The 998,677-nt window shown below is 43.1% G+C and overlaps 10 protein-coding genes across 29 annotated transcripts; 3 read left to right on the top strand and 7 right to left on the bottom strand.

Moving 5' to 3' along the window:
• Positions 1-56,386: 56,386 nt before the first annotated feature.
• dyrk2 (dual specificity tyrosine phosphorylation regulated kinase 2) lies at positions 56,387-72,154 on the bottom strand. Of its 5 annotated transcripts, none has more exons than XM_033038268.1 (3): positions 71,835-72,154; positions 70,969-71,108; positions 56,387-60,646 (listed from the first exon to the last, which is right to left on the bottom strand). In XM_033038268.1, exons 1-3 carry the CDS (start codon positions 71,878-71,880, stop codon positions 59,045-59,047), a joined length of 1,788 nt encoding a protein of 595 aa, XP_032894159.1. In that variant the 5' UTR covers positions 71,881-72,154; the 3' UTR covers positions 56,387-59,044. The 5 variants fall into 5 exon arrangements, with proteins under 5 accessions (XP_032894159.1, XP_032894161.1, XP_032894160.1 ...); XM_033038270.1 differs by lacking the exon at positions 71,835-72,154 and adding an exon at positions 71,421-71,827 and having other exon boundaries at positions 70,927-71,108; XM_033038269.1 differs by lacking the exon at positions 71,835-72,154 and adding an exon at positions 71,421-71,827.
• A 93,854-nt stretch (positions 72,155-166,008) lies between these two features.
• LOC116984143 lies at positions 166,009-190,333 on the bottom strand. Of its 3 annotated transcripts, none has more exons than XM_033038267.1 (8): positions 189,865-190,333; positions 187,469-187,541; positions 186,818-186,878; positions 183,626-183,833; positions 180,390-180,488; positions 180,113-180,245; positions 175,551-175,765; positions 166,009-167,382 (listed from the first exon to the last, which is right to left on the bottom strand). In XM_033038267.1, the coding sequence occupies exons 2-8, from the start codon at positions 187,472-187,474 to the stop codon at positions 166,161-166,163; spliced, it is 1,944 nt and encodes a 647-aa protein (XP_032894158.1). In that variant the 5' UTR covers positions 187,475-187,541; positions 189,865-190,333; the 3' UTR covers positions 166,009-166,160. The 3 variants fall into 3 exon arrangements, with proteins under 3 accessions (XP_032894158.1, XP_032894157.1, XP_032894156.1); XM_033038266.1 differs by having other exon boundaries at positions 189,869-190,333; XM_033038265.1 differs by lacking the exon at positions 187,469-187,541 and having other exon boundaries at positions 189,869-190,333.
• Positions 190,334-198,188: 7,855 nt separating this feature from the next.
• Positions 198,189-247,264, bottom strand: cand1 (cullin associated and neddylation dissociated 1). 2 transcript variants are annotated; one of them, XM_033038263.1, is made up of 15 exons: positions 246,950-247,264; positions 242,254-242,397; positions 230,337-230,491; positions 227,084-227,207; positions 224,388-224,644; positions 224,191-224,296; positions 220,403-220,551; positions 217,453-217,745; positions 216,688-216,829; positions 213,237-214,730; positions 204,059-204,154; positions 202,184-202,353; positions 201,916-202,080; positions 201,370-201,477; positions 198,189-200,175 (listed from the first exon to the last, which is right to left on the bottom strand). In XM_033038263.1, the coding sequence occupies exons 1-15, from the start codon at positions 247,015-247,017 to the stop codon at positions 199,951-199,953; spliced, it is 3,696 nt and encodes a 1,231-aa protein (XP_032894154.1). In that variant the 5' UTR covers positions 247,018-247,264; the 3' UTR covers positions 198,189-199,950. The 2 variants fall into 2 exon arrangements, with proteins under 2 accessions (XP_032894154.1, XP_032894155.1); XM_033038264.1 differs by having other exon boundaries at positions 220,424-220,551; positions 246,950-247,262.
• Positions 247,265-314,116: 66,852 nt separating this feature from the next.
• On the top strand, positions 314,117-910,450 carry grip1 (glutamate receptor interacting protein 1). Of its 12 annotated transcripts, none has more exons than XM_033038253.1 (25): positions 314,117-314,782; positions 615,892-615,972; positions 657,232-657,367; positions 663,577-663,722; positions 669,591-669,674; positions 674,354-674,429; positions 676,894-677,039; positions 677,700-677,847; positions 680,378-680,547; positions 683,358-683,513; positions 689,642-689,797; positions 691,009-691,195; positions 698,177-698,322; positions 701,853-701,933; positions 724,135-724,204; positions 729,677-729,822; positions 734,917-735,061; positions 735,968-736,107; positions 738,696-738,881; positions 753,721-753,871; positions 760,491-760,602; positions 760,711-760,779; positions 761,084-761,320; positions 761,699-761,845; positions 761,967-764,241. In XM_033038253.1, exons 1-25 carry the CDS (start codon positions 314,728-314,730, stop codon positions 762,204-762,206), a joined length of 3,411 nt encoding a protein of 1,136 aa, XP_032894144.1. In that variant the 5' UTR covers positions 314,117-314,727; the 3' UTR covers positions 762,207-764,241. The 12 variants fall into 12 exon arrangements, with proteins under 12 accessions (XP_032894144.1, XP_032894148.1, XP_032894150.1 ...); XM_033038257.1 differs by having other exon boundaries at positions 314,118-314,444; XM_033038259.1 differs by lacking the exons at positions 314,117-314,782; positions 760,711-760,779; positions 761,084-761,320; positions 761,699-761,845; positions 761,967-764,241 and adding exons at positions 453,503-454,440; positions 907,394-907,462; positions 907,757-907,993; positions 909,427-909,496; positions 909,694-909,871.
• LOC116984141 (DNA helicase B-like) lies at positions 764,063-837,301 on the bottom strand. The gene is made up of 14 exons (XM_033038262.1): positions 836,945-837,301; positions 820,695-821,057; positions 818,685-818,851; positions 817,077-817,889; positions 792,343-792,523; positions 790,744-790,885; positions 789,170-789,309; positions 788,225-788,309; positions 787,353-787,412; positions 772,032-772,200; positions 768,871-769,017; positions 766,062-766,312; positions 765,653-765,887; positions 764,063-764,819 (listed from the first exon to the last, which is right to left on the bottom strand). The coding sequence occupies exons 1-14, from the start codon at positions 837,141-837,143 to the stop codon at positions 764,709-764,711; spliced, it is 3,063 nt and encodes a 1,020-aa protein (XP_032894153.1). The 5' UTR covers positions 837,144-837,301; the 3' UTR covers positions 764,063-764,708.
• On the bottom strand, positions 844,343-899,760 carry LOC116984240 (DNA helicase B-like). Its single transcript, XM_033038358.1, has 13 exons — positions 899,574-899,760; positions 885,865-886,221; positions 883,698-883,864; positions 882,076-882,888; positions 866,121-866,301; positions 863,484-863,625; positions 862,677-862,816; positions 861,745-861,832; positions 859,129-859,188; positions 849,152-849,320; positions 848,443-848,589; positions 845,259-845,889; positions 844,343-844,395 (listed from the first exon to the last, which is right to left on the bottom strand). Exons 1-13 carry the CDS (start codon positions 899,758-899,760, stop codon positions 844,343-844,345), a joined length of 3,135 nt encoding a protein of 1,044 aa, XP_032894249.1.
• Positions 910,451-911,438: 988 nt separating the features above from the next.
• LOC116984140 (DNA helicase B-like) lies at positions 911,439-957,404 on the bottom strand. Its single transcript, XM_033038261.1, has 13 exons — positions 957,085-957,404; positions 951,371-951,727; positions 949,485-949,651; positions 947,671-948,483; positions 937,938-938,118; positions 933,872-934,013; positions 933,063-933,202; positions 927,707-927,791; positions 926,828-926,887; positions 916,077-916,242; positions 914,278-914,424; positions 912,906-913,568; positions 911,439-912,056 (listed from the first exon to the last, which is right to left on the bottom strand). Exons 1-13 carry the CDS (start codon positions 957,281-957,283, stop codon positions 911,946-911,948), a joined length of 3,231 nt encoding a protein of 1,076 aa, XP_032894152.1. The 5' UTR covers positions 957,284-957,404; the 3' UTR covers positions 911,439-911,945.
• Positions 957,405-967,168: 9,764 nt separating this feature from the next.
• Positions 967,169-969,286, bottom strand: LOC116984270. The gene is made up of 3 exons (XM_033038386.1): positions 969,260-969,286; positions 967,975-968,224; positions 967,169-967,515 (listed from the first exon to the last, which is right to left on the bottom strand). Exons 1-3 carry the CDS (start codon positions 969,284-969,286, stop codon positions 967,169-967,171), a joined length of 624 nt encoding a protein of 207 aa, XP_032894277.1.
• Positions 969,225-981,795, top strand: tmbim4 (transmembrane BAX inhibitor motif containing 4). 2 transcript variants are annotated; one of them, XM_033038247.1, is made up of 7 exons: positions 969,225-969,369; positions 970,396-970,504; positions 972,031-972,136; positions 974,858-974,891; positions 977,935-978,052; positions 980,876-980,921; positions 981,074-981,795. In XM_033038247.1, exons 1-7 carry the CDS (start codon positions 969,285-969,287, stop codon positions 981,278-981,280), a joined length of 705 nt encoding a protein of 234 aa, XP_032894138.1. In that variant the 5' UTR covers positions 969,225-969,284; the 3' UTR covers positions 981,281-981,795. The 2 variants fall into 2 exon arrangements, with proteins under 2 accessions (XP_032894138.1, XP_032894139.1); XM_033038248.1 differs by lacking the exon at positions 980,876-980,921.
• A 5,104-nt stretch (positions 981,796-986,899) lies between these two features.
• Positions 986,900-994,209, top strand: llph (LLP homolog, long-term synaptic facilitation factor). Its single transcript, XM_033038246.1, has 3 exons — positions 986,900-987,001; positions 993,098-993,304; positions 993,642-994,209. Exons 2-3 carry the CDS (start codon positions 993,106-993,108, stop codon positions 993,803-993,805), a joined length of 363 nt encoding a protein of 120 aa, XP_032894137.1. The 5' UTR covers positions 986,900-987,001; positions 993,098-993,105; the 3' UTR covers positions 993,806-994,209.
• Positions 994,210-998,677: the final 4,468 nt, after the last annotated feature.

Raw genomic sequence — 998,677 nt, 5'->3', positions numbered from 1 at the left:
CCAAAAGAAGTCAACGTCTCATCATAAACAAGAGTTGGAGCAGGAGATAAGGACTCGAGAAGACAGAGACAAAAAGATGTCAACGTCTCAGAAATAAACGAGAGAGGGAGCAGGAGAGAAGGACTCGAGAGACAGAGCCAAAAAGAAGTCAACGTCTCAGAAATAAACGAGAGAGGGAGCAGGAGATAAGGACTCAAGAGACAGAGCCAAAAAGATGTCAACGTCTCAGAAATAAACGAGAGAGGGAGCAGGAGAGAAGGACTCGAGAGACAGAGCCAAAAAGAAGTCAACGTCTCAGAAATAAACGAGAGAGGGAGCAGGAGATAAGGACTCGAGAGACAGAGCCAAAAAGAGGTCAACGTCTCAGAAATAAACGAGAGAGGGAGCAGGAGAGAAGAACTCCAGAGACAGAGCAAGAAAAAAGTCAACGTCTCAGAAATAAACAAGAGAGGGACCTGGAGAGAATAACTCAAGAGACAGAGCCAGAAACAAGTCAGCGTCTCAGAAATAAACGAGAGAGGGAGCAGGAGAGAAGAACTCAAGAAATGCATCAAGAAACATCTCAACATCTTGAGGAACATCAAGAAATAATACAAATGAGAAGGGATTCAGAGATGGGAAATGAAAGAACTGGAAGGCTGGATGAACAACGAAATGCACGACTAAAAAGGAGAAATATTAATGCTGATGTTGGTCAAATGACCCATGTTTGCCTTCATTGTCGAGCTCAACACTTCTCAGCAGAAACGACCAACTTTTGCTGCATGAAGGGTAAGGTCAAGATTGCACCTCTGAAAACACTCCCGAATGCACTCATTAATTTGTATACAGGTGACACGCCACAAGCACATGAGTTCCAAAAGAATATTAGACAATACAATTGTCTCTTTCAATTCACGTCATTTGGTGCCAAGGAAGTGATGTCACATGGATGGAATCCTTCAGTGATCATTCAAGGCCAGATTCATCATTTCATTGGTTCTTTGATGCCTGACCAAGATCAACAAAATAAATTCTTACAAATCTATTTCATGGACCCGCAAGATAGCATTGGGTTGCGAATGAGTATACTCCAAGATGCTGGTATTCAAAGGGACACTGTTGAAACGCTTGAAAACATGATAAGACTAAACAACCCTTACATTCATTCACTTGTGATGGCGATGGAGAGAATTAGAGATTTACCGGAGGCATCAATCGTTATTGATCCCAATTATCGGCCACCTTTCCAACATGAACGGAGGTTTAACACGCAAACTGCAAATGAAGTTGCCGTCCTCATAGCAAACAGTAATGAGCCTGTGGCAACATCACGCCACATTGTCTTGAGAAGTAGAGGAAGAGGAGGAGCAGAAGGAGGTCTGCAAATCATTTCAGAGTCCCATAGGTCTTATGACAGTTTTCAATACATCCTTTCTTTCCACTTGGTGATGACGGATGGCATTCACAACTCCAAATGAGTACCGGCAGAAAATTGACACTAATGCGATATTATGCATATAGGATCATGAATCGTGACAATGAATTCAACCAGCTTTTGAGAGGAGGACGACTCTTCCAACAATATCTTGTAGATATGGCGGCTAAAATTGAAGGTGATAGACTGAATTATATTCGCATGAATCAGGTATCGTTGAGGTCAACGACGTACAAAGGACTGACGGATGCATTACATGATGATGATAACTTGGAAAACATTGGAAGGCGCATCATCCTCTCTTCAACATTTGTCGGTGGTCCCAGATATATGATGGGACGATGCCAGGACGCCATGATGTATGTTCGGAAGTATGGTACTGCTGCATTCTTCATTACAATGACCTGCAATCCAAATTGGAGCGAGATCCGACAGTGCCTCTTTCCAAATCAGCAGCCGTCTGATAGACCGGAATTAATAGCAAGAGTATTCGAGCTGAAAAGAAAAATATTCATGAAGACCGTCACTGGACCAGATGGCTTCTTTGGAAACTGTATTGCTTTCATCTTGACTATGGAATATCAGAAGAGAGGCCTGCCTCATTTCCATTGTCTGCTTTGGCTTGATGAAGCGAGTAAGCCAAGACCTCAACAATATGAAAGATTTGTGCAAGCTGAAATTCCAGACCCACAAGCAGATCCTGAGCTGCATAAATTGGTACTCAAGCACATGATCCATGGACCGTTCTGCAAGGCCACATCTCGATGTTGGAAGGAAGGAAGATGCACCAAGAGATTCCCAAAGCCATTTGTCGAAAGCACAATGTATGGAGATGATTCGTATCCTCTGTACAGGAGAAGATCTCCCGCAATGGGAGGATTTCAGGGACATCAAGAAGGACGTTCGTTAAAGACTATTACTTCTAATTGGGTTGTGCCCTATAATGCAGAACTATTGAAGGCTTTCAAATGTCACCTCAACGTCGAAATATGCTGCTCTGTACAGTCAATCAAATACGTCATCAAGTACACCTTGAAGGGATGTGATCAGGCAGCTTTTGGAATTAACGTAAATGACGAGATTAAACAGTACCTGAATGGAAGATACATTGGTCCTTCAGAGGCAGGGGCATCAGTCCTTGGATTTCTTACTCATGAGAGACACCCCCCTGTCATTCGACTTGATATACATCTACCAGACCAACAACAAGTATTTTTTGATGCTGCTCAGCAAGGGATGAATGATGGAATTGCGAGAACCACTTTGACTGAATTTGTTCGATTGAGTTCTGAAGATCCGTTTGCAAGAACACTATTGTACGTTGATGTACCTCGATTTTATACATGGAGCAGCAAGAGATGGCAAAGAAGGAAGGTTGGAAAGAGTGTGGATAACTTCCCAGGTATTTTTGAAGTCAACGTTCTTGGACGAATACATGTCATTTCTCCAAAACTAGGTGACCTCTTCTACATGAGACTGCTTCTGCATCACGTGAAAGGACCAGTGTCTTTCGAGTCCTTGAAGACACATAATGGAGTAATTCTTCCTTCCTTCAAAGACGTCTGCAGAGAAAGAGGTTTGTTGGAAGCTGACGACCATTGGCAACAAACAATGGAAGATGCTGAAATGACAAGACTCCCCAGGGCAATCAGGGATTTGTTTGTTGTTCTGCTGACAAATACTGACATCAATGATCCTCTACAATTATGGGATCGCTTCAAGAATTGCATGTCTGAGGATTACCTTGAAAGCGAGCGAAGAAGAAAAAGTGGTCAGAATATCACAATTGATGACAGACATCATGATCAGGCTCTCTTTTATATTCAGGACAAGCTTGAGAATTGCAACACCACACTGGAAAATTTTACCTTGCCCCGACCAAGAAATGAAAGGATGGACATTGATGGTGAAAATGTTGATTTACTTAATGAATTGAATTACAATAGATCAGAACAACAGCGATTTGTTGATGAGAATGAGCCTCTGCTGAATGCTGAGCAGAGAGAAGTTTATGACCATGTGTGCGACTACTTGCAGAGGGATCTATCTTCAATGATTTTCATTGACTCACCAGGAGGAACAGGAAAAACATTTATCATAAATTTGATCCTCTCCACGGTTAGAGCTCAAGGTCAAATTGCCATTGCTGTAGCATCGTCTGGTATCGCAGCCACATTAATGCCTGGTGGAAGAACTGCACATTCACGATTCAAGATACCTATCCATGTGACGGAGGATTCAACATGCAACATCAACAGCAACTCTAAAACGGGAGATTTCTTCAGGAGAGTGAAGCTCATTGTTTGGGATGAGTGTCCAATGATTAGGAGGGAGTGCTTTGAAGCGGTGGACAGAACTCTTCAAGATGTATGCCGCAAAAAGGATCATTTTGGCGGAATTCTTACCATTTGTTGTGGTGATTTTAGACAACTCCTTCCTGTAGTGAAGATGGGAAGTGATATTGATGTTCAAAACGCCTGCATCAAGACATCGTACTTGTGGCGGACTTTCACAAAGTTTGAATTGAAGAGAAATATGCGATTGAGCGAAGGAAAGGGCGAGTATTCTAAATTTTTGTTGGATGTAGGAGAGGACAAGATTGCAAAGAATGAAGACAATGAAATTAACATTCCAGAAGACATGGTTCTCTCAGCAAGAACACTGGATGACTGCATTGATTATATCTATCCAGCATTTGACCACCCTGCAACATTATTCTCTAACAATTGTATCTTGGTTCCTCACAATGATACGATGAGAAGAATCAATTCTGCGTGTGTCAGACGCTTCCCTGGAACCATGAGGGAGTACTATTCTTTCAATTCTGTCACTGACGGAACAAATTCAACTCACTTCCCAACGGAATTCCTCGATTCAGTCGAGATTTGTGGTTTACCACCACACAAATTGGAGTTGAAGAAAGGATCTCCAATTGTTTTAATCAGAAACTTGCAACCCCCAAAGCTATGCAATGGAACGAGGTTGATTGTAGAACAGCTACACAATAATCTCATAGTTGCTAGAATCAACATGGGGGCCTACAAAGAAGATATTGTTCTAATTCCTAGGATGAAGATCAATTTGACAGAAGATGAAAACATTCCCATTAGGCGGAGCCAATTCCCTATTCTGTCGAGTTTTGCAATGACAATTCATAAGGCACAAGGACAAACCATGGAGAAGGTCTTGATATACCTTGAGAAACCAGTATTTCAACATGGCCAACTATATGTAGCTCTTAGCAGAGGAAAGGTGAAGGAACAAGTAAAAGTGTTCCTGAAAGATGGGACATCAACCAGGAATGTTGTGATTAAACAAATGCTTTGTTGAGAAATGACTGCTGCATTAAGTGCTCAAATTTTCCTAAAGTCAATGAAAGTAGGCAAAACTGAAGGCAAAAAGCGATGCAGGAAGGAACTGAATGTCCAGAGTTTCGACACTTTTGATTATTGCTCCTCAGTTCAACAAGGGATGTTTAACACAGGAATCGCATTTCTGCACACAAAAGTTTAAAATGCTGCCTCAGAAAAAGCTTCAAGGACACATTAAGTGACATGTAAAATCTTAACAGTTGTATTTGATTTTTGGATCGAAAGTTGCTGGAGCTGTTCTCATGCTTCACGATAAAGCTTGCAGATGGATTATTTGCTGCAGGATATAAAACTACAGGCTTGCACATCTAGGGTATATGTATCAGGTACAGTTCAATTGTTGAGTCAATTATTGAGTAAATGATGATTGACGAGATATTGATGTTTGAGGATTTGGTGTTGGTAATGGCATTGCGTATCAAGGTTATGTGGTTAATTTCTGCCTTGTAGGAAATTATCGTTACCTTTTCTGTTGTTTGACATGAGTGTTACTTTCCACTTTGGTCTATTGTCGAGTTATTTTGTTTGTAAGGATTGACTGCATTTTCCCAGGAGTTGCAGTGGAATTGAAAATTCTGTAACCATCAGTGAAAATCAACTTCAGATCTTAAGATGGATGAAAGGTCAGTATTTGAGATTATTTCAGACCCGTGCATTGTTTTTTTTATCCATGATACAAATTTACTTCAGTTTTATCAGAATGCCCTAATACCATTCAAATGCTGCCTTTTTGTCTAGAGCTGTCACTGTCGCCTCATTTCTGGATCCGAGATATTTAGACTGAACGTCTTTGGGATCTGCGAGAAATAAATGAAGGACAGTAGGGAACAAGCAACACAACAAGAAATTGATAGAAAACACCGAAATTGGTATATGATACAAAAACTCTTCTTTATTTGTATGTTGATGGATTGACAGATAGAATTTTATAAATATCTACATTGAAATAAATATCTCCTTTTTTTAAATTCATGCCCAGAAGCAGGAGCAAACAAGTTGCATGATGGTGAATGGACACTGTAAAGAGATGTTGAGAAGCAGCATGGAGCAGAAGTGAACAAGAGACAGAACAAGAAAGGACTGAACCTCTTGAGGAGCTTCAAAAATTATTGGAAGTTTGCATGGAACAAGAGACACAACAATAAGCTTCCAAATTAAATACAAAATGGTACATAATTGTGTAATGTTTTTTTTTTTAATTATATGTAAATGCATTTATATACATAATTGTCTTAAGAAGTTTATAAATGTCTACAATAGATGAAATTACCTTTACAAATTTATGAATATCTACATCGTGATAAATATCTTTCTCTTTTTTTTCATCATGCAAAGAGATGGGAGCAATCGAGTTGCTGGATGTTCAAGGAACAACACAAAGCAACGTTGAGAAGCAGTAATGAGCAGAACAGCACAAGAGACGAGAGGAAGTTGCCAAAATACAGCCAGATCGGTACACGGTAGTACAATGTTTATAGAAGTTTCTCACCCCCCCCCCCCCCCCTGCAAAACGCCGTTGGGGAAACAGACCCAACGGGTCTGCACTTGGTCTAGTAATATATAAAACTCTCGCCCCAGATTCCAAAACGGAACTCCGTCCGTCCGGCACCCTGGCCCACTCCCTTTGCTGGCGCGCTCCCTGTGATTCTCCGCAACTCCGAAACCGGACGCAGGACCGCCCGCGTCTTTTCGACTTCGGAAGAGATTTCGCTTTTCTTTCTAAGTATGCGCTTCTCATTCCATTCCGTCGTGTTTAAGCGCACGTTTTAAATCAAAACCTTACCCACCCCCCCCCCCCCCCCCCCAAAAATCTCAAAACTAAACTGGCTTCTCACCCACACAAGCCTCACCAGCACCAGCCCCTGCTGAACATTCCATCGTGTGATGTCACAATGCCCAATGCTCACAGATGCCCAATCGGAATGGAGCCATTTACATATGCCAAAGCAGGAGCCCCAGCCAATGGTGAACGTTCCATCGTGTGATGTCACAATGCCCAGTGCTCATAGACATCGTTGCCATAGTGACAGTACAGAGAGTCAGATGAGGGCCGAGGAGCCTTCAAAACAACATGAGATGTTCCCATATTGTGTGTGTGAAAATATTTTCACCCCTGAACCTCGATAAGAACACCACCTGCACATCTTAATTAAATTAGAGAAAAACGGAAAAGAGGTCGGGCATTTACACTTTTAAGGCTCTGTGTGTGTCGAAGCTTCGTGTGTGTGATGCCGCACCGCAAACCCCCCCACCCCCCCCCCCACGCGGTGCCGAGACGGACCCGACTTCGACGACTTCAAGATACACTATTTTAAGACGGCAGGGACCAGACTTCAACGACCAAATCTCCCCTGGGGGCTACAGGTAGGGAACGGTCTTTTTGCACTTTTCCAACTCTGTGTGTGGGGGTGGTTAGTGTGTGTGAGGCCCCCCCCCCCCCCCATTGGGGGCTATTGGGGGCCGCAGGACCGCCCACGTCTTTTCCACTTCGTCAGAGATTTCGCTTTTCTTTCTAAGTATGCGCTTCTCATTTCATTCCGTCGTGTTTAAGCGCACGTTTTTAATGGATAACATACCCCCCCCCCCCCCCCAATACTTCAAAACTAAACTGGCTTATCACCCACACAAGCCCAGATGCTCAAAGACATCGTTGCCATAGTTACCGTACAGAGAATAGCCTGTGAGCCGAGGAGCTTTCAAAACAACATGATATGTTCACATATTGTGTAAAAATATTAACGTGTTTCAAACCCCTAAAACTCGATATGAACAACACATGCACAACTTAATTAAATTAGAGAAGAACGAACAATATGTCGAGATTTTAATATTCCAATCAATGCACGTTTGACATTGAGTTGTCTGCCAGTTGGCCAATCACGCGCTTTGTTTCAGGCCAGCACACAAAATGGCTGAGAGGGCTTCACAGATGCCTGTTTTACTGGAGATTCAAATGTGTTGTTCTGTGGAATAAATGTAATGGAAACTTGCAGCAGCTTCATTGTATTTAGTGCAAAAAACATTAAAAAAGACAGAAGAAAGTGCTGCGAAGTGGATAAAAATGCAAAAGAACAAGGTCCATGCTGATGTGCTGGAACACAAATGAACCCATGAATCACCTACCTGAAATGAAAGACTAAAGGCCGGAATTTATGAACATCAAACTGTATGGACTTTAATTAATCTAATTGCACCCTTTATAACGTTAATAGATTCATTCATTCATTCATTCATTCCTTATTCATTCACTCACTCACTCACTTACTCAGACGTTCATTCATGAAATTGAGGGCCTGAACTATAACGCGGTGAATTGAACATTGTCACTAATGCCAGCCTGTTGTACAGTTATTAGTCTATAACAGATAATCTCGGAGCTTCATGCGAAAACATGCAGGGACAAAATGCTCCGATCGCGTAACTTACGAACTCGCGGCAAATAGCAATCAATTTCACTCCCTTTTTCTCCCGTTATCATGGTCCGAAAACGAGCAAACTAAAAATACTGACGACCACCCCCCCCCCCCCCCCCCCCCCCCTGCCCGGCCACAGATATGATCCTCGCCTCCACGATCGCCAATCGGCCGCTTATTAATTGAGACCGCTTCTTCACTTTACCGCGAGTACCGGTAGGTTTTCACAGGAAGGACCGAGCTTATTTCTTAACGACTAATTACTCTACAACACGCTGGCATTAGTGACACTGTTTACTTTACTGCAATAGCTTAGACCCCCACACCCCTCTCCACCTCCGATCCAACACCCCCCCTCCCTCCACACTCTTCCCCCTCTCCCTCCTCATCTTTGTGTGTGACGAAAAACGCACCACCCCCCCCCCCCCCCCTTTGGTGCAGGAGGCGCGCGCACATCATCTTGAACGCTCAGCAAATGTTTGGATTCTTCACTAACCGTCATTCTGACTTTGCTTGTGAAGACAGGAGTCGTGGATTGCATTTGTCTGACAATAATAATCAGCTTTATTTTTATTGGATAGAATTTATTTGTTTCACATCAACCTGATCATTATATAAATCTTAAAAAGTCAATTTAATTTACAAGCTTATTTTTAAAAAAAAAACATTTTATTGCATTTCATTGTTATTTTCTTTATTTTTATCAATTTGAATTTACTAATTTAACTGTTCATTATAAATCTTCAGGAGTGCATTTCATTTTTAACATTAACATTTTATTGTTAAATTCAATATTTGTATTTCATTGAATTGATTTATTTCTCACTTAACATTACTTTTAAAGACTAATAATTTCTACACCGCTCCCTCCCCCTCACCCCTCTCCACCTCCGATCCCACACCACCCCTCCCTCCACACTTTTCCCCCTCTCCCTCCTCATCTTTGTGTGTGACGACAAACGCACCACCCCCCCCCCCCCCTTTGGTGCAGGAGGCGCGCACACATCATCTTGAACGCTCAGCGATTGTTTGAATTCTTCACTAACCGTCATTCTTACTTTGCTTGTGAAGACAGGAGTCGTGGATTGCATTTGTCTGACGATAAAAATCAGCTTTATTTTTATTGGATTGAATTTATTTGTATCACATCAACCTGCTCATTATATAAATCTTAAAAATTCCATTTAATTTACAAGCTTATTTTTTAAAGAATAACATTTTATTGCATTTCATTGTAATTTTCTTTATTTTTTTCAATTTGAATTTACTAATTTAACTGTTCATTATAAATCTGTGTGTGGGGGTGGTTAGTGTGTGTGATGCCGCCCCCCCCCCCCCCAGTGGGGGCTACGGGTAGGGTACGGCTGCGTTGGGGGATCAGACCCAACGGGTTTGCCATTGGTCGTCGTGTTTAAGTACACGTTTTTAATCAAATCCTTCACCCCCCCCCCCCAATATTTCAATAATAAACTGGCTTCTCACCCATAGAAGCATCACCAGCCCCAGCCCCTGGTGAACGTTCCATCGTGTGATGTCACAATGCCCGATGCTCACAGATGTCCAATCGGAATGGATTCATTTACATATGCCTTTGCAGGAGCACAAGCACTTGGTGAACGTTCAATTGTGTGATGTCACAATGCCCAATGTTCAAATACATTGTTGCCATAGAGGGAGTACAGAGAAGGTTCACCAGACTGATTTCTGGGATGTCAGGACTTTCATATGACGAAAGACTGGATAGACTCGGCTTGTACATGCAAGAATTTAGAAGATTGAGGGGGTATCTTATAGAAACTTACAAAATTCTTAAGGGGTTCAACAGGCTAGATGCAGGAAGATTGTTCCAGATGTTGGGGAAGTCCAGAACAAGGGGTCACAGTTTAAGGATAAGGGGTAAATCTTTTAGGCCCGAGATGAGAAAAACATTTTTCACACAGAGAGTGGTGAATCTCTGGAATTCACTGGCACAGAAGGTAGTTGAGGCCTGTTCATTGGCTGTATTTAAGAGGGAGTTAGATGTGGTCCTTGTGACTAAAGGGATCAGGGGGTATGGAGAGAAGGCAGGTACAGGATACTGAGTTGGATGATCAGCCACGATCATATTGAATGGTGGTGCAGGCTCGAAGGGCCGAATGGCCTACTCCTGCACTTAATTTCAATGGTTCTATGTTTCCCTCTCCGCACCCCTCTCCCACCCATCCCTCTCTCCCCCACCCCCCTTCCCTCTCTACGCCACCCCCTTCCTCCTACCCCTCTGTCCCTCTTCCATCACTCCCCCTACCCCTCTCCACCTCCCTCCCCACTCTTCCACCTCTCCCCCTTCCCCCTCCACTCTCCCTCCCCACTCTTTCCCCTCTCTCCCCCACCCCTCTCCCCCTCCCTCCCTCCTCCCCTACCTCCACATCCTCCCCCTCCCCCACATATCTCTTCCCATCCCCCTCTCTCACCCCCTACCCCGCTCTCCTTTCCCTCCCAAATCTGTCCCCTTTCCTCCACCTCCTCTCCCCTCCCTCCCCTCTTCACATCCCCCCCCCCCCTCCCCCCACCTGTGTGTTTGGGGGTTGGTTAATATGAGTTTGATGCCGCAGCCCCCCCTCCCCCCCCCTGCAAAACGCCGTTGGGGAAACAGACCCAACGGGTCTGCACTTGGTCTAGTTATTATATAAAACTCTCGCCCCAGATTCCAAAACGGAACTCCGTCCGTCCGGCACCCTGGCCCACTCCCTTTGCTGGCGCGCTCCCTGTGATTCTCCGCAACTCCGAAACCGGACGCAGGACCGCCCGCGTCTTTTCGACTTCGGAAGAGATTTCGCTTTTCTTTCTAAGTATGCGCTTCTCATTCCATTCCGTCGTGTTTAAGCGCACGTTTTAAATAAAAACCTTACCCACCCCCCCCCCCCCCCCCCCCAAAAATCTCAAAACTAAACTGGCTTCTCACCCACACAAGCCTCACCAGCACCAGCCCCTGCTGAACATTCCATCGTGTGATGTCACAATGCCCAATGCTCACAGATGACCAATCGGAATGGACCCATTTACATATGCCTATGCAGGAGCCCCAGCCAATGGTGAACGTTCCATCGTGTGATGTCACAATGCCCAGTGCTCATAGACATCGTTGCCATAGTGACAGTACAGAGAGTCAGATGAGGGCCGAGGAGCCTTCAAGACAACATGAGATGTTCCCATATTGTGTGAAAATATTTACGTCATTCACCCCTGAACCACGATAAGAACACCACCTGCACATCTTAATTAAATTAGAGAAAAACGGAAAAGAGGTCGGGCATTTAAACTTTTAAGGCTCTGTGTGTGTCGAAGCTTCGTGTGTGTGATGCCGCACCGCAAACCCCCCCACCACCCCCCCCACGCGTTGCCGAGACGGACCCGACTTCGACGACTTCAAGATACGCTATTTTAAGACGGCAGGGACCAGACTTCGACGACCAAATCTCCCCTGGGGGCTACAGGTAGGGAACGGTCTTTATGCACTTTTCCAACTCTGTGTGTGGGGGTGGTTAGTGTGTGTAAGGCCCCCCCCCCCCCATTGGGGGCTATTGGGGGCCGCAGGACCGCCCACGTCTTTTCCACTTCGTCAGAGATTTCGCTTTTATTTCTAAGTATGCGCTTCTCATTCCATTCCGTCGTGTTTAAGCGCACGTTTTAAATCAAAACCTTACCCACCCCCCCCCCCCCCCCCCCAAAAATCTCAAAACTAAACTGGCTTCTCACCCACACAAGCCTCACCAGCACCAGCCCCTGCTGAACATTCCATCGTGTGATGTCACAATGCCCAATGCTCACAGATGACCAATCGGAATGGACCCATTTACATATGCCTATGCAGGAGCCCCAGCCAATGGTGAACGTTCCATCGTGTGATGTCACAATGCCCAGTGCTCATAGACATCGTTGCCATAGTGACAGTACAGAGAGTCAGATGAGGGCCGAGGAGCCTTCAAGACAACATGAGATGTTCCCATATTGTGTGAAAATATTTACGTCATTCACCCCTGAACCACGATAAGAACACCACCTGCACATCTTAATTAAATTAGAGAAAAACGGAAAAGAGGTCGGGCATTTACACTTTTAAGGCTCTGTGTGTGTCGAAGCTTCGTGTGTGTGATGCCGCACCGCAAACCCCCCCACCACCCCCCCCACGCGTTGCCGAGACGGACCCGACTTCGACGACTTCAAGATACGCTATTTTAAGACGGCAGGGACCAGACTTCGACGACCAAATCTCCCCTGGGGGCTACAGGTAGGGAACGGTCTTTATGCACTTTTCCAACTCTGTGTGTGGGGGTGGTTAGTGTGTGTAAGGCCCCCCCCCCCCCATTGGGGGCTATTGGGGGCCGCAGGACCGCCCACGTCTTTTCCACTTCGTCAGAGATTTCGCTTTTCTTTCTAAGTATGCGCTTCTCATTTCATTCCGTCGTGTTTAAGCGCACGTTTTTAATGGATAACATACCCCCCCCCCCCCCCAATACTTCAAAACTAAACTGGCTTATCACCCACACAAGCCCCGATGCTCAAAGACATCGTTGCCATAGTTACCGTACAGAGAATAGCCTGTGAGCCGAGGAGCTTTCAAAACAACATGAGATGTTCACATATTGTGTAAAAATATTAACGTGTTTCAAACCCCTGAAACTCGATATGAACAACACATGCACAACTTAATTAAATTAGAGAAGAACGAACAATATGTCGAGATTTTAATATTCCAATCAATGCACGTTTGACATTGAGTTGTCTGCCAGTTGGCCAATCACGCGCTTTGTTTCAGGCCAGCACACAAAATGGCTGAGAGGGCTTCACAGATGCCTGTTTTACTGGAGATTCAAATGTGTTGTTCTGTGGAATAAATGTCATGGAAACTTGCAGCAGCTTCATTGTATTTAGTGCAAAAAACATAAAAAAACGACAGAAGAAAGTGCTGCGAAGTGGATAAAAATGCAAGAGAACAAGGTCCATGCTGATGTGCTGGAACACAAATGAACCCATGAATCACCTACCTGAAAGGAAAGACTAAAGGCCGGAATTTATGAACATCTAACTGTATGGACTTTAATTAATCTAATTGCACCCTTTATAACGTTAATAGATTCATTCATTCATTCATTCATTCCTTATTCATTCACTCACTCACTCACTTACTCAGACATTCATTCATGAAATTGAGGGCCTGAACTATAACGCGGTGAATTGAACATTGTCACTAATGCCAGCCTGTTGTACAGTTATTAGTCTATAACAGATAATCTCGGAGCTTCATGCGAAAACATGCAGGGACAAAATGCTCCGATCGCGTAACTTACGAACTCGCGGCAAGTAGCAATCAATTTCACTCCCTTTTTCTCCCGTTATCATGGTCCGAAAACGAGCAAACTAACAATACTGACGACCACCCCCCCCCCCCCCCCCCCCTGCCCGGCCACAGATATGATCCTCGCCTCCACGATCGCCAATCGGCCGCTTATTAATTGAGACCGCTTCTTCACTTTACCGCGAGTACCGGTAGGTTTTCACAGGAAGCACCGAGCTTATTTCTTAACAACTAATTACTCTACAACACGCTGGCATTAGTGACACTGTTTACTTTACTGCAATAGCTTAGACCCCCACACCCCTCTCCACCTCCGATCCCACACCCCCCCTCCCTCCACACTCTTCCCCCTCTCCCTCCTCATCTTTGTGTGTGACGACAAACGCACCACCCCCCCCCCCCCCCTTTGGTGCAGGAGGCGCGCGCACAGCATCTTGAACGCTCAGCAAATGTTTGGATTCTTCACTAACCGTCATTCTGACTTTGCTTGTGAAGACAGGAGTCGTGGATTGCATTTGTCTGACAATAATAATCAGCTTTATTTTTATTGGATAGAATTTATTTGTTTCACATCAACCTGATCATTATATAAATCTTAAAAAGTCAATTTAATTTACAAGCTTATTTTTAAAAAAAAAAGATTTTATTGCATTTCATTGTTATTTTCTTTATTTTTATCAATTTGAATTTACTAATTTAACTGTTCATTATAAATCTTCAGGAGTGCATTTCATTTTTAACATTAACATTTTATTGTTAAATTCAATATTTGTATTTCATTGAATTGATTTATTTCTCACTTAACATTACTTTTAAAGACTAATAATTTCAACACCGCTCCCTCCCCCTCACCCCTCTCCACCTCCGATCCCACACCACCCCTCCCTCCACACTTTTCCCCCTCTCCCTCCTCATCTTTGTGTGTGACGACAAACGCACCACCCCCCCCCCCCCCCCCTTTGGTGCAGGAGGCGCGCACACATCATCTTGAACGCTCAGCGATTGTTTGAATTCTTCACTAACCGTCATTCTTACTTTGCTTGTGAAGACAGGAGTCGTGGATTGCATTTGTCTGACGATAAAAATCAGCTTTATTTTTATTGGATTGAATTTATTTGTATCACATCAACCTGCTCATTATATAAATCTTAAAAATTCCATTTAATTTACAAGCTTATTTTTTAAAGAATAACATTTTATTGCATTTCATTGTAATTTTCTTTATTTTTATCAATTTGAATTTACTAATTTAACTGTTCATTATAAATCTGTGTGTGGGGGTGGTTAGTGTGTGTGATGCCGCCCCCCCCCCCCCAGTGGGGGCTACGGGTAGGGTACGGCTGCGTTGGGGGATCAGACCCAACGGGTTTGCCATTGGTCGTCGTGTTTAAGTACACGTTTTTAATCAAATCCTTCACCCCCCCCCCCAATATTTCAATAATAAACTGGCTTCTCACCCATAGAAGCATCACCAGCCCCAGCCCCTGGTGAACGTTCCATCGTGTGATGTCACAATGCCCGATGCTCACAGATGTCCAATCGGAATGGATTCATTTACATATGCCTTTGCAGGAGCACAAGCACTTGGTGAACGTTCCATTGTGTGATGTCACAATGCCCAATGTTCAAATACATTGTTGCCATAGAGGGAGTACAGAGAAGGTTCACCAGACTGATTTCTGGGATGTCAGGACTTTCATATGACGAAAGACTGGATAGACTCGGCTTGTACATGCAAGAATTTAGAAGATTGAGGGGGTATCTTATAGAAACTTACAAAATTCTTAAGGGGTTCAACAGGCTAGATGCAGGAAGATTGTTCCAGATGTTGGGGAAGTCCAGAACAAGGGGTCACAGTTTAAGGATAAGGGGTAAATCTTTTAGGCCCGAGATGAGAAAAACATTTTTCACACAGAGAGTGGTGAATCTCTGGAATTCACTGGCACAGAAGGTAGTTGAGGCCTGTTCATTGGCTGTATTTAAGAGGGAGTTAGATGTGGTCCTTGTGACTAAAGGGATCAGGGGGTATGGAGAGAAGGCAGGTACAGGATACTGAGTTGGATGATCAGCCACGATCATATTGAATGGTGGTGCAGGCTCGAAGGGCCGAATGGCCTACTCCTGCACTTAATTTCAATGGTTCTATGTTTCCCTCTCCGCACCCCTCTCCCACCCATCCCTCTCTCCCCCACCCCCCTTCCCTCTCTACGCCACCCCCTTCCTCCTACCCCTCTGTCCCTCTTCCATCACTCCCCCTACCCCTCTCCACCTCCCTCCCCACTCTTCCACCTCTCCCCCTTCCCCCTCCACTCTCCCTCCCCACTCTTTCCCCTCTCTCCCCCACCCCTCTCCCCCTCCCTCCCTCCTCCCCTACCTCCACATCCTCCCCCTCCCCCACATATCTCTTCCCATCCCCCTCTCTCACCCCCTACCCCCGCTCTCCTTTCCCTCCCAAATCTGTCCCATTTCCTCCACCTCCTCTCCCCTCCCTCCCCTCTTCACATCCCCCCCCCCCCCTCCCCCCACCGGTGTGTTTGGGGGTTGGTTAATATGAGTTTGATGCCGCAGCCCCCCCTCCCCCCCCCTGCAAAACGCCGTTGGGGAAACAGACCCAACGGGTCTGCACTTGGTCTAGTATAATATATAAAACTCTCGCCCCAGATTCCAAAACGGAACTCCGTCCGTCCGGCACCCTGGCCCACTCCCTTTGCTGGCGCGCTCCCTGTGATTCTCCGCAACTCCGAAACCGGACGCAGGACCGCCCGCGTCTTTTCGACTTCGGAAGAGATTTCGCTTTTCTTTCTAAGTATGCGCTTCTCATTCCATTCCGTCGTGTTTAAGCGCACGTTTTAAATCAAAACCTTACCCACCCCCCCCCCCCCCCCCCCCCAAAAATCTCAAAACTAAACTGGCTTCTCACCCACACAAGCCTCACCAGCACCAGCCCCTGCTGAACATTCCATCGTGTGATGTCACAATGCCCAATGCTCACAGATGCCCAATCGGAATGGAGCCATTTACATATGCCAAAGCAGGAGCCCCAGCCAATGGTTAACGTTCCATCGTGTGATGTCACAATGCCCAGTGCTCATAGACATCGTTGCCATAGTGACAGTACAGAGAGTCAGATGAGGGCCGAGGAGCCTTCAAGACAACATGAGATGTTCCCATATTGTGTGTGTGAAAATATTTTCAACCCCGAACCTCGATAAGAACACCACCTGCACATCTTAATTAAATTAGAGAAAAACGGAAAAAAAGGTCGGGCATTTACACTTTTAAGGCTCTGTGTGTGTCGAAGCTTCGTGTGTGTGATGCCGCACCGCAAACCCCCCCACCACCCCCCCCACGCGTTGCCGAGACGGACCCGACTTCGACGACTTCAAGATACACTATTTTAAGACGGCAGGGACCAGACTTCAACGACCAAATCTCCCCTGGGGGCTACAGGTAGGGAACGGTCTTTATGCACTTTTCCAACTCTGTGTGTGGGGGTGGTTAGTGTGTGTGAGGCCCCCCCCCCCCCCCCATTGGGGGCTATTGGGGGCCGCAGGACCGCCCACGTCTTTTCCACTTCGTCAGAGATTTCGCTTTTCTTTCTAAGTATGCGCTTCTCATTTCATTCCGTCGTGTTTAAGCGCACGTTTTTAATGGATAACATACCCCCCCCCCCCCCCCAATACTTCAAAACTAAACTGGCTTATCACCCACACAAGCCCCGATGCTCAAAGACATCGTTGCCATAGTTACCGTACAGAGAATAGCCTGTGAGCCGAGGAGCTTTCAAAACAACATGAGATGTTCACATATTGTGTAAAAATATTAACGTGTTTCAAACCCCTAAAACTCGATATGAACAACACATGCACAACTTAATTAAATTAGAGAAGAACGAACAATATGTCGAGATTTTAATATTCCGATCAATGCACGTTTGACATTGAGTTGTCTGCCAGTTGGCCAATCACGCGCTTTGTTTCAGGCCAGCACACAAAATGGCTGAGAGGGCTTCACAGATGCCTGTTTTACTGGAGATTCAAATGTGTTGTTCTGTGGAATAAATGTAATGGAAACTTGCAGCAGCTTCATTGTATTTAGTGCAAAAAACATTAAAAAAGACAGAAGAAAGTGCTGCGAAGTGGATAAAAATGCAAGAGAACAAGGTCCATGCTGATGTGCTGGAACACAAATGAACCCATGAATCACCTACCTGAAAGGAAAGACTAAAGGCCGGAATTTATGAACATCAAACTGTATGGACTTTAATTAATCTAATTGCACCCTTTATAACGTTAATAGATTCATTCATTCATTCATTCATTCCTTATTCATTCACTCACTCACTCACTTACTCAGACGTTCATTCATGAAATTGAGGGCCTGAACTATAACGCGGTGAATTGAACATTGTCACTAATGCCAGCCTGTTGTACAGTTATTAGTCTATAACAGATAATCTCGGAGCTTCATGCGAAAACATGCAGGGACAAAATGCTCCGATCGCGTAACTTACGAACTCGCGGCAAATAGCAATCAATTTCACTCCCTTTTTCTCCCGTTATCATGGTCCGAAAACGAGCAAACTAAAAATACTGACGACCACCCCCCCCCCCCCCCCCCCCCCCCCCCTGCCCGGCCACAGATATGATCCTCGCCTCCACGATCGCCAATCGGCCGCTTATTAATTGAGACCGCTTCTTCACTTTACCGCGAGTACCGGTAGGTTTTCACAGGAAGGACCGAGCTTATTTCTTAACGACTAATTACTCTACAACACGCTGGCATTAGTGACACTGTTTACTTTACTGCAATAGCTTAGACCCCCACACCCCTCTCCACCTCCGATCCAACACCCCCCCTCCCTCCACACTCTTCCCCCTCTCCCTCCTCATCTTTGTGTGTGACGACAAACGCACCACCCCTCCCCCTCTCCCTCCTCATCTTTGTGTGTGACGACAAACGCACCACCCCCCCCCCCCCCCCCCTTTGGTGCAGGAGGCGCGCGCACAGCATCTTGAACGCTCAGCAAATGTTTGGATTCTTCACTAACCGTCATTCTGACTTTGCTTGTGAAGACAGGAGTCGTGGATTGCATTTGTCTGACAATAATAATCAGCTTTATTTTTATTGGATAGAATTTATTTGTTTCACATCAACCTGATCATTATATAAATCTTAAAAAGTCAATTTAATTTACAAGCTTATTTTTAAAAAAAAAACATTTTATTGCATTTCATTGTTATTTTCTTTATTTTTATCAATTTGAATTTACTAATTTAACTGTTCATTATAAATCTTCAGGAGTGCATTTCATTTTTAACATTAACATTTTATTGTTAAATTCAATATTTGTATTTCATTGAATTGATTTATTTCTCACTTAACATTACTTTTAAAGACTAATAATTTCAACACCGCTCCCTCCCCCTCACCCCTCTCCACCTCCGATCCCACACCACCCCTCCCTCCACACTTTTCCCCCTCTCCCTCCTCATCTTTGTGTGTGACGACAAACGCACCACCCCCCCCCCCCCCCCCTTTGGTGCAGGAGGCGCGCACACATCATCTTGAACGCTCAGCGATTGTTTGAATTCTTCACTAACCGTCATTCTTACTTTGCTTGTGAAGACAGGAGTCGTGGATTGCATTTGTCTGACGATAAAAATCAGCTTTATTTTTATTGGATTGAATTTATTTGTATCACATCAACCTGCTCATTATATAAATCTTAAAAATTCCATTTAATTTACAAGCTTATTTTTTATTGCATTTCATTGTAATTTTCTTTATTTTTATCAATTTGAATTTACTAATTTAACTGTTCATTATAAATCTGTGTGTGGGGGTGGTTAGTGTGTGTGATGCCGCCCCCCCCCCCCCAGTGGGGGCTACGGGTAGGGTACGGCTGCGTTGGGGGATCAGACCCAACGGGTTTGCCATTGGTCGTCGTGTTTAAGTACACGTTTTTAATCAAATCCTTCACCCCCCCCCCCAATATTTCAATAATAAACTGGCCTCTCACCCATAGAAGCATCACCAGCCCCAGCCCCTGGTGAACGTTCCATCGTGTGATGTCACAATGCCCGATGCTCACAGATGTCCAATCGGAATGGATTCATTTACATATGCCTTTGCAGGAGCACAAGCACTTGGTGAACGTTCCATTGTGTGATGTCACAATGCCCAATGTTCAAATACATTGTTGCCATAGAGGGAGTACAGAGAAGGTTCACCAGACTGATTTCTGGGATGTCAGGACTTTCATATGACGAAAGACTGGATAGACTCGGCTTGTACATGCAAGAATTTAGAAGATTGAGGGGGTATCTTATAGAAACTTACAAAATTCTTAAGGGGTTCAACAGGCTAGATGCAGGAAGATTGTTCCAGATGTTGGGGAAGTCCAGAACAAGGGGTCACAGTTTAAGGATAAGGGGTAAATCTTTTAGGCCCGAGATGAGAAAAACATTTTTCACACAGAGAGTGGTGAATCTCTGGAATTCACTGGCACAGAAGGTAGTTGAGGCCTGTTCATTGGCTGTATTTAAGAGGGAGTTAGATGTGGTCCTTGTGACTAAAGGGATCAGGGGGTATGGAGAGAAGGCAGGTACAGGATACTGAGTTGGATGATCAGCCACGATCATATTGAATGGTGGTGCAGGCTCGAAGGGCCGAATGGCCTACTCCTGCACTTAATTTCAATGGTTCTATGTTTCCCTCTCCGCACCCCTCTCCCACCCATCCCTCTCTCCCCCACCCCCCTTCCCTCTCTACGCCACCCCCTTCCTCCTACCCCTCTGTCCCTCTTCCATCACTCCCCCTACCCCTCTCCACCTCCCTCCCCACTCTTCCACCTCTCCCCCTTCCCCCTCCACTCTCCCTCCCCACTCTTTCCCCTCTCTCCCCCACCCCTCTCCCCCTCCCTCCCTCCTCCCCTACCTCCACATCCTCCCCCTCCCCCACATATCTCTTCCCATCCCCCTCTCTCACCCCCTACCCCGCTCTCCTTTCCCTCCCAAATCTGTCCCATTTCCTCCACCTCCTCTCCCCTCCCTCCCCTCTTCACATCCCCCCCCCCCCTCCCCCCACCTGTGTGTTTGGGGGTTGGTTAATATGAGTTTGATGCCGCAGCCCCCCCTCCCCCCCCCTGCAAAACGCCGTTGGGGAAACAGACCCAACGGGTCTGCACTTGGTCTAGTATATATATAAAACTGGTCGTTAGTAAACATCTTTGTTTCAAATGAAAATCCTTTAACTTGCTGCCAGTGCCTTGACAGGTATCCGTGATGTGATCAAATGAGCTGTCGGGGACCAGTTACTGAGTTTAATGATGCAACAGCATAAGCACAAAGTAACAGGTCTGACAAAGATTGCAAGAGCTCATTCTAAATCGTTCACCCTTATTCCCAAACCAACTTTCAAAAGTTTTGACCAGATCACACACTGAAATTAGTTGATGGAATTAGATTTTCAAGAATCATAGGTTGGTTAGCAAATCTCAATCATCAAGAAATATTTTTACGCAAAACAGGACAAGCCTTTAACTTTTCAAATATTGTGATGGTACCCTGACAGGCAAGTCCAACCACCCATGCTATTTCTTCGGTACAAGACCAATTAGCTCCAGATCAAGACTGTATTCTGTGGGGCTCCTGTGCCAAAAGTTCGGGAAATGGCTGGCGTAACTTTTGCCATGCTGACTATTCACGCAAGAATTCTTGGTTTGGGATGACGTCTGCTGCCAGGTTAAAGACATACAAAGACTTCCTCCAAATGTGGTGAGTCAGTGTACACCCTGTGAGCTGGTCAGAATCAATCTGTCTCTGGACCTTTTCATCCATGGTTCTGCACCACTTGACCGTGGGGTGCATTCACATGGACTGCCCTGAAACGGCCTAATCACATTTTCTGATATTATCGGCATACACTTTAAATAGCCATAACTGCTTATCAAGGGCGTACAGTGGTACAGTGGTAGAGTCGCTGCCTTACAGCCCCAGAGACCAGCGTTCCAACCCTAGTGGGTGCTGTACGCTCTCCCTATGATGCCGTGGGTTTTCTCTGGGTGCTCCGGCTTCCTCCCACATTCCAAAGCCGTGCAGTTTTGAAGGTTAAATGGCTTCTGTAAATTGTCTCCATTGTGGAGGATAGAACTAGTGTGAGGGTGATCGCTGGTGGCACAGACTCTGTGTGCCCGATGAGCCTGTTTCCACACTCTATCTCCAAACTAACTAAACTAAACTGATCATACCGGCAAGACGATTAATCCTCTGAGCCACCTACAGTATTTGCATTTTATGAAATACCATGAGCTTGTGTAAGGCAGAAGTTCTCAGTGTTTTGCACTTGTACATGAACTCTTCCTGAAATGGTGTCTGCCATATTTTGGCTCCATTATTATATCATCCATCAACTAATGTGTAACTGCGCAGGCTGTTCTTGTCTTGAAGAAAGTCTGGATGAAATGGGATTTCCATTCAGTTCCTTCTTTCTGAAAACATGGCTGCACCCAGACACTCAGCTCACGCCTCTCTCTCTCCCTCTGTTGCTTTGTTCTAATAAAGGCTATCACAGTCATGTCCTCAAAAATCTCTTGGGACATTTACCTCATGAAATCTACCCAAAGGCCATAAATAAATAATCAGTGGGAAATGTTAAGAGCAATTGTGATTTTTTTGGTCTGTAAATTCTCTGACTAGCCAGCAACAAATTCAATGAATGATCCAATGATACTCAACAAAGCAGACGCCCTCCCCTCTCACAGCCATCCCATGGTTCCAAAGCCACAGCCAGCTTTATTCCATCTATTAGTTGTTAACTATTGGCAGGAATTCTATGTAGAACTTCCCGCAAGTGGCATCTATACAGTCCGTTTAATAACAGACTGGATATCCACCATGGGCTGTGAGCAGCAATCATGTGTAGAAAGGAACTGCAGATGCTGGTTTAAACCAATGATAGACACAAAAAGCTGGAGTAAATCAGCGGGACAAGCACCATCTCTGGAGAAAAAGGATGGGTGATGTTTTGTGTTGGAACCTTTCTTCAGACTGTTTGAATTTTATACCAGCAAATGTCAGCTGTTGTACACTAAATTCTTTATCTCATATTGCCACTGTTTAGTTGCTAAGTGTTGTAAGGAACAAGTGAAGACCTCCAGTTGGTGTTTAAATATCCCCCTTCACAACACAGAAAGGTTAAGGCACTTTCCAATTTTCCACCCAATTGGCCTTGCATTATAAATATATATCTTACATCCAGTGTTGATCCTTACACACAGACATTTCACACCACCCCATCTCCCCCCCTTCTGACTCATCTGCCAATCAACCCCTCCTTACATGGGTCCACCAATCACTTGTGTAGGAGGGAACAGCAGATGCTGGATTAAACCGATGATAGACACAAAAAGCTGGAGTAACTCAGCGGGTCAGACAGCATCTCTGGAGAAAAGGAATAGGTGACGGTTCTGGTCAAGACCCTTCTTCACACTGGGAGTCAGGGGAAGGGGAAACGAGAGATGTTGACGGTGATGTAGAGAGAGAGATATAGTACAAATGATTGAAAGATATGCAAAAAAGTAACGATGACAAAAAAAACACGCCAAAGTTACTCTAGCTTTGTGTCTATCCACCTATCACTTATAGATGCTTCCCCTCACCTCTTTTTTACCAGCTATCTCCACTCTATTCGATGAAGAATGTAGTCTGTCCATTACCCTCCATAAATACTGCCTGACTTGTTGAGTTCCTCCTACAGTTTGTTGTTCACTTAGTTTTGGCTGCAGTTTGCAAACATGCCTCTTATCCCTTGTGCCTTAACCATTTGTTTAAATAATATCTGCTCATTGTTCAATAACTTTCAACAAGCATTTAAGCTATGTTAGCTTGCTCTATGTTGCAGTGATTTCACTTTAATCTGTTCTGTTTCAAGCAGAGCATTATTTCTTAAATAAACATCACTCAACCAGAAACAAGCATAGTAGAAAATGACGACCTTGTTTATTAATTTAAAATGATCGGAAATGAAGAACTTTCATCTGAAAGTGTTGAGTCAGACCAAGAGTTACTCATATGGCCCTTTGAGTCTCCTCCACCATTTGTCAGAATCAATGTCAAAATCAATGTTGATTCTTGTAGCTCAGTGCTATTTTTCCACATTCTTCCCATGTCTCTATTATCCCTTAATACCCAGGAATCTATTCATCTTCATCTCCAATGAACTTAATGAGGGAGAGGGAGGGGGGGAGAGGGAGAGGGAGGGGGGGGGGAGAGGGAGGGGGGGAGAGGGAGGGGGGGGGAGAGGGAGGGGGGGGAGAGGGAGGGGGGGGGAGGGGGGGGAGAGGGAGAGGGAGGGGGGAGGGGGGGGAAGAAGGGGGGGGGAAGAAGGGGGGGGGAAGAAGGTGGGGGGGGGGAGAAAGTGGGGGGGGGAGAAAGTGGGGGGGGGAGAAGGTGGGGGTGGAGGAGAAGGTGGGGGGGGGGAGAAGGTGGGGGGGGGGGAGAAGGTGGGGGGGGGGAGAAGGTGGGGGGGAGAAGGTGGGGGGGAGAAAGTGGGGGGGGAGAAAGTGGGGGGGGGGAGAAAGTGGGGGGGAGGAGAAGGTGGGGGGGGGGAGAAGGTGAGGGGGGGAGAAGGTGGGGGGGGGGAGAAGGTGGGGGGGGGGGAGAAAGTGGGGGGGGGAAGAATGTGGGGGGGAGAAGGAGGGGAAACACTTTTAAGAAGTATAATAAAGTTTAGCGGGCATTTTACCTACCGGTCGGTTTTCCGGGGTGCTGAAAACTCCAATGGGCCAATTAAAACGCCCGGTCAGCAAAGGCTATGTCCTTGAGTCCTAGACCCTCCAAACAGTGAAAACATCCTCTCCAAGTCCACTCTATCCAAGTCTTTCTCTATTCTATACGTTTCAATGAGGTCGCCCCTCATTCTTCTAAACTCCAGCGAATACCGGCCCAGTGCCGACAAACGCTCAACATAGATTAACCTACTCATTCCTGGGATCATTCTTGTAAACCACCTCTGGACCCTCTCCAGAGCCAGCACATTCTTCCTATGATGTGGTGCCCAAAATTGCTCACAATATTTCAAATATGGCCTTATATGGCCTCAACATTACAGCCCTGTTTTTGTATACAAGCCCTCTTGAAATAAATGCTGGAAATAAATCAATAATAAACTACTAGCGGGTCAGGCAGTGTTGGATAACATGGAGAACCCTTTTTCAACCCTTTAATGATCAAGCATCCAAGGCTCTACCGGGTAGATAATTCCAAACATTCACCTCTGTCCTACAGCTAAATTCTGCAACTGTGACCCTTGGTTCTAGACTCCCTCGCCAGGCAAACAAAACCTTCTTCACAGCCATCCTGTTGAACTCTGGAGGAGGTTTTGTCGGCTTCAATTAAATTGCCTCTCATTTTTCTCAAATCTGGAGAATGCATAGTGTATACATTCCCTCCTCGTACAGTAAATGTGCCTCCCAGGAAACTATCAGGTTCCTATTCACACGTGACAAACCAAGGGACACGTACTTCACATACGATCTGAAACCAAGGTTACGCCGTCATTGTATCAGCAGGTAATTTAATTCCCTTACATAAAAATAAACAATGCCTCGCAATGAGTGAGACATGTTGTCAGCTGTTCTGGGCACTGTTCTTGAACTACAGTGAAGTTCAAATAATAGCAAGAAAAAATGACGGAAATATTCAGCAGCTAAAATAGTACGTGCAAAGAGTAAGAGAGTTAACCTTTCATCAGAACTGGAACTGTTCTCGGAGGCTGAGAAATGTGGGTGGGCAGAAAAGGACAAATGAGTGGGTCTGTGATACATAGAGGACTTCTCATTTTCACCAGGAGTCCTTCTTCTTCTTGCGTATGGCGTGCACAAAGTTGTAGGACAACTTGTTCTATTTGATCTTATTTGATTGTTCATGCCAGGTTTATTGCATTCATCGAAACAGGGCGGACCACGTGAAGGTTGCAATCTCCCACCCCACCACCGTGTTTGTCCAAATCTTCTGCCTTTCCATCCCGCACCAAGGTGATCTGATACTCTTCAATTCTTAGTAGGATTCAAGAACTGCAGATGCTGGTTTAAATCGAAGGTAGATACAAAATGCTGGAGTAACTCAACGAGACAGGCAGCATCTCTGGAGAGAAGGAATGGGTGACGTTTCGGGTGGAGACCCTTCTTCACCATTCCTTGTCTCCAGAGATGCTGCCTGGCCCGCTGAGTTACTCCTGCATTTCGTGTCACAATTAATTTATTTCTTGAACTCATTCCCACGCAGGACAACATCTCTTCTAACTCTAAACATTTCCTCCCAGTGCTTTGTGGAATATGTGGGATAACCGCTGGTATCAGACATTCCCCACACCCTCCCACCCCACCTCCCTGTGGAAGAAATTAATTTAGTGGCAAGTTAAAGGAAAATAAAAAGCAGAGACTTTGCAGGTTTGTTTCAAGAGACTTTATCGCATGATTTCATGGAGAGATGGCGGCAGTTAACAGCTCACCGGTTCTCTCACTTCACAGCAGAATTAGCCGATAGTGGGAATCAGAAATTCTTGATGAATGTCTGAACAAGCATCCTAATACTGAAAAACTAATAGCTTATATTTATAACACCCTACTAAATAACGAGGTACCACCGACCGAACCATATAGATACAAATGGGAAAATGAAATAGGTCATCCTATCACGAAAGATATGTGGGACGAAAGTTTACAACAAATACATCAATACATCAATAGAAATACAACAAATACATCCTTAAATGCCAGACATATTTTAATACAATTCAAGGTCTTACATAGACTACACTTCTCTAAAATAAAACTAAATAGAATCTTCCCACAAATCTCTCCTATTTGTGATAAATGTCTACATTTAGAGGCTAATTTAACACATACGTTTGCAAACTGTATAAAACTTAAACATTTCTGGACTGATATTTTTGAAATAACATCAGAAGTTATTAATACAAAACTGGACCCAGACACAAAATTAATAATACTTGGAATATCAGAACAAAGCTTAACACTCACAACAAACCAAAGAAATTTCCTCAATTACAGTATAATAACCGGAAAAAAATTAATATTAAAATTTTGGAAAGGCCCCTACAACCCCCACAATTAAAATGTGGATTACGGAAATGTCGGAGACCCTATACTTAGAAAGAATTAGACTTGTCTTAATGGACAAACAAGATCTTTTCCATAAAATTTGGGCTCCATTCATTAACTATCTGAAGGGATAGATTGGCACAGCACGAGGACCCAACTGAAACTTGAGCTCAGGAATAGATGAAAAGCTATACTTTATAACCTACGAACCTATCTCCATTGATGTATTACAGGTAACCCATTCCACCTCCCTTGTTTTTCTGTTGTGTTTTTTTTTTGCTTTCTTTTTTATTTGTAACTTTCTACCCTCTCTTTTTCCCTCTTTCTATAAAAAATAAAAACACTAGAAGCAGAAGTAATTGATAATGGAAAATTTTAATAATGTATGACTGATGTAAATGAAAAGTTTTTTTACTATAATATGTAACTACATTTTATAATATGTCTACTTCTAATAAATAAATAAATAAATAAAAATTTAAAAAAGAATTAGCCGATAGTTATACTGTGCAGTAAACAACTTTTGTTTTTTGTCAGATACAACTAGTATACTTCGCCCTTGGCTATATGTTTTCCCATAACTACCATCTACTACATGGGTATTCATTATTTCATTAGTCATATTATACTTTCTGTTTATGTCACTCTTATTCAACAACAGATGGTTAGTACACCTACAAGTCAAACATAATACAAGGGCATCTTGACATTATTCTATCTCATCGTTTAGGCAGACCGTGCCACCATCCCCACTCCGAGCCAATCATAAACCCTCCGTTAACTGCAACAGTTCTATGCTAATCGTGGTAGTGGGCGTGGGTGGTCGACTGTAACTTCCGACAGACGAAAACATGCTTCCTTATCTCTGTCCTATCTTTGTTATGTTTACATTCACCATTCAACACATTCCCAGACACGGGGTAATGCGTCTGATCTTATTTTGCCAATTCCCACTAACCTCTTCTGCACCTGGTCAACGAGAGATGCCAATTGCCACCTCCACACACCCTTCCATTCCCTTGTTCAATTCCGCTCAAATTAAGTATGAAAGGATTTTAATGTTTTCTTCCATGCTTCCCCACCAATTCCTTCCAGCACTGATAGGATTTTGGAGCTGTTTTCTGCTCTCCTCTATAGCTCAAAACCTTCATCACTTTTGCTGCAAATTTACACACTGCTCTAATGTTCACACAGTCCATCTCTGACACTTTAGCATTGCGTCAATTTGAGTGGATGTATCACATCAAGCTGTTCTCTCTCAGGTTAAATATAGTATTTTGCTGTAATTTCCTGCAGTCGGAATGGTTTCAGAATTGGATAGAAATCACCTTAAGAGATTAAAATACCTAAAAGACACTTTTTGGGGCTTGACCACACCATTTATTTGTTGAAACACACAAAAGCAAATTCCCCATTCTTAATACAATCTTTTTAACTTTTAAAAATGCATTAATGGGATTTGAGTGTTACAGGGCAAGACCAAGGTGTATTTAACCATTGTAATCTTTCTGGTGAAAGTAAACCTATCGTGCTGTCGGGAAGGGTTCCTCCAACCTCCTGCAGATGAGGGGGATCGCCATGAGCACCGCATTTCAAGAGGGAGTTAGATTTAGTTAGATTTAGTTCTTAGGGCTAACAGAAGCAAGGGATATGGAGAAAAAAGCAGGAATGGAGTACTGATTTTAGATGATCAGCCATGATCATATTGATCATGAAAGAGACTCACCAGAGACCACCAGCGAACATGTGGCGAGCACAGAGCCTCCTGCATTCTCCTAAAAAGTTGCCTAAGTGCGACAAGCCCTTTAGTCATGGACTATCTTTCCTTCTCTGAAAAATTAAAAACATTAGAAATCTGGAGCTGTATCATCTCTCTGTGCTCGGCGAGTAGCTCTGCATTAGTTTATGTAGCAGACATTCTGACGAGTTGGAAGTTAAATTCATTTACGTATTAAACTGTCTACAATCATGGTTTTTTAAAACATCTGCATTGACATCAATGATAGAGCATCAGAATGTTGTCAGAAATATAATATTCACAAAAGAGATCGAAACAGAAATATAATTAGGCAATTTTAAAGATAGTTTACTTCAAAACCAGTGACTGTAATGAATGAACTGCAAGGTTGGATCTCAGCTTTAAACTTTGTTATCAGTCAATTATATGCTGCCACAGATGTGTCACTGAAGCAGAATGCTCCAACTTGGACCGTGAATAGCTAATGGAGAAACACATTCCATTGATTACTGCAAAACAATAAGACCAGCGTATTTTACCCTGTAATGAGACATGCTTATCTAATCCAATCTCCTGCCTTCTCAACAGTACTTAAGGTAACTGGCATTCTTTACTTATGAGCTTAGATAAACGGCAGCAAGCTATTTAGCTGTCGACTTTCTCATTATTGCTATTGCACATCAGAATCAAGAAATGTCACCTAGCCTGACGTAAACTAGCTCAGAGTACTAATGGTGCACTAGGTAGTTGAAGCCAACTCAGTGTTGATGAGATCTTCTGTACCCCTCTGTCATTTAACCACCAAACCATTGCAAAAGTAGCAAAGCTGAATAGTTGTTTTATTTTAAATGATCAGAAATTAACCGAACAAAATCATACAGCATAGGAACACGCCATTCAGGTCCACCATGTCTGTGTCGAACATGTTGCTAAAATAAACTAATCTGCCTGCACGTGGTTGATATGATATGATATGATATAATTTAATTGCCACACAACCAAGGTCGGTGGTATTTGGGTTGCCAGCAGCGGTACAATAATAAAGAACACAACCACAATAAAAATTTTACACAAACATCCACCACAGCATTCATCACTGTGGTGGAAGGCACAGAGCTTGGCCAGTCCTCCTCCATTTTCCCCCGTGGTCGGGACCTCCACCCTCCACAGCCGTTGCTGCGGGCGTCCAGATGGTAAGGGACAAAGTCAAAGTCAAGGTGAGTCCAGGATCGGCTCTTCCCAACCAGAGACCGCGGCTTCAGGCTGGTGTAGGCCGCAGGCCGGCGGTCAAAGTTTTAAAGTACCTGCCGTGCCGCCGCCGGAAGCACCGCAGTCTGCAGGGCCGGCGGTCGAAGCTCCCCTCCAGGGGAGATGATAAGTCCATGCCGCACCCGCGGTAGAAGATGGCCGCGGGCCGGCGGTGGAAGCTTCTTCTTCCACCCGGGTCCCCAACGTGAGATCCCGGGCTGTAGACGCCGCACCAGCTGGAGTTCTGCAGACCGCGGCTTCAGGCTGCCGGCTGCCGCGGGCCAGCGTGACGGAGCGCTCCGCTCCAGCGAGGTCTCACCCGCTCCGCGCCGAGAGTCCACGCTGCGCCCGCCGCTGAAGCTCCGGGCGCGTCTCCGGGAAAGTCGGCGCCGATCCTTGCTGTTAGGCCACGGGGGAGGCGACCTGAAAAAAATCGCATCCCCATGGAAGAGGCGGCCGAAACGGTTTCCCCCTTACCCCCCCACACCACCCCCCACACATAACACACAAAGAAACATTAAAAACACACTTTTAAACATACTAAAAAAATAAAAAAAGTTGAAAAAAGACGGACACGCTGCCGACAGGCTGCTGCCAGTGCAGCGCCCCCTACCGAATATATCTCCATTCCCTCAATATCCATGTGCTGTCTAAAAGCCTCTCAAATACACTAGCATATCTGCCTCTACCACCAGTTACTGTGTACTAGCCAGTGTGTCCTGGGCTCCTAACACCCTCAAAAATCATGGCTTGCATATCTCCATCAAACTTTGCCCATCTCACCTTAAAGCTATGCCTTTTAGTCTACGACATTTTCGCCATGGGAAATATCTTTCTGATTGTCTATTCTATCCATGCCTCTCATAATGTTATATATTTCTATCAGGTCACTGAAGCTAGAAAGAGTAGAATGAACCATCGCGAGCCATACCACCCACGTGAACTGAAACTAAGATGGCTGTATAAGCGCAGTAATTTAATTCTCATGCACACAAATTTAAAAAATGATAAAGATAAATAATACCTTCCAGTAAGTTTAAAATGTTCTCAGCAAGTCGGAGGACTATTCTTAAATTGTTCATTTAAACAATTATTTAAACAGAAATGTTCATTTAAATAGCAAATGAGGAGGCTGGAAAATGATGAACAGTATCTGCGGAGAGAAAACTGGTGTTACTCCTGCATGGGAATTGGAAAAGTCCCCAGAAGCTGAGCAATATGGGTGAGGACTTCATATTCCCACCATGACTCATTTCACCATGTGTACCCAATACAGAAAAAATACAGGAAAAGTTACAAAAGACTCCCAAATTAATGGGAAGGAAAGTTCGAGAAGGGATAAGAGAGTAAGGTCAGGGCCAATTGCGAGCGGTGTGAGAGGGGAGGTGAATACCGAAGTCAAAGTGTTGTATATGAATGCGCGAAGTATAAGAAATAAAGTGGACGAGCTTGAGGCTCAGTTACAAATTGGCAAGTATGATGTTGTGGGAATTACAGAGACATGGCTGCAAGAGGGCCAGGGCTGGGAACAGAATATTCAAGGTCCTCCTATCGAAAAGACAGAAAAAACTGATTCAGATGCAATGTTTAAGAGCTTGTTCAAAGGTGGGGCATATTTTAAAGGAGTGACAGAGATACTTGCAGGGGAATGTGTGAGGAGGTTATTATTTGTCTTTAGTTTTAGCTTGAACCAGTTTAATATAGCAATTTTGCTGATACTGACTCCAACCAACCACGTAATGAATATCATCCATTCTGGAGGTTTTATTTTTCTGATGCCATTTAAACTTCACTTGGATTTCAATTTGGTCTGTGAAGTGCCCCATAAAAGATTACTGCATTAGATAAGCACCTGTGGACTTGAACGTAATAGGTTAAGTCCAGGGTGTCAGATATGGGGCTTTATGTATGGGCCAGATATATTGTCAGTGCAGAGGGGCTAGGAGCAAGGCCAAGTGTGCATCCAGAGTCAAGGTCTGGAATAAGTACTAGGTGTGTAGTCAAAGCAGGGGCAATGGGAATGTTCAGCACTGGGAACCCAAGCAGGTAAGCAGCTATGATCAGGGTAGAATAGGGGGCCAGGTGTAAGGCTGGACTCAGGGTCAGGAATGAGAAAAGGGATGCAACTGGAGTCAGGGTCAGAAGTAGTACTAGGTGTGTAGTGAGACCCAGGTTGGTCAACATGGGCCAAGTGTTTGATTATAATCTGATTTCCATACATGAATATACTAAGAGCATCCATGTGCTGCACCTGTTGATCAGAGCCTGGCTCTACTGTGGAATGTAACTAGGAATGTAATTTAGCCTAACCTCATTCATAGCCAATTCAATTTAAAACATAAATATTGCATTCAAGTGTAAGTTAAAAGACTCACGACAGTATGCACCAAATTGCACAATTTCAAACTGAAAAATGCAAAAGCTCTGCACCAATGGGAGGGGGTCACCCCCCTCCCACACTATCTCTCCCCCCCCCCCCCTCCCTCAGACGCTACGCACCCTCAGGCTTGGTCTCTCGCAATTTCTCACTCCCAACTCTCACCCAAAGTAGTAAAGATAATGCTACAGTTGTTATGGGAGATTTCAACATGCAGGTAGACAGGGAATATCAGGTTGCTACTGGGCCCCAAGAATGGGAGTTTGTAGAGTGCCTTTATGATGGATTCTTAGAGTAGCTTGTATTGGAGCCTACCAGGGAGAAGGCAATTCTGGATTTAGTGTTGTGTAATGAACCGGATTTGATAAAGGGAACTTGAGGTTAAGGAGCCATTAGGAGTGTTACAGTTGAACAAAGGGAGCCATGAGGGAGGAGCTGGTCAAAGTTGACTGGAAAGATACCTTAGCAGGGATGACAGTGGAACAACAAAATGTCAGGTATTTCTGGGAATAATACAGAAGATGCAAGATCAGTTCATTCCAAAGAGGAAGAAAGATTCCAAGGGGAGTATGGGGCTGACAAGGCACGTCAGGGACAGTATAAAAATAAAAGAGAAGTACAACGTAGCAAAGATGAGCGGGAAGCAAGAAGATCGAGTAATGTTTAAAGAGTAACAGAAAATAACTAAAAAGGCAATACGGGGAGAAAAGACGAGGTACGAATGTAAGCTAGCCAAGAATATAAAGGAGGATAATAAAAGCTTCTTTAGGTATGTGAAGAGGAAATAAATTGTTAAGACCAAAGTTGGACCCTTGAAGACTGAAAAAGGTGAATTTATTATGGGGAACAAGGAAATGGCAGATGAGTTGAACAGGTACTTTGGATCCATCTTCACTAAGGAGGACGCAAACAATCTTCCTTATATAGTAGTGGCCAGAGGATCTGGGGTGATGGAGGAACTGAAGGAAATCCACATTAGGCAGGAAATGGTGTTGGATAGACTGATGGGACTGAAGGCTGATATATCCCCAGGGCCTGATGGTCTGCATCCCAGGGTGCTTAAGGAAGTGACTAGAAATCGTGGACACATTGGTGATCATTTTCCAATGTTCTATAGATTCAGGATCAGTTCCTGTGGATTGGAGGGTAGCTAATGTTATCCCACTTTTTAAGAAAGGCAGGAGAGAGAAAACAGGGAATTATAGACCAGTTAGCCTGACATTAGTGGTGGGGAAGATGCTGGAGTCAATCATAAAAGATGAAACATTTGGATAGCAGTAACAGGATCGGTCAGAGTCAGCATGGATTTACGAAGGGGAAATCATGCTTGACTAATCTTCTGGAATGTTTTGAAGATGTAACTAGGAAAATGGACAAGGGAGAGCCAGTGGATGTAGTGTACCTGGACTTTCAGAAAGCATTTGATAAGATCCCACATATGAGATTAGTGGGCAAAATTAGGGCACATGTTATTGTGAGCAGAGTGCTGACATGGATAGTAAATTGGTTGGCAGATAGGAAACAAAGAGTATGGATTAACGGGTCCCTTTCAGGATGGCAGGCAGTGACTAGTGCGGTACCGCAAGGCTCGGTGCTGGGACCGCAGCTATTTATAATATACATCAATGATTTAGATGAAGGGATTCAAAGTAACATTAGTAAATTTGCAGATCACACAAAGCTGGGTGGCAGTGTGAACTGTGAGGAGGATGCAGGGTGACTTGGACAGGTTGGATGAGTGGGCAGCTGCATGGCAGATGCAGTTTAATGTGGATAAATGTGAGGTTATCCACTTTGGTAGCAAAAACTGGAAGGCAGATTATTATCTAAATGGTGTCAAATTAGGAAATGGGGAAGTACAACGGGATCTGGGGGTCCTTGTTCATCAGTCAATAAAAGTAAGCATGCAGGTACAGCAGGCAGTGAAGAAAGCGAATGGCATGTTGGCCTTTATAACAAGAGGAGTCGAGTATAGGAGCAAAGAGGTCTTTCTGCAGTTTTACAGGGCCATAGTGAGACCACACCTGGAGTATTGTGTGCAGTTTTGGTCCCCTAATTTGAAGAAGGACATTCTTGCGATTGAGGGAATGCAGCGTATGTTTACAAGGTTAATTCCCGGGTGGTGGGACTGTCATATGCTGAGAGAATGGCTGGGCTTGTATACTCTGGAATTTAGAAGGACGAGAGGTGATCTTATTGAATCATATGGGGGACAATGGATCAGCGTTCTCGTCGCGCCCCCCGTCAGTACCCAGGCTCGCCTGGGGAAGCCAATGATCCTCCCAGCAGACTAATTTCTACAAGACGACGCCTGAGAGCCAAGTCAAAGAATCCTAGTCATTATCCCAAAGCCGAAAGTAGCAACAACGACCAGCCTCAAGAGCACCTAGCAGTTGGACCTGCTCTCCGAATACTACAACTGAATGTTGAAGGCATCTCTGCAGCCAAGCGACGCCTCATCGAAGTCCTTGCCCACCAACACTCCATTGACGTCATCTGTCTCCAAGAGACTCATGTTGGCACAGAGGAAGCGGGCCGTTACACCATCAATGGCTTTGATCTTCTTTGCTACGCACCCCATGCCAAACATGGACGTGCTACCTATGTGCGCTCCGAGATAGCTGAAGCAAGTCACCTGACCATAGCAAGTTTCTCGGATACCATAACTATTGGTGGTTTCCACATTGTCAATGTGTACAAGCCACCAAGTGCCAACTGGGATCTGCAAGTCCTACCCACCCTACCCCACCCTGCCATCTATGTGGGAGACTTTAACAGCCACCACCCTGACTGGGGTTACCCAGCAGCAGATCATGATGGGGAGGTACTTTCAGACTGGGCATCCAGAAATGACCTTGCTCTCATACACGACCCAAAACAAAGAGGAACATTCCACTCTGCCAGGTGGAACAAGGACTACTCTCCTGACCTGTGCTGGGTCAGCTCTTTGAATGGAACCCATTACCCTGCACAGACCCTCATCCTGGAAGATTTCCCCCACAGTCAACACCGCCCCTCACTCATACACATCGGCCTACACCTCCCAGTCATAAACAGTCCAAGAAAGATGCGCTGGAATTTCCGCAAAGCCAACTGGAAGAAATACAGTGAAACTCTAGACCAGAGTGTTGTTACCATCCCACTCCACACTATCATTGTAGATGAAGCATACAACCGTTTCTGCAGCGCCATCTATAAAGCCGCCCACAAAACAATTCCAAGAGGCTACCGTCCCCTCTACGTCCCATGCCTGGATGGAGAAAGCGCTGCCCTCCTACAAACCTACAAAACATCAGGGGACCCTGAGATAGCAGAACATCTCATTGAATCACTATTGTCAGCTCGGCAAAGGAAATGGGAGGAGACAGTAACAGAGCTAAACTTCACCCACTCACATCTGCTGGAGCCTCATCCGCCGCCTAGGAGCTGCACAGAAACTCCCTACCCAAAGCCGACCTTCTGTCACACCCAACCAGGTTGCATCCCACCTACTGAATATTGCAAAAGCATCCCAAGACAAGTCCACCAGAAGAGCTGTCGCAACAGAGCTAAGGACGCTTCGACGAACACCTGGAAAGGAAAGAAACCCTGAGCCCTCGAGGTGGCTGAACTGGAGAAGGTCCTGCAGGGCCTGAAATGTGGAAAGGCAGCAGGTTATGATAACATCTCTCCAGAGTTCATGAAACACCTGGGCCCCCGAGCTCTAACCTGGCTGACCCAACTCTACACTAGGGCCATACAGACTAACTCCATCCCAAAGATATGGCGGACAGCAAAAGTCATTGCTATACCAAAACCTGGCAAAGACGAAAAACTACCAGCAAGCTACCGCCCAATCTCTCTACTCTGCGTCCCACTCAAAATCTTAGAACGCCTTATACTACAACGTATATCTCCAGGAGTAGAAGAGATTCTCAGTGTGCATCAGGCAGGTTTCCGCAAGGACCGCAGCACAGGAGAACAAGTTCTGGCCCTAACTACCTGCATTGAAAACGGCTTCGAGAACAAACTGAAGACCGGGGCAGTGTTCCTTGATCTCACCGCAGCCTATGACACTGTGTGGCACAAAGGCCTCCTCCTAAAACTCACCAAAGCACTCCCTGCCTGGGCATCAGAAACCATCAAATCTCTGCTCTCCAACCGCAGGTTCAGAGTTCACCTTGGACAGAACAAGAGTGCATGGAGAACACAGAAGAATGGGCTCCCGCAAGGGTCAGTTTTAGCCCCAACCTTGTTCAACCTTTACACAAATGACCTACCCACCACCAAATCCCACAAATTCATCTATGCAGATGACATCTGTTTGGCCTTCCAAGCACCAGATTTTGGTACATTGGAACAGGTGCTCAATGAAGACCTTGCTAAACTGGACGAGTACTGCAAAACCTGGCGCCTAAAACCAAGCCCAGCAAAAACGGTCTCCAGTGTGTTCCACCTCCGTAATGCAGAAGCCACAAGAGAACCAAACATCTATCTGAGCAGGACCAAACTGAAGTATGCCCCCACTCCAACCTACCTCGGAGTGACCCTTGACAGGACCCTATCCTTCAAGGAACATCTCAAAAGAACAGCAGCTAAGGTGAAGTCCAGAAACAATCTCCTCAGTAAGCTTGCGGCTCAAAGTGGGGGGCAGCAGCCTCCACACTGCGCATTTCAGCACTAGCCCTTGCATTTTCTTCAGCCGAATATTGTGCCCCTGTTTGGTCCAGGTCATCCCACACACACCATGTGGACACCCAATTGAACTCAACAATGAGGATCATCACAGGAACAATCCGCTCAACACCACTCCCCTTGCTCCCTGTCCTATCCAACATAGCCCCTCCACACATCCGGCGAGTAGTCCTCACTCAAAGGATGCTCCAAAAGACCAAAAACTCCCCTCGCCTGCCAATTCACATGGACATCTTCAACCCACCCACTGCTCGACTTCCATCTAGACGACCAATTTGGAAGAACCCACCACCAGCTGATTTCACCATCCAATCAGCTTGGAAAAAGGAATGGGAGTCCAAGGACGTCCCAAATAAACATCTGGTGTCAGACCCCACCCTACCGGTCCCTGGCACCAATCTCCCAAGGAAGCAGTGAACGACGCTGAATAGATTCAGGACTGAACATGGCCCCTGCTTTGCCAGCCTTCACAAATGGGGCAGCAGCCCAACCTCAAGGTGTGCTTGTGGAGAGCAGCAAACAATGCAACACATCATTGAAGCATGCCCTCAACAAAGACTCAAAGGAGGACTTGTCACCCTTCATACAGCAGATCAAGAGGCAACTGCTTGGCTAAAGGACTTTGCATTCGCTAAATAAATTGAATCATATAAGATTATTAAGGGTTTGGACATGCTCGAGGCAGGAAACATGTTCCCGATGTTGGGGGAGTCCAGAACCAGGGGCCACAGTTTAAGAATAAAGGGTAAGCCATTAAGAACAGAGATGAGGAAACACTTTTTCACACAGAGTTGTGAGTGTGGAATACTCTGCCTCAGGTGGAGGCTGGTTCTTTGGATACTTTCAAGAGAGAAGATAGGCCTCTTAAAGATAGCGGAGTCAGGAGATATGGGGAGAAGGTAGGAAGGGGGTACTGACTGGGGATGATCAGCCATGATCACATAGAATGGCGGTGCTGGCTCGAAGGGCCGAATGGCCTACTGCTGCACCTATTGTCTATTGTCAATCCTTCTGTCCTTCCATCCTGCACTAGCATGGCCTGAGGGCTTTCACTTCTTCCTTGAACAGAGGTCCAACCTGCTGCTGCCACCATCCCCTTCATCTGGTCAAAACCCATCCCCACATTGAACTGCATCCCCTTTAACTCCACTCATTTCCTCCAAATCAAAGGCACAGGAGCTCACAGGGGTCTGAGCAGCACCCATCACTTTGTGAAATCCATTAAACAGTTGTCCTTATATAGTTTTACTCACACCTCCTCACTTATCATTATTTCGGGCATATTGATGATTTGACTGATGCACAGACATTTGGGTCCAATTTGCATCTTACTCAGTTTCATGGCCCCTTTCTGCCTTTTCCCACTGCCCACAAGAGACACCTTGATGGCAGCTCCTCATATCCTCGGGTGGATTCTCCCAGTTGCTCTGAATCTGTCATCTCTGTTCTGCTGATGACATGTTCCGCACCAATGCTGTCCAGATGTCTTCATTTTCCCTTAACCGCATTCTCCCAGCACCATTGTTGACCGAGCCCTCAACCATGTTTGTTCAATTTCCCACACTTTTACCCATTTATTTTCCTGTCGACCCAGAAAAATCATTCAGCTCCTCTAGCCCATGCGATCCATTGGTATTCACCTTTAGATACCCACCCCCCCCCCCCCCCCCCCCCCCCCCCCCCCCACACCCACTCTCGCCTCACATCTACTCCACCTCATTCTTCTGCAACCTTCCTTTGCTAAGGAGAATTCACAAGAGCCAGTTAAACTGCCAGTATGTCTGGGATATTGGAGGGAATCAAAGGAGCCAGGGACAAGCCACATGGTCACAGAGAGAACATGCAAACTCCATGCAGACAGCAGCCAAGGCCAGCACTAATCCCAGTTTGCTGGCACAGAGTGATTTCTAATTTCACTCCATCTCCTCGTACCTGGAGTTCACATCAGATTCTCCTCGTCCCCGCCATCTACCCATCAGGCTCCATATAACATCCTCTGTAATTTCACCGCCTAGAACAGCTTCTAGCATTCTGAAGGCACAGTTCCCGCTGAGATTGATTCACTCTTCCGTCCCTACCAGTCTGAAGAAGGGTCTTAACCCGAAACGTCACCCATTCCTTCTATTCAGAGATGCTGCCAGTCCCGCTAAGTTACTCCAGCATTTTGTGCCTATCTTTGATTGCATCTGCAGTTCCTTCCTAAACCCTTTCTCTTCCTCGCAGCATCTTACCATGGAATCACAGGTGATACGATACCTGCCCTTCAACAATTTCTCTTCCAACCAAATATCTTTCCAGGTGAAGCAGCAATGCACTTATTCCAATCTAGAGTTCCGCATGCTGTTTGACCACTTTGCAGAAAGCTTCCATTCGGTCTGCAAGGGCGGCCTGCAGCTGCCAGTTGTGTTACCTTAATTCTTCAGTCTAGTGAAGCCCAATGCAACTTCGAGAAATAGTTTCTTGCAACATTGCTCTTCACAACCCTTAGGACACAATATTGAATGTAAGATTTTTAGAGAGCAGCCTTTCCAGTTTGAATCAGTGAAGGCCAGACTTTCCCCCTGCTCTCTTTAACTCTCCTCTGCTTTCCTCCCCCCCCCCCCCCCCCCCCTCCCTCCCCTAGGCTAGACAATTGGAAAGAACATTGAGAGAAAAGTCACAAGAGTGGAAGGCAGGAGAAATAAATAACAAAAGGGATTATGAGGCAAGGCCTAAAGGAAATGTAAAGAAACAAAAGATAAACGGTGAGGGGGAGGGGTGAGGGGGGGTGAAGTTTGTAAATTGAAACTCTGCAATTGTTGAACACATTGTTTAGACCGGGAATAATACGTGACTATTCAAATGTGCAGATGAGGGGAATGCTCTTTATGTTGTGGCTGGAAGGAGAGGAGATGAGAACGGAATTGTGAACGGGCAAAGGAGCGTGCAGATAAGTCGGCCATGGCAGGAAGAAAGCCACAGTTAAGGAAACAACAAAACGTTTTAGAAGCACCGTGTGGAAAATCTCGTTATCAGAACTGATGTGGCAGAGACAAAGAAACTAAGAATGTATCGTACATTTCCATCCCCCACCAGGAAGGTCTTAAAGCCCTGTTTCTTCCTCAGTCGCAGAACCAGCCAATTTCCCTCGACCCACACTCTCCTCTGCCTGGTAGAGCTGGTCCCTCGTCTTAAAAACTTCTCCTTCAACTACTCCCACTTCCTCCAAATCCAAGGCATAGCCATGGGCATTCATATGGGCCCCAGTTATGCCTGCCTTGTTGTAGACTCATATTCTGAAGAAGGGTCTCGACCAGAAACGTCACCCATTCCTTCTATCCAGAGATGTGGCCTAATCCTCTGAGTTACTCCAGCATTTTATGTTTATTCTTGATGTAAATAATCTGCAGTTCCTTCCGACATATAAGAATGTATTGCAGTCCTTACAGCCAGGCGCGAGAAAGTGTAACCGAGAGCTGGTAATAGAAGTAATGAACGATATAGCTACGCTGCAACCTTCACAATTGTGCGAAAGCTGGTCGACTGCTTATTTGCTGGATTGATGCATGCTCACAAACAATTCTTTGTTGTTTCCTTGGCATTAATCTAAACTTCAGTCAAGCTGCTATATATTTCTTCTCAATTCATGTCTTCATTACAGCAAGCCTCTTGAGTCACCTTATCCAAATGCTCCGAAAAATCTATACTCTCCATGTCCATTGGAATTCCCATCATCTATTTACTCAGTAGCTTATTCATAAAAGGTTCCTAGTCCAGCCCCAGCTTTTGCGATTGATCAGGACTCAGCCCTTGATTAACCTACACAACTGAAATACTCCCTCAATTTTTCTTCTTGTCTCTCTCCTTCAGATGTTTACAGGCAATCGACTTTAGACTAACTGTGCCTTAATCATATGTTTATCTTGTTCCTTCTTAAGCACATACTTTCCATTCTCTACACAATCTACAAAGTGTTTTTGCAAGTTTGAACAGTGAAGATTAATAATTTCAACTCCTCATTAAAATCTTTTAACTGTCAAAGGTAACTGTCCTCTTAGCTTGAAGACATTGATTTGACTTTTTTGGTTTTATTTTACTACCAATTGTGTTTTATATATATATATTTAGATAGCTCTATTGATTAAATACAAGCCAAAGGATCCCATGTGTTTAAGAAGGAACTGCAGATGCTGGAAAATCAAATGTACACAAAAATGCTGGAGAAACTCAGCGGGTGCAGCAGCATCTATGGAGCGACGGAAATAGGCCTATTTCCGTCGCTCCATAGATGCTGCTGCACCCGCTGAGTTTCTCCAGCATTTTTGTGTACCAAAGGATCCCAGTCCCTGCTCCCAGAGTTCATCAGTGGATCACATCATCAGGTGAATAATTATAGCAGCTTTGGCTAGACAATTGGAAAGAACATTGAGAGAAAAGTCACAAGAGGGGATCGCAGCTTGGAAGGCATTTGTTATTCCAGGCACCAAATTGAATGGGTGATCTGATAGAGGTTTATAAAACAATGAAAGGCTAGATGTTATTTATTTAAAGATTATGTTAGTTTAGTTTAGTTTAGTCATATAGCGTGGAAAAAGGCCCTTCGGCCCACCGAGTCCACACCGACTCGCAATCCCCACACATTAACACTATCCTACACCCACTAGGAACAATTTACTGTACATTTATATCAAGCCAATTAACCTACAAACCTGCACGTCTTTGGAGTGTGGGAGGAAACCGAAGATCTCAGAGAAAACCCACGCGGTCACGGGGAGAATGTACAAACGCCGTACAGACAGCACCTGTAGGCGAGATCAAATCCGGGTCTCTGGCGCTGCAAGCGCTGTCAGGCAGCAACTCTACCGCTGTGCCACCGTGCCACCCCACAGTGGCATTAGTTTAAATTATATGCAGAAACCAAGGAAGAATGAACCAGTTGAGTTAAAATTGATTCTCATTCAGTCGTGATTCATACCATTGTCCAACTAACAGAAGAACAAAACATTTAGTCAGATAACAGCTGATCAATGAAATCAAAATTCACACAAAACCATAGTGCTTTTTAGCTCCTAATAACAGCAGTTACTGTATGTTTTCTGGGAATTGGGCAAATAAAATTAAATTATTTAAAAGTGAAAATGTCAGTGTTTCTAAGCACCATACATAACATTCCCTTCATTACAAAACTGTGCCTATGAGCCAGTTAGTCCCAGAATGACACCATCAACAACTGGAGCAAAGAAATTGCTGACGCTGAATCGCAGAACAAAGAGTGTATGCTGGAAGCACTCAGCAGGTCAACACATTGTGCATACATGTTGAATTACAAATGTGTATCAAGTTCTAAAAATAACTATTATGAAAATCAAAAAAAGACATTGGACATGGATAAAAAAGGTTTAGAGGGATATGGGAAAATTAAGGGAATTGGTCAGCATTGATGAGATGGGCCGAAAGGCATGTTTCCAATCAACAAGACTATCAATCAAGGAGAGTATTTGTTCAATACAAGTGCAGTTTCAAAATGCAACATATAACAACCTTGACATTAGTTTATGGTAAAAATAATATTCTTTGTATTTGTTGAACTAATTTATTTTGTCGGGGCTCAGTGGATATCAGAAGCAAGATGGCTGCACGGTAACTTTAAAGATAATCTAGATGCGGTGCCAGACAGTGAAACCAAACATTGTCTAATCTTGGAGCTCCGTTCAAATCTCACCCAAGTGGTGTGTAATGTCAATCCCAGGTATGGCATTATGAACAAAGGACCAATATTGTTGAATAGCGACACTATAGAGGCCAATTAAAATCAACGCAATATAATGATTACTTCCATTTATATGGGCTGAATATTCTCAAAGGTTCATACCATTCATAATATTTATTGATGTGATTAATGCCAGAGAAAATACCGCTGTCATTTTACACCATTCTTCAAATGGAAAAAAAAGATGAATCATTGTTTTGCTGCTTTTGGACCTAGATAGGAAAAGGAAATAAATATTTCCTCTTCAATAGGGATTTTAACATCTGCCTGCCCAGCTTTATGGACCTCAGGTCGATGTTCCATCTAAGAAGCTGATACTTTCTCAATAGCATTCTGGGCACTGATGTGGATTACACGTTGCGGCTTGCGAAACATGAACCTATAATTGAGGAGGTGACTGTTAGTGCAGGTCGTCTACAGGTTACACCAGGATTCCATTCCTGTGATTCACTCGTAACCAAAACAGTCCACAAGTGTGAATTGGGAAGTGTGGAAACGCACACCTCCAGGTTCAGGTACAATTTCTTCCCAGCAGGTATCAGGCAACGGAACCATCCTACGACAACTAGAGAGCAGTCCTGAACTACCATCCACCTCAATGATGACCCTCGGATTATCTTTGATTGGATTTTATCTTGCACTAAACGTTATTCCCTAATCGTGTATCTGTACACTGTGAATAGCTCGATTGTAATCAAGTACTGTCTTTCCGCTGACTGGTTAGCATGCAACAAAAGCTTTTCACTGTACCTCAGTACACGTGACAATAAACTAAACTCAAACTGAACTGACTGAAGCGTGGCCATGCATTAGGTTCCCACATGGCAGATGACTGCAGCAGCCAGCATATCCATCCCACCCGTCTCACAAACTCTCACTCCAATATTTGGGCTGCACCTAAGTGAGGCGTTAGTAAGATTGGCACTGTATCTGCCAACATACGTCTGTGTTAATCAAGATGTTACAGAAAACAATCAGATTGGACTGACTACACATGGAGAGCCAGGAGAAAATGTAAGTATTGGTTTTTGGCCCACCAATCTCTGGCTAGCATATTGACAAATTCCTCATGAGATCTGGCACTGTGTGAAAGGGATATGAGACTAAGTCAGCCATCTGTGAAAGATCATCTGTTCATAGTAATAGAACCAAAAAGATCCAGTGACTATTCATTTGACAATAAGGTATAAACCAATACCCTTCAAAGATCTTTTTCTGGACTTTTCCTGGCCTGGCACAGGACTTTTGGTCCAAAATGCTCCTCCAGGGCTAATGTGGGCATTTTTGGCAAAGGGGACTGGTTTCTCAGCTAATAGGGGCCGTGTGGACTGAAATTAGTGGCAGGCCAAACAACTAATTTCATTTTCATGCACAGGGTAGGCCAAACAGCTCATTGCATATTCATTTCATTTCCATTTCCATTGCAGTTTCAAGCACAGGGCAGGCCAAACAGCTCATTGCATTTTCATTTCATTTCCATTTCCACTGCAGTTTCAAGCACAGGGCAGGCCAAACAGCTCACTGCATTTTCATTTCATTTTCATTTCCATTGCAGTTTCAAGCACAGGGCAGGCCAAACAGCTCATTGTATTTTCATTTCATTTCCATTTCCATTGCCGTTTCAAGCACAGGGCAGGCCAAACAGCTCATTGTATTTTCATTTCATTTCCATTGCAGTTTCAAGCATAGGGCAGGCCAATCAACGCATTGCATTTTCATCTCATTTCTATTTCCATTGCAGTTTCAAGCACAGGCCAGAAATCATAGCAATGTTTCTAAAATCAATATACAGCGCAGACAAGAAGTAGTCAAGATGAGTTTTCTAGTTATATAGATAGATGTTTCTCCTTGCATTTCCTTTGGATCAGATATGCTGTGAAGATCTGGTTTGATACGAGTTAGAATCCATACTGACCATTTAGGGAGCAGCTCTTCAGCCATTTGGAGCAAGTGGCAGAGGCCTAGGCTGATGGCGATCCTACAAATGACTTTCCTCAAGGGCACCCAGCAGAGCGATTCCTCTGTGGATACATTAGTATCTTCAATGGACTGTGTCTTTGGTTACACTAAAGTCTTCGGCTTTGGCACTATTATTGTTACTATAATATTAATTTATTTTTATTTTTGATCACATATCTTTTACAAGCCTGTTAAGTTGCAGGAAGTAAGGATTTCATTGTTCTGTTTTCAGTACATATGACAATTAAATAATCTTAACTCTTTGCTATTCTTCTTTCCTGGTCATTATTGCTGCGTCTACCCGATTATGTGTTCTTGCAGCAGAGAGGCTGCAGTGCATAATTGGTGAACCCAGCTGACATTCAAGTTTCTCAAAACAAATATTCTAGCATTCTCTAAAACAAATGATCCATGTGAATCTAATTGAATCTACGTTGATTTAATTATAAAGTGAATCTTGCTGCAAATTTGGACACCAATATTTCGTTCAATGTAAATTTCATATCAGTAGGTGTCTTCAACAGTCAAGATGTTCCACCATCTGTGAAAACCCGATTACAATTTTCTCATAAACTGAGCATCTTACGATCACGTCCCAGTGCATTTTTAACCCAGTAAGAAGTATGCACATAAGGTTGGCATTGTGAGAGGATAACAAATCCATTAGTTCAATTCCGATTATCTGAGCATTAGTTTAGGAATTATTGTCAAAGTTATAGCAATCCTGAAGTTTCTCATTCCTTGTTTTGGATACTTTCTACACAAAAGTACACACACAAATCTGGATTCATTAATAACCCATCGACATTGTGAAAATACACATGCACTTGGATTTATACACAACTGCAATTTATAAAAGTGTTGCTTGCTTGTAAAGAAAGAAACCATCGTGCACTGTTTCATAATTATGCTGTGTTATTTGCACCTCAATTCAGAACTTTAAATAAGTTTTTAAATATCAGTCACATTTTGTCAAACCTTATATGTTGGTGGATGCAAATTTTTCACCACAATCAAAATGTTATGATGTTGCATTACATAGACGATAACAAATAGAAGAAAGCATTAAAGCAGATGGCTCATGGAATGCTCTCATTCAATAAGATCACGGCAAACCTTTGATGTCAACTCAAAGTAATAGGCCTTTCTCACGGGGCGACTTGACGCAAGATGTAACCAGAGTGAAGTGGTCGTGGTCTAGCACGATATCACAGGATATGACGGGGGGGTAGATAAAGAGTTCCCACGGGTACTCGGCATTTCTGTTATTTGTGCGAGTGACTTGTCCGTCTCCCGAGCTTTCCCGTTAAATCTTGAATGAACATTGTGAACTGTGAAGTGTTGTTAAATCATCACGTGGCACAAATGATGTCACTTTTTTTTAGACAAGCATTACAAGTGCTTTGACACATTGACACATGTTCCATTGGCGATATTGAGACCACCCTTTTAAGAATGGATGTTTTACAGAGAGGTGTAAACATACTAGAAGCGATCGTTCCCTTCATATACAGAGTTATATGGCATCGCTAAAATCAATATGCATTCCGAGTATTAAATATAATCGTTTATACTCAATGCTAAACGATTACAGATCATAGAAATGTAGTGAGTCCAACGCGATTGTAAACGGCTTATACGGTCCAAATGGGAAAAGCCGGTTTGTGCCAAGTGTATCTGAGTGAGCCGCATACAGAAAACCACTGAAATCTCGAATTCACGAGTTCAGAATTTATAAACAAAGTACTTAGAAAATCATAGGAACAGAAAATAGGTCACATAATTTATATAATAAGTAACCACCATTCCAAAATCAAATAGTATCGAATCAAATGAGTTCAAAAAAGATGGACAAAGCTTGAAAATAATCAGAGGAAATTCCCTGAAACACTCAAATACATCAGTGCCGGCAGTTGGTTCCCTAACTGTAGATCTATGCGTTGACAGAGGAAAGTTCTACAAAAGAAAACAAGCTACTTTCTGGGGAATTCCTCCGTCTTGGAAGGGCTTTGAAGAGTTTTTCACACAATTAAACCAGCTTGTGCCAAATTACATTGGTATAACTCGTCAGACGCATTGTGGCAGCTGCGAACCCTCACAGTTTACATAAAGATAATAGCATCGATATTCGCCAAGGCAGCAACTTTGTTTATCTAAATGCCACTTTTAGTCTCCCGTTGATTTAATGAGTATTACGAAAAAATAGGACAAAATCACAGGTACATATTCTCTAAACGCTGGTGGCAATTCTACCGAAACTTACCAGACATTGGAAATAAACACTTTATTTAAAAAGACCTCTTGAAGGCTGCAGATTGCTGGTGAGACACTTTTGCAATGCTCTTTTATATATAAACAGCCTGGAAGCTCCGTAGAGATCGTGTGGGCAGAGAACGACCAGCATGTTCATTCCAGATTACTCACCTTCTGTCCCCTCTGTCCAGCTTCCGGGTTCACCGTTCGCAGGAGTTCCCACGGTAAACGCAAGAGTTATTACGGATATCGCACTGGCCACTACATCCATATAATGTTTCAATGTTCAACCACAAGTGTACAAGTCACTCTTGGAGAAATTCAAGCTTGCTTGAATTTTCTCCCGAGTCAACAAGTTACACGAGTACCTGCCGTTAGCGCCACGGTGGTCCACGAATGCCGTACGGTTATCGTACGAGGTTCCCACGATGTTCAACTCTGGTTACCTCTTGCGTCAAGTCACCCCGTGAGAAAGGCCTATAAGAATATCATTGTCCCATCCAGGACATATGTGCTGGAGTAACTCAACGAGTCAGGCAGCATATTCGGAGAACATGGATAGGTGACATTTCGGGTCGAGACCCTACTTCAACTCACAATGTACTTGCCTCACCCTCAGGCTTCATGTTAACTTCACATTGCACAAAGATATGTTCACCTGCAAGGAGGACACTAATCACTGCGGACTATTCCGCAGTTGGTCAATGGCGAATTCACATTGTCACCTCAACATTTTCTTACAATAACTTCCAATTAATTTGAACTGAGCAGCAGCTTCAGGGCTAAATTAGATCAAATGAGATATGTAATGAACTGTAATTATTCATATCAATATAAATAACATTTTTGAAGATTATGTAGGTATTTGGAATTATAACATTTCCAATAAAGGGTATAACCAAAATCCATAAACATATTTATGCATACTATTTCTCTTAAGCAGGGGAAAGCATTATAAAGTAATTTCTACATTGATCAAATCATTTGAAAACAGCGTCATATATGAAACCAAATATTAAAAAAAGCCAAAATACAGCATTTCTTAAAAAGTGACATAAAATTTATTTTTGAAATGAATTTTGGGCCACAATAAATTTAACCAAATATTCACTAAAAAAGTCATACTTCTGTCATCAGCTGTACAATACATACAGTATCATAAAACTGGCCACTGGGCCCCATTCAAAACACATCAAGTGGCGACAGCATTTCACAGGAATATTACATATATTTACAAACTTAACATTCAAAATTTCACATATGTACAATATGCAACTGCAGCATAGTAGAAATACGCATCTAATTTGGTGCTCATTTTAAAATTACCTTCTGCAATTGCTCAGAGAATCTAGAACAGTAATTGTGTCCTCCATAAGAGAAATTCACATTTTAGCAGAACTATGCTCAAGTGCCATCAACAAAAAATATAACGAGTGTCAAAGAGTTAGGTTGAGCAATACTGCAAATCAGACACAGATATTAACCCTAGTTTTTTTTTGTCACACTTCTGTGCTGTAGTTATATGTTCAGTTTTGCAGAATAGACTTTTAAAAAGTTATACAGACTTCACCTGAAACCCACCACAATGTATTAAAAAAAAATCATTTTCAATCAAAGCTAGAGGTTAAGGTACACACAATATAAGATGCACAGTAGCGAAATCCATCTCTGCCAATATTCAATGGCGAATAGTGGAAAATGAGCGTAGCGTTACTTTCTTTAAAAGAAGCGTACTCAGCGCAAGTGACCAAGGTTAAATCTCCAGCTGTCTGATAGAGCAACTAAAAGTCCACACCAGTCTGTTCTGCTTGTGCACGCCAAATTGAAGGGTATTGCTCCCTGTAGATTAGTTTATGCATGCAACCAATCATATATAGGTTAGCATCACTAACCCACCTTACTGTATCATTTATATTAACACCTACTTCCTATGCTACGCAGTTCGGTAGCAGACAGGAGGCAGTGACTACTAACATGCTGTTAAGTCTGTATGTGGATTAAAGATGATCTTAAAGTTACGTGTTGTGTAGATGTCATATTTGATAACTGTCAACAACTTCAACTTTCATGCTAAATTAGATACTGGTGCAAAGGTCAATGTAATGTCAATAAACCTCTACAACAAGATAAAAAATAATGCGCTCCAGATTGCGGACAGCTCTACTTTGCATGCTTTCGGGGGGAAAGTGCTGGAACCACTGGGAAGAGCCACTTTTAAATGTGTGCTGAAAAAAACCCACAAGGGATTTGACCTTCTCCGTCTTGAACTCTAACTTTGTGACTCTGTTGGGCAACCATGCATGCCAAGATTTAGGACTGATTTCATTTGACAAAACGGTCCACAAGCTGCTGATATCAATGGACCCGATAAAAGAATACCCTGATCTGTTCCATGACAAACTAGGCAAGCTGCCTGTGACCTACAAGATATCCACCGACCCCAAGGTGGTACCTGTTGTTTGTGCACCACACCGTGTGTCACACGCCATGCGGGACAGGGTTGAGTCCATGTTAAATAATATGGTCTCCATGGGCGTGCTGGAAGCAGTCAGCGAGCCCACCGATTGGGTGCCCACCATGATTTCTACTCTCAAAAAGGATAAAAATGAAATCCATGTGTGCATCAATCCAAAAGACTTGAACCATGCCATCAGGCGCCCCCACTATCCCATGAGGGCAGTCGAGGATGTTGCGACACAGATCAGACAGGCCACCGTCTTTTCTGTCCTCGATGCAGAGCTCTTTCTGGCAGATACCGCTGGACGAGTCATCAAACCTCACCACATTTTCTACCCCGTTTGGCAGATTCAAGTTCCTGAGAATGTCATTCGGTATCAACTCTGCCAGTGAAGTTTTCCAGAGAACCATGGAACAACTGTTCGCAGGCCTACCGTGCGCTATCATTGTTGACGATATCTAAGGCGTGTCATGGAGCGGGCACGTCAGATCAACCTCAAGCTCAACCCTAACAAGTGCAAGTTCAGGGTTTCAGAGGTCACCTACGTCAGGCACGCATTCACTCCCGACGGCCTCAAGCCCGATCTCAAGCCGCTGCCATCAAGGGGACTGATAGTGAGCTGATGCAGTAGAGTCCCCCCCACTCTCTCTCTCTTTCACACACACACACGATCTGTCAATTTATTTTCTCTTCACATAAGCTTCACATAGAATCACTGTACGCCTCTTCCATGAATTTCCTCCCGACTCCAGCAAATCACTACCTTTGCACCCAAAAGAACTTACAGAAGCTTACAACTTGCAACTTACAGAAGCTGCTGCACTGTCTGATACTTGCAAAAACAGAGCTAAAGATAGCTGGAATAAAGAAAAAATCTCCACCGGCAACTTCAAAGGAACAAAAATCTAAATCTGAACTTACTCACCTCCTCAGATCACTGGAATTTTTACTCGCTGTACTTTGGCCTGGACATCAATTCACCATGGGGAATCTACACCTTACATTAGCCGTTTTGACTTATATGTGCCTTCTAAAGTAGATTTTTATGCCTTTGGACATCTTGTCAGCAACACAACTCGACCCGCCCACCATTTTGTATATGGATCACTGCGCGTGTCCCTCCTTTTTTGATTCACCTTTGAACATCACTGAAGACATGGCGGTGAGCTTGTTCCATTTATCTTTAATGTCATCAACAAGTCATAACCATAATTTTGCCATTAAAGCTTGAATAGTACCACCCATCCGAGTTTGCTTGTGTTACTGTATCCGGGGATATCAACACCAATCCTGGTCCATGCACCTCCAAGTACCCGTGTGGGGTATGTAGTAAGGCAGTGAAGTGGAAGCAACAAGCCATTGAGTGTGAGGACTGCAATGTATGGTATCATGAACAATGTATTGAAATGAGCGATGAAGTGTTTGAAGCTTTGCACAGTTGGATATGTACTACATGTGGCCTCCCAAATGAACACCGTCACTCTCTTGAAGAAGTCTCATCAGCGGCTGTATTTCCTGAGGTCTCTACGGAGAGCTAACGTCGCACAGCCGCTGCTGCTGTCCTTCTATCGATGCGCCGTGGAAAGTATCCTCACCTATGGAATCCTGGTGTGGTTTGCCAGCTGTACTGTGGCTGAGGAGGGCGCTGCAGGGAATTATAAAAACTGCGCAGCGCATTACAAACGCTAACCTGCCCTCCTTGGATGACATATACAAGGCCCGATGCTTGCGCAGGGCCATAAGTATCAAGAAGGACACATCCCACCCTGCCAATCACCTTTTTACTCTGCTACCCTCGGGGAGGCGATTCAGGTCTCTGCAGGCTCGCACAGGTAGACTAAAAAATAGTTTCTACCCATGTGCGATAAAAGAGCTTAACTCCAATAGTGAACACTGGGAAGCAAGAAGTAACTTCGAGGAATACCGCTAAATTCTTTTAAACTCCTTTAAAAATGTATTTATTATTTTACTGTTAACTGTACATATGTGTATTGGTTGTTGTGTTGTATTTCTTTTAACGGAGGAGAAGCAAATGGAATTTCGTTGCTCAGTTTTGTGCAATGACAATAAACATATTCAATTCAATTCAAATTTTGCCTCATCTATTTTTGACTTTATGGATAGTTTTGAATTATCAAATCCATTTGATCCGTTGGCTGCATTACCTGACACTTGTGTTGAGCCTTTAGACCTTGACAACTTGGAGCCAAGAAACATTCACCATCCTACTTCTAGCTCCAAACGCACTAGTGTTAGATAAGGAAGAAAAAACAAACAGAAATCTAAATGCAAGCCCATCAACATTGTTAATATAAACCTCCAGAGTGTTAAAGCGAAGCGTGATCAGTTCCATGTGTTGCTTGACACGGAAAGTCCTGATGTAATAACAGGGACAGAATCATGGCTGAACAGCAACATTACATCTGGTGAAATTTTCCCACCAAGATACCAGGCCTCCAGGAAGGACAGAGGTGCCGGTGATACACATGGGGGAGTTTTCATCGCAGACAAAGACAATCTCAACGCAAATGAAGAAACCGACCTTATGACAGATAGTGAAAGCACGTGGGTCAGCATTCGTATGCATGGGATGACGCCTATGTCCTTGGGAGTTTTCTACCGCTTGCAAGCTATCAATGTTGACTATGTGAGGCGCCTTGGTGGTGCCCTGAGCAAAATTCCACCTCAAGCTTCAATGTGGCTCTTGGGGGATTTCAATCTTCCGAACGTAGACTGGGAAAATTTAAAGTTCAAGGTGGATCTTATGCTGGACCTAGTAAAGCAATGTTGGCACTTCCACTCGATCACAACTTATGTCAACAAGTGAATGAACAGACTAGACGTAACAACATCCTTGATTTCTGTTTCACAAACTCACTATCTTTTGTGGAAAGCACAGAGGTAATTCCTGGTATCAGCAACCACAAGGCAGTGATTGTGAATGTATCGGTGAAACCTAAGTTAGTCCAGCCAGCCAGGCGCAACATTTTTCTCTACAACAAAATCAAGTTTGAAGACTATGGGGACAGGCTGAGGAACTTTGACGAGAAACTGACTTCTGACTACATTGAGTCAAGGACTGTTAATAAGCTACTGACTGAATTTAACCAAGTTGTCCGGAATGCTCTACCCTCCAAAATGACTTCTTCTAGATGGAAATTACCCTGGATAAATAATTCCATCAAGAGAGACAAGAGAGACAAGAGAGGTGTTTGGTGTCTCAACATTGTCTTCATCTGATGGTACCAATGTTTGCTAAAGTCAAGGCAAACGTCTTCAACAACCAATTTTGTTCAGTTTTTTACCAACGAAGACACAAATAATTTTCCTGATATGCCCGACTCTGAATTTCCTGACATGCCAAACATTGTTATCAACAAGCAGGGTGTTGAGAAGCTATTGCAAGATGTGAATCCAAATAAAGCTTCGGGTCCTGACGCCATTCCTGCGAAGATCCTGAAAGAATGTGCCTCCTCAATTGCTCCAGTGTTAACTAAGATTTTTCAAAAATCATTTAATTCTGGATGTTTACCGGGTGCTTGGCATGAGGCTAACGTAACTCCGCTTTACAAGAAAGGTGATAGAAGTAACCTCGGAAACTATAGACCAGTTTCGTTGACATCAATTACATGTAAGATTTTGGAACGTCTCCTGCATCATCATATCATGAATCTTTTTGACCAATATCACATCTTAGTCGACGTGCAACACTTTTTCCGCAAGGTACGTTCCCGTGACACTCGATTATCTGCTCTTGTTGACGACCTTGCAAAGATTTTGGGTGATCAAGGCCAGGCGGACCTGATTATCATGGACTTCAGTAAGGCGTTCGATTCCGTGCCGCACCTATGTCTTTTGATGAAACTTTGCCACATGGGGATTAGAAACAACGCAGTGAAATGGATTGAGTCTTTCAATAGACAACTTACAAACCACCACCAACAGGTTGTGCTGGAGGGTGCTTCTTCCAACAGAGCTAAAGTTTCATCTGGGGTACCCCAGGGTACAGTCCTGGGACCCCTACTATTTTTGGCATATATCAATGATCTGCCTTCAAAGGTCCACTCAGTTGGACTCTTTGCAGATGATTGTATTCTCTATAATAGAGTACAATTCATGGAGGATTCGGAGAGACTCCAACAAGACCTTGATGCTTTAGTCAAATGGGAAGGAGATTGACAGATGTCTTTCAATTCTTCTAATTGCTTCAGTATGAAAGTCACCCGCAGGAGGAACCAAGATGGGGCACTCCACCCTGGAAGAGGTGAAACATCATCCCTACCTGGGAGTGGGACTTAGCACTGATTTGAAATAGTCTACTAACATCAACCAAACAACCACAAAGGCGAACAGAATGCTGGGATTGCTGAAGAGAAATATATATTATTGCAGCAACAGAACCAAGTCTATAGCCTACACGACTCTGATAAGACCCAAACTTGAATATTGCTCCACGGTCTGGGATACACAACTGGTTCCCACCTGAACCACCTCCTCTCCGGGCACTTTCCCTTGCAACCTCAAGAAATGCTACACTTGTTGCTTTACCTCCCCCCTGGACTCAAGGACCCAAGAAGTCTTTCCAGGTGCGGCAGAGGTTCACCTGCACCTCCTCCAACCTCATCTATTGCATCCGCTGCTCTAGATGTCAGCTGATCTACATCGGTGAGACCAAGCGTAGGCTTGGCGATCGCTTCGCCCAACACCTCCGCTCGGTTCGCAATGAACTTGAACTCCCGGTGGCTCAGCACGATCCCCCCCCATTCCGAATCCAACCTTTCTGTCCTGGACCTCCTCCATGGCCAGAGTGAGGATCACCGTAAATTGGAGGAGCAGCACCTCATATTTCACTTGGGCAGTTTGCACCCCAGCGGTATGAACATTGACTTCTCTAATTTCAGGTAGTCCTTATTTTCTCCTCCCCTTCTCAGCTCTCCCTCAGCCCTCTGGCTCCATCTCTTCGTTTCTCCCCCCTCACATCAGTCTGAAGAAGGGGTTCGACCCGAAACGTTGCCTATTTCCTTCGCTCCATAGATGATGCCTCACCCGCTGAGTTTCTCCAGCATTTTTGTCTACCTTCGATTTTCCAGCATCTGCAGTTCCTTCTTAAACAAAACAGATGGGGACAAGTTAGAAAGAATTCAAAAGAGCTGCAAGGTTTACCGTGGTGTTTACAGCAAGGGGTTCAGTATCACTAAAATCCTTGCTGATCTAGAGTGGGAAACTCTTCAAGACCGTAGAACCAAATTACGCCTGACGCCCATCTATAAAGAAACGCACGGGTTTATTCCAAGCAACATCAAGAGTCATCTTTGATCTACAAATTCATCCAGTCAACTAAAGACCAGGCAATCGGGGGGTTTCAAATACAACATCATCCCAACAAATAAAGACTGTTATAAGGATTCACTGTACCCAAAGACAATTCGCCAATGGAATCATCTCCACCATGACATTCGCACTGTACCTGACATCAAGACCTTCAAGACCTAGCTGGAAACAATCGATATTAAGATGCTGACTTCTGAGGCACACTTTAATATTTAATTGCGACTTTGCACATGACCCTCCTAACGTATGCGACAACCAGTGATGGTAATTATACGTCAAGATACAGGTACAAAAACAGATACAGCACAAACGGAGGTTTTGAGAATTCAGTGTTGGTGCTGTGTCGCAGGCCAAGTAACTGGCCTCAAATGCCGTCAAAGTGGATTTTCCTGCCACAAATGCAGCTGAATATGTGAAAAGGAATGCACTTTGGTACATATCAAACAATTGGGATTTTCTTTACCGATTAGAAAACTTTGAGGTAAATGTAAAAGCATTGTGATTTTTCTTGCTGCATTAGCTATTTCCATGGAAGCTGTTTGTACTGTTGACAATTTCAAAGATTCAACTAGACAATCAGAAATGCACTACAGTATATAGATTATTTCCATGTTATTATTAACACAAGGACACGTTGATACATGAAGCAGTTGCAAATGGAAAATGTGCTGCAGCATTAACTTTAACTGTGTCCACTGACTGCAGCACAGTCGAATGGATAATAAATATTGATATAGATACATACATTTTAAAGTACTGGAAATACTCAACAGATTAGACAGTTCTGTTTTGTTTTATCTTTGAGCTTTCAGCTTTTGAGAGGTTTCGCTTTCTTAGTTAGCATACTTGCCCATTTATTTTGGGGGTTAGACAATCTAAAATGCAAAACACAATTTTAGGACACTTTGCAATGCCAAAAGAAACCGGAATCCAGATATCAGATGATATGTTCCATTTGAGCACTCATCTCTTAGCATAATTTAGTAAGCTATATTTCCTTTTTAGATATAATTATCATTAGTTTTATTATTCATCTACCTATAATTATCTCAAGAAAATAAATTTCCTTTTCATGAATGGACAGTTTGTTTGCCTGCAGTTTGTTCTTGTTACATTACATAAAACAGATATAAATGAGAATATTGATTAATAATTTCTGAAAATACTCTGATCACAGGTTAACATTTGAAATGATTTTTATTTCACAGATTAAAAATGCTTTAATTGAAGATAACATTTATTTTGTTCTCTAATGGGAGTTATACTTTGGACAGTCCACTTCTCATCCAAAATCTCTTAACAATTTACCGTACTTTTCATTAATATTCTCCCTAAAGGCATTGACCTGTTTTTGGACTAGTTTCATGAACCCAGCCCAAACAGATGAACTTTATAAGGTGATCTTACACCTATAGTTATCCTATTGTATAGATCGTATTCAATTAAAAACAGATTACAGATGTCCCACCAGCTGCGATATTTTAACAATTTAGAAATGCGGCACGGAAACAGGCCCTTCGGCCCATCAAGTCCATACCAAGCATTGACACCCATGGACACTAATTCTATGTTATCCGACTTTTTCCATCCACTGGCTACACACAGGGGCAATAAACAGGGAGCCAATTTTACTACAAATGCACGTGTCTTTGGGATAAGGGAGGAAATCAGAACACCCAGAGGAAAACCACGCAGGTACAAACTCCACCCGAGGTCAGGGTGAAACCCAGGTCTCTGGCACGGGAAATGAGGCAGCAGCTCTACCAGTGACACCATCCTGCTACTCTGGATAAGAGTCCAGTAATGGCATCCCCACATTGCTCTCAACTGATTTTTCCTGCTTATCAGATTTTAGCTAAAGCATCCTTTCACCATAAATGCTGCAAAAGAGATATATTAAAAGACCAGCTGAACATGTAAACCTCACTATAAAATTGTCACTATAAAATTTTGTGGCAGCTTTTTTTGTTTACACAGATTATAAAGCGAATCTCAATCTTGGGATTTCTTTTATTTTTTTTTGCAAACCTTCCATATTTTAGAGTTGAATGAATTTTATCTTCAGTGGTTTTTTATTTCCTTTTCAAACCATTCAAAAGAATTTGCACCAATATAACCATATAAACTGCTACATCACTAGTGTATCCACGATCAATGAATTAACTACCTGTAAACCCTACAACATGGCAACGATAACAAAAGGCACACTGTTAATACTAAGGGCACAAGTTGCCTAATGTGAGAAAAGTTGTTACACATGCCCATATAATGTTAGATTGTACTGTTTCTGCTGTGGTGAAACAACTGTAATGGTTCTGAACAACAGCGTACAGAGGAGCTGCTGTTCATATTATAACCTGAGACCTCAAGACACCAAATTGTTATCAAGTTAGAACATGTACCATAGGCATCTTCAAAGAAATCACCTACAAGATTTAACTGGTAGCTAACATTAATAACCTTCTGAGCCGTAACTATCGAGTACTAATTCAACTACACTAAGTGAAGCCAAAACATACAATTCTGTTAAATAAACAAATGGACTATTACAATTGATGGTTAATTAGAAAATGTGAAACAGAAGCAAAGCATGGAGATATTTTTCAACAATTGAGCACATATAGAATGGCTTAAAATAAATTTCAGGCCAATTTAAATATAAAAATATCTTTCTGTAAATTGTATAAACCCAAAGTACAATAACAATTTTTGTAGTGGTATTTCAGTGATACTGTAAAGTTACAACTTAATTAAAAATATTACAAAGCATAAAAATACTACAAAAAGATAGCATGTTATTTGAAATATTGCATCAGGATGAATATGCAATATACATGTAAATACATTAATCAGATTCAGTTTCTGTAATAGTAAAGGTTCATTGGCTTAAACCCAAGTGCTGCAAAGTTTCAATTAGTATCATTAATTTCCATTTATCTCTTTTGAAAACATACAAAGTCTTCCCGGAGATGGTATGGCTGTCAAAAACATTTGAATATCAATTACATGTGAAGATGCAAGGTCTAAATCTGAATGCATATTTTTGCTTTGAAGATACTTGGCATAAATTGTAGTCTGCTTTATACCAGTCTAACTGGGGACCATGCCTTGAATATTAGATCTTCCAGGTAAAGAAGTTCAAGTTTAGCTTATATAATAATACTTCACATCTTCTGAACAATCCCAGTTCATTCATACAAGTTAAAAATATTCAACCTTTTAATTTAAAAGAAATTTAAATCAACAGCCTAGAATTTGTGGTAAATAATAATGATTAGGCTGTCAGTACTCAGTTTTAACAGAGAAAATCTGCACCGTTTCTTCTGAGCAGTAACTCAGAATTTGTGTTCCGACTCCCTCGCATATATCAGCCGAAATTAGAGAACTGATGAGAACTCCAGATATTTCTGAACTGAAAAAATGCAGCAAGTGTATAATTAAGATTTTAATGGTGAATAAATCAAAAATTACTGGCAATAACCAACTTGTTCAAAATACAAATGCTTTTTTTCCCCCAAACTTTTATTCCTTATTTTTTTCAGACTGCCATGTTTTTAAAATAGTTTGAGACATTTCAGGTAGGCCCACAAGCATACCAAGTTTTTTTTTCCATTCACTTTAAGAGGTTACGGAGGTTTCCTAGTTTGCTATTGGTGAGTTTTCAAAATGCCATCCTATCTTGCTCAATGACACAGCCAACAGTAAATGTTGTCACGATAAAAGAAAAACACGTCAGAGATCGTTAGATTTTCCTGCATAGTTTTTCTACATCCCAAGGTCAAATGCATTCACCGCAAGACATTCCAATTACTCACCAACAAGTCCACTTGAACAAATTCCTATGTCAGATAATCTACTTCTGTTCCTTCCATTTTCAAGAGCTGGATCCTAAATGAAGCCATTTGCATTAGAAGGATAGATAGAGGAGAAACAAAAACTGATAGCTTTCAAAATGATTTCACATATTTCAATTTTTAAATTAGTTTAAACGTCAAGAATTTGCCAATCCTCTTCTCATTTCTAGATTCAAAACATTTATGAACATCCATAGTCCAATTTATTAGCCTTATTTGAAAACTGAACAGATGCAATGGTATCACAAAGACAGACATTTACAATAGGAATAATGAGATACCAAAAACCATGTTTAAATTGGGCTTCATCAGAGATCTGCAAAGAGAGTTCCTTTAGAAATAAGTAAATGCAGATTGTCTTTGATTAGCAAGAGCCACTGTCCTAAAAAAGAGTTGTTTTTTTGAAACAATATTCAATACTGGCCGATTAATCTGTCATTAATTTGTCAAATTAAGATTAGCGACATCTTTTTTGACAACTTTAAGTGTTACATGATCTGATCTGCACATTCCAATGCCAGAATAAAAAGGTATTTAACTTCACCTGAAAAACCACCTTCCAATAATGCATGGTCCCCAGCAATTAGTTAAATAGTTTCCTAGTTCTTAACAAATGGTGCTTAAAATTCCAATATTTCATAATTACAAATGTTCTAAAAATAATATAAAAGTTCAACTGAATAAGGCTCAGAGATATGCTGATAGATTCTCTCCGCATCCCTGGTATAAACTTATTCAAACTCAGCTAACCAACTTGGGCAAAACTGTTCGTTGTTGAGTATTTCCATTGGCATCAGTTATTTGTGTCAAATTAGTTTTTAGTTTTGACGTTGAGCCTGACGTTGGAGGCAATTTAGAAATTGATGTGATAGCACCACTGCTTTCTGTCCCTCGCTTGGAAGAAGCTCTCTCAACCGTTGGCGGCTTTGGCAAGCGTCTCCGCAGCCAGGGGTGTCGCAGAGCTTGGCTGGGTGTCATCCGCAAAGTCGGGTCCCATTCCAAGCACTGTTTCAGAAAGTCAAGAAAGAGAGGATCGTCGCATCCTTTCAAGGCCATGACCCAATCCTTGCTCCCCGGAGGGCCACGAACCTTTCCTCTTCGTGACCGTCCTCCATTGAGAACAACTGACCCATCTGGCAAAGTAGTAACAGTGCAATAACGGGGATAACCTTTAGAACTGACAAAATTTTTGGCTCGTTTTGACTGATCTAAAAACTTTTGAGGTGCACTACCCAGCAACTCAATCATGCAAGCCAGCTGGTCCCCTTCATCTTCTCCAGGCAACAGCGGGTAACCTGTTAATAGTTCAGCCAGAATGCAACCCAAACTCCACATGTCTATAGGCATCCCATAGCGCGCTCCAAGGATCACTTCAGGTGCACGGTAAAATCTTGACTGGATGTAGGTGTACACACGTTGGTGTTCATAACAACTAGAACCAAAATCTATGACTTTAATCCCACTTCGCCCCTGCTGTTTCAACAGAATATTCTCCGGTTTAAGGTCACAATGAATAATTCTATTTTTGTGTAATGCATCCAAGCAGAGCAAAATCGAGTGGGCAAACTTGCGAACCAACGGAAGGCTAAACCCTTGAAACTTGTTCTTTTTGATCAGTTCGTAGAGATTCATGCTCAGCAATTCAAACGTCATGCAAATGTGATTGCGGAATGTGAAGTTTTCCAGCATGTGGATGACATTCATGGTCTGATCTTTGTCTTGTTTCTTCAGATGCTCGAGGATCCGTATCTCCTCAGCAGCTTGTCGGTGAAACCGTTTCTCATTCCTCACCATTTTCAGTGCTATGTGCTGGTGCTGTTTGTGGTCATAAGCTTTCACGACCTGACCAAAGCTCCCTTTTCCGATCACTTTCAAAACTTCATATCTATAAATGATGTGATCATGAGGTATATGGGTATAAGAGCCCTGGTCATCGTCATAGCCGCTATTGTTTGAGCCACCAACCACACCTTGCCGTTTTTTTGCATTTGGGCCAACAAAGTAGATTTCAGGGTAGTTGAATATCTCATGGTGTTCAAATGCTGACAGTTTGTGCATGTACTGTTTCATGGCTTGCTCTGGCGTCATGACAGTGGATTTCACTTTTGAAGTACAGTCTGTTGACTTCACTGAAGCAGAACTTCCCTGTCGCTTTTGTGAACCCTCCAGCTGCTTGGCCTGAACCACCGGTAAAGACGTTTTACCAACTGCAGTAAGTCCATTCGGTTGAGTGGTCAAAATAGTCCTTTTGTTGCAACTGTCTTCAAAAAGTTGTTGAACCTGGATCTGTCCATGGCTTCTAACATGCAGGTGATCATTCATAATGTGTTTACTGCCTCCAATCTAAAAAAAAAAAAAGGCACAGGAGATTTGGTTGGGAGAAAATAAAATATATAATAGACAAATAAACAAAAACACTGAAAGCATGCTTTTTTGGGATTAAACACCAATAGACAATAGGTGCAGGAGTAGGCCATTTGCAGGAGTAGGCCAATGAGCCAGCACCGCCATTCAATGTGATCATGGCTGATCATCCCCAATCAGTACCCCGTTCCTGCCTTCTCCCCATATCCCCTCACTCCGCTATTTTTAAGAGCTCTATCTAGCTCTCTCTTGAAACACATAATCTGTATGCTAAATTTCTCACTTTAAATTTTGCCCTCTAGTTTTCTTCCTTCTTAAGGCTATTTACTAGACGTATGCAAGATACACAACTTGTGTGGCTTCAAATCATTACAAAAAATCATTACACAAGAGAACAGGGGTCAGCCATTTGGTCCCTCCTACCTCCTCCGCCATTCACTAAGACCATGGCTGATCTTTTGACTGCTTTATAATTTGATTCCCTTAATATCTTAAATCCTGTTTTTAGTACAATCAGCGACTGAACCACAACCAACTTGGATAGAGAATTCCAAATCATCATTACCCCACCCAGTAAATAATTTTCTCCTCATCCTTGTCCTGAATGCTGACCAGTTGTTTTAAGAATGTGCCTACTCATTCTCCACAAGACTCTCTAACCAGTCAAAGCCCCTAAGAATTTTGAATATTTCAAATGAGATTATCTCCCATTCTTCCAAAACGACAGTGTGAAGCATGGGTCCAACTTGATCAATTAAGCCAGCCATTTTGGGAATCAATCTGATGAATCTTTGTTTTGAAAAAGACAAAAAGTGCGAGGGTAACTCAGTAGTTCATTTCTGGGGAACATTGATAGGTGACAAGTCCACTTGGGAGAGAATTGACCTGACCCGAAACTTCACCTTTCCATGTTCTCCAGAGATGCTGCTTGACCTGCTGAGTTAAGCCCTTGTCCCACTTAGGAGACGTAAACACCAACCTCAGGTGACCTTGCCCGCCACCCAAAAAAAAATCAAGGTCGAGGTGACCTGCAACCTCCTACCACCTCCCATACATATGTTGAAAACCCTTCCTCGACTATGAAGAAAACCGGCTTGGACTAGACCTGCAACTAAATAATTATCGATGTTAAAAACGGCAACCTATTTTTAGTCGAGGCTGGTCTTAAACATGCTGAAAAAATAGCAGCAACCTCGATGTAGCCACGACCATGCGGAAACCACTTTCGACCATTAGGGAGAGTGACCAAAACCTCCGGTGACCTCTTGGAAACTTTGAATGGCGGGCAGGGTCACCAGAGGTTGCTGTTTACGTCTCCTAAGTGGGACAAGGGCTTTGCTCTAGCATTTTTTAATCTTTTTTGTAAACCAGCACCTGCAGTTCTTTTGTTTCGGTCTCAAAATCTATGCTGTTCTTGCTCTATTGCCAGTATACCCTACAATATCTAGATGCAATCTCACTGGAGCCAAAGACAATTGACGTAAGACATCTCCGCTTATACTCAAATCCTCTTGCTGCAAATACTTGCACATTTGCCTTGCTAATTGATTTTATCTGTGTATTAAATTTTCAGTGAATCTCATTAAAGGATCACAGATCTCTCTGAATGCCAACACCTTTCACCTTTAAAAGCAAACCTCTGCCTTTCCATTTCTCGATCAAAATCTTCCAGAACGCATCCAATTATGCAGGAATAACCTCAAATGAAAGGTTGCAAGTATTACTGCAAACTACTATTCTCCAATTTAAAGAACACCAGATACTAAACTAGATAATTTGTTTGGGTACGAGCACTAGCTGGAATACTATCTCAATTAGAAAAATAAATACTTGAAAAAAAATCCTCTGATCAAAAGTCAGAAGCTAAAGGGACGACATTTAATTAATTACTTAAAATGTTTGCAAAGGACAAGTTTTAGCGAAGAATGAGTAGTAATAGGGCTTGGCAATCGCCATGAGGGGAGCATTCCAATCCCCAAGTCCAAATTTGAAGGAGATATCATTTTCAGATGTTAAAAACCTAAGGATCTCCTCTCTAACATGTCGATGTAAAAGATCCCAGAAAATATTCTGAAGAATAGGACACATTCACCAATAACCAGGCCAAATTTTATCACTAGTACTATCCAGTCATTATCAGATTGTGACGCTTGCAGTGACCAGAGTAGATTAAGTGCTTTTAAGTTTGATGTGCTGTGGGACAACCCTAAAGCTGTGGAAGGCAATTTGTGACTTTGTCAAACTTGGATATCCATCAAAATATCTCTACAATTTTGACTTTATCAGAGCAGAAATGAAATCCAGCCAACTCCATCCTGACTGAATTGCATTCAGGGGCAAATGGATAAATATCCCCTTTCAATCCAAAGTGATCTCAATAACAATCAGTCACCAATGAGAAGCTTCAATTAGGAACAAATAATTTAAAAAAAATATGAATACATTTTAATTATTAAAACATTCTAAAACTAAATATGACTGAGTCATACGTCAAGGTCAGGAGTTCAAAAGCTTGGTTGAAAGGGCAAATTTGAAGGACAATCTTGAAAGAATCGATGTAGAGGTAGAGGCACAGAATAACAGGTCCAAGGATGCAGATGATCAAAGGGGAAATGAAATTAATGTAAAAACTGCAAAAGTGCAAAAAAGCAGAAAAGATGAAGGACATATCTTAGAAAGTTGGAGGTTCTGGAAAAAAAATGGTGAACAGTGCACAAACTGTCAAATATATGGAAAACAGTATATTATTGGACAGGAAACAATATAGATCCACGAACAAGAAACTGCAGTAAATAGGACTATTTTAGAACCAGCATCCTTGGTGAAAAGAAGTCATCTTAGTAATGTCAGATATGCCTCGGAGCTCATTTCATGAACTAGGTGCCATCAGGTCTTGAACAGTCAAGTCTTACACAGTGACTGGGAAAGGGATTATAGGTTTTCTAAGCAAGGAGCAAGGTTTGGGGATAAAGGCCAATAATACTGGTCTCTCCAAGATTCATTTGCAGGAAGTTACTACTCATTTATGAACTCATCCCTGGTCCTCAGCAACAGGGGAGAAAAGAGTGATAATGGGAATGGAAGATTTGGTAGTTGGCTAGTGCTGTTCACAACTTGTGATTTATCTTGGTGGTGAAACAGCACTGGAATAATTAATGGGACTAAAATACATTGCTTAATCCTTGTGGCCTACATCCTAACGTTTTTGAAATATGTAGTTGCAGAAACAGTGATGCATACATTTTCATCTTCCAATATTTCCCAAACGTTACCATGGCTGTTTTTAATCTGTGGGAACCAATCTAGTTTCCTACCCATGAAGGGGAACTATAGGGTAATAAACCCAACACTGATGGGTAAAACTATTGGCATTTTTAAAATTCATTTATTTGAGAGTGGCACGGTGGCGCAGCAGCATAGTTGCTTGCAGTAGAGAACGCTTACAGCGCCAGAGACCTGTGCTCGATCCCAACTACCGGTGCTGTCTGTACGGAGTTTGTACGTTCTCCCCGTGACCGCATGGGCTATCTCCAAGATCTTCGGTTTCCTCCCACACTCCAAAGACGTACAGGTTTGTTGGTTAATTGGCTTGGTATAAATGTAAAATTGTCCCTAGTGTGTGTGGGATAGTGTTAATGTACAGGGATCATTGGTGGGCACGGACTCGGTGGGCCAAATTGCCTGTTTCCGCACTATATATGTTAACTAAACTATTGGATAATGAGGCAACTAACATTTATCTCCCACCCCTAATTTCCTTGTTCAAGTGGTGATGAACAATCTTCTTGGACCATTGGGTGAAGGTACTCAAAGTGTTGTTGGGTCAGGACTTTGATCACAAAACTAGAAAACACTGGCTACTTATATCCAAATCCAGTTGTGCACGACTTGGAAGGAGGTGATCGTGCACCCAGATGCCCAATGTCCCCATTGTAGTAGGTGGTGGAGGAAGTGGGTTTAAGAAGTGCTGGTGAAGCAGCTACAGTACATCTGTGTTGGAGGACATGAACATAAAGAGTGGTAGTTAGGTGGGTGGCTATCACATGGCTTGGTTTCTGTTGGATGGTTCAGTGTTGTAGGCAAACTGTTCCAGCCAAGTAGACTATTCATCAACTTCAAACGCGTTGATTGCGGATAGGCTTTGTGCAACCTAGAGGCAAGTCATTTGCTACAAGATTGCCAGCATCTGATCAGCTCCATAGCCACAGTATTTACACAGCTGAGTGAGTGAAGACACCCCAGAATGTTGACGACAGTGGAACACAGGAGGGACAATGCCATTAAACGATAAGAAGTTGACATTTGTTGCAGATAGCTTAGCTGCATGCAACGTATTTTGATGTCTGGAAAACGCTTAGGGTCACCGAATCGAGGGAAATATATTAGCACAGGGTGAGGATTGGTTAACAGGCAGAATGAAGGAGCAAACGTGCAGGTTGCCAGTGTCATCCAGAGGGGGTATCACGACAGTTCACTGGCAATCCGGATGCAGGCAGCGGTTGCAATGAGCCTTTACTGAGTCATAGTCATAGTGTAACAGTGCGGAAACAGGCCCTTCAGCCCAACTTGCCCACACCCGCCAACATGTTCCAGCTACACCAATCCCACCTGCCCGCATCTGGCCCATTTCCCAGATGAAAAACGTTTCCTATTCATGTACCTGTCTAACTGTTTCTTAAACATTGGGATAGTCCGTGCCTCAACTACCACTTTTAACAGCTTGTTCCATACAACCAATGTGCAGGTGTGAAAATGTTACCCCTCAGATTCCTATTAAATATTTTCCCTTTCACCTTAAACCTATGTCCTCTGATCCTCAATTCACCTACTCTGGGCAAGAGACTCCGTGCATCTACCCGATTTATTCCTCTCATGATTTTTTGGCTAACTGCAGCTGGGACTTTGAAAATGGTGCCATAACCCATGCAACTCTTGCATATGGACTCAGTGGGCCGTTTCTATACATTCAGTACTTAATTGGGGATAGTACTTACATATGGCAATAATCTTACTGATCTGTATGCAAAAAAAAAAATTTCCCGTGTAGATCTGCTCTACCGAATACGAACACACACATGCTACACACCATTTGGATATATAATCCAGTCCGGGTTTTACCATAGAGTCAATATATATTACTAACGCTTCCAGACACTAGCGGTTAGTCCGTATGTAGTCGCAATGGTGACAACTTGTAGTGTAACTTTATTATATGCTAATAAACTTGTTGGATTGGAATATTTGTTTATAGCTCTACATGGTGTCAGATTACAGCTCAGATACAGTCAGTACCTTGACACACGTGATAAGAACTTGGACCTCAGCGATTTACAATTTCTATTGATTTCTATTTCTATTGATGACTGGGATGAGAAATCAAGTTTGCCAGCTTTATTGAATTAAGAAGACAGACCAATGAAAAACTGATGAGGCTGCAAAGATATATAAACAAGTTTATGTGAGTGGGCAAGAATGGATCAAACAGAATATCCATGAAACACAAATGGTTAACATGCAAGTACGCACAATTAAAAAAGACTTTGATGTTGCTAAGAAAGGACTAGCTTACAAGATTACGAGTAGCTTCACTTTTTTTTTCTATCTGCTCCATTCCTGTCCACTCACTAAAACCTATGTATAGACATAGAAAATAGGTGCAGGAGTAGGCCATTCGGCCCTTCGAGCCTGCACCGCCATTCAATATGATCATGGCTGATCATCCAACTCAGTATCCTGTACCTGCCTTCTCTCCATACCCCCTGATCCCTTTAGCCACAAGGGCCACATCTAACTCCCTCGTAAATATAGCCAATGAACTGGCCTCGACTACCTTCTGTGGCAGAGAATTCCAGAGATTCACCACTCTGTGTGAATTTTTTTTTCCTCATCTCGGTCCTAAAAGATTTCCCCCTTATCCTTAAAGTGTAAGTATGACCCTATATAAGTGCAGTACAATTTTTGCAGAGATATTGAAAGACCACCGCTGGAGTACGATGTAGAATTCTGGTTTAGAAACAAGAAACTGCAAATGTTGATTCAAGACACAAATTGCTGGAGTAACTCCTTGGATCAGGCAGCATCTTTGGAGAACCTGTAGATCATGTTTTGAGTTGGGACCCTGCTTTAGACGGATTTGGGTGGAGGGGGGGGGAAAGAAGAAAGAAAGCTGGAAGAGATGGGAGGCAGGACAAAGCCCGGTAGGTAATAGGTGTATAGGGGTGATGGGTGGTTTTGATAGGTGATGGTTGGACAAAGGCCGGTGATGAAAAGACAGAAGGTGTGAATTCCGGTTTCCTTGCCGACAAAAATAATTATCGCACAGGAGAGCATCAAAATTTCAGGAGACCGATTCCTGAGATGGAAATAGCCCTATGAAGCGATATTGATCAAATCTTAGACCTTTATTATCTTTTACATTTATTTATGCGAGATCACCTCTTTTTTTTGCTTGATTGGGCGTGGGAAATAATTTTTCCCTAACTAGAGAATTATGAGATAAAGCATTAAATTTTGACATAAGGCTCTTTGAAATCATCAAATCCAGACATTCAGTGATCAAGAAATCAAGATGAAAAGTCTGAAGAAGGGTCACGACCCAAAACGTCACCTTTTCCTTCGCTCCATAGATGTTGCCGAGTTTCTCCAGCATTTTCAATAAATCAATAGCTTTATTGACACTACAGAAGCTGAAATATTAGAATGGTGCAGAGTTGAGGTGAACGATTGGCCACAATTCTTTCCTTTCAATGAAATGGATTCAACTGACCAAATAACCTTCGCCTGCTCCAATTTCTTATATTTAAAATAGGTAACCTCCCACCCTGCCAACATATCTGAAACAGCATTATTTAGATCTGATACGTATTGGAGTTCTAAGATAAAGAAAACCATTGAAGGCTGTAATAAATCTACATTTTCAAGCAGAGCAATGAATGGCAGCTGAAAACACTTTCCCTTGAAATTAATGTTCACTGCTCAAGAATGTAACTTTAAACATTACTGTAAAATTATTTGGCAAAATACTGAAAATTAATCTAGACATCGTTTACACTAGTGGGAAGAATGTGAACATTTTCCCACAATATGCTTATCACATTACATGCAAGCAATATTCTAACGTTACTTTTATTCAAACTGATAAAGGACCAAAGTGTACCAGAGACAAGCACTGCCCAATATCAACTTTGTTAAAATATACACTAATTGGTAAATAAAGTTAAACCCCTGTCCCACGTTCCCGAGTTACTACGAATTCTCCCGAGTTTACCCCTTGATTCAAACTCGGAGAATGTCCGTAGCGAGTCTGTAGGAGTCCGTAGATATTTCGTAGCGGCTCGTAATGCCAGCCGTAGGTACTCGGGGCATCAGGCAAGTCGGGACGTTTTTTCAGCATGTTGAAAAATGTCCACGAGTAAAAAAAAATAGCCCCGAGTACCTACGGCTGACATCTCCGAGTTTGAATCAAGGGGAAAACTCAGGAGAATTCGTGAGTAACTTGGGAAAGTGGGACAGGGGCTTTACTTTTAAAATCTCAGAAGTAACCAATTTACTCCAATAAAAAGTTAACATGCAAGCCTACCCAATGAAATTTGTGCAAGTTGTAATTACTGCAATCATACCTAGAATTAAATACTACACAAACCTTTGCAGAGAAGATAGACAGATTAAATATCAGAGCCTAGAAAAAGAACATATAGTCTTGCTCTTCTATTTGTGGCAATATAATCTATTTTGACACATTCTTAGCTTAAACTGTGCGTCAGACGCATTTAGCAAAGGAGAAACGCTGACTTTTCATTCAGTTGCTGAGGAGAATATCTACAGCACCAAACTAGGCCACTTAGTATACTTGTGCTAAACCTAGACCTTGAGATCTCAGCATTTAATACCTGACATTTAAAAACATGAAGATATTTCTTACAGCTGCAAGAAACAGAATAAAAGATTGACCTGTGGTAGACCTTTTTTTTTTTTTTTTTTAAATAGATTGTGAGATGGAAAGATGTTTTGCTTTAGAAAAATTGGAAGCACCTAAAAAGTTGTTCATCGTCCTCACTGTTTGTAAATGTTTATCTCAAGCAACTTTAAGTGAATAAAAGCACTTTACAGGCCAATAAAATAAATATGAAACCTGTAACAGACTCCTATGACGGGAATCCATTCACATAAAAGCAATAATTCTGTACTAGACAAAGCTGCTTTTATACAAGCAGCCAATGGGAAGACACAGGGAATGTTAACTTCACAGCTGCAATCATTTTATTTTATGACAAAGGGTCTTCGACACTTAACTTTAACAGTTTCTTTTACCACAGATGCTACATGACCTGCCAGGTGTTTTCTGTATTTTGTTTCTAATGTTTAACATACAATTAAAATGTATTGCCACTTTCGATGGAATCTTAACGATGAATTTGTTTACATCGTTTCAGCAATTCGTTCATTCTCAGGTGTCTGCTTCATAGTAAAATATACTATTAATACTTTTGATAGCATCATCTAAAAACAAATTTCCTATCTTAATTATACTAAACTACAAACAATGTGGTCTCATGCACAACTCATTTCATAGCATGCATACGGTAATACTTTCAGATTGTGTAAATTAGGTCAATTACCCACCCGACACGCAACACATTTTTTAGTCTTATTGTTGATAACTTTCTTCAGATTTGAATTATTTTCACTCTGACTCAGAGCAAAGCTACAGTACTTTCCCTTTGTTTTTGTTTTGAAGGCAGTATCTATCCTTCCTCAAAATAGGTTCTGTTGGCCCCACTTCTTGCCAGGAATTCTTTATGTTTCCACACTGCCTGCACGGAGTATGTGTAAAAAGACAACCTAGCAATTTGGGCTATCGATATATATTGTGAAAGGGACAGAAATAAGAGTCAGAAAACTACACAAATGTTGTTAAATCTCATAAGGTAAGCTAATGCAGCAAATTCAAACTTTAAAGATCAGCATGGCATTCTGCTAAAATGTCCATTGGTATATATATCAAATTGGTGGATTATTATCCTTTTGTGAATCACTTTGATGACTTTTCTCTCCTACTACATGCCCAGGTTGTGGATCACGCCCTACTTCACAAGTGAAATGTAATTCCTGGTTACAGTGAATTATTTATCACGCTTGTCGTGTATAATATTGTACAATGTGGTAGGTTACCCCCGAGTCTAGCTATTCAAGTTCTTTAATCCCGACATACACATTTTGCTTTCATTTGATCTCTAAATGGCGTATATTTTACATTCACTGTCTCATTTACAAGCATCGAGGTATCAACTTCCTTGGCATCCAAAAGGATAAACATTTCTTGTAAGCTTGCTTAGTTCAGATTAGTGCTGCAAGAGAATTACTGTCCCGCCCTGTTCAGCATCCTCCACCCTCCACAGCCACGTTTATATCAATTGTACGGAATTATTCTGTGGATACAGATGAGTTTTATACAAGCAAGCACGGACAAAATATTTCATTTCTAAAACACAACATCCCTACGACAAGAGAACCATTCATGATTACCGGCATTCGTTAAACTATGGTGTTTGTGGTTTAAAACTGGCTGAAATGACTGGGAGTTACAACAGCTACATTTCAACCAAGTCCTATCAAGGCTGCTTCCTCACTCCAATGGATATGCCTCTGAATTCTCAGACAACTGAAGAAGCCCAGGGCCTTACAGCAGTACACCTCATGCCAAACCGGTGTGTATAAAAAACATAAACTAGATCAGTTGGAGTTTAAACTAAAAGCTCACACCTTAATCCCACACACAGTACTTCTGGGAGAGACTAATTCACTTATGGCCTCCTCCACCAAACTAGAACTTTACATAAGCTGCTTTGCAGGTTGCACTGCTAATCTTACCAAAAGCCTTGACTATTTTAGCTACTGCTGTAAAACTGTGCAATCAATCATGAAACGACGTAAAGCAGGACTTGCAATTATGAAATTATTCCAATCTGTGGAAATATGCCCCTCGAAAATGTCACACAAGGTTTATTCTTTAAAATTAGACTAGGGGGGGGGGGGGGAGTGTGTGTGTGTGGGCGTGGGGGGTGAAATGGATCTTAATTCACAAGTCTTTTCGCTGTCTGAACTCAGGGGAAAACATTGATCCTTTTTTCATGTTAATTGTGGCAACTGCTGTCGAGTCTGCACTTCAACATGTTACACGCCGCGGTTTCCATGGTAGATTTTCTTTTCTTTGTGCGGGTTTTTGTTAATCCCGAAGCGGTTGCTCTGGCAATTTGTACCTATAATAGACCCGAGTGAATTGGGCGGATTGCCTCCTTTACCGTGTGACTCTTGAGCGGCGGTAATCCGATGGGCGACGGCCGATCGCCCAGCCGGGATCCTTGCCCGCCTCCGCGGCTCTCCAAGCAGTCGGTGCCTGTCCTGTAGTCGGGCTGCAGCGCCGAGCTGTCGGCGGTCCTATCTGTCACACAGCAAACCGCACACATTTAACTTGCATTCAACGCATCAACTAGAAAATAGACACAAAAAGCTGGAGTAACTCAGCGGGACAGGGAGGCATCTCTGAAGAGAAGGAATGGGTGACGTTTCGGGTCGAGTCCCTTCTTCAGACTCCAACCGGGGCGAGTAAAGCCACAGCCCCAGAGATCAACCAAACACACACACACAAACACCTAGCACAATTCTCCACAGAACTGCAACAAAAACAAACACGCCATTCTTTCTTTTTTTGGGGAGGGCTTTAAAAAAAAAGACAATAACACACAAGTCTCACCTCGTCAAACGTTCGGAAGCACCAAGTGGGAAGTCAGACTGAGCGCCTTACATCATTGCATTCGCTTTCTCTCAACCACCCACGCCCGAGGGATAAGCGGCAGCGCGACCCTCACCCCCAGCATCATCCCGTCCCGGCGCTCACAGATCACTCACTGCCCAAAGCTGCCGGACCTGTCCTCATTCCAACAGCGCCCAGCACACTTTGGACTCGTCGGAAGTTCCTTCTTTATTTCCACCCCAAACCCACTGTGAAAGCACCGACAGTTGTTGGGGTTTTTTTTTTTTTTAACATATACAGTCCCTTTGCAGAAGCCCGGGCTTTAAGAGCGGCGAACTGGAGCGACACACAAGCGGAGTGCAGCTGTGGTCGAGTGCGGTGGGGTGTTGGCCCCTTCCCCTCCTTGCTCCTTACCGGTTGGATAGACGGCAGCGACAGCACACGGCTTCCTCGTTAACATGGCCGCTCACACAGAGAGAGAGTGGGGGGAGGAAAAACCTTCAGCTGCTCCTTCCCTCAACTCCCAAGCACCTACATCCGGAGACACAGCACAAAGCCAGGGCGAACTGCTCCAAACTCGGCCAATGCTGATCCAGCAACATAATGCATAACTTTATGTATTTATAAAACTACATTAAACACCCATCATAATCACTCGCTCTCTCTCTCACACACACACACGCCACCGCATGGGAGCGGCTTTGTCTTGGCTACAGCAGTGGTTGTGATTGTGTGTAAAAAAAACTGTTCGGTTGCTAAGTGAAACTCCGTACGTACACATTAGTGAAGGAGAAAGAGTCTGTTTAAAACGAACCGACACCCCACAAACCAACCCAGCCCGTCACGGGAACAGCTCATGGACAAGAGCAAAGATACTGGCGATACTGGACAAGAGCAAGCAGCAAAAGCAACACTCTTGTCGAAATAGTATCACACACACACACACGGTGTTGGGGGATGGTGCAAGAGTTTCCTGCAAAATGTTTAATTACATCAGAGCAACCTCTTGTGTTTAAAAGCAATGGTTAAACGTTACTCCAGCTGCAATTGATTTTTTTGTTGTTGCTGTTATTGTAGCAGCAAGAGGTTGCATTGAACCCACCCAGATAGTGGAGGGGGAAGAGAAGCACAAACACATATTCCCAGAACCTGGAGTTCACCATCCCGAGCACAGTCCCCACGCCTAATATGGGAATGCTGTGCTCCAATGAAACGCAGCATTTCATTTATTAACTTTATTTGTTTGCGTACACAATTCATATAAAATCTGTTATTTTAAAACTGAAAAATAATCATCTAAGATGCAAAGATAAATCAATCCTGCATTTTCCAACTGTTTTTAAAATGTAAATGCTGCTTCAGTTATATACTTCAATGAAGATATAAATGAATATAGATACAAATATGTTACTCAGAACCCTCTATTAAATTGTCTGTGTATTCTATTATGTTGAATCAATTTCCCTCCTGGGATAAATAAAGTTCTATCGTATCATATCGAAATTATGCATATATATATATATATATATATAGCTAAATTTGTATTTATATTGTTATTCATTTCACTTTCAATAGTTAATAATCATAGTTACATGTTTGTAGAATTGTCTGATAAATTAGTTCATCAATTGTGATTAGTGAGAAACAATATTTGTTAATGCAACTGACTGTCTCTAAGTATTGCAATGAATTTAGAATGTATTCTACCCATTGCGGTAACAAAAATCGGGGGATTTTTAACTAATTTTGTCAGTCTTGCTGTGCACTTAAAAATACAGGGATAGATAAAGAGGTGAAGAGGCAACTGTAACGAGCCGATCTGTGCGGGTGTCATCCAAGCAGGAAGCTGTGAGCAAATATGGAGACAGCATCATGTGGAAGTATTGAACGAGGAAAAAATGCTTTAAGAAATTAATTAGTATTGATTTTGTTCCTCTCTAAAAGCCAGTCAATTAACATTTTCCATTCTGAGATCAATAGATTTACGTCTGGAAAGTATATCAAGGGATACGGAGCCCAAGTGAGTGAATGGAATTAGAAGATATAATTCAATGGACATCTGGGCACAAAGAACTAATTTACTTAACCCCATTCTTATATTCTACCAAAATGAGAGAACAAATGGCTTGGGTTTTTTTTTTTTAAACCTTTGACGAGACATTTCAGAGGTCGGTGATCTGACTGATGGGTTGGCAGAAGGGAGAAATATGACAGGATATCATTACAGATGATGTTGGATGAGAGGAACATGTGCTATTCGGGGCAATTTTACTTACGATATTGAGTGAGCAAAATCAAATCAGTAAGGTTGTTTGATATGGCTTCTTAGAAGAACCAACCAGGGATTATATGAAATGTGTAGGAACGAACTGTCGATGCTGGTTTACACTGCAGATACAGTGCATTCAGAACGTATTCAGACCCCTTCACTTTTCCACATTTTGTTATGTTACAGTCTCATTTTTAAATGGATTAAATTCATTTTTTTAATCATCAATCGACACACAATACCCCAAAATGAGGAAGCGAAAATGGGTGTTTAGAAATTTTTGCAAAGCAATTAAAAATAAATAACTGAAATATCACATTTACATAATTATTCAGACCCTTTGCTATGACACTCAAAATTGAGCTTAGGTTCATCCTGTTTCCATTGATTATCCTTGAGATGTTTCTACAACTTGATTGGAGTCCACCAGTGGTAAATTAAATTGGTTGAACACGATTTTTAAAAGCACACACCTGTCTATATAAGGACCCACAGTTGATAGTGCATGTCAGAGCAAAAACCAAGCCATGAAGACAAAGGAATTGTCTGTAGACTTCCGAGACAGGATTGTGTTGAGACACAAATCTGGAGAAGGGTATAAAACAATTTCTGCAGCATTGCAGGTCCCAAAGAGCACAGTGGCCTCTGTCATTCTTCAATGGAAGAACTTTGGGACCACCAGGACTCTTCATAGAGTTGGCCACCCGGCCAAACTGAACAATCAGGGAGAAGGGTCTTGGTCAGGGAGGTGACCAAGAACCTGATGGTCACTCTGATAAAGCTCCAGAGTTCTTCAGTGGAGATGGAAGAACCTTCTGGAAGGACAACTATATCTGCGGCATTCCACCAATCAAGCCTTTATGGTAGAGTAGCCGGACGGAAGCCGCTCCTCAGTAAAAGGCACATGACAGCCCGCTTGGAGTGTGCCAAAAGGGTTGTTTTCTCTGGTGCTCTGGTCTGATGAAAGCAAGATTGAACTCTTTGGCCTGAATGCCTAGTGTCACGTCTGGAGAAAACCAGGCACCGCTCATCACCTGGCCAATACTATACCTACGGTGAGGCATGGTGATGGCAGCATCATGCTGTGGGGATGTTTTTCAGTGGCAGGAACTGTGAGACTAGTCAGGATTGAGGGAAAGATGAGCGGAGCAAACTACAGAGAGATCCTTGATGAAAACCTGCTCCAGAGCGTTCTGGACCTCAGACTGGGGAGGAGGTTCACGTTCCAAAAGTACAATGACCCTAAGCACACAGCCAAGACAACACAGGAGTGGCTTCATGACAAGTGTGTGAATGTCCTTGAGTGGCCCAGCCAGAACCCGGACTTGAACCCGATCGAACTCGTGTCACCTCCTGGCCGCTTGCAGCTCTGGCTGCCCCTCCCCACCCCTTCCCCCTCTGGTCCGTGTTATATTGAGAGTTTTACTGTATTTCATAGTTTTCTGCAAAGGTGTATTCTGGTGAGATAGAAACATTTTAGGAAATATACATCAAATGTTGCTCGCTAAGGAAGCGTGTGAAGATATCACATTGAAAGAAAGGACATGCAGTGTTGCAAAGATCAGTGACAGTGTAGGGGATTGGGAATTTTTAGAAACCAGCCAAAAATTGCAAAATAATGAATAGGTAACAGATGGATTATGAGACTAAACTGGCAAATCATATAAAAATAGACATTAAGAGCTTCTACAAATATATATAAAAGAGAGCAGCAAATATAAACACTGGAGAATGGGCAATGGAAAAAATGATAGAGAATCTAAATATACACCATACAAAGGTGCAACACAGGAACGGGCCCTTCAGCCCACAATGCTTGTACTGACCATGGTGCCAAGTTAAACTTATCTCATTTGCCTGTATGTGATCCAAATTGCTCTATTCCCTGCGCTTCCATGTGCCCATCCAAAAGCCTCTTAAGCACGATTATCATATCTTCCTCCAGCACCACTCCTGACAATGTATTCCAAGCCCCCACCATTCTCCTTGTGAAAAACCTACCTCACACATCTCCATTAAACTTCCCCCACTCACCGTAAAGCTATGCCCTCTTGTGTTGGACATTGCCATCCAAGTCTATCCAACCAAGTCTGAGTAGCTGAACCCCCCCCTTCCTTGATCCAGGCAGAGTTCTGGTAAACTACCTATGCACCTTCTCCCAAGCCTCCACATCTTTCCTGTAATGGGGCGAACCGAACTGCACGCAATTCTCCAAATGTGTCCTAACCAAAGTCCTATAGAGCTGCATCATGACTTCCTGACCAATGTCCTAGAGAGCTGCAGCATGACTTCCTGGTTTATTTTGAATCGGTCTAAAGGTAGAAGTTATTTTTTTAAATCCAATACTAATTGATAATCAAACGGCAACAGATGGAGAGAAACAATCCCTATCACTAGTAAAATGAATGAGGCAACTAATGGAACTAAAAGGTGACAGATGCACTGGATCTGATGGCCTGCACAGAGGGGACTTAAAGAAAGTGGTTGTATTTATTGTATTTATTTGTCACAATCTACCAAAGCTCTCTACATTCTAGCGAGGATGCCGAGAATTGGAAAACTGCAAATGTAATACCACTTTTCAAAAAGAAGAAGGAAGACAGAAAAAAACCTATTGGCCAATTAGCCTCACAGCTGTTATTGTAAACATGCTGGAATCATTATTAAGCAGAAAATAGCAGCACATTCAGAAAATCATGAGACAATCAGAGGCTACATGGTTTTATGAAAGGGAAGTTGAATTTGAGAAACACGTTCTTTGAAAATGTAATGTACAGGGTGGATAAAAGAGGAAGCCACATGATGCAATATATTTGGATTTCCAGAAGGCATTTGATCAAGTGCTAATTAAAAGGTTACTTCAAAGATGAGACTGCATGGAGTTGGGAATAATATAGATAAGGGAATCAATGTGTCAGGATAAATTACTCATTTTTCGATTGGCACTTTTGACAAGAAGTTGGCAGATGGAATACAATGCCAAAAAATGTTGGCAGAACGAATGGCAAAATAAGTTATTATTTAAAAGGAGCGATAAAACCCCAAGAGTCGACACACCTTTTAAAATTTCCTTTTAGAACTGCTACAGAAAAATTTAAATACTTGGGTATCCAAGTAACCAGAAAATATAATTCTTTATTCAACGCAAACTTCCTGCCTTTAGTTACTAAATTAAACGCTTTGATTCAATTCTGGAAAACACTTCCGATGTCTGTAATAGGCTGAATAAATACCATTAAAATGATTTTTCTCCCACAAATTCTCTACTTATTTCAATCAATATATCTACCTAAATTTTATTTTTTTTAAACTTGATTCCCACATTACAAATTTTATTTGGGATTATAAATCACATAGAATTCATAGCCGACATTTATGTAAACCCAAAGAATTCGGTGGACTGGCGCTCCCCAATTTCTTGTACTATTACTGGGCAGTGAATATTAAAAATGTAATTCACTGGTTGGACAATTCAGGTCAACAGGTAGAGTGGTTAGTAATGGAGAGAGAGGATTCTTCGCCTTTTAACATAGGCGCGATCCTTCTCTCCCCAATAAAGTTGAAGAATACAATATACAAGAAAAACCCGATTATTCATAGCACTTTACGAATTTGGAGACAAGTAAAACTTACTCTTAAATTAAGAAATCTATCTCTTCTTTCTCCAATAGCTAATAATCCGTCGTTCAAACCATCTATTATAGATAAAACGTTTATTCATTGGGAAAGACTAGGAATTAAAAAGATTGGAGATTTGTACGAAATGGGAAACCTTTTATCATTTCAGAAATTACAATCCAAATACAATCTGAAAGGTAATCAATATTTTAGATATCTTCAAATTCGAGATTATTTGAAAAAATATACCCACGAATATCAAACTCTGCTGCCAGATATATTAGATGAAGGTATGAATAGAAACGCAGTCAAATAATTTAATATCATACTTGTACAATATCATTCTAAATACAGAAATTATTCAAAATTATTAAAAACAAAACTGGACCCCCATACAGAATTGATTATTTTTGGAACAACAGGTGCCTGCTCTGAGCTATCAATATTTCAAAGACGTTTCCTTAACTACGGCCTGATAATGGCAAAAAAACATACTTAAATTTTGGAAAAATGCATCCACCCTAACGCTTAAAATGTGGATCACAAGCATGTCTGAGATGCCACATCTTGAAGATATGAGACTCGTCTTAGCAGGAAAATCAGAGCAATTTTTAAAGACATGGTCTCCTTTTATTGATTCATTATTTTTGATTTTTGTCTTCTTACTCTTCGATAGGCTTTTACTCGTTCACTCCTGGACTGCACTATCTGGTAGTCTAGGGGTTTACACATCACTATTTCTTTCACTTTCTCTCTTTCTCGCTCTTTCTCTCTTCTACTTTCTTGGTAAATTTAAAATAGAAGATGCACATTAAATGTATTTTGTTATATGCCGTGGTCTATATTACTGTACATTGCTTCTAATAAAAATACAAATAAAAAATAAAAATAAAAAAAATAAAAAATAAAAGGAGACTATAAAATGTTACAGTCCAAAGAGATTTGGAGTTTCAAGTACATGAAACACAAGATGTTAGCACCAAGGTCCTGCAAGTAATTAGAAAGTCAAATAGAATGTTGGCTTTTATCGCAAAGTTTATTAAAGCAGAGATAGTTTCAGATGTAAAGGGTGCTAGTGTGATCAGACCTGGACTAATGCGTACAATTTTGGTGTCCAGATTTAAGGAAGGATGTTCTTGCATTGGAGTCATTGCAAATAAAGTTCACATGGTTGTACAGCTTCTCATGTTTCGCTTGGGCAGCTTACAGCCCAGAAGTATGAATATTGATTTCTCTCACTTCAGGTAGCCCGGCATTCCCTCTCTCTCTACCCCTCCCCCACCCAAGTCGCACTAGTTTCTCGTTTTCACCCTACAAACAGCTAACAATGGCCTGTTTCCTTTATCATCTTTACTTTTTTGCATATCTTTTATTCATTGTCCTTTATCTCTCCACATCATCGTCTATATCTCTCGTTTGCCTTATCCCTAACCAGTCTGAAGAAGGGTCCCAACCCGAAACGTCACCCATTCCTTCTCTCCAGAGATACTGCCTGTCCCGCTGAGTTACTCCAGCTTTTTGCGTCTATCACATGGTTGATTCCTGGGATGAAGGGATTGACAAATGAAGAAAGCTTGTGCAGGTTAGACATAAAGTACCTGAGTAACTCAGCGGGTCAGGCAGTGTCTCTGCAGAACATATACTTATTGGATTACAGAAGAATGGTGCAATTGAGACTCTGAAGAGGACTGACACTTGATGTTTTCCTTAATGGGGTATCTAGTATCATGGGGCACAATTTCAGAATCACCAGTCACCCATTTGCAAAAATGTAAATATGTGAGATATTAGTGAAGACTAATGGTCAGAAATAGGTAAATTCACAATGTAATAGGAAAGCAGCAAAAACTAATACTTTGGTTCTGTCTTCACCTAATAGCTTTCTAGAAATGTATATTTCTCATCGGGTGGAGATGAGGGGGATTTCTATTTAATTTTTGGAGCTCTCTATCCTCAAGAACGATGAAGAGGGTATATATTCAAGGTGGAGATTATAAATATTTGAATGTTGATCAATATTTGAACTACATAGCAGTCTAGTGTATGGGGAGGGACCACAGGGAAGTGGAATCGAGGTCTATACTGATCAGCCATGATCTTATCGAAATGTGGAGCAGGCTTGAGGGACCAATTGCTCTTGTTTCTGATGCTGTTATGTTTAGTTTAGTTTTAGTTTGGAGATACAGCGCGGAAACAGGCCCTTTCGGCCCACTGGGTCTGCGCCGACCACCGATCCCCGCACATTAACACTATCCTATAACCACTATCCTATACCCACAATGTTTACATTTACCAAGCCAATTAACCTACATACCTGAATACCTGAGTGTGGGAGGAAACCGAAGATCTCAGAGAAAACCCACGCAGGTCACGGGGAGAACATACAAACTCCGTACAGTCAGCACCTGAGGTCAGTATCGAGCCCGGGTCTCCGTCACTGCATTCGCTGTCGGGCAGTAACTCTATCGCTGCGCCACTGTTCTACAGAACTCAACAAACACCATAGACTGCCCACAGCCATAACATTATTTATGTATTTATGCACATTAATCTGTAAAGACCAAAGATTGCAATGGGTGTTGAACTGTTTTGCCATCTGCAGTAAAGAGCCAGCAACAACTAATGAACAGTATAGTATGAAACAGTCGAACCTACGTAATTTCAGCATATCTGCCACACCCTTTATAGGCCAGCAGTACTAACCAACATATGTGTATACATATGACTACTATTTCCTGCCCTTTAATCTTTCTTCCAGCTTTGTCAGGCCAGCAGTGAAGCATTTCCCTTTATGTTCTGTTGCTAATGAAGTGTTTGACAACCTTCATTGTAGGGTATTGCTGTTTTTCTACTGCTGCCAAATTAGCTGAAATAGGCTTACCTTTTCTTACAATTTCCCCCATGTTCCCTTCACAGCACAAGCTCACTGCTTTCACATCTGACATCTTAACACCAACATAGGTCATCAGCTCCTTACAAAGAGCCTTCCACACACTTGTGTTTACTTTCATCAGTTTCCCCATCCACAGACCATTGGGTTTCTCCTCCATTTCTCACCATTCACTGTACACACGTATTTGGAATCTCCACTTACCATGTACCCAGAACCATATTTACTCTCATTCGCTCATTTTCAAATACAGATCAGCACTTTATTGCAGAGAGAGAACCCAGATGACGGTGGAGTACCTAACATTGTAACGTGCACCTAACCAGAGCATGAATCCATTATGTTAATTCAGATTCAGATTCAGATTCAACTTTAATTGACATTGTCAGTGTACAGTACAGAGACAACGAAATGCAGTTAGCATCTCCCTGGAAGAGCGACATAGAATATGAGCAATAAATACATCTATTTACATGCATACAGTCATAGTGTTTTCCTGGTGGGAGGAGTGTCCGGCGGGGGGGGAGGGGGTGATTCGTAATCACCGAGGTACATTGTTGAGTAGTGTGACAGCCGCAGGGAAGAAGCTGTTCCTGGACCTGCAACGGAGAGACCTGTAGCGCCTCCCGGATGGTAGGAGGGTAAACAGTCTATGGTTGGGGTGAGAGCAGTCCTTGGCGATGCTGAGCGATGCTGAGCGCCCTTCGCAGACAACGCTTGCTTTGGACAGACTCATTGGAGGGGAGCGAGGAACCGGTGATGCGTTGGGCAATTTTCACCAATTAAAAGGCAGGATTGGTGGTTTATGCAGTATCTCAAGGATGTCTGCACATTAGCCAATGATTTCATTATATTTTGTTAATTTTCAGCGAGCTTCTTAAGAATCTTCAGATAACATCCGTTCTCTCTGGGGCATTCTAACTCTTGCTCCTTTTCTGTTTCTTCAAGGTTCTTCTCAGAACCTGGACTCGGCTGAAGAAGATGCCTCTAATAAACATCTCTTCCACATAATATGCAGTCACACATTACATCTTTACTAGGCACCAGCACAAACAATGTTGTTCCGTGTGGGTGGGACAGTGAGCTGGGGATTCCATGCATTGTGATATGCTGAGCACTAGAGGGCAGCACCAAGTACTAACGACAGGGAGGACCAAGGGGAGATGGTTATGTGGACAAATTCCTACCCCAGCTCTTTTGATGAATGAAGATAAGGATGCCAGTCAGCAAAAATAAAAATCTCGGTCACTCCAGGGACCCAGATGGACTAGACAGGCCAAACCCACTATGTCCTATTAGTAGAAGATGGACACAAACTGCTGGAGTAACTCAGTGGGACAGGCAGCATCTCTGGAGAGAAGGAATGGGTGATGTTTCAGGTCGAGACCCTTCTTGGCCTATTAGGATCCTCCTAGGCATTGTCAAGATTTTTCACTGGCCTTAATTCCATGGATTAGTGAGGGCTTGCCTCTCCTGGGGGTTCATGTCAAGCAACACAAAACTCTGGTGATGGCTGGAAAATCAACAATAAATATCTAACGCAAACTGATCCACAAGCCCGATCTGTTCCCGTCGCGTGTGGTGGATTAAAATAGACCCAGTAGACACCTGTACTTATCTGTGTCTGTGGAGACTGCGCTTCATCAGGAGGTTGTTATACAGTCACGCCAGATGTTGCAAGCAGCCCCACAGCTAAACTCCACCACCATCAAGGAAGTGTTAGTAACTGACGAAATTACAACCCACACTGCGGCTGTTTGAACCTGCCACTGGGGACACTGAAAATAGAAATAAATCAGCTGTTCATGGATGTCGAAAGAAAACAGCTGAATTAAATGTTCAGGCATCACACTTTGCCTCCTTTCCCATGGTAGCAACACAACATGAAGATGGTTCTGCAGGATTGCTGAAGGAGTGGACCTTATGTATTGCACCCATGTGATTCTGAGTGCTGTCAAACAGTGCAATTACATGCATGCATTTAGTTTTTTAGTCTCCAGATAGCTAAAGTCCTTGCTACCATACTATTCCAAGTAAATGCAATGATGATCTCCTAATTTTAAATTCCAGAGTTATCATGCATGATTTGAATTCATATCAATAGACAATAGACATTACATGCAGTAGGTCATTCGGCCCTACGAACCAGCACTGCCATTCACTGTGATCATCCACATTCAGTACCCCATTCCTGCCTTCTCACCATATCCCCTGACTCCACTATCTTTAAGAGCTCTATCTAACTCTCTCTTGAAAGCATCCAGAGAATTGGCCTCTGAAGCAGAGAATTCCACAGATTCACAACTCTCTGGATCAAACCGTTTTTCCTCAGTCCTGGCCATCCCGGGAATTAACCTTGTGAACCTACGCTGCACTCCCTCAATAGCAAAAATATCCTTCCTCAAATTTGGAGACCAAAACTGCACACAATGCTCCAGGTGTGGTCTCACTAGGACCCTGTGTAACTGCAGAAGGACCTCTTTGCTCCTATACTCAACTCCTCTAGTTATGAAGGCCAACATGCCATTCGCTTTCTTCACTGCCTGGTGTACCTGCATGCTTACTGGATCACTGGATAGTTGGTCTAATTCTTATCATTAACAGTCTAGGTGACTATTAAAATTAACGATTGTACCACCACCACAGCCAGTTCTCTCCTCGGTTATGGTAAAAGATCATTGGCTTAAAACATTAACTCTGTTTCCTTCCACAACGATGCTGCCTGACCTGCTGAGTAATTCCAGAATTCTTTGTTTTTATTTGCATTTCCTAGTTCGCCGTCTTACCGTTATAGTTTATTTTACTATAGTTCATGGATCCATCAAAGTTAGGTCCTGAAGCCTTCATTTTCCACCAGGGTTGATCGTGCCTCTCTGCTGGAGAAGACAGGTTAGCGTGCACATTCTACCAGCTGTGGATTGGAATATTGAGTCAGTGCATCAAATGCCCAGGTTTATATGAGGTTATTCAGTGATATCACCTGCTGAAAGTTTTGATAAGATGTAGTCTGTTACGCAACACATAACATTTCCTTGTACAGAAACATTTTCAAGGAAGTCATAAAGAATAATTCTAACCTCAATTTGGGATAATTATTTGGAATCACTCCATCATTCTCCTTGAAAAATTGAACTTCAATATGATCAATAGCCAACTTTGTTTATGTGTAGGAAGGAACTGCAAATTTACACCAGCCTAAACTCAAAATGCTGGAGTAACTCAGCAGGTCAGGCAGCATCTCTGGAGAGAAGGAATGGGTGACGTTTTGGATCGAGACCCTTCTTCAGGAAGAATATCCACAGTGAAAGGGTTGTACCATTGCCAATTCTGGTTAACTGTCAGTACTTCAACTTTTGTTTGTACAAAGTAGAGTGGCTGAAGTAATAGCAATAAGCAATAAGTAAAAGCAATTAATGCTGTAAACAACCTGCAGATCAGGCAACATTTGTGGGAAGAGAGGCAATTAATGCTTCAGGGCCTGGATATTTTTCAATAAACTTCCATGATGATTATATTATACAATATTCAGTTGTCAAATGACCATGAAAGACAGATGTCATTTCAAAAAACATGAAAACTGAAACAAAAATTATCTTGAGTCTTTTTTTGACTACAAGTTATATATGAGCTCTATGTATATCCTTTTATATATTACTAATACACAAACGAGTATACCCACCTTATTAACACTAATTGAGGAATTCGGCTCTTTTTCAGGATATAAAATAAATTGGAATAAAAGCGAAATTATGTCTTTAAAACCACAGGATCCGAGACACTTACTAAAATTCCCCTTCAAAATTGCAACAGAAAAATTCAAGTATCTGGGTATTCAAATTACGAGAAGACACAAATCATTATTTAGTGCCAATTTTATGCCACTATTAAATAAACTGAATGATATGATTAAATTTTGGAAAATGCTCCCGCTCTCATTGATAGGTAGAATTAACGCTATAAAAATGACCTTCTTACCACAATTAATATATTTGTTTCAAGCGATCCCAATTTATATTCCAAAATACTTTTTCAAAAAACTAGATTCTACTATCACTAATTTTATATGGGATTACAGAGCACACAGAATTCAACGAAAGCATTTGTGTAAACCTAAAGAAGTTGGGGGTTTATCATTACCTAACTTTATGTATTACTACTGGGCAGTGCATATTAAGAACATAATGTACTGGTTGAATAGTTCCACTCAGCAGTTGGAGTGGATAAGAATGGAGAAAGAGGAGTGCTATCCGCACGATATAGGAACGATCATGTTCTCACCGATAAAATTGAATAGTATAATATATAAGAAGAACCCAATTATTCACAATACAATAAGAATTTGGAAACAAATAAAAGTATCCTTGAAATTAAATAATCTATCAGTACTAACCCCAATATTGAACAACCCCGCATTCAAACCATCTCTCATCGACAACACATATCAACAATGGGATAGACTGGGGATTAGGAAAGTAGGGGATATGTATGAATTGGGCAAACTGTTATCATTTCAACATTTTAAATTAAAATTTAAACTGAAGGATAATCAATATTTTAAATATATACAGATATGTGACTTTATGAAAAAATATACACATAGATTTCAAACTATATTTTTAGACCCTTTAGAAGAAGCAATGAATATTAAGGCTGATTCACAAAAACTAATATCATACTTTTATAATAATATATTAAATAGAGAATTACCCTCAACAGAAGCACTAAGAGAAGATTGGGAACATGAGCTAATGATAAAGATCTCGAAGGATAGATGGGAAAAGTATCTGATGAACACACATAATTGTTCTATTAATGCAAGACATAATTTAATTCAATTCAAATTATTACATAGACTATATTATTCAAAAACGAGGTTGAATCAATTTTATCCAAACGTCTCTCCCAGATGCGATAAATGTTTGTTTCAAAACGCTAATATAACACATTCATTTGTAGGATGTACAAAGTTGAATAAATTTTGGAGCGATATATTTGATATATTTACAAAGCTTTTCAAGTCCAGAATAGAACCTAAAACGGAATGGATTATATTTGGAATAATAGTAGAAGATATCAATTTAAATAAAGACCAAAACGATTTTTTTAAGTATGTGTTAATAATTGGAAAGAAATTGATACTTAAATTTTGGAAAAATACAACCATACCAACTGTTAAAATGTGGATTAGGAATATGATGGACATAGCACGCCTTGAAGAAATGAGACTCCGACTAATAGATAAATATGACCAATTCTTAAGGAGCTGGTCTCCTTTCATCGACTTTTTGGAATCATGTGATGCAGCTGTACCGTAAAGATTGCTGATTTCAGTTCATGCCGCGGATAGATCTACATCTCCGAATAAAGATTTGAAAATTTCTCTTTTAAGGGGCCTTCTCTCCTATTTCTACTTTCCACTTTTTATTTTTTTTATATACACACTTCACGTTTTTCTATTCTCTACCATCTATTTTTCCTCTTTTTCCCCTTTCTATTGTTTTCTTTTTCTTGTCTTGCTTATTTCCTTCTCAAAACATAAAACTAGAGGTTGTACATAGAATGGATTACGGTATGATATAGTTGGCACCTAAAATTAGGTTCCACTGTACTGTTTTGTACTGTATTAACTTCTAATAAAATAAACAAAACAAAATAAAACAACAACAAAAAAAAAAATTCAGAAAATTGCAACATATATGTTTTACTACTCAGACAGCATGTGAGTATCCACACCTCCCTAACCTTGCTGAGCTTCCAGTAAGGTGCATTAAGTCGGAATTGGGCTGATTAGATTGCACAATAGAAGAAAAAACATGGGTGTCTTATCTTAATATTAATAGAACAGTTTGATTCAAAGGATTGTTTGATCTTTGCTCCAAATCTAATGACATTCCACATAACCTGAATCACCACTTTCATTACTGGTGTACACAAGTTACAGTGCATGTTCCAGCACATCCATCCTGAGCTATCAAAGAGCAGCTCATTAAATTGTCAGACAAAATAAATTAAAATTCCAAAATAAAACATAAAATTTACCTAACTTGATCTTCATTTAAGTCGAATTTTTCTTCCCTCTTATTCATGTTCTTCAAACCTGTTCTTACACGACTCGCTTTTTCCATTAGTTCTATTCCTTCAAGAAATAGTCTGAAATATTCTAGCATTTCTGAAAGGTTCAATAAATTAGGAGCAATTGGAGGGTGATAATCAGATACCCTAGGTCCCAGCAATGTTGCAGAATCATCTGTTCCCTTCAAAAGTTATGATTGTAACCATGGGTGGGGCCAGGGACTCTCAATGCTGTGGGTCCACTTCCGCTTCTCCTCTCTCCTCAGTCCAGATAGATTTATACCTTTTGCCTGATGGGAGAGGGGAGGCATGGTATAAAAACTGGTGTGATCCGGGTATACACGCTTGTGGAATTTTGGACCCTATTAATATCTCATTCTAATTAGCATTGGAAATCTGTTGATACTTCTGTAAGTGACTGCAATCACCCACAAAGCCAGACAGTGATCGGAATAAAGGGGAGGTCATTTAAGACTGAGATGAGAAAAAACTTTTTCACCCAGAGAGTTGTGAATTTATGGAATTCCCTGCCACAGAGGGCAGTGGAGGCCAAGTCACTGGATGGATTTAAGAGAGTTAGATAGAGCTCTAGGGGCTAGTGGAGTCAAGGGATATGGGGAGAAGGCAGGCACGGGTTATTGATAGGGGATGATCAGCCATGATCATAATGAATGGCGATGCTGGCTCGAAGGGCCGAATGGCCTTCCCCTGCATCTATTGTCTATGTTTCTATGTTTCTATGAATGTTTTAAAATTAATGAGAAGCATAGATCTTCCTCTCATCTCACGTTGTTCTGATGTTCTGTAGCAACAGCTGGGATCAGCCTCACTGCACTTTATAGTCAAATTCCAGGGGGCATTGAAAATTTCTCTTATTCAGGTTTTGCACAATAACATGCAATAAATGGCTCTGTTTAAAGACTTACGGAAAATCTAAAAGAATAAGCATCCAGAAGTTTTAAAGTGGGAAAGAAGTAAGTTTTGGAAAAGTGTTAAAGCGCTTAACTTTTAAATGGAGCTACAGGAAATCTTTAGGATCAGAGGCAGAGGTTCCCTCCAACAATATGGGCTAAGAAAACATTCAGGCAATGGAGGCTGTTCCCATCAGTGCGGATGCAACTGGGAAAAACTGAAAATGGCAGGAAGATTTCAGTTACCACGTTAAACAAACTCGTGAAACTCACCATACCGTGAAGGTCAGGAAAAGTGCACATAACACACAGTGAATGATAGAGCTATGTATGTAGGTATGTTTTTTTTTAATTGACCCCCCCCCCCCCCTCACCCCCATTGCAAAGTTCTATTGGGCATGTGGACTAAGGCACTGTACAGTACAGAGGTTTCATGTTTAATTGTACCTGCGAGCTCATGGTCCCAGCATCAATGAGACAGGTGAACTCAAGGATTGAGTGCAGGTGGTTCAAGAGGGGCTGCTGGCAAATGAATAATGTAATGGAACTATAGTCATACAGCACAGAAACAGGCTATTTAGCCCAGTTCATCCAAGCCGATCAAAATGCCCCATCCGAGTTAATCCCATTCGTCCATAGTTTACCCATGTCCTTCTAAACTGGGTTCATCCTGACTACAGGTGCTGTCTGTATGGAGTTTGTACGTATTCCCTGTGACTGCGTGGGTTTTCCCCAAGTTCTCCGGTTTCCTCCTACGTGCAGGTCTGTCGTTTAATTGACTTCCAAGAATTGTTATTTGTTCCTAGTGTGTAGGATAGTGCTAATGTACAGGGTGATCACTGGTCAGCGCAGACTCGATGTGGGTGAAGGGCCTGTTTCCACGCTCTCTAAAGTCTAAAGTAAAGTCTAAACTATAACTTCTCAAAAGGATGCTGTAAGGAGTGTTATGGGCAGACACACTGTGTGATTGCACAGGAATCTCTGGGAATGAAGAGGCCTGGTAGCTTTGTGGAAGCTTTCAACAGCAACTGTAGGATTTTGGACACTATGATTCTATTCCTAAAATATTCTGAACATTAAGCATTACATATGTTCTAGGCATTGCCAATTGTTCGGCAAACGGCAGCTGTGGCAAATGTAACCATTAATTTCAAGAATGGAACTATGCAGAATGTTTTTTTTCTGTCATAGAGTCAGTGGCAACTTCAGAAACATCCGCAACGCTACTTCCCATTCCAAAGGCTCCAGGGACTGCTGGTTGCCAAGTTCCAGAACTGAAGAAACCAATGCTTCTTCCAGCTTCATCGGGCTTAGATTTGAGGAAATCCTCAGGCATGATTTTCACTGATGTCACACTACTGTAGTGACACAGCATTGGGAAGAGGGTGTGAGAGTGCATTGTAACCCAGGTCCATGTTATAGCTCAGTACCATTACATAACATTTCAACATGATCACACTTCACAAGTACTTTAACGCCTACAAAATGGTGTGAGACATGCTGGTGACTTGATTTGTCCAGGTGCTGTATTAACCACACCGAATGTACAGCAGGACACAAAATAATTTATTGTAGATCATGAATTTCAACTATACATGTCCTCCATTTAAATTGACATCAATTAATAACTGCCCACTGGTTAATCAATTTCAGGCAGATTGAAAATCATTATGCCAATCGTGTATTACTTAATAATATTCGAAGCTGAAATCATCAACATAATTTGTTAACATCTACAACGTCATACATCAACAGGAGTAGAAATTGTGATGTCTCAAATCACATTTAGCTCACTCGTTGATCAAATGCCTAAAATAATTCTCTTTTTGTCTGTGCGGTTTAATTTCATGACAACTTATTTGCAAAGCAAAGTTGAACATTTCATGCAGCTCACAAATGATGCTGTAAAACAAGATCAGTTACAATGAGTGGCTCTTGGTCTGTGTTGTTGTTATACACGTTTGATCATCATAAAACAGCACTCCACATTGTCGAGTATTTCTATGAGCAGGAAGCATGTAATAAGGTTGTCTGGTCACAGGCCAATTGTTTCAATAGCACTTAACAATAATCTAAAGCTTTGTAAAGTGCACGTTAAGGTAATTATGCATGTTTCATACACTACCAGCATTTTTTTGAAGCATTTGAATATTTTAGGGGCTGTTTAAAGATTAAAATATAGATATGCTGAGTCTCCTCGTGTACTGTGACTGCATCGATAAAGAGCACCACCATTGTAGCTAATAAACGACAGTGATGGTAGTGGTATCCCCATCTTCTTGTAGACCCACCCACCCTGCCAGCCAGCATATCTTCTTAATGTGGCTTGGATCACATCGAAGTCCAGCAAAAATCACTCCCATGTCAGATTCCTCCATCCATCTGCAGCTGTCTAGATTAAGCCAATTCCAAGTCTTAACGTAGTCATAATTTCTGGAAAAATACAGCATGAAAACAGACCCTTCAGCCCAACTCCTCCAAGCGGCCTAACTGAGCTATGCCTACTTGCCTGTGCCTGACTCATAACCCTCCAAACCTGTCTATGTGTCTTTTAAATGTCATAATTATATCAGATTCTTCCACTTCCTCAGGCAGCTTGTTCCATATACGTACCACCCTCTGCCTGAAAAGGTTGCTCCTCAGGGCCCTTTAAAATGGTTGCCCTCTCACCTTCAAACTTACAGTTTTAGATCCTCTGCCCTGGGGAAAAGACTGCGGCTACTCACATTATCAATGCCTCACATGATTTTATGTACCTCTATAAGGTCACCCCTCAGCCTCCTACACTCTTGGGTTAAAAGAGCCAGCCAAGGAAACAAAGTGCAAGAGTAACAGCAGGTCAGGAGCTAAGAGAACATGAACAGGTGATGTTTCGGGTTCAGACCCTTCTTCCAACCCATCCATCTTATAGGAGGGCGATATACACGGAGTTCCTGATTTGGCCTTATCAATGTCTTGTGCAGCGACAACATGATGTCCCAACTTATGTACTCAATACCCTAAGCAATAATGGCAAACATGCCAAACACCTTCTTCACCACCCTATTCACCTGTGTCACCACGTTCATGGAATTATGTACTTGCACCCACCCATATATCTGTTCTACAACACTCTCCAGGGCCTTACCATTTATACGTTCATAAGTAATAGGAGCAGAAATAAGCCATTCAGCCCATCATGTCTAATCTGCCATTCAATCATGGTTGATCTATTATCTCTCCCTCCTTACTCCATTCTACCCCCGTCTCCCCATAACCCCTGACACCCATGCTAATCAAGAATCAATCTCTGCCTAAAAAATATCCATTGAATTAGCCTCCATCCTTATTGGACTTTCATTTGAATCACTCTGCGATGGAGGCCGTTTTACTGCCTGCAAATTTAAGTTTAAGGTGATTTATTTTTGTGGCTTATCAATGCCTATATTGAATGCATTTAGCAAAATATAAAAAGTGCTGGAGAAACACAGAGGGTCAGGCAGCAGCTGAGGAGGGAATGGATAGGCGATGTTTCGGGTCGGGACCCTTCTTCACACTGATTGTAGTAGGGAGGAGAAAGCTGGAACAGGGAGGTCAGCGTGGGACAAAGTCTGGCAAATGATACAGGTGTACAGGTGATGGGGGGGGGGGGGGGTCTTTGGGTTGGCAGATGGGTAGAATAATTGACCAAGGAGACCAAAGGGTGTCTGTTAACGTTTAAAGTGATACTTCTCTTCAAACCTTAACATGAACTTTGTTTCTATTTCCACAGATACTGCCTGACCTGCTGAGAATTTCTAGCAGTTTCTCTTCTTATTTTAGATTTCCAGCATTTGTAGTTACAAAAAAATAATTGGATTTTGCCATAAGATTTCTAGCATCTTTTTTAGTTTAGTTTAGAGATACAGAGCGGAAATATGCCCTTCGGCCCACTGGGTCCGCGCTGACCTGCGATCCCCGCATATTAACCATCCTACACACTAGGGACAATTTACACTTTAAACAAGCCAATTTACCTACAAATCTGCACGTCTTTCGAGTGTGGGAAACCGAAGATCTCCGAGAAAACCCACGCAGGTCACGGGGAGAACGTACAAACTCCGTACAGACAGCACCCGTAGTCGGGATCGAACCTGGGTCTCTGTAGTGGTTTTTATGCTTTATGTTTTTCATGCCTATCTACATAGATCCTATTTGCCACCATTGTGCCCATATCCCTCCATTTCCGACGTAGTACCTTTCAAACATTGCATTAGTATCTGCCTTCACGACCTCCTCTGACAGCTTGTTTCAGATGTTTGATACCACTCCGAATTCCTTTACATTTCTCCATCTAACGTTAAACCTATACACTTCATGTCCCAAGCACCCTATAATTCTAGATGCCCCTGCCTCTGGAAAAAGATTCTGACAAGCTATTCTACCCATGCCTCTCATAATTGTATTAACCTTTATAAGATCACTCATCAGTCCCTTACATTCCAGGGAGAATTTACCTAGTCTAGTCAATCTATTTTTATAAGTACACGCCTCCAGTCCAACGAACTTCAAAGTGAATATCTCCTGCACTCTCCCAATTGCTACCACATCTGTCCTGTAGAGTGGCGACCAAAATTATACACAACACTCTAAGAACAGTCTAAACAATGCTTTGTACAACTACAACATTGACACCCTAACTCTTACTCTCAGTGCTTCAGCCTTTTTTGACTTTAGACTTTAGAGATACAGCGGGGAAACAGGCCCTGTGACTGACCGAGAGCGGGCCAACCAGCGATCATCCCATACTCCAGTTCCATCCTACACACTAAGGATAATTTACAATTTTACCAAATCCAATTAGCCTACTAACCTGCATGTCTTTGGAGTGTGGGAGGAAACCCACGCGGTCACAGGGAGAATGTACAAACTCCAATCAATCAATTTTTATTCATCACATACACAATAAAGTGCAGTGAAATGAACTTGCCAGCAGCGGTACAATAAAAAAAAGAACACACAATACACAATATAATTTAACACAAACATTCACCACAGCATTCTTCACTGTGGTGGAAGGCACAAAGTACAGTTAGTCCTCCTGCATGTTCCCTAGTGGTCAGGCCATAAACCTCCGCAGTCGCCGCTGTGGGTGGCCAGACGTACAGGCCCTCTCATCGGGACGGTAAGACCCGAATCGGTGCTTCCCTATCGGAGACCACAGCTTCAGGATGTTGTAGGCCGCAGGCCGGCGGTCGCAGCTCTTATCCAGGGATCTCCGGCGAGGGATCCCGCTCTGGATGTTAAGTCCATGCCTCACCCACGGCTAGAAGCTCTGTAGACCGCGGTTTCAGAATGTTATAAGCCGCGGGCCAGCGATCAGAGCAGTCTCTTCTGGCGACCCCGGCAAGGGCTCTCCCGCTCTGCGATGCGAAGTCCACAATGCGCCCGCTGCTAAAGCTCCGGGCCCGGCTCCGGGAAAGGCCGCACCAATCCATGGTGTTAGGTCGTGTGGGAGGTGACATGGAAAGCGGTTCCCCCCCTTCACCACCCCCCACACAAGACACACTGAGAGACATTAAAACACACATTTGGACACACTAAAAAAAACCTAAAAAAGTTGAAATGACGAACCGTTGCTGGCAGGGCAGCCAGAGAGAAGCCATAATCGGGATCGAACCTGGAGTCTCTGGTGCTGTGAGGCAGCGGTTTTACTGTTATGCCACTGTGCTGCCCCATCCTTTACTCCTTCACTAGGCCTTACTTCTGTATCACCACTTTCAGGGAGTTGTCGACTCGCACTACAATGTCTCTCGGTACATCAATGCTCCTTATGTCCCTGCTGTTTACTCTATATGTGCTACTAGAGGTTGACTTCTGAAAATGTTGCATCCCACATGTGTCTGCAAACATTTCCATCAGTCAGTGCACCGCCCAACTCTCCAGTTGATCTATGTCCTGCTGTGTTCATAACTCCACACATTTTTTTCTATGATCTGTAAACTGACTAATCAGACCACCTAACACTCTCATTCAACACATTTGTATATTTTATGAATAACAAAGAGAAGAATTAATGAATAAAAATGAGTAATAAGGATTATACAAAATCATGAAACATGAGGGAAGGCAACTCACTATAAATTTACAGACATTTTAAGAGTACAACCCTATACAAACACAGAAAAGTTTAAATAAACTTGTGTATCAGATATTTTTTAATCAATTGTGAAATAGAAAAGTATCACATCACATCACCTTGGACAGCATGTAGGCGCAGCAGTAGAGTTGCTGCCTTACAGCGCCAGAAACCCAGGTTCGATCCCAACTACGGGTACTGTCTGTACAGATTTTGTACATTCTCCCCGTGACCTGTGTGGGTTTTCTCAGAGATCTTCGGTTTCCTTCCACACTCCAAAGACGTACAGGTTTGTTGGTTAATTGGCATGGTATAAATGTAAAATTGTCCCTAGTGTGTGTAGGACAGTGTTAGTGCGCAGGGATTGCTGGTCGGTGCAAACTTGGTGGGCCGAAGGGCCTGTTTCCGCGCTGTGTCTCTAAACTACACAAAAGCAGATTTCCATCAACGATTTAGTAAAAGTTTCAGTGAATAGTGTTTGGGAGAAAGAAGGTAGGTACACATGAAACATTAGCGGACGTGCACCGTAACATGCCTTTGTCATAGTGAGGTGTGTCTGTAGAAGTTATACTGCTCCTGGTGTGATATATGCAGGTTAGATTTAGCACTAACCATTATTATGAAATGACATGGTATTTGAGAGTACAAACAGACGACTGAACAGACTGCTTTCTTAGCTGTGCAGTAACACTGTAAAAAATATCCTGGTGGACTGGCCACATTCCTTCTAAGGGTACACTCTGGTCATGGGCAGGCTGCCTTCATCCAACCCCTTTATCTGCATGTCTTTGAACACTTTCAAGGACTAATAGATAACTTTTCCATAAAACTTGCCAATTAGAAATGCAGTTTCAATTTCAGACTCTAAGAACATTGAAGTTTCTGATGTTGGACAGTGGAACAACAATTTCTGAATCCGGTAGTTAAAAGTATGTTCCCTTCCAGATTGCATTGTGGTAATTTATTGCAGTGCTATTTATGGAGCCGTGGTGTGTACAAGCAGTCTGCCCTGTTTCCTTGCATTGCTGCGGAGACTACACTTCAAAGCAACTTCATTGATTATGAACCACTTTGGAATGTCCTGCAGTCTAAAAAAAAATGTAAACGAGTGTTCAATTCATTATAACTTCACAAAATATGAACAAATGCCATTCAACATATTCATGAGAACAAATGTTACACAAACTGTACAATAATTGAATACAGGACCACACATCATGAACATTTGTGATATCTAAAAGTAATATTATTAAAGATATGCACTGTTGAAATTTTGCCATAAACTCCCATTTTGTTATATTTCATCAAATTGTTTAAAAAATATATAAATTACCTTTCTCCTGAATGAGATCCTGTGGTGCTGGTGTATCTGTCGTGGCATCAGGATTGATGCTGGGTTCAGCTGTGACCACACCGGCATGCGCAGTAGGTTGATCTCACTTTTATTTATATTTTATTTACAGTGGTAAGATAGTCCAGGACCACAGTATTATGGCGCATGTCTCGGCGATCTTGGGCTTGCCCAGGCAACTCAGTCCTGGTCTACAAGGGGGACGCATGTCGAACTCAGGCTTCTCCCTGCAGTTCACCCTTGCTTCTAGAGGAGGCGCTGGCAGTCTCGGTTTATCCTGGCTGCTCAGCTGTGTGGATTCTAGAGGACACGCTGGTGGTCTCTGGATTATCCTGGCAGCTCAGTCTACGTGGGTGCAGTCCCTTATTGTCCGTGGGCAAGAAGTCTGTCCGTGTCTCAGGCTTGCCCTGGCCACTAAATCTTAACCTCATTAGAGGCGTTGGCTGTCTGGAGCTTCTTCCCGGCAGCCCACAGTCTTGACCACAAAGTGGCACTGGTGGTCTCAGGTTTGTCCCAGTGGCTCAGTATTCCCCAAAGCTGTGACAGGTGAATATAGCTAGCAATGAGACACTCCCCTTTATTCACCATCTCCCATCTGACTAGAATGCCTGGTTTTATAGGGAGTCTGCTGACACGGTTCAGGTGGCCAAGCCAGAATCAGCTAATGAGGGGCGGATTGTCACACATTTAGTGATTCATCACCAGATATAAAACAAACAAAGCAGAATATCAAATAATCAAGCAGAAATTAGGCATGAAGACCATATAAAACAAAGTTTTCAGATACTTGTTTATGTGCCAAGACTGTTGCATTCCTGCATGGAACTGCCTTTTCATTGGTAGCTCATTTTAGCCAGTACTTACCAGACAACCACAGCCTAACTGAAAAGAACAGGAAGCTCCTGAGATCAAATTAATGGGAAAGTATAAGGTTACAATGTCTGAGGCAACAAAGCAAGCTCCAGAAGATCTCAATGCACAAGACGATAGAACACATTAGTATTAACCTGCCTATGTTGGTGTTTGGCATCGTCATCTAACATGTTGACAGAATTGGTCGTCCGGCGCATTACAGAGTGCATCGCATCGTCGTTTCCGGGGATCGCCATTAGGAGGGTTGATCCGTGGGGCTGCCGGCTCAACTACATTGCAGGTGTGGACGCTGAAACTGCTGACTTACTCTCTTTTTGATGAAGACCCATTTGCAGACAAAACAGCTGAGATGGGGAAACAGCTCACAGCTACACTCAATGAGGCAAAACGCAGACAATGGCAGGAGCTAATAGGAACAACAGGCCTACCACACAGCAGCAGGAAGGTACGGGCGACACTGAGACGTCTCGGTGATGACCCCACCCACGGTAAACCACGTGGAAATGTGACTACTAACCAGGTTGCCCAACAGTTGTTGCTAAACGGCAAGAATCGTGGTAAGAAACCTCCACTCTCAAAGGTTGTTGATGGCAACAACCAAAATGATGGATGGTACATCCAACCTTGGACTAACCGGGTGATACAAGGCCGGGTCTTGGTGTTGGAGCCCCCGGCGTGCGCTAGCAAGTCCCGCGGCCATTTAAAGCTGCGCCGGGCGATGTAAGGCTCCGCTCCAGGCAATTTTCAACCCCGCAACTCGGGCGGGAGAAGTCGCCGTTGCGGAAGCCCCGAAAAGCGGTCTCCCAGCAGGGACCCGCCGGGCTCCCGGTGTCACCGTCCACCAGACCTGCGGTTGGAGCCTCCGAATCTCCGGGGTTGCGTCACAGCGACGCGCCACCACAGCTCCTCCTGCTCCGAACTCGGCCAGCTCCACGATGGTAAGTAAGTCCGCATCTCTACGACTGGAGCCCCAGGTCATTCCGGTTGGAGGCCGCTCCACGGTGCTAGGCCCCAACGACAACGGAGACCCGACAGAGAAAAGGTCGGGTTCTCCGTGCAGGGGAAAGATTTTAAAAGTTTCCCCACCCCCACACACATACCCAGTTTAAAAAAAAAGCACTTTAAACTACATTCAAACGAGACAAAAAATTAAAAAAACGACAGACGGACTGCAGAGGTCGCTGCGACGTGAGTCGCGTCGCCCACCTACACCCACCATGCATGCTGAACCGCATCACGCTGGATGTAGACAATGTTTTGATACCTGAACAGGCTGGATTCCGCCAGGGAAAGTCAACAACAGGTCAACTGCTGAACCTCACTCAGCACATTGAAGATGGCTTTGAGGGGAAGCTGATCACAGGTGCAGTATTTGTAGACTGGTCCGCAGCATATGACACTGTAAACCACTGTACCATGAAAGCCAAACTGCAACAATCACTACAGGTCTCTCATCTTGTCCAGTTCATCATGACAATGATGGAGAAGCACAGCTTCTTCGTATGCCTGAATGGTCAGAACAGCCGTCGGAGACGCCAAAAGAATGGTCTACCACAGGGCAATGTCCTTGCCCCAACGTTGTACAATATATACACCAATGACCAACTCATCACGCCGAAAACTAGGTTGTTTCTGTATGCTGATAACTTATGCATCGTAGCGCAATCCTCAGACTTCAGCCATGTTGAGACCGTACTAGAGGCTGCTCTGCAGAATATGACAACATACTACCAACAGAACTCCCTGTGCCCAAACCTAACAAAAACGCAAAGCGCAGCTTCCCACCTCCGGAACCAGGATATGAACCATCAACTGCAGGTGCGATGGAATGATGTCCTGTTGGAACACTGCAAAGCCCCAAAGTACCTAGGTGTGGTCCTCGATCGCACGTTATCATATCGCCAACATGTTGAGAAAACCAAGGCAAAGGTCAACACCCGGAACAATGTCATCGAAAAATTGTCAAACAGCTCATTTGGAATTGACCCAACAACACTCTGCACTGCAGCCCTGGCGCTCTGTTTCTCAGTGGCAGAATATGCAAGCCCCATCTGGAGCCACTCTAAACATGCATGCAAGGTGGAGTCTGCATTGAACACTGCCTGCAGGAAAACCACAGGATGCCTGAAGCTGACAAAGGTTGAACACCTGTACGAGCTGGCAGGCATCGACAAACCATCTTGAAGACGTGATCGGGCAGCTGCAGTAGAACGCTTCAATGCGGACACAGACCCCCACCACCCCATGCACAATCACCAACATGCCAAGAAACGCCTGAAGAGTCGGAGCAGCTTCATGGAACTAAAGTCAACCGTACCAGGCACCAAAACCAAAGAATAAATGGCACCAGGACACCATCTGTCTTATACTACCTGGAAAGCCCTAAACCGCCTCCGCACTGGAGTGGGACGTTACAGACTCAACCTGAAGAAGTGGGGCCTCTCGAACTCTGACAAGTGCAACTGTGAAGAGGTACAGATAATGGCCCACCTATTGACGTGGTGGAGAGGCATGCACTGCGGACGATCTCCGCAGAGGCACAGATGTGGCACTGACTGTGGCAAAGCGATGGCAGAACGTCGGCTGACACACGAACGAACGAACCTGCCTATTTTCAGATTATTTATACTAACCCAACAGCCACAATAATCTTGCCGTTTGCAGAAAGATCAATGGTATCAAGCAGAAAATACCCACAGAATATTAAAAATATTCATATTTCAAGATATAGTAACAGTAAAATTGGCCCTTAAATGAAATAAGATTACAAGCAGAATGTCTGAAACTATTATTTAAATTCAACATCTATAGTTAACATAATATAGTGGCAGCTCATCATTAATGCTTTAACATGCTCTAAAATAAAGTAGAATGTTAGAAACCGAGAACATGCCATAATGTAAATTGTAATAAACATTTCAATCAGAATTTAGCAAAGCAGAAAACATTGTTGTAATGTTGTTTCCAGCAGAACAAGTAACACTTAATCACATTGGAGAATTGGAAAAACTAAAGGCAGATTGGGTGATCATTTTGCGGCACTGTAGACACTGATCTTCCTATTCCCTGCTACTTTAATTACCCATCCCACTCACACCACTCTGACCTATTGGTGTGCAGCCTCCTCAATGCAAATTTGAAGAACAGCACCTCATTTTCCATCTGGCTACAATGTCAGGTAACTTGATTTATATGTCTGTATCAGTCATCCAGCTGTAGTATTAGCTCCACTTGTGATTTGATTTCCTTCCTATTTTCTCCCTGGGACAGGAGGACGTGCCCAGACTGACCTCCTGCTCTGCCTTTCACAATCCACACATTCCGCCATAATTTCGCCACCATCAGCCACGATTGAAAGGCGGAGTGGATGTGATGGGCCAAATGGCCTAATTCTGCTCCTACCACTTATGACCTTATCACATTATTTTGTCCAGTTTCTTTTGTCGACGTTTAGTTTAGCATGGAAACAGGCCCTTCGGCCCACCGAGACCAGGCCGACCAGCAATCCCCGCACATGAACACTATCCTACACACACTACACTCGGGATAATTTACATTTTTATACAAAGCCAATTAACCTACAAACCTGTACGTCTTTGGAGTGTGGGACGAAACCGAAGATCTCAGAGAAAACTCATGCGATCACGGGAAGAACGTACAAACTCCATACAGACAGCACCTGTAGTCGGGATCGAACCTGGGTCTCTGGCGCTGCAAGCATTGTAAAGCAGCAACTCTACCGCTGTGCCACCGACGGGGTTTTTAGTGATGTTTAATATTAGACAAAACTAGTCATTTTTGATAATTTAAAGGGGAATTAACCTGGAATCTTTGAAACATACAAATGTCATTTGCGATTGTCCAGGATTAAGTTGCAATTTAATTTTCTTTCAAGTAAGACTGATAGTATTTGACATTTTGCTATTTTGATCCAGTAACTTCAATCCCCAGGATGAAAGGCCCCATAGCGATGATGATAATTAGGATGAATTGTCATGTTATTTTTAATAACATTATCAAGAATTTGCATTGCTGAACATTTCCTGACTTGGCCTTGAAGGATACATCTTTCCTACATTTTCAGAGGAAATTATTCTAAATGAAAAATCCTGAAATAAAAACATAAATTAAATGCATGTTTGCCTTCTACTTGTTAGGCAGTAGAGGTAATATCTTTCTAGATAACTAAAGCAGCAGCTGTAATTCAAACACTGTTCTCACGGTAAAAGAATTCAAGCACAGGTACCTTTCACTCAAAAGTTCATAAATTTGAGTAGCAGAATTAGGTCATTCAGCCCTTCAAGTCTGCTCTGCCATTCGATTACGCCTGATCTATCTCTCCCTCTCAACCTCATTCTCCTGCCTTCGTCCAATAACCCCTGACCCCTTTACAAATCAAGAATATGTCAATCTCTGTCTTAAAAATATCCATTGACTTGTCCTCCACACACTTCTGTGGCAATGAATTCCACAGATTCACCACCCTCCGACTAAAGAAATTCCTCCTCGTCTCCTTTCTAAAGGGATGACCTTTTATTCTGAGACTATGGTCTCTGGCCCTAGACTCTCCCACTAGTGGAAACATCCTCTCCACATTCACTACATCCAGGTCTTTCATTATTCACTCCCAATTTCACTCCTCACAATGGGAAACGAGTCACTGCCAATACTCAAGAAGAAGAGGACATTGTTTTTGATTAGCCTTGTGGTTTGTGGGCCTAAGGGTATTTAAATTGAAATACTGTAAGTAGTTAATTCTCAATCAAGATGAAGTGTCTTGACCCGAAACATCAACTGTCCAGTTCCCTCTACAGATGGACACAAAATGCTGGAGTAACTCAGCGGGACAGGCAACATCTCTGGATGAGAAGAAATGGGTGATGTTTCGGGTCGAGACCCTTCTTCAGATGCCGCCTGACCCATTGAGTTCCTCCAAGTGCTCTCCATTTTTGCACCTGACTCTCAAACTGCATGCCACTTTTGTTAAACCTTGCACATTAAGTAAATTTTAAACTCTGAAGCAAGATAACCCTCCCAACAAACTTTGCATTGACCTGAGTGATAAAATAACCCTAATACAAACATGCAGCATTAAAATAAACTTTCTCTTGACTGATCTTATCAATAGGTTTGTCATCATTTTTTGTGTTAACTAAAGTTGCAGTGACAAACTATCAAATAAAGCATCGAGCATTATTATGAAACAAACAACAGCGAGGAAATTAAAATAATACTGGTAGTTGGCAGATAGTCATCAGAAGGTTACTCATGGAGTAAAGCCCTTTTGAGAGATTGCTTGGATTACCTAGTACATGTGCAGGTACATGGTTAGGACAGGTTTAAAGGGATATGGACCAAAAGCAGGTAGGTGGGACTAGTGCAGATGGGACAAGTTGGCTGGTGTGGGCAAGTTGAGCTGAACCTCCTATTTCTACGCTGTTAAACTCTATGACTCTATGTATAATCGGAAGATAGCAATCAAAATATTAAGATAAACAGATATTGAGGAATCACTTTTCATTGTTTTCATCAATGTAAAAGAAAACACCATTCTCCTCCATGCCTGCAAGATTCATCTAGTGACATTATGATTAGTGCAATATCATAGGATTCATTTTGTGCGAATTAATTAATATGCGACGTACAGAGTACGTGAATTTCAAGAATACAAAATGAAACTAATGGAAGATTCCTTTATTATCCACAATTCACCACATATCACGGAACTGCCCAACACTTAACCTGAGTAAGTCTCCTTGGTGTAATTATATTATTGTATTATATATATATATATATTATATTATAAATTGTTCATTGTGAAAAATTTACCCATTTCCAATTGCACCTGAAGTGTCTTGGGAGACACATGATATTGTCTTGTTGCCATGGCAATATTCCATTGCTCTTTGCTATGAAATGTAGCATGTTATTAGGGTGTATTTAAAATGATGCACATTTTCCTGTTTGACTTTTTTTTCTTCTCTAAGCCAGTTAGTTTTGTGCAGTGTTTCCTGATGTATCACAGGAGATTAAATAGACTAATTTTCTAGTTGGTTTACTTTATTCATTGCCAGATCTGAAATTCCTAAATAATGCCTAAATAATATTTAAAAGGTGGAATTTTAGAACTGCCTTATAGGCTGAGCAATAACAAATCAGAGGCAATGGAAACATTTGCATTCCAATCGTGGCATATAAAAACATCAAGGCTGTTCACACTGATAAGTTTGCAATAAAAATATCTAAGTAGTTACAACAGATACAGTGATTGTCCAGGCATGTACTTCCTTGTCAGATAGATGCAATTATACTTACAGTTGTTTATAGTCCTTCAATAAAAGAATAATTTCCCACGTAATTTTCACCCATATTACTTTCCAAACTTGTCTGGTGGTTTGGAAACGCAAGGAGCAGCAAATGCTGGAATTTTGGAATTGTGCCTAAATCAAGCACAGATTGATGTTTTAATGGCAGAGAAATTTGTGATGTAGTGGTTTTTCAAACCATCAGAGGATCTTTAGAGAGATGATCTTAATATAGGAAGGAACCTCAGATGCTGGTTTAAACCGAAGATAGACATAAAATGCTGGAGTACCTCAGCGGGACAGGCAGTATCTCTGGAGAGAAGGAATGGGTGACGTTTCAGGTCGAGACCCGAAACATCACCCATTCCTTCTCTCCAGAGTTGCTGCCTGTCCTGCTGAGTTACTCCAGCATTTTGTGTCTGACACTCGAGTTATTTGGAAAGGCAAGTCCCCACCTCACTAATACTCGTTGGTTGTTGGTGTTTAAACAAATGCATGACAAAATGCAGCATATTTGTCATGTTTCATCCTTTGCTCATGTCCAGTGATGATTGCAAATGGTCATAACATCTCATCTGATGTTGCAGACAGAATGAGCAGAACTGTCCAATACATTATTGAACTGCCAGATGTGAAACCACTGCATTTTCCTACTCTGTTAAAGGAGATGTCCGAATCCACTGGGAAAGCTTTAAGTAAATATCTTTTGTGTAACAGAAGGAAATCTCAGCTCTACCCTTATATATCCTCTAGCTAACCTAAGGAAACCAATCCATGAGACCATTTTCAATCCCCATGTTCCAGCGTAGTTGTACAGGTGATGAACAACTACAATCCACCACCACTAAAATGTTACAGTTTTATATTGCAGTTTTATACTTGTCATTTCCTCCTAAATTATATAAACAACAAAATGAGTTGGTCACGTATGCTTCAAGGACAACATCTTAGAAGGGTGAAATATATGTGGCTTGCAGAGGTACAGTATATGTCCAGTCCCCAACTGCAGATTCAAATTCACAACAGGAATCCATCTGAGGCATCAGTAGGGAGGAAAATAGAAGAACCTTGATGTCTCCCTCCTTGTAAATTACACAAACACTTTTTCTTTAATTCTGTGATTTTATTACCCCAGGCTTTCCAACTTGTTTTGCAAGTCACATTCACTACAGCATATCATGTCCCTAGCAGGCCAGTGGAAAATATTCCACTCTTAGTAGCCAAATGCACAAACAGTATGTTCTTTAGCGACCAGGGAGCATGTTATGGTGGAAACTGCACTTAATGATGTTAATTGTATTGGTAATATGCAATGCACTTGATAGCAGTGGCTGGTGGCTGAAATTTTACAAAGGTAACCTAAAGGTTCTTCAGACTCAATTATCATAGCAATAGATAATTAATTAACACAGAAGGCAAGTTTGCAACGCTTGATCTCACGTGCCTGATTGCAAGTGCACTTTTTAAAAAAGAAACAATAATTGTGTCGCTAATTATCTTTATATGCTATGATCGGGCATTACCTTAATTAGTCAATATCCCTGAGGATGATTAGCTCTGTTGGATACATTAATTTTTTATGCCAGGTTGTCCCATTTACTAATGTAAAACTATCATATTTAAGTATTTTTTTAATCATAGAAGACATGTTAAAAAGAGAGTAAAAAGTGAGGTAAAAAGAGAGGGATATTTTTCATTCAGTTCATATGATTATCATGATTGTTAGTTGTCAGAGCAGAGTCACGGTTCATTGGCCAAAGTCATTCTTTATTTGCTGTTCATAATTAATGTTCTTTGTAAGGAAAGATTACATTTTCTTTGATCTCTTGGATAAAAAAACTATTTATTTTGAACTAAAATAGAAAACCTCTGTACACATAAAGCTCTGGAAATAAAAAATACAATGAATGATCAGGTAATTTAAATATTTCACTGCATTTTCCATCAGAGTAGAATCAAAAAGTGTCCAATGTCTTTCTGGAAAGGAAATGTGCAATTTTTTACCCAGTCTGGCCTCTGTGTAACCCCAGACCCATCGTAAGATGATTGACTTTTACCTGCTTTGTTAAATGGCCTCGCAAGTCACTTGGCTATAGTATAATTTGAGAACATAGAAAATAAGAGCGGAGTGGACCACTCGGCCTCTCAAGCCTATCCCACCATAACTGATCTGCTCCAGTTCCCATCTCATTTGTGTAGGAAGGAACTGCAGATGCTGGTTTACACCGAAGATAGACACAAAACCCTGAAGTCATTCAGCGGGGCAGGCAAGAAGGAATGGGTGACGTTTTGATGTTCTGAAGAAGGATCTCGGCCCAAAACGCCACCCATTCCTTTTATCCAAAGATGCTGCCTGTCCCGCGGAGTTACTCCAGCATTTTGTGTCTCATCTTATTTGTGTCCATTTCCCAAAATGCTCATTTCCCTGATCATTCAAAAATTTACCTGATTCCTCTTCAGTATCTCGAATGGCGTTGCAAAATTGTAAATGCACGATGTTCAAAAACTAAGAATAAACCCAAAAACAAAATAGCATTAGGAGAGGAAATATAAAATGAATAGGAAATCTGGAGAATATCAGCAGATCAGGCAGCATTTGAGGAAAGGAAATGGGAGTTAGCATTTCAATGACCTTTCATTGGAACCGGTAAAGATTAGAAATTAAATAAGGTTTAGGATAGGGAGAACTGGGTGGAGGGAACACAAAGAAAGGTCTGTACCATTTGGAGCACCTTGCTTCTGTAATCAGCAGATGAAAGACAGCTAACGGAAGCAGTGACAACATTATTTCATGAACCTGCAGTTATACGTTTGCTAGTTAATTGAAAATGAATATAAATGTGAATATTTTGCATGGCAAGAGGTAGTGTTCAGTTGCTAATGTTTGCTTTGGTAGCAACATTCCGCTGTGCTCAGATTTTATTTCAATGCATTGGTTACTGACAGCTGTAGGCAGTGAGGGAGTCCGTGAAACTCCACCATCCCATCCCCCCCCCCACCCACCCACTCCCACCCCCGCATCCTAACAACACCCATTTGGCAGGTCAGACACTCAAGAGCGTGGATGGGGAACATTACCTCAGTTCAGAAGGTGCTTCCCTGCTATAAATCTGCCTCAGTGCTACGGTCAGGCAACGGCATCCATCACTGGGAGCATGGACAGGATTGGAGTGATTTTACAGACATCATGGGCGGCACGGTGGCGCAGTGGTAGAGTGGCTGTCTTACAGCGCCAGAGACCAGGGTTCAATCCTGACTATGGGTGCTGTCTGTACGGAGTTTGTACGTTCTCCCCATGACCGCCCGTTTTTTTTCCGGCTGCTCCGGTTTCCTCCCACATTCCAAAGACGTGCAGGTCTGTAGGTTAATTGGCTTTGGTAAGAATTGTAAATTGTCTCTAGTGTGTAGGACAGTGTACGGGGTGATCAATGGTCAGCATAGACTCGGTGAGCTGAAGGGCCTGTTTCCACGCTGTAACTCTAAACTAAACTAAACTAAACTAAACATGGATGTCAAGTCTGATTCATCAGCAGTGTTTGGATGTGATAATTCACCATTAAAGTGCTAAACATTCATACTGCACAGAAACAGGCCCTTTGGCCCAACTTGCCAATGCCAACCAAGTGCCCATCTTAGCTAGTCACACTTGCCCATGTTTGATCTATATCCCTCTCAATCTTCCATACCTAAACCTAATGTCTCCAACTTGGGTTAGATTTAGGAAAAAGAAGTTTAAGGGTCAATATTGGATCAGTTTGGATTTTAAGCAGACCAGTAATCCTGATGGAACTACAAAAAAAGGCTTCCTTTCTCTTGTCTCTCTGTGAGTGAGCTGTGTACCTTCCAGCTGAATGAGATGCACCTCAAACAGGCTCAGTTTCTGTTCACCACTGCAACAGGCGATTTGCCCGGTAAGATGAACTCTTATCTGTAACGGGCTATGCCACAACTGGGAAAGGCCTCTTGTTCATTAATGAGGCAAGTTTCCTCCTCAAGTGCAGAATAGGCTTTATTCTCACCAGCAGACATGCACCTTTGCCTCACCAAACCAATGGCGTTGGGGAACAATTGCCCAACAGTGGAGCAGTGAACAGCTGGTAAACAGTGAAACAGTGAGCAGTTGCCCAACATTGAGGCAGTGAATACTCACCCAACAGTAATGAGTATCTCTTGCCCATCAGTGGTGTAGGCCTCTTGCCATTCAAGGCCATTTAAAGGTGGCAAAGAGTGGGGAACTATGTTGCAACAATGAATGCCAGTGCACCAGAGTTCCAGAGAGCCAGGTTCAACACCTGTGTAGAGTTTACATGTCCTCTCTGTAACTGCATGGATTCCTGCTGGCACTTCAGTTTCCTTCCACATTCCAAATGCACATGGATTGGTGAGAAAAATGGGCAAATGGGACTGAGAACAAATCTCTGTGAGCCAGCAGAGATGCTGAAATAAATGGCGCACTATGTTATTTATACAAATACTCGAAACAATCTGAGAAAGATATGGCACAACCTTTCATTCCACCAACCGCAAGACGCATGAGACTTTATGGCCCATATACATTCTGCTTGCATCTGGCACATTATCAATTCCATTGCTACACATCATTTTGGATGGAATTTCGATTCAAGGTGAGATACACATTTTGGAGCCTGAAATTTAGAAGCATTTGCAACTGTCCTTTGTTGACATCAACTATTTCCAAACGGTTGCAATAACGGAAATTTCCCAGTCAGAACAGTGCAAGCCCACATTTGGATTTAAACACCGCAAACATGTTCAGGCTAAGATTACCTATGAACAATGTTGCAGAAGATCCAGAGTATGAATCTATCTTTGGAGTCATCAAGTTATAGGACTCTATAACCCAACTTACGCATGTCAACCAAGCTGCTTAATCGAGCCAGTCCCACTTGCCCGTACCTGGCCTCTTATCCCTCCAATCCGCTCCTTTCCATCTAGCTGTCCAAGTTCCTTTAAATGTCATAATTTTACCCATCTCTGCCACTTCGTCTGGCAGCTCGGTTCATATTTACACCACCCTCCCTCTGTATACATTGCCCCTCAGATACATTTTTAATCTATTCCCACTAGTTTTAAACTCACTACCCTGGGTAAAAGACTGTGGCTTTTCACCTTATCTATGCCCCCCATGATTTCACAAACCTCTACGATGTCCTCTCTCAGCCTCCTACACTTGAGTGGATAAAGGCCCAGCCTATCCATATAACTCAAACCCCTCAAGCCCAGTAACATCTTCATCGATCTCCTCTGTACCCTTTCCAGCTCAATGACATCCTTTCTATAGCTGGGAGACCAGATCTGTACACAGTGTTTTACTTTGAGTAATAACAATTTTGCTTAAGTGTGCTTAGTGGATTGTTGTGTTTAACCAAGGTTAGAACAAGACAGGTGGTTTCTTACCATATATGGTTTCAGTAATTTAATGCAGGAATATCATGTTTCTTTTTGTGTAAAGCCACTGCAGATTAAAATAGAAGACATACTGTGCTCTGCTGAGAGATTGCTTACAGTGACAGAAAGTGCTCAAGTCCACTTGAACCAAAGTACATCTTGCTGGTTTTCTCCAATGATGTGTAATTTCATCATATGTTTATAGCTTGATGCACAGCTTTAAATTTAGCAGACTTGTCCCGGGAAGGGCAACAACAAGAAATCTATAATTACCTGGCAGGAATCTGTGAATCTAGCTTTTCGCCCTTCTGTAAAAACAACAACATGGAGATGTTTATGTTTTCAATGCACTACAGCAATGCAATTATAAATCTTCCCCACTGAAAATGATATGACTTTCTGCAAATCTGTACCACACTTTCCATTGCTTTCATCCAGCAGACAAAATTTATTTTTGGAAGACAATTGGATGTTTAAGATTATGGAAATAATGGACTGGGATCCTGACCAAGTTGTCATACTGGTGCAGTTATGCTGGTCCTGGCCTACCACCCATAAGTTCACCTGGGGTCTCTGTACATCCCTCACTAGTTCGTGACGATCTGAAGGGCTGATGCTGCAGGATCTCCACACACTTGAGTTGATACTGCAGGACCTCCACACCCTTGAATCAGGCAGAAACGGTCTCAACAGCGTATAGGCCAGAGGTGACATGGCACAGAGAAACCAATATCCAGAACGACCTTGTAGGCTTTCACAGAAGGCAACGCTGGCACATGTTTTTGCCATATGTCAAACTATTGAGGTGTTTTAACAGTCATGAAATGCCTCTAGCATTTAATGTGTTATATATTTTTTAAGTACTTGATAATTTTTAACAAAAACGCAAAGTTAATGAAAAGCACACAAAAGCAAACGTAAATAATCGAAAAACATTAAGTGACAGTAAAATCATTCAACAAAACCACCTACCTTCTTCTTTGCCTCGTAATCGAGAAGCCTAGAATATGCACAATAATCAATGTGATCACATATCCTGTGTTCGGTCTGACCTTGTGTGACAGAGCATGGTGACAGATACACCAACACTTGCCCGGCAGTGAGTTCTGAGCTGCAGCACATTTAACAGCACGTGCACAGAAGTCTAAGTCCTGCTGGAGTTTCAATGTTTGTTGTTAATTCCCATTGCAACTGTTGACTCCAGCCAGCAGGATTTTCACCAATATGACTGGGGATTTCATGTCAAATTTTGAATCATTTTCAACTTTTTATTGTTACAGGAAGTAGTTTTGGATTCTCCTGCAGTTTCATGGGGTAGAATAGTCACGGTTCGCTGCCGATACATGCACCAGTTGTTTGCAGAGCAGGTTTAGGACCAGAATGATGATAAGGTAATCTAATATTTAACCAATGACTGAGTGTAAAAAGTTATGCCAGATAAAGGGAATTCAATTTTTCCCTTTAAAGCCAACAGGGAAGAGGAAACTTTAATCCTATCTGTGATGGTTAATGCAATGATAGATAGGGAACTTACTAATTTATTGCATCATTTGCAAACTTCCAAGCAACAGCAGAGCTTGATAATATTTAACCTCGAACATGATAAGCATTGTGAATGGATGGAAATCCACCCGTCTGTTGTCTATAGATTTGATCTAAAATACATAGAATGACTCAGAATTTGAAGCATAGAAACACATCCAATTATTATTATAGTCTCTTGGACTTTGTTCTTATCATCTAACCGTAAAGACATATCATAAAAACAAAGCGCTGGAGGAAATCAACGGACCAGGCAGCATCTGTGTGAAAAGGTTACATACTTTGAAATATATAAAAAATACATAGTGGAATACTGGACTAGGTTGTAGCTTATATTTCGTCTCAAGCAGGCCTTTTTCAGTGGATTGATAAGAGAGATAGAGAGACAAGCCCGGGCTTGCCTCAGATTGCTGTGTATTGAGACAATGACCGGTGCTGTTGAAATGTGTCTGCCAATTGATGAAAGAGAGAAGCCCAGACTTGTCTCAGTGATGTATATTGAGACAATGATCGATGCCTTTGAGATGTCTTGTCTTGAAAGTACCAACTGATAAGATGCCTTTGAAATGTGTCTACTAATTGACAAGAGACAAGTTCAGACGCATCCTATGGTAATGTGTATTGACTGTATCCCTGACCATGACTAACATCTTTGGAATGTGATTAAGTGACACACACACAGTATAAAACACAATGCAACCCTTGGTTTATTGAAGTGGTGGCACGGGGGAAGTCAAGTGTCTGTGTTGCTTACTTGACTGGTGTATCCCCGTCACTTCCCGGCCGATGATCTGTAAAGCTTGAGTTGGTCTAACAACCGTTTTTGTGAGTTGTCTGTTTATTAAGAAGTGAACCTTAGCTTGTGGAGGGAATGGAGCAATGACCTTTTGGGTCGAGACCCTTCTTCAGACTGTTGGAGCAGAGGAAAGAAAGTTGGAAAAAAGAGCGGGGGAGGCAAAGTCTGGCAAGTGATAGGTGGATACAGGTGTAGGGCAGGAGGTGATGTGTCAGTACAGAAATCCCTCAAGCTGATACGTCCCAAATTACCGATGGGTGAATTCCATAAGTGCCAGGCTTCAGTGCTGGATGTAGAATGATTGCAAATGCAGTCAGGTCAGGATACCTCAATGGGAAGAGAAAAATAGTTATTGCTTCCGGGTAAAGACCCTCCAGCAGAGTTTCATTTTTGAAAAAAATAATAATATGTAGGAAAGGGCAGCATCTATTCCAGTGCATGGGGAGGGACTCGGCTGAAACTTGTCAAAAGCTCATCTTCATGGATGTTTAGAGGTACGACAACATTGGACACAGGTTTATATCCACAATAAAGAAAGAAACAAAACCAGTGGATGAACCAAGAGCAATATCTGGGAAAATACTAGGATCAATGATTAGAAGCAAACCTGCTGAAACACGATTCAGTAAAAAGTATCAATGTAGTTTGAAAACGTAAATATATTGTCTTACCACGTTGTTTAATTTTATGAAAAGTTTGATATCCCAAGTTGGAGTAGAAAACTATATAACACGGTGTGGATTGATTTCTAAATGGCCATTGGTAAGTTTCTCATGGGAGATTGTTACTGATATCAAAAACAAGAGCACAATAATATAAGAAATAGAAGTGAGTTACAGATGTCTTCAAATCTGCTCCATCAATCAATATATCATATGCCTTTAGTCGATGTTGAGACACAATCCCTATATGATTTGATTCCCATTGTGCCCAATTGTCAAGATGGAGTTTTCTAAGGATTAGCGCCAAATCCAACTGTTACTAAGATAGACACAAAATCCTGGAGTAACTCAGCGGGACAGGCAGCAACTCTGGATAGAAGGAATGGGTGACGTTTCGGGTAGAGACCCTTCTTCAGACCATAAGGGCCTCGACCCGAAACATCACCCATTCCTTCACTCCAGAGATGCTGCCTGTCCTGCTGAGTTACTCCAGCATTCGGTGTCTATCTTCGGTGTGAACCAGCATCTGCAATTCCTTCCTACCAACTGTTCCTAACCTGCATTAATGATTTGGATTCAGACACCATGCTCAAACTGGTGAAATTATAAAAGATGTTAGAGATAGCCAAAGACTTATAAAGAGCGCTAGATAAAATCTGCAAATAGGAAAACTGGACGTACAGTAGATTAAATTAGACGTTACACACTGGTGGGGGAAAATAATAACTACCACAATCCATGGGCATGCAAGAAACCAGAACCACAAACCAGAAAGAGCAGAACTGAAATGGAAGTACATCTGTATGTGATCATAGTGTTGGCACATGACATACTGAATACGTGTGGAGTAACACAAGCAGAATAATTAATTACATTACTAAGTCCATTAAGCACATGTCGGAAGATGTCTTGTGAAAACTGAATAGAGCCTTGATCAAACTTCTGCTTGATTATGTGTAGGAAGGAACTGCAGATGCTGGTTTACACCGAAGATAGACACAAAATGCTGGAGTAACTCAGCGGATCAGGCAGCATCTCTGGAATCCCATCCCTTCTCTCCAGAGATGCTGCCTGTCCCGCTGAGTTACTCAACCATTTTGTGTCTATCTTCTGCTTGATTATGCTCAGTTGTCATCACCAGGATATTCAAAAGGAAGCATTCAAGACCATAGAGATGATGCAGGCTATTCAGTTGATCCATAATGCCAACGGGCTCAAGGAAGCGAAAGAACTAGAGCTAAAGGACCGATTGAACTGTGAACAAAACCAGCCAAAACCAGCCATTATGGAAATATATATATATATTTCCAATATGGTATGATTTATATCATAGAAACATAGAAACATAGAAAATAGGTGCAGGAGTAGGCCATTCGGCCCTTCGAGCCTGCACCGCCATTCAATATGATCATGGCTGATCATCCAACTCGGTATCCTGTACCTGCCTTCTCTCCATACCCCCTGATCCCTTTAGCCACAAGGGCCACATCTAACTCCCTCTTAAATATAGCCAATGAACTGGCCTCAACTACCTTCTGTGGCAGAGAATTCCACAGATTCACCACTCTCTGTGTGAAAAATGTTTTTCTCATCTCGATCATTACTTCAGTTTATCTCAGGAGAAGAGTGAAGGAAGTCTTCAGTTAAAAAGGTGAAAGATATATCTATAATTGTTTGAGGAACACTTCTTCAAAATAGCAGTAAACATAAAGAATGGTTGTTCAACAGAGACATTTTTATAACATGCTGGAGAAAAGTACATCTTTAATCCTGATGGATTAAATCGCTTTCATCATTAGTAGCTACCTATGATATGGTGATGTAAGATGATCCATTTGAAGACAAATAACATCATTAAATATTGAATGCAGGTCCACAAATAGAACCATTAACTAGCATAACATGGATATTGTTACACTCTAATATAATAACATTTCTGCATCCCCGTGTTTCTTGGGCCTTATATCAAGGCTCAGATTAGACATTGATGCGGAGTAGGTTTTAAATGGAAAAAGAGTAAAAATAAAGTCCTTTTGAATTAGTAGAGAAGCAAGTGGTCATTAAAACCTTTCCACAGGACTGAAAAGCTTCAGGTTCCAAAAATAATTTTTTACTCCATATTTATATTGGCCAAATGGGCTGCATCGAGGGGAGTCAGTGAACTGCTATTTACGCCAAGGCTCACTGTCATTGGCAGATTACTAATGCGATTTGCCTTGTATTCAGTTCAGAAAAGATTGAGCAGTCTGAGCCTAACATGTGTTTCTACATTTCTCACATTCACCTCAAAGGAAGGAAAAGCCGTGCTGTTTCATGTAAAAGAGGAGGGGCTGCCAAAGACGTACTGTCTCATAAATAGCTAAGTATAGTGAAGCATGTGAAACGTCAACATGCAGTGTTGGCAAGATTGTCATTATTGGTTGCCAGCAGCCAGCTCTGCAGAAATCAGTAATTTGCAAGAAGAATGTGGATAATAAAATGGGGTGGTCTTGCAGCTCCAGCTGCAGCAACAGTGATGAATGTCATTTTAACAGAAAATTGCAGCCCCTGCTCTCTTCCTACTCATATAAATCTTGCCGGGTATCTAGGGCATTTGCAAGGAGTTGTTTGTTTTCTTTATTCAACATGCACGTCAAGGTGCAGGTATTCCTTGGTGTAAAGTGTATGCAGATGCTCCAATTAACCTGATCCTTCAGCTTGGTTGACAGTATCCCTGGTGAACACCAAATAATTACTGAACATTCATTTGCCCCCTTTTCTATCTCACTATCGTTGCTTGATGTGTGAATGTTAAAAAATGCTACACAATCACTTGCCTGTTCCCTTTCATATTGCACACCATCCTGTGGTAAAAATATCACGTTTCTTAATGATAATTGGGTTTGAATCCTGGAACTCTCTCTGCAACAGTAATGTGGGAGCACCTTCACCGGGAGTCTGGCAGTAATTCAGGAAAGGAACACCCAAGCAAACTTCTCAAATGTAATTAATGTTGGGAAATGAATGTTGGCCTTGCCAGTGACTTCCAGCTCCCTAAAACTGGATGTATTTCTAATATTAAGTTTGAGACCAAACAGAACTTTGAAATTATTATTTGTTTTTGCCCGAGGCCTCCTGTGGTAATCAATGCTACTTTATTGGCTACGTTTCTCATGCTGGTTCTATTTACATAATTTCCTCCACTGCTAATTGGATTTCATGATATTAAAGAGTCTGGAGCTTTATTTAGTTTAGTTTAGTTTTGAGATACAGAGCGGAAACAGGCTCTTTGGCCCACCGGGTCCGTGCCTACCACGATCCCCGCACATTAACACTATCCTACACCCACTAGGGACAATTTTTCCATTTACCAAGCCAATTAATCTACAAACCTGCACGTCTTTGGAGTGTGGGAGGAAACCGAAGATCTCGGAGAAAACCCAAGCAGGTCACGGAGAGAACGTACAAACTTCCTACTTGATGCCACGAGTACCTACGACTAGCATCATGGCCGGTTACGACCTACCTACGACCTACCTACGACCTCCTACAACATCGTGACGATCATGCTGCGAGTATGAGTCAATGGCAAACTCGGCAGAGGTCGTGAATTAGGTCGTGAAAGTGGGACAGGCCCTAATGCTACAACGCCAAGCAATGTAATGGTAATGCATACAAGAGTTAAAACCATTCATGAATTAATTTAATAAACAGATTCCATCACACTTCCAGAAAGTCAATCGGAAGTGGTTCTAGGAATATTCTTCCTTATTCCATTCTTTTGTGTATATAAATTCATGTTCTAGGAGCAGAAGTAGGCTATTCGGCCCATCAAGTCGACTCCGCCATTCAATCATGACTGACCTATCTTTCCCTCTCAACCCCATTCTCCTGCCTTCTCCCCATAACCCCTGACACCCGTACTAATCAATATAATCAGCACAAGAACATCCCTTTAAACCACTGTCCATTCCCACTGATAGATTACACAGAACTTGTTCTGCTTCTCGCTCTCCCTCCTTTGTCTCTCAAGATGTGGTGGTGAAAAGGCAACTCTTTGAGAAGAATATATGTTCAGATTTCCCTTTGCATCACAAAGATATTTAAGTCAAGACTATAACTTTAACAACACTTCATAATATCATTTGGTGTATTCCACAAAGAATAATGAAACATTATTTTATTCAGAATGGGTTGTGGCTGAAACCTCAATTGGTCATGTCAGTTTACACCATTGTTAATCACGTGCTGCAGGTACACACTTGGAGAGGAACATGAGCAATATTCTGCTCACGGTTTCACCACAAATGCAATAATCTTTGATGATAATGTAAGAAATTATTTGAAAACTCCAAGAAATTAATATTTATGATTCCCTGATTCTCTCTTGGATATAAATGATCCAGGTAAATTAAAAGTTCCACTTCATTTGCGGCACGGTGGCGCAGCGGTAGAGTTGCTGCCTTACAGTGGGGGAGACCAGGGTTCGATCCTGACTACGGGTGCTGTCTGTACGGAGTTTGTACATTCTCCCCATGAGCTGTGTGGGTTTTCATCGGGAGCTCCGGTTTCCTCCCACACTCCAAAGACGTACATGTGTGTATATTAATCGGCTTGGTGAAATTGTAACTTGTCCCTTGTGTGTGTAGGATAGTGTTAATGTGCGGGAATCGCTGGTCAGCGTGGTGGGGCAAAGGGCCTGTTTCCGTGCTGTATCTCTAAACTAAATTAAACAAAATTGCCTTTGTCATTCTTAAGAATACATGAAGTATCTTTCCCACAAAAATATTAATGAGATACTTGGGGAATCTCATTCATGAAAACACATACGTGCAGCAAGTAATGTTGAAGATGAATGTAATAGAGTCTTTGAGTCATACAGCATGGAAACAGGTCCCTCAGCACCAATCATCTCGGTCAAGCAAGATGCCTACCTCAGCTGGCCCCATTTCCCGTATTTGGCCCATATCCCTCCAAACCTTTCCGATCCATATTGTAATGGTACCCCCTTTACCTACTTCCTCTGGCAGTGTGGTCCTTATACCCATCAACCTCTGCGTGAAAAATTAGCCCCTCAGATCCCCTATAAATGCCCATCTCCCACCCTACTCGTGTGCCTTCTTGTTTTTTACAGCACTACCTTGGGAAAAGACTGTGACTATCTACACCGTCTATGCTTCACATAATGTTATAAAGCTCCACAAAGTCACTCCTTGGCCTCTTTCACTCCAGAGAAAACAGTCCCAGTCTATCCAGTCACTTCGAATAACTTAAGTCCTCCAGACCATACAGCATCCTTGTGAATCTTAATCACATCCCTCCTACAGCCTTGTGGCCAGAACTGCACACAATACTCCAAATGACGTCTCACTAACATCTTATGCAGTTGCAACATGATGTTACAATTCGAGAATGCTGGGATTTATTACAAGCTGGTTGGAGTATAAAAGTAGGGGAGTCTTATTACAAATATACAAGGTGTGAATGAGAACACATTTTGAGTACTATGTACAGATTTGGACCTCTTATTTAAGGACAGATATATTAGCTCAGTTCTCTAGGACTAGAATGATCCCGGTATGGAAAGATTGTTTAACATGGGACAGGTTGGGTCGGTATTCATTTGGTTCTTGGTTCTTGGTTTCTTGGTACTCCAAAATATTCCAAATGTAATTTAAACTGGAGGTGATCTTTTTGGTATTAAGAAAAATGAGAGGTGATCTTTTTGGAACATGTAAGACTATTAGGATGGTTGGAAAGATAAATACTGGGAGGATGTTTCTCCTCATTAAAGAGTCTTGGACCATAGTCTCAGAATAAAGGGATGCCCATTTAACATGGAGTGAGGACTGGATGAAGACAAATTTTGTCTCTCAAAAGGTTGTGAGTCTTGCATTTCTAGGCAGCGATAGCTGTGGAGACAGAATCTATTAATGTATTCAACGCTGAAAGAGGAAATTTTTTAATTAGGAAGAGAATTACTGGTAATGATGAGATGGTGAAAAATTGGACTGGAAGAGAGCAGGATCAGGCATGATTTTATTAGTTGGCAGAACAGGCTCAACGGGTCAAACGGCATAATCCTGTTCCCATTTCCAATGAGAGACCGCCAGTGTTGAGTTCATGATACGCAAAAGCAAAGACACTGTCACTCTGGTAGGAAAGGGAGGTGAGTTTTGTTGGAGGATTGGCAGGATTTTTGCATTATAGAACCACCGGCCACTGCCCCAGCAGTCCCGCAATCACTTTGTGGCGAGAATAATGGGCTACTGAGAGACTCGGCAAGCCTCGTCACCTATAGCCAGAATGAAAATAGTGATCGCGGATACACACAGCACCTGTCACTAAGTGCACCATTAACCTTAATCATTACTCACCCACCGCACTGCCATCACTCCACCTACCAACAATCACGTATTACCTCACTCTGATGCAATATTCCAACATTAGAGGCGATTGCTGTGTTGCAGTGGAAGCAGCAACAACTGTCTTCTGGCAATGTATCATAGATGGATTCAGAATCTGCAAACAGATTTGGCCAGGCCTAGCACTCTAGAAAGGAGAGGTCGGACAGAGCCCTGTGCTGAAACCAGTGCTCCAGAAGTGAAGCTAAGTCAGTGGGTATTTTTAAGGCAGAGATAGCTTTTTGATTAGTACAGGTATCAGGGATTATGGGGTGGAGGCAGGAGAATGGGGTTAGGAGAGAGAGATAGAACAGCCTTGATTGAATGGCGGAGTAGACTTGATGGGCCGAATGGCCCTGATTCTATTCCTATCACTTATGACTTATGACCATATGGCAGAATCTCTGGCAACCTTCCCGTTGTCACAACTATTTTACTATGCAGATGTGTCGGCTTTCTCTTGTAGCCTTCCGCACAGGTCTACTTACAGAGCACGCTGTATTAGACTAACATATGAACGTCTACCTGTACCATCCTTTCTACTGCTACTTCCAGGCAGTGCATCACCATGTCCAAGTCAAGTCAACTTTCTAGACGATAGACAATGGACAATAGGTGCAGGAGTAGGCCATTCGGCCCTTCGAGCCAGCATCGCCATTCAATGTGATCATGGCTGATCATCCCCAATCAGTACCCCGTACCTGTCTTCTCCCCATATCCCCTGACTCTGCTATCTTTAAGAGCCCTATCTAGCGCTCTCTTGAAAGCATCCAGAGAACCTGCCTCCACCACCCTCTGAGGCAGAGAATTCCACAGACTCACAACTCTCTGTGAGAAAAAGTGTTTCCTCGTCTCCGTTCTAAATGATTTATCCCTTTTTCTTAAACTGTGGCCCCTGGTTCTGGATGCCCCCAACATCGGGAACATGTTTCCTGCCTCTGTGTCCAAATGCTTAATAATCTTACATGTTTCAATAAGATCCCCTCTCATCTAAACTCCCGAGTATACAAGCCCAGCCACTCCATTGTCTCAGCATATGACAGTCCCGCCATCCCGGGAATTAACCTTGTAAACCTATGCTGCACTCCCTCAATAGCAAGAATGTCCTTCGTCAAATTAGGGGACCAAAACTGCACACAATACTCCAGGTGTGGTCTCACTAGGGCCCTATACAACTGCAGAAGGACCTATTTGCTCCTATAAACAACTCCTCTTGTTATAAAGGCCAACATGCCATTCGCTTTCTTCACAGCCTGCTGTACCTGCATGCTTACTTTCATTGACTGATGAACAAGGACCCCCCAGATCCTGCTGTACTTCCCCTTTTCCCAACTTGACACCATTTAGATAGTAATCTGCCTTCATGTTTTTGCTACCAAAGTGGATAACCTCACATTTATCCACATTAAACTGCATCTGCCATGCATCTGCCCACTCACCCAACCTGTCCAAGTCACCCTGCATTCTCATAGCATCCTCCTCACAGTTAACACTGCCTTTGTGTCATCTGCAAATTTGCTAATGTTACTTTGAATCCTAAATCATTGATGTATATTGTAAATAACTGCGGTCCCAGCACCGAGCCTTGCGGTACCCCACTAGTCACAGCCTGCCATTCTGAAAGGGACCCGTTAATCCCTACTCTGTTTCCTGTCTGCCAACCAATTTTCTATCCATGTCAGCACTCTACCCCCAATACGATATGCCCTAATTCTGCCCACTAATCTACTAATCTACTTTATCAAATGCTTTCTGAAAATCCAGGTACATTACATCCACTGGCTCTCCCTTATCCATTTTCCTAGTTACATCCTCAAAATTGTTTGTCACCTTTATTTATTGGTCACATACGCATACAAGATGTACAGTGAAATGAAAGTGGCAATGCCTGCGGGATTATGCAAAACAACAGAACAGAACAGAACCAGTATTTACATTTAAAAAAGACACAACAGTAATTACGTCCACACCCTTGCATTATATTATATTTGCATGTGATGTTGATATCTAAGCTGGGGAGCATGAGAATGACATTGAGACGTGTCACAATGCAGTGCAATTACTTTGTCATCCTACCAGGATGCATCACAATTTAGTTTGACTCTTCCCAAGACTTTAAAAAATTGCAGAGATTTGTAGATGTAGCCCAGTCCGTTGCACAAACCAGCCTCACCCCATCGATACCAGCAACACTTCAGTCTGAAGAAGGGTCTCGACGTGAAACGTCACCCATTCCTTCGCTCCAGAGATGCTGCCTGTCCCGCTGAGTTACTCCAGCTTTTTGTGTCTACCTTCCATCCACACTTTATGTTGCCTTGAGAAAGCAGCTATTGTAATCAAGGACCATTTACATCCGGATCATTCCCTCTTCTCCCCTCTCCTGTCAGGCAGAGAATACAAAACCTTGAAAGCACATACCACCAGATTCAGGGACAACTTATTTCAGACTACTGAGCGGTGACCTCATCAACTAAGGGTGTAGTCACAACCTACTGCATTGTGCCTTTGCACTTTTTCTGTAGTTGTAAGTAATGCTGTAATGCTGTCACACTATATTCTCACTCTGTATTTTTCTCTTTGCACCGCCTGTTGTGCTTGTGTGTGACGTGATGAGACTCACATATGGCATGATTTGACCGGGTAGAACGCAAACAACGTTTTTGGCTGCATCTTGGTACATGTGCCAAAATATGGAAGTGGCTAAGTCTACTTTAAGATGTTGCCTATTGCGCCAAGCCAAGCTTGCAGGTCCTCACTCTGGGTCCTCTTTACATTGACCACTACCTTGTTGTTATGACATTCCTGTCAGTAGCCAACCACAATCCCCATGTGTCTCAAGCGAACCTTTAACATCTCAATCTCTGCCCAGCACCCCAAGTGTTCCCACATATATTTGTCCATCTCCCTTATCCACAGTGGTCCACGGCTCATGAATCAATAACCAGCCAGGTTTCTCCATCATCTCTGCCATTGCCAAGCTTGAGAGAATAGGTAATTTTCGCATTGAGTTGGACAGGATCGGTTGCTATGTGCACTAACCATTAGGCCCCAGGCCCAGGATATGGGAAACCCAATCAGACCTGCTGACAATAGTCAACATGTTCTGGCGAGCAGAGCATTGTAATCAGCCTGCATTCATAACTCAGTCAGGAGGAAACATAATTTTGAAACAATCTGTAAATGGCATAGAAATATGATCATTAAGTTGAACCTCAGTTGAATAAATAATGCTAACGTGACGAACCTGATCTGGGTCTTAGTTTATCTGTCAAGGAAGATCCTCGTGGGAACCAGCAGCCAGAGATAAGCCTCTGTGCCAAAGTCAGAACATTTTCCCTGGTTACTTCAGAGCCAGAAACCCAGTGGCGATTGGCTCACCTGCTTCATTTCTCTTTTACGAACACATATATGTTCTAGAATTAAATACTTCTATACTTCTAGCTCTAACCATGGAGATGTCCAGAGCCAATGATAGAATAATGATGAAAGTTTTTCTTTTCTTTGGTGTCAAGTGCAATCAAATCCGATGTATTTAATTTTCATCTAGCTATTTTTAGACCTCCAAATAAAAGTGAATGAATATTTCCCCATTAGGTGTCCATTGCACCTCTAGCTGTTACTTTTTTCTCCTCTAGTTAAAAGGTCAGGATATTCTTGGCCATTGCCTTTGGCAGAGCTATGCTGTGAGCTGCTGAGCTGGTACAAGCCTATAATCGCTGCCAGCTTATCCTTGCATGCCCTTCAACCGAGTTTAGTGGTTCTGCTGTTCCTGTTACTCAATGTATCCAAGTGAAAGCCTGACAAAACCAATGGTGGGCTTATGTGCTCCAGCTATTGTAATCAAGGACCATTTACTAGCGGATCATTCCCTCTTCTCCCCTCTCTTGTCGGGTAGAGAACACAAAAGTTTGAAAGCACATGCTTGCAGGTCCTCACTCTGGGACCTCTTTACCTCATATATTCTTCAGTAAACCCAGGTTAAGAAATTCTATTGTTTAATGCAAGGTCTATGTGTATCGTGCGATATCATTTCAACGAAGAGATAACCATTAAGGAATATTGTGAGCAGTTTTAGTCTCCATATCTGATGAAGGATGTGCTGGTGTTGGAGAGGCTCCAGAGGAGGTTTACGAGAATGATCCTGAGGATAACTGGGTTTGCATAAGATGAGTGTTTGACAGCAATGGGCCTGTACTCACTGGTGTTTAAAAGGATTTAAGGTGACCTCATTGAAACTTACTGAATCTTGAAAGGCCTGGACAGAGTGGATATGGAAAGGATGTTTCCACTAATGAGAGAGTCTTGAACAAGAGGGCATAGCCTCAGTATAAAAGGACGTACCTTTAGAAACGAGATGAGGAGGATTTTTGTTTTAGTCAGAGGATGATGTGTCTGTGGAATTCATTGCCACAGGTGGCTGTGGAGGCCAAGCCGATGGATATTTTTAAGGCTAATTTTTCTCTTCTGGTCCTCTGTGTCTGAGGTGCTGTTGCAAGGTGGTACTTGGATCTGGACGTTGGAGTCTGCCTGGATACTATTTCCTTAATATTCATCTGGGGAAGCAGGGATTATGGACATTTGAACAAATAGATCTTGGACCATGATGCTGGAAACCAGGAGCAGCAGCATGCTCCAAGTTAAATACTCAACCTTAGATGCCATCACTCTCCCGTGATTCCCCAACCCCCTGTGATCCCAATGCCTCCACAACCCAAGCACAAGGCAGCTACCACTCCTCCACTGACCCTCTCTTCCCATTGCCCTGCCTGACATTTGAGGTCCAAAAATAGGGAAATCAATCCTCAGGTTTATTGAATTCATCTAAACATTGGAGACAGACACAAAAAGCTGGAGTAACTCAGCGGATCAGACAGCATCTCTGGAGAAAAGGAATAGGTGATGTTTCGGGTCGAGACCCTTACTAAAGTCTGAAGAAGGGTCTTGACCCGAAACGTCACCTATTCATTTTCTCCAGAGATGCAGTCTGACCCGCTGAGTTACTTCAGCTTTTTGTGTCTATTTTCGGTATTTGCAGTTCCTTCTCGCACTGAATATTGGAGACATTTGGTTGAATAAATTACCTTGACAGGGTGAATATGGAGAGAATGTTGGCTCTTGAGGGAGAATCTGAAATCGGGGGATATTTAAAAAAAATATCACCCATTTAAGATAGTGATTCTTTGATTTTTATTCTCTCAGAGCGACTTCCTCCTCAGGCGACAGTGGAAGCAAGTGTTAGAATATTTTTATGGGATCGATGGATGGATTCATGATCAGCAAAGGACTGAAAGATACATGATAACGGAATAACGTTTAGTGCAAGGTAAAGCCAGCAAAGTCCAATCAGGGATAGTGTGAGGGTCACCAAAGAGGTAGATAGTAGCTCCGGACAGCTCTCTGGTTGTGGTAGGATGATTCAGTTACCCATTAACAGCTGGGAAGAAACTGTCCCTAAATTTTACGGTGTGTATTTTCACACTTCTATACCTTTTGCCTGATGGGAGAGAGGAGAAGAGGGAGTGGCCAGGGTGCGACTTGTCCTTGATTAAGCTACCGGCCTTGCCGAGGCAGTGTGAGGTATCTGTTCTACGCATCTTCAGATATTTGTCCAAAGTTACTTCCCTTCATCACTGAACATAGATTTTGATAGGAAGTTATAACATGCTGGAGTAACTCAGCGAGTCAGGCAGCATCTCTGGAGAAAAGGAATCGGTGACGTTTCGGGTCGCGACCCTTCTTCAGATTCGGACTCAGACCGCAACAGATCAGCAGTTACCTCCTTTTTATTGGTACGTGATAGCAACAGTCACTAAGTTAGTGACTGTAAGTCAGATAGAATGCACTCCAATCCACTTCAACACTGTCATATTGTATTGCACTGGGGATTTGGAATCAAATCAAGTGTGGGAATTGGTTTTAATAAAGTGCACTGATTTTAAGCTTAAAATGATCTGAAGAATTAATAAAGTTTGTCACTGGATATTTCTGAATGTACATTGCTCCTAAGCATAAACCAGATCTGACACGGCTATATTGGAAGTATCAAGAAAACAGAGCCTCATTTCTCCGTCTTCCTTAGTTTGCAGTTGGCAGCTGTTTATTAGGAATTAAACCATTCCGGCCGGTCTGTTCTTTCAGTATCTGCTGATTGACTGATGGTTAGCTTCAGATCTAGTGGCGTTGTCATTCATAGTTCAGCTGTTCTGCCTGGATTCAGTGCCCAGTGACTGACCGGCTGACAGCAACTATAAGTGTTGAGCACAGCTCAGCGGGAGTCAGGCACGCAGTTTAATAAAGACTTTCTAAAAGGAGATGATGGGAATGTATAAAAACAGAATGGCTGTTTCAATCCAGTCCTGAATAGCTAACTCAGAAAAATCTTAATTGGACGCCAAGGTTTTGCATTTGGTACAGCTGAGACACAAATTGTGAGACATACAGGTATGTATCTATCACACACACACACATATACATATGCATACATACACAAATATTATATATATACAAAATGCTGGAGTAACTCGAGCATCTAATACACATATACACAAATATATATGATATTTGTGTATATGTGAGTATGTGTATATACTGTATACCCACACATTGAACTTTTCTCTTCTCATTTAATAAATTATTTACAGTGTACTATATTTACATATTCTCTTGTGCGGCCGCAAATAAGAGTTTCATTGTTCTATCTGGGACATATGACGATAAAACACTCTTGACTCGTGACTATTGTTGAGGTTGACAAATATATACAATTTCCTGCTTCGTAATATCTGGAGTATTAACATACTCCAATGAGAACATTGACATTACTGGAGGATGCAGGAAGTTATTAACATATATTCAAATGAGATGGATCAAGACTGTGAGTAAAGGAGACCATAAAGTGCGACCAAGATCTTGAAAGACATTCAACAACCTATTAGCGCAACCTTTATTGAGGCCAGGGTGCAGGTGAAATGATTAGTGACTGGTGAATGTCAATGGGCGGCAAGGTGGCGCAGCAGTAGAGTTGCTGCCTAAAAGCCCTGTCGAGTTCATTCCAATAGCTCTCCCGAGTTTGCCCTGATTCCAACTCTGAGATTTCCGGTAATGGCCACTCGTCGGTACTCGGGGCTCTCGTGGACATTTTTCAACATGTTGAAAAATCTTCACGAGTCTTCCTGTGCTTACCTGCCGTTAGCGAGCCTTCCCGAGTACCTGCAGTTCGCGTTACAAGCCGGTAAGAGACGTCCCCGAGCTCCGACGTACCCGCTACGTTCGTTCTCCGTGCTCACCACGCATTTGATTTTGGAAGCTCTTGGAATGAACTCATACCGTGGGACAGGGCTTTTACAACGCCAGAGACCCAGGTTAGATTCTGACTGCGAGTGCTGTCTGTACGGAGTTTTACGTTCTCCCCGTGACCTGCGTGAGTTTTGTCTGAGACCTTCGGTTTCCTCCCACATTCCAAAGACGTACAGGTTTGTAGGTTAATTGGCTTGGTATAAATTTTAAATTGTCCCTAATGTGTAGGATAGTGTTAGTGAGCAGGGAGTGGTGGTCGGCATGGACTTGGTGGGCCGAAGGGCCTGTTTCCGCGCTGTATGTCTAAACTAAACTAAAACTAACCAGCATCTACAGTTCTTTCCCACACAGGTTCATGGCTAGGATAGGTATAGAGGAATGTGGGGTGAACACAGACAAATAGCACAAGCTCAGAAAGGCACGGGTTGGCATGGACGAGTTGGGCTGAAGGGCATGATTTCCTATTACTCTAAATATATTATCCTGTGTGATGTGGTACATACATAACTACTTCTGCTATGGATAAATAGTTTGAAGGATGATACTTTCCATTTATCACTGTTCTAATCAATACGTGATGTTACCTTTAAGATGAGAAAGCTGGGGAAGGGGTGCGGAAATTGGGGGATATTTTTTAAACCATGAATATTTGAAATAAAAATATTGTTTTGAAAATGTCACTTATGGTCTAGCTTGTAAATATTCCTGGATAACATATTATTAAGCGTGAGAGATAATATATTCTTTAACTAAGTCAGGACATTTCTACACGCGCTAAAATCAGATGGCCAGGTTAAAAAGTTTATTCTGTTGCCTTGGCTGAGCTAAGATTAGTACCGATGGGTCAGGTTTCCACAGCCTGTGCTCGGCTGCTCACCATGTTGTGCTGACCTCTTTCATAGCAACAAGGTTAGCTGTGCCATACTGTACTGAATCAGCAGGATCGGGCACTATGTTCATTGGCCTTCCAGCAGGCAGGACCCATTTCCCAGAACGTCTCAGTCAGCCTTTCCATTAATGGCGAGGAAGAAGCAAATAAAATCTGTCTTCCAAATGGGAATCCTAACTTCACCTCTCAGATGCCCCCATTCCCTCTTGCTAACTGGAGAGTTCTTTCTTTGGTAATGGTTTCAGAACAGAGTTCTAAAAGTATATATTTTTCTTTGCAAATCATCTAAAAATAAAGAGACCATTTGCACATTTCTGAAACAGGCACTTATGGTTAACTCCAAAGCTGACTGCTTCTGAAAAAGACACAAGCAAATAATATCCACTAGGAAAGGTTTGAAAAGTTAGGTTTTTCAATATGCTAAGCCCCCATATATTGTTTTATAACGCAGACATATATAGTACAAACCAGCATTTTAATTTACCAGAGATTTTCTTTTTTACATAAAGGATATTGTGTCCTGAGATGGCCAGCATTTCTTACCTATCCCTGAAGACATTGGCATAGAGTGCTCAGTACATAGATGACAGTTTTCAGCAGGACATCGCAATGGTCATTCCTATGCAACTCCAGCAGATAGATTGGCAAGGATAACATCATATTGGTTTATTGCTACAGACCAAGACTGGTTCCTGTTTCCTTCAGAATTCTGCCACCTCAGTCAGTGATGGCGTAATTAAGTGACCTTGTGTTGAACTGTGAAATCCTCCATTCAAAAGAGTACACTCAGTGTCCTTGTTACCTTCAATGAACCTTCCAAATGATGTTCAAAATATTGAACCAATGCTATGCCCGAATCACCATGCCAACCTGAGGTCTAATTTGTGGCGAACCTCAATAACGATATGACATCAATTTCTTAATATTGTTGATTTAGTTGAGCTAACAACATTGTGTTGTTACTGAAAGTTGATCTAAAGGTAGGTAGGCCTTGAAACTTTAAGAGATGCACAAAGCGACTGCAATTTCAAAAGTGAGGTAGCGCCATCCACTGGTCACAGTGTGAGCTGCAGCAGACTGTCACATGTTATGCCGTGTAATTAATGACTGACTGCGCTGGGCTGGGCTGTGTATTTGCATTTTGTAAGTGGGATTCAAAGCAATCATTCACAAGAGGACCAGGCAAGTCCCTGCCACAGTGCAGCACCTTGAGCTGGCTTAATGGGACTAACGAAATCCGTTAGCACATACTCCCACAGCACGCTAGATTGGTTGAGGTTATTTCCTGGACCAGAAATCGTGCCCAACAGCATAATATGTTCCATATAATTGCATTTCCAAGAAAAAGATCCAGTAAAAAACACTGGTGACTTACATTGGGGATTGTGAAGTCTGTAAATTGTATAAAGTCCATATTTCCTATCAGTTTGACAGGCAAATACAGGAAGGTAGACACAAAAAGCTGGAGTAACTAAGTGGGACAAGCAGCATCTCTGGAGAGAAGGAATGGGTGACGTTTCGAGTCAAGACCCTCTTCTTCAGAGAATGTTACCGGAGTTGTCCAAGATGACTTGTCGAGTGAGACTATATGAACAGAGCTGAGAACTAAAATCAGGATGGTCACCTTGTTGGGAGTGTACTATCGGCCCCCAAATGTTCAATGGAAATTACAAAGAACAAATTTGCTGGATGAAGGCAGGCAGCTGCAAGGCTAATCTGTAGTAGGTCAAACAGTAGTAGGTGATTTTAACTTTCCCAATATAGATTGAGATAGTCATAGAGTCAAGGGTGTAGACGGGATGGAATTTATCAAATGTGTTCATGAGTCAAGTCAAGAGTTTGCATCAATCATTTCACTTCGGGTAAAAGACTGCATTCATCCTATCTATTCCCCCTCATCATCTTATACAGCTCTATAAGATCACCTCATACTCCTATGCTCCAAGAAATACAGTCTTAGCCTGCCCAATATCTCTGTACAGCTCAGGCCCTCAAGTCCTGGCAACACCCTCGTAAATCTCCTCTGCACTCTTTCCACCTTTACAACATCTTTCCTACAGGACGGTGACCAAGACTGAACACAATACTGTAATTGTGGCCTCATCAGCGCCTAGTACAGCTGTAACATAACGTCCAAACTTCTATACTCAATACCCTGGTACAATACCCAAAGTGCTGGTACATAGTTCCCTGAAGGTGATGTTACAGGTAGATAGGGTGGTAAAGACAGCTATTGATATATTTCCTTTCATCAGCCAGGGTGTGGAGTGTAGAAGTTGTACAGGACGTTGATAGGGCCACACTTGAAGTACTATCTTCAGTTTTGATCACCATATTATAGGAGGGATGTCATTCAGCTGAAAGAGGGGAGATAAGATTTATGAGGGTGTGGCCAGAATTTGAGGGCCTGAGCTCTTAGGAGAGATTGGGCGATGTAGGACTTTATTCCTTGGAGCGCAGGAGAGAAATGCATTCACCCTGAGGACATGGGTTTCAGGTGAGGGGGGGCAAGATTTAATAGTATCCTTTGTGGCAACATTTTCTTTCAGAGGTAGTAAGTGTAGGGACGAGCTACCAGAGGAGGTAGTTGAGGCAGGTCCTATAACAACATTTAAAGGACATTTGGACAGGTACATGGGCAGGAAATGTCTAGAGGAAAAATGTTTTACTGACACCTTCACCGACGACAACCCTCAACCCTTCTCCAGCTGTCTGCTGACCAGAGCCACTGATACAGCTGCTGCCGACCCTCACCACTTCTCCGGCCCTCCACCGACCCTCACCTTCACTCCAGGGCCCACAAGGGTCACCATCAGTGACTCTGCCGACCCTCCTCTCCATCGCCCACCAGCAGGCCGGAGCCGTTGCCTCACCTGAGTTCCAGGCTCAGCTTCAGGCCCACGGCCTCCACCATGTAGGCTCATACACCACGTGATCTGATTCTCCTGAGTCCTACTGCTCCCCCCCCCCCCCCCTCCTCCCCACACGAAACCTTAGTAATGATTCCACTGAGTCTTGCCCTTCCACCTCTTTAAACCATGATACCCCTCCAACCCCCACCCATACAGTACACCTCATGCCCCTCTCCTCTTTGAACCCCCATCATTCTCCCATACTACCTCCGTCTACCCCTCTGCCCAATCTGACCCCAACCCTCGCCATTGTCGTGTTTTCACCATCCCCCCTGATCTCCCTCTCCCTGACTTAGAATGGTCTGTCTCAACAGAGGCCTCACCTTTGTACCCCTCCACCCCCACCCCAATGTGTTAAAGGCCAGCCATGACATAGAGCTTTCCTTCCGTCGCCTCCACCTCCGTGCCTTTTTCTATGGGAAGGATTCCTCACCAGCAGTAATGACGCCTTCTCCTGTCTCCTAGCTATGCCTGCCTTTATGACTGGTACGTCAAACACTCTCCGTACCAGGCATGTACTGGTCATATCCCCCAGATCTATCACTTCTACATTGACGTCTGCTTCAGGGCTATCTCCTGCACCCATGCACAACTCATGGACTTTATCAACTTCACCACTAACTTTCACCCTGCCCTCAAATTCACCTGGACTGTGTCGGACATTAATTAATTGTGAGAATTTTTTATAAAGTAACTCTCCCAAATGTGTGGTAGACAAAAATGCTGGAGAAACTCAGCGGGTGAGGCAGCACTTATGGAGAGAAGGAAATAGGCGACGTTTCAGGTCGAGACCCTTCTTCCCAAATGTGTGTCATCTTCAGATTTTATTAACATGTAAAATCTTTATTTCATTACCATTGATATATTTTTAGTGCCATGGTGATACTACAGTGTTAAATTATGTTTAATCCACCAGTTCAATGACGATATTGCTGGAATTACAGATCCTGTGGTGTCATCCATTTATCACAATGGGCTGGGTTGGCTGCTCTGCTCCACCTGGTGGTGTCCAGCCTCCCTCTCTGTTATTCCCACAGTTGCTGATCCACTTGCCCACTCTCAGGGCCTTTGACCTCCACCCTTTGGCCTCCAACTCAGCATTTCCCCAGGGAGTTGCGAGTTTAACTCCTAGTCATTGCCAGGAGAATGGAGGAATGTCAGAATGCCATAATGTCACCATTGTACCAGGAAGCATAGAGGGGTGAAAGTCTATGAAAATGTTATAGCTATTGCCAAAGCAGTCGTAATGCTTAAACTTTTCATGTACCAAGTTTTTATAACTTTAAAGAATGCTAATTTCTGGCATTGCTCGTGGTTAATCAAAGGATTCCTAATGTGGGTGGGAATATTAAATAACTGAGATCTGAATCATTTCTCTAATATTAATAAAGGATGGTTTGCTTACAGAATTCTTGCTTCCAAAACTTAAAAGGTTAGTAAATCAAAGGTTAGGTTTGTATAATTTTCTTAACAAGCAGAAGCACAAATAACAGTAATGACCGAGACTGTAACTGAATCTGAAATGTATACAAACATCACTGAACACAAGCTTCGTCGAATAAAAGTTTGCTCAAAGCGCCCAAATCTTCCAATTTTTGCAGCTGCCCAATTTTGAAAAATGTGCACGTTAAATTTAGTTTTGAAGATTAATAACCAGCAGTTGAGTCACCACAAAATAATAATTGTGTTTTCGTTTCCAATTGTTAACAAATGAACCACGGTGATGGATGTGTAGGAAGGAAATGCCAATGCTGGTTTACACCGAAGACAAACAGAAAATGCGGGGGTAACAGCGGAACACAGACAGCTTCTCTGGAGAAAAGGAACAGGTGACGTTTTGGGTCGAGATCCTCCAATCCGAAACATCACCCATTCCTTCTCTCCAGAGTTGCCACCTGTCCCACTGAGTTACTCCAACGTCTGTCCACGATGATAGAGTGTGCCCTATACAAGACCTGCTGTTTTCAAATGCTGCTGGTTGCATTTTGGTTGTTAACCAAATGCAAGTAAACATCAGACATGGCCGAGACGTGGCTGGTCGAGCGGCTGCCTCACAGTGCCAGGGTCCGGTTCAATCCTGACCTCGGGTGCTGTCTGTGTGGGGTTTGCATATTATCCCTGTGACCATGTGGGTTTCCTTCCGCAATCTAAATACAGGTAGGTTAGTAGGCTAATTGGCCTCTGTAAATTGATCCTAGTGTCTAAAGAGTGGATGCAAGTCAAGTCAAGTTTATTCGTCACATACACATACGAGATGTGCAGTGAAATGAAAAGTGGCAATGCTCGCGGACTTTGTGCAAAAAGACAAACAGACAAACAACCAAACAAACTATAAACACAATCATAAACACATACATATTCTTTTACATAATAAATATTGGAAGGAAAAATGTTCAGTAAAGTTAGTCCCTGGTGAGATTTACAGTCCGAATGGCCTCTGGGAAGAAACTCCTTCTCAACCTCTCCGTTCTCACTGCATGGCAACGGAGGCGTTTGCCTGACCGTAGCAGCTGGAACAGTCCGTTGCATGGGTGGAAGGGGTCTCCCATGATTTTATTGGCTCTGGAGTTGCACCTCCTGATGTATAGTTCCTGCAGGGGGTGAGTGAAGTTCCCATAGTGCATTCGGCCGAACGCACTACTCTCTGCAGAGCCTTCTTGTCCTGGGCAGAGCAATTCCCAAACCAGATGGTAATATTTCCGGACAAGATGCTTTCCACAGCCGCTGCGTAGAAGCACTGAAGGATCCTCGGAGACACTCTGAATTTCCTCAATTGCCTGAGGTGGTAAAGGCGCTGCCTTGCCTTACTCACGAGTGCTGCGGCGTGTGATGTCCATGTCATATCCTCAGAGATGAGGACTCCCAGATATTTAAAACAGCTCACCCTATCCACAGGATCCCCATTTATCCTCAATGGTGTGTACGTCCTCGGATGATGTGCCCTCCTAAAGTCCACGATCAGCTCCTTCGTTTTTTTGATGTTCAAGAGGAGGCTGTTATCCTGGCACCAGAGTGCTAGATCAGCCACCTCCTCCCGGTAGGCCTTCTCATCGTTGTCTGAGATTAGGCCCACCACCACAGTGTCATCAGCAAACTTAATTATTGAGTTGGAGCTGAACCTAGCCACACAGTCATGTGTGTACAGGTAGTACAATATGGGTCTGAGGACGCAACCCTGGGGCGATCCTGTGCTCAGGGTGAGGGACTTCGATGTATTCCCTCCCATCTTGACTACCTGGGGCCTGGCGGTGAGAAAGTCCAGGACCCAGGCAACACAGGGAGGTGTTGAGCCCCAATTCCAGTAGCTTCCCGGCCAGTCTGGTGGGGACTATCGTGTTGAAGGCTGAACTGAAGTCTATGAACAGCATCCTCACGTAGCCCCCCTTCTGGCTAGTGTGGGATAACATAGAACTAGTGTGAACAGATGATCGACGGTCAGTGCGGAATAAATGGGCGGAAAGGCTTGTTTCCATGCTCCATCTCTGCTTTGGTTAATCAGTCTCCAGATTCTTCCTTGTTTTTACCTATTTGGAAGTGAAAACATGGAGACTTTTAAATCCTTACCGAACATAACCTTCAAAGACTATTGAAGCACAGCTTGTGTGCTAGAAAATATATTCAAGAAGGGCTGCAGAGAAAAACTTAGAAACTATAGACCAGTAAGCCTGATGTTTAGTTTAGAGATACAGCGTGGAAACAGGTCCTTCGGCCCACTGGGTCCGCTCCGACCAGCGATCCCCGCACATTAACACCATCCTACACCCACTAGGGACAAGGGGCAATTTTTACATTTACCAAGCTAATTAACCTACAAACCTGTGCGTCTTTGGAGTGTGTGAGGAAACTGAAGATCTCAGAAAAAACCCACGCATGTCACGGGGAGAACGTACAAACTCCGTAGTCGGAATCGAACCCAGGTCTCCGGCGCTGCATTCGCTGTAAGGCAGCAACTCTACCGCTGCGCCACCGTGGATGGTAAGGAAATTACCGGAGAGGATTTTGAGGGATAAGATACATATGCATATGGAAAGACTCGTTGACTAGAGAGAGTCAGCATGGTTTTAGGCATGGAAAATAATATTTGACGAATTTGATTGAGATTTTTGAAGAAGTAGCTAAGAAAGTTGATGAGAGCAGGGCTGTAGTCTGATTACATGGACTTCTGCAAGGCCTTTCATATCCTTCCCCATGGTGAGCCACTCTGGAAATTTATATCGCATCGGATCCAGGGGGAGCAAGCTATCCAGGATGTACACACTAAAATAGCTGGTAGTGTAGACAGTGAAGATCTGGTTATCAAGAATTACAATGGGGTGAGTGGGCCAAGTAATGGCTAATGGATAGTCACAAAGTGCTAGAGTAACTCAGCAGGTCAAGCAGCATCTCTGGAGAAACAGGATCGGTGATGTTTCTGGTCGGGACCCTTCTTCAGACGACATATGCAAATTGATTCAGGTAAGTCAGAGGTGTTACAATTCTGATAAATCAAACCTAGCCAGGACCCTAGGGATCAGAAGGATTCGGCAGTACAAGTTCACGTCACTGAGAGTGACACCAGAGGTATAGAGTGTGCTGACGCAGGCTTTTGGCACATTGGCCTTCATGAGTCAGGGAAATTAATATAGAAAATGAGACATTATGTTACGGTGGTACAAGACATTGATGAGGCCACACTTGGAGTTTTGTGTTCAGTTTTGGTCACCATGCGATAAGAAAGATGCTATTAAGCTGGAAGCAATGCATCAATTTAAAATGGACAAGGGAGTGGCAGTGGATGTAGTGTACCTGGACTTTCAGAAAGTCTTTGATAAGGTCCCACATAGGAGAATAGTGGGCAAAATTAGAGCACATGGTATTGGGGTAGGGCATTGGATAAAAAACTGGTTGGTAGACAGGAAACAAAGAGTAGGGATTAACGGGTCCCTTTCAGAATGGCAGGCAGTGACTACTGGGGTGCCACAAGGCTCGGTGCTGGGACCGCAGCTATTTACAATATACATTAATGATTTAGATGAAGGAATTAAAAGTAACGTTAGCAGATGACACAAAGCTGGGTGGCAGTGTGAACTGTGAAGAGGATGCCATGAGGATGCAGGGTAACTTGGACAGGTTGGGTGAGTGGGCAGATGCATGGCAGATGCAATATAATGTGGATAAATGTGAGGTTATCCACTTTGGTGGCAAGAACAGGAAGGCAGGTTATTATCTGAATTGTGTCAGATTAGGAAAAGGGAGAGTACAATGAGACCTGGGTTTCCTTATACATCAGTCACTGAAAGTAAGCATGCAGGTACAGCAGGCAGTGAAGAAAGCTAATGGCATGTTGGCCTTCTTAACGAAAGGAGTTGAGTAAAGGAGCAAAGAGGTCCTTTTGCAGTTGTACATGGCCCTGGTGAGACCACATCTGTAGTATTGTGTGCAGTTTTGAACTTGCAATTTGAGGAAGGACATTCTTGCTATTGAGGGAGTGCAGCGTAGGTTCACCAGGTTGATTCCCGGGATAGCGGGACTGTCGTATGATGAAAGAATGGAGTGACTGGGCTTGTATTCACTGGAATTTAAAAGGATGAGAGGGCATCTTATAGAAACATATAAAATTATTAAGGGATTGGACACGCTAGATGCAGGAAACACGTTCCCGATGTTGGGGGAGTCCAGATCCAGGTGCCACAGTTTAAGAATAAGGGGTAGGACATTTAGAACTGGGATGAGGTAAAACATTTTCACACAGAGAGTTATGAATTGGTGGAATTCTCTGCCTCAGAAGGCAGTGGAGGCCCAATCACTTGATGCATTCAAAAGAGAGTTAGATAGAGCTCTTAGGGCTAGCAGAATCAATGGAAATGGGGAGAAGGCAGCAATGGGGTACTGATTGTGGATAAACAGCCATGATCACATTGAATGGCGGTGCTGGCTCGAAGGGCCAAATGGCCTACTCCTGCACCTATTGTCTTTGTATATCTACGTATCTATGATGTTGCCAGGATTTGAGGGCTCTGGAGGATTCGAGGCTCCGGAGGCAGAGCCAGCCAGGACTTACCAACGCGAGACTGGCCGACTTCGGGGCTGTGGTGGCGTTCCGGCGCCCCTACGTCGGGGCTGTGGTGGCCTTCCGGCGGCGGCGACCCGACTTCGGAGCCTCGGAGGTTCGGCCACGGGCCAGTGGATGACATCGTCGGGAGCTCGCAGGTCACAGGTTGGTGACCTGTTTTTCCGGAGCACCCGCAACAACAGCTTCGTCCGCTGGACTGGAGGGCGGCAGCTTCAGCAGCTTCGACCGCCCCGGGCCGCGGAGTTTGAACCGGCCCGTTCGCGGAGCTCGGATTCAGCCGCGGGACTGACTTACTTACCATCACCCGGCGGGGTCACAACATCAGAAGCCTGGATGGCCTCAGCGCAGAGGGAGCATAAGAAGGGATGAGACAAGGACTTTAAGACTTTTGCCTTCCATCACAGTGAGGAGTTGCCTGGTGGATTCACTGTGGTGGATGTTAAATCTGTGTTTATTGTGTGTTTTTGTTATTTTATTCTATGTTATGACTGCAAGGCACAACATTTTGTTCAACTGAAAGGTCTGAATGACAATAAAGGATATTTGACTTGACTTGCAAATGACGCGCACACAGAATGCACAGAAACTTCAAGCACTCTCAATTGTCAAAAGTGTTTAACTGTTATAAGCATAGCGAACAGGACAATGAAATTCTCACTTGCTGCAGCTTTGGAGGCTCATTAACACGATACCACGACAAATAAATAATCCATAATACATAAATTAATAATCAGTAATACTAAGTAACCAGACCATCGGAGTGCAAAACCAAAGTACGCAAAGCAATCAAAGCTTTGATCATTGCTGAGAACGGGTTGTACTTAGAGTTATGCAGTGTTGTTCAAAGGGACTGATGGTTTCTAGAAATAAACTGTACTTGAACCTGGAGGTCACAGTTCTCAGGCCCCTGTACTCTCTTCCCAATGGTAGTAGTGAGATAAGAACATGGCCAACATTCTATGGCCTATTAGATTCTGAGGCAACGCTTCCTCTGGATCCCTTCAATGGTAAGGAGGCAAATACCTGTGATGGGTCGGGCAGTGTTCATCACTTTTTCCGCCTCTTTCATTCCTGGACTTTGAGTTCTGACCTAGACTGTGATACAACCAATCAGTATGCTCTCCCCTAATTTGAGGAAGGACATTATTGCTATTGAGGGAGTGCAGCGCAGGTTTACAAGGTTAATTCCCGGGATGGCGGGACTGTCATATGTTGAGAGAATGAAGCAGCTGGGCTTGTACACTCTGGAGTTTAGAAGGATGAGAGGGTATTTCATTGAAACATATAAGATTGTTAAGGGCTTCGACACGCTAGAGGCAGGAAACATGTTCTCGATGATGGGGGAGTCCAAAACCACAGTTTAAGAATAAGGAGTAAGCCATTTAGAACGGAGACGAGGAAACACTTTTTCTCACAGAAAGTGGTGAGTCTGTGGAATTCTCTGCCTCAGAGGGCGGTGGAGGCAGGTTCTCTGGATGCTTTCAAGAGAGAGCTAGATAGGGCTCTTAAAAATAGCGGAGTCAGGGGATATGGGGAGCTGAAAGCACGGGACACCGCTTTCAGGTCAGGCGATGCTCGAGCCTACAGTTCAGCCAGGGCTAACCTGAAGAGGGGCATCAAGAAGGCCAAGCACTGCCATAAGCTCAGGATTGAGGAGCACTTCAACAACAACTCCGACCCCCGACGCATGTGGCAAGGCATCCAGGCCATCACGGACTACAGACCCTCCAACACCACCCCCACATCCAGCGACGCCTCCTTCCTTGAGGAGCTTAACCACTTCTATGGCCGCTTCGACAGGGACAATCTAGAGACAGCCATCAAGGCTGTGCTACCTGCCGATCACCAACCCCTCACACTCACCCCCTACGACGTATTCGTGGCACTGAGTAGGACTAATGCACGTAAAGCTGCTGGCCCTGACGGCATCCCCGGGCGCGTGCTCAGGGCCTGTGCTGCGCAGCTGACAGACGTCTGGACTGACATCTTCAACCTGTCACTTGCCCAAGCAGTTGTCCCCACGTGCCTTAAAACCACCTCCATCGTGCCAGTGCCAAAACACTCCACTGCGGCAAGCCTCAACGACTTCCGCCCAGTTGCACTTACCCCCATCATCACCAAGTGCTTCGAGAGGCTGGTCCTGGCACACCTCAAAAGCTGCCTACCCCCCACACTGGATCCCTATCAGTTTGCCTACCGCAAGAACAGGAGTACGGAGGATGCCATCTCAACGGCACTTCACTCCGCCCTCTCCCACCTCGACAACAGAGACACTTACGTAAGAATGCTGTTCATCGATTACAGCTCAGCATTCAACACCATTATACCATCAAAACTGATCACCAAACTCGGTAACCTGGGCATCGACACCTCCCTCTGCAACTGGATACTGGACTTTCTAACCAACAGACCCCAGTCTGTTAGGTTAGACAAGCACACCTCTTCAACCCTCACCCTGAACACCGGCGTTCCACAGGGCTGTGTGCTGAGCCCCCTCCTCTACTCCCTCTTCACCTATGACTGCACACCTGTACATGGTACTAACACCATCATCAAGTATGCAGATGATACAACGGTGATTGGCCTCATCAGCAACAACGGTGAGTCGGCCTACAGGGAGGAGGTCCAGCACTTAGCAGCATGGTGCGCTGACAACAACCTGGCCCTTAACTCCAAGAAGACCAAGGAGCTCATTGTAGACTTCAGGAAGTCCAGGGGCGGCACGCACACCCCCATCCACATTAACGGGACGGAGGTGGAACGTGTTTCTAGCTTCAGGTTCCTGGGAGTCAACATCTCCGATGACCTCTCTTGGACCCACAATACCTCAACTCTGATCAAGAAGGCTCACCAGCGTCTCTTCTTCCTGAGGAGACTGAAGAAGGTCCATCTGTCTCCTCAGATCCTGGTGAACTTCTACCGCTGCACCATCGAGAGCATCCTTACCAACTGCATCACAGTATGGTATGGCAACTGCTCTGTCTCCGACCGGAAGGCATTGCAGAGGGTGGTGAAAATTGCCCAACGCATCACCGGTTCCTCGCTCCCCTCCATTGAGTCTGTCCAAAGCAAGCGTTGTCTGCGGAGGGCGCTCAGCATCGCCAAGGACTGCTCTCACCCCAACCATGGACTGTTTACCCTCCTACCATCCAGGAGGCGCTACAGGTCTCTCCGTTGCCGAACCAGCAGGTCCAGGAACAGCTTCTTCCCGGCGGCTGTCACTCTACTCAACAACGTACCTCGGTGACTGCCAATCACCCCCCCACCCCCCGGACACTTATTATCACTTATTATTATTTATTCAAATCATTTGCTATGTCGCTCTTCCAGGGAGATGCTAAATGCATTTCGTTGTCTCTGTACTGTACACTGACAATGACAATTAAAATTGAATCTGAATCTGAATCAAAGATCTTATGGCGGAGCAAGATCGCCTACTCCTAGGAAAAACACGTAGTACGGTCATGGGCAGATTCATGGGTAATTATAGGACCCATTTCAACAACCAGCTTCCGCCATCTTGCTTCCGCCCAAAGATCGGATCGTTGCTTCCGCCTCCGCTCTCGTATCTTCACTTTGGTCTTTGACTTTGACCATGCCGTCCACATCGACCAGTGTTGCCTACTGCTCTGCGGTACATTGTTCCAATCGCCAATGTAGGCGACCCGAATTATCTTTCTTCAGGTTCCCCGTTAAGGAGGAAAGGTAATATTATTCAGTGTTAAAAATAGAAATAAATCACTATAAAAGCGAAAAGATGCCTATGTTCCTTCCACAGCGTGCGGGGAGCCTGGCCCGGATAAGCACGGCCAAGACACCAGAGTGAAGTTGCGGGGAGGTTTACAATGTTTTTTATTTAATGTCCCTTGTCTAGTCTGAAATAAAGTTCATCATTGGATATAAAAATCAGAAGAAATATAATTGTGTGTGTTATATGATTATATACATCTATATCACATTCATGTATGTGTGTTCTTTCCAGCACAATCTAGTCAGTTGTATGCTCGCGGAATAAAACCATCCTTAAGTTATACATCTTTTGTAAATCTTGCTTAAAACAAATTTAATTTTGTGAAATTCTTCAATTAGATAATCCCACCATTACAGGCAGATCTCATTCCTCTCTCTGGCTATTGGGAAGACCAGACCCCTTTTTATTTGTGGAGAAACAACTCCATAGAAAATAGAAAATAAGCACAAAAACATTAAGTAACATTCCAGGGCTAGAGCAACTGGAATCTTCATTTTGCTATTATTTTCCCAAATACTGCAGTTGTGAACAGTGTGATTAGATTAGTGTGATTAGATGAATGAATTACAGATGAATAAACACAGCATATGAGCCATTTAAAAAGAACTGATTTAAAAAACATTAAAAGAGAAAATTACCAGTCAAAATTTATAAAATTTTTATTCTTTAACAAGAATTAACAGAATTATCTTTTCCATAAAATTTGGGCTCCATTCATTAACTATCTGAAGGGATAGATTGGCACAGCACGAGGACCCAGCTGAAACTTGAACTCAGGAATAGATGAAAAACTATACTTTATCTCGATTGATGTATTACAGGTAACCCATTCCACCTCCCTTGTTTTTCTGTTGTTTTTTTTTGCTTTCTTTTTTATTTGTAACTTTCTACCCTTTCTTTTTCCCTCTTTCTATAAAAAATAAAAACACTAGAAGCAGAAGTAATTGATAATGGAAAATTTTAATAATGTATGACTGATGTATATGAAAAGTTTTTTTACTATAATATGTAACTACATTTTATAATATGTCTACTTCTAATAAATAAATTAAAAAAAAAAAAAAAAAAGAATTAACAGAATTATAAACTAACAGAATTATGAATCTAACCCCATAATACGCACAAAAACTGTTCCCCCACAACGTTGATTGCCCTGCGAGTCGGGTCGGGTCGGGTAGGTTCCAGTTACTGAAATGGTGAAAAAAATGCCCACGATCCGCACCGTTGCGTACTACACGTCAGCCCATTGCATTTCGCAGGAGTGGCCTATCTTGCTCCGCTATAAGATCTTTGATGGGGAGAAGGCAGGAACGGGGTACTGATTGGGGATGATCAGCCATGATCACATTGAATGGCCTGCGAGTTGGGTCGGGTCGGGTAGGTTCGTGCTGGCTCGAAGGGCCGAATGGCCTACTCCTACACCTATTGTCTATTGTCTATTGTCTATTGTCATACACCTATAGAAAATCAATAGAGTATTTGGCAAAATTCTGAATCTTCTCGATCTTATATGTAGAGACGATGATGAGCTTTTTTGTGATTGCATCAATGTGCTGGGTCCAGGACAGATCTTTGGAGATACGTGTGCCAGGAATTTGAAGCTGGTGACTCTCCACCACAATCATATCGATGAAGACAGGTTCAGGATCCTTAGCTTTCTCTTCCTGAAATCAATCCAAAAAACAAGGATTACTGGTCTTAATGACTATAGACCTGTCGCACTGACCTCTGTAATCATGAAGACCCTTGAAAGACTTGTGCTGGCCCACCTGAAAAATATCACAAACCCCCTGCTGGACCCCCTGCAGTTTGCATACCAGGCCAATAGATCAATGGATGACACAGTCAACCAAGGGCTGCACTTCATCGTACAGCACCTAGACCGCCAGGGGACCGACAGTAGGCAAGGATTTGGTTTGTGGATTTTAGCTCTGCATTCAACACCATTGTGCCAGAGCTACTACACTCTAAACAGTCTCCCAGTTGACAGTGCCTGAACAGACAGAAAGGAAGCAGCATGTGAGGCTGGGAAAGCACATCTCAGACCTGCTGACCCTCAGCATAGGAGCACCGCAAGGCTGCGTACTCTCCCCTCTCCTTTACTCTCTCTACACCAACGACTGCACCTCCACTGACTCCTCTGTCAAGCTTCTCAAGTTTGCGGACGACACAACCCTGATTGGACTGATCCAGGATGGGGAGGAATCTGCCTACAGACAGGAAGTGACACAGCTGGCATCCTGGTGCCATCGCAACAACCTGGAGCTCAATGCTCTTAAGACAGTGGAATTGATTGTAGACGTTAGGAAAGCTCACCCTCCCCCCACTCACCATCAACACCACAGTCACATCTGTGGAGTCATTTAAGTTCCTTGGAACCATCATCTCCAGGGACCTTAAATGGGAGGCCACCATCAACTCCACAGTCAAAAAGGCCCAACAGAGGATGTACTTCCTGCAGCAGCTGAGAAAATACATTCTGCCACAGGCAATGATGGTCCAGTTTTATACTGCCATCATAGAGTCTGTCCTCACCTTCTCCATCATGGTCTGGTTTGGCTCAGCCACCAAGCATGACATCCAGAGTCTGCAGCGCATCGTTCGATCAGCCGAGAAGGTTGTTGGCTTCAGCCTTCCCCCCATCGACGAACTGTACACTGCAAGGGCCAGGAAGCGAGCGGGTAAGATCATCTTTGACCCCTCTCACCCTGGCCACAAACTCTTTGAAGCACTTCCCTCTGGAAGGCGACTCCAGACTGTCAAAGCCGCACAGCCAGACATAAACACAGCTTTTTTCCACGAGCAGTAGCTCTACTAAATAACCAAAAGTCTGTAGCCTCATTTTGCTCTGGTATTTCACTCTTCACATGTTTAAATTATAATGTTTTATTCTTAATTGTTTACTGTATATCATGTTGTTACTTGCGAGCAAAGCACCAAGGCAAATTCCTTGCATGTATACATACTTGGCTAATAACATTTATACAGTTCAATTTTAATTCAATTGAATGATCAGCTCTTGGCACTTGTTAATGTTGAGAGCAAGGTTGTTGTTCTGCCATTATTCAATCAAATTTGCAATCTCTCTCCGGCTCAATATTACTTGTTATTTGTCCAACAACAGCGGCTAATTTATAGATGGTGTTAGAGCTGCACTTGGCTACACGATCATGGCTATAGAGAGAGTGGAGCAGGGAATGGAGCGCACTGCCTTGGTGTGTTCCTGTGCTGATGATCGTCGAGGCATTGTCGTCAATTCGTATTGATGGAGGATCACCAATGAGGACTGTGGAGATTGCATTGGATGAAACAGAGACCGTGCAAGTCTTATTAAATGCCTTTCTAAAGACCATCATTTGCCACTGATGTTTCTATTAGTTTCATGCCTCATTAATTTAGTTTCGAGATATAGCACGGAAACAGGCACATTGGCCCGCCAGTCCGCACCGACCAGCGATCCCCTAACATTGCCCTACACACACTAGGGATAATTTTACATTTATACAATTATACCAAACCAATTAACCTACAAACCCGTACGTCTTTGGCGTATGGGAGGAAACCAAAGATCCCGGTTACAGGGAGAACAGGAGGATGAGGGATGATGATCTTATAGAGTTGTACAAAATCATGAGAAGAATAGATCGGGTAGTCTCTTGCCCAGAGTAGGGACATAGATTTAAGGTGAGGGGGGGAAGATTTTATAGGAACCTGAAGGGTAACTTTTTCAAGCAAAGGGTGGTAGGTGTATGGAACAAGCTGCCAGAGGAGGTAGTTGAGGCAGGTACAATTGCAATGTTTAAGAAACGTTGAGATAGGTACATGGATCGGACAGGTTTAGAGGGATATGGGTCAAATGCAGGCAGGCAGGACGAGTATAAATGGGACATGTTGGAGTGGGCAAGTTGGCCTGAAGGGTCAGTTTCCACACTGTAAGACTCTATGACAAAAGCAATGATCAGAAGAGAGTCCAAGCATTTTACGTGAGCACGAAGTGGGAAGGATTGGGAGGTGTGGAGATGATTAGGAATGTTAAATGAGTACTTGGTATGAGTTTTTATTGGGAAAGGGGTGGTTTTGCTAAAAGTAAAAGCATCCAGGTCTGTGTTGTTTAGTGGAGTGGAAGTTGCAGAGACGTTTCCCATAATTTTCCAACGCTGTCAAGACCTGGTGAGGTGCCAGAGGACTGGAAAATAGCAGATGCAACAACTTTATTCAACATTTGCAAAGAACCAAAGAACAATACAGTCATGAAACATGTTCACATCTGTGCCAATCATCAAGCACCTCTTTACATTAATTTCATTTTCTTTTCCCCACATTCCTAACAACATCCCAGGGCAGCACGGTGGTGCAGCGGTAGAGTTGCGGCCTTACAGCACCAGAGACCCAGATTCAATCCTGACTATGGGTGCTTGTCTGTATGGAGTTTGTACGTTCTCCTTGTGACCTGCGTGGGTTTTCTCCGAGATTTGCGGTTTCCTCCCACACTCCAGACGCACAGGTCTGTAGGTAACTTGGTTTGAAATAGCCAAGTAACCGTGTGGGGAGGAGGGGGAGGGGAGGTGGGAAGGAGGGTGTGGGGGGGGGGAAGGGGGTGTGTGGTGGGGAGGGGGAAGGGGGGTGTGGGGGTGTGTGGGGGGAGGGGGAGGGGGGGATGGGGGGAAGGGGGTGTGTGGGGGGAGGGGGGTGGTGTGGAGGAGGGGTGTGGTGTGGGGGAGGGTGGTGGTGTGGGGGAGGGGGTGGTGTGGGGAGGGGGGGAGGGAAGGAGGGTGTGGGGGGGAAAGGGGGTGTGTGGGGGAGGGATCCCACTTAACGGCCACCGGCCGCGGCACCACACAGCACCTCCCAACTCCACACAGCGGCTTTCCCGACTCCACTCTTGTGGACTTAATCAGTACGGCTTGTTTACTCAGCCCCGCCTCCGGGGGTTTACGCCCCAGCGGGTGCCGGAAGGGGCGTTACCTTCATGGTGACTGACAGGCGAGGACCAATCTGCTGACCTCACAATTTTTTAAACCTTCATAACTTTTCTCATATTTCACCGATTGAAACAAAACTTGGTGGCTTGGAGCAGAGGACAATGCAGACCGGAAGTGGTGAAGATGAGGGTTTTAGTAATAGTATAGACAGATAGATGTGGAAGCGATGAACGTGTCTGCTGATCCTATTTATGCAAAAAGGGAAGCCTCCTTAAAGTTTTCTTATGACTCCAAATAGTCTACTAGAGCAGTCACACTGCGTCCTCTGTCTATATGTGTCATGAATGCCATTCTGTTGCTCTGCAACAAGTCTAAAACTCCCCTATTCATACTTATGGAGTTCAGTTCAAGTTTTGCATGGTTAGCATGGCAACTAAAAATTATCTCATTCAATATGACAACTACTGTACGTGACAGAGATCACAGATACTGCAAGTAGCAATACCTAGATCTAATGTAAATATTATGGAAGTAATATGAGTTGAACTTCCCCGTCTATGACATTCAATTTGTTCAAAATTAATTTCACTGCTACATAAACCTCAATTTCATTTGCCACTTTATATTATGGCAGGTTCTGGGCCCGAGCCCTCCTGGATCTGGCCCCTGTTGTGAAAGTATTTAAGGAATGTGCCACCACGGGTTGAAATAAGACTGCAGGAGGTCGATGTTACCACTGATGCTTGCAAATGCAAAGACCGTGACCATAGAATCTCAACTGCTCGCATCTCTGCAGATTGGTCTTAATAATCGTTTCAAACACAAGCCAACTATATCAAAAGTGCAATTGATCCATTGAATTCATGATAAAAACAGCCAATGTTAGATGCACTATTGTGTTCAAGATTCTGATTTAAGTACAGTGTTGAGAGTGCCCTTAATTCGCTTTGCCTGCATTAGATGGCTAACAGAACATGAAAGTATCGGAAAAATAGCCTTCCAATCCTTATTTATCTTTCTAAATGCTTTAAGCCATCGTGTACTTTTCTCTTTGAAGTCAGTGTTTAGCCCAGGGGGAAACATTTATGTCTATTACTGAATAGAGTCTAGTGTTACAGGCGAGTAAATTGTACTTGTCTAACCAGTCATTAGTTCATTTGTTTTAAATGTTGAGACAACGCACTCGCCATCTCAACAGCTCTTTCCAAAGAAAGTGAAATGATTTGATAGCAGCCATGACTCATGCTGCACAGAAACAGGCCATTTGGCCCACTAAGGTCCTGCAACCATTAAGCACCCATGTTTTTTGTAACAAACAGCAGCCAGGTGAGTGAGTGAATGGAGCGGAGCTTGTGGCAGCCGCACAGAATGGCGGTGGGGTAGTAGTCCATTGCATCGTGCTGGGCCAGGCCATCAGGACAGGGGGGAAATAAGACATTGCACTGTTGGTCAAGATGAGATTTTTCAGACTTGGAAGCTGCAATAACGCAGCAGAACATAGTGACTCTCTGCGTACTGTTCCAGAAGAGCATCTACGGTAGTCATGTGTAGTATAATTTGTGTGGATTGCGAGCATTTCACTAATTCTCAGTAAGTGTAACAATAATTTTGATAGGGCTTGTATACAAAAACAGGGATGTAATGCTGAGGCTCTATAAGGCACTGGCCAGGTCGCATTTGGAATATTGTGAGCAATTTTGGGCACCATATCTGAGGAAGCATATGCTGGCTCTGGATAGGGTCCAGAGAAGGTCCATCATCCCCTCCAAACTTGCTACCAAGTCCAGGGAACTGGGTCTCTGCGCATCCCTTTGGAACTGGATACTCAACTCCCTCATCAACAGCCCACAATTGGTACAAATTGACAACACTTCCTCTTCAATAACAATCAGCACAGAGGCAACTCAGGGCCGTGTGCTCAGTCCCCTGCTCTATTCACTCTCTCCTCATGACTTGCAGCCATCACATTTCCAATAACATCTTTAAATTCACTGACAACACCACTGTTGTTGGACAAATTACAAGTAATGATGAATCAGAGTATAGTATGGAGATCAATCATCTGATTAAATGGTGCCACAACTACAATCTTGCTCTCACTATCAATGTGACCAAGGAGCTGATTGTTGACTTTCGAAGAGAAAGGCCGAGGATCCACAATCTGTTTTCATCGACGGGTCAATGGTGGAGAGGGAAGTTTGTGGGAATCAATCAATCAACCTTTATTGTCATCTTGCAAAACAACAGTTGTACAGTGAAAAATGAGAAGACGTTTCCCAGGGAATACCGGAGCATCGCACATAAAACTTAAACATTTCACACATAAAATAAAAACAATAAAAACAATCCAGTCCCTGATAAAACAGTATGAATAGTTTAAAAGTGCAGGTAAAAACAGCAACATTAAAATACAAGTAAAAACAGTCATAACATGTCCAGGGCAGCTGATTTTAGTGGCCAGTGCCAGAGTTATTAAATTGTCAGTGCAAAAGCAGCAGAATCAGGTGGAGTGACTGTTTAGCCGCCTCACAGTCTGCGGAAGGAAGCTGTTTAGCAGTCCGGGCTTTGATGCTACGGTATCTCTTTCCTGATGGCAGGAGATCCAGATGTGTGTGGAGGGGGTGTAGTTTGTCCTTTGCTATGCTCAGTGCTTTTTTCAGACAGCGGCTCTGGAACAGTTCTTGTACCGATGGTAGGGAGACGCCAATGATCCTCTCTGCACCCCTCACTACCCTTTGCAGAGCCTTCCTGTCTGAGCAGTTACAGTTGGAGTACCACGTGTCCATGCAGTATGTGAGTACAGACTCCACCGTGCCCCTGTAAAAAGTGCTGAGGATGTTGGTGGGGAGTGAGGCCTGTTTGAGTTTCCTCAGGTAGTGCAGTCGCTGATGGGCCCGTTTAACAATCCCAGTGTTGTTCCTGGACCAGGTGAGACTGTCTGTGATTTGCACTCCGAGGAACTTTATGTTCTCCACTCTCTCCACCGTGGTGCCACTGATGTTGAGGGGTGTGTGTTTTGGCTGCGACCTCCTGAAGTCGACAATCATCTCCTTTGTTTTGTCAACGTTTAATGCTAAATTGTTGTTGCCGCACCAGTCCACTAGTTGTTTCACTTCCTCCCTGTACATTGTTTCATCCACTCCACTGATGAGTCCCACCACTGTGGTGTCATCTGCAAATTTTATAATCCTGTTGTCCCTGAATCCTGCAGCACAGTCATGTGTAAGCAATGTGAACAACAGCGGGCTGAGCACACAGCCTTGAGGGGAGCCGGTGCACAGCGTGATCGAGCCTGAGGTGTTCTTGCCAACACGGACTGACTGCGGTCTCTCTGTCAGAGAGTCCAGGATCCAGTGACACATGGTGGTGTTGAGGCCCAGCAGGTTTAGTTTCTCCACAAGTCTCTGTGGGATGATAGTATTAAAAGCTGAGCTGGTCAATGTACAGGATTCTGGAGTAGGTGTTTTTGTTTTCCAGATGAGTGAGTACTGTGTGCAGCGTGGTAGAGATGGCATCCTCTGTAGAACGGTTGGGGCGATAGGCAAACTGGAGGGGGTCTACCGATGAGGGGAGGCTGGCAGTAATGTGAGGTTTCACCAGGCGCTCAAAGCACTTCATTACTATGGGGGTCAGGGCGACAGGGTGGTAATCATTTAGGCAGGCCACAACTGATTTCTTTGCTATTGGGATTATTGTGGAAGTTTTGAGGCATGTGGGGACAAAGGCTTGACTAAGGGAGATGTTGAAGATGTCTGTTAGCACATCTGCTAACTCATCAGCACATTCCTTGAGCGCACGTCCTGGGACGTTGTCGGGTCCAACTGCTTTCCACGGGTTGACCTTGGACAGGGTTCTCCGTGTGTCCATTGAGTCTATGATCAGGACTGGCTGGTCAGTTGGTGAGCAGGGGCTGGCTCTCCCCTTGGGTGTGGTGTTAGCTGCATCAAAACATGCAAATAAATTGTTCAGTTTATCTGGAAGAGAAGTGTCGGTGTCAGTTACCTGCTGCCTTGCCTTGTACCCCGTCAGTGTTTGGATTCCCTTCCACATCCTCCTGGTGTATCCTGTGTCACAGAAGTGTCCCTGGATTTTCTCTGCATAGGCACGTTTCGCTGCCTTGAGTCCTTATTCCAGTACAGTCCTGGTAAATCGAAGAGCAGCTGTGTTACCGGCTCTGTAGGCTGCATCACGGGCCCTCAGCATCGAGCGCACCTCTGCTGTCATCCATGGCTTTTCATTTCCACGTGCAGTGAAAGTTTTAATGACAGTGACATCCTCGGTGCACTTAGCAATGTAGCTTGTTACAGTCTCTGCATGCTCCTCGATGTTGATGAGGTCATCATAGGATGCTGCTGTCCTGAACACATCCCAGTCAGTGCTCTTTTGCCCCGTCTCTGCCTCCTCTCACACCGCTTGCCTCTCCTCCTCCTCCTCCTCTCTCTCCTCCTCTCTCCGGCCGTATTCGGCTTTGTAGCCAATATGTTTGGCTTCGCAGCCGATAGCAGTAGTCCATAGCGGCGCATTCGGTCCATATCACACCAAAACGCATCCGTACTACCGAAGTAGTTTGCCCTGATGTTCAAGAGCATGTTCCTGCAGTATATAGTGGCTTGCAAAAGTATTCATACCCCTTGAACTTTTCCACATTTTTTCACGTTACAACCACAAACGTAAATGCGTTTTATTGGGATTTTATGTGATAGACCAACACAAAGTGGCGCATAATTGTGAAGTGGAAGGAAAATTATACATGGTTTTCACATTTTTTTACAAATAAAAAACTGAAAAGTGTGGCGTGCAAAAGTATTCAGCCCCCTTTACACTGATACCCCTAAATAAAATCCAGTGCAACCAATTGCCTTCAGAAGTCACCTCATTAGTAAATAGAGTCCACGTGTGTAACCTAATCTCAGTATAAATACAGCTGTTCTGTGGAGGCCTCAGAGGTTTGTTAGAGAACATTAGTGAACAAACAGCATCATGAAGCCCAAGGAACACACCAGACAGGTCGGGGATAAAGTTGTGGAGAAGTTTAAAGCAGGGTTAGGTTATAAAAAAATATCCCAAGCTTTGAACATCTCACGGAGCACTGTTCAATCCATCATCCGAAAATGAAAAGAGTATGGCACAACTGCAAACCTACCAAGACATGGCCGTCCACCTAAACTGACAGGCCGGGCAAGGAGAGCATTGATCAGAGATGCAGCCAAGAGGCCCATGGTAACTCTGGAGGAGCTGCAGAGATCCACAGCTCAGGTGGGAGAATCTGTCCACAGGACAACTATTAGTCGTGCACTCCACAAATCAGGCCTTTATGGAAGAGTGGCAAGAAGAAAGCCATTGTTGAAAAAAAAGCCATAAGAAGTCCCGTTTGCAGTTTGCCACAAGCCATGTGGGGGACACAGCAAACATGTGGAGGAAGGTGCTCTGGTCAGATGAGACCAAAATTGAAGTTTTTGGCCTAAATGCAAAACGCTGTGTGGCGGAAAACTAACACTGCACATCACCCTGAACACACCATCCCCACTGTGAAACATGGTGGTGGCAGCATCATGCTGTGGGGATGCTTTTCTTCAGCAGGGACAGGGAAGCTGGTCAGAGTTGATGGGAAGATGGATGGAGCCAAATACAGGGCAATCTTGGAAGAAAACCTGTTAGAGTCTGCAAAAGACTTGAGACTGGGGCGGAGGTTCACATTCCAGCAGGACAACGACCCTAAACATACAGCCAGAGCTACAATGGAATGGTTTAGATCAAAGCATATTCATGTGTTAGAAGTCCAGTCAAAGTCCAGACCTAAATCCAATTGAGAATCTCTGGCAAGACTTGAAAATTGCTGTTCACAGACACTCTCCATCCAATCTGACTGAGCTTGAGCTATTTTGCAAAGAAGAATGGGCAAAAATTTCAGTCTCTAGATGTGCAAAGCTGGTAGAGACATACCCCAAAAGACTTGCAGCTGTAATTGCAGCGAAAGGTGGTTCTACAAAGTATTGACTCAGGGGGGCTGAATACTTTTGCACGCCACACTTTTCAGTTTTTTATTTGTAAAAAAAAATTGAAAACCATGTATCATTTTCCTTCCACTTCACAATTATGCACCACTTTGTGTTGGTCTATCACATAAAATCGCAATAAAATACATTTATGTTTGTGGTTGTAACGTGACAAAATGTGGAAAGGTTCAAGGGATATGAATACTTTTGCAAGCCACTGTATATATCTGGGACAGGCTGGACAAAAAACACAACACTCACTTTTAATACTCCGACAACCCACCGAGGGGCCACTGCGTCTGTGCTCGCCGCCATCTTGGATCACCGCCATTTTTCAACGAATGCGTATCTCTGAAGATTTTTCCTCAACCTAGCACACTGGTGCAATCATAAAGAAAGCCCAACACGGTGTCGGAGTGAAAACTGTGATCTCCAGGCTCAGGAACACTTTCATCTCAACAATGATCAGGCTATTGAACACTACAAACACCAAGTAAACTTTGACCTTTTTTTTGCACGAGGGACTTCAAGCTTTTGTTTTGTTTTGCACGAATATTATATTGTTTGAAACATCTTGAACATTTTTTTTTTGTTTGTTTTTATTATGTTATCCATTGAGAACTGTGTTTACAGACCAAGTACGCTGCTGCAAGTAAGAATCTCGTTCCGTGTCGGTACATGTGACAATTAAACATTCTTGACTCTTGGATCACAGCCATTGAAATGAATTAACAACAGAAGACAAAATGGACTGTGCTTTTTTTGTACAGACACCAAATTTCTTCAGTTTCTGGTTTTCTGCCAACTGTAACACTGTGGGTTCTTGTAAAGAATCAAAAACCTGCTGTTACACAATGCAAGTGGAATATATTACCAAATATTCTTTATAGAGAGAGAAAGAGAGTTAAAAAGAACAGTCTGCTTAATTACTGCAAGCTTTTGCCATGTTCGCTAAACCAGTTGTTCTAATTCTCCTGGAATTGACATATCAGCCAAAAGAAGCAGCAAAAAACAAAATACTGTAGAGCTTGGAAATCTGAAATAACAGCAAATATTGCTTAAAATATCTAGCAGGTCAAGCAGCATCTGTAGAGGAACAGACAGGAGTTAATAATTTCAGGTAAACTTCTGGACCTTTTCATTAACAACAAACTTTAAATGAATAACCACCAAAAATTCTACTTATCTGTGTAATATGAACCAATATGAACATGCTTGGAGAATCTCAGCAGTTAGATAGCACCAGTGAAGAGAGATACAGAGTTAATACTTCAAATCAAAGACCCTTAATCATTTGACCTTGTATCTTGCTCCATTCTAAATGCATTTATCTGCAGCATCTTGTAAAGTTATATCGAGCCCCAACATAAGCTTAAGGAACAGCACATCTTCTGTCCATATGGGTTGCTGCCTTCTGGATTTAATCAATTCAGCAACTTTTTTCACCTTCCATCACAGTGAGGAATGTGGAGGAGTCACTGTGGTGGATGTTTATGTTTAAATGTATTTTGTGCGTGTTCCATTGCTTTTTATTTGTATGACTGACTTGGCAAATGAAGTTTGCAAAACATACTTGGCTAATAAAATATTATTGTGATTGTGATTGATTAACTTGCTTGTATCAGAACTGGTCAGTTCTACCAAACCTATTCATTCATCTGTAAGGTGCAAGAAAGAATTGCAGATGCTGGTTTAAATCAAAGGTAGATCACAAAATGCTGGAGTAACTCAGCAGGACAGGCAGCATCTCTGAAGAGAAGGAATGGGCGACATTTCAGGTCGAGATCCTTCTTCAGACTGATAATGGCTTCATTAATATCTGTAATATTGCCTTTATTTCTAAATCTCCATTGCCTCGCTTAACTTTCCACAAACTTTGCATTTTACTGTTTTTCCATTCCTTTGTGTTTCCTTACTCTGTGTTTGCTATTTTTCTTTGACTTCTCTCAATAACCTATCAACCAGATTACCTCATCAATATCTTGTCTGGTGTGGCAAGATTGGACTCAGCCAGGCCGAGATACTTGTGTAGGAAGGAACTGCAGATGCTGATTTACACCAAAGAGAGACTCAAAATCCTGGAGTTACTCAGCAGGACAGGCAGCATCTCTGGAGAGAAGCAATGGGTGACGTTTCAAGTCAAGACCCTTCTTCAGGCTGAGAGTCAGGGGTGAGGGAGACATTAGAGATATGAAAGGGTAAGGATACTTCCTTTGTCATTGTTTTTTTCCCTCTCGTTCTGATGAAGGGTCTTTGACTTGAAATGTTAACTCTGCTTCTCTTTCTACAGATGCTGCCTGACCTGCTGAGTGTTCCCAACATGTGGTTTTTATTTCAGACGTATACAACCTAAAGTATTTTGATATACATTCATTGGGATTCCCAATTGATCTGGACCTAATTTGTTTTAACTGAAGGTGCAATTCCAATTGAATTCCCATATAATAGATGATTTTTTTAAACTTAGCATTTTTAGGCATGCGTTTGAGGTGTCCATTTATTGGTGCAAGTAGTTTATTTAATGTAATTATTTAAATGTAATTAACTAAAATTAACAAATGTATCACAAAAAAACTGATTATTGTCATTGTCTCTGGGACTCATGATGGAAAGTGTGATAGTGAACCCTCATTTTTATGGACTTCTTTGTAATGGATTTTGGTTATGGCAGACGGACCTGTTGACCCTCCCAGCCAGGCCGTGCTGCTGACGCCAGTCCCTGCCCGCACTGCCTCCAGGGTCTCTTCCACCGGTAGCCACTTCCAGGTCAGGCTGCCGACACCACCTGGGTTCTTCCAGGCCAGGCCTACCGCCCCTCACCACCGGGCCGAGTTGCCGTTGCCAGGCCACACCGCCTCCCAGGCCGCTTCCAGCTGTGCTGCCGATCCCAGCCTCGGCCCGCACTGCCCCCCCATAGCCCGCACGCACTGCCCCCATAGCCACTTTCAAGCCGGGCTGCTTACATCCCTGTCCTACTGTCACTGAACCGGTCAGCCCAGACCGTTTTCCTCAGCCACTTCCAGCCTGTGCCTGCTGCCGCCACCGACCCTAACCTGCACTGATCCTCACTTCTCCCCCGCTGCCAGCAGGAGTGGACATCACCCTGTATTTTTCTTGCCCCGCACAGCTTCGCCTCTCTCACCTTAAAGCAATGGCGGCACAGTAGTGTAGTGACCGATTTGCTGCGTTACAGTGCCAGAGACTCGAGTTTAATCCTGACTACAGGTGATGTCTGTATGGAATTTATACATTCTCCCCGTGACCACGTAGGTTTTCTCCAAGTGCTCCAGTTTCCTTGCACATTGCAAAGATATGCAGGTTTGCAGTTTAATTGGCTTCTGTAAATTGTCCGTAGTGTGTAAGATAGAACTAATATACAGGAGATCATTGGTCGGCACGGACTCGATGGACCGGAGGGCCTGTTTTCTGCATTATCTCTAGACCAAGGGTTCCAACCTAGGGTAATTTACCCCCAGGGGGTATATTTTGCCTACCCAGGGGGTAAATTTGTTGATTCTGGATTTGTACATATTTTTTCTCATTGACTGACTGTGTTTGCTTCTGGTATACTGGTATCTGTTCATCATTAGTTGTTCATAAATAAGTGAAATAACATTGTACGTATGTGCTATTAAAGTTGCATGGGGTAAATGGGACAAAAAAGGTTGGGAACCCCTGCTCTAGACTATGGTCTCCGGTCTTTCACAATCCCATCCTGGGATAAAGTTTCTGACTGTCTACCTTGTCTATGCCTCTCATCATTTTGCATACTTCCATCAGGTCTCCCCTCAACCTCTGGTGTTTCAGGTTCCAGAGGGAACAATCCACATTTGCCCAATCTCTCTTGAGCCAATTCCTTCTAATCCAGGCAACAAAGTGGTCCGGTAAACCTCTCCTGCACATTCCCCAAAGTCCAACATCCTTCTTGTAATGGGGTGATCAAAAAAATGTACACAATACAGCAAATAAAAGAATGAAGATCAATCACCATCACAAATGAGGATAAGGGTTGAGGATCAAAGCAGACTTCATGGGGAACTTCATTTATTAGCAAACTCATAGTCAACATCACATTGTTAAGCACCTGTATTAAACCATACCCAAGCAAAGTTGGTGATTACTGATGGGTGAATTTGAGTTTATATTATAAGGGAAAACCCTAGGTTCATCTGAGTCAGTCAATTACAGGAAAAAACATTTTTCATGGAGTACCGTGGGAAGTGCAGCATTGAGATTACAGAAATAGAAAAACAGAAATAACGCCACACAGAACCTGTGGGATTCATCAAAATTCATCAGTTAGATTCAATAAAAATAGTAATTGGTAAAAAATGACACCCAAAATGATCTACAAATGCTGCTAATTTGGTTTCATCGTGCATAATACAGTTTAAGTACAGGTCAAGGACAGGCAGACTTGACTCAGAACTGCTGTAGCTTTGGGAGCAACAACAGCAGCAGGAGGTTAGCAAGAGATACGACTGATTGGCTCTAGCCCAAGTGGGAGGAGAGAAGTGAGTCAGTGCTGGGAAAACAGTTGAAAACTGAGGAATTTGGTTTGTAAATTGGTAAATCAGGCAATTTATCAGTCAATTTAAGCAAGACTGCTCTTAGCGAGCGGCAGTGAGTGAGCGGCCTTGTGAGGGAAGTGCCCTGTGAGAAAAGTGTGAGTCTTTGGCTCGAGAGTCTTCGGAGAGGAGGCTGAGGAGAGGAGACTACGCAAAACACTGCAGAGGGAGAGACGAAAGAAGGAGATGTCAGGCAAGCTGATTCAGTGTGATGCTTGCAGTATGTGGGAGGTCAAGGACACCGCTGGTGCCTCTGGCTGCTACAAATGCGAAAAGTGCATCCAGGTAGAGCTCCTGAAGGGCCGTGTTGGGGAACTGGAGAAGCAAGTGGATGACCTCCGGTTCGTCCGAGAAACGGAGTCGTTCCTCGACAAGTCCTACAGTACGATTGTTACACCTAAGGTACTGGAAGAGAGAAGGTGGGAGACAGTGAGAACGGGAGTGAAGCATGGAATGCCAAAGTCCCCGGGTGTTGTACCTCTTGTGAACAGGTTCACCCACTTAGAATCTGTCGGGACAGAAGGTGTTTACACTGGGCGGCGGACTGACTTGTGATGCGAATAGGGCTGTTGAGCCAAAACCAAAAAGGCCTAAGGCAGGCAACGCCATTGTAGTGGGAGACTCCATTGTGAGAGGTACGGACAGGGGTTTCTGCGGCAACAGACGGGATGCGAGGATGGTGTGCTGCCTTCCTGGTGCCAGGATCCAGGATGTCACGGACAGAGTGCAGAAAATCCTCAAGGGTGAAGGTGAACATCCGGAAGTGGTAGTGCATGTCGGCACAAACGATGTCGGAAAGAAGGGGATGAATATTCTGCAGCGTGACTTTAGAGAGCTCGGAAAAATGCTGAAAAGCAGGACCTCCAGGGTTGTTATCTCCGGTTTGCTTCCAGTTCCTCGTGCTGGCGAGAGCAGGAACAGGGAGATACGGGATCTGAACGTGTGGCTGAGGAACTGGTGCACGGGGCAGGGATTTAGATTCTTAGATCACTGGGATCTGTTTTGGGGTAAGGGGGAACTGTACAAAAGGGATGGATTGCATCTTAACAGGTGTGGGACCAGCATTCTGGCAGGCAGGTTTGCCACTGCTACACGGGTGGTTTTAAACTGAATAAGGGGGGTGGGGTGTCGAATGGGCTAGTGGAGGATGGAGTTAAAGGGAAAGGGTTTCTTAAATGTGTGAGCGTAGAGACAGAGGGGTGTAAAATGAGGGTAGAAGCAATAGGTAGCAAGGTGAAAAGTAAATATGGCAGGCCGGAAAATCCAGGGCAAAAATCAAAAAGGGCCACTTTTCAACAAAATTGTATAAGGGGTAAGAGTGTTGTAAAAACAAGCCTGAAGGCTTTGTGTCTCAATGCAAGGAGCATTCGTAATAAGGTGGATGAGTTGAATGTGCAGATAGCTATTAACGACTATGATATAGTTGGGATCACGGAGACATGGCTCCAGGGTGACCAAGGCTGGGAGCTGAACATCCAGGGATATTCAATATTCAGGAGGGATAGAGAGAAAGGAAAAGGAGGTGGGGTAGCGTTGCTGATTAGAGAGGAGATTAACGCAATGGAAAGGAAGGACATTAGTTTGCAGGATGTGGAATCGGTATGGGTAGAGCTGCGAAACACTAAGGGGCAGAAATGCTGGTGGGTGTTGTGTACAGGCCACCTAACAGTAGTAGTGAAGTTGGAGATGGTATCAAACAGGAAATTAGAAATGCGTGCGACAAAGGCAAAACCGTTATAATGGGTGACTTCAATCTACATATAGATTGGGTGAATCAAATTGGCAGGGGTGCTGAGGAAGAGGATTTTTTGGAATGTATGCGGGATAGTTATCTAAATCAACATGTAGAGGAACCAACGAGAGAGCAGGCTATTTTAGACTGGGTATTGAGTAATGAGGAAGGGTTAGTTAGCAGTCTTGTTGTACGTGCCCCCTTGGGCAAGAGTGACCATAATATGGTTGAGTTCTTCATTAGGATGGAGAGTGACATTGTTAATTCAGAAACAATGGTTCTGAACTTAAAGAAAGGTAACTTTGAGGGTATGAGGCGTGAATTGGCCAAGATTGACTGGCAATTAATTCTAAAAGGGTTGACGGTGGATATGCAATGGAAGACATTTAAAGACTGCATGGATGAACTACAAAAATTGTTCATCCCAGTTTGGCAAAAGAATAAATCAGGGAAGGTGGTGCATCCGTGGATAACAAGGGAAATCAGGGATAGTATCAAAGCGAAGGATGATGCGTACAAATTAGCCAGAAAAAGCAGCATACCGGAGGACTGGGAGAAATTCAGAGACCAGCAGAGGAGGACAAAGGGCTTAATTAGAAAAGGAAAAATAGATTATGAAAGAAAACTGGCAGGGAACATAAAAACTGACTGCAAAAGTTTTTATAGATATGTGAAAAGAAAGAGATTAGTTAAAACAAATGTAGGTCCCTTGCAGTCAGAAACAGGTGAGTTGATCATGGGGAACAAGGATATGGCGGACCAATTGAATAACTACTTTGGTTCCGTCTTCACTAAGGAAGACATAAATAATCTGCCGGAAATAGCAGGGGACCGCGGGTCAAAGGAGTTGGAAGAATTGAGTGAAATCCAGGTTAGCCGGGAAGTGGTGTTGGGTAAATTGAATGGATTAAAGGCCGATAAATCCCCAGGGCCAGATAGGCTGCATCCCAGAGTACTTAAGGAAGTAGCTCCAGAAATAGTGGATGCATTAGTAATAATCTTTCAAAACTCTTTAGATTCTGGAGTAGTTCCTGAGGATTGGCAGGTAGCAAACGTAACCCCACTTTTTAAGAAGGGAGGGAGAGAGAAAACGGGGAATTACAGACCAGTTAGTCTAACATCGGTAGTGGGGAAACTGCTAGAGTCAGTTATTAAAGATGGGATAGCAGCACATTTGGAAAGTGGTGAAATCATTGGACAAAGTCAGCATGGATTTACAAAAGGTAAATCATGTCTGACGAATCTTATAGAATTTTTCGAGGATGTAACTAGTAGCGTGGATAGGGGAGAACCAGTGGATGTGGTGTATCTGGACTTCCAGAAGGCTTTCGACAAGGTCCCACATAAGAGATTAGTTTACAAACTTAAAGCACACGGCATTGAGGGTTCAGTATTGATGTGGATAGAGAACTGGCTGGCAAACAGGAGTAAACGGGTCCTTTTCACAATGGCAGGCAGTGACTAGTGGGGTACCGCAAGGCTCAGTGCTGGGACCCCAGCTATTTACAATATATATTAATGATCTGGATGAGGGAATTGAAGGCAATATCTCCAAGTTTGCGGATGACACTAAGCTGGGGGGCAGTGTTAGCTGTGAGGAGGATGCTAGGAGACTGCAAGGTGACTTGGATAGGCTGGGTGAGTGGGCAAATGTTTGGCAGATGCAGTATAATGTGGATAAATGTGAGGTTATCCATTTTGGTGGCAAAAATAGGAAAGCAGACTATTATCTAAATGGTGGCCGACTAGGAAAAGGGGAGATGCAGCGAGACCTGGGTGTCATGGTACACCAGTCATTGAAAGTGGGCATGCAGGTGCAGCAGGCAGTGAAGAAAGCGAATGGTATGTTAGCTTTCATAGCAAAAGGATTTGAGTATAGGAGCAGGGAGGTTCTACTGCAGTTGTACAGGGTCTTGGTGAGACCACACCTGGAGTATTGCGTACAGTTTTGGTCTCCAAATCTGAGGAAGGACATTATTGCCATAGAGGGAGTGCAGAGAAGGTTCACCAGACTGATTCCTGGGATGTCAGGACTGTCTTATGAAGAAAGACTGGATAGACTTGGTTTATACTCTCTAGAATTTAGGAGATTGAGAGGGGATCTTATAGAAACTTACAAAATTCTTAAGGGGTTGGACAGGCTAGATGCAGGAAGATTGCTCCCGATGTTGGGGAAGTCCAGGACAAGGGGTCACAGCTTAAGGATAAGGGGGAAATCCTTTAAAACCGAGATGAGAAGAACTTTTTTCACACAGAGAGTGGTGAATCTCTGGAACTCCCTGCCACAGAGGGTAGTCGAGGCCAGTTCATTGGCTATATTTAAGAGGGAGTTAGATGTGGCCCTGGTGGCTAAGGGGATCAGAGGGTATGGAGAGAAGGCAGGTACGGGATACTGAGTTGGATGATCAGCCATGATCATATTGAATGGTGGTGCAGGCTCGAAGGGCCGAATGGCCTACTCCTGCACCTAATTTCTATGTTTCTATGTTTCTATAATGAGATGTCTGTTGCTAGCAGATATTTTTTTACTTCTTGGTTAATAAAGTCACACATGTTCCTGAATTCAAACACTCATTAACCTCATAGAAACTCTGCACACAATATCCCACTAGTAATTATGCTGACCAAGATCTTCACTCGAGAATAGTTTAAATATTTACCAGAGGGTAATTTAGCTAAAACTGAAAATGCTCAGAGCAACATTTAAAAGTGACTGTGTTATTTCCTTTCAGTTTATTTCTTTGTTTTCTGGTTTTGGTCTGCTACTACATTGTTTCTTGAAATCCCAATTCTCATTGCCACCCGACTCAAAATAATAACACGCATCAGGGTTATTTTTGTATAAAATGTAACCCTGTTATCACAACCGTGACAATTGCCCTCCTTAGATCTGCATTGAATATTAGACAAATTCAAACATTAGAGAAAAAGAACCAACTACATACAAGGGTACATATCTTGTAAAATACAAAGTGAATATTCAAAGGGAAATACATATCAGAATTCTAGTGAAAGCACCCAAATATAGATGTCACATGTCTAAACACCCAACAAGGATGATTTTTAAATCCAATTTGCCATATGGAAGCTGAGCTAGTGAGTAAATAAAATCCTTTGGATCGTCCACCCTGAGGCTCGGCTGGACCGGCCACTGATCCATGAGGCCGAGCGCGTGGACCAGACATGGCCTACAGTGGTGAAGCAGCAGCAGAGGACACCACAGCTACGCTTGGCCAGGCCGGGAATTCGAAAATGATGAAATGGTGCCAAACATGGCGGCGCCACCATTATATGGAAAATGAATTTCACGATGCAATGTTTCATTCCATATGTGAGAATAAATATCCGTGGAGTTCCTAATCTGGCAAGGATGAACACATGGAGCTGGTGAGGTTCTATATATACACACACACACACACACAATCACAGAGATTCAATAGGATTGTCAGGAGCAAACTGGAATACCAGCAGGAAATAGCAGCTGGTTTGGTACAAGTGTAACTCAGCTTTGATGTGTATCAGTTAGGGAATGAAATGTACCGAGATCTGCACTGCCAGGATATTCAATCACAAGGACCTCTGCAGTGTGACCTGGCAAATGCTTCTCCTGATGTTAGTGTGAAGTAGTCTATAGAAATTATAATATTCCCAAGATCAAACCTCCAAGGCCAAAAGTGACCTTTTGAAATCCGAAATGCACATTGATGACCATGGAGGAAACTAGATTATTCAGCCCGTGGACTGCACCAATATTTATTCCTCACCAAACATATACTCTGCAGCACTGAATCACTCTGCCCAAAATGGAGGCAAAGACATTGATATGAGCTAAGAATCCAGGTAGGCCCAACACATTCGAATTCGAAAAAGCACAGGTACTTGTCAGCTCCGCTCTGAGGACTTGTTCTTACTAACTGTACCTAAAGTCCGTACTGAACTGGGGAAAAGGGCATTTAGTAATGCTGCTCCCTTCGCATGGAACCAGCTGCAGAATGAACTGAAACTTAAGGAGCTGGTCTCTATAAACAGATTTAAATCCCTTCTTAATGATGTTGAAGCGGGCTCTTCTGTCTGTACATGCTTTGTTTGATGATGTTCTGACTGTGACTCTATTTATATGTTCTCTGTTGTTTTTTTTAAATTGTCTGTAACTGTGGAACTGTGCTGCTGTCTGTCTTGGCCAGGACTCTCTTGTAAAAGAGATTTTTAATCTCAATGAGACTTCTCCTGGTTAAATAAAGGTTAAATAAAAATAAAAAAAATAAAAACATATGCCTCCAGAAGGAGGAGAGATGAAAGGAACTACAGATGCTGGAATAATTGGTTATATTATAATTAAGAAAACCTGCAGAAAGTTCTCCTCCAATGGCTATAAAAGTCTTAGTCTTTTGTCCATGGAGAAAATAACCACCTTCTGATTTCAATCTGCATATGTAAAAGAAAGAATAGAACAGGCCAAGAGATGGAATTACACTCGTAACCACAAAAACACGAACCAATTGGACTCAATGAATAGGGATATTCTATGGCAATTCTGCATTGCTGCTGATTAAGAAGCCAAAGTAATTTTGAACATCAAAGTTATTGCTTTAAAATGACATGCATTCAGTTTGAAAGAGGCAAGCATTTGTAGATTTTATTTAAGTTGTTGTTACAATGCCCGAAAAAAAGTGACACAGAAGTTTTCAATATGACCAAAGAATTCAGGTTGGTCCAAGACATATGGAATTTCAATCACTTGACTCTTTGACTTGATAAAGCAGCTTCCTTGCAAAAGCTGTTACACAGTCATCATGAAGGTTAACCGTACAGGGGTTAAATATCAGCAAAAATCAAACACAAATATTTACGTCTTTTGGGAAAAAATTTAATATAATTTTGTGTTTAAGTCAACAAATTAACTAGTACAGGTACTACTAATAGGAATTTCATTCAAATAATTACAATTGCATCATAAAATATTGAGTTATTGAGATATGTTCCATAAAGCTCAACACTTTTTTGAAATATAAAAAATACAGCAAGTCACTGTTCTAATTGCATGGAGTATCAATTTCCAGTCATATATTGTATGCTTAGAAAACATTAACTTTGCTAAAGAAGTCTGAAGAAGGGTTTCGGCCCGAAACGTTGCCTATTTCCTTCGCTCCATAGATGCTGCTGCACCCGCTGAGTTTCTCCAGTACTTTTGTCTACCATTAACTTTGCATAAATGTTTTGCTTGTGCCCAGATGCATTATTTACAAATGTTTAATTATTGCAACCGAGTGCTCTCGTTTCTTCTTATATCCCAAAGATCGATTGCTGGTCCTTGCCACTGGAGTTTATCTGCAGACGAGTGGTAGAAACATGGGGGAGTTGATGAGAATGCGAAGAGAATTAAACTGTTTGATGGTTAGATGGGATGAAGGCCCTGTTTTGGTTCTCTATTGCTCTATGACGTGTCTAAGAACAAATGAAATATTAATTCAAAAAAATCAAGGATTTTGCTAAGGAAAGCTGTTCATTTTTTTACGTTGAGCCAATAAAAAACAAGCAAGTCCAAAAGTTACTTTGGAGACAGTCCCAGTTTTCAACTTGGATGGAGAGCTTTCTTCAGCGATGGCTTTGATCCTGACCCCAAAAATACACTGAGGTCAATGGTGCTTATACTGCAGACAGGTGGGAGATTTACTTTTAATGCTCAGCTGGGCCGCTGAAGGGAATTGTTCATAAGTTCATAACTTCTAGGAGCAGAATTAGGCCATTCGACCCATTAAGTCTACTCCGCCATTCTGTAAAGCTGTGAGATACAAATTTTTTAATCTGCCCAGTTTTTGGAATGCAATTCATTACTTGCTTAAAATTTTGATAATCACATCCCCAGCAAAGTCCAAAATGATTATGGATACCAAGGATGCATTTTTAAGCAGTAGGACTCTATAAATATAAAATTACATGTTCATTCAAACTTGGTGTCTTCCACCTTTGGACAGTCCCTTGGGATTAAGGATGACTTGCTTCCACAATGATCCGTGGGGATTGATGTGTCCTTTGTAGGATTCATAGACTCTACCATTCGAGGGATAGATGCAACATGACAGTTTTGGGCTGAGGGCTGACTGTACACCTGCACATATCTGCTGCTGCTTGACCGTGGCTTCCTTGAGTGTCCAATGTAAAGCACTTCTGATGAAGCATTACCCTGTATGTTATGGTCAGAAGAAGGGTCTCGACCCGAAATGTGACCTATTCCTTCTCGCCACAGATGTTGCCTGTCCAGCTGAGTTACTCCAGCATTTTGTGTCTACCCTGTACGTTATATTAGGCTAACAATATAGCATAGAGTTGGAGGAGTCTAGCAATATTCAAACTGTGTAGGAAGGAACTACAGATGCTGGTTTAAGCCAACGATATCAGCTGATCAGAAAGCACCTCTGGAGAAAAGAAATGTTGTGGCGGGGGCATGAAGGAGTCCAGCCAAAAACTAATCGGACACGAGTTGCGTGCACTAGACGTGTTAATTTTCTCCAATACAGCTCCCTACTCCTCATAGGTCACGGGTGTTGCCCGACTTTAAATACCAACCCAGGTACCAACCCCGTGACTAGCGCCTCCCACACCAAGACACCGCCCTCAAGAGCCGATGGTTCATTGTGCCCTTAGGTTGCCACCAGATGCCACCACATCACCACCCCAGAACCAGAGGCACCGAACTGGACGGGATGCCGAACGAGGCGGCCCAAACGCGTAGATACAATCCCACGCCCCGGGGGCTTGCTTGGTTCGGAAGAATCTCCGGGAGCCCGGGACGGCGGACGCCCGCGACGGGGAAGTTGAGCCACATGGACTGGCTCGCTCAGGTCCAAGTGGGCCGGTTTCAAACGAGCCATAGACACAGTTTCACGCCGGCATCCCATGTCCAAATCAAATGTAGTAGGCCCGTGCTGCAGCACGCGAAAGGAACCTTCATACGGGCGCTGCAAGGGTGACAAGTGGGCCAAAGTATCTGCCATGAGGTTGCATTTCCCAGCAATGTGTCAGACGTCCGTTGTTAACACCGAAATAGCCGCCAGCTGGCGCTGCTGACAGGCAGACCAAGGATCCGAAACCTTCACAAAAGCAAACGAAGAGGCTTGTGGTCCGTGAAGGCTACGAAGGAATGGCCCTCGAGGAAGTACCGGAAGTGTCGCACTGCGAGGTGTAAGGCGAGCAACTCCCGGTCGAATGCGCTGTAGCGCTGCTCAGGTGACGGCTAAAGAAGGAGAGAGGCCGCCAACGGCCATTAACCAACTGTTCCAAAATGCTGCCGACTGCAGACTCCGAGGAATCCACGGTAAGGGCTGTGGGGGCGTCGGCCGACGGATGCACGAGCATAGTCGCCCGAGCCAAGGCCTCCTTCGCCCCTTCAAACGCTGCCATGGCGACAGCGTCCCACTGTATCTCCCGCTGCTTGCCCGTCAGCAACTGGAAAAGCGGCCGCAAAAGTTCGGCAGCCACCGGAATGAACCGGTGGTAAAATGTGATCATCCCTACGAACTCTCAGAGGCCACGTACCGTAGCAGGCCGCAGGAACTGGCGGATTGCCTCAACCCTGTCTGGCAGAGGCACTACTCCATGCCGTGTCACCCGATGCCCCAGGAAGTTGATGGCCCGAAGGCCGAATTGGCACTTGCCAGGATTAATTACGAGGCCATGGTCATTGAGGCGCTAGAAGAGTAGACACAGATGGGCGCAGTGTTCCTCTCGCAAGCGACTTGCCACGAGGACGTCATCCAAGTAGACAAACAGGAAGTCAAGCCCATGGCCCATGGTGTCCATCAGGCTCTGAAAGCCTGTGCGGCGTTCTTGAGGCTGAAGGGCATCCGCAGGAACTCGAACAACCCGAACGGGATGATAATTGCCGTCTTGGGGACATCCTCCGGTCGCACGGGGATCTGGTGATATCCCCGGACTAGGTCGATCTTGGAGAAGAACCTAGCCTCGGACAGATTGGCTGAGAAGTCCTCTATGTGGGGGACAGGGCAACAGTCAGTGGTCGTAGCCTCGTTAAGGCGGTGGTATTCCCCGCATGGCCTCCAGCCGCCGGACACCTTCGGTACCATGTGCAGCGGGGAGGCCCATGGGCTGTTGGAACGTCGAATGATGCCCATGGCCTCCATACTCCGAAACTCCGCCTTTGCTATGAGGAGCTTGTCAGGAGCGAGCCTGCGGGCGCAGGTGTGGAACAGTGGACCCGATGTCAGAATATGGTGCATGACCGTGCCTCAGGCTGGCCGAGCCGAACTTAGGGGAGACAATGTCCGGAAACTCAGCCAGTACCTGGGCGTAGACACTGTCGACAGTCGCTACGGGGTGCTGACTGGCACGATGGGCGCAGTAGAGTGCAAGGAGTATGTTGCAAAACTTGCCTTCAGCGGCGCTGCAGTTCGGTCACTGCCCGTGTGCGCGACTTTGGCGCCTTTGAGAGGGGGGGGCGGGTTTAAAATGCCGTTTTCTCCAGGCTGTTTAAATCGTTGTTGGTTAGCCTGTTTAGTTGCTCAAGAAAAATCGCTCCGACTGCCGTTCTCTGCACTTATTTTTAAACTAAGTTGAATAATTTAATTGTTAAGAGTAAATTAAAAATCATCTTCAAAAGCCGTGAATGCCGACAACGTGACGGATCTCACGTAGGGTACAGGGCAAGGTACGCTGTTTATTTTTACATTAAAAAGTACTTCTTAAGATGCCTTTAATCAAAATTTTAAGTTGCGAGAAGGTGACTTGGAGCCTATCCGAACCGGCAGTATTTTTCCTGCCGACATGGGGTTCAAATTCACTGCAACTGCAACGTTCCAAACCATCGCGTTCCACAAAAGCCCACTCGCAAGATGATTTAAATGGCCATTAATTTACAGCAATTAAACACTAAATTCCTTCCATTTGGCCTATAAATTCAAGACAATGAGATTTAAAAATCATGTTAGATTGTGAATTCTTGTGTGAATGTTATTTGGACATTTAGGCTATTTAAAAATGTAAATCTTTTCTTAAGAAATGGATAGTAATTGAATTTTGGAATTAGCTATAATTAGATAACTAACTAATGATATGCTTTAATTTCAGGTCATCCAAGTAAGATTGTTTAATATTTGTTTCAGAATGCTTCAATCTATAATAACTGAAAATTTATTTCAGTTCTCTTAATTTTTAAGAAAGTTATGACTGTCCTTGATCACAGCTTTTGTGTTAAGTCAATGGAAAAGCAATAGGGAACAAGATGCTAATTTCCGAGTATGAAAATGGCCATAACTTTTTTAATACTGAAGATATGAAAGTGAATTAGGTGTCAAATTAAACTTCTTTTTATGCTTTATCTGATGGGATAAATTGCAGACTTGATTTTTAAAATCTCAAAATTTTGTAACATTGCTACAAGATCTTCTCAAAAGTTGATACGTGGAAGAGACATTGGTCCCTCACGTCCACGAGGAGCGACTGCGCCCGCAAGAAATCTACGCCCAGCAGCGGCTGGGCCACGTCTGCGATGATGAATGGCCAGGTGAAATGGCACGCGCCGAAAATGACAGGAACCGTGCGGGCACCATGTGTGGATTGTATTGTCAATCGCAGCTGTTAACGGGGGGCCCCTCTTACCAGCCCGAAGGTCGAGTCCAGATGGGGGCAGTACGCTGACCTCCGCCCCCGTATCCACCAAGAACCTGAGCCTCGTGCGCTGGTCCCAGACATACAGTCGATGGATCCTGCCGGCCACCGCGGTGACTATCGGCGGCCTGCGCTGCCGTTTCCCGGGAACGAACATGGCTGGCAGCATTGGCGGGCTGCTGAACCCCAGCACTGGTGGTAAAAACACCACATCCTTCTCCTTCAATCTCCTGGGTCCTGCTCAGCCTTCCTCCTCTCCTGTATTACCTGTGGCTCTTGTGGGCGTGGCCCTCTTGTGCGCATGGTCCTGGGTCTCTGGGCCTGCCTGGTCATTGAATCAATCCAATCCAGCGATTCCGGGGATTCCAGCGGTTCCAGGTATTCCAATGCGCCCACAATGCGTCCAATGCTGGTCAGAAATCCACAACTCATTAGCGTGGGCCGATAGCCGGATGGGATTCTCGCAGCTCTCCCCCACGAGCTGCCAACTGATGTCTCGCGGCAACTGCTGCAGGTCAGTAAATTTAAAGAGCAGGCAGGGCAGGTGGTCACCCATGAGCGTGAGCATCTCGTTCATGAGGGCCGAGGGCATCTGGTCACTGAGCCCGCCCATGAGGACCCGACAGGCGCGCTGCATTCGGCTCGGCTCGGCTCGGCCCGTAGATCTGGAGCCTTGAGCCCTGTGTATTTCCTCACGACCGGCGGGTTATCCAGGTAAAGATGACCCGACCGGCCGTCTGCTGGTCAAGGGCGCTTACCACATAGTGAGAGCGGGTCTCATTGGCTGTAACACCGTGGATGTAAAATTGGGATTTGGTCTGTCGAAACCAAACCCCCGGCTGGGAGATCCAAAATGTCAGTAGCTTCTGGGAGACCGCGTTGAGTCCGGCCTCGTAGGTGGCAGCGGCAGCATGCATTTTCTTTTCAAATTTCCCTTTCAGGATTACACTCCTGGGTGTCAAGGTCACCAGTGTGGCGGGGACGTGAAGGAGTCCAGCCAAAAACTAATCGGACACGAGTTGCGTGCACTAGACGTGTTTATTTTTTCCAATACAGCTCCCTACTCCTCAAAGGTCGCGGGTGTTGCCCGGCCTTAAATACAAACTCAGGTACCGACCCCGTGACTAGCGCCTCCCACACCAATACGCCGCCCTCTAGAGCCGATGGTTCGTTGTGCCCTTGGGTTGCCACCAGGTGGCGCCACAATGTGACATTTCGGGTCAACACTCATCAAATGTATTAGGCTCAAAACTGTTCAAGTGCATTTTATGGAAACAGTCTATCAAAGTAATTAATCAATAAGCTTTTCTTTCTTTCCTAAAGACATGGTGTGTTAATTGTTCAGGATGTTCCAATGTAAATTCTGTCTATGGATTGAATCACAATTCAGGAAGGCACAACAAAGCATGCCTCTCTCTCCCAAATTCATGCCCCATGGGCAGACAGTGACTTCTGCAGAGGTTTGGTCAAAGTCAGAGAATAAGGAGGGAAGGGAGTCTTAATAGTTCGCATCACCCCAATATAAAAGAAACAAAGTGCTAGAGCACACGAAACGTCGCCCATTCCTTCTCTCCAGAGATACTGCCTGTCCTGCTGAATTACTCCAGCATTTTGCGTCTACCTTCGATTTAAACCAGCATCTGCAGTTCTTTCTTACACAAAGTGCTAGAACAACTCAGCGGGACAGGCAGCTTCTAGGGAAAGCACAGATAGGTGATGTTCCAGGTCGGGATTCTTCTTCAGATTTCTCCAGCCTGAAGAAGGGTCCCGACCCGACACAATTATGGAAAATTGAGAACAATCTTCTGGATTGCATCTCTCTAAGAAGGTGTTCGGCATGAAATTGGAGTAGGACAAGTCATGGTTATTTTTGGAACTTCACCACCATGAGAAGTAAACAGTTCAACAGTACGTTGTGTGGAGGGATTTTTGCACCATATTAAATCTTGTGGTTGCGGGAATTGCATGTGCTGTGGTTCATTCTCAGGCTGAAAAGCGTGATTCTCCCTCCAATAAAATTGATGAGAAGACATATTTGTATTTGCAGCAATTTTCATATTCCTGGCCAATTGTTGATCTGCTGTGCCACAGTAATGTAATTGCACCAATTTCTGCTGAATTGTAGTCCGCAATCCCAAATTACATACGTTTTGAAGGCGATGATGAGAAGATTGGTGACAAAGTTGTCTTAGCTTCCTGCATTGCTTCTCGACATCAGAAAGCTTTTCACAAAACTCTGGGGACTCCTCCTCAGGAATTGAGTAGGTATAATTCTGCGCTGTTTGGTTTAATGACTGATGGATGGACACAAGTTTATTTTTGGCTAAAGCCTGATTTGCACCAGCATCCTTGCACTGCTCTCCAAACTTGGGGACATGTGTAGCCATTGATTGAGAATGAGCACGCCAGTCGAATGATTTCTTCAGCGAAGATTTCAATGGTAGCCTCTGATTATGGCATCTTGCACCACACTTCACCACGGGCACTCCAACAGTGGCAGATGTGCTTGTTACCCTCTCCTGCGATATCTGATTAAGTTCAAACATACACTCTTCAATTCTGCTATCTTCACTCATACTGGAACTGGCTTTGGATTCATTATCAGAGCATTTGTTCAACACACTGGAACAAGCTGGTGTTTTGGAGGCTTTGGTAGAAAGTGACTTCCCAGAGACTTTGCTTATACTGGTTCCTATAGAGGAGCTTGATTTAATCCGTGGACATTTTTGATCAGGCTGCTTCACTATTTTGTTCACCCTTCCTTCCGGTTTCACACCTTTTGGAATCCCGGCCAGAATGTTGTGGACATCTAGGCTTTGGAAAGTTGTTTGAGATGACACCTTTGCAGCATGATCCGGATCAGCTCCTCTCTCCCCAGTGAGGTTTTCCACATTTTTAGCACAATTATCATCCAAGCACAATTGGCCAGAGCCAGGGTGTTCACTACAGTCTGCAGCCTGACTCACAGATCTGTGCTCCAGTTCCAAATCTAATGTAATTTCATTCGAGCAGGAGAGACTGCAGCCTTGTTCCAGTTCAGTCCTTCAAAATGTAAAAATACTTTTAAGGATGCAATTTAAAAAAACAATTTTTTACAAAAATATTATTTATTCTGGAGTTAATTTTACATGTTGCTTTCTCTGTGCAAAATAGTGCACCTTTGTTCTGTTATCTATTCATTCATGGGACAAGGATAGCATTGGATCAGCATTTATTACCCTTAATGTGCGAGAAGTCAGAATTAACCATGTTGCTGTGTAAACATTAAATATCAATTTTAATATTGAGACATTGCTTCGGTTAGAGTCAAAGCAAATGAACCAGAATAGAGTAATGAGTGAACAAACTTGATACAAGCAGCATATTTTTGGATCCACTCTTTGAAGGATGGTGGAACAAGGGAGCGGCCAGGGGTGAGTCAGTACATTCAAACAATAAGCTAACAGTGGCATTAATAAGAGTGTCAGCAAATGCAAAGTAGTATGGCAATCAAGGTAAGGTAAAGAGCTAGAAACAGGTGGCTTGGTGAGGACAAGTGCGTGGGTAGGGAGAACTTCACCTCTGGATAAAATGTGACATGAATATTGCAGGCAGCCCCAAAGGATGGCATTAATATCCATGCATGCACTAACTCATCATCACCTTTCGCAATCCACCATGTGTCTCTAAGTTGTCATATTGCGTGCCTTAATTCCATTAGAGGATGAGCAGAGATTTCCATTCATCTAAATTTTAGAAGAGCATGGAGCTAATGACAAAGTTAATAGCTGTCAAGCAGGACGATGGTCTTGCTCTTCCAGAATTTGTGATGGAAACATCTGCTCATCCTGCAATGGAGGTAACCCAAGCAATATGACAACTTGATGATGGATTGAAAAAGGTGATGATTAGTTAGTGCATGCATGGAAACGGATGCCATCCTTTTAGACAATGGTACTGAGAGGTTGGTTATCTTATTGGGGAGGGATGTGATATAGATCACAGGGGTTCCAAGAGATAACTGTGAGGAACAAGAAGGGTAGCCATAACAGGCGATTTTTTGGCTTTGATTGGAAGAACAGAGCCAAGTGAATACAGCTTCTCTATGGAGGGAAGGTTTTGGAGAATGACGGCATGGTCAACTATGCATAACATTGTCATTCTGAGAATAACAACTAATTGGACAAACAATATCAATGGCCAAGTACATCATTGCAAATTCAAAGATTTAATAATAGAATGCATAGCAACAGGTCCTGTCCACAATGAGCTAATCAGATATTTTTGATTAAATGGATTTCACTTTTTGAATTGGAAGAACAGCAGAGGACCTGGGACAGGTAGCACAAATGACACTCCAGCCTACATTACCCCATCCAAAAAATCTTCCAATCTTTACTTCACATGAATTTCTTCATCCTGAGTAAGGATCTCAATCACTAAAGAGTTCTGCAGCTTTTAAATGTGAGCTATATTGGAATTGTTCATCCAGAGACATTTCTTACAATATTCTGCCGTCCACAAGATGCAAAGGTAACTAGGAACCTTTCATATATCCCTTGCTTGGGATGTAGCTACTCTGCTCTAGCGGGAACTTACTGCCTGCCTCTCTTTCCGTGGCAGCCACATAACTATAATTGATTGGTTTACTGGTCAAGTGATAGACACTTTAATAAAAATATGGTGGAATTATGTAGGAGGTCAGGACACATCTATTGAGAAACAGCGTTAACATTTTGATCAAAGTGTAGCAGATTCATTTTGTGTAAATTCTCCCCACACAGGTTTAGTTTAGTTTGGAGATACAGCGCAGAAACGGGCCCTTCGGCCCAACAAGTCCATAATGAGCAGCAATCCCCACACATTAGCACTACCCTACATACATTAGTGACAATTTTACATCTATATCAATCCAATTAGCCTACAATCCTGGACCTGTAACATGCTGAGTGTTTCTTCCAGTGTTTTCTGCTTTTATTCCAGATTTCCAGCATCTGTGAGGTTTCCATTGCATGCTTGGTCACAGTAAAGTGGAGCTGAAGACACACATAGGCAGAGAAGGACAGTGGATTTCCATCCCCAAAGCCACTCGCACTAATCCCAGGCAAAGTTGCTTTTAAAGACAGAGATCTAAAGGGGATAGATTTGATCTTTCCTAATGGGAGTATGGTCAACTGTTTGCTCCAGGGATACAATAGCAATCTCACCCAGGCCAGATTTCTCACTCCAAGCAAACATAGTTAAAAATGCCATCGCAAAAAAAAAAAACTTTTAAATATTACTATTGGTTTACCAAAATTCTGACATACACATAAAATTAAGATAGAAACTTTTTCAAGGAAATGCTTTGACCTGTTTGAGGAAAATACACATTGTACAAAGCATTGTTAGTGGGGGGAAATTAGTGAGATTGGTGATTATGAATTAGTGCACTACTAAAAGGCACTTACGTCTTGTATACCATTCACAGGGTACTTTGTGTCAAGGGGAATTTGTAACTGCACCAGCATTTCAGCATTGTTTTAATTTCTGAACATTATGATGGGGAACATTGGAAAAAATAGGAAACCAATGTCAGCAACCTCTGGATTCCCACATTTAAGTGTGCTTCGGTGTTATCCGTACATTACTGTCAGGTATGTGGTGTCATAATGTGTGATGAAAATTCAGTATGATTAAAACTGCAATTTCCAGAGCTGAGTACATGGACTCAAAATAGAAAATTTTAATATGTCCTTATAAATAAATAATTGAAAACCTAATTCACCTACTTAATTAATAAAACAGTGCTTAAAGAAGCGCTACATCTTTGACTAATTATTTTCAATACACAAACGTTTTGCTTCTTTCTATATTATGCAAACCTGGTCTCTAAAAACAGATATACGATTCCTGGAGCTCCTAATGTCATAAATACTGTCCTCGAGTTTGGGTTACTGATGGGCACTGCTGATGTTTGAAGCAAAATGATGAAGCTTTATGGACTGAATAATCTTCACTCAGTCTTATGAACACCGCAAGAACATATTTCTGATATATATGGCCTTTTATGTTGGTATTACAATTTAAAGACGTGTGCAGGAGGAAATGAATGGAAATAATGAGAGATACAGGAGGGAATGATGAAAGGATAAGTAGACTCAAGGTACAACAATGTAAGAGCAGGAAAATTAGAATAAGAAAGCAATTTGGAGGCTTTTGCCTGCTTTTCCGAGAGGCTTTTAAGTGCTAACTTTGTAGTCAATTTTTATTCTAGTTGGTTTCTTTTCCGTTCTGGTCCATGGAAGATGATGCCTGGGAACAATGGAACGTTTATCCTGTAAATAATGGGCCAGATCAGGCTCCACTTCGGTCAGCAGTTCTGTAGAAGGGGCTCAACACGAAACATCACCCATTCCTTCTATCCAGAGATGCTGCCTGTCCCGCTGACTTACTCCAGCATTTTGTGTCTATCTTCACTGAATATCAGCTCCGGGTAAGTTAGCACATTCCTTGCAATGGTGCTCGTGTACTACAGCAGCAAATAAGGAATATCAAACTTCCCAATTGTGAAAGAGCTCAGACAACTGTGACAGAGGAACAGCTGTGGCAGTGAAGCCTGGATTTCAATGTATCCCGCTGGGCCACTAAAGGATCATCTAACCATGATGAGGTTTGAGTGGAAAGGCTGCTGCGACAGGAGGGCAAACAGAAAGGAGTAGCACAGTGGTGCAGCTAGTAGAGGCATTGCCTTACAGCGCAAGGGACCAGGTTCAATCCTATCTTTGGGTGCAGTCTGTGTGAAATTTGCATTCTTCCTTTGGCCGCATGGGATTTCTCCCTCATCTCAAAGAGGTGCAGATTTGTAGGTTAATTGGGCTCTGTAAAATTGCCCCTAATGTGTAGGGGGTGGATGAGAGAGTGGAAAGCAACAAGCTAGTATGAACAGGTGATCAATGGCCAGTGTAACAATGGTCAATGGGCTGGAAGGCCTGTTTTCATGGTGTACCTCTAAAACTAAACAGATTCAACACAAGCCAGTCTATTGTTCAGTGGCCATCTCCACTGTAAAGTAATGCTGCACAGCTACAGTATCATAGAATCATAGAATCATAGAAAGTAGGTGCGAGAGTAGACCATCAGGTCCGTCGAGCCCGCACCGCCATTCACTCATGGCTGAACACTAAACAGACACACTTACCCACAAACAGTAGACACAAGACACAGAACACAAGACACTACCCTCCCCTCTATACCGCTATCACCCCTCTCCACCCCAAGAACCGCGTGATCTCCTGGGGGAGGCAAAAAAACGGATAAAAACCCAGGTCCAATTCGGGAAAAAAAATCCGGGAAATTCCTCTCCGACCCCAATCCAGGCGATCGACACTTGTCCAGGAGATCACTCAGGTCTACTATACTAACCATACCTAGGTCCATATCCCTGCCCTCTCCCCGTAGCCCCTTATCCCCTTGGCAGCTAAAAAACCATCTATTTTTGACTTAAATAAATTCAACGTTACTGCTTCCACTGCTCCCTGGGGCAGTGAACTCCACAAACTAACCACCCTCTGGGTGAAGAAGTTCTTCCTCATCTCAGTTTTAAAAGAGCCCCCCCTCACTCTGCAACTATGTCCCCTAGTTCTAGCCTCCCCGATCATTGGGAACATCCTCGGTGCATCCACCCGATCAAGGCCCCTCACGATCTTACACGTCTCAATGAGATCGCCTCTCATTCTCCTAAACTCCAAAGAGTAGAGTCCCAGCTTACTTAACCTTTCCTCATATGTCAATCCCCTCATTGCAGGAATTAATCTTGTAAACCTTCGCTGCACTGCCTCCAGGGCTAGTACATCCTTTCTTAAGTATGGACCCCAGAACTGTACACAGTATTCCAAATGTGGTCTCACTAATACCGTGTACAGCGCACTTAGATAAAGCACTTTCAGATGATTTTTACTACCCTTCCTTCCGTTTTTGCCCCTTTTACATCTAGAGCTTTATCTTCACACATTCTGGATCCTCCTGTCACATTTTGATTTTCCGCTTCCCTAGCCTCCCTTAGCTCACTGTACCCTTACTAAATCACTGTACCCTTAACCAAAAAGCAGAAATGCTAACCTGAGGTTGCACCCAATCAGCTGCTTCCTCTAGTCTGCTCCCACCAATCAGCGGCTTCCCCAGAAACCCTCCCTATGGAGTGTGGAACGTTACGGGATTTGGTAAGCTCCGACCCTCCACCGCTGTCTCCAACGGTCCTGGGTCTCCGCGAGAACAAGCCCCGTGCCCGACTCAAGCCCCCACCGCTCCGACCCTCCACCGCTGTCTCCAACGGTCCTGGGTCTCCGCGAGAACAAGCCCCGTGCCCGACTCAAGCCCCCACCGCTCCGACCCTCCACCGCTGTCTCCAACGGTCCTGGGTCTCCGCGAGAACAAGCCCCGCGCCCGACTCAAGCCCTCACCGCTCTGACCCTCCACCGCTGTCTCCAACGGTCCTGGGTCTCCGCGAGAACAAGCCCCGTGCCCGACTCAAGCCCCCACCGCTCCGACCCTCCACCGCTGTCTCCAACGGTCCTGGGTCTCCGCGAGAACAAGCCCCGCGCCCGACTCAAGCCCTCACCGCTCCGACCCTCCACCGCTGTCTCCAACGGTCCTGGGTCTCCGCGAGAACAAGCCCCGTGCCCGACTCAAGCCCTCACCGCTCTGACCCTCCACCACTGTCTCCAACGGTCCTGGGTCTCCGCGAGAACAAGCCCCGTGCCCGACTCAAGCCCCCACCGCTCTGACCCTCCACCGCTGTCTCCAACGGTCCTGGGTCTCCGCGAGAACAAGCCCCGTGCCCGACTCAAGCCCCCACCGCTCTGACCCTCCACCGCTGTCTCCAACGGTCCTGGGTCTCCGCGAGAACAAGCCCCGCGCCCGACTCAAGCCCTCACCGCTCCGACCCTCCACCGCTGTCTCCAACGGTCCTGGGTCTCCGCGAGAACAAGCCCCGTGCCCGACTCAAGCCCCCACCGCTCCGACCCTCCACCGCTGTCTCCAACGGTCCTGGGTCTCCGCGAGAACAAGCCCCGCGCCCGACTCAAGCCCTCACCGCTCTGACCCTCCACCGCTGTCTCCAACGGTCCTGGGTCTCCGCGAGAACAAGTACAGTACAGGGGATGCATCCATCAAATCATGTCTGGAAATAGTAGCCAAACATTTGTGGCAAATTAAAAATTTAAATTATTCCCAAGAACAATTCTTAGAACAAAGTTGTATTCTTAGTCCAAGTTTCATATTCCAGGAACATGGTGCTTGAAAGCCAGACAGGCCTCTGGGATATGACTGTTGAGAGTGAAAAACCTTTTCTAGTTTTACGTGCATAGTTCTACATACAGTGAGCGAGGATAGATCAAGATGTCGTGGATCGTGGATGCATTAGTAATCTTTTTCCAATGCTCTATGGACTCTGGATCAGTTCCTGTGGACTGGAGGGTAGCTAATGTAACCCCACTGTTTAAGAAAGGAGGGAGAGAGAGAACAGGGAATTAAAGACCAATTGGCCTGACATCGGTAGTGGGGAAGATGCTCGAGTTGATTATTAAAGATGTAATAGCGCATTTGGAACGCAAGGACAGGATCGGTCGAAGTCAGCATGGATTTATGAAGGAGAAATCATGCTTGACTAATCGTCTCAAATTTTTTGAGGATGTAACAAGTAGAATGGATAAGGGAGAGCCAGTGGATGTGGTTGGGTATCTGGACTTTTAAAAAGTCTTTGACAAGGTCCCACACAAGTGTGTAAAATTAGAGCACATGGTGTTGGGGGTAGGGTATTGACATGGATAGAGAACTAGTTGGCAGACAGGAAGCAAAGAGTAGGAAGTAATGGTTCATTTTCAGAATGGCAGGTAGTGACTAGTGGGGTGCCGCAAGGCTCAGTGCTGGAACTCCAGTTATATACAATATATATTAACGATTTAGACAAAATAATTAAATGTAACATTTCCAAGTTCGCGGATGACACAAAGCGGGGTGGCATTGTGAGCTGCGAGGAGGATGCTATGAAGCTGCAGGGTGACTTGGATAGGTTGGGTGAGTGGGTAGATGCATGGCAGATGCAGTATAATGTGGATGAATGTGAGGTTATTCACTTTGGTGGCAAGAACAAGAAGGCAGATTATTATTTGAATGTTGTCAGATTAGAAAAAGGAGGTGCAATGAGACCTGGGTGTACTTGTACATCAGTCACTGAAAGTCAACATGCAATTACAACAGGCAGAGTGAAGAAAGCTAATGGCATGGTGGCCTTCATAGCGAGAGGATTTGAGTATAGGAGCAAGGAGGTCCTGCTGCAATTGCATAGGGCCCTAATGAGACCGCACCTGGAGTATTGTGAGCAGTTTTGGTCTCCTAATTTGAGGAAGACCATTCTTGCTATTGAGGGAGTGCAGCGTAGGTTGACCAGGTTAATTCCTGGGATGGCGGGACTGACATATGACAAAAGTATTGATCGACTGGGCTTATATTCTCTGGAATTTAGGATGAGAGAGGATCTTATAGAAACATAAATTTCTTAAGGGATTGGACAGGCTGGATGCAGGAAAAATGTTGCCGATATTGAGGGAGTCCAGAACCAGGTGACACAGTTTAAGAATAAGGGGTAGGCCATTTAGGACTAAGGTGAGGAAAAACCTTTTCACCCAGAGAGTTGTGAATCTGTGGAATTCTCAGCCACAGAAGTCAATGTGGGCCAATTTACTGGATGAATTCAAGAGAGAGGTGGATATAGCCCTTAGTGCTAATGGAATCAAGGGATATGGGGAGAAGGCAGGAATGGGGTACTGATTCTGAATGATCAGCCATGATCATATTGAATGGCAATGCTGGCTCAAAGGGCCGAATGGCCTACTCCTGCACCTATATTTTATGTCTAATGTTTTCTATGTAGTGGGCATGAAGATCCAGTACAAAGTGGTCAAAATGTAGCATTATTTGTTAGATACACTCAATGCCACAAGATGACAATGCCAAAAAATAAAGGATGGATGAATAAAAGAAAGGATGTGAAGACATTAGAGAGGGTCCAGAAAAGATTTACAAGAATGGTTACTGGGATGGTGCGACTTCAGTCACGAGGAGCGAATAGAGGCCAGGATTATTTCCTTTGCAGGAGCATGAGGGGAGGAGTAGTGGTTTTCCTCAATGCTGCAGTGGGAGCCACCAATACATTAAAATTGAAATACATTTTAAGAGGAGTTTCAGTTCACCTGGTATTTCGTTTCTCCGCGATAGACGATGCCGAGGGTTTTTGTTGCCTATTAACAGTTTTTTTCACAAAGGCTTTTGTCCATTTCTTTCTTGCAACACATTCTGATGAGCTATTTGCAACATTGGCACTTTTTACGCCCTTCACACTTATAAAGTCACCATCCATTACGTACCCATGTCCTCCCTGGAACCTTGCTGCCACCTTTGTTTTTGCCTGGTTTGTTTAAAAAAAAGTAAATCTTGAGCAAGTCTGCAACAGCAGAATAAAAGCACAAGCTCATAAATAAAGCAAGAACAGCAACTTCACACAAATTTAAAATGTCCTCATAAGAGCAAGTATTTGTAAACCTAGTTCAAACCTGTTCAGTGTTAAGATCCATATCCTTACTAGCTTGCAGGTACTTGCCCTGGGAAGATTAAGAGATGGCATAATTGAAGTGGTTAAGATGATTAGGTAGATGGAGAGAAAGTACTTCCTCCAATGCTGTAGTCTTGAATAAAGGGCTATAATTTAAAAATGCCATTTATAACTGAGCTCTAATTAAGAGCTAATGGAAATCTTGAACTCTCTCCCACATGAGATTATTAAAGTCAGATGAAATAAAACATTTTAAAAGATAATTTTTCCAGGCAAGGATATTATGGGATATCTATCCAAGGTGTATGTGAAGATACTTTTAGCCACTTTCATATAAATGCCTCACACCTTACTGGGAGTTTACAAATCAGAACCAAATATTTCTGAAAACAGCTTAGAATAAAATCCTATCACTTACTTGAAAGAAAATGAAATGTTAAATGTATTATTTATAAGACACCGATGGAAGCAATTCAGTGTACCACGCCTATACTGGCTGCTTGGAGTAAACAAGACAATTACACTGCATTTCCCCAGCCCTTGCCTTCTAACTTTACAAAGTTGCTGCAAAGAATTTCACAATTCTCGTTGATGTTTAGGGGCTTCCTCTGGAATCCTCCCTATTTTTCAGTGTACTTTTCATTCTCCTCTCACCCCCCCCCCCCCCCAAAAAAACCCCGATATTTCATTGTCTGACAATAGACACAAACGGCTGGCGTAACTCAGACTGGATACAGTAATACTGAAGAAGGGTCTCGACCCGAATTACTTCTCTCCAGAGATGCTGCCTGTGCCGCTGAGTTACTCCAGCATTTTGTGTCTACCTTCGGTATATAAACCAGCATCTGCAGTTCCTTCCTACACATTTCATTGTCTGACTGGCAGCGGATCAATTACTATTCCTTTTACAGACCAGCCAAAGTTCAATCTCACAACCGATGCTGGGAAAAATAATTTGAAATATCTTGGCATAAATGAATACTTGGTATGCACTTGCGCAATGCAAGAGCAAGCCAAAACCCCAACACATCGCCTGAGTCAGTAACTGTGTAAATAATCCAATTTTTTTGAAAAATAAGAGTATTAAAGTCACATCCAGATGTTTCCTCTGCAAGTGTGGGCTTAATGTGGGAATAATCCAAATTCTTTTGGGTTTTTATTTAATTCATAACGGTGTCAAATTGCAATTACCAGAAAGGAAATCATAACACAGGTTAAGGCCAGAACATTAAACAGCTCTTCATACTTCTCAAATTGCAAACTTTTCTTCCTTTAAATCTTAGTTTGCCAAAAAAAACTGGAATAAAGGACTTTACAGAATCGCTAGATTTTGGAATGGTGGCTGCAGATTTCAAGGTAGCAAATATAATCTGACGATTCAAGAGGTGGGAGAAAGGTAGCAAAACATGAGGCCAATTAGGCCATCATCGGAAATGGGGAAGAGAAACGGAAAATGTTAGAAGCGCTCCGCAGTTTCATCAGCACCCATAAAGAGAGAAACAATGGCCCTCAATGGACATGTAAAATAAGAAAGTTGCAGAGTGGGTAAGTGTGGAAAGAGCCAAGTCTCTGTTAGGGCGCACACCAAAGTTTGCTGCTCTGATGAGGCATTCAGCACCAATGCCTTAAGCTGTCTTCCCTTCTCCGTGACCATGCCATTCCCTCCACCAGATTTGTCAGGGCTCTCACTCACCTCTCCTCTATTTCTTATACTTCTGCTCTCACTTACTCTCTTCCAAGCAGAACAAGGATAGTAAATCTCATAACCTCACTTTCTACACCATCTCCAGATTCAAAAGATTATCATCCACAATTTATGGAACCTCAACCCGATTTTATCACCAGGTATGTCTTCCCATCTCCTGGCAGCTTTCTAAATGGAGCAGATCCTTTTGCGATTCCCCTGGTCCACTCGTTCATCTCCGCCTATCACGCCTCTATTTCACAGCACTTTCCCGTGCAAACAGAGGAGATGCAACACCTTCTCTCCTTCCATCCAGTGACTGTTAATCCATGTGAAGTGACAATTTTCTTCCAATTTTGTATAATGTATGAAGTGCCCATAACCTGTTCTTCTCTACATTAGCAAAAGCAAATGCAGATTGGGACCATTTTGCAGAGCAACTCTGTTCAGTCTGCAAGGGAGACTCCCAGCTTATAATTAATTATTTTTCATTTTAAATGACCTGTTGACCTCAGTCTTCACCCTCATATATTGGTCTGCCAATGTCCAAGATATATTTGGCAAGTGCACATTAACTTTGATCCAGGGAGGATGTACTGCTCAAGTCTTATTATTCAATTTAATGATTTCAGATAAGCAACCATTACGCACCACAGTATCACAGATGATTGATCTGCTGTCTAACAATTTCAATGATCTGGGTTCAATCCTTCCCTCTGGTGCCGTCACTGTCCCTGTCACTGTGTGGATTTTCGCCAGGTGCTCTAATTTCCTCCCACATCCCAAAGATGCACAGGTTGGGGGAGGTTAACGTCACTGCAAACTTGTCTCGCCCATGGACAAGTGGTAGAATTTGAGCGAGTATTTGGAAATGTGTAGAGAATAAATTGGGGTTAATGCAGATGAGTACTTGGTCTGTGTGGACTCAAAAGGTTGAAAGGCCTAGTTCATGCTCTATAACTTTCTCTCTCTGCAGATTTAAATGTACCTCTGTTATGATAGTTTCATTTTAGTTTAGAGATACAGCGCTGAAACAGGCTGTTCGGCCCACCAAGTCCATGCTGGCCAGCGATCCCCACATACTAACACTATCCTACACACACTAGGGACAATGGGACAATGTACAATTTTACAGAAGCCTTCAAACCTACAAGTCTTTGGAGTCTGGGAGGAAACCAGAGATCCCAGAGAAAACCCATGCAGGTCACGGTGAGACCATATATACTCCGTACAAACACCCGCAGTCAGGATCAAACCCGGATCTCTGGTGCTGTAAGGCAACTCTACTGCTGCGTCTCCATGCCGCCCATTAATTTACTTTTTTTTTTTTTTTTAAAGTTACTTTTATCCTATAACCCCTCACTAATATTCCATCTGCCCTGCAACTGCAACTTAAGGAATGCTTATTTTCTCATGTTTCCGCATCCAATGAAGAGTCCTTGACTTGAAAGATTAAATCCCCATGGATGCTATTGGATCTGCTGTATTCTCAGCATTGCATGCTTGTCTTGTATTTTTGCTCAAATGGGCAATGGGGTAATTGCTAGAACCAATAATGAGGAGAGTGGTAACAGAGTACTTAAAAAGACAAATATGATTGGGTAAAACCAACAAGGAATTACGAAAGAAATCATCTCGACAAACCTGAAGAGCCTTTTGACTTTTCGTTGGGTAGGTAAGTCGGAGGCCAATAGACACAATACAGTGGTTTGTTATTCAAAAGCATGCAGGATGTTGCCACATAAGAGATTATTATAGAAAATGGACTAATGAGACTTGGAGAAACACATTAACAGTTGATTTATGGGAAAGAGTGTGTGCTATTTTTGAGTTGGGAAGTTATAACTAATGGGTCGTTGCTATGGTCAAAGGATGGATCTCAGCTATTTATATCACCTCTAATTTAGCTGAGATGAATTAACTTAACGCGTCTAGTGGTTAGTGATATAAAATCAGCTGAAGAACTAAGGTAAGGGGATGGTGCAGTGTCCAAAAGGTGAAAAAAAAGTTGATTAACTGATAAGATAGAAAATGTGACAGAGGGTGTATTATGAAAAGAAATGTCAGAAAAATTACAAAAAGCAGAAGCTTTCAGTGGGTAGAGATAGTGGGGTGGGGGTGATGTGGAGAAAATGGTGGAATCTGATAAGAAGAGGATGGAGTGTGAAAGGAGGGTGGAGAGCGAAATATAGAACTAGAGGTAAGGATGATGGGTAGAAGGGAAAATATAACTCTCCCACCCACCTCTTCACCCCATTCCACTCTACCCACCATTCCTCCCCTCACCCATCTGAATTATCTGCCAATGAATCACTCCGCCTGGATCCATCTATGTCTTGGCCAGTCTTGCCCAATCCTTTCCCCTTTCTACCTGCCACATGCCCTTACACCACCAGTTTGAAGGATTCCCACCAAAAACTTTGTCTCCCCATTTCCCTCAACAGATTGAATTCCTCCAGCAGAAGCGATGATATGTTTGATTTACAATAAAATGTTAACAATTGCAGTCATGAACATACCTTTTGGAACTTGGTTGTTAATGATCCATTGCAATATCTCAAAGATGAGCTATTCCCATCTATGTCGTCGCCCAATCCAGTATTATCTGAACTTGTACTTGCTGATCCATCTGCTGAATTTTGCAGATTTTCCCTATAAAATAAATCACTTGCTTCCAGTATTTAAAAGTGAAACCAGTAAGAATTCATTTTATTTCATACAAGTTGTGATCTTAGAATATTCTACCACAACGTGTGATATTTTGTTACGAAAGAAACAAAATGGAAAAGTGCAAACCTTGTTGTGCTGGATTCTAAGAAAGAAGTTCTTTCTTTTTTATTTCCAATTGGCCTTTCTTTATATGTCATATTATCACAATTTCCACTCTTGTAACCCCTAGAACAGAATGCAAAATACTACTTACTATTAAAAGATAACAAGTACATGGATAGGAAAGGTTTATAAGGATATGGGGCAAACTGGGGTAACTGGAAGTAGTTTAGATAGGTATATTGGTCAGCATGGACAATGTGAGCTGAAGGGCCTGCTTCCGTGTTGTTTTGACAACCGCTGCTATCAAATTAAAATAAAAACATTTGCAGCAACGTTTTACCCCCAAGTTCTCAAATAAATGGATCTCTTGATGCATTTTAATATTATGCAGTACCATAATATTTAAATTATTTGATTACTGAAATAAATTAAAAACATTAATTAAAATATCTACTTTATGCAAATGAATGCTTTAAAAAAAAAGTAGCTTTATTGTCAAGCTTGTTTCACTTCTTACATTAACACAGCAGATTTATTGCCAAAGTATTGTATTTTGCTACCAATGCTTATGCTGTTGATCTTGTTACAGATATTCTGTAACCTTGTTACAGATATAGAAACATAGGAAATAGGTGCAGGAGGAGGCAATTCGGCCCTTCGAGCCAGCACCACCATTCATCGTGATCATGGCTGAACGTCCCCAATCGTCCCCAATCAATAACCCGTGCCTGCCTTCTCCCCATATCCCTTGATTCCGCCAGCCCCTAGAGCTCTATTTAACTCTCTCTTAAATCCATCCAGTGATTTGGCCTCCACTGCCCTCTGTGACAGGGAATTCCAAAAATTCACAACTCCCTGGGTGAAAAAGTTTTTTCTCACCTCAGTCCTAAATGGCCTCCCCTTTAATCTAAGACTGTGGCTCCTGGTTCTGGACTCAACATTGGGAACATTTTTCCCGCATCTAGCCTGTCCAGTCCTTTTTATAAGTTTCTATAATATCCCCCCACATCCTTCTAAACTCCAGTGAATATAATCCTAGTCTTTTCAATCTTTCCTCATATGACAGTCCCGCCATCCTATGGATCAATCTCGTGAACCTACGCTGCACTGCCTCAATCACAAGGATGTCCTTCCTCAAATTAGGAGACCAAAACTGTACACAATACTCCAGATGTGGTCTTACCAGAGCCCTATACAACTGCAGAAGTACCTCTTTACTCCTATACTGAAATCCTCTTCACTGCCTGCTGTACTTGAATGCCAACTTTCAGTGACCGGTGTACAAGGACGCCCAGGTCTCACTGTACCTCCCCCTTACCTAACCTAACCCCATTGAGATAATAATCTGCCCCCTTGTTTTTGCCACCAAAGTAGATAACCTCACATTTATCTATATTATACTGCATCTGCCACACATCTGCCCACTCACTCAATCTGTCCAGGTCACCCTGCAACCTCCTAACATCCTCTTCACAGTTCACACTGCCACCCAGCTTTGTGTCATCTGCAAACTTGCTAGTGTTGCTCCTAATTCCCTCTTCCAAATCATTAATATATATGGTAAACAGTTGCGGCCCCAACACCGAGCCTTGCGGCACGCCACTCGCCTGCCATTCTGAAAAGGACCCGTTCACTCCTACTCTTTGCTTCCAGTCTGCCAACCAATTTTCTATCCATGTCAACACCCTACCCCCAATACCATGTGCTCTAATTTTAGTTACCAGTCTCCCGTGCAGGACCTTATCAAAGGCTGTCTGAAAGTCTAGATACACTACATCCACTGGCTCCCCTTCGCCCGTTTTACTTGTCACATCCTCAAAAAATTCCAGAAGATTAGTCAAGCATGATTTTCCTTTCATAAATCTATGCTGACTTGGACTAATCCTTTTACTGCTATCCAAATGCCCCATTATTACCTCTTTAATAATTGACTCCAGCATCTTTCCCACTACTGAAGTCAGGCTAACTGGTCCATGATTCCCCGTTTTCTCTCTCGCTCCTTTCTTGAAAAGTGGGATAACATCAGCTATCCTCCAATCCACAGGAAATGATCCTGAATCTATTGAACATTGGAAAATGATCACCAATGCGTCCACTATTTCTAGAGCCACCTCCCTGAGGACCCTGGGATACAGACCATCAGGCTCAGGGGATTTATCATCCTTCAGTCCCATAAGCCTACCCAATAATATTTCTCACATAATGAAAATTTCTTTCAGTTCCTCTACCCCCTTAGATCCTCTGTCCTCCAGTACTTCTGGGAGATTGTTTGCGTCTTCCTTAGTGAAGACAGATCTGAAGTACCTGTTCAACTCTTCTGCCAGTTCCTTGTTCCCCATAATAATTTCACCCGTGTCTGCCTTCAAGGGATCCACATTTGACTTTGCTATTCTTTTCCCCTTAACATATCTAAATAATTCTCAATTAAACTTAATATCTTAAGATCTCAATGAGAGGCTGCCATTCGTCATCTTAAATCTATGTTTGTCCCTTCAAACCCATGCCCTGACATCTCCCTGTAACGTATTATTTCTCACATAACCATCTACTTCCCTCCTCTAAATTCCCCTCCTCCCACTTACAATAGGAACAAGTTACAGTGGCCAAGTAACCTATGAGTAGGTCCAAGTGATTTGGGAGGAAATGAGTGTACCCAAGAGAAACCCAATTACTTACAGGGACAGTTTCCAAGGTCTGAAGTTTGAACCCTGGTAGCTGAAACTATGTGGCAGGAACACCAACTGCTCTTGTCCCATGATGCTGCCAATAAAAATGATGACTGGGGAGAAAGTTCAATTACTTTCATCAGATGACTAACAATATTAAAGACTGCAACCTGATAGGAGTCCATGAACCAATTTATGAAAATTCATGTCTTCACAGAGTAAACTTAACACTTATCGTGTATGTCTTATGTTAATTTTAAAGTTGTATGTATTTATTCTGCTTTTATTAAGTGACAGGAACGGAATAAGAAATTTTTTGTTTCTTCTGTTTATGTAAGTACTCAGTGAAAATGACATTGAAGTAAATACTGATACTGATACTTAAATACTGTTAAGAACATTGCACATCAATTATGAAGTCAAATGCATCAAATGAAGTTTGAATTTAGAGAAAATAATAAACTTTAATGCTAAAAGATGAGCATTTGGATGTTTTCTGTTTAATTAGGTAAATACTTAAACATCCACAACAGCAATACAATATATTGAAAATTCTGATATTTCCAGATTCAGTTTAGAGTTGGAATTCTTTACCTTATTACCAAAGGCAAACTGTTGGGCATAGGGACCTTTTGCCCCTGCCAATGAAATCCATTCAATTTGAGAGTTTTCTTCCTCTCCATAAAATAATCAGCAATACGGGAAATTGGCACTTGAGTTTCTTTTACATCATTCCCTCGGGTGACTGCAGTGGTGATTTTTGGAAGATGTGGGATTTCAGCTTGCAAGTAGGTTCTGCTTCCTAGAACACCACAAAGAGATTTTTCTTTGATATAGCCAATAAGTCATCTAAAACATATGTTTTTACACAAAAAAATGCGAATGAAAAACAAGATCCGAGTTTCTTATTTCTGCTTGGAAATGTACTTTACCCTCACAATCACCAAACGAGTTGAAATATGTTGCAATTCTGTCCGTTACTTTCACAGTGAATCGGTAATTCTACATTGAAGTTATTTGAAATGTTGACATGTCATTTTCATGTGAATTCTCATACTTGCCACATTAAAACATTTTATTTTCTAATTAATAATCATGACAGTTTATGACTCATTGGGAAACAATTCAACTTATGTTCAGATTGATTGACAAAGATTGCCTATCTCAATGACCATAACCCCATCCCCCAATTCCATTTCCTAACCAAACCCCATTCCCCCAAATCCAATCTCTTGACCGTACCAATCTTGGCTGCAATGCCCTAATCTAGTAGACCCAACACTGTAAGTGTATATTGCACCAGTGTTCCTGGACAGGATCTGTATTTGAATGGCTTGTCCCAGCTTTGGATGGGTTGAGCAATGCAATGTCATGCATCGGGTATGTGCTGGGGAGATATGTTGAGGAGCGGAGTCGACAATTATGTACTTGAGGTGCCTGCGATCGAATATCTTTGGAAGCATCACAGGATGTTATTTAGATCCTTTATTTGTCATTCAGACCTTTCGGTCTGAACGGAATGTCGTTACCTGCAGCCATACATGTAATAATAAACAACAAAACACACAATAAACACAAATTAACATCCACCACAGTGAGTTCACCAGGCACTTCCTCACTGTGATGGAGGCAAAAATCTTAGGGTTACTGTCTCTTCCCTCCTCTTCTCCCTCTGCGCTGAGGCGATACCCCACCGGGCGATGTAAGTTAGTCCCACGGCTCACCGAGCTCCGCGAACGGGCCGGTTCAAGCTCCGCGGCCCGGGGTGATCGAAGCTGCCGCCCTCCAGTCCAGCGGACACAGCTGTTGCCGCGGGAGCTCTGGAAAACAGGCACCAGCCTGTGACCTGCGAGCTCCGATGATGTCGCCTACTGGCCCGCGGCCGAGCCCCAGATTCAGGTCGCCGCTGCCAGAACGCCGCCTCAGCCACCGGAGCACCGTCTCCGCCCTGCGCCGGGCCGCCCTCGCGGGAGCGCCGTCTCAGCCCCGTGCCGGGCCGCCCTCACGGGGGCTCCAGCCTCAAGCCGGGCCGCCTCAGCCACCGGAGCACCGTCTCTGCCCTGCGCCGGGCCGCCCTCGCGGGAGCGCCGTCTCAGCCCCGTGCCGGGCCGCCCTCACGGGAGCTCCATTCCAGCCCCGCGCCGGGCCGCCCCCACGGGAGCTCCATTCCAGCCTCAAGCCGGGCCGCCTCACGGGAGCGCCGTTCCAGCCCCGAGCCGGGCCGCCACAGCCACCGGAGCGCCGTTCCAGCCCCGTGCCGGGCCGCCCCCACGGGAGCTCCATTCCAGCCCCGAGCCGGGCCGCCCTCACGGGAGCGCCGTTCCAGCCCCGAGCAGGGCCGCCCTCACGGGAGCGCCATCCCAGCCTTCGAGTCGTGCCGCTGCCACCGGAGCGTCTCAGCCCCGTGCCGGGCCACCCTCACCGGAGCGCCGAGTCGTGCTGCTGCCCGAACGCCGCCACAGCTCGAAGACGGCACAGTTGGTGAGTCCTGGCTGGCTCTACCTCCGGAGCCTCGTGGTCGGTCGCAGGTTGGAGGCCGCCAGCTCCGCCATTAGGCCTCAGCGCAGACGGAGGCAGAGAAGGGGGATATGACAAGAAAAAGTCGCATTCCCCCGAAGGGAGAGACAGAAAGCCCTGTTTTAGCCCCACCCCCCACCCCACCACCACACATAACACAACCTAATAATCAAAAATTTAACTAAACAAGATAAAAAAATTGGTTGATCCATTCCACTGGCTGTCCCTGTTGCTCAAGGTCAGTGGATGCATCCATGAATCTGCACTTTTACTTAAATGACATCTTAAACGTAAAATATTCTGCTTGTAGCAGTGGTACTTGGGAATGGTGAGGTGGGAAGTGCAGATTCATTTTAAACAACAAAGTTAAAGAATATTTAAAACAATACTCAAGGTACTTTCGTGGATTTATTCCCCCACAGGTAAATGTCATATACAGGGGCATCGTGCGTTTGGGATGGGAAGGACTGTAAGTCTGAGGAGCCCTGCTATTGGGTATAATATTTAAGACAGAAGAGGAGGAGAATAAGTTCTCCAAATTGGTTGTGAATCTTTGTAATTCTCCAACTGAAAGAATGTGGATGCTCAGCTATTAAATCTGGATCTATTCATATATTTTTAAATGTGCATTTTAACATGGACTTAATTAATTCTGCATGGTATCTACTAATATATATCTATTTCCACTGCCACCCTATCTTCATCCATTATTGAAATTTCAACTTAAAAATATCACAATAGAAGAAATTCTGAAAATAGTAGAAATCAAGTATAATTGGAGAAATTCCCTCAGAAAAGCATTAGAAAGGTGAAAATACAAAACTCCAGTCAAATGTCCACCTCATCAAATTTCAATTTAAATCACCCCAAAGCACTTGAAATTTTTCTTTTTAACTCCAGGTTTTCAAACAAAAATCGTAAAAATCTAACCTGTATGCTTTTTATTTGGAGTGATACAAGTATTTTGTCTGCTGATAGCATGTGCTTGTTGTGAAAATTAACATCTGCTAAAGATGTTCTGAAGAATGTTAATAATGAAGTCTAAAAATAGTCCATTTGTTTTATTTTGATACAGAGTAAATCGCCCATTAATTGTTACTTTAACACTTTTTAATAGAACAAGAAAAATTCAAATATTGTAGTTTGTAACAGATAGCAATGAACCAACGTCTCCAGGCAATTGGCTATAAATGTAAAATAAAGCATCTTCCATGAAATTGAAAATTCTTCCATTTATTATTTATAGGATTTTTAGGATTTTAAAGTTACCTGTTACTCGCAACATTCCCTGCGATTTTATTGATGGTCCTTTGTGGCGTCGGATAGGATTCTGCAAATGTGTTAAAATTGAAAGTTGTTCACAGTACACATAACGCATAATGACACTTGACAAATATAACAAACAAGCAAAATCTATCAGGAATATGTACCTTGTGCTGCAGAGATATCACAACATTGTGTTCAATTTCGATACATTCATTGTATGAATCATAAAATGTACTTGAGTTAATATTCATTTTGCACTATAAATCAGTTTTAGCAACATTTTATTTTCTACTCAGTACTAAATTTATTCTGACTGTGGATCAAATTTCAAAAGTAATTAATTATCAAACAGGACATGGCCTTCATCTAAGTTAAGGATTGAAGTTCAGGTTAATTCTGTGTGATAACAAGTTACCCATTATTTTATAGTGAGTGCAATGTTAAGTGTATAAGTGCAGCGTTGATGAAGTAAACATTTTCCTCCCCATAATCTGTCATTAAGATTTGTTAAATACATTTCAGTGGTGAAATACAAGTACATTTATAAAATCTCTACATTGTCAGAAATGAATTGAGATTACTTCTCCCTAAACACATCAATAGATACAAATAGAAGCTATGTTATTATTTCACTCTTAATATAATTGAACTTACAGACATCTTCCTTTGGTGTTTGGTCGCCAGTTGTTATTAAGTTGTCTTGTGGCCAATACTCTTCCCTTTTTTTCTTAAAGTAGTTAAACAATATGTTGAAATCCAGTGGATAAATAAGGAGGCAAAAATAAAAATGCTGGTAGCAAATAAAAGAATATTCTACTTCACTGAATTGAGAAAGCAGAATGACATGATCCAAGTTTAAAGCCCTCAAGTAACATACACTTTGGTGAGAATAAACTAGCTGTTGCCGTGCTTTGCATAAACATTCTACCCAATGTTATATATCAAGCCAGGTTATATATCCATCCACTGCCCCACCCACCTAACATTGTCACAGTTTGCACATAGCACAGAATTGCCTAATTAAACCAATCAAATCAATTGGCTGAATTTGCACTGTTGAATCCAATTTATTTTTAAAAGAACTTTAGATATTTCCAGTTTAAGAACACTGCCAATTATTTTGTATTGGGTGTGAGTTTAAAACAGTATGTCTTCACTGCACCCTGTTCTATCATTTAACTTGTTAAGAGGGACTGGTAGAGCTGCCAGTTCTCCTGCTTTGTAATGGAGTCTCAGCTGATCAAGGATTAACTCCTGGACACTGCTGCAAATAACAAATAAGTGTTAGGTTCGAGGAAATTCCTTCAATCAACGGTGGATATAACTCTGGAAAAAAAGGTTAAATAACCACTTGGCTGATAAACATAAGAAAAAGTTTCTTCACTTACTACATACAATTCCTCACTTAAACACCAAGTCTGCATGCTACAAGATCCTGACAATGCAAGTTTCAAACATCAACCACCCCAGCAGGAGTGCACCAGCTACCTTTATCATTCAATGGAGTAACACTATAGAGTCCTCAATCAAAAAACATCTCGTGGTCTCTATTGACCAGAAACTTAACTGGACCAGTCATTATATACTGTAGCAACCACTCCAATCTCACCTACACACATCAGGGATTTGTCGGAATGCTCTCCAATTGCCAGGATTGCTGCAGTTTGAACAACACACTAGAAGTATAACACCTTCCAAAACAAAACAGCTTGTAAGTTGGCATTCCCTCCATCTACTTGCTCTGCCCTGCAGTTAGTTGCCAAGGCTATTTACACTGCTACAGTTTCAATCACTAAACCAAGGAAGATATCAGAAAAAATGAGAATGCTACAAATACCTCTCCAAGCCACACACCACCCAGACTTGAAAATGCATCAGTATCTCCCACGCCCAAATCTTGATGTCCCTTCTCTGGGAAGACCTACGGCAGCCGGGCTGCAGCAGTTCAAATGGCAGCTCACCACCACCTTCTCTCAGGCACAGCCAGACACAATCACGTCCAATAAATTAAAAACAAACTAATTTGACATTTTAATCAATTTTAGATCCACCTTCCTCAAGACATTATGGTAATTGTTCACACTCAGATTCATGCACATTTGGGTTACTATTATTATCTGCTGTACATTTGGATAGGCATACAAGTTCAAGTGAGTTTATTGTCATGTGTCCCTGTATAGGACAATGAAATTCTTGCTTTGCTTAAGCACACAGATACGGAATATGGATTATGTGCAGGCAGATAAGAGTTGGTCTTAGCATCATGTTTGGCACAGACATTATAGACCGCAGGAGGGTCTGTTGCTGTGCTGTACTGCTCTATATTATATGTTGCAAATATTATTTTTTGTTCTGGAGGATATGTTTTCTGTGCCGTATGTCTGACATACTAAAGCCAAGTCGAGTTAATTAATGTAATTATGAAACGACAAGTACCCAAACTATCCTGGGAGGTCGCAGGAATAGTTGCAGTTTTGCCACCAAAAATGCCCACATTAAAGTAAATGTGTAAACGAGGAATTGACTCGTCATAGCGCACAACGAGACTAGTACTTTTTCCACTCACGACGCTGAAAGGTTTACAGTGAACAACATCAAGCTGCGAGGACTTCTTCAGTAAGTTAATCATTACATTAATCAGCAAAATATTCTGTACTCACGCCGAGACAAAAACTCCTCAGAGGAAAGGTCCGTCTTGCTTTGCCAATAATCTGATTAATCTGCAGCCTTAACCCCAAAGGCGTTAAAAACATTATTTTAGAATGGGAGAAACTGTTTGACCTTCCATGGAAATAAAAACCAGTAATGTTCACGGCAGAACCCGGTGCCAAAATTACATATATTTACGATTAAAGAGATGAATCTCGAGGTTTTTATTGTATTCGCCCAAACACCAAACCTGCCTTTCCCATGTACAACATTGGGGATTAAAGTTGCAATCAACGTTGCGGGATGATAGCTGGTGTGACATTTTTGTTTGTAGATGATTTCCAATAATGCCAGCAATGGTCTGACCAACATAGCTGACCCAAGAACAGTGCGCATGGAACTTACCATGATGATGGGAAAGTTTGTCTTGGGTGAACCATGCATCTTCCAACTCGCTGTCTGAATGGGCGCGTTTTTATTTTAAAGGAAAATGTCCCAATTCGGCAGCATGGATTAATCCCCGATCCTCGCTCGATTTTTACACGACCTCGAATCTTTCAGCTGACCCGCAGAGTCGATCTAATGCCGCACCCACACCAGACCACGGGACCCAGCCACGCTTGGTAGACACTGCCCCAGTTCCAAAACTGGCGCCCCTTCCAGAACCCGTCCTGCTCCCAAATGTAGCCGCCCGCATATCATCAACCTAACAGTGACCCCCCACCGCCCGCTTCACGCCAGGCGAAGTTGGACAAGACGACTCTCAGCTTCAATGAGTCGGTAGAACAAAAACAAATATAGCTGAGCGGCAGAGAAGTTTAAGAGCAACATGTATTGGTGTGTGTAGGCATGGAGTATCGCGAGAGTGAATGGTGGGAGTCTGTGTGGTGAACGCCAGCAGGTCCAGCCCAGGGGAAGTGACCGGCCACAGCCACCGCCACAAGCTGCCAACAGCCAGCCCCGCACTAAACTCCACCAACTCATAGTGCCGCCACTCTTGTAATAACTCAAGCACCGCAAATTCTACCACACGGGTCCTGCCCAGCTCACAGATGTGTACAACCCGAAGATAGATACAAAATGCTGCTCTGGAGTAACTCCGCGGGACAGGCAGCATCTCTGGAAAGAAGTAATGCTCTCCGGAGATGCCGCCTGGCCCGCTGAGTTACTCCGGAATTGTGTGCCTGTCTATCTTCGGTTTAACCCGGCATCTGCAGCTCCTTCCTACAACCCGTGCAGACAAACCTTTGGAGACCGGTGGGATGGCTTTGCTGCCAGGCTGCAGACAAATTCTGCCATGTGGGAATTCGGTTCGCGGCTGCATTTCCGACTTGCGAACGAAACCTTGACATAACCTAGCGACGACTTGGCCCAACCCTGAATGCGGGGGGACGACGACGACAATGCAGGGCAGTATTGAGTCTCAAGTCATGTGCATCAGAACCCATAGGCTAGTAACCGAAGGCGCACATCGCTTGCGACAACAAATCATCTCCCTTCACCGCCTGCCACCTCGACTTCCAGTGACCTCCCGAAATTGTCACACTATTCGCCCCAGAGGCCAAACTTAAAAACGGAGTGAAAAGGCAGACCCACAACCCCAAGGGGCTACTTGAGAATATAATGAACTTCACTAACAAACGCTAAAACATCGCATTAAACGTTTCCAACCTACCCCGGGGGAAATTAATCGAACGCAACATATAGGGAGGTTTCACGGCAGTCGGGTCACGACCCATGACCCGACCTGTTGCTACGCTACGCCAAGTGGAGTACACGCGATGAACTGCAGGTAAGCTCTGACCATTCATAGCAATGTTACAAAATTTTGAGATTTAAAAAATCAAGTCTGCAATTTATCCCATCAGATAAAGCATAAAAAGAAGTTTAATTTGACACCTAATTCACTTTCATATCTTCCGTATTAAAAAGGTTATGGCCATTTTCATACTCGTAAATTAGCATCTTGTTCCCTATTGCTTTTCCATTGACTTAACACAAAAGCTGTGATCGAGGACAGTCAAAAGCCCATAACTTTATTAAAAATTAAGAAAACTGAACTAAATTTTCAGTTATTATAGATTGAAGCATTCTGAAACAAATATGAAACAATCTTACTTGGATGACCTGAAATTAAAGCATTTCAGATTAAAGCATATAATTAGTTAGTTACCCAATTGTAGGTAATTACTAGATCTAAAAATTTCTTAAGAAAAGATCAACATTCTTAAATAGCCTAAGTGTCCAAATAACATACACACAAGAATTCACAATATAACATGATTTTTAAATCTCATTGTCATGGATTTATAGGCCAAATGGAAGGAATTTAGTGTTTAATACCTGCAAATTAATGGCCATTTAAATCATCTTGCGAGTCGGTTTTTCTGGAACGCGATCATTTGGAACGTTGCAGTTGCAGTGATTTTGAGCCCCATATCAGCAGGAAAAATACTGCCGGTTCGGAGGGGCTACAAGTCACCTTCTCGCAACTTAAAATTTTGATTAAAGGGAACTTAAGCACTTTTTAATGTAAAAATAAACAGCCTACCTTGCCTTGTCCCCTACGTGAGATCCGTCCTGTTGTCGGCGTTCATGGCTTTAGAAGATGATTTTTAATTTACTATAACAATTAAATGATCTAACTTAGCTTAAAAATAAATGCAGAGAACGGCAGTCGCAGCGATTTTTCTTGAGCAATGAAACAGGCTGATGAACATCGATTTAAACAGCCTGGTGGAAACGGCATTTTAAACCTGCCCCCCTCTCAAAGGTGCCAAAGTCGCGCACACGGGCAGTGACAGAACTGCAGCGCCGCTGAAGGTAAGTTTTGCAACATACCTACCATTGTTTCCAGCGTAGCGGGCCCGTTAAAAACCGCCGAAATTGTCCATTTTTGCGCTGTAAATAATTATGGAAATCGGGATAAGCGTGAGAGACATTTAGGCTACTTCAGAATTCCAAAAGTGAGGAGAAATGACGGTAGATAGAAGCAAGAGCTGAAGGGACAACAACAGGCAAAGTGCTTGCCGAACATTGGCCGTTTGCTCACTGCATTTCATCAACGAAGGCATTATTTGTGTTTTTTCTTGATTCCTTTGGCATCTAAAAAGTTTCAGGTGATAAATCTGGCTGTAAAATTTTAAAATCGCCCATGGTTCTCAAGTGGGTTTTTACATACAAAAAGAAAACGCCTCTGAAGCAAAATTTGCAGCCAGATTTATCACTTCTGAGACTTTTTAGATACCAAAGGAATCAAGAAAAACCACAAATAATGCCTTGCTGTTGATGAAATGCAGTGAGCAAACGCGATAATTCCCGATATTTTCAATTCCGATATCTGCACAGCCAATGTTCGCCAAGCACTTTAGCTGTTGTTGTCCCTTCAGCTCTCACTTCTCTTTACCTTCATTTTGCTTCACTTTTGGAATTCTGAAGTTGGGTACATGTCTCTCACACTTAACCCGACTTCCACAATTCTTTACAGCGCAGAAATTCAACATTTTGGCGGTTTTTAACAGGTAGGAAAGTACGCGTATATTAATAACATATACCGGAAGTTACGGATGTCCTCCAGATGGATTGAACGGCTCCGTGCGTCAAGCCCTATGACCCAGTGACCTTAGGTGCACACCCCCTATACATTTGATTTTTATGTTTAAGAAGGAACTGCAGATGCTGGAAAATCGAAGGTAGACAAAAATGCTGGAGAAACTCAGCGGGTGAGAAACTGTGTAGTTGCTGGAAAGCACTGGATTTCAACAACCAATCTTCTGAAGGTATATTTAATATTAACACCTGGTTATTTTACTTAGGCCTTAAAAGTATTAACTACATAAATTGGAAAAGATTCTCTTGAAAGATGTGGGTCAAATATATCTGCCAACATTGCATCTGCTCAATAATCACTTCCCAGGCAGGGGTTATGCTTTTGTCACAGAATATTTTTTTTTAAAAGACGACAAGCAGAACTGATCAGAAAACTAAAAGGAATTAACTCATGGCTGGGTACCTAATAAGTACTTTACACCCGTCTTCAACAAGGATGTTGCTGGAGTCTCAGCAAAGGAAGATATAATTGAGGAACAGGGAAAATTGGTGACTGAATTTCCCAGATCTGCTTCGTTTAGTTTACAGATACAGCGCGGAAACAGGCCCTTTGGCCCACTGAGTCCGCGCCAACCAGCGATCCCCGCACACTAATATTTTCCTACGCACATTAGGACCAATCTACAATTATAGCCTGCCAATTAGTCTTTAGATATGCTTACATTCAGTGATTGATGGACAAGCACAACCAGGTCTTGTTGCCCCTCCCCTTTTCCTAATCTGACACCATTCAGATAATAATCTGCCTTCCTGTTCTTGCCACCAGTGAATAACCTCACATTTATCCACATTATACTGCATCCAACACACTCACCCAACCTATCCAAGTCACCTTGCAGCTTCTTAGCATCATCCACTAGTCACTGCCTGCCATTCTGAAAAGATCCCGTTAATTCCTACTCTTTGCTTCCTGTCTGCCAACCAGTTCTCTATCTATGTCGTGTAGGAAAGAACTGCAGATGCTGGTTTAAATTGAAGGTAGATCCAAAATGCTGGCGTAACTCAGCGGGTCAGGCAGAATCTCTGGAGAGAAGGGATGGGTGACTTTCCGGATCGAGAACCTTCTTCAGACTATCCATGTCAATACCCTACGCTCTAATTTTGCACACTTATGTGGGACCTTGTCAAAGGCTTTTTGAAAGACCAGATACGCCACTGGCTCTCCCTTATCCATTCCAGATTCAGATTCAACTTTAATTGTCATTGTCAGTGTACAGTACAGAGACAACGAAATTCCACTTGTTACATCCTCAAACAATTCCAGAAAATTAGTCAAGCATGATTTCCCCTTCATAAATCCATGCTGACTTTGACCGATCCTGTCACTGCTTACCAAATGCGCTGCTATAACATCTTTAACAATCGTTTCGAACATCTTCCCCACTACCGATGTAAGGCTAACTGGTCCATAATTCCCTGTTTTCTCTCTCGCTCATTTCTTAAAAAGTGAGGTTACATTGGCTAACCGTCAGTTCCAGGAACTGATCCAGTCGAGAGAACATTGGAAAATGGTCATCACATCAATGCTTCCACGATTTCTAGGGCCACCTCCTTGAGTACTCTGGGATGCAACCATCAGGCCCTGGGGATTTATCTGCCTTCAGTCCATAACAGTTTACCTAACACCATTTCCTAACTATGTGGATCCCCTTCAGTTCCTCCCTCCTTCTAGATCCTCAGTCCCCTAGTATTTACGGGAGATTGATTGTGTCTTCATTACTGAAGACAGAACCAAAGTACTTGTTTAACTGCTCTGCCATATCCTTGTTACCCATTATAAATTCACCAGTCTCTGATTGTGGGACTTAATTGTCTTCACTAATCTTTTCATTTTTACATATCTAAAGAAGTTTTTAGAGCCAGTTTTCATATTCCCCACAAGCTTTCTTTCATGCCCCCCCCCCTCTTAATTAACCCCTTTGTCCTCTGTTGAGTTCTAAATTTGTCCCAGTCCTCCTGTTTGCTGCTTCCTCTAGCCAATTTATATACCTTTTCCCTGGATTTAACACTATCCTTGATTTCCCTCGTTAGCCACGGTTGAGCTTTTACACTTTATTAAACATAACTTTTAAAACATTTTTAAGCGTTTTACAGTGCCCCCCATGTTTGGGACAATGACCAATCATTTATTTATTTGCCTCTGTATTCCACAATTTGAGATTTGTAATAGAAAAAAAAAATCACATGTGGTCAGATTTTAATAGAGGCCATATTTATACATTTTGGTTTCACCATGTAGAAATTCCAGCAGTTTATACATAATCCCCCCATTTCAGGGCACCATAATGTTTGGGACACAGCAATGTAATGTAAATGAAAGTAGTCATGTTTATTATTTTGTTGCATATCCTTTGAATGCAATGACTGCTTGAAGTCTGCGATTCATGGACATCACCAGTTGCTGGGTGTTCTCTGGTGATGCTCTGCCAGGCATGTATTGCAGCTATCTTTAGCTTATGCTTGTTTTGGGGGCTAGTCCCCTTCAGTTTTCACCAGCATATAAAAGGCATGCTCAATTGGGTTCAGATCAGGTAATTGACCTGGCCACTCAAGAATTTACCATTTTTTAGCTTTGAAAAACTCCTTTGTTGCTTTAGCAGTGTTTGGGATCATTGTTTTGACGTAGAATGAACCGCCAGCCAATGAATTTTGAGGCATTTGTTTGAACTTGAGCAGATTGGATATGTCTATACACTTCAGAATTCATTATGCTAAAACCAGTACCTTCAGCAGCCATACATGCCCAGGGCATAACACACCCACCACCGTGTTTCACTGATGAGGTGGTATGCTTTGGGTCTTGGGCAGTTCCTTCTCTCCTCCATACTTTGCTCTTGCCATCACTCTGATATGTTAATCTTCGTCTCATCTGTCCACAAGACCTTTTTCGAGAACTGTGGTTGCTCTTTTAAGTACTTCTTGGCAAACTGTAACCCGGCCATCCTATTTTTGCGGCTAACCAGTGGTTTGCATCTTGTAGTGTAGCCTCTGTATTTCTGTTCATGAAGTCTTCTGCAGACAGTGGTCATTGACAAATCCATACCTGACTCCCGAAGAGTGTTTCTGATCTGTCGGGCAGGTGCTTGGGTTTTTTCCTTTATTATAGAGAATTCTTCTGTCATCAGCTGTGGAGGTCTTCCTTGGCTTGCCAGTCCCTTTGCAATTAGTAAGCTCACCAGCGCTCTTTCTTCTTAATGATGTTCCAAACAGTTGATTTGGTAAGCCCAAAGGTTTGACTGATTTCTCTAACAGTTTTATTCTTGTTTCTCAGTCTCATATTGGCTTTCATTGGCACAACTTTGGTCCTCATGTTGATAAACAGCACTAAAGGTTTCCAATGGTGATGGAAAGACTGGAGGAAAGACTAGATGCTGAGAGCTCTCTTATACCTGCATTAAGGAGGCAATTATTACGCACCCGAGCAATTACAAACACCTGTGAAGCCATGTGTCCCAAACATTATGGTGCCCTGAAATCGGGGGACTATGTCTAAACACTGCTGTCATTTCTACATGGTGAAACCAAAATGTATAAAAATGGCCTTTATTAAACATTTTTATACATTTTGGTTTCACCATGTAGAAATTACAGCAGTGTTAATACATAGTCCCCCGATTTGATTTTTTTCTGTTACAAATCTCAAATAGTGGAGTAGAGGCAAGTAAAGAAATTATGTATCTTCGTCCCAAACATTACGGAGGGCACTGTATTTTTTCGCCAGACAGGGATGAACGATTTTTCAAGTTCATCCATGCGGTCTTTAAATCTTTGCCACGAACTCCATACAGACCGCAACAGTAGCCAAAATCGAACCCGGGTCTCTGGCGCCGTGAGGCAGAAACTCTACCATTGCTCTTGTTCTAAATGAGAAATGTCAAAGATTTGAGAGGCAATGCAGAAGAAGCCATGATTTGCCACCGGTGGGTAGTGCAGAGTCTGGTCAGGCCATCGATGCTTTGAGTTGTAAATGAACACTGGCTGATTGATGCAATACCTAGTCATTTCAGAAAGAAAATAGATTAAATCTAATGGGAGGGGAAAGTTCTGTACCCTGATCAACAATTTCTATGAACAAATCAACAAGTTACTTTAAAGGGAAGTTGTCCACATAACTGGGCAAACACTGAATACATTTACTCTGATTACGTATTTGTTTGTACAGCATCTTGGCATATTGTGAAGATGTGACAAGGATTGAGAAATTCCAGTTCCTTTTTTCATTGTATGCATTTTGTTTTGTTATTTAAATATGTACACTTCTATGTTAGAAAGGAACTGCAGATGCTGGAAAAATCGAAGGTAGACAAAAATGCTGAAGAAGGGTCTTGACCCGAAACTTCACCTATTCCTTAACTCCACAGATGCTGCCTCACCCGCTGAGTTTCTCCAGCATTTTTGTCTACCTTCTGTGTTAGTAAATGACTTTGTTATAACTGGATAGAGATTTTAAAACAACTATTCAATCTTTCCAAACATTAGATATTTTGGAAAGAAAACATGTATTGGCCATGACTACAACCAAAAAGGTAAATTGTTTATTTCATTTTTGTCGGTAAAATTGTGTTTCTTGGTCATTTTAAATGCTGTTGGCCTTTAAGTAACAGCAAACAAAAAAATTGAACCAAAGATATTTAGTCAAATGTTATAGCACCTAATAAAATGTATGAATTCTTATACACTAATTACATAACCACCCTAAAGAATTATGTCTGAGGATAAAAAATTCAAGCAAATAAACCAAATAAATTAATGACTATCACTGGCATTAAAGAGTGGTACTAAAGAACATAACTGTTACTTTACAGGCCATTAACCTCTGATGTGTACATAGCAGGTTACAGCAAACCAATACTATCTGTTTACCCTCCTCCCCACCTAAACATTATTGATCACCACAAATGCATTAAATAATATTTCAAACATTTGCTATAAAAAGTGTAAAGTACCAAAATCTGAGGCAAAGGTTACAAATTGTACGCATGAGCAAACATGAAATTTCAATCTACAGTGCAGAGATAAATGAATGAATCCATACACTAACCCTTAAATGGTATAAATATAATGTAAACCAAAGTAGGAACTGTAATTATGGATTAAGATCCCAGATGAACTGAAATTTACTTTCGATGTTGAATTTAATAATCACAACTTTGAGAATCAGATATTATATAACATCTATCCATGAAGGAAAAAACAAATAGCTTTGCTGCTAATGAATAGTTAGACAAAAAATGTTTTGCCATTATTGAAATAAGTTGTCTTAACTATTTAAAACAAACAAAAAGTCCATTTGATAGCAAAACAGAACTCAAATATTCAAGTTGGCCATTAGCTTATAGAATATGGCTATTTAATTTAAATTTCTTAATCAAGCATTTTACAGAGAGCCCTACCACTCAACATTAACACTGCAATGGAAACAATGGAACAATAACATTGGAGGAAATCTGCAATAAAAATGTAATCTCTAAACATAGATAAATTATGTACAGAAGGTGTAACAAATGATATCACCGAGGGAAATGCAACATTCTTAGAATTTGAGTATCTAAAGTCGAAATAAGAGCAGTGTGCTTTCCTTTATACCCCACAATTGTACCACACCCACAAAGGAACAAGCACACAGATAGTACATCATCCTCGTCAGTACCATCCAAAACCAGCAGCTTCTTAGATGTCATCTAGTCGTCTTTCTTAAATTCCAGTCCATTGCCTTCTTCCTCACCTATATTCCTGGTCAATTCTTTTAATCCTTTAAAAACCTACCTGGGAGGTTTTCTTACACAAAAAAAACAACTTCATATTCAAGTTGTTACCCGATCAAGTTAAGCGTAGCATTTTCACTTTATCCATTCATTGTAGCTTACAGAAATAACCAAGGTAAACTGATACATTACAAGGTGCTTGAACAACATGGATCAAAATAAAGGAACTCGGTCCATTTCAAAATAAACTGACAAGTGACTTCATTGTTCTGAGATGCAAGTTTTTGTTAAGCAAAATTTCTTTCAGGAATTTCTAAGTTAACATACAAAATGAAATATTTATCCAAATGTTGTGATCAGACTAAACAGACTTCTTGGCTCGGCCTTTGAGTTGGACCCAATACAGAATTTCCATGCAGATTTATTCTACTTAACTCGAAAATGGATTTTTAAATATATAAAATCAAAGAAAACAAAAATATCAAGGCTTACTGGTGCACAGAATAACATTTTTTGAATTCACGTCATGTATTCTGAACAAGAGATTTTACAGTACAATTTGGAATGTCTCATGGCGTATTGATACATCCATGGTAATAATAAGTGTTATTCCAAGAATTGGAAGTACAGTCTATGATTTAAGAACTGTCAACCATTTTAATATAACAAATCTCACAATGCAGTTATTTAACTATTGTTAAGCAAGCTGAAACAAAAACAGTGGAGATAAACAGATGTTTTTTCTTTTTTCCTTACAAAATATGTCAAACAATAAGGTGAATGGCATGAAGTTTCCTTAAAGAAAATCTTCCAGGATAAAGTTCAACATTTATATTTCAAGTTCATTCATTTAGCACATTAGTATATTTATTGCATACCTTACACAATCTACTTCTACAATTGTTTTACCTTTTAAAATACTGCTGAATTGGATGTGGTATGACAACGAAGTATCCTGTGTAATTTACATGTCTTTCCACTTTTAACTACAAGGTCTTTCTGGGTTAAACACTAAAAAAGCAACAATAAACAAAAACTAGAATTTCCATGAAACTAAAAATAAATTCATAAGCTTAAAGCTCAAAGTACAGACTTTTTTTTGCTTGTGTACTGACTGAGATTCCAGTGCATTACAACAATAAAATTAAAGTTTCCTTCTTTGGAAGAAAAGATTTAGGTAGTGTCCATCGACTCCAAACTAGTGGAAGACGAGTCCTTCTGAATGCTCTCGAAGATAGCTGCCAATTCAGGATTGGAGCTTATTTGAGATTGAAACTCACTCATGAGTGGACTTTTCTCTGCTTCTGGAATGGTCAATAATGCTGCAACTGCCCTCATTGCTGAGCGTTTCAGTTCATCTTGCTTCTCAAACTCTTGTTTCACCGAATTTGCTTTTACCTAATAGAACAAATCATTGCCGTTAAGTCTTTTGAACCTTCTCAGGAGAATCAGTTTTAAAAGTCAAAAGGTTAACTGTAGTGCAATATTATTCTGACTGAGCTTATACAAATAAATACCCTTCAGACTTAAGCACAAAAAAACCTGGTGTGACATAGCTACAGTCTCTCAGTTCTGTATGGGCTATCAAAAGTGTTGTTATTTGGATAGAATATTAAATTGAGGTAAGCTAGTGATTTACTCTAGGTATTTTGACCAATAGTTTCCTCCAATCAACAAAACTAAAACAATTATTGGTTATCATATTGTTTCTTTTGGGTGCTTGCTCTGCATAAATGGACAGCTACATTCACCAATTTACAATAATTCTAATTTACTTAATTGGCTGAAAGATGTTTTGTGGCATCATAAAGTGGTATAAATATAATTATTTTCAAAATGTAACGGTTTTACAATGTTTCTGAAATGTCAGTGGTACTTCTATTATAAAATATAAGATGACAAATTAATGTATGGGTTGGAGAGGAGGAATGATAGGAAGAGGGAGAAAAACAAGTAATAAACTGGCAACATTTCTATAGGTTATAGATGAAGCATTCTTGATTCTATTTGTAGAAAGAGTGTCAGTGTACATTTTGCTGAAGAGCATGCGTTAAAAGTCTAATCATCGCTTGTTCAGGTTTAAACTTTGACTGGAAGCTTTTAAAGTTTTAAGAAATAATTGTCCAGTCTGTCTCTTTGTGAAATTAAAGCCCTACCTGCATTTCATCAAAAAATAAAAAATATTAACTTTCTGGCACTAACTTCTAATCCAGTCAGTTTTCAAAAGCCTATGAACGGATAATATTCTACGTCATATTCTTAGTACAAAATGACTGGAAATTTTTAAAGACAAACACCAATTATGTACTAAGGAATCTTTCCAATGAAGGCCAGAAAAAAACATTTTATTCCAAGTTAACGAATGAGTTTCTCGGAAGAATATTTAAGTCACTGGACGTTTCGCTGTAGAGCAGTGATCAAAATGTCATTAGCTCAAAACAATGTTTATTTTAAGCATTATCAAAGCATTTTAGGTCAATGCAATTGACCAATACCCATGTTACAAAACTGTGCAAGAATACTAATACATTCATATACAGAAAAACTCAAATAATGTTCCTATCAGAGTATATGTTTGTACTACCAGCCTACCTTTGTTGTACATGTAGCACGTAAAGGTTCTACCAGTCTGTCCAACCTCTGCAGAACTGCACTTGGACAAAGAGTTGATAATCGTACTAACATCAAGAAAGTCAGCATCTGTCAGATTAAAAAAAAAGCTACGTTGCTAGTGTTCAACTTACATTTATTTGATTAACAAGCCTTCAACATGCCATTGGGTTACAAATAGATAGAAATTGTACACAAGTATAAATCCTGGTATTTTTAAAATGGCCATGACAGCAGCATTAATATTTGGCCATGATGATGAATAGTAATCTCACACTTGACCTCTAAATAGACATAATTTGAATGTATTTTAAGTGTCCCTGCATCAAGGATGTAAAGCAAAATAAGTTTTGGACACCTGATCTCTATTCTTCAATATGAGTTGAAAACTACGTCAGGAAACATTTTCAAAGGTTGACATAAATGTTTAACACTGGCGATAGCTCCAAAGTAAAAAAAGCCTGTGATTTTTCTTTTGAACAGTTGCTAATCATTATTAGATAACATAATTGAGAGTAAAGTTATTACCTTGATATCATAATGGTCCTTGAGCCCATCTTCAACATGGTTGAGGAATTCAAAAATGTCTAATCTGTCAAGACAGCTATCCAGAAGTGTGTACATGCATTCAAAAGCTGCTTTCCTGATATCTAGACCATCATCCACAGTGTGCTTGAATGGTCCCATTTCCACCTATCAAATGACAGAAACATGATAATTGGACCCAAGCCCAGAAGTGCAGATTTTATAAATCCATTGCAGGGTCATTTAAAATTGAAGCGTTTTATCTACAAACCTCTCTTATTAATTCCTTCCGAACTTTTGTTTCATTGTAAAGGTGAGGAAGAATGGTATCCAAGAGGTCCCTGATTAGTGATGGTTTATTATGTGCAGCTGAATTGAAAGTAACTAAAGCTACTCTTCTAACATTGAGATCCGGATCCTCCAATGTTTTTAGGAAATCGCCTGAAAGTGCAATTTGAACAAAAAGTGTATTATCTGGGAATCCTTATTTTAACATTGTAAAATCACGAATGCGCCATGCAACCATAAACCCCAATTTGAAATAGCCACGGGTACCTCCACCCACTCCTGGTATCTCTCCCAAGTCATCCTTTGTATCTATTACTAGACAGTGAGGAGACTAGTGCCAAGACCTCACCTGCAGTCAAATATTAGCTAATAATTGGACACAAGAAATTGCAGATGCCGGAAATTTGAACAAAAAAAGGCCCCACAGATGCTGCTTGGCCCGCTGAGATCTTCAAACCTAGTGTTTTTCTGTGCATTAACTAATAACCATTAACCAACTGAGATCTGCAGGAAGAACCATAACTTACATTTCCCCTATTCATGCTGGTTGGCACAGACTTGGTGGGCCTAAGGGCCTTATCCACGTGGTATCTCTAAACTAAACTATGGCACTGATATCTAATACAGCACCTTGATTGTTGCCAACCAACATCACTCAATGCAGTTGTCATCTGATTTAGATAAACCAGATAGGCCTTTAGGAAAGGTACACAAAAATGCTGGAGAAACTCAGCGGGTGCAGCAGCATCTATGGAGCGAATGAAATAGGTAACGTTTCGGGCCGAAACCCTTCTTCAGACTGATAGGGGGTGGCGGGGAGAAGGAAGGAAAAAGGAGGAGCCCGAGGGCTGGGGGATGGGAGGAGACAGCCCGAGGGCTGAGGAAGGGGAGGAGACAGCAAGGGCTAACAAAATTGGGAGAATTCAATGTTCATGCCCGCAGGATGCAGACGCCCCAAGCGGAATATGAGGTGCTGTTCCTCCAATTTCTGGTGTTGCTCACTCTGGCAATGGAGGAGACCCAGGACAGAGAGGTCGGATTGGGAATGGGAGGGGGAGTTGAAGTGCTGAGCCACCGGAAGGTCAGGTAGGTTCTTGCGGACCGAGCGGAGGTGTTCGGCGAAACGATCGTCCAACCTCCGCTTAGTCTCACCGATGTAGATCAGCTGACATCTAGAGCAGCGGATGCAGTAGATGAGGTTGGAGGAGATACAGGTGAACCTGTCGCACCTGGAACGACTGCTTGGGTCCTTGAATGGAGTCGAGGGGGGAGGTAAAGGGACAGGTGTTGCATTTCTTGCGGTTACAATGGAATGTGCCCGGGGAGGGGGTGGTACGGGAGGGAAGGGAAGAATTGACAAGGGAGTTGCGGAGGGAGCGGTCTTTGCGGAAGGCAGACATGGGGGGAGATGGGAAGATGTGGCGAGTGGTGGGGTCACGTTGGAGGTGGCGAAAATGACGGAGGATTATTTGTTGTATATGACGGCTGTGGGGTGAAAGGTGAGGACTAGGGGGACTCTGCCCATGTTGCGAGTGCGGGGATGGGGAGAGAGAGCAGTGTTGCGGGGTATGGAAGAGACCCTGGTGCGAGCCTCATCTATGGTGGAGGAGGGGAACTCCCGTTCCCTGAAGAATGAGGACATTTCAGATGCCCTGGTGTGGAAGAGCTGCTTTTCCAGTTGATGCTGCATCCATACAGACTTAATAGTGGGACTTTGCAGCCATTAAACACTCATATCCCCAGTGACCAACTTTGGTACTATTCTAAAGTGAAACAAATACAGAAATCTTTAAAACATTGGTTGTATTGAAGCATTGCAGAAAATACACAGCAAAAGAAAATCAAAAATGAAGTTTACCAATGCAGTTCTTCAACAGAGGATCTATTGGCTGCGGGTGATCAGAAATAGTAAACTTCACAGCTGTAACGACAGAGCTTCGAGCATAGGAAGACCCTATATGAGAGTTGTGAGATCAAAGAACATCATGAATGCTTAACAAAATGCTGTTTACTGTTGTTTTCTTGTATCTATTTGGATCAGACTTATTTTTTGTTGCCTCCCCAAAAATACTTAAAATTGCACTAGAAAAAAACGATTACATTCCATGAGCCGTAAAGTGAATTTTACTGGCTACCGGATGAGTAGGGTAGGTAGGGGACGAGGCGAGAAGGCCAGAATGGTGGAGACATATTGATGGAATCCCGGAGTTTGAAGGTTTGGCAGCTAAATGCACAGCTCCCAATAATGGAGCAACTAAATCCAAGGATGTTCCAGTGACCAGAATCAGAGGTGGATAATTGTTTACTTATTATAAAATCTGGGTGATGTTAGCAATGCTAATTGTGTTTGAGAAGCTTAATTGCCCTTGAGAAGTGGACTGTGATCCTATTTACTGAACTGCTGCACCCCAGCTGATGGGACTTCACATGATGCTGCTCAGAAGGTCTTACAGGGTTTACACATGTAGCTACCACATGCCAGTCAGTGGCGGTGAGAAGCTACGGTCGGTTGTAAAACCAATAGGCTGCTTTGTTGTACATGGTATCAAGCTTCTTTAATGCTGTTGTGCCTTAGTGATAATGACTTTGGGTAGACAGAATACCCTCACTGCAGGATACAGTGACTTGCACATGTAGACATGGTATTTCAAATACTTTTAAAGTTGAAAGTTGTTTTAAGGATAGAGGGGTTCAAAATTAAGCAGGGCTGAATTAATAGTTTTAAAATAAGCTTAATTTGGACCCAAAGGGTGTTACTGTTCATGGGCAAGTGACAATGACATACAAGATTATTAACATGACATATAACGTACAAGACAAGTGACATATAAGATTTTACTTCGGAGTCACGTGAGTGACTACGTGGAGAAGACCCCGTCCGTGCGCATGCGCGTCATATCGTCGTTCGCATGGCGGTAGCACCGGACTGGCAAGCATGTCATTGCTTGCCACCGGTAAGTTAAACTAAGAAAGTAAGGTTTCTATTTCTTACCTTTCTTAGATTTTGTGCAGGAACCTCTTTTACAGAGGTTTCCTGCCGGTATTTCGCGAGGCCGACGAGGGAACCAGTATAGCTGGTAAGTCGGGTCTGCGATTTTTATATGTATTAAAAACGCTGGGGAATATCCCAGTTATAGTCGCACTTATAACCATATAACAATTACAGCACGGAAACAGGCCATCTCGACCCTTCTAGTCCGTGCCGAACACGTATTCTCCCCTAGTCCCATATACCTGCGCTCAGACCATAACCCTCCATTCCTTTCCCGTCCATATAACTATCCAATTTATTTTTAAATGATAAAAACGAACCTGCCTCCACCACCTTCACTGGAAGCTCATTCCACACAGCCACCACTCTCTGAGTAAAGAAGTTCCCCCTCATGTTACCCCTAAACTTCTGTCCCTTAATTCTCAAGTCATGTCCCCTTGTTTGAATCTTCCCTACTCTCAGTGGGAAAAGCTTATCCACGTCAACTCTGTCTATCCCTCTCATCATTTTAAAGACCTCTATCAAGTCCCCCCTTAACCTTCTGCGCTCCAAAGAATAAAGCCCTAACTTGTTCAACCTTTCTCTGTAACTTAGTTGCTGAAACCCAGGCAACATTCTAGTAAATCTCCTCTGTACTCTCTCTATTTTGTTGACATCCTTCCTATAATTAGGCGACCAAAATTGTACCCCATACTCCAGAATTGGCCTCACCAATGCCTTGTACAATTTTAACATTACATCCCAACTTCTATACTCAATGCTCTGATTATAAAGGCCAGCACACCAAAAGCTTTCTTTACCACCCTATCTACATGAGATTCCACTTTCAGGGAACTGTGCACAGTTATTCCCAGATCCCTCTGTTCACCTGCATTCTTCAATTCCCTACCATTTACCATGTACGTCCTATTTTGATTTGTCCTGCCAAGATGTAGCACCTCACACTTATCAGCATTAAACTCCATCTGCCATCTTTCAGTCCACTCTTCCAACTGGCATAAATCTCTCTGTAGACTTTGAAAATCTACTTCATTATCCACAACCCCACCTATCTTAGTATCATCTGCATACTTACTAATCCAATTTACCACACCATCATCCAGATCATTGATGTACATGACAAACAACAGTGGACCCAACACAGATCCCTGTGGCACCCCACTAGTCACTGGCCTCCAACCTGACAAACAACCATCCACCATTACTCTCTGGCATCTCCCATTCAGCCACTGTTGGATCCATCTTGCTACTCCACCATTAATACCCAACCATTGAACCTTCTTAACCAACCTTCCATGAGGAACCTTGTCAAAGGCCTTACTGAAGTCTATATATACAACATCCACTGCTTTACCCTCATCAATTTCCTGAGTAACCTCTTCAAAAAATTCAAGATTAGTCAAACATGACCTTCCAGGCACAAATCCATGTTGACTGTTCCTAATCAGACCCTGTTTATCCAGATGCTTATATATATTATCTCTAAGTATCCTTTCCATTAATTTGCCCACCACTGACATCAAACTAACAGGTCTATAATTGCTAGGTTTACTCTTAGACCCCTTTTTAAACAATGGAACAACATGCGCAGTACGCCAATCCTCCGGCACTATTCCCGTTTCTAATGACATTTGAAATATTTCTGTCATAGCCCCTGATATTTCTACACTAACTTCCCTCAATGTCCTAGGGAATATCTTAGATTTGCTGAGTGCTAGAGACCCGGGTAATTACGGGTATTTTTAAATTAAAATATTATTCTCAGAGGAGTGGGTTCCTCTGGAGGCTCCGTTTAAAGAATGGTTAGCCCTATTACCGTGAGGGTTCCCCACCGATAATATATATAAATGGTGGGGTTCCCTGATATAGTGGGGTAAAACCGTTCAGACGGTCAACCCTAAATACCGGTAGGGTTTCCCTCCGGTAATAGATATGGGGTTCCCCGATATGGGGGGGAAAACCGATTAGGCGGTCAGCCCCAGTACCGGCAGGGTTCCTCTCCGGTAAAATATACAAATGCTGACGTTTCCAGGGTAGGGAAATCATTAGCAATACGGTTTCCAGACTACAGTGGTCCCCATGATATGGGATCAAAACTAACCTCAAAGGCCAGCATTAGTGCTGGGAGGGTTCCCCTCCAAGTAAGTTATAAAAATCTTTGTTTTGAGGTTGGTTAGGATGGGAATTATAATGGAAAAGATGCTCCATTTAGACACACTAGCAAGTGTGTATGCATGGCTATGGAGGAGTCTGCACCAGCAGCACCTTGGAACAGGGCTGCTTATTTGAATGCCTAGTCTATGGCAGCGTGGGCCTATGTGAGAGCCCGCGCCAGCACGCCTTGGTATAGAGCTGCTTGATGCCTAGTATATGGCAGCGTGGGCCTGTGGGAGAGCCCGCGCCAGCAGCACCTTGGAACAGGGCTGTTTGACGCCTAGTCTATGGCAGCGTGGGTCTATGGTAAAGCCTGCACCAGCAGCGCCTTGGAACAAGGCTGCTTGACGCTTAGTCTATGGCAGCGTGGGCCTATGGGAGAGCTCAAGCCAGCAGCACCTTGAGATAGGGCTGTTTGATGCCTAGTCTGTAGCAGCGCGGGCCTATAGGAGTGCCCACGCCAGCAGCACCTTGAGATAGGGCTGCTTAAAATGCATGCAGTCTATGGCAGCGCAGGCCTATGGTAGAGCCAGCGCCAGCAGCACCTTTGGACAGGGCTGTTTCATTGTTGATGCCTAGGCTAAAGGCAGCGTTGGCCTATAGAAGAGCCAGCGCCAGCAGCGCCTTGTAACAGGGCTGCTTAAAGTATATGCCTAGTCTTTGGCAGCGTAGGCCTATGGAAGAGCCAGCGCCAGCAGCACCTTTTTTGACAAGGCTGCTTCATGTTGATGCCTAGACTAATAACAGCGTTTGGCCTATGAGAGAGTCAGCGCCAGCAACACCTTATAACAGGGCTGCTTCAAATGCATGCCTATTCCATGGTGGTATAGGCTTATGTTAGAGCCAGCACCAGCAGCACCTTATAACAGGGCTGCTTTATATTTCCCTCTAGGGGAAGGAGCAAGGGTTTATGGAAAAGCCCGTGTCAGTAGCGCCTTGTAATAGGGCTACTTAATGTGTCTCTTTTATAGAGCAGGGAGCATGCCGGGTCAGTATAAATCTGATGCCGAGGTTGAGCTACGGAGCATATCCAAGGGACAGGGCACGTGTCTAAAGTACCATGCCTGGCAGAAAGGTTGCCATCCCAACACAGGCATTAAAAACAGCTGCTGAATCTACTATTCAGGTAAAACCCATTTCACAGTGAGAACCTGGAGAACAAAGCAAACTGTTGGACCAGTCAAGGCCAACAACGGGCAAAGCCTCATTTGCATCAGCAGTAAGCGGTTCACTGAAGCTGGTTGCAGCATTAATGCAGCCAAGAGGCTCCATATATTCTGCAACTAAAGAACACTTACAAGTTGGCAAGATTTACACTTGTTGGAATTGGGCCAGAATTGTGTTTAAGGCAGGCTCATTATTATGACCAGGATTGCCTTCAAAACAGGCCTGGTAAAATGGCCAGAGTTGTTTGCAACGCAGGTTGGGGCCAGAGAGAGTCTCGAAAATTGGGCCAGAGTTGTCATTTAAGACAGGCAATAAATGATGTAAGGAGTGGCCTGGTTATTATGGAAAATGGCTAATTAACAACTGATTTATAAGGTGTTCACATTTACAGGGATCATTTGTAGTCTCAAACTATTTAAGAGGTTGGGCTCTTCTATACAGTTGAATTCAGTTGTTACCAAATAGACTTGTTGGTCATTGGGATTTAGCTTTAGCTATTAATTGGCGTATGACGCAGCTCTGGGAAACATATTAGTCATAGAAATCTGTAATAGCCCTGTGGTTAGTATCAACCGCTAATCATTAAGACTAATTGGCAATATATAGCTGTGATTCAGCTGTGCAAGTGGGAGAATTGACATCATGCTAAATGGCAAAGTCTAAAGTGCCATGTAAGTCATTGTTAATATACTGACACTATTACTACTGCTGCTGCTGATAAATTCATTTCACTTGTACTTATGTGCAATGTGAGGAATAAAACTGTATTATTACATTATATTATACTAGCTGAAGCTACCAAAGCCACTATGATGTACAAACAGTAGGCAGCATTGTGCTAGCAGTTGGTCAGAAAATATTACAGTAATATGGCCTAACGTAGGATATTGCGAAGGTCATCTCCAGTTTGGATGTGGAGGAGATTTGCATGATTATCAATTCTTAAGTTATTGGTATAACTATTTATAGATCCTACATGCATTCGATGGAGGAAAAGAGTGATTGAGCAAATATGCTTATTTTTGCTTGTTCAATTTCAGGTTGATACACTATGATGGTGGCATATGTTGGTCACATGGGTGCAATCAAGTAAAAATAAAATAACCTGTAGTGCTTTAACTAATTTCATTTGCCACAGGTGTATTATAAAGTACAGATCATGACAACACAGAGTGGGTATTGGACCACATAGTATTGATGATTTAGGTTCAATGGAACACCGTATACTGATATGTTGCTGTCATGCTTATTTACAGGTGGGGAAAAAAAATGTGACATAAGAGTGGCGAAAGATACATTCTCGCTACAAGGAGGAGGAATGGTTTTATTTCCCTCCATTTTGCCTGGCCAGTCGGGTCTTCAAGTAAAGTCATCAAGATCCCGCTTTAGATTTCCTACTGTCTGATTGGTCTATGCAGCTTAAATTCCCGATTTGTCGGAATAATAAGACAGCCTTATAAGAGGCTATGGCTGGGGAAATCAGCCGTTGCATGTTAAAATAAATTTATGCTCTGCAGTATCTGAATTAGAATGCCCTACGGCTGGAGTTGGCACACTTACCCAAGTATGGGTTCACTCCAGAGTGCTGATATAGCACCAAAAAACAGTACATTTCTTTGCAGGAAATGGGAGGTGTTGTTTAATACTAATGTTCCATTTAAAATGGTACAAACTATGGACGTCTTGGAGTTCATTGTTAATTGGTCTTTGGACAATAATTTAAGTGATAAGGCCATTAATTGTGTCAATGTGTTTTCCCCATCATATTTACTACAGCAAATGGGACTCACTCTGTTGGTTCAACTCGGATATCAAGTTTGTAAAGATATCTTTAACAAAAGTTCCCAGGACAACTACAAGACAGTAAGGGATACTGACGTTGTGTTAACAATGTTTCTTAGAGGGCTCCAGTTACATTCTTAAGTCTGGCCGGCTCTCATAAGGTAGTTATCATACTGGCGCAGGGAGCGCAACAGGTGCCGTCGCTACATATTGCGAAGGGACAGGATGATTACATCTGTAAAGAAAATATAATATCTGATGTTATAATTACTTAAGCACAACAGAAGTGGTGTCAGGTCTGAGTATAGTTCAAGGCATACCCAGGGATCTTTGCCTATGTGAGGGTACACATATACAACTATATGTTAGGTCACCAAGAGTTTTAAGGCTCTGAACTTGCTATACTTGTTATTAAAAAAGAGAGAGAGAAAAAAGAAAAGAAAAACCATATCCGGTCAAACGATGCCCAGGGATAAAACGGTTCATCTGTGCAGGAGTAGATACTGTTTTCAGATCTCACTGCACCAGGGCTGCTGCAACATCGGCAGCAAGGGTTGTTTACGTTCCGTTGGATCACATCCTAACGGCTGTAGCATGGTAAAAAACGAATGGGTTCGTTTTTCCAAACATTTATAATAACCCAATGCCAGACCAAAGGTATTTGGCAACTCTATTTACATATTTTATTTATAGTACCACCCAGGAGGTGTTACTATGATTATTACTTCATTAATAGCAACAGCATGTTTTAAATCAATGTCTTGACTGTATGCATTATGAAGGTTTTCCCTCATTGTCATAGAAGCAGTTGTGGTTGTGTAGACTTGTTTCTCACAGCATGAAAATCACAGAGCTTTGAAATCTTCACGTAGTCACTCACGTGACTCTGAAGTAAAATAATAAGATTAAACGAGAACTTACCAGTTTGAAGTTTGATCTTTATTTTATGAGGAGTTACGATGAGGGACTACGTGCCCTCCCTCCGCTCCCACCCCTCATAAAGATCAGCTAAAAGTTATGTTTGTCTCACGTATCTTACTATTATGCTTCGGTAATTATCATCTGTGATTTCACACCGCTGCTTTGAAGATTGACGCGCATGCGTACGGACGGGGTCTTCCTCTCCACGTAGTCCCTCATCGTAACTCCTCATAAAATAAAGATCAAACTTCAAACTGGTAAGTTCTCATTTAATCTTACTATTATTAAAGGTTTGGACACACTTTAGCACAGAGTTTCCACACTCAGGCAGGAAACATGCTCCCGATGTTGGGGGAGTCCAGAACCAGGGGCTACAGTTTAAGAATAAGAGGTATGTTATTTAGAACAGAGACGAGGAAAAGCTTTTTCACACAGAGTTGTGAGTCTATGGAATTCTCTGCCTCCGAAGGCGGTTCTCTGGATGCTTTCAGGAGAGTTAGATAGAGCTCTTAAAGATAGCAGTCAGGGAATATGGGGAGAAGGCAGGAACGGGGTACTGATTGTGGATGATCAGCCATGATCACATTGAATGATGGTGCTGGATCGAAGGGTCGAATGGCCTACTCCTGCACCTATTGTCTATTGATCTGCACTCCATTTGTCACATTAATTTAATGTTTCAAGTATTTTGTGTTTTATGACTGTTGGCAAATCAATTTCCCTCCTGGGATAAATAAAGTTCTATTGTATCGTATTTACTGGCAACTTATGGTCTGGCACCTCCTTTAATCAGGACAAGAACACAATTGCAAGTCTCCCGAAAATGTGGTGCCGGGCGAGGCAGCTGATCTCAACTCCATTGGGACTGCCGTGGCCTGACTGCCGATCAGCGGGCCAAATTTTTCCCCTGCGGCCAAAGCTCTCGAACGCTGGAGCCGGTGGATCCATTCCCATAGTTGACTTCAGAGGCCAACTTTACGGAGTGGTATCTCAGCCACCCAGCAGCCTAAGCGGCTGATCCTGCACCGTTCGACTCCTCTCTGAGGCCATGACCCCTGTTGGACGAGATAACCAGGCAAGGCTCTGGAACAGGGTGCTGGGAGGAAAAAATCAATGGTGCAGAGTTTATATGTATCGACATGGGTTTTCTCCAGGTGCTTCAGTTTCTAAAGACATGAAGGAAGGTTAATTAGCTACTGTAAATTACCGCTTAAAGTAGGTGGACGGCAGATGAATCAGGAATAGTTAACAATCATGTTGAGAAACCATACATTACTGTGAAACAGGATGGGACTGATGGGAATGCTACAGATTTAATGGACAAATTGCCCCCTTATGTTGTATGTAGAAGAGCAAGCCATGCAAAGGATTAAAGGGCAAATAGGGTTGCATGCATTCAGCCAACAGTTGCAGGATGAAGGGGAATTGGGATCCCAGCCAAAAAAGTTGGGGACAATTAGTTCTAGCTGCAGACACAAAAGATGGTTTCAGCATTTGAGATGGGAACATAGGACAATATTATGGAAATGAAAAGTGGCTACTCAGTGATGACATTGACATGGATATATCTGTGCCAATGCAACAACGTGCCTCTGCCTCAAACCATTGCTGTGAAGAGTCAGAGGTGAGAACATGAACTTATGCCACAGATTGAAAAATGACAAAGCAGCATTCATAAACTTCCAAACCCTCTATTTTTGTTCAATTTGATTTTCCTCCCTTTTTAACTTTATGCTCTTTTCAGATACAGCTCTTACTGTTTCCCACTTTATCACATATATTATACACAAAGGTGTAATTATTGATTATCTACTTAATCAATCTACCACTAGCAATGGCTGGTTACTTGTTATACAAGACTGAAGAGCATGCGGTGTCTTTTTTTTCCAATTTCTTTTTTTTAATCTCGAAGTTGCTACTTAGCAAACATAATTACAACATCTACCTTCCTCCCCACCCCACCCCTTCATTATAAGGTCCAAGCTCACTCAAAATACATTTTTCTGAATAAATAACTCACCCGAGTCCAAGTACCCTTTAAGCCGTGGTAACAATGTCTCTGGATCTATTAAAGTAAGCTTGCCCAAACATTCTGCAACAACATTTCGAGTTCCTTCTTCTGCACATTCACAGTGTTTCAGCAGCAAATTCCAAATATTTTCTACATATGGTTTGAGACCTCCAACTGAAGAGGAACTAATAATCTCCTTGAGAGAATGCAGAAGCAGGTACTGCCTTTTGGGTTGACTGGTTATTTCTTGCAGAACAAAAGGTAGATACTCAGGAAGGTTTCCCACACTAATGCTTCCAAGAGCATAGGATGCTGCAGATTTCACCTCCTCACTTGAGGAAGAGAAAGCTTCTAAAATTACAGACTTTAGCTCAGTTTGTCCACTCAAGTCAATATGATGACCAACCTCTCCCAGAGACAGTAAAGCCAAGAGTCGAATAGAATCAGTTGATCTAGAATTCTTTACATCCTGGATAAACTGCCCAACCACTGCTGGTCCTTCTTTGGGGCAGGCTCGAGTTAGTGCTGCTACGCATTTTGCAATTGAGTAATAAGACTGCTTGTGAGTCAACGCATTGCTTTGAGAATAAACCGGACCAGTAAGCATTCGTAACAACTCCATATAGCCTAAATTTGCAGTTCCAGTCCCAACAAGAGCTTGGAAGAAATACAACATTGCACTGAGAGCTCCTCCTTGAAGTAGTGGAGACCGAACAAGCCCAATAAGTTCTGTAAGAATAGAACCACTGACTTTTGAAAGAGAAGATGGATGCACCTTGGCCAAGGTGGTGAGAAAGCTTATAGCCATCTGTGACACATGCATGTCACTTTCACTAATAAGTGGCGGAAGCTCCACTAAGACTGCTTCAATCATGGCAGGTGTCAGGCTGTCACTATAGTTCTTGATTAAGATGTCCAAAGCAGAAAGAGTACTCAGCTTCAATGCCCGCTGGTTCTTCCTCAGGAACGAAGCTAAAATTGGCAAACCTTCACCCAGTACTGGTCTCAGGTCAATCTTGAGAGAAGATCCAGCAATTAATGTCAAGGCTTTTACTGTGGTCAATCTAGTAATTTCATTCTTCAACCTCTCCAAGAAAATCTGCAGTGTACTAGGTAAATCACTGCCTAAATGGTCACCAAGATTACATATTATCTGTCCCATACAGGAAATAGCTCTCTCCTTCACCTCTTGATCAATGTCAGCAGCTTTTAATCGCTTGACTGTACAAGTAAATAAGTCAGTAATATATGGAGCAGCATCAAATGAGTAGTGATGATCAACAGGCCTTATTACTTTTACAAGTTGTTGAGTTACAAGAAGAGCTTCTGAAGTGATCTTGTAGAAAGGATCACCCACACAAGCCACAACTGGTGGAACCAAGACATCTACATGAGGGTGGAAGACTGGAGGTGAGTGATTACAAAGGATAACATACAAACACGAGAGAGCGTCAATCTTCAGGTTAGATGAGCTAGATTTATCATTCAAGGAAAAGATTATACCTGAAAAACATAAGAAAAAGTTACCATTAGACACAAGGGTAAACAAAAAAAATTATAAACAATATTAACGCATCTCCTGCAAATATCCTAGTGCATTTCCTCAGAAGTAAAGCAGTCATCATACTAGGGATTTGCTATTTTTGGAGTTAGCATGTTTACTGGATATTTTATTCCTCAGTTGTCCAATCCTGCACTAACAAATCTGCTGTTCCTTTCCAAATTATCAAAATGTCACAAATTGTATTCTATAGAAATATAAATACTATTTGCTGAAGCTAAACCTAAATTTAGAACAATTAGTAAACCTACTACACTGATTTGGATGTGTCACTAACATGCAAAAAACAGATAATATTTGGTGGTGGGACATTCATTAATAAATATTAAAACATTTACAAATTGCTTCTTACTTTAAAACTATCTGTATTTTAGGAAGCAATTCCTTCCCCCTTTCATAAAATAATTTTCTTCCTTCATTCCATTGTTTGTTTGTTTAATTGCCACAGATGAAAAAAATAGCAATTTCAAATTTTTCTTTATTTTGTTGACTGTGTCCTAATGATTTTTTCATATTAACTTTTCTTTTCAGGCAAAATTCACAACATGCTCCACACTAATATTATAATCTCAGGTTCTGGTATAAAGTATAAAAGAAGTATGAAGTATATTTGTGAATAAATAGCAATTAAAATAATACAAAAATGAGTAAAAGTCCAAATGCCACTTCTGCATTTTCTGAATGATTACGGTCAAAACAATTCATACACATTTGCTGCTCTGAAATGCCTTCACAAGCTCCACAGGACATACTCAGAACATTTAAGAAAATAAAAACCAAATTCTACTTGGTGTGACCAATGGTTTGATGGGAGCAACCTTAATTTAGCATCTGGGAGATTGATGCAGGAAGATTGTTCCCGATGTTGGGGAAGTCCAGAACAAGGGGTCACAGTTTAAGGATAAGGGGGAAATCTTTTAGGACCGAGATGAGGAAAACATTTTTCACACAGAGAGTGGTGAATCTCTGGAATTCTCTGCCACAGAAGGTAGTTGAGGCCAGTTCATTGGCTATATTTACGAGGGAGTTAGATGTGGCCCTTGTGGCTAAAGGGAAGGCAGGTACAGGATACTGAGTTGGATGATCAGCCATGATCATATTGAATGGCGGTGCAGGCTCGAAGGGCCGAATGGCCTACTCTTGCACCTATTTTCTATGTTTCTATGTACTTCACTCTATTATTGGATTCCACATAAGGACCAACTGTAGTCAGAACATGTTAGTATTTGCTAGCATTATACTGTAGACTTAGTGAACATATACCAACCATTCGCAACATAGGATCGGAATCTATATTCACTTAAATGAACAATTATAATCTGAAAATGAGGAGGTAATGCTATGCCATTTCATTTCTTTTGCGCTATAATACATTTATATTTTTAATCTAAATATTTAGGAAAAAATTAAGAGTTTTAAATGTTCTTTTATTTAGATATTTTATAATTAAGTTTTTTTGGAAGTTTCACAGGCTATGATCGGCAAGGCTGATTTCGTGGGTGGGACATTTGTTAACAAGGCTGTTGGTGTCCCTGGCTGAGCGCTTGTTTCGACCAACGTCTCACAACCTCTCAATCTCCACCTTCCTGGGGTTTAAGGTCAGGACATTGTCTGCTGCAACTGACCCAGTTAACAGCAATTTCCATGCAAAATTGCCCATTAGCACAGAAGATAAATCATAGAAGAACAACACTGCAAGATGGAGTTCAAACATAGAAATCAGCACTTGTTTACAATAGCATCAACTCACGATGGTAACAATTGAATCTTAGGACTCTTGCATTCCAATTTCATATGTTGGGGTATATATTTTCAAAACTCTGCTTTATACCTTTGAGTTAATTTTTAGAGTGCAATAAATCACAAACATCTTAGAAAATAACTTGACAAACACTTTACCAGAAACAAGAACTGGTATATGCTGAGTCAAAGCACCAGGTAACACATTGACTAGCTCGGTTAGCATGTGAAAACAGCACTGGCGGGTCTTCACACTCTTCTCTTTCATCTGCCTATGTAAAGCTTTTACAATGTTGGGAACCTGCAAAAGACGAAAAGTTAAGCAGGATCAGAATTTTCCTTAAATGCTTCACAAATGAAGTGGGAACACAATAAGAAATCATTTAATCAAATGTTAAACAAGAAACCGTACTTCAATTTCAAAATATATAGAATTTCAAAAGTCCCAAGTCTTCCTACATAAGCAAAATGGAAGACATTTAAGATGAGGTAATATTCCATTTTCAAATCACGAACAGGTCACATTAAAAAAATCGTATGTAATCTATACAATTTACTTTAATACATAATCCAAATGAAGAGAATCATTTCTTGTATGAAGCACATGCAGTCGGCACATATAATTTAAAGCACCAAGTCTGTCAATCCCATGGACTCAACAGCTTGGAGAAAAAAAAATGCAGGTGCAATTAATTTGTCTCAAATTGGATGAAATAATAAATACAAAGAAACTACACAAGGTATTCTGAAAAAAGAAAAGCCTAATAAGCAGTGATAATCAGAAGACATTTAAAAAAATATTCTGCACTTTACTTTCTAAAATGGAGGAAACATCATCTGAATATAGACAAATAACAGTATTTAAGATGAAGCCACACAAGAAAAAAAGTAACCTATTAAAGTAAAGCCCATCTTTAAACTTACTTGATTTTGAAGCATGACCAACGGTGTCTCTTCCTGCTCCATTGCATCTGGGTCAAGATGCCAGCTCTGAGCAGGCCTGGTCTGTTTCAGCAGTGAGAGATAGGCATGGAACACATCTGCTTTAACATTTTCCTCGCGCTCCTTGAATCTGGCGATCAGCGCCGGAGATATAGCTTTGTAAAATTCTGGTAGCATTTCATGACGAGTGCTAACCACACCATCCAAACATTTGGCAGCAGCACGACGCACCTTCCAGCTCATATCGTCATCATCACTGTATTCATCATCACTTCCTAATAACAGTTGTGGATGAGGGTGCAACAAATTATTCTACATGACCATAAACATTTAAAAAAATCACAACAGATATTTGATCAATGAGAACTAGAGAAAGAGAAATTCAGTGTGGATTTTCATGGCTGGTTAAATATCAATTCACTGCTGGTTAAATCATTTTGCAAAATGGCACAAACACAGGACAGACCTAAGCAGTGCAGAACACCCAAAAACCACCAATGTTATTAATTAATATGCAAATGTCATATTAAGAGTCTGAGTAGAAGCCAACTTTCTAGAAATAAAAAAAATTGTGTTCACATTAAAATAATGAAGCTACATTTGATACCCAGCTACCACATGCTTAAAAACAAAACCTTGTACAAACTCGGTGCATCCAAAAGCAAGTTACTATGTATTTTTAGAAGTACAATTTTGTGGGGCACAGTAAAAGAAGAAAACGCTGGAAACACTATATGTTTCCAGCTGGAAACACTATATAGTATCTGTGGAAATAAAAACAGTTAATGTTTTAAGGTTGAAGGTTGACAAATCTCATTCCACAGATGCTGTCAAGGCAGGAGTTTTCTCACCCACAAGAGGGCAGCTTACTGTTTGATTTTTTAAAATCTGTACGTCAGTGCAATGCATTTGTATATTATTGTCATGCATACCGAGATATTGTGCATGCTAAGCAGACAAAATCATGCACATTATTAGCTGGTAATGCAAAAAAGAGAAAGGTAACAGCATACAGAATATAGTATTACAGCTTCAGAGAAAGTTCAGATAAAGAAAACTGCAATGCTGCAAGGAGGTAGATTTAACATCCTTCTTTTATGAGGGGTCCTTTTAATGGTATGATGATACTAGGCAAGAAGCTGTTTTTGAATCTGGTCGTATATATTTTCAAGCTTTTTAATCTTCTGCCCAACAGAGAGCAGAGAAGAGGAATCAATGGCATTGTGGGTATTTGGCAATGGCCTTGATTATGTTGGTTGCTTTCTTAAAGGAGTGCAACGGAGTCGATGAGGGGATGATTGGTTTGTGTGATAGATGGGGTGTGCCTACGACCCTTTGCAATTTCTTGTGGTCTTGGCCCAGAGCAATTGCTAAACCAAGTTGTGATGCATCCCAATAGGATGCTCTCTACAGTGCATCTGTAGAAATCAGGTAATTTAAGACATGCTACATTTCCTCTTCTTCTGATGAAGTAGCGTTGATGTATTTAATATCAATGTGGTTGGACCAGGACAGGTGATTGGTGATATTTATGCCTAGGAACTTGAACCTCTCAACCATCTCTACTGCAGCACCATTATTGTACTCTACACCACTTCCTGAAGTTGATAACTAGCTCTTTAATTTTGCTGACATTGATGGGGAGTTTGTTGTTTTGAAACCATGTTACTATGCTCTCTATCTCCTTCCTGTACTCAATCACATAATTGTTTGAGATCCAGCCCACTACTGTATCTGCATCGGTGTCATCTGCAAACTTGTAAATGAAGTTGGAGCAGAATTTGGCCACATGATTGTGAGTGTATGGGGGTGGGAGGGCGTATAATAAAAGGCTGAGAATGTGTACGCAAGGGTCACCATTGTGGAATATGTTTTGTCGACTATCCTCACTGATTGTTTTCTATGGGTCAAGAAGTTCAGGATCCAGCCACAAAGGGACCAAGGGTGCCAAGTCCTAGGTCCAAGAGTTTGGAGACAAGTTTGGTTGGACATTATGGTGTCTTCTGGATTTTTGTGCACAAATCATTTGAGAGCGATTGGGACCCACAATCTTTTGGTGCTACCAACCAAGCCAAGCCTGACATTTGAACATGACCTGAATAGTAAGCCTGAATATTTGCAAACCTACAACCTAAAGAATAGTTGCCCCTGAAAGTCCCTTCAATAAGATCATGGCTGATCACATTTTGTCCTTTGCACTGCTTTCACACTGTCTCCCTATATCCCTCAATCCATTGTAGTTTAAAATGTCTGTTAACAATAATAAATAAACTAATAATAAATTGACACAACGCCTTTAAAAATAATAATCTCAACATCCACCCTGCCAATCCCCCTGAAAACATTTCAACAATTTCGCATTCTGCGGAAGTCTAAATGTAGCTAGGCCCAATCTGCTCAATTTTTCTTCAAATATCTATCCTTTCATCCCAGAAATCAACTTTGTTTTCCCACACTCGCTTCAACACAATCACATCCTTCCTCAAATAGAAAGACCGAGCGTAGATAGTAATCCTGGTAGTCTCACCATCACTCTATAAAAATTGTAAACCCACTTATCGCTGTATCAAAAGTTAGCTACAGTGCATTCACTCCCTTTACCCATACCATCAATCTAGAGTATGAGTAGTTTAGGCCAGAATGCTGATCCCTTTAGTAATGCATTAGATACTACATCATTCCAATCAGAGGATATATTTATTCTGACATTTTAGCCTAGTTAACCTCCCTTAGCCACGTTTCTATGAAGATTCTATGAAGAACAGTCTAGGGTACCTACGATAATATACAAAGCAACATTTTTCCTCTCCATCTCGGTACATGTGACACTAATAAACCAATACAAATACATTCCAACGTATTCTACTCAATGCTAGATCTGCCACCTCACTTTAATGCAAGAGTAGAGAACATTTTTTATCATTTCTGTAACCTTGATCATCATCATCTCCACCTTCGGATTCCATTGCAGCATCATCGTCATCGTCATCATCGTCATAATTGTAATTGGGGTCATACGTCAAGTACCTCAGGCATAGGTTAATGATGGTGGTGACATGAAGGAACACTTCCTTTGGGCACCTAGGAAACACAATAATTGCACAAGTTCAAATTTACCGTTTTTCCCGGCAATGAAGACGCTATTTTTACCCTAAAATAAAGCCCAAAATTTTACCTGCGTCTTGGAGGCTGAAGGCGAGATTGTTAGCCAAGAAAGATCTACTTGGGCCAAATCGCTTTTAAAACATGGGGGGGGGGGGGGGGACGACGACACAATGAGGCCCACACAGAGGTCGGCAACCTACGGCCCAGATCCGGCCCGTAGGCATTTTGTTTTTTTTCAATTCGTTTTTGCGACTTGGGAACTGCAGCCAGTCCCGGGGCACACAGGCGACCTGCCAGCCGACCTGGGCGCTACAGCCAGTCCCGTGGCATGCAGGCGACCTGGGAACTGCAGTAATTCCCGGGACACGCAGCCGACCTGGGAACTGCTTCCAGACCTGTGGCAAACAAGCCGACCTGGCCGCACCAGCCAGACATGGGGCAAGCGAGCTGACATGGGATCTGCAGCCATTCCCGGGGCACGCAGCCGACCTGGGTGTCACAGCTAGACTTAGGGGCAAGCGAGCCGACCTGGTGCTACAACCATTCCTGGGGCACGCAGCCGACCTGGGAATTGCAGCCAGACCAGGGCGTTACAGCCAGACCTGCCAGCCGACCTGGGCACTACAGCCATTCCTAGAAATATAGAAACACAGAAAATAGGTGCAGGAGTAGGCTATTCGACCCTTCGAGCCTGCACCGCCATTCAATATGATCATGGCTGATCATCCAACTCAGTATCCTGTACCTGACTTCTCTCCATACCCCCTGATCCCTTTAGCCACAAGGGTCACATCTAACTCCCTCTTAAATATAGCCAATGAACTGGCCTCAACTACCTTCTGTGGCAGAGAATTCCCCAGATTCACCACTCTCTGTGTAAAAAATGATTTTCTCACCTCGGTCCTAAAAGACTTCCCCCTTATCCTTAAACTGTGACCCCTTGTTCTGGACTTCCCCAACATCGGGAATAATCTTCCTGCATCTAGCCTGTCCAATCCCTTAAGAATTTTGTAAGTTTCTATAAGATCCCCCCTCAATCTTCTAAATTCTAGCGAGTACAAGCCGAGTCTATCCAGTCTTTCTTCATATGAAAGTCCTGCCATCCCAGGAATCAGTCTGGTGAACCTTCTCTGTACTCCCTCTTTGGCAAGAATTTCTTTCCTCAGATTAGGAGACCAAAACTGTACGCAATACTCCAGGTGTAGTCTCACCAAGACCCTGTACAAATGCAGTAGAACCTCCCTGCTCTTATACTCAAATCCTTTTGCTATTCCCGGGGCACGCAGCCGACCTGGGGCTAGCGCACCAACCTGGGCGCAACAGGCCTAGGCTGCACAAAGTAGTAAACGTGGCTGGGCTGACAGGAGTAAAGTTGCGGGGAGGGCAGGAGCGTTGAGAAGGAGGGGGTCGGGGAACATGCCAGCAACTCACTCAGTAGCTCGGGTGGCTGCGAGCGGCCGCCGGGACCGGACAGCGGAACCAGCCGCCACCTCAGCGCCTTCTGCCGGCCCACCCGCCAGCCAGCCACAGTGTCCGTCGGCACAGGCGCAACCGGTGGAGGTGGTGGTTGGCGGGTAGCTACTGTGCAGAAGGCTGGCTGCTCTGTCCCGGGCTTTCTCTCTCCTCTCTATCTCTCAGTTATGTGATCTCCCTGAGCCAGCAAGTCCCCGTCCCTCAGACCTGAACGGCACAGCGCATTGTGGGACAGGCGAAAATGGAGGCTTCCCGGTCCAGATTGCCACCTTGAAGGAGTTTCACATCTTCCTTTCTACTGACTAAACCAAACCCTTGATCCTGTTCCGCCGGCCTTTTTTCAAAATTTAGCAACTCAAAATGGGGGTGCATCTTTGACGCAGGAGCGTCTTCATTGCTGGGAAATACGGTATATCCAATGTCTAAAGAACAAGACCACCTATGGGGATAATGGAGACAATACACTGCAGATGCTGTCTCAAAACATTGTCTGTCCATGCCCCTCTACAGCTAGACACTGAAGAGAGATGCTGCCTGACCCACTGAGATCCTCCAGCAATTTGATTTTCAATTATGGGAAAAATAACTGTACTAGCCAAAGTAGGGTACAGCAGATCAAACAATCTATAATTCTAATAATGAAACAAACTGTATTCTATCATCGTACTTAGGCAAAATTTGCTTCAAGAAAACGGGGAATTACAGACCAGTTAGTCTAACAGGGTAGTGGGGAAACTGATAGTCAGTTATTAAAGATGGGATAGCAGCACATTTGGAAAGTGGTGAAATCAATGAACAAAGTCAGCATGGATTTATCAAAGGTAAATTATGTCTGACGAATCTTATAGAATTTTTCGAGGATGTAACTAGTAGAGTGGATAAGGGAGAACCAGTGGATGAGTTGTATCTGGACTTTCAGAAGGCTTTTGACAAGGTCCCACGTAAGAGATTAGTATACAAACTTAAAGCACATGGTATTGGGGGGGTCAGTATTGATGTGGATGGAGAACTGGCTGGCAGACAGGAAGCAAAGAGTAGGAGTAAACGGGTCCTTTCCACAATGGCAGGCAGTGACTAGTGGGGTACCGCAAGGCTCAGTGCTGGGACCCCAGCTATTTACAATATATATTAATGATTTGGACGAGGGAATTGAATGCAACTTCTCCAAGTTTGCGGAGGACACGAAGCTGGGGGGCAGTGTTAGCTGTGAGGAGGATGCTAGGAGGCTGCAAGGTGACTTGGATAGGCTGGGTGAGTGGGCAAATGCATGGCAGATGCAGTATAATGTGCATAAATGTGAGGTTATCGACTTTGGTGGCAAAAACAGGAAAGTAGACTTATCTGAATGGTGACCGATTAGGAAAAGGGGAGATGCAACGAGACCTGGGTGTCATGGTACACCAGTCATTGAAAGTAGGCATGCAGGTGCAGCAGGCAGTGAAGAAAGCGAATGGTATGTTAGCATTCATAGCAAAAGGATTTGAGTATAGGAGCAGGGAGGTTCTACTGCAGTTGTACAGGGTCTTGGTGAGACCACACCTGCAGTATTGCGTACAGTTTTGGTCTCCTAATCTGAGGAAAGACATTCTTGTCATAGAGGGAGTACAGAGAAGGTTCACCAGACTGATTCCTGGGATGTCAGGACTTTCATATGAAGAAAGACTGGATAGACTCGGCTTGTACTCGCTTGAATTTAGAAGATTGAGGGGGGGATCTTATAGAAACTTACAACATTCTTAAAGGGTTGGACAGGCTAGATGCAGGAAGATTGTTCCTGATGTTGGGGAAGTCCAGAACAAGGGGTCACGGTTTAAGGATAAGGGGGAAATCTTTTAGGACCGAGATGAGAAAAACATTTTTCACACAGAGAGTGGTGAATCTCTGGAATTCTCTGCCACAGAAGGTAGTTGAGGCCAGTTCATTGGCTATATTTAAGAGGGTTAGATGTGGCCCTTGTGGCTAAAGGGATCAGGGGGTATGGAGAGAAGGCAGGTACAGGATACTGAGTTGGATGATCAGCCATGATCATATTGAATGGCGATGCAGGCTCGAAGGGCCGAATGGCCTACTACTGCACCTATTTTCTATGTTTCTATTCTGTGGCAACATTTTAAATTTCTATTTAGTAACATTACACTGTACCTTCTCACAAATGATTCAAAGGCTTGAATGCAGTATTCTCTTAGTTCATCATCTTCAACGCTGCAGAACTTAACAACTAATGGAATAATTTTCTCAAGATATTCCCCTAAAGAGAAAACAAAGATTCAAATATTTTAAAATTGTGATAAATTAACCATCACAGTATTTTGTGTAGGATAAATGGAGATGTGCGTTACCTATTCGATGCCCTGCCTGTCTGCTAATAGCAGCAATGCACTGAATATAGGTTCTGGTCGTGGACATAGATTCATTTTTGGCCAGCTCTGTCAACAAATGTTCAATCAGGTCAATAAAGACCAGGGTTCCACAGCTCATAACAAGGTGACCAAGGGCAATAATAGTTCTCTTCCGTACTGCAAGTCGAGGACTGGTGAGCTGTGGAAGAAGGCAGTTCAAAATTGATGGATGGAAATTAACCAGCAGACCTCCTTGCCTAGAAAAGATAAAAAGATTCCAGTTACTTTCCAACTCAAAATAGCTGCTCTAGTTTACACCGATCTAAAATGCCCTTTTAATTTGGGAACCCACCAGGCACCTCCCAAATATACCTTCAAAAATATACTACTAAGATAATCAATAAAAATCAGTTATTGCTTTGTCCGATATCAAGGGAGAAACAATATTTATATTTTAATGATTTTTATAAAATCAAGTTAAACTGAGCATTAATATTTCTTGTCCAGTTACAAAGGGAAATTTGTTCCGTACCAGGTTAGGTATTTAATCTTTTAAGTAAAGAAGACTAATTAAATTACCGCGTCTATCTTTTTTCTTTAAATGTTTTAGTTGGATATCTTTGATCTGAAACTTGATATTTTCAGTTCAGTTTACTTGAGGTCAACAAATATCTTCCAGTTACGTTACTTCAAGTCTTGCAGGTTATTAGACTATACAAAAATATGTTCCAGAGGGGGCATTTTAATTTACAGTGGATTAATTCTGTGTAGGCCTTGCCCAGGTTTGACTTCCCAAATTGCAACACCTCACACCTATCTGCAGTTATGGATAGGGATGATTTAAAGGGATATATGCCAAACATGGACAGGTGTGACTAGTGCAGATGAGGCATCTTTCTTGGTATATGCAATTTGGGCCGAAGACCCTGTTTCTGTGCTGTATGACTCTAATTCAACATACTGAGATTTTTCTTTTTTTTAAATTACATCCTATCAAACATGGCCTAACAAAAGCTTTCAAATACCTATTTTGGTATGATGGAATATGATGCACATCCAACGCAAGATTTAAGCTGTGTAGGAAAGAACTGCAGATGCTGGTTTAAATCGAAGGTAGACACAAAATGTTGGAGTAACTCAGCGGGACTTCTTCATTCTGAAGAAGGGTCTCGACCCGAAATGTCACCTATTCCTTCTTTCCAGAGATGCTGCCTGTTCCGCTGAGTTACTCCAGCATTTTGTGTCCACTAGATTTAAGCTTACATACTAGGGATAAGGAATATTTAAAAATAAAATAATCTTGCAGATGATGGAAGTCAGAAGCAATAACAGAAAATGCTGCAAATATCAATGGAAACTGAAACAGTTCCACTCTTGCAGTTCAACGACCCTTCATTAGAATTGGAACTAGGTTCTGACGAAGGGTTTTCATCGTGAAATAGAACACTTTCACAGATGCTACCTGATTCGCTGAGTGCTTCTAGCGCTTTATTTTGCTGTAAGGAATATTTGTTGATACCAAGTACTTGATAAGCATAAAACCAGTGCTATGTTAAACAGAATTGTATGAACTAACTTTCTGTTGTAAGTAAAATTAAAAATATTGAGTGAAATCCAAAAACACATTCCTTAAGTCAGCTGATTTGTAGCTACCCTACCATTATTTTGTAGATTAAATCATATTAGTCATCACTGCTGTCAAGTCATTGATTTTGTTTGTAATACAGACTCCATGGGTCACAAAGTTGCTGGTTAGGGGCAATAGATCCAGACTACATTGTCGGTATTCAGCTGTTCCCACTAAAAGTCATGGACTTGAGTTGACCTAGTGCAGGCCTGTGACTTATTAAGTAACAGATGTCACCTATCCATCAGTTACATTCCATCTGGCGCCCAACAGCATAGTACAAACTTGCAGGAGTCCACAGTGTTACAACAGGAATCTGACTGTACAATTAGAGATAATTTAGATCAAAGGAAATATCAGCTTGGATAAGCCAAGTTTTTTTTAAACACTTTACTCTAATGTTTTATTTGAATACCATTTCAAATAGTTTTTAAAACGTCCCTGCCTGCCAGGCATTTAAACAAAAAGCAAAACAATTGATTGGCTTTAACACCAGACAGATGTCCATTGTCTATTTTGTCTTTAGTTCAAAGACTGTCAAAGGATTACAGAGACAGAGCTTCACAATTACACCCAATGCATGTTTACTGCTGAGACCTTTCTTCCCCTCATAACCAAGGTGTGCAAGGAAAACAAGTTTGATTCTTTGTGTTAAGCCTGTTAATTGTGGATAGTGATTCTGGATAGCAAACCAGTGTCACCATAAGCCAATCTATTTAAATTCACCGGTCTTTACTTCAAAATGGCTACCATTCTGCAGCATTCTTAATTTTTGGCCTTTAAAGCAGGATTGCTTGCAGTGCATTCTTACAATTGATTTCCATAGTGACATTTTCATTTCTACCCCCATGTAACATTGTACATCTTTATACATAAACTGGAATTGATGTATGGCATGACATTTCACAGCAGCAAAGCATTTGCTGTTTGGACAACGCACTCTCGAGTACAGTTTATGAACACAAATAGAGTTACAATGCCTTATTAGTAGAATGCATACAGTTTATTTTTTTGCTTATTACCAGAGTTGTTCGAAGTAAGGATTCTCATAATTTAATGCCAAAATTACCTGCTAAGCATATCTGCCATGATATCCAGTGCTTCCAACTGAACAGAAACATCTTCCTGTTTGGCAATGGCATTAGTGAGACGTCCTGTGATTTTTTTACAGACATTAGCTGCCAAAGCAGATCCTGGAAAATAAATGCACATTCCCAAAACGCTTCACATAAGCAATACAGATGAACTTTGCTGAGTGCCAGTGTTCTATGTAATATAGGGATTTGTTCCAGTCACATAATACCACCACTTTGACCACAATTTGTAAAAGCGTACTTGAAATTTGTCTTCCTAACCAATGGCTAATTTCACATAACCGACAACTCCAGAGACATGGCCAAATAGCCAGGTTCATTGGTCAAACATATAATTCTTTAAAACAAAATAACAACAAAACTATTAAAGCGCAAAGAGTAAGAAGAGTATAAACAGAAAAAAAAGGCAAGTTGAAAAGATAGACCTTGTGTTGAAAATGTTTAGAACTGTTGAGCAAACTGATTTCTTGCAATAACATCAAGTGACAGAGAATTGTTAATTGCTGAATTTAAACATAAAAAGTACATAGTTGCCTCCACTCATCACCTTAATTATTCTTTTTGACGTTATCATTCACTGTACTTCTTGTTTCTTCCGTTTTTCTGTCATTTTGTGATGTGTTTGCACGATCATCTCTCACTGACAACTAATCTATTTTTTTAAACTAATTCTCTGAATTATTCACATAATATAGTAAGATCATGAGGAATGTTGCAGAAACACATTTGTATTCCATCATGTCCTTCAACACCTATGGTTAATCAAAATGTAACAATCAAAATAACAGAATAATCATAAAACTTGAACTGGGATAGTTTGGAGTAGAGATGCAAGGTACTGCAGATGCTGGTTTACAAAAAAAAGATGTGCTGGACTAACTCAACAGGTCAGACAGCATCTCTGGACAACATGGATAGGGTGCGGTTAGGGTCGGAACCCTTCTTCAGACTGATTGTGGTGGGGATGAGAATGGTGAAATAGAGGAGGATCAGGACAAAGTCCAGTGAGTAATAGGTGGACACAGATGGGGGGTGGGGGAGTTTTAATAGACGGATGATTGGACAAACGTCAGACAAAGGGTGTGAGTCAAGCATAGCCAAGGTGCAGATTGTGCAACCAGAGGAAGGAATATAGGTGGAAGGAGAAAAATGGGTGCAAGTCCAGGTGAGACACTAGAATGTGGGGGGGAGTGGGATTGTTTGGAAAATCACCTAAAATTGGAGAATTCCACATTCATACCATTAGGTTGTAAGCTACCCAACTAGAATACAAGGTGCTATTCCCTCTGTTTGTGTGTGGCCACACTCTGTCAATGGAAGCAGCCAGGTTAGAAAGGTTAGTATGGGAACAGAAAGGGGAGTTAAAATGTTTAGTAATCAGTAGAACCAGCAGGCCCTGGCAGACCCAGCACAATTGTTCCGTGAAATTTTCACCAAGATCATGCTTAGTCTCACCAATGCATTGGAGGCCACATCTGGAAGACCAAATGGAGTAAATGAGGTTAAACAAGGTGTACACGAACCTTTATCTCACCCAGAAGGACTGCTGGGGTCCCTGCATGGAGGTGAGGAAGGAGGTATAGGGACGTGTTACATATCCAGTGATCGCAAAGGAAACCTGGGGAAACGTGGTAATTTGAATGGGAAGGGGTAAGTGAACTAAAGACAGATACAGGGAGCAGTTTCTGTGGAAGACGGAAACGGGTGGAAATGGGAAGATGTGACAATGCAGCTGGCAGAGAATGAAGTGTTGGATCCGCGAGGTGGAGGAGAATGTTAGCAGAGGGAAATTGATTGGGTGTCTGATCAAGGAAGAACTGGAGGACCTTGACACCTTCCTGGTGGGGGCTGGAGGTGTAAAGGGATGGACGTCCATGGTAAAGCCAAAGCAATTGAAAGGTACTGATGAGTTGAAGAGAGTGGATCAGAAATCATCCTTTCACTCAAATGGAAGTGGAAACATGCAACTTAATTCATATAAAGTCTGTGAACATGTCAATTTTATTAGAATAGTGCACAAATTGCTTTGTAAGTAAATGGAGTTGAGATTCAGATCAGCTGCAACACAGATCAGTGACAGAACAGCTTCAAGGAAATGAATAACAAAACACATATCTTAAAGATTTTATCCATGCTCTTCTGAAAGTAAGATTATGAAAATTATATCTATTAATAGATCAATGAAATACAGATGCATTAATGAGATACATAAATTCATCCCAGCATTAAAAACTTGGCTTTAATAAAATTCCATCACTCAAATTAATACTGACTAAGCCTCCATTGACAATCAATGAACAGCTGCAAATGTCTTCCATGCTTTACACTTATTAGTGTTTCCTCATTTCCCTCAAAAACCTGGCTATAACTTTTATATTATGGTCCCAATTCTCAAACCCTCTAGTTTGTAAGACTAGAAGAGTCATATTTGTCTCGAGAACACCAACAACCAGAAGCAACTAGATTTTGCTATCTTCAATTGGCTTATTAATATTTTTCATTCCTTGAAATCTAAAGGGTCGAATCCTAAACCCTGTCAATGTAGATCAAGAGTTCAAAATAATTTATAATCAGCTAGCTATAGTAAATTGTGAATATAACTAAATTATCTAGAAATTGTAATATTTCTATAATCCATGTTTATATATTACCAAGATATAAGGGCGGCAGAGAGGTAGAGTTGCTGCCTTACAGCACCAGAGACCCAGGCTCGATCCGGACTACGGGTGCTGTCCGTACAGAGTTTGTGCTTTCTCCCCATGGCCCCATGGGTTTTCTCAGAGATCTTCAGTTTCCTCCCACACTCCAAAGATGTACAGGTTTGTAGGTTAATTGGCTTGGTATAAATGTAAATTGTCTCTAGTGTATGTAGCATAGTGTTAATTTGCAGGGATTGCTGGTCAGCACGGACGCAGTGGGCAGAAGGGCCCGTCTCCACGCTGTATCTCAAGTTCAAGTTTGCATTTATTGTAATTTATCCAATTAAGGTAGTGAAATTTGAGTCACTAAAACCAAAAATAAAATTAACAACTAAAGTTAATTTTTTTACTACCGAATTTATGATTAAAGGTATATTATCCTTTCGGAAAGCTTACGCAGATTGTGGGTGATTGCTTATATAAATGCTATTACAATTCAAGCTAAAATATAGCAATGTTCACTGCAGGGCAGGATGGTAAACACAAAAGAATCTTTCATGAGGAGCTGATTATTTGAACATAAACGTACCACTAGAAGCTGCCGGCAGTTCTCCAATCACCGTTTTCAGTCCAATACTGGAAATATCTCGGAGCTGTTCTTTGTCTGACAGCATATTGGTACACAAAGTATCCACAATTGTCTCCACCTGATATTCCTTTACTTTGCTGACCAAAGGACCAAGGCTAAAGAACAAATATTTAATTGCACTTAAACAGAATAAACTAGAACACACTCAAAATTAAGATTCGACACATCAATCTTATGTGTTACTCCAGATTTAATCACACAAGTATTAAATGCAAAATCTCCTCTTCAAAAAACCTCTTTCTACATTAAATGAATATTAAAAAATATTGATGCGGGAAATCTGAAATTAAAATAGAAAATGCTGAAAACACAGCAGATTCGAATACCTTTCAATAGAACTGAGAAAATTAGTTAGATTTAAATTGTTTCAAAACAAAATAGAAACTTGTTTTCTCTTTACGACAAAGGGAGTGCAGGTTTACAGATGCTGCCTCACGTAATGCATGTTTCCAACATTTTGTTTTGCTACTCTTTCCACAACTTATTTTTTAAATGCTTTTCTTATAAAGAAGCTTGTGTACTGCTACTATTTAACCTCAATGATAACTATTTTGTGGAAGAAAAAATTAATTACTCTTGCATCGAGGACAATACATTTTGTCAAAACATGGGTGGCAGTAAATCATTGAATAATAAATCAACATTCTCACCACATTTTCTGCCAATAATTGCAAGAGTTAAAATGATTATTTGGAGCAAGTGGTCATGAAAAATCCACTGCTGTTTAATATATAAAATAGCCAGCTGAGTTAAAAACTATGACTTAAGATTACAGATCACAAAAAGATAACAATTCAATATACAAAAAAAATCACAAAGTGCTGGAATAACTCAGCAGGTCAGGAAGCATCTCTGGAGAACATGGATAGGTAGGAACAGAGTAGGAACAGAGAGATAGGGGAGCTGAATGTGTGGCTGAGTAGTAGGTGCAGGGGGCCGGGATTTAGTTTCCTCAACCATTGGGATCTCTTCTTGGGCAGGGGTGACCTGTACATAAGAGACAGGTTGCACCTTAACTGGAGGGGGACCAACTGGAGGGGGACCATCATTCTGGCAGGCAGGTTTGCTAGTGCTACACGGGTGGGTTTAAACTAAATAGTGGGGGGGTGAGGTCAACAACGTGGAAGCATATGCGTAGAGTTAACGAGAAAGAGAGTGCAGGAAAGGTCACGGAAGTCTCAAGAAATACAGTTCTCGTTGAAAACATTAGCGATGCAGTGATACTGGTTTCCGACGGGCACGGTGATGGACGCACCACACATCTCTGTCCTCCATGCAGCTGGCAAGCTCCTCTTTTGTCTCTACACAAGCGTCTTCCATAAACGTCTCCAGCATCGTCTTGATTGGCCATGCCAGGTCACGTCTTCCATGGGTGGGTTCCCAACGCACAACCTTGTTTGCTGGCATTACTGGGTGGCGGTGGCAGTGACCAGTGAGTCTCATCCTTCTCCACATGATTTTCTCGGACGTTGGTGATGTGGTCCCTCCAACTGACATTTTGAACCTTTCTGAGCATTCGGGTGTAGGTACCATCAAGAGACTTAGACAGTTCTCGAGTGAGAGACCATGCCTCACACCCGTATAATAATATGGTCTCTACAGTGGCATGAAAGAATCTCAGTTTGAGACCCTTAATCCGAGACGTCCAGATTTTCCCCATGTTATTGAGAGCTTTTCATGCGAGCACTTTCCAGACCTTGATGCCATTCATAAATAACAGGACAGAAAGTTTAAAAAGGGAGAAGAGAGTAAGGTCGGGTAAAATCGGGATGGTTGTGAGATGAAGGGTGGTCAACACTGAATTTAAGGTATTATATTTGAATGCACATAGCACAAGGAACAAAGTGGACGACCTTCTAGCACATTTGGAAATTAGCAGGTATGATGTTGTAGGCATTACGGAGACATGGCTGCAAGAGGATCAGAGCTGAGAGTTGGATATTCAGGGTTATAGGTCCAATCGGAAAGACAGGAGGTGGGCAGAGGGGGTGCGGTAGTTCTGTTGGTTAGGAATGAAATTGAGTCCATAGCAAGGGGAGACATAGGATCAGATAGAAACATAGAAAATAGGTGCAGGAGGCCATTCGGCCCTTTGAGCCAGCATCGCCATTCATTGTGATCATGGCTGATCGTCCGCTATCAATAACCCATGCCTGCCTTCTCCCCATATCCCTTGACTCCACTAGCCCCTAGAGCTCTATCTAACTCTCTCTTAAATCCATCCAGTGATTTGGCCTCCACTGCCCTCTGTGGCAGGGAATTCCATACATCCACAACTCTCTGGGTGAAAAAGTTTTTTCTCACTTCAGTCTTAAATGACCTCCCCTTTATTCGAAGACTGTGGCCACTGGTTCTGGACTCGCCCAACATTGGGAACATTTTTCCTGCATCTAGTTTGTCCAGTCCTTTTATAATTTTATATGTTTCTATAAGATGCCCCCTCATCCTTCTAAACTCCAGTGAATACAAGCCTAGTCTTTTCAATCTTTCCTCATATGACAGTCCCGCCATCCCAGGGATCAATCTCGTGAACCTACGCTGCACTGCCTCAATCACAAGGATGTCCTTCCTCAAATTAGGAGACCAAAACTGTGCACAATACTCCAGATGTGGTCTTACCAGAGCCCTATACAATTGCAGAAGAACCTCTTTACTCCTATACTGAAATCCTCTTGTTATGAAGGCCAACATTCCATTAGCTTTCTTCACTGCCTGCTGTACCTGTAAGCCAACTTTTAGTGACCGGTGTACAAGGACGCCCAGGTCTCGCTGCACCTCCCCCTTACCTAACCTAACCCCATTGAGATAATAATCTGCCCCCTTGTTTTTGCCGCCAAAGTGGATAACCTCACATTTATTTATATTATACTGCATCTGCCACGCATCTGCCCACTCACTCAACCTGTCCAGGTCACACTGCAACCTCCTAACATCCTCTTCACAGTTCACACTGCCACCCAGCTTTGTGTCATCCGCAAACTTGCTAGTGTTGCTCCTAATTCCCTCTTCCAAATCATTAATATATATGGTAAACAGTTGTGGCCCCAACACCGAGCCTCGTGGCACTCCACTCGCCACTGCCTGCCATTCTGAAAAGGACCCGTTCACTCCTACTCTTGTCTGCCAACCAATTTTCTATCCATGTCAACACCCTACCCCCAATACCATGTGCTCTAATTTTAGTCACCAGTCTCCCGCGCGGGACCTTATCAAAGGCTTTCTGAAAGTCTAGATACACTACATCCACTGGCACCCCTTCATCCATTTTACTTGTAACATCCTCAAAAAATTCCTGAAGATTAGTCAAGCATGATTTCCCTTTCATAAATCCATGTTGACTTGGACTAACCCTTTTACTGCTATCCAAATGCCCCATTATTACCTCTTTAATAATTGACTCCAGCATCTTTCCCACCACCGAAGTCAGGCTAACTGGTCTGTAATTCCCCGTTTGTAGAGTTATTGTGGATGGATCTGAGAAATTATACATGTAAAAAGACTCTGATGGGAGTTATTTACAGGCCCCCAAACAGTAGTCAGAATATAGGGATCAAGTTACATCATGAGATAAAATTGGCATGTAAATAAAGCAATGCTAGTGGTCATGGGAGATTTCAATATGCAGGTAGACTGGGAAAACCAGGTTAGTACTGGACCCCAAGAAAGGGAATTTGTAGAGTGCATCTGAGTTAGATTCTTAGAGCAGCTTGTAGTGGAGCTGACCAGGGAAAAGGCAATTCTGGATTTAGTGTTAGGCAATGAACCGGATTTGATAAAGGAACTCATGGTAAAGGAACCATTAGGAGGTAGATACCACACCATGATAAGTTTTAATCTCCAATTTGAGATGGGGAAGGTGAAATCGGATGAGACGGTATTGCAGCAGAGCAAAGGGGACTACAGATGCACGAGGGAGGAGCTGGCCAAAGTTGACTGGAAAGAGACCCGAGGAGGGGTGACGGTAGAACAGCAATGGCAGGAATTTCTGGGAATAATCTGGAAGATGCATGATATTTTCATTCCAAAGAGGAAGAAAGATTCTTGGGGGAGAAAGTGGTGACCGTGGCTGACAAGGGAAGTCAAGAACAGTATAAAATTAAAAGAGAAGGCATATAACATAGCAAAGATTAGTGGAAATCCAGAGGATTGGGAAGCTTTTAAAGAACAGCAGAAGGTAACTAAAAAGGCAATATGGGGTGAAAAGATGTAATACGAAGGTAGGTTAGCCAATAATATAAAAGAGGATAGCAAGAGATTCTTCAGTTATATAAAGTGTGAGAAAGAGGCAAGAGCGGAAGTTGGGCAGTTGGAGAATGATGCATGAGAAGTGACAATGGGAAATAAAGAAATGAAGAGGAGTTGAATAACTTTTTTGCAAGTCTTCACAGTGGAAGACACCAGCAACGTGCCTGAAATTCAAGAGAGTCAGTGGTTGGAAATTAGAGGAGTGGCTATTACCAGGGAGAAGGTGCCTGGGAAGCTGAAAGGACTGAAGGTGGATAAGTCACCTGGACCATATGGACTGCACCCATATGAGGGGATTGACATATGAGGAAAGGTTAAGTAGGCTGGAACTCTACTCTTTGGAGTTTAGAAGAATGAGAGGCGATCTCATTGAAACATATAAGATCGTGAGGGGCCTTGATCGGGTGGATGCACCGAGGATGTTCCCAATGATCGGGGAAACTAGAACTAGGGGACATAGTTGCAGAATAAGGGGGGGCTCTTTTAAAACTGAGATGAGGAAGAACTTCTTCACCCAGAGGGTGGTTAATTTATGGAATTCACTGCCCCAGGGAGCAGTGGAAGCAGAAACGTTAAATATATTTAAGTCTAAAATAGATGGTTTTTTAGCTGCCAAGGGGATAAGGGGCTACGGGGAGAGGGCAGGGATATGGACCTAGGTATGGTTAGTATAGTAGACCTGAGTGATCTCCTGGACAAGTGTCGATCGCCTGGATTGGAGTCGGAGAGGAATTTCCCGGATTTTTTTCCCGAATTGGACCTGGGTTTTTATCCGTTTTTTTGCCTCCCCCAGGAGATCACGCGGTTCTTGGGGTGGAGAGGGGTGATAGCGGTATAAAGGGGAGGGTAGTGTCTTGTGTTCTGTGTCTTGTGTCTACTGTTTGTGGGTAAGTGTGTCTGTTTAGTGTTCAGCCATGAGCGAATGGCGGTGCGGGCTCGACGGACCTGGTGGTCTACTCTCGCACCTACTTTCTATGTTTCTATGCACCCAAGGGTTCTGAAAGAGGTGGCTTTAGAGATTGTGAAGGCATTGACAGTGACATTTCAAGAATCACTAGAGACAGGAGAGGTCCCAGGTGATTGGGTAAATATCCAAAATTACCCCGCTGCACATGAAAGGAGCAAAGCAGAATAATAATAATAATAATGGATGGGATTTATATAGCGCCTTTCTAATACTCAAGGCGCTTTACATCGCATTATTCATTCACTCCTCAGTCACACTCGGTGGTGGTAAGCTACTTCTGTAGCCACAGCTGCCCTGGGGCAGACTGACGGAAGCGTGGCTGCCAATCTGCGCCTACGGCCCTTCCGACCACCACCAATCACTCACACACATTCACACACAGGCAAAGGTGGGTGAAGTGTCTTGCCCAAGGACACAACGACAGTATGCACTCCAAGCGGGATTCGAACCGGCTACCTTCCGGTTGCCAGCCGAACACTTAGACCATTGCGCCACCTGTCGTCAGAATAGTGGAAACTAGAGGCCGTTTAACATGACTTTGGTGGTTGGTAAGATTTTAGAGTCCATTATAAATTATGAGGTTACAGAGTACTTATAAGTTCACGACAAAATAAGGAAAATCAGCATGGCTTTGTGAAGGGGAGGTCTTGCTTGACAAATTTGCTGGAATTCTTTGAAGTAAATAGCAGGACAGACAAAAGAGAGTCAGTAGATGCTGTTTACTTAGATTTACAGAAAACCTTGCATAAGGTGCCACACGTGAGGCTGCTAAGGAAGATGAGAGCCCATGGTATCAAAGGGCAGATACTAGCATGGATAGCAGGTTGGCTGTATGGCAAAAGCCAAAGAGTGGCAATAAAGGAGGCTTTTTCTGGTTGGCTACCAGTGACTAGCAGAGTTCTGCAGGGGTCGGTGCTGGGGCCGCTACTCCTCACGTTGTATATTAATGATTTGGACGAGGGGATTGAAGGCTTGTGGCCAAGTTTGTGGATGACACGAAAATAGGTGGAAGGACAGGTAGTGTAGAGAAGGCAGGGACTCTGCAGAAGGACATGGACAGGTTGGGAGAGTGGGCAGAGAAGTGGCAGATGGAATATAGTGTAGCATAGTGTGGAGTCATGCATTTTGGTAGTTGGAATAAAGGCATAGACTATTTTCTAAATGGGGAGAATCCAGAAATTTGAGATGCAAAGGGACTTGGGAGTGCTGGTGCGGGATTCCCAAAAAGTTAATCTGCAAGTCAAATAGGTAGTAAAGAAAGCAAACTCAATGCTCGCATTTATTTCAAGAGGGCTTGTATACAAAAACAGGGATGTAACGCTGAGGCTCTATAAGGCACTGGTAAGGCCGCATTTGGAATATTGTGAGCAATTCTGGGTGCCATATCTGAGGAAGGATATGCTGGCTCTGGAGAGGGTCCAGAGGAGGTGTAAAAGAATGATCCCAGGAATTAGTAGGTTAACCTATTATGAGCATTTGTCGGCACTGTATTCGCTGGAGTTTAGAAGAATGAGGGGGACCTCATTGAAACATACAGAATGAAATGCTTGAATAGAGTGGATGTGGAGAGGATGTTTCCACTAGTGGGAGAGTCAAGGACTTGAGGTCATAGCTTCAGAATTAAAGGACATTCTTTTAGGAAGGAGATGATGAGAAATGTCTTTTGTCAGAGGGTGGTGAATCTGTGGAATTCATCGCCACAGAAGGCTGCGGAGGCCAAGTCAGTGGATAATTGTAAGGCAGAGATAGATAGATAGAGACTTGATTAGTACAGGTGTCAGAGGTTATGTGGAGATGGCAGGAGAATGGGGTTAGGAGGGAGGGATAGATCAGCCATGATTGAATGGCGGAGTAGGCTTTATGGGCCGAATGACCTAATTCTACTATCACCTACAACCCTAGGTGACGGTTTGGGCCAGGACCCTTCTATTGGCTGATTGTGTACATGTGTGTGGGGTGGTGGGAAGAAAGCTGGAAGATGGGGACAGGACAAAGCCCTCACATTTCTCTCCCCTTTTCTTCTCCTCATTCCCCCCCCCCCCCCCACCATGGACATCCAGCCCACTTACACCTCCATCACCTACCAGGAAGGTCTCTTTGACATCTCTGCCACCACCATCACATCTTGCCATCCCCACCCATTTCCACCTTCCGCAGAGACCGCTCCCTGCGCATCTCTTTGGTTCACTTATCCCTTCCCACCCAAACTATTACTTTCCCCAGGGAGGTTCTCTTGCAACTGCAGGACATGTTACATTTGACCCTCCCTCACCTCCATCCAGGGACCCAAGCAGTCCCTCTCGGTGAGACAGAGGTTCATGTGCATCTCTTCTAACGTCATCTACTGTATTTTCTGTTCCCAATGTGGCCTCCTATACAATGGTGAGACCAAGATAGAATTGGTGACCATTTCTCTGAACACTTGCTCTCAGTCTACCAAGGCCTGCTGGTTTGCTGTCCACTATAACTCCCCTTCTAATTCCCTTGCTAACCTTTGCATCCTGGGCCTCATCCACTACCAGAGTGAGGCCACACGCAAACTGGAGGAACAGCACCTTGTATTCTACTTGGGTATCTTACAAGAGATCAGTGTGCAAAATTAGAGCACATGGTATTGGGGGTAGGGCATTGACATGGATAGAGAACTGGTCGGCAGACAGGAAGCTAAGGGTAAGATTTAATGAGTCCTTTTGAGAATGGCAGGCAGTGACTAGTGGGGTTGGGACCCCAGTTATTTACAATATATATTAACGATTTAAATGAACGAAATTAAAAGTAACATATCCAGGTTTGCGGATGACACAAAGCTGGGTGGCATAGTGAGCTGCGAGGAGGATGCTATGAGGCTGCGGGGTAACTTGGATAGGTTGCGTGAGTGGGCAGATGCAGTACAATGTGGATAAATGTGAGGTTATCCACTATGGTGGCAAGAACAAGAAGGCAGATTATTATCTGAATGATCTCAAATTAGGAAAAAGAGAGGTTCAATGAGACCTGGGTGTACTTGTACATCAGTCACTGAAAGTAAGCATGCAGGTAGAGCAGGCAGTGAAGAAAGCTAAAGGCATGTTGGCCTTCATTGCAAGAGGATGTGAGTTTAGGAGCAAGGAGGTCCTACTGCAGTTGTACAGGGCCCTGGTGAGTCCGCACCTGGAGTATGTGTGGTGTTTCGGTCTCCTAATTTGAGGAAGGACATTCGTGCTATTGAGGGAGTGCAGCGTAGGTTCATCAGGTTCATTCCCAGGATGGCGGGATTGACATATGAGGAAAGAATGGATCGACTGGGCTTGTATTCACTGGAATTTAGAAGGATGAGAGTATATCGTATAGAAACATATAAAATTCTTAAGGGATTGGACAGGCTGGATACAGGAAAAATGTTCCCGATATTGGGGGAGTCCAGAACCAGGGGTCACAGTTTATGAATAAGGCGTAGGCCATTTAGGACTGAAATGAGGAAAAACTTTTTCACCCAGAGTTGTGAATCTGTGCAATTCTCTGCCACAGATGGCAGTGGAGGCCAATTCACTGGTTGTTTTCAAGAGAGTTAGATTTAGCTCTTAGGGCTAACGGAATCAAGGGATATGGGGAAAAAGCAGGTTAGATGATCAGCCATGGTCATATTGAATGGCGGTGCTGGCTCGAAGGACCGAATGGCCTACTCCTGCACCTATTTTCTATGTTTTCTAACCTAACGGTATGAACATTGAATTCTCCAATTTCTCTCCCCCTTTCCTGCACTTCACCTGGACTTGCACCCATTTCTCCTCTTCCACCTATATACTTTGCTCTGGCTTCACAATGTGTACCATGTCTATGCTTTTGCCTCACATCTTTAGGCTTTTCATGTATGGCCCTTTTCCAACTATCTGCCCCTCAGTACTCTACCTACCACTTGCAAGGCTTTGTCTTGTCCCTCCTCTATTCCAGCTTTATCACGTCCCCCCACCACAATTTGTCTGAAGAAGGGACCCAACACGATGTGTCAAGTATCCACGCTCTCCAGAGATACTGCCTGACCTGCTGAGTTTCTCTAATACTGTCTTTTTTTGTAAAGCAGCATCTGCAGTTTCTTAGTTTATACTTGCATAGGCTAAAATCCTGGAGGCAAGTTGGTTCAAATTATTTTATAAGGCTAAACATATTGGGTTGGATTTCACAAGTTATTGTCACTGGTTCTGAACTGCACTAAGCAGTGACTTGGAACTGACTTCCCAGCACATGCTGTGAAATGCTGAAGTCTGGGATTAACTGTCAGATTTAAGATTTCATGCAGTTAGGTGTGGTGCAGGTTCTGGGACCTCATTAATTTCAATTGGATCAATTTAATGAATATGGAAAATTAACCCTTTTCCCCCCCCCCCAATAAAGCTGTACTTCACTTTTGTTTTTTTTTAACTTAAATTAACAAAAAATAGTGATCATTAATCTAATTTTCAGAATTTTAAATGTCTGAATAGCACCAAGTTTTTTAGCTGACAAAGGTGTACCCACAAGTTTTGTCAGTCAAGGCAGGGTGAGGATGTTGTGAAGGGTTACATGCTTCTCAGGCCACATCACCAGCTCTAGACATGTACTAGAATGGGGGACGAGAACGGGGGAACCACAAGTGACAATTCCTGGCCAGCAGAAACGGGACCAAAATACATTCTGCTTTTAAATTATTTAGTTTAGGGTTTATGATGTATCTTTAGACCACAAAACACAACTTTGATAAGGAAGCATAATTGTTCCACTTATTATTATGATACAATAAGTTATTATGTATACTGATCAATAGCCTCCTTCTCACTGTATTATTCCATGATACTAAACTTTAACACAATACTTCTTTCGAGCAACTTACATAATTGTTGCCTTCTGTACCTCTGAGAACACCATGTTGTTATGTTGCCACACTGATCACAGCAGTGCTTTCAACATTTAGAACTGTAGAATGATGCAAAAGAAACCTACGTAGCCCTAACTGGTTCTTTGTAGTAGCAATTAATCTCAATCAACTTGTTCCCCTTCATTTTGTATCTCATTACTGACTCTACTTAGATCATGCTTCATGCCAGTGATTTTAAAATACACTGTGCAAAAAAAAACATGTATATGGTTACTTTGCCATGCAACATAAATTTGTATCATGTTGATCAATCTTCAATTTCTCAGGAAGTACGATGCAATTAGGATTCATTAGTGGCTTGATACAAATATTCTGTAATTATAATGTGTATCCAATAAAAGCAGCAAATAACATGGGATGTGATATAAAGGAAACTGTCACAAATGTCCAAAAATGATGGAAGATAGAATTGATAAGTCATTAAGTGCCGGACACAATATAGAAAAGTTCATATTTTAGACAAATTAATTCATTAAGAAAGTTAAATAATAGTCAATTATTTAGTTTTTGATCCTTTCAATAATATTAGAGATCCTAAAGGTTATAACTTCCAATATCATGGAGGAATCATCCAGTTGTAATTCTGTGATGTTTCGGAGCCAGTCTTATCAGGAAGCAACTGTCTCAGCATTATGTGGGACAAGCAGCAGGTGACGCCGTGCGATGGCAGGCTCGCCAACAGTCTGTCTCGTCCTTTTTTCTTCTTGTTGTTTTTAGTCTGTTGTTAAATGTATGCTTCAGTGTATCTTTAGTTTTGTATTATGTGGATGTGGGAGGGGGGGTGGGGGAAACTTAAAAAAAAAATCCCTTTCCTCAATGGAGTTGCCATTTTTCACGTATCGTATCTCCGTCCGCGTTGCAGCCTAACATCGTGGAGCTGGCGGCCTCTTTCTTGGGATCGACTTTGGGAGCTCCAAACACGGGAGCCTGCGGACTTAACATCGTGGAGCTTGCGATCCCTTCGTTTAGGGACCGACTTCGGGAGCTCCAAGCCGCAGGACCTTCGACCGCCCCGACGCGGGAGCTTCGATCGCCGGCTGCGGGAGCTTCGATCGCCTCGAATGCGGATGGTACAACTGCCTCGTCCACGGGAGAATAAGGACGAAGGAAAATATGACATTGCCTTCCATCACAGTGAGGAATGTGGGGGAGCCGCTGTGGTGAATGTTTATGTTAACTTTTAGGTAGTTGTGTGTCTTGTTGCTTTTTTTGGTATGGCTGTGTGATAAATCAAATTCCTTGTATGTTTTTACATACTTGGCTAATAAATTAATTACAACAACATATATGAATAATAGTGCTGAATAATATACCCACTGATAGGTCAGGAAGTATATGTCTTCTTCTGTGCTCATTTATTTGCTATTTACAGATACTGAAAGCAATCTCAGGCCACACCAACTTGGTTCCAAATGCAAACATCTCAATTGAGTGGAGCCAAAAATCAAGAATTAATCATTTTCAGTGATCACCACATCAATAGTACCCAATACCAATTTGCAGACCAAGAAAGAAAAAGCTGCAGAACTTAACTCCAACAAGTAAACAATGCTCATGTTAGAAATTTGTTTGGACTGAGGAGAGCAATTCTAGACAAGGATATAATCTCATCTAACAGCAGACAACATCCAATCATAATGGCGTGGGGTATTGCAGAGTTTCATGGAAAATATTACCAAATCATTTATTATTCCAGCAATTACAATATGTTGACTAGAGCAACTCGTTTCTTTAAACGGAGTATATTATTTTACCATTTAACAGCAAGGTTCTGTACTTCACCATTCTTGTCTTCCAGCAACTTCAAGATCATTTTAACCACTTTTCGTTCACTGTCGTCATCCAATTTGATTGAATCTTTTTGCAATTCTGTCATCAAATCATTGGTTGCCATGAATCTAAAAATATACAAAATACAACTCTGTTACAAGTTTTCTATTATTGACTGCACGTTTCCTTTCCAGTTACAGTAAGCAACTACAAATTCCATGCAACATTTAAACATTGTTCATTTTTGATCATGCAGCAGTATGACCTTAAAACAAAATTACTGATATTGTGTTTTAGCTACTTTAATATTTAGAAGGAATAAATTTGAAATGAAAGGAATAACCCTAACATTAACCTTTTACAATCTCATGGCAATCAACGTCAAATAGACAAAAATAAGAAAAAACAGAGGGATAATTCTTATGCAGCTCAGTCTTCAATATTATCAATGCAGTAATTTAATCTAGCAACCCAAGTGAACCAAGTTTTCTTCCATGATCTTCCTTTGTTATCTTTTGGACCAAATTCAAATTAGGGAAGATTAAACTAATTTGGGGGGGGGGCTATCCTGGTTCCATATAATCTCCTGGCAGTGAGCAGACCCCATCATCTCTTCAGAACACAAGCTACAACTTTAACCATGGGTGGTCACTGCGAATTGACCAGCAATCACTTCTATTGACACTGGGCAACAATATTCCATTAAACATTGTCTTCAGTTTTTCTAAGCTTGCTGTTAACAAAAATACTAGTTATTAAAAAAGAGATATTTTTGAAAATACTGCAGGAAAAACCCTTTCTCCCATTGACACACATGTCTTTATAACACAATTTTCTATAAGGTGTCTTGGGAATACAACTACTGTATTATAGCAAATCTACCTGCATTACAACATTGTATGAAAATATTTCTCACCTTTCAATGTCTGCTTGGTATTAATTACCTCACAACAGTTTCCTCCGGTTTCCATCTGTCTAATCTACTGAAACTCAAGTAATGTTAACACCTCTTAAATCTATTCTGAAAAGCAAAATAAATGAATCTCGCTGCTTAATTTTCAGCCCATAACTTGACCTCACCTATTCCCCTTTAAGCAGTCCATTGATCCATACCACAGTGTAACATCAGATCTGGACACAATTTCAACTGATTGAAAGATTTGACAGAAATACTTGGTTTTATAAATGTATAAATTCCATAAACTTAGCATGGAATTTTAATTTTGGTTATTCCAATTCTGGACCATTTGCACCATTTTTCTTGCCTTAGTCAAACTCCCAAAATACAATGAATAAGATTTTGTTGTTTTTTATCATCAAAATAAAGCACGCGCTGCAGATTCTATAATAAATAAAGCAAGCACTTCTGCTTCGACTTCCCCTTTCCTCTCACCAGTTATTGTTTTTGGCAGTTCAACACCAGTTCTGGGGTCCTATAGTTGTGACAACTTTCAGATTGGTAAAGGGCCTGTCCCACCAGCATGCGATTGCATGCGTCTAGCGCGACCAAACGTGGTGGCTTGAGGCGTACGGCCTCGCGGGGCCGGTCCCACTTCCAACTGCGGAGCCGTCTGTAGTTGTGCAGGGCTGGTCCCGACATCACACTCACCAATCAGCTGGGCAGGAGGCGGGCTGACTGAATTTGGACGTCGCACGGCGTCGGGCGGTGACGTCTAGGCGTACACCGTCAAGACGCTGCGCATGGCGTCGAGACGCTGCCTACGCCCGTCGAGGCGCTGCGTACAGCCTCAATGCGGCTGCGGGCCGACAGGCCGTTGCCGCGCGGAATTTTTGGACAATGTCAGTTTTTCGGAGCAATGTCGGGACCAGCCCCGCACAACTCCATACGGCTCCGGCAATCGAAGTGGGACCGGCCCCGCGAGGCCGTATGGCTCAAGCGACCACGTTAGGTCGCGCTCGCCGCATGCAGTCGCATGCTGGTGGGACAGGCCCTTTATGCAAGAAAAGTAAAACACTGCTGCCAGGGCAGTTGGTGTCTATATCAAAGTATACATTCTTTTTCAAAGACCAACCTCTTAATTTCTATGCTCCTTTGTTGATTCAGGACTACTGCAACAACACCAAAATTGATCTCAACACCCCCAAATTTAAGATACTTCAGATAGATATAGTTTTGGATAATGACACACCAGGAATCACAACTGTCCACAAATCATATAGACTGGATGTACTTGCAACTTAATTCACAGTGGTACAATTTTCCCAGCAGTGGAAAGGTACACAGATTCTCTGGAAGATAAAACTGGGAGGATATGCAAAATACAATGACATGGCAAGTCAACCAAAAAGGACATTATTCAAAGCTTTCCTCCTAGTGCATGATTGATCTTTAAAGCATCAGTGACGTAGCATCGAACATGGAATGATCTTCACTTTTCACCCCAACATTAATCACATTTAAAAGACTTCAGCCACAATTTTGGACATCTCCAATATGAAGTGACCACCAGATGCATTCTGCCTTCAGATGCCCCATTTAGCATTCCAAATAAACTGTTCCTTCTGGCCTCCTGCAGTTAATTTTTCCATCAATCGTCAATCTTTTTCCTCTCAAAGGGCGGATGAGCTTCTAGCGAGCCAACGGCCATCCACACTTCAGTACAAGTTGCGATCACTGTCGCGCATAGGGGGAGATCCTGTGTTGCCGACCCGTCCTAAATGTGAGGCCGCATTGCGTACCCCCCATGTTTTAAAAGTGATTTCCATCCATGCATAGCATTGTAAGGAATGATGATAAAGCACACACCAAAATCCTATACTTCCAGCGGCGGAAGTCTGCAGGAACTGGAGGACATAGATGTGTGGTGCGTCCGTCACCGTTCCCATTGGAAACCAGCACCACTGCGTCGTTAATGTTTTCAACGATGATGAATGAATGGATGAATTTTCCTCCTGTACTTTCCTTTGCAATTAGAAATGTAAATATCTGCCCATTCATCTCCAAGTTCACAAGTCATAGGAGTAGAATTAGGTCATTCGGCCTATCGCCATTCAATTGCGGCTGCCTCCTAATCCCATTTTCCTGCCTTCTCCCCCTAACCCTTGACACCTGTTCTAATCAAGAATTTGTCTATCTCTGCCATAAAAATATCCACTGACTTGGCCTCCACAATCCTCTGCGGCAAAGAGTTCAACAGATTAACTATCCTCGGACTAAAGATGTTCTTCCTCACCTCCTTTCTAAGAGTGCCCTTTAATTCTGAGGCTATGACCTCTGGTCCTAGACACTTCCACCAGTGGAAACATCCTTTCCACATCCACCCTATCTATCTATGCCTTTCATTATTCTGTAGGTTTCAATGAGGTTCCACCCTCAACCTGCTAAACTCCAGTGAGTACAGGCTCAGTGCTGTCAAACGCTCATCATATGCTAACCCACTCATTCCTGGAATCATTCTTGTAAACCTCCTCTGGACCCTCTCCAGAGCCAGCACATCCTTCCTCAGATATGGGGCCCAGATTTGCTCACCGTACTCCAAATGTGGCCTTATAGAGCCGCAGTATTCTCTGTTTTTAGTTTTCCAGTTCTCTTGATATAAATGCTAGCATTGAATTTACCTTCTTTACTACCGATTCGACTTGCAAATTAACTTTTTGGAAGTCCTGCACCAGCACTCCCAAGTCCTTTTGCACATCCGATTTCTGGATTCTCTCTCCATTTAAAAAATAATCTGTGCCTTTATTCTAATTACCAAAATGCATTACTTCAAAATCCACCTACAAATTGTCCAGATCCCAAACAAGCTTTCGACATGGAGTAGTGATTTACTTATATTTCCAATTCAGACAACCCCATTGGCTGTTGAAAACACTGGTCTCTACCTGGGAACACCAAATAGACAGGTCAGCTTTGTAGTACTTCATTAATTCTGCAGGCTTGATCTCAAACCTTTGGTTTTTTGTCATTTCAATTTTCTCTGTCACTTGTATTTATCTTCCATTCTTTCACTAACAAACTATTGCAATGAAGTTCAAAATAAACTCAAGAAGCGTGAGTTTTATTATTTGGCACATTTGTCTTTCCAAATTAATATTATATTTAACATTTTTCAGATATAGAACATTGAGTGCTTGTAGATTTCTGCATTTCTCCCAATATGTTGGCAATTTCTGATCATTTTATATTGACATATTCTACACTCATAGGGTTCCCCCTTTCAATATCTCCCATCTTCAATTCTATTATATACATTTCCCTTCTACACTTTAAAATGAAATCTCAAACTATTCCAAATCCTTAAGAAATATAATCCACTTGAAAATCTTTCAAATTAATGCCCTACTGAGTATTTTCAGCAATGTTGCTTTTATTTATTTTTATTTGGGGCAGTATGTATCACTGGTCCAACTCCTAAACTCGGGAGTTTGTCATTCATAAAGCAGGCTGAAAGGTCGGCGTCAATGCACTGCCCAACAGCTGAGGAAAAGCGGCGACCGAGGGACCATACAAGCCGCGGTGGAAGTCGCTACACCTGCTGGCCGTTACTTCTACCCCGAGGTGGGGAAAGCGAGGGTAAGGCTGGGAAGGAGGGATGGGCAGTGGGCGGGGAAGGAGATTGTGATCCCCACTATTTAAACGGTCAGCGAACAAGCCCGGCGGCATCCACCCAAGCGTCAATGACAACGAGACAAAGCCCTACTGCGTCCCCGGGCCGTCACCTGAAGTCCTTGTCGCTGGACGTCATCTTCTCCAGCAGGTTGGAAATGTGGTAGGAGGCGCTCGCCATGTTGCGGCCTTCGCTCCCGTGCCTCGCCGCCACCCTCACGCTTCCTTCCGTCCCGGTCCCCGGCTGTCCGGTTTCACGGGCGGCGGGGGAGTGAGGAATGCGACGCAGCCGTGAGGCCACGGTGCGGTCGGCGGAGCGCTCAGCGCCTTCCACAGCTGCGAGGCCGCCCGCCCGCCCGCGCGTCACCGCAACAGCAGCACCAGCACCAGCTCGGCGCGGGTCACAGTTCACCGCGCCTACTCCCCTCGCCCTCTACGCCTGCGCACTGTGGCCGTCAACGGCTTTCAATCGCTCGCGCGGATCGCGGGCGGCGCCGATGTTTGCGGAGGAGGCGGCGCCGTCTGTGCACTGAGGTGAAGAGAACAAGTCGTCAAATGAAAGGTAGATGCTGGAAATACCAAATAAAACAATACATTCGGTGGAAAACCCCAGCAGGTGAGACAGCATTTGTGGAAAGAGAAACAGTTCAATCGAGTTTATTTTGCACAAGTACGGTGAGGTATAGGTACAATGAAAATCTTACAGTGTAGGAAGGAACTGCATATGTTGGTTCATACCGAAGATAAACACCAAATGCTGGAGTAACTCGGCGGGCCAGGCAGCATCTCTGGATGGGGACGGGTGACGTTTCGGGCCAGTCTGAAGAAGTGTCTCGACCTGAAACGTCACCCATTCCTTTTCTCCAGAGATGCTGCCTGTCCCGCTGAGTTACTCCAGCATTTGGTGTTTATCTTCGGTATGAACGGCTGAATTGCTCCAACACTCTTGTGTCTTATCTACAATTAAAAAACCTTGCGTGTTGCAGCATCGGAGGCAAATAGACCCAGTTACACGTTTCAGCTCAGGCTCATCGTAACTAACCATGAAGGAAGTTGGATGCTGCAATTAAAATCAGATTGTCAGGCAGCATCCAGCAAGAAAGAAATAGAGGCACAATAATCCACACATACTGGAGCCAAGAGAGGGAAAACTAAAACGACTGGAGGAGCACACATTTGCATCATGTTTGTCCCCCAATACTCTGATCAATGGAATGCTTGTAAGATGATTGACCAATTGAGAAGGAATTGCTGCAATTATATCCTTTGCTCCTACCAACATTTTCCCTTTGCACTCAATGTTTCTCTCAAAAGCCTTTATTCGAGGAGCCAGTGTAATTTCTCTAGGTTTTTCATTTCGCAAGGTTCACCTTCTGTCTTTTCGTCTCTGACCATTTGTCCAACTATCTGCCCATCAAATACCCTCCTCACTTGTCAGCCTTTGTTCTGCCCCCCTTCTCTTCCAACTTGCCCCCCCCCCCCCCCTCCATCAGTCTGAAGAAGGGTCCCAACTTGAAACGTCACTTATCCACTTTCTCCTGAGGTGCTGTCTGACCCGCTGAGTTACTCCAGCACAGACTTTGTAGTCTGACAGACTTTATAGTTTATATTTCTATGATGCTGTGCTGTTCCACAATAAAACCCAATGTGCTACAGTAGTCCTTCAATATAGCTTTTGTGAAAATAACGTGACAGCATTTTGCGATTGTTTAAATTTCCTTTGCAGCAGTTATCAAATGGCTTAAATGTCTTTATCTAAACTTGCATTCTCTTCCCCCCTTTGTAGAATATCATGCCACCTTTAGTACTGAGACCAGAACAATAAAATTCTTACTTGCGGCAGACCCAAAACGTCTCCCATTCCTTCTATCCCGAGGTGCTGCCTGCCCTGCTGAGTTACTCAAGCATTTTGTGTCTATCCACATTTTATACTGGTTTTTATCCTAAAGTATCCCTTATTTATTTATTTTTTACTCAGTCAATTTTCTGTCAAAACATATGAATAGAGAAGGCAGAATTCTTAACTGGAAAAGCTGACTGCAGAGCATATAATGTTCCTTATCAGTCTTTCAGATGAAGCATAAATCAGGGAGTTGTCAGTCCTCTATGTGAATATAAAAGATTCTTTTGTATGACTTTGAAGTACAGTAAGGAAACATCAGTATCTAATTTAATGTTTATGATACGTTTTTTGCTGTTTGGAAAACCTCAAGAAGCACAAGATAGACACAAAACGCTGGAGTAACTCAGCAGGACAGGCATAATCTGTGGAGAGAAGGGAAGGGTGATGTTTCAGGTCGAGACCCTTCTTCAGACCTCTTACTCAAGAAGCACAAATTGGCTTTTACATTTTCTACTTTACCACAGTGATGACATTTCAGAAGTTCTCAATGGCTGTAAAACCTTGAGCCATTAAAGTTTTGAAAAACACAATACAAATGCAGGTTCTGTGGAATTCTCTGCCTCAGAGGGCGGTGGAGGCCGGTTCTCTGGATACTTTCAAGAGAGAGCTTGATAGGGCTCTTAAAGATAGTGGAGTCAGGGAATATGGGGAGAACGCAGGAATGGGGGTACTAATTGTGGATGATCAGCCATGATCACATTGAATGGTGGTGCAGGCTCGAAGGGCCGAATGGCCTACTCCTGCACCTATTGTCTATTCTTCTGATATTGTTGATAAACGGCATCAGAAACATCAGGGATCAAAATGGTTACAGGGAGATTGTGCAAATAGCATGCACAGCATGGAAGGTCAGCCTTAAACCTGGCTTGCTGGAGCTGTGACAACAGCTTGACTCACTGCACCACCATACCGCCCTGAAAGTATCCACATCAGTCAAATTTTGTGCAGCTATGATGCAGAATTACCAATGAGTGTAACAGAAGTTCAAAAATAACAAACTGCCCGAGTATGTTGTTCCTCAACATGGAATTTGAAGACCTGCTGGGGATTTTGGAAGGGGGGGTGCATTAACATCAGAAATAAACAACTTTGAACACCAGTAAATTAATTAATTTTAAAATGTTCGGGTGCAGAATATGAAACAAATGCCTTAAGAATCCTCTATGCCCATGCTATGAATTCCTCAGGACAATAAGAAATGTCTTGGCCAACAGTATTAACATTGAACTCTCCATTATGAGGTAATCCATATGTCCGCTGTCCCTTTCTCCTCGCGACACTTGATCTCCCATACACCCCCTTCTTCCTACAATAACCCCCAATCCATTCATCCTATTTCTTACTCCTACCTGCACATGTATTTGTCCATCACCCTCGTGCTCTTCTCATTGGATCACTTCTTACTGAATAAGCACCCCTCCATTCTCCTTCCTCATGTTCCCACTCTTTAGCTTCTCGAATTTCAGAATCTGCAGCCATTTGTTCTCCACTTCTCACCTCCCAGTCTCTGTTGCCAGCTTCACCCTTCCCTTCCTCACCTGAATGTTATCTGCCAGTCAAATGCTCCTCACCTGTATCCATCTAGCACTTGCTAGTTTTCACATCGCACCTCTCCCCTGCTTCTTTATACGGTTTTGTCCCCTGTACTCTGTCCATATGAAGAGCCTTGACCCAAAGCATCAACTGTCCATTTCCCTTCACAGATGCTGCCTGAACTGCTGAGTTCTTCTTAAGCAATTCTTTGTTTGCTTCATATTCACTGATATTTGACAGTGAGGAAGAGGAATTTCAAGATAAAAACTCCTTTGGTTGCCACTTTTGTAGCAAAAACAGGAAGGCAGATTACTATCTAAATGGTGTCAAGTTGGGAAAAGGGGAAGTACAACGGGATCTGGGGGGGTCCTTGTACATCAGTCTATGAAAGTAAGCATGCAGCAGGCAGTGAAGAAAGCAAATGGCATGTTGGCCTTTATAACGAGGAATCTAATTTAGGAGCAAAGAGGTCCTTCTGCAGTTGTACAGAGCCCTAGTGAGACCACACCTGGAGTATTGTGTGCAGTTTTGGTCCCTAATTTGAGGAAGGACATTCTTGCTATTGAGGGAGTGCAGCGTAAGTTTACAAGGTTAATTCCCGGGATGGCGGGACTTTCATTTGCTGAGAGAATGGAGCAGCTGGGCTTGTACACTCTGGAGTTTCGAAGGATGAGAGGGAATCTCATTGAGACATATAAGATTGTTAAGGGTTTGGACATGCTAGAGACAAGAAACGTGTTCCCGATGTTGAGGGAGTCCAGAACCAGGGGCCACAGTTTAAGAATAAGGAGTAAGCCATTTAAAACGGAGGCGAGGAAACACTTTTTCTCACAGAGAGTGGTGAGTCTGTGGAATTCTCTGCCTCAGAGGGCGGCGGAGGCAGGTTCTCTGGATGCTTTCAAGAGAGAGCTAGATAGGGCTCTTTAAAAATAGTGGAGTCAGGGGATATGGGGAGAAGGCAGAAACGGGGTACTGATTGGGGATGATCAGCCATGATCACATTGAATGGCGGTGCTAGCTCGAAGGGCCGAATGGCCTACTCCTGCACCAATTGTCTATTGTCAAGCTAAGAAATGACACCAGATTTCCTAGCCTCATATGTGCCCAATTTGAACCACCATTGGGACTGAACTCTTGCTTCAACAGTAGGAGTAGAGATCCATATAAAATGAGGACACACGGCAGCCATCCACATTGATCCAACTACCTTGTTGCCTTTTGCACCCATTTCTGTTAAGCTGCAAATCAGATTATAAATAAGACTAGACTAAGTGGGACCCGTTGGGTCCCAGCATCACACTGGAGGGCTGGTCACCCAATGCAATAATCCACCTTTCCACCAATTCCAAAATTGCTGGCCAGTGTGGTGGGGGTGGGGGGTGGGGGGGGGCTTTCTGTAGCGCTAGTATGGGTGTTGTGGGCTGATGGGACTGGTTTCCAGAGGGCTAGTATGGACATTGTGGGCCGAATGGATTCTTGGGCTGGCAGCTCAGTCACTGACGCCTGGCAGTACAGTCACTCAGACCTGGCAGCTGAGAAACTGCCAGAAATTCTGCCTGAAACAGGTGTGTGTGTGTGTGTGTGTGTGTGTGTGTGTGTGTGTGTGTGTGTGTGTGTGTGTGTGTGTGTGTGTGTGTGTGTGTGTGTGTGTGTGTGTGTGTGTGTGTGTGTGTGTGTGTGTGTGTGTGTGTGTGTGTGTGTGTGTGTGTGTCTCTCTCTCTCAGTTCAGTGAGTCATGGCCGGTGGGATGACAGTCCAGTCACTCACGGCTGGTGGGCTGGCACCTCACTTACTCATGGCTGGTGGGCTGGCAGTGCAGTCACTCATGGCTTGTGACTCACTGACTTATGCCCGACCTCTGGAGTCACGTCCGACTTTTGTAAACTGAAAATTGTGACATCCACATTGAGGAACAGCTTCTTCCTGATAGCCATCAGGCTATTAAACATAACGAATAAGCTCTGAACTACGAAATACTATTATTTGTACTATTTGTTAATCACACACACCCTCCACCTCACACAAACACACTCTCACACACAGACTCCCACACACACAGACTCTCTCTCACACACACACGCACACACACGCCAAGTAACTTCAGAACGTGGTAAGCATACTGAATCCTGTTACTAACCATAAACTCTATGTAAGAAGTTTGAAAATACAAACACAGTTGTGTCTAAACTGAATGATTCAAATGTATAAAGCCATTTTTACTCCTCTACAGCTGCTAATACATCAAAACGTGCTTTAAATAACTTTCTACAAACAAACTCACCATATACATGGCAGTAAGCTCTCAAACGGTTCAGGGTGGCATCTTCACTTTAGGCCTTCCGCACTCAGCGCCACCTCTCCACTAAGCGGAAATGACGCACTCAGCACCACCTCTCCACTAAGCAGAAGTCACGGAATGAGCGGCAATTTTGCATTAAACACAGTCCTGATCTAATAAAACATTATTCCTCAGTAGGGGCCGTTGCTCTGGCAGCAGCCATGTCAGCAGCGCGTTCGTTTTTTCAACTTTTTTAAGTTTTTTAGTATGTTTTAAAGTATGTTTTTGATGTTCCTCGGTGTGTCTTGTGTGGGGGGGGGTAAGGGGGAAACCGCTTTGGTCGCCTCCTCCACGGAGAGGCGACTTTTTCCAGGTCGCCTCCCCCGTGGCCTAACATCAAGGATCGGTGCAGCCTTTCCACGGAGACGCGCCCGGGACTTCAGCGGCGGGCGCAGCGTGGACTCTCGGCGTGGAGCGGGTGAGCCCTCGCTGGGGCTTGCCGGAGGGGAGCGCTCGGTTTCGCAAGCCTGAAGCGGCAGTCTGCAGAGTTCCAGCTGGTGCGGCGTCTACAGCCCGGGATCCCTCGTGGGGGACCCGGGGGGGGGGAAGAAGAAGCCACCACTGCCAGTCCGCGGCCAACTTCTACCGCGGGCCTGGCGTGAACTTATCATCACCCCTGGAGGGGAGCTTCGACCGCCGGCCCTGCAGTCTACGGTGCTTCTGGCTGCGGCGGAGACTTTAAATCTCGACCGCCGGCCTGCGGCCTACACCAACTTAAAGCCGCGGTCTCCGGTGAGGAAGAGCCGATCCTGGACTGACTCTGGACTCTGGTCCTGTCCACGGGGGGGAAATGGAGGAGGACTGGCCAAATTTTGTGCCTTCCACCACAGTGATGAATGCTGTGGTGGATGTTTGTGTTACATTTTTATTATGGCTGTGTGTTCTTTATTATTGTACTGCTGCTGACAACCCAAATTCCACCGACCCTGGTTGTGTGGCAAATAAATTCTATCTATCTATCTATTTATTCACGGTTTTTCCTTCCAAAAACTGTTGCACACTTTTCAATAGTTAACAGTTAAAAGACGCATTTTCAAAACAAACCTGGTGTATTTGGCAAGGCAACTTTAATTAGGCAAGGCAGCTTTAATTAGGCAAGGAAAATTTAGCATTCTCAAACCAACTTTTCAATTAGTCAAGGCAACTTTAGCATTCTCAAACCAAAACACATTTTAAGCATGCATTATCAAACCAAAAAACACTTTTAGCAAGCATTTTCAAACCAAAAAAACTTTTAGCAAGCATTTTCAAACCACATTAAGGGCACTCACAGGTTAGTAGCCATGTGTTCAGTGTTATTCATAGCTCAGACTGAGAGACATGATCCCCGCTCCCCCATCTTTCAGGGACTGACTGAGGCACTCAACACTTCCGGGTTTTATAGTCCCTCCGGAAGGGGCATGACCTTCAGGAGAGAGAATCTCAACATTTTTTAAACACTAATAACTCTTTTATTTTTCATCGATGGGAAAAATCCTCTTGTCCTGCGCAGCTGAGGGGGACTCTGAGTAAGATGACCAAAAATCACAGCCATAAGTAGCAGCGTTTTTTCTAAAATCAATATACAGAACAACAGGAATTGGTCAAGATCAGTCTTTTAGTAAGATAGATGAAAACTGGTGGCAGTGCATTCGAGCCTGAGGTGTTGTAATTATTTTATAGTCATAATGTCATACAGGCTTTCCATCCCAACTCATTCATGTTAACTAAGATGCCTCATCTAAGTTAGTCCCTTTTGGCCACTTTTGGCCCATGTCCCTCCAAACCTCTCATCTCAGAGTCATTCAGGCCCTTGCTCAACCATCAAACATTCATTTACACTAGTTCTTCACTAACTGCATTTTATTCACCAACAATTCTACCACTCATTAAAACACAAGAGCAATTTTCAGGGGAACTCCAAAGCACCTACAGGAAAGAAACACAAAACCAGGAGATGTTCAAACTTCACACAGACAGTACCAGAGGTCAGTCTTCATTGCACATCGCTAGAGCTATGAGGCAGCAGCTTCGCCAACTATACCACATGAGGGCTCTCACGATGGAAAAGTCTTTCAACGAGAATAGACAAGGGGTATAATGAAATTGTCAGAGTTTCTACACTGTATAAAATAATCACAAAGGTAACTGTGGGCTCACTTAAAACAATGACAAGAGTAAATTGTGAATAAGGAAAATGTAATGGTGACATAACATCGGCATAATGAATAATATGATCTGCAATGTAATTTTATATTAAGAACATAAGAAATGGGAATATGCCATTTGCCTCGTCTCTGCATACCATTTACTAAGACCTTGATTGATCTTTTGGTAGACAAAAATGCTGGAGAAACTAAGCAGGTGAGGCAGCATCTATGGTGCGAAGGATAAGGTGACGTTTCGGGTTGAGACCCTTCTTCAGCTCCATAGATGCTGCCTCACCCGCTGAGTTTCTCCAGCATTTTTGTCTACCTTTGATTTTCCAGCATCTGCAGTTCTTTCTTAAACATTGATTGATCTTTTAGTTCTTTGCATAATCCCTGTATCCCATGATTCCTATGTTAACACAAAATATATTGCTCTATCTTAAATATATTCTTGTGACTGAGCCACCACAGCCACTTTGGTAGACAAATCCCTGCACAGCAATCAGTCTGAAGAAGGGTCCCAATCTGAAACGTTACCTATCCATATTCCCCAAAGATCTGCTGGATCTGCTGAATTACACTAGCACTTTATGTTCCTTTGTAAACCAGCCACTACAGTTCCTTGTTTCTCAAAATGTATTACCCCACGGGTGAAGAAATTTTGAAGCATAGGATCATCCCACAATTCTTTTCAGTGGTCTAGTTGGGAAAGGGGTAGCAACACTTATAGGGGTGTATTATAGACCGCCAAATGGGGAGCGAGAATTGGAAGAGCAAATATGTAAGGAGATTGCAGATATTAGTAGTAAGCACAAGGTAGTGATTGTGGGAGATTTCAATTTTCCACACATAGACTGGGAAACACATTCTGTAAATGGGCTGGATGGGTTGGAGTTTGTAAAATGTGTGCAGGATAGTTTTTTGCAGCAATACATAGAAGTACCTACTAGAGAAGGGGCGGTGCTGGACCTCCTGTTAGGAAATGAAACGGGTCAGGTGGCAGAGGTATGCGTTGGGGAACAGTTCGGGACCAGTGATCACAATACCATTAGTTTCAATATAATTATGGAGAGGGTCAGAACGGGACCTAGGGTTGAGATTTTTGATTGGAGAAAGGCTAACTTTGAGGAGATGCGAAAGGATTTAAAAGGAGTAAATTGGGACAGTTTGTTTTATGGGAAAGATGTGGAAGAGAAATGGAGTACATTTAAAGGTGAAATTTTAAGAATACAGAATCTTTATGTCCCTGTTCGGTTGAAAGGAAATAGTAAAAATTGGAAAGAGCCATGGTTTTCAAGGGAAATTGGACACTTGGTTTGGAAAAAGAGGGAGATCTACAATAATTATAGGCAGCATGGAGTAAATGAGGTGCTTGAGGAGTATAAAGAATGTAAAAAGAATCTTAAGAAATAAATTAGAAAAGCTAAAAGAAGATATGAGGTTGCTTTGGCAAGTAAGGTGAAAGTAAATCCAAAGGGTTTCTACAGCTATATTAATAGCAAAAGGATAACGAGGGATAAAATTGGTCCATTAGAGAGTCAGAGTGGACAGCTATCTGCAGCCAAAAGAGATGCGGGAGATATTGAACAATTTCTTTTCTTCGGTATTCACCAAGGAGAAGGATATTGAATTATGTGAGGTAAGGGAAACAAGTAGAGTAGCTATGGAAACTATGAGATTCAAAGAAGAGGAAGTACTGACACTTTTGAGAAATATAAAAGTGGATAAGTCTCCAGGTCCGGACAGGGTATTCCCTAGGACATTGAGGGAAGTTAGTGTAGAAATAGCAGGGGCTATGACAGAAATATTTCAAATGTCATTAGAAACGGGAATAGTGCCGGAGGATTAGCGTACTGCGCATGTTGTTCCATTGTTTAAAAAGGGGTCTAAGAGTAAACCTAGCAATTATAGACCTGTTAGTTTGACGTCAGTGGCGGGCAAATTAATGGAAAGGATACTTAGAGATAATATATATAAGCATCTGGATAAACAGGGTCTGATTAGGAACAGTCAACATGGATTTGTGCCTGGAAGGTCATGTTTGACTAATCTTGAATTTTTTGAAGAGGTTACTCGGGAAATTGATGAGGGTAAAGCAGTGGATGTTGTATATATGGACTTCAGTAAGGCCTTTGACTCCATCCCCTACTCCCAATTCCTCCGCCATCTGGACTACACGTCTTCCCACCCTGCCCCCTGTAAAGACTCTATCCCCTACTCCCAATTCCTCCGCCTACGCCGCATCTGTTCCCAGGATGAGACATTTCATACCAGGGCATCGGAAATGTCCTCGTTCTTCAGGGAACGGGGATTCCCCTCCGCCACCATAGATGAGGCTCACACCAGGGTCTCATCCATACCCCGTAACACTGCTCTCTCTCCCCATCCCCGCACACGCAACAAGGGCAGAGTCCCTCTGGTCCTCACCTTTCACCCCACCAGCCGGCAAATACAACACATAATCCTCCGCCATTTCCGCCACCTCCAACGTGACCCCACCACTCGCCACATCTTCCCATCTCCCCCCATGTCTGCCTTCCGCAAAGACCGCTCCCACCGCAACTCCCTCGTCAATTCTTCCCTTCCCTCCCGCACCACCCCCTCCCCGGGCACAACCGCAAGAAATGCAACACCTGTCTCTTCGCCTCCCCCCTCGACTCCATTCAAGGTCCCAAGCAGTCGTTCCAGGTGCGACAAAGGTTCACCTGTATCTCCTCCAACCTCATCTACTGCATCCGCTGCTCTAGATGTCAGCTGATTTACATCGGTGAGACCAAGCGTAGGTTGGGCGATCGTTTCGCCGAACACCTCCGCTCAGTCCGCAATAACCTACCTGACCTCCCGGTGGCTCAGCACTTCAACTCCCCCTCCCATTCCCAATCCGACCTCTCTGTCCTGGGTCTCCTCCATTGCCAGAGTGAGCAACAGCGGAAATTGGAGGAACAGCACCTCATATTCCGTCTGGGGTCCTTGCGTCCTTATGGCATTAACATTGAATTCTCCCAATTTGGCTAGCCCGTGCTGTCTCCTCCCCTTCCTTAACCCTCTAGCTGTCTCCTCCCACCCTCCCATCCGCCCGCCCTCGGGCTCCTCCTCCTCCTCCCCTTTTCCTTCTTTCTTTCCCCACCCCCCATCAGTCTGAAGAAGGGTTTCGGCCCGAAACGTCGCCTATTTCCTTCGCTCCATAGATGCTGCTGCACCCGCTGAGTTTCCCCAGCAATTTTTTGTAGGCCTTTGACAAGGTTCCTCACGGAAGGTTGGTTAAGAAGGTTCAATGGTTGGGTATTAATGGTGGAGTAGCAAGATGGATTCAACAGTGGCTGAATGGGAGATGCCAGAGAGTAATGGTGGATGGTTGTTTGTCAGGTTGGAGGCCAGTGACTAGTGGGGTGCCACAGGGATCTGTGTTGGGTCCACTGTTGTTTGTCATGTACATCAATGATCTGGATGATGGTGTGGTAAATTAGATTAGTAAGTATGCAGATGATACTAAGATAGGTGGGGTTGTGGATAATGAAGTAGATTTTCAAAGTCTACAGAGAGATTTATGCCAGTTGGAAGGGTGGGCTGAAAGATGGCAGATGGAGTTTAATGCTGATAAGTGTGAGGTGCTACATCTTGGCAGGACAAATCAAAATAGGACGTACATGGTAAATGGTAGGTGAACAGAAGAATGCAGGTGAATAGAGGGAAATTGGAATAACTGTGCACAGTTCCCTGAAAGTGGAATCTCATGTAGATAGGGTGGTAAAGAAAGCTTTTGGTGTGCTGGCCTTTATAAATCAGAGCATTGAGTATAGAAGTTGGGATGTAATGTTACAATTGTACAAGGCATTGGTGAGGCCAATTCTGGAGTATGGTGTACAATTTTGGTCGCCTAATTATAGGAAGGATGTCAACAAATTAGAGAGTACAGAGGAGATTTACTAGAATGTTGCCTGGGTTTCAGCAACTAAGTTACAGAGAAAGGTTGAACAAGTTAGGGCTTTATTCTTTGGAGCGCAGAAGGTTAAGGGGGGACTTGATAGAGGTCTTTAAAATGTTGAGAGGGATAGACAGAGTTGACGTGGATAATCTTTTCCCACTGAGAGTAGGGAAGATTCAAACAAGGGGACATGACTTGAGAATTAAGGGACAGAAGTTTAGGGGTAACATGAGGGGGAACTTCTTTACTCAGAGAGTGGTGGCTGTGTGGAATGAGCTTCCAGTGAAGGTGGTGGAGACAGGTTTGTTTTTATCATTTAAAAATAAATTGGATAGTTATATGGATGGGGAAGGAATGGAGGGTTATGGTCTGAGCGCAGGTATATGGGACTAGGGGAGAATACGTGTTCGGCACGGACTAGAAGGGTCAAGGGCCTGTTTCCGTGCTGTAATTGTTATATGGTTATAGTTCATCAAAAGCTAAAATAAATTCCTCTTCTTCAATAGCACTTCTTACAATCATTATAAATCACTTGAACCATCTTCAATGGGAAATAATTCTTATTCTATCGAGGCCTGTTAATTTAATGCCCTGCATTAAATCTTTCTTCTATCACACGTTATCCAACCTATCTATATTATTGTAACTTTACGGGCTTGACAACACGTTCATAAATTTCCATTACTCCAAGAGGTGCAATCTCATGTTCCCAGTAATGTATGAGAACTGTGCACATTACTGAAGGTGTAGCTTAACAAAAACTGTGTACAATTCCAGCATAATGTGCCTTCAATTATATTGCTAACAAAGGAAAGTGTTTTAATTTTAGAGATACAGCGCGGAAACAAGCCCTTCGGCCTACCAAGTCCGCGCCGACCAGCGATCCCTGCACATTACAACACTACCCTCCACACAATGGTGACAATTTACATTTATACCAAGCCAATTAACCTACAAACCTGTACGTCTTTGGAGTCACGATAAAATAGGCTGAAGTCAGCATGGTTTTGTGAAGTGAAGATTTTGCCTGACATATCTGCTGGAGTTCTTTGAGGACGTTAATAGCAGGACAGACAGATTGGAGGCTGTAGATGTTTCAGAAAGCCTTCGATATGGTGCCGCACGTCAGGCTGCTGGAGAAGATGAGAGCTAATGGTATGGAAGGGGAAGATACTAGCATCGATGAAATTCAGTATTACAAAGTGCGGAATCACGCATTTTGGTAATACGAATAAAGGTGTAGATTATTTTCTAAATGGAGAGAGAATCCAGAAATTGGAGCTGCAAAGGGACTTTGGAGTGCTGGCGCAGGACTCCCAAAAAGTTAATGTGCAAGTCGAATTGGTAGTAAGGAAGGCAAATTCAATTATATCAAGAGGACTAGAATACAAAAACAGATGTAATGCTGAGGCTCCATATGGCGACGGTCAGGCTACATTTGGAGTACTGTGAGCAAATTTGGGCCCCATGTGTGAGGAAGGATGTGCTTGCTCTGGAGATGGACAAGAGGAGGTTTACAAGAATTATTCCAGGAATGAGTGGGTTGGCCTATGATGAGCGTTTGACAGCACTGGGCTTCGACTCGATGGAGCTTAGCAGGTTGAGGGGGACCTCATTGAAACTTACAGAATAATGAAAGGCATAGATAGAGTGGATGTGGAAAGGATGTTTCCACTGGTGGGAGAGTCTAGAACTAGAGGTCATAGTCTCAGAATTAAAGGATGCTCTTTTCGAAAGGAGGTGAAGAGGAACTTAGTTAGTCAGAAGGTAGTTAATCTGTGGAACTCATTGCCACAGGCAGCTGTGGAGGCCAAGTCAGTGGATATTTTTACAGCAGATAGGCAAATTCTTGATTTGAATAGCGGAGTATACTGTACGGGCTGAATGGCCTAATTCTACTCGTGAAGGTTCCTATGAAATCTTCCCCTCCCCCCCTCACCTTAAACCCATGTCCCCTGGTTCTCGAATCCCCTACTTTGGGCAAAAGGCTGCATTTATGTGATCTATTCCTCTCATGATCTTGTACACTTTATATGATCACCCTTCATCCTCCTGCGCTCCAAGAAGTAAAGTTCTAGCCTGCTCAACCTCTCCCAATAGGTGAGGCCCTCAAGTCCTGGCAATATCCTCGTAAAACTTCTCTTCCCCCTTGCCGGTTTGACAACATCTTTCCGATACTATGGTGACCAAAACAGAATATAATACTTTAAATGGCCTCACCAATGTCTTATACAACACGTTCTTCTCCATGGATTGTCCCCTTGTCGTGGTGGAGAAGCTTGTGTGGTTCTGAGACCCTGAGAGCAATGCCGTCTGGACCTATGCTCCTAGTAGGGCCACCCATGGCGGTAAGGTCGAGGGGGAGATCTCTGACAAAGAGCAATCCAACCTAGACCTCAATGGTGGAACAGGCGGAGGATGATGGCACACTTTAGTGGAGCGTCACAACGGCTGGGAAAGCAGATGAAGGATGCAGCAGAAAAGGGTCTCCAGTCGTCTTGGACTCCATGCCACTGTATCCTGACCTAGATCTGTCAAGGACCGTGTGGTGGCTGTCTGTGCATTAGTCTCCCCACGTTAAACAGTCACGCACAGGCTTCCTCCATAATGGGAATCCACCCTAGAGAAGGGGGCTCAACGACTACAAACCACCACCAGTCTCCACTGCCCATGTATCACCAAGGTGTGTGGATCGTGGATCGGCCTCTACAGACATCTGTAGACCCAAAAGTAGACAACCCTACGGAGAGGACAGTCATACATGTTTCATGATGATGATAACTGTAACATCACCTTTCAACTTCTATACTCAATACTCTGACTGATAAAGGCCAATGTGTACTTGCATTCCAAGATTTATTTGCTCTACAACACTCCCCAGAGTCCTACCAAAATGCAACACCTCAAAGCTTTCTGCATTAAATTGCATCAATCATTCCTCAGCCCACCTACCCATCCGATTAAGATCCTGCTGCAATTTTTGACAACCATCTCTGCTATCTACAATAGCACCCACTTTTGTTTCTTCTGCAAACACGCGTATCATGTTCTCATCCAAATCATTGATATAGATGGCAAGCAGCAATAGGCCCAGCACCGAACCTTGAGGTACACCACGAGTCACAGGCCTCCATTCTGAAATTAAATCTGCTACCACCACACTCTCTTCCATGAAGCCAATTTTCTATACCTTCAGCTTTCACTTCTTGGATCCCATGCGATCTAACCTTCCAGAGCAGACTACCATGCGGAACCTTGTCAAATGCCTTACTGAAATCCATATATACAACGTCCACAGCTCTGCCCTCATCCACCTTTTGGTTATACCTTCAAAAAAATCAGGTTGGTGAGATAATCTCCCACGTTCAAAACCGTGCTGAGTATCCCTAATCAACCCTTGTCCATTTAAATTCATGTATATCTTATTCCTCAGAATACGCTAGTAACTTTCCGACCATAGATGTTAGGCTCACTGTCTTGTAGTTCCCAGGCTTTTCTCTGCACCCTTTCTTAAATAGAAGCACAATATCTGCCACCCTCCAGTCTTCCAGCACCTCACCCATATATTGCTTTGATTTCTGAGGCATCACATTCTTTTTCTGATTACTCTTCTACCCTTTATCTCTATACTATTTTGTATGTATGTATACGTGTGTGTGTCGTCTGTGTCGTTCTTCCTTCGTCAAAACGCCACACGCAAGCGCAGAAATTTTCACACATTAATCACATTAACCCGTCGACAAAATAAACTGCTTCACTTCACATCACATGCTATATTTCACAAGTTACAGCATTTTAAAAATAGCGAAAAGCAACTTTTTAAACGGCAAACCTTCAACTCGCTTCGAGTGATGTCACAAAGGGGGAGTGGGCGGCCACCTCCTTCAAGTGACTTTAGGGGGAGGGCCGCATTTAAATTAATGTTCCGCTTTTTCTGACCCGGGCTTCTACGTGCGACGCCCCGGCTGGGTTTTTCGCGGCCATCAAGGGGGCATCGAGACCGCAGCGGCGAGGCCTTGCGATGACGGGGCTGCAGCGGCGGTGAGGCATCGCGACCGTGGGTCGTCGTGGTGATGGTGAGGCCTGGCGACAATGGGGCCCATGGCGGCAATGAGGCATCGCGGCAGTGGGTCATTGCGGCGGCGGTGAGGCCTCACGGAGATGGAACGGCGGCGGTAGGGGAAAGGAGAGAGAAAGAGAGGTGAAGGAGTGATTGGGGGAGGGAAGGAGGACAATAGGTGCAGGAGTAGGCCATTCGACCCTTCGAGCCAGCACCACTATTCAATGTGATCATGGCTGATCATCCACAATCAGTACCCCGTTCCTGCCTTCTCCCCATATCCACTGACTCCACTATCTTTAAGAGCCCTCTCAAATTCTTTCTTGAAAGTATCCAGAGAACCAGCCTCCACCTCCCTCTGAGGCAGAGCATTCCACAGATTCACAACTCTCTGTGTGAAAAAGTGTTTGCTCATCTCTGTTCTAAATGGCTTACCCTTTATTCTTAAACTGTGGCCCCTGGTTCTACTCCCCCAACATCGGGAACATGTTTCCTGCCTCTAGCATGTCCAAACCCTTAACAATCTTATATGTTTCAATAAGAAACTGCATCTGCCATGCAACTACATTAAGCTGCATCTGCCATGCATCTGCCCACTCACCCAACATCACATTCTTTTTCTGATTACTCTTCTACCCTTTATCGCTATACTATTTTGTATGTATGTATACGTGTGTGTGTCGTCTGTGTCGTTCTTCCTTCGTCAAAACGCCACACGCAAGCGCAGAAATTTTCACACATTAATCACATTAAACCGTCGACAAAATAAACTGCTTCACTTCACATCACATGCTATATTTCACAAGTTACAGCATTTTAAAAATAGCGAAAAGCAACTTTTTAAACGGCAAACCTTCAACTCGCTTCGAGTGATGTCACAAAGGGGGAGTGGTCACCCTGCATTCTCATAGCATTCTCCTCACAGTTCACACCGCTACCCAGCTTTGTGTCATCTACAAATTTGCTAATGTTACTTTGAATCCCTTCATCTAAATCATTGATGTATATTGTAAATAGCTGCGGTCCCAGCACCGAGCCTTTCAGTACCCCACTAGTCACTGCCTGCCATTCTGAATGGGACTCGTTAATTCCTACTCTTTGTTTCCTGCCTGCCAACTAATTTTCTATCCATGTCAGCACTCTACCCCCAATACCATGTGCCCTAATTTTGCCCACTAATCTCCTATGTGGGACTTTATCAAATGCTTTCTGAAAGTCCAGGTACATTACATCCACTCGCTTTCCCTTGTCCATTTTCCTAGTTACATCCTCAAAGAATTCCAGAAGATTAGTCAAGCATGATTTCCCGTTCTTAAATCCATGCTGACTCGGACCGATCCTGTTACTGCTATCCAAATGTGCCTCTATTTCATCTATTATGATTGACTCCAGCATCTTCGCCACCAATGAAGACAGGCTAACTGTTCTATAATTCCCTGTTTTCTCTCTCCGGACTTTCTTAAGAAAATGGGATAACATTCGCTACCCTCCAATTCACAGGAACTGATCCTGAATCTATAGAACATTGGAAAATGAACACCAATGAACACGATTTCTAGAGCCACTTCCTTAAGTACCCTGGGATGCAGACCATTAGGCCCTGGGGTTTTATCCAACTTCAGTCTCATCAGTCTACCCAACACCATTTCTAAATTTTTGTAAGGTGTCCTTGAGACTCTTGAAAGGCGCCCATAAATAAAATTTATTATTATTATTATTATTATTATTATTATTATTATTTCCTGCCTAATGTGGATTTCCTTCAGTTTCTCTGTCACCCCAGATCCTCTGGCCACTAGTACATCAGTAAGATTGGTTGTGTCCTCCTTAGTGAAGACGGATCCAAGGTACCTGTTCAACTCATCTGCCATTTCCTTGTTCCCCATAATAAATTCACTTTTTCAGTTTTCAAGGGTCCAACTTTGGTCTTTTTTCCTCTTCACATACCGAAATAAGCTTTTACTATCCTCCATTATGGAGGTGAGGAGGGAGAGTGTGGGAATTGAGCGAGAGGAGGGGTTAGGGAGGGTAGTTGCCACGTCTGCACTCCCTCTCTACCCTCTCTACCCCCTCCCTATCTACCTTCCCTCCCAAAGTCTCTACCTCTCTCCCTCCCTCGCCCTCTACCCTCCCCCTCACTCTACTCCTCTTCCTCTACCCCCCTCCCCCTCTCTACCCCCTCCATTTTTGCCCCTCTCCCTATCTACCCCCTCCCCCACCCTCTCTACTCTCCCTCTCTACCCCCTCCATCTCTACCCTACCCCACCCCCTTCCTTTCTACCACTCTCCCTCTCTACCCCTCTCCCCCTCCCTCTCTAGCCCCCTCCCTCTCTAGCCCCCTCCCTCTCTACCCCCCTCCCTCTCTACCCCCTCCCTCTACCCCCCTCCCTCTCTACCCCCCTCCCTCTCTAACCCCCCTCCCTCTCTACCCCCCCTCCCTCTCTACCCCCCCTCCCTCTCTACCCCCTCCCTCTCTATCCCCCCCTCCTCTCTACCCCCTCCCTCTCTACCCCCCTCCCTCTCTACCCCCCTCCCTCTCTACCCCCTCCCTCTCTACCCCCCTCCCTCTCTACCCCTCCCTCTACCCCCTCCCTCTACCCCCTCCCTCTACCCCCTCCCTCTTCCCCCTCCCTCTCTACTCGCCCTCTCTACCCCCTCCCCCTCCTTCTCTACCCCGTCCCCCTCCTTCTCTACCCCGTCCCCCTCCTTCTCTACCCAGTCCCCCTCCCTCTCTAACCCCTCCCCCTCCCTCTCTTCCCCTCTCTACCCTTCTTCAACCCTCCCTCCCTCTCCACCCCCTCCCTATCTACCCCCTCCCCTCACTACCCCCTCCCTCTCTACCCCCTCTCCTCTATACCCCCCCCCCTCTCTACCACCCTCCCTCTCCCTCTCTAGCCGCTCCCCCTCCCTCTCTACTCTCCCTCTCTACCCCTCCCCCTCCCTCTCTACCCCTCCCCCTCCCTCTCTACCCCCCCCCCCTCTCTACCTCCCCTCCTTCTCTTGGGATTGAAGAGGGAGTGCTGGGGGATGAGGAGAAATGAGCCGCGCCTGCGCAGTTGGGGGCTATGTGTGAGTGGTAGAATTTTGCGTTGGGGGAACGGGTTGCCTTTGGGGAATGGGTGAGTGGTGGAATATTGCCTTGGGGGAGCAGACCCAACAGGTACATCTGTTGAGATTAAACTTAATATTATCTGGCAAGGCTTTCTCCAATTTCCCTTTTTACCCTCCTGATTTCTTTTTTTAGCTTGTTCTCCAGTTCCAGAAACGCCCTCAACGATACACCTGCCCCATGCCTCCTTCTTTACTCTAGACCAGAGCCTCAATTTCTCTCATCATCCAAGCTTCTTTACGCCCACCTTTACCCTTTGCTCTAACAAGAACATGCATGTCATGGACTCATCGTCCCACTTTTAAAAACATCCCACTTTCCTGAAGTTCCTTTTTCCTTCAAGCAACCTGCTACAAACAACTTAAGCAAGTTGGCCTTGCCCCAATTTAGAATTTTAATTTGTGGGCCTGCCCTATCCATAACTATCTTAAACCTAATAGAACAGTGGTCGCTGGTCCCAAAAGGCTCATCCACGAAGACTATATCCAGTTGCCCCTCCCAATTTCCCAAGACTAGATCACACATTGTGCGCTCCCATGTAAGATCACACAGTGACAAATTCTGCCCCGTCTAAACCTTGTGCCCGATGACATTCCCAGTTAAAATTGGGAAAGCTAAAATCTCCTACTACGACAACCTTACTGGTCCTACATCTGCCTGCTATCTCCTGGGACATTTGCTCTTTTAATTCCCGTTGACTATTTGGAGGTCTGTAGTACACACCCAACAATTTGATTATCCCTTTCATGTTTCTCAGCACTACCCATATAGCCCCAGTCATGAATACAAAGGAGCTGCCATTCTTGTTCTGTTTAAAGCCGTGTCCTTGCTTTTATTTCATTCGACATTGACTTTATGCCTTGCATTTAAGAATATTTCATTAAGCAAACCAGTGTCTTTGTTTATTTTACAACATTTGTTTGCTTCACCTTGCTGAACACTCACTGGATATCTGCTTTGCATTTCTAGCTGCTTTTCTCTCCTTCAAATCTATCCTTAGTTTCCCATCCCCCTGCCAAGCTATTTACAACCTTTCCCTAAGGTATTAGTAAACCAACCCATGAAGATATTTGTCTTGGCCTGTCTGTTGTGCAACCTGTCAGGCTTATATCAGTCTTACTGTCCCAAGAATTTAAATCTATTCATCCTCCATCGTCTCCCCAAGCTACATAACAGTTGTTCCCATGTATGAGCTGGAATACTGCGTTGTGAGTAATCTAGAGATTAGAACCCTCGCAACCTGGTTCTTTCCGGGCTCGTTATAATTTGCCAACAGGATCGCATCCTTCTTTTTAGCAGTGTTGATAGTATTGTTCTGAAGCACACCCTCTGGCTGTTCACCCTCATCCTTGCGAATGTTCTCCAGCTGCTCAGTAATGTATTTAACTCCAGCACCAGGGAGGCAACACACCACTCTGGAACTGCACCTGCTATTGTCTTCTCCTATATCTATTGAATTCCCCAAGTACTATTCTCTCTCTACATTTCTCCTCCCATCCTATAAGCCTGTATTGCACATAATGATGGGGGTTTAACTCTGATTGTACTCCCCAGGGAATCTCTACCAGTATTCAGAAATGAAAACTATTAAAAGTGTGAGATGCCCTTGAGATCTGTAACTGCTGCTTTTTTTTGCTATCAGCCATTTCCTCCCTGCCCGAACTCTAAGCTGCTTCCTGGAACTTGCTGTCCACGAAACTCGCCATGTCGCAGACGGACCTGGGGTGGGAGATTGCAACCTTCACGTGGTCCACCCTGTTTCAACGAATGCAATCAACCTGGCGTGCACAAATAGAAGATCAAACAGAACAAGCATGCCATACGCAAGAAGAAGAAGCAGATGGACCACAGTAACACAGCTTGTTGCTTTATTCCAAAAGGCAAGAACATAAAGGAGCAGGTCATCCAATCGGCTCTTTCATATTCAATAAGGTTGCACCTGATATATTCGTCATCGCAATGCCACTTTCACGATCTCTCCCCATACAATGGATGCCATTAGGTTTGTCAACATCCATGTTGAATACATTAAATGATGGCACCTCTTGAGCACTCCAGGGTAGATAATTCCAGATGTGATTCCTGTATTTGTGATTATCTTGTTCATGGGCAGCATACTGGAGTTCTCACAGGGCACAGAATGTGTGCATTTCTCAAGTCATCTATATTACTAAAACTCTGTTCTTGACCGGTTTTGGCGATCTGTGCTGCGATTTCCGAGAGAACGCCGCCACCTACGGCCATCATTTTTGGCCACCTCGCTCAGAGTCCCCCTCCGCCGCATGTGTGCCGAGGATTTTTCCCGTCGATTAAAAATGACAGAGATATTAATGTTTTTACAAAATTCCCCATTCTCTCTGCTGCCCCCGCTGGCGGCAGGGGGGAGGGACTATAAAACCAGGAAGTGGTGTGCCTCAATCAGTGTCTGCAAGCTGGAGGAAGGCAGAGGGTCACGTTTCTCTGAGCTGTGAATAACACTGAACACATGTCTACTCAAATGTAAGTGCCCTTAGTGGTTCTAAAATGCTTGCAGAATGTGTCTATTGGTTCTAAAGCTTGCAACAAAATGTCTATTGGTTCTAAAGCTTGCAAAAAGTGTCTCTCTTGGTTCTAAAGCTTGCAAAAAATGTCTATTGGTTCTAAAGCTTGCAAAAAAATGTCTATTGGTTCTAAAGCTTGCAGAAAAATGTCTATTGGTTCTAAAGCTTGCAGAAAAATGTCTATTGGTTCTAAAGCTTGCAAAAAAAATGTCTATTGGTTCTAAAGCTTGCAAAAAAATGTCTATTGGTTCTAGAATGCTTGCAAAAAAATGTTTATTGGTTCTAAAATGCTTGCAAAATAATGTCTATTGGTTCTAAAGCTTGCAAAAAATGTCTATTGGTTCTAAAGCTTGCAAAAAATGACTATTGGTTCTAAAGCTTGCAGAAAAATGTCTATTGGTTCTAAAGCTTGCAAAAAATATCTATTGGTTCCAAAGCTTGCAAAAAATGTCTATTGGTTCTAAAGCTTGCAAAAAAATGACTATTGGTTCTAAAGCTTGCAAAAAATGTCTATTGCAAAAAAATGTCTATTGGTTCTAAAATGGTTCATACTAGCGCTCCAGAAAGCCCCCCCCCCTCCCCCTGGTTGGCTTGGCTTGGGTGTGTCTTGAAATTGAAAGGCACTACTTACTGCAAATGGTGGCATGAAGTTGAAAGGCACTACTTACTGCAAATGGTGGCTTGGGAGCTTTGGCTTGAAGTTGAAAGGCACTATTACTGCAAATGGTGGCTTGGTTGCTTTGGCTTGAAGTTGAAAGGCACTACTTACTGCAAATGATGGCTTGGTCAGTGTTGTCCGAGTTGGACAAAGTCCAAGCGGAAGCTCTAAGAGTCTGTATAGGAGGTGTGCGGACGTCACCTGTATGTGCACTACAGGTAGAAACTGTGGAGATGCCGTTGAGACTGCGCCGCAGACAACTAATGGCTAATTACTGGCTAAGCCTTAAGGGTCATGGAGAGAACCACCCAACAAAACAGGTAGTCCAGGAGTGCTGGGAGAGAGGGGTGGCTCAGTCTGGAAGCTTTGGCTGGGTTGGAGGAGTTGTGGCAAGGGACGTGGGAGTAGAGGACAAAGAGTTCTGCCCTGCAGTATTGTGGCCATCTGTGCCAATATGGTTATTGAACATCCCAAAAGTTAATCTGGAGATATGGGAGGCAAAAAGGAGGAACAAAAATTCAGACCTAAAGACAGAATATCATAGCCACATAGATAATAGATACAGGGAACACCTCTTAATTTTCACAGATGGATCAAAGGATCTGGTAGCTGAAACAACAGGGGCGGCTGTGGTAGTCCAGGGGATGAATGTTGAGCTTTACAAAAGAACAAACAACTATTTGACAGTATATACAGTGGAATTGTACGCTATTTTGATGGCAGTTCGGTGGATGGAACAGGTGCAACCATGTAAAGTAGTAATATGTAGCGATTCATTATCTGCAATCCAGAGTATTGGGTCTGGTGCATCCCATAGGCGGCCTGACTTAGTTTATGAAATCTTGCTACTATTAAGCCAAGTGACAAGGAGGGGCAGTGACGTGACTTTGTTGTGGGTCCCAGCACACATTGGTGTTCTAGGGAATGAAAAGGTGGATAAATTGGCAAAGGAGGCTGTAAAAAAAAGAAACATAGAGGTAACCTTACAACTATCCAAATCTGAAGGAAAACACATTGTGTGGAAGAAAATAAATCAGGAGTGGCAACAATACTGGGAACAGGAGACAAAGGGGAGACACCTCTATTCGCTACAAAACAGAGTGGGCATTACAGCAAGAAGAGGGGGGAACAGGAGGGAACAGGTAGTATTAACAAGATTGAGGATAGGACACACTCACCTGAACAGCACATTAAAAATATTGGGAAAACACCCTACTGGGCTGTGTGAGGAATGCCATCAACCAGAAATAGTTCAGCATGCCCTAGTTGCATGTAGGAGATATGAGACAGAAAGAGGATTTATGATCATTGAAATGAGGAAAATTGGATTGACAGAAATATCAGTAAAGAACATTCTAGAGTGTGGAGGGAAAGGAAAAGGAATAAAGTTGTTGTTTGATTTCTTGAGGGCCTCTGGGCTTATAAAAAGGATCTAATATAAAGACATGAGTACTGTGGAATGAAGCCAGAAGGTGGCAGCAATGCAACATTGTGGATGCCGGCTGCCGTAAAACTCCAAAGAAGAAGAAGAAGAAGGAGAAGAAGAATGATGGCTTGGGAGCTTTGACTTGAAGTTGAAAGGCACTACTTCCTGCAAATGGAGGCTGCAAATGGTGGCTTGGTGCAATGGCTTGAAGTTAAAATGCATTACTTACTGCAAATGGGGGCGTGGGTGCATTGGCTTGAAGTTGAAAGGCACTACTTATTGCAAATGGTGGCTTGGGTGCTTTGGCATTAAGTTGAAAGGCACTGCAAATGGTGGCATGAAGTTGAAAGGCACCTCTTACTGCTAATGGTGGCTTGGGTGTGGTTTGAAGTTGAAAGTCACTACTTACTGCAAATGGTGGCTTGGATGCAATGGCTTGGAGTTAAAGGCCACTACTTACTGCAAATGGTGGCTTGGGTGCATTGGCTTGAAGTTGAAAGGCATTACTTACTACAAATGGTGGCTTGGGTGCATTGGCTTGAAGTTGAAAGGCATTACTTACTGCAAATGGTGGCGTGGGTGCATTGGCTTGAAGTTGAAAGGCACTACTTACTGCAAATGGTGGCTTGGGTGCTTTGGCTTGAAGTTAAAAGGCACTACTTACTGCAAATGGTGGCATAAAGTTGAAATGCACAACTTACTGCAAATGGTGGCATGGGTGCTTTGGCTTGAAGTTGAAAGGCACTGCTGTAAATGCACTTACTTCCTGTTTGCACTGTAGATTGATTTTAGATAAAACACTACCACTTACGGCTGTGATTTTTGGCCATCTTACTCAGTCCCCCTCCGCTGAGCAGGTGCAGATAATTCTTCCCATCAATGAAAAATAAAAGTGTTATTAGTTTTTTTTTAAATGTTGAGAATCTCTCTCCTGTCAATCACTCCATGAAAGCCACACCTTTTCCGGTGGGGGGGGGAGGGGTTATAAAACCCGGAAATGTGGGTGTGGCTCAGTCTCTGCAAGATGGAGGAGGGAGAGGTCACGACTCGCTGTCTTTAGTGGCTTTGCACCCTACTTCAAATGGTATGAAACTGCACTTGAATTTGGTGGCCTTGCACCCTGCTAGAAGTGGTAAGAAACTGCACTTGAATTTGGTGGCCTTATACCCTGCTTAAAATAGAATTTCAAGGATTAGCCGTGAGTCAACTACCAGCCCACCAGCCGTGAGTGAGTGAGCTGCCAGCACAACAGGCTTGATTGACTGAGACGCCAGCCCAAGAATCCATTTGGCGCACAATTTGCATACTAGCCGTCTGGAAACCAGTCCCTTCAGCCCACAACACCCATACTAGCACTCCAGAAAGCCCCCCCCCCCCCCCCCCCAACTGGCCACCAATATTAGAATTGGTGGAAAGGTGGAATATTGCGTTGGATGACCAGCCCTCCTGTGTGATGCTGGGACCCAACGGGTCCCACTTAGTCTAGTCTGTATTATTATTAAATTAATTTATTTAACATATAAAGTAAATACTTACTTGACTGACTTCAAACATTCCTCAGCTCTTTGTGTAATGGAAATGCCCGAGTTGAGAGAGAAAAATACATTAACAAAAAACTGGAGGCACAAGAGACTGCAGATGCTGGAATCTTGAGCAAAAAAAAACTGCGGGAGGAACGTTTTATTTATTTATTTATTTAACCTTTATTTAACCAGGAGAAGTCTCATTGAGATTAAAAATCTCTTTTACAAGAGAGTCCTGGCCAAGACAGGCAGCAGCACAGTTCCACAGTTACAGACAATAATTTAAAAAAAACAACAGAGAACATATAAATAGAGTCACAGTCAGAACATCATCAAACAAAGCATGTACAGACAGAAGAGCCCGCTTCAACATCATTAAGAAGGGATTTAAATCTGTTTATAGAAACCAGCTCCTTAAGTTTCAGTTCATTCTGCAGCTGGTTCCATGCGAAGGGAGCAGCATAACTAAATGCCCTTTTCCCCAGTTCAGTACGGACTTTAGGTACAGTTAGTAAGAACAAGTCCTCAGAGCTTGACGTGTCAGGCAGCATCTCTGGAAGGAAATGGACAGACAATGTTTTGGGTTGGTGGCATGTTCATTTCCCATTACAGATGCTGTCAGATCTGCTGAATTAATGGAGGAAGCAATGCCCATGGCAGCCCAGTTGGGAGAGACCTATGTAAAGTAAGCGTAATTACTGTGCATCCCAGTCCGAATCGTGCCGAAGAATCAGGATATAAAAAATATCCTCAGCCCTATCAGTGAAGGAGATCTGCAGTTGCTGTAAGAATGTTTGTTGCACATTGGGTTCTTCTCACACCCACGGATTTTGATTTGCACATCTGTCAAGGTGTATGAGATCTATAATTTTTCTGACTTTATTTTATTTAAGATAAATATTTGTGATCTTCTCATACTTCTCTGACATTTCCATAAAGTTTCTATGGCGGACTATTAGATTTGAACTTTACACGCAGGTTGTCATTTGGCCAAAGCACAACCTTCATTGATGAGTTCTTTATTGCACTTTATAGTACAATCAGTCTCTAGAATGTACTGTCGCTAGAAAATACAGTTGAGTGTTGAAGGGCAAGGCTGCTTTATCAAAGAGAGATGAAGGAATGCTGTATGCTCTGTTTCACAGAGGCATGGCTCGCCCCAATTCCTCCGACAGCCCACCAGTCCCAAGGTTTCTCCATTCATCATATGGAGGCATTAGGAAAAAGGCGAGATAGTGCCATCCATCACATGGTACTCTGTGGTGCTCAGTTGTAGCATTGCTGTCCAACTCCTGGTCTCCGCATGGGGAATACCTGACGATGAAGTGCCACCCCTTCTACCTTCCGAGGGAATTCACCTTCACCGTCATGACTTTTGCTCTAAACTGGAGGCAGCTGTGACAGGTCTTGTACCCCATCACTTCCTACAAGGCGAAACTAAGTGGCAGCTCAAGCGACATTGAGGTATCACTCCCGGAGGAGGTTAATGCATCTTACACATACTTAGACAGGGAGAACGCTGATGTGCCTTCTCTGGCCCTCAAAGCCTCCAATAATATTACAATCTCAGACGCCGAGGTGGACATCAGAAGATCCTTCAGGAGGGTGAACTCTTGGAAGCATCTGGAATTGATGGTATATCTGTTCACGTTCTCACGACCTGTGCGAACCAGCTGGCTGGAATTTTGACAGATATTTACAACTATTTACTGAGGTCTGAGGTACCCCCAACTTTAAAAGGGCATAATTAATACCGGTGCTCAGGAAGAGTAAGGTAATATGTCTCAATGACTACTGACCAGTAGCACTAACGTCCATGGTGATGAAGTGCTTTGAGAGGGTAGTTATGGCTTATATCTACTTCAACCCCAGCAAGAACCTGGACCCGCTGCAATTTGCCTACTGCCATAATAGATCAAGGGAGGATGCAATCTCACTGGCACTCTGACAATCTCTGCACTAGACCACTTGGACAATAAAAACATAAATCAGGCTGTTGTTCATAGGCTACAACTTGGTGTGCAACTGAATCTTCGATTTTTCTCATCAACAGACCACAATCGGTACAAATTGACACCGCACTACCTCCTCAATAACCATCAGCACGAGGGCACATCAAGGCTGTGTGGTCAACCCCCTTGTCTACTCACTCTATACCCATGACTGTGTAGTCGGACACAGTTCCAACTACTTTTGCCGATGACAGCACCATTGTTGGATGAATTACGGATGATGATGAGTCAGAGTATAGGAGGGTGATCGATCATATGACTGAATGGTGCCAGAACAACAACCTTGCTCTCAACATCAGTAAAGCCAAGGAACTGATTGTTGACCGTAGAAGTGGAAAGCCGAGGATCCACAACTCTCTCTACATTGATGGGTTGACGATGGAGAGAGTCAACAACTTCAAGTTCCTGGGCGTATATATCTCTGAAGATTTGTCCTGGCCCCACTACAGACTCATCCAAGAAAGCTCATCTTTACTTCCTTATCCAAGAAAGCCCATCTCTACTTCCTTTGAAGATTGAGGAGATTCAGTATGTCGGGGAATATTCTCTTGAACTTCTACAGGTGTACGGTAGAGAACATATTGACGCGTTGCTTCACAGCCTGGTTAGACAACTCGAATGCCCAGGAATGAAGGAGATTACAAAAAGTGGTGAACATTGCCCAGTCCATCACGGGTGCTGACTTCCCCAACATCAAAGGAATCAATAGGAGGCGCAGCTTCAAGGGCAGCATCATCTTCATCATCATATGAGCTCCAACTAAGCACCGAACTACAAACTGCCTTGATTGCACTCGGGGTCTGGGACTTTGTTTTCATTTTTGCATTATATTGTTTAATTGTTTTTATTGAACATTTTGTTGTTTATTATGGTGGCTACTGTGTATTATGTTTACATACCTGATGGCGGCTGCAAGTAAGAATTTCATTGTTCCGTTTTGGGATATATGACAATAAAACATTCTTGACTCTATTGTACAGGAGCACTGCTGCGTGTACTATCATTTTAAATTGCTCTGCCACTTTGTTCAGGTTTTGATAGTGATCAGCCAGTCATTCTCTGATCTCATATTAAGTGTCAATTCCATTCAGGGCATACTGTGCCTCGAATGAGTAAATAGTTGATCTGCTTCCAAGAAACCATCAAGCAGTACATGGAACAGACTACTCGATGATAAATTAAAACGGTCACAACTGACTTAAACTGATTTTCTATACCTTTCTGTGTGAATGCAGATGATTTTGTGATTAATATATTTCTGACTTCGGAAGATTGCAACTGAAACTCTGTTAAGAATCAAGGATATAAATTCATCTTATCATATTGAGTTCACAACAAAATTTAAATCCACGTGAAAATGATTGGAAACAGCAATTTAACTACTGTGTAAATGTTATATTCTATTTCAATAGAGCCATTAAGACTTTCATCCAATGTATGGCATCACGGCAATGCACTCAAGAAAAAAGGAAATTAGATTAATACAGTGCCATTCAGGGTGTTGCCAGAGCATTTAATATCCACTTAAGTCATTTAGAAATGTAGTCTGCAGTAATTTAGTATATAACAGTCAAACGACAACATGTCAATGATGATTTTAGTAATGGAGATTGAGGGATAAGTATTGGACAAGACACCATGGCCAACTCCTGTGCTATTCAACAAAACTATGCTTGAGATTTTTTAAGTTTGATTGAAAGCAGATAAAATGTTGGTTTAATTTCTAACCACTAACAATGCTGCATACTCTCAGTACAGATTTGTTGTTAGTCTCCTTTTTTTATGCCCAGAATTTGAGTGGGAATTGAACCGACAATCTTCTGACTCGTATGCAGGAATCCTACCAATTGAGCCATATCTGACACTACCATTAAATTGAAATGATGCATCCACTTTGATGTGCCCTTAGGGCAAAGTGACTTGATTCCATGGCTTCCAACTTTCAGGTTGAAATGCTCTTACTGAGCCAAATCAACATTTACAGGGGAACTATCATTGCATCAGCTGTGTTTATAGAACCTCCGGTGATTATTAAACTCAATTGTAGTTAACTTTTTTTTATATAAAGCAATTGTGTTGGTAGCAATCAATGGATTGAAGAAGATCGAGTGTTTTAACTCTAAGTCTCTATTTTTTTCTTGCCAATTTTGTATTTTGAAATATTTCCCTCCTTACCTCTGGTCAGTGGAACCCTACTGGGATACGATGCCATAGATGTCAGTTTATACATCAGTAACTCATTCAAGTAGCCATTGTCATGCAAGCTTTTTATAGAAAGAAAAGCCTTGACAAGCTACTCATCTGCAAGGAGCAATGTATCACAGTCCAGCGTTACACTGATCTCATCTGACATTTCATCTACACAAACGCTTGTAGCATACAATGCTGGACGGCATTTAATCAGAGGAATCTAGCCGATTTTCCCACTAACCCAGGGGCGGTTAATTGTAATGTTGCAACTACAAGTCCAACTGAAAGTAGTAAAATAAAATGTTTGTTCAGAATGAAGTGAATAATCATGTCTGTAGATCTTTCATTTATTGAATCCGGTCAAGCACAAAATGACTGCTTCACAATTCTGAAGTGCTCTATTGCTTACAACTGTTGAATTACAAAAACATAATTGGTTATGTTAACAATGAAAAACAGTTAAAAATGCATCCGAAAGTGCATTGCATGTAAAGTAGCTCTGCAAAAGGATAATGCCCCATTAACATAAGTGGTTAATGATTTCCTGAGCAAATGTAAAGCTTCTGGTAATTAATGATGTATTCAAATTAAGCTTTGTGTCATAGAGACCAATTCACAAGTTTCGGAAATAAATTCAGATACAGTAAAATCTTTTTAATCTCTGTGGTTTGGTATCTGGTAATGTTTGCGGCACTCACTTTCAACACGTTGGACCACTGATTCCTGTGCTCCCTTTCAACTCACCTGGGATTCCTAATACCAGCACGTCGTTCACTCACAACAACTGTAGTTCCTGTGCTCCCTTTAAGTTTACTGGGTTCACTGAGCTCTATTATAATACTGTATAGCAAATGAAAAAAAGGTGAATTATAAAAGTGTCAGGATATTAATCACAATCACAATCCCAATAATACTATATTAGCCAAGTATGTTTTACAACATACGAGGAATTTTAATAGACAATAGGTGCGGGAGTAGGCCATTCGGCCCATCAAGCCAGCACCACCATTCAATGTGATCATGGCTGATCATCCACAATCAGTACCCGTTCCTGCCTTCTCCCCATATCCCCTGACTCCGCTATCTTTAAGAGTTCTATCTAGCTCTCTCTTGAAAGTATCCAGAGAACCGGCCTCCACCGCCCTCTGAGGCAGAGAATTCCACAGACTCACAACTCTCTGTGTGAAAAATTGTTTCCTCATCTCTGTTCTAAATGGCTTTCCCCTTATTCTTAAACTGTGGACCCTGGTTCTGGACTCCCCCAACATCGGGAACATGTTTCCTGCCTCTAGCATGTCTAAACCCTTAATAATCTTATATGTTTCAGTAAGATCCCCTCTCATTCTTCTAAATTACAGAGTATACAAGCCCAGCCTCTCCATTCTCTCAGCATATGGCGGTCCCACCATCCCGGAAATTAACCTTGTGAACCCACGCTACACTCCCTCAATAGCAAGAATGTCCTTCCTCAAATTTGGAGACCAAAACTGTACACAATACTCCAGGTGTGGTCTCACTAGGGGCCCTGTACAACTGCTGAAGGACCTCTTTGCTCCTATACTCAACTCCCCTTGTTATGAAGGCCAACATGCCATTCGCTTTCTTCACTGCCTGCTGTACCTGCATGCTTAATTTCATTTGCCAAGTCAGTCATACAAATAAAAAGCAACGGAACACACAAAATACATTTTAACATAAACATCCACCACAGTGATTCCTCCACATTCCTCACTGCGATAGAAGGCGAAAAAATCTCTTCCCTTCTATGCTCTCCTGCAGTCAGGGGCCTCGAGCCCTCCCTTGACGGGACGAATTTGACTCCTGTAGCCAGCGGCGTTTGGGCCCTCCGCATCGGGGCAATCAGCTTCTGCATCGGGGGGATGTCAGCTCCCCCGTGCCAACGATCGGACCCCGCGGGGGTCAGGGCTGGTTGAGCCTCTGTGTCGTTGGAGCTTCCCGACTCGGCCTATCCTGAGACTGCAAGCTCTTAATGGTGTGACAGCTCCGATGTTAAGTCCACTCCCCGCGATGGGGCTCAAGTCAGTCCTAGGAGGCCTCCAACTCCATCGATAGTAGGCTGCAGAGCGACCGAAGATGCGACCCGAAAATTAAATGCATCTCCGGCAGGGTAAGAAACTGAAAAAAAGTTTCCCCCTCCCCCTACATGAAACAAACCGGAGAACATTTACACAAACTGTTAACACACTCTAAAAATGAAAAAAAGACGAAAAAACAGTTAGACAATCTAATGGTCTGGAACATCTGCTAATCCAGCATCACATTGGCATCACCGCATGTGCCAGATTCTGGTAGTTTTACTGTTGTCTTTAAAGTCACTCCTCTATTGCAGGCTCTTTTGCTTTATTTAGAGGAAATTTCTTCTTTTTACTACCATTTCACTGGGGGAATTTGTATAATGTTTGAAAATAATATTCATATTTAGATAAAATGTAGGATGTCTCGTTGAGGTATTTCAATCTGATTGTGTTATAGCAGTTACAGATTCCCCTATCTCAGGAACCATGTCTCACTCAGCAAAGTCACTCAATGATGATGAAATGCGCCATCGTCTTCAACCTGTCAATATAACCTTTGGCTGACTGAGGATACAAGTATTTTATGGGACAGCCTCTTTAGTCCACGGGGTAGCTGGAGGGTGGACAACAGAGCAGGAAGCTCAAAACAATGAGATGTTGTCACCAATACATTCTCTCCAAATCCTCCAAATCTACTGGAAGAATAGGCAAACCAACATTTGCATCCTCTCCAAGTCAACACCCCCAGCATTGGGGCCTAACAACGTTCAATCAGCTCAGTGGGGGGGAAGCCATGTTATTTGCATGTCTAGCACCAGTCTCTGAAATAAACATTCCAAGTATTGTTATGCAGAGATTACATGACAGAAAAAAAGATTCAAGGATATGTTCAAAGCCTTCTTGAAGAAATGTAATATCCCCTCTCCTGAAAATCTGGAGTCCATGACCACTCATAGTGGAGAGGCAGTATTCCAGATGGTGCTGAGAACTGCAAAACGATGCAATTGGAGCACAACAGAAGCCAAGCATCAATGGAGTGCACTGCCTCAGAAACTATCCATCTGCTCTATCAGACACTTCCTGCCCTAAGTGCATTTTCCACATTGTTTTCATCTGTCACCTCAGAACCTACTGAACTGGATGGAAGCAGGCTGATCCCAAGAAACTATATAAAGGATTTTTAACAAAAAAGGTGTTTCCACATACTTAGTAATACCCAGTAAAAGCTGCTAATGATGTATGTTAATAATCATTATTACATAATAAAAATATTTATTTAAATTTTCTCTGATAACATATTCATTTCACGGTATGGTGATGTAAAAATATTTGAGCACTTTAATGAGTTTCATGGTGAATATCAAATGTTAATGAAGCTAATTTAATTTCCACTATATGGTAAACTAATTCATGCATTTTAGCTCATGCAAGTTCAATAATGCATTAAATTGCACACTGAATTAATGCTGAACACCACTCAGAATGCAAGATCTCCTCCTTTAGTCAAGATGCACACTGTACGATGTGCTTTCTCATCAGAAGAATCACAAAACTGATGCCCGGCAAATTCTGTACACTGATTCGTCCCTCTATGCAGATCCTTCAACCTTTATAAACCAGCGTCAAAACATGAGCATAGACTACACTATAATGGTCATAAAATGAATAAAGAAAATAAATTAGATTACTCCTGTACAATTCACTCAGTGATTTTGTTCATGGTCTGTTACAGTAAAAACATTCAAACCAAGTAGGTTAATTCTCTCATGTGAGTGCAATGAGAATCCCAATAATTTAGAATATAGTTAGTAGGTCACTCACTCTGAATCATTGGAATCTCTTAATGGATATATGTGCAATCTGATGCTGGATAAAACATGATGGGCTTTCTCCATGATTTAATTAGCTTGCTAGATCAACTGTCGAAGCTTACACTTGAAATTTACCAATTATTTTTATTACCATGGCTGTAAAAGATCACCTACAGTTGAAATGGACAACAGAAAAAAAATGCTATAGATCCCTTTGAAAGAAATTACTAAAATTTGTTTATCCACTCTCCTAGTCCAGTATTTAATTACTGTATTTAATGCATCAACCCAAATATGTGACACATACTTCATGTCAACATCTTAAGCATATTTCAGAAAATAATGTCCAGTATTCCACATCATCATTAAGAATGACTTGTTGGGGCAGTAAACTTCTGTGGTGCCACACAAATGGAAATAAAACATAGCAGCTTTTCCCTTGCATAAGGCAAATATAATTAAGGGCATCATTTTGCACGAAATCGGCGCTTGTGACAAAGGACAGATTTCCCTTCAGACTGAATGTGGTAGTGTCTCTCTGACAATGCTGAATAATTTAAATACAGCTTATTAAATGAGAAACTTGGTTTGAGATTTTGTCCAGTGTGGTAATAATAGTGTTCTATACGTCATCATATTTAAAGGAAAGTCTTGTTTTGTAATTTTGTTGTGGTGCTTGGCAGTGGAAGTATGATGCAATGTCAAAAGAATGACAGTGATTGACTTAATGTGCAGACATCTGTGCCAGTAATTCAATTTAGTGGATGATGGATGGTTTCACTCTGACATATAGCGTGATAATAGCAAGGAGCGCAATGGTCTGCATGTATTCTGAAGTTAAAGATAGGAACTGCTGACCTTTAGTTTTTGTTTAGTTTAGAGATACAGCGCGGAAACAGGCCCTTCAGCCCACCGGGTCCGCGCTGACCAAGGATCCCCGCACATTAACACTATCCTACACCAACTAGGGACAGTGTTTACATTTACCAAGCCAATTAACCTACAAACCTGTACGTCTTTGGAGTGTGGGAGAAAACCGAAGATCTCAGAGAAAACCCATGCAGGTCACGGAGAGAACGTACATATTCCGTACAGACAGCACCCGTAGTCGGGATCGAACCCGGGTCTCCAGCGCTGCATTCGCTGTGAGGCAGCAACTCTTCCGCAGCGCCACCGTGACTACTAAGGTTACAGAAAGACCTATACAAATCTTGATTTTGAGCAATGGTGTATCGTTTTTTTAAGATTCACTGACAGTATGTTGGCAAGAGCAGTGATTATTATCCATGAAAAGGTGGTGGTGAGCTGTTTTCTCAAACTTTAACCACGAGGATTGTAATGGTAGGAATTCTGGAAATTATGGGATTGGAGAGATGGAGTTAGGACAGAAAATTGGTACTTAGATAAAAGATTGGCTATGGTTTTATTCAAGGTTGGAGGAAGCATGAGGGGCTGAATGACGTATTCCTGTTTCTATGTTTACATATACTGTCACAAAAACGTTGGACATGTAAATCCAATGGTGATGAGGAATATCAACATTTCCAAATCTGGAAGGTACGCAACTTGGTGGAGAATCTGCCAATGGCCATGTTACCACGTGCCTGCAAAGCAAGCAAGCTGCTTAGTCTTGAATGCTAGAGATTCAAGTGAAGCTGGAGCTACACTCAGCTAGCCAAGTGGCATGTACAGTATCTCATACATTGCAGTCGTGATGTGCGTCTCAGAGATGCTGAAATTGATGAAGGCTTGGAAATTATGACCCACTCAAAGTCTGGACTTGTTTGTGCTTGGATTAACTCAGTCCACTTACTGAGTTTCGCCATCAGTTTCAAAGAACGAGTATCAGGAAATAACTACCAAAATAAAATATGACTATTAAATTCACATAATCTCATTTGTAAACTAATAGTTCATATAGTTCCACACTTTCATAATCTTGCCTCACAGGCTCAACGTCTTGCTCCACATCACAAAGGAGCCATCTATTCTCATCATTGGTAGCTGGAGATTGAATTTCTTTATCACTAAATGTATGCTGATTTTCATGGTGAATTTTCTTGGGTACGTTTTGCCAGTAAGATTCCACATGAAACCTTAGAAGAATATATTGCAGTAATTTAAAAAAAACCTCAGTTTGTGTTACTTTGTTGGGGCTGAAATGTAACACATTAGTCCATGTTTTGAGATGCACTGTATGGTGAATGAACAGAGCTCACTGTTATGAAACTAAATTAGACCGTAATTTTAACAAATCAAACAAGCAGGGAAAAACAGGATGTTATCGTCCAGGTTGTTTTACTTCTAAGAAGGCATGTTATATCAACATCTTGCACATTGAATACATGGGACCTGCTGATAGAATCACACTAAATTCAAACCAAAAGCTAGGCCTTGTCTATTCCAGTGTAAGTATATTTATAGCAACATAATATTAATAATAATATTGATTGGCATACAATGTCATACCAACATCAAAACCACAGCCATATCTGCTGTTTAATAATTAAAACAAACTACTAAATGGTTATATTTTTGCTGTACTGCAAAGTGAACTATATAGACAAATGTGAGAATATCAAACTCGTCAGTATGTAAAAGCAGTGTTGCCAGTCTAATCAGTTCAAAATGAATATAATTGTATTTTTGGAGAACTTTGTGTACAGTTAAAGTTCTCCAAAATACAATTATATTCATTTGATAAAAACATTCTTTCAGCATATGATGACAGCAAGCAAATGGACATAAATTGCATTCAAGAATGAGATCACTTATTCTTTAATAGCAGAGATTATTTTCAATTATCAGCAAAAATAAAAACTGATTATGTTGCCCCCTGTCAGAGTGGAATTGTTAAACATTGGTACTGTTTTCTGCTTCCTTTGTTATGATACCGTATACGGGCTCATGTAACAGGGAAAGTCAGGCTCCACTTCAACCATCACAATGCAGTAACAAGTGCTGCTGTCAGCAGCTCCAGTGAGGCTATTTTGGTCCTGTACCTGGAGGCATCTCTGGACCTTTCAATGATACAATCCACTAGGACCATATGGATTTACCTGTGAGCTCTGGTTTCTTCTCACACATCAATTATATGATAATACTTGAAGAAGGGTTTCGGCCCGAAATGTTGCCTATTTCCTTTGCTCCATAGATGCTGCTGCACCCGCTGAGTTTCTCCAGCATTTTTGTGTACCTATGATAATACTTTAATTGGCAACTGTAAATTGCCCCTATTGTAGTTGCCAATTGGTAACAGGAAACTCGGGTGGGAAGACCATGACGATGAGAGAGAGAATAGAATAGAAGAAAATAAGTGGGTAAGTTGGATTGTTGGGAATGTCTTGAGGGCCATCATAAACTCGGTAGGCTGTTTGAGCTTCTGTGTTGTAAATACAATGCATTTAAAAGACATGAAACAAATAACATGAATCTGACATAAATGAAGACAGGTATTAATGATGAAATTCATCATCTCCTGTGCTGGCACAGTCCTTAGCCATTATCGGAAAAAGGCTAGTTGATGATCAGCTGTTCAAACCTGGCATACAACCTGTGGTCTACCAGACAATGATGATCCCTAACCTATTAGCTTCGGAGACTTGAACTAATTGCAGCAAGGAAGTAGAGAGATATCACCACTGTTCTCTTCACAAAATGTTCCAAACCTATGGGCAGGATAAGTGAACAAACATAAGCTCACCCAGGCCAACATCACCAGCATGGAAGCACAAATTATGCTCCATTGACTGCTGGGTAAGCACATTGTTCGTATGTGCAAGTTTTCAAGAGAGAGTTAGATTTACAGTGCCCTCCATAATGTTTGGGACAAAGACCCATCATTTACTTATTTGCCTCTGTACTTCACAATTTGAGATTTGTAATAGAAACAAAATCACATGTTGTTAAAGTGCACATTGTCAGATTTTATTAAAGGCCATTTTTATACATTTTGGTTTCACCATATAGAAATTACAGCTGCGTGGCACTATAATGTTTGGGACACATGGCTTCACAGGCGTTTGTAATTGCTCAGGTGTGTTTAATTGCCTCCTTAATGCAGGTATAAGAGAGCTCTCAGCACCTAGTCGGGGTGGAAGATTGCAACCTTCACGTGGTCCACCCTGTTTCAACTAATGCAATCAACCCGGCGTGCACAATCAAATAAGATCAAATAGAACAAGTTGTCTTGCAACTTTAGGCAGTGCACGCCATACGTAAGAAGAAGCAGCACCTAGTCTTTCCTCCAGTCTTTCCATAACCTTCGTAAACTTTTATTGCTGTTTATCAACAGGAGGAGCAAAGTTGTGCCAATGAAAGTCAAAGAAGCCATTATGAGCCTGAGAAACAAGAATAAAACTGTTAGAGACATCATCGAAACCTTAGGCTTGCCAAAATCAACTGTTTGGGACATCATTAAGAAAGAGAGCACTGGTGAGCTTACTAATCGCAAAGGGACTGGCAGGCTGATGACAGCAGAATTACACAACTGATGACAGCAGAATTATTTCTAAAGACATATCCCCAAATATCTGTCCGACAGATCAGAAACACTCTTCTGGAGTCAGATGTGGATTTGTCAATGACCACTGTTCGCAGAAGACTTCATGAACAGGAATACAGAGGCAACACTGCAAGATGCAAACCACTGGTTAGCCACAAACATAGGATGGCTGGGGTACAGTTTGCCAAGAAGCAGGCATGTGCCGTGAGTAATTACTCAGGGTAGGCAGTCAGTCGGCTTTTAAAAAATCTTAAACCGCGCATGAGCAGATTGTTCTCTCCGTAAGCTGTCAGTCGACTTTTATGAAGTCTTCAAAAGCCATATCTCTATTAAGAGTACCATATTTTCCCAGCAATGAAGACGCACCCCCATTTTAAGTTGCAAAATTTTGAAAGGCTGGCGGGACATAGAATTTCTCACGCTCAAAAAAATAAATAAAAATAAAGAAAGTAACAATTCAATTTGTCCAAGGCTTCCAAATCTCCTTCATTCTGAATTACTGAATGGGTGGAGGGTGACGGCAGGTGGAGAGATGGTGGGAAAAACGGGAGCACACCAGGACAAGTTGAATCAGTTGTGATCTTATTGAATGACAATACTAGTTCACAAGACCAATTGGGGGGAGAGTTCCTTTCACAGCATGTGGGGAGTCTGGCCAGGGGTAAAGTTGCAGGGAGGGCAGGAGCATTGAGAAGGAGGGGGTCGGGGATCATGACAGTAACCCACTCACTCACCGCTGTTGCGGCGCTCCAGGTGCGGAGCCACCACATTGTGGCCGGGGAGGGAAGTAGCTCGGGTGGCTGTGGGACCTCAGCGCCTTCTTCCGGCCCGCTCACCTCTGGCAGTGCCCTCCGTCTGAACAGTGAGGGGACCACCTCAAGAGCAAAGATCATGGAACGGAGCGGGTCAGTGGGCGATGGATAACAGGACAGCGGGCGGTGGAGCTTACTCCTGTGTCAGCGTGAACAAGGGACCAATTGAGGTTATTCGCGCTGACACAGGAGTAAGCTCCACTGCCCACTGTTCTGTTAACCATCGCCCGCTGACCTGCTCTTGAGCTGGTTGCTGGCATGACCCCCGACCCCCTCCTTCTCAACGCTCCTGCCCTCCCCACAACTTTTCCCCTGGCCAGACTCCCCACCCCCAGCAGCGCTGTCCTTTTACACCCGCTTCCCACTTTGCAGCCGCTTCCCATCAGCTGTTAGCAATGAGGGATAGACGTGGCTATCCCTTAGTACAGCAACATCGTTCTTGATGTTGCTGTACTGAGGGATAGCCAAGTCTATCTTTCTTGACTAACAACCTAACCTTCGGCCTCCAAGACGCACATAAATTTTTGTTCCTTATTTTTGGATAAAAAATAGCCTTCATTGCCGGGAAATACGGTATTTAAAAACATATAGCTGAAAGAAATCTACTTACCACATTATTTGTACACGAACTACATTTTTCTCTCTTTGTTTCTTAAGATACTCTTAAGATAATGACAATCCAAGTTTGAAAAACCCGCCAAGAAACTTCTGCTGCGCATGCGCAGTACGCAGTCCACGGTGCAAAGGCAGAATTTCAACTGCCTTCAGCTCCCCTTGTCATTGAAGGCTTGAAGCTGCGTCGATGGCACGTGAGCTGCACAGACTTTCGCGTATTACATGTACTGCGCATGAAAGTCACAGAGAATTATACCGACCTAAGAGATCGATCTCTTTATTATTTAATAATTATCATTTTATAATTTTAGTCAGGATAGGCAATGCCTACCTTGCCAACCATGAGGGCACGTGCCTGCCAAGAAGTACTTAAAAGAGCAACTACAGTTCTGGAAAAAGATCTTGTTGGCAGATGAGACAAAAATTAACTTATATGGCAAGAGCAAAGTATGGAGGAGAGAAGGAACTGCCCAAAATCCAAAGCATACCAACTAATCTGTGAAACACAGTGGTGGGGGTTTTATGGCCTGGGCATGTATGGCTGCTGAAGGTACTGGCTCACTTATCTTTATTGATGATACTGGTAGGCATTGATGATGCTGATGGTAGTAGCATAATGAATTCTGAAGTGTATAGACACATCCTATCTGCAAAGTTAAGTTCAAACAAATGCCTCAAAACTCATTGGCCGGCGGTTCATTTTATAATAATAATGGATGGGATTTATATAGCGCCTTTCTAATACTCAAGGCGCTTACAGCAAGACAATGATCTCAAACATACTGCTAAAGCAACAAAGGAGTTTTTTAATGCTAAAAAACGGTCAATTCTTGAGTGGCCAAGTCCATCACCCAGTCTGAACCCAATTGAGCATGCCTTTTATATGCTGAAGAGAAAACTGAAGGGTACTAGCCCCCAAAACACGCATAAACTAAAGATGGCTGCAATACAGGCGTGGCAGAGCATAACCAGAGATGACACCCAGCAACTGGTGATGTCCATGAATCGCAGACTTCAAGCAGTCATTGCATGCAAAGGACATGCAACAAAATTCTAAACATGACTACTTTCATTTACATGGTATTGCTGTGTCCCAAACATTATGGTGCCCTGAAATGGGGGGGGACTATGTATAAACACAGCTGTAATTTCTACATGGTATTTATTTAGCGAATGCAAAGTCCTTTAGCCAAGCAGTTGCCTCTTGATCTGCTGTATGAAGGGTGACAAGTCCTCCTTTGAGTCTTTGTTGAGGGCATACTTCAATGATGTGTTGCATTGTTTGCTGCTCTCCACAAGCACACCATGGGGTTGGGCTGCTGCCCCATTTGTGAAGGCTGGCCAAGCAGGGGCCATGTCCAGTCCTGAATAGCAAAGAAGATCAAAGCCATTGATGGTGTAACGGCCCGCTTCCTCTGTGCCCAACGTGAGTCTCTTGGAGACAGATGACGTCAATGGAGTGTTGGTGGGCGAGGACTTCGATGAGGCATCGCTTGGCTGCAGAGAGGCCTTCAACATTCAGTTGTAGTATTTAGAGAGCAGGTCCAACTGCTAGGTGCTCTTGAGGCTGGTCGTTGTTGCTGCTTTCGGCTTTGGGATAATGACTAGGATTCTTTGACTTGGCTCTCAGGCGTCTTCTTGTAGAATTTAGTCTGCTGGGAGGATCATTGGCTTCCCCAGGCGAGCCTGGGTACTGACGGGGGGCGCGACGAGAACGCTGATCCATTGCCCCCCTTCTACATGGTGAAACCAAAATGTATAAAAATGTCCTTTATTAAAACCTGACAATGTGCACTTTAACCACATGTGATTTTTTTCTATTACAAATCTCAAATTATGGAGCACAAAGGCTAATAAATAAATAATGGGTCTTTGTCCCAAACATTATGGAGGGCATTGTAGCTCTTAGGGCTAAGGGAATCATGGGATATGGAGGAAAAGCCCGAACGGGTTACTGATTTTGGACGATCAGCCATGATTACATAGAATGGTGGTGCTGGCTCGAAGAGCTGAATGGCCTACTCCTGCACCTATTTTCTGTTTCTATGCAGGATCAGAGAGCATCCTGCATTGAGCTCTATCACAAGTAGAGATTGCCAGGTAGACAAAGGAAAAGATTTAAGAATATTCTCAAAGCCTCCTTCAAACACACAACTTCCCCACTGAATTCTGAAAATCCTTGGCTCATGACAACTAAAATAGAGAAGTAACATTCAGGATGGCAGAGGCGAAGGAGAAGATTAGTGGCTCTGAATAGAATGCAAACTCAATCTCCATGCCCCAGAAACCACCCAAAGTTTTGTGCTCAGTTCAAGAAGTGAGACATGGTGACCTCAGCGCAGGAAAGCTGTGGAAGGCAACAAACAGCATGATTGCAGTGGTTATAGATCATGGTGTTGGAGGTGGCGGCAGCTTCTAGAGGTCCTACCGCAGCCGGGTGAGTGTGCAGATCGAGAAGGAGAATAACACTTCACAAACTGCCAACACATCCGCTCTGCAAAATATCTCCTGTCCCACCAGTGAAAAGATATGCTAAAGTCACCTCAGGCCCACAGGAGTGGATCAGAAACAAGCTGTCTTTGATCCTGACTTAGGAATTGTTGAAAAAGAAACAATTACTAGTGGTTTTTTTCCCCCTAGCCGTAATAACATGAAAAGGTCCCTGATTCCAAGTTTCTTTTTGAAACCAATACGATTGAAATTACGGGGTGCACTTGCTCTCTGGTTGTAAAACTAGCACTGAAATCAGACATCTATTATGCTAATACTTCAAATTTAAGTTCCATTTCAGGTCAGGTTATAGATTTTATGGTTAATCATGACTTTTGCTTATGGAAAGCAATCTTCAAAATTCAGACATTAGTCATAGCCTTTTGACAATCTAACTTGTTTGTAGATATGCAATAAAAGTCAGTGATGCAAACAGCGTAACAGTTGTCTGGGAGCAAATAAACTCATAGTTGTAAACATTTGAGACACAAGGAACTGCAGATGTTGCAATCTTGCATAGAACACAAAGTGCTGGAGTAAGTCAATGGGCCAGGCAACATCTCTGGAAAACATGGATAGTAAAACGTTGGGCAACAAAGGTTGACTTTGAATGTATGTATCATTAATACCAATCTCCTTAGGACCATAAGAAAGAAATATGGGAAGTTGATCAAGTCCACCTTTCATCCTCTCCCCTTGATTTCCTTACTGATTGGAAATCTATCTCAGCTTTGAATATATTCAAGGATACAGTCTCCACAGGTTTTTGTGGCAAGGAATTCTAAAGTAGCACATCTCATTGAGAAAATACATTCTCCCTCATCTGAGTATTGTATGGGCATCCCTGTATTCTGAGACTTCCTTCTGGTACACAAATCTCCTGGGTGGGGAAACATTTTCCCAACTTTTATTCTATAAACTCCTAAGAATCCAATATATTTCACGAAGATCGGCTCTCATTCTTCTCAACTTCAATGAATATGGACCCAACTCATTCAACATTTTTTTCTCATAATACAATCCATCAATGCCCAGAACCATTCTAGTGAACCATCCGCTTTTAATGATATTGCATCTTTTCTTATATGTGGACCAAAGTTATTCATAGACAAGTCCTTACCCGTGCTTTGTATGGTCTTTTGGGATGGGGATGGGGAGGACAAGCATTCCATTAACCTTCCCAATTACCTTACGGATGGCACTCTTTACTCAACTTGCTGTTCTCTACCAATTTGCTAGTGGTAGATTCGTATCAATACATTATCCCCAACATCACAAGTTCTTGTTAAGTAATCTTCAGAGTAGCACCTGATTGGATGCTTTTTGAAAATCCAAGTATGTTACATCTATCAGTTTCTCTCCATCCACTCAGGCTAATGTTTACTCAAATTACAGACACATTTCTCAGACATGATTTCCCATTCATGAAGCCATTTCGATTGCTCGATCAGATTACGACTTTCCAAATATTCTGTTGTCAGCAATGAATTCTAAAATGTTCCTAACAATAGACATTAGGTTAACTGCTTATGATTGCCCACTTTTCATCTTCCATACTTTTTGAATAAGTGCATCGCAATATCTCTCCAAAATCTAAGCAGTTTTGGAAGATTATAACCACTACATCCACTATCATTGACTTCATTCAGGATCCCTGTATACAACCTATTAGCTTCTGAGGAACAATCAGCCTTCATCCCTATTAGTTTGCCTCAGACTTATTTTCTTGTGGTGGTGATGATATCTAATGCCTCCCTGGCACACTTTTGGTATTACTAGGATGTTGGTAGCATCTTTTAATGTTAATGTAGATGTAAAGATTTGTGGGGACCTATATTCACCTTAACTTCTCTCCTATTAGATTAGTTTTAGAGATACACTAGACCAAGTGGGACCCGTTGGGTCCCTGTCACACGGGAGGCCTGGTCCCCAACGCAATATTCCACCACTCACCCATAGCCCCTATGGGAGGCCTGGTACCCCAACGTAACCCGTTCACCAACACAATATTCCACCCATTCCCCCAATGCAAGCCTTTCCCCCAACGCAATATTCTAGCACTCACCCATAGCCCCCAACTGCGTAGGGGTGGCTCATTTCTCCTTATTCACCCTCCTTCATTAAACTTTTAAAAATCCTTGCTGACAGGAATATAAAAAAGGGATTGCAACATCGTAGCTTGCAATTGCACTTGCTAGGGCTGGCCGGACTCAGTGTCCTGGGAAAGCAACATTGTAGCAAGCAGGACTACAATCCCATTGTGACGTCACAGCTGTAAGTGCCAGTGCAGAGGGAAGAACATTTTTCTCAAATTGGGGTTTTGTAAATTTAAAATTGTGAATAACTTGTGAAATATAACATCAATCTGAACAAAACTTGATACAAACAACCACATGACAATTCTGAGTACGGTGGTCCAAATATTGTAGCGCTATCGTGTACCGTATTTCCGTAATTTGACGACGTCACTGAATCAGAGATCACAGAAAGGCATGACAATACACACATAGAAACAAACAAGATGAGAGTTTTAGTATAATAGATAATAAGAATGGAAACAGGCCCTATGGCCCACAGAGTACATGCCGATCATAAATCACCCATTGTTGTGTAATGAGACTCATACACAGGAGTAACAACTCATAGTCCTTTATTGCAATGCCCCTGTCCCACTTAGGAAACCTAAACGGAAACCTCTGGAGACTTTGCGCCCCACCCAAGGTTTCCGTGCGGTTCCTGGAGGTTCCCGGAGGTTTTTGTCAGTCTCCCTACCTGCTTCCATTACCTGCAACCTCCGGCAACCACCTGCAACCTCTGGGAACCGCACGGAAACCTTGGGTGGGGTGCAAAGTCTCCAGATGTTTCCGTTCAGGTTTCCTAAGTGGGACAGGGGCATAACACAAGCGGTGGAAACATTACATGCTATCATCTCTGTAGTCAGCATCAAGTCTGACCATGAGATGGTGAAGTACCGTTATCAATAGTCCGGGGTAGGGATGAAGATCCGGACTGGACTACATATGTAATGTGCAGCATGCATAATATGTGGTGATAGATATAGTAAAGGTCGGCTAATATGGTTAATCTACATCCTTCCTCTTAAGGAATTAACCCAGAATAAAATAGACATGATAATCAAATGTTAAGAATACACCACAACATGAAAAATATATGTGGCACTGATTACATGTGGTAAGTATAGGTAAGCTGAAGGGAATAACACCAAAGGCAGTTCAAACGTAATCCTGGTACTTTGGGTTAAGCTTGCAGGTGTGACCTGCATGTGTACGGTACAGTCCTGCATTTTCTCCCTTCACTGGAGATGAGACCAGTGGTAGAACAGGAGCAGGAGAATGAAGCAGCATTGCTGGCGGTGAAACTGGAGACCTTGGCAGGGGTCGAGTATGCGTGGTCGTAGGTGAGGCGATTGGATCAGGAGGGTCAGGCAACGGTGGTATGATCGGGCAGGGGCCATTGAATGGGGATGGAAGTATGCTTATGTGGTCGGGATGGTACAAAGGTGGTGCTGGTTAACTCACAGGCAGGATATGCTGTCTATTATGTATGTAGGTGCCGTCGTCGGCATTGACCAGGTATGAACGTGGTTCAGGAGCAGTTCCAGATATTACACTAAGGCAGTCATGACCCTTTTCTGTTTGCAGACGGACGACTTATCCCCTGGCTAATGGCGGAAGTGGTCTGCTCGCTTTGTCATACCATCTTTTTTGAATGTTGCGCTTTTGTTGTAGCTTGGACTGGATTTCAGATGGTGTGCGAACTTGTGGTTCTAATGTCTGTTTTTGCCACAGATAGTGTGGCACGGGTCTGTCTTGACATCAGACACTAGGCGGGTGAACCCAGTACAGGGTCACGGGAGATGTTGCACAGGTTAAGCAAGTCTGGGAAAATGTCGGATCCTGCTCTGTGGTATCGTTCCATCACTTGTTTCGCACTCCTGACAGCTCGTTCAGCCAGCCCGTTTGACTGTGGGTATTCGGGGCTATTGGTGATATGACGAAAGTCCCAGCGTTTAGCAAAGTCTTTGAAGTACTGGCTGGTTACATCTGTGGGTGCTGGCAACTCGTTGATTGCAATAGTCTTTGATGGATTGGATTTGAGACCATCTTTGGTGAATACATGACCCACGTAGTTCATCTCACTTACCCGGAATTTGCACTTTAGGGAGTTAAACTTTCTGACACCATGTTGTGTAATGAGACCCATACACAGGAGTAACAACTCGTAGTCCTTTATTGTAACACATGCGGAGGAAACATTACATGCTATCGTCTCCATGGTCAGCATCAAGTCTGACCGTGAGTAACGTTATCAATAGTCTGAATGAAGATCCGGACTGGGCTACATATGGAATGTGCAGCATCCATAATATGTGTGGTCATGGATATAGTAAAGGTAGACTAATATGGTTTATCTACACCCATTCACACTAGTTCCTTATTATCCCACTTTCTCATCCACTCCCTACTCACTAGTGGTAATTTATAGAGGCCAATTAACCTAGAAACCTGCACGTCTTTGGGATGTGGCGGCAAACCGCAGCAACTGGAAGAACGCACGTGGTCACAGGGAGAACGTGCAAACTCCACACACACAGCACCCCAGGACAGAATTAAACCCAATTCTCTGGCACTGTGAGGCAGCAGCTCTACAAGCTACACCAATGTGGTTGGTCTGCCATAGTTTGTTCATACCACCAATTAGAATTTCTCCTATTCAATCAGATGTATTTTGCTGGGAGTTATAAATGATCTTGTTTAATGTCTAATTTCATACCTGCTTGTCCATTTGCCCAGACCACTTCAGCTAACTATCCCCATTCCTTGTAATTCTTGTTATTTAAGTTTAACAGATATTTCAGACCTGAGTTTTTCACTCTGAAGCTGAATAATAAATGTGATCATGTTGTGTTCACTACTTCCTGGGAATGTTTCACTGAAAGCTAATTTATTACATCTGTCTTGTTATATAAAATAGCCCATTCCCTAGTTAGTTTCACAATACATTGCTTTTGGAAACCTCCCAAATGTGTCATGAATTCATTCTCGCGGCCACATTTTCCAACATTGATTCAAGTCACCCTTGATTAATGCCGTCATGTTTTACCAAGTCCCATTATTTCTTGATGTATACACTTTCCTATATTGTGGCTACTGTGTGGGGACCTCTACACTACTCCAACAATGCCTTCTTTCCCTTGTTATATTTTGCTTTCACCCAAATGGACATTACAGCTTCTCAGTCTTGACTCCCTCTCACAACTAAATAATTTAGAAACTTTAAAAATAGGTGCAGGATTAGGCATTCGGCCCATCGAGCCAGCACCGCCATTCAATATGATCATGGCTGATCATCTAAAATCAGTACCCCGTTCTTGCTTTCTCCCCATATCCCTTGATTCCATTAGCCCTAAGAGCTGTATCTAACTCTCTCTTGAATACATTCAGTGAATTGGCCTTCACTGCCTTCTGTGGCAGAGAATTCCACAGATTCACAACTCTGGGTGAAAAGGTTTTTCCTCATCGCTGTCCTAAATGGACTACCCCTGTTTCTGGACTCTCCCAACATCGGGAACATTTTTCCTACATCTAGCGTGTTCAATCCCTTAAGAATTTTACATGTTTCTATAAGATATCCTCTCATCCTTCCAAATTCCAGTGAATATAAGCCCAGTCGATCCATTCATTCATCATATGTCACTCCTGCGATCCCGGGAATTAACCTGGTGAACCTGCACTGTACTCCCTCAACAGTCCTTTCTCAAATTACGAGACCAAAATTGCACACAATACTCCAGGTGTGGTCTCACAACTGGTCTCTACAACTGCAGTGGGACCTCTTTGTTCCTCTACTCAAATCCTCTCGCTATGAAGGTCAACATGCTATTTGCTTTCTTCACTGCCTGCTGCACCTGCATGCTTACTATCAGTGACTGATGTACAAGGTCTCGTTGCACCTCCCCTTTTCCTAATTTGACATCATTGAGATAATAATCTGCCTTCTTGTTCATGCCACCAAAGTGGATAACCTTACATTTATTCACATTATACTGCCCCTGCCACGCATCAGCCCACTGCAGCCTCATAGCATCCTCCTCGCAGCTCATACTACCAACCAGCTTTGTATCATCCGCAAACTTGAAGATGTTACATTTAATTCCTTTGTGTAAATTGTTTATATATATTGTAAATAATGGGTCCCAGCACCGAGCCTTGCGGCACCCCACTGCCTGCCATTCTAAAAAGGGCCAGTTAATTCCTACTCTTTGCTTCCTGTCTGCCAACCAGTTCTCTATCCATGTCAATACCCTACCCCCAATACCATGTTCTCTCATTTTGCAACTAATCTCTTGTGTGGGACCTTGTCAAAGGCTTTTTGAAAGTCCAGATACACCACATCTACTGGCTCTCCCTTATCTATTCTATTTTTTACATACTCAAATAATTCCAGCAGATTAATCAACAATTATTTCCTCTTCCTAAATCCATGCTGACTTTGACCGATCCTGTCACTGCCTTCCAAATGCGCTGCTATGATATCTTTAATAATCGACTTTAATAAACTTCCCAACTACCGATGTAAGGCTGACTGGTCTAAAATTCCATTTTCTCTCAACATCCTTTCTTAAAAAGTGGTTACATTGGCTACCCTCTAGTCTACAGCAACTGATCCAGAGCCTATAGAACATTGAAAAGTGATCACCAATGCATCCACGATTTCTAGGGCCACCTCCTTGAGTGCTCTGGGATGCAGGCCATCAGGCCCCGGGGATTTATCTGCCTTCAGTCCAACAGTTTACCTCACACCATTTCCTGACTAATGTGAATTTCCTTCAGTTCCTCCCTCACACAAGATACACGGTCTCCTAGTATTTCTGGGAGATCGGTTGTGTCTTCCATAGTGAAGACAGAAGAAAAATACTTGTTGGCCATTTCCTTGTTTCCCATTATAAATTCACCTGTTTCTGACCGTAAGGGACCTACATTTGTCTTCACTAATCTTTTCCTCTTCACATATCTAAAGTATGACTTGCTGAGTTCTAAATTTCTCCCAGTCCTCTGGTTTGCTGTTTCCTCTGGCCAATTTATATGCCCCTTCCTTGGATTTAACACCATCCCTAATTTTCCTCGTTAGCCACGGTTGAGCCACCTTCCCCATTTTATTTTTTACACCAGACAGGGATAAACAATTGTAATTCATTCATGCGATCTTTAAATCTTTCCCATTGCTTATCCACCGTCAACACTTTCAGTATCATTTGCCAGTCTATCCTAGCCAATTCCCATCTCATTCCATCAAAGTCACCTTTCTTTAAGTTCAGGACCCTCGTCTCTAATTAACCGTGTCACTCTCCATCTTAATGCAGAATTCTACCATATAATGGTCACTGTTGCCCAAGGGGCTTTGTACAACAAAATCGCTAACTAATCCTTCCGCATTACACAATAACCATTCTGGGATGGCCTGCCCTCCAGTTGGTTCCTCCACATATTGGTTTAGAAAACCATCCCTTATACACTCCAGGAAATCCTCCTCCTCAGCGCTGTTACCAATTTGGTTAGCCCAATCTATATATAGATTAAAGTCAAGCTCCAACTGCCCCTGAAGTCCCTGGAGGAGGAGTTCAAGGTGACTCGGGCCAGAGAGGTGATGATGTACAGGGACTCCAGCGACCCCAAGGTGGCTCAAGCAGGGGTGGAGGTGAAAACTGGGAGGAAGTGGAGAGCCGGCGAAGCCGTGCTGCAAGCAGAGTCCCGGATACGCCACAGAGTCCTGGTGGGAGCAGTGACGGGGAAGAGCAGGCCTGGGAATCTTCCCATCTCCCCAGTTTGACAAGGCCAAGGGGAAGGAGAGGCGCAGGCTGGTCCAGGAGGAAGTGAGGGCAGTGGTGGAGGAGGAGAGGTGTACCAGAGCAGTTGGATTGAGGCAGCAGGGAGCCTGGACAAGGTGGGAGCAGGCCATGGACCGAAAAGTCACATGGACTGAGCTCTGGCAGGCTGAACCACAGCGCATCAAGTTCCTGGTCCAGGCAGTGTATGATGTCCTGCCCAGCCCATCGAACCTCTTCATCTGGGGCAAAGCGGAATCTCCAGATTGCCCGCAATGCTCAGACGTTGGAACACATCCTGAGCTGTTGCCCAAAGTCTCTTGGGCAGGGCAGGGCCGGTACACATGGCGTCACGACCAGGTTCTCAAACCCATTGCAGAAGCCATCAGCATGGGAATCAGCAGCTGCAGACGAGAACGCCCCACCACCCAGTTGATCACCTTCGTGAAGGCCGGAGTGCAGCTGCCAAGAACCACAGCAGCCTGGAATCAGTCAGGAATCCTGGCGACTGCGCAGGACTGGCAGCTTTCCGTAGACCTGGTGAAACAGCTGAAGTTTCCACAGCACATTGCCACGACCACCCTGAGGCCAGATATCCTCCTGGTCTCAGAGGCGACCAAAAACATCGACTTGTTGGAACTGACAGTGCCGTGGGAGGACCGTCTGGAGGAGGCCCACGAGCGGAAGATGGCCAAGTATGAAGAGCTGGTCATAGACTGCCGTAAGCAGGGCTGGAAGGCAAGGTGTATGCCCATCGAGGTTGGCTGCAGAGGTTTTGCAGGGCAATTGCTCTACAAAGCCTTGAATGCACTGGGCATCAACGGAGTGGCAAGGAGAAGGGCCATCAAGAACACCACAGAGGCAGCGGAGAAGGCATCACGATGGCTCTGGATCAGGAGAGGAGGTCCATGGGGAGGAGCGAATGCCACCTGAACACAAGTCGTGGTTTGATTAACCACGACTGGGTCGCCTGGGTGAGGGTGTCTGATGTTGAAAGACCCGAAACACCCAATGACCCCAGGTTACATCACTGATGATGTGTTCAGGAGCATCTATCGATGTATTTGTATCAATCCATGATAACTGCTGTACCTTTGCTACACGCATCCCTAATTTCCTGTTTGATGCTATCCCCAACCTCACTACTGCTGTTTGGTGGTCTGTACACAACTCCACAACTTTCTGCCCTTGGCTATTTCGTAGTTCTACCCATACCAATTCTACAGCATCCAAGATAATGTCTCTCCTTCCTAATACATTAATCTCCTCTTTTAACCAGCAATGCCATCCCACCTCCTCTTCCTTTCTGTCTATCCTTCCTGAATATTGAATTCCCCTGCATGTTTAGCTCCCAGCCTTGGTCACCCTGGAGCCATGTCTCCGTAATACCAACTGTATTATATTCATTAATAACTAACTGCGCATTCAATTCATCCACCTTATTACGAATGCTCCTCGCATTAAGGCACAAAACTTTCAGGTTTGTTTTTCTCCCTTCCACCTTTTGCTTCTGCCCTCATTTCACAGCCCTCTGTCTCCCTGCATAGGTTCCCATCCCCCTGCCATATTAGTTTAAATGTGACCTTTCCTGCACTCTCCCATTAACTGCACGCATACGCTTCCACGTTGTTGACCCCACCTCCCCACTACTTAGTTTAAACCCACCCGTGTAGCACTAGCAAACCTGCCTGCCAGAATGTTGGTCCCCCTCCAGTTAAGATGCAATCCATCCCTTTTGCATGTCACCCCTGTCCCAGAAGAGATCCAAATGGTATGGAAAACTAAATCCATGCCCCCGGCACCAACTCCTCAGCCACAAATTCAGCTCCCCTATCTCGAGGTACTGGAGTTCGAGATGAAGGAGCTGGAGCTGATATTCAGCTTCCCTAGCATGAGGTACTGGAAGCAAACCAGAGATAACCACCTTAGTGGTCCTCTTTTTCAGCCTCTTACCTAATTCTCTATATTCACGTTGCAGAACCTCCTCCCTCTTCTTAATCATGTCATTTGTGCCTACATGCACAACTACTTCCGGCTGCTCCCCTACCCTCTCGAGGATGCCCTGCAATTGGTGAGATGTCTTGGAGCCTGGCACCGGGGCAACAACACACCATCCTCTTCTCGGACAGTCTGGCTGTTTTTTCATCTTTTTTTGTTATTTTTAGTGTGTTTTAAAAGTTTGTGTAAATGTTCCCTGGTTTGGTTTATGTTGGGGGGAGGATGAAACTTTTTTTCAATCTCTTACCTTGTCGGAGATGGGATTGTTTTCCAGTCGCTCTGTGGCCTAACATCCTGGAGATGGAGGCCTGCTCGGTCTGACTTTGAGCTCCACCATGGGGCTTGGACTTAATATCGGAGCCGATCCTTTGCCTGCGATCGCTCCAACCGCGGCCTGTGGACTTTACCATCTAGAGCTCGCAGTCTCGGTTAGAGACCATAGTTGTCGGGAGCTCCAACGACGCAGAAGGTTTGACCAGCCCTGACCCGGGGTCCGATCGCTCGGCGCAGGGAGCTGACATCCCCCGGTTGCGGGAGCTTGATCGCCCCGATGCGGAGGGTCAAAACAACGCCGGCTACGGGAGTCAAGATCGCCCCGTCAATGGAAGGCTTGAGGCCCCCGACTGCGGGAGAACAAAGAAGGAAAGAGATTGAAATTTTTTTCACCTTCCATCACGGTGAGGAATGTGGAGGAGTCACTGTGGTGGATGTTTATGTTAAAATGTATTTTGTGTGTTCCATTGCTTTTTATTTGTATGACTGACTTGGCAAATGAGATTCCTCGAATGTTGCAAAACATACGTTGCTAATAAAGTATTATTGTATTGTATTGTATTATTGTATTGTATTGCCACAGAATCTCCTGTCCACACCTCTGACTACGGACTCACCCACCACTATGGCTCTGCCTGACGCCGGTCTCACTGGTTGAGCCTCAGCGCCAGGATTTGATCCTCAGACCTGTCCACTGCTCGGACGGGAAGTGTCTTCTGCCCTGACAGCTCCCAAGAGATCACTGAGGTCTCCTGCACTCGTTTCATCCCCTTCCTTGCACCTCATGTGCTATTGGAGTGACCACCTGACTGTAAGTCCTGTCCAGGAACCTTTTGTTTTTCCGGATGGTCAATAAAATGTCATAATTTTAACAGAACCACTACACCACTACACGACATTTCCTTTGCTACTTGTACTTCCAAAAGGTTCCTAAATTTTGAGCTCCCATATTGATTTCCTTGAAACATTGACAATGTACTAACTTTAAAATCATGCCCATATATATACCTGTATTGTGTCGACAGTTCATTGAATTTGTTCTGGATACTCTGTACAATTAGATATAGCTCACAATTTTGTCTATTTGCCATCTTTCCTTACGTAGACCCCCTCTGTTAGATCTATTGCAGATCTATTTGTATTTCACCTTTCTTTCCCCAGCCTTCCTCACATGCTTTCTGTTTCTCAGATGTCATACCTATCTTTGCTTCTCTTACTTCGGCACTTTATTCAGCATCCCCATGCCAGACTACTTTATAAAATCCTCGCCAGGACCAAAAACCACCCCCCAGAAGCATATTAATTCCAGTCCTGTTTGTAGCTCCAGCTTATATGGTCCCATCATTCACAGAACTGGTCTCAGTGCCTTTGGAGTCTAAATCTCACATTCTTCTAGTGATGGTTCCATCTTAGTTATCTTCCTAAATCTACACATGTTAGCACGTGGCACTGAGAGTAAACATGAGGTTATTATCTTTGAGGCCTTACTTTGTCATATATGTTCTAATTCTCCTTATTCATCTCATAGAATCGCATTCTTATACCAAGATAGACCACAATCACGGACCAAACATCCTTCCCTCCAAAATATCTAGCAGCCATTCAATGATGTCCTTGACTCTAGCACCAGGAAGGCAACTTACCCTCCAGAGTCACGCGTGTAGCCTCCGATGTAACTATCTGTTTTTCTTGTGTACCTCTAATGATAGACCTCCCACTTTTCTGTGGGACTCTGTGGACCTGAGCTTCCTGAAGTGCCAACAGAATTGGCTTTTCCTGTACTAGCACAAGAAGCCATATGCTCCAAATGGTCTGAAGAGGGGTCTTGACCCAAAACACCACCCATTCCTTCGCTCCAGAGATGCTGCCTATCCTGCTGAGTTACACCAGCATTTTGAGTCTATCTTTGGTGTAAACCAGCATCTGCAGTTCCTTTCTACCCAAATGGTATATCTGTGTGAGAGGGGGAGAACCCAAGGTGTCTCCTAAACTTTCTGCCTTCTTCTACTCCGCTGGGCGTTCTCCAATCCCTTTCTTCCCAAAACCTCAGTTTTGTGGATATACCATGGTGACTCCAGCTGCAGCTCTAGTTCTGAAATACAGACTTCCGCTAACTGCAACTTTTGGCACATGTGCCCCTGCTTCCCACTTGTGCAAGAGGACTGTTCATGTGGCTGGATTACCTTTCAATTACTCACTTTACTTTCTTTCAACTAACGAGTATTAATCACACCAGCGACCTAATGGCGCTCCAAACTTTTGTCAATGATAGACCTTATGTTTATTTCACTTTAAACCTTGGAGTAGTACAGATCAAAGATACAGGTACTCACCTGATTCAGCCTTGCTGCCTTTCCTGTGCATCACTTTTTCAATCATAACATCAGCACTGGAGCTCCACGTCTGGAATGACTGAATGGTGGTTGTGCTGATTCTTTAAATTTCCAATGCTTTTCATTATCAAGTGTAGAATGCACTGCCCCACCTCCCAACTCACTCTATTCTCTCTCTTACCAAATTCCTTGTTCCTGCTATTTTTAAACTCTCTGGGCTTCTGTTCCATCTCATTTTTGTTTGTTAGAATTCACTGTAGAAATCAAAATTTAATGAATTTGTCTCACTTTTCTACATAACCAAAAGCACCTCATTTTGCTAATCAACGATGACAACTAAAAAATAAAATCCTGGTAGAATATCTGAAGATTTTTGTGAGGATGCAAGCAGGATTTATTCAGCAATACGAGTAAAGCAACATATCACATATCAGTCCGAAGAAGGGTTTCGACCCGAAACGTTGCCTATTTCCTTCGTTCCATAGATGCTGCCTCACCTGCTCAGTTTCTCCAGCATTTTTGTCTACCTTCGATTTTCCAGCATCTGCAGTTCCTTCTTAAACAAATCACCTTGTTCTCCTTGTGTTTCCTGATTTGGTCATATCCACATTGAGTTCACTTACTCAGTTCACTTGAGTAAGGTGGATTTAGCCATTTTATGCAAAATAGTATCTTACATACCATAACTAAATATTACCCAGTATATTGCCTGTTGTGTCCTTACTGTCTCAATACCACTGTTGAATCTCACACCATTAATATTATTAACCATTGAAATCATTACCGGGTTCCACATTGTCATCTTGGAGATCACCATTAACCTAGAAGCCGTAATTGATCTTGTCACCTCTGGCGATCTCCCCTCCACAGCCTCCAACCTTATAGTTCTCCAATGCCGTACTGTCCATTTCTATCTCCTTCCCAAAATCCACAAACAGGACTACCCTGGCAGACCCTTGTTTGTGCTTGCACCTGCCCTATACCAGCCTCTGCCTTTAACACACCTTTTTCCAACATTTCCGCCACCTCAAGTGTGATCCCATGACCAGTCACATCTTCCCATTCTCATCCCTTTCCACTTTCTGCAGATACTACTCACTCTGCAACTCCTGGGTTCACTCCTTCCCACCCAAATAACCTTCACCCCAGATACTTTCTCCTGCCACCACAGGAGATGCATCACCTGTCCCTACACCTCCTCCCTCACATCCCTCCGGGGACCACAGAACCACTTCCAGGTGAGGCTGAGATTCAAATGTACCTCCTCTAACCTCATCTACTGCATTCAGTGCTCCCAATGTGGCCTTCTTTACGTCAGCGAGACCAAGCATAGACTAGGTAATCAGTTCACCAAACCATTGCACTTGGTTCACCAAGGCTTGCTGGATCTCCCGATTGTGAACCATTTAAACTCCCTTTCGCATTCCCATACCGACTGTTCTGGACCTCCACAATTGTAGAGTGCGGCCACATGGAAACTGGAGAAACAGCACCTCAAATTATTCCTGGGTAGCTTACAATCCTGAATTCCCCAATTTGAGTTAACTAACTAACAGGCACAGCCGATCCCTCCTTATTGTTCTCATCTCTCTTCCCTGTCCCCCAATTGGATGGACACCCTATCAATTGCCTAACTCTGTCCTGCCCCACCTCACTTCCTACATTCTCCTCCCTATGCAATCAATCTCAAGAAGGATCCTTTCATGTCCTCCAGAGATGCCGCCTGACCTGCTGAGTTACTCCAGCACTTTGTCTTTTTTAATGTAAACCAGCATCTGCAGTCCTTTGTGTGTACAACCTAGAAACTTAATTGGACCAGTCAGAGATAAACATTTTTGCTGGGAGATAAGGTCAGAAGTTGGATAACCTACGGCCAATGACTCACTTTATGACCCCCGCAAAGCTATCTAATGTCCACCAGTATGATTAAGTAGGCTGTGAAGTGTTCTCATCCTACCAGGTTCAGCGCAGTTCCAATGATGCTCAAGAATCTTGACTTTCCAAGTCACTGCAACCTTGCAGCAAGTGTTCTATCCTTAAAGTAGAAAAAGTACAGAGAAGGTCATAAGGTCATGTCATAGGAGCAGAATTAGGCCATTCGGCCCATCAAGTCTACTCTGCCCATTCAAACATGGCAGATCTATATCTCCCTCCTAACTCCAAGGTGCGAACAAGAACATTAGGATCAGGCCTTTGAAAACTTTGCTCAATTGTAGCAGAACTGATAACTCCAAGCATTTGTTTATGGAGCTACAATACTGTTTGTCAGAGGGAAAGGTAAAAAAAAATGTATGTGTGTCAAAGAGCTGCATTTTAGTTTGGTGCCATGGTGTTGGCCATTTTAATTTTGAGTGTGATAGACATAATCATGTCCTGAGGTCTTTCTTTACATTAAAACTGTTTTGCACAGTAAACCAGCTGAGAGCTGATGAAACAAGTCTTGAAAATGAAGCTAGACAAGCCACTTTCTGAAGACCATCTTCTGAAGTCTGTGAATCTTTAAAATGCTCTCTCACAGAGATCCGTGGTTGCTGAGTTATTTATATATTCATTGTAGGTTGGCTATCAAGGGTTATGGGGACCTGACAGTAAAGTTGAGTTGAGGCCAACTATCAAAGATCAAATCAGCTATTATCTTATTGATCACTGAACAAGCTCATACAGCCCATTAATGCTCTAATATTGTAGTAACTGAAGTTACAACCATAGCAGGGTCAATTTAGGAGGTCATTCACCAATTAGAATCTCATTCCCAGAATTATGATGAATCCTGACTTGAAAATTAATGTAGAAACAAGGAACTGCAGTTGCTTGTTTACAAAAATATATATACAAAGTGCTGAAATAACTGAGGGTCAGGCGCCTTTCATGGAGAACAAGGATAGGTGATGTTGCTGCAGCTGTACACAGTATTAGTGAGACCACATTTGGAATACTGTGTACAGTTCTGGGGTCCATACTTAAGAAAGGATGTACTAGCCCTGGAGGCAGTGCAGCGAAGGTTTACAAGATTAATTCCTGCAATGAGGGGATTGACATATGAGGAAAGGTTAAGTAGGCTGGAACTCTACTCTTTGGAGTTTAGAAGAATGAGAGGCGATCTCATTGAAACATATAAGATCGTGAGGGGCCTTGATCGGGTGGATGCACCGAGGATGTTCCCAATGATCGGGGAAACTAGAACTAGGGGACATAGTTGCAGAATAAGGGGGGGCTCTTTTAAAACTGAGATGAGGAAGAACTTCTTCACCCAGAGGGTGGTTAATTTATGGAATTCACTGCCCCAGGGAGCAGTGGAAGCAGAAACTTTAAATATATTTAAGACTAAAATAGATGGTTTTTTAGCTGCCAAGGGGATAAGGGGCTACGGGGAGAGGGCAGGGATATGGACCTAGGTATGGTTAGTATAGTAAGACCTGAGTGATCTCCTGGACAAGTGTCGATCGCCTGGATTGGGGTCGGAGAGGAATTTCCCGGATTTTTTTCCCGAATTGGACCTGGGTTTTTATCCGGTTTTTTTGCCTCCCCCAGGAGATCACGAGGTTCTTGGGGTGGAGAGGGGTGATAGCGGTATAAAGGGGAGGGTAGTGTCTTGTGTTCTGTGTCTTGTGTCTACTGTTTGTGGGTAAGTGTGTCTGTTTAGTGTTCAGCCATGAGCGAATGGCGGTGCGGGCTCGACGGACCTGGTGGTCTACTCTCGCACCTACTTTCTATGTTTCTATGTTTCTATGTTTTGGATCAGGATCCTTCGTCAGACCAAAACTTCACCTATGTATGTTCTCCAGAGATGCTGCCTGACAGTTGAGTTGCTGCAGCAGTTTGTGTCTTTTTATTTACTTGAAAATTAATCACAGCTTTGAAAGTGATCCGTAAACAGTGTTTCTCTATTTCAACTCTTGTTCTCAATTCCCAATAGCTAGGACAATCCTTTTATCAAGTTGATCATAAATATAAGAAGCACATAAAAGACAATCTTTTCTTCTTAGGAATTCATGTACAAGTCCAATGTCATGTCAACAGGATGAAAATTATTTCTCGTTGTTGAATGTAAGGATCATGAAGGAATTAATTGGTGTCCCATTTCCTGCTTGCAGTTTAGTAGTAACACTTTACTCATCAATTTGCACTAACTTGGCTATTTTGGTCACATACCACCATCTAATTGGATCCAAAGTGCGAGTTTGTCACCCTGTAATCGTTGAGATTGGCAATATCAAAAGAGATTTGCTTTGTATTTTACCTGAGCCACACTTGACTTGGCAATCGTTGCTAATGCTAAATGGTTGAAACAGGACCAATGTTCATGCTCCTGATGTCAATACTGCTGATCATTGATGAGGAATGAAAAATAAATGGAAGGGGATATTTACCGTCATTTCTGGCCCTAAACTTAAAAGGCAGTGTAGGATTCCAAGTTCTTTACTACTTGGACTACATACATGGCTGAAAGTTAGAAACTAAAAATGGTTAGAGATCCTGTCGGCGTGTTTTCATCATTGAGCTGACGGTCCCATGGGAGGAGGCGGTGGACGAGTCTTATGAAAGGAAAAAGCGTTGATATTCAAACCTTGCAGCAGCGGCAGAGGAGAGAGGTTGAAAGGTTAAGGGTGTGTCCAGTGGTGGTGGGGTGCAGGGGCTTTGTAGCCAGTTCCACCACAAGGCTCCTGAGGGAAGTAGGAGTCAAAGAGCAGGCACAAAGGAGGGCAATAAAACAACTTGCCAATGCCGCAGAACGGAGCAGTCACTGGCTGTGGCTGAAGAGGAAAGATGCTGTCTGGGCTGCCACGTGACCATCTAGAGGCTAACAATAAGACCCACACCCAGGTCTGATCAACCTGCAGTGGGCCTGCCTCGACTGAGGGTGTCTTGTGATAAAAGGCCGAAACACCCAGTGACGTTGAGGTACACAACTGAAGATGTGTCTGATTGTTAGCAAATTGACCTAGTGGTCATACCCAAGAATGTCAATCGTAGTGAAATCTTAGGGATTGTAACACCCAGTCCTACTAATCAATAATAATAATAATAATAATAATACATTTTATTTTCGGGCGCCTTTCAAAGTCTCAAGGACACCTTACAGAAAATTAACAGAAGAGAAAAAACATATAGTCGGAGTAAAATAAATAATAAGGACATCACCAATACACAAATTAAAGACAGAAATCGCTCCAAAGACAAAAAATTCAAAAAACACAATGTGAAAGAGAGAGCAGCGGCAGCTAAAGCGCGCCAGCGTCCACTCTCCCTTCCGACAGCCAATCTCGGCGCTCGTTGACAGATGATTTCATAGATTCACACTCATTTGGGTCACAACATTTCTTCTCATCTCAGTCTGGAGTGACCAATTCTGAATTTATGACCCTTGACACTGAACCGAGGGAAAACATGATTCCTACAACTCCCCTTTGATGGTTAGATAATGTTTTCTGGTTATAAACAATCCTTCACAATTAACGGGTGATCATTCAAGTGACAATTTTTATTTATTCTTGCTGAAAATCAAAATGTGGACTATGAACCTCAATGGCATCTATCCGTTCGTTCCCAGGATAGAATATAAATAGTGGATGTGAAAACCAGGGGCATAATTGTGCCCTAAATTTGTGTTGGATTTCTATATTGTCGCTTCAGTTAAGGAAATAAAATAGGAAATAAAAAATATTTTCCCTTTTTACAAATAGGCAAGGTCTGAGACCTAAACTGAATGGATTGGTTTTCCCAAGCCTGAAGTATATAATGTTATACTAAATCCTTCTTACTGCCTTTCAATTCACTTTATATCCAAAAACTTAGTTAATCATGAAGAAACTATGCAAATCTTATCTGTTGAGTGGTACTAAAAGGAAATAAAGTAATTTTCATCAGCCTCTCCATCCTGGTACCTGGATGATTAATTTGTCACATAGTCAACTGCAGAATAATACAACAATGATCTCTTACCACGCTGGAAGTGCAATTTAATTTAATGAAGATTTTGTTTTTAATTAGTTAACTGTTATATTCTGTGTTCATTATTGCATGGTTTGCGATACCAAGCACAAGTATCATGTCCATATCTGGAGGAAATCGTCCTCACCTCTACCATCAATGTAACAAGCTCAATGTAAAGCACTTTTTCAATATAGTGTACTATTCTTTTATATTCATTCCATTGCCAAACATTGCAGATACTCAAATGAACATTTACTTTTATTCAGATTTTGGAAAAAACAGTCCATTGGAAAGTGGTTTGAAGATACAGGTTACATGAGGGTTCTTAATGACAGCAGAGAGGCAGCCTTTACAACAGGGGTTCCCAACCTTTATCGTCCCGTTTACCCCTGGCAACTTTAATAGCAGATAACAATGTTATTTCACTTATTTATGAACAACTAATGATGAAGAGTCAGCCAATGAGAAAAAATATGTACAATTCCTGAATCAACAAATTTACCCCCTGGGTGGGTGAAATTTACCCCTAGGGGGTAAGTGGACCCCAGGTTAGGAACCCTGGCTTTACAACATTTATAATTCCAAGTTAGACTGAACCCCTGGTCCCAACACAGAGTGGCAAGTAAATACCACTGAGAAAGTGTCCACAACTTTGTCATGCTTTCCTCTCCTCACTGAGGACAAATGTAATGTAACAATCAAACTTGTTTCTTTACATTTGTTTATTTACATTTTGAAAATATTTCAGAAAATATACTCCAAATTATTTAGGCATGTTTACAACTCAGCAATGTAATTAAATATACAGAGCAAATTGTTCAGAATATCTTGCGTGACATTACAAGCAAGATCTATTGGGAGTTTAAACAATCTAGGAATTTACAGGTAGAAAAATGGAAAAAAAATGTGTATGTTGAAAATTTGTGATAAAAATAGAAAACACTGGAAGTGCCAGGCAGATTAGGCAGAATCAGTGAAAGGAGAGATACAGTTAATGTTTCGATCAAATATCTTTTCTTGGAACTGAAGAAGGGAGAAAAACAAGTTGCTGAAGAGTTGAGGAGGGATGATTAGTGCAGTATTTTGTTTAGGCCAGGGTTGCCATGGGGATGAGATGTTGAAGCCGTCCAGCTGATTCATTAATGAGGGAAATTAGAGAGAGAGGGAGCACATCAACAAAAGGGACATGTGAGAGTTGTGAAGTGCAGAACTAAGAAATGATCAGTAGGCTGGGCTGTGTAAGTATAAAGTGAAAGACTGAGTTAGTATTACTGGTGCAAGACCTTTCAGCTAAACTGGCCAGTTATAAGGTGAAGATTCAGCTGCAAGATGGATTATTTTCAAGTTGGAGAAGTAAGTTTTATTGAACTGACACTACTGCTGGTCAAGTTTTATTAGGAGAATTGTAGGAAATTGGTTGGGAAGAAAAGGAATAATAACAGTCCTAGGTATATACCTTTATACCTTGGACGTACATTTAGAAATGAGATAAGGACGAATGTCTTTAGTCAGAGGGTGGGAAATCTGGGGAATTCATTGGAACAGGCGGCCATGGAGGCCAAGTCAGTGGATATTTTTAAGGTGGAGATTGACAGATTCTTGATTAATATGGGTGTCAGGGATTATGAGGCGAAAGCAGGAGAATGGGGTTGAGAGGGAAAGATAGATCAGCCATGATTGAATAGCGGAGTAGACTCGAAGGGCTGAATGGCATAATTCTGCTCCTAGAAAACGGCATACTTTTGTTTTAAATCTATGCATATTACAGTAGGTCTATGTGTTAGTCTACACAGGCTCATAAGCATGGGTCATTGTAATGAAAAACAAATTGTGATTCATGCTCATAATCTATGGTCTAGATAGAAAACCTTCAGTGCCTGGTAAAGCAGAAGGGATTGCCATGGCCAAGATAGCCAGCACATTCTTAAAATGACCCCATAACATCAAATTCTCAGGTGCACAAGGCCCAATAATAATCAGCCCTTTCTGCATTGTGTGTTAGATGGATGTTTAAAAAAAATGGTTGTGGACCTAGTTTGCATATTACTGATTATTTATGGAAGATAAATGGGTAGGAGACTAAGAGTATTGGGAGCTCATTCAAGAGCACTGAGCTATCTAGTAAAAATAGGAGGATGGGTTTCATGCTCATCATAAGGTCATAAGTGATAAGAGCAGAATTAGGCCATTCGGCCCGTCAAGTCTGCTCTACCATTCAATCATGGTTGATCTATCTCTCCATCCTAAACCCATTCTCCTGCCTTCTACCCATAACCCCTGACACCCGTTCTAATCAAGCATCTATCTATCTTTGTTCCTCCTATCCCACTCCATAGCCTTCCGTGATTCAGTGTGGTTGGGTTGGACATTGGAGTGGGATAGGAGGAACAAAGCTACCAGGCAAGAGTGACAGATAAGCTGTTGGAGACCAGATGTGATGGTGGGTGGCAATGATCAGGATTCTAAACCCAACACCATGGGGTGAGAATGAATCTGTTCCTATTGCATGGCTTCCCTTGAGCTTGCACTAGAATTGGCTATATTTAATATTAACTAGACTAAGTGGGACACGTTGGGTCCCTGTCACACGGGAGGCCTGGTTCCCCAATGCAACCCATTCCTCAATTCAATATTCCACCACTCACCCATTCCCCCAATGCAACCCGTTCCCCCAACGCAATATTACACCACTCACGCATAGCCCCCAACTGCACGGGCACGGCTCATTTCCCCTCATCTCCCAGCACTCCCTCCCCCTCCTCTTCACCCTCCCTCTTAATTCCACTCTCCACCTCACCTCTCCCAATTCCTCCCTCTCCTTTCCCCGACCCTCAGTCACTCCCTCCCTCCCTCCATCCATAAAAAGCAGCATCTGCAGTTCCTTCCTCCACAGGTCTTTCATTGTTAGCTGTGGTTTAGATCCCGTTGATGATTGGAGCAGTTTGCATCGTGTGTGTGTGTGCGCGCGTGTGCATGTGTGTGAGTTACTCAAACGCCGACTCTCGCAGCAGAGAAGAGAGAGAGAGAGAGAGAGAGCGCTAGCGCTTCCACAAGAGTTCCTTAACGCCAGCAGAGGTCAAATACTTGTGGCATGCAGACAGACATTACACACTGTTTAGGCCTCTGTCTGCGGACTTGAAAGGGCAACCTCCAGTGCTAGATGCAAGCTAAATCCATAATTGTCCTTACTGAACACTAATTGTATAGGATGATACACACGACATTATACTATGCAACAGATTTCTGGGGCATGATGTCTGTCTTATTTGTTTCTGATATTTATTTTATAAATGGAATTGGCGAAAGGCACATCAACATTGATTTATCTCAATCCTTTTAATGTTTCTTTTTTGAGAGATTTGGAAACTCGATAGAGGAACTGATGAATACTGCCTTTTAACGGGCAAAAGAGAGAGTCAAATGCAAAGACAAGAATTGACGGCTGAACTGATGATACAGCACTGATAAAGGGATTAAATAAAATGGTATTGAATGTAAAATTGGAACTAGGAAGATGAGCAGTTTGGGAAAGGGTGATGTGTGGATATGTGGATGGAGTGTAAAGTTTTAATATGTTCCCATGTAGTATCAAACTATGGGTCAATTAAATTAGTTTTATATTAGTTGTTAAAATGCAGGGAACACACGGGATAACACTTCCTTCCTTAAACACAATGCACTAGAAGATGGTACACAAAGTTTGCTCTACAGTTGTCTGCACCGTAGTTTATCATTGAACATATGGCTACACCACAGCAATTCCAGCAGAGACTTGAAGCTTTATGCTTTTCCAACAAGTTTACTTCTGTGTTGGCTTAACTGTGCAAGTCTTTATTATGGAAGTCAATTAAATAATGTCTCTCAGTATAGTCTTAACAAAAGCAAATAAATTGATTAATTAAAAAACAAGTTGCATCAACTTCAAACATTAACTGTGTTTAAACATTAGGCAAAGAGATATAGACCCATCTCTCTACTAACATAGAAACATAGAAAATAGGTGCAGGAGGAGGCCATTCGGCCCTTCGAGCCAGCACCGCCATTCATTGCAATCATGGCTGATCGTCCCCAATCAATAGCCCGTGCCTGCCTTCTCCCCATATCCCTTGATTCCACTAGCCCCTAGAGCTCTATCTAACTCTCTTTTAAATCTCTACCACACCTACAAACTATTTGAGAGACTCACCCTCAACCGCCTTGCTCCATATGTAGATGAACACCTAATATCAGAACAGGCAGGATTTCGCCTAGCCAAGTCCACAACAAGCCAGCTCCTCAACCTAACACAACATATCGAAGACGGCTTCGAACAAGGGCAAACTACGGGAGCAGTGTTTGTCAGCAGCATACGACACTATAACCATAAGCGACTCCTCTACAGAATCCTTGAGATGACAAAAGATCTGTATCTAACCGAGCTAATACACATGATGCTCCCAAATCGAAGGATCTTTGTTGAGAAAGGAGGGAAACGTAGCAGATAGCGATGACAGAAGAACGGCCTCCCTCAAGGAAGTGTTCTGGCACCAATGCTGTACAACATCTACACCAATGACCAGCCAACTGACTTGGTAACTAAGCGCTTCATCTATGCTGGTGATCTCTGTATAACAGCACAGGGTACACAGTTCCAAGATGTTGAGACAACGCTGACAGAGGCACTCACCGGTTTATCTTCATACTATGAGGAAAACCAGCCGCGTGCCAACCCATCGAAAACACAGGCGTGTGCATTCCACCTGAGGAACCAAGAGGCTAACCATCAACTCCACGTCACATGGTCTGGACCCCCACTAACACATTGCCCAAACCCTGTCTACCTTGGAGTCACACTCGACCGCTGCTTAACATTCAAGGTACATGTGGAAAAAACTAAAGCAAAGGTGGGCACCCGCAACAACATATTGAACAAACTCACCACCACCAAATGGGCTGCCAACCCAACAACAGTACGTACTACAGCCTTAGCACTTTGCATCTCTGCTGCAGAATACTCCTGCCCTGCTTGAGAGAGATCTACACATGCACAGAAGATCGACTCATCCTTGAATACCAGCTGCCGTAGCATCACTGGTTGCCTCCAATCTACGGAAATAAACAACGTCTACCTATTGGCTGGCATCGCTCCCCCAGACATCAGGAGAGCTGTTGCAAGTAGGACAGAGCATCTGAAACAACTGACAGACGATAGACACCCATTACACAACCATGTACCCCCTCCTAGGCGGTTAAAATCCCGTAAGGGCTTCCTAACCAGCGTCACCCCATTGGAAACAACACCAACTGAAGCTCACCTCCAGATGTGGAAGAACAGACTCGCCACTGTCCCTATTTCCACCAAGATAGGCACTTACCACCAGGTGCTGATGGACACTGGCTGAACTGGAGATGTCTCAACCGACTGTGAACCGGGGTCGGGCAGTCAAGGGTGACAATGCACAAATGGGGCTACATCGAGGTTATATCAACCTGTGCCTGTGGCACACAGACCCAGACAATGCAACGCCTACTGCAATACCCATTGCTGGATAATCCATGTACTATTGCAGTCCTTGCACTTAACACTCCAATAGCGCAACGATGTGTACAGCAGTGGCGAGCCACTATATAGCATAAGGACACGAAAGAAGAAGAGGCTGTGTTTCTTTCTCCACACATTGGCTGGCCTGATGAGTGTTCCCTGCATTAATTGTTTTCTTCAAATATTTATCTAGTTTCTTTTGAACATGGCTTTAATTAATCTGTATTATGGCATTCAAAACTCCAGCAACACACCACAAAAAACAAACACCCACCTAACCATTGCTCAGTGACAATTTTAAATGAATGATCATTTCTCACTTATTCCCTAACTAGAAATATATTCCTGCCTTATCATTTTGCAAATATATATTTTTCATTGAGGTGGACATAGCCCTTTTTTTTCAAGCTTTCATTTCTCACTCTAAGTATATAAAATTATAATAGACATATAAAGGGTAGACAGTCAGAATCTTTTCCAGTGTGGAAATCTCAAAGACTAGAGAAAGTAGGTTTAAGGTCAGAGGGGGAAAGTTGAAAGGAGATACAGTGCGGAAACAAACAGTGAGTCTGTGCTGACCAGCGATCACCCTGTACACTAGCACTATCCTACAGACTTGGGACAATTTACAATTTTATACCGAAACCAACCTGCACATCTTTGCAATGTGGGAGGAAACCAGATCACCTGGAGAAAACCCATGTGGTCACAGGGAGAACATACAAACTCAGCACTGGCAGCATCCGTAGTCAGGATTGAATCCTGGTCTCTGGCGTAGTAAGGCAGCAAATCAACTGCTGTACCACTGTGCCGCCTTAACTCTTGTCCTGGGATGTGTGGGACAAATTTTTTCCCCCCACACAGAAAGAGGTAGGTTTCTGGACAAGCTGTCGAGGATGGTGATAGATGCAGATACAATAGTCACATTTAATACATTTTTAGATAGGCACATGAATATGCAGGGAATTGAGTGACATGGATCACATGCAGGCAGGGAGATTGGTGAAACGGCATCATGTTTGGCACAGACAATGTGGGCCAAAGAGCCTGTACTTGCATTGTAGAATGTTCCATTACTGTTATCATTCTAGCAATTTTGCACCGAGTGACTTCCCAATGAGTTTGTTTTGGCTTCAATATCCTTCTTGCGAAGGGACAATTCTAAGTAAACATATTGCTTTTCATTGGTTCTTCACTAATTTACATGTGGAGGAAGAAAAACATTATGAACACAGTGTTGTTTCATTTATACGAGAATAAAGTCTTATTCGTGTGAAAATGTTCACCCCTTATTCCCTCCAAAACTATCTCTTCATTCGTATGCCAGTTGAATAGTGTAACAGTTCATAAATAGTTTACCCTCCAGCACCTCTGACAATGAATACAGATCTATCATTATTTTTAAACTGGGATGAAAAGTTAAATTCAACTTTGTACTCCATATAGATTGTCCACATTAACCTTTTTTTCTTCAAAAATGGGTGCTATTATCTAATTCATAGCAGCAGAAATCTTCTCAAAATACTTCAAATGGGGCGAATTAAAAACAAACGTTGCAAATGCATCGGAGTGGCAACGTGGGTAGCAGAAAAACAGAAAGTGTGTACGTGCGGCAGAAGACACCCTTTGCTTTTGGTGGTAGTCATTTCTTTTCGATTAGACCATGCCTTCGGTCTAGAAATGGCACGTGTGCTCAACAGCGATCATGACTGTTTGAGAGGACAAATCTTTTCTTTTGTGACAATCCAGAGGAAGGAAGCACACGATGAGCTTGGCTCGCCCTTCCAGGGATACGTTTAAGTGAAGCCGAACACCTTGAAGCAGTGTTTTGGTTAAAGTGAAGATCCCAGGCATGGATTCCAACAACCTGTCCTGTGATTATCTGAACCCGTGAATGGACTGCACCATTTCTCCCAGTCGATTTTACGAGCTCGACTCGTCCACTTTCAGTACACTGTCAAGGATTTGTTCCCCCACCTGAATTCCTCCTGATGTTTGTACAGAAAGGGAGGGAAATGAATTTCCAAGCCTGATTGGGTTTTTTTTTTAAGAAGCTGAGTCTCAATCCGTGACCGTGCATTTAGTAAAAGTAAGATTTGTGTTTTGTTACCATGGGGTTCATTTTCTCTTGCTAATGTGGTGAAGTTTGGCGGTGCTCTGGTCTCCTCAGCACTGGCTGGTTGGTTGGCGTGTGTGTGTGGAGCCCCCGGGGGTGGTGGCGCTTGACAACGAGGCCACCGTGCAGCGGCGGGGAAGAACGGTGTGGGGAGGGAGGGCGCTCACCGCCAGCTGCTGATGTACGCGACCGGCTGAGGACGGACAGCTCTGCACCGCCGCCAACGCCGCCAGCCTTTGCATGAATCCTTTCAAAGATGCCGGTGTGGAAGAAGAACATGCCTTCGTGTTTGCAAGCTGATCAGGAAAGAGGTAATACAAATATCAAAAATTATTATGGGGTGGGTGGAAAAAAGCGCTGCTCTCTCGCGTTTCACTCGCTCACGGCCGGCAGTGAGCGGCGAGCCGCTGGGAGAGGCAAACACATACACACGCATACACACACACGCATACACACACTGGGGCGGACCGGCGCCTCCTTACGAGGTGGCTGCCATCCACGCTGCCCGCACAGTTACTGCCTCGTCCTTGTTCCCAGCCCAGCCTCGTCTCCGTACCATAAGCCCTTCTTTGGGAGTTGTCTGTTCGCGAAACAGCAACAGCAGCAGCAGCAGCGTGAAATAAACTTAAATTGTAGTTTTTGTGAGAGAGAGAAAACCCCCCCCAATATTTTGCCCACCATTCTTCGAGGCCTCTTGTGTGCGATTTGAGATGGGGGTTAAGTCTGGTTGTGCCTTTTGATTTGAAGTGTGTGCCGCGTTCATTGACGTGCTCTCCGTGCATGCTTGAGCATGGAGTGAATGCCCAGACTGCGAAGCAGCAGCTGATGCCATCGCTTCCCGCACAGTCCCGGGCATTCAAGGTAAGCTTGTTCCTGGCACAATGATTCCTATCAGCTCTCTGCAGCATTGCCGTTTGGAATCACTGCTAATTTGAACAATAAGTTGGTTGGAAAATCTCCACCTTATCCGGCACACAGTTGTAACGTGGCCTGTGCATGCCAACCATTCATGGTTTACGCAAGGTTCCGTCAACACACTGACTTGGCCATTCAGTGTTTCATTGCTGGTATTTCGTGATTTGAAATGCAAATGTAACCTTTCACGTAACCCAGCCTGATTTAAAACGATAGTATCTGTGGGGTGGGGGATATCGCAAAATAAGATTTGTAGCTGGGAATTCCTAAATTGACGAGTATTCAAGCAGTCCCTGATGACCGAACATGAGTTTAATCCAATGGAAATGAGATGGCTGATGATGCCAGCGTGTAATCTGCTGGCTCCGCTACTGGGGAGGAGGGGGTGCAACAACAGGTGGGCGTGGAGGTGGCGTGTTTCTACCTATTTACTACAGGAAAGGTACCATTGAACTGGAATGAGTGCAGAGAATATTAACGAGGATGTTGCCAGGACTCGAGGATCTGAGCTATAGGAAGAGATTGGGCATGTGAGGATTTTGTTCCTTGGAGTGCTGGGGCCTGCGGGGTGATCTTATAGAGAGATGCATAATATCCCCATGGAAATAGATAGGGTGAATGCATATAATCCTTTTCCCAGGGTATGGGAATCAAAACCTGGAGGACATAGTTTTAAGGTGAGAGGGAAAGATTTAACAGGAATATAACTGGCAATGTTTTAACACAGAGTAGGCATGTAGAACGAGCTGCCAGAGGAAGCAGTTGAGCTGAATAAGATCTGAACATTTGAAGGATATTTGGCCATGTAATAGGATAGAAAAGGTTCAGAGGGATATAGGTCTAATGCGGGAAAATGGGACTAGATTAGATGGAACATCTTGGTCAGCATGGATGAGTTGGGGCAAAAGGCATATTTCAGTGCTGTATGACTCTTTGCTCCTAACAAATGGATTTAAAGTTAACTATTGTTCAACTTTTAGAGAAAACCCATCCATCTGATTTCAACACTTATTCCCAAAGTACCCACTATAGAAAAGATGCCCATCAGTTCCACCCTTTTCTGCCTACTTTACACTTATTTAGAGGAAATGTCATGGTTAATTAACCTAGCAACCAGCACATCTTTCATTTGAGGTAGAAAAGCAAACTTATTGAAGAAAGTGTTCACAGAGAGAACATGTAAATGCCACACACTGAGAGCGTCAGAGTTTGGAATTGAACTGTGAGAGTTTTGAGTCACCAGCTTTACACCCCACTTCTCAATGCCATCATCCCAAATGCTTTTTCATTTTGAGACTGATTTCTCTGTGCATTGTGTCATGTTGCTTGGAATGGTGTCTTCTTGTGTTGGGCATGTGAAACAGATGGTCCGCCCATCCAAGCTGACTGTGCAGTCCAGACCTCAGTCCTGTGGATATTGGCAGAAGAAAGTTTGCATGCCTTGCAGTGAATTTGGATAATTTTGCAGACAGCTTGGGTGATATCTTTGCAGTGATTGGAGGTGCCTTCTTTCTGTAGATTCTGGATGTCTCAAGAATAGGACCATGGAACAGTAGACTGATCTTTGTGCCTTGGTTCTCAGACAGCCAAAGGTTGCCGTATACCGAAGGCAATGGTTAATTTCCTAATTAAAGTGTGCTTTCATTGAGGTGGCTGCTATGATTTGGGATGTGGTCCCTGTTTTTTAACAGTCTAGTTATGGTTGGATGAAGAGATTGTACAGCAGACACAGGTTGGAGGAGGGGGGGGGAGGGGGGGTTGCGAGGTGGGTATTTGCAGATATTGTGCAAGATCCGGATTCTTGTGGATCAGAAAGTGAGCAAAGAATGAGATGGAACTCGACTTCTGAACCTGAACAGATGCTAATGTCATCTGTCTACTGTGTGCAGCCCACTGTCTACAGTTAAGGTGTTCCTTGAATCTGTAGTGAAGGCAATGTAAGTGAACAGTTTTCCATTTATCCTGCAGATTAAGTCCACTCCACAAGTAAACTTATTGGTGAGGCATAGCTGTGAGGACGATAGATATGTATTGGAGGAATTATGCAGCTTTCTGTTACACTGGCTAGCACTGAGATTGGGTTTCATCATGTAGCAGATCCAAGATCAATGTTAATTTCTGCCATATGAGTAAAAGATATTCCATTCCCCTCTCAATAGCTTTTGAAAGCTGATTAGTGTGGTTTCCTGCATTTCTCCTGCAACTGACACCTGATGCAGATTATGTCCTTTTTGTCTCTAGATGAATGTATTCTAAATGTGGGATTTTTGAGCAGCTCTTAAGCCACATGGAGATGGTTGATAAATGTGTGTGCAGTGACGTTGCCTGCACTTGTCTATGGAGAAGCACATGTGCTGTTAATGTAACTGGAATTGTTGCATCTCTTGAGAATGGTAATGATAATGAAGCCAAGGTTCTGAGTTTGATTAAAGTTTCTTCAAGTTTTAGAACTCGCAGTATCTTTGTTCTTCACTTGGTATATGGACTTGGACTTGGACTTACTGGTCAGGACTAATGGTGAGGTTCGACCAGAGTTTGCTGTGGGATGGAGTTGAGGACAATCATGGTTGAGGTACTCCATGCCCATTTCAGTAGGTGCCGACCTATTTGATCTCTCAATGGAGTGGGGTTTGGGCAAGTGATGGCCTTGTCGACTCTGAACAATCTGTGCGTGTGTGGTAATGGTTGGGTTGTTACATGGTTTTTTTTCCCCTCCTGGTTCTTTACATCATGGGATTTCAGTTGGATTTCGGACTTGAGATATTGTGTACTTTAACATTATGTGATGGAGTTTCCAATTTGGAAGCAATATGTATTTGTGGTTAAGCTCCTCGGTCTCTGGGATATTCCCATCAAACTAGTCCTGGTCTTCCCGGCCAGTGAAACCTAGAATTTCTTCACAGGTGCTAATTATCAAGGACCTAAATATAGGTTGGGTGGTATGGAGACAAAGTCATCCAGTTGTACGGTCTACATTCAACATGGATCTTCTTGTGTCATTGTTTTTGATACTGCTTTAAAACAACTATAATTTCTTGCAGTTGTTTTAGTTTTGTATTATTTGTACCTGTTCTGGAAACTAATTTTGTTCAATTTAAGGCTTGTATTTCCGATTAAACTATATCAGTGTAAAATCAGTTCAAAATCATGAAAACAGGAATTTGAGCATTAATTTCAAAGGCTGTTTAACGGAGTTAAACAATCTGACTAGCACCTTTTTGGTAGTTTCAAAATGCTCTTGAATCAAAATTCTACGATATTCATTTGGTAAGGAATCCACTTGGAACAAGATTTAAACAATGAATTAATAAATTGTAACCTAATTGTTAACGGCACACTTTGGTTGACGTTTTATAATCATGTATTGTTTGTTTATCTTTATAAATTGTCTACCTTAGGTTGAGACTTGAGATAGAATAATGCTGTTAATTTTTACACTTATTTGTTTCAGCATTTTGTTCTCAGATTCAGATTCAGATTCAGATTCAATTTTAATTGTCATTGTCAGTGTACAGTACAGAGACAACGAAATGCATTTAGCATCTCCCTGGAAGAGCGACATAGCAAATGATTTGAATAAATAATAATAAGTGTCCGGGGGGGGGGGGGTGATTGGCAGTCACCGAGGTACGTTGTTGAGTAGAGTGACAGCCGCCAGGAAGAAGCTGTTCCTGGACCTGCTGGTTCGGCAACGGAGAGACCTGTAGCGCCTCCCGGATGGTAGGAGGGTAAACAGTCCATGGTTGGGGTGAGAGCAGTCCTTGGCGATGCTGAGCGCCCTCCGCAGACAACGCTTGCTTTGGACAGACTCAATGGAGGGGAGCGAGGAACCGGTGATGCGTTGGGCAATTTTCACCACCCTCTGCAATGCCTTCCGGTCGGAGACAGAGCAGTTGCCATACCATACTGTGATGCAGTTGGTAAGGATGCTCTCGATGGTGCAGCGGGAGAAGCTCACCAGGATCTGAGGAGACAGATGGACCTTCTTCAGTCTCCTCAGGAAGAAGAGACGCTGGTGAGCCTTCTTGATCAGAGTTGAGGTATTGTGGGTCCAAGAGAGGTCATCGGAGATGTTGACTCCCAGGAACCTGAAGCTAGAAACACGTTCCACCTCCGTCCCGTTAATGTGGATGGGGGTGTGCGTGCCGCCCCTGGACTTCCTGAAGTCTACAATGAGCTCCTTGGTCTTCTTGGAGTTAAGGGCCAGGTTGTTGTCAGCGCACCATGCTGCTAAGTGCTGGACCTCCTCCCTGTAGGCCGACTCATCGTTGTTGCTGATGAGGTCAATCACCGAGGTACGTTGTTGAGCAGCATTTTGTTGTCTTCTGTTCTTGCTTATCTTTAGCCCCTTTAGTTCTCCAGAAAGATCAACTGCAGTTAACAAACATGCTGTCCTCTCTTGCAGGCACCACAACACTATCTGTGCCATCCAGTTTTGTAAATCCTCATTATTACCGACCTTTTTATGAAGGATTTTGACAATAGACAATAGGTGCAGGAGCAGGCCATTTGGCCCTTCGAGCCAGCACTGCCATTCAATGTGATCATGGCTGATCATCCCCAATCAGTACCCCGTTCCTGCCTTTGGTTTTAGCGGACGGACCTACTGACTTTTACAGCCAGGCCAGGGTGCTATCGCCACTCCAGCCTGCACTACCTCCCCGGCCACTTCCAGGCCAGGCTGCCGACGTCACCCCCAGCCCACACAGCCACCCCCCAGCTGCTACCAGGCTGGACCTACTGCCACCACTGCCGGCCCGCGCAGCTTCATCGGCAGCCCTCCGGCCACCCGCGGGCCGCGGCCTATGACACAGCCGATCCTCGCCTCTCCCCCGCCACTAGCATGTTGGGACCATCAACCTCACCGGGATTCCAGGCCCAGTTCCAGACCAAATCTGAAGAAGACTCTTGACTGGAAAGGTCACCTTATCCATGTTTTCAAGATTTGCTGTATGACCTGCTGAGTTTCTCCAGCACTTTGTGTCCATTTATATATTAACAAGCATCAGGAGTCAAGAGAGTTTTATTGTCACGTGTTCCAGATAGGCCAATTAAATTCTTGCTTGCTGCAGCACGACAGAAAACAGGAGTTGTTTCCACTACTTTTTCAATCATAATCCCTTATTCGGTTATAGCGGACAATTGACGATATTGGGCACCACCACCCCCCTCCCCCGGTCTATTTTCAAGAGGGTTTACTGTATTCTCACACATTCCTATCTGCTTTCTGCATGCTTCTCCGCAGGTAAAACATGTTTTTTTCATTGTGCCTGCACAGATGGTCATTAGCTTAAATGATTAACCCCGTGTTTCTGTCCATGTGCTGCCTGACTTGCAGAGTACCTCCTCCACTTACAAAAAAAATCATATTTCCAGCATCTATAGTTTCTGTTTTTGGATGACTGTGAGTATCTGATTTCAACAAAACATTTATATGGAAGCTTTGTTCATGCTACTTGCCTCTCCAGCAACACTAGGATCTACAGGTGCACACTGGTGAGGAGTCTGGGATGTTTGAAGTAGCAAGGCTTTAATCATGCGTAGGGATTTTGCAGGCAGGATGAATGTGGGTGAATTACAGAACGGTTCTCCACCACTTAAGGGCTTGTCCCACGAGCATGCGACCTGCATGCGGCAAGTGCGACCAAACCGGAAGCGGGGGCCACGCGGAGGTCGAGTGAGTGACGTGAAGTTCGAGCGAAGTCCGCGGGAAGTTCGCGCGTGACATATGGCGTCAAGACGCTGCGCTCGCCCGTCGAGGCAGCGCATACGGCGTCGAGGTGGCTGCGGGCCGGCAGGCCATTGCCGCGCGGAATTTTTGAACAAGTTTTTCGGAGCCCCGCGCGATGTCGGGACCAGCTCCGCACAACTCCATACGGCTCCGGCGATTGAAGTGGGACTGGCCCCGCGAGGCCGTACGGCTCAAGCGACCACGTTAGGTCGCAATTGCCGCATGGAGTTGCATGCTTGTGGGACAGGCCCTTTAGTGTGTTTGGTTGTGCTGCAAAGAGCATATGAAATGATTGAAGACTTTTTTATTTGCATAGTATTTGCTCTAATGCTATTTTCTGCACTCTGTTTATTTTTGCATTTGTTCTATCAGATGTATTTGTGTATAGTATAATTTGCCCGCAAAGCAACGTTTTTCACTGTATCTGGGTACGCATGACAATAATAAACTAATATCAATACAATATAGCCATTTATAACAAAGGAAAGGCAGTGTTCCTGGCAGGAAGGTTGGGACCATTAGTGAGATTTCCAGCAATCTGAATTATGGATGAAGTTTCAAATGATTTTGTGAAATGGAAGATATGCGATTGTAATGCTAAAATAATTTGATTTGACTCCATTGGTGAGCAGCAGTACTATTTTAAAACCGTGTGCCTTCTTGGAGTTTGCTATGTCTCTCTCGAAGATCATCCACGATAATTCATGTGGAAAGAAGGTGCGAACTCTGGTTATTTTAGATTCACTAACTTGGTGACATTGCTGCAGAGAAGGCCCATATTTGCCATAGTCTCAAGGCCAAGCTGATCGTCAACTGAGATTAGAGAGGAAATAAAGTGCTGGAGCAACTCAGCAGGTCAGGCAGCATCTCTGGAGGACGTGGATGCGTGACATTTCAGGTCGGGACTCTTCTTCAGACTAACATCCTACTAAGATAAATTCTCTTTGTACTTAAGATGCAGGGTGGAAGAGGAGGTATACAAGTGCAAGAATGATGTTAAACATTCAACTGTGATTGGACAACTCTTCTTGGTAATCTCCCAAAACTGACGAGGAACTGTGGAGGGCTTAAAAGGTCACAAAATAGAAATAGTGTTTTGCCCAGCAGGATTCGTGCTGTTGAAGCTTTTATTCCAGGAAACTGAACCTATGTGCAGTTTAGTGTGGACTGAAGCAGCCATGCAACAGCTCATGCACAGGGGTTAAGTGCTTTAACATAGTTGACTTATGGAGTTGGCCCTGAAAACATTATCAGTCCATAATGGAAGAATGATGTGAGGAAATCCCCAGATAGTTATTCAACTCAGAATTGATTAAATGCATATCCACAATGTCTAAAATTAACCATGCAAATAGCTGGAGATTATTTGGTCTTCATTAGACCAGAATGGGAGAACTGTCGAAGGTAGACAAAATTCTACATCATTCTACAATTCTACAAAGGCCCTGCATCAGTCTGAAGAAGGGTTTCGGCCCCAAAACGTTGCCTATTTCCTTTGCTCCATAGATGCTGCCGCACCTGCTGAGTTTCTCCAGCAATTTTGTCTACCTTCGATTTTCCAGCATCTGCAGTTTCTTCTTGAACATGAGAGAACTGTTGGTTGAACACTGGCATTGGATATTTGAACCTTGATTACTGTGCCTTGCTGTTTCCGTGTGCTTCAGTATTATTGAGATTACAGCTAATTTGGCCACAATACTGAGTAAAAGGAGCCATTGGTGTGGGATGAGGAGCAATGACAAGAGAGTAAGTTATGTGGAGTAAGCTGGGAAAATTAATACTGTTTTTGCTGCACAAATTGGAAAGGAGACTGGCCATTTCTGGCATTTCTAAAGTTAACAGGCATTTAATTGGACGAAAGTCTACCAATGTGATAATGGCAGCGGATATTGTGCTTTCGGGATTACTTATACAGCCCATTAATGTAGGAAGCTGCCTGACATGCACTGTTACAGCTGTCTTGAGAGACCACTGGCAATTTCTCTGCTGAAATTGGTGAAGTAATTTTCATTGTAGCTGATGAGTGCCTACAGCAGGCTGAGTATAGGTGAACTGTATGGATGATCGAGAATTACATCTTCATGGAGAAGGTCGGAACTGTCTGAAATGGGGCCACAGTAGTTCTGAAGAGACCGCAAACATGCACACAGAGCAATACCAGTCTTCATTTGAAGATGGTAATGAGAGATTACTTTAATTTGGGATTGATGAGGAAGCAGAGAGATCCATCCATTATAGATATTAATCAGTAAATCTCAACTAAGTCCGAAGCATTACATATTTATAAATATTTTATAAAAAGCTCCAGATATCTCTGAAGCGCAACATAACCCTCCGACTTTTGCATTTGATTCACTTAGCCTTTACGTGTCAGCTCTGCAATATCTCAGCATTTTGATAAAATGCTGATTTATTTTTCCTGTCAAAATGAATGATTTAACATTCTCCTCACATTAAACTCCATTTGCTTTATCTGTCTACTCAACCTGAGTTTCTTCTGAAGCTTCCTTCGGCGCTCTTAACAGTTTGCCTACCTATGTATTATGTGTCATTAGCAAATTCAGCAACCATATCTTTGGTGCCTTAATCCAACACAGAGAACATGCAAGATGAGTCATGGGTGATTTAGTACTGATGGATGGTACCATCATTTCTGGGTAGGAACCAAATTCAAGCCATTGCAAATGGGTATTTATTGATGTCTGGAGTAAATAAGGGATTTTTAAAATATTGCAGTTCAGATTAAACAAATTTGGGACACTGGCTGTTTACTAAATATATAGTCTAATGCAGATAAAGATTGTTCCTTCATGGCACAGCAGCAGTGTACATACTATTTGGTAGATTTAAAAAATGTGAACTTTATTGGCCTTCAATAAAGAGTGTTCAAATGTGCCTCATGAGTAATATGGAAGAACCCACAGATGTCACACTGCAAGTATAAATACTCAAAACTAAATTATAGTTTTGTATGAAATAGTAATATTTAAATCCAATTGAATCATTATTGCACTCTCAGATCCAACACTGGGAAGAATGGGATTTCTGAGAGCTAGCATACACTCAGTGGACTGAATGGCTGATATTCCGACAGAAGATGAATGGGCAGTTTTGCTGTATTTTTACTTTGAAACTGAATGTATCATTACCAGAAAACTGATTGGGAACCCATTTCTAAAATTAAAATGTGACCGATTTGAATAGCTTGGTTTAGTTTTAATTCAGCTATTGCATCTTTAACATGTTTTAAGATGCAATTTGCATACACACTTCCTAATCAAGTGTTGATTTAGTAAAGTACAATACAATCTGCTTTAGCTTTTTTTTAAATTTGAATGTAATCCCCAGCTTTGGAATTGCTATCTACTTGGCAACCGAACCATGAAAATGCAGTTGAAATGGTACCAAAGCTTTATTTCTTGTAGCTACACATTCTTCCATTAAACTGTTAATTAATGGCAAATGTTGATCTGTGGATATAATTATAAAATAAATGAAACCATAAGGTAATCCTTAGAAATTTGAGGGCAAGCATTTGAAAGTAAGTCGTCGTTGCCCGACCATTTCATCCACATGCATCCGTCATTTTTTTTCCAGAAGCAACTAATGTTTGGCTGATTGTATTCCAGCAGCAATTCAAGAAAATTTTTGTTTGTATGCAACTGCAGTCCATCTGCCTTTAAAAAAAATGTTGTCCTGTTGAGTGTACAGTTTGGTTGTAGTTTATATATTGTTTTTAGCTGTGTATATGTGGGGAGCAGGGACTTTTAAATCTCTTCCCTGTACGGGGGAGCCGACCTTTTCCCTGTCAGGTCTCCGTTGTCGTTGGGGCCTAGCACCGTGGAGCCAGCGGCCTCCAACCGGAATGACCTGGGGGTTCTAGTCGCGGAGCCTGCGGACTCACCTGGCCTGCTTCGGAGCATGGAGAGCTGTGGTGGCGCGCGGCTGCGACCCGACTTCGGAGCTTCGGAGGCTCCAGCTGCAGGCCCTGCGGACAGTGACATCGGGAGCTCATGGGTCCCTGGTGGGAGACCGCTTTTTGGCGCTCCCGCAACGGCAACTTCTCCCACCCGAATTGCGGGGTTGAAAACGACCCGGAACGGGGCCTTACATCGCCCGGCTCGGCTTTAATGGCCATGGGACTTGCCATTGCCCGCCGGGGCCTTTAACATCAAGACCCGTAGCAGGGCCTTACATCGCGCGGCCTGGCCTTAACAGCCGCGGGACTTGCCATCGCCCACCGGGGGCTTTAACATCGGGAGAAGAATGCAAAACGGTAGAGACAATGACTTTGGCTTCCATCACAGTGAGGAGGAGATTCACTGTGACGGATGTTTGTGTAAATTGTGTGTCTTGGTTTTTTTTTTTCTTGTTGTATGACTGCAGAAACCAAATTTCGTTTGAACTTCATTTGAGGTTCAAATGACAATAAACGGTATTGTATTGTAACTTGTCGCTTGTTTTTCAAGCTCTGCACCTTTTAAAATTGAGGCATTTCAGAGTTGTTGAGCATAAAAACAGACTAATTGACCCAACATATGTTGCATGTTGCAATTACCTACACTGACTCATTTACCAGCATTAGGTCTATGCTGCGGCAATTCAAGTACTTGTCTACGTGCTTAAATGTTGCAAGAGTCTCTGTCACTCGCACCTCCTCTGTCAGTGCATTATATAGCAATGTTACAAAATTTTGAGATTTTAAAAATCAAGTCTGTAATTTATCCCATCAGATAAAGCATAAAAATAAGTTTAATTTGACACCTAATTCACTTTCATATCTCAAGTATTTAAAAAGTTATGGCCATTTTCATACTGGGAAATGAGCATCTTGTTCCCTATTGATTTTCTATGGACATAACAAAAAAGTTGTGATCGTGAACAGTCAAAAGCCCATAACTTTCTTAAAAATTAAGAGAACTGAATGAAATTTTCAGTTATCGTAGATTGAAGCATTCTGAAACAAATATAAAATAATCTTACTTGGATGACTTGAAATTAAAGCATATAATTAGTTAGTTACCTAATTGTAGCTAATTTCAGACTTCAATTACTAGATCTAAACATTTATCCATTTCTTAATAAACGATTAACATTTTTAAATAGCCTAAATGTCCAAATAATATTCACAAATAATTCACAATAAAACATGATTTTAAAATCTCATTTACATTAATTTATAGGCCAAATGGAAGGAATTCAGTGTTCAATTGCTGTAAATAAATGCCCATTTAAATCAGCTTTCCAGTGGGTCCCTGTGGAACGCGCTGGTTTAGAACGTTCACATTGCGGTAGATTTGTGCCCCAAATGCCCAGAAAAATACTGCGCGATATAATGGGCCCAAATTGAGCTACTCGCAATAGTAAACTTTGTATAACGGGATCTTTAGAAGCCCTTTTTAATGTAAAAATATACAGCCCACCTTCTGCTATCTGCTTTATGAGACCCTGCGGCTGCTGTCGGTCGCGGGTTTAGAGATTGATTTTTAAACTACTATAACTATTATTCAAGGCCTTTAAACCTAATAATAGCTTTTGCGACGGGGTCTTCCAGCGATTTTTCGTTAATAATTAACTAGGCTGAACATCTTCGATTTGAACAGCCTAGAGAAAATCGCGTTTTAAACCCGCCCCCTCTAAACGGCGCCAAAATCGCGCACACCCTCAGCGGCAGATTTTCAAAGACGCTTCAGGTAGGCTTTGTAACATACCTACATTATAGCCTCCAACCATTCTATATATCAGGAGAAAATCCCCTTCAGATCCCCTCCAACTCCTACTTCTCACCTTAAACCATTACCCTATTGTCTTCGATAGCCCACCATGGGAAAGAGAATTTTGATATCTATGCTATCTACCCACTTATATTTTAAATGATCAGATATTCAGATCATTCTTTGGCCTCTTCTGCTAAAGGGAAAACAAACCCAAACTCCCAATTCTCTACAACTGAAAGGCTCCAATTCTGTTAATATTTTGATGAATTTCCTCTGTATCCAGTGCAATGCCATCCTTATGGTGTGACGATCAGCAGTGCACATTATTACCCAGTGCCAGCCTAACCACTGTTTTATAAAGTTCTATCATCATGTCCCAGCTTTTGTATCTGATGCCAGAGCCGATGGCTGTGTACATTCCATGTGCCCTTTTCATCACTTTATTCACCTGTGTTGCTGTTTTTAGGGCTCTGCAGACTTGTAACCCAGGTACTTATGTTCAATGATACTCCCTAGTGCTCCACCAATTACTTTCTATGTCCAGCCCTTATTTGACCTCATAAAGCTGGAGTAACTCAGGGGGTCAGAAAGCATCTCTGGAGAAAAGGAATAGCTGATGTTTCTGGTAAAGACACTTCTTCAGACTGAGGGTCTCAACCCGAAATGTCACCTATTCCTTTTTCCCCAGAGATGCTGTCTGACTCACTGAGTTACTCCAGCTTTTTGTGTCTATCTTCGGTTTAAACCAGCATCTGCAGTTCCTTCCTACACATATAGACTTACGCAATCTTCCTTGGTGTCGTGTTCTTTGTATCGTCTACAAACGTATTTACTGCACCCCTTTTGTTCACATTCAAATCTTTAATTGTACACGTGACAACAAGCTAAACTAAACTAATCCATGTGGTACACCATTGGTTACCGACTTCCAAACAGAAAAGCAACAGTCCATTACTACTTCTGCCTCCTATTTAGAGGTCATTGATTTTATTTGCCTGCCAGCCCTGGATGCAATGGACTCTTTGGACCAGCTTACCGGGCAGGATCTTGTCAATTGCTTTATAAAAATCCCTGTCGACAACATCTAATTCCCTTCATCAGTATGCTTAAATCCTTCAAATAGTTCAATCGAATTTGTGGGACAGACTTTCTCCTGAATGTTCTGAGCTGCTGATCATTTAAAGGACTGTGCCAAGGCTTTGAATCTATCAATTTAACACATTCATTTGGATAAATAAACAGCTATCCAAAACTAACAGTTCATGAGTAGTTGATAAACTTGCTTAATTCAGACATATCTTTTTGTTGACCATCATCATAATATAATGTTCATCATATTATAACCAGCAAACAGATTTGTAAGAATGTTTTGTACTTTGAGGGAGTTGGTAGGATTTTTGTTTAAAAGTGCACATATCTCGTTGTACACAATTCAAAATGATACATTATAAGCCCTTGGGCAGTGTTACTAGCATCATACTTTATTGCATGTTTCAGTTCACGGGGACCTCTGCATCACGCACCTGAAGTTTTGCATGACCTCAGTCTGCAATAATGGAGGTTTCATGATTATGGGATGGGGCAAATGGTGTGAAGAATGTCTCAAGTTAAAATATGGGGGAAAATATCTTAGGGGAAATTGTAGGCTTAGTAATAAAATAATGTTCCTAGTGTATGCCTAGATTACTTCATCTTGGTTCCAAATTGGCAGTTCTGTGATGAGCTCGAATCAATAAATTCCAAGACGCACAGGAAGAAGAGTAACTAATGTGATGGAAATGAATTGTTAATTGTTGACTCAAGATTGGATTGGAATCAGTTGACAAATGAAAAGAATTAGAGTTGTTGACTGTTAATGGAATTGGGAAAGAAGGTTAATGATATAGAACAGCGATTTGTCTTTGTCTTGTGAGAAACAGAGCAGGATGACTTGGAGGAAGGAACTTCAGATGCTTGTCTAAACTGAAGATAGAAACAAAAAGCTGGGTGGGGTAACTCAGACAGCATCTCTGGAGAAAAGGAATAGGTGCCATTTCGGGTCGAGACCCTTCTTCAGACTGACAGTCAGGGGAAAGTGAAATGAGATATAGACGGTGATGTAGAGGGATATAGAACAAATTAATGAAACGTGAGTTTTTACAATACTGGCACACACAAATGTGACAAAGGGGTCAAATTTCAAATTCCTGCAAAGTTGACAAGCACTTTATTGGGCTCATGACTAACATAGTATCAACACCAAATATAGGAAAGGATAGCATATTCTTGGCAAGTCTCCGAAAATGGCATCAGAATACACAAATACATTTTGTGTAACGGTTGTCGCGTGGTGCCCACCAGTGACCTGGTTGGCACAGTAAGTGCACGTATTTCTTATTCCTTTCTATGTTTCTGAATAACACATGGAACAATAACATTGCAAACACTATTTCCACTTAATTCACCTGATGATGTAGTAGAATACTGCATCCATCTGAGTTACACATCATACACACAAACGTACGTTGCGGTGGACAGTAAAAGGTTTGGTGTCCCAGAAAACGAATGTTACATTATCAGTGAAAACCAAACATTTTCAACAATGTGATCTAAATGGCACATTATCTTATGGATTTGAGCTATATTGACGGCCGATCATTCGTCAGAACGTTTGATTTGGGCTGATTTTTTAGTAAAATGCCTTCATAACAGTCATTGCGCAGCTTCCCAAAGTTGACATGAAGGAATAAAGTTAGTGACTTGTTCAATACGAAAGTTAAACGAGACAGTGTGTTGCCAAATTGAAGATTGGCTTAGTTTCTTAGTTTTGATGACCAATTTATGCCCAAAAATATTTTTTTATTGATTTTAAAAAGTCGGAAAATATATCGGAAATGGTCGTTGCGTTTTGACACCACGATGTTTTTGATATATTAAATTGGAAAATAAGAAAAATTAATTAATTTGCCCAAAAATCACTGCTATCATAGGAGAAGGGTTTCGGCCCGAAACGTCGCCTATTTCCTTCGCTCCATAGATGCTGCTGCACCCGCTGAGTTTCCCCAGCAATTTTGTGTACCATAGGATACCTTGTTGGGTTTTTGAAAAGCATTAGAGATTCGGATCCTTTGATTTAACTTATGGCGGTACCGATCCCGATAACGGCCGTTGTGACAATGGACACCAAACACAACTACCTGTTGGCATCTTTCTAGTGTATGCCTAGATTACTTCATCGGGATCTTTACTGTGCTGTATTACCTTTATGTTACTGTATTTTTCCCCTGGTATTGATGAAGATATTTCCCTAGATCATTATCAAAACGTATATGTATGAGGGGGCCGTATGAAGTTTATTTATGAATTAAATATTCATGACTAAATGTGGCAGCGTTTTTAATGTCACATTTTTGGTGTCCAAATTGGTGGTAAAACGATGAAAAAATTTTTTGACTTTCGGTCTTGAAGTCATCTAATTTATATCTGTTATTTATAAGGTTTCACATGATGGATAGATTTTTGTTAAGAACAGTGTATTGGTGTAAAAAACTGAATAATAATCTTGTTCCTCAAAATCCCTCCAGTATTGTAAAAAGACACATTTGCAAAAGATTATTGCAATGATAATAAAGGAAATAGGCCATTGTTAGGCAGTTTGCTAGCTGAGTAGAGACAATGAGACTTTGAACTTAACTGAGCACACTAAACATGCTGCCAAGTTAAACTAATCTCTCCTACCTGCGCTGGATCCACATCCTTTTATTTTGTGCGTATCCATGTGCATATCCAAAAACATCTTAAATGCTGCAATGGTATCTGCCTCCACAACCAGCCCACAGAAGGCTGCGGAGGCCAGATAAATAAGTAGTTTTAAGGCAGAGATTGATAGATTCTTGATTACTACAGGTGTCGGGGATTATGGGGAAAAGGCAGGAAAATGGGGTTGAGATGGGAAAGATAGATCAGCCATGATTGAATGGCGGAGTAGACTTGATGGGCTGAATGGCCTAATTCTGCTCCTATCACATGCATTTATGAACCCTGGCAGTGCATTTCAGGCACCCACCATTCCCTGTGTCAAATTACAAACATTCCCTTCTCAGTTTAAAACTATGCCCCTCTAATTTTTGTAATTTCAACACTGACGAGAAAGGTTCTGACTGTTTATCTTATCTATGTCTCTCATCATTTAATATACTAATATCAGCACTCCCCACAGCCTCCAGTCAAGAGGAAATAATTCAAGTTCTCCAAGCTCTCCTTTTGGCTAATGCCTTCTAATCGAGGCAGCCTCTGGTAAACATCTTCTGCACCTTCTCCAAAATTTCCATATCTTTCCTTGTCATAGGTGACCAGAACTGGATACAATGCTTGAAATGTGGACTTGTCAAAGTCCTACAAATCTGCAGTATCACTTCATGATCCTTGAAGATAGACAAAAAAAGCTGGAGTAACTTAGTGGGACAGGTAGCATCTCTGAAGAGAAGGAATGGGTGACGTTTTGGGTCGAAACCGTTCTTCAGACTGGTTAGGGATAAGGGAAACGAGAGATATAACGAGTGATGTGGAGCGATAAAGAACAATGAATTAAAGATTTGCAAAAAAATAACAATGATAAAGGGAACAGGCCATTGTAAGCTGTTTGTAGGGTGAAAATGAGAGGCTAGCGTGACTTTTGTGGGGGACGAATACAGAGAGAGGGTATACCGGGGCTACATGAAGTGAGAGAAATCAATATTAATGTCACTGGGCTGTAAGCTGTTCCTCAAATTTGCAATTGGCCTCACTCTGACAATGGAGGAGACCAAGGACAGAAAGGTCTGTGTAGGAATGGGAAGGAGAATTAAAGTGTCCAGCAACCGGGAGATCAGGTTGGTTCACGCGGGCTGAACGAAGGTGTTCCACGAAACGATCGCCCAGTGTGCGTTTGGTCTCGCCGATGTATAAGAGTCCACATCTTGAACAACGGATACAGTCGATGAGGTTGGGGGAGGTGCAAGTGAATCTCTGCCTAATCTGAATGGACTGTTGGAGGTGGCGGAAATTTCAGAGGATTATGTGTTAAATGCAACGGCTGATGGGGTGGAAGGTCAGGATTAGGGGAACTCTGTCTCTGTTGCAACTAGGGAGAGGGGGAGCAAGGGCAGAGCCGTGGGGTACCGAGGAGACAGTACTCATCTATGATGGGAGAGAGGAACCCCCCCATTCCCTAAAGAATTAGGACATCTCGGGTGTTCTATTATGGATCACCTCGTCTTGGGCGCAGATGCGGCGTAGACGGAGGAATTGGGAGTTGGGGATGGAGTTTGCAGGAAGCAAGGTAGGAAGAAGTGTAGTTGAGATAGTTGTGGGAGTCAGTGGTTTGTAATAGACATCAGTCAATAGTCTATTTCTTGTAATGGAGACTGTGAGATCAAGAAATGGGAGGGAGGTGTCGGAGATGGTCCAAGAAAATTTGAGTGCAGGATGAAAATTGGTGGTGAAGTTGATGAAGTCGATGAGTTCTGCATGGGTGCAGGAGGTAGCACCGATGTAGTCATCAATGTAACGGAGATAGGGCCAGTGTACGCCTGGAACAGGGATTGTTCAACGTACCCTACAAAAAAGCAGGCATAGCTGGGGCCCATGTACACATCTAACCACATTTACATCCAAGTCATTTATATATCACAAACATCAGAGGTCCCAGCACAGATCCCTGCAGAACTTTGTTAGTCATGGACCGCCAACAGAATAACACTGATTGATTGGGTTCAATGGATCAAAACCAATAGTTTAACAGATGATCTGGTCAAGTAGGTTTGAAGTTTTCTTCATTTTTTTTAAAGTGTGGGCATACATGAAGGATGAATAATCATTTGTGTCTTAATATCTATTTATTTTTAGTTAATGTCTTTAAAATCCTATTATGTTATTTCAGAGGGTATCAGTATTCATGAAGTTTTCAAATTCTATAAGCATCACTTGTGATATTTAGTTATTTCTGCAATGATGTACCATTGAATGAAGTTGACAATTTGTCCTCTTCGACATGTCGGGCCGATTCCTGTTCAGCTGTAAGTGAGCCTTACTGAGAATGAAAACAGCTAGGTTTTCCTAAGTTTATAAGCATTTAATTATATAGATTGGAAATTAAAATTAATATTTGAGCTCCATTTGTAATGTAGTGAATGTTGAGAAATAGGTCATTTGTGCCAAAATCTCTAATGGCCAAATTTCACTTAACTAATTCTGTTTTAATAATGATTGCTGAACTACAGCCAATGCAGAAAGCTTGAAGTTAGTTTGTGCTTTTCACCAGTTTTCCCCTTTCTGTAAAAGTATAGATTAACACAAACCTGACTGATAGCCATCTGGCTGATGTTCTGAGAAAAGCTGTTGGCTTCAGCCAATTTCTGCACAGATTGGGGCTTGGGTAATAAACTACAGAAAACCCTCATTATAATGGACCATCGGGGGAGGGAGAGACAAGAATCTGTGTAGTCTATGTTCGTGGCCCGGTGGCGGCCAGAGTGAATGAAAGGGTCGGTGGTGGCGGAGGCAGGCGTGGCCTGGAAGCGGCCGAGGAAGCTGTATGGGCTGGCGGTGGCGTTTTTGGAGCCGGACCTGGAAACGCCTAGGGAGGCGGTGTGATCCGCGCCTGTAAGCGGCTGCGAGGCACACAAGGAAGACGAGGCATCGGCAGCCATCGGTAGGCCCATCTGCTATAACCGAAATCCATTATAAAGAGGTATGTTAAAACGAGGGTTTACTGTATAGATATTGGCTAAATACCTTGTATGCCTTATCCTTAGAAATTCTCCAATAAATATTTTTTTCAAATTATGTTCAGATGTTGCAAACGGGAGTAGCATCTACTTACCTTAAAGATGTTGAGCTGCTTAATTGAACCATTTGTTTATAGATACTTGCAAGTGAGAGCTAGATAGGGTTCTTAAAGAGCGGATATGGGGAGAAGGCAGGAACGGGGTACTGATTGTAAATGATCAGCCATGATCACATTGAATGGCGGTGCTGGCTCGAGGGCCAAATGGCCTACTCCTGCACCTATTGTCTATAGCTGTAGCCATGGTACAACTAAATGGGTGTACCTGATTTTGATCCAGCTGTAAGTTTTTTTAAAAGGAACAATTATATTAGAAAGTCAGAATAGTATGTGACTTGGATGTGTACTTTTGGTGTTCCTATCTCCCATTTCTAGATTGTGGAAGTCAATTTGGAAGTCGAGGGAAGTGCAGCAGTGTAATTAGTCCGTTACAAGTACTCTGGCTGTGATCATGTGGAGAATGTTTAAGATAGCAGATGGGCTGCTGATCATGGCTGCTTTCTCTTTGGCATCAAGCACCTGGGAGTGAAGGAGCGAAGCACTTGCTGTGAAATACTCTGTTTTACACATGATCTTTCTCTCAATATTTGTGACCATTGTAATTCAGAGGCAGACTGGGGAAAATGCATAGGATAAATGGCACAGAAATGCTCTACTCAGCAGGACCAGTCCATGAGGGCCTTGATACTCGACTCCGTGCCAGTATCTTTCTCCCTGTACATCTAATGGTGAATCCACTCAAGTCATTCCCATTCTGTCTCCTGTGCTTGCTCAACCTGTCCCTCTCATCTACATCACTTGCATCAAACGTTCCTCCCTGTGATACCAAGTTCACATGATAGTTATTCAGTGGATTGAAAAACAAATGTGCATCATCTATCTCTTGGCTGATTTTAGCCATGCAGCGGATGCTTTGTCAACACTGCTCAATGTATCTCTTGCTTCACTAACATGAAGAACAGAAATTATTGAATGCTTTATCTGAAAATAAATGCTTCAATGAACATCATTTCAAAGCATAGATTTGAATACAATTTTTATTGCTCGTGCTTGCTCTTTCTCCGTTGCATTTTCTTAAAAACGGTATACGTTGATCTAAGAAATTGCAACGAATTGACACAGCCCAGGCCATCACACAAACCAACCTCCCTTCTATTGACTCCATTTATACCTCACGCTGCCTCGGCAAGGCCAGCAGTATAATCAAGGACGAGTCGCACCCTGGCCACTCCCTCCCCTCTCCCATCAGGCAAAAGCTCTAGAGGTTTGAAGCCGCACGCCACCAGATTCAGGGACAGTTTCTTCCCAGCTGTTATCAGGCAACTGAATCGTCCTACCACAACCAGAGAGCAGTGCTGAACTACTATGTACCATTTTGGTGAACCTCAGACTCCTTGATCGGACATTGCTGGCTTACTTTGCACTAAACATTATTCCTTTGTCATGGATCTATACACTGTAAATGGATTGATTGTAATCATGTATTGTCTTTCTGCTGACTGATTAGCACACAACAAAAAGCTTTTCACTAAACCTCGGTACAGGTGACGATGAACTGAACTGATGGCTCAAACACCAGGTGTAAACCAGGCCAGATGGAATAATCCATGTGGACACTGTCTAAAATTACAATTACAGAATCTTGAAATGTTGAAGTACAAAGCACAAATTTCAAAGTGAATTCATTGAATGTTCAGCATTCTGTTCAAGACTGGAAGAACCAATTTGCCACAGTTCATTATGATATGACACAGAAATTTCATAGTACCTGTACCTGTATGTGAAAATAAAAAAAACTAAAAAAAACTACAGATGGTGGAAATCTGAAACAGAAAATGCTGAAACACTCAGTGGATTCACTGGAAAGATTAATAGCGTTAATGTTTGCATTTGGGAACCCTTTTGAAATGTCACACCAGTTATGTCTAAGATTAGCAGTGCTGATATTATTATGTGAGCAGGTTAAATTTTAACAAATTGACTTTGTATTTTGACATCATGATTCCAAGCAGCCAAGAGCCGAGTCCTTTAGATACATATAACATCCACAATTGGAGAGATTGCAGCTACAGGTATATCCATCGTACTCCCCAAGTGCATTCTTTCTACAAAAAAAGCATTTCCATTGCACTCAAAACTCGGGCAAATGTTATTTGATGGACCCTTTTCTGACGTGAAATGCTCTATAATCAGTAGCTGAAATTGTAATATTTGTTCATGGCTAGGAAGACCAAGAAATGCATTCTGAGATTCTCGGTTTCAAAAAATCTCTTCAGAATCATCTTGTTACTTGCAATTTTCTTTTAAACATTAGCTTAAAACCTCCTTCCCAAGTAGATCGGATTTTGCCACGAAATCTGACCTGCTGTGTTCCTTCCTTTTCCAAATCACCATTCGATTGAGCCATTTAATTAACCCTGGGCCTTTCCACCAATTAATCTTAATTGCAGTCCTCTTGTGACTGCACTTATTACAGCAAGCTTTTCTTAAATTACAAATAATTAGAAGATTAAACAGTCTAAAATTATCACTATTGGATCATAGTGAAAATCTGTTTAAAATATGACATCCAGATGAAAATGCTATCTGGCTAGGTTTATATCTGGAGTTTATCCAACATTTCTTTCCAGAGCATTTCATTAAATTCATTATCCAAAAGACAACAAGACCCTGATCTTTCGGCTCTGCATTGCACAGTTTAATAATATAAGACATCTAAGAGCATCATCAGTTCTTTTGAGGGCAAAACTGAAGCACTAGGTTTTAAGTTGCTGTTTAAAACCTAGCTCTTCAACCAAGCTCGACGGAGATGCTGTGTTTTTTTTTTTTTCAGTGTCGCATCTCCGTCCCCCCTGCAGCCTACAACGTGGAGTAGTTCGGCCTTTTTTGGGGATCGGCCCGGAGCTTCAAGCCGTGGGCGCAGCACGGACTTACCATTGCGGAGCGGGCGATCCTTTGTGCACCGACCGCGGGGCCTGTAGTCTTTAACACTGTGAAGCCGCGTTCTCCGGTAAGAAGAGGCCGACTCGGGAACTCCAGTGTTCCGATCGGAGTTTCCGTCATCTCGACACGAGGGCTTGGACATCGGACCGTCGGCAGCGGGAAAACTGCGGATGGTACAAAAGCCCTGAACACCACGGGTGAACAAAGGAGGAAGATGACTGAACTTTATTGACTTCCATCACAGTGAGGAAAGTTGATTCCACTGTGGTGGATGTTTATGTTAAATTTCATTTTATGTGGCTGCATGTATTGTTGCTTTTCACTTAGTATGGCTGGATGGTAACTCAAATTTCACTGTACTTTAATTGGTTAAGTGATAATAAACGCGAAGCTTTTTATCTCATGTCCTATTTGCCTGGATTATGCAGTCAGTGACGAGGTTGTGCTCCCCTTGAATCGTGGAACAAACTGTCAGAGTTGACAAACAAGGAACTGCAGATGCTGGTTTACAAAGAACAGACACCAAGTGCTGGAGTAACTCAGCAAGTCCTGCAGCAACTCTGGAGAGGTCACCGTGGAAATAAGACATTTCGGATCGGTTCTCTTCTTTAGACTGACTGTGGTGTGGAAGGTCATTTAGGGATAGAAGATTTGCGATTTGCGTAGGTGGAAGTGGAGGACAAGAGGAGAAATAGGTGGGTCCAGGTGGGGCACAGGGAAGGGGTGGAGGGATGGGAGGGGGGCGGGTAGGTTTAGGTCAGTTACCTATAATTGGAGAATTCAGTGTTCATACCATTGGGTTGTAAGCTACCAAAGTGGAATATGAGGTGCTGTTCCACCAGTCTGCGAGTGTCTTCACTCTGGCAATGGAGGAGGCCCAGGATAGAAAGCTCAGGATGGGGATGGGAAGGGGAGTTAAAATAGTTAGCAACCGGGAGATCCATTAGATGTGGGTAGATTGAGTACAAGCGTTTGGTGAAATGGTCATTGAGGCTTTGTCTCACCAATGTAAAGAAAGCCACATTTGAGCAGATGTATGTGCAGGGGTGGAAATCCCGGGGGGGGCCAGGGGGACATACATCCCCCCCCCCCCTGTTTTGAGAGGTGGGGGACGATCCCCCACCATGTTTGTAATCCGTATTTTAAAACCTGGTGAAATCTCCGCTTTGCGCGAGACACTGGGGGTGGGACTGATGATCAAGGGCGCCGATTGGACGAGAGAGACATCGGTCAGCAGGCAATGGGGGGGACGGGGGGGGGACCATGATGATTCAGCGCGGTGTTTGGAGGAGGGAGGTGTTTTGGTCAGAGACGGAAGTAGGGGGGGTGGGACTGAGGATAGAGCGCGGTGATTGAAGGAGGGAGACGCCCGTGGAGCAAAGATCAGAGAGCAGTGCTTGAATTGCATGCCCAGGTCATAGGGTCACAAGCGAAAAAACGATCTCGGCAGCCCTGGACACAGACCTGCACCTCATCCGCAGCCAGGATCGATCCCGGGTCTCCGGCGCTGCAATCGCTGCTGAACTGCCACTGGACCATCCCCGTCCCCACCCGAGTGCCCCCCCCCCCACGCCCGGGGGTGGCCAGAGGCGTCGGGAGACAGTCGGGAGTGGTGTCCCCAGGCCCACAGCCAACGCGGAGAAGCAGCGCTAAATCCAGCTCAACTCTGCCTGTCCCGCCAGGTTAACCTACAGCCCTGCCTGGACTTACGGGAACGACGGCGCAGGTTTACAGCCAGTGCGGAGAAGCAGCGCTAGCTCCACGGCTCCGGACTGATGTCCCGTCAATCCAGGCAGGGCTGTAGGTTAACCCGGCGAGATAGGCAGAGTTGAGCTGGATTTAGCGCTGCTTCTCCGCGCTGGCTGTAAGCCTGGGCCATCGTTCCCGTAATTAGCGTCCACAGGGCCCACGGCTGAAGCCTCCGAAGCCTCGCGTGTGTGTGAGTGTGCGCATGTGCGCGCGGCCGCCAAGAAATTGTGTCCCCCCCCCGTTCTCCCCCATGTTTTGATAGCAATTTCCGTGCCTGTGCACGTGATCCTCTGTCTCACCTGGAAGGCCCCCCTGGATGGAAGTGAGGGAGGAAGGATAGGGACAAGTGTTACATCTCTTGCGGTTGCAGAGCAAAGTACTTGGGGAGGGGGCGGTTTGGGTGGGAAGCGATGAGTGAACCAAGGAGATGCGGAGGCTTGTGAGGTGAAAGGTGAGACCAGGGGAGCTCTATCCTTATTCCATTTGGGGTGAGGGGGAGAGAGAACAGAAAATTGGGACACAGAAACAAGGGTGAGGGATACATATAGGGAGATGCCATTTTACTGAAGAAGGAGGATGTATCAGATATCCAAGAATGGAAACTGCCATAGTTGTTGGGTGTCCATTCCACAGAGTTTTACAAATGTAACCAGGAAATTGAGGGCTGTCTGTTAAGCTGAGTAAATGGCGTGCCCCTTCAGAGTGTAAAATCACTGATTAACTTAAGGAATATCAACAGCCTTTTCAGAAGCTGCAGTTGTTTGAATATAGATGATGCAGAAAGTATTAAATCCAGGCCATCTGATTCAGCAATTATTGAGTTAAATCTGACTTTGTATCTGTTGACCACATTTATATTGAAGGTGCTGGAACTAATCATTGGTAATGTTCGAAGGAGGTTGTCAACTACAGTTTTGTGTGTAATTTGTGAGAATAATATTGCTTGAATTGCTTACCAATACATTACGATAATTTTCGCAAAATAATATTGTGTGTACTCTTTATAGAGATTGTGTAGTAATTGAATGTGCACAACTGGGAAAGGAGGAAGTGGGCTGACACGGGAACCTTCATATTCTTTGGTTTACAGAATGCCTGTAAACATTCATTTTTTAAAACTCTTTTGGAAAATTACCACCACACGTTCAAATGAGAACTATTGCATCACAATAAAAATGCTCTGCGCACTTTTATACTTTTATTTCATTTCCAGGAATTGGAGGATTTTCCGTCAGATTGCAATAAACTGGCTGAGGATTCAGTCCAGCTTCACCTTGACAGGATCTTATACACTTGGAAGATTGTGTTCGCTGATTAGTTGAAGCAAATCACATTTAATTTCAATTGTAATTAAGTTGGCCAGTGTGGGAATTGAAGAAAATGAGAACAGTTTACTTCAACGGCGTTAGGATATGAAATAATCATTTGGGGGCAGTGGTAGTGGCTTACGTTTCCTAGGTTAGAGTTATAAAAGTTGGCACAACTTTTGGCAAAAGGCATTTTGGTTGCAGGAAAATTGCACTTCAATGCTTGTTTCAACTCAAAGTTTAAACTATTGAATAAACATTGTATGAGACTCGAGTCATGGTTTTCAAGCTGCATGGTTTTCAAATTTCATTATAACTTAATTGCTCCAAATTTCCATAATTACGCTTGAATAAAAGCGGAATGTTTGCCGGGAGTTCAAGGGGCTAGCAATAGATGTACTTAATAGAAAACAAGGACATGTTGATGGTGGATGAAATTTGTGGAGCGTGATGTGGATATTGACATGGATCAACTGGGCTAAATAGCTTTGTATTCCCTATAATTTCATGCTCCAGCTAAATTTGAAGTTTCTAATGTCTGAAGACGAGTTTTCAGTCTGAAGAAGGGTTTCGGCCCGAAATGTTGCCCATTTCCTTCGCTCCATAGATGCTGCCTCACCCGCTGAGTTTCTCCAGCATTTTTGTCTACCTTTGAAGTTTCTAATATTTGGTTTCTCTCTCTGTCCCTGTGTACTCACTTAGATGTTGATTTTGTAGGGCAGGGTTTTTGTTTGAATTGTAATTAATCGTTTTTTTTTGTGTAGTGCTTTTTTAAAAACTCTATTCATGCAGACAAATAAGAAAATAACGTAGGTTATATATTTCAGATACAGATTGCAAGTTTGTTAGTGTTCAGGGAGTGTATCAATGGCATGGCCCATGTTTATGCCCTTGAAAGGTGGGAAAGTGCTGTGAGCTTATTCTGCCTTAATAATTACATACTTAAATATAGACCATTGTCTAAAAGAATCATCCCACAGCGTTGCACAGTGAAGAATTCCAGCATCATTCATGGAGGAACACAGGTTTTGATGGTGTGGCTTTGAGAGGAATGTCCAGGTTTTGATGTTACCTTGTTTTCGTAGATAATGAGGCCTCTTGTGAAGTACTTAATGGATTTGTGTAGTACGTCTTTCTGGAACTGATCAGTGCGGACAGCATTAGAGAGAGTGTTTGCGAAAGTAGATAGGATGCAAATCAAGAAGGCCAGTTTTTGAGTTTAAATCATTCAGCAATGGACTGTATTCCAGTGCAAACACTATTCGACTATATAAATAAGGCTTGAGGGAACTGAGACATAAGTCACTTGCCTTGGGGGTTTTCGCATTTTGAATGCTTTGCATTCTGACTTCACATTGATTGCCCATAGTGTTGCTGAATATGAATCGGAGACTGCACTGCTGAAGGGTGAGAGGTGGATAAAGATGGGGAATATATCATGGAAATCATTGCTATTTAAGCAACATTAATCTCTTCAAACTTGATAGGCATGCAAAATCTGTTCTGCTTGCTCACCATACTCGTATGATTAATGTACTGGAATGCTAATGAAGGTGGTATTTTAGGCCAAAATAAGGATGAAGAGAGTTTTAAATGCTGCTTGTGTCTTGATAATTCAGATGGGAAAAGAAAGTAAGAGTGGATGGGGCCATCCGTTGGACTATTGGTGATATCCTAGAGGTACAGAATTGTGGCATAATAATGGAAAACGCATTCATTTTAACAAGCTTATACTTCCTTTTTGTCAATGACTGCATATTTCATTCCTGGATGATATGATACAGAATCAAAGGCTATTTTGTGAGGTGTTGGATAATGGCACTACTGTCTGTCTAATAAAGTACTTAATGATTAACCTTTTGACACTACTCAATTCAAGTTGACGTACAGCCAGCCATGTTCTCTGAATCATCCATTGATTGCAAAACAGAAGTCCACTGATTTATAGTCAAGGGGCAGAAATGCAAAATAAGAGCTGACACTGCTGCACAAGTGATGTTTCGGCAGTATTCTCCAGGCTCTGCAGAATGTGTTTAAACAAACAAATGTACAATGGTTTCTTTGTGAGTCCACATGCAAACCCTGCTTGTGCAGGAAGGAACAGCAGGTGGTGGTTTAAACCGAAGATAGACACAAAAAGCTGGATAGGCAGCGGGACAGGCTGCATCTCTGACTGTGACATAAGTTGAACCCAGGAAAATGCTGCATTTCAGCACATTGAAGCCATTTGCACTTTGTCAGTGGTTTTCTTCTAGCCACTATCTCTCAAGCTGAGCCAGTGAGTTTGTGTGGAGTCTGCTCCCTATGCTACTGTTTGATCAGTAAACCATCAAATTTAATAATCTCTCTTGTCACTCATTTCTGATCATGCACAGCAACCACAAATAATACTTTCAGTTGCTACCTGAGAGCTCCCAATTGGCAATGAATGGATGGTGCAGTCATCTATCCACAAAGAATAAATAGTCAGCACTTGAGTGGATTGTTGTTTTGTTTCCAGTCAACATCAGACTCTTTCCCTGTATTCTGTGACGTTTTTTGTGCCCAGTAAAACCAAGGGCACTAAACCTGAACGGCGGTGGGGGGTGGCGGAGCGATTTTTTTTATTACTCTAGGGGGAAAAAAGGGGAGTGCGTTCGCACCCTCCGCACCCCCCCTTCGGACGGCAGTTGGACAGATACAAAAAATATTGTGGCTACAGGAGTAGTTTAGTTTAGTTTCTTCATGTGTACCGAGGTACAGTGAAAAGCTTTTGTTGCCTGCTAACCAGTCAGCAGAAAGACAATGCATGATTACAATCAAGCCATTTGCACGTGTACAAGATAAGGGACTAACGTTTAGTGTAAGGTAAAGCCAGCAACGTCCAATCAAGGATAGTCTGAGGGTTATCGAACAGGCAGATAGTAGTTCAGCACTGCTCTCTGGTTGTGGCAGGATGATTTAATTGCCTGATAACAGCTGGGAAGAAATTATCCCTGAATCTGGTGGTCCGCATTTTCACGCTTCTATACCTTTTGCCTGATGGGAGAGGGGAGAAGAAGGAGTGTGACTCATCCTTGATAATGCTGAGGCTACATGAGGTATAAATGAAGTCAATGGAAGGGAGGTTGGTTTATGTGATGGTCTGGGCTGTGTCCACAGTTCGCTACAATTTCTTGTGGTCCTGGATGGAGCTGTTCCCAAACCATGCTGTTATGCATCCTGATAGAATGCTTTCTATGGTGCATCTGTCGAAGTTGGTGAAAGGTGTAGGTGACATGCCAAACTTCCTAAAGGACCTGTCCCATTTGGCGATTTTTTTTCGGCGACTGCCGGCATAATTGACTGACATATCAGGTCACCGTAAAATTTGCGGCGTGATGCGGCGTGATGTCGTTAGACGTGTGGTGTTGTTTCAAGAGTCGCAACATTTTTTTGTCGCCGCTGGATTTTGAAATGTTCAAAATCTTTTGGCGACATTGATATGACACCGGCAGTCGCTGAAAAAAATCACCAAGTGGGATAGGCCCTTAAGCCTTCTAAGGAAGTAGAGGCGTTGCTGTGCCTTCTTGGTCGTTGCTTCAATACGGGTGGTCCAGGAGAAGTTGTTGGTGATATTGACTCCTAGGAATTTTAAGTTTTTGACCATCTTTACTTCGGCACTGTTAATGCAAACTGAGGTATGTGTGCCGCTTTCTTTCACTATCTCCTTTGTCTTGCTGAGGTTGAGAGAAAGGTTATTGTCTCGACACCAGGACAGGAGGTTCTCAATCTTCCTCCTGTACTCCGTCTCATCATTATTTGATATCCGGACCACAATGGTGGTGTCGTCTGCGGGATTGAAAATTGAATTAGACTTGTACATGGCTGCACAGTCGTGGTTGTACAAGGAGTAAAGAATGGGGCTGAGAATGCATCCTTGCAGAGCCCCCATGTTGAGGGTTATCGTGGAGGATGATTTGTCCCCTCTCCTCACTGATTGCCGTCTGTTGGTCAGGAAGTCGAGGATCAAGCTGCAGAGATGAGTGCTGACAACAAGACCCGCGAGTTTGGTGATGGGCTTGGATGGTATTAAAGGCAGAGCTGTAGTTTATGAATAGAAGTCTGACTGAGGGGTCTCTTCTCCAGGTGTTCCAGGGATGAGTGTAGGGCCAGGGTGACAGCATCATCCGTGGACCTGTTGTGGCGGTAGGCGAACTGCAGTGGGTCAAAGCCGCTGGGTAGGCTGGATTTAATGCGTTCCATAACTAGCCTCTCAAAACATTTCATGATGCTGGATGTCAAGGCCACTGGGTGGTAGTAGTTTAGGCATGAGGTCTTACATTTAGTCCGCACTGGGATGATGGTGGTCTTCTAGATAAGAGGCTGGGAATCCTGAAAGGGATGTCTCCTCTCCTGACAGCCCAAGACCTTTCCACCATTTCCAAGGCACAGGTAGAGAGTGTAAAGGAATACTCTCTACTTGTGTAGGAAGGAACAGCAGATGCTGGTTTAAACCGAAGATAGACACAAAAAGCTGGAGTAACTCAGCGGGACAGGCAGCATCTCTGGAGAGAAGGAATGGGGGACGTTTCGGGTCAAGACCCTTCTTCCTACTCTCTATTTGTCTGGATGAATGCAACATCAAAAAAATGGTAGAGCTCAGCATCCAGGGCAAAGCAATATGCTTGATTGGCATCCCATCAACCTCGCTAAATAATGAGTCCCTCATCCATTGAACCCATCACTGCATACTATTTACAAAAGACACTGCAGTTACTTCCCAAGGCTACTCCAGCAACATGTCCCAACCAACATTTTTGTGTTTGTAGATACAGCATGGGAACAGGCCCTTGGTCCACTGAATCCACACCGACCATCAATCACCTGTTCACACAAGTTCTGTTGTCTCACTTTCGCATCCTACACACTAGGGTAATTTAACAGAAGCTAATAAATTATAAACCTGCACGTGTTTGGAATGTGGGAGGTAACCGGAGCACCCGGAGAAAACTCATGCAGTCACAGGGATAACGTGCAAACTCCACGCAGACAGCACCCATAGTCAGGATCGAACCTGGGTGTCTGGCGCTGTGAGGCAGCAGCTCCACTGTCCAATATAACAAATAGGTCTATGAAGGGGTTAGAACAGCAGCGGCATGGGGACGAGCCATGGGGATATTCAGGAATCTTTCCAAGCCATGCATATTCTTGACATAGAAGTACATTGCTGGTCCTTCTTAGTTACTTGGTTACTCCTGAAACTACCAAACTAACAGCACTCTGGACCTACTTTCACCAGAACTACTGCAGTCGTTCAATAAGTCTGCAGTAAGCCAATAAGTCGGCTTTCTACCAAGTTCTCAAAGGTAATTATGGATGGGCTATGTGTACTGGGCTGGGCAGCATTCCCAATTCCCAATCATGAATTTTAAACTTTTTTGTACATGACCCGATACTGTAAATTAACTCTCGTAAGTTATTGATCTGTGAGGATGAAATACTAAATAAGTACATCGGAAACTCGTTTCTTAAAGTTAACCTGGCATTAAACAAACATACATGACCTGGATAATGTATAGAGCTGAGCTGGCATGACTTGACCCAAACCCTTATATTTATCAGAATAGACAATCAAATAATTTTATACACCGTACCCCAATATATAATCGTGTCCTGTTGGGGTTGAGTAGTTGGTTCTGCTCCACAAGATTTAAAAGGCTTATGAGATCAGCAACATCTATTTGCTCGTTTGACCTCTATTATTTTACAATTTGATTGTAAACTTTCCCCATGACTGTGGATGCCTTGGAGTTGAACCGTACGTGTCTTCGTCTTTCTATATGTGCGGGGCCTTAACAGAAGATCCTTATTGAATATTACATTTGGGACCATTGACATCCTGTGGTCCTGTCTTCAACTTTAATTGCAATAGTAGGAAATCTAATTTTTACTTGCGTTTCTCAGAGCATTAAGCCAGTTTTGCAATATCTCCTGGAGTGTAAACCTTTATTGTCTGGTTTTTTTTTTCCTCTTTCTTTTTTTAAGTGGTTGGGAGATCCAGCAGGTTTGTGAAGGGTTGGTAGGTGCAGGCAAAATCTGCATTGATAGCTTGTTTTCTCAGTAGATTATGGGAAAAGTATGGCATAGCTCTGCCACCGCTGTTATGTGGAAGGTGGTGCTGTGTCAAATGCGTTTGTTGTAGATATTTCTGAAAATACAAGATAATTAAAGATGAGCTATTGAAAAGCTGCCTGCCCAGGGAAGTGGAATTGATTTGAATTTTCCTTACCTTTAGTATGCAGCCAATAGAGTACAGTTTAATGATAGTTAAGACATCCCAAATAATTCAACTAAAATCGGATGCTTGAGGCCCAATTATCTTCCTGCAAAGGGTTGGAGGTTAGGTAGCTGAAACAGATGAAAGTTATGCAGATTGTTCTGAAATTATTAATGGGAATGGAGGAAAGAGAATGAGACGGTAAAACAAAGTTTCCTGAACTCCTGCACAATCTTCCAGAGAAGCTGTGGGCATTATGAGTTGATAATTAACTACTTAGATGATTATTCATTTCCAGTTGCTGGTACTGTGGTTGCACCATACAATAACTTATCACTAAGGGCTTTGTGAATAACTAGCCAAGTTTAACTTGTTTGAAGGAGGGGTTTAGAAAAACATGTCTTATCTCAAAGAGATGAGGAATTTTAACTGTTCAATTGTTGTTTACAATTGCACAACTCTGCAGAAAAATGCCTCAATTATCTCCTATTTAAATGGAAAGATGCAGCATGATCCGAGTAAATATTGCTTTTGGGACCATTGACATCCCATGTGGATTTGATCAATCCCTACCCAGACTGGATAAGTTGATGCTCTTCTGTTCATCATTGGACCTTACAGATTTTTTTTTTCATTACTATTTAGATCTTTAATATTTTAAAGCTCTATTCGTTGGCACAAATATATTTGTTTACCCATGATAGACTGCATTGATCATTCCCTCTGCACAAACCTTCCTGTTGTGGAAGGGACTCAATATTTGCATTGTATATTGTTTGCTTTGAGTTTTTTTTAAGAGTTAAAATCGAGCCTAGCTCATTTACTGGCAGAAATTAACGAAGTTTTTCTCAGTGATTTTAAATAAATTTAAAAATATACGGTGGTCATTTGGTGTCCGATTGTCTTGATTGGCTTTATAACTGTTATGTAAATGCTATGCAAATTCAAAGCAAGGACAAAGCTGATAAATATAATAGGTTTAAGAAGGAACTGCAGATGCTGGAAAATCGAAGATAGACAAAAATGCTGGAGAAACTCAGCGGGTGCAGCAGCATCTATGGAGCGAAGGAAATAGACAACGTTGCCTATTTCCTTCGCTCCATAGATGCTGCTGCACCCGCTGAGTTTCTCCAGCATTTTTGTCTAGATATAATAGGTGTTGGTTTAAATGAATTAATTAAGGGATGTATGCCATGTATACACATTGATACTATTTGTGGAAATTCTTTCTACAGCATATTTCCACATATGGAGCTGTAAGGTTTGGACAATTCAATTGGATTCTATAAAATTCAAATGTAAAGTTGTAAAAATGAAGGATGTTGACATTTTCACATCTGAATGTTAATTGTTTGACTTGAGTGATCCCTGAATTTAATTTGCTTCTGCTGTTAGGAGAATGTAGCAGCTTCAGTTCAAATATTCTTAACATTTCCCTTGGTGCCATTTATCTCTTTTTGTAGCCAAGCATCCGAGCTGCAGCTCGCTGAAAGTCTTTGCAGTTTGAAATGACTAATGTTTAAAAATCATTCCCACTGACATAATCAAAACACCATTTACAATGAATTTGGAATGTGTGCCTGATCTGCATCAATAAGTGGAATTTAACGCTGCACCTGTCAGTTTGAAGTGTGCCACAGAATGTAAATTTGGCCTTCAGGTTAATTTGGGGCAGAAATTCTACTGAATTCATCATGTCACTTCATTGCCTGTTGGTGAAGGAATTCCACAGCCACTGTTAAGACCTGAACTGAATCTTTTACGTGAATGGCATTCTGCAATGATTCTTTGCCTTCTTTTGGTTGGAGACTTTAGTCAGGAAAAAGCAGTGTCTAGAAATTCTGCCCCACACTTTTTATAATTGGGGAGGGGTTTCCTGGGTAACCCCCTGGTTAACTCATCCCTTCCCACTCAAATTTCCTCCTCCACAGGTACTTTCCCCTGTAACTGCAGGAGATCCCACACCTGTCCCTATACCTCCTCCCTCTACTCCATCCAACGTCTCTGACAGTCGTTTCGGGTGAGGCAGAGGTCCACTTGCACCCCTTCCAACCTCATCTGCTGTATCTGCTGTTCCAGGTGTGGACTGCTATATATAGACCTGACCAAGCGCAGATTTGGCGACTGTTTCGCTGAACACCTATGCTCAGTCTTCCAAGGCCTGTGCCAAACATTTTAACACCTCTTCCCACTCCCATGTTGGCTTTTCAGTCCTGGGTCTCCTCCACTGTAAGAATGAGGCCGCACGCAAATTGGAGGAACAGCACGTAATATTTTGCTTGGGCAGCTTACAACCCAGCATTGTGAGAGCTGTTGAAGCCTCGCTGATTCGGGCGGGTGGAGAAATAAAGCAGTAGACAGGAATGCAGAGTTGAGGTTACAATCTGATCTGCCACAATCATTTTCACTGGCAGAAAGAACAGTCTTGAGCATCTGAATGATCAAGTCCTGCTCCTAACTTGCATTGTTTGCTTTGCAGAAATGTATTATACAGTCCAGCTGCAGGATCAAACTTGTTTGAAGCTATTGTATTTCAGGACCTTTAAATTCTTAGGAGTTGGGATTCACATATGTTGAAATAAATATAGGGCAAACAATAATATTCAAGTGTGTGATCGGGAAGAACAGCAGATGCTGGTTCGTACCAAAGATGGACATAAAGTGCTGGAGTAACTCAGTGGGTCAGGAAGCATCTTTGGAGATATAGGATAGGTTGACATTTCGCGTTGGGATCCTTAGCAATGGCTTGTTTCGTTTTGTGCAAAATGTATTTAATTTCTCCAAATGGAAATTTGAGCTCTCTTGTTTCGACTGGGACAATAGACAATAGGTGCAGGAGTAGGCCATTTGGCCCTTCGAGCCAGCACTGCCATTCAATGTGATCATGGCTGATCATCCCCAATCAGTACCCCAAATAGTTACCCCACTGAGGACAGTTGCAAATATTAGATTCTAAAATGTATTGTTAGTTAAATATTTGATGCAGGATCTGGATTTTTGTCCTTGATTAAAGTAATTGAATTTGATTAACTCTGGTCAGCTTTACATAAGTGAATTAGCAAATGTTTATGATGTTAAAAATGCTGCTATTATGCTTGGCCAGCAAAAGCCAGCATCATAGTTTTTTTTTAATGTGGGTGTTTTCATGAATGATGGTACTTATTCAGTATTTCAATGCTTTTATTATGGCATAAATTCCTATGATTTTCAAATATACACTTAATCACCTGGTAATTTGGTTCTTCAAAGTTTGAGTTCTCATTGCTGGGACTATAACCATAAAAAGAAAAATATCTTTCTGAATACTAAATTGAAAGGGCTCTCATGCATTTAAATGTTCGACTTCAGATCATGGCACAAAGATAAAGTTGACCCAAGATGGATAAAATTATAAATTATTGTGAATATTTGTACAATTAATTTTATGTATCTGCTTGGTTTTTGGAGAGGATGTGGAAGGAATTAAGCATCGGTTGACATGTTGAATATAGGCAATGTATTACAGGATGTTGGTAGATTAACATAAATGCTTTGAGTGGGAAGGAACTGCAGATGCTGGTTTAAACCGAAGATAGACACAAAGTGCTGGAGTAACGGACAGACAGCATTTCTGGAGAGAAGGAATGGATGACGTTTCGGGTGGAGACCCTTCTTCAGACAAAGAAGGGTCTCGACCCGAAACGTCACCCATTCCTTCTCTCCAGAGATGCTGCCTGTCTTGCTGAGTTAAGGGCCTGTCCCACTTTCACGACCTAATTCACGACCTTTTTTACTCGTCGACATTTTTCATCATGCTAGAAAAAAACCCCGACCTACTTGATGCCACGAGTACCTACGACTAGCATCACGGCCTGCTATGACCTACCCTACGTATGACCTCCTACGACCTCGTGACGACCCTGCTGCGAGTATGAGTCAAGGGCAAACTCGGCAGAGGTCGTGAATTAGGTCGTGAAAGTGGGACAGGCCCTTAACTCCAGCACTTTGTGTCTATCATAAATGCGTTGTTACCTCTGTAATTGGGCTGCATTGGCATCGTTTTACAGGATGCCGTGTAAAATTGCTTCAGGTCTAGTAAAATAAATCAGGCATTTACAAGCGTCTGCATTTTATAGTTTACCTTTAACAATTTTTCAGTTCTGTTAAGCACTTTGAAATTTATAAAAAATGATTAATCATGCTATTGATGATAGTTAATGAGGACATTAGTGGCATGTTGTACATTGTGCTCTGAAAATAGGATGCATTACATTAGAAGCTTTACACTAGATTTAAAATACACAAATGTACAATTTACAGGTGTCCTTTAGAAAATAATTCCACTGAAAGAAACGAACGAGAATAATATAAATGGCAACAAGTCCTTCAGCCCCGTGAATATACACATACAAAAACCTATTTACATTGTTGCTGCACAAATTCCATTTTATTCTCTCCATTTCCGTCAACTCTCCCAACCTCCCTCAGCCCCCAAGAGTCTATCACTTCCCTATGTACAGTGCTAGAGAAAATGCACAAAGGCCAATTCATCTTGTATCCCACATGCCTTTGGGCAGTGGGAGGAAAATGGAACACCTGGATATTATCCACACAACAGCAGAGGGTCAGGGCTAAACTGGAACTGTGATGCAACAGCGTTACATTTGTGCTACTGGCCCATTTAAATTAACACTGAAGATCCCTTTCAACATATTGTCACCGGACCTGATTAAGACACAGGATTTAATGCCAAATTCAATAGCTGGATAATTTGTGGACTTGGTCCTTGTTCTCCTGGAAGTATTCAGGTTGTGTTTGTTGATTGATGCTCTGTGTATCTCTGCTGCTTCTCAGTTTTGTTATCCGGCTGCAGCATTTGTCAAAGAGTGAACTTGTCTTATTGCGAGGTTAGAAATCCTCTCATCCATTCTAGCTGACAATGAAGATAAAGAAAAAATGTGTTACTTTCAAAGAAAATTAAACAATCTTCTTGAATCAAAGGGATGGTTTGCCTTTAGCTCAAGGGCAGCTTATGGGAGTGTTTTGGACAGATGCCTAATTTCGGTTTGCATCATTGGTTCTGCACCCTTGGTGTTCGATCATAACTGAAGGAGATATTATTGGTAGTGATCTTATAGATGGAATCAGATTTAAAGTTAAATGATTCATCGTGTTGCTTGGCAGAGATAGCAATCCGAGAGGGATTTGGAAATGAAAGTTGGAAGGTACACCATCAGTCCATCATGATCAAACTAATCCCATCTGCCTTCACGCATCTACATTAATGCATCTTTATCAGCTCCCTGGCAAATCTCCATTACGCTTTCCCCTTTCACCCCTCAGATCGTATGCTATCTTTATCCTCTATTGCCATGGGGGTGAGGTACCAGTAGACTGAAGAATAGCCAGTGGTGTTCCTTAGTTTAAGAAAGTTAATAGGGGCAACCCAGTGAGCCTTTGATCAATGGCAGGGAAATAATTGAAGACTCCAGGGACAAGATTTACTTGCATTTGGAAAATTGTAGACTTGGAGATAGTCAACATGGCTTTGACCAGGGGAGGTCTTGTCTTACAAATGTGATAGAGTTTTTTGAAGAAGTGAAGAAGATATATGAACGTTGGGCATTGGCTGTTGTCTGCATGGACCAGTAAAGCATTTGACAAGGTCCCTTTGGTGAGTGGGAAAAGTCTAACTTCAAGTCACCTTTGCTTTCCCCTTCTCACCTTCCCTGCCCCAGCCTAGTTCTCCACCTAGTTTCACTGTCCTGATTCATTTTACTGGTTATATGCCTCTACCACCTTCCCCTCAGCCAACAATGAACCGTTCTAGATTTCCTTGATCAGCATCTGCTTTGATTTGTCGTTTTCACACCTTACACCGTAAACACACACACACCCACACACACACACACACACACACACACACACACACACACACACCCCCCGGGAGAGTGGAGGAGCCCTGTCTGTGCGCTGAAGAGGAAGGTCAACGTCTGCCACAGAGCACAGTAAGTCCTTTGGAGAGCGTGGGAGGGAGAGAACGGGGGGAGAAGGCATGGAGACAGTTTTAAGAAGTTTAATAAAGTTAGCGGGCATTTTACCTTCCGGCGGATCTTCTAGGTCCTGAAAACCAAAGATCCCTTTGCTGAAAACTCCAATCAAAATGGCCGGTCAGCGAAGAAGATTGCCTTCGACTGCCTGTAAGTAAATAGCAACTCCACTCCACTGGCTTCGACCAAATGGCAACCTATTTTTAGTCGAGGCCGGTTTTGAAATTGTTGAAATAATCGCAGGAACATAGAAGAAGCCTCGACTACGCGGAACCCACTTTCGACCATTAAGGAGAGTGACCAAAACCTCCGGGAACCTCATGGAAACCTTGGGTGGGGCGCATGGTCTCCAGAGGTTTCCGTTCAGGTTTCCTAAGTGGGACAGGGGCTTTACTCTTATTCAATCCCCCCACCCATGGAGGGGTGCTGTCAAACGCCACATTTAAAACCTCTTAGGTCATCCAAGATTCACATTCACATATTCTCATCCCTCTATCTCATTGGAACATGCCAGTCCTGAACTTTAAACGACACCCACATGTCAGATGTGGACTTGCCCAATAACAACTGCTCCTTATACTTATTGAGAGACATACAACTTTGATCTGGTTACACTTGGGAGTATTGTGTGCAGTTCAGATCATTACAAGAGGCGTAGATATGGTAAATAAACCAGTCCTTTTCCCAGGGTAAAAGTGTCAAATATTAGTTGGCATATTTAAGATAGAGGGGAAAGTTTAAAGGAGATTTGTGAGGCAAAATGTTTTCTGGTACAGACTGCTACATGCCTGTAACGCAGTGCTTGGTAGGTGGTAGGAGCAGATATGATTGCACTATTTAAGAGGCATTGAGACAGTCAGGGAATATAACAGAAAAGTACCATCTGCAGACAGATAGGATTAGTTTAGATTCCCTTGTGCGCCAAATGGTGCACCTGGTGCGCCAAATGGCTTGTACTTAATCGGAGAGGAATCTTATGAGGTTCCAGACTGTGAACATTATGATCAAATGTGGTATCAAGCATTAGTGCTGTCAAGTATAAAATGCTGGAGAAACTCAGTGGGTGCAGCAGCATCTATGGAGCGAAGGAAATAGGCAACCTTTGGGTTTCGGCCCGAAACGTTGCCTATTTCCTTTGCTCCATAGATGCTGCTGCACCCACTGAGTTTCTCCAGCTTTTTTTGTGTACCTTCGATTTTCCAGCATCTGCAGTTCTTTCTTAAACACAAAATATAAAATGCTGGATGTTCTTTGTTTGCAGGGAGGTGACTTTGCTTTTGATCTTTATCTTTTCAAGTACAAGTCTGTTTTCGGATCTGTTCTCAAAATCTAAAGCATGATTGCCTGATTACTAAGAGTTTAAATGATAATAAAAAAATGTTGTAGGTGCTGTAAATTTGAAATAAAAATGCTTGATGTAATCAATAGATCTGACAGCATCAGGGAAACGAAAGGCATAAGTTAGCCTTGTGCATTAGTCAAGACAGAACAAATGGAATATCTCTGATTAGGTGACACCAAATAACGAAACGTTGCAGTTAGGATCAGTGTGATGTGTTCCTAATAACAAAGCAGGCAAGACCACACAAATAGGGGGGAAAAAATGAAAGCTGATCCAAAATTATGAGCAGCAGATTCTTAGCTCTTGGTGTACTGTCTTTAATCTTAACATGTGCATAAGCAGCATCAAGCTGAGACATTGTAATGAGTAAAGTAATGAATGTTGCAAATTAGAAGAATGTAATTAAGAGCTTTCCTGAGCATTCGTTCAATTAGTTCTGTCAGTATTACTTTTTTTGTGAAAGTCTGGGTCAGTGCATTGCTGCGACGAATAGAATTCCCCTTAATTGTCTCTAAAGCTTAAATCTGATATCATAAGTATAATGTGAGACGTGTTTTGTGTGAAGTATTTTATATGTTGCCATGGATAGTTTATTGGCCATCCAACAGAACAGAGCTGCAATAAATGAGTCTTTTTCAGATTGGAAAGCTGTGTCACAGAGTGTAGGGACCTTAACTGTTTCCGTTCCACTTGAATGACTTGAATGAAAGGACATGTGTACAGTGGCCAAAGTTGCTGTTGATACAAATGTAGTGCAGCAATTTACAGAGAGGGTACAATGAGGCTGTAAAGGGATATTGAAATATTAAGTGAAGTTGGTTGGCAGAACAAAATGTGGGAAAGTGTCAGGGCTTCTTCATCTTCTTGGGTTTGAGGCAGCAGATGTTATGTAACGCCCCCCCCCAGACGCTGTAGCCAGTTCAATGTGTTGTTGTCAAGGGCTGTGAGGTCTACCCCTCCACCAGGGAGGGGGGGGAGGACATCGCGGTCGAAAATGACATGCTGCGCTGTTTGCTGGTCTGCTCCACACATGCAGGCTGCTGATGAATGCAGCCCCCAGCGATGTCAGGGTATCCACTTTGAAGGGAAAGAATAAAAATGCAAATACAATACAATACAATACAATTTATTTGTTGTCATTTGAACCCAGAGGTTCAAACGAAATTTGGTTTCTGCAGTCATACACACAAGAAAAATAACCAAGACACAACACAATTTACACAAACATCCATCACAGTGAATCTCCTCCTCACTGTGATGGAAGTAAAGTCTTATCTCACCACTGCACTCCTCGTTCTCCTCCCGATGTCAGAGTCAAAGCCCCCGGCGGGCGATGGTAAATACGTCCCGCGGCAATTATAAAGCCGGGTGATGCAAGGCCCTGCTCCGGGTCTCGGTGTTGGAGCCCCCGGCGTGCGCTAGCAAGTCCCGCGGACATTTAAAGCCGCGCCGGGCGATGTAAGGCCCCGTTCCAGGTCATCCTCAACCCCGCAACTCGGGCGGGAGAAGTTGCCGTTACGGAAGCCCCGAAAAGCGGTCTCCCAGCAGGGACCCACGGGCTCCCGGTGTCACTGTCCACCAGACCTGCGGTTGGAGCCTCCGAATCTCCAGGGTCGGGCTGCAGCAGCGCGCCACCACCACTCCTCCCGCTCCGAACTCGGCCAGCTCCGCGATGGTAAGTAAGTCCGCAGCTCCGCGACTGGAGCCCCAGGTCATTCCGGTTGGAGGCCGCTCCACGGTGCTAGGCCCCAACGGCAACGGAGACCCGACAGAGAAAAGGTCGGGTTCTCCGTGCAGGGGAAAGATTTAAAAGTTTCCCCCACCACCCTCCCCCCACACACATACCCAGTTAAAAAAAAATAAAAACTACATTCAAACGAGACAAAAAAAAAAAAAAAGGACAGATGGACTGCAGAGGCCGCTGCGACGTGAGTCGCGCCGCCCACCCATTGACTTGTTAACCATTAAACTCTGTGAATGTCGCAGCACAAAGAGATCTGGGCACCAAGCGCACAAGAGACAAAGGATTGGCATGCAGGTATAGTTAATAATTAGGGTAATGAAATGGGTGGATAAATTGCTGGAGTAACTCAGCGGGTCTGGCAGCATCTCTAGAGAGAAGGAAGGGATGATGTCTCAGGTCATAGAAATATAGAAAATAGGTGCAGGAGGAGGCCATTTGGCCCTTCAAGCCAGCACCGCCATTCATTGTGATCATGGCTGATCATCCACAATCAGTACCTTGTGCTTGCCTTCCCCACCATACCCCTTGATTCCGCTAGCCCCAAGAGCTCTATCCAACTCTCTTTTAAATACATCAAGTGAATTGGCCTCCACTGCCTTCTGTGACAGAGTATTCCACAAATTCACAACTCTCTGGGTGAAATAGTTTTTTTTTTCCCATCTCAGTTTTAATTCCTTTATTCTTAAACTGTGGCCCCTAGTTCTGTGCTCCCCAAACATTGGGAAACATTTTCCTGCATCTAGCTTGTCCAGTCCTTTTATAATTTTATATGTTTCCATAAGATCCCCTCTCATCCTAAATTTCAGTGAATACAAGCCCAGTCTTTCCAATCTTTCCTCATATGACAGTCCCTCCATCCCACGGATTAAACTTGTGAACCTATGCTCCACTGCCTCAGTGCAGCGTAGGTTCAGATACATAGCGTAGTCCAGATACACTACATCCACTGGCTCTCCTTCATCCATTTTACTTGTCACAAAATCCCAGAAGATTAATCAAGCAGGATTCCCCCTTCATAAATCCATGCTGACTTGGACCGATCCTTTTACTGCTATCCAAATGCGCCGTTATGACTTCTTTAATAATTGACTCCAGCATCTTCCCCATCACCTGTCGGCTAGCTGGTCTATAATTCCTCGTTTTCTCTCTCGCTGCTTTCTTGAAAAGTGGGATAACATTAGCTACCCTCTAATCCACAGGAACTGATCCTGAATCTGTAGAACGTTGGAAAATGATCACCAATGCATCCACAATTTCTAGAGCCACCTCCTTGAGTACCCTGGGATGCAGACCATCAGGCCCTGAGGATTTATCAGCCTTCATGCCCATAAGAATACCCAATACTATTTCTCACCTAATGCCAATTTCTTTCAGTTCTTCTGTCTCCATAGATCCTCTAGTACATCTAGGAGATTGTTTGTGTCTTCCTTAGTGAAGATAGAACCAGAGTACCTGTTCAACTCTTCTGCCATTTCCTTGTTCCCCATAATAATTTCACCTGTTTTTGCCTTCAAGGGACCCACATTTGTCTTAACTAATCTTTTTCGCTTAACATACATAAAGAAGCTTTTACTATCATTCTTTATATTATTGGCCAGTTTACGCTCGTACTTCATCTTTTCACCCCGTATTGCCCCTTTTGTTTCCTTCTGTTGTCCTTTGAAAGTTTCCCAATCCTCTGTCTTCCTGCTACTCTTTGCTATGTTATACGCCTTTTCTTTTAGTTTAATTCCATCCCTAACTTCCCTTGTCAGCCACGGTTGCCTCTTACTCCGCTTGAAACATATAAGATTGTTAAGGGCTTGGACACGCTAGAGGCAGGAAACATGTTCCCGATGTTGGGGGAGTCCAGAACCAGGGACCACAGTTTAAGAATAAGGAGTAAGTCATTTAGAACGAAGACGAGGAAACACTTTTTCTCACAGAGAGTTGTGAGTCTGTGGAATTCTCTGCCTCAGAGGGCGGTGCAGGCCGGCTCTCTGGATACTTTCAAGAGAGAACTAGTTAGGGCTCTTAAAGATAGCAGAGTCAGGTGATATGGGGAGAAGGCAGGAACCGGGTACTGATTGGGGATGATCAGCCATGATCACATTGAATGGTGGTGCTGGCTCAAAGGGCCGAATGGCCTACTCCTGCACCTATTGTCTATTATCTAATCCTTCTTCCTCTTTGGAATGAAATGATCTTCTGGATTATGCCCAGAAATTCCTGCCATTGTTGTTCCACCGTCATTCCTGCTAGGATCCTTTTCCAGTCGACCTTGGCCAGCTCCCCTCTCATGCCTTCATTGTCCCCTTTGTTCAACTGCAACAATGACACTTCTGATTTAACCTTCTCCCTCTCAAACTGCAGATTAAAACTTATATTATGGTCACTACCTCCTAGCGGTTCCTTTACCTTGAGTTCCTTTATTAAATCTGGTTCATTAGACAACACTAAATCCAGAATTGCCTTCTCTCTGGTAGGGTTCAATACAGGCTGCTCTAAGAATCCATCTCAGAGGCACTCTACAAACTCCCATTCATGGGGTCCAAAACCAACCTGATTTTCCCAGTCTACCTGCATATTGAAATATCCCATAACTACAGTGGCATTACCTTTGTGACATGCCAATTTTAGCTCCTGCTGCAAATTGCACCCTCTATCCAGGCTGCTGTTTGGGGGCCTGTAGATAACTCCCATTAATGTCTTCTTACCTTTACAATTCCTCAATTTTATCCACAGCGACTCTACATCGTCAGTCCTTGTCACCCCTCGCAAGGGACTGAACAACATCCCTCACCAACAGGGCTACCCCACCTCCTCTGCCCACCTGCCTGTCCTTTCTATAGGACGTATAACCCTGAATATTCAGTTTCCAGTTCCAATCCTCCTGCAGCCATGTCTCTGTAATTCCAACAATGTCATTTCTACCATTCTCTAACTGTGCCTCAAGCTCACCCACTTTACTTCTTATACTTTGCGCATTCATATATAATACTTTTAAATCCATTACTAACCTCGCCTTACACATCGATTCCTATTTCACTCGGCCATACTCTCCTTCCCTTCGTGAGCTTTTTGTCCTGTTAATTCTGATGTCTTTCTTAACTTTTCTTATACTCTCTTTCCCTTTAATTCCATCCTTGTATTTCCAATTTGTCTCCTCCCCCCCACCTTAAGCGCTGGGAAGGAGTTCGGCAGCTTGGTGAGACTACACCTGGGGTATTAGGTGAAGGTTCAGCCTCTATATTTGAGGATATGCTAGGATTGAAGGCAGTACAGAGAACATTTGCCAGCTTGATTCTTGGTTTGAAGGGGTTAACATACAAAGAAAGCTTGAGCAGGTAGGAGACACACACATGGGTGTAAAGAATGTGAGGTGATCCTGGTGAAAAAGTAAGACTGAGAGGGATTGACAAGGTGGATGCTTGGAAGATGCTTCTCATAGTGAATAGGATCAGAGAGGGTGCATAGATTCAAGCTAAGAGCCCATTTGGCATGAAGCTGAGGAGGCATGCTTGTCCCTCACAGGGCTGTGACTCTTCAGAATTATTTTCCCCAGAGAGCTGTGAAGATAGTCAGTGAATATTTTAAAGAATGAGATGAGCAGATATTTGAACTAAAGGCAGTCACAGGACATCAGGTGACACTGCAAGTGGTGTGAAGGAGAACATTAGATCAGTCCTGGGGCAACCTCTTGATCTACTTTGCTAAGTGACTTAAGATCTTTTGCATCAGAATTGGACAAGTGAGTTGCCGTGTTTAAAAAAACATTAAAGTTTTCATAGTGTAACAACATGAAACTTTGCTGCATTGAAAATTGATAAAAGCCAATGACACAGAATTGAGGTAAGCAATAAAGCAATTAATAGAAACTGTCCTACTTAGGATACCTGAACGGAAACCTCTGGAGACTTTGCGCCCCACCCAGGGTTTCCGTGAGGTTCCCGGAGGTTTTTGTCTTGGAAGGTACACTTGATACCACTACCTGCAACCTCCGGCAACCACCTTCAACTAGCATCGCAACCGGCTTCGACTAAAAAATTACCGATTTTTAAAACGGCAACCTATTTTTAGTCGCCGCCGGTTTTGAATTTTTTGAAATAATCGTCGGAACATAGAAGTAGCGGAAACCAGTTTCAACCATTAGGGAGACTGACAAAAACCTCCGGGAACCTCCGGGAACCGCACGGAAACCTTGGGTGGGGCACAAAGTCTCCAGAGGTTTCCGTTCAGGTTTCCTAAGTGGGACAGAGGCATTAGTTTCAGTGATGTTCAGTTAAAACTAGACATGCATTACCCGAAAGACGAATAGTTAATGTTAATGAGGAGATATTCTAAGTTAATGGGTAGACATTAAATTGATTTTTTTTTAAAGTATCTGAAGTTCTGGTGTGAGTTTTGTCATTGAATCAACCATATTAAGTATTCGGTGTTAGTATAAAATGGACAATTCAACCTAGATGATGTTTATTTCAATTTGGAGATTGATCCACCATGGGGTTTGAAAGCTGGAGACAAATATAACAGTGGCATAACGAATCAGATGTTTGCCTTTTTTAAACGTGTTGGATACTATTGGGCTTCGAGGTCTCATTTTTGTGGGTGGCTATCAATACAGCCTGAAAGCTGCATTGGTGTTAATTCTATTGAAGATGTTGTGGACTTCTATGGTCACCGCGCAGGAAACATGATGAGTTGTGCAGCAATTATACAAAACGTTGCCTGTGTCATTGGAAATGGCATGATTTAAAACAAGAAGACAAAAGTTCTTCCAAACTGTGTGATAATTCAGTATGCTTTCCATTGATGAGATTTGCCTTCATGGAATATTTAATTTGTCATATGTTATGATATCTGTAATCTGGAAATTATAGATGGGCATTTTTCAGCTGTTCAGTGCCTTAGTAATAATCTTGATTCATTATTTTATTCAGAAAGAATTGAAGAGCTAATTATAGCTTTTCAATCAGTGTAAATAATTAAGTGAAGGATTACTTATAGGTATCCAATTGTACCCAAGCCACTCGGACTTAAATTTCAGGCTGGATTTGTGATCAGTGCAGATCTAATTATTGCACGTAGAATTAAGCATTGATGGGTGTTAGATGAGAGGAACTATGAACATTTGTGTCTGACTAGTTGGGGAAAGATTTCCTTTAGCCTTTGTGTGTCGGAATGGGGAGCACTTCCCCTTTAAGCAATAGATGTTTGTTCAAATATGTAAGTCTGAGCTTGCATCCAGCCAGGCTCTGAACCTGAAGCCCACCAGCTGATCCTATACACTGTCCCTCTTTAGGGAAGTGGCTTATTTTCTGCTCAATCAGGTAAACCCTGCTGGATGTATGCAGTTCCTGGCTGAGAATGGGATGGAGTTCTATAGCCTTATTTCCATTTCTCTGTTACCATCAACTTCTGTGAGGAATTAAAAATGATTCTTGATGAGGAACTAACTGGAGAGTGGAGAGCAGAGATGATCAAGGTGTCCGATGAAGATTAAAAGTAGTGTAGCACTGGAGGAAAGAACAAACTTCCAAACCCTACATTGTTTAAGAAGTCAGGTCAGATAAGTTTAAGATTAAAAGTTTTGTTTAAATAAAAATATTGAAGTAGAAATGATTAAGAATTGGATACTGAACAAGCAACATTAGTAGTTAAAGAATGCTTGCTGACAGTGAATGAAAACTGCAATAAGCAATTGCAATATACAACACATTTTGAAACATTTAAGTGATTTGCTGAAAAACTGTGCATTTAGTTATCTAGATGGTTATAGCAGGGTGCTTACCTTGAAGAGGATGTAACCTCATTCCTGACTCCCAACCCACTGAAAGTGGAGGGTGTAGTGTTATGATGTTTTGGCTTGAATAGGTCCACTTGATTAGTCCCCTTCCCCTTCCCCCTCCCCCGCCACATTCACAATGGCTCACTTAGTCAAATTAACAAACTGATATTTTATATATAGGAAGAAACTGCAGATGCTGGTTTACACCAAAGGTAGACACACAATGTTGAAGTAACTCAGCGGGTCAGGCAGCATCTCTGGAGAAAAATAATAGGTGATGTTTTGGGTCGGAAGAGGGTCTGAAGAAGGGTTCTGACCAAAAACGTCACCTATTCTATTTCTCCAGAGATGCTACATGATCCGCTGAGTTACTCCAGCATTTTGTGTCCATAAATTCATGTTTTAATTCACCTGGCCAAGAGTTCCAACGTACTGGCTGGGTCATAACCAAATATTATTTACGCACCTTAGCAAATTAGTTTTTCATGGAGCACGATTGCAAAGAAATATTCTGCCATAAAGTAACCTCAAAATTGGATGTAATTGTATTTTATCCTTCATTCCAGTTAATACTAATACTAAAGATGTTTACTAGATGTTGACATTGAATCAGCAATCTCTTAGTTCTTTGCAACAAAGGAAGCCATTTGACCCTTCAAGTATACATTGGCTCCGTGCAGTCCCATCAGTCCAATCACTTTCATGGTACTTATTCCATCTCCTATTCCTATGAGCTCCCCTCCAATTCTTCTGTCACCCATCAGTATTAAAGGTGATTTACAGTAGCCATTTATCTTTTGGGATGTGGGAAGAAACAAGAGCACATGGAAATGGAACCCATATGGTCCCAGATAGAGCAAAGGGGCATCATGTGAACCAGACCCTTGGTCAGGATCAAAGCAGTGTCACTGCTGCATGTGACAGCAGCAGTAGTTAGTGCTGCTCTCTAACATTATTTCAGAAGTTGGGATAAAATCCCAATCGTGTAAATTACTTCTCTTTCAGGACTAGAAAAGCATTTCTGGCTGTCTTCATGTGATAATGTTATCATATTGATCAATGTTAGAACAATGCCTCCTGGTGTCTGTTTTAATTATTTTGTTGAAGTGGGAGCAGGAATATGTATTTTGCTGGCAAGACCATCATTTATTTTCCATCCCTAATTACCGTTGAAGATGATGAGCCGAGAAATTGATGCAGTCCTTCTAATGAAGATACTTGCACAATCCATTAGAAAGTGAGTTCCAGAATGTAGACCTCCGGGATTGGAAAGATGTTACGTATAAGTTAAGGTGTGCAATTTGGGGATCCTACGTGCATTGGTGTTGCCATGCACATGCTGCCCTTCACTATTTAGCTATTTCAAAATAAGCCATGCATCCATTTGATGCATTGTGATGTTGCACATAATATGATCTGTGGAGGCTCAGACATTGATTCATCCAAACACATTGCACAGTTTCTCCCCTGAGATGAACGTCATTAAGCTCATCAAATACTCATTTGCAATGTGTACCATTACTAACGAGGTTTAAAATTATCTTCCATAGCACCTTCATGTAGAGTAGAGATGTTGCCACATGCTAAACATTGCCATGTTTTGCTCAATATCTTTTTCTCATTCTGCTTCTGGTTCCTGCCTTCTACATTATATTGACTAGCAATCTGTTCATACAGCGTTGAACGATATGTTCATCAGCACATGTGCTTTTCCCTCGTGTTGATTCGTATTATATTTGCAATGATAGGGAGTTTGACCAAATTTTATTTTATAAGGAGATTTGACTATCTTTTATTTTATAAGGAAATTATCAACTAGGGTTTAGAATTTTGTATAATAGTTTGTTATCTGGCAAGTGCTGGATTTGGATGGTGTTGGTTAATCCGTCATGTTACTGGTGTGCCTGATTATAAAATGGCAGACAACAATTTTTTCACTGTACCTTTTTGACCTCCTTATTTGGGAAATCGAAGTGGCAAAGTGTGCAATGTGAATTTTGAAAAAATAACTGCTCTGAATAAATAAAATCTGTAGTGTGTAATGTAATAAAAATAGATTGAGAGGGATTGCAAAAGTATATATGAATTTGGAATTTTGTATTTGAAGTGCTAGACGCCATTTCTTGAAGCTCTGTCATCCGTCTCATCAGCAGCTCAATATTTGGGACCCCCGCTGAAGAAACAATTTTGAATGTATGAATGGGCAAAATGTCAGGTTAAAAGAAAAGGTACAATTGCTTGGTTATGTCTTGGGCACAAATATATGATCCAAGGTCCAATCCTGGCTTGATAGCAGCAATTGTTTAAATAGCTGGAAGGTTGTGTGCTGTATGTTGTTGAGTTTTGTATTGCCCAGATAGGGGTACCTTTATTTTTAAAAAGAGCTTTGAAATATTTAGACTGTATGCATGGAGGATGATTGCAAAGAATAAAGTAGTGTGGCTGGCAGGAGAAGAAAGTTGCAGGATAATATCAAAAGACTTGGACGGTGAAGAGATGGCAAATAGAGTTGGCTCTGGAGTAGTACGAGGTTATTGGGAGGTGTAACAAGATATGGAATGCACAGCAGGATAATGATCAGCAAGAAGCAGAAGAGTCTGTGCTCTTTCAGATAATGTGAAAGGACGTCATCTTAAAAATCCATACAATACAAATAAGCAGCTGCTAGAGTACTTCATATTCTGTTGAAATTACATGCAGACTGTAAATATGAAATAGTATAAAGTTAAGATTAAGCTGCAAGGATTACATTTGCAAGAGAAGTGATACAGAAATTAATTGATGAGCTAGAACAGTACAAATGACAATTAAAAAAAAAAAATAAAAAAAATACCAAACACAGTTTCATTGCAGCATGGATGAAGTAATTTGGCCCGATTAGTCTGTACTGGCTTCCACAACTTCTGCTCCACTCTCTGCCACAAATGTTCTTGTTTCCTTTTGAACAGGACAATTGAATCCTCATGAAGATGGGTTTTATTGCCAATCATCTTGTTCTGTATCCGATAGTTCATGACCCTCTGCCAATGAGATAAATTTCCATCTGCTGCCTGCAATGTTCATAATTCAAAACCTCTCCATTAGATCTCCCCTAAGCTACTAGTGCTCCATATTTCCTTTTGGGACAGGAGGAGGAGAAGGAGGACCATCAAGCTTGTGTTGACTCGTAAAGTAATCCCAAAGTTCTATTAGCATTCCCTGTAACCTCTTCTGCAACAGTCCCTTTACTTCTCCCACCCACCTGCATGAGGGATAATTTATAGTGACTAAATAACCTACCAAATGTGAGGAAGCAGGAGCACTCTAAGGATGCCATGAGGAGTATAGGGAGGACATGCAAACTCCACACAGTGCAGAACCAGATGTGGAATGAACCTTGATGACCAGGGACTCAGTTGACACTCGTGTTTTATAAAGGTTCATACTGACCTCCTTGTTCTTCAACAATATCAAATGCGAGAAATCGTCCCCTGATAGTTATTCAATGGCATTATTGTCACATAATCCACTCTCCCCGACTATCAATATTCCTGGAGTTACTATTGACCAGAAACTGAACTGGAATGGCCATATGTGGCTACAAGAGTGTGTCAGAGGCGTGGAGTCCTGCAGAGAGTAACTCTCCTAACTCCACAGAGCCTGTCCACCATCTACAAAGCTCAAGTTAGGAATGTGATGGAGTACTCTCGGAATACTCTACACTAGTGTGGGTCGTTACAGCTTCAATATCACTGAGCTTTTTGACAACATACAGAACGCAGTAGCCGTTATTTCACCGTTGTGTGTCACAATCCTCGAACACTGTCCCTAACAGGGTATTACCCTGTGTCATGGACTGCAGTGGTACAAGAAGGCAGTTTACTACCATCTTTACAAGGGCAATTAGGGATGAGCAATTAAATGCTGGCTCAGCCTGCAACATCCTCATCACAATAAACCAAAGAAAACTCAAGACCCTGCTTGTTTAAATTTTTTAGACATACAGGGTCGAAACAGGATCTTCGGTCCACTGAGTCTGCGCCGACCAGCAATCGCATGTACACTAGTTCTATCCTACACATTAGGGACAATTTCCAGAAGCCAATTAACCTACTAACCTGCACATCTTTGGGATGTAGAAGGTAACCGGAGCACCTCGAGGAAACCATTTAAGGAAATATGGAACATTTTCTCATTGTTCCCAGCTATTGGTAAAACGCTCTGCACATCTTTTCCCAGATTTCTATTCTATCTCTTTTAGAATTGTGCCATTTGATTTTCGTTGCCTCCACTTATTTTTCCACCAAAATGTAAATCTTCATATTTTAGCATTGTTTCATGTTCCAACACGTTGCACATTCCACTGGCGTGCCTTTGTCCATCATCTTTATTGGCATCCTGCTCACAATTCACTATGTGTTTACAAGATGGTGTTGTCTGCCGATTTAGAAAATGATCCCTCTCCATCTATCTCCATAATCTTAATATTTGGGGAGTAAAATGGTTGGCTCTGGCTCTGATCACGGAGAAAGTTCTACTGTGCACTTCCTTCAGTCCGAAAAACAAAACCTTTTACTCAGCGTAATGCTTACATGGAACAAGCTGCCAGAGGAAATATTGGAGAGCGGTATAATTACAAGATTTAAAAGACAGACGATAATTGATCCCTGGAATGGCAGGACTGTCATATGAGGAAAGATTGAAAAGACTAGGCTTGTATTCACTGGAGTTTAGAAGGATGAGGGGGCATCTTATAGAAACATATAAAATTATAAAAGGACTGGACAAGCTAGATGCAGGAAAAATGTTCCCAATGTTGGACGAGTCCAGAACCAGGGGCCACAGTATTAGAATAAAGGGGAGGCCAATTAAGACTGAGGTGAGAAAAAATGTTTTCACCCAGAGAGTTGTGAATTTGTGGAATTCCCTGTCACAGAGGGCAGTGGAGGCCAAGTCACTGGATGGATTTAAGAGAGAGTTAGATAGAGCTCTAGGGGCTTGTGGAATCAAGGGATATGGGGAGAAGGCAGGCACGGGTTATTGATTGGGGACGATCAGCCATGATCACAATGAACTGCGGAGCTGGCTCAAAGGGCCGAATGGCCTCCTCCTGCACCTATTTTCTATGTTTCTATGATCCTTAGACAGGTCCATGGATAGGAAAGATTTGGAGAGATATGGGCCATATGCATAGAAGTGCGATTAGTTTGGTTAATGAACATTGCCGACGGTATGGTCAAGTTGGGCCGAAGATCTTGTATAGCTCTATGACTCTGCTTCTTTAATTACCTTTTTTTGTTATTTGGTCAATTTTGGATCAACGTTGTTGTACTTCCATTTTATTCCGTGGCATTCTGTAGTGATGACAAAGCCTGATATCTGACCCGTTTAATGGTTTGTAGTAAACTCATCAACTGCATATCCCCATTACCCCTCTTTCTTCAATGTTCTACATCAATCAAGATAAATGTGATTTGCCTTCTAATCCACGTTGGTTTCCTCTGGTTGTTGATCTGGACGTCCAAGCGACTACTAATTCTGTTAGGGAGCACGGAGTCTTTGTAGAACAAAAACATAAAGTGAAACTGGCAAGAGAATTAAATGATTTCAGTAATACAGAGAAATTTGCATATGGCATTTGCAAATGCCAGAAGCAAAACAATGCTGAAAATAACTTGTCTGTACATAAATGAGTGTAGATTTGTAAATTATCACAAGCCATTAAAAACGGTCTTAAACTGCAAACACAAATGATATCAGCTGTTGCTACTAACTCTGGAGAATGGAGGTACATAAATATCCCAAGGGGTGTATTATGCTGGGTATAACCGAGCTCCGCGTCCCGGGGTGGTCGAAGCTGCCGCCCTCCAGTCCAGCGGACGCAGCTGTTGCCGCGGGAGCTCCGTGAAAACAGGTGAAAACAGGTCACCAGCCTGTGACCTGCGAGCTCCCGACGATGTCGTCCACTGGCCCACTGAAGAGAAGGTTAAATGGCAGCGGAATGTATGAAGAGAGACGGGGGGCATTAGTGCACAACCTTTTGAAGCTGTCAAAACAGAGTTAAATGTGTGGAATGGGAGCCATTATAAATGGTTAGATGGACAGAGGTCAGGAAATAGAGATACATTTTAATATGACTCCAGTAATTTTGTGCACCATCCTAGAGGAATTGAGGTTTTGATGAGGAGTCTAGAGAAATGTTCAAAATGGTTCTAAGGATAAGAAAAAGTCAGTAGTTTTTCCTTTGAGCAGCAAAGGTGATGGGTATTTTTTTGATTTGGTGCTCATTTTTGAAAACAAAGCTACTAAATATGGCATTAATATAATAATTAGCCAATAATTCAGAGATGATGAAGACAATGACTGCATTCTGTCTACCTGTTGCTATCACTGCCTGGGTTCTCGCCTAAGCTGGAGTAAGTCTTAAGTTGAGTATACAAGCAAAGAATTTCACTGTGTCTTGTCACATGTGACAAAGTATTCTATTCCATTCCAAGTTAGTATTCAGTATTCAGTATTTATTTAATATCATTTTAACTGAGTACTTGCATACACAGATGAAACGAAAAAACCGTTGGTTACGAGTTGGTTGAAAGTCAAACGCTGCCCACAGACAGTCCTGAGTAATTCTTCTGAGTAATGCTACTGTTGCTTCCCATTTTCACTTTTTCCAAGTGATCAAGGATGCTTAGTAACAATTTGAAAAACTTTAAAATAAATGCATGGGTTATGTTTAAAAAAAGTTTTTTTTGTGTGGAAATCAACGATAGTGGGGTAGTGAAAAAGAAACAGCTTGCCTTTCCAACAAAGGTCAAGTTGACAACCCTAATCAAAGGGAGCTGTCCTGTTCGGCCTGCTTTGGTGCTAGCGTATCTCTTGGCTGTAAGCTGTGGAATGTACCACAGTTTGGTACTGGGACAGGAAAAAGTCCGTGGGCCGAGAAGCGTGGGAAGTGTTGATGTCGGCATTGCAGTTAGTCAGCAGTTAATTAGTTATCCAAGAATACGTATTCAATTACCCATGGTTCTTCTGCTCACTGTAGAATGCAAAAAATTGAAATATTTGCCTCCCCCGCTTTAGTGGTTTTTTATCACCTGCATTCCTTTGCTTTTGCCTCCATGTATCCAAATGCTTTGTGGAAGATACCAAAGTAAAACTCAAATAAATCAACAAGACCGAACTTTGGTGCCAGATGAAGAAATTAGCTGGACTTTTGAATGTTTGTTCATTTTGATATATCAAGACATTTTAAGTAGTTTTTTGCGTGTTGGAAGTATTGCAATCAATTTCCAGTGAACCAGCTGAGTTTGAAGGGAGTTTGGGAAATGGGATGCTGGTCTAAAGAACGAGGCAATGGTAACTGAAGACGCCCTCGTGAGTTGAATGGGAGCGTGGGAACAATTGGAGTACAGTAACAAATTGATCCAATAACAACCTGGATCCAGTAACAATAGGATAACCTGGATCCAGTAACAATTGTAGCATAGAGGTATGCAGCATGGAAATAGGCTCTTTGGTGCAACTCATTCATACCCATCAAGATGTCTATCCAAGAAAGTCGCATTTGCCTGCATTTGACCCGTAGCCCTGTGAACCTCTTCTATCCATGTACCTGTCCAAATACCTTTTAAACATTGTCTCCATAGCTTCCCCAGGCTGCTTTTCCATATCTCCACCACCCTCTGTTTGAGAATGTAGCCTCGGGTCCCTTTTAAATCTGAGCCCTTTCACCTCAAATCTATGTTTAATTTTAGGTTCCCCCATCCTTGGAAAAATACCCTGACCATCTTATGTATAATGATTTTTATACACCTCTGGTGCTTTGAAAGAGAGGGCGGGGAACGTGGACAGTGGTGAATGGGAGGTAAGATGGGAAACATTACTTGAGGAGTCAGATACTGAACTATTGTGATTTGTGAATGGTCGGATAGTGAATTACCTGCATGGTACAGTAAATCATTTTAACTTGCTGAATATTGTTTGCATTGGTTTCATCTTCAGTCTCCCTTAGCTTTTCATTACTGGTCCATGCCAATTACTGCATGCTGTCATCGCATGCCAACTGATGCACAAATATCTTCTGGAAAAGTTTCAGAAGGGAACGCATGGCCAGAAGAGTATTTGTTAACTGTAAAGATCTGGCTTGTTATGGTGGGAATGCCCAACCAGTAAAAATACATAAATCATTCCTGAGGTAGGGGAAGACCATTGATTGGCAGATCATTGTGACCAATTTGCGCATAGTATGGTCCCACCAACCTGATAAATAACTGAATGAACTGCCAGGGTGGTAATTAAGACATTCAAGTTCTCCATTCAGAAATGTCTAAATCCTGAGGTGATTTTGATCTTGACTTCCTGCAGAAGGAGATGATACTACATTACTGGAAAGCACTGACAGGATCAGTCAAAGTCAGCATGGATTTATGAAGGGGAAATCATGCTTGACTATTCTTCTGGAATTTTTTGAGGACATAACAAGTAGAATGGATAAAGGAGAGCCAGTGGATGTGGTGTATCTGGACTTTTAAAAAGCCTTTGGCAAAGTCCCACACAAGAGATTAGTATGCAAAATTAGAGCACATGGTATTGGGGGTAGGGTATTGACATGGATAGAGAACTGTTTGGCAGACAGGAAGCAAAGAGTAGGAATTAACGGGTCCTTTTCAGAATGGCAGGCAGTGACTAGTGGGGTGCCGCAAGGCTCTATGCTGGGACCCCAGTTATTTACAATCTATATTAACGGTTTAGACAAGGGAATTAAATGAGACATCTCCAAGTTTGCGCATGACAAAGCTGGATGGCAGTATGGGCTGCGATGAGGATGCTATGAGGCTGCAGGGTGACCTGGATAGGTTGGGTGAGTGGGCAGATGCATGGCAGATGCAGTATAATGTGGATAAATGTGAGGTTATCCACTTTGGTGGCAAGAACAGGAAGGCAGATTATTATCTGAATGGTGTCAGGTTAGGAAAAGGGGAGGTGCAACGAGACCTGGTTATGCTTGTACATCAGTCACTGAAAATAGGCATGCAGGTACAAAAGCTAATGGCATGTTGGCCTTCATTGTGAGAGGATTTGAGTTTAGGAGCAACGAGGTCCTACTGCAGTTATACAGGGCTCTGATGAGACTGCACCTGGAGTATTGTGTGCAATTTTGGTCTCCTAATTTGAGGAAGGACATTATTGCTATTGAGCAGGGGCAGAAATCGCCATCAAAACATGGGGGAGCACAATTTCTTGGTGCCCGAATGCACCCACACGCGAGGCTTCGGCCGTGGGCCATGTGGACGATAACATCGGGAGCTGACCTGGTTGGTGACCGACTCCGAACTCCAGCAACAGCAGCTTCATCGGCACCGAATCGTTGGGCTTCACTCGGCCCGTTCGTGGGGCTTTTCATCACCCAGCGTGGCTTAAAACCAGCCGCGGGATCTTCCATTGCCCGGCGGGGGCTTCAACATCGGGAGCCTCGATCGCCTTGTCTCAGCAATTTGACCGTGGGGCGATGGAAGATCCCGCGGCCGATTTTAAGCCACGCCGGGGGATGAAAAGCCCCACGAACAGGCCGATTCAAGCTCCGCTCTATGATCTTTGCTCCACCAGGACGTCTCCCTCCTCCAATCACCGCGCTCTTTCCTCAGTCCCACCCCCCTACTTCCGCCTCTGACCAACACCTCCCTCCTCAGATCATCTCACTGAATCATCATTTCCCCCACCCCCACTGCCTGCTGACCGACGTCTCTCTCGTCCAATCGGCACGTTCGATCATCAGTCTCAACACCACTGTCTCGCGGAAAGCGGAGATTTTTAATAGATTTTTTTTCACTGAATTTCAAAATCCGGATTACAAAACATGTAATTCTCTCGAAAACATCCAATGTCATAAACATGTGGATTGTCCCCCACCTCTCAAAACAGGACCACCCTGTCCGTCCCCACCCCCCCGGGATTTCCACCCATGTTATTGAGGGAGTGTAGTGTAGGTTCGCCAGGTTAATTCCTGGGATGGCGGGACTGACATATGACGAGAGAATGGGTTGACTGCTTGTATTCGCTGGAATTTAGAAGGATGAGAGGGAATCTTACAGAAACATATAAAATTCTTAAAGGATTGGACAGGCTAGATGCAGGAAAAGTGTTCCCGATGTTGGGGGAGTCCAGAACCAGGGGTCACATTTTAAGAATAAGGAGTAACCCATTTAGGACTGAGATGAGGAAAAAATTCTTCACCCAGAGTTGTGAATTTGTGGAATTCTCTGCCACAGAAGGTAGTGGAGGCTGATTCACTGGATGTTTTCGAGAGAGATTTAGATTTAGCTTTAAGGACTAAAAGAATCAATGGTTATGAGGGGAAATAGCAGGAACGGGGTACTGATTTTAGCCGATGGCTTGAAGTACCGAATGGCCTATTCCTGCACCTATTTTTCTATTTCTATTAAACCACTTATACATAAGATAACAAGTATTTTTCTTCCTGAAAGATGTGCCATGAATAATGCATGCTAGATTAAAGTTGCTTTTCTACTCTATCTTGATGCTGATGTCTGTCCAATTGTGTCTGTGTTCAATGTTACTTTTGCTTTTAATGAAAGCACTGTCATAACAAATGAGTGTATTCAGAATAACACTTAACATTAAACAATCTGTTTCAAGAAGAGCACAGTGATTTATACTTGAGTTGTTAAAGCAATGAAATTTAAATCTCTCATTGAGTACAGGTCTTGTGGGCACAGGTGGTGAAATTGACTGCAATGTCATTAACCCTCCAATCTCTATTCACAGATATTGCTTAATGTAAGAAACAACAGGCTGGAGGAACTCGGTAGGTTAGGCAACATCTGTGGAGGGAATAGAGAGACAACAACATTGCTGGAAAAGAGAGAACAGGACAAAGCCTGGCGAGTGATAGGTGGATACGTGGGGTGGAGAAGGTTGATGGTCGGCTTATGGGCATAATATTAGGCCTGTCCCACTTAGGCGATTTTTCAGGACACACAGACACACACATCGCTTTCTTCACCAGCCCGTTATGCAGGGCAAGTGGGGGGGGAGCGCTGTCTGAGTTAAATTCACACGGTGCAAAGCCAATGTGATACAGACACACACCACAATGAACAGGAAGGTTGGCGCTGTAATTAAGATGGTGAAAGCACAGTGTATGGGAAGGGTCACGTAAGTCCTTAAAAAGAGGGAGGGAGAGGGTGGTGAAGGGGGAAAAGGAGTGGAGACAACTTTTAAGAAGGTAGAGATACACGGCTGTGAGGCTCGGCAGACATTAACATTACCGGTCGGTTATCCTTGGTTCTGAAAACTACTGCTTACGTTTTTTTTCCCCCAATGAGCCAATGAAATTCACCGGTCAGCACCGGCTACAACCTTCGACCTGCCTCGAGGATATAAAGTGTTGGATGGCCCAGAACTTCCTCCAACTAAACGAGAGTAAGTCTGAGGTCATCCTTCTCGGCCCCTCGGACTCAATCAAAATGATAGCAGGCAGCCTTGGAAGCCTTACCCCACTACTCAAACCTCACGTCAAAAACCTTGGTGTGATATTTGACTCAGCACTGAAATTTGACAAACAAATCAATGCCGTGGTAAAAGCTAGCTTCTTTCAGCTTCGGATGATAGCTAAAATAAAACAATTCCTCCAGTTTGATGACCTGGAAAAGATCATCCACACATTCATCTCCTCCCGCCTAGATTACTGCAACTCCCTTTACACTGGCATCAGCCAAACTTCCCTGTCCCGCCTGCAACTGGTCCAAAACGCCGCAGCGAGACTCCTGACGGGCACCCGAAAAAGGGACCACATCACCCGATCCTGGCCTCTCTCCACTGGCTCCCTGTGCGGTTCCGTATAAACTTCAAAATACTCCTCCATGTCTACAAAGCCCTCAATGGGCTTGCCCCCACCTACATAAAAAGTCTTCTCACCCACCACTCCACCTCCAGGCCCCTCAGATCGGCCGACTTGGGGCTGCTGAATATCCCGCGGTCTAGGCATAAGCTCAGGGGCGACCATGCCTTTGCGGTTGCAGCCCCTAGACTGTGGAACAGCATCCCCCTTCCCATCAGAACTGCCCCCTCCATCGACTCTTTTAAGTCAAGACTAAAGACTTATCTATACTCCTAAGCCTTTCCTGACGTCCTCTGAGTGAGGGCTACATGTATATATGTATGTAGTCTGTTTTGTTGTGCTATTCTTCTAACAAATGTAAAGCACTTTGGCCAACGAGAGTTGTTTTTTAAATGTGCTATATAAATAAATGTGACTTGACTTGACTTCGACCTCCTGGCAACCCACTAGGACCTCCTGGCGACCCACCTACAGCACGAGAATTCTCGCTACTCTCCATGGCGGCTTCATTCCGGTCGCCGCTAATTTTTCAACATGTTGAAAAATTTGCACTGACCATAATGAGGCCGCGACTGGTTCCCAGAATGCGGGAACTCCTCACGACCATGAAGGCGACTCCCCGGCAACCACCCGCGAACATGTGGCGACCGCATAATAATAATAATAATGGATGGGATTTATATAGCGCCTTTCTAATACTCAAGGCGCTTTACATCGCATTATTCATTCACTCCTCAGTCACACTCGGTGGTGGTAAGCTACTTCTGTAGCCACAGCTGCCCTGGGGCAGACTGACGGAAGCGTGGCTGCCATTCTTCGCCTACGGCCCCTCCGACCACCACCAAACACTCACACACATTCACACACAGGCAAAGGTGGGTGAAGTGTCTTGCCCAAGGACACAACGACAGTATGCACTCCAAGCGGGATTCGAACCGGCTACCTTCCGGTCGCCAGCCGAACACTTAGCCCATTGTGCCATCTGTCGTCCCGACATACTCTCCTGCAGTCGCCTAAAAAGTCGTCTAAGTGGGACAGGCCCATAAGGAACAAAGGCTAGATGTGCAAAGGAGACAAATAATTGTTGGCTAGGGAAAGAAAAGGAGGAATGAAATATAAAACTGGAGACTACTGACCCGCTGAGTTCCTCCAGCCTTTTGTTTTTGGCTCAAGATTCCAGCATCTGCAGTTTCTTGCATTTTCATTTTACTGCTTTTTAGTCTAAATATTTTCAGGATTATTATATACATTTGCTTATCTGTAAATGTATCTTTGTTATTAAATTATCTTTATTAAATTGTTTATTCATGTATACTGCATCAAATGGAAGATTGAGGTATTCTTACTTTTTTTAAATCCAAGTGTGTTGTTTTCAAGAAGAAAGGTCTCGACCCGAAACATCACCCATACCTTTTCTCCATTTACGCTGTTTGACCTGCTGAGTTACTCCAGCTTATTTTGTGCCTATCTTGTGTTGTTTTTTTGCTTTAAAACTGCAATAAAAGGTTGCATAGTGTTGTGATTGAAGTTTCCACACCCCTGTGAATTGTATTGTGTTTTCTTGCACTCATTTGTCTGATATTTAAGCTGTCGTCACTGCACAGGTGAACAATGGCAAGCACATATAAAATGAGAACTCGGGTAGTAAACAGTTACAACATTTGCAGCTGTAACCTTCCGCTTGAGCTGCCAGTTTGCTGATTGCACTTTTTTACGAAGCTATAATGTGCTCAATACACATGTATTTGAAATCTATTTCAGAATTAAGGTGAGCGCTGCTTGTCAGATGTGCCTGACTGGTTTTCTCCCATGTCATTGTAGATGATTGTGGGTTCAAGTATGCTATTGTAGGCTCAAGCCCATAAATGATAGCTGGACCCCAGCAGTGCACTGATGCATATGCTGGCTTAAAGATGAATCATTAAAATTAAGCCCTGTTTGATTGTCTCAGGTGAATATAAATGATCCCAAATGATTAAAGACAAGATTGTTCTCCCCATTGCCTGAGCAAGAATTGGCATGGTTTAAACAGATAATCTGGACATCTTGTATTGCAACACATGACAGTTTGCTGAAAACAAATTGACAAATGCTATTTCTGTTCACCATACATTACATTTTAAAGATAGTAAATACATTTGTCATGCCTTGAAGTCAAAGGCAGCAGATGAATTTAGTTTTGTTTTTAATTTTCTTTACAATTGAATTATGGGGAGTTGAGAACTAAGAATTGAAGGATGCCTTGAGGATATTAAGACTTAAGCACACGATGTGACACGAGAAGTGTGTAGGGAATTGAAGCAGTGTGAACGACTTGGTTGCTCCACATTTAGCATTGTCAGTGAGTACTTTCCTCCAAAGGCCTGGACATACATTTGCGGTTCATCACACTCTTGGCTCAGTCTGTGCGGTATCTGGGGGTTGGCAGAAAGCACCTACCCTAAACATGAATGGATGGGATCTTGGTTTGAGTTTCAAACTTCATTTCAAAGAAGATGATGCCCCTTATGGAGCTAACATTAATTTCTCTTAACACACAACTGAAGAATTAAATTTAGGAAACTTCTTTAAATTAAGGTGTTTCCATTTTAAAAGTGGAAACCATTTCGTTGAATTATACGGCGGAACAGGCTCTCACCCATGTCGACAGTGATATCTATCTACGTTAATTCTATTTACCATGTTAGGCCTGTATCCTTTTCCTAATCAACATCTGTCCTAACACCTCTTTAACATCGTAATTATATCTGCCTACTTTTCACCATTGTCTGATAGAGGGAGGAAAAGACTTGCTTCTCAGATGTCTTTAAATTTCTCTTCTCTCAACTTGCACCCTCTGGTTCCACACTCCCCTGTCCTCAGAACATGATTTTGACTATCCTTCCTATCTCCGCTCCTCATCTATATTACTAAAAGTCTGATCTTGACCACTTCCTGTTTTTCTGTTTCATGATTTTAGAAGAAATGCTGCCATTTACGGCTGTGATTTTTGGCCATCTTACTCAGAGTCCCCCTCCGCTGCACAGGACAAGAGGATTTTTCCCATCGATGAAAAACAAAAGAGTTATTAATGTTTTAAAAATGTTGAGATTCTCTCTGCTGCCCCTGCTGGTGGGAGGGGGGAGGGGCTATAAAACCCAGAAGTGTTGTGTCTCAGTCAGTCTCTGCAAGATGTGGGAAGTTAGAAGGTTACGTCTCTCAGTCTGAGCTGTGAATAACACTGAACACATTTATACTAAACTGTGAGTGTGGTTTTGAAATGATAGGAAAATTGATTTGAATTTGGTGGCCTTGCACCCTGCTTGAAATGGAATTTCAAAGAATAGCCATGAGTCAACTGCCAGCCCACCAGCCATGAGTGAGCTGCCAGCACATCAGGCTTGAGAGACTGATCTGCCACCCCAAGAATCCATTTGGCCCACAATGTCCATACTAGCCCTCTGGAGACCAGTCCCTTCAGCCCACAACACCCCCACCAGCACTCCAGAAAGCCCCCCCCCCCCCCCCCCCCCCCACTGGCCACCAATATTGGAACTGGTGGAGAGGTGGAATATTGCGTTGGGGGACCAGCCCTCCCGTGTGAACTTAGTCTAGTCATTTTATAAACCTCTGGAAGGTGACCACTCAGCCTATCATGGTCCAGTGAGAATAAACTCAGTTTATCGAATGTCTCCTTATTGTTAGAATATTAGAATATTGCCTTCCATCCCAGACAATATTTTGGTGAATTGCTTCTGCACGCTCCCTCTTGTTACTACAGTGTAAACCCCGGGTTACAGATGCTGTAGATCTGTAGACACCCGTATATATGAAGAAGTCACAATAATCAGGAGTTGGGTTGACCCAGCATGGCTGAGAATGCTGCGTAGACTGGCTCAGTTACTGAGTCAGTGAGGCTGTCGGGGGGCTGTTCCTCCCATATCTGCTCGCTCTCCTGCCACAGCTTCTACACTCTGACCCTCCCCCACAGTTTTTATTGACGTAAGAAAGAAACGGGCACTTTTCAGGAACAGAACTCTTTTGATACTCAAGGCACTATTATCTGCAGCTTTCTCAACACATGTTACAGTAAAGACTTCAGCAGCAAATGTTGCAATCAATGTTTTTTCCAATATCCATTGTTTCTTTCAATGAGGATAGGCTGTCAATTTCAAATAAAGCATTGACATCGTTGCCTGTGTTGCAAAATTTACACCGCACTGTTTTATGTCTCTTCTCTTTCCAAATATTATATTACTGCTTTATGAAATGCAACGGACTTTAACTTCCTAACCCATTCTTCCCCCCCTACCTTTAGGAATCCTCTCACTTGGATATCATGCTGGGCCATGTTACATGCAGTCATTGAGGCCTGACCGGTTCGATTCATTCCACTGCAGCATGTGCAAAATTCGTTGGCAACCAAAAAAACATTCCTGTTATATTGAGTCGGAAGAAGGGTCTCGACCCGAAATGTTGCCTATTTCCTTCACTCCATAGATGCTGCCTCACCTTCTCCAGCATTTTTGTCTGCCTGTTATATTTAAGGTGATATATGTGTATGTAAGGCGTAGTGCACCTAAATGTGCAACTTAACGCCTCACGTGGTGCCAACAAATTGTAGAACCCAAACTCGCCCCAACATAAGACCCATTATCAATGGCCGATGCCAATGGGTAGTTTGGAATGCCATGAGAGCTTCACGTTGCTAATTGAGATGTCTTGCAGTGTGGACTGGATGTCGCATTACCTTTGAGCTTATTGACACGAATTCGACAATTTGTTCCAAATTCTTTTGACAGATAAAAATGTAACTCCCCAGTTGCCAGGTGTCAACTTGTTTGGGTATTACATTTGAATTTTTGGTCCCTTCATTCTTCCCTATTTTGATTTGTTCCAACATGTTAAGCAGCTTAGAACTACAGTGAAATGTAGATGGCAGCAACAACAATAAGTAGGTTGAGGGTAAAGTGGATGAGTTATGAAATTGCTTGTGCTGTATGTATGTATGTATGTTGCGAGTAAGAATTCCATTGTTCTGTTTCGGTAGATACCACTATTAGAGCCTCTTGACTCTGTAACATTGACACAATGAAAGTACAGGACAAGCTCACCATCGCATTTCATAAATGTTGTAGTTGTGTGATTCCATTAAGGGCCAATGAGAAAATGAATCTGGAAGAAGGAGCATTCTTTCTACACAGTTTGATCTTTATACAGAATCTCTCAAAATTGGCGATTCTGCAGATTTGTGACATTGTTTTTCCCAATCTTCCAATGTAATTTCACGATGTAAACCTCTCGACTTCAATTTTCCAACTGTGTGTCTGCTTCATTTTGTGAGAAGTGTAGAATTTCCGACACTTTCTCTGTCGGAAATAAATGTTGCTTTCAGCACAGTACCTGCATGAAATCCAGCAAGTAAAACAATTTAAGCCAAAGACTTTAAATTGTTCCTAGGTAACAACAGAGTAGATGCATTGTTAAACCAGGAGTGAATGTCTCCATTTCTAGCATCTTATGGATAATTCTAGATAGGTGAAGACTAAAGGAGCAAGAAACACAACTAATGTGGATAGCTACCACACTCTCCCTGGTAAAGAAGGCACAACAACGGCTTTACTTCCTAAGATCACGCAGGAAAGTCAACTTGCCACACCAGCTGCTAGTGTAATTCTACCGTTGCTCCATAGAGAGTGTCCTGACACATGGCATCCTGGTGTGGTATGGCAACAGTTTTGCGGCTGACAAGAAGGCTCTGCAGAGAGTCATCAATACAACCCAGAAGATCACCAACACACACCTGCCTGCCCTGCAAAAGATCTATAGCTCTCGTTGCCTGTGAAGGACATCACGCCTACTAAAGGACTCATCTCATCCCGCACATCACTTGTTTGCCCTTCTTCCCTCAGGAAAGCGTTCTACCAAATCACACGCCACAAGATTAATGAATAGTTTCTACCCCAAGGCCATCACCACTCTGAACTCTGCACTGAACACACAGCCCCCATAGCCAATATTTTGTACTGCCACAACACTATATTGTGGAATTTTGCACATTCTGAGTTGACGTTTTCTTGCCGTTTTTGTTGTTTCTATTGTCGTTAATATTTATTTGATACGTTGGAGCTCCACTCGGGCAGTGGGCCTGAAATTTCAGTGTATGTGTCTACAATGACAATAAAGTGTATTATTATTATTATTATTATTTTATCCGTTACAATAACTACTTTGTGCTCATCCCTCCAGTTATAAAATGCTCATCATATGGACAGTTTAGAAGCAGGATGGTTCAGAGAGCAATTTCCTTCCTTTTGCAGCTCATTTGTTTGGCATCTTATTCAAAAGAATCATTCTTTAGGCTGAATGCAAAGATGAGAACATGTATTTTTCTGAAGGCAGGTGCAATGGTTGTGAGGTGAAAGTGTAGGTGATTTCTTACCCGTGGTGCTCAGCGTTCTTTAAAATATCATGAAGGCACTAATTTTGTAACAGCTTAGAAATTAGCTGTTGAATTCCATTCAGTAGACCTGTATTGAATTGAGGTCATCATACCTGATGAATATGACAACAGAAAGGCAGGTAAAGTAGAATTTGTCGAGGCTTCCTAGTGCTTGGTGAAATAGTTCAGTTTAAAATGTTAAAAATTCAAGTGCATATCTCCAGGCTTGGTATGAAAACTAATCTTCACACTCACAGTAATCTCATTACAGGAGACTTTGAAGTGCTTATTAGGAAGGATTCTTATCATTACTTAAAAGATCAGCACCTGACACTGATTAATGATACAAATTGTAATCTAGTCCCTTGCATTAATCCAGAATCACGGAACATCTAATTTTAACTAATAACGTAATCTGTTGCAAGTATCACAGACATAGAGAGAGAATTTAGTAGACATAGAAAAAGCTAGTGTAACTCAGCGGGACAGGCAGCATCTCTGGGGAGAAGGAAAGGTGACGTTTCGGGTAGTGCAGGTATCTCTCGAACAGTTTGTTTATAGCTCGGAGTCAATTGAATATGAGTTGCATCCCAAGTCTGCTATCTGCTCTGCTTTGGTGCTGTACATTTAGAACATAATTACATGGCAATTTAATATCCATTTAACATTTCTATTTAAATTGTTGTTACCGACAATTATGACATGATGATAAAATTATTAGGTTAAAGAAAATAAAATACCATATCTATTGGTGTGAACGTCTTTTCTCCCTTATCAAGATAGTGCATGTGCCTATCTGCCCAAGGGGGCAGTCGAGCAGATTTATTAACGTGTAAGGTAATAAAATTGAGGTTTTAATAACAAGATCTTTGGGAAAGCACAGAACTGTTGCGTAACAATTATAAGGCGGCACAGTGGCACAGCGGTAGAGTTGCTGCCTTACAGCGAATGCAACGCAGGAGGCCCGGGATCCATCCCGACTACGGGTGCTGCCTGTATGGAGTTTGTACATTCTCCCCGTGACCGTGTGGGTTTTCTCCGAGATCTTCAGCGTCCTCCCACACTCCAAAGACGTACAGTTTTGTAGGTAAATTGGCTTGGAATATGTGTAGATTGTTCATAGTTAATGTGTGGGGATCGCTGATCGGTGTGGACTGAAGGGCTTGGTTCCGCGCTGTATCTCTAAATTAAACTAAACTAAAATTTCTTCACTGTAAGAAAATGCAGCACAGGCATCCTGCAACATTGTATTTATGTCAACACCATACCACAGAGCAGGGTCATGTTGCTGTGTAAATACATCCTCACAGTTGTTCATCTGAAGGCACAGTGGGGTGCTTGTTTAATTTATCAAATGAGAAGACAGCTGTGATCCTGCTTAGCTTGTCGCACGTAAATATATCAGTTATTCTATCACTGTGTAAGAAAGAACTGCAGATGCTGGTTTAAATTGTAGACACAAAATGCTGGAGTAATTCAGCGGGTGAGGCAGCATCTCTGGAGAGAAGTAATGGGCGACATTTCGGGTGGAGACCCTTCTTCAGACTGATGTCAGGGGAGGGGGCGGGACAAAGATAGAATGTAGTCGGAGACAGTAAAGGGCCTGTCCCACTTGGGCGACCTAATCCGCAGGTTCTGGCGAGTTTGCCCTCGGCATACTCGCAGCATGGTCGACACGAGGTCGTAGGAGATCTTCGTAACTCTCCTTCATGCTCGAGAGTGGTCTCCGCATACTCGAGGCCTCAGCTAGGTCACGGCGGTTTTTTCAATATGTTAAAAAATGCCCACGAGTAAAAATTGTGTAGGAAGGAATCGCAGATGCTGGTTTAAATCGAAGATAGACACGAAATGCTGGAGTAACACAGCTGGACAGGCAACATCACTGGAGAGAAGGAATGGGTGATGTTCGGGTTGTATTACTTGCTTTTACAAAACAGCTCAACAGTCATGCTAAAAAAACTCCATCTGAGAAGTAAAACAACTCTGGTTTGAATTGAGGTAATCATGAGGAATGAGGACCAATACAGTAAACCCACGCTATTACAGACTTCTTTATAATGGATTTTGGTTAAAGCAGACTGTCTCTTTAATAACGCAGGCTACTGAGTGCATGGCGGAGGCTATTGAAATTGACAAGGCATTAAAATTGACAAGCATTTGTTTCGAATGACACTTAACGCTATTAAACAATGTAACAAACAGCCTTTAGTATTTTTTGCTTGCAGTAACAAAAATAAATTATTAGCTGTTAAAAATAACTTTCTATTTGAAAACAACTCGTTGTTTCAGCAAGTAACCGTTAGTATTTTAGAGTGGATCAGTTACTCGGTTATAGCGGACAAACAGCAATAACGAACACCATTAAAACTCCCACAATGGTCCATTATAACGATGGTTACTGTATATTGCTGCAGTAACTACAAATGATCTGTTAATGTTTATCCATGATAATTTTGGCTGTCAACCTCGCCAAGTGCCGTTTTGGGGTAACTGAGATTGACTTCCTTGGCCACCGCGTGACTTCGCAAGGCGCGGTTCCCCTGCCGGACAGGGTCGACGCCATCCGTCGGTTTCCCCGCCCACGCACGGTGCGCGGCCTGCAGGAGTTTGTCGGGATGGTGGCATTTTACCATGATTTTGTGCCATCCAACATCATGCGGCCGCTGTATCAACTTCTGGCGGGTGGGCAGCACAAGAACGTCGAATGGACCCACGAGGCAGGGGCAGCATTTGGCGGCGCGAAGGAGGCCCTTGCTCGGGCCGTACTGCTGGTGCACCCGCGGGAAGATGCCCCGACTGCTCTCACGGTGGACGCCTCGGAGTCGGCGGTTGGTGCCGTGCTGGAGCAACTGACGGACGGAGGTTGGCGGTCCCCGGCCTTCTTCAGCCCGCACCTCAACCACGCGCAGACCAAATACAGCGCGTTCGATCGCGAGCTCCTGGCTCTGTACCTGTCAGTGCGCCACTTCCGTTACTTCCTGGAGGGCCGCCCGTTCACCGCCTACACGGACCACAAGCCGCTCACTTTCGCCCTGGCGAAGGTTTCCGACCCCTGGTCCACACGACAGCAGCGGCAATTGGCATACATTTCGGAATATACCACATCCATCCGCTACGTCGAGGGGAAAGAGAACCGGGTGGCCGACGCATTGTCCCGCCCCGCTATCGACGGCGTATTCGAGGTGGCGCCCGGAATTGACTATTCTGCCCTGGCGGAGGCACAGCTCACGGACGGTGAGATGCCCGCCTACCGGACTGCCATCTCCGGCCTCTGCCTCGAGGATGTCCCTCTCGGTCCTGGAGGAGCGACGATCCTGTGCGATGTACCGTCCGGTCAGCCGTGCCCCATCGTCCCTGGCGCCTGGCGCCGGAGGGTTTTCGAGGTGATCCACGGACTGTCTCACCCATCAATCCAGACAACAACGGCACTAGTGGCCGCTCGTTTCATGTGGCACGGTCTGCGCAAGCAGGTTGGCCACTGGGTTCGCACCTGCATTCCGTGCCAGATGGCGAAGATCCAGCGCCATGTCCGTGCGCCTCTCCAGGAGTTTAGTCTACCTCACTGGTGATTTGACCATCTCCACGTGGACATTGTGGGGCCACTTCCGCCGTCCCGGGGCATCACCCACCTCCTCACGATGGTGGACCGCTTCACGCGGTGGCTGGAAACCATTCCGCTGGCCGACACTTCAACAACTACGTGCGCTCGTGCGTTGGCCGCGCACTGGATTGCTCGCTTCGGTATGCCGGTGCACATCTCCTCAGACCGGGGGCCACAGTTCACCTCCGAGCTGTGGTCGGCCATGGCTCGCTTGCTCGGGGTGCGGCTGCACCACAACACAGCTTATTACCCGCAAGCTAACGGTCTGGTGGAGAGGTTCCACCGGCAGCTCAAGGCAGCGCTGAAGGCGCGACTCTCCGGCCCGGACTGGATGGACGAGTTGCCGTGGGTCATGCTGGGCATTCGGACTGCTCCTAAAGAGGACCTGGCCTCATCATCAGCGGAGCTCGTGTACGGGTCGCCACTCACGGTGCCCGGGGAGTTCGTTCCGTCGGCGCCGGGGCAGCAGGGAACGCCCTCATCCACCTTAAAGCGCCTTCGCGAGTGAGTTGGCAGGCTCGCACCCGTCCCGACGTCCCACCATGGGACATTTCGCCCACATGTGCCATCAGCCCTCCGGGACTGCCCATACGTTTTCCTGCGCCGTGATGCCCACCGGACGCCACTCCAGAGGCCATACGAGGGCCCGTTCCGGGTGCTGGAACACGGGCAGACGACCTTTGTGCTGGACATGGGGGGCCGGCCAGAGGCCGTGTCGATTGACCGGTTGAAGCCGGCACACCTGGACATTGACCAGCCGGTGCTGGTTGCCCAACCTCGGCCTCGAGGGCACCCCCCTTCACGGCCCCCTCTGCCTGTCACTCCACCTGTCCTCCCGCCGGTCCCTCGACCTATCCCTCGACCTGTCCCTCCACCTATGCCTCCGCCTGCCCCACGAACAGCTGACTTCCACACGCGGGCCGGCCGGGTCGTGCGCCCGCTGGTGCGTTTCGTGCCTCGGGTTCTGGGGGAGGGGGGGGGTCCTGTGGCGGCTCCCAAGGGTCGGGCCATCCTAACTGTCGAACCCCTCGGCACGGGAGTGGTTCAGTCCAGAGGCGGCCCTTAACCAGAGGGTTTAAAGGCAGGGGTTTGGGTGCCATCTTTCTCTCGTGTGGACTTCCCTACAACCGGGAGGAACACAAATAAAGGAGCCTCTCGAAATACCTGACTCCTCTCTTTCGTTTCGAGACCTACGCACCACAGTCATGTATCATGTATTATTTCAACATGATGAAAAATGTCCACGAGAGCCCCGAGTACCGACGAGTGGCCATTACCGTAAATGACGAGTTCTGCCTCTTGGCATGTTTTTTTGAAAGATTGCACGAAGCGGAGATAATGAATCTTCTTAATTACCAAATGTTTTTTATTCACAACAGATAAGAAATTGTATCTCTGGGCAAGAGATTGTGATAGACAATTTAGGCTGTGGGCCGAGCATCAAAAATGTGTCTAGCAATAGGTTTTCGTGACCCAAGTCACCAAACTACATGAAATTTTCCACAGATTTAGATGAAATATAATTGAGAAGGATGTCATAACTCGTCATTGCCAAAAGTTGCACATTAATGAATTAAACTAATCAGAAAATGAGATCGGGAAAATAAGCGCCGTCTAGTGGCCAATGCCCGTATTACACCATGGGCAGCCTATTTCCGTGTTGCAGTCCATTTAAACTATATATTATTATACCAATATATATATATAACCTGTTAATATGAATGTTATCATATATAATTAAGTATAATTATATTATATAAAAATAATATGAATATAATTGTGAGTGTTTTTTTTAAATGACACTGTCGCAGAGGTCCTGCTCCTGAACCAGCCTAATTAATGGGTGAGGGCAGTTCTTGTGAGTTCCTCCCTTTACTGAACCCCACTGACTGCCAGTGTACAGAGTGGGGGTGACGGCCATAGTGGGACTGGGGCAGTGCCAGGCAGGCATGTTCCAGTCGCTTTAATAGGAAATTAAATGAGACTGCAGCAGATGTCCCAGGTTTTATGGGCTCATGAACCTGCCTAATTAAAGGGTCAGGACAGATCCTTTAGGTTTCCCCATTTACTGAACCCCGCTGACTGCCAAAGTGGGGAGAGTGGGGGTAACGGCCATAGTGGGACTGGGGCAGTGCCAGACCTGTAAGAGACCTGTCTTATTTCTGATGTAAAAGTCACATCCTGGCCAAGAATCGAATGCTCTGATGTTTACTCGATGAATATTCATTTTAAGCTACGATGAGCTTATATTTATGTTATAGACCCCCCCCCCCCCCCCCCCCCGATGGTGCCTTTGCAAATGAGGGCTATTACCTTTGACCTAAAAGTACCCTAAAAGTGTTGCATTGTTTATCTCTAGTTTGTGTGGGTGCCTTTCAAACGTGTATCTGTGGATGTAAGTGTATATGTGTGTAAGCACAGGGGCTCCACAAGGAACTGTGCTGGCTCCGTTCCTGTTTACCATCTACACAGCGGATCTCCAATATAACACCAACAGTTGCTTTTTGCAGAAGTTTTCGGATGACACAGCTGTTGTCGGCCTCATTAAAGGGGGCAATGAGGAGGAGTATAGAGACATAATAAGTAACTTTGTGGCGTGGAGTGCACACAATAACCTCCATCTTAACATCAAAAAAATCTAAGGAGATAGTTGTGGACTTCAGGGGGGGGGGTGGAGGAGGACTCAAGCAACACCAATCACCATTAAGGGCACTGAGGTGGAGGTGGTCGCTAACCACAGGTACCTTGGGGTGCAGCTTGACAGTGAGCTGGACTGGAAGTGTCATATGGAGGCGGTGTACAGGAAGGGACAAAGCCGACTGTATTTTTTAAGGAGGCTGAGGTCATTTAACATCTGCCAACCCCTACTGTGCAGTGTCTACCATTCAGTGGTGGCCAGTGCTCTGTTTTTTGCTGTGGCCTGTTGGGGAGATGGCGCCCGCATAGCGGACAAAAACAGACTGGACAAGCTGATCAGGAAGGCCGGCTCAGTGGTCGGGGCTGAGCAACGAACGGTCCAGCAGGTGGCAGAGGCCAGAACTCTGAACAAACTGGGTTCAATAATGACCAACCCCACTCACCCACTCCATGCCCTGAAGGTGATCAAGAGCAGCATCTTCAGTCAGAGACTGATTGCACCAATGTGCAAAACTGAGAGACATAGGAAGTCCTGTTTACCAGCTGCTATAAGGTTATATAATGCGCATAAATAACTGCACTTTTTTAAATTAATTGTATTTTAACTTGTATTTTAACTTGTATTTTAACTTGTTAAGTATGGAAGCTATTTGAGGAAATGTGTGGTGTTATGTCTGTCTTGAAGCTGTCGTGGCACTGTAATTTCCTGTAAAGGATTATTAAAGGTATAATCAATCAATCAATCAATGTACGTGTGGATGGATGTATGTGTACATGTATGTTTGAATGTGTACATGTATGTCTGCATGTGAATGGATGTGTGGATGTGTGTGCGGATTTATGTGTGCATGTATGTGTGTGTTTGCATGCATGGAAGTGTGCGTATGGATGGATGTGTGTGTGTGGATGTGCGTATGTATGTATCTGTGGATCGGTGGGTGGATTGTCGCAGTCATTCACCGGCACGCCATTATCATAAGTAATTCACTCATTGTTTAAATAATTTGACCAAATAAACAGTGAAACGATCCACATTAAAATAAAACTTTATATAATCATTTTTTTCCACAATTTATTTCTTTTGTGTACTTTGAACCTTTACAAATGATGCAATGCGCTGGTAGGACATGCCTATGGTCAGTGTGCTCGACAGTTGCTGTTTGTTGACTATGACTTGTCATGGATCGAAGCAGTCTCTTTGGGGCCGGCTCATCTGCTTCATCATCAGGAACTGCCTCTTGAGGTGATTCACCTACTTCAGGCTTTTCAGTGTCTTGAACTCAATTGAAAGAGGAAAAAGAAAACAGAAAAGGAATGAAAAGTAAAATAAATCAATATCCTCAAATATATCTTTTCATTTTTCAAAGTAACATCATATGACCATAAGTAAAAAGATTTGTTGTTTGAGCTATCATTACCTTTCTTCCTTCTGGACTTTGCTATCGCTCGATTTATTGTTGTTATGTTGCAGAAGTGACGATAACACTCTGCATGATAATCCGGGATACACTTCTGCCTCCTAATAATAGAAGATAATATGTGTCAGGGTGTATTTTACATCTTTTTATGTTTTATATTATGTAAGACAATATCGACATATCAATGAGGAAATTAAACATGTATGCATGTCCAGGTAGATGGGATGGCAAGTCTGCAAATTATCAAATTAGTGTTCATTAAAGCACAGTGCATGTCCACACAAAACACTTTTGTGTCACACAAAACACTTTTGTGTGGACAGGCTCTGAAGAGTGGAGGGGCAGAAGCTGCAGAAAAAAAAACCTCTCATATTACTTAGCTCTGCATGGACTTCAATTCATAAAATGTCAATCTCTTCTTAATGTCAATGAGACTTGCACTGTAATTTACTGCCATAGATAAGATTTCAAGTTCAAGTGCAGGAGCAGAGGGTGCAGAATAGCTAGAGAAAGAAACATCTCATAGTACCTAGGTCTGCATGGACTTCCATTCATAAAGTGTCAACCTCTATTTAATGTCAATGAGACTTACGCTGTACTTTACTACAATTGATGTTATTTCAAGTTTAAGTAGAGGCTACAGAAAAAAAAGATCTCATAGTCATTAAGTCTGCATGGACTTCAATTCATAAAATTTCAACCTCTTCTTAATGTTAATAAATTTTGTTAATTAATAATAATTAATAAATTAATTAATAATTGTTAATAAATAATGTTAATTAATCTTAATAAAATTCTACCTCCAGTTTAAATTCCATTTGGAATATTTTGGAGGACCAAGAAACCAAGAAGAATGTTAATGAGAATAACAATAGGTTACTACCATAGAAAAACTAGTTCAAGTTCACATATCACCAATTCATTTCTACAGAAACATCAACCATTTCTGACCATTTCTCACAGCAATGGAAGCCTAGAAAGTGCGATCAATATCCCTCCGTTTTTCTCCCGTGGTCGTGGCCTGGAAACGGCCGCTACAGACGGCACTATTTACAGCCTCCCCCCCCCGCTCACGGAGATGATCCGCGGTTCCGCGTTCGCGAATCAGCCGCTTCTTAATTGAGACCGCGGCTTCACTATACCGTGGGTACCTAGGCCCCCGCGGTCGGAGCACTTTTTCCCGGTAAGTTATCGCAGGCAGCTCCGAGATTAGCTGTTAAAGACTTATTACTCTACTACAAGCTGGCATTAGTGACAATGTTTAATTGACTGTGTTATGGATACATATAGTTTAGGCCGTCAACTTCATGAGTGAATGAATGAATAATTTATTCACATTATAAAAGGGTGCAATTAAATTAATTAAAGTCCATACAGATAGATTTTCATAAATTCAGACTTTAGATCTTACCTTTCAGTTAGAGTTGATTCCTGGCTGTCTTCTTTGTGTTCCAGCACCTCACCAGCGACTTTGCTTTCAAGGCTTTCTTCCACTTAGCAGTACATTCTTCAGCCTTTTTAATGCTTTTCTCACTAAATTCAATTACCCTGCTGCAAGTTTCCACGACATGTATTCCACAGAACAACAAATCGGAATCTCCAGTAAAACAGGCATCTGTAGAGGCACCCTCAGCCATTTTGTGTGCTAGCTTGAAGCAAAGCGCCAACTGGCATACAACTCAATGTTAAACGTGCTTTGATTGGACTAAAAATTACCCGAAGATTTTCTGGTTTTTCTCTAATTTAATAAAAATGTGCTTGTCTTGTTCATGACGAGTTTCAGGGTAATTTATATAATTTTTTTACACAATATGTGAAAATTTCATGTAGTTTGGTGACTTGGGTCACGAAACAGTAAAATAAAGCTCCTCGGCCCACAGCCTAATTATGGAAACTCCACGTCAATTATTCCACATCAATTGCAAGTCAAGTTGAACAATACTTTCACTCACATTCCAGCTGCAATTCAGTTTGAATGTGAAATAAATATCTATCTTAAATGCAGGGCCATGTTGAATAGAGCTTCAGGACCTGTGCATTTAATGAAAGGAAACTTTTGTAATACAAGCAGAATTACACCCCATTATTACACGCAATTGTAGCATATAGTCTGTGCTACCTTTGTGCAAGATGAAATTAATATCGCGTGGAAAAGCCTATTTCATAGGATGAGTTGGCGATATTAGTAAACGATACTCCTCTACCTGTAGCAAAGATGTCAGATGGAGTACTTACAAATGAACAGAATTTTATCACCATTAGTAGATATGTTACATTTGTACCATTTAGTATGCAAAATTGCCAAAAATGGTATGTAGTAATGACAGTGAGAGAAGCCAGGCATCTGATGCCTGGAATGTGAATGAAGTGGGTGAGCAGACGTATAAATCTCTAAGCAGCACAGGCTTGGAGAAATGCCATTTTGAGAGGTTGAAAGCTGAATACATTTGAGAATGAAATAGCTGAAAATTGGAAAATACTAATTGTTTTTAAATGTATCCCTGCCTTAAGTTACCCTATTCTTTTTTCAAACAGATATAACACTTACTTTAGCAGTTAATTATGATCTGAAAGAAGGAACAGCAGGTGCTGGCTTAAATCGAAGATAGACACAAAATGCTGGAGTAACTCAGCAGGTGGAATGGGGTTTGGAATCTTGTATGTTGGTCTTGCTTATAAATGTGTTTGGGAGTTGGAATTGATCACATTTAACACAAAGCCAATAAATAAGTATATCATGGCTGCCTCGTGGCTGCATGCAAGCTATTGGAAACTTTGGTGTCGGAAGGAACTGAGATGCTAGTTTACACAGAGATAGGCACAAAATGCTGGAGTAACTAATTTCACAGAGTTATTAAGTAATTCTCTCCAGAGATGCAGCCTGTCTCGCTGAGCTACTCCAGCATTTTGTGTTCATCTTCATGGGAAACATTCGACTGGCTAATGCTCGGTGTGTAAAATTGGTTGACTCAAATTGCTTTCAATAGGAGCCAGAATCTAATTCTTGCAATGGGATTTGAAGGTTCCAAGATGAATAGTAATCATTTCAATGAAGCAAATATACAGGGTATGATTCATGTATTGCATTATTTTGAGTAATCGGTTCTGATGTGAGTGAGTCGTGGATGCTTGGTAGAGATGCATTTGACCGGGGGAAAGAAGCAAAGTGGAGCTTGAGTACTTTGTCTAAAGCACATTTGCTGATTCCTGCTAAATAATGGAATGTTTGGGACTGTAAACTGCATAGCTCAGCTCTGTAGAAACAATATTTGGTCAGCAGGTGAAGAATTACCTTGGGGATTGGACAAGTTTGTTCTTTTGTGGAACTGTGATCAATGCTGTAGTCAACAAATTTAGAGATGATTATTAAATGTAGTGTCATTGATAGAATAGATGTCGACTGTAGCTGTCAGTCTGCGCAGCCAAGAGACTATTTCTTGAATGCATTTCCATTTGTTCTGTTCTGCTGTCATTTTATGTTATTGATGGCCACAAATATTTCTGAAACATTGCGTTGATGACTTTATAATTGAACTGATTGGCAGGAAATCATTTGGTAGCGAATTGTTAAAATAAATTGCTCCTAATTTTGTTAACGTACAAGAAAAATGGCACTTTTAAATTTAATTAACTAAAAGGTTGCATATCTCGACGTCGTTCATTGAGGGAATGTGGTCATTGTTGACCATGTTTATTGACTTTCCCTAAGTTTTTAGCTGATGATCCCACATGTGATTTGCTCCAGTCCTGCTGGATGAACTTGCACTGTGCTTTTTGGCAGAGTTCAGGATTGGGACCAGCTGCCAACATTTCCAAATTGGGGAATGACTTGATGGCGAACTTGGAGGTCATGGTGTTCCCATGCACTTCTCTATTTCTCTTGATGATAAGTTTAACTTGAGATGTACTGTGAAGTAACCTTGTTAATAATATGCCGTGTATTTTATGGAAAGTGTATGCTGGAACCATGGCTTGTTGATGGTTGTTGAAGGAGTTCCAGTCAACCAGTTTTTTTAACATGGAGCTAGCAGCTTGTTCCAACTTGATTAACTATTTGAAAGTCATGATTTGTTTGCATTCGCATTTATTTTCACTGCTCGCTCATTTGCTTTATTCAAAAGCATCCAATAAATTAGAATTATTTAACTGGACTTGCTCTGTGCTTTCCAAATCAGCTGGTGAATCAAGAATGACGTAATGGAAGCTTAATGGATGCAATTGTTGCATCCACAGCAACCGACTCGTGCAGCATGGAAACAGGCCCTTTGGCCCAACTGGCCCACGCCAACCAACATATCATATCTACACTACTCCCACCTGCTTGCATTTGGTCCACCTTCCTCCAAACCTATCCTATTCATGTACTTGTCCAAGTATTTTTTTAAATAAATGAGAAAAAATGATTTAGTAATGTATGTGCAAATGTCTGGCGAAGGGTCTCGACCCGAAACGTCACCCATTCCTTCTCTCCAGAGATGCTGCCTGTCTTGCTGAGTTACTCCGGCGTTTTGTGTCTGTGTGCAAATGTACAGAGTGTGCAAATTGAACTATTTCTTGTAAACTAAATCTGTATGAAATATTAAATAAACCTGTCAAAGCTTCTTGGACAGCATCTCTCAACCTCTGACACTTACCAGGACAGCAGGTGCCTGGGATGTGGTGCCTGCTATTTGCACACTTAGCTGGATTGCAAATGGGTTGCCAATCCTTTATTACTGGGTCCAAACACTGTGACTCGATTTATTAGCACTATCTTATGCACCTGAACTACAGAATTGGAGACACTTCAATATTTTCCAACGGGCAAATAAATGGTGGGCAATAAATCATGAACTTGCCCATTGCCACATTCTGCTGATGATTGAAATCTTCATTGCACAGCTGCTATGTGTTTATCAAGACATGATGATGTGCAATTGCCATGGCTCTGACTTTCGTCACATTAAATATTCTGAAATAAAACACACTGCATATTTTAATACAAATGTCTATCCACGGATAATGTGCTGGAAGACCAGAGAGTTACTATTGTTGCGTCTTTATTTAAGAAGGGCTGCAAAGAAAATGTTGGGAAATAGAGAAAGTGGCAGATAAGTTGCAGAAGCTGATTCTATTCTGAGGGATAAGATATACATGCGTTTGGAAAAGTCGAGGGTTGACTGGAGACAGCCAGTGTGACATGCATGGAAGATCATGTCTCATGAATTTGAGTTTTTTTGAAGAGGTTACCAGGAGGGTTGATGAAGGCAGAGAGGTAGACATAGTGTAAATGGATCAGCACGGCCTTTAAGGATCCATATGCTCGGTTGCTATGGAAGGTTAGAGCGCATGAGATCCAGGAAAAGCTAACTAATTAGATACATAATGGGCTTGATGGTAGAAATCATAGGATGATTGTGGAAGGTAGTTTTTCAGACTGAAGGCCTGTGACTAGTGGTATGCCTTATATGCCTTACTGGGTTCATTGTTGTGTAGGAAGGAACTGCAGATGCTGGTTTACACCAAAGATTGACACAAAATGCTGGAGTAACTCAGCGGGTCAGGCAGCATCACTGGAGAATAAGGAATCGGGTCGAAACCTTTCTTCAGACTGAAAGCGAAGGGGGAGGGAAACTGGAGGTATGAAAATGTTCAGAACAGATCAGTGCCAGCACTGATGACCAAGAAGAGGTGGAGCCCATAATGGTCCATTGTTGGCTGTGGAAGAGATGATAATGAAGGGATATAAGGATGCAAACAGTGGGACTGGCCGGATGACCAGGGTGGGGGAGGGGTGGAGAAAGAGGAATACAGAGGTTACTTGAAAGTAGAGAAATCAAATTGTTTGCTGTTGTTTGCCACCTATATCAATGATTTGAAAGAGAATGGAGAAGGCATGGTTTGCAGGAGACACTAAAATAAGTGGTTTCAGAGACTGTGAAGGTGCTTATCAATAATTACAGCAGGATCTTGGACAGCTGGTAATTGGGCCAAGGAATGGTAAATAGAATTTAATTCGGATAAATGTGAGGTGTTGTATTTTGGAAAATCAAACCAGGGTTGGATTTAAACATGAAAAGTAAGTTCCTGCCGTGTGATGTTGAGAGAGGGACCAAGGATTACAATTACCTGCATTCCTGAAAATGGCATCACAGCTAGACAGGGTAATCATTTCGTACCATGGCCTTCATCAGTCAGGGCATTGGGTATAGAAATTGGTATGTTGTGATTAGTTTTACAAGATATTGGTGAGGCTATACGTGGAGTATTGTGTTTAGTTTTGGTCACCCTACTTTAGGATATGGCTCGGGTCTCTGAGTTTCATGGAAAGGTTGGGCAGATTAGGACTTGATTCCTCAGAGAGTATGAAACAGAGGAGTATTCTTATACAGTAAAAAATCACGAAGGACTTGGACGGAGTACATCCACAGTCTTTTTCTCAGTATTGGGAAATCAAGAACGTGAGAGTATGGGTTTAAGGTAAGAGGGAAAAGATTTAATGGGAACCTGAAGAGCAACACTTTGACACAGAGGGTGGTATGCGCATGGAATAGAACGTGGACAGAGGAAGTGATTGAGCCAAATATAATAACAATATTTAAAAGACATTTGAACAGGTACCCTGATAGGAAAGGTTTGAAGGGATATTGGTCAAACACAGCAACTGGGACTGCCATAGGAGGGCATCCGGAGAGGCATGGGTGAGTTGGGCCAAAGGCCTGTTTCTGCGCAATATGTATCTGACTCCATATGGTTCAGACAGCTTCCAGCTAAATAAACCAAAGGTTCTCAGTTGACCAAATGATCTACTTTTCACTACTGTATATCTGGTTATCAGGAGCTCTCATTTGGGATACAAGAGCAATTTTTCTTCACAAGAAGTTTAAGTTTGTGATAGGATAATTAAACAGCTTGTGCTTTCCATGGTCCTGTGGAATTTAAAATGAATCTCCGATATGTAGGTTGATCTTACGTATTCTCTTGTAATGTAGAAGTAAGTCATTTGGCATTTTAAGTCGGTTCCAGCTCTGAGAAAGACCATCAATCTCATAATGAATGTTGCTTATTTCTTTGTAACCTACTCTCTCTCTGATGTCAATTAACTCCTTCCTGTGTTTCCTACATCCACCAAAACTAGAGTTTGTTTTACAATGGCCTCCAAAGCTATCAACCAGCATGTCTTTGGGATATGGGGGGGGGGGGGGGGGATCAAGAGGAATATGGTTGAATTTATCACATTGGGAACATGCAAACTCCGAATGGGCAGCACCAGAGTCTGAGGATGAGCATGGCCTGCTATGCCACTGTGTTGGCACATGCAACAATCCAATTTCCCCAATTCCTTCCACTTCTCAAAAGTGGATGAGCAGAAATTGGTGAGCTCAAGGTCTGGATTTTAATTAATTGAGGCTGCCTGCTATTTTATCCAGATGTCTGTCCAGCAAAGCTGACACAAGACCAAGGTGTGTTTACACACCTGATGCCTTGGTGGGTCAGGAAGAGTCTTCCTTCAGGGCTGTCATTGCTTGCACCCTCTTTCCCACCACTCATCTCCTGTCGGGGGGGTTGTTTGTAGCTGGTTTTGGGTAATTTACTGATTTAGGCTTGGAGGATACATTTATTGGTTAAACATTTAGATTAGTCTGTGTGATCCTTTCCACATCTCAGAATTTAGGTTTGGGCCTTTGCAGCAAGCTAAACTACAGCATCTCATGGAGCAGATAAGAGGGGCAGGAGCTTTGGGTAAATTGAAGGGAATGGCAACTTCAAGGCTTCAAGGTCAGTTTATTGTCACATGTACCAATTAAGGTACTGTGAAATGTGTCAACCTGTTTGTCTATGGCAGGGGTTCCCTGTGAACCAAGCATAAGATTGAAATGGAGAGACCTGAAATACGGCTTGCAGAAGTGACCAGGAGAGACGCTGTGCAAACAAAGTGTGGGAAAATGTAGGGAAAGCAAGTGTGTGATGCGCATTGAGAAAATTGGACAGCAGAGATAACATCTGAAGGGGAGGAAAATATTAAGTTTCCAAAGATTTGATGTAATTTTCACTGCCTGAATAATGTGCCAAGGCAGCTTGAATCTTGCAGAAATGCAAAGACACATTGGGTTCATCTGACCTTTTTTAGCTGAAGTTGTATTTATAGTGAAAGCTATTTTAAGTGAATTGTTATCTCAGGGTGGTGGTTAGAGAGCCAAAGTCTGAATGTAACTAAAAAGTAATGGGGCTGTCCCACTGCGGCGACCTAATCCGTGAGTTCAGAAGAGTGTCTTTGACCTTCAAGCTCGAGGACACTCGCCTGAAAAACCTCGAGCTGGATCAACCGTTAGCGATGAAACCACAAGCTGGATCGACCACACACACAGACACAGACACAGACATGCACCCAAACACATCGCAAAGGCGGGGGCCAGGGAAAGCGGGGGAGCGCTGTCTGAAATTCACACCCGCAATGAAGAGGAAGGTAAAAGACAGCTGCACAGTGTACAGCAAGTCCTTTAGAGAGCGCAGGGTGGGGGGAGAGAAGGAGAGAGAAGGGGGTAGAACGAGTGGAGACACTTTTAAGAATCCAGACAACTTATAATAAAGTTTGGCGGGCATTTAACCTACTGGTCGGTTTTCCTGGGTCCTGAAAACTCCATTGAGCCAATTACAATGCCCGGTCAGCGAAGGAGATTGCCTACAGCTGCCCTCGACTGCCTGTAACTACATAGCGACCCCACTCCACTGCACTATGAGTTAAAAAGGACCATGCTGACCACATTTTTACTCACGGAAAAATTTTCAACATGCTGATAAATTTTCTGCGACCTAGCTGTGGCCGCGAGTATTCGGGAACTTCCCTCGAGCATGAAGGAGAGTTCTATTGACCACATAGGACCTCCTGGGACCACGTGCCGACCATGCTGCGAGTTTGAGTCGAGGGCAAACTCTTCTAAACTCGCAGATTAGGTCGCCGCAGTGGGACAGCCCCTTTACAGCACTTCACCTTGGCCGAAGATAAACTTGAAGTGGTCAGGAAGATCACAAGCTGGATCCTGATGCCTTGATTCGGAGGAGTGCAGTGGTCAACTTCAACAGGACAAAATGTTTTGAGAAGGGAACAAAATGTTCACTCTGAGTATTGAAATGAGAAGCCCTGTTAACCTTATCTTCTGTTCAATGAATAATATTTTCAGTAATGTGTCTAAGAAAAATTAGGAGGCGTGTTTTCCTTCTGCTACACATGGTCAATGGTGACATTTTAGTTGGAAAACATTAAGCATATGAAGCACCAGGTATTTTGTGCCGTCAAGCATATTATATCATTATTCTTTCGGGCCCAAGTTGAATGCAGCAAGCGTCGAATCCTAATGGACATTATCTCTACAGTAGATCCATTCTCTGCATTTAAGTCTCACAAAATTGGGCAATGTATGTTGTTTTATTAGGCTTTTGAGTTACGTTGATGAAATCTTAACACAATGGATAAAGAGAAAAACAGGAATCATTTGGCAGGTTTAGAGGAGCAAAGAGTGGAGGAGGATGGAGGGTGTAAAAATATTGAAATGTGGGGAAATAGATAAAAATGGAATTAGGAAGGCAAAGAGGGGTCACAAAATATGATTGGTGGGGGCAGGATTTCACGACATCTGAAGGCATTTTATGTACATAATGGGCAAAAGAATGACGAGTGAAAGAGTCCATAGGGCACATTAGGATTAGCAGGGGCAATCTATGCATTGAGTTGAAAGTTATAGGCAAGGACCAAAATGAATCTTTTTCATTGGAATTCACAAAGGAAACATTTTTTTCATTGGAGACTTCAATGAAGGGGAAGAGGAAGTGCCCATGGATAAAGTAGTATTTGATTCCTTGGCAGACTTAAAGATGGATAAATCCCCAGGACTGGATGGGATTTATTCCACATTGCTATGGGTTGCGGTTAGGGAAGAGGATGCTGGGGCACTCGCAGAGACTTTTAAAATCGTTGTTGGATACCGGATTACTGGAGGTTGGTAAATGTGCACCTCCCCCCTCCCCCCCCCTTGAGTCACAGAGTCATTGAGTGATACAGTGTGGAAACAGGCCCTTCAGCCCAACTCACCCACACCAGCCAACAATGTCCCAGCTACCCTAGTCCCACTTGCCTGCACTTGCTCCATAACCCTCCAAACCTGTCCTATCCATGTATCTGTCCAACTGTTTCTTAAACGATGGGATAGTCCCAGCCTCAACTACCTCATCTGGCAGTTTGTTCCATACACCCACCACCCTCTGTGTGAAAAAGTTACCCCTCAGATTCCTATTAAATCTTTTCCCATTCACCTTGAACCTATGTCCTCTGGTCCTCGATTCCCCTACTCTGGGTAAAAGCTAGCAATTACGGATCTCTGAGCCTAACATCAATAGTGAGGAAGTTATTGGAAAACGATTGAAGGAGAGGATTAATAATGACTAAAAAAGGCAGGAACTAATCAGAGATGGCCAATATAGTATGCATTTGTCAGTGTGTTGTCAAGGGCTGATGCTGTCTGGCCAAATTGATTGATTTTTTAAAATTCTTCAGGGCATTGCATACAAGAGTGGGGGGGATTATATAGCAACATTATTAAAGTTTGGCCACATCACAGTTGGGGTACAGCAGCAATTCTGCTCACCTTGCTACAGGAGAGATGCTCGAGAGAGTGCACAAGAGATTCACCAGGATGTTGCCAGGGGTGAAGCAGTTCAGTTCCGAGGAGAGGCCATGTCTTTTTTTTTTCCCCAAAGAAGGAGGAGGTTACGTGGGAAGATGTAAAATTATGAGCGTGTCATGTAAAATTATAAGAGGTATAAATAAAGTAGACTGTTGTTTGTGATATATCTAAACAACCTTGACGTAAATGTAGATCGGGTGGTTAGAAAGTTTGCAGATGACACCAAATTTGATGGGGTTGTGGACTCTAAGGAAGGCTGTCAACGTATACAAAAGGATATAGATTAGCAGCAGAAATGGTCAGAGAAATAGCAGATGGAGTTTAATCCGAGTAAGTATAAGATGGGAGGTCAAATGTTACGGGGAAAGTGTACAGTTAATGGCAAGACCCTTAACAGCATTGATATAACGGGATCTTTGGGTCAAAGTCCATTGCTTTCTGAAAGTGGCAATACAACTCGACAGAGTGGTAAAGAAGAGGTATGTATACTTGCCTTCATGGTCGAGGTATTGAGTATAAGAGTCAGGAAGTCATGCTGCCACTTTATAGGAATTTGGTCAGACAGCAACTGAGGTCTTACGTGCAGTTCTCGTCGTCCCATTACTGGAGGATTGTGGGGGCATTGGAGAGGGTGCAGTCGGGGTTACCAGAATGTTGCCTGAATTAGAGAACAGCTAAAAGGAGAGGTTGGATAAACGTGGATTGTTTTTTCTGGAACATCAGAGGCCGAGAGGAGACCCGGTGAGGATATATAAAACTATGAGCAGCATAGGTGAGGTAGATGGTCAAAACATTTTTCCAAGGGTTGACATATCAAAGACTAGAGGGCACAGCTTTAAGGAGGCGGGGGCAAAATCTAAAGGAGATATGTAGGGCAATTTTTTTTTTTACAAGGAGCTGCGAGTGCTTGGAACACACAAAGCGTGGTGGTTGTGGAAGCGGATAAGACACTGACATTAACGAGGCTTTTGGATAGGCACATGGATATGCAGGGAATGGAGGGATATGGATCATGCAGGTGGGGGAGATTAATTTGACCTGGGGCAACATGTTCTGCATGGACGTTGTGGGCCAAAGGACCTGTTCCTATGCTGTACTGTTCTATGTTGTTCTATGAAACTATTCCGCGCATCAGTGGTAGTTAAAACTGGGGGACCGAGATGCAGGGTAAAGAGAAAAAAGATTTAGTGGGGAATCTGAGGAATCCTTGCTCATTCGGGTGTGGTGGGTAGCTGGAATACATAGCCTGCAGGAGTGGTGGAAGCAGAGTCACTGACAGCATTTAAAAAGTGTCAGGACAAGCACTTGACAAGAACACATGACATGGGTTGTAAAAGGGATGAGGTCCTGCAAAGTGATGAAAGGGAGTTGGGCAAAAGACTAAAAAGCAAGATCTCCATGTTCGGTGGCGTAGAGGTAAAGCTACTGCCTTACAGCGCCAGAGGCCCAGATTCGATCCTAACTATGGGTGCTTGTCTGTACGTTCTTCCTGTGACCTGCGTGGGTTTTCTCCAAGATCTTTGGTTTTCTCCCACACTCCAAAGGCGTATAGGTTTGTAGATTAGATTAGATAGCCTTTATTGTCATTCAGACCGAAGTCTGAAGGAATTGTAGGTTAATTGGTTTGGTGTAAATGTAAAATTGTCCCTAGTGTGTGTCGGGTGGTGTTGAGGTGCAGGATCGCTGGTCGGTGTGGACTTGGTGGGCCGAACTAAACTAAATTTGCTTTGGCATGTAAGGTTGTGTGCCAAGTGCTGGAAGATGGGATTAATGTGAATGGGCTCCCACTGGTCACAATGGATGTTGTGAGCTTAATGACCTATTTCTATGCTGTATTAGTCTGACTCCATTACTCTCTCACACTGCAGGAATGATTGGACAAGAATGTAACAAAGTATAAAAATATATTTATGTGAAAATCAAATTCAATGGTTTCAGATAAAGTAATGAACCATAGAATTACATCTAAAATCCATTAAGTAGTGTGATCATCCACTGATATATTGTTGACATGTGCACAGTACATAGTTGTTTAGAAAATGCAACTTCAAGTCAGTTTGTTGCAGCAACCAAGTTAATATTGGTACAACACTGAGATACAAACATTATTCAACTTCAGTTGTTTAAGAAGGAACAGCAGATGCTGGAAAATCGAAGGTAGACAAAAATGCTGGAGAAACCCAGCGGGTGAGGCAACATCTATGGAGCGAAGGAATTAGGCAATGTTTCGGGTCGAAACCATTGTTCAGACTTCAGTTGTTAGACTTAAAGCATTTTTGAAAATTTGTGGAAATTTTAAATTCTGTCTGAACTTGCAGATTAAGTGCTGTTAAATGGTAAAGTTTAATAATTTTGTAAATCTTACCATTGGTGAAGTACCTTATTATTGTGTCCTGAAAGGAAGCCTCCATCGCAAAGAAGTCACCATCATTCCAGTCCTCAAAATAAATGGTCACCTATCTTAATGCCTACCACCCAGAAGCTGTAACACTTACCATAACAAAGTGCTTTGATAGATGGATAAAGCGCTACATTTTTCCCAGTCTTCCGAACAATCGAGACCCCTTGCAATTTGTAAACTGGAAAGATAAGACTATAGAGGAAGCTATTTATCTTGCACTACATTCAACCCTGGATCACCTAGACAATAAGTCACCTATGTTATGATGCTAGTCATTGACTAGAGCTCACAGTTAAACATCATAATATCGAATCTCATCCCTATATTTCTGGAACTGAGCCGAGGGACCTCCACCTGCAATTGATTTCTAGATTTCCTGACCATCTCTATTAGATTAGATAGAATTTGGCACAATATTCTTCCACCCTGACCTTCACCCCAGGTTGTGAGCTCAGTCCCTTGTTTGCCTGTACACCCATGATTGTGACAAAGTGCAACTCAGTCTTGAAGTTCATTGATGATGCTGGATCAGCAACAGCGATGAGATCAAAGTAGAAGAAAGAGATTGAGAACCTCAGCATGTTTACTTTGGAGTCTGAGAAGATTGGGCATGTCTACGGGGATTCTCTTGAAAGTCTACAGATGTGCGTTAGGAAGTATCCTGACAGGATTCATCTCAACCTGTTATGGCAACTGGTCTGCTCTTGACCAGTGAGCCTGCAGTGGTGAACACATGCCCATCCCATCACAGGCTCGTCACTTCCTTCCACTCAGTCTATCTTTACAGTGAGATGCATCAGGGCGACTGGACGCTTCATCGAGAATCCCTGCCTCCCCGGACATTCCCTTTTCCTTTTGCCTCCTGGGAAATGATACAGGAACTTGAAAGCTCGGATGTCCAGACTCAAGAACAGCTTCTTTCCCGCTGCTATCTGCCTCCTGAACCAATCATATTTTCCACGTCCCATTCCGGGAGGTGCTGCCATATACACTTCTTCCAGCTGTAGCCCATGCGGTTATTCCGTGGTTGCACTTCAATATTTTTATCACACTACTTTGGATTGCACACAATTGTGCATCTTTCTGCCACTTTTCACAAATATTGTTGTATTTATCATTACTGCGTGTCTATTTACCCTGAGAGTTTTGTGTGAACAAACTTTCAACTGGGGCATATATTATAAACTAAACTGAATCTGATATCCATTCTCCATTTCAGGAAAGAGATTAGCAACTCATATCAACAAAAACCTCAAAAGTCTTGTCTAAACTGCCACATACTCAGTGCCTTCAGGGATCCTCATGTGTTTTCCCCATCTCTTTTTCTGCTGTTCAGGCTCAGCAACTCCATTGCTTCCAATATTGATTTCCTTTGTCCTTAACTGCAACTTTCACCTGCACCACAGATGACAGACCCCTCACTGTGTCCGTCCCCCAACACTGTCTTTCTCCTTGTATCAATTCCCAGAACCAGAACTAGAATGCCCCTGAAAAAGACACAAAGTGCTGGAGTAACTCAACATGTCTGAGTCTGAAGAAGGGTCTCAACCCAAAACGTCACCCATTCCTTCTCTCCAGAGATGCTGCCTGACCCGCTGAGTTACTCCAGCATTTTGTGTCTACCTTCGATTTAAACCAGCATTTGCAGTTTTTTCCTACACATGTCACCTATCCATGTTCTCCAGAGATGCTGCCTGACCCGCTGAGTTACTCCAGCACTTTGTCATTTTTGTAAACCAGCATCTGCAGTTCCTTGTTTCTAGAATTCCCCTCATCCTCGCTTCCAAATCATCAGTCTCACATTCAACTATCCATGATCCATGCTATTGCACATATCTGCAGCAGGACTCTCAGACATGTCATGAACTCCACTCAATTTTCTGTCCCCTCTGTCCATTCCATCTGCACCATCGCCTCCATACATCCCATACAAGAAAGTTAGCATTAAAACCAACCATTTGCCTGCACTTAGTTTTGTAATCATGTTTGCTGCTTCCAATGTGATTGTTGCTACAATGGAGAGAAGAAATCTACTGGCCATGGGTTTGTAGAAAACCTATCTTATGTCTAGTAGTATGACCTTGAGCTCCAACCACTGCATAAATATTCCCCTGCATTCCCACATAAACCTCTACTAGTAATAAAGCTGAGGCACCAACACCTCGACATGCCTCTGGGTAGATAACAGCATCCTAGACAGACTTAAACTGAAATTGGTTAACTCTGTTTTAATATTTGCATTCCAAATTTCCCTCAGTAATTTCAACGAATTATTTTGCATTTATGTATACGATCATTAATTTGCATCATTCTTACTTTTATTCGCTAATCTGCACACGTTCCTTGTAAAGGATCTTGCATTCTCCCATTGCACTGCCTGCTCCAACCTCACAACCATCTTAATCTGGTTTGCTCCAAATTCCCCCGGATTTAATGAAAGGGCTTTGACCTGAAACATGGACTTGCTTCTTCAGCAGATTGCTGACTGGTGTATTTTTTTTGCTCTGCAGCAGTTGTTTGGCCCAGTACCCTCCATCAGAGGGCACTCCAAGTTTGGCAATATCTAATATGAAAGTCAGTGCTCTGGGTTTATTGCAAGGCTTTTGTTTAAAAGGCAAAATGATTTAAAGAACTGGAACTTGAAAATCTGGTGTTCAAACTCACTCAGTCCTTGTTTCATATTCAGTAAAATTCAATTTCTAGATGTCTTTGTTCAAAGAAATTCCTAAAATGTTTGAATTTAAAGTGAAAAGGACTCTGCTTTAATATCATTAATTATGTGCAAGAATCAGGTCCAATGGTTTAAATTCTATTGTTAGTACCGAGTTTATAACTAAGTTTTGTACATACAACTTTGAGTTAGGATGTACAGGAAAGAACTGCAGGTGTTGGTTTAAATAGAAGGTAGACACAAAATGCTGGAGTAACTCGACGGGACAGGCAACATCACTGGAGAGAAGGAATGGGTGACATTTTGGGAAGTTTTCAGACTGAAGAAGGGTCTCGACCTGAAACATCACCCATTCCTTCTCTCCAGAGATGCTGTCTGTCCCGCTGAGTTACTCCAGCATTTTGTGCCCATCCAGTGATTGGATGGAGACTTACTGACTGGATTTCATACATTCTCACTGTGACTGCATGTGCCTGAAGAAGGGTCTCAGCCAGTGAAGGAAGATAATGGCATGTTGTCCTTCATAATAAGAGGAGTTGAGTGTCGGAGCAAAGAGGTCCTTCTGCAGTTGTACAGGGACCTAGTGAGACTACACCTGGAGTATTGTGTGCATTTTTGGTCTCCAAATTTGAGGAAGGACATTCATGCCATTGAGGGAGTGCAGCATATGTTCACGAGGTTAATTGACAGGATGATGGGACTGTCATATGTTGATAGAATGGAGCGGCTGGGCTTGTATACTCTGGAATTCAGATTCAGATTCAACTTTAATTGTCATTGTCAGTGTACAGTACAGAGACAACGAAATGCAGTTAGCATCTCCCTGGAAGAGCGACATAGAATATGATTTCAATAAATAAATCTATTTACATGCATAGTCATAGTGTTTTTCCTGTGGGAGGAGTGTCTGGGGGGAGGGGGGGGGGGGGGGGTGATTGGCAGTCACCGAGGTACATTGTTGAGTAGTGTAACAGCCGCAGGGAAGAAGCTGTTCCTGGACCTGCTGGTCCGGCAACAGAGAGACCTGTAGCGCCTCCCGGATGGTAGGAGGGTAAACAGTCCATGGTTGGGGTGAGAGCAGTCCTTGGCGATGCTGAGCGCCCTTCGCAGACAACGCTTGCTTTGGACAGACTCAATGGAGGGGAGCGAGGAACCAGTGATGCGTTGGGCAATTTTCACCACCCTCTGCAGTGCTTTCCGGTCGGAGACAGAGCAGTTGCCATACCATACTGTGATACAGTTGGTAAGGATGTCCTCGTTGGTGCAGCGGTAGAAGTTCACCAGGATCTGAGGAGACAGATGGACCTTCTTCAGTCTCCTCAGGAAGAAGAGACGATGGTGAGCTTTCTTGATCAGAGTTGAGGTATTGTGGGTCCAAGAGAGGTCATCGGAGATGTTGACCCCCAGGAACCTGAAGCTGGAAACACGTTCCACCTCCGTCCCATTGATGTGGATGGGGGTGTGCGTGCCGCCCCTAGACTTCCTGAAGTCTACAATGAGCTCCTTGGTCTTCTTGGAGTTAAGGGCCAGGTTGTTGTCAGCGCACCATGCTGCTAGGAGCTGGACCTCCTCCCTATAGGCCGGCTCACCGTTGTTGCTGATGAGGCCAATCACCGTTGTATCATCTGCATACTTGATGATGGTGTTAGTACCATGTACAGGTGTGCAGTCGTAGGTGAAGAGGGAGTAGAGGAGGGGACTCAGCACACAGCCCTGTGGAACGCCGGTGTTCAGGGTGAGGGTTGAAGAGGTGTGCTTGTCTAACCTAACAGACTGGGGTCTGTTGGTTAGAAAGTCCAGTATCGAGTTGCAGAGGGAGGGGTCGATGCCCAGGTTACCCAGTTTGGTGATCAGTTTAGAGGGTATAATGGTGTTGAATGCTGAGCTGTAATCGATGAACAGCATTCTTACGTAAGTGTCTCTGTTGTCGCGGTGGGAGAGGGCGGAGTGAAGTGCCGTTGAGATGGCATCCTCCGTACTCCTGTTCTTGCGGTAGGCAAACTGATAGGGATCAAATATGGGGGGGTAGGCAGCCTTTGAGGTGTGCCAGGACCAGCCTTTCGAAGCACTTGGTGATGATGGGAGTAAGTGCAACTGGGCGGAAGTCGTTGAGGCTTGCCGCAGTGGAGTGTTTTGGCACCGGCACGATGGAGGTGGTTTTAAGGCACGTGGGGACAACTGCTTGGGCAAGTGACAGGTTGAAGATGTCAGTCCAGACGTCTGTCAGCTGCGCAGCACAGGCCCTGAGCACGCGCCCGGGGATGCCGTCAGGGCCAGCAGCCTTACGTGCCTTAGTCCTACTCAGTGCCACGTATACGTCGTAGGGGGTGAGTGTGAGGGGTTGGTGATCAGCAGGGAGCACAGCCTTGATGGCTGTCTCTAGATTGTCCCTGTCGAAGCGGCCATGGAAGTGGTTAAGCTCCTCAAGGAAGGAGGCGTCGCTGGATGTGGGGGTGGTGTTGGTGGGTCTATAGTCCGTGATGGCCTGGATGCCTTGCCACATGCGTCAGGGGTCGGAGTTGTTGTTGAAGTGTTCCTCAATCCTGAGCTTACGGCAGTGCTTGGCCTTCTTGATGCCCCTCTTCAGGTTAGCCCTGGATGAACTGTAGGCTCGAGCATCGCCTGACCTGAAAGCGGTGTCCCGTGCTTTCAGCAGTAGCCTGACCTCGCTGTTCATCCATGGCTTCTGATTCGGGAATATGGTCACCCGTTTGAGGGAGGTGACACTATTGATGGTGGAGTTTATAAAGTCCAGAACAGAGGATGTGTAGGAATCAATGTCCGTGTGGGAGTCAAGGGTGGCCTGGGCTGCAAACGCCTTCCAGTCAGTGTTTCCAAAACACTGCTGAAGTGTGGAGTCCGCTTCCTCTGACCAGACTTTAACTGTCCTCACAGTTGGTTTAACCCATCTGATGAGTGGGGAGTACTTAGGGAGCAGGAACAATGAGAGGTGATCAGACTGACCAAGGTGGAGGAGGGGGACGGCTTTGTAAGCTTCAGCCATGTTAGTATAGACTTTGTCCAGTGCCTTGAATTTAGAAGGATGAGAGGGTATCTTATTGAAACATATAAGATTATTGAGGGATTGGACACACTAGAGGTAGGAAACATGTTCCCGATGTTGGGGGAGTCCAGAACTAGGGGCCACAATTTAAGAATAAGGGGTAGGCCAATTAGAACGGAGATGAGGATTGATGTTTTCACCCAGAGAGTTTTGAATCTGTGGAATTCTCTGCATCAGAAGGCAGTGGAGGCCAATTCTCTGGATGCTTTCAAGAGAGAGTTAGATAGAGCTCTTAAAGATAGAGGAGTCAGGGGATAGGGGTAAGAAGGCAGGAACGGGGTACTGAATGTGGATGATGAGCCATGATCACAGTGAATGGCGGTGCTGGCTCGAAGGGCCGAATGGCCTACTCCTGCACCTATTGTCTATTGAAACGCCACCCATTCCTTCTTTTCAGAGATGCTGCCTGTCTCACTGAGTTATTCCAGCATTTTGTGTCTATCTTCGGTTTAAACCTGCATCTGCAGTTCCTTCCGACACTGCATGGGTTTCCCTGACTGATCCAATTTTCTCACATGTCCCCAGGATAAGCTGTTTTTTTAGTTAACTGAATAGTGAATGGGGCCCAGAGTGCAGTTGAGAGAATCAAGGTGGAAGTGATTGGCATGAAAGAGAGAAGAGGTTGTCAGGGACTAAGTGTGGGATGGTTCTGCGAGCTGGCAGGTCCTTGGTGAACTGAATGACCACCTCTTGGACCATAAAGAAACGTGGAGGGGATGGAGAAGGGAATGAGCCCTTCAGAATGGTGGATGTGGAGAGGAAGATAACGTGGTTTGTTGAAAGGTGGGAAAGATCAACAGAGGCCGATCAGTTGAATGTGCAGACTGCTGAGATGGCCGGCGAGCACAAGGGAACCTTTATCCTTGTTCTGGATGGGACGAGGGTGATCACAACAGAACTGCAGGGAACAGAGGCAGAAATGATTTCCATGAGCACCAGAGAATTGGAGGTTCAAAGCTGAGTCCGAGGCAAGATGGTTTTTACAACTTTAATTTCTTATACTTGTAACAACCAATCGAAAATAAGATGTAAAATAATACGGCAACACAATAGCAAATGTCTTTTCAACACCATCTGGCTGAAGACATTGCTGACAAAATGTTTGCAAGGGCAGCAATGAGAACTGCAATGATGAACAAAAAACTATCTGCTGGAGGAACTCAACAGATCACGCGGCATCTGTGGAGGGAATTGTCTGGACAACATTTTGGGTCGAGACCCTTCCTCTGGATTGTATCCCTACCAGTCCAGAGAAAGCGCCTCCACCCGAAACATCGACTGTCCATATCCCTCCACAGATGCTGCAGATTGTTTTTATTTTGCTCAAGTTTACAACATCATTAGTCTCTTGTGTCTCTCAAACTGCAATGCTGTTCCTGTGACTGAAAATATACTGTTTTCATGTTGTACACTCTATGTATGATTGCCTTCGCCTGTAACCCAGGTACCAGTTGTAGTCTAACACAAAATGCTGGAATAACTTAGCGGGACAGGCAGCATCTCTGGGTGGAAGGAATCTCTATCCAGAGATGCTGTCTGACCCGCTGAGTTACTCCAACTTTATGTGTCTAGCTTTGGCGTAAACCAGCATCTGCAGTTCCTTCCTACACCACTTATAGTTGCTCAAGTTCAGTCTGCAAAGTGCATATTCCTTAAAGTCTGTTGATTCATCGGTGAATCAGGTGATAAAATTGAACACCCGAATGTTTACTCACGAGTTTGAGGTTGCTGTTCTCTGAAATCACCCAAACTCTTGCTTGTGTTCTGAAACTTGTACATGAGACAGAAGTAGGCCTTTGACTATTTAAATACAAGGGTGACAAATGTTTTTGTAGAGGACCTAGTTGATCCAGATGCCTGTTGACAATTCAAAGATGAGATCATTTAGACGTCCAAAATGGTTTTCAGAGCCGATCACAACCTAGTTCTATTGTTCGTAGTAACAGTTAATATTAACCTGTTAGACAAAAACCTACACACACAGTCCTGAGGAAATAAATTAGAAGGTGTAACGTTGATCAGTCTTGATTGGATGTCATGTATGTAGATCATAATCTAAATAGAGGGCACTAATTGTTCTCTGGATCCATCCGCACTCAGAGCCTGATGGAATATTATAAATATATTATATTCAATGAATAAACTTGTTTCTTACATTTAATGTTTAAAAAAACTTTTTTTTCATACATTGTTCTATATTTTGCATCAGCTCATACAGTGTTGCAAGTTAAATGTTTAAACAACTTGAAGTACACACACTGAACTTTTTTCCCCGTTTATATTGTTTACCGTGTACTATGTTTACTTGGTCTGAAGATAGACACAAAAAGGAAAAAGGAATGGGTGACGTCTCGGGTTGAGACCCTTCTTCAGATTCTCCAGAGATGCTGCTTGTCCCGCTGAGCTATTCCAGCTTTTTGTGTTTATCTTTGGTTTAAACCAGCATCTGCAGTTCCTTCCTGCACATATTTACGCATTCTGTAGTGCTGCTGCAAGTAAGAATTTTATTGTCCTATCTGGGACATATGACGATAAAACACTCTTCACTCTTGATCCCCACTGACTCATGGAAGCTCCTTGCTCACGACTGCTCTGTGCAGTCAATATTGTGTGGAGAGTTCAGTTGTGTATGGAGAACATCAGCTATGCATCGTGATCACACAGGAAGCCTGCATAAGCAGCACTTATTCCACTTCATAAACTTCCCACCCTCTTGCCTCATTAGCCATCTTCTATGCAACTGTGGCTCCCACTTTGTCCTCATTAGCCACCTCACAACAAACAAGTTGATGCAGGTATTTCTCAATGCCAGTAGGCTGCGTAGGAAATGACACCAATGGAATTTGTGCTTCAAAGGCAAAAGCTGCTTATTATGCCTTAATATTGCAGAGGCCCCTCTGATGTGACAAAGGGTGTTGTGGCTCAGAACAGGGAAGAACAATATACATTGGGTATGTGTTGGAAGGAACTGCAGATGCTGGTTTAAACTGAAGATAGACACAAAATGCTGGAGTAACTCAGCAGGCAGGGTCTCGACCTGAAACGTCACCCATAAATTAGGGTATAATTTATAACAGGAAACAGCACGTTTGATTTGTGTACAGTAAACCATCGTTTTAACAGTCCTCTTAATAACAGATTTGGTTACAGTGGACGGACCTATTGAATACTGGCTGCTTGCAGCCCGGCCCAGTCGCCAACATCGTACACAAGGCGCGCCAGCGTGCTCTTCTGTTGCCACACTGTCCAGTTGATGCTGCTATTGTTGCGGCTCACATTAGCAGCATCTGAACTGCTTGGTTTCTACTACACACAATGATAATCCCTTACTCAGTTATAGCAGACAACCAGTAATAACCGACACCATTCCCCCCCCTATCGTTCGCTCGTGTGTGAGACGACGCATAGCTCGCTGTTATGGGGTTAGGAGGGAGAGATAGATTAGGCATGATTGAATGGCTGAGTAGACTTGATGGGCCAAATGGTCTACTTCTACTCCTATCACATGACCGTATGACCTTATGAATGTATGATGAACGTTAGTCGGCACTGAGCCTCTACTCGCTGGAGTTTAGGATGAGGTTGAATCTCATTGAAATTTATGAATAGTGAAAGGCCTGGAAAAAGTGATGGGGAGGTTCCACGATTGGGAGAGTCTAGGACCAAAGGGCACAGCCACAGAATAAAAGGGCATACCTTTAAAATGGAGATAAGGAGGAATTTCTTTGGCCAGAGGGAGGTCCATCTGTGGAATTCATTGCCACAGACTGCTGATCAGGCTAAGTCACAGGGCATTTTTAAAGTGGAGATTGACAGATATGTAATTAGTAAGGGTGTCAAAGGTTACAGGGCGAAGGCAGGAGAATGGGGTTGAGAGGGAATGATAGGTCAGCCATGATTGAATGGCAGATGACTCGACGGACAGAATGGCCTAATTCTGCTTCTATGACTATATATAAAATGATGAGAGGCAGAGATAGGGTAGACAGTCAAACATTTTTCTGAGGGTGGAAATGTCAAAGACTAGAGGGTATAGCTTTCAAGTGGGGGGGACGTAGTTTAAAGGAGATGTGCAGGTAAGTCTCTTTTACAAAGAGTGGTGGGTGCTGGGAACCTGCTGCATGATGGGCCATCCCCATCTAAGCTTGTTCGATTTGTCTGCCTTTGGTGGTAGAGGCAGATAAGAGTGACATTTAAAAGGCCTTTATATCGGCACGTGGCTACGCAGAGAATGAAGAGATATGGATCATGTGCATGCAGATTAGATTCATTTAACTTGGCATCAGGCCTTGTAGGTCTAAGGGCTTGTTCCTGTGCTATACTGTTCCATTTTCCATGTTCTGGTCAGTTCTTTAACTAAAAAAAATGTCTACTTCTGCCTTAACAGATCAAAAATAAAGATTTTGAAATGCATTTGTTTATGCATACCTGTGTTAAAAGACATTTGGATGGGTGCTGTACATTGATAGGAAAGTTTAGATAGGTATGGGCCGAATACAAACAAATGGGACTAGCTAAGATGAGTGTTGTACATCGTGTTCGGCTTCGGCATGGACAAGTTGGGCCGAAGGGCCTGTTTGCATTCGGAATGATTCTATGGCATTAAAATGCTTTTGTGAAAAAGTCAGCCTCAAAATGTAGTAATCAATGCGAGATAAAAGAACATCTAAAACCTTTTTTAATTTCTGCCATAACGTGGATTCATGGGATATTTTGCAATCGTTGACAAGAGTAAATGAAAAATTTTAAAACATTATCTCGGATGAATTTCATGCTAGAATTGCTTCATGCACAAACAGAAACACAATCCAGTTTTATCAGTATCCCTCATCACTGAAATGCTGATGTTGCATTGTTTTGACCTCTCGGTAAGTAATATTTCAATGTGAACAGTAATATTTGATTCTTTGGTTATTGTTTCTGACAGATCAACATCCATAAATTTTGATTTTTTTTTCACAGATGCTGCTTAACTTTCAAGTATTTCTGCACTTTTAAATTTACAGCACCTGCAGTTTCTTCTCGGTAACATTTTTTTGTTACTGTTGTTGGGGTGAGAGTATTAAAATGTAAAGCAATGACTAAGGTTGTTAACAAGCAACAGTGGACGTTATTTCCCTCAAGATAGACACAAAATGCTGGAGTAACTAAGTGGGACAGGCAGCATCTCTGGATAGAAGGAATGGGTGGTGATTCGGGTCGAGACTCTTCTTCAATCTGATAGTCGGGGGAAAGGGTGGCACAGAAATATGGAAAGGTGAGGTGTGAAAATGCGTGATCAAAGGGAACAAAGTACAAGGTAAAAGTAGAATAGACCATTGATCCTTCCATTGTATAAGAAAGAATATCATTTATAAAAATTCAGTTCAAGATTGTTGGCACTTGTAAAGGTCAAATAGAAATTTTGTGCAGAATTGTGCATTTATGTAAGGCAAGTTGTCAACTCTTGTTAAGTTATACCGAGGAAGAATTATCCAATACCACAAAATGTACTGAATGATTCTGGTGACTCAATATACACCTTTTGTTGGGACTGATGGTTAATATTTTGAAGAAAGATAACAAGACTGGGAAGAGAAGAATGAAAAATGTTTGGCAGTTCAAGGAATAGCTGCCAATGATGGAAAACATGTACTCTGACTTAAACAAGATGATGGCACAGGTGTCTCTGAGTGTGGCATTGGCGAATTGCAGGAGCTGCAAGATGGGGGAAGGCTATGAAGGATTTTGGGTTTGAACTTGAGAGAAGAAATGTGATACTAGGCAATGGAGGTCAGTAAACATCAATGGGTCACGATAACAGACAGCAGAGTTTTTCATAACAATGTTTCAAGACAAATATGGAGGTTGAGTTTAGTTTATTGTCACGTGTACCGAGGTACAGTGAAAAACTTTTTGTTGCGTGCTGATCAGTCAGCGGAAAGACAATACATGATTACAATCGATCCATTTATAATGTATAAATACATGATAAGGGGAATAATGTTTAGTGCATGGTAAAGCCAGCAAAGTCCGATCAAGGATAGTCCGAGGATCACCAAAGAGGTAGAGAGTAGTTCAGCACTGTTCTCTGGTTGTGGTAGGATGGTTCAGTTGCCTGATAATAGCTGGGAAGAAACTGTCCCTGAATCTGGTGGTGTGTGTTTTCACACTTCTATACTTTTTGCCTGTTGGGAAAGGGGAGAAGAGGGAATGGCCAGGGTGTGACTTGTCCTTGATTATGCAGCTGGCCTTAGCGAGGTATAAATGGAGTCAATAGAAGGGAGGTTGGTGTGATGGTCTGGGCTGCGTCCACAATTTGCTGCAATTTTTTGCGGTCTTGGATGAAGTTGTTTCCAAACCTAGCTGTGATGCATCCTGATAAAATGCTTTCCTTGGATATCTGTAGAAGTTGGTGAGAGTTATTTAGGATATGCTGAACTTCATAAGCCTTCCAAGGAAGTAGAGGAAGCCTTCTAATAGCCCTGTCCCACGGTACGAGTTCATTCCAAGAGCTCTCCCGAGTTAAAATAAAAATCAAACTCGTGGTAAGCACGGAAAATTAACGTAGCGGGTACGTCGGAGCTCAGAGCTCTTAGCGCTAACGGCAGGTACTCGGGAAGACTCGCTAACGGCAGGTAAGCACGGGAAGACTTGTGAAGATTTTCAACATGATGAAAAATGTCCACGAGAGCCCCGAGTACCGACGAGTGGCCATTACCGTAAATCTCCGAGTTCGAATCGGGGCAAACTCGGGAGAACTCTTGGAATGAACTTGCACCGTGGAACAGGCCTATTAGGAAGAGGTTGTCCAGGAGTGGTTTGCCACAGTGCGGTCTGGAGGTAAAACATTGAGGTTTGAGCAGAGGGAGCTAAGGAAGGGAGGAAATGGATTGTTGCTAAGGAACAAATGAGCTATTGGAGTCATGACACAAATGTGGTCCAATATTTGATTGAAGTCTTGAGCAAAAGGACAAAAGGATTAGAAGCTTGCACGTTATGAGTTGGTAAATGGTTCTGGACATACAAATGGGTGGTAGAGTTTCCTGGAGAATGTCTTTTTGGACTTCAGCTTTTCACATTTTAATTCAGATGAAGAATAAAAAAAGTCTGAATCCTTGTTGTAGCTTCAAATGGAACCACAGGCATTTTATGCACCTTACTGAGTAACTGCTTCATCGTAGATCTGGAATTTTACTTCGGAGTCACGTGAGTGACTACGTGAAGAACCCGCTCAGCGCGCATGCGCAGCATTGCGTTCAGCAGTGCAACAGCGGCCGCATCGGGAGTCAGGCACTCCCGCAATGATGAAGCTGAATTTTAGTTAAAATATAAGAAGATATTAAATTGGCTTCTGGGCTAGCTTACAGCTTATATTTAGTCTCAAATTAGGCTTGCCTCAGGTTGCGGGTGTGTGGGATAATAAATCCTATAACATTGTCTCCCAAGTGAGGAAGTGACAGAGAAAGAAACAGCTAGTCACATCTTTGAAGTAAGATGCCATAAACCAAATGGCCTATGTTTATGAAGGACCAAATGACAGAGAGGAAGCAGCGAGAGCTAGGGTGATCTCTGTGAAGATAAAATGTCGTAAACCAAATGGCCAATGTTATCTTGTACTATGTAAACAAAAGGCCTTTGTTGTGATGCATTCTGTGGAAACCTTTTCATGTACCTCTGACCAACCTCTGACTATGACTAATGTCTGTGAAATGTGCTAAGGGGACAAAAAAACCCTATTTAAGGCAATGTAATTCTGTTGTTCAGAGAGGTGAACGGAGGACGGTCAAGTGTCTGTAATGGTCACTTGACTGGAGTTCTCCCTCCCTTCCATCGGCCCATAATAAGTAAAGTTGTGAACTGGTCTACCAAACAGTTTGTGTGGTGTCTGTTTATTAAGAAGCGAACCTGGTTTAGTAGTTAAGAAAGTAGATTTTTCATTGGCGTAGTTATGCAGGCCTCGCTGGGACCACATCAACAGCTGACTGTGCAAGAGGTTGCAGAGGTTGCCGGGATTGGAAGGGAGATAACTGAGCTCTATCGGCCCCCTTGTAAGACCGACTCCCTAGAAACTCCCGGGAACATCTGTGATCCTTCATCAGACATTGAATTGGTTCCCTGCCGAGGTTCTTAGAAACAGACAAAGGTAAGACCAGTTGGGCTTTATATGTTTTTTTTTAAGAAGGGATTGTGTATGTATTTTTAAGACAGAATTGTGCATGTATTTTTAAGAAGGGCTTGTGTATTTTTAAGAAGGACTTGAGCGGTTTCTCTTTCTATCTCTCTTTGTTTTCTGTTTTTTATCTCTCTCTACTAAGGGCTCATCGGCCTCGTTGAGACATCCGTGATTTGTCGGGTTGAGATACGGTGGTTGAGGTTTGCGTCTGGCTTATTGAGACATCTGAAGAGTTGTCGGATTCAGAAATAAGTGGCGTTGTATATTAAAGAGTTAAGGAGTCTGCCAGGTTGAGAAACGGGGGTCTCGGTTAGCGAGTCGGCTTCGTTGAGACACTTGGGTTGTATATTAAAGAGTTAAAAAGTCAGCCAAATTGAGAAACTGGGGTCTCATTTAGCGAGTCGGCCTGGTTGATATATTTGGGAGGATTCGGAATTAAGCAGGTTGTTTTCTCTTTTTCTTTCTCTCTTTTTCTCTATCTATCTATGGGGAATGCTTTGGATAACAGTGAGGGGGGAACCCCCGTCCAAAATATGTGTTATTTGAATCCTAAGTATAATAAGAAGTTTAGAATGTTAAGTTATAAGTTGACCAAACGGTTAGGGGATGAAGCCTGGCCAGTAGGGGGAACATGGAATGTCGAGACAATTAAAAAAGCAGAAATGTTGATATGGGAAAGGAAGGCAGGAAAGAAATGGAAGAAGGGAATTAAGACGTGGAAAGCAGAAGCAGAAAAGAAGCATGAGGAGAGTAGAGATCGAAGTTGGATGGATACGGCGTGTAAACAAGGGATAGAGTTACGAAATAAGGATGGCACTATGAAAGGATGGAAAGTATTGCAACTAGAATGCCAGTGGGCAGAGGAACAAGAGGAAATAATTAAAAGACAGACAGGAGGTGAGAAACAGGTGATGGTTAGTAAAAAATAAACCCAGTACTGGTAAATCCTCTGGAGGAGACTTCATGTCTGGCACGACGACCCTATTTGGTAATGAAGATGAGGAGTTAGATAATCTTGGGAGATGTCCACCTCCCTATGCCCTACCAGTAGCAATGGCATCTTTACCTGGGACAGTTCCGTCAGTAACATCCCTATACCTTGAAGTTCTGACCTTACAAAGCTCCCCAGGATTGGGAGCACGGGAATGCCTTTCTGTGCGTAATTTGTTTAACGCATTGATGCTACCAGAACAGCTGGTCATTGTTAAATGTACTGCACACACTGGTGCTGGGAACCCTATAGCAAAAGGCAATAGGTTGCTGATAGCGTATCCAAACAGGGCAGCCTGTACATCCAAATGCGTAGTGACAGCACGTAAACAGATGCTAGCAAATAGAACGGTCCTGCCAAACATGAGGGAGGTATGTACATTACAGAGGGACGCCTCTCATATATAATAATAACTATGGAAACAAGAGGGCTGTGCCATTGATTCAGCACACCCCGCTTGGACAAGTTGGTGTACACCTACATTTTTACCCGTCTTACCCATGCTGGTAAGGAGGGAATGATAGGATAACAAAGGAAACGTGGTGGCACCAGAAAATTTGATAAGAAGCACTGAAGCAGGTCTCTGAATGTAAAATTTGCCAACGAAATAATCCAGGCAAATCAATTAAGATACCCTCAGCAGTGACGCCAATGCCATCACGACCGTTTGAATGCATACAGATTGATTTTATTGAAATGCCAAGGGCCCAGTGTTATAAATATTGCTTAGTGATTTTAGATTTATTTAGCAGGTGGAGTGAAGCTCTACCAACCACTAATAATACTGCTGAAACTATGGTAACATTGTTGTTAAGAGAAGTTATTCCCAGGTTTGGCCTACCCACTGCCATAAGCTCAGACAATGGTCCCCATTTTAACCACTATTAATAAGGAAAAATGTGCACATTTTAATATCCGACAGCAATTCACTGTGTACACCACCCACAGGCATCTGGGATGGTGGAAAGAGTCAATGGGGATTGCTAAACAAAATTATCCCGGAGGTAAATCCTTTTTCTGACAGGCAACTATGTTATAAAAAAATTGGGGATGAAGGGAAATTTGATGGAGAAATGAGGATAAGGTAGGGAGACTGAGAAGTCACGGGGAGTCTGACTAATCATGATCTGGATCAATGTCCAATTAGGTTTAGGTAACCAAGATTTTGGTAAACAGAAGTCTTGTCAGAAAAAGGGAAAGTAAATTACAAAGAGATGTCTTTGAAGATGAAATATTATATACTGCTGGTAAAACAATGTTTTTGTATATGTACTGATTGTAAAGCAATGTTTTTTGTATGTGGAATGTGTGAAATTCGAAGCAATGAGCAAAGTTGTGTATCGCTTTAAGAAGTTTGTCCTTTAAAATGCAAATGGACAGACAGTTTATGGTGTGCTCCGTTAAGAAACAGGCATGAATGGGGGGGGCGGAGCTATACTCGAATGATAAAATGTGTTGGTTGATTATAAATCTTTTGAACCAAGTTTAAAAAAGACTCATCCTGATTAAAGTGTTAAATGAGATTGGAAATGTCAAAATTACAGAGAAAAAGAAAATGTATTATTGATTACTGATTCTGAGTGAGTTCTTTTAGGAAAGATTGTTTTGATATGATAACAGAGGTTGTCTTTTAAAATGCAAATGAAGCAAGATTACTGTTTTCAAGCAAACAAAAAGATGTTGTAGCATGTGCTGTGTGAGGGAAATTAGGTAGATGAAAAATTGTCTTATGACTTACCAAAGGGGGTTTGAGGGAACTCACAATGAGGGATGACAGGTGAGAAGATAAAGTAGATTGGGGAAGAGAACATATTTGGAGAATTGAATATTCAGGTGGAGAGAGCCTCTTCGGATATAATCGGATTAAAGAATAAGTTCACAGGGAAGTGTTAAGAAGGAACTGAGATACGAGGATCAAAGGAAGACAAAAGTGCTGGAGAAACTCAGCTGGGAACAAGATTTACAACTTTTTATTGATGCAGGAAAAGCTGATGTGTCCACCCCCTGGAGAGTGGGGGGAAGCCACCTACAGGCCCTGGGCAATTAACTAATTATGTATGGTCGGCAATTAACCCATGTCTTGCCAGATCTACATTCCCAGGTTGGAGGAGTTTTTGCTGGAAACCAGTGACCAAGGCCATAAAAGCTATACGATGATGGTGCTGGGACAAGAAGAAATTGAGACTGTATTGAAAAGAACAACCAAGTGTTGCTAACAACATGAACTGCTGTAAAGATTGAAGATCATCGTCGCTGGATACATTTGATTGACTGTGAACAGTTTGTGGAAACAAGGACGATGGGCTATGGATGCTCCCTTTATTCTGGGGTGGCCCAGCCCACATGGACTGAACTTTCTTCAGACTGGCAAGCTTGCGGACTAACCCACAATTAAAGGATGGTACACACCTCCTTTTAAACAAGATTGAAGTCAAACATGACAAGCGCAGCAAAGATACCCTGACTACAGACAGTAAGAGGTCTGCAAAGGCCAGTTAAATCTACCTGTTTTTGCCACAACCAAGGCACTGGTGTATTTTTAGGAAACAGTATATTTGTGACAGGCATTGTTAAGTTGCAAATGCAGTGCCACACAAGAGAAGCATGAACCAGTTACACCAGCACACGGGGAATTCCAAGCAAAGCCGAATAAAGGCTGAGCAATTTTAATGATCCTTTTCCTGTCCTATGGTAGTATCTTAGTATCACGTCCGGGGGAGGTTGGTGGCCATTTAAAATGTTTGGAGGGACTTGTGGAACGATTGTCCACTATGAAATGATTGTGTTACTAGTGTACTATTAATTTGTCTGATGAGATGCTTATGGTCTTTCGTATGTACTCAGCAAGGACTGTAGTTGTTATCAAAAATTTGATAAAAGGATGGAATGATGAAGCTGAATTTTAGTTAAAATATAAGAAGATATTAAATTGGCTTCTGGGCTAGTTTACAGCTTATATTTAGTCTCAAATTAGGCTTGCCTCAGGTTGCGGGTGTGTGGGATAATAAATCCTATAACATTGTCTCCCAAGTGAGGAAGTGACAGAGAAAGAAACAGCTAGTCACATCTTTGAAGTAAGATGCCATAAACCAAATGGCCTATGTTTATGAAGGACCAAATGACAGAGAGGAAGCAGCGAGAGCTAGGGTGATCTCTGTGAAGATAAAATGTCGTAAACCAAATGGCCAATGTTATCTTGTACTGTAAACAAAAGGCCTTTGATGTGATGCATTCTGTGGAAACCTTTTCATGTACCTCTGACCAACCTCTGACTATGACTAATGTCTGTGAAATGTGCTAAGGGGACAAAAAAACCCTATTTAAGGCAATGTAATTCTGTTGTTCAGAGAGGTGAACGGAGGACGGTCAAGTGTCTGTAATGGTCACTTGACTGGAGTTCTCCCTCCCTTCCATCGGCCGATAATAAGTAAAGTTGTGAACTGGTCTACCAAACAGTTTGTGTGGTGTCTGTTTATTAAGAAGCGAACCTGGTTTAGTAGTTAAGAAAGTAGCTTTTTCAGCTACAGATTGAAAGACGGACCGTCAGGTAGGTACCCTGAGGTCGGGTTTCTTTCACAGGAGAGCCTTCTGCTTTGTTTTACAGGCAGAGAACAAAAAGGCTCTTGAACAAACCTGTCCCCCGCTCGACTCCAACGGAGGAGCGTTCCATCTGGGGGGGGGGGCAGCAACAGGCGGTAGGACCGCTTACCGGGCGCTCCGCCATCCCCGACACCGTGCCGAGCCCAGTCCCGCTAGCGCCTGAGCAGCGGGCTGGATGTAAAGCCAGTGGTTTCCGACTCGTCGGACGGGGACGTCTCTCCACCCGCACGGGGGAGAGACAGCCGCCTGAGTCGCATAGAGCGGCTCCTGGAGCAGGTGCTCCAGCGAGACGCGCTGCGTGAGGGGCGCTCTCGCAGGGGGAGTTCAGGCACTCCCTCCACAGTGCCTTTGTGTACTGCCCATCGCTTCCTCCTTACCCGAGGGTAGCTTTGGTGACCAGGACTGGGCTGGTCAGGAAGAGGGGACGCTGGCTGAAGAAGTCGGGAGTATGCCAGGGGTGCAGGACCAGGCTGCTGGGTGTGGTGGACCGCTACGTGGCAGCCCGACATGCAGGAAGGCCATTAGAGCCTAAACTAGCGGCCAGCATCAACCACCTCTCCAACAGGGCCCTACAGGAGCAGGTGGTTAATGAGGCCTTAAAAATGTATACAGCTCCATAAAATTGTGAGTCCCTCAAAGTGCCGGCTGTCAACAGCCAAATCTGGGGGCACGTCAGGACAAATATTCGGAACCAGGAGCTGATACTGCAGCGGATCCTCAGGCTCCTGACGTCAGCCATCACATCATTGCTCGTTCTGTGGACAATACAAACCAACAAACCAACAAACCAACAAAACACTCTCGCACTGTTGTACAACACGCAGTTCGAGATAAATAACCTCCGTAAAGAAATCATAAGACCTGCCCTAAATCCAAAATTTGCGAGGTTGTGCAAAACCCCAGCCACTGAGCCAGACACACTGCTCTTTGGCAAAGACCTCACGAAAAAAGTAAAAGATATGGAAGAGGACTCTAAAAACTTTCGGTCTCATGAGGGCAGGCCCCGGGACGAGCAAACCCAAAACAACAATACCCAAGCGGCAGCACCCCATCGCGTCCACCAGTCGACGTCTACCATATGGGACTGGTGAAAGCTCGGGGTCCGCATTTATCACCCGAAGTCTTTTTTAGACCAAGGCCCAGAGCGGACCCCATGGAAAAAGCGCCACCCCCCAACATCACCGCCACGTCAGACAACGCGCAAGACTCGCTGGTCTGGGAAGAGATAGAAGAAATACCCATAACCATGGAGGTAGGTGGGTCTGGTTCCTACCAGCATATAGAAAGTAGGGGCTCAATACTAACAGGGGGGAGATTACACCTGTTTAAGGGAGCATGGGAGTCTATCACGAGTGACAAGTATATACTCAATAGCATTAGTGTATACAAAATACAATTTAGACTAGAAAAATTGCCACCAGTTCAACATTCACCCCAGAGGGTCTTTTCCCTCTCAGTTAAATAAAAACGAGAGGGACAAGTTGAACTGGTGACACTAATCACAAAGGGTATCATCGAAAAAACAAAACATGAACCCTTGGAATTTGTATCAAATATATTCACAAAAACCAAAAGAGATGGTGAATGTCGCATCATCATTGACTTAACTTCACTAAATATGTTTGTTAAGTATGTACATTTCAAAATGGAAACGCTTGTTACTGCCAAACAACTAATTTCCAAAGGATACTTCATGGCAAGCATTGACCTCAAAGATGCTTACTATTCAGTACCCATTCACAAGGATCTATTTATTCTATTTATTTATTTATTTATTTATTTATTTATTCCGAACAAGTAAAGACATTAAAGACATTAATAGTAACAAAATCGAAATTATCAAACAATTGGACATTACAATCAATATTTACAAAGCAATGAAAAGTACAAAAGCAAAGTTCCAATGTCCAACTCTGTGTCTGTACAAGCTCGAAAAGGAGTGAGAAGAAGAATAACTTATTAAATCTCACCCTTTTTCCCCAACACTTCTACCATATTTAAAAATCAATTAATTAATAATAAAATACTACCCTAGGCAATTTCCCATAATACCTACAGACATATATATACATACAACTATTATGCACATACAAACTTCATATCTGAAGTACCCAAACATAAGTAAACAATAGTAAAGCAATAGATAAACATTAACCACCACTTGTCAACCATCCCCTCCATCCCTGTACCCCTTGAAAATTATTTTTTTATATATCATTTTAAAATGATTCATGTTTGTGCATTGCTTTAATTCCCCGTTCAATTTCCGATCAAAGGATCATCGCAGATACCTGAAATTTACCTGGATGGGGCAACTATGGCAGTTTAAAGCGTTACCCAATGGATTAACATCAGCCCAAGATTATTCACCAAGATACTAAAACCAGCCCTGGCAATTTTAAGAAGACAAAAACATATTGTCACGGCATATCTTGATGATATATTAATAGTAGACAAGACCATGGAATTGGCTATATCAGCTGTATCAGCTACAAAACAGTTGTTCGAAACCCTGGGATTTGTCTTACATCCAGATAAATCTAAGTTGAAGCCATCCACAACCATGGACTACTTGGGCTTCACAATTAATTCAGTCCACATGTCTGTAACTTTGCCAAAAGACAAAACAACTGAATTGGCACAATCATGCAACAATTTAATGGTCAACGAGCGACCAACTATTCGACAAGTAGCAAGAGTAATTGGGGAAATGGTAGCAGCATTTCCGGCTACACAATTTGGACCTTTGCACTATCAAAACTTACAAAGAGCAAAGGTACAGGCACTAAAACGACATGCGGGTCATTATGATCGTATCATGAAATTACCCACTGAAGCAATATCAGAACTACAGTGGTGGGCAGAAAACGTTTGGCATAGTTTCAGCCCTGTCATCATCATTAACCCTACTTTAGTTATCCAAACAGATGCCAGTGCTCAAGGCTGGGAAGGGACTAACTCCATATCCAGCACAGGTGGGAGATGGACTAACCTAGAGTCATCATTACTACTTACACTGGGCATTAACTATCTAGAGATGTTGGGTGCCTTTTATGGTTTAAAAGCATATACATCCAATATGCATCACTTGCATGTACGGTTACAAATAGACAATACTACGGTGGTGGCCTACATTAACCATATGGGCGGCATAAAAACGATATCATGCAACAAATTGGTCAACACAATTTGGCAATGGTGTGTCGAAAGACATATTTGGCTATCAGCAACTTACCTGCCAGGTAAGCTAAATACAGTGGCAGACACCAGGTCACGCAAATTTAAACCCCAAAGTGTTTGCAAAGATTATTAAGCAATGTGGCACGCCAGATATCGACTTATTTGCATCAAGGCTAAATTACCAGGTACCTATGTATGTCGCTTGGGAACCAGACCCTGAGGCAGCAGCGGTAGATGCGTTCGCGCTGGATTGGGGAAATTTCTTCTTCTATGCATTTCCTCCCTTCTGTCTCATCAGCCGTGTACTACGCAAAATACAAATGGACTCTGCTTCAGGTATTTTGATAGTACCCGACTGGCCTACACCGCCATGGTTCCCATTACTCCACGACATCCCTCCGAACATCCACAAGAAAACAGTACTTGTCCAGCATCAAAAGGTGGGAGAAGTACTGCTTGGATACAGGGACCACCTACTCAACCGCTACAGTTACCAACGTACTGGAATTCCTGGCGAACCTTCACCACGATGATGGACTCAGCTAGAGTGCCATCAACACAGCTAGAAGTGCCCTGTCTGTCTATTTAAAACAAGCTCCAGGACAACAGGCCATGGGGTCCCACCCGCTGGTGGTCAAACTAATGAAGGGTATTTACAACTCTAACCCCCCTAGACCAAGGTACACCCATATATGGGATGTCAGTGTTGTCCTGACATACCTCAGGGGATGGCCACCAGCCAGATCCCTTAACCAGGAACAATCTACGCTCAAAACACTCATGTTGATGGCACTTGTATCTGCACAGAGGGTCCAGTCACTACACCTATTGCGACTGGACAACATGATCACAACTCCAGACCAGATCTCTTTCATTATCCAGGGACTGATCAAACAGAGCAGACCAGGAACACCTAATCCAGTCGTGGAATTTCGGGCTTACCCGCCAGAACCACGGTTATGTGCCATGACCCACCTACTGTCCTACATAGACACAACCAAAAATATTCGAGGGAGTGAAAAAGCCTTATGGGTCAGTCATAAAAAGCCTTATGGTCGGGTGACGAGCCAAACCATTTCCAGATGGCTCAAGCAGGTACTAAAAGCTGCCGGGATTGACACTAACATGTACAAATCTCACTCCACCAGGGCAGCACCACATCAATGGCCGAAAGAATGGACGTGCCTATAGACCACATCCTGGCTACAGCAGGATGGTCGAGGGAAACAACGTTCAGAACTTTTTATAACAAGCTGTTGGCAAAACCTGTTTTATTTGCAGAAAAGATTTTACAGACTGCAAATATTTAATTTAAGCCCAGGGGAGCAGTTTAATTCTTGTTGTTATTGTTAACAAATACCTTTGTGTTTTTCTACAAACAGATTCATTGGTTGATTACGATAACACACTTCCTCCCTCAAGGACTTCGGCAGTGAGTGAAGTAATAACTGTTACACGGTTTGAAATCACAGAGCTTTAAAATCTTCACGTAGTCACTCACGTGACTCCGAAGTAAAATAGTAAGATTAAACGAGAACTTACCAGTTTGAAGTTTGATCTGTATTTTATGAGGAGTTACGATGAGGGATTACGTGCCCTCCGCTCCCACCCTCAATAATATGGGTCAAACTGATAACTGATGTCTCCTTTTCTTTACTATGTTTATTTCAATAACTGTGTCTATCTGTGATTCCACACCGCTGCTTTGAAGTATGCCGCGCATGCGCGCTGAGCGGGTTCTTCACGTAATCCCTCATCGTAACTCCTCATAAAATACAGATCAAACTTCAATCTGGTAAGTTCTCGTTTAATCTTACTATTAATCATCATCAATTTGGCCCATGTTACGATAGTCCCCTGATCAAGCTGTGATGTTCCACCTTGCCAAGATTCCCAGCATCTGCTGGATTAGTTATCGGGTTCCTGCAGCAGGGTCCACACGCCTACAAGTTTCAATTGCCGTGAACAGAGTGCAGAAATTAATTAAGCATTGATACCTTTCACAGCTGTTAAGATGGGCTGCGGTTTTGCTGGCTTTCAAGGCTGACGTCTTATTTTGGGTCGAACTCAAACATCACCACTGATGTCCATGTCACTGGACTTCAAGTTGTTTGTTTCACCTCCAGACCAGTTAAGTTCAGACATGGGTAAATGTGGGCAGTGGATGTATGGAAGGAAAATGTGTGTAGTTGTGATCCATTTTAATTCTACAAATTGCACTTAAAGATGTGGTAAATTGTAGATTAGAGCAGGATGGTGCAAGAAGCACAAGCTGATTTTGTGAGTAAACTAATTTTGGTTGGTGATGCGCTGAGGTTATTCAATTTTACAACAGAGATAAATTGGATTATATTCTTAAAGGTGAGAAATGCATTTGAAAGCTAAGTGGATGGCAAAGTGTGGAACCATAACGGTCCACTTTGGAGAACAGAATGCGAAGGAATTGTCTTTTCTTCAATTGGAAATGTAATTGCAATTATTTGATTCAGTTTTAACTTGGGAGACTTTTTAGGAGCCTCGTCAATGCCTACACTACTCTTTGAGTGGTCTACACCCGCTGAGTTACTCCAGATATTTGTGTCTAACCCACTTTCTTAACTTGCCAATTTGCTACTAATATTCATCCAATCTCCTCTTATCACAATTGAACCCACGTCCACTAAGATTTTGGGTACAATTACTTATTATGATGGGGTTCAGTCTGAAGAAGGGTCTCGACCCATTCCTCCTCTCCAGAGATGCTGCCTGTCCCGCTGAGTTATTCCAGCATTTCGTGTCTGTCTTCTGTTCCTGAGAGCTGTTCTCAACCCGAGCAGTTTGCAGGTCACAAATGAACAAAACAGTGTGTGGCAGGTGATGATAAAAACAGCTGTGACAGGAGAATGAGCAAGCGTGGGAAGAACAGCTGCCAGCCAGCTTCACCGTCTGGGTGAGAAAGTGAATTAGTTATCCACAAGCCTAGTTATTGCTGTGGAGATTAGATGCGGACAACTCAGAGGGAACCGATGGGTCGCCCCTGGCCATGGGCAGCAGCAGGTCCGGTTTGCCGTTGCAAGAAGATAAGACTGTACGTACTAAGAACGTTTGAAACCTTGTCGGCGTCACAAACGTGTGTACTGCCTCGGTGAAGTCTGCTGTATAATTTTACTGGATTGTATGCAAAAATAAAGTATTTCACTGTACCTAGGTACTTGCGACAATAAAGTATAATTGAATGAGATATCATTGAACTATTGAGGTGCAATGTCAGGATTAAGAAATTGATTAACCATTAGACCCTTTGAAAGCCAGTTAAGCTGTCTTGCTGTGTGAAACTGCGCAGTGCTCCCAGCTCTGCTTGTCTCGTTTATTGTGACTTGGGCGGGTTTGGGTGTCAGGGGTGAAGTCAGCGAAAATGCTTCATTGCCACCCTCTAGCAGGCAACAAATCCATCTTGCCTGTCTCCCAAAACACCTGTTCCTATGTCCGAGCTGTCCATAAGCCAGGCACTTGATACCTGTAATGCATTTCTAGTTGTCATGGTGAACTTCTGCCAAGAGTTAAATAGAGATGTTTTGAAGTAATGCTGGAAAAATCCAGAGTGAAGCATCAGTGGAGAGAAAACAATGAATACCACCAGTGCAGTCTTTCATCAGTTAGCTTTTTTCATCCAGGAACCTGGTCAGGCCATATCTGGAAAAAATGAAGCCTATTATTGGATAACAGACCTCCAGAAAGAGGTCCTGGAAAAGCTATTATATAGATTTGATCAAATCTGTTTGGAAGTTCAGTGGCTCAGAAAAGTTGCATTAATAGTTTAAAATGTTCCTATTTCTGTTATCAGGGACAATTTAATCTTTATCTTATGTACATAATGACATTGTGGATGCTACATTTGATGTGCACAAATTGGTTGATGCTGGCAGGTCCAGCAACATGCCCAAAACTAGCATATGGGTCATCAGATATATCTCTAGTTATAAACTGATGCAGTAAATCCAACCTTTCTTAGAATGAAGAACAAGACTACAATAAAATGACCTCTGAAAAGTAAGTCCAAGTCAATTGAATTATTTTTTAAAAACCCGGGCACTAAAAATGCTGAATTCTTGCTAAGTATTAGCTCAAAGGTTGTGTTACATAAGGGTATCTAAGGGGGTGGAAGATTGCAACCTTCACGTGGTCCGCCCTGTTTCGACGAATGCAATCAACCCGGCATGCACAATCAAATAAGATCAAATAGAACAAGTTGTCTTCCAACTTTAGGCTGTGCACGCCATACGCAAGAAGAAGAAGGGTATCTAAGATAAAGAGTGAATGGATTTTCACTACAGATCAGCCATGATGATGGAGCAGACTTATAATTAGGTGGCCTATTTTTGTTTTCATTATGTATTTTTAGTGGATAGATATAACGACTTTGCCACCAAGAACATTACATTACAACTACAGCAAACATATTCGCTAATTGCTGCAGTAACTCAGCGGGTCAAGAAGCAACTTTGGAGAAAAGGAATAGGTGACATTTCGGGTTGAGATCATTCTTCAGACTCCAGACTCTAGAAGACACTGAAGAAGGGTCTCGACCCGAAATGTCACCTATTCCTTTTCTCCAGAGATGTTGCCTGACCCGCTGAGTTACTCCAGCATTTTGTGTGTATTATATATCTTATTGTCTCAAATCGTATGCTAAGGTCTACAACTATTGATTACTAATCTTTAATTTTTAAATAAAATGTATCCATCCGTTAATCAAAATGCTTGAATATTTTCAACATTGGGCATTGTGTGTGGTAAAATCATGGTTTTCACCTGGTGCAATTTTTGAAAAATGCCTGAGCTTGTGCAAGCATGTTTTTGTTTAGTTTACTGAGGTATGCTAAATATGCTCCAAGTGGTTGAAAATGTTGAACATCTTTCCATCCATTACAAACTTTGTTTATTTCTTGTACATAAATATATGCGAATGTCGTCTTGGTATTTTCATTTGTCATAGCAATAAATAAATATTTTTAATTTGTAATATCTTGGCATTGAATGCCCACACATAACCTAAAGAAAACTTCAATGTTTTTGAGGTCTGAACAAAGCCAAAAGCACTGTAAATATCCAGCAGCTAATATTACCTGTTAAAGAAGGGCAGAGACTCGGCAGACAAAGTCATGCTTATCTCTCATCTTTTTCAGACGCCGACGTTTTGTGTATTAAGATTTAATTGATTACTGTATTTTCAAAAGTTTCAAAGGTCTTTTATTGTCACGTGTACCAATTAAGGTACAGTGATATGCGAATTACCATACAGCCATACGGGGAAAAAAAGCAACAAGACACACAACTACATAAAATTTAAGATAAACATCCACCGCAAACATCCATCACCGTCGGTCGAAGCCCCTGTATCGGGGCGATCGAAACTCCTGCGTCGGGATGGTCAAAACTACCGCGGCTTGGAGTTCCCGAAGTCGGTCTCTAAGTCTGCGGGCTCCATGATGTTAAAGTATATCTGTATCCGATATCTGTGTTAGAGTAATTTCTGTAGTATATCAAGATTTTTTTTACCAGTTTTGGTGATTGTATCTGATGTTTGAATGTTTTGGTCTTACTTCCAACTAGTGATCACAAAATCAGCTCTGCACAATTGCTACATGAGTGATGGTAAAGTAGCATCCCATGGTTCACCATTACCTGGTGTTTTATAACATTTGTGTAAGGCATGTGAGCCACTGAAGACCAATATGAATGTTAATGTCCTTGGACACAATAGGGAAATAATAAAGCCACTGTGAATTTCATCAGTAAAGTGCTTGAGGACATTGGGTAGACCTTGAGTAGGGTTTAAATTCGTTGTTTTTGTCATACAGTTGGCTCAACATTGAGTTTTTCAGCATGGAATTATAATCCACCACAAGTTATTTTCTTGTCGACATAAAACTGAACACAAAGATGTCTAAAATTACTGCAGTGATACAGGATGCTTCTTTAATAACTTTGAAATTGAAATGGGCAAATTGCTTTGCTAGTTATCAGTCAGTTTGCAAATGTGATATTGGGGTCAGGGGAAATTGCACCATTTTGTAAGACTGAACATAGAGGTATTGCAGATTTGTAGCTTTGACAATTCTGACAAAGCTACAAAAAACATTGCAAAAAGTTTATCACACAAACAGTGCATTTGAAGATTTAAATACAATTGTAAAGTAATTGGATGTTTTATGGTTCAATGGTATTTAGAAATGAATTATTGACAGTCTACCAATAATTTTAGAAAGCTTTAGGAAAAGACTGAACCCATTACCAACATTTGTTTTTTTGCTCTTTTAATCACTATTCATATCAGAATTGGCTGGACTTGAGAAAGTAAGCTGTGGCAGTGCCAGTAAATACAAGTGGGATGGTGTTGATGTACTGTGAACAGGTATGGACCCAATAGGCTGCTGTGAGACTCCGTGCCCTCTTTAGCTATCATTATGAATTCTAAGTTAAAACATGCACAAAAGCCTGAAATTTGAAGTCTGATTTGTCAAAGCTACAAACTACAAAACCTCCATGTTTAGAGTCAGAAGAGTCATACAGTGTGGAAACAGGCCCTATGGCCAAATTTGCCCGCTACCCTCATCTAAACTATTCCCACCTCCCTGTGCTTGGCCCATATCTCACTAACCCTATACTATCCATGTACCTGCCCGAATGTTTCTTAAATATCTACTTGCTCTGGCATTTACCAACACCATTTGTGCAAAAAAAAGTTGGCCATCACTTTCCTCTTAAATCTTCTCCCCTCGCCTTAAATCTGTCCCCTAATTCCCCTACTCTGGGTAAAGGGCTCTGGGTCTGAAGAAGGGTCTCGACCAGAAATGGTACTTATTCCTTTTCTCCAGAGATGTTAACTGACCCATTGAGTTACTCCAACTTTTGGTGTCTATCTTGGGTTTAAACCAGCATCTGCAGTTCCTTCCTACAGAGATGATTTTGTGTATTAACCCTATATGTTCCTATCATAATCATACACCTATATAAGATCACCCCCAATCCTTTTGTGCTCCAAGGAATAAAGTCTTAAGCTGCTCAACCTCTCCCAAAAGCTCAGGCCCTTGAGTTCTGGCAACGTGCTTGTAAATCTTCTCTGCGCCCTTTCCAGCTTAACAACATATTTCCTATAATGGTGACCAAAACTGAACACATTACTCTAAATGTGGCCTCACCAATGTCTTGTACAACTGTAACATGACCTCCCAACTTCTATACGCAGTACTCTGACTGATGAAGGCCAATATGCCAAAAGCCTTCTTCACCACCCTATCTACGTGACCCCACTTTCAAGGAACTATGTACCTGTACTCCTAGATCCCTCTGCTCTACAGCACTCTCCTGAACCCTGTCATTCATTGTGTAGGTCCTGCCCTGGTTACACTTCCCAAAATGCAACCCCATGCACTTCTCTGTATGAAACTCCATCAACCATTCCTCAGCCCACCTGTTCAATAGTTTTACCCTGACCCTGAGACCATGTTTACAAGCTTAATGATCCCATTTACAGTGGATAGTGATATTCTCATACAAAGGGAAATAGTATTGGGCAAACCGTAAAATGTTGTGGTGCTTGAGAAAGGAATCAAAATGCTTATCTGAATTAAGAAAATAAACTGGAATATAGGCTGTGGGCCGAGCATCAAAAATGTGTTTAGAAATCAACTTTCGTGACCCACGTCTCGGAACTACATGAAATTTTGCACAGATTTAGATACAATATAATTGAGAAGGAAGTCATAACTCGTCAGTGCCAAAAGTTGCACATTAATTAATTAAACTAATTAGAAAATGAGATAAAAAAAGTAAGCGCCATCTAGTGTCCAATACCCATATTACACCATGGGGAACCTATTTCCGTGTTGCAATCTATTTAAACCATATATTATTATTATACTATATGACATGAATATGACTGTAATCATATATAATTATGTATAATTATATTATATAAAACTAATATAATTGTGAGTGAGGTAGTTCTGTGAGTTGGGTCACGAACTGAATGAAAAAGCTCCTCGGCCCACAGCCTAATAGTAGGTATGTTGCAAAGCCTACCTGAAGCGTCGTTGAAAATCTGTCGCTGCAAGTGTGCGCGATTTTGGCGCCGTTTAGAGGGGGCGGGTTTAAAACGCGATTTTCTCTAAGCTGTTCCAATCGAAAATGTTCAGCCTAGTTAATTATTAACGAAAAATCGCTGGAAGACCCCGTCGCAAAAGCTATTATTAGGTTTAAAGGCCTCGAATAATAGTTATAGTAGTTTAAAAATCAATCTCTAAACCCGCGACCGCCAGCAACCACAGAGTCTCATAAAGCAAATAGCAGAAGTTAGGTTGTATATTTTTACATTAAAAAGGGCTTCTAAAGATCCCTTTATACAAAGTTTAATATTGCGAGTAGCTCAATTTGGGCCCATTATATCCCGCAGTATTTTTCTCGGCATTTGGGGGCACAAATCTACCGCAATGTGAACGTTCTAAACCAGCGCGTTCCACAGGGACCCACTGGAAAGCTGATTTAAATGGGCATTTATTTACAACAATTAAACACTAAATTCCTTCCATTTGGCCTATAAATTAATGTAAATGAGATTTAAAAATCATGTTTTATTGTGAATTATTTGTGAATATTATTTGGACATTTAGGCTATTTAAAAATGTTAATCATTTATTAAGAAATGGATAGATGTTTAGATCTAGTAATTGAAGTCTGAAATTAGCTACAATTAGGTAACTAACTAATTATATGCTTTAATTTCAAGTCATCCAAGTAAGATTATTTTATATTTGTTTCAGAATGCTTCAATCTATGATAACTGAAAATTTCATTCAGTTCTCTTAATTTTTAAGAAAGTTAAGGGCTTTTGACTGTTCACGATCACAGCTTTTTTGTTATGTCCATAGAAAATCAATAGGGAACAAGATGCTCATTTCCCAGTATGAAAATGGCCATAACCTTTTAAATACTTGAGATATGAAAGTGAATTAGGTGTCAAATTAAACTTATTTTTATGCTTTATCTGATGGGATAAATTACAGACTTGATTTTTAAAATCTCAAAATTTTGTAACATTGCTACTAATAGACAATAGACAATAGGTGCAGGAGTAGACCATTCGGCCCTTTGAGCCAGCACCGCCATTCAATGTGATCATGGCTGATCATCCCCAATCAGTACCCCGTTATTGCCTAATTCCCATATCCCCTGACTCCGCTATAAGAGCCTTATCTAGCTCTCTCTTGAAAGTATCCAGAGAACTGGCCTCTGCCCTCTGAGGCAGAGAATTCCACAGACTCACAACTCTGTGTGAAAAATTGTTTCCTCATCTCTGTTCTAAATGGCTTACCCTTTATTCTTAAACTGTGGCCCCTGGTTCTGGATTCTGGACTCTCCCAACATCGGGAGCATGTTTCCTGCCTCTAGCGTGTCCAAACCCTTAATAACCTTATATGTTTCAATATGATACCCTCTCATCCTAAATTCCAGAGTACAAGCCCATTCTCTCAGCATATGACAGTCCTGCCATCCTGGGAATTAACCTTGTAAACCTACGCTGCACTCCCTCAATAGCAAGAATGTCCTTCCTCGAATTAGGGGACCAAAACTGCACACAATACTCCAGGTGTGGTCTCACTAGGCCCCCGTACAACTGCAGAAGGACCACTAGTTGATTTCTCATGCATTTATAATTGTTAACTTTTATTAACATGATAAACTTTAGTGTTCGCCCTACTTTGCTTTAGGAATATATACAACCCGTGCATGAAGTTTTGAGCTGATGCCTTGATCAAAGGTATGACTGATTTTGGGATAATCATTGACAGGCAGATTAATTAGTGAATTCAGATTATAGCACCTTGGGGGAATAAAATGCTCTGCGGCAGTAGAATATTGGTCTTTCACTTCCCAGAATTGAGTTCAAACCGTTGATGAAATAAGGATTTGCTGCAGAGCACAAGCTTCTGCAGACCAACGCTCTTCCTGTCATTAATTGGTAATTCCACAGGCCAGTGAATAACATGTTGTAAGGTGCCCTCCATAATGTTTGGGACTAAGATCCATCATTTATTTATTTGCCTCTGTACTCCACCATTTGTGATTTGTAATAGAAAAAAAATCACATGTGGTTAAAGTGCACATTGTCAGATTTTAATAAAGGCCATTTTTATACATTTTGGTTTCACCATGTAGAAATTACAGCAGTGTTTATACATAGTCCCCCCCCCCCCCCCCCATTTCAGGGCACCATAATGTTTGGGACTCAGCAATGTCATGTAAATGAAAGTAGTCATGTTTAGTATTTTGTTGCATATCCTTTGCATGCAATGACTGCCTGAAGTCTGCGGTTCATGGACATCACCAGTTGCTGGGTGTCTTCTCTGGTGATGCTCTGCCAGGCCTGTATTGCAGCCATCTTTAGCTTATGCTTGTTTTGGGGGCTAGTCCTCTTCCTTTTTCTCTTCAGCATATAAAAGGCATGCTCAATTGGGTTCATACCGGGTCATCGGACTTGGCCACTCAAGAATTGACGATTTTTTATCTTTGAAAAGCTCCTTTGTTGCTTTAGCAGTATGTTTGGGATCATTGTCTTACTGTAGAATGAACCGCCGGCCAATGAGTTTTGAGGCATTTGTTTGAACTTGAGCAGATAGGATGTGTCTAAACACTTCAGAATTCATTATGCTACTACCATCAGCAGTTGTATCATCAATGAAGATTAGTGAGCCAGTACCTTCAGCAGCCATATATGCCCAGGCCATCACACCCCTACCACCGTGTTTCACAGATGAGGTGGTATGCTTTGGATCTTGGTCAGTTCCTTCTCTCCTCCATAATTTGCTCTTGCCATCACTATGATAAGTTATTCTTCGTCTCATCTGTCCACAAGACTTTTTTTCCAGAACTAAGCTATTTTAAGTACTTCTTGGCAAACTGTAACCTGATCATCCTATTTTTGCGGCTAACCAGTGATTTGCATCTTGCAGTGTAGCCTCTGTATTTCTGTTCATGAAGTCTTCTGTGGACAGTGGTCAATGAGAAATCCACTCCTGACTCCTGAAGAGTACTTCTGATCTGTCGGACAGGTGTTTGGGGATTTTTCTTTATTATAGAGAGAATTCTTACAAAGGCAAATAAATAAATGTTGGTTCTTTGACCCAAACATTATGGAGGGCACTGTAGGTGTGGTACTAGGCACTGTTCTGGGGTACACAAATTAAGTGAGTCTAGCTGAGTCACCTATTCAACTGGAAATACTTAATGCTGATAGCAGTTGATTCACCATCACTGAAATCACACAATTAGAGTACCGTACAGAATTCTCTATTCCCTATTAAAAATGTGTTGGGTTAAATGAGCACTTTCGTACTAATATGCTGCTCTATTAGAAACACTGCTCTATTATCTGGGAACCTTGATGTTAAATAAATTGGGTTTACACATTTAGTGCATATGAGAATGAGAATTGCTGTCGAACGTTGGCAGAATATCTTTGAAACTGTTATTTTAATTGGTTGCTGTTGATTCAAAGCTGCAATTTCTTATTGCTATCACCGAACTGAAGCTCCAGGCTCAAGTTGTTCCAAAAGACGTTCCAAAATAAATTGTTGTGACCAATATGAAATTAACCTTCATTCACCATCACAACTAAAATAAATTCCAGCATAACTCTGTGAATGGATGTTGATAGGCTGTGGTTTAGTGATGGTGTTTAATTTGCTGGATTGATGGGCTTTTTTAAATTAGGTGTGTGATATGCCTTGGAGTACAATAATCACACCACTTTAAATGGTACTGCTGCAAAATAGAAACATATAATTAGCTTGTGAGGAGTCATCTATATTATGCAGTGAGTGTGATTGTTAAGATATAACATTATCACACAAGGAGGGGATAGAACAACGAAAGGTCAAAACAGGGAAATCTGTATGAGATCATCTGTATGAGATACTCTTGATCATGAGTGCTCTCTCTATTTAAACTGATTTCTTAGTTTAAAACTGCATTAAGCTGATGAATATGCTAATTATTTTTCTGAAGGACCAGATTGCTTTTGAATGCAAAATTAATTTATATTTCCTTACAACTGCAATCTGCAATCTTTACAATGTTGCAGTAAGATTTAATTGGATTTTCAGTCTCCTCAGAATCAATTTTTGGCTACTTTCTCACTTTTTGTTAGTTTTGCATAGTTCTGTGGCATTCTGATTCATACAAGTGAACATCAGATGGTTCTGTCCTTGCTTTGTCTGAAGATGTCCTGGTTAAAATGACCATTGGATTAATATGTAATTTATCATTTTAGCCAGGCCTTTCCCTTGAGACCACAAGGTCCCATTGTTGCAAGTATCCTGGTTTATTGATGGATACAAAGTTATGAAGAATTGCAAATGAACAAATATATATTTTGAATTTTAAGTTGTTAGAAATGTTATCCATAGGAAAGTGAGACCTGACATTAGCAAATTTCATTCCCAGACAGCACAAAGAGTCGTTGTTTAACATGACACAGGTGCACCATGCCACCGTATACCATGTTCAAGATGTTCTGAAGTAACTTGCCGTGAACTACAATTACAAAATGCCGGAAAGGGTCAGCAGCAGTTAATGATTCTGTCCGGGACCTCGGTCAGAACCAAGAGTGAAAATTAAATTGGATGTCGAAGCTTTGTAAAGGATGCAGAAGAGGTTCATGCTGCTTGGATCAGAAGGTATTAGCTATAAGGAGAAGTTGGACAAACTTGGATCGTTTCCTCTGGAGCATCGGAAGCGAAGGGAAAACCTAATAGAAATTATGGACAGTCAGAAGCTGGGGTGGAAATATCAAAGAATAGTGGGCATAAATTGAATGTAGTGGGGTAAAATTTGAAGAAAATATGCGGGATTTTTTATTTGACATAGAATTGTGGGTATTTGCACTATTGCAAGAGGGTGGTGGTGGAGGAAGTGGTGATTAAGAGCCTTTTTTGATAGGCACATGGATATGTAGTGATTGATGGGCTATGGACCACGTGCAGGCAGAGGAGATTAGTTTAATTAGGCATCATGTTTGGCACAGACATTGTGTGCTGAGGGTCTAGTTCCTGTGCTGTATTGTTATATGTACTGTAACTGAGATGAGGAACAGTTATTTTCTCAATGGACAAGAAAATTATGGACCAGGCACACAGTCTGCAGTTACTACCTGCTGGTCCAACCCCATCACCAGTCTCCCAGCATAACAATGCTACTAGAGTGATAATGTTATACAGCACAAACAGCCCCGTCCAAGATGGCCAATTGCCTTTCTATATTGTTCAAGAAGGAACTGCAGATGCTGGAAGATCGAAGGTACACAAAATTGCTGGAGAAACTCAGCGGGTGCAGCAGCATCTATGGAGCGAAGAAAATAGGTCCATATAGGCGACATTTCGGGCCGAAACCCTTCTTCAGACTGAAGAAGGTTTCGGCCCGAAACGTCGCCTATTTCCTTCGCTCCATAGATGCTGCTGCACCCGCTGAGTTTCTCCAGCAATTTTGTGTGCCTTTCTATATTGATCTGTTATTTTACCTCCAGGCTTGTGGCTTTCTATGCTGAGGTGATTCAATTATCTAGATAATCAAATCTTGTGTGAATATTTGCCATCACCCTGTGATTCCAGCCGCCCTCTTGGTGGAAAAAGAAATCATCCTCTGATCTCCTGGGGCAGCACAATGGTGCAGAGGTGGAGTTGCTGCCTTACAGCACCAGAGACACGGGTTCGATCCTGACTTTGGATGCTGTCTGTATGATGTTTGTTCTCCGTGTGACTGCGTTGGGCTTTCTCTGGGTGCTCCGGTTTCTGGTCGGCATGGACTCGGGGGGCTGAAGGGCCTGTTCCCACACTGTATCTTTAAACTAAACTACCCTATCATCCAAAATGTATGTCCTGACCTTGTTAGTCATCCCAAAATGCATCACCTAAGACTTGCCAATATTAAATTCCATCTGCCATTGCTCTGCCCATCTTATCAATTTGCATCTTCCTAGAGTCCAAAACTACCCTTCTCACTATCAGCAATACCACCAAATAATGTTTCATCTGCAAACTTTGTACTTTCACATCTGAATTCAGTAAGTATGATTGTTAATATGTGTAACAAGCTGTGTAGTTTGGATATTGATCCAGTAAACCAGTTTTTGGCTTTGATCACACAACAAGACCTCCATCGTCATAATCTGCCTTGTGTACGGCCAATTTTGTTCCAATTTGCCAACTTGCCCTGGATCTCATGGGTGGCAACCTTTTGATCCAGTCCCTGTGTGGAACCTTGTCAAAGGCCTCTCTGAAGTCCATGTAGATGACATCAACGGTATGGCCTCATCATATACTTCATTGTTACTTTGAAAAATCCAATCATGTTGATGAGGCAGGAGCCCCACCATTTTCCATGCCTGCCCCCTCACCTCCCGCAAACGAACACTGTCCCGTTGTTTACTGCCGGAAATGGTCAGCACCTTCGCAAAGTGCAACAGCTAATGTTTCTGACCGGGACCTTGGTCAGAACCAAGAGTGAAAAATAAATTGGTTTCCACTCATGGAGAAGGTAGGGAAAATGTCTGAAGTGGAGAGTCCAAATGGATTAATGGAGGTGATTAGTAGCACACTATGCTGCATAACATGTTAATAATGAGGCAGCAGGCCAGCTTAAACCAATAGAATAACCAAACTGAGCCAAACCAGTGACAAGCAAGAATGGCCAGTTCAGATGCAGACAGAAAGAAAGAGTGAATAAGCTATAATTGCATCAAGCTTGCGTTGGGCCTTGTTGAAACAGTGCCGGCGAATGCAAATAAAGAAGTTGGAATGGGAGTGCAATGGTGAATTTATGTGGCAGTCGATCGGAAGCTCGGCATCATTCATGCAAACTTGATGCAAAACAATCACCCAATCTGTCTTTATTTTTCCCCATTATGGAGTAGACCACATTATAATAATAATAATAATACATTTTATTTTCGGGCGCCTTTCAAAGTCTCAAGGACACCTTACAAAAATTAACAGAAGAGAAAAAAACATATAGTCGGAGTAAAATAAATAATAAGGACATCACCAATACACAAATTAAAGACAGAAATCGCTCCAAAGACAAAAAAATCAAAAAACACAATGTGAAGAGAGAGCAGCGGCAGCTAAAGCGCGCCAGCGTCCACTCTCCCTTCCGACAGCCATCTTGGACACAGACTAACATGTTAACTTACACACACAAAAAATCATCCCCCCACAGTGGATACCACTGTGGGGGAAGGCACAATGTCCAGTCCCCATCCCCAGTTCATCCAAAGTCAGGCCTATTGAGGCCACCGCTATTGCCTCTACGGAGGCCCGATGTTCCTGGCCGTTCTGGCCGGGTGGTGTTGCCCCAGCATCGGGAGAGTCCTCACAGCGGCTGGGCCACCTGGAACGGCCACTTCGTAGCTGGGGACCGCGGCTTCCGAAGCCGACAAGGCCGCGCCGGGTTGGAGCTCCCAGGCTCCCGATGTTAGAGTTGGCGCCGCCCGCTCCGCAGACCCGCAGCCCGGAGGTGTTGATCTCGGCGGTCACAGCTCACCGGAGTTCCAGCACGTCAATCCAGCGCGGCGACCCAGGCAAGGCATCGCCCGCTCCGCGCCGCGATAGCGCTCCAGAGCTGTGCCGCCAACGAAGCCGAGGTGCTGGGCGGTCCCCGCTAGGTAACGGCGCTCCACGCCCGCTGGTAGGCCACGAGGACGGGTCGACGGGGCAACCCGGATAAAAAGCTGCCTCACCGACCAGGTAGGGACCTAGAAGTATAATTACCCCCTTCCCCCCACATTAAGAAGTCCATTTCTCCAACAGACGAAGCACAAGACTTACTTTGTGGATTGGAAGAAATGCAACTAAATTCACATGTCAAGACTGCTTGGATTCCTGGAGGGTGGGAATGGAAAGGAAGAGGAAAAGGTGCAGGTGGAGCAGTTCCGTAGGAAGGTTCTATACGTGGTGACGGAAATGTAGACCAGGGAGAGATGAAAGGAGTGTTTCTTTTGAAATGCTGAGAAGGCAGAAGGATGTGCATCAAACAGTGGAATCTTGTTGGAGCCAGCCGAAATTGTGAAGAATGATATGTTGGATGAGGTGGCCCGGACCCGCTGGGTTTTTCCAGCATTGCCTGGTTTCATTTCCAATTTCCACCATGTGGTATTTTGGTTTTTCAGTTACTTGTTTAGAATGTTCTGACATCATCTTTCAGATCCATGCATGTTTCTCTCTTAAATACATACTCTCCTGACATACCTTTATTGTCAATGGGTCCAACTCCTAACTAACCCAATGAGATACAAAGAATATTAACTAGAAGTACGGGTAGATTGTGAGTCCTGTAAAAGTTCCAACACCGAGAACTGTCTATAAACCAATTTCTCTATCAATCAGAAACAACCATTTTCTCGAACTAGTCTTCTTCTTGCGTATGGCGTGCACAGCCAAAATTTGTAGGATATATTTGATCTTATTTGATTGTGCACGCCAGGTTGATTGCATTCGTTGAAACAGGGCGGACCGCGTGAAGGTTGCAATCTCCCACCACCTCGAACTAGTAATATATCACTCCACATATTTGCTTTAATTCTTTTATTTAATTGAATAAATCTAAAATTGAACAAGTTGAATATATACTGTGTCCAGTCATTAATAAATGCCACAAAACATTTTATTAATATTGAAGATTGAAAAATGCTTTAAAATCGTGCAGGAGGATTTGCATAACATCAGATTTTCCTAAATCAGCTCATTCATAATCCAGGGAGGAATAATGTATATTCCTCTGTTTAATGTGGTGTCTCACTGTCAGGTTCTTGGGCAATAAAGTCTTCTGCAACCCCTTACGAGTGAGGATGTTTTCTATCTAGTCCATTTGAGGCCTTTGTGCGATTTATGAACTCTTCCACAGGTGGGACAGGAGGTTGGGTAAGGTGGGTTGTCGTGGTGTTGGAATCTCCTTCTGCCACTTCTCCTTTGTTTGGGTGCTCTGTATCTTTCTGGGTGCCCGTCCTCCATTGTGAATGCCCACATATCAGCAATGGCCATAAAACTCTTGTGTTTGTCAAGAAAACGCCCTTGAGGATTTTCAGTCCTCTTGGAAATCTCAAGCACGGCTTTTTATGCACATCGCCAAACAGGACAATCCAATGCTTGCTGTTCCCTGTAGCCTCTGTCACACTTAAAACTGTTCAGGGATGTTCTAATCAAGTCTGATTCTCTGGTTCTGTCCACCAACAATGCATGAAGTATACAGTTTGTGGTTCACGATCAGGTTGATATAAATGATTAATGCTGGTTTGAAGCCCGTCTGAGAAGCAAATAAAGAGAACGGCCTGAAGGAAGAGTCTATTGTATCCAAACTGATCCAGAATGGCCATGAACTCCTGTATTTGGCAAAACACCAAGTGCTGGAGTAACTCAGCAGGTCATGCAGCTACTGTGGACGGCACTAGTCTTTGCACTTCCTGGGAGTTGATGTGCCCCAAAATGTTGGAATCTTGCATTGAAGCCATATAAAGTTAGCTTGTACTTTGTTATGTTGTCAACTGAATGTTTGAGTGGAACAAGCAGTATGATTGCTTGTTGTATGTCAAGCATCTTAAAGGCAGTACATTTAGGCACAACATCCTTTTTGCTACCCGTCAGGCTGATAGATAACACGATGACCTTCCCTTGCAATAACAATATCCTTTAATTCTCCAACTATCCCAATCATATTGTCATCCCTCTGGTGTACACCCAACAGTCAATCCTATACATGTGCAACTCCTGTTATTATCTGAGCTTTGATATCAGTACAGGCTAATGGTTAAAGTGGACTTGGGTAGCATGTGCCTCCATCTTTCCTCAAATCTTCTATTTCCATCCACATGTATATTCAATTCGAACAGACATCCTAATGCCTCATTGCTGAACTTTGAATCACAAGTGTTATCAGTATATTGACGTATTTAAAAAAAATACTGTAATCGCTATTATTGTATCAAAAAATAAGACTTAGATTAAATGAATAAAGTGCCCCTGATATGGTTGATCAGAAAGTGTGCACCTGGCTGTTGAGTGCCAGAATCCATCCCTCTGTACATCAATACTGTTAAGAGTCCTGCTGTAGACATTGGAGTAGCATTCCTGGGAGTGAACAAGGCTTACGGTAACACAATACATCTTTCATGAGATGTCTGCAATCAAAGTTCCAGTAATGAATGAATGAATGACTGCAGTATTTGATTGTGCAGTTCATAAATGATTAACCAAACTGACCCAGTCACTAAGAGCTGTAGACTCAGTTACATTAAACTTCACGTTTCTGCATTAGTATACAGGTAATCTGTGTGAATTTTTGTTATTTGGTGTTTGGATTTTTGGGCATTCTTGTTCCCAGTTTGTTCTTGTCTCCCTGTCTTAAGCAAGGGAGTAGTGTCCACCAATCCTCTGGCACTCACCCCCAAATCCCTCCCATGATGTGAAGGGAGGTGAAACATTAATGTTGGTGCCACCATGATCTTCCTCCATAGTCCCCTGAAGAGACATTCCAAACAGTTCTCTTGACTTCCTGACTTTTTCAGCCAAACTTTCTAATTCTGATGCTATCAAAATCAGTCTGGAAGTATTTGTCCAAATAATTAAAAAGAACATTAGTGATGCAATTTGTGAGTTTGTGAAGCTAATGATGAAATACAAGGATATCAAACAGGAATTAAACAGATATTTGTCATCAGTCTTCACTGGGTGATACAGGAAACATTCCAACAATAGGTGCAAATTGGGAATTGGTAAGGAGGAGGAAATCAGGGAACGTTACGATCGTCAAGGCAGGTCCTGAGCAAACTGTTGGAGCTGATGGACTTCATTGGTGGAGTCATGGGCAGTGAGGAAGGCTGTGAAAGGAGATAGTGGGATATAGATCAGTTACAGATGTAGCCAGAAAAATGACAGATGGAGTTTAATCCACGCAAGTGCGAGGCTTTGCACTTTGGGAGGTCGAAAGTTAGAAAGAAGTATGCAGTTAACAGCAGGACTCTTCACAGCAATGACGTACAGAGGGATCTTGGGGTACGGCTCCCTAAACATCCCACACGTAGTTGGAGAGGTAACAAAGCCTTATGGTATGTTTGCCTTAACGGAGCATTGAGTATAAGAGTCAGGGAGTCATTTTGAAACTTTATAGGACTTTAGTTTGGCTGAATTTCGAGTATTGCATGCAGTTTTAGTTGTCCCATTACAAGAAGGATGTCGAGGCTTTGTAGAGGTTAATGCTGCTTGGATCAGCAGGTATTAGCTCTAAGGAGAAGTTAGACAAACTTGGATCGTTTCCTCTGGAGCATCAGAGGCAAAGAGAAAACCTAATAGAAATTATGGACAGTCAGAACCTTTTTTCCTGGGGTGGAAATATCAAAGAAGAGTGGGTATTTGGAACTTGCTACAAAGGGGTGGTGGTGGTGGAGGAAGTGGTGATTAAGAGCCTTTTAGATAGGCACATGGATCTGTACTGACTGAAGGGCTATGGACCACGTGCAGGCAGAGGAGATTAGTTTAATTAGGCATCATGTTTGGCACAGACATTGTGTGCTGAGGGTCTAGTTCCTGTGCTGTATTGTTATATGTACTGTAACTGAGATGAGGAACAGTTATTTTCTCAATGGACAAGAAAATTATGGACCAGGCACACAGTCTGCACTTACTACCTGCTGGGCCAACCCCATCACCAGTCTCCGAGCATAACAATGCTACTAGAGTGATAATGTTATACAGCACAAACAGCCCCGTCCAAGATGGCCAAATGCCTTTCCATATTGATCTGTTATTTTACCTCCAGGCTTGTGGCTTTCTATGCTGAGGTGATTTAATTATCTAGATAATCAAATCTTGTGTGAGTTTTTGCCATCTCCCTGTCAGGCAGTTCATTCCAGATTCCAGCCGCCCTCTTGGTGGAAAAAGAAATCATTCTCTGATCTCCTGGGGCAGCACAGTGGTGCAGAGGTGGAGTTACTGCCTTACAGCATCGGAGACTCGGGTTTGATCCTGACTTTGGATGCTGTCTGTATGGTGTTTGTTCTCCGTGTGACTGCGTGGGCTTTCTCTGGGTGCTCCGGATTCTGGTTGACATGGACTCGGTGGGCCGAAGGGCCTGTTCCCACACTGTATCTTTAAACTAAACTAAACTACCCTATCATCCAAAATATGTCCAGACCTGGTTAGTCATCCCAAAATGCATCACCTAATGCCCCTGTCCCACATAGGTGATATTTTTCTGCGACTACAGGCGACTAGGCTGTCACCACATGGTCACAAGGTGACGCCTGTTTGGTCGTGAGTAGTCTCCTCAAGTCGCCTAAAGAGTCGTTTCTGGTTGCTGCTGGATTTTGAAATGTTCAAAACTTTTCGGCAACTGGGCTTGATGTAGCTTCTCTACTCCTGTCGTAGGTGCTGTCGTAGGTTGTTGCCAGGATGATGCAGGTTGTCGCTAGGTGATGTTGGTTATCGCTGGGTGCTGACTTCAGTGAATTCCATTGGCAACTACCTACGTCAACCGGCGACTGAATTGTCTTCAGTTGTCGCCGACATGGTCGTTGCTTGTCGTAGCTTGTCGCAGGTGGACGTAGGTTGACTTTGGTTGTCGTAGGTTGTCACCTGTGTGGTCATAGGTTGTCGTAGGTGTGGTTGTAGGTGGATGTCGTAATGGACCGCTGGTTGTCGGTAGCTTGCCGTAGCTCGACGTCATCTAGGTGGTAGGTTTTCGTAGCTTGTCATAGACATTGTCGTGGGGTGGGGGTCCAGTCACTGCTTTTTTGGCTGCTTTCTACGACTATGACAGTCGCCGAAAAAATCCCCTTTGTTCGACAGGCCCTTAAGACTTGCCAATATTAAATTCCATCTGCCATTGCTCTGCCCATCTTATCAATTTGCATCTACCCCAAAACTACCCTTCTCACTATCAGCAATACCACCAAATAATGTGTCATCTGCAAACTTTGTACTTTCACATCTGAATTCAGTATTGTTAATATGTGTAACAAGCTGTGTAGTTTGGATATTGATCCAGTAAACCACTGTTCTGGGCTTTGATCACTCAACAGAACCTCCATCGTCGTGCTCTGCCTTGTGTACGGCCAATTTTGTTCCAATTTGCCAACTTGCCCTGGATCTCATGGGTGGCAACCTTTTGATCCAGTCCCTGTGTGGAACCTTGTCAAAGGCCTCTGTGAAGTCCACGTAGATGTCATCAACGGTATGGCCTCATCATATACTTCATCGCTACTTTGAAACATTCAATCATGTTGATGAGGCAGGAGCCCCACCATCTTCCATGCCTGCCCCCTCACCTCCCTCAAACAAACACTGTCCCGTTGTTTACTGAAGGGCTGTTGTGGAAATGTTGATGTTGCGGCGCTGTGGAACGACGGAAGTGGCGGCACTGTTGAACGGCTGCGGCTCGCCTGCAGTCCGTCTGTTTTTACTTTTTTGTGTTGTTTTTTTTGTCTTGTTTAGTTAAATATTTGGTTATTAGGTTGTGTTATGTGGGTGGGTGGGGCTGAAACAGGGCTTTCTGTCTCTCCCTTCAGGGGAATGCGACTTTCTTGTCGTATCCACCTTCTCTGCCTCCGTCTGCGCTGAGGCCTAATGGCGGAGCTGGCGGCCCCCAACTGCGACCGACCTCGAGGCTTCGGAGGCAGAGCCAGCCAGGACTCACCCTGGGCTCGCTCCAGTGAGGGCGGCCCGGCTCGAGGCTGAGACGCTCCGGTGACAGCGGCACGACTCGGGGCTGGGACGGCGCTCCGGTGGCTGAGGCGGCGTTCTGGCGGCGGTGACCTGAATCCGGGGCTCGGCCGCGGGTCAGTGGACGACATCGTCGGGAGCTCGCAGGTCACAGGCTGGTGCCTGTTTTCCGGAGCTCCCGCGGCAATAGCTGCGTCTGCTGGACTGGAGGGCGGCAGCTTCGACCACCCCGGGCCGCGGAGCTTGAACCGGCCCGTTCGCGGAGCTCGGTGAGCCGCGGGACTGACTTACCATCGCCCGGTGGGGTATCGCCTCAGCGCAGAGGGAGAAGAGGAGGGAAGAGACAGTAACCCTAAGATTTTTGCCTCCATCGCAGTGAGGAGGTGCCTGGTGAACTCACTGTGGTGGATGTTAATTTGTGTTTATTGTGTGTTTTGTTGTTTATTATTATATATATGGCTGCAGGCAACGACATTTCGTTCAGACCGAAAGGTCTGAATGACAAATAAAGGATCTAATCTAATCTAATCTAATCCATGTTCCTTTATTTTGAGGCAAATAACTGTTTTGTGGTTTAATTTTACATTTCAGCCTTGTCCAAATGATTTCACTGTATGTGTTTAGAGAAAGCACTTAATCCAGATATTGGGGTTATGGAATAACTAAAATATGGATGCTGAATATCATTAACAGACTACTCCTGTAACTATTTTGAAATGCCATTGACAAAACTGTAACAAATTATATTTATGGGACCACTTAATGCAAATGAAATTTTGTTTGTCGGTGGTTTAGAAAAGTAATTGTCACAATGGGGAGCGTTACAGTAATTAAATGAAAAATTATGCTGGTCAGAACTTTACTTTACAGTTTGTTCTGTTATTACCTCAGTTAGTTAGGTAAGTTATTTCCAGCTATCCACGGCATGGTCTACATTCTCATTCCATGAACACATATTTCTATGGCCAACCCCACAGCATAAATCTTGACAATTACACTAACTCTTAAATGCTATGAATTTTGATCTTTCATCACAAAGACCAGTTAATTCCACTTCCTTTGCCACCTCAGCCCATTTAATAGAACATAGAACTGTACAGTGCAGGAAGAGGCCCTTCGACCCACAATATCTGCACAAACCACGATGCCAGTCTAAACTAATCTCATCGACCTACCTAGGGTTCAAATCCTTCTATTCCTTTCTGTTCACGTGTCTGTCTAAATTCTTCCTGGACTTTGCTGTTGTATCATATCTACTTCCACCATTTTCCGTGGCAAGACATTCCAAGCATGTTCCACCCTTAGTGTAAAATGACAACTTGTTTCATAAATGTCCTTTACCCCTCTCACCTTAAATTCCACGCTGAGGTGAAAACAATCCCAAGTTTGTCTAACCCCTCCTTATTGCTAATACAGGCAATATCCTGATCAACCTCTTCGGCACCCTCTCCAAAACTTACAAAACCTCCCTCTAGTAAGGCGACCAGAAATACACCCAATATTCCAAATACTGTACGGTCTACACTAATTTTATACAACTGCAATATGACTATACAACATTTTTCAACTGGTGAATGTAAGCATGCCGTATGCCTTCTTTACCTCTCTAACTTTATTCCCATTTTCAGAGAGCCATGGACTTACACCTCAAGATCCCTCGGGCCATCAATGGTTCTACGACTCCTACCATTTGCTGCATACTTTACCGGTGTATTTGACCTAAAACGCACCTCTTCTCAATAGTTGAGATTGAACCACATCTTCCATTTCTATGCCCACCCTGCTAAATACAAGCAATTTGAGGATTCAGATCAATGATAGAGAAAAACACTTCAAGTTTCAAAAAAAACTATTGGTATTAAGGTGTGGTGAAGTACATTAAAATGATTATTAAAGATTAAGTCTCATGCACTTCTGCCCCTTTGGAGATTTTATCTCTATTAAGATAAACATCATCTTGTGACAATCGCTTAGACCATATCAACAATTTTGGGGTGAAAACAAATTTCATATAATTATACATGCTACTCTACAAGTACCGGATTGACCCATTCATTGGTGGATAGCATTAAAGGGCCTTTTCACGGGGCGAGTTGACGCAAGATGTCACCAGAGTGAAGAGGTCGTGGTCCAGCACGAGTCTCGCACGATATAACGGCAGTAGATAAAGAGTTCCCACGGTACTCGGCATTTATGTTATTCGTGCGAGTGACTTGGCCGTTTCCCGAGCTGTCACGTTAAATCTTGAATGAACATCGTGAACTACACGTGACACAAATGAATAATTTGGGACCTCTGCTGAAGAAGACTGACACTGTAATGAGAAAAGCACTGGAACCAGGGTTGCGCATAGCAATCACCCTCCGCTACTTGGCCTCAGGCGATTCTTATACTGCGACTTTTTTACTTTGCAGCTGCAGGGCAGACAGACAGACTTATAAGAGAAATTTAAGTTAACTGCAAACACAGCACTTTTACATCAATAGCAATGTATGTTTTTAAATCTTGGATAACATTAAATGGTTCTCCTCTTGATGAACTTATATATCGTTATATAAACTCACATGAGCACTCGGGAAACTCGGCAGCCTTCGTCTCCAGCAGGTTCCTTTTTCTCTCCCTGTTTCTATAATCCTCTCTGGATTTATCGTACAGAATCTCGTTAAATTGGAACCATTCTACAAGTTCCCCCTCTTGTTCCCTGGTGAAGTTATATGACTTTACCTTCTGCCATCTTCCCTTTACGTCTGTAGAGGCTATTCCTACAACGGCTACTGGGGAGGCAATCTGAAATCCACCTTGCTCATCCTCTCCCTGCTCCAAGGAGCCCACAGGCAGTGTTATCTGTGGCATCTCCTGTTGCCTCTCCACCTGTCTCTCTTGCTGCGTCTCCTCCTCATTCTCCTGCATGGCAAAAACATCTCTGACCCGCTTTACCCCCTTCCTTTGAGATTTTCTGGGAGCCATCTCTGCAAGTGTTCCTGTTAAAAAGATTATCCAACAATGACAATTAGGTGGGACGTCCTCGAAGGACACATGTTCCCATGTGTCCTTTTGAGACCACCTTTTTTAGTCACCCTCTGTCCCCTCTGTCCAGCTTCCGGGTTTACCGTTCGCAGGAGTTCCCACGCGCTATATCTCTAAAATCTGAAGTTATGTAATGTCTAAAGGAACTGCAGACGCTGGTTAATGCTGGTTAATATGCACAGAAGGACACAAAATGTTGGTGTAACTCAGCAGGTAAGTCAGATCTGGGAAGAAAAGCATAAAAAGCTGGAGTAAGTCAGCGGGTCAGGCATCATCTCTGGAGAAAAAGAATAGGTGACGATTCGAATCGGAGCCCTTCTTCAGACATCCTAATCGGAATTGAGTCTGAAGATGTGTCTCGTCCCGAAACATCAGCTTTTTTTCTCCAGAGATGCTGCTTGACTCGCTGAGTTACTCCAGCTTTTTGTGTCTGTCTTCGGTTTAAACCAGCATGTGCAGTTCACTCCTTACACGGGTCTCTGCACAACATTGATTGGTAGCGTTCCGGACCCCTGGACCCGAGGACTCCGACCTGTATCTCTCAAAGAAGTACATATGAAAAATATCTCACGGACCATAAAAATGCGTAACCTTTCAGTAAAGTCCATTTTAAAGTCCCTTTTAAAGATTATAGTTATTTTCTTGAATCTCATTAACATAACTCATGAATAAGTTGATGTCCATATGCGGATGTAAATCTTTATTTTTATTTATTTTTTAAATTCAATCCCACTGAAGATAATTTGTAATCACCTTCTGTCCCCTCTGTCCAGCTTCCGGGTTCACCGTTCGCAGGAGTTCCCACGGTACCCGCAAGAGTTATTACGGATATCGCACGGATATCGCACTGGCCACTACGTTCATATAATGTTGCAATACTCAACCACAAGTGTACAAGTCACTCTTGGAGAAATTCAAATTTTCTTTAATTTTCTCCCGAGTGACCAAGTTACACGATGACCTGCCGTTAGCGCTACGGTGGTCCACGGTGGTCCACGAATGCCGCACTGTTATCGCACGAGGTTCCCACGATGTTGAACTCTGGTTAACTCTTGCGTCAAGTCGCCCCGTGTAAAGGTGCCATTACAATTCTAATTTAATTTCCTTCATGCAACCTTCCTCTGCAATTCCAGCATTTTTGTGTAATCTGCTAACCTGCTGATCAGACCGCCCATATAATATTCAAATCACAAACAACCTTGAGGAACACCACTGGTTACAGACCTTCTGTCAGAATAACACACCTGTGCTACTACCATCTACCTTCTACGACCAAGCCAATTTTGAATCCAACCTACCTGGTCACCATGTCATGTAATTTTCTTGATGGGTCGATGAGGGACATTGTTAATTGCTTGATGGAAATGTCAATATCTCCAATATCCACTGCCCTATCTCATCAATCATCTTTGTTACTGCCTCATGAAACTTTCTAAGTCAAGTTTCTAAGACATAATCTTATCTCCAAAAATTTCTGTGCCAGTGATATAAAACTCATCGCCCTATAAATTGCAGGACTATCCTGAATTTTTTGAAGAAAGGAAAAATATTGACCACTCTTAAGTCTTCATGGACCCCTTCTGTGGCTAAAGGGAATAAATCTGCTGCCAACACCATCTTGGAAACATACAATGAACCGTGAGGAGGATGGCAATAATGCATTCATCCACTACTGTTGTTGTGCCACAGCTGTCAAACATCTGTCATGGCCCCAGCAATCTCCGACCCTGCTGCTCACAGTATCCTAGAATAGATCCCATCAGGCTCTGGGGGGGGTGGGGGGGGGGCATGCACCATAATGATCTTTAAGAGACCCAACAGTTCCTCCTCCTTAAACATACGCTGGACCAACAACATATTGTTACCTGATCTCACTACACCCCATGTCCATTCCTTGCTGAATACAGATGTGAAGTTCTCATTTAGTGCTTTTCCTGTGTTTTTAGTCCACTTCCTGTGGCTCCAGTTATAAATTCCATCCATTGTCCTTACCGTTCTCTAGCTACCGCTTTGTTTTTAAACATGTATAAAATAAAATGCCTAAGGCTTTTCCTTAACCCGACTACATGGCCACTTTTAGTCCTCCTCACTGCTTGGTTAAATTGTTTTCTGTTTTTCTATTCCTCAAGGTGAAGTCTCTGTGCAAGTCTGTCACCTGCAGACAAGGTTATTTCAATATTTGTCTCACCGACTTCCCATCCTTCACCTTCCATTAATCACACTTGTTCACACTCTTGTCCGCTCCTGTTCCAAGCTCTGCTGGTACTTTGAATTTGGCCATGTCCCCCATAGCATTAAATTTCAAATTCACAAAGCACACTTTAAAATTTTGAAATGGACATTTCCGCCTTTACCTTACTGTTGCACTTTACCTTGAAGATAGACACAAAATGCTGAGGTAACTCAGCGGGTCAAGCAGCATCTCTAGAGAAAAGGGGTAGGTGACGTTTTGCGTCGAGACCCTGCTTTAAACCTTGAAGATCAGTTCTATTTGACAACAGCCTTTTAGTGTCATAGAGCAATGCCGTGCAGAAACAGGATCTACAACCAACAAATATTCACCGACCAAGTTGCCTAACTGAGCTACTGGCTTGCATTTGGCCCATAACCCTCCCAATCCTTCCAAATCACGTACATGCCCAAGTGTCTTTTAAATGTTGTAATTGTACCCGTCTCCACCACTTTCTTTGGCAGCTCATTCCACATACATAGAAAATAGGTGCAGGAGGAGGCCATTCGGCCCTTTGAGCCAGCACCGCCATTCATTGTGATCATGGCTGATCGTCCCCTATCAATAATCCGTGCCTACCTTCTCCCCATATCCCTTGACTCCACTAGCCCTTACAGCTCTATCTAACTCTCTCTTAAATCCAAGTGACTTGGCCTCCACTGCCCTTTGTGGCAGGGAATTCCATAAATTAACAACTCTCTGGGTGAAAAAGTTTTTCTCACCTCAGTCTTCAATGACCTCCCTTTTATTCTAAGACTGTGGCCCCTGGTTCTGGACTCGCCCAACATTGGGAACATTTTTCCTGCATCTAGCTTTTCCAGTCCTTTTATAATTTTATATGTTTCTATAAGATACCCCCTCATCCTTCTAAACTCTAGTGAATACAAGCCTAGTCTTTTCAATCTTTCCTCATATGACAGTCACGCCATCCCAGGGATCAATCTCGTGAACCTACGCTGCACTGCCTCAATCACAAGGATGTCCTTCCTCAAATTAGGAGACCAAAACTCTACACAATAGTCCAGATGTGATCTCACCAGAGCCCTATACAACTGCAGAAGAATCTCTTTACTCCTATACTGAAATCCTCTTGTTATGAAGGCCAACATTCCATTAGCTTTCTTCACTGCCTGCTGTGCCTTGTATTTGCCGCCAAAGTGGATAACCTCACATTTATCTATTTTATACTGCATCTGCCACGCTTCTGCCCACTCACTCAATCTGTCCAGGTCACCCTGCAACCTCTTAACATCCTCTTCACAGTTCACACTGCCACCCAGCTTTGTGTCATCCGCAAACTTGCTGGTGTTGCTCCTAATTCCCTCTTCCAAATCATTAATATATATGGTAAACAGTTGCGGCCCCAACACCGAGCCTTGCGGCACTCCACTCGCCACTGCCTGCCATTCTGAAAAGGACCCGTTCACTGCTACTCTTTGCTTCCGGTCTGCCAACCAATTTTCTATCCATGTCAACACCCTACCCCCAATACTATGTGCTCTAATTTTAGTTACCAGTCTCCCGTACGGGACCTTATCAAAGGCTTTCTGAAAGTCTATATACACTACATCCACTGGCACCCCTTCATCCATTTTACTTGTCACATCCTCTAAAAAATCCAGATTAGTCAAGCATGATTTCCCTTTAATAAATCCATGTTGACTTGGACTAATCCTTTTACTGCAATCCAAATGCCCCATTATTACCTCTTTAATAACTGGTCTGTAATTCCCCATTTTCTCTCTCGCTCCTTTCTTGAAAAGTGGGATAACATTAGCTATCCTCCAATCCACAGGAACTAATCCTGAATCTATTAAACATTGGAAAATGATCACCAATGAGTCCACTATTTCTCGAGCCACCTCCCTGAGGACCCTGGGATGCAGCCCATCAGGTCCAGGGGATTTATCATCCTTCAGTCCCATTAGCCTACACAATACTATTTCTCGCCTAATGAAAATTTCTTTCAGTTCCTCTACCCCCTTAGATCCTCTGTCCTCCAGTACATCTTGGAGTTTGTTTGTGTCTTCCTTAGTGAAGACAGATCCGAAGTACCTATTCAACTCTTCTGCCATTTCCTTGTTACCCATAATAATTTCACCCGTGTCTGCCTTCAAGGGACCCACATTTGACCTTGATACTCTTTTTCCCTTAACATGTCTAAAGAAGCTTTTACTGTCCTTCTTTATATTCCTGGCCAGCTTCCCTTCGTACTTCATCTTTTCAGCCCGTATTGCCCGTTTTGTTTCCTTCTGTTGTCCTATCAAAGTTTCCCAATCCTCTGGCTTCCGGCTACTCTTGGCTGTGTTATACATCTTTTATTTTAGTTTTATTCTATCCCTAACTTCTCTTGTCAGCAACGGTTGCCTCCTACTCCCCTTAGAATCTTTCTTCCTTTTTGGAATGAAATTATCCTGCGTCTTCCGGATTATGCCCAGAAATTCCTGCCATTGCTGTTCCACCGTCATTCCTGCTAGGATCCCTTTCTAGTCTACCTTGGCCAGCTCCCCTCTCATGCCTTCATATTCCCCTTTGTTCAACTGCATCACTGCCACTTCCGATTTAACGTTCTCCTTCTCAAATTGCAGATTAAAACTAATCATATTATGATCACAACCTCCAAGCGGTTCCTTTACCTCGAGTTCTCTTATCATGTCTGGTTCATTGGACAACATTAAATCCAGAATTGCCTTTTCTCTGGTCGATTCCATTACAAGCTGCGCTAAGAATCCATCTCGGAGGCATTATAGAAACTCTCTTTCTTGGGGTCCTGAACCAACCTGATTTTCCCAGTCTACCTGCATATTGAAATCCCCCATCACCACAGTGGCATTACCTTTGTTACATGCCAGTTTTAACTCCTGCTGCAACTTACACCCTACATCCGGGCTACTATTTGGGGGTCTGTAGATAACACCAAATAGTGTCTTCTTGCCTTTACAATTCCTCAACTCAATCCACAGCGATTCTACCTCGTCAGTCCCTATGTCTTCCCTCGCAAGGGACTGAATTCCATCCCTCACAAGCAGAGCTCCTCTGCCCACCTGCCTGTCCTTTCTATAGGATGTACAATGTCATATCTACCAACCTCTAACTGAGCCTCAAGCTTATCTACTTTACTTCTTATACTTTGCGCATTCATATACAATACTTTTAATTCCTTACGCACCTCACCTTTCACATCGATCCCTATTACACTTGGCCATACTCTCCTATCCCTTTGTGAGCTTCATTTCCCGTTAATTCTGGGGTCATTAACCATCCCTTTACTCTCTTTCCCTTTAACTCCATCCTCAACTATCCCATTTGACACCCCACCCCCCTTATTCCGTTTAAAACCACCCGTGTAGCAGTGGCAAACCTGCCTGCCAGTCTACACGCCAGTCCATTCATGAAAGGCTATCATTTTTGGACTGGAGGAAGAGCACAGTGAAATTCCGTCAGGGATCATTGCCAGGGACACTTTTTATTCTAAATGTCAGAGGAGCAAATTGTCTAAAACTGCACACAATGCCATCTTGGAAACTGAGGGGGACTGTAGTAAAGTTTGTCTCCCATCCATCATTACTGTTTGTGCACAGCTGCATCAGCCATTTTCTGCAAACCCGATCTCCTCCCCAAATTCTGCTTTCCAATACACATCGGATCACATTTGTTATTCTCATCTAGCTTTGGGTTGCTGACCATTTATCCACATGGCTCATCCCCAAGTCATTTTTTTTTACTGCTTACATGAGATATTAATCAAAATGATTGATTGAGGATGATGAGACTTAAATGTTGGTTTAATTGTTTTTATATTATCATCTATCATACAATGACTACAATATTCTAAAAAGTACAATTAATTAATACTTCAATCAAAGTAATTACAATTTTGGAAGCCATGTACATGGAAGGCAGCTATTGTTAGCTCAAGTAATGTTTTATTTAAAAATAGCTACTAAATGTGTAGCAGGCACCTTTCCGAAAGGCAAAATAAAATGCCTTTGGAACATTACCCAGTCAGTATTGACTGGGCTGACCTGGAATCCCTCATCTTTGTAAGTGTAACCAGACCATCCATCTGGAAAGGGATTCAAGGACAAAAGCATAATACTGCCTCTCAGATTTCAGACAAAACTGACAAGCATGTAGTTAGTTAATGTTTGTTCATTGAGCGTGAAATGAAACTTAGCGGTGTTACTTGGATTTATTTGTAGATTTATAGCAGTTGTTTAAACTCTGAAAGGGATGAATTGTTTCTGTGTTGAAATTATTTTTTGAGATTGGTGTTACATTTGGAAAACCTAGAACCTGAAGGGTTTAAGTCCCAAGTTATTTTCAAGCCTGTGTATGTAAACTGAAATTCTGGCAAGGAAAAGATCAGTTAATCAGTCAAAGATTTTGTGATGAATTGTAGATTTAGTGGTTGACAAAAATGCTGGAGAAACTCAGCGGGTGAGGCAGCATCTATGGAGAGAAGGAACAGGCGACGTTTCGGGTCGAGACCTATTTCATTAGGACCGAGCATATTTAAAATAGCCTACCTATTCTTTGAACTGGGCTAAAATATGCTTACAGCAAACATGGTTCTTGGCAACTTTAAAAAATCTCCATCTGATTTTCTCTTTTCAAATGCAGTAATAAAGACTGTAAAGTTGATTCGAAGCTTGACAACAAAGCCAATTTGGCTTGAAGATAATGAAGAAGGGAAACCTCGATGACAGCACAACAGAAGCCTCTGCTCAGCAGTTGAGGAATGGTTCGATAAATTGCAATCTAAAGCTCGGGTGCAAATAGGAGACCTGGCCTGCAGATGCACTTTAGGTCACTGGAGTGTGGGTCAATTTTAAACAATTACACTAAATCACTGGCTGATTCATCCAAGCCTGGCTTGCTGAAAAGCAAAGGAATGATGTTTTGTTTTGCATTCCTTCAGGATTCTTGGCTTATCTATGAATTTACCTGATTGGCAACCCTTGAAGCTGTTTTGCGATTAAGACCTCATCGACTTGTGCGGTTTGAAGGCTTGCCCTCCACTACCCTCCTCATTTGATTTCCAGCTGCAGATAATATAAGCAGCAATGTTCCATTGTCCTCTACTGTCTCTGAAGCTTGGAAACTCAGATGTAGGATTAAAAAAAACCCCACACTGTGTTGTGAGCTTCCTTTTGTTTGTCTCTGCTGATGAATCTGTTGTACTATTAATGAATGCAGCCTTGAATACTACATTGAATACAGTATTGCAGATAATTAACAATCTGAATACTAGTGTCAGTTTAAACAGCTGAGGACCCTCGACCCCGCTGCTCTAATTAACACCCAGGCACTTCACTGCCACTGAGTGGATTGAACCATTTAGCTTGTTGGGCTTGTGTTCTGCTGTTACAAACCTGAAAGCCCTGTGTGACTTGGAGTTCTGCTATTCGGCATCTTGTAATCCATTGCGCTGTATCTATGTGATGAATTAGACGAATGAGTGATCAGATTTAGCGCTATTTAATCTGTCTTTTCATTTGGTGCAGTCTGTGGAAATTAATGCACGCCCATCTCTCAGTGATGGAATAAGTACGAGACGTTTGAGAGAACGCTTCAAGCACAAGCTTCATTCTCCACTTGCTATTCTTTTTTAACTTCGCTCTTCGTTTTCTCGTCACTTCGCTTGCGTTTTTGGAGTCACGCCAGTCTGTGTCTCCAGTGTTTTGTTTCAAGTCTCGAGTTTGAAGCCTCGAATGAAGCAAGCCCCTTTGTTTCAGGACGGCAGATCACATAATAAGTGCTTTGTGGAAAGTGCTGGCCAGCGTAGTTTGAAGTAGCGGCGTGTGCCGCCTGACTGTTGCTCGCTCATTCATGGTGTGCCAGCTTCACATTGACACTTAGCCAGCACTTGACAGCAAACGGGTGGACCAAGTACCCAGGGTCAGGATGGAGCGGTTCTTGAACATGATGAAACAAGTGAAAAGGACGAGGAGGAGAAGGAAAAGCAAGAAGTATAGGCCAGAGGAGGATTACCACGAGGGCTATGAAGATGTGTATTATTATGCTTCTGAGCAACTGCACAGTGAGTATGACCTGAACGTGTTTTAGAAGGAACTGCAGATGCTGGAAAATGTGACCTTAATGTGGTTCGTTTTAGCCATATCTGTGGAATGACTTCTAAATGACTAGTATAATGACACATGAACACGCCCGCGTAGATTACGGGACTTTTCTGCAGGTATCAGCCGGTCCCCTCACTCGGTTCGCGTTGTCCTCTTGCCTTGAATAACACCAATTCTGGCTCTGTCTACACCCCGCCCAGGGATTTCTCCACTGTTGAGTTTTTAGTTGACATGTGGTTTGATGTGTGAATTGATTTGAATAATTTGCAAAGCTAAACGGGCAATAATGTCCAGTCCAAATTCCGAGATGAGAATGAATAATTCAGCGTGTTTCTGCAGGGATGCACGGTGAGTGCTCTAAGTACTCTGGCTGTGATCTTTCACTACCCACAGCAGGCAGAAAAACCCCGAGGTCAGCACTTAATAAAAAAAGAGGCGTGTGGGCATTGAGGTCTTTGCAATGCACACGGATGATGTATTCCCTAATGTAACGCGTTAAGTTAATGCAAAAGCCAATGTAAAGGCTCTTTGGGGAAGGGCCACAGTTTAGGGTATATCCCAATGGACACTGAGAGGCTGAATCCATTGGGGGAACCCCTCAAACAACGGAAGGGATTTGACCCCAAGAGACCACATGAGTGGCGATGGAGCTACCTGTATGTACAAAAACGGACGAGTTATTTATAAAACCGACAACACCGACTGTTAGACACACACAAATAATCTGTTGGGGATTTTGCATTGTTTTCTTTTCTTATTGTTCGGAATAAAGTTTGTTTTTGAAGTAACACATATTAAAAAAAAATAAGATTTGTCAATTATAGTTATTCATCACATAAAGTAACTTGTTTCAACTTCCCAAATGCATGTTGCTGGTGCTGACGGGTTAAGATGCAATAATGTATCTGCTTTCTGGAGCTTCTCCAAGTAACCAAGTGTAATAAATGGGCCATGACATTATTGCTGTGTTGTTTAATTACGGGAGAAAATGCAGCAGTCTGAAGAAGGGTCTCGACCCAAAAAAGCCACCCATTCCTTCTCTCCAGAGATGCTGTCTGTCCTGCTAAGTTACACAAGCATTTTGTGTCCACCTTCGGTTTAAACCAGCATCAGCAGTTCCTTCCTACCCTTTATTAGTGTTTGGTATAAAAAAAATGACGAGGCAGTTTGACTGACTAGTGAACCAGGGTAGGAACCTGTGACAATTTTCTCCATGTCTCCAGTTCCGAGGCAATGGCTGTAATTGTAGTACTGACAACTAGGCTTGTGTGAAGCGGTAAAAGCACTGCAGTTGGGAGTAAACTTTTACTTTACCTTTAGATGTCACAGGAATTGGCATTTCTGGTTTGCCCTTTGATTGTGTGTAACTATATGTTTAAGCAAGGCTGTACCTGTCTCAATGCAAACTTGCATTCATGGTTTAATTAAGATTTAAATGCAGGCTTGACAAGGGAAATAATCTCTGTGAAATGTTTAAAATCTTAGGAACAAAGTTGGGATTTTTGTACAGACTTTTGTACGTAGATTTCAATTTTGTTAGACAAAATATGTTAAGCCTGACTAAAGTATAATTTACGTAAACGTTTAAGGTCATGGATTGTTCTTTAGCAGTGAAAGCCTTCGAACCTACCATCTTTCAAATGCAAGGTACACAAAAATGCTGGAGAAACTCAGCGGGTGCAGCAGCATCTATGGAGCGAAGGAAATAGGCAACATTTCGGGCCGAAACCCTTCTAGGGTTTCGGCCCAAAACATTGCCTATTTCCTTCGCTCCATAGTTGTTGCTGCACCCGCTGAGTTTCTCCAGCATTTTTGTGTACCTTCGATTTTCCAGCATCTGCAGTTCCTTCTTAAACATCTTTCAAATGCAGCCTGACAGACAGAATATACTCATAGATCAGCCTGTGCCTTTTCCCGTAAAATATGGCCTGGTCATATAACTCGATTGATCTAAGTGACAGGCATTGCGGTCATGATTGTTACTTGTGGTAGCACTTGAGCATCTGAACAGGATGTGTGTTGAGGCAAGTAGGAGAAAGATGATCCAAAGCTGGACCAAGTAACCCCTGCATTCCCTCTCTCTCCATCCCTCCCGCATTTGTCATACCAACTTCTCGTTCTCACCTAGCAAACAGCTGACAATGGCCTGTTTCCTTTATCATCGTTACTTTTTGGCATATCTTTCATTCATGTGTTCAAAATCTCTCTATATCAATGTCATTTCTACGTCACTATCTCTTGTTTCCCTTTCCTGTGATTCTCAGTCTGAAGAAAGGTCTCGACCCGAAACGTCACCCATTCCTTCTCTCCAGAGATGCTGCCTGTCCCGCTTACTCCAGCATTTTGGGTCTATCGTCGATATAAACCAGCATTTGCAGTTCTTTCCTGCATCAGACAAACACTGTGGAAGAATGCTTGCGATTCATTTTCACGGTATACTGAGGTTTGGCTTTAGATGATATGGTTTTGACCCCCCCCCCACTCCGGCTTTGCCTCTGAATGCCACCCTTTTAATAACCACTGACTTTACTGCAAATTCAGTTCTGCAATGTTTTGAGGCAAATTGTAAATAGTGCAACCAATGCATTGTCCTCCTAAAGATGGCATGCAGATAATTTGTATGTGACCATTGATCTGCACCTTTTACTCAAGCACTTTGTAAAGTATTTTTGAAATGGTTGAAAGCTTTCCAGATCAGTGCCTTTATAAAATGCATTCAGTCCCTGTTTCTGGGTTTGAGAATTTATTTTATATATTGGAATGCAGCTGTCTTATTTCTTATTTCTCATGTAAGAAAGTTTTGTGTTATCCAGTATAACATCTTGGGCTGCATCTAACATTAAAAATCCTGTTGGTTATAAAAAACAAAAAGCTTTTTGGTAAAATTGCTGTTTGGAAGAGGCATTGGCTGTCAAGTCTAGCAATTATATTTCATCCCTACTGTGAAAAGGCAAGTTCAGAAGAGAGTTGAGTCAGCCATACTCAAGTGCACCTTGAGTCACAGATACTAGAAAGACTTAAGATGACATATAATGAACGTTGAACCTATTAAATACTAGAAATCTGTGGAATAAAGCAACCTCCAGTGAAGTGATTCACCAATGTATGCGTGTTGATTTTTGAGTCGTTGCCGAGGATATTTTGGAAGACAGTTACAAGTTATTTGAAGGAAAGAACTGCAGATGTTGGTTTGAATCGAAGATAGACACAAAAAGCTGGAGTAATGTCGAGACCCTTCTTCAGACTGATGTCAGGCGAGTGGGTGGTACAGCCGGCATGTACTGCCGGCATGACATTGGAGTCTAAATAAGGTCTCGACCCGAAATGACACACATTCCTTCTCACCAGAGATGCTGTCTGTCCAGCTGTGTTACTCCAGCTTTTTGTGTCTATATTTATGTTGGAAATGTTTTCAATATCCATGTTAGATTAATACCAGAGCTCTTACTTTTGTTTTTTTTTTACATTAAAGATCATGCTAAGGAAACATCTTGGTGCTGGATATGTTTGTGTAAAATGTGTTTCTTGATAAATTCTAAGACACTGCTCTTGTATTGCCAAACAAATGTTGATAAACCCTTTAAGATAACTGCCAAGTATCATTGAATGTACACAAAAATGCTGGGGAAACTCAGCGGGTGCAGCAGCATCTATGGAACGAAGGAAATAGGCGACGTTTCGGGCCGAAACCCTTCTTCAGACGGGTTTCCTATTTCCTTCGCTCCATAGATGCTGCTGCACCCGCTGAGTTTCTCCAGCATTTTTGTGTACCTTCGATCTTCCAGCATCTGCAGTTCCTTCTTGAACAAGTATCATTGAATAATTGAATCAGTGTTCCTGGGATGGATTTACCAGTAAAACAAGTCTTTTTTTTGTTGAGGAAATTGTCATAGATCCCATTCAATAGATATTGTGACCAGTCAAAACTTTTGGTCATTTTCTTATTAGCTTTGATCTTTGTTCCAGTGGGGTAAGCTACCAAAGGAATGATGGCCCTCACCCAGCATATGGTGTTAGTTTTCATCCTCAATTTCTCCAGCAACTTGAATGGTTGTACAATGAAAGACCCAAACAATGAATGGAATGCAAAGGAAAGTTTATCATATCGGTTACCGGGGCAGAAACTGATGACAAACTTTATTCAGTGATAACCGATTGGGTAATAAGCATTTGTTATGCTGTGCTGACAAGAATTTGAGCTGTCTAGACATTATCATCTAATGGCTGTATTTACTTTTAATTTAATGCGATATTTCATCCGAGCCAATTGAACAATCTGACAGCGAAGAATACCATGTTGATTAACGTGTGTAGATTTTCAGTCGGAGTTCTACAGCATGGAAAGAAACCCACCAGCCCAATCCATGATGACTAAGATGGTCCCATTTGCATCACATTCCTCTATCCTCCTCGGGACGACAGATGGCACAATGGGCTAAGTGTTCGGCTGGCAACCGGAAGGTAGCCGGTTCGAATCCTGCTTGGAGTGCATACTGTCGTTGTGTCCTTGGGCAAGACACTTCACCCACCTTTGCCTGTGTGTGAATGTGTGTGAGTGATTGGTGGTGGTCGGAGGGGCCGTAGGCGCAGATTGGCAGCCACGCTTCCGTCAGTCTGCCCCAGGGCAGCTGTGGCTACAGAAGTAGCTTACCACCACCGAGTGTGACTGAGGAGTGAATAAATAATGCGATGTAAAGCGCCTTGAGTATTAGAATGGCGCTATATAAATCCCATCCATTATTATTATTATTACATTTCCTATCCATGTCCCTGTCCAAATGTCTCTTGAACGTTGTAATTGTATACATCACTACCACTTCCTCTGACAACGTGTTCCATATATCCACCACCCTGTTTGTGCAAAAACTTGCCTCCAGTTCCCATTTAAATTCTTCCCCTCTCATGTTAAACCAATGCCCCTTAATTCTAGACTCCCCTACCCTGGAAAAAGGACTGACAATCCATCTTATCTATGCCCCTCATGATTTTATAAAGTTCATCCCTCAACATCTTTTGCTGCAGCCCACCCTATCCAGTCTCTCCCTATACCTCGAGTCCTCCCATCCTGGCAACGCCTGTGTGAATATTTTTTGCACCATCTCCAATCACGTCCTTCCCAGAATATGACAACCAGAATGGCACACGATGTTCTAAGTGTGGACTCACCAATAACTTCGATAGTTGTGATGTGACATCCCACCTCTTGTTCTTCATGCTTCATCTAACAAAGGCAAATGCAGTCTTCACCATTTTATCCTCGTGTCATCTCTTTCAGGGCACTATGTAGTTGCACCTCTTGGTCTCTCTGTTCTACAACACTTTGTGGGCCCTGGCATTCACTATGTATGCCCTACCCTGGCTTAGCTTCCAAAATGCATCACATTGCACTTGCCACCTGTTGGTCTAGTTGATTAAGTTCCTGTTGTTACTTGGGATCTTCCTTTCCGCCACGTACCAATGCTGATCTCATCCTCAAATTTGATAATCATGCCACCTACTTTATCGTCCAAATTGCTAATATTTATAAAAAACTATAGTAAACCCAACATGATCACTGTACCACACCACTGATTGCAGGCCTCCAATCTGAAAACAAACTCTCTGTGATTACCCTCATCTCCTTCCACCAAGCCAACTTTGTATCCCTTTGGCTAGCCCACCCTCAATCTTGTGTGATCTGCACCAATCAATCGTGCAGGACCTTGTCCGAATCCTTGCTAAAATCCAAGTAGACAATGCCTAGCACACTGCCCTCATCAATCCACGTTACCTCAAAACCAAATTCTTGAGAAATGATTTCCCACGGCCAAGGCCATGCTGATCATCCCTAACCAGTCCTTGTGTTTCCAAATGCAGATAAATCCTGTCCCGTTGAATCCCTTTCAATAATAGTCCCATGGCTGATGTACGGCTCATTGGGCTGCAGTTTCCCAGCTTATTCCTCTTAAATAAAACACAACATAAGCCGACCTCCAAAAATTCACCTGTGGCTAAAGATGATACAGAGCTCCAGGATTTTGCATCAGCCAGGGTTCCTTAATCCCGTGAGCCTTTCCCTTCACTCCAATGGAATATGTTCGTTCTGAACTCTTGCTATCTCACTTTTGTAAGCTTTCCACTTGCCAAATGATAATTTACTAGCTAATGTCCTCTCCGAATCAATCTTAGCAAGTTTCTGTCCAATCCCATTAACATGACCCTTGACCAGTTTAGGACATTTAACTTGTGGACTAGTCCTCTCGCTTTCCATAACATTTAAAAACAAATAGAATTATGGTCACTGGTCCTGAAGTGTACTCCCACCGACATTCTTGCCACCGACCCAGCCTCTTTTCCCAATAGGAGGTCAAAGTTTGCCACCTCTCTGGAAGTGCCATCTACACATTGCTTGAGGAGACTTACCTGGATACATCCATATCCTAGCACTCTGGTGGCCATGGTTGATATTAAAGGTTGAAATCATGTATTATTACAACCTGTAGAAACAAAGAACTGCATTTGCTGGTTTATACCAAAGAAGGGCACAAAGTGCTGGAGTACCAGAGACACTGTGACCCAAAAACTTTGAGTAACTCAGTGGGTCGGGCAGCTTTTGTGGAGAGAAGGAATAGGTGACAGTCCTTGTGTCCAGAGATGCTGCCTGACCCGCTGAGTTTCTCCAGTTTTTTATGTCTGTCTTTGGTTTAAACAAAAGCATCTGCAGTTCTTCCCTATACATGCTACCTGACCCGCTGAGTGACTCCAGCACTTTGTGTCTACTATTACAGCCTGTTGTTCTTGCAGCTATCTGCGATCTCCCCACGCATGTTCCAAAAATTCCGACTGATCTTTGTTTACTTGCAGAATTTCTTAAACCTTTCTATTAGTGTAAAGCATTGAAATTGACTTGTAACAAATTATACCACTAAATAAAATGAACAAGAATATTTGAAACCATGAAATAATACTAATATTCACCCACAACCAACACGAACTAAAAAAGGTCCCAACCCAAAATGTACTCCAGATATGTTGTCTGACGCACTGAGTTACTCAAACAGTTTGTTTTTGTTTTGCAAACCATTCCTTATGTCTTAATATGTTCTCATCCATGTTAATTAAAAGTGATGTGCAGGAAGGAACTGCAGATGCTGGTTTAGACACAAAAATCTGGAGTAACTCAGCGGGTCAGACAGCATCTCTGGAGAAAAGGAATAGCTGAGGTTTCGGGACGAGACCCAAAGTGATTGTGGGGAGAAAAAAAAATTAAACTATAATTTGTCCTTTGACCTATTCACACAACTTTTTGAAAATGTCAAAGCTGTGATTGATATTAATTATTAAATGTACATTATGAAAAATACAAATTAAGTAACACCATTCTGAAGAAATTTCAGCCATGCACATCACAGTGAAATCAGTGAGATTACTGATCTGTAGCCAAGCCTCCCATGGAACTTGTGCAGGAAGGAACTGTAGATGCTGGTTTAAACCGAAGATAGACACAAAATGGTGGAGTAACTCAGCAGCACAGGCAACATCTCTGGAGGGAAGGAATGCGTGACGTTCAATCTGAAGAAGGGTCTCGACCCGAAACATCACCAATTTCTTCTCTCAAGAGATGCTGCCTGTCTCGCTGAGTTACTGCAGCTTGCTGTGTATCTACCGTGAAACTTAATGTGGACATGACCTCCCTTTCTGTTGGCTGGGAAAGAAGAGTGTGGGGAAAATGTAACTAATATAATGAAGGGATAAAAGGGCATGTATGAAATTATAAGAAATTTGTGCATTTTATGAATAAATAACATAGCTATAATATAGTGGCCTGTTCGTGTACAAATGTAAAACCTGACCCTGACCTGATCACAACCAATCTAAACTTGACCTGAGTCTGAAGTAATTTTCTTTATACATTAATGTCATCAATGTAGTTTCATTATCCGATTGGTCATGGGATAATTCTACCAGAGTTGGCAGTAATCGTGGGAGTCATTTTTACAGAAAGATGAAATAAATTACTTTTGTTAAAACATAGCGATAAAGAATCGAGCGGAGATCCAAATGTATGTTGAGCTAAACCTGACTCACTGTGGAATCCTGTGAGGTCTGGCTCTGATATATCTTGATTTCCGTGTGTTACGCTCAATGCATGGTTGTTTCAGATGACATTCTGGAATTTATCCAATAATTCAGTGAGTGTAAAAGTAAAACAAAGTTGATAATGCCAACCTGATCTTGAAATTGCTATTAAACAATTAACTTTTGACATTCACCGCTGAAAACTAATATTACATTTTGTTCAGGAAAGAACTGCAGATGTGGATTGAATCGAAGATAGACACAAAATGCTGCCGCAACTCAGCGGGACAGGCAGCATCTTTGGATTGAGGGAATGGGTGACATTTCGGGGCCCAAAATGTCACCTGTTCCTTCTCTCCAGAGATGCCGCCTGTCCCGCTGAGTTGCTCCAGCATTTTGTGTCTTTATTACATTTTGTTTCCTCTCTAATTGTCATTCTCTTTATGAGAATGCAGTGCTGAAAAAATGAGCGTCAGGCAATATTTATAGAGAAACAGTTAGCATTTTTTGCTCAAAGATTTGTAATCAGAACTGAGAACTTGTCATTTTCCAGCATTTGTACAATGTTGCTTTTGGGCCTCTTTCTTGGTTTTCCATGTGCACAAATTGATGATGACTAATCAGGGCTAGGGATCATTATGGTCATATGTTACCTCTGTGACAAACTTATTGCCATTTCCCTCCACCTTTTACAAATATGTTCATTCTTACCCACTGGCTTTGCTACCTTACAAAAGTTTAGTTTAGAGATACAGCACAGAAATAGGCCCTTCGGCCCACCGAGCCTGCGCCGACCAACGATCCCCGCACATTAACACTATCCTACGCACACTCAGGAAAATGTTACATTTATACAAATTTTACATTTATACCAAGCCAATAAACCTACAAACCTGTACATCTTTGGAATGTGGGAGGTAACCGAAGATCTCGTAAAAAAACCCACACGGGTCACGGGGAGAACATACAAACTCTGCACAGACAGCACCCGTAGTCAGGATCGAACCCGGGTCTCTGGCAGCAACTCTACCACTGCGCTGCCCAATAAGTGTACCACTTGTGTGAAAAATGTTACTTGGCTATTTGGTCATGGATTGCATCGGTATTTCATATCTACTCCTTGTGGTAAAACTGAATCATGGTCACTGGATTGTAGTGGAGATTTCTGTTGAACTTCCTTCCTCCTCAGCTCAATTATCATGATCTTATTTCTGCTGAGCTGCATTAATTTGACACTGGCAAGGTCAAGAATCAAATTTCAAGTTGTGTTGGTAGCTATACTCAAATATTCAGTGTATTGCACATTGATTCTATTATGATGATCATGTTAAGTCAACGTGAACTAATTGGGACATTTTTGGTTTTGTACAAAACCATAGCAATGTTCTCAGGCGAGTTGCTTCATACATTTTAGTCATTGATTTCTGTGTAATGCTGACCAGGCAGTTCTTGGGGTGAATAAACGAAACACAGTTCTGAAATCTTAAGCAACATGAAACCAGGAGAAGCAGTAAAGGGCCTGTCCCACTGGGCGTAATTTGCGCGTCATTTACGTGACATAATTTACGCGTCATGCCGCGCACGTGATGCACGCGTGGTGACGTAGGCAGTGACGTGCGGTCGGGTGCGGCGCCCCAGGATTTTGGGATTCACAAAATCTTCGCGCGCCACCTGCATGTCGCGCAAATGACGCCCAAGTGGGCCAGGCCCTTCAGACTTCCTTCCACCTGCGTTGCAGTGTGTTCTCTTTTTCCAGTGACTGAGACAAAAGCTCTGTATTTCACTGGTAAACATCAGTTAAATATTTTTGTGGTTCAGCACCCCATCAGAGTGAGGGTTCAAAGCCACTTCATTCGCAATGTAGAATAAATGGAGCAGCTATCAATAGCTTGAGTTCTTTTGTATTATGCATGACCCCCATGTGTGTTGGTTCAGAGACATTACCAGTTATTTCTGTAGTTGCCATCTGTACAGTGCTGTGCAGTCATTGACCAAGCACTCCAGTCATTTCTATCCCTCGATGCAGCAGGTACACATGCAGATTTAAAAATTCCTCCAGATTTTTCTCTTCCTTCAGTTTTCTCCCAGTCACTCCTAACAGGCTTTTCACCCTTCCTTTCTATCTTTCCCTCTCTGATTCTAAACCATGTATCCTGAGCAGCGGCCTCAGTTTCCTTCCACAGTGTCTCCACTTCAATGAGTTCCAGGCCTGATGATATTGTGCTCTTCATCTGCCTCTGCCATCACCTCCAGTCGTTATTTCAGATTGTGGACCTTTTCCCTCCCATCTTTGAAAGTCCCAACCAAACTCGACCCCTTCCTATGGGCTCTCACCCTCTTTAGATCGATTCATCACTAATTAACTGGGTTGACATAAACCCCATCATTTTTCCACAGTCCATGCTCACTCCAACCTTGTCTCTGAACTTCCTCTCCACTCATTCACTCCAATATTGTCCGATATTATCGGATCTACTGATGAAGGAGATGCTGTGGCGGCTTTTTTAAACTGACATCTACCCCAGAGAAACTGAATGTCAGTTCTCAGGCACTTCCTAATTCCTCCCATCAGATCATGACCCCATGACTGAACATCAGGCCATGTCTCTAGACAAGCACTAATCTCATTTACGTGGGATTTCTAACCTACACATCTTCCTCTTTAGCCTCCCACCCTGTGCATCCACTTTTCCCTAGATCCACAAGCAGGACTGCCATAGCAACCTACTCTTTCAGCTTGCTGTTGTCCATCGAACCTTGTTCCTTCTATCTCGATTCTGGCCTTTCTCTTGTGTCAATTCCCTAACCATTTCTGCCTTTGTCATCCTGGATGCATTGTGCCACTATGATTGTTGCCTGGTCCTACAGGCTCCTTTGTAGCATGGGCAAATGATCTCTCTACACCTCCATCGTTTCCTAGATGGCTCAAGGGAGTTTCATCTCATCCTTAAAGCTCTACCTAGTCACCTTCCATCACCATCTTCCTTTGCCTGGCTAAAAGAGTTGCTACATTGAATAACTTCTCATTCAACTCCACTCAATTTGTTCAGTTCAAAGGTGTAGCTGTGCAGTTTGCTCGAGTCCAAGCTACGTCTGCCTCTGAGAAAAATGGAATGGACCTTGTTTGAGTCTTGCGCAAGCCCCCCCATCTTCCATATTTCTCTGGAGCGATTCCAGCACATAGAGAATTCACAAGGTTCATTGCTGCCAACTTCCATCGTATCTCACGTTGACGCCTTCCCTATCCCCATCTCAGTAATCAGTATGTCCTCAGATTCCCACCGTTGTCTTTACTTCTGCTTTACGTTGCTTTCCGTAAGAATTCCTCCTCAATTTTTCTTTCCCTCTTTTCTGAGAGTGAGGTTTCCCAAGTCAGTGTATCAGAGATGTTTTCCTTTTTACTTAATCATTGCTTCCTCTTTACCACAGTTAACAGGGCTCTCGGTTCCACCTCTTCCACTTCCTATGCCTCTCCTCTCACTTATAACAAGGATAGATTTCCCTTTGTCATTGTCTTCTATCTACCAGCTACCACAGTCAATGGATACTCCCCCGTCCGCAGGATACAGCTTCCCTTTCAAGAAAAATGAAGGGATTATTTAATCTATAACCCACGTTGACTTTTTCATGTTCACCAGCTCCCACTCCCTTCTCATGGCTCCTTGTTCAGCAACCACAAGAGATGCAACACTTGTCCTTTTATCTCTTCCCCTTCCACCATGCAGAGACCCAAAGTCTCTTTGTTTGGTCTACTATATTTAATGCTCATGTTTGGTCTCATGAATTGGAGAAGCCAAATGCAGATGGGTTTGGAAAATCTCCTGGTATCCAACAGAACTACATCCTTTGTCTGTACTGAATTTTGGTATTGATTTTCCAGTCAGTTGAACACAGCAATTAAAGTGTTTTCAGTTATTTCTTCCAATGATTAGCACTTGTGTCTGGATTGATTAAGACTTGAAATAACGTATTGGAAGATAAATAAATAATAGCATTTTATTTATTTAATTGTAAGAAATAGTAAAACTGTCTCCTATTCAATAGCGTACAGCTGGCCACTATTCTGCCTTTCATTGCTCCAATCTCCATCATTGAATAAGGCGTAGGAAGGTGATGCGAGTTTTAAATGGTTTCAGAATGGATTGGATGGCACGAAACTATTTCTAGACGCTCAACATCATTGTCGAAGGTCAATGCAGTTTTCTGCTGCAGGCTTTGCTCTTGGCGTTGTCCAATCTACTCCTTCCAATGCCACTATTATGTATAAATCATTAGAGATAGGAAAACGAGATTTTTGAAAGCAGTTGGATTTTTTGAATGTCAGGATCATCCCAGCATGTAATAGCTTTTGATGTGATTATTAGGCTTGGCTGAGTATTAGAGAAAAATCATAGATTTATGTGAGCACAAGACCTGTGTTATATGATTGGTAAAATGTGTTACAGCAATCAGCAAGTGTCATTGAATGCCTAATCTGTTAACTGATTTGTTAAACCTGCCAAAACATTTATCTGCTAACATTAAAAGGGCACTTTAATGCTAACTATCCATCCAAATTCTGACCTGTCATAGCTACGATGGTCCTAAAATGAGACTGGACTAAGTGGGACCTTTTGGGTCCCTGTCAGATGGGAGGCCTGGTCTCCCAACACAACACGTTCACTAACACAATAGACCACCACTCACCCCTATCCCCCTCCCATCAAATCCACCCCTCCCTGACTCCCTCTCCCTCTACTCCCCCCTCTATCCCACCTTGCCCATCACCCCAGACACCTTCTACCACCCTCCCTACATCCCTGCACTCCATTCACTACCCCTCTACCCCACTCCCTCCCTCTCTATCCCTCCCTTCCGCCCTCATCCCTCTCTCTCCCTCCCTCCCCATCCCTCTCTTACCCCTCCCTCCCTCCCTCATCCCTCTCTTCCCCCTCCCTCAGTCTTCTCTTCCCCCCTCCCTCTGTGCTGCGGGCTGGGCTGCGGTGCTCCCTCTCTCCATGTAACGCTGCAGTGCGTTAGGGTCCCTCCCAGTGTCCGCGCCCATGAGCAGGAGCCGCTGAGGAGCCCAGGACCCGTGGTGTCCCACGTCAGTGGGTAGAGAGCGGGGCTTGGCGCTGCCCCAACCCCATCTTCCTCTACCACCCCATCTCCTCCTCATTTTCCTCATCCTCCTCCCCTCACTCCCACTCCCTGCCCCAGCACCTACCCAGGTTGTAGAGCAGCGGCAGGGCCTGGAACTCGGCCTGGTTCTCATACTCGGTTCGGCCTTGGCTGTAGGCCAAGGCTCACGGACCTGGGCCTTGACGGAGCCGGGCTCGCTGTGCCAGGGGCAAGTTGAGGGTGGCGAGCGGGCGGCTGAGCCAGAGTTGCCCGCAGAGCAGGAAGCGGAGGCTGTGCTGCAGGATGCCAGCAGCCAGGCGGCCCCTGAGGCACTGGTCACCATGGCAACCTCCAGACGATTGACAGCGACGCCTCTTCCTGAGTGACAGGAACGGAGACCAATCTGTGGCGGCGACTGACAGCAATCTGCGCATGCTTGGTTTTTATGGTTTTTAAACCTTGATAAATTTTACAATAAACCATCAATCGGAACTAAACTTGTTGCACTCGCAGCACATGAGAATGGTGAGTAAGGGGGCAAAAAATTGCAGCACTGTTGTGTACCGTTTTTGCACAAATAGAAAAACCCCGCAAACTGAAAGAGCACAAGATCAGTTTGATACAAATACATCGATAGATGCTCCTGAACACATCATCAGTGATGTAACCTGGGGTCATTGGGTGTTTCGGGTCTTTCAACATCAGACACCCTCACCCAGGCGACCCAGCTGTGGTTGATCAGACCACGACTTGTGTTCAGGTGGCATTCGCTCCTCCCCATGGACCTCCTCTCCTGATCCAGAGCCATCTCGAGGCCTTCTCCGCTGCCTCTGTGGTGTTCTTGATGGCCCTTCTCCTTACCACTCCGTTGATGCCCAGTGCACTCAAGGCTTTGCAGAGAGATTGTCCTGCAAAACCTCTGCAGCCAACCTCGATGGGCATACACCTTGCCTTCCAGCCCTGCTTGCGGCAGTCTATGACCAGTTCTTCATACTTGGCCATCTTCATCTCGTGGGCCTCCTCCAGACGGTCCTCCCACGGCACTGTCAGTTCCAACAAGACGATGTTTTGTGGTCACCTCTGTGACCAGGAGTTATGTATAGATTAAAGCAATAAATTATTTATCTAAAAATAAGTAGAATAAACTTTGAATTTGTCATGGAATAATTGAGCAACATTCACCAGTCTGATTTCTGGCAATTTATCCTGAACAGATTACACAGACTGGGCCTTAACGCTTGAATTTGGAAGAATGAGAGGTGATCAGATTGAGCCAAAAGACATCCTCGGGTTTGACAGGGTAGATGCAGTGATCGTGTTTCCTCTGGCTGGATGTTAGCAGATAAAAAATGTTTTGGCAAGGCTTATAACAGCAAAATAAAGGCCAGCCATTCAAGACACAGATGAGCAGAGACTTCTTCACCCAGAAGATGGTGAATGGTTGGAGGCTGAGGCAATATGGTCACAAGTGAACTTGTCAGAGGTATTTTACCTGTAATGAGAATCTAGCGAATTGGGGTCGGTGCGAGAAAGTGATGCTGATGCAAACAATAATGTCCTTGGTAGAGTAGACTCAAAGGCCAATATCTTTCATGGCCGCCCTTCATGTTGGGTATGGCTGATGGTGTTTTACAGCCATACTCCCCCTTCTCAATTTCTGCACTTCATATAATCAACATCTCAAGTTGACATTCTGTTACAATTGACTGCTATTATTAACAAGGAACATAGAACAGCATAGCATAGCAACAGGCCTCTCTGCTCACAAAATCTGTGATGAATATGCTGCCCAGATTAACTAATCTCATCTGCAAGCTCATGAATCATATTGCATCATTTCCTGCAAATCCATGTGCCTATCTAAAAGCCTCCTAACACCACTATCTCTACCGCCAGCCCTGGCAGTGCATTCCAGGCACTGACCATCCTCCGTGCGAAAAGAAACTTGCCCGCACGGCTCATGTAAACCATTACCTACAAGCTATGCCCTCTAGTCTTTGACATTTCCACCCTGGGAAGGCAGATTCTGACTGTCCACTCCACCCGTGCTTCTCATAATTTTATATATATCTATCATGCCTCCCTGCAATCTCTGGTGTTCCACAGAAGACAATTCAAAGTTGTCCAACTTCTCCTTGTAGCTAAAATCCCCAAATCTAAGCATTCGTGTAAACCCCTACTGCTCCCTTTCCAAAGCCCTCAAATTCTTCCTGTAAAGGGGCAACCAGTACCAATTAATCCCGTGCTACCTGCTCCATGGTCGGATCATCGGCGACTAAACCGTCTCCCCCACTTGGTTTGTCAGGTGAGGAGGGGCCTGTGGGCCCCCAGCAGGACCAAAAACAAGACCTGTCAAAGGGCGGATGAGCTTCTAGCGAGCCAACGGCCATCCACACTTCAGTAGAAGTTGCGATCGCTGTCATACACAGCATTGTAAGGAATGATGATAAAGCACACACACCAAAAACCTATACTTCCAGCGGCGGAATCCTTGGGGGGGGGGGAGGAAGAGACCCGGGTCTCTTGGCAGCTGACTCGCACAGAACCGCACCTCATCCGCAGCCAGGATCGAGCCTGTGTCCCTTGCACCGCAAGAGCTGCCAAACAGCCACTGGACCGTCCCTGGTGCATGCATTTTCTCTGGGTTCTCTGGTTTTCTCCCACATTCCCAAGGTTTGTCAGTTAGTTGTCTTTTGGAAATTGCCTCCAGTGTGCAGGATGCAAAAGTGGGATAATATTGAACTAGTATACACGTGTTGGATGGTCAGAGTGGACTCGGTGGGCTGAACAGCTCATTTCCGTGCTGTATTGCTGAACTTGTGTTGCCACTTTCAAGTTGCCACTTGTTTTAAATGGCTAATGCAAATTTCGTGGCCATTGTTCAGTTGCAATTTGGAGAATAGGTCATGGGAGGTATGTTTGAAATGCAATTTTTTTTTGTTGCAGTTTTTAGGTGTCGTACTCTTGCAACATGTAGATTATATTTAGCCGCCTCCTGAAAATGCTAGTATTGTGCATTATTATCAAGGTTTAAAGCTAGTATCACAGAATGGGGTCTATCAATAGTGAATACTGTGAATTCTTGTTATTGGCCTGACAGACAATGCTAATTGGCCGAGGTTTATCCAAAGGCATTTTGTTTGAGCTCTTGGCTACAACTTTGTCTTCAATGTTATTGCACTTTCAGTTTACTTAATACCATTGCTATTTTTACAAAAAAAACAAGCAATTACATGTGTCACATAGCATTAATTAGTATATTTAAATTATCCATACTGGCAGTACTCTCGCTAATTGGCATCTTGAAATAATTATACTGTACTGTTCTGAGGCCATGTTCGAGCTGCAACCGATTGTTCTTTACAGTTTTCTTTCACGAGCAGAAGGTATTGCAGTTATTTTCCCATTGGTAACAATATCATATGAGAGAAGGCTGGGTATGAAAAGCAGTGGAATTTGGGGTTTAACTCCAATTAATAACATGCATACCTTGAATGGGTAATGTTGTATTGACAACAATCCGGTGGGTCAAAGGGTGTTGTGGAAAGCTGTAGCACAGACTCTGTATAAAGGATGCCAACTTAGAAATATTGTAGGGGGTTTGGGAATGAAATTATGTTGAAGGTACTGAGCAGACCAGGCAGCATCTGTAACTACTGAACAATCATTAATCTGCCACAGTTAATGATGGTCCAGTTTTATACTGCCATCATAGAGTCTGTCCTTGCCTTCTCCATCATGCTCTGTTTTGGCTCAGCCACCAAGCACGACATCCGGGGGCTGCATCCCATCGTTCGATCATTCGATTGTTGGGTGCAACCTTCCCCCCCCCCCCCCCCCCCCCCACCCCCCCATCGACGAACTGTACACTGCAAGGGCCAGGAAGTGAGCGCGTGAGATAATCTCTGACCCCTCTCACCCTGGCCACAAACTCTTTGAAACCCGTCCCTCTGGAAGGCGACTCCGGACTGTCAAAGCTGCCACAGCCAGACATAAAAACTGCATTTTTCCACAAGCATTAGCTCTATTCAATAACCATAATTCTGTAACCTCCTTTTGCTCTGGTATTTTATTTCATTCTTCACATGTTTAAATTATAATGTTTTATTCTTAATTGTTTACTGTATATCGTGTTGTTACTTGCGAGCAAAGCACCAAGGCAAATTCTTTGTATGTATACATACTTGGTTAATAAAATGTATTCAATTCAATCTGAAGCACACTGTTTTTCTCTTTTCACATGACCCCTGACATGTTTTCAGCATTTTATTGATGGTGGGAATGTGCAATACTTTGCCACTTATTTAGTTTAGAGTTTAATAAAATCATTTTTTGAATGATACAACACGAGGCCCTTTGGTTGCTGTGGCCCTTTGATGGGCTATCCATTTAAATTCAGGCTCTGGTACTCCTGGCTTGCAAAGCCCTCAAACAAAGCAGATTATTTGTGAAAATAATTAACTGAATGAAACCGAGGATAGACACAAATGCTGGAGTATCTCAGCGTTTCGGGTCAAAACCCTTCATCAGATTGATTGGTCAGTCTGAAGAAGGGTCTCGACCCGAAACGTCACCGATTCCTTCTCTCCAGAGATGCTGCCTGTCCTCCTGAGTTGCTCCAGGTTTTTGTGCTTATCTTCTGTTGTAACCAGCATCTGCAGTTCCTTCCTGCACCCATTGTTACTGTGTAGACATTGTTAATATGCAGATCAGACAGTCACATTGGATTGGGGGGGGGGGGGGGGGGTCAGGGGTCAGGTAGCATGCCCGGAGAACGTGGATAGGTGAAGTTTAGGGTCGGGTCCCTTCTTCAGAGTAATTATCCTTTACAACAAGAAATTAATTTGCACCTCAGTTTTAATTAGCTGCCTCCTGTCTGTTATTGCTGCAGCAAGTAAGAATAGTATTGTTCCGTAACTGGTGTATATGACGATTTAACCCTCTTGATTCCCTTAGCCATGCTTGTAACCGTGTCCCCGTGTTTGACACTCGCATTCCACCACATATCTCATGGCACCCTTTAAAGTTCATGCATGTTTCAGCAAGATCACATTTCATTCTTCTTGGCTCCCAAGAAATACAGATCCGACCTCTTAAGCTTGTAATGATCGGACAACCCTCTCATACTGGGAATTAGTCATAGAGCGTGAAAACAGGCCCTTCTGCCCAACATGTCCACACCGACGAACATGCCTAATCTACACTAGTCCCACCAGTTAGCCTGCTGAAGCTCCATTGGATTGCCTCCAAGGCTCATATATAGGGGACCACAATTGAGCCATGTACTGCATGGTTGGCCTCAACAACAACACTGCACAATTGTAACTGTACTTTTCACATGTGCAATTTCTCTCCGTTTAGATTATAGTCTGCCTTTAGATTCCTCTTTCTGAAGTACACCACCCTATTCTTTCTCCATATTACATTATCCACCCACTGCCTCAATATATCTTTGTCCTGTTGCAGAGTTGAAACATCCTTATTGCACCATACCCTTCCACCTATTCTCATTTCACCGACAAACTTGCATACCTTGTACTGTGCTCCCTCATCAAGAGTGTTTAATTGGCATATGTACTGAAAACGGAACAATTAAACTCTCGCAACAGCTTACATAGGTCTGTAAACACAGTACTCACAGATAACGTTTAAAAAATGATAAATTAAAAAACTCCAACATTAGTTTAATAGATTTCCAAAGTCCTTAGTGTGATCAAGATAAGTCATTGTTTAGTTGGGGTTTGTAGTGTTCACGAGCCTGGTGGTTGCTTGGAAGAAACTATTCTTTATCCTGGAGGTCAAGGTTTTCAGACTACCAAACTTTCTTCCTGATGGTTGGAGTAAAATGAGAGCATGGCTACGGTTGTGTGGGTCCTTAATAATGCCGGCTGCCTTTTGTGAGGCAGCAGCTCTTATAGATCCTTTCGCTGGCGGGGAGGTCAGTACCTGTTGTGGACTGAGCCATGTCCACTACTTTCAGCTATCTTCTTCGTTCCTGGGTGCTCGTGTTTCTGAACCAGGCCATGATGTAACTAATCATTATGCTCTTTACCATACACCTGTCAAAGTTCAAGAGGGTATGAATCCACATACTGAATCTCCTCAATCTTCTGCCGTTGCCGAACCAGCAGGTCCAGGAACAGCTTCTTCCCGGCGGCTGTCATTCTACTCAACAACGTACCTCGGTGACTGCCAATCACCCCCCCCCCCCCCGGACACTTATTATCACTTATTATTATTTATTCAAATCATTTGCTATGTCGCTCTTCCAGGGAGATGCTAAATGCATTTCGTTGTCTCTGTACTGTACACTGACAATGACAATTAAAATTGAATCTGAATCTCAATCTTCTAAGGAAGTAGAGGCATAGATGGGCTTTCTTTATGAAGAAGGGTCTCGACCCAAAAAAATTTGAAGAAAGGTCTCGACCCGATACGTCACCCATTCCTTCTCTCCAGAGATGCTGCCTGTCCCGCTAAGTTACTCCAGCATGTTGTGTCTATCTTTCGTTATGATTGCATCAATATGCTGGTTATTGATAGGGGACGATCAGCCATTATCACAATGAATGGCGGTGCTGACTCGATGGGCTGAATGGCCTCCTGCACCTATTTTCTATGTTTCTATGTGTTCTTATTGTCTATTGATACTGATCGTATCCCCTGTGGTGGTAGGCAAATTGTAGTCGGTTTAGCTTCTTGCTAAGGTAGAAGTTAACCAACCTCAAAGTGCTTCATCACCACAGGCATTAGTGCCACCTGTTGAGAAGTTGAAGATGACCACAAAAACTCCATCCAGTTGGTCTGCGCTGGTTTTGAGAGAGCGACCAGGTAAACCATCAGGACCAGATGCTCTCCGAGGTTATATCCTCTTGAAGGATCTTCTGACGTTGGCCTTGGTGACTGAGATTACAATGCCATTATGACCTGTGGGGACCAGAAAAGGCAAATCAGTGTTCTCCTTTTTGAAGCGTGTGTAGAATGCATTCAGCTTGTCCTGGAGCGATGCCTTGCTGTCGATTTAGCTGCCACTTGGTTTTGTCGTGTTCGCAGTTATGGTATGCAACCCTGCCACAGCTGCCGAAGTCTGTCTCGCCCACCAATTTAAAGCGGAGGCGTCCCTTGATCTTTTGGCCTTTGGCCTTATCGAGGTCGTTCGTGTACGATCCTATGTTGTCAGACTTGAATACCTGAGATCTGGTCCTCAGAAGATTGTGGACCTCCTGGTTCGTCAATGGCTTCCAGTGGGCGAATACTCAGATGGGTTTGGTGGTAACATACTCCTCCGTGCATTTCCTTCTGAAATTGGTAACAGCCCTGGTGTTTTTGTTCAGGTCCATTGCCGGGTCCTTGGACATTGCCCAACCGTGGGTCAACAAACGCAACTGTTGATTTTGATCATTGATTTCCAGGTCATTAATATCAATAATAAATAATTGGGGGGCAAGAATTTATCCTTGGAAGCTCTATTACTTAAAACCCATTCCATTCCTCTATCTTCCTTGTGAATTAAGTCCATCCATACCGACAAACTTGGGAACTATAAGAATGAATGTGATTTTAGTATTGCGAGGCTATGACAGCACGATGCTGCAGGAATCAGAGTTCAGTCCCAGCTGTTCTGCATCGATGTTAATCTTTTTGTCAAAGGGTCTGTTTAATATATATAGTTTTCAAAACTGCACCATTCTGTGTTGACATTTTGCGAGCAGATTCTTGAACTTGCCATTTATGATACAAAGCTGGGTGGTAGAATGGGATATGAGGAGGATGTAAAGAGGCATCAGAGGAATATTAACAGACCAAGTGAATAGCAAGGACAATGGCAGATAAAATGTGGAAAGGTCAGCCAACTTGCAGAACCATTTTGAAAGATGGGGAAACTTGCAAATGGTGGGTATAGAGAGATGCTTTCTGATTGAGCTTGACATGACATTAAGAGGGATCTAGATGTAATTGCTTCTGAATCACTGAAAGTTAATGCACAGATATGGCAAGCAATTTTGAGGGAATGTGTTTCTTGTCTTTTATTTTAAGAGGATTTGTGTACAAGTGTGGAGACATTGTATTGCAATTAAATGAGGCCCGTCAGACTGCATGTGTAATATTCTCCCAAACTCGGGAAGGATGCAATTGCAATAGAGACGTTGCCATGAAGGGTAACAAAGTTAATTCTTGAGCTGGGGTGGAAGCTTTGCAAGTGGACTGATATTTAATTTCTGTTCAGAAGAAATGATCTCATTGAAACTTGCACCATATTTGCAGTTTTTTTCATTTAATTCAAAGATGCTGCGCGGAATCGGATCCTTCAGCCCACCGAGTCCGAGCCAACCAGCAATTCCCGTGCAATAGCACTATCCTACACACAAGGGACAATTTACAATCTTTAGGTTTTACAATCTGTACTGAAGCCAATTAACCTACAAACCTGTACGCCTTTGGAGTGTGGGAGGAAGATGAAGCACCCAGGAAAAACTTGCGGGGAGAGAGTACAAACTCCATACAAGCAGCACCCAAAGTCGGGATTGAACTCGGCTTTCTGGCACTGGAAGGCAGCAACTCCCGCCATGCCACCCCAACTTGATAGGGAGTGTCTAGAATCAAGGCTCAAAATGTGAGGTCAGCCATTCAGAACAGAAATGAGGAGAAATATCTTCACCCAGAGAGTTGGGTGAATATTTGGAATTCTCTGTCCAAGCTCTGTGGAGATTCGGTCATACACCGTACATTCAAGATGGAGATCAACACATTGTTAAGTATTGAGGCAAATCAGAATGGTGTAGAAAAGCTGGGCTAAGGTATAAGATCAGCCGCCACCACCACATTGAATGGTGGACTGGGTATAATGGGATGCAGGGGACGATGAGGCAGATGTGGGATGTTGCTACTCATGTATCTATTTCTATTTATATGAACGATTGATGGAAGAAAATAATGCAGATGGATCTCTGGTAAAATCTGGAACCATCTATAAAGTTTGTTTAAATGAATCATTTTTGATCAATTTGATTGTACATCCCTGTTTGTTTTTAGTTCTAGCTATTATCATGTCATTGGCTGCTTACAAATTAAACTATACACTTGCACCTTTTGGACTATTTTGCTCTTTGGTGTTATCCAATGTAAGATGCTTCATACTGTTTTTGTCTCAAGTTATATAATTTTATTCAATGACAATATACTGGCCTCTCCAACGTCAGATCGGTATTCGGCCCTGCCAGCATGCGTGACAATAATCTGAAGAGGTGGTTTGGTGGCTGGGGGTGAAGGAGAAAACGTATAATGCATAAATGAAGGAATAAACCAAACAGTTTTTTTTTAAATTGTCCTATTTTTATTTTGTTTTTGTTTCAAAGCACCTTTGAACAACATGCTTATTCTTGAAAATCCTATTTAATTTTGTTCATGTCATAGGAGCAGAACTAGGCCATTTGGCCCATTGAGTCAGTGGACTGTAAGCTGTCATAAAGTTGGCCCTCCGCCATTGAATCATGGCTGATTTATCTTTCCCTCTCAACCGCATTATCATGCCTTCTCTCCATAACCCTTACTAATCAAGAATATGTCAATCTCTGCCTTAAACATACCCAATGTCTTGGCCTCCACAGCCATTTGTGGCAATGCGTTCCACAGATTCACCACCTTCTGTGTATATTTAAGAGGGAGTTAGATGTGGCCCTTGTGGCTAAGGGGATCAGAGGGTATGGAGAGAAGGCAGGTACGGGATACTGAGTTGGATGATCAGCCATGATCATATTGAATGGTGGTGCAGGCTCGAAGGGCCGAATGGCCTACTCCTGCACCTAATTTCTATGTTTCTATGTTTCTGATTATATAAATTCCTCCTCATCTCCTTTCTAAAGGCAAATCCTTTCATTCTGAGACTATGCCCTCTGGTTTAAGACTCACACACTGCTGGAACCATCCCCTCCACCTCCACTCTATCCAGGCCTTTCACTATTCGATTGAATTTATAAGTTTCAATGAGGTCCCACATTTAATCCTTTTAAACTCCAGTGAGTGCAGAGCCAGTGCCGTCAAATGCTCATCGTACATTAACCTAATCAGCCCTGAGACCATTCCTGTAAACCTCCACTGGATCCTCTCCAACACCAGCATAATTCCTCCTTGGATATGGGGCCTAAAACTGCTCACAATACTCCAAATGTGGTCTTACCAGTGCTTTGTGAAACCTCAGCATTACATCCCTGTTTTTGTATTCTAGCCCTCTCAAAATAAATGCTAACATTGCATTTGCCTTCCTTACTACCGATCGCAAATGGTCAAAATTCCCTCGTCCAAATCATTGATGTACAACATGAAGAGTAGAGGCCCTAGCACCAACACCTGCGGAACACCGCTAGTCACTGGAAGACAATCAGAAAAGGCCCTCTTTATGCCACCTCTTTGCTTTTTGCCATCCAGCCAACCTTCTATCCCCGCTAGTTTCATCCCTCTAAAACTATGGGCTCTCATCCTCTTTAGCAGCCTCTTGCGCAGCACCTTATCAAAACCCAGGTAAACAACATCCACTGGCTCTCCTTTTTCTATTCTGCTATTAACTTCCTCAAAGAACTGCAACAGATACATCAGGCAAGGTCTCCCCTTCACAAAGCTGTGCTGACTGGCCTTTTATCATGTGCTTCTCGGTTGCTATATTGGTTTGCAACTCCCAATGGCTGTTTTACTTTTTGACTTATCCTCTTTCTGCAGTTTGATCTTATTTCTTATTGCTCTCTTCCATTTCCCTGCGCCATTGTTTATGACTGATGGGGCCACAGTGTTGGAAATTAACAATTCAAAAATGAATAGTCACTTTGTACCATACTTGACACTTCCAGAACAGTTGGAATTCTGTGCATTACACAGTCACATGATCTGGTTAAATATACTAACAGTGACTGCTTCTGATAGAAAACTAACTGATTCGTACAAGTGAAGCTGAACAAAAAAATAATAAAATTTCTGTTTATGTAGCATCACTTCTGGAAAATCTCTCTTCGCCTTGCCTGTATTCTCCAATAGTTTCCATAAAGTCAATTGCTTTATTAAGTTATCCTTCAAACTTCAAAGTTCTGATTCCTTACAAGCACTACCAATATCATAGACTGCTACCTAAATCTTATATGATTGACACAAGAAATTAATATTTACAGCGTGCAATATGAGGTTGGATTATTGTTTAAATGACATTCTTCACTGCAGGTTTAGTGAGTTTCCTCTGGTCGAATCAGATATTTATATATTGCAATGTGTGCCTGTGGAGTTTAGGTCTGCCAGATAGAATCTTGTTGGCCAGTGAACAATAAGTTGTCCTGAATATGCAAATTGACATCTGCGGCTTGTGCGACTGATATAAATGGTATAAAAACAGAAGTGCTATAGTATTGTCATTGACAGCAATGGATGTTTTGTCCAGTTCTTTAGTGAATACATTTTGTTTGAAACTGAAATTACAATTCACCCACAATAAACTGCCTTTGCTTTCAGATGCGGGAGGGCAGCTGCTGATGTCACAAGCAGCTAACTTTGTTATTAGCACCAGTGCAACTGCAACCTATAACTTGCCAAATATTGATTTTTTTATCTCTATGTGACGTGTTACCATTGTTCCTTGTCACCCATAGCTGTGAAGAGGGATGAGAGCAAATGATCAAAAGCTTGTTAATGCTTTCCTATGAACAGTGATGGAAATGGGGGGAGTACGCAGGGGGACTGCGTTCCGCTAGTTTTCAGTTTCCAGTTTCCATCCTGTGCGTGAATTTGCAGCTTTATCCTGCGCTACTTATTCCAAGGGCGAGCGAAAGAACGAGCGGACAGACGGATGAAAGCAACGATCATAGAGCGGAATAGATGACATTTCGGGTCGTGATCCTTCTTCAGACTGTCAAGGGAAAGAGGAACAAGAGATATAGACGGTACTAAGGACAAATGAATGGAAGATATGCCTATATCTCCTCTTTCTCTTTCCCTTAACTGTCAGTCTGAAGAAAGGTCGAGTTGAATTTATGCATTTCAATGAGGTCCCACCCTTAATCCTTCCAAACTGCAGTGAGTGTAGGCCCAGTGCCGTCAAATGCTCATCATACATTAACCTAATCAGCCCTGAGATCATTCCCATAAACCTCACTGGATCATCACCAACACCAGCATAATTCCTCCAATTTTCTTTGAAACGGTCACATGGTGAAAACTATTTAATGCGTAATGCCTTGATGGACCAAAATGACCTATTTAGTTTCCAAAATGGTCAATATGCCACAGGTTTTAGAGAAAGCAAAACTATTTTGCAGTGGAAGTGTTAAGTTACTGACTAGCAATACCAAAGTTACTAGAGCGGATACTAGTATCTTTGGCAATACTTCCCCGTGTGGAAATATATGCAAGGATGAGAATTTCTCATTGCCAACTAATGTGATGAATAAATGATTTAGTATTTAAGTATTCTGAAGGTTGTTCACATTTGTGATTGTGAAGGTGATTTAGGTAAATTCTAAGATAACTTTAGTTCCAATGGAAATAATTTAGTTTGCCTAATACTAGTTGAATAATCTGCCCACCTCGCCAATGTCTTGCGTTGCGGGGGTAGAGTTGGGGGGTTAATGGAGACATAATTTATAGATGTTTACATCATCCATGTATCACAGCACATGACAACCAATTTAGATTTTGGTTTCAGTGAAGTTTGCAGGGAATGGTATGGTCCCGGGGAATGTTGTAGAGCAGAGGAATCTAGGAATGTACATACACAGTTCCCTGCAAGTGGCATCACAGATAGATAGGGTGGTCAAGAAGGCTCTCAGTACATTGGCCTTCATCAGACTGAGTATTAAGTATAGAAGGATATTATGTCACAGTTGTACAACTGACACAGTTGTACATCTTGACCATTTTGCCAGAACTTGAGCGGGCTGACCTATAAGAAGAGGTTGGGCAGGTTTTATTCCTTGGAGCATAGCAGGCAGAGGGATGATCTTATCGAGGTATATAAAGCCATGTCATAAAGTCAAATGATGGGGTGAATGCACGGAGTCCCTTACCCAGAGTAGGGGAATCGAGGACCAGAGGACATGGGTTTAAGGTGAGAAGGGAATGATTTAATAGGAATCTGGGGCAACCTTTTCACACAGAGGATCCTGGGTGTATGTGATGAACTGCCAGAGGAGGTAGTTGAGGCAGGTACTATAACACCATTTAAAAGACATTTGGACAGGTACATGGATAGGAAAGGTTTATAGGGATATGGGCTACATGTGGGGAGGTGGGACTAGCGTGGATGGTGCATCTTGATTGGCCTGGACAAGTTGGGCCAAAGGGCCTGTTTCCATGCTGTAAATACGTGCTATGACTGTAACACGTGCAAAGGAGGCAGATAAATCTTGGCACAGCATGAGTTTAATATCTGATTGGATTTTTATTGACATTTCATCAAGAATAATCCATCATCAAGCAAAAATAGCCATGCTCTCCATTGACATAATGAACACGCAGAAAAGGTCTGTAACTTTACAGTGACAAGGGGGCACTTTGCTCCCACATATCATTTAATTCTGCAAAGTTCCTGCTCAGCACTGCTCCAATGTATTATTTAATTCTGCAATGTTTTAAAGTTTCCAAATGACTGCAAGAATTTTATTGGAGTTCCAACAGTTCACACTTACATTTTACCAACATACAGCAATATCTGCTCTTCTTGTCATTTAAACATTTGTTTGCGGTCACTTGACGGCTGAGTTAAGAGGTACAGCCTTTGTGGAAAGTCGAAGGTATTTTTAAAAGAAGGCCCGGGTTGAAGGGAATGTAATGGATGCCATCTACGTTGAGTTTCAAAAACTGTTTGACAAAATACCACAAAAGGTTGGGTAATAAAACTGAGGCAAATGTGGTGGTTGGGGCTGCAAATTAGTGGTTGCCCGGGTGCCAATGACCACCCAAAGTGCCGCCGGGCAACCTAAATGCCGAGTCATTTTGCACGGCTTGGCACTGCAGATACTGGTTTATACCGAAGATAGACACGAAAACTGGAGTAACTCAGCGGGTCAGACAGCATCTCTGGATAAAAGGAACGTGACGTTTAGTGTCGGTGGCGACGATGTAGTGCGAAGCAAACATACGGGGTGTGGGGTGACGGCGGGTCAGAGCGAATGACAGGCCCCGCACAGCAGGGGCCATGGCAGCGATAGCGGCAGTGATAGCGGCTCCTCCTCCCACACCCCGCCCGCCCTGATAGCGGCCGCTGCTTGCCAATCCGCTAACAGCGATACCGCTTTCAAAACAAACCTTCCTACACGCCGAGGCCAGGAGGAGGGAAGGAGGGGGAGGCCCCCTTCCGCCGTCTGAAGCAGCTGCACCGTTCAGCCCCGCACCTTCTGTTGGCTGGCGGAGGAGGGGAGACGGTCGTGAGGAGATCCCAACTGCCTCCCCCTTTGGCGGCAGCACTTGGCGGTGGACAGGAACGGCCAAGGCAGCGGGGCGATGATACCGTCCCTGTCCGATGAGCGCTGACCTTCCTTCCTCCCCACCTCCTCTCTCTCTTTTGTACGCCCCCCCCCCCCCTTATCCTGGGACCCCCTCCTCTCCACTGATTCCCATTTCCGCCTCTATTCAGTCCTTACTGACATCCCCTCCACATCTACCCCTCCACCCATCTATTCATCCTGCACTGATCTCCCTATCCACCTCGCATTGATTCTCATGCTCCCCCCCGCCCCATCCATCCTACACTGGTCCCCCAATTCATCCTGTACTCTCCCCCTTTCCCATCCATCCTGCACTGCCTTACCCATTCATCCTGTACTGATCCCCCCCCCCGATCCATCCAGTGCTGATTTCACCATTCATCTTTTACTGATCCCCTCATTCATCCTGTACTGATCTCCCCATTCATCCTGTACTGATCCCCCCCTCCCCCGTCAATCCCGTACTGATCCACCCCATTCAACCCCACCAACATCCCCTGCGCTCTCCCCTCACAATTTTACCTATTCCAACCAGCACACTAATTCCCCTGCCTCAATCCATCCATCCCGCACCTTGCCTTCTCACCCCCCCACCCCCCCGCCATCTATCCATCCCGCACTGATTCACAGCCCCCCCCCCCCCCCCCCTGACCCTACTGTTCTGGAAATGTCTTCTGAGCGAAAATTGACTGTTTGATAATGGAATGCAATCAAATGTGTTTTAAATCCCAATGTTATTATTTGTTTCAATCTATAAAGATGGATTAATTAAATAGTGAACACGTGAAACATTAAAACCGCAGTGTTCAATTGTCACTGCTACCATTGACACGTTATTACAGAATTCATTTTAACGGCAAATCAATGCTGTTAATATGGAGTATCAGTACTGTTATTTAATGAGCAACATTCACAACTATACGTTGGATTTATCCAGGTTTTACTTCTACAGTCGGACATATACATCACAAATTTGGTCAGGAGATATTTCAGTTGAAATTTTAACGTTAATTCTGGTGGGAATGATGGAAACAGCATTTATCAATAATTTTTTTAAAATCTGGTGCATACAAACTGGGTATCTTCATTGCTGTTCACAACACATACATCTAATCTGAATGTCCGGTAACATGGCATTTTGACACCTTTAAACATATTACCAAAAGAACATTTGCTGCAGTTATGTCCTTTGGCCATCTCTTGTCAGTTGGTGTAATGTTTAACCTGTCAGATAGGTATAGTCGGTTTTAACAGCTATTATCATAAAATGCCTTTAGAAATGTACTTGCAACCCGTATATTTTCTTGTGGATAAATTATGTGGGAAGCGAGAGTGTTTCTGTACCAATAGCAATAACGACCCATGCTATGGCCATGTCATGATAATTTTCGGTCCTTCACAGAAAACATGCTTGCATCAATCTGTAGTGTGCATGGTTAAGCATATATGTTACCATGGTCCAGGATTTATTGACACGGGTTGATCATACGCTGAATAATCCAACCACATTTTTGTTGGGAAGTGGAAAGAAATAATAGAAATTGCATTAATTGCAATGTGTAAAAAGAGTTGAGATACTGTATTATAACTTTGCTGCATGTCATTGTGGTATATATCATGTCTTGATTGGTGAATATGTTTAGTTTGTGACTTTATTTGAAGCAAAAATAACATGTGAATGCTTCATTGAGCATAATTCCAACTGGTAACTACGCACTTCGTCCGAGCACATTATCGCACGCGTCATGCAAGCCGTCTTGAATGACCACCTAAGCTGTCATTTGGCAACCTAAAAAGCTGCCTGAGTTGCCCGGCTGGCAACAGGGAAAAAAAGTTAAGTGAGAGCCCTGGGTGGTGTGCGGGGAAGGTGGGTGGTCATACAGGTAGCTTTGATTGAAAAACAGATTTAGTTAAGAGCAGCAAATATCAAGTCATGATAAATTTAAAAAAAATTTCAAACCGCAAATGCTGGGAATCTATAATAAATTTATCTGGAAATGTTTTGGGTCAGCTAGCATTCTGTGAAGACACATATCGAACTAGCACATATGGTCAGTGATCCTTCATCAGAACTTAAATGTCATGGTAAATAGCTATTTTTTTTAAGATCCGAGGATGTAGACAGAAGTCTTCCTAAGTTAGTTCTATGTCTGTAGCTCTTGAAGATATTCAAGATATCTTGAAGATACCACATTATGAGAGCAATGGTCAAGAGTCGAGAATGTTTTATTGTCATGTGTCTTGAAACGATGTAGAGAAGATTTGCCACAGTGGCTGATGGTGTAAAGGATTACGGCTGCAGGTTAGGTTGGAGAAGCTCATTTGTCCTGCTTAGAGAAAAAGATAATAATAATAATAATAATACATTTTATTTATGGGCGCCTTTCAAGAATCTCAAGGACACCTTACAAAAATTTAGCAGGTAGAGGAAAAACATGTAAGGGGAATGAAATAAATAGTAGAGACATGACTAGTACACAAAGTAAAGACAGAATTCAATTCAAAACACAATATGAGGCAAGTAATGCACAGATGTAAAGGGAGGGGGACGTGGGGCTAAGGATAGGCAGAGGTGAAGAGATGGGTCTTGAGGCGGGACTGGAAGATGGTGAGGGACACGGAATTGCGGATCAGTTGGGGGAGGGAGTTCCAGAGCCTGGGAGCTGCCCTGGAGAAGGCTCTGTCCCCAAAACTGCGGAGGTTGGACTTGTGGATGGAGAGGAGACCGGCTGATGTGGATCTGAGGGGCCGTGAGGGTTGGTAGGGGGAAAGGAGGTCAGTGAGATATGGGGGGGCCAGATGGTGGAGGGCTTTGTAGGTGAGGATCAGGATTTTGTAGGTGATCCGGTGGGAGATGGGAAGCCAGTGAAGCTGTTTGAGGACTGTAGTGATGTGATGCCAGGATTTGGTGTGGGTGATGAGTCGGGCGGCTGCGTTCTGGACCAGTTGGAGTCGGTTGATGTAGGTGGAGCTGATGCCAAGGAGAAGTGAGTTGCAATAGTCCAGTCGGGAGGAGATGAAGGCATGGATGAGTCTTTCAGCAGGTGGAGGTGTGAGAGAGGGTCTGAGTTTGGCGATGTTGCGATGAAAGAAGGAGGTTTTAATGACATGGCGGATGTGAGGCTCAAGGGAGAGGGTGGAATCAAAGATCACGCCAAGGTTGCGGGCCTGGGTAGATGGGGAGACAGTGGTGCGGTCGATGGTGAGAGTGGGGTTATTGATTTTGCTGAGTGTGGCTTTGGAGCCTATGAGGAGGAATTCTGTCTTATCGCTGTTGAGTTTGAGGAAGTTATGTTGCATCCAGATTTTTATAGCTGACAAACAGGAGTTGATATGGGAGAGGGGGGGGGGGGGGGTTGTGGGGGGATTTGATGCCGAGGTAGATCTGGGTGTCATCGGCGTAACAGTGGAAGTCCAGGTTGAAGTGGCGGAGTATCTGACCAAGGGGGAGGATGTAGATGATGAAGAGGAGGGGGCCGAAAGCGGAGCCTTGGGGAACGCCTTGAGTGACTGTGGCTGTAGCAGAGGTGTGGTTGTGGAGAGAGATGAAGTGGGATCTGTTGGCAAGGTAGGAACGGAGCCAGCTGAGTGCAGAGCCTTCAATACCGAGGTCTTTGAGTCTGGTGAGCAGGATGTTATGGTTCACTGTATCGAAGGCTGCGCTCAGGTCGAGGAGGATGAGGATGTTGAGGGAACCAGTGTCAGCAGAGGTGAGGAGGTCGCTGAGGACTTTGAGGAGAGCAGTTTCTGTGCTATGGATGGGGCGAAAGCCAGATTGGAGGGGTTCAAGTAGGTTATACGCAAGGAGGTGGGAATGAAGTTGCGACGCAACGATACGCTCCAGGGTTTTTGAAAGAAAGGGGAGGTTTGAGATTGGGCGGTAGTTAATGAGAGAGGAGGGATCAAGACCAGGTTTCTTTAAGATTGGTGTAACAGCAGCAGTTTTGAAAGCGGAGGGGACAATTCCTTGGGATAATGAGGAGTTGAAGAGATTAGTGAGGTAGGAGCAGAGAACGGGGAGGCAAGACTTCAACAGGGGAGTGGGGAGAGGGTCGAGGGAGCAGGTAGTGGGTTTGGAAGAGCTGATGAGTTTGGAGATTTCAATAGGGTTGACCAGGTCAAACTGGGAGAGGAAGCAGTGTGGAGGAGGGGTAAGGAGGTCAGTGGAGATGTTGAAAGGAGGGGCCTTGGTAGGTGGTGGAGTAGATGCTGAGGAGTCGGGTACAGGGGATAAAGATTGATAGATGGTGCTGATTTTATCAGTGAAAAAGTGGAGGAATGAGTTGCAGAGATCCTGAGTAGAGGTAGGGAGAGTGTTGGCTCGAGGCTTGAGGAGGTTGCCCACTGTGGAGAAGAGGGTTCTGTGGTTTAGGCAGAGATCGGTGAATATGGAGGAGAGGTAGGCAGATTTTGCAGCAATGAGGGCATCTTTGTAGTCAGTGAGGTGGAGTTTGTAAGCTTCAAGGTGGACTGTAAGAGATGATTTCTTTGTGAGTCGTTCAAGTCGGCGACCAGTCTGTTTCAGTTTACGAAGTGCAGGTGTGTGCCAGGGTGAAGATGTGTTGAAAGTTACGGTTCCTGTTTTGAGGGGGGCCATAGTGTTAAGGGAGGTAGACAAGGTGGAGTTGAGATGGTTTGTGAGATCATCAGGTGAGATGGGGGTTGAGTCCAGGGGGAGAGTGGTGGAGAAGCAGGTCAGAGAGATGGTGGGGATCAATGGATTTTAGATTACGGAAGGTGATTTCTCGGAGGAAGCGGGGGCGAGGTGTCGGAGAAGGGATGGTGAACCGTATAAGCTTATGATCAGAGAGGGGGAAGAGGCATGGATGGAGGCCGAGTACCGGTTGATTTGTGGAGCAGACCAGGTCAAGGATGTGACCTTTGTCATGGGTGGAAAAGGTGACGTGCTGAGTGAGAGAAAAGTTGTCAAGTAAAAAGGCGAATTCAGATGCAAGCTTGCAGGTGGGGGAGTCCATGTGAATATTTAAGTCACCAAGTAGCAGCAGACGTGGGGAGAGGGATGAGGCAAGTGTGAGGAGTTCAGTGAAGTCAGATAGGAAGGAGGAGTTTGGTTTAGGTGGCCGGTAAATGAGGATGACTGTCATGAAGGAAAGGGCTTTGAAGGCGAGGAATTCAAATGATGCTACTGGGGGGAAGGTGAGTTCAGTGATCCGAAAATTCTGGTTAAAAATAACAGCGAGGCCACCTCCATGGCGGGAGGGGCGGGGTTTGGAAATGTAATTAAATCCAGGTGGGGATGCTTGATTGACGGAGAAGAAGACATTGGGTTGTTGCCAGGTCTCAGTGAGCAGAAGGAAGTCCAGAGTGTTGTCAAGGACTAGTTCATGGAGGGCAAGGGCTTTGTTGTTGAGCGACCTGGTGTTGAGGAGGGCAAAGTTGGCATTATGAGAGGGTGGAGGGATGGGGGCAGGCTGGAGAGATCTGAGGTTGTCCCGGTTGACAGTGCGTGCGGTCAGCTGGGATGGGGGGTGACGCGGTTGAGGGGGGGTAGAGCGTGGTAGTGAGCAGGGATGGAATGGAATGTCCGTGGTTGAAGTAAACAAGTTTGCGCTGAGAGCCTCTGTGGATGAAACGGGGTCGACGTAGAAGTCTAAGCTGTTTAATGACTTGGATGCAGGATGGGATGTGGTTGTTGAAGAAACCAGTCATTTGTAGAGTTGAATATTTGAGCATGATGAGGAGCCCAAGCAGCAGAGAGGTTGTCTCTGATGGTGAGGGTGCAGAGAGGTGTCCAGCAGAGAAGGTGAAGAGGGGTTTCCAGCAGTGAGGGTGCAGAGAGGTGTCCAGCGGTGCAGGTGCAGGTGGAGAGAGTATCCAGCGGTGAGGGAGCAGAGAGATTGTCCAGCAGAGCGGGTGCAGCAAGGTGTCGAGCAGTGAGGGAGCAAAGAGGTCAGGGACAGAGGATTTGGGTGGGCTTTAGATGAAGTAGACATAAGCTTTTATCTTTTGCTGAAACGTAACAGCTTGGAGCCAACTGCTAACCTGGGACGTTGGATCTTACTTGGCTGCTGAACATCTAGTACGGGATTTAAGTGTTACTACATTATTCTGGTCTGTAAGTTTCCAAATTGCAAAGGACACAGTTGAACCGTTTGATGTATTTTCCTTGCTCGTGTAAATTAGGAAAAACTGAGAACAAATTTGCGACATTGCAACAATCACTGAGTTATACCTCAGTAAATTTCCTTTAGCTTAAAAAGTTAATATTTTAGTGGTGGTTTAGATAAGGCACACATACAGCTGTGCTCATTAGTGTACAGGTAAAAAGTCACGGCACATTTTAATGTGTTGGGCAAAAGGCATGATGTGCAGAGACAACGAGATACAGTTTCTGATTGGGAAACCGCTGGTCGGATGCGTGATGGAATAAATCAGTCAGGATTTATCAATATCAGGATTATTTATCAATAGGACTTCAGTGGAGAAGTTATTGCAGGACTGCAGAGTGAGAACTGGACTAGCAGATGCAAGGAACTGCAGATAAATAAAACAAAGTGCTGGAGTACTCCGCAGGTCAGGCAGCATCTCTGGAGAACATGGTGGATATGTGACATTTCGGATTGGGGATTTTCTTCGGACTGGAAAAGTCTCTTGCCCCGAAATGTTGCTTATCCATGTTCTCTAGAGATGCTTCTTGACCCACTGAGTTACTCCAGCACTTTGTGTATTTTAATAGGACTATCTGGGTTGCTCTGCAGACCTGGTACACACTCAGTGGATCAAAAGGCCTAGTGTGCTGTTCTGATTGAATTCCATGGTCATGAAACTAAGTATATGACAGAGCCATTCAATATTTCATCACGTCATCTGTATGCATGGATGAAAATATGCCCTAAGCAGGCTATTCTCAAGAACATCAAAACGACTATATACTGGCTATAGTGAGAAGTAAACATGAACAGATTTATTCTCTGAATGGCAAGTAGAAAGAAATGGAATTGAGATATCATTTATTTTATATAAATGTAACGTCAGGATTTGTCTGGAGATTTTGCACGTTTGCTATGTGATTTGAAACTATCCCTATGTCTGTGGAAGTATACAAGCCTATAACCTATCTAATAAGAAAATCCTGACCGAATGGTTTCAGGACTTCACACATTTTGCAATGTGGTTTAAATATATAATGTAAGTGACTTTTGTATGAGTTTTAATATGCAAAATTAATTTAATTCAATTTACTATTTAATTAGTAGCTTTATTCATGTCCCATGCTAGAAATCTCTTCTCATGAGCGTTTACAAAACTAACAGATTGTAGATACCCAGCTGTTTTTGTGATAGTTCCTGGGTGGAAATATCGGGGCAGGGATGCTCTGTAGGGATATAATTACTGTGCTAATGCCACAATGGTATTACTTAGTCACAGATCTTTTCAAAGTCCCTTTATGTCACACTTAACTATAATCAAAGGGCATTGACCTTTTTAGCTACAAGCCATTTCTATTTTATACTTGGTAATTAACAGTCAGTGTAATCTTTCAGTCCACTGATTCCTCATTGTCTGCTTTCAAATCTTAAGATGTGTTGCAGTGCATGGGTTTTAATAAATGTCAAGTTTGGATTTTATTGCGGAATGATGTTGCATTATGTTGTCATCAGAACAACTTGTAATTATTTCAGGCTTTAATGCACTTATTTCCCAAGGTACCTCTCGGCAGTGTCATTAAATTTGGCAGTGGGTCACGGAGCTGTATGACTCCTCAAATTGCCAGGAGTGTGAAATGTAGGTTTAAGATGGTGTCTTAATCAAAAATATTGATGAAGCGCTGTAAAGCTTTTGGGGATTCTCCAGATGTTGCACCAAGAACGTGGACAAAGACATGGATTGCGAGGGAACTCTGGGAAGTTAATAGCGATATGGAGACGCATGGAATGGCAGAAGCTGGTTTACAAAAAGTGCTGGAATAACTGGGCGGGTCAGGCAGAACATGGATTGAACATGGATAGATAACTTTACAGTTTGGGACCCTTCTTTAGACTGATTATCGTCAAGGTGAGAAAGCTGGAAGAGTAGTGGGGGAGTGGGACCAAGCTTGTCGAGTGATAGGTGGATACTGGTTTGGGGGTTTGATTGGCAGATTGGTGGGCAAAGATTAGAGATGGGAAGAAGGCAAAAGGCTGTACCATGGAGAGAGGAGCACAAAATGTGGACAAAGGAAGGGATGGGGGTGGAAGGAGAAATATATCATTAAATTGTGAAGCATGCAAAAAAAGATTTACAAGGATGTTAGTAAGTCTGGAAGATTTGAGTTATTGGGGGGGGGACTGCATCTAGTTCTCCTGGAGCATAGGGGACTGAGGGGTGACCTTATAGAGGTTTATAAAATCATGGGGCCTAGATAAGGTGAATAGCCATTGCCTTTTTGCCCCTTTAAATCTTTTCCCTCTCCAAACTGGACAACATGTGTTGAAGGTGAGAGGGAAAAGATTTAAAAGGGCCCGAAGGACAACTTTTTCACACACGTTTGTGTGCATGTGAAGGAGTTACCAGAAGTAGGAGTCGAGGTGAGCACAGATACATAGATAGGAAAATGTTGGAGCGATATTAACCTGGCACTGGCAAATCATACTAGCTTAGTTTGTCTACTTGGTCAACATGGTCAAGTAGGGCCGAAGGGCCTGCTTCACTGTTATATAGCCCTCTGTCTCTATGATGTAGAAGAGGGTGTTTGTGGAGAGCCAATCACAAGTTGACACCAGAAGAACTGAGATTTGGAAAATGATATGGACTTTTGAGGTTTATACTTTAGGAGGTTAGAAGACTGGAGGGATTGGAAAGCTAAGTTGAACATTTTACTGTCACCTCTTTGTTTAATAAGCTTCTGTCATCAGTAAACACCATGGCTATGAATCATTGGTCTGAGTCAGAAAATGGTTAGCAGAGGTTTGCATAAACTATAATTAGTAGCGTGGAAGCTGAGGTTTTTGGAATAGAAACATTGAGATGGAGCATGCTTGATCTTCGGGTATTGCAGCACTGTCCATTCCAGTCTCTGCAAACTCCTGGCATCCACGGCTACAGTTATATTCTAAAACCATCAAGGAGTTATAGGTTTGCTGTTTGCATTTGCGCTGGATCAGTGTTCTTGAAACCAATTTTTCCTGGGGAAGATGGTCAGACGTTGCATGGAGATGAAAACGCTAAAAACATCCACGTTGCAGCTGGCCGTGCAGCATCTGTAAAAAGAAGAATAGTTAACGTTTCAGCTCAATCCTTGTCAGACCTTGCAAATTATCCCCCTTTGACACTTAAATTCTCCTGTCTTTGATTCTCCTCCAAACATTACATTGCCTCTTCCCCCATCGCCTTCCTCTGCACCCTAAATTGTGTTTCTAACTGCTGCCAGTACTAATGGAAGGCCATAGACAAACAATGTTAAATCTGTTTCTCTGCACAGATTTAACCAGGCTTGAGTAATTCCCGACATTGTTTGCTTTTCAGCTTTCCGGCAAGAACAGTATTTTTCTTTTTTTTCTCTCCGGGAATTGGACATTAATGTATACTTGAAAGACAGCAGCCGTCAGAGTCTGATTGAATAATACTCTGGGCTTGGGGTTTTATTGCCTTCTCCTCTGTTCTTGAGGTCAGATGTTGGATAGATTGGAGGGTTAGAGGACATAATTAAGCACTTTATACTGAAGGGAGCATGCAATGAAGTACTGAATGTCAGACAAAGCTCTGAATAAGTGAATCTCTCCTTTAGATTCAGTTTATTACTGCCTTGATTCATCGGCTACATGCAAAATCAAGCGGTGTAAACCTAAGTATCCTTGCGTGAGTGACAAGGGGCAATTGTTATTTGACCTGGATAAATACCATGTCTCTTGTCGCTGTAACATCAAGCATCCGGAAGAGTACAACAGACAATTTAATGTGTGCTGCTGAGCATTTTCAGTTGAGATAAATATCCAACTGGAGAATATATATTTTATAGCTAATACAAATGTTAAAGTGCTGAACGATATTTTGTCTAGTATATTTGCTTCAGCAAGCATAACGTTTTGAATGGAATAAATATTTGGCAAAAACTTCAATCAACTGATTTTCTATCTTTTGGAATTATGAGAAACATTCTTCTCCATATCCTAAGACCCATCTTTGGAACATTGCCATCTTATCATCAGAACAGTCCCATTTATCAGCCTTTAGTTCTCAGATTTTTCTAAATTTAAATTACCATGCAGCTACTATTATGTGTAAGCTCTTTACAGTAGCAAGTTGAGATGATGCACTGAATTATTTCCGGTACATTTTTTGAAGATTTCAAAAAAATGGGCAAGATAGACAACTGTGTCTCAGCTGGAATTTGACATAGCACTGGCTGTGAATATTTCATGGTAATCACTGTCTTTAGGACCAAAACACAAATCTTTTATCTGTATGCTCATCATTTCTTTGCATATTTATTGAAATAACCAAATTACAATCTCAATTTGCATATCGCATTTAAATACATTGGGTTTAAGATGGAATTTGTGTTTAGAGATACAGCGTGGAAACAGGCCCCTTCGGCCCACAGAGTCCGCACTGACCAGCGATCCCCGCACATTAACACTATCCTACACACACTAGGGACAATTTGCATTTATACCAAGCCAATTCACCTACAAACCTGTACGTCTTTGGAGTGTGGGAGGAAACCGAATATCTCGGAGAAAACCTACACGGGTCACGGGGCGAACGTACAAACTCCGTACAGACAGCACCCGTAGTCAGGATCGAACCCGGGTCCCTGGCACTATAGGTTAGCGACTCTACTGCTGCTCCACCATGCTGCCCTCCGATTTCTCAGTTAGTTTGTGATCTACAGCTATTTAATTTCACATTTTGAAGCTATGTTACCTGTAGTTTGGAATATTTTGATGTGGCACAAATTTAGATTTGAAAAACATGATTATGGTGTCATATTTTATTTTATTTTCAAGGCTTGCTTGTCACAGCCAGAATGCACAGTGCACATATTTGCATTTCCTTTCAGAGGCGCGGGAGATTATATGATGCAGATTGAGGTTGTACTTATAGGATATCACCCCACTGAGATTGATATGTGCTGTTTGTGGAATCACTGTGTTTACACAATATTTTCAGCTTCACATCCGTGCTGTCAGGAACTAGCCCGAAATGTAATTATTTCAGCAATAATATGTGTCAAGTCCAGGAATAATTGCATCCCTGTGATTGCCAGTATAGCAAAATGATTCAGAGTGCTGTTCATTCTGGGCTAAGCTTCAAATTTAAGGCTGCACAATCTCCCACACACAGTCACATTCCAAAGATTTGAAATGGCATTCTATTTTATGTTCAGTCCCCAGCCCTGCAAATCATCTTTAATGCGTGCAGTAGTTGGGGCTATACGAGCATTTAGTAATATGGTACATATCCATGTTGAAATAACTACTGCTAGAAAATGTTATTTGTATGTACCCACAGCTATTGCATGATGAATTATGGCACAACTGTATTAATAGATCACAGATTTAAGAATTATGGCTTTTTTCCCTATTTACTGTGATTATTTCTTCTGATCGTTTAATTTTCTCCTCTGCGCTTCAAGTCATGAGAGGGGACTATTCCTCTATTCTTTAGAATAAGCTTGATCACAATATCGTGTGTGGGGGGTGGGGGGGCGGGCGGGAGATATTGGCTTCTATCAGACAATGTTAGAGTGGCATGTACCTGACCATTAAGATTGCTACAAATGAGACTGATCTAAATACCTGCTGTGGGCTACCAAGAGGGGACATGTGAAAATCCACAGCACAAGTCTTGCAAAAGGACTTTCCCTGCACCCTGCCTCCAGCTATCAAACCTGAAGCTAGCCAGTGTATTCTTTCTAGCAGAAATAAAATAATTTAATCCCTGGTCACCAGTCTTTTTTTTTTTTGGTTCCAAAACAATCATGGTTGCATGTTAAAATCCAGCATTTTCAAATAATAAAGAATGAAAAGTACAATATCATAAATTGCCTGCTGCTTTCAATGGTAGGCAGCATCTGCACTCACTATATAATGGTGGAAAACGCCAACCAAAGAAGAGAATGTGATCGAGAAGGAACACGGCATACTTGCCTTTATTGGTTGGGGCATTGTGTATAAAAGTTGGCAAGATGTATTGCAGCTGTATAAAACTTAAGTTAGGCCACAGTTATGCCCCTGTCCCACTTAGGAAACTTGAACGGAAACCTCTGGAGACTTTGCGCCCCACCCAAGGTTTCCGTGCGGTTCCCGGAGGTCTTACCTTCCACTTACCTGCAACCTCTGGCAACCACCTTCAACTAGCATCGCAACCGGCTTTAACTAAAAAATTACTGATTTTTAAAACTGAAACCTATTTTTAGTCCCGGCCGGTTTTGATTTTTTTAAATAATCGCCGGAACATAGAAGAAGCGGAAACCACTTTCGACCATTAGGGAGACTGACAAAAACCTCCGGGAACCGCACGGAAATCTTGGGTGGGGCGCAAAGTCTCCAGAGGTTTCCGTTCAGGTTTCGTAAATGGGACGGGCATAAGAGTCTAGTGTGCAGTTCCGAACACCACACTAAAGGAAGGATTGGAGAAGGTGCAAAAGAGCTTCACCCGGATGTTGTCTGGATTGGAGTGTATTAGTTGGCGAAACTTACATTGTTGTTTCTGGAGTGTCAGAGGCTGAGGTGTGTCCTAATGCAGTTAACAAAGAGAGGCATGGTTGGGGTAGATATTCGGTGGTCTTCCCATTGTGGAAACGCCAAATATTTAAGATGAGAGGGCAAAGTTTAAAGATGATGTACAAGATACGTTTTTTAAGTGTAGTAGGTGCTTGGAAGATGTTAGAAGTAGATATGATGGTAAGACTTAAGAGGTATTCAGACAGACATGAACAGACAGGGAATGCAGCCCATGTGCAGACAAATAAGATGAATTAGATTGGCATCATAGTTGGGGCAGACATGGTGGTTCCTGTGCGGTACTGTTTTGCGTTCTATTTACCAAATCTGAAAACAAATCTAAACATAGGATCCAAAATCGGAATTGCTTCTTAACTTGTCTAGCTCAGGTCATTTTTAATGTGTGAATGGTCATTCCCGGAAATTTCAGAATTGCTTAAATTTCCATTTTCATGAACAAAATATTCAACTTCCTAGTGCATTGCCCCCAATCTCCTACTCTAAAATGTTAAATGCTCATTGCTTTTACCTAGTTCTCTTGGATGAGTGTTCAGTGTGATGTTGCTGTTCGGTCTGCTTGATGATGTCCGGGTTTTTGGACATTTCTGCGCTCGAACACACAGCTGATGGCAACTTTCAGGCATTGTATGCTGCTAGAACCTCAGTGGCTGCTTTTAAACTGAACTGCAAAATCTGTTGCTGTTCAACTGACCACATCACAAATCAATGATGCATGATAATTCAGTTTAGGGAAAAATTATTTTGATATCTTTGTTGCTATCTCAGTTTGAGATGTTTGACAAGGTTTATACTGATTTTCAAATGAACTAGTAACAAGGAACTGCAGATGCTGGTTTACACGCAAGGACACAGAGTGCTGGTGTAACTCTGGGTCAGGTAGCATCTCTGGAGAACATGGAACAGTGATGTTTTGGGTCAGATGTTTTTTTGGGTTGATGAAGTTCCAAATGAAACGTTGTCTTTTATTCTGAGCAGTGAAGTAGAGGTATACTTTGAAGATAGACACAAAATGCTGGAGTAACTGAGCGGGACAGGCAGCATCTCTGGAGAGAAGGAATGGTTGATGTTTCGGGTCGAGACCCTTCTTCAGACTGAGGGTCACGGGAAAGCGAAATGAGAGATGTAAATGGTGATTTAGAGAGATATAGAACAAATGAATGAAAGATATGCAAAAAGTAATGATGATAAAGAAACAGACCATTGTTAGCTGTTTGCTAATGAACAAGAAGCTGGTGCGACTTGGGTGGGGGAGAGGGATAGAGAGAGAGAGAGAGAGAGAGAGAGAGAGAGCGAGGGAATGCAGGGGTTACTTGAATTTGGAGAAATCAATATTCATACTACTGTTCTTCCAATTTGTGTTTCGCCTCACTCTGACAAGTGAGGAGACCTAGGACAGAAAGGTCAGTGTGGGAATGGGAAGGGGAATTAAAGTGTTTGGCAACCGGGAGATCAGGCGGACTGAGCGAAGGTGTTCACCGAAACAATCGTCCAGTCTACGTTTGGTCTCCCCGATGTATAAGAGTCCACATCTTGAACAACGGATACAGTAGTTGAGGTTGGAGGAGGTAGAAGAGGAACCTCTGCCTAACCTGAAAGGACTGTCGGGGTCCCTAGACAGAGTTGAGGGAGGAGGTATAGGGACAGATGTTGCATCTCCTGCAGGGGAAGGTACCTGGGGAGGGGGTGGTTTGTGTGGGAAGGGATGAGTTAACCAGGGAGTTGCGGAGGGAACGGTCTCCGCAGAAGGCGGAAAGGGGTGGAGATGAGAAAATGGGACTAGTGCTGGCATACCATTGGAGGTGGCGAAAATGTCGGAGGATTATGTGTTGTATGCGAGGGCTGATGGGGTGAAAGACAAGGACTAGGGGGACTCTTTCCCGGTTGCGACTAAGGGGAGGGGGAGCAAGGGCGGAGCTACGGGGTACCGAGGAGACACGTGTGAGGGCCTCGTCTATGATGGAAGAGGGGAACCTAAATGATGGGGACATCTCGGATGTCCTGGTATGGAACACCTCATCTTTGGCGCAGATGCGGCGTAATTTACTTTGTTGCAAACCCTTCAGCTTTACTGGATTTGGAGAAGCTATGAACAAAGCATAACGTATGGAGTTACCATTCTGTAATTTGAAATTAACAGATGCATATGGTCATGCGACAACGCTGTGTGTAACAAATACATTCAGTACAGTGTACATTGGGTATTAGCAGTCTTTGACAGCCTTAATTTCCAAATGGTTGGTTATTTATGTGACCGATAGCAACTGTTGCCAAATCCAATAATACTGCGTTTAAGGAGGAACTGCAGATGCTGGAAAATCGAAGGTAGACAAAAATGCTGGAGAAACTCAGCGGGTGCGGCAGCATCTATGGAGCGAAGGAGATAGGCAACGTTTCGGGCCGAAACCCTTGGGTTTCGGCCTGAAACGTTGCCTATCTCCTTCGCTCCATAGCTGCTGCTGCACCCGCTGAGTTTCTCCAGCATTTTTGTCTACCTCCAATAATACTGTGGTCAGTCAGTGATTTGGCAACTTAATGCATCAAAGTCTTCACATTTCGTAAAGTTCACACCCAAGATATTTGGGGGTGAGTGAAGACTTGCCAAAAGTGTGATGATAAAATCGGTTAATTTCGAAAATTAATAGTGCAAGACTTTGCAGACAAAACAATTTTTTGGAAACACAATTCACATTTTTGCTTCCAGGTTCAGCCTATTATCTTATAAGTTGACCTCAAACTCAAATTCAATTATAATTTTAGTGCTCTAAAATGTTCTGTTGCAAAAAGTTAATTGAAGTATAAAAGAGTTGATTTAATTGCTTACATTTTGTTTATCAGTCTACCACTAGACAGCAAGCAGAGGCTAAACTAGAAGTAAGGAGCGATTTGAGGTATTTTCATGCTGGGTATAAAGTTCAGCTCAACTTGCCCATACCAACCAAGATGCCCCATCTATACTAGTTCCACCTGCCTGGGATTGGCCCATGTCCTTCTAATCTTTTCCTATCCATTTTCCTGTCCAAATGTCTTTTAAATGTTGTTATAGTACCTGCCAATGTTGGGCGAGTCCAGAACCAGGGGCCACAGTCTGAGAATAAAGGGGAAGCCAATTAAGATTGAGGTGAGAAAAAACGTTTTCACCCAGAGAGTTGTGAATTTATGGAATTCCCTCCCACAGAGAGCAGTGGAGGCCAAGTCACTGGATGGATTTAAGAGAGAGTTAGATAGAGCTCTGGGGGCTAGTGGAGTCAAGGGATATGGGGAGAAGGCAGGCACGGGTTATTGATAGGCGACGATCAGCCATGATCACAATGAATGGCGGTGCTGGCTCGAATGGCCGAATGGCCTCCTCCTGCACCTATTTTCTATGTTTCTATGTTTCTGCCACAACTACCTCATCTGGCAGCTTGTCCCATATACCCACCAACCTCTGTGGAAAAAGTCATTTGTTGGATTCCTGTTAAATCTTCCCCCTCTCAATTTAAACTTATGTCTCTGGTTCTTGATTCTCCTACTCTGTGTAAAAAGACTGTGCATTCACCCCATCATGATTTTACACATTGTATAAGAACACCCCTCAGCCACCTGCACTCCAAGGGTATGCCAGCCCAACCACTCCCTGTAGCTCAGTCCCTCAATTCCTGGCAACATCCTTGTGAACCTCCTCTGCACTTTCCCAGCTTAATCTCAACCTTCCTATATCAGGGTGACCAAAACCGAACACAATACTCCAATTGCAGCCTCACCAATATATTGTTCAGCTGTAAAACAGCTTCTATACTCAGTACCCTCTCTAATGAAGGCCAATCTACTGAAATCTATTCCGAATTAAATGCCTGGCCAAGCCAGCTAGAGACTTGCTCAGTGAATACTTTGAAGCAAACAAGCCGAGTCATTCCAAAATCATCTTTAAATGATACATTAATTTTCCTTCATGTTCCAGTGTGAATAGGTTCCCCATAAATGCTCTGCCTAATTTTTATCCAATCAACTATTTTGAAATGTGTTCTTTTCAAGTCATCACAGTCTAAATGCGCACTCTTGTGGATTATTGCTCTCTGCTTTGCATCTCAACAAAGCCGTGCCACTTAGAATTGGAAATCACTTCTTGCTGTCTCTTGCCCTAGTTTCAAAAGCCGTCAAAAAGCAACTCTCTTTTAAACCATACCATCAGTTTGACTGTCCTCCCCAGGCCCATAATTATTTATGTCCACCTCTTTAGAATACTCCGCTCTACGAGAGGTGCGCCCCATATTTCCGTCAACCGTCAAGTGTTTTATTGGTGGTTGGTGGCAAAGGTCACACAACCTCCTAAGACACCACCTCTACCAACAAGAAGGACAAGGGCTTCAGGTGTGTGGACAAACCATCACCTGCACGTTGTGGGGCGGCAACATTGTCCTCTGAAACAGGGAACTGTAGACGGCATAAATTAGAGGCAAGATTTAGCTGAGGATGTATTTCTTCAGTTTGTCAGGAAACCAGCACAAAAAGACGAATGGAAACAGTGAGTGTCATGACATTTGAATGTGGCCTGGATGAGTGCCTAGGTGTTGAAACTGCTTTTGGCTGTGGACACAAGGGCTAAAAGGCTGCCCCGAGTGGCATAATTGATCATGGTTTGTAGCTTTGATGTTATATGTGCGCTTGTAAACTCATTGCTTTGGTTACCGTTAACCTGATATTTTTTTAATTATTATTTTTTTTTAAAAAGAGTTAATGCTTTGCTCTTGTGTGAATGTAGCTTCAGCAGTTTGTGCCTTGGAGTCTTGGTATTCATCAAATATCGGACTACAGCAGTCAGTGATGCGGAACTGCAGCAAGAAGCCAATATTTGTTTCCAGTTGTCTGCCTCGGATTTATGACCAAGCACTGCGGAAGCATCTTACATGACTAATCCTCTCAAAGAATATCTGGTTGTGGCATTGTCAAGCCAAACCAGCCTAAATCAAATGATAAATGAAATGGAGTGGCTGATGGTTTGGCAAGACTGAACATATTGCAGAAACTTAATCCTTTCCATTTTCACTTTGCTTAAGGCTACATGTGGTATAATGTTTGTCACAATAATCTTGATTTACAAATAAGCCCAAAGCATTCCAAATGGTACTTCTGTAATTGTGACATTTCATTGCTTCCTCTGTTATAGTGTTTGTCATCTCAGTTGTTAAAGAAATAAGACTGCTGCTTTCATCCCTGAAGGGGAATGAATCAAGTCTAAAGTGGGAAGTTTGTAGGAGTGTTACAGCTATAAGCGAGTTTGGTATCTCGATAAACGCAAGGAATCAAGGGATTTGTCGAAGGTCATTCGGGATTACAAAAAGCGATCGCAGCGCTGTATAAACTGAGTACATTTACGGTCTGAGTTTTTGTCTTCTTTGAATCTTATGTTGGTTATGGCTGACCCAAATTACCACGATATGACACTGGGTGATTTTGTGCGATGGAAAGTCGAAGAATTGAAGCATTTTTTAGCAGACAAGGGTTGAAAAAGACGGGATGAAAAGGCTCACTCGCTGCTCTTGCTTACGCTGCATCGTGCATGAAGAAGCCCGTGCTACCGACTGCCGGTGAAGAAAAACGTCGTCAAGCTGATCAATACAAGGAACTCTTGAAATGTGAAGAAAAAGTTCTTCCTGATCCCATGAGCGAACTGAAAGATGGGTGGCTTGGAGAATCGGAAGGACTAAACTGCTGGCCTCCCACATCCATCGTTGAGCTGTCAAATCATCTTGCCGGTTATGATGAGGCTAACCAGCCAGCTACTTCACTGAAGTCTCGCCTGCTTAGCGACTACAAAGAAGGCAAGGCCTATAGTTATTTTGATGCTAGATGGCTGAATGAAGTCTTGTTTCATCCCATGTCTGATGATTCGGCAATGTGTTATTTGAAAGCAGTCTATACACTTTCTGAAAGAGTACAGCAACCCCCCCCCCCCCCCCCATAAACCATGGGTGTGCATCGAGAAGTCATCTGGGATTATTCACTCTGCTTACTGCAGCTATAAATCATACATTTCATTTCATTCCCCCCCCCCCACCCCAAACAAAAACAATAAAAGAAATGGTTGTTATTCATCGTCACGATCTTGCTCACTCACCGAAGCATAAAGCAATAAAACCACCAAAATCATCGTAGTTTTGTACAAATGAACCATAAATACACCTAGTTAATAGTTTTGAAAGCAGTATTTTCTTACCTCGAGGAAGCAAAACTGGAAAATACGTATGGAACGTAGGTCCGTACACACATAGAAGCTCAACTGGCGAGAATGTTTATCCTGAATGACCCATGACCTGGACATGTGCAGTTGTAATACTGAACTCACTTATTGAAGACATCCATTTAATCCCATATTCCGGCATCAATATTTAGCCACAAGCATTGTTTGTGAAATTAGGAAAAAAGGAGTTTTGAGGAGCAGCTCCTAATTACACATGACTCGTGAAAGTAGACTTTACTACATAGGAGTATGCTTATCGTTGAATACACAAGAAGTCAGAGCAAAAATAGGCCACCTGGCCCCTGAAGTTGTTTGCCAATCAATGTGGTGATGGCTGAGATAGATACAAAGTGCTGGAGTAACTCAGCGGGTCAGGAAGCATCTCTGGAGAAAACGGATGGGTGAGATTTTGGGTCGAGACCCTTCTTCAGACTGTCTTTTAGCCTCACTTCCTCTTTTCTGTGCCATAACCCTGTAACTCTCATTTCCTCAATCTTTCAAATATTCATCACTCTTTTCCTAAAACGTGTCTAATGATCTGGTTACCGCCATTCTTGGAGAGCAGAGAATATTGAGATTCATCACCCACTGAGAGAAATTCATATCCACTTCTGTTTTACATGACAGGTCCTTAACTTTGTCGCCTTGTTTCCGCTGGTGGAAATACCTTGCCATCTATGTGGAAGATTCCCTTTATGGGGCTTTTTCACGGGGCGAGTTGACGCAAGATGTCACCAGAGTGAAGAGGTCGTGGTCCAGCACGAGTCTCGCACGATATAACGGCAGTAGATAAAGAGTTCCCACGGTACTCGGCATTTCTGCTATTTGTGCGAGTGAACTTGTCCGTTTCCCGAGCTTTCCCGTTAAATCTTGAATGAACATCGTGAACTACACGTGACACAAATGATGTAACTTTTTTTTTCACACACTATATATATCCTCCCTTGGTTGAATTGGCTCATTTGGAGACATATTTTACTGTGTATGTGGGAGACACAGATGGACTGAGCACAGTACCTCGGTCTTACTGTGTGTGGGAGAGGGGGAGAAAGAGACGTACACTCACAGAGGCAGAGTCTCTCAGCCTGTGTAAGAGGGAGGGAGAGAGAGAGAGAGGCACACACAAGGTGGATGTGAAATCTCACCTGCCTGTTTCAGTGACAGACACCCGCCGTCAGTAAATGAAGACACCCCCATCTGTCTCCCCCTCCTCTCCCTCGACTCCCCCACCTTTCTCTCCCAACTCCAGTCCCGTCCCGACCCCCTGGGAAACTGAATAGAGCAACAGTCAACTGCTGCCTGTGCGCTGATATGACAATAAAGGCTACTTTACTTTACTGAGTTAAAGAGTTCCCACGGTAGACTGTAAAACTGGGACCCTGGTTCTGGACTCCCCCAACACCGGAACCCTTCTTCAGACAGCCTAATCGGAATTGAGTCTGAAGATGTGTCTCGTCCCGAAACATCAGCTTTTTTTCTCCAGAGATGCTGCTTGACTCGCTGAGTTACTCCAGCTTTTTGTGTCTGTCTTCGGTTTAAACCAGCATGTGCAGTTCACTCCTTACACGGGTCTCTGTACAACATTGATTGGTAGCGTTCCGGACCCCTGGACCCGAGGACTCCGACCTGTATCTCTCAAAGAAGTACATGTGAAAAATTTCTCACGGACCATAAAAATGCGTAACCTTTCAGTAAAGTCCCTTTTAAAGTCCCTTTTAAAGATTATAGTTATTTTCTTGAATCTCATTAACATAACTCATGAATAAGTTGATGTCCATATGCGGATGCAAATCTTTATTTTTATTTATTTTTTAAATTCAATCCCACATAAGATAATTTTTACTCACCGTTCCCTCTGTCCAGCTTCCGGGTTCACCGTTCGCAGGAGTTCCCACGGTACCCGCAAGAGTTATTACGGATATCGCACTGGCCACTACGTTCATATAATGTTGCAATACTCAACCACAAGTGTACAAGTCACTCTTGGAGAAATTCAAACTTTCTTGAATTTTCCCCCGAGTGACCAAGTTACACGATGACCTGCCGTTAGCGCTACGGTGGTCCACGAATGCCGCACTGTTATCGCACGAGGTTCCCACGATGTTAAACTCCGGTTAACTCTTGAGTCAAGTCGCCCCGTGAAAAGGCCGCTTTAGGATCTTGAATGTTTGAATAAGATTGCCCCACATTCTTGTAAATGCCAAGGAATACAGAGCCAAACTGTCTGGTCCCTCTTGATGGGACAACTCTATTATCCCAAAGATTAACTTGTCGAGTTTCCGTTGGACTTCCTTCACCGTATGCTACTTTATCCTCTTCAGATTTTTATACTTTCATTGTAAAGGTCAATATGATGTTGGCCTTTTAGCTTCGTGTTGGACCTGCCTGATTCCCTTTTCTGATTCATGCACTGGAATACCTAGATCCCTCTGCACTTCATTCATTCACTGTCTCTCACCATTTAGATAATCACTCTTACTGAAATGCATGACCTCGTACTTCCCTACATTAAACTTTATTTACCACTCGTATTTTTGTCAAATTGCTCAATCTATCCATGTCCTCACCACAATATGCCCTTGTATCTAATTGGTGTTAAGATTTAAAATACAAAAATGTAAGGATCAGAGTGGGTCATGGATTCACAGTAACGACCAGATGGTCAGGGTTCAAATTAGAAACATAGAAAGTAGGTGCAGGAGGAGGCCATTCAGCCCTTCGAGCCAGCATCGCCATTCATTGTGATCATGGCTGATCGTCCCCAATCAATAACCCGTGCCTGCCTTCTCCCCATATCCCTTGATTCCACCAGCCCCTAGAGCTCTATCTAACTCAATCTAACTAAATTATTGGAGGACATGGGGGGAAATGGTAGGTTGCTCACAATGAAGCCAGTTTAGTTAGGGTGTTTATGATTGTAGAATGAAGAAAATTACACTGGATAGTTTAATTTATTTTAGCCAAGGTTTGTTATGTTAAATCACACGCACCCATTTGTAATGTAAGGATTTAGTTTGTGTTACTGAGCTGGTGAGTGGGTCTCATTTCTGCACCTTAATGTTTGTAGGGATGCCTGTTAAACACATGTTGTGGATATCTGAGCTCAGGATCGAACTGATCTTTCAACCCCTCCTTGGACAAATACCTTGCTGTAGGCTAGTTAGACTCCCACAGGACCATTAAATACTAGGATCAGTTACTGGAAGCCTGACTAGGTAGGAAGCAAAGCCAGAATGATCCCATACTGATGAGAAAAGGGAAGAATATCAACCAACAATGCTAGATGGGACTTGCAGGTGGCTCTTTATTTCCTGGTAAAAATATGAAACTATCAAAATCATAATAGCTGATGTTAGTCTTTTTGAAAATGGGAAGATGTTTTGTTTTGCATTTAATCTCTAACTTCATTGCACCTTAAGTATTCGTGATTGCTAAGAGAATTATCAGAGGTTGTAATTAATGCCGCTTTCTGGATATATAATTAATCAAGTGTCGTAGGAATGCATTTTAAAACATGCATAATAAATGCAGCACTCTGCATGTGATCAATATTTATGCACACTTGTGTGGGAAGTTATCTCTTACATTTATTCTCTAGGTTTGGCCATCACTATCCGGGGGGGGGGAGGAGGAGGAGGAGTGGGGGGGGGGGGGGGAGGAGGAGGAGGTGGGGGGGGGGGGGGGGGGGGGGAGGGTAAAATTAGTCGAGCACTTTCCAGAAGAATATTTTTTAAAGTTTATTAAGAGAGTGAAAATGAAATAATGTAATACAAATGTTGAAAATTGTATAAATCGTTACACAAGATATATTGAAGATTATACAATATAAAATATCCCGGCCGGGTCTCCGGCGCTGTCCCGAGTGGCGCCTCCCTCTTTCCTCTAGCAGACTAGAGGAAGCAGCTGATTGGGTGCAACCTCAGATTAGCATTTCTGCTTTCTGGTTAAAGGTACAGTGCTTTAGTAAAGGTACAGTGAGCTAAGGGTACAGTGCTTTTTTTTAAGTAAAGGTACCGTTTAAAGGACAAGAGGGAGCAGCTGATTGCGAGTCAGATCCCTGCTGATTTCTTCCAGCAGTTTGTATTGTACTTGTATTGTATCCAGGGTAAGGCGGGAGAATAAGGGCCAGGGCAGTTTACTGTTCTGGATGTCAGATGTGGGAGGTCATGGAGTCGGATAGCCTACCAGACGTCCACATCTGCGCCAGGTGCATCGAGATGGGGCTCCTAAGGGACCGTATTAGGATCCTGGAGCAGCAGCAGCTCAATGACCTCTGTCTGGTCAGGGAGAGTGAGGAGGTCATAGAGAGGAGTTATAGGGAGGTGGTCACTCCAAGACCACGGGAGACAGACATGTGGGTCACGCTTAGGAAGGGCAAGGGGCAGAAGCAGGGACGAGTGAGTACCCCAGTGTCTGTACACCTTGAAAATAAGTACTACTGTTTGATTACGGTTGGGGGGGGACAGCCTGCCCAGGGGTAGCGACAGCGGCCGGGCCTCCGGCACAGAGACCGGCCCTGTTGCTCAGAAAGGTAGGGAAAAGAAGAGGAGGGCAATAGTAATTGGGGACTCTATAGTCAGGGGGTCGGATAGGCGATTCTGTGGACGCAGTCGGGAGACCCGGATGGTAGTCTGCCTCCCTGGTGCCAGAGTCTCGGATGTGTCTCAACGCGTCCAAGATATCCTGAAATCAGAGGGAGAGGAGCCTGAGGTCGTGGTGCATATAGGTACCAATGACATAGGTAAAAAAAGAGAAGAGGTCTTGAAGGGAGAATTTAGGGAGTTGGGAGGAGAGTTAAGGAAAAGGACCAAAAAAGTAACAATCTCAGGATTACTGCCTGTGCCACGCGACAGTGAGAGTAGGAATGGAGCGAGGTGGAGGATAAATGAGTGGATGAGGGACTGGTGCAGTGGGTATGGATTCAAGTTTCTGGATCATTGGGACCTCTTTTGGGGAAGGTGTGACCTGTACAGAAAGGACGGGTTGCACTTGAACCCGAGGGGGACCAATATCCTGGTGGGGAGATTTGCAAAGGCTACTGGGGAGACTTTAAACTAGAATGGTTGGGGAGAGGGACTCAAATAGAGAAAGCTAGAAAGCTAGCAGTCAGTGTGTGAGGCAGGAGGCAGAGAAGGATAGCACTCTGACCCAAAATGTAGGGGAGAAAGAAGAAAAATAAAATAAACAGGGAATAAGAGGCGGTGGGTTTCTTAAATGTGCATATTTTAATGCTAGGAGCATTGTAAGAAAGGTGGATGAACTTAGAGCCTGGATTGACACCTGGAAGTATGATGTTGTGGCGATCAGTGAAACATGGTTGCAGGAGGGCTGTGATTGGAAACTAAATATTCCAGGATTTCGTTGCTTCAGGTGTGATAGAATTGGAGGGGCAAGAGGTGGAGGTGTTGCATTGCTTGTCAGGGAAGATATTACAGCAGTGCTTTGGCAGGATAGATTGGAGGGCTCGTCTAGGGAGGCTATTTGGGTGGAACTGAGAAGTGGGAAAGGTGTAGCAACACTTATAGGGGTGTATTATAGACCGCCAAATGGGGAGCGAGAATTGGAAGAGCAAATATGTAAGGAGATAGCAGATATTAGTAGTAAGCACAAGGAAGTGATTGTGGGAGATTTCAATTTTCCACACATAGACTGGGAAACACATTCTGTAAATGGGCTGGATGGTTTGGAGTTTGTAAAATGTGTGCAGGATAGTTTTTTGCAGCAATACATAGAGGTACCTACTAGAGAAGGGGCAGTGCTGGACCTCCTGTTAGGAAATGAGACAGGCCAGGTGGCGGAGGTATGCGTTGGGGAGCACTTCGGGTCCAGTGATCACAATTCCATTAGTTTCAATATTATTATGGAGATGGTCAGAACTGGACCTAGGGTTGAGATTTTTGATTGGAGAAAGACTAACTTTGATGAGATGCGAAATGATTTAAAAGGAGTGAATTAGGACATTTTGTTTTATGGGAAGGATGTAGAAGAGAAATGGAGGACATTTAAAGGGGAAATTTTAAGAGTACAGAATCTTTATGTCCCTGTTCGGTTGAAAGGAAATAGTAAAAATTGGAAAGAGCCCTGGTTTTCAAGGGAAATTGGACACTTGGTTCGGAAAAAGAGAGAGATCTACAATAATTATAGGCAGCATGTAGTGAATGAGGTGCTTGAGGAGTATAAAGAATGTAAAAAGAATCTTAAGAAATTAGAAAAGGTAAAAGAAGATATGAGGTTGCTTTGGCAAGTAAGGTGAAAGTAAATCCAAAGGGTTTCTACAGCTATATTAATAGCAAAAGGATAACGAGGGATAAAATTGGTCCATTAGAGAGACAGAGTGGACAGCTATCTGCAGAGCCAAAAGAGATGGGGGAGATATTGAACAATTTATTTTCTTCGGTATTCACCAAGGAGAAGGATATTGAATTATGTGAGGTAAGGGAAACAAGTAGAGTAGCTATGGATACTATGAGATTCAAAGAAAAAGAAGTACTGACACTTTTGAAAAATATAAAAGTGGATAAGTCTCCAGGTCCTGACAGGATATTCCCTAGGACATTGAGGGAAGTTAGTGTAGAAATAGCAGGGGCTATGACAGAAATATTTCAAATGTCATTAGAAACGGGAATAGTGCCCGAGGATTGGTGTACTGCGCATGTTGTTCCATTGTTTAAAATGGGTTCTAAGAGTCAACCTAGCAATTATAGACCTGTTAGTTTGACTTCAGTGGTGGGCAAATTAATGGAAAAGATACTTAGAGATAATATATATAAGCATCTGGATAAACAGGGTCTGATTAGGAACAGTCAACATGGATTTGTGCCTGGAAGGTCATGTTTGACTAATCTTCTTGAATTTTTTGAAGAGGTTACTAGGGAGATTGATGAGGGTAAAGCAGTGGATGTTGTCTATATGGACTTTAGTAAGGCCTTTGACAAGGTTCCTCATGGAAGGTTGGTTAAGAAGGTTCAATTGTTGGGTATAAATGCAGGAGTAGCAAGATGTATTCAACAGTGGCTGAATGGGAGATGCCAGAGAGTAGTGGTGGATGGCTGTTTGTCAGGTTGGAGGTAGGTGACTAGTGGGGTGCCTCAGGGACCTGTGTTGGGTCCACTGTTGTTTGTCATGTACATCAATGATCTGGATGAAGGTGTGGTAAATTGGATTAGTAAGTATGCAGATGATACTAAGATAGGTGGTGTTGTGGATAATGAAGTAGATTTCCAAAGTCTACAGAGAGATTTAGGCCATTTGGAAGAATGGGCTGAAAGATGGCAGATGGAGTTTAATGCTGATAAGTGTGAGGTGCTACATCTTGGCAGGACAAATCAAAATAGGACGTACATGGTAAATGGTAGCGAATTGAGGAATGCAGTTGAACAGAGGGATCTAGGAATAACTGTGCATAGTTCCCTGGTGGAATCTCATGTAGATAGGGTGGTAAAGAAAGCTTTTGGTATGCTAGCCTTTATAAATCAGAGCATTGAGTATAGAAGTTGGGATGTAATGTTAAAATTGTACAAGACATTGGTGAGACCAATTCTGGAGTATGGTGTACAATTTTGGTCGCCCAATTATAGGAAGGATGTCAACAAAATAGAGAGAGTACAGAGGAGATTTACTAGAATGTTGCCTGGGTTTCAGCAACTAAGTTACAGAGAAAGGTTGAATAAGTTAGGTCTTTATTCTCTGGAGCGCAGAAGGTTAAGGGGGGACTTGATAGAGGTCTTTAAAATGATGAGAGGGATAGACAGAGTTGACGTGGACAAGCTTTTCCCATTGAGAGTAGGGAAGATTCAAACAAGAGGACATGACTTCAGAATTAAGGGACAGAAGTTTAGGGGTAACATGAGGGGGAACTTCTTTACTCAGAGAGTGGTAGCTGTGTGGAATGAGCTTCCAGTGGAAGTGGTGGAGGCAGGTTCGATTTTATCATTTAAAAATAAATTGGATAGGTATATGGATGGGAAAGGAATGGAGGGTTATGGTCTGAGTGCAGGTAGATGGGACTAGGGGAAAATAATTGTTCGGCACGAACTTGTAGGGCCGAGATGGCCTGTTTCCGTGCTGTAATTGTTATATGGTTATATGGTTAAAGTCCTGTGAATAGCCACACAAAAGGGATTCGGAGAAGAAATCAAAGTTGATTTTCTTAAGCTCTCAGCATGTTGAACAGCACTCGTATTCTACTTGAGTAGCCTACAACACAATGTCTACAACCCACCGATGTGAACAATTAATTCCCCGATGTCACAAAATACCCCCTTATCACCCGCACCAGGCCAGGCGAACACACTTCTCCCACCAATCCAGTTACCTCCCTCGACTGTCCAGGGACCCCGGCAGTCCTTTCAGGTTAGGCAGAGGTTCACTTGCACCTCCTCCAACCTCATCTAATGTCATAAGGTCATGTGATGTGCTGAATGACCTGATTCTACTCCTATCAAGTCTACTCCGCCATTCTATTATGGCTGATGTATCCCTCCCTCCTAACCCCATTCTCCTGCCTTATCCCCATAACCTCTGACACCTGTACTAATCAAGAATCTATCTATCTATCTCTGCCTTAAAAATATCCACTGACAGCCTCCACAGCCTTTTGTGGCGAAGGATTCCAAAGATTCGCCACTAAAGAAATTTCTCCTCGTCTCCTTCCTAAAAGAACATCCTTTAAATCACTGGATGGATTTAAGAGAGAGTTGGATAGAGCTCTAGGGACGAGTGGAATCAAGGGATTATGGGGAGAAGGCAGGTACGGGTTATTGTTTTGGGACGATCAGCCATAATCACAATGAATGGCGGTGCTGGCACGAAGGGCCGAATGGCCTCCTCCTGCACCTATTTTCATTGTTTATATGTTTCTATGTTTAATTCTGTGGTTATGACTTCTAGTCCTAGACTCACCCACTAGTGGAAACATCTTCTCCACATCCACTCTATCAGCATTTTGTTTGTTTCAATTAGGCCCCCCACCCCCATTCGTCTAATCTGTCCCTTTGCACCTCCGATTTCTGAATTCTATCACCATTTAGAAAATAATCTACGCCTTTATTCCTACCACCAAAATGCATGACTCCACACTTTGCTGCACTATATTCCATCTTCCACCTCTCTTCCCACTCTCCCAACCTGTATAATGTCTTTCTGCAGAGTCCCTGCTTTCTCTACATTACCTGCCCTTACAGCCATTGTCCTATCATCCGCAGTCATCATACCGTATTCGTTGTTCAAGATGTGGACTCTTGTACATCGGCGAGACCAAACGTAGACAGGGTGATGGTTTTCGTGTCCAGCTGAACCTACCTGATCTCCCGGTTGCTGGACACTTTAATTCTCCTTCTTATTCCCACACTGACCTCTCTGTCCTAGGTCCTCTCCATTGTCAGAGTGAGGCTAAACACAAATTGGAGGAACAGCTTCTCATATTTTGCTTGGGCAGCTTACAACCCAGTAGAATGAATAGTGATTTCTCTAACATCAGGTAGCCCCGGCATTCCCTCTCTCTCTATCCCTCCCCCATCCAAGTCATACCATCTTCTCGTTTTCACCCAACAGCTAACAATGGCCTGTTTCCTTTATCGTCGTTAATTTTTTGCATATCTTTCATTCATTATTCTATATCTCTCTACATACCTCACGTTTCCCTTTCCCATGACTTTCAGTCTGAAGAGGGGTCTCGACCTGAAATGTCATCCATTCCTTCTCTCCAGAGATGTTGCTTGTCCCGCTGAATTACTCTAGGTTTTTGTCTGTTTACCCAGTTATCCTGCTCCTTTCCTGCCCCTCCCTTCCCCAAATCCCCGATTTCCATGTTATTCCTCTTACCCTGTTCCCTTTCACCCATATCCTCCCTTGGCTTTACATTTTTCTCCTCATCTTTCCTTATCGACACACATCACATCTAACTTTTGTCTTGTATCACATCTAGCCTTCGACACTTAGTCCATCCATCTGCCCATTACCCCTCCCCTGCACCTCTGACCACCTATGACTTGCCAAGCTTTACCCCATCCCTGGTCTCTTGTCTAGCTTATTTCCACACCCCATCAAACCGAAGAAGGATCCCGACCCATAGGGTTTCGACCCGAAACGTTGCCTATTTCCTTCGCTCCATAAATACAGCCTCATCCGCTGAGTTTCTCCAGCATTTTTGTCTACCAAAATATCATCTATCCATTTTTGTCTATAAATGCTGCCTGACCCACTTAAGTTCCATCGGCACTGTTTTTTGCTTAAGATTCCAGCATCTGCAGTTTCTTATGTTTGATAGTGCTGTGAAACTCACGTTTTAATCAAGATTCCAGCATCTGCAGTTTCTTATGTTTGATAGTGCTGTGAAACTCACGTTTTAATCAATATTTAGAATGTTGCTGAACACTTCAATTCTCCTTCCCATTCCTACACAGACCTTTCTGTCCTCGGTCTCCTCCATTGTCAGAGTGGGGCTTAACGCAAATTGGAGGAACAGCAATGTTTTAAATATGAATTAAATTTGGTTACATTATTTGAATCTGCACTGAAGTGATGCAACTGTAGTATAAAATGCTGCCCTCTGGTCAGTAATTTACTGCAATTATTATCAGCATGCAAAATGTTGTGCCTGAAGGTTCCTCTGATGTGAGAAGTAACTGTGAGGCGTACCCGCTTAACAAGTGTTGACAATACCTTGCAGCATGCGTGCTATGCCTCTTGTCTTCACTAGCCTCAAGATCCCCTCTAATACTTGGCTTTGAATCTCGTCTCTGGTATCTTAACTCTTCCACACCTCTTCTTTAATATACCTCCATGATTCAGTGAGATCCTCATCTTATTGAGTACTTTTGCTGAGTTGGCCTTGAGCAGATGAGTAATAGTCATAGATTGGTAAGGATACTGTATTTTGGACACATTTTGAACTAAACCCCTTGCATCTGTTCTTGTGGTTTAGCTGTGTGCTTAAAGCAGTGACTTTTTTTTGCCTGGGTAATATTCCTTCCTCATCGTATATCCTAGTCGTGTGTGTGTGGTACATTACCAAATACTCAAAGTAATTCATTTATGTGAGTGACACTGTCAATATCATTCAAAATCCCAATACAAGTAATTGTTTTTTCATACTGAGAAGAATTTTGCAAAGTGTATTTTCAACAAATGAAAGTGGGTTTGGCCACCAGCAGAATTTTAAGGAACATTAAAGTATTAGGGATAATGTATGATGTCTATGGTGAACAAAGAGGATTACAGAAATGTGTTAAAGGTGAAAGAGTCATCAGAAGCTTGGCATTCTGGTAGATAAAAAGATGATCTGTAAAAATGTTCACTTATTTAGTACATGCTGATAAGTGTGAAGGAGTGAATGTTATGATCTTTAGCTGGTGAATCTGTATGGAACCAACTAACTATTGTGCAAGTAAATCGTCACTTCTGCTCCCGTGCATTGAAAGGTGGGAATTGAAAAAACTAGCTGGAAGTTCGACGTCAGCACGTGACCTTTTATTCTACCGTGAACCATTAAATCCAGCGGGGAACACGGGTTCCCTGCACTGAGGGGTTGAATAACACTGTGCATGAGGTACAGGTGCACAACCTTTTATCCGAAAGCCTTGGGACCAGACACTTTTCGTAATTCGGAATTTTTCGGCTTTCGGAATGGAAGATTTTTAGTGTAGATTTTAACGGCTGGCTCAGTGGTAGAGTGCTCGGCTCATATACATACAATACATACAATTCAATATGCGCAAGGTCGCGAGTTTGCGCCTCGATCCTGGCAGTTACTCGATCGCGAGTTTGAGTCTTCAATGTAGTTTTTTCTTGCAGAATAGGAGAGAATAGGGAGGGTTAGGCTGGGATCATTCTCTGCGAGATGATCTTAGTGCGGGAGACAAGTGTAGGAGAGGTGTACTGATTGTGTGGGCAGAACTTTGGAAGTGATTGCCCACCATTCTCAAAAGCCGCTGTGTCTCCCTGTCCCTCCAACTCCAGAGGAATCCGCTCCCCGATGGGCCGCTACGGCGACAAGTGGCAGTTCGCCCACAGCCCGAGCTGCACCACCCCAAGAACAAGACGTACCTTGCACACCAACAGCTTCTGCCCCTACGGGGAGCGTGTTCCTCTGGAGTTGGAGCGGGGCTGGGCTGGAGTTGCTGATCTGGGATCTCCGTGCTTGCAGTGGGCCTGGGGGTCGGTGTCCCGATGAGGGGGCGCAGCTCAGGCTGTGGGCGAACTGCCACTTGTCACTGTAGCGGCCCATCGGGGAGCGGCTTCTGGTGGTCCTGACGTCTCTCAGCTCCTGTCCAGGGGGGTGGCCGGAGACGTCAGGACCAACAGGAACCCGCTCCCCGATGGGCCGCTACAGCAACAAGTGGCAGTTCGCCCACAGCCCGAGCTGTGCCCCCTCATCCGCAACCCGGGTTCCTCTGGAGTTGGAGCGGGGCTGGGCTAGAGTTGCTGCTGGCTGTGAGTCTCTGGGATCTCCGTGCTTACAGTCGGTGTCCCATTGGTCCTGACGTCTCCGGCCACCCCCCTGGACAGGAGCTGAGACTGGGAACTGTACCGCCCTTGCCCCCTCCCTCTGCAACTGCAAACAACCCCACTCTCCTGCTCACCTGCAAGGGCGGTACAGTTCCCAGTCTCAGCTCCTGTACAGGGGGGTGGCCGGAGACGTCACAGCCCGAGCTGCGCCCCCTCATCCGCAACCCCAAGAACAAGACGTACCTTGCACACCATCAGCTTCTGTCCCTACGTGTTCCTCTGGAGTTGGAACGGGGCTGGGCTGCTGCTGGCTGTGGGTCTCTGGGATCTCCGTGCTTGCAGTGGGCCTGGGGGTCGGTGTCCCGTTGGTCCTGACGTCTCCGGTGACTGGCACTGACCTGCTGGCATCGCCGACGTGAAGACAGTGCAAAGCCCCCGCGCCGGTGCAATGGGCGGGGAGAGGGGAGGGAAGGGGTCACACACATGGCCGGGAAGCAGAGGGGTGTAGGTGGGGTGAAACTGAAGGGAGCGACAATCTGCTGCTGCCTGCCCGCTGAGTTAAAAAGTTCCCACGCAAGACTCACGATACACTGTGTATCGTGAGTCTACCATGGGAACTGTTTAACTCAGCGGGCAGGCAGCAGCAGATTGTCAATTATTAACCCTCCCGCGCAATATACCCTCCCCTTCTCTTTTATGAATGGGGATTTAGTTCCCCTTTCTTCGAGGACCGACCGGAGGTTCCGCTGTCACCTCTGCGGGCCGCCCTCGGTGAACGTCTTCAAGGACCTTTCTTCAAGGACCGAAAAAATGTCTGCTATTCCGAGCTTTTCGTTATTTGGAATTTCGGATAAAAAGGTTGTGCACCTGTACCTCCAATTTAGGCCAGTTTAGGCATGGAAAATCTCATAAGACCATGGATTTGAATTGTCAGAAACCTTGATTGAAGAGTCGTTACACTTTGTTTTAAATTAACTTCTTGTAGTTTAAGTTATTTTTAGTACATTTATTTTAATATTTAATTTTTAAATCTATTTGAACTTTTTAAATGATTATCAATTATCTTCTGAAATAGTTAAACCCTCTGGCAATGGTGATCTGTCAAAATGTTGTCCCAGATTCTTGGCTGAAGCCCAATTGCTGTCCACAGCCCCTTCCACATCACAAGACAAGCGAAGGCATCGAGTCCTCCAGGAAAATCGATTGATCCCTTTCAGCTGCAAAAGTGAAATGCAGCCATGGGAATAGCACAAAAGGCAAATGCTTACTGCAGGTCACATTGAACATGATCAGGCCGGCTGTATCCTGAGTTTCTCTGAAATATTGCGGTATCAGCTCAGCCTACGCAACTAGAAATTGGATTTTTTCATTTGGTTACAGGTTCTGACACTTGAACCTTTGCAGAAATAAAAGGTACCCGATTTAATGTTGGAAGGTAAAGAGGGGAAATAGAAAATTATTAGATGGTAAAACTACTTGAAGTATCTGATAGGCAAAGCAAACCCTGCCTTCAATGCTTGTTAAAATATGTTTAATATTTGAAATTAGTAATGAAAGCCATTTACTTGCATACAGTGAGTAACCATGTAAACTTAAATATGTTTACACGGACTTGTCAGATAAATCTTCCATTTGGACTTATTGGACTTGGAATATTGCCCTTGGTATTAGTTTAGAAGAAATCTATTAGGCACAGTGGCCACCTTCTCAATTTAAGTTAATGAGGGGAATTGGCTGTATTAATGTTTTCATTATTGTTTTGTGCAAAGAAGAATTAAGTTTCCAGTATGTTGGCTTGAATTAATTTTAATTGATTCAGTTGCATCTGTGTCTCTGTGATTCACTGGGATTAATTGGCTGACTGTTGCTAAGGTAACATGTCCATTGCGTGATTAAACTGCTTTATATTGATCCTTGAGAGGCAGTATCGTATTTTGAATTTTTTGAAAGGAGCATTGACGACTGGTGTAGTTGGGAGCATTTTATGCCTTTGCTGAGGCTGGTTTCAATATGCTTTCACCTATATATTTTTGCAATGCTGTATGCTAAAGGACCTTTTGTGTTCCGTACCGGTACCTGAATCCCCACAAGCACAGTACAGTCCCTTGAGGGAATGAAACGGGTCGTCCACAAGTGCTTTATCAGTTTCCAAGTGAGCTTGCTACTTTTTTTTTCCAAGAAGTATTTGCACTGTTGTCTTTAGGGGTTTGCCTTCAGGGTATTTGAAAATAATGGTCCTTTTTTTGTTGTCAAATATTGATTGACATTTACGTACCATCAACCTGCTCAACAAATGGTTTATTCTTGCCATTGGGCTTTGAAGCCATTAATCTCGTAGTTTCCAGTTGCTAGGCCACATATGCTACTTTTCCATCTGATTTGAGTGCAGGTAGCTTGATTCTGCACGGTAGATCAGCTGTTAAAGTGGTGCGATCCATGTGGGGATGGCAATTTTGCTTCATTGACTGCGCATGTTCATGCGCTCTAATGTTGGGGAAACCAAATTAATGGGAGAATTTGCATTCTTATTCGGGAACATTATTGAGCATCAGTAAGATGTCTCTTATTATATGATCCTTGTTGAAGTTGTGGACATTTTAAAGATCGGAAGAAATTGTGGCCGAATTTGAGGCTGAGCCATTCCAACAGTCGGACATGATCCTGTGGAGAAGCTATCTGCTGCCCTTTTTCAATTAAACACTTTCAACCACAAAATAACATTCAACTTCTGATCAGGAGGTCACTATCTTTTGCACTGACTGCGGCAACAAATGTCGTGTAGAGAATAACAAGGAGTGATTGCTTAAATTGTTGTGAGAAGTGAACACACCATTTCCTTGAGAATGAACATGGTTTCAGCCAGAATGTTTGTATGTCTGAGCATGGGCCACAAACACATTGAGATTGTTTTGTGATGGAGTTTCACTATGTTCCCACACCATCACTGATTCAAATGCCTCCAATCACCTGAACCAAATGGCTGGCAACTCCAGTTTAGGCAGTTGGCTAGCAGAAGCATCTTATTTAAACCATGTTAAAAGCTATCTTTCTTTTTATTTTAACGTTTAAATTCAAGTTCATTCAGACCGACCATAGAACAGTACAGCACAGGAATTGACCCTTCAGCCCCCAATGTTTGTGTTGAGCATGACGCCATGTTAAACTGATCTCATTTAGCTGTACGTGATCCATATTCCACTATTCCCTGCACTTCCATGTGCCTATCTAAAAGCTTCTTAAACACCACTATCGTAACTGCCTCCACCACCATACCTGTCAAAGTGTTCCAGGGCCCCACTACTTTCTGTGTGCGGGAAAAAAACTTGCCCCACACACCTCCCTTCCCACCTTATAGCTCTAGTGTTGGACATTTCCACCCTGGGGATAAAGGGTGACTGTCTACCCTGTAAATGCCTCTCATAATTTCATATACTTCTGTCTTCTCCCCTCAACAGGGCTCTCGCTTAACCTTTTTTCCCTGTTGCCAGCCGTGCAACCTCGGCAGCTTTTTAGGTTGCCAAATCACAGTTTAGGTGATCATTTAAGACGGCTTGCATGACACGTGCGATAATGTGCTCGGACGAAGTGCATAGTTACCAGTCGGAATTATGATCAATGAAGCATTCACATATTATTTCTGCTTCAAATAAAGTCACAAACTAAACATATTCACCAATCAAGACATGATATATACCACAATGACATGCAGCAAAATTACAATACAGTATCTCATCTCTTTTTGCAATGAATGCAATTTCTATTATCTCTTTCCTCTTCCAAAAAAAAATATGGTTATTCAGCGTATGATCAACCTCGGTGAGACCAAACGCAGACTTTGCGATCGATTCGCACAACACCTCCACTCAGTTCCAATAACCAACCTGATCTCCCGGTGGCTCAGCACTTCAACTCCCCCTCCCATTCCGAATCCGACCTTTCTGTCCTGGGCCTCCTCCATGGCCAGAGTGAGGCCCACCGCAAATTGGAGGAACAGCACCTCATATTTTGCTTGGGTAGTTTACACCCCAGCGGTATGAACATTGGCTTGCTTCTCCAATTTCAGGTAGTCCTTGCTTTCTCCCTCCTTCCCCTCCCATTCCCAGCTCTCCCACAGCCTACTGTCTCCGCCACTTCCTTTCTTTTTCCCACCCCCCACCCCTCCCAACATCAGTCTGAAGAAGGGTCTCGACCCGAAACGTCGCCTATTTCCTTCGCTCCAGAGATGCTGCCTCACCTGCTGAGTTTCTCCAACATTTTCGTCTACCCATTCACACAAGTTCTGTTATCCCACTTTCCTCACCCACTCCCTGCACATTAGGGGCAATTTTACAGAGACAAGTTAACCTACAAAGCCAATGCATCTTTGGGATGTGGGAGGAAACCCACATGCTTGCAGGAAGAATGTGCAAATTCAACACAGACAGTGCCCGAGAACAGGATCGAACACAGATCTCTGGCGTGTGAGGCAGCAAGTCCACCAGCTGTGCCACTATTTTATTTTCCAACACACAAAAAATTATACGTTGATAACTTTGGTTATTAAAAAAAAAAAGAAACTATCCATTTTCAGTCTTAAATCTCCAAGTGACGCTATGTCCCCCTTTACAGCTACTGTATGTTTTAATTTAGTTCAAGGCTATTGGGGCAGTACATTGGCCATACATTTGCTGCCTAAAATTGCCAGAGACCTGGAATTGATCCTGAATGTGGGAGCTGTCTGTATGGAGTTTTGTTTTCTCATTTATAACATTGTTTACAGAGTACTGTGTTTATATATTCCATGATCCTTATGCTGCTGCAAGTAAGGATTTCATTGTTCTAACTGGGACGTGAGAGAATAAAACACTCTTGACTTACGTTGCTGATGTGTGGGATAGAACTAGAGTATGGGTGGTCGGCATGGACTCGGTGGGCCGAAGGGCCTGTTTCCACACTATCTTTAAATTAAACTAAAAACACTAAAACCGGAGGAAATGTAAAGAAGGGTTTCTACCCAAAACCTCACCCAATTTTTTTCTATCCAGAGATGCTGGCTGCTCCATGGAGTTCCCCCACACAATTAAAGCAAGGAATGGTCGTCACCCTACCATAGGTACCAACCAGACGCAACTAAATTTAAGGTAGCTTTTTTTCTTCCCAAGAACCCTTTTTTTGCTTAAGTCCAAGTCAAGAGAGTTTTATTGTCATTTGTCCCAGATAGGGCAATGAAATTATTGCTTGCTGCAGCACAACAGAATATGTAAACATAATACAGAACAGGAGATACAGGTTCAGTGTGTCTATATACTATAGACCATATATATACACAATAACTAAACATATAAAATGCAATAGGCTGTTATTTTTCAGAGTTTGGAGTTTGGTGGTGGTGGGTCCACCAATTTAAATTCCATTTCGAATATTTTTGGAGGATCAGGAAACCAAGATGCACGAGTTAGTCCAGGGAGTTACTGCAGCTCCATGGAGTGATTCTGCGTTGTGTTTCAGCGGTCGCGGTGAGGCAGCGACTGGACAGCAATGGCGGCCAGAGCTCCCACAATGCAAAGGGATGGAGAAAGTGGCCGACGCCGACCAGTTGCCGTGGCAGTGCGCATGTGCAGGGCAGCACATGCGCACAACCACGGCCGATGATGTGCTCGGCCAAGCCGAGAGCTAGCGCCGAGCGGAGACCCGAGAGCTGGAGTCGAGCGCCGAGAGCTAGTGCCGAGCGGACACCCAAGAGCTAGCGGAGAGCCGAGCCGAGAGCTAGTGCCGAGACCCGGACACGGATGGCGAGCGGGTGTCCCGGTTGCTTGCCAAGCCGGGCAAAATGGCATGGCTTTTAGGTTGCCCGGCGGGATTGTAAGTTGCCATTGGCACCCAGGCAACCGTTAATTTCGAGCCCTGCTCAACCTCTGACGTTCCAGAGAGAACAGTCCAAGTCTATCCACCCTCTCCATGTAATCCAGGCAGCATTCTGGTAAACCTCCTCTTCACCATCTCCAAAGCACCCAATGGAGAATGTTGGCGGCGCGACTCACCCGTTGCAGTGGCCCCTACAGCCTGTTTGTCTTTTTTTTAATTTTTTGTCTAGTTAAATGTAGTGTTTGGTGTTTTTTAATACTGGTTTTAAATGTGTATATGTGGGGGGCGGGGGGGAAACCGTTTAAAATCTCTTCCCTGTCTGGGAGACCCGACCTTTTCCCTGTCGGGTCTCCGTTGTCGTTGGGGCCTAGCACCGTGGAGCGGCCTCCAGCCTGAACGACCCGGGGGCTCGGGAGACTGCGGAGCTGCGGACTACTCACCATCGTGGGGCTGGCCGGCCTCGGGGCGTGGGGAGCGGTGGTGACTCGCTGCTGCGACTCGACTCCTGGGGCTCGGAGGCTCCAGCAACGCAGCCGCAGGTCCGGTGGACTGGGACATCGGGAGCTCACGGGTCCGGGGGGAAAGAGAGACCGCTTCCCAGAGCTCCCGCAACGCGACTTCTCCAGCCCGTGTCGCGGGGTTGGAACGACCTGGAGCGGGGTCATACATCGCCCGGCACGGCTTTATGGCCGCGGGACATTCCAGCGCCCGCCGGGGGCTCCAACCTCGAGACTTCTAGACCGGGAGCGGGGCCGTAAATCGCCCGGCACGGCCTAAAATGGCCGTGGGACTTATCATCGCCCGCCTGGGGCTTCGACATCGGGAGAGACATGGAGAACAGGGGAGAGAAAATACTTTGCCTTCCATCACAGTGGGTCCACTGTGATGGATGTTTGTGTGAACTAAATTGTGTGTATGTCTAGGAATTGTCTTTGTTTGTATGGCTGTGGAAACAGAATTTCGTTTGAGCCTCACTGAGGCTCAAATGACAATAAATTGTATTGTATTGTAAACCTTTCCTGTAATGGGGTAACCAGAACTGCATGCAATACTCCAAATGCAGCCGAACTAAAGTCCTAGAGAGCTGCATCATAACTTCCTGACTCTTATATTCAATGCGCCCTAGCAATGAAGGTAACCATGCTATACACCTTTATCACCCTTTCTACTTGTGCTGCCACCTTCAGTGAACTTGGACTGAGATCCATCTCTACATTAGTGCTGTTAGAATTGTCATTATCATCACAAAGTGCAACATTATATGTTGCCTTCCTACTATAGATATATATATATATTAATTTGTTCAAGAGGAAGTGGGTAGCAAACAGAAAAAGATTAAATAAATTGTTCAAACTCCAGACCCTCTGCAATTACGAACAACTCTTAATCCATTAATTTTAATTAAAGTCCTCCATTTTTTTGTGAAAACATTTCATTGTTTGGTTTCGAAGTCTTACACTTTAAGCAACAACTTAGAGAAAGGTTGCAGGCTAAATATAATAAATCATTTATGACTCCACTAAACCGTTTTGCAAAGTCCACTCACCACTTTGCCACGCCATGTCCAAGTGTACTAATAGGGTTTGACTGTTTTTTGGCATTTCATTAATCATGCCATTATAACATTTGCTTAACACAATATAGTGACGGGATAATTGATTAATTTCAACTGTGGTGGAATATAATAGAGTAGAGAGTATGTAATTTGGCAGCTGTGGCAGGCAATTGAATTGACTGTCATAACCATTCAGAAATAGGGTCAGTAGAGTGTTCATAGCAGTGAGATGTGATGAGGATTTGTTTATATTCACCAATTTAATAGTGATAACTCGCTTGTAGGTGTTACCCTGCGGTTCTGATGTTACCTGCTATGTGAAACGCTAAATTTTTCTAAAAGTTTGAATCTTCCGTTAAAACACTTCAACAATTACTTTTGCATAGTTTGCACCGTGTCATTGGAGACGATTTAATAAATACAAAGTTTTCATTCTATATCCCATTCATGGGTCCTCGGCAGGAAATTATTTGTACCCATGAAACACATTTTGTTGAGCATTTTTGTGAGTCCTAGTAGCCTGGGGTAAATGTCACTAGTGCTCGTGTAAGTATTGGCTAATCATGTGCTCCACGGACATCAGCATTGCTACAAGTTCTTGATTGACTTCACATGCATGGCACCGCACTGTAGTAGAACAGCGACATCTTATGCAAGAATGTTTGTTTGATCCTGACAAGTGGACAATTAATCGAATTAGATGATAATGAGGATAAAAATCCTCTAGGGAAGCGTGCAGAGTGCTTCGTCTTTCTGTAATGCTTGCTTAATGTTGGTGTAATATTTGACTCCGCATTAAAGTTTGACAAGCGTCAACTCTGTGGTAAAAGCTAGTTTCTTCCAGCTTCGTACCATAGCTAAAATCAAACCATTCCTCCAATTCGACGACCTTGAAAAAAAATCATCCACGCATTCATCACCTCCCCCCTTGACTACTGCAACTCCCTATACACTGGCATCAGCCAATCTTCCCTGTCCCGCCTGCAATTGGTTCAAAACGCCGCAGCGAGACTTCTGACGGGTACTCGTAAAAGGGACCACATCACCCCGATTCTGGCCTCTCTCCACTGGCTCCCAGTATGGTACAGAATCAACTTCGAGCCCCTCTTATTCGTATACAAAGCCCTTAACGGGTTTGCCCCCCCATATCAAAAATCTTCTAACCCACCATTGTCCAGGTCCCTCAGGTCGGCCGACTTGGGGCTACTGACTATCCCGCGATCTAGGTTTAAGCTCAGGGGTGACCGCGCTTTTGCGGTTGCAGCACCTAGACTGTGGAACAGCATCCCTCTCCTCATCAGAACTGCCCCCTCCATCGACTCCTTTAAATCGAGGCTCAAAACCTATTTCTACTCCCTAGCGTTTTTGAGGCTCTCTGAGGGGGCGCTGTAAACAGTTTATGTATGTATTGTTAGGTCTGTGTACCATTGTAAATAGCACATTAGTATCTGCTCTGATGTACAGCACTTTGGTCAACATGAGTTGTTTTTAAATGTGCTATACAAATAAAATTGACTGACTGACTAATGTTAAGAACAAATGTGTCTGGGAACAAGCTCTCTTGTTGTGTGTTATCCATCACCTTGTACCAGTGGACCAGTGTGGTCTGAAACATGATTGTCAGTTATGCTCTGTCCTCTTGCCACTGTCTGTCAGTAGCTGCCTGTTCATATATATTGAGTTGACAATGCAAAAGCCTATTTTCAGCCAAGCTCTGAACAGAAATCCATAGAAGTAGCGACCTTTCGCATGGGAAGATGGGAGTTTAATTACCATATACAATCAGTTGGTGCAAACCACTCCAAATGCAGGTCTTCTCAAAATTACAAATATGAAAACTGTCCATCAATTTAATTTTAACTGCTTTGCTAATGTAACTATTTGGTTATTTTTGGTAGCAAAATTGTGAAGTGTACTTACTGTGCAGCTGGGAAGAAACACTTTCACAATTTTTCTGTAAAATATATTTTACAGAGGGGAGAGGCTAAAGTATGAATCAGTCATTTAATTTGTCAATAAGGCATAGGTGCGGGTTGTAGGCTCCTATATGAAACTTGGCAAGATGTGGCAGAATTGGTCGGCATGTCTCTTCTATCGTCTATCTGAGGAATTTTCCAGCACTGATTTTAGTAACCTGATATTTATGCTTCCCTTGAGTTTTCTGTTAGCTTGTACTGCCCTCTGTCTGAACGCAGTAGTTAGCTTCAGGATGAATGTTTATCAGCACTGTGCAACTCAACTCCCTGCCTTCCCAGCTGAGTCGGAACCTGGCTTAATGTAGTGTATGTCCGTCATCAGGGAAGACGGACCAGATCAGCTGGTGTCCTTATCAACAATTTTGTGATTTGCTGGGCAAGAAGGCAGAATTTTATCCCACTGCACAGACTGATTTTTCTTCTTACAAGGCTGGCCGTCATTATTTTTAAATTCCTGTCTCTGCTATTAACTCATTCTTGTTTCCTTTTGCTTTTTCCACCAGTATTGCCACCTGTTTTCTGAAGTTGTTGCTCTTTGCTAGGATGCAGGTTGAGCACTGTACCTCACCTGCCTTTCATCCCTGTCCTGATCATGACTGCCAACTGGCTATTTGATCACAGGTGGCCAGCAGCCAACCCTATTTGCCTTGCTTGTTCAGCATGTACACCAGCAACTGAGATCAAGAAACCTAGCTCTTTTCCCCACCCATCTTCCCCTTTCTAATCTAGGTGACATACGACTAACTTCTTCTTCTTCTTGCGTTTGAGGCAGCAGAAGTCCGCAGCAAGTTGATGCCATCCGGTTCGACATCCGTAGGTGCCCGCCCTAAAAAGGGCGCATGCTCCGGGTTGGCACCAAGCTGCGGCGCTGCTGCTGTCTCTGTTTGTTGTCATTCGCCTGACTGAGGTCAGTTGACAGGGCTCACCACGAGCAGGTCGACAACATGAGCCCCATACGACTAAGTGAAGCAAATGCACAGTTTCCCCAGCTGAAGTACATTAATTTAGCACAGACAGGAGATTAAATGTTGAAATCTGTTCCGAACAAGACAACTACTTCCTGGTTGAATAGATTGGGCCATTAAAGCAGCACACTGGGGATATTTGACACTCTTTTACAGTTTTAAATGCGTAATTATGTCTGCTTCTATATAATGTTGCAAAAGCTAAGAATAAAAGACACGGTCTTAATCTATAGAGATTGGAAATTGGAACTGTGGAAGGAAGATACCTATAGATTACATATCAAAATTTGGAAAAATTGAGCTCTTGACAGCGATAAAAGGAGAAACGAGTAGATATTTGCTGGCAGGCAGATAAAAATGCTGGAGGAACTCAGCGGGTGAGGCAGCATCTGTGGAGCGAAGGAATAGGTGATGTTTTGGGTCGAGACTCTTCTTCAGACTGATGTGGGGGCGGGAACAAGAAAGGAAGAGGTGGAGACAGTGGGCTGTGGGAGAGCTGGGAAGGGGAGGGGAAGAGGGAGAAAGCAAGGACTACCTGAAATTGAAGAAGTCAATGTTCATACCGCTGGGGTGTAGATATTTGATGGCAGTTTCTCTATTCAAAAAGTGAACAAATTGTAAAATGCAAGCCAACTGATCCGCAATTCCGTGTCCCTCACCATCTTCCAGTCCCGCCTCAAGACCCATCTCTTCACCTCATCCTATCCTTAGCCCCACGTCCCCCTCCCTTTTCATCTGTGTTTGAATTGCCTCGTATTGTGTTTTGAATTGAATTCTGTCTTTAATTTGTGTACTAGTCATGTCTCTACTATTTATTTCATTCCGCTTATATGTTTTTCCTCTACTTGCTAAATTTTTGTAAGGTGTCCTTGAGACTCTTGAAAGGCGCCCATAAATAAAATTTATTATTATTATTATTAGAATTCAGGTGAGCGGTTGTATCTTTGCAGTGACCAGGCCATTGATTAAAGCAGGACCTGTACAATACAGAGGATATTGTACTTGGCAAGTGTTGGCCCTTGCATACAAGAATATTGATGGTGTCAATTTCTGCCTTTTCACATCTTTACAATTTATTTATGTGATCCTTTAATTCCCCACAGCCATCAGGCTATTAAACCTGGCTCGGACAAAATTATTAAAAACCCATTATCAGTTATTTGCACGTTATCAGTTTATTTATTTATGTGTGTATATATTTATATTATAGTATATGGACACACTGATCTGTTTTGTAGTAAATGCCTACTATGTCCTGTGTGCTGAAGCAAAGCAAGAATTTCATTGTCCGATCAGGGACACATGACAATAAACTCACTTGAACTTGAACTAATCTTTGTATTAAATTTTGATCCTTTAACCAGCACCCCACTAGGTAGTGCATTTAAAATCCCAACTCATTGCCTGAGAAACAATACCTTTTCATTAAGGGAATTGTGGAGCTGGTCCAGGAGAGTGAAGCTAAGGCCAAAGATCTACCATGATAATAAAAATTTGAGCCGCATGGACTACCGCTACTTTACTTTGTTCTTGTCTTTTTCTGATTTTTCAGTAAATTGCCGTGTATTCTGATAATCAACATCCAAGTGTTGTCACAATTTAAGTCAATTGTCCTTCATTTGGTAACAGTTGGTGATGCGCTCAGCAATGTAATTGATTGACTTTGAGGTGATTATTGAGTTATTTGAATTGAAATTGAATTGAATAAGTTTATTGGCCAAGTATGTGCACATACAAGGAATTTGCCTTGGTGCTCCGCTCGCAAGTAACAACACGACATACAGTAGACAATTAAGAATGACACATAAAACATTAAACATTAATAATAAAACATTGTAGTTTAAACATGTGAATGAAATAAAATACCAGAGCAAAAGGAAGCTACGGACTTTTGGCTGTTGAGTAGAACTACTGCTCGTGGAAAAAAGCTGTTTTTATGTCTGGCTGTGGCAGCTTTGACAGTCCGCAGCCGCCTTCCATAGGGAAGTGATTCAAGGAGTTTGTGGCCAGGGAGAGAGGGGTCAGAGATGATCTTACCCGCTCGCTTCCTGACCCTTGCAATGTACAGTTCGGCAATGGGGGGGGGAAGGTTGCAGCCAACAACTTTCTCAGCTGATTGGATGATTCGCTGCAGCCTCCGGATGACGTGCTTGGTGGCTGAGCCAAACCAGACCATGATGGAGAAGGTGAGGACAGACTCTATGATGGCAGTATAAAACTGGACCTTCATTGCCTGTGGCAGATTGTGTTTTCTCAGCTGCCACATGAAGTACTTTCTTTGTTGGGCCTTTTCGGCTATCGAGTCGATGGTAGCCGCTCATTTCAGCTCCTTGGAGATGATGGTTCCAAGGAACTTAAAAGACTCCACAGATGTGACTGTGGGGTTGTTGATGGTGTGTGGGGGGAGGGGAGGGTGAGCTCTCCTAAAGTCTACAATCAATTCCACTGTCTTAAGTATTGAGCTCCAGGTTGTTGTGATAGCACCAGGACACCAGCTGTCACTTCCTGTCTGCAGGCGGACTCCTCCCCATCCTGGATCAGTCCAATCAGGGTTGTGTTGTATGCAAACTTGAGAAGCTTATGTTGGTGATCCCCAAATTCATTGTTGCAAGTATGATGACATGCAAAATGCAGTTATTTTCACTGTATCTGCACACATGATAATAAGAATAACAAACTAATAGCAATACCAACATGTCAAAATGATTAAATGTTTGAATTCTGTCATTCTCAAACTTCAAAAACCCTAAAACATAGGTCTGTGACACACAAATGACAAACATTAAAACTATTCAGAACATGTTTAAATATTAAGATCATAATAAGGTAAATTACCATCTCTCTTGCAGCCATCCCTCCTCAAACTAAATGGAATCACTTTTCTTTAATCCGTCTTAATTTGTGCATTGTGAACACATTTCCCAGTGTAGTTGCTGGGGAAATGCTGTCAGTCTGCACAGCCTAACAGTTACAGATGTGTACAAGAATCCTGGAGGGGGGACCCTTGGGTAAAAGTATGAAGGGGCAATTCTGGAATCATTTCTGTTTCTCGGCCGTGCTGGTCACATGAAGTGCTGTAACTTTGCCAATGGGAATAATACGATAAGTATTTTTCATGCTTATGATTATATATTGGTCATGTATTACATCAAACTTTGGGTATTTTTTCAAATTTCCTGGAATTCTGATTAGATTGTAAAGCCATAGCATGACTCTGAGCTCCTTTACGATTCTCAGCTTGCTGCGAGTTCTCCGCTTGCAGACAGCCAGTCTTCAGCTGATGGGTAGCTGGAGCACACATGACAAATGTTGATCATTCCAACTCCGTGCCAAGAATGGCCAAGATCGCCGATCCTTTATCGCAAGCGGAGATTGAAGATGCGTTGATTGTGAACCCATGTGTATTTGCTACGAGCATAGATTTTACAGCCAAAGAAATCAAAATTTGATCATCTTTCCTTCAGAATAGTTTGATTTATTCTGATCAAACTGTCTATATAAAATGTAGCCAAGTTCAAAGATGTACTCTATTCTCAGGTGGTTTTCAGTGTGCATGAAGAATTCATGAATTATTTTCAATGGAGGGTCACACATTGGGGCAATCTGTACAAACTCTTGCAATTTTTTTTCAATGTAACTTTTGTTTTCATTTTGTATGTTGAAATCCATGGTTTGTTTTTATCTCCCATGAGAATACGTTTACGTGGCAATGACTCTCCCATGAATGTTAGGTCGGGTTTCTTAGGGAAATTCATTTATGCATCAGTTTTCTAGTTAATGCTTGGATAGTAAAATAACTTCATGATTTTAATGCCTTGTAGTTTATGGGAAAAGGTGTTGGCCTAATCAAGTATGTTTACAAATTCATAATTATGGACAACTGGTCCATATTATCTGAAGGAATACGACTCAAATTTAAATTTAAAAGCTGCTAGCTTCATCCATAACACTCATGCAAGCAATCAAATTATTATCCTGCATATATTAGTTTGTCATCAAACAATAATAGCCATCGGATATGTCATTCTAGATAATTTCACTTTCCTGTCTGCTTGAATAAAATAACTGCCTTTAATCTGTGTGGTACGGCTGCAGTTGTATACGACCACTTTCATATGCAGGTTTTGGAGATTTTACTGCAGAGATGTCTAACGTGAGGTCTTCTATGAGTGGCTATTCAACTGTCCAAGTGCTTTCACTTGTCAAGCTTGAGTTTTTGTTTCCTGGATTTTGTGAAAGCAACTTCAGTAGCTCCGCTCCTGGATTTAACCTAATATCAATAATCCTCTTTTGCAAAGAAAGCCCATGTCTCGGCTGCCGTTGCTAACTGCTATTCCATCAACCAAATCCGTTTCCTTCCCAAAATTCTCCAGCTTGCTGGCTGATTCCAAAATCCATCCCCGATTTCTTGAAATCCGATCAGATTTCTATCTGCCAGATGTCAAAATGGCATTAATCAAAGTCTTTATGACTCCTATGTGGTGCTGTCCATCTAAACTCATCCCTTGTGATCCTTCCGTTCTCATTATTCATTTACATGGTTAACCATGTATCCATTCTCCAATGTTTTTCTAACACAATGGGACTCTGATCAACTGGGCCACTGATGGTTACTTGAACCTGCAAAGTCTTTTCTGCCCTTGCCATTCTCATTGCCCCTGATCTATGCATGATCTAATTTATCTGCTATTCTCTTAACATTTGCAGTCAATCCAGTTTCACATGCACACTGAATAGCCAGCTGTATAAAGAAGGAGCTGCAGATGCTGGTTTCCAAAAAACCCCCACAGTTACTCAGCAGGTCAGGCAGATCTCTGGAAAACATGGGGTTCCTTTTTGGACTGGGACCCTAATTCAGGACACTGGTTCAGAAGCTTTTTTCAGTCAGAACTCCAGGGATGCTCCAGGATCCCTATTAACCAGCACCTGCAGTTCCTTGTTGATACATTTTGCGGCTCCACTATAAAATCTCCTCCAGATTTGCCTATTTTGAAGGAAGGAACGGCAGATGCTGGCATCTCCACCAAGATGCAGGACAGAATGCCACAGGAAATCCTTCTTCCTTGTGGCTATCAAACTGTACAACTCCTCCCCCTTCTGCCATGGGGTAGACTGAGACTGCATGGCCGTCCGAAGGGGGGGGTGCGTTGGGTGCGACCGCACCCCCCTTTTTTTCCCCCTAAGAAAAAAGTCACCAAAAAATAAATAATAAAAAATTCGGGGAAAAAAAATTAATCGGAAAAAAAAAATAAACACTTTGGAAATGGCCAGTTCTCTGTTCTCACGTCCCCGGGCGGGAGTGGCTGAATCTGAACCCAACGGCTGTAACCACAACACCAGACACCGCTGCGGCGGAGCCCGCTCTCCTCGCCTCCCCCCGCCGCCGGGGCCCAAGCCATCTTCCCCCCCCACACCACCCCTGCTGACCCCCGCTGGGCTCATGCCACCCCTGCTGGGCTCATGCCACCCCCGCTGGGTTCATGCCACCCCCGTTGGGCTCACGCCACCCCCGCTGGGCCCACGCCACCCCCGCTGGTCCCACGCCAACCCCGCTGGGCCCACGCCACCCCCGCTGGGCCCACGCCACCCCCGCTGGGCCCACGCCACCCCCGCTGACCCCAGCTGGGTCCACGCCACCCTCGCTGACCCCCGCTGGGCACACGCCACCCCCACTGGGCCCACGCTACCCCTGACACCCGCTGGGCCCCCGCAACCCCATCTGGGCCCACACCACCTTCATCTCCCCCGCCCGCTGGGCCTGCACCCCCTTCATCTTCGCCCCCCCCGCAAGAAAGAAGGGGGGATGTGAGAGGGGGAAGGAGGAGAGAGAGAGGAAGGGAGAGGAGAGAGAGATGGGGGAGAGGGAAAGGGGGATTATCTTGAGTGAGATTGCAAAAAATTTAGAGTTATTATATTTTCTCCGCCATATGAATAATATTAAACAATATCAAATAATGTCAAACAATTGGAACTGCTTTCTTTTCCTTGATAACAATACTGAAAAATATGAATTCCATAGTTTGTAACATAAATACACATTTTAATGGGATCATTATATACAGATGTAACATTTCAATTTCGAGATCAGGGGGGGGGGGGGAAATATGCATCAAGCCGATAGCCTAATCGTTAAAGAGTTAAAAGATAGCCTAATCGATAAAGAGCTGAGAAGAGGAATCAGAGCTGCCAAGGAAAGGTACTCTGAGAAGTTGAGGTTCTCAGATAATGACTCTTCTTCAGTTTGGAAAGGCATGCAAGAAATCACCAGCAATAAGAGGAAAGCCCCCCGCTCTTTGGACAATCGTCAGCTGACGAACGACCTGAATGAGTTTTACTGCAGGCTTGAAAATCAGAAACGTAACCCTGGTACCCCTTCCCCAACAAACACAGCCAGACCCCAGTCTGCAAAGAATGGACCCTGCACCCTCTCCTTCCCATTCACCACTTCACACCTACTTAATTCAAGACTCCAGTATGAAAAGAGTGGACCCTTTCACACCCCAACCAACACTTCACACCCACTCACAGCCTGACCTCAGTCTGCAAAGACTGGGCCCTTCTACACCCACCCCACTCCAATCATCACTTCACACCCAATGACTGCACCTCCACAGCCACCTCTGTCAAGCTTCTCAAGTTTGCGGATGACACAACCCTGATTGGACTGATCCAGGATGGGGATCTCTGTACTCTTTTCAGTTTGACATCTTTCCTATAACATGGTGCCCAGAACTGAACACAATATTCTAAATGCGGTCTTACCAACGTCTTATACAACTGCAACGTGACCTCCCAACTTCTATACTCAATACTCTGACTGATGAGAACCAAAGTGCCAAAATACTTTTCGACCACCTGATATACCTGCGACACGACCTTCAAGGAACCATGCAATCATCAACCATTCCTCTGCCCACCTGGCAAATGGATCCAGATCCTGCTGCAATCTTTCATAACCATCTTCACTATCTGCAAAACCACTCACTTCTGTATCATCAGCAAACTTGCTAATCTTGCCCTGTTCTGTGACGTTTCAGTGGGAGTAACTCAGCGGGTCAGGCTGAGTATAGAAGTTGGGAGATCATGTTTGAGTTGCATAAGAAGTTGGTGAGGCCGCATTCAGAGTATTGTGTTCAGTTCTGGGCACCATGTTAGAGGAAAGATGTCATCAAACTGGAAAGGGTACAGTGAAGATTTACGAGGATGTTGCCAGGACTGGAGGGCCAGAGCTATAGGGAGAAGTTGAGTAGGCTGGGACTCTATTTCATGGAGCACAGGAGGATGAGGGATGATCTAATAGAGGTGTATAAAATCATGATTTGAATAGATATGGTTTTAGTCTTTTGCTCAGAGTAAGTGAATCGCAGAGCAGAGGACATAAGTTTAAGGTGATGGGCAAAAGATTTAATAGGAATCTGTGGGGTATGTTTTTCACACAAAGGGTGGTAGGTGTATGGAACAAGCTGCCAGAGGACGTAGTTGAGGGAGTGACTATCGCAACATTTAAGAAACAGACAGGTACATGGATAGAGGAGGAGTACCTCATCTACTGCATCCGCTGTTCTAGATGTCAGCTGATTTACATCGGGGAGACCAAGCGTAGGTTGGGCGATCGTTTCGCCGAACACCTCCGCTCAGTCCGCAAAAACCTACCTGAACTCCCGGTGGCTCAGCACTTCAACTCCCCCTCCCATTCCCAATCCGACCTCTCTGTCCTGGGTCTCCTCCATTGCCAGAGTGAGCAACAGCGGAAATTGGAGGAACAGCACCTCATATTCCGTCTGGGGACCTTGCGTCCTTATGGCATTAACATTGAATTCTCCCAATTTTGCTAGCTGTCTCCTCCCCTTCCTTAACCCTCTAGCTGTCTCCTCCCACCCTCCCATCCGCCCGCCCTCGGGCTCCTCCCCTTTTCCTTCTTTCTCCCACCCCCCATCAGTCTGAAGAAGGGTTTCGGCCCGAAACGTCGCCTATTTCCTTCGCTCCATAGATGCTGCTGCACCTGCTGAGTTTCCCCAGCAATTTTGTGTACCTTCAGGTACATGGATAGGACAGGTTCGGAGGGATATGAATCAAACGTGGGCAGGTGGGACTAGCGCAGATGGGAAATGCTGGGCCGAAGGGCCTGTTTCCACACGGTATCACTCTATGACTATCTTTCCCTCTCAAACCCATTCTCCTGCCTTCTCCCCATTACCTCTGACACCCGTATCAATCAAGAATCTATCAATCTGCTCCTGAAAAATGTCCATTGACTTGACCTCCACAGCTGTCTGTGGCAATGAATTCCACAGTTCACCACCCTCTGACTTAAGAAATTCCTGCTCATCTCCTTCTCAAAGGAATGTCTTTTAATTCTGAGGCTGTGGCCACTGGTCCTGGACTCTCCCACTAGTGGAAACATCCTCTCCAAATCCACTCCATCCAGGTTTTTGCCAGGCTGGGACAGACGGTAACAGCTTCACACTGTCCTAAAGCTTGTGTCCTGTCCTGCATCACCCAAGGCAGCAGAGATGTTATAGGAGAGGGCAAGCACCGTAACAAAGTAGCTCACGATGGTGTGGGTAACATTCAGGAATGTTTATGCATGTCACATCATGAATATTACTGAAGAACGGTCTTGACCCGAACTATAATCTATACATTTTCTCCAGAGATGCTGCCTGACCCACTGAGTTACTCCAGCACTCTGTGACATAATCACCTATCCATGTTCTCCACAGATGCTGCCTGACTCACTGAGTTGCTCCAGCACTCTGTGACATGTCACCTATCCATGTTCTCCACAGATGCTGCCTGACTCGCTGAGTTACTCCAGCACTCTGTGAAACGTCGCCTATTCATATTCTCCGCAGATGCTGCCTGACCCACTGAGTTACTCCAGCACTTTGTGACTATTTCCCCTTCACCCATCTGCCCAAGCCCACTCTCCCCCCTCCTTTCCTATGTTCCTTTCCACCCATAAACCTCTCTCTACCTTTACATTTCACTCCTCTTTCAAATCTGCTCTACTTATCTACGTGCATTTTTCTTCTTCACTTTTTAGTCATAGAATGATGCAGTGTGGAAACAGGCCCTTCAGCCCAACTTGCCCACACCAACCGACATGTCCCACCTAAACTAGTCCCACTCACGCGCGTTTGGCCCATATCCATCTAAATCTGTCCTATCCATGTACGTGTCCAAATGTCTCTTAAACATTAGGATAGTCCCAGCCTTAACTATCTCCTCTGGCAGCTCGTTCCGTACACCCACCACCCTTTGTGTAAAAAAGCTACCTGTTGATTTCTGAAATATTGGTCATAACTTTGGTGCAAAAATGCTCCAAAACAAGGCTCAGAATGCATCAGAGAGCATCTAAAACCCCTGAGCTTCAAGGCATCGAGGGACTTCACGCTTCGTGTCCTGTCATGCCACCCCCCTTTTTGAAAAGCTTCGTACGGGCCTGGACTGACTTCTCTCTCCCCCCCCCCCCCCCCCCCACAATCTTTGCACATCCCCAATCCTTTCTACTCGTCACTTTAATTTCATGTTTCAAGTTTTTGTTTTTCTGTGTTTTCATGACTGTTGGCAGATCACTTTCCCTCCTGGGATAAATAAAGTTCTATCGTATCGTTAAACCGAAGATGGGCACTAAATGGTGGGGTAAGTCAGCGGGACAGGCAGCATCTCTGGAGAACAGGAATGGGTGACGTTTTGGGTCGAGAATCAGTCTGAAGAAGGATCTCGACCCGATATGTCACCAATTCCTTCTATCCAGAGATGCTGCCTGTCCCGCTAAATTACTCCAGTATTTTGTGTCTATCTCCTATTTTGAAGAAGTTCTGAAAAAAGGTCCCGACCCTAAACAAAACTTATCCATGTTCTCCAGAGATGCTGCCTGACCCGCTGAGTAACTGAGTTTCTTTTTTTGGAATATTCAGCAGTCTAACTTCAACATCTTAGTGTCATAGAGTCATACAGCGTGGAAACAGGCCCTTCGGCCCAACATCCCCACGCCAACCAACATGCCCCATCTACACTGCTCTCACTTGCCAAGGTTTGGTCCATATTCTTCTAAACCTATCCTATTCATGTATCGGTCATAATGTATTTTAATCATTGTGATAGTACCTGCCTCAACTACCTTCTCTGGAAGCTCATTCCATATACCTACCACCCTTTGTGTAAAAAAAAGTTGCCCCTGATGTTCCTGTTAAATCTCTCCCCACACACATAAGCCTATGGTCGCTGGTTCTTGACTTCCCCTACTCTGGATACAAAAACTCTTTGTATTTACCTTATTTAATCCCCTCATGATCTTATTCTCTAAAAGATCATCCCTCATTCTCCTGGGTCCCAAGGAATAAAGTCATAGCCTGCTCAACCTCTCCCTGTATCTCAGTCCCTTGAGTCCTGGCCACATCCACATGAAGCTTTTCTACACTCTTTCCATCTTAACAACATATTTCCTATAGCAGGATGAACAAAACTGAACTCCAAGGTAGACAAAAATGCTGAAGAAACTCAGCGGGTGAGGCAGCATTTATGGAGCGAAGGAAATAGGCAGCGTTTCGGGTCGAAACCCTTCTTCAGACAATTCTCCAATGTGGCCTCGCCAATGTCTTGTGCAAGTGTAACTTAACCTCCCAACTTCTATACTCAATTGAAACATAGAAAATAGGTGCAGGAGTAGGCCATTCGGCCCTTCGAGCCTACACCGCCATTCAATATGATCATGGCTGATCATCCAACTCAGTATCCTGTACCTGCCTTCTCTCCATACCCCCTGATCCCTTTAGCCACAAGGGCCACATCTAACTCCCTCTTAAATATAGCCAATGAACTGGCCTCAACTACCTTCTGTGGCAGAGAATTCCAGAGATTCACCACTATCTGTGTGAAAAATGTTTTCCTCATCTCGGTCCTAAAAGATTTCCCCCTTATCCTTAAACTGTGACCCCTTGTTCTGGACTTCCCCAACACTGGGAACAATCTTCCTGCATCTAGCCTGTCCAACCCCTTAAGAATTTTGTAAGTTTCTATAAGATCCCCCCTCAATCTTCTAAATTCTAGCGAGTACAAGCCGAGTCTATCCAGTCTTTCTTCATATGAAAGTCCTGCCATCCCAGGAATCAGTCTGGTGAACCTTCTCTGTACTCCCTCTATGGCAAGAATGTTTTTCCTCAGATTAGGAGACCAAAACTGTACGCAATACTCTGACTGATGAAGGCCAATGTGTCGAAAGTCTTCCTGACCACTCTAAATCTACCTCTAACAAATCTTTTAAATCTTCTATGTACCTGCACTCCAAGAACCCACTGCTCTACAACACTCCCCATAACCCTGCCATTCTCTGTGAAGGTCCTTTATGTGGTTTGACTTCCAAAATGCAACATTTTGCACTTATCTGTATTAAACGCCATTAATCATTCCTAAGCCCACTTGCCCAATTGATCAAGTTCCTGCTGCAATTGTTAATAACCACCTTCATAATATACAATGTCACCAACTTTCATATCATCTGCAAACTTGCAAATAACGCCTTGTACATTTGTATCCAAATCGTTGATATAAACCACATGCAGCAAAGAGCCCAGCACTGATTCCTGCGACCACTAGTCACAAGCCTCCAGTCCTAAAACCAACCTTTCACCATTACCCTCTGCTTCCTTCAATGAAGCCAATTCTCTATCCAGTCGGCTAGCCCTCCCTGGATCCCATGCGACGTAACCTTCCAGAGCAGCATACAGACCCTTATCAAATGCTTCCACTGTCACGCACGATGGATAGCTGAAGACTCGATTATTCCACTGCACTTAAGTAATCTTCCTTCTTCTGCCCTCTGGGATCATTTTTCAAACTAAACGAGTGTTACCGTGCATCAGTGCTGTCATCCATTACTTTTGTGTTTTCGGACCAAAATCATCGCACCCACATGTTCTTCCATCATCGCTTCCTACACTTGCTGCTGACCACATTGAATGGCGGTGCTGGCTGGAAGGGCCGAATGGCCTGCTCCTGCACCTATTGTCTATTGACCCTATTCTTGATGTGTTCTAGCCACAAAATAATCCAAAATGGGTGTCCTGCACTAATTGTTTTATTTGTTAAGTTCACAAATGAATCCTACCTCAAGAAAGGAATCTAACGAACCACTCTTGCATGGATTTGTTATTTTTTTAATTATGTTTTTGCAATAATGTCTTTTTTTTGCAGTCCTTTTTTTCTTTTAGAAATGTTATGTGTAATTTATGTATAATTAGTTTTTCTGTGTTTTGCCTAGATTATGTGCCTGTAATCAGCCACAATGCTGGTGCAGCTCAGCGGGTCAGGCAGCATCTCTGGAGAAAGGAATAGGTGATGTTTCGGGTCGACACCCGATTGTGCAAGCCAGAGTTTCGTTATACCGCACTTGTGCCTTTGACAATGGACTTGAGACTTGAATGTCAATGTAGCTGGGAGATCTGATAGATATGCCTTCAGTGTCCAAGGATCCATATTCTTGAGCCGTTCACTTATAGCCCCTTTTCCACTGTCCTCTTCCCCAACTTTTTTTTTGTGTAGTTTAGAGATACAGCACGGGTACAGGCCCTTCAGCCCACCGAGTCCGCTCCGACCAGAGATTCCCGCATATTAACACCATCCTACCCACACTAGGTACAATTTACATTTAGACCAAGCCAATTAACCTACAAACCTGTACGTGTGTGGGAGGAAATCGAAAGTCTCGGAGAAAGCCCAAGGGAGAACGGTCACGGGGAGAACGTACAAACTCCAAACAGACAGCACCGGAAGTCAGGATCAAACCTGCGTCTCTGGCACTGATAGCGCTGTAAGACGGCAACTCTACTGCTGCGCCACCGTGCCGTTCTCTTCTAATACATTTCATGAAAATTACATGTTTGACCTCAATGATTTGCGTGTAATTTTAGGTTGAAAATTATTCTTAAAGCACATTCCTTTCCAAATTAAATGCATTATAATTTGGTAGGTACATAAATTTGAAATTCCTTTCGCTAATGATCTGCAAAGGTCATTTAAGATGTCAGTTTAAGGGATTCATAATGAATGGGCATGAGACCTGTAAAAGAAAAACTGGTCGGCAATATTTAAATTTTCTATTCATTCTTGGAACTAAGGCAGGGCAGGAAAGGTTAACATTTATTGACCATCTTTTATTGATCGTGAACTTTTTTGGTTCACTTCAATTATGCGCCGACTATACAGTTTTGAATTAGATATTTGAGAATCCCTCGGGATTAAAAAGATTTGCTTCTACTCTGTTTCTTTGGTTCTGAGATGATTGATGAGGCCACTGTGGGAAGTGCAGCCTCTTCCACAGTCGGGACGGGAGGTGCCTGATGTGAGTGGATAGATGGTGAACTGATGTGCTCCTTCAGCTATTTATACTGAGCTTCTGTCTGCTCCCAGCACATGGATTCAAGGTTCTCAATACCTCCCAAGTGTATCTTCCCTTCTTTGAACAATGATGTGATCGCCAAGAGTCAGTATGAATATTACATTTTTACTGAACATGCCTTCAGCACATCCTTGAATCTTTAGTCGGTCTGACTATTAGTCTCTTACCAAGATAGAGCTTAGTTTTCTTCACAATATTGTAAAACGCCAGATACGAATAGCACATTTCCTCAACTAAAGAAAGCATTGAGCCTGTTTAGAATTTTAGAAGCATCCCGTGATTTAATTGTCCCAATAATGATACTAGGTTTTTAATTCCACATTCTATATCAATTTGAATTCCTATCTATTTGAACATTTATCCGGAAAGTACTGGTAGACAAATTTGAGGCCAGGGGCTGTTTTTGGAAGAAAATTCATAAATAATAGAGAAGCGTTTTGAATTGTGTGGATTCATGGAATAATGCAGCATACTGCATCAATATGTTCTCAACATTTAGAAAAGCAATTTTTCCTTCCTTCAGTATGTGCATTTCGTGTTTACTCTGCCTCTGAGCTCACTTTATCAGCCAATTAATTAAATATTTTTCTTTGATTTTATTGTTAACAGTGTGATTGTTGGGGTCGGGGCAATAATATGGAAGTCAGTCAGGACTAGAATCTGTGAATTCCCCTTCCCGTTCCCACACTGACCTTTCTGTCCAAGGCCGCCTCCATTGTCAGAGTAAGGCTATTCGCAAATTGAACGAACAGAATCTCATATTCGCTTGGACAGCTTACAATCCAGTGGTATGAATATTGATTTTTCTAACCTAGTAACCCCTGTATTCCCTCTCTCTCCGTTGCACCCAAACCCAAGTCGCACCAGGTTCCCGTTCTTACCTAGCAAATGGCTAACAATGGCCTGTTTCCTTTCTCATCGTTACTTTTTTGTATATCTTTTATTCATTTGTTCTCCACTTCACTGTCTGTATCTCTCCTTTCCCTTTCCACTGAAGAAGGGTCTCAACCCGAAACGTCACCCATTCCTTCTCTCCAGAGATGCTGCCTGTCCGCTGAGTTACTCCAGCATTTTGTATCTATCTAGAATCTGTCCATTGGGTATAGACAGCTGTCACCTGGCTGGGCTGCAGTATTGGGGAGGCCTGACCTGGGCTGTAGAAAACCAGCACGAAGGAATGTTTGTTTTGGTGTGAGGTGCTATTCACTCAAATGTGGCATGGGGGAGCCATTTGACCCGCTGTGTCCGTCCTGACCAAAAATGTTGTGGTAAATCCTACTCAGCTACTGGTCCATTAGATGATTGGTTATGGCCCTTTAAATGCTTATCCGAGTATTAAATAAATATGGAGAGTTTCTATTTCCACCCATCCAGAGCAGTGCATTCTAAACTTTGACTTCTCATAAAGTACACGCCTTGATGTCCCGTGGCATCTCCTCCCATCCTGCTCCTTAATCATTTATTGGCACCAATTTGCTGTAAAATTATAATTTAATCCCCACAAGCATGAGATGATGGATTTTGCAAGTCAAATGGGAGTAAGACATTTACAGGAAATGGTAGTGAGGAACTGATGATGCTGGTTTAAACCAAAGACAAACAAGAAAGGCTGGAGTAACTCAGCGGCTCAGGCAGTATCTCTGGACAAAAGTATCTCCTAACCCTTCTTCAGACTGAGAGTCTGGTTTTTCCCTGGTGAAAACCTGACTCTCCTGACTCTCAGTCAGAAGAACGGTCTCGACCCAAAACATCAGCTGTTCCTTTCCTCTGGAGATGCTGTTTGACCCGCTGAGTTACTCCAGCCTTTTGTGTCTCTGTCTACAGTAAATGGCAGGTCATTAATGAATGTTGATGGACAGAGACTTAGGGATCCAAGTGCATAGTTCCCGAACAAAGAGCAGCACTAGTCAATAGGATGGTAAAGAAGGCACATGGTGTACTTGCCTTCATAGGCTGGGATATCGAATGTAAGAGTTGGGGTGTTCCATGGCAACTTTATAAAACATTGCACTTGGAGTATTGTGTGTGGTCCTGGTGACCACATAATAGAAAGAATGTGATTGCACTGGAGAGTTTGCCGAGATAATTCATCAGTATGTTGCCTGAATTGGAATATTATAGATATTGGGAAAGATTGGGCAGGCTGGGCTTGTCGTCCCTAGACTAAGGAGGCTGATGGGTGCCCTGATAGAAGTATATAAGATTATCAGATGCATAGATGGTTAATATAGGCAGAATCTTTTTCCCAAAGCAGTGGTATCCAAAATATGAAAGCATGGGTTTAAAGTGAGATGAAGGAGTGTTAAAGGGACACAAAGTGCTGGAGTAACTCAGCAAGACAGGCAGCATCCCTGGAGATCATCAATCTACTCAAGAAACTCAAAACAAAATATGAAATTAGACTAAAACTCCAATGCACCTTTGTATATATGGTAAATGGTAGGGAATTGAAGAATGCAGGTGAACAGAGGGATCTGGGAATAACTGTGCACAGTTCCCTGAAAATGGAATCTCATGTAGATAGGGTGGTAAAGAAAGCTTTTGGTGTGCTGGCCTTTATAAATCAGAGCATTGAGTATAGAAGTTGGGATGTAATGTTAAAATTGTACAAGGCATTGGTGAGGCCAATTCTGGAGTATGGGGTACAATTTTGGTCGCCTAATTATAGGAAGGATGTCAACAAAATAGAGAGAGTACAGGGGAGATTTACTAGAATGTTGCCTGGGTTTCAGCAACTAAGTTACAGAGAAAGGTTGAACAAGTTAGGGCTTTATTCTTTGGAGCGCAGAAGGTTAAGGGGGGACTTGATTGAGGTCTTTAAAATGATGAGAGGGATAGACAGAGTTGACGTGGATAAGCTTTTCCCACTGAGAGTAGGGAAGATTCAAACAAGGGGACATGACTTGAGAATTAAGGGACAGAAGTTTAGAGGTAACATGAGGGGGAACTTCTTTACTCAGAGAGTGGTGGCTGTGTGGAATGAGCTTCCAGTGAAGGTGGTGGAGGCAGGTTCGTTTTTATCATTTAAAAATAAATTGGATAGTTATATGGACGGGAAAGGAATGGAGGGTTATGGTCTGAGCGCAGGTATATGGGACTAGGGGAGAATACGTGTTCGGCACGGACTAGAAGGGTCGAGATGGCTTGTTTCCGTGCTGTAATTGTTATATGGTTTATATGGTTATATAGACATGTAGTGAGTTCTTTTGTCAATCTGAGTTATTTTGTCAATCTAAAGTCAACTTGACTCAAACACTTGTAGCTGTTGAAATCGATTCTTTATTCAGCTGAGACTAGTCTCTTGAACCTTCCAACCCAGAGCTGATGCTCTGGGGCGGGTACAGAGAGGAGTAACTTTGATAGAACTCATGTCATTTATATAGGTATTAGACATTTCAGATACAGAAGGTATGACAAGCTAGTAACCAATCATCTGAGTCCTTCTGGTGATTTACACCATCAGTCACATGATCCCCCTTCCCTGGCCTCATTACAACCTTCGTGTACCTGTGGTATAACTTTGCTTATTTTATTTCAACACAGCAAAACTCCAGTAGGCCCAATTATCAAAGACCACTCCTCAAAATATAAGATATATATGTAATACAATGTCACACACACTTTCCATACCAAGAAGAAAGATATTTCTATAAATCTAAACAATTTCTATAAGTCTAATGTTTACATTCCTACTAAGCCAATACATTTCATAATTTGTTTTACTACAATTTCACTATTACATATGTATTTAAAACATTAATTGTATAAGTTTGCTGAATTACAGTTTCTAAGTTCAAAACCCATACACATCCCAACCAAGCATACATGGGTCATAAATCTGTCAACTTACTTAATAAGTGTTTGATGCCAGGAGAAACTTAATTCTAATTTGCAGCCCCTTTCCTGCTATCTGGAAGTTGGATTTCCAATCTCACTACAAGGTATTTTACAAATATTACAGAACAAAGCGTAAATTCACAACTCAGAATTACATCAGAATTACATCTGCTTCTTCGACTTCCTATAAACATATCCATCAATCAAATTCTTCCTTTCCTAAGCAACTACTCCCCTTCACATACATCCTATCCCTTATCACAATCTCATTATGATTTAACATGGCCAAGGCTAAATATAGGGTCTATTATCTCTCAGCCTTGAATTCTGTCTCAAACTCAGCATAAACCTCACAGCTTAAGAATGTGCCATAGAGGCCCCCTATTCAGCTATCCATTCTCCAACACAATCATACCAAATACAATTTCCTCCAGCGATACAATTGCCTCAAAACAATAAACTAAGCTATCAAACTAAACTAAGCAGTCTGAAGAAGGGTTTCGGCCCGAAACGTTACCTATCTCCTTCGCTCCATAGATGCTGCTGCACCCGCTGAGTTTCTCCAGCATTTTTGTGTACCTTCAATAAACTAAGCTAAGCAGGTTCAGGTTAACTGTTCTATGTCTCGACTCGTCCTTCCCTGTGTGTATATGCTTCATTGCACTTGATTTAGTCAGGAAAACTTTAAGCTTTTATTTTGCAAATTACCTAGCTTATATAAAAGTCACTATCCGAGCGGTTCTATTATATAATACTTTCTCAGACATTGACTGGTCTGAGCTCGCCCTTTGTGCTAGAAACTTAAATATTCAGCCATGATGCAGAATTATATTATATAAATTATCACTTATTAAGTAAGTTGACAGATTTACGACCCATGTATGCTTGGTTGGGAGGTGTATGGGGTTTGAACTTAGAAACTTAGAAACTGCAAACTTATATAATGAATGTTTTAAATACATATGTAATAGTGAAATTATCAAATTATAATGCTGAAGGTTCAGTGAGATAATCAGGAAATAGATGTAAAAGGCAAGTTTTATAATGAATACAAAGGACTTTTTCTGGGTTATCTGTCACATTTTTCACCATTGTCAATGAAAAGTTGTGTATGTCATAAAACAAATTTTGAAAGGGTGCTCAGCCATGCATTACACAAAGATAAAGCTTTATCCATAATGGATTATTTGTTGCTGTCAGAGGATTTTAAATGGTTGCTACTGGCTATATTGTGAACTGTTGGGTAACTTGTTTCTTTGAAACAACCTGAACTTGACTTTTTAGTTTCATTTTGGGGATTAATCTGAGGTGCAGATGAAGTGATGGGGCAGCAAATATTAGCAATGAACTTGGTTGGTCTAAATATTTCCCTGAGTGTAAATCCAGTTAGTTATTATAGTGGCACTCCACCTAATAGAGGCCACAATTTTTCTGGAATTAGTTTGATATGAAAACTATGTTTCTATTAGTTTGGTTATTTTACTGTTGGGATACTACGGTTTTTACACCCTCACTTGCTTTGTAACGTGTTTAGTTCAATAAGATGTTGATCATTGAACCCCTCACAGAAGTTGCCACTTTAATTTTGACGCAAGTCTACACTTTGATTGCAGCTGCAGGCTTACAACAGCCCATCTTTACCTAATTGAATAGCTGTGAACGATTTTATGTTGCCATGTTCGACAGTCTGAATGTCTTCTCCTCTGCCCGAACAACAAGACAATTAATTGAAGCTACAGGTGCATAACCTTTTATCCGAAAGCCTTGGGACCAGACACTTTTCGTAATTCAGAATTTGTCAGCCTTCGGAATGGAAATTTTTTTAGCGTAGATTTTAACGGCTGGCTCAGTGGTAGAGTGCTCGGCTCATATCCGCAAGGTCGCGAGTTTGCGCCTTGATCCCGGCAGTTACTCGGTCGCGAGTTTGAGTCTTCAATGTCGTTTTTTCTTGCAGAATAAATGTCTGTATGAAATGCAGTGTAGGAGAGGTGTACTGACTGTGTGGGCAGAACTTTGGAAGTGATTGCCCACCAGTCTAAAAAGCCGCTGTGTCTCCCTGTCCCTGGGATAGCAGGGGGCGATCAAACAGCACAATACCCCCCTCCCCCTCCAACTCCAGAGGAATCCGCTCCCCAATGGGCCGCTACGGCGACAAGTGGCAGTTTGCCCACAGCCCGAGCTGCGCCCCCTCATCCGCCACCCCAAGAACAAGACGTACCTTGCACACCATCAGCTTCTGCCCCTACGTGTTCCTCTGGAGTTGGAGCGGGGCTGGGCTGGAGTTGCTGCTGGCTGTGGGTCTCTGGGATCTCCGTGCTTGCAGTGGGCCTGGGGGTCGGTGTCCCGTCGGTCCTGACATCTCCGGCCACCCCCCTGGACTGGAGCTGAGACTGGGAACTGTACCGCCCTTGCCCCCTCCCTCTGCAACTGCAAACAACCCCACTCTCCTGCAAGAGCAGTACAGTTCCCGGAGGATGGCAGGTGGCCGGAGACGTCAGGACCAACAGGAACCCGCTCCCCGATGGGCCCCTACGACGCCCCGAGCTGCGCCCCGTCATCCGCAACCCAGGTTCCTCTGTAGTTGGAGCGGTGCTGGGCTGGGCTGCTGTTGGCTGTGGGTCTCTGGGATCTCCATGCTTGCAGTGGGCCTGGGGGTCGGTGTCCCGATGAGCAGGCGCAGCTCGGGCAATGGCTTCTGGTGGTCCTGACATCTCTGGCCAGTTTGCAGTTTTCCTCTGGAGTTGGAACGGGGCTGGGCTGCTGCTGGCTGTGGGTCTCTGGGATCTCCGTGCTTGCAGTGGGCCTGGGGGTCGGTGTCCCGTTGGTCCTGACATCTCCGGTGACTGGCACTGACCTGCTGGTATCGCCGACGTGAAGACAGTGCAAAGCCCCCGCGCCGGTGCAATGAGCGGGGAGCTGGAGAGGGGAGGGAAGGGCTCACACACATGGCCGGGAAGCAGAGGGGTGTAGGTGGGGTGAAACTGAAGGGAGCGACAATCTGCTGCTGCCTGCCCGCTGAGTTAAAAAGTTCCCACGCAAGACTCACGATACACTGTGTATCGTGAGTCTACCGTGGGAACTTTTTAACTCGGCAGGCAGCAGCATATTGTCACTTATTAACCCTCCCGCGCAATATACCCTCACCTTCTCTTTTATGAATGGGGATTTAGTTCCCCTTTCTTCGAGGACCGACCGGAGGTTCCGCTGTCACCTCTGCAGGCCGCCCTCGGTGAACGTTTTCAAGGACCTTTCTTCAAGGACCGAAAAAATGTCTGCTATTCGGAGGTTTTCGTTATTTGGATCTTCGGATAAAAGGTTGTGCACCTGTATTTGAAAAATGGGGCTTTTTGGGAGAGCTTGATAACATCTGACAAATTTGCACAGGATGACTGTTTATTCAGTTACTTGCTGGTTGTAGAACTTGCTGTGAAAAAATATCATCCTTGAATCGTTCCTGCTTGAGTGTGCTTCAAACATAAATCTGGTTGCTTTGGGACATCTAGAGAACGTGCAAAGGTAATACATTCAACAAATTTATCTTTTGAACTTTTGAGGCTTTTTAGAGCTTAAAATATACTATTTGAGGAATTCAATGGGTCAAGCAAGAGAAGAAAATGCTCAGTTGATGATTGAAGTTGAGACTCTTCCTCTGGGTCAAGAAAGGAGGGAAGATGAGGTAAGGGGGATGTTGCAAGAACTGGCAAGAAATAGGTTGATCTATTCCTGTATGTTGTACACTCCATCGTCTCTGCCTTGTGTTGGTACATTCTTGCCCTTTCTCTGTCTCTCCTACAGCTCTGGGCCTCGCATTCCCAAATTTACCATAAACCTCTAGACTTCATCCTCTGCAGGAACTTCCAGCTACTATTTGTTCTATTATTTCTGCTTACAGTGATTATATTTTGAAACTATTTAAATTGCCCTACATTCACTTGGGATATCCAGACACCATGTGGATATCTTGCTTTTGTTGTTTGTGCTCGTAACAGATTTGACATGACCTAAATGTTGAATTCTCTGCCTCTGACACTGCCGTGTACACTCCACAAAGCTCTGTACAGTAACTGGCATCTTCATTTGTTGAAGAATTTCCCATTTAAATTTAAGAATGATTTTAATGCTTGATGTAAGAAACACAAAATTTATCTCTGTTAAAAATTATAGACCATGAATGAATGAATTTGCATTTTGAATATTGACCAAACTCATCTTAAATGTTGAATAAAGATCTCGAATAGTTATAAAAGTGGTTCCCCTGACTAACCTCCCTTTCTTGAGAGCATTAAAAATCTCTGCATATGTATTAACAGACACTGCTGTAAACAACCTCTCCAGGGGAGATGAGTAGAAATGAATATGCTGCTGAAGTCAGTGTTGCTGTTGGAGGTCTTCAATAAATCATTCATTGGCACTGACCATGTTTGGTTTTCTCTCCTCTTTTATGTGGCTTTACCTTGAATGAACATGGTTAACTTTTCGATAATCCAAATCTAAGTCAATGTAGGGCAATTTCAATATTTTCAAAATATAATCACTTTTGTAAGCAGAAATAATGGAATGATAAGTAGCTGGAAGTTCCTGTGGAGGATGAAGTCTAGAGTTTTATGGGAGTGCGAGGCCCAGAGCTGTAGGAGAGACAGAGAAAGGTGATCATGAATTAAAATTTAAATTTTTAATTCATGATCCCCACATGATAACAATGAAATGAATGACTGAATAAGTTTATTGGCCAAGTATATACACATACAAGGAATTTGCCTTGGTGCTCCACCCACAAGTAACAAGATGATATACAGTAAACCATTAAGAATAAAACTTAAAACATTAAAACATAAAGAATAAAACAAAGTCAAGCCAAGAGAGTTGTATTGCCAAATGTCCCAGATAGGACAATGAAATTCTTGCTTGCTGCAGCAGAGCAGAATATGTAAACATAATACAGAACAGGAGGTAAAAGTTCAGTGTGTCTATAGACCATAGACCATATATACACAATAAATAAACAGATAAAGCGCAATAATAATAATAGACTGTTATTGTTCAGAGCTTGTTTGATGTTGTATTTAATAGCCTGATGGCTGTGGGGAAGGGGCTGTTCCTGAACCTGGATGTTACAGATTTCAGGCTCCTGTACCTTCTTCCCGATGGCAATGGTGAAATGAGTGTGTGACCAGGATAGTGTGGGTCTTTGATGATGTTGGCAGCCTTTTTCAGGCAGCAACTGCGATAGATCCCTTCGATGGTGGAGAGGTCAGAGCCGGTGATGGACTGGGCAGTGGTCACAACTTTCTGCAGTCATTTCCGCTCCTGGACGTTCAAGTTGCCGAACCAGGCCACGATGCAGCATGCTCTCTACTGTGCAGCTGTAGAAGTTCGAGAGAGTCCTCCTTGACATACCGACTCTCCGTAATCATCTCTGGAAGTAGAGAGGCTGATGTGCCTTCTTTATAATTGCATCGGTGTGCTGGGACCAGGAAAGATCTTCGAAAATATGCACGCGCAGAAATTTGAAGATTCTGACCCTTTCCACCATCGTCCTGTTGATATAAACAGGATTGTGGGTCCCGATCATTCCCCTTCCAAATTCCACAATCAGTTCCTTGGTTTTGCCGGTGTTGAGAGCCAGGTTGTTGTGCTGGCACCATTTGGTCAATCGGTCGATCTCACTTCCATACTCTGACTCGTCACCATCAGTGATTCGTCCCACAACAGTGGTGTCATCGGCGAACTTGATGATGGAGTTCGCACTATGTCCAGTTACACAGTCATGAGTATAGAGTGAGTACAGCAGGGGGCTGAGCACGCAGCCTTGAGATGCTCCCGTGCTGATTGTTATCGAGGGTGACCTATATCCAGAGGGTGGTTAGTTTGTGGAATTCACTGCCCCAGGGAGCAGTGGAAGCAGAAACGTTAAATATATTTAAGTCAAAAATAGATGGTTTTTTAGCTGCCAAGGGGATAAGGGGCTACGGGGAGAGGGCAGGGATATGGACCTAGGTATGGTTAGTATAGTAGACCTGAGTGATCTCCTGGACAAGTGTCGATCGCCTGGATTGGGGTCGGAGAGGAATTTCCCGGATTTTTTTCCCGAATTGGACTTGGGTTTTTATCCGTTTTTTTGCCTCCCCCAGGAGATCACGCGGTTCTTGGGGTGGAGAGGGGTGATAGCGGTATAAAGGGGAGGGTAGTGTCTTGTGTTCTGTGTCTTGTGTCTACTGTTTGTGGGTAAGTGTGTCTGTTTGGTGTTCAGCCATGAGTGAATGGCGGTGCGGGCTCGACGGACCTGGTGGTCTACTCTCGCACCTACTTTCTATGATTCTATGATTCTATGAATACGGACAGACTGTGGTCTGTGGATGAGGAAGTCGAGGATCCAATTGTAGAGGGATGCGCAGAGACCCAGATCCGCGAGCTTGGTAACCAGCATGAGGGGATGATGGTATTAAACACCGAGCTGTAGTCTATGAACAACAGCCTGACGTACAAATTCTTGTTGTCTAAGTGGTCCAGAGTGAAGTGGAGATCCAGTGAGATTGCATCTACCCTTGACCTGTTATGGCAGTAAGCGAACTGCAGTGGGACGAGATTCTTGATGAGGTAGGAGTTGATATGCGCCATTATCAACCTCTCAAAGCACTTCATCACCACCGACGTTAGTGCCACTGGTCGATAGTTGTTGAGGCACGTCACCTTGCTCTTCTTGGGCACCGATATTATTGATGTCCTTTTTAAGCAGGTGGGAACCTCAGGTTGAAAATGTCCACAAAAACTACAGCCAGTTGGTCTGCACAGGTTTTGAGAATACGTCCGGGTATACCATCAGGTCCAGGTGCTTTCCGAGGGTTTTACCCTTCTGAAGGATCTTCTGACGTTGGCCTCTGTGACCGTGATTGAAATACCATCACAGTGAACGGGGGCTCGGGAAGGCTCATCAGTGTTCTCCCTATCAAAGCGTGCGTAGAACGCGTTGAGCTCGTCAGGGAGTGATGCTTCGCTGTAGTTTGAGCTGCCTCCTGATTTTGCCTTGTAGGAGGTGATGGCATTTATTTAGACATGTGAATGAAATAAAATACCAGATCAAAAAGAGGCTGCAGGCGTTTGGTTACTGCTCATGGAAAAAAGCTCTTTTTTTGTCTGGCTGTGGCGGCTTTGATGGTCCAAAAGACAAAATAAACAGCTAATGTCTTTGTAATGTAGAGTTTTCTGAGGTTTCCTGTCCGATGAGGTGTGCTAAGGTATTACATGGTGGAATAACTCTTCTGCGGGAGCATCTGGGCAATACTGAGCATGCACTGAGTTTAAAATATGGACAAAGATAAATAATGCAAAATTACACCATGAACGGATGTCAATGATTTGGTATGGGACCTGCCACTGGTGGATTGAAAGAGACTTCAAGATGCATTTCAGATTTAAGAAGACATTCCCTTGAGGAAAGGTGGAACACACAAAGCTGGAGCTCTCTGGATAATGAAGGAAGTGAAATAAAACAGAATATTGTGTTTTATGACCGCTTGAATTTTAATAAAAGGTATAATATCAGGAATGAAGGGCGAAGTTGAAGAAAATCCAGATCTCTGCATGATTGGTGGGAAAAGGATCTCAAACTTTGCTCTGCACCTTACAGTGAAAGAATGATGTGGCCCAATGGGACAAAATGTGAAATCTTTTGATGGCAGGAAGTACAATTGAGCTACTAAATTATCAGAGATATTGGGAGAAGATAATACATATAATAAAACACGTGAGGGGGGGAAAGATTCAATGGGAACCTTGAGGAATAACCTTTTTACACATAGGTTGGTGGGTGTATGGAATAAGCTGCCGGAGGATGTAGTTGAGGCAGGTAATATCACAACGTTTAAGAGACATAGGGTAGGTTGAGAGGGATATGGGGGGCACAAGCAGGCGTGGGAATACTTTAGATGGGCCTGTTGGTTGTCCTAGGCAAGTTTGACTATAATAATAATACTAATAATAAATTTTATTTATGGGCGCCTTTCAAGAGTCTCAAGGACACCTTACAAAAATTTAGCAGGTAGAGGAAAAACATGTAAGGGGAATGAAATAAATAGTAGAGCCATGACTAGTACACAAAGTAAAGACAGAATACAATTCAAAACACAATATGAGGCAATTAATGCACAGATGAAAAGGGAGGGGGACGTGGGGCTAAGGATAGGCAGAGGTGAAGAGATGGGTCTTGAGGCGGGACTGGAAGATGGTGAGGGACACGGAATTGCGGATCAGTTGGGGGAGGGAGTTCCAGAGCCTGGGAGCTGCCCTGGAGAAGGCTCTGTCCCCAAAACTGCGGAGGGTGGACTTGTGGATGGAGAGGAGAGCGGCTGATGTGGATCTGAGGGACCGTGAGGGTTGGTAGGGGGAGAGGAGATCAGTGAGATATGGGGGGGGGGCAGATGGTGGAGGGCTTTGTAGGTGAGGATCAGGATTTTGTAGGTGATCTGGTGGGAGATGGGAAGCCAGTGAAGTTGTTTGAGGACTGGAGTGAGGTGATGCCAGGATTTGGTGTGGGTGATGAGTCGGGCGGCTGCGTTCTGGACCAGTTGGAGTCGGTTGATGTAGGTGGAGCTGATGCCAAGGAGAAGTGAGTTGCAATAGTCCAGTCGGGAGGAGATGAAGGCATGGATGAGTCTTTCAGCAGCGGGAGGTGTGAGAGAGGGTCTGAGTTTGGCGATGTTGCGGAGATGAAAGAAGGAGGTTTTAATGACATGGCGGATGTGAGGCTCAAGGGAGAGGGTGGAATCAAAGATCACGCCAAGGTTGCGGGCCTTGGGAGATGGGGAGACAGTGGTGCCGTCGATGGTGAGAGTGGGGTTATTGATTTTGCTGAGTGTGGCTTTGGAGCCTATGAGGAGGAATTCTGTCTTATCGCTGTTGAGTTTGAGGAAGTTATGTTGCATCCAGGTTTTTATAGCTGACAAACAGGAGTTGATATGGGAGAGGAGGGGGTTGTGGGGGGATTTGGTGCCGAGGTAGATCTGGGTGTCATCGGCGTAACAGTGGAAGTCCAGGTTGAAGTGGCGGAGTATCTGACCAAGGGGGAGGATGTAGATGATGAAGAGGAGGGGGCCGAGTACGGAGCCTTGGGGAACGCCTTGAGTGACTGAGGCTGTAGCAGAGGTGTGGTTGTGGAGAGAGATGAAGTGGGATCTGTTGGAAAGGTAGGAACGGAGCCAGCTGAGTGCAGAGCATTCAATGCCGAGGTCGTTGAGTCTGGTGAGCAGGATGTTATGGTTCACTGTATCGAAGGCTGCGCTCAGGTCGAGGAGGATGAGGATGTTGAGGGAACCAGTGTCAGCAGAGGTGAGGAGGTCGTTGAGGACTTTGAGGAGAGCAGTTTCTGTGCTATGGAGGGGGCGAAAGCCTGATTGGAGGGGTTCAAGTAGGTTATACGCAAGGAGGTGGGAATGAAGTTGCGACACAACGATATGCTCCAGGGTTTTTGAAAGAAAGGGGAGGTTTGAGATTGGGTGGTAGTTAATGACTATGACTCTATGACTACATACAGAAATATTAAATGTCAAAATCTGTTGCTCTATTCAATTAAATTACTTGACCAGCATGGAACACATCCAAGGTTGATGTTACGATGTAGCCAGTCATTTTGATTCCTTTCAAAGATTGCTGACGTAATTTACTTGACTAATCTTCAAATAGTTTCAGCAAATTGGGGGATTAATACAATGCAATAAATGTGCATCCAGAAGATAATTGTGCACAATAACAAAATGCGCAATAAACGAAAGGGTGATGATGTCTTTATTACAACATTGGTTGGAGTCTTCAGGCAGAATATAGTGATGATAGGGTGCTTTGGTTAGAAAAACATTTGGGACCAGCTCTCGTTCTATGTTATCCCACATTTGCATCCACTCCATACACATTAAGTGGAATTTATAGAGGCCAATTACACTACAAACCTGCATGTCTTTGGGGGTGTGGGAGGAGACTGGAGCACCTGGAGGAAACCCACGTGGTCATGGAAAACATGCAAACTCCATGCAGATAGCACCCGAGATCAAGATCAAATCCGGTTCCTGGGCGCAGTGAGGCAGCAGCTCTACTAACCATGCCACTGTGTTGCTTAAGCATTTGGCGGGATTTCTTCAACTCAATATTTGCAACAGGAATTATTTTGTATAAAATTGATTAGAGTTGAGTTTCAGTATAGGATACCAATTTTAACATTTGAAAATGTATTTTTGAAATGTGGCGATGCATTGGATAGTGAGCAAGACCTGGGCAGACTGGTGGATTTGGCAGACACAATATAATACAATACAATATAATTTATTTGTTGTCAATTTGGTTTCTGCAGTCATACACACAAGAAAAAGAACCAAGACACAACACAATTTACACAAACATCCATCACAGTGAATCTCCTCCTCACTGTGATGGAAGGCAAAGTCTTATCTCTCCCCTGCACTCCTCGTTCTCCTCCCGATGTCAGAGTCAAAGCTCCCAGCGGGCGATGGTAAATAAGTCCCGCAGCCATTAAAGCCGCGCCGGGTGATGCAAGGCCCTGCTCCGGGTCTTGGTGTTGGAGCCTCCGGCGGGCGCTAAGAAGTCCCGCGGCCATTTAAAGCTGCGCCGGGCGATGTAAGGCCCCGCTCCAGGTCATCCTCAACCCCGTAACTCGGGCGGGAGAAGTCGCCGTTGCGGAAGCCCTGAAAAGCGGTCTCCCACCAGGGACCCGCGGGCTCCCGGTGTCACAGTCCACCGGGCCGGCGGCTGGAGCCTCCAAATCTCTGGGGTCGGGCCGCAGCAGCGCGCCACCACAGCCCCTCCCGCTCCGAATTCGGCCAGCTCCGCGATGGTGGGTAAGTCCGCAGCCCCGCGACTGGAGCCCCAGGTCGTTCCGGTTGGAGGCCGCTCCACGTTGCTAGGCCCCAACGACAACGGAGACCCGACAGAGAAAAGGTCGGGTTCTCCGTGCAGGGGAAAGATTTTAAAAGTTTCCCCACCCCCAGCCCCCCACACACATACCCAGTTTTAAAAAAAATAAATAAAAACTACATTCAAACGAGACAAAAAATAAAAGAAAGACAGACGGACTGCAGAGGCCGCTGCGACGTGAGTCGCGCCTGATGCTTGCCAGTGTGAAGTGTTAAAATTTGGGGAAATCATGTAAAACATACTGTAGTAAAAGTTGCGAAGTGCAATTCCTCAATCGCTGAAGGCGGAGGGGCAATTTGAGAGGCAGTTTATGGTTGGCATCCTTGTAAATAAAAGCACTGAACACACAAATATGCTGCATCATTTTAACCTGGCACATATTCAGGTCTCGCTGAATTTCTGAATACTATAATGGAGAGCACACCAAGAAACCATGTTAAGGCTCTGGTGTTTATCGACAAAATAACTGTTAATTCTCGAGGTCGTGATCACGCTAGGGTTTTCATTTCTGTGATGAAGGTCAAAAGGAACTCTTGATTCAAAATGGTGAAGTGCTTTGACAGAGTTGGCTGGGTGAATCCATTCTTTAATATTCAGGGGGTCGCTAGCCATATGTCACAAGTTTTAAATAATCAGAAGGTTAGTGAGCAATTTCTTCAGAGGATTGGTAACGCTGCACGTTACAAACTACGAGTATTCGCAGGTTTGCGGGAGAAAAAGTAGACTATTTTGAAGAAGTGTTTCAAATAACAGCACAGGCATGATGAGTCCAAATGATACCTGTGCTGCAAGATTGCCATATTGTCACTAGAATGAAGCCCTGGATAGTTTTGTCCCATGAAAGTGAGCAGGAGTTTCTAAGTCACACATTGCATATCCTAAATAGTGTTAGATACAAAATGCTGGAGTAACTCAGTGGGTGAGGTAGCATTTCTGGAGAGAAGCAATTGACGACGTTTCGTGTCGAAACCCTTCTTCCAACTGATGTCAGAGGAGATACCAGGACAAAGATAGAATCCTAAATAGTGTTTATGGTCCATAATCCTCTCGTATCTGCTCATAATCTTTCAGCAGGCATTGAGAAATCATCAAAATAACACTCAGCGTGTCGGACAGCGTACGTGGAAAAAGAAACAGAGTTATGTTTCTGGTTGAAGACCCTTTATCACCATCATATCTGTAGTGTCTCTCCTTTGTGTATCTGCGTGGGATTGCTCTCACATAGTTCCAATGTTTATATCAAACTTTAGCCAACGAATCTCCCATGATGGCTTCCCGCCCACATCATTATCCGTTACTCTAGAGCTCCAAGGATGAACCCTCCATTTTCTCCATACCTGCCTTCCTCACCCCGTTTCTTATCTATAGGTTATTTCTTGACATGGACGTGGCTCAAGATTCCACGCGATCGGTAATGGACACAGATCCACGTCTTCACTTTCCTTGATCGTTTCTGATTTATTCTACTGCTTGGAATGTGAAGTGACCTTTGACTAAATATTTAGATCATACGAATCATTGTTCCTCTTGTTCTTAAAATAAAACTAGCAATTGCTTCAGTCCCTTGAGCACTGTCCTCGGCTACATCAGCTGTTTGTGGCCTCTATTGTTTTCAGCCCTGATCTGTTTTTTTTTAATCAAAGGTTTCAAAGGTCTTTTATTGTCACGTGTACAAATTAAGGCACAGTGATATTCGTATTACCATAGAGCCATTTTTAAAAAAGCAACAAGACACACAACTACATAAAAGTTAACATAAACATCAACCACAATGTATTCCCCACGTTCCTCACTGTGATGGAAGGTAATAAAGTTTCATCTTCTTCTCTCCCTTTGTTGCTTCTCAAAAACTGTCTTTCCACATCAGAATTTTCCATCTTTGATCCTTCCGTGGCTCATTTTGACCCTTTCATCCATGCATTTGTTATCTCTAGACTGTCATTATAATCTGCTCTGGCCGACCTCCCAACTTTTGTTCCACTCATCCATTGAAATGTGCAAAATTATGGCAGCCTGGACCAGGGGCGGAAATCGCTATCAAAACATGGGGGGGGCACAATTTCTTGGTGGACGTTCGCATGCGCATGTGCGCGCACACACACAACCAAGGCTTCGGAGGCATCAGCCGTGGGTCCTGTGGCCGGTAATATCGGGCGCTGACTTGTTTAAGAAGGAACTGAAGATACTGGAAAAATCAAAGGTAGATAAAAATGCTGGAGAAACTCAGTGGGTGAGGCAGCATCTATGGAGCGTCTGAAGAAGGGTCTCGATCCGAAACGTCACCTATTCCATCGCTCTATAGATGCTGCCTCACCTGCTGAGTTTCTCCAGCATTTTTATCCACCTTCGGGAGCTGACCTGGTTGGTGACCGACTCCGAACTCCAGCAACAGCAGCTTCATCCGCCCCGAATCATGGGGCTTCAATCAGCCCGCTCGCGGGGTCTTCCATCGCCTGGCCGGTGCTTCAACATCGGGAGCCTCGATCACCTCGATGCAGCAATTTGACCGCAGGGCGATGGAAGATCCTGCGGCCGATTATAAGCCACGCTGGGCCGGGTGATGAAAGGCCCCGCGAACAGGCCAATTCAAGCTCTATGATTTTTTGCTCCACCAGGACATCTCCCTCCTCCAATCACCGCGCTCTATCCTCAGTCCCACCCCCCCCCCCCCCAGTTCCTCCTCTGACCGACACCTCCCTCCTCCAATCACCACGCTGAATCATCATGTTCCCCCCCCCCCCCCATGGCCTGCTGACTGACGTCTCTCTCGTCCAATCGGCGCCCTCGATCATCAGTCCCACCCCCAGTGTCTCGCGGAAAGCCGAGATTTTTAATTGATTTTATTTTCACCCGAATTTCAAAAATCCGGATTACTAAACATGGGGGGGGATTGTCCCCCACCTCTCAAAACTTGTGGGGGGATGTGCCCCCCACCCACCGGGATTTTTGCCCATGGCCTAGAATGAAGTTTACACCAATTGCAATCGTAATTTGCCTTTTGTTGCCAACTGCACAGGCTCTCAGGCCAGAAACTTTAGACCCTTCCAGTCCTTCCACTGCCTGCTATGTTTTGGGCCTCTTCCATCTGTTTGAAGTGTTGATCTTGCTGGTACTGAGACAGAACTGCAAGAATGTTGAGCCTGGAAGGTAGATGTGTCAGACTTTCAAAGCTGCAGGAGAGATGTGGTAAATGGTAGTGGGATGTTGCCTTGTGATGAAATTCAATCATTGAGAGGACATAGTGAGAGAAAAACTGGCAATGCTGATTTTATCAGTAGAACTGAAAAATCAAAAGGATCCAAGACTCAAGTGGGAGTTCTGTTCAGGTCCCATGGCAGCAGCTGTGAAGTGTCGCAGCTGCTTATTGTGAAGGAAGGATTGTTCTGAAGAAGAATTTAAGCTTTCAAATAGATTTGGATAAGCATGCCAGTGTGTATGTGAAATACAATGAATTTCTGAAGCATGCACAGGGTAGTTTTCTGTTACAGAATGCTGGAACTTGGGTTGGATTTCCAGGTTAGATTTTGTTGTGGGCATTGAAAGAGATTTAATTTAAAATTCTAATTTATGAGCATTATTCTGATAGCAAGCACAATATGTGTGCTGTGCTTCAAAATGCCAAATACTTGAGATCTTGTATTTGGTTCAGGGAATCTTTTCATGTGATGAGGTCAAGACTGGCTGGCATGGTAAATTGTTGCCACATGCTGTTGGGTACAGTAATGTGAGTTCAAACTAATGACTGATACAGAACCGATTCATTTTCTGTAGGGACAGAGTTCCTACCCACTCCTCACCCCACCAAAAAAAAGCCAAAGAAGATGAAAGAAATGCTGTAAACCGCAGCAAATATTCAGGAATAACATTCAAGAAGTACAAGGAACAATAGAACCAGCAAGTAGATAGCTAGAAAAGTTACACGCATGGGATATCTAAGACTTTTGACATTTGTGGGGTAAGAAGGGTGGAAATAAATGTGAGCCCCTTAAAATTGAGTGCTGTGATGGAAGAAAATTAAAAGATGTTGAATGATTACTTAATCGGAAGTAGTAAGCCAGACATGTTAGAATGAATGACGAAGGTTACCAAAATTAGCATGAACCAAAACAAAGATGATGAGGAAGACTTGCCATGTGTTGTGAATCTGGGATCAGATGGTTTGTTTACCCTGGTTCTAAACTCTTTGACATCACTTCCCTCTGGAAGGCGACTCCGGACTGTCAACGCTGCCACAGCCAGACATAAAAACAGTTTTTATCCACGAGTAGTTGCTCTACTCAACAGCCAAAAATCTGTAGCCTCCCTTTGATCTGGTATTTTGTTGGTTCACGCTTGATCAATGGTGTTTTATCATTAATGTTTTATTATTATTAATGTTTAGTGTTTTCTGAGTCATTCGTAACTGTCACTGTATGTCATGTTGTTACTTGTGGGCGGAGCACCAAGGCAAATTCCTTGTATGTGAATACTTGCCCAATAAACTTACTTACTTAAATGACACATTGAAAATGGCACAAATGCCCCAGGTTTCCAAAGTTCTGTAGATTTTGGCCTCCCCTTTAAATTGGGGAAGTATGTGTGATAGGCAGGTGTGTGAAACATGACGGGGAAACAAGGGTGTTTTGATCAGTTGGCCCAATGTCAAGTGTCGGGGGATCAATCATTTGGATGTAATGATGGCGCCAAACTTTAGTTGGTCAGAAAGTCAGGGTGGATTTAAAAAGCTGGAATTGGACAGGGTGGGAAATTTGTGGCGACATCATAGGTTTTGAAAAGAATCACTAAACTAGTCGACAAGGAATTGCAGGTGAAATTGCAGAAGTATTTAATAAAGTCTCTCACAGGAGACCCTACTGAAGTTAAACTCGTAGAATGGAAAGCATTTAATTGACCCAGCTGGGAAATCGGTTGAGGGATGGATGAGAGATATTGGATTGGTGCTGAGGTTGGCAGGGTATGACAAATTGTATCCTGCTCAGATCTAAGTTGGGGCTGCAATTATTCACCGTCCTAATGATATGAATGACGGGTAATGTCTGTCAATGAGACAAAGATAATTGGAATTTCGGAAGAGTATGCATGGGTTCATCCTATAAGTTATTCATAAAATGATTGAGTTTATGAACAAGACAATGGTGAACGGTTTTCAATGAAGGAGACTGAAGATGTCCGCTTTTTTGTTTAAAAGAGAGCACTTTCAGATTGGTGAAAACCTGCCAACAGTGGCCCTTGGGACTTCGTATATAAGAATCATAACATTGGCATGGATGGGGTATAGAGCAAATGGAATAATGGAGGACTAAATAATGGGGCAATGATAATGTGCTGCAAATATCTGGACACTCGGTTTGTACCTGAATTGGTGTTGGTTTATTATTATCACTGCGATACAGTGGAAAATATTTGTTTTGCATGTTATCCAGACAAATCATAAATACACCAGTTAGTGCAAGAACGAAAATAAACAAGTTCAAGTTCAAGTGAGTTTATTGTCGTGTGTCCCTGTATAGGACAATGAAATTCTTGCTTTGCTTCAGCACACAGAACATAGTAGGCATTTACTACAAAACAGATAAGTGTGTCCATATACCATGATATAAATATATACACACATGAATAAATAAACTGATAAAGTGCAAATAACAGAAAATGGGTTATTAATAATCAGAGTTTTGTCCGAGCCAGGTTTAATAGCCTGATGGCTGTGGGGATGTAGCTATTCCTGAACCTGGTTATTGCAGTCTTCAGGCTCCTGTACCTTCTACCTGAAGGTAGCAGGGAGATGAGTGTGTGGCCAGGATGGTGTGGGTCTTTGATGATACTGCCAGCCTTTTTGAGGCAGCGACTGCGATAAATCCCCTCGATGGAAGGAAGGTCAGAGCCGATGATGGACTGGGTTTCAGTGTTTACTACTTTTTGTAGTCTTTTCCTCTCCAGGGCGCTCAAATTGCCGAACCAAGCCACGATGCCTGGTCGGCATGCTCTCTACTGTGCACCTGTAGAAGTTAGAGAGAGTCTTCCTTGACAAACCGACTCTCCGTAATCTTCTCAGGAAGTAGAGGCGCTGATGAGCTTTCTTGATAATTGCATTAGTGTTCTCGGACCAGGAAAGATCTTCAGAGATATGCACGCCCAGGAGTTTGAAGCTCTTGACCCTTTCAACCATTGATATAAATGGGGCTGTGGGTCCCCCTCCTACTCATTCCAAAGTCCACAATCAGTTCCTTGTTGAATATAGTGAAAAGTTGAATATAGTTGAATAGTTGAATATAGTGTAAAATAGAGTGCTACAAAGAAAGTGCAGAGAAAACAAGAGCAAGGGCAGCAACAAGGTAGATTGGAAGATAGAGAATTCATCTGTAGCAAGAGTCTGATAAGAGAGAATTAAACTGAACAGTCGTGGTGCCGTGCCTTGAGAATAATTTATTGGCCTTAGGAGTGCAATATAGATTGAACAGAAATATATTTGGAGGAGAAGGAATAAAGGAAAAATATTACACAGACCAGAAATGAATTCTGAAGAATGAGAAGTGATTTGATTCACGTTGTGAAGGCAATTCCTGTTGAAGATCGGCTTTAGAAATTGAGCATTTGTGCATATCAAGGATCGCCCAGAATTGGCGATTGATGCAAGCGGATGCTTCAGTTATTTACTTTTTGGACACCAAGACACGAGAGGAAGAAGAATTAAAAGCAGGCATATAAGATAAGGACATTGAGCAGCCGTGGTCTCATTGAGGGAAAGAACATGGTCTCAATGGCTTGATCATGCTTGAGCAACCCCACTTCCTCCTCCCCAATAATGGAAGCTCTATTGGTTCCACTGCCTGGAGCTACAATTACTTCAAGCGTCCCTGTTTGAAGATGCTTTTCCACCAAGTTAATTCCTAATACAATATTGAAACAAAGGAACTTATTATGAAGGTAAACAAAAGTGCTGGTGAAACTCAGCGGGTGCGGCAGCATGTATGGAGCGAAGGAAATAGGCAATGTTTCGGGCTGAAACCCTTCTTCAGACTGATGTAGGGTGGGGGGAGAAGAAAGGAAAAAGGAAGGGGAGGAGCCAGAGGGCTGAGGGAGAGCTGAGAAGGGGAGGAGACAGCAAGTGCTACCGGAAATTGGAGAAGTCAATGTTCATGCTACTAGTTTGCAAACTGCCCAAGTGGAATATGAGGTGCTGCTCCTCCAATTTCCGGTGGTGCTCACTCTGGCCATGGAGGAGGCCCAGGACAGAAAGGTCGGATTCAGAATGGGACAGGGAGTTGAAGTGCTGAACCATAGGGAGATCAGGTTGGTTAATGCGGACCGAGCGGAGGTGTTCTGCGAAACGATCGCAAAGCCTACGCTTGGTCTCACCGATGTAGATCAGCTGACATATAGAGCAGCGGTTGCAATAGATGAGGTTGGAGGAGGTGTAGGTGAACCTCTGTCGCACCTGGAACGACTGCTTGGGTCCTTGAATGGAGTCGAGGGGGGAGGTAAAGCGACAAGTGTAGCATCTCTTATGGTTGCAAGGGAAAGTGCCCGGAGAGGGGGTTGTGCGGGAGGGAAGGAAAGAAATAACCAGGGAGTTATGGAGGGAGCAGTCTTTGCGGAAAGCAGACAGGGGGGGGGGGGGGGGGGGGGGGAGATGGGAAGATTTGGCGAGCGGTGGGGGTCAATGTGAACTTATTGTGAATATCATTAACTGGATTGTTTATCTAGTTCTTCAGTCTTATATGTGTATGAAGGAACTGATGCTGGTTTAAACCAAAGATAGATACAAAAAATCTGAAGAAGGGTCTCGAACCGAAACGTCACCCATTCCTTCTCTCCCGAGGTGCTGCCTGTCCCGCTGAGTTACTCCAGCATTTTGTGTCCATCTTCAGTCATTGACTTTGTTTATTGTTGGAAATATGTTGATGACATATTGAACTGTGCTTCCCTTAATTGCTGCTGCCAGTCCCCCACACAATGTTAAGCCTGTCTCCGATTTCCATTCTGGCAAGCTGAGGGGAATCGGTGAGTGAGTCCAGGAACACACAATTGACATGCTGCAGAGAACCACCAGATGTATTCCACGTCATAGTCTAATTAATTGATTCTACTTCAAGATATTAATTTTCGATTTCATTTTTCAATTCTATGGCTATTGACACTGGCAAAGGTCTGATATCTGATAACTGGCTGCAGCTAACCCTAATGCAACCCACACCCCTCTATATTCAGAATTGGTTTTGTGTATTGTGGATGGGAACTAAAGGTGGCATTCTTGGTAACTGGGCTAATATCCAGCTCAATGTTCCATTATGCTAAAAGGGGAGACAGTTCCAAGAAGTTATGTTCAATGACTTAATGCCTTATGGAGTTTGAGGCTGGAGACACAACCCAAGTGGTCAAGAGAAACAACTGGGGTGATTATTGTACATGGAAATGGAGGAAAAGATGAATAATGCATTAAAAAATAACCATGAAGAATGACAACTGGCATCTCTAGTAACTCAGCAGTTGGATTCCGAATGTTTGAGGGTGTTGTCCAACTTCAGGATTGTGTGACAGATATGCCTTAAATCACCTCGTAGTTGTCTATACAATGAGAATTATCAGCATGAATTGACTGCAGGGACATTAATTAGTGAACATTTTCAATGGAGGGGTTGCCTGGCCAGAACGTTTTTAGTTTTAAGTGAAACTAATGATGTCAGCACCTCTTTTCACCTCAACTAGATGCCCACATCCTAATTTATGAATTGTAACCTCGCAATTCGTACCAACAATTTATAGACCAATATATGTCAGCTGACTACATCGGTGAGACCAAGCGTAGGTGGCGATCGCTCCGCCGAACACCTCCGCTCGGTTCGCAATAACCAACCTGATCTCCCGGTGGTTCAGCACTTCAACTCTCCCTCCCATTCCGAATCCGACCTTTCTGTCCTGGGCCTCCTCCATGGCCAGAGTGAGGACCGCCGGAAATTGGAGGAGCAGCACCTCATATTACGCTTGGGCAGTTTGTACCCCAGCGGTATGAACATTGACTTCTCTAATTTCAGGTAGTCCTTAACGTCTCTTCCCCCTCTCAGCTCTCCCTCCAGCCCTCTGGCTCCTCCTCTTTCTTTCTTCTTCCCACCCCCCCTCCAACCTCAAATCAGTCTGAAGAAGGGTCTCGACTCGAAACGTTGCCTATTTCCTACGCTCCATAGATGCTGCCTCACCCGCTGAGTTTCTCCAGCATTTTTGTCTACCTTCTCTCCTTTTTGGATTGGTCTCAATTTCCACCTTGTCAGTTTGAAGTACCTTGGGACATTTTACTGTAGGTCTGAAATGAATAAACCTTTGTTGGGATAACTCGTCATGGGGCCCCACAGGCTACTTAATGCATTGTAAGATGCCACTACATCCAATGAATGCTCTGTATGCTGAATGGCACTTTCTGTAATTTATCATTTTTATCATGAAAACATGTGATCTGTGGTAATTGTGACAATCTGTCCTCTGCCAACCTGCAATCCCCAGTTACTGTTCTACCTATTATTTCCCTTTATTAGTATCAATGTAAAAAAAAAAAATCCCAGCTGTTTAAAACTGTTGGTTCAAAGCATTTAGGATATTTTCTTGCATCTCAAGTTAGATTAATTACGACTGTAACTATTTAATAGTGTGGAGGAAGGAACTGAAGATGCTGGTTTAAACCGAAAGCAGACACAAAAAGCTGGAGTAGCTCAGCGGGCCAGGCAGCGTCTCTGGAGATGCCATTAATTCTTTCCAAAGATGCTGCCTGTCCCACTGAGTTACTCCAGCTATTGTGACTATCTTCTTTTTAATAGTGTGTTCATTGTTCAAACATGATAATATTATTGTTCTTCTCTCCCTTCACAATTCTCATAGCCCATCTAGAATAATAAGTGTTATAATTACTCTAACAGATATAGTATACTATGAATTACACCAGTAGAAATAGTTCCTATGTCTTAAATCCATACTTACCAATTCAATAATTTATTTTGAGCATCACAGATACTGGGATTAGAAGCACATGAAATTATTTACACCAAATTGCAGAAGCAATTTGTGTTTTTGACTAGATGTTTCATTTATTGGTTAGGCTGTTGAATAGAAGAACAGGGGAGGGGGGGGGGGGGGCTCTAAGCTAGAATTGTATATACCACCACATATGCCACAGCCCAAATACTGTGTACACTTCTGCTCATCCCAGTAATTTACAGGAAAACTGTGATTTCAGTCGAGAGAGTGGTGAGGAAGTTTAGGAGGAATATTGCAGATTAAGAGTTGGCAGAAGGACATGAGAGTGGTGAGGAGTTTGCTTTTACCCAGATGATTGCTAGGTAAGGATCTGCAACGCACTCCCTGAAAGCATGGCAGAAGCGGGTTACGTTTAGGAAGTGCCTGGAGAGTTGTGACGTGCTACCGATGGAGTGATGGCCGATTCAAAAGAGCATCTACATTATGCCACGTCCCTATTTCCCCCAAGGTCATGCTCACAGAATCTGAAGAAGGGTCTCGACCTGAAACGTCTCCAGTTCCTTCTCTCCAGAGAAGCTGCCTGACTCGCTGAGTTACTCCAGTATCTTGGGTGTAAAGCATAATCTGCAGTTCCTTCCGACACATGCTCACTTAATTTTCCATCTATTGGCCTTCCAGTTGCTTTTTTCGAGGTGCATAATGTGAACATGGTCACTCCTGGATTGGCAGGAACTCTGTAGTCCATTTATAGAGCATTTTATTTGAAATTATCATGTTGGCGGCGACATGTGCTCGCTCGGTTGAATTTGTTTCCCGCGACTTTATTTATTTTTCTTAAAAAAAACATAATTTCTTTACGACCAAACCTCCGCATCAGATCGCTTAACAAAATAAAGCCATTTTCTTTGGGGAGCTGGGGATTGGAAGGCGAGAGTTGATGTTAAGAGGGAAAGTACAGCCTTTTGCAAGCTGGCACCACTGGCAGCCTGCGGTCTTTCCGCAGTCAGCTGTTAAGACTTTCTGACATTTATTTTTGTCTGAAGATAGACACAAAAAGCTGGAGTAACTCAGCGGGACAGGCAGCATCTCTGGGGAGAAGGAATGGGTGACGTTTCGGGTCGAGACCCTTGTTCAGTCTGAGTTGAATTACTCCAGCTTTTTGCGTCTATCTTCGGTTTAAACCAGCATCTGCATTTCCTTCCTACACATCACTTTTTGTCTGCAAGGCTCGGTCATTAAAGGGTGATTTATGAGGCTGGCGGCAGACAGAAGGTTGGAAATGTCATGTCGGATCCTGAGAGCGCTTCTCCGCTGAGAGATGAAGCTGCTCGGAAAGCAAGAACATGAAGCTGCAGAACGGTGTGCGAGCGGGCGGGCGGAGATGGACTTGGGTCTTGGCTGAATGACTGATCCCACACACACACACACACACACAGTGTGAACATGTTGGGAGTGGTGCTTCCATTTCAATCTTGCTCTTGCATGACATTAACATTGTTGCGGCTCATTCCCACGGCGGCTTCACGCAGATGCGTTGTCCTGGTGCCAAACGAGGTGCTGCTGCTGCTGCTGATTCTCCGCTACTTGTCCTCACTTCCACGGGACGGGGACGGCCGGCAGCGAATGATCTGCCCGCACATTAGTGGCACTGGCTGCGGGCCGAGGGGCGGGAGCTGCACTGTAAATATTGACTGTATGCTGACGAGCTGAGCAGATTCTGCTCGCAGGCGTTTGGGGTACCCTGGCAAAGACGGCAGCCGAGGTGGGAAGCAATGGACACCGATGGCGAAACGCGACGGGAGACTCGCAGCTGAGTTTTAAAATTCAAGACCATCCTTGGAGTTTCAATGGTCACTTACTTATTTCGGCCGCCTGAACGCAGATTTGATGCCAGTCCCTAACGGGCGAATCTGGTGGTTTACCTGAATGTTTATGGACGTGATGTTAAAAGGCATAATGTAGAATCATCTGTATTAAGTCCAAGCCGCATGTTTGGTCTGGCGCTCCGGCTCCCGGTGTTCGGCAGCCCAGCCTGACCGCCCCGCTCACACGGCAAAGTGTAGTCGGCACTTGAGCTGTCCCCGCTGAGCAGCTCGCTCGCTGGTGGAAGCAAACGGGAGGGGGGAAATACACGTCGGCGTTGAAGTGCTGCTGCATCAAGCAGGTAGCAGCGTGAGTGACAAAACTGCCAGATGACGAGCTGATCTCCGCACATCAGCCAAGTGGAATTAAAGCCCAGTCACTTCCCTGGGGGTACTTGCTACAGGAGCCAGGCAGCTTCTGCTGCATTCTCCGGAGCACAGCTTTCAACGCACTCGGCTGCTGTGAGAATCCTAGGGGGAGAATGATAGCTGTCTCATTCAAGTGTCGCTGTCAGATTCTGCGGAGATCTCCAAAAGGTACCGCGCTTTGTCTTACATTGAACGGACTTCCCATCGTTTTGGTTTTTTTTGCTTGATGATTCATCCGGCCGCTTGAATGTCCGTTTATGCTCACTGTGTTTGGCATTAACATTTTATGCTGCATTTGCTGTGAAGGAGCAGAACGGCCTGAGCGCCGAAGCACAATTGCAGCGAAAGGATGTTTCAGTGTGGGGATGTTCAGACCTTTGCAAGGAGTGAAGTGATAGAAATGGTGCCTTTAAATCTGTAGGAATGAACTGCAGATGCTGGTTTAAACCGAAGATAGTCCCAAAATGCTGGAGTAACTCAGCGGGACAGGCAGCATCTCTGGGTAGATTCTGGCGTCCTGACCTTTTGCATGTGGTGCCTTTTCGGTTCAAGTTTGATAGCTGCGGCGAGGTGTTAGTAGCAGCTTACCCACACCTGGGTCTGACAGCGTGGGGGATGAATCGCAGGAGACTTACTTGCCTAATTGATTTCGGGGATTATAAACAGAGGAAAAGCGCAGCAGTCTCATAGCTGTGGCAATGGTATATTGGGGATTGCAGTGTGAGGGAGGGAAATTCTGTCGTTAGATACATTATAGGACACGGTCAGCACTCATGCATAAGTGCAGCCGGTAAAAGTCTATAAATACTTTAATGGGAGCTCTTTGGTTTTGCAGCTGAGATTTCTCCGATTAACCACTGATAATGCAAGGAGCGCTTCATTGTGTAAAATTCCAGCAGCAGTGTGCAAAATGCAGGTGGTCTACTGGAGCACAGTGCGTGCGTTGAACACTTGAGGGAAATGTTGAGCATGTGGTATGAAGGGATATAAATTGTTTCTCAGACCTAATTAACGGAATGTTTGGTGTGCTGCATTATTTACGTGAATAATGCTGGGTGGCTAACTCCACAGACAACTGAACTGTGATGTCTCAGAACATTTGAGTTCTGATATTACAACTGACTGCTGGTGTTGAGACAATAGCACTCTTTCATCATGTGCAATAAATTGATTTTAGCATTCATGCCTTTGTCCTACATTATGGTTCACACCTCATGCTTCGAATAATGCTGCCTAACATCATCTGATTTTGCATCCTTTGCTGAGAATATTTGTGGATATTGCAGCATCCCAATTGCTCCAATTGATCAAGTGTTACTTGGAACATTGAACTAGTTAATTATCTGCCTTCGCCCCTCTGCTTGCCGACAGCCATCAATTAGAAGCAGTACCTTAATGTGTAAGAAGGAACTGCAGATGTTGGCTTACACCAAAGATGGGCACAAAGTGCTGGAGTAACTCAGCATGGGCAGGCAGCATCTCTGGAGAGAAGGAATGGGCGATGTCTGAAGAAGCGTCTTGACCCAAAAAGTAACCTATTCCTTCTCTCCAGAGATGCTGCTTACCCCGCTGAGTTACTCCAGCACTTTGTGTCTATTTTAGAAGCATGAGCCTATATTGATTTCTTCCATCATTTAACCCCCACACCTCACCAAAATAAAAACTCTTCACGCCCCTCCCCCCGGATGCAGTTACCGGAAATACAGGTCATTGAGGAAGAAAGTCTTTAAAATACTTTTGGTGCGTAAGGAGCTGACTTTGTGTGGCAAATGTATTTGAAGAGAGATACACAGTTACATGTGTTTTAATGAGTGCCATCCACAGAAGGAGCCATTTAGCCCCTGAGCCAGCTCTGTTAATGAATTAGGTTACGGTTCATTACTCCCACTTCATTTGCTATTCTTTGCTCCATGGACGTTGATTATTTGACCTAATAAATGGAAAGTACCTTACTTCATTTTGGGAACCTTTTTCTTTAGCTCCCACTGAGATTTTGTTTGTGTGTGTAGGTCTGACTTTCAGATCAACGCAGTTTCTTATAGAAACATAGAAAATGGGTGCAGGAGGAGGCCATTCGGCCCTTCAAGCCAGCACCGCCATTCATTGTGATCATGGCTGATCATCCCCTATCAATAACCCATGCCTGCCTTCTCCCCATCTTCCTTGACTCCACTAGCCCCTAGAGCTCTATCTAACTATCTCTTAAATCCATCCAGTGACTTGGCCTCCAAGGCCCCCTGTGGCAGGGAATTCCATAAATTCACAAATCGCTGGGTGAAAACGTTTTTTTCTCACCTCAGTCTTAAATGACCTCCCCTTTATTCTAAGACTGTGGCCCCCTGGTTCTGGACTCGCCCAACATTGGGAACATTTTTCCTGCATCTAGCTTGTCCAGTCCTTTTATAATTTTACATGTTTCTATAAGATAATAATAATAATAATGGATGGGATTTATATAGCGCCTTTCTAATACTCAAGGCGCTTTACATCGCATTATTCATTCACTCCTCAGTCACACTCGGTGGTGGTAAGCTACTTCTGTAGCCACAACTGCCCTGGGGCAGACTGACGGAAGCGTGGCTGCCATTCTGCGCCTACGGCCCCTCCGACCACCACCAATCACTCACACACATTCACACACAGGCAAAGGTGGGTGAAGTGTCTTGCCGAAGGACACAACGACAGTATGCACTCCAAGCGGGATTCGAACCGGCCACCTTCCGGTCGCCAGCCGAACACTTAGCCCATTGTGCCATACCCCTCATCCTTCTAAACTCCAGTGAATACAAGCCTAGTCTTTTCAATCTTTCCTCATATGACAGTCCCGCCATCCCAGGGATCAATCTCGTGAACCTACGCTGCACTGCCTCAATTACAAGGAAGTCCTTCCTCAAATTAGGAGACCAAAACTGTACACAATACTCCAGATGTGGTCTCACCAGAGCCCTATACAATTGCAGAAGAACCTCTTTACTCCTATACTGAACCTCTTTACTCCTATCCTCCTACCCTCCACCTATGAAAGGGATTAGTTTCCTATTTCATTCCCATCATAAAACAACGCAGCTTTGGGCATGCTGTGAACAGGGACCATGCTGGAAGCTGGAACCTGTTTCTTTGGTATTTTTTGAAATAGAGGGAGTTCACTAAAGGTGCGCCATATCGATTCCTGGGATAGTACGCGTGTTCATTGAGGTGAAATTATGCACACAAGACCCATAGCCCCAAGTTTAGATGATCTCATGGAAATGCCAAAGGGGTTGGACAGGGTTAATGTTTCTCATGGCTGAAGGAATCTAAAATTGGGGTCACCATCTCAAAACAAGGCACCAACTATTCTAGACAGGCCTGACTTCAATCAGTGAGTTGTGAATCTTTGGAACACTCACCCAAGAAGCTGTGATGGCTCCGATGCCAATTTGATTCAAAGCAGAGATTGATAGCTTTTTAGATATTAAGGGATTTGGTTTTAGTGCAAAAAAGTGGCACTGATATAAAATATCAACTGGGACCTTGTGAATAATGCAGCATCTCTGTGGGATACACATGGAAACTGATGCACATAGGCTAGGAATTTCTTGATTACTACAGGTGTCAGAGGTTATGGGGAATGGGGTTAGGAGGGAGAGATAGATCAGCCATGATTGGATGGCAGAGTAGACATGGGCCGAATGGCCTAATTCTACTTCTATTCCTTATGACTCCACAAAGGCAATGGGACAATGTGCAAATTGCATGTGCGCAGCATTCAAATTCAGGATTTGTTTTTCTTTTCTAATTATGTTTTTGCACTAATGTGTTTTTTTTCAGTCCTTTAGAATGTTATGTGCAATTTTGTAATGATTTATGTATAATTTGTCAATGTGCCCATGAAGCTGCACCAAGCAATATTTTTCATTGTGCTGTGCCTCGTCCTACTCGAGCATATTACAATAAACGTGAAAACTTGAAACTTAACTCCAGCACAAATTCTGTAATCACAAAACTCAGTTTCAAATAAAAGTAATTATATGTTACTTGCATCCATCGCCAGGCCGTGTTTTTAATGTGATGTTTATATTGCCTGTCATAAATGCTGCTTGTGAAGATTTGCTGGACAACACTATAATATCCCTCTGCTAACGGAATGAATTGTCTGAGAAGCTGTTTAAAACAACTTTTCATAGAGAACTTCGATTAGTAAGAAATTTGAAGTAAGCAATGTTGAAAATGCCAGACAAAGGCCCAACAGTTAAGTTACAAATTAATGATCCAGAAATTGGACTGATATTCCAGAGGCAAAAAGTTTGAAGCAAGGGGATTTTAGTTATTATTTATTTTGAAAGAAGCAATAGCACAGCAAACCTATTATGGGTGTGTTTAGTTTATAGATACAGTGCTGAAACAGGCATTAGGCCCACCGGGTCCGCGCCGACCAGTGATCCCCGCACATTAACACTATCCTACACACACAAGGGACAATTTTTACATTTATCAAGCCAATTAACCTACAAACCTGTATGTCTTTGGAGTGTGGGAGGAAATTGAAGATCTCGGAGAAAACCCACGTTGGTCACGGCGAGAACGTACAAACTCCGTACAGACAGCACCCGTAGTCGGGATCGAACCCAGGTCTCCTGGCACTGCATTTGCTGTACGGCAGCAACTCTACTGCCTCGCCATCATGCCGCCCTATACTGTTCCACATGCCATATACTCACAGTAATTTCTATTTCATATTTTCATTTTGATGAACATACAGTTTTTTTCTCAAATGAGATGGAGCTTGGCTGTATTGGCGGAGTTAATAATTTGTTAGCTCAGCATCTGCTAAAAATATAATGTAACAAAATATCTCGGCTTGGTAGGAAAAAGATGTTGGGTTCATGCTGACATTTGTTCCAACTTCCCATTGAACATGACTATAATCCTTCTTTCAAACAAATCTGCTTTATTGATTCTTGGACTATGTGCCTGGTTCAGCAGACCCAAGCAAGATTGAGAGTGTTCTTTCTTTCATCAGCATTTGAGAGTGAATTTACACTTAAATCCTTTGTGTTCCTCTTTCAGTACAATGAGCATTAGTATTAATGATGTGTTCAGCCTTAAATCCTTTCAATCTTTCTTGTACACCAAATCTGGCTCTTGGGAATATGTTTAGTTATTCTGTTGATTAAAAAAAAACATGTACCAGTTTATATCTTAAATAATTATATCTAGAAATTCCTTATTGTTCCTTTATTCTCTTATACCCATGTACCTTCTCCTTAGATGCATCTATTTAGCTCAGTTATTTTTTTATATGGTGACACTCATGCCCTATGTTTTTGAACTCTTACAAATAGAGTCATGGCACAGAAACAGGCCCTTCAGTCCAACTTCACCATGCCCCCTCTCTGCTAGTCACACCTACCTGTATTTGGCCCATCTATCTATCTATACATAACTAAACCTCTGATCTTGTGCCCTTCCGATTTGCGGGGTTTTTCTATTTGCGCAAAAACGGTACGCGATAGCGCTACAATTTTTCACCAGCTCACCCACCCTTCTCCTGTGCTGCGAGTACAACAAGTTTCATTCTGATCTGTGGAATATTGTAAAAGTTAGCATGCGCAGGTCGATCTCCTCTCCTGCCAGTCAACGCCGCATGGGTTGGACTTTTCTCCTGTCACTCCCCGGGAGGGTCCACCCCTTCCTGCACCATCGCGTCTTTACTGGAGTTAAGGATGGCCGGCGGAGATCTCCAACTGGACACAATTTTCGGAGGTACCGGAAGCGGCCCGGCGCGGAGTCGGAGATGTCGGAAATGACGCCGGTGTCACCAAACGGAAAGCGGAGACTCTGATCAGCGGAGAACGCCCAGCGCCCAGCGCCTGCTGTGAGTCCCCATCGCATCGCCAGCTCCAGCCCCCTCCCGTGATAATCCCCTCTCCCCCATGGCTCTTCCCCATCTTTTCTCCAAGCTCTGTCCCCCCCTCCCCCCGCCCACACACCCCTCTCCCCCCACAAGCCCCCTGCCCCCACATCCCCCTCCCCCCACACCCCTTAACCCCCCCACACCCCTTAACCCCCACTACACGCCTCCTGCCGTCACACCCACAACCCCCCCCCCCCCCATCCTACCTACCTGTGACACCATGTTTAGCAAACAATGTACCTGCACTCCTAGATCCCTCTGCTCTACAACACACTTCACAGCCTATCATGTGGAACTTGATCATATGCTTTGCTACAGTCCACGTATGCAATGTCTACAACTTTGCACTTGTCACCATTTTTCGTTATGTCTTCAAAATACTCAATCAGATTAGTAAGACACACTTTCCCACATACAAAACCATGCTGACCATCCCTTACAGCCCCTGTCTATCCATAATATATTTTATCTTCCAGAATCCCCTCTGTTACTCGCCTACCACAGATGTTAGGCTCAACTGCCTACAGCTACCAGGCTTTTCCTTGCATCTCTTCTTAAACAGAAGCACAACATTAGCCACCCTCCAGTCTTCTGCCCCTCACCCATGTCCAATGAGGGTTTCGACCTGAAATGTCGCCTATTCCTTTCCTCCATAGATGCTGCCTCACCTGCTGAGTTTCTCCAGCATTTTTGTCTACCTTCCATATCCAATGATTATTTGTATATCTCAGTCAGTGCCCATGCAATTTTTTCTCTACCCTCTCACGGTGTCCTTGAATATATCTGGTGTCACAGGTTATGGGATACGGGTGTCACAGGTTATGGGGAGAAGCAGGAGAATGGGGTTAGGAAGATAGATCAGCCATGATTGATTGGCGGAGTAGAATCGATGGGCCGATCGACCTAATTTTACTATCTCAAGATTCTATAATCTGATCCGGTCCAGGAGATTTATCTACCTGTCACCTCCTTGACTGTAACACAGACTGTCCTCAAGACGTCTCCATTAACTGACCCAAGTTTCCTAGTCTTTCTCCATGGTTTAAACAGAGGAGAAATACTCATTGAGGACCTTACTCATCTTCTGCAGCTCCACACATAGATGACTCCTTTGGTTTCTGAGGTGCCCTATTCTCTCTCCAGTTACACTTTCATGTATGTAAAATCTCTTTGGATTTTCCCTTAATAATATCTGCCAGTGCTATCTCCTGCCCTTGTTTTTGCCCTCCTGCAGAGGTTGTTGCTGAGGTTGTTTATTGATGGGAATCCTCCCAACTTCAATTCTGTTCTGCCAAAACCAGTGAACTTGCAGCAGGGTAACAACATTGCAGAAGTAAACTCCACAGGCAGCATCTCTGGAGAGGAGGAATGGGTGACGTTTCAGCTCAGGACCCTTCATCAGGCTAGGCCATCGATTCCTTCTCTCCAGAGATGCTGCCTGTCCCGCTGCATTACTCCAGCTTTTTGTGTCTACAACTGGTCGAATCCCTTACTGCCGGTCGATGGTTGTGTTCCAGACTTGTGAAATAAATAGGATAAGTGCAATGTAAAACAAATAAATTGCAGAACGGGCAAGGAAAAATAAGTTATTTATTGTACAAGTATTTCTTTTTACAATTACGCTCAAACAGTATGACAATTAGAAACATAGAAACATAGAAAATAGGTGCAGGAGTAGGCCATTCGGCCCTTCGAGCCTGCACCGCCATTCAATATGATCATGGCTGATCATCCAACTCAGTATCCTGTACCTGCCTTCTCTCCATACCCCCTGATCCCTTTAGCCACAATGGCCACATCTAACTTAAATATAGCCAATGAACTGGCCTCAACTACCTTCTGTGTCAGAGAGTTCCAGAGATTCACCACTCTCTGTACACCATGAAATGTATCTGCCTCATTTCTATAGTTATCAGCATGTTAGGTTTGTTTCCCCAGGTTGAGGGTCTTGGCCTTTGACTTCTACTTGGTTCAGTTTACAGTTAATTAACCCACAGAGGACTTTATCAACTAGGAAATGGAGTAGAATGGAAGTAATAATCTATCACCCTTACAAGAGCGGAGGGGAATTATGAGAGATCACGCCATGTATGTTAACCAAGGTTATTTCTTACTGCTGCCATTTTTCCTGGCCAGATCACTCATGTATCCTAATGGGTGATGTTGAAGGAATAAGTTAAGATTTAGTACAAGACCATTTACTTCAGAGTATTTGCTTAGATAAATGGGCACAGAAAATGAAAATAGTCGGATCCATTGAAAGGTTGTAGGGAGTGGGAAGAAATAAAATGTACTCAGCAGGAAGTATGAGTTATTGTTATTTCACACATTACCATTGGCTTAGTTGACAATAGACAATAGACATAATGGTTATTTATTTCAAATGACTTAAGGCGACAACACCTACAGTTACAATTGATCTAGAAGTTTCCTATGGTCCCACCTTCTCTGGTACTCTGCATGCAAGCATATAAAGTCTAGCTGCCTGAACCATGCTTGATGTACTTAACGTTGAAGTCACTTGGAAGTCTGACACAAAATGCTCAGCGGGACAGGCAGCATCTCTGGAGAGAAGGAATGGTTGACGTTTTGGGTCGAGACCCTTCTTCAGACTAATGTCAGGGGTGAGGGAGATACATAGATAAGGAAGTATAAGGTGTGAAGCCAGGACAAGGGGGATGGAGATCAAGGAAATGTAGAGTAGATCATTGTTAGCTGGGAGAAGGTAACAACAAAGCAAACAGATAAGATGTACTTGGAGACTGGTCAAAGAACTGTGAAGGGGGAGGAATGGAGAGAGGGGGAAAGCAAGGGTTATTTGAAGTTAGAGAAGTCAATGTTCATACTGCTGGGATGTAAACTACCCAAGTGAAATATGAGGTACTGTTCCTCCAATTTGTGCTGGGCCTCACTGACAATGGAGGAGGACAGAAAGGTCAGTGTGGAAATGGGAGGGGGAGTTAATATGTTTAGCGACTGGGAGATCAGGTAGGTTTAGTCGGACTGAGTGGAGGTGTTCAGCGAAACGATCACCGAGCCTGCACTTGGTCCCGCCAATATATAGGAGTCCACACCTGGAACAGCGGATACAGTAGATGAGGTTGGAGGAGGTGCAAGTGAACCTCTGTCTCACCTGAAAAGACAGTCGGGGTCCTTGGATGGAGTCGAGGGGGGAGGTATAGGGACAGGTGTTGCAGTTCCTGTGGTTGCTGGGGAAAGTACCTGGGGAGGGGTTGGTCTGGGTGGGAAGGGATGGGTTGACCAGAGAGTTGTAGAGTTCCATCTGTGGAATGCCGAAAGGGGTGGAAATGGGAAGATGTGGCTAGTGGTGGGATCCCGTTGGAGATGCCGAAAATGTCATTTTAGGATTATGCGCTGTATGTGACAGCTGATAGGATGGAAGTGAGGATTAGGGGGACTCTCTCTGTTACGACTGGGAGGGGGGGGGGGGGGGGGGAGCAAGAGCAGAGCTGTGGAATATCACGGAGACCATAGTGAGGGCCTCGTCTAATGATGGAAGAGGGGAAACCTTGTTCCCTAAAGAATGAGAATATCTCCGATGTCCTGGTTTGGAACACCTCATCTTGGGAGCAGATGTGACATAGACACATAAATATGGAAAATAGGTGCAGGAGTAGGTCATTCGGCCCTTCAAGCCATTCAATACGATCATGGCTGATCATCCAAAATCAGTATCCCGCTCCTGCTTTTTCCCCATATCCCTTGATTCCTTTAGCCCTAAGAGCTCAATCTAACTTGGGAATTGGGAGTAGGGGATAGAGTCTGTATAGGAAGCAGGGTAGGAAGAAGTGCAGTCTAGATAGCGGTGGGAGTCAGTCGGTTTATAATAGAAATCTGTCAGTTGTGAAAGCGAAAAGCTTTCCTGCTCCTTGAAATGCATTAATTCCAGTTCAAAAATAGTTTGTGGTAATTCACTGCAACACAAGATCACTGAAAAAAAAAGATCAAAGCCCAAAATAAAACTAGTCGTTTCTCTTGATTTGCCACACGCAATGATCGTGGCCTTTTCTCCATCTTGAGTATTCGAGATTTGTTTGGAAAGATGCTGAGCTTTTGGAAGAGTCCTATTGAATCAAAATGATTTGGTCCTTTAAGGATAAATAGATATCCCGTGTGCTGTCGATAATCAGATAACCTCTCCATCACCCTCTGTAATAACAGAATTTTTGAATGGGGGGGAGGTGGCTTGAACTTGGCCAGTTTCCAAAGAGCTTCGCATAAGTGACCCATAAAGCTCGGATAACTGTCTCACAAGTTGGAGAAATGACAGCACAACAATAATGATTCCATGTAAGATATGTGACTGCCTGCTCGAGTTAATGTTTGTGAATATTTTTGGTGAATCTGTACCCTCTTAGATAGTTCTTCACAAGTAGTTCAAGGATAAGTGCAAAATAAGCCGAGGAAACTGTAGCCTTTTGAATGAGTGTGGTCACGTATGCATGTCCATTGCAAATAAAACCAAGTGGGTTATGTCTTAAAATAAAGGAGGCTAACATTATGAATAAATCTAGAATGGCTAAGAAAAAGTGCAATAGGTTTAATTTGCTCCAGCAGATCCAATCAAGTTGAAACATTGAGCCTTAATATAAAACAGTTCAGTTGTTTTGGCTTTCAGAACCAGTGCAAGTATTGCTTTCAGAATGATAAATTCTGTAATTGGCTCTATTACTGTAATTGTTCAAATATGCCAAGTCTTGCATGAAACAAGATTATTAAAATCATATTCTTCAATATTTTCTAAGCTATGCACATTATAGAGAAAACAGTTCAATTATTTTCAAACATTTTAGCAAAATGTTAATCAAATTGTGCAGCGCTTTTGCTCAGGTTGCTTATTTGTCTTTGACCTTCAAGTCAATGTCAAACACTGCCAAAGAAAAACATTATGTGAGCATAAGGTGCAGAGTAAAAAAAACGCACAATGATTTAATTCCTTCGGGCAGCCCACTTCAACTTGTATTTTCATGGACTTTCTTTAATCCACTGAGAAGTGAGTAAACTGGATAAACCTTGATAGAACTATTTTCTGATCCCCATGAATCATGAAAAACTCTCTGGATAACGGCTTGTTTAGTTAATCTAGTTAATCAATTCTGGTAAAGAGCATCGAATTTTGCAAATTGTCCAACGAGTCAATAGCTAGCCAATTATTGGCTATTTGATTTTCTTATTGTTATAGTTGGATGTCTGATTACATTTTCAATCAATATAATTTGCTGCTTTAAGCAATACATTGATAATGAGAGATGTCCATGTCACCCTTTATAAATAAGGCGAGGTTTATTTCAATCATTGTGGTGGGTACTCAGGAGCTTCCAGAGAGCTTGTTGCCAGTGTCCCATATTCTGATTCGAATTCAGGTTATTTTGGGTCATATACAGCAGGATGCAATGAAATGTCTTGCTCGCATGAAGCTCATAGTGTAAACCGTATACATGGTAATGATTGATACAATAGGTACGAAGACAAATGCAAAGCAGTAGATTGTAGTCCAATCTGAATTAGTACAGAAAAGATACTGAAGTGCAATAACTGAATAAGAGTATGTGGCAGCACCCCCAGAAAGGGCTGTGTGAAAGAGGTGATTGGTTCAGTCGTCTCATAGCAATGGGGAAGAAACTGTTTTTAAGTCTGGACACCTGAGCTTTCGAGCTTCTGTATCTTCTCCTGGAAAGTAGAAGGGAGACAAGGGAATGGCCATGTTTGCATGCTTGCTTGGCAGTATTTCCAGCCCTCCTGATGCAATGCAAGATGCGAGGTGGACTGGGTGGAAGGAAGTGGTGATCTCATGTATTTCAGATGTCTGAATATTACTTTGAGGGAAGACTACTCGCCCATTTTGTGAGGTGAGATGTGTAACCATTTTATTGCCACTGATTTGAATCTCCGTACAAATTGAACAATTTGTTGATTTAAAACAAAATCTAGAATGAGATGTGACGTGCGGTCAACTGGATTGAGTTAGTATGATTTAAACATCGTATTTTTAGGACTGAGTGTAATTCCTGTAGCTCACCCTCAGATTAGATTGATGACATTGCATATCATTTTGCCACAATGTCTGCTAAAACACTGGCTGCCTGCTTCAACAATGATAAGCAGTGAAATTCTTGGTGCTAACAAAGCACTTGTGCAATGAACAGTGACACTTTGGCTACAAACGATTTGACATTGCTGGAATTATACTGGGTCAGTATGCTTGATTGAAGTCAAGAAAATCCACGTTGCACTGGACCATTGCTTGACTTGCAAATTTTGTGTCCCCAATTAAGTTATGACGGCTGTAATCTTAAATGCAAAGCCTGATGCAAAGCTTTGCTTAGATGGAGTTTTCTGTGTAGAATACCAACATCAACAAACCAAGAGACAGTAACTGTCCTTTTAATGATAATCAGAGTTAAGATGATATTCATCCTTAATTTATCTCAACAAAACCAAGTGTTGCATGCAGAACATTTCCATTATCTGCTTGAGTTTTCTTGTTATTATAGTTGTAACTCTTAATGTTGTACCAATTAGACCTGCATTGAGTTTTAAGATTGCAATTTTGTGGCAAGTGCACTAAGAAATATGGTCTAATATTTTTCAGGAGCATTCATAACTATGATGGGAATATGGATATATTATATTTTAATTGAACTAGTGACTAAATGCCTGGATTATTGGGCACAATCATTTGCCCCTTCGTCAGCGGCTTCTGGGAAATTTAAATTCAATTAATTTGAAAAGTATTTGGAACAGAAAGCTGCCAGCTGAAATAATGATCATGAAACGACAAGATAGTCATTAATAGAATCTATTTAGTTCATTAACAACCAACTGATCTGACCAAGTTATACATGACTTTGGATTACAATGAAATGGATGCATAATAAGCTGAATTAACGTCAGCAAGTCACTTCACAAATATATTAGCAATTATGAAGGGAAAATAAATGCTGGATGGCCTGGATGGATAAGAACATTTTTCTAAGGTGCCGCTGTAGGCCTCAGATCAAAGAATATGAGAGGCAAGTTCAGATTTTGACTTCTTAACACTGTTCTGCTGTTGGTTAAGATCATGAAGTTTTATTTCATTTGCACTTGTTCATCTGGAGTGGAGAATTGCAAATAGTCACTGCTTTGAAGAAGTTTCTCTCTAATCTGGTTTTTGATATCCAACCCACTTATCCTTTGATTAAATTAGAATCCATAGCGTCTCTGAATTCCAGCAGCCATTACACCCAGCAGGATGAGCAGCGTAATCCCAGTCTACCTAAAATTTGAATCTGTCTTGTCTTTATTATTATTGAGCAGTAATAATGTCTGAGCACACTACATAAAACTCATTTTGGACATTGTGCATCTATGCATGTGATTTTCATTGTATTTTACAGTTGGACTATTCTTAAATGCGTTAATTTACATAATTTGATGTAATCCACCGTTCCAATTGAGTGGGCTGCAGACACATCAGTCTGTGGCAGTACATTTCATCTCTTGACAGCCACTTTGGGATTTCTGCATTAAATGGTAAATGCACAGAAATCTACAAGTTCCTCTCCGTTTTGATGTAATGACAACAGATGCCAAGTTTTACCAACAAAACTCATCAAAAATTGGGCCAAATAATAAAAGTAATTGGTGCAAAATATTATCAGAATTAACAATAAACGTTAGTTTGCTCGCAGTGCTGGGGGATGCATTGACCCAAATTGATTCACTTTTATAGATACCATAACTGTTTTCATGTCTTGCTTGATTTATCTTGGGCTTTGTACTACCCTGAGACATTAGTCTGGTGATGACACTGAACATGGTTCTTTTTCGAGGAAACTCATTGTTCCTGCGCAGATAACTGCTGTCAAATTCCATGATTTGAGTTGCCTTAGTTCGGGGGTATAGTAATCACAGATTGGACAGGTTTTCATTAGTCCTCAAGATTAATTTCACTCTTCTAGGAAGTTTGAACGTGAACTACAGGATTGTAGTGAGTAAAAGTGTTGTGGCACTCCCGCAGTCTTGTTTAACAAATGTTTTCAGATTGGCTCTGTTAGTTGGAATTGTGGCTTGATTGGTATCATTAAGCAAATGCTAGATGAAGTCAGATTTTTTTTTCCACAATCCTGATTGATTACGAGGCTTTGGTGAGGCTAAGGAACAAATATTGTTGCATTTGCTGTTGTCTACAGTGCTGTCTTCAGTAGCCCTGGAGTTGTTGATTAATCAATATTATGTCCACCATGCTTTTCGATGGACAGAGTCCACACTGTGACTTTGGGAGCAACTGTTTGGCTTATTGGAGTAGCTGGTCTTGATAGACCCTGGCTCTACTCCTTGATACAGACAGCAGGAAGAGTTGTCTACTTTCTTGATAATTCTTCATCTTAGGCCCTCTTCAGTCGTGGCTGACCGTGGGTGTCTCCAGGGTGCTATTCCCTATATGGAGGACGCATGTGCGTGACTTTATTTAACGTGGGGAGACTGGTGCACAGACAGCCACCCCACGGTCCTTGACAGATCTGGGTCAGGATCCAGTGGCATGGAGTCCAAGACGACCGGAGACCCTTTTCTGCTGCAGCTTTCATCCCCCTTCCCAGCCGTTGTGACGCTCCACTAAGGTCAGCCATCGTCCACCCCCTGTTCCACCGTTGAGGTCTTGGTTGGATTGCTCTTTGTCAGAGATCTCCACCTCGACCTTACCGCCATGGGTGGCCCCACCATGAGCATTGATAATTATGACACGGCATCCTAAGATCCTCATAATTTCTTGGATATAAAATTGTGGATTTGTTCCTCAGCAAACTGTTGAGTTTAAGGATTTCAAGAAGGATATTGTGTATTCCCAAACACTTGTGAGATAGATCACCACTTAAAACAATCCATGGTTTCTATTGCAATCAGTGGAAAATATTATAGTATGTTGTTTTCATAAATTTGCATCCCAATTTAAATTTTGAGCAATGGCAATCCAAAATTTCATGCAGTGCCGATGCAATTTGCATTCTTGGAATCCAAACTTCTACTTGGACATTGGAAGAAGCTGTTTCACCGTTAAACAAATTGCATTCCTTTTTAATGCAAATGCACCATGATGGCTGCTTTAATCTGAAAGTTGTTGAGGCTGTTTGATTATGAAGATGGCAAAACATACAACTATTGTTCAAAGAATTGTTAACCAATTGATATGAAATTGAAAGCATGAACGTCTGACCTTTGTTGTCAAGAAAATTAGCAACGAAGTGCAGCAAATTCCACGTGCATTAACTACTGTTTTGTTGCTCTTCATACCCTAAAGCTAGTTTACGGCTCAATTTGGTTCTTAATTTTCTGAAGGAGAAAGATTCTTGTAAATCTGAACACTACTTTTCTTGAGTCATGTGTGTCGAGTGCTCCTGCCAGCTAATTAAATTTGTCTAAATTGAATGAATTGTTAGGATGTGTTGCCAATATTTTCAATTGTACAGTTTCTATCACCTCCTCTCTTATTCCTTTTGGTCTGCTCAATATTAGCTGTAATGCTGCGACTCATTGTCGTTCCTTTTAGACAATAAATATAAGCTGGAGTAGGCCATTTGGCCCCCTCGGGCTTGTTTCATCATTCATTTCGATCACGGCTGACCATTTACTTGGCACTTTTTTCCTACTGCTCCATCTTTTTATAACCACTGTTCCCTTAAGGCCCGTTATCTCCCAGATCATCAATTCACTCTTTCATTACACAATGCTGGGCCTAAAAAAAAACATGTTCTCTTTGGTTCCTGAACACCCTGATATAATAAACCACTTTTATGCACTCTGAGACCACATCCACTACACTATTACTCCAGATATGATTTGCCCAATCTTTGTGTAGATTAAAATCTCCAATGATTACTGTATGGCTCTTGTTAGCCTGCACCTCTAATGTTCTGATTTGTGCTGTGTCCTGCATTTCCACACTCTGGGCGGTCTGTATACAACTCTTATTCATATTTCTTGATCCTTGCTGTTCCTTGGCTCTAGCTTCAGGTTCTTTTCCCTGAAGCAAAAAATACCGCAGGTGATGAAAATCTGAAATAAAAACACTAAACGCCTGAAATACTCAGGAAATCAGGCAGCCCGCGAAAGAAGAATGTCCGGACCTACTGAGTATTTCAGACATTGTCTGTGAGCTCTTCACCAGGATTTTTCAGGGTAAGGTCCCTCCTCTCTTTTGTCTTTTACCCATTCTTTAACAACACAATTCTTCTTGCCTCTCTCAAAGTATTTGAACGCCTGACCTTGGTCACTTTGCGGCACGTTTTTCAAATGTTTGTACATGTTTATTACTGTTTGTGCATTTATTCACCTAACTTGCTGTGTGAATGTCATGTGCACATAGAAAAAGATGCTTCAATTTCATCTTTTCCCCCCTCTTCCCTGTTTTGGCCCTAATTGCAGGTATATCTTATGTTTGTAGAATCGGTCCCTTCCTGATAGACTTTAGTAGTTCTAATATAATTTGACTGTCTAATTAGACTGACTATCTAATTTGCTTTTCTACACTACCATTGTCTGATCACCACAGCCGGGTAGTTTAAAGCCTCAGCTACTCTGATCCCAGCCGAGTTCAAGTGATGATGGAGACATGAGGAACTGCAGATGCTGGTTTACCAAAAAGACACAAATTGCTGGAGTAATTCAGCGAGTCAGGATGGCATCTTTGGAGAACCTGGATAAGTGATGTTTCGTGTTGGGACCCTTCTTCAGACGGATTGTAGTGTGGGGGAGAAAGTGGGAAGAGAGGTTGGGGGCAAGACAAAGTGATAGGAGGGAACAGATGAGGGATGGTTTGATTGGCAGACGAAGGCCAGGGATGAAAAGACAAAGAATGTGAGATAAAGAGTTAGAAGAGACACTCAGGTGATGCCTGTTTCAAGGCAGGTGTGAAAATGGACAGCTCCAGTTTGAAAGACAGTATCTTCCCAGCTGTTATCCGCCAATTAAACCATCCTACCAACAACTAGAGAGCAGTACTGAGCTACTATCTACCACATTGGAGACCCTCGGACTACCTTTGATCGGACTTTACTGGACTTTATCTTGCACTAAACACTATTCACATTACTGCCTTTATAATGTGTATCTGTACAATGTGGATGGCTGGATTGTAATCATGTATTGTCTTTCCGCTGACTGGTTAGCACGCAACAAAAGCATTTCACTGTACCTCGGTACACGTGACAATAAACTAAACTCAAACTGAAGGGAACAATTCCCTCTTCTGTACTGAATTCCATTTGGATAAAGCGGTATTTGCACCAGCTATGAGAACCTCAATAAGAATGAGTGCAACATAAGACAATATGAACATCTTATCCAGCGTCATGCTGTCCGTCTCAAACATCAACAGCAGCCTGACCCTCTTCTGCCGTTGTGGGGTAATAGAAGACGATATCTTTAATGATTATATGTTGTAACTTCGTGATAATAGTTACATCTTTGAGAGGCCGGTAGACCGCTTTAGAACTTATTGATGTAAACACTCTGAGTGTCACACAGACTACGTTCCTGAATGGATAATATTCAGAAGTATTGTCCTCCACTTCCACTAGTTTGAATCTGCAAAGTTCCACATTTGGCCGGATCACAATAAAAAATGTAGGTTACACGCAGATTGAGCTGCAAACATCCTCAGTTTTATATTCACATGGTCTGATTCCATTAAATGTTATTAGTTGTTAATTTAAATATTAGATGCTCTACCAGTTTAATTCAGACTTAATTTGTTCAATATTACTTGACGAATGGATTGCATTAAATCCCTTGGCAGATGTGAGCATGGGCCTGCAGCCTCTAATTGCCAGGTTTAAATCCAGCAGGCAACTGGGATTGTTTCTCAAGTGGTGATCAAGAGCACTGAGGGAAAATGCCCTCGCCTCAGTTCCTTAACAAGCTCGGTCTGTTGCCCAGAAGTACCTACAGTGCATCTGCAATCAGTTAATCTCACTTAAAGGTTTTTATTTTACCCAAAGGATAGATGTTGCTTCAAATGGAGATCTTTTCACTGAAATTGACTTTGAAACATATTGTCAGAGCTGTAAAAGTGTTGCTTGGGAATTAGTGCAATGAAAAATCATGGAGAGAATTCCCCTTCTCTAAATGCAAATTATTATTGGAAAGATTAAAAAAGGCACCAATCAATTTTGGAACACCATTTTACTCTTTGGGCAGATTAACATGAAAAACGGAGCCAGATGATAGAATATTGTATATATACTATACCAAGTGGGACCCAATGGGGATTGCAGGGGGGGGGGTCGTCCTGCAGCGTCATACACACACACTAACCCCCCCCCCCCCCGTGATATTATATTAATATTATTCATTTGCTCCTTTTCCCCCATCCCCCGCCCTACCCACTCACACATAGCCCCCAACTGAGCAGGTGCGGTTAGATAGGGGGTAGAGAGGGAGAGGGTGGTAGAGAGGGAGGGGTGGGGGTGGGGGGGGGGGGGTGGGGGCGCGCGGCGACACAGGGGAGGGCGGGCCCCCGAACGCAATACTCCACTACTCACCCATAGGTCCCAATACTCACCATTCCCTAGAGAGGGAGGAGGGGGCAGAGAGGGAGGGGGGTAGATAGGAAGGGGTAGAGAGGGAGGGGAGGGGTAGAGAGGTATGGGGAGGGTGGTAGAGAGGGAGGGGGACAACTTATTCCATTTGATCTTATTTGATCAGGTTGATTGCGTTCGTGGAAACACGTGAAGGGTGCAATTTCCCACCTCTGTCCCATTGTGATGTCATTTGTAAATGAGATCCATTGTGAATGGACGTCTGTGAGATGGCACTGTGACATCATCAATGAAAGTGCTGCAAGAGTATGCCACTGAAAAGCAGTCATTTAAAAAAAATAAACGATTAAAACTAAAAAACTTTGGAAATATAGGTTGGAATGCGACGGGAAGATGTTTATCCCGTCGAGGGAAAACATGTGAGTAGCATGTGTGAAAATGGGAAGGCTGTGGCCAAGCATTTTGGAAGAAGGTACAAATTAAGGAGATTAATAGAAAGCCAACACAACCCTGCACACACACGGAAATGTAGAATGTTGAGAACAAAGGGAAGAGTTTTAGTGTAATATAGATTATGTTTCATAGTAGACACAAAATGCTGGAGTAACTCAGCGGGACAGGCAGCATCTCTGGAGAGAAGAAATGGGTGACGTTTTGGGTCGAGACCCTTCTTCAGACTGATCAATGATTATGTTTCAAAGTGATTGTTTATGGACACAAGGTGGCTTCCTTGCAACATTTGATTTGTATCTTTCTTGAACAAAAAAAATATTTGGCTGCAAAAATAATTGGGCTGCGGTGTGTTGCTCTAAATTGATGGTAGCGGAACAGTAGGCAAGCATGTTTTCCTATGTCTGGCAGTGAAGATGCCCAGAGGAAAATTCCAGCCAGTGTTATTCTTAGCATTGGATTCTTCCATTAAGTATCAAGTCTGGAAACACGTTGTTCACAATTTGCAGCAAATGTCTTCTCAGATATGTCAGCAACTGTCAGTGGTGCCAGTTCTAATTAAAATGACATGGAATTTATGCTGTAATGTAAAGTTGACATGTAAGCTTGATTTAGAGGAACTGATGCTTTATTCTAAACCGATGCCTGTGAGGCACAGTGGGGGTAAGATCTACACATTCACTGAGTTAAGTAACCGCCCTTCAATCAACATTTGGCAGATGGACCCATCATTCTTGGGGGGTTATTTTTCACAAATTCTCCTCACTTAATCTGCAAAACAAAAATCTCTGAAAAGCAGCGGAAGTGAGATGGCTGTATTTAAGGAAAGATATAGTACCATAACTAACACCTGAAGAAGGGCCTCGACCCGAAACGTCACCGATTCATGTTCGCCAGAGATACTGCCTGACCCAATGAGTTACTACAGCACTTTGTGTCTTTTTTTCTCAAACCAGCATCTGCAGTTCCTTCTATCTCCTAAGATCTTTCTTCTTTCGTCCATCCTTTGATCTGTCTGAGCTTCTGCAAGGAGGTAAAGCCATAAACATTATGACCCGTGTGGCATGAACACTTGACCTAGAAATCTTCATCACTATTAACAGAATAGGAATTGTAATAACAGCTAATAAAATGCAACAGTTACTTGAATGACCTGTCTTTAAATGTTAAAATGAGTTATTTTGCCAGTCTAATTCAAGAAAACTTGAGTCAAACCATTGTGCTAAAATCATTTCTTTATTCTGACAGCGCTGGATAATTCTTTAAACCTTCCAACATAGAGTTAGAAACTATTGGGCAGGTCGAAAGAACTACTGACTTTGGCATAAATGTAACACATTATATAGGTAAAAGACAAAAGGAGTAGCAAACTATTAACCAATCATTATGGTTTACCATACATTTAACTTATTTGCATTAACAAATCAACTAAATCCTTTCCATTGATTGACAACACGTATAGTCACATGATTTTTCCTTTTCCGGCCCCGTTACAACCTTCTTCCCCTCTGTGGTTTCTTCAACCTCTTTGCTCAAAATCATTTTATTTCAATAAAGCAAAACCTCAGATATAAAACTAATTCTCAGAATATACACATCATACAGCAATCCCACAATACATACACACAAAACATATATTTTCACTTTTGGAAAAGAAAGTTATTTCTAAAACTTCAGATTTAAACAAATTCTAATACTTACAATCGTAATTAAACACAATACACTTCACAATTAATTTACTTACAACCACATAGTTAAAATACAGTTACTTATGGATTACAAAGATTAAATATGAGTTTTGCCCCATTCTTACAAAGTGGTAAAGACTTTGTTATTTCTAATCACACAATTCCCAACTCCAGCCACATAAAGGCCATTAATTGTCACACTTGATTGCTTCTTCCCAAGCTCGGGTCTAATTTCATTTTGTATTACAACCTCCCCCTTCTATCTCTGGAGGAAAGGAATGTAAGGCCTCTTTACAACTTCTTATCAATAGCATTCCACACAGCAATTTGAAGATTACTATATGCAAACCCCAATCGTTTGGCTTAGATCAAAACAGAGTTACATTCTCAGTCTTCTATAACATAAGAAATCCTTTTGCAAAGGTCACACAATCATCACCTATTCCATATCTCTTATCCCAACATAAATACATTTAAACAGCACAAACAATCTCACAGACTAGTATCTACCCTTGGTGCCTACAATCCAACATAGTCAACCATAAATCCCCTTCATGACTCAGCCGAGCTCGGAAGACGTGTCACAAAAGAAGAAGGATGGTGCCCATGTCATGGAGAAAGATCTCATTAACAACCTCCATTATAAATGCCTACCTAAACCAAATACAACCTCTGACAGCATGATTATTGCTTCAAAGCAATAAATAAAGATATGCCTATTCAGATCAACATTTCCATGTTATGATAAGCCATCTGTTCTCCTGTGTGTGCTCTTTGTTAGTTATTTCTTTGTGGAGACATGTATTTCTGAAAGCCCCAACTCCAAGCTCTTCTCTTGCAACTTAACACAAGTTCCTTAAGAACTTATCATTTGAGCAATTTTATTGTATAATATTTCCTCATTAGGACACTTATCCTAATGGTATGCCATAACAATGATGAACATCCGTGAAGCTGGATGCAAAACCATAGTATTCAATGTGGTACTGAGGTACATTAGCCTTGGTCTTCCTAGTCCCATCCTGATTTATGCATTGTTAATTACATTTAGGCAGACAAATTGATGATTTTGAATTTGATATTAGCAGGGAAAAGACTTACAGATTTCTATTACACACCAGTGCATAGTTTATCAATTGTGCTTAATTTAGATCTATTTGAAATGACAGTTTTTGTGATGTGCACATAATTTGTAAAAGATCGGATTTGTTCTGAATCAATAATCTATGAAATATCTGTCAAGTATATTTTGCTGAAGCTGCATCAATGCTGGAAGTGCCTAATATCCCTGAAGATCTAGACTTCTGCTTGGGCATTTCTGGATATTAATTAATTATGCATTTAGATAAAAACAACTCATTTTATAATCTAGAAGACCAGCTTAATATAGTGCGGGAGTCCAGTTCCTCCCTTGTGCCTGTGCCAGCAGTTTGGTCGACCAATGCATGCATTTAGGAAGAAAAATGGTATGTTCACTAAAAATGGTCTTCATTAAAAAACGAATGGATTTGTTTACAGGAGATAGCTCATAGCTGTTGGACAAGAACATTGATGAGAGCACACTTGGAGTATTGTCTGCGGTTTTGGTTTCCTACCTTAGAAGGAGCAAATGTGCCATGGACGGAATCAGTAAAGATTTGCAAGTCTCTGATTCTGTAGATGGCAGGATTGACATGAAGAGAGTTTGAGTAGGTTGGAGTAGATTGTGTTCTTCAGAGTTTAGAAGAAAGAAGAGAGCTTTCAATGGTATTTATAACATTTGTAAAGGGTTTGACAGACTAGATACAGGAAGGATATTTTCGCTAACTCTGAAGTGTAGGACCGAGGGCCACAGTTTGTGAATGCAGCATTTAACATGGTAGTCTTCATCAGTCAGGGAGTTATTATGTAATGTTGCAGCCGCACAAAACATTGCTGAGGCCACACATTATGTATTATATGTAGTTTTGGTTAGCTGCGAAAGGAAATACATAAGTAAGCTGGAAAGAATGTAAAGCAGATTTACAAAAATATTGCCAGGACTCATAGGCCTGAGCTATAGGCCTGATTATTGATGTATTATTGATCATTGAATATTTGTTGTGTTGCTTTAATGTGCCTGTAAAGCTGTGGGAAGTAAGAAGTTAATTATTCTGTTCCTGGTGTATATAACATTTGAACACTAGCATGAGGGACCTTGTCAAAGGCCTTAATAAAGTCCGTATAAACACCAGGTCAGTCCCACTGTACGAGGTAATTCAAGAATTCCGAGTTTTCCCCTCATTCGAACTCGGAGAATGTCCGTAGCGGGTCCGTAGGAGTTTGTGGATGTCTCGTAGCGGCTCGTACGAGTAAAAAGTAACAATTTTTTTCATCACAAGTATTTTTTTACTCATGGACATTGTTCACAGTGTTGAAAAAACGTCCCGAGTTTACTGGATTTCCCGAGTACCTACCGTTAGCATTACGAGACTCTACGAGACGTCCACAAACTCCTACGGATCTGCTACGAGCTACATTCTCCGAGTTCGAATCAGGGGAAAACTCGGGGGAACTCTTGAATTACCTCGTACAGTGGGACAGGCCCATAACCTCATCAAACCTCTTGGATACTCTTCAAAATGCACTGCCACTCTTAGCTGTGATGTCAGGATCTCCAACCTATAGTTTCCTGGCTGCTCCTTGTTGCCCTTCTTAATTAATAGTATAAATTTAGTCACCTTTCAGTGTTCCAGAACTTCGTCTGTAGCTAAAGATGAAGGAAATATCTCTGCAAAGGCCTCTGCGATTTCCTCCCTATTTTACCAAAAGGTCTGAGGACGCACTTGGTCAAGACCTGGGTATCTATCCACCTCACTGTGCTTTAAGAGCACTAATGCCTTCTTTTAGGTAAGTCATATGTCCAAGACATATCAACTCATTTGCTTCAATTCCTAACTTCCATGAATTTCACAGGAAAAGCTGATGAGAAATATTCATTAAAAATCTTGCCCATCTCTTCTGGCTCCGCACAGATGGCCATGCTGATCTCTAAGGATACCTATTCTTTCCCTGTCTACTCTTATTAGTATACCTGTAGAATCTATTGAGATTTCCTTTACCTTGCCTGCCAGATCCATCTCATGCCCTATTTGTAGCCTCCTGATTTCCCTCTTAAGCCTACCCCTACACATCTTAGACTGATCCTGACCTAAAGCTGATGCAAGCCGCCTTTTTCCTGACCAATGATATATTGTACTTCAATTATGTATAAACGAATGCCAGGAACTGCTCAGAAATTCAACTAATGGAGTTGAAATTGCAAGAGAAAATTACATTTCTGCTTCATCCAAAACTAGTAAAACACCATGGAATTCTGAAAGACTGCTGTGAAATCATAAGTGCTGATTGAAAAGTCTCTCTGAAATGTTATAAACAAGATTAACTGGAATGACTAATATATAGTGTGGTTGCGTCTACGCACTGATGTATGACATTTGCCACACTTTGAGCAGAATGTTGAGGACTTCAAAGAGTTATATGAGGAAAAAATAGACTTTGTAGGGGAATAGTGGTTGTGAGGAAGAAAGGGAAAGGGGAGACACAAAACTGCATTGCATTCAACCTTCTCAGAGACTGGGTCAATGCCCACAGTAGACAACAAAATAGGCTTTAGGCCAAGACTTGAACACTGCTACATTAGAAAAACCATGTAACCTGACCTGAATACGTTGCCAACAGTTCTTTAAAAGTAAATGTTACGCAGAAATGGTTCTTCATTGTGAACAATTCTGTAGAACCACAGAGTAATAAAAATTAATGGAATGAATTGTAGCCACAAGATAAACTTGTTGTGCACAAAACATGGTAACTGTTTCTGAAAATAACCGCAAAGCTGTCAGGATTCAGAATTGTATACCTAATTATAATGTCCACAGGAAACCTCGAGAAATCGGTGGAGGGGTCATGTGGACTGATTTGTGATGAAATCACTTGTGGTGAAAATATGAGAGAAAGGCAGGCAGTGGAAACAGTATGGATAAAATTATTAAATAGGCAATAAAAACTGACTCCATTGGGAATAGAAACAAAATGCTGGAGTACCTCAGCAGGAAAGGCAGCATCTCTGGAGAGAAGAAATGAGTGATGTTTCGGGTTGAGACCCTTTTTCAGACTGAGAGTCAGGGGAGAGGGTCATAGAGATATGTAAGGGTAAGGTGTGAAAACGAGAGATCAAAGGGGACACAGATCAAGGAAAATGTACAATGGATCATTGTTAGCTGAGGGGAAGGTGACAACGAGGCATACAATCAGTAAAATGTAATCATGAGGATAGTGAAACTAGTCGGAGAACTGGGGGAAAGATGGAGAGAGAGGAAAAGCAAGGCTTACTTGAAATTAGAGAAGTCAGATTGAAGAAGGGTATCGACCCGAAACGTCACCCATTCCTTCTCTCCAGAAATGCTGCCTGTCCCGCTGAGGTACTCCAGCATTTTGTTTCTGTTCCCAATGGAGTCAGTTTTCATTGCCTATTTATTAATTTTATCCATATTGTTTCCACTCCCTGCCTTTCTCTCATATTTTCACCACAAGTGATTTAATCACAAATCAGTCCACATGATCCCTCCACTGATTTCTCGAGGTTTCCTGTGGACATTATAATTAGGTATACAATTCTCAATCCTGACAGATGACAGAGATGCTGCCTGTCCCGCTGAGTTACTCCAGCATTTTGTGTCTATCTTCGATATAGGAGTCAATGCCTGAAACAGCGGATACAGTAGATGAGGTTTGAAGAGGTGAACCACTGCCTCACGTGAAAGGACCTTCGAGGTCCTTGGATGGATTTGAGGGAGGAGGTATAGGGACAGGGGTTGCATCTCCTGCGTTTGCAGGGGAAAATACCTGGTGAAGGGGCATTTTGGGTGGGAAGGGATGAGTTAACTAGGAAGTTGCAGAAGGAACGGTCTCTGCGGAAAGCGGTGGAGATGGGAAGATGTGGCTAGTGGTGGGATCCCGTTGGAGGTGGTGAAGTTGCTGAATGTAGTCCTAATATCTGCCACTATTAAAGTTGGCAATTATAGTGGCAGATATTAAGACTACATGCAGCAAAGGTGCGGTGGTGATGGTGGATGTGAACATGCAAAAAAATTGGGATATGGAGACTAACTTGTATTAGAAATGAGAGCTCAAGAGTTTTTTGTAACAATATAAACAAGACCAAGTTTGAAGAGATCATGAAGCAATTTATTTTCGTGCCTTACTACAATGTGAATGTTATGTTAGAACAATGGCAAGAATCAAATGCTTTATATCAAAGTAGAATTAGGAATTGAGGTTTCAGTGTGCGGCTCACATTGTAACCCCTGGGGACAGCACTTTCTCTGCCTGCTGCCACCGACTAGACGTGTTCGGTCATCTTGGAATTCCTTCGCCTCTCCCCAGCTGCCGCTTCCGAGGTGAAGTACATTGGAGACACCAGGGGAGAAAACAGGGGGGGGGGGGGGGGGAAGAGGCCAAGTGGACAGAGCGAAGGGAGAGGTAGGAGGAGGCAGTGGGGGAGAGGGGGGGGGGGGGTGGGAGTGGTCAGTGATGGGATAAGGAGGACACGGCAAGGGCCGAGAGCGGAGAGGGAAAACCAATGGCCAGCAGTAGAGAAGTGGCAGTTGGTGAGGGGGGAGGGAGCCCCACGGTGACCAAGCACATCCTGACGGTGGCAGCAGCCTGAAGAAAGTATTGTCCCTAGGGGCAACAACAGCCGCGTCAACAGACTGTGCGGTGGGTGGAGAAGGGCTCGCTGGTGCACTTTGCAAGGTGTGAGCGGCATCAGAAGCCAGGGCTCTAAACGGCCGGGGATATGGTGGTCAGCAAGTCAGTCCACTATATCCAAAATCCATCATGAAGGTGTTCGCTAGAGCGAGGATTTACTGTAGTTTCTCTTTCTACCCTAGAAATTTCCCATTCATGTTATTAAAACATGGGTCAAATTACTTTGGAGGAAATACCACCTCCACACGACATGATCTTTTTGGACAAGTTAAGCCACATCTGTAAAGGGAGAACCGTTTAACCTTTTGGGTTAATGACCTATCAAAGACTTCCAACGTGCAGTATTTTGCTTTTCATTCACTCCTTTGAATTTTAGTTTTGTGGATGAAACAGCGTGTAATGCATTTGTCTTTCTAATTCATTTCTGTACCCTGTCAATGGTATCTTAAAATAAGTCATAAAACACACGCATGCACACACACACACACACACACACACACACACACACACACACACACACACACACACACACACACACACACACACACACACACACACACACACACACACACAGTCTCTTTGCATCTCCAGTGTTTCTAGAATCTCACTATTTAAAAAATACACTGCTCAATCCATTAAATTATTAAGTTACCTTTGGTTACACCAAATCCATTTATCATCTTTTGCCAAATCTATTAATAGCACTAAAATAGTTCTATCTGCACTGCTCATCTTTGCTGTGAAACATAATGGTAACGTTGTATTCATGGATTTGTATTGTATCATGTGAACTATTCATCAATAGTGAACAATTGCAACTCTCAGTACAAGATCCTGGCAGGTTACTTGTCACATCGTGTCCATTAGGAAATAAGACCGTCACCCTGCAACTATCTCCAATCTAGCTTTCAAATTCAGAAAATGCAACTCTTGCAGAATCTTATCAAAGATTAGCTTCCAGAAATTTATGCGCAACTTCCTGGGACACCCTTCCATCAGCCTTACATTTCTCTTCAATATATTCAAACAGGTTTAGCAGAAACTGTACATTTCTTTATCCAAAACGACAAGTAATTATTGACAACGGATGCGACTTAATCTGAGAGTCTTTGATTGGCACCACTCACCTTTCCCAAAAAGCACTATAGCACGATGTTAAAACTATTCCATTGTCCAGTGCCATCACTGAATAACTCCTGATCATTCTCCTTTCCCCAATAAAAACCAAAATGAGGTACAGATTTACACAACCAGAAAAGTTACTCTTCACCTTCCCTCATCTAGATTTGTTTATCACCTTTCCATCAGATGATCATCTTTCCATCCATGGAGACTTTCCATCAGGTCTCTGATGCTGTTCGACCCGTTGAGTTCCTCTGGCAGTTTGTTTTATGCTCTAGATTCTGGCATCTTGTCTTTCTAGTCCACGGCTTTCAACTTTTAAATTACTCTGAACAGTATCCTTGCACACTGAAACCTAAATTCTTAATTCTACTTTGATATAAAGCATTCGATTCTTGCCATTGTTCTAACATAACACTCACTTTGTAGTAAGGCACCTTCATGATCTCTTCAAACTTGGTCTATTTGCTTCTTGTTTAAATTGTTACATAAAAACTAGTCTCCTTATCCCAATTTCTTTGCATGGTCACATCCACTATCAACACTACACCTGTGCTGCATGTAGTCCTAATATCTGCCACCATGGTAATAGTGAGACAATGTATTCCCAATCAGCCGTCGCATGCAGCACATAATCCTCCGACATTTTCATCACCTCCAACGGGATCCCACCACTAGTCACGTCTTCCCATCTCCACCGCTTTCCGCGGAGACCGTTCCTTCTGCAACTTCCTAGTTAACTCATCCCTTCCCACCTAAATCGCCCCCTCACCAGTTACTTTCCCCTGCAAACGCAGGAGATGCAACACCTGTCCCAGTACAATACACAAATGGACTGTTAAAAAAGTATATTGAAGAGATTGGAGAAAAATGAGAAGAATGCGGAATAAGGAATAACTGTTGACCATGATCTTCATTGGAATTGCTCTAAAGTGAGCTAATTAATAGCACCATGATTAGAAGGAATCAATTAATTTCAGAAGAAAGAGTGTGAAGGGACTATTGTAGAAGTGTGAAAGTATTTGCAAAGAAGTGTCTGGCAAGCTAATCAATTCAGATAGAAGTAATAATTTCAATTGGTTGTTAACTTGACACTTGAGACGATCTGTTGAAAGGAATAATCCTGCCGGTGTTCTTTGAACACTGGAACCAGCCAGAGATTCCACATGGTCTTTAGTTTTATTCCTATACATTTCTGCTCTGATAGCTAAACTATGAGAATAATGCTTTTGGATTAATATCAGATGCAAGATCCATGTTTCCACTAAGTACACATCTATTCGAGTACGAATCTTGTGACGAAAACTGGTTTCAATTGCCCTTGGGTATGCTAATATTGTAGCATTCTTTCAGCTGTTGCATTTCTGATGTCGATTAAATCTTTGAGCATCTATTCCCTCGTTAAATGTAATGTGGCTACTGCATGTATTGGAAATAATGGCTTAGATTTTATGATGGGAGTAAGCCTTAGGCTTTTAATACTCACCAAACACAATGGAACGTATTGGACAGAAACTCTGGCAACTACACATGAGCAGTTTAAATGAGCAATATCAATAGGTTTTTTTTGTCAGGGAAATCACCTTATTAGATGCCAGTGCTTGCTTTAATAATCTGAATTGAACTCCATGCAATGCCAATATTTTGAGATACATTCCCATTGGTATCCCTTTGAAGGCTCTATGATCGGATCTGAATTGAATTCTAAGTGAAATTTGAATGAAATAGAGATTATTGGCAAGGCAGTTCTCACAATCAGAGAATGTAGTATTGAAAGATGATGTTAAATGTATGTCTTGAGCTAGTTTTTTTTGTTTTTTTTAGCTGTGTATATGTGGGGGGTGGCGGGGGGGGGGGGGGGGCTGTGGGGGAAACCGTTTAATCTCTACCCTGTACAGGGACCCGACTTTTTCCCTGTCGGGTCTCCAGTGTCGTTGGGCCCAACTGACATCGAGGAGCCGGCGGCAGCCTCCGGCCGGGACTAACCTGAGGGCTCCAGTCGCGGAGCCTGCGGAACTGACATCGCGGAGCTGGCTGACTTCGGAACGGGAAGAGCTGTGGTGGCGTGCAGCTGCGACCCGACTTTGGAGTTCGGAGGCTCCGGCCGCAAGCCCGGTAACATCGGAGCTCGCAGGTCCCTGGTGGGAGACTGCTTTTCCGAGCTCCGCAACGGCGGCTTCTCCCGCTGGAATCGCGGGGTTTAAAGGACATGGAGCCGGGGCCTAACATCGCCCGGCGTGGCTTAAACGGCCACAGGACTTACCATCGCCCGCCGGGGGCTTTAACATCGGAGCCCCAGTTCGCCTCGATGCTGCAGTTGGACTGCTGGACCGCGGGAGAAGGAACAAAGGGAAGAGATAAATACAATACAATACAATACAATTCAATTTATTGTCATTTGGACCCCTTGAGGTCCAAACGAAATGCCGTTTCTGCAGCCATACATTACAAACAAATAGACCCAAGACACAACATAATTTACATAAACATCCATCACATTGCTGTGATGGAAGGCCAAAAAAACTTCTCTCTCCACTGCACCCTCCCCCCCCCGATGTCAGAGTCAAAGTCAAGCCCCCGGCGGGCGATGGCGATTGTCCCGTGGCCATTATTGCCACGCCGGGTGATGCAAGGTCGCACACCGGGTCTTGGTGTTAGAGCCCCCGGCGTGCGCTCGCAGAGACCCGCGGCCATTCCAAGCCGCGCGGTGCGGTGCTGTAAAGCCCCGCTCCAGGAGCTCTTCAACCCCGCAACTCGGGCGGGAGAAGTCGCCGCTGCGGGAGCCCCGAAAAAGCGGTCTCCCTCCAGGGTCCCGCGGGCTCCCGGTGTTACCGTCCGCCAAACCCGCAGTTGCAGCCACCGAATCTCCGGGGGTCGGGTCGAAGCAGCGTCCACCACAGCTCCACCCGCTCTGGACTCGGCCAGCTCCGCAACAGTGAGTAGTCGGCACAGAGCCCCCGGTCTTCCTGTTGGAGGCCGCTCCTCGTTGCAGCCCCAACGACAACGGAGACCCGACAAAGAAAAGGTCGGGTCTCCCGTGCAGGGAGAGATTTAAAAGTTACCCCCAACCCCCCCACACCACCCCCACCCCCCCACACACATACCCCAACAAAAATAACAAAAACTACATAAAAACATAGACATAAAATAATAAAAACGCAGACGGACTGCAGAGGCCGCTGCAGACGAGAGTCGCGCCGCCTACCGCCTAAAAGACTTTGCCTTCCATCACAGTGAGGAGGTGTTGGGGATTCACTGTGATGGATGTTTATGTAAACTGTGTTAAGTGTTGGTCTTGGATTTTTTTGTATTGTAAAGGACTGTAGAAAATGCAATTTCATTCAAACCAAGTTGTTTGAATGACAATAAATAGCATTCCATTCCATGTTTTATTCTTTCAAACGGTAAAATTGTTTAATCGATTTTTAATTCCCTTCTTTTATCTATCATTTGCAATATTTATTTACAAATCTAAATCTAATTTGATTCATGTTTCATACTTGTTTAGATTCTGTAACTGAGGATTCTTCCATCTATTTGCTGAATGAAAAACAGATTTTTGTACAAAGGGGGTCAAATTCAAAGGACAAAGAACATTTATTGTCACATACAGCAATTGGTGCAGTGAAATTTGAGTTATCATGCAACATACAAATAAGATAAACACAACACTTTAGAATTTAACAAAAAAACATTTAAAAAAATCCCAACGGAATCAACGTTTGAAACATGGGAAATGTTGTGGACAGTTGCTACGGTATTTGTTGAACATAGTTCCCAGTGTCATTTACCACATTTTTCGAATCATTAGGTCGGGGGAAAAGAAACTGCATTAACTCAAATTTTATATAGTTTACAATTAACAATGACATAAAATATTGACAATTAAGTCTCTTCTTCTTCGTGCGTATGGAGTGCACAGCCTAAAGTTGATTGCATTTGTCGAAAATTGACAACCTGTTCTATTTGATCTTATTTGATTGTGCACACCAAGTTGATTGCATTTGTCGAAACAGGACAGACCATGTGAAGGTTGCAATCTCCCACCCCAATTAAGTCTCCATTCACGATCTCAGGGAAATTCCTATTCTTATGGTGCCTCCCATCACAGCACTTTAAAGTTAAACTTTGCCACCGATTGTAACCGGCTGTACTAATCCGATGATAGATACAGGTAGGTCTGCTACAATGCAACGCAAATGAAATACTAGGCAATCGGGCGGGCGGCAAGATGGCACAGTGGCAGAGTTGCTGCCTTGCAGTGCCGGAGATTCGGGTTCGATCCTGACTACGGGTGCTGTCTGTACGGAGTTTGTATGTTCTCCCCATGACCGCGTGGGTTTTCTCTGAGATTTTCGGTTTCCTCCCACATTCTAAAAATGTACAGGTTTGTAGGTTAATTGGCTTAAACTCTCTAAACATAAACTAAACTAAGCAATCGATGAATTAGGGAACACTTTATTATGTAGGCCAATCTGATTATAATGCGATTACGATTACCTATTAGAGAACCACTTAGAAGTTATTTATAAAGTTGGTGTCTTGGATAAAAAACTGTTTCCATGTAGCCTACCCGCAGGAATTAAACACCATTGTTCCTTAAGAACACAGCTGCTACTTTCACCACTGGTGGTTACTGAAATTGATAAGCAATCATTTTTATTGACAATTGTGCAATATTACTCTATTGAACAATGTCACATAAAGCCTCCCATGTTTTTATCCTGCTGTAACCAAGATAAACTTATAGTTATTTAAAAAAACCTTTACTTTTGGAAAACCTGAGGGGAAAAATAACTTTGTTATTGCAAGTCTGAAAATCACTAGTTCCTAATCCCCATTGACACATATTGGTTTTATAACACATTTTTTTTATGGCATTAGGTTTCTTCAGAACCCAACTATTATATTGTAGTAGAACATAGAATAGTACAGCACAGGAACAGGACCTTCAGCCCACAATGCCCGTGCCGAACATAATGCCAAGTTAAGCTAATCATCTCTGCTTGCACATGATCCATATCTCTCCATTCCCTGCAGATCCAGCAGATTCTCAAGAAAGTTTATTGTCATGTGTCCCTGATAGGACAATGAAATTCTTGCTTTGCTTTAGCACAGCAGAACATAGTATGCACGAATACAGAACAGATCAGTGTGTCTATCCATGTGCCTATCCAAAAGCCTCCTAAATTCCCTGATCATATGTACCTCCACCGTCATCACTGGTAGCATGTTCTAGGCACCCACTACTCTCTGTGTTGAAAGAACTTGCTCCACACATCTTCTTTAAACTTTTGACCTTCTCACCTTAAATCTGTGCCTTCTAGTCCTTGACATTTTCAGGGTGAGAAAAATTTCTGACTGTTTACACTATCTATGCCTGTATATCTCATAATTGTATATACATCTATCGGGTCTTTCCTTAGCCTCTGACACTACAGAGAAACCAATCCAGATCTGCACTTTCTTATTGGAGCTAATACCCTCCAAAGGCAGCATTCTGACAAACGTCATCTGCACCCTCTCCAGAGCCACAACTTTGTTCCTGTAATGGGGCAAAAGGAACATGGAACGCTAAATATGGCCTAACTAAAGTGCTGTAAAACTGCAATGTGATTTCCTGGTTCTTATACACAATACCCAAACCTGTAAAGGGAAACATGCTGTATGCCTTTTTACCATTTTATCCATTTGTGTGGCCACTTTCAGGATTCTATAGACTTGGACCCCGAGATCTCTTTGTAAATCAATGCTATTAAGGTTCTTTAACTGCATGCGCTCCCCTTACATTTAACGACCGAAAAGTGCAATACCTCACACTTCCCAGATTTAACTCCATTTGCCATTTCTCTGTCCATTTTTGTAGACTGTTAGACTCTCGAGGTACAGCATGGAAACAGGCTTTAGGGCGCACCGAATTCGCGCCGACCCGCGATCCCCGTACACTAGCGCTATCCTACACACTGAGACGATTTAACATTTTACCAAAACCAATTAACCTACAAACCTGCACGTCTTTGAATTGTGGGAGGAAACAGGAGCCCCTGGAACGGGGAGAACGTATTAATATGGGTAAGTCAGCGTGAGAGGCAGCATCTATGGAGAGAAGGAATGGGTGACGTTTCGGGTCAAGACCCTTCTTCACCCATTCCTTCTCTCCAGCGATGCTGCCTGTCATGCTGAGTTACTCCAGAATTTGAAGTCTATCTTCGGTTTAAACCAGCATCTGCAGTTCCTTCCTACAAGTTTTAGTGCGGGTGTCAGAGATTATGGGGAGAAGGCAGGAGAATAGGGTTAGGAGGGAGAGATCCATCAGCCATGATTGAATGGTTGAGCAGACATGACGAGCCAAATGACCTAATTCTGCTCCTATCACTTATGACCTTTTGAATGTACAAACTCTGTACAGGCAGCACCTGCAGTCAGGATCAAACTCTGATCTCTGGTGCTGTAAGACAGCAACTCTCCCACTGCGCCACCGTGCCATCCCAGGAGCTGATCTACATCCTGCCAGATACAGAGACAACGTCCTCACTATCTGCAACTCCACCAGGTTTGATGTGGTCTGTAAATTTACTAAGCAACCCATCGACGTTCATGCCCAGGTCATTTATATAGATCTCAAATAGCAGAAGTCCCGGCACAATTCCCCGTGGAACTCCACTGGTCACAGAACTCCAGCCAGAGTAGCACCATCCCACCACAACCAACTTCCCTGAGGAAGCCAGTCTGAACCCAAACGACCAAGTCTCCATGGATCCCCTGCTGCTTGATCTTCTGGATCAATGTGCCATATGGAACTTTATCAAATGCCTGACTAATCCATGTCGACAGACCACTGCCCTACCTTCATTGACGATCTTCACACCTCTTCAAAAAAGCTCAATCAAGATTTTAAGATGTGACTTGCTGTGGACAAAGCAATGCTGACTGCCTAATTAGCCCATTCTCTTACAAACGGGTGCAAGTCCTATCCCAAAGAAATCTCTCCAATTGCTTCCTATAATTTCCTGGATTATCTCCTCTTAAAGAAAGGAACAACCTTGGCTGCTCTTCAATCCTCTGGGACCTCGCCCATGGCTATAGAAGATACAATGATCTTCGTCAATGCTCCTGCATTCACCTCTCTTCCATCGCTCAATAACCTGGGGTTAATGAGATCCCATCAGGCACCGGGGATTTAGCCACCATAACGCTCTTCAAGAGCTCCAACACTTCCACCTTCTCGATCTCAAACACCCCTCGCATGTTAGTATTCTCCAGACTATTCTCACATTCCTACTTATCATTCTCCTTGGCGAATACATTGCAAGGTATTTGTTTCGTACCTTGTCTACATCTTCTGACTCCCAAGCATAAATCCCCTCCTTTATTTCCTTGAGCATCGCCTTGGGATTTATACAGCGGAACTGCTTATACTTTAGTTGATATGCTGCAGTAATTAATTTTAAAGTGTCGGTTTGAATTCATTATTGACAACTCTCTTCTTGAACTGATATAAAAGCGGTTTCTGCAACAAAAATATTCCAAGCCTAAAATAGAACAAAAAAGACTCATTTCAAATTATTTTTGAATAAACCATAATCTAAAACGGAATGAAGTTGTACCAATTCCGATTTGTTTCATTGTTGCGTGTCTCATGTTGTATGCAGACCGGATTTTGCCATTGATTTCTTACTGCAGAAAATAATGAGTAAATACTTGATGGACAGGCAAGAGTAACTTGGGATTTCTGCTGAAAGATGCGGCATCTTAATATTGCAACACTGTCTTGATACTCGATTATTCTGCAGAACATCCAGACTTTGTGTGTAGGAAGGGACTGAAGATGCTGGTTTAAACCGAAGATAGGCACACAATGCTGGAGTAACTCAGCGAGACAGGCAGCACCTCTGGAGAGAAGGAATGGGTGACGTTTTGGGTCGAGACCCTTCTTCAGACTATTTTCCTTTATCCACTTGAAGGCCAGCTTTGAACATCTAAGTTTTTGGTGAACGTTACTATGCAGTGAGGAATTCCATTGCACTAAATCTTACATTTTTTTTAATGCTGGTCCAACAAACACTTGAAATGTTATTTGATTTTTAAATGAAGTGTTTACGTTTTGAAAAAATAAATTAAATTTGACCTCAAAATAAATTAAATTTGACCTCAAATTTCATGTTAATCTAGGAAAAGTTTCCTCAAAATGGTGGTAGATTGGCTACCAAAAGTGGCAGCCAATCCACTTTTTGATGTTCCTTCAACACAATTCTTAAATTGTGAGTTCAGTCTGAAGAAGGGTATCGACCCGAAACATCACTTCTCTCCAGAGATGTTGCCTGAATTAGTCCAGCATTTTGTGTCTATCTTTGATTTAAACCAGCATCTGCAATTCCTTCCTGCACAATTCTTGAATATGTCCTGTTCTGTTGACAGGAACTTGGACAATGTGGCAAACATCAGGTGGGCACTGTGCTGGGAATCCTCAAGGTTGAATTAATCCTGAAGCTACGGGCCAAGTGAGGCTAATCAACTTGCTAATTTAATTACTACCAGCATCCTCTGTACTCTTGCTGGAAATACTAATGGGTAGATTGTTGCTTGAGTGGGACATTCAGTCCCCGAGTCCTTGCCAAATGATTAAGCCTGGCGTTGTTACTGCTGCTAACAGTAAGTAACATCCTGCAGAAACAAGGAACTGCAGATGCTGGTTTACACCAAGAGACACAAAGTGCTGGAGTAACTCAATGGGTCAGGCAGCATCTCGAGAGAACATGGATAGGTGACGTACCAGTCTGAGAACAGATTCTGACCCGAAATGTCACCTATCCATGCTACCTCACCTGCTGAATTACTCCAGCACTTTGTGTCCTTTTGTAGGTAACATCCTGCTTGAACTTCCACATGATTATGACCAAAATCAGACCTTCGAGACCCAAAAGAGCCATATAAGCTGGGCAACCCATCCATCAGTGGAGGTAAAACGATTCACCCAGCCTCCAATCTTCATTATCACGTTTTCCACTCTTTCCCTGACACCAAGCCAAATGGGTGATACTAAATTCACTGGAAAATGTGAGCGTGTGGCTCAGCACAAATAAACGTACAAATTGGAAACTTGAGGATAGAGGCACTTCAGTACTAAACACTCTCTCTCTCTGTAGTAGATCAAGATAAGTGGGCTTACATTCCAAGGATTACACCAACAGGCTTCGTGGACATAATTTAATTATGATGAGTCTGGGTGCAAGTGCAATGAAGTGCTCACCAACAGGACTTAAAAGCTAAGTGGTCAATGTTCTTAGAGAAATATATCATAATTTGACAAAAACTATCTTATGAACGTCGTAGAAAAATACAAAAATCTGGCAATGAGGGAGGAATGTCAATTATCAAATGGAAGAGTTAGTTTGAATTCCTTGTGGATGACTGTCTGAGCTACAGTGCATTCAGAAAGTATTCAGACCCCTTCACTTTTCCCACATTTTGTTACGTTACAGCCTTATCCTAAAATTGATTACATTTTTTTTATCATCAATCTACATACTATACCCCATAATAAAAATGCGAAAACAGGTGTTTAGAAATGTTTGCAAAGTAATTAAAAAGAAATAACTGAAATATCACATTTACATAAGTATTCAGACCCTTTACTCAGTACTTTGTTGAGGCACCTTTGGCAGCGATTACAGCCTCAAGTCTTCTTGGGTATGACGCTACAAGCTTGGCACACCTGTATTTGGGTAATTTCTCCCATTCTCCTCTGCAGATCCTCTCAAGTTCTGTCAGGTTGGATGGGGAGAATCGATGCACAGCTATTTTCATGTCCCTCCAGAGATGTTCGATCGGGTTCAAGTCTAGGCTCTGGCTGGGCCAGTCAAGGACATTCACAGACTTATCACAAAGCCACTCCTGCGTTATCTTGGCTGTGTGCTTAGGGTCGTTGTCACGTTGGAAGGTGAACCTCCGCCCCAGTCTGAGGTCCAGAATGCTCTGGAGCAGGTTTTCATCAAAGATCTCTCTGTACTTTGTTCCATTCATCATTCCCTTGATCCTGACTAGTCTCCCAGTTCCTGCCGCTGAAAAATATCCCCACAGCATGATGCTACCACCACCATGCCTCACCGGAGGTATGGTATTGGCCAGGTGATGAGCGGTGCCTGGTTTCCTCCAGACGTGATGCTTGGCATTCAGGCCAAAGAGTTCAATCTTGGTTTCATCAGACCAGGGAATCTTGTTTCTCATGCCTTTTGGCCAACTCCAAGCGGGCTGTCATATGTCTTTTACTGAGGGGTGGCTTCCGTCTGGCCACTCTACCATAAAGGCCTGATTGGTGTAGTGCTACAGATATAGTTGTCCTTCTGGAAGGTTCTCCCATCTCCACAGAGGAACTCTGGAGCTCCTCTGTCAGAGTGACCATCGGGTTCTTGGTCACCTCCCTGACCAAGGCCCTTCTCCCCCGATTGCTCAGTTTGGCCGAGCTGCCAGCACTATGAAGAGTCCTGGTGGTTCCAAAGTACTTCCATTTAAGAATGACGGAGGCCACTGTGCTCTTCGGGACCTGCAATGCTGCAGAAATTGTTTTATACCCTTCACCAGATACCCTTCACCTCGACACAATCCTGTCTCGTAGGTCTAAGGAGGTCTAAGGACTAATTCCTTCGTCTTCATGACTTGGTTTTTGCTCTGACGCACTGTCAACTGTGGGACCTTATATAATCAGGTGTGTGCCTTTCCAAATCATGTCCAATCAATTTAATGATCAGCCATGATCATATTGAATGGCGGTGCTGACTCGAGGGCTGAATTGCCTACTCCTGCACCTATTTTCTGTTTCCAATATACTTGCACTCTCACTGTACCTCCGATGCCTTTATGTGACTAGAAATCTATCTATCTCTTAAATATTTTTTTGTGACGAACTCCACAGTCTTCTGTGGGTAGACAATTATACAGATAGAAACATAGAAACATAGAAAATAGGTGCAGGAGTAGGCCATTCGGCCCTTCGAGCCTGCACCGCCATTCGATATGATCATGGCTGATCATCCAACTCAGTATCCCATCCCTGCCTTCTCTCCATACCCCCTGATCCCTTTAGCCACAAGGGCCACATCTAACTCCCTCTTAAATATAGCCAATGAACTGGCTTCAACTACCTTCTGTGGCAGAGAATTCCACAGATTCACCACTCTCTGTGTAAAAAATGATTTTCTCATCTCGGTTCCCTCTTATCCTTAAACTGTGACCCCTAGTTCTGGACTTCCCCAACATCGGGAATAATCTTCCTGCATCTAGCCTGTCCAACCCCTTAAGAATTTTGTACGTTTCTATAAGATTCCCCCTCAATCTTCTAAATGCTAGCTTGTACAAGCCGAGTCTATCCAGTCTTTCTTCATATGAAAGTCCTGCCATCCCAGGAATCAGTCTGGTGAACCTTTTCTGTACTCCTTCTATGGCAAGAATGTCTGTCCTCAGATTAGATATTCTTTCCTCAGATTCAGTACTCACAGCTCTGTATCTTGCAATGGTTGTGGACACCTCCCATCCCCTCTTCCCTCTGCTTGGGAAACATCCTCCTGCAAACAACTTGTAGAGCATTGTCAGAATTTTGAACATTACAGTGAGTTAATGAATAGTTCATCAAATAACTGACGTGGACTGTGAAGTATAAATGTGCTCATTTTAATCATGGTGTGTTGTAATTTGTTGTTGCCCACGCCGAGAACTATAACGACTGGTGATAAACTTCTACCCAACCATTTCTTTATCCAACGCGGGATCTATTCTCCAGTTGTTGTTTTGCGGTACATTCAGACTTGCTTAAGAAGTCTTTCAGTATCCGTATTTAATCTGTCAACTGGTAATTGTTTTCGAGTGCACCAACTGATTTGTAAGGTACTTCTTTCTCACAGCTGAATCGTTAAGAATCTTTACCTAAATAGCCATAAAAACAGTGCATTTTTCCTGAGCTCGACATAGGCAAACTGTATAAGATGAAGTGGCTCTGGATTGTAACCAAACCATCTATTGGACTCGACTGAATCCAACGATTTGGTCCTCCAACTGCAAGATGTAACATGATGGTGGTGGCCCGTCATAGATGACGACAGCATGGTTGTGCCGTCTCATGTCTTGTGGGAACGAGTGTGGCTCACGAGTCCGATACACGAGCCACATACGTGGGAGCAGTGGGGGCACATGAAGCCCGCCGTGGGTTGAGGGCTGCAGCCTTCCCCTCTGCCTCTGGCACTAACGAGTCGGCTTCGGCGATTATCTTCGAAACTGCTGACCGCCTTCCAAGTGGTTGCACGCCAGCCAATCCTGTCACTGGCACGGGTTTCCAGTTCTTTGTGTGCTGGAGGTGGTCCTTGACGCAGTCTCTGATAGAGGCTTGCAAACAGCAGAGCAGATTCGAAACAGGTCCGTGGAATTGCTGAACAGACATTGTGTAAGAAGGAACTGCAGATGCTGGTTTAAATTTGGTCGAAGATAGACACAAACAGTTTCATGGGACCAATTCAATTTGACTGAGATGGTGTCAATCTTGCCTGCATCAGAAAATTGTTCATCTAAGCCATACTTCAAAATTTGGAGCTAGGTTGATATCTCTAGTTTTCATAGACATCATTTAGTTCCCGATCAACATCACAAAAAATCGCCACTTTGCATTTATCCCATTATTTTAAGCTTGGGCACATCTTTTTGTGTGTTTCCTGGATTAGAACAATAAGCACCAACAAGCTGCGTTGAGATAATTGGCGGCCATGGAAAGTGATATGAGAATGCTGGTCCTATTTTCCAAGTGTGAGGTGCATTTGGAGAGTGTAAAGGAGTAGAGCATGAGTGAGAATGACTGGGAATCGTATCTACACAATTCAAGTGTGAGTACAGGTAGATTGCTGATATTATCTTAGTTATAAATAATGGGATGGAATACAAAAGTAATTGGGTAATAAATCTTTATTCTCCACATTTTCGTTGCTTTCGTCAGCAGAGCTGCAACATCTGTGCAGAGGGCCATGGGTCATTCTTTCTGATATTTCGCATCTGCTGCGCTTTGCCTCTGAATGATAAATGTGTATTAATTAGATAAGAATAAGATGTTTCGAAAAGGATCTTAAAACCGTGGAGAGTTTTTGGGCTACTTACATCAGGTCAGTAGCTACTGTATGTTGATGCACTAATGTAATGGTATTTAAAAAGTGATGAGATGAGTAAAGGATAATTGTCTGGGGACAACGTGGGAGCAGCAGGGTTCGGTTAATGAGTGAACCAGGAGGCTGATGGAAGTTTATTCACACGGATCTGTAGAACCATGACATTTTCCACAGGCTAGAGTACATTTCACTCCCACAATATTTAGCCGATGAAGAACTGCGGGCCAATGTTATCGGTTTGGGTGATGGAGGTAAAGCGCTGACAACATTGGTCTGATTGAGTTCCTCCCGTTCTGTAAAAAATGTTACTGTGCTTTTGTGGAAAGGAAACTGAAACACTGCGCAGTTAAGCTAGACAAGTGGACTAGCGGTGCCATATTTTAAATGTTTGGCATGATGGTTGTCAACCCTTGTACAACACAGTACTGCACTTGCTGGCACTCACTAAATCTGGACATAAATAACCTTTGACATTGCAGACAGAGAAGCTATGTGGATAAATACAGCCACTGAAATCTGTCATCTTGCCAAATAGCTGCCCGTTGAGCAGCAGATCTAAATTAAACCGCTTTCTGATGTTCGAGTCTGAAAGCAGTGTTCGCTCGTTCAGCCAAGACGGTGGAGTCTTAATGGTAATTCCGGTGAGAGTTTTCCAGACTTTTGCTTGTTCTCTGACAAAGGAATGATGATGATGCACCTGCTGGCTGCTTGGTTTGATTATTCAACTCACAAACTGGCACCCAGCGGCAACACTGAAGTGTATGTCTGTAGTGAAGGGTGGATTCTGCTACAGTAACTGGCTGTGATGAGCTGTGGAGCAAGGCTGGACTAGCCAGACATCTTGTTCAAGTTCTTGTTTGGAAATCATGGATTTGTTATGTGGAATTGGCCCTGACCTTAACAGTGACTTTGGTAAGTGAGATGAAACAAACACTTCTATTCCAGTTTATTCTCGTGCTGTCTCAGATTCGGAGTTCTGGTGAAAATAATAGTTTAAACATGATCCCCGTGGTTGAAATAAATAAAGCTGGGAAAATTGGTAAAAAGCCACGTCCAAGTTCATTGGCATTTAAGGATTGTGTAAAAACAGCAGTCACTACAAGTGGTTGGTTAGCTGCAACTTCTCCAAAAATCATAAAAGCAGGTACTAAAATCATTTTTGATCTGGTTGAGATAGTCCCCCTGAGACTGAATTCATGGCAAGCCTTGTACTTTGCATTCCAGACTGCAATGCAGGATCGGAGGTGGTGGTGTTAGCTGATCAGTCACACAATTTTAGTTTAGTTTAGAGATACAGCATGCAGGCGGGTGCTTCAGCCCACCGAGCCCACGCTGACTACAGATCACCCATTTACACTAGTTCTACGTTATAGACAATAGACAATAGGTGCAGGAGTAGGCCATTCGACCCTTCGAACCAGCACCGCCATTCAATGTGATCATGGTTGATCATCCACAATCAGTACCCCGTTCCTGCCTTCTTCCCATATCCCTTGACTCCGCTATCTTTAAGAGCTCTATCTAATTCTCTCTGGAAAGCATCCAGAGAATTAGCCTCCACTGCCTTCTGAGGCAGAGAATTCCACAGATTCACAACTCTGGGTGAAAAAGTTTTTCCTCGTCTCTGTTCTAAATGGCCTACCCATTATTCTTAAACTGTGGCCCCTGGCTCTGGACTTCCCCAAACATCGGGAACATGTTTCCTGCCTAAGTCCAATCCCTTAATAATCTTATATGTTTCAATAAGAATTCTAAATTCCAGTGTATACAAGCCCAGTCACTCCATTCCTTCAACATATGACAGTCCCGTCATCCCAGGAATTAGCCTGGTGAACCTCGTGCACTCCCTCAATAGCAAGAATGTCTTTCCTCTAATTTGGAGACCAAAACTGCACACAATACTCCAGGTGCGGTCTCACCAGGGGCACTTTCCCACTGCCTACACACTCGGGGCAATTTACAGAGGCCAATGAACTTGCAAATTAATATTAAAAATGCAGTGGGAAAACAGGCTTTAAAATCTTTCATAACTAAATATTTCTTCTTGACTCATTGACGTTGAAAATTCTGATTGCAGTCAGTGAACACTTGCATTGAGCAGCAGAGCTGATTAGAGCAATACTGGATAGACTGATCCCCAGCATTGTGGTGGAGAATCCCAACTGATTGGGATGGCTGATACAAAATGCTGGGGTAACTCAGCGGGACAGGCAGCATCTCTGGAGAGAAGGAACGGGTGAAGTTTCGGGTCGAGACCCTTCTTCAGACTGAGAGTCGGGGGAGAGGGAATCTAGATATATGGAAGGGTAAGGTGTGAAAACGACAGATCAAAGCGGACATAGATCAAAGAAATGTAGAAGGGTTGGTTTTTGTGCAGGAAAGAACTGCAGGTGCTGGTTTAAATCGAAGGTAGATACATGGGTTGATTTTTAGTTGAAGGTGACAACAAGGCATACCATCAGTAAAATTAATCAGGAGGACAGTGAAAGAGTAATACCCTTCTTCAGCTACTGGACCACGTGTAGTTTGGTGATGGAGTGGAGATCTGGATGCGGAGTATCTGTCAGTGAGCATGAATGAACAGAGCAGGTCTGCTTTAAGTCTGGCAGTCTCCCGTCTTCCCCCTTCTGAGCTCAATGCTCAGTCCCTGGATATCGTTGAGCGAGAGGTCCCTGCTGCAGCACTACTCATCCAGGCGTTCACTCTCTCTCTCTCGTACGTTGACTCATCACCTCCTCTGCAGAGTAAACAGCAGATTATTTCAACTGCACTTTGTGAAACCTGAGTTTTGTCATTGTTTTTAAGCCATGGTAGGAAAGAAATTGTGTTACAAATTGGCCACATTCCCAAAATGAATTCAGCACCATTCCAGTTTGCTGCCAGTTGCAGCGTTTGCATGTTTCTGAGGAGACTTTTAAATCAAGCTTGATTTCAAGTACCAATGCCAGGGTTTTAAAAGCTTTTAAACCTAGCCTTCGATGTTATTGAAAATGACTGCACTAACCAGCAAATCATTCTGCATGATTATTTAAAAATCAGTTACAGTCATTTCAAATTATGTGTTGGTTTGGACTGCGATTGAACGAGCTTTGTCGTGTTAAAGCTGTTTTTGTCTATTAATTGATCTTCAGTTTAAAACTGAATGTAGTATTTGATATTTCAAAGCAACTCGTTTAAATAAATTACTTTAGAATACTGTGCAATTATGTTATCAAGTTGTATTCTGACTTGCAAGGGAGTTTGCACACGAAAAATCATTTTTCAATTTTAGGCAGGATCAGATCATCAATTGATACTTAAAGTAGAAACTTAATTTCATTAGGTTTTCAGCATTGCATACATTTTATAGACACTTTGTAGAAAAATACAATGTATTTTTGACGTACAAGTTACTGGTATTGATGATGAAAATAATTGTATAATGTTGGAGAGTTTACATTTTGAAATGCAAAATGTCTGAAAAACATTACTTGGTGTTGGAAGTAGATGCAGTACATGAACATTGAGCAAAGTTAATTTTAATTTAGTTTTGGTTCTAGTCGAAAGGCCTGAAGCGGATAATGATTAAATGAGTGAATCAATTTGCAATGTTGATTTCTTTCTCCATAGTAATTTCTTGATTTGTAAATGTTCCATCTACAAATGTTCACTTTAATGTCATTGACTCTTTGGGTACATGCCTTCAAGCTGTTTTTCACGGTAATGATATTGTTTGTGTATAGAAATGCACTGTGCCAAAATACTTTGTTTTTCCCAGCCTTTTCAATTTAGAAAATTTCACGTCATGAAAATGTCTCCATCAAGGCATACCTCGGAAAAAACAAAGAATTCCTCTAAATACCATCTAGGCTGCCTGGTTTACAGTGCCGCTTGTTATCAAAGAATGGTACTCATGAGTCACGAGTCATCGTGTTCCACACAGAAACAGGGCCTTCAGCCCATCGAGTCAGCACAGACAATCAAGTACCTATTTACAAATTCCATTCTCTTCACTTTAATTCCATTAATTTTCATTTAGTGTAGAGACACAGTGCAAAAACAGGCCCTTCGGCCCACCGAGGCCGCGCCGACCAGCGATCCCCACACATTAACACTATACTACACACACTAGGGACAATTCTAGGTAGACAAAAATGCTGGAGAAACTCAGCGGGCGAGGCAGCATCTATGGAATGAAGGAAATGGTCTGAGTGCAGGTAGATGGGACTTGGGGAAAAGAAGTGTTCGGCACGGACTTGTAGGGCCGAGATGGCCTGTTTCTGTGCTGCAATTGTTATATGGTTATATGGAAATAGGCAACGTTTCGGGTCTACATAACTGTACATCTGTGTGGGAGGAAACCGAAGATCTCGGAGAAAACCCACACGATCACGGGGAGAACATACAAACTCCGTAGTCAGGATTGAACCCGGGTCCCCGGTGGTGCAAGCGCTGTAAGGCACCAACTCTACCGCTGCTCCACCGTGCCCTTAATTGCACATTGATTGTTGGCAGAATCTGCCATGATAGCCCCTCCAATTTAAAGTAGTCAATTAGCGCACCAGCTCGCACATCTTTGAGATACAGGAAGAGACCAGAGCATCAGGAGAAACACACGCAGTCACAGATAGAATGTGCAAACTCCACGTGGACCGTGCCAGAGATCAGGATTAAACATCGGTCATTGTGCCGTCAGTAACTCTGCTACCTGTCACAGCAGCAACTCTGCCACCTGTCACAGCAGCAACTCTGCCACCTGTCACAGCAGCAACTCTGCCACCTGTCACAGCAGCAACTCTGCCACCTGTCACAGCAGCAACTCTGCTACATGTCACAGCAGCAACTCTGCTACATGTCACAGCAGCAACTCTGCCACCTGTCACAGCAGCAACTCTGCTACCTGTCACAGCAGCTACTCTGCCACCTGTCACAGCAGCAACTCTGCTACATGTCCACTTTGTCTATATTTCTTTACTTTTTATATGTGGATGACATTATGTGTAGGATAATGGCTGGAATGGCTGATCAATTGTGTAATATGTATCTAAGATCAAAGTGCTTTAATGAAGGGAACTGGAACGTTGAGTCTCCTTCAACAGTGGGCAGTTCGGGTACAGTCAGCAAAGTCCTGCAGCTGTGATATCCACGTCCCTTGACAGAATATTTATATAGGTCGAGGGTAAATGGAGGTTCCCAATACCACATCAAACTTTATGCGCCCCCTTTTGTCCTGTTGTGAGGCAATTATTGCTTTTGCTGAATGAATCTTAAGGGGTTAGACAGGCTAGATGCAGGAAGATTGTTTCCGATGTTGGGGAAGTCCAGAACAAGGGGTCACAGTTTAAGGATAAGGGGGAAATCTTTTAGGACCGAGATGAGGAAAAAAAGTTTCACGCAGAGAGTGGTGAATCTCTGGAATTCTCTGCCACAGAAGGTAGTTGAGGCCAGTTTGTTGGCTATATTTAAGAGGGAGTTAGATGTGGCCCTTGTGGCTAAAGGGATCAGGGGGTATGGAGAGAAGGCAGGTATGGGATACTGAGTTGGATGATCAGCCATGATCATATTGAATGGCGGTGCAGGCTCGAAGGGCCGAATGGCCTACTCCTGCACCTATTTTCTATGTTTCTATGTCTATGAATCCATGAACTGAGGAACACGAGTAACAATAGAAATTGTGGCTCTGGTCTGAGCAGACTTTGAGAAAGGTGCCGGGGTAGAGGGCATAGAGCATCCTGCGGAACAGTTAGCTCTGCTGCCTCACAGCTGCATGGAGTTTGTAGGGTGTGCGCTTGGAACGTGGGATCTATGCAGTTTGTAAGGACCGAGCGGGGTTCATGCAGAGTTTGTAGTGTCTGTGCGGAGTCTGTGATGTCCATATGGGGGTCCATAAGATGACCGTTCAGTCTTCATACGTGGAACATACCATGTCTGTGGTGTCAATCTGGTATTCTTGCACGTTCAAAAGACAAGCTTGAAGGTCACTTTGCTGCTGTAAATTAGTATGGACAAATGGCAGAGAATTAAAGGGAAAATGATGAAAGTGTGAATGGGGTTGTTGGGGCTGTTGTGTCAAGAGCCAACATGGACCTGATGGTCCAGATGGCCAGCTCATGTGTGAGCAAATCAGTGAAGCTCCCTTCTTTATGCTCCTAATTGTCATCTTTATTAGTCAGTGGACTTTGTGCATTTACTGGAGTGAACAATGTGCGTATTGATCTCAGGTGGCCTTATCATTATATTGGAATGATATATGTTTTTGTTTTTTAATTGTCATCACATTTAATTTTGACCCTTATCTGCTTCAGTCCCTCCCCAGTAGCACCTAAACTAAATTAAAATCAATTTTGCTTTAGGAATCATTAATCCAAGCGATTACTACCCCCTGGAACAAAGTTAACTTCTTTGAATGTCTAATTCTACGCAACTCAGCCAATGTGGGTGAGCTATTTACATGCAATTGGCGATGAGAATTGACGTAGTGAGACAGTTCAGCAAAATCTGCTGCAGGTTATTGTAATATTGACAAGCCATAAATCAGACCAATTTGAGATATTTCACAAATTACTTTTACCACAGACACGTACACAACATTTCAAACACGTTTAATGATTGAATATATTAATTATGTGCTGTATTTCAAGTGATGAATTGAATATATGGGCATTGGAGTGCCTGTCCCTGTTCAGTAGTTCCTGAGCCTCCATTAACGCTCACTGACCTCTCCTATTACACTGTGTATAATGAGTTATTACATGCGAGGGATGGTGAACTTCCCACAGATAACTGATCATTGCAATTGCCACTCAGGTAATGCCACTCAAATGCCATGCAGAGGTCAATCCTTCCACAGATATAACAAGTATGTAGGAAGGAACTGCAGATGCTGCTTCAAACCAAAGATAGACACAACATGCTGGGGTAACTCAGCGGGCAGGCAGCATCACTGGAGAGAAGGAATGGGTGACGTTTCGGGTCGACACCCTTCTTCAGAAACGTCACCCATTCCTTCTCTCCAGAGATGCTGCCTGTCCCGCTGAGTTGCTCCAGCTTTTTGTGTCTAACTTCTATTTCAGTTTCATCTTATCAAGACCTACAAAAGCTCTGGTGGTCACAAACCTGCCCACATTCCAATGCCCCAGTGTCCTTGAGCTCCACCAACAGTTACATTCCAACATTTGACCTTTTACAACTTGCCAGACCATGACATCAGGTGCAATCCATCTCATGGTAAATGGGACTCATCAGTCAATAGGGTAGAATGGTCAGAAGCAATGTGCTACCTGTACTAGCACTGCAAGTAACACACAGCAGACCTTTCCAGTACGAGAATCCATTTATTGTAAGGGTAATGGGTAACAAGGACATGGTGTAAACGGGGACAACTGTAGATTGTAATGCTGCAATTTATTAATGAAATAATGTAGATTTGTTCAATAGTTCAATCTGTTTTTAAAAACTGATTCACTCATTTTCCCGGTGGCCTGCATGGGCTAACATGTTACTTGCCTGAAGCATTTGTCCTAAATAAGCCTAGATTTCAATTCTATATCATAGAAATATAGAAACTTAGAAAATAGGTGCAGAAGGAGGCCATTCGGCCCTTTGAGCCAGCCTTCTCCCCATATCCCTTGATTCCACTAGCCCCTAGAACTCTTTCTAACTCTATATCAAGTTAGCTGTTTACAAGAGAAATCCTTGGAATTGGCCTGAACCATCTGTCACGAAGGAAGTAAATAGATTATTTTTGCTTTAGGTTAGCACCTCAAATTTATTTGGAAATGTTTTGTTTAAATACAAGATGGAAACTGTTGAGGCATTTTATTATCTATGTATTTAGATGGCATGCTTCAGTTCTACTGCAGTTGATGCTTCTTTTCAGCTTGAACACTGGTTACCTCTTTAAATGGTCAAACATCATTAGTTCAAGTCCAAGTTCAAGTGAGTTTATTGTCATGTGTCCCTGTATAGGACAATGAAATTCTTGCTTTGCTTAAGCACACAGAAAATAGTAGGTATTTACTACAAAACATATAAATGTGTCCATATACCATGATATAAATATATACACACATGAATAAATAAACTGATAAAGTGCAAATAGCAGAAAGTGGTTATTAATAATCAGAGTTTTGTCCGAGCCAGGTTTAATAGCCTGATGGCTGTGGGGAAGTAGCTATTCCTGAACCTGGTTGTTGCAGTCTTCAGGCTCCTGTACCTTCTACCTGAAGGTAGCAGGGAGATGAGTGTGTGGCCAGGATGGTGTGGGTCTTTGATGATACTGCCAGCCTTTTTGAGGCAGCAACTGCGATAAATCCCCTCGATGGAAGGAAGGTCAGAGCCGATGATGGACTGGGCAGTGTTTACTACTTTTTGTAGTCTTTTCTTTAATGAATTAGTGACATTATCGGTCAACCATCATTATGAGAATTTTCCAATGTGATGGAGTCTCTGAAAATTGATTTATTTGTTGTTCCACTCTGGAAAGTAATCCCAATATGGAAATAACCTGAACAAAACATTGTTCTTGCACTCTATCAGGCATGTTCCCTTCACCAAAAAGAGATAACTCGATTGACAATCTCTTCTAAGTTTATAAAGTTTTATAGCAGTAAAACGGACACAATTTAAATCAAATATAGACACAAAATTCTGTAGTAACTCAGCTGGGACAGGCAGCATCTCTGGAGAGAAGGAATGGATGACGTTTTGGGTCGAGACCCTTCTTTAGACTGAAGACCATCATTATCAGTAAGTACATACTTGGAATGAGACAGTAAGCACAGCCTGACCAGCTGGTCTCATGCAGAAGGAACACATTTGTTGCTGGCACCCTCAGTTATGTTTGTTAACTTCAGGCATGATAATTCCCAAGCACTCTTGCCATCACAAATTAAATCAATTCAAAGTTCTGTTGCCTCTATCATGCATCACATCAAACCTCATTTGCCTCGCTGGTCTGATGTGATCCGTTACAAGCTATCAGCTGCAGCTTGAAATTCCCATCTTCACATTTACAACCCTGAACCTCCTTAATTCTGCCTTTCCTCTGCCTTCAGTTCTAAGAGCCTGTGTTATTTAAACTCTGGCATCCTGAGCATTCCCTATTAGTTCTCCTCTTTCAATGCCCCTTCCCATATAATCCTGCGACTATATTTTTGTCGCCTCTGTGAGTGTCCCATCGCTACATTTTTGCTCCTAATGCTTTTTTCAGTGCAGACCTCTGTAAAAAACGATGCTCTCCAAATGCAGGGTAGGTTTCTTTTTGTATTTTGCATTCTCTGAAAGTTGCAATCCCTTGTCACTTTCAAACAAGGGATGACAATATAAATGTTTCTGAATATTGTTCCACACAACTGTTGGAAGCAAATATCACTATCACTTTGTACAAACAAAGTACACCTTAACCAATGAGGTGGTTTAATAACCACTAAATGTGTTTGATTGTATTGAGGGTTGGGTGTAGTTCAAAATGATGAGAAGTTGTGGTGCTGCAGCCTTGTTTAGTTTAGAGATACAGCGCGGAAACAGGACCTTCGGCCCACCGGGTCTACGCCCACCAACGATCCCTGCACCTAAACACTATCCTACACACACTAGGGACAATTGTTACATTTACCAAGCCAGTTTACCTACATACCTGTACGTCTTGGGAGGAAACCGAAAATCTCGTAGAAAACACACGCGGTCATGGAGACAACATCTGTAGTCGGGATCGAACCCGGGTCTCCGGCGCTGCAAGTGCTGTAAGGCAGGAACTCTACCGCTGTGCCAGGTGTTGCTAGTCAGCAATTCCATTGAAATTCTTTGAAAGTTGTGGGAAAACTAATGCAGCCAGATTGAACTGCATTGCAGAGCTGACATGCAACTCGAGTATCTCCAACGCTTCAGCATTCAAGAGCTATTAAAACTCCCTTCACTTTTCTTCATGGTTGTGCTTAATATGGGAGAACTATTTACATGTAAACAGAGTAAACTTTGCAGGAATTTGTGCTGTGCTGCTGGATTTCATGATAGATACAGTGTCAGATCGTTGATCAAACCTGTGCAAAAGATGAGAGTTATGGGCCTGTCGCATTTAGGCGATTTTTCAGCAGACTGCCAGTGACTGTCAACATACACACACACACACACACACACGCACACGCACACACACACACACACACACACACACACACACACATCGCAAAGGCGGGGGCCAGGGCAAGCGGGGGAGCGCTATCTAAAAAATTACCACGGTGCAAAGCCAAGATGATACAGACACACACCGCGATGAACAGGAAGGTTGGTGCTGTAATAAAGACAGCTAAAGCACAGCGTGTGGTAAGTCCTTTAAAAGAGGTGGAGGGAGTGGGGGGAGAAGGAGTAGAGACAACTTTTAAGAAGCCAGAGATACACGGCTGTGAAACTCGGGGGACATTAACATCACCGGTCGGTTCCTTGGTTCTGAAAACTACTGCTTACCTTTTTTTCCCGAATGAGCCAATGAAATTCACCGGTCAGCACCGGCTACAACCTACGAGAGCCTCCGAGAACCTTTGACCTCTTGGCAACCCACTAGGACCTCCTTGCGACCCACCTACGGCTTGAGAATTCTCTCTACTCTCCATAGCGGCTTCATTCTAGTCGCCGCTAATTTTTCAACATGTTGAAAAATTCTCGGCGACCATAATGAGGCTGCGATTAGTTCCCAGAATACGGGAACTCCTCACGACCACGAAGGCGACTCCCCGGCAACCACCCGCGAACATGTGACAACTGCATAGTCTCCTGCAGTCGCCTAAAACGTTGCCTGAGTGGGACAGGCCCGTTATGCACTTAGATGTGAGTCGTGAATTTCCACACAGTTATGGAATGTATTGCTGGCACTTTGCATGAAACTGGTTTCAGTCCAATGACTTTTATCAGAAATGTTTCCTATTAAGTGATGTTACTGTTTGCTCTATCTTTGGGTAATGTTTGTCCTTTATTATTTTGCAGTCTTGCAGTTGTTTTTGAATGTGAATGCAATAGTATTTTCATGTTTTAGGCAATTGTTAGCGAGGATTTGTAGCTGTATTTTTTCTGGTCTCTTTGATTTGTTTTTTTTATGTTGAGACTGGAGGTCATGCCAATACCATGCATTGTCATCAACAATATAATTAGATCTGTTTTAAAAAAAAGTGTTGTCTTTAACTCCTTTCGCCTTCCATTTTTGTTTTACAGATGAGGGGCAATATGCCAAATCTACAAACCAATCCAAATCCGCAGAAGGCACACTGGCGGTTCGAAGACAAAGTATTCCAGGTAAGTCTCATCTATGATTTGGACGATAATCTCTTCACCATTTTGCTGCTTTGCATTTTTGTTGTATTTGTTCATTCTCTGAGCGTCATGCAAACTAAGAATTTCATTTCACTATGCTGCATGTGACAACAAACTAGTCACGGTGCCCCATCTACACTAGTCCCACCCGCCCGCATTTGGCCCATATCCCTCTCAACCTTTCCTATCCATGTACCTGTCCAAATGTCTTTTAAATGTTGTTATTGTACTTGCCACAACAGCTACCTCTGGCAGCTCGTTCCATATACCCACCATCGTCTGTGTGAAAAAGTTGCCCCTCAGATTCGTATTAAATTTTTCCCTCTCACCTTAATCCTACCGTATGTCCTCTGGTTCTTCATAGTCCTCCTCTGGGTAAAATACTCTATTCATCTCCCCTATCCTTTCCCTTATGGTCTTATACACCTCTATAAGATTACCTCTCATCCTCCTACGCTTCGAGGAATACAGTCCTCGCCTGCCCTAGTGTTTAGAAGCGGCCTAAAGCATGGGTATGATAAATGGCCAAATATTTTTAAAGATAGGATCAGCAGCAGAAAATCAGTTGTAGTGACTTTCTTATTTTTTCCTTTGCTTCTATTGGGCTCTGCACAAAAAAAAGCCAGATTTAACAAGGTTATCTGGATAGGACATTGAAGAGATAGAGAGAGGTGCAACGTGGAGGGACTTGAAAACAATGATCAGAATTTTAACATCGAGCCGTTGCTTAACTGCGAGCCACTGTGCATAGGCATAGTCCAACAAACAGGATGTGAGAACATATAACAGTACAGCACAGAACAAGCCTTTCAAACAATGTCTTTGATTGCGGTGCTAAGATAAACTCTTATTTGTCTGCACATAATCCATATACCGACAATCTCTATATATCCATGTGCCTATCCAAAAAACTCTTAAGGGCCATTATCGAATCTGCCTCCACCACCACCTCTGGCGGGACATTCCAGGCATCCACCACCCTCTGAGGAAGAAAAAACTTGCCTCTCCTTTAAACTTTTCACCTTAAAGTTATGCCCTCTATTATTTGTTATTTCCTTTCTGGATAAAAAGGTTCCAACTTAATTTAGTTTACAGCGTGGAAACAGGCCCTTTGGCCCACCGAGTCCGCACCGACCAGTGATCCCCGCACATTACCGCTATCCTACACACACTAGGGACAATTTTTTACACCATACACCAAGCCAATTAACCAACATACCTGTACGTCTTTGGAGTGTGGGAGGAAACTGAAGAACTCGGAGAAAACCCACGGGGAGAAGTACAAACTCTATCTAGACAGCACCCATAGTTGGGATCGAACCCGGGTCCCCCGGCGCTGCAAGCGCTGTAAGGCAGTAACTATACCGCTGCGCCACCGTGGCCGCCCTGTCCACCCTACCTATAACTCTCATGATTTTATATATTTCTTATCAGCTCTCCTCTCTGACATTCCAGAGAAAACAATCCAAGTCTGGTCAACCTCTCCTGTGGTTTATACCCTCGAATAGAGGCAACGCTCTGGCAAACCTCCTCTGCACCGTTTCCAAAGCCTTCATATCTTTCCTGTATTGGGGCGACTAGAATTCACCAAATGTGGCCTAACCAAAGTTCTATAAAGCTGCATCATAAGTTCCTGACTCTTATATTCAATGCTTCAACCAATGAAGGCAAGCATACCATATACCTTCTTTACCACTCTATCTACTGGTGTTGCCACTGTCAGGGAGCTGTGAACTTTGACCCCAAGACCCCTCTGTACATAAATGCTGTTAGGGGTTTTGCCATTAATTGTATACTTTCCCCTAATATTTGACCTCCCAAAGTTCAACATAACACACTTGCTTGGATTAAACTCCATCTGCCACTTCTCTGCCCATTTCTGTAGCTGATCTATATCCTGCTGCATACTTAAACCACATTCCTCACAGTCTATGAACCCGACAATCTTGGTATCATCTGCAATCTTACTAACCAACTCGTCGATGTTTACCTCCTGTATCTCAAACAATGGATGTCCCAGGGCGGATCCCTGCAGAACTCCACAAGTCACAGACCTCCATTCTGAATAAAGTCCTTCTGCTGCACCCTCTGGCTTTTATGAGAACCCTCTGGGTCAGCTTACGATGGAGGACTTTATCAAAAGCATTACTAAAATCCATGTAGACAACATCCACTGTCCTACCCTCATCAATAACTTTCATCATCTCTTGAGAAAGTTAGCAAGATACGACCTGTTGTGTATAAAGCCATATCACTGTCCCTAATTAGCCCTTTCCCTTCATAATGGGAGATAATCCTATCCCATGAACGGATGTGATGTGGCACGGTCAGCAAGGTTTTGGATGACACTGGGTTCACCGAATAGAATATGAGAGTTCATGTCGGAGTGTGTGGAATGGTCAGAATCAGCAGTAACATATCAATGTTTAATTTAATTTGGAGATACAGTGCAGAAACAGGCCCTTCGTCCTACTGAGTCCGCACCGACCAGCGATCCCCGCACATTAACACTATCCGACGCACACTCCGGACAATTTACACTTGTCCCAAGCCAATTAACCAACAAATCTGTACGTCTTTGAAGTGTGGGAAGAAACCGAAGATCTCGGAGAAAATCCAATGTATCTTTGAACATCACTTAGTAGGTTTTGGGCTGAGAGATCTTTTCCAACCGTCTCTTCATAGTTTTCTGATCTCTCGAGTCCCAAACTTCAAACTATAGAGAGGAAAATAAATCAGATTCAATTCCAAATCCTGAGATTATTTCTGGAAATTAAAAGGGTTATGTTTGGGAGACTGGTGAATTTTAAAGAAAAAATATTGAAGAAAAAACTTCAGTACTTCCAGCTGTTGTGAACTGAATATAGTATAGGAAAATGTGTTTGAGATGCTCAGCGGGGTAAAAGTAGATACATTATTCATTATCCTGAACGTATACATTCTGCCTCTTCAGAATTTCCACCACATCAATGAAAAGAAATAACCAACTGGAAGCCACAGTTTGCTGATGGTTGTAGAAAACTGTCAGATAAATCAATCGAGGACTCGGCAGGGCTCTCACTTAACTTTTTTTCCCTGTTGCCAGCCGGGCAACCTTGGCAGCTGTTTAGGTTGCCAAATGATAGTTTAGGCGGTCATTTAAGACAGCTTGCATGACACGTGCGATAATGTGCTTGAATGAGGTGCGTAGTTACCAGTCGAAATTATGCTCAATGAAGCATTCACATATTATTTCTGCTTCAAATAAAATCACAAACTAAATATATTCACCAATCAAGACATGATATATACCACAATGACATGCAGCAAAATTATAATACAGTATCTCAACTCTTTTTGCACATTGCAATTAATGCAATTTCTATTAGTTCTTTCCATTTCCAAACAAAAATGTGGTCAGATTATTCAGCGTGTGATCAACCTGTGTCAATAAATCCTGGACCATGGTAACATATATGCTTAACCATGCACACGACAGATTGATGCAAGCATGTTTTCTGTGAACGACCGAATATTATCATGACATGGCCATAGCATGGGTCGTTATTGCTTTAAAAAAAAAAAATTTAAATATTTTATTTTATTAGAAGTAAGTACAATCATATGGCACCAAAGTGCCTAATATATATTTTCATAATACATTTTATGTACAGCTTCTTATTTTTTTTGTTATAATAAAGAAAGATGAGAATAAGAAAAATAAATTAGATAGTAAAGGATAGAAAGGCGTGAGATATATAGTGTGTGAAGAAAAAGAAAAAAGACGAATAAAACATAAAAAATAAATAAATAAATAAATAAATGGTAAGGAGATCATTGTTTATAATCTTGACCATCCCTCGTCCAGTCCTGAAACAGTTAGTTTTTACAATTGTGTTGCAGCATATAATTCCAAAAAGACGACAAATGGAGACCAACTCGTTATGAATTGGTCTGATTTATCCATTAGGAGGAATCGCATTTCCTCAAGATGTGCGGTGTCCAACATGCTTGCAATCCACATTTTAAGCGTTATTGCTATTGGTACAGAAACACTCTCGCTTCCCACATAATTTATCCACAATAAAATATACAGGTTGCAAGGAAATTTCTAAAGGCATTTTATGATAATAGCTGTTAAAAATGACTATACCCATCTGACAGGTTAAACATTACACTAACTGACAAGAGATGGCCAAAGGACATAACTGCAGCAAATGTTATTTTGGTAATATGTTTAAAGGTGTCAAAACGCCACATTACTGGACATTCAGATTAGATGTTTGTGTTGTGAACAGCAATGAAGATACCCAGTTTGTATGCACCAGATTTTTAAAAATTATTGATGAATGCTGTTTCTATCATTCCCACTTCAGAATTAACTTAAAAATTCAACTGAAATATCTCCTGACCAAATTTGTGATGTATCTGACCGACTGTAGAAGTAAAACCTGGATAAATCCAACGTATAGTTGTGATTGTTGCTCATTAAATAACTGCAGTACTAATACTCCATATTAAGAGCATTGATTTGCCGTTAAAATGAATTCTGTAATAACGTGTCAACGGTAGCAGTGACAATCGAACACTGCGGTTTTAATGTTTCACGTGTTCACAATTTAATTAATCCAACTTTATGGATTAAACAAATAATAACATTGGGAATTAGTGCGTGTTGGTTCGAGTAGGTAAAATTGTGAGGGGAGAGCGCAGGGGATGTCAGTGGGGCTGAATGGGGTGATCAGTACGGGATTGACGGGGGGGATCTGTGCAGGATGGATGGGGGGATCAGTACAGGATGAATGGGGGGGGGGAACAGTACAGGATGAATGGGGAAGGAAAAAATGCTGGAGAAACTCTGCGGGTGAGGCAGCATCTATGGAGCGAAGGAAATAGGCAACATTTCGGGTCGAGACCTTTCTTCAGACTGATCCCCCCATTCTTCTTGAATGGGGGGATCAGTACAGGATGGATGGGGGGGCATCAGTGCAGGATGAATGGGGGGGATCAGTACAGGATGAATGGAGGGATCAGTACAGGATGAATGGGGGGGATCAGTACAGTGTGGATCGGAGGGTCTGTGCAGGATGAATGGAGGGATCAGTACAGGATGAATGGAGGGATCAGTACAGGATGAATGAGGGGATCAGTACAGGATGAATGAGGGGAGCAGTGTAGGATGGATAGGAAGGGGGCAGTACAGGATGAATTGGAGGACCAGTGCAGGATGGATGGGAGGGGGGAGGGGGGGGGGGTGGCAGGGGAATCAATGCGAGGTGGATAGGGAGATCAGTGCAGGATAAACAGATGGGGGGGGGGGGCATAGATGGGGAGGGGAGCACAGGGGATGTCAGTGAGGACTGAATAGAGGCGGGAATGGGGATCAGTGCGATATGGAGAAGATGGGGCCCAGGATAAAGGGGGTGGAGGGGGCGTACAAGAGAGAGAGAGAGAGAGAGAGAGGGGGGAAGATGGGGAGGAAGGAAGATCAGCGCTCCTCGGACAACACCGGCATCATCGCCCCACTGCCTTGGCCGTCACTGTCCACCGCCAACTGCCACCACCAAACGGGGAGGCAGTTGAGATCTCCTCGCCACCGTCTCCCCTCCTCCGCCAGCCAACAGGAAGGTGCGGAGCCGAACGGTGCAGATGCTTCAGACAGCGGAAGGGGGCCTCCCCCTTCCTCCCTCCCTCCCTTTGAAAGCGCCGTTGGCAGAGTGGCAAGCAGCGGCCGCTATCAGGGCGGGCGGGGTGCGGAAGGAGGAGGAGGTGGAGCCGTCGCCACTGCTGCTGTGCGGGGCCCGTCATTCGCTCCGACCCTCCGTCACCCCGCACCCCGTATCTTTGCCCCGCACTACAGTCTCCGCCGCCGCCGCCGCCACGATACATCACGTTCCTTTTCTCCAGAGATGCTGGCTGCCTGACCCGCTGAGTTACTCCAGTTTTTTGTGTCTATCTTCGGTATAAACCAGTATCTGCAGTGCCAAGCCGGGCAAAATGACTCGGCATTTAGGATGCCTGGCGGCACTTTGGGTGGCCATTGGCACCCGGGCAACCGCTAATTTCGAGCCCTGCTCGGACTTATGGGGAGCGAGATTCTCTTAAGGGCCTGTCCCGTTTGGACGTCATTTGCACGTCACGCAGGTGGCGCGCGAAGATTTTGCGAATCCCCAAATCCTGGGGCGCCGCGCGTCACTGCGCACATCACCACGAACCATGCATGTGTAATGTGTCGTGACGCGTAAATGATGTTGTGTAAATGATGCGCAAATGACGCCCACGTGGGACAGGCCCTTTACTTCTTTACATTTCTTTAATTTCAAAATAGATTTTATTTGAGAAATAAATATATACAATACATGATCCTTACAAAACTCCATCCGACATTCTCGGAGGCTATACATCCATTCAATACAGTTTACAAAAATCACACAATTTTACCCCCCACCCTGGCGTGAAATTGTTCCCGATGTTGGGGAAGTCCAGGACAAGGGGTCACACCTTAAGGATAGAGGGGAAATCCTTTAAGACCGAGACGAGAAAAACATTTTTCACACAGAGAGTGTTGAATCTCTGGAACTCTCTGCCACAGAAGGTAGTTGAGGCCAGTTCATTGGCTATATTGAAGAGGGAGTTAGATGTGGCCCTTGTGGCTAAAGCGATTAGGGGGTATGGAGAGAAGGCAGGTACAGGAATGGCGGTGCTGGCTCGAAGGGCCGAATGGCCTACTCCTACACCTATTTTCTATGTATCTATGTATCTATGTAAATCCTTTCCCTTGTTTTGAGGGGCGTTTCCACCACAACCTGCCCCGCCCCCCCATGTCCAGCAGCGGAAGGAACCTAGACTGTGGTCCTCCCCCACAGAGCCTTGGCGTTGGCTGCACCAAGCTTCGGTGCGTCCTTCAGCACATACTCCTGCAGTCGGCAGCGGGCCAGTCGGCAATATTCCCCGACGGAAATCTCGCACTGCTCGGAGGTCAACAAAGCACAGGCAGACCAAAGAGCGTCTTTCACCGAGTTGATGACCTACCAGCAGCACTCGATGTCAGTCTCTGAATGTGTCCTTGGGAACAGTCCGTAAATCACAGAGCGAGATTCTATTACGTGATATCGCGGAGGAAAAGCCCAGGAGACAGCTGCCTAAGAGTACAGACGCACGAGCTTATCTACTGCCTAAACTTCACCACTTAGACCCATACATGGACGAGGCAGATAATGATAACAAATAACAACATCACTCACAAAGAAATGGACATCTGTGCTGTTGATTTAGCAATTAACAGATAACAAAATCACGCATTAAGGACCAGGTGGCCCTCCTAAGAACAACGCGGCCACTCTAGTCTCACAATCAATGTCAACGAGCAGGACAGTAGAAGTTTGACTCAATTCTTTCACAAAAACGAATTTGTGCCTGGTGAACAGTAAACATGAATGCCTTTTCTGTATAATAGGGGAGTGGAACGTATGTTTTGGTGCAGTTTTATCGAATGGTCAAAATCAGTCTGTTGATTCAGAAGTTTTCTGGACTGAAATTCCTTCTTAAACATGAAAAAGTTGAAGGGCCTGTCCCACCTGGTGATTTTTTCTGCGACTGCCGGCATCATTGACTGGCATATCAGGTCACCGAACAAGTCAAGGTGGCGTGATGACGTACTGATGCACGGTGCTTCCTCAAGTGTCGCAACATTATTTTTGTCGCCGCTGGATTTTGAGATCTTTTGGCGACCCTGACATGACGCCGGCGGCAGTCGGCGAACAAAAATCGGCAAGTGGGACAGGCCCTTGACTCGCACAAATTGCAGAGGGAAGGCCATGCAAATAGTTGTGTGTTGGAAAATGTTGCATTCTTGTACTGCACACTCCACAGCTTGCAGTTTGATTCCAGCTGCTCTGTCAATGTGTAATGTGTAGGCCTTGTGTGTATAGTGCAGCGCACTATACTATTGAGGTAGAATTCTTGTCAGAAAGTCGCTAGGATAGGCTTTAAAAAAAAGCTGTAATGTTAAGAAGTCGCTATTGATTATTGGGAAACCATCCGTGTGTTTCCATTTTTATACAGTACATTCACATCTGAACACTCTGGGGATTGCAAAGAAATGTTTAATTGTTACATTGCAGGCGCCACACAGCCCTTGCAACCCTTAAAGCACATTATTTTGCATGTTGAACAGCACTTTTCATTGTAGTTAATAATTTGCAGCCAAGCCAGCCACGCGGTTGAAGGCAGAAGAATGAATGGGCAAAAATCGTTCCACATCAATAGAGCATAGAGGTTAAAATGAAGCCAAGTACTTATACTGCTGCATAGTTCATTAAAGATCCAAGGAAATTTCATTTGCCAAATGCCTGACATGATAATTTGTTTTTATAATTGCAGTTAATAACTTTGGAGTGGGAAAATAGGCTGATGATTGTACACTGCTGTGGTTGCCCTTCCAATAAGAATGTGAGAGTATTTCAAAAAGGTATTTCATGGTGACATGGTTTTGCAGCCAGTGGAGCTGCCACCTCAGTACCAGAGACCCCGCTTGGATCGGTGTGGAATTTGTGGCCACAAGGGTTTCCTCTGCATGCTCCGGTTTCCTCCAACAGTTCCAAGACATGCGGGAAAGTTGGCCACCATAAATTGGCACTAGTGGATGGGTGAGCAGTGGAATCCAGGAGGAGCTGATAAAAGTCAGAGGGAAATTAAAAAACAGGATGTGTAAATGGATGGTTGATTGTCGCTGTGGACTCAGTGGGCCTGTTTCCATGCTCTCTCTGCTTCTGACTCTTACAGAAACACCACGTTTCGAGGGGCATTGTAGGAACATCCATGTTGTGCATTTGCCTGTGTATCCTTAATGATAATTTTGGGGGTGATTTAGGGTGATTTCACGTTCATTGTGCCTCCCCCTTCCATTCCACCTCCTCTGCACTCTCCTGCCTAACAATGTGAATGCATTGATCAATACCACTATTCTCAAATAGCTGGAGATATATGAGCAATGTCTCTCATGGACTGACTGCTTCTCAAGCACAGATCTCTCCCCTATCGGCGGTACATCTTCAACACGCTCGTAGAAGCTGTAAATGACAGTGTTGAAATATGTTGAGTGGCATTTCTTTGTGGATTACGTCCTGGGCCTCTCATGTCTGCGGTTGGTTTGAGTTGTCCTCTCTCTTTCTTTGCAACATGATTCTGACCAATCCCACCAAAAACTCCAGATGTGTAATGTGACAACATGCATTTTGTAAGCACATAATTCACAGCTTCTAATGACAATGAGTAATGAAATCTGTTAATGAAAATGAGCCATTGGCAAAACTGTTTTAACTAAGGTCATGTTGATGCACCTAGACCCAACTGATTGAAGCTGTAGGTTGAGCTGGTGCTAAAAAAAAGTTCCATTAACAACACATTAACGGAATAAAGGGAGATGGGGAGACAGCAGGAACAGGGCACTGATTTTTGATGATCATATTGAATGACGGTGCTGGCTCGAAGGGCCGGATGGCCACCTCCTTCACCTATTTTCTATGTTTCTAACAACTCACCAGCAAATGTGCTCTTATTTATGGAAAATGCTCAAACCACACGTCAGCATTGATTTGATTTGATTTGATTCAATTTATTGTCATTGCACTTTTCAGTGCAACAAAATGGTTTGGCCTGCAGTCATAACATAGAATAAATAAACACTCAACACAGTTTAAAGTCCCAAAGTCATTGTCTCTTCCCTCCTTGCTCTCCCTCTGCGCTGAGGCAATCCAAGCCTCCGATGTTATGACCCCGCCGGGTGATGGTAGGTAAGTCCCGCGGCTGAATCCGTGCTCCGCAAACGGGCCGGTTCAAACTCCGCGGCCCGGGGAGGTCGAAGCTGCCGAAGCTGCCGCCCTCCAGTCCAGCGGACGCAGCTGTAGTTGCGGGTGCTCCGGAAAACAGAACTCGAGCTCCCGATGATGTCGTCCATTGGCCCGCGGCCGAACCTCCAAGGCTCCAAAGTCGGGTCGGAAGTTGGGTCGCACCGCAACGCCACCACAGCCCCGAAGTCGGCCAGCCTCGCGTTGGTAAGTCCTGGCTCTGCCTCCGCAGCCTCGAGGTCGGTCGCAGTTGGAGGCCGCCAGCTCCGAGATAGGCCTCAGCGCAGACAGACACGGAGACGGGGGATACAGCAGGAAAGGTCGCACCCCCCCCCCCCCCCCGAAGGAAGAGTCAAAAAACATGTTACACCCACCCCCCACACATACACAACTAAATAAACAGAAATAAACTGTAAAAACGGGACAAAAGAAAACAAAAAACAGAAAAGACAAACGGACTGCAGGCGAGCCGCAGCTGCAAGAGAGCGCCGCCACTTCCGGAATCTGTGGAAAACGAAATAGTCTTTGTTTGACACTGCTTGACCGACTGAGCATTTCCAGAATGTTGTTCTTTGATTGCAGATTTCCCTCGGCTGCAGTTATGATTATTGTTTTTATTTACCGACCTGTCAGTTATCATATTTAAGTGTTTTCTGATCTACGTTAAAAGATGATTAAATTTCATCAGTCAATTTCGCTCGTACAAAATGATTGCGCTTGTCTGAAAAATCTCTGCACATCCCATTTGATTTGATCTATATTGCATCCCTGGGATTGAATGATGCAGTTGATTGATGGATGCTTGTACAATTTCCAGTGCGGAGAATGCTCCTGAATTCTAAGCGCTGTCATTGAAAACGTTCCCAGCTCTGATTGTCATTACCTTGCAGTGGCATTACTGGCAGTCACATCGTTTAGTTTATTGTCATTTGCAGAAGTACTGTGAGGTACAGGTACAATGAAAAGCTTGTTCACTGCTCACCCATCCACGCACAATTATCTAAGGCAGTAAAAAAAAAAGGTTCTGCAGAAATACAACAGAAATAAATCTATGGTGGAGCAAGAGGTGATCCTTCATGATAAGGCAGCACTGTACTGTTTTTCACTGAAATCATCAGGGGAGATTTAGATGTTAGTGGTAGAAAACAAGCAATTCAGTACAACAATCAAATGGTGATTGGATTCTGATAAACAACCCAAAATAGTAACATTCCAATTTGATGCCAGCTATATCCTCTTACGAATTATGATATTATAGTCATACAGCATAGAAACGGGCCCTTTGACTGACCATATCCCTGCCAACCACCAAATTAATTCCATTTCCCAGCACCTGGCCTGTAGATTTCTATGCTCTGTTGATTTAGGTGCTCGTCCTGACATCTCTTCAATGTTATGAGAGTACCTACTTCCAGTACCTTGTCAGGAAACACATTCCAGATTCTAACGACACTGTGGGTGAAAGAATTACATAGAACATAAAATGGCACAGTACGGGAACGGGCCCTTCATCTTACAGTATCCGAGCTGAACATCTAGCCAAGCTAAACTAATCTCTGCCTGCATGTGATCCATATCCCTCCATTCCCTATCGAAAGGTCCCTCTCAAACCGATCTAGAATGTTTCCTTGGATCCCTTCAAAATCACCTAAGCTTCACCTTAAACCATTGCCCTCGGGTAGGGGGGAATACATCTTCCGGTGAGCCCTATCAATGCCCTTCGTAATATTGCATACCTCCCTCAGCCACTGCCAGAAAATAGGACGTTGTCGTTTACCCAATCTCTCCATCCCAGTCAACACCTTCTAAGTATTCACACCCTTCCTTCAGTGCGGGAACAAGAACTCCACGCAGTGCTCCAACTGTAGTCTAAACAATTTTTTCTAAACATGTCTCTTAATCTTCCTGCTTTTATATTCAGTGATCTGGTCAATAAAGGCACGTATCCCCCAAGTCCTCCTACCTTCTTGCACTGAACCAGTCTGCCAAGTGTCCCCCATAATCTGTCCTTGCCCCCATAATCAACTGGTACAACTGATTTATCTCAACACAGTGACAGCTGCTGTAATCTTTAACGTCAGTGTACATGGACCTATTTGTACTTTACCTTATTTATTAATTTTATAGCATTGATACGGAGGTTGCAATCTTAATCTCGTTGTTCTTATACAATGCCAATAAAGATATATTATTATTATGATTATTATTACACCTCAAGATGCAAACCACTGGTTAGCCGCAAAAATAGAATGGCCAGGTTACAATTTGCCAAGAAGTACTTAAAAGAGCAATCTCAGTTCTGGAAAAAGGCCTTGAGGACAGATGAGATGAAGATTAACTTATATCAGAGATATATAAACACTGCTGTAATTTCTACATGGTGAAACCAAAATGTATAAAAATGCCCTTTATTGAAATCTGACAATGTGAACTTTTACCACATGTGATTTTCTTTCTATTACAAATCTCAAATTGTCGAGTACGGAGGCAAATAAATAAATGATGGGTCTTTGTCCCAAATATTATGGATGGCACTGTATTTGTCCTGGAAAGTGATCATCGTGAGTTTCCTCCTTGAACTAATATTTCAGCATTAGTTAAGAGTCACAACATTTGTCGGAGGTCTGCTGAGTGTGGGCTGGATTGTAAAGATGATAAACTCTCTTGCATGAAAGGTATCAGTGAACTAAATAGAGTTTTGTCACTCAGTTTACCTTTACAGTTTCTAGTTTTTAAACACAAAACCCTGATTCTTTACTGAAGGTAATGTGAAATGTGCTCTATTTTGTTGGGGATATGTTTCTACCAACAGTTGCTATGACACTAAAGGGCCTGTCCCACTTACGCGACTTTTCATCAAACTGCGACCTTCAAGCTCGGGGGCACTTACCTGAAAAACCGCGAGATAGAACGACCGTCAGCTGCGGAACACACACACACACACACACACACACACACACACACACACACACACACACACACACACACACACACACACACACACACACACACACACACACACAGCAAAGGCGGGGGCCAGGGAAAGCGGGGGAGCGCTGTCTGAAATTCACACGGTGCAAAGCCAAGGAGATATCCGCAATGAACAGGAATGACTGTATGGTAAGTCCTTTAAAAGCCCGGAGGGGGAGGGGAGAAGGGGTGGAGACACTTTTAAGAAGCCAGACAACTTTTAATAAGCCAGAGAACACAGCTGTGAAGTTTAGCGGACATTTAACATTACCGGTCGGTTTTCCTTGGTTCTGAAAAATCGTGCTTACATTTTTTTCCCCCCAATGAGCCCAATGCTCGGTCAGCAAAGGAGATTACCTACAGCTACCTCGACTACCTACAATGATATGGCAACCACACTATCATTGCACTACAACTTAAAAGGTATCGATTTTCTCCATGCCGACCAATTTTTGGTCGCAGAAAACTTTTCAACATTTCAACTCCTCTCGACCATGAAGGAGACTTACCAGAGACCACCTACGACCATGTGTCGACCATGCTGTGAGCTTGTGGTGAGCGTAGAGTCTCCTAAACTCGCCATTAAGGTCGCCTTAGTGCAACAGACCCTTAATGCACCCAAATCCTCAGATACTTCACACTGACCAAGAAATTATTTGAATCTGCTCTTGTTCAGTTGGCAACATTTCATATGAAGTGGTGGTAAATTAAGTAACTTCAGCACAATGAAAGAACTATCAAGGAAATTCCTGCCCATAGCATATAGACTCCTCATTAATAGCAGAGGTTTCGTGGACTGAACGACCAACCAGTTGCTTGCACGTTTTCCTAAGAGAAATGGCAACAATATGGATAGTCATTGACTCCTTCCATGGAGTTCAGTTGTCCGTCCTTTGGGCAGATCCCACACTTTGGTCTCCTTGTAAGAATAACATGAGAAGCAATAGTAGGTCAATTAGTCCCACAGGCATGATAGTGCAATAAATAGTGCTGTTGTCTTACACTCTTGGGACTGGTCAATCTTCACCTAGAGCACTGTGTGGGCATTTTATGTTGTCCCATCATGCGGTTTCCTCTTGGTGCTCGGCTGACCTCCCAAATCTCAAAAATATGCTGGTAGGTTTATTGGCAACTGACTATGTAGTGGCAAAATAATCAAATACATATGATTAGAGAAAGAATGAGGTGCAGGCCTAGAGGGGTAAAGAGACTTGTGGCCTTGCTATGCTGGGAGCGTTCGGAAACTTCCTTTGTCGTAATAACTAAGGTGGAAGAAATTACTCCTGTCTTTGGTGGACAGAAACAATGCTCCTCAATTCTTGAGAAAGCCTTTTAGCATTCACCCTGTCAGTCCCTCTCAGCATCTCTAGTTTCAATAAGGTCACTCTCATTCTCCTAAACTCCTCTGATCAAAGGCCTATTAGTCACTGAATGCCAATCCAAAAGTGGCCCATTTATTCTGTCGCCCTGTTTACAGTCCAACAGCCACACTTTTATCCCATGTCAATATATTTACCACAACCCCATGAACCTTTACCCCACGTAGTAATGATTTACACAGCACCTTATCAAATATTTTCTGCAAATGTGCTTCATCTACTGGTGCTCTTATATACAGCTTGTTTGCTACATCCACCAAACATGCTCACATATTTGTCAAATGCCGTTTGCTATTCAAAAATGCCTGTTTAAGCTACTTGATTTTCTTTTGATTTTCCAATGTCCTGCTATTACCCCCTTGGTAAAGGGCCTGTCCCACTTTCACGACCTAATTCACGACCTTTTTTTACTCGTGAACATTTTTCATCATGCTAGAAAAAACACCCCGACCTACTTGATGCCACGAGTACCTACGACTAGCATCACGTCCTGCTACCTACGACCTCCTACAACCTCCTACGACCTTGTGACGACCTTGCTGCGAGTATGAGTCAAGGGCAAGCTCGGCAGAGGTCGTGAATTAGGTCGTGAAAGTGGGACAGGCCCTTAATGGGCCTTGGTATTGCAGAATCCAGACAATCCAGTGTAGGCCATCGTATATGTGACCCTTGTGAGCTCTGGTGACGCCAGCCCGCACAGCCTCCATAAAGTGCATTTTCAAGCTCAGCGCAGGCAGTACCTGAAACTTGTCACATTTTTCTTGTGTGTGTGTACATATAAACATCAAACAGAAGTGGTTGCCCCGAGGCGAGTTGTCAGATTACTTGCTAATAGCTTGGCTTTGCAACACTGAGACAAAATAAATTTCCAGCAGAAAAGAAAGAACGGTCCATTTGAGTGAAGTGAAAGCGATGGCACATTTTCCTTTGTGATTTATTAGGTGCAGAGAGTAGAAGTAAACCAGACACAAACTGCAAAGCCATTTTAGGGCGCAATATACACATAGCAAATCTGTTGGGATATGTTCCAATATTGACTGGATGTGGTTGGATGGCCATTGTGATATTGAATAGAGAGAGTTGCTGATGCCAAAACACTGCACAAGCTTTTGATCTGTCTCAAGTGTGTCTTTGAGTGCTGGATGAGAAGAGCATTTATTTGAACAAGATGTCATGTTTCCATTCCTTTTTTAAAACATCTCTCCGGATGTTTTTTTGATTTTTTTTTTTGAAATGTTGAGACAGCTGCAATGTATTGGTTCCAGGGAATGTCACAGTTTTTATCCATTCTTGCTGCATCTTATCCACGACTTTTGGAAAAGATGAAAATCACCCCCACATCATCTGCGGAAACTCTCAAGCTGGTTGCAGCAGAGATGATGAGATGCAGATCACTTGCTGGGGTTCCCCACCCAACTAGCCCTTCATACAACTGCCAGTAGTTGTCAGGCGTAAGCCACACAACATCTAAAGGAGTGCAATAAACCAGCAGCATTGGTATCTCAATGTGTGGCCAATTTCAATAGATTCACTCATTGCTCTTTTGATACCATAACAATCTTTTCTTTCTTTTGGCTGAGCTCCCTTTCGCCCTATTTCCTCAGGAGATCATTCCTGTTGGACTTCCACAGTCGTAGTCTCACAGTAGTTGCTAGTTCTGCCCTGTGATACCCAAGTTTCTTCCCCTCTGTTATCAGTTTTCTGAACGTTCCTTCCATAAGCTAGGGTGCTGTCCGATTCACCTCTACCCCATTGTGTGTCTTTGGAACTGTCACCTCAATGCTGAGAACTATCTTTTGCATTCTGTAATTTCCGCTTTGGTATATCTATTATACTTGAGGTTGAAGTCCCCCTAGTCCTCACCTTTCACTCCATCAGCCGTTGCATACAACACATTATCCTCCGACTTTTTCACCACCTCCAACAGGATCCCACCACTAGTCACATCTTCCCATCTCCACCCCTTTCCGCCTTCCAGAGAGACGGTTGCCTCCACAACTCCCTAGTCAACTCGTCCCTCACCACCCAAACCACCCCCTCCCCAGGTACTTTCTTCTGCAACTGCAGGAAAGATGCAACACCTGTCCCTATACCTCCTCCCTCGACTATGTCTGGGGACCCAGACAGTCCTTTCAGTCCTTTCACTCGCACCTCCTCCAACCTCATCTACTGTATCTGTTGTTCAAGATGTGGACTCTTATACATCGGCGAGATCAAACGTAGACTGGGCGATTGTTTCGCTGAACACCTTCGCTCAGTCCACCTGGACCTACCTGATCTCCCGGTTGCTAAACATTTTAATTCCCCTTCTCATTCCCACACTGACCTTTCTGTCCCAGGCCACCTCCATTTTCAGAGTGAGGCCAAACGCATATTGGAGGAACAGCACCTCATATTTCGCTTGGGTAGCTTACAACCCAGTGGTATGATTTCTCAATATTCAAGTAACCCATGCATTCTCTCTCTCCATCCGTCCCACACCCAAGTCACACCAGCTTTTTGTTCTCACCTAACAAACAACTAATATGGCCTTTTTCCTTTATCATTGTTACTTTTCTGCATTTCTTTCATTCATTGAATTGAATTGAATTGAATTGAATTGAATGGAATGCCTTTATTGTCATTCAGACCTTACGGTCTGAACGAAATTTCGTGCCTGCAGTCATACATACAATCATACAATAATAACAACAATAAACACAAATTAACATCCACCACAGTGAGTCCTCCAAGCACCTCCTCGCTGTGGTGGAGGCAAAAATCTTAGAGCTGCAGTCTCTTCCCTCCTCTTCTCCCTCTGCGCTGAGGCGATTCCCCACCGGGCGATGGCACAAACAGTCCCGCGGCTCACCGAACCCCGCAAACGGGCCGGCTCAAACACCGCGGCCCGGGGTGGTCGAAGCTGCCGCCCTCCAGTCCAACGGACGCAGCCGCTAGCCTGCGGCTCAACCCCGAACTCAGGTCATAGCCGCCAGAACGCCGTCCCAGCCACCGGAGCACCGTTCCAGCCCTGAGCCGGATCGCCCTCACGTGAGTGCCGTTCCTCCCTTGAGCTGGGCCACTCTGACGGGAGCGCCATTCCTCCCTCGGGCTGGGCTGCTCCGACAGGAGTTCCGTTCCTCCCTCGGGCTGGGCCACTCCGACGGGAGCGCCGTTCCACCCTCGGGCTGGGCCGCCCTCACGGGAGCGAGCCCAGTGCAAGTCCTGACTGGCTCTGCCTCCGGAGTCTCGAGGCCGCCAGCTCCGCCATCAGGCCTCAGCGCAGACGGAGGCAGAGAAGGGGGATACGATAAAAAAGTCGTATTCCCCCGAAGAGAGAGACAGCAAGCCCCGTTTCATTGTTCTATATCTCCCTACATCATCGTCTACATCTCTCATTTCCCTTTCCCGTGACTTTCAGTCTGAAGAAGGGTCTCGGCCCGAAACGTCACCCATTCCTTCACTCCAGAGATGCTGTCTGTCCCGCTGAGTTACTCCAGCATTTTGTGTCTATCTTCGGTGTAAGCCAGCATCTGCAGTTCCTTCCTACATACTTGAGGTGGACTTGATTGTATTTATACATGGTATATCTAACCTGTTTGGATAGCATGCAGAATTAATTGTGACAGCACACGTGACAATAATAAACCTAAAACTATGCAGGACTGCCCGTAGAAACTCATTCACTGTTGCAGTCTGCTCTTATCCCACCGTATTTATTTTCCTTCCTCCATTGACTCACTCCTTTCCCGAGGTGCCCGGAATATCCGAAGGTTCAGCGGGCTGCCGAATTGAGACCCCTCCTGGCCCTGAGGACCTACCTGAAGGTTTGGTGAGCCGCGGAACCGAAAACCCGCCCGGAGGAACTGCAGGCTCGGTGGGTATCAACCCAGGAACCTACCCGGAGGACTCAAATGTTGGGTGGACCGCAGTACTGGGAAGCTGCCCAGAAGAACTGAAGGCTCGGCGAACCGTGGAACCGGGAAACTGCCTGGAGGACCCAAAGGGTGGGTCGACCTCAGCCTGCGGCAGGTAGCTGCAAGGCCCAAACTCCCTGAAGACCAGAGATCTGATGAGGTGGGAGACAGCTCCCTCCAAAAAGCGGTCGGGCGTGAGGAGCAAGGACCAGTAGGAGGGTGAATTGGGGTAATGCCTCCAACGCCTTCAAGGTCGGCTGCAGCAGGTGTCCCCGGAACACAAAGATAGCCGTGCAGGAGACGAACGTCGATTCACGAGTCCATCCAGCCAAAGGCGACGGAGGAAGGCCCTGCAGGTGCCTGGTGCTTACCTGGATCGGGATCTGCTCCAGTAGACCGAGCATGCAGGCAGACCGGCGGATGGCGGTGCATGCATGTGTAAAAATGCAAAATGAATTTCACTGTGCAGTTACACGTGTGACAAATAGAGCACCATTGGATGATTCTTCTCTGGTCCCGTTCCTCCCACATGCATACATCCATGACATTTCTGACATTCTCTGTCATTTTGGTAGTTTCCAGTTCCTTGGTACAGTCCTTCTACATCCCAGTCCACAGTGGTCTGAGAACCCTCCACTTATGGCTTGAACACAGCCCTCACCAGTTACTCACCCCCAACACAATTATTCACCAAACTGATCTTATCCTTGTATTCTTCCCTTATTCTTCCAGTCCAATAACTTTCTCCAGATCAAAGTTGTAGCTAAGGGACATACATACAAGAACACAGTTAAATAGAAGCAGCCCCACACCCCCCTGGCCTGTCTCACAAGTCATGATCATGTCTGAGCTGACCAAGACCGTACTGCTTCTCCACCAATTCTCTATAACCCAAATTCTCCACTCTTTCAAATATTTAATTACCTCCCTTTTCAGTAATTCCAACAATCTATACTCCATGATCCCCACTCTTCCAGGCTGGAGAATCCCAGAGATTCACACCACATGGTAACTGTGCCCCTAGTTTGAGACTCTGCCACTAGTGGAACCATCTCTCCACCCACACCATCATGCCTCATTAAAGCCCTGTCCCACGGTACGAGTTCATTCCAAGAGTTCTCCTGAGTTTGCCCTGATTCGAACGCGGAGATTTACGGTAATGGCCACTCGTCGGTACTCGGGGCTCTCGTGGACATTTTTCATCATGTTGAAAAATTTTCACGAGTTTTCCCGTGCTTACCTGCCATTAGCGAGTCTTCCCGAGTACCTGCCGTTAGCGCTAAGAGATGTCCCCGAGCTCCAACGTACCCGCTACGTTCATTCTCCGTGCTTACCATGAGTTTGATTTTTTTTTAAACTCGGGAGAGCTCTTGGAATGAACTCGTACTGTGGGACAGGGCTTTTAGGATCTTATGTGTTTCAGTAAGACCACTCCCCCTTCATCTAAACTCAAAAGCATATAACGACGACGACTTTAACCAGTTGGGATAGCACAACCTTCTCATTCCAGGAATTAGTAAATACCCTTTGTACTGCCTCTAACCCGAGTGTATCATTGTTTAAATAAAGTCTCAAAACTGTACTCCGAAACTCTGTACAATTGTAATAATATTTCTAAACTTTAACCCTTCCATATTTCAATTGTAGGAAGGAACTGCAGATGCTAGCTTACACTGAAAATAGACACAAAATGCTGGAGTAACTCAGCAGAACAGGCAGCATCTCTGGATAAAAGGAATGGGTGACGTTTCCTGTCCCCCAGTAATTCACTCATTTACAATTTCTATCCTTTTAGATAATAATCTTCCGTTTAATTTCCCTTTCTAATGTGCATGGGTTCATCCTCTCATAAAGGTACACTCATTCAATATATTTATATCTTTTAAAATAAATTTAATATCCTCATTTCAATTAGCCCTTCCACCTATTTCAGTGTCAGTGTCAATGCTCCCTCCTTTAGGTCATTAAAAAGTAAAAAGGATGGCACGGAGGCGCAGCGGTAGAGTTGCTGCCTTGCAGAGCCAGAGTCCAGGGTTCGATTCTGACTACGGGTGCTGTCTGTACGGAGTTTGTACGTTCTCCCCGTGACCTGCGTGGGTTTTCTCCGGATGCTCCAGTTTCCTCCCACACTCCAAAGATGTACAGGTTTGTCGGTTAATTGGCTTGGCATCATTGTAAATTGTCTTTAGTGTGTGCAGGATAGTGTTAGTGTGCAGGGATCACTGGTCGGCACGGCCTCGGTGGGCCAAAAGGCCTGATTCTGCGCTGTATCTTTAAACTAAACTGTACCTTTGAATTAAACTGATCCTGATGACACTCAAATAGACGCAGCCTTAAAAAAAGACCAATTTATTCCTCCTCTCCATCTTCTATGTGATAACCAGTCATCAGTCCATGCTCACATATTGCCCACACTACTGTGAGCTATAATCTTGTACACTGGCGTTTTATATTGCATCTTGTCAAATGCCTTTTGGACATCCAAATATACTGCATTTACAAGTTCCTCCCCTATTGACTCTGCTTGTGAGAATTTCTATATTAGAACTTTGTCAAATCTAATTCTGCTTTCATCAAAAGCACGTTAACTTAGCTTTCAACACAATAAGCTTTCCTGAACCAATGGAGAGAAGGAAATAGGCGACGTTTCGGGTTGCCCGCTGAGCTTCTCCAGCATTTTTGTCTACCTTTGATTTTCCAGCATCTGCAGTTCCTTCTTAAGCTTTTCTGAATGATTAGCTACTTCTTCCTTGATTAAATACTCCGGAATCTTGTCAACAACAGACCTTATGCTAATTGACCCATGGTACACCACTATTTCCACCTTCCCTTGAACAAAAAAGTCATATCTGCGGTTTTCCAAACGTTTGGTACCTCTTGGAACTCAATTTCATCCAATGGCTTTACTCTATCTGAAACCCTTTAGAACCCTTGGATGCAGGCCATAGTGTCCAGGCAACGTGTCTGCCTGTTAATCGGATTAGTTTATCCAGTACCTTGTCTGACGATATGGATTATCACAAGTTCTTCCTTGCCATTTGAAACCAGGCCGTCTGTTATCTTTAGGATATTCCGTTTTCTAAATGGCCCAAAATACACCAGTCTTTTTGTGGGATACCTGAAACGTTGTTTGTTTCAGTCCAACTCAGGCCTCTCCCTCAACTCAATCACCCACCATGCACTCACCACCCATCATTCAATCAGAGATATTTCCTTTATTTTACCTAATTCTCCCCCACCTTTAGTTTAATTTAGAGATGCAGCGTGGAAACAGTCCTTCAGCCCACCGAGTCTGCACCGACCAGCGATCCCTGCACATTAACACTATCCTACACACACTAGGAACAATTTATACCAAGCCGATTAACCTTCCAACCTGTACGTCTTTGTAGTGTGTGAGGAAACCAAAGATCTCGGAGTAAACCCATGCGGGCACGGGGAGAACGTACAAACTCCATACAGACGGATGGAACCTGAGTCTCCGGCACTGCTAGCTCTGTAAAGCAACTACTCTACTGCTGCACCAAATGGAATGGAATACTTTACTGTCGCATGTGACCTGATACAGTGAGATTCTTTGCTGCATACCCAATGTAAACAAATAGCGGCCACCTATGGCACTGACAAAGTTACAAAGCACGTCAGCTCCTCATTTTGTTCTCCCCCACCCCCCCACAGCGGTTCCCCCACGTCTGATCCTCCATTGTTCTTCCCCATCTCCCTCACTGTGGTCTTCCACGCTCTTGTCGACCATCGACCCGCGAGGCATCGCCACCACCGCCGAGGCCCCATCGTCACAAAGCTTCACCACCAGCGAGGCCCCATCGTCACAAAGCTTCACCACCAGCGAGGCCCCATCGTCACAAAGCTTCACCACCAGCGAGGCCCCATCGTCACAAAGCTTCACCACCAGCGAGGCCCCATCGTCACAAAGCTTCACCACCAGCGAGGCCCCATCGTCACAAAGCTTCACCACCAGCGAGGCCTCACCGCTGTCGACGCTCCACTTCACACCTCCGTGGTGCCGACCTGGGCCCCAGCTATGGGCTCTGACCCGCGAGGCCCCAGCCAGGCGATGATCCGGGCTTCTGCACGGCGATCCAGGAGGCCATGCTCTCTCTCTTCACCAGTTCAAATGTTTAGTTTTTAAGACCTGAAATATCAGCTCCATTTGGCTTGCCACAGATTTCTAGCATTGGCAGTTTTTAGTTAGCTTTTATCTGATGCCTTGCTGCACTCGTTCTATTACTAATTCAACCATTTGATGTCAGTTGCTGCAAAACCCAACACTTATTGCCCCTCCCTTTATGTCCTTGAAAAGATGGTGATAGACACAAAAAGCTTCAGTAACTCAGCAGGACAGACAGCATCTATGGAGAGAAGGAATGGGTGACGTTTCGGTTCGAGACCCTTCTTCAGACTCTTTGCAATGTTGGCCTATAACACCCCTGCACCAAAATAAATGATTGAGAAACAAGGAACTGCAGACGCTAGTTCACATGGAAAGACACAAAGTGTTGGAATAACTCAGCAGGACAGGCAGCATCTCTGGAGAGAAGGAATGGGTGACGTTTTGGGTTGAGAGCCTTCTTCAAACCCCTTCTTCCTCTTCATTAAGATGCTGCTTTCTTCATTATGAAGGTGCTCTCTCACTGCTGTGGTGTTGGGATTTCCGATCCACTGTTACATCTGATCAGCGGCTGACATTTCTGGAAGAACAATGCATTCACTTTCTTACTGACAGGCTAAGACTGTGACATTCATTCTGGCCTACAAATCATTGCAGTTGACAGCATGTCACGGAAAGCTCTCTGCAGCCAGCTGAGAACTTTTCTACTCTGTGTAAAGATGTCTTACTCCTACCTGCTTCAGGAGTTAAAGAGAAAAAGATAGCAAGCATAATGCAACTGTGGGAAGCGCTAATGTCAACATTGATAAATCTGTAGTGAATCACGGCTGTAAACCTGTGCTGTTACCTCATGATAGAAATATAAATGTGGTTAAAGAATGTAGCTGCACTCATCACTTGATTGCTTGGCCCTGCGGGACATCCAAGCAGTGATTTAATTGAAGTTGCTCTCTGACTAATGGGATAGTTTCACATTTCTGATAATCATCGTCTCTCATTAGAGCATCTGAGATGTACTGTTGATCACAGTGTTACATTACATCAACAGATATATCGCCACACTGAAGGCTTTCTCCACAAGGTCATTTCTTCAATTCAGATTTTTTTCCAAGCAGCCTCCTTAGTCACAACTGAAAGAAGTTGGTGCAGGTGTTCCAAAGTTGACCCACTTGTGACCAAACAAAATATATGCTCCTCCACAATTGATTAAAAAAAAAAAAATGTTAAATAAATTTTATTAGAGGCATCTGCATATCATAATCCAAACCAATACAGACTTTGTTTAACGGTTACATATTAAATATCCAGGTTTCCAGGGACCCAGTTACCAAAGTAGCTGGGATCCTCCTTTATCGGTTACATATTAACATTGCCTCTAATTATTTATTTATATTTATAGATAGGAAAAAGAAAGAAAGAAAGAAAGAAATTAGAAAAATAGGATAAACTATCAATAATACAACTTAGGAGATAGGTCCGTGGGTCAGAGAACATAACTATTCATCTAGTCCTGGGTTCAGGCTTCAGTCTGGCCTCCGTGCCGGCCCAATCTACCCCTTCAAATAATCTATAAATGGAGACCATATTCTAGTAAATAATTCTGGTTTGTCAATTAAGACAAATCTAATTTTTTCCAAATGTAAGGTCTCCGACATCTCCATAATCCACATCTTGATTGTGGGGGTTGTTGGGTTTTCACAATTGATTTTTAACTGAACCCTTCAACCTATAAGTGTCTGACTGTTGCACCCCGAGTGTACTTTGTCTCCTTTACATCTAAGGGGGGTTGATCAGAGATGGACATGCTCATTCACGCTCACACCACTCAATCTTGGGAACTACGAATGAAATACAAGCTCTTCCTCCTGGTTGCCAAAATTACTGACTCTTCGAGGTATGCAGACTTGTCTGGTCCAAACTACTGTCTTCAATTCATCTCCTGCACCTTCACTTTTAATCCAACTGCCAGAAAAAGTAAACGTACGTAACTTTTAGGTAGGTAAAATCAGACAGGGCTGTTGAAAGCAGGCAAGAACTCAAGCAGCAAATTGGGAAATCTAAAGGAGGCCATGAAATATCCTTGGCAAGAAAGATTAAAGAGAACCACAAAGCTTGTTATACGTACATTAAATATTGGAAGGTAACTGGAGAAGGTAGGACCACTCAATGTTAAAGGAAGAAATTTATGCTTGGAATAAGAGGATGTAGATGAGGTACAAATGAGAACTTTGCATCAATATTTACCAAGTCTTCTTGCATATGGCGTGCACAGCGTAAACTTGTAAGACAACTTGTTCTATTTGATCTTTTGTTTGGGCACGTCGGGTTGATTGCATTAGTCGAATCGGTGGACCACGTGAAGGTTGCAACCTCCCACCTCTTTACCAAGGTGAAGGGCATGGACAGCAGTGAGATCAGTGTGGGATATACTAATGTGTAAGAAGGAATTGCAGATGCTGGTTTAAACCGAAGATAGACACAAAAAGCTGGAGTAACTCAGCAGGACAGGCAGCATCTCTGGAGAGAAGGAATGGGTGATGTTTCGGGTCGAGACCCTTGTTCAGACTGGTCTACTAATATACTAAGATATACTAATGTTTGGACATTTTGGGATCAAGAAGGCGTTGGTGTTGAGTCTCTTGAGGAGCATTAAGATGGTTAAATCCCCAGTGCCTGATGGCAACTATCCAATGATATAGCCAGAGGCAAGAAGGGAAGTTGCTTGAGCATGGACAGAGTCTTTGTATCCTCTCTAGACACAGATGAGGACAGAAGAGTTGCCAATGTTGTTTCTTTGTTTATGAAGGGAAATAGGGATAATGTGGGAAAATATAGGCCAGTGGATTTCACCGAAGCTACAGACAGTGAAGAAGGCTGTCAAAGGATACAGCAAGATGTAGGTCAGTTATAGATACGGGCAGAGAAGGAGGTTAATCCGACCAAGTGTGTGTTACTGCACTTTGGGGGATCAAATGTAAGGGCAAAGTATACAGTTAATGGCTGGGGTCCGACCCCATAGTTCCTTGAAAGTAGCAACAAAAGTAGATAGAGTGGTAAATAAATCATTTGGTGTACTCGCTTTCATCACTCAGGGCACTGAGTATAAGTCAGGAAGCCATGTTGCAGCTTTATAAAACTTTGATTAGGCTGCATGTGGATTATTGTGTGAAGTTCTGTTTGTCCCATTTGAGGAAGGGTGAGGAGTCTCTGGAGAAGGTGCAGAAGAGGTTTTTCGGGATGCCGCCTAGATTAGAGGGTCTTAGCTATAAGGATAGGTTGGACAAACTTGCAATGTTTTCTCTGGAATGTTGGAGGCTGAGGGGAAACCAGATAGAATATTAAATTATGTGACAATCAAATCTTTTTCCCAAGGTGGAAATGTCAAATGCTGGAGGAAGTAGCTATAAGGTGAGAGGTGGAAGTTTAAAGCAGATGTGTAGGGCATCGTTTTTTACATGGAGGATGGTGAATGCCTGGAATGGACACATGGTATGGTGATGGGATAGCAGTGTTTAAGATGGGCATATTAATTTGGGAATGGGAGGTGGGGGGTGGGGGGGGGGGGGGGAGGGGGAGGGGGGATCGTGTGCAGGCAGAAGGGATTTGTTTAATTTAGCACCATGGTCATCACTGATATTGTCGGCCAAAGAGCCTGTTCTTGTACTGTACTGCCATATGTTCAAGAAAACAATCATTCCTTTAAACTGCGGAAACTATCACACCATATCCATCATTCATCAGCCAACTCACATGACTACTTTAATCCTTCCCTCACGCTTTGCCATGTGTGGAGTTTTAGGCAAAGTTGATTAGACTTGACTCTTCCACCCCTCTGCACCATCATCCACTTGGAGGGGACTCCACTCACCAGGCTCAATTCTCCCTTCTCTCCACCTTAGGCATCAGCTGCAGATCTAACCTCACCCTTCCCTTTCTCCTTGGTTACACTTTGGCTTCAAGGGGGGTGGTTGGGGTTTAAATCCCACTCCATGAATGGACGTACGTGTTGAAGATTGCACTGGAGTGGTTTCTTCAGATGCATATGAAAATCCTCTGGCACTATCAGAATTATCCTGATGCATTGAGCAAAATCTATCCTTGACTGAACATTATTGAAATACAATATCTGGTTATTATCACATTATTATTTGGTAAAAATCTTTGCCGTATGTTGTCTGTTCTCCCATTACAACAGTGGTGGCTATTTAAAGGACCTCTCTGGCTCTGATCACTTCAGGACATCCTGATGTTATGGAAGAAGACGTTCAATTTTAAGCCTTTTTTTAGTATCTACCAAAGATACTAGAGGAGCCAAGATAGACCACTCCTACGAAATCCAATGGACTGACGTGTGGTGCGGATCGGAACGCAACGGAACGTCACTTCCGCCATTTTAGGAATAAGACCCCGATCTCCGTTATGCCTCTCACGGTTTAATCCACGTCAGTCCATTGAATTTTGCAGTTTATCTTGGTCTCTTAGCCTTCCATGTTAGACCATTATTCTTTCTGTTGATAATAAATAAGGTGCTCCTTTTTTTAAAAAAAATTTAAAAAGGGAAACTGCGTATAAAATGAGCAACAATGCGCAATGAAAGGTCTCTGGACCATATGAATTCTATGATCTTTGGTTTAATCAGTGTTGTGGGGGAACGGTATGTGTGTGTTTCTGTGTGTGAGTGGCAAGATAGAGATAATATATTTCAAAGTTCCTCATGGATCAGAAGCAACTTTGATTTAAAGCAACTCATGATGTACATGAGCCATTCTCATGATGTACATAAGCTTGCTATAAGATATAAGGAACATAAGCCATAAGCCAATATATTTGCCTATATTTATCTATTACTAGACTAAGTGGGACCCGTTGGGTCCCAGCATCACACGGGAGGGCTGGTCACCAACGCAATATTCTACCGCTCCACCAATTCCAATATTACTCGCGAGTGGGGGGGGGGGGGGGGGGGTGTTGCGCTAGTATGGGTGTTGTGGGCCGAAGGTACTGGTTTCCAGAGGGCTAGTATAGACATTGTGGGCCGAATGCATTCTTGGGCTGGCAGCCACCTGTTGCAATGATTTAAAAAGCCAAGACAAACAATTTGGCTGCAGCCACCCGACAACCAAATTCATTTTGTGAACACAAAATTTAAAAAAAAAGCGAGGCAAACAATTGGGCAGCAGCCACACGACAACCAAAATTTATTTTGTGAACACAAACTTTTTAAATAGGCGAGCCAAACAATTGGGCAGCAGCCACCTGACAACCAAAAATCATTTTGTGAACACAAACTTTTTTAAAAGGCGAGGCAAACAATTGGGCAGCAGCCACCTGACAACCAAAATTCATTTTGTGAACACATACTTATTAAAAAGGCGAGGCAAACAATTGGGCAGCAGCCACCTGACAACCAAAATTCATTTTGTGAACACCAACTTTTTAAAAAGATGAGGCGAACAATTGGGCAGCAGCCACTTTACAGCCGCATCGAGGGGACTCACCGTGGAGTATACGTGTGTTCAGTGTTTTTCGCAGCTCAGAGAGCCGTGACCCTCTCGCTTCCTGGGTCTAGCAGAGACTGAGTGAGCGACTACACTTCCGGGTTTTATAGTCCGTCTCCCCTGCCGACAGCGGGGGCAGCAGAGAATGGCAAATGTTTTAAAAACATTAATATCTCTCTGATTTTTTATTGATGGGAAAAATCCTCCGGTCCCGGAAGACGGAGGGGGGCTCTGAGTGAGGTGGCCAAAAATAATGGCCGTAGGTGGCGCCGTTCTTTCGGAAATCACAGCACAGTGGGCCAAAAGCGATCAAGATCAGACTTTTAGTAATATATAGATAGATATATGATACACACACATATATAAATGTGATATTGATGTATATAATTATAAAACACACATACATATTTCTCTAGTTTCTTATATATATATATATAAACACATATATTAATTATATATATATATGATGCATATATATGTGTGATATATATGTATATAAATATATAACACACACATATGTATGTTTCTCTAGTTTCTTTCTTGTGATCTCCTAATTTTGTTGAACTTTTTTTTCTTTCATTCAACCTCTCTCTCTGAAATCCTAATATTGTGAATAAATATAAATGAACACATGCCAAGATATTGTTTCATTCTATATTAGTGTAAAGAATATAGTGTATACATACCTACATTGATGCAGAAGTGCGAGCATTAGACATGAAAACTGTGCATTGCTACCATAGTTTAGTTTTTAATTTAACATATATTTGAGGGAAATCTACTTATATTTGAGGGAAATGAGTTACCGTATTTCCCGGCAATGAAGACGCACCACCATTTGAGTTGCTAAATTTTGAAAAAAGGATGGCGGGACAGGATCGAGGATTTGATTTAGTCCAGGGGTCCGCAGCCTTTTTTGCATAGGGGCCAGGACCCTCTGGGTCTAGCTGCAGTTCCCAGATCACCTGTGAGCCCCGAGTCTAGCTGCGGTTCCGCTGTCCATGCCCGGCGGCCGCTCGCAGCTACCCGAGCTCTGAGTGAGTTTTTAAATGTGAATATCTCATAACTAAACATTTGTGGGTTAGCAGTATATTGCATCAATCCACTCAATTTTAAATCATTCTACAACAAAATTCATAAACAAGATAACACTTTTTATTTCTGTCATTTATGGTAAGATTTACATAATTTATTGTTTTATGTGTGAGATATACAGGGTGTTCAGAACAAAGACGGCATTTCTTTGACAAGTACTCCGTAGTTCGCTATAGGAGATCTTATCAACGAGTATTCTGGGCCCATTGTCAACATCTGAACTTACAATAAAATATCATATAGAATTAACTTATAAGAACAAATTTGATTATAACTACATAATTGCAGAATGGATGATATGTCACTTAAATGCAAATGTTTTCAGGGGTGGGGAGAGACATGTATATTGAAGATGCATTTTTCCTCTAGTAGTGCAATTTATGTCTACTGAATAAATTCTGAATTCATTTTGTATGGCTTTGTAAATATTTTGATTAGTGTTCAAATGTAAATAATTTGGTGTACACATAGTGGCTGGTGTACATATGGTGTACATATAGCTGCTAAATTTGTATAAGATAATTACAAGCAGTTGAATAAGGGGTGGGAATTAATAAGCTTTGGCTTCTTCCTGCTCCTTTTCGGACACATATGATTTCATTTATTTATAGATATTGTTTATGACACTTTATAAATATTTTTGTTTTGTTTTTTGTATGCTGTTTCACATTTGCTTTTTATTCTTTTATTCTGTTCGAAATAAATAATAAAATAAACAAACAAATAAATAAATAAATGCCTATTATATTCTGTTGTGCTGAAGCAAAGCAAGAATTTCATTGTCTTATCTGGGACACATGACAATAAACTCTCTTGACTTGACTTGATTTATCTTAAATGTAGAAGAGCTTACAATACCATGCATGCCTTACGACAACAAAACCAAAAATGTACAGCAGTGTAAAAATTGATGCCTTTATTATTGTTTAAGTAGGAACCGCAGATGCCGGAAAATTGAAGGTAGACAAAAATGCTGGAGAAATTCTCCAGTATTTTTGTCTACGTCTCCAGTATATTGTGCTAAGTCTAGATCTATAAAAGAAGACTTTCTAATAACTTGCTCATGTACCAAAAAATGTGTTATATAATATAATACATTGTCGGGATCATAAGAATAGAATTATATATGTTACAGTCATCATACATTGGGAAGGAAATTAATGTGTGCTCCTCGTGGCATGTCGTTGTTCCCTATAACTCTATTTATCATGTATTTTAAACACCATTGATCCGTGTACATTGTGTATATTTAACACCATTTATCCTGTATTTTAAACACTATTTCAAACCGGCTTAAACACTAGCCGATTCGGGACCTCCGCTGCGGGACCTCCGCTGCTTGGAGGTCCTGAATCGGTCGCCCCCTACTGGAGACCGGGGCTTCATGATGTTATAGTCTGCGGGCCGGCGGTCGGAGCTTTTCTCCGGCGAGGAATCCCAGACTCCGCGAGAGAAAGTGCACGCTGCCCCCGCGACTAGAAGTTGTGCACACCGCGGCTTCAGAGTGTTATAGTCCGCGGGCCAGCGATCAGAGCAATTCTTCTGATGACCCCCGGCTCCGCGATCAGAACTATAGGAAGAGATCGGCCTCAAGATGTCCCTTTCGTCTTTAGTGGGGAACCTGAAGAAAGACTGCTATAAAGTGCTTGAATCGCTTACATTGGCGATTCGAGCACTATAGCAGAACGGCTCGCTACGCTGGAAGATGTGGACGCCATGACAGAAGCCCATTAAAAAAAAACCCTCATATATATGATTCCCAAAATGGCGCAAAACAAATTACCCATGAGCCCATGACCGTACTACAGCTTTTTCGTCGAGTGGTTTATCTTGGCTCCTCTCGTATCTTTGGTATCTACTCTCTTGTTCACATGGTCAAAAACAGTGTTTGTTTGTTAATATCCAGGTTGTTATGGGAATAGCGCCATCGGTGGTGCAGTACCGATGATGCAATACCCATGAGGCAGTAGCCAAGATGGATCCTGAATAAAATGGCTGAACCCAAGGCTTGAGTGTAAAGCCTCTGTTAATTAGTTGTGAAGCTGTAATGGAGCAGTTTACGTTAAGGAAACACAATATTAAAACATGGTGTTAGAAGTGGGACTATGCGACCTATGTGGACCGCTACGCAAGCTGTCACAGAAGGATGTAGTTTGGAGGGGGGCACAGGTGCATGACAGGGCGGTGATGGAAATAAAGAAGCTAATAACAGCAGAGCCAGTACTCAGATACTATGATCCATCCAAGGAGCTGACAGTGCAGGCCGATGCGTTCGAAACTGGACTTGGTGCGGCGCTGATGCAGGAGGGCCATCCAGTTGCCTATGCCAGCAGGGCCCTGACGGATACGGAGACCAAATATGCACAAATAGAAAAGGAATTGTTGGCAGTGGTGTTTGGCCTAGAGAGGTTCCATGTGTACACATATGGAAGGGCAGTGAATGTGCAGTCAGACCAAAAGCCACTAGAGATAATCGCCACAAAACCACATAATCGTGCAGCAAAGAGATTGCAGAGGATGCTGGTGAGCACACAGACCAATGATGTGACAATAAGATACAGACCAGGGAAGGAGATGCAGCTTGCGGACACACTGAGCAGAGCATATATTCACACTGGCAAGGCCATGAGAGAACTGGAGACTGTACACCTGGCAAGGCGCATCCCAATATCACAGCCCCTGCTAAATAGCATAAAGGATGCAACGAAAAAAGATGAGACTATGCACAGGCTGCAAGAGGTGATTAAACAAGGCTGGCTAGAGAGCAAGAAGGATGTCGACCCAGAACTTATCTCCTATTTCCACGTGAGGGACGAGCTGAGTGTTGGAGATGACCTCATATTCAGAGGAGAGAGAGTAATCATCCCTAAAGCCAGGAGACGAGACATGATCATACAAGTACATGACTCCCACATTGGTGTGAATGGCTGTCTAAGAAGGGCAAGAGAATGTCTGCACTGGCCCGGAATGAGTGCAGAAATCAAGGACTTTGTACAGAAATGTGAGATGTCAAGCTCAAGGGAAAGAGCAACCAAAACAAACACTGCATTCCCATGAAATTCCAGAGAGGCCATGGGCGAAGGTGGGTGCAGATTTGTTCCACAGGAACAATGGGAGGAACTATTTGATCACTGTCGACTACTTCTAAGGATATTGGGAAATAGACTATCTGGAGAAAACACTGGCATTTCATGTCATCCATAAAATCAAAGGCCAGTTTGCAAGATATGGAACACCAGATCAGCTCATCACAGATAATGGGCCACAGTCCACAGCTGAGAACCTAGAAGTGGCAGTTTGAACATACGACCACATCACCCCATTATCCACAGAGTAATGGAAAGGCGGAGAACAGTGTGAAAGTTGCGAAGTCATTGGTGAGGAAGGTTAAGGCTGCAGGAGCTGACCCTTACCTGAGCCTACTAGCTTTTCGCAACACACCAACACGTGGCATGAGTAGCAGTCCAATACAAAGACTGATGGACAGATGTACCAGGGCCATACTACCAACTACTCAGAGGCTGCTCAAAACTGAAATTCAGAAAAAAGTAGGAGCTGAGTTGAGAGCAACGAGAGACAGACAAGCAGACTACTACAACAGAGGATCCCCAGACCTGAATCCCTTGAAAGCTGGTCATCCAGTTTGAATTAAGCCGTCCGGTGACCGATATCAGCCCTGGAGGAAGGCTGTGGTTGTAGGCCGTGTTGCGTAACCCAGATCGTATGAAGTCAGAACCGAGGATGGCGTCATCAATCGTCGGAATCGGCGCAATCTGAGGAAGACCAAAGAGTCATTTCATTGCGTTGATGTTGACCTGGTGACATCGCCTGAACCGGAGCAAGACAATCGACCTATGGGCTGACCACCAGCGAGCATCAAACCCTGACAACAAGATATAACCATATAACAATTACAGCACGGAAACAGGCCATCTCGGCCTTCTAGTCCATGCCGAACACGTATTCTCCCGTAGTCCCATCTACCTGCACTCAGACCATAACCCTCCATTCCTTTCCCGTCCATATAACTATCCAATTTATTTTTAAATGATAAAATCGAACCTGCCTCCACCACCTTCACTGGAAGCTCCTTCCACACAGCTACTACTTTCTGAGTAAAGAAGTTCCCCCTCATGTTACCCCTAAACTTCTGTCCCTTAATTCTCGTCATGTCCTCTTGTTTAAATCTTCCCTACTCTCAGTGGGAAAAACTTATCCACGTCAACTCTGTCTATCCCTCTCATCATTTTAAAGACCTCTATCAAGTCCCCCCTTAACCTTCTGCGCTCCAAAGAATAAAGACCTAACTTGTTCAACCTTTCTCCGTAACTTAGTTGCTAAAACCCAGGCAACATTCTAGTAAATCTCCTCTGTACTCTCTCTATTTTGTTGACATCCTTCCTATAATTAGGCGACCAAAATTGTACACCATACTCCAGAATTGGCCTCACCGATGCCTTTTACAATTTTAACATTACATCCCAACTTCTATACTCAATGCTCTGATTTATAAAGGCCAGCACACCAAAAGCTCTCTTTACCACCCTATCTACATGAGATTCCACCTTCAGGGAACTGTGCACAGTTATTCAGATTCAGATTCAGATTCTGATTCAATTTTAATTGTCATTGTCAGTGTACAGTACAGAGACAACGAAATGCATTTAGCATCTCCCTGGAAGAGCGATATAGCAAATGATTTCAATAAATAATAATAAGTGTCCGGGGGGGGGGGGGGGGGTGATTGGCAGTCACCGAGGTACGTTGTTGAGTAGAGTGACAGCCGCCGGGAAGAAGCTGTTCCTGGACCTGCTGGTTCGGCAACGGAGAGACCTGTAGCGCCTCCTGGATGGTAGGAGGGTAAACAGTCCATGGTTGGGGTGAGAGCAGTCCTTGGCGATGCTGAGCGCCCTCCGCAGGCAACGCTTGCTTTGGACAGACTCAATGGAGGGGAGCGAGGAACCGGTGATGCGTTGGGCAATTTTCACCGCCCTCTGCAATGCCTTCCGGTCGGAGACAGAGCAGTTGCCATACCATACTGTGATGCAGTTGGTAAGGATGCTCTCGATGGTGCAGCGGTAGAAGTTCACCAGGATCTGATGAGACAGATGGACCTTCTTCAGTCTCCTCAGGAAGAAGAGATGCTGGTGAGCCTTCTTGATCAGAGTTGAGGTATTGTGGGTCCAAGAGAGGTCACGGAGATGTTGACTCCCAGGAACCTGAAGCTAGAAACACGTTCCACTTCCGTCCCGTTAATGTGGATGTGCGTGCCGCCCCTGGACTTCCTGAAGTCTACAATGAGCTCCTTGGTCTTCTTGGAGTTAAGGGCCAGGTTGTTGTCAGCGCACCATGCTGCTAAGTGCTGGACCTCCTCCATACTTGATGATGGTGTTAGTACCATGTACAGGTGTGCAGTCATAGGTGAAGAGGGAGTAGAGGAGGGGGCTCAGCACACAGCCCTGTGGAACGCCGGTGTTCAGGGTGAGGGTTGAAGAGGTGTGCTTGTCTAACCTAACAGACTGGGGTCTGTTGGTTAGAAAGTCCAGTATCCAGTTGCAGAGGGAGGGGTCGATGCCCAGGTTACCGAGTTTGGTGATTCCTGGATCCCTCTGTTCAACTGCATTCCTCAATTCCCTACCATTTACCATGAACGTCCTATTTTGATTTGTCCTGCTAAGATGTAGCACCTCACACTTATCAGCATTAAACTCCATCTGCCATCTTTCAGCCCACTCTTCCAACTGGCCTAAATCTCTCTGTAGACTTTGAAAATCTACTTCATTATCCACAACACCACCTATCTTAGTATCATCTGCATACTTACTAATCCAATTTACCACACCATCATCCAGATCATTGATGTACATGACAAACAACAGTGGACCCAACACAGATCCCTGTGGCACCCCACTAGTCACTGGCCTCCAACCTGACAAACAGCCATCCACCATTACTCTCAGGCATCTCCCATTCAGCCACTGTTGAATCCATCTTGCTACTCCACCATTAATACCCAACAATTGAACCTTCTTAACCAACCTTCCATGAGGAACCTTGTCAAAGGCCTTACTGAAGTCCATATATACAACATCCACTGCTTTACCCTCATCAATTTCCCGAGTAACCTCTTCAAAAAATTCAAGAAGATTAGTCAAACATGACCTTCCAGGCACAAATCCATGTTGACTGTTCCTAATCAGACCTTGTTTATCCAGATGCTTATATATATTATCTCTAAGTATCCTTTCCATTAATTTGCCCACCACTGACGTCAAACTAACAGGTCTATAATTGCTAGGTTGACTCTTAGAACCCTTTTTAAACAATGGAACAACATGCGCAGTACGCCAATCCTCCGGCACTAATCCCGTTTCTAATGACATTTGAAATATTTCTGTCATAGCCCCTGCTATTTCTACACTAACTTCCCTCAATGACCTAGGGAACATCCTGTTCAGACCTGGAGACTTATCCACTTTTATATTTTTCAAAAGTGTCAGTACTTCCTCTTCTTTGAATCTCATAGTTTCCATAGCTACTCTACTTGTTTCCCTTACCTCACATAATTCAATATCCTTCTCCTTGGTGAATACCGAAGAAAATAAATTGTTCAATATCTCCCCCATCTCTTTTGGCTCTGCAGATAGCTGTCCACTCTGACTCTCTAATGGACCAATTTTATCCCTCGTTATCCTTTTGCTATTAATATAGCTGTAGAAACCCTTTGGATTTACTTTCACCTTACTTGCCAAAGCAACCTCATATCTTCTTTTAGATTTTCTAATTTCTTTCTTAAGATTCTTTTTACATTCTTTATACTCCTCAAGCACCTCATTTACTCCATGCTGCCTATAATTATTGTAGATCTCTCTCTTTTTCCGAACCAAGTGTCCAATTTCCCTTGAAAACCATGGCTCTTTCCAATTTTTATTATTTCCTTTCAACCGAACAGGGACATAAAGATTCTGTACTCTTAAAATTTCACCTTTAAATGTCCTCCATTTCTCTTCCACATCTTTCCCATAAATCAAAATGTCCCAATTCACTCCTTTTACATCCTTTCGCATCTCCTCAAAGTTAACCTTTCTCCAATCAAAAATCTCAACCCTAGGTCCAGTTCTGACCCATAATTATATTATATTGAAACTAATGGTATTGTGATCACTGGACCCAAACTGTTCCCCAACACATACCTCTACCACCTGACCCGTTTCATTTCCTAACAGGAGGTCCAGCACTGCCTCTTCTCTAGTAGGTACCTCTATGTATTGCTGCAAAAAACTATCTTGCACACATTTTACAAACTCCAAACCATCCAGCCCATTTACAGAATGTGTTTCCCAGTCTATGTGTGGAAAATTGAAATCTCCCACAATCACTACCTTGTGCTTACTACTAATATCTGCGATCTCCTTACATATTTGCTCTTCCATTTCTCGCTCCCCATTTGGCGGTCTATAATACACCCCTATAAGTGTTGCTACCTGTAAAGGTCTTTTTAGACGTGGTCCTTAGTCCTTCACTAAGTCTTTATTAAGACACTACATCCACACGTCCCAGCACTGACCACAACTGGTCTACACACGTACTGGAACCAAGAGGGGGAGGGTGCATGCAGATACTACAGTTATACTACCTAAGGTGGGAGTGTCAAATGGTAATGAGGTAGCTACATATTTGGTTGCATGCATAACCACCTACATCCTTTCCCGTAGAATAAACAGCAGCAGGGTAATTATACAAGCCTGCAACATAGTAACAGTATCAATTAATCAAACTACACAATATTAAGCAAAGTCGCCATACCGATCAGGGGGCCGGACAACTCTACCTGAGCGGGTCCGTACAGCACCCTCACCCTCACTCTCCTCCCCCAAAGAGAAAGGCAGAGGCGGAGAACAACGTGGGGACTGCGGATCAGACAGAAAAACAGGAGACTGGCCAGAAACCGGTGGACTGCTAGATGGCGACTGCCGAGGCGGATAAGAAGAAGATGAAGAAGAAGAAGAAGAATCAGTAGGCGAAAGACGTGGAGGAGGCGTGCCAGCCGGGGAGGCGAAACTCGGAGGCACCGTTAGAGGCACGGTAGGGGCACGAACAACAACAGGACTAGGCGGCACAATCCGAGGAGGAGAGTCGAGCCACGGAGAGGGAGGCTCCGGGAATGGAAGCGGAGGCGCAGGCTATCGGACAGCTAACAGATGTTGGCGACTGCGACGGTACACAGTGCCCTCGTAGTCTACTAAATAGGAACGGGGTGAGTCCGCCACTCCTACTACAGTGGCAAGCTTGGAAAACCCGGTAGGTGACTGCAAACGGACAACCTGACCCTTCGTGAGGGGGAGGTAGGGGGCGGCAAGACTTGTCGTGGGACCGGCGCTGGATTTCATGGCGTTGAGAAATACGGCGGTGGACCGCATCAGGGTGGCGTACCACCGGCACAAGCGACTGCTGAGCGATTGGCATTGGCGGCCGGAGGACACGGGACATGAGCCGCTGAGCAGGTGAACCCAAAACACCGTCTCTAGACACGTTTCGCAGATTTAACAGTCCCTGATAAAAATCGCAGTTTGACAAGCGAGACTGCTCCAGCAACGTCTTCGCGCTGCGCACAGCACGTTCAGCCAGTCCGTTACTCTGAGGGAATTCAGGGCTGCTAGTAAAGTGAGTAAAGTTCCATTTCGTAGCGAAGGCAGCAAATTCGGCGCTAGTAAATTGACGGCCGTTGTCAGCCTGGAGCTTGACCGGGGAACCAAAGACAGCAAAATGACGTCGCAGCTTGCCGATGACCATCTCGAGGAGGAGGAGCCATCTTGGTGAACGGCTGCTAGCAGCAGCCGTCCGTCTTTAATTCGTTTTTTTTTTAGTTTTTAGTGAGTCCTGTTTTTTTGTTTGTAGGGGATATGGTCTTTTAATGTGGGGGGGTAGGTGTTACTTTATTTATAGGTCCCTACCTGGTCGGTGTGGCAGCCTTTTTTCCGGGCTGCCCGTCGACCCGTCGTCGTGGCCTACCAGCGGGCTTGGAGCGCCGTTTCTTGGCGGGAACCACCCAGCACCTCGGCCTGCATGGCGGCACTGCATTGGAGCGCTGGAGCGCTGGAGCGGAGCGGAGCGGGCGATGCCTTGCCTGGGTCGCCGCGCTGGAGCTCTGGCGAGCTGGACCGCCGTAAGCAACATCTCCGGGCTGCGGGTTTGCGGAGCGGAGAGGCGGCGTGCGGAGAGACGGCGTGCGTAGAGGCGGCAAAGCGGCAGTGCGGAGAGCGGGCGCCGACTTTTTCATCTGGAGCCTAGGAGCGCCAAACCGGCGCGGCCTTGTCGGCTTCGGCAGCCGCGGGCTCCAACCAAGAAGCGGCCGTTCCAAGTGGCCCAGCCGCCGAAAGGACTCTCCCGACGCCGGGGCAAGACCACCCGGTGAGAACGGCCAGGGACATCGGGCCTCCGTAGAGGCAACTGCGGTGGCCCCAATAGGCCTGACTTTGGGGTGAACATGGGGTGGGGACTGGACATTGTGCCTTCCTCCACAGTGCTATCCACTGTGGGGGAATGATTTTTTTTGTCTAACTGTAGTCTTGTAGGTCTGTGTCCAAGATGGCTGCCGTGAAGAGAGAGTGGACGCTGGCACGATTTGGTTGCCGCTGCTCTCTCTTCACACTGTGTTTTTGATTTTCTGTTTTTGGATTGAATTCTGTTTTTAATTTGTGTCATTGTGATGTCTTTAATTACTTGTTTTACTCCGATTATATGTTTTTATTCCGATTACTATGTAAGGTGTCCTTGAGATTTTGTATGAAAGGCGCCCATTAAATAAAATTTATTATTATTATTATTATCTCCGATGTGATGGTGGGAAGAAGGTCCACTTCAAACCGGGAATGTCATATGCTGAGAGAATGGAGCAGCTGGGCTTGTAAGAGACATGTTCCCGATGTTGGGGGAGTCCAGAACCAGGGGCCACAGTTTAAGAATAAGGAGTAAGCCATTTAGAACAGAGACGAGGAAACACATTTTCTCACAGAGAGTGGTGAGTCTGTGGAATTCTCTGCCTCAGGGGGCGGCGGAGGCAGGTTTTCTGGATGCTTTCAAGAGAGAGCTAGATAGGGCTCTTAAAAATAGCGGAGTCAGGGGATATGGGGTGAAGGCAGGAACGGGGTACTGATTGGGGATGATCAGCCATGGTCACATTGAATGGCGGTGCTGTCTCAAAGGGCCGAATGGCCTACTCCTGCACCTATTGCCTATTGTCTATTGTCTATTGAAATGCTTTGACAGCCATTAAAGACAGCCCTTAGCTGAGCTTACAGCCAGAGGGTTTTCATTTACATACATAAAATTCCTTGTTTGCATAAACCTCACAAAACATGCTTTTACACACAGTAATAAATACAGCAATAAAAAATACACAACTTGCAAATTAGCAGTATGGTACTAGTGCAAAAAAAAGTACAATAACAGAATAACCAAATGAGATACAGTGCCTTCCATAATGTTTGGGACAAAGACCCATCCTTTATTTATTTGCCTCTGTACTCCACAATTTGAGTTTTGTAATCGAAAAAATCACATGTGGTTAATTAAAGTGCACATTGTCCAATTTTATTAAAGGGTATTTTTATACATTTTGGTTTCACCATGTAGAAATTACAGCTGTGTTTATACATAGTCCGTCCCCCCCCCCCCCCCCCTATTTCAGGGCACCATATTTTTGGGATACATGGCTTCACAGGTGTTTGTAATTGTGCAGGTGTATTGCCTCCTTAATGCAGCTGTAAGAGAGCTCTCAGCACCCAGTTTTTCCATCACCTTTGGAAACTTTTATTGCTGTTAATCAACATGAGGACCAAAGTTGTGCCAATGAAAGTCAAATAAGCCATTATGAGACTGAGAAACAAGAAGAAAACTGTTAAGGGACATCAGCCAAACCCTAGGCTTACCAAAATCAACTGTTTGAAACATCATTAAGAAGAAAGAGAGCACTGGTGAGCTTACTGATCACAAAGGGGCTGGCAGGCCATAGAAGATCTCCACAGCTGATAACAGAAGAATTCTCTCTAGAATAAAGAAAAATCCCCAAACACCTGTCTGACAGATCAGAAACACTCTTCAGGAGTCCGGTGTGGATTAGTCAATGACCATTGTCCACAGAAGACTTCATGAACCGAAATACAGAGGGTACACTGCAAGATACGAACCACTGGTTAGCCACAAAAATAGGATGGCCGGGTTAGAATTTGCCAAGAAGTACTCAAAAGAGCAACCACAGTTCTGGAAAAAGGTCGTGTGGACAGATGAGACAACGATTAGCTTATATCAGAGTGATGGCAAGAGCAAAGTATGGAGGAGAGAAGGAACTGCCCAAGTTCCAAAACATACCACCTCATCTGTGAAACCCAGTGCTGGGGGTGTTATGGCCTGGGCATGCATGGCTGCTGAAGGTACTGGCTCACTTATCTTCATTGATGATACAACTGCTGATGGTAGTAGCATAATAAATTCTGAAATGTATAGACACATCCTACCTGCTCAAGTTCAAACAAATGCGTCAAAACTCATTGGCCAAGTCAATCACCTGATCTGAACCCAATTGAGCATGCCTTTTATATGCTGAAGAGAAAACTGAAGGGGACAAGCCCCCAAAACAAGCATAAGCTAAAGATGGCTGCAATACAGGCCTGGCAGAGCATAATCAGAGAAGACACCCAGCAACTGGTGATGTCCATGAATCGCAGACTTCAATCAGTCATTGCATGCAAAGGAAATGCAACAAAAATACTAAACATGACTACTTTCATTCACATGACATTGCTGTGTCCCAAACATTACAGTGCCCTGTATAAACACAGCTGTAATTTCTACATGGTGAAACCAAAATGTATAAAAATGGCCTTTATTAAAATCAGACAATGTGCACTTTAACCACATGTGATTTTTTTTTTCTCTATTACAAATCTCAAATTGTGGAGTGGAGAGGCAAATAAATAGACGATGGATCTTTGTCCCAAACATTATGGAGGGCACTGTAGATTTAAGGATACATGACAGTCCTTCTGGGAAGGAGATATGAAAACAAAAGTAACTTTTGGGAATCTGATAGCAGTGGGAAAGAAACAGTTCTAAAGTCTAGACATCCAAGCTTTCAGGTATCGACACCCACATTCGAAGAGAGAAAATGGAATGGGCGGCAGGTATCTTTAATGACACTTCCTGATGCAACACACCTTAAAGGTGGTATCAGGAGTGGAAAGACCTGGGCTATCATGAGACCATTCATTAAATATATTGCCAACTATGTACAGTTCCTTCGGTGAGAGAAAAAAATTGTACGCAAAGGTGAAACATTTGTATTTCTATGCGATACGAGGTTTTAAAAGGCTGACATTTTTTCGAAGCGGGTTTAATAAATGCTGTTATACCTTTGTCATTAAAACGGTCTTTTTGCTCTCTCTATAGATGAATGTATTGGTCAAACTATAGTGGAGTTGATGAAAAAGGAAGGCAGCACCCTTGGGCTTACTGTATCAGGTGGAATAGACAAGGAGGGGAAACCAAGAGTGTCCAATCTACGACCTGGAGGAATTGCTGCAAGGTAATTTAAATTAGTGTGCTTATTAACACAGAGTGGTGCATGGTCACAGCTGAATGTGCTTCATTGGGTTCATGAAATCTATGTGAAATATTGTTCCGTACTTGTCAATCCTTCCTCCTTCTCTGTATTTTACTCACAAATTGCCTTGCTGTGGCGGTTCAACAACTTTGTTATTGACATCTTCAGAAGGAAGCTCAAAGGCTGAGTTATATTCGCAAGTGACTGCTGAGCTGTGAGGACAAGTGCTGAAGATTTTTTTTTAAAGCAGCTGTGAAGATGCTGCCCCTAGTATCAAATAAAAGGGAGTCAGGCTGAGTGGAGTGGTCGTTTGGAATGGTTGTGAAGAAGTTCCAAGTGCAGATCTTTCTAACTTTCATCTTTAGTCTTATTATTCCCCTAATATAGCAGTCAGAGCAGTGGTGTGCTCCTGCAGGATGTGGGAGATCAGGGCAAATTTCAGTGTCCCTGGTGACCACATATTTGGGAAGTGCGTCCAGCTCCAGCTCTTGACTGACTGCATCAAGCAGCTGGAACTGTATTCAGTGCTTATGATGGTGAGAACGTCATAAATGGGTGCTTCAGTGAGGTGGTCACACCAGAGGTACAGGCTGGGTGATCACCAGGAAAGGCAGAGGCGGCAAGAAGAGAGTTACAGGATTCTTCTGCGGACAATCCCCTCACTAACAACTGTGCCATCTTGAATATTGTTGGGGGGGAATGGCCTTGCGGAGAAAAACAGCAACAGCTGGGTCTGTGGCACTGCAACTGGCTCTGATGCACAGCAGGAAATGGTGGAGACAGTGAAAGCAAGAGTTACAGGAGCCTCGATGGTTGCTGGGATAGACAGGAGATACTGTTGCTGCCAAAGAGATATCGGGTCAATATGTTGCCTTCCAGATTTCAGGGTGGGATGTTTCTGAGTGATTGCAGAACATTGTCAAAGGGGAGACGAGCAGTCAGAGGCCGTTGAGCATGTTGGCAGAAACAGTGATGAAGTCTTGCAGAGTGAATAAAAGGAGTAAAGGGCCTGCCCACTTGGGCGTCATTGGCACGTAATTTACGCGACATCATTTACGAGTCACGACGCACAATGCGTGCACGGTGCCCATTACGTGCGCAAGGTGCGTGGTGACGTAGGCAGTGACACGTGGTCGCGCGCGGCACCCCAGGAATTTGGGATGTACAAAATCTTCGCGCGCCATCTGCGTGACGTGCAAATGACGCCTAAGTGGGGCAGGCCCATAAAACAAGAGTTTAATAAACAGGACTTCAAGAGTAGGAATCTCTGGTTTACTAGAGCGAATGGTAGTTGGAGGTTAGGACAGATGACGACGTGGTCGTGGAACTGATGCAGTGGGCAGGTGTTTGGGTTTTACACCATTTCGATCTGTTCTGAGGAAGAGGTGACTTCTACATTAGGGACAGATGGTGCCTGAACTGAAGAGAGACCATTATCCTGATGGGAAAGCTTGCTGGAGCTTTTCAGAAGGGTTTAAGCTAGTCTGGTAAGGGGGTGGGACTCAAAGAATTAGTGAGGTAAAACTCATAGTGTTGGAGTAACTCAGTGGGTCAGGCAGCATCTCTGCAAGACATGGATAGGTGACATTCCTGTTTGGAACACTTTTGCCTGTCCCGCTGAGTTACTCTGCCATTTTGTGTCTATCTTCGGTAAAAACCAGCATCTGCAGTTCCTTCCTTCACATTTTGTCTGTCCACCACAAAATCTCCTCAAGGTATGCCTACTTTGAAGAAGTTCTACCCCTCTCTCCAACGAGAGTTGTGCATCTCGTTGATCCCCTCTGTGATTCTTCCTGCCCTACAGCTCTATGACCATGTTTTAACCTAGACTCGCTACCACAGCCATGTGTGTTTCTCCATTGTCCTCCTGATTAATGTTACCGATTGTACGCCTCGTTGTCACCTTCCCCTCAGCTAACAATGAACCCTTCCACATTCCCTTGATCATCGCCCACATTCACCTGTCGCTCTCACACATTCCCCTTCCTTATCTCTAGGTTCCCTCTCCCCTCACTCTCAGTCTGAAGAAGGGTCTCGACCTGAAACGTCACCCATCCCTTCTCTCCAGAGATGCTGCCTGACCCATTGAGTTACTCCAGCACTTTGTGATTTGCTCAATATTTCAGCATCTGCCGTGCCTTGTTTCTCCAATAATGAGGCAGTTGAGAAAATTGAGGTAAATGCAGAAGTTAAAGAGAGCCAGTTCGGTGGATAGGACAGGCGGGAACAAGGTGTGGAGCGAGGAAGACTGATGGATTAAAATGCATTTATTTCAATGCTCGACCTGAGGGGTAAAGCAGATGAACTCCGGACATGGAGAGGCACATGGGTTGGGCTATTATAGCTAAACATGGCTGAGAGATGGACAGGACTGGCAGCTCGATGTTCTGGTACAAATGCCACAGGGGGGGATAGAAGTGGGACAATGAGACCAGGGTCAGTTCTATGTTTGATTAGAGAGAATAGGACAGCAGTTCTTAGTGATGGTATTATTGGGGGTTCCTGCAGTGAGGCTATGAGAGTGGAACTGAAAAATAACAAGGGGGTGATCACTTTGATGGAATTGTATTATAGCTTCTCCAATTGTCAATAAGAGTTAGAGGAATATAGTATGTTTTTAACTTTCCAACATCGACTTGGACTGTCATAGTGTTAAGGGCTGGGATGGGGTGGAATTTATTAAGTGTGTTCAGGAATATTTTCGCAATCAATATGTAGATGCTCTTGCACGCAAAGGGGCAAACCCTGACCTTTTAGTAAATAAGGCAGGTCAGGTGTTTAAGGGGTAAGCATTTTGGGATCAGTGATCATAATACTACTATTTTGAAAGTGGGGGGGGGGGGGGCGGGGGGGGGGGGGGGGTGGGAGGTGGGGCGGGGGGGGGGGGTGGGAGGTGGGACAGAGGGGTACGGATACATCGTTCTATGAAGGGGGTGACACAGGTGGTGAAGAAAGTATTTGTCCTGTTTTCTTAAATGGGTCAAGGTATTGGGTACAAGAGTTGTGACAGCACGTTACAACTCCACTACATCGCCGAATGCATCGGTGCTACCTCCTGCACCCACACACAATTCACTAACTTCATCAACTTCGCCACTAAAACACTCAAATACACCTGGACCATTTCCGACACTTCCCAACCATTTCTTGACCTCACTATCTCCATCGCAGGTAATAGACATTTGACCGACATCCATTATAAACCCACTGGCTCCCATGGCTATCTAGGCTACACTTCTTCCCACCCTGCTTCCTGTAAGGACTCCATCCCCTGCTCCCAATTCCTCCGTCTACGCCGCATCTGTTCCCAGGATGAGGTGTTCCACACCAGGGCATCGGAAATGTCCTAATTGTTCAGGGAACGGGGGTTCCCCTCCCCTACCATAGATGAGGCTCTCACCAGGGTCTCTTCAATACCCCACAACACTGCTCTCTCTCCCCATCCCCCCCACTCGGAACAAGGGCAGAGTCCCCCTAGTCCTCACCTTCCACCCCACAGCCGTCATATACAACAAATAGTCCTCCGTCATTTCCGCCACCACCAACGTGACCCCAACACTCGCCACATCTTCCCATCTCCCCCCGTCTGCTTTCCGCAAAGACCGCTCCTTCCGTAACTCCCTGGCCAATTCTTCCCTTCCCACCCGCACCACCCCCTCCCCGGGCACTTTCATTTGCAACCGCAAGAGATGCTACACGTGTCACTTTACCTCCCCCCTCGACTCCATTCAAGGACCCAAGCAGTCGTTCCAGGTGCGACAGAGGTTCACCTGCACCTCCTCCCTCATCTATTGCATCCGCTGCTCTAGATGTCAGCTGATCTACATCGGTGAGACCAAGCGTAGGCTTGGCGATCGTTTCGCCGAACACCTCCGCTCGGTCCGCATTAACCAACCTGATCTCCCGGTGGCTCAGCACCAACTCCCCCTCCCATCCCGAATCCGACCTTTCTGTCCTGGGCCTCCTCCATGGCCAGAGTGAGCACCACCGGAAATTGAAGGAGCAGCACCTCATATTCCGCTTGGGCAGTTTGCACCCCAGTGGCCTGAACATTGACTTCTCCAATTTCCGGTAGCCCTTGCTGTCTCCTTTACTTCTCAGCTCTCCCTCAGCCCTCTGGCTCCTCCTCTTCCTTTCTTCTTCCTGCCCCCCCCCCACCCTGCATCAGTCTGAAGAAGGGTTTCGGCCCGAAACGTTGCCTATTTCCTTCACTCCATAGATGCTGCCGCACCCGCTGAATTTCTCCAGCACTTTTGACTACCTTCGATTTTCCCGCATCTACAGTTCCTTCTTGAACACAACTACACAAGACATTGGTAAAGCAACTTTTGAAGTTCAGTGTACGGTTCTGTCGCTAGAGGAAGGAGTTCTCAGATCAGGAGTGTTTAAGCTATACGGAAAGTTTGGGCAGCTTAAGACTTTATTCCTTGGAGCGTAGGAGGCTGAGGGGCGACCTTACAGAGGTCAATAAAATCATGAGAGGAAGAGATTAGGTGAATAGCCATAGTCTTTTCCACAGGCTAGGAGGAAAAAACTAGAGGGCATAGTTTAAAGTGAGAGTGGAAAGATTTAAAAGGGATCCTAGGATAATTTCTTTCACACAGTATGGTGATATATGGAATGAGCTGGTGCAGGAAGTGGTAAGGCGAGTACAATTACATTAAAAAATATATAGGTAAATGGATAGGAAAGACTTAAGGGCCTGTCCCACTGTACGAGATAATTCAAAAGTTCTCCCGAGTTTTCCCCTGATTCGAACTCGGAGAATGTCCGTAGTGGGTCCGTAGGAGTTTGTGGATGTCTCGTAGTGGCTCGTACGAGTAAAAAGTACCAATTTCTTTCATCACGAGTATTTTTTTACTCGTGGACATTTTTCACAGTGTTGAAAAAACGTCACAAGTTTACCGGATTTCCCGAATACCTACTGTTAGCATTACGAACCGTTATGAGACATCCATGAACTCCTATGGACATTCTCCGAGTTCGAATCAAGGGAATACTCGGTAGAACTCTTGAATTACCTCGTACAGTGGGACAGGCCCTTTAGAGGGATATGGTCTAGAGGACGGCAAGTGGGACTAGCACGGTTAGGCAACTTGGAAAGGATGGGCTGGAGGGTCTGTTTCTGTGCTGTGTAGCTCAATGACTCTGACTCAAATGCTTGTTGTTTTCAGATCAAATTATTGTTGCTATGATAAGTCATAATTAATTGCCTGTTTGTTGTCTTTCATTTCAATTCAAAGCTATAATTATTTTTGCTATCAATTCCTCCTTGATTTGTAGCATTGAGCACAATATGCAGGGTACGTGGATTGAATTTCAGAAGGTGAAACCTGCTGGGGTTTTAGCACCGTTGGCCATGGATGGATTTCTAGGCATTCGTCTATTAAACAAACTTGCTTTATTCAATAGCTCAAATTTAGTGAAGTTAATAATGACATTTTGTGGGGAAAAAATTATAATGTAAGCTTGTCATTTTTCACATTGGGTGGGAAAACAATACATCAAAAGTAATAACAATTGATTTTCTGCTATGTGTTTAGAACTGTTTCAAAAACAAAATGTTTTTAAAGGTACTTAGGATCTGGCCATGTTACATTTAAAGATGAAGAGTAAACAAGAGTTAGTTAATGATCTGACGGAGAATCATGCATCATGGCCATACCCTGATTGAATTTGATATTAGCTTTGAGAGGAAGAGGCTCAAAACAAAGCTTTAAATTTAAGTATGACAAACTTTGGAGTAATGGAAAATAAATTGAAGCACTGAGCTGTTGTACTGCTAATGGATAAAACAGCCAGCACGTTAGTCCAAGTAATATTTAATATGATACTAAAACACATCAGTGTGCACACATTAACTGAACTGTGGCGGCCACATTCACGGTTCCTTCTAGGCAAATGCCATAAACCCACAATGTTTAGGTTTATGGTCCCAGTTTTATATATTTTTTACATTGTTGTCGGGGCTGTATGTTGCTGTGATCAAGAGGGAAATTACTTTAACAATTCTGACTGCGTTAATTGAGTGATATATTTCAGGAATTTTTCAAAATTTCCAATGTACCTAACATATTATGAATTAGCTTTCAAAAGAAGTGGCTGAAATAATGGATATAGTAAAGCTAATGTGTTCTAATTTGCCTTGTCGAAAGTAGGCTGATCAACTGTGCTATGGCATTGATTTACAGAAGTGATCAGTTAAATATTGGAGATTACATCAAATCTGTCAATGGCATCAACTTGACAAAATTCAGGCACGATGAGATCATCAGTCTTCTGAAGAATGTTGGCGAGAGGGTGGTCCTGGAGGTGGAATACGAACTGCCTCCTGTTTGTGAGTACCATTGGTATTTATTCAATAGAAAAGCTTGAATTAAGTATTGATAACGTTAATAACATATTTAAACGTGAACTTGACTTTTGAAAAGGCGAAGACATTTTCATCTTTGATGCATTTAGCATGAAGCCTAGGCTCAAACAGTTCAATTACATTAAAACTCCTTTTCAAATATTGATATTTGAAAAATATTGATATTAGAAATATAAATATTTAACACACTGAACTTTTGCATTAGCAGCTGCAATATTGTGTGAATTTTATAGCAGGAAAAAAACAACCAGGAACTTTAAATGATTTCGCAATTGTAATGAATTAAGGTACCAAATCTAAGAATTGATTTACTGCCAGTGGCGTCCATATACTGATGTTGTTGTGGGGAGTGTTACTGGGACGGGCAAACTTCTTTTGATTCATGAAAATGAGAACGTCACATACCCTGAAAACACTTAAAAGTATTTCTTCTTTCAAACACTTAGTTATTTCTTCATTGGTAACATTCTCAGCTGTGTCTGAAACTCCTGGCCTCAAAAGCTGCTCTGGATACTTGACTAACCACATGAGCATTTTCCATTATCACGCTGCCATTTGTGGCAGTTTGCGGTGTGCAAATTTCACAGTGCCTACTTTTCAAAAGTATTTACTAGGCTGTAAATCGCTTGGTGATGAACGAAAAGGAAAATGGAAAAGAAAATTGCTGTCAAAACAAGCCTGTCTCTCATGTCTTTGTTTCTTTTCCATTTTCTACAGAATTAATTAAGTTGATCTGCACTCACAGTAAGACTTGGGCAAATTTGATAGATTAATTTCTGCATAACACCAAAAATGGTATTGATATATTTTTAAGGTGTGTCTTGAAGGAAACAGAGTGGATGTGGAGAGGATGTTTCCACTATTAGGAGAGTCTAGGACTAGAGGTCACTACATTTAGATGGCTCAATAGGCTGCCCGCTGAGGTGATGTGTTTTGCAGCCAGCTGTGCTACGCGACCCAAAAAATCACCATCCTAAACTTCAAGCAGGAACCACACAGAGAGAATATCAGAGCTGCAACATTGCCGCTCTGTTTCTGATCCATATTATTCATGGTTTTGGATTCCACACTGGCAGCACGGAATTATCTAAGAGATGCGCAATCAGAACTTCACTCTGGGACGACCCAGAGGTCCTCTATCTTCAGTAAATGCGATTTCCCCCTTGCTGTTGTGTGGGGGTAAACATCTCAAATACTTTACATAGCATTAATCCGACAAAAATGGACATTGAGACACTGGAGATTTTAAGAGTGATGACAATTCTTGGTTAAAATGGCTGGTGCTAGAGACTGCCGTAAAGGGAAGAGCATGAAGCCACAGTGGAACCCAGGTAACTCAGTGTATGAAGGACCAAGGAGGAATGATGACAAAGGGTTAGGATGTGAAAGCCTAAAGCAGACTAGTGAAGCAATCTGGTAGTTGCACAAGTTAAACAAACGGTTGGTCTTTGCAGATGTGCGGAGTGTGATTTTTGAAAGTCAAAGGCAAAGTTAGACATTTAAAATGCTCATGCATTAAATGTTAAGATTAGGAGCCAGCGTTGGTCATGAAGAACAGCAAAATGATGAGCAGAAACCCAGTGTGGTATTGGTCTACGCAGAGGTTCAATCAGGGTAGAAGATAAAAGGCTGGCTTGAAGCAATCACGACTGATGACAAGGGCATCAACCAGGCATTTCAGAGGCATATAGCTTGCGATGGTAGAAGAAAATGATTTCTAAGAGGTGAAAGCGGGCAAGAGATAAGAAACCCATCTTAGGGTCACAGTTGGATAACCAAGGTGGAAAAAGAAAGTGCTGGAGTAACCCAGCGTTCAGGTAGCATTTCCTTATAAGGTTCAGACCCGAAACATCACCTATCCATGACCGGCAGAGATGCCGACTGACCCACTGAGTTACTCCAGCACTTCGTATCTTTTTTTGTAAACTGCCAACTGCAGTTCCTCCTGTCAACAAAGGCAGAAAAGTTGGTGATGGAGTTGGCTTTTGTCAGTGGCATTGTCAGAGAGCAGGAAATCATAAAGTGCTGGGGTAACTCAGCGGGTCAGGCAGCATCTTTGAAGGGAATGGAAAGGCTGCGTTTCAGGTTACTCCAAATGTGCATTCATCGACATTTTGTACAACTGTAACATAGTGTCCCAACATCCATATTCAGCACCACTTGATGATGATCAATGCACCACATGCCTTCTTTAAGACCCTATCTGTGTGTGACACCCATTGCAGGGAACTATTTACCTGTAATCCTCGATCCTTCTGCTCCACGAGCATCCCCAGGACCCGACCATTCACTGTGAAGGTCTGACCTTGGTTTGATTTCCCAAAATTCAATGCCTCAAACTTATCTGCATTAAACTCCATTGGCCATTCCCCTGCCCACATACCCAGATTGTCAAGATCCTGCTGTATTTTGTTAACCACCTTCACTGTCGACGATACCACTGACTTTAGTGGCATCTGCAAACCTACTCTACATGCCTTCTATATTCTCATCCAAATCAATGATGTAAACCACAAACAGCAATGGGCCCAGCACTGTTTCCTGAAGCAGACCACGAGTCACTGCACTCCAGTCCAAAAAACACCCTTTCATCGCCACCCTCTGTTTCCTTCCCAGAAGCCAATTCTGTGTCCAGTTAGCTCGATCTCCTTTGAGCCCAAGCAAGCTAACCTTCCAGAACAGCCTCCCATGCAGAACCCTACAACAGCCTTGCTGATGTAATTTACTTGTTTACTTAAATCTTCCTCTAGCTCTTGTTGACATTTGGGAGGTCTGTGATACACCCCTAGCAAAGTGACTCCACCACATTTTATTTCTAATCTCTACCCATATGGCCTCATTTGAGGAGCCTTCTTGGATGTTCATCCTCAACAATGAAGCATTGCAATCTTTAACTAACATTGCAACCTCATTGTCTTTTGCTTCTCCCTTTTCTCATCTGAAAACTCGAGACCCTGTGATATTGACTTGTCAGATATCCTTCAACTATGACTCAGTGATGACAACATTTATTATAGACGCGTGTTAATTGAAGCATTGAGTTAATCTGTTTTACCAGTTATGCTTTCATTACGATGTGTGCATTGTAACTTTGAATTACCTTAATGCTCACTGGCTTGTTTTACTACTGGATTTACTCATGAATTCTCCCCTAGGTTATTGTTAACTCTCCATCTGAATACGTATTCTGAGCTCCCTTCCTCTGCCAACTAAGTATAGACTTTCCCGATTCGCACTCGCAAATCTCCCAGCAAGCATCTAGGTTCCACTCCGGTTAAGGTGCAACCTGTCCCACCTGCATGGGTCACATTTTTCCCAGAAATGGTTCCCATGAGAAAAGAAACCTAAATCCCATTCCCCCTGCACCATTTCTTCAGTCACACCTTTATCTGACCGATCCTTCTATTCCTATATTCATTAGCCCATGGCACCAGCAGCAATCCAGAGAGTACAACATCTGGGGTTCTTCTGTTTAAACACCTACCTAACTCCTTAAACTTATGTTACAGGACCTCTTACCATTGTCCTCGGTGCCTACATGTACCACGACTTCAGGCTATTCACGCTCGCCTCTATGAATGTTATGCAACCGCTCCAAGTCATTCTTGACTCTAGAATAGTCTGCGGCAGAGAGCTGTGGATGCCCAGTTGATAAGTGAATTCTGTGCTGAGATTAAGGGGACTGCAAAACATAGGATTCTGAAGGAATATGGACTTGAGTTGCACAATCAGCTATGACCTTATTGAACAGCAGAACAAGGTCGAGGGCCTCCGTGTCGCACTCTTGGTGCTTACGTCTTGCGTTAAATATTAAAAATACTTATTTCCATCCCTGGACTATTGTACATACTCGTTGGACTCTGGACATGTGGATAGTGGGGAATTCCAAATACTCAGCAGAAAATATTTAAGGTGCTGTCACTTCATGCACTTAGTACAAAGGAAATGGCAAAGAGAATCATTAACAATTTTAAATTACTTGAAGACCTTGGAATACCTGAAAGCAATTCCACAGCAATGAATCATTTTTCAATTGCATTTATTGCTGAGCTGTGGGCAGTAATGTTAGGCAGTATGCTCACAGCCGAGACCTTGATACAGTGGCTTGCAAAAGTATTCATACCCCTTGAACTTTTCCACATTTTGTCACGTTACAACCACAAACGTAAATGTATTTTATTGGGATTTTATGTGATAGACCAACACAAAGTGGCGCATAATTGTGAAGTGGAAGGAAAATGATACATGGTTTTCAAATTTTTTTACAAATAAAAAACTGAAAAGTGTGGCGTGCAAAAGTATTCAGCCCCCTTTACTCTGATACCCCTAAATAAAATCCAGTGCAACCAATTGCCTTCAGAAGTCACCTAATTAGTAAATAGAGTCCACTTGTGTGTAATCTAATCTCAGTATAAAATACAGCTGTTCTGTGAAGGCCTCAGAGGTTTGTTAGAGAACATTAGTGAACAAACAGCATCATGAAGCCCAAGGAACACACCAGACAGGTCAGGGATAAAGTTGTGGAGAAGTTTAAAGCAGGGTTAGGTTATAAAAAAATATCCCAAGCTTTGAACATCTCACGGAGCACTGTTCAATCCATCATCCGAAAATGGAAAGAGTATGGCACAACTGCAAACCTACCAAGACATGGCCGTCCACCTAAACTGACAGGCCGGGCAAGGAGAGCATTGATCAGAGAAGCAGCCAAGAGGCCCATGGTAACTCTGGAGGAGCTGCAGAGATCCACAGCTCAGGTGGGAGAATCTGTCCACAGGACAACTATTAGTCGTGCACTCCACAAATCGGGCCTTTATGGAAGAGTGGCAAGAAGAAAGCCATTGTTGAAAAAAAGCCTTAAGAAGTCCCGTTTGCAGTTTGCCACAAGCCATGTGGGGGACACAGCAAACATGTGGAGGAAGGTGCTCTGGTCAGATGAGACCAAAATTGAAGTTTTTGGCCTAAATGCAAAACGCTATGTGTGGCGAAAACTAACACTGCACATCAACCTGAACACACCATCCCCACTGTGAAACATGGTGGTGGCAGCATCATGCTGTGGGGATGCTTTTCTTCAGCAGGGACAGGGAAGCTGGTCACAGTTGATGGGAAGATGGATGGAGCCAAATACAGGGCAATCTTGGACGAAAACCTGTTAGAGTCTGCAAAAGACTTGAGACTGGGGCGGAGGTTCACCTTCCAGCAGGACAACGACCCTAAACATACAGCCAGAGCTACAATGGAATGGTTTAGATCAAAGCATATTCATGTGTTAGAATGGCCAAGTCAAAGTCCAGACCTAAATCCAATTGAGAATCTCTGGCAAGACTTGAAAATTGCTGTTCACAGACGCTCTCCATCCAATCTGACTGAGCTTGAGCTATTTTGCTAAAATGAATGGGCAAAAATTTCAGTCTCTAGATGTGCAAAGCTGGTAGAGACATACCCCAAAAGACTTGCAGCTGTAATTGCAGCGAAAGCTGGTTCTACAAAGTATTGACTCAGGGGGGCTGAATACTTTTGCACGCCACACTTCTCAGATTTTTATTTGTAAAAAAATTTGAAAACCATGTATCATTTTCCTTCCACTTCATAATGATGCACCACTTTGTGTTGGTCTATCACATAAAATCCCAATAAAATACATTTACGTTTGTGGTTGTAACGTGACAAAATGCGGAAAAGTTCAAGGGGTATGAATACTTTTGCAAGCCACTGTATACCTAGAAGAATCGAAGAAAGCAAAGAAATAAGCCACAGCTGAATATTCTCTGGAATGATCAGCTCTGGTTTTGACCTGCGTGTTAGCACTTACATTCATTTTTTTCTTTCCAGCTGTGCAAGGCTCGGGTATTTTTCTGAAAACTGTGGAAGTGACTCTACATAAAGAAGGCAACACATTTGGATTTGTGATCAGAGGTGAGGAAGCCCATTTACTAGCGTGTTGCAGCTTGCATTATTTCACCTTTCAACTGGCATTTGATACTTGGTTATATAGGCTCCTTTTATTAATTGTTAGATCTGAATTGTTTTCTTGATGTAAGATTCACAAAACAGATTGTGAGGGAATTTTTTTAAGAGTGTTCTTGGATAATTCTGCACCAGTTTTGACACTTCTTCACTTATTAATTCGACTTCTGGAATCATTTACTTCTCTCCTCTGTATGCCCCTGGATCTAGACTGGTGGAAATGTGGTGCAGTAAACATCATGTTATACTCTGATTTATTACTAAGAAAATGGGGCATTGGTTGTTAGGAATTCACTTGACTAATGCTATCTCGTCAAATATTGCCAATAGACCGGATGTCCAAGTGCTTGGTGTGAAATCTGATGTTTATTCTTCCCCTTTGCAGATTGAAACTGTTGCCATGACAACTGTCTTTTTTTTAAGTCTGTATTTTGAGTCACAGCATAAAGAAAACTAGATGGCTCTGACACTATCAGTTTGATTTTATAAGAATTCAACGATAAGATTGGGACCAATTCCACTTATTTTGGAAGAATAATGTTCATGGTAGATTTAGCTGTGATTGCTACTGGCAGGTCAATTGTGCTGCTCTTAAAAGTCCTATATGTGTTGGAGCCTTCCCTATCAATGTGGACTATTTTTAGTACATAATATCTGGAGTGCAAGTGAAAATATTCTATTACTTTCAAAACAGTTAATCCTCAAGACAGTAGCAATATACATGTAATCTTGCAGGTTATGGGGCCAGATTCAGATTCAGATTCAGATTCAGAAAACTTTATTGTCTGTCGTAACAGAAAATCTTCTTTGATATAATTTGCAGTGAGGTTGGAGTGGATTTCAAAAATTGTTTTGTAATTATTGTCATGCATACAATGCTTATCTCCCTAGTCTGCAACAAACCAAACTGAGTCAAAAAGCTGAGTTGGTTATAAATTCTCCATCCAAGAGATTGAGGAGTGCAAAGTGCTAGATTTTGATAGGAAGAAAGAGAAGAGACAATATAGACCAGAGTGCACAATTCTAACAATGGTACAAGATCCTTCTGATGAAAGGTCTTCACCTTTTGTTGTCTTCTCACGGTTGCTGCCTGACCAGCTTTGTGTTCCCAGCATACTCGACTTGTTTCACATTTCCAGCAACTTCGCGTTTACATTTGCAAGAGTGAATGGACCTGGGCACATCGAAAGCAGCAGAATATTTTTAGAAAATAGTTTTTAAGAAAAGATATGGTATTCTGTTTTTATAAATAAAGACATAAAGATCAAATATACCTTGATGAGTATTTATAAAGTGCTGGTGCAGTCACATCTGGAGTATTATGTCACTTTAGGAAAGATGTGATGGTGCTAAAGAATGCAGAAGAGATTTACAAATGTAATTTTAGGAATGAAAGGCCTTGGTTTTGTGAATAGATTGGAGATGTTATGGTTATTCTCATTGGGACAGAGGAGTTTGTGAGGTGTATAAGATCACAAAGTCGAAACAGTAGGTTGGGGTGACTATTCCCTACGGCTGAGCAGCGGGAACTATGGCACGTATAATGAAGTTGATTAACAAACAAACTAATGTGAGTAGAAATCTTATTAATGCATTGAGTGCATATGGTCTGGAGTGAACTGTCAGGAGGTACATTCAAACGTCCCATTGAAAAAGGAACTGGATAGACTGGTCTATGGGGAGATGAGAAATGAGAGTGCAATTAACTGGATTGCTCTTGCATGAGGCACAATGCACACTGCAGGGTGAATGACCTCCTGCAGTGCTGAGACCATCCTGTGAAAACAAGGTTTCAATATGTTTGTATTCGGTCAAGAACAGAAGGATTAATTTGATTAATGGGGGAAATACAGATTTAAATGTATGTGGTTTCTCTCTCATTCTGGCCACTGGCTTCAAGTATGTGGTGGTCCAGCCACTCCTGAAAAAACCTAACCTCGACCCCACCTTGCCAAGCAACTACAGACCCATGTCTACTGCCTTTCCTCTCAAAAGCCCTTGAAAAGGTAATTTTAAGTCAACTTATGCCTTACCTTCACCAAAACACTATCCTGGAAACTTTCCAATCAGGTTTCAGGGCTCACCATAGCACAGAGTCTGCCTTGTTGAAGGTACATAATGACCTACAACTCACCGTTGACTCCGGTGACTGTGCAATCCTGCTCCTTCTTGACCTCAGCGCAGCATTTGATACTGTTGACCACACCATCCTAATTGACCGTCTCCGGTATGGGGTTGGTATTGATGGCACTGCCCTGAGATGGTTCATCTCCTACCTCAAAGGTAGGAGTTTCTTGACTAACATAGGCAACTCTTTCTCCTCCCCAGCTAATCTCTGCTGTGGGGTTCCACAAGGTTCCATCCTTGGCCTCATTCTCTTCTCCCTGTATATGCTCCCCTTAGGCCAAGTCATTCAAAGGCACGGCATTTCCTTCCATTGCTACGCAGACGATACACAACTCTATCTCCCTCTGAAGCTCAAAAACCAATCAAATCTGCTTAACCTTACCCGCTGCCTCGAGGATATAAAGTGCTGGATGGCCCAGAGCTTCCTCCAACTAAATGAGAGTAAGTCTGAGGTCATTCTTCTCGGCCCCTCGGACTCAATCAAAATGATAGCAGGCAGTCTTGGAAGCCTTACCCCACTACTCAAACCTCGCGTCAAAAACCTCAGCGTGATATTTGACTCAGCACTGAAATTTGACAAACAAGTCAATGCCGTGGTAAAAGCTAGCTTCTTTCAGCTTCGGACGATAGCTAAAATAAAACAATTCTTCTACTTTGATGACCTCGAAAAGATCATCCACACATTTATCTTCTCCCGCCTAGATTACTGCAACTCTCTTTACACTGGCATCAGCCAATCTTCCCTGTCCCGCCTGCAACTGGTCCAAAACGCCGCAGCAAGACTCCTGATGGGCACCCGAAAAAGGGACCACATTACCCCGATCCTGGCCTCTCTCCACTGGCTCCCTGTGCGGTTCCGTATACATTTCAAGACCCTCCTCTATGTCTACAAAGCCCTCAATGGGCTTGCCCCCTCCTACATTAAAAGTCTTCTCACCCACCACTCCACCTCCAGGCCCCACAGATCGGCCGATTTGGGGTTGCTCAATATCCCGCGGTCTAGGCATAAGCTTAGGGGCGACCGGGCCTTTGCGGTTGCAGCTCCTAGACTGTGGAACAGCATCCCCCTTCCCATCAGAACTGCCCCCTCCATCGACTCCTTTAAGTCAAGACTAAAATCTTATCTATACTCCCAAGCCTTTCCTGACGTCCACTGAGCGAGGGCTATATGTATATATGTATGTAGTTTGTTTGTTTATACTATTCTTATAACAAATGTAAAGCACTTTGGCCAACGAGAGTTGTTTTTTAAATGTGCTATGTAAATAAATGTGACTTGACTTGACATTCTTTTGACATTATAAAAGGGCTTTCAAGCATAGCATTTTTATTGTGATGGAATTGCAGGAGCCCACTTGTACACTGTCAGTTCCAACTAGCAGTGAAGTGCCAATGACCTGTATTTTTTAATGTTGGCGTGGATAAATATCGACCTGGACATTGGGTCATTTCCTGCTCTTCTTCAAAGCGGTGCCAAGGAATCTTTTGCAGCAATTTGAGATAGCAACAAGACCTTACTTTGAGGTAGACAAAAACGCTGGAGAAACTCAGCGGGTGAGGCAGCATCTATGGAACGAAGGAAATAGGCAACGTTTCGGGTCGAGACTCTTCTTCAGACTGATGTGAGGGTGGTGGGGCGGGAAGAAGAAAGGAAGAGGCAGAGACAGGGGAGGAGAAAGCCAGGACTACCTGAAACTAGAGAAGCCAATGTTCATACTGCTACAGATGATTTTCCAGCATCTGCAGTTCCCTCTTAGACCTTACTTTAATATCGGTTCTAACAGGTTACACCTCCAACAGAGTGACACTCTCTGTGCTGCACTAGCCACGCCTGGATTACATGTTCTCATCTTGAACCAGACCCTGAACCTGCAGCCTGGAAAGCCAATGCAAATTGTTACCACTCGAGCCAAGGCCCACAGCCAGCAACTTTGTATGGGAAGGTAGCAAAGCTGGGCTACTTCCTTTGGTCAATTAGGGGATCTTTTGTAAATGTCCTGCCCTGCTATTGTGTGGCCTTTGCAGAGATTAAGTGTCATATTGGATACTATTGTTCTGAATTATTTAGCGTGTGAGGAAATCCTAATAAGATTTCATTTCCCTCCTCTCAAGGTTCTCTACTGCAGGTATTGATTGCTCTCTGATGTACAGTTGCTCAGATAACAATCATCCTTCAATAACTTCCTCAAGTGGCCATCTAGATCTGTGAGCCTAGACGGTGTCTGTCTGCAGATTATTCAATCGTAGAAGCCCATTGCAGGCAGTCCTACGTGCGGCAAGCAAACATGCGCAGTCTGGCAGGGATCTTGGGCCTGCAGCTCACTTTCCTTGGCTTCTGGGAGCAGTTGTTAACTCCTCTCTGCTAACATGCTTAAGATTAGCTAATCTGGTCCAGCCACCATACTGCCCAATCGACCCTGTTGGCAATGCATTTTATCAGTTACGTCGGTTTGCAGAGGTGAAGAATCGATATTGTTTAATATCTTCTCTTTCTTTCTCAGGAGGAACTCATGAGGACAGGAATAGATCCCGGCCAATTGTGGTAACATGTGTTAGAACTGGAGGGCCAGCTGACAGGTAGAATAATAACAGTACAATTATTATGTCTTTAATTGGGTCTGGTCATTCCATCGTCCATCTCATGGGCAGCCTCTGATCAAGTTGCTAAGTTCACTTCCCTGCACTGTTGCCAGTGAGTACCAAGTATCCAACTGCTGCCATTGTTGCTGTGAATTATTTTACCCGAGGACTGCATCCTACAGCTGCTACTGCCTTGTGTAGAAATGCTTCTTTCCCAAAATATCTGCCACTCATTTTGAGAGGGCACAGTATATGCAGTACAAAGATGCCCATTAAATCTTTCCATCAAGCAGTCAGCCCAGGGTGATGTTGACTGTACAATGCAACTACTATTGTACCTATACATGAGTTGATTAAATGCCTGTGGTTACTTCAACCCAGGGATTCTGTTGGATGTTTCCTTTGAGCTCTGAGAATGGTCACTTTGCAGCATTTTCCATGAATTAAATATTAAACAACAGCAGATTCAGGATCATGATCAGTATTCTGTCTCCATTGCATACTTTTAATACTTAGGTGAAGGATGGTGATTGATATAGGATTGGTAGGATTTGTCACTTAGAGTTTGGTAGAAATGCTGAGTATACAAATATTGGAGGTCTCACTTAGAAAGAAATATCCAATGCAAGTGGAAGTAGTGTTCAGAATCTGATGTTTTTGAAATGCGAGTGTGCCCTTTCCGCCTGTCTAAATCTTTCTGTAACCAAAACCGAAAATACTGGAAAAAACTCAGCAGATCATGCACACCCATTTTAACAATAGTGTAAAATTTGATTTTGCTCCTCATCCTTGATCACATTGTAGTTGAAAAATGTGTAAGTATGATTTAATAATTAATTTTGAATCTGGATATGAATTTGAAATGCACATTTAATGGATAGTGATTTGCTGGTGTGACTTTCTATGGGTGTTTTTATATTTTGCCTAGTGTCAGTTTTCACTGCTCGTAAACTAACTGATGCCACTGTACCCTTATATTTCAATGCTTGACATCATTTGATGATTTTTATTCACAGAAGTGATGTATTCAAAATGCTAGTTGAGAGAAATCTGTTGGTGAGACTAAACGAATAAGCGTTGATATCTCAGTTTAGTGTAATGTCATATCCACCAGGATGCAATTAAATTCCTTGTTCGTATGAAGCTCACAGAGCAAACCATATAGGTATGTCGTAAAGAAGATACGATAATAAATACAATGACAAATCAAAATAGCAGAATGGTGTAAAGATTGTAGTTCAAGCTGAAGCAAAAAAAAAACAAATTGCAATCAAAGAAAATTTGAATGAGGTAGATTTAAGACTGAGAATATGTGGCAGCACCTCTGGGAAGTTATTTAAATCAAAATGAAACCTTGAGACTAATTAAAACATTTCATTAATTCCTGCAGACAATGCCATAAAATGTAAATGAGAAACTTTAGCTGCAATTATGAAATTATTCTGTGACTTTATCCCAGCATCACCACCTGCAAAAGAGATTGTGTATTCAAAATCCTTTCAGGGTATGCATTGATGGAACATTGTGAAAAGATCTGATCTGTTCTCTTCCTGTCGATTGTGATGTGAAGGTCCCTGAGTGGGTGCAGAATTGATTCACTAGAATGGTTTAAGGGATGAGGGATTTAAGCGAGGATGAGCAAGATTGTCAGCATTGGAGCAAAGCATGGATATATTCAAGGGATACAAGATCATGACTGGTTTACAGACGGTAAATAGAAATCCACCCCACCACCCCCCACCCCCCCCCCCCCCCCCCCCCCCCCCACATGTTAGCAGATGGCTCAAAGACCAGGGGAAATGGGCTTAACATTTTGGTTAAAGGATGAGAGAAAAATTATGTTTGCTCCGTATGTGAAACCTGGAATTCACTTCCTTTCATGATGTCTTTGATCTGGTATTTTGTTGGTTCAATGCTTGATCAATGGTGTTTTATCATTAATGTTTTATTATTATTAATGTTTAGTGTTTTCTGAGTCATTTGTAACTGTCACTGTATGTCATGTTGTTACTTGTGGGCGGAGCACCAAGGTAAATTCCTTGTATATGAATACTTGGCCAATAAACTTACTTACTTACTTACTTACTTAGTGGAAATGGCATTGATCAATGCTTTCAGAATGAATGGGTGGACACGAGAGAATAATTAAAGACCTATAGATATAGAGGGTGGGAATAGAACAAGGCGATGGCATGGACTCAATGGGCAGAATGATAGATTCTGTGCCACAACAATTTGATGCATTTAGTTTTCATTGAATTTGTGTCATTGAATGTGATCACATTCATGATGAAAGAATCACAATTTTAAAATGATCACATATCACATGGTTGGTTGGTGATGAAGAAGAGATAGACCAGTTAAATATTGCAAAGCAGCCCAAAGCCATTTAGTTCCTTTGATGGTTCAATCTTTCAATGAGCATGTACCTAAATAGTTAATTTTCATTTCTGTCTTCCAGAGAAGGCACAATAAAGGTTGGCGACAGGCTGTTGAGTGTTGATGGAATTCGGCTTCTTGGAACAACTCATGCAGAAGCTATGAGCATTCTTAAACAGTGTGGGCAGGAAGCAACATTAATAATCGAATACGATGTATCTGTAATGGGTATGTTAACTTTCTGGACAAGTCCTTGACCTCCACCAAATCGTGATCTTTTTCAACCACTATGTTTTTATACAGAGTAATTTTATATCAGCAGCAGCCAACTGTATTCTAATAGGAATCTGGCAAGTGTTGCAGTATCATCTGTAGGTTCATTATGAGGTGAACTATTTCTGTTTCTCTCTTGTATAAGCTCGCAGATAAATCAATCTGTTCACATAACATTCTTAAATTCGATTCAAACCAGTGTTGGAAACAAGAGTGATATTTCTAAAAATAATAATAATTGCCAAAGTAGATTGAATACATTTTTATTCATCTTACAATTTCACAGACCAGTAATAACAGTAATTTTGATATTATTTTTCCCCTATATCTTTTGAATGACATTTTTCTGCTTAATAAGCTGTGAATACTGTATCTTTTCCAAAATAGCTCTCCTTGTCTAATAAAATGTGTCCGTTTTTACTGCTTATAATATTTGCAATTGCCAAAGGTTTATTTGTTCCAGTTACTAATTTTTTGATTTGTTTTTGTTAATTCACTTGTAAAAGATTTATCATGATTCTTTAGCTAATCACTGTAGTCTATTTTGTGAGGTACATGTGTGACGTATGAGAGGATATTCATACCTAATTACAACATGCACTTTTTTTGTGTTAGATTCTGTGGCAAATGCTTCTGGCCCACTGATGGTGGAAGTGGCGAAAACCCCTGGTTCTAGCTTGGGCATTATTTTAACTACCTCACTGTACTGTAACAAGCAAGTCATTGTCATAGACAAAATCAAGGCTGCCAGCATTGCTGACAGGTATGCATCTGTGCTGAAGAGCACTGATTCTCCTGTGGATCACTTAGTTATGGATCCAAAATAAAATTTGTAATGTAATATAGATCATAATCGATTTCAGGTATTAATCAAGGCTTAATTTCCGTAAACCTAGTGGCATATTCAAAATACTAGTTTAGTGTTAAGGAAAACACGTTGGTGAGAGGGCACAAAAATATTGATGTATATTTAAATCAAGACTAATCCCTGATATTCATTAAAACTGGATTTATTTTGTTGATGCCTTAAGACAATAACATAAAAATGTAACTATATTCAGGGCTGCCAACATTGGGTGAGAGTTGGGAGTGAGACCAAGCCCGAGGGAGTATAGCGACCGGGGGGAGGGGGGAGGGGGGGGGGTTGGGGGAGGGGGGGGGGGGGGGTTAGATGGGGGGGGGGGGGGGGGGGGGGGGGGGGGGGGGGGGGGGGGGGGGGGGGGGGGTGCCCCACTCCCATTGGTACGGAACGTTTGCATTTTTCAGCTTGAAATTGTGCAATATGGTGCATACTGTAGCGAGTCTTTTAACTCACACTTGAATGCAATATATATGCTTTAAATTGGTTTGGAGCGTTTTTGAAAGGGGGGAGGCTGTGCGATCACTGATCACTGGCCTTGGGGGTACCCGGTGAGGGAGTGGAGCAACCGAGTGGGGAGAAGGGTGTGGAAGAAGGGTGTCCCCCCTCCCAGGGTAGGAATATTTTGAAATTTGAGGTATTAAAATCATGTTTTAGTGCATTGTAGAAGTATGATTTCAATGTTTTTTGTATGAAGAGGTAACTTTTTAAGGGGTAACTTTATCCACACAAAGGGTGATGGGTGTATGGAACGAGCTGCCAGAGGAGGTAGTTGAGGCAGCGACCATCCCAAAATTTAAGAAAAAGTTAGACAGATACATGGATAGGGCAGGTTTGGAGGTATGGACGAAAAGCAGGTAGTGTAGCTGGGACATGTTGGCGGGTGTGGGCAAGTTGCGCCAAAGGGCCTGTTTTCACACTGTATCACTCTATCCCTCTTCCCCCTCTGTTTTACCACCTCTCTCTCGTCCCCTTCTCTCCCATTCTCTCCTACCCTCTCCTCCCTCTCCACCCCCTCTCTCTCTTCCCTTTCTTCCCTCTCACCCCTCTCTCTTCCCCCCCCTCTCCCACCTCACTCTCCCCCCTCTCTCTCCCCTCCCTCTCCCCCCCCCTCCCCCCCTCTCCCTCTTCTCTCTCTCTCCATTCACTCCCCCTCTGTCTCTCCACTCTCTCTCCTCTCACCCCCCTCTCTCTCCCCACTGTCTCCCTGTCTCCTTCCTCCCTCTCTCTCTCTCTCTCTCTCTCCACCTCCCTTTGAGAGTCTGTCCCTTCGACACAGAGACTCTCGCGGCAGCGGCGCAACGCCTCAGATGCCGCCGACAGCCCGGGACTTGCACTGTCCGGAGTGCTCCATGGCCAGAGCTGCAGCGTGTGACTCGCAGCCCCGCAAACACTCGACTGCTCGGCAAACACTCGCCAGTCCCGGCTCCCCGCATCTGTTCCCGCCGCTGGTTCTGCTCCAATCCCTCCTTCAGCCCCAGCTCTCCAACACCCGCGGACCATGCAGTTTATTCGAGTTTTGAAATTTTCGTTAATCACAGAATTCTCACCACAGAGCGTGAGAAATTTCTGATCAGCGTGAGGGCGTGAGAGTTTGCTTGAGGGCGTGATTCTCACGCTCAAAGCGTGAGAGTTGGCAGCCCTGCTATATTAGTTGTTTCTACAGAATTGTGTTTTGTTTTTAGCCCATCTTCACATCCTCCAAATGGGAGTGCATTTTCCAATTCTTTTTGATGCAAGCATTTTTGGAAGTTTATGATCATACCTGGTCAGTTTTATTCCTATTTGTGGTGATACGAGGACCAAGAGTGGCTTCAGGAAAGATTTACCAGAATAATAAACCTTTATTGAAAGGTCTGCGGTTCCCAGATTAGCCTCATTGCCCATCAGAACACTATAAACTTTGAAGCAAGTCATCCACAAACCTGAGGCTTAAAAAAAGTCCATTGATTTTTTTTTAAAGCCAGAATCCCAAAATGTTTTGAGGTACACCGTAGTACTCCAACCAACTATGTCATCATGTTGCACTTGTTATTAGCTATGCTATGAGCTCCCAGTTTTGATAAATTGCATTGTGGACTGTGATCAAGGCCAGGCTCTTATCAAAGGAGTAAGGATAGGGAACAAAGTGGCAGGGTTGGATGCATGAGTTGGGTTGGATGCATGAGTTGAGTCATTTAGAGCCATAGTTCTATTAAATTGTAATTTGATAACATTTTTGAACCTTGATCTGTTTATTTACTGCTGTTGCATTATGTATAATAATCAATTAAGGTGAATCCTTGATGTAAAATTAAATTTGCATTTTAAGGTATAGAACTTTATTTACGTGTGAAAGTCAAAGAACATCCATGATGCTTTTTATGGATGTTTTTCTGACTGTTGTGTCCTATTGAGTTTTGCCGGTGATCTCAGATGTTTGTTGTGCCTACAGATGTGGGGCTTTACATGTTGGAGATCACATCCTTTCAATTGATGGCACCAGCATGGAGTATTGCACATTAGCCGAAGCCACACAGCTCTTAGCCAGTACCTCTGAACATGTCAAACTAGAGCTGCTTCCATACCACCAAACACGATTTGCTTTGAAGGGACCAGAACATGGTGAGTGTCCAGATATTTATTTGTGCAGACTATTTGCCTGACAGGAATGCTCCTTCACTGATGCTGATTGACCTGCTGAGTTCCTCCAACAGATCGTTTGTTATAGTTCAAGTAATACTGGGAGACAATTGAAGCACAAGCTTGAGCTGGCATCTTCTTCACACTCATGCTTTTGAGATGCTTATCAATAACAGAGTGAACTTTTTTTCCTGAATGAGTGCCTAATTTTCATTGGTTGGTTACAGCATGGAAGGAGGCCATTCAGACCAGCCCTTTTATTCCAATCCTGCTTTTATACAATAGCAGTCTAAACAATTAAACGTGCAGCCCTCATAACGCATCCCTGCAGACTTGTTTCAGATGCTTATCCAACACCCTTTGGAATGCTGCATTTAAATCTGCTTCCACCACCGTCTGTTGGCAGTATGTTCCTGACCACAACCTTTCTCTGTGTAAAGAACAAAATATCTCCATTTGCTCATTTACCATTTCTTTTCATTCTTTGTCTTCTTGACCATACCACCCGTAGAGCAGTTTGTCTCTATATGTTTTGAAGGGTCTCGACCAGAAACGTCACCCATTCCTTCTCCCCAGAGTTGCTGCCTGTCCCACTGAGTTACTCCAGTATTTTGTGTCTACCTATAATTTAAAATACCTCTTATTAGATCGATTTGCAATCTCCTTTGCTCTAATAAAACAGCCATAACTTCCCCAGCTGATCTATTTTCTAAAGGCCATCATTTCTGATATAATTTTAATGACAAATCTATTATGTAGCTAACATGTTTTGGAAGTCCATTTATGCCATATGAACTATATTTCCTTCATATATCCTTCATCATAGTTAGTTGGACGTGGTTTGCCTTCAACATAGAAATTTGTGTTCATAAAAAGTAAATCCACCCACTTGTCCAAATCAGTGCTAATTCTGTCCGAGATTATTGTTTCTATTTTCCCCACCTCAGTGGTTCAAATGCCTGGTCTGTCGTTACTTTATTTTTCCCTATAATCTTTATTTAACCTGATTTAACATTTGCAATTTTCCAGTCCTCGGGCACCAACCCTGAATTTGGATATGTTTGAAATACTATGGCCTGGCCTTTGCTAATTCCTTCCTACCTTGGAAACATAGGATGCATCTAGACCATGGGCAGCCAGTCTTTCCTGTAGCTATGCTTTATCAATGTGAAACCCGTCTCAGGGGTATAAGGGGTAGGCCATTTCTAAAGGCCATCATCTCTGATATCACTTTAGTACATCTCTGTGACAAGGGGTAGGCCATTTAGGACTGAGATGAGGAAAACCCTTTTCACCCAGAGAGTTGTGAATCTGTGGAATTCTCTGCCACAGAAGGCAGTGGCCAATTCACTGGATGTTTTCAAGACAGAGTTAGATATAACTCTTATGGCTAACAGAATCAGGGATATGGGAAGAAAGCAGGAACGGGGTACTGATTCTGGATGATCAGCCATGATCATATTGACTGGCGGTGCTGGCTCGAAGGGTCAAATGGCCTACTCCTGCACCTATTTTCTATGTTTCTAATCCAAACTTCATCTTTTAGCTCATAGTGTTACCACAGATTTAGTTTCGTTTAGTTTAGAGATACAGCACGGAAACAGGCCCATCGGCCCACGGGGTCTGCGCCGACCAGCGATCCCCACACATTAACACTTCCTACATCCACTATCCTACACCATTCCAGCATGTCTTTGGGGTGTGGGAGGAAACCAGAGCACCTGACGGGAGCTCATTCTTTTAATAGGGAAAATACACAAACTCCTCAAAGACTGAAATTGCCAAGAATAATCAATTTAAAAAAAGCATTTTTATTGATAAAGTGTAGTTTTGAGTGCCATTTGAGTCGGGGCAAATTAAACTGTGTGGGAATGCAAGTGGAAGTCAACAGATTTCAAATGTGCAATTGAAAAAAAATCAGTTCTTCTGCAAATTGGGATGTGTAACACCTTATTCTCATTTTGGATTGGTATGTCATACATTCTACAGTTGAGTGAAATAAATATTATGTTGCTTATACCAATTATTTTCAAGCGTGAACTAGCTTTAAAAAGCAACATAGGGATATTTCCACGTTCCCCCTTGAATTATTTCATAACCCTTTTCTTGTGAATTCCAAAGAATTTAGTGTTTTTTCAGGGCTCTTGGTCCATTTGTGATTGTTCCAATTTGCTGTTTGAGCTATTCCACTAGTCCACTATTCCTTTTTTTTTTTTCCAATTTAAATCATTATTCATCAACGAAACTGAATTCATTTTTGGTCAAACCAGCCAAAATGAAGTATCTTTGATTGGAAGCTGCTAATCATGACTAAACACATGTGATGCTTTTGAACAAGAAGAGAAAAATATACCAAACTTCGGTTAAATATAATACCTTAAGATGTGATTCTCATTCATTGATCTTGCAAAATATTGATGGGTTTATGTGATATTTTTGAATGCGAGAAAAGATGTTCAAGATTTCAAATGTAATGGTGAACAGGTCCATCCTGAGATTTTCCTAGTCTCCCATCACGATGCTAGGAGGGCAGCAAAACCTTTGAGGAATGGTGTGGACCTTTGTTTGCCATTCATTAGCAGCCTGATGGGACACTAGGAGAACGCGTGTGGAATGTCACTTTATGAGGCAGAGGAAACTGGGCTATTTCAATGGATGAGAGAAAAGGTTGTCATTCTTTCTGCTGCTCTTTCTACTATTAGATGTTGCAAAGTATAATTTTTCTGTCTTTCCCTCTTTTCTGCTCCATTCTGTCTGTTTTTGCGTGCGGTTCCCATCCTTCATGTCGACAGTCAGGGTTCAGAGGAGCAGCAGACAACTTGCCTGGGAGACCTGTGGAAGCAACAACGGCAACTTCCTCACCTACCAGCCCTATAACACCTACCACCCTGGCCAATGCAGGATGGAGACCTCGAAATGCCAGAAACCTTCTCCTCAAAACAATCTCCGTAATGTTCTATACTTTTTTCCTCCTGTCCTTCTCACCATCTATTTTCTGTTCTGTGTTCCGTTTGCATGTGTTAAAGCTACTAATAAATCAAAGTGATTGGTTGTGATAAATGTCTAAGCATTACTATTAGCATTCAGTTTGCAGTTAGCATAGTGCTGCTTACATTATTGGGTCTTGCTTGTCACCATTGTGAGACTGGATCAATAAATATGAATTTAAGAATCTTTCCAAACGAACCAATTAAAATGAACAATGCCACAGATGTGGCAAAAAAATGCACTGTTGGGAAAGTTGTCTTTATGTTATCAAGTTCATTAAAGGTACTTTCTGAAAGGTTTAGGAATTCATAGCACACAAGTCGCAGGGAGCATATTGTGCCCTGCTTATGGTGATGCTGACATTTGAAGAGCAACACTAAATTCCACAGCAAAGCTTGGGTCTCCAGCTTCATCAAATGCGCCAATTTTGTTGATTTTTTCAGAATTAGTTGTTCAGGGCAGGTCGCACATTGGGCGACACAGTCACATGGTAAAGTCATTGTCTCAGCGCGAGAGACTGGGTTCAATCCTGATCTTGCGTTCTGTTTGTGTGTAGGTTTGCATGTTGTCCAAGGGTTTCATCCAAATGCCCTAATTTCTTCCCACATCCCAAAGACGGAGGCTGTTGTGTCAATTAGCCACTGTAAATTGCCCCTTGTGTATCGGTGAGTGTTGGAATCTGGAGAAGTTAATGAAAGTGTGGTTTGAACAAAAAATGGGATTACTGTCGGGTTAGTGTAAGTGAGAATAGACACAAAATGCTGGAGTAACTCAGCGGGACAGGCAGCATCTCTGGAGAGAAGGAATGGGTGACGTTTCGGGTCGAGACCTTTCTTCAGTAAATGAGGGATTCATGGTTTGTGCAAATTTGATGGGCCAAAGGGTCTTATTCTCTGCTGTTTCCCCCTAGACTCTGTGGCAGAGAGGAAGGCATTGTTAAAAGAACCGAATGATGAAAGTTTAAACAAGAATTTTGTTCACGTGAGCAAAAGACTTTCACAAAATTGTGATGTTATGAATAATCCAGTATTATTGTCAAATAAATGAATAAAGGACAGTATATCAAGCACAAACTGGTAAATTAGCAAACAACATCTAACCAATTATAACCTTACTTGCCAGTGAGACTCACTCGCCATCAAAAGCTTTTGTGCTCAGCAGCGCTTTTTGCCACGACCTCCTATCCAAAGCTCTGTGCACATATTTCTGCAGGAAAGAACTGCAGATGCTGCTTTACACCGAAGATAGAAACATAGAAAATAGGTGCAGGAGTAGGCTATTCGGCACGTCGAGCCAGCACCGCCATTCAATATGATCGTGGTTGATCATCCAAAATCACTACCCCATTCCTGCTTTCTCTCCATATCCCTTGATTCCGTTAGCCCCAAGAGGTATAGTTAACTCACTCTTATACACCCAAAATGCTGGAGAAACTCAACGGAACAGGCAGGACATCTGGATAGAAGGAATGGGTGATGTTTTGAGTCGAGACCCTTCTTCAGACTGAGGGTCTGAAGAAGTGTCGTGACCCAAAACATCACCCATTCCTTCTATCCAGAGGTCCTGCCTGTTCCGCTGAGATACTCCAGCATTTTGTGTCTATCTTCTGTGCACATATAGTTGTTCACGGTGGATTTAAATATCTTATGTTTATATATAGACAGTGGAAGCGAAGATCATGCAGTTCCTAACAGTAAATAATTATGATGCATTTCGGATGGAACACGCTTATCCCTTCCTCCTGCCAATGCCCTATCTGCTGGAGAACCTTTAGTCATTTCTTGCTTTCATGCTTCATTTCTTTAACACTGCATTCATTGTAAGTGAGTCGTAGAGAAATCTTTTGTCAATCAGCCAGCGGAAACATAACCAAGAAACAACTGTTGTAAACCAGCATATATGTTCATGGTTTAGTTTGCACATCTTTGAGCTCTGTATTGTAGCAGAATGCTGTGTTACAGGACTGCACTATGTACTAATATTCCAGCTATGTAGAAAGTTTAAGCCCAAATGCAGTTGATTGCAAAGAAAAATGGAAGGCCGGTCCCATTCAAAATGTATTACTTGAAACGGGTTGTGACTAAAGTGATGATTCTATCACGTATGTCAAATTGAAGTTTTGAAATGAAGCCTGAAATGTTGTCAATTACTTGAGCAGGTAGAGGCAACTGGGTTAGTGAAGGATGACAGTAAACTAATCGAATTGCTTCTTCCTGTGGAAAATACCATCTGCAGATTGGCCATTGTGTGTGTTAACTTAGAAACATACATATTATGATGAAAACATATGTGATGGAAAAAGTAGTCTTTGGTCAACAGCAATGAGTGAGTGTGAGCATCAGTTGACTGTTGTAATCATCTTCACACACTTTATGTAAAGACCAGGATTAAGTGTGCAGAAGTAGCTGATCCGCGTGTGTTACAGAATTATCAAATTTTAATGCACAGAAAGAAGGTTATTCAACCCAAAATAGTCTAGAAAACCAGCTTGCCAGGTTAAATCCTCTTCCCATCTCATTGTCGCCTTGTCGGTTACTATTCTTCAAGTGCATGGAGAGTTTCTGCTCTTTCAGAAAATGGTCTGCAGTCTCCCATCAATCTTTCAATTTAAATAAATTTATCTCGTCACATTTAAAGGGCCTGTCCCACTGTATGAGGTAATTCAAGAGTTCTCCCGAGGTGAATAGCCATAGTCTTTTCCACAGGCTAGGAGGCAAAAACTAGAGGGCATAGTTTAAAGTGAGAGTGGAAAGATTTAAAAGGGATCCTAGGATAATTTTTTTCACACAGTATGGTGATATATGGAATGAGCTGGTGCAGGAAGTGGTAAGGCGAGTACAATTACATAAAAAAATATATAGGTAAATGGATAGGAAAGACTTAAGGGCCTGTCCCAGTGTACGAGGTAATTCAAACGTTCTCCCGAGTTTTCCCCTGATTTGAACTCTGAGAATGTCTCGTAGCGGCTCATACGAGTAAAAAATATTTTCATCGCGAGTATTTTTTTTTACTCGTGGACATTTTTCACAGTGTTGAAAAAGCGTCACGAGTTTACCGGATTTCCCGAGTACCTACCGTTAGGGGGGGGGGGGACCATCAGTTGCCGGAAAATTGGTGTTCGACCTATAACAGGATTTTTAGTTCCTAGCAGATTTGTTTAGTTGTGATTATGGTGCTGAGCCGAGCATTTAGACCAAGGAAAGGTTGGAAGATGTGGCACAAGATACACATGATTTCTTCAGCTTTAAATGTACTGCTTTGTTTACGCCTTGATAGCTGTCACCCTTGCTCTATCTTGAGAGAGTTGTGGAGTCACAGATTAATCAATCTCAGTAGCCACATGCAGCTTTTAAGTGTGCTGGCAGTTTTGAAGAGGAATTGAGTTACTTACTATCACCCTCCCACTTCCATTGTACCCCTCTCCATATTCCAGTAAATTATATTTATCGTTTGAAAATTAACATTTAGTTATATTTTCATTCTTACCAAGCAGTGATTTACAAATCTTAAATTCCTTTGCATAAAAATGTTATTTTTTTTAATGTCACTTCTGTTTTATTGTTAGTTCCCTTGCACTTGTCGCCTCTGTCTATTGTGCCTTCAATATTGGAAAATTTTCTCTTCATTTATTCAATGTGAACCCTTCATGATTTTGAACACATCAATGTAATCACTTCTTGGTCTTCTCTAGCCCTCATGTACTCCAGCCTTTCTGCATAGCTGAAACCATTCTTGTTTGTCTCTGCTTTATCCTCAACAAAAACTGAAGCTTTCTGGGCATAACACCCCAACTGAGCCAAAGTAGTGTTTTATGTAGTCTTGGTGTCTTTTGTGTCAAATCCCTGTACTTGCAAATCATGGTATTTCATATGTACTATTGAGAGTTTTGTTAAAATACTGCCAATGTCAAAAGTGTTGTGGAGTAACATCCCTTATGTCTTTATTCTTGAAACCCTGTCAAAATTATGCAAGTTAACAATGCCTTTCTGTATGCCTCTTGTAAACATGTATTATCTCTTGTAAATCAGTTGCATTTTATCTGCTGCCAATGTTCTCTTGAAGCCAGCTACTCTTTCCAAGTGTCTGCACTATTCAGGGCCTGTCCCACTTTCACGACCTAATTCACGACCTTTTTTACTCGTGGACATTTTCCATCAGGCTAGAAAAACGCCCCGGCGTACTTGATACCACGATTACTTACGACTGGCATCATGGCCTGCTACGACCTACCTACGACCTCCTAAGACCTCGTGATGACCATGCTGCGAGTATGAGTCGAGGGCAAACTCGGCGGAGGTCGTGAATCAGGTCGTGAAAGTGGGACAGGCCCTTTAAGATTCAATATATTTCAAAATTTTGCCCCGTTATCACCCATCAAAGATTCAAATCATTAATGCTTTTTAAAAAACAGTAGTTGTCCGAATGCCAAATGCTTGGAAACGCTAAAAGTTTCCACATTTCACAGCAACTGCTGTTCACCAAAACAGTGTCTGTTTGTGAGACAGTTAGTGTAGCTGATTATCAACCCAGATTATTCAAGAGAAAGTTAATTGTCCTCTGGATTAGTGTTTATCTAAATGTTCCCAGCACAACCAAACTATACCAATCCTCTCGCCTTCTCCCTATCTAGTCCATCAGCCCATCATTCCTCCCTTATCTAGTTGCACCATCATCTTTAGCCTTTGTCTCCACCTTCTCCCTCCCCTCCCCAATGTGGCTTCATCTGCCCCTCACCCACTGCATCACCTGACTTCACCTGTCACCTACCAGCCCCTGTCTCACCATTTCGTCTCACCTCTTTATACTAGCTTCCTTCTCTCTACACTCCCATTCCTGATGCAGGGTCTCAACCCGAAATGTTGGCCATCCCTTTGCCTACACAGATGCTGCTTGACTTGCTGAGTTCCTCCAGCAATTAGTTTTTTTGACCAAGGTATTTATCGCTATGCTCTGTAAATCAGTTTGTGCCATATTTGATTATCTTTCCCTCATTGGACAAGATTTCGAATGGTTTTGAACAAAAAGCTGGAGGAACTCAGCGGGTCTGGCAGCATCTGCGGAGAGAAGTGAACAGACAATGTTCTGGGTCTGTTCCCATCTTTAGACTAAAGGTCTTTCCCTCGGGTTTAGACCAAGCAACTAAACTCGGTCTAAAATTTAGATGAGTCAAGTACCTATCTAATTCTGGGCAGTTGCCTACAATTGCTAGGTTTACTCATCAGGCCTATTCTAAACAAGGATGTAACATTCACAATCCACCTGCTTCCCAGCCACATCCTGTTTGAAGAGGGTTTGGGAATGATGGTCAATAATTCACACACTGGTGGTCTATCATTTCCACACTGGCATTCTACAGCAGCCTAGTTATGGGGCTGAGTCATGCGCGTCTTTCTCATGTTGAGTTGTCCATCCTCTAAAACCCCTCGAATAGACATGATTCATCAGCTCAGCCTTGACAGTGAGCTTCACAAGCTGTTCAGTAACAGAAGGCATCGCAGCAAAGACCACACCGTCAAGAGCTCTCATCCAAACTCGCATTTGCTCCCTGCTGGGCTAACTAGATTGCGATTGGAGAAATCTAGTCAATTGCCTTCTGCCCCACACAAAGATGCAGAGTTGCAACGCGTCACGTTTATCAGAAACTCACCACCACTTGGTGATTGAGTTGTTGATGCCCCTGATATATTTGGCTCAGCTACCCTCTCTCTGAACCATCCATTTAGCTCCAGGCTTGAAAATCTGCATACAAAAAGGGGCCACTGATGGTTTTGATGATAGGAAAGGAGATTGTCTTACGATTCATTCTTTGCTTAATTATGGTTTATTGAGAAACCCTGAATTTTACAAATAAGAGCAAGACTAGGCATTTGCAGCATGTCCCACCTTTCTATTAATTCATACCTAACATTCCACCTGAATTCCTTCTACCCACCCATTTACCAAATCAATCCACAGGAAAATAAATACACACAACATATTTGATAGCCAGTCTATAAGGAGATTATAACACCAGCTGTGTCACAGATGACTGTTTTGACACACCAAACTTGAGAATGATTGCTGAGACTTTCTGCTTTTGTTTTTCCAGCTGCTCTGGTGTCAACATCATTTCCTCCTACCTCCATGAGTGCGTACAGCCTGAGCTCCCTGAATACGGGCACCCTACCACGCAACCTCTATCCGACAAGTCCGCGAGGAACGCTGATGAGAAGGAAATTGAAAAAGAAGGACTACAAGAGCTCTTGTACGTGGAAGGTCCAGTGTAAAGATTACTCTTGAATTACAGACACAAAATGCTGGAGTAACTCAGCGGGACAGGCGGCATCCCGGGAAGGAAGGAATGGGTGACGTTTCGGGTGGAGATCCTTCTTCAGACCAGATCCAGTCTGAAGAAGGGTCTCGACCCAAAATGTCATCCATTCCATCTCGCTAGAGATGCCGCCTGTCCCGCTGAGTTACTCCAGTATTTTGTGTCTATCTTTGGTTTAAACCAGCATCTGCAGTTCCTTCCTATGTACAATATAAGTGAAAATGCTGTACAGAGAATAATGATGCTTAACCACGGGGGCAGTAAATAGCTAAAACTTCCAATTTTTATAAATTTTGATCTGATTTAATTCAACACAAATTATTTAATTTTGATGGCAGAGACCATCAATGAATATTCCAATGAAATATCAGGAACAATTTAACATAGAGGCACCTGCACAGAAACTGGTTGTAAATCTGTCTAAAATGTTTACTTTTATTTTGAATGCAAAATAATACAGCATTAACTTGCTAAGATTGAAAGCCAATTGTTCAAATTTTTACAGATTCTAAAAAGAACATTTACAACTCTTCCAATTGGATTTGATTGACTTGCCACCGTCTTTTCATACTATGAAGTGGCAGAAATGGTAACCCATTCATAATAAAAGCAAAGATAGACACAAAATGCTGTAGTCACTCAGTGGGACAGGCAGCATCTCTGGAGAGAACGAATGGGTGACGTTTCGGGTCGAGACCCTCCTTCAGACTGGATGAGTCCTTCTATCCAGAGGTGCTGCCTGTCCCACTGAGTTACTCCAGCATTTTGTGTCTATCTTCAGTTTAAACCAGCATCTGCAGTTCCTTCCTACACAAAAATAAAAGCAAATGGGTGATCTGGGATAGGGCAAGTAAACATGATTGCCCACTTAAAAAGTGAAGCCCAACGTGGTCGAGTCCTGTACTTGGTCTTGCGATTATAATGCACAAGTTCTTGTTATAGATTTAGCTCCAGCTATATACATTACTCTCTCAATACTTGTTGATGCACTTTTGTTTCAAAAAGGCTTACAAAATGATAGCTATTACAGAGGCTGAATGTTTTTACTGAATGTTTTTTTCCAAGCAGTTACAATAAGTCACATGTGGAATTCTGTTGCGTACACTGACCCAGAAGTGATGCCCACCACTCTCTGTCTTTCACAGTGTCATTAGCCTCCAGTACGGTCGGTTCCACAGGCCAGATTGTTCACACAGAAACAGCAGAAGTGGTTCTAACCAGTGACCCAATCGTCGGGTTTGGAATTCAGCTCCAGGGAGGTGTTTTTGCCACCGAGACCTTGTCTTCTCCACCACTGATTGCTTATATTGAACCTGACAGCCCAGCAGAAAGGTGAGAGCCCTGAGATTTCAAGCTTTGAAATGTTTTCTGCAAATACTCCTCTCTGCTTGAAAGGACGTTTAATCATGACATTTACAATTAATTATAGGATGTTACATCAGCAAAGTTGTCAAATTGAAGAATGTTCCATGTTTTATCTCTCAGTGCTCTTAATTGACAGCAAGTGAAATACCAGGATATGTCACATCTATTTATCTCTATATCTTTCAAACGGAACGGGATATTAACCAGAATGAACCGACCATTTTTTAAACTTGTGGTTCTTTCAGGAGAATGGGGTAATATCGATCACATGCAGGCAGGGAGATTAGTTTAACTTGGTATCATGTTCCCCACAGACATTGTTGGCCTTTTCCTGTGCTGTTCTATAGTTCCTTATATCTGTCTTTGTTTGATTCAAATTTAATTTAATCTCTGCTGTTTATTGAAAAGCTCCAAATATTCATTGTGCTGCAAAACTCAACGGTCAAGTATAGATAAGATTTCTCTAGTGAAATAAGACTAAGGCAGCGATGTGCTTCTTAAAGTAACAAAGCTCTTTATTATTTTATAATGCTGCAATGTTTAACTGTTTGGCATCCTTTAGCCTGTGGCGCAACAACCCAAACATGAAAGTAGGATTGATTTTTTTTCACGTTGCTGTGCACTTTCTGGTACAATTCTATAGGTTCAATTAGAGCAAGTAAGAGCTCTATTTTACATTCATCGCCATTACGGAAGAAAGCATTTATCGTCTCAATTTTATCCCCTTCTTCAGCTAACAATGTGACTTGCATAAGAGCATAGAAGCAGAAAGAGGTTACGTGGTCCCTTCAGGACCCCACCAGTCTTTAAAATCCTATACTTCAAGTGCATCTTCCAATCCAAACCACTTGATTCCATTAAGAGTCTCAAGACCTAAATTATCTATCATTTCATTTATGTTGACTAATCGTTGGAGCCCATAAACACAAAGTATTACACTGGGCAAGCTTTCACCATTATCTAGCATTAGCATTCCTTTATGTGCAGTCCTCATGGACTACTAATAGAATACATTACAATTAGATATTGTAATTGGAAATCCAGCTAGACCAATAACTTTGCAAAAATGATAAATTGATCGTGTTTGCGGACCTTGTTTGTTCAGTGTCTCTTATTTCACCTCTGCTTCTAATTCACAAAATGGTTGACATGAGAGAAAAATCTATTTTAAATCCTTCTTTTAATCATTCCCCTCCATCTCCAGTCCACAGAGCCGTCACCTTGAGGTTAACCTGTAAACACGTTAAAAACAATTACAGTTTGTGAGCCATCTACAGATGATCCAGCATTTCCCTGTCCCTAAATACATGGAAGATCATTCATGCTTTTGCGCCAAGATCTGTGTTATTATCAGAATGTTATTTCTGTTTTGAGCCTTTGGGCAATACATTTCGTCCAAATTCCAGCTTTAAATGTATTGATTTGTATTTTTTATTTTGCCAGATTTTGCCGATCTGGGGTGGGCAGGAATGTAGAGTTCACATTGCAGTCAAATCAACCGTGATCTTGTTGAATGGTGGAGTAGGCTTGAAGGGCTGAGTTGTGTACTTCCACCTCTAATTACTATGTGTGTTCATATGTTGCAGTCAACCACTATAATTAACTTGAGCTATCAGTGTGTATAGGGTTCTTAACTTGTATCAGCAATAACTTTGATATAAAAGGTTTTCCGTGGCTAGGTATAATTATTCCTACCCATTCTCTGATACTCCTGACATGAATAGGGAACCAATTTCCAACATTGTTAATCTCGGGTTCACACTGGTGGAGTATCTCTCTGCATCATATGTATCTTGTCTGTCTTTGAAAATGATTAAAACCTGCTGTCTCCAGTTTCACTGGAAGTAATTTGAGTAGCAATGATTCTGGGTATTGATCTGACATCTTCTGTCGTGTTTCCAAGAATTGCCCAGCAATAAGCTTAATGCTTAATCAGTAGTTTGAGGCTTTATTTCAGTAAGGCGCACCAGGCAAATGTAAAACGCTGACCATGATGGAAATTTTAAGTAAAAACAAAAAAAACGCTGACCATGATGGAAATTTGAAGTAAAAACAAAAAAAACGCTGAAACTGCTCATCAGGTAATTTGCAGTCCAGGCGGAGGGAAACACTATTGATATTTCATGTCAATAACGTAATCAGAAACGTTTGTCACATTTTTCATGCTTACTGCAGGAGAGATCCATTAAGTCCACGAGGGCTCCCACAAGAGAATCCCATCGGTCCCATTTCCATGTTATTTCTATCAACTCTCTGATCCTTTTGCTACTTGGGGTAATTTGCTGTCGCCAATTAACCAAGCAGCAAATCTTTGAGCTGCAGGACGAAACCAGAACACCCAGTGGATACCAAAGCAGTTGCAGAGAGAGTATGAAACTCCACACAGACTGGCACTCGGGTTAAGCTGGAGCCTGGAGCTGTGATGGGGCAGAGCCAACTGCTGTGCCTGTGTGATGTCCTTCCTTAATTTCACTCATTCTGAAGGCACAATTTTCCCGATTTGATTTGTATTTATCGGTCTGTATTTATGTCTGTATTATGTTGCCTATTCACTCGAAGAACATGGCAGGAGATCGTTCTTATACACCTGGATAAAAATATTTATTGAGGACACAAGCCCCTGAAGCCTTTACATTAACAATTAACAAGAAAAGCTAGGTTGACCATTCATTTTGAAAGTTGGTCAGGTTTGGCATTAGTCTGTGTGGATTGTACTACTATTTACACTACATACATTCTAATCGGGTTTCACAGAATGACAATATCAATTAACAAGGAATTAAGCTAACAAGTGTTAATTAATATAACAGCTTATTTTTTGATTTTTAATGATTAAATTTACAAATCATGTTAGTGATAAATTATCATGTTGAAAAGATAAATCCAAAATGACACATTACTTTACCATTAATTAATTGTTGATTTTAAATTGTTGATCGAGATCAGCATCCAAGGTTTATATAAATTGACAAAATTGGTTTTGGATTACACTCCTTAGCTGGCAAGCTAACCACATTTATAAAAAGCCAGTCAACTGGTTAGCTTAAATTCTGTGAACATGTAGATGGCCTTATTTCCAGGACTTGCATGGCTTTTCCTCCGAGCTGGCATACATTTACTGGTTACCATGCCATCCTTTGGGGCGATTCAAAATTGTGAGTTGTGATCTGTGGAAGTGCTGTATATTCCTGCCAGAATCTCTGCTCCTGGGTAAATTCACCTTGCATGCGGCCAAATGTATTTACATTCTGTAGCTTGAATTCAGCCTCCTTTGATCTTGAAAAGCTTCGTTACCTAATATGCTTGCAGCAAGCTGACGCGACTAAGTTCCCTCATAATTTCTTATTTTTCCGGAGGTTGACCTGGCAATTTTAATTAAAATAACATCAAGGAATTTCTGGTCAAAATCAAGAGCCTGATTCCATTCTGTTTCATCTTCCACGACGCTGCTAACAGGAGACACAAGAATGATTTTGAATAATTACGGCAATTAAATACAGCTCTTGGTGTACAACAGCATCAGGCACGAGGTGATGAAAAACCCAATAGTGCAAGGTATTGTTGCAAAGGAATCAATTTACTGTCGTTCCTAATCCAATCAGCATGCTTATTTAATGGGTATTTTCAAGACTCAAATGAATAGATCTCAGCACATCAACGGATTTGGTGAAGGGGAAATAAAATTAATGTGAAGATTAGTCTTGATCTTATGAACCGTGTAGCTGGCTGAATGAATTGCTTGCGTCCGAGGACCCCTTTCATTTTCCCCATCCTTTACTTACTTTCTATTTAAGCATTTCTCCCTTTGAGAAAGCTCTCCCTTTAATGTTTTTCGTGCAAGCCTTTGCAATTTTTCACGTTAGCCCTATGGCTGTCCAACTCCTAATTATATACACATTCTGTCATAGGCTAACTTGCTTGTTGATTTATTTAGCTCCTGGATTCAGATCAAATATAAAGATATTTATACAGATGTCGCAGATACCCAAACTTTCATTTTCCAGTGTTTCATCTGACTATAGTCAAGAGCTATTTTTAAAGCAATTCTCAAAATGGCACTTTTACATGGCCAAAGTGCTACCTGACAACTGATTCTGGTCTTTATTGGATAATATATGTACACTTTGCTTTGTTTTCTATCTTTTCAAGACCCTTCGAAAAACTCAAATACAGCACTATATTATATTCTGCACTATAATCCGCAAAGAACTCCAATGGATTAGTCAAACATGATTTCCCTTTTATATGCTCATGTTGATTCTGTTCAGTTATATTACTGTCTTGATATTTCAGCCGTTATTATAGATTTCAAGTTTTTTCCAGCTATCATTGCCAGACTAACATGTCATTAGTTCTTTGCATTCTCTCTCTGATGTAATTGATCTCATCTTTCTGCCCACTGATGTGCCGTAACCATTCAGCATCTCTAGAATTCTGCAAGGTTACACCAACATATCTGCTCTGTCCATAGCTGCACCTTTCAAAAATCTTGGTTATTGATAATCAGATCGTTGGTAGCGATCACATTTTCAGGTTTATACATTTATTTGGTGATATTTCATTATAATCACAGTGTAACCTCAATGTATCATAGGTGTTGGGATCAATTTTAAAAGTGTAAGGGAAATTGCCAATATTGCCAATAAATAAATTCTCCCATATCTGCCTGCAAGAGAAACACATTTGCCCCCTCAAGTCTTTTCCATCTTCTGTACCTAGGGGGATCTTTAAAATGTTGTTATATATTCTTTGCTTTATCTGTCTATTGTTCATTATTTTCAGAATTCTAGACCACATCTGACCCTGAGGCTTAGACACAAGAGACTTCAGATGATGGAATCTTGAGCAGAAAATAAACATACTGCTGGAGGAACTCAGTGGGTCCTGCAGCATCTGTGGAGTGAAATGGCCAGACCCATCCATCTGAAGAAACGTTCCCACCCAAAACATTATCCATTCATTTCACTCCATAGATGCAGCCTGACTCGCTGAGTTATTCCAGTGATTTGTATGTTGGTTTTAAGGCTTAATGCTTTTTTTCAAGCATCTTTATAATCCTTTTGTAAAGTTGCTAAGAGAATTGGTTATCAAATGTAATGTTGATTTTATTCCAAAATCGGCTACAACCACTCAGAATAATATACCGTCATTAGTTCCATGATGGAAAATACAGCATTATTTTCTCATTGACTCTTACTGTGAAGTAATTGGATTATGTGAATTGAAAAACAACCGGACTGGTTTTCTCAAACAAAAACAGACAATTCTGGAAAAGCTCAACACATCAGGCAGCATAGGTGGAAAGAGAAATTGTTAACGTTTTGGGTTGACTAAGCCTGGTCAGATCTTCTGCTACATGCTAGTTCTTCTGTCAGACTATTCAAGATCTCTGCATGGAAGTCCAGCTTAAGTCCTGCAATGAGATCAATGAGAAGAAATGACTGCTCAAAAATTAACAAACGAATGTTACTTGATTCCATTTATTTAATTTTTAAAATGCTAGTGTATTTAACATTTAACTTTGTCACTTTTTTTTTAATGTTTCCTGGGTTTCTTTAATGTATAAATAGCTAAGAGATTCACAGTTTCAGTGACAGCGTTGACAGGTACTTAAAACATCATGGTCCAAAGCAGACAATCGGCACTGTCGGGGTCAGTGGTGGATTTGACCCAAATCTTACTTCAAAATGAAACTTCCTGTGGTTTTAGTAAGTTAGGAAAACCATGTACAATTGTAAAGGAACAGAATGTTCTACTTTGCTCTCTACAGCAACAGTTTCATGAAGAATGTTTTTCTGGTTGATATTCCAAAAGAAAGGTAAAACAAGGTAAAGCAAATAATTTTCCTTTATTTCTATCTGGTGGATACCACATTCAGTAGTGTTGATAAAATATATTTAAAAAATAACAGCATTGATCTCTTTCTCATCTCCTCCCAATGCCTGCAGTCTTATATTAGCAGCAGTTTATTATTGATTTTCAGGCCATTAATGCTTTATGTGAGGCACCATGCAGTTCAGATCTGTATATCTGGACATTTCACAACTTGTTCACTTTGGTTTTGTGCCTATTGCAACAAAAAAAACCCCACCATGAAGTGTTGCCTTCAAAAGAACTATTATGGCATAAAAATCTTCAAGCACCTCAAAGTTGTATCTAAATGGATCCTTGTAGATGAAACCAATTGGCCCAAATGTCTGATCAACTTTGAGCTTCAGATCTTGTCTGAGGAACTGCAAAATACTAGGGATATGTAAAATATTATTTGTTGGTTGGATATTGCCAAGATGGCAATGTCTCCGGGATGGGTCCTAGGGGAAGTGATCGGAAATGGGGCCCTGAAGCATTGCTGTGGAGGGGAGATGTATAGGTGTTCCACATTAGATTACATTTGAACAGGTCTGTTTAAAAGCTGGGCAGATTTAGGAAATTACTTAACGTATGCTGAATATAAATATTATTTTTTACAATTTGGGGAAGCGATGCTCCAGGACATTTGTTCAACATCATCTTGACACATTCAGCACACTTAAGACTATTTGGGGGGGATGCGTCATGCATTTAAACCAATTACATCTGAGTGGTGACCATAGTGGCTTTTGGATAGAATGGTTGTCCAAAACATAGAGCATTGCAGTTCCATTCCACAGCCCTCTCATGTTCTTACTTCAGCTGCAAGGACATAATGGGCTTTGAATTCACCCTCGTCATGGTTTATTAGCTACTCTCGTGGATTTTGTTTTACTTAAAGACGGCAGCTTGAGAACCTGTGTGGTGCTGCTGCGCAACAGATTTGTGCCGTGTAAAACGAAGCAAGTTCGGTAATAGACGGGAACAGATGGAGAACAGCTTTACCAGCATTCGAACGTCATGCACTTGAAACTCTATCTCGCTTGCTTCCTGAAGTGGGCATGACAGCTGGTGTGCTTTTGTTGCTGTGTCTGGCAGGTGTGGCTTGCTGCAGGTGGGAGACAGAATTCTGACGATCAATGGAATCCTCACTGAGGACAGCACGCTGGAGGAAACCAACCAACTCCTCCGAGATTGTGCCATTAACAGCAAAGTCACACTGGAAGTGGAGTTTGATGTAGCAGGTAAACTTGGCTGAGTGACCACTCTGTGAATATAGTGGGTTTTGTTGTCCTTTTACTGGGGAAAGATGCCACATTGGGGAGAGGATATTTTTCAGTATAGAGAAGTAATTATTTCACTTGAAATTGTTGTTATTTAATGCTGAATCAATGCGCCACATTATATTGTGACAAGGAGTTAGTAATGTGGAGAGCATGATTTATTTAAGCAATTCTGACAAAAAGCTAAAATGTAATCATATTGAACTATACAAAAGGCTGATATTTCCCTTGGCTATAACATTTTAAAATAAGAACATGATTTGTTTAGTTTTTGTTTAATAAAATGTATATCTTCAGATTGTGGCATATTGAACTATTAAAATCCATCTATTCTCCTGTTAATGTATTTTCCAAAATGCTATCAGCGACTAGATACTCCATCGGAAGATGCATCTTTTGGAAATACAATATTGTACATCAGTGGTTGTTATTGCACCCATTGTAATGATGGTTGATGTTTTCCACCTGCTAACAGCTTCTTGTTATATTGCAACATGGCTTTCTGAAAATGGGGAGATGCAGCTGCCTCAGAGGCAGTTCAGATACAGTGCATTCAGAAAGTATTCAGACCCCTTCACTTTTTCCACATTTTGTTACGTAACAGCCATATTTTTAAATTAAATTAAAAAAATTATCGTCAATCATAAATTTTAATGATTTTTTATCATAAATTAAATAATTTTTTTATCATCAATTGACACACAATATCCCAGAATGAGGAAGCGAAAATGGGTGTTTAGAAATTTTTGAAAAGTAATTAAAAAGAAATAATTGAAATAGCACATTTACATAAGTATTCAGACCCTTTGCTATGACACACAAAATTGAGCTTAGGTTCCTCCTGTTTCCATTGATTATCCTTGAGATGTTTCTACAACTTGATTGGAGTCCACCAGTGGTAAATTAAATTGATTGGACATGATTTGGAAAGGCACACACCTGTCTATATAAGGTCCCACAGTTGACAGTGCATGTCAGAGCAAAAATCAAGCCATGAAGACAAAGGAATTGTCCGTAGACCTCCGAGACAGGATTGTGTCGAGACAGACCTGGGGAAGGGTATAAAACAATTTCTGCAGCATTGCAGGTCCTGAAGAGCACAGTGGCCTCCGTCATTCTTAAATGGAAGAACTTTGGAACCACCAGGACTCTTCATAGTACTGGCCGCCCAGCCAAACTGAGCAAACGGGGAAGAAGGGCCTTGGTCAGGGAGGTGACCAAGAACCCTTTGGTCACTCTGACAGAGTTCCTCTGTGGAGATGGGAGAACCTTCCAGAAGGACAACTGTATCTGCAGCACCAAAAGGCATGAGAAATAAGATTCTCTGGTCTGATGAAACCAAGATTGAACGTCTGAAGGAAACCAGGCACCGCTCATCACCTGGCCAATACCATACCAACGGTGAAGCATGATGGTGGCAGTATCATGCTGTGGAGATGTTTTTTCAGTGGCAGGAACTAGGAGACTAGTCAGGATCAAGGGAAAGATGAACGGAGCAAAGTACAGAGAGATCCTTGATGAAAACCTGCTCCAGAGCGTTCTGATCCTCAGACTGGGGCAGAGGTTCACCTTCCAACAGAACAATGACCCTAAGTACACAGACTATGCAGGAGTGGTTTTGTGACAAGTCTGTGAATATCCTTGAGTGGCCCAGCCAGAGCCCGGACTTGAACCCGATCGAACATCTCTGGAGGGACCTGAAAATAGCTGTGCATCGACGCTCCCCATCCAACCTGACAGAGCTTGAGAGGATCTGCAGAGAAGAATGTGAAAAACTATCCAAATACAGGTGTGCCAAGCTTGTAGTGTCATACCCAAGAAAACTTGAAGCTGTAATCGTTGCCAAAGGTGCCTCAACAAAGTACAAAAGGGTCTGAATACTTGTGTAAATGTGATATTTCAGTTATTTCTTTTAAATTACCTTACAAAAATTTCTAAACACCTGTTTGTACTTTTTTTATTATGAGGTATTATGTGTAGATTGATGATAAAAAAAGAAAAGAATTTAATCCATTTTAGAATAAGACTGTAACGTAACAAAATGTGGAAAAAGTGAAGGGGTCTGAATACTTTCTGAATGCACAGTAGATTCAGTGAGTTCATTCCTGGGATGAACAAGTTGATTTAGAAGTTGAGCAGTTTGGGCCTATCCATGTTGGACTTTAGAAGAATGAGAAATTATTGTTTTGAAGCAAGAGTTCCTGAGGGGCTTGAAGATGTAGACGGTATAAAGGATCCAGCATTTATGACAGAAATGAAGAGGAATTTCTGCTTTTGGGTTGTTGTGAATCTTTGGAATTTTCTACCCTAGAGGGTTATAAAAAATTTAGATTTGTTTTGGTTTCTTAAGGGCCTGTCCCACTTGGCTGTCATTCGCACGCCATTTACGCAACCTGCTAGCGTGTGGGTAGCGCGTGGGTAGCGTGGGACGGGTGCATGGAGAGGTGTGGAGGAGTGTGGACTTCGTCCCGAACGAAATCTTCGCACGCCACCGGCCTGTCGCGTAACTGACGGCCAAAGTGGGACAGGCCCAAGACCCTGGCGCGGCGCAACGTCTCACCACCAACAGCAGCAGAAGCAGGCAAACGATCGCCGAACTCGGCCTGGGGTTCACGGCCGTTGCGGATCCGGATCCGCCCCCCACTCCTACTCCCAGCGCGGCGCCAAGACGATTGGAGATGGACACAAAACGCAGCGGGACCGGCAACATCTCTGGAGAGAAGCAATGGGTGATGTTTCGGGTCGAGACCCTTCTTCAGACTGTCAGCGTAAATGACGGCCCAAGTGGGACAGGCCCTTTAGGTCTCGAGGGATATAGGGAACAGGCTTGACAGTGGTGGTGATGTATTGTTTGAACACCTTAGAGCATCAGCAAAGACGAAGAAAATTCTAGACTGAAATTCATTGATCATAATTTTGGGCAGTACCTAATGTGACCTATGGGATTTTGTATGTCTGAATTTTTTTAGGTCAGAGATTAGCAGAACAGGGAAGTGTTGCTGTACTCCTCTGTGGAAGTGACAACAAAAGGAGACATAAGGAGTTTAATTGGTGAGAGTAGAGTTGAAATAGCCAACAAGAAGGTGTTGTGGAATTGACAGTAGGTGAAGATAGACACAAAAAGCTGGAGTAACTCAGCGGGTCAGAAGAAAGGAATATGTGATGTTTTGGGTCAAGACCCTTCTTCAGACTGAGAGTCAGGGGGATGAGAGTTGTGATCACGACATGTGCTGCAGCAATAATTGAAGGCTCTCTATAGCTCCGTGGGCCATCACAAAGAAAGTTGGTGATGTTCTTATCAGGAAACTGTATTTAACACATTGTCAAACAGAAACCCAAGATTGCCAGCGCAATCTCAAATATGTGCTCTACATTTGTTTAATGATGTAAAAGTAATATTTTAGTTTTACGCAGTTCTCTGGCCAGGTTACTCTGGCCAGGTTACTTATAACTTTTATTTACCTTCATGAAGTTTTCATCTTTCCTTTCAGAATCAGTTGTCCCAAGCAGTGGTACATTTCACGTGAAGCTGCCAAAGAGGAGTGGGGTTGAGCTTGGCATTACCATCAGCTGTGAGTACTCTTGTACACCTCGTATTCCCTTCGTTCTGCACAGTGTTTTACGATTTATTTTTAATGCTCCCAGACTAAAACTGTCAATGTGTTGACAAACCACATGACCAATAGTCAATAGACAATAGACGAAAGGTTCAGGAGTAGGCTATTCTGCCCTTCAAGCCAGCACTCCCATTCAATGTGATCATGGCTGATCATCCACAATCAGTACCCCGTTCCTGCCTTCTCCCCATATCCCCTGACTCCGCTATCTTCAAGAGCCCTATCTCACTCTCTCTTGAAAGTATCCAGAGACTCTCTCTTAAAAGTATCCAGGGATTTCATTGCGCAAAGTGACACTGAGAATCAAACAGCATTTTCAGTCATGCACAATGTCACGGCTAAATCCCACGCAGACTTGTGGTGAGGCTTCCTCCGTGCCACATGCTGATCATCGCTATCCAGAGATGACCATGTGCATCCCACTCAGTGTTTTTCAGGATATTGCATCAAATTGATCTCTGGCTGTAGAATTGTTCCACCATCAAACATTATGTGAATGTACATTGGGGATTACTCCCCTCTTCAATCTGTGCAACAGAATGCTCAGTGGATTTTTCATTATGCTGCCGACAAATAGTACCATATAAAAATCGCCCCTTTAGGCAAGGCAAGGCAAGGCAAGGCAAATTTATTTGTATAGCACCATTCGTGCAAACTGCAATTCAAGGTGCTTTACAGGAAAGAAAAAATAAAATAGTCAATAATTAAAAATTGCAAAATAAGCAATACGACAAATGTATAAATAATAAAACAACGTCAATTAAACAATAAAACGATTTTAAAAAGCACATAAAAGGGTTAAAATTAGACGGTTAAGATTACCTGCATGTCGGGTTATGGAAAAGCTATACTAAACAACAGTGTTTTTAGGCCTGATTTAAATGCGCTTACAGTTTGTGCACACCTCAGGTGTTCAGGGAGCTTGTTCCACAGGTGTGGAGCATAAAAACCGAATGCTGCTTCAGCCTTTTTAGTTCTGACCCTGGGAACACAGAGTAAACCTGTCCCTGAAGACCCTTTACCCCAGCATTGAGAGGTTGTGGTCTGCTAGAATGAGCATGGACGTTGAAGGCATCTATTACAGGAGTTTGCATTAAGACAGGCCATGTGGAGTGGATCATTTTTCTTGGATCAATCCTGATGTTTCTCCTTCAATTTTTGAATGGCTGTCTTGCAAATGTTGCCTGTGTGCAAAGATGTCCATTTCTTTGTGTGGGCCCACGGAGCAAGAGAGGGACGCCAATTATTGCTGCTGCTGCTGCTGCACATGTTGTGATCACAACTCTCATTCTGCGCTGTGGGATGTTCCAACATGATTTAGTTTGCACAAAATGAACAGTCTGTAAAAAATGTGAAATACATAGTTGTAACACAGTTAAATTAATATATAAATAGAATTTTGACACATTATCTGTATTCATAACAATCTTATTCGAATAAATTAATTTGTAACTTTCTAAGTGGCTTGTACATGTTAAAAGATGAGCATATCTTTATAAAGCTATCTGATCAAGCAAGCTGTATTTTCTGCGAGGAAAAGTATTTACCCATTCTTTCTCTCCAGAGATGCTGCCTGGCCCGCTGAGTTACTCCAGCATTTTGTGTCTACCTTCGATTTAAACCAGCATCTGCAGTTCTTTCCTACACCTTTACAGAATTAGTATCTGATTAGGCTTCATGAAATATCAAGGATATAGAATTGAATTGGAAAATTTGGACATGCCAAGATGTAATCCGTTTTTCTATTGATAACCAAAAGTAAACGTCATTTGGCATTTCTTGATTTGGCTTGCTTATATACATTTTGCATTTATTGATTTGGCTAGCTTATATACAGAACAATCTTGCACAATTTGTAACCTGGGCTTTGCATTTTTTTTTGTCCCACATGATAACATCCTTGGATCACAAAAACATATTACTTTATTTAAGAAAATAAATAGCCCCTTAAAAATTACCCTGTAATGCAAACTAGGACTTTCCGGTTTCACTCCTTAGTCTTTGTAGATGAGCTGATCTCTTCCAAGTTAACAGTTACATAGAAACATAGAAAATAGGTGCAGGAGTAGGCCATTCGGCCCTTCGAGCCTGCACCGCCATTCAATATGATCATGGCTGATCATCCAACTCAGTATCCTGTACCTGCCTTCACTCCATACCCCCTGATCCCTTTAGCCACAAGGGCCACATCTAACTCCCTCTTAAATATAGCCAATGAACTGGCCTCAACTACCTTCTGTGGCAGAGAATTCCAGAGATTCACCACTCTCTGTGTGAAAAATGTTTTTCTCATCTCGGTCCTAAAAGATTTCCCCCTTATCCTTAAACTGCGACCCCTTGTTCTGGACTTCCCCAACATCGGGAACAATCTTCCTGCATCTAGCCTGTCCAACCCCTTAAGAATTTTGTCATTTTCTATAAGATCACCCCTCAATCTTCTTAATTCTAGTACAAGCCGAGTCTATCCAGTCTTTCTTCATATGAAAGTCCTGACATCCCAGGAATCAGTCTGGTGAACCTTCTCTGTACTCCCTCTACGGCAAGAATGTCTTTCCTCAGATTAGGAGACCAAAACTGTACGCAATACTCCAGGTGTGGTCTCACCAAGACCCTGTACAACTGCAGTAGAACCTCCCTGCTCCTATACTCAAATCCTTTTGCTATGAATGCGAACATACCATTCGCTTTCTTCACTGCCTGCTACACCTGCATGCCTACTTTCAATGACTGGTGTACCATGACACCCATGTCTCGTTGCATCTCCCCTTTTCCTAATCGGCCACCATTCAGATAATAGTCTACTTTCCTGTTTTTGCCACCAAAGTGGATAACCTCACATTTATCCACATTATACTGCATCTGCCATGCATTTGCCCACTCACCCAGCCTATCCAAGTCACCTTGCAGCCTCCTAGCATCCTCCTCACAGCTAACACTGCCCCCCAGCTTCGTGTCATCCACAAACTTGGAGATGTTGCATTCAATTCCCTCGTCCAAATCATTAATATATATTGTAAATAGCTGGGGTCCCAGCACTGAGCATTGCGGTACCTCACTAGTCACTGCCTGCCATTGTGAAAAGGACCCGTTTGCTCCTACTCTTTGCTTCCTGTCTGCCAGCCAGTTCTCTATCCACATCAATACTGAACCCCCAATACCGTGTGCTTTAAGTTTGTATACTAATCTCTTATGTGGGACCTTATCGAAAGCCTTCTGAGAGTCCAGATATAACCCATCCACTGGTTCTCCCTTATCCACTCTACTAGTTACATCCTCAAAAAATTATATAAAGTTGATGCCCTTTACCTGTTCCTGCACTACCAAAGGGATATATGCAAGCCTTTGTTTAATAGCTTGCCGATACTTACTGTCTAAAGAAATGACTACTGGCAAAAGACAACATTTTTAAAAATATTTATTTTGGAATGTTGATATAATTGGAAAGAATCATGCCCAAAAATGCCTTCAAGAAAGGACTAGTGAAAATTCCATTGGAGGCCATGAAATTGAAGTTGGGAACAATGCAAATCAAACCGTGCCAAAGTCACAGTGAGTTCCTGTCGGAGTCACTGACCTTTGATTATCCACCTGCTGTTGGGTAATACATATTGAGTTCATTCTCGCACAATCAATGCTGCCTGGATTAGAGGGTTTCATTTACAGGGAGGGGTTGGATGGACTTGGATTGTTTTCTCCGGAATATCAGAGATTGAGGGGAGACGATAGAAGTATATTTTGGTGGTCTGATAAACGACTCCTGGAGTTTTCAACCAATACTTTATTCAAAAGCTTAAGTTGCAGCATACAGGTTTAACAGACACGTCTGGCCACATCGGTGGTCAGCGCTGAACTAATGCACGCAGGGGAAAAAACGCGCAAAAACAACAGCCCCTCCCGAGTCACGTGACCGCGGCTTCCGAACGCCGGGTTTGACATCTGCGTGCGCTAGCAGGCACCGCTACATGGGCCCCCCCAGAATCCGCGGTACGGAAACGCGCGGGTAAACGGATGGTACGACCGGAACGCGTAGTCCGAGGTCCAGGGGCTAGCGTAACATTTGGGACCTGTACAACAGGACCGGAGGGACGCGAAAAACGTGAATGAGGGACGGGCGTAACAAAGGGAACCGAAGAAACACGACCGGAGGAAACAAGTGCAGAATGCGGCAAAACAGCAGGTGGACGTCCTCTACGCCGTGGAGTGGCCACAGTTACTGGGCAATCCTCGTCAACGTGTGCAGGCTTAAGGCGGTTCACGGAGATGAACTCCTCCTTTCCACCCATGTCCAATGTGAACGTTGAGATACCAGTACTGAGCACCCTGTACGGACCCTCGTACACCTGCTGTAATGGCGAGCGATGAGCGTCTCTACGGAGAAAAACATAAGCACAATCCCATAACATAGTAGGCACATGCGCCGAAGACAAACCATGCCGGGAAGTGGGAACCAGGACCAGAGCGCGCGCCCGTTTGCGAAGGTCCGCTAACAACTGTGAGGTTGAGACCTCCTGGACCGGAGGAACGGGCAAGAAATTCCCTGGAACCTGTAAAACTGAGCCATAAACCAACTCGGCCGAGGAGGCTTTGAGGTTCTCCTTAGGCGTTGTTCTGATGCCAAGGAGGACCCAAGGTAACTGGTCGACTAAATCAGGGCCAGTGAGCCTGGCTTTTAACTGCTACTTAAGGTGCCGGTGGAACCGCTCGACCAATCCGTTAGACTCCGGGTGATAAGCGGTAGTCTGGTGCAGCTTCGCTCCTTACAGCTGCGCCATACCACACCATAATGAAGACGTGAACTGGGCCCCCCTATCGGTGGTAATATGCGAGGGGACCCCAAAACGGGCGATCCAATGGGCTACCATGGCCCTCGCGCAAGCTTCGGCGGAGGTATCCTCCAACGGGATTGCCTCCGCCCACCTAGTAAACCTGTCTACGATAGTCAGTAAGTGGGTCACCCCGCGCGAACACGGCAAGGGACCCACCAGGTCTACATGGATGTGCAGGAACCTGCCATCCGGGACGGCGAAATCCTGGACCGGCGGGTGCACATGTCTCTGCACTTTGGAGGTCTGACATGGGATGCAGGAACTGGCCCATGCAGCGACTTGCTTCCTTAATCCGTACCAAACGAACTTCGCAGCGACCAAAGCAGAAGTGGCGCGAATGGACGGGTGTGCTAGGCTGTGGATGGTGTCGAAGATCCGACGACGCCAAGCGACCGGGACAATCGGACGGGCTTTACCGGTGGAAATATCTTAAAGGACTTGCACGCCGGAGTAGCCGAATGGCACCTTAACCAGCTTCAGTCCTGAGTCAGCATTGCGATAAATCTCAATACCGGCGTTTGCCCGCTGGGCGGCTGCTAGCTCCTCGTAATCAACGCCGAGACTAAGCACAGAAACTTCGGGCAGCGCAGGACGGGACAATGCGTCGGCCACCACATTCAGCTTACCTGCCACATGCCGAATATCAGATGTGAATTCGGAAATGTAGGTGAGGTGCCGTTGCTGTTGGGCAGCCCAAGGGTCAGAAACCTTGGACAAGGCGAAAATTAACAGCTTGTGGTCGGTGAAAGCAGTGAAAGCGCGCCCCTCCACGAAATATCGAAAATGACGGATAGCTAGGTAAAGCGCAAGGAGCTCCCTGTCGAAAACGCTGTATTTGACTTCAGGGGCTCGCAGTTGCCTGCTGAAAAATGCCAACGGCACCCAGCGGTTACCTGTCCGCTGCTCGAGGACGGCACCTACCGCGACGTCGGAGGCGTCCACGGTGAGCGCCATTTGGGCTGAAGCCCTAGGGTGTACCAGCATAGTGGCGTTGGCCAATGCGATCTTAGCAACCTCGAACGCCTTCTGTGCCTCCTCAGACCAGACCAGGTCATTGGGCTTACTGGCCAGGCATTGGAACATTGGCCGCTTGATGGCGGCTGCAGACGGGACGAATCGGTGATAAAAGTTAACCATCCCGATAAACTCCTGCAAACCCTTGATCGATAATGGCCTGAGGAAATGATGGATAGCGTCGACTTTCTCGGGCAGTGGTTGCGCTCCCTGAGAGGTGATGCAATGCCCTAAGAATGAGATGGAGCGCAGACCGAACTGGCACTTCTCGGGGTTGATGACCAACCCGTGCTTGTGCAGCCGTTCGAAAAGTAAGCGGAGGTGCTTGGTATGCTATGCCTGCAAGCGGCTGGCTACTAGGATGTCGTCTAGGTAGATGAATATAAACGGCAAAACCCCGGCCGACCTGATCCATTAGCCTCTGGAACGCCTGGGCCAAAAGGCATTCTGAGCCACTCGAAGAGGCCGAAAGGGGTAACGGTGGCCGTTTTAGGGACATCGTCGGGGTGGACCGGGATTTGATTATACCCGCGGATAAGGTCAACCTTCGAGAAGATGGTCGCACCTTCCAGGTGGGCCGAGAAATCCTGGATGTTCGGGACTGGATACCTGTCGGCTGTAGTTACTGCGTTTAAGCGCCTGTAATAGCTGCAATGTCTCCACCCTCCGGACGCTTTGGGCACCATGTGTAACGGGGAAGCCCAAGGGCTATCCGACCGCCGGACAATTCCCATGTCCTCCATAAGTTGGAACTCGTCTCGTGCGATGCGCAGTTTTTCGGGCAGGAGACGGCGCGCGCGGGCGTGTACCGGCGGACCCTCGGTGGGACGATAAACTTACACCTGTATGGAGGGATTCGAAATTTAGTTTCGCGTGCCGTAGGTGCGAATATCGCTCCCGTTAACGGCTGAGAAGACAGGTCCCACCTTACCAGCACGAACGTCTTGGGCACTTGGAGGCAGGATACTGGCATGGGCACTGGAGTCCACCAGGAAACGGTGGCCGGAATGGCGATCACGGACAAAGAGGTGTACGTTGGGGCCGATCGCGTTCGCCTCTATGGACGATCGGCCTGGGCGTTTCCCGGAAACGAACAAGGGCTCCGACATCTTCGGGCTTCTGCTCCGTAGCTCTGGTGGTAGTAGCACCATCTGCGTTGGACGAAGACCGCTGGCCGCGGCGATTCGTCTTCGACGCTAGGCTGCGTCTCCTCTTCTTCCTGACGTCGGTTCGGCTGCACCCGTTGCGTGACCATGAGGCGGGCGACGGCGTGTACGTCCCGCCATCTGAGCGCCCACAACTCATCGGCTCTTTCTGCGAGCTGCTGAGGGTTGCTGAAATCGGCTCCCGCTAGCATTAGCTGCACTTCGTCGGGCATCTGCTCCAAGAACGCCTGTTCGAAAAGCAAGCTGGGGCGGTGCCCGTCCGTTAGGGCCAACATCTTTGCCGTGATCGTCGATGGCCTTCGGTCGCCGATGCAGTCCATATGCAGCAGTCTTGCCGCCCTGTCTCTACGGGAAAGACCATAGGCGTGAAATAACAGGGCTTTCAACCCTTCGTACTTGCCGCTGGACGGAGGTTCTCTGATAAAGGGCAACAGCCTCGAGGCACAGTCCTGTGGTAATGCTCCTACCACATGAAAATACATAGTATCATCGTGGTTGATACAGTGTAGATGAAACTGTGTCTCCACATGGGTGAACCGCACCTGAGGTTGATCAGGCCAAAAGGCTGGCAGTTTGAAGGCCAGTGCGCCCTGCCTCGTGCTGGCCGATTCTGCGGGAACATTCTCTTCCTGCATAATTCTGTTGTCTAACTGCGGCTAGACAGGTCGGGGTCACCAATTTGGTGGTCTGATAAACGACTCCTGGAGTTTTCAACCAATACTTTATTCAAAAGCTTAAGTTGCAGCAAACAGGTTTAACAGACATGTCTGGCCACATCGGTGGTCAGCGCTGAACTAACGCACGCAGGGAAAAAACCACGCGAAAACAACAGCCCCTCCCGAGTCACGTGACCCCGGCTTCCGAACGCCGGGTTCGATATCTGCGTGTGCTAGCAGGCGCCGCTACAATATAATATTATGGGAGGCACAGATAAGGGTAGACAGTCAGACCTTTTTTCCCAGGGTGGAAATGTCCAACACTAAATGGCACAGCTATAAGGTGAGAGAGGGGAAGTTTAAAGGTGATGTGAGGGGCAAGTGTTTATACAGAGAGTAGTAAGGGTCTGGAACACATTGCCGGGGTGATGGGGGAGGGAGATACAATAATGGCGTTTAAGAGGCATTGAGATAGGCACATGGAAGTGCACGGAATCGATGGATATGGATCATGAACAGGCAGATGAGATCAGTTTAACTCGCCATTATGTTCAGCACAACAGTGTGAGCAGAAGGGCCCGTTCCTGCGCTGTACTCTTCTGTGTTCTAAATATCAAAATAACTTTCTCAGCTATCAAAATAAACGATTGGCCTCCAGGCAAGCTATCTGTACCCTGGATATTTGAAGATGAATCACAAACAATACTTTTAAATCTACCAACTCTTGGTAAATTCACACATAAATCACATTGTGTGTGTGTGTGTGTTCTTATCTTCAGAAAAATCAATTTTGCTCAGCTTTCTCAAAGCCTGGAGATGAATGACCAGGCATGAATGTTCACTGTACATTGTTTGTACCTTTTATTTCTGGACGTTATCAAACACTCGGTCCTATTTCATTTAAAACTGATGTATTTTCATGACTGTTAGTAGCAGATATTGAAAATTGCCAAGTAATATGTTTACACTTGGTGGAATGGGTGGAAAGATTGTCAGAGTTGCCAAACAAGCCCCACGTTACAAATGAGTCCCTGATTAAAGGAGAAATGGTAGGAGTTAAAGAAAAGGAGTAAATTAAATCATTCCCAAAGCATAGAAAAGAGTTGTTAAAAAATGTAAAATTACTCTTTGATACATTGCAATAATCAAAATGTTTCATCTTGTGATTAATTATCACATAATGCTATTTTGTTGGTATACATTGTGAAGATTTTAATTTCTCCTTTGTGTTCAAGCTGCCTTTTGTGATATATCTGGTGTGTTTTTCTTAGAGATCTTAAATTTAATGTGCTATTGAAGAGTAACCAGAATAACCATGTCAAAGCAATATTAAGGATCAGGGATGTTTGTCTGGTCAAAGTTAAAGTCAAAGTCAATTTTATTCATCAAATGCACCCGAAGGTGCAGTGAAATGAATTTGCCAGCAGCGATACAATTAAAAAGAACACACAATACACCATAGAATTTAACACGAACATCCACCACAGCATTTTTCACTGTGGTGGAAGGCAACAAAGTTGTCAGTCCTCCTCCTTTGTTCATCAGTGGTCGGGGCCATAAACCCTCCGTAACCACCGCTACGGATGGCCCGATGTACAGACCCTCTAGTCGGGATGATCAAACCTCCGACGTCGGGACGGTCAAACACACTCCACGGCTTGAAGTGCCTGAATCAGCACTTTCCTACCGGAGACTTTGGCTTCAGGATGTTACAGGCCGAAGGCCGTCGGTCATAGAAACATAGAAACATAGAAAATAGGTGCAGGAGTAGGCCATTCGGCCCTTCGAGCATACACCGCCATTCAATATGATCATGGCTGATCATCCAGTATCTCATACCTGCCTTCTCTCCTTAGCCCCTTAAGAATTTTGTAAGTTTCTATAAGATCCCCCCCTCAATCTTCTAAATGCTAGCGAGTACATGCCAAGTCTATCCAGTCTTTCTTCATATGAAAGTCCTGACATCCCAGGGATCAGTCTGGTGAACCTTCTCTGTACTCCCTCTATGGCAAGAATGTCTTTCCTCAGATTAGGAGACCAAAACTGTACACAATACTCCAGGTGTGGTCTCACCAAGACCCGGTCGGAACTCTTCTCCGGCGATTCCCGGAAAGGGATCCCAGGCTCCCTAACTTCTGTGGCTATTATATTATGCCAATAATGTAGCTCAGCAAAACTCAGTCAGTGTAATTCATGGCCCATTAATTAAACAGTTTGATTTTTTAATGACTCAAAGACTTAATAACTTGCCAAGAACAAATTAATGTGGCTTGTGGCCAGCACCTGCTTTTTAAAAGCCAATATATGTCAGACATCTTGCTCCAATTTGATAGGCATCAACCTTCTGCCACACAAGGAATGTGACTTAGTTTATAGCAAATTCACATTTATTTTTAATAAATCACCCTATAAATATCACACAGCTAAATTCTCCAGGTAGTCATTTCCTCACTTTACTATTAAGAGATTTGACCCGAGGGTCTAATTATTTTTTATGGGATTTTACTTCATTCTTACGTGCCAGATGGTGATTTTGTTTGGTACATCCATTGAAAAATTTGGAGAAATACATGTGCAAGGTTTGAAATACGTACAAAGTGCTTGATGGATGGGACTAAGTGTCATTTAATCTGTTTTTTGGGATACATGATCATTAATGTACAGCTGATTATTGGATGTTCATTAAGGTCAAGGTTGAATCTTTAATTTGGGCCTAATCTGTTTGTAAATGTAAGAGTGCATTTTTATTTGCTAGTGAGTTGTCATTTTTGTATCATTAATTCATAAGTGATAGGAGCAGAATTAGGCCATTCGGCCCATCGTCTACGCCATTCAATCGTGGCTGATCTATCTTTCCCTCTGAACATCATACTCCTGCCTTCTCCCCATAACATCCAACACCCTTACTAATCAATAATCTATCTATCTCTGCCTTAAAACTATCTATTGACTAGGCCTCCACAGCCTTCTGTGGCAAATTCCCACGTATTGATTTATTTTGGAATTTTCTGGGTTATAATTTTCTGAAGCACTTTGTATGGATGCGCTTTGGTGTAAAAAAGCTTGAGCCTACAGAGGGCGTAATCAAAAGGATAGCTGAAATGAGGATGTTGCAATGGGACACTGCTTGATTGTTGAAGAAAATTCCAGCACAGCAGAGGTGGATATGTCAGTGATCACAGGGCTACCAACATTGGGTGAGAGTTGAGAGTGAGAAATTGCGAGGGAGCGTAGCGACTGAGGGGGGAGGGTGTGGGACGGGGTGTTCCCCCTCCCATAGTAGGCTCCGGAGGCGGCACCAACCCTGTCCGCTCCTGGCTCCGGGCCGGGGTTAAAACTCCATGGGGTGTGGACAGAGCGGCCGACGGAAATAGAGCCGCCGGAGGTGAGGGTGGGAGGTGTGTGCCGTGCCTCAGGGGGGAAGGGGGAGGGGGGGTTGGTGCTGGGACCACCGCCATCGTTCTCACCTATCACACCATCTGCATGGGAGAAACGAAACTACTTTTTTTTTCCCCAAAGATATCCTGTTTGATAGCCCTGCTTTAAACCAATCCCCTCTAATGCTTGAATCACATATCCTGGGAAAAAGACTATACATTCACCTGATATTCCCCTCATGGTTTTACTCGCCTCTAAAACAATTTTTGCTTTATTTTGAACTTTTAGCACCCGCAGATTATTGAGCGTGAGAAATTTTGAGATTGGCGTGAGAGCATGAGAATTTAGTGAAATGCGTGAGTCTCACGCTCAATGCGTGAGAGTTGGCAGCCATGCTAAAAATGCAAACGTTTTATGCAAGTTCCAATTGTTTGGACAAAAATCACTTATTACTGCTTTATAACAGTTAAGTTACTTTAAGACCATTTCAGAAATTATGGCAGTCAACAAACAATCAACTAACAAATTAAAGCAAACTAAAAAAAATAACATGTTCCCTTTCCTGACTCGACCTCATAAGTACTTTAACGCTGTTAACAGAGCAAAGGGATATTAATCTCAAGAATCAAAATGGGGAAAGTGGGGGAAATTTTGTTTAAATGGCAATTCTAAGCCCATTCAGATATGCATAGAGTCAGAGTTATACAATATGTACATGGCTGGCCCAATTTGTCCATAATGATCAAGTTGGCATTCTGCGTGCCCAGGGACTGGCTGCAGTTCTCAGGTCGGCTCGCCTGCCCCGACCCTGTTAAAACAAATTGGAAAAAAACCGCGGTTTTTCGGGTTACGGGCCGGATTCTGCCCGTGTGCCATCGGTTGCCGAACCCCATCCTAGATGTTTGGCCTCATTGTGATCCCCCCCATGTTTTACAACCAATTCACCTGGTTATTTCTATCTCCGGCTGCTTCATGTTGTCGGCGGCTGCACATCCAACCAAGAAAGAAGAGAAGAGATGCGACGTCACTCACAGCCGCCAACTGACGCGCTTCCCCAGACCGCACAGATCGTTGTGATGTGGCGCAAAAAGACAAACTGTGCAGGGACTGTAGACAGCGTGAAAATTCTGTCATCAGCATGAGAATTGGCTGAAATGTGTGACTCTCACGCTTGTGAGAGTTGGCAGCCCTGTCTAAGGCCAGGATGTGACAACAGACGCACAAGGAGACTATACACAAAGGAAGACACACACACACACACACACACACACACACACGGAGACAGACACACACACACACACACACACACACACACACACAGGGAGACAGACAGACACACACACACACACACACACACACACACACACACACAGGGAGACAGACACACACACACACACACACACACACACACACAGAGGGAGCAGACACCCACACGCACATACACACACACGGGGAGACACACACAGGGAGACAGACACACACGCACACACCTTTCCTTCCCCCCCCCCCCCACATCCCCCCCTCCCTCTCTCTCTTTCCGCCCCCTCTCTCTCTTCCCTCCCCTCCCTCTTTTTCCTCACGCTTCCTCTTTCTCCCCTTTCTCCTTCCCTTCCTTCATCCCCTTTCTACATTCCCTCCCCCTGTCTCTCTTTGCCTCCATCCCTCCCTTTTTTTCTTTCCCTCTCTCTCTCTCTTTCTCCCCTCCCTCTCTCCTCCCTCTCTTTCCCCGGCCACCCAACAGGGAGTCTGGCGGGCACAGTGTAGCGTGGATTGGCTGCGTTGGCGCTGCCGTGTGAGTTGAAGGGCAGGAGGGAGGGAGGGAGCGAGGTTGCCGCGGCAGCCGGCAGCGCAGCGCTCGCAGACGGCGCACAAAAGCGCTGACACCCGCTGTCCGGGATCCTCCGCTATAGGATCTTTGCTGTGCAGGGACTGAAGACAGCGTGAGAATTCAGTCATCAGCGTGAGGGAGTGAGAATTGGCTGAAATGCATGAGTGTCACGCTCAAAGCATGAGAGTTGGCAGCCCTGGATCTGTGGAAGAGAGTAAAGTTAAAACATAATACGAGTGAGGATATTTTTTCAATGCTGCTAGATTTGAAGGTGTTGGTGGTCACCAGGATCTGAATGTTCTTGTAGATAAATGGTTCCTGGTTTAGCAAGCAATTCGGAGTGCAAACTGAATGGTGACTTTTATTGTCAGAGCTTTTGAGTGTAAGAGCAGGGGTGTGTTGCACCAATTATACAAGTCTCAGGTGTACGCAGGTCTGATTTACTAAACTGATATTCTAGGCAGTCTAGTAAACAGTAAACAGATTCATACCTGCAGCAATGTCATGAGGAGAGTTTAATAAGACTGGATCTGCACTGCGTTTTGAAGGATGAGAGGTGAATTTAAACAGATAAAGTATTTAATGTGGGTTTGACAGAGCTCATGAGGAGTTGATGTTCCCTGTGGTGGGGTAAGTGGAACCAGAGTCAGAATCTCAAAATAAAGACTCAGCCGCTCAAGATAAAGATGAGAAGAAATCTCTTCACCCAGAACTAATGGATGCTTGGTATTCTCTACTAAAGAAGGTTTTGGAGGCTCAGTCACTGAGTAGATATTTAAGGTTAAGATTGAAAGATTTTTTTGATATTAAAAGGGTAAAGAGATGGGGTCAGTGCAGGAAGGTGGAGTTCAGTTAGAGATTAGCCATGATCCTACTGAATGGCAAAGCTGCTGACTGGCCTAAACTCCCACACACATTTCTTATGACAATAGACAATAGGTGCAGGAGTGGGCCATTCGAGCCAGCACCACCATTCAATGTGATCATGGCTGATAATCCCCAATCAATACCCCATTCCTGCCTTCTCCCCATATCCCTTGACTCCGCTATCTTTAAGAGCCCTATCTAGCTCTCTCTTGAAAGTATCCAGAGAACCGGCCTCCACCACCCTCTGAGGCAGAGAATTCCACAGACTCACAACTCTTTGTGAGAAAAAGTGTTTCCTTGTCTCCATTCTAAATGGCTTACCCCTTATTCTGGCCCCTGGTTCTAGACTCCCCCAACATCGGGAACATGATTCCTGCCTCTAGCCTGTCCAAACCCTTAATAAACTTATATGTTTCAATAAGATGCCCTCTCATCCTTCTAAATTCCAGAATATACAAGCCCAGCTGCTCCATTCTCTCAGCATGTGACAGTCCCGCCATCCCGGGACTTAACCTTGTAAACTTACGCTGCACTCCCTCAATAGCAAGAATGTCCTTCCTCAAATTAGGGGACCAAAATTGTACACAATACTCCAGGTGTGGCCTCACTAGGGCCCTATACAACTGCAGAAGGACCTATTTGCTCCTATACTCAACTCCTCTTGTTATAAAGGCCAACATGCCCTTCACTTTCTTCACTGCCTGCTGTACCTGCATGCTTACTTTCATTGACTTATTAACAAGGACCCCCAGATCCCATTGTACTACCCCTTTTCCCAACTTGACACCATTTAGAGAGTAATCTGCCTTCCTGTTTTTGCTACCAAAGTGGATAACCTCACATTTATGCACATTACACATTATAGTTTTATATGACTTTGAAAATGAAAGTAGCATGGCAGGAAGTTGTGATGAAATTAAAGGGATGTGAGGTGGTTTCTCATTGTCAACAGTTGAGAAGTGATAAGATTGACAAGATTTACAAACAATTGGACCAAGACAATGGAAGACTAAGCCATTACAGCCAGACAGGAGCTTGGATCACTATCTCTCTATATTTGGAAGAATGTAAATTAATGTTGGGAGGGGGGGGGTGAGGAGCGATTGGGGGCATAAATAGTCACCTGCCTCCCCTCCCCACAATAATCAATCAAAAATAGCATGAAGTTATGAATTGGCATGTGCAAACATTTGTTCCAATACTTCTATTTCCCTCTGAATACATGCAAATTTGGGTCCTTGCTAATGCCTTGCATATATCTACCAGCCCAACATTTCCTCAGCATTTGAATGCAAAATAAAGGATGATTACAATCAACAACAAGAAAAGCCATCAATTCCTTATACTTTTGTGCTAGTCTGCACTCAATAGCTATCATCCCAGTCTGACAGCAATTATATTATTTATATGTTTCTATTTCACATATTCCCATAATGGGGTATTAAGGGAGAGAATTAACAGCAGTTAACAATGTTATTGACAAGGGGTGGATTGAGACCAGGAAGAAGAAGAATTTTAAATGTGAAGTTTTGTTCAGTGTAGGGGTCAGTGTCGTTCACAATGGATGGGTGATGGGCAAGTATAATAGCGGAGGGTGTTATGAAGAATTAATATTTGGAGAGAAAGTCAGCAAGCAGAGGTTCAATGTTGAAACCTCTGAGGCCAACCCTCTTGTTCTTGGGAAACAATTTCCAAAACAAGTTGAACCACTTCATGGTACTTCAAGTACAAGCAGTTTCCAAATCCAAATTCAATATGAGGAACTAACAAATTTATTTTGAATTGCGACTGGATTTCTTCCCTGCTGTCCCTGGAGCATTGAGTTACAGATTATAATTTGTTTCTGTTGCATGTAGGTACTCAACCTGCAACACAGGGGTCCAATAAACCCGAGTATAAGACTTGCTATATTTATGGAGTTATCACTGGTGCAGCCGTCTCTCCAACCCAGCTTCCACTTGTTCACTGGCAGATTTGTAGCTGAACTACCAAGCTAGCATTCCTTTGAGATTTTGTAAAATATTCAGCATCAGTTTCATAGCCCTGGTTTAAATTATATAATTTTGCAGACAAACACAACTACAATAAAGGAGCTCAATTTCCACAGCTCCTCGTTATGCTGTATGAAAATAAGAGAAACTTTTAACATTACCGATTGATTTATTTTTGCAATATAAATTTATCACCACATCAAATATAAAGATTACACAATGATTAACATGTTTCTAAAATAATAGATAATTTCCATGAATACTGCATTTATAATTCATTTTCCAGTGTTGATGTAGCTCCTTTGGTATTACAGATCATCTATATATTACTAAAACTCTAATCTTGTTTGTATGTAAGTGTGCATGTGCACGATATTCCAAAACCCCGCCAAAACAGTACACGATAGCGCTACAATTTTTGGCCCACCTTACTCACCATCGTCCTGGGATGTAAAAGAAACAAGTTTAGTTCGGATTGATGTTATATTTTACAAGTTATTGACATTTTAAACTTTACAAAAATCACTTTTCAAACCTCTTGTCCACTTGCACTGCCCATCAGCAGCGTTCAATGTCACAATTGGATCCTGAATCTCATTTACATAAACAATCGCAATTTAAAAAAAAAAAATCAGTTTTAATCAAATTATTCTGTTTTAATTAACAGCTAACTGTGTTTAGTTTATTTTAAAGAAAAATTGCAACTTTCATTGTGTTGGGGGGGAGAAAGGGGAGGTTTCATTCTTTTAAAAAAAACATTGTGATTTTCGTTGTGGGGGAGTGGGATAGGGGGAAGATTTTTTTTTTTTTAATTATTGCGATTTTCATTGTAGGGAGATGGGAAAGGGGGGGAGTGGGGGAGCAGTGGGATAGAGGGAAAGGAGGGGGGTAGGGGAGGAGGGATAGTGGAGAAGGAAGGAGGGAGTGGAGGAGGTAGGGAGTGGGGGATAGAAGGGGAGGAGGGCAGAGGGTGAGGTGAAGAGGGAGAGTGGGATGGGGAGGTGAGGTGTCAGAGCAGGGAGACGGGGGGTAGGTAGAGGAGAGGGGTTATAGAGGGAGGGAGTGGCTGAGGGTAGAGGAAAGGTGAGGTGAAGGAGGGAGTGGGGAGGGGAGGAGGAGAGGGAAAAGAAGTGGGAGGGTGAAGAGGAGGGAGAGGGAGTGCTGGGGATGAGGGGGAATGGAGGAGGATAGGGGTAGGAAGAGGGATGGCAAGGCAGAGTTGGGGAGGGTTGTCGTGACTCGCATCACAATGGGAATCTCTGGCGTAACAACGGGAACCCGTCAGCCGCGCTTGCGCAGTTGGGGGCTATGAATCGATGAGTGGTGGAATATTTTGTTGAGGGACGGGCCCCAATGGGTCCGCACTTGGTCTAGTTAATGATGAAACTCAGACAAGAGCTAATATGGAACATATTATGAAACATGGCTTAGGAATTGCCTCTTGAGAGGAATTATTAAAATATATAATAAACAGATGGTTGATTCTTAGGAAATGATAAAGAAATGTTATATTTACAAGATACAAGATAGATACAAGATAGATTTATTCATCACATGTGCCAGACGGCACAGTGAAATGTAATTCCCATACAGCCATACAATAAACAAAGGGACACAACACACTATAGGGTTTGACATAAAACATCCCCACACAGCAGAATCAAAGTTCCCCACTGTGTGGGAAGGCACCAAAGTCAGTCTCTTCCTCCATTGTTCCCCGTGGTCAGGGCCTCCCCGTGCCCTCCGCAGTTGCCGCTACGGGCGGCCCGATGTTCAGGACCGCTCGCCGGGGTGTTGTAAGTCCGACGTCGGGGCTGCGGGACGTCCTCAGCGGCGTGGACACCAGAGTCGGCCCCCTCCTACCGGAGTCGGCGGCTTCCAAAGTCCGCAGGCCGCGCCGGGTGGAGACTGCTGCTGGAGACCCTCTGCAAGGCGCCCCAGGACTCCACGATGATGGTCAGCGCCGCCCGCGTTGGAAGCTCTCCGCACCAGAGCTCCACGATGTTGGAGCAACGGCCCAACGCTCCGGAGCTCCAAACGGCGACCCAGGTAGGCATCGCCCGCTCCGCGGTGACTCCAGCGCTGCGCTGCCGCTGTAGCAGCCCTGGTCCGGTTCCCGGTCCCCGGCAGGAAAGGCCGCTCCGATCCAGCTGGTAGGCCGCGAGGTGGGGGGCGAGGACGCGACTCGGAGAAATAGTCGCGTCCCCGCCAGGAAGAGACTGGGAAACGGTTTCCCCCTTACCCTGCCCCCCTCCCCCACATAGAAAAGTAAGTTTCCCCCCAAAACAAAACTTTAGACTAAAAATTTTAAAAAAGATAGAAATAACAGACCCAATGCAGCGCCCCTAGTGTGGGTGTAGAACACTGGTGAATACCAAAATGCTGTGAGATCACATAGTGAACCGTATGAGTTTATAACAGCTAGCCAGAACCTGAGATTGCAGAGTGAAATCAAATGTTGTTATGAAATAACGTCAGCAATAATTCAACAGTTCTGAGAACAAGATTGATGTATGTACTCTTAAAAATTGCAAAGCTTTTAGCATGTTTTTTTGGTTCATTGATGCTTCAAAGATGAGCATCCCAGAGGAAGAATTTATAACCTCAATGATCTTGTCTGTATTTGGTGGCTGGATAATTAAAGCGGTGGGGAGATGGGCGGGAGAAGTGGCATTGCATTTGTACCTCGCCAGTGTTGTTGCGATTCTGACAAATTGACCACAATCCTGATCAAGTCCGAAATAAGAGGTCAATGTATTTTTATTATGTAATTCCTCCTGATGCATAAGGAGCCAGTTTGTTGCCCCTTGGAAACATTGCTCCCTTTTTCTTCAATACTTTTCCTGCCAAGTTTTCCACCAGCAATCCATTGGGTTCCTCCTCCTACTCCTCCTCCTCCAAGACCATTCTTCCTAATGCTGCCTGTCTCCAAGGTAACTCCTTACTTCATAGAGATTTGGCAAGATTCCCAGCAGTATTGAATAGTGTTGAGAAATGTCCCTGAAATCCAAGAAGTAACAGTCTGGGATTTGTACTGAGCAAACAATGGGGACATGCACCGTCTCTTAATAATGTCAAATATTTCTCCATCTAACATATAGGCCAAGATCCACTTCATTTGGTGCCTAGACTACTCTTAACGTTGTGTTGCATTGAAAGTTTACTTTCAAGGTTTATTTTCAAACCTGCAAAAATAGTCCAACTATTTGTCCATGTTTGATTATGTCACATCTGTAGCATTCTGCAGACTGCCATTGACGTCCCAATAATCTGGCCGGTCAGCAAAGAGATTCCAATGGTGTGTAAGTCAACCCCTTGTTGCAAGTAGTAATTTGTAGGGCTCAGTCCAACAGCTAAACTGCAGCGGTAAGGCTTAACAACCAAAGAACATTTTTTCCAAGAACACCCCGTTCTTGGCACTCAATCCCTGAACAGTGTGCATTCAGTCACTTACAGTTCTGTGCCATAACTTCAAGATCTGCCTGTCTTTGTACAACTCATCTTGTGCTCCCTTGTTTGGCAGGGTGGTGAATCTGTGGAATTCTTTGCCACAGAATGCTGTGGAGGCCAGGTCAATGAATATTTTTGAGGCATTCTTGATTAGCACAGGTGTTGAGGGTTATGAAGAGAAGGCAGGAGAATGGGGTTAGGAGGAAGAGATGGATCAGCCATGATTGAATGGTGGAGTAGACTTGATGGACGAATGGCCTTATTCCGCTCCTATCACTTTTGACCTTATAACATTCTGGACAATTTGTTTAATGGAATTCCTGCTAGCATTTTTAATGGAGAATATATTTCTGCTCTATTGGGTAATAGATTATGGAGTGTACAGTAGAGCATTATCTGTACTTATGGAGTCATTAATACTGGTGTACAAATTAAAAGGGAAGTTTTTTTTAATTCCAGTAAAGATCTGGCAAGATTTGATGGTTAAGACCTTGTGCCATGTATAACGAAGAGGGTATATTTATACCAGCTGCTTAATAGAATAGTTTAAATAAAATTCCTAAGATGCAGGAAAATGTAAACTGGAAAGCTAACTCCAAATGGGCACTCGCAGACCAGAGATTTGCATGAATCTGCCTTCATTTTAATGTTGCCCAAGCCTGTTGTTCTGTGCGTTAGTCTGTGAAGCAATGTGTCCTGCATCATTTTCTCACCTCACTGCAATATGGGGCTAGATAGAGTCAATGTTTGGACCATATTTAATGAGATTATAATTTAAAAACGCATATTATTTTTAAATCTGTCCCTCACCTCATTCCACCTGAGGGCATTAACTTTGCGCTGATATTTAATTTTCCAAATACCACCACACCTCTGCTCTGCCCAATGGCAGTTCTGTATCTAATGGCTTAGCAAGTGATGTTTGTTGTGCGTGAACGTTGTGTAGGCTGTTCAACAACAGGACTCTTCATTACCGAGTTTTATTCGTACTCGGCTTGCTTAGAAATACATTTTCCAAGAATATTGATAGATCTTAATTAAGGAGAACCAATGTCTAACACTTTCTCCCGTCCACGCCCTCCACTCTAAACTCACGTGGAATGAAGTCAAACTATACAGATTGGAAATCAGATGCAACACATCAGTGGCTTGCATGCATGCAGGCAGGGCTGCATCAACTGAGCATCCAGGAGCCAAGAAAAGCCATGAACTGGTCTAGTGCTCCTTACATATCAAGACGTCTGAAACCTCTGATTGTTAATGGTTAATACATGAATTCACAATGTTATCTAAATGTTCTGTAGCAACCCAAGATACACAAAAATGCTGGAGAAACTCAGCAGGTGCAGCAGAGCGAAGGAAATAGGCAACGTTTCGGGCCGAAACCCTTCTTCAGACTGATGGGGGAGGGGGGGAGGGGGGGGGGGAGAAGAAAGGAAAAAGGAGGAGGAGGAGGAGCCCGAGGGCTGAGGGAGAGATAGGAAGGGGAGGAGACAGCAAGGGTTAACAAAATTGGGAGAATTCAATGTTCATGCCCCCAGGATGCAGACTGCCCAAGCGGAATATGAGGTGCTGTTCCTCCAATTTCCAGTGGTGTTCGCTCCGACCATGGAGGAGACCCAGGACAGAGAGGTCGGATACGGAATGGGAGGGGGAGTTGAAGTGCTGAGCCACCGGGAAGTCAGGTTGGTTAATACGGACCGAGCGGAGGTGTTCGGCGAATCGATCGCCAAGCCTCCGCTTGGTCTCACCGATGTAGATCAGCTGACATCTAGAGCAGCGGATGCAATAGATGAGGTTGGAGGAGATGTAGGTGAACCTCTGTCGCATCTGGAATGACTGCTTGGGTCCTTGAATGGAGTCGAGGGGGGAGGTAAAGCGACAAGTGTAGCATCTCTTGCGGTTGCAAGGGAAAGTACCCGGGGAGGTGGTGGTACAGGAGGGAAGGGAAGAATTGACAAGGGAGTTACGGAGGGAGCGGTCTTTGCGGAAAGCAGACGGGGGGGGAGGGGGGAGATGGGAAGATGTGGCGAGTGTAGGGGTCACATTGGAAATGGCGAAACTGACGGAGGATTACTTGTTGTATGTGACGGCTAGTGGGGTGAAGGGTGAGGACTAGGGGGACTCTGCCCTTGTTGCGAGTGGGGAGATGGGGAGAGAGAGCAGTGTTACGGGGTATAGAAGAGACCCTGGTGCGAGCCTCATCTATGGTGGGGGAGGGGAACCCCCGTTCCCTGAAGATTGAGGACATTTCAGATGCCCTGGTGTGGAATGCCTCATCCTGGGAGCAGATGCGGCATAGACGGAGGAATTGGGAGTAGGCGGATGGAGTCCTTACAGGAAGCAGGGTGGGAAGAAGATAGCCGTGGGAGTCAGTGGGCTTATAGTGGAAACTCCCCTTCCGATCTCTTGCTCAGCCCTCGGGCTCCTCCACCTCCTTTTTCCTTTCTTCTCCCCGCCCCCCCCCCCCATCAGTCTGAAAAAAGGTTTTGGCCCGAAACGTTGCCTATTTCCTTCGCTCCATAGATGCTGCTGCACCCGCTGAGTTTCTCCAGCATTTTTGTGTACCTTCAATTTTCCAGCATCTGCAGTTCCTTCTGAAACACTCTGTAGCAACCCACTGCCTTTGTGAAGGGATTTCCATTAACTGAAGTAATATCAAATGGCTCTGTGTTTATATTTAATTTTGAACATGCTAGTTGAGTTTATTTTCTGTATTAACCCATGTATCAGCTTTCCCTGCAAAACTTTGACAAATAGCCTTTGCAAAATACTCATATATATATTGACATTCTATTTTATGCTGCTCTATTCTTTTTCATTCTTGTTGGCTGAAAATACATGATAACTTTGTATTGCAGCTACCAATCTTGCAGCAGTATTATTTCTAATTTAACAGCTACAGTTAGAGGGAAAAAAAGTGAAATGTTTTTATCCATCATGTAATGTGACGTCAAAAATGACTCTTTTTTTACCGCAGCACCTGCAAGCAGAAGAGCAGGGGACCCGCTCATCATTTCTGACATTAAAAAGGGAAGCGTTGCCCACAGGTAAGCTATCATACTCTGAAGGTGCTTTTAACATTGGCTATGGTTTGCATCTAGTTGTGCATTTGATTTACAGGACTGTAGCACAGTGACTCATAGTAATATGTGTACAGTGTGTACTGCACAGCTTTCCAAAGTTAATCGTTAATGCTGATTCCTCAATAATATTCACAACTGCAGACTCGCTAGTTTTCACACAATCTATCACATTTTAAATGATTACAGCTTATAGCTATTAATAATTGTCATCTATCAGTTCCTTCTGCAAGCCCTATCCCGTCTACCGACAGCCCATCAACATGTTACAGCTGTGCCTCTAGGTTACAAGATCTCAATTTTATACTTCTCCACAGAAACGAGCAGCCTTCATCAGAAGATTAATATTTCCCTAAGAACCTATGGTGATTTAAGACATTTACATTTTTATTAAGTGAGACTTGAGAATTTCAGCAATACTTTTTGGATCACATTCTGTAAGTATGCCCTTCAAAACTACAAATTAAATTTTTTTACTGTCCTTTTATATTACATCTAATATTCAAATAACGAAATTCTACCCTTTATTAATGTCACCATTCTCCAAGTTTAACGTTTATCTGTCTTTCCAATATCTTCTTATTTTAAATATAGGTATAATCAAATCATTATCTCTCTCTCTTTAATAATATAGTTATCATAATTCCCCAAAACCCTTCAATAAGATATTGTGTAATAGAATAATGAATGATAGAACTTGGAGTGAGCGGATGAGCAACAGAATGAATGTGAGAGGAAACCATTTAAGGTAACTTGGTTCAGATTGGAACCATGATAGCCACAGAGGTTGGTCATGAAGTAATGAAGAACATGAGAAGCATGGAATAGGTAATTTGTTGTCTGAAGCCTGCTTCACTATTCAATAAGATCAAGGCCAATCCAATCAATCTAATGACAATGCTTGTGTTGGAAGGAACTAAAGATGCTGGTTTACATCTAAGGTAGACACAAAATGCTGGAATAACTCAGAGGAATAAGAAGCATCTTTGTATTTCATACTTCGTATAACACAGTACCAACATTCCATTAATTACTTGCTGTACCTGTATGCTAACTCTTTGTGTTTCATATTAGAAACCTCATTTTGATCTATTCATTAATCATAATAATCAAAATCATACTTTTATTTGCATATTAATTGCATTTGATAAGGTCTCACATAGGAAATTAGTGGGCAAAATTAGGGCACATGGTATTGGGGGAAGAGTGCTGACATGGATAGAGAAGTGGTTGGCAGACAGGAAACAGAGTGGTGATTAACGGGTCCCTTTCAGATTGGCAGGCAGTGACTAGTGGGGTACCGCAAGGCTCGGTGCTGGGACCGCAGCTATTTACAATATACTTCAATGATTTGGATGAAGGGATTCAAAGTAACATTAGCAAATTTGCAGATGACACAAAGCTGGGTGGTAGTTTGAACTGTGAGGAGGTTGCTATGAGAATGCAGGGTGACTTGGACAGGTTGGGGGAGTGGGCAGATGCATGGCAGATGACGTTTAATGTGGAGAAATTTGAGGTTATCCACTTTGGTAGCAAAAACAGGAAGGCAGATTACTATCTAAATGGCGTCAAGTTGGGAAAAGGGGAAGTACAGCAGGATCTGGGGGTCCTTGTTCATCAGCTTATGAAAGTAAACATGCAGGTACAGCAGGCAGTGAAGAACGCGAACGGCATGTTGGCCTTTATAAAAAAGAGGAGTCGAGTATTGGAGCAAAGAGGTCCTTCTGCAGTTGTACAGGGCACTAGTGAGACCACACCTGGAGTATTGTGTGCAGTTTTGGTCCCCTAATTTGAGGAAGGACATTCTTGCTATTGAGGGAGTGCAGCGTAGGTTTACAAAGTTAATTCCTGGGATGGCTGGACTGTCATATGCTGAGAGAATGGAGCAGCTGGGCTTGTACACTCTGGAGTTTAGAAGGATGAGAAGGGATCTTATTGAAACATATAAGATTGTTAAGGATTTGGACACGCTGGAGGCAGGAAACATGTTGGGGGAGTCCAGAACCAGGGGCCACATTTTAAGAATAAGGGGTAATCCATTTAGAACGGAGACGAGGAAACACTTTTTCTCACAGAGAGTGGTGAGTCTGTGGAAATCTCTGCCTCAAAGGGCGGTGGAGGCAGGTTCTCTGGATGCTTTCAAGAGAGAGCTGGATAGGGCTCTTAAAGATAGTGGAGGCAGGGGATATGGGGAAAAATCAGGAACGGGGTACTGATTGGGGATGATCAGCCATGATCACATTGAATGGCGGTGCTAGCTCGAAGGGCCAAATGGCCTACTCCTGCACCTATTGTCTATTAGCCAAGTACGTTTTGCAACATACGAGGAATTTGATTTGCCATACAGTCATACCAATAAAAAGCAACAAGACACACAAAATACATTTTAACATGAACATCCACCACAGTGGCTCCTCCACATTCCTCACTGTGCTGGAAGGCGAAAAAAAAAGTTCAATCTCTTCCCTTTGTTCTCCCGCAGTCGTGGGCCTCCAGCCTAATGTTGATGGGACGATCTTGGCTGCCGTAGCCGGCGCTCGGGCCCTCCACGTCGGGGTGATCAAGCTTCCGCATCGGGGGGGGGGGGAATCTCAGCTCCCCGCGCAGGGCGATCTGACCCTGGGTCGGGGCTGGTTGAACCTTCTGCGTCCTTTGGAGCTTCCCGACATCGGTCTCTACCCGAGACTGCGAGCTCCTCGATGGTGAAATCTGCAGGCAAGGGATTGGCTCCGATGGTAAGTCCAAGGACCCGTGGTGGGGCTCAAAGTCAGTCCCGAGCAGCAGCTCCATGAGTTGGGCCACAGAGACACCGGAGATACAATCCGGAAAACAATCGCATCTCCGGCAAGGTAAGAGATTGAAAAAAGGTTTCCCCTGACCCACCCCACCACTAGTTACCGATTGCCAATCCCAAAATGGCCAAATTACCCCAACTTTTTTCTCTTCATTGCCTACGCTAATCCATGCCTTTTAATGTAACTCTAACCCCACAAGTTATTGTGCCTCTAACCTTTTATGTGACTTATCAAATTAAAAACACATATTGTTTCAAACTTAATAGCGCCTTTCCTCTCGCCAGTTCCAACCAAAGACCTGACGTCCAGTTCTAGTTGTTGGCCCACACATGGTCTTAAATACCCTGCATATTATTTTGAACACCCTTATAGCCTTATCCAATGAATTTTGGTTAGGTAGGAGTCCATAACATCTGGTGGCAATTTCACACTCCTCTGTGGAAGCTGGTAGTTTATTTGATTGCAAAACATTGCTTGTTCATATCTACTCTTTATGCACAAGTGTTTTCTTGTGAAAATCTCAAATTGCTAAAGGAACTGGATATTTGTCTTATGTTTCATCTCCACATGGCTCCTCACACAATGCTGTCTGCAAGATCAGTACCTTTGTTGTGGTTCCTCACCTTGACAGAGACTGGCATATTGTAAAGCATTCACAGGATATGGGCATTGTTTGTATCCCAAATTGCACCTGAACGACGGAGTGGGCCTTGCTGTCTGAAATCGGGTAGGTTTCTTTCCCTGAAGGGAATTAGTGAACCAGATGGATTTTAATGTCAATTAAGTAATCTGCTGCTCACATTAAATTAAGTTAATTAATTATATTTATTTAATTAATTTTACATTCCCCAGCTGCCATGACTAGATAGTAAACTGGTAATTTAACTAGTGTTCAACATACTTATTGTACCTGAGAATTTTAGAGCAATGAGCTCACTTTAGTGATGCATTTGCTTTATGTTGTGGTCATCATCAATTGTGATGGATGTCCACTTTATTATGGGTGTGCAGAAGTCCTGAATGAACTGGAGGGCAAGTGTCAGTGTCGCTGACCTTGCACTGTGAAACTGCACATGCCATTGACACTGCTGCACAGCAAAGAGCATCAGATGCACCTCACATCTGGCCTCTCAGCTTTATACCCAGGAACCTTTTGTTATGAGTAACCTTAAGGTGGTTGTAATGATGACCAAGAAAGTCAGTCTTGGAACTACGCAGCATTCCTTCTCCCTAACTGTACCGGTCCCATCTCACTGGCATGTGAGAATGGGGGTTGTTAATGCTGTGGTAAAGGTAAGAGCTTGGAGTTATTTTACTTATTTAGAGTTTAATGTGTTGAGGTTTTTTTTATTAATCTAAGTTTGAATAATTTAAATCTGTGTAATTATTTGTTTTTTGTCTCTGATTATCGGAGATATTTACAATCTGTGCTGCCCCATTCCAGGATCAAGAATTGCAGGCAACAAGGACTCGCATGTGCATTAGTGTAGAAGTGGGGAAATCAAACGCTAATGTGCATCTACAGACTGACAATCAGTCTTTTGGGGCGAGGGGTGTGGTGAACAAATTGTGCACAATGCAGCCCATTCATTAGATCAAGCGAGTTTTATAAGTGGCATTTTAAAACATTGTTACTTGCCTGTGTAGATACTAAAAATATCCTCACAGTGAATTGGAATGCTGCTTGGCTTTACTTCATTATTGACAGCCCAAAGATACTGAGAGATGTTGAGTATAAGTGCATAGTAAATGGTACAGAAGTGTGAAAATGCACACCTCCGGGACAGTTTCTTCCCAGCTGATATCAGGCAACTGAACCATCCTACCACAACCAGAGAGCAAGCTTGAACTACTATCTTCCTCATCGGTGATCCTCGCTCTATCTTTGCTCGGACGTTACTGGCTTTACCTTGCACTAAATGTTATTCCCTTATCGTGTATCTGGCCACTGTGAATGGCTCGATTGTAATCTCTCTCTGAATTATGTATGTTGTTTTTGTTCAATTTTATTTATATATTTGTAATTTGCTTGTTTTAACTGTAAGGTGTCCTTGAGTGTCCATAAATAAAATGCATTATTATTATTATTATTATTATTATGTGTTGGCTTTCCGCTGGCTGGTTCGCACGCGGCAAAAGCTTTTCACTGTACCTCGGTACACGTGACAATAAACTAAACTGACACTGAAGTGGAAGCTACCACAGCTAGCTGCTTTTGTTGCTTAATATCTCCTGCCTTCCATTGTACAATAGCAGAATAATGTGAATGCTGAAAATCTGAAATAAAATCAAAAAATGCTGAAAATGTCAGGCAACATTTGTGGAGGGAGAAACAAATGACGTTTCAGATTCACAATCTTTCACCAATACTACAAAAAAATAATTATTTCCAGAACTTTCTTTTTCCACCACACATCTTAACAATTATGCACTTCTTCCCTCTTGTCCATGCCATCCTGTATCGTATTCCCGTCTTAATGAGACGTGATCGACCTAAACTTTCCCAATAGCTGCTGCCTGACCTCTGCAGGATTGGTTGTTTTTAAGTTAGATTTCCAGCATTGATGGTGATTTCCCTTTGCCCACTAAGACTATTACCATGACTATTACCACCTCTGTAACCATGATATATATTTCTAAACAGAACTGGAACTTTAGAACTGGGAGACAAGCTGCTCGCCATAGACAGCATTCGCTTGGATAACTGCTCCATGGAAGACGCGGTTCAAATCCTTCATCAGTGCGAGGAACTTGTGAAACTCAAGATACGTAAAGACGAGGACAACTCAGGTAGAAAGGAACAGGCAGACATATTTTTGTTTGGCAAATAATTTCCCCCCTCTAACTCTAACCTCTATGCTCTCCGGTACTTGAGATTTCCTCGCCTTGAGGGGAAAGACTCTGATGATATATCCTATCTATGCCTCTCATAATTTTACATACTCCTATCTGGTCAGCTCTCGGCCTCTGGTGCTCCGGAGAAAATAATCAATGTTTGTCCAACCTTTCCTCACAGCTAATACTCTAACCCAGGCAACATTCTGGTGAACCTATTTGGCACCTGCTCCAAAGCTTTCATATCCTTCCTATGGGGTGACCAAAATTGTACACAATGCTCCAAATGTGTCCCAATCAAAGTCTAATACAGTTGAAACATGGCTTTTCAACTTTTATATTCAATGCCTTGACCAATTAAAGACAAGGGGACTGTACGCCTTTGGAGTGTGGGAGGAAACCAAAGAATTCGGAGAAAACCCATGTGGTCAAAGGGAGAATGTACAAACTCCGTACAGACAGCACCCATAGTCGGGATCGAACCCGGGTCTCTGGTGCTGTAAAGCAACAACTCTACCACCGTGCCGACCAATCTCTTCATCCAAATCAATAATATGTCGCCCTCGCATCTTGTGCCCATTAGTTGCTGACTCCCAATCCTAAAATGACGTTTTCCTACACCCTTATTTGTCTGTGAAAAGATCCTTAACCCATGCCGCTGCTTTACTCCCAATACCACGTTCCCCAATGTTGTTTAATATCAATTAGTGTATCTGGAAACCTCTGTAATTCCGCATAGATCACGCCTGCTAGTTCCCCTCTGCGTATTCTGATGGTTACAGCTCACATACACAAATTTGTCAGATCTTATTTCTCTTTCGTAAATCTAAATTGGCTCTGCCCAATTCTATTAGTTTTTTAAGTGGCCAACTTGCTTAAGGGCCTATTCCACTTGGGCGTCATTTGCGTGTCTTTTACACAACAGGCGTTCGACTGTCGCGCAAAAATTGTCTAGCAGTGCGACAGTCGCACGCCAAGTGCTCTTGAGGGCCCTGTTTCTTTTGAGAACCATTTGCGATGTCGTTTGTACTTAGCCCGATCTCCGTGGCAAGGATTTTCCCAGTGACAATCAAAGATACTGTGGTGAAAAACCACGCGCTCTTTATATCCGGGTGGTCACGTGGTGCGGCGCTCAAATGACGTGCAAATGGCGCGCCGACGGCGTACGGCACGCACGGTTACGGATGGTGATGCACGGTGACGCATAATAAATTAGCTTAGGCAATGTTTGTGCGTAACCATGTGTCACCACGCGCTACACGTATGCCGTCAGTACGTCAGCGTGCGCAAGGGATACGTCACGCAGGTGGAGTGTGAGGATTTTGAGCCTCACAAAATCCTGGGGCGCCACGCGTTACCGCGCGTCACTGCATACGCCACCACGTCTCACCACGCGCTGACCAATTATTAGGATGTCGCGTAAATGGTGCGCAAATGACGCCCAAGTGGAACAGACCCTTTACTAATCAATTCCAGCATTTTCCCCTATTCTTGACAAGCTAACTGGCTGATGCTTTGCTGTTTCCCTTCCCATTTATTCCTTCCTTTGCTGTAGGATAATGTTTGCTTTCTTCTAATCTGCAGCAACTGTTCCCGAATCTGAAATGCTGAACTAGACTTTTAATGCAGGTAACGGTAACCAGGCAGTTGTCTCATTGAAGTAACTGAGGGGAAGAACACCTTAAGTTTGGCTGAATAATCATCATTAACTTTCATATTTTAAGCGACTTAATTCCATTACTAAGGAATAAATTTGCCCTATACTATCACTTTAGACACTCCATAGCATGAGGCACTGAATCCATGCTGAAACATGAAGTTCCTTCTAATTATGCAAATAGAGGCCACATCTTTCTCCACAGTAACAAGGTTAAGATTAAATAACTGTTCGTGTAATAACTCTGGGCTTAAGCGATGTTCATGATTCATTTTCTTCTTTGCCCATTTGTTATGCCCGTGTAATGTAGAAGCATTATAATAAAAGCTTTACAGGAGCTTAATAGGAGCTTTATCACACAATATAGTTTTATACTTTCTTAATATCGGCATTCTAAACGATATCCCTGTAGTGCCCTGGACCATAGGAGAGAGGTTGAGCAGGATTTCAAGAATAATGCTGATGGAATGTACAGTATATACTGTTCTTTAATCGTTGTAAAACTCAGTTTAAAATTTACAAAAATATCAAAAAGGAGTAAAAGTGAATACTTGTTATAAATATATTCAAGTGAATAGCTAGGTTATTTGAGGTATGTAGATGAAGGAAAATTTAAGGAGGGTGCTCTTATTTTTGCTTGCTTTAGAGTGGATTTTTAAAGTAATCTGCTGAGACTTTTCAGAATGTGAAAAACTAATCCAAGCAAATGGGCAGCACAGTGGTGCAGCGGTAGAGTTGCTGCCTTACAGCGCTTGTAGCGCCAGAAACGGGGGATCGATCCCGACTACGGGTGCTTCTCTGTACAGGGTTTGTACATTCTCCCCTTGACCCCGTGGGTTTTCTCCGAGATCTTCAGTTTCCTCCCACACTCCAAATACGTACTGGTTGTAGGTTAATTTGTTTGTATGCTTGGTATAAGTGTAAATTATCCCTAGTATGTGTAGGATAGTGTTAATGTGCGGGGATCGCTGGTCAATGGGCCAATGGGCCTGTTTCCGCGCTGTATCTCTAAACTAAAAACTAAATTGTGCAATCTGGCAAAATACTAAAATATCTGGAAGTGTATGTGTAAAAATAAAAGCAATAAAGTGGGTACTTGATCACATGATGAAGACAGGCAAATAGGGGCATGTGATGTATTATTACAAATGGGTTAGGCTTGTGCCAAATGAGGATGAGGTGAATACTTCAGTTGTTTCCCTATATTGTTTATCTATTGTTTTGGTGCTGAAATGCAGTATTAAATGGTTTAACCGATTCACTGGAGTGAGTTTCCCGCATGCAGTAAGCTGCTTGTTCAAAGCACAACAGCCAGAAGATGATTGTAAATCTCATTTACCAGAACATAAAACGAACAATTTGTTGTTGTGTTGGTTTTTGACATCTTAATTATACATTAGTGCTCCAGAGCAGATCCCTTCTGAGTCATCCTCACCGAGCAAGCACAGAAACACACCATGACACTTACTCATTCATCAAAGTGCCTTTGAAGAAGCAGTCTATAATTTGTTGCCAATGCTGCATAATTTTGTGTCACAATCATTTCTGTGGTACGTTATTCAGTAATGTAAAAATAATTGATGAGTCTAATTATTCCTTTACAATGCATTATAATGAGATAAAGTCATATCTGCATTGTTTTACCAAAATTATAAATTCTACCTGTTGGTGGCTTCTGCTCATTTACTTTTCAAAGAGATCTGTTTCATTTGCTGCTGGATTGTTAAAAAGGACAGAGTTTGACTGATTTCAAAAGGGGGTGTGCACTGTGTGTGAATGTCTGAAAGCAGGGCCTGGTACCCACTCCATTCCTGACCACATCCACAGCTCCTCATCAGCGGGTGGTGGGACAAATTTTGGTTGTTGGAGATTGCAGCTGTGGGAGGGAACCAATTTATTTCCATAGCATCTTGATCATTTAATCTCAATGAGTCCCATGTCAATGCCATTTGGAATGTTTAAAAAAAAAAAAAATAGAGCTTTGCGCAGGAGTGCAGTGCAGCAAAGTTGCAAATACTGGGCATGTACAGGATGAAACTGAGATAACAGGACCATTAGGAGGGAGCAATGAGGTGAGATAATTGTGGTCACTGCCGTTTAGTTTCATTACAGTGTGCGTCCTGTTAACTGGGCATAGAATCACAATGGCCACAGTGAAGGACAACTGGAAAGTTTGTAGAAAAAGGGTTTGGCTGTTTATAAATGCTCCATATTAATGAATTCACTTCATGGTTGTTTCAAGCAGGCATGAAATAATAAAGGTAAATCATTGTTGTGCCAGTGTCTGGAGTGTACTTCTGGGTAGCAAGTAGGGCAGATTCAAATGTGCTGCTGAAATGAACTAGCTAAATATATGAAAGGAAAGAATTTGCAGTCTGTGTGGAGAGGACAAGGGAGTGGGTTCAGCGGGATTGGTCTGATTGCACTGATTCTGAACAGACTCCTTCCATACTGTGACCATTTTGTGATTCTGTGGCTTAAAACAATTAACAGAATAAACACCTAAGTTCAGTCTAAATAAATATTAATCATACCCAGTCTGATTCCATGAGAGCTGCCAGCCTTTGCTTCCGAATGGCTGTCTCAATTGTTTGTTATTCCTCGAGAGTCTTGGTTTAAACTTGGTTACATGAGTTTCATTAGCACCAAGTTCTGATCTTTCTGAAACAATAACTTCAAATGCTGGAATTACTCAGCAGATTGGGCAGGATTTGTGGAGAGAGAGTCACTTTTTGCTTTTATTTCAGTTTTCCAGTATTTGCATTTTATTGCTTTACTTTGATGTTATTGGTTTTTATTTCTCTTCTGGTGTTTGATAGGGTGTTGGCCAGAACTCCCTTCCACAGTTACATCAATGAAAGTATGTCATTTTCTAACTTTTCTCGGTTTTGATTAAAAGGACATCAGCCTGAAATGATTGTGCTGTTGCATTGTCCATGGATGCTGTCTGACCTTCTGTGTATTTCAAATGTCTTCTATTGTCACTTCAGATTTGCAGCTGCTGCTGTTTTAGGTCTTTCAATGCATCCCTTTCTGTGTTAATTGCCTGTTTAGAAAACAACAGAGTTATCGATAGTTATGCTGATGGTCTTTTGTAGGGAGAGGACATGAAATAAGGGAAACAATCTAAAACCACAAAGTGCCATGTATTCCCACCACCCTTCTCAGTCCCTTTGCCCGTGCCCAGCTGAGCATTGTGTAGTTGTGTTAATAATACGTTAAGGAAACAGTGCAAAACTTTTTATGATGTGAAATTGTTAACAGATTAGAGAACTGATACATGCTACTTGGATTCCCTATGTTCTTTTGCTCCAGATTTGGAAGGCACGGTGGTAAACTAATTGCTTTCACTGGGTCAGCCACTGTGCTTATAACTTTTTTCAAATTTCTAGATGAACAAGAGAGCTCTGGGGCAATCATTTACACCGTGGAGTTGAAACGCTATGGTGGTCCATTAGGAATTACAATTTCTGGCACTGAAGAGCCATTTGATCCGATAGTCATCTCGAGTCTAACCAAAGGAGGATTAGCTGAAAGGTGAGATGCAGAATCTATTCACCCTCCAAATAGTGGACTGTTCCCCAGGTCCATGGCCTCAGCCAAGCCAGAGGCACTTGTTTGAGGATTTACTGGGACAAACAAGAAAATGATGGCTCGTTCTCCTTGGCAGCAAAGATAGTCCGCTCTAGTATCTTTGCTTGGCAGTACTTGCTAACAGCTTCTGCCGGTTAGTTACTGCATGACAATGGAAGAAGTTAAGTGAGTCACTAGACAACTGAATTTTAACATGTAACACTAGAACATGTTCTGAGTAATTGTATCCATACTGTGTGAGTTTGAGAGGACACCTCCTTCTGCATTACCCATGACTCACATCGATATGTAAAATGCATTTATAAGGATCACCAACCTTTATGTCGTTGCTCATTAAGCTACGAGTAGTGTATGGAAACGTGAATGCTGCTGATCCTGCACACACCTTGATGTTTGTATACACTGCAGACAATATGTTTTTAATGAGTATTTAACAGGAAAACAGAAACCTGCTTAATGGATGGGAGATGTGCATCTTTATTCATTGCAGGATTTGCAAGTTTTGAAAATGACAGTCATGAAGTTAATGAGGAACATTTCTAAATCTCGAGGTGAAATAATTTGTTAGAAGAAACCCCAACTGAAATATGAAAGACACCACCCCCTCATTCACAAAGCCTTGCGAAAATTATGTGCATTTGTCATGTAGAATGTAATTCACTTCAGGTATTTCTTAACATAGAATTTAATTGTCATTCTAGTACTGATAATTTAATGTTCCATGCCATGAAAAAACACGATGATTATAAAACACCATATACATTTGTAAAGTTTAAAACAACATCTCTGCCATATGTTCCATCAGCTCTGTACTGTTGAGTTTTTTTAACTATCTATCTTATATTTCAGGACTGGTGCCATTCATATTGGAGACAGAATATTGGCTATAAACAACAGGAGCCTGAAGGGGAAACCATTAAGTGAGGCCATTCATCTCTTACAGATGGCAGGAGAAACTGTTACGCTGAAGATTAAAAAGCAGCTTGATAGTAGGCATTTAATTTGCTGCACTCGTGCTTGCTTCTTTCACGACTTGCATTGAAACTGCTGTTTAAGTTCAGAAAATTTGATAATACAGAGCTTTTATTATCAACCACCATTACATGTATCATTAACAAAAACTGAAATCCCTAGAAACACACAGCAGCTCAAACAGTATCAGTGGGGAGAAAATTACAAGTTGGTTTTAAATTACAAGCATTAAATTACAGAGAGAGGTGGCGAGAAAAAGAAGGGATTGGGCGCAGGCTGAAGTTGTCAAGGTAGCAGTTACTTTAAGAAACAGTCATTGAAGACAGAAGAGAAAATGAAACAAATTGAAAGTTACAGCCTTTGTATGGAGCGATGTGAAAAAAAGTGGGTTAAGGGCCTGTCCCACGAGCATGCGACTGCATGAAGCAAGCGCGACCTAACGTGGTGGCTTGAGCCGTACGGCCTCGCGGGACTGGTCCCACTTCGATCGCCGGAGCCGTATGGAGTTGTGTGGAGCTGGTCCCGACATTGCGCGGGGCTCCGGAAAACTGATAGTGTTCAAAAATTCCGCGCGGCAATGGCCTGCCGGTCCGCAGCCGCATTGAGGCCGTACACACCGCCTCGGCGGGCATACGCAGCGTCTTGACGGCGTACGCAGCGTCTTGATGCCGTACGTCACGCGCGAACTTCACTCAAACTTCACGTCACTCACTCGACCTCCGCGCGATCCCCGCTTCCGGTTTGGTCGCGCTTGCTGCATGCAGTCGCATGCTCGTGGGACAGGCCCTTTAGCTTTTATTCCCAAAGGGCTGCAATGTCCCTAGACAAAATAGATGCTGATGCTTGTGCTTGTACAGAATACCTGATCTAAAGGAATGACCCTGAGCTGCCAGTCTCATGTTATTTTAATTCTCTTCCCCACACTCACTCTGTCCTCAGTTGCAGTTTTGTTTATTGTCACGTGTTCTGAGGTACAATGAAAAGTCTTTGTTGTGTGCTAACCATTTAGCGGGAAGACAATACATGATTACAACTAAACCATTCACAGTGCACAGATACATGATAAGGGAACAACATTTAGTGCAAGATAAAGCCAGTAAAGTCCAATTACAAATAGTCCGAGGGTCACCAATGGGGTATTTCAGGACTGCTCTCTAGTTGCGGTGGGATGGATCAGTTGCTTGTAACAAAGCTGCGTAGAAACTGTCCCTGAATCTGGAGAAATCTGAAGAAGGGTCTCAACCTGAAACACCACCTATTCCTTCGCTCCTTAGATGCTGCCTCACCTGCTCAGTTTCTCCAGCATTTTTGTCTCCATTCTGAATCTGAATGTGTGCGTTTTCACACTTCTTTGTCACACTCTTTCACACTCTTTGTCCTGCCTCTTGCATTGTTCTAACAATGCCCAATTGAAGCTTGAGGAGCATTTCCTCACCTGCCATCTGTGTATGTTACAATCATTGGGACTTAATGTTGAACAAGTTCAATTAACTCTCTGCTTCTTCCTCTCCATGGATGTGGGTCTGCCTTTCTGTTTTGTTTCATTTTTCTATACTCGTGTCGTAACATGGAAACAAGCCCTTTAACCAGTTGATCAAGAACTCATTTACACTAATCCTATACTAATTTAATTTTGTTTTCCCCACATTCCCATCAACGCCTCACAGATTCTTCTGCTAATCTACATATTTGGGCCAATTTATAGTGGCCAATTAACCTACCAGGGTTGATATCTTGTTGGATGAAGGAGGATACCAGAACACTGAGAGAAAACCCATGCCACTTCCAAAGTTTTAAAGTAATTGCCTGGAAGTCTTTGGTCGGCATTTTGTCATTGACTTTGCCTCTGTTCCCTCACCCTATCAATGAAAATCCTTTTTTTTTCATCACTTTTCCAGTTCTCAGGAGTCGTTGGATCAGAATATCAACTCTGTTTCTCTCCCCAATGATTTAATTTTGGATTTTTTAATATTTGCAGTTTTTGTTCCGATTGTAATATGAACCATAACTTCATTTCAGTAAAACCTGTTAATATTTTGTGAGGATAATGAAGCCTTGCCTACATGAGGTTGTCATGGTTTTAACCTGGGCAGAATTTTGGGTTTTGAGCCAAATGACTGAGCTGAATTAAAAGCATTGTTACTATGGTTCTGGATTTAAGCATAGATACTTGACAAGAAAGGCAACATAAAGCCGGTACTACAGAGAGTGAAGGGTCTGTCCCACTTATGTGACTTTTACGGCGACCCATCATAGCTTGCCAAAAATGTTCAACATGTTGAAAATTCAGCGGCGACCAGAAAGATACTACGACTCTTTGGGTGACTGTAGGAGACTACTCACGACCATACAGGCGACACCCTGGCGACATGTCGCGGGGTGAGTAGTCGCCCAAAGAGTCGTACCTTGTTCTGGTCGCCGCTGGATCTTCAACACGTTGAAAATTTTCGGCGATCTGTAACGACCTATGACGGGTGTCGGCAAGTCGCCGAGAAAGTCACGTAAGTGGGACAGGCCCTTGATAGTTTGACGATGTTTCTCAATACAGACTAGAACTTTGGTTGTCGGATTTCCAGATAAAATGTTTGGTGGTCTTTTTGCACAGAGTCGAGTCCTAAAAAGTCATCTGTATCAGGCCGGATGAGTGAATTGAGCGATGCAGAAGATGACATTTCTACTGGACAAAACGCAGTCAAGCTTTGTGAGATGTATTCAGCAACGATACCCAGTGTGGATAGTGCAGTGGAATCCTGGGATGGATCAGGCATAGACACCAGCTACGGAAATCAAGGTAAGGAAAACGTTGATTCTATTTCCACCATGTAACTTCCTTTAGCAACTTTTAACTTTGGCAGTCTTTTTAAGAATAAAGGGTGGCACTGTGGCGTAGTGGTAGAGTTGCTGCCTCACAGCCACCCTGGTTTGACTGACCAAGGGTGCTGTCTGTACGGAATTTACACCTTCTCCCTGTTGCTGCGTGGGCTTTCTCCCAGATCTTCGGTTTCCTCTCACACCCCAAGGACGTACAGGTTTGTAGGTTAATTGGCTTGGTACAAACGTAAAATTGTCCCTGTGTGTGTGGGTGGTGTTAATGTGCGGGGATCGCTGGTCGTTGTGCACTCGGTGGGCCAAAGGGCCTGGTTCTGCACTGTATCTCTAAAACTAAACTAAAACTAACCGAAGTTTGGTTAATACTGAGTGTTGGTAACAATAAGTATGGAAGAATCAATCACCTCCAATCAACTTATAAGATTATACAGTAATAGATCTAAGATTAGATCTTACCTGAATATTGTTTTCTGAGACCTATGGGTTTTGAAAATTGGTTACCCTCTTATTGCTGAGATTTGTGAACATTAATAATGATGTAATGGTTGGTTGATGGTTACTGTGGACTTGGTGGGTGGAAGGTCCTGTTTTTATACTATACTAGACCAAGTGCAGACCCGTTGGGTCTGCTCCCCCAACGCAGCCGTTCCCTACCCGTAGCCCCCACGGGAGACGTGGTCCTCCAACTCAAGCGGCTCAGGAATCAGCAGTGCAGCTGTTTTTAAATGGCTTCTTTGAGGCGAGATGCGGGCGCCAGCAGCCGTTATGGTCGCTGGCTGGCAGGAGGCGACAAAATTAGTGTGGGGGGGGGGTGGGAGGAGAAGGATTTGATTAAAAAAGTGTACATAAACACAACAAAATTTAATGAGGAGTGGATACTTGGAATGAAAAGTGAAATCTCTACCGAAATGGAAAAAATTAGGGCGTTTCTGGGTCAGGTGTTGGCGTAGCAACGAATCAAAGCCTGGCAGCCATAAGTCAGGCAGAAGCACACACAGCCAGCCGGCAGCCTCACAGTTTTATATATATATATTGAAGATAGATATCTCTATGTTGTTGGCTTGAAAACTTGTTGGGGTAGGCTCAATGCAACAGCTGCTCTTGTGGTGTTTCTAATTTTGGTATGTTCACATGGATGCTTCAGGGAGAAGATCTTAGCAACTGGGCGGCACTGTGGCATAGCGGTAGAGCTACTGCCTTACAGCGCCAGAGTCCTGGGTTCAATCCTGACTACAGGTGCTTGTCCGTACGGAGAATTGATGCTCTCCCCGTGACCTGCGTGGGTTTTCTCTGAGATCTTTGGTTTCCTCCCACACTCCAAAGGTGTACAGATTTGTAGGTTAATTGGCTTGGTGTAAATGTAAAATTGCCATTCAATATGATCATGGCTGATCATCTAAAATCAGTACCCGTTCCTGCTTTTACCCCATATCCCTTGATTCCTTTAGCCCTAAAATCTGTCTTCTGCGGTGAAAATTGCCAGCACCGAATGGCTCGAAGGGCCAAATGGCCTACCCCTGCACCTATTATTCTTTGTTTCTATTTACTCAGAATGAAATCTGCCCTCTTATTGTCTTCAGTTATTTATTCATAACCTATTTTCAGCTGTGATCTCAAAGGAACATGCTGATTGAATCTTAACTCCAGCCTAGCTCATGGGTGATTCACTGGCTTTATCTAATTGGAGATCATTTTTAATTAAATTCCTGAAAACAAATTGGGTGAAGTGATCTATGATCAGATCTGTGCATTCGAGTCAAAAATTGGAAAACTACAGAAAGTGGATACGTTTGCAAAATAAATATTTTTGCAAACCATTTGCAGACCTATAATACCAAATAGATTTTTGTAAAAAATTCTGCTCCCATCTTGATCTATGTACCTGTGGCCTCCTGCACCTGTTAGCATGACATCATCCATCTGGGTGCATTGCAACCTTCTCAGTTCAATATTAAATTCTAGAACTGCAGCTAGTGTGCTTTAACTGTAAGATTGGCGCAGCTTTTTCTCCGCCCACTAGCATAGACTCTCCTGTTAGACATGTTCTGCAGCCCTGGATTTCACAACTTTTACATTTCTAGGTCTACGTTCCTTTTCTTTAACTGCCATCAGTTCATTGCTTTTATGAATGGTCACTCCAACTGTCCCTGCTAACCCATTGAATAGATTACCTCATTCACCCCATGGCAAAGCTGACCTCGTACTGTAGCTAACTCTATCGAAGATATTCTCTTCATCCTGCCTATCGTTGCACCTTTCCATCCGGCAACAATGGCCACCAATGACTTGGCCTCCACTGTTGTCTGTGCCAATGAATTCCACAGATTCATCACCTTCTGGCTAAAGTAATTCCCGCTCATCTCCATTCTAAAGATATGTTCTTTTATTCTGAGCCTGTGCCCTCTGGTCCTAGACTCCCCCCTGTGCCCTCTGGTCCTAGACTCCCCCACTACTGGAAACATCCTTTCCACATCCACTCCATCTTGGCCTTTCATTAGGTTTCAATGGTAAACTGTGCACTCACTTCTGCCCCCTGACTCTTGAATTTCTGTCACGTTGCTGGTTGAATTCTATCATATTATGCCTACTAGCTTCTTCATCTTAAGGTGAGAGGGGTAGGATTTAATAGGAACCTGAGGGGAAACCTCTTCACAGACAGTGGTGGGTGTATGGAATAAGCTGCCAGAAGAGGTAGTTGAGGCAGGCACTGATACAGTACTTAAAGACACTTAGACAGGTATATGGATAGGAAAGGTTGAGAGGAATATGGGGCAAATTGGACTGGCTAAGATGGGGCATCTTAGTTGGCATGAACGCGTTGGGCCGAATACAATACAATACAATACCTTTTATTGTCATTTGAACCTCACATGAGGTTCAAACGAAATTTGGTTTCTGCAGCCATACAAAAAAAAAGAACCAAGACACACACCAACACAATTCAATTCACATAAACATCCATCACAGTGAGTCCTCCTCACTGTGATCCTCACTGTGATGGAAGGCAAAACTTAAACATATCTCTCCCCTGCACTCCCCTCTCCCCCCCCATGTCAGAGTCAAAGACAGAGTCAAAGCCCCCAGCGGGCGATGTTAAATGTCCCGCAGCCATTAAAGCCACGCCGGGTGATGCAAGGCCACGCACCAGGTCTTGGTGTTGGAGCCCCGGCGGGCTCTTGGTGTTGGAGCCCCGGCGGGCGCTCACAAAGTCCCGCGGCCATTCCAAGCCGCGCGGGGCGGTGATGTAAGGCCCCGCTCCAGGTAATCTTCAACCCCGCAACTCGGGCGGGAGAAGTCGCCGTTGCGGAAGCCCCGAAAAGCGGTCTCCCACCAGGGACCCGCGGGCTCCCGGCATCACTGTCCACAGACCTGCGGTAGGAGCTTCCGAATCTCCGGGTGTCGGGTCACAGCAGCGCTCCACCACAGCTACACCCGCTCCGGACTCGGCCAGCTCCGTGATGGTGAGTAGATCCGCAGCTCCGCGACTGGAGCCCCAGGTCATTCCTGTTGGAGGCCGCTCCACGTTGCAGCCCCAACGACAACGGAGACCCAACAAAGAAAAGGTCGGGTCTCCCGTGCAGGGGAAAGACCTTAAAGTTCCCCCACCCCCACACACATACCCCGACAAAAAAAACTATAAAAACTACATAGAACAAGACAGAAAACAATAAAAAGACAGACGGACTGCAGAGGCCGCTGCTGACAAGAGTCACGCCGCCCACCGGCCTGTTTCCGTGATGTATGGCTCAATGACTTCAATATTCGTCTTGCGTGATGTTACTGTATCTTGCTACAATTGGTGGAATTGTTTTTCTTATATTCCCATCGCAACTCTGGGTCCTGACTTCTACTACTATGAATATAGTGCATCCTCCAAACATCAGAAAAGTGATTCAATTTGCTTGGTATTACATCAGCATTAAAATGTGGCTTGTATGCGTAACACAAATATACAAAAATATGTAAACTATAATTTTTAAACTTGGACACTAATATCAACTGCATAGAAAAGCACTCTTCCGGTCAGATTAGATTGCAGAACCTTCAGAACATCTTCAAAATGGGTGGATTCTGGCCTGATATTGAACTTCGACCTGCCTATCATGTTACAAGCTCTGAATGCACAATAACCACTTCCTTCCAAAACATCCAATGGTCCAGACCTGAAAGGGTGAGCAATTTTTACACAACCACAGACTGAAACAGTTATAATACATGATTTAGTTGGGAGTTGCACCAAAACAAGGAGGTTTACATTGAAATCCACAGACACATCAAGTCTGTCATCATATTATTGTTGTCAGATGGTGATGATATGCTCTCAGAGCTGCTCCAGTGCATCTTGGAGTACAGCATTATGGCTGCATCTGTCGTATCAATCACTGTTGAACTGTGAAAATAATAGTTTACTGCACATCCTCTTATCATGACAACTCACAACGTCAGGAAATCCTGTTCTTCAGGGTTTTGGTGAGCTCTGCCTATGAATTCTAGCTAATCAATCCTTGGGGATACTTGTGTCAGCCCAACAGATTGTTTGTGTTGCCAGAACCCAAAATATTCACCTGCCCCAGAAGATGAGAAACCATTGTTTTATCCCTTCCTCCTAACCCCATTCTCCTGCCTTCTCCCCATAACCCCTGGCATCCGTTTTTAATCAAGAATCCATCTATCTCTGCTTTAACAATATCCATTGACTTGGCAATGTTGCAACCAATCAGTCTATCACAACCAGTAAACACTGCTAATTAATCAAATACTCCTCAAAACTAACACCAACGTCTACTCAGTGATTCAAATTTGTGTTTAAAACTGATGCGGGATTTGTTACTGAAAGGTCTCGAGTGTTTATCTCATTGCTGTTACATTGCACAGGGAATAGTTGGTACTTTGTGACATGTTTGGCAATGTGGAAGTGGTCATCCAGTATCTGTTCAACCCCTGTCCCACTTTCACGACCTAATTGGCGACCTTTGCCGAGTTTGCCCTTGACTCATACTCGCAGCATGGTCGCCACGAGGTCGTAGGAGGTCTTCGTAACTCTTCCCCATGCTCGAGAATGGTCTCCGCGTACTCGTGGCCTCAAATAGGTTGCGGTGTTTTTTCCAGCCTGATAAAAAATGTTCACGAGTAAAAAAAAGGTCAGCATGGAAAAAATGTATACTTTTTACTCGTAGGTAGGTCGTAGTAGGTCGTGATGGTAGTCGTAGGTCGGTGACTGGCCCGAGAAAAAAAAATGCAAACATGACAATTTTATCATGTGATCATTTTCCACTCGTAGATAGTCGAAATTGGTCTTAGGTGTGGAAGACTGAGGTTGAGGGGGGTCGTAGGAAGTTGTAGACATAGTCATAGGAGGTCATAGACATAGTCGTAGAAGGTCTACAGGAGGTCTTTTACTTCGGCGAGTCAACACGACCTTGACATTTTTTTCCAACTCATCTAGGGTCTTCTAAACTCATGGATTAGGTTGTCTAAGTGGGACAGGCCCTTTAGCCTTCTCTATATTTATGGAACTTAGAACGGAATAGATATGAATCAACACCTTACGAGATGGGAATACATCCCGCCATTGAAATTGCGCAGAGAGCTTTGCTAAATTACTGAGAATTAACTGATTTTTGTTTCCAAATACAAGATATTAAACTGGGACTTGAGGTTCCCAGAGTAATCAGTGAGTTATGAAGAGAAGCATTCTGTAAAACATGAACAAAAACAGGATTCTAACTCCTCACAAAGCAGGATAGCAATGATGGTGTTGGGTGAGTTTTTAATGCTTCAACTCAAATTGTCATTGTCATAAAGTGGGGGTTAAACAATGGCTATTTACTATTGAATTGCAAAAGTTGACAAAATGAGCAATGGTTATTACTCAGGCTCGCAAATTAGTTAATTGTCGAAACTGCCGGTGTACGATGGTGCGGAGCTAGACGAGGATCGTGTGTGCATGAACATGCATTAGCAGATCTCAGTGGGGTATTAAAGATGGACTGTGTTCTAAGGGGACACTTCTCGAAATATGAATAATTCAAATATCACTGTACCTTAATTGGTACACGTTACAATAAAAGACCTTTGACACCTTTGAACTGGAAGATGCAATCTGTATCTCTTTTTGTCAGTGGGATTACTATAAATACTTGATGACATCCAGCTGCATATTAGGCTGCTTGTCTATTCTCCTATTTATCTAGTCTTTTATCATGTCCAGAAAAACAAGGACAAACTTAAGTCCTCCCATGGGGAGCTGCCTCCAGGCATGTGGTATTGAAGGCTCCACATTTAAAACTGGTTAAAAAAAATGTTTCTATAAGATACTAATTAATTAGCTTTAGCCCTTTGCCAGGACGTTTCCATTAGTTCCATTTTGACGATTAAAATATTTTCTCAGAGCATATTCCCCACACCATTTGGCAAAGTGACATGAGGCATATCAATTGGAAGAGAAATGAATAAGACAATTGAAAGTGCATTAACAAGGCAGAAATAATCACATCTATCTTCGTGTGAAACTTACTGGAATCTCTGTCATTTAAAGCTTGCACGGAAACTATGAAAAATCTTCTCAAAACTGCTGGTAACAAAATAATTGTTTCATGTGTAAGTACACAAGTGAGTTAATTTTCCAGAATTAATTAAACATTAACAAATCCTTGCAGCTTATGATTGATCTTTAAATGACATTTTATCAGATATGTAATTGTAACAAGAAACTTTACAGGCCCCAGGTACATCAAAAACTAGAGAAATTCCCATTCAATAAATTAAAATTGAAGCAACAATAATATCTGATTTGATTCAAATGAATTTATAGACAAAGATATATGGACCTGGTTGGCTGGTCGATAGTTATAACCAAGTTACCTCAGGAATCACGAGGTTTTACTTTTCTAGTTGAGCTCAAATTAAATAGTTCCATAAATCAAATGTACGCCACATAAAAATGACAGGTGCAATGAATGTGGTTGTTTCTTATCTTACAGTGGTTAGTTACCCTCAGGTTATCAGTAATCACATCAATGAGCTATATTCCAAGAACATCAAAATCTACATTAATGTGTCAGTGTCTCAAGTTAAGTGGATCCTATGAAGCTCCATAGTAAACTAGGCTGATTAAACATCTCCAACGTGATAAGAATAGAGCCAAGCCTCCCAGTTTTATCACAGCCCATCAGCACAGAAGATATAAATGCACGCTATTTAAACAGAAAGCTGCTTGAGCCTAGGTTCATTTAAGATGCAGGGGAGCAGTTACTGTTTAAATATGAGCCAATATTGTGGGAGATGGAGCATATTCATTATTTTGAACTGCTATTTGAACGGAAATACTGATCTGAATTCCATCTCTACCTACTGCCCCATTTGTTCGCTTGTCTGAGAAATGGAATTGCTGAACATAGGTTTGGCCTAACCTTGACAAGGTGTAAACAATCCATCCACTGAAATAGAAACACATGTGATGATACTTAATAAATATGCTGGTATGGTGATGAACAATGTTAACTTAAAAATTAAATTTTATGATTGTGAGTCAATTTTATGAATCTTGAACCTCACAGGATATCTTGATGAGGAAGGCTTGAGTTTTTAAATTTTTGTTTTTGATTAATTTCTGGGTTTTTGAGGTATTGGTGGTGCAGAAAAATCAATTAACATTGATCATCACAGCCAATTCCAGTAATTTCAGTCAATCGTGAACATCAACCCTGCGTCTCAAAAGTGCAAATAAATCCAAATACAGGAACAAAAAACTTGTGACATGGTCCTTCACAGTAGGCTGATCCAGAAGATTAGATCACATGGAATCCAGGTTGATCTAGCAAAGTAAACACAACATTGGCTTGGTGGTGTGAATCAGGAGGTGGGAGTGGAGAATTGTTTATCAGATTGGAAGCTGATAACCGGCAGTGTGCTGCAGGTATCAGTGCTAGCTCCACTGTTGTCCATCATCTATATTAGTGGTTTGGATGAGGGTGTAGTTGGCAAATGACACCAAAATTGGTGGGTACAGTGGATAACGAAGAAGGCTATTTGATTCCTGCAGGACATAGATCAAATGGGAAAGTCGGTCAGGGAAAAATAGGTGGAATTTAACTTGAACAAGTGTGAGTGTTGCATTAAATCAGGGCAGGTCTTGCACAGTAAATGGTGGAGCTCTGGAGAGTGTGGTAGAATAGAGGCACCTAGGGAACAAGAACCTAGTCCCCTGAAAGTGGTGACACAGTAAGCAAAGTGGCGAAGAAGGCATTTAGCTTCATTAGTTAGGCCTTAGAGTACAGGTTGTTGGGACATCGTGTTATAAACTGTACAAGATGTTGGGTGAGATCACAGTTGGAAAAGTATGTGCAATTCTGGTCACCAAGCTACAAGAAGGATGTCATTAAGCTGGAAAGGGTTGGGAAAAGTTTCACAAGGGTGTTACTGGAACTGGAGGGTTTGAGTTATAAGGAAATATTGCATGGGCTGGGGTGTTTTTCCCAAGAGCTCAGGATGCTGGGTATATCTACAATGTTCAAATGACGTTGAGACAAGTGCAGTTTTAAGGGCCTGTCCCACTTACATGACTTTTCAGCAAACTGCCTGCGACCTTCAAGCTCGGGTGCACTCGCCTGACAAACCGCGAGCTGGATCGACCGTCAGCGCTACACAGACACACACACACAGGGCTGGCACAGTGTACGGTAAGTCTTTTAAAGGAGGAGAAGGGGAGAGAAGGGGGCAGAAAGAGTGGAGACACTTTTAAGAAGCCAGACAACTTTAATAAGCCAGATACACAGCTGTGAAGTTTAGCGGGCATTTAACATTACCGGTCGGTTTTCCTTGGTTCTGAAAATTCGTGCTTACGTATTTTTTTCCCCAATGAGCTATTTAAAATTCCCGGTCAGCAAAGGAGATTACCTACAGCTACCTCAACTACCTACAACAACATGGCGACCCCACTACCACTGCACTACAACTTCGAAAGTATCGATTTTCTCCATGTTGACCAGTTTTTACTCGCAGAAAAATTTCAGCTTGTTGAAAAAATTTTCCTCGACCAAACTGAATCTGCGAGTAGTAACCACTATGCGGGAACTCCTCTGGACCAGGAAAGAGACTTACCAGTGACCACCTACGACCATGTGTCGACCATGCTGCGAGCTTATGGCGAGCGCAGACTCTCCGAAACTCGCCAATAAGGTCACCTTAGTGGGACAGGCCCTTCAGAGAGATGTGAAGCAAACACTGGGAAAGATGACTCACTCAGATAGATGTTTGGTTGGCATGGAGGAATTGGGACAAGTGGGGGCTGTTCTGTGCTGTATAACTCTAACAAAGTTATGCATTGATTTGAGTTAGATCGTGAAGCTGATCTGTGATTTGAAATCAACTTGTCCTTACTTTAAGGAAATACAAGTGTGGAATTCTTGCCACCTGTGATAAAGGCAGATATTAAAGGTCCTGTCCCACTTTCCAGAGTTACTCACGAACTCTCCCGAGTTTTCCCCTTGATTCGAGCTCAAGGAATGTCGGGGAATGTCAGTAGCGAGTCCGTAGGAGTCCATAGATGTTTTGTAGCGGCTCGTAATGCCAGCCGTAGGAACTCGGGGTATCAGGTAAGTCGGGACGTTTTTTCAACGTTGAAAAATGTCCACAAGTTAAAAAAAATAGCCCAGAGTACCTACGAACGGCTATTACCGTAATTCCCCAAGTTCAAATCAAGGGGAAAACTCGGGAGAGATTGTGAGTAACTCGGGAAAATGGGACAGGGCCTTAACTCTGCTTTTAAGGAGGTGTTGGATTTTGTCCTTCATGCTGGCAGTTCATTCAAACCCACAGAAGCTGAAGTGAACCTACTTTCTGCCAGGGAATTGGCCAGGAAATGCACTCTGCCCCAAAATATATTGTGTTTATTGCATCTTGGTATAGTGAGACTGTCAGTCGATTGCTGAATACTAAAGATTGTGAACAGTATTTATGTTAAGGGATATAGACTCCAGAGCAAAATTCTTAAACACGATGATTTTAAAATTCTTCTTGATTACTCTCAAGTCTACACATATCTGTGAAAGTGTACTGCACTTTGCTGCACAGTACTCCATTTCTGACTGAACCGTTAAGGGCCTGTCCCACCAGCATGTGACTGCATGCGGCGAGCGCGACCTAACGTGGTCACTTGAGCCGTACGGCCTCACGGGGCTGGTCCCACTCCGATCGCCGGAGCCATATGGAGTTGTGCGGGGCTGGTCCCGACATTGCGCGGGGCTCCGAAAAACTGACACTGTCCAGAAATTCTGCGTGGCAACAGCCTGTCGGCCCGCAGCTGCTTTGAGGCCGTACGTAGCGCCTCGACGCCGTACGCACCGTCTCGACGTCGTACGCAGCATCTTGATGGTGTACGCCTAGCGCGTGGCATTGCGCTATGACGTCACCGCCCGGCGTGCCGTTGCGTGATGATGTAACCGCCTGACGCCGTGCGACGTCCAAATTCAGTCGGCCCGCCTCCTGCCCAGCTGATTGGTGAGTATGATGTCGGGACCAGCCCCGCACAACTCCAGACGGCTCCACGGTTGGAAGTGGGACCGGCCCCGCGAGGCTGTATGGCTCACGCCACCATGTTTGGTTGCACTAAACGCATGCAATCGCATGCTGGTGGGACAGGCCCTTTAGTTACACAATTGCCGGAAAAGATTATAAAGCCTACAGAAAATGTCTGCTTTGCATTAGGGCTGCTGTGTGGATAAACATCAATATTGACTAGTTGACGCAATAACTATTACCATGTTGCTAATTCTATGCAATTGATTTAAATAGATGTTCTGCCAGGCAGTATATTCAGCAAGTCTTTGACCGATAAAAGTCTTATTATTTCATCATCAGCTTGCTTATTTACGGTGCTTCTATCATGGAAAAATGTATCTGCATGAAACTCATTGGCATAAGGGAAAAATTGATGCCAAACCAAAATAATGTTTTGGAGGAGTAGTCAAATACCTGGATAAATGAATGGCTTTTAAGTAGGACGGCAAAATAAAAGGTTGATATGTTCAGCAACAAGATATTAAGAGTTTGCTTGCAGCTGATTGCTCAATCACCAGTAATAGAACAAATCATTTTCAGAAATATAGGCTAAAGATGATGAATAGAGATCTCTGTGCTAGAAGTGCTTATATTATAATTTTCACATGCACCACGATAGTGTGAAAGGCTTGTTTTGTAGGCTTATCACACCATTCATGAATACATCAGTTAGCGAAAAAAGAAACTGAGTGCAGAATATAGCTATGGAGAAAGCGCAGATTTAAAAAGTGCAGGTGTCTTAATGAGGAAGATTGGAAGATCATGAACTCAAGCATCTGATAACAGCGAGGAAGAAGCTGTTCATGAATCTGTTGGTATGTGCTTTCAAACATTTGTATCCTGACTGGAGTGGTGTGAACAGAGGATAACTGGGGTGTGAATGGTCCTTCATTATATTGAGCTGCTCACCTGCAACGGGGGGGAGGGGGGGGGGGGGGGGGGGGGAGGTTGTGATCACAGCTCACTAGAACTTGTAATCCTTGTCCATTTTATGCATTCCGATAAAATGCTTTCAACAAGAGTCATTGGAGACCTGCCACATTTTCTTAGCCTTTTGAGGAAGAAGAGCCATTCGCTTTTTTTTTACCATATCATTAATGTGGCAGGACCAGGCAAGATTGTTGGTGATATTTACACTGAGGAACCTGAAGCTCGATCACCTCCACTTCAGCCACATTGATGCAGACTTGGATGCGTTCCCCACCCCACTTCCTGAAGTCAATAGCTGGCTCCTTCATTTGTGCTGTAGAGGTTGTTGTCTTGACACGATGTTACTAAGCTCTTTATCTCTGTCGATTACTCCAGCTCATCATCGTTTGAGATCCGGCCCAGCTGCAAGCACGTAATTATAATTAGATCTGAATGATCAGTTAGATCGGTCCGAGGAAGAATCCCAACACAAAGTCACCTGTCCATTCCCTCCACAGGTGCTGCCTGACCCACCGGTTTCTGCCACCTCTTTATTTTTTGTAGTTAGAGCAGAATTTGGCTGCACAACGTATTGGGATTATAGTAAGTGTTGAGAATTTTCAAGGAGGATCTTTATAGATTGCTGTCTGATGGCAAGGTCAAGGATCCACTTACAGAGTGGAGTGTTGACTCCCAGGTCCACGTTTGGAGATGAGTTTTGTTGGAATTACGATGTTGAAGGCAGAGATGTCGTCAATAAATGAGTGTCTGACACGGGTGTCCTTATAATCCACGTTGTGTAGGGCCAGGAAGATGGTATTTCACAGTAAGCGAATTGCAAAGGCAGTCTGAGGCTGGAGACTATGTGTGCAATGACCAGCCTCTCACAGTATCTCATGAGGTTGCAGGGGCACTAGATGGTAATCATTAAATCATGCTACCTTGCTTTTCTTTGGCACCAGGAAGATAGCGGCCTTCTTAAAGCAAGTGGGAATCTCGGAATGGAGTAGGGTGAGGTTAAAAATGACTCAGTACTGCTGCCAGCTGGTCCATACAGGTTCTGAGGACTAATTCAGTGGCTCCATCCATCTGGACCAGTTGCTTTCCGCAGATTCACTCTCAGGAAGGCCGCAAAGCTGACCCTGGGCGCAGATGCACCTGAGACTGTTGGACAGGTAAAGCCATTGACCTTCTGTTCTGAAGAAGCATAAAATGCAATGAGCTTGTTGAGGAGGGATGCCTTGTTGCCAGCGGTAATGCCTGACTTCACTTTGTAGGTCGTTGTAGCATGCCATGCTACAATCAATGGGTCTCCGTGTAGTTATTTTTAGACCGTAGCTTGTCCTGAAATTTCTCTTGGCATACTTGATGGCCTTGTGAAGATTGTTCCTAGATTTCTTGTCGGGGCGGCACTGTGGTGCAACGATAGAGTTGCTGCCTTACTGCACTTGCGGCGCCGGAGACCCGGGTTCGACCCCGTCAACAGGAGCTGTCTATACGGAGTGTGTACCTTCTCCCCGTGACCACGTGGGTTTTGTCAATAATTTCTTTGGTTTCCTCCCACACTCCAGAGACGTACAGGTTTGTATGTTAATTGGTTTGGTGTAAATGTAAAATTGTCCCTCGTGTGTGTAGGATAGTGTTGGTGTTAGACCACCGATCGCTGGTCGGTGCGGACTCGGTGGGTCGAAGGGTCTGTTTTCGCGCTGTATCTCTAAACTAAATTGGAAATGCCACAGACTTGGATTTCACTAGAGAGTGAATCTCCTGGTTCATCCTTGGTATCTGGTGGATGAACAATCAAAATCACTTCTTTGGAACGCAGTCCTCCATGCACCGACAGTGTGTGATGGCAGTGGCATATTTATTTTGGTCGGCTGCAGAGTCCTTGAATATGGACCAATCCACCAACTCAAAGCAGTCATCTGGAAATGAGAAAAGCGATATTTCTTAAACATTGTGCAATGAGTGTTGGAATTTAAACATCATGGTTAATATTTTGGGGAATGAATGCCAAAGTCCACCAGTGTTTACATGTGTGGCAAAATAGGAAAAAAAATGTTTTGTTATTGCACTATGGATTTAACTGACCATGTGCACTTTCACTGCACTTTTCTGCAGTTGAAAACATTTTCGTAGCTCCATCTATGACATTGCTAAATGCAACCCTAAATTCGACATAATTTATGCAAAGAGTAATTTGCAGTACATATGGAAATATTCCTGGAATTACAAGAACAAAATAACCTATTGTAAATGTATTTGTTACAGGTAATCTTCCTTTTTTCAATGATTTATTAGTATTAACAATCAATTAAATCTCTGTTTCCTACATTCCTCTCTCCCACCACAACACACATATGTTAATTTAATATTAATTAATTTGGTTAAAAGTCTATTCGTTAAAACACACACCCATTTAATGTTAAACATCACTGTTTAAAGAACCTGAGATTAGTTTAGAGGAGACTAATTTTTCTAGAATTGTGTGAACCATGTGATGTGTTTTGACTGATTAACTCCCTGACCCAGGTAGTCGTTTCAGTGCTTTCCTGTCATTATGGACACTTTCTTCCTTTGTGGATAAATGGTAACAACAAAAAATTTTCTGCATAATGATCTGATTACTGCCAATCAAAAGGCAATCATAACTAAAAATTTGCAGATGTACCACAACCCTACCCTGTACATAGATAGGGTTGGAATGTGACATTCACATTTGCAAATTTAAATAGGTTGTTGTAACTCCACACAATGTGCATTCCACCAGCCAAAAGGTAACAAACACATCCTTCTGCTTCATTGTAGATAGATGATGTGACTACAGTAAATTGTTGGGGAAATAGTGCTGCTGTCATGATTTTACTAGACTTCAAAATATTGAATAATCTGAATGATGCTTGCAATGAATATGCAAATCTAATAGTTTTCACCTTGTAAAGGGATGTCGAATCATGCTTTGTGACTGTTATAGCAGCTGATTTCTAAAATAAAATGATCATCTCTGCACTTGGCAGGTTATGTCAGTAATTAAATTAGACTGCTCGGCAGTGTGAATAAACTGCAAGCGGTGGTGTGGACCAGACTGCTGTTGTTGCTGCTGCAAAATTCCGTTTACTAATCCATAGAAATGTTGGCCTATTTGTGAATTTTCTTGTGATACTATTCTCTATCTGTAATATTAAGATTAAATATTACACCGTGCCATTGTTTCTTACCCTCCTGCTTCTGCTCACAGAATTCCACTAATTGTATCAACAGGGTTTTAATCATTTGCTAAATATTCAGATTGTGTTTCTGAAACTCTTCAACACCCTATATTTTCTTTTCAGTTCCTTCTGGATATCAAGCATCTGGCTATAGCCTTCATGCACATGAATGGAGAAGTGCTAAACTAACATATCCACCCGCCCACAGGCACCATAACCTTTATCATGATGTGGCACTGAGTGACGATGAATGGGATAGACCCGCCACCAGTGGGTAAGATGCACCGTTTATATTTCATGAAATCACTACACGTTGTCTCTCATGCTATATAATTTGGCATCTTCTTACCTGTTGAAATTACCTGTAAAATGAGCAACGTTAATAACAAATAGGAACATATGTTACATTTTCCTATGTTCTAATACCTCAGAAAATGGCATCGTGAATTTAGATGAGCTTTGTTTTGAGCCCTTGCATTGTAAATTAAATTCTGTACTGTTAGTGTGCAAGAAAGAGCACCTCTCTCTAATTTTTTTTTACTAAATTTCCACTCACCCTGGTTCTCTGAAGGCGGCAAATTAGGAAATTGATGTAGTTCCACAATTATGCAATTCCAGCAGGATTCACAGCTCATGATTAGAACCAGAACCCGGCTGGCTGTCTCTGGGGAGAGAGGGATGGCATTGCCCTGCCTCTCACAAACTGAATGTAGTGAACCACTTTCCTAACAAGCTGAATTGAGATAACTCTCTGATTATAGCGATTGAATCAGAGACTTTCCTAGTTTGCATGCCTGAGTCATCAGAATGTCTGTACTGTGTATAGACAGCAATCTCAATATCGGCTTCATATATCTCAATATCAGACTCAGTCATATATCATATATCTCAATATCAGCTTCCGATTAGTTTATTGTCATTTCCACCAGGGTGCCATGAAATTCCTTGTTCACGTTAAACTCACAAAGTAAACAGTATACAAACAGTAATGATAAATACAATAGTGCAAAATCTGCATAGTGCTCTAAATATAAAAGCACAATAATGGAATAACAGAACCCAGATTCAGTTTAAAGTAAGAGTACTCCAGGGATGGAGTGTGAAGGAGGTGATTGGTTCAGGGGGTGGATAACAGTGGAAAATAAGGTGTACTTAAGTCTGGATATTCAAGCTTTCCATCTCCCATATCCTTCTCTCAAAAGGCAGAAGAGAGAAAAGAGAGTGGCCAGGGTGGCAGGCACCCTCGATATTAGCTCCAGTCTCCCTTATGCATCGCACTGTGAAGATACACTAGACAGAAGGAAATAAAGAGCCTGAGCTGGACTGGCTGTGTTCACTACCTTCTGCAGGTTCAGGCCATCAAGAATAGAGCAGTTGCCATACCAGGCTGTGATGCATCCAGTCGGAATACTTTCAATAATGCATCTGTAGAAGCTTGAGAGAATTCTTGGTGATGTGTTGAATCTTCTCAGACACCTAAGATAGTAAATACGCTGACGTTTCTTAATCACTGCATCAGTGCGAAGGTACTAGATTGGGTTGCTGGTGATAATGAACTTAAAGTCCTGAACATCTCTACAGCTGCTGCTTTTGATGAGGACAGGGATGTGCTCACTTTCTTAAATCAGCAACCAACTCTTCCATCATACTGACATTAACAGCATGGTTATTGTGCTGACTCTATGATGCTAGGTTTTAAATATTTCCTGTACTTCATCTCATTGGGTTATAGATCCTGTCGACAACAGTGTTATCATCCGCAAGCTAAAGATCGAGTAGGCGTTGTTTGTGGCAGGGCAGTCGTGGTGTACAGGGAGTAGAGCAAGGGACTGAGTTTATAACTTGAGGAGTACCAGTATTCAGGGGCAGGGTGGAGAAATGGTATGACCAATTCTAACCAACTGAGATCTGCTGATCAAGTAGTTCAGAAGCCAGTTACGGATGGAGGTGCCAACATCCAGACGTTTAGGAATGAGTTTTTCGTTATCATGGTGTTGAAAGATGAGTTGTAATCAATAGCATCCTGACATAGGTGTTCATATTGACTAGGTGCTCCAGGGCTAAATATAGTGCAAAAGAGATGGTGTCCTCCATAGACCTGTTTATCCTGTAGGCAAATTGCAAGGGGTCTTGATTGTCTGGAATACTGGTGATATTTGTTCCATTAATGTCTTTCAAAGCATTTCATTATGGTCATTATTTGAACCACTGGTCAAGTATTCTTTGACACAAGTTACTTTGTTCTTCTTGGAAACTGGAATGATGGAGGTTTTCTAGAAGCAGATAGGGATAGAAGATTGTTCAATAGGAAGTTGAAGACGAAGACTGACCAGTTGATTGGTGTACGATTTGAGAACCTATCCAAGGACTCATCTTTGGTCCGGCAGCTTTCCAAGAGTTTATTCCCGAGAAAGCAGATCTGATAGGATGTAGTCCACCAACAAGATGGTAGAGGTGAATTTCGATAGATAAAAGGGACGGCATTGCATAAACTGTATTCCAGGCCAGGGTAGCAGAATTGAGCTGATACCATCACATCAGTGTATAACAAAGCATTGACCAATATATGGGCACTGCCAGCTTTCCCCCTTGTCTGGTGATTCCGTGCAGAGAGGGTAGAGTGTAGATACCTTAGACCCTGGTCGGGCCTGAACAGGGAGGCCTGGAAACGGAGCAGGAAGCATGTGGAACAAGCTGATGGCCAAGGTAAGTGCTGAGAAAAGACACGTGGATGTAGTATCGAGTCAGGGTCAGAACATGGTCGAGCAGCAGGAATGAGAAGGGGAAACAGTGAATGAGAGGGGGAAACAGTGAGTGAGAGTCTCACTGACCTCCCATCAGAGAGAGGGGGATAATTTTTTCTCAGTAGCCATTCTAAAATGAAGGCACACAAATCTGCAAATACAGGAATGCTGAGCAAAACACACAGTGCTGGAAGAACTCAGCGAGTCAGGCAGCCTGTGAAGAAGGAATAGAGCTGATGTTTTGGGTTGGAACCTTCTTCAGACCAATCAGTCACAAGAAACATCTTGACCAAAACATCTCCTGTACATTTCCTCCATAGATGCTGCCTAACCCACTGAGTTCTTCCAGCACTTTGTGTTAGGAGTGTACAGTGACCCATTTGTCTTATGCAGTCTCTCAGCATCGAGGATGATTTGCTTCCACTCAGGTTTTGCACATTTTGAAGCAACTAATGAGGCCAATGTAGCAACTGTAGACTCATCCATACAGGTGTCAAAATGCAGTTGACAAGGCTGAGTAGCTTGTAAGCAAGGACAGTCCTTCCACCATTTAAATGGGATCCCCAATGCACAGCCTCAAGATTCCCAATACAGTCTTGAATGCTCTTTCTCAACTTTAAGTGGTCATAAACCAGTGATTCATAGAAACGGGTGGTGGTTGCATTTTTTCAAGAAAGCTTTGAACACATCTGTGAAGTTTTAGTGTTGGTATATTATTGTCACATGTACTGACATATAGGGAAGAATTTTGCTTTGTGTGCAGTGCAGGCAAATCATACCATACTTAAGGTACTGCAGGAGAGAAAATAGGGTGCAGAATGCAGTGTTACAACTGCAGAAAAAGAGCAGATTAAAAAATTGCGTAAAGGTCACAACAAAGTTTGGAAGATGCGGAATTTTAACATAAAATAATCCAAAATTGCTCATCTTGTGACTCCGTACATTCATGGAGAAAATCTAGTGGCAACAATATGTAAGAGTGTTTATGCAACTTGCATTGTTAGTATCTCTGAGTTTAACCCGATTTTGCTGCCAAATTCTCACATCAACTTGGGTGGAATTATTGCGAGGGCACTAGCAACTAGCAGAAATCTTCATTGATGCATACATAATAATGTACAATCAAAGCCTGGGCTTTATGCCACATGTTGATGAGCTTCAAAAAGGCTCAACTTAAAGAATGCAGTTTCATTCAATTTTCCAAGATTGGCTCATTGGCAATGTTTCAGATACAACGATATACTGGTATTAAATTATGGCAAATGAGATGTGAAGTAATTAAATAGGAATCATGTCAGGATGGTTAAAATTTTGAGTATCATCTGTGTGCCTTAAAGCATCTAGTCTGTCTTTACGAAGAGGGATTAGAGATATATAAAGGGAATAAATAAATAAAGGAAAGCCAAAGCAGCAAACAGAACTTATAACTCAACTATTGCTTCATGGTTACTGATCTGCATTTGATGCTACATGAATTTGAGAGTAATGTGTTCATCACCTTCTTAAGCTGCCCCTTGGGGTGAAGAATGACTTGGTTCTGATAGGATTCCACATGTTCTGAGGTGATTAATGAGTCTAATTATACTTTCTGTCCCCTTACATCAACAATGCCCTTAGCCAGCGAGTTGTATTGCCAATTGGATAATAATTGTTGATCATAATCGTACTTTATTAGCCGTATATGTTTTGCAACATATACGAGGAATTTGATTTGCCATACAGTCATACCAGTAAAAAGCAACAAAACACACGTGCTGGGCGATCTGACCCCGGGTAGGGGCTGGTCGAACCTTCTGTGTCGTTTGGAGCTTCCCTACATTGGTCTCTACCCGAGACTGCGAGCTCCATGATGGTGAAATCCGCAGGCCGTGGTTGGAGCGTCGATCCCAGGCAAGGGATCGGCCTGATGGTAAGTCCACGGCACCGCGGTGGGGCTCAAAGTCAGTCCCGAGCAAGGCCTCTAGCTCCATGACGTTAGGCCGCAGAGCGCCGGATATACGATCTAGAAAACAATCGCATCTCCGGCAAGGTAAAAGATTGAAAAAAAGTTTCCCCCGCCCACTCCCCCACATAAAACAAACCAGAAGACATTAACACACTTTTAAAACACATTAAAAATAGCAAAAAAACAGACACTGTTGGCGAGGCTGCCATCGTGTGGCGCCCCATCCATAATTGATGATTACAATTATTGTGAGAATATATTAGTTGATATAAATGTTCTGACATAGTCATTAGCTTCCATTTCTTTTAGGGTGAGAGGAATTATTTTAATGTTTGTAGCACCAGGCATGTTGCAAAGCAGTTTAATGGATAGCAGGGAGAACTGATGTCCAACCAATTCTTGCATGCAGCAGTATTGCTTCTCCTAACACTAAGCTACAGTATACATTATTTGAAAGTGGGACTGCTAATTATTGCAACAGAATTGCCACAAATTGTCTCCAGGGGCTGAAACATAAGCCGCATGAACCAGTGAAGAAACGCTCACTGGTGCAGACCAGCAGCATCAAGATTTAAGGTGAAACGACACGGGGTGCTGGAGTAACTCAGCAAACTGACTCAGTGTGAAGGGTCCTACTCATGTTCTCCAGAGATGCTGCCTGACCCACTGAGTTACTCCAGCACTTTGTGTCCGTTTGTGTATTAACCTGTCTGCAATTTTCACTGCATACAATGATAATATCTTACTCATTTATAACAGGACAATCAGCAATATTGGGCATCATGGCCCGTGACTATGAGGGATTACTTACTGTATTAGATTTCATTTCAGTAAATCTATTTAACTTTTTCAAACTATTATACCTTTTAAGAAAACTTGATATTTAATTTAACTTGTTATTTAACTTGTTATTGCAATTCATTGTTTACCAGGTCAATCTGAAACCCACAAAGAACACTTTGAATAGTTATGCATAACTAATGTGTACCTCATTTAGTAATCATTTCTGAAAGTTGGGTATGTATTTTTATGGTGTTGCCCTAAACCTGGACCCTACACCTCGACATCCCTGACCCTCAGCACAGGAGCACCGCAGGGCTGTGTGCTCAGTCCACTCCTCTACGCCCTATACACACATGACTGCTTGCCCCATCACCCCGCAAATAGGTTCATAAAATTTGCGGACGATACAACCGTGATGGGGCTCATCTCAAATGGGAACGAGGTCGCCTATAGAGAGGAGGTGCACAGACTTTCTGAGTGGTGTGCTCACAACAATCTCTCTCTGAACACTAAAAAGACAAAGGAGATCATCACTGATTTCAGGCGACATAGAGCGGAGCTCAGGCCACTGGAGATGGAGAGTGGAGAGGGTGCCTAGTTTTAAATTTCTGGGGATCAACATCAGTGAGGATCTTAAATGGTCTGTGAACTCTGCTATAGTTGTAAAAAAGGCGCAACAGAGACTTTACTTCCTCAGAACACTGAGGAAGACCCATCTGTCTGCTAAACTGCTGGAGTCTTTCTACCGCTGTTCGGTAGAAAGCATACTGACTTACTGCATAACTGCCTGGTTTGGGAAATTCAGCAGCTGACAGAGCAGCTCTCCAGAGGGTGATAAAAACTGCCCAGGGTATCATTGGACTCCCCCTGCCCCCTCTGGAGGACATTTACCACTCCAGATGCCGCAGCAGGACATCCTTGTCACCACCTTTTCACACTGCTGCCCTCAGGAAAAAGGTACAGGTCGCTAAAGTCACGCACTGCCAGACTCAAGTACAGCTTTTACCCATCAGCAATCTTGGAACTGAACTCTGTCTCGGGAGCGGGTTATGGGGAAGTAGGGGGGGTGGGAGACTGTTAATTTATGTAAATGTGAATCCATGGGTGGGTTTGGGGAGGGAGGGAGTGTAAAAAGTATGAGTATGTGAATGTTTGAAGTTCTTTTAAATGGAGAGACACAGTAATCTCGTTGTATGTGACACATGCAATGACAAAGCATTCTGATCTGATCTGATCTAAACTACCTGGGTTGATCAATTTATTTATAGATCATTCTTGCCAACTGTTTTGAAACAGTCCAGAGTTCAAAACCAGTGCTTATAATAGTTAAGGCAAAAGTGAATGTCATTTCTATTGATAAAGCTTTGGGGATAGTAGGTATTCACACTTTAAAATTATACCCTTTTTGAAAAATAAATCAGTTATGCAGGTGGACACGATGCGCTAGAAACAGATCATGAAGAAAATTTTTGGTCTCAAGCCTTGGAAGATTTGGAAACCTGTGGTCAATCAGGAATCCTGAGGGAGTTGGAGGTAGGAAGTTTTCACTCTTTGCAGCAGAGGTTTTCAAAGTTGTAAAAGCACAATTTCACACACAGCTGTTGATCTTTCACCTGCATCATTTGGTCTTAATAATTACAGGAACCTAGCACCTCGTTAATGAAGGCCGCCAACCAAAAGGATCTGAATTTGCAAAACTTGGCTATATTGGTATTTTTTTAATTTTAGAGTTGGTGTGAAGCAATAATTCAAGATCTAACAGTCTGATGCATTAAAGACTTCCTGTTAAAACCAGACAATTAGCTGTTTGATATTTAACAGGAAATACAATCTGAGCTAAACCATACTAACAAATCTACATGTGTATTATTTAACAAATTTCAATGGCAAACATTAGTTTTCACTTACGAACATTTTAGTGTTCGCGAGTCTTATCCACCTTCACTAACAGAATTGCCTTTCCACTATTTTCTGGAGCACAACATTTTACAGCTTTTGTTATCTCATCCAACAGGCAACAATCATGTCGGGAAGCACCTTGTGTCTGAATGATGAAAACAGCCCGGCACATAGGCCACTGGAAAGGCAATCAAGCTTCCAAGAGAAGAATGCTGTCAGGGCACATTACACCCAAGCTGCCCGTAGTAATACTTTACCGTCAGATGGCGTGAGATCAAAGTCATTTGCTATTAGGAAGATCAAGCAGGAAATGAAAGAGATTATGTCACCAACACCAGTGGAGTTGCACAAGGTTTCAGATTCCATAAAATATTTATTCTGGTCATGTTTCCTTCTCAATTCCGATTTGTTTTAGGATAGAAACTGGATTTGTCGCAAATGTAATTACCTTTGGCGAATTCCAGGAAATGATTAGATTAGCAAAATTCTGTGTTTTTTGTCCTCCAGCTTACAGTCCACAAGCTTTACATTGGTGTTGTAATTTATTTTTAATCGCGAATGGGTGATTATCAAATATGGCCCAAAAAGAGTAAAATTACATGTTGTTGGATTTTTCCATTACACATGTGGCATATGGTAACAATGCACTAGGTACTGCTGTTGTCTGCTTGAGGACAGTGATGATGGACCAACTTTGAATGTTTTTAATTAATATCTCCATATTTCACAGGTAACACTATACAAAGATTCAGACATTCAGGATTTTGGATTCAGTGTTTCAGATGGCCTGCTGGAGAAAGGTGTGTATGTCAACAACATTCGGCCAAATGGACCAGCTGCCCTTGGTGGTGTTCAGCCCTATGACAGGTTATTACAGGTACAGGGAGATCAACACTTGTATATTTATTCTTGCATCAAAGATCACTACAAACTCAGTAGCATATTTCCTGGAAGTAGACTCCAATCGGATTGATGGCTATTTTGTTTCCTTGTGACAGGTAAATCATATTCGTACCAGAGATTTTGACTGCTGCCTGGTGGTGCCACTAATTGCAGATTCAGGCAATAAACTTGAATTGGTCATCAGCAGAAACCCATTAGCCTTCCAGGAGGTGCTCTCTGAAGATCAGACGTCACAACCAGAAGAATGGAATGAGCAGAATGAAGCTCATACTTATAGGCAACAGAAAGGAAGGCTTGGTAGTACAGAGATCCAAGAAAATACCAACACATTGTAGTGCCAGCTATTCAATCCAATTGACAGACGTTTTGTTCCCCAATGGTGCTAACTCATTTTGAACAATGTTCATTCGTGGGAAAACCCTCCTTATCAACTATTTGCATTTTTCACAGATACCACGTGCACACATTTCATGAATGAATGGAAACTTGTTCCCTTCTCACATTGCAAATGACAAAAGGTTAACAGGTTTGACAGTCTATGCAGGGCACAGCCATGAAACAAAAACTCATTGCCAAGAGTGTTTTAACCTCCCCATGGTGCTTACTGTCCAAATTCTAATTTTTTAAATGATGAACTACGATGCTGCCAGCTGGTTCCTGGGCAATAAAAAAATTAGCATGTTTGAAAATACAGATTGACCATTTAAAAATCATATACAGAAACAACTGTAAAACTTAGTGCAGCATAGTCTTTATCCAGAGTAAGTTTAAAGATGTTTGAATGAAAATTAAAAAACTGCACAATTACTATTAAGCTAGTCTTGAACTAGTTCTGGCCAAAGTTATGTTCCTATTGCTATTAGCCTTTAAGATGGTATTCTGTAGGAGAGCTTTGAAGCAATTATTGGCCTTTATTTATAGCATTTCCTTACGACAGTGATCTGACATAATCAGGGGGACCCTCTTCTGTAGCACAGGATATTAGGGACTAAATCTTAGTTATACTTCTATTATCAAAAGTACTGATCTGCTAAAGAACTCTTCAATGTTAAAGTAAAATACCACCCCAATCCAAACACCACAGGTGACCTTCTCTGTGCTGGGAATTTACAACCTCACCTTTTGCCATGAAGATTCTGATATTGCCATAGAGATTGTAACTGATGAGATGTATCTGCCATGTGGATTACTTAGTCTTAAATCCCATTCCATTTACACACGTCATCCTGAACCTGCTCCTTTGTGTATTCCGTCTTCACATTTTATAGCCCATTATTGGGTTTGGTAACTAGTTAAGGAACGCATTTGTATTTGTAAATGATTGACTTTATAAATCAGTATAACTGAAATTTGAATTTTACTTTGATGTGTATGAACTTAAGGCTGGTTAAATATCTTAGTATTATTGTTGCTTGTGCCTCACTCCTAATAATGGATTGAAACATAGGGGTGGTAGATTCTAACATTCTGACAATAGTGGAGTGACTAACAGAAAAAAAGATATTAGTGTCTGCAGTAAAACTCCAATAATCCACTTGCTACCCAGCCTTTCGGAAAATTTATTTGTTTGGCAACTATCTAACCAGATGATGTTTGTCTCATTCCTTATGGTCTCACTAGAGCCCCGGTTTCTGTAATCCATTTAAGCTCACCCAAGTTCTGTTTACGACACTCCTTTTAAAACATTCCAGGCTCACTGAAATTATATTGTGTAACATCTTTAAAAACAAAGGAACTGCAGGTGCTGGTTTGCAACATAAGACAAAGTGCTGGAGTAACTGAGCGGGTCAGGGAGCATATCTAGAGAACATGGATTCCGTTTCAGCTTGTAACCCTTCTCCATACTGACACGTTAGAGTAAATAAATTAATATCCAATCTGTAAAATTTGCTAGTTCAGGGCCATTCAATATCCCTCAGTATGTCAGATTAAAGGAGTTTTACTTTATATATCTTTATATATCTGTTTATTTATACTATATCTGCTTCTGGTCATATTCTGCCTTGATGAATGTTAAAACCTACTCTCTTATTTGAAAATCAAGGAAATATCTCCACCTCCTTTGAGCCATTAACTGTACAACTACCACACTTGTAATGTTACATTTCCCAGCCTAAATCCATGATGCATATTTGAAAAGAAAACCACTGCCAGCAACACAAATACAGACAGCTACAACCTAGATATGAGATTTGATTCATGTCCTTTGGACAATGTATTTTTATTTGTAACAAACAAGTATTATAAACTGTAAAGTATTTTTGTACAAATTTCCTACTTTGGTAGCATGATATTTATCGTCTAAGGTTTTGGGAATCTTCACTGCTAATTTGTATGAGATATGCAAGATGAAATAAAACCATGTGAGACAAAATCACTATTGTTGTACAATTGAATGTTGTACAATTGAATTTATATATCACAGAAAACTATTTACTGCCATTCATGTAAAATTCAAAGACAGTACTTACATTCCACAAAATATTTTTTTAATTAAAAAAAACTGGTTGCCACAAATTAACATGAGAATACTTATCTGGCATATCTCTGTAACCCATTATTACATTGACTGGTACATGCATTAAAAGTCCTATCACTGGTTTTAAAACATAAAGTTAGTGGAATCAAGGGATATGGGGAGAAGGCAGGCACGGGTTATTGATTGGGGACGATCAGCCATGATCTCAATAAATAGCGGTGCTGGCTCGATTGGCCTCCTCTTGCACCTATTTTCTATGTTTCAATAAACATACCTTTCTGTTTCATCTAGACATATCTGCAATTCCACAATAGCAGTCTATTTGCCAACTTGTCATTTTTGAGTAAAATCTACAGCCTTATTTGTTCTCTTCTGTAAACAACCTTTTACTCGCATTTACTGGTGGTGATGAGTTATCAAGTACCATCATCTCAAACTTTGTACAGCCAAGAGGTGATTCCATTAATATCTGCAAAGTAAAATAACATACATGTGGTTTATTTAAAGAAGTTATCATTTTTTAATTACCATGCCATAAAATAAATCTAGTCATGTTTTAACCGTTTTCAGTGGACACCAATTACTATCTCAGATATTTACTTTGCTACATTTATTAACTCCAATCAATAGTTGCTTGTATCACTGAAGTAAAGATCAGTAATCCTCAAGTTCTACATTCTTTAGGATATGTCAGTGAACATTTTTTTCTTAGGTTACCAAACACAATTTAGAAAGGCATCAGTGGCAGTAATAAGTCCTGAGAAAACAGAATGAACCCATTAATACTTAGCAGCAGATTGGTGTTCAATTCAAGAAGGGACATAGAAAGGGAGGATAAACAAATGATGACACGTTTTGTCAGGTCTTGCGCAACCGTAGCCAATGTAGAATCATTTCAGTTATATTGATGTAAATAGGCGGAAAAATAAAACACTGGTAGCACATTCACAAGTTAATTAAATTAGTTTTTAGCAAAGTTATGGTCAGCAACGACCTTAAAATAATAACCCGTGGCACGATTGGCACAAAAAATAGATGTTTTTAAATAGGATAAAAAAATCATTCTCATTGTTTCTGAAGGACTAACCAACATAAATGACAGCTATTCAGAAGTTGGATTATAAAGCAGGGATGTTATAAGCTCAGAACCCACACTCCTATGAACTTGTGTTCTCCAAAAGCTGCAATCAGCAGTGCTGTTGTGATGGATGAACAACAAACTGCTGTTTCTTACTAAATGACAACATGATCTGGTGTTAATACTTCAGTAATTTAGACCACCCAACAGCTAATTTAATTTACCTTTGAATACTTTGCAGTCGATCCCTCACCAGCTGAAGTATTATCACTTCTCTTACAGCCAGGAGACCAGTTTGCTTCAATTGTTTTAGAGTCAGTTTCCTCAGTAGTCATCACCAAACTCTCTCTTGTTGATGTATCATCAATATGAGGCAAGGAGTTGACTGCTTCATCTGGCCTTTCGCAGGCTCCATTGCATTCTCTGTTGTCCAGCTCCACACTAGAAGACCAGCAATAACTCTGCGCAAATTGCAAATCTTCAGAATAGGAGCCTTCTTTCTGAGATTGTGTGTTCGTGCTCTCATTTACTTCTCCTGCTGTACAGGATGACAAGTTTGGTAATACCTGGGTCGAAGAAGCAGATGAATCAAACAGGGTTGAGCTGGGTGCTGCCACTGCAGAGAGCATGCAACTTGCCTGTTGCTGGAACTGTGATCCTTCAGAGCATGATGCAGCTCCTGGTTTTGCTAGTTTCTCCTGCAGCCATTCACGCAGGCGTGTGTTTCTCTGGTGGACTCTGGCTGTCATTGCTTTAATAAAATGAGCCTCGGATGTAACAACATACACACGTTTGCGCCCTCGTGTGACTGCGGTATAGATGTGCTGCCAGTTCTGTCTTCCAGCCGATCCCACAACATACACAACCGTGTCGGCTTCAGAGCCCTAAAGTAGAAAAGGATTGTATTTCCATTAGTGTTTCAAACCCATTCGGCAGACTTTAAGGTCCCAAGTTATGCTTAGTTAGTGCAGCACAGCCAAAGCAGCAGTCTAGGGCTGTAACTAATGTGAACCCTCAAAAATTGGGAAAGTAACCTGGTAATCTTCCATTCCTGATTGCTCTCCATTAAATACAATTGTAAATTTCACTTCAGCTTTGATAACCTACACTCAATGTATGAATGATCACTGAGGAATAGAGGGAGCTACCAGCTCTGTGAAACAAGAGGGAAAAAGAAACAAATCAAATGCAATTCTCATTCTTCATGCAATTGTTCTTTATCTCAAATTCCTATCATTGTATATTTTAATTCCCTCAATGAAAATTATGTTTGATTGTTAAATTATCCTTAGAACTGCATTAGCTTTTTCTGCTCAATATTCCATAGAGAAATCGCATCATTTTCCAATGGCTAAATTTTGTAATAACCTCACCATTAATGCGACACGTAATCTTCCAACAATTCACAGCATGAGGCAGTATTCTAGAGGTGCATTATTAGACCAAACAGTAGTTTCCAAAAACATAGCCTTTGTGGCGTCAACTGATACACAGACCACTGATGGTCGAACCCCCGTCAGTAGCTATGAATGCTGGCACATGTCGTCATGGGCTAGGGGGAGTGTCCTGCTACATTAGCTTATCTCACCTTGAGATCACCACAGTCAACAGGTAGCTGAGCTCGAGAGAACAACCTCGCTCAGCTACAGCAACAATGACAATTAAGTTAGTGGACCAAACCTACATGTAACACCTGAATAAAACTACTGTTTGAACCTGCCTGACGTCTGGCCTTTTCCTGACCACGTTTGGTGCCGCTACATTGGTGACCTCGACTATCCAAATTGGAAATTTGGATTTCTCCCGATGCACGCAGCCTCGGGAGACCTGATGTCTGAAGCCGACTGCCCAGCCCTGCAGAACGACGCTGCCGCCAACCAGGCCCTACAGTAAGGTATGCCGCAGGCCGCCTAGGTCAAGGGGCGCGGTCCAGTGACAGTCCTTGTGTGACGGCCGCCAAGCTCTCCCACATGATCTGCCCGGAGCCGACCATCGGAGCAGAGAGGTTGTGGCTGCCGCCACTTCCCCACCAGCTGCTGCTCACCGGAGTGAGAAGCCGTGGCTTCCGTCGCTTCCCCACCAGCCGTCGCTCTTCCACCAGCCACTGCTGCCCTACCAGCTGCCCCAGGAGCTGCGAGTGTAGCAATCTCCTGCCCCCAGCATCTCTGACGCACGCCTGACGGCCCCGGGAGCGGGGAGAGAGTGGGCCCGCCCATTTCCCCGCCGGCTGCTGTCCAGGGCCTAGCCACCCAATAGGGCGGGCTTACCTGGGGCGACTGCCGAAGACTCCCTTCTGCTCCTCACCTGCGCGGACCCGAGATCCCTGGGCACTGGCTGCCTGTCCGGCCCAGCAACAGGTATTGAATCGCTGTTGAAGGTCACCTCAGCTGGTCAGCAAAATGGCCGACGTGGCCTCCTGAAACAAGCGGCTGACCGACTACAAAAATGGCTGCCGCGTCCGGCCGGAAGAGATGCTCGACCTTCCCTGATCGCCGTCCACAGCGCCACCTTCCGGCCGGATGCCGTCCCTGCAGCCTGACCACCGGCAACAGCGCCTCATTCAAGTCGGAAGATGTCACTTCAACCTTTGGTTTTCCAGCACAGCTTCCCATCCTGCACCATGGACACTGGACAATTTGAACTTACCTACCACTTTGCACGTGATTGCTCACTGTAGTTTGTGTTCTTTCTTTTCACTTTGTTTACACTGTATCACCACGCCGGGTTTAGCAATCAGTTTATTTATTTTATTTAGTTTTTTCTTCATTGTTGCCGACGTTTCCCAGCCGTTGCTGGGGGCCGTATTTCTCAGGACACGATCCCTTAGGTGGTCGAGGAGAAGCGACTGTGTCTCTTCCGTCCGGCTGCTTTTGCATCGGTCTCCTCGCACCCCTCGGCATACCTCGGGATCGCCCACAGCTGGAGCGTCGACTGAACCCGTGGGCCTCTCCGTCCCGACCCACGCCCGGGGCGTCCCCGACCCACATGCAGGAGCCGCCCTCGACCATTCTATTCCTCCTTTCGGTTCCGGCGGGGGGTGGGGGTCCTGTGACGTCAGCTGATACACAGACCACTGATGGTCGAACCCTCGTCAGTAGCTACAAAGGCTGGCATGTGCCGTCATGGGCTAGGTGTAGTGTCCTGCTACATAATCTTATCTCACCTTGAGATCACCCCAGTCAACAGGTAGCTGAGCTTGAGGGAACCCCCTCGCTCAGCTACAGCAGCAATGACAAAATTGAATTATGTTAGCGGACCAAACTAACATGTAACACCTGAATAAAACTACTGTTTGAACCTGCCTTACGTCTGGCCTTTTCCTGACCACGTTTGGTGCCGCTACACCTTCAATAGTCAATCGGTTCCATACAACTCTTCAGAGGCTACGTGCAGTTCAATGTTCAATTTCATTTATTAAGTTATTCAGTACTACGTCTCATACCTGAAAGGTGTGTATTGTTCTGGCCCATGCATGTGCCAACTTGCATTTCTTCTTTAATTCTTCAAAATTCACCAAAATCTGCTTATTTTCCTTGTCATCCAGTAACAAGTAACGTGTAGTAGATGTATTGGTTTGTATAATTTTATCCTGCAAGCCAAACAAAAAAAGCTTTACAAGACCTTCTATCCACACAAGCACAAAAATATTTGGTGAAGGTGGCGTACCGTATGCTTGTCTTCATCCGCATGGGATTGACTATTGGAGTCTGGACGTCATGTTACTATTGTATGAAACATTAGTGAGTCCACACTTGGAGTATTGTACACATTTGATCGCCACAGAAAGAATAAGATACAGCTATAGAGGGTGCAGAAAAGATTCACAGGTATGTTGCCTGGATTGGAGGGCTTGAGTTTTATGGAAACACCGCATAGCTGGGACTGGTTTCCTAGTGCAAAAGGATGCCGAGAGATGACCTCACAGATAATTATAAGATTTAGAGGGGCATCAATAGAGTAAATAGTCACAGTCCACCCAGGAGTCTAAAACTGATGGGCAGAGTTTTAAGGTGAGAGGGAAAAGATTTAAGGCTAAATTGAGGGGCATGTTTTTATATGGAGAGTGGTGTGTAAATGAAACAAGCTGTTAGAGGCAGGTGGGGTGGAAGATTGCAACCTTCACGTGGTCCGCCCTGTTTCGACTAATGCAATCAACTCGACGTCCACGCGAAAGAAGAAGAAGAAGAAGAAGAGGCAGGGATAGAGGTTGATACAAAACCAGCATTTTTTAAAACCTCTTGGAATGGATAGAACAGCTTTAGAGGGATTTGGGGCAAACACAGGCAATGGGGTTAGCACAGATCTTGGTCAGCGTGGACAAGTTGGGGAAAAGGGGCCTGTTTCTTTGTGAGACAGAACTCAAATTAATGAATGGTAAATCTAGCATTGGTCAATTATTTCTTCACAAAAGAAATTTGTTTTTTTATAAGGCAATTTGCTAAGGCAATGTTGTCAAAATCCAAAGAACCATTTAATTTCAAATCAAAGTGCTGATGTAACTCAGTAGGTCAGGCAGGAAATCTGAAAGGCATAGATAGGTGACGTTTCAGGTTAGAACCCTCTTCAGGCCGCTGTTAAAAAGCCTCCAGCGTACAGAAGAAAGGCATACGACATGTTGCTACCAGACGCCGCTCATATTGGCGAGGACCCATGGAGCACACAGACAGCAGGCATGTGACTTATTTAATCTTTTACTAATTCTTTTAGTTCAATTCACTATACTTTAATAAATTTAGTTTCTTTGTACACTTGAAATGTTACTTCATCATTGATCCAAATCCTCGATACCTGCTTGTATCATTATAGATCTGCACTCATCCAGGCAAGAGATGTGCTTGTAGTTCATTGCAAGGCTTCCAAGTGTTGAGAAATGAGCCATTCACAGCAGGAAACCAAGTTTCCCACAAGCTTTCATAGTCACTGCATATAACTAGCTGCATCAGTTGAGTTTCTGATCAATCATGACCCTCTCCTAGAGTACGGTGGTAGAGAACTGAATGATGGTAATGATATTGAATTTTTAGGATAAGTGGTTAGATAATGTTTTGTTGGAGGTGATCATTGCCTGCTACTCATGTTAAAGTTTGTTTCACTTCAAACAAACAAAAACACAATAAAATTAGTAATTAGATAGTAAAATCTTTATTTTGCCAGACATGTGTGTCTGTCACTCTGACAGTATGTAGATACTGACTATACAGAGTCACTCTATCCCCACACAAATGGGTAATGTTAAATCAGATATATTTATAACCCAATAATCAGCGATTCAGCAATACTTTATCTACAGAGCATTGTACAGCCTCTTGCTTGTTAAGATTGACAGGTTCTTCCGAGAGAGGAAAGGTTAGCCCATATATGGTTATGCTACAGAAGCTATTTTTCTGCAGATCAAGCATTTGATTTTTTGACCTTGTTGATCGATTGTTTGGACATTGTAATCAGTAGAGCAGAGGGAAAGAACCGTTGTCTGAACATTCTTCTGATGTTTATAAATAAAGGAAAACACCCATGAAGTTGTGCTGTTATCTCGCTCGTGTTAGGAAGAATGGCAAAAACATCTTTGTTAGCCTTGCTAGTGTAATAGGAGAAAGGTGAAGGCATTTCTTTATTGCTTCTAATTCTACAGCTGAATCCATTTTGTAACTTTTAAATCTTTGAACTTTCTCACTCATGACATGAATGTTATTTTCCTCATTTATCACACCATGCCTGAATGTTGTTTAGATCTTGCTGAACTCAGCGTACACTGTTTCACCCTCTAATCAATTTAGAATGTAATTGAACGTCATGTGAATGTCCCCACATCTGGCTTTATGATGAAAAGAAGATAATTTATGAAATAGTTCACAATTCTTGGTGCAGGGCACTGAGAAACTTGCATTGTTTACGAAAATCACAACCATCTTCCTTTGTGCCACATGCGACTCCAACAACGGAGTGCTTTTCTGTTGATGTCCATATGTCTTCTTGATGCTGCACTCAATTAAATAATTTGAGTGCAACTTAATGCAAGTTGAGTGAGAGTGCTGCTATCAAGGGCAGTCCCTCTCACTTCTGGAATTCAATTCATTGGTCCAGGTTTGAACCATGGACATGATAAGCACTAAAACCTAAACTGTGCATTGGTGATCAGGTGCATTGCTGCAGTGCGACCCGATAGTACTGTCAATACTGCTGATAAACAGTTGACTGATGAAGCTGTAATGAGTCAGATTGGATTTATTCTGCAGTTTGTGAAAAAGAGACACCTGGGCTATCCTCCACATTGAGAGCAGATGCCATATTTTTACTAAAAAATATGAAAAAACTGACTAAGTCCTAGAGCTTCCAACACTCCTTTGGAAGATTACTGTTGCAAGATTTCATATAATTATGGGAATAGCCTAGTAAGGGCAACTGAGGATATGCAGAAAGTACTGTTAATTTAGAACATGTTGATAATTCAGATCTGACAAATTATAAGTACAATTTCAAGTAGTTAAGTCTATACACCAAAGGGAATGCTTGATTCCAGCTCATTTTAGGCATTTGAATTTGTTCCAATAAAGAATGTTGATGTTAAGATACCGTTTAATTTTTACAAAAAGATCAAAGTTTTACCTCCGTGATAAAAAAGATTTCTCCATTACATAAGCGACAATTTTCCTTCATCTCCTTCGAATCGGTCTCAGACTCTGTTTTTGAGATTTTAGTAAAATCCACGACATAAGCATTCCTAGTGCAGCACACTTTGTCACCAACCCGGAAATCAAACATTTTTTTATGATCTCTGAAAAACAAATTAAATTTGTACGACTTTAATCAGTATAGTGTTTCCCATTTTGAACTGCATAATGTAACAATAGTGGCCAACATACCTTAGTAAGATATCATTGCTGCATCAGGATCACCTTTAACAGCATAAAGTACGACACCAGAGAACTTTTGTTTTTAAGCACAACACAGATGCTGTCATGATAATATACAGGGTGGTGACAAGGTACTATGTGATTTACATTTGGTGCAAACTTGAAAAAATGCAGGAACACCCAAATTCTCATAATCAGAATAGAACCATGTGAGTGGTAAGAGGTGGTAGAAACTCTATACATGTAAAACGTAAGGCAGTTACTAATCCCATATTCCTTGATACCAAAATTCTGTCAAATTTTGGAATATATCCAGCAATTAAGTAATCGCAGCATTCTTGGGTATAAAATTCCAAAGGTTTACGATACCAAATAAATCTTCACAACTTGGTTGAAGGCCAACTCCTTATTTTAATGCTATTACATATGGACATGCCAGGGATATCTCACTTAGAATAGTACAGCACGGAGAAAGAGGACTGTTCTCCTTTTAATATAGAAGCGATCCTCTTCTCCCCGACAAAATTGAACAACACAATATATAAGAAGAACCCAATCATCCATAATACAATACGAATTTGGAAATAAATAAAATCAACTTTAAAATTAAGAAACCTATCACTTTTAACTCCAATAGTTAATAATCCAGCATTTAAACCATCTTTCACTGACAAAACATATAGCCATTGGAAAAAATTGGGAATTAAAAGGATCGGCGATATGTATGAAATGGGAAACTTGCTATCATTTCAACAATTACAATTAAATTACAAGCTGAAAAATAACCAATATTTTAAATACCCTCAGATCCGTGACTTCCTGAAAAAAATATATACAAGGATACCAAGCTTTAACTCTAGACTCATTGGAAGAAGCAATGAACAATAAGGCTGAGTCAAGGAAATTAATATCATATTTATATAATAGCATCTTAAATATAGAATTACCATCCACAGAGGCACTTAGAGAAGAATGGGAACGAGAACTACTGATAAAAATCCCGAAAGAAACTTGGGAAAAACACCTGATATAATCACATAAATGTTCGATTAACGCAAGACATAACTTAATCCAATTTAAAATTCTACACAGATTATATTACTCGAAAACTAGACTGCACAAATTCTACCCAAATACTTCCCCCATTTGTGACAAATGTTTGTCTCAAAATGCCACTATAATACACTCTTTTGTCTCTTGTATAAAACTACATAAATTTTGGAGTAAAATCTTTGAAATTTTCACAAAATTACTTAAGATAAAACTTGATCCTAACATTCGGATTAATGGAAGACGAGAATGAACTGAATATGTTTCAAAAATCTTTCCTTAATTATGGTTTAATAATGGCAAAAAACCTTATACTTATATTTTGGAAAAATACATCGATACCAACTCTTAAAATGTGGATTTCAAACATGTCTGAAACCTTACATCTTGAAGAAATGCGATTCCTCCTAACAGACAAAGTAGACCAATTCTTAAGGATTTGGTCTCCATTTGTCGACTTCTTACAAGCATATGGTGCAACACAAACGTAGAAATGATCTGTTTCAGGATTGGGTGGATGGTGGTCAAGAATAATAAATAGCTATCTCGCCTTCATTCTTCTGCTTACTACCTATTCTTCTTTTCTCTCCATTTTCTTTCTTTTCTCCTTTCCTTTTTCTCACGTTCCGGGATCACACACCTCTCTATTTCTTTTCTATTCTTTTTCTGACTCCTTTTTACTGTTAAAATAAAAAAAATAAAAATAAGAAGCTGTACATGAAATGTAACATGTCAATATATACTAAGTATCTACGGTACCATATTATTGTACTTATTTCTATATTTAAAAAAAAATAGTACAGCACAGGAACAGGCCCTTAAACCCACAATGTCATATAAAACATGATATCAAGTTATACTAATCTCCTCTACATGTGATACATGTCCTTCCAGTGATTAATATCCATGTGCCTATCTAAAAGCCTCTTTGCTCTATCATATCTGTCTCCATCATCCTCCATGGCAGCGAGTTCCAGGCACCCACCAGGCACGTATGAATAAAAAAATCTTAATCTGCACTGCTTTAAACTTTGCCCCTCTCACCTTAAAGCTATATCCTCAAAGTAGAGGGTACCATGGGGAAAAAGCTTCCAACTGTCCACCCTATCTATGCCGGATTATTTCATATGCTTCTGACAGGGCTCCTGTCAACCTCTGACACTCCAGAGAAAACACTCGATGTTTGTCCAACCTCTCCTCATAGCAAAAACCCTTTAATCCAAGCAGCATTCTGATAATGTAGAAACAAGGAACTGCAGATGCTGGTTTACAAAAAAAAACAAAGTGCAGGAATAATTCAGCAGGTCAGGCAGCATCCCTGGAAAACATGGATAGGCACTGTTTCGGGATCGGGAACATTCAGACTGATTATAGTGGGGTGGGGAGGGGGGTGGGGGGTGGGGAGAAAACTAGAAGCGACAGGCCAAAGCATGGCAGATAATAGCGGAGCACAGGTGAAGGAGGGTTCTGATAGGCACATGGTTGGACAAAATGATTTAAGTGTTGAGAATTGTGAAGTCAGAGGAAGGAATGCAGGTGGAGGCGAGGGGTGGGAGGAGGGCAGAAATAGGTGTAAGTCCAGGTGGGGAGGAGAGAGGGGGGTGTTGGGCAAAAAGGGGAGTGGGTTGTTAGAGGTCACCTAAAATTGGAGGTCAATGTTCATATCAGTGTACCTCCAGTTTGTGTGTGGCCTCACACTGGCAATGAAGGAGGCCTGGAACAGAAAGGTCAGTATGGGAATGGGAAGATGAGTTAAAATAGTTAGCAACAGGCCATGATGGATCAAACGCAAAAAAAATTACAGAAAGAGGACATCTTGGATGTCGTAGAATGGAAAGCCTCATCTTGGGACCAAATGCAGCATAGATGGAGGATTTGAGCATTCTGGTAAAGCTCTTCTTTACCCGAGCCTCTACCTGGTAAAGCTCTTCTCTACAACGCCTCTACCTGATTCCTGGGGTGACTAGAACTCCACACAGTATTCCAAATGCATTCTAACCAAAGTACTATACACCAGCAACACGAGTTCCTGACTCTGATAGTCAATGCCCTTTACCAATAAAGGAAAGCATACTATACATCTTCTTCATCATGCATTCTATTTGTGGTGCCACTTTCAGGGAGCTATGGACATGAATCCCAAGATCCTTCTGTGCTTCAATGTTGTTAAGGGTCTTGCCATTAACGGCATACTTTCCCCTTATATTCGACCGCCTGAAACCAACGCCTCACACGGCTGGATTAAACTGCATCCACCATTTCTGCTGATCTCTATCCTGCTGTATAGTGAGAGCCTTCTCTACAGTTTGCAATACCATCAATTTTAGTACCATTTGCAAGCGTACTAACCAACCCATCTACTTAATGTTTGCTTATAACCCATATATGCTTAAGTCATTTATTCCAGCCAGAATAACACCTATCCCGTTCTAGCAGGAAAATCAGAACAATTCTTACAGATATGGTCTCCTTTCATCGATTTATTACAAGGATAATATGGTGCAACATAACTTTAACTGTTTCAGAACTGGGTGAGGGGTGTGGAAAGTTATGAAGTAGGAATATTCCTTTACTTTTCTTTTTGTTTTTAATATTATTAGAAGCAAACATATTATGGTAAAATATAATTACATATTATAGTAAAAACTTTCCATGTATATCAATCATACATTATTAAAATTTTCAATTGTGGATTGATTCTGCTTCTAGTTTTTTTATATTTATAGATAGTAAATAAGAGAGAAAGAGTGAGAAAAAAAAGAATTACAAATGTCAAAAAAGAAAAAAGAGTGGAATGAATTACTAATAATACATCATTGGAGATAGGTTCGTAAATTATAAAGTATAACTTTTCATCTAATCCAGAGTTCAAGCTTCAGTTGGGTTTTTGTGTCAGGCCAATCTATCCCTTCAAATAGTTAATGAATGGAGACCATATTTTAACAAAAAGTTCTTGTTTGTCCATTAAGACAAGTCTAATTCTTTCCAGATGTAGGGTCTCCGACATTTCCACGATCCACATTTTAATTGTGGGGGTTATAGGACCTTTCCAAAATTTTAATATTAATTTTTTCCCAGTTATTTTACTGTAGTCGATGAAGTTTCTTTGGCTTGTTGTGAGTGTTAAACTTTGTTCTGATATTCCAAGTATTATTACTTTTGAGTCTGGATCCAATTTAGTATTAACAACTTCAGAAATTATTCCAAAAATATCAATCCAGAAATATTTTAATTTTTGTACAATTTGCAAAAGTATGCGTTAAGTTGGCCTCTAAGTGCAGACATTTGTCACAGATAGGAGAGATATGTGGGAAGATTCTATTTAGTTTTATTTTGGAGTAGTGTAATCTGTGTAAAACTTTAAATTGTATTAAAGCATGTCTGGCATTTAACGAGCATTGATGTATATATTGTAGACTTTCGTCCCAAATATCTTTCGTTATAGGTTGACCTAATTCATTTTCCCATGTGTATCTATATAATTCCATCGATGGTACCTCGCTGTGTAAGAGGGTGTTTTAAATATGTTATTAATTTTTCAGTGTTAGGATGCTTATTCAAACATTCATCAAGAATTTCTGGTTCCCTAGTCCTATAATCTTGTGTATTAGATTTAACATAATCTCTAATTTGTAGATATCTGAAGAAATTATTTGAGTGTAGTCCATGGATCTGTTGTGTCTCTTGAAATGAAAGAAAAATGCCTTTCCTATAAAGATGTCCAATCTTTTTAATTCCGTAATTTTTCCATTGTGTGAAACCTTTATCCAATATGGATGGTTTGAAGAAAGGATTGTTTACAATGGGAAGACAGTGATATATTATCCAATTTTAAAGCTTTTTTTTTTGTTTCCGAATTCGTATTCCACTATAGGTTTTTTTGTGCAATTTTGTGCAATTTTGTGGGAGCAAACATAATCTAATCTATTTCAAAAGGTAAACAGTCTTCCTTTTCTATCCTTAACCAATCTTGTTGCTGATCCATTTCTTCCAGCCAGAAATTCATGTTTTTAATATGGACTGCCCAAAAATAAAACAAAAAAAATTGGCAAGGCTAAACCTCCATTTATCTTTGATTTACATAAATGTTTTTTGCTTATTCTATGATTCTTATAATCCCAAATGAAGCTTGTAACAATGGAATCGACTTTAAAAACTACATTTTGGGGGATATATATCGGAATTAATTGAAATAGGTACAGTAGTTGCGGTAAAAAGATCATTTTTATAACATTAATTCTACGAAGCATTGAAATGGGAAGTGTTTTCCAATACTGATTATTCTTATGTAGTTTATTTAGTAAAGGTGGGAAGTTTAATTTAAATAAAGAAGTAGATGTCTTTGTTACATAAATTCCTAAATATTTAAGTTTGTCTTTAACTATTTTAAAAGGGGATTGTTGTAATGTATGTAAATTGAGTTTTGTTATTGGCATGATTTCGCTTTTATTCCAATTAATTCTATATTCTGAAAACTGACCAAATTGAGTTATTAGATTTAATAGGTTTGGAATACTAGTTTCTGGCTTTGTAATATATATTAATACATCATCTGCATATAAAGAGATTTTATTCATTGTGTCTTTAGTGTTATACCCGTGTATTTCTGGGTGGGCTCTAACGCTTTCTGCAAGAGCAAATAATAGTGGGGATAGTGGACATCCTTGTCTACAACTTCTAGAAAGATTAAATTTAGTTGATAACATTTGGTTTGTTAATATTCTAGCTGGTGGGTTAGAATATAAAAGTTTAACCTATGTGCAGTACTTCTCTCCCAATTGAAAATTTTCCATCACCGAGAATAAATATGACCATTCTACTTGGTCAAATGCTTTTTCAGCATCTAATGAAATAATTGCTAGATCTGCAATAGGAATTCTATTTGAGTATATAATATTGAATAGTCTTCTCAGATTATAAAATGAGTAACGTTTTGGAATAAAACCTGTTTGGTCGGGGTGTATTAATTTGTTAATCACTAAACTCAATCTATGAGATAAGATTTTGGTTAATATTTTCTGATCAGTATTTAAGAGAGCTATTGCTCTATATGAACCTGGGTCTTCAAGATCCTTATCAGTTTTTGGTATAAGTGTTATTGTAGATTCATTTAAAGTTTCTGGGAGTTTCTGTTGAGTGTAAGCATATTTGTACAGTGTCTGTAAACGTGGAGAAATCAGATCATAGATTTGTTTATAAAATTCTGAACTTGGCCTCAAGACCTGCGACCTTTCTGTTTTTTAAAGATCTAATTGACTCTCCGATGTCTTTTACCGTAATTTCAGCACCAAGTAGTTCTCTCTCTTTCAGATCTAAACCCGTAAGATTACATTTCTGTAAAAATGTTTCCATTCCTGCTGATTGTTCTGTCGTTTTAGTTGAGTACTGTTTTTGATAGTATCGTAAAAATATGTCATTGATATCTTTAGGCAGTGTCCCTTGTCTGATCTAATTTTGTAAATTGTTTATTCCCCGTCCAGTTTACGAAGTTGACGTGCTAATAGTTTTTGTGGATTATCACCAAATTCAAAATTTAATTGTTTTGTATGTTGATAAAGTTTTATAACTTGGTCTTAGTATATCTTATTTAACTTATATTTCAGTACTGCAATTTTATTGTGTTTTACAATAGATGGTACTGCTGCATTTTCTATGTCTAATTGCCTTATTTCCATTTCCAATGTCTGTTGTTTGGCCCTACTCTCTATATTAAGAAATGCTTGGGAAGAAATTAATGCTCCTCATACAAATGCTTTGAATGTTTCCCAAAGAAGGGAAGCAGAAGTTCCAGGGCTATCATTAGCCTCATAGAACATATTAATCTGTTTTACACGGTATTCATGACATACCTTTTCTTTTAAGATTTGGGGATTAAGTCTCCATTGTGACTGTTTCTCGGCCATTAAACATTTATGATTAAACTAAACGGTTTAATCATAAATGTTAGTGGAGCATGGTCCAAGATTATGATATTATGATATTGCGAGTTATAGGTAAATGGGATAAGTTTAGAGTCTACTAAGAAATAGTCTATCCTTGAGTAAGTTTTATGCACCGGTGAGTAAAATGAATATTCTCGACCAGATGGGTTTTCAATTCTCCAGACATCCTTAATGTTGGTAGTATTAATATATGAGTTTAGAAATTCACTTGACTGAGATTTTAATTTTCTTCGAGTTGATGATCTGTCTAAATAAGCATCCAGTGTACAATTTAAGTCTCCACCAATTATTAAGTTATGTTGTGTGCATTCCGGGATAATGTTGAGTATTCTCTTAAAAAACAGGGGGCTATCAAAATTTGGTCCATATACATTAAGAAGTCACTTTTTTTTTAGTATTACTCCCCTACTAATACAACATATCTGCCATTGATATCTTCTATAGTTGATATATGTTTAAAAGGTATACCTTTGCGGATTAATATTGCAACCCCTCTAGATTTGTGAGAATGAAGAGTGATACGCTTTAGCAATCCATTTTGCTTTCAGTCTATGTTGAGCTTCCTTTTTAAGATGTGTTTCCTGGAGGAATATTATATCTGCTTTAAGTGATTTTAAATGAGCTAATACTTTACCTCTCTTGATTGGTTCGTTAATTCCCTTAACATTCCAGCTACAGAATTTAATTCCTTCACCCCCAATTTTCATATTAACGTCTTGCATCTTATGATTAGGGTGGTCAATGATAGAGCAGATGGCTCAGCACATTAAACCCTACCTTACACCCGAACATCAGGTAGATGAATTTTAGGTCTCGTCGGTTTTCCTCCCGGACATATCTCCTTAAATAAAACCTATAATTCCATTCCAAATAAAAGTTATAATATAATATAGGATAGAGAAAATAAAAAAAATGTTATGTTAGTAAAGTGAAAAGAGTAAAGAAAGAAGAAAACTACAGCTATAGTTAGTGCAGTTAGTGATAGCCACCCTAATGTGGCTAAACATCTAAGGATTTCTTTTCTTTTCTGTTCTGTTTTATTTTTTTGTTTGTTTTCTTCTTCTCTACCCCTTTTTTTAATTTTTTTTTTTTTTTTTCGCTCTTCCTTTCTGGTCTCTTTTTTTTCGACATCTCTATGGGCTCTTTCTCTCCATCAATCCACAAACTACTAATTGTTAACTTCTGGGGCCTACACATCACTACTTTTCTTAATCTCTTCTTTTTTCTTCTTTTCTTGCCTCTATTATTTTTCTATAGCTAAAAATTTAACAACAACAAAAATAAAATAACACCTATCCTCCACAACCCTCTGTCACTGTGGAGCCCATGCATCATAATCTTCTAAACTATGCAGTACAGGCCTACCTCAGTCATCTCAATGCCTCCTCATATAATAATTCCCACCTCACAAGTATTACAGCTACAAACCTTCACCCCACTATTCCATTGCAAATATATCCTTCCTTCAGGAAGGGGACCACTTTCTCTTTCTATAGCAATGTCTTCCACAGAATTCTTAAATGTCCCAATCTTTGGCCATACTGCTCTTTATGACAACATTCAGCTGGACATCTATTTTGATACAACTTTTACCTTATCATATCTGATAATTGAGCCATTTTTCCTGCTGTGGATCTGCACTTTTTTATATACAATTTACATCTTTCATGCATTAATTCTGGCAGGCAGGTTTGCCACTGCTACACGGGTGGTTTTAAACTGAATAAGGGGGGTGGGGTGTCAAATGGGATAGTTGAGGACGGAGTTAAAGGGAAAGAGAGTAAAGGGATTGTTAATGACCCCAGAACTAATGGGAAAGGAAGCTCACAAAGGGATAGGAGAGCATGGCCAAGTGTAATAGGGATCGATGTGAAAGGTGAGATGCGTAAGGAATTAAAAGTATTGTATATGAATGCACGAAGTATAAGAAGTAAAGTAGATGAGCTTGAAGCTCAGTTAGAGGTGGGTAGATATAACATTGTGGGGATTACTGAGACGTGGCTGCAGGAGGATCGGGCCTGGGAACTTAATATTCAGGGTTATACATCCTATAGAAAGGACAGGCAGGTGGGCAGAGGAGGGAGGGTAGCTCTGCTGGTGAGGGATGGAATTCAGTCCATTGTGAGGGAAGACATAGGAACTGACGAGGTAGAGTCACTGTGGATTGAGTTGAGGAATTGTAAAGGCAAGAAGACACTAATTGGTGTTATTTACAGACCTCCAAATAGTAGCCCGGATGTAGGGTGTAAGTTGCAGCAGGAGTTAAAACTGGCATGTAACAAAGGTAATGCCACTGGGGATTTCAATATGCAGGTAGACTGGGAAAATCAGGTTGGTTCAGGACCCCAAGAAAGAGAGTTTGGAGAATGCCTCCGAGATGGATTCGTAGTGCAGCTTGTAATGGAGACGACCAGAGAAAAGACAATTCTGGATTTAGTGTTGTCCAATGAACCAGATATGATAAGAGATATGATAAGATAAAATAAAAGATGTATAACACAGCAAAGAGTAGCTGGAAGCCAGAGGATTGGGAAACTTTCATAGGACAACAGAAGGAAACAAAACGGGCAATACGGGCTGAAAAGATGAAGTACGAAGGGAAGCTGGCCAGGAATATAAAGAAGGACAGTAAAAGCATCTTTAGATATGTTAAGCGAAAAAGAGTAGCAAAGTCAAATGTGTGTCCCTTGAAGGCAGACATGGGTGAAATTATTATAGGCAACAAGGAAATGGCAGAAGAGTTGAATAGGTACTTCGGATCTGTCTTCACGAAGGAAGACACAAACAATCTCCCAGATGTACTGGAGGACAGAGGATCTAAGGGGGTAGAGGAACTGAAAGAAATTTTCATTAGGTGAGAAATAGTATTGGTTAGGCTAATGGGACTGAAGGATGATAAATCCCCTGGACCTGATGGTCTGCATCCCAGGGTCCTCAGGGAGGTGGACCTAGAAATAGTGGACGCATTGGTGATCATTATTCAATGTTCAATAGATTCAGGATCAGTTCCTGTGGATTGGAGGATAGCTAATGTTATCCCACTTTTCAAGAAAGGAGCGAGAGAACACGGGGAATTACAGACCAGTTGGCCTGACCGGTGGTGGGAAAGATGCGGGAGTCAATTATTAGAGGTAATAATGAGGCATTTGGATAGCAGTAAAAGGATTAGTCCAAGTCAACATGGATTTATGAAAGGGAAATCATGCTTGACTAATCTTCTGGAATTTTTTCAGGATGTGACAGGTAAAATGGATGAAGGGGAGCCAGTGGATGTAGTGTATCTAGACTTTCAGAAAGCCTTTGATAAGGTCCCGCACGGGAGACGGGTGACTAAAATTAGAGCACATGGTATTGGGGGTAGGGTGTTGACATGGATAGAAAATTGGTTGGCAGACCGGAAGCAAAAAGTAGGAGTGAACGGATCCTTTTCAGAATGGCAGGCAGTGGCGAGTGGAGTGCTGCAAGGCTCGGTGTTGGGGCCGCAACTGCTTACCATATGTATTAATGATTTGGAAGAGGGAATTAGGAGCAACACCAGCAAGTTTGCGGATGACACAAAGCTGGGTGGCAGTGTGAACTGTGAAGAGGATGTTAGGAGGTTGCAGGGTGACCTGGACAGGTTGAGTGAGTGGGCAAATGCGTGGCAGATGCAGTATATTAGATAAATGTGAGGTTATCCACTTTGGCGGCAAAAACAAGGATGCAGATTATTATCTCAATGGGGTTAGGTTAGGTAAGGGGGAGGTGCAGCGAGACCTAGGTGTCCTTGTACACCGGTCACTGAAAGTTGGCTTACAGGTACAGCAGGCAGTGAAGAAAGCTAATGGAATGTTGGCCTTCATAACAAGAGGATTTCAGTATAGGGGTAAAGAGGTTCTTCTGCAATTGTATAGGGCTCTGGTGAGACCACATCTGGAGTATTGTGTACAGTTTTGGTCTCCTAATTTGAGGAAGGACATCTTTGTGATTGAGGTAGGTTCACGAGATTGATCCCTGGGATGGTGGGACTATCATATGAATAAAGATTGAAAAGACTAGGCTTGTATTCACTGGAGTTTAGAAGGATGAAGGGGATTCTTATAGAAACATATAAAATTATAAAAGGACTGGACAAGCTAGATGCAGGAAAAATGTTCCCAATGTTGGGCGAGTCCAGAGCCAGGGGCCACAGTCTTAAAAGGGGAGGTCATTTAAGACTGAGGTGAGAAAACATTTTTTCACCCAGAGTGTTGTGAATTTATGGAATTCCCTGCCACAGAGGGCAGTGGAGGCCAAGTCACTGGATGGATTTAAGAGATAGTTAGATAGAACTCTAGGGGCTAGTGGAGTCAAGGGATATGGGGGGAAGGCAGGCATGGGTTATTGATAGGAGACAATCAGCCATGATCATAATGAATGGTGGTGCTGGCTCAAAAGGCCGAATGGTCTCCTCCTGCACCTATTTTCTATATTTCTATGTTAATTCTTTAACCATTAGCCACCTTTAGTCATACACATAACCTTGCATGGGATGCTTGTGTGAATAAGAAATCGATTTCCAGTGTCCCTCATTTGGAAATTTCAGGAACCACTAATTAAAAATGTATTATTAATAATGTTGACAGGACATCCCCTCCAGCACAGTCAGAAAATAATTCAACAACTGCATACAGCAAGAGTTTCCTTGGGTATTCCTTACAAACTTACAAAAGCGCAGAGTTAATAATTTACCGATTGCTTCTTTTTGTACTTCATCTTAAATCCTAAAAGACTAAGCAAATGTCGCATTAAATTCTGAGATCTACAAATTTATCTCACTTCTAAAATGTTCAGGTGATATTCCTCTCACTACCTCTGATATGAGGCTCACAAGTCTATAATATCCCAGAATCTAATTTAAAGAGACTAATTTAAAGATCAGCTGGACTCACTCCTTGCCTGCCTGAACTTCTCATCAAAATAATCAATTCAGTTGGCCCTCTGCTTTTGGCAGAAATGCTCAAATAACAAATGTGCCTGAAGGCGATGTAGCGTGGAGCCTCCACCCCTTCAATGCACTTGGCCACCTGATGAGAAAAGGCAAATGTAGGGAATTTTGTCTCCTGTCAAAGCTGCACTCTATTTTAAAGGTGTTTTAATATTTCCGTCATTTATAGACATCTTAAAAATAGTTTATAGATATCTTAAACACTAACTACAATTAAAAAATTGTAATGCAAACTACAATTAAAACATTTATGTAAAAATAACATTTTATATCCTAATCTCCAGTCTGGTGAAAGGAATGTGGATGCTGATCCTACACCAGGTCAGACTAACGAGGTAAAGATTCCCTGGTGTACGGCTGGGAAATCCCTGCAAGAGACGTTCTGCCACTCTTACTCTTTCCAACTGCCTCCAGGTGCTCCAGCTTCCTACCACATCCTGCAGACATGCAGGTTTATAGGTTAATTGGCCTCAACTAATTGAAAAAAAACAAAAACTGCAGATCATGGGAGCCTTAAATGAAAGATATTGAACCTGAAATGTCATCTTTACTTCTTCTTCCATAGATGCTACTTAACTTGGGTGTTTCCGGCATTTTCTGACGTTTGCTAGACTAACACCTGGAATGGGACTTTATCTTATGAGGAAGGTTGGATAGACTAGCCTTGTGTCTGGTGAAGTTTAAAAGAGAGACATAGGACGATTAAAAGACAGAAGATCCCAAGGAGACTTGACAGTGTGGATGTGAAGGGAGTGTTTGTTCTTTCTTCTATAATTCTACCACGGTTTTACCAGTTTCAAGAGGATGATGGAAAAAGATAGAACCAGCCCTCAAGTCAAAGTCATAAATATGGAGAGGCTAATTTTGATGGCATCAAATTGGGACTCATAATAATTGTCTTGGAGAGGGCATTTGCAGGTAAAGAGACATTCAGAACATAGGAGGCTTTTAAAAGTAAAATTTTAAGAGTTCAGGTCATCTTCCTGTTGGAACAAAGGGCAAGGCTAACAAGGTTAAGGAACCTTGGTTGACAAGTAATATTAAATGCGTAGGAAAGAACTGCAGGGAAAAGGAGCTGCACCTGGACAGGTACTTGAATGAACAAGACAGAGGAAATTCAAATTAATGCAGACAAGTGGGATTAATATAGATAAGCATGATGGTCAGCCTAGACAAGGTGGGTTGAAGGGCTTGTTTTATACACGACAACTATCACTTTTGCTGCAGAATGTAGAACCAGTAAGAAACCCCTAAAAGATAACAAGGTGAATTTGATTTCTCTCTTAGTCTCTGGCACTCTCTTCCTGCAGAAGCAGATTCTTTGAAAAGTTTTAAGGCAAGGAAGACAAATTATTGAAAATTAAAGGGGTGGAAATTTTGCCAGATAGATGGGAATACAAAGTGGAGTTCATCGTGAGATCAGTCAATAATTTATTGAGGAGCAGGCTCAGTTGGTCGAGTAGTTTACTTATGCTCCGAAGATGTATCCAGGTTTGTATGCTCTCAATAAGTAGAAGAGCTAGTTTAAATGATGAACTGGACTAAGTACGGCCCATTGGGTCAAAGTCACATGGGAGGCCTGGTCCCTCAACGCAACCCATTCCCCAACGTAATATTCCACCACTCACCCGTTCCCCCAACGCAATCCGATCCCCCAATGCAATATTTCACCACTCACCCATAGTCCCTAACTGCGCAGGCGCGGCTGACGGGTTCCCGTTGTGACATCCCCATATCCCCCCCCTCCTCCCCTCACCCCCCCCCAACTCCGCCTCTTTCCCTTCCCCCCAACCCCTAAGCACTCACTCCATCCCCCCTCAAATCCCCCACATCCACTCTTAGCGGCTCTCTGCCGGCGCAGCCATTCCCGCCCATTGGGTTCCCATCGTGACGCAGAACACGCAGGTATCACTGCGCAGGTGCAGCTGATGGGCACGGCAAGTGGAAAAGGGATCATAAAAGCTTAAAATGTGAATAACTCTTAAAATATTACAATTTAAAAGTTAAAGATGAGATTTATTCAGTCCATTCTTTCTTGCTGCGTCTCTTGTTGCGTTCTGCAGTCGGGGGAGGGGGACGGCTTCAAACGGGGCCTATCAGGGGCCGGGTTGGGGTGCGCTGCCATGGCCTATCGCTGCCTTGGTCTACCGTGACCTACCGCTGCATATTGTTGCCATGGCCTGCCGCTGCCGCTCCCAACCGGCTTCAGGCGGGGACCGGTGGGGAGCATCCTGCAGCTGGGGACGGGACAGCTTCAGGCGGGGGCCGGTGGGGGGGAGCGTCTTGCAGCGGGGAAGGGAGACGGCTTTAGGAGGAGGTTGTCGGAGGCCGGGGGTGGGGGGGAGGGGGCAGGAGCCAGCGAGGGGAACCAGAGGGGAAGGGGCTGGAGTTGACGGTGCGATGGGAACTCACAGCAGTCGCTGGTCGATGGTTGTTCTCCTACGCCGGGATCAGAGTCTCTGCTTTCCATTTGGCGACATCTCCGACTCCGCGCTGGACTGGGCCATTTTCCGGTCCCTCCGAAAATCGTGTCTGGTTGGAAACCTCCGCCGGCCATCTTCAGCTCCAGTAAAGACACGATGGCGCAGGCAGAGGCGGACCGTCCCGCGGAGTGACATGAGAAAAAACAATCCACGCGGCGCTGAATGGCAGAAGAGATCGATCTGCACACGTGCGATTTTTAAGATTCTTTAAACCTCACTAACTGTTACATTAGACCACCGATCGAAATGAAACTTGGTGCAATTGCAGCACAGGAGAACAGTGAGTAAGCTGGCTAACAATCGTAGCGCTATCGCGTACCATTTTTGCGCAAATATAATCACCACGAACCGGAAGATAACAAGATCAGAGCTTTAGTTATGTATAGATAGATGGGCTGCTGCTGTTACTATATATCCAACCAAACAATGTCAGCAATTGCTAGTACAACATAAGCCATTCATAGCTCTTGTTATAGCTTTTGGCAATTGTGTGTTACTCGTGTCTTGTCAAAATGCAGTAATTTTAATATTCACTGAAATTTAGACAACACCCAAACCATACAGACTGCAAAAGCTGAGCACTTCAGGCACAATAAAGTAGAAATCACATCAAACTGTTATACAGCACTTACCGAGGAAGATGATCCGAATATTTCTTGCAGCAGAGTTCATTAATTAATGCACAATCTTTCCTATATAAAAAGTCAAAAGTTGAAATGAGCATTTGTGCATCCAAGTGTGGAAATATTAAACGTACGTACATACTAGATCTGTGATAACACACATACAGAAGATATCACATCTCAGCTGCTATGACTTCACATGAATGCAATGAAATCAGAGATGCTCAGGCACGCCATTTCCCAAACCAACACAGTAGTGCAAATTGTATCGCGTTCATTACATTATACAGGTTAAAAAAAGATAGACAATTGATGCTGAAGTCATAAAGAGTGATTTTTAAAGAGAGATTAATCATGAAATGCATGTGCTATTTTGTTAAAAATGCTCTCATAAATAATCTTCCTTCTAAATAGATATACAATAAAAGTGCTTCTTTTCCCCTCTTTTCACTTACCCCAATAAGATTCTATTCATCAAATACTTTACGATATATCTCAACAGAATTTTGTTACACAAAGGATGGTGGGTGTATGGAACGAGCTGCCAGAGGAGGTGGTCGAGGCAAGTAGTATCACAATATTTAAGAAACATTTAGACAGGTACATGGACAGGACAGGTGTAGAGGGATATGGGCCAAATGCAGGCAGGTGGGACTACTCTAGATGAGGCATGTTGGTCGGCGTGGACAAGTTGGGCCAACAGGCCTGTTTCTAGGCAGTATGACTAGAAAACTTTAAACTTTGGGCTACATACTATTTAGTTCTACTTGGTACGTCTTCACCATTTCACTTTTTAACATCCCTTTCTTTGTTTTTGTAGTGGCATCTTTAAGGGAAAACTTAAAGAATTTCACTCCCAAAATTTCCAAAAATATAGTTACCGTCTAAATGCAATGAACTGCGATGTCACATGATTCTCAAGTCCTGGGGCACCTCCTAACAAAACATTGATAGACTCTTGAATAACTACCAAAGAAAGAAGAAATAGACTGTTATCACACACCAATACAACATAGCCAGATCCAGATATAATGCATTGAAAAAAAAATTGTTGTATATTTTCAATTTATTTCTGCTCTAAGAGAAGCAAGCTTCTATACTTTTCATTCGGCTAAATGGCATCCTACATTTTTCTCATTACGTTATTGAACATAAGCCTGCCTTTGAACGTGCAATTATGCCTAATTCCAAACACATTTCAAGTTTTAGAGCGTAGACGCAAAATGCTGGAGTAACTCAGTGGGACAGGCAGTATCTGTGGAGAGAAGGAATGGGCGACATTTCGGGTCGAGAGCCTTGCCTTCACAGTTGTAATCACCCAGCCACTTGGAAACAATATTCAACTGCATTAATCCATTTGGGACTTTGGTGGTGCTGGGCTAGCAGACTTTCCAAACTATTGGATGTTATTTTTATTAATACTTCTGTAGGAGCCATGAAGCTTAAGTCAGTATTATTATCATGTCTGATATGTTTAGTTTTAGTTTTTATCTGCCTGTACTTTTGTTTCTGAATGTGGATGTGAAAACTATATATTTACATGCACAATTATGCATGTGCAATTAAGTTTTTTTGAGGGGAGGGATGAACCACAATTAGTGGCAGGGTATAATTGCACCGAGGGTACATAGAATCAATCGATCCTGCCTAGATATAATTCTAGGACAACTGCCGATTTCTCACAGCAATACACCAGCGGAAGCTAACGTCAAGGTTCTGACAAAGCCATTACAAGTTCAATATTATCAACAAATATTTGACATAAAATATTCATTTTCTGAATAAACTGAAAATAATAAATGAAAATGAACAAATCCCATGCTCACCAGAGGGGTCAGAATCGAGCAAAACCAGAATGAATTTTTTATCAGATGCTGGGATTGAGATTCCTATCCCTCTCGATATAGGCAACACTGCATCATATTCCAACATTTTATAAGTTGACTTAAGTCCTATCTCAGCAATCCTAGAAATAAGGATATAACGATTTCAGTTTTTGCAAGAAAATTCAGACATCAAGACAAATCTTTTGCACATTATTTCAAAAACAAACTTCCTCTCAACATCCTCAACCCCCATTGATTTTTCATCGTCTCTTTAATTAATGATTCAAAAGTAGCAACTGAAATGAGTTTTTCACCCAGACTTGCTCGATTCATTGTGCAAACAGGGCAGATGCAATCACATAGGAAAGCTGCTTAAAGAATATCTTGTCAGTGTGATAACAGGACCCTCATTTTGAAATACACAAGTACTTGCATTAGTTTCATTATCGCTGGCACATGGGCCAGTAGTTCATCCTTTTCAATTCTTTGCAAAAAATATTGCACTAATCAGCTATTAAAAAAGTGACCAACAATGCAAAAGAAACCTAAAGAAACATAGAAATTAGGTGCAGGAGTAGGCCATTCGGCCCTTCGAGCCTGCACCGCCATTCAATATGATCATGGCTGATCATCCAACTCAGTATCCCGTACCTGCCTTCTCTCCATACCCTCTGATCCCCTTAGCCACAAGGGCCACATCTAACTCCCTCTTAAATATAACCAATGAACTGGCCTCGACTACCCTCTGTGGCAGAGAGTTCCAGAGATTCACCACTCTCTGTGTGAAAAAAGTTCTTCTCATCTCGGTTTTAAAGGATTTCCCCCTTATCCTTAAGCTGTGACCCCTTGTCCTGGACTTCCCCAACATCGGGAGCAATCTTCCTGCATCTAGCCTGTCCAACCCCTTAAGAATTTTGTAAGTTTCTATAAGATCCCCTCTCAATCTCCTAAATTCTAGAGTATAAACCAAGTCTATCCAGTCTTTCTTCATAAGACAGTCCTGACATCCCAGGAATCAGTCTGGTGAACCTTCTCTGCACTCCCTCTATGGCAATAATGTCCTTCCTCAGATTTGGAGACCAAAACTGTACGCAATACTCCAGGTGTGGTCTCACCAAGACCCTGTACAACTGCAGTAGAACCTCCCTGCTCCTATACTCAAATCCTTGTGCTATGAAAGCTAACATACCATTCGCTTTCTTAACTGCCTGCTGCACCTGCATGCCTACTTTCAAAGACTGGTGTACCATGACACCCAGGTCTCGCTGCATCTCCCCTTTTCCTAGTCGGCCACCATTTAGATAATAGATATTAGATAAGAAGCTGCCAATACAGCACCAAAAGTAAAGCAAATAAATTAGAAATGTTTCTAAAGAAAAGGAAATCTATTGCAGCAAGTGGCAAAAATACATTTTTGTAAAATGAAATCTAACTATTTGTGAGCCTGTCTAACTCCATCAAAGAGTAATGAAAATTATCTGATGATTTTTTATATATGTAAAATTAAGATAAAACTTCTTAAGTTAAACAAATGGAAGTGGATATAATACATGAGAATAAGAAATAAAATATACCTGGCAGCATTTTCTACTATCAGTCGACTCTCTGCACGGTGATTAATCGATAGGTCAATGGCCCATCCAATGTTCTTTAAACTAAAGTATATGTCCTTAAACATGTTGCCAGGCTCTATACTGGGCAACTGTCTAATATCACCTAGAAGAAATAAAAAATGTAAAGTACTGTAGAAATATATGTAGGATGGGATTGGACATGCAACTGTGAGGCAATTTAACTGGAACCTCTTATTATTTTGTTTCATAATTTATTTCCTCTGATACAGACAAAGCAATCAGTAATGAGATCAGAGGCAGACACAAAGCACAGGTGTAACTCAGCAAGCAACTCTAGAGAACATGGAATCTGAAGAAGGGTTTAGGCCGGAAACGTTGCCTATTTCCTTCGCTCCATCGATGCTGCTGCACCCGCTGAGTTTCTCCAACTTTTTTGTGTACCTTCTGGAGAACATGGATTGGTGACGCTTTGGGTCGGGACTCTTTTTCAGACTGATTGTACTGGGGAGGTGAAAGCAGGAAGAGGTGGGGTGGAACATAGTCTGGCATGAAAGGTTGATGTAAGGGGGCGTGTCGATTGGCAGATGGTTGGAGAAAGGCCAGAGATGAAAAGATAAAATTGTGACATAATAGACAAGGGGAGAAGAAATGGAAAGGGAAAAGGAAGAAATGTGAGTACAGATGGGGCACAGGAAACAGACGGGGCAAAATGAGATGACGGGGGCGGTGGGCAGTGTTTGTAGGTAAGTTACCAAAAACTGAAAAATTCAATATTCATGCTTTAGGTTGAAAACTACCCAAGCAGAGCATGAGGTGTTGTTCTACAGTTTGTGTGTGGCCTCTCTCTGGCGATGGAGGTGACCGGGGACAGGAAAGTCAGTATGAGAATGGGAATGGGAGTTAAAATAGTTAATAACCAGGAGATCCAACAGGCCTGAGCGCAAGTATTTGGTGAAATGTTAGACTAGACTTTGCTTGGTCTCTCCGAAGTAAAGGTGGCCACATCGAGAGCACTGAATGGATAGATGAGGTTACAGGAGGTGCACGTGAATCTCTGCCTCACCTGGGAGGATTACTGGATTCTCGGGATGGATGCGCAAGAGACGGTATAGGAACAGGTGCTACATCCCCGGTGTCAGGAGAAAGTACCTGGGAGAGGGTGGAAGGGATGGATGAGTGAACCAAGAGTATGGGAAGGAACTGCAAATGCTGCTTTAAACCGAAGATAGACACAAAAATCTGGAGTAACTCAGTGGGTCAGACAGCATCTCTGGAGAAAATGAATAGGTGATGTTTTGGGTCAAGACCTTTCTTCAGAGGTTGCGGAGGGAAGCAGAAGGGGATGTGGATGATAAGATACTACTGGTGGTGGGATCACATTGAAGGTGGTGGAAGTGGCTAATCAGTAGCCATTGAATATTAAAATTGTAATCATACAATTTAATGTAACCTCCCTTAACAGCCTGAAGGGCCTGTCCCACTTGGGCATCATTTGCGGCCAGATTTTGTGACATCCCAAAAATCCTGGGGCGGCCGGAATGTCATAACCTCAGATGCAAATTTGTGAGTAATTCATTCCCAAGTCAAGCAGATACTTACCAAGGATTATAAGCTTTTTGAGATTGGCATATTTCATAAGCGATTTTAAAACAGTACTTAAAGTCTTCACCGAGACCAAACTTCCCTCATCAATAATCAAAACCTGAACTTCAGAAAACATCCAATCGAACACTTTTGGTTTTTCCTTGGAATATTTGGCATAGCTGAAACTCCACATTACCTGTTTTTGCAACAAAATTATCTTTTAACTGGCAGGTTTCAAAACATGCATTATATTTATCGCTCTAATCAGTGTTCAAGTAGGCATAAAACATGAGAACTAAGAACTTATTTTGTACCTTTAAAACTATTATGAAACACTTAAATGATTTTTTTACGAATTTTGCCTTCTTACCCATCATAATACTAAGATGAAACGAGAACTTACCAGTTTGAAGTTTGATCTTTATTTTATGAGGAGTTACGATGAGGGATTACGTGAAGAACCCCGTTCAGCCGCACGTGTGTCAATCTTCAAAGCAGCGGTGTGAAAGTGTTATAGTGACTGAAGTATGAAAGTAAGATGAAAGAAGACTAGAACTACCCGATGACCTTTACGAGGGCTGGGAGCGGAGGGCATGTAATCCATCATCGTAACTCCTCGTAAAATAAAGATCAAACTTCAAACTGGTAAGTTCTCGTTTAATCTTACTATTTTACTTCGGAGTCACGTGAGTGACTACGTGCAGATTTCAAAGCTCTGTGATTTAATGCCGTGAGAAACAAGTCTACAAAACCACAACTGCCCCATTGACAAATGAGAGAAAAACATTCATAATGCATATAGTCATGACATAGATTTAAACACGCTGATGCTGTTAAATAAGTAATAACAATAGTCACATCTCTCATCCGGATGGAACCTATAACAGGACATAAAATCAAGTTGAGAAATACCCCTGGTCTGGCAACAGGTTATTTTAACATGTTTGAAAATTTGTTCGTTTGACCACGCTACAGCCGTTGGGATGTGGTCCAGCGGAACATAATTATCCCTTGCTGCTGCTGTTATAACAGCCCTGGTGGAGTGAGAACCGGATCAGTATCTACTCCTGCATATCTCAACTCTGTTTTAACACCTGGCAAGATCTGAGCAGATACGTTCTTATAACGTTTTTTGTAACTAACAATCATGGTTCGCTCAGAGTCTCGAAGGCTCTGGTGACCTTGACGTATTGTTGTATATGTGTGTCCTCACATAACGAAAGGTCACTGGGTATGCTTTGAACTATTTTGAGACCTGACATCCCTACTGCTCTGCTTAAATAAATTATAGCATACTATGCATATATTTGCAGATGTAATCATCCTCTCCTGTCACAATTATGTAGCGAGTGACCTGTTGCGCTAACCAGCGCCAGGAGGATAACTACCTAATAAGGTCCGGTCAAAGCTAAGCATGTAGCTGGAACCCCCTGGTGAAATAGTGTTAACACAATGTCAACCTCCCATACTGCATTGTACTTGTCCTGGGAAAACTTGTGTAAAAGCTATCCTTTACTAACTCGATATCCGAGGTGAACCCAACAAAGTGGACCTCGTTAGCTGCAGTAAGTCTGATGGAAAGCACCTTGGCACAGTTAATGACCATATAACTCAATATTGTCAAAGACCATTTAAATGAACTGTAATAGCTCAAAATCTGTACCATTTTAAATGTAACATGAACATTAAACAAACGCTTCCCATCTCCTGAAGCAGCAAAGTACGCTTTTTGGTACCATTCCAGCACTGTGAATACATACAAAAATAGGTGAGACAACCCAAGCCATAAGCAGTCTATTGAGAATCTGTATCATGGATTTATCATGCAATGGCTGATTTCCCGAGCCACAGGCTGAACCAGCAAGTTACGTTTAAAATAACCATATAAGGTTGCATTATTATTATTCCCGACAAATCGGGAATCAAACTGCATAGGCCAAATCCACAGCTGGAACCTAAAGCTGCTCTTGATGACTTTATTTCAAGACCCGACTCATTAAGCAAAATGAAGGAAGACATAAAAGACCATTCCTCATGCTTGTAGCGAGAATGTATCTTTCACCACTGTTATGCCACACATTTTTGCAACCTTTGAATTAGCATGAAAACAACATATCTATATTCGGTGTTGCATTGAATCAGAATTTCATAAATACTGTGTGGTCCAACACCCATTCTGTGTTGTCATGGATCTGTACTTAATGATACTCCAGTGGCAAATGAGATTATGTACCTATTACAGGATCTTTTACCTGATTGCACCCTCGTGCTTATCATATGCCACATCATAGTGTATCAACATGAAGTTGAGCATGCACCTATGCATATTCACTCAATCACTCTTTAACCCACAAAATGCACGTAGGGTCTATAGATAGTTGATACCAATAACTGAAGAGTTAATAACTCATGCAAATCTCCTGCACCTCCAACTAGAGATGACATTCGCATTTTCCCACCTTAGGCCATAGCATCATTTTTGCAATATAATGACATATTTATTGATCAACTACTGGAGCAATGCTGAATACTGTTTGTCCATCATAGTGACTTTAGTAGCTTCAGCTGGTAATAGCAAAGGTGCGTTATCAATGTGATAATATCCTAGTTAATAATGGAATATTTATGTATTTTATTAAGTAAAGATTAATTTGGGTTTTGAGTTCTGAGTAAATGAAAGCTTTGAAATTGGGTTCTGTAGAAGGGCTGGGTAATCAGGGAATTGGAGGCCATCATTCAAACTGCATCCAAGCTGCTTCCTGTTGTGCCCAAGCAGAAGATATTGACAATGGTGAGAGGGGATGTACTTGCTGAGAAGATTCTGGCTTCTGTAAACACAAGCCTTGGGAGAGCATGAGCTTCCTGAGAAATTGGTATTCTCGACTAGCAGAAACTTCTGTGGGCAACTGATAAGGATCCTTACATTGTTTAAGAAGGTACTGCAGATGATAGACCTTTGACTAACTTCCTGTTATTTGGGGTTTCATAACTAAAGTTTGTGATCGATATAACTATAGCATGAGAAGTATTGTATTAGTGACAAGCATGCTTTGAATGGGTAGAGCTGTGATTGGTATGTTAGACTCATTGCTGCCATTCTGTATGAACATGTGGCTATGTTTCTAAAACAGTATAAAAATATGCTGTATGTCTTCATTCATTAGAGTGATGGCCTGGGAGGAGTTAAGTATCTGCTGTATGCTTGACTTTGTATCTCCTAGCACTCTCTATCTAAATGATCATTAAAGCTTGTATTGGTTTTACCCAACTTATTGTAAGTTGTCTGTTTTAAGAAAATGAACCTTAACAAATGACCTTCATGGCCCTTTATAGTTTGCCATTAAGCATGCTGTCAGTTCTCCCACTTGCACAGCTACATCACATCTATTACATTGCCATTAGTCGCTTCTGCTTCTTCTTCTTGTAGGATTCCGGCAGTGTAGACGCTGCTAGCGTATTACTGCCCTCCACAGGTCAAAGTTTGAACTAAATTCTTACATACAATCCTGTAACTTGCAGGAATTGAAGAACAGCCCTGGATATCAGTTGATGTTTCTCATTGTGTCCAAACAAAGATAAAACAGAAAAAGCCTCAACTCCAAGTCCTGTCAGTCTAACAAACAATACCTTTCTTTCTACCCTATACTTTTTACATTCTAGGAAAACATGCTTAACTGCCTCATTACTCCCACATTCACACAAGCCAGAAACATGTTTCCCTACAATGCACAAATAGTAATTTAACCCAGTGTCCCAACCTCAATCTACACAGTTTAACTGAGTCCCTACGGGACAGAGATGTACAGAAACATATTTTCCTAACTTCAGATTGTATAGAAAAGTAGTGTCTACCCCTGACTTCCATTTCCCATCCTCTCTGCCATTCTTTTGTTAAGCCCTCTTTAATTATTTCTCTCAGTTCCACTCTCCCCAATGATACATGGATATATATTTCTCTTCTTAAACTCTCCTTTGCTATGAGGTCCACCTGCTCATTCCCCATCACCCCAGCATGCCCGGGAACCCAGCAAAAAGTGATGTTACACGCAAACCCAATTCTAGAGAACACACTCATGATTTCATTTAGAATGTCAGGACGAGCTTTAGATTTCCCTACTCTTAAAGTTTCAAGAGCAGCTGCAGAATCAGAACAGATAATGACTTCACTAAAACTGGCTTCCTCAATCCACCATAGAGCCCATTGAATTGCCATTAATTCAGTCGTGAGAACAGAGCTTCCATCAGAAATGCGCCGGCCAATCTTCAACCCAAGCTGCTCCACATACACTCCAAACCCAGCTCTCCCACTAACTGGATCTTTAGATCCATCTGTAAAAACAATCAAAGTGCTCTCACTGATTGAATTAAGATATTCCACTATTCTTGGAGTCACCTCGTGCTTATCTTTTTCCTGAAGAAAAACAAGCTCAATAAACAGTTCAGGAAGAACCCAATAGGGCACAGGTAGCCATATTGTATGCTCTATAATACCCCCTTGTTCCAAACCCAGCTTCTTAGCCCACTGATTTATAATGACAAAAAATGTGTTATATTTGCTACCATCATCAACCTCTTGCAACAAACACCTTGCTGGGAAGGTATCATTACACCCACAAAGTTTAGCCCAGTAATGTAACCCTAGCTTAATGCGCCTTAACCATAAGGGCATTTCTCCCATTTCAACAATCAGTTAGTCTCATGAATAGAAACTGCTTTATAACAACAAGGCTGTTCCAGGTTTCTATTGACTCCAATCTGTTGCCCAGGGCGGAGTCACAGGCCAACTATCCATTTGATAAAAACTTAATTTAACTGGATAGGAGAGAACAATTTCTCAAGTAACTTGAGGCTGAAACAGTGCATTTTAGGCAAATACAGCGTCAAAATATAATCCAGACAATACATCACAAGTGTTGTTGAACTCTGAGTAGTCCTTTGAATGATTTATTGTCATCATACTGTTAAATTGTCTCATCATAGCAATGCCTTCAAATATCTCTGATGATCATTGTACATGGAAACCCCTAAGAAATCAGTCTGATCACCCTTCTTTCATAATGAACAGCCCACGCCTGCCATCATTTAGTGTCTGCCCTGAACGGCAACTCTGGCCCGGTTCCGATAATTCTCACATGTCCCAAGACAACTCTTGCCATAATTCTGACCCTGCCTTGAAAGACAATTCCCCATATCTCCGAGCCTGTCTCGAAGACAAACCTGATACTGGACCTGGCTCAACACTCTTCTGGCCAATTTCCAACCTTCTTGGAATACTAGTAATGTCCAGTTTACCTGGTTAAAATGCCTCCGAGTAGATGACAATGCCTCAATCATTTGTGTATAGTACAACCAATTGTAAATCTTACCAACTTGTTCGTGGTCACTTAGTTGTAGAGTAACTCTGGTCAGCTTTCATGCTGCTACCAGCTTCAGTGAACCGCTTCCTGCCGATGAAGCCGTGGGGTGCGCTGTCCCCTAAACTATGAATCCTTGCTCGTCCTTCAGGTTTTGCCTGTGGAATAGGTCTTACCTGAATAGAAGATTCGGCGGGTGGCTCTAACGTCCCCTGATAGCGGTGTTCACTGCATTGTGGTGGGATGGCAACCTTGCTGCCAGGAATCGTACCTCTGACATGTGCCCTTCATCCCTTGAGGTATGCTCCACGCTATACCCTCAGCCTCGGCATCAGATTTACACTGACCCGGCATGTTCTCCTCTTCCATAAGGGAGACATTAAGCAGACCTACTACAAGGCGCTGCTGGCGCGGCCTCTTCAACAGGCCCACCCTTCAGGGACAGAAATGCACCGGTAAACTCACCTCTTCGATGAGGGAGACATTATGCAGCCCTACTACAGGTGCTGCTGCCAAACATTTAAGCAGCCCTATTACAAGGCGCTGCTGGCGCAGCCTAGAGCAATAGGCCGGCACTGCCATAGACTCAGCATCCTCTTTAAGCAGCCCTGCTGCTGGCGCGGACTTTCCCATAGTCCCGCACTGACACAACTCCTGCTGTTAGGGTGTATCTAGCTTGAGCCTCCTCTCAATAGGGCTCCATCCTGGTCAACCTCCACATTTTTCACTTTATCGGAAGGGAACCCTCCCAGCACCAGGACTGACCACTTTGGTCGATTTACCCCATATCTTGGGGACCTCTGCGGTCTTTTCCTGGTGGCGGCGCGACTCGTTGCAGCGGCTCCTACAGCCTGTCTGTCTTTTTTTTTAATTTTTGTCTAGTTAAATGTAGTGTTTGTGTTTTTTTAAGCTTGGTTTTAAATGTGTATATGTGGGGGGCGGGGGGGGAAACCGTTTTAAATCTCTTCCCTGTACGGGAGACCCGACCTTTTCCCTGTCGGGTCTCCGTTGTCGTTGGGGCCTAGCACCGTGGAGCGGCCTCCAGCCTGAACGACCCGGGGGCTCGGGAGTCTGCGGAGCTGTGGAGCTGCGGACTACTCACCATCGTGGGGCTGGCCGGCCTCGGTGCGTGGGGAGCGGTGGTGACTCGCTGCTGCGACTCGACTCCTGGGGCTCGGAGGCTCCAGCAACGCAGCCGCAGGTCCGGTGGACTGGGACATCGGGAGCTCGCGGGTCCGGGGGGAGAGAGAGAGACCGCTTCCCGGAGCTCCCGCAACGCGACTTCATCCAGCCCGTGTCGCGGGGTTGGAACGACCTGGAGCGGGGTCATACATCACCCGGCACGGCTTCATGGCCGTGGGACTCACCATCGCACGCTGGGGCTCCGACCTTGTACTTTCAGACCGGGAGCGGGGCCGTAAATCGCCCCGCGCGGCCTAAAATGGCCGTGGGACTTATCATCACCCGCCTGGGGCTTGGACATCGGGAGAGACATGGAGAGCAGGGGAGAGAAAAGACTTTGCCTCCATCACAGTGGGTTCACTGTGATGGATGTTTGTGTGAACTTAATTGTGTGTATGTCTGTAGGACATTGTCTTTGTTTGTATGGCTGTGGAAACAAAATTTCGTTTGAGTCTCACTGGGGCTCAAATGACAATAAATTGTATTGTATTGTATTGTATTGTATTGTAGCTGGTGGATTTCCCCTCCCCCGGGAATCCCAGCACCCATATATATTACCGGAGGGAAAAACCCCTACCGGCACCATGGCTGACCGTTCCGGTCTGTTTAACCCCTTTCCTGGGGACCCCTGCGGTCTGAAAGCCGCATAACTACTGGATTCCCTTACCCGGGAACCCCAGTATCTATGTATATATCAGGGAAAATCCTCCTGACACCCGGCATCTATATTATATTGAGGGGGAAATCCTGCCGACACCCGGTCTACTGGAGGTCACCTCCCCGGGAACCCCAGCATGTACCTGCCTATCGGAGGGAAACCCTCCCTGCACCCGGAGCGCCTGGAAGCCACTGACCACCCGTCAGCGACCGACTTCGCGACACCCGACATACTCCAGCTATCCGCTCCCGCGGCAAGAACCGGGGTTTCCCCACAGCCCATAGCTGGTTCCCTCGTCGGGCCTTGCAAATCCTCCGGCAGGAAGCCTCTGGACCAAGAGGTTCCTGCAAGGAATAAAACAGGTAAGAAAACCAAGCTTACCTTGAGTTTAAAACTTACTGGGCTGGAGAAGCTCCTGTTGCCCCAACTGGCCGCCTGCACCAATGCGTCTGACGTAATGACGCACGTGTGGCTGAACGGGGCTGCTTCACGTAGTCGCTCACGTGACTCCGAAGTAAAATCGTAAGTCCCTAATGTCATTCCCTTGGACAAGTCCCAGCATCAGACAAACTTTATTTGTGTAATTAAATAATGCTCATATGTGGATCTACAGTATATTTTTGATGAGGTCTGTGCACCGGAATAACGGTTTAAATTTTAATCAATTCAGCAATTCCAAAATCAGGGACAATTTAGTGTCTGTGATATTTACAGAAGAGTGTCCATTGCGTAGTACTACGGATAAACAATTGCAACAATTATCAACAAAGTAACCACTTACAAATAATTTGGTATATGTCAAAAAGGCCAAAAGGGACTTCTGCTCCAAGCTGGAGGATGAGACGGATGTTTGGCAACTGTGGCGGGGCTAGAATGGGACGACAGATGGCACAATGGGCTAAGTGTTCGGCTGGCAACCGGAAGGTAGCTGGTTCGAATCCCGCTTGGAGTGCATACTGTCGTTGTGTCCTTGGGCAAGACACTTCACCCACCTTTGCCTGTGTGTGTCCTTGGGCAAGACACTTCACCCACCTTTGCCTGTGTGTGTGGATGTAATTATGTGAAGCACTTTGGGGTCAATGCAATTTGACTAAAAATGTGCTATATAAATAAAATAAAATAAAATAAAAAATAGAATGCAATCACTTCCTAAAAGGCAAAATCAAGAGGCAGCTCAAATGTCAGCGAAGTATCACTCCCTGATGACAATGCGTTTTACGCATGCTTTGACAGGATGAACACTGATGTGCCTTCCCGAGGCCCCATTTGCCGTGATGGTATTTCGGTCACAGTCATAGAGGCTGACTTCGGAAGATCCTTCAGAGGTTGAACCCTCGGAAACACCTGGACCTGATGATATACCCGGGCGTGTTTTAAAAACCTGTGCGGACCAACTGGCTGGAGTTCAACCTCTCACTTTTGAGGTCTGAGATTCCAACCTGCTTTAAAAGGGCATCAATAATACCAGTGCCCAAGAAGAGCAAGGTGACATGCCTCAATGACTATCGACCAGTGGCACTAACGTCTGTGGTGATGAAGAGCTTTGAGAGGCTGATCATGGCGCAAATCAACTCATACCTCTTCAAAAACCTGGACCCACTGCAGTTCGCTTACCGCCACAACAGATCAAGGGTGGATGCGATCTCACTGGCTCTCCACTCGCTCTGGACCACTTGGACAAGAAAAACTCATATGTCAGGCTGTCATTCGTTGCTGGAAAATCGAAACTAGACAAAAGTGCTGGAGAAACTCAGCGGGTGTGGCAGCATCTATGGAGCGAAGGAAATAGGCAACGTTTCAGGCCGAAACCCTTCTTCAGACTTCGCTCCATACATAGAAACATAGAAAATAGGTGCAGGAGGACGCCATTCGGCCCTTCGAGCCAGCACCGCCATTCATTGTGATCATGGCTGATCATCCCCTATCAATAACCCGTGCCTGCCTTCTCTCCATATCCCCTGACTCCACTACCACTAGAGATCTATCTAACTCTTTCTTAAATCCATCCAGTGACTTGGCCTCCACTGCTCTCTGTGGCAGGGAATTTCATAAATTCACAAATCTCTGGGTGAACACGTTTTTTCTCACCTCAGTCCTAAATGACCTCCCCTTTATTCTAAGACTGTGGCCCCTGGTTCTGGACTCGCCCAACATTGGGAACATTTTTCCTGCATCTAGCTTGTCCAGTCCTTTTATAATTTAATATGCTTCTATAAGATCCCCCTCATCCTTCTAAACTCCAGTGAATACAAGCCTAGTCTTTTCAATCTTTTCTCATATGACATAGAAACATAGAACAGTCGCGCCATCCCAGGTATCAATCTTGTGAACCTATGCTGCACTGCCTCAATCACAAGGATGTCCTTCCTCAAATTAGGAGACGAAAACTGTACACAATACTTCAGATGTACTCCAGAGCCCTATACAACTGCAGAAGAACCTCTTTACTCCTACACTGAAACCCTCTTGTTAAGAAGGCCAACATTCCATTAGCTTTCTTCACTGCCTGCTGTACCTGTAAGCCAACTTTGAGTGACCAGTGTACAAGGACACCCAGGTCTCCCTTACCTAACCTAACCCCATTGAGATAATAATCTGCCTCCTTGTTTTTGCGCCAAAGTGGATAACCTCACATTTATCTATATTATACTGCATCTGCCACGCATCTACCCACTCACTCAACCTGTCCAGGTCACCCTGCGACCTCCTAACATCCTCTTCACAGTTCACACTGCCACCCAGCTTTGTGTCATCCGCAAACTAGCTAGTGATGCTCTAATTCCCTCTTCCAAATAATAATATATATGGTAAACAGTTGCGGCCCCAACACCGAGCCTTGCGACACTCCACTCGCCACTGACTGCCATTCTGAAAAGGACCCGTTCACTCCTACTCTTTGCTTCCGGTCTGCCAATCAATTTTCTATCCATGTCAACACCCTACCCCCAGTACCATGTACTCTAATTTTAGTCACCAGTCTCCCGTGCGGGACCTTATCAAAGGCTTTCTGAAAGTCTAGATACACTACATCCACTGGCACCCCTTCATCCATTTTACTTGTCACATCCTCAAAAGATTCCAGAAGATTAGTCAAGCATGATTTCCCTTTCATAAATCCATGTTGACTTGGACTAATCCTTTTACTGCTATCCAAATGCCCCATTATTACCTCTTTAATAATTGACTCCAGCATCTTTCCAACCACCGAAGTCAGGCCAACTGGTCTGTAATTCCCCGTTTTCTCTCTCGCTCCTTTCTTGAAAAGTGGGATTACGTTAGCTATCCTCCAATACACAGGGACTGATCCTGAATCTATTGAACATTGGAAAATGATCACCAATGCGTCCACTATTTCTAGAGCCACCTCCCTGAGGACCCTGGGATACAAACCATCAGGTCCAGGGGATTTATCATCCTTCAGTCCCATTAGCCTACCCAATACTATTTCTCGCCTAATGAAAATGTCTTTCAGTTCCTCTACCCCCTTAGATCCTCTGTTCTCCAGTACATCTGGGAGATTGTTTGTGTCTTCCTTTGTAAAGACAGATCCGAAGTACCTATTCAACTCTTCTGCCATTTCCTTGTTGTCCATAATAATGTCACTCGTGTCTGCCTTCAAGGGACACACATTTGACTTTGCTACTCTTTTTCCCTGAACATATCTAAAGAAGCTATTACTGTCCTTCTTTATATTCCATAGATGCTGCCGTACCCGCTGAGTTTCTCTAGCACTTTTGTTTACCTTAGGCTGTTATTCATTGACTACAGCTCGGCATTTAATACCATCTTCCCCTCTGAGCTGGTTACCAAGCTCTCAGATCTGGGTCTCTGCGCATCCCTCTGCAATTGGATCCTCAACTTCCTCATTCACAGACATCAGTCTGTCCGTATTGGTGGAAATGCGTCATCCTCGATAACAATCAGCATGGGAGCACCTCACGGCTGCGTGCTCAGCACCCTGCCGAACTCACTCTATACTCATGACTGTGTAGCCGGACATAGTGCAAACTCCATCTTCAAGTTCGCTGACGACACCACTGTTGTGCGACGTATCACTTATGGGGACGAGTCAGAGTATAGAATTAAGATCGACTGATTGACCAAATGATGCCAGCACAATAACCTGGCTCTCAACACCAGCCAAACCAAGGAACTGATTGGGGATTGGTGAAGGGGTAGGATGGGGACCCACAGTCCCGTTGAAAGGGTCAAGAACTTCGAATTCCAGGGTGTGCATATTTCCGAAGATCTCTCCTGGTCCCAGAACACTGATGCAATCATAAAGAAAGCACATCAGCGCCTCTACTTCCTGAGAAGATTAAGGAGAGTTGGTATGTCAAGGAGGACTCTCTCGAACCTCTACAGGTGCACAGTAGAGTGTGCTGACCGGTTGCATCGTGACTTGGTACGTGAACCTGAGCATCCAGGAGCGGAAAAGGCTGCAAAAAGTTGTAAACACTGCCCTGTCCATCATTGGCTCTGACCTCCCTACCATCGAGGGAACATATCGCAGTCGCTCTCTCAAAAAGGCTGCCAGCATCATCAACGACCCACACCATCCTGGCCACACACTCATCTCTCCACTTCCTTCAGTGTAGTGGCAGATTTTCATATCTTTCGGGAAATTAACTCCCTAGTCGCTAAAAGGATGAGCAGGGATAAGGGGAATATCTTCGACACGCATACGAGCTCATTCACAGAGACCTTCAGAACTTCTTCACAGATATGGCTTAAAACACACTTTTGATAAATAAATGCTTTATTGTTGATAGAAAATGATAAGATACATCCAAACTTCTTCCTGCAATCTTACTGCAATCCTCATCGAACTCCAGCTTATTACTTTAAACATTAGAAAATTCCTCGTGTCTCCGTAACACTTCGCATGATCTCCTTTTAAACTCACATGATCTCGCATGATCTGGCATGGCTCGCCTGGTCGAAGGGTTAACCTTCTCCCTGGCTCGCTTCAAACTACACTAAAAGCTAAACTTCTGCGCAAGCATCTTAGCTCCAAACACGTCATAATTCCTACCCACAATATAACGGGCAGTCTAAAATTTAAAGGCACATGCCATCTTCAATGACATACAAAAAATGCCATATATATATATATTCTCTGGTATATGGACACACTGATCTGATCTCAGGGCCGGCCTTAAACCAATTGGACCAATTGCTCCCAATTGGGCCCCGCGCCAGAGTAATCTACCCTCGGCTCAGGTAGATCAACCCCGGGTGGAAGGGGAGAGAGTAGAGGGAGAAGAAAGGGAAATTTGTTTCTAATACCTCCTCTAGTGCCCTTACGAAAGTTTCATATGGCAAAGGAACTCCACCATACGTAGGAATTTCTACAGGTGGTAAAATGACAGAGGTATTTTGTCGAGCTATGATCTCGACGAATTTAGATTGCCCATTCAATAGTGCCAATAATCCATCCTGATAACTCTGGCTTGGCTCCACCTGTTGATAAACAGGCCTTTGTGATTCAAACGGGCTTGCTCGAACCTGTGCACCAGGCCTCGAAAAAGCATGGTCCGCTATTGGTTTGTCTCGATGACATTCAATGACATATAAAACAGGCCAAATGGCCTCTACAATCAGGTAGAAGGTACAGCAGCCTGAAATCCGCAACAACCAGGTTCAGGAACAGCTGCTTCCCCACAGTCATCAGACTATTAAACACTTCAAACAAACTCTGAACTATAACAACCTATTGCATTTCATCTGTTTATTTATGTGTGTGTATATATATATTATATGGTATATGGACACACTGATCTGATCTCAGGGCCGGCCTTAAGCCAATTGGACCAATTGCTCCCAATTGGGCCCCGCGCCAGAGTAATCTACCCTCGGCTCAGGTAGATCTACCCCAGGTGGAGGGGGGAGAGAGAGGTGGAGAGAGAGTAGAGGGGGAAGAAAGGGATAGACGGGGAAAGGGGGAATGGTGAAGGGGTAGGTGGGTCGTTCCCTCGCGGTCCCGGGTCAGCGCTCCTGCCCCTCCAGTCACCGTGCTTCACGCATATTGCTCCATCCCTCTCTCTCCCCAGGAAGACGCAGTGAACAATACAGGGAGGGCCAGGGTTTGGAGCAACGTTTACAAACCTCGGACTCAGCTCACACCCGTCCATCGGCCCTCTCCCTCCCTTCTCTCCTCCCCTTCTATCCCTCCCTTCCCTTCTTTACTCCCTCCCCTCCCTCTATCTCTTTTCCCTTCTCTCCTTCCCTCTCTCCCTTCTCTCCATCCTCTCTCTCTTTTCCTTCCTCTCCTTCCCTTCCTCCTTTCTCTCCTTCCCTCCCTCCCTTCTTTCTCTACATCCCTCACTCCCTTCTCTCGTTCCTCTGTTCTCTCCCTCCCTTCCCTCCCACACACACATAATGCGCTGACAGCTAACACACACACATCACGCACAGACAACTAACACACACAACTAAGTTAGGATAGTGTAGAAGCCCAAAGGGTAGGATGAGGCTGAAGCCCCAAATTTAATGCCTGGACTAGTTTTTCGCCAATAGTTATTGGTTTTCCAGAATTTATTTAATTTTTTTAATTTTTTTTCCATTTCAGTCACTAAAACAAGTGGTGTTGTAACTATGTACTTTTCAGAGGTGATCTACACATTTTGTTTGTTACTTGTAGGCTTACATGTATGCAATTTTATATTAAAATGTAGTTTAGATCTGTTTGGTCCATTAACTCGCAGGCACTTTTAAGCGCACATTTTGATTACTTTCCATTCTACCATAGAGATATAAAGTCTATAATTTATTTGTATTTCTATGATTCCACAGACCTTGGCTGGGAACCTGGGACTCACCAAAATTGTTCCTAATTAGGCCCCGCACCTCCTAAGGCCGGCCCTGTCTGATCTGTATTTATGCCTACAATATTCCGTTGTGCTGCAGCAAGCAAGAATTTCATTGTCCTATCTGGGACAAGACAATAAACTCTCTTGACTTGACTTGTCTATTTTCCTCAAAAAGTTCTTTCCCCGATGCCACAGCACCCTGTTTTAAACATAAATAACGGCTTTACCAGCTCTTCTGAGCTTTTTATCAAATTTCTTCAAACAGTTCTTTTAGGATTATTGGACTTCAAACACCTCAGATTATGTATAAATTTACAAATTACATTCAAAGTTAAGCAAATCACATATTGTCCAAGTTTGAATAATTAATCTCCAGTCAATAACTAACTAAACTATACTGGTGGCGAACCATTTTAATTCATCTTCCCATTCCCATACTGACCTTTCTGTCCTGGGCCTCTTCCATTGTCAGTGTGAGGCCACACACAAGACAGAAACAAAATACTGGAGTAACTTATGCTGGAGAAGGGTCTTGACCCAAAATTTCACCGATTCCTTCTCTCCACAGATATTGCCTGTCCCGCTGAGTTACTCCAGCATTTTGTGTCCACCTTCAATTAAACCAGCATCTGCAGTTCTTTCCAACACAGAATGAACATTGAATTCTCCAATTTCCGGTAACATTCCAAGCTCTCACCCCCACACCAGTCTCCCCACCCTCCCCCATCTCTTCCTTGTGCTCCATCCAGAAGTGCACCCTTTTCTCCCCCTACCCCACCTCCCCTTTCCCTTCAACCCCATCCACTTCCACCTATAACCCTTCCTCTGGCTTCACATTTCACTGCACTCTATCTTACAACCTTTTTTCATTTCATCTCTGCTGTTTGACCACCCACCTGCCAAATCCATTCCCCGCCCACCCTCCACCACCACATAATTTCCCAGGCTTCACCATTCAGGATGTTATATCTCAAGACATTCCTGCCTTTTTAAAAAGGGAATCAGGGATAATGGTATAGCCTTTTTTAAAAGGGAATCAGGGATAATGGTATAGCCTTTTTTTTAAAGGGAATCAAGGATAATGGTATAACTTAGTTATTGAAAGAGAATCAAAAAAGTAGATTATGAAGTAAAGTAGATGAGCTTGAGGCTCAGTTACAGGTTGGTAGATATGACATTGTGGGGATTACTGAGACGTGGCTGCAGGAGGATCGGGCCTGGGAACTTAATATTCAGGTTATACACCCTATTGAAAGGACAGGCAGGTGGGCAGAGGAGGGGGGTAGCTCTGCTGGTGAGGGATGGAATTCAGTCCCTTGCGAGGGAAGACATACGGACTGACAATGTAGAGTCACTGTGGATTGAGTTGAGGAATTGTAAAGGCAAGAAGACACTAATTTTGTATTAGTTACAGACCCCCAAATAGTAGCCCGGATGTAGGGTGTAAGTTGCAGCAGGAGTTGAAACTGGCATGTAACAAAGGTAATGCCACTGTGGTAATGGGGGATTTCAATATGCAGGTTGGTTCAGGACCCCAAGCAAGAGAGCTTGTAGAATGCCTCCGAGATGGATTCTTAGAGCAGCTTGTAATGGAGCCGACCAGAGAAAAGGCAATTCTGGATTTAGTGTTGTCCAATGAACCAGATATGATAAGAGAACTCGAGGTAAAGGAACCGCTTGGAGGTAATGATCACAATATGATTAGTTTTAATCTGCAATTTGAGAAGGAGAAGGATAAATCGGAAGTGGCAGTGATGCAGTTGAACATAGTGGACTATGAAGGCATGAGAGGGGAGCTGGCCAAGGTAGACTGGAAAGGGATCCTAGCAGGAATGATGGAGGAACAGCAATGGTAGGAATTTCTGGGCATAATCCGGAAGACACAGGATCATTTAATTCCAAAAATGAAGAAGGATTCTAAGGGTATTAGGAGGCAACCGTGGCTGACAAGAGAAGTTAGGGATAGAATAAAACTAAAAGAAAAGATGTATAACACAGCCAAGAGTAGCCGGAAGCCAGACGATTGGGAAACTTTCATCGGACAACAGAAGGAAACAAAACGGGCAATACGGGCTGAAAAGATGAAGTACAAAGGGAAGCTGGCCAGGAATATAAAGAAGGACAGTAAAAGCTTCTTTAGATATGTTAAGGGAAAAAGTGTAGCAAAGTCAAATGTGGGTCCCTTGAAGGCAGACACGGGTGAAATTATTATGGGCAACAAGGAAATGGCAGAAGAGGTGAATAGGTACTTCGGATCTGTCTTCACTAAGGAAGACACAAACAATCTCCCAGATGTACTGGAGGACAGAGGATCCAAGGGGGTAGAGGAACTGAAAGACATTTTCATTAGGCGAGAAATAGTATTGTGTAGGCTAATGGGACTGAAGGATGATAAATCCCCTGGGCCTGATGGTCTGCATCCCAGGGTCCTCAGGGAGGTGGCTCCAGAAATAGTGGACGCATTGGTGATCATTTTCCAACGTTCAATAGATTCAGGATCAGTCCCTGTGGATTGGAGGATAGCTAATGTTATCCCACTTTTCAAGAAAGGAGCGAGAGAGAAAACGGGGAATAACAGACCAGTTAGCCTGACTTCGGTGGTGGGAAAGATGCTGGAGTCAATTATTAAAGAGGTAATAATGGGGCATTTGGATAGCAGTAAAAGGGTTAGTCCAAGTCAACATGGATTTATGAAAGGGAAATCATGCTTGACTAATCTTCTGGAATTTTTTGAGGATGTGACAAGTAAAATGGATGAAGGGGTGCCAGTGGATGTAGTGTATCTAGACTTTCAGAAAGCCTTAGATAAGGTCCCGCACGGGAGACTGGTGACTAAAATTAGAGCACATGGTATTGGGGGTAGGGTGTTGACAATGGATAGAAAATTGATTGGCAGACCGGAAGCAAAGAGTAGGAGTGAACGGGTCCTTTTCAGAATGGCAGGCAGTGGCGAGTGGAGTGCCGCAAGGCTCGGTGTTGGGGCCGCAACTGTTTACCATATATATTAATGATTCGTGTGAGGGAATTAGGAGCAACACTAGCAAGTTTGCAGATGACACAAAGCTGGGTGGCAGTGTGAACTGTGAAGAGGATGTTAGGAGGTTGCAGGGTGACCTGGACAGGTTGAGTGAGTGGGCAGATGCGTGGCAGATGCAGTATAATAGATAAATGTGAGGTTACCCACTTTGGCGGCAAAAACAAGGTGACAGATCATTATCTCAATGGGGATAGGTTAGGTAAGGGGGAGGTAGAGCGGGACCTGGGCGTCCTTCTACATCGGTCACTGAACGTTGGCGTGCAGGTACAGCAGGCAGTGAAGAAAGCAAATGGAATGTTGTCCTCATAACAAGAGGATTTCAGTATAGGAGAAGCGAGGTTCTTCTGCAGTTGTATAGGGCTCTGGTGAGACCACATCTGGAGTATTGTGTACAGTTTTGGTCTCCTAATTTGAGGAAGGACATCCTCGTGATTGAGGCAGTGCAGCGTAGGTTCACGAGATTGATCCCGGGGATCGCGGGACTGTCATATGAGGAAAGATTGAAAAGACTAGGCTTGTATTCACTGGAGTTTAGAAAGATAAGGGGGAATCTTATAGAAACATATAAAATTTTAAAAGGACTGGACAAGCTAGATGCAGGAAAATTTTTCCCAATCTTGGGCGAGTCCAGAACCAGGGACCACAGTCTTAAAATAAAGGGGAGGTCATTTAAGACTGAGGTGAGAAAAAACTTTTTCACCCAGAGAGTTGTGAATTTATGGAATTCCCTGCCACAGAGGGCAGTGGAGGCCAAATCACGGGATGGATTTAAGAGAGAGTTAGATAGAGCTCTAGGGGCTAGTGGAGTCAATGGATATGGGGAGAAGGCAGGCACGGGTTATTGATAGGGGACGATCAGCCATGATCACAATGAATGGCGGTGTTGGCTCGAAGTGCCGAATAGCCTCCTCCTGCACCTATTTTCTATGTTTCTATGTGACACAGAAGGTTAAGTTCTTGTTGGTACAAAATTATGTAGATAAATAATTGGGAAGACTTCAGGAACTAGAAAAAAAAAATCTTGAAGGGAAGCAAGTGGACATGGCACGTAATATTACTCGGAAAGTAAGGGAGCTAAAAGAGAAAAATAGTTTCAACACATAATCAAGCCTTTTGGGAAGTTGCCTTAACCAAAATTGGAGAATGGGAGAAATCAGACAAGGTAAAAAAGTTGGGTCAAAATGTGAATAGGTATAGAAATACCAAGCACGGCATATTTACTGCTTTAAATGCAAAGCCTAATTCTCCTGTACATATCCAAGTTAATACACCGGGCTTCTTCATACAAGACTGTAAATGTATAAGAGGTTTTATAATAATATTACTAACTATATTTATGATAACATAACTATTTTCAAATATTTTGCTTGCTTCTTCATTGTCTGCATTAACTTGTCTTGGAAGCATGATACAAAATATAGCCTTTTGAATGCGAATATTAGAATAATGAGTTTTCTCCTGTAAAAATTACTGTCACATGTTTTTGGAAGGAAAGTTAGCCAGGCAGATAAGTCTGACTTTACCCATACCTATGGTAGAAACCATGTGTCTGGCAACACTTGTAGATCTGGCAAAGTGCTGGGCATGCAACACTGTCTGCTACAAAGAGACATACATCAAAATGCATCAATGAACTTGCTCTAGCCACCATCAGTCTGGTGTGCCTCTCCCTCCTTCCAGGCATTCTCTACGACATATATATGGTTCTTCTTCTTCTTCTTGCGTATGGCGTGCACAGCCTAAAGTTGTAGGACAACTTGTTTTATTGAATTGAATTGAATCTTTTATTTGTCATTCAGACCTTTCGGTCTGAACGAAATGTCGTTGCCTGCAGTCATACATGTAATAATAAACAACAAAACACACAATAAACACAAATTAACATCCACCACAGTGAGTTCACCAAGCACCTCCTCACTGTGATGGAGGCAAAAGTCTTAGGGTTACTGTCTCTTCCCTCCTCTTCTCCCTCTGCGCTGAGGCGATACCCCACCGGGCGATGGTAAGTCAGTCCCGCGGCTCACCGAGCTCCGCGAACGGGCCGATTCAAGCTCCGTGGCCCGGGGGTGGTCGAAGCTGCCGCCCTCCAGTCCAGCGGACTCAGCTCCGGAAAACAGGCACTAGCCTGTGACCCGCGAGCTCCCGACGATGTCGTCCACTGACCCGCGGCCGAGCCCCGGGTTCAGGTCACCGCCACCAGAACGCCGCCGCCAGCCACTTATTTGATCTTATTTGATTGTGCACACCAGGTTGATTGCATTAGTCGAAACAGGGCGGACTATGTGAAGGTTGCAATCTCCCACCCCGTGCATTGGTTTAGGTTTCTTAGCCAAAAAAAGCCCTGTTTTACTACGGAGTCACGTGAGTGACTACGTGAAGACCCCGCCAGCACGCATGCGCGACATATCGTCTAACGCATTGCGCAGTGACAGGCGGGGTGAAGAGTTCTCCTGCAGCAGCAAGGTTTAACAACGGGACCTGCAGGTAAGTTTACTATTCTGAGGTTGTGTATTTTTGCCCTTGTGTTTCTCTGTTTCAGAAAACTATGGACAAGGGCAAGAAATCAAAACGGGTTGCGTCTCGACTGGCTGCGGGGGACCGCAAAAGTTCCAGCAGTCAACAGTGACCGGCGGCACCTGGACCGCAATCTTTGCGGTCCGTAGTCACCGACATGACACCCGCTCAGCTGGGACCAGCGGCGCGAGCTGCACAGCCCGAACCAGTGCAGCGGACTGGTGGAAAAGCAAAGCAGAAGTCGGTCCGGCCGGTTGACTCGGATGATTCGGGCCAGGAGGAATCGCTGCCGGGGAGTAGTGGAGGTGACCGCATCTCCCGCATGGAGCGGTTGATGGAGCAAATGCTCCAACGTGACATGCTCCGTGAGATGGAGTATGGTCACCATGGGAGTCTTAGGACACCCATTACAGCACCTTACCCAGGGCTGTATAATGCATCTCCCTCGACAGAGGGGAGCATTACGGGCCAGGGCTGGGCTGGCTCCGAAGAAGGTGTTATTGCTGAAGAAACTGGCAGTGTGCTGGGGGTGCATGATCCACAGAAGCTACTTGGGGTGGTCACGAAGTTTGCGGTGCCAACGCAAACGGGACAGCCGTTACTACCAAAGCTGGCAGCCAGCATCGACTACCTGTCCTTTAATCAACTACGGGAACAGGTAGTCAATGAGACAACAGCGAAATACATGGCTCCTGAGAACTGTGTCTCATTAAATGTCCCTGCAGTGAATAGTGCTATCTGGGGGTACATTGGAGCCGGCATTAGAACCCAGGAGGTGAAGATGCAGAAGATATTAAAACTTCTAACATCGGGTATAATGGCATTTGCTCGTTCCGTGGATGGAACGGAGATGACGGAGACTCAACAAGACACTCTGGCGCTGTTCTGTAACACGCAACACGAAATAAATTGCCTGAGGAAGAGCGCGATCAGACCTGCGTTGAACCCCAAATTTGCTGGGCTGTGTAAGACTGCCACTACACAACTATTTGGAGGTAATCTATCCAAGCAGGTCAACGAGCTCGACGAAGAGGCTAAAGCTGTCGGGCTCATGAAGGCGTCATCTATGAGCAAGACCACATATCCCAAACGGCAGCACCCCAATGCATCCACCAGCAGGCAACAACACCAGGACGCTGGTGAAAGCATGAGGGCCGCACAACAACCACGGAGGTCTTTTTTAGGCCAGGGCCCAGAGCGACTCTCATGGAAGATGCGCCAATCTCGCACTCCGGCACCTCTTCCGCAGAAGAGGCAGAAACAGAAGTAGTGAATACTCCACCGGTAACCATGGAGGTAGGTGGGTCTGGTTCCTTCCAGAACATAAAGGGTGTAAGTTCTGTACTAACTGGGGGTAGGTTACACCTGTTTTGGGAGGCATGGAGGTCTATGAAGTAAAACTGACCCTTATATACTACAAAGTATTCAGGGATATGAAATTGAGTTCATTCATAAAGACATTCCCCTAGTTCAACATGTGCCTAGCCGAGAGTTTGTGCTTTCACAACAGGAAAAACTGGAAGGTCATGCAGAGCTGGGGAGGCTATATGTTATAGGAGTAATAGGGCGATCAGAACATGACTCTCTAGAATTTGTATCCAACATATTTACAAAAACCAAAAAAGATGGTGGATGCCGCATCATCATTGATTTGACAAAACGGACACCTTTTGTAAAGTATATTCATTTCAAAATGGAAACATTTGTTACTGCCAAGCAATTGGTTTCCGAAGGTTACTTCATGGCATGCATCGATCTAAAAGATGCATACTATTCGGTACCTATACAGAAGGATCATCGCCGATACCTAAAGTTTAACTGGATGGAGCAGATCTGGCAGTATAAGGCATTGCCTAATGATTTAACATCAGCCCCAAGACTATTTACCAAGATATTAAAACCAGCCTTGGCACTTCTCCGGAAACAAAAATATATTGTCATGGCGTATCTTGATGATATATTAATTGTGGGGAAAACCCTGGAACTAGCTAAATCAGCTGTTTCAGCTACCAAACTATTGTTTGAAAAACTGGGTTTTATCATCCATCCAGATAAATCTAAGTTGACACCATCCACAACTATGAATTATCTGGGGTTCACCATTGACTCTATCCACATGTCTGTAGCATTGTCAAAGAACAAAGCAGCAGACTTAGTGGAGGCCTGCAACAACCTGGTTGTCATCAGTCAACCATCTATTCGACAGGTAGCAAGGGTAATTGGGAAACTTGTAGCTGCATTTCCAGCTACATAGTTTGGACCTTTGCATTATCAAAATTTACAAAGGGCAAAGATGCAAGCACTAAAACAACATGCTGGTCATTTTGACCAACCAATGCTATTACCTGCAAAAGCAATTTTGGAGTTACAATGGTGGAGGCAAAATATTTGGCATAGCTCTAGCCCCATCATTATCAGTAACCCATAATTTATATTACAAACTGATGCCAGCGCTCACGGCTGGGGTGCTACTGATACCATATCCAGTAGTGGTGGTAGATGGAATACACATGAATCATCGTTACTACAAGCACTGGGTTTAAACTATTTAGAGATGTTGGGTGCGTTTTATTGGCTAAAAGCATATTGCTCAACAATGCACCATCTGCAAGTCCGCCTACAAATTGATAATACCACAGTGGTGGCATATATTAATCATATGGGTGGAATCAAATCAATATCATGTGACAATCTGGCAAACACAATCTGGCAATGGTGTATCAATAGAAATATTTGGCTATCAGCGACTTACCTACCAGGTAAACTCAATACAGTGGCAGACACCAGGTCACGAAAATTTAATGACAACACTGAATGGATGTTGGACCACAAAGTATTTGCTGATATTGTAACGCGATATGGAACACCAGACATCGATCTCTTTGCATCTAGACTAAATCACCAGTTGCCAACATATGTCGCTTGGGAACCAGACCCTGGGGCAGCAACGATGGACGTTTTCTCGCTGGACTGGGAAAATTTGTTTTTCTATGCTTTTCCCCCCTTCTGCCTCATCAGTCGGGCCTTACGCAATTCGACTCTGCGTCAGGTATTTTGGTGGTACCCGATTGGCCTACACAGCCATGGTCTCGGAACCATGTATGTCCGTCACCAAATGACCAGATCTGTTGGTCCATCCTGTAACAGGCGAGTCACCCACAGGATCAATCTGTTGATTAGCAGAATTTAAAGAGACCACTCCTGGATCTGGGGTTGACAGATAGAACAATGAACATGTTCACGGCGGCTTACCGGGAATCGACGAAGAAGCAATACCTCTCATATATCAGGAAATGGGAGATATATTGCACAAGGACTGATATATCGTACAACTCAGCCACTGTCACCAATGTCCTAGAATTATTGGCCAGCCTTCATTTCGATGAAGGTCTCAGCTATAGTGCTATAAACTGCGCCAGAAGTGCCCTATCAGCATACTTGTGGCAGGGATTAGGACAGCACTCCGTTGGATCCCACCCACTAGTTTCTAAACTTATAAGGGGCATATACAACACAAACCCTCCTAGAGCGAGGTATTCCCAGATTTGGGATGTCGGTGTTGTTTTAACGTTGCTCAGGGGTTGGTCACCAGCAAAGTCCCTGGCCCTGGAGAAGCTGACTCTTAAAACAGTCATGCTGATGGCTCTGGTTTCAGCTCAAAGGGTCCAGTTCCTACACAAACTGAGACTGGATAACATGGTGATTTCAACAAACAAGATACATTTTCGTATCTTGGGAGTTGGTAAAGCAAAATAGGCCAGGGTCATCAGGCCTTAATTTGGAACTTCAGGCATACCCAACTGTGTGTTATGACACACCTTTTGCAATATTTAGAGACCACTACAAACATTAGTTAGAGAATTGGGATTATGGATCAGCCATAAACAGCCTCATAATAGGGTATCAGTGCAGACCATCTCTAGATGGCTCAGACAGGTTTTGGGAGCTGCTGGGGTGGATACTGACACTTTCAAATCTCATTCCACCAGGGCTGCAGCAACATCGGCAGCAAGAGATATGGAAGTGCCAATGGACCATATCCTGGCTACAGCAGGATGGTCTAGGGAGAAGACCTTCCAACTTTTTTACAATAAACCGATTACCAAACCTGCGGTATTTGCAGAAACAATTTTAAATTCTGTAATATGATTTATCCCAAATGAAAGGGATCATTATTATTTTGTTAAAATAAATTCATTATTGTTTGAATTTCTGATTCATGTTTGAATACGATAACATACTTCCTCCCTTGGTCAACTACGGCAGTGAGTGAAGCATGGACTCGTTCCACGGCATGAAATCACAGATCTTTCAAATCTTCACGTAGTCACTCACGTGACTCCGAAGTAAAATAGTAAGATTAAACGAGAACTTACCAGTTTGAAGTTTGATCTTTATTTTATGAGGAGTTACGTCGAGGGATTACGCGCCCTCTACGCCCACCCTCTATCATAAAGGTCAACTGGTATTCTAGTTCCTCTTATCTTACTATGTTTATTTCATCTACTGTTGTCTGTGATTTCACACCGCTGCTCTGAAGAATGTCGCGCATGCGTGCTGGCGGGGTCTTCATGTAATCCCTCGACGTAACTCCTCATAAAATAAAGATCAAACTTCAAACTGGTAAGTTCTCGTTTAATCTTACTATTTTTCATCGTCTTTCTCATCCTTCACCATTTTCATTTTTTCAACCATCAAACAGAGGTTTAAACATTCCACCATTTGTAACTCACCGAATTTTGCCGGTCACTTTTCTTACTTAAATGGCCTTTGCCAAATATTAATTGACAAAAATTAAATGTTAACATCAATAATGCTAGCTTGACCAATTACAGCCAAGACTTTTACTCTGTTTTACAGGAAAATTCCTTGGCACCCAACAGTCATTTTAAGCAACCATCATAAGTTGCCTTACACAACATTTCCCACCTTTTAAAGAGCGCTCCACATCATAAATTGTTGATCCTGTAAATAATTCAACTCTCCAGTGACCAAATCTAAAATACATATTAAAATACGCAGGTATTTCTAAAAAATATAAAGCCCAATATTTCAACCTTTGCATAAAGCCTAGTGTCATTTCAACCTCCATCTTGGTGACGACGTGCTTCCCTTAAAGGTAAACTATTTACATCTTGCTGAGCACATAAAAATGTGGAACTACCTGCCATAATATCCTCAACAACAATTACCTGGTGTAACGTATAAGCATTAAATCCTGTTTTTTTCGTTAAAAGAGATGCTGCCTTTCCAGTCGGTGCAGTGAACAGCACAACTGATTTGCTGTCGTTATTTTGTTCAACACCACCAGTACATTTAGTCGGAGTTTTTGGTATAACCCAGCTTTCAGGAGCAGATTGATCCAGCTCAAGATCTTCACACGCTTGCAAAAGTTCTTCTTTCTCAGCATGTTTCATTTTTTCAACTGCTGCCTTGAAGGCGAGACTGACAATTGTGGTCTTTCCGCAACCACCTTTACCACTTATAATTGTAACAGGATTTTCACACATCATGGTGGCAGCTTTGATCTGCTCTTCATCCAAATTAACGGTTTTACTGTGCTCTGTATCATCCACCTCGTTATCCTTCCATAAGTAGTCGCTCTGGGTTTGGACGAAAGCATCTCTCAGAACATCCTCCACAGACACAGGCATTTGCCATGGGGGTTTATCCACAAGTTCCTTTATACAGGTAGCAATTTCTTTCTCATAGTTGTAGAAATGCTCAAGATACATCCGCTTCTTTTCAATCACAATAATCTTTGATTCCTTCAAAAAATTCAGTGATTCCCATTCACTTTCAATGCTGACCTCAGATGGCCCTAATCCAGTCAGGTCTTCAAAATTCACGTAGGTGTGTCCCTTATCCCAGCAGGTTTGTTTGAGTTTATTATATATAACCAGAGAGTGTCTTTGTAACTCTGGAATTGTCGTCAGAAGACTAGCTTCGTCAAAGGCCAACAACGTTGCCTCACAACCAACAAGTCGAACTTCCTTCGTGAGAATCTAGGAACAATTAATGTATTTTAATAGTTAAACCGTGAAATAATCTTTTGCAATTAGACTATTTGTGCCATTTAGTGTTCCATTTAAGCAAAATAAGATGCAACAGTTTTCAGTACATGGCTAAACAAACGTCCTTGACAATTTTCAGGGCAGTCTCTAATTCTTGTCTTTTTATCTACAATTCTTGCCACACTCTCATAGACTTATCGTTCTACCTATTTTACTGCCCTTTGAGCAATGGCATCATTTTACACAAATTCCATTTGCAAATAATTAGTAGAATCAGTTATCATATCACCACTGAGATACCTGGCTACTGATTGGAGATTAAAAGTAAAGATTAAATCGACAGGAAAAAATTATGTTGTTAATGCGAGTTTGCAGCTCCATTGTCTTGAAGCCAAATAATTCTCCCTCTGATTTACTTCAGCTTTTTGTGTCTATCTTCAGTTGAAACCAGCATCTGCAGTTCCTTCTTACACAATTCAACATTTACCCCAGAAAACCAATAACTAAGCTCCTGATGATTTTATCACTTAAAAATAAATTGGATAGGTGTATGGATGGGAAAGGAATGGAGGGTTATGGTCTGAGTGCAGGCAGGTGGGACTAGGGGAAAATAATTGTTCGGCACGGACTTGTAGGGCCGAGATGGCCTGTTTCTGTGCTGTAATTGTTATATGGTAATATGGATATATGATGAGAAACAAGACGCAGAATCAAGAATGAATAGTGTATTTTGAAGGTGTCCGTATTTACAACTATGCCCGAGGTGGGCGAGGGGAGTGCACTTACAGAACGGAATCCAAGCTTCCACACTTCTGTACAAATCATCTGGTCCAGGCTCCGGAGTGTATTGTCGTCCATCTTCAAAATACGCAAAAAGTGCCGTGGCAGAAGTTGTGGCAGATATTTCATCAGACTTTGGAACTTCACAGCCTTCTGCACATTCTGACCTTCAACTAAATTCTTAGTAATTATCTTATTTCAAATGTTATTTTACACACATATTTAAGTTAAATTAACATTAACATAACAACCCATTAGGTTCAGTCCTATGACATCACTAAAAGTTTATTTCTATGGAATCCATTGGATGTTTTACAATTTTAAGTACATCAATGCAAATTGTCATCTTCAATAAAACCAATAATCCTAATCATATGTAGCTATATTGTAGTTTCAATATTGTTATCTTTGCCTGAGTGATCAGTTCTACCTACCCCCTGAGCAGAAGAAGAGAAAATCTCATAGAAACAATTTGTTTTTTTAATGGGTGTGTGTTGGGGTGGGGGGTGTTAGCTCTACCTGAAGAGGCTAGAACGAGCATTCAGTCTCAGAAATAGAAAGAGGAGAAATCTCTATATGTCTATAGTTGTGAATCCCTGTGAAAACATATAATTGTTCAGTAAATTCAAGACTGATTTGTGAAAGGGAATCAAGAGATTATGGAAATAGAATGGCACGGTGGGTTTGGGGCAGATTTGCATTGAATGAGAGTCGGCTCAAAAAGCCAAATGACCTGCTTCTTCTACTCCTTCTGTTCAGCTATATTCCACAGCCTAAATGGCCTGTCCCACTTAGGCGACTTTTTAGGGGAGTGCAGGAGATTCTGCGCTCACCACATGTTCGCTGGTGATCTCTGGTGAGTCTCCTTCATGGTCGCGAGGAGTTCCAGCATCTGGGAACTAGTCACGGCCTCAGTATGGTTGCCACAAATATTTCAACATGTTGGAAATTTTTCTGCGACCAAAAATTAGTCGCCATGGAGAAAATCGATGTAGTCATAGATGCAGTTATAGTGGGGTCGCCATGTAGTTATGGGTAGTCGAGCTAATCAAAGGTTCTTTTAGTTAATCACCTTTGCTGACTGGGAATTTCATTGGCTTATTGGGGGGAAAAAACCCATAAGCACGAGTTTTCAGAACCTAGGAGAACAGACCGGTATTGTCACAGCTGTGCATCTCTGGCTTATGAAAAGTTGTCTGGCTTCTTAAAATTGTCTTCCCCCCCCCCCCCCTCCCCCCCCCCCCATTGTCTCCACTCCTTCTCCCCGTCTCCCCCCCCCCCCCACCCCCATCCCCCCATCTTTTAAAGGACTTACCGTGCACTGTGCTAGCCGTCTTAACCTTCTTGTTCATCGTGTCTCTATCACCTTGGCTTTGCACCGTGTGAATTTCAGACAAGTGTGTGTGTGTCTGTGTGCCGTTCCAGTTCCTGGTATTTCAGCAAGTGCCGCGAACTTGTCGCCGGCAGCCTGCTGAAAAATCACCCAAGTAGGACAGGCCCTTCAGAATACCTAGTAATTACTAGGAATACTAGTAATAGGAATAGGCTATTTAGTCCATCAGTTTTGTTCCTTCATTCACAGTAGCCACAGCATTTTTGAGCATCCTCCAGGTCAATTTAATAAGACTTCACCTTGTGCACCTAACCATTTAGCCAAAGTTATATACACAGGAATACCCATGTGGTAATTGATAATCTCTTTAACAGGGTTGACCAATCTATCATCAGGAAATGGTAATTGTTGTCACTGATTTATTAGAAAAACTTTATGAATGTGAAAATCTATATTAAATGGTATTAATTTGAGTGTTTAGTAAATTTGAAATGTGTTCCATTTTACAAACATCCATTGAACCTTTAGAAAAAACCTGAGGTGTATGAACAGTATTATAAGCTGCAACTTTATATAAATACTCATTTTATTATTCTTCAGTTTCATACAATTTAATGACAATAAGAATCTCGAAAATGTTGCTAAAACTGTCAAAAAGGTACACTAAAGGTAACCATACTTACCTGAACTAGATATGTAGGTAATAATGAAGTTTGCAAAATCTTTTTTGTTTTCATCCTCCCCCTCGTCTGCAGTTTGTTGTAAAATGCTGAATAATTTTGAAAATTGAAGATTGTCGAAGCAAGGGAAATAATCAAAAAATGTTGTTATGTAATCTGAGTGGACGCGGCATTCTGTTAAGAAAAGGCTGATGATGCTCTTTCCATTTTGGCCCAGGTGCATGAGAGCATAAGAAGGATACCCCTGTAATTCCCATTTTCTCTGACGACAACGGATTTTTGCAGTCACTTTCCACCAAGGAGAAGTCAAATGAAATCGTCCAAACACCTCGTAGGTTTCACCAGATCCAAAGTCTTTGATTTTAACTAAAAGAAGAATGATAAATGGGTTGTATGAATAAATTTTTCTATTTAACCTCTTTCAACAACTGTTTCTTGTACATGTCTATTTTCTCAAAGGAAATTAAAGCATTTAAAAAAAATATGTTCGCTCTACATTAATTCATCACATCACATATTATGATGTTCATATTTAACTTTGGTCCAAATAAAGCTTTGCTGCCCATAGGTTTGTCTCTGTAAAGCATTAGCTTCTTTCCAAGATACATAGACAAATAGACATTAGACAATAGGTTGCGGAGTAGGCCATTCGGCCCTTCAAGCCAGCACTGCCATTCAATGTGATCATGGCTGATCATCCCCAATCAATTCCTGCCTTCTCCCCATATCCCCTGACTCTGCTATTTTTAAGAGCCCTATCTAGCTCCCTCTTGAAAGCATCCAGAGAACCCGCCTCCACTGCCCTCTGAGGCAGAGAATTCCACAGACTCACCACTCTCTGTGAGAAAAAGTGTTTCCTCATCTCCGTTCTAAATGGCTTACTCCTTATTCTCAAACTGTGGCCCCTGGTTCTGGACTCCCCCAACATCGGGAACATGTTTCCTGCCTCTAGCATGTCCAAACCCTTAACAATCTTATGTGTTTCAATAAGATCTCCTCTCATCCTTCAAAACTCCAGAGTGTACAAACCCAGCCGCTCCATTCTCTCAGCATATGACAGTCCCACCATCCCGGGAATTAACCTTGTAAACTTTCGCTGCGCTCCCTCAATAGCAAGAATGTCCTTACTCAAATTAGGGGACCAAAACTGCACACAATACTCCAGGTGTGGTCTCACTAGGGCTATGTACAACTGCAGAAGGACCTCATTGCTCCTATATTCGTTTCCTCTTGTTATAAAGGCCAACATGCCATTCGCTTTCTTCACTGCCTGCTGTACCTGCATGCTTACTTCCATAGACTGATGAACAAGGACCCCCAGATCCCGTTGTACTTCCCCTTTTCCCAAATTGACGCCATTTAGATAGTAATCTACCTTCCTGTTTTTGCGACCAAAGTGGATAACCTCACATTTATTCGCATTAAACTTCATCTGCCATGCATCTGCCCACTCCCCCAACCTGTCCAAGTCACCCTGCATTCTCATAGCATCCTCCTCACCGTTCACACTGCCACCCAGCTTTGTGTCATCTGCAAATTTACTTTGCATCCCTTCATCCAAATCACTGATGTATATTGTAAATAGCTGCGGTCCCAGCACCGAGCTTTGCAGTACCCCACTAGTCACTGCCTGCCATTCTGAAAGGGACCCGTTAATCCCTACTCTATGTTTCCTGTCTGCCAACCAATTCTCTATCCATGTCAGGATGAAATATAGAAAAATAGGTACGGGAGTATGCCATTCGGCCCTTCGGTCGTCTAAAATCAGTACCCCATTTCCTGCTTTTTCCCCCATATCCCTTGTTTCATTTAGGCCCAAGACCTAAATCTAACTCCATCTTGAAAACATCCAGTGAATTGGCCTCCACTGCCTTCCACTAATCCAGGATCAATCTGATCCTGCCAAACTTATGTGAGTTAACCAGACTTTATAAGGTAGCAGTTACAAGTGTATTGGTTATCAGGCAAGGCGGAACATGTGCATTACAAAGATTCTCACACTTGCGTCTGAACAGCTGTTGCATTCAGATACCACTCTAGAAAACCTCAGCAATAGAAATCCATACTGATGAGCAGAGGAGATTAAAGTGAGTCATTGGCTATGGTGGTGATACAGTATTATAGAGCACAGAAAGCACAACAAGGCAGTGAAGATGTTGCTGCTATCCCCTTCATTCAAGAAAGTCACCATTAATGATTTAGGCTGAGAGAGTGGGACAGCCCAATGGCTCCCAGACTAAAACAAAAAGGAATGTTTCTTTCACATATCTGTCGATCAAATCTTTACTAGTTCAGATTCTGTGGTGCCAGGGCGGAAATCGCTAGCAAAACTTCCGGTGACGCTATGGAGTGTTAAGATGCGCACCATTTAGCTCCGCTCCGAAAAAACGTGTTAAAACACCTGAAAAATAAAAACGGACTGAAGAAAAAACACTTACTGGCAGATGCCCGACGACGCGCAAGTGACGTCATCAGAAATTGACGTGATACCGACATTTTAAATGAAAAGACGGGCTCACAAAAGGGACCTTCCTACTCCACCTCTGAGAAAACACAGAACTCGAAGGCAGACTCCACAAGAGGAAGAATCTGAGGAAGAAAGACTTGTTTCTACTATGGAAGCCCAAGAACAAGACCAAGCTCTAAGAGTGGCTATGGTAAAAGACATTAGAGAACTGCTGGCTGAAAAGGTCAGAAACTTAGAAACAAAACTTGATGATCAACTCAATGCTGGGAAAGAAATTTGTGGAAAAATTGACTATGAGCTCGAATCGAGGAGGTGAATTCCTCTTTGAAAGGAGAAATTAACAGGAATTTTTGAAGTTTTTTCTAAAATACTTAAAATAAAATTGGATGCCGACACAGAATTGATTACTCTAGGTACGTTAGAAGCCTGTTCTGAGCTAACATTATTTCAAAGACGTTTCCTCAACTATGGCCTGATAATGGCAAAAAAACGAATACTTAAATTTTGGAAACACACATTAGTCCCTACTGTGAAGATGTGGATTACAAACATGTACGAGACACTACATTTGGAAAATATTAGGCTTGTCTTGGCAGAAAAACCGGATCATTTTTTCAATACATGGACACCCTTTACTGAATTCTTACAAGGATAGTATGGCGCAACACAAATTTGGATTTAAATCCGATTCTGGGTTGGGTGAGGTGGACGGGGTGGGACGAGGGGCAGGTATATCTACACTTTTTTCTTTTTTTTCTTTTTCCCTATTTGTTTTATTTCTCTTTTTTTTCTCTCTTATATCTTTATTCACTCTTTGGCCACTACTTTGGTAGTCTAGGGGTCTTATCTTTTCACTTTTTCCCTCTCTTGTTCTTTTCTCTCATTTTCAGGTTAAAATGTTAAAATTGAAGCTGTACAATAATTGTATAATTTTAATGCCGAATGTTTTATTCTTGTACAATTGCTTCCAATAAAAATAATTAAAACACACACACACACACACATGGTTTCGGTCGTGGGCCCTGTGGACAATCACATCGGCAACTGACCTGGTTGGTGACCATCTCCGAACTGCAGCAACAGCAACTTTGTCCGCCCCGAATCGTGGGGCTTCAATCGGCCCGTTCGCAGGGCTTTTCATCGCCTGGCACGGCTTAAAACCGGCCGCGGGATTTTCCATCGCCCGGCGGAGTCTTCAACAATGGGAGCCTCGATCGCCGTGATGCAGCAATGTGACCGCGGGGCGGTGGAAGATCCCACAGCCGATTTTAAGCCGCGCCAGGCGATGAAAGGCCCCGCGAAAGGGCTGATTCAAGCTCCGCTCTATGATCTTTGCTCCACAGGACGTCTCCCTCCTCCAATCACTGCACTCTATCCTCTGTCTCACCCCCCTACTTCCGCCTCTGACCTACAAATCCCTCCTCCAATCGCGCCAAATGGGTGTCAAATGGGATAGTCAAGGATGGAGTTAAAGGGAAAGGGAGTAAAGGGATAGTTATTGACCCCAGAAATAACAGGAAAGAAAGCTCACAAGGGGATAGGAGAGTATGGCCGCGTGTAGTAGGGATCAATGTGAATGGTGAGATGCGTAAGGAATTAAAAGTACTGTATTTGAATGTGCTAAGTATAAGAAGTAAAGTAGATGAGCTTCAGGCTCAGTCAGAGGTTGGTAGATATGACATTGAGGGGTTGGGTGAGGTGGATGGGGTGGGACGAGGGGCGGCGCTGGGAACGGCTGCGGCTCGCCTGCAGTCCGTTTGTCTTTTACATTTTTGTGTTGTTTTTTTTCGTTTCGTCTAGTTACGTTTTTGGTTTTTAGGTTGTGTTTATGTGGGGGGGGGTGAAACGGGGCTTGCTGTCTCTCCCTTTGGGGGAATACGACCTTTTTGTCGTATCCCCCTTCTCTGCCTCTGTCTACGCTGAGGCCTAATGGCGGAGCCGGCGACCTCGGGACTCTGGAGGCAGCTGACAGGACTCGCCCTGGGCTCGCTCCCGTGAGGGTGGCCCAGCCTGGGGCTGGAACTGCGCTCTCGTGAGAGCGGCCTGGCGAGGGGCTGAGAGACTCTCCCGTGAGGGGGTGTGGCCCGTCGGAGTGGCCCAGCCCGAGGGAGGAACGGTGCTCCCGTCGGAGTGGCCCAGCCCAAGGGAGAACGGCGCTCCCGTCGGAGTGGCCCAGCCCAAGGGTGGAATGGCGCTCCCGTCGGAGTGACCCAGCCCAAGGGAGAACGGTACTCACGTGAGGGCGATCCGGCTCGGGGCTGGAACGGTGCTCCGGTGGCTGGGACGGCGTTCTGGCGGCGGTGACCTGAGTCTGGGGTTCAGCCGCGGGCCAGCGGCTGCGTGTGCTGGACTGGAGGGCGGCAGCTTCGACCACCCCCGGGCCGTGGTGTTTGAACCGGCCCGTTTGCGGGGTTCGGTGAGCCGCGGGACTGTTTGTACCATCGCCCGGTGGGGAATCGCCTCAGCGCAGAGGGAGAAGAGGAGGGAAGAGACAGTAACCCTAAGATTTTTGCCTCCACCACAGTGAGGAGGTGCTTGGAGGATACACTGTGGTGGATGTTAATTTGTGTTTATTGTTGTTTATTATTGTATGATTGTATGTATGACTGCAGGCACGAAATTTCGTTCAGACCGTAAGGTCTGAATGACAATAAAGGTATTCAATTCAATTCAATTCAATTCAATCAATTAAAAATTCAATTCAATTTCCGAGACGTGGCTGCAGGAGAATCGGGTCAGGGAACTTAATATTCAGTGCTATACATCCTATAGAAAGGACAGGCAGGTGGGCAGAGGAGGGGGGTGGGGTTAGCTCTTCTGGTGAGGAATGGACTGACGAGGTAGAGTCACTGTGGTTGAGTTGAGGAATTGCAAAGGCAAGAAGACACTAATTGGTGTTATCTACAGACGCCCAAATAGTAGCCCGGGTGTAGGGTGTAAGTTGCAGCAGGAGTTAAAACTGGCATGTAACAAAGGTAATGCCACTATGGTGATGGAGGATTTCAATATGCAGGTAGACTGGGAAAATCAGGTTGGTTCAGGACCCCCAAGAAAGAGAGTTTGTAGAGTGCCTCCGAGATGGATTCTTAGAGCAGCTTGTAATGGAACCGACCAGAGAAAAGTCAATTCTGGATTTAGTGTTGTTCAATTAACCAGATATGATAAGAGGTAAAGGAACCGCTTGGAGGTAGTGATCATAATATGATTAGTTTTAATCTGCCATTTGAGAAGGAGAACGTTAAATCGGAAGTGGCAGGTAGGCAGCTGAATAAAGGGGATTTTGAAGGCATGAGGGAGGAGCTGGCCAAGGTAGACTGGAAAGGGATACTAGCAGGAATGACGGTGGAACAGCAATGGCAGGAATTTCTGGGCATAATCCGGAAGACACAGGATCATTTCATTCCAAAAAGGAAGAAAGATTCTAAGGGGAGTGGGAGGCAACAGTGGCTGACAAGAGAAGTTAGGGATAGAATAAAACTAAAAGAAAAGATGTATAACACAGCAAAGAGTAGCCGGAAGCCAGAGGATTGGGAAACTTTCATAGGACAATAGAAGGAAACAAAAACGGGCAATACGGGCTGAAAAGTACGAAGGGAAGCTGGCCAGGAATATAAAGAAGGACAGTTCCCAGAGGAAAAAAATGTTTAAAGTTCTTCGCAGACTAAATGCTCAGATTATCTTTGTTCAGGAAACTCGTGTAAGGTAAGATGACAATCAACGATTTTTCAAGTTTTGGAGAGGACAGCAGTTTCATTCAAATTCACAGGCTAAGGTGAAAGGAGTCTCTATTTTTATTGACTCCTCAATTACGTTTGTTCATAATGAAACAATTTCTGTTACATATGGCAGAATTTTGGTGATTACCGGTGTTCTTTATAAGCAAAAGGTTGCTATGGTGAATGTTTACGCACCAAATATTGATCACCCTGAGGTTTTTTTAAACAGTTAATTGCATCCTTTCCTAATTTAAATGAACACTTTTTAATAATGGGTGGAGATTACAACTGTCTGAAACCCTTGATTGACAGATCTACATCTGATCATGTGCTTCCAAATAAATCAGCTAGTTTTATTAATTGTTTTTTACTTGACTCTGGAATGTTAGGTTTGGAGATTCTTACACCCAAATGACAAAGAATTTTCTTTTTTCTCTCATGTATATCATATTTATTATAGGATTGACTACTTCATAATAGATTCTATAATAGATTATAATAGATCCTATAATAGGAGGAGGAGCCATCTTGGTGAACGGCTGCTAGCCAGCAGCCGTCCGTTTTAAATTCGTTTTTTTTTAAATCGTTTTTAGTGAGTCCTGTTTTTTGTTTGTTGGGGATATGGTCTTTTTAATGTGGGGGGTAGGTGTAAACTTTATTTCTAGGTCCCTACCTGATCGGTGTGGCAGCCTTTTCTCCGGGCTGCCCATCGACCCGTCCTCGTGGCCTACCAGCGGGCTTGCAGCGCCGTTTCCTGGCGGGGACCGCCCAGCACCTCGGCCTCGGCCGCGGCACAGCGTTGAAGCGCTGGAGCGGAGCGGAGTGGAGCGGGCGACGCCTTGCCTGGATCGCCGCGCTGGACCGCCGAGAGCAACATCTCCGGGCTACGGGTCTGTGGAGCGGAGAGGCGGCAGTGCGGCGAGGTGGCAGTGCGGAGAGGCGGCGCCGACTTTTTCATCGGGAGCCTGGGAGCTCCAAACCGGCGCGGCCTTGTCGGCTTCGGCAGCCGCGGGCTTCAACCAGGAAGCGGCCGTTCCAGGTGGCCCAGCCGCCGAAAGGGCTCTCCCGACGCCGGGGCAAGGCCACCCGGTGAGAACGGCCAGGGACATCGGGCCTCCGTAGAGGCAATTGCGGTGGCCTCAATAGGCCTGACTTTGGGGTGAACATGGGGTGGGGACTGGACATTGTGCCTTCCTCCACAGTGCTATCCACTGTGGAGGGATGATTTTTTTGTCCAATTTGTAGTCCTGTAGGTCTGTGTCCAAGATGGCTGCCGTGAAGAGAGAGTGGACGCTGGCGCGCTTTGGCTGCCACTGCTCTCTCTTCACACTGTGTTTTTGATTTTCTGTTTTTGGATTGAATTCTGTTTTTAATTTGTGTCTCTGTGATGTCTTTATTACTTGTTATATTCCGATTATATGTTATTCCGATTACTATGTAAGGTGTCCTTGAGATGTCTGAAAGGCGCCCATTAAATAAAATTTATTATTATTATTATTATTCTCGGCTAGTTTCATCGGTCACTGCATGTGAGTAAGATGCAATTGCTATTTCTGATCATGCACCATTGAAACTATCAATCAAACTACCTGATTCCAAGTTTAGTGCTAAACAATGGCGATTTGATGCTACTTTGCTTCAAGACTTAAATGTTATTAATTTTATTAAAGATCAGATTGCTTTTTGCTTCTTGACAAACTCTACTGAAGAAATATCCAATGGTGTAGTCCGGGATGCTTTTAAGGCATATATTCATGGACAATTTATTTCATACTCCGCGGGATTAAAAAACAAACTCAAAAAGAACTACGTACATTGGCTGACGAGAAATTGATAAAAAATATTCAAAAGCTCCTAGTTTAGAGCTCTTTAAGAATAGAGTTGAACTTCAATTGAGATATGATTTGTTATTAGTATCACGATTGAGAACCAGCTACTTAAAACCAAAAGTTAATTTTATAAACATGGCGAAAGATCTGGTAAATTACTCGATAATCAGTTGAAAGTGGTGACGGCCAAATGTCAGATTACTAAAGTGAGTAAACGGGATGGTACACTAACTGTAGGCCATGACGAAATTAATAAATCCTTTCAGGAATTTTATACCTCCCTATACCAATCAAAATTTCCTACTGATCCCAATATAATGCATGAGTTTTTAAAGAAACTGAACTTACCAAATTTACCATATAATGAGTGTCTGTTGTTAGATTAACCCATCACGGAAGAAGAAATACAGAAAACAATTATTTCAATGAATTTTGGTAAAGCTCCCGGTTTAGATGCGTTTACAGTTGAATTTTTAAAGTATTTTTCAAATTTATTGTCTCCCTGGCTTTGCAAGGTATTTAAAGAAGCCTTTTTAAGAAATAGATTACCACAATCTTTTAATGAAGCATCTATTTCTTTAATCCTTAAAAAAGATAAAGACCCTACTGAAGTGACATCATATAGACCTATATCACTGTTAAATGTAGATTTCAAAATTCTTTCCAAAATATTAGCTATGAGATTGGAAAATATTTAACCGCAAATTATCTCTGAAGATCAGACAGGTTTTATTAAAAATCGTTACTCATACCTTAACGTTAGGAAATTAATGAATATTGTATATACAGCGTCAAATAAAACCCCAGAATGTGTCATTTCATTTGAAGGCATTTGGTAGAGTAGTATGGGAATACTTATTCAATACACTTTAAAAATTTAAGATTGTTCCAAAATGTATTTCTAGGATCAAGCAGATATATCATATACCTCAGGCTTCTGTACTTACTAATAACCAGAGATACCCTTTGTTCAGGCTCTTTTGAGGTACTAGACAGGGCTGTCCCTTAAGTCCTTTAATATTTGATATTGCTTTGTAACCTTTGGCCACCGCTATTAGGGAATCCCCTAATATTTTTGGTATTGTCCGCGGGAATAAGACACGTAAGCTATCTCTTTATGCAGATGATCTGTTATTATTCATTCCTAACCCTGAGAAATCTATTTTCGGCAATAGTAGCATTACTTAATCAATTTAGTAGTTTTTCTGGTTATAAACTAAATCTTAGTAAGAGTGAGCTTTTTCCATTAAATAATCTAGTTTCGAATTATGGACAGTTTCCACTTAGATTGACTACCAAAAGTTTTACTTATCTAGGTATTAAGATCACCAAGAAACACAATGATTTATTTAAAGTTAATGTTATGCCTTTAATTGACCATATTAAGCAACAGTTTACTAAATGGTCACCAATGTCCTTATCTTTAATTTGCCGAATCAATGCTATTAAAATGTTCATTTTACATACATTTCTGTATTTATTTCAGACGATAACAATTTTTATTGCCAAATCTTGCTTTGATATTATAGATTCCAAAATGTCTTCATATATATGGCAGAAGATACCCAATGCCCAGGATGGATAAACCTTGAACGTGATTCCTTACAAGGGCTATCATTGGCCTCGGGACCTCGTTGCCTTTTACAATTACGAGATTGAATAAATATACGACTAACCCAATAATAAGCCATACATTTCGAATAAGGTTTCAATTTTGTACGTTTTTTGGACTAAATGATTTTATCTTATCGAGTCCTATCTTATCCAATTTTCTCTTCCAACCATCTAGTACTGATCAAGTCTTTTTGTTATGGAAGAGGAAGGGATTAGTAGCTTTTCATGATTTGTTTTTGGAGGGTTGTTTTATGTCTTTCGAACAACTGTCCAATAAATATAATTTACCTAATTCACACTTTTTTAGATATTTACAAATTAAGACATTTTTTTAAGACTACCCTTTTTTCCGCTACCACATCAAACTGAAAATTTGGGAAAAAATTTACATTTGAACCCTTATCAGAAAGGATTAATAATGACTATTTATGAGTTGATTTTGAAATTACAAATAGATATAATTGATAAAATTAAGAATGACTGGGAAATAGAACTCCAAATTTCTTTATCTATAGAGAAATGGGATAGGATTCTACAATTAGTCAATACCTCTTCAATGTGTGCAAGACACGCTCTGATACAATTCAAGGTGGTTCACATAGTTCATATGTCAAAAGATAAGTTAGCTCATTTCTATGGTCATATAAATTCTACCTGTGACAGATGTAACTCTGAAGTGGCCTCGCTGACCCATATGTTTTTGTCCTGCCCACTTTTGAAAAAATATTGGAAATAAATTTTTGATACTATTTCTGTAGTCTTAGGTATAGATTTACAACCTCATCCTATTACTGCAGTTTTTGGGCTACCAATGTTAGATTTTATTCATTTGTTCTGCACCGCCCATCGGTTGATTGCTTTTACCACACTAATCGCCAGAAGATCTATTTTATTTAAATGGAAAGACTCCAACCCTCCGACAACACTCCAGTGGTACTCTGAAACTATATCATGTTTAAATTTAGAGAAAAAAAAATCAGGAGTGACATTGTTGAACCCTTGGTTAAATTTGATAAGACTTGGGGAAAATGTATTCAACACTTTCACACAACATAAATTGCTCATTCTCTAACTGTTATAAAAACTATTTTACCTCTATACAGTGGAACAGACTTGACGACAAACAGACTTAAATTGTTGAAATTCTCAGTTCAGATTCTGTTTTTATTTTATTTTTTTTCCTTTATTTTTATCTTTAGTTTAGGGGGATTTTGTTTCTTCCTTTTTCTATCTTTTTTTGTCTTTTTAAAACCCTTCTTCAGACTGATGGGGGTGGGGGGGAGAAGGAAGGAAAAAGGGAGAAGGAGGAGCCCGAGGGCGGGGGGATGGGAGGTGACAGCTCGAGGGTTAAGGAAGGGGAGGAGACAGCAAGGGCTAGCAAAACTTGGAGAATTCAACGTTCATGCCATCAGCACGCAAGCAACCCTGGCAGAATATGAGGTGCTGTTCCTCCAATTTCCGGTGTTGCTCACTCTGGCAATGGAGGAGACGCAGGACAGAGAGGTCGGATTGGGAATGGGAGGGGGAGTTGAAGTGCTGAGCCACTGGGAGTTCAGGTAGGTTATTGCGGACTGAGCGGAGGTGTTCGGCGAAACGATCGCCCAGCCTCCGCTTAGTCTCACCGATGTAAATCAGCTGACATCTAGAGCAGCGGATGCAGTAGATGAGGTTGCAGGAGATACAGGTGAACCTTTGTCGCACCTGGAATGACTGCTTGGGTCCTTGAATGGAGTCGAGGGGGGAGGTGAAGGGACAGGTGTTGCATTTCTTGCGGTTGCAACGGAAAGTGCCCAGGGAGGGGGTGGTACGGGAATGAAGGGAAGAATTGACAAGGGAGTTGCGGAGGGAGCGGTCTTTGCGGAAGGCAGGCATAGGGGGAGATGGGAAGATGTGGCGAGTGGTGGGGTCACGTTGGAGGTGGCGGAAATGGCGGAGGATTATTTGTTGTATTTGCCGGCTGGTGGGGTGAAAGGTGAGGACTAGGGGGACTCTGCCCTTGTTGTGAGTGCGGGGATGGGGAGAGAGAGCAGTGTTGCGGGGTATGGATGAGACCCTGGTGCGAGCCTCATCTATGGTGGCGGAGGGGAATCCCCGTTCCCTGAAGAACGAGGACATTTCCGATGCCCTGGTGTGGAACGTCTCATCCTGGGAGCAGATGCGGCGTATGCGGAGGAATTGGGAGTAGGGGATGGAGTCTTTACAAGGGGCAGGGTGGGAAGACGTGTAGTCCAGATAGCCATGTGAGTCAGTTGGTTTGTCACCTGTCAGTCAGTCAGTCACCTGAACCCCCGGTGGCTCAGCACTTCAATTCCCCCTCCCATTCCCAATCTGACCTCTCTGTCCTGGGTCTCCTCCATTGCCAGAGTGAGCAACACCGGAAATTGGAGGAACAGCACCTCATATTCCGCCTGGGTTGCTTGCGTCCTGATGGCATGAACGTTGAATTCTCCCTGTTTTGCTAGCCCTTGCTGTCTCATCCCCTTCCTTAACCCTCGAGGTGTCTCCTCCCATCCCCCCCGCCCTCGGGCTCCTCCTCCTCCCTTTTCCCTTCCTTCTCCCCCCCACCCCCCATCAGTCTGAAGAAGGGTTTCGGCCCGAAACGTCGCCTATTTCCTTCGCTCCATAGATGCTGCTGCACCCGCTGAGTTTCTCCAGCATTTTTGTGTACCTTTGAACTCTTTCTGCTTCCTGGTTTGATAGACATCCTCTTCAGCAGTAGTGGGTAGTCAAATATCAGGCCCTCACAAAATGCTGGAATGACTGACCCCACCGAGTTACTCCAGGACTTTGTGTAAACCAGCATCTCCAGTCCCTTGTGCATGCATCAGACATGTACCATTGGCAGCAACAGCAATGATTTTCTGATGAAGGCTGTATCTTGGTTATTGTATGGATGCAAATAATATGCAAGGAAGAGACTTATGACACTCAATTATATTCCTTATGCATTACGACACTCATAGCTATACTTATTGGGCCCATGCCAGCTCCCAAGAGAACTTTCCCAAACCTCCCTCTTAGTTACCCATTGCCCTGCATTTTATTCTTTGCCATAGCTATCAACCCCACTGTAATTCTGTTGGTACTGTAACAACACCAAGGGGTCATTTACAGTAACCAATGACTCTACCACCACGTGGGAGGAATCCTACGTGGTCTCAGAAAATGCGTGCTAAGCATGCTTTGACAGGGAGAAAGCCTTCCCGGGGCCCCCACAGCCCCCGATGGTATTAGAATCTGTCATCGAGGCTGATATCAAAAGATCCTTCAGAATGGTGGACCCTTGGAAAGCGTCTTGACATGATGATAGTCGTGTTCTTAAAACCTCTGCAGACCACCTGGCTGAAGTATTTGCAGATATCTTCAACTTCTCATTACGGAGGTCTGACGTTCCCAACTGCTTTAAAAGGACATCTATAATAACAGTGCCCAAGAAGAGTAAGGTGACATGCCGCAATGATTACCAAACGGTGGCATTAATATCTGTGGTGATAAAGTGTTGACATTTTGTTTATGGCGCATATCAACTGAGATCTCATCAAGAACCTGGACCCACTAGAAATTGCCTGATAGGTCAAGGGAAAATCTCCCTTCTGCATTGGACCAATTGGACAATAAAAACAGACATCAGGCTGTTCATAGACTACATCTCGGTGTTTAACACAATCATCCCTTCCAAACTCATTACCAAGCTCACGGAATTGGGATCACTCTGCAATTGGATCCTTGACTTCTTCATCAACAGACCACAATCTGTATGAATTAGCAGCAACACTTCCTCCTTGAGAAACCATCAGCACAGGAGCACCTCAAGGCTGCTTGCTCAGCCCCCCTGCTCAACTATACTCTTGACTGTGTAGCCGGACAGTCCCAACTCCATCTTTAAATTGGATGAATTACAGATGACGATTAGTCAGAGTATAAGAGGGAGACCGATCGACTGACCGAACGGTGCCAAAACAACATTGCTCTCAACATCAGTAAAACCATGGAACTGCTTATTAACTGTGGAAGAGGGAGATTGAGGATCTTCAAACCCACCTTCATCAGTGGTGGGGAGAATCAAAAACTTCAAACTCCTGGGCATGCATATCTCTGAAGATCTGTCCGGGACCTAGTACATTGATGCAATTATAAAGAAAGACCATCAACACCTCAACTTCCCAAGAAGATCGAGGAGAGAGGATTCTCTTGAACTTCTGCAAGTGTAGGAAACATATTGACTGGTTGCATCACATCCTGTTTCGTTAACTCAAACGCCCAGGAACAAAGTAGATTGCAAAAAATGGTGGACACTGTCTGGTCCATCAATGGTACTGACATCCCCACTGTTGAAGGGATCTACTGGAGTCACTGCCTCAAAAAGGCAGCCAGCATCATCAGAGACCTACATCACTCATTTCACACTTGCCAGGAGGAAGGTAGTATAGGAGGCTGAAAACTGTAACGTCTAGGTTCAGGAGCAAATTCTTTCCTACAACCATCAGGCTATTAAACAATACAACCTCCAAATAAGCTCAGAACCAAAGATTATAGAGCAGAGCAAGATAGACCACTCCTCCGAAATCCAATTGGCTGACGTGTAGTACGTAACGGTACGTCACAGCCGCCATTTGTTTATGCCAAACGCGGCATCTTTGGTAGCGGGGACGGACTCCACAGTTATCAAATCTGCTCTTATATCAGGTCGCAGGGAAAAGCAAATATACTAGAGGCTCCTCTAGTATATCTAGTTGGGGGAAGAGGATGTTTCCTGCACTCCTGAGTTGATCCAGGACTGATTCTCGGTCCCCCCGATACCAGATGAAGACGGGCGGCGGGAGAGCCTCAAGCGTCTGCCCGCGGTCGGCGCTCCCGAGGCAGCGGGCAATGCTCTAGTATCTTTGGTGTAATCCGTTCCAAAGATTGATCCGCTCTATCATCTTTGGTGTAATCAGTATTGTAGGGAAAAGTGTGTTATATATAATGAAATAATTTGAAATAATTTAATTGCCACACAACCAAGGTCGGTGGTATTTGGGTTGCCAGCAGCGGTACAATAATAAAGAACACAACCACAATAAAAATTTTACACAAACATCCACCACAGCATTCATCACTGTGGTGGAAGGCACAGAGCTTGGCCAGTCCTCCTCCATTTTCCCCCGTGGTCGGGACCACCACCCTCCACAGCCGTTGCTGCGGGCGTCCAGATGGTAAGGGACAAAGTCAAATTCAACGTGAGTCCAGGATCGGCTCTTCCCAACCAGAGACCGCGGCTTCAGGCTGGTGTAGGCCGCAGGCCGGCGGTCAAAGTTTTAAAGTACCTGCCGTGCCGCAGCCGGAAGCACCGCAGTCTGCAGGGCCGGCGGTCGAAGCTCCCCTCCTGGGGTGATGTTAAGTCCATGCCGCACCCGCGGTAGAAGTTGGCCGCGGGCCGGCGGTGGAAGCTTCTTCTTCCCCCGGGTCCTCCACGTGAGATCCCGGGCTGTAGACGCCGCACCAGCTGGAGTTCTGCAGACTGCTGCTTCGGGCTGCCGGCTGCCGCGGGCCAGCGTAACGGAGCGCTCCCCTCCAGCGAGGTCTCACCCGCTCCGCGCCGAGAGTCCACGCTGTGCCCGCCGCTGAAGCTCCGGGCGCGTCTCCGGGAAAGTCGGCGCCGATCCTTGCTGTTAGGCCACGGGGGAGGCGACCTGAAAAAGTCGCCTCTCCATGGAAGAGGCGGCCGAAACGGTTTCCCCCTTACCCCCCCCCCACACCACCCCCCACACAAGACACACAAAGAAACATTAAAAACACACTTTTAAACATACTAAAAAAATTTAAAAAGTTGAAAAAAGACGGACGCGCTGCCGACAGGCTGCTGCCAGTGCAGTGCCCCCTACCGAACATATAATCAATCACTTCATATATTTAGTTAATATTATAGTAAATTGCAACTCAATAAAATGGCGTGTCATACTACGCTTTTTTCGCAGAGTGGCGCATCTTGCTCTGCTCTATAATCTTTGCTCAGAACTACACAGACTAGTGGGCAGTTTTTATCTTTGCACTGTAGCGGCACCTGCTGGTGCCCGCAGGTAATCGAACGGGTGCCTCAGACATGTGACTCTGGGGAAGGTTTGTTTTTCGCGCGCTTTCTGGGCGATGCCCCTTCAGTCGTTCTGGACCAAAGATTATAGAGGCTCTGCTATAAGATCTTTGTTCTGGACCACCGTTGTGGCTAAATGTGTGTATTGGCTGTGTTGAGTCACTTCGTTGATTTCATCGTTTTGTTAATAAAACTCGTTTGGAAAATCGACTCTTGTCTCATCCGCCAAAGCACTATTATATATATATAAATATATATATATACTGAACTCTTGTTGTTCATGATGGTGTTTGCAGAGTGTTATTTTAGTGTCCTGCTGCAAGTGAGAATTTCATTGCTCCATTTCAGGACATATGACAATTAGACACTCTTCACCCTGGACTCTTGAGAACATCCAAACTCTAAACGCGGACCCGTTGGGCAAGGCCTCCAATTGCCGGGCCGGTCCAACTACTATTATCAGTGGAAAGACTAACAATTGCAAATTAAAAAGCTCCTGCACTTGAAAAATACACTTCAACAGTAAACTAAATGTAAGTTAAGTATCAGTATTTTACCGAACCGCCCGACCACAGAAGAGGCGTTGACAGAGTTGGCACCGAGGGAAACATTTATCATGTCGTTGAGGTCGAGGAACTGCAAGTCCTCCTCGGGTTCCTGGTTCTCCTCGCTGTCCGAATCTGCCTCCGACTCTTTGTCTTTTCGTGGTTCGATGTAACCCTCAACGATGATACATGAGCGAGTTTGAGCAGCCATGACTCGCCGCTGCTAGTGAACTCAACTCTGGCGCCAGCACAGGTACTAGTATCGTTGGGTGCCAGCTAACGTAGGATCTCGAACTGACTCTGACGTAGCCAGAGCATAGAGCCACTCACTCCTCTGCAGCTTCAGCTTCCTTCCACTCTCTTCCAATGTTGCTCCACCTCCCGTCCCGCCTCATTCGCATCACGGACACAGGAAATATCGTTTTATTTTGTAAATCACAATTGTTGGCATTTCACTGGTTGTACAGACTACCGCGGCAGCCTGAAAACGAGTCTTTCTTGGAAATTATGCGAACATCAAATAAGATCTGAACTACATACTGTAGATTATTATTGTTATTATTGCACTACTATTTTTTTAATGTGTGCGTTCACACTGTATATAAGAATGGGTAATGTTTTTGATCGAAATCCTTCTTCAGACTGAGCGTAAGGGGAGACGGAGTAACAGAGATAATGAAGTGTTAGAGGGGTGTCAGCTGCCCAAGCGAAATATGAGGTGCGGCTCCTCCAATCTGCGCGGGTACTCACTACGATAATGGAGGAGGCCCAGGACAGAAAAGTCATTGTGGGAATGGGGAAGGTGTTTGGCAACCGCGACATCAGGCGAACTGTTCGGAGGTGTTCGGCAAACCTACTCTGTCTGCACGTGATTCATATCCCTTAATATCTGTACCTATCTAAAAGCCCCTTACATATCATTATGTATCTGCTTTCACCACCAACCTTTAGCAGTATGTTCCAGGCACTCACCACTCTCTGTAAAAAAAACTTGCCCTGCACATTTCCTTTAAACTTTGCTCCTCTACCTTAAAGCTATAACCTCTGTGACATTTCCACCCTGATAAAAAGGTTCTGTGTGCACCAGATTTAGGACACTTGCAAGTATCCAGAGGCAGAGAATTTCACACTCACAATTCTCTGTGTGAAAAACTCTCTGGGTTTATAAAGTTATGATAAGCATAGATAGATAGTTTCCCCCAAGGCAGGGAAGTCTAAAACAAGAGGCAATAGGGTTAAGGTGAGAGGAGAGCAATATAAAGGAAATTTGCGTGTTATTTTCATGCAGAGTGTTGGTTATCTGGAATGAGCTGCCAAAGGAAGTGGCAGATACAGTCACAACATTTTAAAGGCATTTGGTATAGGAAAGGCACTAATACAGGTACATTCAATTTGCATAAATGGGCATCATGTTTGATATGGATTAAGATGGGCTGAAAGGGTCAGTTTCTGTGTTGTATGTTTTATGAACCCTCCTCTATGCCCCAATCTGATAGCAGCTCTCTAAGATTGCTGTACAGGTAAGGCTACATTTTACCTTGCACACTCATGACCTGGTTTATCTAGAAAATGTATTAACTTGTTGTATCTTTATTTGTTGTTTCGTTGGATTTAATGTGCCTGTAAAACTGCAGCAAGTAAGATTTTCATTATCTTGGTGCATGTGGCCATTGAACATTCTTCAGTTGGGTTCAGCCGACTGGGTCCAACCTTGGCATTCAACAACTACGTAAAAAATAAAACATAAGTTTAAAAAATCCCCTTTCTTTGTCCTTTGAACCTATTTTCTTGCTTTTAGGGACAGCCCTTGTACTAAACCAGATCTTCTTATGCGGTCGACTTTGCTCTGGTACACTTGCACAGAGAGGACTTGCCTGCTTGTTGGCACAAGGAACTGCAGATTCTGGTTTACATGTAAAAGACAAAGTGTGCTGGCGCAACTCAGATGTGGGTCAGGCAGCATCTGTGGAGGACATGGACAGACAACATCTGTGGAGGACATGGACGGGGGTTGCTGGTTTAGGCTGGTCATGGGGGGTTACGCGGAAGTGGAGGAAGGAGCCGGACATGGATCCGTACCGTCGCTTCCTCCATCGAATATGACTTCAACTACGGCACCAGCGTGGACATCCGCTTGGGTAAGAGCAGAGGCGGGGGCGCCGGGGCCCGATGGCGTCGTCTCGGTTCATTGTAAAGGGAAGGGCCGAGGCGGCGGTGGAGCTGGAGCCCGGGGACAAGGGCTGGGGCTCAACCCGGCCCCAGCCGTCAACCCGGGGACATTTCTCAAAACATCAGAGATTCTCAAGTCTGAAGAAGGGTCTCGACCCGAAACGTCACCTATTCCTTTTCTCCAGAGATGCTCTCTGACCCGCTGAGTTCCTCCAGCTTTTTGGGTCTATCTTTCTCTAAGCATTCTGGCCGACGTGGTGATAAATTAATCTGTCATCTGGAGAAAGTGGGAATGATATGGAAAAGTTTAACTCGCCAATTATAAACAGAAAGTGAAACCACCCGATAGTTCTGTCATTGCTAATATGCACCACTCAGTTCTCCTTTTACAATTTCTGATTTACCTCTCCTTGCCTTTTTATTTTCACTTAATGTGAGATTTGATGTTACCATTCACACTGCAGCAAGTAAAGTTAATTCAGTAAGCGAGTTCAGTATTCCGAAAATGCAAGGAATCATGGCATTTGTCGAAGGTCATTTGAGGGGGAAAAAAAGCAAACGGGAGTGCCAGGAGAGCGGGGTGCAACAGTGAGAGGTAGAGGGGGCAGATGCCAGGGGGAGAGACTGGACCGGCTGAGCGACGGTGAGAGGTGGGGGGAGAGAAGGGGGAGGGGGGATAGACGTGCGTGTTTGTGTTTTGCTCACAGATGTGTTTAGTATCATCTTCCGCGGGGAGTGCCGGGGTTTGCACATTTTGTTGCAGAGGCGGGCAATGTCCCCCAGTCCCCCTCTCCAGTCCGGGGTGGGGGATGGGGGGGGGGGAGAAGGGGGAATTGTCCCAGCGCCGGGGAATTCTTGCGGAAACGGGGTGTCCGGGATCTGCCGTGAAGCCGCGATGGCGAGTTTCTCTCTCCCCGCCGCCTCGCCTTTACCCACAGACAGGCGTTGCTGTGTAGGATGGTTTACAGCAGAGGTAGACACAACGTGCTGGAATAACTCAGCGGGACAGGCAGCATATTTGGAGAAAAGGAATAGGTGACGTTTCAGGTCGAGACCCTTCTCCAGAGATGTTGCCTGACCCGCTGAGTTACTGCAGCATTTTGCGTGTATCCCCGTTGATGACTGGTGCTCGGCTTTCGGCACCGAGGGGGTTAACTGACGGTCACTGAATAAAGCGAGAGATGTAGCTGACAGTCCCCGGCCGATCGGGGAACGGGTTCCTCGGGAGTTGGAGCAGAGTTGAGCTGGAGTTAGCGCTTCTTCTCCGCGCTAGCTGTAAGCCTGGGGCCGCCACTGCTCCGGGCCGGTGTCCCGTCAGTCCAGGGTCACCCCAGACATCTCCGGCCGCCCCGGACAGGGATGGGACACTCGGCAGGGGGCGGGGACAGTAGTGAGACTCACAAATCTGCCTCCTGTGGTTATGCAGCAGAGGGGTGTGTGGTTCACCCCTGTATAATAACCCTGTATGACCCGGGAGGACAGCCTGAGTGAGAATGGAACCCAAACACCTAGGCTGAAGGGGACCGGACCGTGGTTCATTAGATTGTCACTGCTGAGATTTCTGATGGACCAGTGGAGAAGGGAGAACTCGTGTCGCTAACTCCAGTAGCAATTCAACAGCACTTGTAGCGCCAGAGACCCGGTTCGATCCCGACTACGGATGAAACGCAGGTCTGTATACATGCAGCAGCTCATATGCCGAGGGTGTTTATCTCGAGTGACCTATGACCAGTCGGAATACCGAACTCGCTTAATCCTAATCAACTATCAGAGAAAGTTCGCATGTTCTCACGCGGCATTAATCATTAACTAAAATAATATCAAATTTAATTTGAAAGTATATTTTGTATTACTTGCTAATCTACTGTCTTGTCCCGATTCTAGTCCTGCCTTGGTGTTGGTAACGGTTTAGGATCTCTAGGTCTCATAATTGCTCTGGCAATCTACAGACATCAGCATCCTCTTAATTTGTATCTTCTGTTCGGGTTTGTAAGTACTCGACTAAATCATTTTATTGAGGTTACATAAAGACTTTTTAACTTTATAAGGACTGTTGATAAGGACTTTTTTCATTAGAAGTGTGGTTCAGTACAAAAAACATATTTTTATGAATATTTTGTTTCTGTAGCCACTTAGTGCGAGAGCGAGAGCGAGAGCGAGAGAGAGAGAGAGACACACACTAAAAGGCGAGGGCCAGGGAAAGCGGGGGAGCACTGTCTGAAATTCAGACGATGCAAAGCCAAGGTGATAGCCGCGATGAACAGGAAGGTTAAAGATGGCTGACCCAGTGTACGGTAAATCTTTTAAAGGAGGTGGGGGGAGAAGGAGTGGAGACATTAACACATTTTTAAAACACACTAAAAAGAACAAAAAAAACAGACACCGTTGGCGAGGCTGCCATCGTGCGGCGCCCAATGTATTCAATTATTGTGAGAATATATTAGTTGATAATGGACCAACTTTGAATGTTTTTAATTAATATCTCCATATTTCACAGGTAACACTATATATAAAGATTCAGACATTCAGGATTTTGGATTCAGTGTTTCAGATGGCCTGCTGGAGAAAGGTGTGTATGTCAACAACATTCGACCAAATGGACCAGCTGCCCTTGGTGGTGTTCAGCCTTATGAGATGTTATTACAGGTACAGGGAGATCAACACTTGTATATTTATTCTTGCATCAAAGATCACTACAAACCCAGTAGCATATTTCCTGGAAGTAGACTCCAATCGGATTGATGGCTATTTTGTTTCCTTGTGACAGGTAAATCATATTCGTACCAGAGATTTTGACTGCTGCCTGGTAGTGCCACTAATTGCAGATTCAGGCAATAAACTTGAATTGGTCATCAGCAGAAACCCATTAGCCTTCCAGGAGGTGCTCTCTGAAGATCAGACGTTACAACCAGAAGAATGGAATGAGCAGAATGAAGCTCATACTTATAGGCAACAGAAAGGAAGGCTTGGTAGTACAGAGATCCAAGAAAATACCAACACATTGTAGTGCCAGCTATTCAATCCAATTGACAGGCGTTTTGTTCCCCAATGGTGCTAACTCATTTTGAACAATGTTCATTCATGGAAAAACCCTCCTTATCAACTATTTGCATTTTTCACAGATACCACGTGCACACATTTCATGAATGAATGGAAACTTGTTCCCTTCTCATATTGCAAATGACAAAAGGTTAACAGGTTTGACAAATATTAAGCCAGTCTATGCAGGGCACAGCCATGAAACAAAAACTCATTGCCAAGAGTGTTTTAACCTCCCCATGGTGCTTACGGTCCAAATTCTAATTTTTTAAATGATGAACTACGATGCTGCCAGCTGGTTCCTGGGCAATAAAAAAATTAGCATGTTTGAAAATACAGATTGACCATTTAAAAATCATATACAGAAACAACTGTAAAATTTAGTAAAATACCACCCCAATCCAAACACCACAGGTGACCTTCTCTGTGCTGGGAATTTACAACCTCACCTTTTGCCATGAAGATTCTGATATTGCCATAGAGATTGTAACTGATGAGATGTATCTGCCATGTGGATTACTTAGTCTTAAATCCCATTCCATTTACACACATCAACCTGAACCTGCTCCTTTGTGTATTCCGTCTTCATATTTTATAGCCCATTATTGGGTTTGGTAACTAGTTAAGGAACGCATTTGTATTTGTAAATGATTGACTTTATAAATCAGTATAACTGAAATTTGAATTTTACTTTGATGTGTATGAACTTAAGGCTGGTTAAATATCTTAGTATTATTGTTGCTTGTGCCTCACTCCTAATAATGGATTGAAACATAGGGGTGGTAGATTCTAACATTCTGACAATAGTGGAGTGACTAACAGAAAAAAAGATATTAGTGTCTGCAGTAAAACTCCAATAATCCACTTGCTACCCAGCCTTTCGGAAAATTCATTTGTTTGGCAACTATCTAACCAGATGATGTTTGTCTCATTCCTTATGGTCTCACTAGAGCCCCGGTTTGTATAATCCCTTTAAGCTCACCCAAATTCTGTTTACCACACTCCTTTTAAACATTCCAGGCTCACTGAGATGATATTGTGTAACATCTTTAAAAACAAAGGAACTGCAGGTGCTGGTTTGCAACATAAGACAAAGTGCTGGAGTAACTGAGCTGGTCAGGGAGCATCTTTAGAGAACATGGATTCCATTTCAGATTGTAACCTTTCTTCATACTGACACGTTAGAGTAAATAAATTAATATCCAATCTGTAAAATTTGCTAGTTCAGGGCCATTCAATATCCCTGAGTATGTCAGATTAAAGGAGTTTTACTTTATATAGAACTGATCTGCTTTTGGTCATATTCTGCCTCGATGAATGTTAAAACCTACTCTCTTATTTGAAAATCAAGGAAATATCTCCACCCTCCTTTGAGCCATTAACTGTACAACTACCACACTTGTAATGTTACATTTCCCAGCCTAAATCCATGATGCATATTTGAAAAGAAAACCACTGCCAGCAACATGAATACAGACAGCTACAACCTAGATATGAGATTTGATTCATGTCCTTTGGACAATGTATTTTTATTTGTAACAAACAAGTATTATAAACTGTAAAGTATTTTTGTACAAATTTCCTACTTTGGTAGCATGATATTTATCGTCTAAGGTTTTGGGAATCTTCACTGCTAATTTGTATGAGATATGCAAGATGAAATAAAACCATGTGAGACAAAATCACTATTGTTGTACAATTGAATGTTGTACAATTGAATTTATATATCACAGAAAACTATTTACTGCCATTCATGTAAAATTCAAAGACAGTACTTACATTCCACAAAATATTTTTTTAATTAAAAAAAACTGGTTGCCACAAATTACATGAGAATACTTATCTGGCATATCTCTGTAACCCGTTATTACATTGACTGGTACATGCATTAAAAGTCCTATCACTGGTTTTAAAACATAAAGCTAGTGGAATCAAGGGATATGGGGAGAAGGCAGGCACGGGTTATTGATTGGGGACGATCAGCCATGATCTCAATAAATAGCGGTGCTGGCTCGATTGGCCTCCTCTTGCACCTATTTTCTATGTTTCAATAAACATACCTTTCAGTTTCATCTAGACATATCTGCAATTCCATAATAGCAGTCTATTTGCCAACTTGTCATTTTTGAGTAAAATCTACAGCCTTATTTGTTCTCTTCTGTAAACAACATTTTCCTCGCATTTACTGATGGTGATGAGTTATCAAGTACCATCATCTCTACCTTTGTACAGCCAAGAGGTGATTCCATTAATATCTGCAAAGTAAAATAACATACATGTGGTTTATTTAAAGGAGTTATCATTTTTTAATTACCATGCCATAAAATAAATCTAGTTATGTTTTAACCGTTTTCAGTGGACACCAATTACAATCTCAGATATTTACTTTGCTACATTTATTAACTCCAATCAATAGTTGCTTGTATCACTGGAGTAAAGACCAGTAATCTTCAAGTTCTACTTTCTTTAGGATATGTCAGTGAACATTTTTTTCTTAGGTTACCAAACACAATTTAGAAAGGCATCAGTGGCAGTAATAAATCCTGAGAAAACAGAATTAACCCATTAATACTTAGCAGCAGATTGGTGTTCAGTTCAAGAAGGGATATAGAAAGGGAGGGTAAACGAATGATGACACATTTTGTCAGGTCTTGCGCAACCGTAGCCAATGTAGAATCATTTCAGTTATATTGATGTAAATAGGCGGAAAAATAAAACACTGGTAGCACATTCACAAGTTAATGAAATGAGTTTTCAGCAAAGTTATGGTCAGCAAGCAACCTTAAAATAATAATACGTGGCACGATTGGCACAAAAAATAGATGTTTTTAAATAGGATAAAAAAATCATTCTCATTGCTTCTGAAGGACTAACCAACATAAATGACAGCTATTCAGAAGTTGGATTATAAAGCAGGGATGTTATAAGCTCAGAACCCACACTCCTATGAACTTGTGTTCCCCAAAAGCTGCAATCAGCAGTGCTGTTGTGATGGATGAACAACAAACTGCTGTTTCTTACTAAATGTCAACATGATCTGGTGTTAATACTTCAGTAATTTAGACCACCCAACAGCTAATTTAATTTACCTTTGAATACTTTGCAGTCGATCCCTCACCAGCTGAAGTATTATCACTTCTCTTACAGCCAGGAGACCAGTTTGCTTCAATTGTTTTAGAGTCAGTTTCCTCAGTAGTCATCACCAAACTCTCTCTTGTTGATGTATCATCAATATGAGGCAAGGAGTTGACTGCTTCATCTGGCCTTTCGCAGGCTCCATTGCATTCTCTGTTGTCCAGCTCCACACTAGAAGACCAGCTATAATTCTGTGCAAATTGCAAATCTTCAGAATAGGAGCCTTCTTTCTGAGATTGTGTGTTTGTGCTCTCATTTACTTCTCCTGCTGTACAGGATGACAAGTTTGGTAATACCTGGGTGGAAGAAGCAGATGAATCAAACAGGGTTGAGCTGGGTGCTGCCACTGCAGAGAGCATGCAACTTGCCTGTTGCTGGAACTGTGATCCTTCACAGCATGATGCAGCTCCTGGTTTTGCTAGTTTCTCCTGCAGCCATTCACGCAGGCGTGTGTTTCTCTGGAGGACTCTGGCTGTCATTGCTTTAATAAAATGAGTCTGGGATGTAACAACATATACACGTTTGCGCCCTCGTGTGACTGCGGTATAGATGTGCTGCCAGTTCTGTCTTCCAGCCGATCCCACAACATACACAACTGTGTCGGCTTCAGAGCCCTAAAGTAGAAAAAGATTGTATTTCCATTAGTGTTTCAAACCCATTCGGCAGACTTTAAGGTCCCAAGTTATGCTTAGTTAGTGCAGCACAGCCAAAGCAGCAGTCTAGGGCTGTAACTAATGTGAACCCTCAAACAATTGGGAAAGTAACCTGGTAATCGTCCATTCCTGATTGCTCTCCATTAAATACAACTGTAAATTTCACTTCAGCTTTGATAACCTACACTCAATGTATGAATGCTCTGTGAAACAAGAGGGGAAAAAGAAACAAATCAAATGCAATTCTCATTCTTCATGCAATTGTTCTTTATCCCAAATTCCTATCATTGTATATTTTAATTCCCTCAATGAAAATTATGTTTGATTGTTAAATTATCCTTAGAACTGCATTAGCTTTTTCTGCTCAGCATTCCATAGAGAAATCGCATCATTTCCCAATGGCTAAATTTTGTAATAACCTCACCATTAATGCGACACGTAATCTTCCAACAATTCACAGCATGAGGTAGTATTCTAGAGGTGCATTATGCAACCATGAGGTACAATTATTAGACCAGACAGTAGTTTCCAAAAACATAGCCTTTGTGGCGTCAACTGATACACAGACCACTGATGGTCGAACCCTCGTCAGTAGCTACAAAGGCTGGCACATGTTGTCATGGGCTAGGGGGAGTGCCCTGCTACATTAGCTTATCTCACCTTGAGATCACCCCAGTCAACAGGTAGCTGAGCTCGAGAGAACAACCTCGCTCAGCTACAGCAGCAATGACAATTAAGTTAGTGGACCAAACCAACATGTAACACCTGAATAAAACTACTGTTTGAACCTGCCTGACGTCTGGCCTTTTCCTGACCACGTTTGGCGCCGCTACATTGGTGATCTCGACTATCCAAATTGGAAATTTGGATTTCTCCCGATGCACGCAGCCTCGGGAGACCTGATGTCTGAAGCCGACTGCCCAGCCCAGCAGAACGACGCTGCCGCCAACCAGGCCCTACAGTAAGGTATGCCGCAGGCCGCCTAGGTCAAGGGGCGCGGTCCAGTGACAGTCCTTGTGTGACGGCCGCCAAGCTCTCCCACATGATCTGCCCGGAGCCGACCATCGGAGCAGAGAGGTTGTGGCTGCCGCCACTTCCCCACCAGCTGCTGCTCACCGGAGTGAGAAGCCGCGGCTGCCGTCGCTTCCCCACCAGCCGTCGCTCTTCCACCAGCCAATGCTGCCCCACCAGCTGCTGCAGGAGCTGCGAGTGTAGCAATCTCCTGCCCCCAGCATCACCGACGCATGCCTGACGGCCCCGGGAGCGGGGAGAGAGTGGGCCCGCCCATTTCCACGCCGGCTGCTGTCCAGGGCCTAGCCACCCAATAGGGCGGGCTTACCTGGGGGCGACTGCCAAAGACTCCCTTCTGCTCCTCACCTGCGCGGACCCGAGATCCCTGGGCACTGGCTGCCTGTCCGGCCCAGCAACAGGGTATTGAATCGCTGTTGAAGGCCGTCCTCAGCCGGTCGGCAAAATGGCCGACGTGGCCTCCTGAAACACGCGGCTAACCGACTACAAAAATGGCCGCCGCGGCCGGCTGGAAGAGATGCTCGACCTTCCCTGATCGCCGTCCACAGCGCCACCTTCCGGCCGGATGCCGTCCCTGCAGCCTGACCACCGGCAACAGCGCCTCATTCAGGTCGGAGGATGTCACTTCAACCTTTGGTTTTCCAGCACAGCTTCCCATCCTGCACCATGGACACTGGACAATTTGAACTTACCTACCACTTTGCACGTGATTGCTCACTGTAGTTTGTGTTCTTTCTTTTCACTGTATTTACACTGTATCACCACGCCGGGTTTAGCAATCAGTTTATTTATTTTATTTAGTTTTTTCTTCATTGTTGCCAACGTTTCCCAGCCGTTGCTGGGGGCCGTATTTCTCAGGACACGATCCCTTAAGTGGTCGAGGAGATGCGACTGTGTCTCTTCCGTCCGGCGGCTTTTGCATCGGTCTCCTCGCACCCCTCGGCATACCTCGGGATCGCCCACAGCTGGAGTGTCGACTGAACCCGTGGGCCTCTCCGTCCCGACCCACGCCCGGGGTGTCCCCGACCCACATGCAGGAGCCGCCCTCGACCATTCTATTCCTCCTTTCGGTTCCAGCGGGGGGGGGGGGTCCTGTGACGTCAGCTGATACACAGACCGCTGATGGTCGAACCCTCGTCAGTAGCTACAAAGGCTGGCATGTGACGTCATGGGCTAGGGGTAGTGTCCTGCTACATAATCTTATCTCACCTTGAGATCACCCCAGTCAACAGGTAGCTGAGCTTGAGGGAACCCCCTTGCTCAGCTACAGCAGCAATGACAAAATTGAATTACATTAGCGGACCAAACTAACATGTAACACCTGAATAAAACTACTGTTTGAACCTGCCTTACGTCTGGCCTTTTCCTGACGTTCGGTGCCGCTACACCTTCAATAGTCAATCGGTTCCATACAACTCTTCAGGGGCTACGTGCAGTTCAATGTTCAATTTCATTTATTAAGTTATTCAGTACTACGTCTCATACCTGAAAGGTGTGTATTGTTCTGGCCCATGCATGTGCCAACTTGCATTTCTTCCTTAATTCTTCAAAATTCACCAAAATCTGCTTATTTTCCTTGTCATCCAGTAACAAGTAACGTGTAGTAGATGTATTGGTTTGTATAATTTTATCCTGCAAGCCAAACAAAAAAAGCTTTACAAGACCTTCTATCCACACAAGCACTCTCACTTCTGGAATTCAATTAATTGGTCCATGTTTGAACCATGGACATGATAATCACTAAAACCTAAACTGTCAATACTGCTGATAAAGAGTTGACTGATGAAGCTGTAATGAGTCAAATTGGATTTATTCTGCAGTTTGTGAAGAAGAGATACCTGGGCTATACTTCACATTGAGAGTAGATGCCATATTTTTACTAAAAAAGTATGAAAAAATTGACCAAAATCCTAGAGAGCTTCCAGCACTCTCTTGGAAGATTACTGTTGCAAGAGTTCATATAATTATGGGAATAGCCCAGTAAGGGCAACTGAGGATATGCAGAAAGTACTGTTAATTTAGAACATGTTGATAATTCAGATCAGACAAATTGTAAGTATCATTTCAAGTAGTTAAGTCTACACACCATAGGGAATGCTTGATTCCAACTCTTTTTAGGCATTTGACTTTGTTCCAATAAAGAATGTTGATGTTAAGATACCTTTTATTTTTTACAAAAAGTTCAAAGTTTTACCTCCGTGATAAAAAAGATTTCTCCATTACATAAGCGATAATTTTCCTTCATCCCCTTTGAATCGGTCTCAGACTCTGTTTTTGAGATTTCAGTAAAATCCTCGACATAAGCATTCCTAGTGCAGCACACTTTGTCACCAACCCGGAAATCAAGCATTTTTTTATGATCTCTGAAAAACAAATTAAATTTGTACGACTTTAATCAGTATAGTGTTTCCATTTTGAACAGCATAATGTAACAATAGTGCACAACATACCTTAGTAAGATATCATTGCTGCATCAGGATCACCATTGACAGCATAAAGTACGACACCAGAGAACTTTTGTTTTTAAGCACAACACAGATGCTGTATATACAGGGTGATGACAAGGTACTATGTGATTTACATTTGGTGCAAACTTTAAAAAATGCAGGAACACCCAAATTCTCATAATCAGAATAGAACCATGTGAGTGGTAAGAGGTGGCAGAAACTCTGTACATGTAAAACGTAAGGCAGTTACTAATCCCATATTCCTTGACACCAAAATGCTGTCAAATTTTGGAATATATCCTGCAATTAAGTAATCGCAGCATTCTTGGGTATAAAATTTCAAAGGTTTACGATACCAAATAAATCTTCACAATTTGGTTGAAGGCCAACTCCTTATTTTAATGCTATTACATATGGACATGCTAGGGATATCTCACTTAGAATAGTACAGCACAGGACCAGGCCCTTAAACCCACAATGTCCTATCAAGCATGATATCAAGTTATACTAATCTCCTCTACATGCATGTGATACATGTCCTTCCAGTGATTAATATCCAAAAGTCTCTTAAATGCCCTATCATATCTGTCTCCATCATCCTCCATGGCAGCGAGTTCCAGGCACCCACCAGGCTCTGTATGAATAAAAAAACGTAACCTGCACAGCTTTAAACTTTTCCCCTCTCACCTTAAAGCTGTATCCTCAAGAGTAGAGTGTACGATGGGGAAAAAGCTTCCAACTGTCCACCTTATCTATGCCTGATTATTTTATATGCTTCTGACAGGTCTCCTGTCAACCTCTGACACTCCAGAGAAAACACTCGATGTTTGTCTAACCTCTCCTCATAGCAAATACCCTTTAATCCAAGCAGCATCCTGATAATGTAGAAACAAGGAACTGCAGATGCTAGTTTACAAAAAAAGACACAACGTGCAGGAGTAATTCAGCGGGTCAGGCAGCATATCTGGAAAACATGGATAGGTCATGTTTCAGGTCGGGAACATTCTTCAGACTGATTGTAGTGTGGAGGGGAAGGGGAGGGGAAGAAAACTAGAAGTGATAGGACAAAGCATGGCAGATAATAGGTGAGGGTTCTGATAGGCACATGGTTGGACAAAATGATTTAAATGTTGAGAATTGTGAAGTCAGAGGAAGGAATCCAGGTGGAGGCGAGGGGTGGGAGGAGTACAGAAATAGGTGTAAGTCCAGGTGAGGAGGAGAGAGGGGGGTGTTGGGCATAAAGGGGAGGGGGTTGTTAGAGGTCACCTAAAATTGGAGGTCAATGTTCATATCAGTGTACCTCCAGTTTGTGTGTGGTCTCACACTGGCAATGAAGGAGGCCTGGAACAGAAAGGTCAGTATGGGAATGGGAAGGTGAAGGGGAGTTAAAATAGTTAGCAACAGGCCATGATGGATCAAACGCAAAGAATATGAAAGAAAGAGGACATCTTGGATGTCGTAGAATGGAAAGCCTCACCTTGGGACCAAATGCAGCAGAGATGGAGGATTTGAGCATTCTGATAAAGCTCTTCTCTACAAAGCCTCTACCTGCTTCCTGGGGTGACTAGAACTCCACACAGTATTCCAAATGCAGACTAACAAATGTACTATACACCAGCAACACGAGTTCCTGACTCTGATACTCAATGCCCTTTACCAATAAAGGAAAGCATACTATACACCTTCTTCATCATGCTTTCTATTTGTGGTGCCACTTTCAGGGAGCTATGGACATGAATCCCAAGATCCTTCTGTACTTCAATGTTGTTAAGGGTCTTGCCATTAACGGTATACTTTCCCTTTATATTCGACCGCCTGAAACCAACGCCTCACACGGCGGAATTAAACTGCATCCACCATTTCTGTAGCTGATCTCTATCCTCTGTATAGTGAGAGCCTTCTCTACAGTTTGCAATACCATAAATGTTAGTACCATTTGCAAGCGTACTAACCAACCCATCTACATTCATGCTTAAGTCATTTATTCTAGACAGAATAACACCTATCCTGTTCTAGCAGGAATATCAGAACAATTCTTAAAGATATGGTCTCCTTTCATCGATTTATTACAAGTATAATATGGTGCAACATAACTCTGGAAATTAACCGTTTCAGAACTGGGTGAGGGGTGTGGAAAGATAAGAAGTAGGTATATTCCTTTTCTTTTCTGTTTTTTTTCTCTTCCCCCTTTTTTTCTATTTCTTTTTTTTTGCTCTTCCTTTCTGGTCTCTTTTTTTTCGACATCTCTATGGGCTCTTTCTCTCCATCTATCCACAAACTACTAATTGGTAACTTCTGGGGCCTACACATCACTACTTTCCTTAATCTTTTCTTTTTTCTTCTTTTCTTGCGTCTATTATTTTTCTATAGCTAACATTTTTTTTTAAAAGAAGAAAAAAAGAATAACACCTATCCTCCGCAACACTCTGTCACTGTGGGGTCCATGCATCATAATCTTCTAAACTATGCAGTATAGGCCTAGCCCAGTCACCTCAATGCCTCCTCATATAATAATTCCCACCTCACAAGTATTACTACTACAAACCTTCCACTATTCCATTGCAAATATATCCCTCCTTCATGAAGGGGACCACTTTCTCGTTCTATATCAATGTCTTACACTGAATTCTTAAGTGTCCCAATCTTTGGCCATACTGCTCTTTATGGCAACATTCAGCTGGACATCTATTTTGATACAACTTTTACCTTCTGCCATTAGCCATGATTGAGTCATTTTTCCTGCTGTGGATCTGCACTTTTTTTTTTAACAATATACACAATATACATCTTTCATGCATTAATTCTGGCAGGCAGGTTTGCCACTGCTACACGGGTGGTTTTAAACTGAATAAGGGGAGTTGGGTGTCAAATGGGATAGTCGAGGACAGAGTTAAAGGGAGAGAGAGTAAAGGGATGGTTAATGACCCCAGAATTAACGGGAAAGGAAGCTCACAAAGGGATAGGAGAGTATGGCCAAGTGTAATAGGGATCGATGTGAAAGGTGAGATCCGTAAGGAATTAAAAGTATTGTATATGAATGCGAAGTATAAGAAGTAAAATAGATGTGCTTGAGGCTCAGTTACAAGTTGGTAGATATGACATTGTGGGGATTACTGAGACATGGCTGCAGGAGGATCGGGCCTGGGAACTAAATATTCAGGATTATACATCCTATAGAAAGGACAGGCAGGTGGGAAGAGGAGGGGGGGGGGGGGGTAGCTCTGCTGGTGAGGGATGGCATTCAGTCCCTTGCGAGGGAAGACATAGGGACTGACGAGGTAGAGTCACTTTGGATTGAGTTCAGGAATTGTAAAGGCAAGAAGACACTAATTGGTGTTATCTACAGACCCCCAAATAGTAGCCCGGATGTAGGGTGTAAGTTGCAGCAGGAGTTAAAACTGGCATGTAACAAAGGTAATGCCACTGTGGTGATGGGGGATTTCAATATGCAGGCAGACTGGGAAAATCAGGTTGGTTCAGGACCCCAAGATAGAGAGTTTGTAGAATGCCTCCGAGATGGATTCTTAGAGCAGCTTGTAATGGAGCCGACCAGAGAAAAGGCAATTCTGGATTTAGTGTTGTCCAATGAACCAGATATGATAAGAGATCTCAAGGTAAAGGAACCGCTTGGAGGTAATGATCATAATATGATTAGTTTTAATCTGCAATTTGAGAAGGAGAAAGTTAAATCGGAAGTGGCAGTGATGCAGTTGAACATACGGGACTATGAAGGCATGAGAGGGGAGCTGGCCAAGGTAGACTGGAAAGGGATCCTAGCAGGAATGACGGTGGAACAGCAATGGTAGGAATTTCTGGGCATAATCCGGAAGACGCAGGATCATTTCATTCCAAAAAGGAAGAAAGATTCTAAGGGGAGTAGGAGGCAACCGTGGCTGACAAGAGAAGTTAGGGATAGAATAAAACTAAAAGAAAAGATGTATAACACAGCCAAGAGTAGCCGGAAGCCAGAGGATTGGGAAACTTTCATAGGACAACAGAAGGAAACAAAACGGGCAATACGGGCTGAAAAGATGAAGTACGAAGGGAAGCTGGCCAGGAATATAAAGAAGGACAGTAAAAGCATCTTTAGACATGTTAAGGGAAAAAGAGTAGCAAAGTCAAATGTGGGTCCCTTGAAGGCAGAAATGGGTGAAATTATTATGGGCAACAAGGAAATGGCAGAAGAGTTGAATAGGTACTTCGGATCTGTCTTCACTAAGGAAGACACAAACAATCTCCCAGATGTACTGGAGGACAGAGGATCTAAGGGGGTAGAGGAACTGAAATAAATTTTCATTAGGCGAGAAATAGTATTGGGTAGGCTAATGGGACTGAAGGATGATAAATCCCCTGGGCCTGATGGTCTGCATCCCAGGGTCCTCAGGGAGGTGGCTCTAGAAATAGTGGACGCATTGGTGATCATTTTCCAATGTTCAATAGATTCAGGATTAGTTCCTGTGGATTGGAGGATAGCTAATGTTACCCCACTTTTCAAGAAAGGAGCGAGAGAAAACGGGGAATAACAGACCAGTTAGCCTGACCGGTGGCGGGAAAGATGTTGGAGTCAATTATTAAAGAGGTAATAATGGGGCATTTGGATAGCAGTAAAATGATTAGTCCAAGTCAACATGGATTTATGAAAGGGAAATCATGCTTGACTAATCTTCTGGAATTTTTTGAGGATGTGACAAGTAAAATGGATGATGGGTTGCCAGTGGATGTAGTGTATCTAGACTTTCAGAAAGCCTTTGATAAGGTCCCGTACGGGAGACTGGTGACTAAAATTAGAGCACATGGTATTGGGGGTAGGGTGTTGACATGGATAGAAAATTAGTTGGCAGACCGGAAGCAAAGAGTAGGAGTGAATGGGTCCTTTTCAGAATGACAGGCAGTGGCGAGTGAATGGCAAGGCTCGGTGTTGGGGGCGCAACTGTTTACCATATATATTAATGATTTGGAAGAGGGAATTAGGAGCAACACTAGCAAGTTTGCGGATGACACAAAGCTGGGTGGCAGTGTGAACTATGATAAGGATGTTAGGAGGTTGCAGGGTGACCTGGACAGGTTGAATGAGTGGGCAGATGCGTGGCAGATGCAGTATAATATAGATAAATGTGAGGTTATCCACTTTGGCGGCAAAAACAAGGGGACAGATTATTATCTCAATGGGGTTAGGTTAGGTAAGGGGGAAGTACAGCGAGACCTGGGTGTTCTTGTACACCGGTCACTGAAAGTTGGCTTACAGGTACAGCAGGCAGTGAAGAAAGCTAATGGAATGTTGGCCTTCATAACAAGAGGATTTCAGTATAGGGGCAAAGAGGTTCTTCTGTAATTGTATAGGGCTCTGGTGAGACCACATCTGGAGTATAGTGTACAGTTTTGGTCTCCTAATTTGAAGAAGGACATCTTTGTGATTGAGCCAGTGCAGCGGTGGTTCACGAGATTGATTCCTGGGATGGCGGGACTGTCATATGAAGAAAGATTGAAAAGACTAGGCTTGTATTCACTGGAGTTTAGAAGGATGAGGGGGTATCTTATAGAAACATATAAAGTTATAAAAGGACTGGACAAGCTAGATGCAGGAAAAATGTTCCCAATGTTGGGCGAGTCCTGGGGCCACAGTCTTAGAATAAAGAGGAAGGTCATTTAAGACTGAGGTGAGAAAAAAGTTTTCATCCAGGGAGTTGTGAATTTATGGAATTCCCTGCCACAGAGGGCAGTGGAGGCCAAATCACTGGATGGATTTAAGAGATAGTTAGATAGAGCTCTAGGGGCTAGTGGAGTCAAGGGATATGGGGAGATGGCAGGCACGGGTTATTGATTGGGGACGATCATCCATGGCGGTGCTGGCTCGAAGGGCCGAATGGTCTCCTCCTGCACCCATTTTCAATGTTTCTATGTTAATTCTTTAACCATTACCCACCTTTAGTCTTACACATAACCTTGCATGGGATGCTTGTGTGAATAAGAAATCGATTTTCAGTGTCCCTCATTTGGAAATTTCAGGAACCTCTACCCATATCTCAATATTTAAATAAAGTGTCCTATCAGTTTCAACATAACTTGCAAATAATATCAGATTTTGTAGAACCAAGTTTCAAAATGTTCTATTCTGAGAATAGACGTAGTGCAGTGTTCAGAATATTTTTAACATATTGAAGTGATTCTTCTCAAAGTCAGGCGAAGACTGGAGAGCTTTCCCAAACCATACCTAATATGTCCCACTGTGAAGACCCCCTGTCTGCAATGCCATTATTAATTATAAATAAATAATTATTAAAAAATTAAAGATTAATTATTAATAATGTTGACAGGACGGCCCCTCCAGCACAGTCAGAAAATAATTCAACAACTGCATACAGCAAGAGTTACCATGGGTATTCCCAATGGCCCCCATAACTTACAAAAGCGCAGCGTTAATAATTTACAGATTGCTTCTTTTTGTACTTCATCTTAAATCCTAAAAGACTAAGCAAATGTCGCATTAAATTCTGAGATCTACAAATTTATCTCAGTTCTAAAATGTTCAGGTGATATTCCTCTCACCACCTCTGATATGAGGCTCACAAGTCTATAATATCCCAGCATCTAATTTAAAGAGACTAATTTAAAGATCAGCTGGACTCACCCCTTGCCTGCCTGAACTTCTCATCAAAATAATCAATTCAGTTGGCCCTCTGCTTTTGGAAGGCACACAGCAAAACACAGAAATGCTCAAATAACAAATGTGCCTGAAGGCAATGTAGCGTGGAGCCTCCACCCCTTCAATGCACTTGGCCACTTGATGAGAAAAGGCAAATGTAGAGACTGAATTTTGTCTCCTGTCAAAGCTGTACTCTATTTTAAAGATGTTTTAATATTGCCGTCATTTACAGACATCTTAAAAATTGTTTATAGATATCTTAAACACTAACTACAATTTAAAAATTGTAATGCAAACTACAATTAAAACATTTAAGTAAAAATAACACTTTTTATATCCTAATCTCCAGTCTGGAGAAAGGAACGTGGATGCTGATCCTACACCAGGTAAGACTAACGCTAGTTAAGGAGGTAAAGATTCCCTGGTGTACTGCTGGGAAACCCCTTCCATAGCTGCTACTTAACTTGGGTGTTTCTGGCATTCTCGAACGTTTGCTAGACTAACTGCTGAGTTGGATGATCAGCCATGATCATATTGAATGGCGGTGCAGGCTCAAAGGGCCGAGTGGCCTACTCCTGCACCTATTTTCTATGTTTCTATGTTTTAACACCTGGAATGGGACTTTATCTTATGAGGAAGGTTGGATGGACTAGCCTTGTGTCCGTTGAAATTTAAAAGAGAGACATAGGACAATTAAAAGACAGAAGATCCCAAGGAGACTTGACAGTGTGGATGTGAAAGGAGTGTTTGTTCTTTCTTCTATAATTCTACCATGATTTTACCAGTTTCAAGAGGATGATGGAAAAAGATAGAACCGGCCCTCAAGTCAAAGTCATAAATATGGAGAGGCTAATTTTGATGGCATCAAATTGGAACTCATAATAATTGCCTTGGCGAGGGGGTGTTTGCAGGTAAAGAGACATTCAGAACATATGAGGCTTTTAAAAGTAAAATTTTAAGAGTTCAGGTCATCTTCCTGTTGGAACAAAGGGCAAGGCTAACAAGGTTAAGGAACCTTGGTTGACAAGGGATATTAAATGTGTAGGAAAGAACTGCAGGGAAAAGGAGCTGCACTTGGACTGGTACTTGAATGAACAAGACAGAGGAAATTCAAATTAATGCAGGCAAGTGGGATTAATATAGATACGCATGATGGTCAGCCTGGACAAGGTGGGTTGAAGGGCTTGTTTTATACACGACAACTATCACTTTTGCTGCAGAATGTAGAACCAGAAAGAAACCCCTAAAAGATAACAAGGTAAATTTTATTTCTCTCTGAGAGAGGGTATTGAGTCTCTGGCACTCTCTTCCTGCAGAAGCAGATTCTTTGAAAAGTTTTACGGCAAGGAAGACAAATTATTGACAATTAAAGGAGTGGAATGTTTGCACAGGTAGATGGGAATACAAAGTGGAGTTCATCGTCAGATCAGTCAATAATTTATTGAGGAGCAGGCTCAGTTGGTCGAGTAGTTACTTTTGATCAAAAGATGTATCCAGGTTTGTATGCGCTCAATAAGTAGAAGAGCAAGTTTAAATGATAGACTAGACTAAGTGCGACCCATAGGGTCCCAGTCACACGGGAGGCCTGGTCCCTCAACGCAACCCATTCCCCAACACAATATTCCACCACTCACCCGTTCCCCCAATGCAATATTCCGCCACACACCCATAGCCCCTAACTGCGCATGCGCGGCTGACGGGTTCCCGTTGTGACGTCCCCTCACCCCGCTCCTCCCCCACACCCCACTCCGCCTCTTTCCCTTCCCCCACGCACTCACTCCATCCCCCCTCAAAATCCCCCACACCCCCCCATCTACTCTTAGCGGCTCTCTGCCGGCGCAGCCATTCCCACCCATTGGGTTCCCAACGTGACGCAGAACACGCAGGTATTACTGCGCAGGTGCAGCTGATGGGCACGGCAAGTGAAAAAGAGATCATAAAAGCTTAAAATGTGAATAACTCTTAAAATATAACAATTTATAAGTTAAAGATGAGATTTATTCAGTCCATTCTTTCTTGTTGCGTCTCTTGTTGCGTTCTGCAGCCGGGGGAGGGGTACGGCTTCAAACGGGGCCGATCAGGGGCCGGTGGGGACGGGTTGGGATGCGCTGCCTTGGTCTACCGCGACCTATCGCTGCATATTGCTGCCGTGGCCTGCCGCTGCCAACGGGCTTCAGGCGGAGACCGGTGGGGAGCATCCTGCAGCTGGGGATGGGACAGCTTCAGACGGGGGCCGGTGGGGGGGGGGGGAAGCATCTTGCAGCGGGGGAGGGAGACGGCTTTAGGAGGGGGCTGTCGGAGGCCGGGGGTGGGGGGGGGGGGGTGGACGAGAAGCGTCCTACATCCAGGGGAGGGGGATGGCTTCAAGCAGGGGCTGTCGCTGGTTGCTGGTCGTTCTCATCCGCCGGGATCAGAGTCTCTGCTTTCCATTTGGCGAAATCTCCGACTCCGCGCCGGGTTGGGCCGTGCCGTTTTCCGGTCCCTCCGAAAATTGTGTCTGGTTGGAAACCTCTGCCGGCCATCCTCAGCTCCAGTAAAGACACGATGGCGCAGGAAGGGGCGGACCGTCCCGCGGAGTGAAAGGAGAAAAAACAATCCACTCGGTGCTGAATGGCAGGAGAAGAGATCGATCTGCACATGGGCGATTTTAAAGATTTTTTAAACCTCACTAACTTTTACATTAGACCACCGATCGGAATGAAATTTGGTGCAATTGCAGCACAGGAGAACAGTGAGTAAGCTGGCGAAAAATCGTAGCGCTATCGTGTACCAATAGAATGACCGCGAACCGGAAGATAACCAGATTAGAGCTTTAGTTATGTATAGATAGATGGGCTGCTGCTGTTACTATATATCCAACCAAACAATGTCAGCAATTGCTAGTACAACATAAGCCATTCATAGCTCTTGTTATAGCTTTTGGTAATTGTGTGTTACTCATGTCTTGTCAAAATGCAGCAATTTTAATATTCACTGAAATTGAGACAACACCCAAATCATACAAACTGCAAAAGCTGAGCATTTCAGGCACAATAAAGTAGAAACCACATCAAACTGTTATACACCTAATACAGCACTTACCGAGTAGGATGATCTGAATATTTCTTGCAGCAGAGTTCATTAATTAATGTACAATCATCCCTATATAAAAAGTCAAAAGTTGAAATGAGCATTTGTGCATCCAAGTGTGGAAATATTAAACATACGTACATACTAGATCTGTGATAACACACATAGAGAAGATATCACATCTCAGCTGCTACGACTTCACATGAATGCAATGAAATCAGAGATGCTCAGGCACGCCATTTCCCAAACCAACAAAGTAGTGCAAATTGTATAGCATTCATTACATTATACAGGTTAAAAAAAGATAGACAATTGATGCTGAAGTCATAAAGAGTGATTTTTAAAGAGAGATTAGATATCATGAAATGCATACGTGCTATTTTGTTAAAAATGCTCTCATAAATAATCTTCCTTCTAAATAGATCTATCTATATATTAAAACTCTTTGTGTGTGTGTGTGTGTGTGTGTGTGTGTGTGTGTGTGTGTGTGTGTGTGTGTGTGTGTGTGTGTGTGTGTGTGTGTGTGTGTGTGTCAGATTCCATTTTCTGATTAGATTTTTGCCCTTTGATTCCTTGGTCCGCCAACACCACATGCTCAAATCTCGTCATTTTTTCCATTTCGGTAGAGATTTCACTTTTACATTCTCAGTTCCACTCCTCATTAAATTTTGTCGTGTTTAAGTACACATTTTTAATAAAATCCTCCCCCCCCCCCCCAAAATTTCAAAGTGTTTAAAAAAACAGCTCTCATCCATAGAATGTTGGTGAACGTTCCATCGTGTGATGTCACAATGCCATTCCTCGCAGATGTCCAATCGGAATGGATCTCATTTACATATGCCTTTGCACCAGCCCCAGTCCCCAGCACCCCCCCACCCCCGCAGCCCATGTCGAAGCGCGTGATCACGTGTGTGGGAATAGAGAAAGAGGATTGGGGGTGATAGAGAATGGGGAACAGATGGGCTGCCCCTACCCCTCCCCCTTCCACTCTTTCCCCTCTCTCCCCCCCACCCCTCTCCCTCCACACTCTTCCCCCTCCCTCCCCTACACCATCTCCCTCCTCCCCTCCCTCCCCCACACCTCTCTCCCCATCCCCCACACCTCTCCCCCATCCCCCACTCCTCCCCCTCTACCACCCCTCTCCATCTCCCTCTCCCTCTCCTCCCACCCCCCTTCCCTCTCCCCCCACCCTCCTACCCCATCTCTCTCCTCCCCTCCCTCCTCCCCCACACCTCTCTCCCCCTCTCTATTCCTCTCTCCCCCTCCCCCATTCCTCTCTCCTCCCCCTCATCACCTCTCCTCCCCCTCACCATCTGCCTATCCTCACCCCTCTCCCTCTCCTCCCACTGCCATCCCTCTCTCCCCCACCCCCCTTCCCTCTCCCCCACCCCTTTCCCCTCCATACTCTTCCCCCTCTCTCCCCTACCCCATCTCCCCTCCCTCCCCCACACCTCTCCCCCTCCTCTCTCTCCTCTCCCCTCTCCTCAGCCCCTCCTCCTCCCACCCCCTTCCCTCTCTTCCCCCACCCCTTCCCCCAACCCCTCTGTCCCTTCCACCACTCCCCCTACCCCTCCTGCTCCTTCCCCACTCTTCCACCTCTCCCCCCCACCCCTCTCCCCCTCCCTCCACACTCTTCCCCTTCCCTCCCCTACCCCATCTCCCTCCTCACCTCCCTCCCCCCTCCCCACCCTCTCTCCTCCCCCTCCCCCACCCCTCTCTCCTCCCCTCTTCATCTCCCTCTCCCTCCCACCCACATCCCCCTCTCCCCCACCCCGTTCCCCTCCCTCCCCCCCTCCATCCCTCCCTCCCCCCTCCGCCACACCTCCCTTCCACCACCCCCCTTCCCTCTCCCACACCCCCTTCCCTCTCACCCCACCCCCTTCCACACTCTTCCTCATCCCTCCACACTCTTCCCCCTCCCCTACCCCCATACCTCTCTCCCCTCCCCCTCACCATCTCCCTCTCCTCACTCCTCTCCCTCTCCCCCTCCCACCCCATCCCTCTCTCCCCCACCCCCCTTCACTCTCTACCCCACCCCATTCCCTCTCCCCCAGCCCCCTTCCCCCCACCCCTCTGTCCCTCTTCCACCACTCGCCCTACCCCTCCCTTACACTCTTCCACTTTTCTCCCCCTTACTCCCCGGGTCTGCATGGTCTAGTATACAATAAAAGTGCTTCTTTCCCCCTTTTCACTTACCCCAATAAGAGATTAAATTCCATTCATCAAGTACTTTACGATATATCTCAATAAAATTTTGTTACACAAAGGATGGTGGGTGCATGGAACGAGCTGCCAGATAAGGTGGTCGAGGCAAGTATTATCACAATATTTAAAAACATTTAGACAGGTACATGGACAGGACAGGTGTAGAGGGATATGGGCCAAATGCAGGCAGGTGGGACTAATCTAGATGAGGCATGTTGGTCGGCGTGGACATGTTGGGTCAACAGGCCTGTTTCTAGTCAGTATGACTAGAAAACTTTAAACTTTGGGCTACATACTATTTAGTTCTACTTGGTACGTCTGCACCATTTCACTTTTTAACATCCCTTTCTTTGTTTTTGTAGTGGCATCTTTAAGGGAAAACATAAAGATTTTCACTCCCAAACCTTCCAAAAATATAGTTACCGTCTAAATGCAATGAACTGCGATGTCACATGATCTTCAAGTCCTGGGGCACCTCCTAACATACCATTGATAGACTCTTGAAGAACTACTAAAGAAAGAAGAAATAGGCTGTTATCACACACCAATACAACATAGCCAGATCCAGATATAATGCATTGCACAAATTTCAATTTATTTCAGCGCCAAGAGAAGCAAGCATCTATACTTTTCATTCAGCTAAATGGCATCCTACATTCTTCTCATTACATTATTGAACAAAAGCCTGCCTTTGAAGGTGCAATTATGCCTAATTCCAAACACATTTCAAGTTTTAGAGCGTAGACACAAAATGCTGGAGTAACTCAGCGGGACAGGCAGCATCTGTGGAGAGAAGGAATGGGCGACATTTCGGGTCGAGAGCCTTGCCTTCACAGTTGTAATCACCCAGCCACTTGGAAACAATATTCAACTGCATTAATCCATTTGGGACTTTGGTGGTGCTGGACTAGCAGACTTTCCAAACTATTGGATGTTATTTTTATTAATACTTCTGTAGGAGCCATGAAGCTTAAGTCAGTATTATTATCATGTCTGATATGTTTAGTTTTAGTTTTTATCTGCCTGTACTTTTGTTTCTGAATGTGGATGTGAAAACTATATATTTACATGCACAATTATGCATGTGCAATTAAGTTTTTTTGGGGGGGAGGGGTAAAACACGATTAGTGGCAGGGTATAATTGCACCGAGGGTACATAGAATCAATCGATCCTGCCTAGATATAATTCTAGGACAACTGCCGATTTCTCACAGCAATACACCAGCGGAAGCTAACGTCAAGGTTCTGACAAAGCCATTACAAGTTCAATATTATCAACAAATATTTGACATAAAATATTCATTTTCTGAATAAACTGAAAATAATAAATAAAAATGAACAAAGTCGATGCTCACCAGATTGGCTAGAATCGAGCGAAACCAGAATGAATTTTTTATCAGATGCTGGAATTGAGATTCCTATCCCTCTCAATATAGGCCACACTGCATCATATTCCAACATTTTATAAGTTGACTTAAGTCCTATCTCAGCAATCCTAGAAATAAGGATATAACAATTTCAGTTTTTGCAAGAAAATTCAGACATCAAGACAAATCTTCTGCACATTATTTCAAAAACAAACTTCCTCTCAACATCCTCAACCCCCATTGATTTTTCATCTTCTCTTTAATTAATGATTCAAAAGTAGCAACTGAAATTAGTGTTTCACCCAGACTTGCTCAATTCATTGTGCAAACAGGGCAGATGCAATCACATAGGAAAGCTGCTTAAAGAATATCTTGTCAGTGTGATAACAGGACCCTCATTTTGAAATACACAAGTACTTGCATTAGTTTCATTATCGCTGGCACATGGGCCAGTAGTTCATCCTTGTCAATTCTTTGCAAAAAATATTGCACTAATCAGCTATTAAAAAAGTGACCAACAATGCAAAAGAAACCCAAAGAAGCTGCCAATACAGCACCAAAAGTAAAGCAAATAAATTAGAAATATTTCTAAAGAAAAGGAAATCTATTGCAGCAAGTGGCAAAAATACATTTTTGTAAAATGAAATCTAATTCTATTTGTGAGCCTGTCTAACTCCATCAAAGAGTAATGAAGAATATCTGATGATTTTTTATATATGTAAAATTAAGATAAAACTTCTTAAGTTAAACAAATGTAAGTGGATATAATACATGAGAATAAGAAATAAAATATACCTGGCAGCATTTTCTACTATCAGTCGACTCTCTGCACGGTGATTAATCGATAGGTCAATGGCCCATCCAATGTTGTATAAACTAAAGTATATGTCCTTAAACATGTTGCCGGGCTCGATACTGGGCAACTGTCTAATATCACCTAGAAGAAATAAAAAATGTAAAGTACTGTAGAAATATATGTAGGATGGGATTGGACATGCAACTGTGAGGCAATTTAACAGGAACCTCTTATTATTTTGTTTCATAATTTATTTCCTCTGATACAGACAAAGCAATCAGTAATGAGATCAGAGGCAGACACAAAGCACAGGTGTAACTCAGCAAGCAACTCTAGAGAACATGGAATCTGAAGAAGGGTTTAGGCCGGAAACGTTGCCTATTTCCTTCGCTCCATCGATGCTGCTGCACCCACTGAGTTTCTCCAACTTTTTTGTGTACCTTCTGGAGAACATGGATTGGTGACGCTTTTAGTAGGGACTCTTTTTCAGACTGATTGTACTGGGGAGGTGAAAGCAGGAAGAGGTGGGGTGGAACATAGTCTGGCATGAAAGGTTGATGTAAGGGGGCGTGTCGATTGGCAGATGGTTGGAGAAAGGCCAGAGATGAAAAGACAAAATTGTGAGATAATAGACAAGGGGAAAAGAAGTGGGAAGGGAAAAGGAAGAAATGTGAGTACAGATGGGGCACAGGAAACAGACGGGGCAAAATAATAATAATAATAATGGATGGGATTTATATAGCGCCTTTCTAATACTCACGGCGCTTAAAATGAGATGACGGAGGAGGTGGGCAGTGTTTGTAGGTAAGTTACCAAAAACTGAATAATTCAATATTCATGCCATTAGATTGAAAACTACCCAAGCAGAGCATGAGGTGTTGGTCTACAGTTTGTGTGTGGCCTCTCTCTGGCGATGGAGGAGACCGGGGACAGAAAAGTCAGTATGAGAATGGGAATGGGAAAATAGTTAATAACCAGGAGATCCTACAGGCCTTAGCGGACTGAGCGCAAGTATTTGGTGAAATGTTAGACTAGTTTTTGCTTGGTCTCTCCGATGTAAAGGTGGCCACATCGAGAGCACTGAATGTATAGATGAGGTTACAGGAGGTGCACGTGAATCTCTGCCTCACCTGGGAGGATTACTGGATTCTCGGAATGGATGTGCAAGAGACGGTATAGGAACAGGTGCTACATCTCCGATTCAGGAGAAAGTACCTGGGAGAGGGTGGAAGGGATGGATGAGTGAACCAAGAGTATGGGAAGGAACTGCAAATGCTGCTTTAAACCGAAGATAGACACAAAAAGCTGGAGTAACTCAATGGGTCAGACAGCATCTCTGGAGAAAATGAATAGCTGACCAAATAGGTCTTGGGTCGAGACCTTTCTTCAGAGGTTGCGGAGGGAAGCAGAAGGGGGTGTGGATAAGATACTACTGGTGGTGGGATCACATTGAAGGTGGTGGAAGTGGCAGAGAATGATACGTTGGATGCTGAGGGTGGGGGGGGGGGGGGGGGGGGCTCTATTCTTGTTCCATCTGGGGGAGGGGCGGGTGAGAACAGAAGTACCAGACAGAGGAGACGTGGGCGAGGCATCCTAGATGTTCCACACTTGAAAGCATCACATTGGGAGCAGATACAGTAGAAACAGAGACATTAAGAGTAGGGGATGGCATCATGGCAGGAGGCAGGGTGGGAGGAGTTGTATTCCGGATAACTGGGGGAGTCAATGGGTTTATGGTAGACATCAGTCGATAGTCTGTCCCGTGTGCTGGAGACAGTGAGAGCAAGAAAGGGGAGAGAGTGAATTTCAGGGCTGTGTGGAAGTTAGTGGTAAAGTTTATGAAGTCAGCAAGTTCTGCACAGGTGCAGGAGGCAGCACTATGCAGATGTAGCAGTGAAAGAGTTGGGGGATGGTACTAGTGTACGTTTGTATCACGGACTGTTCGACCTAACCAACACAAAGGCAGGCATACCTAGGTCCCATGTGAGTCCCCATGGCTACACCTTTAACTTGAAGAAAGTGAGAAAAGACAAAAAAGAGATGTTGAGGGTGTGACAAGCTTCACCAGGTGAAGGAGAGTGTTAGTAGAGGAGAACTGATCGGGTTGGATCTCTGTTCAAAGAAGAACCTGCCTTCACACCTTCTTGGTGGGATATTGAGATGTAAAGAGACTGGACGTCCAAGGTAGCGATGAGACAATGGGGGCCTAGAAATTGAAAGTTATTGAAGTCTTGAAGGACTTGCGGACATAGGTCAGAAGGGACGGGACAAGGGGGGAGATATTAAGATGAGTTCTCAACTGTGTGTCTATATTACCTGCATTCAATACAAACGTAACATAGATTTAACCTCAATCATCATTAAAGTCATATTTAACAATGCAGTGTTCATGGCCATAAACTCTGATAATTCTTATTAAATCACAGACAATGAATTATCAATCTAATCAGTAGCCATTGAATATTAAAATTGTAATCATACAATTTAATGTAACCCCGCTTAACAGCCTTACTCATTAATTTCATGTTATGTCTCTCTCTCTTCGAAAGTTCTTACAAAGCAAAACTGAAGCAAATTTCATAACCTCAGATGCAAATTTGTGAGAAATTAATTCCCAAAGTTACGCAGATACTCACCAAGGATTATAAGCTTTTTGAGATTGGCATATTTCATAAGCGATTTTAAAACAGTACTTAAAGTCTTCACCGAGACCAAACTTCCCTCATCAACAATCAAAACCTGAACTTCAGAAAACATCCAATCGAATACTTCTGGTTTTTCCTTGGAATATTTGGCATAGCTGAAACTCCACATTACCTGTTTTTGCAACAAAATTATCTTTTAACTGGTGGGTTTCAAAACATGCATTCTATTTATCTCTCTAATCAGTGTTCAAATAGGCATAAAACATGAGAACTAAGAACTTATTTTGTACCTTTAAAACTATTATGAAAAATTCATTTTTTAACGATTTTTCCCTTCTTACCCATCATAATTGTAAGTCCCTATTGTCATTCCCTTGGACAGGTCCCACCATCAGACAAACTTTATTTGTGTAATTAAATAATACTCATATCTGGATCTACAGTATATTTTTGATGAGGTCTGTGCACCAGAATAATGTTTTAAATTTTAATCAATTCAGCAATTTCAAAATCAGGGACAATTTTGTATCTGTGATATTTACAGAAGAGTGTCCATTGCGTAGTACTACGGATAAACAATTGCAACAATTATCAACAAGATAACCACTTACAAATAATTTGGTATATGTCAAAAAGGCCAAAAGGGACTTCTGCTCCAAGCTGGAGGATGAGATGGATGTTCGGCAACTGTGGCGGGGCTTGAATGCAATCACTTCCTACAAGGCGAAATCAGGAGGCAGCTCAAATGTCAGCAAAGCATCACTCACTGATGAGAATGCGTTCTATGCACGCTTTGACAGGATGAACACTGATCTGCCTTCCCGAGCCCCCATTCACCGTGATGGTATTTCGGTCACAGTCACAGAGGCTGACTTCAGAAGATCCTTCAGAGGCTGAACTATAACAGCCTATTGCATTTTATCTGTTTATTTATGTGTGTATATATATATTCCATGGTAGATGGACACACTGATCTGATCTCAGGGCCGACCTTAAGCCAATTGGACCAATTGCTCCCAATTGGGCCCCACGCCAGAGTAATCTACCCTCGGCTCAGGTAGATCTATCCGGTTGGAGGGGGGAGAGAGAGGTGGAGAGAGAGTAGAGGGGGAAGAAAAGGATAGACGGGGAGGGGGTGTGAGGGGGAATGGAGAAGGGGGAGATGGGTAATTCCCTCATTCCCCTCACCTGTCCTCTCTCCTGATACCCTTAGCCATAAGGGCCACATCTAACTCCCTCTTAAATATAGCCAATGAACTGGCCTCAAGTACCTTCTGTGGCAGAGAATTCCAGAGATTTGCCACTCTCTGTGTGAAAATTGTTTTTCTCATCTCAGTCCTAAAAGATTTCCCCCTTATCCTTAAACTGTGACCCCTTGTTCTGGACTTCCCCAACATCTGGAACAATCTTCCTGCATCTAGCCTGTCCAAACCCTTAAGAATTTTGTAAGTTTTTACAAGATCCCCCCCTCAATCTTTTAAATTCTAGAAGTCTATCCAGTCTTTCTTCATATGAAAGTCCTGACATCCCAGGAATCTGGTGAACCTTCTCTGTACTCCCTCTATGGCAAGAATGTCTTTCCTCAGATTAGGAGACCAAAACTGTACGCAATACTCCAGGTGTGGTCTCACCAAGACCCTGTACAACTGCAGTAGAACCTCCCTGCTCCTATACTCAAATCCTTTTGCTATGAATGCTAACATACCATTCGCTTTCTTCACTGCCTGCTGCACCTTTCAATGACTGGTGTACCATGACACCCAGGACTCGTTGCATCTCCCCTTTTCCTAATCGGCCACCATTAAGATAATAGTCTACTTTCCTGTTTTTGCCACCAAAGTGGATAACCTCACATTTATCCACATTATACTGCATCTGCCATGCATTTGCCCACTCACCCAGCCTATCCAAGTCACCTTGCAGCCTCCTAGCATCCTCCTCACAGCTAACACTGCCCCCCAGCTTCGTTTCATCCACAAACCTGGAGATGTTGCATTCAATTCCCTCGTCCAAATCATTAATATATATTGTAAATAGCTAAGGTCCCAGCACTGAGCCTTGCGGTACCCCACTAGTCACTGCCTGCCATTCTGAAAAGGACCCGTTTACTCCTACTCTTTGCTTCCTGTCTGCTAGCCAGTTCTCTATCCACATCAATACTGAACCCCCAATACCGTGTGCTTTAAGTTTGTGTACTAATCTCTTATGTGGGACCTTGTCGAAGGTCTTCTGAAAGTCCAGATATAACACATCCACTGGTTCTCCCTTATCCACTCTACTAATTACATCCTCGAAAAATTCTATAAGATTTGTCAGACATGATTTACCTTTCATAAATCCATGCTGACTTTGTCCAATGATTTCACCACTTTCCAAATGTGGTGCTATCCCATCTTTAATAACTGACTCTAGCAGTTTCCCCACTACCGATGTTAGACTAACTGGTCTGTAATTCCCCGTTTTCTCTCTCGCTCCCTTTTTAAAAAGTGGGGTTACATTAGCTACCCTCCAATCCTCAGGAACTACTCCAGAATCTAAAGAGTTTTGAAAAATTATCACTAATGCATCCACTATTTCTGGGGCTACTTTCGGATGCAGCCTATCTGGCCCTGGTGATTTATCGGCCTTTAATCTATTCAATTTACCTAACACCACTTCCCGGCTAACCTGGATTTCACTCAGTTCCTCCATCTCATTTGACCCCTGGTCCCCTGCTATTTCCGGCAGATTATTTATGTCTTCCTTAGTGAAGACTGAAGCAAAATAGTTATTCAAATGGTCTGCCATGTCCTTGTTCCCCATGATCAATTCACCTGTTTCTGACTGCAAGGGACCTACATTTGTTTTAACTAATCTTTTTCTCTTCACATATCTATAATAACTTTTATCGTCAGTTTTTATGTTCCCTGCCAGCTTTCTTTCATAATCTATTCTCCCTTTCCTAATTAAGCCCTTTGTCCTCCTGTGCTGGACTGAATTTCTCCCAGTCCTCTGGTAGGCTGATTTTTTCTGACTAATTTGTATACTTCATCTTTTGTTTTGATACTATCCCCGATTTCCCTTGTTATCCACGGATGCACTACTTTCCCTGATTTATTCTTTTGACAAACTGGGATGAACAATTGTTGTAGTTCATCCATGCAGTCTTTAAATGCCTTCCATTGCACATCCACCGTCTACCTTTTAAGAATCAATTGCCAGTCTATCTTGTCTAGTTCACGTCTCATACCCTCAAAGTTACCTTTCTTAAATTTCAGAACCCTTGTTTCTGAATTAATTATGTCGCTCTCCATCCTAATGAAGAACGCAACCATTTTATGGTCACTCTTGCCCAAGGGGCCACGCACAACAAGACTGCTAACTAACCCTTCCTCATTACTCAATACCCAGTCTAGAATAGCTTGCTCTCTCGTTGGTTCCTCTACATGTTGGTTTAGAAAACTATCCCGCAAACATTCCAAGAAATCCTCTTCCTCAGCACCCCTGCCAATTTGATTCACCCAATCTATATGTAGATTGAAGTCACCCATTATAACTGTTTTACCTTTGTTGCACGCATTTCTAATTTCCTGTTTGATGCCATCCCCAACTCCACTACTACTGTTAGGTGGCCTGTACACAACTCCTACTAGCGTTTTCTGCCCCTTAGTGTTTTGCAGCTCTACCCATATCGATTCCACATCCTCCAAGCTAATGTCCTTCCTTTCTACTGCGTTAATCTCCTCTCTAACCAGCAACGCTACCCCACCTCCTTTTCCTTTCTGTCTATCCCTCCTGAATATTGAATATCCCTAGATGTTCAGCTCCCAGCCTTGGTCACCCTGGAGCCATGTCTCCATGATCCCAACTATATCATAGTCATTAATAACTATCTGCACATTCAACTCATCCACCTTATTACGAATGCTCCTTGCATTGAGACACAAAGCCTTCAGGCTTGTTTTTACAACACTCTTACCCCTTATACAATTATGTTGAAAAGTGACCCTTTTCAACCTCGGTTACAAACCTCGGATTCAGCTCACACCCGTCCGTCAGCATCCGCTCCTGCCGCCGGCCCTCTCCCTCCCTCCTCTCCTCCTATCCCTCCCTTCCCTTCTTCACTCCCTCCCTTCTCTTCTTCCCTCCATCCTTTATCTCTTTTCCCTTGTCTCCTTCTCTCCCTCCCTTCTTTCTCTCCATCCCTCCCTACCTTCTTTCTCTACTTCCCTCACTCCCTTCTCTCGTTCCTCCGTTCTCTCCCTCCCTCCCTTTCCTCCCACACACACATAATGCGCAGACAGCTAACACACACACATCACGCACAGACAACTAACACACACAACTAAGTTAGGATAGCGTAGAAGCCCAAAGGGTAGGATGAGGCTGAAGCCCAAAATTTAATGCCTGAACTGGTTTTTCGCCAATAGTTATTGGTTTTCCAGAATCTAGTTAATTAATTTTTTTTTTCATTTCACAGTCACTAAAACAAGTGGTGTTGTAACTATGTACTTTTCAAATGTAGTTTAGATCTGTTTGGTCCATTAACTCGCAGGCACTTTTTAAGCGCACATTTTGATTACTTTCCACTCTACCATAGAGATATAAAGTGTATAATTTATTTGTATTTCTATGATTCCACAGACCTTGGCTGGGAACCTGGGGCTCACCAAAATTGTTCCTAATTAGGCCCCGCACCTCCTAAGGCCGGCCCTGTCTGATCTGTATTTATGCCTACAATATTCTGTTGTGCTGCAGCAAGCAAGAATTTCATTGTCCTATCTGGGACAAGACAATAAACTCTCTTGACTTGACGTCTATTTTCCTCAAAAAGGTCTTTCCCCGATGCCACAGCACCCTGTTTTAAACTTAAATAACAGCTTTACCAGCTCTTCTGAGCTTTTTATCAAATGTCTTCAAACTGTTCTTTTAGGATTATTGGACCAAACACCTCAGATTATGTATAAATTTACAAATTACATTCAAAGTAAAGCAAATCACATATTGTTCAAGTTTGAATAATTAATCTCCAGTCAATAACTAACTAAACTATACTGGTGGCGATCCATTTTAATTCATCTTCCCATTCCCATACTGACCTTTCTGTCCTGGGCCTCTTCCATTGTCAGTGTGAGGCCACACACAAAACAGAAACAAAATGCTGGAGTAACTTATGCTGGAGAAGGGTCTTGACCCAAAATGTCACCTATTCCTTCTCTCCACAGATATTGCCTGTCCCGCTGAGTTACTCCAGCATTTTGTGTCCACCTTCAATTAAACCAGCATCTGCAGTTCTTTCCAACACAGAATGAACATTGAATTCTCCAATTTCCGGTAACATTCCAAGCTCTCACCCCCACACCAGTCTCCCCACCCTCCCCCATCTCTTCCTTGTGCTCCATCCAGAAGCGCACCCCTTTCTCCCCCTACCCCACCTCCCCTTTCCCTACTCTATCTTACAACCTTTTTTCATTTCATCTCTGCTGTTTGACCACCCACCTGCCAAATCCATCCCCCGCCCACCCTCCACCACCTGTATTCACCATTTCCCAAGCTTCACCATTCAGGATGTTATATCTCAAGACATTCCTGCCTTTTTAAAAAGGGAATCAGGGATAATGGTATAACTTAGTTATTGAAAGGGAATCAAAAAAGTAGATTATGAAGTAAAGTAGATGAGCTTGAGGCTCAGTTACAGGTTGGTAGATATGACATTGTGGGGATTACTGAGACATGGCTGCAGGAGGATCGGGCCTGGGAACTTAATATTCAGGGTTATACATCCTATAGAAAGGACAGGCAGGTGGGCAGAGGGGGGGGGGGGGGTAGCTCTGCTGGTGAGGGATGGAATTCAGTCCCTTGCGAGGGAAGACATAGGGACTGACGAGGTAGATTCACTGGGGATTGAGTTGAGGAATTGTAAAGGCAAGAAGACACTAATTGGTGTTAGTTACAGACCCCCAAATAGTAGCCGGGATGTAGGGTGTAAGTTGCAGCAGGAGTTTAAACTGGCATGTAACAAAGATAATGCCAATGTGGTGATGGGGGATTTCAATATGCAGGTTGGTTCAGGACCCCAAGGAAGAGAGTTTGTAGAATGCCTCCGAGATGGATTCTTAGAGCAGCCTGTAATGGAGCCGACCAGAGAAAAGGCAATTCTGGATTTAGTGTTGTCCAATGAACCAGATATGATAAGAGAACTCGAGGTAAAGGTAGTGATCATAATATGATTAGTTTTAATCTGCAATTTGAGAAGGAGAAAGTTAAATCGCAAGTGTCAGTGATGCAGTTGAACAAAGGGGACTATGAAGGGATGAGAGGAGAGCTGGCCAAGGTAGACTGGAAAGGGATATTAGCAGGAATGACGGTGGAACAGCAATGGCAGGAATTTCTGGGCATAATCCAGAAGACGCAGGATCATTTCATTCCAAAAAGGAAGAAAGATTCTAAGGGGAGTAGGAGGCAACCGTGGCTGACAAGAGAAGTTAGGGATAGAATAAAACTAAAAGAAAAGATATATAACACAGCCAAGAGTAGCCGGAAGCCAGAGGATTGGGAAACTTTCATCGGACAACAGAAGGAAACAAAACGGGCAATACGGGCTGAAAAGATGAAGTACGAAGGGAAGCTGGCCAGGAATATAAAGAAGGACAGTAAAAGCTTCTTTAGATATGTTAAGGGAAAAAGAGTAGCAAAGTCAAATGTGGGTCCCTTGAAGGCAGACACGGGTGGAATTATTATGGGCAACAAGTAAATGGCAGAAGAGTTGAATAGGTACTTCGGATCTGTCTTCACTAATTCCGTCCCACTTAGGAAACCTGAACGGAAACCTCTGGAGACTTTGCGCCCCACCCAAGATTTCCGTGCGGTTCCCTGAGGTTGCAGGTGGTTGCCGGAGGTTGCAGGTAGTGGAAGCAGGTAGGGAGACTGACAAAAACCTCTGGGATCCTCAGGGGACCGCACGGAAACCTTGGGTGGGGCGCAAAGTCTCCAGAGGTTTCCGTTCAGGTTTCCTAAGTGGGACAGGGGACTCCGGAAGACAAACAATCTCCCAGATGTATTGGAGGACAGAGGATCTAAGGGGGTAGAGGAACTGAAAATTTTTTCATCATGTGCGAAATAGTATTGGGTAGGCTAATGGGACTGAAGGGTGATAAATCCCCCGGGCATGATGGTCTGCATCCCAGGGTCCTCAGGAGGTGGCTCTAGAAATAGTGGACGCATTGGTGATCATTTTCCAATGTTCAATAGATTCAGGATCAGTCCCTGTGGATTGGAGGATAGCTAATGTTATCCCACTTTTCAAGAAAGGAGCGAGAGAGAAAACGGGGAATAACAGACCAGTTAGCCTGACTTCGGTGGTGGGAAAGATGCTGGAGTCAATTATTAAAGAGGTAATAATGGGGCATTTGGATAGCAGTAAAATGATTAGTCCAAGTCAACATGGATTTATGAAAGGGAAATCATGCTTGACTAATCTTCTGGAATTTTTTGAGGATGTGACAAGTAAAATGGATGATGGGTTGCCAGTGGATGTAGTGTATCTAGACTTTCAGAAAGCCTTTGATAAGGTCCCGTACGGGAGACTGGTGACTAAAATTAGAGCACATGGTATTGGGGGTAGGGTGTTGACATGGATAGAAAATTGGTTGGCAGACCGGAAGCAAAGACTAGGAGTGAACGGGTCGTTTTCAGAATGGCAGGCAGAGGCGAGTGAATGACAAGGCTCGGTGTTGGGGCCGCAATTGTTTACCAAATATATTAATGATTTGGAAGAGGGAATTAGGAGCAACACTAGCAAGATTGCGGATGACACAAAACTGGGTGGCAGTGTGAACTATGATAAGGATGTTAGGAGGTTACAGGGTGACCTGGACAGGTTGAATGAGTGGGCAGATGCGTGGCAGATGCAGTATAATATAGATAAATGTGGGGTTATCCACTTTGGCGGCAAAAACAAAGGTGCAGATTATTATCTCAATGGGGTTAGGTTAGGTAAGTGCAGCGAGACCTGGGTGTTCTTGTACACCGTTCACTGAAAGTTGGCTTAAAGGTACAGCAGGCAGTGAAGAAAGTTACTGGAATGTTGGCCTTCATAACAAGAGGATTTCAGTATAGAGGCAAAGAGGTTCTTCTGCAGTTGTATAGGGCTCTGGTGAGACCACATCTGGAGTATTGTGTACAGTTTTGGTCTCCTAATTTGAAGAAGGACATCTTTGTGATTGAGGCAGTGTAGGTTCACGAGATTGATCCCTGGGATGGCGGGACTGTCATATGAAGAAAGATTGAAAAGGCTAGGCTTGTATTCACTGGAGTTTAGAAGGATGAGGGGGTATCTTATAGAAACATATAAAGTTATAAAAGGACTGGACAAGCTAGGTGCAGGAAAAATGTTCCCAATGTTGGGCGAGTACTGGGGCCACAGTCTTAGAATAAAGAGGAAGGTTATTTAAGACTGAGGTGAGAAAAAACTTTTTCACCCAGGGAGTTGTGAAATTATGGAATTCCCTGCCACAGAGGGTAGTGGAGGCCAGTGATGTGGTGTATCTAGACTTTCAGAAAGCTTTTGATAAGGTCCCGCACAGGAGACTGGTGACTAAAATTAAAGCACATGGTATTGGGGGTAGGGTGTTGACATGGATAGAAAATTGATTGGCAGACCGGAAGCAAAGAGTAGGAGAGAATGGGTCCTTTTCAGAATGGCAGGCAGTGGCGAGTGGAGTGCCGCAAGTCTCGGTGTTGGGGCCGCAATTGTTTACCATATATATTAATGATTTGGAAGTGGGAATTAGGAGCAACATAAGCAAGTTTGCAGATGACACAAAGCTGGGTGGCAGTGTGAACTGTGAAGGGGATGTTAGGAGGTTGAAGGGCGACTTGTCAGGTTGAGTGAGTGGGCAGATGCGTGGCAGATGCAGTATAATAGATAAATGTGAGGTTATCCACTTTGGCGGCAAAAACAAGGGGACAGATTATTATCTCAATGGGGTTAGGATAGGTAAGGGAGAGATGCAGCGAGACCTGGGTGTCCTTGTACACCGGTCACTGAATGTTGGCGTGCACGTACAGCAGGCAGTCAAGAAAGCTAATGGAATGTTGGCCTTCATAACAAGAGGATTTCAGTATAGGAGTAGAGAGGTTCTTCTGCAATTCTATAGGGCTCTGATGACACCACATTTGGAGTATTGTGTACAGTTTTGGTCTCCTAATTTGAGGAAGGACATCCTTGTGATTGAGGCAGTGCAGCGTAGATTCACGAGATTGATGCCGGGGATGGCGGGACTGTCATATGAGAAAAGATTGAAAAGACTAGGCTTGTATTCACTAGAATTTAGAAGGATGAGGGGGTATCTTATAGAAACATATAAATTATAAAAGGACTAAAAGTACTGAAATTTGACAAACAAATCAATGCCGTGGTAAAAGCTAGCTTCTTTCAGCTTCGGACGATAGCTAAAATAAAAGAAATTCTCCAGTTTGATGACTGGAAAAGATCAACCACACATTCATCTCCTCCCGCCTAGATTACTGCAACTCCCTTTACCCTGGCATCAGCCAATCTTCCCTGTCCCGCCTGCAACTGGTCCAAAACGCCGCAGCAAGACTCCTGACGGGCACCCGAAAAAGGGACCACATCACCCCGAACCTGGCCTCTCTCTACTGGCTCCCTGTGCGGTTCCGTATAAACTTCAAAATACTCCACCATGTCTACAAAGCTCTCAATGGGCTTGCCTCCACCTACATAAAAAGTCTTCTCACCCTCCACTCCACCTCCAGGCCCCTCAGATCGGCCGACCTGGGGTTGCTGAATATCCCAAGGTCTAGGCATAAGCTTAGGGGCGACCGCGCCTTTGCGGTTGCAGCACCTAGGCTGTGGAACAGCATCCCCTGTCCCATCAGAACTGCCCCCTCCATCGCCACAGAGGGCAGTGTAGGCCAAATCACTGGATGGATTTAAGAGAGTTAGATAGAGCTCTAGGGGCTAGTGGAGTCAAGGGATATGGGGAGAAGGCAGGCACGGGTTATTGATAGGGGACGATCAGCCATGATCATAATGAATAGCGGTGCTGGCTCGATGTGCAAAATGGCCTCCTCCTGCACCTATTTTCTATGTTTCTATGTGACACAGAAGGTTAATTTCTTGTTGGTACAAAATTATGTAGATAAATAATTGGGAAGACTGCAGGAACTAGAAAAAAAAAATCTTGAAGGGAAGCAAGTGGACATGGCACGTAATATTACCAGGAAAGTAAGGGAGCTAAAAGAGAAAAATTGTTTCAACACATAATCAAGCCTTTTGGGAAGTTGCCTTAACCAAGATTGGAGAACGGGAGAAATCAGACAAGGACAAAAAGTTGGGTCAAAATGTGAATAGGTATAGAAATAACAAGCACGGTATATTTACTGCTTTAAATGCAAAGCCTAATTGCTGAATTTGCTGGTGAAGTACAGAAGCTATACAAAGAGTAAAGATTCATTTGTACAGATTTCTGGGCAGGTAACAAGTGTATGAGATTTTCCACATGGTTTGAATCAATTATATTAAAACAGGATCCAAATGCTATTTTTATTTTTAACTAATTTCCTGTCATTTACACTGATAATTTATCTTACATCTGCTGTACATATCCAAGTTAATACACCGGGCTTCTTCATACAATGCATAAGAGGTTTTATAATAATATTACTAACAATATTTAAGATAACATAACTATTTTCAAATATTTTGCATGCTTCTTCCATGTCTGCATTAATTTGTCTAGGAAGCATGATACAAAATATAGCCTTTTGAATGAGGCCAACAATATTAGAATAATGAGTTTTCTACTGTAAAAATTACTGTTACATGTTTTTGGAAGGAGTGTTTGCCAGGCAGATAAGTCTGACTTTACCCATACCTATGGTAGAAACCATGTGTCTGGCAACACTTGTAGATCTGGCAATGTGCTAGGAATGCAACATTGTCTGCTACAAAGAGACATACATCAAAATGCATCAATGAACTGGCTCTAGCCATCATCAGTCAGAACTCCTTCCAGGCATTCTCCACGACATGCATATGGTTCGTCTTCTTCTTGCGTATGGCGTGCACAGCCTAAAGTTGTAGGACAACTTGTTCTATGTGATCTTATTTGATTGTGCACACCAGGTTGATTGCATTAGTCGAAACATGGCGGACCATGTGAAGGTTGCAATCTCCCACCCCATGCATATGGATTAGGTTTCTTAGCCAAAAAAAGGCCTGTTTTACTTCGGAGTCACGTGAGTGACTACGTGAAGACCCCGCCAGCATGCACGCACGACATATCGTCTAACGCATTGCGCCGCGTCAGGCGGGGTGAAGAGTTCTCCCGCAGTGGCAAGGTTTAAAAACGGGACCTGCAGGTAAGTTTACTATTCTGAGGTCGTGTATATTTGCCCTTGTGTTTCTGTTTCAGAAAACTATGGACAAGGACAAGAAATCAAAACGGGTTGCGTCTCGACTGGCTGCGGGGGACCGCAAAAGTTCCAGCAGTCAACAGCGACCGGCGGCACCTGGACCGCAATCTTTGCGGTCCGTAGTCACCGACATGACACCCGCTCAGCTGGGACCAGCGGCACGAGCTGCACAGCCCGAACCAGTGCAGCGGACTGGTGGAAAAGCAAAGCAGAAGTCGGTCCGGCCGGTTGACTCGGATGAGTCGGGCCAGGAGGAATCGCTGCCGGGCAGTAGTGGAGGTGACCGCATCTCCCGCATGGAGCGATTGATGGAGAAAATGCTCCAACGTGACGTGCTCCGTGACATGGAGTATGGTCACCATGGGAGTCTTAGGACACCCATTACAGCACCTTACCCAGGGCTGTATAATGCATCTCCCTCGACAGAGGGGAGCATTACGAGCCAGGGCTGGGCTGGCTCCGAAGAAGGTGGTATAGCTGAAGAAACCGGCTGTGTGCTGGGGGTGCAGGATCCACAGAAGCTGCTTGGGGTGGTCACGAAGTTTGCGGTGCCAGCGCAAACGGGACAGCCGTTACAACCAAAGCTGGCAGCCAGCATCGACTACCTGTCCTTTAATCAACTACAGGAACAGGCAGTCAATGAGACAACAGCGAAATACATGGCTCCTGAGAACTGTGTCTCATTAAATGTCCCTGCAGTGAATAGTGCTATCTGGGGGTACATTGGAGCCGGCATCAGAACCCAGGAGGTGAAGATGCAGAAGATATTAAAACTTCTACATCGGGTATAACGGCATTTGCTTGTTCCGTGGATGGAATGGAAATGACGGAGACTCAACAAGACACTCTGGCGCTGCTCTGTAACATGCAATTCGAAATGAATTGCCTGAGGAAGAGCGCGATTAGACTTGCGTTGAACCCCAAATTTGCTGGGCTGTGCAAGATGCCACGACACAACCGCAAATACTACTATTTGGAGGTAATCTATCCAAGCAGGTCAAAGAGCTCGACGAAGAGACTAAAGCCATCAGGCTCATGAAGGCGTCATCTACAAGCAAGACCACATATCCCAAACGGCAGCACCCCAATGCATCCACCAGCAGGCAACAACACCAGGACGCTGGTGAAAGCATGAGGGCCGCACAACAACCACGGAGGTCTTTTTTAGGCCAGGGACTAGAGCGACCCTCATGGAAGATGCGCCAACCCCGCACTCTGGCGCCTCTTCGGCAGAAACAGAAGAAGTGAATACTCCACCGGTAACCATGGAGGTAGGTGGGTCTGGTTCCTTCCAGATCATAAAGGGTGTAAGTTCTGTACTAACTGGGGGTAACTTACACCTGTTTTTGGAGGAATGGAGGTCTATTACTACTGACCCTTATATACTACAAAGTATTCAGGGATATGAAATTGAGTTCATTCCTAAAGACATTCCCCCAGTTCAACATGCGCCTAGCCGAGAGTTTGTGCTTTCACAACAGGAAAAACTGGAAGGTCATGCGGAGCTGGGGAGGCTATATGGTATAGGAGTAATAGAGAGATCAGAACATGACTCTCTAGAATTTGTATCCAACATATTTACAAAAACCAAAAAAGATGGTGGATGCCGCGTCATCATTGATTTGACAAAACTGAATACTTTTGTAAAGTATATTCATTTCAAAATGGAAACATTTGTTACTGCCAAGCAATTGGTTTCCGAAGGTTACTTCATGGCTTGCATCGATCTAAAAGATGCATACTATTCGGTACCTATATAGAAGGATCATCGCCGATACCTAAAGTTTAACTGGATGGGGCAGCACTGACAGTATATGGCATTGCCTAATGGCTTAACATCAGCCCCAAGACTATTTACCAAGATATTAAAACCAGCCTTGGCACTTCTCCGGAAACAAAAACATATTGTCATGTCGTATCTTGATGATATATTAACTGTGGGGAAAACCCTGGAACTAGCTAAATCAGCTGTTTCAGCTACCAAACTATTGTTTGAAAAACTGGGTTTTATGATCCATCCAGATAAATCTAAGTTGACGCCATCCACAACTATGAATTATCTGGGGTTCACCATTGAATCTATCCACATGTCTGTAACATTGCCAAAGAACAAAGCAGCAGACTTAGTGGAGGCCTGCAACAACCGGGTTGTCATCAGTCAACCATCTATTTGACAGGTAGCAAGGGTAATTGGGAAACTTGTAGCTGCATTTCCAGCTACACAGTTTGGACCTTTGCATTATCAAAATTTACAAAGGGCAAAGGTGCAAGCACTAAAACAACATGCTGGTCATTTTGACCGACCAATGCAATTACCAGCAAAAGCAATTTTGGAGTTACAATGGTGGAGGCAAAACATTTGGCATAGCTCGAGCCCCATCCTTATCAGTAACCCATCATTTATATTACAAACTGATGCCAGCGCTCACAGCTGGGGCGCTACAAATACCATATCCAGTAGTGGTGGTAGATGGAATACACATTAATCATCGCTACTGCAAACACTGGGTATAAACTATTTAGAGATGTTGGGTGCGTTTTATTGGCTAAAAGCATATTGCTCAACAATGCACCATCTGCATGTCCGCCTACAAATTGATAATACCACAGTAGTGGCATATATTAATCATATCGGTGGAATTAAATCGATATCATGTGACAATCTGGCTAATACAATCTGGCAATGGTGTATCAAAATAAATATTTGGCTATCAGCGACTTACCTACCAGGTAAACTCAATACAGTGGCAGACACCAGGTCACGAAAATAAAATGACAACAATGAATGGATGTTGTACCACAAAGTATTTGCTGATATTGTAACGCGATGTGGAAAACCAGATATCGTTCTCTTTGCATCTAGACTAAATCACCAGTTGCCAACATATGTCGCTTGGGGACCAGACCCTGGGGCAGCAGCGATGGACGCCTTCTCGCTGGACTGGGGAAAATTGTTTTTCTATGCTTTTCCCCCTTTCTGTCTCATCAGTCAGGTTCTACGTAAAATACAATTAGACTCTGCGTCAGGTATTTTGGTGGTACCTGATTGTCCTACTCAGCCATGGTTCCCTGTGGTTCTCGACATGGTCTCGGAACCATGTATGTCCATCACCAAACGACCAGATCTGTTGGTCCATCCTGTAACAGGCGAAAATTACCCATGCCATGACAGGATCAATCTGTTGATTTGCAGAATTTAAAGAGACCACTCCTGGATCTGGGGTTGACAGGTAGAACAATGAACATGTTCACGGCGGCTTACTGGGAATCGACGAAGAAGCAATACCTCTCATATATCAGGAAATGGGAGATATATTGCACAAGGACTGATATATCGTACAACTCAGCCACTGTCACCAATGTCCTAGAATTCCTGGTCAGCCTTCATTTCGATGAAGGTCTCAGCTATAGTGCCATCAACTGCGCCAGAAGTGCCCTATCAGCATATTTGTGGCAGGGACAAGGACAGCACCCCGTGGGATCTCACCCTCTAGTTTCTAAACTTATGAGGGGCACAACACAAACCCTCCTAGAGCGAGGTATTCCCAGATTTGGGATGTCGGTGTTTTTTTAACGTTGCTCAGGGGTTGGTCACCAGCAATGTCCGTGTCCCTGGAGAAGCTGACTCTTAAAACAGTCATGCTGATGGCTCTGGTTTTAGCTCAAAGGGTCCAGTCCCTACACAAACTGAGACTGGATAACATAGTAATTTCTACAAACAAGATACATTTTCGTATCTTGGAGTTGGTAAAGCAAAATAGGCCAGGGTCATCAGGCCTTAATTTGGAATTTCGGGCATACCCTACAGATACCCGACTGTGTGTTATGACACACCTTTTGCAATATTTAGAGACCACTAAAAACATTAGAGGCAGAGAATTGGGATTATGGATCAGCCATAAACAGCCTCATAACTGGGTATCGGTGCAGACCATCTCTAGATGGCTCAGACAGGTTTTGGGAGTTGCTGGGGTGGATACTGACGCTTTCAAATCTCATTCCACCAGGGCTTCACCATTTTCATTTTTTCAACCATCAAACAGAGGTTTAAACATTCCACCATTTGTAACACACCGGCTTTTGCCGACCACTTTTCTTACTTAAATGGCCTTTGCCAAATATTAATTGACAAAAATTAAATGTTAACATCAATAATGCTAGCTTGACCAATTACAGCCAAGACTTTTACTCTGTTTTACAGGACAATTCCTGGGCACCCAACAGTCATTTTAAGCAACCATCATAAGTTGCCTGACACAACATTTCCCAGCTTTTAAGGAGCGCTCCACATCATAAATTGTTGATCCTGTAAATAACTCTCCAATGACCAAATCTAAAATACATATTAAAATACGCAGGTATTTCTAAAAAATATAAAGCCCAATATTTCAACCTTTGCATAAAGCCTAGTGTCATTTCAACCTCCATCTTGGTGACGATGTGCTTCCCTTAAAGGTAAACTATTTACATCTTTCTGAGCACATAAAATTGTGGAACTACCTGCCATAATATCCTCAACAACAATTACCTGGTGTAACGTATAAGCATTAAATCCTGTTTTTTTCTTTAAAAGAGATGCTGCCTTTCCAGTCGGTGCAGTGAACAACACAACTGCTTTGCTGTCGTCATTTTGTTCAACACCGCCAGTATTTTTAGTCGGAGTTTTTGGTATGTCCCAGCTTTCAGGAGCAGATTGATCCTGCTCAAGATCTTCACACGCTTGCGAAAGTTCTTCTTTCTCAGCATGTTTCATTTTTTCAACTGCTGCTTTGAAGGTGAGACTGACAATTGTGGTCTTTCCGCAACCACCTTTACCACTTATAATTGTAACAGGATTTTCACACATCATGGTGGCAGCTTTGATCTGCTCTTTATCCAAATTAATGGTTTTACTGTGCTCTGCATCATCCACCTCATTATCCTTCCATAAGTAGTCGCTCTGGGTTTGAACGAAAGCATCTCTCAGAACTTCCTCCACAGACACAGGCATTTGCCATGGAGGTTTATCAACAAGTTCCTTTATACAGGTAGCAATTTCTTTCTCATAGTTGTAGAAATGCTCAAGATACACCCGCTTCTTTTCAATCACAATAATCTTTGATTCCTTCAAAAAATTCAGTGATTCCCGTTCACTTCCAATGCTGACCTCAGATGGCCGTAATCCAGTCAGATCATCAACATTCACATAGGTGTGTCCTTTATCCCAGCAGGTTTGTTTGAGTTTATCATATATAACAAGAGAGTGTCTTTGTAACTCTGGAATTGTCATCAGAAGACTAGCTTCTTCAAAAGCCAACAACGTTGCCTCACAACCAACAAGTCGAACTTCCTTCGTGAGAATCTAGGAACAATTAATTTATTTTATTAGTTAAACCATGAAACAATCTTTTGCAATTAGACCATTTGTGACAATTAGTGTTCCATTTAAGCAAAATAAGATGCAACAGTTTTCAGTCTATGGCTAAACAAACGTCCTTGACAATTTTCAGGGCAGTCTCTAATTCTTGTATTTTTATCTACAATTCTTGCCACACTCTCATAGACTTATCGTTCTACCTATTTTACTGCCCTTTGAGCAATGGCATCATTTTACACAAATTCCATTTGCAAATAATTAGTAGAATCAGTTATCATATCACCACTGAGATACCTGGCTACTGATTGGAGATTAAAAGTAAAGATTAAATCGACAGGAAAAAATAATGTTGTTAATGCGAGTTTGCAGCTCCATTGTCTTGTCACTAGAATTTAGAAGATTGAGGGGGGATCTTATAGAAACTTACAAAATTCTTAAGTGGTTGGACAGGCTAGATGCAGGAAGATTGTTCCCGATGTTGGGGAAGTCATGATCAGCCATGATCATATTGAATGGCGGTGCAGGCTCGAAGGGCCGAATGGCCTACTCCTGCACCTATTTTCTATGTTTCTAAGCCAAATAATTCTCCCGCTGATTTACTTCAGCTTTTTGTGTCTATCTTCAGTTGAAACCAGCATCTGCAGTTCCTTCTTGCACAATTCAACATTTACCCTAGAAAACCAATAACTAAGCTCCTGATGAGAAACAAGACACAGAATCAAGAATGAATAGTGTATTTTGAAGGTGTCCATATTTGCAACTATGCCCGAGGTGGGTGAGGGGAGTGAACTTACAGAACTGAATCCAAGCTTCCACACTTCCGTACAAATCATCTGGTCCAGGCTCCGGAGTGTATTGTCGTCCATCTTCAAAATACGCAAAAAGTGCCGTGGCAGAAGTTGTGGCAGATACTTCATCAAACTTTGGAACTTCACAGCCTTCTGCACATTCTGACCTTCAACTAAATTCTCAGTAATTATCTTACATTTCAAATGTTATTTTACACACATATTTAAGTTAAATTAACATTAACATAACAACCCATTAGGTTCAGTCCTATGACATTACTAAAAGTTTATTTCTATGGAATACATTGGATGTTTTACAATTTTAAGTACATCAATGCAAATTGTCATCTTCAATAAAACCAATAATCCTAATCATATGTAGCTATATTGTAGTTTCAATATTGTTATCTTTGCCTTGAAACTGTCTTAGGCAAGTCAATATCAGATAATGGGAGAGTGATCAGTTCTACCTACCCCCGAGTTCAGAAGAACATGAGAAAATCTCATAGAAACTATTTGTTTTTTTAATGGGTGTGTGTTGGGGTGGGGGGTGTTAGCTCTACCTGAAGAGACTAGAACGAGCATTCAGTCTCAGAAATAGAAAGAGGAGAAATCTCTATATGCCTATAGTTGTGAATCCCTGTGAAAACACATAATTGTTCAGTAAATTCAAGACTGATTTGTGAAAGGGAATCAAGAGATTATGGAAATAGAATGGCACGGTGGGTTTGGGGCGGATTTGCATTGAATGAGAGTCGGTTCAAAAAACCAAATGACCTGCTTCTTCTACTCCTTCTGTTCAGCTATATTCCACAGCCTAAATGGCCTGTCCCACTTAGGCGACTTTTTAGGCGAGTGCAGGAGATTCTGCGCTCACCACATGTTCGCTGGTGATCTCTGGTGAGTCTCCTTCATGTTCGCGAGGAGTTCCAGCATCTGGGAACTAGTTGCGGCCTCAGTATGGTCGCCACAAATTTTTCAACATGGTGGAAAATTTTCTGCGACCAATAATTGGTCGCCATGGAGAAAATCGATGTAGTCATAGATGCAGTTGTAGTCATAGGTGCAGTTATAGTGGGGTCGCCATGTAGTTATGGGTAGTCGAGCTAATCATAGGTTCTTTTAGTTAATCGCATTTGCTGACCGGGCATTTTCATTGGCTCATTGGGGGGAAAAAAACTTAAGCACGAGTTTTCAGAACCTAGGAGAACCGACCAGTAACGTTAAATGCCCACCAAACTTCACAGCTGTGTATCTCTGGCTTATGAAAAGTTGTCTGGCTTCTTAAAATTGTCTCCACTCCTTCTCCCCGTCTCCCCCCCCCCCCCCCCACCCCCATCCCCCCATCTTTTAAAGGACTTACCGTGCACTGTGCTAGCCGTCTTAACCTTCCTGTTCATCGCGGTGTGTGTCTCTATCACCTTGGCTTTGCACCATGTGAATTTCAGACAGGTGTGTGTGTGTGTGTGTGTGTGTGTCTGTGTGTGTTCCACTGCCACTCACCGTTCCAGTTCCTGGTATTTCAGCAGAACTTGTCGCCGGCAGTCTGCTGAAAAATCGCCCAAGTGGGACAGGCCCTTCAGAATACCTAGTAATTACTAGGAATACTAGTAATAGGAATAGGCTATTTAGTCCATCAGGTTTGTTCCTTCATTCACAGTAGCCACAGCATTTTTGAGCATCCTCCAGGTCATTTAATAAGACTTCACCTTGTGCACCTAATTATTTAGCCAAAGTTATACACACAGGAATACCCATGTGGTAATTGATAATCTCTTTAACAGGGTTGGCCAATTTATCATCAAGAAATGGTAATTGTTGTAACATTATTATAAAAAACTTTATGAATGTGAAAATCTATATTAAATGGTATTAATTTGAGCGTTTAGTAAATTTGAAATGTGTTCCATTTTACAAACATCCATTGAACCTTTAAAAAAAACCTACTGAGGTGTATGAATAGTATTATAGACAATAGACAATAGGTGCAGGAGTAGGCCATTCGGCAGAGAATTCCAGACTAAGCTACCACCGTGCCATTCTATTATAAGCTGCAACTTTATATAAATACTCGTTTTATTATTCTTCAGTTTCATACAATTTAATGACAATAAGAATCTCGAAAAAGTTGCTAAAACTGGCAAAATGGTACATTAAAGGTAACAATATTTACCTGAACTAGATATGTAGGTAATAATGGAGTTTGCAAAACCTTTTTTGTTTTCATCCTTCTCCTCATCTGCAGTTTGTTGTAAAATGCTGAATAATTTTGAAAATTGAAGATTGTCGAAGCGAGGGAAATAATCGAAAAATGTTGTTATGTAATCTGAGTGGACGCGGCATTTTGTTAAGAAAAGGCTGATGATGCTCTTTCCATTTTGGTCCGTGAGAGCATAAGAAGGATACCCCTGTAAATACCATTTTTTCTGACGACAATGGATTTTTGCAGTCACTTTCCACCAGGGAGAAGTCAAATGAAACTGTCCAAACACCTCGTAGGTTTCACCAGATCCAAAGACTTTGATTTTAACTAAAAGAAGAATGATAAATGGGTTGTATGAATACATTTTTCTATTTAACCTCTTTCAACAACCGTTTCTTGTACATGTCTATTTTCTCAAAGGAATGAAAGCATTTAAAACAATGTGTTCGCTCTACATTAATTCATCACATCACATATTATGATGTGCATATTTAACTTTGGTCCAAATAAAGCTTTGCTGCCAATAGTTTTGTGTCTGTAAAGCATTAGCTTCTTTCCTAGATACATAGACAATAGACTTTAGACAATTGGTGTAGGAGTAGGCCATTCGGCCCTTCGAGCCAGCACTGCCATTCAATGTGATCATGGCTGATCATCCCCAACCAGTGCCCCGTTCCTGCCTTCTCCCCATATCCCCTGACTCCGCTATTTTTAAGAGCCCTATCTAGCTCTCTCTTGAAAGCATCCAGAGAACCTGCCTCCACCGCCCTCTGAGGCAGAGAATTCCACAGACTCACCACTCTCTGTGAGAAAAAATGTTTCCTCGTCTCCGTTCTAAATGGCTTACTCCTTATTCTCAAACTGTGGCCCCTGATTCTGGACTCCCCCAACATCGGGAACATGTTTTCTGCCTCTAGCGTGTCCAAACCCTTAACAATCTTATATGTTTCAATTAGATTCCCTCTCATCCTTCTAACTCCATTCTCTCAGCATATGACAGTCCCGCCATCCCGGGAATTAACCTTGTAAACCTACGCTGCACTCCCTCAATAGCAAGAATGTCCTTCCTCAAATTAGGGGACCAAAACTGCACACAATACTCCAGGTGTGGTCTCGCTAGGGCTCTGTACAACTGCAGAAGGACCTCTTTGCTCCTATATTCATTTCCTCTTGTTATAAAGGCCAACATGCCATTCGCTTTCTTCACTGCCTGCTGTACCTGCATGCTTACTTTTATAGACTGATGATCAAGGACCCCCAAATAGAAACATAGAAAATAGGTGCAGGAGCCTGCACCGCCATTCAATATGATCATGGCTGATCATCCAACTCAGTATCCCATACCTTCCTTCTCTCCATACCCCATGATCCCTTTAGCCACAAGGGCCACTCCCTCTTAAATATAGCCAATGAACTGGCCTCAACTACTTTCTGTGGCAGAGAATTCCATAGATTCACCACTCTCTGTGTAAAAAATGATTTTCTCATCTCGGTCCTAAAAGACTTCCCTCTTATCCTTAAACTGTGACCCCTTGTTCGGGACTTCCCCAACATCGGGAATAATCTTCCTGCATCTAGCCTGTCCAACCCCTTAAGAATTTTGAAAGTTTCTATAAGATCCCCCCCTCAATCTTCTAAATTCTAGCGAGTACAGAGTCTATCCAGTCTTTATTCATATGAAAGTCCTGCCATCCCAGGAATCAGTCTGGTGATCCTTCTCTGTACTCCCTATATGGCAAGAATGTCTTTCCTGTTGTACTTCCCCTTTTCCCAACTTGACGCCATTTAGATAGTAATCTGCCTTCCTGTTTTTGCAACCAAAGTGGATAACCTCACATTTATCCGCATTAAACTTCATCTGCCATGCATCTGCCCACTCCCCCAACCTGTCCAAGTCACCCTGCATTCTTATAGCATCCTCCTCACAGTTCACACTGCCACCCAGCTTTGTGTCAACTGCAAATTTACTTTGCATCCCTTCATCCAAATCATTGATGTAGATTGTAAATAGCTGCGGTCCCAGCACCGAGCTTTGCGGTACCCCACTAGTCACTGCCTGCCATTCTGAAAGGGACCCGTTAATCCCTACTCTTTGTTTCCTGTCTGCCAACCAATTCTCTATCCATGTCAGTATGAATGCAGAGGGTAGTGAGGGGAGCAGAGAGGATCATTGGCGTCTCCCTACCCTCAGTACAAGAACTGTTCCAGAGCCGCTGTCTGAAAAAAGCTCTGAGAATAGCTAAGGACAAACTGCACCCCCTCCACACACACCTGGATCTCCTGCCATCAGGCAAGAGACACCGTAGCATCAAAGCCCGGACTACAAGACTGCTAAACAGCTTCCTGCCACAGGCTGTGAGACTGCTAAACAGTCACTCTGTACTCACAGTCACCCGATTCTGTGGCTTTGCACGGACATTTTAATAACTCTGGCACTGGCCACTCAAATCAGCTGCCCTGGACATTTTAATGATTGGTTTTACTGTATTTTAATGTTGCTGTTTTACCTGCTTTTAACTATTTATACTATTTCATCAGGGACTGGATTGTTTTTTTATTGTTATTATGTGTGAAATGTTTTAAGTTTCATGTGCGATGCTCCGGTATTCCCTGGGAAACGTCTTCTCATTTTGCACTGTGCAACTGTTGCTTTGCAAGATGACAATAAAGGTTGGGTTGATTTGATTTGATTTGATTTGATTTGAAACATAGAAAAATAGGTAGAGGAATATGCCATTCGGCCCTTCGATCATCTAAAACAGTACCCCATTTCCTGCTTTTTCCCCCATATCCCTTGTTTCATTTAGGCCCAAGACCTAAATCTAACCATCTTGAAAACATCCAGTGAATTGGCCTCCACTTCCTTCCACTAATCCTGGATCAATCTGATCCTGCCAAACTTATGTGAGTTAACCAGACTTTATAAGGTAGCAGTTACAAGTGTATTGGTTATCAGGCATGTTCATTACAAAGATTCTCAAACTTGCGTCTGAACAGCTGTTGCATTCAGATACCACTCTCGAAAACCTCAGCAATAGAAATCCAATCTGATGAGCAGAGGAGATTAAAGTGAGTCATTGGCTATGGTGGTGATACAGTATTATAGAGCACAGAAAGCACAACAAGGCAGTGAAGATGTTGCTGTTATCCTCTTCATTCAAGAAAGTCACCATTAATGATTCAGGCTGAGAGAGTGGGACTACCCAAAGGCTCCCAGACTAAAACAAAAAGGAATGTTTCTTTCACATATCTGTCGATCAAATCTTTACTTGTTCAGATCCTGTGGTGCCGGGGCGGAAATCGCTAGCAAAACTTCCGGTGGCGCTATGGACTGTTAAGACGCGCACCATTTAGCTCCGCTCCGAAAAACGCGTTAAAACACCTGAAAAATAAAAAAGGACTGAAGAAAAAACACTTACTGGCAGATGCCCGACGACGCTCAAGTGACGTCATCAGAAATTGACGTGATACCGACATTTTAAATGAAAAGACGGGCTCACAAAAGGGACCTTCCTACCACCTCTGAGAAGACACAGAACTCGAAGGCTCCACAAGAGGAAGAATCTGAGGGAGAAAGACTTGTTTCTACTATGGAAGCGCAAGAACAAGACCAAGCTCTAAGAATGGCTATGGTAAAAGACATTAGAGAACTGCTGACTGAAAAGCTCGGAAACATAGAAACAAAACTTGATGATCAACTCAATGCTGGGAAAACAGAAATTTGTGGAAAAATTGATACTCTACGAGCTCGAATCGAGGAGGTGAATTCCTCTTTGAAAGGAGAAATTAACAGGGTCGAAGCAGATATCAGTAGCAAGCTGGAACCCATTCTTCTCACCTCAAGAAAACAAAACGACGCCATCAGAGAACTGGAAGCTGCAACTACGGATATCTCTCAGACAACTCAAAGACTGAAGAAGGAAATCGACCGTGTCTCTGGGCAATTGGCCAAAATGACCGAAAAATGCCTAGATCTCGAAGGTCGTTCTAAACGCCAAAATTTAAGGATTGTTGGGGTGAAGGAACGGAAGGAAGATGGAAAACACACTCGGGACTTTGCGGCCGACTTGCTCCAACAGGTACTTAATCTGCCTGAGAGACCCAAACTCGACTGGGCACATCGAGCTCAGAGAGCCCAACCAGGAGATGGAACTCCACCAAGACAACTTATTCTGAAACGACACTACCCATCATTCTTGAAGACATCATGAAGAAAGTTGCAAGCGCAAGAAACCTGATTTTTGAAGGAGCAATATAAGAATCTTCAGAGATTATCCAGCGGATGTTGTAAGGAAGAGAGCACTTTTTATTTTGTAGTTGGAATATTAGGGGCATTAATGAGCCAATTAAAAGGGGTAAGGTTCTAGCCCATTTAAATTCAATTAATGCTGATATAATATTTTTACAGGAGACGCATCTCAAAGATGGAGCGCAAAACAGGCTGAAGGCTAACTGGATTGGCCAATTATATCATTCTACGTTTCTCTCCAAAGCTAGAGCTACTGCAATTATAATTCGTAAAAGTATACCATTCAAACATAAAGCCACTATAGCAGATAAGGAGGGTAGGTACATCATAATATCTGGGGAGATATATTCAACCCCACTTACTATGGTGAAGATCTACGCTCCCAACTTTGACAACCCACAATTTTTTAATAAAATAATTAATACAATCTCAGATTCCACCCAGCAAAATCTGATAATTGGAGGAGACTTCAACTGTGTTCTGGACCAATATCTGGATAAATCCTCACAACAAAAGAGATATGTTGTGATATCTGATAAAGAACTCGAGGTAAACCGCTTGGAGGTAGTGATCATAATATGATTAGTTTTAATCTGTAATTTGAGAGGAAGTGGCAGGTAGGCAGCTGAACAAAGGGGATTATGAAGGCATGAGAGAGGAGGTGGCCAAGGTAGACTGGAAAGGGATACTAACAGGAATGACGGTGGAACAGCAATGGCAGGAATTTCTGGGCATAATCCGGAAGACACAGGATCATTTCATTCCAAAAAGGAAGAAAGATTCTATGGGGAGTAGGAGGCAACCGTGGCTGACAAGAGAAGTTAGGGATAGAATAAAACTAAAAGAAAAGATGTATAACACAGCAAAGAGTAGCCGGAAGCCAGAGGATTAGGAAACTTTCAAAGGACAACAGAAGGAAACAAAAACGGGCAATACGGGCTGAAAATATGAAGTACGAAGGGAAGCTGGCCAGGAATATAAAGAAGGACAGTAAAAGCTTCTTTAGATATGTTAAGGGGAAAAGAGTAGCAAAGTCAAATATGGGTCCCTTGAAGGCAGACACGGGTGAAATTATTATGGGGAACAAGGAAATGGCAGAAGAGTTGAACAGGTACTTCGGATCTGTCTTCACTAGGGAAGACACAAAAAAATCCCAGAGGAAAAAAATGTTTAAAGTTCTTCGCAGACTAAATGCTCAGATTATCTTTGTTCAGGAAACTCATGTAAGGTAAGATGACAATCAACGATTTTTCAAGTTTTGGAGAGGACAGCAGTTTCATTCAAATTCACAGGCTAAGTTGAAAGGAGTCTCTATTTTTATTGACTCCTCAATTCCGTTTGTTAATTATGAAACAATTTCTGATCCATATGGCAGATTTTTGGTGATTCTTTATAAGCAAAAGGTTGCTATGGTGAATGTTTACGCACCAAATATTGATCACCCTGAGGTTTTTTTAAACAGTTAATTGCATCCTTTCTTAATTTAAATGAACACTTTTTAATAATGGGTGGAGATTTCAACTGTCTGAAACCCTTGATTGACAGATCTACATCTGATCATGTGCTTCCAAATAAATCAGCTAGTTTTATTAATTATTTTTTACTTGACTCTGGAATGTTAGAAGTTTAGAGATTCTTACACCCAAATGACAAAGAATTTTCTTTTTCCTCTCATGTATATCATATTTATTATAGGATTGACTACTTTATAATAGATTCTCGGCTAGTTTCATCGGTCACTGCATGTGAGTATGATGCAATTGCTATTTCTGATCATGCACCATTGAAACTATCAATCAAACTACCTGATTCCAAGTTTAGTGCTAAACAATGGCGATTTGATGCTACTTTGCTTCAAGACTTAAATTCTATTAATTTTATTAAAGATCAGATTGCTTTTTGCTTCTTGACAAACTCTACTGAAGAAATATCCAATGGTGTAGTCCGGGATGCTTTTAAGGCATATATTCATGGACAATTTATTTCATACTCCGCGGGATTAAAAAACAAACTCAAAAAGAAATATGTACATTGGCTGACAAGAAATTGATAAAAAATATTCAAAAGCTCCTAGTTTAGAGCTCTTTAAGAATAGAGTTGAACTTCAATTGAGATATGATTTGTTATTAGTATCACGATTGAGAACCAGCTACTTAAAACCAAAAGTTAATTTTATAAACATGGCGAAAAATCTGGTAAATTACTCGATAATCAGTTGAAAGTGGTGACGGCCAAGCGTCAGATTACTAAAGTGAGTAAACGGGATGGTACACTAACTGTAGACCATGACGAAATTAATAAATCCTTTCAGGAATTTTATACCTCCCTATACCAATCAAAATTTCCTACTGATCCCAATATAATGCATGAGTTTTTAAAGAAACTGAATTTACCAAATTTACCATATAATGAGTGTCTGTTGTTAGATTAACCCATCACGGAAGAAGAAATACAGAAAGCAATTATTTCAATGAATTTTGGTAAAGCTCCCGGTTTAGATGCGTTTACAGTTGAATTTTTAAAGTATTTTTCATATTTATTGTCTCCCTGGCTTTGCAAGGTATTTAAAGAAGCCTTTTTAAGGAATAGATTACCACAATCTTTTAATGAAGCATCTATTTCTTTAATCCTTAAAAAAGATAAAGACCCTACTGAAGTGACATCATATAGACCTATATCACTGTTAAATGTAGATTTCAAAATTATTTCCAAAATATTAGCTATGAGATTGGAAAATATTTTACCGCAGATTATCTCTGAAGATCAGACAGGTTTTATTAAAAATCGTTACTCATACCTTAACGTTAGAAGATTAATTAATATTGTATATACAGCGTCAAATAAAACCCCAGAATGTGTCATTTCATTTGAAGGCGTTTGGTAGAGTAGTATGGGAATACTTATTCAATACACTTTAAAAATTTAAGATTGGTCCAAAATGCATTTCTAGGATCAAGCAGATATATCATATACCTCAGGCTTCTGTACTTACTAATAACCAGAGATACCCTTTTTTCAGGCTCTTTTGAGGTACTAGACAGGGCTGTCCCTTAAGTCCTTTAATATTTGATATTGCTTTGTAACCTTTGGCCACCGCTATTAGGGAATCCCCTAATATTTTTGGTTTTGTCCGCGGGAATAAGACACATAAGCTATCTCTTTATGCAGATGATCTGTTATTATTCATTCCTAACTCTGAGAAATCTATTTTCGGCAATAGTAGCATTACTTAATCAATTTAGTAGTTTTTCTGGTTATAAACTAAATCTTAGTAAGAGTGAGCTTTTTCCATTAAATAATCTAGTTTCGAATTATGGACAGTTTCCACTTAGATTGACTACCAAAAGTTTTACTTATCTAGGTATTAAGATCACCAAGAAACACAAGGATTTATTTAAAGTTAATTTTATGCCTTTAATTGACCATATTAAGCAACAGTTTACTAAATGGTCACCAATGTCTTTATCTTTAATTTGCCGAATCAATGCTATTAAAATGTTCATTTTACATACATTTCTGTATTTATTTCAGACGATACCAATTTTTATTGCCAAATCTTGCTTTGATATTATAGATTCCAAAATGTCTTCATATATATGGCAGAAGATACCCAATGCCCAGGATGGATAAACCTTGAACGTGATTCCTTACAAGGGCTATCATTGGCTTCTATTCTAGGGACCTCGTTGCCTTTTACAATTACGAGATTGAATAAATATACGACTAACCCAATAATAAGACATACATTTCGAATATGGTTTCAATTTTGTACGTTTTTTGGACTAAATGATTTTATCTTATCGAGTCCTATCTTATCCAATTTTCTCTTCCAACCATCTAGTACTGATCAAGTCTTTTTGTTATGGAAGAGGAAGGGATTAGTAGCTTTTCATGATTTGTTTTTGGAGGGTTGTTTTATGTCTTTCGAACAACTGTCCAATAAATATAATTTACCTAATTCACACTTTTTTAGATATTTACAAATTAAGACATTTTTTTTTAAGACTACCCTTTTTTCCGCTACCACATCAAACTGAAAATTTGGAAAAAAAATTACATTTGAACCCTTATCAGAAAGGATTAATAATGACTATTTACGAGTTGATTTTGAAATTACAAATAGATATAATTGATAAAATTAAGAATGACTGGGAAATAGAACTCCAAATTTCTTTATCTATAGAGAAATGGGATAGGATTCTACAATTAGTCAATACCTCTTCAATGTGTGCAAGACACGCTCTGATACAATTCAAGGTGGTTCACATAGTTCATATGTCAAAAGATAAGTTAGCTCATTTCTATGGTCATATAAATTCTACCTGTGACAGATGTAACTCTGAAGTGGCCTCGCTGACCCATATGTTTTTGTCCTGCCCACTTTTGAAAAAATATTGGAAATAGATTTTTGATACTATTTCTGTAGTCTTAGGTATAGATTTACAACCTCATCCTATTACTGCAGTTTTTGGGCTACCAATGTTAGATTTTATTCATTTGCTCTGCTCCGCCCATCGGTTGATTGCTTTAACCACACTAATCGCCAGAAGATCTATTTTATTTAAATGGAAAGACTCCAACCCTCTGACAACACTCCAGTGGTACTCTGAAACTAGATCATGTTTACATTTAGCGGAAAAAAAATCAGGAGTGACATTGTTGAACCCTTGGTTAAATTTGATAAGACTTGGGGAAAATGTATTCAACACTTTCACACAACATAAATTGCTCCCTCTCTAACTGTTATAAAAACTATTTTACCTCTATACAGTGGAACAGACTTGACGACAAACAGACTTAAATTGTTGAAATTCTCAGTTAAGATTCTGTTTTGATTTGTTTTTATTTTATATTTTTCCCTTTATTTTTATCTTTAGTTTAGGGGGATTTTGTTTCTTCCTTTTTCTATCTTTTTTGTCTTTTTAAAACCCTTCTTCAGACTGATGGGGGGTGGGGGGGAGAAGGAAGGAAAAAGGGAGGAGGAGGAGCCCGAGGGCAGGGGGTTGGGAGGAGACAGCTCGAGGGTTAAGGAAGGGGAGGAGACAGCAAGGGCTAGCAAAACTTGGAGAATTCAACGTTCATGCCATCAGGACGCAAGCAACCCAGGCAGAATATGAGGTGCTGTTCCTCCAATTTCCGGTGTTGCTCACTCTGGCAATGGAGGAGACCCAGGACAGAGAGGTCGGATTGGGAATGGGAGGGGGAGTTGAAGTGCTGAGCCACCAGGAGTTCAGGTAGGTTATTGCGGACTGAGCGGAGGTGTTCGGCGAAACGATCGCCCAACCTCCGCTTAGTCTCACCGATGTAAATCAGCTGACATCTAGAGCAGCGGATGCAGTAGATGAGGTTGGAGGAGATACAGGTGAACCTTTGTCGCACCTGGAACGACTGCTTGGGTCCTTGAATGGAGTCAAGGGGGGAGGTGAAGGGACAGGTGTTGCATTTCTTGCGGTTGCAACGGAAAGTGCCTGGGGAGGGGGTGGTACGTGAATAAAGGGAAGAATTGACAAGGGAGTTGCGGAGGGAGCGGTCTTTGCGGAAGGCAGGCATAGGGGGAGATGGGAAGATGTGGCGAGTGGTGGGGTCATGTTGGAGGTGGTGGAAATGGCGGAGGATTATTTGTTGTATTTGCCGGCTGGTGGGGTGAAAGGTGAGGACTAGGGGGACTCTGCCCTTGTTGCGAGTGCGGGGATGGGGAGAGAGAGCAGTGTTGCGGGGTATGGATGAGACCCTGGTGCGAGCCTCATCTATGGTGGCGGAGGGGAATCCCCGTTCCCTGAAGAACGAGGACATTTCCGATGCCCTGGTGTGGAACGTCTCATCCTGGGAGCAGATGCGGCGTAGGCGGAGGAATTGGGAGTAGGGGATGGAGTCTTTACAAGGGGCAGGGTGGGAAGACGTGTAGTCCAGATAGCCATGTGAGTCAGTTGGTTTGTCACCTGTCAGTCAGTCAGTCACCTGAACCCCGGTGGCTCAGCACTTCAATTCCCCCTCCCATTCCCAATCCGACCTCTCTGTCCTGGGTCTCCTCCATTGCCAGAGTGAGCAACACCGGAAATTGGAGGAACAGCACCTCATATTCCGCCTGGGTTGCTTGCGTCCTGATGGCATGAACGTTGAATTCTCCCTGTTTTGCTAGCCCTTGCTGTCTCATCCCCTTCCTTAACCCTCGAGGTGTCTCCTCCCATCCCCCCGCCCTCGGGCTCCTCCTCCTCCCTTTTTTCTTCCTTCTCCCCCCCACCCCCCATCAGTCTGAAGAAGGATTTCGGTCCGAAACGTCGCCTATTTCCTTCGCTCCATAGATGCTGCTGCACCCGCTGAGTTTCTCCAGCATTTTTGTGTACCTTTGAACTCTTTCTGCTTCCTGGTTTGATACACATCCTCTTCAGCAGTAGTGGGTAGTCAAATATCAGGCCTGCACAAAATGCTGGAATGACTGACCCCACCGAGTTACTCCAGGGCTTTATGTAAACCAGCATCTCCAGTCCCATGTGTCTGCATCAGACATGTACCATTGGCAGCAACAGCAATGATTTTCTGATGAAGGCTGTATCTTGGTTATTGTATGGATGCAAATAATATGCAAGGAAGAGACTTATGACACTCAATTATATTCCTTATGCATTACGACACTCATAGCTATACTTATTGGGCCCATGCCAGCTCCCAAGAGAACTTTCCCAAACCTCCCTCTTTGTTACCCATTGCCCTGCATTTTATGCTTTGCCATAGCTATCAACCCCACTGTAATTCTGTTGGTACTGTATCAACACCAAGGGGTCATTTACAGTAACCAATGACTCTACCACCACGTGGGAGGAATCCTACGTGGTCTCAGAAAATGCGTGCTAAGCATGCTTTGACAGGGAGAAAGCCTTCCCGGGGCCCCCACAGCCCCCGATGGTATTAGAATCTGTCATCGAGGCTGATATCAAAAGATCCTTCAGAATGGTGGACCCTTGGAAAGCGTCTTGACATGATGATAGTCGTGTTCTTAAAACCTCTGCAGACCACCTGGCTGAAGTATTTGCAGACATCTTCAACTTCTCATTACGGAGGTCTGACGTTCCCATCTGCTTTAAAAGGGCATCTATAATAACAGTGCCCAAGAAGAGTAAGGTGACATGCCGCAATGATTACCAAAGGGTGGCATTAATATCTGTGGTGATAAAGTGTTGAAATTTTGTTTATGGCACATATCAACTGAGATCTCAGCAAGAACCTGGACCCACTAGAAATTGCCTGATAGGTCAAGGGAAAATCTCCCTTCTGCATTGGACCAATTAGACAATAAAAACACAGACATCAGGCTGTTGTTCATAGACTACATCTCGGTGTTTAACACAATCATCCCTTCCAAACTCATTACCAAGCTCACGGAACTGGGATCACTCTGCAATTGGATCCTTGACTTCTTCATCAACAGACCACAATCTGTATGAATTAGCAGCAACACTTCCTCCTTGAGAAACCATCAGCACAGGAGCACCTCAAGGCTGCTTGCTCAGCCCCCCTGCTCAACTATACTCTTGACTGTGTAGCCGGACAGTCCCAACTCCATCTTTAAATTGGATGAATTACAGATGACGATTAGTCAGAGTATAAGAGGGAGATCGATCGACTGATCGAACAATGCCAAAACAACTTTGCTCCCAACATCAGCAAAACTAAGGAACTGGTTATTAACTGTGGAAGAGGGAGATTGAGGATCTTCAAACCCACCTTCATCAGTGGTGGGGAGAATCAAAAACTTCAAACTCCTGGGCATGCATATCTCTGAAGATCTGTCCGGGACCTAGTACATTGATGCAATTATAAAGAAAGCCCATCAACACCTCAACTTCCCAAGAAGATCGAGGAGAGAGGATTCTCTTGAACTTCTACAGGTGTAGGAAACATATTGACTGGTTGCATCACATCCTGGTTCGTTAACTCAAACGCCCAGGAACAAAGTAGATTGCAAAAAGTGGTGGACACTGTCTGGTCCATCAATGGTACTGACCTCCCCACCATTGAACGGATCTACTGGAGTCACTGCCTCAAAAAGGCAGCCAGCATCATCAGAGACATACATCACCCTGGCCACACACTCATTTCACACCTGCCATGAGGAAGGTAGTATAGAAGGCTGAAAACTGTAACGTCTAGGTTCAGGAGCAAATTCTTTCCTACAACCATCAGGCTATTAAACAATACAACCTCCAAATAAGCTCAGAACCAAAGATTATAGAGCAGAGCAAGATAGACCACTCCTCAGAAATCCAATGGGCTGACGTGTAGTACATAACGGAACGTCACAGCCGCCATTTGTTTATGCCAAACGCGGCATCTTTGGTAGCGGGGACGGACTCCACAGTTATCAAATCTGCTCTTATATCAGGTCGCAGGGAAAAGCAAATATACTAGAGGCTCCTCTAGTATCTTTGGGGGAAGAGGATGTTTCCTGCACTCCTGAGTTGATCCAGGACTGATTCTCGGTCCCCCCCGATACCAGATGAAGGCGGGCGGCGGGAGAGCCTTAAGCGTCTGCCCGCGGTCGGCGCTCCCGAGGCAGCGGGCAATGCTCTAGTATCTTTGGTGTAATCCGTTCCAAAGATTGATGCGCTCTATCATCTTTGGTGTAATCAGTATTGTAGGGAAAAGTGTGTTATATATAATCAATCACTTCATATATTTAGTTAATATTATTGTAAAGTTTATTAATATTATAGTAAATTGCAACTCAATAAAATGGCGTGTCATACTACGCTTTTTTCGCAGAGTGGCGCATCTTGCTCTGCTCTATAATCTTTGCTCAGAACTACACAGACTAGTGGGCAGTTTTTATCTTTGCACTGTAGCGGCACCTGCTGGTGCCCGCAGGTAATCCAACGGGTGCCTCAGACATGTGACTCTGGGGAAGGTTTGTTTTTCGCGCGCTTTCTGGGCGATGCCCCTTCAGTCGTTCTGGACCAAAGATTATAGAGGCTCTGCTATAAGATCTTTGTTCTGGACCACCGTTGTGGCTAAATGTGTGTATTGGCTGTGTTGAGTCACTTCGTTGATTTCATCGTTTTGTTAATAAAACTCGTTTGGAAAATCGACTCTTGTCTCATCCGCCAAAGCACTATTATATATATATAAATATATATATATACTGAACTCTTGTTGTTCATGATGGTGTTTGCAGAGTGTTATTTTAGTGTCCTGCTGCAAGTGAGAATTTCATTGCTCCATTTCAGGACATATGACAATTAGACACTCTTCACCCTGGACTCTTGAGAACATCCAAACTCTAAACGTGGAGCCGTTGGGCAAGGCCTCCAATTGCCGGGCCGGTCCAACTACTATTATCAGTGGAAAGACTAACAATTGCAAATTAAAAAGCTCCTGCACTTGAAAAATACACTTCAACAGTAAACTAAATGTAAGTTAAGTATCAATATTTTACCGAACCGCCCGACCACAGATGAGGCGTTGACAGAGTTGGCACCGAGGGAAACTTTTATCATGTCGTTGAGGTCGAGGAACTGCAAGTCTTCCTCGGGTTCCTGGTTCTCCTCGCTGTCCGAACCTTTGTCTTTTCGTGGTTCGATGTAACCCTCAACGATGATACATGAGCGAGCTTGAGCAGCCATGACTCGCCGCTGCGAGTGAACTCAACTCTGGCGCCAGCACAGGTACTAGCAAAGATCCTATAATCTTTGCTTAATACTGTTGCTCCACCTCCCGTCCCGCCTCATTCGCATCACGGACACAGGAAATATCGTTTTATTTTGTAAATCACAATTGTTGGCATTTCACTGGTTGTACAGACTACCGCGGCAGCCTGAAAACAAGTCTTTCTTAGGAATTATGCGAACATCAAATAAGCTCTGAACTATATACTGTAGATTATTATTGTTATTATTGCACTACTATTTTTTTTAATGTGTGCGTTCACACTGTACATAAGAATGGGTAATGTTTTTGGTCGAAATCCTTCTTCAGACTGAGCGTCAGGGGAGACGGAGTTACAGAGATAATGAAGTGTTAGAGGGGTGTCAGCTGCCCAAGCGAAATATGAGGTGCGGCTCCTCCAATTTGCGCGGGGCCTCACTCCGATAATGGAGGAGGCCCAGGACAGAAAAGTCATTGTGGGAATGGGGAAAGTGTTTGGCAACCGGGACATCGGGTAGGTTTAGGCGAAGGTACACAAAATTGCTGGAGGAACTCAGCGGGTGCAGCAGCATCTATGGAGCGAAGGAAATAGGCGACGTTTCGGGCCGAAACCCTTCTTCAGACTGATGGGGGTTTAGGCGAACTGTTCGGAGGTGTTCGGCAAATCTACTCTGTCTGCACGTGGTTCATATCCCTTAATATCTGTACCTATCTAAAAGCCCCTTACATATCATTATGTATCTGCTTTCACCACCAACCTTTAGCAGTATGTTCCAGGCACTCACCACTCTGTAAAAAAAACTTGCCCTGCACATTTCCTTTAAACTTTGCTCCTCTCACCTTAAAGCTATAACCTCTGTGACATTTCCACCCTGATAAAAAGGTTCTGTGTGCACCAGATTTAGGACACTTTGCAAGTATCCAGAGGCAGAGAATTTCACACTCACAATTCTCTGTGTGAAAAACTCTCTGGGTTTATAAAGTTATGATAAGCATAGATAGATAGTTTCCCCCAAGGCAGGGAAGTCTAAAACAAGAGGCAATAGGGTTAAGGTGAGAGGAGAGAAATATAAAGGAAATTTGCGGGTTATTTTCATGCAGAGTGTTGGTTATCTGGAATGAGCTGCCAAAGGAAGTGGCAGATACAGTCACAACATTTTAAAGGCATTTGGTATAGGAAAGGCATTAATACAGGTAAATTCAATTTGCATAAATGGGCATCATGTTTGATATGGATTAAGATGGGCTGAAAGGGTCAGTTTCTGTGTTGTATGTTTTATGAACCCTCCTCTATGCCCCAATCTGATAGCAGCTCTCTAGGATTGCTGTACAGGTAAGGCTACACTTTACCTTGCACACTCATGATCTGGTTTATCTAGAAAATGTATTAACTTGTTGTATCTTTATTTGTTGTTTCGTTGGATTTAATGTGCCTGTAAAACTGCAGCAAGTAAGATTTTCATTATCTTGGTGCATGTGGCCATTGAACATTCTTCAGTTGGGTTCAGCCGACTGGGTCCAACCTTGGCATTCAACAACTACGTAAAAAATAAAACATAAGTTAAAAAAAATCCCCTTTCTTTGTCCTTTTAACCTATTTTCTTGCTTTTAGGAACAGCCCTTGTACTAAACCAGATCTTCTTATGCGGTCGACTTTGTTCTGCTACACTTGCACAGAGAGGACTTGCCTGCTTGTTGGCACAAGGAACTGCAGATTCTGGTTTACATGTAAAAGACAAAGTGTGCTGGCGCAACTCAGATGTGGGTCAGGCAGCATCTGTGGAGGACATGGACAGACAACATCTGTGGTGGACATGGACGGGGGTTGCTGGTTTAGGCTGGTCAGGGGGGTTACGCGGAAGTGGAGGAAGGAGCCGGACATGGATCCGTACCGTCGCTTCCTCCATCGAATATGACTTCAACTACGGCACCAGCGTGGACATCCGCTTGGGTAAGAGCAGAGGCGGGGGCGCCGGGGCCCGATGGCGTCGTCTCGGTTCATTGTAAAGGGAAGGGCCGAGGCGGCGGTGGAGCTGGAGCCCGGGGTCAAGGGCTGGGGCTCAACCCGGCCCCAGCCGTCAACCCGGGGACATTTCTCTAAACATCAGAGATGCTCAAGTCTGAAGAAGGGTCTCGACCCGAAACGTCACCTATTCCTTTTCTCCAGAGATGCTGTCTGACCCGCAGAGTTCCTCCAGCTTATTGGGTCTAACTTTGTAGACTTGTAAGTACTCGACTAAATCATTTTATTGAGGTTACATAAAGACTTTTTAACTTTATAAGGACTGTTGATAAGGACTTTTTTCATTAGAAGTGTGGTTCAGTACAAAAAACATATTTTTATGAACATTTTCTTTCTGTAGCCACTTAGTGCTTGATTTGGAAGCGTTCTCAAGTTAACAGAATGTGCTCCTATCCAATTGTTGACTAAGTAGCTATTCAATTTCTGTAAATATCCGTAAAAGAATAGGGACTCAGATTCAGATTCAATTTTAATTGTCATTGTCAGTGTACAGTACAGAGACAACGAAATGCATTTAGCATCTCCCTGGAAGAGCGACATAGCAAATGATTTGAATAAATAATAATAAGTGTCGGGGGGGGGGGGGGGGGGGGGGGTGATTGGCAGTCACCGAGGTACGTTGTTGAGTAGAGTGACAGCCGCCGGGAAGAAGCTGTTCCTGGACCTGCTGGTTCGGCAACGGAGAGACCTGTAGCGCCTCCGGGATGGTAGGAGGGTAAACAGTCCATGGTTGGGGTGAGAGCAGTCCTTGGCGATGCTGAGCGTCCTCCGCAGACAACACTTGCTTTGGACAGACTCAATGGAGGGGAGCGAGGAACCGGTGATGCGTTGGGCAATTTTCACCACCCTCTGCAATGCCTTCCGGTCGGCGACAGAGCAGTTGCCATACCATACTGTGATGCAGTTGGTAAGGATGCTCTCGATGGTGCAGCGGTAGAAGTTCACCAGGATCTGAGGAGACAGATGGACCTTCTTCAGTCTCCTCAGGAAGAAGAGACGCTGGTGAGCCTTCTTGATCAGAGTCGAGGTATTGTGGGTCCAAGAGAGGTCATCGGAGATGTTGACTCCCAGGAACCTGAAGCTAGAAACACGTTCCACCTCCGTCCCGTTAATGTGGATGGGGGTGTGCGTGCTGCCCCTGGACTTCCTGAAGTCTACAATGAGCTCCTTGGTATTCTTGGAGTTAAGGGCCAGGTTGTTGTCAGCGCACCATGCTGCTAAGTGCTGGACCTCCTCCCTGTAGGCCGACTCATCGTTGTTGCTGATGAGGCCAATCACTGTTGTATCATCTGCATACTTGATGATGGTGTTAGTACCATGTACAGGTGTGCAGTCATAGGTGAAGAGGGAGTAGAGGAGGGGGTGGTGCCCGGGGATGCCGTCAGGGCCAGCAGCTTTACGTGCATTAGTCCTACTCAGTGCCACGTATACGTCGTAGGGGGTGAGTGTGAGGGGTTGGTGATCGGCAGGTAGCACAGCCTTGATGGCTGTCTCTAGATTGTCCCTGTCGAAGCAGCCATAGAAGTGAATAAGCTCCTCAAGGAAGGAGGCGTCGCTGGATGTGGGGGTGGTGTTGGAGGGTCTGTAGTCCGTGATGGCCTGGGTGCCTTGCCACATGCGTCAGGGGTCGGAGTTGTTGTTGAAGTGCTCCTCAATCCTGAGCTTATTGGCAGTGTTTGGCCTTCTTGATGCCCCTCTTCAGGTTAGCCCTGGCTAAACAGTAGGCTCGAGCATCACCTGACCTGAAAGCGGTGTCCCGTGCTTTCAGCAGTAGCCTGACCTCGCTGTTCATCCATGGCTTCTGATTCGGGAATATGGTCACCTGTTTGAGGGAGGTGACACTATTGATGGTGGAGTTTATAAAGTCTAGAACAGAGGATGTGTAGGAATCAATGTCCGTGTGGGAGTCAAGGGTGGCCTGGGCTGCAAACGCCTTCTAGTCAGTGTTTCCAAAACACTGCTGAAGTGTGAAGTCCGCTTCCTCTGACCAGACTTTAACTGTCCTCACAGTTGGTTTAACCCGTCTGATGAGTGGGGAGTACTTAGGGAGCAGGAACAATGAGACGTGATCAGACTGAGCAAGGTGGGGGAGGGGGATGGCTTTGTAAGCTTCAGCCATGTTGGTGTAGACATTGTCCAGTGTCTTGTCTACTCTAGTGGGGAAGGAGACATGTTAGTGGGGAAGGAGACTCTAGTGGGGAAGGAGACTCTTAATGGAGGCTATTTACTCTTAATTCTTAATGGAGGCTATTTACTCTTAATTCTTAATGGAGGCTATTTTAATGGTTTTCAAACAGTCACACGACAGCACGGTCCAGATGCTTGAATTAGTGCATTGAAAAGTATGTGCAATTCTGGTCACCAAGCTACAAGAAGGAAGTCATTAAGTTGGAAAGGGTTGGGAAAAGTTTCACACTGGAGGGTTACTAGAACTGGAGGGATTGTGTTATAAGGAAATATTGTATGGGCTGGGGTGTTTTTCCCCAAGAGCTCAGGATGCTGGGTATATCTACAATGTTCAAATGACGTTGAGACAAGTGCAGTTTTAAGGGCCTGTCCCACTTACGCGACTTTTCAGCAAACTGTCTGGGACCTGACAAACCGCGAGATGGATGGACCGTCAGAGACGCGCACGTACACACACCCCACCACCTACCTAAAAGGCGAGGGATGGAGAGGCACACAGAGAGACACAGAGAGACAGAGAGAGAGACACAGACAGAGAGACACAGACAGAGAGACACACAGAGAGAGAGACAGAGAAAGAGAGAGAGAGACACACACACGTGCACGCACGCACGCACACACACACACACACACACACACACACACACACACACACACAAAAAGGCGAGGGCCAGGGAAAGCGGGGGAGCACTGTCTGAAATTCAGACGGTGCAAAGCCAAGGTGATAGCCGCGATGAACAGGAAGGTTAAAGATGGCTGGCCCAGTACGGTAAATCTTTTAAAGGAGGTGGGGGGAGAAGGAGTGGAGACATTAACACATTTTTAAAACACACTAAAAAGAACAAAAAAAACAGACACCGTTGGCGAGGCTGCCATCGTGCGGCGCCCAATGTATTCAATTATTGTGAGAATATATTAGTTGATATAAATGTTCTGACGTAGTCATTAGCTTCCATTTCTTTTAAGGGTGAGAGGAATTATTTTAATGTTTGTAGCACCAGCATGTTGCAAAGCAGTTTAATGGATAGCAGGGAGAACTGATGTCCAACCAATTCTTGCATGCAGCAGTATTGCTTCTCCTAACACAAAGCTACAGTATACATTATTTGAAAGTGGGACTGCTAATTATTGCAACAGAATTGCAACAAATTGTCTCCAGGGGCTGAAACATAAGCCGCATGAACCAGTGAAGAAACGCTCGCTGGTGCAGACCAGCAGCATCAAGATTTAAGGTGAAACGACACGGGGTGCTGGAGTAACTCAGTAAACTGACTCAGTGTGAAGGGTCCTACTCATGTTCTCCACAGATGCTGCCTGACCCACTGAGTTACTCCAGCACTTTGTGTCCATTTGTGTATTAACCTGTGTGCAATTTTCACTGCATACAATGATAATATCTTACTAATTTATAACAGGACAATCAGCAATATTGGGCATCATGGCCCGTGACTATGAGGGATTACTTACTGTATTAGATTTCATTTCAGTAAATCTATTTAACCTTTTAAGAAAACTTGATATTTAATTTAACTTGTTATTGCAATTAATTGTTTACCAGGTCAATCTGAACCCCACAAAGAACACTTTGAATAGTTATGCATAACTGATGTGTACCTCATTTAGTAATCATTTCTGAAAGATGGGTATGTATTTTTATGGTGTTGCCCTAAACTATCTGGGTTGATCAATTTATTTATAGATCATTCTTGCCATCTGTTTTCAAATAGTCCAGTGATCAAAACCAGTGCTTATAATAGTTAAGGCAAAAGTGAATGTCATTTCTATTGATAAAGATTTGGGGATAGTAGGTATTCACACTTTAAAATTATACCCTTTTTGAAAATAAATCAGTTATGCAGGTGGACACGATGCGCTAGAAACAGATCATGAAGAAAACCTTTGGTCTCAAGCCTTGGAAGATTTGGGAACCTGAGGGAATTGGAGGTAGGAAGTTTTCACTCTTTGCAGCAGAGGTTTACAAAGTTGTAAAGTGGCGGCGCTGGTGAACGGCTGCGGCTCGCCTGCAGTCCGTTTGTTTTTACTTTTTTGTGTTGTTTTTTTCATCTTGTTTAGTTAAGTTTTTGGTTTTTAGGTTTGTGTTATGTGTGGGGGGGGGGAGAGGGTGGGGGGTTGAAACAGGGCTTTCTGTCTCTCCCTTCGGGGGAATGCGACTTTCTTGTCGTATCCTCCTTCTCTGCCTCCGTCTGCGCTGAGGCCTAATGGCGGAGCTGGCGACCTCGAGGCTCCGGAGGCAGAGCCTGTCAGGACTCGCCCTGGGCTCGCTCTCGTGAGGGCGGCCCGGCTCGGGGCTGGAACGGCGTTCCCGTGAGGGGCTGATACGCTCCCGTGAGGGTGGCCCGGCTTGAGGGTAACGGCGCACCCGTGAGGGCGGCCCGGCTCTAGGGTAACGGCGCTCCCGTGAGGGCGGCCCAGCTCGAGGGTAACGGCGCTCCCGTGAGGGAGGCCCAGCTCGAGGGTAACGGCGCTCCCGTGAGGGCGGCCCAGCTCGAGGGTAACGGCGCTCCCATGAGGGAGGCCCAGCTCGAGGGTAACGGCGCTCCCGTGAGGGCGGCCCAGCTCGAGGGTAACGGCGCTCCCGTGAGGGCGGCCCGGCTCGAGGGTAACGGCGCTCCCGTGAGGGCGGCCCAGCTCGAGGGTAACGGCGCTCCGGGTAACGGCGCTCTGGTGAGGGGCTGAGACGCTCCCGTGAGGGCGGCCTGGCTCGAGGGTAACGGCGCTCCCGTGAGGGCGGCCCAGCTCGAGGGTAACGGCGCTCCCGTGAGGGCGGCCCAGCTCGAGGGTAACGGCGCTCCCGTGAGGGCGGCCTGGCGCGGGGCTGAGACGCTCCCGTGAGGGCAGCCTGGCTCGAGGGTGGAACGGCGCTCACGTGAGGGTGACCCGGCTCGGGGCTGGAACGCTGCTCCGGTGGCTGAGACGCCGTTCTGGCGGCGGCGGCCTGAGTCCGGGGTTCGGCCGCAGGCCGGTGGACGACATCGTCAACAGCTACGTCCGCTGGACTGGAGGGCGGCAGCTTCGACCACCCCGGGCCGCGGAGTTTGAACTGGCCCGTTCGCGGAGCTCGGTGAGCCGCGGGACTGATCTACCATCGCCCGGTGGGGTATCGCCTCAGCGCAGAGGGAGAAGAGGAGGGAAGAGACAGCAGCCCTAAGATTTTTGCCTCCATCACAGTGAGGAGGTGCTTGGTGGACTCACTGTGGTGGATGTTAATTTGTGGATGTCTGTTCTGTTGTTTATTATTGTATGTATGGCTGCAGGTAATGACATTTCGTTCAGACCATAAGGTCTGAATGACAAATAAAGGATCTAATCTAATCTAAAAGCACAATTTCACACACAGCTGTTGATCTTTCACCTGCATCATTTGGTCTTAATAATTACAGGAACCTAGCTCCTCGTTAATGAAGGCCGCCAACCAAAAGGATCTGAATTTGCAAAACTTGGCTATATTGGTATTTTTTTAATTTTAGAGTTGGTGTGAAGCAATAATTCAAGATCTAACAGTCTGATACATTAAAGACTTCCTGTTAAAACCAGAAAATTAGCTGTTTGGTATTTAACAGGAAATACAATCTGAGCTAAACCATACTAACAAATCTACATGTGTATTATTTAACTAATTTTAATGGCAAACGTTATTCTGCTTAACATTAGTTTTCACTTACTAACACCTTCACTAACAGAATTGCCTTTCCACTATTTTCTGGAGCACAACATTTTACAGCTTTTGTTATCCCATCCAACAGGCAACAATCATGTCGGGACGCACCTTGTGTCTGAATGATGAAAACAGCCCGGCACATAGGCCACTGGAAAGGCAATCAAGCTTCCAAGAGAAGAATGCTGTCAGGGCACATTACACCCAAGCTGCCCGTAGTAATACTTTACCGTCAGATGGCGTGAGATCAAAGTCATTTGCTATTAGGAAGATCAAGCAGGAAATGAAAGAGATTATGTCACCAACACCAGTGGAGTTGCACAAGGTTTCAGATTCCATAAAATATTTATTCTGGTCGTGTTTCCTTCTCAATTCCGATTTGTTTTAGGATAGAAACTGGATTTGTTGCAAATGTAATTTTCCCTTTGACGAATTCCAGGAAGTGATTAGATTAGCAAAATTCTGTGTTTTTTTTCCTCCAGCTTACAGTCCACAAGCTTTACAATGGTGTTGTAATTTATTTTAATCGCGAATGTGTGATTATCAAATATAGCCCAAAAAGAGTAAAATTACATGTTGTTGGATTTTTCCATTACACATGTGGCATATGGTAACAATGCACTAGGTACTGCTGGTACTCAGTCTGAAGAAGGGTTTCGGCCCGAAATGTCACCTATTTCCTTCGCTCCATAGATGCTGCTGCACCCGCTGAGTTTCTCCAGCATTTTTGTGTACCTTCGATCTTCCAGCATCAGCAGGCTGCACCTTGAGGTCGGTGCCTTGGGCGGCGCGACCGATGTCGCAGCGGCCTCTGCAGTCTGTCTGTGTATTTTTTTATTTTTTTGTCCTGTTGAGGGTTTAGTTTGTAATGGGTTTTTAAATATGTATGTGTGGGGGGTGGGGGGTGGGGGAACTTTTAAATCTCTTCCCTGCATGGAGACCCGACCTTTTCTCTGTCGAGTCTCCGTTGCCGTTGGGGCCTAGCGCCGTGGAGCGGCCTCCAACCGGAGCGACCTGGGGGCTCAAGTCACGGAGCCTGTGGAGCTGTGGACCTACCTCTGTGGAGCCTGTGGAGCTGTGGAGCCGTGGAGCTGTGGACCTACGGACCTACCTCCGTGGAGCTAGCCAGCTTCGGAGCGTGGAGAGCTGCGGGGGCGAGCTGCTGCGACCCGACTCCGGTGGATGGTGACACCGGGAGCTCGCGGGTCCCCGGTGGGAGACTGCTTTGCGGGGCACCAGCAACGGCGACTTCTCCCGCCCGAATTGCGGGGTTGAGAGTGACCTGGAGGGGGGCCTTACAACGCCCGGCGCGGCTGTAAATTGCCGCGGACTTGCTAGCGCCCGCCGGGGGCTCCAACATCAAGACCCGGGGCAGGGCCCTACATCGCCCGGCGTGGCTTTGAGTGGCCGCGGACTTGCTAGCAAAGATCATAGAGGAGCCTTGCTAGCGCCCGCCGGGGGCTTTGACCTCGACTTCGGGAGAGGAATGGAGAGCAGGGGAGAGACAAGTCTTTGCCTTCCATCACAGTGAGGAGACTCACTGTGATGGATGTTTATGTGAATTGTGTTGGTGTGTGTCTTGGTTCTTTTTTTGTATGGCTGCAGAAACCAAATTTCGTTTGAACCTCATGTGAGGTTCAAATGACAAATAAAAGGTATTGTATTGTATTGAACAGTAGGTACTGCTGTTGTCTGCTTGAGGACAGTGATGATGGACCAACTTTGAATGTTTTTAATTAATATCTCCATATTTCACAGGTAACACTATACAAAGATTCAGACATTCAGGATTTTGGATTCAGTGTTTCAGATGGCCTGCTGGAGAAAGGTGTGTATGTCAACAACATTCGGCCAAATGGACCAGCTGCCCTTGGTGGTGTTCAGCCCTATGACAGGTTATTACAGGTACAGGGAGATCAACACTTGTATATTTATTCTTGCATCAAAGATCACTACAAACCCAGTAGCATATTTCCTGGAAGTAGACTCTAAAAGGATTGATGGCTATTTTGTTCCTTGTGACAGGTAAATCATATTCGTACCAGAGATTTTGACTGCTGCCTGGTAGTGCCACTAATTGCAGATTCAGCCAATAAACTTGAATTGGTCATCAGCAGAAACCCATTAGCCTTCCAGGAGGTGCTCTCTGAAGATCAGACGTCACAACCAGAAGAATGGAATGAGCAGAATGAAGCTCATACTTATAGGCAACAGAAAGGAAGGCTTGGTAGTACAGAGATCCAAGAAAATACCAAGTTGTAGTGCCAGCTATTCAATCCAATTGACAGACGTTTTGTTCCCCAATGGTGCTAACTCATTTTGAACAATGTTCATTCATGGGAAAACCCTCCTTATCAACTATTTGCATTTTTCACAGATACCACGTGCACACATTTCATGAATGAATGGAAACTTGTTCCCTTCTCACATTGAAAATGACAAAAGGTTAACAGGTTTGACAAATATTAAGCCAGTCTATGCAGGGCACAGCCATGAAACAAAAACTCATTGCCAAGAGTGTTTTAACCTCCCCATGGTGCTTACGGTCCAAATTCTAATTTTTTAAATGATGAACTACGATGCTGCCAGCTGGTTCCTGGGCAATAAAAAAATTAGCATGTTTGAAAATACAGATTGACCATTTAAAAATCATATACAGAAACAACTGTAAAATTTAGTAAAATACCACCCCAATCCAAACACCACAGGTGACCTTCTCTGTGCTGGGAATTTACAACCTCACCTTTTGCCATGAAGATTCTGATATTGCCATAGAGATTGTAACTGAGATGTATCTGCCATGTGGATTACTTAGTCTTAAATCCCATTCCATTTACACACGTCATCCTGAACCTGCTCCTTTGTGTATTCCGTCTTCACATTTTATAGCCCATTATTGGGTTTGGTAACTAGTTAAGGAACGCATTTGTAAATTATTGACTTTATAAATCAGTATAACTGAAATTTGAATTTTACTTTGATGTGTATGAACTTAAGGCTGGTTAAATATCTTAGTATTATTGTTGCTTGTGCCTCACTCCTAATGATGGATTGAAACATAGGGGTGGTAGATTCTAACATTCTGACAATAGTGGAGTGACTAACAGAAAAAAAGATATTAGTGTCTACAGTAAAACTCCAATAATCCACTTGCTACCCAGCCTTTCGGAAAATTCATTTGTTTGGCAACTATCTAACCAGGTGATGTTTGTCTCATTCCTTGTGGTCTCACTAGAGCCCCGGTTTCTGTAATCCCTTTAAGCTCACCCAAGTTCTGTTTACGACACTCCTTTTAAAACATTCCAGGCTCACTGAAATTAACAAATTAAAAACAAAGGAACTGCAGGTGCTGGTTTGCAACATAAGACAAAGTGCTGGAGTAACTGAGCTGGTCAGGGAGCATCTCTAGAGAACATGGATTCCGTTTCAGACTGTAACCCTTCTCCATACTGACACGTTAGAGTAAATAAATTAATATCCAATCTGTAAAATTTGCTAGTTCAGGGCCATTCAATATCCCTGAGTATGTCAGATTAAAGGAGTTTTACTTTATATAGAACTGATCTGCTTCTGGTCATATTCTGCCTCGATGAATGTTAAAACCTACTCTCTTATTTGAAAATCAAGGAAATATCTCCACCCTCCTTTGAGCCATTAACTGTACAACTACCACACTTGTAATGTTACATTTCCCAGCCTAAATCCATGATGCATATTTGAAAAGAAAACCACTGCCAGCAACACAAATACAGACAGCTACAACCTAGATATGAGATTTGATTCATGTCCTTTGGACAATGTATTTTTATTTGTAACAAACAAGTATTATAAACTGTAAAGTATTTTTGTACAAATTTCCTACTTTGGTAGCATGATATTTATCGTCTAAGGTTTTGGGAATCTTCACTGCTAATTTGTATGAGATATGCAAGATGAAATAAAACCATGTGAGACAAAATCACTATTGTTGTACAATTGAATGTGGCTGCTGATTTATATATCACAGAAAACTATTTACTGACATTCATGTAAAATTTAAAGACTACTTACATTCCACAAAATATTTTTTTAATTTAAAAAACTGGTTGCCACAAATTAACATGAGAATACTTATCTGGCATATCTCTGTAACCCGTTATTACATTGACTGGTACATGCATTAAAAGTTTTAAATGGTTTTAAAACAAACATGCCTTTCAGTTTCATCTAGACATATCTGCAATTCCACAATAGCAGTCTATTTGCCAACTTGTCATTTTTTAGTAAAATCGACAGCCTTATTTGTTCTCTTCTGTAAACAACCTTTTACTCGCATTTACTGGTGATGATGAGTTATCAAGTACCATCATCCTAAACTTTGTACAGCCCAGAGGTGATTCCATTAATATCTGCAAAGTAAAATAACATATATGTGGTTTAGTTAAGAAGTTATCATTTTTTAATTACCATGCCATAAAATAAATCTAGTTATGTTTTAACCGTTTTCAGTGGACACCAATTATCTCAGATATTTACTTTGCTACATTTATTAACTCCAATCAATAGTTGCTTGTATCACTGAAGTAAAGATCAAGAATTTCAGTAATCCTCAAGTTCTACATTCTTTAGGATATGTCAGTGAACATTTTTTTCTTAGGTTACCAAACACAATTTAGAAAGGCATCAGTGGCAGTTATAAGTCTTGAGAAAAAGGAATGAACCCATTAATACTTAGCAGCAGATTGGTGTTCAATTCAAGAAGGGATATAGAAAGGGAGGATAAACAAATGATGACACATTTTGTCAGGTCTTGCGCACCCGTAGCCAATGTAGAATCATTTCAGTTATATTGATGTAAATAGGCAGAAAAATAAAACATTGGTAGCACATTCACAAGTTAATGAAATTAGTTTTTAGCAAAGTTATGGTCAGCAAGCGACCTTAAAATAATAAAACGTGGCACGATTGGCACATGATTAACCAAAAAAAAAAGATGTTTTTAATAGGATAAAAAAAAATCATTCTCATTGTTTCTGAAGGACTAACCAACATAAATGACAGCTACTCAGAAGTTGGATGATAAAGCAGGGATGTTATAAGCTCAGAACCCACACTCCTATGAACTTGTGTTCCCCAAAAGCTGCAATCAGCAGCTGTTGTGATGGATGAACAACAAACTGCTGTTTCTTACTAAATATCAACATGATCTGGTGTTAATTCTTCAGTAATTTAGACCACCCAACAGCTAATTTATTTACCTTTGAATACTTTGCAGTCGATCCCTCACCAGCTGAAGTATTATCACTTCTCTTACAGCCAGGAGACCAGTTTGCTTCAATTGTTTTAGAGTCAGTTTCCTCAGTAGTCATCACCAAACTCTCTCTTGTTGATGTATCATCAATATGAGGCAAGGAGTTGACTGCTTCATCTGGCCTTTCGCAGGCTCCATTGCATTCTCTGTTGTCCAGCTCCACACTATAAGGAGACCAGCTATAATTCTGCGCAAATTGCAAATCTTCAGAATAGGAGTCTTCTTTCTGAGATTGTGTGTTCGTGCTCTTATTTACTTCTCCTGCTGTACAGGATGACAAATTTGGTAATACCTGGCTCGAAGAAGCAGATGAATCAAACAGGGTTGAGCTGGGTGCTGCCACTGCAGAGAGCATGCAACTTGCCTGTTGCTGGGACTGTGATCCTTCAGAGCATGATGCAGCTCCTGGTTTTACTAGTTTCTCCTGCAACCATTCACGCAGGCGTGTGTTTCTCCGGGGCCCTCTGGCTGTCACTGCTGTAATAAATTGAACCTCGGATGTAACAACATACACACGTTTGCGCCCTCGTGTGACTGCGGTATAGATGTGCTGCCAGTTCTGTCTTCCAGCCGATCCCACAACATACACAACCGTGTCGGCTTCAGAGCCCTAAAGTATAAAAGGATTGTATTTCCATTAGTGTTTCAAACCCATTCTGCAGACTTCAGCAGGAGGTCCCAAGTTATGCTTAGTTAGTGCAGCACAGCCAAAGCAGCAGTCTAGGGCTGTAACTAATATGAATCCTCGAAAATATGGGACAGTAACCTGGTAATCTTCCATTCCTGATTGCTCTCCATTAAATACAACTGTAAATTTCACTTCAGCTTTGATAACCTACACTCAATGTATGAATGATCACTGAGGAATAGAGGGAGCTACCAGCTCTGTGAAACAAGAGGGAAAAAGAAACAAATCAAATGCAATTCTCATTCTTCATGCAATTGTTCTTTATCTCAAATTCCTATCATTGTATATTTTAATTCCCTCAATGAAAATTATGTTTGATTGTTAAATTATCCTTAGAACTGCATTAGCTTTTTCTGCTCAATATTCCATAGAGAAATCGCATCATTTTCCAATGGCTAAATTTTGTAATAACCTCACCATTAATGCGACACGTAATCTTCCAACAATTCACAGCATGAGGCAGTATTCTAGAGGTGCATTATGCAACCATGAGGTACACTTATTAGACCAAACAGTAGTTTCCAAAAACATAGCCTTCAAAATTCAATCAGTTCCATACAACTCTTCAGAGGCTTCGTGCAGTTCAATGTTCAATTTAATTTATTAAGTTATTCAGTACTACGTTTCATACCTGAAAGGTGTGTATTGTTCTGGCCCATGCATGTGCCAACTTGCATTTCTTCCTTACTTCTTTAAAATTCACCAAAATCTGCTTATTTTCCTTGTCATCCAGTAACAAGTAACGTGTAGTAGATGTATTGGTTTGTATAATTTTATCCTGCAAGCCAAACAAAAAAAGCTTTACAAGACCTTCTATCCACACAAGCACAAAAATATTTGGTGAAGGTGGCGTACCGTATGCTTGTCTTCATCCGCATGGGATTGATTATAGCAGTCTGGAAGTCATGTTACAATTGTATGAAACATTAGTGAGTCCACACTTGGAGTATTGCACACATCTGATCGTCACAGAAAGAATAAGATACAGCTATAGAGGGTGCAGAAAAGATTCACAGGTATGTTGCCTGGATTGGAGGGCTTGCGGGTGTGTGTCACTCTTACAGCATGTAGATATCGACTATACAGAGTCACTCTATCCCCACACAAATGGGTAATGTTCAATCAGGTATATTTATACCCCAATAATCAGCGATTCAGCAATACTTTATCTACAGAGCATTGTACAGCCTCTTGCTTGTTAAGATTGAAAGGTTCTTCCAAGAGGAAAGGTTAGCCCATATATGGTTTTGCTACAGAAGCTATTTTCCAGCAGATCAAGCATTTGTTTTTTTGACCATGTTGATCTATTGTTTGTACATTGTAATCAGTAGAGCAGAGGGAAAGAACCATTGTCTGATGTTTATATCATAAAGGAAAACACTCATGAAGTTGTGCTGTTATCTCACTAGAGTTATGGAAGAATGGCTCTTTGTTAGACTTGCTGGTGTAACAGGAGAAAGGTGAAGGCATTTCTTTATTGCTTCTAATTCTACAGCTGAATCCATTTTGTAACTTTAAAATCTTTGAACTTTCTCACTCATGGCATGAATGTTATTTTCCTCATTTATCATGCCATGCCTGAATGTTGTTTAGATCTTGCTGAACTCGGCGTACATTGTTTCACCCTCTGCTCAATTTAGAATGTAATTGAACGTCATGTGAATGTCCCCACATCTGGTTTTATGATGAAAATAAGATAATTTATGAAATAGTTGACAATTCTTGAGTGCAGGGCACTGAGAAACTCTTGCATTGTCTACGAAAATCACAACCATCTTCCTTTGTGCCACATGCGACTCCAAGCAGCGGAGTGCTTTTCTGTTGATGTCCATATGTTTTCTTGAAGCTGCACTCAATTAAATAAGTTGAGTGCAACATAGTGCAAGTTGAGTGAGAGTGCTGCTATCAAGGGCAGTCACTCTCACTTCTGGAATTCAATTAATTGGTCCATGTTTGAACCATGGACATGATAAGCACTAAAACCTAAACTGTCAATACTGCTGATAAAGAGTTGACTGATGAAGCTGTAATGAGTCAAATTTGATTTATTCTGCAGTTTGTGAAAAAGAGATACCTGGGCAATCCTTCACATTGAGAGCAGATGCCATATTTTTACTAAAAAAGTATGAAAAAATTGACCAAAATCCTAGAGAGCTTCCTGCACTCCCTTGGAAGATTACTGTTGCAAGAGTTCATATAATTATGGGAATAGCCCAGTAAGGGCAACTGAGGATATGCAGAAAGTACTGTTAATTTAGAACATGTTGATAATTCAGATCTGACAAATTGTAAGTATAATTTCAAGTAGTTAAGTCTACACACCATAGGGAATGCTTGATATTAACTCATTTTAGGCATTTGTCTATGTTCCAATAAAGAATGTTGATGTTAAGATACCTTTTAATTTTTACAAAAAGATCAAAGCTTTACCTCCGTGATAAAAAAGATTTCTCCATTACATAAGCGATTTTTTTCCATCCCCTTTGAATCGGTCTCAGACTCTGGTTTTGAGATTTTAGTAAAATCCACGACATAAGCATTCCTAGTGCAGCACACTTTGTCACCAACCCGGAAATCAAGCCTTTTTTTATGATCTCTGAAAAACAAATTAAATTTGTACGACTTTAATCAGTATAGTGTTTCCCATTTTGAACAGCATAATGTAACAATAGTGCACAACATACCTTAGTAAGATATCATTGCTGCATCAGGATCACCATTGACAGCATAAAGTACGACACCAGAGAACTTTTGTTTTTAAGCACAACACAGATGATGTCATGATAATATACAGGGTGATGACAAGGTACTATGTGATTTACATTTGCAGGAACACCCAAATTCTCATAATCAGAATAGAACCATGTGAGTGGTAAGAGGTGGTAGAAACTCTGTACCTGTACATGTAAAACGTAAGGCAGTTACTAATCCCATATTCCTTGACACCAAAATGCTGTCAAATTTTGGAATATATCCTGCAATTAAGTAATTGCAGCATTCTTGGGTATAAAATTTCAAAGGTTTACGATACCAAGTAAATCTTCACAACTTGGTTGAAGGCCAACTCCTTATTTTAATGCTATTACATATGGACATGCCAGGGATATCTCACTTAGAATAGTACAGCACAGCAACAGGCCCTTAAACCCACAATGTCCTATCAAACACAATATCAAGTTATACTAATCTCCTCTACATGCATGTGATACATGTCCTTCCAGTGATTAATATCCAAAAGCCTCTTAAATGCCCTATCATATCTGTCTCCATCATCCTCCATGGCAGCGAGTTCCAGGCACCCACCAGGCTCTGTATGAATAAAAAAATGTAACCTGCACAGCTTTAAACTTTGCCCCTCTCACCTTAAAGCCTCAAGAGTAGAGGGTACGATGGGGGAAAAAGCTTCCAACTGTCCACCCTTTCTATGCCGGATTATTTTATATGCTTCTGACAGGTCTCCTGTCAACCTCTGACACTCCAGAGAAAACACTCGATGTTTGTCCAACCTCTCCTCATAGCAAATACTCTTTAATCCAAGCAGCATTCTGATAATGTAGAAACAAGGAACTGCAAATGCTGGTTTACAAAAAAAAGACACAACGTGCAGGAGTAATTCAGCGGGTCAGGCAGCATATCTGGAAAACATGGATAGGCAATGTTTCGGGTCGGGAACATTCTTCAGACTGATTGTAGTGTGGAGGGGGGAGGGGAAGAAAACTAGAAGCGATAGGACAAAGCATGGCAGATAATAGCGGAGCACAGGTGAAGGAGGGTTCTGATAGGCACATGGTTGGACAAAATGATTTAAGTGTTGAGAATTGTGAAGTCAGAGGAAGGAATGCAGGTGGAGGCGAGGGGTGGGAGGAGTACAGAAATAGGTGTAAGTCCAGGTGGGGAGGAGAGAGGGGGGTGTTGGGCAAAAAGGGGAGGGGGTTGTTAGAGGTCACCTAAAATTGGAGGTCAATGTTCATATCAGTGTACCTCCAGTTTGTGTGTGGCCTCACACTGGCAATGAAGGAGGCCTGGGACAGAAAGGTCAGTATGGGAATGGGAAGATGAAGGGGAGTTAAAATAGTTAGCAACAGGCCATGATGGATCAAACGCAAAGAATACTAAAGAAAGAGGACATGCATTCTAACCAAAGTACTATACACCAGCAACACGAGTTCCTGACTCTGATACTCAATGCCCTTTACCAATAAAGGAAAGCATACTATACATCTTCTTCATCATACATTCTATTTGTGGTGCCACTTTCAGGGAGCTATGGACATGAATCCCAAGATCCTTCTGTACTTCAATGTTGTTAAGGGTCTTGCCATTAACGGTATACTTTCCCCTTATATTCGACCACCTGAAACCAACGCCTCACACGGCTGGATTAAACTGCATCCACCATTTCTGCTGATCTCTATCCCGCTGTATAGTGAGAGCCTTCTCTACAGTTTGCAACACCATCAATTTTAGTACCATTTGCAAGTGTACTAACCAACACATCTACATTTATGTTCAAGGCATTTATTCCAGCCAGAATAACACCTATCCTCCACAACCCTCTGTCACTGTGGGGCCCATGCATCATAATCTTCTAAACTATGCAGTATAGGCCTAGCCCAGTCACCTCAATGCCTCCTCATATAATAATTCCCACCTCACAAGTATTACTACTACAAACCTTCACCACAACAGTCCATTGCAAATATATCCTTCCTTCATGAAGGGGACCACTTTCTCTTTCTATATCAATGTCTTCCATTGAATTCTTAAATGTCCCAATCTTTGGCCATACTGCTCTTTATGACAACATTCAGCTGGACATCTATTTTGATACAACTTTTACCTTCTGCCATTAGCCACGATTGAGCCATTTTTCCTGCTGTGGATCTGCACTTTTTTTTGAACAATACACACAATATACATCTTTCATGCATTAATTCTTTAACCATTAGCCACAGTTAGTCTTACACATAACCTTGCATGGGATGCTTGTGTGAATAAGAAATCGATTTTCACTTCCCTCATTTGGAAATTTCAGGAACCTCTACCCATATCTCAATATTTAAATAAAGTCTCCGATCAGTTGCAACATAACTTGCAAATAGTATCAGATTTTGTAGAACCAAGTTTAAAAATGTTCTATTCTTCTGAGAATAGACGTAGTGCAGTGTTCAGAATATTTTAACATATTGAAGTGATTCTTCTCAAAGTCAGGCCAAGACTAAGCTTTCCCCAACCATGCCTAATATGTCCCACTGTGAAGACCCCCTGTCTGCAATGCCATTATTAATTATAAATAAATAGTTATTAAAAAATTAAAAATTAATTATTAATAATGTTGACAGGACGGCCCCTCCAGCACAGTCAGAAAATAATTCAACAACTACATACAGCAAGAGTTACCATGGGTATTCCCAATGGCCCCCATAACTTACAAAAGCGCAGCGTTAATAATTTACTGATTGCTTCTTTTTGTACTTTATCATCTTAAATCCTAAAAGACTAAAGGGCCTGTCCCACTTCCCCGAGTTACTCACGATTTCTCCCGAGTTTTCCCCTTGATTCAAACTTGGAGATGCCAGCCGTAGGAACTCGGGGCTATTTTTTTTTTAAACTCGTGAAAAATTTTCAACATGCTGAAAAAACGTCCTGACTTACCTGATGCCCGAGTACCTACGGTGGGCATAACGAGCCGTCATGAAATATCTACGGCCTCGCTACGGACTCAGGAGAATTCGTGAGTAACTCGGGAAAGTGGGACAGGCCCTTAAGCAAATGTTGCACTAAATTCTGAGATCTCCAAATTTATCTCACTTCTAAAATGGTTCAGGTGATATTCCTCTCACTACCTCTGATATGAGGCTCACTAATCTATAATATCCCTGCTTCTAATTTAAAGAGACTAATTTAAAGATCAGCTGGACTCACCCCTTGCCTGCCTGAACTTCTCAGCAAAATAATCAATTCAGTTGTCCCTCAGCTTTTGGAAGGCACATAGCAAAACACAGAAATGCTCAAATAACAAATGTGCCTGAAGGCGATGTAGCGTGGAGCCTCCACCCCTTCAATGCACTGGTCACCTGATGAGAAACGGCAAATGTAGTGACTGAATTTTGTCTCCTGTCAAAGCTGCACTCTATTTTAAAGGTATTTTAATATTTCGGTAATTTATAGACATCTTAAAAATACTTTAAATGTATACATTTTTCTTTAAAAGTAACTGCAATTTAAAAATTGTAATGCAAACTACAATTAAAGCGTTTATGTAAAAAATAACACTTTTTATATCCTAATTTCCAGTCTGGAAAAAGGAACGTGGATGCTGATCCTACACCAGGTCAGACTAACGCTAGTTAAGGAGGTAAAGATTCCCTGGTGTACTGCTGGGAAACCCCTGCAAGAGACGTTCTGCCACTCTTACTCTTTCCAACTGCCTCCAGGTGCTCCAGCTTCCTACCACATCCTGCAGACATGCAGGTTTATAGGTTAATTGGCCTCAACTAATTGAAAACAAATAAAAACTGCAGATCTTGGGAGCCTAAAATGAAAGATATTGAACCTGAAATGTCATCTTTACTTCGTCTTCCATAGCTGCTACTTAACTTGGGTGTTTCCGGCATTTTCTGACGTTTGCTAGACTAACACCTGGAATGGGACGTTATCTTATGAGGAAGGTTGGATAGACTAGCCTTGTGTCTGGTGAAGTTTAAAAGAGAGACATAGGACGATTAAAAGACAGAAGATCCCAAGGAGACTTGACAGTGTGGATGTGAAAGGAGTGTTTGTTCTTTCTTCTATAATTCTACCATGGTTTTACCAGTTTCAAGTGGATGATGGAAAAAGATAGAACCGGCCCTCAAGTCAAAGTCATAAATATGGAGAGGCTAATTTTGATGGCATCAAATTGGAACTCATAGTCCCTAGTGGCGGCGCTGGCTGCAGCGGCTCTCCGGCAGTCCTGTTTGTTTTATGTTTTTTGTGTTGTTTATTTCGTTTTGGCTAGTCCAGTTTTTGGTTTTTTAGTTTGTGTTTTGGGGGGGGGGGGTTGAAACGGGGCTTGCTGTCTCTCCCTGCGGGGGAATGCGACTTTTTTGTCGTATTCCCCTTCTCTGCCTCCGTCTGCACTGAGGCCTAATGGCGACCTCGAGGCTCAGGAGGCAGAGTCCGCACTGGGCTCGCTCCCGTGAGGACGGCCCGGCTCGGGGCTGGAACAATGCTTTTGTGAGGGGCTGTGACGCTCCCGTGAGGACGGCCGGCCCGAGGAAGGAACGGTGCTCCCGTCGGAGTGGCCGAGCTCGGGGAGGTACGGCGTTCCCAGCCCGAGTGAGGTACGGCGCCCATGTCGGGGCGGCTCAGCCCGAGGGAGGAGCGGCGCCCATGCCGGGGCGGCCCAGCCCGAGGGAGGAGCGGCGCCCATGTCGGCGCTCCCAGCCCGAGGGAGGAGCGGCGCCCATGTCGGGGCGGTCCAGCCCGAGGGAGGAGCGGCGCCCATGTCGGGGCGGCCCAGCCCGAGGGAGGAGCGGCGCCCATGTAGGGGCGGCCTGGCGCGAGGCTGAGACGGTAACGGTACTCACGTGAGGGCGATCCGACTCGGGGCTGGAACGGTGCTCCGGTGGCTGGGACGGCGTTCTGGTGGCGGTGGCCTGAGTCCGGGGTTCGGCCGCGGGCCAGCGGCTGCGTCAGCAGGACTGGTGGGCGGCAGCTTCGAGCACCCCGGGCCGCGGTGTTTTAGCCGCGGGACAGTTGTAACATCGCCCGGGGGGTATTGCCTCAGCGCAGAGGGAGAAGAGGAGGGAAGAGACTGGAGACCTAAGACTTTTGCCTCCATCACAGTGAGGAGATGTTGGGTGGACTCACTGTGGTGGATGTTAATATGTGTTTACTGTTGTTTTTTATTGTATTGTATTGTATGTATGACTGCTTCAATTTCGTTCAGACTTCGGTCTGAATGACAATAAAGGCTATCTAATCTAATCTAATAATAATTGCCTTGGAGAGGGCATTTGCAGGTAAAGAGACATTCAGAACATAGGAGGCTTTTAAAAGTAACATTTTAAGAGTTCAGGTCATCTTCCTGTTGGAACAAAGGGCAAGGCTAACAAGGTTACGGAACCTTGGTTGACAAGGGATATTAAATGTGTAGGAAAGAACTGCAGGGAAAAGGAGCTGCACCTGGACAGGTACTTGAATGAACAAGACAGAGGAAATTCAAATTAATGCAGACAAGTGGGATTAATATAGATAAGCATGATGGTCAGCCTAGACAAGGTGGGTTGAAGGGCTTGTTTTATACACAACAACTATCACTTTTGCTGCAGAATGTAGAACCAGAAAGAAACCCCTAAAAGATAACAAGGTAAATTTTATTTCTCTCTGAGAGGAGGTATTGAGTCTCTGGCACTCTCTTCCTGCAGAAGCAGATTCTTTGAAAAGTTTTAAGGCAAGGAAGGCAAATTATTGAAAATTAAAGGGGTGGAAAGTTTGCACAGGTAGATGGGAATACAAAGTGGAGTTCATCGTCAGTGGAAAAGGGTTTATTAAAGCTTAAAATGTGAATAACTCTTAAAATATAACAAGTTAAAAGTTAAAATTGAGATTTATTCAATCCATTCTTTCTTGTTGCGTCTCTTGTTGCGTTCTGCAGCCAGGGGAGGGGCACAGCTTCAGGCGGGGCCTGTCGGGGGCCGGTTGGGAGGGGTTGGGGAGTGCTGCCGCGGCCTACCGTTGCCTCAGGGCTCGAAATTAACGGTTGTCCGGGTGCCACTGACCACACAAAGTGCCGCCAGGCAACCTAAATGGCGAGTCATTTTGCCCGGCTTGGCAACTTGGTTTATACCGTAGACACAAAAAACTGGAGTAACTCCGCGGGTCCGGCAGCATCTCTGGAGAAAAGGAACGTGACGTTTTGTGTCGGGGACGGTTGTGGGAACGTGTGGCGTGACGGAGGGTCGGAGCGAATGACGGGCCCCGCACAGCAGCAGCGGCGACGGCTCCATCTCCTCTTCCTCCTGCACCCCGCCCGGCCTGATAACGGTGCTTTCAAAACAAACCCTTGGAGGAGGGAGGTATCGGTCAGAGGCGGGAGTAGGGTGGGGGGGGATTGGAGGAGGGAGACGAGCCAAAACACACTCGGCAGCCCTGCACCGCAGCCAGGATCGAACCCGGCTCTCCGGCGCTGCAATCGCTGCCGAACCGCCCCTGGACCATCCCCCCCACCCACCCGAGAGCCTCCACACGCCCGGAGGTGGCCAGACAAGTCGGGAGTCAGACTGCGCGGTGCCCCCAGGCCCACAGCCAGCGCAAAACACAGCTCACTCTGCCTGTCCCGCCAGGTTAACCAACAGCCCTGTCTGGATTGAGACAGGGCTGTAAGCGAGACAGGCAGTTGAGCTGCATTTAACGCTGGATTGAGCTGAGATTACCGTTCACAGAAGCCGTGTGTGTGTGTGTGTGTGAGTGTGAGTGTGAGTGTGTGTGTGTGTGTGTGTGTGTGTGTGTGTGTGTGTGTGTGTGTGTGTGTGTGTGTGTGTGTGTGCCAAGATATTCTGTCCGCGGTCCCCTCCATATTTTGGTTGCGATTTCCGTGCCTGGCAGATGTTGTCCGAGGAGCGCTGGCCTTCCTTCCCACCTCCTCTGCCCCTTCCTCTCTCTCTCTCTCTCTCTCGTACGCTCCCTCCACTCCCCTTATCCTGAGACCCCTCCTCTCCATCCCGCACTGATCCCCATTCCTGCCTCTATTCAGTCCTCACTGACATCCCCTGTGCTCCCCACCCCCCCACCCCCCCTATTCATCCTGCACTGATCTCCCTATCCACCTCGCATTGATTCTCCTGCCACTCCCCATCAATCGTACACTGGTCCTCCAATTCATCCTGTACTGACCCCCCTTCCCATCCATCCTGCACTGCTCACCCCTTCATCCTGCACTGCACCCCCCATCCATCCTGCATAGATCCCCCCCCCCATTCAACCCCACTGTCATCCCCTGCGCTCTCCCCTCACAATTTTACCTACTCCAACCAACACGCACTAATTCCCTTGCCTCAATCCATCCAATCCGCACCGATTGCCTTCTCAAGCCCCCCCCCCCCCACCCCCTCACCGCCATCTATCCATCCTGCACTGATTCAGACAGCCCCCCATCCCGACCCTATTGTGCTGGAAATGTCTTCAGAGCTAACATTGACTATGTTTGATAACGGAATGCGATCAAATATGTTTTAATTCCCAATGTTTTTATTTGTTTTAATCCATAAAGATGGATTAATTAAATTTTGAACACGTGAAACATTAAAACCGCAGTGTTCGATTGTCACTGACACGTTATTACAGAATTCATTTTAATGGCAAATCAATGCTGTTAATATGGAGTATCAGTACTGTAGTTATTTAATGAGCAACATTCACAACTATACGTTGGATTTATCCAGGTTTTACTTCTACAGTCAGTCATATACATCACAAATTTGGTCAGGAGATATTTCAGTTGAAATTTTAACGTTAATTCTGAAGTGGGAATGATGGAAAAAGCATTTATCAACAATTTTTTTTTTTTTTTTTAAATGGTGCTTACAAACTGGGTATCTTCATTGCCACATACATCTAATCTGAATGTCCGGTAATGTGGCGTCTTGACACCTTTAAATATATTACCAAACGTTTGCTGCATTTATGTCCTTTGGCCATCTCTTGTTAGTTAGTGTAATGTTTAACCTGTCAGATGGGTATAGTCAGTTTTAACAGCTATTGTCATAAAATGCCTTTAGAAAATTCCTTGCAACCTGTATATTTTGTTGTGGATAAATTATGTGGGAAGCGAGAGTGTTTCTGTACCAATAGCAATAACAACCCATGCTATGGCCATGTCATGATAATGTTCGGTCCTTCACAGAAAACATGCTTGCATCAATCTGTAGTGTGCATGGATAAGCATATATGTTATCAAGGTCCAGGATTTATTGACACAGGTTGATCATACGCTGAATAATCCAACCACATTTTTGTTTGGAAGTGGAAAGAAATAATGAAAATTGCATTAATTGCAATGTGTAAAAAGAGTTGAGATACCATATTATAATTTTGCTGCATGTCATTGTGGTATATATCATGTCTTGATTGGTGAATATGTTAGTTTGTGACTTTATTTGAAGCAGAAATAATATGTGAATGCTTCATTGAGCATAATTCCGACTGGTAACTTCGCACTTCGTCCGAGCACGCGTCATGCAAGCCATCTTAAATGACCACCTAAACTGTCATTTGGCAACCTAAAAAGCTGCCAATGGTTGCCCGGCTGTCAACAGGGGAAAAAAGTTAAGCGAGAGCCCTGTGCCTTGGTCTACTGCTGCCACTCCCAACCGGCTTCAGGCGGGGACTGGTGGGAAGCATCCTGCAGCTGGGGACGGGACAGCTTCAGGCGGGGGCCGGTGGGGGGGGGGGGGGGGGGGGGAGAGCAGCTTGCAGCGGGAGAGGGAGACGGCTCCCCCGGAGGGAGGGGCTGTCGGAGGCCGGGGGGGAAGCGTCCTACATCCGGGGAAGGGGGATGGCTTCAGGCGGGGGCTGTCGGGTGCGTGTGGGCGGGGGGGGGGGGGTTTGTGTGTGTGAGCGGGGGGGGGGGGGGAGGGGGGTGCGTGGGTGGGTGTTATGTGGGCGGGGGGGGGTGCGGGCAGGGGGAGTTGTGGAGAAGAGGAGGGTATCACAGGGGAGGGGGGCAGGAGCCAGCGAGGGGGACCAGAGGGGAAGGGGCTGGAGATGACGGTGCAATGGGAACTCACAGCAGTCGCTGGTCACTGGTTGTTCTCCTCCGGCGGGATCAGAGTCCTGGGTTGGGTTGGGCCGTGCCGTTTTCCAGTCCATCCGAAAATTGTGTCCGGTTGGAAACCTCCGCCGGCGATCCTCAGCTCCAGTAAAGACACGATGGCGCAGGAAGGGGCGGACCGTCCCGCGGAGTGACAGGAGAAAAAACAATCCACGCGGCGCTGAATGGCAGGAGAAGAGATCGATCTGCACACGCGCGATTTTAAAGATTTTTTAAACCTCACCAATTTTTACATTAGACCACCGATCGGAACAAAACGGTGCAATTGCAGCACAGGAGAACAGTGAGTAAGCGGGCGAAAAATCGTAGCACTATCGCGTACCTTTTTTTGCGTAAATAGAATGACCGCGAACCGGAAGATAACAAGATCAGAGCTTTAGTTATGTATAGATAGATGGGCTGCTGCTGTTACTATATATCCAACCAAACAATGTCAGCAATTGCTCGTACAACACAAGCCATTCATGCAGGGCCGGATTTACGTATAAGCTAGACAAGCTTAAGCTTAGGGTCTCGAGATCTACTCACCTCGCTGCCTCACCGACCATCCGCCCACCGGGACCTCCTACTCTTTGCCCGCTGACCCAGGCCACTCCACCACCCTCCAACAGCCCGCAGCCGTTGCCTTACCCGCAGCCTGGACTCAGCATCGGGCCTGAGGTTTCCACGTTGCAGATTCCCACTCCCCTGGGTTTGACTGCGCTGGATCCTAGTGCCAGTCCCCCTAACCCTGGTAACCTCAGTTGCTGTTCCACTGGGTCTTCCCCATCCCCCTCAAACCTTGGGACCCCTGCTCTTCCTCACCCACACTACAGTCCTCATACCCCCTCATCCCCAGACCACCAACCACTCCCTCCACCAGACATCGCCACGGCCTCAGTCCACTCACCTGCCTTCCTCCGGCCCCAACCCCCATCCCTGCCGCAGGCCCAACACTCCAGAGTTTCAAACGGCGATCCAGGTAAGGCATCGCCCGCTCCGCGGTGAATCCAATATGTATTTTAAAACCAACTGTTTAATGACAACATACAGTAGGATCTAAAAGTGTCACACTGTCACTGTCGGGTAGTCATGGTCCCCTAGTCGTGGGGGTGGGGGATTGGGAGGTGGGGGGGGGGGGGGGCGGGGGGCCTCACAAGTGAAATAGCTTAGGGCCTCTCTTCATCTAAATCCAGCTCTGCATTCATAGCTCTTGTTATAGCTTTTGGCAATTGTGTGTTACTCATGTCTTGTCAAAATGCAGCAATTTTAATATTCACTGAAATTTAGACAACACCCAAATCATACAGACTGCAAAAGCCGAGCACTTCAGGCACAATAAAGTAGAAACCACATCAAACTGTTATACACCTAATACAGCACTTACCGAGTAGAATGATCCGAATATTTCTTGCAGCAGAGTTCATTAATTAATGCACAATCATCCCTATATAAAAAGTCAAAAGTTGAAATGAGCATTTGTGCATCCAAGTGTGGAAATATTAAACGTACGTACATACTAGATCTGTGGTAAAACACATACAGAAGATATCACATCTCAGCTGCTACAACTTCACATGAATGTAATGAAATCAGAGATGCTCAGGCACGCCATTTCCCAAACCAACACAGTAGTGCAAATTGTATCACGTTCATTACATTATACAGGTTAAAAAAAGATAGACAATTGATGCTGAAGTCATAAAGAGTGATTTTTAAAAAGAGATTAATCATGAAATGCATACGTGTTATTTTGTTAAAAATGCTCTCATAAATAATCTTCCTTCTTAAGAGATATACAATAAAAGTGCTTCTTTCCCCCTCTTTTCACATCCCAATATGAGATTAAATTCTATTCATCAAGTAGTTTACGATATATCTCAACAGAATTTTGTTACACAAAGGATGGTGGGTGTATGGAACGAGCTGCCAGAGGAGGTGGTCGAGGCAAGTATTATCACAATATTTAAGAAACATTTAGACAGGTACATGGACAGGACAGGTGTAGAGGGATATGGGCCAAATGCAGGCAGGTGGGACTACTCTAGATGAGGCATGTTGGTCGGCGTGGACAAGTTGGGCCAACAGGCCTGTTTCTAGTCAGTATGACTAGAAAACTTTAAACTTTGGGCTACATACTATTTAGTTCTACTTGGTACGTCTTCACCATTTCACTTTTTAACATCCCTTTCTTTGTTTTTGTAGTGGCATCTTTAAGGGAAAACTTAAAGAATTTCACTCCCAAACTTTCCAAAAATATAGTTACCGTCTAAATGCAATGAACTGCGATGTCACATGATTCTCAAGTCCTGGGGCACCTCCTAACAAAACATTGATAGACTCTTGAAGAACTACCAAAGAAAGAAGAAATAGGCTGTTATCACACACCAATACAACATAGCCAGATCCAGATATAATGCATTGAAAAAAAATTGTTGTATATTTTCAATTTATTTCTGCTCTAAGAGAAGCAAGCTTCTATACTTTTCATTCGGCTAAATGGCATCCTACATTCTTCTCATTACGTTATTGAACATAAGCCTGCCTTTGAACGTGCAATTATGCCTCATTCCAAACACATTTCAAGTTTTAGAGCATAGACGCAAAATGCTGGAGTAACTCAGTGGGACAGGCAGTATCTGTGGAGAGAAGGAATGGGCGACATTTCGGGTCGAGAGCCTTGCCTTCACAGTTGTAATCACCCAGCCACTTGGAAACAATATTCAACTGCATTAATCCATTTGGGACTTTGGTGGTGCAGGACTAGCAGACTTTCCAAACTATTGGATGTTATTTTTATTAATACTTCTGTAGGAGCCATGAAGCTTAAGTCAGTATTATTATCATGTCTGATATGTTTAGTTTTAGTTTTTATCTGCCTGTACTTTTGTAGGTGGGATTTGATACGTAGCAGAGGTGTGTTCTTTTGTTAGAGGAGTCTGGCGCAGACTCTCAGATTAGAAGTTTCAGTTTGGTGTTGGAGAATGAGGGGAAACAGTTTTCTACCATGATCACGACACACACGTTACGAGACGACATACCTTTATAAGAAGAAACTTTTATGTGATTTATATGATGTGAATGGAACAGCGATTAAGAACGGAAAGTTATGAGTTATTTCTTTGTTTTGTATCACTTCAATAAAAAAGCAATTAATCAAGAAACAACGTCTGGAAGATTCATCTTTGCTGTCTTATGTGTGAAGTGAGTGCATTAGGCTTTACCTCCAAATCATCTCCGATAATTAATGGCTATTGAAGTTGGACTTTGAGAACGTTGTAAAAACTGCCATTATATTAAGTAGAAAACTGTTACTACCAGGAAAAGTGGTAGCCAAAGCTGATTCAACAGTGGAACCGAAGAAGAAGCTGAATCTCTGCCACAGATTAGAGCTTAAATCCTGGATCAAAGAATATGCTGTCAACTGACACGGTGGAACCTGGGGCATTAGAGGAAGAGAAGACTTCACTGACCGAGAGGGCTGTGAGTAGATCGATTGCTTGCCGTATTTGAAAACTGCCAGAAGCATTAAAGTTTAAAAGGCTATGGGAATATTCTATAGACAGAGAGCATGCGGCCAGAAGCTGATTTACCTTTATTTGAAGATTAGTCAGCTAGCATTGAGTGAACGGCCTTGAAATTAATTGGATGTTTTGGACTTCTACAATAAGGCCAGCTCAGCTAGTGAATGTTTACAAGATTCTGGCTAAGAAAACCTTTCGAAATAATGATTGTGTTGAAGAAGCGGAACAGGCTGTTTTAAAAAAAAAAACTTGTATAACGATCTGGCAGTCAGCCATGGATACACCAAGTCATGGAGCAATGGACAGGTGAGTACGAAGAGTAGCCACAAGAGGGAGCCGTGGAGCCAAAAGAGATAAACCAACTGCACCGAAAAGGGAGAAGCAGCCCACTTGGAAAGATGCCAGACGGAATGAAACAAGTTATGGAAGCAGATAGCCGAGGAAATTGAAATCCAGAAGAAACTGATGAAATTAGATGAGAATGCGAAGATGGTGCAATCTAATCTGGAGCAATTATTCAGCCTCAGCCACAAGGTTGGAGAAACACTAAACTCATTGATGAGTTTACAACTGCCTGAGGGAGAACTCGAGAGGCACACCCAGTGGTTCAAAGAAGGAGTGGAATTTTTCGATGGTTTTGTAGAGTACGTAGAGAAGTGGTTACTTGAAATTGAACAACTACACAGGCCCGTACGAAGCTTTTCAAAACGGGGGGTGGCATGACAGGATTCAAAAAACCTAATGTGAAATAATGTGCGCGCTGCGCACATCACGAGCACGAAGCATGAAGTCCCTCGATGCCAGGGTCCGGGGCCCGTTTAAGGGCTCTGGAAGCTCAGGGGTTTTAGATGCTCTCTGAAAGGAACATAGGAAAGGAGGGGGGAGAGTGGGCTTGGGCAGATGGGTGAAGGGAAAATAGTCACAGAGTGCTGGAATAACTCAGCGTGTCAGGTAGCATCTGTGGAGAACATGGATAGATGACATGTCACAGAGTGCTGGAGTAACTCAGTGGGTCAGGCAGCATCTCTGGAGAAAAGGTATAGATTACATTTCGGGTCAAGACCGTTCTTCAGTAATATTCATGATGTGACATGCATAGACATTCCTGAATGTTACCCAAACCATCGTGAGCTACTTTGTTACAGTGCTTGCCCTCTCCTATAACATCTCTGCTGCCTTGGGTGATGCAGGACAGGACACAAGCTTTAGGACACGGTGTGAAGCTGTTGCCGTCTGTCCCAGCCTGGTAAAAACCTGGATGGAGTGGATTTGGAGAGGATGTTTCCACTAGTGGGAGAGTCTAGGACCAGTGGCCACAGCCTCAGAATTAAAAGATATTCCTTCAGGAAGGAGATGAGCAGGAATTTCTTAAGTCAGAGGGTGGTGAACTGTGGAATTCATTGCTGTGGAGGTCAAGTCAATGGACATTTTTCAGGAGGAGATTGATAGATTCTTGATTGATAGCAGTGTCAGAGGTAATGGGGAGAAGGCAGGAGAATGGGTTTGAGAGGGAAAGATAGAGTTATAGAGTGATACAGTGTGGAAACAGGCCCTTCGGCCCCGCATGCCCCATCTGCACTAGTCCCCCCTGCCCACGTTTGATCCATATCCCTCCGAATCTGTCCTACCCATGTACCTGTCTAACTGTTTCTTAAATGTTGCGATAGTCCCTACCTCCTCTGGCAGCTTGTTCCATACACCTACCACCCTTTGTGTGAAAATCATACCCCACAGATTCCTATTAAATCTTTTGCCCTTCACCTTAAACTTATGTCCTCTGCTCCTCGATTCACTTACTCTGGGCAAAAGACAACCATATCTATTAAAAATCATGAATTTATACACTTTTACTAGATCATCCCTCGTCCTCCTGTGCTCCATGAAATAGAGTCCCAGCCTACTCAACCTCTCCTATAGCTCTGGCCCTCTAGTCCTAGCAACATCCTCGTAAATCTTCACTTTCCAGTTTGATGACATCTTTCCTATAACATGGTGCCCATAACTGAACACAATACTCTGAATGCGGCCTCACCAACTTCTTATGCAACTGCAACATCAGCTGACGATTGTCCAAAGAGCGGGGGGCTTTCCTCTTAAAGCTGGTGATTTCTTGCATGCCCTTCCAAACTGAAGAAGAGTCATTAGCTGAGAACTTGCTCCTCAACTTCTCAGAGTACCTTTCCTTGGCAGCTCTGATTCCTATTCTCAGTTCTTTAACGATTAGGCTATCGGCTTGATGCATATTTGCCCCCAACCCCACCCCCTCCCCCCGATTTCGAAATGGAAATTTTACATCTGTACATAATTATCCCATTAAAATGTGTATTTATTCACAAACTATGGAATTCATATTTTTCAGTATTGTTATCAAGGAAAAGAAAGCAGTTCCAATTGTTTGATATTATTTGATATTGTTTAATATTATTCATATGGAGGAGAAAATATATTAGCTCTAAAACATAACTTAATTTTGCAATCTCACTAAAGATAATCCCCCTTTCCCTCTTCCCTCCCCCATCTCCCTCTCCCCTCCCTTCCCCTCTCTCTCTCTCTCCCTCCCCCCTCTCACATCCCCCCTCTTTCTGGCGGGGGGGGTGAAGATGAAGGTGGCGCGGGCCCAGCGGGCGGGGGGGGGATGAAGGTAACGTGGGCCCAGCGGGGGTGGCGTGGGCCCAGCGGGGGTGGCGTGGGCCCAGCGGGGGTCAGCGATGGTGGCGTGGACCCAGCGGGGGTGGGGTGGGCCCAGCGGGGGTGGCGTGGGCCCAGCGGGGGTCAGCGATGGTGGCGTGGACCCAGCGGGGGTGGGCTCAGCGGGGGTGGCGTGGGCCCAGCGGGGGTGGGGTGGGCTCAGCGGGGGTGGCGTGGGCCCAGCAGGGGTGGCGTGGACCCAGCGGGGGTGGCGTGGACCCAGCGGGGGTCAGCGGGGGTGGCGTGGACCCAGCGGGGGTGGCGTGGGCAAGATGGCTTGGGCCCCGGCGGCGGGGGGAGGTGAGGGGAGCGGGCTCCGCCGCAGCGGCATCTGGTGTTGTGGTTACAGCCATTGGGTTCAGATTCAGCCACTCCCACCCGGCGACGGGAGAATGGAGAACTGGCCGTTTCCAAAGTTTTTTCCGATTTTTTTTTTTTTGTGTGATTTTTTCTTAGGGGGGGGGGAAAAAGGCGGGTGCGATCGAACCCAACGCACCCTCCCTTCGGATGGCCATGACTACAGTCGGAAGTGCTATGCAACAAGGTGTCAAAGTGGGAGAAGAAATTACACCTCAAGATAGTATTACAAATGTCTTAACACAAAGGATCAAGACATAAATCTGGTTCTGTAGCCAGTTCAACTACAAGGGTCTCTGCTCAAATGGAAGCCGAAGCTGAAGTAGCTACTCTCTCACCTTGGCGAAAAAAATTAGATTGAGGAACAAGAACAGCTGATGAGAGAGGCCGAGGAACAAAAAAGGTAGTTGTGGAAGGAGAAAGAACGGCTGGAAATAGCCACGAAGTTGGCAGCTGCCAAGGCAAAGAAGGAGATACTGGAAGGTCAAGGTACAAGATGCGGCTCGAGAATCTCAGAAGGAGAGTTCCTTGGTCCAAGAAGGAGCTGCTAGGCAGGGAACAGCAGCTAAATCAAATCTACAGCCAGAGAATATCTGGCATCTCAGAACTAGTACTGAGTGGTGGATCCCACAAGCCAATTGCCAAACTATAAGGTTAGCAGATTATACTAGCTTTGTCATCCTATTAAAAGCTTCCCAGTAGAGGAAGTCCTCAGGTTATGATAGGTATTAGTTTCTGAATGTGAATGTGAAAACTATATATTTACATGTACGATTATGCATGTGCAATTAAGTTTTTTTGGGGGGGAGGGGTAAAACACGATTAGTGGCAGGGTATAATTACAACGAGGGTACATAGAATCAATCGATCCTGCCTAGATATAATTCTAGGACAACTGCCGATTTCTCACAGCAATACACCAGCGGAAGCTAACGTCAAGGTTCTGACAAAGCCATTACAAGTTCAATATTATCAACAAATATTTGACATAAAATATTCATTTTCTGAATAAACTGAAAATAATAAATGAAAATGAACAAAGCCCATGCTCACCAGAGGGGCTAGAATCGAGCGAAACCATAATGAATTTTTTATCAGATGCTGGAATTGAGATTCCTATCTCTCTCGATATAGGCAACACTGCATCATATTCCAACATTTTATAAGTTGACTTAAATCCTATCTCAGCAATCCTAGAAATAAGGATATAACGATTTCAGTTTTTGCAAGAAAATTCAGACATCAAGACAAATCTTTTGCACATTATTTCAAAAACAAACTTCCTCTCAACATCCTCAACCCCCATTGATTTTTCATCTTCTCTTTAATAAATGATTCAAAAGTAGCAACTGAAATGAGTGTTTCACCCAGACTTGCTCGATTCATTGTGCGAACAGGGCAGATGCAATCACATAGGAAAGCTGCTTAAAGAATATCTTGTCAGTGTGATAACAGGACCCTCATTTTGAAATACACAAGTACTTGCATTAGTTTCATTATCGCTGGCACATGGGCCTGTAGTTCATCCTTTTCAATTCTTTGCAAAAAATATTGCACTAATCAGCTATTAAAAAAGTGACCAACAATGCAAAAGAAACCCAAAGAAGCTGCCAATACAGCACCAAAAGTAAAGCAAATAAATTAGAAATGTTTCTAAAGAAAAGGAAATCTATTGCAGCAAGTGGCAAAAATACATTTTTGTAAAATGAAATCTAACTATTTGTGAGCCTGTCTAACTCCATCAAAGAGTAATGAAGAATATCTGATGATTTTTTATATATGTAAAATTAAGATAAAACTTCAAAGTTAAACTACACGAATGGAAGTGGATATGATACATGAGAATAAGAAATAAAATATACCTGGCAGCATTATCTACTATTAGTCGGCTCTCTGCACGGTGATTAGTCGATAGGTCAATGGCCCATCCAATGTTGTATAAACTAGAGTATACGTCCTTAAACATGTTGCCGGGCTCTATACTGGGCAACTGTCTAATATCACCTAGAAGAAATAAAAAATGTAAAATATTGTGGAAATATATGTAGGATGGGATTGACATGCAACCATGAGGCGATTTAACAAGAACCTCTTATTATAGACAATAGAAAATAGACAATTGGTGCAGGAGTAGGCCATTTGGCCCTTCGAGCAGCATGCAATGTGATCGTGGCTGATTATCCCCAATCAGTACCCCGTTCCTGCCTTCTCCCCATATCCCCCGACTCCGCTATTTTTAAGAGCCCTATCTAGCTCTCTCTTGAAAGCATCCAGAGAAACAGTCATACCGCCCTCTGAGGCAGAGAATTCCACAGACTCACCACTCTCTGTGAGAAAAAGTGTTTTCTCGTCTCTGTCCTAAATGGCTTACTCCTTATTCTTAAACTGTGGCCCCTGGTTCTGGGCTCCCCCAACATCGGGAACATGTTCCTGCTTCTAGCGTGTCCAAACTCTTAACAATCTTATATGTTTCAATGAGATACCCACTCATCCTTCTAAACTCCAGAGTGTACAAGCCCAGCTGCTCCAGTCTCTCAGCATATGACAGTCCCGCCATCCTGGGAATTAGCCTTTTAAACCTACGCTGCACTCCCTCATAAGCAAGAATGTCCTTCCTCAAATTAGGGGACCAAAACTGCACACAATACTCCAGCTGTGGTCTCACTAGGGCTCTGTACAACTGCAGTTTCGTTTTGTTCCATAATTTCCTCTGATACATACAAAGCAATCAGGAATGAGATCAGAGGCAGACACAAAGCACAGGAGTAACTCAGCAAGCAACTCTGGAGAACATGGATTGGTGACTCTTTTTCAGACTGATTGTACTGGAGAGGCGAAAGCAGGAAGAGGAGGGGGGACATGTTCTGGTATGAAAGGTTGATGTGAGGGGGCGTGTCGATTGGAAGATGGTTGGACAAAGGCCAGAGATGAAAAGACAAAATTGTGAGATAATAGACAAGGGGAGAAGAGGTGCAAAATGTGAAGCCAGAAGGAAACAAAAAGTGCAAGGGGATGGGTGGGGGAAAGAGTGGAAAGGGAAAAGGAAGAAATGTGAGCACAGATGGGGCACAGGAAACAGACAGGGCAAAATGAGAGGGTGCGGTGGGCAGTGTTTGTAGGCAAGTTACCAAAAACTGAATAATTCAATATTCATGCCGTTAGGTTGAAAACTACCCAAGCAGAGCATGAGGTGTTGTTCTACAGTTTGTGTGTGGCCTCTCTCTGGCGATGGAGGAGACCGGGGACAGAAAAGTCAGTATGAGAATGGGAATGGGAGTTAAAATAGTTAATAACCAGGAGATCCAACAGGCCTTAGCGGACTGAGCGCAAGTGTTTGGTGAAATGTTAGACTAGTTTTTGCTTGGTCTCTCCGATGTAAAGGTGGCCACATCTATACATTCAGTGCTCTCGATGAGGTTACAGGAGGTGCACGTGAATCTCTGCCTCACCTGGGAGGATTACTGGATTCTCTGGATGGATGAGCAAGAGACATAGAAACATAGAAAATAGGTGCAGGAGTAGGCCATTCGGCCCTTCGAGCCTGCACCGCCATTCAATATGATCATGGCTGATCATCCAACTCAGTATCCCATCCCTGCCTTCTCTCCATACCCCCTGATCCCTTTAGCCACAAGGGCCACATCTAACTCCCTCTTAAATATAGCCAATGAACTGGCCTCAACTACCTTGTGTGGCAGAGAATTCCACAGATTCACCACTCTCTGTGTAAAAAATGATTTTCTCATCTCGGTCCTAAAAGACTTCCCTCTTACCCTTAAACTGTGACCCCTAGTTCTGGACTTCCCCAACATCGGGAATAATCTTCCTGCATCTAGCCTGTCCAACCCCTTAAGAATGTTGTAAGTTTCTATGAGATCCCACTCAATCAACTAAATTCTAGCGTGTACAAGCTGAGTCTATCCAGTCTTTCTTCATATGAAAGTCCTGCCATCCCAGGAATCAGTCTAGTGAACCTTCTCTGTACTCCCTCTATGGCAAGAATGTCTTTCCTCAGATTATGAGACCAAAACTGTACGCAATACTCCAGGTGTGGTCTCACCAAGACCCTGTACAACTGCAATAGAACCTCCCATCTCTTATACTCAAATCCTTTTGCTATGAATGCTAACATACCATTTGCTTTCTTCACTGCCTGCAGCACCTGCATACCTACTTTCAATGACTGGTGTACCATGACACCCAGGTCTCGTTGCATCTCCCCTTTTCTTAATCGGCCACCATTCAGATAATAGTTTACTTTCCTGTTTTTGCCACCAAAGTGGATAACCTCACATTTATCCACATTATACTGCATCTGCCATGCATTTGCCCACTCACCCAGCCTATCCAAGTCACCTAGCATCCTCCTCACAGCTAACACTGCCCCCCAGCTTTATGTCATCCGCAAACTTGGAGATGTTGCATTCAATTCCCTCATCCAGATCATTAATATCCTCATCCAGATCATTAATACGGTATAGGAACAGGTGCTACATCTTCGGTTGCAGGAGAAAGTACCTGGGAGAGGGTGGTTTGGGTGGAAAGGATGGATGAGTGAACCAAGAGTATAGGAAGGAACTGCAAATGCCGCTTTAAACCGAAGATAGACACAAAAAACTGGAGCAACTCAGTGGGTCAGACAGCATCTCTGGAGAAAATGAAAAGGTGACGTTTTGGGTCAAGACCCTACTTCAGAGGTTGCGGAGGGAAGCAGAAAGGGATGTGGATGATAAGATACTACTGGTGGTGGGATCACATTGAAGGTGGTGGAAGTGGCGGAGAATAATACGTTGGATGCTGAGGGGGGGGGGCTCTATTCTTGTTCCATCTGGGGGAGGGGGAGTGAGAACAGAAGTACCAGACACAGAGGAGACGTGGGTTAGGCATCCTAGAAGTTCCAGACTTGAAAGCTTCACCTTGGGAGCAGACACAGTAGAAACAGAGACATTAAGAGTAGGGGATGGTATCATGGCAGGAGGCAGGGTGGGAGGAGTTGTAATCCGGATAACTGGGGGAGTCAATGGGTTTATGGTAGACATCAGTCGATAGTCTGTCCCGTGTGCTGGAGACAGTGAGAGCAAGAAAGGGGAGAGAGTGAATTTCAGGACTGGGTGGAAGTTAGTGGTAAAGTTTATGAAATCAGCAAGTTCTGCACAGGTGCAGGAGGCAGCGCTATGCAGATGTAGCGGTGAAATAGTTGGGGGATGGTACTAGTGTACGTTTGTATCACGGACTGTTCGACATAACCAACACAAAGGCAGGCATACCTAGGTCCCATGTGAGTCCCCATGGCTACACCTTTAACTTGAAGAAAGTGAGAAAAGACAAAACAGAGATGTTGAGGGTGAGACAAGTTTCACCAGGTGAAGGAGAGTGTTAGTAGAGGAGAACTGATCGGGTTGGATCTCTGTTCAAAGAAGAACCTGCCTTCACACCTTCTTGGTGGGATATTGAGATGTAATGAGACTGGACGTCCAAGGTAGCGATGAGACAATGGGGGCCTAGAAATTGAAAGTTATTGAAGTCTTGAAGGACTTGCGGACATAGGTCAGAAGGGACAGGACAAGGGGGGAGATATTAAGATGAGTTCTCAACTGTGTGTCTATATTACCTGCATTCAATACAAACGTAACATAGATTTAACCTCAATCATCATTAAAGTCATATTTAACAATGCAGTGTTCATGGCCAAACTCTGAAAATTCTTATTAAATCACAGACAATGAATTATCAATCTAATCAGTAGCCATTGAATATTAAAATTGTAATCATACAATTTAATGTAACCCCCCTTAACAGCCTTACTCATTAATTTCATGTTATGTCTCTCTCTCTTCGATAGTTCTTACAAAGCAAAACTGAAGCAAATGTCATAACCTCAGATGCAAATGTGTGAGTAATTCATTCCCAAGTCAAGCAGATACTTACCAAGGATTATAAGCTTTTTGAGATTGGCATATTTCATAAGCGATTTTAAAACAGTACTTAAAGTCTTCACCGAGACCAAACTTCCCTCATCAACAATCAAAACCTGAACTTCAGAAAACATCCAATCGAACACTTCTGGTTTTTCCTTGGAATATTTGGCAGAGCTGAAACTCCGCATTACCTGTTTTTGCAACAAAATTATCTTTTAACTGGTAGGTTTCAAAACATGCATTCCATTTATCGCTTTAATCAGTTCAAATAGGCATAAAACATGAGAACTAAGAACTTATTTTGTACCTTTAAAACTATTATGAAACACCTAAATGAGTTTTTTTACGATTTTCCCCTTCTTACCCATCATAATTGTAAGTCCCTATTGTCATTCCCTTGGACAGGTCCCACCATCAGACAAACTTTATTTGTGTAATTAAATAATGCTCATATGTGGATCTACAGTATATTTTTGATGAGGTCTGTGCACTGGAATAATGTTTTAAATTTTAATCAATTCAGCAATTTCAAAATCAGGGACAATTTTGTATCTGTGATATTTTGCAGAAGAGTGTCCATTGCGTAGTACTACGGATAAACAATTGCAACAATTATCAACAAGGTAACCATTTACAAATAATTTGGTATATGTCAAAAAGGCCAAAAGGGACTTCTGCTCCAAGCTGGAGGATGAGATGGATGTACGGCAACTGTGGCGGGGCTTGAATGCAATCACCTCCGACAAGGCGAAAACAGGAGGCAGCTCAAATGTCAGCAAAGCATCACTCCCTGACGAGCTCAATGCGTTTTACACACGCTTTGATAGGGAGAACACTGATGTGCCTTCCCTAACCCCCATTCGCCATGTTGGTATTTCGGTCAGTCACAGAGGCCGACGTCAGAAGATTATTCAGAGTGGTGAACCCTTGGAAGGCGCCTGGACCTGATGGTATACCCGGTGGTGTATTAAAAACCTGTGCGGACCAACTGGCTGGAGTTTTTACGGACGTTTTCAACCTCTCACTTCTGAGGACTGAGGTTCCCACCTGCTTTAAAAGGCCATCAATAATACCGGTGCCCAAGAAGAGTAAGGTGACCAGCGGCACTAACGCCAGTGGTGATGAAGTGCATTGAGAGGCTGATCATGGCGCAAATCAACTCCTACCTCGACAAAAAAACTGGGCCCACTGCAATTCGCTTACCGCCACAACAGATCAACGGTGGATGCGATCTCACTGGCTCTCCACACCGCTCTGGACCACTTGGACAACAAAAACTCATATGTCAGGCTGTTATTTATTGACTACAGCTCAGCATTTAATACCAACATCCCCTCCAAGCTGATTACCAAGCTCTCAGATATGGGTCTGCGCATCCCTCTGCAATTGGATCCTCGACCGTCATTTACAGACCACAGTCTGTCCACATTGGTGGAAATGTGTCATCTTCGATAACAATCAGCACGTGAACACCTCAAGGCTGCGTGCTTAGCCCCCTGCTGTGCTCACTCTATACTCATGACTGCGTAGCCCGACATAGTGCGAACTCCATCATCAAGTTTGCCGATGACACCACTGTTGTGGGACGTATCACTGATGGGGACGAGTTAGAGTATAGAAGTGAGATCGACCGATTGACCAAATGGTGCCAGCACAACAACCTGGTTCTCAACATCAGCAAAACCAAGGAACTGATTGTGGACTTCAGAAGTGGTAGGATGGGGACCCACCGTCACGTTTATATCAACGTGTCGATGGTGGTAAAGGTCAAGAACTTCAAATTCCTGGGCGTACATATTTCCAAAGATCTCTCTTGGTCCCAGAACACTGATCAAGTCAAGTCAAGTCAAGTTTATTCGTCACATACGCATACGAGATGTGCAGTGAAATGAAAAGTGGCAATGCAAATTTTAAAAAGACACCACACAGCAGTAAATTGGTACAGTAAGTTAGTCCCTGGTGAGATAGGAGTTTACAGTCCTAATGGCCACTGGGAAGAAACTGCTTCTCATCCTCTGTTTTCACAGCATGGCAACGGAGGCATTTGCCTGACTGTAGCAGCTGGAACAGTCTGTTGCTGGGGTGGAAGGGGTCCCACATAATGTTGCTGGCTCTGGATCTGCACCCTCTGATGTATAGTTCCTGCAGGGGGGCGAGTGTAGTTCCCATAGTGTGTTTGGCCGAACACACTATTCTCTGCAGAGTCTTCTCGTCCTGGGCAGAGCAGTTCCCAAACCAGATTGTGATGTTTACGGACAAGATGCTTTCCACAACCGCTGAGTAGAAGCACTGGAGGATCCTCAGAGACACTCTTAATTTCCTCAATTGCCTTAGGTGGTAAAGGCGCTGCCTTGCCTTACTCACCAGTGCGGCCGTGTGTGATGTCCATGTCAGATCCTCTGAGATGTAGACTCCCAGGTATTTAAAACAGCTCACCCTATCCACAGTATCCCCATTTATCTTCAATGGCGTGTACGTCCTCGGATGTTGTGCCCTCCTAAAGTCCACGATCAGCTCCTTCGTTTTTTGACATTCAAGAGGAGGCTGTTGTCCTGACACCAGAGTGCCAGATCACCACCTCTTCCCGGTAGGCCTTCTCATTATTTTCAGTGATCAGGCCCACCACCACAGTGTCATCAGCAAACTTAATTATAGAGGTGGAGCTGAACCTAGCCACACAGACATGTGTGAACAGGGAGTACAGTATGGGGCTGAGGACACAACCCTGGGAGGATCCTGTGCTCAGGGCGAGGGTCTTCGATGTATTTCCTCCCATCTTGACTACCTGGGCCTGGAGGTGAGAAAGTCCAGGACCCAGGCACACAGGGGGGTGTTGAGCCTGACAATTCCAGCAGCTTCTCAGCAAGTCTGGTGGGGACTATCGTGTTGAACGCTGAACTGAAGTCTATGAACAGCATCCTCACATAGCCCCCCTTCTGGCTGTCAAGGTGAGAGAGAGTGGTGTACAGAGCCTGGGAGACCACATTGTCCGTGGATCTGTTCCGACGGTATGCGAACAGCAGCGGATCCATGTAGCGAGGTCCATGATGCAATCATAAAGAAAGCGCATCAGCGCCTCTACTTCCTGAGAAGATTACGGAGAGTCGGTATGTCAAGGAGGACTCTCTCTAACTTCTACAGGTACACAGTAGAGAGCATGCTGACCAGTTGTATCATGGCTTGGTTCGGGAACCTGAGCGTCCAGGAGCGGAAAAGACTGCAAAAAGTAGTAAACACTGCCCAGTCCATCATCGGCTCTGACCTCCCTACCATCGAGGAGATCTATTGCAGTCGCTGCCTCAAAAAGGCTGGCAGCATCATCAAGGACTCACACCATCCTGGCCACACACTCATCCCTTTGCTGCCATCAGGTAGAAGGTACAGGAGTCTGAAATCTGCAACATCTAGGTTCAGGAACAGCTTCTTCCCCACAGCCATCAGACCGTTAAACACAACTTCAAACAAACTCTGAACTATAACAGCCTATTGCACTTTACCTGTTTATTTGTGTATATATATATATTCTATGGTATATGGACACACTGATCTGATCTGCATTTATGCCTACAATATTCTGTTGTGCTGCAGCAAGCAAGAATTTCATTGTCCTAGCAAAAGAATAAATCAGGGAAGGTAGTGCATCCGTGGATAACAAGGGAAATCAGGGATAGTATCAAAGCAAAAGATGAAGTGTACAAATTAGCCAGAAAAAGCAGCCTACCAGAGGACTGGGAGCAATTCAGAGACCAGCAGAGGAGGACAAAGGGCTTAATTAGGAAAGGGAAAATAGATTATGAAAGAAAACTGGCAGGGAACATAAAAACTGACTGCAAAAGATTTTATAGATATGTGAAGAGAAAGAGATTAGTAAAAACAAATGTAGGTCCCTTGCAGTCAGAAACAGGTGAATTGATCATGGGGAACAAGGACATGACGGACCAATTGAATAACTACTTTGGTTCCGTCTTCACCAAGGAAGACATAAATAATCTGCCGGAAATGGCAGGGGACCGCGGGTCAAATGAGATGGAGGAACTGAGTGAAATCCAGGTTAGCCGGGAAGTGGAGTTAGGTAAATTGAATGGATTAAAGGTCGATAAATCCCCAGGGCCAGATAGGCTGCATCCCAGAGTACTTAAGGAAGTAGCTCCAGAAATAGTGGATGCATTAGTGATAATTTTTCAAAACTCTTTAGATTCTGGAGTAGTTCCTGAGGATTGGAGGGTAGCTAATGTAACTCCACTTTTTAAAAAGGGAGGGAGAGAGAAAACGGGGAATTACAGACCAGTTAGTCTAACATCGGTAGTGGGGAAACTGCTAGTCAGTTATTAAAGATGGGATAGCAGCACATTTGGAAAGTGGTGAAATCATTGGACAAAGTCAGCATGGATTTACGAAAGGTAAATCATGTCTGACGAATCTTATAGAATTTTTCGAGGATGTAACTAGTAGAGTGGATAGGGGAGAACCAGTGGATGTGTTATATCTGGACTTTCAGAAGGCTTTCGACAAGGTCCCACATAAGGGATTAATATACAAACTTAAAGCACACGGTATTGGGGGTTCAGTATTGATGTGGATAGAGAACTGGCTGGCAAACAGGAAGCAAAGAGTAGGAGTAAACAGGTCCTTTTCAGAATGGCAGGCAGTGACTAGTGGGGTACCGCAAGGCTCAGTGCTGGGACCCCAGCTATTTACAATATATATTAATGATTTGGACGAGGGAATTGAATGCAACATCTCCAAGTTTGCGGATGACGCGAAGCTGGGGGGCAGTGTTAGCTGTGAGAAGGATGCTAGGAGGCTGCAAGGTGACTTGGATAGGCTGGGTGAGTGGGCAAATGCATGGCAGATGCAGTATAATGTGGATAAATGTGAGGTTATCCACTTTGGTGGCAAAAACAGGAAAGCTGACTATTATCTAAATGGTGGCCGATTAGGAAAAGGGGAGATGCAACGAGACCTGGGTGTCATGGTACACCAGTCATTGAAAGTAGGCAGGTACACAAAAAAGCTGGAGAAACTCAGCGGGTGCAGCAGCATCTATGGAGCGAAGGAAAAAGGCAACGTTTCGGGCCGAAACCCTTCTTCAGACCGATCGGGGGTTGGGGGAGGGAGAAGAAAGGAAAAAGAGCCCGAAGGCTGGGGGATGGGAGGAGACAGCAGGAGGGCTGAGGAAGGGGAGGAGACAGCAAGGACTAACAAAATTGGGAGAATTCGATGTTCATGCCCCCAGGATGCAGACTCCCCAAGCGGAATATGAGGTGCTGTTCCTCCAATTTCTGGTGTTGCTCGCTCTGGCCATGGAGGAGACCCAGGACAGAGAGGTCGGATGCGGAGTGGGAGAGGGTGTTGAAGTGCTGAGCCACCGGGAGGTCAGGTAGGTTCCTGCGGACCGAGCGGAGGTGTTCGGCGAAACGATCGCCCAGCCTCCACTTGGTCTCACCGATATAAATCTGCTGACATTTAGAGCAGCGGATGCAATAGATGAGGTTGGAGGAGATGCAGGAAAACCTCTGTCGCACCTGGAACGACTGCTTGGATCCTTGAATGGAGTCGAGGGGGGAGGTAAAGGGACAAGTGTTGCATTTCTTGCGGTTGCAAGGGAAAGTGCCCGGGGAGGGGGTGGTACGGGAAGGAAGGGAAGAATTGACAAGGGAGTTATGGAGGGAGCGGTCTTTGCGGAAGGCAGATATGGGGGGAGATGGGAAGATGTGGCGAGTGGTGGGGTCACGTTGGAGGTGGCGAAACTGACGGAGGATTACTTGTTGTATGTGACGGCTGGTGGGGTGAAAGGTGAGGACTAGGGGGACTCTGCCCTTGTTGCGAGTGGGGGGGGGGGAATGGGGAGAGAGAGCAGTGTTGCGGGGTATGGAAGAGACCCTGGTGTGAGCCTCATCTATGGTGGAGGAGGGGAACCCCCATTCCCTGAAGAATGAGGACATTTCAGATGCCCTGGTGTGGAACGCCTCATCCTGGGAGCAGATGCGGCGTAGACATGCATTGAAAGTAGGCATGCAGGTGCAGCAGGCAGTAAAGAAAGCGAATGGTATGTTGGCATTCATAGCAAAAGGATTTGAGTATAGGAGCAGAGAGGTTCTGCTGCAGTTGTACAGGGTCTTGGTGAGACCACACCTGGAGTATTGCGTACAGTTTTGGTCTCCAAATCTGAGGAAGGACATTATTGCCATAGAGGGAGTGCAGAGAAGGTTCGCCAGACTGATTCCTGGGATGTCAGGACTTTCTTATGAAGAAAGACTGGATAGACTAGGATTGTACTCGCTAGAATTTAGGAGATTGAGGGGGGATCTTATAGAAACTTACAAAATTCTTAAGGGATTGGACAGGCTAGATGCAGGAAGATTGTTCCCGATGTTGGGGAAGTCCAGGACAAGGGGTCACAGCTTAAGGATAGAGGGGAAATCCTTTAGAACCGAGATGAGAAAAACATTTTTCACGCAGAGAAACTCTCTGGAACTCTCTGCCACAGAAGGTAGTTGAGGCCAGTTCATTGGCTATATTTAAGAGGGAGTTAGATGTGGCCCTTGTGGCTAGAGGGATCAGGGGGTATGGAGAGAAAGCAGGTACGGGATACTGAGTTGGATGATCAGCCATGATCATATTGAATGGCGGTGCAGGCTCGAAGGACCGAATAGCCTACTCCTGCACCTATTTTCTATGTTTCTATCTGGGAGACATGACAATAAACTCTCTTGACTATTTGTCTATTTTCTCAAAAAGGACTTTCCCCAATGCCACAGCACCCTGTTTTAAACTTAAACTTAAATAACAGCTTTACCAGCTCTTCTGGGCTTTTATCAAATTTCTCCAAACAGTTCTTTTAGGATTATTGGACTTCAAACACCTCAGATTTTGTATAAATTTACAAATTACATTCAAAGTTAAGCAAATCACATATTGTTGCCAAGTTTGAATAATTAATCTCCAGTCAATAACTAACTAAAGTATACTGGTGGCGAACCATTCATCTTCCCATTCCCATACTGACCTTTCTGTCCTGGGCCTCTTCCATTGTCAGTGTGAGGCCACACACAAAACAGAAACAAAATGCTGGAGTAACTTATGCTGGAGAACAGTCTGAAGAAAGGTCTTGACCCAAAACATCATCTGTTCCTTCTCGCCACAGATATTGCCTGTCGCGCTGAGATACTGCAGCATTTTGTGTCTACCTTCGACTAAACCAGCATCTGCAGTTCTTTCCAAAACAGAATGAACATTGAATTCTCCAATTTCCAGTAACATCCCACGCACTCACCCCCACACCAGTCTCCCCACCCTCCCCCATCTCTTCCTTGTGCTCCATCCAGAAGCGCACCCTTTTCTCCCTCTACCCCATTCCCTTCAACCCCATCCACTTCCACCTATAACCCTTCCTCTGGCTTCACATTTCACTCTATCTTACAACCTTTTTTCCTTTCATCTCTGCCGTTTGACCACCCACCTGCCAAATCCATTTAAGAATAAGAAGTAAGCCATTTAGAACGGAGACGAGGAAACACTTTTTCTCACAGAGAGTGGTGAGTCTGTGGAAATCTCTGCCTCAGAGGGCGGTGGAGGCAGGTTCTCTGGATGCTTTCAAGAGAGAGCTAGATAGGGCTCTTAAAAATAGCGGAGTCAAGGGATATGAGGAGAAGGCAGGAACGGGGTGGGTACTGATTGGGGATGATCAGCCATGATCACATTGAATGGTGGTGCTGGTTCGAAGGGCCAAATGGCCTACTCCTGCACCTATTTTCTATCCATCCCCACCTGTATTCACATCATTTCTCAGGCTTCCCCATTCAGGATGTTATATCTCAAGACATTCCTGCTTTTTAAAAAAGGAATCGGGGATATGGTATAACTTGGTTATTGAAAGAGAATCAAAAAAGTAGATTAAGGCACAGAAGTAAGGTTAAGTTCTTGTTGGTACAAAATTATGCAGATAAATAATTGGTAAGACTTCAGGAAAAAAAGAAAAAAAATCTTGAAGGGAAGCAAGTGGACATAGTTTCAACACATAATCAAGCCTTTTAGGAAATTGCCTTAACCAAAATTGGAGAACGGGAGAAATCAGAAAAGGCAAAAAAGTTGGGTCAAACATGTGAATAGGTATAGAAATACCAAGCAAGGCATATTTACTGCTTTAAATGCAAAGCCTAATTGCTGAATTTGCTGGTGAAATACAGAAGCTATACAAAGAGTAAAGGTTCATTTGTACAGATTTCTGGCCAGGTAACAAGTGTACAAGACTTTCCACATGGATTGAATCAATTATATTAAAACAGGATCCAAATGCTTTATTTATATTTTTAACTAATTTCCTGTCATTTACACTCTGATCATTTCTCCTACATCTGCTGTACATATCCAAGTTAATACACCAGGCTTCTTCATACAAGACAGTAAATGTATGAGGTTTTATAATAATATTACTAACTATATTTAAGATAACATAACTATTTTCAAATATTTTGCGTGCTTCTTCCATGTCTCCATTAATTTGTCTAGGAAGCATGATACAAAATTTAGCCTTTTGAATGAGGCCAACAATATTAGAATAATAGGTTTTCTCCTGTAAAAATTACTGTTACATGTTTTTGGAAGGAAGGTTAGCCAGGCAGATGAGTCTGACTTTACCCATACCTATGGTAGAAACCATGTGTCTGGCAACACTTATAGATCTGGCAATGTGCTAGGAATGCAACACTGTCTGCTACAAAGAGACATACATCAAAATGCATCAATGAACTGGCTCTAGCCATCATCAGTCAGGTGTGTCTCTCCCTCCTTCCAGGCATTCTCCATGACATGCATATGGTTCTTCTTACGTATGGCATGCACAGCCTAAACATAGAAAATAGGTGCAGAGTAGGCCATACGGCCCTTCGAGCCTGCACCGCCATTCAATATGATCATGGCTGATCATCCAACTCAGTATCCTGTACCTGCCTTCTCTCCATATCCCCTGATCCCTTTAGCCAAAAGGGCCACATCTAACTCCCTCTTAAATATAGCCAATGAACTGGCCTCAACTACCTTCTGTGGCAGAGAATTCCAGAGATTCACCACTCTCTGTGTGAAAAATGTTTTCCTCATCTCGACAACTTGTTCTGTTTGATCGTGCACACCAGGTTGATTGCATTTGTCTAAACAGGGCGGACCATGTGAAGGTTGCAATCTCCCACCCCATGCATATGGTTTAGGTTTCTTAGCAAAAAAAGGCCTGTTTTTCATCATCTTTCTCCTTCACCATTTTCATTTTTTCAACCATCCAAACATTACCCTATTCCACCATTTTTAACTCACCGACCACTTTTCTTATTTAAATGGCCTTTGTCAAATATTAAATGAGATATATTAAATGTTAACATCAATAATGCTAGCTTGACCAATTACAACCAAGACTTTTACTCTCTTTTATAGCAAAATTCCTTGGCACCCAAAAGTCATTTTAAGCAAACATCATATTGCCTTACACAAAGTTTCCTAGCTCCACATCATAAATTGTTGATCCTGTAAATAATTCAACTCTCCAGTGACCAAATCAAAAATACACATTAAAATACGCAGGTATTTCTAAAAAATATAAAGCCCAATATTTAAACCTTTGCATAAAGCCTAGTGTCATTTCAACCTCCATCTTGGTGACGATGTGCTTCCCTTAAAGGTAAACTATTTACATCTTGCTGAGCACATAAAAATGTGGAACTACCTGCCATAATATCCTCAACAACAATTACCTGATGTAAAGTATAAGCATTAAATCCAGTTTTTTTCTTTAAAAGAGATGCTGCCTTTCCAGTCGGTGCAGTGAACAACACAACTGCTTTGCTGACTGCATTTTTCTCAACACCACCAGTACGTTTAGTCTGAGTTGTTGGTATGTCCCAGCTTTCAGGAGCAGATTGATCCTGCTCAAGATCTTCACACGCTTGCAAAAGTTCTTCTTTCTCAGCATGTTTTATTTTTTCAGCTGCTGCCTTGAAGACGAGACTGACAATTGTGGTCTTTCCGCAACCACCTTTACCACTTATAACTGTAACAGGATTTTCACACATCATGGTGGCAGCTTTGATCTGCTCTTGATCCAAATTAACGGTTTTACTGTGTTCTGCATCATCCACCTCGTTATCCTTCCATAAGTAGTCGCTCCGGTTTGGGAAGAAAGCATCTCTCAGAACATCCTCCACAGGTACAGAAATTTGCCATGGGGGTTTATCCACAAGTTCCTTTATACAGGTAGCAATTTCTTTCTCATAGTTGTAGAAATGCTCAAGATACACCCGCTTCTTTTCAATCACAATAATCTTTGATTCCTTCAAAAAATTCAGTGATTCCCATTCACTTCCAATGCTGACCTCAGATGGCCGTAATCCAGTCAGATCACCAACATTCACATAGGTGTGTCCCTTATCCCAGCAGGTTTGTTTGAGTTTATCATATATAACAAGAGAGTGTCTTTGTAACTCTGGAATTGTCGTCAGAAGACTAGCTTCTTCAAAAGCCAACAAGGTTGCCTCACAACCAACAAGTCGAACTTCCTTCGTGAGAATCTAGGAACAATTAATGTGTTTTATTAGTTAAACCATGAAATAATCTTTTGCAATTAGACCATTTGTGCCATTTAGTGTTCCATTTAAGCAAAATAAGATGCAACAGTTTTCAGTCTATGGCTAAACAAGCTTCCTTGACAATTTTCAGGGCAGTCTCTAATTCTTGTATTTTTATCTACAATTCTTGCCACACTCTCATAGACTTATCGTTCTACCTATTTTACTGCCCTTTGAGCAATGGCATCATTTTACACAAATTCCATTTGCAAATAATTAGTAGAATCAGTTATCATATCACCACTGAGATACCTGGCTACTGATTGGAGATTAAAAGTAAAGATTAAATCGACAGGAAAAAATAATGTTGTTAATGCGAGTTTGCAGCTCCATTGTCTTGTCGCTAGAATTTAGAAGATTGAGGGGGGATCTTATAGAAACTTACAAAATTCTTAAGGGGTTGGACAGGCTAGATGCAGGAAGATTGTTCCCGATGTTGGGGAAGTCCAGGACAAGAGGTCACAGTTTAAGGATAAGGGGCAAATCTTTTAGGACCGAGATGAGAAAAACATTTTTCACACATCTGGTGAATCTCTGGAATTCTCTGCCACAGAAGGTAGTTGAGGCCAGTTCATTGGCTATATTTAAGAGGGAGTTAGATGTGGCCCTTGTGGCTAAAGGGATCAGGGGTTATGGAGAGAAGGCAGGTACAGGATACTGAGATGGATGATCAGCCATGATCATATTGAATGGTGGTGCAGGCTCGAAGGGCCGAATGGCCTACTCCTGCACCTATTTTCTTTGTTTCTAAGCCAAATAATTCTCCCGCTGATTTACTTCAGCTTTTTGTGTCTATCTTCAGTTGAAACCAGCATCTGCAGTTCCTTCTTACACAATTCAACATTTACCCTAGAAAACCAATAACTAAGCTCCTGATGAGAAACAAGACACAGAATCAAGAATGAATAGTGTATTTTGAAGGTGGGTGAGGGGAGTGAACTTACAGAACTGAATCCAAGCTTCCACACTTCCGTACAAATCATCTGGTCCAGGCTCCGGAGTGTATTGTCGTCCATCTTCAAAATACGCAAAAAGTGCCGTGGCAGAAGTTGTGGCAGATACTTCATCAAACTTTGGAACTTCACAGCCTTCTGCACATTCTGACCTTCAACTAAATTCTCAGTAATTATCTTACATTTCAAATGTTATTTTACACACATATTTAAGTTAAATTAACATTAACATAACAACCCATTAGGTTCAGTCCTGTGACATTACTAAAAGTTTATTTCTATGGAATACATTGGATGTTTTACAATTTTAAGTACATCAATGCAAATTGTCATCTTCAATAAAACCAATAATCCTAATCATATGTAGCTATATTGTAGTTTCCATGTTGTTATCTTGCCATATTGTCTTAGGCAAGTCAATATCAGATAATGGGAGAGTGATCAGTTCTACCTACCCCCGAGTTCAGAAGAACAAGAGAAAATCTCATAGAAACAATTTGTTTTTAAAATGGGCGTATATTGAGGGGATGTTAGCTCTACCTGAAGAGGCTAGAACTAGCATTCAGTCTCAGAAATAGAGAAGAGAACTTCATATGCCTATAGTTGTGAATCCCTGTGTAAACACATAATTGTTCAGTAAATTCAAGACTGATTTATGAAAGGGAATCAAGAGATAATGGAAATAGAATGGCACGGTGGGTTTGGGGCATATTTGCATTGAATGAGAGTCGGCTCAAAAGATCAAATTACCTACTTCTGCACCTTACGTTCAGCTATATTCCACAGCCTGGGAATACCTAGTAATCACTAGGAATACTAGTAATAGGAATGGGCTATTTAGTCCATCAGGTTTGTTCCTTCATTCACAGTAGCCACAGCATTTTTGAACATCCTCCAGGTCATTTAGTAAGACTTCACCTTGTGCACCTAACCATTTAGCCAAAGTTATACACACAGGAATACCCATGTGGTAATTGATAATCTCTTTAACAGGGTTGGCCAATTTATCATCAGGAAATGGTAATTGTTGTCACTGCTTTATTAGAAAAACTTTATGAATGTGAAAATCTATATTAAATGGTATTAATTTGAGTGTTTGGTAAATTTGAAATGTGTTCCATTTCACAAACATCCATTGAACCTTTAGAAAAAACCTACTGAGGTGTATGAATAGTATTATAGACAATAGACAATAGGTGTAGGAGTAGGCCATTCGACCCTTCGAGCCAGCACCGCCATTCAATGTGATCATGGCTGATCATCCCCAATCAGTACCCCGTTCCTGCCTTCTCCCCATATCCCCTGACTCCGCTATTTTTAAGAGCCCTATCTAGCACTCTCTTGAAAGCATCCAGAGAACCTGCCTCCACCGCCCTCTGAGGCAGAGAATTCCACAGACTCACCACTCTCTGTGAGAAAAAGTGTTTCCTCGTCTCCGTTCTAAATGGCTTACTCCTTATTCTTAAACTGTGGCCCCTGGTTCTGGACTCCCCCAACATCGGAAAGATGTTTCCTGCCTCTAGCGTGTACAAGCCCTTAACAATCTTATATGTTTCAATGAGATTCCCTCTCATCCTTCTAAACTCCAATGTGTACAAGCCCAGCTGCTCCATTGTCTCAGCATATATATGACAGTCCCGCCATCCCGGGAATTAACCTTGTAAACCGACGCTGCACTCCCTCAATAGCAAGAATGTCATTCCTCAAATTAGGGAACCAAAACAGCACACAATACTCCAGGTATTATAAGCTGCAACTTTATATAAATACTCGTATTGTTTTATTATTCTTCAGTTTCATACAATTTAATGACAATAAGAATCTCCAAAATGTTGCTAAAACTGGCAAAAGGGTACATTAAAGGTAACCATGCTTACCTGAACTAGATATGTAGGTAATAATGGAGTTTGCAAAACCATTTTTGTTTTCATCCTTCTCCTCATCTGCAATTTGTTGTAAAATGCTGAATAATTTTGAAAATTGAAGATTGTCGAAGCGAGGGAAATAATCAAAAAATTCTGTTATGCAATCTGAGTGGACGCAGCATTTTGTTAAGAAAAGGCTGATGATGCTCTTTCCATTTTGGTCCGTGAGAGCATAAGAAGGATACCCTTGTAAATACCATTTTTTCTGATGACAACGGATTTTTGCAGTCAATTTCCACCAGGGAGAAGTCAAATGAAATCGTCCAAACACCTCGTAGGTTTCACTAGATCCAAAGTCTTTGATTTTAACTAAAAGAAGAATGATAAATGGGTTGTATGAATACATTTTTCTATTTATCCTCTTTCAACAACCGTTTCTCATACATGTCTGTTTTCTCAAAGGAAATGAAAGCATTTTTTTAAATGTGTTCGCTCTACATTAATTCATCACATATTATGATGTGCATATTTAACTTTGGTCCAAATGAAGCTTTGCTGCCAATAGTTTTGTCTCTGTAAAGCTTTAGCTTCTTTCCTAGATACATAGACAAATAGGTGCAGGGGTATGCCATTTGGCCTTTCGATCATCTAAAATCAGTACACCGTTCCTGCTTTTTCCCCATATCCTTTGATTCCTTTAGGCCCAAGAGCTAAATCTAACCCTCTTGAAAACATCCAGTGAATTGGCCTCCACTGCCTTCTGTGGCAGAGAATTCCACAGATTCACAACTCTCTGCATGAAAAGGTTTTTCCATCTCAGTCCTAAATAGCCTACTCCTTATTCTTAAACTGTGACCCCTGGTTCTGCTCTCCCCCAACATCGGGAACATTTTTCCTGCATCTAGCCTGTCAAATCCATTAAGAATTTTATATGTTTCTATAAGATCCCCTCTCGTCCTTCTAAATTCCAGTGAATACAAGCCCAGTCGACTCATTCTTTCATCATATGTTAGTCCCGCCATCCCAGGAATTAACCTGGTGAACCTACAATAGCTCCCTCAATAGCAATAATGTTCTTCCTCAAATTAGGAGACCAAAATTGCACACAATACTCCAGGTGCGGTCTCACCGGCAATTGAACTTAATTCTCTGATTACTGGGCCCAATATACTGTATGACAAATGCATTTTAGCTTATATCAAATAGCAGTCCAAGGAATAAAGAATTTTAATGCTTGAGAAAATACAATATGTCTGCCAGCCCATAGATTCCTCCACTCATAACGGCCCTACATCCAGTTTCAAAAGCTCCCTATAAATTACAATTCCCTAAATATTAAGAAGCAGTCATTTTTAGCTGAAAGAAGATTTACATTTTTATTTTAAAAATGTATCTGAAACTTAAATTCTATTTTTATCATACACATTTTTAATGCCATCAGTTAAGTCACTTTAAAAATTGCAAGGCTTTCGCAATTGTAGGTTCCCGAGCGAAATGCACCTATTGACGCGAATGATAGCTAAAGGAGTCATGACTTCAATTTTCAACCTTGGAAAAATATGCAATATTACTGTAGTGTTTTCGCAGCTCTGATTGCTTAAACCAGTTTCAGAGGACTCAACATCCCATTTACAGAATATGATAATCAATTCAGAGGAAACTTGAGTGCAACTTTCGGTCTGCGGAACAAACACACAAATGGGTACATTGCCATAAATAAAATTCCATCCGCTCTTGCAGTGGGATTCCTTGTGGCTACTGGCTCATGTGTATGGTCAGCTGTTAGCCATTCATCATAAGCCATCCACGAGACTAGTGGCTACTCAAAATTGAGACAATCTCCTTCAGTCATTAATGAAAATTTGGCCATGCCAGCTGAGTCCAGGTGTTTAGTATCAATCTGATCCTGCCAAACTTATGTGAGTTAACCAGACTTTATAATCTATCCTTTATGCGAGTTAACCAGACTTTATAAGGTAGCAATTACAAGTGCACCGGTTATCAGGCACGGCGGAACATGTGCATTACAAAGATTCTCACACTTGCGTCTGTCTCAACAGCTGTTGCATTCAGATACCACTCCAGAAAACCTCTGCAATAAAAATCCATACTGACGAGCAGAGGAAATTAAAGTGAGTCATTGGCTATGTTGGTGATACAATATTATAGAGCACAGAAAGCACAACAAGGCAGTGAAGATGTTGCTGTTATCCTCTTCATTCAAGGAAGACACCACTAATGATTCAGGCTGAGGGAATGGGACTACCCAAAGGCTCCCAGACTCAAAAAAAAAAGTAATGTATCTTTCACATATCTGTCAATCAAATCTTTACTAGTTCAGATCCTGTGGTGACAGGTAAATGGTGAAGCGACAGGTGAAAATGACCATTGGCATTTAATGTCACATCATAGACATCATGGGAGTGATGGATGTCATTTACTGTGCTAACAGAAATGATCGACAGGGAGGGGTCCAGAAAGAGAAAACATGAAGATCATGAATTCATATGTTTTGAATATTTTATTGTCACATGTGACAAGGCACAGTGAAATTCTTTGCTTGCATATCCAAGGAATGCAAATAGTCGCCCATAAAGGGTGCTTCCAAAGTACCCTCGTGCCAGATCCCCCTTTGTTCTTCACCCCCTTGGGATAATTTCCCCCTTGCTTTGGGATAATTTCTCGCAAAGCAACATCTGGCCAAATTACCATAGCTGATTCAGATCATCTTCATGCCTCTCAAGTCTTTAAAGATTTCCCCTCAGCTCAAACCCATACCCTCTTGAATTTGACATTTCCACCCTGCGGGGGAAAATAATTCTATCTATGCCTCCTTTATATCAGTCAACTCCTGCCCCACCCCCTACAAAACTCTCCCCATTATAATTTTCAGTGCCAAAGCCACGTTATCTGCTCATGTCTCAGGACACAGAAGTTGAAAAAAAAGTAAGTTTATTTATTTTCACATTAATTCTGAAAGAGTAAATATTATTCCATCTCAAAATTTTGGGTAGAGCTTCTTTAAACCAATTTTCCTAAAGTTGAAGGGCTGTGGCATAGAGGGTTCACTTTATTTTATTTGAAGAGTTTGGTCAGGTTGTAATAAACTGGAATGTGTTGCTCTGGGAACCTCACTGGTGCAAAGGAGGAACTTTAAGTTTCAATATAAACTTAAAATGTTATTTTTCTATCTGTAGATGCTGCTCTAATCCACTGAACTCTTCCTGCTTCCTGGTTTGATACACATCCTCTTCAGCGGTAGTGGGTAGTCAAATATCAGGCATGCACAAAATGCTGGAATGACTGACCCCACCGAGTTACTCCAGGGCTTTGTGTAAACCAGCATCTCCAGTCCCTTGTGCCTGCATCAGACATGTACCATTGGCAGCAACAGCAATGATTTTCTGATGAAGGCTGTATCTTACTTATTGTATGCATGCAAATAACATACAAGGAAGAGACTCATGGCACTCAATTATATTCCTTATTCATTACGACACTCATAGTGGTTAGCTATACTTATTGGGCCCATGCCAGCTCCCAAGATAACTTTCCCAAACCTCCCTCTTAGTTACCCATTGCCCTGCATTTTATTCTTTGCCATAGCTATCAACCCCACTGTAATTCTGTTGGTACTGTATCAACACCAAGGGGTCATTTATAGTAACCAATGACACACTCATTTCACACCTGCCATGAGGAAGGTGGTATAGGGAGGTTTCACAGCAGTTGGGTCACGACCCATGACCCGTACTGTTGCTACGCTACTCCAACTGGACTACACGCGATGAACTGCAGGTAGGCACTTACCATTGTTTCCAGCGTAGCGGGCCTGTTAAAACATGCTGAAATTATCCATTTTTGTGCTGTAAATAATTATGTAAATCAGGATAAGCGCGAGAGACATTTAGCCTACTTCAGAATTCCAAAAGTGAGGAGAAATGACAGTAGATAGAAGCGAGAGCTGAAGGGACAACAACAGCCCGAGTGCTTGGTGAACATTGGCCGTTTGCTCACTGAATTTCATCAACTAAGGCATTATTTCTGTTTTTTCTTGATTCCTTTGGCATCCAAAAAGTTTCAGAAGTGATAAATCTGGCTGTAAAATTTTTTAATCGCCCTTGGTTCTCAAGTGGGTTTTTACATACAAAAAGAAAACACTTCCGAAGGAAAATTTACAGCCAGATTTATCACTTCTGAGACTTTTTAGATACCAAAGGAATCAAGAAAAACCACAAATAATGCCTCACTGTTGATGAAATGCAGTGAGCAAACACGATAATTCCCAATATTTTCAATTCCAATATCTGCACAGCCAATGTTCCTCAAGCACTTTAGCTGTTGTTGTCCCTTCAGCTCTCACTTCTCTTTACCTTCATTTCGCTTCACTTTTGGAATTCTAAAGTTGAGTACATGTCTCTCACACTTACCCCGATTTCCACAATTCTTTACAGCGCAAAAATTCAACATTTTGGCATTTTTTAACAGGTAGGAAAGTACGCGTTTCTTGCATTAATAACATATAGGGGGGTTGCACGTAAGGTCACTGGGTCATAGGGCTTGACACACGGAGCCGATCAATCCATCTGGAGGACATCCATAACACCCGGTATATGTTATTAATGCAAGAAAACCGTACTTTCCTACCTGTTAAAAACCACCAAAATGTTGAATTTTTGCGCTGAAAAAAATTGTGGAAGTCGGGGTAAGTGTGAGAGACATGTACCCAACTTTACAATTCCAAAAGTGAAGCGAAATGAAGGTAAAGAGAAGTGAGAGCTGAAGGGACAACAACAGCTAAAGTGCTTGGCGAACATTGGCTGTGCAGATATCGGAATTGAAAATATTGGGGATTATCGCGTTTGCTCACTGCATTTCATCAACAGTAAGGCATTATTTGTGGTTTTTCTTGATTCCTTTGGTATCTAAAAAGTCTCAGGTGATAAATCTGGCTGTAAAATTTTCTTCAGATGCATTTTCATTTTGTATGTAAAAACCCACTTGAGAACCATGGGCGATTTAAAAAATATACAGCCAGGTTTATCACTTCTGAGACTTTTTAGAGGAAACAATGGTAAATGCTTACTTGCAGTTCATCGCGTGTACTCCACTTGGAGTAGCGTAGCAACAGTACGGGTCATGGGTCGTGACCCGACTGCCATGAAACCTCCCTATACTGGAGGTTAGGGATGTCCTCCAGATGGATTGAGCGGCTCCGTGCGTCAAGCCGTATGACCCAGTGACCTTACGTGCAACCCCCCTATAGGAGGCTGAAAACTGTAACGTCTAGGTTCAGGAGCAAATTCTTTCCTGCAACCATCAGGCATTAAAACAATACAATCCCCAAATAAGCTTAGAACTACACAGACTAGTGGGCATTGTTTTTATCTTTGCACTATTATATATATACTGAACTCTTGTTGTTCATGATGGTGTTTACAGAGTACTATATTTAATGTTTTAGTGTCCTGCTGCAAGTGAGAATTTCATTGCTCCATTTCAGGACATATGACAATTGGACACTCTTCACCCTGGACTCTTGAGAACATCCAAACTCCACACAAACATGACTAAACGCGGAGCCGTTGGGCAAGGCCTCCAATTGCCGGGCCGGTCCAACTACTATTATCAGTGGAAAGACTAACAATTGCAAATTAAAAAGCTCCTGCACTTGAAAAATACACTTCAACAGTAAACTAAATGTAAGCTAAGTATCAATATTTTACCGAACCGCCCGACCACAGATGAGGCGTTGACAGAGTTGGCACCGAGGGAAACATTTATCATGTCGTTGAGGTCGAGGAACTGCAAGTCCTCCTCGGGTTCTTGGTTCTCCTCGCTGTCCGAATCTGCCTCCGACTCTTTGTCTTTTCGTGGTTCGATGTAACCCTCAACGATGATACATGAGCGAGCTTGAGCAGCCATGACTCGCCGCTGCTAGTGAACTCAACTCTGGCGCCAGCACAGGTACTAGTATCGTTGGGTGCCAGCTAACGTAGGATCCCGAACTGACTCTGACGTAGCCAGAGCATAGAGCCACTCACTCCTCTGCAGCTTCAGCTTCCTTCCTTCCTTCCACTCTCTTCCAATGTTGCTCCACCTCCCGTCCCGCCTCATTCGCATCACGGACACAGGAATTATCGTTTTATTTTGTAAATCACAATTGTTAGCATTTCACTGGTTGTACAGACTACCGCGGCAGCCTGAAAACAAGTCTTTCTTGGGAATTATGCGAACATCAAATAAACTTTGAACTACATACTGTAGATTATTATTGCACTACTATTGTTTGTTTTTTGTGCGTTCACATTGTATGTGTGTGAGCCCAGTGCGTGTGCATGTGTGTATATATATATATATATATATATATATATGTGTGTGTGTGTGTGTGTGTATATATATATATATATATATATATATATATATATATGTGTGTGTGTGTGTGTGTGTGTATATATATATATATATATGTGTGTGTGTGTGTGTGTGTATATATATATATATATATATATGTATTTGTGAGTATGTATATATACACACTGGACTTTTTTTCCTCTCGTTTGTTACATTCATTGTTTATGTTTACATATTATGTTGTACTGCTACAACTAAGAATTGCTGGAATATATGACAATAAAACACTTTTGACTCATAATCTCTGGATTGAAAGAATGGGTAATGTTTTTGGTCAAAATCCTTCTTCAGACTGAGCGTCAGGGGAGACGGAGTTACAGAGATAAGGAAGTGTTAGAGGGGTGTCAGCTGCCCAAGCGAAATATGAGGTGCGGCTCCTCCAATTTGCGCGGGGCCTCACTACGATAATGGAGGAGGCCCAGGACAGAAAGGTCATTGTGGGAATGGGGAGAGTGTTTGGCAGCCAGTACATCAAGCCCCTTAAATATCACTATGTATCTGCTTTCACCACTGCACATTTCCCACTGCACATTTCCTTTAAACTTTGCCCCTCTCACCTTAAAGCTATAGGGGGGTTGCACGTAAGGTCACTGGGTCATAGGGCTTGACGCACGGAGCCGCTCAATGCATCTGGAGGACATCCGTCACTTCCGGTATATGTTATTAATGCAAGAAACGCGTACATTCCTACCTGTTAAAAACCGCCAAACTGTTGAATTTTTGCGCTGAAAAAAATTGTGGGAGTCGGGGTAAGTGTGAGAGACATGTACCCAACTTTAGAATTCCAAAAGTGAGGCGAAATGAAGGTATAGAGAAGTGAGAACTGAAGGGACAACAGCAGCTAAAGTGCTTGGTAAAGATTGGCTGTGCAGATATCGGAATCGAAAATATTGGAAATTATCGCGTTTGCTCACTGCATTTCATCAACTGTAAGGCATTATTTGTGGTTTTTCTTGATTTCTTTGGTATCTAAAAATTCTCAGAAGTGATAAATCTGTCTGAATTTTTCTTCAGATGCGTTTTCATTTTGTATGTGAAAACCCACTTGGGAACCATGGGCGATTTAATAAAATTACAGCAAGATTTATCAATTCTGAAACTTTTTAGAAGCCAAAGGAATCAAGAAAAAACACAAATAATGCCTTAGTTGATGAAATGTAGTGAGCAAACGGCCAATGTTCACCTAGCACTCTGGCTGTTGTTGTCCCTTCAGCTCTCGCTTCTATCTACCGTCATTTCTCCTCACTTTTGGAATTCTGAAGTAGGCTAAATGTCTCACACGCTTATCAAAGGTTCAAAGGTTATTTTATTGGTCACATACACCTAGGTGTAGTGAAATGCTTCTTGCCATGCAGCACATAAAGAAAGAATACAGACATAACAATAATAAAGACATTTAAACATAAAAACATCACCCCACAATGGTTCCCATTATGAGGGAAGGCACAGTGTCCAGTCCCCATCCCATGTCCACCCATAGTCATGCCTATTGAGGCCTCCACAGTTGCCTTTAAGGAGGCCCGATGTTCCAGGCCGTTCTCACCGGATGATTGTACTCCGGCGTCGGGAGAATCCTCTCGGCGGCATGGGAACCCTGGAACGGCCGCTTCCCTCACTGGAGCCCGCGGCTTCCGAAGCCAACAAGGCCGCGCCGGTTGGAGCTCCACCACTGGCGATCTCATCGAGAGATCCCAGGCTCCCGATGTTTAAGTTCAGCGCCGCCGCCCGCAGCTGGCCGCTCCAAAGACCCGCAACTCCGCAATGTTTATCTCGGTGGTCTTCAGCTCACCGGAGCTCCAGCGCAGCGACCCGGGCAAGGCATCGCCCGCTCTGCTCCACGATAGCGCTCCAGCGCTGTGCCACCACCGAAGCCGAGGTTCTGGGCGGTCCCCGACAGGAAACACCACTCCAGGCCCGCTGGTAGGCCGCGAGGACGGGTGGAAACTGCAGCCCGGAGAAAAGCTGCCTCTCCGACCAGGTAGGGACCCTGAAAGATAGTTTACCCCTTCCCCCCCTCACCCCCCACATAAAAAAGTCTAGACCTCCAGAACAAAAACACTTTAACTAACTAAAAATTTAAAAAAGAGATGAAAAGACGGACAGCTGTTGGCTGGGTAGCCATGCACAGGACAGCGCCCTCCTTGCGATATTATCCTGATTTCCATAATTATTTACAGCGCAAAAATTGACAATTTCAGCGGGGTTTAACAGGCCCGCTACGCTGGAAACAATGGTAAGTGCTTACCTGCAGTTCATCGCGTGTACTCCATTTGGAGTAGCGTAGCAACAGTACGGGTCATGGGTCGTGACCCGACTGCCGTGAAACCTCCCTATAACCTCTAGGACGTTTCCACCCTGTTAAAAAGTGGACCAGATTTAGGGCTCTCATTTCTTTATCTACTATCAGATCTCTCAAGGAAGCTTCAGAGAAATCAATCTAAGTTCCTTTGTGGTGCTAATTCTGAATTATGCATTCCAGAATGATTCTCGTCATTCTGGCTACCTATAGTTAATGGATTTACTTTTTAAATTCTTTGTTTTTAAGTTCTTTCTTGTTTCGACTTTTTTATAAGTTGGGGCATGTAGCTTGTTGTCTTAGTTTTATCAGTCATTGGATGGAAATGTTTCAGCAGTAAATGGATAAGTGAAAATGAAGATTGATATTGGCTTATTATGATCACGTGTACCAAGATGCAGTGAAAAACTTTGTTTTGCGTGCTGTGTATGAAAACCATGCCATTCATGAGTACAATTGATAAAGAGAAAGGAAATGGAGTGCAGAATTTAGTGTTACATTACAGAGAAGGTGCAGATTTTTAAAAATCAAGGGCCATAAGAGGTAGGTTGGGATGTCGGGAATACATTTTCAGCATATGGAAGATTCGTTTAAAAGTCTGATAACAGCAGAAAAAAAGCTGTTTTTAATCTGGCTACCCATACCCACCTACCTACCCATACGATACAGTAAATCAACATACTGCAGCCATAACTGAATTAGAGTCAATTGCCAATACAAGTGCTGAAACTACAAAAAGACTTATCTCCGAGAATACGCGTTTAACAGACTTATTGAATAAAATGACTGAAAAATGTATTGACTTGGAGGGACGTCAGAGACGCCAGAATTTAAGAGTTGTTGGTGTTAAAGAGGGCAAAGAGGGAAATAAAGACCTCCGTGACTTTGCTGCAGACTTATTAAAAAAAGTTATAAATTTAGATCAAAAGCCTCTACTAGTGACCCGATCCACGACCGCCGAACTGATGGACGCACGCAGTTTCAACACGGACTGACAGTCGCACCGAACAGCGACCATCAAACACTCCGGACTTAATAAGCAAGTGAGTGATTTTTTTACCTTTAAATTTCTGTTACTGTCGGGAGCCAATGCAGCCGCAGCCGAGCAGGGCGCCGCCATCTTAGTTGATAATGATAGTCGAGCAGGTTTTCTTGCTATTGATTTACAACCCTTATTATTTAGTACTAATTATTACTAACTATTATTAACTAGATTTACTTAGAATTAGTTATAAATAAGAACTGTAAATAAGGTTTGATGTAGGTATTTTACTAATAAAAATTTGTTTTTTTTACATTTGACTAATATCCGATTCATATTTTTTCAGGAGAATAATAATTTTTTACTAATGGATTACAAATTCTTCAGACCTAAAAATGTTTTTTCCCCTCCCCCTTTTATCAATTGTTTTTATTGAAATTTTCTTTTTTACTAAATCATGGAGCTAGTATTAAAAGTGTTTTACGGCTACGGAAGTCTTTCGATGGTTAGCCATACTATTGTGGCTATCACTAACTACGCTGATTGTAGATGTAGTTTTTTATTTTTTTGCACTCCACTAGTCATCTATTTTTCCACTTTCTTTATTCTTTACTTTATTATAACCTTAATATTGAATTCAATTATAAGTTTTATTTAAGGAGATATGTTCGGGAGGAAGACTTATTAAATCTAAAATTCATCTATCTTGTGTTCGGGTGGAATGTCGGGTTTAGTGTGTTGAACCATCTGCTCTTTTATAGACCACCCTACCTATAAGATGCAAGATGTTAATATGAATAATAATAATAATCACATTTTGTAGTTGGAACGTTAAGGGTATTAATGAACAATTCAAGAGAGGTAAAGTATTAGCACATTTAAAATCACTCAAAGCTGATATAATGTTTCTTCAAGAAACTCACCTTAAAAAGGAAGAGCAACATAGATTGAAAGCAAAATGGATTGCCAAAACGTACCACTCCTCATTCTCTCATAAGTCTAGAGGGGTTGCAATTCTAATCCGTAAGCGTATATACCTTTTAAACATATATCAACTATTGCGGATATCGATGGTAGACATATTATACTAGTGGGTGAATTATATTTTTTAAAAGTGATCCTTCTGAACGTTTATGGACCAAATTTTGACAGCCCTTTGTTTTTCAAGAAAACACTTAATACTATTCCGGAACTTACACAACATAATTTGATAACTGTTGGAGATTTAAATTGTACATTAGATTCTTATCTAAGATCATCAAGACAAAGGAAAATAAAATCCAAGGCAAGTGAATGACTAAATTCATACATTAATACTACTAATATCAAAGATGTCTGGAGAATCGAAAACCCATCCGGACAAGAATATTCATTCTAATCACCGGTACATAAAACCTACTCGAGAATAGACTACTTTTTAGTAGATTCTAAACTTATTCCATTTGCTTATGATTTGAAATATCATGGATGGGGAAAAAACAATTTATAAAATTAGATCAGATATGGGAGAAATACTAACATTGCCCAAGGATATCAATGACAGATTTGTACAATATTATCAAACACTTTATTCAACCAAAACGACAGTGTTCTGCAAGAATGGAATTATTTTTACAGAAATATAATCTTACAGGTTTAGATCTGAAAGAGAAGGAATTATTAGGTGCTGAAATATCAGTAAAATATATTGAAGAGTCCATTAGATCTTTGAAAAACAGAGTGGATCGCAAGCATGTTGGACACCGCACATCTTGAGGAAATGCGATTCCTCCTAATATAAATCAGACCAATTCATAACGAGTTGGTCTCCATTTGTCGTCTTTTTGGAATCATATGGTGCAACACAAATGTAAAAGCTAACTGTTTCAGGACTGGACGAGGGATGGTCAAGATTATAAACAATGATCTCCTTACTTCTTTTCTTTATGTCTTATTCTCTTTTTCCTATTTTCTTTTCTTCAACTTTCTTCATTCATTCTTCTTTTTTTCTTCTTCTTCACACACTATATATCTCACGTCTTTCTATCCTTTACTATCTAATTTCTTTTTCTTATTCTTATTCTTCTTTATTATAACAAAAAAAAAATAAGAAGCTGTACATAAAATGTATTATGAAAATATATATTAGGCACTTTGGTGCCATATGATTGTACTTACTTCTAATAAAATAAAATATTTAAAAAAAAAAAGAAAAACGGAAAGGCCGCAGGCCCTGATGGCTTAAACTCTGAATTCTATAAAAAATGTCATGACCTGATTTCTCCACGCCTACAGATATTATATAATTACGCTTTTACTCAACAGAAACTGCCAGAAACTTTAAACGAATCAACAATAACACTTATACCAAAAACGAATAAGGACCTTGAGGATCCAGATTCATATAGAGCAATTGCTCTCTTAAACACTGATCAGAAAATATTAACTAAAATTTTAGCCCATAGATTAATTTTAGTGATTCATAAATTAATACATCCCGATCAAACAGGTTTTATCCCAAAACGTTATTCATTTTATAATCTGAGACGATTATTTAACATTGTATATTCAAATAGAATAGCTAATGTAGATTTAGCAATCATCTCGTTAGATGCCGAAAAAGCATTTGATCAGGTGGAGTGGCCCTATTTATTTTCGGTGATGGACAAATTTCAACTGGGTGAGAAGTTCTGCACATGGGTTCAGCTTTTATATACTAACCCAACAGCTAGAATATTGACAAACCAAATGTTATCACCTAAATTTAATTTATCTAGCGGTTGTAGACAAGGATGCCCGCTATCTCAGTTATTATTCGCCCTTGCTATTGAACCATTGGCAGAAAGTGTTAAGAGTCCACCCAGAAATATATGGGTATAATACTAAAGATACAGTTAATAAAATGTCTTTATATGCAGATGATGTATTACTATACATTACAAATCCAGAAACCAGCATTCCAAACTTGTTAAATCTTATAACTCAATTTGGCTCATTTTCAGGATATAGAATTAATTGGAACAAAAGTGAAATTATGCCAATAACGGAACTTAACCTACATACATTGCAACAATCTCCTTTTAAAATAGTCAACGAAAAAATTAAATATCTAGGAATTGATTTATTTAAATTAAATTTTCCACCTTTACTTAATAAACTGCATAAGAGTATTCAGTATTGGAAAACACTTCTCATCTCAATGCTCGGTAGAATTAATGCCATAAAAATGATTTTCCTTCCACAATTACTGTACCTTTTTCAGTTGATTCTATTGTCACAAGTTTTATTTGGGATTATAAGAACCATAGAATAAGTAAAAAACATTTATGTAAATCCAAGATGAATGGAGGATTAGTTTTACCAAATTTTATATTTTACTTTTGGGCAGTTAATATTAAAAATATGAACTTCTGGTTGGAAGATATGGATCAACAACCAGATTGGTTAAAGATCGAAAAGGAAGATTGTTTACCTTTTGAAATTGGCTCGATTCTGTTAGCTCCCACAGAACTGAATTAAAAAAACATAGTGAAAATCCTATAATATACGAGACTAAGTGGGACCCGTTGGGTTCCATGTTCACACGAGAGGGCAATACAATACAATACAATACGGTTTTATTCGTCACATTGCACATAAAGTGCAAGTGAAATGAATTTGTCAGCAGCGGTACAATGATAAAGAACACACAAACCCAAATAAAAAAAATTCAACACATACATCCACCACAGCATTCATCACTGTGGTGGAAGGCACAAAAAATGGCCAGTCCCCCGACGCAATATTCCACCTCTCCACCAATTCCACCTCTCCACCAATTATTTCAACCCAAACAACCATTTGCAGTGCATTTTTACTTCCACCCAAACAACCATTTGCAGCGCATTTTTACTTCAAACCAACCATATTTTCATTTTCAAACCACATTAAGGGCACTCACAGTTGAGTAGAGATGTGTTCAGTGTTATTCAAAGCTCAGAGAGACGTGACCCTCTGGCTTCCTCCATCTTGCAGAGACTGAGTGAGGCACACCACTTCCTGGTTTTATAGTCCCTCCCCCTCCCTCCAGCAGAGAGAATGGCTAATTTTTTAAAAACATTAATATCTCTCTGATTTTTCATCGATGGAAAAATCCTCCAGTCCAGGAAGGCGGAGGGGGGCTCTGAGCGAGGTGTCCAAAAATGACGGCCATAGGTGGCGGCGTTCTCTCGGAAATCGCAGTACAGTGAGCCAAAAGCCAAAAGACTTTAAAATTGGATAATTTATCACTCTTTCTCCCCAATAATCCTTCATTTAAACCTTCTGTGTTGGATCAAGGTTTTGTACAATGGAAAAATTATGGAATTAAAAAGGTGGGACATCTTTACAGAAAAGGTATTTTTCATTCATTTCAGGAGTTACAACAGAATTATGGACTACATTCAAATATTTTTTTTAGATACTTACAACCTAGAGATTATGTTAAATCACATACACAAGAATATAGAACTAGGGAGCCAGAGACCCTTGATGAATTCTAACAGATAAATTAATATCTCACATTTATAATATTATTTTAGATAGCGAGGTCCCATCGACGGAATTATATAGACAAGCATGGGAAAATGAACTAGCTCAACCTATAATGAAAGATATCTGGGATGAAAGTCTACAACATATACATCAATGCTCGTTAAATGCCAGACATTCTTTAATGCAATTTAAAGTACTACATAGACTGCACTACACTAAAACAAAATTAAATAGAATTTTTCCAAATATTTCTCCTATCTGTGACAAATGTCAATATTCAGAAGCTAATTTAACTCATACTTTTGTAAATTGTATAAAAATTAAAAAATTCTGGACGGATATTTTAAAAATTATTTCTGAAGTTGTTAATATCCAATTGGATCCTGATCCAAAACTAATAATATTAGGAATATCAGAACAAAGCCTAAAACTTACAACAAGGCAAAGAAATTTCCTTGATTTTAGTATAATAATTGGGAAAAAATTAATATTAAAAATTTGGAAAAACCCAACAACCCCCACAATTAAAATGTGGATTATGGAGATGTCTGAGACCTTACACTTGGAAAAATTAGACTTGTCTTAATTGACAAACCAGAATTATTTGCTAGAATATGGTCTCCATTTATTGATTTTCTGAAAGGGTAAATTGGTCCAGCACGGAAACTTGACTGAAACTTGAATCCAGGACTGGATGAATAGTTACACGTTATAATCTACGGACCTATCTCCAAAATTGTATTATTGGTAATTTATCCTATTTTTTCGTCTCTTTCTCCCCCCCTTCTTTCTATCTATAAAAATAAACAATTAGAAGCTGTGTTAATATGCAATTGATAAATGAGGACCCTCGCTATTTTGATAGCTGGGATCCCAGCTATTAACAATATGTAATTGATAAACAAATTGTGTTTTGATTACGATATGTATATGCTTCTGATAAAAATATGAAGGAAAAAAAAAGTGTAAATATGTGCCCATTCGATATGTTTTTTTCTGCCATCCTCTCCCTTGACCTCAAATACATATTTCTCCAAATTTGACCAAGTGTTTTTCAACAAGTGGGGTGGGTCATGCATGGTTCCCCCGTGGACGAAGAAAGGTTGGTCTTCTGTCACACCCAAGTTGGAGTAGAGTCGAATATTGCTTGGGCCTTGGTCACAAACAGCCTTAGGCTGTAGTCCAATTGCCTTAACCTTCTGTAAACATTCATTGAGTAATGGTTGCAGTTTGTCAGCCGTTGTGCAGTCCCGTGACAGAAAGTAACCTACAGGTTGCTTCCATTTCCCCATCAAGCATCTATCCATGAAAACGAGAGCATGGTTGGCAGGCCTTGATGTCTTCCCTGGGGATCCAAAGTCCTCAAAACCCTCTACTGAATCTTCAGTAATATTGTAAGAGAGGCTTGCACGTAAACTCATTTCGTCAAAGGAGGCTACACATAATGTATCCCTCTCTGTCATCCCTGCAACCCTGTCTTTCAAAAGCTCAAAGATCTTAGGGGGAAACCCAGGCCTCACTTCAATATTGCACAACCACCTACATAGTGATGAGATTGATGGAAGTGTGAAAATGCACTGGCAGAACTGATATGCTCGGGGACTCTGGTGGTAGAGGGACAAGGCAACTACCTTGTCTGAATAACTCCATCGTCTTCCCCTTTCACTTCTACGTCTGGACACATTACGCAACTGCGACGCAAAGACAGTGCTGGTTCTTGTAAAAATTCACCAGCCCCTCTGATCAAGTCACTAATTGTCTTACTTTCTGTAGTATTCTTTCCCACTGTTGTATTCTTTTTTTTGAGGCGGAAAGTAAGCTGTCTTTCCTTCTTCAGAGCTCTGCTGTCATTTACATTTGGTGTGAATTGAAGATCAGGTGTTTCAGGAGTTGTAGAGACACTGCTGGGTTCTTTCTGATGAATTTGGCCTGCAGCTGAGCAACAAGAATGTTCAGCCTGTATGTTGTGTGACACTGCCAAGACAAAACAAAATGAGAAAGGGGAAAATAAATGGGAAGCATACTAATGAAAGATTAAGCATATACATGTAAATAAATCAGCATCTACTACTAATTATAATTAAAAATAGATGTGATGCACCAATTTCAATCTACCAGAAGAAAATCATGATCTTGATTTTTTGAAGATTTGTTTTAAATTAAATCAATTTAAATGTTGTATGAATTATGCTTGAGGAAGTTTAAAATGGATGTTCTTACTTGAATTAAATACTAGTACGCATTCCATCAGCCCACGCTGTGTAGTCTTATGTGTGATTATAGTTTTGTGAACATTTCACAAATGAAAATAAAAGTACCATACATGCCATTACATATTGACCATTAGCAATGATATCAGTTTGGATACAATTTTTTATATTTAGTCAAAGTGAGAGAATATATTTTATTTTAAAAAGGAAAAAAAATACTTGCCTCTTTGCTGTTTTAAAGGCATTGGTGAGGATGGGAGGTTCTCATTCTTCCTCTTGAGTAACCTGCGTTGGGAAGACAGACGTTTCGGCGGGTTAGGAATGTCAAAGAGTGTTGGAACTGTATTCCAATTTAGCTTGTTCTTGGTCTGCTTGTTGGAAAACTGTTCAAGTTCAAATTGTTCAGAACAAAGACAACAGTTGGCTGAGAAGTACACCGGAGTTTGGTGTAGGAGATCTTGTCGACAAGTATTCTGGACCCACTGTTGACTTCTGAAATTACAGAAAATATCATTTAGGATTAACTAATAATAAAAAAAATGATTATAACTACATGCCTGCAGAATGGATGATGTTTCACTTAAGTGTAATTGTTTTCCGTTGTGTGGAGAGACCTTTATATTGAAGATGCATTTTGCCTCTAATATGTCAATTTACCTTAAATGTAGAAGAGCTTATTAAAATCTTCTTACAAAGACCATTTAGTATTTTCATTCTATCCTCTTTTGGACTGAAGGCATAGCAGGGTTGCCAACTCTCACACAGAGGGAAGGGAGGGAGAGAGTTAAGGGAGGGAGGGGAGAGAAGGGAGGGAGAGAAACATAGAAAATAGGTGCAGGAGTAGGCCATTCGGCCCTTCGAGCCTGCACCGCCATTCAATATGATCATCCAACTCAGTATCGCGTACCTGCCTTCTCTCCATACACCCTGATCCCCTTAGCGACAAGGGCCACATCTAACTCCCTCTTAAATATAGCCAATGAATTGGCCTCAACTACCTTCTGTGGTGAGAATTCCAGAGATTCACCACTCTCTGTGTGAAAAATGTTTTTCTCATCTCGGTCCTAAAAGACTTCCCCCTTATCCTTAAACTGTGAGCCCTTGTTCTGGACTTCCCCCAACATCGGGAACAATCTTCCTGCATCTAGCCTGTCCAACCCCTTAAGATATTTGTCAGTTTCTATAAGATCCCCCCTCAATCTTCTAAATTCTAGCGAGTACAAGCTGAGTGTATCCAGTCTTTCTTCATATGAAAGTCCTAACATCCCAGGAATCAGTCTGGTGAACCTTCTCTGTACTCCCTCTATGGCAACAATGTCTTTCCTCAGATTAGGATCAGAAGGGAGAGAGAGAGGGAGAGAGAGAGGGAGAGAGAGGTGGAGAGAGAGAGAGAGAGAGAGAGAGAGATCAAATATCTTTGCTCTGGAGGACAAGGAGATGCCTCTGGAGGACATGGACGGGGGTTGCTGGGTAAGGCGGGCCAGGTGGTGTGACCCGGAAGAGGTTACGCGGAAGTGAAGGAAGGAGCCGGCCATGGATCCGTACCCTCGCTCCTCCATCGAAGATGACTTCAACTACGGCACCAGCGTGGCGTCGGCCAGCGTGGACATCCGCATGGGTAAGAGCAGAGGCGGGGGCACGATGGCGTCGTCTCGGTTCAGTGTAAGGGAAAGGGCCGAGGCGGCGGCGGCCGGGCCGCTGGAGCTGAAGATGGAGCCCGGGGACAAGGGCCGGGGCTCGGCCTTCTCCAGCCGTCAGCCCGGGGACAAGGGCCGGGGCTCGGCCTTCTCCAGCCGTCAGCCCGGGGACAAGGGCCGGGGCTCGGCCTTCTCCAGCCGTCAGCCCGGGGACAAGGGCCGGGGCTCAGCCTGGGGACAAGGGCCGGGGGTCAGCCTTCTCCAGCCGTCAGCCCGGGGACAAGGGCCGGGGCTCAGCCCGCGGACAAGGGCCGGGGCTCAGCCTTCTCCAGCCGTCAGCCCGGGGACAAGGGCTGCTCCAGCGGATCTGTCCGCTCCCCGCCCGCCGGCTGGCAGCAAACACGGTTGAAAACAAAGATACTAGAGCAGCTCCTCTAGTATCTTTGGTTGAAAACACACTTCCAGCCCTTTATCACTACCCCACCATTACAACATTGATAAGTCCCACGGCCGTGTTGTGATGACACGACATAGGATACATCCTGTTAAAGGTGATCGGCTGGGGAAGCCTTGTATCGAAGGTAAGAATTAATATTTGTGAGCAATTATTATTAATAGTTTAACTTGCAGATGCTGTTGACGACAAGAGGATCTTTCTCTAAGCATCTGAGAGTCTCAAGAGTCTGAACATTGGTCTCGACCCCAAACGTCACCTATTCCTTTTCTCCAGAGATGCTGTCTGACCCGCAGAGTTCCTCCAGCTTTTTGTGTCTATCTTTCTCTAAGCATTCTGGACGACGCCACCGAGCATGGTGGTGATAAATTAATCTATCATCTGGAGAAAGTGGGAATGATATGGAAAGGTTTAACTCGCCAATTATAAACAGAAAGTGAAACCACCCGATAGTTCTGTCATTGTTAGTATGCACCACTCAGATTGTATGTTTTTTGTTATATAAAGTAATTTACACGTTACAAGGAATTTATACGTTCTTTTCTTCTGATAGGATTTCTGCGCAAGGTTTACAGCATCTTATCTGTACAAATTATTCTGACCACCGCAGTGTCTGCTGTTTTCCTGCATAACAGCACTGTCAAAGAATTTGTTCATGGCAGGTAAATATTCCTTCAGTTCTCCTTTTACAATTTATGATTTACCTCTCCTTGCCATTTTATTTTGACTTAATGTGAGATTTGATGTCACCATTCACATTGCAGTAAGTAACGTTAATTCAATAAGTGAGTTCGGTATTCCGAAAAATGCAAGGAATCATGGGATTTGTCAAAGGTCATTTGAGGGGGAAAAAAAGCAAACAGGGGTGCCAGGAGAGCGGGGCGTAACAGTGAGAGAGAGGGAGAGAGACTGGACCGGATGAGAGACGGTGAGAGGTGGGGGGAGAGAAGGGGGGTGAAAGACGTGCGTGTTTGTGTTTTGCGCACAGATGTGTTTAGTATAACGTTCTGTGGGGAGTGCCGGGTTTTGCACATTGGTTGCAGAGGCGGGCAATGTCCCCCAGTCCCCCTCTCCAGTCCGGGGTGGGGGATGGGGGAATTGTCCCAGCGCCGGGGAGTTCTTAGGGAGTTAGGGTGTCCGAGGCATGCTGTGAAGCCGCAATAGCTAGTTTCTCTCTTCCCATCTCTCTCCCCATCTCCCTCCCCGCCGTCTCGCCTTTACTCGCAGACAGGTGTCGCTGTGTAGGAAGGAACTGCAGATGCTGGTTTACACCAGAGGTAGACACAACGTGCTGGAATAACTCAGCAGGACAGGCAGCATATTTGGAGAAAAGGAATAGGTGACGTTTCAGGTCGAGACCCTTCTCCAGAGATGTTGCCTGACCCGCTGAGTTACTGCAGCATTTTGCGTGTATCCCCGTTGATGACTGGTGCTCGGCTTTCGCCGGCACCGAGGGGGTTAACTGACAGTCACTGGATAAAGCGAGAGATGCAGCTGACGGTCCCCGGCCGATCGGGGAACGGGTTCCTCGTGAGTTGCAGCAGAGTTGAGCTGGAGTTAGCGCTTCTTCTCCGCGCTAGCTGTAAGCCTGGGGCCGCCGCTGCTCCGGGCCGGTGTCCCGTCAGTCCAGGGTCACCCCAGACATCTCCGGCCGCCCCCGGACAGGGATGGGACACTCGGCAGGGGGCGGGGACAGTAGTGAGACTCACAAATCTGCCTCCTGTGGTTATGCAGCAGAGGGGTGTGTGGTTCACCCCTGTATAATAACCCTGTATGACCCGGGAGGACAGCCTGAGTGAGAATGGAACCGAAACACCTAGGCTGAAAGAGACTGGACCGTGATTCATTAGATTGTCACTGCTGAGATTTCTGGTGGACCAGTGGAGAACAAGTGTCGTTAACTCCAGTAGCAATTCAACAGCACTTGCAGTGCCAGAGACCCGGTTCGATCCTGACTACGGATGAAACGCAGGTCTGTATACATGCAGCAGCTCAGCTGCCGAGAATGTTTATCTCGAGTGACCTATGACCAGTCGGTATACCGAACTCGCATAATCCAAATTAACTATCAGAGAAAGTTCACGTTCTCACGCGGCAGTTTTTTAATCATTAACTAAAATAATATCAAATTTAATTTTAAAGTATATATTTTATTACTTGCTAATCTACTGTCTTGTCCCGATTCTAGTCCTGCCTTGGTGTTGGTAACGACTTTAGGATCTCTGGGTCTCATAATTGCTCTGGCAATCTACAGACATCAGCATCCTCTTAATTTGTATCTTCTGTTTGGGTTTGTAAGTACTCGACTAAATCATTTTATTGAGATTACATAAAGACTTTTTAACGTTATATGGAGTTGATAAGGACTTTTTTCATTAGAAGTGTGCTTCTGCACAAAAAACATATTTTTATGAACATTTTCTTTCTGTAGCCACTTACTAAGTGCTTGATTTGGAAGCTTTCTCAACAACAGAATGTGCTCCTATCCAATTGTTGAATATGTAGTTATTTATTCAATTTCTGTAAATATCCGTAAAAGAATAGGGACTCTTAATGGAGGCTATTAACTCTTAATTCTTAATGGAGGCTATTTTAATGGTTTTCAAACAGTCACACAACAGCACGGTCAGATGCTTGAATTAGTGCATTATTGGTGTCATATCACTATGTTAGTCCCATAGGCTAGCATTTGATCTATACCCTTATGGGAATATCTAACTTCCAATGTAGGCCTGTATGGTGGTATTCCAAATGTGCTATTTGTTTGTTTAATTATTTCACACTATACTGTAAATTTTTTTTTAAATTGTCCAAGCTATCTCAACAACACTTCTTCCCACCCCGCTTCCCGCAAAGACTCTATCCCCTATCCCCTACTCCCAGTTCCTCCTGTCTACCCCGTATCTGCGCCCAAGATGAGGTGTTCCATGCTAGAACATCCGAGATGTCCTCATTCTTTAACCCCTCTCACATCATGAATCATGCACATTATGTGCAATATTCATCATCAAGCACATTATCACATCATGCACATGATTTGCAGTATTTCACTGTGTACTGTTATAGCAGTACAAAATATCGGCTATAAACTCTGCACTGAATACACACCCCCCATAATCATTATTTTGTACTGCTATAACAGTATACTGTGGAATATTGCACATTCTGACGACAACGTTTTTCTTGCCGTTTTTGCTGTTTTCATTGTCGGTATTTATTTATCTGATACGTTGGAGCTCCGCTCGGGCAGTGCGCCTGAAATTTTGTTGTATGTATTTACAATGACAATAAAGTTTATTATTATTATGAGGCCCTCACTTGTGTCTCTTCAGTACCCCGCAGCTCTACCCTAACTCTCCCTCCCCCAGTCGCAACAGAGACAGAGTCCCCCTAGTCCTTACCTTCCACCCCATCAGCCGTCGCATACAACACATAATCCTCTGAAATTTCCGCCACCTCCAACGGGATCCCACCACTAGTCACATTTTCCCATCTCCACCTCTTTCCACCTTCTGCAGAGACCGTTCCCTCCAGAACCCCCTGGTTAACTCATCCCCTTCCACCCAAATCACCCCACTCGCCAGTTACCTTTCCCTGCAACCGCAGATGCATCACCTGTCCCTATACCTCCTTCCTTCACTCTGTCCAGGGACTCTGTCAGTCCTTTCAGGTTAGGTAAAGGTTCACTTGCACCTCCTTCAACCTCATCTACTGTATCCGTTGTTCAAGATGTGGACTCTTATACATCGGCGAGACCAAACGCAGACTGGGCGATTGTTTCGCTGAACACCTTTGCTCAGTCCATCTGAACCTACCTGATCTCCCGGTTGCGAAACACTTTAATTCTCCTTAACATTCCCACACAAACTTTTCTGTTCTCGGTCTCCTCCATTGTCAGAGTAAGGCTAAACGCAAATTGCAGGAACAGCATCTCATATTTTGCTTGGGCAGCTTACAGCCCAGTGGTATGAATATTGGGTTCTCCAACTTCAGGTAACCCCGTATTATGGGATTAGGACCTTTCTGTCCCTCCCCCACCCAAGTCACACTAGCTTTTCGTTTTTCACTCAACATATGGTAATTTGAATGTCACTGTACCTTAATTGGTACGTGTGACAATAAACTGACCTTGACCTTTCCTACATTGTTCTTTATTTCTCTACATCATCGTCCATATCTCTATTTCTCTAAACCCTAACCAGTCTGAAGAAGGATCTCGACCCGAAACGTCATCCATTCCTTCTCTCCAGAGATGCTGCCTGTCCCGCAGAGTTACTCCAGCTTTTTGTGTCAATCTTTATTTATTTTTTCTCACCTAAGATCTTCATTCTCATTTCCCCTTCATGTGGATTAAAATCCTATATATAACATCATTTATTTGATACAATTAGCATACCAGTTTCAGTCTGTTTTGAATGCGAATACAAAGATGTTTGTGTATCAACTAAGTTGCAAGTAATCTTAAAGTTTCATCATTTGCCTGACAGTTTGTGAGGAAATTACCATCGATTTTGAAGAATTTCAGATCAACCAACCAACACTAACCTGTTCCCTACTATTTTTTAATGTAATATTGAAAAGAGAGGCTATCTTTTAACCATAACTATTTTGGACAGAACAAATATCATGTAGAAGTATCACATGCAGTTTATGATTTAATGCAGACATTTTAGTTTTGCGATACAGGCCCATCCAGTCCACGCTAACCAATAATCACGTACACTAGTTCTATCCCACACACAAGAGACAATTTACAGAAGACAAATAACCTACAAATCTGAAAGTCTTTGGATTGTGGGAGGAAACTAGAGCACCTGGGGAAATCCACGCGGTCACAGGGAGAACGTACAAATTCCATACAGTCAACATCCATAGTCGGGATCGAGCCCGGATCTCTGGCGCTGCATTACTGTGCTGCCCTATGTTGAACGAATATCAGCATTCTTGGGGGAGAATTGCGAACTGGTGTTTCTTCTTAAACTTTTAGTAACATGCTGAAAATTATTTTTCCACAGACTCTTCTTGAGGCTTCTACAGTAGCTACCATTGGTAAGGGCTTTCTCTTGTGAATTGCGGGCTTGTGAATATAAATATTTTATTTAAAATGGCATGGAAACTATTTTTCTATGTAATGGAGACTTTGAAACAGGGACTCTGCAACTAATTGATATGAAGACTCCTGGATCTGTTTATATTTTATTATCACCAACAGAAAATAAACCAAACTAAAATAATTCAACTATGAAGAAGGTACAATGCTGTATAATATTCTTGTGTAATACTTATCGTTTTAGAATGAGACTGGATAGAATGACCTGCATAAGATCTAAAAGCTACTCAATTGTCAAATATCAGCCATTTATTCCATTTTTATAAATGACCCCCCCCCCATCTTTGTCCAATTTAGCTTTCATAATATTAAACTTCACAAATGTTTTTTTTATTCTGCGTCATAATCCCATAATCCAAGATGTATTAAAGTGTTAAATCTGTTTTAATTACTTCATTTTTGTTTTAGTATCTATATATACTTAACATATGACTTTATTTCAAGTTTTTTTTAAATAACGTGGTAACATACTGATTTTAAATCATAAATCAAACTCCAAGTTCTAATTACATGGTACAATTTCACACAGTAGAATTAAACAGAGGTGCAAGTACGGTCAGTTAAAATTGCAGACTAATGAGAATACATTATATAAATAATGGGCTGTTGGTGTTGTTTTGTTTCAGTATGACAATGTTTTACTCAAAGATGAGTTATAAGAATGACATCTAGGATTACATACTACTTCTTAAAGGCAATCAGAAGATCCTCGTGAGTGAAGCATTGTATATATTTATTTTATTATCTAGCTCCTGCTAACTTCATCTTACCAGATCATTTAAAAAAGAAGCCCTTGTTCTAAGCAAACAATTCCTTTAGATCTTTGTTATGCTATTAATGGTAGTTACATTATTTAATCAGATTTATGTCTCTGACTTTATAGTGTTTTTTGAATCTGAAATTCTCCCTCTCCAATGGTCTTTATAATTAAAGGAAAAGCTTGACTTGTGCTCATTTGTAAGCACGATTTAAATTAGCTTGCCTATTTCTGTTCAAGATTTGAATCATGTATTCCAAACGTGGAACCATATTCTTCCTCCCAGTACCAAAAACAGAATTCAGTCTTAAATGTGTGCTACCAGAATACAGTGACATCTCAGTTCCTCACTTGGGTGGCTGTAGTAAAAGAAAATAAGAACTGGAGATGATGCAAGTTTAACTGACTGAGCCCATTTGTTCTTTCAACGTTTATGGATATCGATTGGCTCAACACTCAACATTTGTATATTATGAACATATACTGTTTAAATGCTGCATAAAACAAAACATTATTTATTTAAATGCTGCTTTGGTGGCATACTTTGATTAGAGGGATAATTATTATTAGGAACAGCAATTGTGGCAGATACATGCCTGTGCAGTTTTACATAACTACTTCAGTGTGATTGTTCATCCCCATGGGCCTGCAGTAATTTGACCATCCCAACCATAAGCTCGCCACCAGCGAATTGGATCTCATGCCACACCACTGGGCTGAGGTGCTAGTGACAACCACCCTTTTCAGTAATCTAGGTTCCACCAAGTTTCTTTGATGCACCGGCATCCTACGTAGTGAGATGTCTCCAAATGACCTGTATGAAATGGTTTGGTCATCTACTGAGTTCAAGGGCAATCGTGAATACACGAACAAATACTGGGCAAATCTACCTATGCAAACCAACTTAGCATGTACTACTACTTGCTTGAAAATTCTAATGATAGCAGCCAATCTGCATCTAATTTATCTACACACAGGGAAGTAGGTCTGTTATAGGGATACTGATGTAGTGTAATGAAGATAACAGGTGAGTATAGTTTCTCCTCTAATTTGAGTGGGAGATACTTAAACATGTTAACATTATTTAGTACATTTTGAACTTGTGACTGACCAAAAGAACTGTGAAGTTGAATGACTATTTAAATTCATTAATAGTCATCAAAATGTAATAATATTTTTGTTGCCACATCTGTTAGGTTAATATTTATTATTACCCAAAATGGAAAAGTGATATTATTTCACTGAGTGCTGGTTCCCAAAGCAGACCCATCAATCTGTACCTTCCCCCACATGTGCCCCAGCACCATGTTTTCTCTCACATGCACTTCTGTAACCCCTTAACAAGAGACATTGTACAGTGGTCAATTAACCAACTAGCATACCTAGTTGTATCTGAATCTGTATCACCTCAGGGTACCCACATAAGATGAATGGAGAATGAGCAAACTTTAGCCGTAATTGCTGCTCAATAGCGCCACCTTAAATAGAGAATGCTTTGTCATATTTCAGATTTCTTGTGAGCTGGAAGGAGGCTATTTGGCCCATAGAGTTTTTATTGTCTCTCAGAGCAATCTCATCAATCCAATTCCCACATTCATTGTAACTTTTTCTCATACATATACCAACTCCACGACCAGAGCAAATGTAAATAGCCGATTTACTTACAAACCAGCAAGTCTTTAAGATGTAGTGAAAAATTAAGCACCCTGGTAAATCACGCACTCCTAGTAATCATGTATTGGCTTTACCCTGACTGGTTGGCATGCAGGCGGGTGGGACTAGTGTAGATGGAACAAGTTGGCCGGTGTGGGCAAGTTGTGTCGAAGGGCATGTTTCCACACCGGAAGACTCTATGACTATTATAACAAAAGCTTTTTACTGTACGTCGGTACACGTCACAATAAACTAAACTCAAACTCATAGGTGGCACATGCAGGCTTCACTGACAACTCCAGAAATCAATATTGAACCCCAGAAGCTGATGCCCACTGCGTTGCCACCCACAAGATAAAGAAAACCAATAGATTGCAAAGTGAAACCACTTTAATTTTTCATTGATTTCTTAGACCTGCATCGTATTTCCTTTCACTTGTATGAAATTGCTTCTTGTGGTCAATTATGCTAAGCCTAATCCTGTAATGTACCTAAGTAAATGAAAGTGTTGCTTCAGAGATATATATCAGTCACTTCTGACAATTATTTTTTATTGTCCTTTTTATTTTTAGTTACTTTCTACGACTATTCGGTAGTTCTGCAAGCATTTGCTCTAACGACTGCTGTATTCACTGTGTTGACTATCTACACGTTTCAGTCAAAGAGAGATTTCAGTAAATATGGAGCAGGGTATGTACACTTTAGAAGTCTTATTACATTATTAACTTCTGCTTAATGATTTAAATTTCTTTCCATTTATTTTAGAACTCTTGGGTACTTGGCAGTCTCTTCCAGCATAAATGAGATAACTGATTTTGAGAATCAGTAATCTTTTTAAGGCCTGAAGCCACATCCTCTGAGATGAGGAATTTCCATCTGGGAATACTCTTTCAACAACCAGTACAGATTAATGATTCTTTTTTAAAAAAAAATTATTAGAAGTACAATAAGTTACAGTAATACACACCTCATATATCTCATTACATTTGTTGTACCCCTTCATTTTTTAAGCTTTAAAAAAGATAGAAATAAAAGAAGGAAGGAAAGTGAGAAAGAGTCGTGAAGGTGCAGGAAAGTGTTGGGAAAAGAAAGCCCATTAGAAAAGGAGTAAGAGAAGAAAGTTAAGAAATAGACCCTAGAAAAGAAAAAAAGAAAGAGTAACAATCGCTCTATTATAAATTTTTTAAAACTCCGCAAAAAGGGATATACCAACCATATTTTTCACCCCCAGATTAATGATTCTAATGGTTAAAATTTAGAGCCCCAGTTAATCAAGCTCACAACAAATAATTTAAAATTTTTACGAATTTTGTTGTACAGAGGATATGAATGGTGTTTTGTTTTGCTTTAAGTGGATGTTAATTGGGGCCAAAATTCTAGACATTTATGATACGTTGCAGTAATATCTTGGATAAAGTATGGAATGTGTCGGAGTTAACCATTTCAAGAGAGAGTTAGATTTAGCTCTTAGGGCTAACGGAATCAAGGGATATGGGGGAAAAAGCAGGTGTGAGGTACTAATTTTTGATGATCAGCCATTATCATATGGAATGGCGGTACCGGCTCGAAGGAATGAATGGCCTACTCCTGCACCTATTATCTATTTTTCTATGTTTCATACCATGAATTTCCAATATTTAAAAATGCATCATAAATTCTTTAATGAGCTGCCCATTGCGATCAAGGATATTTTGCTTCCACTCTGGTTTTGTAGGTTCTGAGATTTTGAATGAGGTCAGTATGGGAACTGCAAATTCTTCCAGGAGGTTCTGACAGGGCAGATGATGGACTAATTTTAGATGGTGTTCAGCTTCCATTTATTAAGTATGGTTTCTATGTGTTCCCAATGCATGATATTGAGGTTCTGAATATCAAGCTGCATAATCCTCCACCTTGAGCAGCCATGGGCCAGAGGTCCCTAGGAAAGCTTTGAGCACATGCTTGAACTTTTCCTGAGTTTGGCAGGTAATCTCCCATGGCACACATTGGGATAAAATGCCTGTGTTGGGGTGTGAGGCATTTGAACAATGTAGCCTTTGCAATATAACCAACAGAATAAGTTGGACTTCACTGCTGGGGACATTCAATGCTTCAGTAGTACTTAATTGTCCAATGTCCCTAGATAAAGTGAAATTCTTTGTTTTGCCTACAATTCTGTCAAACAATTAAGCACAATCATACCATACTACAAGAGTGCAACAATTGTAATGTGAGAATCGTGCATATACACTGAGGCAGTACACAAGGGGTTTCCAGTGCTTTCCTGTATCTTTCAAGATTAAAAGTTCTTATAAACATAAAGGACTTAAAGGTCCGTTATCCTAGCGGCAGCATTGCGTTGGTGTTACAGGGGTCGGCTTGGCTGGTGATGTTGTTGGTATCCTCTGCCACTGTGTGCCGCTCGATCCGCACACTCATTCGACGTCTGTGTAGCCTCCAGTGACACCCAATCCACACAATTGCCTGGCTGCTGCAGGACCTCCAGATACATTGACTTGTGAGCGCGCTGTCCCTTGCTTCCCGCAGCCATTCCTCTGCCTCCGTGTGCCAAGGCGCCTCCCCCGGCTAACCTCGGAACCAGTGTCATCAGGGAGGCGACCCCATGCCGACTCTACGGCACTGATCTCCGGATCTTGAGAGGATGTGAATACTAATTTAGATTTGGAGGGTATTGCAGAGGCCAGAACTGGAATTAAAGTTTGCAGCTGGATCTGGAGGTCAGGGACAGGGCAGAAGTGCTTCCAAAGCAGAGGTTTGGAAATACGTGCCATGAGTTGGGAAAATGGCCTAGGTGTGCAACTGTACATTATAGACTTGATAAATGGGAAGTGAATAATGACAAAACTACACTGGTGGAGCTAGAGAATTTTATTAATTTGTCATTTCTTGTATTGATAAAAAATATTTGGTAAAAGCTGCTGAATCTTGTTGGATATTTTGCCAGAAAACATTTTACAATTTCTGTGAACCTGTCAAGCAAATAAACTTGAACAAAACACCAAGTGCTGCAGGAACTCTGCAGGCCAGACAACATCTGTGGAAGGAATGGTCAGATGACATTTCAGGTTGGGACCCTTCAGATTGGAGAAGGGTCATGACCTGCTGAGTTCCTCCAACTCTTTGGGTTTAGCTCAAGATTAAAGCATCTTCAGTTCCTTATGTCTCCAAGCAGATAAGCTTGCTGAATACTTTGTAATGACCAAATTGTGGAATTGTATCACTGGCAGGCTCTATAACATTAACTGCATTCAGGCCATAAGCCAAATCTGCCACCAATAAATAATTTGATAATTACATCTAACATGTCCATTTACACAGATTTTATGCATTCCCTTAATATATCATAACACTAATTGTTAATTTTAGTATTCGCTACAAATAAAAATTACCATTCAACAAAACTTGTGATTGTCATAGTCTGAGCTGGTAAACATAATTTTCTGTTTGAACTGTGATCACATAATCTCCATGACTGAATGTTGAGATATTTATTCTTATTTTGTTTGCCTTTAGCCTCTTTGCATGTCTCTGGATTTTGATCCTGGCTGGATTTTTGAGAGTAAGTATAAATTGTCCTAAACTGTTATTGAAGTTAAAGCTTCTAAAGTTAAATCTGCCTAATTTTAACTCTCTACAGTGACATTTTAATACATTCTCAATGATATCTACCAAATAGGATTCCTGATGCTTTTGTGTCTTGCTTAAATTTAGCTGTTCTTCACGAACAACACAATCGAACTTGTATTTGCATCTGCGGGAGCTCTGCTTTTCTGTGGTTTTATCATCTATGATACACATGTACTGATGCACAAGCTTTCACCTGAAGAATACGTACTGGCTTCAATAAACTTGTACTTGGATGTCATTAATCTCTTCTTGTATATTCTCCGGATCTTGCAAACACTTAACAAAAAGTAACGACCAAATGATAATTATATAATATAAGCTAACTGTGTATCTAACTATAACATTTATGAAACAATGCACTTTGTGTATGGACCTTATGATTAATTTTATTGGGTAATTTTGTTCTTAATTGATTGTATTTAGTGGCTGATGTAGATAATTTTGAGTATAATCAATTTGTGCATTTTTTTGTTGAGGGCAATCAGGGGCACTTTTGGAGAATAGCTTTCATGAAAAATTATTATAAATCGCAAATCCAGTTTTAAATCCAGCAGTGTCTGATTGACTTTGCTTGTTTGAATTTAGTTTCTTAAAAAAAATATATTATTTTGGATTGAAAAGATTTATTTAAACTGGGAAAAAGTAGATTTGGCATGGATTCAATTGAAGATTGTTCTTGAATTTTTTTTTTAATGAAATAGATATTTGCTTGTTATTTGAATGTGTGTGGATTGAAATCTTATTCTGTAAAATCTCCTTTTGTTCATTTGGATGTATCACCCTTGAAATAAAATTTGAGCAACGTGCCCTTTGTGTTCATTTTAAAAGGGAATAATACATAGTCCAAACTAAGTTATAAGCACTAATTATGGAAACAAAATACTTTATTTAGCAGTCAAGCTGTTTAATCTTGCCTCAAATCTGGAGAGAATACAAAAGGGAGTGGTTAGCGATTACAAATCATATGAGCAGTTTTAAGTCACTTATGAAATATTAAATTCCCCAAAGCAATCCATTTGACATTGAGAAATAATGAAGTCTCATATACAGTGCCTATTCAAAATCCTAGATTGAATGCCCGCCAGCTTTTTTTCCTTGTAAGTAGACATGCTTGTGGCGTTTAAGAGGCTTTTAAATGGGCACATAAATATTTAGAGAATGGAGGGATATGTTCGCGTGCAGGCAGAAATAATTAGTTTAATTTGACATCATGTTCGTCAGAGACAGGATAGGCTGAAGGGCCTGTTCCCATGTTGCACTGTGCTTTGTTTACGGATTGGGGAACACTGCAACTGGTACAACTGCTACCTCACAGCTCCACAACCTGGGTTTAATCATGATCTTTCGTACCGTCTCGGGGAGTTGACGGGAATGTCGGCAAAATAAAATGGGATTACTTTAAATGGGTCGGCGTAGACTTGGTTGGCCATAGGGCTTATTTTTGTACGTATAACTAATTGAACATCATACCAATGTGAATAAAAGTAGTTAGCCTATGTGAGCACACGGGTTAATGTACACTTATACTTAAGCAATTGAAAATCATAAAACTGATAATGATTGGATCACGTGCTGGACAAAGATCACCTACACTAGAAATATTTATCAGGGTGAGGTTTTCAAATGTAGCCCAACTAGTTCTAACCGTGTATGCAGAGAAATCGTAGGCTCCAGGCTACAGGCATCCCTCCTAATATGTTGCCAAGAGGCTATGTTCCAACTTGTATTTCCACCTTTTCAGAAGTCTTGTTGCTTTTTTGATTTGAATAACATGAAGACATGTTTCTAATGTAAATTTATACTAAATTGTAACCCTGAAATAAGGGAGAAGCACAGTTCTCCTTACTGAATAATAGCTGTGAGAATTAAATTCTGGCTGTCTGAGAGAATATTGCTTTATTTATTAACTGCTGAGTAGTACATTCTCACAGTCTGCACCTTGGCTGTGTCAGCATTTATAACTTAGCAAACTCAATGTTATGCCTTTTATTTCAGTAATTTCCTCAGCTCCCTTCATTTTTCTGTGATAGACAACCCACAAAAGAATGTACATAATTGCTCCTACACTGTACAATGCTCAATTCTTTAAACTTTGTTGCCTATTCAGAATTTGAGCGCAGTGGTTATATCATTTGAATTGGAATCCAAAAGCATGGATTACTGATGCTAAGATATGCATTTAATGCTCACCATAGGAATTTAAATGAGGTAAATTAATAATGTAATATCAGTAACAGTAACTATTGAATTGAGCAGAAAGAGAGTGTTGTTGATGTTGCCCAGTCCATCACACAGACCAGATTCCCCACCATTGAATCCACCTTCACGTCACACTACCTCAACAAACAGCCAGGATAATCAAAAGACTTGGCCCACCCTGGTCATTCCTTCTCTCTGGCAGAAGACACAGAAGCTTGAAAGGGCTCAAAGACTCAAGAACGGCTTCTTTCCCTCTGTTATCAGTTTTCTGAACAGTCTTTTCATAAGCGAGGGTACAGCCTGATCCATCCCTTCCCTATTAGGGATATTGGACTTCATCAATGGAACTGGTACACTACAATGCTGAGAACTATATTCTGCACACTGATCTTTCCCTTTGCTCTACCCATTATACTTGGGTTTGGCTTGATTGCATTTATTTATAGTATTATCTGATTAGATTGGATAGCATGCAAAGGAAAGGTTTTCACTGAACCTCAGTACCTGTGTCAATAACAAACCTAAACCTAAATAAATAATTTCAGTCACCTGGAGTTACAATAAGCCTGGTATTTTTGTCTTTCTGGATACACCTGGCATGTTATTCCTTTAATTTTGTTAATCTGGTGCTTGCTTTTGTGTTCAATCTGATCAAAAACCTGAATGAAAATTGGAGCAGTTAGTATGCTTTCAAATAAAACAGATAAACTATCATTAGATATCTTGGCATGAGGTATCTATCGAAGGATCAGACATGAAGAAATATAGCACAGAAATAGACTCCACAGCCCCCCAAGACCATCAACATCCAATGAAGACATTATTTATTTTCTTTTTTCCCCCCTACATTATCATCAATGCTTTCCCCCACTGCACTCTTCAGATTTTATCACACACCTACACACTAGGGACAAGTTACGGTGGCCAATTAACCTACCAACCCACACATCATTGGAAATTGGGAGAATACTGGAATCCTCAGTGGAAACTCATGCAGTCACAAGGAGAACATGCAGGTTTCCCACAGACAGCACCCAAGGTCAGGATTGAACTTAGTCACAAAATAGCATGAGACAGTGGTTCTACTAGTTGCACCCTGCTGAGGGATTACTGGTAAAAAGTGAACAGCAAGTTTGGACTCAACATATTCCCACTGGATTCTCAAATTCGGTGACACTCTTGAGAAATACCAACATTTACTAACTATGTTCCAGGCAAAGGAATGGTAGGATCAGCAACAGAGGCTGGGATGTGATAAGAGGAGAACAAAAAGCTCAAGACTCTGGACCTGATAGGAAAGGAAGTAAAATGGACAAGGGGTGGCGGAAGATGGGAACGACAGAGGTTCAGGAGGGGTGGACAGTAGAAGCAAGGAGAAGTATGTGGGGGTGGGGGGAAGTAACAAGGTTAAGGGCAATTAGGTGTTGATGGGGAAAAGGGGTGTGTGAGAGAGGATCAGGGTAGATAGGGCAATAGAAAAAAGGACAGAGGGAGGGTGGGTTACCTGAAATTAGAGAATTCAAAATTCATGCCATTGGGTTGTAGACTAACTAGGCATAAAATGCAGTGCTGTTCATCTAGTTTGGCATTGGCCTCGTCATGGCAATAAATGTCAGTGTGTGAATGCGGCAGGGAAGTAATATGGATGCCAATTGTGAGATCCAGAAAGGCCACAGCAGACAAAACAAACGGTCTTGGCAATGTGTGTGCGTTTGGCCTCATTTATGTAGAAGCAGCCACATCAAGAGCATCAAAAGCAATAGACAAGGGCTGTTTAAGTCTCTGGATGGAAGTAAGGGAGGGTGTGCAGGGACAGGCTGTTATACCTCCTAAGCTTACAGGAAAGGTCCCGAGCAGGGTGTGGATGTGTGGGGATAGATGAGCAAACCAGAGAGTCATGGAGTGAGTGGGCCCAGTGGAAAACAGAATGCAGTGGGAAGGCAAAGTTGTGACTGGTGGTGGGATCACATTGTAGCTGCCAGAAATGTCAAAGAATGATGTGCTGAATGTGGAGGCTGGTGGGGTGAAAGATAAGAATGAAGGGAACTCTACCTTGTTCTGTCTAAGGGGAGGCGGACTGTGAGCGGAAATGCAGGGTATGGAGCAGATACAGGTGAAGGTGAATCACAGTGGAGAATGGGGGCGGTCATGTTTCTGAAAAAGGAGGACATTTCAGACGTCTTGGTGAGTGGAAATGAATTTGTCAGCAGCGGTACAATAATAAAGAACACACAAACACAATAAAGATTTAACACAAACATCCACCGCAGCATTCATCACTGTGGTGGAAGGCACAGAAATTGGCCAGTCCTCCTCCATTTCCCCCCGTGGTCGGGACCTCAACCCTCCGCAGCCGTCGCTGCGGGCGTCCAGATGATAAAGGACAAGGTAAAAGTCAAGGTAAGTCCAGGATCGTCTCTTCCCCACCGGAGACCGCCGCTTCAGGCTGGTGTAGGCCGCAGGCCGGCGGTCGAAGATTTAAAATTCGCGCCGCAGCCAGAAGCACCGCAGACTGCAGGGCCGGCGGTCGAAGCTCCCCTCCAGGGGTGATGGTAAGTTCACGCTGGGCCCGCGGTAGAAGTTGGCCGCGGGCCGGCATTCGGAGCTTCTTCTTCCCCCCGGGTCCCCCACGAGGGATCCCGGGCTGCAGACGCCGCGCCAGCTGGAGCTCTGGAGCGCTTCAGGCTGCCGGCTGCCGCCGGCCAGCAAAATGGAGCGCTCCCCTCCAGCGAGCCCCAGCGAGGGCTCGCCCGCTCCACGCCGAGTCCGCACTGCGCCCGCCGCTGAAGCCCCGGGCGCGTCTCCGGGAAAGGCCGCGCCGATCCTTGCTGTTAGGCCACGGGGGAGGCGACCTGGAAAAAGTCGCCTCTCCGTGGAGGAGGCGACCGAAGCGGTTTCCCCCCTTACCCCCCCACACAAAACGCACTGAGAAACATCAAAAACATACTGTAAAACACACTAAAATAAAAAAAAAGTAGAAAAAAAGGGACACGCTGCTGACAGGACGCCAGCTTGCAGTGCCCCCACCGACCTAATAATAGCGGAGTCGGGGGATATGGGGAGAAGGCAGGAACTGGGTACTGATTGGGGATGATCTGCCATGGCGCAATGGGATGACAGATGGCACAATGGGCTAAGTGTTCGGCTGGCAACCGGAAGGTAGCCGGTTCGAATCCCGCTTGGAGTGCATACTGTCGTTGTGTCCTTGGGCAAGACACTTCACCCACCTTTGCCTGTGTGTGAGTGATTGGTGGTGGTCGGAGGGGCCGTAGGTGCAGATTGGCAGCCACGCTTCCGTCAGTCTGCCCCAGGGCAGCTGTGGCTACAGAATTAGCTTACCACCACTGAGTGTGACTGAGGAGTGAATGAATAATGCGATGTAAAGCGCCTTGAGTATTAGAAAGGCGCTATATAAATCCCATCCATTATTATTATTATTATGATCACATTGAATGTCGGTGCTGGCTCGAAGGGCCGAATGGCCTACTCCTGCACCTATTGTCTATTGTCACTAGATATCAGAGTAGGAAGGAACTGCAGACGCTGGTTTAAACCGAAGGTAGACACATAAAGCTGGAGTAACTCAGCGGGTCAGGCAGCATCTGTGGAGAGAAGGAACGGGTGACGTTTCGGGTGGAGACCCTTTTCCAGACACTATTGCATCCAGCAACGTTGCAATGGGCGGGGCCTCTCGCCACTGCGGGGGTGGGAGGACCGAGGTGATCCTCCACCGTCCCACAATGCTCCGGGTCAGCCTGGGCCTGGCGTGTGAGGAGCGCGGTGGTTGCAGCGACTACTCGGGGGGCGGCCAACGTAAGTCAATCTTTCCCCGGTTACCCCGCTGTAAGCGGGACCACAGATCTTATAGCGGAGCGGGACCGCCCCGCGACTGAGTTACATCCAGACACCCTGCCGTGTAGGGTTCGTACAGCCGGGATTAGTCGCTCTGCTCGGCTGGGCCTGAGACCGGGCCTTGCTCCTTGTGGGTTCGGGCAGCATCTGTGGAGCCGCTGAGTTGCTGCAGCATCTGTGGAGGACGGAGCGGACAGACGCCATCTGAGGCCGCAACCCTTCTTCACGATGAATAATGCCCCCCCGGTCTGTCCACTCCCTCCACAGTTGCTGCCCGACCCGCCGACTTCCACCAGCACTTTGAGTTTTGCCCCTGATCCCAGCATCTGCAGACTCTTGTGTCTCCGCTGTTGGATGGGCCGGCAACAAACAAATAGGTTAATAAAGGGTACTGAGATACTCCAGCAATGCTGGAGTATCTCAGTGGGACAGGCAGCGTCTCTGAAGAGTCTCCAGCATTTTGTGTCTATCTTCGGTGTAAACCAGCATTGCAGGTCCTTCTTTCTTACACAAGAGTAAAGGGTGTTCGTTTGTCGTGTCCATTAGATATGAACCGGGACAAGGAAACTCTTACTACAATTATACAGGTACGTTAGGCGCAACTACAATAAATGGTCAGATATTTAAAGTAAACGAGAGCATGCTAGCGCAAAAACAAAACTAAATAAACAAAGTACTGTACGCGTAACGATGTTAGTAACACGTGGCCTTGCTCTCAAACATAAACTCCACGTGTTCACGTATACTTTGCGCCATCTTCTGAGGAGACCTATCTGTCCTCGCGACTAGCTCCTGCACAATAAATTGATGATAGTTTATTGCATTGTTAGAGCTACAGGACCCTTTCGTCCAACTTGCCCATACTGATCAGCCTGGGCCAGGCGTGTGAAGAGCTCGTGATCAACTATGCTCGTCCTAGCTGTCTGCGTTTTGCCCATATCCCTCTAAACCTTTCCTATCCTTGTACCTGTCCAAATGTCTTTTGAATGTTATAGTACCTGCCTCAACGACCTCCTGGCAGCTCGTTCTGCATGGAAGAATTTGCCCCTCCGGTTCCCATTAAATCTTTCATCTCTCACTATGAACTTATATCCTCTGAAGCTCAATTCTCCTACTCTCGGTAAAATACTTTATGCAACTATCCTATCTATTCTCCTCATGATCTTATACACCTCTTTTTTTTTTTTAAACTCCCCTTATTCTCATGTAGCTCCTGGCAACATTCTTGTAAATCATCTCTGCACCCTCTCCAGCTTAACAACAGCTTTCCTATAGCAGGGTGACGAAAACTGAACACAATACTTCAAATGTGGCCTCACTAACGTCTTCTATAACTGTAACATAACATCCCAACATCAATAGGGTGATTTCACGAAAGGTCACTGGAGCGTAGATCCGCACCCACGTGACCGAAATTTTAAACTGGGGGACAAGCATCACTTCCGGTACATGTTAGTGAATGGGAAAACACGCACTTTCACAACCCGTTAAAAACATCGAAAACGGCCCGTTTTTGAGCTGCAATTTACTGTACCAGTCGGGGTGACCGTGAGGAACAGCAACCTAAATTTACAGTACAAAAAAAAATAGAAACTAAGGTAAATGCAAGAGGGAGCTGAAGGTGTAAATACAGCGGAAGTGCTAGCGGATATTTGCCATGGAGATTTAAAGATCCAAAATATCGGGAATTATCGCGTTTGCTCGCTGCATTTCATCAAAAGTAAGGCATTATTGACTTTATCTTTATTCATTTGTTATATGAAAAGTATTAAAAGTTAAAAATCCGTCAGTAAAATTGCAAAATCGCCCATGGTTCTCAGGTGGGTTTTAACATGCAAAATGAAAACGCTTCTGAAGCTCCATTTACCATTTAAATAATCGTAAACTATCAATGCGTTTTGAAATAAATTTTACTGAGATGCAAGCTGTCAGCTGTTAGTTGGACAAAAGCAGGACATTTTATTATTTGCCAAAATATATTTCTCAATGTTTCTTGTTTAAAGCCTGCACAATCACCCAAACTACTTATTTATTTATTTATCATCTAGTAACAGACAAGCCTGCAGCATGGAATGATGTCAACAATCCTGATTGGGCACCCACTGTGAGCAGGATAGACAATGTGCACAAGAACGCCATCAACTTGCAGAGCTATAGATGCTTGAGCTGCAACCAAATCTGCTTTAATACTCTCTTCTTGTTGCACGTGCATGGCGTTCTTGTGCACATTGTCTATTCTTGGGGACTGAGAGTATTAACTGTCTCAGCAGTGTCCAACTGCATCCGGGACACTTTCTGCCGCGGCCTTCTGGTAAAGCACCACCGCCATTGCCAACTTTGTTTCCGTTTCACTGTTGGGGCACTTTCTGCGGCGCATAACCTTCTGTCTAAGCACCCCCACCATTGCAGCCTTGTTTTTTATTTTTTTATTTTTAGTAGAAGTACAGTAAATTACAATAATACACATCAGATATATCTTATTACATTTGTTGTACCACTGTTTTTCGAGCTTTAAAAAAGATAGAAATAAAAGAAGTAAGGAAAGTGAGCAAGAATCGTGAAGGTGCAGGAAAGTGTTGGGGAAAGAAAGCCCCTTAGGGAAGAAGTTAGAGAAGGAAGTAAAGAAAGGAAATAAGACCCTAGAAAGAAAAGAAAAAAAAAGGAAAAACAATCGCTCTATTGTAACACAAAACTCCGCAAAAAAGGATATACCAACCGTATTTAAAAAAAAAAAAATTATTTTATACCCCCCATTACCAGATCCTGGTACCATTTATATTTTAAATTACTATTGCACCGTATGCTTGTAATAGTTCCATAAATGCAGACCACGTCTTTTGGAAGTGGTCTGCTTTGCCTGCTAGGAGGAGTCTCATCACTTCCAAGCGTAGTGTTTCGAACATGTTTGAAATCCACATTTTTATTGTTGGTATTGGAGCATCTTTCCAAAATTTGAGTATAAGCTTTTTTCCCATTATTAGCCCGTAATTAAGTAAGTTCTTTTGAAACACGTTTAATTCGGGGTTGCAGCCTTGTTTCTGATGTAAACTTGAGTGATCATACAGTGTTGTAGAAATTGCAAACGGCCTTGATTGCTCTGGAGATTGTTTATGTAAATGCATGTTTATATAGCAAACAAGTTTATTTATATAGCACATTTCAGCAACAAGGCAATTCAAAATTTTCCAATGTAATCCGCCTCGTGCATAAATCGGGGAGTGTCTGTATATTAAGGATAACCAAGAAAGAATAAAGGTAATTATGGACCCCAATGGCAATCTGCATGAAGCCAGAATGTATTTATGAAGGAAAAATATATTGCAGTTGGAAAATTCAGTTGGGGAAAGAGGGTGGCAAAGAAAGGAGGAAGGATGAAATGCTATAACATTGATAAAAAAAAGAGGTCTTAACAGGCTCATAAGATGATATATATCATGTCGTGAGGGATGCTGAGAAATGGTAGAAAAAATTAAATCCTGAAATGTGTGAGATAATGCACTTTGGGAGGACTAGTTCGGACATGGAACAGAAGGCATACAGGGAAGCTGGCTTCATTAGCTGGGGCGTAGAATGTAAGAGCAGGGAGGTCATGATACAATATAAAATATTGGTCAGACTACTACTGGAGCACTACACTGTTCTGTTCCACTTCATAGTATTTGCGCTGGAGAGGGTGTAGAGGAGATGTGACCGGGTGTTACTTGGAATGGAACATTTCAGCTATAAAGAGAGGCAGAGTGGGAACCATATAAATAAAAGTATACAAAATTATGTAGGGTGTAGAATGAGTAGATGGTAGGGAACCTCCCCATCGCAGAGATATCTAAGACTAGAAAGTTTGAAGGGGATCAGAAAAAAAATGTTTTTCACTTGGAAGATGGTTAGAATCTGGAATGCACTGCTTGAGGGGATGGTAGAGGCAGACACTCACAATATTTAAGTAGCATCTGGATGAGCACTTGAATCACCCAGGTAGAGAAGCAAAGGAGTAATGCGTTTAGTTTAGTATACATGGGTACTTAATGATTAGTACATATAGGTGTTTAATGATCAGCATGTACATTGAGGGGGGTGGGGGGGAGAAGGGCAAAAGCCCTGTTTCTATATGGTATGATTCTCACTAAATCATTCTGAATGCAGAAACAAAAGCTAAATATTCTGGTAGCATATCAAATTGAGTGTGGTCTAATTTGCAGCATGCTGTTTTAATTTAAATTTTAAAGACAACATTGAAAACAGGCCTCCAGTACGCCTATGTCGACCATCGATCAACATTTCACACTAGTTTAGTTTAGAGGTACAGCGTGAAAACATGCCCTTCGACCCACCAAGTCCGTGCCGTCCAACAATCACCGGTACACTAGTTCTATCCTACACAATAGGGACAATTTACAGAAGCCAATTAACCTACAAACCTGCATATCTATGGAATGTGGGAGGAAATTGGAGCATCCAGAGAAAACCCACGTGGTCACAGGGAGAATGAACAACAGACAGCGCCTGTAGGCAAGATTGAACCCGAGTCTCTGACACTGTAAAGCAGCAACTCTACTGCTGCAACACTGCCGCCCAATTCCATATTAACGTCACCACCCCAATCCATTCCCAGTATATTTGTCAGGCAAGCAAGTTCCTTTGGTGCATTTTTTTAACGTAGATCATAGTTCTACGTTTTCTCATTTACTACCTACACATTAGGGGCATTTTGCAGAAGCCAATTAACCTAAAAACTGCACATCTTTGGGATGTGGGAGGAAACTGGAGCATCCAGAGGAAACCCATCCAGTCACGGAGAATGTGCAAACTCCCCACAGACAGCACTCGAGGTCAAGATTGATTCTGGGTCTCTGACGTTGTGAGCAGCAGCTATGTTTTTTTTGTGCCAACAGTTAAAGTTAATATCCAAGGCAGTGTAGATTATGTTTTGATGTATAATTATTTTCTGAGTATAAGCAGTGAGCTGTAAACAAGGTCAGATTGGATAGGTGTTCAGTTCAACTGAAATTATTCTAGGCAGGCTGTCATAGAAATATTGAACTAGGTTGCTATTACATTAATAATAGATAAAGTTCCAAAGCTTAACAAAATACAATCCGATGATACGTGCCCCAGAATAAATAATGTTTTAATTTGTATTTTAATTCTCTACCCTCTGCTGGTCGAATTCAGTGTGCCTTGGAATATGATTCCGTACTGTCCAGAGAATTAGTCAATTGGGTATTATTATCTTGGAGAGTGTTTCCATTGAATTTTGAGACAATGAATTCCAAATATAGCCATCAGAATTAAAGTTTCAAATTTGGGATATGACATAGCTCTATTCTGCATTATAACCATATACCATATAACAATTACAGCACGGAAACAGGCCATCTCGGCCCTACAAGTCCGTGCCGAACAACTTTTTCCCTTAGTCCCACCTGCCTGCACTCATACCATGACCCTCCATTCCCTTCTCATCCATATGCCTATCCAATTTATTTTTAAATGATACCAACGAACCTGCCGCTACCACTTCCACTGGAAGCTCATTCCACACCGCTACCACTCTCTGAGTAAAGAAGTTCCCCCTCATGTTACCCCTAAACTTCTGTCCCTTAATTCTGAAGCCATGTCCTCTTGTTTGAATCTTCCCTATTCTCAAAGGGAAAAGCTTGATCACATCAACTCTGTCTATCCCTCTCATCATTTTAAAGACCTCTATCAAGTCGCCCCTTAGCCTTCTGCGCTCCAGAGAATAAAGACCTAACTTATTCAACCTATCTCTGTAACTTAGTTGTTGAAACCCAGGCAACATTCTAGTAAATCTCCTCTGTACTCTCTCTATTTTGTTGACATCCTTCCTATAATTGGGCGACCAAAATTGTACACCATACTCCAGATTTGGTCTCACCAATGCCTTGTACAATTTTAACATTACATCCCAGCTTCTATACTCAATTATGCAAAACATGGGTTCAGCATGCCATATTGGGGGAATAGTATGCATCTCTTATTCAATCTGCAAGTTTACATTTAAATTATGAATGATGTATTTTGGCTTTTATTCAAATGCAGAATAAAGAATGGCAAAAAGTACAAGAAGTAAATGGAAGCGGGCGATGCGAGCAGAAAAGAGGAAAAAAAATGCGCCAAAGGAACTTGCTCGGCTGAAAAAAATACTGGGAATGGATCGGAGTGGTGACATTAATATGAATGCTGTTGAAGAAATTGCTACTGTAGTCCCAAGCGAAAAACTCCAGCAGAAGCCAGCTGCGGAAGGAGGTAATCTTTTATTATTTGAGAAGAGAAGCATCATGAAGTTGGTTTATAAATTGATAAAATTATAGTCTGTATATAATAATGGAACCGTTTAACTAAAGATGCTGCAACCAAGCATACTATCTCCACAGTCATCAAAGACCAGGTAACTCAGCGTACATCATGTATTAACATTGGACTTGGCTAGTTTGTGCAGAACAGCTACTTGTTACTTTGAGTTGAGTCTTGCTAGAGTGAATATTTTGTGCTAACTACTATTTGTCAATACTTGTATGTTGATGATTTGACATTTTTGAACGCAGCTTAACTGTAACAATACAAACAAATCTTAACCTCCCAGATAAAGCTTCTACCATGAACATAGATAAGAAAATGAACAAAAAGACGTTTTTGAATGAACATGGACAGTATCCACTATGGATGCATCCGAGACAAAGAAAGAAGATCAAACACCAGCTGAAAATGAAGGGGAAATCAAAACGTCCAAAGGGGTTGGCATGGTGAACGTGAAAGCAGAGTATCCAAGGACTTGTTTTTATGTACTAATAAGTCTGAAACAAATGATTCAATATACACTTTGCTAAATGCTCACTGAAGCAGTATACTACACGTTTAGCAATGTATGCTACTGTATTCCCAGTTTGGTGTACGGAGCCTTTTGTAAATGTTGAGAGAATCCTTAAGAATAAAAGGCAGCACAAGACTAACGCGCAATTGGTAAATTAGCCTTCTAATGTTTAAGGTGCAATTACACAACAAATGTATCTATAACTCTTACTTCAATTTAAATGTAAATACATTATAAAGTGTTTTTAAAACTAAGCAAGTGAGGATCTGGTGTGCAATTTAATCAGTTAATTTGTTCTTCGTTCCAGATTTATTAAAATAAATATTTTTTAAAAATCCAATCATCGAGAACATTTTATCGTGTTGTGTTTGGTTTGATGTCCATATCAAGAACAGCGGAGGGGGATTAAAATAGTAATTTGAATTGTCAGTCAGTCCCGCGTTTTGAAGAAAAAGATATGCAGCGTTAATTTTGATTATACTTGATACACTTCATTACTCAGCAGACATTTGTGCTCTCTTCGGACACAGCTAACAGCCAAGCAGCATTTTTGTTTGTGTGAGAAGTTTATTTTAAGAGTTCCAGCCATTACCTATAGCTATTGCATAGCAACGAGTTATTCCAATACCACTGATGTACTTCATCTCCAGTGCCAGTTAAACACAATGTTTGCCCACATTTTTTATGTTATGTATAACCTCCTGCCAGTAAATGAATTCCACCAGTTTTAACTGAGTACTCTTAGACTTTTGAGATTACATGGCCATGGATTAGACTAAAAATAATAGCTTAAAGATGCTTTGGTTTGAGCTGTAGACCCTTCAACATTTTGTCAAATGCTTCTTTCAATTAGGGTATATAGTTGTCCTATGGAGCATTTGTATCTGAATATATGACCAATGTAAAAAACAGGTTACCAAGCTAGAGGTATGAATAATTAAGATGGATATATTCATGAGCATCCGTGACTATTTTGTGATTCAAGGTCCACCTAATTAACACTGCATTGAATTGCTGTATTGAAGATGGATACTGAAGAGAAACATGTTTTATAGAGTAGTTATGTATGTGGCAACATATTGGTATGATTAAGAAAAGGTAGTGTCCAGAACTAGTTAAAACATTAGAAAATCTATACTATTACTAAAACTCATTTTGTCCTCTTCCGGTTTGCGTTGTTTTTAAATTTGCGCAAAGACGGTACCCTATATCGCTAGGATTATTTCGCCATGTTACTCACCGTTCTCCTCTGCTCCAAGCGCACCAAGTTTTGTTCCGATCAGTGGAATATTACAAAAGTTATGAAGGTTTTAAAAGAAAGGTGAGGTCAGCAGATTGGTCTTCTTGCCTGTCAGTCACCATGAAGGTAACGCCACTTCCGGCACCTGCTGTCAATCACCGGGGTGAGGAGAATAAAGCCCCGGAGGCCGGGCGTGAGTCCAGAAGTCGGGCGTGAGTCAGCCAGCCCGGAGGTCGTGAGTGAGTGAACTGTGAGTCCACAAACCATGAGTGAATGAACTGTGAGTCCACAAGCTGTGAATGAGTGAACTACGAGTCCACAAGCCGTGAGTGAGTGAACTGTGAGTCCAAAGGCGTGAGTGAGTGAACTGCGAGTCCACAAGCCGCGAGTGAGTGCACTGTAAGTCCAGAAGCCGTGAGTGAGTGCACTGTGAGTCCAGAAGCCGCGAGTGAGTGAACTGTGGGTCCGGAAGCCCCGAGTGAGTGAACTATGGGTCCAGAAGCCGCGAGTGGGTGAACTGTGAGTCCAGAAGCCATGAGTGAGTGAACTGTGAGTCCAGAAGCTCCCCCCCCCAGCGGCAGGACACGGCAGCGGTTGGCCACGGCAGCGTTCCCCCCCCCCCCCCCCCCCCCCCAAGCAGCAGCAGCATGCCACGGCAGCGCTCCCCCACCGTCCCCTGCTTGAAGCTGTCCCCCTCCCCCGGCTACAGAACGCTCCCCCTGGCCCCCACCTGAAGCCTACCCGTCCCCAGCTGCAGGACTGGCCCAATAATCCATTCGGCTCACAACACCCATACTAGCCCTCCAGAAAGCCCCCCCCCCCCCCCCCCACTGGCCACCACCTGAAGCCGTCCCTCCCCCGGCTGTAGAACGCTCCCCCACCGGCCCCCGACAGCCCCGTCTGAAGCCGTGCCCCCAGGCTGCAGAACGCTCCCCCCACCAGCCCCCGCCTGAAGCCGACCTCCCCCCCCCCCAGCTGCAGGATGCAACAAGAAAGAATGGACTGAATAAATCTCATCTTTAACATTTAAATTGTTGTTATATTTTAAGAGGTATTCACATTTTAAGCTTTAATAAATCCCTTTTCCACTTGCCTGCCCGTCAGCTGCACCTGCGCAGTAATACCTGTGTGTTCTACGTCACAATGGGAACCCAATGGGAGGGAATGGCTGCTACGCCAGAGAGCCGCTAAGAGTGGATCGGGGGGGGGGTGGTTTGAGGGGTGGATGGAGTGAGTTCATGAGGGGAGGGGGGGGGGGCAGGGGGGGCGGAGAGGGGGGGTGTGAGGAGGAGGGGGATCAGGGGTGTCACAACGGGAACCCGTCTGTGCAGTTGGGAGCTATGCGTGAGTGGTGGAATATTGCGTTGGGGGACCAGGCCTCCCGTGTGGGAATGGGACCCAGCAGGTCCCACTTAGCCTAGTAGGCATTAGATTTTTCCAACAATATCAGCTCAAACAATCATGGGAGTGTCAGGGAGGAAGCTGTCGGGGAAAGTGAAATTGGGGTATTGGTCTAGCAAGTCAAGTCAACTTTATTTGTCACACACACATACAAGATGTACAGTGAAATGAAAGTGGCAATGCTTGCGGGATTCTGCAAAACAACAACAGAACTGAACAGAACCAGTATTTACATTTAAAAAAGAAGACACAACAGTATTTAGGCCCTGGTGAGATCAGAGTTTACAGTCCTGATGGCCTGTGGGAAGAAACTCCGTCTCAGCCTCTCTGTTTTTGCTGACAGCGGAGGCTCTTACCTGACCGCAGCAGCTGGAACAGTTCATTGCTGGGGTGGTAGGGGTCCTTCATGATCCTGCAGGTTCTGCTGAACTGAAATCAATGAACAGCAGCCTCACATACCCCCCCCCCCCCCCTTCTGGCTGTCAAGGTGAGAGAGAGTGGTGTGCAAAACACAGGGTAAGAAGTATTCTCTTAGAATTGTCTGCTTCCAGACTCACTAAAATTTCACAATGGTGCTACCAAAACCTGTGTTTTCATTTTTATTTTCTCAGATCTCAAAGCCACACATATACTGATAAATAAAGGAATATTTATGGATAGAAGGAATGTGTGATGTTCCGGGGCGTGACCCTTCTTCAGGTCTGAAGAAGGGCCTCGACCTGACACATTACCCATTCCTTCTATCCAGAGATGCTGCCTGTCCTGCTGAGTTACTCTACCATTGTGTGTCTATCTTCGATGTAAACCAGCATCTGCAGTTCCTTCTTACACAAAGGGATATGTGTAAACCATTGTGACTCTCAAGGCTGTGCTATCATTAATTTGAACATTTACAACAATCCAATGAGAAGATACATGTAAAAACATTGGAAGATTACAGCTTGGATGTTTTTGAGGATTTCAAATTGACCAAGTGAGACCAACATAGAATCCACAGACTTCCACAGTTTGTATTCGAGGTGTCTAACCAGGTGGGTAGTTTATGAGTTGGTGCAGTCTTGCAATACCTACAGGATATCCCTGCTTCCAGTGCATGGACAATGTTCTCGGTACCATCCCAAATGCTCCATGGGCCAAGGATTCCCAAGTATCAGTCTTTGGATATTGTGATGGCCTGAATGGGAAGGGGAATTTAAATGGCCGGAATGAGGAGAACTAACAGGACTGGCAGACCGACCGCAAGTGTTTGCCGTAAAACGGTCGCCGACTCTTTGCTTGGTCTCGCCAATGTACAGAAGGCCACATTGATATCACCGAATGTAGCAGATGAGGTTAGAGGAGGTTCTGTAAACATCTGGCTCACCTGGAAGGGCTGTTGGTATCCATGGATAGATGTGAGGCAGGAGGTGAAGGGACAGGGGTTACATCTGCAGTTGCCAGGGAGAGTACCTGGGGAAGGGGTAGTTTGAGTGTGATGGGATAAATAAATCAAAAGATTGAAGAGTATTGTATTTATGGAGAGTAGAAAGGGATGGGGTTGGGAAAATTGGTATGGGATGACAGGTAGGGGGATCGCGTTAAAGATGGTGGATCAGGGGAATAAAGTTCCCTGGTTCTTACTTTTCACCCCATCAGCCTCCGCAGCCAACACGTCATTCTTCATATGAGGTTCCTCTGACCTCATCTGTTGCATTTGCTGCTCCTGATGTGGCCTCCTCTACTTGGTTTGACAAATTGTAGATTAGGTCACCGTTTTGCCAAATACTTGCGCTCAGCTTTTGCCTGGGAATGCTTTATATCTTAGTTGCTAAAAAATTTAAATCCCCTTCCTGTTCCCATTTCAATCTTTCTGTCTTGGGCCTCCTCTCTTGCCACATACAAACTGGAGAAACAGCACTTCATATTCTGCTTGCCTAGCCTACAACGCCATGGAGTTAACATTGAATTCTCCAATTTTATATAAGGACCTCCCCCCCACCCCCTTTCTAACTTCCCTCTTTTTCTCCCTGTGCCCCATTTCTCCCACTATCCATCCCTTTGTCCCCTTCCAGCTATTCTGAGAGGTTGCGCAGTCTGGGACTTTATTTCCCTGAACGCAGGAAGCTGAGAAGTGATCTTACAGAGGTGTATAAAATCATGATGGGAATAGATATGGTGTGCACACAGT

This window comes from Amblyraja radiata, chromosome 19 (assembly GCF_010909765.2).
Source record: "Amblyraja radiata isolate CabotCenter1 chromosome 19, sAmbRad1.1.pri, whole genome shotgun sequence".
Taxonomy (NCBI): Eukaryota; Metazoa; Chordata; class Chondrichthyes; order Rajiformes; family Rajidae; genus Amblyraja; species Amblyraja radiata.
This window is presented reverse-complemented; position numbering and strand designations above follow the sequence as displayed.

What these genes read in the sequence shown, in the direction of transcription:
- tmbim4 (XM_033038247.1), top strand. Translation starts at nt 969,285, where the DNA reads ATGGATCCGTACCCTCGCTCCTCCATCGAAGATGACTTCAACTACGGC. An exon ending in AAAGAATTTGTTCATGGCAG is followed by an intron (nt 970,505 to 972,030) that starts GTAAATATTCCT and finishes TCCCGATTCTAG; the next exon opens with TCCTGCCTTGGTGTTGGTAA. An exon ending in TTCTACAGTAGCTACCATTG is followed by an intron (nt 974,892 to 977,934) that starts GTAAGGGCTTTC and finishes TTTTATTTTTAG; the next exon opens with TTACTTTCTACGACTATTCG.
- LOC116984140 (XM_033038261.1), bottom strand. Translation starts at nt 957,283, where the DNA reads ATGGCTGCTCAAGCTCGCTCATGTATCATCGTTGAGGGTTACATCGAA. An exon ending in ATGCTTATACTTTACATCAG is followed by an intron (nt 938,119 to 947,670) that starts GTAATTGTTGTT and finishes TTGCAAAAACAG; the next exon opens with GTAATGCGGAGTTTCAGCTC. An exon ending in AAATCTTTTTTATCACGGAG is followed by an intron (nt 914,425 to 916,076) that starts GTAAAGCTTTGA and finishes TTTGGCTTGCAG; the next exon opens with GATAAAATTATACAAACCAA.
- LOC116984141 (XM_033038262.1), bottom strand. Translation starts at nt 837,143, where the DNA reads ATGGCTGCTCAAACTCGCTCATGTATCATCGTTGAGGGTTACATCGAA. An exon ending in TTCTGTGGTCGGGCGGTTCG is followed by an intron (nt 821,058 to 836,944) that starts GTAAAATACTGA and finishes TTCTTCTTTTAG; the next exon opens with TTAAAATCAAAGACTTTGGA. An exon ending in CAAAAAGCTTATAATCCTTG is followed by an intron (nt 790,886 to 792,342) that starts GTAAGTATCTGC and finishes TATTTCTTCTAG; the next exon opens with GTGATATTAGACAGTTGCCC.
- LOC116984270 (XM_033038386.1), bottom strand. Translation starts at nt 969,286, where the DNA reads ATGGCCGGCTCCTTCCTTCACTTCCGC. An exon ending in GCTCCTTCCTTCACTTCCGC is followed by an intron (nt 968,225 to 969,259) that starts GTAACCTCTTCC and finishes CAGTGGGTCCAG; the next exon opens with AATACTTGTCGACAAGATCT. An exon ending in GCCTTTAAAACAGCAAAGAG is followed by an intron (nt 967,516 to 967,974) that starts GCAAGTATTTTT and finishes TTGTCTTGGCAG; the next exon opens with TGTCACACAACATACAGGCT.
- dyrk2 (XM_033038268.1), bottom strand. Translation starts at nt 71,880, where the DNA reads ATGTTAACGAGGAAGCCGTGTGCTGTCGCTGCCGTCTATCCAACCG. An exon ending in CGCTGCCGTCTATCCAACCG is followed by an intron (nt 71,109 to 71,834) that starts GTAAGGAGCAAG and finishes GCTGTGTGACAG; the next exon opens with ATAGGACCGCCGACAGCTCG. An exon ending in CGCCGCTCAAGAGTCACACG is followed by an intron (nt 60,647 to 70,968) that starts GTAAAGGAGGCA and finishes TTTTTTTTTTAG; the next exon opens with ATTGGAGGCAGTAAACACAT.
- LOC116984240 (XM_033038358.1), bottom strand. Translation starts at nt 899,760, where the DNA reads ATGGCTGCTCAAGCTCGCTCATGTATCATCGTTGAGGGTTACATCGAA. An exon ending in ATGCTTATACGTTACACCAG is followed by an intron (nt 866,302 to 882,075) that starts GTAATTGTTGTT and finishes TTGCAAAAACAG; the next exon opens with GTAATGTGGAGTTTCAGCTA. An exon ending in GAACAATACACACCTTTCAG is followed by an intron (nt 845,890 to 848,442) that starts GTATGAGACGTA and finishes TTTCTACTTTAG; the next exon opens with GGCTCTGAAGCCGACACAGT.
- cand1 (XM_033038263.1), bottom strand. Translation starts at nt 247,017, where the DNA reads ATGGCGAGCGCCTCCTACCACATTTCCAACCTGCTGGAGAAGATGACG. An exon ending in TAAAGGGTACTTGGACTCGG is followed by an intron (nt 204,155 to 213,236) that starts GTGAGTTATTTA and finishes ACTCTCATATAG; the next exon opens with GGTCTTCCTATGCTCGAAGC. An exon ending in AGGACCATTATGATATCAAG is followed by an intron (nt 201,478 to 201,915) that starts GTAATAACTTTA and finishes TTAATCTGACAG; the next exon opens with ATGCTGACTTTCTTGATGTT.
- grip1 (XM_033038249.1), top strand. Translation starts at nt 454,305, where the DNA reads ATGGAGCGGTTCTTGAACATGATGAAACAAGTGAAAAGGACGAGGAGG. An exon ending in TTTGAAGGGACCAGAACATG is followed by an intron (nt 680,548 to 683,357) that starts GTGAGTGTCCAG and finishes TCATGTCGACAG; the next exon opens with TCAGGGTTCAGAGGAGCAGC. An exon ending in GAATCCTGAGGGAGTTGGAG is followed by an intron (nt 760,603 to 760,710) that starts GTAGGAAGTTTT and finishes TAATAATTACAG; the next exon opens with GAACCTAGCACCTCGTTAAT.
- llph (XM_033038246.1), top strand. Translation starts at nt 993,106, where the DNA reads ATGGCAAAAAGTACAAGAAGTAAATGGAAGCGGGCGATGCGAGCAGAA. An exon ending in GAAGCCAGCTGCGGAAGGAG is followed by an intron (nt 993,305 to 993,641) that starts GTAATCTTTTAT and finishes TTAACCTCCCAG; the next exon opens with ATAAAGCTTCTACCATGAAC.
- LOC116984143 (XM_033038265.1), bottom strand. Translation starts at nt 189,907, where the DNA reads ATGCATGGTTCACCCAAGACAAACTTTCCCATCATCATG. An exon ending in AGTTTGCCTTTGGTAATAAG is followed by an intron (nt 180,489 to 183,625) that starts GTAAAGAATTCC and finishes ATTCTGTTCTAG; the next exon opens with GGGTTACAAGAGTGGAAATT. An exon ending in TTAGAATCCAGCACAACAAG is followed by an intron (nt 180,246 to 180,389) that starts GTTTGCACTTTT and finishes TTTATTTTATAG; the next exon opens with GGAAAATCTGCAAAATTCAG.